Source organism: Schistocerca piceifrons, chromosome 3, assembly GCF_021461385.2.
Source record: "Schistocerca piceifrons isolate TAMUIC-IGC-003096 chromosome 3, iqSchPice1.1, whole genome shotgun sequence".
NCBI classification, from domain to species: domain Eukaryota; kingdom Metazoa; phylum Arthropoda; class Insecta; order Orthoptera; family Acrididae; genus Schistocerca; species Schistocerca piceifrons.
This window is the reverse complement of record NC_060140.1, coordinates 740,373,559-741,478,628: the sequence shown is the minus strand read 5'-3', so window position 1 is coordinate 741,478,628 and position 1,105,070 is coordinate 740,373,559. Positions and strand designations below refer to the sequence as shown.

Here is a 1,105,070-nt window from a genome sequence, read left to right as displayed (position 1 = left end):
CTGCCCTTTATTTAATAAGGGTCTTGTCTACATACCCCAATAGCAGTTCAAGATCACTATTTCCAGCAATTTGCATAAGCATCAGAGAAATGAGAATGGTCAAAAATTCTTTGAGTCTGTTGGATATTTCCAGATTTCAGTAAGGCTGCCACATTAGCTTTACACCAGATTTTGAGCCTCTGTAACTTGGAGAGACACTTGTTAATTAGATTTAGCATTTTTGTTGTTCTGATGGTTGAATGTTCTGCCACTTGGATACCTCCTAGTGTTGCTCGTGGTATACCCACTCATCTGTGATCACATATTATCAGTGGAATGATCTTCGGGGAGGCACCTTCAACTTTGTTTATGAACATTACTTCTAGATTCTTAATCAGTCTGACTCATTGGAACAGTGTATTAGCAGTACTTTATTCCATTCTAACAAAGACTCCCTCCATGTCCACAAGCATTGTCATATGTTCTTTTAAGGCAAATTGATGTCCATTATACCAACTGAAAAATTCATTTATATAATTCAGTATTTCCCTAGGTTACTCAGTAATGTCACTTTCCTCTACACAATGACAGTGTTAGCAATGTCTATACAAAAAACACACACACAGGCAACAAACTGATTAGGCATAGCTATCTATTAGTGGATTTAGGAACCAGGTTTTAAATTGTAAGACATTTCCAGGGGCAGATGTGGACTCTGACCACAATCTATTGGTTATGAACTATAGATCAAAACTGAAGAAATTGCAAAAAGTGGGAATTTGAGGAGATGGGACCTGGATAAACTGAAAGAACCAGAGGTTGTAGAGAGTTTCAGGAAGAGCATAATGGAACAATTGACAATAATGGGGGAAAGAAATACAGTAGAAGAAGAATGGATAGCTTTGAGGGATGAAGTGGTGAAGGCAACAGAGGATCAAGTAGGTAAAAAGACTAGGGCTAGTAGAAATCCTTGGGTGACAGAAGAAATATTGAATTTAATTGATGAAAGGAGAAAATATAAAAATGCAGTAAATGAAGCAGGCAAAAAGGAATACAAACGTCTCAAAAATGAGATTGACAGGAAGTGCAAAATGGCTAAGCAGGCATGGCTAGAGGACAAACGTAAGGATGTAGAGGGTTATCTCACTAGGGGTAAGATAGATACTGCCTACAGGAAAATTAAAGACACCTTTGGAGAAAAGAGAGCCACTTGTATGAATATCAAGAGCTCAGATGAAAACCCAGTTCTAAGCAAAGAAGGGAAAGCAGAAAGGTGGAAGGAGTATATAGAGGGACTATACAAGGGCGATGTTCTTGAGGACAATATTATGGAAATGGAAGAGAATGTAGATGAAGATGAAATGGGAGATATGATACTGCGTGAAGAATTTGATAGAACACTGAAAGACCTAAGTCGAAACAAGGCCCCAGGAGTAGACAACATTCCATTAGAACTACTGACAGCCTTGGGAGAGCCAGTCCTGACAAAACACTAACATCTGGTGAGCAAAATGTATGAGACAGGCGAAATACCCTCAGACTTCAAGAAGAATATAATAATTCCAATCCCAAAGTAAGCAGGCGTTGACAGATGTGAAAATTACCGAACTATCAGTTTAATAAGTCATGGCTGCAAAATACTAACACAAATTCTGTACAGACGAATGGAAAAACTGGTAGAAGCCGACCTCGGGGAAAATCAGTTTGGATTCTGTAGAAATATGGGAACACGTGAGGCAATACTGACTCTACGACTTATCTTAGAAGCTAGATTAAGAAAAGGCAAACCTACGTTTCTAGCATTTGTAGACTTGGAGATGCTTTTGACAATGTTGACTATAATAATCTCTTTCAAATTCTGAAGGTGGCAGGGGTAAAATACAGGGAGCGAAAGGCTATTTACAATTTGTACACAAACCAGATGGCAGTTACAAGAGTCGAGGGACATGAAAGGGAAGCAGTGGTTGGGAAGGGAGTGAGACAGGGTTGTAGCCTCTCCCCGATGTTATTCAATCTGTATATTGAGCAAGCAGTAAAGGAAACAAAAGAAAAATTCGGAGTAGGTATTAAAATCCATGGAGAAGAAATAAAAACTTTAAGGTTCGCCGATGACATTGTAATTCTGTCAGAGACAGTAAAGGACTTGGAAGAGCAGTTGAACGCAATGGACATTGTGTTGAAAGGAGGATATAAAATTAATATCAACAAAAGCAAAACGAGGATAATGGAATGTAGTCAAATTAAGTCGGGCGATGTTGAGGGAATTAGATTAGGAAATGAGACACTTAAAGTAGTAAAGGAGTTTTGCTATTTGGGGAGCAAAGTAACTGATGATGGTCGAAGTAGAGAGAATATAAAATGTAGACTGGCAATGGCAAGGAAAGCGTTTCTGAAGAAGAGAAATTTGTTAACATCGAGTATAGATTTAAATGTCAGGAAGTCGTTTCTGAAAGTATTTGTATGGAATGTAGCCATGTATGGAAGTGAAACATGGACAATAAATAGTTTGGACAAGAAGAGAATAGAAGCCTTTGAAATGTGGTGCTACGGAAGAATGCTGAAGATTAGATGGGTAGATCACATAACTAATGAGGAAGTATTGAATAGGATTGGGGAGAAGAGGAGTTTGTTGCACATCTTGACAAGAAGAAGGGATCAGTTGGTAGGACATGTTCTGAGGCATCAAGGGATCACCAATTTAGTAATGGAGGGCAGCGTGGAGGGTAAAAATCATAGAGGGAGACCAAGAGATGAATACACTAAACAGATTCAGAAGTACTTTGCACTAGGTACTGGGAGATGAAGAAGCTTGCACAGGATAGAGTAGCATGGAGAGCTGCATCAAACCAGCCTCAGGACTGAAGACCACAACAACAACAACAACAACAACAACATCTATTAGTGTGCCGCACCTGCTCTCGCAGTGATAATGGCCATGTGTCATGACATAACTTCCACTAGATACTGAGAAGCCATCCTGATCCATGTCCACTCATCTACCACCCACAAGTGAGGGACATTGTTCAGGGTTGTGTCACAGTACACAAATATCATTCAGTCACATCATGGACTGGACTTCGTATTGAGGTCAGGTGACCTAGACAGCCAAGTGTGTGCTCTCATTTTTATGGAGTGTTCATTAAACAATTCAAGAGCAGTGGAGTAATTTATTATCTCATTGAAGGTACAGGTCTTGTCTGTGGTGTGAAGCAGACAAACAAATGGATGTACAGTATCAGAGAATGTTCCATTTGCCACTGATTGGCAGTGGCTGACAAAACAAGGTTACCATTTCATACCATATTGACATCCCCCCACATGTGAAATAACCCCATCACTTGCTTGAATTGTTTCCTGCTGGAAAGTACAGTGCATCAACTGATATGGCTTTCCATATACTTGTACTAATGTGTACTGTGTCTCATCAGTTCAGCTGATGTTTCTCCATGCCTTCAATGTCTAATGCAAGTGTTCTTGTGTCCCCACTAATCTGTATGCCCTGTTATAGGTATATGTGGGATAGTTACTTCTAAAACACACTGCACTGCAAGCATATTCCAGACCATGTGGTGTTCACTTGGCTCTGTGGTGTGTGTGTGTGTGTGTGTGTGTGTGAGAGAGAGAGAGAGAGAGAGAGAGAGAGAGAGAGAGAGGGGGGGGGGGGGAATAAACGGAATAAACTTTGCACAGCTTTGTGGAAACTTCTGAAGACGTCTGACTCTACGTTGCCTAACGACACAGCTACTTGCATGGCTTGCACAGCCGCACTGATGCACGTAGGCTGAGAAGCTGCGGTGTGCACAAGCTCATTGCTCTTCTGTATGTTTCATGCTGTGGCATGACAGAGCTAACTGCCATGTTTCCCTTACTGTGTGAAAGGAGCCACACATTTGTTAGATTGCATGCAGCAAGTGCTAAAATGATGAAAGGTAGTGAGACTGAAACTCTTAGAGTGCAAGTGATAAGAAACAACTGCCTCTCACTTGGATTAGCTGTGCAGATGTAGTGCTGTATCACATCGTTATGTGTGAAAGTTTGCAGAACCGCCAGTTAATTATCTGGGTCACATAATTTTGGTCAGTGTTGTCTGAACCAATCTGTAGCTAACCAGTGCAGTAAAAGACATTCCCTCCCCTCCTAACATCAAAGCATTACAATCTTTTCTGGATTTAGTAAACTATTATTGTCATTTTGTACTAGAATATGCCACTACTGGCAAACCTTTCACCAAACAGCTAAAGAAAGTAATAGTATTTATATGGATCCTTGAGTGACAAATAGCCACGTTAAAAAATTGAAGAATGTCTAACTCAGTCACCTGTTTTGGCATATTCAGATTTTGAGAAACCATTGACATTCTCCTGTAATGCCAGCAGTTTTGCAGTTATGTGTGTTCTTAATCAAGTTCATAGGGAATTTGTACATCCTATTGGCAGAATCAAGCTGTGTTTAATTACAGAACAACAGAGAAGAAGCGATTAGCTCTTGGATGTGGAGTAAACTTACTTATATGGGAGAAAGTTTACAGTCATGTCACATTAATGTGGTTATTAAGCCTCAAGGATCCTATTAGTAGACTGCCTAGGTGGACTCTTAAGTTAAGCAAATATGATTATTCAGCTAGGCACAAACCAGGAAATCTCCATCAAAATGCTGACATCTTGAGTTTAGAAGTTCAGTGTAATCAGGTCGATGAAATTCTACATACTGAACTAGAGAATGAGCAACAAGAGGACAAAGAATGCAAGCATCAGTAGACTTTATGGACATTGATAAAATCCTTTATCATAAAATACCACAAGGCAGTTGGCTGGTTATTGTGAAATTCCTTAGAGAAAGAATTTTGCACCAATTACATGACAAAGTACAAACATGCTACAGTGAAAAGAAATCAACAAATATGCAAGCAGCCACACAGTAATGGTGGCCTACTTGTATGTGTGATGCTGAAAGTTGTGTATAGCCTTGTTTATGATCAGTGTAGAGGGCACAATATGTAAAACTAAATATCCCTCTCCAAACACTTCAGAAGCCACTAAACATTCTGATTTGGTTGCCCTTGACATAGTTAAACCATTCGCTATTTCAGCTCAAAGCAACTATGTTTCATCAATTATTGATCACTTTTCACATTTCTTAATTATGGTTGCTCTGGCAGATACAATTGCAGAAACAGTACTCAAAGCTTGCATGACACATCTTATTTTGAAGTTTGGATGCCATGAGGCCATCATAACAGATCAAGGAAGTAATTTCAACTTATTAAAAATAAAGAACTGACAAACTCCCACCTTCCATCTGCAAAGTAGTGGCTGCATGGAGCATGCCCATAAGTCTGTTCTAAAAATGCTATCATGTTATGTAATCCAGAGCCACACAGACTGAAATATGCTGTTCCCCTACAGTATGTCCTCATATAATGAGAAAGAGCATGAATCAATTGTTTGTACTCTGTACAAGGAGGTGCATAGACACTAAATGAGTACATCATTCAAATTAGATAATTTCCTCCTAGATGTTCATGCTACATTGGTAAAATTGTGGTTGGTTGGTAGGGGGGAGAGGACCAAACAGCGAGGTCATCGGTCCCATCACATTAGGAAAGGACAGGGAAAAGACAGTAGCTGTGCCCTTTCAAAGGAACCATCCCAGCATTTGCCTGAAGCTATTTATGGAAATCACGGAAAACCTAAATCAGGATGGCCAGATGCAGGTTTTGAACTGTCGTCCTCCCGAATGCGAGTCCAGTGTGCTAACCACTGTGCCACCTCGCTAGGTGGTAAAATTGTGTCCCAACTTAAAAACCATTTGGAAACAGATACCGGCAAGCAATGCAGCTGATGTTTGCTAGACAAGTAAAACAGTTTCAAAAGAATGTGAGAATTCCAGATTATAAGCCCGGACAATGGGTTCTGGTTAGGAATCTGGCTATAGCAAAGCAGAAATGTAAAAACTGCACTCCTCATTGAGGATGCTATTGCTAAATATTATGACTGACCTCACTAATCACTGCAGAATTACAGCTTCCAGACCAAGCAGTTATGATACACCTCCACTGGCTGTAACTTAACCAGTGATGACATGGTAGTGATCATTAGAAGTCAACTGTCACAGCAGCAAAGCCCCTTAAAAATCATATAATTTATGGTAGATATCTCCATATCAGCTCTATTCCAAGGACTGAGCAACTATTAAGTATAAGAGCAATTGGATTACAACTATTATTGCTAGCAATAGAATGTTACTGTTTACAATGGTATTTAATTACTGACTCATATGTACATGGTTGAATGCATACTGCTGTGGTGCAGCAAATACTCTGCACCAATGGCACCTCTCACGACAGCCCTGCCAGCGCACCCACACAGCAGTGGTTGCACTGCAGCCACAAGGCAAGCATGAGTACAAGCCATGTGCTTTGGTCAACAAAGGGCAGCAAACATGGACTGACCAGCACTTAGACACTGTAATGAACCTTGCCTGATTGGAGCTTTTGTATGTCAATTGAAATATTTGATTCCGTATAAATTTTGGCCTGACTTGAGTTCATTTTCATACTTAAATTATATATTCCACATCTGAAAATATTTTGCATATATCTAATCGCCAAAACACTATTTTTCTGATGATATATTTTTATTTTTCATATTGATCCAAAGCACAATATCGATTTTGAACCATAAAAATTAGAAATCAAAATTGTCAACTTAAATGATGCAAGAATTATTTTGCAGTAAAACTAATACTATTATGCTTCAGTTTTCATATAAACAAGATTTCTGTTTTCATTTATAATTATTCTTATTTTATTATCAATAATAGTCATCCATGTACAATCACAGGAAGCTGCTATTTTTCAGTTTGTCAAAATTTGCAAACTTTGTTATTAACTGTTAGGTTCATAAATCTTCACATGAATAATTATCTGCAGAAAACATTATGTAAGATATTTCTGAAAAGCAGCTTCAGTTGGGACAGTAAATATAATTCTAAATTGACTACATTCTGTTCTAGAAGGATATGGAAGCTGTGTTCAAAATATACAGGGTGCGTCAAAAAAATGTATACACACTTTGAAGCATAATAGAAAATGTATTTCCCATTCTACAATGTTACATTTCTGGAAATGGAAAGCTTAAAGTCCAATTAGAAAAATAAATGTACTTTGCAAATGTGATTAATGTTCAAACTGGTGGCCTTCAGCATCAATACATTTCTGAGTATGAGTCACCACTGATTCCGTACATCGTACTAAAGTGTCCAATGAGATTTCTGCACACACCGCCGGAATCTCATTCCAAAGTGTGTCCAGGTTGTGTGGTTTACATTTATACACCTCATCTTTTACTGTGCCCCATAAGAAGAAATCCAGCGACTTGAGGTCTGGAGAGTGTGCAGTAAACTCGATTGGTCCCCTGCGTCCTATCCACTGGCCTGGTACATTGTGATCCAGGTATGCTCGTATGTCCCTACGATAGTGCGGTGGGGCATCATCTTGTTGGAAATAAAACTAATCATTACCGTATAATGCACAAATGGCAGGGAATATGGAGTCAGCAAGCATTGTTAGGTACGTTTCTCCAGTAACAGTACCTTCAAAGCGGAAAGGCCCAATGAGTCCTCTTGCAGGAAACCACACCACACATTTACACCAGGCAAATTCACAGGCTTTTCAACTGTAATGTGAGGATTATCTTCAGCTCAGTACACACAATCGTGCCTATTGACAGTTCCATTGAGTTTGAATTGGGCCTCATCCGACCAAATTATGCTACCCATACATCCCGATTCACATCTCACCATCTCCTGAACCCATTCACAAAATTCTAACCTTCGATCTGGATCGTTGTCACTTAGCTGTTGCACCAGCCTTTGAAAGTACACATGAAACTTGCCTTTCTTCAGAATGCGTAGCACACTACTAGCACTTACATTACTCTCACATGCCGCTTGCCTTGAAGATTTTTGAGGCGAATGCTGAAACAGTTCCAAGACAGCAGTTGTGGAATCACCACTTGTAGCTGTACGAGGTACCCTGATCAACCTTTATGCACATCACACACTGTTCCATGAGTTTCGAATTTGTCTCGTAGACATGTAATTGTTAACCTTGAAGGTGGTTCTGTACCATACTCACTTCTCCACTATCTTCGAACAGCAGCTACATTCTCAAACTTCCAGTACCACTTAATTATTTGCTTCCATGCTTCAAAGCTCAAACGCACATCCTCCATGTTGCAGTTACTTCCCTTCCACTGCTGCCACCTGTTTAAGAAGCACAACATTACTTTCTCACAGATATTTAACCTTGTAGAATGGGAAATAAATTGTCTATGACAGTTCAAAGTGTGTATACATTTTTTTGACGCATCCTGTATATCAAAATTTTAGGCACCAAGCATGCCAGTGTGGTTTCAAGAGCTAAGGAGGTTGATCCAGGGAAGAGTCTGATGAATTACATTCTTTGTCTTGTGTAAAACAGTGCACAGCTTTGGTTGTGAACAAGTATGGTTGTAAAAAATGTTTCAAGAACTTATAAATAAATACAAATGATGATAAAAACAACAATATTCGAGCAACTTTCATTGAAACACCTTGGACTAATAATTTTGGAAAACTTATACAGGAACAAAGAAGATACCCTAGACAACAAAACAGCCATAGTAATATTTGTCTGCTAATATATTATTCTAACCTTCTATCTTTTATAAACTTTGATAACACTACAAAAGAAGTAGTCAGTACAGCATTCTGTGTATCCATTAATGTTTAATGGAAGAGAGGAACTTCATATGTGCGGTCGTCATCTGGGATAAAGACAGTATTAGCTGGAATATTAATACTGTTTTCATTTCAGAAAAGATGATACCAAATAACCAAAGAAACATAAAATATGGATCCATACAAAGTAATGGTGCAAATGGGAAAAGTGTAACGAAACCTCAAGTGTACATGGACTACGAGTAAATGAAAATCAAGAAAAACAATGCTCATCATCACCAGAGGCAACGGAGGAAAAGACGATATAAGTACAATTTATAAGTAGAAACTACAGTGCTGTAAGGAAGGTATTTCTGCATAAAATAAAAATGCTACAATCAGCAAGTGAAATTATGTGAGGGAGGGGGGACAGGGGGGGGGGGGGGGGGGGGTGATTGCAGATGCTAATCAGAATATGTTTGTTTGACAATACAAGTGACAATGCAATGGATAAGAAAGTAGATCAGGGGACTATTTTAAATATAATGTTGAGGAAATAGGGAGGAATGGTCACACAACTGGAAAACATGAAAACAGAAAACAAAAATAATATTGACAGTTTAAAAGAAAGTAATAAACAGTTAACCTCCAATTTGAAAAATCAAATATTAGAAATGAAGAAAGGATTAGAGGCTGGGTTGAAAGGTGTCAGTGAAAAAGTAAATGTATTAGGAAATAAAGTTATGACTTTAGAAAATGAATTTGTGAAAGAAAATGCAAACAAGGTAAAACCTTTTAAAGAACTCCAAGCAGGTCAGAAAGCAGTAGAAGGCAGAGTCTGTCAGTTAAATAATACAACAGAGGAACAGTTTAACTTAAATCAACAAAGAACTGCAGTGGAAAAACACATTAAGTAATGTGTATCTGTATTATATCATAAAATCCTGGATACTGAGGACAGTTTTGTAACTAAAAACTTTTATACAGATGGTGGTTTAATGTGGTCCAATACAACAATCAGAAGATTTCTCTATGACAATTAGTGTCCTGTTGACTTTTTGCAACATTGCAAAAGTAATTTTATAGCTGGTATGCCTGGCAGTTTGAAGATCAAAGCCGTTAAAAAATTTCTTGAAAGAGGCACTTTGTGATGGGCAAATTTAAAATTTGATCAGTGGAAATCATTCCACAAACTTGAAAAAAGTTTTTTAATAAATTTTGGTCTGAGTCAGGATGAGGTAGAGTACAAAGTGAATTCTTAAATGGTTCCAATTTTAGTGGTAGAAACAGGTGAATGAAATACTTTTGTAAGATTTAATTAGAGACAAGATAACAGGGGGAATCATCCAGAAAATTCCAGACCACCTCGATGAGGGTCCACAATTTTGGGGCAAACAGATCAGATCATAACAGGACCTCTAACTGATACTGGAAATCAGATAGAAAAACAAGTTTGGAAAAACAAATCAAATGAACAAAAATGAACATCCGATAGGTCAAAATTGTTTTGACAAACAATTTTGGGACACTATTTGTAATAGTAATTCATTACAAAATGATTATCAGCTAAAATATGTAGAAGGTCCAGGTTTGGGTTTAGAGGATATAAAGGGTTTTTTTCTGGACTGAGAATAAGGCAAATAATAATGTTGAAATGAATAATGAATGTATTGGTTCTGAATGGAGGAGAAAGTTTAACCAAGAAGAAAATGATGACTCAATAATGATAGGCAACCAGATACTGTAGTGATGATACAAAAGTAGGAAAAGAATGTACGTAGTAACGTTGAGAGTAAATTTTGTAAAGGTAACGATATCAAGAACATTGTTGTGAAAGCAAGTTTTACTGAGGAACATGGAGGTCACTACAAACTATTTGTTGGAATACAGGAGAATGAAATGTCAGAACTATGTGATGATAGTAATTTTGTTACATCAATTACCAAAAATCAGTAAAACTTTATACATAAACTGGTGTAGTGATATGAAGAGAACCTAAATGAAAACTGTATTTCCAATGGTAACTTGTTTTGTGTTCAGTCTAAGTCCAAAATTACAACTAGTGATGTAGATTCTGATGTTCCTCTTCAACCTGTATTTGGCATTACAATTAGTAAAGTAAATTTGGGTGTTCCTGTAAATTTAATGAAAATACAGTTGAAGAAAATTTTAAGATACTGAAAGTGATAGACTCTCTAAAATTTCTGAGGAAAAAAGAGATTAAAAATAATTAGGTTGTCCTTACATTAAAGTTAAAGTAGATCAGTGGGAAGATAATTATGTAACTGACACTGGGAGTCCCATGTGTGGAATTTCAGAAAAGTTTAGAGATAAAATTAGAAATGGAAAGGAACTGGTAGAAATGCCAATTATCGGGGTAAAAATTAGAGTGGCCATTGAGAAACAAAATAAGATGATTAAGAAACAAGTACTTTTAACTTTCCAAATACAAGAGATAACTTTTGAGCAAGGGTACATGATGATTCCAAATTTGGAAGAAAATCTCATCCTCAGTATGGACTGGTTGATGAAACTTGATGTAAGTTTTATCTGCGGTGAAAATAAATGGGTCATTACTGAACCTAAAAATAATATTACTTTGAAAATGAACTTGTATATTTTAAATTGTGGCAATAATTGTAATTATTTAAAGAATATACTGAACCATCATGAGTAGCAACTTTTATGTGAGGACACAAATTTTGATTACACAAATGAACAGGATTTTGAAAAATTAGTAAATTCCAAGATTATCTAGCTGTAAGTATGATTGACAATCAGAAAAACGAATATGAGAAAATCAAACAATGGAGAATCCAGGACGAAATGTAACAACATTATGAAAAGGATAGGCACAACAAAAATACTGTCACAAAATAAGCTTTTGGCCTTTTTCAAAAAAAAAAAAAAAAAAAAAAAAAAAAAAAAAAAAAAAAAAAAAAAAAAAAAAAAAAAAAAAAAAACACACACGCAAACGCAACTCACACAGACATGACCACAGTCTTCAACTGCCAGAGACTGTGACCATGTGTGTGTGAGTTGCGTTTGCTCGTGTAGTAGCAACTATCATTTTCTTAATATTGTTACAATGTAGGAAAATGTTAGAATTTCAAGACATATTTAGTAAAAACCCAGGTAAAGGAAGAAATTATTAGTGTAAACTTCATATCAAAACTCATCAACAATTCTTTTTAAAACCATATGGTATTCTATTCTCTAAAAGAAAAGAAATAGGGAAAGAGATACAGAAAATGGAAACTTGGGTAGTCGCAGAAACAAGTAGAAGTACTTATAACAATCCAGTAGGTGTTGTAACAAAAAGAAATGGAAGTGTTAGATTTGTACTTGATTCTAGGCATCTTAACAAATTTTTACTAAGAGAATACTGAGAATATGGATGAACTTCTACATGAATTTAACTGTGGGAAATTCATGAGTAGTTTAGATTCGACTTCTGCCTTTCATCAGATTTCTCTTGAACCTGACTCTAGAAAATACACTGCATTTTTATATGGAGGTAAGTAGTTTCCAGTATTGTGTTGTACCTTCTGGATTTAATGTGCCTGTTGGTGAATTTATTAGGGGCTTGGATTTTGTTTTAGGGAATGAAGTACATTCAAAATTAAGTGTGTATGTGGATGATATTTTGATGACTGAAAAGACATGGGAGGAACATTTTGAATTACTAATGGAGGTATGTTTAAGAATAAGAAAAGGAGGAATGATGTTAAAATTTAGAAAAGTGTAAATTTTGGGTAAGTGAACTAACATTTTTGGGGCATATTATTTCAGAAAAGAGGATTTCACCAGATGATGATAAAATTGAAGCTGTTGCTAACTTTTCAACACCAGGGCACAAGAAGCAATTAAAACCATTTTTGTACAAATGGGATTTTATCACACACACACACACACACACACACACACACACACACACACGGGAGGGGTACGGGAAAGTGCCACTTGGGGAAACCTAAGGGGCCAGGTGAAGAGAGGGTAGGACAGCTAGGTGCAGTCGAGAGGTTAGATGGAGGACAGGGAGGAATGGGGATGTTAGGAGGAAAGGAGAAAAGTAAAAAGACTGTGGGTGCATTGGTGGAATAGATGGCTGTGTAATGCTGTAATTAGAACAGGGAAGGGGATAGATGGGTAAGGACAATGATGAACAAAGGCTGTGGCCAGGAGGATTATGGAATGTAGGATATATTGCAGCGAGAGTTTCCACCAGTGCAATTCAAAAATGCTAGTGTTGGTGGGAAGGATCCTACTTCACAGCGTGTGCCATCTGGAGCCTTCCCACCCACACCAGCTTCTCTTAAATGCGCAGGTGGGGACCCTCCCTGCAGCATATCATACGTTCCATAACCTTCCTGGCCTCAACCTTCATTAATCATTGACCTTTCCCATCTGGCCCCATTCCCTGTTCCAATTTCAGCACTACACAGCCCTCCAGTCCATCAACACACTCACAGTCTTTTTACTTCTCTTCTTTTCTGCTAACCCCCCCCCCCCTCCCCCCCACTGCCCCCCATGTAACCTCCCGACTGCACCTAGCTGCCCTACCCTCTGTCCACCTTGTCCCTGTAGGCTTCCACAAGTAGCACTTTCCCATACCCCCTCCCTACCCTCATGTTCCTTCCCCTCTCCACCCCAGCCTCCTCCTTATCCCCACCACCCCATTGCCTCTCCTATTGTGCACTGCTGTATGCATTGTGACCTCAGCAGCCAGAGACTGTGGTCAAGAGTGTGTGTGTGTGTGTGTGTGTGTGTGTGTGTGTGTGTGTTTTGTCTATTTCTGATGAAGGTCTTGTTGGCTGAACGCTCACTTTCTGACAGTCTATTTGTTATGCCTATCTGCGACTCAGCGTCTCCCTTATATGGTGAGTAGCAACTATTCTTTTCATAATACTGTTACATTCCATCCTGGGTTTTCCATTGTTGAAACGGCATACACAGTGTCTGAAAAAGACTTTTGGCTGTTTATTGGGCATTTAGCAGATTTAAGAATTATCTTCTGGGTCATAAAGTTATTGTATATGCTGATCATAAAGCACTATGTTATAAATAGGAATGCAAATTGTATCACAACAGAATAACAAGGTGGGATTTATTTTTACAAAAATTTCAATATGAAGTTAGATATATTAAATGTTATTGCTTATTCTTTGCCAAGACTACCCACAGGAAATGATTGAGAAAAGAATAGTAGGAGTGAAACGTAACAGCTAGGACCTTTTCTGCTTCCTTAAAGTTTATTATCACCAGATTATTACTCACATTTAATTAATTGAAAAGCTAATAACATATCAGCAGTAATCATAGGAATACCCAAATATCTGCAATATAGGTAATACTACACTTTGGAAACCATTATGACGAAATAAACCTGTCCTTATGACTCGAGTAGACAATGTAATTGGTAGGAATGTTTGAAGCCATGCTATTTACTTAAAATCACTAAAATACAGTTATGATCTTTGTCTGTGACACATATTTTAAACCCAATATTATTTGTAAAAAAAAAGTAAATTAAAATATGAGTCTTGCCACATCATTGCAAAGCATTTTCCTGTCTGTGTGAAATGTAAAAACTGTTATTAACAGGAAGGCTAATTGCAAATCAACTACTTTAAGGAAATTCCAGACTGATTTTTGAAACACTGTTATTACTGAAATAAAGTACATTTATTGTGTAAGTCACCAAAATTCAATACATACCTGACAATTTCCTTTGTGAATGAGACTGTTCTGTAACGAGATTCATATACTGAGTAATGACATTTCATTTTACAATTCATCCTATGTCATTTTCTGTTCAGATGTGTCAAACTTCATTGTATTTCATTAATTTTCTTGTTTTAACAGTTACTGACATGGTAGCTAAATGTATACAAAACCCATGCGGGACAGCTTTTGTATGCCCATTTTGCACAAACTTTCAAGGTGGCCACTGTACTGGTCTGATTTGTAAATATATATTGATTCCTCAAGGCACACACTGTGCCCATTTAACTCAATGGTACTACTGCTTGCTCGTTATCTGGATTATTTGTGGCTCAAATTAATGTGAGCAATTTGCTCACTCTGTCAGATGTTGTTATACCCAGAACTCTTTTCCACAGTGACAGCAACAGCAACAGAATACTCAAGTTAAATATATATTCCATGAGTTCACCTGCCGCTTCACTTTCTGCAGATACTAATATTTAACTGTATAACTTGGAGCACTGTATGTACATAATTCTGTAACTTTATGAAGCGCAGTGCAATAATTGAATTTCAAGTATTTGATCTCAGCCAGGAACATTTTTGTTTTGTTTTTGTTTTGAAAACTTTTCAAGGGGGAGACAGGCAATTTACAAAGAATAAAAGATAAAGGAAAATTTTGAAAATTTGTAGGGGTATTAGAAGAAATAGAACAAAAGGCTAACTGGAAATTATTCAAAAGGTGGTTAGGTAAAAAAGGAGCAGAAAAAACACATCAACACTACAAAGTGCATAAATCAATTTTATTTAGGAGACTAAAACCAGATGTAGATGACTGGAAACTATGTTGGCCTGAGCAATGCATTGATCTTTTAATTAGATACACACATGAAAGTTTTGGACACTGTGGAACATCCAAATGTATTCAAAAGTTATAGAAAAACATCTGTCTCTATGAGACTGGGAAGTGAGTAAAGAAAAGAATTGCCACCTGTGATACACACCACAGAATAAAAGTCAGTAACCAAACTAGTAAAGGGTTAATGCAGAAAATATTACCAAACAATAATGTAGACCTCATAGCTATCGACATTTATGATCCATTACCAAAATCGAGAGGGGATGCTGTTATATTTTTGTGATAGTTGACACATTTTCTAAATCTGTACAATAATTTCCACTCAAAAAGGCAACTAGCAGACAGATAATCTAAAAATTTACACACATATATTTTTCCAGTGTAGGCATCCTGAAAACAGTTCTTTCTGACAATGGTTCACAGTTCACTTCTCAACCTTGGAAAGATTTTGGTGATTGTGCTAAAATAATGAACAGTTAAATTTCCATATACCACCCATCAAGATACACATAGAAACTGGAAGACTTTGCAGGACATACTGTAGCAAAAACCATGCTAACTGGATAGAATATGTCAATGATTTTTAAGATGTAATGAACAGTCTGCAACACACAACAGGATTTTCATCATTTGAGATTATGTGCAATAAAAGACCAGATAATTTCATCACATGAAATAATTTTGCAAACTGGGTGTTGTATATTGTAACACAGGAAAGGGAAGAATGTGTCAGAGAAACTACGAAAAAAGAGGAGAAATGAGAAAAAAGAGACAAAAGGTAAACTTTCCCAATTCAAGATAGGAGATTTGGTGTTTGTTAAAACCAAATAAAGATCAAAAAATTAACTTCTCATAAATAAAGAAGGTTTTTGACATTTATATTGGCCCTTTTGAAATTCTTGAGAATTCTCATCCATATGCATAGAGATTTGTTTATCCAAAATCTAGAAAATTATTTGGACTACATAATATCACTGAATTAAAACTTTGTAAAGAAGGTTTTTGACATTTATATTGGCCCTTTTGAAATTCTTGAGAATTCTCATCCATATGCATAGAGATTTGTTTATCCAAAATCTAGAAAATTATTTGGACTACATAATATCACTGAATTAAAACTTTGTATAGGTGACACATGAAAGCTAAATTTCCTGTCAACTTTAAATAATGTTTCAAAACCTGTCTGATCTAATGGCTCAATATAAAAGTATTTTACTTCTTACCTAAATACACCATTACTTATTAGGCTAATTATTCACAGAAATTACATTACTGCAAAACTTTTTTGAATGAATATTCATTATATTTTTAGAAATTATCTTGTGGCAACTATGTGAACTTTCATAACATGGTGTTAAGAGTATTTCAGTGTTGTAGAAAATAGCCAGATGATCAGGCACTGATGTTACATCAATATTTGCTTTTACTGGATAAAACAACTGTATTTCTCAAGGTGCCTCAAACAATTTGCATTGTTACTATATGATATTTAATTATACCATTTCATTTACTGTACATAGGGTTTCCATTCCTCACATTGGTCAAAATGACAAATAATTTTATTACAATCTAAACAGAAATTTTACTCCATTTGTCGGTGAGTGAAGTTTCAGAAAAAGAGGAATTAATACCTCGTGAAAATCTTCAAAGCTGTCTGACATTGTAAAGGAACAGCCGTGAAAATTAGGAAGTGGGTGATTGTTCAGCGTAAAATAAAATTATTTTTTGTTAAAAGGAATATAAAGGGCAAAGATATGCCATACACTGACTGGCCAAAACATTATGAGCACCTACCTAATAGCTGGTATGTCCACATTTGACATGGATAACAGCAGCAGCATGTCATGGCATAGAAGCGCTAAGGCCTTGGTAAGTCGGTGGAGGGTGTTGGCACCACACCTGCACACACAGGCCACCTAATTCCCGTAAATTCAGAGAAGGGGAGTGATGAGCTCTGACCAAAAGTGTTCAATCAGTTTCAGATCTGGCGAGCTGGGGGCAGGGGGGGGGGGGGGAGGGAGGGGGGCAGCACTTCAATTGGAACTTGCCACTATGTTCCTGGAACCAATCCTTTACACTCCTGGCCTTGTGACATAATGCATTATCTTGCTGAAAAATGCCACTGCTGCCAGGAAACATGGTTGTCATGAAGGGATGTAAGAGGTGTGCAACCAGTGTACGACACTCCTTGGACATCATGGTGCGTGCATGAGTTCCCCTGGACCCATGGATGATGAAGAAGGTATCAGGATTCATCAGACCATGCAATGCTCTGCCACTGCACCAGTGTCCAGTGCACATGGTCGCATGCTCATCTCAGTCATAGCTGCTGATGTTGGATGTTAACATTGCCACATACTTGAGTCTTCGGCAGCGGAGACAAAAATGGTTCAAATGGCTCTGAGCACTATGCGACTTAACTTCAGCGGTCATCAGTTGCCTAGAACTTAGAACTAATTAAACCTAACTAACCTAAGGACATCACACACATCCATGCCCGAGGCAGGATTCGAACCTGCGACCGTAGTGGTAGCTCGGCTCCAGACTGTAGTGCCTAGAACCACACGGCCACTCTGGCAGGCTGCAGCGGAGACACATCATTTGGTGTGTCCAGTGCAATGTGTATTCAGACACACTTGTTCTCTGCCAAGCATTAAAGTCTTATATTAGTTCCGCCTCAGTTCGCTACCTATCCTGTTATACCAGTCTGCCCCGCCTATGATGTCCAGAATTAGTAATGAAGGGTGGCCACCCAACCACACAAAATCTGGACATGGTTTCACCACATGATGAAGACACCACAGCACTTCTCGAACACCTGACAAATCATGCAGTTTCTGAAATGCTTGTGTTGAGCCTCCTAGCATCATAATCTACCCTCAATCAAACACAGATAGATTGTGCACCTTCCCCATTCTACACATGGATAGCACACTCAAGCACCATGTGAATGTCTGACTAGCAGTCATTCCTTGCCAGGTGATACTGGTATCACCTGAATGGGTTTATATCAATAGTAGGTGTTGGTCATAAAGTTCTGGCTGATCAGTGTATGTGACTTGTTTTACTAAAACATGAAATTATTTCGACTAGTTAAGACGATTACATAAAAAAATATCCTTTGTGATTCTTGTTGTTGTTGTGGTCTTCAGTCCGGAGACTGGTTTGATGCAGCTCTCCATGCTACTGTATCCTGTGCAAGCTTCTTCATCTCCCAGTACCTACTGCAACCTACATCCTTCTGAATCTGCTTAGTGTATTCATCTCTTGGTCTCCCTCTATGATTTTTACCCTCCACGCTGCCCTCCAATACTAAATTGGTGATCCCTTGATGCCTCAGAACATGTCCTACCAACCGATCCCTTCTTCTAGTCAAGTTGTGCCACAAACTCCTCTTCTTCCCAATTCTATTCAATACCTCCATTCTGTAGGACCACATTTCGAAAGCTTCTATTCTCTTCTTGTCTAAACTATTTATCGTCCACGTTTCACTTCCATACATGGCTACACTCCACACAAATACTTTCAGAAACGACTTCCTGACACTTAAATCTATACTCAATGTTAACAAATTTCTCTTCTTCAGAAACGCTTTCCTTGCTGTTGCCAGTCTACATTTTATATCCTCTCTACTTTGACCATCATCACTTATTTTGCTCCCCAAATAACAAAACTCCTTTACTGCTTTAAGTGTCTTATTTCCTGATCTGATTCCCTCAGCATCACCCAACTTAATTCGACTACATTCCATTATCCTCGTTTTGCTTTTGTTGATGTTCATCTTATATCCTCCTTTCAACACACTGTCCATTCCGTTCAACTGCTCTTCCAAGTCTTTTGCTGCATCTGACAGAATTACAATGTCATTGGCAAACCTCAAAGTTTTTATTTCTTCTCCATTGATTTTAATACCTACGCCAAATTTTTCTTTTGTTTCCTTTACCGCTTACTCAATATACAGAATTAATAACATCGGGGAGAGGCTACAACCCTGTCTCACTCCCTTCCCAACCACTGCTTCCCTTTCATGTCCCTCGAATCTTATAACTGCCATCTGGTTTCTAGTGGCTCTGAGCACTATGCGACTTAACTTCTGAGGTCATCTGTCGCTTAGAACTTAGAACTAATTAAACCTAACTAACCTAAGGACATCACACACATCCATGCTCAAGGCAGGATTCGAACCTGCGACCGTAGTGGTCGCTCGGCTCCAGACTGTAGCGCCTAGAACCGCACGGCCACTTCGGTCAGCGATCTGGTTTCTGTACAAACTGTAAATAGCCTTTCGCTCCCTATATTTTACCTCTGCCACCTTCAAAATTTGAAAGAGAGTATTCCAGTCAACATTGTCAAAAACTTTCTCTACGCTGACAAATGCTAGAAACGTAGGTTTGCCTTTTCTTAATCTATTTTTTAAGATTAGTCATAGGGTCAGTATTGCCTCACATGTTCCAACATTTCTACGGAAACCAAACTGATCTTCCCTGAGGTCTGCTTCAACCAGTTTTTCCATTCGTCTGTAAAGAATTCGCATTAGTATTTTGCAGCCGTGGCTTATTAAACTGATACTTCAGTAATTTTCACATCTGTGAACACCTGCTTTCTTTGGGATTGGAATTATTATATTCGTCTTGAAGTCTGAAGGTAATTCGCCTGCATCATACATCTTGCTCACAAGATGGTAGAGTTTTGTTAGGCCTGGCTCTCCCAAAGCTGTCATTAATTTTAAGGAATGTTGTCTACTCCCGGGGCCTTGTTTCGACTTAGGTCTTTCAGTTCTCTGTCAAACTCTTCACTTAGTATCATATTTCCTATTTCATCTTAATCCACATTCTCTTCCATTTCTATAATATTGTCCTCAAGAACATCGCCCTTGTATAGACCCTCTGTATACTCCTTCCACCCTTCTGCTTTCTCTTCTTTGCTTAGAACTGGGCTTCCACCTGAGCTCTTGATATTCATGCAAGTGGTTCTCTTTTCTCCAAAGGTCTCTCTAATTTTCCTGTAGGCAGTATCTATCTTACCCCTAGTGATATGCACCTCTGCATCCTTACATCTGTCCTCTAGCCATCCCTGCTTAGCCATTTTGCACTTCCTGTCGATCTCATTTTTGAGATGTTTGTATTCATTTTTGCCTGCTTCATTTACTGCATTTTTATATTTTCTCCTTTCATCAATTAAATTCATTATCTCTTCTGTTACCCAAGGATTTCTATTAGCCCTCGTCTTTTTACCTACTTGATCCTCTGCTGCCTTCACCACTTCATCCCTCAAAGCTATCCATTCTTCTTCTACTGTATTTCTTTCCCCCATTATTGTCAATTGTTCCTTTATGCTCTTCCTGAAACTCTCTACAACCTCTGGTTCTTTCAGTTTATCCAGGTCCCATCTCCTCAAATTCCCACGTTTTTGCAGTTTGTTCAGTTTTAATCTACAGTTCATAACCAATAGGTTGTGGTCGGAGTCCACATCTGCCCTTGGAAATTTCTTACAATTTAAAATCTGGTTCCTGAATCTCTGTCTTACCATTATATAATCTATCTGAGACCTTCCAGTATCTCCAGGCTTCTTCCGTGTATACAACCTTCTTTTATGATTCTTGAACCAAGTGTTAGCAATGATTAAGTTATGCTCTGTGCAAAATTCTACCAGGGGGCTTCCTCTTTCATTCCTTAATCCCATTCCATATTCACCTACTACATTTCCTTCTCTTCCTTTTCCTATTATCGAGTTCCAGTCAACCATGACTATTAAATTTTCATCTCCCTTCATTATCTGATTAAGTTCTTTTATCTCATCATACATTTCATCAATTTCTTCATCATCTGCAGAGCTAGTTGGCATATAAACTTGTACTACTGTAGTAGGCATGGGCTTCGTGTCTATCTTGGCCACAATAATGCGTTCACTATGCTGTTGGTAGTAGCTTACCCACACTCCTATTTTTTTTATTCATTATTAAACCTTCTCCTGCATTACCCCTATTTGATTTTGTATTTATAACCCTGTAATCACCTCACCAAAAGTCTTGTTCCTCCTGCCACTGAACTTCACTAATTCCCACTATATCTAACTTTAACCTATCTATTTCCCTTTTTAAATTTTCTAACCTAAATGCCCCATTAAGGGATCTGGCATTCCACGCTCCGATCCGTAGAACGCCAGTTTTCTTTCTCCTGATAACGACGTCCTCCTGAGTAGTCCCCGCCTGGATATCCAAATGGGGGACAATTTTACCTCCAGAATACTTTACCCAAGAGGACGCCATCATCATTTAACCATACAATAAAGCTGCATGCCCTCGGGAAAAATTACGGCTGTAGTTTCCCCTTGCTTTCAGCCGTTCGCAGTACCAGCACAACAAGGCCATTTTGGGTAGTGTTACAAGGCCAGATCAGTCAGTCATCAGGACTATTGCCCCTGCAACTACTGAAAAGGCTGCTTCCCCTCTTCAGGAACCACATGTTTGTCTGGCCTCTCAACAGATATCCCTCCGTTGTGTTTGCACCTATGGTACGGCTATCTGTATCGCTGAGGCACGCAAGCCTCCCCACCAACAGCAAGGTCCATGGTTCATGGTGGAGTTGTGACTCTTAAGAGTTATTATTGTATATAATATTTTTTGTGAAATGTGTTCCTAAGATTTTATATTAATTGTTTACAACTGAGATGTTAGATTTCAATCTATCCAGGTTGTGCATACCCTATTTCAAAGACTGTATTTTTCTGTTTACTTAAGAACTCCATATTTTCAACAATACTACTTGTAAACAATACGAAAATCATTAAACTGTCTCCAAATCAAAGTTGTCCCAAACCTTCAACTTATGGTAAAATTGTCTGTGAAACAACAAATTTTCATGTGTGATACCTAAAGTCACAAAACTTTCTACACATTCTGTTACAGTATTCTGTGAGGGTGACATCATAATGAACCTTGCCTCCTCAGAACTTTCATATATTAATTGAAATGTTTGATTTCATACAAATTTTGGCCTGACTTGAGTTAATTTTAATACTTAATTATGTTTTCCACATCTGGAGATATTTTTGCATATATTTGATTCCCAAAATCCTATTTTTCTGATAATATATTTTTGTCTTCCATACTGATCCATTTCACAATAATGATTTTGAACCATGAAAATTAATAATCACAAATGTCATCTTAAATGATCCCAGAAGTACTTTATAGTAATGATAATATTATTATGCTTCAGTTTTCATACACTATGTAATAAAAAGTATCCGGACGCCCTCAAAAACATATGTTTGTCATATTAGGTGCATTGTGCTGCCACCTACTGCCAGGTACTTCATATCAGTGACCTCAGTAGTCATTAGACAACGTGAGAGAGCATAATGGGGCACTCCACAGAACTCACAGACTGCGAACGTGCTCAGGTGATTGGGTGTCACTTGTGTCATACGTTTGCACGCAAGATTTCCACAGTCCTAAACGTCCCTAGGCCCACTGTTTTCAATGTGATAGTGAAGTGGAAACGTGAAGGGATACATATGATACAAAAGCATACAGGGCGACCTCTTCTGTTGATTGACAGAGACCGCCGACAGTTGAAGAGGGTCGTAACGTGTAACAGGCAGACATCTGTCCAGACTGTCACACAGGAATTCCAAACTACATCAGGATCCACTGTAAGTACTATGACAGTTAGGCGGAAGGCGAGAAAACTTGGATTTTGAGGTGGAGTGGCTACTCATAAGCCACACATCACACCGGTAAGTGCCAAATGACACCTCACTTGGTGTAAGGAGTGTCAACATCGGATGATTGAACAAAGGAAAAATGTTGTGTGGAGGGACGAATCACGGTACACAATGTGACGATCTGATGGCAGGGTGTGGCTATGGTGAATGCCCGGTGAATATCATCTGCCAACAGTAAAATTTGGAGGTGTGTTATATTTTTCATGGTGGGGTCTTGCACCCCTCACTGTTTTGCATGGCACTATCAGAGCACAGGCCTACATTGATGTTTACAGCACCTTCTTGCTTCCCACTGCTGAAGAGCTATTCAGGGATGCAGAGGTCATTTGTGTGGTTGGCCAAAGCATGGACATATCAGGTTTGTTAGACAAATTTCCATCTGTTTTTGCAAATTCCCCCACAGGTGTCTCCAATTTTGAGGCACCCATTACCTTTCTGCCTACAGCTACACCAAAGCTTTCTAAGGTGCATAATGTGCCCTGTGCATTTCAAGATAAGTTACATCTCGAACTGCAACACTTACAAGATCAGGGGATTCTGAATCCCATAATGAACAGTCCATAGTGGACTCATATCCCATTCTGAAAGAGATTATGTCAGCACTAGCAGATGGTTGCCTGTTCACTAAGATGGATCTTAAAGACGCTTACTTACACTTACCATTGGATGAAGAATCAAGCAGTACCCTGGTAATCAATACCCCATTTGGACTATATCATTACAACTGGTTGCGTTTCTGTATAGCCAGTGGACCAGCAATTTTCCAGAGATATCTCAATTCTCTGATTACGGAAATTCCAAGCACAGTGCATTACCTTGATGAAATACTGGTCATCGGCACAGATGCCTTGGACCTCATTAAGAACTTGGAATCTCTCTTTTCATTGTCTGAGTGTGTGAACTTTAATGTACCAAAGACAAGTGTGAGTCCTTTTGTGTGGCTGGCCAAATAATTAGACCACATATTCAGTGTCTCATGCCTCTTTCCTAGGCCATAGTAGATGGGGGTGATTCAGAAACTACCTGCACACAAGGACATATCCCAGTTCAAGACCACCATGAGCAACTAATTTATTACCGTCATTTCATCCCACATGTCATGGCAATTATGGAACCCATGCATCAATACTGTATCAAAATAACATGCCTTGGAAATTGTTTTTGCTGTGTGACAAAGTGTTCAAGTACTTAAAAAGGGTGCTCGTTCAACCTATCTGGCTCAGTGTTTATCACCTCAACCTTTGGCTCACATTAGCAGCGGATGCCTTGAGCTATGGCCTAGGGGCGGTGCTTTCCCATGTGATGAACGGAGTATAACACTCCATTGTGTTTGTGTCAAAGACGATGATTTCTGTTTGACAGAACTATAGTCGTATTGAAAAAGAGGCTCCTGCAATAAGTTTGTGGATCAAAAAATTCCACAGATACGTCTATGGATGCAAATTCACCTTACTTACAGACCATAAATCGCTCCACTTTAAGGCTTCATCAGCCATTCCTACCAAGACTGCACCGGATTTTCAACATTGGGATCCGGTTTTGACAGCTTATGCCCATGACATCCAGTTCCATTGAACCACACATGATGAAAACACTAAACTCTTATCCCACTACCCATCGGTACAACTCTGGACTTCAATGCTAGTCCCAGGGTGTGCTTTCAGACTACTCCGCTACCAAGAAATCTGTGGCCAGACTTCCACTGATCGCCTGGCTTGTCAAACACTACAGTGCATCTGACCTACTACTGCAGGAGGTCATCCAGTACATTGACAGAAGTTGGCCAGCAAACAAGAAGACACTCCAGCACCTGGATCTACAGGCTGGCGAGGGGGAGGGGGGAGGTTTTTTCACAAAGCAACTGGCAAGATATCAAAGTTATTGATGAAGTGTGGATGCTGGTATTTCCTTCATGCTTGCCACATGCTCCACTTACTAAAGCAAACAATCTGCCCTGCCCCAGTGCTACTTCCCATGGTCTATTACTTCAGCCCCATCGTCCTGTATTCATCCCAACTTTGCAGCCCATTTCCAGGAACCAGTTGGATCATAGCAGTGGACTCAATACTGGATTCCCTTTAGTGAAAAAAAACTGGTCTCTATTTCTTCAGCCCACACCACCTGAACATTGCAAAGATTTAGCCCTTGAGGGGATTCTGAGTCCATTGGCACAGACCTCTGCCAAATTTGAAGCCTTTTGCCAAGCCAATGGCATCTCTTTAATCCACACCGTGCCATTCCATTTGGCCTTGAACAGATTGGCAGAAAGATTCTCAACACTTTTAAGACACACTTGGCTAAGCTCTGTAACCACTACCAGCTGGAGGACGTACACCGTGCCATTCCATTTGGCCTTGAACAGATTGGCAGAAAGATTCTCAACACTTTTAAGACACACTTGGCTAAGCTCTGTAACCACTACCAGCTGGAGGACGTGGTTTCCCTTTTTTTGGCATCATATTGGGGAACACCGCAAGATGGTTCCTCCTTCCCTCACCCCCTCTCCTCAGCAGAGAAGCTGACTACACTGCCTCGAGCTTTCCATTCTTCATCCTGAGCAGGTGAACCACTCCCTGGGTGCTGCCGCTGTCACAGGTTCTCCATGCAAGACCCAGTCTGAGCACCACTGGTTACTTGTGGCAGTAACCCATCTCCTTAGCAGAACCATGTTGGAGGTGGAATTCTTGGATGGCCCTCAGGGCCAGAAGCATATTAACCAATCACATCCCTGCAGAGATCCTAGCTGACCACATGATTGCCTAACACAACTCTGTTCCAGAATCTCAGGCAGTTGGGGAACTACATTTGGGCATATCACAGCCTCTGCTTCCACCAGAGGACATCACACCCAGCACAATGGGCCTCACATGTTCCCAACCAGCAGTTCCACCGGATGTGGATCCCAGCCCTGCCACCTCCCTCCCACCTTCCAGAGACAGAGGACTGTGACATTGTCAAAGACTCTAAAGTCTGCTGTCACCTCTCCACCTTTGTCTTAGGGGCAGAGGAATGTGCTGGGATGAAGGATACTCCACAGCGACAATACCTCTTATCACATCAGCCCAGCTAGTGCATGCTATACGGCAGCAGCCATCAGACAAACACAAGCATTAGCCACACAGCTTGGTCAACAGAGGGTGGCAGCCACAGACCAGCCAGTACATTGAGACGTGTACGCATCACCTGGAGATGTGCGCATGCCGCACTACAACCTGCCGCTGAGGGTACACGTGCAATCAATCAGAAATATAGTATCACTGCACTAGAGGCCATTTAGGCCCTCACCACAACTCTCACATCACAGCCTGTTGTTGTTGTTGTGGTCTTAAGTCCTGAGACTGGTTTGATGCAGCTCTCCATGCTACTCTATCCTGTGCAAGCTATTATCATCATCATCATCATCATCATCATCATCATCACCACCACCACCACCACCACCACCACCACCACCACCACCCATCATCATCACAATGAGACATCGTAGCTTTTCCCTGCAGTGTACCGGATGGGACTTCACTTCAGTGCGCTGATTGACTCCCAGGCTACTCACATATTTCATTAATGTGCAGATTTTTTAAAGACTGTGTCTAACTAAGCATGTGGCGGCTTGGCAGACTTAGACTTTTTCCAGTTGCTTACCTAGTTGGACATTAACTTTTCACTTCAGACTTATGATGTCTTCTTATTGTAATTGTTTTGATTCGATCTAGCAGAGTGGTATTGCAGAATGGAATTTTATTTAATTAATTCACTTTTATCAATCCAGAAGTGACTGTTCATTTTGACTGGTCATCACCAAGATCTTCTGCAAGTGTTGCCCAATAACTTTTTTTCACTCAGTTAACTGTGAACTCTGAATTGTTCACTGCAATATCGTTTCAACTAATGTGGCTCATGAACCTTATTCAATTATCAGTGCCTTATTAATAAATGTATTAAAGTGTTGCCCATTTTTAACACAGGTTATATCCAGTAACATAAGAAATATTGAATTTAATTGCTGAAAGGAGAAAATATAAAAATGCAGTAAATGAAGCAGGCAAAAAGGAATACAAACGGCTCAAAAATGAGGTAGACAGGAAGTGCAAAATGGCTAAGCAGGGATGGCTAGAGGACAAATGTAAAGATGTAGAGGCATATCTCACTAGGTGTAAGATAGATACTGCCTACAGGAAAATTAGAGAGACCTTTGGAGAAAAGAGAACCACTTGTATGAATATCAAGAGCTCAGATGGAAACCCAGTTCTAAGTAAAGAAGGGAAAGCAGAAAGGTGGAAAGAGTATATAGAGGGTCTATACAAGGGCGATGTACTTGAGCACAATATTATAGAAATGCAAGAGGATGTAGATGAAGATGAAATAGGAGATATGATACTGCATGAAGAGTTTGACAGAGCACTGAAAGACCTAAGTCAAAACAAGGCCCCGGGAGTAGACAGCATTCCATTAGAACTACTGATAGCCTTGGGAGACAAAAATCTACCATCTCGTGAGCAAGATGTACAAGACAGACGAAATGCCCTCAGACTTCAAAAAGAATATAATAATTCCAATCCCAAAGAACGCAGGTGTTGACAGATGTGAAAATTACCAAACAATCAGTTTAATAAGCCACGGCTGCAAAATACTGACATGAATTCTTTACAGACGAATGGAAAAACTAGTAGAAGCCGACCTCAGGGAAAATCAGATTGGATTCCGTAGAAATAGTGGAACACATGAGGCAATACTGACCCTACGACTTATCTTAGAAGGTAGATTAAGGAAAGGCAAACCTACGTTTCTAGCATTTGTCGACGTAGAGAAAGTTTTTGACAATGTTGACTGGAATACTCTCTTTCAAATTCTGAAGGTGGCAGGGGTAAAATACAGGGAGCGGAAGGCTATTGACAATTTGTACACAAACCAGATGGCAGTTACAAGAGTCGAGGGACATGAAAGGGAAGCAGTGGTTGGGAAGGGAGTGAGATGGGGTTGTAGCCTCTCCCCGATGTTATTCAGTCTGTATATTGAGCAAGCAGTAAAGGAAAATATATTAAAATCCATGGAGAAGAAATAGAAACTTTGAGGTTTACCAATGACATTGTAATTCTGTCAGAGACAGCAAAAGACTTGGAAGAGCAGCTGAGCAGAATGGACAGTGTGTTGAAAGGAGGATAAAAGATGAACATCAACAAAAGCAAAACGAGGATAATGGAATGTAGTCGAATTAAGTCGGGTGATGCTGAGGGAATCAGATCAGGAAATAAGACACTTAAAGCAGTAAAGGAGTTTTGTTATTTGGGGAGCAAAATAACTGATGATGGTCAAAGTAGAGAGGATATAAAATGTAGACTGGAAATGGCAAGGAAAGCGTTTCTGAAGAAGAGAAATTTGTTAACATTGAGTATAGATTTAAGTGTCAGGAAGTCGTTTCTGAAAGTATTTGTATGGAGTGTAGCCATGTATGGAAGTGAAACATGGACGATAACTAGTTTGGACAAGAAGAGAATAGAAGCTTTCGAAATGGGGTGCTACAGAAGAATGCTGAAGATTAGGTGGGTAGATCACATAACTAATGAGGAGGCATTGAATAGAATTGGGGAGAAGAGGAGTTTGTGGTACAACTTGACTAGATGAAGGGATTGGTTGGGAGGACATGTTCTGAGGCATCAAGGGATCACCAATTTAGTATTTGAGGGCAGCGTGGAGGGTAAAAATCATAGAGGGAGACCAAGAGATGAATACACTAAGCAGATTCAGAAGGATGTAGGTTGCAGTAGGTACTGGGAGATGAAGAAGTTTGCACAGGGTACAGTAGCATGGAGAGCTGCATCAAACCAGTCTCAGAACTGAAGATCACAACAACAACATATCCAGGCCAGGATATAACACATATATTATTCACTTTGTTCCTTATAGAGAAGTCAAGATGCCATTATAGTCTCCACTATTTTCATGTGTATTGAATGGAAAGTTACAAATGTGTGTTTTTATCCTTATTCAATGGTAAAACGGTTAAGATTGGTAATGGGTTCTAATGGTTTATCTTTGATAAATGTGCTCCTTTTATGTCTGATGCTTGTAATGTTGGGTTTAGCATGTAATCATTGATGTAATGAATGCTATTCACCTGAGTACATGTATTAGTATAGAGTTCAGCAGTGTGCAGTATAGCTTTGTGGCAACAGATGCACATTTGTGGGTATGACAGTAGAAGGACGAGAAACCATGCAACACTCATGTAGTGACAGTCTTGAGCAATGAAACTTGATCATACTACGCTTTCTTTTAACTAAAGGTTCACTTGTAAGAAACAAAGAAATGGATCTAGTCTGGACTTGGATCTGTTAGCAGTAGTTACCATGAGGAGGATAATGATACAGCTGTTTGTTATATTGTTGTAATTTCTACATACCTTCCAAGATGAAGTCTCTTGTACTATAGTAGTTTTCAGTGCATCCGCTGCTTTCCACTTTCTCAGAAAAAGTACACAGGTTTCTTGGGATTTCTGGATGGTACGAGCACCATATAGGTATAATAAAACTGTGGTGTCATCCAAAGAGTGAGGTGCCAATGCAATGTCGGTGCCTCACAACAAAACCACAGAAAAGTACAGTCACTGCATGCCACACCGACAAATCAGAAACACCGGCGTAGACACACCTGCCAGAGCTTCACTATGCCACCACCACCCATGGTCTACCTATGGATGAGCAGAGGAGCACTAGCCTCAGTTCGCAGTCAGTGATCAAGACAACACTATTTTATGATATACCGTCAAACTGAGCGATTTCAGACAGTTTGTCGTTATTTTGATTGTAACTTTCATATATATTGTTAGATTAAATTGATTGTTATGGAAATGGTAGTGTATATGTGTAGGGAATAAAATACCCCAGAACCAGAAAGTGTATGTGTTGGTATATTTATCTGAAGCAGTTAAATAAAGTGTCCAAAGTCACCCCATGGACTGGGGTGATTTAGGACACACGTGTTTTTTAAATCTCTGTTCGAAGTTACAGTATGTAGAGGGCAAATTCGGACAGTTACTGCCTTTTTTTTAATTCTACATGCTTTTTATTTAATTTTGGTGACATTTTACACATTTTGTTATGAATAAGTGATACGGAATGATATACTGAATTTTATATATTATAGATAAGTTTATATTTCGCAAGAATTTAATTAAAAAATTTTTACAGTTCTTAGCTGAAACATTAGAAATAGACAGAAACAAACAAAGTAATTTAACTAAAAGGCCAAAATAATTTTTCTCACTCATCATTCTAAATTAAGTTGCAAACACTTTAAATAAACTATTGTCTTCAAGTCTAAAGCACATCTTCTTGAAAAATGAACATTCCTCTTTTCTTAACTGGTGTGGGAAGCATTCTCGAAATTTGCAATTTTTGTATTGTATCTTCATCAGGGACATTAGGAAACACGCATATGTTTTTACTGTTCTCACGTGGGCGCAAGAATTTCACACTTACTTCCGTCGCACCAACATTTGTGGCCACTCCAACATACTCCCTTGTTTGCTCCTTGTTTCCATGTTTATATTTGTACTCTGCAACAAGAAAAGCCTCTTCTTTCAGCAGTATAACTTCATTGGATGATGTGTCATTTTCACTTTCACTACTGCTAGAAGCACTGTCACTTGTTTCAGCACTGTTTTCGTTTCCTTGAAAATCTCGGCTAGTGATTGATTTTCCAGGTTGAACGTCTAGTTTGCAGCGGCGGCGGGAGCTACCAAGCTTATTTGGATGATAACGAATTTCTTTGAGCATTTCTTCAAAAATGGAAGACCATGCGTCTGCGTCGCTTTGCTGGCTCTCCTCATTATCAGGCAATTTTCGTAAGACATGATATGGATCAAAAGGGATTAGGCCCGTGACGCGAAATCCACCCTTTATGTTTTCCTTGGAGTTTGCTGAAATCTTAGTCAGTGTCTGCTTCAGAAGATATGGGAAGGCATCCTTGCAAATGGTCCCACGTGTGTGATTCTTCCAATCAGTTAATACAGCTCGCCACGCTGCTTTCATTGGCCTGAAGAAGCTTACATCGAGCAGTTGGAGGAGGTGCGTGCTATTGGGAGGAAGAAGAATGAATGAAATATTGTTCCGTTCACACTCTTCAATACCACGTAAAGACATGTGACTGGATAAGTTGTCTCCAATCATGACTATTGGCCCATTTTGCCCCTTGAAATAGGGCAAAGAGATTGTAAAGAATCAGTCTTCAAATTCTGGCACGTCAAACCATCCACTTTTTTTCCTATTGGAACGGGTTCCTTGTGGTGTACCTTCCTTCCATGTGTCCCACAAATGCTCTGATTTGTAAAGGACATATGTAGGAAGCGGTTTGCCCTCAGCACTAGCTGCCATAATTATTGAGACACTAGATTTTAATGAGTCCATCACTTTTTCAGCATGCTTACCCCCTCATTTCGTAATTATCTGTTGCTTGCCTGGATCATCTGACATGTTGGTTTCATCATAGTTGATCATGTTGCCAGGTGGGAGATTTTCCAGCTTTGCCTTGATATTGGAGAAAAACATCTTAAAAGTCTCTTTGTTCACTTCTGCACGAGCTCGTTTAATATTTTTGCTTAAGGGAATGGAAAGATCTTCTGACTGTCGTTTGAGGAATAAATGCACCCATTCTTCTCCTGCCAAATTTTTACGAAATTTCCTCTCTTTTCAGCCAGATTTATCAAGGTAGCCTTTAACTAAATATCTAATATCCAATTTAGCGAAGGGAAATCCCCAATGTGCAGTCCTCAGGAAACCTTGCTTCAACATTTCTTCTTCTTCTTCTTCTTCTTCTTCTTCTTTATTTAGCACTGGCTGTCCTCCCATTATTTTTTTTTTTTTTGGGTGTGCTCCCTGCAATTTATTTTGTAGGGTTGATTTAGGTATATCATACAAATCGCATGCTTTTCTGTAGATAATTTACCACTCTGAATATCATGAACAGCTTTATCTAAAAGTTCTGGGTCATAATTACACCGTACTGTAGTACCTCTCCTGCTCTTATACATTCTTGGCATTGTCCAGAATCACCCCACACAGTACACAGTTTTACAAAAACTGTCATTATTTTATAACCTTGCACGGGAAACTCGACAAACTTGTACAGAAATTGTCTCAATGCTGTTAGCTACTGAGCACGTTGACAATTATGGTTACAATAACTTCCTGCTCAGTGCAACAATAGAAAGTTTCCACTTTACGATAATGCAAGGATTTTTAACACTGAGAGTGTTCGTCAATTATTCACCTAGGGAAACAATTGGCACAAAATAAAAGTTGTGGAAAGCGATAAATGCAGTCTTGCACTTAAAATAACTGGCGCACAGATGTTAAAGTAAGTAACTCTTTGTTTCTATGCAGTGGCAAAGAGAAAATAAGCCATACTGTCCGAATTCGCCCCGGTGTCCGAAATCACCCCATTTGACGGTACTGAAACTGATGACGATTGTTGTCTCCATCTCTATTATGTTGGTGACTTATTTGGTTTCCTAATTAGTTCAAACTGTGTACTTCATCAATTATTCTGTTACTGATAAAAGTTTCTGATGCAACTGGCTCAACTCCTTTAAATGTCATTACCTTCATTTTATTAAATGAGATTTCTGTTTTTTATTCCTTGCCCAGCAGGTACAATTTACGTGTGCCACATTATAATTTTTTTCTGTCCAGCTAGGTGAGACCTGCGAGTAGCTACACTACCAACATTATAGATCTCAGCTTCATCAAAACACACACACTCCTGCTTGCCCAACAGTGTTTAATGAGGCAATGATCTCTCTTTGTTGAGTATTTGAAGTATAGAACAACTATTTCCTTTTACGATATTTCTATCATGAAATCAAAATATGTGGTTTCAACATGTGTATTTTTTTGATCACATCTGATTTGTACAATGTCAGACCTACAAAATGGCTAGCTGAATCACTATCACACAGATTTTTTTTTTTTTTTTTTTGAGTGACACAATAATACTTTCAAGATTTACCTATAACTATTCACATTTGTACTACAGTTTTTTTTCCTTATTTTCCCCTTAAGAGCAGAAATAAGATTCATCAATTAGTAGAAATCACTGAGTATGTCGAATAGCTGTTTTCTATAGCAATTTTCAAAGCTGTGTTTATTTGATGTATGTATGCCACACTTAAAGGCAAGTTGTCCAGCACTGTTAGGTCAGAGCTGTTGTGCAAATCAACTAATTGCAAATGCTGCACCAATGCACCGAAGCACTGTGTCACTGTTACACTACTGTATCTTGTTCCAGTTCAGCTCTTCTGGCATTGCTACGTATTGTTGTACAATCCCTAGCAGACACCTACTCCTACTTCACTTTCACACAGGTTCTACCCCATTGTTGCAACATGCTAACAACACTAACAGTGAAATTCTCTTCCTTCACAGTCACATACTTATGAGAATCCAGGCAATAACCAGTCTAATACTGGAGAGTCAAACAGATGGCCTTTCAGGAATAAGGATATTAACAAAAATCTTTTTGTTAACTGTCTATACTACTTTGTATCATTTTAACAATTTTGATTTATATTCTCTGGCCATGAATGTATACTGATGTACATTGTCTCTCATGTTAGCATGCCACTGATTGGTTGTTTTGATATGATATCATAGACAGTTAAGCATTGAGATAGTGATAAACACGGGTTTGTATTCAGGAATTGATTTACTCTTAGCAATATATTTATCAAATACTCTTGCTGTTGACACAATTTATATAAATATCTTCCAATGGATTTTGCAGTGATTATAGAGGTGACAGTTATTTGACCATTCAATGTTGACCAAAACCAGTAAGAAATCACATTGTAGTTAGCCAAAACTGCAATTCCGTTTGGTCAATAAGTGATAACCGCCTTAGTTCAGTCAGTTTTTACTAATATTGGTAATAGTTGGGGCTGTACACCACTGTCCATTGCCTACAAATTTAAATAACTTGTTATGAGAAAGTATAATTACACATACTTATTGCTTGTCTCCAAGTGACAGTGGATTGCTTTTCAACAGATATTAGTGTTACATTGTCGACACTGGCTTCATGTACTCTGCCTTGCTGGGACACACTTTGAATAGTGTCCTGCAGCCATTCTTGTAATATGTCCATATTTTTATATTCAGTTTAGAGTATCATGGGCCTGTTGTCATAATTGCCTAAGTCTACTAATAATAATTAATTATTTCTGTTATACAAAGACAAAGAGAAAATATCATAGGAAAGGACAATTATCTGTACTGTAGATTTGCATTAACACAGCAAAATACTCAAATCAAAGCTACATGGTACTTCATTTACAAATGGAATTTTATTAACTGCAGGATTGTTTGGTTATTACTTGTACATAAAGGGTTGTTGGGGAATTAAACACACTTCATCTCTTGATGCTGCTCTATAAAGTCCACACGGTGAAGGAAGTTATAGTCCCCTAAGAATCAGCAGGTACTGGTACTAGTGTTTAACAGTATACGATTAATACAAAATTGCCTATGTATATTATTAGAGTGTGAGTAAAAGACTTGTGAAATGCGGCTCCACATTTAAGTTTTTTGAAAGATCTAACTGTACAACAGGTTCTATTTCACAATCCAGATTTTGGCCTTACACCATTATCGAGTGTTACAGCTTGTAGTATCTGGTGCAAATTCTTCTGCGTTTCAACTTAAGACTGTTGCTAGGGAAGTCCAGGATCTTGATCATAATGCACATGGAGATTACCAGCATTATTGATACTGCTTTGTTACACATATATAAGCTCTCGTAACAGATATTTATCTCTGATGCGCAACGTGTCCATTAATTTGAATTACGTATACATTTTGTACTCAGTGTTCACAAATCAAGTTTTGAACCCAACTCTCTCCCCACTGTCTTGATTCACATGTATATCACAAATGATCACTTAATAGCTACGGACGTAGTTTCTTCCAATTCAACGCAGTCTCATCACAACGCACAGCCTTATGATTCGTCACAACAAAAGTACCACCAATAAATAAAAGTACAAAGAAGACTCCTGTCACAATGTCCTGCACAACTACAAGAAAAAGAACGGTGGCTCACGCCAAGAACAGTAATTGCACAATTCTAATAAAAAGGCAGTCTGGAAGCGGTCCCGCAACAAACATTAACCAACAGCTGCAACAACTATGAAAATCAAATACTCTTCTAACATTAGACAGACCTATTCTTAATTCGATAAAAAATGTCCCTAGACAGTGCATATGCAAAAAATGCCAGTGGCAATAGAAAAAAAAAATGTAAGTACTGTCCCACAAATATAATGTTTATCGGAATAAAACAAATTTCTCTCTTTTTGTACAGTGATTAACCCGAAACATCTCTGAAATGTGCATAACTAGAAACATGCGGTCTCTCAGACCACCTAATATTTTATATCACAGAACTCCACATAAGTTGACAGAAATCAAGTAAATAGTTAATTTATGTTATAAGTAAACTTAATACTTTTCAGCTCATATAAACCCTTTGTTGTTTAAATTATGGTATATAAAATAAACACGAAATATCACAAGTACGTGCAGTCATTCAGTGTCAGATTTCATATGGTTTTCACCACTGTTATAGTAGGCAATATATTCCTAAATATCAATAAAATATTGCACAAAATGTAAAAAACGATAATAATCAACTTAACTGAAATATTAAATCACAACTCTTTTGCACAGTCGACACACATCTTTCTGCTGAATTCCAGGCAAATTGGGTGACCAATTATGATGCACTTATATGCTGTTTTCCTCTTCTTGGATGCAAGGCACTTAATACACGTCTTCCTTTTGTCCACTCTATCACTTGGTGCTACAGAAGAACGCTGAAGATTAGATGGGTAGATCACATAACTAATGAGGAAGTACTGAATAGGATTGGGGAGAAGAGAAGTTTGTGGCACAACTTGACCAGAAGAAGGGATCGGTTGGTAGGACATGTTCTGAGGCATCAAGGGATCACCAATTTAGTATTGGAGGGCAGCGTGGAGGGTAAAAATCGTAGAGGGAGACCAAGAGATGAATACACTAAGCAGATTCAGAAGGATGTAGGTTGCAGTAGGTACTGGGAGATGAAAAAGCTTGCACAGGATAGAGTAGCATGGAGAGCAGTCTCAGGACTGAAGACCACAACAACAACAACATCACTTGGTATGCCTTCGCTTGATTGCTGAGTATCTCCCAGAACTTTGTGGATCATTTCCCTGATATTTCTAGGTAAATTTTGAATTTCCAGACATCTTCTTAGATGTGGCTCTATCAGTTCCATGGCCAGACTTTTGATGAATCTGAGATGAGTGGGGTTTCCCATGTAGCACAAATACAGAACAAAACTGTTCATGCAACTGATGTTCACAAGTGTGTAAAATACTGCCATCGGCCAGCACCTTGTACGTCTGTTTGATGAGAATTGGCATATTTAATGTCAAGCAAATCTACTCCAGATTTTGTTGCATTGTAATAACAAATAATTTCTGGCTCATTTTTTATGGTTTCATTTTCAGTGGAATGATGCACTGAAGACACAAGAATTACTGCCTTGTTTCTCTTAAGAACAAATGAAACCAGTGTTGTATTCTCAGAGAATCCATATAATGCTGACCCAACTGTCCTACTTTTATCAGCCAAAAACTCTTGGGGAATTTCGCGTTCATTCTTTCTGACCATTTCTACATGTTTTTCCTCTCTTGCTCAGCTCATGAATGAGTTGTATAGATGTAAACCAGTTGTCAGCGGTAATATTTCTGTTTCTTCCTTCTATTGGTTTGCATTGTCGCAAAACAGCCTGAGTTTGTTTGGCAAGCTTTTTCTTTTCTTCTGTCAGGCCACATCCATCACTATCTTCTTCTGGATATATGTAGGCATTGAAGAGGTACGCGCTTCCAGAGTCTGCTAGGCACATAATTTTTTTGCCGTATTTGGCTTGTTTGCTAGGCATATAAATGCGGAAAAGACATTTTGCACTGAATGGTATTAACATTTCATCCACTGTAATGTTGCCTTTTACATGGTATAATTGCTGAGAATTCAAAATGAATTTCTCAAAGATGTTTTGATATTGCAGCTGCGCGATCTGACTTCTTTCTTTCATCTCTGGTAGTCGCATCGTCAAGTCTCAGGCTGCTTATAAGTATTTCAAAGCTGACAAAATAAATCTCGGGTGAACAGCCTGGTATGAGTGTGCATAGGACACAATATTTCGCAATCGACCACGTTGCCATCATCAGGTGCACTGAGGTACTGACCGGCGGTGGGCCGGCCCCATGTATATATAGGACAATCCCCCTCCTGCTCCTCCCTCAGACGCATCCTGTGAGTCGGTGCAGTCCATGCCCTGCGCGCAGTCCAGGTACAGCGTTCTTTCTCCCGCTGTCTGGGCACTGCGTCCTAGGTCGTCTCGTTCAGGAGGGTCTGCCGGCACCATTCTCGTTATTCTTCCCTCCTCCCCCGAAGTCGGTACACTCTGGGAAATATCCTTTTTCTTCTTAACCCTGGTGATCGCGGGTTCTCACACCTTGCTAAGGATGTAACCACTGTCACAATTTAGTTGTGGCTCCCTTAGTCTGATCTCTACGGCTTCTTTGATGACACAGTCCCAGTATTTGGAAGTCTGTGTCAGGACTTTGGTTTGGTCATAATCCATGCTGTGAAGTTCCGACAGGCAATGCTCAGCGATTGCCGACTTACTGGGCTGTTGCAGTCTAGTGTGCCATTGATGTTCTGAGCATCAGTCCTCAATGGTAAGAATGGTCTGCCCTATGTATACACTACCGCATCGGCAAGGTATCTGATAAACCGCTGATTTACATAGACTGAGGTTGTCCTTGACACTGCCAAGAAGGCTCTTGGTTTTGCTTGGAGGATGGAAGATGGTTTTCACTTGGTGTTTACGTAAAATGGGTCCAATTTTTCCGGATAAGGCCCCACAAAACAGAATAATAGCCAAGGCCGCCTCCTCCTGAGGTTCATCCTGTTTCCGCCAGTGCTGCAGGTGTAGGATGTAGAGCCTATCGAATTTGCCCTTCCTTGTAACCGTTCCTCCGAAACACGGTCTTCAGATGGTCCAGTTCTTGTTGGAGACTGTCCTTGTCGGAGATGGTGTGAGCTCTGTGTACAAGAGTTTTGTGCATGCTATTCTTTTGTGCCGGGTGGTGGCAGCTATCTGCATGTAGGTACAAATCGGTGTGTGTCTTCTTACTGTACACACTGTGGCCCAAAGTGCCGACAGCACATCTTCTAATCAAAACATCTAGGAAAGAGAGCATCCCATTTCAAAGCTCTTTGCCGACATTGTCACCACAAATATAGGACGACCGGTCAGATCCTTTTCGAAAAGAGACAACATATGTTCATGAGACGATCTGAATATTGATGTCATCATTAGAAAGCCTATGGAAGCTTTGATTTCAATGTTGTCAGTATCTCTGTAATTGAACGGATTAGTTGTTTCCTACAACTTTGCCCTTATTGTATTCAGTTTCACATTTGTCTGTAAAACTGTTTTATTTATCATGTCACCGTCAAATAAACTTTCCCATATTTGAGATTTAGTAGGACTTTGTCCAAAACTTCAACTTTTGGCTGTTAGGCCAGGCATTCCTTCTTTCAGAATGTTGTGCTCTGGTGTTCCCATTCTAACAGGCTCAGAACGTTCTCATTGGAAATTATTTTTACCATAAAAGTACTGTGTTTGCTGTGAGGTACTATCTGTAGTATAGACCGCTCCAGGCTCTTCTTCCAATAAAATATTTTCTTCACCAGTATGACACTCTGTTTCATGGTGACTATCAACTATCACGAAATCTGGATCATCATCATAATCGTCAAATGTGTCGTCATCGATCCCATTTTCCTCTTCATCTAAATGCTGTAACTGCGCTTGTACCCAAGCTTCCAAATCTGGATTAGCTGCAGATATGTTACTCTTCTTAGAAAGTCGATCCTGTTATACCTGAAATATGACAAATTCACGCATAGAAGAAGACGCTATAAAATAACAATAACTGAAAGCAGAATACATTGTAATTAGAAACATGCGGTCTATTGGACCTACCAAATTCTTGTACATAATACGAAACATGCGGTATCTCAGGCACACAACTTCGCGCACTCGTCTAAACAATACTCTGCACATCTTCACTGATGAAGTAAAATCGATTGTTGACTGCTGCTTTATACACGGTAAGCACTGCGGCGGAGGTATTGGGAAAGTGAAGCTGCGCTTTTTTACACTGCTACCACACTCGACATTTAAAATAAACGAGGGGCTGAGAGACCGATGTTTTGAGTTAAAATAAGTTATCATAGCACTATATCAAAGGTCTGCCTTATGTATTTGTACTTTTTTGTTTCTAAAAATGACAGTCACTCTCTATTTTTCCATTGACAGTTTTGTAAAGTAATGTCTTTCAGCTGTGCGAAGGCAAAAAGAGTGTACGAAAATACCGATGTATAACAGTCTGAAAAGCTCTGGCGAAGACATATGATGAAATGCTAGCCAGGCTAGTGGACTGTCAGCTCCTGCTGACAGTGGGGTTGTGGATGAGGACGCACACAGTAAGTAAAATCATTAACATTTAAGTTTGTTCCCACGTATGTTAGTTGTTGCACCTGGAAGATTTTTTCCCCGACTTATTTTATTTTAGTACTTCATTTGCTAGTGTATGTGTTTCTCTGTTAACCTTTGAGTGGGCGTGATGGTTTTCACAACACAAGCGGATGCAAGGAGCATAGTGTACACTTGTAAAGAATAGCTGACTTTATGTTATGAAGGTAAACAAGTATGAGCGAAACCACAGTTTAATCTTAGTTTAATTGAACAAAGATAAAATAAATTTACTTTATATAAGCTAAATTGCTGTTTAATAAAACAATAATAAACTTTTCATTGTATCACCCTGTTGCTGCATATAAGTGTTACCACGCATTAAAGACCCACTCGAAGCATTAAACAGTGCAGTTGTGTCGGACCCTGACAATGATTTACTTGTTTACTAATTATTTCGTAGCTAGCTGCCTCATTGTGAGACTGTGCTAATGACAACACAACTTATTACTGTGTTAGCTGAAGCAAGTATAACGGAATACATGTGGGCTCACAGTTGTAAAGCAGCAATGGAGCAGCAGAAGACAATATTATTTGTGATTGGTATACTTCATAGATAGGTGCGGCTACTTTAGGGCTAAGGTACAGACTGTGCCACATTACTTTTAATGTACCTAGCACCACCTTACTGGCGTACTTCTTTGAGAGATGGGTGTACTTAAAACTGCATGCATGGTATCGAAAAATCTATGTTAGCATTATATTATCTGCTTTTCCCTTGTCACCGATACTAAAGTGGGATGCTGAGTGCATGTAATGCTCAAATACAGGAACCTACGCATATTCTACTAGTTTCAAACTTACGTTAACATTGGTCTAACCTCAGACTTATTTCTACATCCATGTGCTTTCCAACACTGCCTCATCGCTGATGAGGTCATTTCTTACATTGTCTCATGATTGATTTTGTGCGAGTATGAGTAACTAGAAGAGGACACTATGGCTATTATGGTAACTGCAATAGGAAACCTCTCACCCTTTTTATCAGTTTAACTAGAAACATAAGACTGATCATTTTATTACACTAATCTATTCTTACATATCTACAAGAGATCAGTTTAGTCTCTACTTATTTTCTCAGTTTCAGTCAGAGTTCTGACGCTAAAAGGACACTGGGATTGTGTGCCTAGTTAGGTGACCTAATCTGTCACATTATGGTGAATTACCATAAGTAGGTTTAGTTGATGTCACTTTTCCACCATTCCAGTTAAGTTGTATGATTTATTTAGCTGAGATCTTGTTATTGCTATTCTTAACATGTTATCATCTCATTTTTGAAGCAGAACAGTAAAAATCAGAGCAATTACTGTGAATTTATAACTTCTCTGGGTCAGCTAAAAGCTCACAGAAATGGATCTTGTGAATGTTTTAAACCATAATGTTCTACAGTACTCCCTGTAGGCTGATAGTATAGCGATTCGTCAGCTGCGATGCTCATTCGAGTTCCAACAAATTTTGGTGCTCAAATGTAACACAATCCAACTTTTTCTTTTGTATTGTATCCTTCCTCCATCAGTTGTATGCTACCAATCAGAGCATAATCACCATGTCACATGTATTTGTGAAGTGGGAGGAACTTAAGATTAACTGTTAATAACAGAAGTGTTACATTCTCAATACCTTCTGATCCTTTCATCCAGGCCAGGACAGGGACCCGTATGCCCTACTGCCAGTGCTGACGGAGTATCAGCACTGATCTTGCAGCACTACACGGATAACCAATTAGCTTCCCGCAACCAATGTTTGCTCATAGCAGGCCTGTGAGGCTGCTTGCTCTCTTTGTTCCTGGCCGCAACCCATGACCAACCTCACATCCAAGAGACCGAAGTCTTCCATTATGCTTTCCTCTAAGTAGGGTCCTTGTAGCCCTCTCTAAATAAACCACTTGTGTGTCAGGTAGGCATTCTTATATACCCTACACCGTACTCCTATTGTTGTGGCCCACTGTCTAACTTGATCGCTTGGTACACTGCTTTGAACTGCATAGGTAAGAACTGTGTGCATTGTTACATCACAAATATCTGCAGGCTTCAGTAATTCCCGTCCAATATCTACACATATGCTCTATAAGCTACCTTATGGTAGCTGGCAGATGGCATTTGGACACCTCTATTGTCCCCGCCCCCTTTCCAGTTCCATTTGCAAACTTTGTGTGGGAAGAATGACATTCAGTAAGCTTCTGAATAAGCTCAAATTCCTGTGATGTTCAGTATAGGTCATCTCATAACTGCACCAAAAATGCTGCTTGACTCTTTTTGGAATGTACACTCTCATAATTCGAATAGTAAGCCTCTCCATGAGGCACAATGCCTGTCTAATGAACCTATGATGAAATGTGCCACACTTCTTGCGATATTCTCTAGTTCCTCTCTTAATCTTACCTGATAGTGTGTCCAAGGGGGAGGGGGAGATCAAATAGTGAGGTCATCGGTCCCACTTTTTAAGGTGACAGAAACTAAGGGAGGAACAACACAAACAGCACTGTCCAGTCGATAGGAAAGGAAAGCAGGCAAAGACAGAGACAAAAGTAACATTTGGGCAGCAGGAAGAATAAAGAACAGGTGGGGGGGAAGGGGGTGAAGGCCGACCACAAGGGTCCCCCCAAAGACACTAAGCACAGTGGGGTGCCAGCACTGCCACCAATCCATCCCAGTCTCCACAGCATACCATACTGCATGGCACAAAAGACAAAACAGGAAAAGTGGAAGAAACATGGCCAGCACGGAAGCAAGGCTGAAGGCCTTCCTAACCAATGCCAGTACTCAGTCACGGCTGTTGTGTAAAAGCACAAGAGCATATAAACACCCTAACTTTTTACACCTTGCAATTTTATTGGTTATTTTTCTTTGAATGCTGTTAAACGTAATGTAGATGCAGTAATCTGAAATAACATGGCACTAAATCTACTGCACTGTGCTACATTGCTCCTCTAGACTCAGTGAAACTTGGCATCAGGGTCGTGAGCACACCTTCACTTGCACACTTTTTAAGGAGCTTCTGCGCATGAACAACTGACGTGACATAATTGTCTTACAGGCCATATACATATGGATTTGATAAGAAATGTGCACAGTTCATGGCATGCACTGCTAGCCCTTACCACTCAACTACAAGTTTACGTCATGCCAACAGGTGGCAGGGCACTGCAGAAGACTTTTATCCATGTTCGCTTGCAATAAATCCTGCTAGGCAGCAGCACACTCCACAGATATGCCAATTCACTCTCTATATAGTAGCATTATACTGGACATCAGTTTATATTACAGTTATACTGAAAGAAAAACCTGTTTTGTGGAATTCTGAATGAGATATAGTACATTAAGTTTTGGATTTTATCACACAGTAATCCATTTGAGGCTCCGAGAACCATAAAGCACATAATTGATTAAGGGAATGTAGCATTTATTCGTGCTTCTGATGCCTGTTGATCTTATGGTGGGTCAGGTTTATCTGTACTGTAGGCCCACATTGTATGTATATCTGAACATTCACGAAAAGCTGTCTCATTGGTTTCTCTGATATTCACATAAATATGGGGGTCAAAGATGGTGTGCATTTGTATTCTAGTCAAGTGAGCTTGTTGGTAGATGGAACTACTTGAATTTAATAGTTTCTGCAAACAGTGGTTTGTATTTGGTGTTGGTTGTTTATTGTACAGGAATCGGCTTTCCTGTGCAGTGTCAATACGAACTCTGTTGAACCTGTATTACATGCTATCAGAATAGAAAATTACTTGGAAAAGTTAGCCGTAAAGGAAGTAGGGCCTCACTGATGGAGATCCGTTGTTTGAGAAAGTGACAATGCAAGAATGCCTGATTTTCGGTCTGGAAGTTAATTCATTAACTAATACATGAATAGGGATCAGTGCATTTTTTGAAAAAAAAAAAAAAAAAAAAAGGGCATGAAAACTCACATATACACAAAAATGCAAAACGGAGAGTAGTGAAAGCTTAAACATTATTTCATTCTTGCCATAAACTGTACTTAATTACGCACAAAACAATAAAATTCCACAAAAATGATTCTTCCTTTTTTCAGACAAATTATGCATGTTATTAATTATTGTTATATTATTATTATCATCAACCACAGAGAAAGCTGTATAAATATGTTGATAAGCATAAGTGTTATACAGCAGATGCTATTAATTTTGCACTCTCGCATTTATCCGAGTTTAAAAATTTGTGAACACCCAGAATATATATCTACGAACTGCCACTGCCAGTACTAACCAAGGGACTCCAATTCCAGAAGGAAATTCAGGTACCTAAATCTGTGAGGACAAACCAGTTTTGTGAAGAAAACCAAGGATGGGTGTAACCATACGAAGGTCGGCTCCTAACACGCGTGCCAAGAAAGGTGAGAGGGCATATTTAGTGCAGAGGACTAACAGGTGGCAGCAGCCCAGCAACATATGGATCACCATGAGAGGGTGGGGGATGCAGTTACAAAGGGGAGAAGGGGCAGCTCAATACAGAGTAAAAGACAATGGATTAACCTTGTATGGCCAATACGAAGATGGCCGAGGATGATCCGACTCCTGCTGGGAGAGGCACAGGGAAGAACGCCACATGGTAGGAGTCCCTTTGTTAGCACAAATTTTATTAGATATGGGTGGTCGTAACGCCACATGGTAGGAGCCCCTTCGATCGCACGAAGTTTATTATGCATCTGAGTGATCTTCCAAGAGTCAGCTCATGACAGCAAAAAGGAATATGAACTGAAGCCGCATATCTGCCCCTGGAGGGGTTGTGGAGACCAGGCGGTTATAGGTTGCCCTCCAGTCAGACGACTGGCAAGCTCATTAATCAGGAAACCCACATGGTCAGGAATCCAAAGGAAATCAACCGAACAAGCAGCACAGTGAAAATTGGTAAGAAGGTCATGAATGACAGAGATCGATTGGTGGTGGGAAAAACATTGGACAAAAACTCGATGGCCATTCACCGAGTCCATACATAACTAAGGAGGGAGGACTGTTTAATAAAGCATAGGCCTCAATAAATGGCCATCAATTCCACTGTAAACAACACATGGCAGACAAGAGATGGTTTTCCATGCCAACAGAATATGTGAAGGCATATCCCATGTGATCAGTGGAATTAGGGCCATTTTGTAAAAACAAATAGCGTCCCAAAAACCCATAACAGTGGTCAGAACAAACAACAGAGCACCACTCCATGGAGGCTTTTGGACCCATCCAAATCCAGGGCTGAGAAACTAACAAAAGGGGGCTGGTGTTTAGGAGAGAACATGGGGAAGAGGACAAAGAGGAAACATGGAAATTACATAGGAGAAAATGAGGTGGAGCCCAACTGATAAACCCACCGAAGAGAGGGCAGGGGTTGGTCAACGTCCCAAAGCCACGAGAAGAATACGCTAGGAAGAGTGAACAGAGGAAGAGCGAGAGCAGTTAATGATGGCTTAGGAAACCAGGAGTTGGGACCACTAAACTGAAAGGGAGGGGGGGGGGAGGGGGGGGGTGATCCATTATCAATAGGGCCAGTGCAAGAGGCACTCGTGGCTAAACGGAAACTACATGTTGGATCAAGTCCAAGAGAAGCTGAGCTGAGCCATAAACTTGACAACCATAGACCAGACAGGACAGAACTAAAGCCAGATAAAGGCCAAAAAGAGTCAAACGATCCTCACCCAAAGAGGTGTAGGCTAGGAAGCAAAGGACATTGAGTTTACGGAAATGCCAATCTTCAGAAGGTGGACACTGGGCAACAAAATAGCTTGTTGACTTAAAAAAAGGGGCCAAGAAATGAAACTGGGGGCCCACAGCCAGGCATTGGATGTTGAGGAAGGGCTCTGATGGATGGATCGTAGTATGGCGACAGAAATGCACCACCCCAGTTTAAGAGAGGGGGAGGATTGAAAACCATGTGAGAATGAAGATGCAGAAGTGTGCTGGATGGCACTCTGGAGTTGCCATTCTGCAGATATCACCTAATGGGATCCAGCACAGATACACAAATCATTCACATACCGACAGAGGCGACCAACAGTCCAATGGAGGCTACGAGTCCATTAATAGCAATGAGAAGACGGAAGCTCAATACGGAGCCCTGTGGAACACCATTCTCCTGGGTCTGAAGACAACTGATAACATTGCCAACCCGAACTCTGAACAACCAGTGGGACAGAAACTGGCGAATAAAAATTGGGAGGGGGCCTTGAAGACCCAACTTTTGGAGTGTAAAGGTTCATTGTAGGATTCTGCCTGACAAGGAGTAAAACATACGTGGGAAGCTTCAGCCCTGTGTTTCCGGAGGAGAAAGGTGGTGGCTGGTTAGGAGGCTGACACCACTCCCATTGCAAAATGGATCACAAAGGGTTCTGTGAAATCAGATGGATCCACACAAAGGCCACCTAGAAGGGCAAGGCCCGGGATGGAAGACTGCCATTGGCAACCTTGGAGGGTGTGGAGCGTAGCTGAAACCCATGACAAAGGTACAGAAGAACCTAGGGTGGAAACAAAGCATTCCCAACACAGTTGCTTGCTCTGTTTGATTATGTAATGGGCTTTGGCATGAAGACATTTAATGGCAATAAGGCTGATGGAGGACGGGTGCCAGCTGAGGCATTGCAAGGCCCGATGGCGATCACAGATGGCAATGGCAATACTCTGCCATGGGACAGGCCTGCAGCAAAAGGGGCCATCGAGTGGGGAATGGTAATACTAACAGCATGAATAATTGTATTGGACATGTCACGGACAACTTCGTCAATACAACCTGACAAAAAGAGGGTAAACATGACCTGGGAGGTATGCAGAGGCCAGTCAGCATGCTGGGAAGCCTAGGGGATAAACTGACCACAGAGGCAGGAAGGGAATGAGAGAATTAACGTGAAGTGGTCACTATTGGGGAGGTTATCATGCTGTGACAACCGTATTGACTGGAAAAGGGGAAAGGAGTGAGCGAAAGATCTATGGGAGGGAAAGTGACGTAAGTGGCACTGACACGTGTAGGGGAACCATCATTAAGAAGGCACAGGCCGTGGTCCACAAGAAACTGGGCTATGAGGAGGCCCTTCTAGATGGGGAGGCACTGCCTAACAAAGGATCATGGGCTCTAAAATCCTCAAAGAGAAGGAAGGAAGGGGGTAGTTGCTAAAGGAGGGAAGTTAGGGCAGTGGGCATATGTGACGTGTGAGGAGGGAGAGAGCAATTGCAAAATGTGACTGTAGAGTCCAAATGGACATGGATGGCACCCGCTTCCAATTCAGTATGAAGGGGTATCCGTATACGAACAGTGTCCATACGGGCCAACACACAGACGCCACCAGAAGCCCTCCAAGGACTGACCCACTTCCGACAGAAAGTGTGAAACCCACACAGGGTCAGTAAGTGAGCATCAGTAAAACGAGATTCCTGGAGAAGGACACAAGCTGTTTAGTAAAAAGAAATAAGGGATTGCAACTCCAGAAGATGATGGTAGTATTCAGTACACTTACATTGAATAAGCATTGGATAGGGATCCAAATGGGAGGCAAATGGGTCAAAACCGTCATACTGCCGGGTCACTGTCCAACACCAAGGATGGGATGACACCCATAAATACAATGGTGGTTTGAAAAGTTCTCGGAACCAAATAGAAAAAAAGTACTTGCATCACTGAAACTTTTTTATTTTTCAGTGTAGTCTCCTTGCAGGTTAATGCACTTGGTCCAATGATCTTCCAGTGCCTTGGGTTGTCAACTCTGGCTATCAATTCTTCGTTTGCAGTGAATCTTTGTCCACCAACAAAAATTTTCAGTTTTGGGAAGAGATGGAAGCCTGACAGAGCCACATCAGGTGAATAAGGTGGGTGTGGCAACAATTCATACCTTAGTTTGTGTAAATTTGCCAGTTGCATTTTTTCCAGGAGGTTAGCATAGTATTCTCCAGTAACCGTTTGCCCAGTGGGGAGATAATCTACAAACAGAATCCCTTTCACATAGCAGAACACTGATGCCATGACCTTTCCCACTGAAGGAATTGTCTTTGCTTCCTTAGGTGGTGGAGAATCAGCATGTTTCCAATGCTTTGACTGTTGTTTTGTCTCTGTGGTGTAGTAGTGCACACAAGTTTCATCTGTGGTCACAAACTGGCATAAAAAATCTTGTTCGTTTCTCCTGAAATGGGCCAAACATTGTTCTGATATGTCCATTCTCATGCATTTTTGATCCAGCATCAAGAGTTGTAGCACCAATCTTGCAGATAATTTTTTCATTTCTAATTCTTCAGTTAAAATGTGATATACCCTTTCAGATAACATCTGGCAAGCATGAGAAATTTCATGTAGTTTCAATCAGCGATCCTCCATGACCACTTTTTGCACTTTTGCAATGATTTCTTGATAAGTGACACATCTTGGCCGACCACTGTGTGGATCATCATTTAAGCTCTCCTGACCAAATTAAAATTCATTTGTCCACTTGGCAACAGTTGAATATGAAGGAGCAGAGTCTCCAAGTGTATTCTGGAAATCGGAACTTAATCACTGCTCGAACTCTATTATTTGCCATAATCACAAATCACTATGTGAGAACAACCACAGCTCTCTTTCACCTCTCTCTTTACAAAGTACTTAATCACTGCTCGAATCTCGATTATTTTCCATCTTCGCAAATCACAAATCACTATGTGAGAACAACCACAGCTCTCTTCCAAGAGCACTGATGTGACGTGTTTATAGGCAACAGTCCAATGAATATCACGTGAACAACTTGTTGTGCTAGCACTGACCTCTCATGGTAATTACAAGGATTTTTCAAACCATCCTTGTAAAAGGTCTGATGCACAGAGGGAGTCATCACCTAGAGAGAGAGAGAGAGAGAGAGAGAGAGAGAGAGAGAGAGATGTGAGCCTCAGTATAGGATAAACGATCAAGGGTTTATACTCCTGTATCTTCTTCTCCTTCTTATAAACTGGACAATCTGGCGAGCGTGGAGAATGATGGTCTTGACAATTAACACATGTGGGCAGCGAACACAGGGGCTTCTGTCATGGAGTGGGTATCCATGTTCACCATGCGGGTTGTCCGTTGTATTGTGGGAAGACATCCCTGAAACGCAAACAACAAAAACACCTCATGGGTGGTGGGATGTACGATTTCACATTACACTGATACCACATAACCTTGCCCTTCTCCAGGAGGGTATCCCCCTCCAATGTCAGAATAAAGGCAAGATGGTATCAATCCGATTGTCCTTACAGCCTTTCTGAACACACTGAAAAAAGTGAATTGCCTGCCATTTCAGATTGGCTTTTGGACCCTCATCAGTTTGAAGTCCCTATGAAAAATGACAATCTGAACCATATTCAAAAACTGGTGATGAGTAATAGTCACTGGGAGGTCACCAAGATGGTCACAGGCACAAAGGCCCACAGGCTAGGCAGCAGAGGAAATTCTTATCAAAAGCCACCCTGACCGCACCTTACACAGAGAGTCCACGTTGCCAAATTTGTCTTCAATAAATTCCAAGAAAAATTGCGGCTTGGTGCTAGTGAAAGTGTCTGTCAGCACTGGTGCAGACCAGGTAGCAGGGAAAGGGTTTCACCCCAAGCTGTTGAGCTTTGCACTCCTCCCAGGGTGTAGCCAGGAAGGGAAGGGTTATAGGAAGCAGCATTAATAGGTCCATTGCCAACTAAAGAGATGACAGTAGAGAAACAGCCAGCTTGTAACTTAATGCTTTTCATTTGCAAAATGTCTGCCCGCATGGTGGCCTTTGCCGGGAGTTTTGATGCTCCAGAATGACAAACAACCAGTCTAGGCATGCACAGAGAGGTATCAACTAAGGGAAGGGCGGGCAAACGTTGCACGCGCCTCATGAGTGCATAGCGCTGCACGTGTGCTGCTTGCGTGCAAACATCGACTGGGGCAGTGGCGACAGCCGGCAGGTTGTGGCAGTGTAGTACCATGCTAAGCTGTGGACGTTGATGTGAAGCGACCACTACGTAATGAACGTTGTATTTCAAGAACTGGAAAATGCAGAGTGAATCAAGGAAACAGAGAAGTGGAGATTTGTTATCTTTTAGAAAGGAATGGGAGAATCCTTTTTTCTTTGTGCAAAAACATGAAAATTCGAAACATTTAATATGTAGCAGTATTCTCGCTGGTCGGCGGAAGTTTAATATTGAACGCCATTATAATAAATTTCACAAGGACGGGTACAATTTATTGTCAGATTCTGAGCGGATGGGGCAATTGACTGAGCTTAAGAAGAGCGATCTGACGATACTAGATGAATCTGACGTAAGTTGCTGTTGCCATGAGAGATCTGTGACTGTTTCGTCATGTCTCTCATCTAACTGATTTAACATTATATGGAGCACTGTTTTCAATTTTTCAGGACGACAACAATGATAGCCCAGCGGTACGTGCAAGTTATAAGATTGCTCTTAATATAGTGAGAGCTGGAAAACTATTAGCCGAAGGTTAGTTTATAAAGTAGTGCATCAATGATGCTGCTGAGTTACTTTGCCCACTGAATGCAAATCAGTTTCAAGCTATTAGTCATTCTCGACGGACTGTAAGTCGTCGTATAATTGCCATGGCAGGTGACGTTTACCGTCAGTTAAGGAGTGCAGTGCAGGAGTTTTTGCATGGACACTGCTCTGCACATAACAGAGGATTTTTTAGATATGATATCTTTAAAAAGCACGACCACTGGTGAGGACATCCTAAAAGCCGTTGAAGAAGCTGTCGATTCAGCTGGCTTAAACTGGGAACTTTTGGTGTCAGTGACAACAGACAGAGCACCTGCAATGATAGGGGAACAAATGGGATTTGTTGGATTACTAAGAAAAAAGCTACAGTGTGCAGAAGAATCATTGTACAGCATCCACTACATTTTGCACCAAGAAGTACTCTGTGCAAAAGCAGCAAAACTGGGGGACGTCATGCAAGTGGTTATTCGGGCAGTTAATTATTTGAGATCCCACAGGCTTACACAGACAGTTTCACACAAATTTATCTGAAATTGGGGAAGAGTACAACAACATACAATACCACAGTGAAGTCCGCTGGCTTAGCCGCGGTAATGTACTCAAAAGATTTTTTGAGCTGAGAATACCAATAAATTAGTTTTTAAAGGACAAAGGAAGGTACGACCCCAAGTTAGAAGAGCCAGAGTGGGTTGCCGATCTCGCATTTTTAGTGGACGTTACCGGACACATGAATGGATTGAACACAAGTTTGCAAGGAGAAAATGAGCTAATTTGTGAAATGGCTGAAAAGTTGCAAGCTTTCACTAGCAAGCTTCAGCTGTGGGAATGACAGCTCTCATCAGGGAACGCAGTGCATTTCCCTATTCTGTCTACTGTGCGAAAACAGAATTGCAAAGAATATGTTTTCGTACTTAGTGCAATAAAAGAGGAATTTCTCAAGCGATTTGAGGATATATCATATTTATCCCAAGCTTTTGAATGGTTCTCGAGACCATTCGCTGTTTCTGTAGATGATATTCATTCCAATTTGCAAATGGAATTAATAGATCTACAGTGTAATTCTTGTCTGAGAGACAAATTCCTTTTGGCAAGATGTGAAAAGGACTTTTATCACAACTTTCCACAGCAAGAGTTTCCTCGTTTCCATCATGAAGCCGCGAAGATAATGTCAATGTTTGGCTAGACATACGTATGTGAGAGATTTTTTTCTGTTATGAAAATTAATAAGTCTCGGTTAAGAGCAAACATCAGTGATGAAAATTTACGTAACTGTTTGCGTTTGTCTGTATGTAGAAACTTTGTTCCAGACATTAAATGTATTGGAAACTCCACCTGTGATAATGAAATAAAACGTATTGTAGGTAACAGGTACTCTTTCAAACAATGATTTATTTCAAACACTCCTACTAACCTTATTCCTTCATTCAATAAAGCAAGCTAGGAAACAAAACGCATTACAGAGGAAGGAGCGGAGGGGCAACATGGGGGGGAGCGGGTGGCCAGCTTGCCCCTGTGTGCACACAGAACACATTAACTGCACACGTGCAGGATTCCTGCCCACCCCTGATCTAACGTATCATGAATGTGACCTCTGTGTTGTCAGGGGGCTCAATCAAAATTGTACATAACAACTCCACCACACGGACTAGCTACTGTGCTGGCTGTAGTGTTAAAAGGGCAACAAAAACCGCAAAAGAATACCAGAAACCAGTAGGATAGCCGAGCTGACGTAAGCAAGTACAATGGGAAAGGGTGCTGCACTAGTATTAGTCTTAGTCGTAGAAAAGAGGATTTTGTAAAAAATTCAGTAAAGGCGATGAAGTCTGGGGCCACTGGCAGTGTGTGGTAATAGTCGGCAGCCAGTAGGCCAGGTAGGGTAAACATGGCGGCGAGCTGCAGTGGCGCATTGCACATACGATTTGTTTGGAGTAGAGCAACAGCGAGGCAGGGAACTGCAGCGTTGCTTTAAGTTATTGCGATGTATGAAGCGAGGCAGTAGGCCAGAACCGGGAGTGGCGATGTGTAAGTGGCTGACGTATGGGAATTTACCCCTGCCATAGTTTCCTGGCAATACTTCTGATGCTTAAGCTGGGATTTTCATTCTCTTTCAGAAAGAAGAATGTAACTGGCAAAAATTCAGATTCCTGTGAAAGTAGTGATGCTGTTAATTACAGAAAACTTTACCTGTCTGAAAATTAGCCCATATTATCTTACCTACTTCAGTGTAATTATTGCTCAGTGTCTCCCTTCCTTCAATCACAAGAATATCATTATTTGTTGTGTCTGAATTTAGTGACTTCTTTGTCCAAGCATTTCCACTTGGAGAAATTTGGCTACGCCTTGAAACAGAACCAACCTATGCATTCGTAAGTCACCAAGAAGGCTGCAGTTCAACAAAACATCCATTTGTTTGTAATGAGACAACCTTTAAGCCCCCTCCCCCCAATCAAGTGCCTCAGGTCCTGAGACAGCTTGGCAGTGGGTCTCAGCTGTGTCAGCCTTCGAGCATGACACCACTTTCAGAGTGAAGCACATTTGTAAACTACGTGTGCATATTGTGTGGCTTGGTGAAAGTCTCGTAACAATGAGGTGCAGCTTAACTGGAACCATTTTGTTCAGAGTGTTGGACTGTAGAGACATTGTAACTGTGATTTCAAAGCGACAGTTGTAGTATGTGCATGCGTGTGTCTTCGCTTGAAGAAAGCATATATCTTGCAAATTAAGTCCCTCACTTCCTTATGCGGAATGTATCACTTACCACCAACATCAATGATGGCAGCTTGCAACAGATGGAACAAAAATTCACTAAACAACTCACTGTGATAACATTCAATGCTTGCATTAGCTACGGCATTCACAGTAGAGAGCTCAGAATACTACAGAATGCTCACTGGTTGTCGGAGAATGCATGACATAGGTGTGCAGAACAAGCCTAAGCTCGACCATCATCGTTCGTGACTCCAACTATAGTTTGGTAGAGGTTAAGGGATTTCTTGAGATAGGAGCCAAGTGAGGAGGGGCTGAGTACTACAGTGTGAGGAACAAGAAGTTGTAAAAGGGTGGAGGCTGTTTAAGGTGGGGAGTGGAACTGTCAAATTTAAAAATAGGTAAACACATATCCTAAGACAGTATTACAGGGCTGGAACTGTTAATGGTGCAAATAAATGATTTGGTGGATTTTGGCTGTTTGCAGGTGATAATACACATAGGAAACTACAGCATAATGCAGGAAGACCTGCAGAGGATTAATATCTGGTACAGGAACCAGCTGCTGGTGCCCAGTAAAAATAAATATGAGATTTTTCACATTAATAGTTCAAAAAACCCAGTGTGATTTGAAGATACAATAAACGATCAAACACTGGAAACAGCAACAACCATTATAAAGGAGTATATATCTGGAGTGAAATGTAACAGATGAACTGCATAAACATAGTTGAAGGAGAAGCAGTTATAAGACAGAAATTAAATGGAAGAAGGCTGGCCCCTACTTCCCCTTGTTGCGTACTATCGATGGTCGAACCTGGGACTCCAGTTGGCAGAGCTGAAGCCTGGGACCACCGTGCTGATTCTCGCCAGGAGGCCAAGCACGTTCAATAGCATCAAGGGGCAGTGCAGAGTGATACAGTGGTATTCAGAAGTATTCCTTTATTCAACTAATTTACAGAAGCATAATGTCAGCGTGTTGTCTGCGTGCTGTTCTGCGAGTCCGGCCGTTTAAGCACTCCTGGACTGCCGACACCGCTGCTGCGGTCATCAAGGTCGCCCGACGATGAAAGTCAGCTGCGCTCGCCCAGTCGCTGCCCACTGAGGTGTAGCGACAGGTGCCGCTCTACTGCTCGCGATTGCGGAGACTGTACAGTCCCTGGTCCCCCCCCCCCCCCCCTCCACCCCGTTTGGCCTACTCTGTCCAAGCATGGGACGAAGTTCGTTGTACTGGTCGCCTGTGGCCCTCGGCCGCTGCTGCTCCCAGGACAGGACCAGACTCGAACCTGCACCCTCCTGGACGCCGTGCCACAACTTGCCGCTAGTGGTGCTTGCCGGTTGGCAACACCCGCCACTGTCCCTAACGCTGTTTCAGTGCTGCTGCGCCTCCTGCAGCATACGCCTCACCTGGACCCTGGTACACCAGGTGGGAAGCGAACTTGGTCCATCCTGGACACACTGCAGACCGCTGTCACTGCCCTCCTTCAGGTAGACCGTGCAATCTCCAAGTACCCGGCTGCCATTTCGTTCCACCCCGGTGTTGCGTTACCGGAGGTGGAATACAGCCCAAACAAGTACATAGAAACAAAGTACAAGTTTACACAGAATATTTAACACATTGCTGCCAGACTGGCCCCTATAAGCGTAGACCAGCACAGGTCCGACCCGAGTCTCGACTGACCTGGCACACTCCTCAAGCTAAAAGTGCCTGACTGTTTATACTGCTTTTCCCCTCACTTCTGACGTAGTGTCTACCTATTTTTAAATCCCAGTTTAAGCATCAGAAGTGTTGCCAGGAAATACAGACTAAAAAAGGACTTGTTAGTTCCTCTTCTCAAAGATCAAGGAGATGACGAAGCTTTTATGATTTGGTTAAAGACAAAATGGAGTGACTTGCTATAAACGGCAATGCAAAATGTATTTACAATCTTGATGAGACCAGTTCTACCTAGATCCAACTGCAACAACAGAAACATTTGATGACAGCTGAAATGAGGTTTTTAAAGTGGTTATGTTGGGATATGTTTTGGTGACTACTGAAAGAACAAGATTATGATGTTGCAAAATCCTTCTTGTTTTTTGGGCTAATCAAGACAGAGTTGATTGACCTGTTTAATATTAAAGCCATTTATGATGTGAACACAACTCTAATGTCAAAAAGTATCTCAAAGAACTCTTTGGAGTTTAGAAACATTAAATTGTGGTTCTGAAATACTATTTTTCTGCTTTATACTCATTTTATCTTTTTATACTCATTGTTTCACAAGTGCCTGATAAATACCTCAATATAGTGTTTTGGCTGTACATATTTTGTCTTGCAGTTACTGCAATTGATACTCAAAACGATCCTTTAAAAAATGCAGGAAGTAGCTGTTTGAAAATTACTCCACGAATGTCTGACGTTCTTCCATGGTGTTATTTTCAGACCCTTTTTTGTTTAGTATCTTATGTGTTTTAATAGTGTCAAATTTTCTCCTGATAATCATTAAGTCATGTGAGGACATCACACAAAGTATTAGAAAAAAACGATTGGTATCAGAGCTACATTTCAGTCTGAAAATAACCCAAGGCTACCCTACATGAATGAGATCATCTCCTGATTTACTGTTGCTAGGATTGTTTCACTTGCTAATCAAAACACTATTGTCAGCTAGGGGAGAGAGGGTGAGTGTGGAGTGGCAGAAAGTACATGAGTTTCAATGCTACTCTTTTCAGTATAGCTCCTATTAATCTACTGACATGAACTTGATGGGAGTCATTGCTTTTCTTCCCTTTTATTTTTCACACAACACACTTCCTTTACACACAGAGCTTCACTTTGATGATAATCATTTTGGTGCTTGGTAGAGCACCAATGTGATAATACAGGAAAAAGTAGTGTTTGTACTTACCAGGAACAGTAAAAATGTTTGATATCTATTTCCAATGATATATCAATCTCTATACTGATCCGTATCAAAATATGTAGATACTCAAAACTTTGACAAATTCTCGACTGTCCACAGACCCTCATGGACCCATCTGTACTGTCTTGTCTGTCATGTTATCCTCCACCAATGGCATCATTGGATGTGGTATGGAGCAGTGTGGGCAGTTCAGCACACAGCTCTCTCAGCCATTGTCAGTTTTTGTGGCCTCGAGCCACTGTTACTCAGTCAAGTACGTTCTCAATTGGCATCACGAGGCTTAAATGCATCCCATTTGAGTCCTCCCATGGAAAAATCCCTAGCACTACTGGGAGTAGTGAGAATGAGGGTAGACAAGGATCTATGTCTTATCAGCGGGACTAAACATTTTGCCTCCTGAAGATAAATAAAGGCCAGTAATCTTGTCTCACAATTCATTAGCTTTGTCAACTGAGTTTTCAATAATGGAAATTCTGGGATGCGCCCGTGCACACACACACACACACACACACACACACACACACACACACACACACACACACACACACACACACACACAATAAACTCCCATGGCCACGCTAGTGCATATTTGGGTGGGTGGGTGTGCTCATGTGTGTACTTTTGCTAGGAAAAGAGCAAGAGCTCGAAAGCTACTGTGAAAACTGTTTTCTGCTCCACGTCTCTGTGCTCCACACATTAGTCTGATATATGTGAGTGACTGCCTTTCAAGTGAAATACTACAAAAAATACTTTTATTACAAAGATCTTCACAGTTACCGAAGTACATAATAATATACATATGTACAAAATGGTGTGTTTCACCAAAACTGATACAAAATAAAATATTGTGTTGGATCTGGCAATCATGAGCACACTACAGCATAGTGCAAGTGGAAGTTAAGTAGAATCTGAACAAATTTTGCCACTTTGAATCATATTACTCTCCACCTCTCATTCTACACAGCAATTATTTGTGTGATTACAGTAAAGGATGCACAATCTGCTATGAGATATACATTCACTACAAATCAGAATTAGTGATGGTTCTCTCATTACATACACAGTCTCACATAATAACAAGGCTTTTATTCATCACAGTGATCTCCTCTTCACAAATTCTTCCAAAAGCCTCTCTGCCATTGCTCCGGGTGATTCTTCCCTTTGGGAATTTCCCCCACTGTTGTCACTTTCAGGGAACGACATAACATTCCTTTTCTTTGGACTGTCCTTTTTCTTGATTTTAACTGGGGTTTTAGTCACTGGTCTGGAGTTGCTTGCTTCAGTCTCTGTAGTACTCTTTCTTCTAGGCGTCTTTCCTGAAATTTTAGCTTGCACTGTAACAGGACTTCCTTCTCCCAAATTGTTTCTATTCCTATCAAGTACTTGCTCTCCAGCTTGGGCTGTGGAAATACTAGAGAGTTTTTCAGCAGAAGGTTTGAAGTAAGCTGTAGCATCCAGCTGCTGCATATTATCTACTTCTCTAACAGCACTTTTCATTCCTTTAAGTTTGTTGCTCTCCTTTCTCTTGTGACTCTTCTTGGATTTTGAGCTGTCTAGCTCACTATCTGACACAGTATCCTCCTGTTTACTTTTTCGCCTTGCCTTGACTACTGAAGAACCTAACGGTTTATGACTTTCATCTTTCATAGAAAGATCTTCTTTATTCCCATATTCTAACTTTTTGATCATATCAGCAAGAATTTTCATCCTTTCAGCTTCCAATGAGCCATCTTCTCTTAAAGGTCCTATACTGTCAGTTTCATGTCCCAAAGGTTGAAAAACAGGACTTTCTTTTTCCTTCTTGATCCTATGTTTGACAGTCAGATGACTACCACCTTCCTCAGTATCCACCATTTTCTTTCTTTTAGGTGTCTTTGGTAGGATTTTGGCCTGCTCTTTTACATGTCCTCTATCTTTGGGAAATTCTGCACTGTACATGCGATGAGCATCTCTTTTGCTGTCTCTAATTGTTAAATTAACTGAATCTTTTTCAGCAGATGTTGCTGACAAACTCAAACCACTGTCAGGGCTACATGTTCGATCAGAATTTTTTATAGTCTGGCTGGAGGACTGATTAATTGCAGCTACTCGCTTGTGTTTGGGAGATCTTTCTGATGATGGAGTTCTATTTAATTTGAGAATATTTTTTAACACATTATCCTCATCCGAATTGTTCCCTTCCTCTGATGTATTTTCACTCCGTACCGAGCTAGATGTTAAACTTTTCCTGGTAATGGAAGATTGTTTTTCAATATTTGTCATGTATTCAAATAGTCTATTGGACATTTGTGTTTTTCCAGATTCTCCACACTGAGCAACCATCTGATTATAGCTATTATTTCCATAATCTTGATTATCACAACTGTCATTAATGTTACTATCTGTTTTCATTGTTCTCTTAGGTTCATTTCCGATACTATTTTTCTTCTTTGCAGATAAATGACTCTCCTTCTTGTTGATTTTCACTTTACTTTCTACAGGTGACTCCAAAACACTTTTTGACAGTTGTTTACTAGACTTATCAGCACTCTCTCTCATCTTATTTTTGTGTTCTGTTTCTTGCATATCAGTTACTGATTTGTTACTCAAGTTTAGATGTGTAGTTGCACCTTTCGTCTGATTTTCTATGTCTGAGCAAGGTAAGTTGCTTTCTTGGTGATACGAAACACAATGGCTTCCAGAAAATTGACAATCCTCTGAAATTCTTTTACCTGGACTCTGCTGAGTCGAACTAAGCCTCTTCTCTTTCTTTAATTTTTTTACTTTTACTGGGACATTATCACTTTGAACAGCAGGACTACTTTCTTTCTCCTTCTTTGTGTGTTTTGCTTTCAAAATAGGAGAATGCATGAGCGAAAAAGGGGCCATCGACTCTGATAAATTTGTTGGTTTGAAACCTGAGTGACTTTCTGTGCTACTAGTAAAAGAAAACTTGTTCTCTTTGTTGGTTTTGTGTTCAACAGGAGTTGATGTTATAAGTTCAGTTGTCACAAGTGGTTTCACTTTCTTACATAATTTTTTTAAATGTTCTTGGCTGAATTGCATTTTTGATATCAGTTCTTCAGGAGTGTTATTAACATATGGACTAGTAGTTTCTTCACTCAACTCTGCAGATAATTCTCCCGTAACGTCCCTTTTATTTTTCTTCTTTCTCTTCTTGTCCTGATTTGTAATTTCTTTTGATGTATCTATGCTAAAATCATCTTCAACAGGTTCATCAGCATTAGCTATTTCAATGACATGTTTTTCTTTCTTGCTCTTCTTCTTTTTATGCTTTACACCTTCATTTTGTGTACTGACAGTATGATTTTCATCATCATCATCATCATAAAATGCTTCACCATATTTTCTCTTTTTCTTCTCCAAATTAACAGTACTATTTAAATGATCAAATTCTGATAAATGACAAGAGCTATCAATTTGTTTTTTACTGAGTAAGATCTTTTCCTCATATTGTTGTTGCTCTTCCTCTCGTTGATTTTGGTACAAAGTGCCCCCATCATTGTCTAGCCTATATGTCTGCTCTTCCTGTTTTATTGGATCAATCTGGTCAGCATTTTTCCTTTTCTTCTTCTTGGGTGTTTTCAGGAGACTGCCAGATTCGTTATGCCCCTCATCATCCTTCTCATGAATACTATCGTATTTTTCATGCTTCACAAATACTGAGTCTTGGACATTTCCTCCACTTTCTAAATCTTCATACTTCTTATGTTTCTTTTTCTTTTTGTGTTCTGTTGTGGGTACAGATGCATGAGTGTCTTCATGCTGCTCCAGAAATCCATTACATTTACTAAAGGGAGCAAAAATTTCTTCCTTTTCTGTGGTCTTTTGCTCATCAAATATCTCACTGGGAGGGCCAGACAATGACCTGTAGTGAGAGAGAGAAGGATCACTATGGAGAGACGACATAAAAATTTTAGACTGCACAAGAGCCAATAACAAATAATGATATGTTCCCACTTTCTGACATACGCAATTATAAAATACCAAGTTAATGCTATGAAATATTTCATACTGTTAATCTTTGTCTGCTACACCTTGACAAAAATAATTATTGGCCAAATAATAATCTATCATGCATCAGTAACTACATTGTTCATTAGTTTTTCTGGGCAAAGGAAAAGAAACAAGCAATGTTCTGGTTTTATCAGGCAAAGCATGTGTGCAGAATGCTACACGTACTGTCTGATGTAACCACATGTTTTTCCATAACGGGTATGAATGAAGTCATCTTACAAATTGCACTACTATTTACTTATAACAAGAAAAGAAACACAATCCTACTTCTACTTACAATATCTAAATTGAATATAGCTGCAAGATAAATAGTAATTACAAAATTTGTGAAACATACATCCATTCTGCCATATAAACGGCCCATACAGAAATAAATCAAGAAAAACCTGTAATTGGGGGGGGGGGGGGGGGGGAAGATTTGGAGAGAGAAAAATACTTCACTCTGCTTGACAGTTATCCGGGGGAGGGGGGAGAGGGGGAAAAAAAAAAAAAAAACGGGTATGTTAGCATCCATACTGTGTTTAAAGTCTATGTACAACAAGCATATTCATCCAAAGTGACTTGCATGAAAACACAAATGGCAACCACAGACATATATTAACAATAGTCGATAAAGAAGGTGAAGCCAAGAACAATATGAGAAAAATAGTTCTGGGAAACGGAAATATAAAAATAAAATACAAGAGTAGCTGTCGCCACAGCGAAAGAAACTACATGTTGACGAAATAGTTCACAGGTGAAGGTTTGCACGGGCACATTGCTTTGGTAAGCAACCACATTACTGTCCACAGCTGCGCTGATGAACCGACTGTTTAGGGGTCAGCTTGCTGCTTTTATCTCTTCTCTCCTCCCCCCCCCCCCCCCTCTCCCTCCAACCTGCCGCTCTATCCATTACCTGCTCCCTCCTGTCAACACATTGTTCTGCCCTTGGCTTGTGCCCAGGGACACATGCTGGTGACATATATGCTGTTACTCCACCCATGCCCAAACTTAGTTCATTGAGGAATATCTCCTTCCGCTTCTTAATCAGACTTAGTGTGTGTTCCTAGGCCTTAATATGGATGTAGCCACTATCTACACTGATCAGAGGTTCCCTTCCTCAAATTTTGACAGATTCTTTAACGAAACAGTCCCAGAAGTTAAACATCTGTGTCAGAATCTTAGTGTGTTCGTAATCCATTTTGTGTACTTCCGATAGACAATGTTCCATGACTACTGACTTGCTAGGCTGCTGCAGTATGGCATACTGTCAGTGTTCTTGGCAACAATCTTCAGCAGTACACACCATTTGACTGTCACATTACAAGGGTATCTTATAGATCTCAGGTTTTCATAATCAATAATGTCTTTGATACTATGAAGGAGTTTTCATGTTTTAGCTGGTGGGTGGAAGACTTGATGTTTGCAGAGAATTTGTCCTGTCTTTCCAGATAAAGCACCACAAAATGGAATAAACACAATGGCCACATCCTCATGAGTTTCTCTTCTGTTCCTGCCAGTTGTACAGTTTGTGTAGGACGCAGTGCTCTCTGAATTTGCCACTCTGTGTGGCTGCACTTACGGACAATCATCCTCAGATGTTCAAGTTCTTGTTTGAGACTTCTACTGTCATTTTTTGAGCACTGCATTCTTCTGCACTGTACAGTGGCAGCTGTCTGCATTTGGATATATGAAGTGTGAGAGGAAAGTAATACAACTTATTTTTTTATCTATCTAAATTTTTATTTTCTTCAAACAGCAACATCACTCCCTTCAAAGTAGTTCCATTTGGCAGCTATATACTGGTGGAATTGTTTTTCCCCATCTTGGTAGGCTTCTATTGGAAGGACCTTTAACATGTTGGTCACATTCTTTAGAATGTTCTCCTGAGTCCCAAAATGACATCCTTTTAAGGTGTTTTCCAATTTTGGGAAAAGAAAAAAGTCACAAGGACTCACACCAGGTGAACAGGGGGAGCGGGGGGGGGGGGGGGGGGGGGGGGCAATGGGTCAACAGGAACGCCTTTTGAGGTAAAAAATTCAGTGATGGAACTGACTGTGTGACATGAGGTGTTGTCATGATGCAGCATCAACTTGTCTGCAATATCCAGGCTCACATAATTCATCCATTTACTGAGCCTTTCAAGGATATCTTTGTAAAACACTTGGTTGATAGTTTGTCTTTGAGGAACAGATTCTTTATGCACAATACCCCTTACTGTCAAAAAAAGAAAATCAGCATTGGTTTGATCTTCGATTTGCTGATCGAGCGTTTTTCGGTTCAGATGTCTCAGTGTGCCACTCCTCACTTGGCCAATTTGTCTTAGGATCATATTAAAAAAATCCAAGATTCATCAACTACAATGCACAAGTTTCTTCGATCATCATTTTGCTCAGCATTTTTGCACAAAACTTTCACATATGCATATCTTTGGTCAAAATTTGAAGTATGGTGAAAGTGTTTAAGTGGTCACCCATCATCCTTACGGTTAAATGTTCGTCTGATCTTACAAGAGCAAAAACACGTTTGGGTCTTTTCAAAGTTGAAGGTCCCCCTGAGAGAAATTCATCTTCAATGTGTTCTCAGCTTTCCAAAAATGAGCTGTGCCAGCAAAAAACACATGCTCTTGATAGGAAATGTTAGTGGAAACTAGGAAGCACCTGGAAGTGAGGAACACACCGGTCTCCACAAGTAGAGCAAAACAGCATTGCCAGATTGCTCACAGTGTTCTCAGGCTCGTTACTTTTCTCACATATCTTATATGTCACTGTATGTTTTCTTCTGGCATATGTTGTGGCGCAATGTGCCATCTGCTCGTCTCTTCACCACAACATCCAGAAAGGGGAGCATCCATTCACTTTGACTTCCATGGCAAAATTGATGTTCTGGTATATAAAACTGAAATTTATGAGAAAGTCATTCAACTTGTCTCTTCCATTTGGACATAAGTTGAAAGTGTTGTCTACATACTGGAAAAACAGGTAGATTTCCATTGGGCCGATTCCAAAACTTATTCCTCAAAATGTTCCATGTACACATTGGCAACAACTAGTGAAAGTGTACTCTCCATGGTTACTCCTTCCATCTGCTCAATATAACCACCATCAAAATGAAAGTATGTCAATGTCAAGACAAGCCTAAAAGGGTTGGTCATCTGTATGTTAATTCTGGACAATAAGTTCCAAGGATTCTCGTAAAGGCATTCTGGTGAAAAGAGAAACAATGTTGAAGCTCACCAGGATGTCAACATCTTACGCTTAAGATAAATTTCACACAGTTGCGAATACGATGTGAAAACTTTCCGATGTAAGCTATTTAGTGAGAGAGTATGTTGGGGCATCAATGTTGTGAACAGTAGGACATAAAGGCACCCTACCTTTGTGAACCTTCAGATGCCCAGGAAGTCTTGGCAGAACTGGTACTCTCTGTCACAGTTTCTTAATACTTAGTCTGGCAAGCCAGTTTCTTTGGGATGTGCCATAGTCTTCCTCTACACCCTCTTCTTTGGTTCAGAGTCTTCTAGTAGACTCTACATCTTCACAATGTAATCTTGGTGTGATAGGACACCAGTTGCTTTGCCTTTGTCAGTTGGTGAGAACTCATCATCTGGATCTTCTCTTAGTTTCCATATAGTTGCCATCTACCTGTTAGAGATTTTTTTACATTTCTTTTTTTTTTTGTGTCTGAGCATAACAGGTTTCAGAACATACTTCTTCACCTGCTTCAGATGAAAAATGATGATGATGTTCATGGTAGATACGGATTTAGGAGTGAAATCAAAATTGAGGCCTTTCTTAAGAATGGAAACCATGTGTCATCCAGCTGCTTGGCCGTAAGATTGATGGCAGTCTTGCTGGGAGCACCAGAAGGTTGTCTCTCCGATATACATTCAAATTTTGCAATTTGACATGCAGAGTTCAGTGTGGGCTATTTGACGCTATCAGTCTATTCCCACAACCAGAGAATGAACTGGCTGGCCTGTTGTAGATGTAATTTGAATAGTTCTCCAATAGTTGAGTCCAGCAACCTATGACTTCAGCATACTGTTTCCCATACCATGGCTAGGCTGGCAGGTTTCTTGATTTTACTGGCAGCTACTGATGAGTGAATGTGATGCATTACCTCTCAACAAAGTTCAGCACCACACGTTCTTCATGGAATCTCATAGGGAATGCAAGGCACTCAGCAAACAACTTCTCAGGTGTTTCAGCTTGTCAAGTTTTATTATGCTGCGAAACATTTGCCACCTTAGCTGAGTGGTCAGCTTGACTGTATGCCAGTAAGGAGAATGGGTTTGATTCCTCACCGGATCAGATATTTTCTCTGCCACAGTGGCATAAAATAAGAAGACTTGCACCAGATGGCCAAATTCTCTGAAAGGAGACTCCCAGCAAAATATGCCTTACCCACATTTCATTTTCCCCCATATAGGTATATTATGTGATTCTGCCACCCACCAGTTACAACACATGTACTGCTTGGTTGTGAGAAAGACAATCACACACTATGGAAATCTGGGGTCTATCCGATACCCTGTCAATGTGGCAAGACATACGTAAGACAGACGGTGTGCTCTGCTGAAGATCGTTTCTGAAAACACCAAGAGTGCACCAAACTGCAAAAGCCTAACAAGGCAGCAGTCGTGGAACATTGCCTATTGGAAATACACAGAATGGATTGCAATCTTACCAAGGTTGACACAGATGTCTGAATTCTGGGCCTGTCTCATTCAAGAATCTATCAAGATTCAAGTAATGGAACTGCTGATCAATTGTGATAGTGGCTACATCCTTAGTAAGGCCTGAGAACTGCATTTTGTCCGATTAAGAAAGGAAGGAGATTGCCATAATGAATTGACTTCAGAAGCAGGCAGAGCAACAGCAGAGGTGCCACCAGCACACTTCCCTGGCTGCAAATGGAGAATGTGTCAGCGGGAGGAGGGGGAGAGGAGACGTTGGCTGACAGGTCAGAGGTCGGGAGGGAAAGAGATAAAACTTGCGAACTGCTAAGTCAGCTGTTCATCAGTGCACCTGATGATGGCAACATGGTCAGTTACTAAACTATTGTGCCCATTAGACCCTGCTATCTGGCTGCTCATCATAAACTATTTTGTTGTGAATTACACTGGAAGGTGGTGATGAATTACAGCTGTCATGCTGATTGCCCATTAAGCTATCAAGTGGATCCAGACAAGGATTAAAGATTAGGGTTTAATGTTCCATTAGCAAATAGATCATCACAGATGAAGTGAAGCTCTGATAAAACAGGGAATCAGCTGTAGCGTTTGCAATGGAATCATTCCAGCATTTGACAGAGCAGTTTAGCAAAAACACTGAAACCCTAAATCTGGACAGTAGTACAGAGATAGACTGATTTAATTTTTGTTCGATCATCTATTTCTATCATGAAAGTCACGAACACATTTTATCGAAATATGAAACCCTATAATGAAAAGGGCAATGTACTTGAGGACAATATTATGGAAATGGAAGAGGATGTAGATGAAGATGAAATGGGAGATATGATATTGCATGAAGAGTTCGACAGAGCACTGAAAGGCCTGAGTCGAAACAAGGCCCTGGGAGTAGACAACATTCCATTAGAGCTACTGACAGCCTTGGGAGAGCCAGTCCTGACAAAACTCTACCATCTGGTGAGCAAAATGTAAGAGACAGGCTAAATACCCTCAGACTTCAAGAAGAATATAATAATTCCGATCCCAAAGAAAGCAGGTGCTGACAGATGTGAAAATTTCCGAACAATCAGTTTAATACGTCACGGATGCAAAATACTAACGCGAATTCTTTACAGATGAATGGAAAAACTGGGAGAAGCTGACCTCGGGGAAGATCAGTTTGGATTCCGTAGAAATATTGGAACACGTGAGGCAATACTGACCCTACGACTTATCTTAGAAGCTAGATTAAGAAAGGCAAACCCACGTTTCTAGCATTTGTAGACTTAGAGAAAGCTTTTGACAATGTTGACTGGAATACTCTCTTTCAAATTCTAAAGGTGGCAGGGGTAAAATACAGGGAGCAAATAGCTATTTACAATTTGTGCAGAAACCAGATGGCAGTTATAAGAGTCGAGGGGCATGAAAGGGAAGCAGTGGTTGAGAAGAGAGTGAGACAGGGTTGTAGCCTATCCCTGATGTTATTCAATCTGTATATTGAGCAAGCAGTAAAGGAAACAAAAGAAAAATTCAGAGTAGGTATTAAAATCCATGGAGAAGAAATAAAAACTTTAAGGTTCGTCGATGACATTGTAATTCTGTCAGAGACATCAAAGGACTTGGAAGAGCAGTTGAACGGAATGGACAGTGTCTTTAAAGGAGGGTCATAGATGAACATCAACAAAAGCAACACAAGGATAATGGAATGTAGTCGAATTAAGTTGGGTGATGCTGAGGGAATTAGATTAGGAAATGAGACACTTAAAGTAGTAAAGAAGTTTTGCTATTTGGGGAGCAAAATAACTGATGATGGTCGAAGTAGAGAGGATATAAAATGTAGACAGGCAATGGCAAGGAAAGCGTTTCTGAAGAAGAGAAATTTGTTAACAACGAGTATAGATTTGAGTGTCAGGAAGTCGCTTCTGAAAGTATTTGTATGGAGTGTAGGCATGTATGGACAAGAAGAGAATAGAAGCTTTCGAAATGTGGTGCTACAGAAGAATGCTGAAGATTAGATGGGTAGATCATATAACTAATGAGGAGGTATTGAATAGGATTGGGGAGAAGAGAAGTTTGTGGCACAACTTGACTAGAAGAAGGGATTGGTTGGTAGGACACGTTCTGAGGCATCAAGGGATCACCAATTTAGTATTGGAGGCCAGCATTGAGGGTAAAAATCATAGAGGGAGACCAAGAGATGAATACACTGAACAGATTCAGAAGGATGTAGGTTGCAGTAGGTACTGGGAGATGATGAAGCTTGCACAGGATAGAGTAGCATGGAGAGCTGCATCAAACCAGTCTCAGGACTGAAGACCACAACAACAACAACAACATCTGTGAGTATCGGGCGTGAGTCGTGCTTTGGTAGCTCATATGGTAGAGCACTTGCCCACGAAAGGCAAAGGTCCCGAGTTCGAGTCTCGGTCGGGCACACAGTTTTAATCTGCCAGGAAGTTTCATATCAGCACACACTCCGCTGCAGAGTGAAAATCTCATTCTGGAAACATCCCCCAGGCTGTGGCTAAGCCATGTCTCCGCAATATCCTTTCTTTCAGGAGTGCTAGTTCTGCAAGGTTCGCAGGAGAGCTTCTGTAAAGTTTGGAAGGTAGTAGATGAGGCACTGGCAGAAGTAAATCTGTGAGTACCGGGCGTGAGTCGTGCTTCGGTAGCTCAGATGGTAGAGCACTTGCCCGCGAAAGGCAAAGGTCCCGAGTTCGAGTCTCGGTCGGGCACACAGTTTTAATCTGCCAGGAAGTTTCACATCAGCGCACACTCCGCTGCAGAATGAAAATCTCGTTCTGGTTCCTGACACTTAAATCTATACTCTATGTTAACAAATTTCTCTTCTTCAGAAACGCTTTCCTTGCCATTGCCAGTCTACATTTGATATCCTCTCTACTTCGACCATCATCAGTTATTTTGCTCCCCAAATAGCAAATCTCCTTTACTACTTTAAGTGTCTCATTTCTTAATCTAATTCCCTCAGCATCACCCAACTTAATTTGACTACATTCCATTATCCTCGTTTTGCTTTACCCAGACTGTTATATGAAGCAAAATACAGGATATTGGACAACAATAAAATGGAAATGAAGTAATTTGAAATACCCCATGGGGCAGAAGATGAAAAAAAAAAAAAAAAAAAAAAAAAAAAAAAAAAAAAAAAAAAAAAAAAAAAAAAACAACAACAACAACTACTACATACTATAGATGTTCAGTTGTACTGGAAGGAAAAAGCTAGTGAGGGGGTTGGAGAAGCATACAGTATGATCTCTCTCTCTCTCTCTCTCTCTCTCTCTCTCTCTCTCTCTCTATTTCTCTCTTTGCTTTTCTTGGCATGACTGAATACTGGTGTGATTTCAGGTACTCAGCCGACTTCTTGACTCCATATTCCAGCAGAAAATGGACTCAGCAGCTCAACTGACCAATCAAAAACACATCATTAATTACACATATGGTAATTACTTTGAGCTGAATATACAACTAATTAGGGTTTATCCTGAAAATGCTCAACACAGATCTCATGTATTGCAGAAATCCTCAAAGTCTTTTCGAAATGTTTACAAATAAATGCTAATACAAAATTAATCATGTGACAGCAGGAAAGTCCAATAAACTTGTTTCACAGAATACATACTGAGTTGATGTGACAAGCTATCATGTCCTGTATGAGTACTATATCTGTAAGCTTTTAAATATTTTGGAAAAGTACTGATTTTTACAATGGCTGTATGCCACTTTCTTAAAACTAGCAATTTTCCTCAAACAACAGACCATCGTCACTTATAAAAATTACAGGGCGTGTTTTTTTATGACAAACTAGTAATTTTAATAAATACACATACAGCCATTGCACAAATCATTATTTTTCAAAAATATTTAAAAGCTTTAAATGATGACCTTGTTAAAATAATGTTAAAAATATTTTTACACATAAGTGTTAATAAAGGGTAGCAGTCGTGTCAATTAGGTTACAATGTGTAAAAAATAAAAATAAATATATAAAAACTTTATCAAAAACAAACCCTGTGTGTGTGTGTGTGAGAGAGAGAGAGAGAGAGAGAGAGAGAGAGAGAGAGAATAAAACACTACAGCTATGGAACCCACTACCTCTACACCTGAAATAGCATTTTACATGATCATTCATTTTGTTTGTTTCCTTAATATTTGCAATTACTTACCCCACATCAAGCAAACAGCCTAACATATATGGAAGGCTACCAGTAAGGTCCAACGATTCTACTCTAAAAGTGACTTCCTGTCCAATTTCAACATAATATCCTTGCCAGTCTCCATCTGTTTCACATTCTGGTCTAGGTATAGACACGTTGAATGCCTTGTGCACAAGACATCCAACATGATCTGCACTTCTTTTATTCACAATACCTGCATACAACAAATAATGTAATATTATTCAGCAACAAATAATTTAATAAGCAATTTAATAAGCAGCAGGATTACATGAAAACAAAATAATTACCACGTAGAACACATCCTACTTCAGGCCTGAACAGATAAAAATCAGCTTGGATAGTAAGGTAAAGTCGAGAATCATCGTATAACACATTTGCAATATTCTTCACAATTTTTATGTTCTTGTAGCTCAAAAGTATTCCTTTCAACCTGAAAATAAGTACTAATGAGAGCACACATTTCAGTATTTCATAAAGTATCAACACAAATATATTATTTACACCAATCTGCAGTGTGAATGTCAGTAAGTGCTCCTGTACAGAATCAGTAAGGAGACGTGAGGTAACTGAGTGATAATTTCACAACATGAACTTAATTAATCCTTTTTATTTTAAAGCCAGACATTTCTTATGTTTTATTTAAAATAGTCTTTAACATAGTGTTTTATTTTAGAACAATTTGTTCACACTGAAATTTTCCCTGAGTGTCTGAGTTAAAGAAAAAAATCAAACAAAAAATTTTTTTCAAGTGGGCCTAGTTATTTCAAGATACTCCATATAAGTAGTGTTATTCTGATTTGGGATATCTTTGCCTACTGATGAACATAATTAACTTAAACAGAAAGATCACACTTACTTCAATAATTGTGTTATTACCAGTATCCACGAAATTGCAGACAGACAGTTGTTTATAGCAACATTATGTCGGGGTGCTATAAGACATGTGATGTGATGCAGCAGGTTCAAGATGGTTGCAAATTGGAAATTTGTGGTAAGTTCTATGGGACCAAGCTGCTGAGGTCATCAGTTACTATGCTTACACACTACTTGAACTAACTAACACTAAGGACAACACACACACCCATGCCCAAGGGTGGACTCGAATCTCCGACACGGGGAGCCCCACGAACCGTGGCAAGGCGTCTTAGAACGCATGGCTACTCCGCGCAGCCAAGATGGTTGCACTGTGTTCCTGAGCTACCCAGATCAATTTATTTTATTATCGATTTACTTGAAATATAGGTTGTGTATCCACCATACATCAATGAGCCAATATTCTTTGAAAATACAAATTCTTGAAAATCCCAGTTGAAAATCTTCATCCAACTATGGTCATTTTCTGACATTGCAGTCTGTGCAGGTACTCTGTTGATCCAGTTTTCCATTAGCTACATTTCCCTTAGCCAAACAAAACATTTGGCATCATTTCATTATCTGCTGATGAACACAATAAGACTAGTGTTTCCTCATCCAGAAGAACCCATCTTATGTTAGCGCTATGTGCCAAATGCTCCAAAAACTCTGGTTTAAAGGTGTCATGAAAAAAATGAGGTTTAATCACAGTTATATATGTGTTCTAGCTTTCCCGGCATATTTAGTTCCATCACAGTGGCAGCAAGCTTTTAAAAAGTCATAAATTACCCATAAGTTGGTCTGATCAAAATGAAGATGTTCAATACTGCGAGGTGTCTTTCTAAAAAGCAAGTGCCTATCCCTGCTGAAAAAAGCATTCCATGCCTAGTCATTGATGTTCGAATTGTGACTGAAGTTTGTTTAGTTTAATATAACACTCAATGGTATTCAATCTTCTGATTCTCAGCCCAAATCCAGTTTTGTCTATTGTTTGATTACATCTGCCAGTTGTCCTTCACCTTATGAAGATAGATATGATAACATGACCACCGCCATTGCCTCCTTGTGGTGTGTGCCCCTTCCCTTGTTTATCATTAAAGTAATGTTTTAAGGCGAGGTGAGGGATGTTGCAGAAATGTCTTATTTCCATTTTTCACAACATCTAGTGCATGCATCAGGTCTCCAGCACTGTTAGTAAGTTCAGCTCACTTTGAGTTTTTCTCCCGTATATCAACACAATGACCTATGCTGGATAAAAGTTGTGTTAATTTTATTACTAAGGTTATCCTTGAATTAATTTTTAATCCACATTTACTAATTGCAGTAGAGCTAAATAAATTACTTTTTTAAATGGGGTAACTAGGCTATGAGGGTCAACTGGTCCCACATAGCCCAAGTGCCCCATTTCATAAATCTGTAGATGACAAGTCAGCCATGCATGCTAGAAATATGAAATTATCTGAAGAGTCAGAAACAAACATTCATGTGAAAACTATTCTGTCTAGCCTGTATTGGGGGGATGTGGAGGGGGAAACCTGGGGAAATGTGAATGTGACACACACTACAAGGGTCTCATACAAACTTAATTATTTATAATATAGATAGTTCATCCAACCTACGAATCGAGAATCTTCCCATCCTAGGAATAAAGAATCTTGATGATTTTTGCCATTACTGATATCAGTAGTGGCAAGATATCAGCCTTAGGAATTCCAAGACTTTCCCGAATGTTTTAATTTTAAGTTTTCAGTTTGAAAGTTTGTCTAATTTTACATTCACTATTGTAAATGTTCATTTATTTTATTAATTTTGGTTTTATATTAACACACTATGCTAAATGGCTATCTCAGGCATTAAGTTTGTCTGCTCTTGCCCCTACTGTGGTTACTGGTAAGACCTGACAAAAGTCTCCAGAAACAAAAATGGTACAGTCGGACTATTGGGCTATTGTTACACAAATGTCAAATTGTTCTGTGGAATACTTCAATGGAGTTTTACAGGACGTAAGAACCTCATACCAAACAAGGGAAGTGCAATGCTGCATCAATTACCAGTGTTAGTTTGCTTTGAAACACTGCAGATGCTGCATGTATCATAGGCACAGACTGTCACAGAATGTTTCGGCTGCAGAATGAGTGGTTCATCAAGGTCCTGCAATGCTAGTGCCGGAGATACATAATAGGGCAGCATTATGCCTATCACGACTACATGGCAAAGGCATCGTTTTCACAGCAGCAGGTGACTTCACTTAATTGTAGTTCAGCCAATTAGAATGAAATATTTGTAAATTATACACACAAATCTTCCTTATTAACCCTTTAACTGCTCTGGACGTGTTAACGTGCGTGCCTTTGTACCTGTCCCTGTGTGCTCTGAATGTGTTTACACGGGCCACCTGTCTGTTCAGAGTACCAGGTAGAAGGACTGGTTGCACGTGTAAACACGATCAGAGCACACAGGGACAGGTACAAAGGTGTGCGCATTAACATGTCCAGAGCAGTTAAAGGGTTAATCACCCCATCAATTACTGCAAACCAGATCAATATCTCTCAGTATTTCCCAAGATTTTTAATGGATTACAAACACAGTGTAAGTTTGTTATGGCAAAAAAATATGTTTATGTGGTTTAGTTCATATAACGATCATATCTTTTGACTGCACCAAGTTAGAAGCTTAAATTTTTTACGCAGCCAAGGGACCATACACCTTATAAATTTCAACAAGCCTCGACTCGTTCCTGAGAAAACTAGGTCTTCACAGGCAGTCAGACAGACAATGAAGTGATCCTTAGGTTTTGTTTTGACCAACTGAGTAATGTAACATTAAAAATAAAAACAGAGTTAAAATCTTGCACAGAACCATGTTGTTATGGAGTAAAACAATTGAAAACTTTACAGTCTAGATATGCCTGGCAAATGCTTTTGGATGAGATCCTGTGTATTGTTTTAAAGACAAAACACTTAATTCTGATCTGGCAACACTGTCAGAATTAAATATCCATCTCCTCCTTGGGGAAGATACTGTGATCCAGGTACCTTAAACTTCCTATATCTTTCAGACTTCCGAATAACTTTTTGCATGGCTTCACTAACGTAAATTGTAACACAGTTTGTAAGGTTCTCTTTCTCTCAATTCTTCTATTCTTTTACTTACAATAGTGTTACCAAATGGAGAATACTAATTTCTTTCCATTTTTCAAATTCTTCCTGATCCAAAACAGATGAATTTCTTCTCCCTTTTTTGCAGTGTTCTCTCACAGTAAATCTTGACTGTAAATCTTCAGTTTCTCAGCTCCAGTTACGTTTTAGCACTGTCTACCCCTCATCATCTAAGCGTTTTTGCAGTGCAAAAAAGACCACCCTGCCCTTATTTCCCAATTACCCATTTATACCACAAAAAATTTGTAATGGCGTCTCCAATGTCCTCAAAATAAAAATCTTAATTATCCTAATTAATTTACTTCCCACAAATCACCCCTTTAAAAGTACTTTACATAAACAGACTAGTGAGAGAAACTATATCATTCACAAAAATGCATGCTTAGCTGTACAAAATCTCCATCATTAACTAGATAGAAAATGTAATTTTAATAACATAATGCTAGACTTGGTTCTGCTGCATTAGCACTGGTGATAATTTTATCAGTGAATTGTTCACAAACTTGTTAAGTGGTCTTAAGAAGCTGAAATGCAGTCTAAATAACATAAAATGACCCATAACTAATTATTATGAGACTAGTCATAACATGCCTAAGAGTTGCAAGAGAGAAATATCAGTGTTCAACTTTACATGACTCTACATACCAACAAGGTCTTTTACCAGAAAACTATGCAGTATCAATCTTCTATGAAATAGAACCTAGACAGGTAAAGCAACATTTGCGCCAAGTAGCTGTAATTTCTGATTTTGGAGCAGAAAGTTCCAGTTCTAGCTACACTTATTCCAGTCATTGATGACATAGGAGAGAATATTTTGAGGCACATCTACTGTTATACAAGATGCTGTTGTGCCAAATAAAGACTGTAGACTAATCTGTTACTAAAACCTATATTAGCATTCACCTTCGTGGTTAGCCAACCCATAAAAAATTATCACATTTCAACCTAACCTAGACCTTGGATTAACAGATCAGCCTGTAATTAAAAACAAGATTTCAGGGAAAGGGGGAGGAAGGGGAAGCGTCCTAATACCATACACTGTCGAAATTTTTATGGGACATGCACACACTGCAACACTAAAAAAGTGGATAGTAACTTGAATACCACATATCAGTTAACAGATAAATAAATACATTAACGTTCGTTCCACATCAGTGATTAACGTAACTACAATATAATAACGGCAGTAATATTTATAACAACTTATAACAACGTCAAAAGTCTAGAGAAAAATCATTTCGATTACACACTTCTTAACCTTCCTGGGTACGTACAGGTACAATTATATATCGAGTTAAAAGGGCTGAGTGACAATAGCAATATTTTTATAATGAAACTAAAATCTTCCTTCAATTCTACAGAGAAATAATTTCCAAAACAGTACTTACTCGTGGTCAAACTTGGCTAAGTTTGCATCCAAAACCTCGTGTATAGAACCTTGCAAATCACTTAAGCTGTAAGGTTGGAGAGGTAGTTTTCGGATACTCCTTTGCAGCACAACACGGGCCTTTTCGTCCTGTATCAAAGCATTCAACTCCTTCAGCGTAAAGCGTAAAACAGATTTTTTCGACATTATGTTGACCACCAAAAACAATAACAAACAACGGTGTTTCCTGATGCAAACATCTCCAATACGAAGAAACGTCACTAAACCTAAATTATATTCCTTGAAATTTCACAGTGGATCAAAGTTTTATTTCCTAAATTATATTGCCACAATACTCAAAAATCGTAGTAAAACTCAAATAAATACAATTGTGTCATTAATAGGATGAGAGAGATGCTGCAACGCTCAAGGCGCTAAAATCTTATTTGGGAGGAGCACAGTTCAGCCACCAGGAACTCTATTAAAAAATAATAATAATACAACCATTATGAAGAGCATAGCAGAGGGTATTTCCAAATGAACTCAATAGTAGGGTTTTTTCCTGTGGCTGCTTAAATGCCTCTGTGGGCACTGGAATTGATCTGGTCTCTGCTCCACTGTCCCTACAGAAGCGAACCGAATTATATTTTTTGATTTCTCACCTAATGCCTGTTCCCGAATCTTTGAAAGCACGTTTGCACGGGATTGTTGAAAACTTCGTAACATATCGGTGTGTTCAGCATTTTCGTGACGCTCTTCTTTTTGTGGAACAAGCAAACCAATGACCATGTGTCCTGCTCTTCTGTCTATACCTTCAAATATACCCTGACAGGCATACTTTCTACTGAGCCAACATATTAGAGCTATGTTCTTGGAGGGAATGCACAAGTGTTTTGTAAGCAATCTCTGCTGCAGGCTGAATGCATTTTATTTACAGTAGAACTGAATTGATTTATTCACCTTTGAGCATTATATCGGCGTTGTCAAAGTTTACATGCAACTATGATTACAGAAATACTTGATGTTTATACATTAGAATTCACACATTTGTAGGTGACGATACTCATTTTACAGCTGTGTATCTCATGAAAAATGAATCGGTAGGACTGGAATATATTGAACAGTGTGAACCATTGGCAACTGCTCATTTCAGTTTGAGGATCACTAGCTTTCGCTGTGATACCGAAGGTGAATATCTGTCAAATGAGATGGAAAACTTCTTTAACTCAAGATCGCTCGCACCTATTGTCGCCCACACTCCGGTGTTACATTTTTTTCTAACAAAGATATTTCTTTACGCTTTTGGCTGTAGGTGCCATACAGAGATAAAATTAGCAAGTAAATTACTTCTTTATTATTACCAAAAATTATAATAACATATGAACATTAGATAAAACATATATTTTGCTGTAGTTTTAAAAATTCAGTATGTAGTGGCTACACACAATTTATCATTACATCACAGCACTTCTTCTAACAGCACTTCGAAACAATAACTGGAATTGAACATCCAGGGTCACCATGAGACCCGTTACACTGATCTAAGTCAATTCCAGCTTCATGTGACGAACAAACATGCCAAGTAAAATCACTCGTTTCTGTATGTTCCTTACGAATGGAAGTGGAACAAAAATGGCAGCGATGCTGTGTATCTGATTTTTCTTTTAGAGCAGTAGTGACATCTTGTTTTTTCTCTTGATTCACTTGCTTCTTCTGCTTTTATTTTCTCCTTCAAGTGTTGTGATTTGCTAGGAATTTGCATACGTTTGATCACATGTGCTTTCGTAAGCACCATACTCAGTTCTGTTAGGACTCTTCTCTTGGCATTAAGTCATTCATATTCATCTTGTATATTATTTGAGCATTTATCGCCTCGATGTTCAGCAAGGTGAAAACATCCTAAGAAGCTAACAATTTGCTTATTCTTGCAACAGAATATTACGATTTCAGACCGTCGGCAACATCAGCGCCTCCTTTTCTAAGATTGTAAAATGTAATCACTTCAGGTTTATTTGATTCGCCACTCTACATATCTATACTATCGTCTCTCTGCATGGTAGATATCATTAGCACAATCTTTTTCTGTTACTTGTTCGAAACATATGAGCAAAGAAGACAATTGTTACCTGGCTTCTCTCCAAACGCGAAAATGATGCTTTTTATTGACCTAACCTTTACAGACAGTAGTTCTGGTGAAATTTCTCTCTTATTAGTCCGGAAAGTACCTACTACTATGAGTCGATGATTAGTGTATAGTTCGTTAGCGACTGGCATAGATGTAAAATAACTGTCCAACGTCACATTCCTGCCTGTGTTTTAAATGGGTCGAATTAATTGTAACATCACATTCCTAGCATCATTAAGCACTTGATACGGACCAGCAGGTTGTTTGCCTGCATATATTTCCTCATTCAGCGTGAAAAAAGATTAAGCACCACATAGGGCATATACTTTTATTCCATATTTTGCTGCGTTATTGGGAATATACTGCCTGAATTTGCAGCGTCCACGGAAAGCTCCCAGCATTTCGTCTATTGTTTCAGTGCTCCTACATCGTAATTATCCTTGCAGACGTCAGCAAACGCGTCGAATATTTCCTTAATCGGTGCCAGATTATCTGCAGCCATCGTCCGCACCCTTGTAGACTTGTCACCAAATCGTACAGCTTGTAGAACAGTATAAGATCTTCGTCTGCTCATCTATTCAATTAAAAAAAGTCTAGGCAGTTCCATCAGTGGCCCATAGTTCATAGGTATTGAGGTGCTGTGACCTTTTTACCCCAGCGAGATATAAAACACCTAGCAAAGCAGATAATTCTTCAAAATCTGTCAGTGGACAGTTTCTAGCACCCTGTGAATAACATGCTGCCATTCTGTCTAGTTCTTGGTTTGTGTACTTTACAATGCGATCAATTATACACTGTCTGAAAAAAATACTTTCCAGCAGTTGAGAGCAGTTTCCGAATTTTTTGCTTCCCCCTTTATACCTCGAAGTTGTGCCACAATATTCTGACGATCAGTTTTTGACGGAGGGGCTTTAAGTTTGAATCATTTTGTTTTCCTATCCCTACTATGATAAATATCACGATAAGCAGATATTGCGGCCAGTGTAGACGCAGTTTCAGAATTGCTGTCAGACTGCTCTGTTGTTGTTTCTTATCTCTTCATGTTCAGACTGTTCATTGGTATCTGAAGACAGGCCTTCCAAATGTATAGTCTCATCCAGCAGATCCTCTACCCACATCAATATCGTTTCGTCTGATGTGACACCTATCCAGGGAGATTTTATGTACACAAATCAAAAAAACTTTTGCATCACCTTGGTTCTGAGACTTCCAGAACCCGTACAGAAAATAGAAATCAACATAAACATGATTTCTGCCCTTTTTATTGCTCATGAAAACCACACATTGCATGTTGTATCACCATGCAGCGAGACCTTCAGAGGTGGTGGTCCAGACTGAAGTAGACACTGCTACCTCTATACCCAGTAGCACGTCCTCTTTCATCGATGCATGCCTGTATTCGTCGTGGAATACTATCATCGAGTCAGTGTTGGTCCAGATTGTTCACTCCTCAACAACGATTCGGCGTAGATCCCTCAGAGTGGTTGGTGGGTCACGTCGTCCATAAACAGCCCTTTTCAACCAATCCCAGGCATGTTCGATAGGGTTTGTGTCTGGAGAACATGCTGGCCCCTCTTGTCGGGTATGTCGTTATCCTGGAGGAAGTCATTCACAAGATGTGCACGATGGGGGCACGAATTGTCGTCGTCCATGAAGACGAATGCCTCGCCAGTATGCTGCCGATATGGTTGCACTATCAGTTGCAGGATGGCATTCACGTATCGTACAGCCATTACGGCACCTTCCACGACTACCAGCGGCGTACGTCGGCCCCACATAATGCCACCCCAAAACAGCAGGGAACCTCCACCTTGCTGCCCTCGCTGGACAGTATGTCTAAGGCGTTTAGCCTGACCAGGTTGCTCCCACACATGTCTCCAATAATTGTCTGGTTGAAGGCATATGCGACACTCATCGATGAAGAGAACGTGATGCCAATCATGAGTAGTCCATTCGGCATGTTGTTGGGCCCATCTGTACCGCGCTGCATGGTGTCATGGACCTCGCCATGGACGTCGACTTGACCATGGACGTCGGGAGTGAAGTTGGGCCTCATGCAACCTATTGCACACAGTATGAATCGTAACACGAGGTCCTGTGGCTGAACGACATGCATTATTCAACATAGTGGCGTTACTGTAAGTGTTCCTCCGAGCCATAATCCGTGGGTAGCGGTCGTGCACTGCAGTAGGAGCCCTGGGGCGACCTGAGTGAGGCATGTCATCGACAGTTCGTGTCTTTCTGTATCTCCTCCATGTCTGAACAACATTGCTTTGGTTCCCTCTGAGATGCCTTGACACTTCCCTTGTTCAGAGCCCTTCCTGACACACAGCAATAAATGCGAACGCAATCGAACCGCGGTATTGACCGTCTAGGCATGGTTGAACTACAGACAACACAAGCCGTGTACCGTCTTCCTGGTGGAATGACTGGAACTGATCGGCTGTCGGACACCCTCCGTCTAATAGGCGCTGCTGATGCATGGTTGTTTACATCTTTGGTGGGTTTAGTGACATTTATGAACAGTCAAAGGGACTGTGTCTGTGATACAGTATCCACAGTCAACATCTATCTTCAGGAGCTCTGGGAGCTGGGGTGATGCAAAACTTTTTTGATGTGTGTATTTTCACATCTGACAGAACATGTCATACTCTGTGTACAAAGCTGCTTCATTCAATATATAAAACCAAATAAGCATACTTACCTTTTTTGTAAAATATGTAATATCTGCAGAATACGTCCAGGAGAAAAAATTAACCCAAGCTCACGTCACTAGCACAGGCAAACAGACTAAAAGAGGAGTGAGAAGGTGTTTCACGAATGTACAGGCATTGTTACACGAGAACTTCGATGTGAGAAGTAATCAAACAATGCACACTGCTTCAAACAAAGCCGCTAATAGCAGGCTTTATTAGTAATTAAACAGACGAAAGCCATGTGGACTGAAAGTAGAGATATCAAAGAAAGCATTCCTAGATCAACACTTCAACATCTTTAAAATATATTGTAATACTTCAGTAAAATCATGAATGTTAGATTTTTTCTCACTCGTGAGTAATCCTGGATTAACAAGAAGGGAATTCAATACAAATTGACGATGAGATACACATTGTCTAGGCATGGTTCAACTACAGACACCACGAGCCATGTACCTCCTTCCTGGTGGAATGACTGGAACTGATGGGCTGTCGGACCCCCTCCGTCTAATAAGCGCAGCTCATGCATGGTTGCTTACATCTATGGGTAGGTTTAGTGACATCTCTGAACAGTCAAAGGGACTGTATCTGTGAGACAATATCCACAGTCAAGAGCTGTCTTCAGGAGTTCAGGGACCATTATGGAATATGGGGAGTAACTCACAATTGGTTCACCACTTACTTTAGCAACAGACAACAAAAGGTCATTATTCATTATGTTGAGAGTGGCTGAGATGTGCGGTCTGAGTGGGATATGGTCAAGTGGGGGTGCCCCAGGGATCAGTATTAGGGCCACTTCTGTTCCTTATGTATATAAATGATATGTGCTCTAGTATTACTGGGAACACTAAAATATTTCTGTTTGTTGATGATGCTAGCTTGGTAGTAAAGGATGTTGTGTGCAACATTGGCTCAGTTTCAAATAGTGCACTTCATGACTAGTTCATGGCTAGTAGAAAATAAATTAACGCTAAATCACAGGAGGACTCGGTTTTTACAGTTTCTAACATACACTTCAACAAAACCTGACATTTTAATTTCACAGAATGGGCATATGATTAGTGAAACTGAACAGTTTAAATTTGTAGGTGTTCAGATAGATAGTAAACTGTCATGGAAAGTCCATGTTCAGGACCTTGTTCAAAGACTTAATGCTCCCATTTTTACTATTCAAACAGTATCTGAAGTGAGTGATTGTTCGACACAAAAATTAGTGCACTTTGCTTATTTGCATTCGCTTATGTCATTTGGTATTATATTTTGGGGTAACTTCCATTCTAAAAGGATATTTTTGGCTCAAAATGGGCTGTTCTGGCAATAAGTGGTGTAATTCATGAACCTCTTGTCGACCCCTGTTCACGAGTATGGATACTTTGACATTGGCCCCTCAATATATATATTCCTTACAGTAATTTCTTGTTAACAATGCTAGCTTATTCCGAAGAATAAGAAGCTTTCACTCAGTTAATACTTGTCAGAAACAAAACCTGCATTTGGATCGGACTTCCTTAACTGTTGTGCAGAAAGGTAAGCAGTATACTGCTGCATCCATTTTCAATAAGCTACCACTCGAATTCAGAAATCTCAACAGTAATCCACATGCTCTCAAATCGAAGCTGAAGAGTTTCCTCATGGGTCACTCCTATTCTGTCGAGGAGTTTCTTGGAGAAGTAAAATGATTGTTGTTGTATCGTTGATTGTGTTTATTTAAACTTATGAATTGAGTTTTTTGGGTACATAAACATTTTATTTTAATCTGTTTTTAATTTTATGTTTTAATTTCATGTACTGACACAATCCATGACCTTGGAGATTTGCTCCACAATTTGGTCCTACAGAACTTTTCGTGTAAATAAAAATAAAATAAAACTGAGTGAGTGAACATATGAATAGGAACACTATAAGCAAGGATCGTTGCATGTTGTTGAACAGTAAACTTGAAAAATATTTTTGGTAAGAAGTAGTGAAGACTGCTGTTTACTTGATGAACAGAACACTGACATGTGCATTAAGAATTACAGGTCGTGGTACTTTGCAGTATGGTGAAATACGAAAGTTGCAGAAACTTAGAGTGTTTGGCTGTGCAGCATATTTACGACTTTACAGCAGATGGGATGGAGAAAAATGGCTTCACGCTGTAAGAGACGAGATGGAAGTAATAAACGAAAACAAGACCTGGACAGCATGTGAAGTACTCGAAAACAGGAGGGCGATTGATACTAACTCGGTCTTTAAAGTGAAACGTGATTATGTAGGCAACATTAGTAGTAATAAAACTGAACTAGTTGGCTGAGGTTGTTCTCAAAGAAGAGAGAGTGACTATAATGAAATGTATACTCTAGTAGGAAGGTTGATAACTCTGAGAACAATATATTGTTGATAAATGGCAGCATCGGTCATAAAGATTTATGTCATTTATTTTACAGATCAATTTCTGTAAATTAAAGGATTTTATTCTTTATGACCAATGCTGCCATTAATCCAAACTATACTGACAACAATACAGCCATGGTGCACGCAGTTCCCAGTGGAATTAGACATCAACTCTGAGATCATTACTTGCTGTTATGAATCAAGAATAATTGGCTGCACATCAGTTGGATGTAAAAAGTGCCTTTCTTCATGGAAATGTAGATTAAGAAATTTATCTAAAGATACCAGTGGAATTTAATGTAGAACAAAGTACTGTAAGTAACCTCAACGAAGGAAGTTATGGATTAAAGAAGTCTTCAAGATTTGAGAATTTAACATTTGAAAAATTTGGTACAGATTCAGGTCTTTTTTTCCAAAGCAACACTTATGGGTGTCTGTATACTTGCAGAAACTTAAACACTGACGTATGTTTTGTCATATGAAGGTGACATTATCATTTTAGGTAATGTAACGTCTATTAGCAAAAGACATATTTTGTAGTAAAGAGAAAATATTGTGCATCATGTTTTGTTATTGTATGGAATTATGTATTTTTTTTATTATTATTTATTTTAGATGATATCTGTGTCGGCGAGTACTGAAACCGCACAGACGATAAATATCATACAAAGATGAAAAAATACCACTAGTATAAATAATACAGAACGAACATTAATTTCTCTGTCTTCTTCTTGGAGTTGTATGAGTAAGATAGCCTGTGACGTTGCAGTAAATGCTAATGTAGTCTTCTTTTGTCATGGACAACAGATGTACGCCATTACGTAATCATTGTAAAAGGTGTGTATTAGTTAACATATTTGAATGTTTTGAATAGAGTTATTTAATGAAACCTTGCATTATTATTTCTAGTAGCTTGCTTGGTATCTTATCCCATCCTTTTAAGAAATTTTCAGTTATTTAAATATTATCCGTGGTGCAGAGCTGCGCTACGAACGAACGAGCCGCTGCCGCGGCGCATTCAAACTGCATTAAAAGACGTCGATCATACAGCAAAGAAGCGGGAAGGTAATAGTGAAATAAAATCATCTTTTTCAGCTTCCGAACTTGCAGAGCAGCGCAGCAGATTTTATGATGTGTTTTGCAGGTTGACGCGGGCTGCTGATAATATATTGCTAACAGTACAAAAAAGATAATTTACCTTCGTAACACAATAGGAATTTTGCTGTGCTTAGTTCTGGTCTGGCAAACCTTATAGTAAAAACGTATTTTTCTCCGACAATAGTCTCATGTTCTTGTGCTGGTCGTGGTAATTATTGGTGTTTTACTCTTAACAAAAATCCACTGCAAAATTTTGATGTTGAACAATCTTCGTGAACTGTAACCTCAGTATTTCATAACAAAGTAATTTTCATTTTCAATAACGATAAAGTAGGGAAGATATGTTGACTTTTATAGTGAGTTACAGTAACGGAAAATGTTCCTTTAATAGAAAGCCAGATACAGAACAATAAGAATCCAATATATTCTGTTTTGTTGAAAATTAATGATTATAAAGAAATTCATGGCACAGCATTACTAAAATGTATTTCGTGGCTCTTTTCGTATATGCGTTATTACGCGAGCAATGATAAAGCAAATAATAGAAAAGAGTTTTTACGAAAAGTGAAACAGACGCGAAACTGTCGCCCAAAAACGCGGGGCTCGAATTTGCAGTGGCCACGAAAATAAATGTTTATGTAATTTCTTTCAGTGTCTATTGTTATATATATGTATGTATTTAGTGATAAATGTATGGATGTGTATCATGATTAATGCCATGTATTAATGAATGTACAAAAATTTTTCATGAAAAACCGCACCACTGCAAGCAAGTCAGAGGAAACGATCCTGATAGTACTGAGAAACTGTAATGACTACATAATCTGGGGCAGCCGAACCCCGAGATCAGATAAATAAAAGGTAAGACTACAGTGTAGTTGTCCTGTTTGTAGAAGCTTAACTCCAGTGAAGTGATCTCATATCGCTAGTGGTGTGTAGTTTGATGTTAGTGTTTATGACAGGACAAAGCTGATTGTAGATAGCAATTTTTAGTGTGCATTGTATTGTAGACAAATTAACATATTTTGTGTGCAAGTGGAAACTGTTAGGTCATGTGTTCGAGTAGGTAATTTATGAATATGGTTAAATTGCGTAGTCAACGTGCGAGCAATATGGATACTGAGGAACAGCCATTAGTTAGTGCAGGAAATGTAGAAGCGGGTGCATTAAGCAGTACAAGTACTCTCTTTGAGGATATACCATGCGAAAATGTGGGGGCAGGGGCACAGGAAGTGACGCCACCGCCCACCAGTGCCCAAGGAGAGGTAGATAAAGAAATTACACCACCTCCAGAAAAGCAGGAACCAGAGAGTGGTAATCTGCCTGGTGGGAATTCACTTCAGGCGATATTAGAGCGCGTGCTGGATTGCCAGGCAAAATTTGCGCAGCAGCAAGCCGAGCGAGATCGCCAGCAAGCTGAGCGAGATCGCCAGTTAGCAGAAAATTTACTTGCCCAGCAGGCTGAGAGGGATCGCCAGCAAGCGGAGCGAGATCGCCAGCAAGCTGAGCGGAACCAGCAACTTGTGCAATCGTTAGAACATATGAAAAAAGAGATTGCCTGTATGAAACAGAATTATGAGTCGATACCTAAGGCCGTGCAGGAGTTGACTGAACAGGTCAACAACCTGCAACTAACAAACACTAACATGGTAGATGAAATAGGTGTCTTAGCCAACCGGTTAGAAAAGCTAGAAGTAGATTCCACACAGCTTGTAGAGCAGAAGTGGAACGAACAAGCAACTAAAATTGAAACTGAATTCAGCTCATGGCTAGAAGTGAAGGAGAGTGAGATCGACAAAAATATTAATTCTAAGGTACAAGCAGCTATGGCAGATAGAGATTCCGACTCGTTCAGTACCGCAATAAATAGTCAGGTACAGAACGACGTGCAAACCATCAAACAAATACTCAGTGAGGATATTCCGCAGTTGTTGTTGTTGTTGTGGTCCTCAGTCCTGAGACTGGCTTGATGCAGCTCTCCATGCTACTCTATCCTGTGCAAGCTTTTTCATCTCCCAATACCTACTGCAACCTACATCCTTCTGAATCTGCTTAGTGTATTCATCTCTTGGTCTCCCCCTACGATTTTTACCCTCCACGCTGCCCTCCAATACTAAATTGGTGATCCCTTGATGCCTCAGAACATGTCCTACCAACCGATCCCTTCTTCTGGTCAAGTTGTGCCACAAACTTCTCTTCTCCCCAATCCTATTCAATACTTCCTCATTAGTTATGTGATCTACCCATCTAATCTTCAGCATTCTTCTGTAGCACCACATTTCGAAAGCTTCTATTCTCTTCTTGTCCAAACTATTTATCGTCCATGTTTCACTTCCATACATGGCTACACTCCATACGAATACTTTCAGAAATGACTTCCTGACACTTAAATCAATACTGGATGTTAACAAATTTCTCTTCTTCAGAAACGCTTTCCTTGCCATTGCCAGCCTACATTTTATATCCTCTCTACTTCGACCATCATCAGTTATTTTGCTCCCCAAATAGCAAAACTCCTTTACTACTTTAAGTGCCTCATTTCCTAATCTAATTCCCTCAGCATCACCCGACTTAATTAGACTACATTCCATTATCCTTGTTTTGCATTTGTTGATGTTCATCTTATATCCTCCTTTCAAGACACTGTCCATTCCATTCAACTGCTCTTCCAAGTCCTTTGCTGTCTCTGACAGAATTACAATGTCATCGGCGAACCTCAAAGTTTTTATTTCTTCTCCATGAATTTTAATACCTACTCCGAATTTTTCTTTTGTTTCCTTTACTGCTTGCTCAATATACAGATTGAACAACATCGGGGACAGGCTACAACCCTGTCTTACTCCCTTCCCAACCACTGCTTCCCTTTCATGTCCCTCGACTCTTATAACTGCCATCTGGTTTCTGTACAAATTGTAAATAGCCTTTCGCTCCCTGTATTTTACCCCTGCCACCTTTAGAATTTGAAAGAGAGTATTCCAGTCAACACTGTCAAAAGCTTTCTCTAAGTCTACAAATGCTAGAAATGTAGGTTTGCCTTTCCTTAATCTTTCTTCTAAGATAAGTCGTAAGGTCAGTATTGCCTCACGTGTTCCAGTGTTTCTACGGAATCCAAACTGATCTTCCCCGAGGTTGGCTTCTACTTGTTTTTCCATTCGTCTGTAAAGAATTCGTGTTAGTATTTTGCAGCTGTGACTTATTAAGCTGATAGTTCGGTAATTTTCACATCTGTCAACACCTGCTTTCTTTGGGATTGGAATTATTATATTCTTCTTGAAGTCTGAGGGTATTTCGCCTGTTTCATACATCTTGCTCACCAGATGGTAGAGTTTTGTCAGGACTGGCTCTCCCACGGCCGTCAGTAGTTCCAATGGAATATTGTCTACTCCGGGGGCCTTGTTTCGACTCAGGTCTTTCAGTGCTCTATCAAACTCTTCACGCAGTATCGTATCTCCAATTTCATCTTCATCTACATCCTTTTCCATTTCCATAATATTGTCCTCAAGTACATCGCCCTTGTATAGACCCTCTATATACTCCTTCCACCTTTCTGCTTTCCCTTCTTTGCTTAGAACTGGGTTTCCATCTGAACTCTTGATATTCATACAAGTCATTCTCTTATCTCCAAAGGTCTCTTTAATTTTCCTGTAGGCGGTATCTATCTTACCCCTAGTGAGATGGGCCTCTACATCCTTACATTTGTCCTCTAGCCATTCCTGCTTAGCCATTTTGCACTTCCTGTCGATCTCATTTTTGAGACGTTTGTATTCCTTTTTGCCTGTTTCACTTACTGCATTTTTATATTTTCTCCTTTCATCAATTAAATTCAATATTTCTTCTGTTACCCAAGGATTTCTACTAGCCCTCGTCTTTTTACCTACTTGATCCTCTGCTGCCTTCACTACTTCATCCCTCAAAGCTACCCATTCTTCTTCTACTGTATTTATTTCCCCCATTCCTGTCAATTGCTCCCTTATGCTCTCCCTGAATCTCTGTACAACCTCTGGTTCTTTTAGTTTATCCAGGTCCCATCTCCTTAAATTCCCACCTTTTTGCAGTTTCTTCAGTTTTAATCTACAGGTCATAACCAATAGATTGTGGTCAGAGTCCACATCTGCCCCTGGAAATGTCTTACAATTTAAAACCTGGTTCCTAAATCTCTGTCTTACCATTATATAATCTATCTGATACCTTTTAGTATCTCCAGGGTTCTTCCATGTATACAACCTTCTTTCATGATTCTTAAACCAAGTGTTAGTTATGATTATTTTGTGCTCTGTGCAAAATTCTACCAGGCGGCTTCCTCTTTCATTTCTGTCCCCCAATCCATATTCACCTACTATGTTTCCTTCTCTCCCTTTTCCTACACTCGAATTCCAGTCACCCATGACTATTAAATTTTCGTCTCCCTTCACAATCTGAATAATTTCTTTTATTTCATCATACATTTCTTCAATTTCTTCGTCATCTGCAGAGCTAGTTGGCATATAAACTTGTACTACTGTAGTAGGCATGGGCTTCGTATCTATCTTGGCCACAATAATGCGTTCACTATGCTGTTTGTAGTAGCTTACCCGCATTCCTATTTTCCTATTCATTATTAAACCTACTCCTGCATTACCCCTATTTGATTTTGTGTTTATAACCCTGTAGTCACCTGACCAGAAGTCTTGTTCCTCCTGCCACCGAACTTCACTAATTCCCACTATATCTAACTTCAACCTATCCATTTCCCTTTTTAAATTTTCTAACCTACCTGCCCGATTAAGGGATCTGACATTCCACGCTCCGATCCGTAGAATGCCAGTATTCTTTCTCCTGATAACGACATCCTCCTGAGTAGTCCCCGCCCGGAGATCCGAATGGGGGACTATTTTACCTCCGGAATATTTTACCCAAGAGGACGCCATCATCATGTAATCATACAGTAAAGCTGCATGCCCTCGGGAAAAATTACGGCTGTAGTTTCCCCTTGCTTTCAGCCATTCGCAGTACCAGCACAGCAAGGCCGTTTTGGTTATTGTTACAAGGCCAGATCAGTCAATCATCCAGACTGTTGCCCTTGCAACTACTGAAAAGGCTGCTGCCCCTCTTCAGGAACCACACGTTTGTCTGGCCTCTCAACAGATACCCCTCCATTGTGGTTGCACCTACGGTACGGCTATCTGTATCGCTGAGGCACACAAGCCTCCCCACCAACGGCAAGGTCCATGGTTCATGGGGGGGGATTCCGCAGTTGCTACTTTGTGCTAAACCCTTTTCCAAGTCGGATATCCGTTTGTTAATATTCATTTGCCATTCCGCAGTGGCAAATGAATATTAACAAACGGATATCCGACTTGGAAAAGGGTTTAGCACAAAGTAGCAAACATCTTGAACATGAAACTATGTCGCCAACAGCCAATGTGTTTGGCAACGCACAAACTTATATGCGACGCAACAATGGTGAATCTTTAGGTGATAATGCGAAGAGCTGTAGCTTCGGTTCGGAGCACACAGCATATGTCCCAGGAGCAAACCAGTATAGTCCAAAAATATTAGTTGAAGAAAGTTTGATAAAAAATAGGCAATTTCAAACGTTTACTACTGAACGGAAGTCAGTACACCCAGTAGTATTCATAAAAAGCTTTAAAAATATATTGCCTAGTGTGTGGAATGAAGCACAGAAAATTCAATACGTAATGTCATACATTCAGGGTGATGCAGCGTTGTGGGCTACGGAAGTAGCAGACAGCTGCATGACATATGAACAATTCGAGAGGGCGTTTTTGTCGAAATACTGGTCGCCTTGTATACAAGAGCGGCTAAGAAAAGAAGTATACAATCCGGAACCGTACTCACCCCGTCTTGGGAATCTGAGACGGTATTTTGAGAAGTACATAAACAAAACGCGCTACTGGGATGAGCCTATCTCACCAAGAGACATAATAAGACTCCTAAAATCACATTTACCCATTCATATCAAAGAGAAATTAATACACGTACCAGAAAGCGACATGGAACATTTCCTGTCTGTTCTAGATTCAATAGACTTAATCCAGGAAGACGCAAAAGCAGCGTGTGATCACTCGCGGAATAATGGATCAGGGTGTAAACATGACAGAAATAATAGTGCACAAAACCACAACCATGGAAATGGTGGGAGTGGTAACAAGCGGCAAGAGCATTCGCAAAATTGTAATAATGGTAGAAATCAAAACGGGTATGGTCAGCCGTCTCATAATAAAAAGCGTCGGTTTGACGACCGGTATGATTCCGGACTGGCAGGGACCAACCGCTGGAAAAATGCGCGAGGTCAGTGGCATAGCAATTACAATGACGGTAATCGTAATTGGAATCAGAATCAGCGACCAAGCCCAGAACGGCAGGGTAATGACCGGTACGATAACAACAGACCACCACTGCAAAACGCGCCTATTGCGCAGTCGTGGCGGCCCACAAACCAAAATGTAAACATTGTAGAGGTCGCGGACAATAGCCGTCCAAGTACCTCGCAAGCAAGCCATCCAACAAACTAGAATCGGCCTCGATATGCTCTCCATCGCTGGCCGAGGGGTGGAGTGAGAGCAACACGAATGACAATAATATCCCTGGAATACATATGCTGCGATACAACGACGGTATCAGTATGGATAAAGATCTACTGACCGAACCGCATGAATGTAAGATAGATAGCAACGAAAATGTACAAGCCATAATAGAAGCGAAAATCAATGATGTTGCAGTGAATATAATCATTGACACAGGTGCCTCAGCGAGTGTAATGAGTACAGAGTTGTTTAAAGCGCTAGGGAAGGGACGTAGCATACCGACTTTCCCGGTTAATAATTGCAAGGTGTCTGGAGCTATAAGTGCACAGAGCCAGTTAGTTAAGTACCAGGTGCAGGTGGAGATTTGTAAGGAGGGCGAAGCCATAGTGAGCTCGTTCCTCATTGTTAAAGGGTTAAAGGTGGCCTGCATTCTGGGAGTAGATTTTCTCTGTGAGAGGGACGCACTGATAGACCTCTCCTCAGGAAAACTAAGCATAGTTAATAAAGGTAGGAGGGTTGAGTTGTCTATGATGAAATCGAAGGAGGTACTTGTGCCATGTTGAATCGAATTAATATCAAATGTAGGAACCCCTGGGTACTACACTTCAATGATTATTCACCTGTGACGGATTTCTATTATCCGAGTATAGAAGATAGAAATTTTGAACCAAATGTTGATGAATTTCAAACCAAAGTACAGGAATCTGAAAGTTTAAGCAACATACAAAAGCAACAGTTGACGCAGCTGTTATCAGAATATAACATGGTATTTACCGACCGACCAGGAATAGTCAAAGGGTACCACTATCACATAGAGGTGATGCCCCATAAAACATACTGTCGCGCATCTTACTCCATCCCTTGGTCGATGAGGAAAGTAGTGGCTAAAGAGATTCGGAAGATGTTGCCACACAAATGTAGCTATTTGTTAGCACATCCCCAGACGGGGAAAATAAAAGGACTGTATCCACGTAAAGATGTAAAATTATTCATTCAGTGACATGTCTGATGTAAATAGTAGTAGTAAGAAGATTTCAATTGTGTTTTAGAGTATAAGTATGTTAGTTTTAAGAAAGAATGTGTGTATAGTTAAAACTTTGAGGAAGTAGAATCAGTAAACTGAGCAATAACAGGCAAATTGAAGACTTTGTTTACAGACAGTTAGTGTCATTAAAATACTACATGCTCTTCAAGCAATGAATAATCTTTTGTTGATAAAATAATGATTAATTTCTTGAATCATTTTTCATTTGTAGTAAGTAAGTACAATTAATGATGCAATCTCATATAATTATGTAACAGATGTAATTGTGTTAGAATTAAGGAACCCTGAGAGAGAGTCTCTACTAGCCAAAAATGGACTTCGTAGTACGAAATAATTATGTGATGCAATTACTGCCAATAGTGATCTGAGAACGACACTGGAGCAGAATTCAATCAAAACAAAACCGTTCCGTGTGACCTACGCTTTGTATGTATCGATGCTTCAATTGAAGCCTGTGTACTTGGTACACGCCCTTGAATATTAATTACGCGGTACGCGAATCAAGTTACGCGGAAACTACACTGTAGTCCTGTAGGACAAACCGTTAAAAATAATACTAGTACTAAATAAAGTATTTATTGAACAATATGCCCAAGTCAAGCTGTCATGCACATGGTAAAATCTGTTTGCTAGATGGGTGATAACCTGGCAAGCTACACTAAAAAAGGAAAAGAAAGCTATGTAACAAAAATCACACACCTTTAAATAATTACAAAAAAAGCCATATGTGCCTAGTAATAGTATTAAAAGTGTCTAATGACAAGGTAAACACAATGGACTCAATGGAGATGAGAGTGATTATGCTAAGAACAGTTGTTATGCATTAAAAATAAACTGTGTGCATAAACAATCTAGGAAAGGACGGAATATTGTGTGTAGTAGGGACAGAAAATGACTGTTGTATCTGCACCAATATATACGTCAGTATAAGTTAAGTGTTGAGTGACTAACTGTCATAGTGCACTGCTCAACGAACAAGACACTGTGAGTGAAAACGGTAGTTAGTGATCCGTTCGGAGTCGATACAAACTAACATCGCTCGACGGAAACATTTAGTGTGTGTGTGAACCGAAACATTTCACGTGTTGAGAGACGCTTTGGCAGCAAATTGACCGTGAGAACAAATGAAAGTGTGTAGTACAATGTGTGTGTGACGAACCCTAAATACCAGTGTCGCAAGAAACCTGTTATCGCGCCAAAACAGCCTGTGCATACCAGCGAAGCGACGGCGTAATGAACAATAAACGCTTTTAACCAAAGTGCATTTTCTTCCACAGCTAATAATTTGTATCCTTAAAGACAGTACACCGTTGTGGAATATTTGTTTCATGCGTTACGACGGGGAGCCATGCGGAGAAGCAGAGACGGGTGCCGTGCCGCCAGCCAGCCGGTCGCGGGAAACCACTGCAACACGCCGACATTGGTGAATGGTTCGGCGCGGTTCGCGACTGCTCGGGCGCCACCTTAGCACGCCGTCGCTGTTACTGCGAGCGAGTCGTCGACCTCAGCGGTCGTTGACACGCCGCGTTCCAGACGACGCTACGCAACAATTGCTTCGCGCCGCCCGCTCCGGACGACATTGTTGACATTCAATCGAACATTACCAACTACGTTGTTAATGTACTAATATGAAAATGATTTATTGGATACGAAATTACGTGACAAACATTTTTCCTTTTTTTAATTTACTGTGTATAAACTCAAAACATTCGCTTGTTCGATGATATATGTGATATGTTTTCGTCATATTAGTGAAGCAAACTGACACGAATGCCATACAATGGTAGAACATTTGTCGTGAGTAAGTGTAGAGACAATCCATTACCTTGCTATAAAACTGTTTAATGATTGACTTTCATTGTGACACAGAACACAAATGTGACAGAGTGTAGAAGGTACATTTTTAACAGAGAGACTAAAAGTTTAACATTGGGTAATAAATAACCTTTGTTATCTGTGAACATTGGATAAAGTCCAACCTTTTTTGATGAATAATCAAACCGCGTGTTAAGACAAACCAGGTGAGATGACCATGGCTCCGGCGCAGTTTTCCCAGGTTTTCTGACCGCACGTAGCCCAAATGGGGGAGCCAGAAAGCTGTAATGACCCTGGGACTAGGTTTACGGTCACCTCGCAAAGTGTGAAAAAACTATAAAAAGTGTAATTAAAACTATAATGCAAAAGAGTAAAGAAGTGAACAGTGAATATTTCAAACAAGGTGATAGACAATGACAAAACGGACGTTAGTGGCAGCATATTGCCGAACATTCTTAACGTTAGTCAATTGCTGCCAGGGGGCATTGTAACGTCTATTAGCAAAAGACATATTTTGTAGTAAAGAGAAAATATTGTGTACCATGTTTTGTTATTGTATGGAATTATGTATTTTTTTTATTATTATTTATTTTAGATGATATCTGTGTCGGCGAGTACTGAAACCGCACAGACGATAAATATCATACAAAGATGAAAAAATACCACTAGTATAAATAATACAGAACGAACATTAATTTCTCTGTCTTCTTCTTGGAGTTGTATGAGTAAGATAGCCTGTGACGTTGCAGTAAATGCTAATGTAGTCTTCTTTTGTCATGGACAACAGATGTACGCCATTACGTAATCATTGTAAAAGGTGTGTATTAGTTAACATATTTGAGTGTTTTGAATAGAGTTATTTAATGAAACCTTGCATTATTATTTCTAGTAGCTTGCTTGGTATCTTATCCCATCCTTTTAAGAAATTTTCAGTTATTTAAATATTATCCGTGGTGCAGAGCTGCGCTACGAACGAACGAGCCGCTGCCGTGGCGCATTCAAACTGCATTAAAAGACGTCGATCATACAGCAAAGAAGCGGGAAGGTAATAGTGAAATAAAATCATCTTTTTCAGCTTCCGGACTTGCAGAGCAGCGCAGCAGATTTTATGATGTGTTTTGCAGGTTGACGCGGGCTGCTGATAATATATTGCTAACAGTACAAAAAAGATAATTTACCTTCGTAACACAATAGGAATTTTGCTGTGCTTAGTTCTGGTCTGGCAAACCTTATAGTAAAAACGTATTTTTCTCCGACAATAGTTTCATGTTCTTGTGCTGGTCGTGGTAATTATTGGTGTTTTACTCTTAACAAAAATCCACTGCAAAATTTTGATGTTGAACAATCTTCGTGAACTGTAACCTCAGTATTTCATAACAAAGTAATTTTCATTTTCAATAACGATAAAGTAGGGAAGATGTGTTGACTTTTATAGTGAGTTACAGTAACGGAAAATGTTCCTTTAATAGAAAGCCAGATACAGAACAATAAGAATCCAATATATTCTGTTTTGTTGAAAATTAATGATTATAAAGAAATTCATGGCACAGCATTACTAAAAGGTATTTCGCGGCTCTTTTCGTATATGCGTTATTATGCGAGCAATGATAAAGCAAATAATAGAAAAGAGTTTTTACGAAAAGTGAAACAGACGCGAAAGTAATGATAACATGAAAACTGAAGAATCCAAATTAGCTTTAAGAATTAAATTTAGACTGAAAAAATCGAGTGATTTGAAACTGTTGTTCGGAAGTGAGATAGATAAGAGGGAAAATGGAATAATTTTGGTCCAGAAAACTTATTTGCAAAATCTGTTGAAGAAGTTTGGTATAAATGAATGTAACGCAGTCAACACACCTATGAAACTGAATTACAGAGATGTAGAAGTTCGCAAGAGATTCCCTGAAAAAATGCCATACAGAGAATTAATAATATGTTTGCTGTATGTAACTCAAACAAGACGACCTGGTTTAAGTTATGGTGTTATTTATTTCAGATGTTATTAAAGTGATCCAAAGAAATCATATTGGAACATTTTAAAGAGAATACTACATTATATATACTGCTCAGTTGATTCTTGGATGCATTATAAAACTGAAGAGAACAATGAAACTTAGTAGCTTATGCCGATTGAACCAAATTTCAAAAATAAAATCAAAATTAAGATATGCTATCAAGTTCCTTGGTAACATTAGAAGTTCGAGACCTAAACGACAGAGTGTTGTAGCTTTGTCTTCCACAGAAGCAAAATTCGTATCACTTGCAAATTGTACAGTATTTGCTGTTAGGGAAGCTGTTCCAAGACGTAAAATTTTTGAAAATTGAAAAACTTATAATTGATGAAGACATTCAGTGTAGTATTGCCTTTCTTTTTAAAAGTAAATATAAAAGACTAAGACACATACATGTTATGTATGAGTTTGTTAGGCAATGAAACCAGATGTCAAGTAGGTTTATATTGCTACAGAAAATCAGTTAGCTGATATTATTACAAAATTCTTATGCACACAGAAACTTCATAAATGATCACAATGATTGGAAATATGTAAAGCTGTAACTTAACGTTATACAGAATTGAGGCAGAATGAAGGAATAATAATTCTAAATCACGTTCCTTGTGAGCTCTTTGATATCTTAAATCTCTGGTCATCAAGAGTCTTTGCTTTTTGCCCTCTTTGTTATAAAGCATACTTGTAAGTATATTGTTGTTATGTATGTCAAGGGCTGCCAACTCTCCCATATTATATGGTAACTCCCATATTCTTCCGAATTTTTATGCCCACTCCTGTCTCCCCTTTTTATTTTATATGGGAGATTAATCGATGTTGTTGTTGTGGTCTTCAGTCCAGAGACTAGTTTGATGCAACTCTCCATGCTACTCTATCCTGTGCAAGCTTCTTCATCCCCAAGGAACTGCTGCAACCTACATCCTTCTAAACCTGCTTAGTTTATTCATCTCTTGGTCTTCCTCTACGATTTTTACCCTTCACACTGCCCTCCTATACTAAATTGGTGGTACCTTGATGCCTCAGACATGTCATACCAACCAATCCCTTCTTCGAGTCAAGTTGAGCCATAAATTTCTCTTCTCCCCAATTCTATTCAGTGTTTCCTCATTAGTTATGTGATCTACCCATCTAATCTTCAGCATTCTTCTGTAGCACCACAGTTAGAAAGCTTCTGTTCTCTTCTTGTCTACGATATTTATCGTCCATGTTTAACTTCCGTACATGGCTACACTCCATACAAATACTTTCAGAAACGACTTCCTGATACTTAAATCTATATTCGATGTTAACAAATTTCTCTTATTCAGAAACGCTTTCCTTGACATTGCCAGTCTACATTTTATATCCTCTCTACTTCGACCATCATCAGTTCTTTTGCTCCCCAAATAGCAAAACTCCTTTACTACTTTAAATGTCTCATTTCCTAATCTAATTCCCTCAGCATCACCCGACTTAATTCGACTACATTCCATTATCCTCGTTTTGCTTCTGTTGATGTTCATCTTATATCCTCCTTTCAAGACACTATTCATTCCGTTCAACTGCTCTTCCAAGTCCTTTGCTGTCTCTGACAGAATTACCATGTCATCGGCAAACCTCAAAGTTTTTATTACTTCTCCATGGATTTTAATACCTACACCGAATTTTTCTTTTGTTTCTTTCACTGCTTGCTCAATATAAAGATTAAATAACATTGGGGATAGGCTACAACCCTGTCTCACCCCCTTCCCAACCGTTGCTTCCCTTTCATGCCCCTCGACTCTTATAACTGCCATCTGGTTTCTGTACAAATTGTAAATAGCCTTTCGCTCCCTGTACTTTACCCCTGCCACCTTCAGAATTTGAAAGAGACTATTCCACTCAACATTGTCAAACACTTTCTCTAAGTCTACAAATGCTAGAAAGGTAGGTTTGCCTTTCCTTAATCTAGCTTCTAAGATAAGTCGTAGGGTCAGTATTGCCTCACGTGTTCCAATATTTCTACGGAATCCAAACTGATCTTCCCCGAGATCGGCTTCTACTAGTTTTTCCATTCATCTGTAAAGAATTCGCGTTAGCATTTTGCAGCTGTGGCTTATTAAACTGATTGTTCAGTAATTTTCACATCTGTCAACACCTGCTTTCTTTGGGATGGGAATTATTATATTCTTCTTGAAGTCTGAAGTTATTTCGCCTGTCTCATACTCTTGCTCACCAGATGGTAGAGTTTCGTCAGGACTGGCTCTCCCAAGGCCGTCAGTAGATTAAACTGATAGTTCGGTAATTTTCACATCTGTCAGCACCTGCCTTCTTTTGGATTGGAATTATATTCTTCTTGAAGTTTGAGGGGTTTTTCGACTGTCTCATATGTCTTGCTCATCAGATGGTAGAGTTTTGTCAGGGCTGGCTCTGCCAAGGCTATCACAGTTCTAATGGAATGTTGTCTACTCCCGGGGCCTTTTTTCGACTCAGGCCTTTCAGTGCTCTGTCAAACTCTTCACGCAGTATCATATCTGCCATATCCTCTTCATCTACATCCTCTTCCATTTCCATAATATTGTCCTCAAATACGTCGTCCTTGAATGGACCATCTATATACTCTTTCCACCTTTTTGGTTTCCCTTCTTTGCTTAGGTCTGGGTTTTCATCTGAGCTCTTGATATTCATACAAGTGGCTCTCTTTTCTCCAAAAGTCTCTTTAATTTTCCTGTTGGCAGTATCTATCTTAACCCTAGTGATATGTGCCTCTACATCCTTGTTCTCTAGCCATCCCTGCTTAGCCATTTTGTACTTCCTGTCGATCTCATTTTTGAGATGTTTGTATTCCTTTTTGCCTGCTTCATTTTTATATTTTTTTCTTTCATTAGTTAAATTCAATATTTCTTCTGTTACCTAAGAATTTCTACTAGCTCTCGTTATTTTACATACTTGATCCTCTGCTGCCTTCACTATTTCATCTCTCAAAGCTACCGATTGTTCTTCTACTGTTTTTCTTTCCTCTGTTCTTGTCAATCGTTCTCTAATGCTGTCTCTGAAACTCTCTACAACCTCTGGTTCTCTCAGTTTATCCAGATTCCATGTCCGTAAATTCCCACATTTTCGCAGTTTCTTCAGGTTTAATCTACAGTTCATAACCAATAAATTGTGGTCAGACTCCACATCTGTCCCTGGAAATGTCTTCCAATTTAAAACCCTGTTCATAAATCTCTGTCTTACCATTATATAATTTATCTGAAACCATCCAGTGTCTCCACACCTCTTCCATGTATACAACCTTCTTTCATGATTCTTGAACCTAAAGTGTTAGCTATGATTGACTTATGCTGTGTGCAAAATTCTACCAGGCAGCTTCCCCTTTCATTCCTTACCCCCATTCCATATTCACCTACTACTTTTTCTTCTCTTGCTTTTCCTAATATCGAATTCCACTCACCTATGACTATTACATTTTCGTCTCCCTTCACTATCTGAATAAACTCTTTTATCTCATCTTACATTTCATCAAATTAATCGATACGGCATAGTATTATCGATAGTTGCTACATCGATATGTAGGAAACAAAACACAACAGGGTGTCGCGAGTCACATTGTGATTATGTCTTTTGTTTGTCGTTCCCCGTAATCCGAGTTACGCGAAATGGAAGGATCCAAAGCTTTACCTAAAAAGAGAGGAAAGTATCAGCAGAAATGGGAAGAAACTCATTTATGGATTAATCGTGTATTATACTTGAAAATCGGACAAAACTATTAATTGGGTCGTTTTACCGACTCCCCGACTCACAAGATATAGTTTCTGAAAAGTTCAAAGAAAACTTGAGTCTTATTTCGAATAGGTACCCCACTCATACAATTATAGTCGGTGGTGGCTTTAATCTAACCTCGATATGCTGGAAAACTTATACGTTTAAAGCTGGCGACAGGCATAAAACGTCATCCGAAATTGTACTGAATGCTTCGTCAGAAAATTATTTTGAACAATTAGTTCATGAGCCCACTCAAAGCGTAAATTGTTGCGAAAGCATACTTGAACTCTTAGCAACAAATAATCCTGGACAAACAATGAGTATCGTGACGAATACAGGGATTAGCGTCCACAACGCAGTAGCTGCTAGGCTGAATGCCGTAACTCCTACAACCATCAAAAGGAAACGCAAAGTATATCGACTTAAAAAAGCTGATAAAAAAGCTCTTAACGCTCTAAGAGACAGTCTGCACTTCTTCTGATTTGGTCATGTAAGCGTAGAAAAGTTGTGGAATGATTTCAAAGAGATAGTATCGACAGCAATTGAAAGATATATACCACATATATTAATAAGTGATGGTACTGATCTCACATGGTGCACAAAACGTGTCAGATTGCTCTTGCAGAAGCAGCGAAAAAAGCATGCCAAATTAAAACAACGCAAAATCTCCAAGACTGGCAAAGTTCTGCAGAAGTTCGGAATACAGCGCTTACTTCAATGTGAGATGCTTTCAATAATTTCCACAACGAAACTCTGTCTCGAAATCTGGCAGAAAACCCAAAGAGATTCTGGTCATACATAAAGCACACCAGTGGCAAGACCAACGAGTTAAAATTTTCGTTGGGCAAGACGCAATCAATACCTTCACTGTGTGATAACAACGTTGAAGTCAGTGATGACAGTGCCACTAAAGCAGAGTTATTAAACACGATTTTCCGAAACTCCTTCACACAAGCAGACGAAGTAAATATTCCTGAATTCAAATCAAGAACGACTGCCACAATGAGAAACATAGAAATACACTCCTGGAAATGGAAAAAAGAACACATTGACACCGGTGTGTCAGACCCACCATACTTGCTCCGGACACTGCGAGAGGGCTGTACAAGCAATGATCACACGCACGGCACAGCGGACACACCAGGAACCGTGGTGTTGGCCGTCGAATGGCGCTAGCTGCGCAGCATTTGTGCACCGCCGCCGTCAGTGTCAGCCAGTTTGCCATGGCATACGGAGCTCCATCGCAGTCTTTAACACTGGTAGCATGCCGCGACAGCGTGGACATGAACCGTATGTGCAGTTGACGGACTTTGAGCGAGGGCGTATAGTGGGCATGCGGGAGGCCGGGTGGACGTACCGCCGAATTGCTCAACACGTGGGGCGTGAGGCCTCCACAGTACATCGATGTTGTCGCCAGTGGTCGGCGGCAGGTGCACGTGCCCGTCGACCTGGGACCGGACCGCAGCGATGCACGGATGCACGCCAAGACCGTAGGATCCTACGCAGTGCCGTAGGGGACCGCACCGCCACTTCCCAGCAAATTAGGGACACTATTGCTCCTGGGGTATCGGCGAGGACCATTCGCAACCGTCTCCATGAAGCTGGGCTACGGTCCCACACACCGTTAGGCCGTCTTCCGCTCACGCCCCAACATCGTGCAGCCAGCCTCCAGTGGCGTCGCGACAGGCGTGAATGGAGGGACGAATGGAGATGTGTCGTCTTCAGCGATGAGAGTCGCTTCTGCCTTGGTGCCAATGATGGTCGTATGCGTGTTTGGCGCCGTTTAGGTGAGCGCCACAATCAGGACTGCATACGACCGAGGCACACAGGGCCAACACCCGGCATCATGGTGTGGGGAGCGATCTCCTACACTGGCCGTACACCACTGGTGATCGTCGAGGGGACACTGAATAGTGCACGGTACATCCAAACCGTCATCGAACCCATCGTTCTACCATTCCTAGACCGGCAAGGGAACTTGCTGTTCCAACAGAACAATGCACGTCCGCATGTATCCCGTGCCACCCAACGTGCTCTAGAAGGTGTAAGTCAACTATCCTGGCCAGCAAGATCTCTGGATCTGTCCCCCACTGAGTATGTTTGGGACTGGATGAAGCGTCGTCTCATGCGGTCTGCACGTCCAGCACGAACGCTGGTCCAACTGAGGCGCCAGGTGGAAATGGCATGGCAAGCCGTTCCACAGGACTACATCCAGCATCTCTACGATCGTCTCCATGGGAGAATAGCAGCCTGCATTGCTGCGAAAGGTGGATACACACTGTACTAGTGCCGACATTGTGCATGCTCTGTTGCCTGTGTCTATGTGCCTGTGGTTCTGTCAGTGTGATCATGTGATGTATCTGACCCCAGGAATGTGTCAATAAAGTTTCCCCTTCCTGGGACAATGAATTCACGGTGTTCTTATTTCAATTTCCAGGAGTGTAGATATCCTTGGTGTGGCAATTGTATGCAACCGCTCGCTCAGAGAAAGATCCGTACCTAAAGACTGGAAAATTGCTCAAGTCACACCAATACTCGAAAAGGGAAGTAGGAATAATCCGTTGAATTATGGCCGATATCACTAACGTCGATTTGTAGTAGTGTTTTGGAACATATACTGCATTCGAACATTATTAAGTACCGCGAAGAAAACAATTTATTGACACGTAGTCAGCACAGATTCAGAAAATATCGTTCTTGTGAAACACAACAGCTATTTACACTCGTGAAGTAATGAGTGGTATCGACAGGGGATGTCAAATTGATTCCATGTTTTTAGGTTTCCAGAAGGCTTTCGACACCGGTCCTCACAAGCGTCTTCTAACCAAACTGCGTGGCTTTGGAATATCGCCTCAGTTGTGCGACTGAATTCGTGATATCCTGTCAGAAAGTTCACAGTTCGTAGTTGTTGTTGTTGTTGTTGTTGTTGTGGTCTTCAGTCCAGAGACTGGTTTGATGCAGCTCTCCATGCTACCTTATGGACGGAAAAACAGAAATAATATCCGGCGTTCCCCAAGTAAGTCCTTTAGGCCTTCTATTGTTCCTGATCTACATTAACGACATAGGAGACAATCTCAGTAGCCGTCTTAGATTGTTTGCAGATATGCTGTCATTTACCGTCTTGTAAAGTCATCAGATGATGAAAACGACTTGCAAAATGATTTAGATAAGGTATCTGTATGGTGCGAACAGTGGCAATTGGCCCTGAATAAAGAAAAGTGTGAAGTTATTCACACGAGTACTAAAAGAAATCCGATACATTTCGATTACGCGATATGTCGCACAAATCTGAAGGCTGTAAATTCAGCTAAATACACCGGGATTACAATTAAAAATACCCTAAATTGGAACGATCACATAGATAATGTTGTGGGTAGAGCCAACCAAAGACTGCGACTCATTGGCAGAACACTTAGAAGGGCAACAGGTCTACTAAAGATACCACGGTTGTCCGCCCTATTCTGGAGTACTGCTGCGCGGTGCTGGATCCGCATCAGATGGGACTGACGGATGACATCGAAAAAGTACAAAGAAGGCCAGCTCGTTTTGTATTATCGCAAAGTAGGGGAGATAGTGCGACAGACATGATATGTGAATTGGAGTGGCAATCATTAAAACAAAGACGTTTTTCGTTGCGACGGGATCTTCTCACGAAATTTCAGTCACCAATTTTCTCCTCCGATTGCGAAAACATTCCGTTGGCGCCCACCTATATAGGGAGAAATGATGAGCACGATAAAATAAGCGAAATCAGGGCCCGCACAGAAAAATTTAAGTGCTCGTTTTTCCCGCGCGCCGCTCGAGAGTGGAATGGTCGAGAGACAGCTTGAAGGTGGTTCACTGAACAATCTGCCAGGCACTTTATTGTGAGTAGCAGAGTAATCACGTAGACGTAGACGTATTGCACCCTTTGTAAGCGTGAATTCAGCTTAGCACATGGTGGTAATACTGACTGTCAGCAGGACGCCAACACCGAAGGACACAAAAGCAGAGCTAGGGATAGTAACACATCTAAGATAACCAGCTATTTTCAGTGCCTAATTGATAGTCCCACTAGTGGTGAATCCGACAAAGTTGCAGTGGGTGAGTTATTGTTTGTGTTTCATACAGTGAAACACAACCTATGTTATATAAACGTGGACTGTGCAAATAAACTTGTAAATATCATATTTATGGATTCGGATGTGACCAAAAAAATATGCAGGGTGATTCAAAAAGAATACCACAACTTTAAAAATGTGTATTTAATGAAAGAAACATAACCTTCTGTTATACATCATTACAAAGAGTATTTAGAAAGGTTTTTTTTCACTCAAAAACAAGTTCAGAGATGTTCAATATGGCCCCCTCCAGACACTCGAGCAATATCAACCCGATACTCCAACTCGTTCCACACTCTCTGTAGCATATCAGGCGTAACAGTTTGGATAGCTGCTGTTATTTCTCGTTTCAAATCATCAATGGTGGCTGGGAGAGGTGGCCGAAACACCATATCCTTAACATACCCCCATAAGAAAAAATCGCAGGGGGTAAGATCAGGGCTTCTTGGAGGCCAGTGATGAAGTGCTCTGTCACGGGCTGCCTGGCGGCCGATCCATCGCCTCGGGTAGTTGACGTTCAGGTAGTTACGGACAGATAAGTGCCAATGTGGTGGCGCTCCATCCTGCTGAAATATGAATTGTTGTGCTTCTTGTTCAAGCTGAGGGAACAGCCAATTCTCTAATATCTCCAGATACTGTAGTCCAGTTACAGTAGCACCTTCGAAGAAGAAGGGACCAAAAGCTTTATTGGCTGAAATGGCACAGAAAACGTTCACCTTAGGCGAGTCACGTTCATACTGAGTTGTTTCCCGCGGATTCTCAGTGCCCCATATACAGACATTGTGACGGTTGACTTTCGCGTTAGTGTGGAAAGTTGCTTCGTCACTAAACACAATCTTTGAAACGAAAGATTCATCTGTTTCCATTTGAGCAAGGATAAAATCACAGAAATCGATTCTTTTAATCTTATCAGCTGCAGACAGTGCTTGAACCAATTTCAGACGATAAGGTTTCATAACTAACCTTTTTCGTAGGAATCTCCATACAGTTGATTGTGGAATTTGCAGCTCTCTGCTAGCTCTGCGAGTCGATTTTCCTGGGCTGCGAACAAATGCTTGCTGGATGCGTGCTACATTTTCATCACTCGTTCTCGGCCGTCCAGAACTTTTCCCTTTGCACAAACACCCATTCTCTGTAAACTGTTTATACCAACGTTTAATACACCACCTATCAGGAGGTTTAACACCATACTTCGTTCGAAATGCACGCTGAACAACTGTCGTCGATTCACTTCTGCCGTACTCAATAACACAAAAAGCTTTCTGTTGAGCGGTCGCCACCTTAGCATCAACTGACGCTGACGCCTAGTCAACAGCGCCTCAAGCGAACAAATGTACGACTAAATGAAACTTTATAGCTCCCTTAATTCGCCGACAGATAGTGCTTAGCTCTGCCTTTTGTCGTTGCAGAGTTTTAAATTCCTAAAGTTGTGGTATTCTTTTTGAATCACCCTGTATTGTGGTCGGACGAAAGCAGAGTCCATTGTAAGAAATGTATTAGCGCCTAGAAGTGCAAGTGATTTCTTAGATGTGTTTAATGATGCAGAGAAGTGTAGCACCATTTTTTCTGTGGGTTCAGATGCGTCGAATTTCAAAAATATGAAAATGTTTCCTGTAGTAATCAGGTACTTTGTACCTTGTGTTGGCATCAGAAATAAACTCTTGGGTTCTGTGGAACAAGCAGATGAGAGAGGAGGGGGGGCTCACCATCTAGAATAAATTTGAAAAAAATGCAGACTGCACTCATAAGAACATTACCCCCAATGCTGTACAATGCTTGCGCTTTATTGTACACATCTGTAAGGTTTAAACTGCCACTGACTAATTAATGTCAGTGTTTCATATTCCACTTTAAAGACATATCTGCAGCTGACAATGTGAGCAAGAGTGAATGAGATTCTTTTGGCTGTAATACACCCCCACTGCCTCCAAACTACCCCCTGTTAACTTTCCATAATTTCTTAACCTCGAACCTTGCCTCGGCATCATTCCCCAAATCCCTAAACATGCAAACTAACCTTACATCCACAGAAAGAACTGCAGTCCACCATCTAAAATGTGATCCCGACCTTATAATCCTACCTGTTGACAAAGGCTCCACCACTGTTGTTTTGAACCGCAAGGATTACGTGGCAGAAGGACTCCGTGTGCTGTCAGATACTTCCACCTACAAATCATGCCACAGTGATCCCATTCCAGTAGACCAGCAGGATCTCCAGTCACTACTCAAATCCTTAGGCCCATCCCAGAACCTCTCCCCAGAGTCCATCTCTCTACATACCCCTACCACTCCCCGCACTCCCACCTTCTACATGCTTCCTAAAGTCCATAAACCCAACCACCCAGGACACCCCATTGTAGCCCGTTACTGTGCCCCCACCGAGAGAATCTCTGCTCGCGTAGACCAACACCTTCAACCTATTACCCGGAACCTATCCTCCTATATAAAAGATACCAACCATTTTCTCAACTGACTCTCCACAGTTCCTGTCCCTTTACCATATGGTGCCCTGCTCGTCACCGTTGAAGCCACCTCCCTGTACACTAACATTCCTAATGCCCATGGCCTTACAGCTGTCGAACACTACCTTTCCAGACGCCCTATGGATTCCAAACCAACAACCTCCTCCCTAGTCTCCATGACCAACTATATCCTCACCCACAATTACTTCTCCTTTGAAGGCATTACCTACAAATAAATCTGTGGTATGGCTATGGGTAACCGCATGGCACCATCCTATGCTAACCTATTCATGGGCCATCTAGAGGAATCCTTCCTAAAAACCCAGAATCCTAAGCCCCTCACCTGGTTCAGATTCACTGATGACATCTTTGCTATCTGGATTGATGGTGAGGACACCTTATTCACATTCTTCCAGAACCTCAACAACTTCTCCCCCATTTGCTACACCTGGTCCTACTCAACCCATAAAGCCACCTTCCTAGTTGTTGATCTTCACCTCAGAGATGGCTACATCAGTACCTCCATCCATTTCAAACTTACTACCCACAAGCAGTACCTCCACTTCGACAGTTGCCACCCATTCCATACTAGGAAGTCCCTTCCGTACAGCCTAGCCACCCGTGCTCGTCGCATCTGCAGTGATGAGCAATCCCTCTCAAAATATACCGAGGGTCTCACTGAAGCCTTCGCTGACCGTAATTATCTTCCCATCCTTGTGCAAAAACAAATCTCCTGTGCCTTATCTTTCTAGTCTCCCACCACCTCCTGAGGTCCCACAGTCCGGCCACAGAGGAGCATTCCCCTCGTAACTCAGTACCATTTGGGACTGGAGCAACTGAATTACATTCTCCGCCAGGATTTCGATTACCTCTCATCATGCCCTGAAATGAGAAATGTCCTGCCCACTATCCTTCCCCCTTCTACCGTGGTATTCTGCCATCCACCAAACCTACACAATATACTCATCCATCCTTGGACAACCCCTGCTCCAAATCCCTTACCCCATGGCTCGTAGCCCTGTAATAGACCTAGATGCAAGACCTGGCCCATACATACTCCTTCCGCCATCTACTCCAGTCCAGTCACTAACATCACCTTTCCCATCAAAGTCAAGGCTACCTGTGAAACCAGTCGTGATTTACAAGCTAAGCTGCAACCTCTGTGCTGCATTCTATGTAGGCATGACAACCAACAAGCTGTCCGTCTGCATGAATGGCCACCGACAAACTGTGGCCAAGAAACAAGTGGACCACCCTGTCGCTGAACACGGTGCCAGACATGATATCTCTCATCTTAATGGCTGTTTCACAGCCTGTGCCATATGGGTTCTTCCCACCAACACCAGCTTTTCTGAATTTCACAGGTGGGAACTTCTTTCCCTGCAATACATCCTACAATCCCGTAACCCTCCTGGCCTCAACCTTCGTTAGTCACTGTCCTCACTCATCCAGCCCCCACCCTGTTCCCATTCCAGCACTACACAGCCATCATTTCACTGCCACACCCAGTCTTTTCTTTTATTTCTCTCCTTCACTCCCATCATGCACTGGTACTGGTGTTCGCAGTGTGGTCTCAGCTCTCTGAGACTGCAGACGTGTGTGCAAGTTGCTTTTTGTGTGTGTGTGTGTGTGTGTGTGTGTGTGTGTGTGTGTGTGTGTGTACTGTTGACAAAGTCCTTAATGGTCAAAAGCTTTAATTGTGTGAATCTTTTTATTGTGCCTATCCCGAGTCAGCATCTCCATCTCCGCTATATAGTGAGTAGCAACTTTCCTTCGCTGGTATTGAAACAGCTATTTAGTTAGGTAAAAAATGTACACCATACTTGATAGTTCCATTCCATTGCAGCTCCATCTATTATTGTGGAAATGATGTGTGCTCATCACTAACTATGCTTTTTCCCTGTAGATGGCGTCAGTGGTTTGATCTAGTTTGCTGAAGGGGTAGATTAACTGACTATGTCATTACTGTTTTTCCATTTTCTAATGGTTGACATGTTATCATTATCCCCTTACTTGATAGTCTATGGGGGCCTTTATATTTTTCGGGCAAACTTACGTAGCTAATCAATGTTCAAAGAATATTTTGGGCCATTAGAATGTAAGTTTGCTGCATTGAGCAGATGATCTGTGATCACAAGATTGTTTCATATTTGTTCACATTAGAACGATATAATACAGTAAGTTGTGTACTTTTCTTGATGATTATTTATGTCACATTACATCGAGTGACATCTCTTTATTCTATAATTTTAACTGTTGGTTTTATAAATAGTTTTGTATCTCCTTATATGTATTAACTTTTAAAGAAAATATGTATTTTCTAAAATCTGATGCAATTGTCAATTTTCACACCTAAACTGAGCCATACTTATTCAAAAATGTGGTTGTCAGATGGTAAATGGTTTTCGGAGTTTAGAGTTGGTTTTACATATTTTGAGCGTGCTGCTCTTGTTTAGTGTTTGACTTTTCAGCACCTATTTTATCACTATGAGGCTATAATTTGCATAGTAGATCTAATGTCGTTATCCACATATATGGTTCTTCATATGCGCAACACATTGTTAATAGAATTATTTAAGTAATATGATTGTACAGTAATTATTATCTGAACTGTCAACTTTGGATTTGTGCATTCAGTAACATAGCATCATCTATTTATTGGAAGTAACATAAATGTGCCTTTTGATGCACTTGTAGTTCTTATGTAGAACAGCAGAATAGCCATTGATACCACCATTCGGTTTCGTCATTATGACAAATAAGTTTCATTTCCTAAATTTGTGTGAATGGAATCATATTTTTAGTGCGTTTATCTCTCCTTACAATTTTGACGATTGTAGTTTTGACGTATATATTTAATTTGTTATCATCATCTGACAAATAATGTTCAGGCATTTTCATTTGTTGTAATTATTTAAATTGGTATTATCAATTACAATCACTGTATAACTGTTTGTAGTGTGATATAATCCTAATTGCTTGCATTATACATTACTTTTGTATTTTACGTAGAGGGCGCTTATTGCAACGTGGCGCCACTTCATATCTTATTGTGTCACTTCATGATAGAAATTTGTCGAGGACAGTATTTCTACTTACAGCATGTATCAGTTAGAAAAATGGTATGACTTCGAATTTTAATTTCAGACATCTGTATATGTTGTAAGTGACGGAACTAGGTTTTATTGTCAGTTTTTTCATTCGTTAAAGCAGTTGTTGTTTATGCCCTGTCTCTTGTATTTGTTTTAGCACCGATGATGACTGATATCAGTCAAAATCTTCTCACCACTTCGGGAAAACTTTTAATAACAATCTAATTTCTCTCTGCTGAACTGAATAAATTCAATAATTATTCTGGTACTCACAACACTTATCTGTTCAGAATATCCGCTCCTTGGCTCTCACCAATCTCACCTCCTTATCTCTCACCAATCATTAATTTTGGAGAGTTATTGCAAGAAAAAAAAATAACAATAACTAAAGATTTATATAATCATACACGAGGAAACAGCTCACACTCAAATTAGTTGTATAGCAGGGTTGGTTGGTTGGTTTAAAAGAGAGGGGAAGAGACCAGACTGCTAGGTCATTGGTCCCTTGTTCCGAATAAAACAATGCCACAAGGGTGAGAGTGAAACAAGCGAGACTGACAACACAAAACAGAGAGAAAGGAAAAACCACAAGAATGACAGAAGGGCAACAAACATTTAAATGGACAAAAGGAGAAAAGAAAACCACAGAAAAGCAAGAAACAGGTAGAGGAGATTAAAACGAAAAAACAGATTACCAGGGCTGGCTGACCCTGAGAATAAAAGGGAGAAGCCAGCCACTCTGCAACACATTAAAACCTCCACCCTAAAAGCACTAGGGTGGAAGACACAGAGGGACAAAGGACACGTGCTAAAACTCTGATCAAATGATAAAACCCACTCTCATGAATAAAATGTAAAACTAAATCAGCCCATGAGGCTTTGTCAGATGAAATTAGTGGCAACAAGTTCGGTAACTGAAGATTTCATCGGAGGGCTGTCAAAGTGGGACAGTGCATCAGAATATGGGCCACTGTCAACCGGGTACTGCATCGACACTGAGGCGGGTCTTCAGGGTGCAGAAGGTAGCTGTGGGTCACCGAAGCATGGCCAATGTGGAGCCGGTAGAGAACCACAGAGTCCCTGCGAGAGGCATGCATGAAGGACAGCCACACATTTGTAATCTCCTTAATGGTGAACAGTTTGTTGTTTGTGCTGAGACTATGCCATTCCACCTCCCAAAGCCGAAAAACCTGGTGGCGTAAAAACGAATGCAGGTCAGTTATTGGAATGCCGATCTCCATAAGTGGTTTCCGTGTATCCTGTTTGTCCAGCCTTTCACCAATTTCATTGCCTGGGATCCCGACGTGTCCTGGGGTCCATACAAACACCGCTGAACGACCGGACCGTTCCAGGTCATAGATGGACAGATGAGCTTAAGAGCATGAGATACAGCCACAAGCTCTGCAGTGAAAACACTGCAACCATCGGGTAAGGAATGCTGTTCACTATGTTCTCCATGGACATACGCAAAGCCAAGCTGACCCTCGGCCATCAAGCTGTCAGTGTAAACCACTTCATGGCCTCGGTATGTATGAAGAATCGAGAGGAAGTGACAGCGGAGAGCCATGGGGTGAACCGAGTCCTTTGGGTCATGTGAAAGGTCCAGGCGAAGCCGCGGCCTAGGTGTACACAATGGAGGTGTACGCGAATGGACCTCAAGTATAGGTGGTAAAGGCAAGTACTCCAGTTCAGATAGAAGGGATCTGACACAAACTGCAATTTTAAGCCCCGACCTGGGCCACCAATATGGGAGATGAACCGCTGTGGGTGGGAAAAGAGTTCGGATGCTCAGGAGAACTATGAACGTGTGCAACATAACTGGTGAGCAATTGCCCACGCCTGACTTGCAATGAGGGACTCCAGCCTCCGCCAGGACGTTGGTCAATGGACTCATCCTAAAAGCTCCCGTTGCTAGTTGAATGCGACACTGGTGCAGCGGATCAAGTAAATGCAACGCTCAGGATTCCACCGAACCTTAAAGCAGACTCCCATAGTCAAGACGGGATTGAACAAGGGCTCTGTAGAGCTGAAGCTGCATAGAGCGATCTGCACCTCAGTTGGTGTTGCTCAGGCAGCGGAGGGCATTGAGGTGCTGCCAGCACTTCCACTTAAGCTGACGAAGATGAGGAAGCCAATTCAGTCGGGTATCGAAAACCAGTCGTAAAAATCGATATGTCTCTACTACAGAGAGGAGATCATCAGTAAGGTAAAGTTCTTGTTCTGGATGAACAGTACAATGCCGACAGAAGTGTGTAACACACGATGTTGTAGCTGAAAACTGGAAGCTGTGGGCTATAGCCCATGACTGCACATTGTGGATGGCTCCCTGTAGGCACCGCTCAGCAACACCAGTACCGGTGGAGCAGTACAAAATGCAGACCGTTAATGGCCACTAAAAGAATAGACACACACTCAATACAGAGCTCTGCAGGACCCCATTGTCGTGGATATGGGGGGGAACTATGGGAGGCACCAGCTTGGACATGGAAAGTACGAAGCGACAGGAAATTCTGGATAAAATTCGGGATATGGCAAGGATAATGTATAATGTGGCAAGGATATGATGTCGCCAGGTGGTGTCACACGCTTTTCATAAATCAGAAAAGACAGCAACAAAGTGTTGGCGTCTGATAAAGGCTGTTCGGATGGCTGACTCAAGGGACACCAGATTATCAGTGGTAGAGTGACCCAAGCAGAAACCGCCCTGGCACGGAGCCAGTAGGCCACATGACTCCAGGACCCACCCCAACTGCCGATACACCATACATTTCAGCAGCTTACAAAGAACGTTGGTGAGGCTGATGGACTGATAGCTATCCACATCAAGCAGGTTTTTTCCAGGTTTGAGCACTGGTATGATGGTGCTCTCCCGCTAGTGAAAGACACGATCACACCAGATCCAGTAGAAGATCATGCGGAGATGTCGTTTGTAGTCAGACAAGAGATGTTTAATCATCTGACTCTGGATCCGATTTGGCCCAGGAGCTGCATCAGGGAAAATTGCAAGGGCACTGAGGAGCTCCCAGGGGCATTATAGGGTCCACTGTGACACGTGGTGAACAAGAGGAATTCCCCTTCCATCCGCCGTTTGAGAGTGCAAAAGGCTGGGTGGTAATTCTCCGATCCAGAGGTGCGAGCATAGTGCTCGGCAATTGTGTTTGCGTCGATAGATAACACACCATTTATATTAACACTGGGAACACCTGTTGTGGTCTGGTACCCAAAAACTTGTTTGATCTTTGGCCAGACTTTGGAAGGTGATGTATGGCACACAATGGTCGAGACGTATCTCTCCCAACACTCCTGTTTCCATCTTATGATAAGCTGGTGAGCGCGGGCACAGAGCCGTTTAAAGGCTATGAGGTGCTCCAGGGAAGGGTGCCGCTTATGCCATTGTAGAGCTAGCCGACGCTCCTTAATTGCCTCAGCGACTTCCGGCAACCACCAAGGGACTGTCTTTCGCTGGGGCACCCTAAAGAATGAGGGAAGCAGAAACGATTGTTGTAGTTACCTGCTCAACCACTACATCGATGTTACCATGTGGGGGAGATTCAATGGTGACAGCACAGGTGAAAGCATCCCAGTCTGCCTTGTTTAAAGCTCATCTGGGCAGGCGTCCGTGGGCCTGATGCCTGGGCAGTGACAGGAAGATGGGGAAGTGGTCACTACCACACAAGTCGTTATGTGCTCTCCAGTGGATAGATGGGAGACGGCTGGAACTGCAAACCAAGAAATAATGGCCGATTATGTGCCATGTGCCACACTAAACTGTGTTGGGGCACCTGTATTAAGAGGCAGAGGTCGAGTTGTGACAGTAAAGTTTCGACATCTCTGCCTCGGCCAGTAAGCAAGGTGCCACCCGAAAAGCGTTATGGGCATTAAAATCTCCCAAAAGTAGAAAAGGTTTAGGGAGCTGATCAATCAGTGAAGCCAGTGTGTTCAGGGGTACTGCACCATCTGGAGGAAGGTATATGTAGCAGACAGTTATTTCCTGTGTTGTCCTTATCCTGACAGCCATAGCTTTAAGAGGGGTTTGAAGAGGCACCGGTTCACTGCATACTGAGTTCAGGACATAGACACAAACTACTCCTGACACTTTATTATAGTCACTATGGTTCTTGTAATATCCCCTATAGCTGCGGAGGACAGGGGTCCGTATTTCCAGGAACCAGGTTTCCTGAAGGGCAAAGCAGAAAACAGGTGTAAAGCTTACCAGGTGCCGTAGCTCAGCCTGGTGGTGGGAAAAACTGCAGCAATTCCACTGGAGGATGACGTTATTGATAGGCTGGGAAGGCATGAAACATGCAAGGAGGCAGGTTACGCCTCAGGGTCACCTGCTGCCACCAATTGCGTATTTGTAGCCATTTCTACGGTGGATAAGGCATGAGTGAGATCCAGGTCTACAGGGGACACTAAGATCTCCATCACACCCTCAGATGAGGAACGATAGGGAGTGGTGGTGTTGGGGCCACCAGAGGGTCCTGTTTTTACAGTAGACTACTACTTAGTTTGCTTGCTCTCTCACTTCTCTTTAGGGTCTTGCTGAAGATTTCTCCGAAGCAGCTTCAGGCCACGGAGGAAGACCGTGAAGCTCTTCGTCCAGCAGCTTTTAGCTCCTTGAGCCACTGGCAAGTGTCCACAAAGGAACCCCTACCGCACAAGAGGAACCGGAGGAGGCTGTTGCTTCTCCGGCAGGGAGGAGGGGACCGATGTCCCCTGCATTTGGGAGGGGGGGGGGCACCTGCTCCCGAAGTAGGTGCTTAGGGAGCAATGGAGGAAGATTTTCCCCCTACCAACAAGGGGGCAGATGTATTCTGGTGGCCTGAAGTGTCCACTGTTTGTGGCACAGGGTGAGGAACCGCTAGCTCTTGGGATGGCGATGGTGATGATGTACCTGCAGCATATGTCGACATCAACCGAATGGGGTGTAATCTTTCAAATTTATGTTTAGCCTCTGTGTAAGTCAACTGGTCCAGGGCCTTGCACTCCATGATTTTCCACTAATTTTTGGAGTACTGAGCAGTCTGGCAAGCAGGGGGAGTGGTGCTCTCTGCAGTTGATGCAAGTGGGAGGAGTATCTGGGTGCAGTGGACGTCTGCAGTCTCGACGTGTGGTGCTGTAAGTGCAGCAGGAAGACATGTTCCCAAACTTCCAGCACTTAAAGCACTGCATAGGGGGGAGGGACATATGGTTTAACGTCACAGTGGTAAACCATCACCTTTACCTTTTCAGGCAAGGAATCATTGTCTTTGGGTCCCCTGTAAATGTGCTGCATGAAATGAACACCCCGCCCTTCTAAATTGGCACATAGCTCGTCAGACTGCAAAAGGAGATTGCAATGGAAAATTATCCCCTGAACTATGTTGAGGCTTTTATGGGGAATGACGGAAACAGGAATATCACCCAGCTTGTCACAGATGAGTAACCCTTGGGATTGGGCTGGGGATGCTGTCTGAATCAAGACTGTGCCGTTTAGCATCTTGGACAATGCTGACACTTTTCCAAACTTATCCTCAAGGTGTTCAACGAAAAATTGAGGCTTCATAGGTAGAAAGGAGTCCCCATCAGTTCCGCTACAGACTAAAAACCGAGGTGAATATGGCTCTCTCCATTCTGTAGACCTACGTTCCTCCCATGGTGTAGCGAGCAAGATAAATGATTTAGGGTCATACCTGTCGGCATTATATTCGATCTTGCCCTTGTTAGAGACTGCTGGTGCTGTATGGTCACCAGCAAGAGATGACTTAGTCCAGTTCATTGTAGGTCACCTGTGCTGATGCCATCCACTCCGATCAGGAGCTCTCCCCACGGGCGCTATCCAGCCACACCAAAGGCCACCTGGCTTGATGGCCATTGCCAGGAATCCTGATGCCCAAGGAAGACAGGCATCTACTCCTTGGCATACGCGGGGAGTTTACAGCTCAGACATCAGCAGTGCGATCCCTGTGTTGTCAAGCGGCTACCACCAAATAGGTACACAGTGGCCCCACCATAACCGACCGTCTACTGTGCTGGATGTTGTGCGCAAAGAAATCCAATAGTCAAGGGGGCGAAAGAGGACAGGAGACAACGGAAGAAGATGACATACCCTGGAAAGTGTCCTCACCCAAATAGGTGATTGCAGGTGGAGATGTAAAGCAATGACAAGAGGTTCAGGATATCGAATCTAAGGGCACTATGGATGACTCGTGCACCACGTGAGGCGTCCTTCCCCAGATGGCCCGCACTTCTGTAGAATTTGGAAAGTGGCAGATCAAACCATAAAATGAGACCTGAACTTACAGGGCTGAAAAGTGAAACACTCGTTTTAATCACCTCTTACGACAGGCAGGGATGCCTCAGGCCTATTCTAATATCTGGACCCGCAGGGGTGTGTATAGCAGAGTGAACATAGTAATATCAGATAGTGTGTTGCGCAATTAAATATGCTCCTCTCTTGGGTTAATTCTTTGAATTTCAAGTGTTAATTGTAACTTTCTTCTGACGACTCTGTGGCCATTTCCCGAAGTCTTTAACTATGCACTCGATTTAGATTACTAAAATGTGGTATCTAGTCTTAAGGGAGAGCAAACAATTACAGTCAACGGAAAAACTATTTGTCCATAATGTCTGATGAAGAGGGGGCTATGTCATCTTTAACAGGTTGACTGCCATGTGGTGGTTGCCAGTCAAAGCAGAACCTCATATCTTAAGCTGTGTGCCTGGGATAGCCTGGTGGTGAAAAATCCCTCATCATCTCCTATTCCCAGTACCAGAAGGTGCATAGATGTTTACAAAAACGCATAATATGCATGGTGCCCGCTATGCATCTGGCGTTGGTTCGTTTCTCTAAATTCTTTACCATGATACCTTCTTTAGTAAGTATCCGTTCCGACTTCACTACCGTTTCTTGGTTTTATAACTTAGTTATATTCTTTTATAGTGTCCAGTATAGTATGTTATTTTCAAAACAAGCAAACTGTTCAGGTTTAGAAGGCTGTGGATTAATCACGTGATTCTGAAGCTTGCACTGAAGTCGTGATGAGTTATTTAAGTTCATTCTTGCAGTTTGTCATCAATGACCACTCATATTATTAATTTATTATATTTGAACATCTCTTCTCCCAAGGCAATAACATGCCCTTTTTCAGATTTGTGGCGAAACCTGCATATATGATGAGTCAGTGTGCGGAGTGGCATTCATTCAGCTGGGAGGACGTGTTGCGTGTCCACAGTGGGATCCGCGAACAGAACAGTGCATGTGTATCAAACTCTGTGTGAATCTCGGGAAAAGTGCTACAGAGACCCTCGCAATGATTCAACAAGTGTTTGGGGGACAGAGCATGAGCCGTACGCCTGTGTTTGAGTGGCACGCTTCGTTCAGGGCTGGCCGTACAGACACCAGAGATGATGCTCACACTGGAAGGCCTATTAGCCACACAATACCAGACATTGTTGCCAAAGTGAAGAGCATGATCATCGTTTTCTTTGATACCAAGGGAATTGTGCACAAAGAACTTGTCCCACCCCTCATTACTTATATGATATACCCATCTAATCTTCAGCATTCTTCTGTAGCACCACATTTCCAAAGCTTCTATTCTCTTCCTGTCCAAACTAATTATTGTCCATGTTTCACTTCCAGACATGGCTACACTCAATACAAATACTTTCAGAAACGACTTCCTGATACTTAAATCTATATTCGATGTTAACAAATTTCTCTTCTTCAGTAACGCTTTCCTTGCCATTGCCAGTCTACATTTTATATCCTCTTTACTTCGACCATCATAAGTTATTTTGCTCCCCAAATAGCAAAACTCCTTTACCACTTTAAGTGTCTCATTTCCTAATCTAATTCCCTCAGCATCACCCAACTTAATTCAACTACATTCCATTATCCTCGTTTTGCTTTTGATGATGTTCATCTTATATCCTCCTTTCAAGACACTGTCCATTCCGTTCCACTGCTCTTCTAAGTCCTTTGATGTCTCTGACAGAATTACAATGTCATCGGCAAACCTCAAAGTTTTATTTCTTCTCCATGGATTTTAATACCTACTCCGAATTTTTCTTTTGTTTCCTTTACTGCTTGCTCAATATACAGATTGAACAACATCAAGGAGAGGCTGCAACCCTGTCTCACTCCCTTCCCAACCACTGCTTCCCTTCCATGCCCCTCGACCCATATTACTGCCATCTGGTTTCTGTACAAATTGTAAATAGCCTTTCGCTCCCTGTATTTTATCCCTGCTCCCTTCAGAATTGGAAAGAGTATTCCAGTCAACATTGTCAAAAGCTTTCTCTAAGTCTACAAATGCTAGAAATGTAGGTTTGCCTTTTCTTAATCTAGCTTCTAAAATAAGTCGTAGGGTCAGTATTGCCTCATGTGTTCCCATATTTCTACGGAATCCAAACTGATCTTCCCCGAGGTTAGCTTCTAACATTTTATCCATTCGTCCGTAAAGAATTCGCGTTAGTATTTTGCAGCTGTGACTTATTAAACTGATAGTTCGGTAATTTTCACATCTGTCAACACCTGCTTACTTTGGGATTGGAATTATCATATTCTTCTTGAAGTCTGAGGGTATTTCGCCTGTCTCATACATTTTGCTCACCAGATGGTAGAGTTTTGTCAGGACTGGCTCTCCCAAGGCTGTCAGTAGTTCTAATGGAATGTTGTCTACTCCCGGGGCCTTGTTTCGACTCAGATCTTTCAGTGCTCTGTCAAACTCTTCACGCAGTATCGTATCTCCCATTTCATCTTCATCTACATCTACATCCTCTTCAATTTCCATAATATTGTCCTCAAGTACATCGCCCTTGTACAGACCCTCTATATATTCCTTCCACCTTTCTGCTTTCCCTGGCAACATGAAAATGGACGTGAAAACAGAGCAACGAGTTTGTGTGAAATTTTGTTTTAAAACCGGGAAATCAGCTTCTGAGACTTACAAACTACTAAAAACAGGTTTTGGAGATAATTATATGAGCCGGTCAAATGTTTTCGCCTGGTTCAACAGATTTAAAAAGGCTGCAAATTATTTGAAGATGAACCACAGTTTGGCCGTCCTTCCACCTCAAAAACGAATTAAAATGTCATGAAAGTTCGTGACAGTGTGCTCTGATCATAGACTTACAATTGGGGAGATAGCTGATAAACTAAATTTAAGTTTCTATGCAGTTCAATTTTAACTGAAGAGCTGAACATGTGTCAAGTGTCTGGAAAAATTCATTTCAAAAGTGTTAAGTGACCAGAGACAATACCAACTTGAAGTGTGCCAAGAACTGATTAATCGACTGAAAATGACCCAGATTTGTTAAATTGGGTAATTACAAGTGACAAATCGTGGGTACATGGATACAATTCTGAAACCAAAGTGCAGTCTTCGCAGTGGAAGACTCCAGGTTCACCACGAACGAAAAAAGCAGGGCAAAGTTGGTCGAAGGTGAAGATAATGTTAGTGACTCTCTTCGATTCTACCGGTATTGTGCATCATGAATTTACCCCTGGAGGACAGACAATTAACCAGGAATACTACAAATGTGCTCTTGAGTGTTCGCGCGAAAAGGTGTGGAAGAAAAGACCTGCATTGTGGAAAGACAGGAGTTGTGTGCTACACCATGACAATGCTCCGGTTCATCATGCCTTCTCTATCGTTGAATTTTTGACCAAATTCAAAATTCCTGTTCTTCCACAACCACCATATTCGACTGATTTGGCCCCTGTGAACTTCTAACTGTTTCCTAAACTGAAATTTTCACTGAAAGGGAAGCGATTTGACTAAGACAACCAGGCAATTACAGAAAGCGTCCCTAACACACTTCAGGAAAAAAAATTTCAGGAATGTGTGTTCAGTCAGAAGGGGACTATTTTGAAGGAGATGAATCACAATAGCTTGTAAGTACCACCATTGTACAATTACAAGCCACTCTTACAACTTTCCAATCACATCTCGTACATGTAAAAGGTAGCAATCATAGGCAACAGTGCCTCATGACAGGTATGCGCCTTAGTGATGAGACAATTTATTTGTGGATCTGGGTCCTTGTGGTTAGTCCATGAAAATAAATTCACTAGCTGATCAGCAATTTTCGAGTTCTTGTTTATAAGCCTACTCACTTCAATACCTCTGCTGTAAGGTCAGTAAAGGTGTTTCCTCATGTTGCATTATACTATTTTAACCATTACTACAGACACATCTTTAGGTCCACAGAATTTTTTGTGAGGTAATAACAACATGAAAAGTCTACATTCATATGCTGTCTGCCAGTTCTCTTACCTTTGTATAATGTAATCTTAAACAAGTACTAAGAAATGCAACTCTACTGTTTTCCAACAAAGTTTATGAATAAATTTATTTTTTTAGCACATTGTCTATCAAATATGTAATCTACATATGAAACATATTTGCTGGACATTCCAGATAATGACTTTATTAGATTAGATTAGATTACTTGTTCCATAGATCAAGAATACGACACTTCTTAATGATGTCGAACGTGTCAGGTTAATAAAAGATGTCTGTACAAGAAATTACATTACACAAAATATTGCATGACACTAACATTTAAGTTGTTGTTTTTTCCCCCCTTAATTTATATCTAAAAATTCAGCCAATGAGTAGAAGGAGTTGTCATTTAGAAATTTTTTAATTTATTTTTAAATGTTAGTTGGCTATCTGCCAGGCTTTTGGCGGTGTTTGGTAGGTGACCAAAGACTTTTGTGGCAGCATAATTTACCCCTTTCTGTGCCAAAGTCAGATTTAACCCTGCGTAGTGAAGATCATCCTTTCTCCTGTTGTTATAGCTATGCACGCTGCTATTACTTTTGAACTGGGTTGGATTATTAACAACAAATTTCATAAGTATATATATATATATATATATATATATATATATATATATATATATATATATATATATATATATAGTGTGAGGATCCCTAGATCCTTAAATAGATGTCTGCAGGATGACCGTGGGTGGGCTCCAGCAATTATTCTGATTACATGTTTTTGAGCAATGAATACTCTTCTACTCAACGATGAATTACCCCAGAATATGATGCCATACGAAAGCAGTGAATGAAAGTAGGCATAGTAAGCTAATTTACTGAGATTCTTATCACCAAAATTTGCAATAACCCTAATAGCATACGTAGCTGAACTCTGACGTTTCAGCAGACCATCAATGTGTTGCTTCCAGTTTAACCTCTCATCAATGGACACACCTAAAAATTTTGAAAATTCTACCTTAGCTACAGACTTCTGTTCAAATTCTATATTTATCACTGGAGTTGTGCCATTTACTGTACGGAACTGTATATACTGTGTTTTATCAAAATTTAAAGAGAGTCCGTTTGCTGAGAACCACTTAATAATTTTGTGAAAAACATTTACAATTACATAACTTGGTTCTTGATTTTTGGATGTTATTACTATACTTGTATCATCAGCAAAAAGAACTAACTTTGCATCTTCATCAATGTGGAATGCTACGTCATTAATATATATCAAGAACAGTAAAGGACCTAAGACCGAACCCTATGGGACCCCGTACTTGATAGCCCCCGAGTTTGAGGAATCAGCTGTTTTAACATTACATGAACCACTTATTTCAACTTTCTGCCATCTTCCAGTTAAGTATGAAATAAAACATTTGTGCACTGCCCCACTCAAACCATAATGATTTAGCTTATCTAAAAGAATTCCATGATTTACACAATCAAAGGCCTTTGAGAGATCACAAAAAACACCCATGGATGAAGTCCAGTTATTCAGAGCATTTAATATTTGATCAGTGAAAGCATATATAGCATTTTCTGTTGAAAAGCCTTTCTGAAAACCAAACTGACATTTTGTTAGTACTTTATTTTTACAAATATGGGAGGCTACTCTTGAATACATTACTTTCTCAAAAATTTTTGATAGAGCTGTCAGAAGAGAGATTGGGCAGTAGTTGTCGACATCCGACGTATCCCCCTTTTTATGCAATGGTTTTACAATGGCATATTTCAGTCTATCAGGGAAAACACCCTGCTCCAAAGAGCTATTACATACGTGGCTGAGAATCCTACTTATCTGTGGGAACAAGCTTTAAGTACCTTGCTGGAAATACCATCAATTCTGTAAGAGCTTTTACTTTTCAGTGAGTTTATTATTTTACTGATTTCAGAGGGAGAGGTTGGTGGAATTACAGTTGTTTCAAATTGCACAGGTATGGCCTCTTCTATTAGTAGTCTTGCCTCTTCTAGTGAAGATCTAGATCCTATTTTCTCCACAACATTTGAAAAATGATAATTGAAAATATTTTCGATTTCTGATTGTTTGTTAGTAGACTTGTCATTCAGTTTTATGGCACTAAAGTCTTCCTGTGCTCTTGGTTGCCCTGTTTCCCTTCCAATAATATTCCAAATTGCTTTAATTTTATTATCAGAGTTACTAATCTCAGACATGATACACATGCTTCTGGACTTTAATAACTTTTCTTAGTACCGCACAATAGTTTTTATAATATTGAACAATTTCGGGGTCAGTACTCCCTCTTGCTGTTAGATACAGTTCTCTTTTACGGTTGCAAGATATTTTTATTCCTTTAGTTAGCCAAGGTTTTTTATATGTTTTCTTGGAATTATGTTTAACTATTTTCTTGGGAAAACAATTTTCAAATACCCTTAAAAATATATCGTGAAATAAGTTATATTTCAAGTTTGCATCGGGTTCCTTATACACTTCATCCCAGTCTAGCTGCTGTAGTCTTTCCCTAAAGTTTGCAATATTTATATTGTTAACTGAACGCACTGCTTTGAAAGTCTGATTTGATATACTGCATGGAGCTATGTCATGTACTGTAACTAGCTGTGCACCATGATCTGAAAGACCATTCTCAACAGGATAAGCATTTATGTCCTTAAACTTATCTTGGTCTATAAAAAAGTTGTCAATCAATGTACTGCTGTTCTTTGTTATCCGAGTAGGAAAATCAATGACGGAGCTCAAATTGAAAGAACTGAGTAGTATTACAAGGTCATTCTTCCTATTACACTCTTTCAGGGAATCAACATTGAAATCCCCACAAATGTCTGTCTGACAGATAGCACAACAAACCATCCAAGTTTTCTACAAATAGCTGGAAATTCCCCGAGGGGGGCCTATACACTGTTACAATTATGAAAGTGCCATCATTTAGTTTAAGTTCAGTGGCACATGCTTCCATATGTTTATCTACACAACATTTTATAGTTTCTAAATTTTTTACACTGTGGAAGCTTTTGACATATATGGCAACTCCTCCTCTCATCGTATTATCTCTACTTACATGTGCAGCTAATTTACACCCATTGATGCTAACCTTTTGCATATCAGTGACAATGTGATGCTCAGACAGGCATAGTACATCTATTACATTCTCAGTTTCTATATCTTCTAAACAAAGCAGAAGCTTATTAATTTTATTCTTCAATCCCCCAATATTTTGATGAAATATATTAACATTATTTTTCACTTTACTTTTGCGAGTATCTTAACTTTTTTAACATCTTTAGTACTTGCCTGGCTGAGTTTCCCACTGGACACTGATCTTACACTAAAAAAGAGTTTCCACCATGAGATGTAGTTCCTCCCCCCCTTTAAATTTCCTGCTATCAGCCCAGCCAGTTTACCCTTCCCTTTCTTGTTGAGGTGTAGGCCATGTCTAGTATAGTCCCACCTACAGAGTGAATCAACAGGAACCACACCAATGTGTGATCCTGCACCAGATCCAAGTAGTCGTTCCAACTCCAAATTAACTCTCCTGACAGAAGAGCTCAAATGAGGTCGGTCGTGGCGCTCCAGAACCGACACAAACCAAACACTGGTATGACTCGATGTTGATGCAATCTTTGCCAGGTCACACACTATACTGTACCCCGGATCTCTGTCAATACTGTTGCCCGGCCCACCCACAATAACCACGGTAACTTCCTTAGTGAAGCCTCTACATAGTGAACCTAAATCCTCTGTAACCTGCCCCAGTCCAGCACTAGGTTTGAAAAAAACTTGTGACCTGGTATTCTGACCCTAATTCATCCTGCAGAAGTTGGCCCACACCCCTAGCATGCGAACTACCTAGCAACAAGCCTTTCTTTCTGTTTGCAGGCTTCCCTACATTCTTATTCGATTTGCTGCTGAAAGCTTGTTGAGCCCTGTCTACATGTACTTCTGTGAGAGGTTATCAGTTTCTGACTGAGGCAACAGGTCAAACCTATTTTGTACATTAATAACAAAGCTGTCAGAAGAATTTCTTGGCCTGTTCCTTATGCCTGTTGCCACTTCCCACCCGTTTACCCTTCTCCCCCCTTAACCTGCCCAGTTCTCGCCTAGCCTCATCTAACTCAGCCTGAAGGGCAGCAATTTTCCCCTCCTATGCCACAATCTTTCTATCTCTACTGCATAGCCTACAGAACCACTGATGCGTCTCGCTCATTTTCCCAATTCCCACGCCACTACAATCGCCCCAATGAAAAAAGTTACTACATCCATCACACCAGACCCCGGAGCTAACGATTCTACGGCACGTCAGGCACTATACACTCATGGTACAAATCGATTTTAGTGACAGAAAGACAATTAAGTTACCGGTAAACAATGAAAATACGTGTACGAAAAATTAGGCCTACTCGCGAATATGTAAACAGTGGTTCAGAAGTTTTTTTACTGGAAATTACTTGAGAGATGACGATACTCTACAGATATAAAGGGGCAGCAAATGTATTTAGCACACTAAACTATCAGTAAATGCACTTAAAATTGCGGTATGAAGTTTAATCTGAAAGCTCAAAAGTTCGGCCTGGCAGCGATATGTAAACAAAACGAACTTTACGTGATTACTGTGAAAATACGTGAGTAAGACAAAAACCTTTAATGGTACGCTTGAAGAGCACTATAATTAACGTAATAAATTAATTTAAAGTATTAAAAACAGTTTATTACTATTTAAATTACTTATCTTGTACGAGAGCTGTGACTCAGACATCCGTATAGCAGGCGCAGGGCTACCAACTACTCAACTTTCGAAACAACAGATGTCAAGGTTCTTACTGTTTACAAAGGTTACAGCCTGCACCAGCGTTAAGTGGACATGATTTCACATCATGAATATTTATTTCAATACAGAAATTCATTTCTTTACAGGTTTGCCATTTTACACAGCAATAATGCTATAATTAAAAATACAATCTTGCCAATCACATTGAAGATTTGTGGTAAGTTGCTCTCAAAGTTAACAACTAATGATGCCACAGTACAATCCAACTGATTGTTTTACATTCTTTTAAGCCCATCCATTTCAGTCAGATACCACAGAAAGAGGTACAATAGTATATTTTGTTAAGTGTTTCATAACATTTTGTACAGTAAAAATAATACATAGGCTTGACTCACTGTTGTTGCACTCATACCAGCACACAATGACATGAAAAATGGAAATAAAATATATAATTAATAATAAGTGACTTTGTGATGGATATTAAAAATAAAACGAAGTGGAACTCTTCACTCACCCAATTTCATGAGCTGCTATCATCACAGACATTGTTCACATTCTTACACTTAATTTCACTGTTGTTTCACAAGTTCACTTCATCACAGTCTTTGCTACTCTATCATAGACACACTTTACATCTGATGTGCACATTGACCCATGAGGCAAGAGGATATTGTCCAAAAGGAACCTTTATTTACGATTTTGAAGGGCATTTGACAACCAGTCCATCGCCGCATCAAGCCCTTCACCTTTTGTTGCTGAGGTTTTAAATATCTGGAAAGTTCTGTTCTTCAGAGCATCGAGCCCAAGTGCCTGATGGACTTCTGCTACACTCAGTGCTCCTTCAATATCCTGCTTATTAGCAAGAACTACTAAAATTGCTCCCTGTAGTTCATCTTCCTGCATAATAATGCAACATCATCATTTATGGGTATTAAGATACTTAATAAATGAAAAATTTAGAAAGTAAAAGTTTGAGAAGTGTCACACTAGAATCTACCAATCATAAGTAAAGATTAAGATAATGTACATTAGGAAAATATTAATATAATGAACTGTCTGATGATAGCCTTTTAATCCAAAAACTAGCATTAAAAGCACAGTATTACACACTCAACATCGTTCCTAGGGGAAAAAACCGTTAATCTGAAAAATTAATATTTTCTGGAGAGATGGTAATGTGAGTGATATAATTACTGTATATTTTTACAGCAGGCAGCCTTTAGATGTAATATGAAATCGAAGTACCTTGTACTTTGTTCTCACAAATACAGGTTCATTTCCGCTAGCAACATAAAATTAGTCAAAAACTCTTACCAAGCGAGACATAACTGACAACATAGCTGTTATGTTGCTAAGCAAATATTTACAACTAGTTTTAAGAATGGGAACATGTTATTTCATGTAACAGTTACATACACATTTCATAATGAGTTTATGTAACAACTAGCTATTCCTGGCCATGTGGTGTTGATCAGTATGGTTAAATGAAAAAGACGGAAGAGAAAGGACACATTTCTAATATGTATGGGAATTAAATATGTCCTAATCTTCTCCCCCTGTCTCTTTCCATCTCCTCCCTCCTCTCTGTCCACCCCCTCCTCCTCCCTCCTCTCTGTCCACCTCCTCTTTTCCACTCTGTGTCCATTTCCTCCCATGCCTTCTCAACTTCAGCTTTGTTTGTTGTTATTGCCAATTCAGATTATATTGTGGTATTCAAATCACAGGCTGATAAAGCAGAAATACAACTTCCTTGTTTTCTATGAAAACCATCTGTTAGGAAGAACGCATTTGGAGGAAAAGTTGGTGATTGGAATTTCGTGAGAAGATTCAGTCGCAAAGAAAAATGCCTTTGTTTTAATGGTGTCCACCCCAAATCTTATATCATTTCAGTGACACTTTCCCCCTATTTCGTGATAATACAAAATGTGCTGCCCTTCTTTGAACTTTTTCAATGTACTCCGTCAATCCTATCTGGTAAGGATCCCACACTGCACAGCAGTATTCTAAATGGCCAGACGAGTGTAGTGTAGGCAGTCTCCTTAGCAGATCTGTTATGTTTTCGAAGTGTCCTGCCAATAATAAACAATCTGTGGTTAGCCTTCCCACACCATTTTCTGTGTGTTCTTTCCAATTTAAGTTGTTTGTAATTGTGATTCTGAGGTATTCAGTTGAATTTACGGCCTTTAGATTTGACCGATTTATCGTGTAACCGGGTTTAACGGATTCCTTTTACTTTTTGTTATTTAGGGTCCACAGCCAATTTTCGCACCATACAGATGTCTTTTCTGAATTGCTATGCAATTTGTTTTGATCTTCTGATGACTTTACTAGTCAATAAATGACAGTATCATCTGCAAACAACCTAAGATAACTGCTCAGATTGTCTCCTAAATCGTTTATATAGATAACAAACGGCAAAGGGCCTATAACGCTACCTTGGGGAGTGCCAGAAATCACTTCTGTTTTACTCCATTTTCTGTCAATTACTAGCAACTGTGACACCTCTGTCAGGAAATCATGAATCCAGTCACATAACTGAGACGATATTCCATAAACACGAAGCCATTTGTATGGTGCGGTGTCTAAAGCCTTCTGGAAACCTAGAAATATGGAATCAATTGCAAATCCCTCCTCAACAGCACTAAACACTTCTCTAGTTGTGTTTCACAGAACAATATTGTCTAAATCCATGTCGATTATATGTCAACAGACTGTTCTCTTCAAGGTAATTCATAATGTTCAAATACAATATATGTTACAAAATCCTGCTGCATATTAATGTTAATGATTTGGGCCTGTAATTTATTGGATTACTCCTATTAGCTTTCTTGAATATTACTGTGACCTGTGCAAACTCTCAAGCCTTTGAAATAAATAGGTCAACAACTTTGAGATGTTTGCCAACAACATATTTAAATATGTCTGCTTGTGTCTGTATATGTGTGGATGGATGTGTGCGTGCGCGCGAGCGAGCGAGTGTATACTCGTCCTTTTTTCCCCCTAAGGTAAGTCTTTCCGCTCCCAGGATTGGAATGACTCCTTACCCTCTCCCTTAAAACCCACTTCCTTTCGTCTTTCCCTCTCCTTCCCTCTTTCCTGACGAGGCAACCGTTGGTTGCGAAAGCTAGAATTTTGTGTGTATGTTTGTGTGTCTATCGACCTGCCAGCGCTTTCGTTCGGTAAGTCACATCATCTTTGTTTTTAGATATATTTTTCCCACGTGGAATGTGGAATATAGACACACACACACACACACACACACACACACACACACACACACACACACACACTTGGCACGTCTATATTTCCGAAACAAACAAACATATACAATGAATTTGTTTTTTGGTGAATGGGAAACTCAAGAAGTTATTTTTTCATATCTTTTCATAGGTGTTCAATATGAGATGCACAGTATGTGTCAATGCGGTATTAAAATTGTTACCACACTGCAGCAAGCATGTCTTGAGTTACAACTTCCACAGCTACTGTTCTGCAATGTGTGTGTTGATTCATTGTTGCTGGTAATGGAGGCACATAAACAGTCTTTATAATCCCCCACAAGAAATAATCACATACAGTCAGGTCCAGTGACTTTGGAGGCCAATAATGTGTTGGCTGAATCATTTGGTCCACTGTGACTGATCCATCGTTCAGTAATCCTTTGATTTAAAAATTCCCACACTTTCAAATGTCGGTGTGACGGTACCCCATACTGTTGATTAATGAAGTCATTCAAATCAGTCTCTAACTGTGGGAAAAGAAAGTTCTCAAGCATATCAAGATATGTGCTTCCTGTAACAGTGTTCTCAGCAAAGAAAAATGGACCATACATCTTTTCCTGTGAAGCTGCACAAAACACATTAAATTTTGCAGAGTCCCTCTCATGTTGTAGAACTTAATGTGGTTGTTCTGTACACCAATTCACACATTAAGACAGTTCACCTTTTCATTTAAATGGAATGTTGCCTCATCACTAAACATGACAGTAAACTGTCATCCTCCATCCTGCCAAGAACGAAATTACAGAACTTCGCACGTTGTTGTTTGTCACCTTCACGAAGAGTTTTCAGTAGGTGAATTTTGTATGGTTTCATGTGTAAACGTTGATGCAACACATGACAGATGGACACTGGGGGCATGTTGCCCTACTGAGCTGCACGGCGAACAGATTTCTGCGGATTCCTTGTGAACCTATGGCGGATGTGTTTGAAGTCTATGTCAGACACTTGGGGACAGCCTGGCAATTTGCCTTTACACAAACCACCTCTTTCTCAGAATTGTTCATGCCATAGTCTAATGCTCTGTGCTGTAGGAGGATCCACACCATACATAGTATGAAAGTCACGGTAAACAGTTATTACTGACCTGCACTGCGCAAAACATAGAACATAAAATGCTTTTTACTTATAATCTGTCTTGATTGCAAAAATGTTTAGTCACATGACGGGTTTCGGTTCCTCTAGAACCATCTTCAGATCTGAAATGACAATGATACTAATTTACTACTTCACAAATGCAAGCCTATTTCGTCCAACCTGATCAACATCAGATGTATCAGAATGTACCTGCAATTTCGCTTACAGGAGTAACCCGCCCACACTCAGCAACCTTCACATGCTGCGCCACATTAAATTGGTTGGCAGAATGCACGTCATTTATATTAATTATAAAACTCTTACAGACAGGTGGCGTCTGGTACATTTGTTACATTACATATGCACACACTGTATTAAGTAGATTTTTCTAATTTGCTTATATCTCTAAAAATACTTAGTTAAGATCTATAGTTGTCAAGGTTAAAATCTGTACTTGTCAAAATTAAAATACACAATAAAATTATCGTTTTTTGTACGATCGCTCACTGCACAACACCAAAATAGCAAGAATCCCGGAAGCAGACCATGGAGTGAAACAAGTCTGCACCAGCGCCATGGATACAGAAATCGCCCCCTGTTTTCAATTGTTGTTTTCATTTGTGAAATAGTAAATTAGTATCATTGTCATTTCAGATCTGAAGATGGTTCTAGAGGAACCGAAACCAGTCATGTGAATAAACATTTTTGCAATCAAGACGGATTATATGTAACAGGTATAAAAAGTGATTGCGGTATCCCTGCAGACATTATGCCTGTTTTTGCAAACAAAATGCTTTGTTGACTCGACACCATTTTTACTAGAACTGGAGTGGGCGTACACTGCTGCTACTTAGCAGGAATCATGGAAAACTCTAGAGCTTGCTCTTTCCAACAGTATGTTGTTTATGCATGTATCTCTAATAACATAAAAGTTACCAAACGAAAGTGCTGGCAGGTCGATAGACACACAAACAAACACAAACACACACACAAAATTCAAGCTTTCGCAACAAACGGTTGCTTCATCAGAAAAGAGGGAAGGAGAGGGAAAGACGAAAGGATGTGGGTTTTAAGGAAGAGGGTAAGGAGTCATTCCAATCCCAGGAGCGGAAATGATTTTTTAAAATCTGATGACACACCCTGTACTTAAAAAATAGGTATATAAAAACGTGCGTATTCACATGCACATTCACACTGTGCCAAAATTTCAAAGCAACTGAGTGACAACTTTTTGAGTTTTGTGAGCATGAACATATGCAAGCTGAATTTTATATTACAAAATCGTACTGATGAACCCATTTCTACGAGTATTTTTGGAAAAGAATTTTATACTTCATTTCTTTCTGAACAATTTTGGATTCACTAAAGCATAGTTCAGATCATTTCTGCTCTTAGTAACTTATCTGTGAACATTACTCAGACTCAAATGAGTTTTCTAAACAAATTAGTATGAGTGATAATTTTTTTCCTGAGATGGTTAATTATCTTTCTTGGATTCTGACTGAAAAATCGAAACATCCATTTATCAAGATACACTTCAAAGGTTGCACCCAATACAACTAGGTGTGTCTGTTACATACAGTTCTAAATACGTTCTCTTGTGTAATGTCCAAAGTTAGAATTTACTGCATAATATAATTTATTCTATATGAGATAACTGAATGAAAATTAGTTAATTTACTAATTTCTACTGTCCCAAACTTGACAGTATAAAAAGTAGATGAAACTAAACCTTTCAGCGAGCTTAATCCATGGTTTCATCAATAAGCATGAAAATGTACCTGCAATTTCTACATTTATAATTTCTTGTTAAAATGTTACACTAAAGATATCTGATAGAACACAACTGAATGAAATGTATTTTTCACATTTTAAAGCAAGCTGATTTCTGCAAAATCTGATTTCCAAAAAAAACTTTTTCCTATTTTTCTTTATTGAGTATTCTTTGCTCAGCTTAATAATAATACTTTTATTGCTTGTAAAATAACTACTCTATACTCCAATTCTAGCAAAGTGATAACACATTGAGAACAAATGATGAAATTATGACAGATTAGTGTCCACCTGTGATTAATAGGGTTACAATACACAAAATCAACAGTTGTTGCTCAGTGTGTGCATGCTAAAGGATTACATAAAAAATTGAGTTGATATAATTTACCTAAAAACAAGAGAATTACACCAACAACTCCAAAAATCACTTATATCGATATGATATTGGCCCTCAACTGATCAAAATAAGGTACTCCACTTAATAGCTTGATTGGAGTACAGACAACATATAATTTCTGCATGTACTTAGTATACGACATCCTTCTGCAAATAACCATCTGAACTACTTAACCCAACTCCTTGTATTATTTTATTTAAAAAAGAACGAAGTAGCCACATGCTCAATCATAACCAACATATCTAACAACCAATGGCATTATGAGGGTTTGACCAAGTACTCTTTTCTGTCAATGCAATTGATACAATGTTTTTGTGTGGAATAAGTCATGACTCAAGCTTTATTAACTTAAGGTGTCATGACTGTCAAATGCTATTAATGTAAAAAGTTTCATGGACCTATGAAAATAAACTTTGTTAACTAACAAGTTGGCGCAGAGCTGGGAAGGCATGATGTGAGTGATGTTGGGTCAGTGAGAGTGGAGCAAAAATAACAGTGTTCCTACACAGAGCCAAAAGTGAATAGTTCACAGCCATGGTCACTGACAGACTAACATGCTTGGCATGCAATAGCTATAGCAGCAGTCACAACACTGAGGCAAACACTGAAATCTTAACAAGACTCACGTTTGACAATCATTTCAACTGAGGACGGAAGTCTCCAGATATTAGGAAGACCTTCAGTAGCATTAGGTAAAACCAACAGTGCTAGAGTAACTTGGCCAGAAGTCCCTGAAAACAGCACATCAGCAGCTAGCACACAAGACCATGTCAGTTAGTCACAGGCTGCATCAGTACCAGGAAGCAAAAGAAGCAGTATTACAGGACAGCCTCGGAGTCGCTACAGCAACACTTCAATGCTGCTGCAGTAAAAACTATGATTAAGTCCATAGATATTTGAGAGCATCTACAGGAACACAATTTCTCTGCAGTTCACAGTTGAATGCCTGGCAGAGGGCTCAACAAACCATCTTCAAGTATTCTCTACTGTTTCACTCTCTAAAAGTGTGCGAGAAAGACGAGCACTTAAATCTTTCTGTGCAAGCTCCGATTTCTTCTATTCTATCATCATGATCATTTTCCCCCATGTAGGTGGGTACCAACAGAATATTTTCAGAATCGGAGGAGAAAGTTGGCAATTGAAATTTCATAAGAAAATCCTGATGCAACGAAAAATGCCTTTGTTTTAATGACTGCCACCCCAATTCATGTATCTTTTCCATGACACACACTCCCTTATTTCCTGACAATACAAAACGAGTTGCTCTTATTTGAACTTTTTCGATGTCGTCTATCAGTCCCTTCTGATGTGGATCTCCCACTGCACAGCAATAATCCAGAAGAGGGCAAACAAGTGTTATGTAAGCAGTCTAGTAGACCTGTTACACCTTCTAAGTGTTCAACCAATAAATCACAGTCTTCAACTTCCTCTACCCGTAACATTACGTGATTATTCCAATTTAAATTATTTGTGATTATAAACATTATGATGAACTGGATGACTTCGCACTTTTCATTATTTAGAGTTAACTGCCACTTTTTGCACCATAAAGATAGCTTGTCAATCATTTTGAAATTTGTTTTGATGACTTTATGAGATGGTAGATGTATGCATCATCTACAACAACAACAAAAAAAATAAAAATAAATAATAATAATAATAATAATCATCAAAGAAACACTCAGATTGTCTCCTATGTCATTTATGTATATCAAGAACAGCAAGAGGCCTACAACACTTCCTTGGGGAATGTCCGATATTAATTGTGTTTTACTCAATAACTTTCCATCAATTACTATGAACTGTGTCCTTCCTGCTGGAGAAGCACAAATCCCGTCATGCAACCGAGGCAATACTCGGTAAAAGAAATTTGTGTAGAAGATGCTTGTGAGGAAGAGTATCAAAAGCTTTCTGGAAATCTGAAAATATGGAATCAATTTGGCACATCTGCTGACAGCACTCATTACATCACAACAATAAAGAGCTGTGGTGCTTCACAGGAATGGCATTTTCTGGATCCATGCTGATTATTTGTCAATAAATCATTTTCGAGCTAATTCATAATGTCTGAACATAGTATATGTTCCAAAATCCTACAGCAAAATGACGTTACTGATAGGGGTATGTAATTCCACGGCGACTTGTGTGACTTTCCGGTCTTTAGGTACGGATATTTCGAAGAGTGAGCAGTTGTACATGATTGCTAAGTATGGAGTTATTATGTCAGCATATCTGAAAGAAACCTGACTAGTATACAATTTAGACCAGAGAGGCCTTGCCTTTGTTAAGTGATTTAAGCTGTTTTGCTGCACTGAGGATATCTACTTCTAAGTTACTCATGTTGGCAACTGTTATAGATTGGAATTCTGAAATACATACTTCATTTTCTTTTGTGAACCCTGTCATCAGTATCACCACACTGTTATCATGCAGAGAAGGTATTGATTGGGTTTTGCCACTGCTGTACTTTAAATATGACCAGAATCTCTGTGTTTTCTGCCAGATTTTGAAATGGAGTTTCACTGTGGAAACTATTAAAAACATCTCACACTGAAGTTCATGCTAAATTTTGACCTTCTGTAAAACTTTGCCAACCTTGGTGATTTTGAATTCTTTTAAATTTGGCATGTTTTTTCGTTGCTTCTGTGAGTTTTCTCACCCTTTTTGTGTATAATGGGGGTCATATAAGAAGAAAACAATAACTATGGTAGTAGGGAAGACAAAAGAAAATGGTAAAGTTAATATTAAACTAGAAGATGATGTTCTAGAGCAGGTTGAGAACTTCTGTTATTTGGAGAGCACAATCACTGACGACAATAAATGTATCACAGATATAAAGAGAAGAATAGCCTTGGCAAAGCAAGCTTTCCAAAATAAAAGGAATTTACTAACAGACAATCATAAGCCTAGAAAGTAGGAAAAAGTTTGTCAAAACTTTTGTCTGGAGTGTCTTAACATACGGATGTGAAGCGTGAACTCTGGGGAAAGCAGAGAAAAAGAGATTGGAAGCAATGGAAATGTGGATATGGAGGAGAATGACGAAAACAAGCTGGGTAGATAGAAAAAGTAATGAACAGGTCTTAAGAGAAGTGAAGGAGAACAGAACACTGCTAAATTATATAGGAAGAAGAAAATCAAAAATGATAGGGCACATATTGAGACACAACCAGTTCCTAAAGAATGTATTTGAAGGAAAAGTTTTAGGTAAAAATCCAAGAGACAGGCCATGAGCAATGTATTTTAATAACATCACAGAAGATATGGGGATAAAATCGTATGAAGAATTGAAGAAGATGACACTGGAGAGAGGGACGTGGCTAAATCGACAAGGCATAGCCTTTAGTTTATGATGATGATGGGGATCAGAACCATCTCTTAATAATTTGTATGGTATACATATCTCAACTGCCGTCAATACTATTTCTTTGCATTCAAACCAAAGCTGGCCTATGCTTATGCAGTTAGGCAACTGCGTTTCCAATAAGTATCCAATAACAATTACTATTTTCAATTTTCTAATTGTTAGTAAACAACGAGCTCTGCAGAGTTTGTCCTTAAAAGGGCAACTCCCCATTGCACCACCATTTGTCTGTTTACATTTCACATGAACAAACTGAAAATTAATGTTTATTGATCCAGAGACACAAACATTCCAGTTGTTTGCTAAACAATGTCGAGAGACCACTTTCTGTTAATTGTGGCAATGCTTCACTTTGGTGACCTGTGGCCGTTATGAAGACAGGTTGTTTAAAATTAGAAACACTGTGATAAAGTTTATACAACATTTCACATTGCATTCCATCTATATCAAAAGCCCTCTATGTAGAAAAACCTACTGTTCAAAGGGCAATTGTGTTTCAAACTATATTGTCCAAACTAAGTGGGTTTGGAATTAAAATGTGCTGTTTGACTGGTTATGGTCTCATTTTATTGTGCACTCAGGCACAACAAAGGAAATTAACTTACACAATTTGCAAGAATAGTGGTTACACAGTAGCAACTCACATAAAGCTGTTTTTGGAATGAGGACAATTTATGTCGACAATTTGTATGGAGCCCAGACCTGGCACTGGCTTCCAATAAATGGAACAACTGCATGCGGCATTAATGTGGCAGTTTTAAGTGGGGAGTGTTTTGAACTTTGGTTGTGTAAGATACCGGTACAGGTCGGGCCTGAACTACCACTGCCAACCGCAGCAAACAATTGCACTGTAGCCACTACCAAATGCTTTGTTATTCCAATTTTCCTTGATATGCAGATTGCTTTTTTTTCTTATTCTGAAATGAGTGAAAAAACTAAGCGTGGTGCATAAAGGGATTCGAATATGACTCACCACAACAAAATGAATCGGCGATCCTTATGACCATTATGTCAATTGTGTTTTCGTGGAAGCACAGCATGTGGGGCTAGAATGGCAGCCCTTCGAGAAGGGGGTGGAGCTTATTTGCTCACACCACTGCTCCCCCCTTGGGGAGTAAGTTCTCATTTGTTTACGGTCGTGATCAACAGCCACTTAAGCACAAACACTCAAAAGAAAAGTACGCAAATGCATAGATGCACCATTTGTTTGAAACAAAGAAAACAAAGAAACCAGATATGAATGCGAGGTGTTTTATGTCTTTTTTTTAGGATTATAATAATAAAAACCATTGGCCATAGGTCATGTTGGAAGGCATCCACACTAGACACCTCTATTACCCCCAGCAGTAGTAAGTAAACAGTGCACTTGATAACTGGTGGTAAGTTCCTGTGGGATCAAACTGCTGAGGTCCCTAGGCTTACACACTACTTAATATATGTTTTGTTCTGAAAACACCCAAAAGTAAACTGTGGATTTTCAAAAAAATTATGTTTTGTGTTGTGGGTTGGTAAAGTGGGGAATACAACATCGTTTTTGCCACAGACTACTATAGTCCCTTCACAAAGTACTGGAAATATAATTCTTAGGGGGAAAAAATTTTAAAGGCAGAGTATGTACAAAACGTTATCTCAAGAGAATCACCCTATTCAGAAACTACATGTCTGAATAACTTAAATACATTCTTATTGTTACATACAATCTGTTCCATCAGTGTGAACCAGACACTGAGTGATTAACGGAAAGAATCTCCACTTTGCGCTCCAAAAAAATGTTTAGCGCAGGGCCTGGCAGGCCGTGCAGGTAACTCGGCCTGGCTAGGCACTTAGCAAGCAGGTAGCCAGATTAATGATAATGATGCAGCATTCAGTACGGTTAGTAGGAAGTGTATCTGCAACCACCGAAGGTTAAGTCTGGAAAACAAATCTGTGTTCCTGCAATCTGAACTACTCAAATCCCTCATCTTTCCCATTATCTTGGTTCCTGGACAGCTGCATTTCCCTGAGGAAAATATTCTCATGCCACTGGTTTAGCTTTTCCATAGTAACAAGCAAGAGGAATCTCTTTTGGAAAACATTGGTGAAAGCCAGTCCAGCCCATTAAACAGGCTGGCTTCACTACTAAGGACTCCAGCTTCCACCCATTACTTTGACTGTTCCATTTATAATGAGAAGTCCTCAATCCACACCCCATACACAGTAAAAATTAATGCACCAAATCTGTTTGATTAATTTAAAATGGGTCGAAGACTAATGAACATTTCATTTTCATCACTATTCAATGTATGTGGCACCCATATCTCACAAAAGTTTCTCACAGTTCATCTTATTTTAAGTGTACCATATCTGTTGATCTGGCTCATGAGTATGCTACTCACTGTGTCATTCACATTTTGGCAACCACTGCAAATGATGTTTATTTCTTACAAACTACAACCAAACTTGGACGAATTTTATCACACAGTAAAGTCAAACCACTGCACAGGAGAACAGCAGCTGTTAAGTACATCACTGCTTCAGAAATATTTTGAAATGATATGAGGGGAAATTGTCATAAGATGACTGCTTTGGTACAAATATCTCAGACTGTATTATACATGCCATATTTTAACTCTAGAAGATTGCTCTGAATTAACTGTGTATTAAAATTTTGACTAAGAATGTAAGAAGGCAAAGCATCATGGCAATAACATCCAACAAAATATACTCAGGCTTTCAGCTGTATCAGGTGGCTAAAATGCCAAAAGTTTTCAATCAAGTACTCTTTAGCCATCAGCATGCAGAACAGCTGCTGATGCACTGCTGGTACACCATATAAGGGGCTATGCAACTACACATTTGAGTCACTAGACTCAGTCTCTCAACAACTAGATCCCACACCACACTGAGCTGTAAGCTGCTGCTATCGCGAGTTATCTGTGTTTTTTTTTTTAATTTTTTTTATTTCAATGGTTTCTTTAATTACACTGTTCCAGAAACTATTAGCATGAGCATGAGCTACAACTAATGTCTTAAAATTTGATCTGGTGACCGTTTACTACAGCATGTTTAGCTAAAGCAGAGACTTCGGTGTAGTGTAGGTGATAAATCTATCATGTTCCTTCCTGCGTTGTTCTAGAGAGTGCACTGTGTGTATTACTTAAGGTTGGCTGCACTCTCAAGGCATCTGTACATCCCAAGTTTTCTAAGGTCTACTGGATCTTTAACATGTCTAATTAATTGCCAGAGTTTCGACAGGAAGTTTATCTTACTCAACACTGAACTACAGAGTGGCTGATTCTCGTCAGTAATCATACTGTGATCCTTACTTGAGGTCTTAATTTATTTTGTTATTGTTGTAACTACTGTTTCTGAAGACCTCGAATAGACAGCTCAGCTATGGGACAGGTTATCAGTGTGTAATATCATTCTGGCACTGCACTATGTACCAATGTTTGTATCACCGCCACTTTCAAAGAACTTCAATGATAATCTTTTACAAACAGTGCCTCTACATAAAAAAATGACCACATCATCACTATCAGCAAGTCAAAGACTTAATTCAACTGATAAATTTGACCAGATTCTTTATGTGGTGTGCATAGTCACACACATGCAGACAAATATTAGCCAAGCAGTACACCAGTTTGTTCATCAGTGAACCAACAATGGACACAATGAGACTGGCTAGACGGAGACTAGACATAAAATTGGCATTCTTTATATAAATGAATTGGTCATTTTAAAGACATGTCATGCCACAAGAAATATTTTGCAGGAGACAGACAAAATATTTTATCCTAGAGAACTGATGATTATCCGCTAACTTCTAGAAGTGTTAGAGTTCTGTAACAAAGATACTGTAGTCCTCATTCCTAGTGGACAGGGGAAAAGTTGCCTCCCAACCCACACACATCACCAACTGGGTGCCTATGCCAAAAACGTTTAATGTTGTCCAAGTCTGAGACTGTTTCTGACTTTGGAAGTAGCAGTGCGAGAAGCAACAAAATTCATGGAATTTGCCATGTATAGATTTACATTTTTCTGACTATTCTAACCAATTACCTCGCCCATTTTTAAAATATAACCATTATAATTGCCACCTGAGAAGAACTGTTGTTCACAATGTTCTCACTTTCTTTAACAGAAATAATTCCTTTCCAGTAACATACCTTAGCTGGATTTCATGTAAAACTAATTATCTGTGTTGTCTATTTTGAAAAAAGTTACATACTACTACTTGACTTTTTTCAGCTATTTGCGGTATGGCTCAACACTAAAAATTTATACAAATTCACCTAATATGCATAAGCCTTTAAACAGAAGTCTGTTTAAACCTCACATAAAATTCAGATAATTTTTGTGCAACACTATAAAGATTTTAGTAAAAAAATCTCTTACCCTTAACATATAAAGTAGCTCGTCCTTAGAAATTCCTATTCTGTCTCTATCTGCTGAATCAACTACATAAATAATTGCATCAGTATTGGAGTAGTAGCAACGCCAGTAGGGCCTGAAATAGTCAAAATTAAATTAAAATTAATGGCTGGAAATAAGTTTTTAATATCAATGCTTAAACAATGTAGTGCAATATTTTTACTCTCTGGAAAGAACATAAGATTTTATTCCAAGATGTGCCTCTGGGACACCCACACTTCAACAGTAAGTAAATGCTTGTCTGCCTTTTTTTTTTTTTTTTTTTTTTAAAAAAAAGTTATTTCTATTTTTTCATAGAGAGCGCCAGGACAAGAGGAATGTTTGATACAAGTCGTTGGCTTTTGCCAGTGACGTAACATTAATGGCTGCTGTCATGTCACCTTACAGTGCACATATTCACAGTTTTGTTGTTAGCTGTTGAAGCCAATGTGATACTAAGAAAAACCTGGTTGGGGTGACAGACTTACCTGTAGTTTAACCCATTGGGGGGGGGTCACGATCAAGTTATAGTCACCATACTGTTTGCGGCATTTGTTGCATGTTTCCGATGTCACTGGACAAAATCTACAACTAGTATCTAACATTCCTCTACATCAGTGTGCATCAAATTCATTAAAACTGAAGAAAAGCTGTGACCCAAAAATACAGCAAATGTCAAATCTTTGTCAAACTACCCTGCCAAATGCTGTAACTGACAACAAAATTTAAATATTTTCAGAAAAACTTATACTAACAGGACATTTCAAGAACAACATTTAGGACTACAGATGTTCATCACATGACGAAGGCAGTTATTAATCAACAGAAACTCACAAATGGAATATCAACAACATAAGGTAAATATTACGAAAAATATAGTTGCTACTCACTATATAGCGAAGAGGCTGAGTCACAGACAGGCACAATGAAAAGACTGTCAAAGCTTTCGCCCAAACAGGCATTCATCAGAATTTCACACCACACACAGTGAACATTATTAAAGTCAACAAACTGCAGGGACGAATTCCTGACTGTAAGAGGGAGGAGAAAAGAAAAAATGACCTATGAACATGAATCTGGAAATGTATCGTTGCCATGGAGGGTGGTGCTGATGGAAAGTTCCTCTTAGCATGTACCATGTGTTCCTTGTGTGCTGCAGACTGTGATTGATGCAGCGTACTGAAAGCAGCAGAATGGTCTGGTATTCATCTCAGGAACAAGCCAAGATGATGATTATGTACGCCCAAGCAGATGGAAATGGTCAAGAGGAAGCATGGCTATACCAGAACAAGTACCCTCACAGACACCAACAACATGATGACTGGGTTCTGCCTCTCATCCATTTCCAGCTGCTTGGCCACACACACACACACACACACACACACACACACACCAGGTCAACGGAAGCGTCCGATTCCATCCATTGGCTTTGACCCGTGACCTACGGTGGTGGTTGTGTGTGACGTCACGACGGTGCGGAATTTAGTTTGCGAGAGTGGCGTGTTTGGATTCACTTGCGTGGTAGCATTGCACGTGTGTGGAATCGGTAGTGACTGTGCTTTCAGTGGAATATTTTTCAGTGAGTTAACAATTTTGGTTTTGTTACGTTGACGTTATTGTAGTTTTTTCTGTACGTTGTGTGTGAATTTTGGTAAATTGCTTTGCTTATGTCTTTGGTAGGTATGGATATGACTGACAAGGTCAACAGTTTTTGGTTGCCGGCGATGATAGGGGACAGTGTGTTGTTTCTAATAAAATTTTTTTCAACTATCCAGATTGTTGGATGAAGTCGTTCAGTGTGTCGTGAAGAAATTGGGCTTTCTAAAGTTTCGTTGTCTTGGATCAGGGACAGCTATATGTGGAGATGTCTTAAGCATAGCTGGCCAAGGGAAGTGTTCGATTCCAATTTTGATTTTCTAGTGGTTTTTTTTTTTTTTTTTTTTTTTTTTTTTTTTTTTTTTTTTTTTTTTTTTTTTTTTTTTTTTTGTAGGATTAAGCATGGTGGTGGTGAAATTTTGAGATTTATAGTGTGGTATCGGTTGTTTCTGTTGACCTATATAAGTCAAGGTAAGTGATCGATTCCAGTGCATTTTGTATGTAGTGGAATTTGGGAAGGTTGTGGGGTCTTGTTATTTTAGTGTTTTTTGTCATTTGGTGTAGTGGCGTGTGTTTATATTTAGTTTTCCCCCACTCAAAAACCCCCAATTTCCCCCACTTGTCCCATTAGTTTCATTATATATTTGGATGAATATCTGTTTGGTGGTTTTTCGATCTATTTTCATGTTTCTTGCCAAGTTTACGTGATTATGTCATAGGAACGGTATGGGAGAAGTTGTGAATGGTCGTTTCCGCTATATTGGTGAGATCATTGGTCAAAGCAGAGGGGTGGAATCTGACACTTCCATGAATATCGAACCATTCTGCTGCTTACAGTACGCCGTGTCACTCACACAGCCTGCAACACACAAGGAACACTCAGCACATAGTCAGAGGAACTTTAATTTGTCAGTGCTCTCTACTGTGGTACTGACTGATTTCTGGATACATGCTCAGAAGACCTTTTTTCTTTCATTTACAGTCAGGAATACATCCCTGCAGTTTGTAGGTTTTATTAACGTTCACCCTATATTTATTCACACAAGAAAGCACATCTTATGCACACTGGCTGAAAGCTAAATGTGTAGCTGTCTTTTTTTGTGCCTGTCAGCAACTCAACATGTCATCTTTATAGTGAGTAGCACTATCTTTTTCTTATACTACTGAAGACAGTTGGTAGTAACTGATGAACTGTAAACATATTTAGGCCTACACAATTTAAATATGGTCCTGAAACGAGAAAGCACTGCTATATAAGCACGACAGAGAGAATATGTGCGATTTGCAAAAGTTGTCATGGCATATTTACAGTTCCAGTGATATGTAAGTAATTTCTCATACGGGAGCCCACAAGAATGTCACTATGATCTGTATACTTTATATAAAAAGCCTTTGCATCTTAATACTGTAAAAGGACTTTCCATAACAAAGACTTCTTCAAATCTAATTTTGATAAATGTAGTTCACATATTCTTTCAAAGCACTGCACAATTTCTGGCATGTAATTATTACCACGTGAAGTGTTTTTTAACTGGAAAGAAAAAAAATGTTGCATGATGTAACACAGCAAGCAGAAAAATGCAATGTTCAGCTGTTGAAGTAATGCATAAGATACGAGTATTATAGATATATGAAAACAGTGATTAAGTACATTTAACTCTGAGCATCAGTATTGAAACACGCTACTTAGTTACAATGTGCAACAAAATTTTATTTACGTACAAAGTATCTATACTGTACCCAAATAAAGATAGCCACACTGATTTTACATCCTCTGAAGTAATAACTTCAAAACAAAAACAAAGGCATGCAAATAAACTGCTTTAATAAACAAACACTCTTGCATGAGCATTGATCATAGTCATTTAAAACTAGTGACCAAAAAACAGTGTATAGGCCTAAGCAGTTTCTGCTGTCTAGATCACTATGAATCTCTTTTTATTGCCTTTTGAATAGCAGGACACTAATAAGTCGGAGGCAAACATTAAGTCTATCAGAAACCAATCTGCTCAAAGTTCAATCCAATTCTTGAGGAACTTGCCATTCTTCTCACCTTATACTCGTCTGTCCACCAAGATCCCACACTTGGAATTTCAAGTTCTTGTATGTAACCTGCTCTACATTGAATCCAATGGTAGGAATAGTTGTCACAACTTCGCCTACCTGTAATCTAAAAGGAACATCCTAAATACAAGATGCAGAACATAGTAACCATCAGTTGCTAAATAGAAAGCGTGCAGAAATATTTCAAGCATGTGCTAACCTGTACAGAATGGTGGTTTTGCCGGCACCATCAAGTCCTAATATGAGGATTCTCATTTCACGACTGCCTAACAGGTTTCGAAAGTAACTAAACAATCCACCTAAACAAAAGGAGAAAACAATTATCGATTTCAGATGCCGGCAAATTCAAAAATTTACTACGGAAATGTGTGTCCACACAATAACACCGCCGCGCTAGTAGTAGACCATATACTTCTTTAACTTTACGGGCTGTACAACACAGATAACATGTAACTATCTTAATCCACAACGCACGCTTAAAATAGTGAAGAAAGACTTACCCATGGCGCAGAAAACTTGTTGCGCCCTTTAATTAGTAGTTTCTTGGGCTAACGCCTTGCTTCACCAACAAAACTGCGGCTCACACCTCCTAGGCGTCAATATATTTATCAAAACCAACACATGCGATTTGACGTGTCTGCAACACTATAACCAACTGTGAACTATGACAGCATGCTTGTCTCAAAGAACTTCCACTTATAACACATGTATAGTTGGCTACACTGTCTCCGCACAATATAATTTCTGTGGAGACACACGAAATGTGTCTCCAGAGCAGTGTAGCCGTTCTAGCGACAAAGTCGCTAGAACTAGAGGATTTTATGAACTTTTAGCGGGCAAAATTGTGGCTTTAGGGGAAAAAAATTATAGTGACTTTTTAGGCAGTCAAGACTAAGTTAACTTTTAAATCTTCTGCATATGAGTCGGTCTTAAAACTCAGTCAATTTCGGCTATGGACCACCGCTACATCCTCAGTGTTGTGCTAATTTTCTCTTCCTAATAAATATCAACATTCCTTTACTTCCTTAATTCCTCTTGTGGGGAGAGAAAATAAAAGATTAATCTATGGAGAAAAACTCAACGCATGCATATTGTACCCCAAAATACTTTTACACCACCAGTATCTGCTAGAGACTTTAATTAACTCTTCGTTTATACTCGCACAATGTAGTCAATTTCGATTCAAAAAGCTTCCTTGTTATCATGAACTTTCTTACAACCTGCTAATTCTAACAATTTTCTTGGAAACTTATACACGGATATCTTAATTATGTACAAAAAAGATCCACATATTTCCTTAATCTAGTACCAAAATGCACAGTAGTGTTTACTTTTCTTTTTTAATGAAACTGAAGTATGAAACCAAATACTAGTATATTAATAGGTACAGATTGGAAAAGTTGTCAACTGACAAGCTTATTTGTATCCTCACAGCATTATTTGGAAATCGAAAAAGTGATAGTTTTGAAAGCTGCTGCAATTTATAGTGCCATAATAAGTCCGAAATACGACCGCATTTTTATTTTGAATGTGCTTTTGCACTTCATTTACAAAACGAACAGTCGTTTCGCAGCGTTTATACAGAACAGCTGCTTGGCGGCACTGCTGTAGCGAACCAGCAGGAAAACTGTCGGAGCTTCGTGACCGAACAATGAGTGAGAACAAGAATACTGCACTGGAACTGGACTGTTTGGAATGACATATTCATTTCAGTTGTATCGGTGTGTCGTGGTGTCGTTAGTTCTTGCAGTTGTTTACAAATTATCGGTTTTTATTGTGTAACGATAGAAGTTGTGTGGAATTAACGCAGTTATAAAAAAATCATGGAAGTGCCGCCTAAAAGAAAGGTCTACAGCCAGAGTCATAGAAAAGAGTGGGAAAACTGCATGGAGTTCAAACATTGCTTGAAGCCTGTGCCAGGTAACTCAACCAAAGCCTATTGTAGCTATTGTCAGTCCGAAATGTATGCAAAATTAACGATTTAAAAAACATTTAGAAACGAAAAAACAAAGAACAAAATATGAACTAATTTCTCAAAATAAGCAGCTGACATATTCTACAGTACCAGTGAAAACATGTAATTCATGTGCAAGAGCTAAGCGTACATTAGCGTTGTACATTGCTGAACATTGCTCAATTTCCAACATTGATCACTTGACTGAGTGTGTAAAAAATGCTTTAAGGATTCGAAATCAACAAACGACATGAAATTACATAGAACCAAATGTACAGAGCTAATAAATTATATTCTAGCACCCCATTTCAAAAAGGAACTTTTAAGTGACATAGGTGACCAAAAATATAGTTTATTATTAGATGAATCAACAGATGTAAGCATCAGGAAATATCTCGGGATCGTCGTAAGACATTTCAGTTTAAATAAAAAAAGTAGTATCTGCGTTTTTAGCTTTGCAGCCGCTGGAGAGTTCTGATGCCATTGGAATGGTATCAGCACTTTTACAGTGTTAAAAAGCTGAGGGCCTCAAACTACAAAATTTAATTGCAATAGGAACCGATAATGCAGCTGTTATGACTGGTTCCAGCCACAGCGTGTTTACAATTCTGAAAACGCAACACAATCTTCCACATCTCATTTTGATACCTTGTGTATGTCACTCATTACAGTTGGCAGTAACGCACGCATCAGAAATCACTTCGCCACGAAACATAGAGTTTCTGGTCTGTGAAACCTACATCTGGTTCTCACACTCATCAAAGCGCCAAACTGAGTATAAAAATATTTTTCAGCTAATTAATTGCGGTGATGCACCGTTCAAAATACTGAAAGCGTGTGACACTCGATGGCTATCTATCGATCCGGCTATAGCAAGAATTTTATCCCAGTGGGATGAATTAAAATTGCATTTTAAGACTACTCAAGATCGATGTTACAAAGTGGAGATGCTTTATAATATGTACTCAGATGAACAGAATCGACTCTATATGTCTTTTTTGAAAACAATTCTTGGTGAGGTGTAACAGACAATCAAATTCTTTGAGAGTGAAAAAGCAAACCCTGTAAAACTGTTAAGTTTTCTGATGGCTTTGCTACGTTCAGTCTGCCAAAGAATTCTGTTGCCGACAGCAGCAACAACCGACCAAGACTACATAGATCTCAAAATAAGAGATTACCTTAATCCCATCCCCCAACCTTGGAGATCTTTTTGAGACACATGTGCAGAAGCTTCCAGTAAATCATAATGTTAGTATTGCAGGAATAAAAAAACGGTGTACTGATTTTAACGCAAAGTTAGGAGAAGAAATCCAAAAAAGACTTCCAGCCAACTACAAAACTTAAGAAAAAATGACACTCTTGAGTGCGGAAGAAACTTTGAAACAATCAAAAGACATGTCATTAACTAATCTTGTAAAGGAAATTGGATAACTTGACGAAAAAATTGACAAAATCTTGCAGCAGTGGCAAACCATTCACTTTGTTGATTGGAATCTGCTAAACGGAGACACTATTAGCTTTTGGGCTAATGTAGCCGAATATAAAAATGCGATTGGAATAAACACCTTCAAGGATTTAAGTGATTTCGCTATTGCTGTTCTATCTTTACCACATTCAAACGCCAAAGTAGAAAGGGTGTTTAGCTCCATGCATGTTGTGAAAAATAAGCTTCGGAACAGACTTTCTGAAAAAACTGTAAATTCTCTTCTTCTCATCAGAAACCAACTCAAGATTAAAAACATGAGTTGCTCGACTTATGATTTCCCAGAAGATGTTTTTAACCAAGTCGGCAAAGGAAGACCAAGAGAAACTGGAGAGGCTTCAACTTCTTCTTCAGTTAATGCAATTGATGATCCTGGAGACTTCTCGCATGATTTTGAAATTTAGGTAAAAGCATTCAGCTAATAATTATATTTTATTTCATGAAAGTGCAGCATAATACATACATCGTGACATGTTGCATCAAAAGTCGAAACAAAGTTACTCATCATTGCGAACAACTTCTGCTATGGGACCAGCCGTGACATCACAAAAAAATTGGCTATTCCATATGTTTTTTGAGTGGCATTGGTCTTTTTATGTGAATCAGCCGACTTTTTTCGCGATTTCAGGGTTTGTCTCATAATAAAAGTTAGAGTTATGAGTAGCTACATTATTTGGGCTTTCAATGTAACACATTTAAAATTTCACAGTGTAAGTATTTTATTTTATTAATAATCTCATGTACATAGTTACAACTACAGAATTGTAATAGCTAAAAACATATTTTTCATTTTGTCTTTTCAGATCGGAAGCTTGAGACACAAATAATTTCGATTGAGTGGAAAATTTAATGGCGTTGCTTACAAATTTAATTTTTTTAAGATTTTTCTAGCTGTGGATATGTCAGACTAATTTTGTTGTTGAAAATAATAAACTTTCAGTACCATTTATCAATAAATTAATGTGATTTATAGTGTTTCATACCAAGTCTGTAAAATATCGCTGGAATAAAAGCAAAAAGGACCATAAAAAATATGTTGTAGGCGTTGTAGTACATTATTGTCTGGCAATACCCAAAAGCTGAAAATAAATATAATAATCCGCCCGCCGACATTTGTGTGCACTTAAGAAAGTTTAGCGACATCTAGCGGATTTCTAGTGACCATTATTTTACATATCTAGCGGATTTTTTAACGCCGGCTAGCGACTTTACATATTATGCAACGGCAACCCTGCTCCAGAGTGCAGACTGTGTCTCTGAAGTGTATCCAAGATGACTTTTTGTAGGAATCAAATTGGTACTCTCTCTCTCTTTATTAAGGGTCCCACACACGTTCAAAATATATTGACAATACTAGTTTGTGAAACCATCAATATATTGAAGTTACCTCACACCATCAATAACATTGACAAAAACTGTCAGTTGGAATCACAATTTCAAAATTTAAGATGTCGAATGCCCAGAAGAAACCGTATTCTGCATTTATCCTAGCTATAGCTTGCAAGCAACACAAAACAACGAAAAAGAGGAAATGGATCCGAAATTGGTTGAAAAAAGGAGCCACTGGTCGCATGTTAATTTACTGACAGAAATCAGATTTACAGACCCCAAAAGATTTTATATATTATTTTCCGATGAGTTCTGTATTGTATGACAAGTTATTAGTGTTGATACGAGATAAAACAAAAAAGCAAAATACGTTAATGAAAGAGGCAATCACATTCGACAAGGAGTAACTTAGAGATATCTGGCGACAGACAGATTCTAATACTCGAAGTTGAGTTGTATAATATCAGCAAGCACAATTAGTGAAACTCTATGGAAACATATGAAGCAATTCTATCTGCCTGGCAATAACCTGTTCAGGAAACCAACATCAAACTTTTTGCACTTTCTGATAATTCGGTTAAACTGACACGCATTTCCCAGACATCTTACTAGTTGCCGCAGATATAAGGCATATTTTTTGAAATGGGTGAGTTATTCAAAACTGCTATGTAACAAAACAATCTATACTATATTTTCAAATTAATGATGTAAGTAATGTTATAGAGAATCCTCTGTTAACCATCTGAAAGTGGCTTATACAATAATTACCCCTGCATTGTCTATTAAAATTCTATTGTGTTAAAAGACTCCTTAAAAATTGACCCTACAATACGATATACACCAGAGCTAGTTGAAAAAATAAACAATGATATACACAACGCCAAGTTGAAAAAATAAGCAGTGCACACTAACACCACATGGCTGGTTCATGAAGCTCTGGCAACATCTGAATTCAAAATATTGTTAAACAGCCAATATTTGACCTCAGACGTTCAATGTGTATTGACAGTATTGAGAATATATTGAGGTCCATCAACACTGCTCATCAATATTTCTAGGATTGACAATACGTCAATACACGCCCTCAGGCAGTCAATATATTGACAGTTTGACTATATTATTGAACGTGTGAGGGTCCCTATAGGAACTCATTCTGCAGATTTCCGTGGTGAAAGATTTTTCTAAAACCAGCGAATTACTTTAAAATACATACCTCAGTATTTCTTCAGATAGAAAGAAACCACAGACATACATTACATGTCTGTCTGTAAAAGAAACAAACTCGTCTTGAGTAATTTGTCGTCCAAGATATTGTTGGACTATAGAAATTGATGTCGACAGTGATTTGTTACTTATGTTACTCTGTGGTTGTGTGTTCGTGAATATGTATAGACATTGTGGTGTACGCACTGATTTTTCATTTAATGAAACGTTCCTTCACAAAGCTTTCACTTTAATTAACTAAAAAGTCGTCGCAAAATGCTATGGCCCGGGTGTGAAAACAATGTTTTGTAAGTGTTACATATATGTAGAAACAATGGAGCCATGGGCGGAAATCCGGGTTCAGGTTATAACTAAGGAACGTGTGTGCCTCCAACTGGTACACACACCCGATTGATCATTCACGATAGCAAGACTGCCTGGTATTTTGCACACACAGACCGAAAAGGGATTGGCACAGTTCATCTGAATTTATGATGACTGACTGGACGTGAAACATTCGACGTGGCAATTTGCCATGAAGGATAATCCGTGATGAATGTGGAATGTTATGGAAAATTCTCCTTTAGATTCGACGAGACTTGATGATTCTTGGAAAAAAAGAGACAAGATAATTAATCCCTTATGATAGACACGAATACGACAGTAGAAGCTTGAATGATCCTATAAAAGCATTTGAAGACTCTGGACTCTTATGTAGAATGGGCTTGCTTAGAACAATTTTCACAATGAAGTTAAGGCCAATCCACACTGGCCATCATGTTATGTCAAAACATTCCAAAATACGTTTCGAATGGTGGCATTGGTCAGATCTTCAACGTCACGCCAGGGTATCTCAGGAAAAAAGTTTTAACGATTGTGTCGCCTGCTAATATTTGCAGTTAACCCTTTTTCGCCGCGCTCACTCATGTAATAGAGATAGCTTCCGTACTTTTGTGTCTTCTTAATTTATATTTTATTACTGTGCTTTATTTTCGCGACAAATTATAAATGTTCCATGACGACTTGTGTATTTTTTCCACTGAATGACGCCATGTATCTCAAAACGAAAAATTATTTAGGTTTTATATCAACAGAATAGAGCAAACACCCACACTCTATATAAATAAGAACATAAGTTGATGAAGCAACTGTCATTAAATAACACTTTACATGAAAAAGGTCAGCTCTAGTGGAGGATAAAAGTACAGTTGTTTATAACATTATCAGTTATGTGAGAGAAAAAATGCAATGGATAAAACAAACAGGTTATATTTATTTCGTTATAAATATTGTTTGATATATTGTGGCAGAAGAAGCTGAGTAGCACCGTGATGTACTGGTTATGGTACTAAACTGTTGCATGGAGGGTCGTGAGTTCAAAACTCACCTGGACTGAACAATTTTAATTTCTAAATTCGGTTCGAGTACATTGTAGAAGTAACCACAAATGTCAAGAATCATTGTACTGGAATGTTCTGTAGCTGTATACAGGGTGGCCCACTGATCATGACCTAGCCAAATATCTCACGAAATAAGTATCAAGCAAAAAAACTACAAAGAACGAAACTTGTCTAGCTTGAAGGGGGAAACCAAATTGCGCTATGGTTGGCCCGCCAAATGGCGCTGTCATAAGTCAAACGAATATCAACTGCGTTTTTTAAAATAGGAACCCCTATTTTTTAGCAAATCGTGACCAAAACAGACACCACCCGTATGACAACCGTTGGCAGAATAATAGTTACAGAGAAAGATTGCATTTCTGTAGTAATGAATATCACAGAGGTAACCATAGAAACAGACAATATGGGAACCAAAACAATTATTATCAAGGGAGACATAATAACTACAGTCACAACGGTCCACCGTGCAGTTACGACTCAGGGAGGAATCTGTTTTATATCTGCACAGTTTTTCTGAATTAGTCTGGAAAGTAAAACATGTTTTATTAGTAACTTTGTGGTATAGCTACAATGAGACAGCCTTTTCCATACCACAACAATACGTTACAGTACAGTACTTACTTCATCACGGCAATAAGCGTAATAGCAACGATATCTAAATGCAAAGCATTTCACTTTTGTCTATTATGAGGTAAGTACATTGACTTCTACATAACTTTGCTTACGGACGACGATAATTACGACACTTGGCACATTTTTTATCCTTACGTAATGACAGAGATTATCTTACAACAAGACGCACAGTTTAGCTCTACAGTACCCGCATTTGAGTGATTAATTTTGTACTTAAAACATTTATTTTTAAAGATTTTTGAATTACAAAGATACAAAGATTTTCTGTGATACATTTCATTCCATTGCTGTAATCGGTAACACCTGAGGATATAATTATATTAATCCTCAGAGGGTACTTGTTACTTTGTGTGCTAAGCGTGTAGCGAGCGCTAGGAGCCCTAGCTAATATGGTATTTGCTTATAAAACTTTACACATCGGTACCATATTTCTCTAACACAGAATTACACAGCTATCTGATTATTTAACAGAGAAACAAACATTTTTTTACTACGTCAGTGACACACGTTTACGCAATTACAAAAAAATGATTCAAATGGCTCTGAGCACTATGGGACTTAACATCTTAGGTCATCAGTTCAGAACTTTGAACTACTTAAACCTAACTAACCTAAGGACATCACACACATCCATGCCCGAGGCAGGATTCGAACCTGCGACCGTAGCAGTCCCACAGTTCCAGACTGTAGCGCCTAGAACCGCATGGCCACCATGGCCGGCTTACGTAATTACACAGTTGGGTAACTTCATACTTATGAAATTGTATTTTGTCTGTACTTTGTGAACTGCTCATATTTTTTTGGAACCACTGTGATACTATGAGAGCTTTGAATGACGTATTTGGTATGGGATCATGATTTTTAAAGTACGTTTGAGGTAGATGACACTATTAAAATGAGCAGAGAATTTTTTTAGGTTTTGAAATTATTGCAGAAAGCTACGACGTTTTTGAGATTTGGCTGAGGCGTTATGATGTTATTATTACGAAAACGATGTATATTATGCTGTTGAGGCATGTTTATGGTTGAAATGGCTCTGAGCACTATTGGACTTAACATCTTAGGTCATCAGTCCCCTAGAACTCAGAACTACTTAATCCTAACTAACCTAAGAACATCAAACACATCCATGCCTGAGGCAGGATTCGAACCTGTGACCGTAGCAGTCACGCGGTTCTAGACTGAAGCACCTAGAACCTCACGGCCACACCGGCCGGCTGTATGTTTATGATCAATAAGCTGATGCTATATGAGGAATTTGATTATACTACGTATTTATAATGATGAAATATTGAAGAAGTGTTGAAGAATATGTATATGTGTAATAAGGTAAGGAATAATGAGTAGTGGTTAGGGACTCTGATTTGTAAAAACGGATATTGGAAACCAAGAATCGTACTTTAAGAGATATGAGATGTGTATACATGCGTGAATGTTTCACAATGCTATGAAAATTTTTTTTACACTTTTATATTTATAGGATTTTGCTTCTACACATTTGTAACGCAAATTCTCAACCTGTGAAATTTTTTTATATCAGACTGTCACTGCTGTCGTAAATATTTCGGCAAGGAAACTAAGTGACCTTGACGTCATGCATTATGGGCGCCCAGCTGTGCCAGTCGCCTGGAGAGAAAGCCATTAGGTGAAAAAAAGAGGCCATTAACCTCGCTATTGACATTTCTTTGTAGAAAGCATTTCAAATAAGACACACTCATACTTGAGACATATGATTACAGTTTTGAGCTCATACTTTCTGATATTTACTGAAATGCCTAATGAAATGGTGAGAAATATTTTATGTCTATACACCTGATTATGACTACTGTCTTTCTAGTTGAGAGATTTTTTTAGTGCCTTATGAAATGCCATATGGATAGTGAATGATGTTTCATGCTTTGCTTTGTATATATATTTGCCTATTTTGTTTAATATCTAATTTCTAGCTGCACTGCAGCATTGGTTAAAATAAAATTTAATAGATGTACTAATGTAAATATTTTCTGTCTACAGATCCATTAAACAATAATTTTATGATCTACTTTCTTAAAAAAGAGGAACACAAATAGACATTTCTCTTCACAGGACTTGCATAAATAATTTTTTAACGATTTGGTAACTTGTCTGCTAGAGTAAGTTATTGTGATGCATCACTCTAGTGTTACAATGTGACATAGGTATTAGACATGGCCATCTTACTGTAATATTTTTTCTGCTTGAGCTCTGTCATGTTTAGGTATAAGTTAGAGCATTTGCTGCTGCTGTTTGCCAGGCATAGTGCTACTGAATTTTACTTTGTATTTCTCTGTTAAGCCAGTTTTACTACTGATTTATATTTCTTGTTTCTCCACATTGGCTCATATTAGTTGTAATGATGCATTTGCTCTGCTAATTTAGATTTACTGCTGCTAGCTTTGCCAATTTGCATTTTTTTGTCATTGCTGTGTGTGTTAATTGTTTTGTGCTGCTGCATTGCCTCATCCATTAGTATATATATCTGAGCTCAGTAGATTTAAGTTAGCTTAAGAGGGGGTAGGCTATATAAGAAACTAACTATGAAGAATAGGGATAGAATGCAGTGAGAAGTTATGTGATAAAGATTTGGACAAAACTGAGTATTGTACAATGAGAAATATTTATTTTGAAAGAGGATATGAACCAAACAGTAGGGTTTAGGGATGACAGGTTCAGATAGGATTTTCTTGGAAATAAATGATGAGGTAAGATAATGGAAAATAAATAATGAGGTAAGAAATAAGCGAACATATAAATACAGAAAGCATGTTTGCATAGGATTTTTTTGGTGGAAACAAATGTTGAAATAAGAGGAAAGATCTATGGAATGAAGTTTTGGATTGGACTGCAGTACTAAATGTCTCACTGAAAACAAACCCTGTCATTTCCTTTAGTGTTATTCCGCTATGTGTTTGTGTACCCTTGTGTATTTGTGTTCTTCCTGTCTTTATATGTTTAGTGATAAGAGTTATGTTGTAGAATTTTTTAATAATACGTTATTTTCTTTTTAAATATGTTTAGACACTATTTAACTGCTTTGTTTCAATGCTCATGTGTGAAATTAATGTTTCGAAAATTATTCTCATTATTTTATTTATTTACTTATGTTATAATTCCTGTAACACTGATGTACATGTTTATTTCTATTCTTTTGTAAAGCCTGTATTACTACAAATGTTATCTGAATTATTATGTTTTTAATGATGTTTTCTGTACCTTTGTGATTGTATTCTCATGTTATAAAATTGTAATTGACACCAATTCATCAGATTAAGTAACTTGTAAGCATTCATTTCAGTGGACACATTTCTGTTGGTCATATATATGCACAATATGTGAGAAGTTCGGACTGTTAGTGTTTGCACATGTGTTAATAATTCAGCAAGGGCCTGGTTAACAGCATTGCTGGTTCTAAGGACAATTCCAAAAACTTTGTGAGTGCACAAGTGGTGGTTTATGGACTTGCTATATTGTCTGCAAGACTTGTTAATGGTGATTGTGCACCTGCACAGTCGCAACAGATGGCTGCTGGCCACCTCTACAAGGACTACAGTGGGTCTACACCTTTGATGGCCCACCAATACCATAATTTCTACAAGGACTACAGTGGGTCTGCACCTTTGATGACTCACCAGTACCATTATTTCTACAAGGACTGCAATGGGTCTGCACCTCTGGTGGCCCACCATTACCATACTCTCTACCAGGACTACAATGGTTCTGCTCTGTGATGACCTACCTACCAATATTCTTCAAAACGTCCACTGACACTGTTGTGGGTTGCTCTGTTGTGGCCCATTACCTGTCTGCATGTCAAGAGTCAGCATTATCTTTCTGTTGGAAGGACAACACTACTTCTGCAAGACTGCATGGAAATCCACTACTTCCGTTTGAATTTTCTTTTACTGCTCAGACTTTGTGCATAAAATTGTAATTAATACTGTGATGAATGATCAGGACTGTCTTTATGGACTGTGAGAAAATCTTTGCTTTTGACCAACAGTATATCAATAAGTGTGTGCATTTGATATCTTTGTTATTGTAATTATGAAAAATTTTATCAAATCACTATTGGCCACTGCCCAAAACAATTTGTAAAATTTTTTGTGGCGAGCATGGGCGCTATGTAAGTAGGCTGTTCAGTTTTTTATGTTGGTAACACCACGTAGCGCTCTGTATGAAAATCACTGACTGTGCTGTGTGCAGTCTGTGGCTGGTTGGCATTGTTGAAATATTCGCTATTGTAGTGTTGGGCAGTTGGATGTGAACAGCACGTAGCGTTGTGCAGTTGGAGGTGAGCCGCCAGCAGTGGTGGATGTGGGGAGAGAGATGGCAGAGTTTTGAGAGCGGATGATCTGGACGTGTGTCTATCAGAGAGAGTAAATTTGTAAGACTGGATGCCATGAACTGATATATATATATATATATATATATATATATATATATATATATATATATATATATATATATATATATATATATATATATATATATATATAATGACTTTTGAACACTATTAATGTAAATACATTATTTGTTCTCTATCAAAATCTCATTTGCTGACTATGCCTATCGGTAGTTAGTGCCTTCAGTAGCTAGAGTCTTTTATTTAGCTGGCAGTAGTGTCGCTCGCTGTATTGCAGTAGTTCGAGTAACGAAGATTTTTGTGATGTAAGTGATTCATGAAAGGTATAGGTTATTGTCAGTCAGGGCCATTCTTTTGTAGGGATTTTTGAAAGTCAGATTGCGTTGCGCTAAAAATATTGTGTGTCAGTTTAGTGTTGATCAGAATGAGCAAAGAGAGAGATGTCTGAGTACGTTCAGTTCTGCTCAGCTGTTTGAAAATCAAATAATGTAAGAGCACAGTCATTCTTAAATTTTTCTAAGGGGACGTTTCAAAAGTATTAGAGATGTGAGAAGCTTCCTCAGATTACATTCCTATTACTATCGTTTTATCAAAGACTTTGTGTCAAAGCCAGGCCACTCCAAGAGTTGTTAAAAGCTGATGCTAAATTTATCTGGGTGGTGCTCAACAAGATTCTGTCTACATCTGCATGTACATCTATGTGATTACTCTGCTATTCACAATAAAGTGCCTGGCAAAGGGTTCAATGAACCACCTCCAAGCTATCTCTCTACCGTTCCATTCCCCCAACCGCATGCGGGAAAAACGAGCACTTAAATTTTTCTGTGCGAGCCCTGATTTCTCTTATTTTATCGTGATCATAATTTCTCCCTATGTAGCTGGGTGCCAATAGAATGTTTTCGCAATCGGAGGAGAAAACTGGTGATTAAAATTTCGTGAGAAGATCCCGTCGCAACGAAAAACGCCTTTGTTTTAATGATTGCCACTCCAATTCACATATCATGTTTGTAACACTATCTCCCCTATTTCGCGATAATACAAAACGAACTGCCCTTCTTTGTACTTTTTCGATGTCATCCGTCTGTCCTACCTGATGTAGATCTTACACCGCGCAGCAATACTCCAGAATAGAGCAGACAAGTGTGGTATAATCAGTCTTTTTATTAGACCTGTTGCACCTTCTAAGTTTTCTGCCAATGAATCGCGGTCTTTGGTTTGCTCTACCCACAATATTATCTATGTGATCGTTCCAATTTATGTTATTTGTAATTGTAATCCCTAAGTATTTAGCTGAATTTACAGCCTTCAGATTTGTGTGACTTATCGCATAATCGAAATTTAGCTGATTTCTTTTAGTACTCATGTGAATAACTTCACACTGTTCCTTATTCAGGGTCAATTGACACTTTTTGCACCATACAGATATCCAAAACATTTTGCAAGTCGTTTTGATCATCTGATGACTTTACAAGACGGTAAATGACAGTATCATCTGCAAATAATCTAAGATGGCTACTCAGATTGTCTCATATGTCGTTAATATAGATCAGGAACAATAGAGGGCCTATAACACTTCCTTGGGGAACGCCGGATATTACTTCTGTTTTACTCGATGACTTTCCATCTATTACTACGAACTGTGACCTTTCCGACAGGAAATCACCGATCCAGTGGCTCAACTGAGGCATTACTCCATAGGCACGCAGTTTGGTGTGAAGACGCTTGTGAGGAACGGTGTCGAAAGCCTTCTGGAAATCTAAAAATATGGAATAAATTTGACATGCCCTGTCGATAGCACTTATTACTTCATGAGTATTAAGAGCTAGTAGTGTTTCACAAGAACAATATTTTCTGGAACTGTGCTGACTACATGTCAATAAATCGTTTTCTTTGAGGTGAATGATGTCTGGAATGATGTCAACCTGTGAATAGCTCTGACGACTGATCCTGTACTTGGTCTGTATGATGAGAGAGCACCTACAGAACTACACACAGATGCCAGTGGGCATGGGATCGGTGTTGTTCTGGTGCAAATTTCGGATGGAAAATAGAATGTTATAGCCTATGCTTGTAGGACACTTAGAAAATCCGAGAGAAACTACTCAACTACAGAAAAAGAATGTCTTGCTCTGATCTGGGCCATGTGCAAATTTCGACAGTATCTCTATGGAAGGCCATTCACAGTTGTTACAGACCATCATTCACTTTGTTGGTTGACAGGTCTTAAGGATCCAACAGAACGACTCGCCAGGTGGGCACTACATCTTCAAGAGTATGACATTACCATAGTGTACAAAAGTGGAAGAAAACACCAAGATGCCGACTGTCTCTCAAGAAACTCTGTGCAAGATCATCAAGACTTTGATGAAGATAGTGACTGTCTCGCTGCACTCTAGGATCTCTCTGCTGAGCAGAAGAAGGACGCCAAGATATCTCAAATTACGCTTGCCTTAAATCGATCAGAGGATGTGGAAGGACAACTTGAGGTAGTTAATGGATTACTTTGCAAGAAAAAGTTTGATCCGTTTGGAAAGAGGTGGCTACCAGTGATTCCTAAACACACGCGCTTAGATGTTCTACAGAAATTCCATGACACACCAGAGGCCGGACATTTAGGATTTACTAAGACCTACAATAGAATCCACAAGAGATTTTTCTGGCCAGGTTTATTTAGGAGCGTCCGTCACTATATGTCGCACTGTAGAGAGTGCCAGAGGAGAAAGGCAGTTCCTCAGAAACCAGCTGGCCGACTCATACCAATTTCACCAGCCGAAACGCCTTTCCAGCATGTTGGGATTGACCACCTCGGACGATTTCCAACGTCTGCTAGTGGCAATAGATGAATTATTGTCTGCACTGATTATCTGACACGCTACGCCATTACAAAAGCCGTGAAAACAGCCGAAGCATCCGAGGTAGCCAAATTCATCTTGGAAAACATTTTATTAAAACACGGTGCTCCAAGGTCGTTAATTACGGATCGAGGGAAAGTTTTTCAATCGAATCTTGTGACAGAGATAAAGCGTTGGTGTAACATTACTCATTACATGACGACTGCCTACGATCCTCAAACTAACGGGCTTATTGAACGCTTTAATAAGACCTTGGCCGACATGCTATCAATGTTGAGCAGAGCAACTGGGATGAGGTGCTACTTTTCGTGACCTTTGCCTTCAACACCCTCAAACAAGACACCACAGGATTTATGCCATTGTTCCTGGTGCTTGGGCGTGAGGTGACTACGACGATGGACACTGTGTTTCCGTTACACCCTGGTGACGCGGACGACGACTACATCGGCCAGGTGTTAACCAGAGCTGAGGAAGCTCGGCAGTTAGCTCGACTCCGCACGCTGCAGGCTCAAGAAAACGATCGCCGAAGGTATGACGCGAGCCACCGCCCCGTTTACCAGCCTGGTGACCTCGTCTGGATCTTCACTCCTGTTCGGAAGGTTGGTCTCTCTGAGAAGCTCTTCAGGCGCTACTTCGTTCCTTATAAGGTTATAAGACAGTTGTCTGATGTTACTTATGAAGTTGAAGATTTCGACCCCGACGTAAGACGACGAAAGATCAGAGATACGGTCCATGTCTTTCTAATGAAACCCTACAAGGATCCTGCAATCCAGGGTAAATTCGTAGTTCCAGCGACAGGCAACAAGCGGAAAGGTGACGAAGAGCGTAGTGTCAAAAGAAGTTATAAGAAGATCACCGCCAGAGCGAGCATCAGCCATCAGGAGTCAAGAGAATGCAGGACCAATGACTCGTTCCCGGACTAGGACGACGTAACACCGAGACGCTGTTCTCTGAAGGAGGGAGAAAGTTCGCAGAAGAAGCTGAGCAACACCGTAGTGTAGTCGTTATGATACTAAACTGTTGCATGGAGGGTCGTAAGTTCAAAACTGACCTGGACTGTACAATTTCAATTCCTATATTCGGTTCGAGTACATTCTAGAAGTAAGAATCATTGTTCAGGAATGTTCTGTAGCTGTATATATACCGTATGGGTTCTGGCCGGAAGCAGTTCGCTCCGCGCTCTTGTATGTGCAAGTGCTGAATAAACCCTCGTTAAGTGAAGTTACTGTTCGTCATTCGTCTAATTACACCTTCTTCTATGGGACATTATTTCTATGCATATATTTGCTTATGTAATTATACACATATAAATATAGGCCTATTTTGCTAATGTTTTTATGTAGTATGAACTAATAAAGGTTATATAACAAACAGTTCAAAACAATTCCATTATACTGATTATTGGCTTCTTATCTGGGCTCCACAAGCGAAAATGGGCACTAGCTGCCACTGCGCGATACAAAAAGTTGGTGTATAGTATCGGAATAGATGTACTAAAAACGACAAAATTTATTAATGGCCAAAACGAACTTCATAGTGTATGTTCTTGATCAGTTTTGAGTGGTAAAGTGCTAGAAGTAAAATAACATATCAAAACATCGACATTGATGCAGAAGAGAACTCAACAATTTTTTGTTTCTTTTCGTGTAGTGTATGTAATATTATATCTGGTTGATATGCAACTATCTGCTTGGTTTATAGCTTCTCTTCCATATTTAGTAAATAAAAGGGCATTTTTAGCAAACAATCTCCTTTATTCATTTTCAAATCAGTGTAAGAATACTTGAGTTTCAACCAAACAGCGCCAAAATATGGAAAGTGATGTGAGTGAAAATTAGGTCTACAGGCAGGGATGTACCAGGGCCATCGCGATATATGCCCCCCCCCCCCCCCCCAAGGGCGCTAACACAGAGAGGACAAAAAAACTGACAAGTTAAAAAAGGCATGTGAGTTTTCCTACCTCTCATGTTCCTATCTGCGGCTCTAGAGAAGAACCCTTTCCTTAGCAGGAGAATGGAAATGTACATTGTTGTCACTATGTCATTTCGTCCAACAGCACGTAAATCTCACGCATCACTTGGGTTGTGTGTCAACAGTATGCTTGGTTCATACGGCTGTTGTCCAAGGGTGCCCATACCTGGGGCAAAGGGGTGCTTGCCCTTCCTCCCCCCCCCCACCTCCACCCCCCTCCCAGCTATCAGCAAAAGAAAAAAAAATAGTGTAATTATTTGTTTTTCGTTCAAGAAAATGATTTAAATGTCGGCAGTTGATATCAGGTAGGTTTATGACAGTGGTGGAACTAGAACCCAACAAACTACCTTACAGTCACTTTTTCTGTTGGCATCATGTTCAATAATGGAATTTTTGGTTACTTTACTACATTATTGTAGGATATCAAAGATTGGCCACTGGGTCTTCAAGCAAATTAAACGTTGTGTAACTGAAGGCTTCCAAGAGTTGCTGATTCCTGCGAGCTGAGGACTGGAGTAAAACTTTTTAAGCTAGATTGCTCAAAAATACTTGATAAAATAATAAGTGAAATGAGAAACAGATATCACATACAACACACCATTCCATCTCATATTAATTTCCTACCAGGAAAGTGTTAAACGAAAGGTCAGTATCTTATTTTTAAAAATATGCGGCAGACTTTGCTGTCAATATAACAGAAATATCAAAACAGCAGATGTAATTAACGAAATAGCTGCTTTCAGTTTCCAGCAGAAAGAGCTGGTGAAGAACACTACACAGACTTCCATTTGGGTATTTCGAATTTTCTTTCTTTCAAGGTACGGCTTAAGAGGTGTCTATCGAAACATCGAAATAGCTTTGAGGATATTTATGACAATTTCAGTGCAGTTTCAGCAAATTAAAGATGATGTAAAACCAGCTAAGGTCGAGTATAGGTGAAGCGAACAGTCAAATTTAGCTATATTGTCGGTAGAATATGATACAGTTGCTAAATTTTACTTCAATAACGTTATAATGAGTCTGCTACCCTCAAAGCAAGGAAACTGAAAGAAAAATTATAATAAGAAGATATTTCTTGGAAAGGAATGTGTTCTCAACATTTAATAACAGTTTTTTTTCTTTTATTTCTTGTTAATGATTCTTACTTTGTTAATACACTACTGGCCATTAAAATTGGTACACCAAGAAGAAATGTAGGTGATAAACGGGTATTCATAGGACTGACATGTGATTACATTTTCACGCAATTTGGGTGCATAGATCCTGAGAAATCAGTACACAAAACAACCACCTCTGGCCGTAATAACGACCTTGATACGCCTGGGCATTGGGTCAAACAGAGCTTGGATGGCGTGTACAAGTACAGCTGCCCATGCAGCTTCAACACGAAACAACAGTTAACCAAGAGTAGTGACTGGCGTATTTCTGACGAGCCAGTTGCTCGGCCACCATTGACCAGACGTTTTCAGTTGGTGAGAGATCTGGAGAATGTGCTGGCCAGAGCAGCAGTCGAACATTTTCTGTATCCAGGAAGGCCCGTGCAGGACCTGCAACATGCGGTCGTGCATTATCCTGCTGAAATCGATCGAATGAAGGGTAGAGCCACGGGTCGTAACACATCTGAAAGATAACGTCCACTGTTCAAAGAGCTGTCAATGCGAACAAGAGGTGACCGAAACGTGTAACCAATGGCACCCCATACCATCACGCCGGGTGATACACCAATATGGATATGACGAATACACGCTTCCAATGTACGTTCACCGCGATGTCGCAAAACACGGATGCGACCATCATGGTGCTGTAAACAGAAAACGGATTCATCAGAAAAAATGACGTTTTGCAATTCGTGCATCCAGGTTCGTCGTTGAGTACGCCATTGCAGGCGCTGCTGTCTGTGATGCAGCGTCAAGGGTAACCGCAGCCATGGTCTCCGAGCTGATAGTCCATAGTCCATAGTCGAACTGTTTGTGCAGATGGTTGTTGTCTTGAAAACGTCCCCATCTGTTGACTCAGGGATCGAGACGTGGCTACAAGATCCGTTACAGCCATGCGGATAAGATGCCTGTCATCTCGACTGCTAATGATACGAGGCCGTTGGGATCCAGCATGGCGTTCCGTATTACCCTCCTGAAGCCACCGATTCCATATTCTGCTAACAGTCATTGGATCTCGACCAACGCGAGCAGCAATGTCGCGATACGATAAACCGCAATCGAGATAGGCTACAATCCGACCTTTATCAAAGTCGGAAACGTGATGGTTCGCATTTCTCCTCCTTACACGAGGCATCACAACAACGTTTCACCAGGCAACGCCGGTCAACTGCTGTTTGTGTATGAGAAATCGGTTGGAAACTTTCCTCATGTCAGCACTTTGTAGGTGTCGCCACCGGCGCCAGACTTGTGTGAATGCTCTGAAAAGCTAATCATTTGCATATCACAGCATCTTCTTCCTGTCGGTTAAATTTCGCGTCTGTAGCACGTCATCTTCGTGGTGTAGCAATTTTAATGGCCAGTAGCGTAATTTGTTGTGTGCACCTGCCTTGCTGCACTGACAGAACAGGCCAAGCCAAACAGGAAAATATTCGGTTTTTATACCGTGTAGTAGCCGATCAGTGGGGTTATGTTCGACAATTCCCCCCCCCCCCTCCCCCCGTCCTAGATCGACTCAGTTAGTGCCATATGGTGACAATTTCAACAATATTTCCACCGTCCAGCACGTTACCAAAACAACCTCAGTTCCTGCCAGAACAACCACAAACTTTGTTCGCCATTGTTGAATCTCTGTTTTCCATTCACAACATCAGTGACAACACTGCAAAATATTTTTCAGTACTGTGCCTTATAGGTGAGCATGCATCCATTATCAGCAATTTAATCCTATAATCACCTGTCTTTTGCAAATTTGAGATAGCTAAGGCACCATTATTACAATGATTATGCAAGTCATTTTAGTAACAAATCTACCAAGTAATTTTCTCACAGTATTTGAACAGACAGACACCTTTGCTATTTTGGCACCATGTATGTACTAGTGAATCATAAACCAATATCAGACAGAACACTGCAGCCATAATGGTATGGAAACTGCTTCACAGAACACAGTTTCCTTACTAACTAATGAAGGGCTCATGCAACAGGTGACCATGTTTTCGCACTACAAATGGTTCAAATGGCTCTGAGCGCTATGGGACTCAACTGCTGTGGTCATAAGTCCCCTAGAACTTAGAACTACTTAAACCTAACTAACCTAAGGACATCACACACATCCATGCCCGAGGCAGGATTCGAACCTGCGATCGTAGCGGTCGTGCGGTTCCAGACTGTAGCGCCTTCGCACTACAAGATGAACATCCTTGTTACCCTGCAGCCACTAGTGAACATGCACCTGGCAGCCGCACTGTGCTAAGGCGTGACAAGCAGCAACCAAGCAGGTCCAAATGCTCCAGGTGTTTCATGAAAAACTGACTACAGAGCCACGGCAGCTATCTTGGCCTACACCACGGCTGGTGGTAACCGAGCAGGACCAAACCTGTCCAAAGATTCATGACGCTCCCACCACATAACAACAATTGCTGGCTACCGAGATGAACCACGATCAGCTGACAATAACGAACTAGCCAGCACCACACACTGCTAGGGGGAATGCTAGCGGCAATTGAGAGATTGCGCGATGATGCTTATTCCATGCCTGTTTCAGTGCATCCACGCGCAAGTTAACATCTCCATGCGAGTACGCAAATGCTACTGGTGATCTTCATTAGGCGTCAGAGATCACGAAATTATTAAAGTACGCTAAGCCTCCAGACATGTGAATCACGCTAGTTTGCTTCTCGCACCTTGCCATTCTGGCCACCTCTGCGTATTTGACATTAGTACCAACCATTATTTTCTGATCGAGTCGGGTTCGAGATAAGCACGATCCCAAACAACATTGTCTGTCCCCACACTTCAGAATCTTTGCCTCATGTCAAGGTAGCAAATGGTCTAATTATTACGTCGTATGGCTACACTACCTGCACCATTGACTTCGGCCTTGGAAATACATTTACGTGGGCTGTTTGCTGGTAGAAGGTAAGGAAAACATTTAGGGACAGACTTTCTGCTCTGTAGTCATCGGCGACCTGATTTGAAAGATGGAGTCCTTTTCAAGAGGCCTGTGGCTATAGCATTCGGCACCAGTTGTTCTGTGGCACACAGAAGCATTCAAACCTCTTGTTCGAAAACTTCAACTGTTACAGTGCTCAGTGAACAGTCAGGTGATGGCAACAAGTCAGTTGTACACAGACACCAAAAAAGAACGTTTAGCATTGCAAGAGGAGAATTCCTTTTTACGCGAGACCCTTCTAAACGTAAGCTATCATCGTCGAAAAACTCCTCAGTTACCAACACTAATCGTCAACCATCACCTCACTTCCACCACAGGCACTCTGGAAAGTGTAGAGAACTTATAACTGCACAAAAAACATCTATGAACTTCAGTGCGTCCAAAATGAATACCAGACAAAACACTGCGGGCCTTAAGGATGAGCAAGAAGCTCACAGAATTCAAGTGTCCTTACTAAGTGAACCGAAAGTACTCTACAGTTTTCGATGAGTGAGTTTTCGAGTATCAAAGTATATGACTTAAAGGGTGTTATCTTAAGATTGCGTTGACTTAGAAGTGTCAGTTTTATACACCGCCAAAGGACGATAGACTTTAGTATGTGACCAAAATTTTAAACCTGATACCTCTTCCTATTCCTGAAGGCGTGTTAACTGATAGACGGACAGACTGACAGTCAGACAAAATGACAAAAGAGATATTTTTTCGTATGACATCATTGTAAATTAACATTTTTCGTATTTTCTGGCGTATTTTTGCTGTTGAACCATGTTTCTTTCCAAATTTGACAATCCTTGGTCAACTGACAGTACCCTATAGGTTTCGATGAGTGAGGAATCGACGATCAAAATATGTGACATAAAAGGCCGTATATTTTGATTGTATTGACTTCGAAGCTTCAGTTTTGTACACCATCAAGGGACCGTAGACTTTAGTATGCGACAACAGTTTCAATTTGATACCTTTAGCGGTTCCAGAGAAGGAGGCGTGTTAAATGATGGACGGACAGACAGACAGGTGGACAACAAATGACATAAAAGGCCGTATATTTTGATTGTATTGACTTCGAAGCTTCAGTTTTGTACACCATCAAGGGACCGTAGACTTTAGTATGCGACAACAGTTTCAATTTGATACCTTTAGCGGTTCCAGAGAAGGAGGCGTGTTAAATGATGGACGGACAGACAGACAGGTGGACAACAAATGACAAAAGACTTGCTTTTTTGTTTGATATTTTTGCAAATTAACACTGATCGGATTTTCTCACGTATTTTCTTTGTTACCAAATTTGAAGATCGTAGCTCATCTAACAGTACCCAATAGGTTTCGAAGAGTGAGTTTTAAAGTATCAAAATATGTTACTTAAATGACCGTATCTTTTGATTGCATTGACTTAGAAGATTCAATTTCGTACACCACCTTAGTACGTGCCATAAATTTCAACTCGACACCTCTATCCATTCCTGAGAAGAAACGGTGTTTTTAGTTCACGGGCGGACAGAACGGCAGTCGCAACAATTGACGAAAGAGATATTTTTTCGTGTGATATAATCAAAAATATGCACTTTTCGGATTTTCTCGTGTAGTTTTGCTACCAAATCTTACTTCTTGTCAAATTTGACGATCCTAGGTCAACTGAAGTACACTGCAGTTTTCGATGAGTGAGTTTTCGAGTATGAAATACGAGACGTAAATAGAGGTAACTTTAGATTGCATTGACTTGGAAGCTTCAACTCTGTACACCACCAAGGGACTGTAGATCTCATTATGTGATATAAATTTCAACTGAATATCTCTATTCATTCCTGCGAGCAAGCCGTGATACCTCTTGGACAGTCAGATCGACAGTCGGAGAATAAATGACAAAACAGATTTTTTTCGTATGGTGGACCTAGTTGTAGGTGGTGTGGCTTGCGTGCCTCAGCAATACAGATAGCCGTACTGTTGATACAGCCACTATGAAGCGATATCTTTCAACTACATCTACATCTACATTTATACTCCGCAAGCCACCCAATGGTGTATGGCGGAGGGCACTTTACGTGCCACTGTCATTACCTCCCTTTCCTGTTCCAGTCGCATATGGTTTGCGGGAAGAAAGACTGCCGGAAAGCCTCCGTGCGCGCTCGAATCTCTCTAATTTTAAATTCGTGATCTCCTCGGGAGATATAAGTAGGGGGGAAGCAATATATTCGATACCTCATCCAGAAACGCATCCTCTCGAAACCTGGACAGCAAGCTACACCGCGATGCAGAGCGACTCTCTAGCAGAGTCTGCCACCTGAGTTAGCTAAACATCTCCGTAACGCTATCACGCTTACCAAATAACCCTGTGACGAAACGCGCCGCTCTTCTATGGATCTTTTGAAAGGCCAGAGAAACGTATGGTTCCTGAAGAGGATCAGCAGCTTTTTCAATAGTTACATGGGCATCAGTCTGTATGATTGACTGCTCTGGCCTGGTAACATAAATCAAAACGGCCTTGCTGTGCTGGTACTGCGAACGGCTGACAGCAGGCGGAAACTACAGCTGTAACTTTCCCAAGGACATGTAACTCTACTCTTTGGTTAAACGATGACGGCTTCTCTTGGGTGAAATATTCTGGAGGTAAAATAGTCCCCAATTCGGATTTCCGGGTGGTGACTACTCAGGAGGATGTCGTCAACAGGAGAAACAAAACTGGCATTCTATGGATCGAAAGTGAAATGTTAGATCCTTTAATAGCGAAAGTAGTTTAAAAATTTAAAAAAGGAAATGAGTAGGTTGAAGGTAGATGTACTAGGAATTAGTGAAGTTCGGTGACAAAGAGGAAGACTTCCGGTCAGATGAATACAGATTCACAAATACAAAATCAGATAGGGGTATTGCTGGAGTACATTTGATAATGAATAAGAAAATAGGAATGCGTATAACCTACTATGAACAGCATAGTGAATACACTATCATAGCCAAGATAGACACAAAGCCCACACCGACCACAGTAGTACAAGTTTACATGCCAACTAACTCCGCAGATGATGAAGAGGTTGAAGAAATGTGTGATGAGATAAAAGAAATTATTCATATAGTTAAAGGAGGAGAAAATATAATCATGATGGCCGGCCGGTGTGGCCGTGCGGTTTAGGCGCTTCAGTCTGGAACCGCGTGACCGCTATGGTCGCAGGTTCGAATCCTGCCTCGGGCATGGATGTTTGTGATGTCCATAGGTTAGTTAGGTTTAAGTAGTTCTAAGTTCTAGGGGACTGATGACCACAGATGTTAAGTCCCATAGTGCTCAGAGCCATTTGAACGATTTTTTTAATCATGATGGGGGACTGGAATTCGATAGTACGATAAGGAAGAGAAGGAAGAATAGTAGATGAATAGGGAAGGGGGAAAAGGAATGAAAGAGGAAGCCATCTGGTATAATTTTGCACAAAGCATAATTTAATCATTGCTAACACTTGGTTTAAGACTCATAAAAGAAGTTTGTTTACGTGGAAGAGACCTGGAGACACCGGAAGGTTTCAGATTAATTATATAATGGTTAGACAGAGATTTAGGAACCAGATTTTAAACTAGAAATTGGAAAAAAAGGTAGGAAATTAAGGAGTTGGGATCTGGATTGTGGTGTCACCGCCAGACACCACACTTGCCAGGTGGTAGCCTTTAAATCGTCCGCGGTCCGCTAGTATACGTCGGACCCGCGTGTCGCCACCATCAGTGATTGCAAACCGAGCGCCGCCACACGGCAGGTCTAGCCTAGAGAGACTCCCTAGCGCTCGCCCCAGTTGTACAGCCGACTTCGCTAGCGATGGTTCACTGTCTACATACGCTCTCATTTGCAGAGACGACAGTTTAGCATAGCCTTCACCTACGTCATTTGCTACGACCTAGCAAGGCGCCATATTCAGTTACTATGAATGTATTCTGAACAGATAATGTTGTGAATCATGTACCGTCAAGAGCGACGTTCATCATTAAGGGATTAAAGTTAAGTATGAAACTAATTACGTCCGCTTTCTGAATTCTCATTCCTTGTCACGTTCCAGACCTCATGTCAGTGTAGTTCTTCCTTCCTCACGCCAGCCTGCGTGAGCTAAAACGCGTGCATTTCGGCCTCCACTCGTAACACGGTGTTGGCTCTTCTGCTAACACAAAATGGATAAGCCGAAAGAACCAGAGATTGTTGAGAGCTTCTTGTGGTATCGATAGCTACGATGCCATGGCGCAGGTGCAAGTTCGTAGGTTGGCACTACGACACCGACACAGACGACAGCGCCCTCTAGCCGGCGCTGTGCAGCTCTACGAGCGCCGCTCCAGATTCTGCCCATTTGATTCCGAGTAGACGACCAAGCAACATTGTTTCTATTTCATAGTGGGCGAGCCACTACAGATTTTGCCTGTGTAACTTTTGTCAGCGTTGACACCTGTATGGTTTCGAACCTACGTGCTCATCTTCAGTGCCAAGTTACATATGCCATTGACTATATTCTCTATTAAATGTTCTGTTAAGTTAAATGCAGTACCGAAGCATTTCACCTTTTCCAGCTCCTACTCACCTCCCACATTCGGCCTACCCTTCAGTTTACAGGAGCAGACCCGCGCGCTGCCTTCCAGGCGGGATACAAAACTTCTGAAGAGAAATTATACAACACTTGATTAGAACAGGGACCGGAATAGAGTGGGTTGTTTTAAGATATGAAATAGTGAAGGCAGCAGAGGACCAAATAGACAGGAAGACAAGGCCTAGTTGGAATTGAAACTTTCTGGCAGATTAAAACTGTGTGTCGGACCGAGACTCGAACTCGGGACCTTCGCATTTCGCGGGAAAGTGCTCTACCATTTGAGCTACCCAAGCACGACTCATGCCCCGTCCTCAAAGCTTTACTTCTGCCAGTACCTCGTCTCCTACCTTCCAAACTTTACAGAAGCTCTCCTGCGAATCTTGCAGAACTAGTACTCTTGAAAGAAAGGATATTGCGGAGACAAGGCTTAGCCACAGCCTGGGGGATGTTTTCAGAATGTTTAATCTGCCAGGAAGTTTCATATCAGCGCACACTCCACTGTAGAGTGAAAATCTCATTTTGTTTTCGTTTATTAGATCATTACGTTGCAGGTGATGTAGGGGATCTGGATAGATGGGTATTCCCCAATTCAGGCGAGAATGAAATGCCACTATGGGTGGAGGAAATGGAGGAAAAACTTGGTTGGCCAGAGAAGATGAGGGAGATGCCAAGGAACCAGAGCGAAAAGGACAATACATACTCACTCTGTTTACAAATAATCATTGTGATTAGCGGCGGAACGAGAGGTCCTTGGTGGGTCTTCCCTCGGGTGAAAAGTTTACTTTCTTTATTTTCGCAAAGCTATGATCTGTCCGTTCGTTAATTGACGTCTTTGTTCACTGTAATATTTTAGTATCTGTGATTCGCGACCGCACCGCAAAACCGTCCGATTAGTAGACGAAAGGACGTGCCTCTCCAATGGGAACCGAAAACATCTGATCGCAAGGTCATAGGTCAACCGATTCCTCCACAGGCAAACGCGTCTGATATATTCTATACGACACTGGTGACGGCATGTGCGTCACATGACAGGAATATGTTGTCGACCCACCAACTTGTGCACTTGGCGAATGGGTAAAAAGATTCTTCTACCTTGCCCGATTTAGATTTTCTTGTGGATGTGATAATCACTCCCAAAAAAGTGATGAAAACATAAGAGTTTGTCACATAAACTAAAACAAATGAATGCAACAGTTTCACAGTCGCACAGTTTTCCCCGTGCTCTGTCAAAGCATATGTTTTTAACGTTTTCAAATTTTTCCGGTAGTAGACCGTCAAATCGTGCATATGTCCAAGCAAATCTGAACATGTCTTGGAATTTTGGAGAGCGAAGTTGATTATGTGTGAGTGCCTGAAGTTTGATGATTGTCTGAAAATAAAAAATTGAACTTTTCACTCGAGGGAAGACTTGAACCAAGGACCTCTCGCTCCGCAACTGCTCACGCTAACCACTGGACCACGGCGCTCTTGAGTTCACACTGACCTTGCTATGGCCTATCTTGCGCATGGACTACTCAGTTTGTATATTTTGCTTATTTTTTTCGTAGTTCCACACAACTTCTTCCTGTTTTCTCGATTGATCTGTGTTCAGTTTTTCAAAGCCTATCCACTGTGCCAACTTATAACTAAATCTGAGGGGGGTGCGATGGGGAGGTTCCTTGTTAGTTTTCTTTCGTTATTCTTTCTCTCTTCTACAATACCCATGGCAAGGGAACAATTCACGCAATACACCATGGCTCGGGTACCGTAGGCTAGCGAAGCCTATAACATCGAGGTGGGGCCCAGTGAGACATTCCTTGCTGACAAGGGCACCTCTAGTCTCGGCGCGGGAAGCCGCCGCGCTGCCGCCACCGCCATTGGTACCGCCCCGGCACCGCTCTGGCGTCCATGGACCACCCTCCCTCAGGCAGGCAGGTCAGGACTGCAGCAACCAGGCTCCTTGCACTGACCTGATACTGCAGCATCTCCTCCTCGTCCTTAACCATCCTCGCGAAACTCGCAAGGTATGATACATACCCCTAACCACGTCACCGTGACCACCTTCGCCAATGGGTGGATGGAGTCATCGTGTAGAAGTAATATTAGTGATAGTAACGATCCTGTGGCTAGCTGCAGTCCTTTCTCCCGTCCTTATAGTGAAGGACATCAGGTCAGTGGCACCATACTGCAGTTGGAATACTCAGTGATTGCAGACACCTTTGAGGAGCGAATCTCGTTCCCAAGGATTGACAATCAGGCAGGAGGGTAATGTGACCCTGTCGGGTTTCTAAGGCATGCCTTCCTGTCTCGGAAACGGAGATCCTCAAAACAGTCAAGAGCCGTGGTATCCCGCCACTAAATCCCGTGAGGTGCTGTGCATCAAACTGTCGCCCCCCCCCCCCCCCCCCCTCCAAAGTTGCCTTGAAGGGACAAAGCTGCTTGGAAGAGACAAGTCTTCATTATCTTTGGAGGGGAAAATGGCGTGATAACGCAGAACACGTCAATCGCCGAGTCCGAGTAGTTTCGCGAATCCATCTTGAGTGCTGATCTGACTCTGTTTTCCGAGATGGAAGTGAGAGGATCATATAAAGCACTCGGCTGAATACTGGCTCTGAGCACTATGGGACTTAACATCTGTGGTCATCAGTCCCCTAGAACTTAGAACTACTTAAACCTAACTAACCTAAGGACATCACACACATCCATGCCCGAGGCAGGATTCGAACCTGCGATCGTAGCAGTCGCGCGGTTCCGGACTGAGCGCCTAGACCGCGAGACCACCGCGGCCGGCGGCTGAATACTGCAGCTGGACATATACATGTATGTGGATACATGTATATGACCCAGTAAATGAAGGGTCCAGCTTTATCAAGCTCCCTAAAGATACAGCTAATAAGAGGGCATGCATTAATGTCAAAAATGAAAAGGATCAGGCTTGTTTTGCATATGCAATCCTGGCTTGCGAAAGAAATATTGAAGAGATTACAAAGTGCATGTATCGATGAGTAGATACCTTGACATTCATACCCCGTCAAGATCCAGAACATACCTAAATTTGAGGTGCGGAAAATCGGAATAGTTTATGGCCTGGAGAAGAAAAGCAAACCAGATGAGCAGGACAAGTATATACTTGTCAGCCCACTTCATTTCTCAAAAGTTTCTAGTGAGCTTAAGATGTATGTAAACATGATACTCTTCTCTGGAGGTGATAATTATCATTATGTTTGATTAAAGACATGTCCTGGCTCCTATTATCTCAATTAAATAACGACAGTTGTAAACAATATATTTGCTTAAGGTGCCTGAATTATTTTTCCTCAGACGAGTTATTAGCAGCACATGTAGTAGATTGCGCTTCCAAGGATGCGATACATGTTATTATGCCTACTGAGGAAGACAAATTCATGAACTTTAAAAATGCTCACCATCAGGAGCGATGCCAGTTTGTAGAGTACGCCTACTTTGAATGCCTCCTCACTCCTGTGATTCGCTGTGAAGGTGACCCTATGATATAACGTACTACCTTTACAGAAAAAGACGAACGCTAAGCAGCAGCATGCCAAACTGTATCGTCTTATAATTCAAGTCTTAGCTGCTACAAGTCTTATATTGGGTATAATCCTGTGGTTTGGCTGCTCACTGAGCGCGAAAAACTTTCATGGTAGGTTGATAGGCTTTACAATGACAACGTTCCCATGACCAAGTCGATGAAGAATTAACATTTGTACAGTAACGCAGGTGACTGTTATATTTGTGGGCTGCCGTTAGATATAAAAGCGGAAACACCCTGTAGGGACTGCTGTTGTCTTATGGGGAAGTTCTGTGCCGCGGCTCACAACACATGAAATTTGCAGTACCAGCTACCAAGGCACTTACCATTTTCTTCCCTAATTTAAGCGGGTATGACGCTCATTTTCTAGTTGAGGATTTGGCTGATTTCGATTGGGGAGAAAAATCAGGTCAGTGTCCTACCTAAGAGCGTTGAGAAATATATTACACTCTCCAAACGAATGACGCCGATAATTACACTCCACCTCCTTGACACACTATGTTCTATGCAGGCCCCACTCCAGAAACTCGTTGAAACTCTACCTCTGGAGGATATGCATATCACTCGAACTGCATTTCCTGATGAGGAAAAATTTCAAATTCTGACTAGGAAGGGGTTTTCCCCATACGAGTATGTGGATAGTATCGCAAAACTCAATGGAACCAGGCTTCTTGACATAACTGCATTCTCCAGCAACCTCACATGTGATGCCATAACGGATGCAGAGTAGAAGGATGCCGGAATGCCTGGCGGGAATTCAAGATCTCCACTTTAGGAGAGTATGCACAGCTTTACATTGACACAGACGTGTGCTTACTTGCAGACATTTTCGAGAAATTCTGGAGTCTATGCATGACCACATAGTCTCTGGTCTCGCCCTTTAGTACACGGCACCTGGGTTGTCTTGGGTTGCAATGCTCAAGAAAACGATGTGCAGCATTAAATTATTGACCAATGCTGGCATCCTTCTTTTCTTTGAGCAAGCGATCTGTGGGGGACTTTGCCAGTGTGTCCATAGGCATGTCAAGGCAAATAATCCATGGATGGGTGAAAGGTTCAACGCATACCTTGATTCGAGTTACATCATGTACCTGGATGTAAATAACTTATACAGGTTCGTCATGCAGTAATCACTGCCGGCCGATGAGTTTCGATGGGTGCCCGAAAATGAATGCAAGGGAGTAGGTGGAAAAATCATGGGGGGGTATGATGGCTAATTCTGATGTATGATATGCAGTGGATACAGAACCCACATATCCTATTATTTTGCATGATGCGCACGCCGATTTGCCACTGCGCGCAGAGCAACTATTTCCTCGAGATGGCTCCAACCAAAAATTGATGACAACACTCGGAAATATGCGGAGATACATTATTCATTATCATAACTTTCAGTAGTGTCGCAGCTTAGGGATGGAGCTGATTAGAATCACCTGGGCTATCTCCTTGAAGCACTCCCTACAGTTGAAGAAATATATTGATTTGAATACAAGACAGAGAGCTTTTGCGATGTATGACTTTGAGAAAGATTTTTATTAATTAATTAATAATTCAATTTTCGGAAAACTGACGGAAAATCTGCTGGAACAACGTGAAATATTGATTAGAACCAAATGGGAAAGCGGATCACCTTATTCAACATAATTTTTGTTACTGTGGATACGGCGAAAACTGCAGTAGAGATTACGAAGCCTGAAACTTCCTGGAAGATTAAAACTGTGTGCCGGATCGAGACTCGAACTCGGGATCTTTGCCTTTTGTGGGCAAGTGCTCTACCATCTGAGCTACCCAAGCACGACTCGCGACCCACCCTCACAGCTTCAATTCTGCCAGCACCTCGTCTCCTACCTTCCAGAAGCTCTTCTGCGCATCTAGCAGAACTAGCACTCCTGGAAGACAGGATATTGTGGAGACATAGCTTAGCCACAGCCTGGGGGATGTTTCCAGAATGAGAGTTTCACTCTGTAGCGGAGTGTGCCCTGATATGAAACGTCCTCGCAGATTAAAACTGGCCCTGAGTTCGAGTCTCGGTCCGGTACTCTCAGCTGCAGAGTGAAAATCTCATTCTGATTACGAAACCTATTTATGTGGGGATGTGCGCACGAGACACTATCAAATTTCACGTGTACTTCTTTCTTTATGAGTTTGCAAAAACTCATTTTATAGATCCTAAATTACTGTATGTGGATACAGATAGCTTCATGTATTGGGTGAAGAACTGCGATCCATATGAAGTTATGAGGTACCATGGTAATGAATTCGTCACCTCTTCATACACGGCCAATAATCCTCACATTATTGGTTCACAGAACAGAGCCGCTTAGAATGGCCACGCAGTTTGAGGATAGTGCGGCACCTCCTGCAGAAGGTTGGAGCCCTCCCTCGGGCATGGATGTGTGTGTTGTTCTTAGAATAAGTTAGTTTAAGTAGTGTGTAAGTCTAGGAATTGATGACCTAAGCAGTTTGGCCCCTTAGGACTTCACACACATTTGAACATTTTTTGAACACAGAACAGAAATGTTATTGGCCTTATGATAGACAAGGCAAATGGAGTTCGTAAGTCTGCACTAAAAAATGCACGCATATCGCACATTGGAAGGTGCCACCCAGAGGCGGGCTAAGGGTGAACTCTCTCTGTCGAAGACTATTTGTAGTGCCTGTGCAGCGGTGTTCGCAGTGCTGCACCGCAGCCACCGGATATAGTATGGCAAACTAGTATTCCATGAAGGGTACATGAGGTGTACATTGTGCTGCAGTGTAAAATCAGCCTGTTGCCTCACTATGATAAAAGGGTTATTTGTGATCATGGGATTGGAGTTCTTCCGTTCTCACACTACTCACTTGTAGCAAGAGAAGGTGCAGGGGACTCTGAGTAAGAGGGAGAGAATGGGTGTGAGAGAGAGAGTTCTGCAGAGTAGTACTATGAGCCTTTTATCATAGTGTAAGTAATTTTGTGTGTGTGTGTGTGTGTGTGTGTGTGTGTGTGTGTGTGTGTGGTGTAAAATTTATTTCATTATCTGTACTATGGGCACGTTTAAACACACACACAAACGCCATGTGTGGAGAAAAAGCATAAAAACAATATATATATATATATATATATATATATATATATATATATGTGCGTGTGTGTGTGTATATACACTATGTGTGTGAAAAAATGTAAAAAAGAGCTAAAAAATTAAAACAACATAAACAATATATATATATATATATATATACTTAAAAACTAATCTGACATGGATGGCTACTGGCAGGTCAACAACTTAAAAAAAACTATTTTATTTACAAGACGCACATGGTATATATATATATATATATATATATATATATATATATATATATATATATATATATACCATGTGCTGTGGAAATTACTTTTAGTGGTAAAAAAAGTGTCTCTGCATTAGTTTTTAATGTAAATTTGTTAAAAAATGCAAAAAACATTCTCATCCAGTGCTATTGGAAAAAAAACTGTAAAAACTATTCTCAACCAGTGTTACTGTTGTAGCAGATTTCAGGTCTTGAATAGCAGCAAACTTGAAGATTCGATGCATCTAAGAGATCTTCTCCTTCACCTTCACGTAAATGATGGTATCCATGTGCTCGAATAATCGAAACGAGGTTATGCCATTATCCCAGTGAACTCCATGGTAGAAACATATTAACTACTTTGCAGTCTTCTGTGTGCTGAGGGATCTCAGTGATGCAATGTTTGCTGAGAATGTCTGTATTATTCCATCGTCTTCTGTGTAGGCTACGAATGCAACATCTTTACATGTGAACTGTCTACGCTCATTGTTATAGAACCCCTGAGCGTCTACAATGATGTTCACAACCTCGAGACACCACTGTGGAATTCTCCGGGTATGGCACAGCACCTGTTCCTTTATACATCTCGTTGCACAACACAGGTGAGTGGGCAGTAGTTCATCACATGGCCATGTAGAACAAGACCATACGCTGCAGTGTGTTCCGAGAAATTTACTGAAGATTCATATTCAGTTCTTACTTCTGTAGGTCCAGACGTAATTTTTTTATGGTGTGAAACCTTATGGGACTAAGCTGCTAAGGTCATCAGTCCCTAAGCTTACACATTACTTAACCTAAATTATCCTAAGTACAAACACACACACCCATGCTCGAGGGAGGACTCGAACCTCCGTCGGGACCAGCCGCACAGTCCATGACTGCAGCGCCCCAGACCACTCGGTTAATCACGCGCGGCTCCAGATGTAATTACCTCGTTCTGTTATGAAAAATCTATTACGATGATTGGCGCCAGCTCCTTCAATTTCTGTGGACTAAATAGACATCCCTTCTCTTGATGGTATGAAGCACAGAACCTGAGATACATGTCATATGCTAGATTGTATACAGTTTCATTCTACAGCACGTTTAAATTATCATGTAGGTAGAATGCAGAATTCAGGTAGACTCTGACGTTAGTTAATTTGCAATTATCAAATTTGGTGGAATCATTTGCCATATTCCGTCTCCGATTGGTCTGAAACGCAAGTATGATTACCCTGGGCGTGTCTAGCTGAGAGGAGGTTTCAATTGACCACGTTTGTGTGCTTGCAGCCAGTAGTACCGGGTACTGGCAAGTCTCCCATGAACAGAAAGATAGCAGTAGAAATACACCTGCATTCATAACTTTTAAAAGCTTCAGACGCTGCTCATCTGATACTGTGATGTGTGGCATTTTCCTTTATTGGTGGTGTTCTCGTTCTTCTCTTGAGCTCCTTGAACGTATGAGTTGTTACCCTTTGCACTCCATGCTGAATAAGTTCCTGTTTAGCATTCAGAACAATTCGCTGCATTTCTTCATAGTATCCCCATAAAGCATCATCGTCGTCGATGAGTAATTTCGTAGAAAGTTCATCGAGAGATTCAGTAACTTATTTAAACGTTTCTCGCAGTGTCTGCTCTTGATCGAAATGCCCTGACTTAAGCAACTGTAATGTCTCTCGAATGGCATTCCATGCAGTGATGACCTTATGCTTAGTTGACATCTTGCTATATACTAAGCGGGGTGCTTCAACCTTTACTGTTAAGTCATATACTTTCTTTTCAGTGCCACCAAATTTTACAGCTAAGTCGTCTGCTTTCATTCTCAGCATGATGCAGGTGCATGTCTCCAGTTCCTTAACCCTAGCATCTAATTCGTTGATCAATATCAGAAGGGTCTGGGCATATGTCTCTAGGTCCTTAACTTAACGTTTGACAGACTGAAACTTTCTGTCTATGTAAAGATGCATTCTCTGTCTATGCACACCTATCCTCTCAGGCTGAGCACCTGACATACGTGCGAACTTGTCCATGGTGTGATGTATACTGACATACTCATCACTTCTTTCTTAGCTGTATATACAGAAACGCCTGGAAGTTCCGTCTATACCTACAGTCATTCAGTTTTCTTGACGTATCAATAACAAAAAATCTATCGGCGTATGATTCCAGCAATCTGCACATATCTTTACAAAATCATTGAATGATATGTCTTCTTTTGACACCGTATTAATGCACTGTTATAAATCATCTGTATGCACATTATGTGTATGGCGATAGTTCACAATGTCTTTATTCACAGTTTGTATACACATCAGCCCACAGTTCAGGCATAGCACAAGACAAGTTTGTAACGGTGGAGTGTTGCAGATAAATGGATCGACCTCCAAATCTCACCTTGAAAAGCATCAGACCAGCACAGTAAATGTCCAGAAATGAAGAATACTCGGAGGTCATCTGTTGATTGACATAGTGTTCTGCATGACACAGTTCATCCCATTCCAGCTCTGTAAACCGTAAAGTGGAGTTTCAATCTCTGAAACAACACGCCAATCACTGTCCACTGGTGCTTCTATACCAATATTTAAGCGTTTTGAACCACTAGCTGTTAAATTATCAGTTGAAGTGAAAAGCAATAAAGACTGTGAGGAATCGGCAGCTTCTCATCCACCACATCAACACTCTGTCCTTGCAGCAACACTGGAATGTTCTGGGATGGTGCATATGTCAGAGATCAGTACTGACCAGCATCATACAGTGTGGGACCACCAGCACAGTTCCTCTGAGAGTCAGGGACTTGCTGGGGGTCTAAATCAATGAGTGCGTTGGATAATAGCAGCTCATTGTCCTGCTCCAACATGTTGGTCTGGTGTGCTACAGGATCCCACAGTGCAGCTACTGCTGCTGATCCTGATAGGTCAGAGTTCACTGCAAGTCTCAAGAAACCGATAGTGGCTGCTGCTAGTCCAGATACCCAAGAGGCTGCCGAACAAAGAAGAAGAAGCAATAAGAACCCACAGACAATGGCATGGAGTTGAACAAAGAAAGGGAAATTGACAAATAATGGGAGCAGGAAGAGTAACTGCTACACGCAGTGACAGCAGCAATGGCATATAATGAGTACTTGCTTTTACCCTTCTTTTGTGATGGAGAGGCAGATGAGAATCTCAACTGCTGGTGACACTTCATGGTTCTTCTTCATTCAGAGACTGACTGCAACTGGGACTGGTGAGCTACCACACCCACCTTATAACCTCTACATCATGATCATGTAACTGGAAATTAATTACTCAGTCAGTTTATTGACCTCAGACGTATTTCTGGATTGATTGTCAGCCAGACATTTGCCTTGGCAGAGTTCTCATGAGCGTCGATATTCTGCAAGGGAAGGCTTGGGAGTTTACCAGATTAATGATACTTTGTTAGTGGTTTGGTCCAACCGCGATTGACAGCGCGTGCAGGTCCGGCAGCACCACACGACGGGACGAGACTGCTTCAGAGAGAGAGAGAGAGAGAGAGAGAGAGAGAGAGAGAGAGAGAGAGAGAGAGAGAGAGAAAGAGAGAGAGAGAGAGAGAGAGGGGGGGGGGGAGTGTTTCGACAGGAATTTCTTGGTTATCAAGTATCAAAGGGGTCCAGCCACCTGACACATTTGTTCAGGGATTAGCGCAAAATCCAGTCTGTATGTTGCACGAGGATGCTGACAGTGTGATGACAGCAGTCACAGGGCCCCGAAAGGACATAATGCAGTCTCTTGGACACTCGCACATGGGACGAGCCAGTGCTGTGTGGGCCAGTGGACATTGACAGTGGACGGTGCGTGCTTCACGATCAAAAGCTTTTTAACATTGTAATTACATGTGATGATTGCTTCATGACTGTATTCCTTGGTGATCAGAATGAAAAAAGAGATTACTTCTTTTCAATGTATTTTACAAGGCCTGCATATTCCTAAACAGCAGAGAGTAATGAGCAATAGAGATTCAAACCCCTGCAAATTGAATTTTTTTATAAATAAACAATTTGCCCTCTGCTATGTAACTGAATTTCCTGTCATGAGATCCTTCCTCTGCAGCACAGATCCGCCAGTTTCCAGGTGTGGGGTGGGAGATGAGGGTCAGCTGATATACGAGAGGGAGAGGGGTTAATTAATTGATCAGATTAAGGGGCTCCGGAAAGGCTCAAAATCATGAAAAGTTCAATTTTTACTTTTTTGCGTTTTCTGAATCTGCAGACTATTACCTTTTAATAGATATATAATTTATTCAGTTCCGAAGACTACAACTATTTTTAAATTTTTTTTGAAATGTGTTCAACATGGGCGTGACCCACTGTGGCGCTGTTAAACAGCTGTCAAATGGTGTTATTATTAACGTCCGTGTTCATCAGGTACATTTTAGTGATGTGAGATAAAGTATGTGTTGCGGCTAACCTGTGATGGTTCAATATATATCGCTGGTGTGATTGTCGATTGTTTCATGTTTATTTACTCTGTCATTATCTCGAAAATATTCGTAATTAATTCTGTTTCTTGAGTCTCTGTTTTGTTGAAGTATAATAATGAGTAAAAGTAAAGTTATTAGAAATCCTCTGAAGGCTTTTAAGAAAAGGAGAAATGTTGGAAAGCCAAAGGTATGTGTTATTACTGTAAACAATAAAGACGATAACCAAGTGAGTGAACCTAACCTCTCAAGTACACCTGCCCATAGCAGTCAAAGTGGGAAAGAAAATACTTCACAGAAGAAGCTTGGTTCAATGAGTGAAAACTATGAATGTTTTATGGGCGAATCGGATGTGAATGAAATATTTGATATGTCGGTTCTCAAAGGAATTTTTTCAAACTGTGTAAGATGTATTCATTGTAGTGAAGTTGGTCTGGAACTCTCCATAATAAATCACGTAGGACTTGCTAGTGAAATACAACTGAAATGTGATAAGTGTTCATACATGACCACCTTTTGGAACAGTGTTGCAGTAACTGCAACTGAAGAAAATGGTAGCAAAATCTACGAACACAACAACGAGCGATGCTTGCTTTAGACAAGGAACGCCTTCAGGCTGCAGACAGGGCTGTAAAGAGTCTAGAAATACAAGCAAGAGTAAACAGGAGGAGGAACAAGAGGAAGCTGGAGGAGGAGTTTGCAGAGGATGAAGATAATCCATCCTATGGACCTGGAATGTACTAAAAAGTTAATCCAATCTTTGTCGCTCGATTCCCAAAACTTTTATTTTCTCATACTAATTACATGTTTTCTAAGGATCTTCCCAACATATTTGTTTCAAACTTTCAGTAAATGTTACACAGTACCTTCTGCATAATTTAACACAGCCTTTTTCCAAAAAACTGTATATTTTTTAATATATAAATAAAAAATTGCAAAAAAATGTTGTGAATTTTCATTACAATTGAAAAAAAAATCATATTTAATAACTGAACTAAAATTTTGTAAAATCCCTGTGTTAAGTTGTAGCCCATATTCCAATAAATAATCTGTAAAAAGTTGAACTTCCTACCTCAAATACTTTGTGAGGAAAGATGTAATTTATAAGCGTTATTTTAACATTGCAAGTATAGGGCGTTCCGGAGCCCCTTAATTAATTAGTCAATCAAGTTAATAGAGTAGTAGGAGGCAATTCTAATAAGCCTGAAAATGTACCTGTATCAGGGAGGGTTTGGGGGAGGCTTGGAGGTGTACAGAGGGGTTGGGAGGAGAAGACGGAGGGAGGAAGGGGTGGGAGGATTTTTCTCAGAAGAACAGATTATCGCCAGGGGTCATAATCCACTTAACAGAACAATAGGTTAACGACCTGTCAGCCAAAGGAGAACACTAGGCCTGACCCTGAATTGTACACTTGCCTCCGATGTAGTCAAACCACACTAACAAAATGATGTCCTTGTTTCTCTGCTACTCAGGCTGCCACTGGAATGGAAGGTGCTGCTCCCACCAAGACTCTCTCTCCATCTCAGAGAAGTGGTGTCAGTCAATCATTACATGGTAATCAACAGTGTGCCAGTGGACAGATGGGATGAAAAAGACACTGTCGATATGGGGTGATGTACTGTAATAAGCACCACAGTTGATAGTGCGATCAGTTTTAGCAATTTTATCGGTTTTTCCGTAATTTCAGCGCCGACCAATGACACGATAGCATGCTTCCCAATTTCTGTATCATCGCTAAACCAACCCTCTACTACTTTGCGAATAACGTATACTAGATTGCGAATGTTGATAAATGACTGTACAGCACGTTCATTCATGGTTAATTCTCGATCATGTACACATATTCCTAGTTTCACAAGCTACGACACTGTCGCCTATAAAACAGTGACCCTTATATACAATAAGTTCCCTTTCGTTTACGTCTATGGCAACAAACTTTTTGTTAACAGATTACCGGTTCCATTCTATAATGACCATCATCAGATCTGTTTTATAAAAACAAAGTCCTTATGTGCTGCAGCCATAGTGGCATCGTCAAATGTTAAATGCAAAATCAGCACCAGCATCGTCAAATATATATAAACAACATCATATGCATGAGTCATGTTGTCAGTAACACTACTGTTAAAAACATGACTCGCGCATTTGATGTTGTTTATATATATTTGACGACGCTGGTGCTGATTTTGCATTTAACATTTGACGATGCCACTATGGCTGCAGTTTTTATAAAACAGATCTGATGATGGTCATTATACACCGAAACCGGTAATCTGTTAACAAAAAGTTTGTGACCATAGACGTAAATTAAAGGAAACTAGAAATCTAGCACTTCGATCATATTGTGTAATCTTCCCTAAGCGGATGGGAGTCACAGAGTATTGTCGCATTCTTAGGATAAAGTTGGAGATTGGAAGATCTCCCTCCATTGTCTTTGACCATCTACCCCTACAACACTGTCTTCGATTTAATTTGCAGCTGACCAGAAATAGGAGAGTACTGTATCAGTACCAATCTTACTCAGGGCGTCCATCCAGGTGCACAAGATCTCTGCAGATGTACACATGTCGAGGAGATCAGCACGCATTATCGGCGCATAGTATATATGAGAGTGGTGTGGTGATATAGCAAATGGTTATGAAGAAGAAACGTGTTGTTTATGCATGATGGAGCTCCAGACAGATGTAGTTTGAAACATTTTATGTAAATCAACTGTGCTGTCAATTCTGAACTATTGTCATAGTGTGTGCGGTCAGTGCCAAGAAGGTATTGGTAAGACAGAAATGATCATGGAACATAAACACATGCAGTCCTAAGACTACACGGTTCTGCACTTACAAACGGTATAATGCTAGAGCAGTGCGGTGTCTGATCTTTCAGTCTTGTGGAATGCAACGCTTTTAATATTCCAATGTAAGAAATATATTTCCAGTACATGACATACATTCTCCCTGCTAGTTTCTCTACGTTAAACTACGCTGACAAACTGTAAACTGATAAAACTGCCACCTTGCACGCCAAAGAAAACATCGATCCTTTGTAACACAAACACTACATATGTTTCCAAAGTATACGACGCCTGCTGCTTACGAAGTTCAAGCCCAATTACGGTTCGGAAACTATGATATGTTCATAACAATCCTATAAAATTATGATCGGCAGCCGAAAATGCATACGAAGAAACAATGACATCATACGAGGAAATAAACACCACGATCAGTAGCCGGAGAAGATGTAACAGATGGTTCAAATGGCTCTGAGCACAATGGGACTCAACATCTTAGGTCATAAGTCCCCTAGAACTTAGAACTACTTAAACCTAACTAACCTAAGGACATCACACACACCCATGCCCGAGGCAGGATTCGAACCTGCGACCGTAGCAGTCCCGCGGTTCCGGACTGCAGCGCCAGAACCGCTAGACCACCGCGGCCGGCATGTAACAGTCTTATGGCAGTTTGCCACTGCCCCTAGTAATCTTACTCTCGCACACTGAATTCATGGTCCGATATTAGGGGATAGTATTACCGTTTCACCTTGACGTCTCTAGAATGCGTCCTCTCTCCGCTATTAAGGTGTGTATAAGTAGCTTCAGTCTGCTTTCCTCCTCCAGAACACCTAATTTTCTTCATTTTGGTCAATACTCATTTCATGGTATTTCTTTCTAATTTTATGTAATCTCAGACGATTTCCGTAATTTTGCTATGTTTTCGCGATTTTACATATTTCCTCTGTCTCCCTTAATTTTTACGTATCTCACATCAATTTTACCGATTTTATATCTTTTTCCATATTTTTCCACAGTTTTCCATATGTATATGGTCATATTGCTATCATACCCATGAGATGTTTGATTTTTTACGAGAATATTTGCGCATCTTATACACCAACCTACTAAAAAATCCACTGGCATACATTTTGGATTGGACGAACGTGGAAAGTATAGTAACAGTCTCTTGTACCTGTATGACTCTGAAGACTCGACTTATGTACAAGATGTGACAGAGAAATGCGTTACCTCGAATGCATCTTCGTTAGTCTAGAAGAGGGTACTGAAACATGTTTTCCATCGATGGACATGTTTCATCACACATGAGTTAGAAGTCCTCTGATGACTGTGGCATGAAGAGGTTTGCTGTTAATCATCGCAAGCAGATAGTGCTGTAAGTCACACACAGAACACGCAATTGTATACTAATCGATCGCAAATGATACACCCCGAGAGAACCACGGCAAAAATGGTTAAATACGTGACCAATGATCTGCAGCAACATCTCCATCTCTCTAGAATGCGTCATCACTCTACCATTAAACCACACCTCGTTACAGTCCCTCTCAACTGATCGATCCACCTACTTTCTATCATCCTTTAACTCAGATTCATGTCATTTTCCAGACAGATGGTTCTCTTTTTCCAGGAAAGCATCAAAGACAGCAATCAACTTACATGTATAACTACTACTTCAATAGACATACAGTAGAACGTTGTTAGAAAACTATACAGCAACTGTTTGTGAGGTATTTGTTAGCTGACACCGCATTGTTGTGATTGGTGGAGAGTACAGAGAAGCTCATTGTAAATACTGATTGTTAGAGTTTAAAACACCTAAACATTCCTGCAAACGATCAAACAAGCGATCCTTTCTGTAGTTGTATATTGCAGTCACCCTGGCTGGTAATCCAACTCTTTTTAGCTAAGGATACTTTATAAAAATTTATAAGGTGGTTGCCGATAACTTTGGGGTCGCACCTGGGCTTGTGATCCGACATATATAAATTTATTACTCTACATTTGGTGGTCACCCACGTTAAACATTCTATTCCGACAGTCTTATAGCTGTTGACAAAAAAGACTGCTTCCCTGGTACCCGGTGTGTCCATGTCAACTTTTTCTCGTGTTCCTCTTGCTGTCGCATACCCATATCTATATTCAAGAATTTTGCTGCACCAAGCAGAAGATATGCAAGTATTCCCTCAATTGCCCCCGCATTTTGGCAATTTTCCCTCAATTTGTACGCATTTTCCGTCATTTTTCTCCTCCTTGCAGCAAGTAACATCACTTCTCGTGCAAATGTAGTACACTTGTCAACACCTAAAGCAAACGCACTATTTTTCTGGACGGATTGTACAGTGCTCGAATGCTTCAAGTCGCCTATAACCACATATTCTACAGTTGCAGTTAGTTTGCTATGTTTTCTATATGTCTCTGTCTGTACAAAGGATTTCTTTAGTGCTCAAAAAATCCAATCATGTCGTCATGTCCCCGACTAATAGCGATCTCCGATATCTGGCCACAACAACTACTACTACCACAAATTGGATCGTGGTTTAAGTGTGTCGTTGTTTAGTGCTTCTCAATACATTGCAGTGGACTCTGTCTTGCTGTTGTTGTCTGTCCGCAGCTCGTGGTCGTGCGGTAGCGTTCTCGCTTCCCACGCCCGGGTTCGATTCCCGGCGGGGTCAGGGATTTTCTCTGCCTCGTGATGACTGGGTGTTGTGTGATATCCTTAGGTTAGTTAGGTTTAAGTAGTTCTAAGTTCTAGGGGACTGATGACCATAGCTGTTAAGTCCCATAGTGCTCAGAGCCATTTTGTTGTTGTTGTTGTTGTTGTCTCAATCCCATCACGCAGTAGGGCCTTCCTCCTTCTGAATGTAGCAGACAGAACAAATTTAGGGGATATATAGTGCTTTAAAAATCCAATCGCAACATGAAATTCCCGACTGATCAATTTATTGTTTCCACTAGTGGTATTATGAGCACAGAAACGTACAACCCCTCGACAGATTGACGTAGCAAGCAACTGAGCTGAAATTTGAAATTTTTAGCTATCTCCGACATATGGACTTCGTACCAAATGACCTAACTGTGCCACTATCCTCCGGCAGGATGCAAGGGAAAACAAATCCGGTAGGGTTTGGAAACCAGGTAGCTGCAGGATCGAATCCCGCCAAATACTCTAAACCTAGTATGCACCAATAGGAAGCAAGGAGGAACTGTCCCGCACAAATGATATCGATTTAATTAATTAGCCAATCAATCTGATAGAGTGAGGGAATATTTTCAAGACATCCACAGATGGTGGTTTACCAGATAAACACTGTTTTGTTTGGAGTTCGGTTGGAATGCGACAGACGGAGCATGCAGGCCCTGCAGCGGCGCGTGAGAGAGCTTGGCCACTTGAGAGGGAGAGCATGTGATTCGACAGGAACTGCTCAGTAACAGTATCAAAGGACTGACACTATCTGATACTTTTGCTTAGGGATTAGCACGAAATCCGGTCTATCAGTCGAGCGGGCGTAGTGCAGTCTCTTGGACATTGACACGTGGTGTGGATGGGCGAAGCGGTCGGGCTGGCGCGCAGTGTAGTCGGTGTGAAAGATTTTTAACAGTGTAATTATGTGCGGTGAGTTATGTTGACGATATTTCTTGTGCGATTAGGATAGAAAAAGCGCTGCAATTGTTTAAATATTCCATACTGCCTTGTCGCCCTCAAAATGTTTAAGTAAACAGTATTCCATTCACTGTAATAGATTTCCGCCAAATTGGCAATAAAATGAGTCTTTTTCCCCCCACATTCCAGGTGGGAAGGGGAGAGGGAGGGCTCGTGGTTTCCAAAAGGGCGAGGGTTAATTAATTGATCAATTTAATTACATAGACAATCAAATTGATACCAAATGTGTGCTTGTATCGGTGAGGGGAGTTCCCAGAGTGGTGGGGGAGGAGGAGGGGGAGGGGTGAGGGTTTCTCTGAAGGATCGATTATCCTCAGGGGGTCATAATCCTCTTAGCAGAACGATAGGTTAAGGACCTGTCGGTCGAAAGAGAACAACAGGTTTGCCACTGAATGTATACTTACCCCTCATGTAAGCATCTCACCCTAACAAATTGTTCTGATGCCCTCTTTGCCCTATTACTTACGAGCCTGGTCTTCTGAGATGGAAGTAATAGGGTCTGCTAAAGCACTCAGCCAAATACCACACCTCGACATCCATATTCATGTTATGATCCATTAAATGGAGGGTCCAGTTATACAGGGTGTTACAAAAAGGTAAGGCCAAACTTTCAGGAAACATTCCTCACACACAAATAAAGAAAAGATGTTATGTGGACATGTGTCCGGAAACGCTATATTTCCATGTTAGAGCTCATTTTAGTTTCGTTCACCTACGCTCAATGGAGCACGTTATCATGATTTCATACGGGATACTCAACCTGTGCTGCTAGAACATGTGCCTTTACAAGTACGACACAACATGTGGTTCATGCGCGATGGAGCTCCTGCACATTTCAGTCGAAGTGTTCGTACGCTTCTCAACAACAGATTCGGTGACCGATGGATAGGTAGAGGCGGACCAATTTCATGGCCTCCACGCTCTCCTGACCTCAACCCTCTTGACTTTCATTTATGGGGGCATTTGAAAGCTCTTGTCTACGCAACCCCGGTACCAAATGTAGAGACTCTTCGTGCTCGTATTGTGGACGGCTGTGATACAATACGCCATTCTCCAGGGCTGCATCAGCGCATCAGGGATTCCGGATTCCATGCGACGGAGGGTGGATGTATGTATCCTCGCTAACGGAGGACATTTTGAACATTTCCTGTAACAAAGTGTTTGAAGTCACGCTGGTACGTTCTGTTGCTGTGTGTTTCCATTCCATGATTAATGTGATTTGAAGAGAAGTAATAAAATGAGCTCTAACATGGAAAGTAAGCGTTTCCGGACACATGTCCACATAACATATTTTCTTTCTTTGTGTGTGAGGAATGTTTCCTGAAAGTTTGGCCGTACGTTTTTGTAACACCTTGTATAGTTGATAAGAAGGCATGTATTAATGTCCCAAATGAAAAGGATAACACATGTTTTGCATGGTCAAAAATTGTTTCAGATGGCTCTGAGCACTATGGGACTTAACATCTGAGGTCATCAGTCCCCTAGAACTTAGAATTACTTAAACCTAACTAACCTAAGGACATAACACAAATCAGTGCCCGAGGCAGGATTCGTACCTGCGACCGTAGCGGTCCCGCGGTTCCAGACTGAAGCGCCTAGAACCGCTCGGCTTTTGCATCGTCAGCCCTGGCTTGCGAAAGAAATTACACAAAAGAGCCGCAGCGTACATCTCGATACGGAATAGGCCTTAACATTTGTGGATGTTATAACTTTGACCGTATCGAATTCCCTGTAAAGATTCAGGACGTACCAAAATTTGAGGCACAAAATCCTGGAATATTGGTTCACGTTTATGGCCTGAAGAAGAAACAGAAAAGCGTGCCATATGAGCAGGACAAGCATTCTGTAGCTGTACCAATCCATTTTTTGAAAGTTGCAGGTGAGCGTGATCTTCATGTAAACATGATGCTCTTCTCTCATAGTGATAATCAGCGTTACATATGGATGAAAGGCATGTTCCACCAATTGTCGAAACATGAACATAAAAAAACACATTTGCTTCGGGTGTCTAAATACCTTTTCAGAAGAAAGCATTTAAAATGGTATCTGAAGGGCTGTGAATCCAAGGAACCAGTACGTGTTGCTATGCCTACAGAAGGAAACAGGTTCATTAAATTCGGGACGATGTCCGTTTGTTGCATATGCAGACTTTGAGTGCCTCCTTGCCCCTGTCACCAGCTGTGATGGGAACCACTTAGCCTCACATGTAAACTTCACGCAAAAACGCGTAGCGTATGCAGCAGTGTGCCAAATTACATGCTCATACGAGTCATGTCTTAACCGCTATGAATCTTATATCGGACACAATACTGCGGTTTGGTTGTTCACTGAGTTTTAAAAACTGCCATGGGATGTCCATAGGCCTTACAGCACCAACATCTCCATGACTGAATCGGAGGAGGATAAAAAATTATACAATGATGCGGTTAACTGACATATTTGCGGGCTTCCCTTAGATAGAAAAGCTGAAATTTCTGTAGAGAGCACTGTCATCTTATGGGGAAGTTCCGACTTGTAGCACACAATGCACGCAACATGAAGTATCAGTTACCACGACACATACTCGTCTTCTTCCATAATTTGGAATCTTGCGACGCTCACCTTCTCGTTCAGCAACTGACTAATTTCGGTATGAAGAAAGATCAGGTCAGTGTCCTGCCTAAGAGTGTAGAGAAGTACACTCCTGGAAATGGAAAAAAGAACACATTGACACCGGTGTGTCAGACCCACCATACTTGCTCCGGACACTGCGAGAGGGCTGTACAAGCAATGATCACACACACGGCACAGCGGACACACCAGGAACCGCGGTGTTGGCCGTCGAATGGCGCTAGCTGCGCAGCATTTGTGCACCGCCGCCGTCAGTGTCAGCCAGTTTGCCGTGGCATACGGAGCTCCATCGCAGTCTTTAACACTGGTAGCATGCCGCGACAGCGTGGACGTGAACCGTATGTGCAGTTGACGGACTTTGAGCGAGGGCGTATAGTGGGCATGCGGGAGGTCGGGTGGACGTACCGCCGAATTGCTCAACACGTGGGGCGTGAGGTCTCCACAGTACATCGATGTTGTCGCCAGTGGTCGGCGGAAGGTGCACGTGCCCGTCGACCTGGGACCGGACCGCAGCGACGCACGGATGCACGCTAAGACCGTAGGATCCTACGCAGTGCCGTAGGGGACCGCACCGCCACTTCGAAAGAAAATTAGGGACACTGTTGCTCCTGGGATATCGGCGAGGACCCTTCGCAACCGTCTCCATGAAGCTGGGCTACGGTCCCGCACACCGTTAGGCCGTCTTCCGCTCACGCCCCAACATCGTGCAGCCCGCCTCCAGTGGTGTCGCGACAGGCGTGAATGGAGGGACGAATGGAGACGTGTCGTCTTCAGCGATGAGAGTCGCTTCTGCCTTGGTGCCAATGATGGTTGTATCCGTGTTTGGCGCCTTGCAGGTGAGCGCCACAATCAGGACTGCATACGACCGAGGCACACAGGGCCAACACCCGGCATCATGGTGTGGGGAGCGATCTCCAACACTGGCCGTACACCACTGGTGATCGTCGAGGGGACACTGAATAGTGCACGGTACATCCAAACCGTCATCGAACCCATCGTTCTACCATTCCTAGACCGGCAAGGGAACTTGCTGTTCCAACAGGACAATGCACGTCCGCATGTATCCCGTGCCACCCAACGTGCTCTAGAAGGTGTAAGTCAACTACCCTGGCCAGCAAGATCTCCGGATCTGTTCCCCACTGAGCATGTTTGGGACTGGATGAAGCGTCGTCTCACGCGGTCTGCACGTCCAGCACGAACGCTGGTCCAACTGAGGCGCCAGGTGGAAATGGCATGGCAAGCCGTTCCACAGGACTACATCCAGCATCTCTACGATCGTCTCCATGGGAGAATAGCAGCCTGCATTGCTGCGAAAGGTGGATATACACTGTACTAGTGCCGACATCGTGCATGCTCTGTTGCCTGTGTCTATGTGCCTGTGGTTCTGTCAGTGTGATCATGTGATGTATCTGACCCCAGGAATGTGTCAATAAAGTTTCCCCTTCCTGGGACAATGAATTCACGGTGTTCTTATTTCAATTTCCAGGAGTGTATATTTCTTCCTCGGAACCAATGACGCTAAAAATTACACTCCGCTTCCTTGATTGTTTGCGTTTCATTCAGACTTTATTCCAGAAACTTTTGAAAGTAGGATATGCTCATCATCCGATCTGCACAGCCCAATGAGGAAAAGTTTCAGCTTGTGACCAGGAAAGGAGTTTTCCATTATGAGTATGTGGATCGTAAGGTAAAACTCTACGAAACCAGGCTACCCAACATATCTGCAATGACAGATGATGCCACAACGGATGCAGAGTATGAGCATGCTGTGCATATCTGGCGGAAGTTCGATATTACCAATTTGGGTGAATACACAAGACTAAACATGTACAACGACGTGCACTTGCTTGTGGATGTTTTTTTTGAAAAGTTGCAGGGGATATGCATGGCCAAATACTCTCTGGACCTTGCCTTTGTTACACGGCGCCTGGGTTGTACTGGGATGCGATGCTCAAGAAAATGAGATGCAGCATCGAACTTTTGACTAATACTGATATGCTTCCTTTCTTTGAGCGCAGGATCCATAGAGCATTTTGCCAGTGTGTCAACAGACACACCAATGCAAATAATCCAATCCGTAGAGCATTTTGCCAGTGTGTCAACAGACACGCCAATGCAAATAATCCACGTATGGGTGTGGGAGTTAATACATTCCTTGATTCAAGTTACATTCTACAGGGTGATTCAAAAAGAATACCACAACTTTAAAAATGTGTATTTAATGAAAGAAACATAAATAACCTTCTGTTATACATCATTACAAAGAGTATTTAAAAAGGTTTTTTTTCACTCAAAAACAAGTTCAGAGATGTTCAATATGGCCCCCTCCAGACACACGAGCAATATCAACCCGATACTCCAACTCGTTCCACACTCTCTGTAGCATATCAGGCGTAACAGTTTGGATAGCTGCTGTTATTTCTCGTTTCAAATCATCAATGGTGGCTGGGAGAGGTGGCCGAAACACCATATCCTTAACATACCCCCATAAGAAAAAATCGCAGGGGGTAAGATCAGGGCTTCTTGGAGGCCAGTGATGAAGTGCTCTGTCACGGGCTGCCTGGCGGCCGATCCATCGCCTCGGGTAATTGACGTTCAGGTAGTTACGGACAGATAAGTGCCAATGTGGTGGCGCTCCATCCTGCTGAAATATGAATTGTTGTGCTTCTTGTTCGAGCTGAGGGAACAGCCAATTCTCTAACATCTCCAGATACTGTAGTCCAGTTACAGTAGTACCTTCGAAGAAAAAGGGACCAAAAACTTTATTGGCTGAAATGGCGAACAAATGTACAACTAAATGAAACTTTATAGCTTCCTTAATTTACCGACAGATAGTGCTTAGCTCTGCCTTTTGTCGTTGCAGAGTTTTAAATTCCTAAAGTTGTGGTATTCTTTTTGAATCACCCTGTATATTTCGATGTGAATAACTCATACGGGCACGCCATGATGCAGTCACAGCTCGTTGGTGGGTTTCAATGGGCGCCTGAAAACGAATTAGAAGAATTAGGTGGATAAATAATGGGTCTTGAGGCTGATTGTGATGCAGGGTATGTGGTGGAGGCAACCTCGTACTCCCTGTTACTATTCTTGAAATGACAAGCAACTTGCCGTTATGTCTAGAGCAAAATGTTCCACGAGGAAGCACTATCCCTAAACTGATGACCACTGTTGCATACTAGCAGAGGTACATAATTCACTATCGTAATCTCCAGCAGTGTCTCAGCTTAGGGATGGTGTGGGTAGAATCACCTGGGCTATCTCCTTCAATCAGCCCTCCTGGCTGAAGGAGTATATTGAATTAAATACCGAAGAAAGGATGGACGCGACTAGCAACTTCGAAAAAGCTTTTTATAAGTTAATGAATAACTCCATTTTCGGTAAAACCATGCGCAATGTAAGAAATGAACGTGATACTTTGCTTAGGACTAAACGGGAGAGTTCCCGGGGGCATAAGAAAATGCATCGCTTAAGTGAGTCACTATTTTCAATGACAACTTTGTTGCTGTGGAGATGTCGAAGGTTTCAGTAGAGTTTACGAAACCTCTCTATTTTGGTATGTCTATACTGGATATCTCCAAACTCCACATGTACCGCTTACACTATGAGTTTGGAACCAAAGTTACTTTATAGGGATACAGATAGCTTCATCTGTTGGGTAGAGAACTGCGATATATATGAAGTAATTAGGTGTCACATTAATGACTTCGACACATTGCGATACGCAGCCGATAATCCTTACAGTACTGTTCCTCAGAACAAGAAGTTATCGGCTTAATGAAAGATGAGGCAGATGAATTGCCTGTTGTGGAGTTTGTGGATCTAAGATCCATTTCGTAGCATAGATGGAGCCACCCAGAGGTGGGCTACGGGTGTGCAACGTGCGGCATCACTTGTCCTCACGGTCGAAAACTACTTGCAGTGCCCAGTACGTTGGTGTTCGTGGCGCTCTGTCGCAACCTCTGCATATGGTACAGCAAACTAGTATTCGATCGCGAGGTCACAAGATGTACACTGTGCTGCAGTCTAAAGTCGGATTGTCACCTGACGACGATAAAAGAGCTATTTGTGATGAAGGGATCGAAACCCTCCCGTACTCACACTATTTACTTGAAGCGCGAAAGTGGGTGAGGGACTCTGACAATGTGAATGAGAGAGAGAGAGTTACTGGTTGAGTAAGAGATTGTGCCAAATAGTATGGTTCTTTTATCATTGTGTAGATATTGTATGTGTGTGATGTGTGGTATACCTGCATGTGTGATTGCTTATGTGTCTGTATGAATGCTTGTGAGTGCGTTTGAATGTGGGTGCCTATGTATGGCTGTGTGTAAATACATTCTGTTTATTTTTTCTGAATAAGTAGCATACTATGTATGCATGAGTATTAAGTACCATGTGCTGGAAAAATTATAAAAAGCTGAAATGTGCAATATACATATAAAAGATTAAAAATTGGATTAAATCATCAAAAAAGTTAAAAGATTGTAAATGGAGAAAAAAATAGGTTTACTGTATTTTCTCTCTTTCGCACCTCATGTCCGTGTGAGATTGTGTGAGTGCATGTGTAAATAGAATAGTTTTTTAAGTTTCACTTACCGCTAGCTGTCCAAGTCATACTAGTTTTAAGTGTGAGTTCCACCCAGTTCATTTTAGTGCTGCTGTTTGGGATGCATATTATAGGGCCATCCACTTCATTGTATTATTAAATTATTTCCACTGCTTTAGGTGGAAAATGTTTTAGAGCCACACAGTTCAACTCATAAATTAAGTCTCCTGTTTGGATGGCATTTATTTACTAAGTTAGGTGTTATTATTGTTAAAGAAACTGTACCTCTGCAATAGCTGTAATCAGAATTGCAGTGTAAAATAAAATTTTTTTCGACTAGTACTATTATTTGCGAAACCAAGAACAGCGAATAAAAAATTTCAAACAGTAACAAGAACTGTGGGTTTAAAAGCAATATTACTTCGTGTACTGTAAAAACTGTAACAACAACAAGATTTGTGGACGTAAAGCTGTATTACTACTCTGAATATTTATGACTGAATAAAAAAAGTTATTCGCTAGCATACGTCTTTGTTGTTGTTTCACGAATCCCTACTCTTCCTATTGTATATAAAGGTTGTGTAAGATGCACGAGGTACTAGTTTGAAGCATGAGGAAGTTGACGTTTAAGATGGAGGAAAACAGAATATATTTAATGATTTCATGTGATTTCGCCTATCGTGGGGCACCCATAGGTTTTTGGGAACAGGTGGTGCGTGATCGTGTCTGCTTCAAAAGACATAAACATGCCTGAAATTATATCACCAGTGCTGGAACAAAGCCACAGACGTAGGATCTGCGCAAAGCTACAGATTATCTAAGATGGAGCTAGGTAGAAAGAAAGAAAAACACAGAAAGTGAGATAAAAAATTCATTTATTTTCATGATCCGAAATTAAAAGTAAATTTACATTTTCAGAGGCAGACACAACACTGTTTTCACACATCTTCTTCTTGAATTGATGAAAAGCAGGGCACCTGTAGAATTCCAGGTGTCGAATAGATGCAAGCTTGAAGATTCGCTGCATCCATGTGATCTTCTCCTTGCCCTTGACGTAGATGATGGTCTCAGGATGATCGAATATTCTAAATGACGTCATCATATCTTTACAAGGTGTACCAGGATCGTTCCAATGGAATCCATGGAAGAACCTATTAATTACTTTGCACTCCTTAACATCTTAGCACGACTCACATCCTTGAAAGGTCTCGGTAATGCAATTCTTGCTGAGAATGTCTCTATTATACCTGCGTCTTCTGTGTACGCTATGAATGCAACATCTTTAAATATGAATTGTCTGCACTCATCGTCATAGAAACCTTGAGTGTCAGCAATGACGTTCACACTCCAAATTATTGTGAAATGCTCTGAGTAAGACAAAGCACTTGGTCATTTACACAGCAAGCTGCACAACACCAGTAAATGGGCAATAGTCAATTACACAAGCATGCAGAACTAAAGCATATGCTGTGGTGTGTTCTGGGAAATTTGCCAAAGAATCAAATTAGATTATTGTATCTATTGGTGCTGATTTAATTATCTCGATCTGCTTAGAACAATCTATTACGATGACTGGTGCCAGCTGGCTTGGGTGGCCCAGCGGTTCTAGGCGCTACAGCCTGGAACCGTGTGACCGCTACGGTCGCAGGTTCGAATCCTGCCTCGGGCATGGATGTGTGTGATGTCCTTAGGTTAGTTAGGTTTAAGTAGTTCTAAGTTCTAGGGGACTGATGACCTCAGAAGTTAAGTCCCATAGTGCTCAGAGCCATTTGAACCATCTTTGAACTGGTGCCAGCTCCTTCAATTTCTGTGGACTGAGTAGGCATCCTTCCTTTTCAACATATTCAGAGAAGAAGCACGGAACCTTGCATACAAGTCAAATGCTGGACTGTATACATTCTGGTCCCACTGTCACAGTAAATTTTCATGTGGATAGCATCCTGAATTCAAGTAGACTCTGGCATTAGTTAAATTATAGTTGTCAAATATGGTGGAATCGTTTGCTAAATTCCCCCTTCGGCAGGTCTGAAATGCAAGTATGATGAATCACGGTGTTTTCATCTGCACTGAGGTTTAATAGCCCATATTTGTCTCCTCACTGTCGGTAGCACTGGATACTCAGAAACCTCCCATGAGTGGAAAGCTAGTGGTAGATACGTACTGGTATTCAGAACTTTCAAAAGCTTTAAACACTCCTCGTCAGCCACAGTGATGTGCGACATTTTCCATATAATTTTACTGATCATGATCTGAGTCTCCTCTTGAGCTCGTTACTATCCGTTGCACTCTGCGCCAGAATATGTTTCCGCTTAGCATTCACAACAGTCTTCTCTGCATGTCCTCAAAGTACCCCATAAGCTTTTTTAGATGCATTTGTGCTGCAAATGGACGGTACTCTTCTGCTGACCTGCCCACAGGCTCATCTATGAAATATCCTGCATTTTCCAAACCATTCAAATGATGAAGAGACATATGTATTTAGAGTTGATACTATTATTGGAGCAAAGGTGATTCTGAGCCACTCTGCATTGTTGTCAGATGTATCCAAGATGGCGGCGATGACGTCATCCAAAATGGTGGCATGTAGACTTGGCAACAGTGCATGACATAATCCAAGATGGCAGCCATGACGTCATTCAAGATGGCTGATTTTGTCTGGAAAATATGTCAATTGGACTACCTCCACTAACCTAACCCACTCCCACAGAAAATGGCAGGAAGTTCAAATTCCATCAGGACAATGCAGCCTCTACTAACATAATAAAAATGGTTGGAAAGAAAGGGCAGTTGGGTTTACTCCACTAACCTAAGTCACCTGACCACCACCTCATCCTAGGGATTGGTGGGAAGTCTGTATTTTGGTGGTAAAGAAAGGTCACTCGGCCTATCTGTACTAACCTAAGAAAATGGCAGGAAAATAGGTCACCTCCACTAACCTAAGACACCCGACCACCACCACCTTCTCCTAGGGATTCGCGGGAAAAGGACTCGACCAGTGCTGGACATAAGTCTTTATTATTTTGCATGCACCAGTCTTTATTTAAACAATTTGATGCAGTACAGCCATCCAGTGCGTTCACCACGAGGTCTGGACTCCAGTGGACCTAGTCTTCAGTACAGCCACCTAAGGGCACTGTCGTCCATTCCGTGACGTAATCCAAGATGGTGGGGAGAAGTGGCGGGAAACAGCGTAGTTGCCATGGGGTCCAGAGTCCAACTAACCTAGTACACAGTACTGCCACGAGAGGGTGCTGTCATTCCTCCTGTGACATAATCCGAGAGGGTGGTCTAGAGGGGCAAAATGGCGCGAAAATGACTCAGTCTGCGCCGGGTTGCTGGAGAGAGGAAGGAAGTAGTGTACTTGATTTATTTTGGAACAATTTATTTAGGGATGGAGTATATTTATCACACTGATACAAAACACATGCTTGGGGTCACGCCACACAACCCACAGTCCTGTAAACTACTCCTAAATAACGCTCTGCAGATACGCAAACAACTCCGAATTTACCGAAATAATTTCAGTACAGACATGCAGATTCCTCCTAAATAATGCAGTACACTGATGTGTAGACATGCTCAGTAGTCGTAACCTGGCCAAATAACGCAGAGCACATCCTACAGACCTGCTCACAAAATAATGCAACAGACATGTAAACAACATACGTAGACACTGCCTGCTGCCCCTTGTCCATTGGACCGCATAGGAGGCTACCGCACATGCTCCCAGAAGTCAGGATGCACCGACACTCCCCATGAAGTGACGCATAGATGCCCATTCACACATAAGATGGCAACATCCCTTTCATACTTGCTACCTGAGAAATTCCTCTCGAAATACGTGTTCACCTAGGCAACATCGCTGGCGCGACCAAATGGCAGCAAAGACCCATTTACTAAGTGGAGACTCTCTAAGGTGGGCAGCACATGCACGTGTTCACCACTGCTGGTGTTAACCCTGCCTCTACCTGTGGTCTGGCGAAGAGCTAATTACCAAGTGACGCTGCAGAAATACATTCCAGAATAGCACAAGCGGCTTTCTCCCTAGCGATTCTAACGGACCACGCATGACTTGTGGCTGACACATTGCCACACATTGCTACATACCATCGCAAGTGCATCTAGCAACATTCTCAATGTTATACTAAAGGCACATGGCTATCTGAAATAATAACCAAGTCGAACTCTAGTAAATTGCATAGTGCCCCAGAAATACTTAACATGCACTTTTGTAGAAGTTTTCGTGATGTCTCAGCTTGTATGCACAGAAATTCTTGCCCTTACTGACCTGTTAACGAAAATAGCGCATAATAACTTCGAATGCAGTCTTCCTAGGGGTCCTAACATGGCACCCCATCCATCATGTATTCCCCCTCCTGCTTTCAACATACACAATCGTTCTCATTGCTACATAGAGACTCTTATATCCCTGACCAAAGGACGTCTTGTGAATGAATGACTGGCTCTTATCAAATTTACCCACTGAATTACTAATGCTGTCGGTGTGGAAGCACCGTTCGCCTTTTCTTTTCCTTTCTGCAGACGAGACTTTCAGCGGCAAAAAACTATTTTACACTGATCGCCAACTACTGAACCTCGCAATGTGCCCTAGATATCGTCAAATACGGAAAGACCCTTATTCAGTTACACTGCCCTCCCACTGAGGACAGGAGACTGAATATTAGAGCATGAAACCGATCTCCAACCCAGCAATACATCACTCCATACCATGTCGATGTAGTAAACATACAATTCATATTCTACACCATACAAAAATCGCCGCTTTTACATCATTCATACATATATCGCAAAGACAGACAGCACTGTAGATATACTCACAGCCATAGATAGTTCCCTGCATGGTTGGCGGTCATCCACTATCGACATGTGACCAGAGTGCCCTCAGTGGGCAGAAATCACTCTCAGAACTATTCTACAAATTCAGGCTTATTCCCCCTCAACACAAACGCATCACTGTTTCTGGTCTGGACCTGCTTCCCTGCTTGCTTTTTTCTTCACCCATCATCAGACTCTGGGATTACAAGAACAAATATATTTTCACATGGTTTGCACACAGTAGTATCCTACTGATTGCTCATGCAACATAATTCCGAAGATGCAGACTGGGAATTATTTCTCAACAAACCCGAAACTTTAGCTAGGTGGAGCGTCCTGTAGACCACTGAGTAACTAGAAACTTATCCCGTCTGCGAAAACCTTTACATGAGAACTGGAAGCAAATAGAGGAAATACGAGTAGATATTTCCACTTGCGAATACTGATGTCAGAGATGTAACAGACTACAAATCATCCCTATAATTTACAAGGTCAACTAAGGTGGTTCTCATGTCTAGAGAACCGGCAAACGTGTCTTCCACATGCTAGACTCACACACCACAATCGATATTCTCTCAATTAAATAAAGACGGGAAATATGAGAAGAGAATGAACCGAACAATTTACATGGGAGGGGATAACGGTCCTCTGTATTCAATCTTCTCAAATTTCCATTTGATTACCAAAGAAATTATATGATGCCTGCATCAGGCCTATATAAAATGATCGTTAGTAACGGTGGATGCCTCTTACAAAGAAACAGATAAACGCATAGCAGCAGCATCCAACATGTGAAAATTACAGGTCATTCCGCCACTAGCCCTGTAAATAATTTCTGTACCGTGATCGTATGTGAACAGTGGACACTATACGTCTCTGGAAAGCTATATTGTGCTCGTATCACGCAGAGCAGATGTTTTACGGAAGTAGTTTTTTCGTTTTACGGTTCAATAACAAAGTTTATCGTAGAGAAACCGGGAAGAATGATGCATGTCATGTGCTTGAAATACATTTTTTGCATTGGAATATTAACAGCGCAACATTCCATACGACTGACACGTCAGAAACGCAAGTGATGCAACATTATAGCCCGTTACAAGCGCAGAGCATTGTAGCCTTAGGGTGCATGTGTTTATGTTATCTCTTACCAATACCTTACAGGTACTGATCCTAGACTCCGGAATAATACTTTAAAATTGATAGCTCGGTTGATGCGTCGAACTCCATCCGTCTGGATCTCCATCATGCATAAAAATCATCCATTTCTTGTTCTTCTTAACTGTCTGCTATTACATGACGACACTTCGAAATCTGTTACTATACATCGATAAGGAGTGCTAACTTCCTCGACTTGGGCGCATCTAGAGAAATCTTGTGCACTTGGATGGATGAGTACTTAGCAAGCTCCATTCATTCGCGAGACGTGGAATGTAGTGGTCTTCTTTTGGTCGGTTGGAGATTAAATTGGTAACGGTGCTGCAGCGCAGGTTGGTAAATGACAGTGTGAGGAGGGCCTTTCACTCTCTAATTCTGCCCTAAGACAGCGAGAATGCTCTGTGACTCCCATACACAGAGAGATAGATCGTAAATTAAGCACTATGCTCGAGGTGTTAGAAATGTGTAGAGCGCTGTCTGATAAACTTTGATGTTGTATGTGTTCGAGAATTAACAATGAATGGATGTACTGCACAGTCATCTATCCACGTTTGTAATGATATTCGCAAAGTGGAGAAGGGGTGGTTTAGCTGTGATACTGAAATTGGGAAACATGGTGTCACTTCATTGGTCGGTGTTGAAATTACTCTAAAATTTCTAAAATTCTTCCCATTATCGACTGTGATGCTTATTATTAGAGTACATCGATGGGGTCTTTTCCACCCCACCCATCCATTGGCATGCTGTTGGTTACCACATAATGACTGACTGACATCGCTTGTTTGAGCTGGAGAATGAGTTTTGGTGGACGGACAAAACACCTTCTGGGGTGGATAGCGCCAAAACACTGGTCACGTACATGACTGTAGTATGATGAATCACTCGAAATGGAATGTAGAATCATCAGCTATTCCTTGCCAATGACAGATGAGTTTAAATGTAGAGCTCGTGAATCACTTTCGAACTATAGTTTGGAAACCATCCACAACGCTGCAAAACTGCCCCAAATCGCTTATGTTGTAACTCTCTTTTATTTAAAATCATCCAGTGTTTGTGGCATGTTGTGGTAACCACAGTAACAACATGATTTACATTTTGCGATGTTTAGTTTTCTGCGAGAGGCCATGGATCATAGCGTTTTAATGTCAGTTTAGAACCTGACATAGACATCGATGTCTTAGCAGAAAAACAAAATGTATGACAGTGTACAAAGAGTGTTATAAAACAACGTTTCAAACAATGACACAGGGTCACAGGGACCAGCTCTTGCGACTTACAGTATAGTCTGTGTGATACGGCCATCCTCCTACAGTATGGCTGATGGAACCTTAAACTGCCCTTGGCAATGGATCAAAAGCTGTATATTTAATAGGATCGTCCTTAATCGGCAGCTGCAGCAGATTGACAGGTAAATTCGATGATGGACGGGGTGTCCCGTTAAGAATGCCATTCTGGGAAGCATCGCAACAATTCCCTCTCTGCACCGGACCCATATCGCAGCTATATGTCATCGCGCTAGCAACCGTGCCTAGGTGACTTCTATTTCGGCTGAAGTTAGTGGAGCTTTTATTGTTCGTAATTTTTCTCTGTTGGATGGTGCAGAATAACGATGATAGCATGTTGAGGAGATATATGTAAATGGACGCAACTCTGCTTCGGATTGTAGTATCTGTATCTTCTTTGGAGACACACCACAATGCGCTCATTTCCACCGAATGGTCAAAACACTGTCCTGTTGCTCTAGCTCAGGTCGTCCTGTTTCTACACGGGTTGCAGAATGTGCTGGATATGGCTTTCTATGACTTCTGCTCAGTTCCGACTTAAATTGGAACGATCACATGTGCAAAGCTGCAGAAATGGGTGTAGTTGCTGGATGCATAGGGACTGACTAAACCACGATGAAAATTTACTGTAGCGGATAGGTTCGAGAAAGGTGACTCGTTTCGAGATATGAGAGTGCCAGAAACATGATTCACTTGTCGCTGTGATCCAATGCAGGTATGTGGTTGAATGGAAGAACTTGATTCCAAATCATAGACATCATTACTAGCTGATCGCGTAACACTAGAGATCTGAAAAGCTAGTGTACATTTCTTACGACCTCAATCAGCACATCATCTATTACTACTGTTTGTGATCCTTCTCAATCAGTTATCGCCTATAACTCAGTGAATATATTGCAGAACCTCTGACAAGGTAACGAGACAGGATACGTTACAAGTACTACAGAAATATCTAGCTGGGGTGGTGAGAGGGAGTCACAAATACTGCTTACATACCACGTTCCTTAGTCGAATCACCCTCAAAATTTAGCGATTTTATCACAAGATTGCACCGTGGTCTACGTGTAACTGGAGTGCTGGTCTGATAATACACATTCCTATGATCACTGTCTAGGTATTTGTCCGGAATAACCACCTCATTCAGATGTAATGTCATACCTCGATTTATAAATACTGTATAGCTTTTAAAATGGATACTTGTGTGCACCTGTAGAACCAAAACCGCTTGTGAGTAACATACAGTAGTTGTTGCGATCGGGTTTTTTAACATCTGGCCGATTACGTCTCTCTTTCTATGACATAGTGGTGGCACTCGAAAGAAAAACTTATGAGACATGTCCACCCATGGTTGATTTTCTCTCAGTATTATTTCGTATCTCCAGCGATCAGTTATTGACGAGGACAGTTCAATAAGTAATGCAACACATTTTTTTTCTCGGCCAATTTTGGTTGAAAAAACCGGAAATTTCTTGTGGAATATTTTCAAACATTCCCGCTTCGTCTCGTATAGTTTCATTGACTTCCGACAGGTGGCAGTGCTGTACGGATCTGTTAAAATGGCGTCTGTAACGGATGTGCGTTGCAAACAACGGGCAGTGATCGAGTTTCTTTTGGCGGAAAACCAGGGCATCTCAGATATTCATAGGCGCTTGCAGAATGTCTACGGTGATCTGGCAGTGGACAAAAGCACGGTGAGTCGTTGGGCAAAGCGTGTGTCATCATCGCCGCAAGGTCAAGTAAGACTGTCTGATCTCCCGCGTGCGGGCCGACCGTGCACAGCTGTGACTCCTGCAATGGCGGAGCGTGCGAACACACTCGTTCGAGATGATCGACGGATCACCATCAAACAACTCAGTGCTCAACTTGACATCTCTGTTGGTAGTGCTGTCACAATTGTTCACCAGTTGGGATATTCAAAGGTTTGTTCCCACTGGGTCCCTCGTTGTCTAACCGAGCACCATAAAGAGCAAAGGAGAACCATCTGTGTGGAACTGCTTGCTCGTCATGTGGCTGAGGGTGACAATTTCTTGTCAAAGATTGTTACAGGCGATGAAACATGGGTTCATCACTTCGAACCTGAAACAAAACGGCAATCAAAGGAGTGGCGCCAAACCCACTCCCCTACCAAGAAAAAGTTTAAAGCCATACCTTCAGCCGGTAAAGTCATGGTTACAGTCTTCTGGGACGCTGAAGGGGTTATTCTGTTCGATGTCCTTCCCCATGGTCAAACGATCAACTCTGAAGTGTACTGTGCTACTCTTCAGAAATTGAAGAAACGACTTCAGCGTGTTCGTAGGCACAAAAATCTGAACGAACTTCTCCTTCTTCATGACAACGCAAGACCTCAAGACCTCACACAAGTCTTCGCACCCGAGAGGAGCTCACAAAACTTCAGTGGACTGTTCTTCCTCATGCACCCTACAGCCCCGATCTCGCACCGTCGGATTTCCATGTTTGGCCCAATGAAGGACGCAATCTGTGGGAGGCACTACGTGGATGATGAAGAAGTTATTGATGCAGTACGACGCTGGCTCCGACATCGACCAGTGGAATGGTACCGTGCAGGCATACAGGCCCTCATTTCAAGGTGGCGTAAGGCCGTAGCATTGAATGGAGATTACGTTGAAAAATAGTGTTGTGTAGCTAAAAGATTGGGGAATAACCTGGTGTATTTCAATGCTGAATAAAACAATCCCTGTTTCAGAAAAAAATGTGTTGCATTACTTATTGAACTGCCCTCGTACTTAGTAGTAGGAGGGGATGCGTGATAGGTTCACCTTGAGCATCACGATTATAAAGTATGTGTTTGTGTTCTGATATGTGCAAAGAAGATGACTGTGAAATACTGCGATAGCAAAGGTAAGAGTATGTCAAGTCTAAAGAATGGTTCTAATATTTCTATTTCCAGAGCCACAGCCATCAAAAGGGTTTATTTCCGATTCTTTGCTCATTGTCGAATGTCGTTCAACTGAGACCGCATAACATTTAGTTGTAAATACAGAGATAAAATATATATGAAACCGATTTCTTAGGGTGATGATTCTGTGTATATGTGGCCTGTGGTGGGAGAGATTTACGTCTCCAGATAACAAAAGGAGCCATCCGAATGCAAAGGCCTGTTGGAGTGTAGGAATGTAGATGACTTAACAGTGTTGCCGTCTAGACAACTGAATAGCAAACTATTACTTAAAATGTGTTGGACGGCTTTCGTGGTCAAGTTGAAATTTGAGAAACGATGAGAACGATTGCGTATGTTGAAAGCAGGAGGGGTAATACGTGATGAATGGGGTGCCACGTTATGACCCCTAGGAAGACTGCATTCGAAGTTATTCTGGGCTATTTTCGTAAACAGGTTCTGTTAGGGCAAGAATTTCCGTGCATACAAGCTGAGACATCATGAAAACTCCTACAAAAGTGCACGGTAAGTATTTCCGGGACTCTATACAGTTTACTAGAGTTCGACTTGGTTATCATCTTAGACAGCCATGTGGCTTCAGTATAACATTGAGAATGTTGCTAGATGCGCTGCAATGGTATCTAGCTGTGCGCGTCGATGCGGCAGCCTCACTTCATGCATGGTCCATTACAATTGCTAAGGAGAAAGCTGCTTGTGCTATTCTGGAACGGATTTCTGCAGCGGGGCTTGGCAATTAGCTCTTCGCTGGACTGCAAATAGAGGAAGGTTTTGCACCAGCAGCAGTGAACACACACCCTCTCGGCCTACCTTGGAGCATCTGCGTTCTGTAAATAAGTCTTCACTCCTGTCCGGTCGTGACAGCAACGGTGCCTAGGTGAACATGAATGCTAGAGGAATTTCTCAGGTAGCAAGTATGAAAGGGATGTCACTGTCTCAAGCACGCGGGATGTGAATGGGTATCTGTGCGTCACTTCACATGGAGTGTGTGTGGCAGCCTCCTATGCGGTCCAATGGACAAGGGGCAGCAGGCAGTGTCTACATACGTTGTTTGTGTGTCTGTTGCATTATTTTGTGAGCAGATCTGTAGGCTACGCTATGCATTATTTGGACAGGTTACGAGTACTGAGCATGTCTACACATCAGTGTACGGCATTATTTAGGAGGAGTCTGCATGTCTGCACTGAAATTATTTGGGGAAATTAGGAGTTGTTTGCATGCCTGCAGAGCGTTATTTAGGTGTACTTTACAGGTCTGTGGGCTGTGTGGCATGACCCCAAGCTTGTATTTTGTATCAGCGTGATAAATATACTTGATCCCTAAATAAATTGTTCCAAAATAGATAAAGTACACTCCTTCCTCTCTCCAGCAACCCGGCGCAGGCTGAGTCATTTTCGCGCCATTTTGCCCCTCTAGACCACCGTCTTGGGTTACATCACAGGATAGATGACAGCACCCTCTGGTGGCAGTACTGTGTACTAGATCAGTTGGAGTCTAGATCTCATGGTGGAGACACTCCCTGCAAAATAAAGAATTATGTCCAGCCTAGGCATAGTCGTTTTCCCACCAATTTCCTCCACCTCAGACCACCATCTTGGGTTACATCACAGAATAGATGACTGCACCCTCTGGTGGCAGTACTGTATACTAGTTTAGCTGGACTCTGGATCCTATGGCAACCACACTGTTTCCCGCCATTTCTCCCCACCATCATTTATTACATCACAGAATGGACGATAGTGTTCTCTGAAGACAGTACTGTGTACTAGGTCCAGACCTTGTAGTGAACACACTGTTTGCAACCATCTTGGATAACAGTACATGCATCACCAGCTGATGTCATGGCTGCCATCTTGGATTATGTCACGAATGGATGACAGTGCCCACTGGTGGTGGTATTGTGTACTAGGCCAGTTGGAGTCCGGGCCTCGTGGTGAACACACTAGATCGCTGTAATGCATCAAATTTTTTAAATAAAGATGCAAAATGATAATGACTTATCTCCAGCACTGGTCGAGTGAATCCCTAGGAGGAGGTGGTGGCGGTTGGGTGACTTAGGTTAGTGGAGGTGATCTATTTTCCTGCCATTTTCTTAGGCTAGTACAGATAGGCTGAGTGACCTTTCTTCACCACCAAAATACAGACTTCCTGCCAATCCCTAGGATGAGGTGGCAGTCAGGTGACAGGTTAGTGGAGTAAACCCATCTGCCCTTTCTTTCCAACCATTTTTCTTATGTTAGTAGACGCTGCATTGTCCTAATGGTATTTGAACTTCCCGCCATTTTCTGGGGGAGGGGGTTTGGTTAGCCCAATTGACCTATTTTCCCGCCAAAATTCAAACTTTTCTTCAAAATCAGCCATCTTGAATGACGTCATGGTCGCCATCTTGGTTGATGTCATGCGCCGTTGCCTCGTATATGAAACTCTTGTATGGAAGAGTTAAAGCGTCTTGGTGCTGCATCACAATCATAATTTCATCGTTCTTGTTCAATGTCATTGAAGCATAAGGTTTATGCAAGGCGTATTCCTGGCGTATGATTCGCTCATCATATTCCACTGTGTGAGATATATTGAGCGATGACGTCATTGTGAGGTTTCAAGCCTACTGGTTTAAAAAACCCATAGTTCGCACGTGTTATCACCTTGCGGTTCTGCAGCGAAGTGCTGCTGTGCTGTGCTGTGCGCTGTGCGCTGGTTTTACACTTTACACCCATCCTATCTTAGATGCAGTCGGAGAATAATTTCCTCATCACGGAAGTCCACAAAGTCGCTACTCTGGTCCACAATACGCTGCTCCAGGTAGTCCAATGTCTGACTGTCATTGAAAGGTATATAGGGTGGTCCATTGATAGTGACCGGGCCAAATATCTCACGAAATAAGCATCAAACGAAAAACCTATAAAGAACGAAACTCGTCTAGCTTGAAGGGGGAAGCAGGATGGGGCTATGGTTGGCCCGCTAGATGGCGCTGCCATAGGTCAAACGGATATCAACTGCGTTTTTAAAAAATAGGAACCCCCATTTTTTATTACATATTCGTGTAGTACGTAAAGAAATATGAATGTTTTAGTTGGACCATTTTTTTCGCTTTGTGTAAGATGGCGCTGTAATAGTCACAAATGTATAAGTACGTGGTACCACATACCATTCCGCCAGTGCGGACGGTATTTGCTTCGTGATACATTACCTGTGTCAAAATGGACCGTTTACCAATTGCGGAAAAGGTCGATATCGTGTTGATGTATGGCTATTGTGATCAAAATGCCCAATGGGCGTGTGCTATGTATGCTGCTCGTATTCCTGGACATCATCCAAGTGTCCGGACCGTTCGCCGGATAGTTACGTTATTTAAGGAAACAGGAAGTGTTCAGCCACATGTGAAACGTCAACCACGATGTGCAACAAATGATGATGCCCAAGTAGGTGTTTTAGCTGCTGTCGTGGCTAATCCGCTCATCAGTAGCAGACAAATTGCGCGAGAATCGGGAATCTCAAAAACGTCGGTCTTGAGAATGCTACATCAACATCGGTTACACCCGTAAGATATTTCTATGCACCAGGATGCATGGCGACGACTTTGAACGTAGTGTACAGTTCTGCCACTGGGCGCAAGAGAAATTACGGGATGATGACAGATTTTATGCACGCGTTCTACACTCCTGGAAATTGAAATAAGAACACCGTGAATTCATTGTCCCAGGAAGGGGAAACTTTATTGACACATTCCTGGGGTCAGATACATCACATGATCACACTGACAGAACCACAGGCACATAGACACAGGCAACAGAGCATGCACAATGTCGGCACTAGTACAGTGTATATCCACCTTTCACAGCAATGCAGGCTGCTATTCTCCCGTGGAGACGATCGTAGAGATGCTGGATGTAGTCCTGTGGAACGGCTTGCCATGCCATTTCCACCTGGCGCCTCAGTTGGACCAGCGTTCGTGCTGGACGTGCAGACCGCGTGAGACGACGCTTCATCCAGTCCCAAACATGCTCAATGGGAGACAGATCCGGAGATCTTGCTGGCCAGGGTAGTTGACTTACACCTTCTAGAGCACGTTGGGTGGCACGGGATACATGCGGAAGTGCATTGTCCTGTTGGAACAGCAAGTTCCCTTGCCGGTCTAGGAATGGTAGAACGATGGGTTCGATGACGGTTTGGATGTACCGTGCACTATTCAGTGTCCCCTCGACGATCACCAGTGGTGTACGGCCAGTGTAGGAGATCGCTCCCCACACCATGATGCCGGGTGTTGGCCCTGTGTGCCTCGGTCGTATGCAGTCCTGATTGTGGCGCTCACCTGCACGGTGCCAAACACGCATACGACCATCATTGGCACCAAGGCAGAAGCGACTCTCATCGCTGAAGACGTCACGTCTCCATTCGTCCCTCCATTCACGCCTGTCGCGACACCACTGGAGGCGGGCTGCACGATGTTGGGGCGTGAGCGGAAGACGGCCTAACGGTGTGCGGGACCGTAGCCCAGCTTCATGGAGACGGTTGCGAATGGTCCTCGCCGATACCCCAGGAGCAACAGTGTCCCTAATTTGCTGGGGAGTGGCGGTGCGGTCCCCTACGGCACTGCGTAGGATCCTACGGTCTTGGCGTGCATCCGTGCGTCGCTGCGGTCCTGTCCCAGGTCGACGGGCACGTGCACCTTCCGCCGACCACTGGCGACAACATCGATGTACTGTGGAGACCTCACGCCCCACGTGTTGAGCAATTCGGCGGTACGTCCACCCGGCCTCCCGCATGCCCACTATACGCCCTCGCTCAAAGTCCGTCAACTGCACATACGGTTCACGTCCACGCTGTCGCGGCATGCTACCAGTGTTAAAGACTGCGACGGAGCTCCGTATGCCACGGCAAACTGGCTGACACTGACGGCGGCGGTGCACAAATGCTGCGCAGCTAGCGCCATTCGACGGCCAACACCACGGTTCCTGGTGTGTCCGCTGTGCCGTGCGTGTGATCATTGCTTGTACAGCCCTCTCGCAGTGTCCGGAGCAAGTATGGTGGGTCTGACACACCGGTGTCAATGTGTTCTTTTTTCCATTTCCAGGAGTGTATTTAGCGACGAAGCGTCATTCACCAACAGCGGAAAGGTAAACCGGCAAAATATTCACTATTGGGCAACGGAAAATCCACGATGGCTGCGACAAGTGGAACATCAGCGACCTTGTCGGGTTAATGTATGATACGGCATTATGGGAGGAAGGATAATTGTCCCTCTTTTTATCGATGGCAGTCTAAATGGTGCAATGTATGCTGATTTCCTACGTAATGTTCTGGCGATGTTACTACAAGATGTTTCACTGCATGACAGAATGACGATGTACTTCCAACATGATGGATGTCCGGCACATAGCTCGCGTGCGGTTGAAGCGATATTGAATAGCATATTTCATGACAGGTGGATCTTACGTCCCCGGATTTCTTCCTGTGGGAAAAGTTGAAGGATATTTGCTATCGTGATCCACCGACAATGCGTCAGGGCATTGTAAGTGCATGTGCGAACATTACGGAAAGCGAATTACTCGCTGTTGAGAGGAATGTCGTTACACGTATTGCCAAATGCGTTGAGGTTGACGGACATCATTTTGAGCATTTATTGCAATAATGTGGTATTTACAGGTAATCACGCTATAACAGCTTGCGTTCTCAGAAATGATAAGCTCACAATGGTACATGTATCACATTGGAAAAACCGAAATAAAATGTTCAAACGAACCTACGTTCTGTATTTTAATTTAAAAAACCTACCTGTTACCAACTGTTCGTCAAAAATTGTGAGCCATATGTTTGTGACTATTACAGCGCCATCTATCACAAAGGAAAAAAAGTGGTCCAACTAAAACGTACTACACGAATATGTAATAAAAATGGGGGTTCCTATTTTAAAAAACGCAGCTGGTATCCGTTTGGCCTATGGCAGCGCCATCTAGCGGACCTACCATAGCGCCATCTGGTTTTCCCCTTCAGCTAGACAAGTTTCGTTCTTTGTAGTTTTTTTGTTTGACGTTTAATTTTGTGAGATATTTGGCCCGGTCACTATCAGTGGACCACACTATATAGTGTTGGTAGGAGTCTCAAGTCTTTTACCCTGCTCCAGCTGATGGGAAGAATCCGTAAACCGAATGAATCAATATCGTTGGGATATGAGTTTGTTGCAATGTTACATTCGACACGGATTGTACTGACAGTGAGAATATTACTTGTCGGATTAGATTTGTAAAATTTACTGGGTTCCATCTTCAAAACCTGTCCCTTTGAGACACGCAGTAGTGGGCCTATCGAACCTTTCTGCTTAAAGTCAGTCGATGCATTCACCGTTGAAACACGTATGTAACGTAGCAGCGATGATGAGGCATGATAAAATCTTTGACCAGAGAGCCATTTATCGTAGTTAGTCTGCGCTTGACCGCGCGAGTGTTGCGAGCAGTACGCTAGTAGTCGTCGTGCAGTGCAGTCTGTCGATAGCAGCAGCTCAGTTCAGTTGCGTCCAGTAGTTGGTCGGTAGTAGTCGTGCAGTACAGTTGCGAGCAGTCTGTCAGTGGGCAGTCTGTGAGCAGTGCAGTATGTCGGTAGTAGCAGTCGAGTGCAGTTGTGTGTGAGGAGTCGGCGAGCGTCGACATGGCATTCTGGTCAAGAGGTTGAATGAGGTATATCGTTAATGTAGGTAACCATCAGATAATGTAAAGTTTATTTATTATAATTAATTTTCAACAAATTCCCCAATAATAATTTTGATTTCAAAGCAATTTTTTTACAAAAAAAATCATTTAATTGAACCAACGATTTCCTTCCATTTCCCTTAAAGAAAAGTTTCAGTTAAATTAAAAAAAAAAAAATATTATTTGCAATGCAGTTCCTCCAAGCCGTGGCCAACAATAAGAGCAGACATTTGACATGCAGTTATACTGAGATAAGAATTTAATTCTGATTTTTTGCACAGGGCCAAAGACCGGTATTTCGGTTTAATTGAGTTATCATTATCACTGAGATTTTCTTATCACTGAATTGACTTTCATTTTTTTTTGTGAGGAACTTATACTTGGGTCAGATTGCGATTCTCATTTTTATTGTCGTTAAATTTAATTGCTAGGGAGGTTACACTTGGCTCCCATTTATTATTGTATTTTTTATTTAAATATTTCTGTGGGGACGATATTGCTTCTTGGCTCCATTTCTATTAAATATTGTCTTCAAAATTTCTCTGGGGAGCTTACGTTTAGCGCAATGTCCATTAGCATTCATAAATAATATTCTCTTTAAAATTATTGTGGGGAGGTTACATTTGGCGACACCCAGTCCAGGATCGAATTTCGTTGAGAGTCTTTTGAACAACAGTCAGATATCTGCTCTTATTTGCTTAGATATAATTAGGATTTGGCGCAACGCTTTTACTAATTTTGTGACTCTCTTTCCACAGTTCAACGGCAATTCTTTGCTCTGTTGTATTTGTGTGTTGCTTTTGCATTTGTGATTATTTGTTTTGTGAATAATTGACTATTGTAAAAATGCCGCGAAAGACTGTGAATAGTGTATCACGAGGTATTATGAATGAAATTAACGACTCAAACAACTTTACCGATAGGACTTGTGACATGCAGTGTAATGATGACAATCCTGCGTTCACTGACAATCAATGCATTCCAACCACTAGTGATGACTTTTACCTTAATGATGAACAAACGAACTCAATTGTCTCGTCTGTTAATTTGACGACAATTGATGACGCGGAGCGGTCTATAGTAATGAGCGCTGCCCAGCGTAACACACCCGGTTTGGAAAATTCAAGTAACGTTCAGACAAATATTTCTAATGAAAGTGGACAGTGTACTGAAAGTACGACGGATCTATTTAATTCCGAAATAATGTCTGACAGTGTACATCCGACTGACAAACCTTTTTCTAAATCTCAGAATAACCAAATGGTTACAGTAAGCGAGAGAGTTCCAGATCCACCACTAAACAGCACAGAGAGTATAAACGCTAACTTTGGCTTTGAACAAATTATGGCAAGATTGCTACAACAACAGAGTGAAGATTTCAAACAACAATTTAGTGAACAGGATAAAAAATTTAATAAAATTAATGAAAAACTTGACAATAATGACGAAAATCTCAAACAACTTAATGAACAGATCAAACAAGATAACGAAAAACTCAAACAACACTTAAATGAAAAGTTAGACGACAATTCCAGACAGCTTAGTGAACAAATTAGAGCCGTTGCCGCGCAGTGCCATGACACTAAGGAACAGTTGCGCGAGGGAATTGAGGCTTGTTCAAGAAAAAATTGCGAAGAAATTAAGTCTGTTGCGCAAGAATTAAGGGAAATGCAAACAGCCGCAACAGAAACACTTAGAGCGGAAATTAGTACAGTCGCTAAACAATGCTCTGAAAAAGCTACACAATTACGCGACGAGTTTAAAGCAATGACAGCAGAACTTTCGCGCACAATGGATGAAAAGATCGACGCGAAATTCGACCAACAGAACACTCAGATTGACGAACGCTTTAATCTCCACATACAAAACAGTGATACGCGTTTCCGCAAATTTATTCAGGATCAAAATAAAGTCAAACGTCAAGTCATGGAAACAATCACTGCACAAAGAAAAGAAGACAAACGTAAAATGTTCGCGAAAGCGAAGACGTATGTAGACAATAATATTGCTACAGTGTCCGACGAAATTAATTCCATCAAACAGTCGAACACAGAATTACGTGACGAAATTTCCAATCTTAAATTGAAAACAGACACATACATAACCGATTATCAAACAGTGACAGACAGACTCGAACAATTAGAACTAACACAGGATTCCGATGTCGTCAAAGCTGACGTTAAAAAACTGAACGAAACTACACGTAAGTTGCAAAAGCAGATTAATGCGTCTGATTCTAAAACCGATGGTCAGGTTAAAATACTGACTGAAAAATGTGATGAATTGGCCAGTTGTATTGACGTTATAGAAAGTAGTAATGACAATAAGTGAGACGATACTGCACCGGTTTCATTTAACCAAACACCTGAATTTCAAAATTTACAGCAGACAATTAATGAGATCGATTCGTCCAATAACACGTTGCGTAGAAAGTTATCGAGTTTACAGCAAGAGGTAACAGAAATGAAAAGTATTTCAGTTAATAACACATCACAGCAAACGCCAGTTAATGAACATTTGTCAGACTTACGCAGCACGTATAATTTGAGCAATTTACAGCAACTACGCGACTTAAAATCCGAAAAGCCACGCGACTTAAAATCTGAAAAGCTACGCAACTTGAAATCCGAAATGACACAGACAAACAGATTCACACACAAACCTGAACGTGTTATCAAATTCAGTGACGAGAACGTTAATTATAAGCAATTTGCATTTGTAAGAAAATGTAAGGAATTTAATAATGGCAGAACACAGATACATGATTTGCATTGTATACGACAATTTATTTTTGTACTTTCACCGCTATTACCTGTAATGGAGAAACTAGCTTTGAACCTGAGGCGACAATTTGCTATTGTATTTTCATCAGCATTACGTATTATGCAGAAACTGGAATTAGCAAGAATACAGCGATTTACTTTTGGAATTTTACCGCTATTGCTTGCAACGCAAAAGCTAAAATTTATTTGCAGTGCGTAAAAGACCTCAGGGGATTCATTACGCTTTAATGAATATGTGCCGTAGCGAGCATAGGGCCCCGAGCTGTAGTAGTGCTGTTTCATCTTTAGTCTTCTGCACTGCTGCCTTCTCTTCTACTATCCTATATATCTATCAAAACAGCTCTTTAACTATTGCTCTACCTAGAATTAAGAAAAATGACTAAAGAAAACCCGATGTGACAAGTTTTTACTGAAAGTGACAACATTCTTTAGGCACTCCAGAACCAGCGTAATTTTAATAACAGATAAAATAGTAATCATCAGTATGTGTAAAATTATCAGCAATAGGAACCATATTTTTGTAAAAATAGATGTTTTTCACCACAATAGCATGAAAGTCAACCGCTTAGCATACCTAACCAACAATGCAGTCTACAAGGTCAACCAGGCTTTAATGTTTCGCCGCGTGCACGTAAAGTCTCAGCTACAACAAATAGTAACGCATGGCAGCAAAGAAATAACTACGTACAGACAACACACTATTTCAACTCGTATCGCAATGCGCCATATAGAAATTATTATCATGACAGACGTAAAAATGATGAGCACAATTTTCAGCGTACATTTAATAACAGTCGATCTTATGAGCAGCAACAACATCAGCAACAACAAATAATCATGAATGAAACAGACAATAGGTGTCATCCATAGCGTAACACGTCAGTAAGAAATAACAGAACAGTTCATATAGTGGATATGCCACAATATTCTCCCGTAAATAACAGCACGTACGATAGAATTTGACCATATACAGTACAGGTTTCATATTCCAGTAACGTAAGCAATAATTTTGACATGCAGAATCTTCTTCACGAAAATGTTATTAATTTTGACGCCATCCGACACACGTTTGCATTAAGGACAGAATTACGACGTATGTAGACGACATTCTTATCGCAGAAGCTAACTGGTCTGAACACAATCTGATTCTTGAACAACTGTTACAAACTTTTCATGCACAAGGACTTACAGTTAACCTTAGTAAATCGCACTTTGGCAAAACTTCTATAAAATTTCTTGGACACGTAATTTCAGCAGAAGGCATTGCGCCTGATCCGGAAAAACTTCAAGCTCTACGTGACATTACTATTCCCACGACGAAGAAACAACTTCGCAGTTTTTTGGGCTTAATTAACTTTTTTCGTAAATTTATTCATCACTCTGCTTTAGACACACCCAGATTATATCAATTAACAGGTAAAAACACTATTTGGTCTTGGGATAAGCAAGCACATTTTGAATTCATGAACCTGAAACATGCTGTGTTGAATGCACCACTTTTATCGCACCCAGACCTTACTAGAAATTTTTCCATTGCCACCGACAGTTCTAACACCGCTTTAGGCGTACACATTTTCCAGGAAATTGAAGAAGATGGTTCTACAGTAATTAAAAACATCGCATTTGCAAGCCGCATTCTGTCACCTGCTGAGCGAAATTATTCCGTTACAGAACTGGAAACATTATGTGTTGTATGGGCTTTTACGAGATTTCGGCACTTTCTTTATGGCAGACATACCACCGTTTACACAGACCACAGAGCGATACAATTTTTACTTTCGGCCAAATTCACTCACGACAGATTAAGCAGATGGAAACTTTATTTACAGGAATTTAATTTTACAATAGTTCACATTCCCGGCACGCAAAATGTTATAGCAGACGCACTATCGCGTTCTCTCAGCAACAATCAGCAAGACGTAGCAACCAACTTCTGCAAAACAAATTTCAGTGTCATGTACATTCAGCAAGTTGCATTTGAAAACTTTATTTCATCGTCATTACAGGACATAGCACAAGAGCAAAATAAAGACAATGTGTGGAAAGAAATTAAACACCTTTGGCAAGATAAGAATAATGTTACGATTAGAAACCATTACACTGTACGCAATGACATTCTGTTTCGCCGCTCTCATCCTGACAGCAACAATAGGTTATTATGCATTCCTGACGAACTGGTTAACAAATTAATCTGGTACACTCATTTAAGTTACGCACATTACGGAGCACGAAAATGTTTTCTTATACTGAGACAGAACTGTTATTTTACCAACATGGAGAAACGTATACGACGAGTTTTAGCGTCTTGTAAAATTTTCCAGAAAGCTAAATCAGACACCACTTCACATATTCCTCCTTTATATCCCATTATACCTGTTAAGTTAAGACATATGGGCGCAGTAGATATTTTTGGTCCGATTCCGAGAACTAACAGAGGTTTTTGCTACATCTTTGTCGCTGTTGAGCTCACTTCAAAATTTGTTACTTTCACTCCATTACGCAAAGCTACTGCTAAAACTGTTTCGAAAGCATTTGTAAAACATTTTCTATTTCATGTAGGGCATGTGATGAGAGTAATTTCTGACAATGGATCTCAATTTCGTTCTGGCATATGGACACGCATGTTACGAGCTAGAAACATTTCTCCGATTTATATATCCAAGTACCATGCTTCTTCGAACCCTTGTGAACGGTTAATGAAAGAAATTGGTAAGCTGTGCCGAATATACTGCCACAAAAGACATATTGATTGGGATACACACATACTCTCATTCCAAGATGTAATTAATTCCATTCCAAATGAATCCACTATGCTATCTCCGTCTGTTATATTGAAAAACGTTGAACCACCAAACAAAATTAAAGAATTAGTAAACTTCCCTAAATGTCGTCGCCTACGACACCATGAAATAATTGACATTGCGCTGAACAACATCAAACGTGCCGCAGAGCGCCGGAGAAGACAGCAAAAACAGGTTTGTAGACGCCGCGACTTTCACGTTGGACAGAAAATATTAGTACGTACACGCTATTTATCCAGTAAATTAAAAGGTAAGTGCAGTAAATTTGAACTTCTATACGCAGGTCCATATCGGATTCGCAGCATTCCTCATCCCAATGTGGTACACGTCGAAACTTTGAGAACCAGAAAATCGAAAGGCAACCACCATTGGTCAAATATTAAACCCTTTATTGAATGAAGACACCTTATGATTCAACACACTATGATGCCATTTACTAATGCAATTATATTCACCTGACTAATTACTGATGATTATCGTATTTTTTCTTGGCAAGTGCCCGGCAAGGTAAGGTTAGCAGGTCGTTTTTCTTGTCGTTACACATCAGACCGAGCACATTTTCCATTTTTTTTGTGTGTATGATTGTATTCCAGTTTTGTTTGTATGCACTGTGAAATGGTTAAGATATAACACACCAGTTGACTTTGACATTTTTGTTGCCCTATGACACCTCAAGATCGTGACTGTTTTACATTTTGCTGCTGCATTGTGATATTCTCTGTACATTTTGGCTTTGAACACTGTCAATGTCTTTGACATATTACATTTTCTGTCATGTTATGCTGTATGCTTAATTGTGTCACCATTAACCAGTCATTATTTAGTGGGTATATGATTTAAATGCAAGACATTAATCTTTGTTCATCAATTTCAGAAAGAAATGATGCGTGTAAGAAATAAATTCAACAGAAATGGGAATTTCACCTACGGAATAAACGAAAGAAGATGCAATAACTTTATGAGGATTAACAAGCATTAACAAGAATATACTATGCTCATCGTAGAATAGCAGTCTTAACTAATTTTTTCTTTCAGAATACAAGGTGATTGATGCAGGCTGTCAGACAGAACTACACATCTTAGTTTTAGTGATGAAATATGCTAGAGATAAGGAATAGTTGTATAATGAGTAATGAAGTGATTTTTTGCAGATGATAATCAATGCTGATGAATAATGATGAAGAATATGCTGTTATGAATAATGAAGTTTTTCTTTAAAGGTGATGATAATAATGAGGTTATGATAATATGGATAATGAAAAGTGATTGATAATGAAGTTTTTTTCTTTACAGATGAGGATAATGTTGAAGTTATGTATTTATGCTACGTAGTTATTTAAGTATTTGTTGCAGTTTGTTTTGACAGCAGGCGTTATATTGCATAGTAGGATGACGGAAAGTTTTGGAAAGGACAGCTATGGAACACATTTTTATACACATTTCACTACCTGTTAATTCGAAGTTCACTACTTTTCAGCATAGTGTGCGTTTCTTCTTTCAGGTCAATAATCCATTTTGTATTTTTTTTTTCAGGAGAAGTTTTTCATGATACTTACTAAACCTGTTACTTATTATACCTGTTCTAGTACTTACATTTTATTTTTTACCCATTTGTGTTTATCATTTATAAATGTGATCACATATACTGCCTTGTTATATAACCTTGCTACAGCTGACTCATGACGAATGACGTTACCTATCCTCATTTGCAGCAATAGGTCAAAAGCAAATAGTGTTATGCCTCAGCAATTAATTATCGATCCCAACGCAATGCATTGCTAACAAAAAAAATGTGTTACCAGTCCCACATAATGTCACTAGTTTATGATAATTCTGAATAATACTGATTAGCTCTGAATAGTATGTCACTTCAGTAATGACTTCTTAATGATACAAAAAGAAATAATGCTTTGTAACTGGCCAAGGACTGCCACTGTTTATTGTAATGAGACTACTTATAATGGCCATGATTATTAATGCTATGACTGTAATTAACTGATTTTTAATAATGACTTCTTAAATATCTGAATAATACTGAATGATGAACAATGTTTTATTCTGTTCAATACTTGCTGGCCACTGAGTGCCAATAATTAATGTCACTCAATGAATTATGTTATTAATTATGCCATTAATTAGCTCTTGTTTTCAATGTTGAGTTTTCATGTTTTGGTAACTGGCCAATGAGTGCCAATAATTTGTATCACTCAATGTATTATGTTAATGCTAGGCCAATAATTGACTCTTCTTTTCAATTAAGACTTCTGATGAACATTATTCTGTCATACTAAATATGCTTTGTAACTGGCCAAGGACTGCCACTGTTTATTGTAATACGATTACCCATGATGCCAATAATTTAATTTTATGAACATTATTCTGTAATACTAACTACATGGTACAGAAATGTTCAATAACTAGGCTATGAATGCCGCAAACTACTACTGTAATTCTCAATATTATGTGACTTAATGTCCTTCACCTTATGAGCTAACTACCCTGAATTACTGCAATGTCGATTTGTCCTGTCCATCCTCATAATCATGGAGCACTATATTTGGTTTTTGCACTAATTCTACGTTGGTGTGCCTTGTAAGAGCGTGGTGTTGACACGACATGCTGTCCACCACCGTGAGCGATGAAGACGTTATTGTGGTCCCACTGTTTGGTGTACCTAATGTACTGCCAAAATGAAAACATGGAACATTACTACGACAGTTCAGTGTCTTGGCTACGCTGATAAATTCTGATGGGAAAAGAACTTCAAATTGTGTCACTTGGTGTTGTACTTCTGTGGAAAGATATGGACTTTCAGAACAGCTGTGTGCAATCTAAAGTGCTACAACCATGATGTAATCCTTCCCTTTCCTATCCTAATTCTTGTCACATAGTGAAGATCATTTATGTTCATGGGTTATACATTTTTTTTCGATTCGCTGAACTCCAGTGCGAGTACACTTATGGCACTTGTCGACATGTTTTTTTGCCATTATGTTTATTTATTGCGAAAATGCTAAAGACATTTTTTCGATTTCTTCTGAAGTACAGTATATGTGCACTCTTGTCTTTTATATTGTATATACATTTTTTATTTTGATGATATGTTCTGAACTACAGTGCATGTGCACTTATGTTAGGTATTAATATGTTTTCTACTGAACTTCAGTGCCTGTGCACTTTTCTCATTTTTCAATATGATTTGTACTCATTCTGTATGTTCAATACTTCAGTGCGTATGCACTTATGTCATTTGTTACTCATTGTATATACATTTCGTCATTTGCTGATATGTTCTCAACTCCAGTGCGAGTACACTCATGTCACTTATCAACATGATTTTCTGCCATTCTGTTTATTTGTTCTGAAAATGCTAAAGAATTTTTTCAGTGCGTGCGCACTCTGTTATCTGTCAAATAATTTGTATATACAGTTTTCTGATTTGCTAATATGTTTTGTACTCATATCTTGTCTTTGTCTGAAATGTTTTGTACTCAGTGCATGTGCACAACATTTAATTCATGTATTTAAATATTCTGTAAATTGTAAAAGTTCATTAATTAAAGAAAAAATTTTGCCGCGCTTGGCAAGTCCAAATGACTCACCATCGCTGCCAAATTTTTGCCCCCCCCCAGTGGAGGGTTATGAAACACGTATGTAACGTAGCAGCGATGATGAGGCATGATAAAATCTTTGACCAGAGAGCCATTTATCGTAGTTAGTCTGCGCTTGACCGCGCGAGTGTTGCGAGCAGTACGCTAGTAGTCGTCGTGCAGTGCAGTCTGTCGATAGCAGTAGCTCAGTTCAGTTGCGTCCAGTAGTTGGTCGGTAGTAGTCGTGCAGTACAGTTGCGAGCAGTCTGTCAGTGGGCAGTCTGTGAGCAGTGCAGTATGTCGGTAGTAGCAGTCGAGTGCAGTTGTGTGTGAGGAGTCGGCGAGCGTCGACATGGCATTCTGGTCAAGAGGTTGAATGAGGTATATCGTTAATGTAGGTAACCATCAGATAATGTAAAGTTTATTTATTATAATTAATTTTCAACAAATTCCCCAATAATAATTTTGATTTCAAAGCAATTTTTTTACAAAAAAAATCATTTAATTGAACCAACGATTTCCTTCCATTTCCCTTAAAGAAAAGTTTCAGTTAAATTAAAAAAAAAAAAATATTATTTGCAATGCAGTTCCTCCAAGCCGTGGCCAACAATAAGAGCAGACATTTGACATGCAGTTATACTGAGATAAGAATTTAATTCTGATTTTTTGCACAGGGCCAAAGACCGGTATTTCGGTTTAATTGAGTTATCATTATCACTGAGATTTTCTTATCACTGAATTGACTTTCATTTTTTTTTGTGAGGAACTTATACTTGGGTCAGATTGCGATTCTCATTTTTATTGTCGTTAAATTTAATTGCTAGGGAGGTTACACTTGGCTCCCATTTATTATTGTATTTTTTATTTAAATATTTCTGTGGGGACGATATTGCTTCTTGGCTCCATTTCTATTAAATATTGTCTTCAAAATTTCTCTGGGGAGCTTACGTTTAGCGCAATGTCCATTAGCATTCATAAATAATATTGTCTTTAAAATTATTGTGGGGAGGTTACACCGTCCTTATTTCAGATTTAAGTTTACTGATTTTTGCACTGAGCTCATCCGTTTTCCAGGTCGTTTTAAAATTTCGTTTAAATCGTCAATATCGTATGTATAAGGTTCTATTTCTATACAATTTCGCTTTTACCGTTAATTTCGAGATGTAGTTTATTGTTAGCTCTGTGATATTTGGGATGGTGCTGTATGCCTCCAATCCGATGAGCCCAACAATCAGCTTCAATCAGTTGGTGGGAAGTAATTCGCACGTAATACAGACGATCGTTCTTTTAAAGTAAGAGTGTACGACATTGCATCTAAGCATCAACTGGTGAATTCATTCTTTATGTTCGTTCTTATATATCATTCACAAAAGTCAGGAGGAACATGATGCATAAATGACCACACAGGAATATATTAAAGTCTTGGTAGCGTCGAAAATTGTAGCCCATGTCTTCTGCCTATGAAGTATCGTCGTAATTCTTCTTGGAGTTGCACGTCGCCGAATGAGTCGAAATAGTAGACGTTATTTGTATTTCTTTTTTTAACGTGTGCTACCCAGTGAGTTTCACTTTCTCCTGCTACATCTAAAGTCAAAATTCCGCGTTCTCCTTATTTCCACATAGTCTTCGGCAATGTATTCCGCATAAACACACCTCGAAATCTCGGAATGTTAAATTCCTTCTTAACAAACTTAAGCAGATTTTTATTTGTAAGCGTCCAGTCTGTTAGGGGCCTTTTTTTCTTTTTGAAGAGACCTAGTCCCTTCTTCTAAGCCTTAGGTTTCAGTAATAGCCCTTTTCCGATGGCTACTGCTTCCATCATGCGGTTATGTCTTCGTGCCTCCTGCAGTTGATCGTGAGAGTTTTGTACATTCTTGACTGTCCTGGCAATAGCCGCAGCATCCCGAGCCATGAACCCACCGCTGAGAGACCGGCTAAGGCAAGAATGAGGAATGGAATAATTCCACCCGACATCTTGGGTAGTGGTAGAACTCTGGCTGGTTTAACCGATCTTCCTTTTCTCGCTCCATTCTGCTACAGGGCGCTTTTAGCTGCATATATCGGTGTCAGGATGCAGTTTTTCATGCACCATTTGGTTGTCTTCTTCTTCCTTAGCGCCCTGTGTGCAGTGCTCATAACTTGGCTGAAATTTTTCTCACCCAAGCCCAGCTTAGCTTTACCACGCATAATTTTTTCAAAAACAAATGCTGCAATGCGACGGTGTGACCATCTTTATTTGCTGCGCATGCGCTGTCCTGTTTCATGCACGCTTCGTCGAGCAGATTTATCTCCTTATCATCGCCTACCGGTCGTGTCGGAAGTTTTGTTCCAGGTTCACAGTAGTTATATCCCGGATGTGTAATTCGGCTGGTAATTTGCCGAGAGCACCGCCTCCTCCTCTAATGCGTCTCCTATCACGCATGTTATGCTACTGAGGTAGTTGCGATCTGCACATCCTGTTATATAGCAAATCGTCATCTTTGATTCAGCTGTTTTGTGATGCGGGAAAACCAAGTCACTTAACAAATGCCCTATTCCCTCGACGCCGTACGGCCCTCTCTGCGAGATACACGTCTGGTTCCGAGCTCATCTGTAACTCTTCTGTGTATTAGCATCCTGCAATTTCAGCACCTCTGCTGTCCTTTAAGAGGTGGGTTCTAGGATTCGTTCTCTGCACTTTGGAAACTGTGAATGTCTCGGTTAACCAGTTTGGCGTGTATGACTTCTCAAATGCTGTCTTGTGTTTCACCTACATTAACCTGCTATTTTTGTGGATCTAACATTTTAATACGATTGTATACTGTTTCTAGAAGTCTGTTATCACGAATGTCGTTTGGTCTCATTTTTATTGTGCGATGTTTGGTTTGATTACACTGTGCGATTATTTGCGACAGGATATCGTTCCATTTGTGCGAGCCACAGAGATTGTATCGCATCCACGTTTGGGCTTTCATTTTATGTTCAGACGTTCCGCGATACTCGCCTTCAGGTGGGTGAATGTCGAGTAGTGATGCATTCCTTACAGCTCCATCACACTGTTGAAATATCTGTACTAAAACTCGTCGGCGTGATCTGTTTGAAGGTTGTCTGGGATTCGATTCGTCGCTGTGTGCAGCGATCGCTCAAACACATGCGCGACACTCTCCCCTGCTTCTGTTTTCATGGGTAATGCCCAGGCAAATTTAGAACAAGTATCAATGACCATTAAAATATATTTGAATCTATTATTCACATGTGAATATTCCCTCATGTCGACAAGGTCCGCCTGTACAGTACCTCCAAACCTTTAATCATAACATATCTTCGACGGTATCTCCGCCCCGATAGCTGAATGGTCAGCGTGACAGATTGCCGTGCTAAGGGGACCGGGTTCGATTCCCGGCTGGGTGGGGGATTTTTCTCCGCTCAGGGACTGGGTGTTGTGTTATCCGGTGCGCAGGTCGCCCAATGTGGCGTCGAATGTAATAAGACCTGCACCAATGCGGCCGAACCTGCCCCGTAAGGGGCCTCCCGGCCAATGACGCCAAACGCTCATTTCCATTTTCGAGGGTATGCTTTGCGTGCTGGTTTGTGCAGTTCTCGAACTACAGTCTCCATACTTCTTCGACGATACCTCTCTCTGTAAGCTCAAAATTAACTGTATCAACTTCATTCGAATGAACTGTATTACCAACGGCAGCCGATGCCATGAGCAGCCGTAGCCAATCTATTAGCTCATTGGGGTCGTCGTAATGTACATACTGCAGGAGTCGATTGCTCACTCTTTTATGCTGAATGTTAATACCATCTCTGCTGCTATTTTTTTCACTATTCAATACAGGTTTTATAATGGATTCGTATTTACATTGCTTTTGCTTTTTGCATTCTTATGCAGATCAGTCAAAAGTAATATTTCACAATACATTTTCAGATTTTTAGGTGATTAATTTACAGTTTTTGTGGGTCTTAGGAAAATAAAGACCGGGTGTTCTTTGAAACTGTCTATCGCCAATCTTTATTGAGCTCTCAGTTAAAGCTATAGGCTGCATGCCAACATGTATGGTTTTCCACCACTGACACCGAATGTTTTGTCTAGCCTAGCGTCGCTGTGACGGTTTATGAAATCGGTAATAGCGTCATCGTCGTCGTTGTGGAATTTCGCTGAGAGTTCATGGAGAGATTGAGTAGCTGGTTTAAAGGTTTCTTGCAATGTCTGCTCGAACTTCAAATGCTCTAACCTCAGCAACCGTAACTTGTCTCTAACGGCCTTTCGTACCTCGATGACTTTATTCTTAGTTGACATCTGGTTGTATACTAATCGGACTTCTATGCAGCTTCTTATGCTGCTCCCCCTTCTCGGTAACAGCTATTTTCCCTTCAGTTAAGTCGCGTACTTTCTTTTCAATTGCGTTAACCCTTTCTTATAATGTCTCCTTCGCAATAACAACTATTTCCCCTTCAGTTAAGTCGCTTACTTTATTTTCGATTGTATTAACCCCAACATTCAGTGAATTGTTCAGTCTCAGAAGGTTATGATAACATGTCTCTAGTTCCTTGCGTACGCCTCCAACTTTCCATTCGAGAGCCAGCAAATTTGAATGCCAAAATAGAGATTGTGGTAACCAACTGACCAACAGCTTAACATAATGTTCAATGTACAAGCGAACGTTTTGTCTATGCACACCCATCCTTTCAGACTGAGCTCCCAGCATTGCGTGTGAATTTGTCCATGGTGATGCGTATACTGATGTACTCACCTCTTCCCATGGCTATTACATATAGGAACTCCTGAAAGCTCTGCCTTTACCTGCCCTCATACATTTTTTTGTTTTATCAATAACGAGAAACCCATACTGTGAGTGATTCCAGCAATTTGCACATAACTTCATAAAATCATTGAACAACATTAGGTTCCTACATGAGCCTGGTAAATGTGTTTAAATTCAGATTTTCCTGGTTAGAGGTATAATTATGTTTGAATTATTCCTCACCAGATGTTTCGAGATTCCGGAATATGTCTGTCTCAGATAAAATGTATCAACAGCAGTATGGCGACCAAAACAGAAATATCGTTGAATTTGATCTTGGTTTTCCACAGCAACATTGTCAAATATGAACATTGCGTTTGGTTTTACTTTTTCTGGTGGAGGGATGTCACTGCTCTAACTGAACGTCGTGTATGCCACACCATCTACACCTCGCAATATCTCCTGTAATAGTTGGCATTTGGACTGAAACAGTGTTTTGAAAGTTTACATACTTGCTCAAAGCGGACTCCACCCGCATGTGTTAGCAGCGACATGAGAATATTTGTCTGGCAATATTTGGATGGACCTACAATTATTGCACGTATGCTGTCACAAAGGAGTACGCCATTCTTCTTCTGGTATTCTTGCACAACATCACAGCTCCAGTCACTTACAACAAAGTCTTGATGCTTCACCCATCCTGCCATGATCCTGCTACGTCAGGTATTAGTGTGTAATGGGTTTTTATCGAAAATAATGAACACTGTGGCCTGTCATGAAACCGACTATTTCAAATACTGGTGTGCAATGGACATTTACGGGGGGTTCAGTTGAATGACATATTTTTCTACTGTTGCCTGTTTGCAGTGAAAATTCTGGTAGCAAATGCTTCAGTACTTGAAATATAATGACAGGTAAGAAATAAAACATATACACATAGTTTTTATTCAGTACTTATACACAGGGTGCACTACATCAACAGGTTCTTTCATTACTACCAGTACAGAATATAGAAAATTAAGCCTTCTTGTAATCACAGAATTCAGCATGTATTACTCTCAAACTTATTGGCGGTATATTAGTTTCCGATGGTACCATATTGACCCACTGTTCGAAGTCGTCCACAAGCACACTGTTCATATGGAGACACTCTGCAATGTCCCTATACACAGCTTTAACACAAGGCAGCCATGTGTTCAGTCTTTCCGACACAATGGCTAGCACCATTGTAGACCGGGCAACGTTGTAACAGCGGAGTGCTGGAGATGAATGGATATGTCACCTGATTTCACTCAGAGTGCAGAATCACCATACACTGTTGTAATGGATAGAGTTAGAGCAGCACAATAAATGTCCAAAGGAGGACGGCTCAGATGATAATCGACGAGCAACTGCTGCTCGATGTAGGCTTTTGCACCTCCGTAAACCACGCTTTAACACTTTCAGCTGCTCTCTGGATCTCTGTCACTACACACCAGTCTCTGTCTGCGAATGCTTCTATACTAATATGTTTATTTATTTACATTTTCTTTGCGTGGAGCCATCGTAATGAATGCTTTGAACCACTAGCGGTTAAATTATACACTGAAGTGACAGTAGTGGTACATAAGGCTTAATTGGTATCTTCTCATCCACTGCATCCTCACTTTGTCTATGCAGTATCACTGGAATATTCTGCGAAGGCGCGTACGATGGGCTAAGACGTGTCATGCTGGTTAGGACCCCCGGTGCACTGCTACACGTCAGGGGGCGGCTGGGTGTCTTCAGCTGACAACAGCAACTCAGTGTCCTGCTCCAACAAGCTGATCAGATGTGGGACAGGATCCCAGGGTGCTGCCGCTGGTGTGGGCCCCGACAGGCTGGGACACGTCGCAACTGCAGACCCCGACAGGCTGCAGGACAAAGCATCCACTGATGAGCACAGAAGAAAAACCGTTACAAGCGATAACAGCGGCACAAAGACTTCATCTTTCTCATGTGACAAGCAAGGGCTACTTACTCTTCTGCAGCTTCTATCTATTCTGCTACTGCTGTGGCTGGGCAGCTTTGGACAATCTCGGCTGGCGCTTCATGCTAACTGACTGACTGACTGCAACTGATGCTGCAGAGCTGCTGGGTCCGCCTTATATCCCGAATGCGATCGGATGCTGCATTCCTATTGGCTAAAGCCAATTTCAAGCGCCTCTGGTGGTGTAATTGTGTTGGGGTGTGCACTTGGTATTTCCGTCCAGAAAGACCGGGGTTCGCGTCGTGGAAAGGATACCGCCATTTTGAATTCCCTGCCGATTCTCGGATGGAGGTGGGGTGGGAGCTCAGCACAGCCTTGGGACAAAGAAATTCCCACCGAAATTCGAAATTCGCTCCAAAATTCGAAATGCACGCCAAAATTCGACTTTCCTGTCAAAATTCGAAATTCCCATCAAAAGGTTAGGTGATGGAGGGGAAGAGGGAGGAGTTGGGAGCGATGAGGGGTGGGGACCCACGTGCGGGGGGTGTGGCATGGGTGGGGGGAAGTTAATTGATCAATTTTATTAATTTGCATATAAATTTGATATCAAAAGTTCCTCTGGAGTCCTATTATCCCACTACTCGCGTGTCCTTGGGTGGAAGGCTGAAGAGGGAGCAGGTCGCACCTTAGCAACAGGTACGAGGTGCTACCCAGTGTTGATGACAGCTCTGAGCCAGCGCGGGATGCCTCTCCTGTTGGGCCAGCGGCCGATTTTCCTGCCGGGTCCGGACAAGAGCAGAGGGTGGGTGTGCTTGTCAATGGGAGCGCCAATGTTAGGTAGGTTGATGGAGCCCCTTAGGAAAATAGCAGGTAAGGCGGGAAAGAATGCCAGTGTGCACTCGGTACGTTTGCTGGGGGTCCCGTCCGTGACGTGTATGAAGCCCAGCCGGCGGCTACCGAGCGCACTGGGAGCAACCGACTGCATGCAGTGGCACATGTCGGCACCAATGGCGCCTGCCGCTTGGGGTCTGATGGCATCCACGGTTCGTTTCGGTGGACGGCTCATTTGGTGAAGGCAACTAGCACTGTACGCGGGGTGCAGGCTAAGCTGTCTATTTGTACCATCGTACCCAGGGTTGATCGCGTTCCTCTGGTTTGGAGCAGAGTAGAAGGTCTAAAGCAGAGGCTCAGACGACTCTGCGACGGAACTGGACGCGAATTTCTTGGCCTCCGCTATAGGTTCCCCTTAATAGGCCAGGCGTGCAGTACACACAGGAAGCGTTTACTAGGGTGCGGAGTACGTGTGGCTTACATATGGGGCTTTTTTTCAGATAAGAGGAACCCTCCATTGGGATCAAAGACGATTTGCCTGATGAATTAGCTGTAATGTCCTCCGAGAATGTTCGTCGTCGCAGATCAGAGATAGAAAAGGTTAATATATTAGTAAACTGCAGGAGCCTCCAAGAGACGGTTTCAGAATTAGTATCACTTTGTAACCACCCAACAGTTTATTTCTGTAACCTCCCAATAAAAATGGTGACTAACCCCCTCAATAAAACTGTGACTCATTTATAATCTTTCAATAATTAACTGACTGAATCTAAACTGCTAAACCTGGACGTCATCAATGCTGCGTCGTGGCCCTGAAATGTCATTCTGAATAAACTAAAAATTCTTACCTCAGTTATGTCGCCGGATAACACGTATATACCTGCTCTTATAAGAAATTTTTCTGGTACATCCCAGTGCAATGCTGGCCACTAGATTTGTTACGTATAAAAAGAAACAACTGATTTTTCTTTATGATAAGCGGGATGACCACGGATAGGAGAAATTAGTAAAATCTACAAATTCAGATGAATAATTGTCAAAAGTTATCTTTATAACAAAGATGATTATTAAAAGATTTTTAAAAACATTTACATGGGACTTGATATAACAATAGTATAAAATCAGTTGTTACGAATTACATATGCGCACGGCTATAAATAACAATAATTTTTGCTTTTACCTTATACTAGTCTACATCGCTCAGGCATCGCCATCGTTCTCCACGGCCGGCCTTGGTAATCCCATACAGGACACAAGTGCTCTCTGTGAGCTGTACAACTACACAACTGCTCTCAAAGAGCGACCTGACCCAACCGCCCGACTGCGAGCTGCTACTACTGCTGCCAACACTGCTCTCTGGTATGCGATTCTATTATAGCATACATATCGCAGGCAGCGCGTGAGGAATCCATCGAAGTTACATCTGATCGAGTGCGCTAGCAATGAATTCCCTACTCTTGGACCTCTTACAACTTACTGAAGGATATAATGTACAGATAGCATTAGGAACAAAAAGTTGGTTGAAACCGGACGTTAATGACAACGAAATCCTAAGTTCAGATTGAAATATTTATCGTAAGGATAGGGAAGTCGCCAGTGGTGGCGGCGGCGTGTTTATTGCAGTAAAAAATTCGATAAAATCTACCGAGATTATCAGGGATTCCAGTTGTGAATTAATTTGGGTGAAGTTAAGTATCAAAGAATGTAATCGGATGCTTTATAGACCGCGTGGGTCAGGAGATCTAGTGGTAGAACGCTTCAGACAGAACTTGCGGAATATCGGTAATAATTTTCCTGATGATGCCCTTGTAATAGAGGGTGATTTCAACTTGCCAGGTATAGAGTGGGGGTGTCGTGCTATCAAAACTGGTGCCAGCGACAGGGATTCATGTGACATCGTTGTGGATGTCTTCACCGCGGAAGATCGTAACACGGTTCCCTCCTTTCAATTGTCATACGAACATCGAAATGGCAGATACTGAGTAAACAGATCGCCGAATAGAGGAACAACTACAATCGCCTAGTAGTAGAAAGATGAGATACCAATAAGGATCTACAAAAATTATGCGAAAGAACTCACTCCCCTGTTAGCAGCAATTTATCGTTGATCGCTTGAGCAACGAAGGGTAACTAGCGTCATTCCCGTTTCCAAGAAGGGCCGTAGGACAGCACACAATTACAGACCTATATCGTTGACATCAATCTGTTGTATAATTATGGAACACGTTTTATTGCTCAAGAATTATGACTTTTTGGAGAATAAAAATCTCCTCTATAAAAATCAACATTGATTATGCAAACAGAGATCCTGCGAAACTCAGCTCGCTCCGTTCCTTCATGAGAACCACATCGCCGTAGACTATGGCGCTCAGATTGATGCCGTGTTGCTTGACTACTTTTGCTGTTAAACCTCGGTTGCTGCCAAATTTGATGATCCTAGATCAAAAGAAAGTACCCTACACGTTACGGTGAGACAGTTTTCGAGTATCAAGTGCGTAACAAAAGTGGCCGTACCTTTTGATCGCATTGACACGGAAGTTTCAGTTTTGTACACCACCTAGGGAGCGTAGATCTTAGTACGTGACAATAGTCTCAACTTAATACCTCTACCTGTTGATGAGAAAACGGCGTATTAAGTGATAGACGAAAGGACCGACAGTCGGACAACAAATGACATAGAGATTTTTTTCGTGTGATACAATTACAAATTAACACTTTTCGGATTTTCTCGTGTGTTTTTGTTATTAAATCTTGCTCCTTGCCAAATTGACACTCCTAGAACAACAGATAGTACCCTGTAGGTTACGGTAAGGGTGTTTTTGAGTATCTAAGTTATGTGACATAAATGGCCGCATGTTTTCATTCCATAGACTTAGAAACTTCAATTTTGTACACCACCAAGGGATCCTGTACATTAGAACATGACATAAATTTCAACTTGATAACTCTAGGCGCGAGAAGAATGCGTTTTAAGTGAAGAATCCATAGTACGAGCTTATTTATGAACTTGAGTTACAAATTTCGTGATCTTCTGTGGAGAGCTAGAATTTCATAGCCACCTTCGGACTACTTTTTTTTTTTGATGATCGATAGACTTGCTTCACAGGTCAAATCCAAACATTCAGATTAAGGCCTACAGTAATTAGAAGGCTTATCCAATGCCAAATGCCGCCAGTTGAGATGGATGTTATTGTCGTTCTGAATACTAACAGTCGGAAACAAAGAATAGTTATCGGTAATTTCGTAGTAGTCGTAATTTTATAATAGTGCCTGGTAACGTTTTCCACAGAATACTTTAACACTTGATAAAATAAGTGGGTGATAAGGACAGACAAGCAAGCAGTTGTTCCCATGTACTTCAAATTATATATTGCTGAGTCTGTTAGCCGTCTTTGTCAGCTGTTTTCAAATTTTCGAAAGTTGTAGGCTTGTATCAGTTTATCAGTTCTGAAATTTGCGTTACACTACAGGTTTTCATAAATATGACATAGTGGCGCACCTATAAAATATGTAGGGAGGAAAAAAAATTCGCGCCTTGCCCCCTTCGTCCTATCTCGACCAACCGCCTGCTCTCGACACTCGGGAGTTACCGACTAGTGCTGCCATCAGGTGGACGAGGTGGAAACAGTGCTGCCGCCCACCGCGCGAACTAGCAGTGCGTTTGCCGCCTGCTGTCACGAGGACTGTTCAATCGCTTTAGTTGTTTTCATAAGTAATTACGTGTTATAGGTGTGGATGAACATTTTGAAAAAAGGAAAACGGTTTTTAGTAGGATACACTTTGATTTCAGTGTTTCGAAGAAGTGTCCGCTGGCTGCTCTTGCAAGAGCACATTGTTTACATCCATCGTTGTCAGTGCCTCCGCAACTGCATAGGGTGACAACCCGACATGGTTGCATGCGATGAATCGCGAAACAAGGTGCCCGTAGTTTCTTCTCACACCAGCGAGCCAGGCAATACGTGTGATACGAAATTGCAGGAAACACCGACGATGGCTTTAGCAGGACGCAGAATATAGACGGTAAGTAATTGTGAAATAATAATTCACTGCGCAAATTGTGTTTGCGGTGCTGCGTTTACTTAACGCACGGTAGTCGTTAACACAAGATAATGTGATTGTATTAGCGTAAGTTGTTCCTCGTAGCAAATAATTACTGCTCGTGCCTTTGGACACCCCTGTGGAATGTCTTGCCTCGGGGCACAATCAACCCAACGGAGGCAGGCTGTCTTGGGGCACGCACACGGAAAATTCCTGTTTCGATTAAAACATATTTCGAGGCTGCACTTGGTGTATGCACTGTGTATTGTTATTGCACTGTGTTTTGTATTGTTATTGAGGAGAGCGATGATCTTCCTAAGTGGCATCGCATACTGCAGTTGCTGTGGTGATTATTTAACTTTATTTTCCGTGCTCAACAGTCTTCATACGTCGAGTTATTAGGTTGCGTTAAATACTTTCTACAGTGCCTGTGAGCAACATCAGATTTCTGAGAAGAGACAGAGTCGACTCCAATTCGTATAGTCAACCTACAGTGCACACTACGCAAAGGTAGTTTTTAAATATGAGACATGAATATACGTTCGTGGATTATTTGAAAGCGGGAGTTCTGATGTTAAGGAAGATTTCTGTACTACCCTCTCTCGTTACTGCCATTCAGATAACCAGACGCACAAACGTGTACACACGCCACTCAACAATTTTTATGACAACAGTGTGCATTTTTTCCCGGTAACAGTTTTGTAGCCCTGTGATAATAGATTGTGCAATAGACAGTATGCAGTATGTGAAGTAATTGTTGCAACAAAGAAAATTAAGTTGTGTCAGTCTCAGTACAGAATAGCGCATCCTGATGTCGTGCTCGTTGCTAATAACACTGATTCTAATCGTCATCCAAAACATGGAGCAGACGAGACTGTAGATCATGTATAGCGGTGGATGCAATTTTTCTTAACCTTCGAAGAGCATTAAACTCAGTAATACATGAAATCGCACTTGAAGATTTGCACCAATATGGGACACCTAGTCAGCTGTGAGACTGTCGAAGAATTTGATTAGCAGAACAAAACGCATTATCCGGAGGCAGATTATTACCAACAGGCACCGACGTAACTATCGGTGCGTTTCAGGAAAGCGTATTTGGACTGTTCCTCCTCATAAATTACATTTATCGTTTAGACAGTAAAATTATTTTTATGTTTAAATAATGAAAAACTGCATCAGTTGCTTATTTTTTCATGCTTAGCATACATAACACGTTTCGAGAGTTAATTCTCATTTTCATGTGCATTTGTTTACATGAATATTCTGCTGATGTTTGCAATATTCATGTAAACAAATGCACTTGAAAATGAGAATAAATTTTCGAAACGTGTTATGTATGCTAAGCATGAAAAACTTAGTATCTGGTGCAGTTTCTCATTATTTAAATCGTGAATGACACAGCTGCAGACTTCCCTAAAATATCGTTTATGATGAACGAAATTAAGAATTTGGATTATTTTAATTGTATATTGGCCACATTAGAAGTGTAACTCAGAAACATAGGGTATGGTAACATAAAAATGTAACAGCATTACAGGATTAGAGAATCACAACTGGATACAGTCCATTTCACCCGTATATACTTCAGGATATAAAATGTGGTGAACAAACAGATTCATTTGTGGGCTGAGCAAATGATGTCATGAATATAGCATTCTGTACGAAGGGGATTGGGGAAAACAAAAGAGAAATCTCCAGTGCAATGTATAACAAGAGTCCATAGGTTTGATACTTACAACGTATCTACAGTGGGTGTCGTGTTCATACAAAAAACGGCAATACGGTTGATAGCTAGTTTGAGACTCGAGACAGTTTCAAAGATATTTAGAAAAGTTTGAACTGGGGGGGGGGGGGGGGTTCTATCAGAAGGGTGCTAAATTAGATGCGAACGTAATTACAAAATTTCAAGAACCAGTGTCGAACATTTTGCAACCACATCCATATTATACTGATCGTAAAAAAAAAAAGGGATAACTACTGCTCACATCCAAGCATTTTCTTGTTATTCTTCGACCTTGAATGCCGAAATAACTGTTAAGAAACAAGAAATTCTTTGTGGCATGGAAACTCCACATCGTTGGCTCATAGTTGCCAAGTACTGAGCACCTATTGCCCACGTACATTTAGTGGAGATTGGAAGTTGGTGATTTGTAACCTGTCATGCTGGAAAATGCCATGTCCAGTGAGGAAAGGATTAGCTGTGACGCGTCGCAGTTGAGAAGCTAGAGTATAGATGCCAGCAATTTTTATATATATCATCTGTAATACTGGTACGCTAAGGCCCCAGAAAAACCTAATGCAAAGTTGTGTCCCCTGGCATGTATATGCTCATGGCGCACGTCTCCCAGAAGACAGTGTTGAATTGTAGATACTCTGACACTTCGACTGATGACCACAGATGTTAAGTCCCATAGCGCTCAGAGCCATTTGAACTTCCGACACTTCCATCGAAGTGACTTGACACTAAAAGAGATTCACCTAACAGGGCAACTCGTCTTTGTTGCTCAATAGCCCAATCACAATATTTTTTTCAGTACTGCAGTGGTAACACCGTTTCGCATCAGATCACGCAAGTTAAGCGCTGTCGGGCTTGGCTAGCACGTGGATAGGTCACCATCCAGGTGTGCCGAATGCTGTCGGCAAACGGAGTGCTCTCAGCCCTTGTGAGGCCAATTGAAGGGCAACGTGAGTGAGAAGTAGTGGCGCCGGTCACGAAAACTGACAACAGCCGGGAGAGCGGTGTGCTGATCACAAGCCCCTCCGTATCTGCATCCAGTGACGCCGAGGATGACATGGCAACCGTCGCTACCATTGGACATTCAAGGCCTGTTCGGGCGGTGTTTGTTTGCTTTTGTCCATTGAACTGACAATTGCCGGTGATGTTTGCTCAACATAAACTAGCTCCATTTGCCCATGGACGCTGAAGCGCCCAAGAAACTGGCATAGGCATGAGTATTCAAATACACAGGTATGTAAACAGGCAGAATATGGCGCTGCATCGGCAATGCCTATACAAGACAACAAGTGTCTGGCGCAGTTGTTAGATCGGTTACTGCTGCTGCAACGGCAGGTCATCAAGATTTAAGTGAGTTACAACGTGGTGTTATAGTCGGCACAGGAGCGATGGAACACAGCAACTCCGAGGAGCCGGCACGGTAGCTCAGCATGTTCGGTCAGTGGGCTGCTTGCCCTCTGTAATAAAAAACGGATTAAAGGAATCAACTTGAACGGATGTCATCTGACGTCCGCCCAGACCAAACGCAACGAACAGTAACGAAAAAAAAAGAGGTAGCGTCCGCAACTTGTGGTCTCGCGGTCGCTTTCTCGCTTCTCGAGCACAGGGTCCCGGGTTCGATTCCTAGCGGGGTCAGGGATTTTAACCTGCCTCGAGGTGACTGGATGTTTGCGTTGTCTTCATCATTTCATCATCATTCACGAAAGTGGCGAGATTGGGCTGAGCATAGGCTGGGAATTTGTATGGGCGCTGATAACCGCGCAGTTGAGCGCCCCACAAACCAATCATCATCATCCGAGATAGCGATCAAGTGGGGATTTTCTCGTACGACCATTTCAGTAGTGTACTGTGAATATCAGGCATCCAGTAAAACATCAGCCCTCCGATATCTCTGCGGCCAGGAAAAGATACTGCAAGAACGGGACCAATGACGACTGAAGGCAATCGTTCAACGTGACAGAATTGCAACCCTTCCGCAAATTGCTGCAGATTTCAATGCTGGGCAATCAACAAGTGTCAGCGTGCGAACAATTCAATAAAACATAATTGATATGGGCTTTCGAAGCCGAAGGCCCACTCGTGTACCCTTGATGACTGCATGACAAAAAGCTTTATGCCTCGCCTGGGCCTGTCAACACCGACATTAGACTGTCGATGGCTGGAAACATGTTGCCTGGTCGTACGAGTCTCGTTTCAAATTGTATCGAGCAGATGGACGTGTATGGATATGGAGACAACTTCATGAATCTATGGACCCTGCATGTCAGCAGGGGACTGTTCAAGCTGGTGGAGGCTCTGTAATGGTGAGGGGTGTGTGCAGTTGGAGTGATACGTCTAGCTGTGACTCTGACAGGTGACACACGTAAGTATCCTGTCTGATCACCTGTATCCATTCCAATGCACTTGGGCAGTTCCAGCAGAACAATGCGATACCCCACACATCCAGAATTGTTACAGTGTGGCTCAAGGAATACTCTTCTGATTTTAAATACTTCCGATGGCCAGCAAACTCCCCAGATGTGAACATTGTTCGACATATCTGGGATGCCTAGCAACGTACTGTTCAGAAGAGATTTACGGACAACTTGCAGGATTCATGGTGTCAATTCCCTACAGCACTACTTCAGACATTAGTCAGGTCCAGGCCCTGTCGTGTTGCGGCATTTCTGCGTGCTCGCGGGGTCCTACACGATTTTAGGTAGGTGTGCCAGTTTCTTTGGCTCTTCAGTGTAGAAAGCAGCGGTTCAGGCCGTAATCTCTGACGTCTGCAAGGTATTTCTTGCAATTCCAGGCTGATGCCAAGTGAACCAAATGCTAGATTGCAGAATATCGGAGCAGCATTATTATTTTATTCAGAACTCTCTAGAAGATAGAACTCATCGCGTCATTTTAAAGTTGCGAACATTACTGTTGTAAAAGTAACTTCGGTAATACCCCAAAGGCTGATACATTTCACGAAATATTTAAATGACCTAGTGGATAATAGCGAAAGCTCTATGAGGCTCATAGCTGGTGAATCTGCTGTGGGTAGGAACTATGCCCAATACAGGAAGATTTGCAGACAGTCGAGGCTTTTTGCAGGGACTGACAACTATTGAGCTTCAACACAATTATACAATACAAACAGTAAGAATAGTAAGCAAGACTCCTTATTGTTACTTACACTATTTGCGAGAGGCTCTGCATATAGCAGCAATAGTTACTTACTCAGTTGCATGAAAAGTGAATGCCAAACTGAGATTCATTAGGAGATTATTAAGGGGGTGTAATTCATCCATGAAATTACATAATCGATCGAGTCTTGTTCGTCCGTCTGGGATGTTTACCAAATCGAATTAATTGGGAAGACGCAGAGCGCCCAAAGAAGAGTAACGCTTTTCCTAATGTGTTTGTCTGATAAACGCGAGAACATCACGGGGAAGAGAAGCATTGTGCATCTTGAAGAAGAAATTTGCATTTAAAATGCCGAGAGCTTATATCCCGAGATTAATCAGGAATCATGTTTCACCCTCCCACGATTATCTAACGAAATGACCATGACCAGAAAACACCAACTACTTACCGGCCATAAGGTGGCTCCCGGAGTATAGACGTAAATATACATTGCCGCCGGCCGCTGGGGCCGAGCGGTTCTAGGTGCTTCAATCCGGAACCGCGCAGCTGCTACGGTCGCAGGTTCGAATCCTGCCTCGGGCGTGGATGTGTGTGATGTCCTTAGGTTAGTTAGGTTTAAGTAGTTCTAAGTTTAGGGGACAGATGACCTCAGACGTTGAGTCCCATAGTGCTTAGAGCCATTTGAACACTGCCTGAAAAGAATTAGTACACACTTTCAGAGGTTTCCTGTTCACTCAGAATTTATTGTTGCAACGGCGCATATGATGTCCATGAAATGATTACATTTACAGATCAATAGAATCAGCGGTTCTGAGGTACCAGGTATCAACCCATGCTGATATACCAGTATTAGTACGGGTGGCAATGCAGGTGCTGGCTCTGATATCCAGTCGATTGTACAGATGGCGAATACTGTCCTGGGATACGTTATGCTTCGCCTGCTCGACTTGTTCACGTAGTTCTGTAACACTTGTTGGTTGACGAGTCGCACAAGTCATTCTCGTCCCATCATATCCCACACGTGCTTGAGTGGAGGCTAGTCCAGAGACCATGGTGGCCAAGGAAGCTGCTGCACGTCATGCAGAAAAAGTTGAGTGTCATGGACAGGGTGTGGGTGAGCATTATCCTGTTGGAACAACACATCGCCTTCCTGGGGCAAGAATGGCAAAAGAACAGGTCTAAGAACATTCTGCATGTACCTGGCGCTGGCTAGCGTTCCCTCCAGAAACATCGAAGGTGAACGAGAGTTGTAGCTCATCGCACTCTAGACCATACGGCCTGGGGCGGGGGCCAGTGTGTCTTGGAAGACGAGACGGCGCGCACCAGGTCCATGTCGTACACGCAAACGACCATCACTTGCGTGCAGGCAGAATATGCGTCCATTGCTGAAAACCAGGGCGTGTCATTCCATCTTCCAAGTGATCCTCTGACAGCGCCAATCGAGCTGTCCAAGTCAATGCCGTGGCGTAAGGGAAGACAGGCTATAATCCGTTCGCCATAAGAATAAACCTGATGTAAACATTGCATTATGTATTCTTGCGCCTTTTCTGGAACCTCATTGGATTTCCGTTTCACGTGGGCTGCAGCCAAGCTGTCTCGAGTACTGTCAAGTACGATAATAAGGGTACGTTTTGTACTCTGCTTTAGTCGCACAGCGATAATACGTGACAACAGCTTTACCGGCGCATGTAACTTGGACAGCACTGGCCATTCAGCTGATACAGCTAACCTGCAGCGAGGTGGCCAACTGCAGTTCACACGCAAAAAGAGACAAGCAGAGGTGGACTAAAGCTTCGAATGTCATTTAATTTTTAAGCAGAATGAAATAAGACACTGCAAATCTCCCACAACGCGCTCCTTAGACGACTAGACCGAAACCGCAACACGTTATCGTTTTAAGCTAACGTACTATTGTAATTAGAAACAAGAATATTTCTGACGTAACCATAGGGTAATTTTTCTACATAAGCTGTGTGTAACGTAGGAGAGTACTGAAGCATTTCACCGTATAGTTAAATACTGAAGCCACTGAAGGTATTACTTACAGTCAGTCGTCTGGTAATCTCTTAACTCCTTCCTTATCCGAAACACAGAAATACATTTCAGTTCTGGAAGCGTCACCTGCTGCGTTGTTAACGAGCCTATCAACAACAGAAACCATGAAGCCAACCAGGCGCAGCTTTTCCTCTTCTTTTATGACGAGCCGTTCTATATCCCGCCAGAGTTTGGCAGTGAGGTGTGAAAAAGCTGCGTGCGTTAGTTCCAGTACGTCTAGCAGCTTAACAGTGTTGTTACTTCTCGGGCCAAATCCCGCAGCTTGGCTCCAGATCATTTCTGTTGGGTTCGTATTGTAATGGTACAGCAGCAAATCTAAAAATGCAGCGTTAGTACAATGTGTTCGATGCTGTGAAAATCATTGTCGCTCATGTTTCTACGATACGTATCTACCTCTGTTGTATCAAACGCCGGCCGGTGTGGCTGTGCGGTTCTAGGCACTTCAGTCTGGACCCGCGTGACCGCTACGGTCGCAGGTTCGAATCCTGCTTCGGGCATGGATGTGTGTGATGTCCTTTGGTTAGTTAGATTTAAGTAGTTCTAAGTTCTAGGGGACTGATGATCACAGATGTTAAATCCCATAGTGCTCAGAGCCATTTGAACCTTTTTTTTTATCAAACGATGAGCATAGTCCAAATAAAGAGAGTTTGGTTTTTCATTTTTGCTTTAAAAATTAAATTGTTATGTTTTCTTAATTTCAACAACTTTTACGAACAGTCTTTCATAGAACATCGTTAATTAAGAATTTGTATTGGAAATGGAAACGTGAATTTCGCGTCCAATATGTAATTAGAAACAAGAAGTCGTGCATTATTCATAAAAAAGATGATGAGTTTTATAATTACGAGATGTAGGTATTACAAATTGAACGAGGAAAAAAATGATACCTTGAGGTTTTAAACCACAGCAAGAACATATGTAATTGAATCACGTTCCATAACGCTACCGACTGAGCTAAGTTTCAACAAAAAGCTGTATATTAACTGCCTTATATACAACTGGGGAAACTTCAGAGCCGATTATCTCGGTAAATTGATGAAAAACTTTAAGAACAGCCTATTTCTCGGCACTTTTTAACCGTGTTCCACGCTCGTGTTTCACTACGGAACAGAAAAGCAGCCTCAGCCATTTTCATACTGCACATTATCAGCGCGACAATCAGAGCACAACGCGGCAGAGGCTGTGACTACACGATTTTTGAAGTAAAAACTACGTATCTAAAGCGTGATTAAGAAAAATGTTGATTGCTATTAATACATTTGAATATCTTAAAGTTTCATTTAACGTAACTTAGTAACAAGATACCTAATACATAAGTAGGACCTACTTCCAAGAGCGTAACAACACCAGTGTACGTGTGCTACGGCTTCTGACCAATCATCGCGATTGTGTTACGGCTTCTGACCAATCATCGCGATTGTGTTTGTTTACATCAGGTTTATTCTTACGTTGAACGGATTATATAGGTGTGTGTGTCTGTAGTCCCACTCAGTTGGCTGTAGGAAGCCCGAGCACATATGCGTGGTACGGTCGCCTACTTGCTTCACACGTTTGCACGACACTGAGCATTATGGCCGTGAGCATTCCGTATTAAAGGATAGACACAGATGGCGCTCTACGCTATCTGTTGGGGGGGGGGGGGGGGGGGGGGGGGGGGACGCTGAAACCGTTGTCAGTACATCTACTATCCCTCAGGTGGCATATGCCGTCATCGGATCGAAATATACGTCAGTTTTCCAGGTGTACACAATTTTTTTTCCGGCATTGTAGATGCGCACACATTCTGGCAATAAGATGTGGAGATAATATAGTCAAAATTGGCTCTGAGCACTATGGGACGTAACATCTGTGGACATAAGTCCCCTAGAACTCAGAACTACTTAAACCCAACCAACCTAAGGACATCACACACATCCATGCCCGAGGCAGGATTCGAACCTGCGACCGTAGCGGTCAGGCGGTTCCTGACTGAAGCGCCTAGAACCGCACGGCCACACCGGCCGGCTATAGTAAAAAAAAGCAGAAGATTCGCATGTATAAAATCGACAGCTGCTGTCTGAAAATGATCGAGATGGGTCGTTTTTGGACTCCTAGTCGCTGCATCTGTCTGCCGAGATTGGAGGATTCAAGAGGGGCCACCACCAGTCTCTGGGTCGACCCGTACCGTTACCTGAGCTCGTCACGTAGAGGTCCCATTTCTTTTACTCTTTACTTTTTTCTGGTTTTTGTTGCAACAAATTTTTGCTTACTTAAAAGAAAATAACCGTTCGTGAAATGGTAGTATAATTAAATTGTGTGATAATTTAGAAGGAGAAAGAGAAGGTAGGCTAGATGACAGATGTTAGAATTGCCACCTTGGTATCTTTGATATCTGAGGGTGAATACCTCGTATTTGTCATCGAGCCGTTGATCCGCAGACACCACACCTGATTGTGTGTTAGTGGTAGATAACTTGATTAAGGTCATCTAATTTGCTGGTTGTAATATACTTAGAACTAAGGTTATGTCGTTTTCTTGTTGTTGCTGTTGTTGTCTTCAGTCCAAAGACTGGTTTAATGCAGCTCTCCATGCTACACTACCCTGTACAAGCCTCTCCATATCCGAGTAACTGCTGCAAGCTACATCCTTCTGAATCTGCTTAGTGTATTCATCTCTTAGCCTCCCTCTACGATTTTTACCCTCAAGCTTCCCTCCAATATTAAGTTGGTGATCCCTTGATGCCTCAGAAAGTGTCCTACCAACTGATCATTTCATCTAGTCAAGTTTTGCAACAAATTCCTCTTCTTCTCAATTCTATTTAGTACCTCCTCATTAGCTACGTGATCTACCCATCTGATCTTCAGCATTTTCTGTAACATCACATTTCAAAAACTTCTATTCTTACGTAACAATGCGCGGGCACTGTTTAAAGTACTACCTTATACTTATGTACTGTTTAAAAGTGACCTTTCAGTAACAATGACCGATCTCTGTTTAGCCTAATATGTAAATATGTAACATATCTGTCGTCCAGAGTTCATAGTCGGTTATTTTTTCGGTGGGTTTCCCTCCTCCTTCTTGTTCTTCTTCTTCCACCCTATGAAGTCCCTCATTTTGTTGCATATTGACGTGCTCTCTGTGTGGCCAATTGTGCAGGTATTCTTTGTAAGTTGTTTTAGAAATTATATCTGCTAGTTTTTTAGATGCTTCCACTGATCAGCATTCCTAATGGCTTCATGTATTTCGCGTTCAGTGGTTGTGTTGTGTACCTGTGATGTTCCCCTGGTGTTTTTGTAATACCCGCTGAATAGGACTGTATGTTCTGGGTTCTTAATCCCCCAAAGTGCAATTTTGTGTCTGACCTTGTGGACCTACACGGCTGAGATAAGGTCCGTTTCTAGTTAATAAATGCTATACGCCGCTGTTAGGGTCGACATGATTCATTTTCAACCGCTCCGAGATGTCGGGGAAAGTTGCATCGGCTCTTCGTCCCTTATCGCTGACCTCTCATTCACTTTGCTAGGTCTCCTTGCGCCAGAGTTTAAGTTGGCGCCTGATGTTAAGAGATACACTGGTTACTGGTCTAACCTGGTCCAGACGACCCATCTTTAACCTGTACGTTGCAGCCCGATATCTAATAGTAATATCAATCGAGTATCTTTCAAGTAGTATCACTGAATGGTTCCTAATGCCCCTGATAGTCCAAGCAAGTCACTCCTAATTCCTCTGTCTCGTCTAAATGGCCGTTTACACACTCAGGTTTGTCTGAGCAGGCCATGTTCTCAACGACCATCCTCACATCTGGTCTGCAGTACAGTATTCAATTCATATTTACAACTCCAAATCACAATGTAGCTTTCGCACAGTCCTTAATCAGTAGCCCGAGAGTGCAGAGTATTTTCTGACCATGACCAAATTAATTAAATTTGCTTGTAAGATAATTATTCTGTCCAGTCCTATTATTTCGGAGGTTATGACAAGAAACATATCAGCAAGGAGGATAAGGACAAAAAGTGGCTTCTAAAACGTGTACCACTTTCGCATGTTAATCTTTTGAAGGAATTAAAAAAGAGAACTGCTTTAACTACCTATTACGTAGAGAGAATCTTTGTTTTGTTGCGGTATGTTACACCATGACATAAGCAGAAATGACACAGAAATGAGAAAATCGATAACTTCTTTTGAAAGAGTTTCAGTAACATTGAGGCAATAACACTGAGATACTTGGCAGCTGACTGAAGCAACGATTTGTCTCTACAAACACTGTCAGTGCTAATATCTGAACGTGTCAAGGGCCCGTTTAACAACTGTTCTATTCGTGATGAGAGTTAATCGGTGTGTCCATGTATTGGCTGCGAAAGCAAAGTACTGATTCGAAGATTGCACAGTTATACGTTCTTGTCACTGATAAAGGTGGTCTTCAGGTATGCCACATACCACTGAACACACTCATTGTTAATTCGATCCCACAGAACTGCCACATTGCGGGGATGTTCATGGTTGCATTTCGATATTAAAAAGGAAAACACTTCCTAATGTTCTCCAAAATTACAGGTATTTGGTCACGATCCAGCCTTCGACTTCTCAGGCCCATCTTCATGTGACAACTGAAAGTCGGAAACATAGGTAAACATGATGTGTGACTTACACAGATATTATGTGTATAGAAGATACAAAAATGAGAAAGTGTGTACCTAGTGAAATATTACAATATACATTAACTAAAAAGGAAAGTAAACAAAGTTGTCATGTGGAGATAGGTATAACAAATGATCAGAAATAAAGTGAATTTACTGTTTGAATCTAGTATTTGTAACGAAAACATAATTTAACAAGGGGGAAAACGGAAATTGGGTCTGATCATTTAATACTAGACTGGCAGTCTTCATTCTGTTTGTGGATTTTCAATGCACTTTTTCAAACTGCTTGCAAATGATTTTATATACAGCACTCTGCGCCAAGGGTTGCATTTTTCTTTAATATTCAATAAAAAATTTGATATGTTATTGATATTCTAAAATGCAGGTCTGTAGCTAAGAGACTTTAACTTTTTTGCAAAATTGTCTAAAATGTTGCCAAAGTATGGAATTTTGCCCCAGGCTTTGAAACTATCGAGTGATTGTTGTTGGCCAGCGTACAGAAGTGGTGCAATTTTCTTTTTTTGCAGAATATTATCAATCAAGGTAAAGCTATATCCATTGCTGGAAGTGATTTGTTTGATGGTTGGTAGTTCTGTTTGAAAGGCTGATTTGGATAATACACCATTGAATGGAAAGCTGCCTGTTTGTGGCTGTGTGGACGCTGTGAGCTTGCAGGGATTACTGTTATCATGAGCTATGTTTTCCTGTAAGTGCTGAATACGTGTTATCTTGTATTGATATCTATGTTAAGCAGAAATACGACCGTATTGGAAATACTGGAATTCAATCATGCCGCGTAATGCCAGCCTAGTTTTAAATGATCAGACTCAATTTCCGTTTTTCCATTTGTTAAATTAAGTTTTCGTTACAAATACTAGATTCAAACTGTGAATTAATTTTATTTCATGTTGTTTGTTATATGTACCTCCACATAAAAACTTTGTTTACCCCCCTTTTAGTTAATGGAATTAATGTAATATTTTCCCTATTTCATGTGGAGATAGGTATAACAAATGATCAGAAATAAAATGAATTTTCTGTTTGAATCTAGTAGCAGTAGAAGTCGACTCTTTCTTCTTTAATGGCCAGCGTCCCTCTTGTTTACGTAGCCATATTGCCACAGCTCTGCCTGACCTACAAATATGCACTTTTTCAAACTGCTTGATTATTGTATCTTCTGTACAAATAATATCTGTGTAAGTAGCACATCATGTTCATCTGTGTTTGCAACATTCAGTTGTCATATGAAGATGGTCTGAAGAGCCGAAAGACGGTTCGTGACCAAATAAATATAATTTTGTTTTTCTTTTTAATATTCTTAACATGTTCTGCCAAGCATCGACGGAAAAAAAATCAGTTAATGTTACGTTTCACCTTCTGTTTCAAATAGTTACAGACATTTTCTATGGTATTAAGATTGCATCATTATTTAGCGAGCCAGTCGAAGTGCAGTAGGATTTCTCAGCGTTCGTCAAACTAGGAACGTACGCGTACAACCCTGTGAACAAGGCTGCTGCCATCTTGGAAGATTGAAGTGTTCACCGCGGAATCATCAGGTAGGTGTAAAAGAAAGAGCAAAACTCTATCAACCGAGAATGCTGAAATAAATGTCCTTCATGTTCTCGATAACCTGAATAAGTGGACACAAGTCATGGTGACTGCAACCTACATCCCTCTGAATCTGCTTATTGTATTCATCCCTTGGTCTCCCTCTACGATTTTTACCCCCCCCCCCCCCCCCCAGTTCCCTCCACACTTCCCTCCAGTACTAAACTGTTGATCCCTTGAAGCCTCAGAATGTGTCCTGCCAACCGATCCTTTCTTTTAGTCAGGTTGCACCACGAATTTCTCTTCTCCCCAGTTCTATTCAGTACCTCCTCAGTTACGTGATCAACCCATCTAATCTTCAACATTCTTCTGTAGCACCACATTTCGAGAACTTCTATTCTCTTCTTGTCTAAACTGTTTATCGTCCATGTTTCATTTCCATACATGGATACGCGCCATACAAATAGTTTCAGAAAGGGCTTCCTGACACTTAAATCTATACTCGATGTTATCAAATTTCTCTTCTTCAGAAACGCTTTTCTTGCCATTGTCAGTCTACATTTCGTATCCTACCTACTTCAACCATCATCAGTTATTTTGCATCACAAATAGCAAAATTCATATATTACTTTAAGTGTCTCATTTCCTAATCTAATCCCCCCAGTAGCAACTGATTTAATTCGATTACATTCTATTATCCTCGTTTTGCTTCTGTTAATGTTCATCTTATATCGTCCTTGCAAGACACTGTCCATTCCGTTCAAAAGTGTCATGTCTGTTCGTCTCACTGCACATATCTTTCAATTGCTTTCTGTACTATACTGTAGCAGTTCTTCCTATGTATGGACAAAGTTTCATCGAATTACGTTAGATGGCAGTGAAACGTCATGGGAAGTTACTGTCGTCTTTAAGTTTTTCTCACAAGTGGTCAAACATTAGGACCTATTTGCAACAAAATAATATTCTCCACGGAAATCAACTTGGTTTGTGTAAACACCGACCACGCGAAAATCATCTCGCCCTCTTCTAACATAATGTTCTGCAGACAGAGCAAACTAGGTTGATTCGATGTTTCAGAACTTTTGAAACGCTTTTGATTCAGGACCACATCGATGCATTTGGAAGAAAATACGTAGCTGTGGTAAGTCCAACCTGATTTACGACTGAATCGAAAATTTTCTGATAAGCAAGACGCGGCACGTTATCAAGGACAGACATTATAGTAATACCTGGTGTGCCCCAGCGGATTGTAACAGGACTGTTGTTTTTATACATGACTGATTTAATGCATGGTATTAGTTGCAGTCTCAGCCTTTTCGCAGACGATGGAGCTATTTATGAGAGAATTGTATCCTGCAAAATTTCGTGTAGTATTCCGTTAGACAATATCCTGGTACAAGGACTGGCAACCTACTTTTAATGCAGAGAAACACAAAGTTGAGCTCTTAACGAAACTTAAAAATGTAGTATCAGTTAACTGCCGAATTAGCCCTGTCGATGCCATCGCTTTTCAGGAACGCGTACCACAATGGCTGGGGATATTTTATGACCACCACAAGAATAAATTTAAAACAGTACAAATTTCCACAAAGCATATTTCGCTTTTACTAACAACGTACTGTTTAAAGGGTTACTGATGTATTATGTACGGTCGAGAATATAAAAATATTTTTCAGCGCTGTCTTAACAATACCAAAGCATTTTCAACAACGTACTAGTGAACAACCCCCTGCCACCTTCCTTCCCCCCCCCCCCCCTTTCTACGATCGAACTTCCATTTGTAAAACAGCTTCAAACGCCTGAAGCATGTAAGCAGAAGTAGTTTAGAAAATGTTTGAAATTATGTTTAAGGTTTGTTGGAAGCGTGTAAGTGCTCTCATTATAAAACACTTGATAAGTAGGTAAAGGTAAATTATGAGAGGCGTTCAATAAGTAATACAATACCTTTCTTTCTCAGCCAGTTTCGGTTGAAAAGACGCTGATTTTATGGGACATCCTGTAGTATTTCCGCTCCAGCCCCTATAGTTTCATGAAGTTCCGATAGGTGGCGGCGCTGTACGTAGCCTTCAAAATGGCTTTTGTAACGAAGGTGTGTTCCAGGCAGAGAGCTGTCTGAGTTTCTTTTGGCGGAAAACCAGAGCATCACAGATCTAGCTTTGCGCTTGCAGGATGTATACGGAGACCTGTCAGTCAACAAAAGCACGGTGAGTCGTGGGGTGCAGCTTCTGTCATCATCGGAACAAGGTCGTGCAAAGCTGTTCGATCTCCCGCGTGCCGATCGGCCGCCTACAGCTGTGTTGGAACGTGCGGACACTCTCATTCGATGTGATCGATGGATCACAATCCTACACCTTGCAGCAAAACTTGATGTCTCTCTTCGTAGTGCTAACACACTCATCCACCAGTTGGAATACTCAAAGATCTGTGTTGTTTGTCATCCAACCTACAACCTGGATCTCGCATCTTCCGACTTCCATCTGTCTGGCCCAATGAAGTATGAAAACGGGAAGCAGTATGTGGATGATGGGGAGGTTATAGATGCATCAAGACGTTGGCTCCGACGTCGACCAGTAGAGTGGTACCATGCGGGCATACCGACCTTCACAGTAACAAGGCGTAAGGTCGTCGCATTGAACGGACATTATATTGAAAAACAAGGTTTCATAGGTCAAAATAGTGGGGAATAGTGAGATGTATTGGAGTCGGAATAAAACCAACCTGCTTTCAGAAAGATATTGTATTGCATTTCTTATTCTGTGCCCCTCTCTGGCGCTAGACGAACCGGTCGGAATGGACCGACCACCGTGCTATCTTCTGCCAAAGGCGCCGCTGGACGCAGTATAAAGCGTCATGTGGGTATTGCGCCGCTTTCCCAGTCGTCAGGTTTCTTGACTTTTGAGCCGCTACCAATCGCTCAGGTAGCTCGTAAGTTGGCCTCCCAGCGCTAAGTGCTCCCCGAACCATTCCTCCCATCAGTGACAGTATCGGGAATTGTTCCTGGCTTCCCCGCATGGCAGTCAGCCGCGCTGACCGCTCAGCTACGGAGGCGCATGCTGGCTGAGTGCAGTCTGGGTAATTTGCGCTAAACAAAAGTTACATTTCATGCATGTCAATGTTTATTACGTAATATCTCCTAAACTGTGAGGGAGGATCGGAAGGTACACACAATTATTTTTTCCTCCCCTAGTACTGCAGCTAGAATATTGAAATTTCACGACGATATACACACTGGCCATCAAAATTGCTACACCAAGAAGAAATGCAGATAATAAACGGGTATTCATTGGACAAATATAGTATACTAGAACTGACATGTGATTACATTTTCACGCAATTTGAGTGCATAGATCCAGAGAAATCAGTACCCAGAACAACCACCTCAAGCCGTAATAATGGCCTCGATACGCCTGGGCATTGAGTCAAACAGAGCTTGGATGGCATGTACAGGTACAGCTGCCCATGCAGCTTCAACACGATACTACAGTTCATCAAGAGTAGTGACTGGCGTATTGGGACGAGCCAGTTGTTAGGCCACCATTGACCAGACGTTTTCAGTTGGTGAGAATGTGCTGGCCAGGGCAGCAGTCGAACATTTTCTGTATCCGGAAAGGCCCGTACAAGACCTGCAACATGCGGTCGTGCATTATCCTGCTGAAATGTAGGGTTTCGCAGGGATCGAATGAAGGGTAGAGCCACGGGTCGTAACACATCTGAAGTGTAACGTCCACTGTTCAAAGTGCCGTCAATGCGACCAAGAGGTGAACGAGACATGTAACCAATGGCACCCCATACCACCACGCCGGTTGATACGCCAGTATGGCGATGACGAATACACGCTTCCAATGTACGTTCACCGCGATGTCGCAAGACACGGATTTGACCATCGTGATGCTGTAAACAGTACCTGGATTCATCCGAAAAAATGACGTTTTGCCACTCGTGCACACAGGTTCGTCGTTGAGTACACCATCGCAGGCGTTTCTGTGTGATACAGCGTCAAGGGTAACCGCAGCCATGGTTTCCGAGCTGATAGTTCATGCTGCTGCAAACGTCGTCGAACTGTTCGTGCAGATGGTTGTTGTCTTACAAACGTCCCCATCTGTTGACTCAGGGATCGAGACGTGGCTGCACGATCCGTTACAGCCATTCGGATAAGATGCCTGTCATCTCGACTGCTACTGATACGAGGCCGTTGGGATCCAGCACGGCGTTTCTTATTACCCTCCTGAACCCACCGATCCCATATTCTGCTAACAGTCATTGGATCTCGACCAACGCGAACAGCAGTGTCGCGACACGATAAACCGCAATCGCGATAGGCTAGAATCCGACCTTTATCAAAGTCGGAATCGTGATGGTACGCGTTTCTCCTCCATACACGAGGCATCACAACAACGTTTCACCAGGCAACGCCGGTCAACTGCTGTTTGTGTATGAGAAATCGGTTGGAAACTTTCACCATGTCAGCACGTTGTAGGTGTCGCCACCGGCGCCAACCTTGTGTGAATGCTCTGAAAAGCTTATCATTTGCATATCACAGCATCTTCTTCCTGTCGGTTAAATTTCGCGTCTGTAGCACGTCATCTTCGTGGTGTAGCAATTTTAATGGCCAGTAGTGTAGTTTGAAGTTTGCACTACAGAACGTATTTCTTTTTTTTTTTATGTGCGGCTCTAGCGAGAGGATTCTGAACTATGGAACGAAAACGGTGCGCATGTTCCTGTGGTCAGTTTGCGAAGAGCACCGAAATGTATTTCGATACTTAACTCCGTGAAATTTACAGGGACATGCGTGGCGTGTATGAGAACAACTGTATGAACCGTTGCACGGTCTGTAGGTGATGTGCATTCTTCCAAGATGGCCGTGTGGACGTTAGTGATTCGCCACGCTCCATGCGGCCGGTAACACTTGCACCCCCGCATTCTGTCGGTGCTATTGGCGCAGCAATTTTGAACGATCGGCGTGTGCAAATTGCGAACCTTGTCGCAGCAGTTCAACATTTCGTATGATGCGGCGTACGATTTGTTGTCGGCACGTTGAAATTTCGTAAAGCTAATGCTGGCTGGGTGCCTAATAACCTGACAAGACAATCACAAGAGCCAGCAAATGATGACAAGCTTCGATCACTTGGTGCGTTACGCCGCAGAAGGACATGACTTTTTCAAAGGAATCTTCACTGTTGATGAGTTGTGGACGTACCATTCATTACACGCCCGAAACGAAGCAGGCCCCTCTGGAGTGGAAACATGCTGGTTTCCCGGTACGAAAAAAATTCAAAGTGACAGTCTGCTAGGAAAGTGGTTGTGACAGTGTTGTGGGATATGCAGGGTGTGTTATTGGTGGACACTGCTGAACACGGAACCACTGTGAATGCTGCAGTCTACATTAAAACTTTGATTAAGTTTCTCTGAGTTATAAACGCCACAACACTGATGCTGACGATGTCAGACTTTATCACGACAGTACTCGTCCCCATGCAACTGCTCCTATTCTTGAGAAAATCGCCAAATTTGGGTGGGAGGTGCTCCAGAATCCACCACACAGTCGGATCATGCACCATCGGACTTTCACCTTTTTAGTCCCATGAAGAAATTCCTGTCCTGCCAACGCTTTGCGACAAATGCGGAAATGAAGTCAGCAGTCCACAGATGACTACACTCCAACCATACAGACTTCTGCGAACAGGGCATATTGAAAGATGTACCACAATGGGAGAATTGTGCTGAGAACGTTGGTGACCATGTACAAAAGGAGGTAAAAGATGTAAGTTAGTTTGTGATTTTTTTTTGTTTTGTTACCTATGTAACTTTTTGGTGATAAAATTATCGTGCGTTACTTTCCGACCTTGCATCGAAATGTTATACTGTTGCAGGTATGTTCTGTGGTATACATAGATAGTGTCTGCAAAATGTGTTGCGAATAGAGTTAGAAATAAAGAAGTAATGAACTGACACGTTATGCCTGATGCGGCGTCTTACTGCATTAAAAGTGGAAATGTATTGAGCGATAAACTTTTCTCCTGTCATCACTTTGTGGGGGGAGGGGGAAAGGTGTCAGCGACAAAATGTTTCGTAAATGTTTGAAATTATAAGGGCAAACAAGATGAAAAGCGCGAAGAAAAAAGTTCGGAACACAAAAAACATGCTTATATTTCGTAAATAGAGCTGCAATGCGACCTCCAGCATGTGACCAGACGAGAGGAAACGCAGATGCCAACCAAAACCGAGAAGAACTGTAAGTAATCATTTGTTTACATAAAAAACGAAGCATGAACTGTTTTATAATCTGCAAATAACACATATCAAAATAAAATTGTATCATTATAGGTACCGCTGACGATGCCTTAAAGTGAAAAAGACGAATCGCGTCTGGGAGAAATAAAATACAGTGCAGCAAGAAAAGGCTGTTTTTATTTACAAAACAAATACATTTCTGTGTTTGCTGCAGATGATGGCCACGGCAAATAAACTCATTAGGACACGACTAGATTGCGATATTTACAAAACATGGTCATAAGGTTTTCCCACAATCCGTCATCCATTCCCGTAAAATGCAATGCCCTAAAGGTACATTTTCAGGAATGTCCTCCTCAAATTAAGGCTAATGTTTGATACTAATAGACTTTGCCTGTGCCAGTCTGCTTTTTATGGCCTGTTTGCTCCTTCCATCATGGGTCATTTTGGTTCAAATGGCTCTGAGCACTATGGGACTTAACTTCTAAGGTCATCAGTCCCCTAGAACTTAGAACTACCTAAACCTAACTAACCTAAGGACATCACACACATCCATGCCCGAGGCAGGATTCGAACCTGCGACCGTAGCGGTCTCGCGGGTCCAGACTGTAGCGCCTAGAACCGCTCGGCCACCAGGGCTGGCTGGGTTATTTTGCTGCCTAGGTGGTAGAATTCCTTGACTTCGTCTACTTCGTGGTTCCCAATTTCGACGTTAAGTTGATCGCTGTTCTCATTTGTGCTGCTCCTCATTGCATTTTTCTCTCTTTAGTGTACTCCTAGTCGCTAGGTGTGTGTTCATTAGCCTGTTCATTCCATTCAATAGATCTTCCTCACTTTCACCGAGGATGGCAACGTCATCAGCGGATGTTATCATTGATATTCTTTGACCTTGAGTTTTAATCCCAGTCCTGAACTTTTATTTATTTCTGTCATGGCTTCTTTGACGTATGTAGGGGCGCAAAACTGCCTCACTGTGTCCGGCCATACTGATTTAGGTTTTCCGTGATTTCCCTAAATCGCTTCAGCAAATACCGGGACGGTTCCTTTGAAAGGGCACGTCCAACTTCCTTCCCCATCCTTCCCTAATCCGATGGGACTGATGCTCTCGCTGTTTGGTCCCCTCCCACTAATCAACCAACCTGCCTCACTGTCTTACACACTTTCTAGTCCGAGCATTTCATTCCTGGATTTCCATTCTTATTTTTCCCCGTCTTTCTTCTTACACATATTGTATATTACGCGCCTCTCCCTACAGCTTACTCCTATTTCCTGATAGTTTCAAGCATCTTGCACCAGCCTTTTTACATTGTCGAACACATTATTTAGGACGATAAATCCTATGAACGTTTCTTGATTTTTCTTCAATCTTGCTTTCATTATCAAGCGCGTCGTCAGAACTGCCTCTCTACCTTTCCCTAAGCCAAAAGGATCGTTGTCAGATCCTCACTTTCCTTTTCCGTTCTTCTAAATATTATTCTTGCCAGCAACTTGGATGCATAAGCAGTTAAGCTGGGAATTGCTATCTTCGGGATTGTCTGAACAATGTTTTTTCCGGAAGTCTGATCGAATGTCTCCAGAAAAGAGCAACTTGAATAAATGTGACGGTAAAAATTCCTAAGGCTATTTTTCGACGCGTGTACTTGTTATGTTATCAACGTTCCCCCAACATTTTATCCAGATATAAGATCATGAAAGACTGTAAAATATTCACGTACAGCTGTCGTAACATCTTCATTGGACTCAGATTGTTTCCCGACCATACATTTCCTCATGTAGGAGTACGTGGAAGTCAAGAACGCCAAATTTGGTTACGAAAGCCGGTGGGAGGAGGAGGGGGGTGGAGAGTTTCTGATTGGACTGAGCGAAATTCAGATGCCATTCTTACCACTCCACTTCTTCGGGATCCGTTTAGGCTAACTTCTAGATGTGTCCAGTGGGAAGACAACAGTAGTTCCTTTCACCTTCCTTGAATGAGCCAACGCTATCTTCTCCATGACACAAACGTTCAATGTCTGTTGAACTCTTCACTTTTCCACTGAAGTAGCAGAGCATTTGGGGCCGACCTCCTAATCGGAATCTTCTATATTGCAGTCCGTGCAGGCTCGGGTATTTTCTTCTGGCTGACGGTGCGACTAAGTTCGGTGTCCCACTCCGTTTTAAGACCGACCTGGATATACTATATGTTACACTATTCTCTGACAAGTTTTGGGGTCATTAGATTAGGAGCATTGTTCATTATGTAGACGCTGGTGCAATGATCATCGAGGAAGTGAAACAACTCAGGAAAAGAACAATACATAACACGTATTTACAAAACAGCTAGTATGGTCATTTTGCTTCCACAGATCCTAAGTGATAAAGGAAAGAACAAATATTAGGGCTCAACGTTTCGTTGCTGGCGAGGTCATTAACGACGAAGTGAAAGTTCGGAGTGGCTGAGAAAGGGGAAGAGGACTGTGTCCTTCTCAAAGGAACTGTCCCGGAATTCGCCTTAACCGGTGTAGAGAAACAAAGGAGAACCCAGAACTGACAACATTTCCGAGGTAGTTCTTGGTATTTTCGGATTATTTTGGCACAAGGGACCCATGGTCTGTCTGCGGTAGCTCGCTACATAATAATCATTTTTTGTTAGGTTTGTTGTCCCCATTTATCTTTGTATCTGCATCAACAGAAAATATCTACACAAAAGGATAAATGTCGAAGGCATGCCCTATGTATTTTATTTGAAAAGAAAAAGCTTGTCCCATTCACTTGCGGTACTTGCTGTTGACAGCAACAATGACCTCAAGCTTGCATTAAGGACTGTGCGGGTCTGTCCCACGTTTGTGTCTCCGGCAGTGTTTTACGTCAACAGTGATACACAATAGTATACATATAGCGGTCAAAATGGATGTTACACATTGCTAAAACTTCAATATGGAACGTTGTGATCCAGAAATACGTTATGATATCAATACATTGATTTGTTTGTAATGTAATTCTAGCAGAAACAGTCCATGTTTCTACTTTTAGGGGGGTAGTATGTGCTGTCTATGGCAACCATGTCACCTGTAAACATTCCAGTACTTGTGCCGTGTTCCATTACTTAAGGGTTGTTCGGACAACAATAAAGCTCTGTCAGAGGCTCCATATAGTCATTCTAATGGAGCAGGGAATGAGACATGAGGACGTCCCAGCGAATGGCGCTGTGAGTCAAAGCGTTGTCTCTAGAATGTGGAACGAGTTTCTGGCAACAGGATCAGTTGAGGATCGTCAAAGAAGTGGCCGCGCAAGAAAAACAACAGGTGTGTTGGAACGATATCTGCTTATAACAACAAGCAGAAACCGTCAACACATTGGTACACGTCTACGGTGGCAGTTCCAAAACAGCTACAGGAATGCAGGTGTCAACACAAACGATACGAAATAGGCTCCTGTAAACAGGGATTACGTGCCGGAAGATCTCTCAGGGCTCCTCCCCTAAACCTGGCTCGGAGAAGGGCTCAAGTCGCATGGCCACGAAACGATTCTTTGTGGACTAGGCAATAGTGGGACACAGCCCTGTTTGCTGATGAGATCCGCATCAATCTCCACAGTAACAATATGAATACCCTAACTGTATCGTAGATGGCCACTCTTATCAAGGCAGTTGAGTCATGTTTTGGAGTGAAATCAGGTGTGATCCGGGGACACCACACGTGCCAATACACGGGAAGATGACTGGTGTGTAGTGCCGGGACGACATTCTTGCACGCATTGTGGCCCCATTTTGTGAACATAATGGAGCAGGATCCACGCTGATAGACGACAATGCACGCCACCATCGTCACAATATGGTGAACATCTTCCTAGTGAATCGTAGAATCAGGTGGATAGCATGGATACCGTATTCTCCACATCTCAACTGCATCAGGAATGCATGGGTTTGCTATCGTTCTGTGCCACTAGAGACCATACAGGCCATCATAGACACCGCTGTCGAGGAACGGGACAGGCTAATCTGTACAATTTGGTAAGAAGTGCCTAACTGCAGTCAAAAAGTGTCTCCAATGACGAGGAGGACCAATTGTTGAGTAAACTGTGTGTTACGCAAGATTGCGCCGAGGAGAAACTGTAGTGTTTGTAGTGGAATCTTGTGAAAGGTATTGTTTTTGTCTTTTTGGTTGTGTTTATAAAGTGGAAATGGGGTTATCTTCTTTATTTTTGTTTTCTTATGATTGTGTGTGTTACAGAGCAAAACCAGTTTTGTTTCCTGTTATACCCAGTACTGACATTAAAACAATGTGCAACACTTGTTTTGACTACTGTAGGGTTACTGCTGAAGGGGTGACCGATATGCATCTCGTGTGAGGGTCGACTGAATCCAGTGGAAGTGCGCCACAACGACGTATCCTCAGAGTAGTGGCAACGACATAACAGCAGAGATTTCTCATCCCCATTTTTACTGCCATTGTACATTTTAGAGACTGAATGTTACAGGGTCCTTCATTGTGGTAAAGGTATTTTCACAGAAACATAGGTAACTCAGATAACAAACAGAATAAATCATAATTACATCATTACCCTACAACGATCCATCGGAGACTTGGCGTCAAGTATACGAAAATACTCGGAAAATATCCCTGAACGATCTCCAAAATTTTGCCAAAGGAGTTCGTCTTCACCCTGTAAACGAATACAAACTGAGTTTTTTTAAACTAATTCCTGTGTTTTCATTCATATTTACATGTTGAGTGTCCTCAGTTTCTTATTTTGTCCTCAATTTTTGAAAATTCCAAAAATAATTGAATAGGAATGATGTGCTGAACATTTTAAACTAGAGCTCAACTAAATATACCAGTGCAACCAAATTTGGCATCAATAACTTATTTTATTAAATTGCAAGAAAATGGACTAATAAAGTTGTGGCACAATACTCTGGTATGAATGACTAGAAGCTGTGCCATACTGATGCGAGACATGCCGAAGCATCAAACTTAGGTCATCTGGATAATCGTGGTGTTATGACATTTAAATGAAATATTTTTAGAACGAGAAGAGAATCACATCTTTTTCAACATCCACTTTCTTGCGATTAAATAAATAAATGACGCCTCGTTTGCATTTTCTATTATGAGTTCTATAACTTTTATTAGCCGCCGCGGTGGAGCAGTGGTCTAAGTGATTTTCGTTCCGTACTCAGTAACGGCTGTTTTAGTTTTCAGGTTGGTAGAAGCAATATGTTTACTTTTGTCAAACTGAATAAAGACTTATTAGGTAACTGTTCCGTATGCTTTTGAAAAAATTCCATGTTTTAATTTTTTCTCTTTGCCATTTCTCTCCTCTTTTGCTAAATTTTATCGATGCATGATTTTAAATTAATTTTTTCCGCCCTTTGCCGCCCCTAAAATTTTACCGTCCTATGCGCCGCCTAATCTTGCCTAATGGCAGAAACGCCCCCGCCATTCTGTGTATGTGTCCATAGAACATCAATCTTCTCTTTCTTATTGATGATGTTATTGTTTTTACGCTTGTGTATAATTCCTCATTAGATGAATCGCAGCTGTCGGTCTACCCAGCTGTTACCCCTTTTATCAACCGAGTGACTGCTAGCTTTCTGCTGTTACTCGAGGTCTCTTCGTGATCCTTCTGGTTTGAAAACCGTATTGTGGCTTTCTGCTGATACTCGAGGTCTCTTCGTGATCCTTCTGGTTTGAAAACCGTATTGTGGCGTCTTGACTTGGTTCCATTGTGATAATTACCTCCTGTTATAGCCAAGGACGAAAAATTTCCAATGCTTATTTACGCATTACTTACTTGCATATTACTGCATGATTGCGTGCAGGAGCCCAAAACTAGGAAACACAGTATGTGATTTTGTTAGTTACATATACGTCAATTGGTTCTCTTAAGAAGTTCATCAGTGGTGTAGGAGTCGGCTACCAATAAATCAATAAATATTTCAGGTGTTCCATAACTATGTTATTAGTTAAATTTTTAATGGTTTCAGGAAGTTACTTAAAATGTGCATTCCTGAATAATGGGCACCTTTCTAGAGCAAACTGCGTTACTTTGTCTTTATACAGACTCTTCTTTTTACTGGTATGGATTTCGTGATAGGTACTGTTGATTTGAAAGAGAGACTTGCGACAAATTTCATTACTTAATAAACAAAATGGTTCAAATGGCTCTGAGCACTATGGGACTTAACTGCTGAGGTCATCAGTCTCCTAGAACTTAGAACTATTTAAACCTAAGTAACTGAAGGACATCACACACATCCATGCGCGAGGCAGGATTCGAACCTGCGACAATTAATAAACAGAGTGATAATCAGTAGCAAGTAGGCCCAGTTATTTAAATAGGTTTCTGGAGGATGTTCTTGAATTCACAACACAGGTAATTAGTGTTACACGCTTTTGGATTCGGGAGACTTTAGTGTGGCGTGATGAGCCACATACCTCGGTCTTCCAACGAACGTTCCAGATAGCCATGCAGAGATCAGCACACTGCCTCGAATTAGAGAGGAATGAGGTTCAAACACCGCTCAAAAGCCTTTATTATAGACGTTCCGTGACTTCTCTAAATAACTCCGGAACGTATCCTGCAACAAGATCAAGGCTAACTCCTCCTTGAATCCTTAGATCATTCAAGTTCGTGCTTAGTGCTACGTCTCAACTGACTACAGTGTCGACGGCAAGATCGTACCAAGGATATGAACTAGAGGATGGAGGGGGAGGTGGGGGTGGGGGGAATGACACGACAAGTCATCTAGTTTTGCGGTGTGCGACGAAATGGTTGTGGGATTTCACAATAAAGGGATCTGCGTATATTTAGTGCTACGTAGTCTGTATCCGTTAAGTATTCTGGCTTTCTTCAAACGTATGTTTGGCGGGGCAGGATACGAGTTCAGTTTGAAAGGGGGGGAGGGGAGGGTAGTGACCTCCTATGCCTCTCGTTGTGTACTGTACGCCCGTGGTCTGCAGATTTCCTTCCTTCGCTTTCCGTATCATTTTATTCTGTTTCCACACCGGCAGCCTGGTACCGCGAGACGCCAGTTCCACAGACGTGTGTGTCTGCTGCGTGTCCCACCGCAGCTGTGGAGCGCGGAACTGGCCTCAGCCTTGAGTCTGCGTCGCGGGGCATTCACCCCTGCCTGGTGCCGCCTCTCCAGTTGCCGGGCCCAAATTTCGCTTCAGAAACAACCGCCTCTTGCAGACCGAGCTCGCAGCTGTGTCTAAACAGTACGGATGCCCTCGTATAAAAACCTCGTTCCGGGAGCTAGCTCTTCTAGGGTAACACTCGTTTCACAACACTCCCTGTACACGTGACGTCATTCAAAAGATACTATACTGACCAAGACAGGAGACTAGTTTCATGTGACAAAGTATTACCTTCATGGATAACGTCGTGGCTCCTGGAGTCAGAAGATGTAGGTTCGCAACATGTAATTATTATTATTACACTACTGGCCACTAAAATTGCTACACCTCGAAGATGACGTGCTACAGACGCGAAATTTAACCGACAGGAAGAAGATGCTGTCATATGCAAATGATAAGCTTTTCAGAGCATTCACAGAAGGTTGGCCCCGGTGGCGACACCCACAACGTGCTGACAACAGGAAAGTTTCCAACCGATTTCTCATACACAAACAGCAGCTGACCGGCGTTGCCTGGTGAAAGGTTGTTGTCATGCCTCGTGTAAGAAAGAGAAATGCGTATCATCACGTTTCCGACTTTGATAGAGGTCGGATTGTAGCCTATTGCGATTGCGGTTTATAGTAACGCGACATTGCTGCTCGCGTTGGTCGAGATCCAATGACTGTTAGCAGAATATGGAATCGGTGGGTTCAGGAGGGTAATACGGAACGCCGTGCTGGATCCCAACGGCCTCGTATCACTAGCAGTCAAGGTGACAGGCATCTTATCCGCATGGCTGCAGCGGATCGTGCAGCCACGTCTCGACCCCGAGTCAACAGATGGGGACGTTTGCAAGGCAACAACCATCTGCACGAACAGTTCGACGACGTTTGCAGCAGCATGGACTATCAGCTCGGAGACCGTGGCTGCGGTTACCCTTGACGCTGCATCACAGACAGGAGCGCCTGCGATAGTGTACTCAACGACGAACCTGGGTGCACGAATGGCTAAACGTCATTTTTTCGGATTAATCCAGGTTCTGTTTACAGCATCATGATGGTCGCATCCGTGTTTGGAGACATCGCGGTAAACGCACATTGGAAGCGCATATTCTTCATCGCCATACTGGGGTATCACCCGGCGTGATGGTATGGGGTGCTATTGGTTACACATCTCGGTCACCTCTTGTTCGCATTGACGGCACTTTGAACAGTGGACTTTACATTTCAGATGTGTTACGACCCGTGTCTCTACCCTTCATTCGATCCCTGCGTAACCCTACATTTCAGCAAGATAATGCACGACCGCATGTTGCAGGTCCTGTGCGGTCCTTTCTGCATACAGAAAATGTTCGACTGCTGCCCTGGCCAGCACATTCTCCAGATCTATCACCAATTGAAAACGTCTTGTCAATGGTGGTCGAACAACTGGCTCGTCACAATACGCCAGTCACTACTCTTGATGAACTGTGATATCGTGTTGATGCTGCATGTGCAGTTGTACCTGTACACGACATCCAAGCTCTGTTTGACTCAATGCCCAGGCGTATCAAGGGCGTTATTACGGCCAGAGGTGGTTGTTTTGCGTACTGATTTCTCAGGATCTATGCACCCAAATTGAGTGAAAATGTAATCATATGTCAGTTCTAGTATAATATATTTGTCCGATGAATACCCGTTTAACATCTGCGTTTCTTGTTGGTATAGAAATTTTAATGGCGAGTAGTGTATTATTATTATTATTATTTTCATGTTAGCCTTGTTAACACGTGCTGGGACTTTCTTATGAATGTAATACAAGTATGTTCTGCAATATTCGATATTATTTAAATTTCTGTTTGACTAGAGAACAAAAGATAAAATAAATATTTAACGATTTCCAAGTACTGTCCAAGTACTGTCTTAGGTCAGGCAGGAACCTAAGAGGAGAGATATGAATTGCTGCGACAGAAACGTGCAGCAATAAAATTCGTATTCTTCCTTCTCACAAACATTTAGCTCTTTATTTCCGAATATGTGGTGACTTCCTAATATGGGGTTAGGGAGGAACGTAAGAGGACTCCTTAAAACGCTGCGAGTGAAACGAATGTGTTACGATTTCCGAGTGTGTAGTTAGGCAGGGACATAAGAGGACAGCTTAAATTGCTGCGAGTCAAACGAGGAGCAATAATATTCATATTCTTCCTTGTCACAAATATTTCGCTGTTTTTTTCTGAATTTGCGGCGATTTTCGAGTGTGTGGTTAGGCAGGAAACTAAGAGGACAACTTAAATTGCTGCGAGTAAATGTAAACATTCTTATTCGTGTTATGAAGTTGATATTTTGCATGATGTCAAAATGTCGTCACGTTTGCGGGAGGTGTTTTGAAAAAAGTGTAGCCTAGCTCTTCTGACTTTACTATAATTCATTAAGCGTTTCTGTTGTTTTCCCCTTTCTACTATCTCTGGAAATGTCCGTTGAGTAGCAATATTTATGCAGTCAACGTAGCGTACTGCATATACCACCAGCGTCAAACCGACACTATCACTTGATGTATGTATAACCACAGTCTAACATAAATCACGACACTCCGTGTCGTTTTTGTTTTGTTACTGACAGCAACAGCAGCGCCCCAGCCGGCCACCAAGCAACACTTCAGAATACGGTATCGGATGAGTGCGAATACTAACGTTTGTATTGATTTGTAACAATGTTTGCCCGCATCTCGTGGTCGTGCGGTAGCGTTCTCGCTTCCCACCCTCGGGTTCCCGGGTTCGATTCCCGGCGGGGTCAGGGATTTTCTCTGCCTCGTGATGGCTGGGTGTTGTGTGATGTCCTTAGGTTAGTTAGGTTTAAGTAGTTCTAAGTTCTAGGGGACTGATGACCATAGATGTTAAGTCCCATAGTGCTCAGAGCCATTTGAACCATTTGTAACAATGTTTACGATGGGGAGTATGTAGCGTGTCATAAAAATCAACAATAACAACAAAAAGACACCACATTTGTCGTTATCTGGTTTCCTAAAGACCGTTGGACGTACGAAATGGTACATTACAGGTCAGTGTATTTACGATTCCTTGTAACGTACAAACATTTGCTGAATAATGTCGTTTTCCTTTAATAACAAAAAATTGCTTGTAAATCCCAGAAGACCCGACCTTTTGCAGAAAAATGTCGTATATCTATCTCTCAAACCACGGTTTTGTGCGATACACTTTCAGCCAAATTATTGAATGTGGAATGAAGGAAACCTATATGGAATGTACGATCTACATTATTTAACGCACGAAGTAAGCCACTACTGTCGCTTAAGGACAGACCACACACACGTGATAATAAATCCTCAAAAGCAATAAAGCTGTTCCCCAGCATAGAAGAAACCAATTCCACAATTGTTGCTAAATCTGAGGCACAAACGGCAAGAATGTTCAACACATTCCTCAAAAGTCACAGCTGCAGATCCTTGTTGTGCGTCTCTAGTTGCATAGTATCCATAACGTCAAAGCCGAGATCTATCCTCGTCCACCTGTTACACAAGAAGGTGGACACGTCATACCTTAACTGCTGTAGAGGATTCTCTTTCCTTTCAGTGACCTGCATTATCTTCCTAAAGGTAACACTCACAACAGTGGAGGGTCAAATATCCTCTGCCGTAGGACGGTACGAAAAAAAAAAGTAAATGCAGACCAGTCACTGAACCTCAAAACCATCCTCACATGCAAGAAGAGCCTCTCTTTACGTAGTAATCTTCGTCGACTTCCAAAGGCCTTAAGAATCGTTAGACAGCCTTTCCTTCTTTCAGACACTATTCGAACTGGGCCATGCTAACAAGACTTCCAACCTTATAAAAGCAACGCTTGCTAATACGATATCCAAAGGAAAATTCAGAACAAAGTTGCCAAGGAATTTCGAGTCTAAGAAACGGTCTGCTTCCAGTTCTCTTCAACTGCCTCCTGGAGAAAGTTTTTTTGCGAATCGACGGAGACACAGATAACAAAGGACTGAAAATCGGTTTCTGAAAGGACAAATTATTAGTCAGTTACCTAGCCTTCGTAGATGACCTCACACTTTTACCATTCAGTGTAGAAACAACTAGTTATCAACTCTTCTCCCTCACCCGTATAAAAGCTAAAGTTGGTTTCAAGATCTCCATCAACAAGACAGAGTTAATCACAGCCGGCCGCTGTGGCCGAGCGGTTCTAGGCGCTTCAGTCCGGTCGCAGGTTCGAATCCTGCCTCGGGCGTGAATGTGTGTGGTGTCCTTAGGTTAGTTAGGTTTAAGTAGTTCTAAGTCTAGGGGACTGATGATCTCAGATGTTAAGTCCCATAGTGCTTAGAGCCATTTGAATCATTTGAGTTAATCACAAACATCAGAGATACATCTGACACGATCCCAATGGATAACACGTTAATACAGAAGACTAACTCCTTCGACGTTTCAGAGCGTGGTTAACCTCTAAAATCACTAAAGCTCTGGCCATAAACAGTAGGGCACCAAATTGGAGAAAGCCTACCATTTCTATAAAAAATTTACCGATACAATCCCTTTGCTAAACCTAAAATTCTTGCACGTCCGTCAGTCTGCCTAAGGATTTCGTCTTGGCCCAGAAGGACTTTGGGCCTCCTGTGGCATGTGTCCAAAACCGAACGCTCCAATGAACCTAAAGTGGCTTGAATCTTAGACAGATGTGGCATTGTCCTTTAGAAATCCCGCGATGCAGCCTCGACGGTCAACAAGTTTGCTGTCCCCTGGAAAGCGCCCGCACGTCCTCGGGAAGTTAGCTCTGCCGCTGCTGATAAAAGTAATTACTTGCACGTTTGCCCTTCGCAGTGCCGGTGGAGACTCTAGATCTTCCGCGGCTGCAGACGACAGAGTCAGGTATTTCAAGGGCATTTACTACACCAGAAGAAGGAAGACAGCCCATACAGATTCGATGTAACCTAATAAATTCCCGGGTTCTTAATTTTTCAGAATGTCTCCATTCGAACGCTGAACTAGTACATTCCAATGCTATGTACGTAGTCAGTAGTGTATAACCTGAACGCTGTTACTAATATTCTACGGATGTACTGTATGTTATGTTTCAAGTGTGCATACGCGAGCAGATTAGTATTTAGCTTGTTTTGTTATGTGTGATTATGGAATTAAGAAAAATTTGATTTAAATTGATTTAGACACGTTTGGTTTAAATACATCAACTACACGATAGCGAAAATATGTTCTGTTAAAAAATTATAATTAGTTGTTGTAGCTGTCTGGAAAACAACTAAATAAACTATGGTCATAACTCGGCACGGAAAGATACGTTTCTTGCATTTACTTGTTCCAATAAGTATTTCTTTTTACTATTCAGTAAGTTCACAAAAAAACACCTTATCTAAAACACCGTTTATACTCCGTAAACCTCTTTAGAATTTCAGTTGCAGTTCCATAGTATATGTTACTTGCGTAAAGAGCGAGAGAAAAGTTACTGTTGGTATGGCTCGGTATGTGTTCTAAACTCTCTCATCTGTGCTGATCCCTGGCGAGATAAACGATGAACGCCGTAGAATTGTTGCAAAATCTTACCTCGACCACTAGTTAACTTTCAGCAGCAAATTGAAAACTAAGAATGTAGGGAAATCAGTAAAGAGAACGAAAGTGTTGTTGTTAGGTAGTACCCTTGGAAGAGGTGTTGACCAACTTTTGCAGGATGAACTAGGATCAGAATACCAGGTCACCAATTTTTTTAAACCTAGTGCTGGTCTGGAGCATCTGACAGAGGATTTAGGATCACTTTGCAAGGATTTCACTAAGGAAGACACCGTGGTTTTAGTGGGTGGGGCAGGTAATAGTATTGACAGAGATCCTGGGTACAGTATAGAGTGTGGCCTGGCAAAGATTGCATCAGCATCGAAGGATACTAGTGTTGAGTTTGTATCTGTTCTTGGGCGCCATGACATATCTCATTTCAACTCTTCTGTCAAGAGCCTTAATTTGGAGCTGGAACGGCTGCTTATGTCGGGTGCAGGGTCACACATAGGTGTGGTTCCTTTTGATTCTCTCGATAGGTGGGATTATACTAGGCATGGCCTTCACCTCAACAGGAAAGGAAAGGTTCAAAAAAATGGTTCAAATGGCTCTGAGCACTTGGGACTTAACATCTGAGGTCATCAGTCCCCTAGAACTTAGAACTACTTAAACCTAACTAACCTAAGGACATCACACACATCCATGCCCAAGGCAGGATTCGAACATGCGACCGTAGCAGTCGCGCGGTTCCGGAGTAAAGTGCCTAGAACCGCTCGGCTACCGCGGCCGGCAAAGGAAAGGGTAAAATGGCTGGGTAATAGCAGGAAAGTTAAAGGGGGGAGGCACTGTCATGAGTGATAAAATACCAGTGGTTATAGGGTTCAGAAAAGACCTAGTGGGTATGATGAAATATCAACAAAGTTAATTAAAGAATGTGACTCTGAGTTAAGTAACATATTAAGCTGTCTGCGTAACCAGTCGTTTATCAGTGGAATATTTCCTGAATGGTTGAAATATGCTGAAGTTAAGCCACCGTGTAAGAAGGGAGATAAAGAAATAGCATCTAATTTCCGTCCAATTTCGCCTTTGCCAGCATTCTCAAAAATTTTAGAAAAAGCAATGTACAATCGGCTTTATAACCATCTTATCTCAAATAAGAAGAAGGTATCGGTTGGTAGGACATGTTCTGAGGCATAAGGGATCACCAATTTAGTATTGGAGGGCAGCGTGGAGGGTAAAAATCGTAGAGGGAGACCAAGAGATGAATACACTAAGCAGGTTCAGAAGGATGTAGGTTGCAGTAGGTACTGGGAGATGAAAAAGCTTGCACAGGATAGAGTAGCATGGAGAGCTGCATCAAACCAGTCTCAGGACTGAAGACCACAACAACAACACATCTCAAATAACATACTGTCAAAGTCACAGTTCACATTTCTAAATGGTTCTGATATTGAGAAGGCTATCTGCACTTACAGTGAAAATGTGCTTAATTCATTATACAAAAAATTGCAGGCAACTGGCATATTTTGTGATCTGTCAAAGGCATTTGATTGTGTAAATCACAATATCTTTTTAAGTAAATTAGAATATTATGGTGTAACAGGAAATGCTGCAAAATGGTTCAAATCTTATATCTCTGCCAGGAAACAAAGGGTGTTATTAGGAAAGAGACATGTATTAAGCTATCAGGCATCATCCAACTGGGAACTAATTACATGTGGGGTCCCACAAGGTTCCATTTTAGGGCCCTTACTTTTTCTTGTATATATCAATGACGTTTCATCAGTGACATTACCAGATGGCCAATTTCGTTTTGTTTGACGATGATACAAACATTGCAATAAATAGCAAATCAATTGTAGTCTTAGAAAGATCGGCTAATAAAATATTTGTGAACATCAATCACTGGTTCCTAGCCAATTCTTTGTCACTAAACTATAAAAAAAACACTACATGCAGTTCAGAACTTGTAAGGGGTGTCCCACGAGTATATGCCTAACATACGATGACAAGCAGATAGAAAAAGTGGACAGTGTTAAATTCTTGGGATTACAGCTTGATAATAAATTCAACTGGGAGGAGCACACCACAGAACTGCTGAAGCGTCTTAACAAATCTCTATTTGCTATGCGAATTGTGTCAGACATAGGGGATATAAAAATGAAAAAGCTGGCATGCTATGCTTACTTTCATTCCATAATGTCATATGGGATTATTTTTTTGGGGTAATTCATCAAGCCAAGCTAAAGTTTTCCGGGCACAGAAACGTGCAGTAAGAGTTATATGTGGTGTGAACTAAAGAACATCCTGCAGAAGCCTGTTTAGGAAACTAGTGATACTAACTACTGCTTCCCAATATATTTATTCCTTAATGAACTTTGTCACTAAAAATATATCACTTTTTCAGACCAACAGCTCAATTCATGGAATCAGCTCAATTCATGGAATCAGTACTAGAAATAAGAATAATCTTCACAAGGATTTAAAGTTACTTACTCTTGTACAAAAGCGTGTGCATTATTCAGGAACACACATTTTCAATAACTTGCCAGCAGCCATAAGAAGCTTAACAACCAATGAAATTCATTTTAAGAGAAGCCTAAAGGATTTATTGGTGGCCAACTCCTTCTACTCCATTGATGAATTTCTCAGTAGAACCAACTGATTTGTGTGTGTGTGTGTGTGTGTGTGTGTGTGTGTGTGTGTGTGTGTGTAACTACAATCAAACTTCTGCACCTTTTCAGTGTAGTAATGTGTTCATTGTAAATAAGTATTATAGTAGTTCTATTGCTTGTTTATTACCTTATAAATAAAAAACTTTTTTATTTTAAATTCAGTCCATTAGTGTTTGTAAAATGATTCCTTCATATAGTGTACATTAAAAAACTGACGAACATTCCATTTGGGACCTGTGGAATGGTACATTAGCTTATTTGTTTGAGTTGTAAATATTTGTGACGTATTATTGTTTTCCTGATATGTTCTACATCCTGGAGGACCTCCTCACTACGGATCAATTGGAATGAAAGTAAATCTTATCTAATCTTATCTACCTTTGGCCGACAGATATCCACGTGAGTGTCGTCTTTCACCTCACTATTCCCGTTTAGATTCCCCTACAGTTTCGTACAATTTCGAATGGACTATACCAACCTATTTGATCCTGACAGCGCCCCTATGAGGACGTTTAACTTCTCCCTTTAAGTTGACTTGACAGCGATTTTGAACACAAGCTGATGACATTGCTGTTACAGAATATTGCAAACAAATCAAAGTCTGCCATGCGCCTTCCCTTACTTCGTCATCTGTCTGCCTTCCCTACAACTGAACTCTCTTCTTTTGATCAGATGGATGTCGGATAGCTGATGGTGGTTGTGGTGGTGATGGTGCTGCTGACATCATTTTTTATTGATCCATTCCCATGTCCGAAGTAAGATGAGAAACTACGACCTCCACTTTTCAAGACTGGGATGCTACATTGAGAATACGTAGGAAACTTACTTTTATAGTCGGCTGCCATCAACACCAACGAGCGTCTCTTCACCAGCGAGTGTCACAGTTTGGGATAAGTTACGTAAATTATCACTGGTTTCATAGACATAAATTGCAGAAGGATGGGATAAACACAACCATATCTCACAAACTGGAAAGAAAGCATCTCAGGAATCGAACCTAACTCGCTTTTTCAAGCGAAAAAGTGTTCAGCACATTCTGGGCTTGGCTAATGTCTCGTCCTAGGGAAATCAACACGGCCCTAACAGTAGTAAGAAAGGAATTTTCCACTGTTGGACCAAACGTAATGTCACTCAGGTTCTTGTTCGTCGTCAAAAAACGTGAAGTAACACTTACAGGTGACTGTGAAAGAATAAAGTTACGTTGCTTTCTGTGCCTGTTGCATTTTTCGCGTAAATAAATGTGTGCAACGACGCTTGCATTATACCGGCTATCAGGTCAGAGGGGCGTATGGCCACGCCCTCATTATTCGTCGTCCTCTGAGGCAGTTTTATTACTAGTTACAAAGTGGCACCATGGCATGTATTAACAGTTATCGTGGATAAGCTGTGCTGTTGAGAGCCGCGCGGGGTAGCGGCGCTTTCTGAGGCGCTTTGTCACGGTCCGTGCGGCTCACCCCGTCCGAGGTTCGAGTGCTCCCTCGGTCATGTAGTCCATAGCGTAAGTTAGTTAAAGTTAGATTAAGTAGTGTGTAGGCTTAGGGACTGATTACCTCAGTAGTTTGGTCCCATAAGATCTTACCACAAATTTATTATGCGGTTGGGAATCAGCATAATCAGTGACCCGGCGGCAACCGCCTCTGCCACGGCTGTTACGCCTGACAGCAAGTCACCTTCACGGTAGCTTAAAGCAAGCCTCCAAGTCTTCAGCCCAGTCCTCTTTACCATCCCTCTTCTGTTTTCGAAAATGACATTGAAAGACAGTGTATAACACATCGTCAGTTAAGTCCTCAATTGAGATGACGCTGCAACTCTAAAACATATTCCACAGTGTTTCGTGTGATTAGATATTTACCCATGGCGTAGGGTTGCCAACTTCTGTTACACCACAATACGGGACATCAATGATAACTTTGACAATTTTTACGCCGATCAGCTCCTATTTTATTAAGGGGCGGACATGCTCGATTTAGTAACCAGAAAACATACGTTAACCACTTTGGTGTAAAATATTATGCAGTGTGAGTCAAAAAGGACTTTACAACTTTGGAGGATACAGAAATTTATTGAGATAACTTACGGAATCGGTAGATGTGTCAGTTTGTAGCAAACAACCTTAAGTTTCACATGAAAGTCTCAAGTGTCGGTTTGGTTCGATGTGACTACCATTTGTGATGCGGTAAAATCCCATCGGTAATCAATTTCTTCCCGCACTCGTCTCAGCAAATCGGGCGTAACTTGTGCAACGGCAGCGTAGATTCGATTTTTCAAGTAAATTGTTTGGTAGGGGAGGAACATACACACGGTCTATAATCAAACCTCACAGAAAGAAATCCAACGGTGTCAAGTCTGGGGAACAAGGTGGCCTTGCGATTGCCCCTTCACGGCCAATCCACCGACCTGGGAATCGATTATCGAGAAAACCTCGAACTCTCGTGAGAAAATCAGGTGGAACACAATTTTGCTGGTAGTAAACCATCCCATTTCAGTCTTCTTCATCGATCTATTGAATTAAAAAGTTTTCAGGCATATCCAGGTACACACTACATTGATAGTTTTCTCCATGAAGAAGAAAGGGCTGTACACTTTCAATTTGCTAAGAGCACAAGACACATTAACTTTGGGGCTGTTCGCTTCATGAAACCAAAACACACAGCGAGCACGCTGCGCACTAGCGATAGTAGCCATTTTAACTGTGCACTACAGTAGCGCTCATAGTGGGGAATGAGGTACTGATGCACTATGTGAATCTTACTTGAAGTTATTTGCTACAAAATGACGATCCAACGATACTGTAAGTTGTCTCAACAAATTTCAATATCATTTCAATGTTGTAAAGCCCTTTTCGACTCACCATGTATCAACAACTTTGATTGTAAATACCACAGAGCATATTTAAACACTTGTTCGCCTCCTTAGCTAAGTGGTTAGGGCATGTAACGGCTATGCCAGTTCGATTTCTGTTGCTGCCAGAAATCTTTCTTGATGGGTGGATTGAAATGGGATACAGTCAGTTTCCTGATAACTGGGGAGCTACTCGAGTGAGAAGTAAGGGCTCCAACGTCAGGAAAGCCTACAACGGCCAGCAGAGCAGTGTGATGACCCCCCCCCCCCCCCCCAAGCCGCTGTATATCGCATCTGAATTGTGACATTGGGAGAGGATGACACGGCGGTCGGTCGGTTCCTGCCGCGCGGGTTTAGCCGAGTGGTCTTGGGCGCTGCAGTCATGGACTGTGCGGCTGGTCCCGGCGGAGGTTCGAGTCCTCCCTCGGGCATGGGTGGGTGTGTTTATCCTTAGGATAATTTAGGTTAAGTAGTGTGTAAGCGTAGGGACTGATGACCTTAGCAGTTAAGTCCCATAAGATTCCACACACTTTTGAGAACATTTTTTGGTCGGTTCCGAGTTGTCCATCAGGGCCAGAACGTGGAACTTTTCTTTGGTTCTAACATTTAACATGACATTCCACATGAGACTAACTGTAACCATATCTTACAACTAACACATTCCATTAGTTTCTGTGGAAATTTGAGTTTGGTGTTTTTGTGAACTTATTTTTCATTGTCCTGAAAAGGTTATCTTGTTTTGTTCTTGTGGATATTATCGGCGGAAGGAGGTGGGAGCCAGTTGGAGGCGGTGTATAAACTGTCAGCGGTGTATATTTCCAGTCCTGTGCTTGGACCTCGGTAGTTTTACCTAAAATAGTTAGATAGTTTCAGGGCTTTAGTTATTGAGTAATTATTAAACTTAACAGATTCTCGCGTGCCAAAGAGAGGCTAGTGACCGTTTCATAATCTGATGTGGCAGAATAGCAACTCAGAAAATTAAAGCGGGTCCGCCAGTAAACATTGCCGAGTATGTAACAGTACATCACGTAATTCGACTCACGCGCCGCACGCTTCTGACAACGGCCGTGATCGGGACCTCACGCCACGCCACATACTGAAGGACGGACGAAAGGGAGGGAGACCTTGAAACTTCCTGGCAGATTAAAGCTGGTGCCGAACCGAGACTCGAACTCGGGATCTTCGCCTCTCGCGGGCAAAGTGCTCTACCGTTGGGTAGCTCAGTCAGTGGAGCACTTGCCCGCGAAAGCAAAGGCCACGAGTTCGAGTCTCGTCCAGCATACAGTTTTAATCTGCATGGAAGTTTCATATCAGAGCGCATTCCGCTGCATTGTGGAAGTCCCATTCATGGGAGACTTCAGCCGAATTGCAAGTGGCAGCGACGTCACGCTGGTGTCGAACGTTCTCGATGTGCTACATGAAATGTATTCGCAGTTGCGAATGTGGACAACCATTAGCTGTAGAACGGAATGACGACAAGGAAAATTGTGCCGGATTTCCCGGTTATCGCGAGCGGTCGCCTTACCATTTAGCTATCCGAACACGACTCACGGCCACACTCGAACTTATGTATGTCGTCAACCATGTGTCTGCAACCTTTACTTGTACATCCATTATGTATATTCCCGTACAGGGGAGATATTTTCTTGAAAGTCGTTTGCCCGGTGTCGACGAATAAATATGATATTGCAGTGCCTGTGTTATTCCGAATTACGATGCGTGTCCTAAGGAACATTGTATCGAAATTCGGAATAATACAGGCACTGCAATATAGTACCTGTCGTATAGTACTCGACGTGTGTTGCCGCGCGGGGTAGCTGCGCGGTCTGGGTGGGCCTTGCCACGGTTCGCGCAGCACCCCCTGTCGCAAGTTCGGGTCCTCCCTCGGGCATGGTTGTGTATGTTGTCCATAGCGTAAGTTAGTTTAAGTTAGATTAAGTACTGTGTAAGCCTATGGACCTTAGCGTTTTGGTTCCATAGGAACTTCCCACAAATTTCCAAACTTGTTGCCGAAAGGCATCGACGTGTGCCGACTGGCGAATGCAAGTCGAGATAATGTGAAAGTCGCATAGGCGGGCTCCGGACTGTCTGTTGACCAGGCAGTATTAGTTTTCCGTATGTGATAAAGTGCTTAGTCATTATTACATTTACTGTGTTACCATTCACAAATAAAACGAGTGGTTAACACGTGGGCAAATCATAATGCCTCCTCTCGTCGTATTCGTATTAATTAGACTGTGTCTGTTGATTGATCCGTGGTACAATACCCATTCTACATATGTCTTCCATTTGTAATTACAAAATTCTGCGTGCTCTCCATGCCTGAATAATGAAAATGCTCGTACTCGAGAAACAGTGCATATAGAATCCATAAACGTATGCAACTGCTTTGCCACAATGTGACAAGGCAATTTGTTGCAAAGTATACACTTCAGTCAGATTAAAAAACGAGAGTTGTCACACAATTCAAGTACTTTATATAAAACTGCTCGTGAACATATGAAACTACCTACATCAGCATGTGATTTATAAGATTCATTGTCACTCTGTCTTCGCAACTTTCGCAGTTAATGTTGGCATGGTTGAGATGACCATTCTTGCATCTTCACAAAATCGAAACCACTCACAGCTGAGGCAGGACGCTCTGATCGTACATCACACCGAATATTGCAGAATGTACTTCTGTTAAATTAATAAGATAGTCCCACAATCTGTTAGAAACGCAAATGTGCATACAATAATATTTGGAAATAGGAGAACGTGAACCATATGCTGATCAGCCAGAGCATTATTACCACCTACCAAATAGCGGGTATGTCCACCTTTGGCCTGGATGACAACGGCGATGCGTCGTGGCATGGAAGCAGTGACGCTATGCTAAGTCGATGGAGGGAGTTGGCACCACTTGTGCGCACACAAGTCACCTAATTCCCGTAAATTTCTTGGAGGGGGCTTTGAGCTCTGACGCCACGTTCAGTCACATCCTAGACTTGTTCGATCAGATTCAGATCTGACCAGTATGGGAGCCAGCACATCAACTGGAACTCGCCACTTTTCGAACCACTCCATCGCGCTCCTAGCGTTGTGACATGGTGCATTATCTTGTTGAAAAATGTCACTGCTTCAGGGAATATCGTGATGAAGGGGTGTATGTGGTCTGCAACCAGTGTACAATACTCCATGGCCCTCATGGTGCCTTGCACGAGCTCTGCTGTACCCGTGGATGCCCATGTGAATGTTGCCTAGTGCATAATGGAACTGCCGCCAACTTGTCTCTGTGGCACTGTACAGGTGTCGTGGAGCTGTTCTCCTAGAAAACGACAGATTCGCACTCTCCCATTGGCATGATGAAGAAGATATTGGGATTTATCAGGCCATGCAACACTCTGCCACTGCGCCAACGTCCAGTGCCGATGATCATATACCCAATTCAGTTGTAGTTGCCGATGTCGTGTTGTTAACATTGGCACATGCACGGGTCGTCGACTGTGGAGGGCCATCGGTAGGAGTGTTCGGCGCTTTGTGTGTTCACACACACTTGTACTCCGCCCAGCATTAAAGTCTGATGTTAGTTTCGCCACAGTTTGCCACCTGCCCTCTTTTACCAGTCTGCCCAGCCTACGGCGTCCGGCGTCTGTAATGAGGGGTGGCCGCCCAACCCCACGACGTCTGGACGTGGTTTGACCTTGGTTTTGCCACGTGTTGAAGACACTCGCCATAGCACTCCTCGAACACCCGACAAGTCGCGCAGTTTCCGAAATACTCGTGCCGAGCCTTCGGGCCATCGCAATCTGCCCTCGGTCAAACTCAGAGAGATCGCGCGCCTTCCCCATTCTACACACGGACTGCATGCTTACTGATACTACATGCACCATGCGTGTTCCTGATTAGCAGTCGTTCCTCGCCAGGTGACGCTGCTATCGCCTGGACGGGTGTATATCGATAGTAGGTCAGTGGTCGTAAATGTTCTGGCTAATCAGTGTAGTCCACAATTATAAGCACTACACTAGAAGTGAACTGCAAACATGTCGTCAACTGGTATTTAATTGCAATAAATCGTAACAAGAATGATGTTTTTTTGATAAATCTTCAATGTACCATTGCCATGAAACGGCATACGTTCATACTGCTCAGATTATAATACGAAAACAACCAAATACGAAAATTCTGTAACCACCGACATGGTGTGAAATGCCTGCGCCCGCAGGCCAGAGCGGATTAGGTCGTGGAAAGGGGCCAAAATATGTTGCTGTCAGTCTCACTCAACATAAAAATTTTATTCATCAACACACAATATTACAACAAGGATGCAAAACACTCAAAACTTTAATCGACCTCCTTTGATTAACGTTAGATCGGCTAAGGCCACACTCAAAATCCAAGGCACAAGGGTCTTCTGGAGGTTTCATCCAAGAATATTTTCTAAATATTCAATCTAAACAGGCTGAAGGCCTTAGAAATTCAATTTTAATGGAATTTGGCTAGAGGCCGCATATTAGGCAATAAGAAGAGTTTCAATCAAAAGGCAGAATGCCTTATCTTAAAACAAAAGCGTAACAATCTTATGCCTTAAGGGCAAGACAAGGACATTAATTTGAGAGACATTAAAACTCGGCTGAAGGCCACACATCAACCAAATAACCAAAATCCAAACAGGGAAATTACTACATAACACACAAGGAACGGCGCTCATAAATTTCCAACGGTCGGCCTGGGATTGTAACACTAACGCCCGTGTCGGTGAGACAGGCAGCCTGTCCAATGACTTCTTAATCTGAAGGCAACCCAACCGACAGACAGCCGGCCGGTGTGGCCGTGCGGTTCTAAGCGCTTCAGTTTGGAACCACGCGACCGCTACGGTCGCAGGTTCGAATCCTGCCTCGGGCATGGATGTGTGTGATGTCCTTAGGTTAGTTAGGTTTAAGTAGTTGACCTGAGAAGTTAAGTCCCATAGTGCTCAGAGCCATTTGAACCATTTGAGCCAACCGACAGACAGCCGACCGACCAATCAACAAATCAGTTCCGCTCCACGCAACCAGCAAAACGACCACAAGATTTCAATATAACGACACACAGAATATTGGCGCCCCAACGACCAACAACACCTCAGCTGTCGAACTACACGCCTAGGTGGACAGCAAAAACACGACGAGGAAAATACACAACCGAAAATTACGCCAACGACCGGGGCAGGTAACCGGCACGTCAACGGCCACAAGGCAGAAGATACCGCTGGTCAGCTTCAATAACAGGGGATAAATAAAGTTAAACTCCACAGGAAGACTGCTGGAATCTTAGCCGGCTTAAATACACACACGTTGTTGCTGGAGGGAATGTCCCAAAGCGACAAGCAGGATCAAACGAAGAAATGTAAACAGTTGAGACTCGATAGTAGAGACTTTAATGCCCAAGATCAGTGGGCGACGCACTTCGTAGCACTCGCAAGCAGCACCTCACACTCCAACCGCGTGTGCACGCCGCCAGTGGCTCCGGCCCGACTCCGCACGACGGGGACTTCCTTGTTGCTCCACGCCAACTGACCAACTGACCAGCCGCGGAAACGGCGGAAAGACAAAGACCAAATATACGTCGGCCGATGAGACGACCAACCGAACGACCGACCAACGGGCGTCCCGCTCCAATCTCCGTCCGTCGGGCAGTTCATGCGTGTCGCCAGCGTGGGGCGAGCACTGGCTACCCGTGCCTCACTGGCGCTCTGTCCCCGACTTCACTGCTGCTGCATCCCGACTGCACTGCTGGTCCGTCTCCAACTTCCAACTCCAACCGCTCCAGGTCCGATCTCCAACTGGCTTCTTTTGGACGGTCGACGTCCCGGAGACACTGGCTCGGACCCATTCATGCAGAAGGAACATAACTGACATTTCTGCACAGGAAGGAAACGACCCAAAAACACGTCGTCGATGAGGCGACCGACCGAACAACCAACCAACGGTCATCCCCGCTGGTACTAGCCGTGCGGACTTCCCTGGGGCTCCGTCCCCGACTTCACTGTTGCTGCGTCCCAACTGCACTGCTGGTCCGTCTCCAACTGACTGCCAGACACACAACGACCGGGAAATACCATCGGTCGCTCCAGAGATGGTACGACACTGCACTTATTGATACGTGCTGCTGCTGCTGCTCACGGGCAGGTGAGGCAGGAAGTTAGTGACGCCAGTAAATAGAGTAAGAAAACGAGGCGGCAGTGCCGTAATAGAACGTGTCAAACAATAAATAGCATGAACACGAGCCGTGCATGGCTCAACCTCCCCCTCCCCACCCCACCCCCCTCAAACATCAACCCGGGGGTGACATAGCAAAATGAAATTGACTGGCAGCTCCTTAACGAAAGCAAAAGACTATGGACATGAGAAAACCGCTAGCGAGACGCTCGCTCGGACCCGTCCATACACAGGGAACACGCCCACTGGCTAACGACATCCCTGCACCAGGAACGGCAAAGAAGCTCATGTTTGATTCACGTAGTGCATCAGTACCCCATTCCACCACCAGGAGTGGTCACATAGTGCACAATTAAAATGGATTCTTTCACTGGTGCAAAGCGTGGTCACTGTGTGGTTAGCCGGCCGGAGTGGCCGAGCGGTTCTAGGCGATACAGTCTGTAACCGGGTGACCACTACGGTCGCAGGTTCGAATCCTGCCTCGGGCATCGATGTGTGTGATGTCCTTAGGTTAGTTAGGTTTAAGTAGTTCTAAGTTCTAGGAGACTGATGACAGCAGTTGAGTCCCATAGAGCTCAGAGCCATTTGAACCATTTTTTGGACTGTGTGTTTTGGTTTCAAGGAACAAACTCTGCAACAACTGTTCAATGTTAATGTCGCATCGAATACATTGAAGAATCTCCAGACACCACCTAATTTCCTCTCGGAAGTTCGAGGTTTGCTCGATAATCGCTTCCCAGGTCGGTGGATTCTGACCTCGCTCCTCAGACTCGACACCGCTGGGTTTCTTTCTCTGGGGTTCCATTAAAGACAATGCGTATGTTCCTCCCCTACCAAACAATTATCCGACCTGAAAAATCGAATGCAGGCTGCCGTTGCGCAAAATACGCCCGGTTTGCTGCAACGAGTGTTGGGAGATATTGATTACCGGTTGTATGTTTGCCGCACGCAGATGGTAGTAAAAAATGACACATCTACCTAGTCTGTAAGTAGTCTCAATAAATTTCTAAAGCGTTTCAAAATTGTGAAGTCCTTTTTGACGCACCTTGTATAAACATCACCAACTATGAACTTCAGCTATAAACGAAGAAATCCAATATGGCGTCTCCGAACTTCTACAGAGTAATAGATACAATCGTCGTAAAAGTCGAACGTAAAGTGATACCTTAAATGGCTGTTTTCCGGAGTGCAGGATATGACGCAGGAAATGAGTATTACGTGTGGTTTGGTAGTTGCCGTTTGCTGTGAAGGGAGCGAGGCGTGGCCGTCGGCTGCTTGCGCCGGTGAGCACGTTACGTCAGCGCCTCGCCACAGGCGCGGCGCACCACTTAGCCGGGGCAGCACTCCGCTCACTGTGTTTCCGGCCCAGGGCGCCGGAAAGTGAATCACTGCTCAGCAGTCATGCTTCCCTTCTCTCAGCAGGCGTGTTTACTGACGCGATTGTCTATGAAACCTCCGACACGTAAGCGGAGGAGGGATGCCGTCTTATCATTCTCACAAACTTCTATCGTACGTACCTCATAGTTTCGGAACAAAGTCGCTGGAGTAGACGACATTCCCTCAGAACTGCAACTCTAATCATTTACGTACCCGCCGATGGTCTGTAGATGTACGAACTTACATTTTTTTATATATATTTACTCTTTCGGCATTTCCAAAACATTCATCTCGTAATAAATTAACTAAAATGGCCTTGCCGCAGTGGATACATCGGTTTCCGTGAGATCACCAGTTAAGCGCTGTCGGGCGTGGTCGGCACTTGGATGGGTGACCATCCAGGCCGCCATGCGCTGTTGCCATTTTTCGGGGTGCACTGAGCCTCGTGATGCCAATTGAGGAGCTACTCGACCAAATAGTGGCGGCTTCGGTCAAGAATACCATCTTACGACCGGGAGAGCGGTGTGCTGACCACACGCCCCTCCTATCCGCATCCTCCACTGAGGATGAGACAGCGGTCGGATGGTCCCGGTAGGCCATTCGTGGCCTGAAGACGGAGTGCTTTATTGTAGTAGCTCTATACTGACTTACAATATTCTTTACAAATGTTCTTACAATCTATACAGTATTATGTGGTGTCACCGCCAGACACCACACTTGCTAAGTGGTAGCTTTTAAATCGGCCGTGGTCCATTAGTATACGACGGACCCGCGTGTCGCCACTGTCAATGATAGCAGACCGAGCGCCACCACACGGCAGGTCTAGAGAGACTTACTAGCACTCGCCCCAGTTGTACAGCCGACGTTGCTAGGAAAGGTTCACTGAGAATTACGCTCTCATTTGCCGAGACGATAGTTAGCATAGCCTTCAGCTAAGTCAATTGCTACGACCTAGCAAGGCGCCATTTATCCTTTGCTATGTATCAAATGAAGCATGTACAGTAACAAGACCAATGTTCACCAATTGTGGATTAAAGTTAAGTATTCCAGCAGCTACGTACTTTTCTTTATAGCATTCATTACGTATCCTGTTTCAGACCTCTCGCCAGCCTGCGTGAGTTTAAGCGCGTGCCTTTCGGTTACCCGTCACTGTGGACTGGCTGTCTTGTCAGTCCACAACATATTACAAATATTCTTGAATCACTCTAGGGCTGAGTCAGATAGTCTGTGTATGTCCTTCAGATCACCCTCAGCTACGCACTACACACACAAGTAAATGGTCCATTGCTCGGATTTCCCCGCACTCGCATCCAGTAATGTCGGATAGGACACATTTGATTTTATGTGCTTACGCCTATCAACACTCGTCCTGACACGGTTCAAAGTTGTCCACATTTGCCTCGGGAGGTTGAATCCATGTATCTTCTTGCTGGTGTCGTCCACCAAGTTTAGGTTCTTATGTCAACTTACTCCAAAGTTCTTTTCAAGCTGTCTTCGAGTTGAAGACTTGAAGTTCTTCGGCGATTTACCATAACGGTGACCTGGACTTAATTCTGTTTGGAAGTGCTATATCTTGATGTGTAGTAGGGAGTTCTGAGATGTCTAGGATTCTACTGTATGATATTGTGGCTAATTATGATCGCCTAATTTGAGTTTGGCTCTGAGCACTATGGGACTTAACATCTGAGGTCATCAGTCCCGTAGAACTTAGAACTACTTAAACCTAACTAACCTAAGGACACCACACACATCCACGCCCGAGGCAGCATTCGAAGCTGCAAGCGTAGCGGTCGCGCGGTTCCAGACTGTAGCGCCTAGAACCGCTCGGCCACTCCAGCCGGCTTAATTTGAGGGGGCTCTGTGTTTGCTAGGACGTGGAGCCAGGCACATGGGGTGGTCCGGAGTGTTCCAGAGATTATCCGCATTGTCTCCTTCAGTTGGACGCCCACTTTAGCTACATGTGCATCCAGACTGGCGAACAGTATTCAGCCACGCTGTAGACAAGGACTAGTGCTCAAATCCTCAATGTACACGCTCCACAACCTCATGTCTTTCCATATAGTTTCTGTTTTGTGTCTAGATCTGAGCTATACGTTAGAGTGCGGTTTAATTTCACTCCCAAGTATATAGGTTTACCCTCATCACTGATGCTTTTGCCATTCATAGAAAGTTGTAGTTTTCCATTTCAGTCTCTTCTGTTAAGGCGCTGTTAAGGTACTGGTCATTTTGTTGCGGTTTGAATGTAGTTGCCACTTGGAGTTGTTCAATACTTCCAGGTCTTCACTCAATATTTTGTCGAGGTCTTTAAAATTTTTGCTTTGGTATGCGATGGCCACGTCATCCGCATACGCAGTTTTACATGATTTTGTGTCTGGCATGCCAGGAGTATATAGAGGGAAAACTGAAAAGAAGGGTGCTAGTGCCGAACTCTGTGGCGGGCCATTATTCAGAACAATGCTCTTGCTGTTCATGACATGAAGTGAAACCTTGATTTTCCTTTGTGTTAGCATGCTTTTGAGTAAGGCGTTAGTCTGTCTACATTTAATTACTACATTTAATTACTCTAGTTAGCTTAAGCAGTAGCCCCTCAATCCATATTGTATCCCACATTGATGTAAGATCCATGAGAAGGAACAGCACTTGATTGCAACAATTTCTACCTGCTCGAAAACCCGCTTACGAGGGGCGTTCGAAAAGTCCGTGCAAAAATAAAAACTGTTTGGAGTAAACCTTTTTTATTTTTCGACATAGTCTCCTTTTAGACTTATACACTTCGTCGAACGCTGTTCTAATTTGTTGATCCCTTCCGAATAATAGGAATTGCCCAAGTCTGCAAAGTAGCTATTAGCTGCTGCAATCACCTCCTCGTTTGAATAAAATCTTTGTCCCCCCATCCATTTCTTCAAATTGGGGAACAAATAGTAGTCCGAGGGAGCCAAGTCTGGAGAATAGGGGAGATGTGAAACGAGTTGGAATCCTATTTCGATTAATTTTGCGACCACAACTGCTGAGGTGTGTGTTGGTGCATTGTCGTGATGGAAAACGACTGTTTTGCGGTCCAATCGCCGACGTTTTTCTTGCAGCTCGGTTTTCAAACGGTCCAATAACGATGAATAATATTCACCTGTAATAGTTTTACCCTTTCCCAGATAGTTGATGAGGATTATCCCTTGCGAATCCCAAAAGACAGCCGTCATAACCTTTCCGGCCTAAGGAATGGACTTCGCCTTTTTTGGTGAAGATTCTCCCTTGGTAACCCATTGTTTAGATTATTTTTTGGTCTCAGGAGCGCTACGGTCGCAGGTTCGAATCCTGCCTCGGGCATGGATATGTGTGATGTTCTTAGGTTAGTTAGGTTTAAGTAGTTCTAAGTCTAGGGGACTGATGTCCTCAGATGTTAAGTCCCACAGTGCTCAGAGCCATTTTTTTGTTCAAACGGTTCAAATGGCTCTGAGAACTATGCGACTCAACTTGTGAGGTCATCAGTCGCCTAGAACTTAGAACTAATTAAACCTAACTAACCGAAGGACATCACACACATCCATGTCCGAGGCAGGATTCGAACCTGCGACCGTAGCGGTCGCTCGGCTCCAGATTGTAGCGCCTAGCACCGCACGGCCCCTCCGGCCGGACATTTTTTTCCCCTCAGGAGTATAGTAATGTATCCATGTTTCATCCACAGTGAGGAAATGACGCTTAAAGTCCTGCGGATTCTTCCTGAACAGCTGCAAACCATCCTTGCAACACTTCACATGATTCCGTTTTTCGTCAAGCGTGAACAATCGCGGAACCCATCTTGCGGATAGCTTTCTCATGTCCAAATATTTATGCAAAATATCATGTACCCGTTCATTCGAGATTCCCACAGCACTAGCATTCTCACGCACCTTCTGTCTTCCATCACCATATCATAGATTTTATCAATGATTTCTGGAGTCGTAACCTCCACAGGGCGTCCAGAACGTTCAGCATCACTTGTGCCCATATGGCCACTCCGAAAATTTTGAAAACACTTATAAACTGTTCTAATCGAAGGTGCAGAGTCACCGTAATATTTATCAAACTTCTCTTTAGTCTCCTGAGCCGTTTTGCCTTTCCTAAAGTAATGTTCAATCACCACACGAAATTCTTTTTCGTCCTATTTTTGACAATCACTCTACTTCCTTGATTCACACGATTGCCAAACACAAAAAAATAGGCCAATATGGCTGACACTTGGTGTGCGTTCTTTCCAACGATGCTACTAACGAAACATGACCTCGATACGCGATAGTGGTGCCATATCTCGGACTTAGCACGGAATTTTCAAACGCTCCTCGTACATTGACAACCAACGATGTCTTCTGGATGGTGCACTTTTGCGATTCCTACAAAAGAGACTCTTTGTCTCCAAAAGGTCATAATATATGAGCATAAAGCGTGTTAGAAAATTCTATGACAGTTTGACGTCAACGATATAGACTTACAGTTGTGTGTGTCAGTTAAACAACCGATATTTGAAACAGGAATGACCTGTACACTTTCCTATTACTTGCACGCTTTGTTCTTCTAACGACCTACGATAAGAAGAGGAGAAAGTTCTTTCTCGTAGTCTGTGTAGAATAGAATAAGTAGCTCACCATGCCACGTTCTTTTTGTTGAGCGTTATATAGACGTATATACATGGCGTTTGTTTTAATTTGAGACAGCTAAATGTTTCGAAAACGACGCATCGCACGAAAAATATGTTCTAGGCGAACAGCTAATATTTCTGAAGGAGACATCTGTCTATGTTACAACTGGCCACCGGGCCCCCCCCCCCCCCCTCCCCACCAGTTTTTATTACATGTTCAGATCCTACGCCAAACCATTGCTTTCCATTCATGGTAAATGGCGCTGTGGGAGAAGGATATTAAGTGTGGCTGTTTATGCAGTGAAGAATCGCCACATTTCATTCTACATTTCACTTACGATGTAATTGTAAACCTTGTATTCTAACGTTTGATATCTATGTTCGAAATTTACTTCTGTGTCGCATATTTGAATGTACGGTACAATATGGTTAGCCGTTTCAGTGTCTGGTTAGAAACTACGTTTAGCGTGATCCAGGAACAACAACGTGGATGTAATAGTTTTCTGTTGCCGTCGGAATGCTTGATTTCAGTGAGTCCCCTTGCCTCTCAGCATTGAGGTGCTTGATTTCAGTGAGTATCCATGGTAGGATCATCATGGACAGTTTAACTCATTACAGAGGTTGTGTTCTGTATTCCGCCGGTAGCCACGTAGCGGCTAGCGCGAGAATTACGGCGGCTGGATGGAAACACACACCGAAATCAGTCACGATGATGGCGGGGTTCGAGGGCGGACACCGAAAACAAGCATCCCGATGGCTGAGGGTCTCTCCACAATCAACCCCGTAGGGAAGAGGAAACTACATTACCATACAAGTTGCTTATTTGCCACAAATGTCAATGTCTAGCATATTATCTGTAATGTACATCACATTTGTTACACTAAACTGACGTTTGAATATCAATATCAATCATTAAGACATCAAGGTTTACATTTATGTCGTAAATGAAATGTAGGATCAAATGCGTCGGTTGATAATTGCAAAAACGCGCACACTTGATATTTCTCGATTACATCGCCAACTGCCACGAATGGGAAACAATGATTTGAGAAAACCGTACGTGTTTTTTGGAGTAGAAACCGAATATGCAGTAAAATGGGGGCTTCCCATTTGAAAATTCGAAGTTGACACCGCCCACGCAGAAGAGGTGGTTAGGAGATGGTCAGTTGTAACACAGACAGACGTCCACTTTACTGGCATTAACTTTTCACATGGAACATTTTTTTCGTACGATATTTTGTTTCCGAGTAGTTTAGTTGGTCAAATTAAAACAAATTTCATGTGTAGACCTATATACACTACTGGCCATTAAAATTGCTACACCAAGAAGAAATGCAGATGATGGCATGTACAGGTACAGCTGCCCATACAGCTTCAACACGATACCACAGTTCATCAAGAGTAGTGACCTGCGTATTGTGACGAGCCAGTTGCTCGGCCACCATTGACCAGACGTTTTCAATTGGTGAGAGATCTGGAGAATGTGCTGGCCAGAGCAGCAGTCGAACATTTTCTGTATCCAGAAAGGCCCGTGCAGGACCTGCAACATGCGGTCGTGCATTATCCTGCTGAAATGTAGGGTTTCGCAGGGATCGAATGAAGGGTAGAGCCACGGGACGTAACATATCTGAATTGTAAAAGTGCCGTCAATGCGAACAGGAGATGACCGAGACGTGTAACCAATGGCACCCCATACTATCACGCCAGTTGGTACACCAGTATGGCGACGACGAATACACGCTTCCAATGTGCATTCACCGCGATGTCGACAAACACGGATGCGACCATCATGATGCTGTAAACGGAACCTGGATTCATCCGAAAAAATGACTTTTTACCATTCGTGCACCCAGGTTCGTCGTCGAGTACACCATCGCAAGCGCTCCTGTCTATGATGCAGCGTCAAGGGTAACCGCAGCCACGGTCTCCGAGCTGATAGTCCATGCTGCTGAAAACGTCGTCGAACTGTTCGTGTAGATGGTTGTTGTCTTGCAAACGTCCCCATCTGTTGACTCAGGGATCGAGACGTGGCTGCACGATCTGTTACAGCCATGCAGATAAGATGCCTGTCATCTCGACTGGTAGTGATACGAGGCCGTTGGGATCCAGCACGGCGTTCCGTATTACCCTCCTGAACACACCGATTCCATATTCTGATAACAGTCATTGGATCTCGACCAACGCGAGCAGCAATGTCGCAATACGATAAACCGCAATCGCGATAGGCTACAATCCGACTTTTATCAAAGTCGGAAACGTGATGGTACGCACTTCTCCTCCATACACGAGGCATGACAACAACGTTTCACCAGGCAACGCCGGTCAACTGCTGTTTGTGTATGAGAAACCGTTTGGAAACTTTCCTCATGTCAGCACGTTGTAGGTGTCGCCACCGGCGCCAACCTTGTGTGAATGCTGTGAAAAGCTAATCATTTGCATACCACAGCACGTTCTTCCTGTCGGTTAAATTTCGCGTCTGTAGCACGTCATCTTCGTGGTGTAGCAATTTTAATGGACAGTAGTGTAGACAAGTGGATGACTCTTTTACATAAATGTATATCAGACATCCTACACGCCATCGTTTCTGTTACGGTTAAAGCTTGTGCAGCATCATGCTAGAGCCGGCGTGGTGATTGGAAATGGGGACTTGATGCTGTAGACACAGCCGGACTGGGCAAACTTTGCTTGTAGAGCGTGTTCACGACAAGGTCAGTGACAGAATGCAGTCTGGTGCGTAACCTTAATCGAAACAGAGCATAGGGCCCCGGGGTCTAAACCCACACTCTGCGAGGTCGGGAGCTGGTGCCAGCTGATCGCCCGCGGCATCCTGTCAGCCGGCAGAAAGGATGTGTGTGTGTGTGTGTGTGTGTGTGTGTGTGTGTGTGTGTGTGTGTGTGTGTGAGTGAGAGAGAGAGAGAGAGAGAGAGTGCGCGTGTGTGAGAATTCTTAAGGGAGCAAACTGCTGAGGTGATCGGTCCCTAGACTTAGACACTACTTATACTAACTTATGATAAGAACAACACAAACACCCATGCCCGAGGAAGGACTCGAACCTCTGGCGGGAGGGGCCGCGCAGTCCGTGACATGGCGCCTCAAACAGCGCGGCCACTCCACGCGGCCGGCAGAAAGGCGCTGAGTCGTCTCCAGTGTCTTAGCAAGTCGACCATAATTATGACCGGAAAGTGACTGGTTGCTGGAAATTTCTTGCTTATTCATGCACCCCCTCTCCCCTCCCTCGTTCTGACGCATTTGGCCTCGAAAATCGGGAAGGAAACGCTACTGCATGGCATTTATTCCGCGTTAAGGCACGGTCTAACCTGTTACGCGCCGCGTCTCGCTGCTAAGACACACGTCACAGGAGAATAGCAAACTGAAACTTTCCGTAACTGTCGTGCTGCCACAACTATTTGTCACCCCTCAGGTTACCTCCCATTCACGTGCTGCCTCTGATAAGGAAGTTTACTTCGTTGTCCTTAATAATAAAACAAGACTTAAATGAAATAGGATAGGAAACGATACATACCACGTGTGGCAATAAAGAAACAGGACTGGCCGTTGTGTCCATTTCCGGCTTCGTCGATGACAAAGAGAAGGATGGGAGAATAACTTTGGGGCTCTCCCTGACACGAGTACAAAATTTCACGCAGCTGTGGTGTTTAGTCTGGCTGTGAGCTTTCTTATAAACGGGTCGTGTGTCTGAGCTCCATCGGAATTATGCTACGCTCTAAAGTGAAACAACGTGTTAACATCAAATTCCTCACGGAACTTGGAAAATCCACCACAGAAACCTAACGATTTGTTGAAACAAGTTTATGTAGATCAGTGTCTATCTTGTTTCCGAAGTGGGTTAAGTGGTTCAAGGACGGTCGGGAAAACTTCGAAGTCGGTCCGAAATCGGGCTGTCCTCTCACTTCGAAAACTGAAGAGAATGTAGAGAAGGTCAGTAGAATTTCTCAAGAAGACCGCCGCCTGAGCATTCGAGCAATTTCAGAATTTGCCTGCGTAAATAAGGAAACCGTTAGACATTTTTGGAACACAACCTACGACCAGCTTAGAGACCGAAGTGATGACACTTTCTGCATGACCTGACCATCATTTTGCAGGACAATGCTCAAGCGCATACAGTGCAAGCTGTTACTGATTTGTTTGACTGATGCGGCTGCTGAGTTCTATACCACCTACTGCACTCCCCTGACGTAAGCCCTCGTGAGTTCCGCTCGATTTCTAAACTAAAGGAAACACTTCACGGCATTCGCTTCAGAACTGCTACAAATTCGTCGGGCAATAGACCGCTCCGCTCGAACTGTCGACACAACTGGCACTTCTAAGAGTATCCTACAACTTCCACATCGCATACACAATGCTGGTGCCTACTTTGAAGCCCAGCAAAACTTTAAACGCGTATCTATTTTGTACGAGCTATAAATAAATAGTTGCCATTATTAAAGTTCCAACCCTCGTATCATCAAGACCCGATCAGTTTGCTTTCTAGCCAAAACTGTCCACTGAACTCTAGCATCTACAAGTGACAGGCTTAAGCTCGTGTCTGGAAGGACAAATTATTCGTCAAACTTAACTGCTTGGGAACAGTTCTGGCCTGTTGCTTCCATCTCATTGACAACTTCCTCCAGCATCGGCAACTCTTAGTTAAGATCGAAGGACGTCACTCCAGCATTAAACATCTCATGGACGGCATCCCCCGGGGATCGATACTGTCACCATTACTATTCATCTGTGAATGATTTCCTAACCCTGCCGCGAGTGGTATTGGCCCAATTCGCTGATGATACCGCTCTACTGACGATCAGTCGTTGAGTGAATTAGGCGCCTTCATCAACAGCTCATTGGCACTGATCAGTGAGCTGCAGACAATGCCGTCAGCCTTAACGCTGTCAAGACCCACACTGTAATGTTTACATGCCGGCACTCTGACTCGACAGGCTCGCCCTTCACCATAGACAACTAGAATTGGCTGACCATGCCAAATATCAGAGGCTCATCGTGGACAGCAAAATACTCTTTAAACAACATTCCCAGGAGAAATGGGCGCAGATCCTCACCTCATCATACAACTGTACCTTCTGCTTTCCAGCACCCATATGCAAGTCCACATGAAACTTCGCCTCTTCCAAGCAATGGTCATCCCAGCGATGTTGTACAGCTGTTCTTCATGGGGAACAGCTTCTCCTTCCAATCTCCGACCCATTCAACTGTTTCAGAACCGGTGCCCGTTTCTCATTCTGAGCACTCTGAGGGCACCGAGATGGGGATGAGCCGTGGATGTACTCGCTGAGCTGAACCAACTGACTGTTCGAGAGTTGGTCGTACGCACCACACGGAAGTTGCTGGATAAGCTCGATCTCCTGCAATACACTCGAGACACCTGCAATACACGGGCTGTGTCAGACCTGAGCGCTGTCACCGCATTAGGGCGCCTCGTTCCATCATTGAAGTTCCTCAATAACATCAACCCAGCAACCTAAATGTTATTATAACTTAAGGACCACGAGCCCACTGTCTTTACAAGATATAAATAAAGATGATACACTTCTACCTGCCACACAGAAGTCCAGCCACTAAGTTAGATGCACTTCAGTTTCACCACATGCACAAAAAATGCCATTCAGTCCGGTCCGCGATCATTGAGCAAGACGACAGCATCGTCTTGCAGTAGGCCAGCTGCATGAACAATATATTGGGCACAACACACGGTGAACGTTACTGTTAAATGTACTCTGAGTCAGGGACTTGTAATTCGTCTGTATCAAGTGAAACGTCAATGTTCAGAAACAGTTGTAAATAACCATGACATCTGTGGTGTCACCGCCAGACACCACACTTGCTAGGTGGTAGCCTTTAAATCGGCCGCGGTCCGTTAGTATACGTCGGACCCGCGTGTCGCCACTATCGGTGATTGCAGACCGAGCGCCGCCACACGGCAGGTCTAGAGAGACGTCCTAGCACTTGCCCCAGTTGTACAGACGACTTTGCTAGCGATGCTACACTGACAAATACGCTCTCATTTGCCGAGACGATAGTTAGCATAGCCTTCAGCTACGTCATTTGCTACGACCTAGCAAGGCGCCATTACCAGTTTATATTGAGATTGTTATTAATGTACCGTCAAGAGCGATGTTCTCCAATTATGGATTAAAGTTAAGTATTACATCAACTTCGTACTTTATTTGCAATTCTCAAGACATTGTCCTGTTCCAGACCTCACGCCAGTCTGCGTGAGCTTAAAACGCGTGCCTTTCGGCTACCTCCGAGTGGCTTGGCTGTCTTGCCAAGTCACTACAACATCCCTGTGGCAAAGGATTGTGCAAAGTTAAATAATTCTTCTTATCTTTGTTGTAATAAAGTAAATCAATATTTTATGTGTTATAGTATCCGTTCGCTCTGCTCTAGAAACAAACAAAAGAACCCACCGTCGTAGCGATGAGTGTATTATCGTCCGAATCTACACCGGAAGGAAAGAGATTTGTGCCACAACTTGGCTAAAAGTAGGAATAGTTTAATAGGTCTCATTCTACAGCACAAAAAACAATAATTTGATACTGAAGGGAAGTGTGGGTTGGGGTAAAATTTGTAAACGGAGGTACTGCCTGAACGCGACAAGCGCATTTAACTGGTTTTAGGCTGCTGTAGGTATGCAGATACGAAGTGCTTCATTGGTTCCCGGGAGTGGCGTTGGATAATGTTGTGAAAGCTGCAGAATATTTCAGCGAGACAGCTGCTCGCCTTCAGGTGCTTAGTGACGTGTTGCTGTTTTTTTTTTTTTCCTTTATTGAGTTTCGATTTCCCCCCCCAGAAGGGGGCAGGCTGGCAGCAGCTTAGTACGCCGCTCTTCAGCCTACAGAATTTGTTTTAAAAAGATGAAGGTAATAAATAATAAAAACAGGCGATAAAATCGGAGACTTAAATGGTAACATGGCGGAAAATCGTGGAACTTAAAACATAGAACAAAGGGTTGATGATGCTAATAAAATTCCTATGAAGCAGACAGGTAAAAAAATAGAAGACAATTAAAAAAACACGGCGACAGCCTGGTTTCTGTTTGCAAGAGATATAAAATTCACACCCAGCCACAGCATGATTTCTGTTCGCAACACTGTGGAAAGACGAACAACACTGAACTGCAAAGTTGGCACAAATATGGCATACCATAGCCGAGGGAAGACGGGGGGAAACGTGGACAGATGATGGGAAAGAAAAACGTATTACTACAGTGGCTCGCCAATATATGAGCTGGCTCGCTAGAAAAGCGCAGGCGCCAAGTGGTGGACCATAACGTCATCGTAGACGAATCATAGAGCACCGCGACATCCAGTGCCCCCTGCCGTACAAACGGGCCACGGTCTCCGCAAGCGCGACACCGCAAAAGTGCGACTGCAAATGGCAGCCCAGCGCGCCCGCGGGCAGTGTTGGCGACCATCTTTAGCGTGCCGACTCCGATTCCCTGTCTGTGTGGACTCGGATTCGTTCGTCTGCCTTAGCGCCGCCAGTGTCGGTTCCCATGCCTTGCTATGTTGAAATCCCGTGTCTCTATTAATCAGGTCGTTGCTCAAACGTACTTCGACTGTTTGATTATGGAGTCCCAGTATGTGGAGGCAGACGAAATTACCTTTGTCTCTCCGTGGTTCATGCTATGTCCCGTGTCAAGACAGTGTTCAGCAACAGCAGACTTTTCTGGCTGACCCATTATGGTGTGACGTCTATGTTCAGCGGTTCTACCTTTAACAGTGTGACTCGTCTGGCCATTGTATGATTTCCCACACTGGCACGTGATTTTTATATATCCCTGTTCTCCTTAGACCTTGGTTGTCTTTAACAGAACTAAACATGGTTTGTACTCGCGCTAGAAGACGGAAGACATTTTATTTGATGTTTCTATAGAAGCCTGTCGATCTTAAAGGACATGTCGAAAAACTATCCTCCTAGAGCTTTCCGTTTATTCTGGCTGTTCTTGAGGTTTAGTGCGTGCGGGTTGAAATGCATCTGCTTATCAGTGTGCCCGTTTTGTACAAAGAGCGAAGACGGCTAAGCTCTGCTGATTACCTGCCTGCGTCTGAGGTAACTCTGGCTTTGTGAACGTGAATCCTTAATACGCCACTGCATTGAGACGGGCAGCTATCTCGCTGAAATATTGTACAGCCTTCGCAAAACTATCCGACGCGACACCAGTGAACCAACGAAGAAACACATTATGTCGGGAAAGTCTCATACAGCAGATACGAAGTAGCTCGCGCAGGATAGACTAACGTGGACACCTGCATCAAAGTCATCTTCAGAGTGAAGACTTTAACAGCACTCTCTCTCTCTCTCTCTCTCTCTCTCTGTCTCTCTGTCTGAGGCACTAACGAAAGATTTCTTTAATTTAATCAAGGACACTGGCGGAAGCTCTGATGACGAGGAAACAATTGCTGCTCCCATCGTCGGGTAATAGAGGTATAGAGGTAATAGAGAGCGTCATGACGGATACAGGGATTAGTGAACACAAGGTCATTGTAGCGAGGCTCAAAACCATAACAACCAAAAGGACTAAAAATAAACCCAAAATATATCTATTTAAAACAGCAGATAAAAATTCGCTTGATACCTTCCTAAGAGAGAGTCTCCATTCCTTCCAAGCTAATTATGTAAGTGTAGACCATATATGGCTCAAATTCAAAGATACAGTATCGACAGCAATAGACAGATTCATACCGCATAAGTTAATAAGAGACGGGACTGATCCACCATGGTACACAAAACACGTCAGAACACTGTTGCAGAAGTAACGAAAAAAGCATGCCAAATTCAGAACACAAAATCCCCAAGACTGGCTAAGTGTCACGGAGGGTCGAAATTTAGTGCGGACGTCAATGCGAGATGCAGCTAATAGTTTCCACAATGAAACATTGTCTCAAGATATGGTAGAAAACCCAAAGAGATTCTGGTCGTATGTAAAGTATACCAGTGGCAAAAAACAGTCAATACCGTCACTGCGCGAGAGCGATGGAAATGTTATCGATGATGCTGCCACTAAGGCGGAGTTACTAAATACAGTTTTCCGTAATTCCTTCACGAAAGAAGACGAATTAAATATTCCAGAATTCGAAACCAGAACAGCTGTTAGCATGAGTGACATAAAAGTAGACAGTTATCTTAAACAACTCAAATCACATAAGAAAGTTAAGTCGTCCGGTCCAGTTGGTATACCAGTCAGGTTCCTTTCAGAGTATGCAGACACAATAGCGCCTTTCTTAGCAATCATATTCAACCGCTCACTTGATGAAAGGTCTGTTCCTAAAAACTGGAAAGTAGCACAGGTCACACCAATATTCAAGAAAGGAAGTAGGAGTAACCCGTTGAATTACAGACCCATATCACTCACCTCAATTTGCAGTAGGATTTTGGAGCATATACTGTACTCGAACATTATGAATCACCTTGAAGAAAATGACTTATTGATACATAACCAACACGGATTCAAAAAATATCGTTCTTGTGCAACACAGCTAGCTCTTTATTCCCATGAAGTAATGAGTGCTTTCGACAAGAGATCTCAGATCGATTCCGTATTCCTAGATTTCCAGAAGGCTTTTGATACAGTTCCTCACAAGCGACTATTAATCAAATTGCATGCATATGGAGTATCGTCTCAGATGTGTAAGTGGATTCGTGATTTCCTCTCAGAGAGGTCACAGTTCATAGTGATAGACGGTAAATCATCGAGTAGAACAGAAGTGATATCTGGAGTTCCGCAAGGTAGTGTCATTGGCCCTCTGCTGTTCCTGATTTACATAAATGATCTAGGTGATAATCTGAGCCGCCCCCTTAGATTGTTTGCAGATGACGCTGTAATTTACCGTCTAGTGAAATCATCAGACGATCAATTCCAATTACAAAATGATCTAGAGAGAATTTCTGTATGGTGCGAAAAGTGGTAATTGGCACTAAACAAAGAAAAGTGCGAGGTCATCCACATGAATACTGAAAGAAATCCGATAAATTTTGGGTATACGATAAATCGCACAAATCTAAGGGCTGTCAGTTTGACTAAATACCTAGGAATTACAATTACGAGCAACTTAAATTGGAAACACCACATGGATAATGTCGTCGGATAGACGAAACAAAGACTGCGATTTGTTGGCGGAACACTTAGAAGATGCGACAAACCCACTAAAGAGACAGCCTACTTTACACTTGTTCGTCCTCTGTTAGAATATTGCTGCGCGGTGTGGGATCCTTACCAGGTGGGATTGACGGAGGACATCGAAAAAGTGCAAAGAAGAGCAGCTCGTTTCGTGTTATCACGCAATAGGGGTTAGAGTGTCACTGATATGATACGCGAGTTGGGGTGGCAATCACTGAAACAGAGGCGGTTTTCTTTGCAGCGAGATCTATTTACGAAATTTCAATCACAAACTTTCATTTCCGAATGCGAAAATATTTTGTTGACACCCACCTACGTAGGGGCAATGATCATCATAATAAAATACGGGAAATCAGAGCTCGAACGGAAAGATTTAGATGTTCCTTTTTCCCACGCGCCATTCGAGAGTGGAATGGTAGAGAAGTAGTAAGAAAATGGTTCGATGAACCCTCTGCCAGGCACTTAAGTGTGAATTGAAGAGTAACCATGTAGATGTAAACTCTAGTATCAAACACACTTCAGTTTCCAGCATTCGAGTGGGCTACTTCTGATGAGACCGTCACAGGCTCTAGCATGCCTTAAAGCCGTCGGCATACGGACCGTGCGGGCATCCGAACGTTGAGCGTTGAGCGTGGCGAGTTTCTGACGTCATAGCGTGGAATAGCACGTTCGGGAGTCTTTCCGAACGTGCAGAGCAATATCTGGCATGTCAGATATTGTGAGCGTGCGTCTGAGCGTTGACCAATGAGATGGCACAATGCCACCTACGTCACACGCACGCCGTTTCCTTTCAGTACAGAGTTGTGAGGCGCCATATTGGCATTCATTTCAAGCCATTTCAAGCCGTTTCTGAGCACCAGCAAATTGAGAATCACTGGAAAACCCGTTGTTAACTGTGTGATACGTTCCAATAAAATAATGAGAAACATCATATTCCTGACAAAAGAATTATTTTAACTTGCGTATTATGAGAGTAGGCTATTTGAAGGCAGCGACACACTGAAGATTCACCCAAAACGCATTGTTCTTGGTACAATTTGTTATAGTTAATTTTCAACTAGTAACATCTACGATTAAGGTTTTCAGTAACGCGTAACATACTACGATTAGACGAAAATGGTATGTTGTCGGTGTAGCGTAGTGAAGAAAAAAAAAGTGTCACTGTCTATTAGTTGGTTGGTTGTCCGGGTGCTGGATTGCGGCTTGCCACTTCCAAATTTTTTCCTAACATTAGAGTTTTTATTAGGTTCTGGTACTTTATTATTAGTTTAATATAAGTATGTACTATAATATTTGATGTTATGTAAATATAAGTTCACTCTTTTTTGAGGGGTGACTTTGTTCGATTGGTTTAATCTACAGGACAGCTACTTGTATAAAGATATTTTGCTCGTTTTTCTTTTACGCTTCGTAATTCACATGTTGCAAAGATTCTGTTACTGGGTAGGAACAGTGATCAAGTAAGACTGACCTTGGGGTTTTACTAAAATGTGGGAATGATGAAATAATGTTTATGCGGAGAAGTATTCCAAATTTGTACCCCACTGTTTGTAATGAAACTTTTATATGTCTCTTTCCTTATTGATTGGACATGGTACTTTCCTTTTCGTGGACGATGGAGGAAATGTGCGTTTTAATAGAGTTAACGTGGGAATTTTACGAGCGCCCGTTGAGTAAACAGTGTGATTTACGAACTAGAAACATCGCTCAACTGCCGCTGGAGTGCGTTGCGATCGCGTATACCACGTTGGGGACCCACGTACCGTATGCACAAGTCGCATCGTTCCTGAGCGTTCAGCAGCACGTTGAAAATGGAAATGTCGTGTGGCTAGGGCCTCCCGTCGGGTAGACCGTTAGCCTGGTACAGGTCTTTCGATTTGACGCCACTTCGGCGACCTGCGCGTCGATGGGGATGAAATGATGATGATTAGGACAACACAACACCCAGTCCCTGAGCGGAGAAAAATCTCCGACCCAGCCGGGAATCGAACCCGGGCCCTTAGGATTGACAGTCTGTCACGCTGACCATTCAGCTACCGGGGCGGACAGCAGCACGTTGAACTTGGCACGCTCAACGTTAACGTTCGACAGCACGGTCCGTGTGCCGACGGCTTTAGTTACCTCCCCTAGGCAGGTGTCACAATTTATTCCCTAGCTACCAAAGTCACTAATGAGATGCTCCTTCGGCGACGCGAAAAAGTTGCGTGTGCCCAGAGCCGCCGGCAGACGGACCGTGCCGTCGAACGTCGAGGTTGAGCGTGCCGAGTTGAACGTGCTGCTGAACTCTCAGAAACGATGCAGCTTGTGCATACGTTACGTGTGTGTCAGTGTGGTATGCGCGACAGCGGCGCGCTCCAGCGGCAGTTGTCGGCTGTACCTGTTTCGCATATTACGCTCTTTACGGAATGGATGGGCGTAATATTCCTACGTAAGAACATTAAAACGCACATTTGCTCCCTTGCCCATGTCCTTGTTACGTTTTTCTGTCCACAGTTTACACAAGTAAAAACTTCAGTATCCATTAACATGTTACAACGCAAAAAAGAAAAGTACCCCGTCTAGTCAGTAAGGACACTGGCTTATAAAAGTTCCATTACAAATAGTGCGAGACAAATTGTTACTTGATCACTGCTGCTATTCAGCAGCATAATCTTTACACGTGAAATAAGAAACTTAAAACAAGAAAGTGCAAAATAACTTACTGGAAGTTGTGCAAGCCGTCCTGTAGATTAAGCTAATCGAACAAACTCACGCATTATGTTTACATAACACTGAATATTACAGAATATATTTTTATCAAACTAATAAGAAAATATCAGGACCCATAGAAAACGTGAAGGCTATTAATAAAATTTTTTTGGATTTAGTGAGGCGCAAACCCTTCGTGTCAACATTCTGTGACGCTGTTCGATATGCTATACAGGCGATCTCTGCTCAGTGACCATACTTTGCATCTTGCTACAGAAAGCTTTAATCGTAGATATGTTATTAACTGACACTTAATTATAAGAAATTGTATCAATGACATTGCATTTCTTATAGCTCCTCAGTGTGCCGCTGCCTTGAAACGGCATGCGACGTAAAATTTACAATCCTCAAACCAGTCACAAAGGGCAATCACAACAAAACGCAAACACAGGCTTGTAGTTCACAAAGACACGTATCCCCAAAAACAGTTTTACAAAATCTTTTACAAAACCAGCCTTCCAATGGCCACCAATAACAAATATAATTTACAAGAGTATATGGAATGAAACAAGTTAAGTAAAGATCCTTTCTTTTAAGTAAATAACAAATAGTCCCAGATAAATATAGATGACAAGCATAATTGGCCACAAATTTAACAGGAATTTACCGGGACTAAATCCCCATTGGTAAAACAATCAACACTGCAGAATGTTAAATAACAAATTTTAAGTAAAAAGAGCAAATTCCCCAACGGGAACCTTAGACCTATTAAATACCAGGTGTACCGGTATGAAATGAGCATTTTTTGTGAAAATGAAACACTAATTTCGAATTGAAAAGTAAAAACATTTTATTCAAAGTACTGCCATTGCTTTCTATACATTTTAACCACCTTTCTGGCAATTTGTGGACACCGCGCCAATAGAAATGTTCGTCTTTTGAAGCAAACCAATCAGACACCCAATTTTCGACTTCTTCGTAGGAATCGAAGTGTTCCTCAGCCAATGCGTGTCCCATTGATGAAAACAAGTGGTAGTCGGAAGGGGCCAAGTCTGGTGAATACGGCGGGTGGGGTGACAGCCCCCAGACAAGTGTTTTGATTGTATCCTGAACCAGTTTTGCTTTGTGTGCAGGTGCATTGTAGTGTAAAAGAATTACTTTGCCATGTCTTCTGGCTCATTCTGGTCTTTTTTCGATCAATGCATAGTTCAAATTGATCATTTGTTGTCTGTAGCGATTAGTATTCACAGTTTCACCGGGTTTTAGAAGCTCATGAAACACCACACCTTCCTGATCCCATCAAACACAGAGCATTGTCTTCTTACCGAATCGATCTGGTTTTGCAGTCGATGGTGATGGTTGTCCCGGATTAACCCATAATTTTTCCCGTTTAGGATTCTTAAAATAAATCCATTTTTCATCGCCAGTAACATTTCGATTTTTTTTCATGTCATTGAAGCAAAATTTGACAAATGGTTTTTTGGTTTTCCATCTGTCTTTCATTCAATTCATGTGGCACCCATTTTCAACACTTTTGGATCTTTCCCATAGCTTTCAAATGGTCAGAAATTGTTTGTTGTGCAACATTTAGCATTGCTGGCATTTGTTTCTGACTCAAAGTATCATCTTCATCCAATATTGCTTGCAATTCGGCGTCTTCGAACTTTTTTGGTGGTCTTCCACGTTCTTTATTTCTTACATCAAAATCATTATTTCTGAACCGTTGAAACCATCTTTTGCATGTTGCTTCTGATAGAGAATGATCACCATATGCCTCGACAAGCATTCGATGCGACTCTGCAGCACTTTTTTTCAAATGAAAACAAAAAATTAACGCTTTCCGCATATCATCACTTTCTGGTACAAAATTAGACATTGTTAACACGATGAAAACATATGATGATGTTTGTTCCATGACTTGATGTATACTAAAAATCTTTGACAGATGTCATACCAACCAAAAAAAAAATAAGGCTCGTTCACAACAAATGTTCCCTATCGACACATTTGTATCTTAACGCTCATTTCATACCAGTACACCTGGTAGATCATAGAACAACGGAATTCGACTAATTATATAGTGACTTATTCCACTGAACTCGATCCTGAAATCCCATTCACGTATAACAAAAATATTTAGGCAGAAAAGACAGTTATCTTAATAGTCAGTTTAAGTTCCACGCAAAAGCGGGCACACCCCAACGGATGACCCACCCTTATACAAGAGTGACCAAACTAGTAGGATCAGGGGGTGCAGCCCGAACACGTTAACGAGAGGAATATCCAAATAATTACGAGAGAGAATACTCAACTTGTGTCAACTACTGACAGGCTACAGCCAAGTAGCGCCGAGCGTCACCAAGTCGTAGCTGCCCAGGTAACGGCGTTCGAACATATTTCAGTCAAGGCGCCGCCCTCTGTATTGGTCAATACGGATCTGACTGTGCCCGCAGCTCGTAGTGCACTGTAGCATTTAAAGAAGAAACAAAGGACAGACAACCAAATCAAAGGACACAACACAAACCCTCTTATTTCAGAGTTATGCCCCCCCCCCCCCCTTTAAATTTAATACCCTTAACACATCCAAGACCTCGAACAAGTCATTCACTTCTTACAGCTCACAATTCCTTACTCTTACAGGCAGACCCCGATAACAAGCAAGCCTGGAGAAGTTAACAGCCTGCCGATCCAAGATCATAAAAACCCATAACATAAGACAAAAAAAGTCACGGCCCCTTCAAACGGAGACCACAGAATAAATCATAAGATACTCAAGTAACATTACAAGTACACTGTTTTAACATTAAACATGGCCAGCGCACTATGCTAGAATGACTCATGCAGCGACATACCACTCACGCTTGGTGCTCCCGTCACTGAGCAGTGTTTTATACTCTTAACACCACTACTCAACATATACCGGAACAAAGAGTGAATTCCTTATTCCCGCCACGGCGGGGGGATCGTTGTTTCCGGCTTTGAAACACAAAACAAGACTTCAAAGATATAGTAGATGCCTACCATTAGTAGCAGCAAACGACGAGACTCCTCATAGCATACATAGGCATCCAGCATCAGGTAGTACAACATACACACTTGCTAGTGCATTGGTGGCCATCACCACCAGCCCGTTGCCGACACACTTCTATAATGATAAAACAGCGCCGCGAGCAGCCACGCCCCTCCGTAACGGTCACTCCAAGACTCCCCAACACAATATATGCCCGAGCAACGCGCAAGCACCACCACTAGGGCCCCGGAGCGGAAAAACAAGAGCGCGTAGCCGGAAGCGCCGCTCTTAAATAGCGGCCAGAAGAGGAAAACCAAAAAGAAAACGCGCAAGCCACAACGAACGGGATTACTAGATAAGAGAATCACTGGCTCCAGCGACTCCCACACTGCTCACAGCCTACTTTCATAATATGCAAGTTACAATAATTCCTTAACGACCAATATGACGTTACCCATCGTTTTATTACAACAAATCTTGCAATTAACTACGGGTTTTCGAGAGATACTCAGTTTTCTGATGTTTACAAACGGCATATACACGTATGGGTTTCGTCTGAAAATCAGTATGGTACCCGCGTGTCTGTACTGAAGAAAGATGGCGTGCATGTGGCGTTTTTCCATCTCACTGATCAACGTTCAAAAGCATGTTCAGAATATTTGTCATGTTAGATATTGCTCTGCACATTCAGAAAGTCTCCCCAATGTGCTTTTTCCGCACTATAACGTTAGAGACACGGCACGCTCAACGCCAACGTTCGCTTGCACGGTTCGTGTGGCGACGCACGTTTTAAAGCAGGCGACTCAGGGCAGGCTCGGCGCAGAAAAAGGTGCGACAGCCAGGAAGGAATTCTGATGAGGAAGTCGACTGCCGATGTAGTTATATGACACTTTAGATATAAGAAAAGATAGGCAGATACATGTAGTCGAGAAAAGCTCTTGGTTAAAACCACTTTCATGTCTGAGTTTCCTGATAAACGGTTCATTAAATGCTTTCGTTTAGATCGGAGTCAATTCCACGAAGTTCACGAACCTGTGCAGGAATCTGTCTTCTCTGAGGGCTGTAATGCTCAAATACCAGTTGACAGTGAAGAAAAACCGGCTTTGTTCTTCAGATAAGTTTGGCATCAATTTCTTACACGAATCACCCCAATGTGAAATACGGAATGTGGAGATCCGAAATCCCGTCTATCGGCTTCACATGCGGAGATCACCAGCCCGCAGCGTAACGTTCACAGTATCTGGCGACCACGCGCCCCTCGCTTCTTGTCCAGCAGAAGATGGGCTTATAATCGCCCGATATCTGCCATACTGTTTAACCAATAAAACTGTTTACAACTGGAGCGATGAATGTTTGATTCTACTGTGACACTCAGTTGCTGAAGTCCTTCCTACCTAATCTTACACATAAATGTGAAAGTTATTTTCACATATCGGTATTTGAAAAAAAATTCGTATGTAGCTTTTAAAAAAACTAATTAGGAAAACTGATGACAGTGTTAAACGTGAAGTCAAGTAGATGAACTCAGGCACGTCTGGGGAGCTGATAAGTTAAAGGATGAACAGCTGTGTAAAGTTACAAGGGACTGTAGCGTCGTAAACCAAACGTTTCGATTCTTGAGCAGGAAGACTCTTGAATACCCAGGATGGATATTTTAGTTTGCGACGTATCGTATTTATTATTTCTCAAGTCAACATAGCTTTTTCTCAACACGTACTAATCGTACATGGATGAATGAGATATAGTTAGAAAGGTTTTTCAACCGGCTCCTTACATTGCATACCGATTTTGCGCTAAAACTTACTATTTGTGGAAAATTTTAGTATAGAAGAGTCTTAGAACCATCATAGGCAAAAGGTCATCATGGATGCCCTGCTTCATTCCTATATTTACGAAGCTAAGTTATTAATCACTACAAAAGGTCATCGTGGATGCCCTGCTTCATTCCTATATTTACGAAGCTAAGCTATTAATCACGAATAAGAGACTCCCTTTTCATGTCATCTTGTTATAAATACTGTTTTATTTGTTTAAAGTCCGCCTCCGTAGCTGGGTCGTCAACGCCGCTGACTGCCATGTAGGAGCCTCTGGTTCGATTCCCAGTCGGGTAGGAGATTTTATCCGCTTGGGGACTGTGTCTTATGCTGTCGTCATCATAATTTCATCATCATCGACACGGAAGTCATCGAAGTGGAGTCAAATAGAAAGACTTGCACTAGGCGGTGAACAACCCCAGACATGGTTCCCCCGGCCAATAACGCCTTATGATCATTTAATTTCATTTGTTTTAAAGTACTTATTAACGGATAATTTGCAAACAGAATTATCATAGATAATAACCCGTCGTATAAGTTGACTTTCCTAAACGATAAACATCTTGTAGAAATCTTACACTCATTACGTACTTCAGGATTACCGTCACACGAACTTGTACTAAAGATAAACACTGTTATGATGTTGCTAAGAAACCCGAACGCTAAACACGGCTTAGACAGTGGAGCACGTATGGTTGTAACAAAACTCAATGAAAATACAATTAATGCTCAGCTGACTGACACCGCCAAAACTCCTGTAATACCACGGATAAACTTAACACCATCTGACCCAAGCATGTGTTTTCAATTGACCGAAAGGCAGGTGCCTATTAAAGCTGCATTCGCGATCATAATGAATAAGTCGCAGGGCAAACGCTTCAAGAGCAGCATTGTGTTTACTAAATCCCATCTTTGCTCACGGGCAACTGCAGCTTTTTCAAGGGTAACTAAATCAAGTAACATTTTTGTATACCTCGAAGAAAATGAAAAACAAAAAGTACACGAAGATTACATTCTTGTGTCAAATGTTGTTTACACCGAGGTACTGTAATGCTCTGTAAAGACGTCTGTTCAAAATTATGTGCATGGAAATGTATGTACAAGGATGTATCATAAATTCATGATTATTGTTTCACGTCGTTCGGTTTTATTTTTCAAGATATTTCCAGAACTACCCTTATCCCAACGACTACACTTATTCCAAGTACTCTATTATTTAAAAATATAAAACGGTGTAAGTTTCGCACGGGTCCCGTGGTCTTCACATATTTTCCCTAGCACGGAAGTCTACAAGCTACGCACGCGGTGAACTGTGTTGTCTTGCCTGCGCCCCAACTCGCGCTATTGCATCGAAAGAAACCTGCCCCTAGCTCGCGTCCCAAAGTGCGCCTGGCCTTATATGTTGTATGTTAACCGGGGGCCTAGAAACGACGGAGAGGCTCCGTTCCCGCCGCAGCCGCAGTGGTCCGCAACCCCACGACGACTACCGCAGTCCACTTCACCCTTCCGCCGCCCCACACCGAACCCGGGGTTATTGTGCGGTTCGGTCCCCGGTGGACCTCCCAGGGAACGTCTCATATCGGACGAGTGTAACCCCTATGTTTGCGTGGTAGAGTAATGTTCGTGTACGTGTACGTGGAGACAGTGTTTGCGCAGCAATCGCAGACATAGTGTAACGGAGGCGGAATAAGAGGAACCAGCCCGCATTCGCCGTTGGAGACGGAAAACCGCCTAAAAACCATCCACAGACTGGCCGGCTCACCGGACCTCGACACAAGTCCGCCGGGCGGATTCGTGCCGGGGACCAGCACCTGGCCTTACTGCGACGTGGGCGGCGAACTCTGCGAGCAGTGCGGCCGCAGCTCGCCGGCGAACCGTGGCCTTTGCTGGATGCGCAGCTCGTGACAGGCCGGCCGGAGATATTGGTGCAAGCCGCTAACCTGCTCCGAGCGCGGTTCGGCAACTGGGCGCGCGTCGCCCTGGCCAGTTTACTGAGATACTGCTCCCATATTCTGCTGGAAACCGCGCGCGGCTACTTCTTGCAAGTTTCACTGAACGTCCCTCGTTGTGATCATACATCTAAATCGCTACTCTGCAAATCACACGTAAGTGTGGGCGCGTGTGACCCCAGTTGTTTTTTGCGCTCTAAAGCAAAACAAAACGTGTCTGGCAGAGGGTTCTTCAAACCACCTTCACACTAACTGTCTATTATTCCATTCTCAAAAAGCGCGCAGAAAAAAGAACACCTATACCTTTCTGTGCGAGTTCTGATTTTCCTTGTTGTATTGGTTCAAATGGCTCTGAGCACTATGGGACTTAACTTCTGAGGTCATCAGTCCCCTAGAACTTAGAACTACTTAAACGTAACTAACCTAAGGACATCACACACATCCATGCCCGAGGCAGGATTCGAACCTGCGACCGTAGCGGTCGCGCGGTTCCCGACTGTAGCGCCTAGAACCGCTCGGCCACAGCGGCCGGCCCTTGTTTTATTATGATGATCGTTTCTCACCATGTATGTCGACGTCAACAAAATATTTTCGCATTCGGAGGAGAGAGTTGATGATTGAAATTTCATGAGACGATCTCGCCGCAACGAAAAACGCCTTTGTTTTAATGAGCTCCGCCCGAAATCGTGTATCATATCCTTGACACTCTCTCCCCTGTTTCGCGATAGGACAAAACGTGCTGCTCGTCTTTGAACTTTTTCGATGTACTCCGTTAACCGTTTCTTGTAAGGACCCCACACCGCACAGCAGAACTCCAAGAGAGAACGGAAAAGCATAGTGTAGGCTGTCTCGTTAGTATATCTGTTTCATCTTCTAAGTGGTTTCTCAACAAAACGCAGTCTTTGGTTCACCCTCCCGACAACATTTTCTATCTGTTCTTTTCAGTTTAATTTGTTCGAAATCGGAATTTCTATGTATTGACTTCTTAAGTAATAGAACCCAGTAAGTTGTCCTCGATGGTGAGTGTTCATCGGAGGTGAGGGTAGGGAAGTGTGGTAGGTTCGCTGTTGTTTTCTATCTACATAAATGATCTTTTGGATGGGATGTATGGCAGTGTGCGGCTGTTTGCTGATGAAGCTGTGGTGTACGGGAAGGTGTCGTCGTTGAGTGACTGTAGGAGGATACAAGATTACTTGGACAGGATTTGTGATTGGTGTAAAGAATGGCAGCTAACTCTAAATATAGATAAATGTAAATTAATGCAGATGAATAGGAAAAAGAATCCCGTAATGTTTGAGAACTCCATTAGTAGTGTAGTGCTTGAGACAGTCACGTCGATTAAATATTTGGGCGTAACATTGCAAAGCGATATGAAGTGGGACAAGCATGTAATGGCAGTTGTGGGGAAGGCGGATAGTCGTCTTCGGTTCATTGGTAGAATTTTGGGAAGATGTGGTTCATCTGTAAAGGAGACCGCTTATAAAACACTAATACGACCTATTCTTAAGTACTGCTCGAGCGTTTCGGATCCCTATCAGGTCGGATTGAAGGAGGACATAGAAGCAATTCAGAGGCGGGCTGTTAGATTTGTTACTGGTAGGTTTGATCATCACGCGAGTGTTACGGAAATGCTTCAGGAACTCGGGTGGGAGGCTGTAGAGGAAAGGAGGCGTTCTTTTCGTGAATCGCTACTGAGGAAATTTAGAGAACCAGCATTTGAGGCTGACTGCAGTACAATTTTACTGCCGCCAACTTGTATTTCGCGGAAAGACCACAAAGATAAGATAAGAGAGATTAGGGCTCGTTCAGAGGCATATAGGCAGTCATTTTTCCCTCGTTCTGTTTGGGAGTGGAACAGGGAGAGAAGATGCTAGTTGTGGTACGAGGTACCCTCCGCCACGCACCGTATGGTGGATTGCGGAATATGTATGTAGATGTAGATATTTAGTAGCACTCAACACGTTGTGTGAGTATAGAGCTAGTTGTGTTTCACACGGATAGCGTCTTTCAAATGGTTCAAATGGCTCTGAGCACTATGGGACTCAACATCTTAGGTCATCGGTCCCCTAGACTTAGAACTACTTAAACCTAAGGACATCACACACATCCATGCCCGAGGCAGGATTCGAACCTGCGACCGTAGCTGCGTCTTTCACTGAGAGGTCGCACACAGTAAGATGTGCCGACATGAGGACGTGACAGAATGACAGAAAGGAGCAATGGTGTTTGGACGTGCCCATTCCCACACGGGGAATGAAGTTGTACGACCTGCGGGTGTGTATCAACGTGGAATATCCAACGTGTCTCCAAGGAACAGTATTAACATTCGCAGCCATATAACACGGCGTAAGATAAGTCATCGTTAAAAGATTCTTAACCGACAGGGATCGTAGACGAGTAACACGCCTTGTCAACTATACTCGGTTTCAAACTCGACAGGCATTGCCGCTGTCAGTGAATGCAGGTCTATCTCAATCGTATTCGAGTAATAACTGCGAGGAGAACTGCATGCAGCGAACATTTGGAGTCGGATACTTCGCAAAAGGCCATCGCTTACATCGTCACATAAGCTGCAGGTCTTCAGAGGGCCAGGCACACAGAAACCGGACAGTAGTTGACGTGTGGTGCGACAAGTCGGGATTTTGCCTCATTTTCAAATGATGCAGGGCGTCGAGGATGCAGTATGCGGAGGATGCAATTTTTAGCCTCAAGAGAAATTCCTGACCAGCTAAGCAAGCCGTTTCTCAGTGACCACATTGGAAGTTGAATTAATGGCGAACATGAAATACTGATTTCTTAATTTACGTGCCAATAATTTCATCGTTTTCTCGACAGGGAAGAAGCGGAGGTTGCACTAATAAGATTGAAAAGCGAGCAGAAATGTCAATAAGATAATATGCAGTGCATTGCTTCAATTCAGAATTGTTAGAGTGTTATCCGTGTCCTCATAATACTTCAAGGATTAAATACTGAAACGATATTTGTATGAAATATATTTATAGCTATGTATGTGTTAATTGTAATCTGAAAGGCGTCAGTCTCGAAAAAATCTCGGCTTCGTTCAGTTTACAAGTGTTAACACACTTCGTAGTTTTTCGTACCAAATCTTATTGTGTCTTACACTTTTCATAAATTCATATTTCTCGAACCACTAGTTACTGGTTTCTTCACTTTGTGTTAAAAGACTTATCCTTAATGTAGCTAGTGTATTCCCATGTTAACACACTGCTTGCCGTCTTCATTTTCGTTTATCCTAATTAAACACCATTTTAAGGTCTTTTCAGCGGCGAGTTCGCAGGACCCGAGTAACGATATGGGCAACTTAATGTGATACGAAGCACATATGTTGTTGCTGTTAGCAACAAATTCGGTGGTATTTCAGATAACTTGCTCATTTCTTTTTAACCCGGCGGTCCACTGCCGACCCAAACGCCCACAGGCTCCAGCGCTACCTCATCTTGCACACCGCACACCTTTGACATTTTCGTAATGACGTCAGCAAACCGAGTATTCGGCGGGAGCTGAGTGCCTTTCTCCAAGAGCGACTACTGGTTAAGTAAGCTTTGTAGCACACGGCTGCTTCGTTCATTATTTATAACATGATTTATAAGTCTGAAAGAACTGAACACATTTAAGAGCACGTCGAAACGATACGATGAGTAAGACATTGGATTCAGGAGTAGTAGAGTTCATATTCTCAACCGCCCATCCTGATGTCGGTTCTCCGTTTCTTTCCTAAACATAATGGTCGTATTCGGTGGAATTTCCACCAAACGCTTTGGTTTATTTCCTCGGTAGATGTCTACGAAACTTGCAGCTGACCTTATTCCCTCTATTTGTGCCCCATCGATTACACAGATACAATAATAATGTTTCTTGTGCAGTACTAGAACAGACCAAAGACAACGTCTTGTTTCTGATATATTATACTTTCATTGCCTTGAGCGTATCTGCGTACCAAACGTCATTCCGAAAGGAACCGGGGGAAGGTCGAAATCGAAGTATGTGGATGTGTTTGGCATGATGAGAAATTATTTTGTAGCCTAAGGCAGTCAGAATGTAACTGGAATTTACTTTTCTGTACAGTAAAAAGCAAACAAACTACCTTTCGGTCCACTAATATTTGTTTATTACGATACTGTTTTCGGGTTGATACGCCATCATTTATGACAACTGATTAGCGACCACAAAAACACTAATGTGCGAGCCCAGAGATCACCAGTGTGTGTGTGTGTGTGTGTGTGTGTGTGTGTGTGTGTGTGTGTGTGTGTGTGTGTGTAGTGTGTGAAGTGTTATGAAACAATGTGTTTATAGTGTGTGCAGTAACTGATAGTGAGAGATGGGTGAACAATGTGGCATTACATTATTTAATAAGTTATTTGTAAAAAAAGTATACCAGGAGTAAATCTAATGATTGTCTGTTACTAGAAGTCTGTAAATATATGTGCATACCAATTAGCTTATTTTAAATTGATCTAAATTTGTAAATACTTTGACATGTCCTACATCCTTGTAAAAAAAGACCTACGGATGAATAAAGCTACTACTACTACTACTACTTTTATAAATAGCTTCACAGAGAAGGTATATAACAACGAAGGATTCCTATACAGTTTCGAAGAGAAGAGTAACATCGATATTTGCACAACATTGTCGACTTTAAGATTTTGTATTCACACCAGCAGACACAGCCAATAAATATGTGGCTGGCGTCTCTTCTGTCAGTCACAAAGTTAGGACACAATCAAGCCACTGAGTGATAAATTATACTCGCAAGGCCAACGACCCAAGTTACGTTTCGATAGGATGCTGAATTATGGCGCTGAGCTAATGCGAAAACCATCCACCAGCTGATGATTATTCAGCGAGAGATGCTTGATGGGAGTCGGGTTATATGACAGAGTGGAAAAGAAACAAAAGCATCCGGGAACAACCTGGAATGGAAGGCAGCAGGCAAGATAAGACAGTGGTTGACGTCTTTGCTGCATTACTAAATATAACTAATGGTCGAGACGAAGATTTAACAGAAGGTCGCAGATGCGCAAGCCTTGGTAGCTCAGTGTGTTAGATTTCATACAATAGATACAGATCTGGACATAATCGTTCTGGGTACAATGAAGTGACATAAAGTGCAGTACAACCGATTATTCAACCGTCTGATCACAATTTCCCAGATCTTCGCAAATCGTTTGAAATATTGTTTCTATTTCAGGGTTCTAGACTTTGTAATTAAAAGTCTAAAAAGTCGACCTTGCCTTGGATAATGGACGGGTCAAAGGTGGCGGATAGTGAACATCCTATCAGATATGGTGGACAGCTCCGAATACAGAATAAGCAGTCCCGGACCAAGGCAAGACAAAACCAAATCCATTTGGCGTCTGTCTTGTAGCAAGTGGCAAAGTGATCAGCGTCTGTTCACCAGTGGCGCGCCTGACATTTACATTCTGGAACTAACACTTCCAGTCTTAACACTCTGAGTTACTCAGTGGATCTACTCAACCCCATCTGATTCCAGGTACAATCTTCATGGAGCGTTTTGATAATCACAGTATTACGCCAGGTGGTGAACCCACCGCCATTGTTACTGGCGAAACTGGTCTTTCGGATTCTGGGGAGGCCAGGTTAAATATAGTGTGATTCAACAGAGGAAATCGGAGTCCTCTGACCAACATAAAACCAAAACAAATACATTTTTTGTAAAACTGAACATACAAACACTTTTGCAACCAAGTAAATTTCCTAAATTGGGAAATACATTAAAAGAACAGAAAATTCAGATTTTGGTACTTCAAGAAACACGAATTACGGACAGTACCACCATGGATTTCTGCAATTTTTAACATTAAAACTGATAAAAGAATACTTAATAATACACCACATCTGAGAGTTGCTTTTGCAGTCTCAAAAAATATTTTAAATTCAATAACGGAGGTAAAACCCATTAATAGTAGACTAATGATAATTTCTCTTAAATGCGTAAATAAAGCATACACTTCGATTAATGCCCATATGCCAGTCAATGTGTATAACCGTAAAAAAACGTGAAGAAGGTAACGAAGTTTGGGAAACGTTAGAAAGTACCATCTTGAAAATTCCTTCAAACAACGTTAAAAATTTTAATGGTTGATTTTAATGTTCGATTATGTAAAGATAAAAAATATAGGAAAACTGTAGGTGGATTTCCTGTGCGTAAATATACAAACTAAAATGGCCAAAGACTTGTTGAAACGAGCAAAAATTTTAAACTTAAAATGATGTCAACACATTTCGAAAAGAACCCTTCTAAACAAAAAACGTGGCGGGCACTCGTTACATTTATTGGGGAATTTCAAATCGATCATGTAGCAACTTCATTGTTGTTGTTGTGGTCTTCAGTCCTGAGACTGGTTTGATGCAGCTCTCCGTGCTACTCTATACTGTGCAAGCTTCTTCATCTCCCAGTACCTCCTGCAACCTACATCCTTCTGAATCTGCTTAGTGTATTCATCTCTTGGTCTCCCTCTACGACTTTTACCCTCCACACTGCCCTCCAATGCTAAATTTGTGATCCCTTGATGCCTCAGAACATGTCCTACCAACCGGTCCCTTCTTCTTGTCAAGTTGTGCCACAAACTCCTCTTCTCCCCAATTCTATTCAATACCTCCTCATTAGTTATGTGATCTACCCATCTAATCTTCAACATTCTTCTGTAGCACCACATTTGGAAAGCTTCTATCCTCTTCTTGTCCAAACTATTTATCGTCCATGTTTCACTTCGATACATGGCTACACTCCATACAAATACTTTCAGAAACGCCTTCCTGACACTGAAATCTATACTCGATGTTAACAAATTTCTCTTCTTCAGAAACGCTTTCCTTGCCATTGCCAGTCTACATTTTATATTCTCTCTACTTCGACCATCATCAGTTATTTTGCTCGCCAAATAGCAAAACTCCTTTACTACTTTAAGTGTCTCATTTGCTAATCTAATTCCCTCAGCATCACCCGACAATTCGACTACATTCCATTATCCTCGTTTTGCTTTTGTTGATGTTCATCTTATATCCTCCTTTCAAGACACTGTCCATTCCGTTCAACTGCTCTTCCAAGTCCTTTGCTGTCTCTGACAGAATTACAATGTCATCGGCGAACCTCAAAGTTTTTATTTCTTCTCCATGGACTTTAATTCCTACTCCAAATTTTTCTTTTGTTTCCTTTACTGCTTGCTCAATCTACAGATTGAATAACATCGGGGAGAGGCTACAACCCTGTCTCACTCACTTCCCAACCACTACTTCCCTTTCATGTCCCTCGACTCTTATAACTGCCATCTGGTTTCTGTACAAATTGGAAATAGCCTTTCGCTCCCTGCCACCTTCAGAATTTCAGAGAGAGTATTCCAGTCAACATTGTCAAAAGCTTTTTCTAAGTCTACAAATGCTAGAAACGTAGGTTTGCCTTTCCTTAATCTTTCTTCTAAGATAAGTCGTAAGGTCAGTATTGCCTCACGTGTTCCAGTATTTCTACGGAATCCAAACTGATCTTCCCCAAGGTTGGCTTCTACTAGTTTTTCCATTCGTCTGTAAAGAATTCACGTTAGTAACTTGCAGCTGTGGCTTATTAAACAGATAGTTCGGTAATTTTCACATCTGTCAACACCTGCTTTCTTTGGGATTGGAATTATTATATTCTTCTTGAAGTCTGAGGGTATTTCGCCTGTCTCATACATCTTGCTCACCAGATGGTAGAGTTTTGTCAGGACAGGCTCTCCCGAGGCTGTCAGTAGTTGTAATGGAATGTTGTCTACTCCCGGGGCCTTGTTTCGACTCAGGTCTTTCAGTGCTCTGTCAAACTCTTCACGCAGTATCGTATCTCCCATTTCGTCTTCATCTACATTCTCTTCCATTTCCAGAATATTGTCCGCAAGTACGTCGCCATTGTATAGACCCTCTATATACTCCTTCCACCTTTCTGCTTTCCCTTCTTTGCTTAGAACTGGGTTTCCATCTGAGTTCTTGATATTCATACAAGTGGTTCTCTTTTCTCCAAAGGTCTCTTTAATTTTCCTGTAGGCAGTATCTATCTTACCCCTAGTGAGATAAGTCTCTACATCCTTACATTTGTCCTCTAGACATCCCTTTGCCATTTTGCACTTCCTGTCGATCTCATTTTTTGAGACGTTTGTATTCCTTTTTGCCTGCTTCATTTACTGCATTTTTATATTTTCTCCTTTCATCAATTAAATTCAATATTTCTTCTGTTACCCAAGGATTTCTACTGCCCTCGTCTTTTTACCTACTTGATCCTCTGCTGCCTTCACTACTTCATCCCTCAGAGCTACCCATTCTTCTTCTACTGTACTTCTTTCCCCCACTTCTGGCAATTGTTCCCTTATGCTCTCCCTGAAACTCTGTACAACCTCTGGTTCTTTCAGTTTATCCAGGTCCCATCTCCTTAACTTCCCACCTTTTTGCAGTTTCTTCAATTTTAATGTGCAGTTCATAACCAATAAATTGCGGTCAGAGTCCACATCTGCCCCTTGAAATGTCTTACAATTTAAAACCTGGTTCCTAAATCTCTGTCTTACCATTATATAATCTATCTGATACCTTCTAGTATTTCCAGGATTCTTCCACGTGTACAACCGTCTTTTATGATTCTTGAACCAAGTGTTAGCTATGATTAAGTTACGCTCTGTGCAAAATTCTACGAGACGACTTCCTCTTTCATTTCTTAGCCCCAATCCATATTCACCTACTATGTTTCCTTCTCTCCCTTTTCCTACTCTAGAATTCCAGCCACCCATGACTATTAAATTTTCGTCTCCCTTCACTATCTGAGTAATTTCTTTTATCTCATCATACATTTCATCAATTTCTTCACCATCTGCAGAGATAGTTGGCATATAAACTTGTACTATTGTAGTAGGTGTGTGCTCCGTGTCTATCTTGGCCACAATAATGCGTTCACTATGCTGTTTGTAGTAGCTTACCCGCACTCCTATTTTTTTATTCATTATTAAACCTACTCCGGCATTACCCCTATTTGATTTTGTATTTATAACCCTGTATTCACCTGACCAAAAGTCTTGTTCCTCCTGCCTCCGAACTTCACTAATTCCCACTATATCTAACTTTAACCTATCCATTTCCCTTTTTAAATTTTCTAACCTACCTGCCCGATTAAGAGACCTGACATTCCACGCTCCGATCCGCAGAGCGCCAGTTTTCTTTCTCCTGATAACGACGTCCTCATGAGTAGTCCCCGCCCGGAGATCCGAATAGGGGACTATTTTACCACCGGAATATTTTACCCAAGAGGACGCCATCATCATTTAGCCATACAGTAAAGATGCATGCCCTCGGGAAAAATTACGGCTGTAGTTTCCCCTTGCTTTCAGCCGTTCGCAGTACCAGCACAGCAAGGCCGTTTTGGTTAGTGTTACAAGGCCAGATCAGTCAATCATCCAGACTGTTGCCCCTGCAACTACTGAAAAGGCTGCTGCCCCTCTTCAGGAACCACACGTTTGTCTGGTCTCTCAACAGATACCCCTCCGTTGTGGTTGCACCTACGGTATGGCCATCGGTATCGCTGAGGCACGCAAGCCTCCCCAACAACGGCAAGGTCCATGGTTCAGGGGGGGGGGGGGGGGGGCAGCAACTTCATACCCTAACTAAAAACAAATTGTAAATGTCCAATATTTGATTCTGACCATTATTTAACGCGAAATTAACCTCAAAAAACTCTTCAAAATAAAATGTTATCCCAAAGTTTGGCACTGCTAAAATAACCCCTACTCTAACAAGCGAACTGACAAAAAACGATCCAACAATTGCAAAGCGTGAAAGAAAAGTTCATCAAAACAGCACAAAATTTAATTCCACTTCGACAGAAACAAATATATCCTTGGTGGAAAGCGGATTGTGAAATAGCAGTTAAGTCTAGGTATGAGGCATTCAAAAATTGGAATAGTAACAAAACTGAAAATACGTTCAACACCTTTGTAACTGTGAGAAGAGAAATATCTAAATTAATGCTACAGGCCAAAAGAAACTACGAAAATGCCCAACTTTTAGAAATCCAAAAAGACTTCCAATTAAATGGTACAAGAAACTTTTATAAAACATTCAAAACAAAACTAACCGGTTACCGATCTCAAAGTCTTTGCTCCAAAAATGTTAATGGCTCTTTGGATCGTAACAACCAGGAAAATTGTAAGGAACTTGGTAACTAATTTGAAAAAAAACTGTTAAACTGTCCAGAACCAGCGAAGAAATTCCACCTTCAGCAAACTTATAACGCAACCCTAACTCTTAAAGAACCTGACCAAATCGAAGTAACTAAACAAATTAAGGAGACTTAAAAACACTAAAGCATCTTGAGAAGACGGTATAAGTGCAGAACTACTAAAATCAGTTGGCCCTAACATTATAAAACAGATCACTCAACTAACAGGACATATCTGGCAAACTGATAAAATACCTGAGTACTGGAAAACTATCCTAATTCATCCATTGCATAAAAAAGGGATAGAACTGATTTTTACAGTTATCGTGGAATCCCTCTTCTCCCGGTCACATACAAAATCCTCTCGCAATGTTTACTTGATCGAGTCCAAGAACAGTTAGAACATAAAACTGGTGATTACCAAGCAGGCTTTAGACCAAACAGATCCTGTCCGGAAGATATTCATAATTTAAAACAAATCCTTCTGCACCAAATTATTTCTAGTCGCAATATTCTAAGTACATTTATGGATTTTAAAAAGGCCTACGACTCAGTTGATCTTGAATCTCTTTTCCAGATTTTAAAGGATCAAGGACTAGATAATAAAACTCTAACACTGATTAAGGAAATGTTAGCTGACACTAGCTCTAAAGTTAAATTCATGGGAAAAATTTCTGAACCGTTTGATATAAAGAATGATGTAAGACAGGGAAATGGACTCTCCCCATTACTGCCTGGCTGTGGTTCGGAAAAGGTAATTACAGAACGGCGAGAGCAAAAGTCGAGTCATAATATAGATCAACCAATCAAGTCAGGTAGAAGTAATATTAGAGTAGAATGCCTCGCCTTTGCAGATGATCCGGCAATTTTAATAAGGGACATTACCACAGCTCAAAAACAAATTGACATTCTTAAAGAAGTTGGAAAAGTAGGATTACAAATATCATTCGAAAAAAACGGAATATATGAGAATATATGACATGCGACAAACAAAGACCAAAGTTTTTGAACACGAAATATGGAAAAATAAAAAGGATTTCTTAATTTAAATACTTGGGAAAATCATACAAGAAAACGTTCTGGAAAAAGCAGCAAACGAAGTTGGCTGTCAAAAAATGGCAACTGCATGCCGATTAACTCAAAATATTTGTAATAAAAAATCACTTTCTAAAATCAGTAAACTTAGGCATTACAGTACATTAATCAAACCTGAATATCTGAATGGAGCAGAAACTTTAATTTTAAATTTAAACTTAATTTTAAATAATTTAATTTATTAATTTTTAATTTAATTTTAAATATTTTTTTAAATTTTAAATAGAAAGAGGGTACTGAAAAAATTCAAAAGAAAGAAAGAAAGATTATTAGGAAAATATTGGGCCCCAAAATTACTGATGGAGAAACTTATAGGCTGAGAGGAAACAAGGAAATAGAAGACTACACAGACATTGTGGTGTCACCGCCAGACACCACACTTGCTAGGTGGTAGCCTTTAAATCGGCCGCGGTCCATTAGTATACGTCGGACCCGCGTGTCGCCACTGTCAGTGATAGCAGACCGAGCGCCACCACACGGCAGGTCTAGAGAGACTTACTAGCACTCGCCCAGTTGTACAGCCGACGTTAATAGCAATGGTTCACTGACAAATACGCTCCCATTTGCCGAGACGATAGTTAGCATAGCCTTCAGCTACGTCATTTGCTACGACTAGCAAGGCGCCATTACCAGTGTATATTGAAATGGAGATTATATCTGTACAAGAGCGATGTACACCGATTATGGATTAAAGTTAAGTATTACAAGATTTTCGTACTTTATTGCAATTCTCAAGACATTGTCCTGTTCCAGACATCGCGCCAGCCTGCGTGAGCTTAAGCGCGTGCCTTTCGGCTTCCTCTCATTGTAACTTGGCTGTCTTGCTAAGTCACAACAGACATGCATGGAGACATGAGGAAACAAAGACTTACATTTTAGTAGAATTCTACGAAAACTGAAGTAAGGCCAAAACTGAGCCAATTAAATGGATCGCTGTGATTGAGGAGGATCTCAAAGCAGCCAGTATAACTCAGGTAGGCGTTACAGATAGAAAAACATTCAGACAAAAGATATTTGACTGGAAAGTTTTTTGGGGGGAAATTAGAAAACTGACTGGATCACCGTAGTCGGATGACAGAAAGAGACTTCATTCGGAAAGGATGAACCAAATTTGGACACAAAGGAAGCCAAACCATCAAAAGCGATATTGATTGATTGTACCTCTGGTGGTCCTGATGGGCCCATACGTGAATAATAATTGTTTCTATGTCATCTTATAAGTCTAACACGTTGTGGCATTATACCCAGCAAGATTTTAAGATTTTATTCAAGTTTACACCTACCCTTGTAAGTTCATGGTCTTAGCAAAGTGTACGCTGTTCTGGTGTCATATAAAACAATACGACCCAAGTAACGTTTCACATCTGACTGGGTGAAATTGTCCTCAGTTCAGAGAACACCTTCGCCATGGTGACTACTTTGCATTACTTACATATATACACTCCTGGAAATGGAAAAAAGAACACATTGACACCGGTGTGTCAGACCCACCATACTTGCTCTGGACACTGCGAGAGGGCTGTACAAGCAATGATCACACGCGCGGCACAACGGACACACCAGGAACCTCGGTGTTGGCCGTCGAATGGCGCTAGCTGCGCAGCATTTGTGCACCGCCGCCGTCAGTGTCAGCCAGTTTGCCGTGGCATACGGAGCTCCATCGCAGTCTTTAACACTGGTAGCATGCCGCGACAGCGTGGACGTGAACCGTATGTGCAGTTGACGGACTTTGAGCGAGGGCGTATAGTGGGCATGCGGGAGGCCGGGTGGACGTACCGCTGAATTGCTCAACACGTGGGGCGTGAGGTCTCCACAGTACATCGATGTTGTCGCCAGTGGTCGGCGGAAGGTGCACGTGCCCGTCGACCTGGGACCGGACCGCAGCGACGCACGGATGCACGCCAAGACCGTAGGATCCTACGCAGTACCGTAGGGGACCGCACCGCCACTTCCCAGCAAATTAGGGACACTGTTGCTCCTGGGGTATCGGCGAGGACCATTCGCAACCGTCTCCATGAAGCTGGGCTACGGTCCCGCACACCGTTAGGCCGTCTTCCGCTCACGCCCCAACATCGTGCAGCCCGCCTCCAATGGTGTCGCGACAGGCGTGAATGGAGGGACGAATGGAGACGTGTCGTCTTCAGCGATGAGAGTCGCTTCTGCCTTGGTGCCAATGATGGTCGTATGCGTGTTTGGCGCCGTGCAGGTGAGCGCCACAATCAGCACTGCATACGACCGAGGCACACAGGGCCAACACCCGGCATCATGGTGTGGGGAGCGATCTCCTACACTGGCCGTACACCACTGGTGACCGTCGAGGGGACACTGAATAGTGCACGGTACATCCAAACCGTCATCGAACCCATCGTTCTACCATTCCTAGACCGGCAAGGGAACTTGCTGTTCCAACAGGACAATGCACGTCCGCATGAATCCCGTGCCACCCAATGTGCTCTAGAAGGTGTAAGTCAACTACCCTGGCCAGCAAGATCTCCGGATCTGTCCCCCATTGAGCATGTTTGGGACTGGATGAAGCGTCGTCTCACGCGGTCTGCACGTCCAGCACGAACGCTGGTCCAACTGAGGCGCCAGGTGGAAATGGCATGGCAAGCCGTTCCACAGGACTACATCCAGCATCTCTACGATCGTCTCCATGGGAGAATAGCAGCCTGCATTGCTGCGAAAGGTGGATATACACTGTACTAGTGCCGACATTGTGCATGCTCTGTTGCCTGTGTCTATGTGCCTGTGGTTCTGTCAGTGTGATCATGTGATGTATCTGACCCCAGCAATGTGTCAATAAAGTTTCCCCTTCCTGGGACAATGAATTCACGGTGTTCTTATTTCAATTTCCAGGAGTGTAGGTGGTGTCTGTTCTGTCGGACGTGTCCAAAGGAACAGAGACCACTTTTGATCCAGTAGACATTACGAATTAAGACACAAATGAATTACAGACATTGACTGCGAGCGGGCATTGACTGAAATCAATGGGGAAGTTGAAAATTTGGTCGGACCGGGACTCGAACCCGGGCCTCTTGCTTACTACCACTGAGCCCTTCGGATACAGTGGTCATCACAACTGCACGAACTACCCTAGCACGCCTACCGTCGAACCGGATTCTCAACTTATCGTCACACTGCTGATGTACTGTTCCCTTTCCATTATCCTCATTAAACGCAGCATTTCACCGATTCCCGTAAGATTTCGAGCCTGGTGTGCGCTTGCACTGAAGAAATCGTTAGCCGTCTCCCGTTAATTACATATATGTAAAATTTTTAAGGTGAGCAAGGAACGCTACGTTAGTAGTTTGTGGAGAAGCTGATAGGAGGTGTGCTAGGGTATTCCGTGCAGGTGCCATGACCACTGTGTTCGGATGGCTTAGTGGTCAGAGCGTCTGTCTAGTAAGCAGGAGACTCGGTTTCGAATCCCGGTCCGATACAAATTTTCAACTTTCCCCATTGATTTCAACAATGGCCGCTCGGAGCCATTGTATGTAATTCGTTTTGTGTCTTCCACTACTTACTGTTGAAAGACATTCTTGCGACTGGCCGATAATAGTATTTTCGTGCGGCTCAGTGGCCGAGAGCAAGTATTTCCAATCGGACGCCACATCGGCGACTTGTGTGTCCCTTGTCCACGCCAGTTACACAACTCAGTTTAACGTGGAGTCTGAACCGCGTGTCGCTCCAGGCGACTCCTCACGTCACTGAGAGGTGAAGGCTAGATTAAAAGGCAGGCAGAGAGTTTCCGTAGTCCTACCGGGCTTCGATACCGCGACGTCTCGGTTTCCATGCACGCACTTGACCGCTTTACGAGCATGCCAGACGACTAGCCGATTAACGCGTGTGTTGGAGGTCTACGTATTGCCCTTATTTTATGGCCGTTTCGACGGATATAACAGTATTTCGGCCGTCGTACCCTTGGGGGAAGGGGGGGGGGCGTGAAAACCGACACCGGTATTTTTTTTGAGTAACCGGTATTTTTCGGTGTTTGTTTGGTCTCTGTTATGACAGGTGTTTTATATTTTTTACTAGTAACCGACTGAAAAAAAAAACAAAATACCAGTGAGCCATAACAGCAGCGTTAAATTTTTTGGTTTTTAAATAAACCTTTTTTAAAAACAATTTTTATTCGTAAAATGTGCACTGATTTGAAATACTGCGTTATTATGGTAAATGGAAAAAGCGATCAGTGCTATTTTAATAACAATGCTGACAGAAACGAGCCAAACACATAGCATAACAATGGTTACAGCGTTGCCGCGACAATCATGTACCTGTTACCATCTGGCGTGGCCTCTTGGATGGTACGTGTGTACATGCAGTGTACGAGAGTTGCCCCATCTGGTCTATATGGTAGTTTCAGGCAGTCGTCGTCGGGCTTACAGAAGAGTACCAGCCTTAGTCTGGAAGTATTTTACGAAGTGCTTTACAAATGAAGTACAATGCTCCATTTCGTTTCAAAGGTTAAGAACGGGATGATGATGATGATGATGATCGGTTTGTGGGGCGTTCAACTGCGCGGTTATCAGCGCCCGTACAAATTCCCAACCGTGCTCAGTTCAATCTCGCCACTTTCATGAATGATGATAAAATGATGAGGATAACACGAACACCCAGTCATCTCGAGGCAGGTGAAAACCCCGAACCCGGGACCCCGTGCTCGGGAAGCGAGAACGCGACCGCGAGACCACGAGCTGCGGACAAGACCGGAGGAGCCACAACAGACTTGTGATTTCATGTAAGGAAAAAACACATAACTTAACAAGTCATAGTTTACAGTAAAAACTGAAAGTAGCTGATCTGTTACCTGTGTCTACGTAATACGCCTTTATCTGCTTGAGCCCTCGAAAACGGACAAATTAACACAAAAATTGAGTTATTTACTCTTAGTTTTCACCCTTTAGCACTGATAATTCCTAATGCCCAAATAGCGGTATGTTCCTCGATTACAACATGATTTTCCAGCAGAGTTTCAAAAATTAGAATTAGTTGGAGTATACTCGTGATTTTTAGTTATATATACAACCTTTTATTAATTTTCGAGGAAACCAGCGAACGGTGGACGGATTAACTTTTCTTTTATTTGCCTATTTAATTTATTATCTTAATTCTATGTATCTTGAAACTGATGGAGTCAAAATTTCGTTTATTCGATTTCTACGTTTATTTCGGGAAATAATAGTAATAAACCGAAAATCGGTTATTTCAAAATGGTCAAATGTGTGTGAATTCCTATGAGACCAAACTGCTGAGGTCATCAGTTCCTAGACTTACACACTACTTAAACTAACTTACGCTAAAGACAACACACACACCCATGTCCGAGGGAGGTCTCGAACCTCCGGCGGGAGGGGCGCCCGGTTATTTCAAAAACTGGTCATTCTGAGAGATTTTAACACTCAGGTTAAATTGGCGATGGGAAAAAAGATGTAACCGAAAACTAGTTGTTTCATCAATAATCGCCAACTCTGCAATACCCGACTTCAGTTTTAGGAACGCAGTAAAGTGTTTCCACACACCACGTCGGGGCAGTCTGAGCTAATCCATCCACTACATACTGGGTTCCTAGAGGACAGGAACTGTGTTATTATTGTTACTATTATTTCATGGTTGTTGTTGTATCTTCAGTCCGAAGACTGGTTTGATACAGAACTCCAGCTAATCTGCCCTGTGCAAGTCTCTTTAATCTCTACAAACCTGCTATCCCTTTGATCTACTTCCTGTATCGATTGAAACATAAAGTTTACTGTAACCAGTCACGATTTAAGTTATTTCCACTGCACGTTTCAGAAGATGAAACCACCATCATCAGGTGCATTTATATCCTTAATACGACAATGTATTTGCTGTCTTCGCGCCTTTGTGGTAAACTGAAGCTGTGTCTTGTAGAAGAGAATAAAACAAAACACTATTTTAGTACGTGACAAATAGTTTTGTGGATGTCTTTGAATACATGCAAACAATATAACTGTAGAAAGTCGAAATACCTCCTGTGCCCACAGTCTCCTTTTTGTCGCGTTACATCACGTTTAACACAGACGCCTTTTGTAGGGAGTGAAATGAGGGAAGATGGCGTCTAGAAAACGTACAAAATAGAAGTGTTGCCAACAAGGGTGTCGATGGAAGTTTAAACCAGTGACATGCATAGTGGAGGTAAAATAAACAGTGACTGGTAATAGTAAACTTATTGTTTGAACCGATATCAATAACTGTCACCGCAAAGTTTAACCTCTGTTCCTTGATGTGTTCTATCAAGCGACCCTTTCTGTTAGTCAAGTCGTTCCAGAAATACCTTTTTCCCCCGTATTCGGTTAAATATCTCTTCATTAGTTAGCCGATCTATCCGTCCAATCTTCAACATTCTTCTGCAATACCACAATGTAAAAGCTTCTGTTCTCTTCTTCGCTGTACTTCCTACATCTGCTTATATACTCCCAATACATTATACAGCTCATGGCGGCGGGTGCTCCATACCGTTGGTAGCCATTTTCTGTCCTATTCCATTAACGTATAGAACGAGGAAAAATGACTGTGTGTCTCTGTATTCTCAGCAAAATCAGTATCTCATCCTAGTTATTCATATATAAGATATCCAGTGGAATCCGCAGGATGGACACACAGTCTATTTCGAATACAGTTTCTCTAATGTTACCTAACTGGCTATTGTAGAACTACGGCACCTTTCTCGCAAAGATTCCTATTTAAGTTCCTCCAATAGGCGTCGGACCTGATGAACTGATTGTAAAACGTCTGATTGGAAACCAAGAGGTCACGGGATAACTCTCTGTTGCATGGCGGATCCAGAAAGAACGGGACTCGGTTCGGATTCCACGTTAAACTGACGGTCCCCTTTCACCGGTAAGATTACTCAGGTTAGACACACTCAAGTCGCCGAAGTTGCGGCCCGTTTGACGTCCGTTGGCATGCCTTCTTGATACTGGCTGCAAACGCTGAATTAATACTACAGCGCCTTGTATGTTATTTCCTTAACAGACGCAATGCTGTATCCTACCACCCTTCATGCTAATCTTTCTTTTGTTTGTCCTAACACTGGTTTTACGTGTTCGCCTCATCTCGTGGTGCTTTCTTATTATTACCCCTAAATATTTAAACCAAATGGCATGCTCCAGACCCACTAATCTTGTAATGGGATACTATCTCATTGTTTCTGTTTATTACGGGTATTACATTAATTTAAATTTAAAGAGCGTTGTCATTCTTCTAACCGAATGGAAACTTTGTCCTAATCTTTTTGTATTTCCGCACGAATTATTCTGTAAGTAATAGCAATCTTAGCGAACACAGTGACAGTGCTTCTGATCCTATCTGATAAACTGTTTATGTATATTGAGAACATTACAGGTTCCTTACTTCCTTGAAGCGCATCGGACGTTACTTTCGATTCTGCTGAATATTCGCCATTCAGTATAACGTTACGAAAAGTCCCATCTGAAGACATGCTATGTATGAAGGCCTTATGTTGTGGCTAGATGATAAGTAAGCCGCAACTGCAGCCTAGACACAATACCGGAGCCGCCAGTCGCAGACAGCTGCGTAGTGAACGTGTCAGAAATTTGCGAGTTAACCGACTTTGGAAGTAGGATGATAATTACTACAAGAGACATGGTTCCTAGCCTATCGGAGATAACATAATAATTCGGTTTTCCGAGCTGAATACCGTCAAGGGTGGACCTTCAATGTCGTAGAGACAATGTTTTCACAAGCGCATAGCCATATACACTCCTGGAAATTGAAATAAGAACACCGTGAATTCATTGTCCCAGGAAGGGGAAACTTTATTGACACACTCCTGGGGTCAGATACATCACATGATCACACTGACAGAACCACAGGCACATAGACACAGGCAACAGAGCATGCACAATGTCGGCACTAGTACAGTGTATATCCACCTTTCGCAGCAATGCAGGCTGCTATTCTCCCATGGAGACGATCGTAGAGATGCTGGATGTAGTCCTGTGGAACGGCTTGCCATGCCATTTCCACCTGGCGCCTCAGTTGGACCAGCGTTCGTGCTGGACGTGCAGACCGCGTGAGACGACGCTTCATCCAGTCCCAAACATGCTCAATGGGGGACAGATCCGGAGATCTCGCTGGCCAGGGTAGTTGACTTACACCTTCTAGAGCACGTTGGGTGGCACGGGATACATGCGGACGTGCATTGTCCTGTTGGAACAGCAAGTTCCCTTGCCGGTCTAGGAATGGTAGAACGATGGGTTCGATGACGGTTTGGATGTACCGTGCACTATTCAGTGTCCCCTCGACGATCACCAGTGGTGTACGGCCAGTGTAGAAGATCGCTCCCCACACCATGATGCCGGGTGTTGGCCCTGTGTGCCTCGGTCGTATGCAGTGCTGATTGTGGCGCTCACCTGCACGGCGCCAAACACGCATACGACCATCATTGGCACCAAGGCAGAAGCGACTCTCATCGCTGAAGACGACACGTCTCCATTCGTCCATCCATTCACGCCTGTCGCGACACCACTGGAGGCGGGCTGCACGATGTTGGGGCGTGAGCGGAAGACGGCCTAACGGTGTGCGGGACCGTAGCCCAGCTTCATGGAGACGGTTGCGAATGGTCCTCGCCGATACCCCAGGAGCAACAGTGTCCCTAATTTGCTGGGAAGTGGCGGTGCGGTCCCCTACGGCACTGCGTAGGATCCTACGGTCTTGGCGTGCATCCGTGCGTCGCTGCGGTCCGGTCCCAGGTCGACGGGCACGTGCACCTTCCTCCGACCACTGGCGACAACATCGATGTACTGTGGAGACCTCACGCCCCCGTGTTGAGCAATTCGGCGGTACGTCCACCCGGCCTCCCGTATGCCCACTATACGCTCTCGCTCAAAGTCCGTCAACTGCACATACGGTTCACGTCCACGCTGTCGCGGCATGCTACCAGTGTTAAAGACTGCGATGGAGCTCCGTATGCCACGGCAAACTGGCTGACACTGACGGCGGCGGTGCACAAATGCTGCGCAGCTAGCGCCATTCGACGGCCAACACCGCGGTTCCTGGTGTGTCCGCTGTGCCGTGCGTGTGATCATTGCTTGTACAGCCCTCTCGCAGTGTCCGGAGCAAGTATGGTGGGTCTGACACACCGGTGTCAATGTGTTCTTTTTTCCATTTCCAGGAGTGTATTTGCTTTCTTATATCTCCCAGGAATTTGCAGCCAGCAGCTATCTATTAGTTGATGAGCCATCCATGTTTGATGGTCATGAGTTAAAACTGTTTATGCGAACTGTTTGTTAACGTTCAGTTTCATACACATTAAGGGCTTCGTTTTGCAGATTTACTCAGATTACCAACAGCACTCAAGGTCAAAAAAATGGCTCTGAGCACTATGGGACTTAACTTCTGAGGCCATCAGCCCCCTAGACCTTAGAACTATTTAAACCTAATTAACCTAAGGACATTACACACATCCATGCCCGAGGCAGGATTCGAACCTGCGACCATAGCGGTCGCGCGGTTCCAAACTGTAGCGCCTAGAACCGCTCGACTCAAGGTCAGATTAATCTTCTATTTATTACTTTTGTATGCATCTAGTGGTAGTAATCACCTGGCATCAGCAATAAATTCCAATAGCAGGTATTTTTCTCACATTTGCAAACTTCAGATGGGTTTTAAGTCCAGTTTTAGTGGACGAAGGAGTGTTTTCATGTTGTGAAATTCGCGCTATGGTACACTTTCTTGGACATTTCAAAGTCAGTACACTGTAAACATACGACAGAACTGGCATTGTTTCAGCGAACGGCCTATCGTTAGTAGCTGTTATTATTGGAACTGTTCTTAAGAATACTAATTCCATTCGCTACAACTTACAGGTGTGAAAGTAGACTTTCGGCTACAAGTAGCAGTGAAAACAGAAGTGAAGAATCAAATGAACTTTGTACATGACTTCCGATGTGCAATGGTGAACACCAAACCAACTATAAAAAAGGATTGTTAGAAATAAGCAGAACCAAACATCCCACTGACTCATTGTTTTTTGGTTGGATTAAAAACGTATGAGTTTATTTTCTTTGGCCGTTAATTAAATATTATAAATAACTTGTCACTTTCCGCCACTGATTTCATTGGCTGATCATCTCAGATTAGCACTTGTAATCTACGTTCTCAGTTATTTGCTGGATATATTCCAATCTCTGTCTTTCTTTACAGTGTTTGCCCTCTACATCTGCCTCTTGTACCATGGAAGTCATTCCCTGATGTCTTAACGAATGTCCTATCATCCTGTCCCATCTCCTTGTCAGTGTTTTCCCCATATTCCTTTCCCACCGATTCTGTGCAGAACCTCCTCATTCGTTACCTTATCAGTCCACCTAATTTTCGACATTCGTCTGTAGCGCCACATCTCAAACGCTTCTACACTCCTGGAAATGGAAATAAGAACACCGTGAATTCATTGTCCCAGGAAGGGGAAACTTTATTGACACATTCCTGGGGTCAGATACATCACATGATCACACTGACAGAACCACAGGCACATAGACACAGGCAACAGAGCATGCACAATGTCGGCACTAGTACAGTGTATATCCACCTTTCGCAGCAATGCAGGCTGCTATTCTCCCATGGAGACGATCGTAGAGATGCTGGATGTAGTCCTGTGGAACGGCTTGCCATGCCATTTCCACCTGGCGCCTCAGTTGGACCAGCGTTCGTGCTGGACGTGCAGACCGCGTGAGACGACGCTTCATCCAGTCCCAAACATGCTCAATGGGGGACAGATCCGGAGATCTTGCTGGCCAGGGTAGTTGACTTACACCTTCTAGAGCACGTTGGGTGGCACGGGAGACATGCGGACGTGCATTGTCCTGTTGGAACAGCAAGTTCCCTTGCCGGTCTAGGAATGGTAGAACGATGGGTTCGATGACGGTTTGGATGTACCGTGCACTATTCAGTGTCCCCTCGACGATCACTAGTGGTGTACGGCCAGTGTAGGAGATCGCTCCCCACACCATGATGCCGGGTGTTGGCCCTGTGTGCCTCGGTCGTATGCAGTGCTGATTGTGGCGCTCACCTGCACGGCGCCAAACACGCATACGACCATCATTGGCACCAAGGCAGAAGCGACTCTCATCGCTGAAGACGACACGTCTCCATTCGTCCCTCCATTCACGCCTGTCGCGACACCACTGGAGGCGGGCTGCGCGATGTTGGGGCGTGAGTGGAAGACGGCCTAACGGTGTGCGGGACCGTACCCCAGCTTCATGGAGACGGTTGCGAATGGTCCTCGCCGATACCCCAGGAGCAACAGTGTCCCTAATTTGCTGGGAAGTGGCGGTGCGGTCCCCTACGGCACTGCGTATGATCCTACTGTCTTGGCGTGCATCCGTGCGTCGCTGCGGTCCGGTCCCAGGTCGACGGGCACGTGCACCTTCCGCCGACCACTGGCGACAACATCAATGTACTGTGGAGACCTCACGCCCCACGTGTTGAGCAATTCGGCGGTACGTCCACCCGGCCTCCCGCATGCCCACTATACGCCCTCGCTCAAAGTCCGTCAACTGCACATACGGTTCACGTCCACGCTGTCGCGGCATGCTACCAGTGTTAAAGACTGCGATGGAGCTCCGTATGCCACGGCAAACTGACTGACACTGACGGCGGCGGTGCACAAATGCTGCGCAGCTAGCGCCATTCGACGGCCAACACCGCGGTTCCTGGTGTGTCCGCTGTGCCGTGCGTGTGATCATTGCTTGTACAGCCCTCTCGCAGTGTCCGGAGCAAGTATGGTGGGTCTGACACACCGGTGTCAATGTGTTCTTTTTTCCATTTCCAGGAGTGTATTACGCGTGATGTATGTTGGAGGCAGCGGAATCGTTCTGCTGTCAGCTTCAAATACCGGTTCTCAAAATTTTCTGAGTAGCGTTCCTCGAAAAGAATGTCGCGTTCCCTCCCGGAATTTCCATTTGAGTTCTCGAAGAATCTCCGTAACACTTACGTGTTGTTCGAGTCTATCAGCACTAGCAGCCCGCCTCTGAATCGCTTGGTGTCTTCCTTCAATCCGACCTGGTAGGGTACACAAGAATAGGTCGTACTTGCGTCATGTATGTGGTCTCCTGTACAGATGAACCACACTTATCCAGCATTCTCCCAATGAAACGAAGTCGACCTATCGTCTGGCCTATCACACTCCTCATATGCTCGTTCCATTTCATGTCGCTATGCAACGTTACGCCCAGGTATTTGAACGACGTGATTATGTTAAGCAGGATACTACGAATGCTGTATCCGAACGTTACGAGTTTGTTTTTCCTACCCATCCACATTAACTTAAATTTTTCTATATTTAGAGCTAGAAATTTTGTCTAAGTCATGTTGTACCCTCATACAATCACTCAACTTCGATACCTTACTGTACAGCGCAGCATCACCAGTCAACAACCGCAGATTGGTGCCAACCCTGTCCCCCAAATTATTTATGTATATAGATAATAATAGCGGGCCTATCACACTTCCCTGGAGCATTCCTGACGATACGCAAGTCTCTAATGAACACTCACCATCGAGGACAACATACTGAGTTATATAACTTAAGAAGTCTTCGAGCCACTCGCATATACCAGGTGTACCGGTATGGAATGAGCGTTTTTTTGTGAAAATGAAACACTAATTTTGAATTGAAAAGTAAAAACATTTTATTCAAAGTACTGACCATTGCTTTCTATACATTTTGACGACCTTTCTGGCAATTTGTGGACACCCCGCCAATAGAAGTGTTCGTCTTCTGAAGCAAACCAATCAGACACCCAATTTTTGACTTCTTCGTAGGAATCTAAGTGTTCCTCACCCAGTGCGTGTCCCATTGACGAAAACAAATGGTAGTCGAAGGGGCGGGTGGGGTAGCAGCTCCCAGCCAAGTGTTTCGATTGTATCTTAAACCAGTTTTGCTTTGTGTGCAGGTGCATTGTCGTGAAAAAAAATTACTTTGCCATGTCTTCTGGCCCATTATGGTCTTTTTTCGATCAATGCATAGTTCAAATTGATCATTTGTTGTCTGTAGCGATTAATATTCACATTTTCACCGGGTTTTAGAAGCTCATGAAACACCACAACTCTCTGATCCCACCAAACACAAAGCATTTGCCGAATCGATCTGGTTTTGCAGTCGATGTTGATGGTTGTCCCGGATTAACCCATGATTTTTCCCGTTTAGGATTCTTAAAATAAATCCATTTTTCATCGCCAGTAACAATTCGATGCAAAATTGATTTTTTTTCATGTCATTGAAGCAAAATTTGACAAATGGTTTTTCGGTTTTCCATCTGTCTTTCATTCAATTCATGTGGCACCCATTTTCCACACTTTTGGATCCAGAAATTGTTTGTTGTGCAACATTTAGCATTGCTGCTATTTGTTTCTGACTCAGAGTATCATCTTCATCCAATATTGCTTGCAATTCGGCATCTTCGAACTTTTTTGGTGGTCTTCCACATTCTTCATTTCTTACATCAAAATCATTATTTCTGAACCGTTGAAACCATCTTTTGCATGTTGCTTGTGATAGAGAATGATCACCATACGCGTCGACAAGCATTCGATGCGACTCTGCAGCACTTTTTTTCAAATGAAAACAAAAAATTAATGCTTTCCGCATATCATCACTTTCTGGTACAAAATTCGACATTGTTCACACGATGGAAACATATGATGTTGTTTGTTCCATGACTTGATGTATACTAAATATCTTTGAAAGATGTCATACGAACCTAACAAAAAAAAAAAATTAAGGCTCGTTCACAACAAATGTTCCCTATCGACACATTTGTATCAAATGGTTCAAATGGCTCTGAGCACTATGGGACTTCACATATGTTGTCATCAGTCCCCTAGAGCTTAGAACTACTTAAACCTAAGTAATCTAAGGACATCCACACATCAATGCCTGAGGCAGGATTCGAACCTGCGACCGTAGCAGTTGCGCGGTTCCGGACTGAGCGCCTAGAACAGCTAGACCACCGCCGCCGACGACACATTGTATCTTAACGCTCATTTCATACCGGTACACCTGTTATGTGAAACTGTTCCATATGCTCGTACGTTCTTTAATAGTCTGCAATGGGGCACGGTGTCAGACGCTTTCCGGAAATCTAGACATATGGCAACTGCCTGTACCGTTGTTAGGGGTATTGGCCTGTAATTTAGCGGGTCTGTTCTTTTGTCCTTCTTATACACAGGAGTCATCTGCGCTTTTTTCCAGTCGCTTTGGACCTTGCGCTGGGCGAGAAATTCGCGGTAAGTGCAAGCTAAGTATGAGGCCAACACCGTAGAATACTCTTTGAAAAACCGAATTGGGATTCTATCCGGAGCTGATGACTTATTTGTTATCAACTCCTTCAGTTGTTTCTCTACGCCATATAGACAGTCATTTGTCCGTCTCTCCATATGTGAACAGAATATGGCAGAAAGTAGCTCATAATCGTATGCGAGATACCCTCCATCAAGCTGTGCACAGTTACTCATTGTGCGTTATGTGTAAACGTCGAACGGAGATGAAGTATAAAACTACGTTTAAATGTGCTCAAAACGAGACGTTAAAGGCCTGTGAATGTGATATTAAGACGGCACAGAGTCGGCCTTGACTTCAGAGTCGAGGCAGATAAGAAAGGACAGGCGTGCTTTCGCAGAAGCTTCGTGCCGCGGGCCAGCCGCCCTCGTGACAAAATCCCTGGCGAGCGCGTCCCGTCACGGACGGAGCTTCCTCCGAAAAGGCCAGGGTCGCCGCTCACTTCCGCCCCGGTGCATCATCTGGCCAACCCCTCTCTCGCCCTGAATGTTCTGGCTGCAGCAGCACAAGAGGGTGCCACTCAGCGTCAACAGTCTCAAGTAGGAGCGGGGGTTTTCCCCGTAGGAAGCACCAACCCTTAAAATTCTTCCAATCCATATCTGGCATACAGCAAACCAGTTTTTACTGAGTTTAACGAAGGCGATGTTGGCCTGATGTATTCGACGATGCCCTTTGGCTACACTGTCTAAAAGATCGTTCTAAGAAATACCAAATTAAGGTATTTGCGTTTTCAGTGTTTTATCTGTTTATACATGCTTTTAGGTTATCCAAGTCTGCACAACGTGATCGCGATTCTTAAATAGATGTGTTTGTTCTCTGTTTTTTATGTAGATCAACCTGAAGATGCCTAAATAAGGCGAAACGCGTAGTTGAAAAATAAAAAAAAACTAAAATTGCAACCAAGACTGTTTTTAACCAATTGCCAACCCATAAACTTTTCGTACTGAACACATTTAAAGGTAGTTTTACGCTTCATCTCCAGTCCACATCTCCATATACGCACAGTGAGTCACTGTACTTCGCTTGGTGGAGGGTGCTTTGTAAGATTATTAGCTACTTTCTGCCACATTCTGTTCGCATATGGAGAGACGAACAAATCGACATAGATTTGCAATTGGAAACCAACTACCATTTTTTAGATTTCTGGTTCTATGTTGCAAACTGTGATGGCAAATGTAAAGCATGGCATGCAAAATAGAACGAAGTCCATTAGATAACATGCTGCTCCTTAGAGATGTCTGAACCCATTACCAGTTGCTGTATCCAGGTGGCAGTGATTTGCTATATGGAACCAAATCCACTTATGAATGTCACACGTTTTTGTTGTTTACGTGTTGGAGTTGAAACATAATTAATTAATTGGTAATTACCAAGAGTCCATTTTCTTGTATGTTATTGTTTAAAAATCAAAAGTGGTTCAAATGGCTCTGAGCACTATGGGACTTAACTTCTGAGGTCATCAGTCCCCTAGAACTTAGAACTACTTAAACCTGACTAACCTAAGGACATCACACACATCCATGCCCGAGGCATGGAACCGTAGCGGTCGCGTGGTTCCAGACTGTAGCGCCACTCCGGCCGGCTATTGTTTAAAAAGACATACTGTTTTCATAGAGACGTTATCCAGAGGAAAGTCCTTGGAGTCTTTGTGTTCGGCAGAAAATACAAGTGAAATAACTAATTTTGTGGTGTGGTTCTTATGGAGGGCAGAACAGAAATATAAAAATTACTTCGGTGTTGAAGACTGCTCTACGGGAACATGCCACCCACCCTTAAAACGATTACTCAAAAATTTTTTATTTCCGGTCTTTCATTCTTACCGAATGACAGTGGCTCCGGTGGTGTAGAAATTGCACTAAAATGCAGTAAAGTTTACATTCCTCAAGAAATTACGTCACTTTCAAGCAACAAGCCAGGAAAAACACTCTCTTCAAATCCAGTGGGAAATTTTTTGAGTGCTTCACCGTTAGAAAAAAAAATGGCTCTGAGCACTATGGGACTAAACATCTGTGGTCATCAGTCCCCTAGAACTTAGAACTACTTAAACCTAACTAACCTAAGGACATCACACACATCCATGCCCGAGGCAGGATTCGAACCTGCGACCTTAGCAGTCGCGCGGTTCCGGACTGAGCGCCTAGAGCCGCTAGACCACCGCGGCCGGCCCGTTAGAAAAAACGTATAGTCAACAGAAAGCATGCGGTACACAACAACGAAGTTAATTGGCTGGAACTTCGTCAAATAAGAATAACCAAGGAGGAACCTTATTCAATATTCATCAACAAGAACTTTGTTGAGAATTTCGTTCATGCAAAATTCAGGACTGCACTGCAGAGCACCAGAAGTCTTCGCCAGACCTAACAGCACTCTTGGTGCCTTTATGTCCGAATAGTAAACCAGTATCACTGCCAAAATCACAGGACATAAAATCGATAATGCATCTCATTCAACGGGATGCCAGACAGTTTTATGAAAACTGAACTTCAGAACCTGACATTGTGGTTGATACTGATGGCATTGATGGTACACTTGATGTCACTTTGGAGTAATTTTCAAGCATGTTACTGTATAAAAGAAGTATATGGGCATAACTTATTTACACAATTAACAATAGTAATAATAAAGTTACCTTAAGTGTTGAAATATCTACTTTCGTAAAACTGTTGGAAAGGAATAAAACAGTAATGAATTTGACATAATGTTTCAACAATTTTTGTATTTACTTCCTCATCCAGCTACTCTTGCATTGACAATGTGAATAAAAAATTGTTCAAACATAAATTCTGAAAATTCCCAAATGTAGTTACCTCTGTTATATAAGTGTTGCTTCGTTTTTCTTCTCTCCAGCTACAAACCACAAGAACCAAATCCAATTTTAGGATAACCAATAAGGAACCAACTCTAGTTTCGGCATCCTACGCTCGGTGGAGCAATAAGTATTGAGATCTATAGTATTAATCTGATAAGAGCATAAGAACGTTTTTATAAACCGACAGTTGCTTTTGGGATAATGCCAGATTTGGGTTGGGTTGATTTGGGGGAAGAGACCAAACTGCGAAGTCATCGGTCTCATTGGATCAGGGAAGGATGGGGAAGGAAGTCGGCCGTGCCCTTTCGAAAGAACCATCCCGACATTTGTCTGGAGAGATTTTGGGAAATCACGGAAATCCTAAATCAGGATGGCCAGACGCGGAATTGAACGTCGTCCTCCAGAATGCGAGTCCAGTATGCTAATCACAGCGCCACCTCGCTCGGTGTGTCAGATTTGAATTTTATATGCAAAGTTGTGCTAAAATGCCTCTAGCTCGAAATGTAGATTTTGGAAGTGGTTCCATATTGCATAACCACGTCCAAATGATTGTCTATATGCCTTGGTGCACGAACTTATCTCTCGCACGTTATTCCCATGATTCCTGCGCGAGACATGTTGTTACACAGTCTTCCTCCAATACCCAGAATGTTTACCCAAAAGTGTTTACTAACAATGTCTCTTTTCACCCACACATATCTTGCAAAATTAAAATATTATCAGATAGTAGACACATCACATTCACGCATTTTATCTTACTTGCGTGACTGAAACCAGAATGTAACAGTTCCATATCGATTACATCCCAAGAGGCACACACAATTTGAAGCAGTCAGACATCATGTTACAATGGGCTATACTTTCAGTCCTCCCTTGTTTCTAATATACGAAAGGTGGGCTTGGATAAGAGTACGCAGTCAAGAAAAAATACGGACGTATGCTTAATCTTTTACTGTAATTCAACTATTATACACTAATCTGTCACTTAGGCTCCCACGCATTGATCATGGTAAAAATGTACTTTTTACTCAGTACTGACACAACAATAGCGAGAGTTCAAAAACTTTATCTGCATACTCCAACCTGCATACGTGAATAAGTGTACGCACTTAGTCGATCAAGATATGGCACGTGAAATTCTTCAGCAGTGATCACATAAAAAAGTCCTATAGCTTCATGAGGAAGGGATTTTTTGAAATTTCATCCCTAAGTGGGTGAAATTGGTGATGAAAGTTTTTTTGAAAATATGGCGCTATTAAGGCGATTTCGAGCCGAGACCTACGAAAATTGACCTTTGGTTTCTTAGAAATAAAGAAATGCATGTTTCAGCAGTTTTGGAAATTTATCCTCAATGGGGTGAAATAACGGGTGAAATTTCTTTTTGAAAATAAATCATTACTAAAGAACTACTAAAGTATTTTTAAAGCTACATCTGTGAAAACTTGTATTTGACTTCTTGGTTCCAAATAAAAAAAGAAATTATTTCAGTGTGGAAATTTAACTCTTAAGGGGATGAAATAGAGGATGAAATGTTTATGACAATATATCATTATAAAATCATTTTGAAGCTAAGTCTATTATAATTTGAATTTTGCTCCTCGGTTAGAAATAAAAAATAAGTGTTCAACCACCAAGGGGATGAAAGTTTTTATGGAAATATTTAATTTTTGAAACAAAGTCTATGAAAATTTGTATCTCGCATCTCTGTTGGAAAAAAAATGCATTTCACTATATCTATAAATTCAACCTCTAAAGGGTATCACTATGCACAGATAACGATAGAAACTTGAAATTTGGAGACAGTGTTGATTTTGTACTTTGGGCATCGTTTAAGAAGGGATTCTTCGAAATTCCACTCCTAAGGAAGAGAAAGAAGGGATGAAAAGTTTTGTGGAATTATTTCATTAGGAAAGCATTTTCAGTGCTAAATCTATGCAAATTTGTATTTGGCTTCTTTGTTAGAAACAAAAATAGATGCGTGTTCACTATTTTTGGAAATTCAGCCGCCAAGGGGATGAAATGGGGGATGAAAATTTTTACGAAAATATTTCGTTATATTAAAAAAAGCAAGATCTATGAATTTTGGTATTTCACTTCTCGTTTAGATGTAAAGAAATGTGTATTGCGTAATGAGATTTCTGTAGGAATATCACCAGAAGAACACAAAAGACATGATTAACGGAAACCTTTTGGACTCCAGCTACCAGAATAGCTTTTTGGTCACAAATATTTTCGGAAAAGACCATGCTTGTACGACCTTAATTAGCCTGAAAAGCGTAGAAGATTTGTAATTTGTGAACAACATAAAAATTCTATTGAAAAAAAAGTTGTACGGACTACACAGTCTACGCGAGCGAAGCAGTAGGCACTAAGCTACCCAGTAAATAAAAATTGCCTTGGTACCGATCATCCTATGGAATATGACAACACAGACGTGCTCTTCCACTTATTTGGATTGTGTTATAAAGGAAGCTGTTCCCAGTACTGCCTGAAATCGTGAACTCTACGTGCTCAACAGAGGGACGCAGTTTGCACTACTTGCTCGCCCATTGTCAATTAATATTTCAGTATCTGTAACATTCCTGCTCGGTTAGTCATGCGGCCTAACGCACTGCTTCCCGGATTGGGAAGTAGCGCCTGGTCCCCGGCACGAATCCGCCCTGCGGACTTGTGTCGAGGTCCAGTAAGCCGCCCAGTCTGTGGATGGTTTTTAGGCGGTTTTCCATCTGTCTCGGCGAATGCGGGGTGGTTCCCCTCATTTCGCCTCAACCACACTATGACGACGATTGCTGCGCAAACAAGTTCTCCACGTACGCGTACACCACCATTACTCTAGCACGCAAACATAGGGGTTACACTTGTCTGGTGTGAGACGTTTCCTTGGGGGTCCACCGGGGGCCGAACCGCACAAAAACCCTGAAAGAGTGGTTCGGTGTGGGGCGGCGGAGGGGTGAAGTGGACTGCGGTAGTTGACGTGGGGTTGTGGACCACTGCGGCTGCGGCGGGGACCGAGCCTCTCCGTCGTTTCTAGGCACCCAGTTAACATACAATACAATACAGTCTGTAACATTTGACATTGGTTTATCTTTGGTTGTGTCGTTGCACCAGCTGTTTACGGCGCGAGTTTCCTTTCTGTATACGCCATCTTTGGACTTAGTGGTAGACGTAACCCCACCTACCGATCTCTCGTTTCATTTGTGTTTTGAAAATAATGGTGTGTTCACCTGTCGAAGTATTATCGGTTGTAGAGGACTTTATGCCCTGCAGTAACCCGAAATTATACCGGATTTTTCAGAAATAAGTACAGAATTTTTGTGGGATGATAGACTGGTTACAGGCAATCATTTTAAGCATGCGAACATGGGATCGCTGACGCATATTTACGACGGTAGGCGACCTCAAAAAGTCATCGGTCTGAGTGGTGGTGCGATAACCGGCGTTACGTATCCGCAAGTTTGGATGTCTAGTGTCATTTGTTTACATTGGCACCCGCACCCTAACGAGGAAATTCTGTACTAGTTCCCTTTGTCCTCATTCGTTGCAGGGTAGCTGAAGTGTGTTTGTTCGTTTGTGTACTTCGCTACAACGTCAAGGTAGTTCGTAATCAAGTGTTGCACCAAAGCAAGGGTAGTGTGTCATGGAACAATGATATGCACTTCCAAATGTAAAAAGACTGTTTACTCTGTGTTGTTTTGCGTAGGACATGGAACGCCTCACGTGGAATGAATTTGCAGACATACACGTGGCCTTAAGCGCTGCAGGAATTTTGGGATGAGCACGCTGTTTGTATGCAGAATATTATCCAAAGAGACGAATACCAAACCAAAGCGCATTTGCTGCCGTGGATCGTCGTCCCGTGAAAAGGACACATTAGAGGGAGATTTCCATACTCGAAGTCGATCACGGAGTGTGCGCAATCCTGGTTTCGAGGAACGAGTACTAAAAATGTTCGACAACAATCCTTCGGATAGCGAACGCTCCGTTGCTCATGCTGTAAATGCTAGTTCCAGCAGTGTTTGGAGAACTCTGCGCGATGTTCATCGTCATCCCGACAAGTTGTGTAAGGTACAGGACCTTCTAGCCATTGATTTTTCATTTCGAAACGACTTCGCCATACAGTTTTTGCAGCAAAGAATGCTAACTCCCAGCCTCGCAAACGTTCTTCTGTGGACTTATGAATCGACTTTCTCCCGCCGCAGCTCCCATGTATGGTCTCGTGAAAATCTTCGAGGTACGGCTTTACACCACCTTCAGGAACGATTTTCAGTTAATGTTCGGCCTGGAATTATTCACAACCAAGTAGCGGTGCCTTACATTCTTCCACGCCGTCTAACTGGCAGTGTTTACCGTGTATTTCTCGAACACGTACTTCACGGTCTTCTCGAAGATGTGCCGCTTCAAACCAGAAGTGGAATGTTCTTCAAGCATGATAGGGTACATCCCCATTTCACAAATCGAGTGAGAAGTTCTCGGACAGACAACAGGCTGCACGCTGGATTTGACGTTAAGAACCTGTTCACTGGCGTGCAAGATCCCCGGATCTCACACTGCCTATTTTCACCTTTGCAGCCACGTGAAGGCTCTTGCGTATCAAAGCCCTGTAAACACTGTAGAAGAACTCGTAGCTCGAATTACTGTTGCTGCAGGAGACGTCCGTGATCAGGCCAATGAAACGTTACCCAATGTCCTCCGTTCCGTGGTCCGACGGCATGAGTTACGCCATCAAGTCAGTGGCGCACAGTTCGCGTATTTACAGCAGTAAACACGATGTATAGTGATGTTTCCTCCAGGCAAAGCGAATACGCTTTGGCGGAGTCTACCGCCCTAAATACAAATCAGAGACCCCGTGTTCGTATGCTTAAAATTATTGCCTGTATCCGACCTATCATCGCACAAAATACTACACATACACTACTGGCCATTAAAATTGCTACACCAAGAAGAAATGCAGATGATAGACGGGTATTCATTGGACAAATATATTATACTAGAACTGACATATGATTACATTTTCGCGCAATTTGGGTGCATAGATCCTGAGAAATCAGTACTCAGAACAGCCACCTCTGGCCATAATAACGGCCTTGATACGCCTGGGCATTGAGTCAAACAGAGCTTGGATGGTGTGTACAGGTACAGCTGCCCACGCAGCTTCAACACTATACCACAGTTCATCAAGAGTAATGACTGGCGTATTGTGACGAACCAGTTGCTCGGCCACCATTGACCAGACATTTTCAATTGGTGAGAGGTCTGGAGAATGTGCTGGCCAGGGCAGCAGTCGAACATTTTCTGTATCCAGAAAGGCCCGTACAGGACCTGCAACATGCGGTCGTGCATATTCCTGCTGGAATGCAGGGTTTCGCAGGGATCGAATGAAGGGTAGAGCCACGGGTCGTAACACATCTGAAATGAAACGTTCACTGTTCAAAAGTGCAGTCAATGCGAACAAGAGGTGAACGAGACGTGTAACCAATGGCACCCCATACCATCACGCCGGGTGATACGCCAGTATGGCGATGACGAAGACACGCTTCCAATGTGCGTTCACCGCGAAACACGGATGCGACCGGGATAATGCTGTTAACAGAACCTGGATTCATCCGAAAAAATGACGTTTTGCCATTCGTGCACCCAGGTTGGTCGTTCAGTACACCATCGCAGGCGCTCCTCTGTGTGATGCAGCGTCATGGGTAACCGCAGCCATGGTCTCCGAGCTGATAGTCCATGTTGCTGCATACGTCGTCTAACTGTTCGTGCAGATGGTTGTTGTCTTGCAAACGTCCCCATCTGTTGACTCAGGGATCGAGACGTGGCTGCACGATCCGTTACAGCCATGCGGATAAGCTGCCCGTCATCTCGACTGCTAGTGACACGAGGCAGTAGGGATCCAGCACAGCGTTCCGTATTACCCTTCTGAACCCATCGATTCCATATTCTGCTAACAGTCATTGGATCTCGACCAACGCGAGCAGCAATGTCGCGATGCGATAAACCGAAATCGCGATAGGCTACAATCCGTCCTCATCAAAGTCGTAAACGTGATGGTACGCGTTTCTCCTCCTTGCACGAGGCATCACAACAACGTTTCACCAGGCAACGCCGGTCAGCTGCTGTTTGTGTATGAGAAATCGGTTGGAAACTTTCCTCACGTCAGCACGTTGTAGGTGTCGCCACCGGCGCCAACCTTGTGTGAATGCTCTGAAAATCTAATCATTTGCATATCACAGCATCACCTTCCTGTCGGTTAAATTTCGCGTCTGTAGCACATCATCTTCGTGGTGTAGCAATTTAAATGGCCGGTAGTGTATTTCTGGAACACCCAATATAAACATCCGACACCGGTAAAGCGTGACAGACACAGAGTAGACCAGAATTAAAGAACTGTCAGAACAGGTGCACGGTGCCGTCATAGCGAGACGCCGGGCTCGGGAGGTTCGCACTTGGCAGCTGTGCGGTGGACGGACCGCAGTGCGCGCTGCGAGACGGCGCGGTGCCGCAGCCCGGGGCTGGCTGTGCCGCGGCGTTGCCAGAGGACTCGCCGGCCCAGCTGTGCTCTGCTGACAGAACGGGGCAGGGGGGCGAGGGCCGCCTTTGTCCGTCACCAAAAAACACGCGCTCCCACCTCACCTGCAGCAGCCCCTCTCACACCCACACGTGCACTTCGCGACACACCGCGCACCAGGAGTTCGAGTAGTACTCGTGTTCAGAATGCTCCATATCACTGAGACAAAGCCAGGGACGTGGCGTTATAGATAAGACACTTTTTTTTACATTTAAATATACTTGGTATATATTTTTTCTACAATTTTAGCTGCGGGCATACTTCATACTTGTAAAACTCTCTCTTCACCCGGGGGGAAATCAAGACATAAACAGCTGTCAGTGTGACAGGCGCCAGTTTGGAAGGCCACAGGGGATGGTCATTACACGCTACACTCCTGTAACTCCAGAAACAGCGATTAACGGTGCGAGCGCATCCCATTTCTGGGTTCATCCTTCTCCCGCTTCCCCTACGCAAGCTGTTAAAGGCAGTTGATAACCTCTAGTTCTTCTAAAGACACGTGTTTATCGTTCGCGCTGCAGTTCTCGAGGTGTTCAGGTATAAGTTTGGGTACATATTTTAGTGTTTACACTACTGGCCATTAAAATTGCTACACCACGAAGATGACGTGCTACAGACGCGAAATTTAACCGACAGGAAGAAGATGCTGTGATATGCAAATGACTACCTTTTCAGAGCATTCACACAAGGTTGGCGCCAGTGGCGACACTTACAACGTGCTGACACGAGGAAAGTTTCCAACCTATTTCTCAAACACAAACAGCAGTTGACCGGCGTTGCCTGGTGAAACGTTGTTGTGATGTCTCGTGTGAGGAGGAGAAATTAGTACCATCACGTTTCCGACTTTGATAAAGGTCGGATTGTAGCCTGTCGCGATTGCGGTTTATCATATCGCGACATTGCTGCTCGCGTTGGTCGGGATCCAATGACTGTTAGCAGAATATGGAATCGGTGTGTTCAGGAGGGTAATACGGAACGCCGTGCTGGACCCCAACGGCCTCGTATCCCTAGCACTCGAGATGACAGGCATCTTATCCGCATGGCTGTAACGGATCGTGCAGCCACGTCTCGATCCCTGAGTCAACAGATGGGGACGTTTGCAAGACAACCATCTGCACGAACAGTTGGACGACGTTCGCAGCAGCATGGACTATCAGCTCGAAGACCATGGCTGCGGTTACGCTTGACGCTGCATCACAGACAGCAGCGCCTGCGATTGTGTACTCAACGACGAACCTGGGGTACACGAATGGCAAAACGTAATTTCTTCGGATGAATCTAGGTTCTGTTTACAGCATCACGATGGTCGCATCCGTGTTTGGCGACATCGCAGTGAACGCACATTGGAAGCGTGTCTTCGTCATCGCCATACTGGCGTATCACCCGGCGTGATGGTATGGGGTGCCATTGGTTACACGTCTCGTTCACCTCTTGTTCGCATTGACTGCACTTTGAACAGTGGACGTTTCATTTCAGATGTGTTACGACCCGTGGCTCTACCCTTCATTCGATCCCTGCGAAACCCTGCATTCCAGCAGGAATATGCACGACCGCATGTTGCAGGTCCTGTACGGGCCTTTCTGGATACAGAAAATGTTCGACTGCTGCCCTGGCCAGCACATTCTCCAGACCTCTCACCAATTGAAAATGTCTGGTCAATGGTGGCCGAGCAACTGGTTCGTCACAATACGCCAGTCATTACTCTTGATGAACTGTGGTATAGTGTTGAAGCTGCGTGGGCAGCTGTACCTGTACACACCATCCAAGCTCTGTTTGACTCAATGCCCAGGCGTATCAAGGCCGTTATTATGGCCAGAGGTGGCTGTTCTGAGTACTGATTTCTCAGGATCTATGCACCCAAATTGCGCGAAAATGTAATCATATGTCAGTTCTAGTATAATATATTTGTCCAATGAATACCCGTTTATCATCTGCATTTCTTCTTGGTGTAGCAATTTTAATGGCCAGTAGTGTATTACTTATCGGTTATAGTTTTAGTCAAGAGGTGCATTTGTTAATTATTTTAAATTAGTTCCTGCGGAAGTGTGAAGTTGAATTGCTGAATGAATATAGTCGAAGTAGCGGGCTCCTCAGAAGATACATAAAAGTCTATGGACACCCATTTGGAGAGCTTAGTTTTAAGGGCGAACTGGGACGGCCTACACAAAATCTTCGACATTTAAATATGAACTACGTCAGACATTTTCAGGAACCTTGGTACTCCTCTAACGAATGGTATGTGGCTGTAAAGAGAGACAAATATTGTACTGTCGGCCTTACGTTTTGTTTTCTTCCGATGTGTTGTGGACAAAAAAATGGCGTGCTGATAGGAACAATTTCAACAACTTAAGAAAAAGGCCCGAAAATTGCAAGGCCCATATTACATTTGTATCGACACTCATTAAATTTGGCTGAACAAGTATAGATTATTTTATTTGAACATTACCTTGATATTAAATGTTTACATACTTCCGAGATGCACAATAACTTTCCTTCAGAGGACACGATGAAACAAAGGACAGTGATAATCAGAGCAATTATGTTGATCTCGTAATGGCACAAAAAGATGAATGGTTGTCAAATCACTTGCTGACTTCAGCTGTTTTTCAGGTATATCAAGTAACGTACAGAATGACCTCATCGAGTCATTCGTCCAGAAATTTCGACAGAACTGAAAGAGACGGCATTTGTTGTGGTTATTATGGATGAATAACACGCCATGTTAGCCGAGAGCGCTAATGCGTTGCTCCCTAGACTCAGTTTAAAGTTCTTATTTTTATTCTCTCTATTATTTAATGAGCGTTTTATTAATGTGATTGCGTATTATTATTAATTGATTTTTTATTTATAGTTTGTGGTTTGGTTTAGCGATTCCTTTTCACTGTTTGCTCCTTTTATTTGAGTCCTTTTAATTATGTTGCGGTGATTATGAAGTCTATATTGCTTACTGTTCTCTGTAAGTTAAAGAATACGGTAATACCATGTGCGTTTCGCAGCAGCAGATCTCGTTGAGTCTCCTTACTGGAACTTCTCCACCTGAAATCGCTAAAGATAATTTATCGCTCTACGGTAATCGATCGGTACAGCCAAGTGCTACGCTGTGTCATGTGCATGGAATGTGGCGTCCAACTTTAGTTCGTGAAATTATTTAGGTCTTCGGAGAAATATTCTCGACGAATCCCAAAACCGTGTAAAACTGCAGGTTCGCACCATCAAACCACACAACACTTCCTAACGACTTGCGTAACTATAATCACTGAATATTTCTTTCGAAATGCTTAAGGGTTATGAACTCTACACACCTGATACTCCTTTTGTGCTTTTATATGTATTTATTTTCTTCAATACCATAAAACATAGATTACTGCCTTAATGACGGCATCCAACAATCTCCTCTCAATCCTCATAGAACATCTCTCTTCCAGTGTCCAACATGGAATATTTATCTCTTTGCCTTTGCCGTTGCTTCATACAGTCTGTATATCTTTGTTATCGAGTTCGCACGGAGATGCTTCAGTTCCACAGAGTATTTATCTCTCGCTCAGGTACTTTACATTTATCGTCGCCCATTACATATAGGTTTTTGCATCACGAAACGCTACATCTGGTAGGCGCGCCATCCATGGATCGGATTAACGACGTGGTACGGTGTGCTAGCCAGCCTGGATGTCATTTTTGGGCGATTTTCCACACTCCACTAGGTAAATACCGGGCTGGTCCTCACATTCCGCCACAGTTACGCGACTTGCAGACATTTCAAACATGTTCGCGCTATTTCATGGTTTACACTAGACACCAACAGCTGCGGTACACTGATTCCGTCCCAGGAGGTATGGGGTGGCGGCAGGAAGGGCATCCGGCCACCCCTTTAAATTAACCGTGCCAAATCCGATTGTTACAATGCCGACCCTGCGAAAACTGCGGGACAAGGCACAAGCGACAAGCAGGATTATGGACGAATAATAATATAACAACCGTACTATTACTTCTATAGTCGTAAACAATAACATAAGAATAACAATGACAATCATAATAATTACAGTAAAAATACTGTTACTTTCAACAATTTTTTAAAAGTGATTACTGTACGAATACCACACGCCTCGTCACTGAACAGACACGTATGCCTTAAAACGTAAAGACCTCGCATAACATATAAAATATTTCGTAAACAAGAAAATCGTGAATGTTCTGTTACATTATGGCAGAAAAATGTGAAATTTTGACAAGAATTACTCTGTGCGTCTGACTGTGCGTTCGGGCCCAAAACCCTGGTTACAGAGAAATAAATCATCAGTCCAAAAAGTGTGACTCGTAGCAGGTTTTTCTTCAGCGATATTATGAAACTATTATTATTACTAGAAAATATTTAGTATATTTCATTGTTCTTATTATTAAAATGGTACAGATCTGTGTGCAAGATTTAGTTACCTCCTGAAGTGCCTCAGCTTAGGTGGTGAGTCCGTAGAAGACTGTACGAGTGCAAGAAGCGAACACTACGACCGGCCGTACTTTTCCATCGGAGATTTGCAGGGATTAAGACAGCCTGTCTTGGATTATCTTAGTGAGTCGACACGTAGGATTTCTCCCTACCAGTTTTGCCGTAAAGCTCTCGTGGCTGCTGTCCCTCGCAGAAACAGTGTCAGCGCCATCGGATTCTCTGGAAAGAGCAATTCCGTATCCTGTCCTTTAATTCTAAGTCATGATGCGGGAAGCTATATTACTTGAAATAATGTTCGTGAATTCCCTTATGATGTGTACACCGAAATCTCATAATACTGAGACAAATATCACTTGTTGTTGTTGTTGTTGTTGTGGTCTTCAGTACTGAGACTAGTTTGATGCAGCTCTCCATGCTAATCTATCCTGTGCAAGCTCCTTCATCTTCCAGTACCTCCTGCAACCTACATCCTTCTGAATCTGCTTAGTGTATTCATCTCTTGGTCTCCCTCTACGATTTTTACCCTCCACGCTGCCCTCCAATGCTAAATTTGTGATCTCTTGATGCCTCAGGACATGTCCTACCAACCGATCCCTTCTTATAGTCAAGTTGTGCCACAAACTCCTCTTCTCCCCAATCCTATTCAATACCTCCTAATTAGTTACGTGATCTACCCACCTAATCTTCAACATTCTTCTGTAGCACCACTTTTCGAAAGCTTCTATTCTCTTCTTGTCCAAACTATTTATTGTCGGCATCTGCCCCTGGAAATGTCCTACAATTTAAATCCTGGTTCCTAAATCTCTGTCTTACCATTATATAATCTATCTGATACCTTTTAGTATCTCCAGGATTCTTCCATGTATACAACCTTCTTTTATGATTCTTGAACCAAGTGTTAGCTATGATTGAGTTATGCTCTGTGCAAAATTCTAACAGACGGCTTCCTCTTTCATTTCTTAGCCCCAATCCATATTCACCTACTATGTTTCCTTCTCTCCCTTTTCCTACTGTCGAATTCCAGTAACCCATGACTACTAAATTTTCGTCTCCCTTCACTACCTGAATAATTTCTTTTATCGCATCATACATTTCTTCAGTTTCTTCGTCATCTGCAGAGCTAGTTGGCATATGAACTTGTACTACTGTAGCAGGCATGGGCTTCGCGTGTATCTTGGCCACTATAATACGTTCACTATGCTGTTTGAAGTAGCTTACCCGCACTCCTATTTTTTATTCATTATTAAACCTACTCCTGCATTACCCCTATTTGATTTTGTGTTTATAACCCTGTAGTCACCTGACCAGAAGTCTTGTTCCTCCTGCCACCGAACTTCACTAATTCCCACTATATCTAACTTCAACCTATCCATTTCCCTTTTTAAATTTTCTAACCTACCTGCCCGATTAAGGGATCTGACATCCCACGCTCCGATCCGTAGAATGCCAATTTTCTTTCTCCTGATAACGACGTCCTCCTGAGTAGTCCCCGCCCGGAGATCCGAATGGGGGACTATTTTACCTCCGGAATATTTTACCCAAGAGGACGCCATCATCATTTAACCATACGGTAAACCTGCGTGCCCTCGCGAAAAATTACGGCTGTAGTTTCCTCTTGGTTTCAGCCGTTCGCAGTACCACAACAGCAAGGCCGTTTTAGTTAATGTTACAAGGCCAGATCAGTCAATCATTCAGACTGTTGCCCCTGCAACTACTGAAAAGGCTGCTGCCCCTCTTCAGGAACCACACGTTTGTCTGGCCTCTCAACAGAAACCCCTCCGTTGTGGTTGCACCTACGGTACGGCTATCTGTATCGTTGAGGCAAGCAAGCCTCCCCACCAACGGCAAGGTCCATGGTTCATGGGGGGGAATATCACTTATTAACTCAAAACTAGCAATTTCTTGAGAGTACGGTCTTACGACAGAAGACAGAACAGTTTGGAAGGCATCCCATTGGCGATTGGCGACTATGGCGCGCAGTCCAGATCTAGTACTGTACAACTTCGTTATCTTAAGCATTGTTCGTTTGCTTACTGAAACGACTACTTTCTTGCGTTGTAATATTGTCATAAGAAAGTGCTTATAACCAGTAGGCATCTCGTAGTATCTGTAGTGACTTTCATTAGTAAATATTTATTTTAAAAAAATTCTTGCTTCACGCCAGAATGGCTGTCGTTTCCCTACGTATCGTACGCTGATGTAACTGTCTTTCTCATGGCTAACCACAGCGTCTCAGCGCACCATCTGCTGGCCAAATGGTCCAGCGGCTGCCTCAGCCAACATGCGAACTTAAATCTTATGCCCTGATATGCGTTCTGCAGTACTGCCTGTACTTACTAAATCTACTGATATCTGTAGACGCGATATAAAATGTAAATCTCGAAAATGAGGAAATAACGATGGTTGAAAATAATGGGAGCCTTACATGTGACACGCTTAGTTCAAAAAATGGTGCAAATGGCTCTGAGCACTATAGGACTTAACTTCTAAGGTCATCACTCCCCTAGAACTTAGAACCACTTAAACCTAACTAACGTAAGGACATCACACACATCCATGCCCGAGGCAGGATTCGAACCTGCGACCGTAGCGGTCACGCGGTTCCAGACTGTAGCGCCTTTAACAGCTTGGCCACACCGGCCGGCACACGCTTAGTGGGGATGACGGCAAATAATATTTGTGAAGGGGGGGGGGGGGGGGCGACAGATATAGCTGAAAGAATGCTGAAGTACAGTAATCATAGGGAAGGTAAAGTTTTTCAACTGAAACCTCGTGGTATGTTTAAATACATAGATGATTTACTAGTAAAATTTGAGGGAGATTGATTAACTGTTGGTGGAAAAGAATCTTAAGGTACAGATGGTTTAATGAGTCTGTTAACTCAAAAACAGATTACTGTCAAAGATATCGGTGAGAAATTTGATGTACCAAATTGTTGTTGTTGTTGTGGTCTTCAGTCCTGAGACTGGTTTGATGCAGCTCTCCATGCTACTCTATCCTGTGCAAGCTTCTTCATCTCCCAGTACTCACTGCAACCTACATCCTTCTGAATCTGCTTAGTGTATTCATCTCTTGGTCTCCCTCTACGATTTTTACCCTCCACACTGCACTCCAATGCTAAATTTGTGATCCCCTGATGCTTCAGAACATGTCCTACTAACCGGTCCCTTCTTCTTGTCTCCCCAAGTCTATTCAATACCTCCTCATTAGTTATGTGATCTACCCATCTAATCTTCAGCATTCTTCTGTAGCACCACATTTCGAAAGCTTCTACTCTCTTCTTGTCCAAACTATTTATCGTCCATGTTTCACATCCATACATGGCTACACTCCATACAAATACTTTCAGAAACGACTTCCTGACACTTAAATCTATACTCGATGTTTACAAATTTCTCTTCCTCAGAAACGCTTTCTTTGCCATTGCTAGTCTACATTTTATATCCTCTCTACTTCGACCATCATCAGTTATTTTGCTCCCCAAATAGCAAAACTCCTTTACTTCTTTAAGTGTCTCATTTCCTAATCTAATTCCCTCAGCATCACCCGACTTAATTCGACTACATTCCATTATCCTCGTTTTGCTTTTGTTGATGTTCATCTTATATCCTCCTTTCAAGACACTGTCCATTCCGTTCAACTGCTCTTTCAAGTCCTTTGCTGTATTTTACAATGTCATCAGCAAACCTCAAAGATTTTATTTCTTCTCCATGGATTTTAATACCTACACCAAATTTTTCTTTTGTGTCTACTGCTTGCTCAATATACAGATTGAATAACATTGGGGAGAGGCTACAACCCAGTCTCACTCCCTTCCCAACCACTGCTTCCCTTTCATGTCCCTCGACTCTTATAACTCCCACCTGGTTTCTGTACAAATTGTAAATAGCCTTTCGCTCCCTGTATTTTACCCCTGCCATCTTTAGAATGTGAAAGAGAGTATTCCAGTCAACATTGTCAAAAGCTTTCTCTAAGTCTACAAATGCTAGAAACGTAGGTTGCCTTTCCTTAATCTTTCTTCTAAGATAAGTCGTAAGGTCAGTACTGCCTCACGTGTTCCAACATTTCTACGGAATCCAAACTGATCTTCCCCGAGGTCGGTTTCTACCAGTGTTTCCATTCGTCTGTAAAGAATTCGTGTTAGTATTTTGCAGCTGTGGCTTATTAAACTGATAGTTCGGTAATTTTCACATCTGTCAACGCCTGCTTTCTTTGGGATTGGAATTATTATATTCTTCTTGAAGTCTGAGGGTTTTTCGCCTGTCTCATACATCTTGCACACCAGATGGTAGAGTTTCGTCAGGACTGGCTCTCCCAAGGCCGTCAGTAGTTCTAATGGCATGTTGTCTGTCAAACTCATCACGCAGTATCGTATCTCCCATTTCATCTTCACTACATCCTCTTCCATTTCTATAATATTGTCCTCAAGTACATCGCCCGTATATAGACCCTCTATATACTCCTTCCACCTTTCTGCTTTCCCTTCTTTGCGTAGAACTGGGTTTCCACCTGAGCTCTTGATATTCATACAAGTGGTTCTCTTTTCTCCAAAGGTCTCTTTAATTTTCCTGTAGGAAGTATCTATTTTGCCTCTAGTGAGATAAGCCTCTACATCGTTACATTTGTCCTCTAGCCATCCCTGCTTGGCCATTTTGCACTTCCTGTTGATCTCATTTTTGAGACGTTTGTATTCTTTTTTGCCTGTTTCATTTACTACATTTTTATATTTTCTCCTTTCATCAATTAAATTCAATATTTCTTCTGTTATCCAAGGATTTCTACTAGCCCTTGTCTTTTTACCCACTTGATCCTCTGCTGCCTTCACTACTTCATCCCTCAAAGCTACCCACTCTTCTTCTACTGTATTTCTTTCCCCCATTCCTGTTAATTGCTCCCTTATGCTCTCCCTGAAACTCTGTACAACCTCTGGATCTTTCAGTTTATCCAGGTCCCATCTCCTTAAATTCCCACCTTTTTGCAGTTTCTTCAGTTTTAATCTACAGTTCATAACCAATAGATTGTGGTCAGAGTCCAGATCTGCCCCTGGAAATGTCTTACAATTTAAAACCTGGTTCCTAAATCTCTGTCTTACCATTATATAATCTATCTGATATCTACTAGTATCTCCAGGATTCTTCCATGTATACAACCTTCTTTCATGATTCTTGAACCAAGTGTTAGCTATGATTGAGTTATGCTCTGTGCAAAATTCTAGCAGGCGGCTTCCTCTTTCATTTCTTAACCCCAATCCATATTCACCTACTATGTTTCCTTGTCTCCCTTTTCCTACTCTCGAACTCCAGTCACCCATGACTATTAAATTTTCATCTCCCTTCACTACCTGAATAATTTCTTTTATCTCATCATACATTTCATCAATTTCTTCATCCTGTGCAGAGCTAGTTGGCATATAAACTTGTACTACTGTAGTAGGTGTGGGCTTCGTATCTATCTTGGCCACAATAATGCGTTCACTTGCTGTTTGTAGTAGCTTACCAGCTCACCTATCAAATTATGCAGTCATATTATTCAGTTCAGGAGCATTATATTCTGACATAATCCGAACAAAATGAAGTCAAGTAAAGGTAAGAAATATAAAAGTTTGATCAAGGAAATTGCTGAAGAATATACACTCCTGGAAATTGAAATAAGAACACCGTGAATTCATTGTCCCAGGAAGGGGAAACTTTATTGACACATTTCTGGGGTCAGATACATCACATGATCACACTGACAGAACCACAGGCACATAGACACAGGCAACAGAGCATGCACAATGTCGGCACTAGTACAGTGTATATCCACCTTTCGCAGCAATGCAGGCTGCTATTCTCCCATGGAGACGATCGTAGAGATGCTGGATGTAGTCCTGTGGAACGGCTTGCCATGCCATTTCCACCTGGCGCCTCAGTTGGACCAGCGTTCGTGCTGGACGTGCAGACCGCGTGAGACGACGCTTCATCCAGTCCCAAACATGCTCAATGGGGGACAGATCCGGAGATCTTGCTGGCCAGGGTAGTTGACTTACACCTTCTAGAGCACGTTGGGTGGCACGGGATACATGCGGACGTGCATTGTCCTGTTGGAACAGCAAGTTCCCTTGCCGGTCTAGGAATGGTAGAACGATGGGTTCGATGACGGTTTGGATGTACCGTGCACTATTCAGTGTCCCCTCGACGATCACCAGTGGTGTACGGCCAGTGTAGGAGATCGCTCCCCACACCATGATGCCGGGTGTTGGCCCTGTGTGCCTCGGTCGTATGCAGTCCTGATTGTGGCGCTCACCTGCACGGCGCCAAACACGCATACGACCATCATTGGCACCAAGGCAGAAGCGACTCTCATCGCTGAAGACGACACGTCTCCATTCGTCCCTCCATTCACGCCTGTCGCGACACCACTGGAGGCGGGCTGCACGATGTTGGGGCGTGAGCGGAAGACGGCCTAACGGTGTGCGGGACCGTAGCCCAGCTTTATGGAGACGGTTGCGAATGGTCCTCGCCGATACCCCAGGAGCAACAGTGTCCCTAATTTGCTGGGAAGTGGCGGTGCGGTCCCCTACGGCACTGCGTAGGATCCTACGGTCTTGGCGTGCATCCGTGCGTCGCTGCGGTCCGGTCCCAGGTCGACGGGCACGTGCACCTTCCGCCGACCACTGGCGACAACATCGATGTACTGTGGAGACCTCACGCCCCACGTGTTGAGCAATTCGGCGGTACGTCCACCCGGCCTCCCGCATGCCCATTATACGCCCTCGCTCAAAGTCCGTCAACTGCACATACGGCTCACGTCCACGCTGTCGCGGCATGCTACCAGTGTTAAAGACTGCGATGGAGCTCCGTATGCCACGGCAAACTGGCTGACACTGACGGCGGCGGTGCACAAATGCTGCGGAGCTAGCGCCATTCGACGGCCAACACCGAGGTTCCTGGTGTGTCCGCTGTGCCGTGCGTGTGATCATTGCTTGTACAGCCCTCTCGCAGTGTCCGGAGCAAGTATGGTGGGTCTGACACACCGGTGTCAATGTGTTCTTTTTTCCATTTCCAGGAGTGTATAATAGACATTCAGCGATCACAGGCCCTGTAGAACACGCGCTGCTTCCTCAAACTGCCTCCATTCCTTCCTGTTTTGTGGCCGGTTCCTTCAGGTGTCTTCAATTCCCAGGGCTGCTAGGTCGTTAGCCAGGTCGTACATCCAGGGCTGCCTTGGTCGTCCAATGGGGCGTTTGGTGTTTGGTTTCCTCGCTAGTGCCATCTTCGCCTGTCTTCCATCTGGCATACAAGCTACATGGCCCACTCATTGTATTCTTTTGCTCAATTTCTTCTGTAGGATAGTTGGTTGTCGCATCAGAAGGTAGATTTCCTCGTTTTTCCTCCTCCTCCATTCTCCGTTATCTGAAGAATATTTTCCAAAATTAAGACAACGATTTTAAAGTTCAGATTATTCAGATTCGAAAAAGAAGGTGAAGACTTCATAAACAAAATACACAGAAACAGTAACTGAATATGTATGGATGCGTGATCTGTGTCATTAATCAATAGATCAGCAGTAATTCATGGTGTAGAATTAGCTGGAAATAAGATCCAAATATATTGCAAAAAACAGCACCAAAACATCACTATAAAGACTCAAACGTATTGTGGGAAAGGATACCGAAGTCATCACCTAAATTTCACCTACAATGACCTTGAAAACAATATGCCAACGCAGCTACCATGCACCACAAATGAGACTATAATAACACTTGCATCGTCTGCTAACAGCTGCGAGCAGATGCGCGGTGCTAGAAAACACCGTTACTGCAAAATACTCTCACTGCACTGCCCTGGACCATACACAGGTTACCGCAGGTCTGCCGACTATCTGCGGTAACCGCCAGTGGTCTGGAAGTGCAAGAGGCGATTGCCACCGATGTGGCAGGTAGGAAGTATTATTCTTAGGTGCTACATTGCATGGTAAACAGCACACTGAAAGTAGTAATATACGATCTAATAATGGTCCTTCCAGTAACCAAACTGATGGGGTCGCAGTGACGTGTCCTCCTACACAACCCCAGTAGACTGACCAAATTCACAGTACTGCCACCAGAGGGCGCTCGAGATTGTGACGTCTTGGGCTTCTGCCACCTCCACTCCCCCTCATCCCTCCCGGCAAAAAAATGGTGGGAAATATCGCTGAGGGTGTGTGCTGAGCTGCAGGACTGGGAGAATCTCATGACATTTATTTATATTAAAAAATCAGTTTAATCAGTTTACGGGAGACAAGACAGAGGATGGACTGGATGGTCGCGTGCAACGTATAATTATTATCTAATTTTGGAAAAATTCGCGTGTATGTGCGCAATACCGTAACGAAAAGAACAATAACTAACTACAGTGCTACAAACGCTCAACATAAACATCTAGATCCAAATCTTATTGCAAACAAGCAATGCAAATACATCGCAGAATACTCACATGCAATTACAGTGCTGCAGATTGTCAGCATAAACGTCGGTTACGAAGTGGTACGTTTCACGTTAGTGGAAAATATCTTTAAATTTATTCAGTTTACTCTTTATTCTGCAAACTGACTGTCGTGCGATAAGCCTAAATCTACTGTCTTTTATGTTTTTTCAGACGTATTTCTCTCAATGTTTTTCCAACTTATTTCTCTTGCACGGTGGCCTTGGCTGCCAGGTCTGTTGTGTGAGCTGCAGTAGCAATCCCGCCAAATACCACTCAACCTTTCCACTGCGCACCACTGTCGCAAGACATGAGGGTCTGCAGGAAACACTTGTGCGTGGGCTATATGCCCTGGGGAGCTACCTGCGAAGCGTAAGCTGGAGGTGATGCGCGGCAGCGATGGGAAAAACCGAGCAGTTAAAAACTGATACTAGTATTTCAGTTCTGAATAACCGATATTTTTCAGTATTTCTTTGGTCTAGGTTATAACAGGAGTTTTTTATTTTTTACCAGCAACCGAGTAAAAAACTGAAACGTCAGTTAGCCACAGTAACAGTCCTAAAACGTTTCGTGTTCCAAAAAACCTTTTTTAAATGAGGACTTATCTTTATTCGTAAAATTTGAATTGGTTTAAAATATTGCGTTATTATAGAAAATGGGGAAAGCGATGAATGCGATTTTAATAACAGAAATGAGTTACAAATACATTGCGTACGAAATGGAACAGATTTAGTGAGACGGCAATGTCCTTGTTGCCGTGTGTCGTGGCTTGAGGTATGCTTGATACAAGCAGTGTGCAGGACTTGCCCCATCTGGTCTATAGTGCCGTCTCTCGCAGTTGCCGTTGGACATTAGTTGAATTACACAGTACCACCATCCATAGTTTGGACGTATTTTACGTAGTGCGGTATCAATGAAGTACAAACGCCCCGTATGCATTAAAAGTTTAAGAACGGGAGGAGCCGCAACAAACTAGCGGCATCATACAAGGAGAAAACTTAATAATTCCTTCGTAGCATACAATAAAAATAGAAAGTAGCTGCCTGTGTCCACGTAATATGCCTTTATCTGCTTGTAGCTCTTAAAAACTGACAAATGAACACGACAGACATTCTTCAACCTTAGTTTTCACACATTTAGCACTGACTGTTCATAATGACCACATAGTGATACGATCCCCGATGACTGGTACAACATGATTTTTGAGCTAAGTTTTAAAAAATTAGAATCAGTAGAAGAAAACTGCCGTTTTTTTTTTGTAATATTCGACCACATACCAGTTTGGAGAGAAGCAGCGAACTCTGAACTGAGTAAGTTTTCTTTTATTTTCCTATTTAATTTAGTATTTTGATTCTATGTACCTTGAAACTGATGAGTCAAAATTGTTCAATCTTCGTTCGATTTCCACATTTATTAAAGGAAATAACAGAAGAAACCGGGAAATCGGTTACTTCAAAAACCAATCATTTTGAGCGGTTTTAACAGTCAGTGAAATAAAACGCTATAACAGAAAACTGGTTGTTTCAGCGATAACCGCCATCCTTAGGCCGCAGCTGTCCGCCAACGAGCACTGCATGTTGTGGGCAGTGCCTAACTAGGGTCAGGGCATCACTAACCAGTAGCTGCGCCACACGCCTAGTGCAGTCACTTCGCGAGATGTACGTGCGAGAGAATAATATGTTTGCTAACAACAACTAGAAGAAACAATAAACAGATCACCTCTCAGCCTTTTATCCGAGTGTCGCTAACGCTCATAATCCCACGAATCTTCCAGTCTTCAGTATGTAACGGTATGTATACCCACAGCCAGCTCACAGACCACTGCTAATTCTCTCGAAATCCTATCATGTTGCGACAGCCATGTTCCATTAGTTAGAAAGCTGTTTAGCCCTCTACCCGTCACTGGCTATGAAGAAAACTAATTCAAGTCCTATTAATGTGCAATACATTTACTTGCATCCAGGTCAACTATCAACTGGATCACATGTCTTCCCACATGCTTGCAGACAACTCCATCACATGCTAACATCCTACATCTAAAACAAATACACTGTAAGTGGCAACGGAGGGTACTCTATTGTTCCTGATCTATATTAACGACATAGGGGACAATCTGAGTAGCCGTCTTAGATTGTTTTCAGATGATGCTGTCATTTGCCGTCTTGTAAAGTCATCAAATGATCAAAACGACTTGCAAAATGATTTAGATAAGATATCTGTATGGCGCGAAAAGTGGCAATTGACTCTGAATAAAGAAAAGTGTGAAGTTATTCACATGAATACTAAAAGAAATCAGCTAAATTTCGGTTACGTGATAAGTTAAACAAATCTGAAGGCTGTAAATTCAGCTAAATACTTAGGGATCACAATTACTAGTAACCTAAATTGAAACGATCACATAGATAATATTGTAGGTAGAGCAAACCAAAGACTGCGACTCACTGACAGAACACTTAGAAGGTGCGACAGGTCTACTAAAGAGACTGCTCACACCACGTTTGTCCGCCCTATTCTGGAGTATTGCTGCGCGGTGTGGTGGGATCTGCATTAGGTGGGACTGACGGATGACATCGAGAAAGTACAAAGAAGGGCAGCTCGCTTTGTATTATGGCGAGATAGGGGAAATAGTGTCACAGACATGATACTTGAATAATTAAAACAAAGGCGTTTTTCGTTGCGACGGGATCTTCTCATGAAATTTCAATCACCAGTTTTCTCCTCCGATTGCGAAAACATTCTGTTGGCACCCACCTACATAGGGAGAAATGATCATCACGATGAAATAAGAGAAATCAGGGCTCGCACAGAAAAATTTAAGTGCTCGTTTTTCCCGCGTGGCGTTCGAGAGTGGAACGGTAGAGAGACAGCTTGAAGGTGGGTCATTGAACCCTCTGCCACGCACTTTATTGTGAATAGCAGAGTAATCACGTAGATGTAGATGTAGATGTACTTTGCAGCAGTATTATTGATTACCCTTCGATCCCAATCCCACAAGCAGATCACGTAAAAAAAATTGTCATTATACTTCCATGCATACTCCAATCCACCATTATGTTTCTGGGAGAAATACTTCGTCTTTCCCAGAGTTTTTTTTAAATTTTTATTTCACGTATACAGATTGAGTATGGCAACCTACACAGTCCTAGTAGCTTCCACATGATGCTTTTCTTTCGCAGATCAGCCATGCAACGTGAACAAATGTGAGCCTACAGGATTGGTAGACAGTGATTATATAGTGCTGAGCTGTCAAACGATGTTACTTTTCATCAGTATGTATAATTTAACCACAAACGGGCCTAAGCGTGTTAATGTCGGGATAGCAGCTGACAGTGACTTCATAGTTACAGTGGAAATTGAGAATGTATAGTGAGGTAGGAAGGTGGGGCTCCTTCGGATAGAGTGGGGGAAGCTGTGCAACAAATTGACATACATATCGAGGGGTAGTTGACGGCAGTACAGCTCTTTCTGTCTCAGCATTCCCATCTCCTACAGCAGCAGTGTTAGTGCATCAATATTCACTGGGCTTGATGTTGCTACATTAAAAGATACAGTTCGAGGGTCATCGCATGTCATGTTTGTAAAGCATCAAAAGTGCAGTGAACACATGTGGTCTGCAGGAAGTGATATGTGCTGCAGTGCAGCCAGGCCATATCTGTATTATTGTTTTGCTTTGGATAGTGGGAGCTTTCAGATGGTGATGCGCTGTTCGTAATTTCTGCCACTCAATCATTCTAAAATCAACCAAAGTTCGGTGTAAGATGGTACACCTACTCCAGCAGGTTTTGCATGCAATAAATGTAGAATTCAGAGCACACAAAAAACAATTATTTCCGAAATACCATTGCATGGTTTCCAAACACTCTCAATTTCCACTACAACTTTGATGTCATTGTCAGCTGCTATCTGAACATTAACGTGCATAGGCCTGTTTCAGTAACATCAGTTCGACAACTCAACACTGCATAGTTGCTGCCTATCAGTCCTGTGAGCCCACATCTGTTCGTATTACATGGCTGATCTGGAAAGCGAAAGCATCATGTTGCTGTTGCTAGGTTCGAGTAGCTTGGCATACTCCATTGGAATACGTGACGAAAAAAATAAAATGTCTGGGAAAGATTTAGTATTTCTCCCAAAATCGTAGGAGTGTATTAGGGTATGTATGGAAGTACGTAGATAATCATTTTTTTACTCAGTCAGTGCATGGGATTGGGAAAGAAGTGAATCAATAATCGTGCTGCGATGTACTCACCATCATGCACTGTACAGTCACTTCCAGCGTATTTGTTTTACATGTAGGATGTTATCATGTGATGGAGTTGTCGACAAGCATGTGGGAAGACATGTGGTGGAGCTGATAGTTGACCTGAATGTAACTAAATCTATTACAGATTAATAGGACTAGAAATCCCGTATACTGTCATCAGATGTGTTAATTGCTGTAAAATCTCTAGCAATATCTGCAGTGAGACTCTATCCAAAAATGTAATGCAAATAGATCGCAGAATACTCGCACGCAACTACACTGTTGCAGATCATCAACATAAACACCTGTTATGAAGAGGTACATTTCACGTCACTCGAAAATATCTTTAAATTTATCCAGTTTATTCCTTACACTGCAAACCCTTACAGTCCAACCCCTGCCTTGTCTCTCATAAATTGATTAAACAAAGAATGAGCAAATTGAATGTTTATATTAGTTCAGCGTATTACTACTATTGTCGTGTTGTCCATCACACAGTGTAACACCTAAGAATAATATTATCTACCTGCCGAATCGGTGGCAATCGCCTCTCGCGCCGCCAGCTGCAGTGCAATAACAGCGCTTCGCTTCAGAGCCGTCAGTGGTCCCGCCACTCGGCGCAGTGCAGTAATAGAGTTTCCGCTCGGAGCTGTTTTAGCAGACGGTGCCTGCACAGCCCCTAGATATCATGGAGCAGCATCCAACGGCAATTCAGTCGATACAGCAGCCATGTAAGAACCTGATACAACAAACTGTTGCAAATGTTCCGTCTTTGTACACACGTCCCATCATGCTGAGTGCCTGACACATGTACGAATTTGTCTATGGCGTGATGTACACTAATGTACTCACTTCTCTTCAAGAAGTGAAGTTTTGTCTGTACCTACCATCATTCAGTTTTCTCGTTTTATCAATAACGAGAAACCAGTACTGTGTGTGATTCCAGCAATCTCCACATATCTTTATAAATTCATTAAATGACATAAAAGTTCCTAGCTATACTTGGTAAAAGTGATTTAAGTTCAAATTGTCTTGTTTGAAGGCTATTATGAGGTTTGCGTTATCCATAACCAATTGTTTTGGGATTCTGGAATATTCTTGACAAAAATAAAATGCGTCGATACAGGGTGACCAAAACAGAAATATCTTCGAATTTGATCCTACTTTTTCACAGCAACACCATTAAATATGAATACTGTGTTTGGCTTTATGTAGGGAGCATATTATGATCTCTAGGTGAGGTTTAGCCGAGGTTTATCATGATATTTGCAATATGTTAGGATCTGTATCTGTGCATATAGATGTTTATGATTTTTTATGATCTGTATGTAATTAGGGCACCACCCAGCAGAATAATACTTGCACCTTCCACACCAACAGCTGTTTTTTCCAACCAATTTCCGAAGGTGGAAAACCCATGACGTTAGAATTTCGAGCGCCCTCTAGTGGCGGTATTGTGAAAGATCAATAAACTGATAAAATCGATTACTACAAGGGAACCTGTGAGTCAGACGCCCTGGCGCCATCGGAAAAAGGTGGGGGTGGTGAGGAGTGGGAGTGGTATTGTGAATCCTTCCAAAAGGATAACACTTGCTCCTTCCTCAAATAACGAGAAAGAACTACCCTATATCCTTCCAAAACACAGGCTGAACGTTTTCCACCCATTTCAAAGTAGTGCCGCTGGAAAGTGGTGGCAGGGGGTGGTATTGTGGACTAGGCCAGTCGACCTCTGCTCAAGTCTCTACCAGAATTCGACTCTGTAATATAAATAGCCCGACGTGTTTGAACTAGCAACTGACCTTTGACAGATGAGGAAAGGGAAAAACCCATGTCTTCACAATTTCCAGCGCTCTCTGGTGGCGGTATTGTGAACTAGACCAGTAAGCCCCTGCACATCAAGGCGAACAGTTGGGATCAGAAAAAAAGAAGGTGGGGGCAGGAGAAAATGGGTGCAGGTCGGCAGGAAGTGAGCTTGGGGGTTGGTATCGTGAATTCTTGTTCCAACAGCATAACACCTGCACACCAAAAAAATGACGAAATAAAGAAAATACCAACCTAGGTCCTTCCACAGTGGTAGCTCAGCACAGATTGATCTTTTCTTACCATTCCCAGGTGGGGGAATGCAGGGGTGGAGGGATGGGGAGGAGAGGGACATGGGAGAGGAGAGAGGGAGGGAAGGGGGAAATCCATAGCGTCATCCAGTGACGTCATCAGTGCGATGTTACCATAGCTACTTATGTCATGTTCAATAAATTCGGCAACAACGCAGACTGAGTTCGTATCGGCTCTCCACCTCCACTCACGAGGTGGTGGTTTCGACATTGTCCTCCAATCTTAATAGATGTGAAGATTTACAGAAAATTCCAAAATAGGATTAGCCATCTATTTCCACAAGGACATGGTCTCCTACTGTTGCAGAACTTCATCACAACGCTAGTTTACTTTTTGCCCATTGTCAAAGGAGATTCGTAACGGCTTTCTGAGTTCATGTGCAGTAAATACACTCCTGGAAATTGAAATAAGAACACCGTGAATTCATTGTCCCAGGAAGGGGAAACTTTATTGACACATTCCTGGGGTCAGATACATCACATGATCACACTGACAGAACCATAGGCACATAGACACAGGCAACAGAGCATGCACAATGTCGGCACTAGTACAGTGTATATCCACCTTTCGCAGCAATGCAGGCTCCTATTCTCCCATGGAGACGATCGTAGAGATGCTGGATGTAGTCCTGTGGAACGGCTTGCCATGCCATTTCCACCTGGCGCCTCAGTTGGACCAGCGTTCGTGCTGGACGTGCAGACCGCGTGAGACGACGCTTCATCCAGTCCTAAACATGCTCAATGGGGGACAGATCAGGAGATCTTGCTGGCCAGGGTAGTTGACTTACACCTTCTAGAGCACGTTGGGTGGCACGGGATACATGCGGACGTGCATTGTCCTGTTGGAACAGCAAGTTCCCTTGCCGGTCTAGGAATGGTAGAACGATGGGTTCGATGACGGTTTGGATGTACCGTGCACTATTCAGTGTCCCCTCGACGATCACCAGTGGTGTACGGCCAGTGTAGGAGATCGCTCCCCACACCATGATGCCGGGTGTTGGCCCTGTGTGCCTCGGTCTTATGCAGTCCTGATTGTAGCGCTCACCTGCACGGCGCCAAACACGCATACGACCATCATTGGCACCACGGCAGAAGCGACTCTCATCGCTGAAGACGACACGTCTCCATTCGTCCCTCCATTCACGCCTGTCGCGACACCACTGGAGGCGGGCTGCACGATGTTGGGGCGTGAGCGGAAGACGGCCTAACGGTGTGCGGGACCGTAGCCCAGCTTCATGGAGACGGTTGCGAATGGTCCTCGCCGATACCCCAGGAGCAACAGTGTCCCTAATTTGCTGGGAAGTGGCGGTGCGGTCCCCTACGGCACTGCGTAGGATCCTACGGTCTTGGCGTGCATCCGTGCGTCGCTGCGGTCCGGTCCCAGGTCGACGGGCACGTGCACCTTCCGCCGACCACTGGCGACAACATCGATGTACTGTGGAGACCTCACGCCCCACGTGTTGAGCAATTCGGCGGTACGTCCACCCGGCCTCCCGCATGCCCACTATACGCCCTCGCTCAAAGTCCGTCAACTGCACATACGGTTCACGTCCACGCTGTCGCGGCATGCTACCAGTGTTAAAGACTGCGATGGAGCTCCGTATGCCACGGCAAACTGGCTGACACTGACGGCGGCGGTGCACAAATGCTGCGCAGCTAGCGCCATTCGACGGCCAACACCGCGGTTCCTGGTGTGTCCGCTGTGCCGTGCGTGTGATCATTGCTTGTACAGCCCTCTCGCAGTGTCCGGAGCAAGTATGGTGGGTCTGACACACCGGTGTCAATGTGTTCTTTTTTCCATTTCCAGGAGTGTATAAATGCCGTATGGCGTTATTGGCTGGGATATCACGCTGCGTGGGTTCAGCCGCCTGTAGAAAATGGTTTTCTTCCTCCGTGCACAATGGTGTCTTTGCAAAAACCCTGTGGTGTACAATTTCCCTTAAGGCTCCAAAACTAAGTGTGGGAAAGTCACCTCTTTAAAAGGACAAACCTTTAAATTTTTTGAAGGACATCATCTTTACGCCAGTGACTGTTATAAGCTTTCATTACATTATTGCAATTTCGGCCTTAGGCCATTATCAAGTGATATTATGGCTTTAAGCCATGTCAACGAAATGTAAGCTGACACATTTGTATGTCGTTGTCAATACTGTTAAATACACTCGCATTTACAACGACATACAAATGTGTCAGCTTGCATTACATTGACATCACTTCATAATGGCCTAAGGTCGAAATAGCAATAGTGTAATAAAAACTTATAACAGTCACTGGCGTAAAGATGATGTCCTTAAAAAAAAAATATGTCTGTGAATCCCAGCTACAACAAGTTTATTCTTTAAATTTTTGTGCGCGAAGTTAAATAGATGACGCGAAATTACGGCCCTAGGCACAGCTCTTAAACTGCGGAACTTGCACGAAATGTCACTCTAACTGGAGTAGTATGTTGGTTATGAGTTTGACCTCATTGCTAATATCTTCCTGGACACAGGAAGCGAAAGGGTCCAACAGAAACACTGATTAAATTCAATACTCACATTTATTCAAAAACGCATTTACGGGATCAACATATGAAATGAATAATCAAAAACCTGCTGCAATTAAATGGTTCAAATGGCTGTGAGCACTATGGGCCTTAACATCTGAGGTCATCAGTCCCCTAGAACTTAGAACCACTTAAACCTAACTAACCTAAGGACATCACACACATCCATGCCCGAGGCAGGATTCGAACCTGCGACCGTAGCGGTCGCGCGGTTCCAGACTGAAGCGCCTAGAACCACTCGGCCACCGCGGCCGGCTTGTAAGTGCCAAAATGAAAGTTTAGAGATACAAGTATTAAAGTTTGCGTTTGAGCCACAAATGTGAATAATCTTAGTGTAAATCCATTTTGTTTTGGATCGTTTTCAGTATCCATGTTCTTCCACTCATACATAAAAAGAACGCGAAAAAGACTGTAGCATATGACATATAGAAAAATATTTTCGGCATTGTAGTGGAGGTACCATTACGTTGCCTAAATTAAATGCGCTGACAACAAAACATAATGCTAGATAGTAATGTGAGAAAATTTACACACAGTTACTAGAAGCCTAAACTGTATAGTTTGTTGCTTGAAAGCACTTATCACTCTTATCACATATGCGTCCCTTGTCCAAGCGTGTTGGCTTTACTGAGAAGAAAACTCCTTGATGATCAGGAGGGATGTAATCTGAGAGGAAGGGTGAACGTCAGCAACTATGTTTATTTCAGTGAGTCTGGGTTTGTCATATTTTAATGGAAAATTAAATACTGGGTTCTACCTCACATGTTTCCTGAAACTTACTTTGCGCCGGATGTCATGACATAAAGTCTCACTCGAGAAGTGACTAGAAGTCACCTTTCACCTGCATACATTCCTTAGGCTGGCAGCCAGATGCATTCTGAACATCAAAGTCACCAATTTCCAAGAAGTTTTGAACATTTGCCTGACAATGCTTTCATCACCTTTCTCAAAACATTTAAGAGGACAGTGGCAATTAGGTCCTACAGCCTTTTTATTTACAGTTGTTCCAATACAAGTTACATATTTTCACCTGTATCACACTTCTTCTGCTTAATCTTCCGTTGTGAGGTGCGTACCAACCTTTTCTTCTTCGTCTGTTCTTCCGCCCCTTCATGACAGGTATCTGAGACAGTGACAGACTGTCCGATATTAAGGCCAATTCGAAATCCTTCGCAGATTACCTGAATTGCTATAAAGATTATTATTATTATTATTATTATTATTATGAAATGAACGTCATTGGCCGGGAGGCCCTTTGCGGGGCAGGTCCGGCAGCCTTGGTGCAGGTTTTATTACATTCGACGCCACATCGGGCGACCTGCGCGCCGGATGGGGATGAAATTTTAATCTCGGAAAACGTACACGGGTCCCTCTTAGCGCCAGCCATTTTACCTGTCGGCTTCCATCATGTCCTGTGGTAGGCAGACACTGGCATTTACCGTGAAGCACAGTTCTGACAATTGAGGCTTTTAGATCAGAAGGCTATAGCCGGCCTCGGTGGCCGAGCGCTTCTAGGCGCTTCAGTTCGGAACCGCGCTGCTGCTAGGTCGCAGGTTCGAATCGTGCCTCGGGTATGGATGTGTGTGATGTCCTTGGGTTAGTTAGGTTTAAGTAGTTCTAAGTTGTAAGGGACTGATGACCTCAGATGTTAAGTCCCATAGTGATCAGAGCCATTTGAACCAACTAGATCAGAAGGGAGCATGTCACTCAACAGTAGTTTTGAGATATATTGAATGAACTGTTTAATCTTGAATAGTATTAGTCCCAAACCTAGTAGTTCCTCCCACTTGCTCAACAGGAAGAGTACAATCTTATACAAAAATTTGTAATCATAGAATAAAGGCAAATAATAGAAAATGGTCATAGAAAGTGACTGAGAGCCCGTTTTTTATTTAAACAACACTCATTTTATTGTAGATATTGTGTACCTAAAAAACAGTATAATTTCAAGCAAAGTGTTCTTTTTAATCATTTCAACATGTTCACTCACACTCCTGTTATTTGTGCCATTCATAATTAAACAGTACATATCAAGATAGACAACATAATGGAAGTCAGTATCCTTTTTAGTGCCTTGGCTTGTAACAATGGAGAGTTAATTCCACTTTTTTGAATTACTAAATAACCCTGTTTATTTTGAAAGACACGCATGTTCATAAACTTGTCACTCTTGATCACTGTACGAAACATCAGCTCTAGGTTCATTGACTTCCTGTTCACCAGTCACTTTATTAATGGCACATTCTTTAGAACATTACACAAATATTCACGAAAACGCAAAGTGGTAACGTCAATCATGCGTGAAACATCCTGTAGTTTCACAGGTTTAAGACGAATGACGTCCATGTATGCTCACGGCACATTACGAAAATGAGGAACTAGCCCAGCTGTAACCAGAGGAACTTCATATTTCACCAGTCCACTGCTACTGTGTGAAACAGAGATGCATTTTGACAGAATAGTGTACTCAAATATTTTGTACTGTGTAACAGCCTAATTCATAGTCATATTTTAGCGCAATGTTTCTACACACCTTCTTCCACTACTACGCTATGTACGCAGAATACAAGCGATAAACATTGCATGACAATTTGTGTGCAGTCTGTATCTGTTCTGCTTTACGAACAGTGTTTCCTTTCCAGTTCAATGCTAAAAACCTATGACCTTTTATTTAATCACACATCTCTTCCACAATTCAGGGCGTCGTATCTTCTTTCTAAATTCATGTAAACTGCCTCTGGACTCGTACGAATATTCCATCGGCAAAGCCATTACGAAATCCGACAGCTGTTGACTACATCCTGCTATAGTGCTCCCATCACGCCACGGTTCTTTCGTGTAGTATAGGAACTTCTCTCTGTGACAGTTCACTTTTTGCACGAAACGAAATTTCAACACTGCTTTAGATATGGAAAAAGTCCCGTTTTAGAATCAACAGATGCGGAATCGTGTGAAAATAACAACTACATTAATAACTCATATACCCAGAAAATGATGTCCCGTCTTTTATCTCAACGCCTCAATTGTTGAGTGAAATTAGAACTTTTTCCTGGTGTATTGTATTCTGCTGCTCATAGATAGCGCCGATTGCCCTATAACTCAAGAGACAAGGCAGTGGTGCTTACTATTGTTTTCTTCAGAGCCGCTCAAATAATGAGTGGAAACTATCCTATCTCTGCCACAACTCCAGCTCAAAAAGAAAAGGTCTTAGGGAGAGACAGATGTTGCCCGCCTCGACGCCAGCGGCTGTTCATAAATGTGTGGGTCACATACAAGAGCTCTCCTGGCTGTGATGTTTCTCTAGTAGGTAGCCTGACGTAATTTGATCGAAGGATTTCCAAGCGCTCTCTCGTGTTGATGGAGGGTGGCTGCTGCAGGTGTGTTGCCCCTCCATCTTCAGAGGCGGCCGGCCATCAGCTGCGGCTCCCACAGAGGGTCGGGTTACGCGGTGGACGAGCATCGGCGTTGAGTCGGCTCCCCACGCTCTACTCAATTACCCCGCCGGTAAGCCCAGTTTATCAAATTTCTCGCTAAATCACCGTTTTGCCGTGGCTCGTGTGAACTTTCCCCACAGAGAGATATTGGAATACAGCAAGAACATATTTTGTATTATCTACATTCCATTAGAACTACTGACGGCCTTGGGAGAGCCAGTCCTGACAAAACTCTACCATCTGGTGAGCAACATGTATGAGACAGGCGAAATACTCTCAGAATTCAAGAAGAATATAATAATTCCAATCCCAAAGAAAGCAGGTGTTGACAGATGTGAAAATTATCGAACTATCAGTTTAATAAGTCACAGCTGCAAAATACTAACGCGAATTCTTTACAGTCGAATGGAAAAACTGGTAGAAGCTGACCTCGGGGAAGATCAGTTTGGATTCCGTAGAAATATTGGAACACGTGAGGCAATAGTGACCTTACGACTTATCTTAGAAGAAAGATTAAGGAAGGGCAAACCTACGTTTCTAGCATTTGTGGACTTGGAGAAAGCTTTTGACAATGTTGACTGGAATACTCTCTTTCAAATTCTAAAGGTGGCAGGAGTAAAATACAGGGAGCGAAAGGCTATTTACAATTTGTACAGAAACCAGATGGCAGTTATAAGAGTCGAGTGGCATGAAAGGGAAGCAGTGGTTGGGAAGGGAGTGAGACAGGGTTGTAGCCTCTCCCCGATGTTATTCAATCTGTATATTGAGCAAGCAGTAAAGGAAACAAAAGAAAAATTGGGAGTAGGTATTAAAATCCATGGAGAAGAAATAAAAACTTTGAGGTTCGCCGATGACATTGTAATTCTGTCAGAGACAGCAAAGGACTTGGAAGAGCAGTTGAACGGAATGGACAGTGTCTTGAAAGGAGGATATAAGATGAACATCAACAAAAGCAAAACGAGGATAATGGAATGTAGTCAAATTAAGTCGGGTGATGCTGAGGGAATTAGATTAGGAAATGAGACACTTAAAGTAGCAAAGGAGTTTTGCTATTTAGGGAGTAAAATAACTGATGATGGTCGAAGAACAGAGGATATAGAATGTAGACTGGCAATGGCAAGGAAAGCGTTTCTGAAGAAGAGAAATTTGTTAACATCGAGTATAGATTTAAGTGTCAGGAAGTCGTTTCTGAAAGTATTTGTATGGAGTGTAGTAGCCATGTATGGAAGTGAAACATGGACGATAACTAGTTTGGACAAGACGAGAATAGAAGCTTTCGAAATGTGGTGCTACAGAAGAGTGTTGAAGATTAGATGGGTAGATCACATAACTAATGATGAAGTATTGAATAGAAATGGGGAGAAGAGGAGTTTGTGGCACAACTTGACAAGAAAAAGGGACCGGTTATAGGACATGTTCTGAGGCTTCAGGGGATCACAAATTTAGCATTGGAGGGCAGCGTGGAGGGCAAAAATCATAGAGGGAGACCAAGAGATGAATACACTAAGCAGATTCAGAAGGATGTAGGTTGCAGTAAGTACTGGGAGATGAAGAAGCTTGCACAGTATAGGGTAGCATGGAGAGCTGCATCAAACCAATCTCCTGGCAGAGGGTTCATCGTATCACTTTCACTCTAATCTTCTATCATTCTACTCTCGAACAGCTCGCAGAAGAAAGAACATATACCGGGTGATCAAAAAGGCAGTATAAATTTGAAAACCTAATAAACCACGGAATAATTTAGATAGAGAGGTAAAAGTTGACACACAGGCCTGGAATGACATTGGGTTTTATTAGAACAAAAAAAAAAAAAAATTCACAAAATGTCCGACAGATGGCGCTGGACAGCAAAATGTCAGTGACTGCGCATGACAATCGTGTATAAAAGGAGCTGTAATGAGAGAGAGAATGAGATGCGCCAGCAGTCGCAACATGCTGACGTTACCTGAAAAGGCGCTTTTAGTGAACCTGTATTATCAGAATGGGGAATGTGCTAGCTCAGCGTTACGATCCTATCGCCATAGGAAGGGGATTTGAACGGGTAAAGGTCCGTTGACAAATGCAGCTGTGGCGAGAATGATTTCGAAGTTCGAAGCCACGGGTTGTTTAGACGATAGACCCCGTAGTGGCTGACAGAGCACAAGGCGTAATGCTGCTGAGACAGTTCAGGAAGAAATGGAGACTGTAGCGGGTTCGTCTATGCACGGGAAAGTCAGCGCTCGTGCAGTCGCACGTCGCACCGGCATTCCATACACTATTGTTTGGTTGGCACTTAGGCGTACCCTCCGATGCTGTCCGTACAAAATCCATCGGCATTATGAACTGTTACCTGGCGATTTAGTGAAGCGGAGGGCATTTGCGGTGTGGGCGTTTCAAAAGATGGCGGAAGATGACGATTGGTTGAGTAACGTGTTGTGGACCAACGAAGTTCATTTCACACTCCGAGGGTCTGTCAACGCCCACAACTGCAGAATTCGGGCTACCTAATATCCTAGAACTGTCGTGGAAACTCCACTGCATGACGAGAAAGTCACGGTATGTGTTGGATTTACCACATCGACCGTTATCGGGCCTTTTTTCTTCGAGGAAATGCGTGATTCTGGTTTTGAACTGCTACCGTGACGGGTGAGAGGTACGCCGATATGTTACAGAATCGCATCATCCCCAGCCTGGATGATAAACACCTGCTGGAACGTACGATGTTTATGCAGGATGGCGCTCCACCCCATTTTGCTAGACACGTGAAAGATCTCTTGCGCTCGTCGTTTGGTGGTGATCGTGTGCTCAGCCGCCACTTTCGTCATGCTTGGCCTCCCAGGTCCCCAGACCTCTGTCCGTGCGATTATTGGCTTTGGGGTTACCTGAAGTCGCAAGTGTATCATGATCAACCGACATCTCTAGGGATGCTGAAAGACAACATCCGACGCCAATGCCTCACCATAACTCCGGACATGCTTTACAGTGCTGTTCACAACATTATTCCTCGACTACAGCTATTGTTGAGGAATGATGGTGGACATATTGAGCATTTCGTGCAAAGAACATCATCCTTGCTTTGTCTTACTTTATTATGCTAACTATTGCTATTCTGATCAGATGAAGCGCCATCTGTCAGACATTTTTTGAATTTTTGTATTTTTTTGGTTCTAATGAAACCCCATGTCATTCCAAGCATGTGTGTCAATTTGTACCTCTCTATCTACATTATTCCGTGATTTATTCAGTTTTCAAATTTATACTGATTTTCTGATCGCCCGGTATATGAGGAGGTACGCAAGAAAAACCAGAATTATTTTTTAAAAGCTATATATTTTCAAATTGTTCACACAACAATCTTATCACCGTCAAAACACTCCTCACTAACTAATACATTTGTCTCACCGGGCCGGTCGGGGTGGGCAAGCGGTTCTAAGCCCTTCAGTCCGGAATCGCGCTGCTGCTACGGTCGCAGGTTCGAATCCTGCCTCGGGCATGGATGTGTGTGATGTCCTTAGGTTTAAGTAGATCTAAGTTTAGGGGACTGATGACCTTAGATGTTAAGTCCCATAGTGCTCAGAGCCATTTGTCTCACCGGTGCCTCCACTGTTCGAAACTTTTTTTGTAGTCATCTTGAGAAATGGCTGACAGCTCCTCCCTCGATTTTCATAACTTCTTCAATCTTGTCAGCTTGGTATCTTTTCAATGCCCCTTTTCATGCATGGAAATAAGAAAAGTCCGAGCGGTTCTAGGCGCTACAGTCTGGAGCCGGGCGGCCGCTACGGTGGCAGGTTCGAATCCTGCCTCGGGCATGGATGTGTGTGATGTCCTTAGGTTAGTTAGGTTTAAGTAGTTCTAAGTTCTAGGGGACTGATGACCTAGGAAGTTAAGTCCCATAGTGCTCAGAGCCATTTGAACATTTTGAAGAAAAGTCGCAAGGAGCCAGATCGGGCGAATAAGGTGCGTGGAGCAACGGAACCGTGCCAATTTTGGCCACAAACTAACTGAGATGGCTGTGTGTGCAAGTGAGTGACCGTGGTGGAACAACCAGTCTCCTATCTGCTATAAATCGGGTCTTTTTTGACGAAAACTTGTGCAATCTTCTTAATATTTCGAAATAAAAGGTTTGAATGACGGTCTGACCTGGGGGAACAAACTCTGAATGAACTATGCTTTTGACATCAAAAAAGCATCAGCGTTATTTTGATGTTTGATCTGACTTTTTTTGACGGGATGGCGAAGACGTCTTCCATTGGCTTGACTGTTGTTTTGTTTATGGGCCGTAACCATAGTACCGTGACTTATCACCAGTAATGACCTTTGACACAAAATCTGAATCAGTTTCATGCTGTTGTCTCAAAGCATAACATGTTTCAACTCGACGTTTCTTTTGATTGTCAGTCAGAACCCGAGGAACAAACTTGACAGCAGCCCTTTTCATTCCTAAATCTTCCGTTAAAATTCGCTGAACCGAGCATCAAGATAACCCACTAATCTCTGACAGTTGATCATTTGCCTGTAGACTGTCTGTGAGCATAAGCTCTCGAATTTTTTCAATATTTTCGTCGATTCGGGCAGTTGATGGACGTCCACAACGAGGTTTGTTCAAAAAATGGTTCAAATAGCTCTAAGCACTATGTGACTTAACATCTGAGGTCATCAGTCCCCAAGACTTAGAACTACTTAAACCTAACTAACCTAAGGACATCACACACATCCATGCCCGAGGCAGGATTCGAACCTGCGACCGTAGCTGCAGCGTGGTGCCTGACTGAAGCGCCTAGAACCGATCGGTCATAGTGGGTGGCTCGAGGTTTGTTATCAATCGACATGTCACCATTTTTAAATCGAGCAAACCACTCGTAAACTTGAATTTTTCCCTTAGCGTCATCTTGGTAAGCTGTTTTCGACATTAAAACAGTTTCAGCAGCATTTTTACCGAGTGGAAAAAAATTTCGCAACTGCACGTTGTTCACTTAAACTTGCTATCATAAACGAAACAAGAAAGAAACAGCGTTAGCAAAAACAATCACTGCAGATGAACAGAACAAGCCAGATCGACAACAAAGGCGGCACTGAAATGGCAATGAGTTGCGCTATACCCGCGTAGCGGCAGCAGTGTGTACTACACAAGCCCCGCCCACTGCAACGTTATTCTCGTTTTTTCTCTCCCCCCCCCCCCCCACCCTATAGCTTCTTGTGCAAGCTCTGATTTCCCTTATTTTATTATGGTAATCATTTCTCCGTATGTAGGTCGGCGTCAGCAAAATTTTTGTTTGCATTCGGAGGAGAAAGCTGGTGAATGAAATTTCATGAGAAGATCCCTTCGCAATGAGAAACGCCTTTGTTTTAATGATTTTCACCACCAATCCTGTATCATGTCCGTGACACTGTCTCCTGTATTTCTCGATAATACCAAACGTGTTGCCTTTATTCGAACTTTCTCGGTGTACTCCGTTAATCGCATCTGACAGGAATCCCACACCACGCAGCAGTACTCCGAAAGAAGTTCGTTGTTCATTGACACTGTTTTGGAAAATAAAAGAAAAAACAGACGGAACAATACAGATAACCATACGACTCTCACGAGGAACTCAGCGAACAGCGTTATCGCTAAGCATGCGACCTCATGCGGGCTACCTAACATGTTCCAAAACGCCGCGCATAGTAACGGGACTTTCCCGGGGCTCATACCTCGGGTTCTGTTGGTGATTACACACTTATTCCGGCTTATGCAAATTGCAAATCAGTTAGTTCTTTTTGCATTATATGTGATCTATGGTACGCCTTAAGTGAGTGAATTACAGTTGGGAAAAGCTTGCGAGAGTGAGATGTGAGTTGCGTGTTAAAAAGAGCGCGAATATGTTCGCATGCCAAAATTTTTGGGAAAATTTTTAAAGATGCCGACGAAGGAAGAATGAGGCAGCTAGTACTCCGCTTACAGTCACATATTTTTAAAGCAAGAGTATATTAGACATTTTTGTCCTGAGATAGGAGCTTCTTTCCGCTGATTCTTAAGTATATCCACAAAATAGTGTACACCGTGAGTGGCTCGAATTTAAAGAACTATAGACAGCAGTTGGAATATGTATACGAAATACATTAACTAACGACGGAGCTGATTCCCCACGGTACACAAGACAAGTCAGACCACTGTTGCAGAAACAAGAAAAAAACATGCGAAATTTAAGCAAACGCAAAATCCCCAAGATTGGCGATCTTTTACAGAAATTCGAAATTTAGCAAGGACTTCAATGCTAGATATTTATATAATAGTCTCCGCAACGAAATTTTTTCTCGAAACTTGACAGAAAATCCAAATAGATTCTGGGCGTATGTAAAATATGCTAGTGGCACGACACAATCGATTCCTTCTCTGCGCGATAGCAGAAGATAGTATATGACAGTGCTGGTAAAGCAGAGTTACTAAACATAGCCTTCCGAAATTCCTTCACCAAAGAAGATGAAGTAAATATTCAACGATTCGAATCAATAGCAGCTGCCGACTTGAATAACTTAGGAGTTGGTATGCTGGGAGTAGTGAAGCAACTTAAATCGCTTAATAAAAGCAAGACTTCCGGTCCAGACTGTATACTAATTAGTTTCAGAGTATGCTGATGCAATAGCTCCATACTTAACAATCGTATACAACAGCTCGCTCGACAAGATCCGTACCTAAATACTGGAAAGTTGCACAGTTCATACCAATATTTAAGTAACGCAGTAGGAGTAATCCACTAAATTTCAGGCCCATGTCATTAACGTCGATAGGCAGCGGGGTTCTGGAACATATATTGTGCTCGAATATTATGAATTACCTAGAAGTCAACACGGATTCAGAAAACATCGCTTTTGTGAAACACAACTAGCTCTTTACTTAAACGAGTGTTGAGTGCTGTCGACAAGGGATTACAAATCGATTCCGTTTTTCTAGATTTCCAGAAGGCTTTTGACACCGTACCTCACAAGCAGCTTGCAATCACATTGCGTGATTATGGAATACCGTCTCAGTTATGCGACTGCATTCGTGATCTTCTGTCAGAGAGGTCACAGTTCGTAGTAACTCGTGGAAAGCCATCGAGTAAAATAGAGGTGATTTCTGGCGTTCACCAAGGTAGTGTTATAGACCCCCTGCTGTTCCTTATCCTTATAAACGATACAGGAGACAATCTGAGCAGCGGTCTTAGGTTGTTCAGATGATGCTGTTGTTAAGCGTCTAGTAAAATCGTCAGAAGATCAAAACCAATTGCAAAACGATTTAGACAATATATCCGTATGTTGCGAAAATTGGCAGTTGACCCTAAATAATGAAAAATGTGACGTCAGCCACCTGAATGCTATAGGAATCCGTTGGACTTCGGTTATACGATAAATCAAGCAAAGTTAAAGGCCGTAAATTCAACTATCTATCATGATGAAGCCAACTGATGATCGACGAAATCTTGTTAGTGAAGTAGCAAAACCACTCGAAGCTATAGGTTTTAAATTGGTAGCGATGAAGTTCTTTTTACTTTAGGAGGACCTGTTGAACAAACACTAAGCCGAATGCCTAGGGGGACTCTTCTCGCGGTTTGTGAATTACTTATCTCCCGGACCGGCTATAGTAATGGTTCGGAAATGTCTACATGTTGTGAAGACAGGTTAAAACTATCCCCCTTGATTCAGCGCCGGTTACCATTTACATTTGCATTCAAAAAGGAAGGCACATTGTACGTGGCGCAGATTCTGTTGAATAGCCGCATAGGGAAATAGGCCTAGGTGACTCAAAGGAATTGGTTTCACGGCAGCCAGTAACCGAGGCACAGATGTGCGTAGGTGTAGACAATGGTTTCATCGCTCACGTGTGTCAGTCTTTCACATGTGTCTGTAATTCACCTGCGAAATAGTTTCGGCAGCTCGTAGCACAATCTGCCCTTCCGTTTGAGGTCAGTTACGTAACTTAGCGTCCTGCAATATGCGGACGGAATCCTTGGACTTCGACTCTTTGTATAGATTTCGCACGATGCTAATAGTTGTGTACGCCTGATTCCCTGCGCAGTGAAAAGTGGTTTTAACACTCGTCACTGTTTGTAACGAGGAAGCTTCAGATGCCCGGTCGATCATCCCGATTAGGTTGTCCACGGCTTCCGTAGGTCTGGAATGGTTTTTCAAACAATTTCCTTTACCCCAACGTTCTTCAACTGAACTGGTGTTCCGTCCTTGTCTGCTAATAACGCTATTTTACGACACGCGAAGTGACAATGGTTACACTTCGATTTAGTAGGATAAATAATCACCGTTGTAACTGATTGTAAATTATCCTTCTGCCTCCTCGGAGCCTCCGTGACGTCGCGCTAAGTCCCACTTGCCGCGGCAGCGCCCCAGAGAAATTGCTTGACCCTTTGCTCCCCATGTGTTGTAAATGGCTTACAGACGATCCAGGATTAATCCACTGTTTTGCTATGCTATTAAATCAACAAGGGTCGCCGGCCTTGCTTTGAGCCACGAAATAGGATTGAAATTGTCAGTGCACTAGTAATTGCTAACGAATTTCATAAATCGTTTGTGACTCGAGCTATTCAACTGCCAGTTGACAAAAATCAGATCGGGGTTGTAAAACTTTCTCCACCGGGCGGAGATCACGTAGTCATGGATCTGATTCGTTCCATTATCCTCCGCCCCCCCCCCCCCCCCCCCCGCTCGAGTAATTCACCATCCTCATTTTTTAATTATATCCCCGTTGTGTACTGTAGTAATTAAAGTCTCCTACAAGCACATTGGGATCGTAGTCAGCCGTATGTGACACGTTTGCGAGACAAAAGTGAATAAGTTCAAAATGGCGCTGAGTACTATGAGACTTGGGAGGTCATCAGTCCCCTAGAACTTAGAACTACTTTAACCTAACTAGCCTAAGGACATCACACACATCCATGCCCGAGGCAGCGGTCGCGCGGTTCCAGACTGTAGCGCCTAGAACCGCTCGGCCACCCCGGCCGGCGTGAACAGGTTCATCTGGGGCTGACAAATCCGGCATTGCCCGGGTATCACTTCGCCAAGTTTTCTATTACAAACGAAAACAAAAAATGAACTGTATTAGTAATGTAATATCAAAAAAAGTTCATTTCCATGTATTCGTCAAAACCCCTTTGAAATTATGAAACAGTCGTACAAAGAAATTTGCGTAATGTACTGATGTATAAGTACAGTATCCAGATTAAGAAACGTAGTATTTTTGTACGTTGGGCGCAGCTGTTCGCGTGTCTAGAACGCGATTTTATAAACGACTCTATGGCAACGCCTATTATAACTCCATAGACAGCTATCGTTTTCTCGTATAGTCGTGTGCGCTTCGCAATTGAAAGTTATCAAAAGCGCTGCCAGGTGTCAGGGATTTCCTTAAGTTGACTCGTCTGTACGTGTGTGTTAGTAAAGAATTAACGTATTAAAATTTCATGCCTGATACGACATTTTTTCACACATCTCAGTCTGTATGACGTCATATCTCCAGAATTATGTGCTTACAGTGATATAGGTACATTCAGCGGCATATGTTCATACTACCTGCGAAATATGTTGGGAATAGAGTTAGTAGCAAAAAAAATTTAAACCTCGTGCATGATGCAGCAGGTTTTCACGCTTCTAAGAGTTTATGACGTCGTATCTCCTGAGCTATTACAATGATATAATTTTGTAAGTATATTCAGCAAAATATATGAGTACTATCTGCAAAAAGTGTTGCGAATAGAATTAGTAGCAAAGAAGAAAAAAATTTAAACATCATCCACAATGCGGTAGTTTTCATGCATCTCAGTGTTTATGACGTCATATCTCCAGAGCCATGTGTGGTACCGTATGATTTTATAGCTGCATTTAGTGGCGTATGTGGATACTGCATCAGAAATTTATTGCTAATAATAGTAGTAGTACAAATGTAATAAATTTAAACGTCATGCAAGATGCGGCAGTTTTTCGCCCATCTCATTGTTTGCCATATCTCTTGAACAATGAGAGGTAGGGGGTTCTTAAACCAAAAACACTTTTCATGAGCTATCTCATCTACTAGCTGCATAGTAACAATATTGGTCTTAGTCTGCAAGGTGTCCATAATGATCTCTTGTAGATAAAGGATGCCACATCTGTTATTTCGGCTGACTTTTACAATTAAATTTTGTTTAGTTGCTGACGTTCATTCAGTATCGAGCTAAACAATTGTCAGCGTGGACACTGACAAAAGTCGATTGTTTGCTTAGTTTATTCGGTTAGTCACCGTTATAGTGCAGAGTTTCTAGAATGATAGAGCTTAGACTCGGCAGGTGTCGCTAACGGGTTCGCTTCTGCTATGACCTCTATATTTCCCCAGGTGGGGGGACTCTCGGCCACCAATGCCATACGATCATTCAACTTGCTTGAGAAAACCAAAGCAAAAATTCAAACACGTAATGACATACTAAACGAATAAACATCTATAAAGCAGGAGACGACGCTCCACAGCACTCGCCACCTGTTTCTCGATAGCCGAGTGTGGATGTTCTGTTTCGGAAAGAGCCTAGAAAATTGACATGGTCGTTAATGATACGTGCAAAAAGATAACTGGCTGCCTGAAACCAACCAAAGCGTATCATTTGTATTCATAATCCGGTATTGCTGCGCCACATACCAGAAGATCGTTCCTGCGCTCAAAAGAACGAACAAACTGTAACCACCATCAACACATGCCCAAATGACTTAAATCTAGGCGAAGATTTATAAATTCATTGCAATCATGTGTCGTTTCAATAAAATTAGTTTGTCAATACGAACGTTCAAATGCCGTTAACAAAGTGGACTTTCTACTATCCGGTTCTCGTCCGTACTTGTGGCATTCGAGAACTTTGAACAAAATTCGGACAGGCATGGGGAGGTCCAAATAACTTATGAGCAAATGGTGTTAAATAGACAGTGATAAATGGGGTTGTGGTGAAGTTCAGACCATGGAGCACCTTCTGAAATACCTGATGGCGTGCACTCAGAAAGACCTTATTTAAACAGTAAGACTGCTCAGTATGCACTGAGCTTGGGATGAACGAAATATGGCAGATTTTGTAACGTGTGTACGTATTTTATATATTATGAATTTGATTATTCTTTTCTGTATTGCGGTTACATTTTACATACACACATAAACTTTGTTTTTACATAATACGAATATTACATCATGTTTCTCTACGTAACAGGTACTTTACAAATGAAATGTGTACGTTTACTTTTATCGTTACAGCGCGAAACAAATATATCTGAAAAGACTGCACGTAGAATAGCGGTCTTGGTGCTCGGTTCTTATTTGAGCTAGGAATACGGGTAAAAGTAGAGCTGGGATCAGCGGTCATTTGCATACCAATTAAAAAAATTGTTCAAATGGCTCTAAGCACTGTGGGACTTAACATCTGAGGTCATAAGTCCCCTAGACTTAGAACTACTTATCCCTAGCTAACCTAAGGACATCACACACATCCCGCCCGAGGCAGGATTCGAACCTGTGACCGTAGCAGCAGCACGGTTTTGAAATGAAGCTCCTAGAACCGCTCGGTCACAGCGGCCGGCTCATAGCAATTCAAACATCTACCTCACTGTAGCTATTTTATGGTATATTAAGCAAGATTTGAACGACGAACCGGAAATTGCGCCTAGGCAAATTCTACGAACCGATTAGTTTCCTTTGCAAACGATTTTAATTGGGCTGAAATTAATGCTTGCTAATGACATCATTTGTATATGCACCGTTGGGATTTTACTTGAAAAGTCAGTGACCCTTAAATATCTTCGGACTGCAGCATGACTGATGGTTCACCTTTGGTCCACTGGTGTATCGGATCTTATTCTAGGATAAGTTTTAACCGTTTAAAAAAATCTTGCTTCGTTTGCATTTTACGTGCAAAAAACACGTTTTTTCCGGGGAATTTTTGAAACACGCCACTTCTGTGCCACTTATGCAAGTCGATTCAAATTTTGTACGAAATTAGACAAATGAATAAAGGCAAAATGGCTCTGAGCACTATGGGACTTAACATCTATGGTCATCAGTCCCCTAGAACTTAGAACTACTTAAACCTAACTAACCTAAGGACAGCACACAACACCCAGCCATCACGAGGCAGAGAAAATCCCTGACCCCGCCGGGAATCGAACCCGGGAACCCGGGCGTGGGAAGCGAGAACGCTACCGCACGACCACGAGATGCGGGCAAAGGCAAAACATTTTTTTGTTAATCCAATAATATTTATCCGTTGTCGAGATCGAAGGTTTAAAGTCGAGCTAAATGTAGCACTTAAAATTCATTCTTACTTGGACTGAATGCGCGGAGACTGTTTAAAGTGAATCAGATAAACAAAAAATGCATTTTTACGATAAAATTGAATACTCATTTTCAAAAATCTAGCTTCATTCGGAATGTACGTGCAAAAAACAAGTATTTTGTGAATTTTTTTACGCACGCCACTTCTGTGTTTCAGGTTTGTGCGAATCTGTCCAGATGTTTTAAAAAGATGAACAATTACATGTAATCAAGGTCGTCCTGTTGTTTTGTGAAAGCTTTATCCGTTATCACGATATAAGCATCATGGTTAGAAAGACAACAAGAAAAGCTGTATCGGATCAGTCGTCGCACGAGACAACAAAAATCTACATCGGCTGCCAAGCTGTGGCGGTCTTATGTAAGAATTCTGGTAGAGTAGAAGTTGAGAACCAGATTGAAAAATGCACCTATCGTTTCACGAAAAAGACGAACATCTCCTGGGCAGAGTTAGGGACGTAAAAGAAGAGAAGCAGCTTTTTGACTCGTCTGGCAGCTTCCGAGACATGTTCTTGCTTTTGACGAGTTAACCCTAGCGGAGTGAACTTTCTTAGACCTACCCCTGTCACACGTACGATGATGGGTATAAGAACAAATAGACACCAATTTGTGCTTCTATATGGCGGATAGCATCTACAGTAAGAAGAATCCGAGAGTGGAGGCGCATTTGTAATAGGAAGTATCCCAGAATAGGGATTCCTGCATACTAAACCTTAATGACACGTTGCGTCATATTGCACGACGTGACAAATGCCATGTTGGATGACGTGACGCCATGTGTCTTGTTATACGACGTGACATCTTGTATCATGTTACTTTACTTTACATGACTTGGGTACTAAGACTGCCGGCCGCGGTGGACGAGCGGTTCTAGCCGATTCTGTCCGGAACTGCGCTGCTGCTACGGTCGCAGGTTCGAATCCTGCCTCGGGCATGGATGTATGTGATGTCCTTAGGTTAGTTAGGTTTAAGTAGTTCTAACTTCTAGGGGACTGATGACCTCAGATGTTAAGTCCCATAGTGCTCAGAGCCATTTGAACAATTTTTGACTTTAAGACCCGACTGGAACACATACACAGCAAATAGCCATTACACCGCCTCCAACTGGTTTCCAGCAAATCCCGTCAATAAGCTCCTAAAAAACAAAAAAACAGTTCAGTGTTAAAATGGGAAAAACCACCACGCTTCAGGTTTTCATGGCAATCAATAGAATATATTGCTTTCAATTAGAACCTCGCCAACCCGTCTCATTCAGTAAATAAGATCTCCATCTGGCTACTGGCTCCACACTCTGCCACGAGGCCTCTTCGCACCGAGCACGTCCACGGCACTAAACCTCGAAGAAAACTGGGAGATCAGATAAGATTCGACACTGCGCAGGAGAGCACGCTCGCGAATGCTTGCAGAGCTTTCCGTACTGGCGCGAGCTGTGTCAGGACGCGCATCCGGCACAGAAAATTAAACCACGCAACACAAAGGATCACATTTTTAAACCCCTGCAATTGACTCTAATTGCGGCGCAAACGTTTGAAATTTGGCTCAAAGGTGCCAACAACGATCTTCTGCCAACAGTATGAAAACGTGGTGCCCTGCGACGTCACCTCGGGCACAGCAACGCTTCAGACAGTGAGGTGTCGACACGAGCGAAAAGAAAAGGCCGCAGCTCAAAAGTTCACGATCTCACATTAGCGCCAAATTTCATCACCATTCTGTCCAACGCCACCGCGGACGAGTCACACGATGAGGCCATCAGACCCCGTCTTACCCACATTTCATCCCTGCTTTTGGCGCCTCCGCGATGCAGATCAGAGGCGCGACTCCCACCATTAAAATCGTGTGTCTTTCTTACGGGTGGCCGAGGAAAAGATTTCAGACACACCGCCATTCAGAACTGGCACGGAAAGGCGTTAGGACGTGGCATAAAGGGCGTCATTGAACGCCCCCTTTTCGATGAGGCGTTGACTCCTACACAATTCGCGATCGAGAAAGACACCTGGCAGTCTGATGGGCTGCGGGACGAAGTTGTTGACAGCCTGTGACACTGCTGACAGCCCAGACTTTTGAACCTTTATCTAAGGACGTGGCCGGCCACTGTGGCCGAGCGGTTCTAGGCGCTTTGATATATGCGTGAATAAAACGGAAAAAATGTCGCTCTAAGACATCCAGATATCCCCCCCCCCCAGTTCGGCAACACACTTGGTGCCATCCGCCTGCATTTATTGATCACTATAAAAATGTAGAGACAATCTGTGACGCAGCTCTAGCTCCTTGTATACTGGCAACCGATTCTATATCCCCTCCGATTCCGTATGCCTGCTAGCAGGGACAAGAGCAGTAGCGTTGCCTGCCTGCAGGTGCCTAGTAGCATTCTCGTCGTGGGTTTTCCCTCTACATGTACATTTTTAAGGTCCTCAGTGGAGGGGGGTGGGTGGGGCCGAAGACGCTGCCGAACTGCCCCTTTGCCATTTCATTCACACATGTGTCAATCTCGCAATCCCCCTCCCTGGGGTCAGCAATCTCAAACGCTGTTCTATGCCTCATCACATTGCGAACTGTTCTTTTCACCGCAAAATGTGTGGGAATCAATGCACCAAAGGAGGGATGGTCTCATTGACCCCATTTTATGTGATCCGCCGAGGCCTTTTCGTGTCGATTCTGAGCGGCTGTTGTGTCTGAAATCTATTCCTTTGCCACCCGTAAGAAAACAGCGAGATTCAGCGCTGGGCATCGCGCTTCTGACCACCGCGGAGGCATCAAAAGAAGGGATAAAATGTGGGTAAGAGGGGGCGCGACGACCTTCACGTCGTGTCACCCGTCCAAGGTGCCTTTGGGAAGAATTGTGGTCAAATTTGGTGCCAATGATGACATCATTAACCCGCCTTACAACCCACACGAACTTCTGAGGTCTGGCCTTTTTTTTCGCATGTGTCGACACCTTGCTGCCTGAGGCATCGTCGAATGCCATTGTGACGTCGTAGGGCTTTTTCACCGTTATAGAGAAAGGTTGTAGGCACCTTTGAGCCAAATTTCAAACTTTTGCGTCACAATGGGAGACAATAATGGGGCTTCGACGCTTCTAGGGGCAACAAAAATTTGACTTTCATTATTTCCTATAATTACTGTCCGAATTTAAAAATTTTGAATGCTGTCATAATCTACTCCAATAAAAATTTGTTAAGGTTTAACACAGTAAGACAACTGTTATAGTATTTTTTCCATTTTTAGCATGTTGGCGCTCATTAGGTAATCTTTGCAGCGAGTAGCTGCCAGAGATATACACACATCAAAAAAAGTTTTGCATTACCTCGGTTCCGAGAGCTCCGGAACCTGTACAGAAGATTGGAATAGAGATCAACATAAACATCATTTACGCCCTTTTTATTGCTCATGAAAAACACACATTGCATGCTGTACCACCATACAGCGATACCTTCAGATTGCTGTACACACGGGTGCCTTTAATTCCCAGTAGCACGTCCTCTTGCATTGGTGCTTGCCTGTATTCGTCGTGGCACACTATCCACGAGTTCATCAAGGCACTATTGGTCCAGAATGTCCCACTCCTCAACGGCGATTCGGCGTAGATATCTCAGAATGGTTGGTCGATCACGTCATCCATAAACAGCCCTTTTCAATCTCTCCCAGGCATGTTCGATAGGAGAACATGCTGGCCACTCTAGTCGAGCGATGTCATTATCCTGAAGGAAGTCATTCACAAGCTGTACACGATAGGGGCGCGAATTGTCGTCCACGAAGACGAATGCCTCGCCAATATGCTGCCAAGGTTCGAATCCTGCCTCGGGCATGGATGTGTGTGATGTCCTTAGGTTAGTTAGGTTTAAGTAGTCCTAAGTTCTAGGGGACTTATGACCACAGCAGTTGAGTCCCATAGTGCTCAGAGCCATTTTTTTTACACTCATCGGTGAAGAGAATGTGATGCCAATCCTGAGCGGTCCATTCGGCTTGTTGTTGTGTCCATATGTATCGGGCTGCATGGTGTTGTGGTTGCAAAGATGGACCTTGCCGTGGACGTCGGAAGTGCAGTTACGCATCATGCAGCCTGTTGCGCACAGTTTGAGTCGTAACACGACGTCCTGTGGCTGCACGAAAAGCGTAATTCAACATGGTGGCGTTGCTGTGAGGGTTCCTGCGAACCATAATCCGTAGGTAGAGGTCATCGCTTTGCTTCACTCCGGGGCACCTGGACACTTCCCTTGTTGAGAGCCGTTCCTGGCACAAAGTAACAATGCGGACGCTATCAAACCGCGGAATTGGCCGTCTAGGCATGGTTGAACTAAAGACAACACGAGCCGTGTACCTCCTTCCTAGTGGAATGACTGGAACTGATCGGCTGCCGGACCCCATCGTCTAATAGGCGCTGCCCATGTTTTTCGATTTTAACCAAATCAAATTATAAACATCTTTAATTACAGACCACTGATGATGCTGTACTCCAGTAAAGCGAAACACGTTCTGGTGTAAAAAAAACACATTTTCTTGTAGTAGTAGTGACGACAGAACGAAAACACTCTCAGGAATAATTTCAGACCTTTCCAAACTTTTTCTCGCTTACATGCTTAACGTCAAATATTTAACACATAAATTAATGATACGCCTGAAGCTGCGTTATACGTGGGAGTTTCGATTCTTCAAAGAATCGACGGCGGGGGTTTCTAATTCTTCAACCGAACGAATGCGAGTGACATGCAGATTCTGGAGAAAGAGAGACTAACATCATGAAAAACAACGAAACAGAAAGCGAAAGGTAATCATTTCTCGCTGACAATAAGTAAGTGATCATTGGATTGATATGAGAGAATCTGATGCTTAATGTGAAACTTGGACAGATTACATATGTTCATGTGGATTCTCCAGTCTTTTCCTCTCCTGGTTGACATTTTTCTTCTCGCCTCATAAAAATCAGGTGGAGACGTTTTTACATCTGTGCCCTTTCCTCGGGGCCATATTTTCCGATATCTTCCGACATCTGTTCCTCCATCTGACTGGCAACACGTAAGCGGCGCAGTGTGGTGGACATTTATGAGAAGTTTTATTTTTGTGCATATATATGTCGCCCTAAAGTGGGAGGTTATTTTATTCTGTTTACGATTGTACATTGCCATAAATGCCAGTTTTAACTCGTGCCTTAGTGCAATAAAATCCATCTGACATCTAAACTCGTCTACGTCTTTATTATTATATCCCTACAGCTCTGCTCGGGAATTACAATGTTGCTCTAATCCCGACGTGGTCTGGGATTGTTAGAATCATTGAGCTAATCGCGTTTCTAAAATTCTTTCTTTATGGATGTGAATATAGGCAGTGATTTTAATGAGGCTGAAGGGCGAGTAGAATACTTTGGAAGACAGAGATACAAACTAACGACTTCCGGAGAACTTCGCTCAAATTCCGACGCAAAGAATAAAGATAGCATGGGTACACACAAGAGTGGAAATGTTTTGAATTTTTTATAGCAAAATTGCTGATAAACACATATAATTTTGCATATTCTGAAGAGGATCTCTGAACGATGTCTTTGGTCTCTCACAAAAACTTGAAGCCCTACCGAACTCAGTATCTGAACTCTGCTAAATCTCGTGGAAACTTCGTCAGTACATCGGAGCCTTACTATGTCTCCACACAAGTAACCCGAAAAATCACACATGGTCATATTCGCGTGTGGCTTAAGAAAATCTCATAAAATTTGTTAGTTGTTTTGCAGCGCAACCGAACCTATTGCTGGAGCCTTCGCATGTTCAAGTGACCAAGAACATCTTAGAAAACTAGCATGCAGAAACTTCCAATCGGAAGACGTTTCAGAATCCTAGGCTATTTGCGGTAGTAGCCGTCGGTGCAACGTGTGCAGGGAAGGACATCAAGCGATGATGACTTCCTCGGCGAACGAAGACCCGTAACTCTGTCAGCCTTACAATGTGCAGAAATTAAGCTTCGGGGAATCGTACTGATGTACAATTAACGTGGCTGCTTGCCGTCAGTCATGCTTGCCCATTGTGCCATTAAAGTTAAATCTCGCTTCGTCATCAAGTGTTCATAAGCGCATGGTCATCCTCTGCCAGTTCTTGCAGCAGACAACGAGAGACGAAGCGCCCGTGTGCGTCATCGTAATAAGAATGAGGAAGTTGCAGTTTGAACCACTTTGTAATTAGTGCCTTACTCAAACCGCGTTTTTTTCTCTTTATTTCGTGTACGTACTAAGCAGGTAGTACCCTATCACGTGACCGCTACATCTGACGATTAAATGAATTTGTACAAGGACACCAAAGAATGATTATGAAGGAAAGTGTGAATATTACTTACCGAAGTACTGCGTATTCGCTGTGGTGGACAGACTGATGGTGATAGATGATTTATTCATGTTATAAGAGGAATTCAAAAAGTCCCCCACCCATTTCAGTTTACTTGTCAGTGCTTTGGAGGGTGTGCTGTGTTACACATAGAACATCAATACAATGGGTCTTAAGGCGGGCAACAGACAGCGTTGGTGATGCGAGCGACATGTTCTGCACGTATACCCACCTTAGTAGCGTACACATCCCCCTTTAACCAGCCCCGTAAATAGAGGTCTAATGGTGTTAGACACGTACATCTACATGGTTACTCTGCAATTCACACTTAAGTGCCTGGCAGAGGGTTCATCGAACCATTTTCATACTACTTCTCTACCATTCCACTCTCTAATGGCGTGTGGGAAAAAGAACACATAAATCTTTCCGTTCGAGCTCTGATTTCTCTTATTTTATTATGATGGTCATTTCTTCCTACGTAAGTGGGTGTCAACAAAATATTTTCGCATTCAGAAGAGAAAGTTGGTGATTGAAATATCGTAAATACATCTCGCCGCAAAGAAAACCACCTTTGTTTCAGAGACACTCTCACCCCTATTGCGTGATAACACGAAACAGGCTGCCCTTCTTTGCACTTTTTCGCTGTCCTCCGTCAATCCTACCTGGCAAGGATCCCACACCGCGCAGCAATATTCCAGCAGAGCACGGACAAGTGTAATGTAGGCTGTCTCTTTAGTGGGTTTGTCGTATCTTCTAAGTGTTCTGCCAACAAAGCGCAGTCTTTGTTTTCGCCTTCCCCGCAATATTATCTATGTGGTCTTTCCAATTTAAGTTGGTCGTAATTGTAATTCCTAGGTATTTAGTCGAATTGACAGCCCTTAGATTTGTGCGATTTATCGTATACCCAAAATTTATCGCATTTCTTTTAACACCCATGTCGATGACCTCGCACTTTTCCTTGTTTAGTGCCAATTGCCACTTTTCGCACTACACAGAAATTCTCTCTAGATCATTTTGTAATTGGAATTGATCGTCTGATGATTTTACTAGACGGTAAATTACAGCATCATCTGCAAACACTCTAAAGGGGCTGCTCAGATTATTACGTAGATCATTTCTGTAAATCAGGAACAGCAGAGGGCCTATGACACTATCTTGCGGAACGCCAGATATCACTTCTATTCTACTCGATGATTTACCGTCTATCACTACGAACTGTGACCTCTCTGAGAGGAAATCACGAATCCACTCACACAACTGAGGCAATATTCCATATGCACGTAATTTGATTAATGGTCTCTTGTGAGGAACTGTATCAAAAGCCTTCTGGAAATCTGGGAATACGGAATCGATCTGAGACCCCTTGTCAAAAGCACTCATTACTTCATGGGAATAAAGAGCTGTGTTGCACAAGTACGATATTTTCTGAATCCGTGTTGGTTATGTATCAATAAGTCATTTTCTTCAAGGTGATTCATGATGTTCGATTACAGTATATGCTCCAAAATCCTACTGCAAATTGTCAGTGATATGGGTGTGTAATTCAATAGGTTACTCCTATTTCCTTTCTTGAATATTGGTGTGACCTGTGCTACTTTCCGGTCTTTGGGAACAGACCTTTCGTCAAGTGAGTGGTTGTATTTGATTGCTAAGAAAGGCGATATAGTGTCTGAATACTCTGAAAGGAACCTGATTGGTATACCATCTGGACCGGAAGATTGCCTTTCTTAAGTGATTTGAGGTGTTTCGCAACACCTAAGATATCTACTTTTGTGTCACTGGTAAGTCTTCTATCAGGAAATGTGCGTATGCTGCGGCTGTCTTGCGATTTGGCAGGAGCGCAGGACCTATCACCAGATCAACAATCTTACCACACCAGATGTCCACTGAGAACCTAACTTGGAATCTTGTTTCCCTGGTGTCATGAGGGTTCTCTATGGTCCATGTATGAGAATTGAAAGTGTTCATGATACCATTGCGTGTAAAAGTAGTCTCATCTGTAAATAAAGTCTATTGGACGATGTTTCTTTGTAGAGCTAACCACTCACAAAATTTTTGTCTTATTACTGAGTCATCTGGATGCAGATGTTACAGAGACTGCACATGGATTAGGTACAAACCCTCGGAATGTAAGTACGCCACACTCGCTGTACATTGGGTATTGATCCGGATTCACGTAATTTTTGAAAAACCCTGGGAAATACCTGGCACAGGGGGTTCGTCAATCAGGAAAGCGTCTTTGGTATTCTGTCACAGCTGCACGGACAGTCCCGTACACAGACAACGTGTCTGCATATTCTGCATGAGTGAACATACGTGACATGTTGGCATTCACAGACACAGCAGAATTGCTCAACTGAACAACACTCAAGCACGACACGCACACGGCCTCAGGACTGCCCACTGATCCAACCCACGATTACACACAGAGTACACCTGCAGCTGTTGCCTCTGTGCGATGTCACAGTGCTGCCATCTGTTGAAGAACCCCCACACCTCTTGTAGGTTGGTTCAGTCATCTGTATCAACATTATTCTGTCTGCCACAGTGCCTACACAGCATTTTGGTAAGTAATATTCACACGTGTCTTCATAATCATTCCAGGATCTGTGTAGTCTTCAACCCGCTCCAGTTCCGTAACGATCAAAGTTCATAGGATTTTTTCGGTTTATTTTCATATGTAGAATCATCTTACAAGTTACGTGACACTCCTCCTCAGTCACACTGATAGTGCTGTTGTGCAGCAACGTCAAATGATTAACAAAGTACAAGTTGTGTAGATAATTTTCTCAATCATTTGCTTCAACGTATTGTACATGAGTAATTAACTTTACGTGTCCTTTTATTTATACAAGTTTAATGTTTTGAATTTTATGCAAAACATTAACAATGGCAGTTTCCGATGCTGGATGTGAAGACATAATCGATCGTGGGCTTCAGTAACGAATACACCAGCAACGTGAGCGCCTTTCATTAAATGCTTATTAAAGTGGCAAGTACAGCATATTAAAAGGAATTATCGTAAATTTTATAAATGATTTATACGACTTTCATTTAACAGTAGATGCGATGCTTCTGTTCGATTTCTCAGTGTTTCAGAAATGTTCCAAGGGAATTTCACAAACTCCGTTTAATTGATTACTACAGAGATTTGTAACTTATGATACCTATAAAGAATGTGACAGGCTATGTTGTGTTATTAGACTATTGTCATTATTAGCCCTTACTTTATTTGTCTACGGAATGTAATTTACGAGATCCGACGTCGGCAGATGAAAAGTCACGGCCAAGAGCTCCGGTGTGCCGAACAGATTTAAGTGCTTTACAAATTTTTAATATCCGCGGATACAGATAAGGGACTTGCTAGTGCGATACGGATAGCATTTCTCTTATCCAGCAGATCATTGCGTATCATGGTAACTGGCGACAAATGCAATTCTTTTAGATTGTTGCGGGTAAAAAGATATACATAGTAAGAATACTCGTACTGATTCTCTGTTGAAATTGTTGCATAAGATTCAGATTTTAGGATGGTTTCCCTAATATAAAGATGAATATGCGGAGACGTGTACCTGACTGGAAATTGATCAAAAAAGGTGCTGTGAACATGTGTCCGCAAATGCATCGTTGCCACGGTAAATGACGCTGACGAATGAAACTTCCTCTGATCAAGCGCCTCGTGTTCCTTATGTGTTGCAGGTTTGTGTGATTGACGCAGCGTACTGTAAGCAGCAGAATGATCCGGTATTCATGTCGGAAACAAGCCGAGATGTGTTTGTGTACCGCCAAGCAGACGGAAACGTTTGAGAGGTAACACGGCTATACTAAAGCAAGTATCCTCACAGACACCAACCACATCACACAACATTTCAAGCCCTTTTTGGGCGTTTGTGTGATCATTTGACCTTTCAGGCAGACACACGTGCAGGGAAGCGGCGGACAGCGCTTAGTCCAGGTTCGGAAGACAGGGTTCTACAGGATACTGAGACGAACCCTAGTACAAGAACTAGGCAAGTGGTCCGCCAACTTGGTGTAAGCCAAAGTACGATTATGTTTATCCTGCGTGACAGCTGCTACTATCCCTATCACCTGCAATGGATGCGAGGATTATCAGCAGCAGATTTCCCTCTATGAGGAGGATTTTATCGATGGTTTTTGCACCAGTCCATCACAATGATGGGATCTCTGTCATCAGTCATTTTTACTGATGAAGCAACCTTTGCATAATCAATTTGCGTAATCTTGATCTGTGGGCTATAGATAATCCTCGCGGATTGGCTGAGACGTCTCATCAGCATCGGTTCAGCATCAGTGTGTGGGCAGGGATTCTTGGCGACCACATACTTGGACTGGTTGTTATTCCGCAGCGCGTCGACAAAGGAACATACCTGGACTTCCTGCAGGATACTCCGCGTGGGCTGCCTGACAGTGTGCCTTTGGCAATACGACAGGTTATTTGGTTTCTGCATGACGGAGCACCAGCCTTTTCCCACATTACAGTTCGCCGACACCTCAACTACATCTTCCCCGGACGTTGGATAGGACGCGGAGGCCCTGTAGCATGGCCTGCTAGATCACCAGACTTAAATCCCATGGATTTTTTCTCTAGAGGCATCTGAAAAGCGTTGTGTATGCTGAACCAGTTCCTGATGCGCAGGCCCTTCAACAGCGTGTACACGACGCCTGTGGCACTATTCGGAGGGAGGCCGGAACGTGCGAAATAGTGCATTAATCAGTGATGCGAAGTGTGAACGCGTGTATTGCATTCCATGTTGGCCACTTTGAGCATCTGTTGTGACGTAGATGCGATGCAGCTCTTTACTGTGTTCCGAGATGGTTTGTTGTTGCACGTGCATCGTCCATTTCCGGGCACATGTTCATACAGGACCTTTTTTCCTCCATTTCTAGTCAGGAATCCATCCTTGGAGTTTGTCAGTTTTATTAACGTTTACCCTGTATTAAACATGCACTATTCCGTGACAGACGGTCTATGGAAAGGCGTAGAAGCTCTCAGTGGGATTCGACACTCAGTTATACTGTATATACAGGTTACGATCTCTTATAAACTCCGTGTTGATTCTGAAAGTTGTCGTATTTCCATGTGACACTAGTGCAAAGTTGGTGTTTCAACCTGTTTTTGCCTTTTACTTACATAAATTAGCGCAATCTCGCTTTTTTAAACAAAAAAACGAAAGATTAAAAGTATTCTGTAAGAGGTACCACAATATATCGATAAGGGAGGATGTATCCCCTGTACAGAAACAATGGTTTGCCTAAAGACTTAACTTTCTGCCAAATGTAAATTAATTATTGTGCCCGAAACTGGGCGTTAAATGAAACTAAAAGCACAACATTAAGGGAGTAGACAGTTTGTTGTTAAATATTCATATTTACAACAATCTCTAATTTAAAAACGTAGATATAATATTTATTTACGTTCCAGACACGTTTCGCGTTTAATAAAAAAGACACCTTCAGTGGATTTTTTTTCTGGAGAAATACAGCTTTGTGTTCACGGGTGATACTTAGTGATTCGAAAGAATTCAGACCGTAATTTTACACAAGTAAATTTTTTCTTACATTAGCTCGTCTGACCTGCCAGAAACTGCGTTTATTTCATCCGCTCACAATGAAGTGGAAGTACGCCCTCTAACCTTTGACCAGATGAGAGAAAACACAGATTTTGGCAGCACAAACGAGCAACTGTAAGTAACATTTTATTCATTTAAAAATTATGGTGTGAACCCTCCCGAATCTTCAACTATCACATGCAGAAATGAAAGTGTAGTATTCCACAAAAAAGACCTCTGAAGATGTCTTTAATGTAAAAATGTGAAACGCATCTGGAACGTAAATGAATATTATGTTGCAGCAAGAAGAGGGATTTGAATTTACAAAAGAAATGACTCCATCAAGATTGAAGTTTTCCTTAGTAATGAGGGGTCTAATGGAGTCGAAGTATACTAAATTTTCTTGAATGATTACACTATTTAGCTTTCAACGATTACAGAAGTTAATTTCTTAAACTTGTAAATGAATATATTGCTTTAAAATAACCAAACAATATTTCTTCACTATAAGCAAAAAATGGAAAGCCTCTTAATTGGTAAACACAGACGTAATAATTAAACTTTTCTTTAGTAAAAGAAAGGTTACAAACAGATTTGTAGATTGAGTAATGTTATTAAGAACTTCTTTTCTTTGATATCATCACACAGATGTGTTATTTTTCCATTGTTCCATGACCTTTAAGGAAGCCAAATTGGAACTAACGTTATAATTCATTACTTTGCACCCCTAGCTCTAGACGATTTTTCATACATCTATAAAGAGATTTCCTGACCTAAGAGAACAAAACAATTGGTCTAGACGAGGAAGGCATTTTGGCAGTTTTCCCACATTTCGATATAAACGTATTAATTTCCATCCTCCTCTCCTCCATGAGAGCGGTTTGCTGATCCTATGCACATCCATACCGTATCCGTATGAAGCCACACGGCAGAGGACTACAGAGCAACCTGTTGACATCACTTAGCCTTCAGGGACTGATCGCGCAGTTTTATTACTCCGTAAGATTTCCCCTTCCTCATATTTCACTGAATATCCAAAGAAGCCGTTCCAAATCTTTCGAGTGTAGGTGTCTTATCGCAGGAATCGAGATTAGATGGCACGAATTTTGCTTCAGTGCTACTGATACGCCACGAGGCACGCTCTATGTCCTCTGGAATTTAGTTGGTTTCTGGCTACATCATGTCATCTGCATAAAAACTATTTCAGTGAGTGGTTTTCTGGCTTCTGGTTGTCGTGTAATTCATAACTATAACGGACAGGAGCGAGTTTAGGGAAACTATGAATAACACAAGTGACGAAGATGGGACATGAATTGGAACTCCGTCCCACCTGCATCCGAGCTAGGAGACTAATCTGTGGAACTGATCGTGCTGTCTAGTGCCTGTGCTCAGATTCAATACAAAAGAGTAATCCACGTGGATGTAAACGTCTCATGTCGTTTCAGAGATATTTTCTGCAAGAAGTGTTCCACAGCTCCCAAATGAGTCAGAAGTGATACCTTCAACTCCGAAAGTTGATGTATGAATAAATTTCTGTGCGCGACTAGTTTCGATCTTAGATCAGTCATTATCAGATCTACATATTACAGGGTATTAACAAAACTATCCCATTTCATAAGCCTACACTTTCTACAAAAATGAAGTGAGGATCTTGTTGTGAATTTTAAGTTGCACGTAGGACCGTACTTTTTATTTTCAAAAGAACCATCTGATTTTCAAGGGTATCTCTTCTACATTCATGCACATGCATCCTTGGGTATTTTTTGCAATTATGTTTATAATCAAAATTTTGATTTATGTTTCACAAGTGTTCAATGTATCTTGAGCAGACATGCGACAAACTTTCAGACGATAGTCAGACTCGTGCCATACTTTAGCGAACATGTCTGGAGTTAATGCATTCACTATTGTTGTTACTCGTTGTCACAGTTCCCCCAAAATGGTCGAAGTTCACTACCCATCAATAAGCCTTATGGACCAGAAGTAGCCGGCTGGTGTGGCAGAGCGGTTCTAGGCGCTTCAGTCCGGAACCACGCGACTGCTACGGTCGCAGGTTCGAATCCTGCCTGGGGCATGGATGTGTGTGATGTCCTTAGGTTAGTTAGGTTTAATTAGTTCTAAGTTATAGGGGACTGATGACCTCAGATGTTAAGTCCCATAGTGCTCAGAGCCATTTGAAACTTTTTTTTTTAAAGAGGAATACCGTTTTTATTTTTATCTTATTTTTATTCACCACCATACACTATCAGTCCTTGCTTCAGGTGTATGTCGACATAGTATGAATCTCATGTTATCAAATACAGACCATGAGGATAAAGGCCACCGTGCTTCCGCTCTTCCTGTGCAATTTTTTTGTCTCGCCTTTGGCGTAGGTTCAGAGACTACGAAATTTTTCGTATGCTTCAGCAACAGTGATTCCGCTAGCCAACCTTTTTTTATGTTCAAATGTGTGTGAATTCCTAACGGACCAAACTGCTGGAGGTTATTGACCCCTAGACTTACTACTTAACTAACGACAACACACACACACACACACACACACACACACACACACATATTCCCGGGAGAGGACTGTAACTTCCGGCGGGAGGGGCCGCGCGACACGCGACATGGCGCCTCCGACCTGTTTTTCTGACTGCGATCTTTATATTCAGTACTTTCGACGTCCCGTAGCTCTTAGGTGAGTCGCATTTATAAAATTCATTGTTCTCTCTTTTGTCCGTCCACTTCTCAAACTCACGACAGGCTACAATACTTTTGCAGGAACGAGTGTTTTGGGAAGAAAATAATGAAAAGGTATGAATTAAAAATAAATAAAGATAAGAGTGAAGTAATGGTATTGGGAAGAGAGAAAGGGATCAATGGAAATATTTCCTCGAATGGAGAACCCCTCAAAGTGGTAGAAAGTTTCACTTATTTAGGGAGTGAAATATCTAGGGATGGAAGAATAACTAACGAAATTAACAGGAGGTTACAGAAGGGAGGCAATTTCTACCAAACAATAAAACACCTGATTTGGAATCAGGAAGTTTCAGAAAAAGCAAAACTCCTTATGTATAAGAATTATTACTTCCCTATTGTCACCTATGTTGGAGAAACATGGAAAATGACAGAAAGAGACTGGAGCAGACTGCAAGCAGGGGAAATGAAATTTCTCAGAGCATTTAAGGGAAAAGCAAGAATGGACAGAGTAAGGAATGTAGAGATTAGAAAGGACCTTAATCAAGAAAGTATGACAGAAGTTGAAAAAAAGAGATTAAGATGGTATGGGCATGTTAAGAGGATGCATGGGCAGAAACTTCCCAAAATTATGGAAGAACTAAAGATGGATGGGAGAAGACCTAGAGGGCGCCCAAGAACACGGTGGAAAATGGGAGTGAGAATATCTGTGGAAAGGAGAGGTGTGTCCTGGCAGCAAGTGGAGGAAGAAGAGTGGTGGGAGAACCGAGCCAAATGGAGAGGACTCGTCAGCACCCAGACCCGGCAGTAGCTAGAGAGGGATCCGGATATAGATAGATAGTGTTTTGGGTCGTACTGTTCAGCGGACACTGTTCAACATAAAGTTCCGCACCAGACAGCCCCCACGTATTCACATGATCAGCCATGACTTCTTCGGTTGCAGTGGACACTTTTGTTGCTACACCGGACTGATGGTCGTGTCCGGATATGCAGTCATCCAGGTGAACAGCTGGTCCAAACATGCACTGAGCCACAGACGTAGGCCGTTGGGGGCAGCATTGTGCTGAGAGAACATTCACCTGGGCTATATTCGGACCTACGCTAACAGCTGTGAGCTGTGTGAAAATTATGCGACCCACTTGCATCTCTTTATACCTGATGTCTTCTCCGACAGCGATGACATCTTCCAAGAGGATAACTGTCCCAGTCAAAAGTCCAGAATCGTGGTGCAGTGGTTTGAAGACCATGGCAGGGATCTCACATTGAAGTTTTAGTCACCTACTTCGACTGATCTGAACTCGACGGGCACATCTGGGGCGCTACTGGCGCCAGCCCTGTGCCCAAAAGTCATCGGCTCATAAATTATGGGAATTGTATGATCTATGGATAGACGTATGGTGCTACATACCCCTGGATCTACCAAGCAGAGTGCAGGCAAAATAACGCGGCTGTAGATGCGCAGTCAGCAGGGCGCGCACGCGCTGCGGGGATGCGGGCAGGCGCTGTAGGCAGAAACGCCGAGCCCTGGCAGGGAAGTGCCGTTCTAAACTGAAGCTTACGCTCTTTTTTTAATATTAAGTGTAGCCCCTCCACATCTACACTTGCGTGGTAACCAGTCAAAAGGCTCTACTGTCACGTCTGCTTTGGTTAGTATCTATTAGGAATTCCGCTGAAAATGCAACAAAAGACGCGATTCATTTTCGCCTGACGTATTAACCATTTGTAACTTTCCGAGAAGCATCTCGAGTGACGAATTTTGTGCAAAATCTACGTTTCTCATGTTGCCATATTAAAATTTGTTTCTTTTGCCAAAATACAGCAGAGTTTACACAATGTCACCTCATTAACGTGCTCAGCAGACGCAACTGCAAGAGAATTCTGAGACAGAGGTTTATTATGTTTATTAAGTGAGGAACTGAGGAAACTTAAGGGCAATAGCTTATGAAAAAGCACATCCTCAGTACAAAAATAAACGTGTAATGCCTTCATTAAGTCGTTCCTAACCCCATTTTGCTTTTCACCGGCTGTCGATGGCCTTAAAAATTACATTCTTTCACTAAAAAGGTCTGTAGTTCGTCGACTAATTATATGGAAAAATATTCTTCTCATTGCGTCCTATAATTTGCCAAAATCTCATTTCGATGTCTCAAACCGTTTATGAAATACGAGAAATATTGTGGATATTTCATTCTGGCTTTATCGCTGACATGCGCGACCGCATGTGAGTGTGCCACATACGATCAATCTTCTCGAGAATGGTGACAGATAGAGACCTCCACCCAAATCTGAAGAAAAATTCAATATGTTAGCTAAATTTCGAAAGCAATATTCACCAAACGCAAAATACTAGCGACCCCTATTTTTCATTCTAAATTTTTTCGAACTTCACTTAGTGTCTTACTTAATAATTATGACCATTAACGAAGCGATGGGGCACGTCATCATGAAGCTGACATAAATCTATCAGTAATGCAAAAACGATTTTTTTTACCGAATAGTTTCTGTAAAATCGTTTGACAAGGATTACAGGGCGTGCGCTTCGATACTGTCAACGTAGCGCGTAGCCCAACGGCCGACAGTAGGCAAATATTATCGTCCTGCCATTATACTTCCGAACAAACGAATGACCTCGCCTAGAGCTTTGGACGAGAATTGGTCACTACGCATCGGCCACCGTATCCTGCGCGGACTGTAGCTAATCCATTTCGCGCAGAATCGCTTTTGTTTTGCATTCCGAAGTAATGTTTTGGCTTATCAGTGTAACATAAACTAAAGCTGTCATAAATCGGAAGATTGGTTCGAACGGCACAGTGCTTCACTAGGGGTGGTTCTGTTTGAGGTGGAATGATGTTGCCTTCCTCCGACCTTTTGAGCTACCTTATGCACCCAGTAGTGGAGGAACACACCGTTTAATGTGGTCTCCGGAAACGTGGCGCGATTTGGCATTTTTCACATTAAGAAACATTGCCAGAAGTGAACGAAGTAATTAATGTCAGATAAAACTTCCTACAGTAGCCAGGGATCAAACAGAAGACAAGATCGTTATATTGACGAAAGAGTGATAGATAATTCATCATTTTAGGAGTATGTGATAAATTCAGACCTATTGAAACACACATGTCACAGTAAAGGCTGTCCAGACACTCGCACGAATGCACTGTGCACTCCCCTGCTACAGAAACGCAGGGGTGTAATCTCGCATGCAAACGATTGTAAAGGTGGTGAACGGCATCCTGCTATAGACTGTCCCAAGAATCTTGTGCCTTTTGTTACAATTCGTCAACGGTTCTTGCAGGCTATGGAGAACGAGTTGGTTCCAGCTTGATCATGTGCCATACGTGTTGAATTGATCTTGCTGGCGAGAGCAGTTGTTGTACACCACAAAGAGCACACTCCATCGCAGCAGCCGTATGTGGAGGCGTACTGTCCTGCTGAAAAAGCACGTCACCTTCCTTTCGAAGAAACGGCAGTGGCGCGGGTATAACAGCCTGCGTGTTGTAGCCGGTACTGGTCACTTTCCCCTTCGGAAACATCAGACACGACCGCGCGTGACTGATGGCTCGCCACACCAAGAAGCCTGGGATGGGAGCTGTGTGTCGTTGACAAATGCACTACGGATTAGGCAGCATTCCAGGCGTACCCCGTGTACCTCCACCTGTCCCATTCTGACAGAAAGTCCTCTCATCGCTGAGGATAGCAGAGCGCCACTCCACTCTCCAGTCAACTCTTTCACGACACCAGATTAGCATGCTTGGCAGTGTCGTAGTGTCCGGCCTGGCCTGGCGAGAGGCACACGTGATGTTAGTACTGCTGCAAGGAATGGTCCCTGATGACACGGCATGTGCAAAATGTGTCCATATTTCGTCCTGGGATGATTTTCGGTTAGCCACTGCTGCTCGCTCAGTGCCTCGAACTTCACGTGCCTGTGCAACCTCTTTGAAATTGCTGAAGCTATGCTTGTACTACAGAATAAATTTACGAACACTGTTCACCCCTAAACTCAACACTGTTACTGCCTGCAGAATCAAAACAGAGGCTGCATACACAGGTCACCTGGGCGCCATCTGATCGCCGACATAAATGACAAATGTATCATTAACATTGCCACCCCCCAGTATGCACATATTACGCAAGGTGCCACTGAATACAGTTCTTGAAGGTGGTGTTGCATTTTCTTCCCGGCAGTTAGAAAAAAAGTGTTGTTTTATGTCTATGTACAGGCTGTCCGCCCCCAGCAGCTGAGTGGTGAGTGCGAGAGAATGTCAATCCTGAGGGCCCGGGTTCGATTCCCGGCTGGGTCGGAGATTTTCTCGGCTCAGGGACTGGGCGTTGTGTTGTCCTAATCGTCATCGTTTCATTCCCATCGACGCCCAAGTCGCCGAAGTGGCGTCAAATCGAAAGACTTGCACCCGGCGAACGGTCTACCCGACGGGAGGCCCTAATCACACGACTCAATCAATTTGTACACGGTCCAATCACATTAATGTGACGACCGCCTATGTTTGACGTCACCGTGCAAGAACCACTCACAATGTGACGACCGCCTGTGTTCGACGTCAACGTGCAATAACCACTCACAGACTGCAGGTGACAGCACTAGTAGTGAGGGTATAAAAGCGTGTCGGGGGGGGGGGGGGGGGGGTGACATGGAAATCAGTGGTTGTTGTCATAAGGCGGAAACGGAGCGATTTATCTGACGTCCAAAAGAGCATTATCATTGGCTTTCTGACCAAGGGTGGAAGAAATTCCGAAACGACTATATCTGTAAAATGGTGGCCTTTCGCTGTGTTTAAAGCATACCGTGCATAGCAAAATAGCGCTATACAAAACCGGCGCCAAGGGGCCATAGATGACAGGAGTGAACAACGGCTGCGGAGGTGTGCACTAGTGAATAGATGCGCAACTGTTGAACAACTGACTGCCCTGGTGAACCGAGGGGCTAACAACAGTGTCTCCTCAACAACCGTTCAGCGAACGTTGCCGCGGGTGCTGACTGCTGTTCGCCAGCAACGAGGGCTGGTTCCTGCATGCCTATACTGCAATCTAAAGTCCGCTGAGTGACGACAGGTGGCCTTTTCAGATGAATTACGTTTTATGCTCCATCGGGTACGTGGCCTTTGCCTTTGGCGTGTACGGCGTGAAACGTCTGAAAAAAAAAAGAACAAAGAGGGAGCGTTATGATCTGCGGAATGTTTTCGTGACTTTCCCTGGGTGATCTTATCATTCTAGAAGGAGCAATGGATTAACACAAGTATGCATCTATCCTCGGGGAACACGTCCACCCCTATACGCAGTTTGTTTTTCCTCAAGACTATGGCAGCTATCACCAGGGCAATGCAACGTGTCACACGGCTTTCAGTGTACCCAGCACCGGAATGAGTTAACCGTACTCCCCCGGCCACTAAGCTCCCAGTATTTAAACCCAAATCGAGACTCTGTAGGACCACCTCGGTAGAGTATTCGTGCCACGAATCCTCAGCCGAGATATGTAGCGCAGCTGGCCACGACCCTGTTGTCGGCATGGCTCTACATCCCTTTCGGTACTTGACTCATTGACTCTCTTCCTGCCCGACTCGTAGCGGTCCGAGCAGCAAAAGGTGTTCTTCAGGTTTTTCTACGGGTGGTAACATTAATGTAACTGGACAGTGTATTACTGTTTTCATTCCGACGTAATAAGTTTCTTTTTTACTTTGTTTTCCAACTACTTGTTGTGTTGTGTTGTGTTATGTTGTCTAAAGCTTCTTTGATGATTTAGGGGTGGATAAATCCACAGATAAAATCTCGCTTGTACATCTGATGCCAGAGAACTGATTCTCCACGGTATATTTGTTACACTATGTCGTATTGATGTTGATCGAAGATTGAAACTAGTCTTGAATGAAGATATATTAATACAATAGCGGCTTTAAAGATGTTATTTTTAAATTATTTCAAAGAGTTAAGCATATAAACAGTCTCCTTATGCTGAACAATAGGAGTTGCGAGTCTCTGTTACGAAAGAAACCCCCCTGCTCAAAGAAGTGAGGGGGACACGAGACAACGCAGTAGCTGTGGGAATGCCTGCCAGTTTCCCGAGTGGTTTGCATAAGGGGGCGTCTCTGTCGGAGGTCGTGCGCCGCGCGCTCCACATACTGGGTCGGCAATTTTCTTTATCGCGCCGGTAATTTTAACCGGCCGTGTTTCGCTACCGCGTCATACCGGCCGGAAAGCGGAGCAAACCTGTTCTTACGTGGCCCCTAAGTAGTCGAGTTACGGGCACGGCCTTCCTCCGGTCCATAACAACGGCGTACGCAACAGACTCATCTGAGGCAATATTGCGGACGCTAGCGACTGCAGCATAGCTGTAATGTTATGCTCTATATTCCTGCAGCGCCAACCGCTTTTCAGCCATTAGCGCGCGAAAGTTGATGAGGGACTCAGGATTTTCTTTTTGCTCTTAGTAGAGCAAGTTTGAAAATATGCCAGCAGACCAATTATAATAATACTAAAATAAAGTACAACGAATGAAGAAAATTTTAAAATAAAAAAATTAGTCATTGAACTAGTTATTGAGTTTTCGTATGTGCTGCCAGGAATGTCACAGTTGGTAGTAGTTGATAGTATGTCCTCTTCTGAAACCGAAGTGATATCTGGGGCTTCCCAAGGAAATGCTACAGACTTTTTGCTGTTCTTAATCTATATAAATTATTTACGTGACTATCTGAACAGCCCTGTTAGATTATCTGCAGGTGACGCTGTCATATACCTTCTGGTAAAGGTATCAGAAATCAAAAGGAATTACAAAATGATTAGACAAGATATTTACATGATGCGAAACGTGGCAGTTGACCCTACACAATAAAAATATGATCAATTGCACGATATACAATACAAATTCAAAGTTTGTAGATTTAACTAAATACTTAGGGATTACAGTTACAAACAACTTAAATTGTAACCATGACACAGAAAATGTTGTGGGAAAGGCGAACTATTGGCAGAATACTTAGAAGTTGCAACAGATCTACTAAAGAAACTGTCTACACTACGCTTGGCCGCCCTCCTGTATACTGCTGTGCGATGTGGAATGCTTATCACCTAGGATTGACAGATGACATCGAAAAAGGTCAAAGAATGGTAACACTGTTTTGTAATATCACGAAACAAGGGAAAGAGTATCACGAATAGGATAAACAAGCTCGGTTGGCAACCATTAAAACAAAGGAGTTTTTTTGTTCCGGTTTTTTTGCCACGAAATTTCAGTAACCAACTTTCTCGTCCGAATGCCAAAATATTTGTTGACTCTCATCTACACAGGGAGAAATGACCACCGGAATAAAATAAATCGCGCGGAAAGATTTAGGAGTTCAGTTTTCTCACGTGCCAGAGTGAAACCTTCGAAAATTAGTCCGAAAGTGATTCTATGAACTGTCTGCATAACACTTTTCGGTGCAGGTGTACGGAAAACAATAATTTCGGTGTAGGTGTAAGGCAACTGAAGACAACGAGTGGATAGTCATGAAAAATACTGAACAGTGGAAGAAAATTGATCTGGACAGATTTTGATAACGTAAATAGGATTTTAGAAACTAAGCGTATGAATTGCTGAAGTTTAGTCATCGTTCTCGGACCCAAATCTCACACAAAATAAAGCCATTCAGTGGTTAAGGCATCGGACTCGCATCGGGGGAAGCGGGGTTCAAATTCCTGACTGGCAGCGGCAGTCCAAATTTAGGTTTCCCGTAGGTTTTGTAACACGATTAAGGCGACTACCGAGATGATACCTTTGGGGAAAAAAAAGAACACGAAGCCATTTGCTTGTGTTCCGTTTCTGATTACTTCGTCAGCTACTGCCTCAGATTTATTTTATTTTATTTGCGACTTGAGAGTAGCGAATTCCTTTGCAGCGTCAAACCAAATGCGAGTTCCTGCTCTGTTCGAGCATTGAAGTCACCACCTGTTTCCTTTAGCTTGGGCGCTAGCGGCTTAGGCGATGTACTGTCCTCTGCTGAGAAGACTACGCTCTACAGGAATGGGGCAACGAATCGGATGTGTGATGTGACATACGGGACATTTACACGCTCAGATATTTGCACCGACTTGTCTGTACTGACAGTGCTGCAATGTTTGCACAGACAACACGTTGTGCGTGAAGAATCACCACCTGAAAATTTTGTTTGTGCGAAGTTTGACGGCTCTTGAATTGACTCAAGCTGTATATGCAGACCAGATGAAGTGGTTCAGTACTTCATATATGCCACGACATATTTCCGGCATGGTGTGGATCAACGATGAAGGTGATATCACGGCAGAAAATTTCAGATCAGCATAGATTGTGTCAATTGACAAGTACGTCAATTTTACTGCCTCCTTATTGGTTCAAATGGCTCTGAGCACTATGGGACTCAACTGCTGAGGTCATCAGTCCCCTAGAACTTAGAACTACTTAAACCTAACTAACCTAAGGACGTCACATACATCCATGCCCGAGGCAGGATTCGAACCTGCGACCGTAGCGGTCGCGCGGTTCCAGACTGTAGCGCCTAGAACCTCTCGGCCACTTCGGCCGGCGCCTCCTTATTACTATAACTCTTTCACAGGCATTTATCGAGTTTTTCATTTCAGTAGTAATGTACTGCAACAACACAAAGAATGTCTCTTCATCCTAGCTTGGTAAATTAGGCCTCTTTTTTAATTTTTATCTCTTTCAAACGATTAACATGCGGAAGCGATACACGATTTGGAAGCCAATTTTTTGTCCTTCATGTGCTGTTATTTTTTCCTTTTCTAACTTCCGAAATAATAGGACTAGACAGAATAATTATCTTACAAGCAAATTTAATTAGTTTGGCCATGATCAGAAAATACTTGCGCTCTCGGACCACCGATTCAGCTGTGTGCGAAAGATGCATTGCGGTTGAAGGGTGTAAAGAAGAACTGAATACTGCAAACCAGATGTGCGGGCGGTTGTTGCGAGCATGTTTGCTCAGACAACATTTTGTAAAAACATTTTCATGAAATTAAAGTCTGTAAAAATTGTAACTGTAGCTTGGTGAGGTATTAAATCATGTCCTGTAAACTCTTCAGCATTTTGTTATTTTTAGAATAATATTAATCAGATTCTTCATTCGTATGTGCACGGTGCTCGTCGCTGTCGAGTACGTAGTTTATAAAGACTGGAATTGTGCATGCAATTATTGAAAAGCGCTTTTTCGTCATGAAACACATTCAGTTTCAATCACTTAAAATACGGCTTTCTCGTTAAATTGAGATGTGATACATGCATATACGTTTCACTAGATTTCCCCTTTGACACAGAGGCTACGTAAAAAAGAAAAACAACAGCCCTCAACGTAACACAACAGGGCTGACAGAATCTGCTAGTAAGCCATTTTGTTCGGACGGGGCAGAAGGTAGCAGGGAGAAGGACTGTTTGTCCGCTCCCCGCCTCACCCTTCTTTCCGATTTCATTCCCAGAGTCCAAGGAAGGTCGCTCAGTAATCAAAGAACGGCATCATGGGAGCACCGAAAGCTGGTGTAATATGTGTTTATTAATAGTCAACCACCTCCCTCAGGGAAGGTTTCATGGTGTCAAATACATACATTAGTTGCAGTATCTGCCCCATATTTGCTGGATATAAACTGATTGCCTACGAATATGTACACATCACAGCAGCTTTTGAAGGTTCCATGACGCAATTCTTTACATACATTGAAGCCGTACAGCACCGGTCATGGTAGATATTTTGTATAGCAAATCAGTGGCCTCATACAGCGAGATATCTATCTTCACATCTTCATGCAGTAATCTTTAAGTACTTAGTTTGCGTAATGAAATACAGAGAACGCGTGACGAACAATGTACAAATGATTTCTTCTCCCTTCATATTACAATCGACCTACTGCTCAGCAGCTAAGGATCTCTGCGCCGATGAGGTGAAACTTTAGTCTAGTTTCTTTCATTGTAAGGCTAAAGATGATCTTACCATTTAAAGAAACGAGTTGTGGCAGTTTCCCCTGCTTTTCGCAATAACTTCATTAAAAAGAACTCATCTTGATCATATGAGGCTTAACAAACATTTCCTTACGAATAGCGATTGAGTCACCTTTAAAACCTATCGTACGGTATTTAATTATCCATGCTGGATTTCGTCGTGATGATAGAATGTAGATTTAACAAATTTTGTAACTTTATATTGACATCATAAGCATGTTATTTCTAATACAAACATCAAAAACAGTTTTCATCACCTCGTTTCCCAGAACTCTTGAAGATAGACGTACACTGTGCATACTGTATCAGAGACACAGTCCCTTTGACTGCTCAGAGATGTCACTAAACCCGTCCAAAGATGTAAACAACCATGCATGAGTAGCGTCTATTAGACGGAGGGGGTCCGACAGCTGATCAGTTCCAGTCATTCCACCAGGAAAGAGGTACAGGGCTCGTGTTGTCAGTAGTTCAACCATGCCTAGACAAGGGGAGTGTCCAGGCGTCCCAGAGTGAACAAAAGCGATGTTGTTCGGACATGGAGGAAATACAGAGAGAGACAGGAACTGTCGATGAGATGCCTAGCTCAGGCCGCCCAATGGCTACTACTGCAGTAGATGACCGCTACCTACGGATTATGACTCGGGTCCTGATAGCAACGTCACCATGTTGAATAATGCTTTTCGTGCAGCCACAGCACGTCGTATTACGACTCAAACTGTGCGCAATAGGCTGTATGATGCGCAACTTCACTCCCGACGTCCATGGCAAGGTCCATCTTTGTAACCACGACACCATGCAGCGCGGTACAGATGGACCCAACAACATGCCGAATGGACCGCTCAGGACTGTCATCACGTTCTCTTCATCGATGAGTGTCGCTTGTAACTTCAACCAGACAATCGTCGGAGACGTGTTTGGAGCCAACCCGGTCAGACTGAACGTCTTAGACATACTGTCCAGCGAGTGCAGCTAGGCGGAGGTTCCCTGATGTTTTGGGATGGCATTATGTGGGGCCGACATACGCCGCTGGTGGTGATGTAAGGCGCCGTAACGGCTGTACGATACGTGAATGCCATCCTCCGACCGATAGTGCAACTACATAGGCAGCGTATTGGCGAGGAATTCGTCTTCGTGGACGACAATTCGCGCCCCTATCGTGCACATCTTCCTTCAGGATAACGACATCGCTCGACTAAAGTGGCCAGCATGTTCTGCAGACATGAACCCTATTGGACATGCATGGTATGGATTGAAAAGGGCTGTTTATGGACGACGTGGTCCACCAGCCACTCTGAGGGATCTGCGCCGAATCGCCGTTGAGGAGTGGGGCAATCTGGAGCAACAGTGCCTTGATGAACTTGTGGATAGTGTGCCACGACGAATACAGTCATGCATCAGTGCACGAGGACGTGCTACTGGGTGTTAGAGATACCGGTGCGTAAAGCAATCTGGACCGCCACCTCTGAAGGTCTCGCTGTATGGTGGTAAAAAATGCAATGTGTGGTTTTCGTGGTCAATAAAAAGGAAGAAAATGATGTTTATGTTGATCTCTATTCCAGTTTTCTGTACAGGTTCCGGAACTCTCGGAACCGAGGTGATGCAAAACTCTTTTTGATGTGTGTATTAATATATGAAAGTTATAATTATGACACATTTTCGGAAATATTAAAAAATTTTCATGAAGCTACTGTTAGTGTACATCGAGTGTGTCAATTTTTGTCTCTGTTTCTTTCCTTTTATAGTAGTTCTGATATTAAGTAGTGCAAGTGTTTGTTTTGTTGCAATCAGGATATTCTTGTTGTGATTTTTACTTTTGGGGCTTCATGATATGTTTAATTTGAGTCAACAAAAAAAATGGCTCTGAGCACTATGGGACTTAACTTCTGAGGTCATCAGTCCCCTAGAACTTAGAACTACCTAAACCTAATTAACCTAAGGACATCACACACATCCATGTCCGAGGCAGGATTCGAACCTGCGACCGTAGTGGTCGCGCGCTTCCTGACTGTAGTGCCTAGAACCGATCGGCCACTCCGGCCGGCCAATTTGCGTCAACAGCTCAAGGAAAAATGTATAAATTGTTTAGGAGCTAGCTCCAGTTGCTCATTTAGAATGTATTGGGTTAACTGAGGGTGTGAAATATATAATTTGAAAGTCCCTCCTAAGAGTCGCCAGACGCATTTTCGCTGATATATGTGGTTGCAGGCCTTTTCCGCGTATTGTAATCACAAAATCTTGTCGGGTGACCAGGCGATTAATAGCGTCGACTTCTCGCAACGTTTCATGAGTTTCGGCCTGTCTTTTTGAGACGAAGATGAGGCGCACGAAACTCTCTGAAACGTTGCGACAGGTCGACTTCACCTCTCGGCTTATCATCTGAGAATATTTTACCTTTTCTCTGGTGTCTCGGCAGACATCTGCAACTTCTGTTTTGCAATGTGTAGTTGAAGTCTGCCCAACAAATATTGCTCATCACGTCGTTCATGTGACGCCCAGAGTCGACGGAGGGCGTCGGTTTGTTTCCGGTTACAAACAAGATGATTGTTAAAGCGGAATTTTCGGTGCCTAGTCGACAGAACGGTACCAGTGGTCCCAACCTTTCTTAGACCATTACCCACGCGTGCAGACATCAGCTAGTACTCCCGCCCTCTCACCCTTCCCCCGCCCTCCCGCCATTTGTTACACCTACCCACCTACCCGCCCCCCCGCCCCGTCCTCCATTTCTCCAACATTATCACCAACTTCAGCACCTAACTAAACTGTAGACTTTTCTTGGAACACTTTTATTTTAAAATAAAGAAAGATGAATGATATTTAGTTTGTGTGTGTGTGTGTGTGTGTGTGTGTGTGTGTGTGTGTTAGAATGAATGACGCAGGAATTCGTGGCGCATCGCAAGTGTTACCTACAACTCCTTCTTAGAGAAGAAACTAACTATCCACAGTGAGGAAACACAAAACAGGCTTCCCCTGCGTTACTCTTCTCCATTACGACACTTGCCTGACTTGCACACTACAACCCCACTTAAAATAAAATAGGTTCAGATGTGCGCACTATACTTACTGTTCGTAAATCACTTCACTGCTGCACTCCGTACTTCTGAACTGGCACGAATTGGACGACTTCAGGCTGTTAATGCTTTGTGTCAAACGACTCTAATAATAATAATAATAATAATAATAATAATAAAAGAATAGTGCACAGCACTATAATAGTCCTTATATAGTTACTGGTATGTCGTGGTGTCAATTCATTGATCTGTTTCCAAGCAAGCAATTTGTGAACTACTGCAGGTACTATGTACAACTTAAAGAAGACATGTTATTGAGATATTTAGAATTTGTTACGTATGTGTGTCACTTTTATCATCAGCCGTATAACGCTACTTATTGAGAAAAAGTAATTACTGATAACGTATATAATCAGTATTAGAGTTGTACAGAATTGTGATAACAGGTGTGCTCTTCTGAAGATAATCTAGTTTCGTGACTGAAACAGATTCGAATCATTTAGTTTTTACTCCTCAGGGTGTAAGTATCCCCTTGCTGGGAACCAATGGTCTAGCGCGAAATCCGTTTTATCGACATATGTTAGTGACATTAAAACACTAATAATAACCAGTACTCCACCAGCGACTGAGTAGCGCTGCTGCATGGCGGTAATAGCTCGGGTTAGGACGGCGCTGTGGCTGCTGTAGTACTAGTTATTCTTGATGTTTCACTGTCCCAGTTAACATATAGTAACGAATATCGCACTAGAGTAATCTGAGACCACTCTATCGACAGGGCGCGTAAAATTCTGCCTCAAAAATCATTTTGTAACTGTCTACACTTTCCGACATTTGGCGTCGCATAAAAGACTGATTGCAAAATCGAATATATATATATATACTTGATCAAGAACATCCGTTGTGGGGTTTGATTTGACTATTAATAAACTCCATAGTTGCTGGTTCCTTAATTCTGATACTATATTCCCCCTATTTGTCTCACGCGTAGAGTCTCATAACCTAACTTTTACCGTTCGGTACTTGACTAAGTGAAATTACGTTGTGTCGACTTGTCTTCCAGAATGAACACACCTCCATTTGGTGATGACGTCGCCTTCCGTTCCGTTGACGTCTCTGGCGTGAGTTGACATTTGTAGAATGAAAATCAACAACTATCTAAGTGCCAGACAATTTTTGTTTGTTTGTTGGTTTTTTTTGTTTTTTGTTTGGATAGACGCGAAAAACCAAGCTAAGTGCTGTCGCCAACATCCTGAAAAGCGGCCTAAGCGCTACGATCATTTCTAGTGGTTCATACACTACTGGCCATTGAAATTGCTACACCACGAAGATGACGTGCTACAGACGCGAAATTTAACCGACAGGAAGAAGATGCTGTGATATGCAAATGATTAGCTTTCCTGAGCATTCACACAAGGTTGGCGCCGGTGGCGACACCTACAACTTACTGACACGAGGAAAGTGTCCAACCGATTTCTCATGCACAAACAGCAGTTGACCGGCGCTGCCTGGTGAAACGTTGTTGTGATGCCTCGTGTAAGGAGGACAAATGCGTACCATCATGTTTCCGACTTTGATAAAGGTCGTATTGTAGCCTATCGCGATTGCGGTTTATCGTATCGCGACATTGCTGCTCGCGTTGGTCGAGATCCAAAACTGTTAGCAGAATATGGAATCGGTGGGTTCAGGGGGGCAATACGGAACGCGGTGCTGGATCCCAACGGCCTCGTATCACTAGCAGAAGAAATGACAGGCATCTTCTCCACATGGCTGTAACGGATCGTGCAGCCACGTCTCGATCCCTGAATCAACAGATGGGGACGTTTGCAAGACAACAACCATCTGCACGAACAGTTTGACGTTTCCAGCAGCATGGACTATCAGCTCGGAGACCATGGTTGCGGTTACCCTTGACGCTGCATCACAGAGAGGAGCGCCTACGATGGTGTACTCAACGGCGAACCTGTGTGCACGAATGGCAAAACGTCATTTTTTCGGATGAATCCGGGTTCTGTTTACAGCATCATGATGGTCGCATCCGTGTTTGGCGACATCGCGGTGAACGTACATTGGAAGCGCGTATTTGTCATCGCCATACTGGCGTATCACCCGGCGTGATGGTATGGGGTGCCATTGGTTACACGTCTCGATCACCTCTTGTTCGCATTGACGGCACTTTGAACAGTGCACGTAACATTTCAGATGTGTTACGACCCATGGCTCTACCCTTCATTCGATCCCTGCGAAACCCTACATTTCAGCAGGATAATGCACGACCGCATGTTGCAGGTCTTGTACGGGCCTTTCTGGATACAGAAAATGAAATGTTCCACTGCTGTCGTGGCCAGCACATTCTCCAGATCTCCCACTAATTGAAAAAGTCTGGTCAATGGTGGCCGAGCAACTGGCTCGTCACAATACGCCAGTCACTACTCTTGATGAACTGTGGTATCGTGTTGAAGCTCCACGGGCAGCTGTACCTGTACACGCCATCCAAGCTGTGTTTGACTCAATGCCCAGGCGTATCTAGGCCGTTATTACGGCCAGAGGTGGTTGTTCTGGGTACTGATTTCTCAGGATCTGTGCACGCAAATTGCGTGAAAATGTAACCACATGTCAGTTCTTGTACAATATATTTGTCCAATGAATACCCGTATATCATCTGTATTTCTTCTTGGTGTAGCAATTTTCGTGGCCAGTAGTGTATAAGGCCCGAAATACAGTATAGCGGTTTGCGACGACCCACTAGTGACGCTAAAACCGGCCAAGTGCCACAAAGCCTTATAACAGTTTTCAGCGTGTGGTAGAGATTTGGGCCAGATTGAAAAACGTAAGAGGCTGGAAGAATGTCGAGTACCAAACGACCTCGTAAAAGTTATGGAGAATGCGATACCTAACAATCCATTTGTGGTTACTGTGCTCCACTCTTAGAACTTTTTATTTAAAAAAAAAGCAGCCGATACATATATTAACACGACGGTAAGAAATATTTCAGAATGGTGTTGGATTCAAGTGAAAAAAAAAAAATTCACCTGGTGTCGTCAACACGAGAACAATGTTTAACGAACTGGAAGGCTAGAGCACCTATAAGATTTTTAAGAAAAGGTTTACCACTGGCTTAATAAAGAACTTTGTTTTAGCGCCGCAACAGTGTAAAATCAACTTTTCAGCTGAAAAGAAAAAGGATCTGCAACAGATGTTGGCGTATTTAGAAGTAGCTAATAGAACATTTCTCGGACGTTTAATCTATTAAAATAACTTTGTGCACTATAAAATTAAAAGGAGGATTGAAATATTAAATGAATGCCATGTGCCGCAATACAGCGTCTTTTACTTTCTACTAAAAAGGCGCCAACAGACGCAGCGAAATAAAATGTTTGTTCTTAAAAACCTGATATTTTTTTTTAGTGCTTGTTCCATAGATCATTAATACGACACTTCGTGATGATGTCGAACGTATCAGGTTAATAAAAGGTGTCTATACAAGATATTACATTACACAAAATATTACATGACACTTAATATTTTTTTGTGGGGAGTGTGGAAATTACCCACTTACTATATCCAAAAATTCATCTAATGAGTAGAAGGAGTTGCCATTCCGAAATTCTTTTAATTTTCTTTTAAATGCTATTTGGCTATCTGTCAGACTTTCGATGGTATTAGGTAAGTGACCAAAGACTTTTGTGGTGGCGTAATTTACCCCCTTCTGAGCCAAAGTTAGATTTAACCTTGAGTAGTGAAGATCCTCCTTTCTCCTAGTGTTGTAGCCATGTATACTACAAGAGATTACTTTCGTTAGGACTTAACTTGTTTTTGACAACTCTATGGCATTTAGCACGTTCTCCGTTTTACATAATGAAATACTTATAATCATTCATAAAAGGAAGGGGACTTATAAAAAATTGTAATAGTCGTGTGACTCTTATTGTAGACAAGGATTAAAAAATATGCTCAGGTTTTCTCATTAAAATATTTTTGTTAAGACAAAAAAAAGTGAATAACACGGAATCCGTTTTTTGGCACTTGGCCCTTTATTGGTTTCCAATCTAATTTACTTTACTGTTCGTCATTGGTGCACTCTACAAATATTGGAGCACAGCAGCAGTCTGCAAGTAACGCAGTGTCCACAACATCTGTCTGCCGAAGTCGAACATGTTGCTGCTAAACTGGTTTTGTACAAATAGAGTAGCTAACAGTGGCTGCTTGATGTTATTTAAGTAAGAAACCTCTTGTAGTTACGCGCAGCCGCGATTTCGTAATAGCAGTTTTCGACAAGACTGCGTTCATCGATAGCCTCGTGTAGACACAGTGGCTAGGAAACGCTCCGGTACGACCACAATTAGCCCTGTCCGCACTTGCGTAGCAGTGCTGGGGCGCCGCGTAGGTGCGGTGTAGACCCACTTGCGGTTTGGCAGTGTGCATCGGTGTCGGCGCGGTCGCTGGCCGTTCGACTGTTGTGGCGCTGCGCCTGGCCACCCCTGCGCCTGGGGAACAGGTTATGCCTGGGCCAGCGCGCCCTTCCGGAAAACACGTGTCGCCTGCTAACGCCGCGAGCCGCCGGCCGGGGTCACGCGCGACGGCCGCCGGGCCTTCACTGCTGTCGCAGCCTCTGTCCGCGGGGGTGACCTTTCGCGCAGCTCACTGCCCACTGGGCGCTCCGAAACACCGTCGCTGCTCGACGCGACGCCCCACTCGAAGTTTTCGACTTTCGTGACACTCTTCGCGACTTCTCTTGTCACCGGCTCTGTCATCATTTTTTTCGTTTTCAGAACTTTGCGGTCTCCATACTACCATTACGAACCCCCGCGTTTAATATCTCTCGAGCATCGACACTAACAGCAATGTCACTTCCTCTCCTATACCTTCTAACAACCCTACCACAACAAAGGTCAAAATTTAATAATGATTGTGGTTTGTTTATAAATAAATAAATCATCTGCTACCAGTCACGATTTTTCTTTATTTTACTATTCGCACGACGCGTTTCGAGAAATAATTCCCATTTTCAAGTACGTTTTTTTGGTGCGTATTAAGCCATTTCTTTTGATGTTGTCAGTGTGTGTGAGTCTACTTCATTTTGTTGACTTTTACTGTAATACATAAGAAACGCAATTTTTTGCTGGGTATCAATTCTTTTTGTGAGGTTAGTGGCTAAAATTTAGAGCAATTTGTAATTACAGTTTTCTAATGGTCCATTTGTGTAGAGTCTCACACACACTAAACATCACACACAACTTGTACACTTTACACATCGAAAATATCTTATATAAACAAAACAGTTACAAAGATCTTCTTACAGGTAGTTCACAGAGATAACATTATAGATCTTCCATAGATTATGATAATGTTATCTCTGTGAACTACCTGTAAGAAGATCTTTGTAACTGTTTTGTTTATATAAGATATTTTCGATGTGTAAAGTGTACAAGTTGTGTGTGATGTTAAGTGTGTGTGAGACTCTACACAAATGGACCATTAGAAAACTGTAAATACAAATTGTTCTAAATTTTATCCACTAACCTCACAAAAAGAATTGATACCCAACTAAAAATCGCGTTTCTTATGTATTACAGTAAATGTCAACAAAATGAAGCAGACTCACACACACTGACAACATCAAAAGAAATGGCTTAATACACACCAAAAAAAAAAACCGCACTTGAAAATGGGAATTATTTCTCGAAACGCGTCGTGCGAATAGTAAAATAAAGAAAAATCGTGACTGGTAGCAGATGATTTATTTATTTATAAACAAACCTATTGTATCTACAGTCGCAGGCTTTCAAAAACCATTTATAATGGATCAAATCAAATGATTGTGGTGTTGCTCACGCTGCTAAATACTGCATTTTCGGGCAACAACAAAGTTATTATGTGGCAGGTGTCATTAGAGCACAGTTAATAAAGTTATTTCATGTAATAACGAATAAACTAGGCACTCATCTTTTCGTGTTTCCCACGCTGGTCTCGTTGTAAAATCGTGGCTCAATCGTCGAAAATCTAGGTGGTGATGATTCCAAGCTCGGATGCAAAGAGGCCTAGGTTTTATTCTGCTATATTCAAAAGATTTATAGATGTGTTTCACAAACCATTCTTGAAGATTAAACCTTTGAAAGTTAGCACAGTGGTGATGTAAAAATGTAATCAGTACTCCGAATTTACGTTACATTCCCTTTTTTATTACTTTTGCTGCAATATTACGTAACACACAAAACATCACTGCACAATACAAAACATACTTGAAAACATCTTCCTCACTGTTAAAGTTCACATTTTATAAGCTGACTACAATATGCGTCTTTCCAACATGACGTCCAAGACTTGACCTTCTCAAGGTCCGACTCTCTAACAACTAATAACCGCTTACGCGCCCAAAAATCAAGAGTTAAAAGTACGTCAAAGATCATAGTGACAAAAGTAAGAATACACGTAAGAATAATATCATTGCAACATAAACATATCGCCGGCCGTGGTGGCCGAGCGGTTCTAGGCGCTCAGTCCGGAACCGCGCGACTGCTACGGTCGCAGGTTCGAATTCTGCCTCGGGCATGGATGTGTGTGATGTCCTTAGGTTAGTTAGGTTTAAGTAGTTCTAAGTTCTAGAGGATTGATGACCACAGATGTTAAGTCCCATAGTGCTCAGAGCCATTTGAAACATAAACATAGCGATGTATCAAAGTATCTCTACAATAATGAAATCAAATCTGAATGTTGTCTCAGAAATATGTTAACTACTTTACAGAAACACAGTAGAATATTGCTGGTATCGAAAGGTTCAGTTGAGGTGCCGTAATGGTTACGTAATTCAAGTACCATTACAACCTGAACCAGAATACAAAGCGACTGCCAGCTGGTTGCTTACAGGACAACTACCACAGCAAGAACCTATCAGAATGTGAGTTTTTCTAACACTTCGATGTGTTCACAGTTGTCATATCACCAGTCCACCCCAGCTGCCGGTCTATCAGTCGTAGTGCCCAACTGTAGGGCCACGTCCATATACGTAGGAACTTCTCGCTCTTTTTTCCAAAATATAAGGACAAACGCGTGAATTTCCGGTCCCTCTGTAAAACGTAGGGATTTAAACTACTACTACTACTACGTGATCAGGCCCAGTGGGCCGCAGGCATCTACAAGTTTCCTCCTCCACTGTATTCTGTCCATTGCTGCTATCTGCCATCCGTTCACATCAATTGACACTTGGTTTAAATCTTCATGGAGTCCATCCCTCCAACGCTTTTTGGGTCTCCCTGGCGGTCTCTTTCCTGTAGGTGTGAAATCCAGGAGCTTCCGGTGCCATCTGTGATCCTCCATCCGGGCCACATGGCCGGCCCATTGCATTCGTTTGGCTTTGACAGTTCCTGCTATGTTGGGCTGCTGGTATATTTCCTCAAGCTGTTGGTTGTATCTGATCCTCCATTCCCCTGTATTTGCATCCAGAACCGGACCGAAGATCTTCCGAAGCACTTTTCTCTCAAAAACAAGGAGCTTATGGAAGTCCTGTTTCCGGATACTCCATGTCTCACAGCCATATAGAACAACAGGCTGGATCAGGGTTTTGTACAGTCGAATCTTGAACTGTCTGGAGAGAGATTTGGACCGAAGCAGTTGTGCTAGGCTGTGGTAAGATCGGTTTCCTGATTGTATGCTGGCATTGATCTCTGCTTCACATGACGAGTTTTCAGTGAAAAGTGCCCCTACGTATTTGAATTCTTGCGCTCTCTTGTAGGAATGGTCCCCAACCTGCAGTGATTGTAGATGATCAGCAGTCTGACAATGACCACGCGTCATAACGAGGTACTCTGTCTTGGCTTCGTTTATGTTTAGCCCAAATTTGCTGGCAGCCTCCTTTAAACTAAGAAAGAAAAATTACAATATAAGAAATTAAAAAGGAAAAAGTCGTCAAACTGTATATATTTTAAACGCTGTATACGACAGTCACCATTGCCTACGGAAAGTTGACTTATTAGGGCCTTCCTCAGGGACGAAACAAGGTGCAAAAGGAAAGTTTCTCAGTCGCTGTCTAGACGGAGTGCTTGACGAGGGAAATGCTTGTTTGTTGCTCTTCGTGCCGATTTGCTGCTGCCTCGTAAAACTAAATATGAGTCTTTTCTTTTCAGAACTACCGATGGAGAATAACTGAAAGTCGTGAGTCATTTCCAAAAGAAAGACTCCATTTCGCTGCGTCTGGTGGCTGCATTAGAAGTAAGTAAAAAACGATGTACTGCAGCACATGGCATGGGGATTAACAGCTGCAAGCTTCCAAAATAACATTAAGAATATTTTGTTTGAAAACAGTGACCATTCAGTGTGCAAATTATTAATAACGTAGAAATGTTACTATCCAATACGTGGTTAGTTTTTTTTTTTTGATGAGTTGGTAGCACTGCTACCAGTTTTGTCTCGCCAATGCGAGGCTGTGATTCGTGAGTTCCTCGGCTTGCTCAGAAGTGACGTCAAAATGACGTGTCACTGTATTAGGGATGGCGGTTGACGCTGAAACAACTGGTTTTCGGTTACACTGTATTTTTTTTTCAACGCCATTTTAGTGTTACAACCTCTCAAAATGACCGGTTTCTGAAACAACCGACAATTTTCGGTTTTTTATTCACATTATTTCCTGTAATAAACATAGAAATCGAACAAAGATTGAAAAATTCTGACTCCCTCTATTTCAAGATACACAGAATCAAAATACTGAATTTATGGATCACATCTCAATGGTGCCAGTTGGGTCTATCAGTAGATGGGGTTTCATTAAGCATGGCCTGCACCTCAATAGGTATGGGAAGGGGAGGCTGGCTAAGCTTATAGGTGACAGTGCAGGGGGTGGTGGTGGTAGTGGTGTCACTCATGGAAAAATTCCTGTAGTAGTTGGTGTTAGAGCTGCACCTTTTTTAGACTGAAGTCAGCTGATAGGTATACCTGCTTAAACGAAGTCCCTCTAACTAAGGGCTCACCTTCAGAGGATGTAATGTTTCCAAGTAGAGAAGGAATTACCATGTTTCATCAAAATATGGGGTATTAGAGATAAAGTTAGTGAACTGCTAATAGATGTTAACTCTGAAATTATTGGTGTATCTGAGAACCACTTAAATAATTTGATAATTCAGAGGCTTCCTTTACCAGGCTACACATTAGCTGGTTGTTCCTTGCGGGGTGGGGGAGTGGCTCTGTACGTAAAAAAATAGTATTTCGTTTGAGTCCATAGACGTATCACGACACTTCACTGAACAGATATTTGAATGTTGTGCAGGGGCAGTTGAATTTAGTGAAACTAAACTTCTAATTCCTGTTGTTTATAGGTCCCCTAACTCCAACTTTACAGCATTTTTGCTTAAGCTAGAGAGGGTTCTTGATTCACTTTGTAGGAAGTACCAGAAAGTAGTTATATGTGGTGACTTCAATATTAATTTTGTATATGATTGTGCAAGAAAAACGATGTTGGTAGAGCTCCTAAATTCATATGATCTGATGCAAACTGTGTTTTTTCCAACTAGGGTGCAGGGGAACAGTAGCACCGTCATAGACAATATTTTTATTCATTCTTCATTACTAGACGGGCATTCTGTTAGTAAAAGGGTGAATGGCCTTTCAGACCATGATGCACAAATTTTAACACTAAAAGGTTTTTGTACTCAAGCCAATGTCATATTTAATTACAGACTATGTAGGAAAGTTAATCCAACAGCAATAGAGAGTTTTTTAAAACTTGTCAAGGAACAAGAGTGGCAATATGTTTATAGTGCCGATAATATAGATGATAAATACAATGCTTTCCGTAACACATTTCTCATGCTCTTTGAGAGTTGCTTTCCATTAGAACATTCTAAACGGGTTACTAGCAGTAATGGACAGCCCAGTTGGCTGACTAGTGGGATAAGGATATCATGTAGAACAAAGCGGGAATTATATCAAAATGTTAGAAGTAGTCACAATCAAGCTACAATAGCCCTTTACAAACAATATTGTAAGGTGCTTAAAATGTTATTAGCAAGGCAAAGAGTATGTGGTATGCAAATAGAATAACTAATTCACAGGATAAAATTAAAGCCATATGGTCAGTTGTGAAGGAAGTGTCTGGTCAGCAGCACGAGGTCGATGATATAAAATCAGTTCGCAGTAATAATATTTCTGTTACTGATAAATCAGATATATGTACAGTATTTGACAATCATTTTCTGAGCATTGCTGGTGAATTAAATAAAAATTTAGTTTCTACAGGAAAACATATAAATTTCTTAGCAAATGCCTTTCTGAGATTGATGTCTGAAATACTCCTCTGTGATACAGACAAGAGGGAGATTGAGTCAATAATTAAATCACTGAAGACAAAGGACTCTCATGGTTATGACGGAGTGTCTAGCAGAATATTAAAGTACTGTGCTGCACGTGTTAGCCCTGTATTTAGCCGTATGTGTAATTTTTCCTTTAGGAATGGTCAGTTTCCTGAGCGATTAAAGTACTCAGTAGTAAGGCCGCTTTATACAAAGGGTGAAAGGGATAATGTAGATAATTTTAGACCTATTCGTATGCCATCAGTGTTTGCAAAAGTTATCGAAATGTAAGGTTAATTGATCATTTTATATCACACGATTTGCTATCAAATGTACAGTTAGGCTTTAGAAGTCGTATGACAACTGAAAATGCTATATTCTCTTTTCTCTGTGAGGTACTGGATGTGCTAAACAAAAAGTTTCGAACGCTTGGCATAGTTTTTGATTTAACTAAGGCATTTGACTGTGTTGATCTCACAATATTGCTCCATAAGTTGGACCATTACGAAATAAGGGGAGTAGCTCACAATTGGTTCACCTCTTACTTTTGCAACAGGCAGCAAAAGGTCATTATTCACAATGTTGATAACGGCTGTGATGTGGGATCTGAGTGGGGTACTGTCAAGTGCGGGGAGCCCCAGGGATCACTGTTGGGGCCGCTCCTGTTCCGTATTTATATAAATGATATGCCCTCTAGTATTATGGGTAACTCTAAAATATTTCTGTTTGCTGATGACACTAGCTTGGTAGTAAAGGATGTTGTGTGCAACATTGACTCGGTTTCAAATAGTGCAGTACATGACCTCAGTTCATGGCTTGTAGAAAATAAACTAACGTTAAATCACAGTAAGACTCAGTTTTTACAGTTTCTAACATACAATTCAACAAAACCTGACGTTTTAATCTCACAGAACGGGCTTATGATTTGTGAAACTGAACAGTTCAAATTTCTAGGTGTTTAGTTAGATAGTAAGCTGTCGTGGAAAGCCCACGTTCAGAATCTTGTTCAAAGACTTAATACTGCCATTTTTACTATTCGAACGGTATCAAAAGTGTGTGATACTTCGACACGTAAATTAGTCTACTTTGCTTATTTTCATTCACTTATGTCGTATGGTATTATGTTTTGGGGTAACTCTTCCCATTCTAGAAGGATATTTTTGGCTCAGAAACGGGCGGTTCGGGCAATAAGTGGTGTGAGTTCACGAACCTCTTGTCGACCTCTGTTCACGAGTCTGGGTATTTTGACATTGGCCTCTAAATATGTATATTCCTTATCGTCGTTTCTTGTTACCAATATTAGTTTATTTCCAACAATAAGCAGCTTTCACTCGGTTAATACTCGGCAGAAATCAAACCTCCATTTGGATAGGACTTCCTTAACCCTTGTGCAATAAGGTGTGCAGTATACTGCTGCATCCATTTTCAATAAGCAGCCACTCGAATTCAAAAATCTTAGCAGTAATCCATGTGCTTTCAAATCGAAACTGAGGAGTTTCCTCATGGGTCACTCCTTCTATTCTGTCGAGGAGTTCCTTGAAAAATTAAGCTGATTCTTATTGTACTGCTGATGGCGTTTACTTAAACTTACGGACTGAGTTTTTTCAGGTTCATTAACATTTATATTTATCTGTTATTACTTTTATGTTCTAAGTTCATGTACTGACACGTTCCATGACCTTGGAGATTTGCTCCTCAATTTGGTCCTACGGAACTTGACGTGTAAATAAAAAAAGAAAATATATAAAAGGCAATTAAAAGAAAATTTAGTCCGTCCGCCGTTCGCTGTTCAAAAATCATGTTGTAACCGAGGAACATACCGATATTTGGGCATTACGAATAGTCAGTGCAAAAGGGTGAAAACTGAGGTTGAAGAACTCTGTATCTCATTTTAATTTGTCCATTTTCACCAAAGCTACAAGTAGATAACGGCATATTATGCAGACACAGGCAATAGATCAGCTATTTTCTACTTTTATTGTAAACTCTGAATTAATTGTCAAGTTTTTAAGTTTTCTCTTTATATGATGCAGAAAATGTTTTGGTCGCCCCCTTCCCCCCGTCCTTAATCTGTTAAATCAAATGGCACTTCGTAAAATATATCCAAACTAGGGATGGTGCCATTCTGTAATACGACTAATGTCCGACGACAACAGCGATGAATTACTATATAGACTAGTTGGGAACAAATCCGCGCACTGCATGTACGCACCTACCATCCAAAAGCCCACACCATATGATAACAGGTACATTATTGTCAGAGCGACGCTGTAATACGCGACCACGGTATCAAATCATTCACACTGCGATGCGTTTTCCCCAGTAACCAGTGTATTTGTTTACTGTATCGTCACCGCGTGTTTCTGGTAACGGCCACGGGAGGGCAAGTGCAATAAATATCGTGGTCGAGTAGTACTGCACTTGTCCTCCCGTGGCCGTTACCGGAAACACGCGGTGACGATACAGTAAACAAATACACTGGTTACTGAGGAAAACGCATAGCAGTGTGAATAATTTCAAGACAGTTGCGCATACACTATCAAGTGATCCGGCGTATCCTCGTCAAATGTGACTATAAAAACTCAAGATAGGCCGACCGATGCTCCCTCACTCCCAGGTGCAATACTATTTTGGTCGAATAATACAAATTTTATGCCATGTGTTTGTTGCTCCTCTCTGTCGACATTTTTGTTAAAATATCAATGATCGCTCTTCCCATGTTCTATAAGAACGTAATATTTAAAAGCAGTGGAAATTTTACGTGTAAAAATAACATGTTCTATTTTTTAAAAAAAGTTTTGTTTAAAAACAAAAATATTTAGCAGTGCTGTTACGGATAATTGATATTTCGGCATTTTTACCCATTTATCAGTGAAAAGAAAACAGCCTGTTACAAGCGAGACAAAAATACCGAAAAATACTGGTTATTTAGAACTAGAATGCCGACGTCGGTTCTAACCAGTCGGTTTTTCCTATGCACTCACTAAAAGCAACCACGGCAGTTGACTACTTTGGAGACGCCATGTTGCTTTCATCGTATTTACTTCTTTCGGTATTATAAACTGCGTCTTGTGGCAGTATGGCGTTTCAAGTCAGCGGCACATCTACATCTACATCAATACTCCGCAAGCCACCTGACGGTGTGTGGCAGAGGGTACCTTGAGTACCTCTATCGGTTCTCCCTTCTATTCTAGTCTCGTATTGTTCGTGGAAAGAAGGATTGTCGGTATGCCTCTGTATGGGCTCTAATCTCTCTAATTTTATCCTCATGGTCTCTTCGCGAGATATACGTAGGAGGGAGTAATATACTGCTTGACTCCTTGGTGAAGGTATGTTCTCGAAACTTCACCAAAAGCCCGTACTGAGCTACTGAGCATCTCTCGTGCAGAGTCTTCCACTGGAGTTTATCTATCATCTCCGTAACGCTTTCGCGATTACTAAACGATCCTGTAACGAAGCGCGCTGCTCTCCGTTGGATCTCCTCTATCTCTTCTATCAACCCTATCTGGTACGGATACCACACTGCTGAGCAGTATTCAAGCAGTGGGCGAACAAGCGTATTGTAACCTACTTCCTTTGTTTTCGGATTGCATTTCCTTGCGATTCTTCCAATGAATCTCAATCTGGCATCTGCTTTACCGACGATTAATTTTATATGATCATTCCATTTTAAATCACTCCTAATGCCTACTCCCAGAATTTATGGAATTATCTGCTTCAAGTTGCTGACCTGCTATATTGTAGCTAAATGATAAGGGCTCTTTCTTTCTATGTATTCGCAGCACATTACACTTGTCTACATAGAGATTCAATTGCCATTCCCTGCACCATGCGTCAATTCGCTGCAGATCCTCCTGCATTTCAGTACAGTTTTCCACTGTCACAACCTCTCGATATACTACAGCATCATCCGCAAAAAGCCTCAGTGAACTTCCGATGTTATCCACAAGGTCATTTATGTACATTGTGAATAGCAACGGTCCTACGACACTCCACTGCGGCACACCTGAAATCACTCTTACTTCGGAAGAGTTCTCTCCATTGAGAATGACATGCTGTGTTCTGTTATCTAGGAACTCTTCAATCGAATCACACAATTGGTCTGATAGTCCATATGCTCTTACTTTGTTCATTAAACTACTGTGGGGAACTGTATCGAACGCCTTGCGGAAGTCAAGAAACACGGCATCTACCTGGGAACCCGTGTCTATGGCTCTCTAAGTCTCGTGGACGAATAGCGCGAGCTGGGTTTCACACGATCGTCTTTTTCGAAACCCATGCTGATTCCTACAGAGTAGATTTCTAGTCTCCAGAAAAGTCATTATACTCGAACATAATACGTGTTCCAAAATTCTAAAACTGATCGACGTTAGAGATATAGGTCTATAGTTCTGCACATCTGTTCGACGTCCCTTCTTGAAAACGGGGATGACCTGTGCTCTTTTCCGATCCTTAGGAACGCTACGCTTTTCTAGAGACCTACGGAACACCGCTGCAAGAAGGGGGGCAAGTTCCTTCGCGTACTCTGTGTAAAATCGAACTGGTATCCCATCAGCTCCAACGGCCTTTCCTCTTTTGAGCGATTTTAATTGTTTCTCTATCCCTCTGTCGTCTGTTTCGATATCTACCATTTTGTCATATATGCGACAATCTAGAGAAGGAACTACAGTGCAGTCTTCCTCTGTGAAACAGCTTTGGAAAAAGACATTTAGTATTTCGGCCTTTAGTTTTTCATCCTCTGTTTCAGTACCATTTTGGTCACAGAGTGTCTGGCCATTTTGTTTTGATCCACCTACCGCTTTGACATAAGACCATAATTTCTTAGGATTTTCTGCCAAGTCAGTACATAGAACATCACTTTCTAATTCATTGAACGCCTCTCGCATAGCCCTCGTCACACTACATTTCGCTTCGCGTAATTTTTGTTTGTTTGCAAGTCTTTGGCTATGTTTATGTTTGCTGTGAAGTTCCCTTTGCTTCCGCAGCAGTTTTCTAACTGGGTTGTTGTACCACAGTGACTCTTTTCCATCTCTTACGATCTTGCTTGGCACATACTCATCTAACGCATATTGTACGATGGTTTTGAACTTTGTCCACTGATCCTCAACACTATCTGTACTTGAGAAAAAACTGTGTGTTGAGCCGTCAGGTACTCTGAAATCTGCTTTTTGTCACTTTTGCTAAACAGAAAATCTTCCTACCTTATTTAATATTTCTATTTACGGCTGAAATCACCGATGCAGTAACCGCTTTATGATCGCTGATTCCCTGTTCTGCGTTAACTGTTTCAAATAGTTCGGGTCTGTTTTCCACCAGAAGGTCTAACATGTTATCGCCACGAGTCGGTTCTCTGTTTAACTGCTCAAGGTAGCTTTCAGATAAAGCACTTTAAAAAATTTCACTGGATTCTTTATCCCTGCCACCCGTTATGAACGTTTGAGTCTCCCAGTCTATATCCGGCAAATTAAAATTTCCACCCAAAACTATAACATGGTGGGGAAATCTACTCGAAATATTTTCCAAACTAGCCTTCAGGTGCTCAGCCACAACAGCTGCTGTGTCAGGGGGGCCTATAGAGACATCCAATTACCATGTTTGAGCCTGCTTTAACCGTGACCTTCACCCAAATTTTTTCACATTTCGGATCACCGTCAATTTCCTTCGATACTATTGCACTTCTTATCGCTATAAACACACCTCCCCCTTCACTGTCCAGCCTGTCTCTGCGGTATACATACCAATCTGAGTTTAGAATTTCATTACTGTTTACATGTAGTTTCAGCCAACTTTCTGTCCCTAGTACTATGTGGGCATTGTGACTGTTAATGAGAGCAGTTCTGGGACCTTTCTATAGATGCTTCTGCAGTTTACTATTAGTACATTAATATTGTTATTCCCTGTTGCATTTTGCCTACTCCTACCTTGCCGCGTCTCCAGAGGCGTCTTGTCGGGCCTAGGGAGGGAATTCTCTAACCTAAAAAACCCACATGTGCACTCCACACGTACTCCGCTACCCTTGTAGCCGCTTCCTGCGTGTAGTGCACGCCTGACCTATTCAGGGGGACCTTACATTTCTCCACCCGATAGCGGAGGTCGAGAAATTTGCACCCCAGATCTCCGCAGAAACGTCTGAGCCTCTGGTTTAGTCCTTCCACTCGGTTCCAAACCAGAGGACCGCGATCGGTTCTGGGAACGATACTACAAATAGTTAGCTCAGATTCCACCCCGCGAGCGAGACTTTCCGCCTTCACCAACTCCGCCAACCGCCTGTATGAACTGAGGATGACCTCTGAACCCAAACGGCAGGAGTCATTGGTGCCGACATGAGCAACAATTTGCAGTCGGGTGCACCCAGTGCTCTCTATCGCCGCCGGCAGGGCCTCCTCCACATCTCGGATGAGACCCCCCCGGCAAGCAGACAGAGTGAACACTGGCCTTCTTCCCCGACATTTCCGCTATTTCCCTAAGGGGCTCCATCACCCGCCTAACGTTGGAGCTCCCAGTCACTAATAAACCCCTCCCCACGTGTGCCTACTCGACCTTGCTGAAGGAGCGGCCACATGTCCACTCACAGGCAGAGCGGGCGATGCCACACGGCCAGCCTCCACATTGACCCTCCGCGAACGCCGCTGAACCCGCCACTCCCCTTGGGGAGAGGGTGGCCCAACCGCGCCCGGTACCCGCGAAGATGTCTCGACAGCAGGGACAGTGGGTGAAGCATGTAACACCTGGGGTGTACCATGCGACGCACCAGACTCCCCACTGCCGTTACACTCCGAGGCAGCAGCCTGAAGACGGCTGACCGCGGCCATCAACACGTTCAGCTGTTCGCGAACAGTGGCCAGCTCCTCCTGCGTCCTTACACAGCAGTCACACATCCTATCCATCCTAAGAAATCAATTTACTGTAGAGAGTTAATCAACTTTTAACTAGACTGCTAATTCACTAAAGGCGGCTGATAGTTGACTAAACTGTGGTTGCTAGACACTTCTTGTTGAAAACAATGAAAATAGCACTACCTGTCTCTGGACTGTATTCAAAACAAACACTAGCACTACTGGCACTATGGCTGACTAAAGGGACTCTCTCTGACTGTATTCAAAACAAACACGAAATCTATGGAACACTATTACTAGTACTCGACAATTAAAGCATCCAAAAAGCAAAAACACACGGAAGAAGAAGTGACAAGTAAGAAAAATACAGTTAATACTTAAATTAACGTAGCTCGCTGCACAGCAGGGGTGACGCAGACGCCAGTTACGATGACACTGACACTACTGGCAGATTTATCACAAACACGTCACCTTGACACGTTTTTTTTTTGTATAATTAAATGTCATTTAACGACACATCGGTGGTAAAAGCCACCAACAGGTCATAATATGAAAGACGATATTGTTTATAGTTGACGCATTAACATCTCTCTGTATGCTAATATTTTTCATCCTCTCGTTACTAACAGATTCTGGGATTCCCGTATTAATGTAATACGAATATGTCCTGCAATATTCGAAGTTCTTTTTATATAAGTGAGCGCTATTTCAGGAATGAGTTTCTTCTATCTTGTGACTTATGTCTGATTAAAAAATGAAGAATGAATTTGCTGCGAGTACAGTTTGGTCGTGTTTTAGTGAAGCCAGCGAAAGTGAATACCGTATCTTAAGCCGGCCGCTGTGGCCGAGCGGTTCTAGGCGCTTCAGTCCAGAACCGCGCTGCTGCTACGGTCGCAAGTTCCAATCCCGCCTCGGGCATGGATGTGTGTGATGTCCTTAGGTAGTTAGGTTTTAAGTAGTTCTAAGACTAGGGGACTGATGACCACAGATGTTAAGTCCCATAGTGCTTAGAGCCATTTGATCCATTTTTTACCGTATCTTAATAGTTTGATGATGTTTGGTTTGTGGGGCGCTCGACTAAGCGGTCATCAGCGCCCGTACATAGTCCAAATTTTTACACAGTCCAATTTTTTTTCACAGTCCAAGCTAGCCACTGGCACGAATGATGATGATGAAATGATGAGGACAACACAAACACCCAGTCCCCGGGCAGAGAAAATCCCTAACCCGGCTGGGAATCGAACCGGGGACCCCGTGATCTGGAGGCAGCAGCATTTGGCACTAGACCACGAGCTGTGGACGTATCTTAATTGTGGCGGCATACTGGATTGTAGTCTAATCCAGAGCCTAGGTTAGGCTGAAAGGCAGTAGTTTAGTTGTGAATTGTCGAAGCGGTTAATTGGATCATCAGTTAATTTGATTTATGTTCTTAATGAAGAAAAGTAATAATTTTGTTCAAAAACATAGATACTGAGTGTATAATTAAAGCATTTATTTAAAGCATACCCGCGCGAGATTAGCCGAGCGGTCTAGGGCGGTGCGGTCATGGACTGTGCGGCTGGTTCCGGCGGAGGTTCGAGTCCTCCTTCGGGCATGGGTGTGTGTGTTTGTCATTAGGATAATTTAGGTTAAGTAGTGTGTAAGCTTAGGGACTGATGACCTTAGCAGTTAAGTCCCCTAAGATTTCACACACACACTAAAGCATAATAACATAATGCTAAATGACCATATTCAAGTCACTTATCAGATTCTAAAGTATGTGCACCTAAACAACTATATCATGATCATAATTAGTCATTTTCTGAGTTCGAAGGAAATGGAGATAATTATAGTGCACTCATCAGTCTTCTAATAAAGCTGATGACTAGACTACAGTGTGTGCTGCAAATCAGTCATTCGACTAATAATTTGTAGGTTTACCTTCATGGCATTCAGGTTATTACCTTCCAGTCAAATCTATACCTGCGGTGTGGACCAGTCTGTATCTACATTCGAGATTTGTTGCATTCGAATCTTGTTTCTTAACATACTTCAGTTACTCAAAGCAGAAGCTCCATTGATTTTCGATAGGTCTTCTACTGTTTACAAACTGTGGCCGAGAGCTGAGTGACATCACTTGTGTCAAAAGACAAGTTTCGGACGGATTTCACCAGATGGCGTTAATTACAGACTCAAATGCCTTCCGTATGACGTCGTGAACGTTACCCAATCAGCATCAGGTACTAACGCGCAGCCTCGCAACAGCGAGACGACAATGCGGCCTGTAACACAATGTTTTTGATTTGCTCTTGTATGCGTTATTTAGTGCGTTATTTTTCTTTTACAGAATGTGTGGAGCTAACTCTGAAAGTGCTTAGGAAAGTAATAAGACTATTACGATCCTGCAAAGTGTACTAATTACTGCACATTAACGGGGAACGTATGGACGTTCTCTGTACGCAACTGCACAGCTGTTGTTGCCGAGCTGTATTTGACTTAACACAATACTTGAAGAAACTGTAAAGTATTTTGAAGTCATATTGACCATTAATTGACCGTGACTGTTTCAAAAATATGAAAAGGTTTTCAAATACCACTACCAGTCACAAATTTGTTGACTACTAACTTACTTATTTATCGACATGTTTGGAGGTGATATCTCATCATCAGGCTACAGTGGCGTTACAAAAACAATTAAAGTAAGTGTATACAGAAATTAAAGTTTCTTTACATGACCGCTGTGATCATCTTTGTTCTTATGGCGTGGCAATCTTCTTGTGGTGTGCTGAGGTATCGCTGTTTCCACGGATCTCTTGTACTTCTTCAGCATTGTCCACAAACTTCACAAGGGTGACTTTGAAACACCATAACACAAAACAAACCAACAGTGAGAAAAGTGATTGCCACTCTCAGCTATGTAATTTCCAGTTCTGACATGCTTACTCGGTTCGGTCTCTGGGTTTAATAATTTAAGACGGTCGATATAAGCGGAGTGTCACAGTGTGTGCGTGTGTGTGTGTGTGTGTGTGTGTGTGTGTGTGTCAGGAGGGGATGAGGGGTCTTAACTTAAATGGTGATGACGTATTTTTCTGTGCCGAAAATACTGAAACGAGCTACTTCTTTCCGGAAATGTTCTCTAAGCTTCAGGTATCTTCTTGAATTTTTTAGTTATTCTAGGAACGTTTTCGAATATTTGTGGAAGTTCTGATAGGTTCTACAATGTTCTCGAGTGTTCTGACTCGGAAATATGATGTTTTAACACAATCTTGAATGATGTCCAACAGCAGCTAATGATTATTATTGTCAGCAGGGCCGTATTTAGAATCTGAACCTGCAGTGCACTCCATACCTTTGCAAAAACACGCAAAAATGGCGTTTTAGTTTCATACTAAAACCTGTAACGCAGCATTTAAGATTTATTATTTTATTACATAAAATTTTGCTACACAATTTGTAATTTAATGAACTGATTAGTTAATATAATGAAAATAAGTTTCATTTGGCAATTCCGATTTTAAATTCCTCTTTCTTTCGATGGCGATTAGTTTGTATTTTACAACGGTCTCTAATAATAGGTTACTCTGGAAAATATTTTTAAAAAAATTCTTATTCTAATGACAGCTCTACTTTGCTGTTTATTATTGTTATTCGCTTACGATGGCAGAGACAGCCATCACGGCAGTTTTGTGTTTTGCGTTACAGTGTCGGATAATAGGGAGTTTCAGGAGTTGTTTCAAGACGGTAGTCAGCTTCTGGTGGTCTTGTGCTTAACATTCCTGATTCTGGATCGAGGGGGCTCCGGGTCCGATTCCCGGCCGTATCGTGGATTTTCTCCGCTCGGGACTGCCTGTGTGTGTCGACCTCATCATCATAGACCCACAAGTCCCGTGAAATAAAAGGACTTGCACCAGGCAGGCGAACATCCCAAATAAAGTCTCCCGACCAGTAATGCTACACGCATATTTCGTTTTTTTTTTCACAGTTGATACTAGTGTAATTATTGCAACAAATATATTTTATAAGCATATCTTTATATTCAAAATGCAATAATTTATTTCACTTGTTTTTCCCATTGAAAAGAAACGGTGGTCGCATGACGTCACGACTCACTACGCCAGTGATTGTCCTCCTCCCCCCCCCCCCCCCCGCCCACCTCATCCCTCACCAACATCAAATTAGCGCCAAACTAAACTTTAAAATGAAAAAGAATTTTCATTGAACGTTATCGTTTTAAAAATAACTAAAGATAGATGATATTTAGCTTATGTAGGTGTTTTATTAAACCACGCACTGTGAATCGACGAGATAGTTCGCACTGCTTGTTTCTAACGGCCTTTTTTATACAATGGTGAAGCAGTTATCAGTGCATCGCGAGTGCTATCTACAACTCCTCCTCACAATCAGAAATGAAAGCCAACTGTCCACATTGAGGATAGACTCTTTTTCCAAAATGCTTCCTCTGTAGCACTCCTATCCCTAGCGCCGAGTGCTTCACACACACCTTCACTTAAAATCAACCAAGTAACGAATGTGTATACTATATCCACAATTCGTAACTAATTTGAATACTGTGGTGGCAGAAACTGCAACACTCAAAGCTGTCAATGCTTTATATGCGGCCATTGACAACAACAGCAACAACAATAACAATAATAATAATAATACTGAGTAGGTCTTAACAGCAGTGCAGCAGTCATTAGATAGCTACTGTTGTGATGGCAGTTGGTTCGTTTGTTGTGAAGTGAAAAATGAAGCAGTTTCTACTGCAGGAACTAGCTACAACTCGGAGAAGGAATTTTCACGAGATGTCTAAAAGTATATGACGTATATGTCTCAATTTTAGTGTCGTTGGTGCATGGTACGAAGTACAAAGCATGTGTGTAGTGGGTTGACTATGTGAAGAAGATGTTCATTCAGAAGCTGTAACTTCTACTACACTGCGTCATCCGTTCATGTTATTATTTTTTTTAAAAAAGCAATTGTTGGTAATTTACCCTGAGGTGACAACTGTCATGGGATACATTCTAATATCGTGTCGGACCTCATTTTGCCCGGAGTTGTGAACTAACTCGACGCGGCATGGACTCAAAAAGTCGTTGGAAGTCCCCTGCAGAAATATTGACCCATACTGCCTCTATAGCCGTCTACAATTGCAAAGGTGTTGCCAGTGCACGATTTTGCTCACGAACTGACATCTCGTTTACGTCCCATAAATGTCCGATGCGATTCATGTCGGGCCATCTGAGTGAACAAATCATTCACTCGAACTGCCAAGAATGTTCTTCGAACCAATCGCAGACAACTGTGACACGGTGACATCGCGCATTGTCATCAATAAAAGTAAAGCCCATGAATGGCTGCAAATGGTCTCCAAGAAGCCAAACGTAACCATTTCCAGTCAAAGATTGGTTCAGTTGCACCAGAGGACCCAGTCCATTCCATGTAAACACAACCCACACATTATGGAACCACCACCAGCTTTCACAGTGTCTTGCTGACAACTCCAAGGCCTCGTGGTATCTACGCCACACTCGAACCCTGCCATCATCTCTTACCAACTGAAACTGGGACTCATCTGACTAGGCCACGGTTTTCCAGTCCAACCGATATGAAGAGCACAAGGCAAAAATGATGATAGTCACTTTTTTGTAACTTTTCAGGACGACGAATTTTCTGCTCTAGCCTCTCGTATATCATAAACGTTCACTGTATAATTATCACAACAACATTTTTATTGTTCTATATCCATTTGTTTAGGTAATAAATGTAATACAATAAACACATTTTCAATTTTAAGGTACTTTATTAATCAAGAACTTAAATAGGTACACAAAAAACATGGTAAAACTTAGTAAAAACGATGAAAGTCCACTATCTTTCTGTGCTTCTTCAGTGGATCTTGTAATCTGTAAATAGATTGTGTTTACTGTTTATTTTATAAGATTTATAATATTCTAGATTTTAACACATTAGGCCCATGTAGATTTTATTTTAATACTGTTACATACAACTTTTGTTTTGTCAATGAGGAAGTTCTTCAAAGTACTTTTGAGCAGATGGACTGCAAAACTGCTTCAGGTGCTGCAGGTCTTGGTACTTTCCAGGTTTTAGTTTAATCAGATCTGGAAATAAGCAAACGTTTGGGCTAAAACAAGGGAACCTGCTGGTGCTTTTTGTCATAAAATAGTAACCTACCTACTTACATAGCGTATTATGAATTTAACTAATAACCTAACTAAATATCTGTTGCAATAACGGCAAAAATATTTCCTGAACTGATAAGTTTTCATTACTTTCAAGGTTGCACTATTGTTATGAGGTATTATTCTATAACTCATTATCGGTCTATAGATTACTGATATGTGAAAGCAAAGGTAAAGTTTTGAGTCATTTTCTCTCACCTTCATGTAGAATTCGTGGTAAAGAGATGGACATATTATCACCAGAGTCTTCTGTCCCTCTTGAAAGCTTGGTAAGTTGGTGTTGTGTTAGGATCGGTGACATAAGAGAGTACCCAGTAAGATGATCTGTGTTCAACTAACCTACAATGGTCTTTTGAAAATTTTATTTCACAAATTGGTCGTGTAGCAAATGGGCGTTTCTAGTGATAGTGATTTTCCAAAAGAGCAGTCCATTTTCTAAATAGGTTTTGGTCAGCTTCAGTCACAGTGAAATGCGAAGGCTTTACTCTGGCATTCTTTATTTCATTTACGCCATGTTCTGGTATCTCTGCGGGAAATTTTCCGTTTATCAGGGCCATATCTCTATCGCATTCTAGGTAAGAGTGGCCGCGAATAGGAAATATGATTGTTATGCAGTCTAGTTTTTTTAGGATTTGCACCACATAATGACAGAAGCGAAACATGGTGTAGTTCTTGTTCTGTCCGCTACAAGAATCACAAAATATGTACAAGTTTTTGACATTGGACTGTAACATGGTGAAGATATAATAGTGCAACATCGATACTACTTCGTCTGCACCTTTACCTCCATCTGTTTCTGGGTAAGCAAAAAAAGTTGCATTTCGCGTAGATAGGCTGTGGACTTTAAACAAATACAATGACAATTGACGGCGGTAGTAAACGTCATTTGTGGTCAAAATAGGCAAGCATAAATTTTTTTGAAAGTCAATAGTAAGTGCCTCAGTATCCTCCCTTTTCCTTGAAATTTTCCTACATTTTCTCTTTGTGTCATAAAACATGTTAGCTTTCTTCAAGTGTAGTTCATTCTCACATTGTTTTGTCTTAATGCTGCTTAAAATATTTGCATTTTCCTTGTCATCAAGCTGGAGGTTTAGAGCTTTCATTTCTGCTTGGTACCTGTCACATGCAATGCAGGTGTCGCTTCTGGAACATCCGAAAGCTATGTTAAACTTAGATACGAATATCTGTCTATAATATTCATAGGACACAATCTTACCACTAGGCCTACCTGTCTTTTCAAATTTAAAGTGTCTGGCAAGTATGATTTTTTTTTTAGTTTTATCAAAACTATAATGGCTTGTACGGCCCTTAAACGATGCAATGTGGTTAATGACACTTTGTTTAATTTCTTCTGAGATCCTACAATGTTTGTGGTCATACTTTCCTCTCTTGTCTGTTGGGGGTTCACCTGTTTCTTTCAGACTCATTTGAATAATTTGAACCCTTCTCCCAGTTACACCAAAAATAGACAAAAATGCTTTATAACACACAGGGGTGTCAATAAAATTATCACCATACTTTATTCTTACTTTGTACGTGTAGCTCTTATCATTAAAACGTGATTCATTTTCAGGCTTTCTTGGTCTGCAATTTTTGACGTCATAACCACTGATAAGCCCAGCCAAGTATGTGGACTGAGCATCATTAGCTTCTAAACTATTAAAATGAGACATTAATCTTTTTCTTTCACCTTCACAAACTCTATCAAAACACTGTAGTCTTTTACATCTGCAATTGGGCTCAGTTTCGTGACTACACACTTTAAGTTTTTTCATCACATCTCTTACCCTTCAATGGGATTTTCTCTTCTTTGTGCTAGGTTTACTGACGTTTTCACAATCTTCATCCACACGTGACTCACTTAATTCACTCAGTTTCACAGAAACTACTATCAAGAAAACAAGCTATAAACTTTGGCGACTTTCTAGCCACAAACACAAAGTAAACAAAAGAATGAAGACAGCACGTTGAAGTCCTGATCAAGCAGGTTTTGCTAACCTTATGAAATGACTCTCATCATATGTGCCGTGAACACATATGACATTCATCGGTTTTACCGTGCACAACAAAAATAAAATGGCAAATAACTTAGTCTCTGCCAGCATTCTTGCTGTGTACCCCCCCCCCCCCCCCCTACAAATTTGGCCGTATTTGAGCTACAATTTCCTGTCCTAACCTGAAAATGGAAAAAAATTGACTATCATCATTTTTGCCTTGTGCTCTTCATATGGTCTTAAGCCCAGGAGAAGCGCTGCAGGCGATGTCTTGCTTTAGCTAAGGCACTCGCATCGGTCGTCTTCTACCATAGACCATTCACGCCAAATTTCGCCGCAGTGTCTTGACGGATACGTTCGTCGTACGTCCCACATTGATTTCTGTCGCTATTTCACGCAGTGTTGCTTGTCTGTTAGGACTGATGCGCAACCGGCGCTGCTCTTGGTCGTTAAGAGCAAGCCATCGGCCACTGCGTTGTCCGTCGTGAGAGATAATGCGTGAAATTTTTTACTCTCGGCGCCCTCTTGACACTGTGTATCTCAGAACATTAAATTCCCTGACTATTTGTGAGATGGAATGTCCCATGCGTCTAGCTCCAACTACCATTCTGCGTTCAAAGTCTGTTAATAAGTGAGACTATAATCACGGCGGAAACCTTTTCGCATGAATCACTTGAGTACAAATGACAGCCCTGCCAATACACTGCTCTTTTATACCTTGTGTACGTGATAATACCGCCATTTGTTTATGTGCATATTGCTATCCCATGACTTTCGTCACATCAGTGTATTTAATCAATATTACGGACTTACAAAATAGTGTTAATACAATGATCTTTCGAAAATAATGTGGTTTAGTGACCGAAACACAGTGGAACCTTTTGTTTTTACCTCTCAGAAAAGTACGTGTTACCCCTCAGCTGCCGGCCGCGGTGGTCTCGCGGTTCTAGGCGCTCAGTCCGGAGCCGCGCGACTGCTACGGTCGCAGGTTCGAATCCTGCCTTGGGCATGGATGTGTGTGATGTCCTTAGGTTAGTTAGGTTTAAGTAGTTCTAAGTTGTAGGGGACTGATGACCACAGATGTTAAGTCCCATGGTGCTCAGAGCCATTTGAACCCCTCAGCAGGTAATTGCTCTCGGACTGTGAAGGACTGCACTAGGCTCTCTTGTCAGACAGTGTGGATCTTAAGACATCTAGTACATTTCTCGCAGTATCTCGTTAGCGAGTGAGTTGTCTGAAAATAGTTTTCCCCAGCTTTAAGAGCTCCAGGATCGGTGTCTGGCGACGGCAAGTAAAAAAGAAAATTATCAGTCCTGTTGTGAATGAAAGGTGTGGAAGAAATTGGATTTCCGCGAAATCGAACTCACTTCAAAGTGACAAACTTTTGTTAACCATTCTTTCTCGAAAATCTTAGCGATTTTTCCAATTGGAATGCCAAACGTTTGACCAGGTGCCACTGGGCATTTGACGAGAGAGGCGCTGGTAAAGAGATGTGGACGCTGACTTAATTCAAATCAGCTGCCCAGTGAAAAATTGAGCCCAATAAGCCTAATTCCAATCCCAAAGAAAGCAGGTGTTGACAGATGAGAAAATTACCGAACCATCAGCTTAATTGGGTCATTAATAAAAAAAATAATTGGAAGGAAACTAGAAAAGATATTCCAAAATCCCTCTGTCATAACTGCAATACTAAACCACTCTATATGTAAAAAAAAAATTCAAATTTTTCTGTTTGGTAGTTTATTGGTAAATGTTCCTCAAACTTAGTGATTGTAACATGGGCAGCATAGGCACCTCCGGCTCCCCTTAATTCGACTACATTCCATTATCCTCGTTTTGATTTTGTTTATGCTCAGCTTATGTCCTTCTTTCAAGACACTGTCCATTCCGTTCAACTGCTCTTCCAAGTCCTTTGCTGCCTCTGACAGAATTACAATGTCATCGGCGAACCTCAAGGTTTTTATTTCTTCTCCATGGATTGTAATACCTACTCCGAATTTTTCTTTTGTTTCCTTTACTGCTTGCTCAATATATAGATTGAATAACATCGGGGAGAGGCTACAACCCTGTCTCACTCCTTTCCCAACCACTGCTTCCCTTTCATGCCCCTCGACTCTTACAAGTGCAATCTGGTTTCTGTGCAAATTGTAAATAGCCTTTCGCTCCCTGTATTTTACCCCTGCCACCTTCAGAATTTGAAAGAGAGTATTCCAGTTAACGTTGTCAATAGCTTTCTCTAAGTCTACAAATGCTAGAAACGTAGGTTTGCCTTTTCTTAATCTTTCTTCTAAGATAAGTCGTAAGTTTAGTATTGCCTCACGTGTTCCAACATTTCTACGGAATCCAAACTGATCTTCCCCGAGGTCCGCTTCTACCAGTTTTTCCATTCGTCTGTAAAGAATTCGCGTTAGTATTTTGCAGCTGTGACTTATTAAACTGATAGTTCGGTAATTTTCACATCTGTCAACACCTGCTTTCTTTGGGATTGGAATTATTATATTCTTCTTGAAGTCTGTGCGTATTTCGCCTGTCTCATACATCTTGCTCACCAGATGGTAGAGTTTCGTCAGGACTGGCTCTCCCAAGGCCATCAGTAGTTCTAATGGAATGTTGTCTACTCCCGGGGCCTTGTTTCGACTCAGGTCTTTCAGTGCTCTGTCAAACTCTTCATGCAGTATCTTATCTCCCATTTCATCTTCATCTACATCCTCTTCCATTTCCATAATATTGTCCTCAAGTACATCGCCCTTGTATAAACCCTATATATACTCCTTCCACCTTTCTGCCTTCCCTTCTTTGCTTAGAACTGGGTTGCCATCTGAGCTCTTGATATTCATACAAGTGGCTCTCTTCTCTCCAAAGGTCTCTTTAATTTTCCTGTAGGCAGTATCTATCTTACCCCTAGTGAGACAAGCCTCTACATCCTTACATTTGTCCTCTAGCCATCCCTGCTTAGCCATTTTGCACTTCCTGTCGATCTCATTTTTGAGACGTTTGTATTCCTTTTTGCCTGCTTCATTTACTGCATTTTTATATTTTCTCCTTTCATCAATTAAATTCAATATTTCTTCTGTTACCCAAGGATTTCTATTAGCCCTCGTCTTTTTACCTACTTGATCCTCTGCTGCCTTCACTACTTCATCCCTCAGAGCTACCCATTCTTCTTCTACTGTATTTCTTTCCCCCATTCCTGTCAATTGTTCCCTTATGCTCTCCCTGAAACTCTGTACAACCTCTGGTTCTTTCAGTTTATCCAGGTCCCATCTCCTTAAATTCCCGCCTTTTTGCAGTTTCTTCAGTTTCAATCTGCAGTTCATAACCAATAGATTGTGGTCAGAATCCACATCTGCCCCTGGAAATGTCTTACAATTTAAAACCTGGTTCCTAAATCTCTGTCTTACCATTATGTAATCTATCTGATACCTTTTAGTATCTCCAGGATTCTTCCAGGTATACAACCTTCTTTCATGATTCTTGAACCAAGTGTTAGCTATGATTAAGTTATGCTCTGTGCAAAATTCTACAAGGCGGCTTCCTCTTTCATTTCTTCCCCCCAATCCATATTCACCTACTACGTTTCCTTCTCTCCCTTTTCCTACTGACGAATTCCAGTCACCCATGACTATTAAATTTTCGTCGCCCTTCACTACCTGAATAATTTCTTTTATATCGTCATACATTTCATCTATTTCTTCATCATCTGCAGAGCTAGTTGGCATATAAACTTGTACTACTGTAGTAGGCATGGGCTTTGTGTCTATCTTGGCCACAATAATGCGTTCACTCTGCTGTTTGTAGTAGCTAACCCGCACTCCTATTTTTTTATTCATTATTAAACCTACTCCTGCATTACCCATATTTGATTTTGTATTTATAACCCTGTAATCACCTGACCAAAAGTCTTGTTCCTCCTGCCACCGAACTTCACTAATTCCCACTATATCTAACTTAACCTATCCATTTCCCTTTTTAAATTTTCTAACCTACCTGCCCGATTAAGGGATCTGACATTCCACGCTCCGATCCGTAGAATGCCAGTTTTCTTTCTCCTGATAATGACGTCCTCTTGAGAAGTCCCCGCCCGGAGATCCGAATGGGGGACTATTTTACCTCCGGAATATTTTACCAAAGAGGACGCCATCAACATTTAATCATACAGTAAAGCTGCATGTCCACGGGAAAAATTACGGCTGTAGTTTCCCCTTGCTTTCAGCCGTTCGCAGTACCAGCACAGCAAGGCCGTTTTGGTTATTGTTACAAGGCCAGATCAGTCAATCATCCAGACTGTTGCCCCTGCAACTACTGAAAAGGCTGCTGCCCCTCTTCAGGAACCACATGTTTGTCTGGCCTCTCAACAGATACCCCTCCGTTGTGGTTGCACCTACGGTACGGCTATCTGTATCGCTGAGGCACGCAAGCCTCCCCACCAACGGCAAGGTCCATGGTTCATGAAACTACTGAACATATTGCCAAATGGCTGTGTTACAATGTAAGTTTGACCACTAGGAGTGCTGTATAAAAATTTCATCTCTCTAGCTTGAGTGAATTTTGAGAAAATGTTCCTTATATTCGAAAAATTCTAATTTACGGGAAATGGCTATCAAAGTTTCTCAATACATTCCTGCACTATGGGATGGATTATCAGGGTCTTCTTCTTCATCCTCCAAAAGCTTCCTCTTCTGTCTTCTTTTCTGGCCTGTTGTTCCATCATACTTCATATGCCTTTCTCTTCTTTCTGCTCCTCTTATCCTTTCTCTGTCAATATTTCTTAGTGCTCGTACCGTGTTCACCCCAGCTGTAAATCCTAATGCCTTCAGAACTTCACACTGTTCCCTTGGTTGTAGGTTGCTATTGCATCATAAATGCCAAAGTGCAGTGTTTTTATGCTTACAAACACCCTTTTAGGAATCACTTTCCAAATCAAATTGTTTACGCTCTCATTAGGATTCTGCGTCTTTCCGTGTAGACATTTGTGTAACAATTCTGGCTGTGCTAAGTCATGAAAAATTGGTTTTATTGCATTTATCACAGCTGCTGGCAAACCATGTTTGTGATCATAGTACTTTTTTGCATTATATTTGCACCAGGAATCTTTTGGGCACAGGCTGTGTTGAGGGTATTCATTGGAAGAGGCAGTATGAAGGAACAATGCCCACACTGCTTTTCGCATGTCACTAACATTACTAGTATTTTGCCTTATAGCATACCCATAGTATCTCTGTAGACGTTCAATCACTTCATCAGTAAGCCTGCCTCTCCCTCCTATTGTCTTTCCATCACTGAGCTTACTTGAACCCAAAGTTTGTTTGAGCCTTCAAAGCCGTGCACCCATACGCTTTTGCACATGCCCAATGCATTCCAACTTTTCAACTACAAATTCATTTTCATGTGGTTTCAGTTCCTCTATAGTCTTGAAACCTTTGGAGTCACCATCCCCAAGGTAGTATTTGTACCTAACGTTGTATCTGGGAACTGAGCGTTCAAAAATTTGTTTCACTCCATCCACTTCCATTGCTCCACTTCATCCACTAAAATGTGCCTCACAGGTTCCACTGTGCTCTCCTTTGATTTTATTTTTGCACCTACAATGTTTTGATAATATTGCAACATCTATCACTTTTGCACTATCACCACAAGTAGCAGTTACAACCCCATTCAGGGATTTACGACCCCTCTTTTGCCAGGAACCATCTAATGCCACTAACAAATCCCTAGAACCACCGTTCATTTCTACAGATTCCTCCACTGCTTCCTTCATGAAGCCACATCTTCAACAGAGGATCCTACCAGTTCACAGTAGTACCCAAATTTGCTTGGAGGCGATGGCAAGTTCATAATACCACAAAACAGTTTACCAGCAGCAGACCCTTTTCCAATGGATCGAAGACCATACACAAGTCGAACATTCACATCAAACACTCTAGATAGTCCATTCTCACCAAAGAGACTGCCATGTGAATTGTAGAAAGTCACTTGATACTTGCAACATGCACAGATTATCTTCATCTCACAAGCTAAACCAAAGTGCTTTGTTATCTCTAGTCCCACTCCTTCACTTGAACACATTTTGCACAGAACACTTTCTTTCAGCACAGAAGGTAATAATCCAATATCCAGTACTTCGTTAATATCATCACTGTCACTAACATATTCACAAAATCTGTCACTTCCACCAGTCAGCTTCTTGCTAGAAGATATCACAGGGCTATGGCGGCCATGTGTTGCTTAGCAGAAGAATGCACTGTTTCAGTAATTGTAGTATCGGAACTTGGTATTAGTGTTAATTTTCTTTTCCGTACGTTCTTCCTCTTCTTATATACACGGTTACTAAAACGTGGCATCGTAACCAGAACAACGCTTTACACAAGAAGTATAATACTACCAACAACAGGCGCAACACTGAACTAATTCGAAACGGTAAACAGCAGAGAGACGATGTTCCGCGCTCTTAGCGCTTCATTTGTCACAGAAAAACAATGTAGCCAACCCTTGCACACTCGCTGTATGCGTAACATAATGCACTGTATGCGTAACAAGCCGAGGAAATCCCAAGCAGTTCGCCAGGAAGTCACGAGAGCGGCCGCCCATTTCCTTTGCAGGCGTGGGGGAAAATGGTAATAACTCCACTTCTAGGGCGAGTAGAACAATAATTCAAAGTTTACATTAAAGAGGAATGTTCCAATTAATTTTCGGTAGCAAAAAAAAGAATCGTAATTTTTTGGATTTGACCACCTCCGGCTCCTCTTAAATCGGGTGATGCTGAGGGAATAAGATTAGGAAATGAGACACTTAAAGTAGTAAAGAAGTTTTGCTATTTGGGGAGCAAAATAACTGATGATGGTCGAAGTAGAGAGGATATAAAATGTAGACAGGCAATGGCAAGGAAAGCGTTTCTGAAGAAGAGAAATTTGTTAACATCGAGTATAGATTTAAGTGTCAGGAAGTCGTTTCTGAAAGTATTTGTACGGAGTGTAGCCATGTATGGAAGTGAAACATGGACGATAAATAGTTTAGACAAGAAGAGAATAGAAGCTTTCGAAATGTGGTGCTACAGAAGATTGCTGAAGATTAGATGGGTAGATCACATAACTAATGAGGACGTATTGGATAGAATTGGGGAGAAGAGGAGTTTGTGGCACAACTTGACTAGAAGAAGGGATCGGTTAGTAGGACATGTTCTGAGGCATCAAGGTATCACCAGTTTAGTATTGGAGGGCTGCGTGGATGGTAAAAATCGTAGAGGGAGACCAAGAGATAAATACACTAAGCAGATTCAGAAGGATGTAGGTTGCAGTAGGTACTGGGAGATGAAGCAGCTTGCACAGGATAGAGTAGCATGGAGAGCTGCATCAAACCAGTCTGAGGACTGAAGACAACAACAACAACAACAACAACAACAACAAGACCGTACAAAATTATTAAGTCTCCATCTCTTATTATGATAGGAAGGGCGGTATCATAATGTTAAAAAGAGATGATCTTCGAAATTTTTTTGGCGCAGTGTCGCAGGCTGCAACCCAGACAACCTTGATTGTAAGCTGTATTCAGCCAAACAACAGTTTTGTGCTCACGGTTACGCAAAACACCAAAATGATTCAACGATGAAGTGCGTGGAGAAGGCTTAATGGACGGAAATTCCAATCATCATTATTAGTTTCACGTGTTTTCATGCTTCAGTTAACATTCCCAGGATATCTTTCAGCATTTTGGGGAGAGTAGCACCCAAGTACGAGGACTATTTATTCATGAAAATAGCATATTTGATACAGCACAGATTTATGGTGGCAGACTGTACCTTTCTAATGACTCAATCAAATTTTCAACGAACGGTGTTCTGATATTACCTGCTGCCTTTGCCCTGATTATCCACAACTCTTATCTTATCCTGGTTTCCAGGAAGTAATTTACCTGGACTGAGAGAGCTTCGATCCTATTTAAAAAAAACGTTAGAAGTATTTCTGATATTAACTATGTGTCAAATATAAATTTAATAAATATAGAAGCAGGGGTAAAATACAGGGAGCGAATGGTTATTTACAACTTCTACAAAAACCAGAGGGTAGTTATAAGATGATGATGATGATGTTTGGTTTGTGGGGCGCTCAACTGCGCGGTTATCGGCGCCCGTACAAGTTCCCAACCAATCCGCCACTTTCATGAATAATGATGAATTGTATGAAGACAACACAAACACCCAGTCATCTCGAGACAGTAGTTATAAGAGTCGAGGAGCGTGAAAGGGAAGCACTGGTTGAGGAGGGAGTGAGATAAGGTTGTAGCCTATCCGCGATGTTATTCAGTCTGTACACTGAGCAAATAGGAAAGGAAACGAAGGAAAAATTTGGGGTAGCAATTCAAGTCCAGGAAGAAGAAATAAAAATTTTGAGGTTTGCCGATGACACTGTGATTCTGCCAGAGACACCAAATGATTGAAAGGGCATTTGAACGGACTGGACAGTGTCTTGGAACGACTATGTAAGACGACCATCAAAAAAAGCAAAACGAGGATAATAAAATGTAGTCGAATTCAATCGGATGATGCTAAATGAATTAGATTAGGAACTGAGAAACTTAAAGTTGTAGATGAGTTTTGCTATTTGGGCAGCAAATTAACTGCTGATGATGGAAATAGAGAGGATATAAAATGTAGACTGGCAAACGCAAGAAAATCGTTCCTGAAGAAGAGAAGTTTGTTAGCTTCATGTTAAGATTTAAGTGTCAGGAAGCATTTGCTGAAAGTATTTCTATGGAGTGTAGCCATGTATGGAAGTGAAACATGGGCGATAAACCGTTTAGACGAGAAGAGAACAGCAGCTTTTGAAATGCTGTGCTACAGAAGAACGCTGTAGATTATATGAGTACATAACGTAACTAATGAGGAGGTATTGAATAGAATTGGGCAGCAAAGATATTTATGGCAGACAACCTGACTAGGGGAAGGGATCGGCTAGTAGGACACATTCTGAAACATCAACGGATCACCAGTTTAGTATTGGAGGGAAGTGTGTATGTGTGTGTGTGTGTGGGGGGTGGGGGGGGGGGGGCTGTAAAAGTCGTAGAGGGAGACAAAAACATGAATACAGTAAGCAAATTCAGAATGATATAGGTTCTAGTAATTACTGGGAGATGAAGAGGCTTGCACAGGGTAGAGTAGCATGGAGAGCCGCATGAAACCAGTCTTCGGACTGAAGACCTCAACAACAATAATGGAAAAATGGAAATGAGCGTTTGGCGTTATTGGCCGGGAGGTCCCTTACGGGTCAAGTCCGGCCGCCTTGGTGCAGGTCTTATTACAGTGGGCGCCTCATTGGGCGACCTGCGCGCCGGATGGCGATGAAATGATGATGAAGACAACACAACACCCAGTCCCTGAGCGGAGAAAATCCCCGACCCAGCGGGGAATCGAACCCGGGCCCGTAGGACGGCAATCCGTCACGCTGACCACTTTTTTTTCTCTCATTTTGTTTGTTTTCGTTCATTGTATCTGTTCGGGGCGGACGTCGCAAGACACCCGTTTCAGTTCGTCGTTGATCCATTAACTCAGTTTTTTTATTACAGAGGGCAGCTAACCCTCTGACCGAACACGCTGAGTTACCGTGCGACCATCCACTCAGCTATCGGGGCGGACAACAACAATCATGAAAAACAGTAAAATCAGAAAATTGAGTCCGCCTTGATGCAAAACACCAAGGACACAGAACATAAAGCACACACACGCAAAAGAACCACTTCCCCATCACACACAGAGACATAAATAATGAACAGAAGTCGTCGTAATTCGCGCTACAATTTTTCATAGTCTTTCTCGCCACATGCGATATACCTCTCTCTACACACGCGAACAGCAAGATGGCACACACAACCCCAAGTATATATTGCTGACATACGAAGTTCACCTTTCAGTATTTCGTTTACTAACAGCCGCTCAAATGGTTGCAGATGACATGATGTTCGCTAAGTAAAAAACTGCAACAGGAAAAAAAGAGCTCAGAAAATATGTCGCAAACAGCGACAATAATTGTTTAAAACATTTTGTAACAAACAATAAATAAGGTAGTATGAAAGTATCCATAGAAAACTATATTTAAAAAAAAACGAATAGTAAAAATGTAATAATGTGCTACTGTGTTTGTATAACCATTCTATTTTCTCCAAGTTTTAGATTTAAAAAAAAACCCACTGATGATGGTGATATTTGTCGCCGAAACTAGTTCGGGAGAATAAATAAATAAACGAATAATAAGGTGTTTTGCATCAAGGCGGACTCAGTTTTCTGATATTACTGTTTTTCTATGCAAACACGGACCAAATGGAAGAGTTCCAAGACAAAAGAACAATAATGAAGCTAGCGAAATGATTATTAAAAAATTATTTCAAAAATTTGAAATGGTTGAAGTGATTTAAACTAAATGAAAGACAAAAAACTAATGAAATTGCAACTACCAAATGATCGCTAACCATCACTTGTTTTATAATAAAAGAAAAAATTGAGATCTTTTCCAATCTTTTCTTTTCCACACTTGTACCTTATCATTATCTCTGGCACACGGAACGTGGAATTCAAGAGACAGGTCAGCCACCTGCAGAGGAACATGTCCTGTATGTGATCCCGCGCCGGCCGCGGTGGTCTAGCGGTTCTAGGCGCTCAGTCCGGAACCGCGCGACCGCTACGGTCGCAGGTTCGAATCCTGCCTCGGGCATGGATGTGTGTGATGTCCTTAGGTTAGTCAGGTTTAAGTAGTTCTAAGTTCTAGGGGACTGATGACGACAGATGTTAAGTCCCATAGTGCTCAGAGCCATTTGTGATCCCGCACGCCAGATCAGAAAAGAAAGAGCGCTCGAGGATATATACACGGATATATGAGAAAACGCACGTAACATTAACCACGGGGCGGGATGAGGACCTGGCGCCTTTTTATTTTGTTATTTCCAGTCTCCGCCTCGGGTCGGTAACACGGCTGCTATGGTAGTTAGACGCGAGCTGTGGACAGCAGTTTTTGCTGCGTTGCGGTGGTTATGAAGACCGCACGTCCCAGATTCTGCAGCTCCATTTCTGTTCCCGTTATCCGAGGAGCGCCTGTCGCGTCACTGACATTGAGTTGCCGGCTAATCCGCAGCGGTGGCACTTCCTGCACACTGCTGCCCGCCATGACTCCACAGAAGCCGAGGGTTTTCGGCTAACGTCAACAATTTCTGGTCCTTTGCCCTACTTCGTCGTCTAGACAAAAACGGCAATTTGTTTTGGAAAGAGGCAATGCATATATCTCCGCAAAATGTTGATTATTAGAATTCTGAAAAACAGAAGAATCAGTTAGCTTATTCCTAGCGCGTCTACAAAATCTCTCCGCTGCAGCAACCCACGCATGTCTCGCCTCACGGGGCGCGTTATGTTGGCAGCACACCCATGTCACTGTATAAGCTAGGGGTCGGGATTCGCTGCTAGAGACTGTAGTTATTTTGGGAGAGGGGATTCAGCATTATTACAATTAAAACAATGAAAATAATTAATTACATTAATTACAATTAAATACACTTTACTCACCAATATCACAGTAGGTGCTGGAAATGTTTTCCTCTTTCGTGATGCCATAGTTCAACACGTTTACATTTACACTAGCCATTAAAATTGCTACACCAAGAAGAAATGCAGTTGATAAACTGGTATTCATTGCACATATATATTATACTAGAATTGACATGTGATTACATTTTCACGCAATTTTGGTGCAGAGATCCTGAGAAATCAGTACCCAGGACAACCAACTCTGGCCGTAATAACGGCCTTGATACACCTAGACATTGAGTCAAACAGAGCTTGAATGGCGTGTACAGGTACAGCTGCCCATGCCGCTTCAACACGATACCACAGTTCATCACGACGGATTAACGACGAGGGCCGATGTGCCGGCCAGCCTAGATGTGGTTATTAGGCGGTATTCCACATCCCGCTAGGTGAATACCGGGCTGGTTCCCATGTTCCGCCTCAGTTCCACGGCTCACAGACATCTGAACACATTTGCACTATTCCATGGATTGCACTCGACGCAGACAGTTGGGGTACACTAATTCCGTCCTGGGGGGGTACGGGGTGGCGGCAGGAAGGGCATCCGGCCACCCCTTAAACATTAACATGCCAAATGCGACTAACGATGGCTGCCCCTGCGTAACTGCGGGACGAGGCTCAAGCTATAGAATAGTACTGGTCTAGCTGGTTAGAAGGTTTTGTTTGACAATCAGGAACATCAGGAAACATTTACATGGAACATAGTACAACTGTGAGGACACCCTTTAGACACAAACTGCTTCATATGCACACATAATGTCATGTTAATACCGATAAAGAAATATGCTTATGGTTTTTGTCTCCCTGCCCTCTCAAGTTCTCATTATTAGCACCTTAGGGATCCACCGAAAAACCCGCCAGAGTAGCCGAGAGCGCTAACGCGCTGCTTCCTGGACTGGGTTAGGCGCGCCGGCCCCAGGTCGAATCAGCCCGGCGGACTAACGACGATGGCCGGTGTGCTGGCCAGCCTCGATGTGGTTTTTAGGCGGTTTTCCACATCCCAATAGGTGAATACCGGGCCGGTCCCCACATTCCGCCTGTTACACTACTCGTAGACATTTGCAATACGTTCGCACTGTTCCATTGATTACACTAGACGCAGACAGTTGGGGTACACAGCTAGCCATTGTGGCCGAGCGGTTCTAGGCACTTCAGTCTGGAACCGCGCGACTGCTACGGTCGCAGGTTCGAATCCTGTCTTGGGCATGGATGTGTGTGATGTCCTTAGTTAGGTTTAAGTAATTCTAAGTTCTAGGGGACTGATGACCGCAGATGGTAAGTCCCATAGTGCTCATTTTTTTGGGGTACACACATTCTGTCCCACGGGGGGGGGGGGGTTACAGGGTGGTGACAGGAAGGGCATCCGGCTACCCCTTCAAAGTAACACGCCAAATCCGGTTAACCATAACAGCAGACCCCGCAAGTCGGTATTAATGCTTGGAAAGAGAGAGAGGGATCCACCGAAAGTCCATCTCCTCATTCTGGTGTATCAATGTGACAAAAACTTGGAGTACTGGGTACTATCGACAGTTCACTGCCCGTCATCTGTTTCACGGAATACATGTGATTTATACACTGTTTTATTCCAGTGTGTGAGAAATGTGAAGTAATATATCTGAAGTGCAGCATCTGAAGTTGCATTGTTAGCTCCCTTCGCCGACACTGTGAAGACAGTTATGTGGAAAAGTACGTGTTTGTCAAGAGAACTTTTCGAGATTTTTGAAAACAACGTTTCCCCTTTGCGGTGTCGCCGAGTATCGAGAGCTTTGCAAGAATTATCGACCACTACAGAGGTACTGCGCAGCAAAGCGGTATCACGAGTCGCCATTGAGAGGCTAGGAAAAAGCGGTGCCTCCCGGAATTCCGAGACGCCCCGCCGCGCCTCTGCCACGAGGACGGGAGGGCAGCTCTGCTAGAGGTCGGGTCCTGCCCACTTCCAGGAAGTTCCTGTCGGAGTAACGTCGTTGTGCTGCCTACTCGCCGCGATACAGCCCGTGTCAATCGGTGGGGAGTGAAGAGACTTCCGTCTCCTGTGAACTGTGCGCTACGCGCCAACGCTCTCAGAACTGTGTCAACAAGTGCCTACCAACTTAAGGTTTCTGGTGACAGTACTGAAGCCACAGTACGGCCATTCTGAACTTTTATCAAGTCGTCGCTCAGTAATCGTGGCTCATTTAGTGTGTTTTGAATCACAAGTGCACGTGTCCGGTTCCATAGCTACAGCCGAGCCTGGCGAGCAAAGATAAGTTTCATTGTAATTGATAAAGTATTACTTGTTCAGAGTGTTCTAATTGACTGTATTAATACTAGCCACCTCAGTGTTCAAGAAGTCGGACAAAACACGTTTATATATTATATGTGTCAAAGAAATGATAACCTACGTCCGTTTGAATTTTCATTAGAGTACTGTGAAAAAATTTGAAGTAAATCGGTCAATAACTTTTCGAGATTTTTGGTAACAATTTTAAACAACGACCTGAGTGCATAAACCATCACCTTAGTTTTGTTTTTGTTCATGTGTCTGTTATAGCCATCAGACAGCACAGGCTTTCTATAAGCACTCTACTCAATTTATGTTCACATTCACGAGCCACGGCTGCAGGTGTTAGCACACTGCCAAAGTACTGGATACATTTTAGTCTGTTCCACATTTTCAAAAGCCTTCACCGATTATGCGAATGCAATGCGAGCACACCGAACAAAATATCGACGAACACCGCCTCTGGTCTTGATAATGGCCTCAGTTAGGCGAAGAAGGGGAGTCCACAACTTTCTTCAGGAGCGCAGTACCCAGCTGAAGCCGCTCATTGATTATTAAATACCATAGCTCTAACAGTTGTTCGAAATAGTCACAGACAATTTCAGACGACCAAGTGATTTAGCGGGTTATTCGATGGTCTAGGGGTAGCGTCTTCGACTACTAAGCAAAGCGTCCGCGGTCTCGTGTTCGAGCACACCCATTGCTCTAATTTTGAATATTCACGGTACATTCGTGAAATGGCCGCACGGGAAAATCCCCACTTCATGGTTACCTTCGAGTAGCTGTGGCCCAACGCTCTTGCGCCGACTACAACACCACGTTCAGACCCACCTAAATCTTGATAACCTACCGTTGTAGCAGCAGTAACCGATCTAACAACTGCGCCAGACACTTGTTGTCTTATATGGACGTTGCCGACCGGAGCGCCGTTTCTGTCTGTTTACATCTCTCTGTATTTGAATACTCGTACCTATACCAATTTCTTTGGTGCTTCAGCGTATAATTTAATGATGTCACTGTATTTTCTGTAAGCACTCTAATGTATGACTAACTGCCATTGCTATTTGTAATTTTGAAGTTATTTGTTACAGTTTTTAACCGATTTCTCTCCCCCTTCCTCAGCAATATTCCAAATACACACTTTTCAAGATCGTCAACGAAACGCGCGCACACATACGAGAAATTTAGTGTTTAACAGTTACCAAATAGCAAATAGCTCTTGTTATGTACCAAGTCTTCGTTACACTGTAATGAATTTGCTCCTGCATTACTAGAGTATTGGAAAAAAAACAGTGCATCGTAGTGTGTTAAAAACAAAGACGTTCCTGTAAGATAGCCTTACAGAAGATTATTGTAAATAATGGCGAGAAGTCCTTATAGGAGCGTTACAACAGACAAGTATTTTACGCTAAAAGACCTCACACAAGACAGCACTAAACTGCGCTGTAAACAATTTTCCCCACGTCTGGCGTTACCGCCACCACTGGCACTGTATAGGAATGGTAGAGGTATTCACTTTATTTAAAACAAACAAAAAAGTCTTCCGTTATTCAGTCCAGAAGCGCGCGCAGCCTCTGCACTGTCCGTCCGCACCGTACTGGCCCGCCTCACAACCACTGCCGAGGTTATGGTCCTCCCTCTGCAATGCTAGTTACACTGCTGGAGTGGAAAGAGGTGCAGAATGGTCGCTCAATTTCGTGTGTCGCACGGACAGAGTCACCCACACACCTGATAGCTGCAGGATCGTCTCTAGGCGAGGGGAGGGGGAGGGGACTGAACCATTGCCCAGCAGGTTTTTGGGGCGGAATAAATCTCTTAAATTTTAATATGGTTCCAAAAGGATGAGTCAAACAAGATAAAGAAATTTTTGCATAAATAAATAACTATAAGAATAAGTTGGAAGTACAAATCATTCATAAAATCTACTGTATTACTAGAAATTTTCTGTGGCAAATGAAGGGCTGAAGTAGGTCACCTTTGGTGAGAATTTCAACATGGCAAACCTTACTAGTGGCGGTTTTACGAACTCAGTTTCTATCAGGATTCTACACAGCACTTGAAATGTACCTAAGTCAGCTTGAAAGCCCCTAAGAAGCGAAAAACTTTACAATAAAGAAATAAAGATAAGTGTCGGCATATGACGGTCCCACAGTTCCTATACAACAACCTCAAACACCAACACCAGTAGCACTGAGAAAGGCACTTTGTAATAAATAACATATACTAGCCTAAGCACAGTATGCGCTGTCACATTCCATGCCCTTTTGAACGCAGACGTTGTTATTAAGCAGCTTTTACTCGTTTCGAGATGCATGACAACCTTTCCCAACACTCCCTCTCCTTTGGCTCTGCCATTGACACCATTTACATTGCTCTTCTTCTTGCCACGCTCCACTAAATTTGTTTTTTCTGCTTTGTCTTAAATTTATTTTGAGTTTTCCTTCATTCCCATTTCTTTCTCGGTTTTGAAACCATAATCCATAGATATTGATATTAAGAACGTATCCGAGCGGGATAGCGCAGTGGTTAGCACACTGGACTCGCATTCGGGAGGGCGACACTTCAAACCAGCTTCCGGTCATCATGATTTCGGTTTTCCCCAAATCGCTTAAGGTTAATGACGGGATGGTTCCCTCAGAAGGGCACGGCCGCATTCCTTTTCCATCCTTCCCTAATCCGAGCTTGTGGTCCGTCTCTAATAACCTCGTTGTGGACGGGACGTTGAACACTATTCTTCTCCTTCTCCTATTAAGATTATACGGAAAAACATATCAGACCTTATTTTGCAGCTGAAACTACTAAACTGCACTGCACAATCTGTTTATCCAGTTGCCTCATATCTCATACTATTTACGTTACAACAGTTTTATTTAGCTTTTAATTGTTACTTTTCGTTACAGCCTGCTTTCAGAACTGCTTGTTTTGAGCCACAAATTGTGGTCGTGGCATATCGGAAAGCACGCCTTCCGGATATCCAACCATACATATTTTTCCTTTATGCACTATGGACACACTAAGTAAGCACTAGCGATATGTGCACTTTTTTTCAACAAACAAAACATTTATACCGGGTGTTTCTAACATGACAGCTGGTGGAGTGGACGATAACAGGCAACTATTACATAGCAACCCATGTCCGCACCCCTTAAGTCGTCGGCACAGGGGGCGAGTTAGCCAAAATTGACGTAACGTTCTACGAGTTTAGTGACGTCACTGTCTGCTATTTCTCGTTGAGAAGCCATTTCGCCACGTGAAGTACAATATAAGTTCTGCGACATTTCGGCAACGTGCCAAGTAAAGTAGAACCAATAGGAAGCAATCAAATTCCCTACGTCACAAACAGAAAGCAAATGGCTCTGAGCACTACGGGACTTAACATCTGAGGTCATCAGTTCCATAGAACTTAGAACTACTTAAACCTAACTAACCTAGAGACATCACACACAACCATGCCCGAGGCAGGATTCGAACCTGCGACCGTAGCAGCAGCGCCGTTCCGGACTGAAGCGCCTAGAACCGCTCGGCCACTCCGGCCGGCAAAGCAAGACACCACACTGTGTTTGTCGTGTTCAGCAGAAGCCCATATTCGACGGGTTATATGTTATACATTACACATTATGCGAATAGTCTATGCTGTTTGGAAGCACCAGCACGTTGAATGTCTCGAGAACGAATCGTTATTGGTACGATTTGTTCTAATAATGTGATAATGTGTGTGAAATCTTATGGGACTTAACTGCTACGGTCATCAGTCCCTAAGCTTACACACTACTTAACCTAAATTATCCTAAGGACAAACACACACACCCATGGCAGAGGGAGGACTCGAACCTCCGCCGGGACCAGCCGCACAGTCCTTGGCTGCAGTGCCTAAGACCGCTCGGCTAATCCCGCGCGGCCTGTTGTAATAAAATGACGGCGAACGTTTTATTTGTATTTAAAAAGTTTTCGTTTTTAGTTATTTTCGCGTTATAACTCGCATTTTATGAAAGTAAACCGTTTTAAAACAACGACTCATTTAAGATTCACGAAAACGTGTCGTTCTTCTTAAGATTTGTTACAATTAAATGTCAATAACATTTAGACGATGGAAGTATTGAAAGCGAGGTTGGTATAATTTGACTTCCAGCAGAGCGTAGTTGGTTGACGCACCGCCATAAGTGCACACTCTGTCAGGAGTGTGTTTGATTTGATGAACTTTTATAAGCTGATGTCTTTCCTCAGCGAACATGTAGCTTTCGTTTTTGTCTTATTACGCGTTTAAGAGTATTAAAGTTTTTATTCGTGTATACCACAGACAACAACATGACTAGCATATAGTCAGGAAAGGAAATATTCGTCTTAATAGAGCTAACGTAGGAATTCTACACGCGTTAATTTTTGTAAAGAAACTTTATGGTTTGCGAGCTATATAAAGCCGACAACAGCCGCTGGAGAGCCCTGATAGCGAAAATCACGTCAATCAGCTCGTGCCGTGTGCCGCCGGGACTGTCTCTCGTGACGTGGGATATCCCTTCTGCGTGTAAGTCAACGTTCGCTACCTCATCCCGTATGACGACGCCTTTAGCATTCAGCGTTAGGCGTCATTTAACAGCATCGCGCGCCGCCGGAGAGGTAGGCATACAACCCACCATCCTAACCGAAATGGGCGCAGGTTTTCTGGGCGTGACAAATCACGGAGTTTGTTCCGACATGGGCAGCGCAAATGGCTGTTTGATACGACGCTGCACGGAGGTCGGCACCTGTGCTCGTGCAGTCTGTTTCGCCCTGCGTCAGTGCGTCAATAAACGGGAGCGTACCTGTGTTTGCTACTGTGGGGAGCGAGCAGGAAACGTAACGTTTCTCTTCGGAGGAAAGGGCAGAGCACTGTGCTTACGGGGCGGCGGATGGAAATGCTATTGGTGCTCAACATTTGTATGTTCAGTGGTTTGTGAATCGTAGAGTACAAGGTCTGTGCACTTTCATCGCCATCCACAGGTCGCCAAGAGAGACAGAGGCACATGAGCTGAGATGTCCACTGACATGACATCGTAATGGGGCATGTGCATTTAAAGTATGCATTGATCCGGATGCATTCATTTTGTGATGCAAGTGAGAAAGCCGGAAGAGGCGGTCGTCAACACTCAGTGCATGCACTAGAATTTGGAGGCGTTAGAACTGCTGCAAAACACGGCCTAAACAAGCTCGCGGAGTGTTGCTCGAGAAACGAGTGCAAGACATTCCATTGTATGGAATGTATGGAGTTAAGATTTCTTGCAAAAAATGGTTCAAATGGCTTTGAGCACTATGGGACTTAACTTCTGACAGTCCCGTAGAACTTAGAACTACTTAAACCTAACTAACCTAAGGACATCATACACATCCATGCCCGAGGCAGCATTCGAACCTGCGACCGTAGAGGTCGCGCGGTTCCAGACTATAACACCTAGAACCGCTCGGCCGCCCCGCCTGGCAGGTTATTTGCACCTTTACCGCCTTCAGAAAGTTCAAGCCCTTAACCCAGAAGATTTCCTGCCTCGCATCCACTTCCCTGTGGCTTTTGCGGAAGTGTGTCATTCAGTCTGAATTCCCACTTTACTTTTCACGGATGAGGCATCGTTTACAAGGGAAGGTATGCTACAGCTGCAGTCAACACTTGTGGATATGGGAAAATCCACACTCCGCCTTTGTTTACGCTCATCGATAGCGCTTCGTCTCAACGTTTGGCCTGATTTGGGAGGTGACTGGTCCATACAAGTTCTCCGACGACTGAACACAAACAGGTACTTAATCTTCTTTAAGGGAAATACTGCCAGAGTTATTGGAAGAAATTCCACTCAAAGTACAACAGGACACGTGGTACCGACACGTAGGTGCATCTGCGCACTTCGCTCGTGCGGTGCGAAATCATTTGGATGACACCTTTGGTGAGAACTGGATAGGGCGTGCAGGCCGGTGGCGTGGCCCACTCCTTCCCCCGTCTTGACGCTTCTTTGTTTTTTGCGTGGGAACACATGAAATACACTACTGGCCATTAAAATTGCTACACCAAGAAGAAATGCAGATGATAAACGGGTATTCATTGGAAAAACATATTATACAAGAACTGACATGTGGTTACATTTTCACGCAGTTTGGGTGCATAGATCCTGAGAAATCAGTATCCAGAACAACCACCTCTGGCCGTACTAACGGCCTTGATACGCCTGGGCATTGAGTCAAACAGAGCTTGGATGGCTGCCCATGTAGCTTCAACACGATTCCACAGTTCATCAAGAGTAGTGACTGGCGAATTGTGACGAGCCAGTTGCTCGGTCACCATTCACCAGACGTTTTCAGTTGGTGGGAGATCTGGAGAATGTGCTGGCCAGGGCAGCAGTCGAACATTTTCTGTATCCAGAAAGGCCCGTACAGGATCTGCAACATGCGGTCGTGCATTATCCTGCTGAAATGTAGGGTTTCGCAGGGATCGAATGAAGGGTAGAGCCATGGGTCGTAACACACCTGAAATGTAACGCCCACTGTTCAAAGTGCGGTCAATGCGAACAAGAGGTGACCGAGACGTGTAACCAATGGCACCCCATACCATCACGCCGGTTGATACGCCAGTATGGCGATGACGAATACACGCTTCCAATGTGCGTTCACCACGATGTGGCCAAACACGGATGCGACCATCACAATGCTGTAAACAGAACGTGGATTCATCCGAAAAAATGACGTTTTTCCATTCGTGCACCCAGGTTCGTCGTTGAGTACACCATCGCAGGCGCTCCCGTCTGTGATGCAACGTCAAGGGTAACCGCAGCCACGGTCTCCGAGCTGATAGTCCATGCTGCTGCAAACATCTTCGAACTGTTCGTGCAGATGGTTATTGTCTTGCAAACGTCCCCATCTGTTGACTCAGTGATCGAGACGTGGCTGCACGATCCGTTACAGCCATGCGGATAAGATGCCTGTCATCTCGACTGCTTGTGATACGAGGCCGTTGGGATCCAGCACGGCGTTCCGTATTACGCTCCTGAACCCACCGATTCCATATTCTGCTAACAGGCATTGGATCTCGACCAACGCGAGCAGCAATGCCGCGATACGATAAACCACAATCGCGATAGGCTACAATCCGACCTTTTTCAAAGTCGGAAATGTGATGGTTCGTATTTCTCCTCCTTACACGAGGCATCACAACAACGTTTCACCAGGCAACGCCGGTCAACTGCTGTTTGTGTATGAGAAATCGCTTGGAAACTTTCCTCATGTCAGCACGTGTAGGTGTCGCCACCGGCGCCAACCTTGTGTGAATGCTCTGAAAAGCTAATCATTTGCATATCACAGCATCTTCTTCCTGTCGGTTAAATTTCACGTCTGTAACACGTCATCTTCGTGGTGTAGCAATTTTAATGGCCAGTAGTGTATGTTGTATACGGAACACCTATTGAGGCAGATGTGATGCGTCGCCATCGATGTTGGTGCTGGTGCAGTCGACTCCACTGATATCGCCGGTGCGTTAGTGGAGGAAGCGTGCTCCGTGGCGAGACAAAAGGCTCTTAAGCAGAGCACTGGACGAAAGGCGGTGGTCGGACAGAGCGGACAGAGCAGAGTGGCGCGGAGGGCCCTGGTGCCGGCAGTGACTTTGTGTGTGGGGCGGTGACGAGAGGCCGTGATGACTACGTCCCCCACGGAGGATGGAGATGATGCACTGTACCGTGCAGAGGAGGACACAGCGGAGGAATGGGAAGCTATCCGGGACGCCCCGACTATTACTAAGCCGCAGCTGACAACGCCGGAGGAAATTCGGAGGATTATCAAGTATACCAAACACACCTCACCCGGAACGGATAGAATCGGCAATACGGAATTGAAACACCTACCGAGAAAGCCTGTCGTGCTTCTCACCCTGATAGTGAACAGCTGCCTCAGGACTGGATACTTCCCCGAGGCATGGAAGATTGCCAGAATAGCGCCAATACCAAAACCGGGCAAGGATATCTCACGCCATGACAGCTACAGACCCATAAGCTTACTGCCGACGCTGGGAAAGGTACTGGAACGTGTCCTCCTGAAACGCATGCTGGACATCCTTGTGGCACACATCATCCGAACGGAGCAGTTTGGTCTCCAGGCGAAGCTATCGGCTGAGTTACAACTACTACGCATCACGGAATCTACCCAAGACAATTTCAACAAGAAAATTACCATTGGAGTCTTTCTCGATGTAGAGAAGGCTTACGATAAAGAATGGCGACGCAACGTGATCGTCAAGCTCCGACGTACCACTCCCCTGCCGGACAGCTATTTAAAACTTCTCGACAATTTTCTCCAGGATCGCAGATAATATGTCCGCATTCATGATAAGTATTCAACAACACGGCCTGTCCTTGAAGGACTTCCACAAGGATCAGTCATATCTCCACTGCTGTTTAATTTATACATTAACGACCTCCTGACGGTGCCACATGTTACTGCCAGTTTCTATGCCGACGACACAGCGCTCCTGACTGCAGGCACCAGAATGGACCACCTCGTCACACGGATGCAGCGCCAACTAGATTTAGTGGACCACTGGACCCACAGGAACAAAATAACGGTCATTGTAGAGAAAACCAAAGTTATTTTCTTCACACGTTGGAGACCCATTGTCAATGAACGCCTACGGATATCAGACCAGCCACTCCCCTGGGCAACAACTGTAAAATATCTTGGAGGGCATCTGGACGCCAAACTGCTGTGTAGTCATCACATTATGGAGAAGAAGACGTCTGTCCTCAAAATGCTCTCCTCCCATTTCTGAAGAACTCGTACCTCAGCCAGCTGTACCACGCCACAGTCGAACCATCTATTGTGTATGGATCGACCTCCTGGGGTACTACGTGTGTCACTAACTACAGGAAGTTACAGGTTATACAAAGCAGATGCCTACAATGGATCACTGGAGCCCAATGGTGGATCCGGAATCATGACATTTATCGACCCTTAAGCGAATCTTACCTCTCAGACAAGGTCAAGAGAAGGCACGAACCTTATTTCGGAAGTTGGACATGATACGCGACAGTACACTACAACTCACCACAGTAGGTACGGTAGAACCCCCACGCAACCACAAATATAAAGTACCGAAGGCGATAGTATTTGAGCCCCCGTAAATGTTATCCCTACGTAATTCTACATAATTTACGGACATAAATTCCCTTAGCACTTCTACACACTTTTCAAACACGCACCAAAATCAACGAGTTAAAGGACCCCTCTGTGTGCCCAAACTGAAGCTGATAGAAGAGCAAATAAATAAAGCGAAAATGTTTACCCTTTCCTTTCCCAATAGAAGAAAAAATCAACGAAGATGATCAGACTTCAGCACCACCACACACAGCAACAACAAAAAAAAAGTAAAAGAAAAAACGAAACCGTTGGGGATGACGGGAGTGAGCGTGCACCGCGGGCTGCATTAGACGAGTTGTTCTGATGACATCAGTATGCGGGCGTCCTGTGAGGAGTGACACGTTCGGTAACAAAGCTGAACAGCTGTTTCTATAATGAGCTGGCATCTTGAGCTTTGGGAGACTGTGTTCGCGTCGCGGCTCATTAGACATGCTATGCATTGCCTTCGCTGCAGGCGCTGGGTTTTCAATTTATGTCCTTGTGTGCATTTGAAGACTTTAATTGCTAGTGCTAATCTCACCTCACGCTCTGTTTAAGTGGCTGCTTGCATATTTTTTCTTTGCCAGAGGTTGAAATTGAAAAAGAACCTGTTTTGGCAGGGTTGACATATTTCACCGCTAAGTATAATATTTGTGGAATAACTGTTTTAGATGGCTGTGTTTTCCATTGTGCACATTGCACCTGTTAATTTGGTGCACATAGTGAAGTGTGTGTTACTTGATTTAGCTAATTTCACTTCTCTGTTTGTTGTAGAAGCACCGGTTTTCCATGCTACCACGGGTTTGTTTTTTAATTCACGTGGCCTGCAGCAGGTTTGCCCGCTCTTGACCAGCGAACGGGATTGTGCATATTCTGGCTCTGATCCTGTATCGTTTAACTGAGCTCGATGTCCTGGTATGGTGGTACACGAATTTTCCGTGGTACACGAATTTTCCGGGCTTGAGATTTCGAGGGTATTTTACTGCTTCATTCTTACGTGGTGTTATTGTCGTTTATTGATGACAGTATAGTTTTCGTAGATTGGAAGATATGTGATTTTGTTTGTACTAATAGAATGGTGGTTAAAGCTGAGCTTATGCGGTATTTGTCAACGATAACATTTCTGGTGAATACTTTAGAATTTCCTTCAGTAGTAATGTTGTAATGTCTTATATTATTTGATGTACGAGGAGTTCAATGAAATTTTTCTCTTTTAAAACATAACTGTATGTTAACAGGTGCCGTTTGATGTAGGTTTCCGTTTTACATCAGTGTTATTTCTACTGGGACTTGGTTATGTGTGCTTTGGTATTTAAGGAGTAATACATTTTCTGAGTATTGGAGTTGAAGCATTATGAATGTATATGTTTTGAGTAACAAGGAATGAAAGCTTTGATTACAGTAAAGTTTGCGTTAATAAGTCTAAGATCTTGTTTGAATGTTCAGCAGCTCGCCACTGAAGGAACACTGTTTCCCAGCCAACCTGCTCAATTGGTGTAAAATCTTAATAGAGAGCGGATGAAGAGCTGATAGCACAAATTATCACAGCCTCTGCAGAAATCCCCACTTTGCCAGAGATGTTTGAAAGGGCGTGACAATCACTCAGGCGTCGCTGCACAACGTGCATTCGAGCAGGAATGTGTAATTTCGAGAAGTTCTAATAACTGTTTGCAAATAAGGGTCATGTAACGTCAACCCCACTTCGCTTATACCTCGATATCACAAAGGAAGCTATAAACTTTGGCCTGCAGACCTGTTACCATGTTGGCTTGTATGGCGAGTTGTATGCCTACATTCCAGGCGTTGCGCAACGCTGTTGAATAACTGCTAGCGCCTAACGCTAAGGGATGCGGATATGGGTTGCTATACGAAAGTTTCTTGTTATGACCCACTCTCCTAGACCTCTCATTTCTTGCATTCATTTTAGAAACGCCCTGTATATAAGTCACAGAACTTCCCATGACCTTCCATTTTCTGCAGCAGAACTGCTGACTCGGGAGCTTTGTGCTGGTTGCTACGACTGTCGCGCCGCAGTAGTTGTCTCCGGTATTGCCACTCCATCTCCGCAGCCGTGTTGCAGACTCTCCTCTCCCGGTTGCCAGCAGCCAACTCGAAATGGTGTTGTTTCGCATTTTATTTTAATTTCATGATTAATATACTCTGTTGAATCGAAGACCCATATGCAGTTTCTTTCACGGACATTAGGAATGAATCCAGATAACTGATATAAGGGCAGTCAATAGTGAGTAGACTATTTCAAAGGCAGTCACCATAACTCTTAATACATTTATCGCACTGGGCGACAAGATGGTCAATTTCTTCATGGAAAAATCTGTGCAGTTGTTTACAGAACCATGTTGCCCACCCATATGTTGCCAAGACTGTTTCGACACGCGGCAGAAGTTTCGCTAGGAATGCCCTACACATACTCCACACAGTCCCGATTTCTCACCATGCGATTTCCATATTCTTGGAGCCCTGAAGAAAAACATTTGTAGCCGCCGATTTGCTTCGGGTAAAGAGGTGCACGCATGTATATAATCATCGCTAAAATTTTTCCATGAAGCCATTAACCGTCTTGTCTCACAGTGGGATAAATGTATTATAAGTGATGGTGCAATACTGGGGGAGTAGGTAGGTGGGGGATCTGTAAGAGATGCACTGATGTGTCTGCACGACATCTGGAGTCCCATAGTGTGCAGTTCTCCTTGCACTTGTCGAAGTCTTCGTGGACACAATTCCACTCAACGAACATTAGAACTGAGGGATCTCGCACTTGTTTAGTTGGCTTAAGGCTCGGGGGATTTTGGGACCAATAAAACATTTTAAGTTCTTGGCTGTGATCTTCAAGTCAATTTCCAGCCATGTGGCCTGACAGTTCTGTCAAAGATGTCCTACTCTCCATCCACTCTTTATCTGTGAACATCACGTCTGAAGACGTATTCGAAACAGAATCAACGAAGAGTGCCATTTAAACGGCACGAAAACATTTACCATAGTGTAATGCCGCCCTCACCGTCTTGTGTCCTTCCTCAACATCAACCTTTGAATAATACTTTCAGCAATTGTCGCAAAAAGCTTTTCTTCCGATATTTTTGCGAAGCACATTGATGCCATTCCATCCTCCGAAACAGAAAACGTGAGTAATCGGAGAATGCCATCTGTCTCAAACCAACAGCAATCCAACAGTCCGACGTCAGTTTCAAGGGTTTTCTGTGCGCGTAACAAAACACTGACATGTTTATAAACACTGACTGTCCGCTTCACAGCATCACGATTAGTAGAGTTCTCAGAACTGCTGTGGTAGACACGAGGCTGTTTGACTCCTCGTTGATTTGGACAGTGAACAGCTCCGTTATAGCAATGATCAGGCTTCCCACGCGGGAGAAAATCCTCGTATCCGGGGTAACTTAATAAAGAAACAATGTTAAATCATTCGTTATTTCGTGTTTTTTCTCGTCTTTCAGTCCGCAGCTCGTGGTCGTGCGGTAGCGTTCTCGCTTCCCACGCCCGGGTTCCCGGGTTCGATTCCCGGCGGGGTCAGGGATTTTCTCTGCCTCGTGATGACTGGGTGTTGTGTGATGTCCTTAGGTTAGTTAGGTTTAAGTAGTTCTAAGTTCTAGGGGACTGATGACCATAGATGTTAAGTCCCATAGTGCTCAGAGCCAAATTCTCGTCTTTCATTTGTTCTTCTCGAGAGCAGGCGAAGTGGCGCAGGATTTGTTATTTACCGATATGCCAGGTAACAGCAACATTGATTTTCTTGTTCTTTGATCGTCTGCCGCGAGAGATAGAACTAGATATTGAGATGTGGCCCATTGATGGCAAAACTGTGTTATTTTCAGCCAAATCCCGGCGCCCTGAGAGACCAGAAGAATTCCCGATTTGGGGGTATTACAAAAAGGGGAAAAACGTCCGAAAATCTTCCCTGGAACTGGAGAAGGGAGCTACTTTTATTTTACTTCCGAGAAAGTACGTCTCAGAGGTAAATATGAAGCCCTAATGCGTGTAGGTGTACCAGTAAATCCGTGCAACAGAGTGAAATCTGTGGCTTGCTCGATATTTGAGGCAGTATAGCCCCCGTGTATATTAGTAAGGTCGATATTCCATGATAGTCTTTTTAAGTACGTTTCATTATCTTCCCCGAAGCATAAGCCAGTTTATGGATGTTGGAACCATTGTAGAGCTTGAATAAAATTAGTGCACAGAGTATTATCAGCTTCTAGAACAAACAGAGAAGTGAAATTGGGTAACTCACATAAAATACATTTTAATATGTGCGTCTAATTACTACTTGCAATGTGCACTATTGACAAACATAGCAGTCCAAAACGGTTCCTTCACAAACGTCATATTTGGCGATGAAATACATCTACCCTGCCAAAATAACTTCTTTAGCGATTTCAACCTGTAACGAAAAAATATACAAGCAGCCATTTAAACAGAGCATAAGGTGAGACTAACACTAGCAAATGAAGCTTTTAAATGCTCATAAGGATATAAATTCAAAATCCAGTGACTGCAGTGTAAGCGCTGCATAACATGGCTGACCAGCCATGACGCCAACACAGTCTCCCAAAGTTCAAAGTTCCAGCTGACGGTAGACACAGCCGTCCAACTTCGCTATCGAACGTCTCATCAGAACAAGGCGTCCAATCCAGCCCGTGGTTCTCGCCCACCCCCGTAGTCCGCACCTCGTGACTGCACCGGACAGAGCTACTGCCGGAGAGCTAGTAGTGGACAGATATGAACGGTGCTCCCAGTTATTATTTTCTACTTTTGGGAAAGGAGTGAGACAGGGTTGTAGCCTCTCCCCGATGTTATTCAATCTGTATATTGAACAAGCAGTAAAGGAAACAAAAGAAAAATTCGGAGTAGGTATTAAAATTCATGGAGAAGAAGTAAAAACTTTGAGGTTCGCCGATGACGTTGTAATTCTGTCAGAGACAGCAAAGGACTTGGAAGAGCAGTTGAACGGAATGGACAGTGTCTTGAAAGGAGGATATAAGATGAACATCAACAAAAGCAAAACGAGGATAATGGAATGTAGTCAAATTAAATCGGGTGATGCTGAGGGAATTAGATTAGGAAATGAGACACTTAAAGTAGTAAAGGAGTTTTGCTATTTAGGGAGTAAAATAACTGATGATGGTCGAAGTAGAGAGGATATAAAATGTAGACTGGCAATGCCAAGGAAATCGTTTCTGAAGAAGAGAAATTTGTTAACATCGAGTATAGATTTAAGTGTCCGGAAGTCGTTTCTGAAAGTATTTGTATGGAATGTAGCCATGTATGGAAGTGAAACATGGACGATAACTAGTATGGACAAGAAGAGAATAGAAGCTTTCGAAATGTGGTGCTACAGAAGAATGCTGAAGATTAGATGGGTAGATCACATAACTAATGAGGAAGTATTGAATAGGATTGGGGAGAAGAGAAGTTTGTGGCACAACTTGACCAGAAGAAGGGATCGGTTGGTAGGACATGTTCTGAGGCATCAAGGGATCACCAATTTAGTATTGGAGGACAGCGTGGAGGGTAAAAACCGTAGAAGGAGACCAAGAGTAGAAGGAGACCAAGAGATCAATACACTAAGCAGATTCAGAAGGATGTAGGTTGCAGTAGGTACTGGGAGATGAAGAAGCTTGCACAGGATAGAGTAGCATGGAGAGCTGCATCAAACCAGTCTCAGGACTGAAGACCACAACAACAACAACACTTTTACTCTCAATCCCGAAGGTTAGAGCGTTCGAAACCATTGTAGAACCCAGATCCTACCAACCAAACTCTAGGTTAGCTGGTATTGGGCCAGAGGGAATCCATGCTGGGAAAATTTGGGAGGAAATTTCCAGTTTCAGCAAAATGTCGCTCAGAACCAAGGGGTGGCAACTGTTTTAATTTGATGCTGGGATAATATGTCAGAAACAAAAAATTAAAAAAGCCTAATGTATCTGAAACTGTAATTGCTCGTGTGTTTGTGTACACTGTCGTGACAAAGTTATGGCATAGTGATACGCACATACAGGGTGTTACAAAAAGGTACGGCCAAACTTTCAGGAAACATTCCTCACACACAAATAAAGAAAAGATGTTATGTGGACATGTGTCCGGAAACGCTTAATTTCCATGTTACAGTTCATTTTAGTTTCGTCAGTATGTACTGTACTTCCTCGATTAACCGTCAGTTGGCCCAATTGAAGGAAGGTAATGTTGACTTCGGCGCTTGTGTTGACATGCGACTCATTGCTCTACAGTACTAGCATCAAGCAGGCATTGTTGGTGATGTCTTGATTGGGCCCCATGTTCTTCCACCTACGCTCAATGGAGCACGTTATCACGATTTCATACGGGATACTCTACCTGTGCTGCTAGAACATGTGTCTTTACAAGTACGACACAACATGTGGTTCGTGCACGATGGAGCTCCTGCACATTTCAGTCGAAGTGTTCGTACGCTTCTCAACAACAGATTCGGTGACCGATGGATTGGTAGAGGCGGACCAATTCCATGGCCTCCACGCTCTCCTGACCTCAACCCTCTTGACTTTCATTTATGGGCGCATTTGAAAGCTCTTGTCTACGCAACCCCGGTACCAAATGTAGAGACTCTTCGTGCTCGTATTGTGGACGGCTGTGATACAATACGCCATTCTCCAGGGCTGCATCAGCGCATCAGGGATTCCATGCGACGGAGAGTGGATGCATGTATCCTCGCTAACGGAGGACATTTTGAACATTTCCTGTAACAAAGTGTTTGAAGTTTGTTGGTACGTTCTGTTGCTGTGTGTTTCCATTCCATGATTAATGTGATTTGAAGAGGAGTAATAAAATGAGCTCTAACATGGAAAGTAAGCGTTTCCGGACACATGTCCACATAACATATTTTCTTTCTTTGTGTGTGAGGAATGTTTCCTGAAAGTTCGGCCGTACCTTTTTGTAACACCCTGTATACAGATGGCGGTAGAATCGCGTACACAAGGTGTAAAAGGGAACTGCATTGGCGTAGCCGTCATTCATGTGAAAAGGTTTCAGACATTATTATGGTCGCACGACGGGAATTATCAGATTTTGAACACGGAATAGTAGTTGGAACTAGACGCATGGGACATTTAATTTCCGCAATTGTTGAGGAATCCAATATTCCGAAATCCACTGTCAACAGTATATTGAGAATGTCAAGATTTCAGGCATTACCTCTCACCACGGACAACGCAGTGGCTGGCGGCCTTCACTTAACGACCGAGAGTAGTAACATTTGCGTTGAGTTGTCAGTGCTAACAGACAAGCAACGCTGCATGAAATAACCGCAGAAATCAATGTGGAACTTACGACTAACCTATCCGTCAGAACAATGCGCAGAATTAGCGTTAATGGGTTATGGCAGCAGATGACCTTCGCGAGTGTCTTTTCGCTAGCAGCACGACATGGTTTGCGGTTCCTTTCCTGGTCTCGTGACCGTATCAGTTGGGCCCTAAACGACTGTAAAGAGTTGGCACAGTCAAAAAAATGATTCAAATGGCTCTGAGCACTATGAGACTCAACATCTGAGGCCATCAGTCCCCTAGAACTTAGAACTACTTAAACCTAACTACCCTAAGGACATCACACACATTCATGCTCGAGGCAGGATTCGAACCTGCAACCGTAGCGAACGCGGTTCCAGACTGAAGCGCCTAGAACTGTGGCATGGTCAGATGAGTCCCGATTTCAGTTGGTAAGAGCGGATGGTAGGGTTCGAGTGTGGCGAAGACCCCACAAAGACATGGACCCAGGTTGTCCACGTACTTTTCAAGCTGGAGGTGGCTCCATAATGGTGTGGGCTGTGTTAACATGGAATGGACTGGGTCTTCTGGTCCAACTGAACCTCTCATCGACTGGAAATGGTTATGTTCGGCTACTTGGAGACAATTTGCAGCCATTCAGCGATGGAGTTTGTATGGATGACAGTGCCCCATGTCACCAGGCCACAAGTGTTCGCGATTGATTTGAAGAATATTCTGGACAATTTGAGCGAATGATTTGGCCATCCATATCGCCAACATGAATCCCAGCGAACATAACCGAGCATAAAATCCTGACCAGCAACACTTCTACAATTGTGGATGGCTATACAGGAAGCATGCCTCCATACTTCTGCAGAGGACTTTCAACGACGTGTTGAGTCCATGCCATGTCGAGTAGCTTCACTCATCCGGGAAAAATGACGTATCCCTTGACTTTAGTCACATCAGCGTATATAGAGTAGAGTGCACCTGAGTCGCTGGAAATAACCAGATGCAGTGTATATGAAAATCTTAAAATTACACACACACACTTCCTCCAACGCAAGCACGCAAATCTGCAGTTGAGTACTGCTCCATGAAAACACTGTTTAGTGTATCTGCCAACCTTGTATGTAATTGTAAGTTTTTTTTAATTAATTCAGATTATGCTTTCTTATTATCGAGCGAAGCTGTAAAAACTATCGTGGGCAGGCCTACTTTGTCATATGCGGAAAACTTCGAGGGCGCGACATACATCTTTGATCAGGCTAAAAATCTTTTACCGTGCATTAACAGTATGGTGGCGCGCGAAATCATATTTCATTGAATACATTAAAACATTGCTCTACACGCCAGGGATGCAGCATAACGCCAGGGATGCAGCATGAATAAGATAGACTGCTCCTCTGAGAAAAAGAAACAGATGAATTCGATAAGCGAAAGATATTCTGTACAAGCAGGGAGTTAAACTGAATAAATACTGAAGCACCAGATCTAGAATGTTCGCAGTCTCGTAATATACACTCCTGGAAATTGAAATAAGAACACCGTGAATTCATTGTCCCAGGAAGGGGAAACTTTATTGACACATTCCTGGGGTCAGATACATCACATGATCACACTGACAGAACCACAGGCACATAGACACAGGCAACAGAGCATGCACAATGTCGGCACTAGTACAGTGTATATCCACCTTTCGCAGCAATGCAGGCTGCTATTCTCCCATGGAGACGATCGTAGAGATGCTGGATGTAGTCCTGTGGAACGGCTTGCCATGCCATTTCCACCTGGCGCCTCAGTTGGACCAGCGTTCGTGCTGGACGTGCAGACCGCGTGAGACGACGCTTCATCCAGTCCCAAACATGCTCAATGGGGGACAGATCCGGAGATCTTGCTGGCCAGGGTAGTTGACTTACACCTTCTAGAGCACGTTGGGTGGCACGGGATACATGCGGACGTGCATTGTCCTGTTGGAACAGCAAGTTCCCTTGCCGGTCTAGGAATGGTAGAACGATGGGTTCGATGACGGTTTGGATGTACCGTGCACTATTCAGTGTCCCCTCGACGATCACCAGTGGTGTACGGCCAGTGTAGGAGATCGCTCCCCACACCATGATGCCGGGTGTTGGCCCTGTGTGCCTCGGTCGTATGCAGTCCTGATTGTGGCGCTCACCTGCACGGCGCCAAACACGCATACGACCATCATTGGCACCAAGGCAGAAGCGACTCTCATCGCTGAAGACGACACGTCTCCATTCGTCCCTCCATTCACGCCTGTCGCGACACCACTGGAGGCGGGCTGCACGATGTTGGGACGTGAGCGGAAGACGGCCTAACGGTGTGCGGGATCGTAGCCCAGCTTCATGGAGACGGTTGCGAATGGTCCTCGCCGATACCCCAGGAGCAACAGTGTCCCTAATTTGCTGGGAAGTGGCGGTGTGGTCCCCTACGGCACTGCGTAGGATCCTACGGTCTTGGCGTGCACCCGTGCGTCGCTGCGGTCCGGTCCCAGGTCGACGGGCACGTGCACCTTCCGCCGACCACTGGCGACAACATCGATGTACTGTGGAGACCTCACGCCCCACGTGTTGAGCAATTCGGCGGTACGTCCACCCGGCCTCCCGCATGCCCACTATATGCCCTCGCTCAAAGTCCGTCAACTGCACATACGGTTCACGTCCACGCTGTCGCGGCATGCTACCAGTGTTAAAGACTGCGATGGAGCTCCGTATGCCACGGCAAACTGGCTGACACTGACGGCGGCGGTGCACAAATGCTGCGCAGCTAGCGCCATTCGACGGCCAACACCGCGGTTCCTGGTGTGTCCGCTGTGCCGTGCGTGTGATCATTGCTTGTACAGCCCCCTCGCAGTGTCCGGAGCAAGTATGGTGGGTCTGACACACCGGTGTCAATGTGTTCTTTTTTCCATTTCCAGGAGTGTAGAATAGGAATATTTATGAAGTGATCATCCACAGGCGCAGAACAGAATTTTTGTCGTCAATGTCCATTGCTTCACAGGTCATGTGACTTCATGGTACTTGCCTATGAAAATAAACTTTTCCTCCGATGCAACAGTTATTCATCATTGCAGCTGCTAATAATGAATTTGTAAAAGCGATTTATCTAATATTAATGTTTCAGTCTTAATACAAAATGTAAACAAATGGCATTTTACTGAAGTCACCTGAAAATTCCAGTTTGATGGCGACATGCGCACACTACGCCATGCTTACTCCACAGGTATTTCTACTCGTGTTTCACACACACACACAGTCATATATTCGCTTCGTCTGCATCACTGGAAAGGCCTCGATCCAAGGCTGAGTTTGATTTGTCTATATGTATCAAACCCAGAGCTTTTTCTTTTTTATCATTTTTTTAAAATGACCCTACTGTCAACCCTCCAGCAATTTTCATTCCGCTCAGTCTTGTGGACACACATAACAACGAACAGCTGCTACCATTCATTTTTTTCACAGGTAAATTTGAATGTGGCACCTCCACGAGAACGTCCTTGACACATTCAATATCAGTTCACAAATATCATTACAAACAGGTTGCAATTTTATTCATATATCACTTTTCCGTTTCACAAATACACAATCATCACATTTTTCATATAGACATTCACAATTTAATGAATCTTAGGAATAAATTACAGGAGATGTACACAAATGTGGAGCAATTACTTCTGTGAAAATGAAAACTGTAGCTTTGAAATATCTGAATTCTATTGTACACTACTGGCCATTAAAATTGCTACACCACCAAGACGACGTGCTACAGACGCGAAATTTAACCGACACGAAGAAGATGCTGTGATATGCAAATGATTGGCTTTTCAGAGCATTCACACAAGATTGGCGCCGGTAGCGACACCTACAACGTGTTGACATGAGGAAAGTTTCCAACCGATTTCTCATACACAAAAACAGCAATTGACCGGCGTTGCCTGGTGAAACATTGTTGTGATGCCTCATGTAACGAGGACAAAGGCGTACCATCACGTGTCCGACTTTGATAGAGGTCGGATTGTAGCCTATCGCGATTGTGGTTTATCGTATCGCGACTTTGCCGCTCGCGTTAGTCGAGATCCAATGACTGTTAGCAGGATATGGAATCGGTGGGTTCAGGAGGGTAATACGGAACGCCGTGCTGGATCCCTGGATATCAACGGCATCACTAGCAGCAGTCGAGATGACAGGCATCTCCTCCGCATGGCTGTAACGGATCGTGCAGCCACGTCTCGATCCCTTAGCCAACAGATGGGGACGTTTGCAAGACAGCAACCATATGCACGAACAGTTCGACGACGTTTGCAGCAGCTTGGACTATCAGCTCGGAGGCCATGGCAGCGGTTACCCTTGACGCTGCATCACAGACAGGAGCGCCTGCGATGTTGTACTCAACAACGAACCTGGGTGCACAAATGGCAAAACGCCATTTTTTCGGATGAATACAGGTTCTGTTTACAGCAACATGATGGTCGCATCCGTGTTTGGCGACATCGCGGTGGACGCACATTGGAAGCGTGTATTCGTTATCACCATATTGGCGTGATGGTATGGGGTGCCATTGGTGGTTACACGTCTCGGTCACCTCTTGTTCGCATTGACGGCACTTTGAACAGTGGACGTTACATTTCAGATGTGTTACGACCCGTGGCTGTACCCTTCATTCGATCACTGCGAAACCCTACATTTCAGCACGATGATGCACGACCGCATGTTGTAGGTCCTGTACGGGTCTTTCTGCGTACAGAAAATGTTCGACTGCTGCCGTGGCCAGCACATTCGCCAGATCTCTCACCAAATGAAAACGTCTGGTCAATGGTGGTCGAGCAACTGGCTCATCACAAGACGCCAGTCACTACTCTTGATGAACTGTGGTGTATCGCGTTGAAGCTACAAGGGCAGCTGTACCTGTACACGCCATCCAAGCTCTGTTTGACTCAGTGCCCAGGTCAGAGGTGGTTGTTCTGGGTACTGATTTTTCGCGATCTATGCACCCAAATTGCGTGAAAATGCAATCACATGTCAGTTCTAGTATAATATATTTTTCCAATGAATACCCGTTTATCATCTGCATTTCTTCTTGGTGTAGCAGTTTTAATGGCCAGTAGTGTATAAGTCTGCTGGCTCAACTGTAAGCGAATACTAAGTTTTGTGTCTGAGCTGTAACTGAATTCTAATGTATAAGTTCGTTGTCTGAACTAATGCATAAGATTACTGTTGTAACACTAGTATCTATTTCACTTGTGCTTAGTTCATTGAACTTCCTTGTCTGTTTATGTTTAATGTTTCGATGTAACATCTATGTAAACATACTGTTAATAATTTATGTCACTGTAGTTAATGTATGTATGTAATTTTAAAAGCAATGTTTTGCTAGAGTATTAGGATGTTAAAACTATTCTTGTAGAACTGGTTCATGCGTAGGGAAGGTAGGTCTGTAACCATGTAAAACCTGGAGGAAGCCCCTTCCGCAACGAAACTGACTTGGCGGGAATGGAAAAGGTGGATTTGGCGGCAGGACTGCAATGCTCTTTGAAGACTCGAGTTAGTCGGTGGCTAGCTTCCTTTACCGGGATACAGCTTATCTTTCTGTTTTTTCAGGAGTTCTTTGTGGTGTGGAGGAGCGGCCATGTACGTGAAAAACGGTATTCCACTTGAGTCCACTGACGTTTCAAAGCCCTGCACGGAACAGGTATTTGAATGTTGTGAAGGTGTGGTTAAATTTAGCAAAAGTAAACTTCTAATTGTTGTTGTTTATAGGTCCCCTGACTTTGATTTCAGATCATTTATGCTCAACCTAAATAGGGATTACGGTTCACTTTATAGGAAGTACAAATAACTAGTTGTATATGGTGACTTCAGTATCAGTTGTGTGAGTGTGTAAGAAACTGTATTCTATCCTGTGAGAGTGCAGGGGAACAGTAGCACAACCAAAGACAACATTTTTGTTCATTCTTCATTACTAGAGGGTCATTCTCTTAGCGGAAACGTGACCAGCCTTTCAGACTATGAATCACAAATTTTAACGTCAAAAGATTTTTGTGCTATCACATGTCAAATATAATTCCAAACTATTTAAGAACGCTAATCCAGTTGCAGTAGAGACCTTTTAAATATCATTAAGGAACAAGAGTGGCAAGACGCTAATAGTGCTGATAACCTAGACGATAGATATAATGCTTTCCTCAACACTTCTCATGCTCTTTGAAAGCTGCTTTCCATTAGAACGTTCAAAACAAGATACTGGCACTAACAGACAGCCTAGGCTGTTCACTAGGGCATAAGAATATCGTGCAGAACAAAGTGGGAATCATTTCAAAATGTTGGAAGCAGTCTCAGTGGAGCAGCTCAGTACAGACATTATTGTAATGTGCTTAAAAATTTTATTAGGAAGGCAAAAAGTATGTGATGCGAAAATAGAGTAGCTAATTCTCAGCATAAAAATAAAACCATATCGTCAGCCGTGAAGGAGGTGTCTGGTCAGCAGCACAAGGTTGAGGATATAAAGTCAATGCATAATAGAAATGTTTTCAATAGGTTTGTTTATAAATAAATAAATCTTCTGCTACCAGTCACGATTTTCTTTATTTTACTATTTGCACGACGCGCTTCGAGAAATAATTCCCATTTTCAAGTGCGTTTTTATGATGTGTGTTAAGCCATTTCTTTTGATGTTGTCAGTGTGTGTGAGTCTGCTTCGTTTTGTTGACTTTTAAATTTTCTAATGGTCCATTTGTGTAGAGAGTCACACACACTTAACATCACACACAACTTGTACATTTTACACATCGAAAATATCTTATATAAACAAACCTATTGTATCTACAGTCGCAGGCTTTCAAAAACCATTTATAATGGATCAAATCAGAAATGTTTTCAGTTACTGATAAATCGGTTATGTGTACAGTATTTAAAAATCACTTTCTGGATACAGCAGGTGAACTAAATAGAAGCTTAGTTCCTACAAGGAATCATATAACTTGCATAGAAAGTAGCTTTTCGAGACTTCTCCGTGATACTGACAAGGGGGAGATTGAATCAATAATTAAATCAGTGAAGACTAAGGACTTTCATGGATATGACGACGTATTGAGCAGACACTAAAGTACACTACTGGCCATTAAAATTGCTGCACCACGAAAGATGACGTGCTACAGACGCGAAATTTAACCGACACGAAGAAGATGCTGTGATATGCAAATGATTAGCTTTTCAGAGCATTCACACAAGGTTGGCGCCGGTGGCGACACCTACAACCTGCTGACATGAGGAAAGTTTCCAACCCATTTATCATACACAAACAGCAGTTGACAAGCGTTGCCTGGTGAAACGTTGTTGTGATGCCTCATGTAAGGAGGAGAAATGCGTTCCCGACTTTGATAAAGGTCGGATTGTAGCCTATCGCGATTGCGGTTTATCGTATCGCGACATTGCTGCTCGCGTTGGTCGAGATCCAATGACTGTTAGCAGAATATGGAATCGGTGGGCTCAGGAGGGTAATAAGGAACGTCGTGCTGGATTCCAACAGCCTCGTATCACTAGCAGTCGAGATGACAGGCATCTTATCCGCATGGCTGTAACGGATCGTGCAGAGCGTCTCGATCCCTGAGTCAGCAGATGGGGACGTTTGCAAGACAACAACCATCTGCACGAACAGTTCGACAACGTTTGCAGAAGCATGGCCTATCAGCTCGGAGACCATGGCTGCGGTTATCCTTGACGCTGCATCACATACAGGAGCGCCTGCGATGGTCTACTCAAAGACGAACCTGGGTGCACGAATGGCAAAACGTCATTTTTTCGGATGAATCCAGGTTCAGTTTACAGCATCATGATGGTCGCATCCGTGTTTGGCGTCATCGCGGTGAACGCACATTGGAAGCGTGTATTCGTCATCGCCATACTGGCATATCACCCGGTGTGATGGTATGGAGTGCCATTGGTTACACGTCTCGGTCACCTCTTGTTCGCATTGACGGCACTTTGAGCAGTGTACGTTACATTTCAGATGTGTTACGACCCGTGGCTCTACCCTTCATTCGATCCCTGCGAAACTCTACATTTCAGCAGGATAATGCACGACCGCATGTTGCAGGTCCTGTATGGGCCTTTTTGGATTCAGAAAATGTTTGACTGCCGCCCTGGCCAGCACATTCTCCAGACCTCTCACCAATTGAAAACGTCTGGTCAATGGTGGCCGAGCAATTGGCTCGTCACAATACGCCAGTCACTACTCTTGATGAACTGTGGAATCGTGTTGAAGCTGCATGGGCAGCTGTACCTGTACACGCCGTCGAAGGGTATCAAGGCCGTTATTACGGCCAGAGGTGGTTGTTCTGGGACATGTCAGTTCTAGTATAATATATTTGTCCAATGAATACCCGTTTATCATCTGCATTTCTTCTTAGTGTAGCAGTTTTAATGGTCAGTAGTGTATTATTCTGCAGTTGTTAGCCCAGTGGTTAGCTATATCTGTAACTTTTCCTTTCGGAATGGTCAATTTCCTGACTGATTAAAGTACTCATTAGTGAAGCCGTTTTGTAAAGAAGAAGAAATGGATAATGTAGAGAATTTTAGACCTATTTCTAAGCCGTTGGTGTTTGCTAAAATTATTGAAAAGGTTGTATATACAAGTGTAATGAACCATTTCAGTTCACATAATGTGCTGTTAGATGTACGGTCTTGTTTTATGGGCGGATTAAATAAGAGGTTGCGAACGCTAGGTGTCTTCTTTGGTTTAACTAAAACGTTTGAGTGTGTTGATGACAAAAGATTACTGCAGAAGTTGGACCGCTATGCAATAAAGGGAGTAGCTCACAATTGGTTCACCTCTTACTTTAACAACAGACAGTAGAAGATCATTCTCCGCAGTACTGGTAATGGCTACGACGTGCAGTCCCAGTGGAGCACTTTGAAGTGTGGGGTGACCCACAGGTCGGTGCTGGGGCGCTACTGTTTCTTTTTTATGCCTTCTAGTATGACAGGTGATTCTCAGATATTTCTGTTTGCAGATGATACCAGCTTGTAGTAAGGGCTGTTGTGTGCAATATTGACTCATTGTCAAACAATGTAGTTCATGGCCTGTAGAAAATAAATTGCTGCTAAATCACAGTAAGACTCAGTTTAAGGTTTATAACACTCAATTCAACGATAACTGACATTTTGATTACACAGAATTGGTATATGATTAAGGAGACAGAACAGTTCAAATTCCTAGGTATTCAGATACGTAGTAAGCCGTTGTGGAAAGCCCATTTTCAGGATCTTGTTCAAAAACTAAATGCTGCTTTATTTAACATTAGAACAGTATCTGAAATAAGTGCTGGTTTAACACGAAAAGGAGTCTGCGTAGTTTCATTCGCGTATAACACATGGTATTATTTTTCAGGTAAGTCTTCTGATTCAAAAAGGGCATTTGTGGCTTAAAAATGGGCGGTTTGAGCAATATGTGGTGTAAATTCGCAGACCTCTTGTAAACTCCTCTTTAGTAGTCTGGGAATTCTGACAGTGGCCTCTCAACACATATTTGTTTCAATGGCGTTTGTTGTTAACAATATCAGCTCATTAGCTTTTACTTAAGAGCTTTTACTCAGTTAATACTTGGCAGAAATCCAATCTGCATTTGGAACACACCTCCTTGACTCTTGTGCATAAAGGCATACAGTATTCTGCTGCATCCACTTTCATTAAGCTGCCACAAGAATTCGAAAATCGTAGCAGTAATCCACGCACTTTCAGATGTTCACTGAAGAGTGTCCTCGTGGCTCATTCCCTTTATTCTGTAGAGGAACTCCTCTAAAAGTTTAAAAACTTAAGCTAATTCCTGTGTTACATTGTTGATTATGTTTCTTTAAACTTAAGGCTTATCGTCTGCGTTGCAGTCATGTACCTTTCATTTTATCTGTTATCATTCTTCTATTATAATTTCACGCACTGACTCATTCCGTGACCATGGAGACTTGCTACTCAGTTTGGTCCTAAGGAACGTGACATAAAAAATAAATAAAATTGCATGCAAATTGTTCCTATCTTGTGTGCTGAATGAGGCAAGAAGAGCTGCAAGATTATTCAATATAGCCTCGGATGTGGAAGAATTTTGGCTTATTATTTATGGTATACATTGGTTAGGTATGAACTACGAAAATCCGACGCTAAGAACAGAATTTTCAGAGCTTGTTATATAACAAGGGCCACGGCGACTTTGCCGCCGTTTTTTAGTTGCCAAAGAAGATAGGCACACACCCCACCTTTGTCTTAAATAATCGTTTGAGTACTGTAAAACTGCAAGGACTAGTTATTCCGTTTCTCATCCAAATAATAATAATGTTTTGTTCAAACTTTATGTTAAGGGATATATTTTATCCTTAGTCATTCACATAGACAGAGCCCTTTTCCAAGTGCTGCAATGTGTCTGAGCATCATATTTTACTGATCTGAAAAAAATTGAGTTCCATAACAAATTTTAATAACTTCTGAGGGGTAGTGAAGTTCTTAAATATTCAGTTAGATTTGTTTCTGAAGTACTCCAAGCGTTTTTCATAGAATGGTAGTTAAACTATAATTGCCAAGAAACGGTCTAAAATGCTTTGCTTAAATGTTGTCCTTATTGAAATCTCAGTACAGTATTAAAGTTACATAATTAATTATTCAGAACAGTTATTGGCTAGTAAATCTGAAGTACCAGTATGAGGAATAATTAATGTGCAGGTTTGAAATAATATTTGTATTCTTCATATGTTTGTAGGTAAAACTGTTTTCATATTGTCTTGTAACAAAAGTAGTCAGCCTTAGTTACTGATAAAACAGTTTCTGTCGTCGCTCCCCAGTCCCCTCACCCTTGATAATTGTTGAGCCAGCTTTGTATTTTATATTACAACTACAGTACTAATGAAGTGCAACTACCAGTTTTATAACAGTATGTGATACAATAAGCAGCTGGCTACAACGTTTCCACCTGTAACATATCTAGGGATCACGTGTTTCATTTGTGTTAAACGGCATAGAGAAGTGAATGCTCCTTGAGAAAACAAATAGTAATCAGAACGGAGAATATAACTATCAGAAAATCATTTCAATGACAGTATTTTTCAATAATGAAAGTGATAGAAGAACCTCATGTCCAAGTTAATAGTACTCTAACATCAGTAATCCAATGCATGTACGACCATTAGCTTTCCTACCTCAATATGCGAGTAGTAAGTGTTAATGAAAGCCAGTTGTTGCCAAAATGTTTACTATTACTTCTGTGTTGTTCACGTCTCACTGGTACATTGCTAGCTAAAGTGTGCTGCTGTCTGCTATCCCATTCAGAAAATATAAATTCAGTATCAAGTAAAGTAAATACCAATAGTTAACTTTATTTTTGAACAGTGCAAATACTTGGTACAAATTTGTGTAAAGAGCCTGGCGACTGTTTTCTTTTACGTAATTGTAGTTTACTTATAGCTAACAGAACCTTGGTTCGAATCCCGCTTGTTCTGCTCTTGCTTCCTTTCAGTAGAATTCTATCGAGAAAAGAGCCTCTCACAGAAGTAAAATTAACAGGTATTGCTAATTTAGTAACAGCCGGCAGCGTTATAGTGTCTTAGCTAAATGTGAAGTTCACTACTGGCCATTAAAATTGCTATCACACGAAGATGACGTTCTACAGACGCGAAATTTAACCGCCAGGAAGAAGATGCTGTGATATGCAAATGATTAGCATTCACACAAGGTTGGGGTGGCGACACCTACAACGTGCTGACGTGAGGAAAGTTTCCAACCGATTTCTCATACACAAACAGCAGTTGACCGGCTTAGCCAGGCGAAACGTTGTTGTGATGCCTCGTGTAAGGAGGAGAAATGCGTACCATAGCGATCCCGACTTTGATAAAGATCGGATTGTAGCCTATCGCGATTGCGGTTTATCGTATCGCGACATTGCTGCTCGCGTTGGTCGAGATCCAATGACTGTTAGCAGAATATGGAATCGGTGGGCTCAGGAGGGTAATAAGGAACGTCGTGCTGGATCCCAACAGCCTCGTATCACTAGCAGTCGAGATGACAGGCATCTTATCCGCATGGCTGTAACAGATCGTGCAGAGCGTCTCGATCCCTGAGTCATCAGATGGGGACGTTTGCAAGACAACAACCATCTGCACGAACAGTTCGACAACGTTTGCAGAAGCATGGACTATCAGCTCGGAGACCATGGCTGCGGTTATCCTTGACGCTGCATCACATACAGGAGCGCCTGCGATGGTGTACTCAACGACGAACCTGGTGCACGAATGGCAAAACGTCATTTTTTAGGACGAATTCAGGTTCTGTTTACAGCAACATGATGGTCGCATCCGTGTTTGGCGACATCGCGGTGAACGCCAATTGGAAGCGTGTATTCGTCGTCGCCCTACTGGCGTATCACCTGACGTGATGGTATGGGGTGCCATTGGTTACACGTCTCGGTCACCTCTTTTTCGCATTGACGGCACTTTGAACAGTGGACGTTACATTCCAGATGTGTTACGACCCCTGGCTCTACCCTTCATTCGATCCCTGCGAAACCCTACATTTCAACAGGATAATGCACGACCGCATGTTGCAGGTCTTGTAGGGCCTTTCTGGGTGCTGAAAATCTTCGACTGCTGCCCTGGCCGGCACATTCACCAGATCTCTCACCAACTGAAAACGTCTGGTCAATGGTGGCCGAACAACTGGCTCGCCATCCAAGCCCTGTTTGACTCAATGCCCAGGCGTATCAAGGCCGTTATTACAGCCGGAGGTGGTTATTCTGGGTACTGATTTCTCAGGATCTATGCACCCAAATTGCGGGAATATGCAGTCACATGTCAGTTCTAGTAAAATATATTTGTCCAAGGAATACCCGTTTATCATCTGCATTTATTCTTGGTGTAGCAATTTTAATGGCCAGTAGTGTAATTCCACCACAACTATTACATTTGATAGCATATTACAGTCAAAAGGAAAAGGTGTAAGGGGTCGTCCATTAATTACGTGAGCTCACAGTGGTGGAGGGTCCAGCAAAATCTTACCAAATTTGATTTAAATGGGGGGGGGGGGGGGAGGCTGTGAAAATTTCATGTCAACTATTAAATTCAAAGAATATATGTTATTATAAAAGATAACATCTTGTTTTATACGCTGCCCAGTCATATTAATGTGACCACCAGTCAAAAGCCTGAATAACCATATTTTGCAGCATGAGACAACAGAACGGTAGTTAACGAGGTTCTGGAAGGTACGGATAGGGACGTAGAACGTTCCCAATGCTGTGGCCAGCTGCTCTAGGTTTCTCGGTTGACGATCCATGGGACGAAGAGCTCGATCGCCGTGGTCCTTCGGAGTCTCGACTGGGTTTAAATCCGGGAAGTATTGTGGCCAGGGCAGTACTGTAAACTCATCGTGGTGCTCTTCGAACCGCGCACGTACACTGTGACATTGTACTGTTCTGTTGGTATACGCCATCGTGGCAAGGAAAACAAGCTTGTAGGGGTGGACATGGTCGCCAGGGATAGAAGCATATTTGGGTTGATCCATTGTGTTTTCCAGAATATCGAGATCATCCAGGGAGTGCCACGAAAACATTCCCCAGACTGTGATGCTCGCTCCTGGTGTCAAGGTGTTTGCTTTTAGATCTTTCAAGACGTAAACGCCCTGTGTCCTATGTAGCACAAAACGTGATTCATCTGTAAAGGCCACCTGTCACCACTCAGTGGACGTCCATTGGCGATATTGGAGAGCAGATTCCAGCCTTCGTTGCCGATAAATAGGAGTCAGGACGAGTGCATGAACATGGCGGCTGCTGCGGAGGCCCATATGCACCAACGTTCACTGAACAGTCGTTGAGGAGACAGTGTTGGTTGCCCCTTGGTTAATTGGACCAGTCAGTTGCTCAACTATTGCACGTGTACTCGCCCGTACACATCTCCGGAGCAGTCGTTGAACTCTATCATCTATGGCTTGTGGTGAACCACAGTTACCTCTTCGCCATTTTTGGATAGCGCCATTTTGCCATACACGGTGTACTTTAACCACAGCGGCATGCAAACAGTGTACAAACTCAGCCATTTTGGAAAGCCTTCCACCCTTGACCCAAAAACCAATTATCATGCCTTTTTGGACGTCAAATAAGTCGCTGCGTTCTGCATTACGATGATGACGGCACTATTTTTCACATCCTCCACGATGGGCTTTACGGGGATTGTCCAGGAAGTAAGTTCCGATCGGTCGCGAAAACGAAACCACAGTAAAAACCAGAAACGTTTTATTTCCAGCCGGCCGGAGTGGCCGTGCGGTTCTAGGCGCTACAGTCTGGAACCGAGCGACCGCTACGGTCGTAGGTTCGAATCCTGCCTCGGGTATGGATGTGTGTGATGTCCTTAGGTTAGTTAGGTTTAATTAGTTCTAAGTTCTCGGCGACTGATGACCTCAGAAGTTAAGTCGCATAGTGCTCAGAGCCATTTGAACCATTTTTTTTTTTATTTGCAACAGTTAGGTACACCTTCCACCTTCTTCTCTACATAGTCGCCGCTCCAACTTCGAGTTTTGTCGTAGTGTTGTATCAACTTTCCAATATCCTCATAATAGAAAGCAGCCGCCTGTGCATCCGGCCAGTTATCTGCAATGGTCTGCAGCTCGTTGTCTGTGGAAAAATTTTGTCTTCGTAGCCAGTAGTCCAGTAGTTCTTGTGGGCAGAGATGAGACTCAGGGGGAGCCAATTACGGGTTGTATTGTGGGTGATCAAACACTTCTCATCGGAAACGCAACAGGAGCGTCTTCATTGCCCCTGCAGTGTGCGGCCGAGAATTGGCATGAAGAAGGAACTGCTCGAAAAAAATGGCTCTGAGCACTATGGGACTTAACTTCTAAGGTCATCAGTCTACTAGAACTTAGAACTACTTAAACCTAAATACCCTAAAGACATCACACACACCAATGCCCGAGGCAGGATTCGAACCTGCGACTGTTGCGGTCGCGCGGTTCCAGACTGTAGCGCCTAGAACCGCTCGGCCACCCCGGGCGGCGGAACTGCTCGACTGTTGTGTAATGTGAGCTGCATGACTTAAGAGCGACGCGACACGATCGACGGGCATACTAGAGACACTGCCCAACACATGTGTGCAAAGCTTTACCTGGTTTTCTCAGTGGTTTTCATTTCGCGACCGATCGGAACTTACTTTCTGGACAATCCTCGGAAATACCTCCACTGCTATTGCTGCCACTTTCCGTCTCTGAGTGGTTATTGCATGTTGACGTCGAACTTTGACGTTGCTCACATTAATGTTACTGCAGCGTGTATAACTGATAACAAGCATGGCCAGTATTAAAGTGCTCATCAGTCTTTATGGCCTCTCTGAACTGAACTGAAAGCTTTACACGCATGCTTGTCCCGGATTCACCATTTTGAAACAAGTGCCGCACAAGTGTCATTTGGGGAGGTGTCTGAAATCACTCTGCGTCAGTTAGTGAGTCTATCGTGATATTCTGCAACGCATATGAAGTTGATGTTAATGTGTTCAACACGAATGTGTGTCAAACCTTTTACAATGCCTCTGTTAAGCGCATGCCAACAAGTCGAAACACACGCCTGAGCAAGAAATTAATCGTTTCTGGAAAGAAGCTAAACTGAAGTTCACCGACAAGAATTCTCTTAGAGTGTATACAAATCAAGAGATTGAAAAGCACCGTAATCATACTGTTCAAAGGAAGGTACAAACATTGTTGTCTTTCCTGTGCAAAGTAATAAGAGAAGTTTCGAGACATTTAATGAATGTAATATACCAGTAAGAGGTCAGTTCTTTAAGGAACCGTCAAAACGGGTGTATTGTATTCGCAGAGCATTGTCTCTGTCTGACTGTCCAAATTCTACTCAGAGTTGGCATGTTTAAAATAAATTGTTTTTAATCACTTGTTAAAAGCACTAACACAGTTTATAAATAAAACATGGTTTTTATTAATGTGTTTTAATTATTCTTAAAACAAATAAAAAATTAAATTTTACTTATTTTTATCCGACTAGGGTAAGCCTCAAGTGGGATGGAGGGAGGGGAGAGGGTACACCACGTCTCACCAAGGGGGCAGGGAGGCCAAAAGAAAAGATGTCACATAGTTAGTGGACTCCCCCTAAGGATAACTGAATTTTCATTCCTTTATTGACATCACAAGAAAGTACATGCGACAGTTTGTTTCTTACAAACAACTTGAAACGAAGTTAAGGAAAAATAATACAAATGCAAGTAGTGAAGGAAATAAACTAACTCATTTCAGCTCAATTGGAATGTTCTGAAAATGCTGATAATTCAGTATCTGTTGGTGATGCAACGCGGTCTTGCGAAACCGCAGCCGACTGTTTTGTTGCGGACGCGCTTCTTTTAGGATGATGCTGTTGAGACGGCATCTGTCCTAACTGAGGAGCTGCAGGTTGGTTGTAAAAATTCCCAAACGTATGTAGCAATGGAAAGTATCCCGGACTTCCTGGATGCACCGGTACATGTTGCAAAGGTGATTGGTAAGGTGCATAAAAACCGTGAATTGTCTGTGATCTTGAGATTCGGATGCGCTGAAGTAGCCGTAAGGCCTCTACACGGAACTCCAGTTTTTGATCCGTATCAAAACTTCGAAGAGTGGGCAACAAGGAATCGAGGAATGATTTGTCTTCGTCCTCAGTAGAGGGGCCACGAGCAGCTGTACTATCCAGAAAGTTCGCATCAGGGTCAGGTTTGATACTTCCGTTTATTTTCCTCCGTGTAGCTGCTGAGCCCACTGAGGGCTGGTCCGGTGTTAATGGGTCATCTGATGCTATTTGATTATCCGCGTTGTCTTCTGCCAGGGATAATTCCAAAGCCTGCTCCACGTACTCCATACCGTCTTCCTGCAGACTTGGAACTGGGTCCGGAATTGAATCCCTTGATTCTAAAACTGGATCCAAAAAACCCAGCTGGTCGGCATAAACATATTTAAATCTTTTTAATGCTACCGAACCAGGTTTCCTCACTTTCTTTGTGTATTTGCGGTAGTAGTCCCTGATATTACGCCATTTTTGTTGAGCCTTCTGGCCTGAAAAAGTAAAGAAAAGAGTCGGTAAATTAACATCAAAAATAAAATATTTAACACGACAAAACTTTTAACAGAAAATATTATTGTACCTACAAAATTTCTCAGATTGTTGAGATGTTATACGAGTATTCGCTATAGGGGATCCTTGGTCTCCGATAAGGCGTTAGAGTAATAATGTAATTATGATTTATTTCATTTGTTACTTCAGTTACCATTGCTGTTGTGAAAATCTTCACCACAATGAAAAAACCTGTAATACGCCATCACCATACCTAACATGAAAGCATCTGTTTTATCGTAGATGCCTTTGTTGTTTGTTGTTTTTATTGTTTTTTTTTTAAGTTCGGAAACTGATTTGATGCAGATTATCACGCTGATTTATCCTCTAAAAGCCTCTTTATCTCTGCGACCTACGTCCATTTGAATTTGCTTTCTGTGATCTCCGCCTCTACAATATTTATCGCCCCCCTTTCCCATCCCCTACCTCCATTACCGCACTTCCATCTGGTACGCGAAAGAACTGGGACGTGGTTGCTCGGTATGTCAAGAGCTCAACATTGCGTCGGTCATCCGTTGCATTCAGCTAATCGATACATTAAGTGCATATCGGTCAGCTCTTCATCAGAACACCTATCCGTATTGCTGTGTATCACTGTTAACGTACAAGCAACACTACGGTAAAACATTCCCGAACAGAACCTAGCAGTACTTCAGAGCGAGAAGTCAAATAAGCATTACCGTTGTCAACAGCACGCACCGTGAGTGAATGGAACAACTTTTGTTTCCGAATAAGACACACAACGCGCACCGTCTACATTTGCCCTGTTGTGCGGAGGTTTTCTAGCAATACAGTTACAAAGATAAATGTGTGCAAAAAATCAAACAAAATTCAGTTACTCTGCAACAGCCCACCAGAGACCAGTGATCACTTACGGTAACATGGAATGTATCACTGAAAAATCTCCGAAATTTCGTCGGTGAAGTTTTGATCGGATAGTTACGGACAAAGCACTGTGTCGAGCAATGTGATGCTGCTTGTATGGCAAATTTGGCTTGATTTGACCGACGAGACGTGGAAGGATGCAGCAAGTGGAATTCGAAACAATAGGCAGAGTGGAAATGTCAAATGTTCTAGTAAGTGCCAAATCTCGGATTTATCAGAAGAATAAAAAAGTAGTACTTCTTTTTGTGCGTGGCTATTTGTATCCAGAAAAATTGATGGCTCTGAGCACTATGGGACTCAACTGCTGAGGTCATTAGTCCCCTAGAACTTAGAACTAGTTAAACCTAACTAACCTAAGGACATCACAAACATCCATGCCCGAGGCAGGATTCGAACCTGCGACCGTAGCGGTCTTGCGGTTCCAGACTGCAGCGCCTTTAACCGCACGGCCACTTCGGCCGGCAGAAAAATTGAGAAAATTTAGAATTATTCTACTCACCTCATCATTGCAAAAAACAAGGAGACACATTAGTAAATAAGTACACTGTCATGGCACATTAGTTGACCACCTGTCAAAAGCCTGAATAACAACCTTTTGGAGTGCGGACCGCTGTGAGACAAGCGGGAAAAGAATGAGTAAGGTTCTAGTAGCTATCGACAGGGATGTGGAGCTATGCTGACTGCAGTGCCATGGTGAGCTGCGCTAGGTTTCTCGGTTGAGGATCGATGACGTGAACAGCCCCATCGAGGTTGTCCCACTGATTCTGGATGAGGTTTAAATCCGGTGAGTTTGGTGGCTAGGGGAGTACGGTAAACACATCCTGGTGCTCTTCGAACGACGCACGTTCACTGCGAACTGTGTGATACGTGGTATTTTCCTGCTGGTAGACGCCATCGTGACGAGGAAAAACAAACTGCATGTGGCAGTAGAAATGCTCCCAAGCCGAGATGAATACATGTGTGTCCTCCAGAATAACGAAAACATTCCCCAGACCCGCTCCTTCCTCCGGCCTGGATCCTTGCGACTATTGTTGCAGGGTGTTTGCTTACAGACGTTTCACGGCGTACACACCAACAGCCATCTGTACGATGGAGTATAAAACTCAATGAACGTCCAGCCGCCGTTCAACTCTGTCACCTATATGAAGATGGTCGGACATGTCCGAAAGAACAGATACCATCTTCATATAATTAAGGCTAACCGGCCATTGACCTTCCTCTTCTGTGCTGGATGCACTCGCATTGGCCGAACTCTTACGGGACTCGGTAAGATTGTCTGCCGCGAGTAATGAGTGTAATGGGCAGGGGCACTACGAATGTAGTGTGTGGACATGAAGTTGGGAACGTGGGTCTCCAAGGGAGCGTGCAAGGGATAAATCCCTGCAGTGGCACTATCCTCAGTGCTCTCGATGGCTCAGATGGATAGAGCGTCTGCCATGTACCCAGGAGATCCCGGGTTCGAGTCCCAGTGGGGGCACACATTTTCAACTGTCCCCGTTGATGTATATCAGCTCCTGTCGACAGCTTAGGGTCTTGATTTAACTATCAGTTCCTGTCACATATGGCCCGTGATGCATCGGCGCAAATTTTGGATAGCCCTTATTGCCATGCACGATATGGTTTAACCACGACGGCACGCGAACAGTTTACAGACTTAGCCATTTCGGAATTGTTTCCTCTCTTGGCCAGAAAGCCAACAATCATGCCCTTTTGGACGTCAGATAAGTCGCTCCGTTTCCGCATTACAATTATTGTACAGTTTTCCGTTGTCCAGTGACATGCTTTATATTCTCGTCATTGCCACTGCTTCCAGCCACCGTCTGTGATCGATTATTGGAGGTAGACGTCGAACGTAGGCGGCGCTCATAGTAATGTGACTCGATCGCGTAATTTATTGAGAACGTTCCAGGTGCCGTACCGGGAAAGTGACTGGTTCTGTATGCCAATAAGGAAGTTTTGTTTCAAGCGGTAGTAATACTGAGGCACAATATTTTATTTGTGATAATACAAGTACAGAAATACGGCAATAATGTTTTAACTAGCTGAACTGCTGTCAACAGAACCCACTTCTCACATCCTTTAAATTTTTTACACGAGAATAAGAAAACTAATTTCAAGAAAAAGTCTCTCGGTACTGAAATCTTCATCTTTCACAACTCCATCCTTGGGATCGAATATTGCCAAGTGTACTATAGAACTCACTGTGCTGTTAAGGAAATTGGAAATGAAATGATCGTATGGCATTTTTGGCCGGGAGGCCCATGCGGGGGGAGCCGGCCGCCAATTTGTGGTAAGTTCCTACGGGGCGAAACTGCTGAGGTGATCGATCCCTAGGCTTACACAGTACTTAATCCAACTTTAACTTACGCGAAGGACAACACACACACCCATGCCCGAGGGAGGACTCAAACCTCAGATGGGGGGAGCCGCGCGAACCGTCGCAAGGCGCCCTAGACGGCACGGGCTATCCCGCGCGGTTCGCTGTTAAGGAAGCAATGGCAAGTCTTTCTGTTTTGCAACCGATACGCATGATTGATCTTTCAGATGAAGCACGGCATGGCATACATCAGCCGTGATCTTTACTCTGTTGGATATACACAGACGTTTCTCCATTCTTCTGTTTCAGTGTAAAGGTTATTAATAGTTGTTTGAGAGGCATGAGTAAGAGACACTGATCACACCACATTTTTACATCTTACACGTCTGCATTGACATCAGTGTTCCAGAAGCATCTTTAAAAATCAGAACAATCGTGTGCATGCACTGGAATTAAACGAAATGAGTTCACACCTGTAAATAACTTAACAGTCTTCTGTAAACCATGCGGAAGAAAGACTTGGAATTCCAGAAGAAGGCGCTGCTTGGCACAAAGACCGTTTACCGTGTAGGAATGAGTGTCTGAAAAATTTTCTCCGTGATTTGACACTCTGGGAACAAGTCGAGAGACATGCAACTAGTACCGAGGACACAATAGCGATGAAAACGCGTTTTGCGAAGAAATGGTACGTAGAATTTTAACACTCCACTATTCATACGCCTTGTTCGTAGACTGTTAACACTCCACTATTCATATGAATGTTTTGTATCATGTAAGAGCAAACATCGTGAAACTCTTCCGTTTATTTTATCTACTAGCGAATCCGGCAATGCTTCGCAAGTGGTAAATATTTACGGGAACAGGATATGCGTCCTAATCTCCTTGGCCCCTCCTCCTGCGCCTCTATTTCCTCTCCCCTCCTCCTCCCCCTTTGTGCCTATCCATCTCCTCCTTCCCCCTCTCTGTATCAGTTTCTCTGCCCCGCCCCCCCTCCTCCTCCACTCATCTTCCCATCTCTCTCCGACCTTGGACCTTATTCATTGTTATTGCAAATTCATATTCTGTAGTAGTATTCCAATCATAAGCCGATTATCGGTAACTACAACTTTCCTATTTTGTGTGAAAACCGACTGTGTGGAAGAAAACAGCACATTAATGTGTATCCAATTTTTGTTTAAAAATATATACAGGGTAGAGCAAGCCTTTAATGTTTATTTTTCCCTGGGCGGCAGGTCAGGTATGCAAGCGTGGACGCAATACGGCTAGTCTGTACTGACAGCCAACATCCACTTAGTGCTGCACTTACGACCGTGCAGAAAACATCAGATAGTAAATGGCTCTGAGCACTTTGCGACTTAACTTCTGAGGTCATCAGTCGCCTAGAACTTAGAACTAATTAAACCTAACTAACCTAAGGACATCACACACATCCATGCCCGAGGCAGGACTCGAACCTGCGACCGTAGCGGTCGCTCGGCTCCAGACTGTAGCGCCGAGAACCGCACGGCCACTCCGGCCGGCATCAGATAATATATTACATGAGTTGTCTGCGGGAATACTATTAGACACAGAGAAAAAACAAGTAACACGCTATAGTGAGTACATATTAAGGAACCACAGACCAGAGTATCTGCGCTTAATACCCGTAACACTCTGTATAAGGAAAAAGAAAACATATGGGAGAACAATTTGCGTAATGGTTTAAATGCCCTGCTATTGTAGTTGAAACTGATTCCGAGAAGGAAAACAAAAACACACATTTTAACAACAGTGCACACCACAGCATTTTATTTCTCACATTCGGTTTTAACAAGAAATCTGTACTTTGTTTAAAAGACGTTTAGAGCATCGTGACTAAATCTTAAGTAAATCGGTCAAGAAGTTTTCGAGCGTTTTGCCAACACCGTTTCCCTATTATTTATTATATACTGTATAATGTATACGAGTATAGCCTATGTTTTGGGTTGGCAGGAGAGCCAACACCGTGTTACTAGAGGCCGAAAGGCACGCGTTTTAGCTCACGCAGGCTGGCGTGAGGTCTGTGACAGGACAAGGAAATTAGAATTTAGAAAAACGGACGTAGCTGGTGGAATACTTAACTTTAATCCATTAATAATGAACGTCGGTCTTGACGGTACATGATTCATAATGTCAATAGTAACTGGTAATGGCGCCTTGCTAGGTCGTAGCAAATGACGTAGCTGAAGGCTATGCTAACTATCGTCTCGGCAAATGAGAGCGTATTTTGTCAGTGAACTATCGCTAGCAAAGTCGGTTGTACAACTGGGGCGAGTGCTAGGAAGTCTCTCTAGACCTGCCGTGTGGCGGCGCTCGGTCTGCAATCACTGATAGTGGCGACACGCGGGTCCGACGTATACTAACGGACCGCGGCCGATTTAAAGGCTACCACCTAGCAAGTGTGGTGTCTGGCGGTGACACCACAGCCTATGTCTGTCTAAACGTTTATTAGAGTAATAAATAAAAATTTGAAGTAAATCTATCAATAATTTTTCGAGATTTTTGCTATCAACGTTTCACGGGTATAAAACGCCTTCACGACAGGCGTCCAACCTATCTTTGCGATGTACAGTCGGAGTTCAGAATGTGAAACGTCCCCTTAGAACAATTATACAAGACTGTGCTTAACCTGACACACAGTATTTTGTTAGCGCAACGCAATCTGACTTTCAAAAATCCCTACAAAAGAATGGCCCTGACTAACATTAAACTATACCTTTCACAAATCACTTACCTCACAAAAATCTTCGCTGCTCAAGCTACTCCAATACAGCGAGCGCCACTACTGCCAGCTAAATAAAAGATTCAAACTACTGAAAGCACTAACTACTGATAGGGATAGTTAGCAAATGAAAGATATTAATAGAGAACAAACAATGTATTTACCTTAATATTATCACAAGTCATAATATATATATCAGTTCATGACAAATTACAAACCTCCGCCATCTCTCTCCCCACATCCACCACTGCTGGCGGCTCACCTCCAACTGCGCAATTCTACGCGCTGTTCACATCCAGCTGCCGCTGCCCAACACAACAATGGCAGACAACAATGCAAACTACCCACAGACTGCACACAGCACAGCCAGTGATTTTTCATACAGAGGTGGCGTTACCAATAAAAAAAACCTAAACAGCCTACTTACAAATGTCATTGTTATTAATATATGGTTTTAGTCACCTTTTCTGTCTCTATACTATGTGGACATTGTTGCTTTTAGAAGAGGGATGAGCTCTCGGATCTTCCCATAGATGCTCCTGCAGCTAAGTAGCACTATACTCACATTCTTTTTTCCGATGTACGATGACGAATGCTTTTCTGTGTGATTATTGGAGCTGCTGTTCTTCCCTCTCTGAAGACAGAACATTTATCGGGCCTGTGGATTAATTTCTGTGCCCTAAATCCCCTACATTTGCACGCCACTCATAATGCACACCTAACCTATTAAGAGAGGTCCTGCAATTCTGTAACTTAAAGGGGCGGTCATACAAATCTGCAACCAAGTTCGTCACAGGGAAAACAGGAAACGATAATGAGCATTTTTAGTAATTTTTTTAATTACGTTGTCCTTGTTTGCTTACTAGTTGTGATCTGTCTGAAATATTCTTACCGACTACAAGCACTGTAACTATTCGCAAGATATGTCATGGATAGGAGTTGGGGGAATCGCGTGCCTTCCGTGATTGGTCCGTAACGCAATTTCTGTTCGTGTACACTGCAAATGTCTACTGTATTTTTTGATACGCAAGTAGATAAAAGGAAAGTGAGTACGTTGGGGTCACACTCGCCTACAATAAGGATAGGAAAAGTGACGCACGAAACTGCTTCCAGTATCTCTCACATTACCCGAACATCTGATGAAGAATCTTAGAACATATTCTGAGCTCATACGTAATGAGATATTTGTAACAAAACATGCCAATCAGCATGAATTCATAAAATATTGGTCATGTGAAACCCAACTCGCAGTTTTCTCACATGACTTCTTGAGAAATATAAGTCAAGGTAGTCAGATAAAAGCAGTATTTGTCGACTTCAAAAAAGCATTCGACACAATATCACACTAACAATTATCAACGAAATTACGATGATATAGGGTAACAATCGGAATTTGTAACTGTATTGAGGATTTTATGGGAGGGAAGATGCAGCATGTTACATTTGATGAAAAGTCTTTGGACAGATGTAGAAGTAACTAGTAGAAGTAATTTAAAGCGTGCCTCAGGGAATTGTATTGGAGCCTTGCTATACATGTTGTATATTAATGAGCTGGCAGACAATATTAATAATAATTTAAGACGTTTTGTAGATGATTCAGTTATCTCGGAGGGATGATCCAACTCACTGGACAAAAAATTACTCACCCCTAGAAAAATCATTACAAGCGTCATTTAACACCACGTAATTCCGCCCCTGGACTCTATAGCTACCTGGATTCGATTAGGAAATGAGGCAACAACGTTGTACAAATACGTCACATTCAGGCTAAACCGATCGCAGAGGATTTAATCGCGCAGTTCCACGAAATTGCGGTGATGCCGATGTCGATGTCTTCACCGCTGTTCCAACATGCCCACAGATTTTCTACGGAGTTCAAATCAAGTGATTTTACATTCCATTCGAGATGTAATAGGGTGGAGGAATGTTCAGAAAACCTGTCTCACATTCTTCCAGCCCTACGATTTTGCTGTCGTCGTCCGGGAAAGTAGCGGCATCAGTAGCATAGGCCTATTCGTCATGCAAATGTTGACTGAAAGGCAGCACCTGATTATCATTCAGAAGGTTTAAGTAACTATGCTGGTTCATGATAGTGTTCATCTCAGTGCCATATCCGGTTTGCAGCTGACCTTGCACACATTCAGGATGAAATGCTTCGTTTGGTCCTCGGTGCACTCGACGAGTGTCACTTGAATCTAAGTAAAAACGTGATTCATCAGACAGCATTACGTTCCGCCAGTCAGCTAACGTCCGCTTCCGACGACATCTGGTCCACAGAAGACGTGCAGCTTTATGTGCCTGTATGAACAATGGCGTGTTGCGAGGCGACCGACTCAAATCTTCATTGCGTGCAGTTCCCGTCGCAATTTTCTCTTGCTAACGGGCTGGGATGGGCCTCCATTTACTGTCTGCAGCAATCCCTGTCGGGTTGGGAAGCTATTTTGATTCACAAGCCGTGAAACGCATCTCTGGTCCCTCCCAGTCAGCATCTCTTTCCGATAATTCGAACGTCGTACTGCTTATAGACACGTGAACAGTCTGCCGTGAAACATGAACAAATCCAGCAACTTCACGCACCTTATAGCAATGGGACGGCTAAACACAACTGCCTCTTTTTGCTACTGTCACGTCCTTACATTTACCCACGTTGACGTACAATGTCCGCATGAAACATAAATGCCGCACTGATCGCTGCTTTCGTATGCTTATGTAGAGGCGATTTAACACGTGATTCGATCGCTGCGACATCTGTAAAGGGTTAATGATGCAACTGTGTGTACGGACTGGGGTGACTAAAGTTCTCTCCGCTGAGTTTGTGTAGTACTTTGGCTTAACCGTAGATGGCAGGACAATCACTAGAAGTGTTATCCATGGCCAGTACATCCCATTTTCCCAACTAATGTCATTACGTGAGCGAACAACATGGAGTGTGGTCATCAAGAATAGCGCCTGATGACGTGATTTCTGGGGAAGGAGGCTGTAAACACCGCAGATACCCATAGGCGATTGATGACAGTGTGTGCACCGTCACAAGTGCCCTTGCAACACGACAGCGCTCGTCCCCATACGAATCTGAAAACCACGGTTTCCATCGCTGGAATGGGATTCCAGGTACCGCCACATGCATTCTATTCTCCTGACTTGGCTCCTTCCAGTTACCACCTAATCAGGGATACGAAGAAACCTCTGTGCAGACACCGTTTCGCAGACTTCCAGGAGCTGTTAGCTGTCCTGCGATGGATGCTAAACTCCAGATATGTTGTTTGAGGAGGGCCTACAGAAGTTAAAGGGGCTGAGGCAGGCGAATATGGTGGGTGTGGCAGTTCCTGAACGCCATTTCAGCGATGGCAGCCGTGGTTTTCCGATTAGTGTGTGGCAGTGCACACTCTCCACACACTGCCACCAATCGTCTGTGAATATCTGCATTGGTTACACCCTCCTTCCACAGAAGCCACATCGTCCAGCAGTGAACCTGATGATCGGACTCCATGTCTGCTCACGTAATGACACCAGTTGAGAAAATGGGCTGTATTGTGCAGGGATATCACTTCTAGTGATTGTCCTGCAATCTGCAGTTAGGCCAAAGTACTACAGTCTACACACTTGCAACTGTAATGATGAGTCAAATGGTGTTCTATGAATGTTGGGTAAAGATGAAGTGTAAATGATTAAGGAATGCCCCTTGTACACTGAGGTAAAAAAAAAAAAAAAAAAAAAAAATTTCAGAGTGGTGCACAATCAGTCATCTCTTGCAAGTAACTCGGAGTAACAATTTGTAGGAATATGAATATGTACGATCCCGTAAGCTGGCAAGGAAACATAATCAACTGGACCCCATATTTTAAGGAGAAAAAAGATATGAGCCCCAACAATCAGTCCCGCCGGAAAATTTGGGCCATAATTCTGATAATACGCAGTTATGACCTTCTGAAAGCACAGCTTTTGAACTTCCGCGCAGCGTTCGTTTACGCTTTGCCCCACTACAGTCGCCTAACGCCCGAACGCGAAGTGTTACACAGTGTAGTGAGAAAGGAGTTTGCCATTGGTAACACGCATTCTCCATTGTGTCAGACTGTCCTGTTCCTAACTTGCTTTGGACATTTTTATGTTGCGATACACAAATGGAGTGTAAATGAATCAACCGAATTAATGTGTCATTGAAGAAGCAGCGCAGCACTATTTAATTATTAAAATTGCTCGTTTGCGCTACTTTCTTTGGATTTTGAAAATGGCACTGTTAAAATTAGGTACATCTGCAGGAGATGCGCTGTTCTTCAAAGTGATTGGTACGATTAAAATGTAATTCGGAAATCGTGAAGTTCTTTTTTTTTTAATTTTTCAGTTACTTAGGTTTACACATTTTGATTTTGACGCATATATATAGCTACAGAATATGAGTACAAGAATACTATTAAAATAATATTGAACGTATATGTGCATGAGATTGACATATTACGTACGCAAATTACTTACCATTTTCCGCGTGGAATAAGGTGTTCTCAAACAAGATCTGAAAAGACATCGGCAGACGTGTTCACCTCTCCCCTAATCTTCCCTCGCATTCAACATTTCGAGAATAGGAGCCCTCTTGTTGACAATCACTGTGTGGTACTACGCTCTCAAGTATTACGCGGCCGCAGAGCGGCGGAGAGACAAACAATCGATGCGCGCGAAAGATTAAAAGGTGTACTTTTAGAATCTCATAATAACTGCGTACTATCAGAATCGTAGCCCACTTTCTCCCGCGGGATCAATTGCAGGGGCTAATATCTTGCAAGTGTGCTTTTTGCTACTTGAAATGTGGAGTCAAGTTGTGATTATTATGGCCGAGAATAATCAAGTGTCGGCCGTTGTGACCGAGCGGTTCTAGCCGCTTCAGTCCGGAACCGCGCTGCTGCTACGGTCGCAGGTTGGAATCCTGCCTCGGGCATGGATGTGTGTGATGTCCGTAGGTTAGTTAGGTTTAAGTAGTTCTAAGTCTAACGGACTGATGACCTCAGATGTTAAGTCTCATAGTGCTCAGAGCCATTTGAACCATTTTTGAATAATCAAGTTAGTATGTCTCCATGTGAGTCCCAGGTATCACAAAGACAGACTTCGCTCGTTGGTAAGATACTGGGAAAAGTAATCAGTCTACAAAGCAGATTGCTAAGACAACACACGTCTTTAGCCTCGTTCAAACAGCAAACGGGCATTGTTGCACACAGTGGAGTCTTCCCAGAGTAGAAGAAGGCTGTTGCCGCCGCTAGACCGCCATAGGCCGCGGCAGGCAAGTGTGAGAAATGTCGGAAGAACCCCAAAAAGAAATTGGTCTAGTGCGTGCAAACGTGTTTATGTACGGTACAAGCCATACCGAATATAAAATTGTGTCGAAAAAAGGCGATCAGTCTGGTCCACAAACATAGTAATTTATTCTATGTATTTTAAATATATTCTACCCCACGAATATATTGTTGTATAAAATATAGTTCAACTGATGTAATAATGAGCTTGCACAAGCTTAGACAACAGTTCTACATTCCAAAGTAGACACTAGACGTGTACAAAGTAATAACGTAGTATCATTCTTGAGGATGACTTAATGAAATACTTGGATGTCTAATTACTTTCGCTGTCTATGTTTTGATTAGACACTTAACGAAGCGCATTTAACTTTTCGAATTGTCTACGAGACATACAAAAATAATTCATAAGGCCGCAGTTCCTCGCAGAGACGGTAGAATTAACCATAGCGTTCTAGTTTACTGCGAATATGGTATAACTACATTATTCGTTTCCTCGAAGAGAGTGTAAATAAAATCAGCAGTTGGTCTCTGAGCCGTAAGGCTGCCAAGATTGCGTTTCATAAAGAAAATTCATTGTTGCGGTTGAGAGAAACGAGTAACAACACAGGGGCATGCTATATCCGTTGAAATATGTTAAGGCAATTTCTGTGGACACTGTGAACATGATTTAAAAATACGTTTTCTGTTCCACAGTTACCTACAACTGTGACCAAATCTAATCACACTGATTTGGAACATAATGGAACAAAAATTCAGCAAGACATTGTAATATTTCTGGCTTTTAAAACCTTCGTATTCAGCTACAAGGAGCTCTTCTTTGAGCAGTTTATGGTCAGACAGACCGCTAAATCGTGGTCCTATCCCGCGACTGGCTGCTGTGCTCGGAAGTAGCGTGCCAAAATGATAAACTGTGTTATTAATATTAGAAAAATAAACACTAAAATTACTTGCCTTTCGTATAAAAGTATCTCTCAATAGCAGGCATCGTTCCGTTATTTCAAGAGGGTTAATTACCCGCAGAATAATAAACAATTGTTAAACGGAAAGGCAGACGAAGCACCTCGGAGATCTTCGGGTCACGCCTAACTTGGATGGCAGGCGAGCTGGTTCTGCTGTTAAGATCAGACCTCTACCGCCAGTCGCCGAGGACAGACATGTTGTCTGCTGCGGTCGGTATTGGTTAAGAACTTAATTGGGAATCTCTGGTTTTTTGAGATGTAACTGAGAACTAGTTTGACAGTAATTACGCTAACACGAAGATCATTATTTTGTTTATTCTCTACGAAAATATAAAGAATAGAAATTATTTGTGATTCTGGCCGAGCGGTTCTAGGTGCTTCAGTCCGGAACCGCGCTGCTGCTACGATCGCAGGTTCGAATCCTGCCTCGGGCATGGATGTGTGTCGTTAGGTTAGTTAGGTTTAAGTAGTTCTGAGAAGTCTAGGGGACTGATGACCTTAGATGTTAAGTCCCATAGTGCTTTGAGCCATTAGAACCATTAGTGATTCATAAAGTGGACTATAAGTGTGCAGTTTCTCGTATTCTACTAATAAAAACCGAGTGGCATCCCGTATAAACAAACGAATTCAAAATTTAGTTATTCGTACAATACCAGTTCTCCGCTAACGGTTTCTTACAGCCTCAAGATAACGGATTCACGACCTATGTGCTGTTTTCTGCCCATGGGACAACAACTGTAGAAGAATGCAGGTTGGTGAACATTATTCAGAACTTTTGCATTCCACTCAGGGCGGTGGAAGCACCAAGGCATCTCACGTGTACTGCAGTCTTAGTACAAATTACATCAATAACACGTCGTCTGTGGTAACACACAGGAAGGAATGAAGGACGAAAGTTTTCGTGGGAAGGATTTTATCATACACACGTAAATCCCTTTCGCTATCTCTCTCTCTCTCTCTCTCTCTCTCACTCACACACACACACACACACACACACACACACACACACACACACACACACACACACTTGCCGTACTATTTCTATTAATCATTGGTTGAAAATTACTAAGAGAGAGGCATAAATTTAAAGAAGCAATCGTAGACGACAGGGTGAAAGCGTGTACACACGTTGAAAACACTAAATACAAACATTTAACATCTTCGTGCTTTAATGCAACGCGAGCTAGAAAACGCTGTAATACAGTTTGGAGTTGGATGTAGTGACGATGAGAGTTATCCAAACTCTGTCGATGTTTCAGCCCCCAGATGAGAGATGCGATATGGCAGATGGCGCAGAATCTGGCAGTTGAACCGGAACGTAAGTATATGTCGCGTACAGGTTAAGAAATCCAATACTGTTTTACTGCAACAATTCACTGGAAACAGTGAATTGGTTCAAATGGTTCTGGCACTATGGGACTTAACATGTGAGGTCATCAGTCCCCAAGACTTAGAACTACTTACCTAACTAACCTAAGGACATCAAACACATCCATGCCCGAGGCAGGATTCGAACCTGCGACCGTAGCGGTCGTGCGGTTCCAGACTGAAGCGCCTAGAACCGCTCGGCCACAACGACCGGCGAAACAGTGAAGTATCTAAAAGTAACCATCCGGAGCGACCCAAACTCGAAGGACCACTGAAACCAAACTGTAGAAAAAGCCGATGCCAGCCCCAGATTCATTGGGAGAATCTTAAGGAAAAGTAATTAAGAGGAGGTGTTCGACCGATTGTTGAGTATTGCTCATCTGTATGCTATCTTCACCAAGTTGGATTAGTAGACGAGATAGAGAAGATCCGACTAAGAGCAGCGCGTTTAGTCACGAAACAGTTTAAAAGTCCCAGAACGTAATGGAGACTCTCAACAAACCTGTGTAAGACGCTACAAGAATAGCGTTGAGCAGCGGGGAGAGGTTTCCTGTTTAAATTTCGAGAACGTACGTGGCTTGAAGAGGTTTGCAATAGACTATCTTCTCCCAAATATGTCTCGTGAAACGACGAAGATGAGAAAACCGGAAAAATTTGGACTCTTACGTAGGTTTTCCTTCTGCCCGCGTGCCATTCGCCAAAGGAAAAGGGAAGGAGGGAACAGTTATACCTAAAGTACCGTCCCCCACGCACGGTATACTCTAGAAGTAAAGTATGTACAGCAATCAGTAAGAAACAATATGGGTAGCAATAAGTTAGTTAATTCGAATTCCAGGCATGCGATGTGTACTCTTCAGTTTTCCCAACGTCAGTAATCTTTTGGAACGGAGTGTACTTGCAGTTCCACCTCCCTTAGCAGTGACGCAATGTCTGTCAAGACACACACACACACACACACACACACACACACACACAGGCAGCCTCGCAGCCCAACAACACACACACACACACACACACACACACACACACACACACAGGCAACCTCGCAGCCCAGCGCTATGAAGTTATTTGAGACAATTGTTGCCGGTTCTTGGTGCAGGAACCAAGACTACATGAACGCAACATATTGTGGATTAACTGGATTCACGACCGACACGTAGCCCATGTAAACAATTTTAGCAGATAAATACGTGGGAATATGGGATCGGAGCGATTTAAAGTACAACGATGTAAATGGTGTTGCAGCAGAAACAGTTGCTCGAGACTCAGTGGAAGAATTCGAAGGAAATGTGTAATTCAGCTATGAAGGGGGTAGCTCATAACACTCTCGTTCAGCCAATTCTTGAGCATTCCTCGTGAGTCTGGAATCCTAACCAGGCATTTCTTCCTGCCACATGCTACACCTCGCGAAAAGACGTTATACGAAGCCTTACTGCAGCAGTCCTTCCCACGCACCTTCTGCGAATGGAACAAGAATGGGAATACATCATAAGTGTACACGCAGTACAGTACGTTGCACCATACGCCGTAATGTAGCTTGATGAACATACTGCGTGCTAATTATAAACGTGCAGCTACTCACAGAGATCCAGTGTGGGCTGCTATTATCATATGGCTGGAAAACGTGGTAGATATTCTAATGCGTAAATGCGGAACCGATTTATGCTGGAAAACGATTATTTCCAATTTTAAACCAAGGTGTAAATCTGTCCCTATTAGCATCTCATCGGCGTCTCATATTGAACAAATTGTGTAAGCTGCAGTTAATAGTAACATCACTTGGTTGACCTTTCCTGCCCAGGCCCTGTTCCTAATCCTTTACATATATTTCTATACGACTTTCTTGCATTCGCAGCGCCAGATTTGCGCCTGATGGCTAAAATTGGAACTAATGCTTTCCCTGTTAAATCAGTTCCACACTAACACATTAGCATAGCTACAAAGTTTCGCTGCCATACGATAATTACAGCCAACTCTGGACCTCTGCGAGTAGGTGCATTTTAACTATAACGAGGTAGGTTTCTCAAAACTCACCGCTGATGGCACTTCACAGATTTTTTTAAAAAAAAAAAAAAAAAAAAAAAAAAAAAAAAAAAAAAAAAAAAGAGAGTGAAATATCTTTGTCTAGAATGAATGTAGCAACACTGATTCCGACGAGGCCGTAACGAATAACAAACAGATGACAAACAATACTTACCAACGGATTTCCTTTCAGTCCTCGTATGCTCTTTGAAATCCGGAAACAATTCGCAACAAATGTCGCGCCATGCTGCGTCTTTCTTGTTTCTGTCCTTATAGTCTTCGATCCGTATGTCCCAAATGCAGGGCCTCTTTTCCACCGCCAAAATTAAAATCTCGCCCTCTATTCTCTCTATGTCGAGGGGACACATGGTGTACTTGTACGGTAGTGCCGGCGATAAGAGAGGTTATGTAGCTGACCAGCGCCTGCGTCCAGCCGACCCCTCTCCGCCCAACTGCCGCAGCGGCCGCGGCAGCTGCGCACAGCACGGCGCTGTTGCCGCGCGTTTTCCGCTCCGCCGTGAGCGCCGCAGCCGGCGGGCGGCGACGTTCCGCAGCCGCAGACTCCCCTTCCCCCTCCACCCACGACGCCGCCCCCTGTGACCGCACTTCCCCACCCTGGCTAACTGCCGCATCGACTCCCAGCGCCCTAGCAGTGCGTCGACTCGCCGCGTAGCTGCAGTTCCGCAGACATTCCGCTCGTGACAACCCAGCGTTCTGGGGAGACGACATGTTTGGGGCTCGTGCCCGTGTAACTTTGAAAATCAGTTACATTCCTTTCCTGCCTTCTGTCCCATCTAGCAGGTTTCGAAGTAAAGGCACAGTCACTTGTTAACCTGCCTTGAGGTGAAGACAGTTACTGCATAGCGATATGCACATACACTACTGGCCATTAAAATTGCTTCACCACGAAGACGACGTGCTACAGACGCGAAATTTAACCGACAGGAAGAAGATGCTGTGATATGCAAATGATTAGCTTTTCAGAGCATTCCCACAAGGTTGGCACCGGTGGCGACACCTATAACGTGCTGACATGAGGAAAGTTTCCAAAACCGATTTCTCATATACAAACAGCAGTTGACCGGCGTTGCCTGGTGAAACGTTGTTGTGATGCCTCGTGTAACGAGGAGAAACGCGTACCATCACGTTCCTGACTTTGATAAAGGTCGGATTGTGACCTATCGCGATTGCGGTTTATCGTATCGAGACATTGCTGCTCGCGTTGGTCGAGATCCGATGACTGTTAGCATAATATGGAATCGATGGGTTCAGGAGGATAATACGGAACGCCGTGCTGGATCCCAACGGCCTCGTATCACTAACAGTCCAGATGATAGGCATCTTATCCGCATGGCTGTAACGGATCGTAACAGCCACGTCTCGATCCCTGAGTCAACACATGGGGACGCTTGCAAGACAACAACCATCTGCACGAACAGTTCGACGATGTTTGCAGCAGCATGGACTATCAGCTCGGAGACCATGGCTGCGGTTACCCTTGACGCTGCATCACAGACAGAGGGCTTGCGATGGTGTACTCGACGACGAACCTGGGTGCACGAATGGCAAAACGTCATTTTTTCGGGTGAATCGCGTCTTTGTTTACAGCATCATGATGGTCACATCCGTGTTTCGCGACATCGCGGTGAACGCACATTGGAAGCGTGTATTCGTCATCGCCATACTGTCGTTATCACCCGGCATGATGGTATGGGGTGCCACTGGTTACACGTCTCGGTCACCTCTTGTTCGCATTGACGGCACTTTGAACAGTGGACGTTAAATTTCAGATGTTACAACCCGTGGCTCTACCCTTCATGTTGCAGGTCCTGTACGGGCCTTTCTGAATACAGAAAATGTTCGACTGCTGCCCTGGCCAGCATATTCTCCAGATCTCTCACCAACTGAAAACGTCTGGTCAATTCAATGGTGGCCGAGCAACTGGCTCGTCGCAATACGAGTCAGTACTCTTGATGAACTGTGGTGTTGAAGCTGCATGGGCAGCTGTACCTGTACACGCCATCCAAGCTCTGTTTGGCTCAATGCCCAGGCGTATCGAGGCCGTTATTACTGTCAGAGGTGGTTGTTTTGGGTACTGATTTCCCAGCATCTATGCACCTAAACTGCGTGAAAATGTAATCTCATGTCAGTTCTAGTGTAATATATTTGTCCAATGAATACCCGTTTATCATCTGTATTTCTTCTTGGTGTAGCAATTTTAGTGGCCAGTAGTGTACATAGTAGGCGGTGCTATCGTGTACAGTAGATATAAAACCCCAGTACAATGGCGCAGCTGTTATTTGTACTGAGGTGATTATGTGAAAAGGTTTCCGACGTGGTTATGGCTGCACGACGGGAATTAAGAGACTCAGAACGCGAACTCGTAATTGTAGCTAGACGCGCGTGACCCTTCATTTCGGAAATCCTTAGGAAATTCAACGCGGTGTTAAGAGTGTGTCGAGAGTAGCATATTTCGGGAATTACCTCTCACCACGAGCAACACATTGGCTGACGGCCTTCATTTAACGACCGAGAGCAGCAGCGTTTGCATGAAGCTGTCAGTGCTAACAGACAAGCAACAGCGTGAAATAACCGCAGAAATCAACGATGAACGTATCCGTCAGGACAGTGCGGCGTGAACTGGAGTGAATGAGCTATGGCAGCAGACGACCGACGCGATTGCCTTTGCTAACAGCACGATATCGCCTGCAGCACCTCTCCTGGGTTCGTGGCCATATCGGTTGGATCCTAGATATCGGTTGGATCCTAGACGACTGGAAAACCGTCGCCTGGTCAGATGAGTTCCGATACCAGCTAGTAAGAGCTGATGATAGGGCTCCAGCGTGGTGCAGAACCCACAATGCCATGGGCCCAAGTTGTCAAAAACGCACACTGCAAGCTGGTGGTGGCTTCATAATGGTATGGGCTGTGTTTGATTGGAATGGATTAAACCGACCATTGACTGGAAATGGTTATGTTCAACTACTTGGAGATCATTTGCAGCTATTCATGGACTTCATGCTCCCAAGCAACACTGGAATTTTTATGGATGTCAATGCGACATGGTACTGGGCCAAAATAGTTCGCAGGTGGTTCGAATAACGTTCTCGACAATTCGAGCGAATGATTTGGCCATCGAGATCATCTGACATGAATCCCATCGAACATTTGTGGGGCATAATCGAGAGATCAGTTAATGCATAAATCGTCCACCGGCAACCTTTCGCAATTATGGATGGCTATAGAGACTGCATGGCTCAATATTTCTGCAAGGGACTTCCAACGACTTGTTGACTCCATGCCACGTCGAGGGGCTGTACTACACCGGGTTAAAGGAGGTCTGACACGATGGTAGGAGGGATCCCGTGACCTTCGTCCTCAGTGTATTTTCCGCAAGCAACTGTATAACTTAATACCAATATCGTTGAGTTTCTGTCCTATTTCATTCGCATATTGATCTTGGGAAAATTACTCTACAGACGCCATGATCTCTCTTGTGCTGTTTTATGATTCCTAAAGGGACCCTCACACGTTCAATAATATTGTCAAATCGTCAATATTTTGACGTCTGATGACGTATATTGACGTACTGTAAATTCTAGAAATAACGATGAGCAGTATTGATGGTTGCCAAAATAATCTCACTGTGTCAATGTATACTGAACGTGTGAGGTCAAGTACTCACGGTTTGACCGTCTTCTCCGTTCGGATATGTCAGAGCTTCGTGAACCAGCCAAACGGCGTCAGTATGCACTATTTATGTTTACAATTTGCTTTTGTGCAAATCGTTCCTCAGATTAAATTTTTCAAGTAGTCTTCTAATGATTGTATAAACCACTTTAGGACAGTTAACGAAGGGTGCTCTATGGGCCTGATCACTTTATTAATTTGAAAATAAAGTATAGGGTGGTGAATTACATAGCAGTCACAGAAACACTTCCACTTCGAAATATACGTCATACAAGTATATCTGCAATGACTTGGAAGAGGTCTGCGAAATGCACGTCAGTTTCACCAAGTTATCACAAAAGGTAAAAAAAAAGAAAAAGTTTACATTAACTTTTTGAACATGTTCTTGCCAGACAGATATGTTTGCTCCAAAGAATTTTACTAATTTGTTTTGCTGGTATTACAGTACCAAACTTTGAGCGTTAGAATTACCTGCCTGTCGTCAGAAATCTCAAAGTTACCCCTAATATCTCGTCGACTGCGATTGCCTCTCTCAGTAACGTATTTTGATCCTCTATTTTATCTCGTATCGACATTAATAACTTGCTATACAGTACAGGACTCGTTGGAAAACTATTTGCGGAATCTTCCTGGTCCGTGGTTCTGATTTCAATCAGTGAATTAACACGTGGCCACTCGCTCCATTTTTTCAACCATTCTCGGATTCATTTCCTTATTTTAGTCGTTTTCTGTTGCTTGCTAGCTACATCCAATGTAATTGCAACGCACGCTTTCTTTTGGGTGTTCGACGTTTTAACATAGTAAAACCACGTTGTCAACTGAAGTTTTTGTCAGTATTATTGATACTTGGAGGTCACTTCAATATATTGAAGGTTTGACAACCTAGTATTGTCAGTAAGTATCGAGTGTGGGTAGGCGACGCAAGCGATATACGCGATGCCAGCAGCATAACTGTCGCATAGTTTCTCGGAATACAGGTTTTCTAAATCTACGCAAGAATGTACCGCGAGAAGTAAGTTACCTTTTTTCCAAGGGTTTTCATTTAATTCCCTGAGCATTTCTGTTACACTTTCGTATAAACTGTACCGACCTGCTACGATCCTAGCAGTGCGTCTCGCAATTCTCGCGATGTCTGTTGTCATGGCTACTTGATAAAGACACCAAACTCTGGGACAATATTCCGGAATTTGTCATACTAGTGTCTCGTATACGATTTCTTTCAAAAATGCACTGCGCTTTCTCGGAACCCTTCGAACAAGTACAAGTCGTTCGTCTGCCGTACCATGACACTGATGCTATGTGTCTCATTTCATTTCTCTGTATTACGCCTAAACGCTTACACGATTTGACGTGCTCAGCGTGTACACCAACAAAATTCAAATGGTATACTATTGCGTTATTTCTATTTGTTGCAGTCATGACGTGGCATTTGCCCACATTTAAAGAGAGATCTGCCATTCATTACACCAAGCGGAAATTTTGTTAAAGTCTCACTGAAATTCCTTAGCATCGCTCAGTGTACTGCTGTGGACGACAGCATAATCAGCAGACAATTTTAAATACCACTGATCAAATCTGATAAATAGTTTGTGTGTAATGAGAAGATCGGGAGTTCCTATTGTGTTTCCTTGGGACACATCCGATGTTGCTTACGTTTTTGTAGACCATTCCCCCTAGAGGGTAGTGTACTGGGGTAGAACAAATACATACACATGTTTTTAATGTATCCTGTTAACGCTTACGCCACCAATGGAACGTATGTGTCCTACGATATGTTATCAGAGAACCAGTGCGAATTTGCTGTACGTTATTGCTACGTATCAGTGTCCCACCGGCAAAGCGAAGCATGTTAATGATTTGTAGAATTCTTACAGTTACGACTTACACAGCTAGATTGCTCTGTCTTCAACCGTTTCTGTGAACGCTCTGCTCCACGCTGCTCCGTATTGTCGTGTCGAATTAGTTCGCGCCTGCAGGTAGGCAACTCGGTGAACAGATTTGCAAAGCGGGTTGCTGTCGCGTCTTCCCAGACAATTTGTGTCACAGATGCCACGCACGTATTGTCACAAACGTTGCCCATATTGAACACTTGTAGAGTGAGTTAAAAACTTGGACCATTGCTCAATTCACTGATGCATGCCTGTTTTCTTTATGTCTTGTAATATTTGTGCAGTCGCCTGCTGAAACCCTGGATGTACCTGTCTATAGCCCTGCGTGTCCCACCTCGCTCCCTGTTAGAAAACGAAAAGACAGGAAATACATTTTCCGTATTGCTACTTCTGACTAGACATTAATTAAAATCATCATGCATTAATTTCTTGCACTCCGAGCTGTGGCTTGATAATTCAATAAGGAAAAAAAAGAAAAAAGCTGAATAAAAGAGTGTAACTTCTGAAATTTTCCAGGCGTATTTCTGCTTCTAATAATTTTCTGGTGTGTAGCCGGATGCTGTAAACATTCTGTCACGATATTTCAGCCCAGAGACGTCCTGACATCTTCAGGTGAGCATACAACTTATGAAGTATTTATGAGGAATCTCGGGCTTGCGAAGTGTGCTGGTGTCTTTCGCCGCATGCGTCAGGTGATGACATGCGCGGGAACAGCCGATTTCTATGTGATGCCCGCGGTGAAATGACATATGATCTAGTCGCTGAGTATCGAATGACCCCGTCGATTCCGCTGTGACTGGATAATTTTAATTATAGGATTCCAATTTTTATCTAGTTGAAAGCCCATGTCACGATTTATAACATTATCGGCAAGACGTGTTTCCACCGATTCTTTGATTACTGAATTCCAAAAACTGGAAATCCGTGCAGTGTCGCATGGAAATACAGTGTTCTGCTACCGCTGATTTTAACGGTTCCCGAAGAGGAGTGTATCTTCCGTGTTCTATACGACGCTCCTGGACAGTTCGTTTGCTCAAGACTTTTTTCAATTCTAAGTCGTCTTTAACAGATACAGCCAGGGCCAAGCTCTTCGCTGATGGGTGGAAGATAACCTTGATTTTCAATAAAATACATATTTGAACCATCAGCTGTTTTTGTTTTACTCCCAAACATCTGTCGGTTTCGGTCTTGGACCATCTTCCGGGTGAGGGACTAAAATGGTATAAATCACCATATTGCATTAGTCATTACTTACATTCATGGCGTGCACGACACATTCTAAATAATCACTAATGCAATATGGTGGCTTAAACCATTTTAACCCTTCATCCATGAATATGGTCCAAGACCGAAACCGGTTGATCGCTCTACTTATTTTAGAACACACATTCTCGGCATGGAAAGAACGCGGTTGATTTATAGTCGTCGTAAACGTCCTGATTGCGTTGCTTCTTGTTATTACAGCTATGCATGGCCTCCCATATTTGGCGCGAAGTGTAGCCATTCTCTTTAACAACCGTCTCCAAGTGTTCTAATTCTACTTGGAGCTTTTCACCGTCCGATATTACGTGCGCCCGAGGTTTTAAGGTACTAAGAACACCGGCGGTTTCTGTGGAGTGATGGCAGCTAGACGCCTGTAGACACAGATCTGTGTGCGTGGGTTCTCTGTACACAAAATCTCCCAAGGACCCATCAGTCTCAGGGCGTATTAGCACGTCTAGAAAGGACGAAGTCCTACCTTCCTCAGTCTCCATTGTAAACTTGATGTTTTCGTTTAATGACTTTAAGTTACAAAGGCATTTCTCCAGTTCTTGTGTGCCATGAGGCCTTACAACAAAAGTATCATCTACATAACGCGCGAGAAAACCGTGGGCTTTAAAGCAGCAGAGTCAAGTGCTTTCTCCTCAAAGTCCTCTATAAAAAAAAAAAAGTGGGCCACCGCAGGGGACGAAGGGCTCTCCATGGCGACACCGTCTGTTTGTTCAAAGAATTCGTTATTTAACAAGAAGTAGCTTGAGGAGAGAGTATGTTCAAATAAGGCCGTGAAGTCAGTGCTGAACAAGTTACCAATAAGATGTAACGAGACCATTAAAGGCACTTTGGGAAAAAGTGAGACAACATCAAACCTAACTAGTAAATCCGAGCTTCAAGCGGTTGACAAAGTCCACAGAATTACGTACATGGTGGCAACACTTAACGCGCATACGGCTTGAGCAGAGAGGCCAGATGTTTTGCAGTAGAATAGGTTGAGGCAACAATATTACTCACTATTAAACGTAGTGGATAACCATCCTTGTGAATCTGGGAAGACCGTATATCTTTAGTATTACTGCATTATGTGGTCTCAGCCTCTTGATAATTTGTTTACTGTCGTTCAGAAGAGTAGCAGTTTTTCTTGATACTGGAATCCTATAATATTAAAATTATCCACTCACAGCGGAATCGACGGGGTCATTCGATACTCAGTGATCAGATCGTTTCTCACTTCCACCACCGAGGGCAGCACACACATCTCGGGTGCTCCGCCCATGTCATCACGTGACGCATGCGCCGAAAGACGCCAGCACATTTCCATGCGCGAGATTCGGCATAAATACTGTGAATGCACCTGGGCTCTCCAGTAGTTGTCTACTCATCTGAAGACGACCAGATGTCAGTGGGTCGGAATATCGTGGCAAAAATTCGACAGAATACGGCTGCCCACCCGAAAATTATTAGAGGAAGTGCAAGAGTATAAATATAAGGGTTCGGGATTCGATACACAGTCAGTCCAACAGATTTTTTTTTTTTTTCAGTCGCTTATGTACTGTTAATCTCTAGCAATGACTCGAAGTTCCAGGTAAACTATAGGTCCCCGTATTACTTGCCGGGTAAGTCAGTTCAAAGGTCGCAGGAAGGGAAGGGCTGCCTCTCGCTGGGTACGGCGTTGTGTAGAAGGTGGAGTTTTGAGTGATGAAGTGATGTGGGGAGATGTTCAACTTTTGCCTGATAAGTACCTTTGACTTTAGCGAGGAAGCATCTATAATGATTTTGAGGGCCTCGTTTAATTAGTTTTGGAGCGTCACGGGATGTGAATCTCCGGTCTTGAGCTAGACTTCACAGCCGTAAAATATGATTGGAAGAACCGCATCTATTATCGTAACAGTTTCGAACGACTTCAGATAGAGTGGCACAACGTACTTACACGAGCATTATCAAGTTTCTTGCAGGCTGTGACGTTATGCAGGTGCCCTATCTGAATGTGATTTGTTTCCAACAATATAAGTTGAAGGAGTTTGTGGCACAACTCGACTAGAAGAAGGGATCGGTTGGTAGGACATGTTCTGAGGCATCAAGGGATCACCAATTTGGTACTAGAGGGCAGCGTGGAGGGTAAAAATCGTAGAGGGAGACCAAGAGATGAATACACTAAGCAGATTCAGAAGGATGTAGGCTGCAGTAGGTACTGGGAGATGAAGAAACTTGCACAGGATAGAGTATCATGGAGAGTTGCATCAAACCAGTCTCAGGACTGAAGACCACAACAACAAAAAACAACAAGTTGAAGCTGTTGTTCAAAAGACTGGCTGGCTGGCTCTGAGCACTATGGGACTTAACAGCTATGGTCATCAGTCCCCTAGAACTTAGAACTACTTAAACCTAACTAACCTAAGGACATCAAACAACACCCAGTCATCACGAGGCAGAGAAAATCCCTGACCCGCCGGGAATCGAACCCGGGAACCCGGGCGTGGTGTTCAAACGAAATGTGCAACATGGAATGTCAGAGTTTTAATTTAAAATCATGTTTAAGTTTTTCTGTCAAGTGTGAAATATCTCCGTCTTCAGGCCACGAGTGGCCTACCGGGACCACCCGACCGCCGTGTCATCCTCAGTGGAGGATGCGGATAGTAGGAGCATGGGGTCAGCACTCCGTTCTTCCGGTCGTTAGGATGGTATTCTTGACCGAAGTCGCTACTAATCGGTCGAGTAGCTCCTCAATTGGCATCACGAGGCTGAGTGCACCCCGAAAAATGGCAACAGCGCATGGCGGCCTGGATGGTCACCCATCCAAGTGCCGACCACGCCCGACAGCGCTTAACTTCGGTGATCTCACGGGAACCGGTGTAGCCACTGCGGCAAGAAGTGTGAAATATATATAACAACAAATCAAAACAATAGTTCCTCTTGCAATATTTTTCGTCCCTGCTGGAGTAGAGGCATGCTTGGTATATGTCGGTTATTGTTTTCGTCTTTTGTTTCCCTTAAGTTCTCAATAAGAATAACGGTTCTAATGTCCCAGTAAAGGTGGTCGTAACTTGTCTAGCAGCTGTAACAGAATTTGAATATTTTGGTTCAGGATTGACACACGCTTCCTCTCTTTGCTTTGACTGCTGTTTCGTTCCTGCCGTAAAATGCAGGACGCACGTCTCATCTTTAACATCAAATCGCCATAGAAACTTAGCTGGATTCTTAAAAATATATAAGTAAATAACGGCCACTGGTAAAGAATACTTTTCTGCATTTGCTTTTGGACAGCATTCAACAAATGGACAAAGCCTACTCATATGTACTTCCTCATGTAAAGCGTTCCGTAAGCTTTCGTCTTGTATGCGTATGGCGTTTGCTGTTTCTAGAGATCACTGGTTGTTTCACACACACCGTTCAGTACCATTATCTACATTTTTTCGATGTACTCAACCACTGTTATCTTTTTAGGACGCTCTTCACGTTATGATACAGCCTTCTGTTTTTTAACTGTTGAATAAATTAAGCAAAAGGTAATCAGCTTAGAAAATAAAGATACACGTGCACAGAGAAATGATCTGTTGCAGTGTTACTTATGAAACGATAAAAGACATTGTAGTTATGAAGAAAGCAAAAGAAAAGAAAATCTCATATAGAACAACGCAGCTGTTAAAGGGAAGACGAAAGTGAAAATAGATATAATAGGAATATGAGGAATTAAACAAGACACTTCAGAAATGTCTTCGATAACATTTGAGAAGATATGATAAAAGAAACGACATGCGACTGAAGGGGAAAAGAGAGTGTGGTAGAAATCGCATTTAATCTTTCAAGATGACGCAGTATCTAATATCAGTCAGGAAATTGTAAAAGAATTCAGAAATTCTTTAAATATTCGTATACGTCAAGAGATGACTTGACGCCACAGATAGCTAATATTGAAAATAATGACGTTCCGATAAAACTAGTAAGAGGGTGTATAAAGTTATTGGTTGTAAAAAGGAAGGAAATACGTCCGGAGATGCTAATATTTCAGTAAACATGGTTGAAAGAGGTACCATCAGGAGAGCCCCAGGGAAGTATAATAGGACCGGTATTATTCTCTTTATACATGTTTTGGCGGACATGATGAGTAGCAATCTGCGGTTGTTTGCTAATGATGCTGTGGTGTGCGGTAAGGTGTCAAAGCTGGGTGACTAGGAAGATACAAGATAACGTAGACAACATTGTTAGTTGATGTAATGAATGGGAGCTAGCTCTAAATGTAGAAAAACCTAAGTTGATACGGATGAGTACGAAAAAACTAGTAAATGTCCGGGAATAGCATTAGTAGCGTCCTGCTTGATAAGGCCACTTAGTTTGAATATCTGGACGTAACGTTGCAAAGCGATATGAAATGGAAGGAGCATGTGAGGTTTGTGTTAGGGAAGGCAAATGGCCGACATAGGTTTATTGGGAGAACTCTACGAAAGTGTGGTTTATCTGTAAAGGAGACCGCATATAGGATGCTACTCGAGCTATTCTTGAGTACTGCTCGAGTGTTTGGGATCCGTGCTAGTTCGGATTAAAGGAAGACATCGAGCAATTCAGAGGTAGGCTGCAAGTTTTATGGACATGCTTTGGGAACTCAAATGTCACGGACAAATTCAAAATACCTGGAGGGAAGGCGACATTCTTTTCGAGGAACACTATTGAGAAAATTTAGAAAACCAGCATTTGAAGACCGCAGTACGATTTTACAGCCTCCAACATACGCTGCATGTATGGATCATGAAGATAAGATTCGGGAAATTGGACTTCATACGGAGGCATATAGATAGTCGTTTTCTATCACTCTATTTGTAACTGGAACAGGAAAGGAAATGACTAATAGAGGTACGGACTACCCTCCGCCACGCTCCGTATGGTGGATTCCGGAATATAGGTAAGCTGATGGTAGACATGGATATGGCATGGCGGATCATTTGAAAGTAGAGAAAGAAACTATACAACGGAGTTAAGAGGGTGAATTGCCGCTGTGTGTAAGTCATATATTTTGCGCTACGCTGTTGGCTCAACTTAAACAAAGCTGCATCGACAGCCGTTCTGAAACACACCACAGATTATAAAAACACTTCTTTGATGTCACTATGTTTTTCCTTATGAGTCTGTTAATCTGGTATACGTGGGAAAGCAGGGGAACCAGATCTGTCATTGACTATAATAACAGATCAGGAATTCAGGAAGGCTGTGAGGGACGCACGTGTATTTAGGGGATTCTTTGATGACACTGATCATTATTTAATCTGCAGTGAAATTGGGATTGCGAGGCCGAAAGTGCAGGAGGTCAGGTCCATATGTAGGAGGATAAGAGTGGAGAAACTTCAGGATAAGGAAATCAGGCACAAGTACGTAACAGCGATCTCAGAAAGGTACCAGTTAGTTGAATGTAGTCAATTACAGTCATTGGAAAAGTAATGGACAAGGTACAGGGACACAGTACTAGAAGTGGCTAAAGAATGTCTTGGAACAGTAGTGTGTAAAAGTAGGATTAAGCAAACAGCTTGGTGGAATGACACAGTCAAGGCAGCCTGTAAAAGGAAAAAGAAGGCGTATAAAAAATGGCTACATACTAGAACTCAGGTAGACAGAGAAAGTTATGTTGTAGAAAGAAACAAAGCCAAACAGATAATTGCAGCATCCAAGAAGAAATCTTGGGAAGACTTTGGAAACAGGTTGGAGACATTGGGTCAAGCTGCTGGAAAACCATTCTGGAGTGTAATTAGCAGTCTTCGAAAGGGAGGTAAGAAGGAAATGACAAGTATTTTGGACAGGTCGGGAAAACTGCTGGTGAATCCTGTGGATGCCTTGGGCAGATGGAGGTAATATTTTGAAGAATTGCTCAATGTAGGTGAAAATACGATCAGTAATGTTTCAGATTTCGAGGTAGAATGGGATAGGAATGATGATGGAAATAGGATCACGTTTGAGGAAGTGGAGAAAATGGTCAATAGATTGCAGTGCAATAAAGCAGCTGGGGTGGATGAAATTAAGTCGGAACTCTTCAAATACAGTGGAATGTCAGGTCTTAAATGGCTACACAGGATAATTGAAATGGCCTGGGAGTCGGGACAGGTTCCATCAGACTGGACAAAAGCAGTAATCACACCAGTCTTTAAACATGGAAACAGAAAAGATTGTAACAACTACAGAGGTATCTCTTTAATCAGCGTTGTGGGTAAAATCTTCTCAGGTATTGTTGAAAGGAAAGTGCGAGTATTAGTTGAGGACCAATTGGATGGAAATCAGTGTGGGTTTAGGCCTCTTAGAGGTTGTCAGGACCAGATCTTTAGCTTACGGCAAATAATGGAGAAGTGTTATGAGTGGAACAGGGAATTGTATCTATGCTTTATAGATCTAGAAAAGGCATATGACCGGGTTCCTAGGAGGAAGTTATTGTCTGTTCTACGAGATTATGGAATAGGAGGCAAACTTTTGCAAGCAATTAAAGGTCTTTACATAGATAGTCAGGCAGCAGTTAGAGTTGATGGTAAACTGAGTTCATGGTTCAGAGTAGTTTCAGGGGTAAGACAAGGCTGCAACCTGTCTCCACTGTTGTTCATATTATTTATGGATCATATGTTGAAAACAATAGACTGGCTGGGTGAGATTAAGATATGTGAACACAAAATAAGCAGTCTTGCATATGCGGATGACTTAGTTGTGATGGCAGATTCGATTGAAAGTTTGCAGAGTAATATTTCAGAGCTAGATCAGAAATGTAAGGACTATGGTATGAAGATTAGCATCTCCAAAACGAAAGTAATGTCAGTGGGAAAGAAATATAAATGGATTGAGTGCCAAATAGGAGGAACAGAGTTAGAACAGGTGGACGGTTTCAAGTACTTAGGATGCATATTCTCACAGGATGGCAACATAGTGAAAGAACTGGAAGCGAGGTGTAGCAAAGCTAATGCAGTGAGCTCTCAGCTACGATCTACTCTCTTCTGCAAGAAGGAAGTCAGTACCAAGACTAAGTTATCTGTGCACCGTTCAATCTTTCGACCAACTTTGTTGTATGGGAGCGGAAGCTGGGTGGATTCAGGTTACCTTATCAACAAGGTTGAGGTTACGGATATGAAAGTAGCTAGGATGATTGCAGGTACTAGTAGATGGGAACAATGGCAGGAGGGTGTCCACAATGAGGAAATCAAAGAAAACCTGGGAATGAACTCTATAGATGTAGCAGTCAGGGCGAACAGGCTTAGATGGTGGGGTCATGTTACACGCATGGGAGAAGCAAGGTTACCCAAGAGACTCATGGATTCAGCAGTAGAGGGTAGGAGGAGTCGGGGCAGACCAAGGAGAAGGTACTTGGATTCGGTTAAGAATGATTTCGAAGTAATAGGTTTAACATCAGAAGAGGCACCAATGTTAGCACTGAATAGGGGATCATGGAGGAATTTTATAAGGGGGGCTATGCTCCAGACTGAACGCTGAAAGGCACAATCAGTCTTAAATGATGATGATGATGATGATGATGAGTCTGTTAATTGTATCCCATCTCCTTTCTCTTTTTCGAATTCGTAACAGGTACGTGCCATTTGCAAATTCATTCATAATAATCCATCTGCATTTCTACTTTAATATATTTCAGTACAATCCACCGTTAATAGAATTTTTGTCATAAGCTGTCATGATTATGTCATCTGCATATTTCAAATACAATCAAATCACGAGGACTGATTTCACACTTACATGTTAACTTTGGTCGTAGTTCGCTTTATAATTGTGGATAATTCGCCCCTGTCGCACGTACTCCGCTACGAATTAAAGAAATGCTTGCAACAGACCGGCCGCTGTGGCCAAGCGGTTCTAGCTGCTTCAGTCCGGAACCGCGCTGCTGCTACGGTCGCATGTTCGAATCGTGCCTCGGGCATGTATGTGTGTGATGTCCTTAGGTTTGTTAGGTTTAAGTAGCTCTAAGTCTAGGGGACTGATGACTTGAGATGTTAAGTCCCATAGTGCTAAGAGCCATTTGAACCAATTTGAGCTTGCAACAGTATTTTCACGCCATGCTAACAGTATTTTCCACCATAGGATACAGCTACAAAATGTGACACGACGGCTGAGATATAGTGGTCCACCATGAGGTATGAGTCGATGCAGCCTTATCCGATGACAAGCTGTCGCCGGATTTCACAATAGAGATGGGTCGTTCGCGAACTAACGGGTCCAAAGGAACGGTTCACGAAGATGAATGGAACGGTCGAGGAATGAATTCAAAGGAACGGTGTTTCATAGTTCACTTCGGTCGCGGCTTTCTACTTACAGTTCCTGGGAACGGCAAACGGTCGGTCTCGTTCGCGAACGGCACGTCGGCCGGTCTCGTTCCAGCCTCGGTCCCGTTCCCGTCTGTCTAGGTCTCGGTCTCGCTCGGCCGGACTCGTCCTTCTTCGCGTGGCCACTCATCGCAGTTCCACTGCCGACTACTCATAGTTCAGTATCGAGTTGTTGTTCGTTTCGTTTGATTCGCACTCCCATTCTAGATCTGTTTCAAACTTTTTTTGAACTGTGAACTTCTGGTTCTTTTCGTATTCTATTCAGCGTCCACGACCGGTAATTAAAATGTATTTTATAGTTACGTAAACTACATAAAAATTACGTTGTATGTAATACATGCGTCTTCTCAGGTACAAAGCGGCGTATCAGCTTACTTCACTATTTCGATAAACAGCAGAAGAAATACTTGTATAAAGGCAAGATTCTTTGTTATTACACATGAAAAGGACGTCGGCACGGTACACACGATTGGTCATTTTGCGTCTTTTTCTTGTTCCAAGGTAAAAGAGCATGTTCATTGTTATGGAAGGCAGATCGACTTACAACCGAATGAAACCCGCGATTCGAAATCGGGTGTATGGTGTCACATTTTGTAAAGAGAATATGGTAACTCCTACAATATTATTTCAGTGGCACAGGGTGGCGAACGAAAAATCGACCCCGATTACTAGACTGCTGATCGTCGCTTGCCAATCGTCATCTGTGGTTTCGAAGTTGTTTGCATTAGCTTATTTGTTATTTCTTCGCTGCCTAATTATTACTTGTTTATCTATTCTGCTCGTATCGATCAACAAATCGTGCGTAATTGGCGAGCAGTCTGTATTCGGGGCCGGTTTTTCGTGCGCCACCTTACATTATTTCGCTGCGATCAGCCACATAACGCTACAGTTGGCTAAACGAGATGCTCTGCAGACTCACGAAAATTACAAGTGTGTGAGAATTCTGTTATGAATAAAAATTCTGTACTCCAGGGGGGAGGCAAATCCTCCTCTTGGCGCCTTCCATCTTCAGTCATCTACGCTACTAATCTTCACGGTAGCGTTCTCGCTTCCCGCGCCCGGGTTCCCGGGTTCGATTCCCGGCGGGGTCAGGGATTTTCTCTGCCTCGTGACGATTGGGTGTTGTGTGATGTCATTAGGTTAGTTAGGTTTAAGTAGTTCTAAGTTCTAGGGGACTGATGACCATAGCTGTTAAGTCCCATAGTGCTCAGAGCCATTTGAACTAATCTTCAATTTTTCGTAAGAACCATGAAACAAGCACAATGAACGGTGAACGAGTAAAAATGAACGGTTCCCAAAAAAGAGCGATCACCAGTGATCTAGTTCCCAAGGATGAACGACTTCGCCCATCTCTATTTCACAGCCCTCGATCCCCCTCCCCCCAAGGTGTTCATCAAGGGGCCGGAAAACTGGCGACATTGACAAAAGCATAAGCAAGTCATAAGAAAAGCTTTTCTTCCACTAAGTATCGAACGCTGAACTGACTGTTAGCGACGTGAGCAAGAAAGAAACAAATGGCCAGCTCAGTTTTTCAACAAATAGACGGTCCAGTCACATTAATGTGGCCACCGCCTATGTTCGGTGTCATCATGCAGCGAAAACGGCGCAGCCGTAATCGTAATGGGGAAACGGAGCGATTTATCGGACGTCAAAAAGGGCATGATCATTGGCCCTCGGGCCAAAGGTCGAAACATATATGAAATTGCTGACTCTGTAAGCTGTTTACGTGCTGCCGTTGTTGAAGTATACCGTGCATGGAGAAATGATGTTATCCAAAACCAGCGGCGAGTAACTGTGGTGCACCACGGCCCATAGATGACAGGGGCGAGTGACAGCTGTGGAAGTGTGTACGGGCCGATAGACGTACAACTGGTCACCTAGATGAACCAAGGGACTTCTAACAATGTATCCACGTCACCGTTCAGGCACCTATTTAATACAACCATGCTGACTGCTGTTCATTGGCGAGAGATGGTCTTTTCAGATGAATCACGTTTGATGCTCCATCGGATAGATGGCAAACACTCAGTAACAATTGTCGGAAGATTCCTTGTCGGAGGAGGGAGTATTATAGTCCGGGGAATGGTTTCGTGGCATTCCGTGGGTGATTTAAACATTCTGGATGGCACAGTGAATCAACCCAAGTATGCATCATCCTTGGAGATCATGTCCGCCCCTACATCAGTTTGTTTTTCCTCGCCATGATGGCATCTACCAGCAGGACAACGCAACGAGCCACGCAGCTCGTGGTATACGACCACGATTTGAAGAGCACAAGGATGATTTTACCGCACTACCCTGGCGATTAGACTCCCCGGATTTAAATCCAGTCGAGACTCTGGGGGAGCATCCTGATCGGGCTGTTCGTGCCATGGGTCCTCAACCGCAGCTGACGGTCTTGCTCGGTGCGACCCATGGGTTACTACGTTATGCATACAGGATGTGACCCTTACCTGTTTACAGTATGCCACTGTGGTGTACTGGAAGTCGAGTTGACCAGTTTCATGTAGAACACTTGTGATCCATCAAGCCAGGAAACAATCTCAAATTGGCCTACAAAAAACTGTCTTAAGCTACAGCGCATGGCGCCACGTGAGTTTTTGAATATCCTCCGCCATCATACGGCATGGGCTAAGTCGGACTAAACCGTTCGAAACTCATTTATTTTTCTTGCTAAAATCATCTTTGATTAATAAACATGGCTTTTTCATGCACTTAGAGATTCTAAAACAGACATTTCTATATATGTTACCTAAAATTTTTGTGAATTTTAACACAAGTGACTAAAATCAGGACATTACAATTGCGTTGGGCTGGTGTTCGGAAATCGGTCACGAGACGTCTTTCGCCCGTACCTTGGAGACGCCATATTACATTTCATCGTATTTCGTTGTTTCCGTATTATAACTTGTGTTAGGACAGTATGCCGTTTTAGGATAACGGCACATTGAAGATTTATCAGTAACTCGTACGATTTGTTACAATGAAATGTCAGTTAATAACCCGTCGGTGGTAAAAGAATTTAGGAGATTCTCTGATCAAAAATAATATTGTTCAGGGTTGTAAGTGTTCACGTTGGTCTTGTGGCGAGAAACGTGCAGTTATGGAGTCGAAGGAAGTAGCTTCGCGTCCGGCTACATGCTATTTTTTCTTTCTTTTTCATCTTTACGTCTGTAACAGATTCTGGAACTTTCTTACTCATGTAACGGTAGTAAGTTCCGCAATATTAGAGGTTGTTTACACATAAGAGTGTGCTTTGATTTTGGTCGGCCAGAGTGGCGAGCGGTTCTAGGCGCTACAGACTGGAGCCGCTACGGTCGCAGGTTCGAATGCTGCCTCGGGCATGAATGTGTGTGATGTCCTTAGGTTAGATAGGTTTAAGTAGTTCTGAGTTCTAGGGGACTGATGACCTCAGAAGTTAAGTCCCATAGTGCTCAGAGCCATCTGAACTTTTTTTTTTTACTTTTTTTTTTGCTGACTTCAGTGCGATTAGAAGAAAACGAAAGATGAAAACTGCTACAAGTGACGACCAGCAGTGACATTTATACCAAGAATATAACAGGAAGAACAGTTAAAATAAATTTGCCAAATCATGAAAACAATAGCCTCTATACGACGGGGTAAAACTCAACACGCTCGTCTGCATATGTCAACTCACCATTGATTTACGACGGGCTTATCGTCATTAAAGTTTTAACGTTGATCCAAGCAGTTAAATGTAGACAAAACTTGCCTCTAAAATAAGGGCAAAAACCTTTGCTTAGAGCCCCTATTATGACGAGTGCCGCAAAAACGAGTTATATGATGGCTTGAAATATAATGAATGATTACACATTTCAATGGGGAATAGGTCCAAAGCGGTTGCTGATTTTTCAGGAATTGTGATCAACGCAATAGATCCTGTTGTTGAGCAGAGGTTCACTGGAGACTGCTCTGACAAGAGACGAGCCCACGGCAGTGAGAGTAGCAGAGGAAACCTGGACTTATTTTCGTTCTTTCCAGCTATCTGTGAGATGTGGAAGCAGACGACCGGAGAAACGAATCGAGTTGTTTGGGAGTTGCAGTGAGTTTCACTGCTGTGGTCACGCAACGCTGTCGAGATGCACGTCGAGTGATAAAAGCTGGTACTCAATTACTGCTAGTGATCGTGTCACGTTTTGCCTTCTGTACTAAAGCACCAGTACTCAATTATGGCTACGAACAGACACAATCAGCTATTCAGTCAATTAATTGTATATTTTCTTGTTATTTCATTGCTGAGGCGAGCAAAAGGATTAAAGCATCGCTCTGGGCACTGGAGGCTATTTCATTGTAACATAAAATTAGAATACCTTTAGCATAGCGCTTAGATTTACAGTTAAAACGCCAAAATAATCGCACCAACTGCTTTCATGCGCCCTGATCTATTTTTCAACAAAAACGGGTTTCCTAACCATGACCAACAAATTAATTGCTTGATGTTCATCATATGTATATATATTTGTATACAGGGTGTAAACGATACTGTTTACTACGGACCTCAGTGATATAGGGGAAGTCGTGACGAACAGTTGGATATAGGACGCTTACGGTCTGTGAAGCCAAGGAAATAACTTAGAATTGGCCTACAAAAGCTGTGCGAGATTTCGAGTGTTCTGCGATCTCTTAACGGCATCCGCATAGTCGGTTAGATATTTGAAATTTTTTATTTCGTTAACATTAATAAATTAAAGTTTCCCATAAGGGTAATGAACGAAGAGTTTTGTGAGAGTTATACAAAAACTTTTTACATATATAATTGGATCTAAATTATACCCATACAATCTCAGTAGTCTCTTAGTAAAAAGGCCAGAGAAATAAACTAATATAACTGCAAAATCTTACGCTGTTAAAATGCGAATGGATAAAATGAGAACGCTACAGCGGCGTTCGGATGGCAACGGAATCAGTCACGTGATGTCCTTCAAATGGTTCAAATGGCTCTGAGCACTATGGGACTTAACTTCTGAGGTCATCAGCCCCTAGAACTTAAACTACTTAAACCTAACTCACCTAAGGACATCACACACATCCATGCCCGAGGCAGGATTCGAACCTGCGACCGTAGCGGTCGCGCGGTTCCAGACTGTAGCGCCTAGAAGCGCTCGGCCACCCTGGCTGGCTGATGTCCTTCGCTCGCTGCTTCGGAGATACAAAATTGTATTTCATCGTGTTTAGTCTTTTCCGTATTATTACTTGCTTATTATGACAGTATGCCGTTTCAGGGCAACGGTGCACTGAAGATTTATCACAAACATGTCACTCTTGGTGTAGTTTAGGCCTACATCCGCACTCTGGTTCCGTAACCAAGGAGCGGATTTCTATGGTCGAGGAACTGGATGATTGGTAGAACGTTCGGACTGTTGTTTACAAAGGCTTGGTGACTGTCTTCAAAAAGAGTAGTGTCATATATCTGTATAATCTTAAGTGTAGTGCAGTATTCTATAAAATTACTCATCCTGCCATAATAATGCGTAACTTATTTTTTAAAGTCCCCTCGCACTTTACATTTGGTACTTATTCTACGTCGATCCATCTTCACCTGAGTCGCCGGCCGTTGTGGCCGAGCGGTTCTAGGCGCTTCAGTCGGAAACCGCGCAGCTGCTACGGTCGCAGGTTCCAATCCTGCCTCGGGCATTGATGTGTGTAATGTCCTTAGGTTAGTTAGGTTTAAGTAGTTCTAAGTCTAGAGGACTGATGACCTCAGATGTTAAATCCCATAGTGCTCAGAGCCATTTGAACCATTTATCACCTGTGTCACCGTCGTCCGATCTGCTTCCGCTACTGTTGTTGACTGTCTCTTTAATATTGCCAGTGGAGTCATTCGTAGACTGTGCTCGTTGCCGCCTGTACTCTGTATGTCTAGGTACACTACTGGCCATTAAAATTGTTACACCACGAAGATGACGTGCTACAGACGCGAAATTTAACCGACAGGAAGAAGATGCTGTGATATGCAAATGATTAGCTTTTCAGAGCATTCAGACAAGGTTGGCGCCGGTGGCGAACCCTACAACGTGCTGACATGAGGAAAGTTTCCAACCGATTTCTCGTACACAAACAGCAGTTGACCGGCGTTGCCTGGTGAAACGTTGTTGTGATGCCTCGTGTAAGGAGGAGAAATGCATACCATCACGTTCCCGTCTTTGATAAAGTTCGGATTGTAGCCTATCGTGATTGCGCTTTATCGTATCGCGACATTGTTGCTCGCGTTGGTCGAGATCCAATGACTGTTAGCAGAATATGGAATCGATGGGTTCAAGGAGGGTAATACGGAACGCCGTGCTGGATCCCAACGGCCTCGTATCACTAGCAGTCGAGTTGACGCGCATGTTATCCGCATGGCTGTAACGGATCGTGCAGCCATGTCTCGATCCCTGAGTCAACAGATGGGGACATTTGCAAGACGACAACCATATGCACGAACAGTTCGACGACGTCTGCAGCAGAATGGACTCGCTGTTTGGCGTCATCGCGGTAAACGCACATTGTCAGCTTGTATTTATCATCGCCATACTGGCGTATCACCTGGCGTGATGGTATGGGGTGCCATTGGTTACACGTGTCGGTGACCTCTTGATCGCATTGACGGCACTTTGAACAGCGGACGCTACGTTTCAGATGTGTTATGGTAATACGGAACGCCGTTCTGGATCCCAACGGCCTCGTATCACTAGCAGTCGAGATGACAGGCATGTTATCCGTATGGCTGTAACGGATCGTTCAGACACGTCTCGATCCCTGAGTCAACAGATGGGGTCGTTTGCAAGACAACAACCATATGCACGTACAGTTCGACGACGTTTGCAGCAGAATGGACTCCGTGTTTGGCGTCATCGCGGTAAACGCACATTGGCAGCGTGTATTCGTCATCGCCATACTGGCGTATAACCCGGCGTGATGGTATGGGGTGCCATTGGATACACGTCTCGGTGACCTCTTGTTCGCATTGACGGCACTTTGAACAGTGGACGTTACATTTCAGATGTGTTACGACCCGTGGCTCTACCCTTCATTCGATCCCTGCAAAACCCTACATTTCAGCAGGATAATGCACGACCGCATATTGCAGGTCCTGTGCGGGCCTTTCTGGATACAGAATATGTTCGACTGCTGCCCTGGCCAGCACATTCTCCAGATCTCTCACCAACTGAAAACGTCTGGTCAATGATGGCCGAGCAACTAGCTCGTCACAGTACGCCAGTCGCTACCCTTGATGAACTGTGGTATCGTGTTGAAGCTGCATGGGCAGCTGTACCTGTACACGCCATCCAAGCTCTGTTTGACTCAATGCCCAGGCGTATCAAGGCCGTGAGTACGGCCAGAGGTGGTTGTTCTGGGTAGTGATTTCTCAGGATCTGTGCACCCAAATTGCGTTAAAATGTAATCACATGTCAGTTCTAGTATAATATATTTGTCCAATGAATACCCGTTTATCATCTGCATTTGTTCTTACTGTAGCAATTTTAATGGCCAGTAGTGTATTATTGTGTCCTCACTGCAGTTGAGGCTGACGCACAGGGTATGGAATGTCATCACGGTGGGTACTGTTCGAAGTCTAGACAGGCTAGCGCAGAATGGACGAGATGGCGGCCGAATCGTTGTCGCCCGACGCTCAGTAACCATCCCAAGAGGTTCTGCAGCCACTGGTCGATTCTCGTGCCACCGCGATCGTCTGATTCGACGGGAACGATTGCATCCAGAGTCTACGGCCGAGAGCAACAGATTGTTAATACGGTTCGCCGTCGATTATGGTGAAATGTAACCTTGGAGTTGGAATATCTAATGAGTGCGCAAGTGGTCAACACCACATTAAAATAATCACGTGGTTCTGATATGACACTGTCTACGTTTTGCACTAATACATAACCTTTAATGTTGCTCTTATTTGCTGTGATTTTACACATTTACTCATTAGTAACAGCAATGATGCTGTATTGGTGCTACAACGAATGCATTTCAAAATCCCTCAAAATAGGAAAAGTTTATTTCTAAAGATGCGTATTCCAGAGGCCTAATTATAGTTATCATACTAATAAGAGGTGCTTTATATGCCTATTAATATTGAAACACAGTGTAATGAAGGCATAAAATTGTGGGTCCAATTCATTTCACTGTATGACCATATATTTTTGATGTAAGTGCTAGATAAATTGTATTAGTTTTGGGCTGTCAGTCAGTAAGTTGAATGAATAAAAATTCTGAGCAATTTTCAACTATGAAAAAATTATACATGACAGTCTAAGTCATTATCTCTGGATTATACATCTCTCCAAACTAGTACCGGTATGTTTAAATAAGTATCCTCACAATAGAAACTGTTGCACTAGTACCTATTACATGCAGAATGAGAATGTACGATTAATATTTCTGTTTCGCTGAGGAAGAAGGCAGGTTAAGCACATAAAAACATAGTGAAAATAAAAATGTAAGAATTTTGCCGCCCGCCATAATTCTAAATTCGATGTTTTTTGGGACCCTGTCACTTTGCTACACTAAGAACCCAATTCGCGATGCCACCGCAACATAATATATAAAAACAGAGACACACCAATGTGATAAAGCGTAGCACAAAACCAAAACAATAGCGGTGGCTATCCGTTCTTTTCCTATTAAGAAAAAATAAGGACTTCTGAGCTGTGACGTATGTCACATAGAAGGGAAATGACGTTGCATCCATTCGACTGAAGGAGTACTAATTATTACGACCTGGTTGATGGCATGTAGAAGTTTGGGTCTGGTCGTGAGTCTGCTCGGATAGTCACTTGGTAAAGCGAGAACTAGCGATAAGCGGGAAATCCGAGTTCGAATTCCGGTCTGGAACAAATTTTCGTTGACGTCATTCCATTACACAGCTGATGGTGTCCGTATTCGCAAATACGAATAAATTTTATGCATGGTAATTGTTAAGATGGCTATAAAACGTAAATGTCCTGGCCGAGCCATCTGTACCGACCGACCACCGTGTCGTCCTCCACCAATGGCGTCACTGGATGCTGTATGGAGGGGCTTAGGGTCAGCACACTGCTGTCCCGGTCGTTGTCAGATTTCGTGACAAGGAGCCACTATTACTCGCTCAAATAGATCCACAATTGACAAGAAGCCTATGAAACGCTTGTACAAAATACACGATACTTATGAATGGTATCTGCCTGTAATAGCAATTCGAAATCTGCTGGGCAGTTGCGAACATACCTCATGCCGCTCCATAGTCACATGACAGTTGGAGTCGTCCTGTGCTGTTGAAGGAATTCCGTCCTGCTCATCTGAATGCACGCTCCATAGATATCCTTGCTATGGGGCTGTAAAATCGGATGAAAGGGTCACGCAGAAGCAAATCACTCGAAAATTGAATCCTCGATAACATCTGTTGAGTAGCTTCTTTCCGGTACAGAAGCCACTGTCCACTTTTACAGTTTGCAAACCTACAGCACCGCCGTTGTACGCTTGAAATATACAAGAGACGTTGCGAAAGTAAGTTCCTGTTTTTGAAAGAGAAGATAGTACGCCAGGTGACACAAACAAGCGCCATATGAATCCACACCCGTTGCTGGCCAACGACGGAAGAGGCTTCAGCTGAATGACGTATGTGTAGAGCGCCGAAGACGAGACAGTAGCAGCAGACCGGCATACCCGAGGTGATTCGAGTACATGTCACGATGACAGACGGGAGTGTACTGACAACGTGGTGGTCAGCGGAAGTGCGTGCTATTATCTGGTATGAATGGGCACGTGGTGCTAGTGAGCACGCCATCCATGAACGCCTGCAGACTGTGTATAGTGAAGAGGTCAAGTCAAATAGTAGGTCGCTGGTGTTGTATGTTCAGTGGAAGGAAGGCAGAATGGGGAGGATGAAGGTCGAAGACGGCACCTCTCTACATCCGAGAATGAAAACAACACTGCTAGAGTACAGAACATGATGTTAGCCGACAGGTACAAAGCGGTGTTAGATGTGGCGTCCACGCTGCATATTGGCCGTGCTCAGCCTACCACAAGCTCTATGATATGTTGGGTTACCAAAAAGTGTCTGCTAGATGGTTGCCGAGAAAGATGGCAGTAGCACCGGATCAGTAGAATGCAAGAACAGGCATCAGCCTCGATCACTAGGTGTAGTACACACGAGAGGGAAATGAGTTCTTGTTCAGAATAGTCATAGCAATTGAGACATGGGTTCAGCGCTTTACCTGAGAATCAAAGCCGCCTCAGTGACGTGAAAGCATCCCAGGTCACCAGTGAGGAAAAAATCGAAATGTAAAATCCGCAGGAAAGGTTTTGGCCACAGTGTTCTGGGATGCCAAACATGTGATTCTCCTTGATTTCCTCCAGCAAGCGACAGTTCCATGCTAATGCTACGCCATCACCGAGCTCGGGTCCGCGATTCGATGAAAGAGACCACGGCTCTTGAGTGAAGGTGTTGAGCTCTTGGAGGACAACGCGAAACCACACACAGCACGGCTCACACAGGATCAGATTTGTCACGTCGGACGGGAGAGACTGGATCACCCGACCTACAGCTCCGATTTTGCACCATCGGACTTCACAAGTTCCCTTCATTGAAAGCTGCACTCCACAGAAGTCGTTTCCACACCAGTGATGAGGTGGAGTAGCCTGTGCGACAATTCCTTTTGTTGCAGGGCACCGAGTTTTCCCAGAGTGGTTTATTTTAACTGACTGCCCGCTACGACAAATATCTCAATGTCAGTGGCGATTATGTCGAAAGATAGTGTAAGGTATAGTTCATGATGGGGGCACGGTGTATCTGCTTTAGGCAATAAAGCTTCCGTTTGAAAAATAATGAAGATACGTACTTTCGGCACATCCCTCGTAGAAGTTCGCTTGGATAGAGAAGTCGCGTCACGCTGGTACATAGTGACTGCAGAGTAGATAGTATAAGCCACACTAGGCGTTTGCCATCAGGGCACCATTCAGCCAGGTGGTGAAGGCGTTCTCATGTGCGGGATGTCTGCACGGCTCCTTATACGTCTGTTTATCGTATCTTCCTGGCACAATACAGCACCTACTCCCCGATCATGTACACCGCTGGCTATCAAAATTTCAGCTCCGGGAGTTGTGGCAGACAGCGTAATGTTGTTTATTGCGCGTGTACAGTATGGTATGAAGAATGCATTATTTGTAGGTGAACGGGATGTATACAGGGTGCAAAATTTAGTACACAGAGCTGTCAGCTGTGGCAGCAACAATGGCTCTAAGCCGGCAGGGCATCGTGTCTAAGCCGACCGGAGTGACCGTGCGGTTCTAGGCGCTACAGTCTGTAACCGAGCGACCGCTACGGTCGCAGGTTCGAATCCTTCCTCGGGCATGGTTGTGTGTGATGTCCTTAGGTTAGTTAGGTTTAATTAGTTCTACGAGGTGCATTCAAGTTCTAAGGCCTCCGATTTCTTTTCTCTGGACTGGAAAGAGATAGAAACATGCGCATTGTTTTAAAATGAGGCCGCGTTCATTGTCAATACGTCCCAGAGATGGTAGCACCGTACGGCAGATGGAATTTTACCGCCAGCGGCGAGAATGAGAACTGTTTTAAATACTTAAAATGGCGACATTTTCCTTACTTGAACAGCGTGCAATCATTCGTTTTCTGAATTTGCATGGTGTGAAACCAATTGACATTCATCGACAGTTGAAGGAGACATGTGGTGATGGAGTTATGGATGTGTCGAAAGTACGTTCGTGGGTGCGACAGTTTAATGAAGGCAGAACATCGTGTGACAACAAACCGAAACAACCTCGGACTCGCACAAGCCGGTCTGACGACATGATCGAGAAAGTGGAGAGAATTGTTTTGGGGGATCGCCGAATGACTGTTGAACAGATCGCCTCCAGAGTTGGCATTTCTGTGGGTTCTGTGCACACAATCCTGCATGACGACCTGAAAATGCGAAAAGTGTCATCCAGGTGGGTGCCACGAATGCTGACGGACGACCACATGGCTGCCCGTGTGGCATGTTGCCAAGCAATGTTGACGCGCAACGACAGCATGAATGGGACTTTCTTTTCGTCGGTTGTGACAATGGATGAGACGTGGATGCCATTTTTCAATCCAGAAACAAAGCGCCAGTCAGCTCAATGGAAGCACACAGATTCACCGCCACCAAAACATTTCGGGTAGCCGCCAGTGTTGAAAAAACGATGGTGTCCATGTTCTGGGACAGCGAGGGCGTAATCCTTATCCATTGCGTTCCAAAGGGCACTACGGTAACAGGTGCATCCTACGAAAATGTTTTGAAGAACAAATTCCTTCCTGCACTGCAACAAAAACTTCCGGGAAGAGCTGCGCGTGTGCTGTTTCACCAAGACAACGCACCCGCACATCGAGCTAACGTTACGCAACAGTTTCTTCGCGATAACAACTTTGAAGTGATTCCTCATGCTCCCTACTCACCTGACCTGGCTCCTAGTGACTTTGGCTTTTTCCAACAATGAAAGACACTCTCCATGGCCGCACATTCACCAGCTGTGCTGCTATTGTCTCAGCGATTTTCCAGTGGTCAAAACAGATTCCTAATGAAGCCTTCGCCGCTGCCATGGAATCATGGCGTCAGCGTTGTGAAAAATATGTACGTCTGCAGGGCGATTACGTCGAGAAGTAACGCCAGTTTCATCGATTTCGGGTGAGTAGTTAATTAGAAAAAAAATCGGAGGCCTTAGAACTTGAATGCACCTCGTTAGTTCTAGGCGACTGATGGCCTCAGAAGTTAAGTCGCATAGTGTTCAGAGCCATTTGAACCATTTGAACCATCGTGTCTAAGCATGGACGACAGATACGTCATTCCATTGTGCTTCAACTCCAAACCTGTGTTCATCAATTGCAGGGGCTTGAGAGTGATGGCTACCAGTTTCTCAGCAACCTGTGACCAGACGTTATCAGTGGCTTGGTGGTCTAGCATTAAAGAGCACGCCTGGAGACTGTAATGTTACAGGATCAAATCCCGGTCAGACATAGGATTTTTCTGTCTGCCGTCACGTTAGCATTCACCTTTCAGTGAAGTGCAGATATGCCAGAAACGGCACGCGGTTCGGTTCCATGTTAAACTGTTGATCCCTTTCTCAAGTAGTATTACTAGGATAGGTTAAGGGCGCGCAAGTCGCCTATATAGCTTCATATTGGAAGAATTGCAAACAGGTGGCTGAACGTTCCTCTTGAGGAACTCTCAACCAATCATGCCATCTGATTTTACTCAACTTCAGTGCCTAAGACTACTGTAGAATGTACTGGCCTGAGAAACAGTTGAGCACACACTGTATTGAGTGAGGTCAGGATGGCATGGGCAACATAGTCTGGCGTTATCTTGTTGAAAGATTTCACAGAGACTACTAAGATTGGCAACAGTCATAGGCCTTAACTCATCAGAAATGTAACACCCGCTATCCAAAATAGCAATGTTTATCGCGTTTAGTACCCAACTGCAACCCATATCATCACACCAGGTGCTGCTTAGTTCAATCCGGCAGCATTCGTTCTCACCAATGCTGTATGCAGGATAGAGACTCATCTGAATAGATTTTGTGGTGTCACTCCTGCGTGGAGCGGTGTCTTTGAGTACATCCTTATAGGCGCGCCTCACGCTGCTGCACCAAGTAATGCTTCAATACTGGTCGCCTTGCTGTCAGTCCATGGAGCTGCAGACATCATCACACTATCCGTGTGGACTTCTTTCATGTTGAAAACAAGCCCACTTCCTGACTCAAGGTACATGTCAAGGTTGTACGGTCTGCACTGTCAAGTGAACAGTGTGTCTGTCCTCTCGGGCTTTACTCGCGTGGGATCACTGGGATCCCTCCCCCATCCCACTCTTGGACGGAATTCGTCTACCACAATTATCTGCGTATAGTGTTATCCACGTGAAAGAATGTAAACATTTGCTAAATGTTTGCGAATTGTGTAACTGAGGCGGGGCGTGGGTGGCACCCCGGTATTCACTTAATTGGACCTGAGAAATGGCCTAAAAACCACAGCCAAGCTAACCACCATACCAGCCATCGTCGTTAAGCCGCCGAGTGGGTTCGATCCGAGACCAGTACGCCTACCCGAATCCTGAAAGCGGCGTGCTGACACGCCCCACACGGCTAACAGGGGATATTGATACCGGTTGGTTATAATCAAAGTGCCAGGTTGTTAGAACTAACAGTGGATACTGAATTTACTGGGTGGCTATAATTAAAGTGCAGCTACTCACAGGGGTACAGTTTGGTCTGCAATTATCGTTTGGCAGCGAAACAGGGTAGATATTCTAATGTGTTACGCTGGAAAAAATTAGTTCCAAATTTAGCCACCAGATGCGAATCTCGCGCTGTGAATGCGATAATGTCGTGTAGAAATGTTTCCATATGTAATGGGTTACGAATGGGACATGGGCAGAAAAGCAGAAAAGGTCAAACAAATGGGAAAGGCATAACGCTGATCTTATTATTAACTGCCATTTACACAATTTGGTCAATATGAGCTCTGGAGACGTCGACGAGATGTTTTACAGCGCCAGATTTGCACCTGGTGGCCAAAATCGGAACTAATTTTTTTCCTGCCTAAATTGGTTCTACATTAACGCGCGTTAGTATATCTACCGTGTTTCGCTGCTGTACGCTAATCCCGCCCACACTGGATCTTTCATTATAACCACCTGGTGCAACAATTCCTCCTTCCCCGTCGAGAAAACAATGAAACTACTGGCGCGTAAATGAGTAAATCAGTAGTTCATCTTCATCATTAATTCAACTTCCAATGTAGCCATTGACAAACGGGTTCTTTTAGCTCGCCAAGAGTTTCTCTTGAGGCTAAAAATTATTTGCGGAGCAGCATTAGAATGACGCACAGAAAACACGAAATATACAATTTTAAGCAGGTTATCTTATTTTGCATGAAAGTGAAAAAATCTCTTCCATTTCTCATCCGATTTCAGCTTAAAAAAGGTCTCATCCTCTCCTTCAGAAACACTGCCAACGACCAGTTGTTTTGATTGGCTACTGAGTTAGTACTAATTGGGTGCAATAAGAATAAGAATGGGAGTGCGAATCGTCACAATTTGTTGTCACAAGGATGAGCACTGCAGAAATACTAAAAAAACGAACTGGCAGACGCCTGAAGATAGACGTCAACTAATGTGTCAAAGCCTACTTACAAACTCTGAAGAATCAGTGTTGCGTGAAGATTCCAAAAAGATACTACAACCTCATACCTCTCCCTCCTATAGGTGCTACGGAGACAAAATCAAATTAATTACTGAAGGTGCAGATATTTAGTCAGTTTATCGCCTCCTTACGCGAATGGATCGGGAAGGAAGTCTAAAATGTGATAGACTGGGAAGCACGTCACAGTGATCGGCAGAGTGCATGTAGCCCCTCCCCCACTTCTTTAAACAGTCGAACTACTATGTGTAAAACAGTGTCAAACTTCTGATTACTATACAAATAAATTAAAATCTCATGTCTCATGCGGAAGTGTTACTGCACCCACAGCGAAAATATAGTAATTCACAAACATTTTTCATTTTATCAGGTTTTGGGCGGTGTCACCGAGAAAAAGTTCCTTAAAGGTTCGTAATTTCGTGTAATTTTTGTAATAATCGCTAAGTGCTGCCATTCTCAAATATGGATCAGTATAACGTGAGTGTGGTGAGTTACTGTTTCAAGACATATTAACGGCTTCTAAGGTAATACTGGTCTTGCAGTGCTAAAACTTTAACAAAAGATTACAACTATTAATGAGTAGTTATTCTTAACAGTATCTGAGGAAATAGACGTTGGTGATGATCTTGCAGCTGTAACAAATTTAAATAATTAGAGGTAAGTATTGGAAGCCTCGACGATCAAAATAATGATTGCGATACGTCTCGTTGAAACTCTATGACGGGAATCCAAGTAAAATTGCGTGCAGTGGGGTTGTGGACAGTACGCGTCAGGCGTGTTAACGTGCTGGAATAGCCGTAGTGGCTAAGGCGTTCGCTCGGACAAGCGAGAAATCCGAGTTCGAGTGCGGCACAAAGTTTCGTGTCACCACTAGGTAATATCTTCATTCCTAACGCAGCTAATATCTGAAATATTACGCAGTTGCGAATAAATTTGGTATATTAATGAGTAGATTGTGACAGCAGTTAAAATTTTTAAATTAGGTCAATAATTACGTGAACTGCTCATAATAAAACTTTTGTTGGCCTTGTAAACCGTCACATAGGGAGCCTGCAACTGGAAGTGAGTCCATGAACCGTGTTAACCGTGTATGGATGGAAACGTAGATGAAGAACGGAGAACTGAACTTTTCGGATCGATGGTCACAACAGCAATACTGACAAGGATTTTAACATATCCAAAGTCATTGCTTTAAGTTAATTTTCTCTGGGTTGCCCGGTCTGTTCTTATCACGAAATAACTGGTGCCATCATTCTACATCTACATCAACATGGATACTCTGCAAATCACACTAAGTGCCTGGCAGACGGTTCATCGAACCACCTTCACAATTCTCCATTATTCCAGTCTCGTATAGTGCGCGAAAAGAACGAACACCTATATCTTTCCGTACGAGCGCTGATTTTCCTTATTTTATCATGGTGATCGTTTGTCCCTATGTAGGTCGGTGTCAACAAAATATTTTCGCATTCGGAGGAAAAAATTGGGCCGGCCGCTGTGGCCTAGCGGTTCTAGGCGCTTCAGTCTGGAACCACGCGACCGCTACGGTCGCAGGTTCGAATCCTGCCTCGGGCATGGATGTGTGTGATGTCCTTACGTTAGTTAGGTTTAAGTAGTCCTAAGTTCTAGGGGACTGATTACCTCAGATGTTAAGTTCCATAGTGCTCAGAGCCATTTGAACATTTTTTTTTTTTTGATAAAAATTGGTGATTGGAATTTCGAGAGAAGATTCCGCCGCAACGAATAACACCTTCGTTTTAATAATGTCCAGCCCAAATCCTATATCATTTCAGTGACACTCTCTCCCATATTAGGCTGTTCTTTGAACTTTTTCGATGTACTCAATCAATCCTATTTGGTAAGGACCCCACACCGCGCAGCAGTATTCAAAAGGAGGACGTACAAGCGTAGTGTAGGCAGTCTTCCTAGTAGCTCTGTTACGTTTTCTAAGCGCCGTGGCGATAAAACGCTGTCTTTCGTTAGCCTTCCCCACAACATTTTCTATATGTTCCTTCCAATTTAAGTTGTTCGTAATTGTAATTCCTAGGTATTTAGTTGAATTTGCGGTCTTTAGAGTTGACTGGTTGATCGTGTAACCGAAGTTTAACGGATTTGTTTTAGCACTCATGTGGATGACCTCACACTGTTCGTTATTTAAGGTTAATAGCCAATTTTCGCACTACACAGATAACTTTTCTAAATCGTCTTGTAATTTGTTTTGATGTTCTGATGACTTTGTTAGTCGATAAATAACAGAGTCAGCTGGCCGGTGTGGCCGTGCGGTTCTAGGCGCTTCAGTCTGGAACCGCATGACCGCTACGGTCGCAGGTTCGAATCCTGCCTCGGGCATGGATGTGCGTGATGTCCTTAGGTTAGTTAGGTTGAAGTAGTTCTATGTTCTAGGGGACTGATGACCACATATGTTAAGTCCCATAGTGCCCAGAGCCATTTGAACCATTTGAAATAACAGCGTCATCTGCAGCAACATAAGACAGCTGCTCAGATCGTTTATGTAGATAAGGGACAGCAAAGGGCCTAAACACTACCTTGGGGAACGCCAGAAATCACTTCTGTTTTAATCGATGACTTTCCGTCAATTGCTACGAACAAATCTTATCGATGACCTATTGCCACCATTTAAGTTTTTAACGTCGTAACGACTGGCGTCATGTTGCTTGTCTAAGACGTTACTTCTGTTTCGCTGTCTTTCGGCCTGCTCGTCTTATTTGGGAAAACGCAATGGATGAAAGCGGAAAACGCCAGTTTGGTAGCGGAATGACTGCGCACTTTGGTGTTGCCGGAGGCTGCGAGGGCAGTGCCGCGACCGGCCCACATCGCTGTCGTGGTGGTCGCGCTGTGTGGCATTCCTGCCCCTCATTAGCTCGCATGGCGTGGCGTGGCGTGCCCTCACGTCCCAACAGCCGACAGCTGCACACCTGGCCTCTGCCATCGCTCGTCACAGCCACTCCGGCTTCCGCTCTGCACTCTCTGTATTGAAAACGAGCTTCACTTAAGAGTATACAATGATACTCTCCAAACCACCTTACGGGCCGAGCGGTTCTAGGCGCTTCAGTCTGGAACTGAGCAACTGCTACGGTCGCAGGTTTGAATCCTGCCTCGGGCATGGATGTGTGTGATGTCCTTAGGTTAGTTAGGTTTAAGTAGTTCTAAGTTCTAGGGGGACTGATGACCTCAGATGATAAGTCCCATAGTGCTCAGAGCCATTTTTGAACCACCTTACGGTGTGTGACGGAGGTCTCACTTCCTAATTTTATATGTAACTCGCGAATGGTGCGCGGCAAGAACATCTGTTGACAGGCTTGGGCCCAGGTTTCGATTCTGGGCGAGAGGAGAGTCTCAGTTTCTTACTGTCTCTCTGTCTCTTAACTTCCCCCCTCTCCCTCTCAATAGAACTTGTCGCCACCCCTCCACCCCCCACTTTTAAGGCGGCATAAATATACACTACTGGCCATTAAAATTGTTACAACAAGAAGAAATGCAGATGATTAACGGGTATTCATTGGACAAATATATTATACTAGAACTGACATGTGATTACATTTTCACGCAGTTTGGGTGCATAGATACGGAGAAATCAGTACCCAGAACAACCACCTCTGGCCGTAATAACGGCCTTGATACGCCTGGGCATTGAGTCAAACAGAGCCTGGGTGGCGTGTACAGGTACAGCTGCCCATGCAGCTTCAACACGATACCACAGTTCATCAAGAGTAGTGACTGGCGTATTGTGACGAGGCAGTTGCTCGGCCACCATTGACCAGACGTTTTCAGTTGGTGAGAGATCTGGAGAATGTGCTGGCCAGGGCAGCAGTCGAACATTTTCTGTATCCAGAAAGGCCCGTACAGGACCTGCAACATGCGGTCGTGCATTATCCTGCTGAAATGTAGGGTTTCGCAGGGATCGAATGAAGGGTAGAGCCACGGGTCGTAACACATTTGAAATGTAACGTCCACTGTTCGAAGTGCCGTCAATGCGAACAAGAGGTGACCGAGACGTGTAACCAATAGCACCCCATACCATCACGCCGGGTGATACGCCCGTACGACGATGACGAATACACACCACCAATGTGCGTTCACCGCGATGTCGCCAAACGCGGATGCGACCATCATGATGTCGTAAACGGAACTTGGATTCATCCGACAAAATGACGTTGTGCCATTCGTGCACCCAGGTTCGTCGTTGAGTACACCATCGTAGGCGCTCCTGACTGTGATGCAGCGTCAAGGGTAACCGCAGCCATGGTCTCCGAGCTGACAGTCCATGCTGCTGCAAACGTCGTCTAACTGTTCGTGCAGATGGTTGTTGTCTTGCAAACGTCCCCATCTGTTGACTCAGGGATAGAGACGTGGCAGCCATGCGGATAAGATAACTGTCATCTCGACTAGTGATACGAGGCCGTTGGGATCCAGCACGGCGTTTCGTATTACCCTCCTCAACCCACCGGTTCCATATTCTGGTAACAGTCATTGGATCTCGACAACGCGAGAAGCAATGTCGCGACACGATAAACCGCAATCGCGATAGGCTACAACGCCACCTTTATCAAAGTCGGAAACGTGATGGTACGCATTTCTCCTCCTTTCACGAGGCATCAACGTTTCACCGGTCAACTGCTGTTTGTGTACGAGAAATCGGTTGGAAACTTACCTCATGTGAGCACGTTGTAGGAGTCGCCACCGGCGCCAGCCTTGTGTGAATGCTTTGAAAAGCTAATGATTTGCATATCACAGCATCTTCTTCCTGTCGGTTAAATTTCACGTCTGTAGCACGTCATCTTTGTAGTGTAACAATTTTAATGGCCAGTAGTGTATATAATTTTAACAACAACAGTTATGTTTTTCTGGTCTTCAGCCCGAAGACTGGTTTGATGCAGCTCTCCATGCTACTGTATACTGTGCAGGCCTCTTCATTTCCGAATAACTGCTGCAACCTACGTCCATCTGAATCTGCTTAGCGTATTCAACCCTTGGTCTCCCTCTGCGATTTTTACCCTCCACGCTTCGCTCCAGTACTAAATTGGCGATACCTTGATGCCTCAGAATGTGTCCTGGCAACCGATCCCTTCTTCTAGTTAACCTGTGCCACAAATTTCTCTTCTCCCCAGTTCTGTTCATTACCTCCTCATTAATTACGTGAACTACCCATCTAATCTACAGCATTTTTCTGAAGCACCACATTTCGAAAGCTTCTATTCTCTTCTTGTCCAAACTGTTTATCATCCATGATTCATTTCCCTACGTGACTACACTCCATACAAATACTTCCAGGAAAGACTCCCTAATACTCGATGTTAATTAACTTCTCCTCTTGAGAATCGCTTTCCTTGCTGTTGACAGTCTATATTTTATATCCTCTCTACTTCGCCCACTGTCCGTTATTTTGCTGCCCAAATAGCGAAGCGCACCTACTACATTCAGAGTCTCGTTTCCTAATCTAACTTCCTCAGCATCACCTGATATAATTCGACTACATTCCATTATCATTGTTTTGCTTTTGTTGATGTTCATCTTATGTCCTGCTTTCAAGACATTTTTCATTCCGTTCAACTGCCCTTCAAAGTCCTTCGCTGTCTCTGACAGAATTATAATGTCATCGTCAAACTTCAAAGTTTTTATTTATTCTCCTTGTACTTTAATTCAACTCCAAAATTTTCTTTTGTTTCCTTCACTGCTTTCTCAGTGTGATTATTGAATAACATTGGGGATATGCTACAACCCTATCTCACTCTCTTCTGAAAAACTCCTTCTCTTTCATGCCCCTCGAATCTTATACCCGCTGTCTGGTTTCTGTGCAAGTCGTGAACAGGCTATCGCTCCCAGTATTTTACCCCTGTTATCTTCGGAATTTCAAATAGAGTATTACAGTCAACATTGTCAAAGGTTTTCTGTAATTCTACAAATGCTATAAACATAGGTTCACCTTTCCTTAACATACCCTCTGGGATAACTTGTAGCATCTGTACTGCCTCGTCTGTTCGTAAATTTCTACGGAATCCAAACTGATCTTCTCCGAGATCGGCATCTACCAGTTTTATCATTTCTCTATAAAGAACTCGTGTTAGTATTTTGCAACCATGACTTATTAAACTAATAGTTCGGTAATATTTACACCTGTCAGCAGCTGCTTTCTTTCAAATTGAAATTATTGCGTTCCTCTTGAAGTCCGAGTCTATTTTGCCCGACTCATACATCTTGTGCACCAAATGGAAAAGTTTTGTCATGGCCGCCTCTCCCAAGGCATCAATAAAAATGTTCAAATGTGTGTGAATTCCTAAGGGACCAAACTGCTGAGGTCATCGGTCCCTAGACTTACACACTACTTAAACTAACTTATGCTAAGAACAACACACGCACCCATGCCCGAGGGAGGACTCGAACCTCTGGCGGAGGGGCCGCGCAATCCGTGACATGGCGCCTCAAACCGCACGGCCACTACGCGCGGCAGATATCAATAATTCTGACGGAATGTCCTCTACTCTAGGGGCCTTGTTTCGACTTGAGTCTTTCAGTGCTTTTTCAAATTCCTCTCGCAGGATCATATCTCCCATCTCATCATATATGCCCTCTTCAGTTTCTATGATGCTGTCTCCATCTCCTTTGTATAGCCCCTCCACGTACTCCTTCTATCTTTCAGCTTTTCGTGCTTTGCTTAGGATTGGTTTTCCATCTGAGCTCTTGATATTCCAATCTGCTACTTTTTTTCTCAAAAAGCCTCCTTAATTTTCCTGTAGCCGATATCTTCTTTCTCCTAGTTAAATATTCTCCTAAATTCTTACATTTGCCCTCTAGCCATTCCTGCTAAGCCATTTTGCAGTTCCTATCAATCTTGTTTTTAAATGTTTTTCTATTCCCTTTCACAGTTTTATATTTTCTGCTTTCTTCAGTTAAATTCAGTATCCCCTGTGTTAGCCAAGGATTTCAGTTAGGCCTTATCTTTTTACCTATTTGATACACTACTGCCTTCAGTATTTCATATCTTAAAGCTACTCATTCGTCTTCCACTGTTTTCCTTTCCCCTGTTCTAGTCAACCGTTGTATAATGCTCTTTCTGAAGCATTTTCCAGTTTATCAGTTTAAAATTTCTGTCTAACCATTATATAATCGATCTGAAACCGTTCATTGTCTCCACGACTCTTTCACGTACAAAAACTCCTTTCATGATTCTTAAACCGAGTGTAATCTATCATTAAATTATGGGCTAAGTAAAATTCTACCACGCAGCGTCGTCTAGTTTTCTGTCTCTTCCTTTTCCTACTGTCAAATTCCATTACATCATCACAATTAAAATTTCTTCTCCCTTAACTATCTGAATAATTTCTATTATCTCATTGTACATTTCTCCCCTCTCTTCATCATCTGCTTAGCTAGATGGTATATAAACTTGTACTAATGCTATGGGTGTTGGCTTCTTGCCTATCTTGGCTACAATAATGCGTTCACGGTGCTGTTCATTGTAGCTTAAGCGCATTTCTATTTTCTTATTTACTATTAAACCTACTCATGCAGTATCTCTATTTGATTTTGTATTTATAACCTGTATTCACCTGACCAGAAGTCCTGTTCCTCTTGCTACCGAACTTCACTAACTTCGAATATATCTAATCTCAACCTGTCCATTTCCCTTTTAAAATTTTGTAATCTACCTGAGCAGTTAACGGACATAACATTCCACGCTCCAATCCGTAGAATGCCAATTTTGTTTCTCCTGATGACGACATCCTCCTAAGTAGTCCCTACCGGAGGTCTGAATAGGGGTTTATTTTATCTTTGGAATATTTTACCCAAGTTGTTGCTGTTGTGGTCTTCAGTCCTGAGACTGGTTTGATGCAGCTCTCCATGCTACTCTATCCTGTGCTAGCCTCTTCATCTCCCAGTACCTACCGCAACCTACATCCTTCTGAATCTGCTTAGTGTATTCATCTCTTGGTCTCCCTATACGATTTTTACCCTCCAGGCTGCCCTCCAATACTAAATTGGTGATCCCTTGATGCCTCAGAACATGTCCTACCAACCGATCCCTTCTTCTAGTCACGTTGTGCCACAAACTCCTCTTCTCCCCAATTCTGTTCAATATCTCCTCATTAGTTATGTGATCTACCCATCTAATCTTCAGCATTCTTCTGTAGCATCATATTTCGAAAGCTTCTATTCTCTTCTTGTCCAAACTATTTATCGTCCAAGTTTCACTTCCATACATGGCTACACTCCATACAAATACTTTCAGAAATGACTTCCTGACAGTTAAATCTGTACTCGATGTTAACAAATTTCTCTTCCTCAGAAAGGCTTTCCTTGCCATTGCCAGTCTATATTTTATATCCTCTCTTCTTCGACCATCATCAGTTATTTTGCTCCCCAAATAGCAAAACTCCTTTACTACTTTAAGTTTCTCATCTCCTAATCTAATTCCCTCAGCATCACCCGACTTAATTCAACTACATTCCAATATCCTCGTTTTGCTTTTGTTGATGTTCATCTTATATCCTCCTTTCAAGACACTGTCCATTCCGTTCAACTGCTCTTCCAAGTCCTTTGCTGTCTCTCACAGAATTACAATGTCATCGGCAAACCTCAAAGTTTTTATTTGTTCTCCATGGATTTTAATACCTACTCCGAATTTTTCTTTTGTTTCCTTCACTGCTTGCTCAATATACAGATTGAATAACATCGGGGATAGGCTACAGCCCTGTCCCACTCCCTTCCCAACCACTGCTTCCCTTTCATGCCCCTCGATTCTTATAACTGCCATCTGGTTTCTGTACAAATTGTAAATAGCCTTTCGCTCCCTGTATTTTACCCCTGCCACCTTCAGAATTTGAAAGAGAGTATTCCAGACAACATTGTCAAAAACTTTCTCTAAGTCTACAAATGCTAGAAACGTAGGTTTGCCCTTCCTTTATCTAGCTTCTAAGATGAGTCGTAGGGTCAGTATTGCCTCACCTTTTCCAACATTCCTACGGAATCCAAACTGATCTTCCCCGAGGTCGGCTCCTACTAGTTTTTCCATTCTTCTGTAAAGAATTCGCGTTAGTATTTTGCAGCTATGACTTATTAAACTGATAATTCGGTAATTTTCACATCTGTCAACACCTGCGTTCTTTGGGATTGGAATTATTATATTCTTCTTGAAGTTTGAGGGTATTTCGCCTGTTTCATAAATCTTGCTCACCAAATGGTAAAGTTTTGTCAGGACTGGCTCTCCCAAGGCCGTCAGTAGTTCCAATGGAATGTTGTCTACTCCGGGGGCCTTGTTTCGACTCAGGTCTTTCAGTGCTCTGTCAAACTCTTCACGCAGTATCGTATCTCTCATTTCATATTCATCTATATCTTCTTCCATTTCCTTAATATTGTCCTCAAGTACATCGCCGTTGTATAGACCTTCTATATACTCCTTCCACCTTTCTGCTTTCCCTTCTTTGCTTAGAACTGGGTTTCCATCTGAGCTCTTGATATTCATACAAGTGATTCTCTTTTCTCCAAAGGTCTCTTTAATTTTCCTGTAGGCAGTATCTATCTTACCCCTAGTGATATAAGCCTATACATCCTTACATTTGTCTTCTAGCCATCCCTGCTTAGCCATTTTGCACTTCCTGTTGATCTCATTTTTGAGACGTTTTTATTCCTTTTTGCCTGCTTCATTTACTGCATTTTTATATTTTCTCCTTTCATCAATTAAATTCAATATTTCTTCTGTTACCCAAGGATTTCTACTAGCCCTCGTCTTTTTACCTACTTGATCCTCTGCTGCCTTCACTACTTCATCCCTCAGAGCTACCCATTCTTCTTCTACTGTATTTCTTTCCCCCATTCCGGTCAGTTGTTCACTTATGCTCTCCCTGAAACTCTGTACAACCTCTGGTTCTTTCAGATTATCAAGGTCCCATCTCCTTAAATTCCCACCTTTTTGCAGTTTCTTCAGCTTTAATCTACAGGTCATAACCAATAGATTGTGGTCAGAGTCCACATCTGCCCCTGGAAATGTCTTACAATTTAAAACCTGGTTCCTAAATCTCTGTCTTACCATTAGATAATCAATCTGAAACCTGTCAGTATCTCCAGGCTTCTTCCATGTATACAACCTTCTTTTATGATTCTTGAACCTAGTGTTAGCTATGATTAAGTTGTGCTCTGTGCAAAATTCTACCAGGCGGCTTCCTCTTTCATTTCTTAGCCCCAATCCATATTCACCTACTACGTTTCCTTCTCTCCCTTTTCCTACTACCGAATTCCAGTCACCCATGACTATTAAATTTTCGTCACCCTTCACTATCTGAATAATTTCTTTTATTTCGTAGTAGGCGTGGGCTTCGAACCAACTTGGCCACAATAATGCGTTCACTATGCTGTTGTAGTAGCTTACCCGCATTCCTGTTTTCCTATTCATTATTAAACCTACTCCTGCATTACCCCTATTTGATTTTGTGTTTATAATCCTGTAGTCACCTGGCCAGAAGTCTTGTTCCTCCTGCCACCGAACTTCACTAATTCCTACTATATCTAACTTTAACCTATCCATTTCCCTTTTTAAATTTTCTAACCTACCTGCCCGTTTAAGGGATCTGACATTCCACGCTCCGATCCGTAGAATGCCAGTTTTCTTTCTCCTGATAACGACGTCCTCCTGAGTAGTCCCCGCCCGGACATCCGAATGGGGGACTATTTTACCTCCGGAATATTTTACCCAAGAGGACGCCATCATCATTTAACCATACAGTAAAGCTGCATGCCCTCGGAAAAAATTACGGCTGTAGTTTCCCCTTGGTTTCAGCCGTTCGCAGTACCACAAAAGCAAGGCCGTTTTGGTTAATGTTACAAGGCCAGATCAGTCAATCATTCAGACTGTTGCCCCTGCAACTACTGAAAAGGCTGCTGCCCCTCTTCAGGAACCACACATTTGTCTGACCTCTCAACAGATGCCCCTCCGTTGTGGTTGCACCTACGGTACGGCTATCTGTATCCCTGAGGCACGCAAGCCTCCCCACCAACGGGTTCATGGTGGGGGGGGATTTTACCCAAGAGGACACCATTATTATTTAATCATACAGTACAGTTGCATACCATTGAAAAAAACTGCGGCTCTAGTTTCACCTTGATTTCAACCTTTCGCGGTATTAGCACAACAATGCCGTTTTGCTTGATATTGCCCCTGCAACTACTGAAAAGGCTGTTGCCCCTCTTCACGAACCAGTCGTAAGCAAAGCCTCTCAACAGATATCCATCCGTTGTGGTTACACCTGCGGTACGGTTATCCGTGTCGCTGAGGGATACAAGCCACCCCACCAACGGAAAGGACCATGGTTCATGGACAAAACACCTATCAAAAAATATGAAATATTTTTATTGATTTGGCCTACTGAGGACTGCATGGAATAACGTATTCTTTCTTTCCTCCTTTGTTTCTTTACAGTAAATGTCATTCTTTCTCTATGTTGCTTTTTTTTCTTCTGTCCATATTGCGTCTGTTTTTTGTTTTCTTCTGTTGCAACATTTTTACTTTTGCTCTGAACTTTTATCTTTTTCCTATTTCTTTCTCTGTCACTTCCCTTACATCTGCTTTTACTTCTTTGATACACGCAATTCATATTTTTTGAATTTCAGTGAAAACAGTTAAGAATTCTTTTTATTGTTCGTTTCTCCTCCAGCCTTTTAGGTGTCCATGGTATACAACTGTTCTCTTTGTCATTGTGTCTAATATTCGTTCTATTCCTTCATAAACTTCTTTATTACTTCTTAAGTCCCATTTCTCAAATGGTTCAAATGGCTCTGAGCACTATGGGACTTAACATCTATGGTCATCAGTCCCCTAGAACTTAGAACTACTTAAACCTAACTAACCTAAGGACAGCACACAACACCCAGCCATCACGAGGCAGAGAAAATCCCTGACCCCACCGGGAATCGAACCCGGGAACCCGGGCGTGGGAAGCGAGAACGCTACCGCACGACCACGAGATGCGGGCCCCCATTTCTCACTTTCATGTTTTGGTCTCAAGATTTTCCTAACTGTTTTCCCTTCCTTCTTTTCTATTTCAGCCAATGGTTTGATAGTGTTTGCCGACAGGCATTTTGAAGCATAAAGGCATCATGGTCTAATGACAACGTTACAGTGCTGGAGGTATGTATTTATGGAAAAATCATTCTTGATACACAAGTTTTTTGTTTATTGATAAACTGCTTGCATTTTCCTTGCCCTTGGTAAGCTTCTTTGTACAAAATCTTTGGTTGTATTGTTTCACTGAGATATTTCAATTGTGTAGGCTTTTTTTTATTCTTTCATGGTCATTTTCTATGCATTTCGGTGCGTCCTCCTTGCATGTCATATACCTTGTTTTTTTCAGATACATAGCCCTGCTTTTGAAGATGTCTCATGTAGGTGATTTATCTGCATTGTTGCATCGTCTAAAAATTCATTTAGTGTGGCAACATCGTTTACAAAAGATATACCATCAGCTCATAGATTAGCCCCTTTTCTACCGATATTATGACTTTTTAAAATTCCTTCTTATTCTGTTCTTTTCCTCCACCTTGATTTTCTTTTCTAGCTCGGAACTGAACAGCAGTGGGACGATCCATCTCCTTGTCTTACACCAGTTTTTATCTCCAAAACTTCATAGATATCATTAAAAATTTAATTTTCCATTTTGCACTTGTTAATGTGTCTTTTACAATAGTAACCGAGAGAGGTAGCGCATCGATTAGCACATTGGACTCGCATACTGCAGGATGACGGTACGCACGCTCTCGGGATTTTAACAGTAAACCACACCGTGATGCACAAAAAATTCTAATCTCTAGAATTTAGATGTTAGCATTTGTCTTCTTTTATAGGAACTATTTTTTGATTTCCGCAGTCCGTACTAAAATTAGTTCTCGATCTGTTCTACTTCCGAGACGCAAAATTCACCAACGTATTCGGGAATCACCTGTCCAATCTTGGCGCTGTGTCCATCGGCTTTCTTTTTGTTTACGAGCATATCGCAGCCAACATTAAGCATACTTGCCTTTTCGCTAAGCACCTGGAGCATTTCGGCGACCACTGCCCTGTGATCAGCGAACCGCATCGCGCAGATTTTCTGCCTGTGGCAGACAACTCCGGCATCGAGATTGTCCATGACTTTTGTAATTTCATCTTAGATACACGAATTAAATATCATTGGTGACAATGAGTGCATCGTATCTTACACTTTGCTGAGTTTGCCCTCTCGTACCATCCGTCACTGCTGACTTCCTGACAGCGGAAAACTGTGTACTGGACCGGGACACGAACCCTGACACCTGACTTTCTCAAGCAGTGCTCTTATCGACTATGAGGGGGACTGTACACTCAAGGGGTCACTGACTCTGCTCATGTTTCGCACAACTGTAGTACGTACGTAGAATGCTGGCCTAGTACGATGCGCTTCTGGAGCGTTTCCGACAAATCTAGGATCAAAGTTTTACCATATGAGACCGCCATCCATCGAGGAGCAGCGCCAGCGTAGCTGGCTATGCCACCAGACTAGAAGTCTGCTCCTACCGCGTTCGAACCTCGCTATTTTTTTTCCTAATGTTCCACAAAACACTCATTTGACGATTCTACACCTCAGCTTTGAAGATCCTGGTATCGGCTCCATTAAAGAAAAAGAGCAATTAACGTGTCTTTGCAGTGTACAGTAAGGAACGAGTTGTTATGAACAGTCGTGGGAACTGTCTGGATAATGTGACCACCGTGGCTTTGATATTGGACTACTAACACTGAATAAGTAGTATAAAAATAATTCGAAACTGTTTAGCCAACCGCAGTGGTGGCCACTGTTATGGTCTGCGTAAATAATCCTCAACATCTTCAGAACACACACAAGACGAGTGAATTAGCTTTATGTGGTATAATAATTCCCAAATCACGTAAATATTTTTGTTAATTTATCCTCATTTCTTCTTTCTATTTTTCTTGGTGTTACTCATTGTCACCGAATATCTAGAAGTACTTTCCCTTTTTGAAGAGCAGAGAACCAGAATCGTGATTTTGGTTGTGTGTCAACTATAGAAATGATTTTTGCAAAACTTTTTCTCATGATTATTTACATCTCTTAATAGTTTGTTTTGAAGGACGCATCACAACGCAGAAAATCCTGCATTACACAAAAATTTCTGTAAAAATGTCAGTCTTGACACAACAGCCACTCACAATACATCTTTCCCAAGAGTACTGAAAACGCACCAAAAAAGGCAAAGATATCAGTGTTGCACTCAGCTGTACACAGATGTTGTTTGAAATAGATCTGTACATGCAAAGAAAATTTTTGTGTAGTTTATAATTTTGATAATTAACATTATAAATTTGACTGAAATACTCTCTTTCAAATTCTGAAGGTGGCAGGGGTAAAATACAGGGAGCGAAAGGCTATTTACAATTTGTACAGAAAGCAGATGGCAGTTATAAGAGTCGAGGGACATGAAAGGGAAGAAGTGGTTGGGAAGGGAGTGAGACAGGGTTGTAGCCTCTCCCCGATGTTATTCAATCTGTATATTGAGCAAGCAGGAAACAAAAGAAAGATTCGGAGTAGGAATTAAAATCCATGGAGAAGAAATAAAAACTTTGAGGTTCGCTGATGACATTGTAATTCGGTCAGAGACAGCAATGGACTTGGAAGAGCTGATGAACGGAATGGACAGTGTCTTGAAAGGAGGATATAAGATGAACATCAACAAAAGCAAAACGAGGATAATGGAATGTAGTCGAATTAAGTCAGGTGATGCTTATTAGATTAGGAAATGAGACACTTAAAGTAGTAAAGGAGTTTTGCTATTTGGGGAGCAAAATAACTGATGATGGTCGAAGTAGAGAGGATATAAAATGTAGACTGGCAATGGCAAGGAAAGCGTTTCTGAAGAAGAAAAATTTGTTAACATCGAGTATAGATTTAAGTGTCAGGAATTCGTTTCTAAAAGTATTTGTATGGAGTGTAGCTATGTGTGAAAATGAAACATGGACGATAAATAGTTTGGACAGGAAGAGAATGGAAGCTTTCGAAATATGATGCTACAGAAGAATGCTGAAGATTAGATGGGTAGATCACATAACTAATGAGGAGATATTGAACAGAATTGGGGAGAAGAGGAGTTTGTGGCACAACGTGACTAGAAGAAGGGATCGGTTGGTAGGACATGTTCTGAGGCATCAAGGGATCACCAATTTAGTATTGGAGGGCAGCGCGAAGGGTAAAAATCGTAGGAGACCAAAAGATGAATACACTAAGCAGAAGGATGTAGGTTGCAGTAGGTACTGGGAGATGAAGAAGCTTGCACAGGACAGAGTAGCATTGAGAGCTGCATCAAACCAGTCTCAGGATTTAAGACCACAACAACAACAACAACATTATAAATGTTATAAGGGATCACACAGAATTGGAAGGATAATAATAATAATAATAATAATAATAATAATAATAATAATTACCGATGTTCTTTAAAATTATGAAATATGCTTAACACATTTTTATCATTAAAATCTTCTGTCTGAAACAACATTTCATTACATATTTCTACATTTGAATATAAAAAAATAATGCATTGTCCAGTCACATTAATCTGATCACGTGTCAGAAGTTTGAATAACTACCTGTTGCAATGCGAACGGTGTGAAAAGTTCAATAAGAGAGTCAGTGAGGTTCTGGAAGGTAGTGACAGGGATCTGGAGGCATGCTTACTCCCCTGCCGTGGCCAGCTGCGCTACGTTTCTCGGCTGATGATCGATGGCGCGAACAGCCCGGTCGAGTCGGTCCCACTGATTCACGATTGACTTTAAATGCGAGGAATTTAGTGGCCGTGGGAGTACGGTACCAACGGCCTTGCCGCAGTGGTAACACCGGTTCCCGTCAGATAACCGAAGTTAAGCGCGGTCGGGCTGGGCTAGCACTTGGATGGGTGACCATCCGGTCTGCCGAGCGCTGTTGGCAAGCGGGGTGCACTCACCCCTTGTGGGGCAAACTGAGGAGCTACTTGATTGAGAAGTAGCGGCTCCGGTATCGTAAACTGACAGACGGCCGGGAGAGCGGTGTTCTGACTACAAGTCCCTACGTATCCGCATACAGTGACGCCTGTGGGCTGAGGATGACACGAAGGCCGGTCGGTACCGTTGGGCCTTCCACGGCCTGTTCGGATGTAGTACGGGAAACTCATCCTGCGCTCTTCGGACCACGCACGTACACTGCGAACTGTGTGACACGCTGCATTGTCCTGCGGGTGCCGGGGAGAAACAAACTCCCTGTTGGGGTGGACATGGTCCCCAAGCATAGACGCATACTTGTGTTGATCCATTGTACCTTCCATAATGACGAGAGCACTCACCGAATGCCACGAAACAATCATCAGACCATGACGGTCCCTCCTCCTGTCTAGACCTTAACTATGATTGTTGCAGGTGTTTTCCATCTGTCCGGTGGAGACTAAGACGTGATTCATCTTAAAAGGCCGCTTCTCACCACTGAGTCCATGTCCAGTTGCGATACTGGCGTACACATTCCATTCCTCGCCGAAGAGCATCTGTCAGCGGGTTGCATGAAGTAGGCGAGTGCTGCCGAGGCCGTACGCGGCAATATTCAATGAACGGTCGCTGAGGGAGACACTGTTGGTGTGCGCCCTGGTTCCTCTGGGCGGCCGGCCTGTGCGACCCAGCGGTTCTAGGCGCTTCAGTCCGGAACCGCGCTGCTGCTACAGTCGTAGGTTCGAATCTTGCCTCGGGCATGGATGTGTGTCTGATGTCCTTAGCTTAGTTAGGTTTAAGTAGTTCTAAGTTCTACGAGACTGATGACCTCAGATGTTGAGCTGTATTGACAGCCTTTCTGAAACACAGCACAGATTATAAACACACTTTTTTGATATCACTATGTTTTTCCCTATGAGTCTGTTAATTGCATCCCATCTCCTTTCTCTTTTTCGAATTCGTAACAGGTACGTGCCGTTTGCAAATTCATTCTTAATAATCCATCTGCATTTCTACTTTAATATATTTCAGTACAATCCACCGTAAATAGAATTTTTGTCATAAGCTGTCATGATTATGTCATCTGCATATTTCAAATACAATCAAATCACGAGGACTGATTTCACACATACATGTTAACTTTGGTCATAGTTCGCTTTATAATTGTGGGTAATTCGCCCCTGTCGCACGTACTCCGCCACGAATTAAAGAAATGCTTGCAACAGGCCGGCCGCTGTGGCAGAGCGGTTCTAGGCTTCAGTCCGGAACCACGCTACTGCTACAGTCGTAGGTTCGAATCCTGTCTCGGGCATGGATGTGTGTGATGTCCTTAGGTTACTTAGGTTTAAGCAGTTCTAAGTCTAGGGGACTGATGACCTGAGATGTTAAGTCCCATAGTGCTTGAAGCCATTTTTTTCGTCTGGATGGTCAGTTGCTCAAACGTTGCACGTCTTTTCGCCAGTGCACATTTCCGCAGCCGTCATTATGGCATTATAAATATTTTGAATGGGGGGGGGGCGGGTGGAGAGTGTATTTTAATGTTAATTATGCTGCCTGATATGTTTTAGAAGATGTTTTTTAGCCTCGTGCGAGTACGCCGGATTTCGACATAAGCGCACCTTGTTCCGTGCAATAACGTGTCGGATACATGAAAGAAGCGATCAGTACTTTTGATATATTTTTCTGGGAAACAAAAACGGGGATTGTAATCAAATTTTCGCCGGATAGCTTCTGATCCTGGATCTCAACAAGATTATCGAAGGGACCTACGTTTGGAAATAAAGTACAGCGAATTACCATTCTGTGACGAATAGTAGTTTGTTGATTACAACAACTTCTTTCAAGTTCCGTCGTCCTGTGGAACCGTCGATGATTTCTGTGAACATTTGTACTAAAATGACAATTAAACATTTATGAACATAGAGCACCAGAAATTGACTGGTGTTGCTATTTAAATAACAAGTCAAATAACTGCATTCAGTTTAGAATTAATTTTTAATAAACTAAAGAGAAACTTACTTTAAACATTTTTTCATACATTATTGTGGCTGACGATGCCACATAAACCAGCTTTTGTGCTAATAATTACAATTCCTCTGAAATGGGAAAATATCCATTTCTTTTTTTATATGTCGTACGTCTTGATATATTGAGACGTTTCACATCGAAACTATTCACATTACATATTTTTAATTATAAATTACAATGAACTGTAATAACGTGCGTCTACACATATAGACAAACAAAACATAAGTGGTATAGGATTTAGTACACATTTTGTTTTCACATTGTATCTCATATTCTGTTTCACTGCGGTCGGGCTTAAAAATGTCTTTGACCGCTTTAGATTATATCGGATCGGAATAGTAATCTTTGGCGCTCTGCACCAGAACAGGTCACGTCATATGACGCGACTTTTACAATTTCAGTCAGTCTTTCATTCTCTTGAGAACTTAGTCAGTTAAATTCGGTCGATGGACACACATAATGTTACATCGTTCATCCTGTCATATATGGCCCATGGTGCACCACAGTTGCCTCCGTGCCGGTTTTGGATAGCGTCATTTTGCCATGCACGGTATACTGTAACCACAGCGGCATGCAAACAGTTTACAGACAGCCGTTTCGGAAATGCTTCCATTCTTGGCCAAAAAGCCTTTCGGACGTCAGATAAATCGCCCTATTTACAAGTTACGACAACGAGTACAACGTAGGCGGTGGTGATATTAATGTTACGGGACCATTTTCGAAATATGTTCAGCATACATTGTTTCAAACAAATGTTTAGCTCTTTTCAAACTATTACGTCATTTGCGACTATTGTGTACCTCTCGGTTGTAACTGTCTGCTGTTGGATATTATTTCATCATCCACTTGTGCTGCACCATATTTAGATCCGTTAACTTCAAACATCAGTTGCAGACAAATTCAGAGTTTTACAAATAAACTACTTTGTTGAGTGGCGGGACAAACACATCTTCGTAATTTCAAATAATTTTTTTCTGTTAAGCCGTTCAATTGTCTGAGTATAGAGCACAATCCTACTGCAAAGTGAAGGTGATTCACGCATGCCCCATTAGTACTCATTTCTTTTTCGTTCTCCTAGTTATGAATTCAAAACTATTAAATATGCTGACCTTTGTTTTTCTGTGGAAGTTACTGCTCTTTCCACATTTTGTAATTTTGCATGAACAAAGGGAGCTGATGCTCCTAGGTTCTAATACGTCTAATTACGAAAATAGTTATTTTATAATGTGACCAGAGCGGTTTGCGAGAATTTCACTTTTACACAATTCTGGTGGATACCTGAGACCGGCGGAAAAAAAGTATGGCACGAAAGCTGGCTCCGTTATTAACTTTCATTCCGTGCGAAAGTAGCGTACTTGTATGTTCCCAGGGGACGGCTCTCAGGGCCGAGCATTGTTGCCGTGGCATCGGTTAGCGGCGCTCTCTCTGCGTGCTGCCGCAGGGAGGGGCGAATGCTTCAGAGGCTGGCGGCTCCCCAGGGCGATGAGGCGGGATGCGTCGTGACCACTCCGCACACCTAGGAGACGGCTTATGAACTTAGTTGTATCTAGATACATACTCTGCAAATCGCAGTTAACTGCCTGGCAGAAGATTAATCGAACCACCCTCACAATATATCTCCGTTGTTTCGCTCTCGAACAGAGCACCGAAGAAACGAACACCTATATCTTTCCATGCGAGCTCTGCTTTACCTTATTTTATAATGATGATCGTCTCTCCGTACGCTGGTCGGCGCAACAAAATATTTTCGCATTTGGAAAAGAAACTTGGTGATTGAAATTTCGTAAATAGAAACGCCTATGTTTTGATGATGTCCGCTGCAAATCTTTTAGCATGTCCGTGTCACGCACTCTCCTATTTCTCGATAATACAAATTGCGCTGCCCTTATTTGAACTTTCTCAATGTACTACATTAATCCTATCTGGTAATGATCCCACACTGCGCAGCAGTAATCGAAAAGTGGACGGACAAGTGTAGTGTAGGCAGTCTCTTCAGTAGATTTGTTGCATCTTTTAAGTGTTCTGCCAATAAAACGCAGTCTTTGGTTCGCCTTCCCCACAACATTCTTTGTGTGTTCCTTTCAATTTACGGTGTTCGTAACTGTAATTCCTAGGTATCTACTTGAATTTACGGCCTTTAGACTTGATTGGTTGATCGTGTAACCGAAGTTTAACGGATTCCTTTTAGTACTCATGTGGATGACTTCACATTTTTCATTATTTAGCGTCAGTTGCCAATTTTCTCACCATGCAGATATCTCATCTAAATCCTTTCACAATTGGTTTTGTATCTTCCGATCAGCTGATCACTTTACTACACGATGATCGACAGCATCATCTCCAAACAACCTAAGACGAGTTCTCGGATTGTCTCCTAGATTTTTTTAATATAAACAAAAGTAACAACCGAGCGCCTATAACACTACCTTGCGGAACGCCAGAAATCATTTCTATTTTACTCGATGACCTTCCGTGAATTACTTCGTACTGTGACCTCTCTAGCTGGAAATCACGAATCCAGTCACATAACCGACACGATATTGCATAAGCACGCAATTTGATTACAAGCTGGTTGTGAGGTACCGTGTCAAAAGCTATCTGGAAATCTAGAAATGCGGAATCAATTTGAAATACCTTGTCAATATCACTCAACACTTCGTGTGAGTAAAAAGCTGTGTTTTACAACAACGATGTTTTCTAAATCCGTATTGACAGTGTGTCAATAGACCGTCCTCTTCGAGGTAATTCATAATGTTCGAACACAATATATGTTCCAAAATACTGTTGCGTATCGACGTTAATGATATGGGCCTGTAATTTAGTGGATTATTCCTACGGCCTCTCTTGAATATTGATTCGACCCGTGCAACTTTCCAGTCTTTAGGTATGGATGTTTCGTCGCTCGAACGGTTCTACAACTATATGATTGTTAAGTTTGGAGCTATTGCATCAGCACGCTCTGAAAGGAAATTAACTGGTATACAGTCCGGACTGGAAGACTTCCTTTTATTAATCAATCACATTTTGAAAACAGCAGCAACATTCAAAAATACGGGGTGCTTCAAAAAGATTCATCCGATTTTTCAAAACTACCGGACAATTTAGTTTCCCTTATAGCTGTCGTTTTATGCAATCCTCAATGATATAGGTGGCTTTCATAAATCACGAGCGAGAGTTTCGTATTATCTCGGTCGCTGTGCTCAAATCATTAGTCCAACAGAAAAATGAGGAGGACCTTTTTGTAGGAAATTTAATGCAGTTACACTTGTACTGGGATACTTTTTCGCTGGAGGTGATGGTTTTCGAGCTATTCAAGAAAAATGTGGAAAAGTGACCTTCAAACGCACCTCCACCCACACTCATCCGTCACCAGTCAGGATTTTTAGTATTCAGTTTGTACCACTCCCTCCTAAAACTATACAAAATTTCGGACTACACAAACTATCCCAGATATTCGACTGTTTCTGATCTCTTTGGATTGGTCTCTTAAGCCACCAGCGTAGTCGGCTGCTTCGTTAATATTATTAATTTAAACGTGTCCATAAGGGTAACGAACGAAAAACTACTTTTGTAAACGTTGCACTAAACTTAATTACGATGAATTTCAGTCTAAACTACCCCTTACAAGCGCAGTAGTTTCGTAATTAGAAGACGTGACGAATACAACAATACAGTTGTTTGTTTTATGCTGTTAAAATTCACAAAACTGTTGGGTAAAATTTTCACAAACGTCAATTTCAAGTGCTTGACTAGGCCAGTCACGTAATAAGGCCAGTTAGTGTACACCAAAAAGGTCGAATGTCGTAAATAATTCGTGCAGCCGCAAATACCTGTACAAAGGGAGTGCCGTGAACAAGTACTAGAAATCCTGACTGGCGGGGGCTGAGTATGGGAGTGGGGCTGCCTTTGAAGGTCACTTTTGTACATTTTTCTGGAATAACCGGGGAAGTATGGGCTCTAGCTAAAACATACCCCAGTAAAAAAAAATTAACCACATTAAATTTTTTTACAAAAAGGTCTTGCTCATTTTTTTATGTATGACTAATAGTTTGCGCGTAGCGAGCAAGAGAATAAGAACATCTCCCACATGGTTTATGAAGTCCAGATATAACATTTCAGGTTGCATAAAACGTCGGTAGGACCAGCTGAATCACCCCGGATATGTTCTATTTGAATCAAGCTAGAAACACCGCATACATTTTAACAGGACGCTATAGTTTTGGTCTCCGAACCCCCCCTCTCCTTCCACCGGCCCCGGCGGGCCCATCGGTAACGACAGATCACTGTGTCTTCCTCTGCGAGTGGCGTCACTGGATGCGGTATGCAGAGGTCAGCACACCGCTCTCCCGGCCGTTGTCGGTTCTCGTTCCTACTCGGTCAAGTAGCTCCTCGACTGGCATCACGAGGCCGACACCTAATCGTCGTCACCGATTTCGTCCACGTTTATGGCGAATGCAGAGCTTGGCCAGAAATGGAAGCGAGAGATGTGGAAGCTCCAGGCGGTTAGCATAAATAGCATTTTTGGATGGGGTCGAGAGAGGCATTAGTCGTTTCTGTAAAGCCGGTATTAACACTATCAAATTTCTTTGGCAAAGATATGATCAAAGTTCAAGATGGCTGATAACAACAACTTATTAACCACAGCAGTTGCATGTATCACAATTGCACAGTGTGCAGATGTGGAAGGGAAGTGGTGAAGAAAAAGGAAACGTACCTGGGTGAAGCCGTGAGTTTTACGACGAGACGCTAAAAGCTTTCAACAAAACTTGTTACGTGAGCTTATAGTGGAGGACGTCAAGTCGTACATAAATTACTTAAGAATGGATGAGCATACATTTCAGTATTTGCTCAGTGAAGTTGTAGGCGACTTGCCTACAACAAATAATTGCATAGCCGTCCGGTATAATGAGTTAACGAAAAAATATTTATTCGTGAAAACTCACAATGAGAAGAAACTAAAAAAAAACAACAGAGAAGTAACAAAAACTAGGAGATTCTGTAGTCTTACGGCAAAGATAAAAAGCAACACACGACCAAAAAAACAACTCTCGCACACTTTTGATATCACTTTGCACCAGACATGAAAAATATCACTGCCACAAAGTGTATCCTCCTATCACAAAGCACAATACTCATTTAAGAACTGCAATATCTGCAGAAGACAGGCTCACTGTAACACTCCGATTCCTTGCTACATGAGAGAGTTAGGCTAGGTTAGATTAGGTTAGGTTAGGTCTCCAATCTTCTTAATCTATTTTTTATTCAAGGTACCTAGCGTTGTAAAGCGCCTCATCAGCTACATACATCTCTATTAATTTTGTAGTTGTCGCTACACACCAATTGTGTTTCCCGGTCATGTTTATAAACACACTACAAATAACAAACAGAACGCTACAGCGATGCTAGCGCTCCACGTGGTAACATTTCATATTGCAGTGAACAGAAGACAAGCGACTTTTATGATCAAATCTACAGCGAGGCCCTAGATTTGATCAAATTAATTTGACGACAGTCGAGATTTGACAAAGTGCTCTATTACACCATCAAACTTCTTTGACATAAATATTTGACATATCAACTTTGACAAAGAAATTTGATAGTGTAATACCGGCCTAAGCGTAGGTTCCGGGCAGCGGTTGCCGCAGCAGATAAACTACAGAGGAGTAACCAGAGGGACGCGGACTCGAGTGCTCATGCGAAAACATTTTTTTTCTTATTTTTATTGTCAGGTAAACAATTTTATCAAAAAGATTCAAAACCGTTCTTATCTCGTCGAGGGAGAAAAAGAAATCGCATACCGAGAAATCTACATCAAAATATATCCTGTCCTCGGCAGTCTTAGGCAAAATGCTGCGCTATGCGTGGTTTGCTGCCGAACTGTCCGCTCAGGGAGAACCTTTTATGAATGTAAATCAGTGTGTTTTTCTGTCGCAGCTTTAAAATAAACATTATGACGTGTGCAAGATGCCGAAAAAATTACTGCCTCCACCATTTTTACCCCAGCACTTGTAAATCGTCACCTGTTAAATAATAAAAGTATCGAATTTTATATACGAAGTGCTCGTAAGCGCCTTACAGTGCCTGCCTGGAAATTTATTTGCAATCCTAAATTTTCTTTCTTTCTTTCTTTTCATGTCTTTTATGAAAGTATTAATAAACAAGATATGTTGCTCATTATTTCTGTTTAATTGCGGTGTAAGGTAAAAGTTGAAGATAATCAAGCCGAAAAGGTTTCACGTAGGAAATCGACCCCACGACCCTCGGATTACCGTTCTGCTCTCTTTCCGGTGCGCCAACCGCTGCCTGGAAACTACACTCCTGGAAATTGAAATAAAAACACCATGAATTCATTGTCCCAGGAAGGGGAAACTTTATTGACACATTCCTGGGGTCAGATACATCACATGATCACACTGACAGAACCACAGGCACATAGGCACAGGCAACAGAGCATGCACAATGTCGGCACTAGTACAGTGTATATCCACCTTTCGCAGCAATGCAGGCTGCTATTCTCCCATGGAGACGATCGTAGAGATGCTGGATGTAGTCCTGTGGAACGGCTTGCCATGCCATTTCCACCTGGCGCCTCAGTTAGGACCAGCGTTCGTGCTGGACGTGCAGACCGCGTGAGACGACGCTTCATCCAGTCCCAAACATGCTCAATGGGGGACAGATCCGGAGATCTTGCTGGCCAGGGTAGTTGACTTACACCTTCTAGAGCACGTTGGGTGGCACGGGATACATGCGGACGTGCATTGTCCTGTTGGAACAGCAAGTTCCCTTGCCGGTCTAGGAATGGTAGAACGATGGGTTCGATGACGGTTTGGATGTACCGTGCACTATTCAGTGTCCCCTCGACGATCACCAGTGGTGTACGGCCAGTGTAGGAGATCGCTCCCCACACCATGATGCCGGGTGTTGGCCCTATGTGCCTCGGTCGTATGCAGTCCTTATTGTGGCGCTCACCTGCACGGCGCCAAACACGCATACGACCATCATTGGCACCAAGGCAGAAGCGACTCTCATCGCTGAAGACGACACGTCTCCATTCGTCCCTCCATTCACGCCTGTCGCGACACCACTGGAGGCGGGCTGCACGATGTTGGGGCGTGAGCGGAAGACGGCCTAACGGTGTGCGGGACCGTAGCCCAGCTTCATGGAGACGGTTGCGAATGGTCCTCGCCGATACCCCAGGAGCAACAGTGTCCCTAATTTGCTGGGAAGTGGCGGTGCGGTCCCCTACGGCACTGCGTAGGATCCTACGGTCTTGGCGTGCATCCGTGCGTCGCTGCGGTCCGGTCCCAGGTAGACGGGCACGTGCACCTTCCGCCGACCACTAGCGACAACATCGATGTACTGTGGAGACCTCACGCCCCACGTGTTGAGCAATTCGGCGGTACGTCCACCCAGCCTCCCGCATGCCCACTATACGCCCTCGCTCAAAGTCCGTCAACTGCACATACGGTTCACGTCCACGCTGTCGCGGCATGCTACCAGTGTTAAAGACTGCGATGGAGCTCCGTATGCCACGGCAAACTGGCTGACACTGACGGCGGCGGTGCACAAATGCTGCGCAGCTAACGCCATTCGACGGCCAACAACGCGGTTCCTGGTGTGTCCGCTGTGCCGTGCGTGTGATCATTGCTTGTACAGCCCTCTCGCAGTGTCCGGAGCAAGTATGGTGAGTCTGACACACCGGTGTCAATGTGTTCTTTTTTCCATTTCCAGGAGTGTAGGTATGGGAAAAACGGACCCAACCGATACCGGTGTTTTAATTCTGAATAATAAGCACATTTCGGTATTTGTTTGGTCTCTGTTAGAACAAGTGTTTTTGTTTGTTTTTTTTCTAATTACCGGGGAAAAACCGAAATATCAACTAGCCATAGTTGCTGTGCTAAAATTTTTCGGTTTTCAAACATTACTTTTTTAATTCGTAAAATTTGCATTGCTTTGAAATACTGCTTTATTATTAAAAAAAAAACAGGAAAAGCGATAAGCACTATTTTAATAACATTGCCGACAGAAGTGAATATCAAACACATAGGATAAGAATCGCTAAGCAGTGCTGACACCAAAATCTGCAGATGTCAGAGTGCCAAATCGGTACAAAACAGTGTACATCGACATAGTATCAACCAAAACTGGGATATAGTTTGTTCTATGTGCTGTCATCCAGGTGAACTTGCATAAACGGTAAGTAATAAGAAACAACTGACCTACCGAACACAAGAAAAGCAGAACTGTGAGCGTCTATCGTGTGGAGCTCCGCAGAAAAGTCGGCAGACCGTTAGTTTGTCGTATCACGGATCCCGGTTCGAGCCCTGGTCATCCCAGTTTTTGTACTGTATTACGTTTGAAACTGTTTTATGGGACAACGTGTTGCTAACATGGAAGAGGACTGTTCGCGTATTACAGTGATGATATATTACCAGTCCACTTTCGCCTCGTTTATTTGAAAGTAGCAAACCTACAGAGTACAGTTGTAGTTTTTACAGAATGAACACAAACAATTGAAACAGCCAGTGGGATACTGCGACGGAATAATCTTCTTAGTCTGCAGTCCCTCACATACAGTCAGTTGTGTTCTCCATATTTCTCTAATTTGCACTGTCATGGCTGGATAATGGCTAAACTCGTTAGTGAACCCAGACCCCTTGAAACTTCGACACAGTTCTGTTTCAGATAATAGCTTCCATTCTGCAATCTACATGTTGGATGCGCCAATATGGGATTCATCACTTCTACTTGGTATATGAGAGTAATTTGCTTCGCACACTTCTTTGTATGCAACTACTATTGTGAAACCCTTCTTCCTGAATGAACGAAAATGTGTGTGTGATGGTGTTTGTATTGATTACTGAACACTAACTTATTACACACCGTTTATGGATTTGGAACGAATTACATCGGAATTTTGGTTGATACTCTGTCGATCTACAACGTTTCTTCCCTATCTGTCAATCTGGCATCTGGAGGTTTGGGTATGAGATAAGAATGTACCTATTACCTTGCAGCGTGGCCTATTAGACGGTATTCGAATACATACAGTTTGCAGGACTTGTCGCCATCTGGTCTATATGGTAATTTCTGTCGTCATCGGACATAATTTGTATTACACAATAGCACCGTCCCTAGTCTGGAAGTATTTTATAAAGTGCTGTATCAATGAAGTACAACGCTCCATTTGCTTTAAAAGATTAAAAACGGAAGAAGCCACACAACAAAATATAATATAACGACAAAACTTAAAACTTAACAGTTCATTCATAGTTTATAATAAAAATATAAAGCAGCTGATCTGCTACCTGCGTCTACGTAACGTGGCTTTATCTGCCTGTAGCCTTGAAGACGGACAAATTAGCACGAAAAATAGAGTTCTTCAGCATCAGTTTTCACTCATTGCAATGTCCGAATAGTGGTATGATCCCCAATTACAATATGATTTTTGAGCAGACTTTCAAAAAATTAGGATGAGTTGGAGAATACTGCTGATTTTTTGCAGTAGTCAGCCACTTGTAAATTTTCGAGAAAAGCAGCGCACGGTGGTAGCACTAAGTTTTCTTTTATTTGCGTATTTAATGTAATATTTTGATTCTATGTACCTTGAAACTGAGGGATTCAAACTGAAACCAATCTTTGTTCGATTTCTACGTTTATTATAAGAAATAATAGGAGTAAAAAACCGAAAATCGGTTATTTCAGAAACCGGTTATATTGGTCGGTTTTAACATTCCGATTAAACTGGCCTTGAAAAAATCGATGTAACCGAAAACCGGTTGTTTCTGTGATTACCGATCCCTACTGGAAACTACGCTAACGTAAATGACATTCCTAAACGCCTGGCCATCTGGAGCTGTCACTTTCATTTCTGGCAAAGTCCTGTATATACCATAAATTTAGTTGGAATCGGTGATGACGAGTAGGAGCGGTCCCCTTGTGAGTGCACCACGTCCCATTGCGCCCGCCGAGGAAAAATCCGTGGCAGTAATCGGTAATCGAACCGGGATCCCGCGCATAGCAGTGAGCCACACTGACCAAACAGCAACGGAGGCGGACTATGTCTTCAAAATAACTATCCGATTTTACAAGGGCGTATCTTTTTACCTACAAGCACATAGAACCTTAGGTACTTTTTGTAATTAGGTTTAGGATCGAAGCTTCCATTCAACTCTCACAAACTGTTAATGTGCCCTCCCCAGGAACCACGGCAAACCAGACGATGGTCAAACTCGTCCCATACGTTTGTGAGCATGTCGTGAGTTATTGCCTTTACTGCTGTCGCTTTTCGATGCAGCATTTCACCCAAAGCTGTTAGCAGACGAGACACGTAGAAGCAGTCGTTGACAAACCTTTCAAAAAAAAAAAAATACTCAGTGTCAGGTACCAGTGGTACGGTGCGGCCAGTCCGTTGATGAGACAGCTGTTATGAAATGCTCTTACAGATACAAGTGCCAGTGCGGTGGCGCTCCATGCTGCTGCTACCGCCGACCATATGAACTGGTCTTTTGCAACTGGCGCCAACGTAAACTTTTAGTTTCGATGCTTGAGTAAAATTTCATCTCAAGTTTGTATCTTCATTTATGTAGAACATACAGGGTGTTAGGGGAATAGGAGGAGGCAATTAGAGTTTAATGCCCCGTCGACAACGACGTCGTTAGAGACGGAGCACAATCTCGGGTTAACGAATGATGGGGAAAGAAATCGACAATGCCATTTTCAAAGAGACCGTCCCAGAATGTGCCTGGAGTGACATAGGGAAATCACGAAAACCTAAATCCGGTTGGCCGGACGGGAATTTGAAGTATCGTCCTCCCGAATGAGAATCCAGCATGCTAACCACTGCGCCATCTCGCTCGGTGTTAGGGGAATAGGTACAGATATTGTGATAATTGATACCTTAATATGTACCCACTTTAGTGTGTTAATTGTTTTTTCTCTGCGTCTAAGTCCACAGCTCGTGGTCGTGCGGTAGCGTTCTCGCTTCCCGCGCCCGGATTCCCGGGTTCGATTCCCGGCGGGGTCAGGGATTTTCTATGCCTCGTGATGACTGGGTGTTGTGTGATGTCCTTAGGTTGGTTAGGTTTAAGTAGTTCTAAGTTCTAGGGGACTGATGACCATAGATGTTAAGTCCCATAGTGCTCAGAGCCATTTTTTTTCTGCGTCTAATAGTCTTCACGCAGACACATCACATAATCTACCACCTGATGTTTTCCGCACAGTCGCAAACAGGTCACGAAGTGGACCACGTGTCGGTATAGACTACCCGTATTGCGTCCATCCGTTCATTTCAATACCTGACCTGCTGTCCAGTGGAAAATAAACGTTAGTGGCTTGCTTGTGCCGTGCTTAGGCCGGTATTACACTATCAAATTTCTTTGTCCAATATCTTTGTCCAATATCTTTGTCAAAGATATTTGATAGTGTAATAGGGACTTTGTCAAATGTCGTCCAATATTTGATCAAATCTAGGGCCTCGCTGTATATTTGATCAAAGAAACCGCTTGTCTTCTGTTCACTGCAATGTGACATGTTACCACATGGAGCGCTAGCATCGCTGCAGCGTTCTGTCGTCTGTAGTGTTTTTATAACCATTGCCGGTAAATACAATTGATGTGTGCCTACAACTACAAAATTAATAGAGATGTCTGAAGCTGATGAGTCGCTTTACAACGTGAGGCACCCTGAATACAAAAATAGATTAAGAAGATTGGAGACCTAACCTGACCTAACCCAACCCAACCTAACATAACCCTCTCCTGTAGCAAGGAATCGGAGTGTTATAGTGAGCCTGTCTTCTGAAGATGTAGCAGTTCTTAAGTGAATATTGTGCTTTGTGATATGAGGATACACTTCATTGAGCACATACAGAAATGTATGCTCATCCATTCTTAAGTAATTGATGTACGACTTGACGTCTTCCACTGTAAGCTCACGTAACAAGTTTTGTTGAATGCTTTTATCGTGTCGTCGTAAAACCCACGGCTTCATCCAGATTAGATTAGTTTTTCGTTCCATAGATCCGTGCTGAGGAGATCCTTATGGATGTGGAACATGTCGATTTTTTTAAGCTGAAATAACAATACTAATAGTATGAATAAATACAATACATCATTTGTTTCTATAAAAATTTCGCCAATGGAGTAGGAGTTGGCCAGTAGTAAGTCTTTCAGGCTCCTTTTAAACTGATCTTTATTTCTAACTAAATTTTTTATGTTTCCTGGCAAATTATTGAAGATGAGTGTTCCTGAGTAGTGGACCCCTTTTTGAACTAAAGTAAGTGCTTTTAAGTCCTTGTGCAGATCATTTTTGTTCCTGGTATTGTATGTATGAATTGAGTTGTTTGTTGGAAAAAGAGATATATTATTTACGACAAATTTCATTAAGAAGTAAATATACTGAGAGGCAGTAGTTAGTATACCCAGTTCTTTGAAGAGGTTTCTGCAGGAGGTCCGTGAATTTACTCCACAAATAATACGTATTACACGCTTTTGGACCTTGAAAACGTTTGTTTGACTTCAAGATTTAGCCCCAAAATATTATCCCATATGACATTATGGAATGAAAGTATGCAAGCTTTTTCATTTTTATGTTGCCTATGTCTGCTAACACTCGAATTGCAAATACAGAGTTGTTAAGGCCTTTCTGCAGTTCTGTGGTGTGCTCCCAACTGAATTTATTATCAAGTTGTAATCCCAGGACTTTTAAGACTGTCAACCTCGTATGTATGGTTCCATTTTTTCCCCCACTTCTTTTCCGCATGTGCACACAATGCAATTGGAGTACGTAGAACTGCTGCGGTTAAATAACAAGTTGTCAGCCATCTTGAACTTTGACGAAAAATTTGATGACAGTGTAATACCCCCTCTAGCGCTACGTCAAAGATCTTTGTCAAATATATTGGACGGAATATTGGATCACATCTTTGATCAAATCTTTGACAAAGAAATTTGATAGTGTAATACCGGCCTTACTTCCATTTAGTAACCAACGTGAAAGCATTATCACTAATAGCTATAATTATTAAGTCTGCAAATGAAGTAAATACTGATGTTATGTTGTTCAGTACACTATCCTCAATGATCAGAAGAAATATCTGCACTAATACCACTGACACCATGAAATCGGTGAATCATTTTGAACACATTTTAGAATATAAGGAAGGAAATACCCTACCTCATTGTGCCACGGAGAGTAGTGAGGTGTGCAGACGTATAAACCTTTGACTGCTTAACCAGTGAAGTGAAGAATAAACTTGCTCAAAAAAGGTTTAGCACATCTTCATACCTCCTTAGTTTGCGTTTTTTTGTTCGGGAAGCAATATGGAGAGCTATCTAATGGTTGTAAAAGTAAATCTACGTCACTCGTGAACTGGACAATACAGCTTCTGTAGACTGTTCTATCTACCAAGATACCGCGAAGATTTGTCTCGAGCTTAGACTATGCGCGCGTTGTCACTTTACAACAGGAAAGAATGACAGCGTGGAAAACTGTCCACCGAATTGGCATACACTACAGCGACGTCATACGAACCTTCAGCCGGTATCGTAAGAGATGCTGGAAGGAGATGGAAAAGAGGACATTTGGGTCAGTGGCGTTCGTTCTCTTCACTGACGAGTGTCTAATGACGTCTGCCTCGTTACGGTGGCCTACGTTAAAAAGTACCAGATGATAGCCTCCACAGACAAACTATGAATCGACAAGAAGGCATCACAACTGCGCGCAGCTTGTTTGGTGGCAAATGGGAGGGCTACGCCGATCGAGAAAGTATGCTACCATTCACAGGCGATTAGTTCGTTCTCTCGGCGTCCATAGTGAACAACAGTTGCATACTTATCAGCACAGAGGTGCTCGAAGGAGATGGGAAAGGGAACACTTGGGTCAATGACGAGTGTGTAATGATAGTCGTAGAAGAGTATGGACGCGGCCTTTGATAAAAAGAGGGTCGAGCTCCACTACGCCCTCACCAACGTGGTGACCCCCATAGAAGCCCATCTGTCATCTACGTTTGGTTAATTACAGTCGAGGAGTTCACAGGATTTGGGGCCGTGATGTTCGTATTTCTGTGCAAAATTATCTTCTAATAAGGGTGCATGAAGGATGGAGGAGACAGAAATGGTCGCAAAGCGAACGAAGGGTAGCGGTTTTAAGGGCAGACGTGGGGAGGAGTGCTAAGGCAAAAAGAACCTCTACGGTAGTAGTGCGGACGGGCGGTAAGAGCAGTAGCGGTTTTTTACTGTCAGACTGTCTGTGACTGATGGTGCAAGGGTGTTAGTTTTGGGCATTGTCCAATGCTCGGTACTGTTTTCATAGTTTAGGTCCTCATAAAGAGTGTCAGTCTTATCGAGGAGGGGTACTGCTGTGCTGGACACCTATGAAGTATCCTGGGCCACCTGCAGCGTCTGTAGCTGTAATGAGCCAAGGTTGCCATATGAGCGGTCGATCGCACTATGTAAAAGGTTTGTTTGAGTTTAGTCTGCAGTACGGCTCCCCTGCGTTGCCGGTTGGTCGGCTAGGTATTTGCAGCTGGCAGTTCAAGTTAGTTTTGCCGTAATGTAGGGGTTCATCAGTATTTGCTTTGTCTGTGAGCTTGTGCAGTCCATGGATGGCTAATTGTCCCTAGTTAGAAGTGTTTTTGGGCAGTTGTGTTTTGTGAAGGTCACGGTGCGTGTGTATCGTGGAGCATTTCTTATGATACGAAGCACTTTGGATGCGGCCGTGTGGCAGTGAGCTTGCAAGGTAACCAGTCCCGAAGGTTTAGTGGGGAGACAGGTCAGCTACGTTTGGGGCAGTATCGTGTTCGGACGTCCGATACCTCTCATCGTTGTCGAGTGTAACTTGAGGGCTGTGCCGTATCTGCAGAAAATCCTCCAATCTAACATCCGTCTCTCCAACATTTCGGCGGTGGCTTCACTTTCCAAGACGATACTGCAGGAGCACATGCGACGACGCACTGCGTGATCTCAAGAGGATCACTGTCATTGAGTGGAACAAGCTTGAGCAACAACATCTCGACCAGCCTCTAGATAAGTAGTTCACAATCTGGGATAATTACCCCCTGAATGTTATGATGGTAAAAACAAAAGCATTCAAATGAATTTGTCGCGAACCTAAATTATTTTCAAACGGTCGTTACTAGTAGCGTATCACTATTTCGGAAGACTGTAATAATGAGTACGTAAGTTAACAATAACACACTTTCTTTCAAATCCTAGCATTAATGCGTAACAAAATGTAGTGGAGCTTACAGCTTTTGAAACGAATGTATAGATGTCTTCTCCACACAGTCCGCCTGTTATACACATACTTTGTATTGGGTGGCGCACGAAAAACCGGCCCCGACAACTAGACTGCTCATTTTTGCCCGCCGATTGGCACCTGTTGTTTCGAAGCCGTTGCGACTACGTTTCATATTGTCAGCACGAAAGCCGTTGCGACTTGGTTAAGACATGCGAAGTAAATATCTCAGCGAGATGTATCCCCTTTAAGAAAGAACCGCAACACTGCGGGTGTATGTGTCTACTGGTTCATTTAAGGAAACGCGGGAATTTTTGCAAAGAAGTTTCCTGGCGTTTCCATATCAGCAAAGAGCAGTATATAGGGCTTGGCGACAAAGTGGCGTACTAGAGGGTCAGTTGCAAACGCAACAAGGAATCGAGCGCCGTCCGTTCGTACACATGCTGCTATCGCGGATATTCGAGCACGAATGATTCAGAGTCCAAAGAAATCGACACTTAAATTGTCACAACAAGTGAACATTTCGGGGTACGTCTTGTCAACGTGTTTTACACTAATAGGGATGAAGCCTTACAAGTCAAAGAACTCAAGGATAAGATAAGGCAACACGTGTGAATTACTTACGTGGCTATGTCAAACAGGCGCTAATGGAATGTTGGATATGCTGCTGTATTTCATAAGTGATGAAGCCTAGTTCCATCTGAAAGGACATTGGAACTTCCAGAACACTAGATACTGGCCAACAAACAATCCCTATGGGATTAATGAGGAACTTTTTCACGGTGAAAAATGAGAGTGTGGTGTGCCGTGTCATCAAGTCGGATTCTGAATCCCATATTTTTTGAAAGAACAGTAAGCACTGCTGTGTATATGCGAATCTTTGAGGAATGTTACAGGAACAGTGGACCCCAGATGAATGTACGTATGACGTGTTTCAACAGATGGGCCGACTTTTCACTCTTTGCTCGAGTCAATCTCACGAATTCACCAAAGATTCACAGCAAGGACTGTCAGCAATAGATTGTGACCACCGCATTCGCCGGACCTAACAATTTGTGACGTCTATATGTGGGGCAGTCGAAAGGGAAAAGTGTAATAACGTTAGAAGACCTGAAGGGCAATATTCGTAATGAAATACTGAGAATTGATGCCGCAGATTGCGGACAGTGTGTATTAACATGTTAGGGCGAGCGCAAAAGTCCATTGAAGGACAAGGTCATTTTCAGCACCTAATGTAACGTAATATAAAAGACAAGATCAATTCAGAAAACATAGATCTTTGCATTAGCTTATTTGTTATTTCTTTATTATCTAATTATCTCACGTTTAACTATTTGTTAAGGAATCTGCTCGTGGTGAGCGACAATTCGTGCGTGATTGGCGGGTAGTCTGTACGATTGGCGAGTAGTCTATACTCGGGGCCGATTTTTCTTGCGCCATCCTGTACTTTGGACCATGCTTGTATGACAGTAGAATTGACGTACACATCACATATGCTTCAATATCACACGAAAATGCCTTCACCGTGCTGTAGGTAGTACCTGCAATAGACCACAAATGGTTTCATTATTCACTACGCAACACTGAGCGAACAAATTGAGAGTATAACACAACAGTAACTGTGTAATTATTACTACACTACTGGCCATTAAAATTACTACACCAAGAAGAAATGCAGATGATAAACGGGTATTCATTGGACAAACATATTATACAAGAACTAACATGTGATTACATTTTCATGCAAGTTGGGTGCATAGATCCTGAGAAATCAGTACCCAGGAAAACCAACTCTGGCCGTAATAACGGCCTTGATACGCTTGGGAATTGAGTCAAACAGAGCTTGGACGGCGTGTACAGGTACAGCTGCCCATGTAGCTTCAACACGATACACCACAGTTCATCAAGAGTAGTGACTGGCGTATTGTGACGAGGCAGTTGCTCGGCCACCATTGACCAGACGTTTTCAGTTGGTGAGAGATCTGGAGAATGTGCTGGCCAGGGCAGCAGTCGAACATTTTCTGTATCGAGAAATGCCCGTACGGGACCTGCAACATGCGGTCGTGCATTATCCTGCTGAAATGTAGGGTTTCGCAGGGAACGAATGAAGGGTAGAGCCACGGGTCGTAACACATTTGAAATGTAACGTCCACTGTTCAAAGTGCCGTCAATGCGAACAAGAGGTGACCGAGACGTGTAACCAGTGGCACCCCATACCATCACGCCGGGTGATACACCAGTATGGCGATGACGAATACACGCTTCCAGTGTGCGTTCACCGCGATGCCGCCAAACACGGATGCGATCTTCATGATGCTGTAAACAGAACCTGGATTCATCCGAAAAAATGACTTTTGCCATTCGTGCACCTAGGTTCGTCGTTGAGTACACCATCGCAGGCGCTCCTGTCTGTGATGCAGCCATGGTCTCCGAGCTGATAGTCCATGCTGCTGCTAACGTCGTCGAACTGTTCGTGCAGATGGTTGATGTCTTGCAAACGTCCCCATCTGTTGACTCAGGATCGAGACGTGGCTGCACGATCCGTTACAACCACGCGGATAAGATGCCTGTCATCTCGACTGCTAGTGATACGAGGCCGTTGGGATCCAGCACGGCGTTCCGTATTACCCTCCTGCCCTCCTGAACCCACCGATTCCATATTCTGCTAACAGTCGTTGGATCTCGAACAACGCGAGCAGCAATGTCGCCATACGATAAACCGCAATCGCCATAGGCTACAATCCGACCTTTATTAAACTCGGAAACGTGATGATACGCATTTCTCCTCCTTACACGAGGCATCACAACAACGTTTCACCAGGCAACGCCGGTCAACTGCTGTTTGTGTATGAGAAATCGGTTGGAAACTTTCCTCATGTCAGCACGTTGTAGGGTTCGCCACCGGCGCCAACCTTGTCTAAATGCTCTGAAAAGCTAATCATTTGCGTATCACAGCATCTTCTTCCTGTCGGTTAAATTTCACGTCTGCAGCACGTCGTCTTCGTGGTGTAGCAGTTTTAATGGCCAATAGTGTACAATGCTATTGGGGCTACATGTTATTATTGTTATTATTATTATTATTATTATTATTATTATTAATGGCAGTGGTCATACGCAAAGGATTGGCGCCTGATGTCTTCCAGTTTCTGACATTTCAAAAATATGGAGTCCCAGTCCAGCAGTCAACGAATTTGCTAACGGTCACTAAAGTGTACAAATTTAACTTAGCTGGTATTAAAGGACGGTGTAAGGTGTTGGTGAAGCAGTGTCGCTATGGAGAGGGGTTGTGCAGAGCATGTATGTTTTGTAACAAGTGTCTACCCTCAATAGTTAGTAGCTACCTCTCTTTTCTGAGAAGTAGTTGTAGGTAGCACTCGTGATTCACTGAGAATCGCTTCCTCATTCTATTTAAAAAAAAAAAAAAATTGTTAGAAAGAAACCGTACCTATTGTCGCACGACTCATTACCTTGTGGCTTAATAAACACACACAACAACTAAATATCATTTATCTTTCGTCTTCTATACAAAAAATTGTTACATAGAAACACTGCCAATTGTCCCACTGACTCATTAGGTCGTGGTTTAATAAAACAGACACAACAAGTAAATATCATTTGTCTTTCCTCACTTAAAAAAAAAGTGTTTAAAGAATATTCTTGTTCATTCTAAAGTATAGTTAGGTGATATCGCTGATCATATTGGGGGGGGGGGGGGGTACTAGCTAATATCTGATTGCCATCAGGGGTAATGGCCTTAGAAAGGTTGTGAAGCACTGATTTAGAGGAACCATAAGAAATATATATGTGGACCGTGGGCGGGTATTTGAACCTTGGTCCTTCACTTTGCTGGTCCCGATCTAGTTCTCTACCTCTGAAGACCTCGTCGCCGACGGGCCGTTGAACACCAGGTGTACTTCTTATCAATAAAGGAAATCGAAGACCCGAAGTATGAGATCGAAGCTCAGAGTCATTCGGAGAAATTTGCGGTCATTCCCTATTCTTGTCACACCGAAACACATCGTTGCAGGTAATTTAGCCAATTCAGACGAAAGGAACTGTCGCCGTTCCGGCAGTGAAAGGGAGCAAAGGACGCTGGGTTAGATGTAGTCTCAAATCGACGACGTCACCGAACCTGTCTGAGACTGCAAAGCTGAAGAAGAGAGAGAGAGAGAGAGAGAGAGAGAGAGAGAGCCTAAAAACACTTGGAAAATCTGTTTGATGACTTTTCAGCGTAATGGCACGTTCCACAGGTTAACGATTTAGTGTGTATGCGATCCATGAAACAAGCAACCACGTACACTGATACGTCATGCTATATAGTTCATGACTGTCAGGATATGAGTCTACAATGTATTACTTCAATATAAATTTCTTTACTCACAGTAGTACGAAACTGAAGTGATGGAAGTTCGCCGGCCGTGGTGGCCGTGCGGTTCTAGGCGCTGCAGCCCGGAACCACGGGACTGCTACGGTCGTAGGTTCGAATCCTGCCTCGGGCATGGATGTGTGTGATGTCCTTAGGTTAGTTAGGTTTAAGCAGTTCTAAGTTCTAGGGGACTGATGACCTAAGATGTTGAGTCCCATAGTGCTCAGAGCCATTTGAACCATTTTTTTGATGGAAGTTCGGCAATTAGGCTGATAACACTGTAACAGTTTTTGGCTCAAAACCCCTAAAATTTAACGCCTAGAGATTAGTAAGCCCCAAAGAACTTATGAGTAAAGAGAGCCAGAGGCAAAGAAACAGCGGCCAGAGGCAAAGAAACAGCGGGCTTGAAGTATGTCACCCAACTTCCAGGCACGTTCGACCATTTCCGGGAAATACCTCAAGAGGTTAGCGTAACGATACGCCAGTCATCTGTCTTCGTTTCGACATCTTACATCTTTTCTCGCAGTACACCTCACTCTGTGTTGCGGGGGATACACTGTGTACCACTGTCCAAGGGCGCCCATGCGTTAGTTGTAGGGCGGCGTGGGCTAGACCTAGGGGTATAGACTATTTTTAATATTTTGGAAGACGAATGGCGACTTATAAGTAACCATAAAAATGTACTTTTCCGATCCTCTAAAAGCCTGCATTATACCGAATTTTTCATCATTTCCCTGAAAGAAAAGCACATGACTACATCTAGTTGTAGTTGTTGTTGTGGTCTTCAGCCCGAAGATTAGTTTGATGCAGCTCTCCATGCTTCTCTATCCTGTGCAGGCCTCTTCATCTCCGAATAACTACTGCTTAGCATATTCACCCCTTGGTCTCCCTCTGCGAATTTTACCCTTCACGCTTCCCTCCAGTACTAAATTGGTGATCCCTTGATGCCTCAGAACGTGTCCCACCAACCGATCCCTACTTCTAGTTAAGTTGTGCCACAAATTCCTCTTGTCCCCAAATATACTCAGTACCTCCTCTTAATTACGTGATCTACCTATCTAATCTCCAGCATTCTTCTGTAGCACAATATTTAAAGCTTCCTGTCTAAACTGTTTATCGTTCTTGTTTCACTTCCTTACATGACTACATTCCATACAAATAATTCCAGAAAAGACTTCCTAATATGCGATTTTAATAAATTTCTCTTCCTGAGAAACGCTTTCCTTGCCATCCACAGGCAGGCAAGAGTGTTATGCATTGTGAAGCAAAACATATCTGACAGACATTGCAAAACAGAGCCAATTGGGTGTGATATAGCAACAGCCAATGCTGCAATACGTGACAGAAGGGCAGAAGCTTGCCACCATAGAGGCGTTTAGAGTATGTGCCTTAAGCCATAAACGAACATTGTCTGGACAGTATAAGTACTCAACCAATCATTGTACTAAAACATTCTTGTCTCAGTACTACAGCCTACATCATGAGCTTGTGGTGACGCCCGGAGTGACATCCCAGAATGCAGTATGGGGTCCACTGTTCCATCACGGTATGGGGCACCCTGCCCTGAGTCATGAGAGCCACACGCTCGCTGGAGGGAGAGCACAGCCGCCTCCATGGTATTGTCAACTGTGTTGCCATGTTGTCACCATGATCGCAGCTGGAGACGTCTCTGACAATGGCATTCGAGTGACGCCATGCTCGGCACCGCTCTTTGTGCTGTCAGCAATGCCAGATGTCTATTGTTTCGCCTGAGCGGAAACTGCACGCCTCCGCTAAGCCGTTCCTGATGTACTGAGGCTGAGGGCTAGAATAAAGAAGTTAATTAAACAGATCTAGTGTCTTGACAAGGTAACATTAAAATCTTCATTTGTGTGGCCATAATGTCCATAGTTGCTTTACAGCTCTTGAGGGTATTTGATAGCATTAAAAATGGACACAAAGAAACCTTGGTAGACAAACTAAAAAAAATAAAAATAAAATAAAGAGACAAATAGGGAAAAATACAACAAAACCACACCAACTCATACAACTTGCATTGCACCAAAAAAAAATGGTATACTATGACCTACCACAACAAATTCACAAATAAAATACGTACCATATTCAAAAAACAAGGCATCAACATTGCTTACGAAACAAACAACTCAATATAGAAACACATCCCAAAACTAAAATCGAAACCAGACAGATACCAACAACTTGGTATCTATCAGCTCAGTTGCAGAGATTGTAAAAAAGCTATACATACGAATGACTGGCAGGACATTCGACACAAGATATAAAGAACACATCAGAGCATTTAAATACAGTACAAACCGTTCAACATTTCCAAATCATCTAAAACAAGACCACCATGTTGTTGTTGTTGTTGTTGTTGTTGTTGTTGTTGTCTTCAGTTCAGACACTGGTTTGATGCAGCTCTCCATGCTAATCTATCCTGTGCAAGCTTCTTCATCTCCCAGTACCTACTGCAACCTACATCCATCTGAATCTGCTTAGTGTATTCAACTCTTGGTCTCCCTCTACGATTTTTACCCTCCACGCTGCCCTCCAATACTAAATTGGTGATCCCTTGATGCCTCAGAACATGTCCTACCAACTGATCCCTTCTTCTAGTCAAGTTGTTCCACAAATTCCTCTTCTCCCCAATTCTGTTCAACACCTACTCATTAGTTATGTGATCTACCCATCTAATCTTCAGCATTCTTCTGTAGCACCACATTTCGAAAGCTTCTATTCTCTTCTTGTCTAAACTATTTATCGTCCATGTTTCACTCCCATACACGCCTACACTCCATACAAATACTTTCAGTAACAACTTCCTGACACTTAAATCTATACTTGATGTTAACAAATTTCTCTTCTTCAGAAACGCTTTCCTTACCATTGCCAGTCTACATTTTATATCCTCTCTACTTCGACCATCATCAGTTATTTTGCTCCCCAAATAGCAAAACTCATTTACTACTTCGTCTCATTTCCTAATCTAATTCCCTCATCATCACTCTACTTAATTTGACTACATTCCGTTGCCCTCGTTTTGCTTTTGTTGATGTTCATCTTATATCCTCCTTTCAAGACACTGTCCACTCCATTCAGCTGCTCTTCCAAGTCCTTTGCTGTCTCTGACAGAATTACAATGTTGTCGGCAAACCTCAAACTTTTTATTTCTTCTCCATGGATATTAATTCCCACTCCAAATTTTTCTTTTGATTCCTTTACTGCTTGCTGAATATGCAGACTGAATAACATCGGGGATAAGCTACAACCCTGTCTCAGTCTTTTCCAAGCACTGCTTCCTTGTCACGCCCCTCGACTCTTATAACTGCCATCTGGTTTCTGTACAAGTTGTAAATAGCCGTTCGCTCCCTGTATTTTACCCCTGCCACCTTCAGAGTTTGAAAGAGAGTAATCTAGTCAACATTGTCAAACGCTTTCTCTAAGACTACAAATGCTAGAAACTTAGGCTTGCCTTTCCTAAACCTATCTTCTAAGATTAGTCGTAGGGTCAGTATTGCCTCGCGTGTTCGAACGTTTGTACGGAATCCAAACTGATCTTCCCAGAGGTCGGCCTCTACCAGTTTTGCCTTCGTCTGTAAGGAATTCCTGTTAGTATTTTGCAACCGTGAATTATTAAACTGATAGTTCGGAAACTTTCGCAACTGTCAACATCTGCTTTCTTTGGGATTGGAATTATTATATTTTTCTTGAAGTGTTAGGGTATTTCAGCTGTCTCCTACATCTTGCTCACCAGATGGAAGAGTTTTGTTATGGCTGGCTCTCCCGAGATTATCAGTAGTTATATTGGAGCGTCGTCTATTCTCTGGGCCTTGTTGCGACGTAGGTCTTTCAGTCCTCTGTCAGATTCTTTACGCAGTATCATATCTCTCATTTCATCTTCATCTACGTCCTCTTCCATTTCCATAATATTTCCCTCAAGTACATCGCCCTTGTATAGACGCTCTATATATTCCTTCCACCTTTCTGCTTTCCCTTCTTTGCTTGGGACGGATTATCCATGTGAGCTCTTGATTTTTATACAGGTGGTTCTCTTTTCTGCAAAGATCTCTTTAATTTTCCTTTAGGCAGTTTCTACCTTACCCCTAGTGATGCATGCTCCTACATCTTTACATTTGTCCTCTAACCACCCTTGCTTAGCCATTTTGCACTTCCTGTCGATCTCATTTTTGAGACGTTTGTATTCTTTTTCGTCTGCTTTCATTTACTGCATTTTTATATTTTCTCTTTTCATCAATTAAGTTCAATATCTCTTCTGTTACCCAAGGATTTCTACTATCCCTCGTCTTTTTACCTACTTGATCCTCTGTTGCCTTTACTATTCCATCTCGCAAAGCTACCCATTCTTCTTCTACTGTATTTCTTTCCCCCGTTCTTGTCAATCATTCCATAATGCTGTCTCTTACACTCCCTGCAACCTCTGGTTCTTTCAGTTTATCCAGATCCCATCTCCTTAAATTCCCACCTTATCGCAGTTTCTTCAGTTTTAATACACAGTTCATAATCAATAGTGTGTGGTCAGAGTCCACATCTGCCCCTGAAAAGTCTTACAATTTCAAATCTAGTTCCTAAATCTCTGTCTTACCATTATATAATCTACCTGAAACCTTCCAGTGTTTCCAGGCATCTTCCACTTATACAACCTTCTTTCATGATTTTTAAACCATGTGTTAACTATGATTAATTTATGCTCTGTGCAAAATTCTACCAGGCGGCTTCTTCTCTCATTCCTTACCCCATTCCATATTCACCTACTAGTTTTCCTTCTCTTTATTTTCCTACTGTCAAATTGCAGTACCCCATGACTATTAAATTTTCATCTCCCTTCAGTATCAGAATAATTTCTTTTATCTCATCATACATTTCTTCAATCTCTTCGTGGTCTGCGGAGCTAGTTGGCAAATAAAATTGTACTACTGGTGTTGGCGTGGCTACAGTAACGCTTTCACTATGCTGTTCGTAGTAGCTTACCCGCGCTCCTATTTTTTTATTCCATACTAAACCTACTCCTGCATTACCGTTGTCTGATTTCGAATTTACAGCTGTGTATTCACGTGACCAGAAATCTTGTTCCTCCTGCCACCGATCTTCACTAGTTCCTACTATATCTAACTTTAACCTACCAATTTCCTTGTTTAAGTTTTCTCACGTACCTGTCCGATTGAGGGAGCTGACATTCCACGCTCCGATTCGTAAAACTCCAGTTTTAGTTCCCCTTATGACGATGTCCTTCTGAATAGTCCCCTCCCGGAGATCCGAATGGGGGACTATATTACCTCCGGAACATTTTACCCAAAAGGACACCATCATCATTTAACCATACAGTAAAGTTGCATGCCCTCGGGAAGAATTACGGCTGTAGTGTCCCCTTGCCTTCAGCCGTTCGCAGTATGAGCACAGCAAGGCCGTTTTGGTTGATGGTACAAGGGCAGATCAGTCAATCATCCAGACTGTTGCCCATGCAACTACTGAAAGGGCTGCTGCCCCTCTGCAGGGACAACACTTTTGTCTGGCCTGTCAACAGATACCCCTCCGTTGTGGTTGCACCTACGGTACGGCTATCTGTATCGCCGGGCTCGCAAGCCTCCCCACCAACGGCTAGGTCCGTAGTTAATTGGGGAGGGGGGGGGGGGGAGGAACTACATCATATTTTTTACATTTCCTGAGAGCTAGGGTGTCCACTTCCCCCTTTTCGTGTTCCACGCGCGTATGCTTGACCTGAAGAACGATTGTTGGTAAGCCTCCGTGTAGGCTCGAATCTCTCTCTTAATTTTATCTTCATCGTCTTTTCCCGAGATATACGTACGAGGAAGCAGTACATTGATTGGCTCTTATAGGAACGTACTTTCTCGTTATTTGAGTAGTAAGCCTTAGATTGATGCAGAACGCCTCTGCAGTCATGGACTGTGCGGCTGGTCCCGGCGGAGGTTCGAGTCCTCCCTCGGGCATGGGTGTGTGTGTGTTTGTCCTTAGGATAATTTAGGTTAAGTAGTGTGTAAGCTTAGGGACTGATGGCCTTAGCAGTTAAGTCCCATAAGATTTCACACACATCTGAACATTTTTGAGAACGCCTCTCTTGCAGCGTCTGCTTCTTGCGTTGCCTGAGCGTCTCTGTGACGCTTTCGCGCTTTCTAAATGAACCTATAATGAAATGTGCTGCTCTTCTTTCAGTCTTCTCTTTTCCCTCTGTCAGTCCTGTCCGGTACATATAACTAATGAGCGATACGCAAGTATTGGTGGAAGGAGTGTTGACAGTTCCTCAGAATACTAAGAATGAATCTCATTCTGGCATTTGCCTTATCCGTAGTTAATTTTTTGTGGTCGTTCCACTTGATATCGCTCCGTACACATAGTCCCAGGTATTCTATTGATGTACTCTTCACTGCTTCCAGTTACTGTTAAGCAATCGTGTAATCATACAATAAAGCCTCTGAGGTATTTTCACATGCTGGGCTTTATTTCTGTCTGTGTTGAATAGCGCGCCTGCAAGAGAAGAGATGATGGCAATGTGCCTTCAGCGAGGATCTGACTGAACGCCATTATTGTACTCGTATGTTAGTTTCATGTCTCCCAGGGCAGAGCCTCATGTGGTGAGGGCGTCAGATGCTAATACACTATGTGGCGGACGGGGCTTGTGTCTTGTTGCCTTGTTCCATTCCACATTCGAACGAGCGAGTGAGGTGGCGCAGGACTCGTATTGTAGAGGATTAGAGCTCAAACGGGTGTCGAGTCAAACTTATTTAGATTTCTCGTACATTACCTTAAAAACGCTCGGGAGAGCGCCAGGGCGGTTCTTTCTGCAAGGCAATGGACGACAGCCGGTATTATTCTTGTTCTCCGTCACTAATGATCCTCGTATCTATGGGACGTCAAAAGATTTCTCCATCTTGCTCTCAACACAAACACGCTTTACTCTGCACAAGCGCTAATCAGTCACCCAGGGTTCTCGCCATGTTTTCCCAAACCAACTGAACAGCAGTGGGATAAACAAAACACGAAGGAAAACTTTTGAGAAGCGTTTGATATGTAAAAGAACTATTCATCCGCGACAAAAAGGCAAAGGGGAATTTGTCAGCCACCATCTGAAAGGTAACGGCGTTCTGCATGTGTGCGACCCTTCCTCTTTGATCGTCTTATAAGCAAGGAAATTCGACGTTTCTCGCTGAGCAAAAGGGCAAGAAACGTAACCAAAGAGGGAGAGAGAGAGAGAGAGAGAGAGAGAGAGAGAGAGAAAGCATGGAGAGACTGAGGAGCGTTATCGCGTTATTCAGCACTCCATGTTCTGCCAGACTGTATTATTAGCCGCCATATTTTATGTAGTCACCCTGCAGTTGTCTACAAATTAAGATAGTACGTTTTTGGTTTTGTGAACTGAACAACTTGATGTTCGAAGTCATTCCTGTGTGTGCTCAGCGTGTAGCTGCAAACACAAATCAGGACAGAAGATTGAAGATTGGGCCACATACATTGCCAGAAAAAAGAAGATTGCAACACCGTCAGGGACAGTGTTCTGTGGCACAAGGGTGTCATAAGCGCACACTGAGAGGTTGTAGTGTTATCGAGTCATTTGTCACGATGACCGGCGATCGGATGGTGCTCAGGAGGCCCAGCTGTGTGCCCTCTGTTTTGACTATGCAGGCAGTAACTGTGCTGAGTTTAGATGTGAACAGTGTTCGCAACATTCATTCTAGGGTGCAGCTATGCCCCATCGACGAGTATGTACTTCTGTGGAAATAGCTTCAGCCGCTCAGTTGGGGACACATTGTGGGCCTGCGGGACGATGGGTGGACGTATCGATCGATTGTTACACGTGTAGCTATTTTCAGCAGTGGTCTGTGGAGCATACCCACACCTGCTGACCAAGTTACGGACGTCTGCATTGCACAGACGCACGTTAAGATGGACGCACTGGGCGAACAGCGTTGGCCGACCGAATTCATCCAGGGACGAAATTCAGACACATGCTTCACCTCCTGTGTCATCAGAGACCATTGGGAGTCATCTGCTTGCAGCAGCGTTAAGATTATAAATACCTCTGCCCACACTACCACTGACACCCTGACACTTCCAAGCATGGCTGCACTGGCATCAGAAAGAGTTGACCGGAGAGTGAAATGGCATTCTGTTGTCTTCAGTGATGACAGTATATTCCGTTTGTATGCGAATGATGGACACCCGCCAGGTTAGCCGAGAGCGCTAATGCGCTGCTTCCTGGACTCGGATAGGCACGCCGGCCCCGGATCGAATCCGCCCTGCGGCTTAACGGCGGAGGCCGGTGTGCCGGCCAGCCTGGATGTGGTTTTTAGGCGGTTTTACACATCCCAATAGGTGAATACCAGGCTGGTCCCCAAGTCCCGCCTCAGTTACACGGCTCGCAGACATCTGAACACATTTGCACTATTTCATGGATTACACTAGTCACAGACAGCTGGGGTACACTCATTCCGTCCCAGGGGGTACGGGGTGGCGGCAGGAAGGGCAACCGGCCACCCCTCCAATTAACCTTGCCAAATACGATTAACCATGCCGACCCTGCGTCATTGCGGGAAAAAGGCGCAAGCACAACAAAGAAAGAAAGAAAGTATGCGAATGATGGACGCACACGTGTATGGCGCAGACTTGGTGAGCTGTCTAGTGTAGAGTACATTAGCCCACAATACATAGGTCCCATCCCTAGCTTGTTTGGGGGGGGGGGGGAAGGTCATCAGTTGTTTCTGCGGGTTAAAGCAGTGCCCGCTGCTTTGCACAGGTTTGCCGTGTCTTATTCAGCAGCACAGTGCACGACCACATAAGGCTGCTGCCACGGAACTTACGCTTCAAACGGTACAAATTCCCTGGCCTGTAAGTCACCGTATCTCTCGTCAGTTGAATACTTATGGGACATGATGAAACTGGAACTTACTCGTCCTCCAGGGCCTGCAAGAACCATTGCCGAATTGCAACAACAGGAGCCAGATACTTGGGACAATGTATCGCAGGATGCCATTCAGCACCTTCATGGCCACAATTCTAGAGCCGCCACCAATCGTGTGTAACTTTTTCGTTATTTAACATCTTTGCTTCGACCGACAGGAACATCTTTAGAACTGTGGAAATACAGTGTGTTACGCCACCATACAATAAGATAAATTAACGGATTATACTTACAACGTGATAATTTACATAACGATGCCGAGGTTGTGTATAGAAAATTGTTCATATGGCTCTGAGCACTATGAGACTTAACAGCTGAGGTCATCAGTCCCCTAGAACTTAGAACTACTTAAACCTAACTAACCTAAGGACGTCACGCACATCCATGCCCGAAGCAGGATTCGAACCTGCAACCGTAGCAGCATCGCGATTTCGGACTGAAAGACCTAGAACCGCTCGTTTGTGTATAGCGCCAACATCATACATAAAATTAAGTAAGTTGGTTGTATACAGTTAACGTAATTTCTCTGGTCAGGTGCATCGTAAGATTAAACAACAAGAGATACCATTTCTTGTTGAGCTCGTAAAAGACCTATAGACACGCGCTTTCGTTGGAAGTACCTCATGAAGCCTTATGTAAAGCCATGTAATAGAAAAAACACTAATGTCACTAAACTATGGCGAATACCCCCGGCTTTTTCGGGCGTTCATGCATACAAGTCCAAAAACATACCCAGATACTAAAATTTTAGAGAGACGTAGTAAAATTACAAATTAACGTCCGGAAAAGCGGCAGATATTTGCCATAGTTTAGCGACATTAGTGTCTTATTGTACTACATAACTTTATGTTAGGTTTCATGAGGTGGTTCCAACGAAAGAGCGTATCGATAGGGCTTTGAGTCGCTCAACAATAAATGGTGTCTCTTGCTGTTTAATCTTAGGATGCACCTGGGCAGAGAGTTTACCTTAACTGTACACAACCAGCTTACTCCATTTTATTTATGACGGCGGCGCTATACATAGCCAGCTTACTCCATTTTATTTATGACGGCGGCGCTATACATAGCCCAATACTTGTAACGAGTGGCCCTCGCCCACGTAATGTAAGTTACATGTTGTAAGTTGTCTCTTTTAATTTATCTTTTGCAAGGTGGTGTAACACAATGTATTTCCATAGTCCTGACGATGCTCGCATTGGTCGAGTGAAACATGGAAAATAAAGGAAAAGTTGCATGCCACTTGTGGGCGACTCTTCAGTATTACCTTCTAACGGCCGCTGTTCTCGTTCAGGCAAATGCCTGCGCTCGATACCTTTATGCTCGTTTGCATGGCAGAATACACTCCTGCGTTGATGCCAGAGATACACTGTGTATTCATGCGAATGTTTGCACTCTCTTTACTGTGACATGTGAGTTTTATTTGGTCTGAATTTGTTATCATATACTCCTAAAACGATGAACTACCTATCACCGCACTTGTCAATAAAATTAACATGTCCTTGAGCGTGTTGCGCCGGCCGTGGTGGCCGAGCGGTTCTAGGCGCTTCAGTCTGGAACTGCGCGACCGTTACGGTCGCAGGTTCGAATCCTGCCTCGGACATGGGTGTGTGTGATGTCCTTAGGTTAGTTAGGTTTAAGTAGTTCTAAGTTCTAGGGGACTGATGACCTCAGCTGTTAAGTCCCATAGTGCTCAGAGCCATTTGAACCATTTGAGCGTGTTGCAATTTTCCCGGCAGTGTATTATTTTTACATATGTTCTGTAACTTCTATACTCTGGGAGCCAAAACGTTTTATACCACCTGATTAGAAGTATGTTGGTCCACCTACGGAACGGCATGCACCAGTTATTCTGTGTGTCATGGTTTGCTCGGTAGGTTTCGGGAGGTATGTGGCACCTGATATGTAGACACAGAGCACACAGTTCCGTACTGTATGGGCCGGCGTGTTATCATCGCGCAGCTGGCACCAGATAGCTTCCCAGATGTGTTCAGTCGAGTTCAGGTAAGGCGAATTTAGTGGCGAAGAGGTTAATGTGCATTCACTGCCTCAAACTATTGTACCACGATTCTGGACTTGTGACATGCACAGTTATCTTGCTGGAACATGCCATCGCCATCGGACAAGACATGACGCATGAAGGGGTGCAGGTCGTGCGCCATAATGATCACGTAGTCCACAACTTTTATTACTGCCACAGGTCCCATGGAAGCTCAGGTGAATGTCCCTCTTGTACACTGAGGTGGTACATGTCATGGAATATCGATGCGAACTTAATACAGACGGTGTCGCGTACACCTGGTATAAAAGGGCAGTTCATTGGCGGAGCTGACGTTTGTACTCAAGTGACTGATGTGAAAATGTTTCGGACGTGATTATGGCTGCATGACAGGAATTAACAGACGATGAACCCGGAATGGTAGTTGGAGCTAGACACATTGGACACACCATTTCAGAAATCGTTAGGGAATTCAGTATTCTGAGGTCCACAGTGTCAAGAGTATGCCGAGAATACCAAATTTCAGACATTACCTCTCACCACGGTCAACTCAGTGGCCGACGGTCTTTACTTAAGGACCGAGAGCAGCTGCGTTTGCGTAGAGTTGTCTCTGCTACCAGACAAGCAACACTGCGTGAAATAATCGCAGAAATCAATGTGAGTCGTACGACGAATGTATTCGTTAGGTCGGTGCTGCGAAATTTGGCGTTAATGGTCTATGGCAGCAGACGACCGACGCGAGTGCCTTTGCTAGCAGCACGACATCGCCTGCAGCGCCTCTCCTGCGTTCGTGACCATATCGGCTGGACCCTAAACAAGTAGAAAACCGTGGTGTGGTCTGATGAGTTGCTATTTCAGCTGCTAACAGGTGATCGTAGGGTTCGAGTGTGGCGCAGACCCTACGCAGCCATGAATCCAAGTTGTCAACAAACCACTGTCCAAGTTGGTGGTGGCTTCATAAAGAGGTGTGGGCTGTGTTTATTACATGGAATGGATTGAGTCTTCTGGTCTAACTGTCCCCGATCACTGGCTGGAAATGGTTGTGTTCGGCAACGTGCAGACCATTTGCAGCCCAATAAGGATGGAATTTTTACGGATGACAATGCGCCATGTCACCGGGGCACAGTTGTTCGCGACTCGTTGGAAGAACATTCTGGACAATTGTAAGCGAATCAATTGGCCATCCAGGTTGCTCAACATGAATCCCATCGAACGTTTATAGTACGTAAACGAGAAGTCATTTCGTGCACAGAATCCTGCACCGGCAACACTTTCGCAATTATGGACAACTATAGAGGCAGCACGGCTCAATATTTTTGCAGGAGACTTCCAACGACTTGATGAGTCTATGCTACGTCCAGCTGCAACACTATGCCGGGCAAAAGGAGATCCGACACGATGATAGGAGGTCCCTGCATCCTTGGCGCGTTGCATGTTTCGTGCAGCTGTTCCCGTGGAAGACATCGTACCCAGAAACGACCATCAGCGTGGTGTAACAAGATACACGAGACATCCTTCCAGTTCGACAAGTTTCCATTGATCCACGGTGCTCATTAATGAGCACGTGCCAACTGCGTTCGCAATTGACGGTGTCATTGAGTCAACATGTGTCCACGTACAGCTCGTCTGCCGTAGAACCTTATGTTCAAAAATTTGAGCTGAATGGTGTGCTCTCCGATACAATTGTGCCAGCGTCAGCACTGATTTCATATATGTGATATATATTCGCAGTTGCGCTTATGAACAACCATCAGCTGTTTAACCCTTTCGGGACGGAGCGCGTTTCCCTAAAGCGGAGCAATTCGGCGGTGCTGTCAGGGTTCCATATCCCTTAGGTTTCTTTTATCGCTTATAAAATCTACAGTGTTTGATTTATCGGTGTAAATTTCTTTGTAAATGAAGCTTAAAACACGCTCTTTACTGGCATAGGATTTTCATTATTCCGTATCACACACTTTTTGACTTGGCGCTGGTGTTAAAATACAAAAAAAATGAAAAAATTTGATTTTTTTACTTTTTTAAAGTTGAGAGGTCGTGTTTTGATTTGGCATATTAAAATTAGTTGCATCTTATTCTTTAAAGTTTTAGCTTTAAAACGACATATAAAATACAATTTTATCTCTAATGGGACGTCCGTGGGAAGAAAAAGTCCATGTTGAGGGATGAAAAGTATAATTTATGTCAACAAACTAAAGGATTTCATAAAATTTGCTTAAAACATACTTTCCAATTTTGGCATATCGATTTTTCGATAGGCAACCATATTTTACAAGTCCTTTCGGTACTTTGCTACTTTGTGATACCTGCTGAAGCACTCAAGCACATGAGAGAAGGGTCGTACGGACAAGTTTCGCAAAAAAAAAGGGGGACCGTTTTCGCCCTCCTGGCTTGGAGTGATTACTGCAAACTACACAGTCAGCCTGTTCTCCGGTATATAATCTTCCGATAGCATGCTACAGGCCGTCCATGCTCAGAGCGTGGCCTCTTCCTCGATGTGTTGCTAGAGCCCTGACGTCGCCCAGAAGCTCCTTGACGAGACTCTTCCAAAACTGCAAATGACTCATTGGTGTCTCTGCTCTTTGCTTTGCTATGATGACATATACACTACTGGCCATTAAAATTGCTACACCACAAAGATGATGTGCTACAGACGCGAAATTTAACCGACAGGAAGAAGATACTGTGATATGCCAATGATTAGGTTTTCAGAGCCTTCAAACAAGGTTGGCGCCGGTGGCGACACTTACAACGTGCTGACATGAGGAAAGTTTCCAACCGATTTCTCATACACAAACAGCAGTTGACCTGCGTTGCCTGGTGAAACGTTGTTGTGATGCCTCGTGTAAGGAGGAGAAATGCGTACCATCACGTTTCCGACTTTGATAAAGGTCGGATTGTAACCTATCGCGATTGCGGTTTATCGTATCGCGACATTGCTGCTCGCGTTGGTCGATATACAATGGCTGTTAGCAGAATATGGAATCGGCGGGTTCAGGAGGGTAATACGAAACGCCGTGCTGGATCCCAACGGCCTCGTATCACTAGCAGTCGAGATGACAGGCATGTTATCCGCATGGCTGTAACGGATCGTGCAGCCACGTCTCGATCCCTGAGTCAACAGATGGGGATGTTTGCAGGACAACAACCATCTGCACGAACAGTTCGACGACGCTTGCAGCAGCATGGACTATCAGCTCGGAGACCGTGGCTGCGGTTACCCTTGACGCTGCATCACAGACAGGAGCGCCTGCGATGGTGTACTCAACGACGAACCTGGGTGCACGAATGGCAAAACGTCATTTTTTCGGATGAATCCAGGTTCTGTTTACAGCATCATGATGGTCGCATCCGTGTTTGGCGACATCGCTGAACGCACATTGGAAGAGTGTATTCGTCATCGCCATACTGGCGTATCACCCGGCGTGATGGTATGGGGTGCTATTGGTTACACGTCTCGGTCACCTCTTGTTCGCATTGACGGCACCTTGAACAGTGGACGTTACATTTCAGATGTGTTACGAACCGTGGCTCTACCCTTCATTAAATCCCTGCGAAACCCTACATTTCAGCAGGATAATGCACGACCGCATGTTGCAGGTCCTGTACGGGCCTTTCTGGATACAGAAAATGTTCGACTTCTGCTCTGGCCACTACAGTCTCCAGATCTCTGACCAATTGAAAACGTCTGGTCAATGGTGGCCGAACAACTGGTTCGTCACAACACGCCAGTTACTACTCTTGATGAACTGTGGTATCGTGTTGAAGCTGCATGGACAGCTGTACCTGTACACGCCATCCAAGCTCTGTTTGACTCAATGCCCAGGCGTATCAAAGCCGTTATTACGGCCAGAGGTGGTTGTTCTGGGTACTGATTTCTCAGGATATGTGCACCCAAATTGCGTGAAAATGTAATCACACGTCAGTTCTAGTGTAATAGATTTGAAGAATGAATACCCGTTGATCATCTGCATTTCTTCCTGGTGTAGCAAATTTAATGGCCTGTAGTGTAGCTTGTTTCATCCCAAGTAATGGCCATATACCTTAAGACTCAGAACTTTGTGACTATGTATAATCTTGACAAAGGTGTGCAGTTCTAACGTTTATAAATCTTCTGAATGATAAGATGAGAAGTTTTTATTCTAATAGTTTTCTGGCATCACTTGTCATCATGTCACTCTTCTTTTTGTTGCGACTGAAAACGTCGTTGCTGGATGGAGGGAATGGTTAGTTACTTCAATTCCTTATGAGTATACTACAAAAACTGATTCAGTTTTTGACAATTGCAACAGGCATGGCTTCAGTAATTGTTGTTATAGCATTCTCTTAAATATTAAATGAAATGTCCGTTCATATTAGAAAATATGGATTGCAGAGTGAGAGGCCTGTAATTTCCTGTGAATACATTGGTACTAGTTTGAAATTATTCCATTCTTAAATGTAGCGCTTTGTATGTCAAGTACAAAGCACAAAATGTAAAATACTCCAACATAGAATCTTCCTATTTAGATGTACGTACATGTGTAGTCAACTTGTAAATGTTTGGAGTTACATAATTAATGGAGGAATAACAGATTGAGGAGAAAGTCTTTTAGCTAGATATATAGCTAGATATATGTACCACATATATCTTCGGACGACATAAAGCATGTAGTTCAATTTACTTCACTATCTTACCGATCTTGCCTCTGTGATTTCTAAACTCTTTGGTCGCAACAGCAATGGTTTTCAATGTAAAAATAAAAGAAGTTTTACCAGGCGCCGACGAAATTTGTTTATTTGTATACGGGTTTCAGAGCATGTAAACTCCAATTTCATTGATTTGTACAAATATTTTGTTGATCACCACAGACGCAAGTTGTTCTGTGTTGCTTGACTAATGTGTGTGAACTACGATGTGGAAAAGTCTCAGGCTATGGTTTTCACGAAACTATTCCATATCCTTCCAACTGGAGCATCCAAGGAATCATTCTTCCTGAGCTCCATTTTCGAATGGAATGAGAAAAAATCGTAATTCGTAGTACAGAGGAAAGCACCCCCTACCATGCCCTGTACCGTGGTTTGCAGACTATTGCTGCAGATGTAGAACCACCTCCTTAACAATGCCGAGCGAAATGCCACACTGGAATCTCATCTGTCCGGTCATCCGTGGTTTCCCTTAATTTCTAAAGACAAATTCTAGGTTGCTTATTTGACACACACACAGCAGATTTTATTCCCAATCCTTCTCAATCCGAGATCGTAATGCATCTCAAATAATCTCATCTTGGACGGGACGCCAAACCCTAACCTTTCTTTTTATCGTGATCTATTGTAGCAAAAAAACTAGAGGTTCCAGAAAATGTTATTTATTTACATCGTGTCGAGTTTTACATTCATCGTTTTACTATGTACAAAAGTTAAAAGGCGTGGTAGGGGAGGAAGACGTAGCACCGACTGAACCATATGATTCTGAATTCGCGGTGACGTTATTTTGGATTTAAGCAGAACCTAAAGTCAAGTGTGCCATACTAGGCCCGATAAAATTATACTTGTATTACCTTTGATAAGTGATGATATCTATATCCTACTTCCCTAGGCTTCTGTGCCATACTCAAGACAGACAAAAACTTTCTGCCAGACCTCTATTCCTACGAACGTGTTTTTTTAAGTAAATACCGTTTTGAAATTAAAAAAAGACGTGCTAAGATATCACAATAACTTTATTTTTACATGAAAACCTGTACCTTAATCTACTTTTCTACACAATTTCCGTCAATATTGAGGCACTTGTCATGACGTTGTTCCAGTTTTTGAATACTCTCCTCACAGAAGTCTGCCGCCTGACTTGTTAACCACTGCATCACCACTGTTTTGACTTCGTCGTCGTCTTGAAGACGCTGACCGCCCAGGTGTTTCTTCAAGTGCAGGAACAGATGGTAGTCACTGGGCGCAAGATCGGGGCTGTACGGAGGATGATCTAGAGTTTCCCATCGAAAATATGTGATGAGATCTTTGGTCTGATTCGCCACATGCGGACGGGCATCGTCTTGCAGCAAAACGATGCCCTTGCTCAACTTGCTTCGATTCTGGTGTAACGTAGGCCACCCATGTTTCATCGCCCGTAACAATTTGGCTTAAGAAATCATCACCGTCGTTGTGGTACCGCTCAAGGAAAGTCAATGCACTGTCTAAACGTTTGGTTTTGTGCACATCCGTCAACATTTTCTGTACCTAACGTGCGCACAATTTTCGGTAATTCCAGTGCTCGGTCACAATGCCATACAAAACACTACGAGAAACATTAGGAAAGTCATCCCGCAAGGAGGAAACCGTAAAGCGTCTGTTTTCTCTCACCTTATTGTCCACTTCCTGCACCAAACTTTCATTAACGACCGAAGGACGCCCATTCCATTGTTTATCATACACATTTGTGCGGCCATCTTTAAATGCTCTCACCCACTTTCTTACCATTCCATCACTCATAATGTTTTCTCCGTAAACTGCTCAGATCTCACGATGAATATCGATCGCTTTTAGGCCTTTAGCGCTAAGAAATCTTAGCCCGTACTTCACAGTCGGCGGTACTCAACGATTATCGGAGGCATCTTTAAACACTCAGTACACAACGTAAACAAGGAAGAATCAGACTGTAACAGCGTCAGTGCGTAGATTAAGGTACAGGCTTTCATGTAAAAATAAAATTACTGAGATATCTTAGCAAGTCTTTTTTTTTAATTTGAAAACAGTACTTACTTAAAAAACAAGCCTCGTACCTTAGAACTAGAACACTTGAAGAGTTAACTTGACGTTTACAAATGTGATTTGATTTCGGATAAACGCAAGTCTCAGAAGTTAAGAGGCGGAAATCTATGTCAGCGACTTTTGCCAACTGTCCAGTTATGCAGTTCGCCCACGACAGCCGTTAACTGATCTAGGCCAACAAGCTCATGCACCTTTGGCCTTTCACTTTCTCGGCACTGGTGTTAAATGTAGCGTGTACCACTGCGTACCGCGTATCTGGAGCGGAAACACTGCGTATAAAAAGAAGCACAACACAGGATCATTTGCTGCAGAAGAAATGAATTACTCGTGTTAGAAATATATCGAGCGAAGCGGCCGTTAAAACTGCAACAATATGAAGGCTGTATGCGACAAGCGTCAAAGTGGCTTCAAGTGTACTCATGCTGGGATATGCAAATGATTAGTATTTCAACGCAACCGGACAAAGTACAGGGTGGTTATAATTAAACTTTCGCTACTTGAAGCAGCGTAGACGGAAAACTATTTAACGTATGGGTACCCAACTTTGTAGGAATGATGTTCAGACAATGCGCTGCATTGTAAGTAGTATTAGTGTCATTACTGCTGGCCGGAGTGGCCGTGCGGTTCTAGGCGCTACAGTCTGGAACCGAGCGACCGCTACGGTCGCAGGTTCGAATCCTGCCTCGGACATGGATGGGTGATGTCCTTAGGTTAGTTAGGTTTAATTAGTTCTAAGTTCTAGGCGACTGATGACCTCCGAAGTTAAGTCGCATAGTGCTCAGAGCCATTTGAACCATTTGAACCAGTGTCATTACTTGCCATTAGGCGCCGGTTCTGGTACGACGATGTACGACTGAAACACAAGCATCAGTGTGCATTACAGCTGCAGTCAGTCAACATGGGTCTGGACAATGTGATCTAGACTTTACGCATACAGCTTTTTTACCATAACAACAGCGACAGTGCTGCTGTCCTTCGATAGTATCGGCGCATTAAAGGAATACGGAGAGATTCTCTTTCCGCATCGGGGTTGAAGTGCGTGATCGGAAGTTCGAATTAACTGGCGATTTGAGAATTGTTCCTGATAGAGACAAAGGGCAAATTGCGCCTTAAATTGTTGTAGAAACTACTGTTGCCATGGCTGAGAATGCTGGATGCAATATGCATTCTTCAAGCGGTGCACGAGCTGTGTTATGACAGCTGAACATTCCATGGCCCACCGTTGGTAAGTGCTGCGAACAATTGCGAAATGGTACCTCTAGTGAGATTCAAAGCTGTCGTAGATGCAAATGGTCGTCACATTGAGCGATGTTTGCAACCTGGAACGTAAACATGGTACGCAATTATCAAATGTGTCCTCTCGTGTGTAATTTAAAATGTGTTTCTTTCAATGGTTCATTCGTTATTTCTCTTCTGCATGTCCTTACAAAAATTTTCGTGAAGTTGTATTCTCCTGCGATCAGTCGTTTTTCATGGGACGTCTCTCAAGTAGGGAAAGTATAATTATAACCTGCCTGTAAGTAGGAGTAATGCCATCTACCTATAGGGTGGGGGGTTGGGAGGGGGGGGGGTGTAGGTAAAGCCACACATTTTCGTTTTTCCTAATATTGTAGTCAATGACAGCTAGATTATCCCGCGATTTCATTATGAAGTCGTAGCTTGGGTTGACACTATAACCCATCCACATTCCAGCTCTATCTGACTACTAATTACAGAGAAATTTACAGTTTAGCTGAAACAAAAACCGCAGGGTTTTACCCCACTAAATGGGGTAAAGCCTCACAGTATGTGAGATAAACATGTATAGCTGCGTAATAAAAACACTTTAAACAACCCTTTATAACATTAGTGTGTTGTAGCCAAGTGACGCAACAAAATATTGAACTGAAATGTCTCGTAAATTTGAACATAATGCTTAAAAATAATTGTACAAAAATAAGACTTGCTTCTCCACGAAAGGAGGATTCATAGGGTAGCCTGAAAGAGCTCAGTTGCTGAGGTTAAGCTATCTGGTAGCTAGTAAATACTGTGGAGTAGTAGGATAACCTGAAAGAGTTCAGTTACTGAGCCTAAGCTATCTAATACCTTGTAAATACTGTAGAGTAATTTTGTTAACTATTCTGATTCTTCCTTGAAGTCCCAGGCCTTTGTTCTTCTTCTTCGGATACTTCATCGCCAAATAGTAAGTCCATATCTGTATTTGAGCTACTGTCATAATGTGGTAAATCTGACTCTGAAGAATAATCAGGCAGCTGTTTTATCTACTGTCTTCCTTTTTTTACACTAATGTAGTGAAATCCAGCTGAAGTCGTTTTGTTTGTATAGCACGCTGTTTTCTTTCTTGGGCTCTTCATTCCTTCTCGGTGGCAAGCTTTTCTTTTCCCATGCATTATTCTTCTATTCGTTCTTTACGGGGAGTCGACGTTAGAAACACAGATTCCGATGCTCTGCCAGAAACTTTCTCCTACATCTTAATTTTAGTCGGCAAAATTATATTCTCCGTAGAGATAATCCTACGCAGTGTGTGTTGAATGTCATCTTTTGCAGAGATTATTATTGAAGAATTGTCGTCACATTGTTGGAGTTGCTAGGATTTACCACAAAACACTTGTGGGTATTTGCGCCATTTCGTGTTTTTCTGATGATGCGGCATTGTTGAGTTAGGGGACAAACTTGAACAATATTATTTCCACGCGAAAGTGAACCTTAAATGCAGTAGCATCAATGAGTAATTCGTTGATTCTTCTTTTTGAAATCCTACATTATACAATGTTCAAGTAAAACTTCGGAAACATGTAAGAAGTAAAAAACTGACTTACATCATTATCTCACCTCTGGAGCGCCGTGCTGCGACGCACTTACATGGAACAATAAGTTACCATAAAACCAGGGTTGTCATGTCCTTCCATTCCTCTATAGCCAATTGAAAAAAATAGCGAACACAATATCGTAGAAATGGCCTAACTATCTCCATTTTAATAAATCAATTTAGCTGTACCAATTTCAGATTAAACTGTCATATACACTATTGGCCATTAAAATTGCTACACCACGAAGGAGACGTGCTACAGACGCGAAATTTAATCGACAGGAAGATGATGCTGTGAAGAGCAAATGATTAGCTTTTCAGAGCATTCACACAAGGTTGGCGCCGGTGCGACACCTACAACGTGCTGACATGAGGAAAGTTTCCAACCGATTTCTCATACACAAACAGCAGTTGACCGGCGTTGCCTGGTGAAACGTTGTGATGCCTCGTGTAAGGAGGAGAAAAGCGTATCATCACGTTTCCGAGTTTGATAAAGGTCGGATTGTAGCCTATGGCGATTGCGGTTTATCGTATCGCGACATTGCTGCTCGCGTTGCTCGGGATCAAATGACTGTTAGCAGAATATGGAATCGGTGGGCTCAGGAGGGTAATAAGGAACGTCGTGCTGGATCCCAACAGCCTCGTATCACTAGCAGTCGAGATGACAGGCATCTTATCCGCATGGCTGTAACGGATCGTGCAGCCACGTCTCGATCCCTGAGTCAACAGATGGGGACGTTTGCAAGAACAGTTCGACGACATTTGCAGCAGCATGGACTATCAGCTCGGAGACCATGGCTGCGGTTACCCTTGACGCTGCATCACAGACAGGAGCGCCTGCGATGGTGTACTCAACGACGAACCTGGGTGCACAAATGGCAAAACGTCATTTTTTCGGATGAATACAGGTTCTGTTTACAGCAACATGATGGTCGCATCCGTGTTTGGCGACATCGCGGTGAACGCACATTGGAAGCGTGTATTCGTTATCACCATACTGGCGTGATGGTATGGGGTGCCATTGGTTACACGTCTCGGTCACCTCTTGTTCGCATTGACGGCACTTTGAACAGTGGACGTTACATTTCAGATGTGTTACGACCCGTGGCTCTAACCTTCATTCGATCCCTGCGAAACCCTACATTTCAGCAGGATAATGCACGACCGCGTGTTGTAGGTCCTGTACGGGCCTTTCTGGATACAGAAAATGTTCGACTGCTGCCCTGGCCAGCACATTCTCCATATCTCTCACCAATTGAAAACGTCTGGTCAATGATGGCCGAGTAAATAGCTCGTCACAGTACGCCAGTCGCTACCCTTGATGAACAGTGGTATCGTGTTGAAGCTGCATGGGCAGCTGTACCTGTACACGCCATCCAAGCTGTGTTTGACTTAATGCCCAGGCGTATCAAGGCCGTTATTACGGCCGGAGGTGGTTGTTCTGGGTAGTGATTTCTCTGGATCTATGGTTGGTTGGTTGGTTGGTTAGGGGAAGGAGACCAGACAGCGTGGTCATCGGTCTCATCGGATTAGGGAAGGATGGGGAAGGAAGTCGGCCGCGCCCTTTCAGAGGAACCATCCCGGCATTGGCCTGGAGTGATTTAGGGAAATCACGGAAAACCTAAATCAGGATGGCCGGACGCGGGATTGAACCGTCGTCCTCCCGAATGCGAGGCCAGTGTCTAACCACTGCGCCACCTCGCTCGGTCTGGATCTATGCACCCAAACTGCGTGAAAATGTAATCACATGTCAGTTCTAGTATAATATATTTGTCCAATGAATACCCGGTTATCATCTGCATTTCTTTTTGGTGTAGCAATTTTAATGGCCAGTAGTGTAACTCGACAGCGACAATCCTGAAATAAATTAGATGAGCTGTCTGCTAACACAACTCCAGCAGGCTCACATTCACACACGCTACACTGGACACAATGAGGAACCCTCTTCTTAAAAAGAAAAAAAAATAAATCATTTCTCTAATCCTTCCGGCAACTGAATGCAGGCACACTAACAACTGAGCTATGAAGCCAGTAAAAATATATTCACATTACACGATAATCAGAAGAGACAGTAGTTACTAAATTCAAATATAGTTACATTTAATTATCAAATTTATTACTTTGAGAGCTAACGTAATACGGTATATGAAACATTGTACCAAACTTGCGCAAAGGATATTCTCATGCACAGCTTCGAGTACCAAAAAAATCTCTTTCATGTTCTTCAATATTGCTATTTACAGCTAAATGGTTCAAATGGCTCTGAGCACTATGGGACTTAACAGCTGTGGTCATCAGTCCCCTAGAACTTAGAACTACTTAAACCTAACTAACCTAAGGGCATCACACACATCCATGCCCGAGGCAGGATTCGAACCTGCGACCGTAGCAGTCTATTTACAGCTGTTGAATACGTTGGGTTATTAAATCTTTCAAACACTTCTTTAGTACACGCACAATTAATACAATACTTAGGGTGGAGATGAAATTGCAGTAAGGATTTCAGTTTTCATTCTGTTTCTGACTTTCGTTTTTGTTGCATCTATAATGCCGAACACTCTTCCTACCACAGCACTAAAATTAGGTAGTAACATCAGTAATAAACGCGGATGCAGCTAACTCTTTGAAACTTACAGTGCCTCCAACATTTCTGTAGTGTACCCCAGTTGGCCAAAATTTGTACGAACTTGTCAAAATTTCGCGTCCATAAAAGTTAGCTCAGTTAACTTGATCAATGGACTTATACTGATGCTCAATAATATCCATATCATTTTTATGTTAATATCTGTGAATGGTAAATCTTCTAAATTCACTGAAATTCACTTCTGATGCTTGTGACAGGCATACCTTAGGACTGAAATACTGGAGTTTCTTAAAACCTTTTTAGGAGATGGTAAATTAATATCGTAATATATTGCTTTGCTCTGACCTGCAGTTGAAGCACCTTTACCTCTTTGAGCTTAATTTTTGGTAACACACGATAATATTCTGCACCTAGGTCAATATCTTTATCGTCTAGATCGTTTTCAACAGTACCAATTATTTCTTGCAAACCATCTTGCGCTAAAACAGGTTTGAAAACCATTCTAGCTAGTAATATGATCAACATGTTAACATCCTCACAGGCATGTCCAGTTTCGACATTTGTGTGCTGAAAAATTAGATTGACTTAGTTACCTCCAAAAGAATGGGTTTCAAAAATATACAGGGTGTTTAAGAAGTGATGGTCAATATTCAGAGACATGACAGGAATGTTTATTCGAAATAAAAGAAGTCAAGTAAACTTGGGCTCTAAAACGCATACATTAAGAGCTATAAGCAATTCTTGATCTTCAATTCTATGAAACAAATCTCTTCTGCATCAAGCATAAGCATCCATATTTTGGGAAGTAGTTCAAATGGCCCTAAGCACTATTGGACTTAACATCTGAGGTCATCAGTCCCCTAGACTTGGAACTACTTAAACCTAACTAACCTAAGGACATCACACACATCCATGCGCAAGGCAGGATTCGAACCTGCGACCGTAGGAGCAGCGCGGTTCCGGACTGTGGAGCGCCTAGACCCGTTTGACTGGGAAGTAGTGGTATGTACCAAAACAAGACTAAAATGTCCAGTAAACATGTGCTCTCAAAAATTCATATCTCAAGAGTTATGAGCACTTGTTAATCTTCGCGATTTTGAAACACAACTCTTATAATGAACAAGTGTTCATAACAACACACGGCTCGGATGTCGTAGCGTTTGTAATTTGGAAGGCAATGAAAACCACAGGAGAGAAGAGGAAGAAAGAACACTGCGTGACGTATAGCAAATCTAAACTCAAATGACAGGAATAAAACCACTACGATAATAGTAAACAGTGCAACCATAACTCATGTATACAAAAGAAGATATTGCTTGAACGGCTCCACTTACGAATGAAATATGATTCCTTTAAACTTTAGACTACGACTGGATTGATTAGTACATCTATAAACAACGCAAGCTGACATTTTTTTATGAAACAACTACGTCTCCACACAATCAAAGCACCCAACACGGTCGAAACTGGGCACGGGCACATCAGAGTGACGTCAAGGGGGAAGTATCATTGCGGTGAACCACGGAGGTATGAATGCGGTGAATCTAATGTTTTAGGCTACTTCAAATGGCAGAGGTCGGCTTCAAGTTTGTGACGTAATGACAACTCAAAAAAAAAAATGGCTCTGAGCACTATGGGACTTACCATCTGTGGTCATCAGTCCCCTAGAACTTAGAACTACTTAAACCTAACTAACCTAAGGACATCACACACATCCATGCCCGAGGCAGGATTCGAACCTGCGACCGTAGCAGTCGCGCGGTTCCGGACTGCGCGCCTAGAACCGCTAGACCACCGCGGCCGGCAATGACAACTCCCTTCTTTTTCTACCTCCATGAGCAAAATCGATCAACCTCCCATATGTAACCTGTCCGCATAGCACGGCTCCTGAAATTTTATTTCCGTCTTACTGAAATTATGCCGCATGTAAACCATACAATTTAAAGATAGAACAATGCTTCAGATTACTGCAAAACCAAGAAGGACACATGCAAAGGGAATAAATATAGTACGACATGCTGCTGCTATTCTCATTGTTGTCTTCAGTCCGAATACTGGTTTGGTGCAGTTCTCCGCGCTAGTCTATCCTGCTCAGCCCTATTCGCCTCCAGATATTTACGGCTACGTACATCCTTTTGACTTACTTTCTATAGTCAAGCCTTGGTCTGCCTTTGCACTTTTTATCATCACTGTTCTCTTCATTACCAAATTAACTATTTATCGACGCCTCAGAATGTGTCCTATCAATCAACCACTTGCTTTCGTCAAGTTATGACATAAATTTCTTTTCTCTCCAATTGCCTTCATACATCTTATCCACTGGATTTATCCATACAATCTTCAGCATTCTTCCGTAGCACCACATCTAAAAGTTTGTATTCTCTTCTTGTTTGAACTGCTTATCGTCCATGTTTCTTTCCGTACAAGTCTATATCCAGACAACTACCATCAAAAACCCCTTCTTAGCAATGAAGTTAATATTAGATGCTAACAAATTTCTCGTAAGAACGATTATGGTTGTAGAAGCATAAAAATCTCTGATTTTAAAGTCAGTATGTTTCGGGAGCCGATTATTGTCGACTTGAAGACATACACTATGTGATCAAAAGTATGCGAACAACTGGCTGAAAATGACTTTAAAGTTTGTGGCGCCCTCCATCGGTAATGCTGGAATTCAGTATGGTGTTTGCCCACCATTAGCCTTGATGACAGCTTCCACTCTCGCAGGCATGCATTCGGTCAGGTGCGTGAAGGTATCTTGGGGAATGGCAGCACATTCTTCACGGAGTGCTGCACTGAGGAGAGGTGCTAATGTCGGTCGGTGAGGCCTGGCACGAAGTCGGCGTTCCAAAACATCCCAAAGGTGTTCTGTAGGATTCAGGTCAGGATTCTGTGCAGGGCAGTCCGTTACAGGGATGTTATTGTCGTGTAACCACTCCGCCACAGGCCGTACATTATGAACAGGTGGTCGATCGTGTTGAAAGATGCAATCGCCATCCCCAAATTGCTCTTTAACAGTGGGAAGCAAGAAGGTACTTAAACCATCAATGTAGGCCTGTGCTGTGATAGTGCCACGCAAAACAACAAGGGGAGCAAGCCCCCTCCATGAAAAATACGACGACACCATGACACCACCGCCTCCGAATTTTACTGTTGGCATTACACACGCTAGCAGATGACGTTCACCGGGCATTCGCCATATCCACACCCTGCCATCGGATCGCCACATTGTGTACCGTGATTCGTCACTCCACACAACGTTTTTCCACTGTTCAGTCGTCCAATGTTTACGCTCCTTACTCCAAGCGAGGCGTCGTTTGGCATTTACCAGCTTGATGTGTGGTTTATGAGCAGCCGCCTGACCACGAAATCCAAGTTTTCTCACCTTCCGCCTGTCATAGTACTTGCAGTGGATTCTGATGCAGTTTGGAATTCCTTTTTGATGGTCTGGATAGATATCTCGCTATTACACATTAGGAGCCTCTTCAACTGTCGGTGGTATCTTGTCAGTCAACAGAGGAGGTCGGCCAATACGCTTTTGTACTGCAGGAGTCCCTTCACGTTTCCACGTCACTATCATATCGTAAACAGTGGACTTATGGATGTTTAGGAGTGTGAAAATCTCGCGTACAGACATATGACAGCCAATCACCAGACCACGTTCGAAGTCCGTGAGTTCCGCGGAGCGTTCCATTCTGCTCTCTCACGATGACTAACGACTACTGAGGTCGCTGATGTGGAGTACCTGGCAGTAGGTGGCAGCACAATTCACCTAATGTGAAAAACGTACCTTTTTGGGGGTGTCCGGATACTTTTGATCACATAGTGTATGAGACTGGTGAAACACCATCGGACTTCAAGAAGAATCTAATTATTCCAATTCCAAAATAGGCAGGTGCTGACAGGAGTGAATATTACCGACCATCACCTTAATGAAACGTGGTTAGAAAATATTCACACGAAAGATTTACGGAAGAATTGAAAAACTCGTAGGGGCCGACCTTGGGGAAAATAAGTTCTAGGATGACGACAACGTAATTTTCGACGTGGAACATTTCATGGAGATGCAAAATGCTGTTTTCTACAACGAAAGTCTTCGCCATCTAATACACTCTGGAAAAATGTTTCGCATCGAAGAATAACTACGAGGACTTGCTGAATAGTAATGTCTACGATTGAAAACTCTTAAAGCCTTCTAAATAAAATAAACGTTGTTAACGTTATCTTTATTCTTCATCCCTACATACTTATTTCTCAACGTAGTCACCCTTGCGACGAACACATTTCTCGCAACGAGAACAGTTTGTTGATACCGTGACTGTGGAATGTTTGTTGACTTAGCCACAAGCTCACCTCCGCTTGTACTGCTTCAGCACTATCAAAGTGGGATCCTTGAAGGTATTCTTTAAGTGTTGGAAACAGATGATCATTGGGTGGGACTAATTTGGGACTGTTTGGAGGAAAAATGTAAACCAGCGTTTGGCGTCATTGGCTGGGAGGGCCCTTGCGGGGCAGGTCCGGCCGCCTTTGAGCAGGTCTTATTACATTCGACGCCACATTGGGCGACCTTCTCGCCGTATGAGGATGAAATGATGATGAAGACAGCACAACACCCAGTCCCTGAGCGGAGAAAATCCCCGACCCAGCCGGGAATCGAACCCGGGCCCGTAGGACGGTAATTCGTCACACTGACCACTTTTTTTTTCATTTTGTTCAGTATTGTTCGTCTCGTTTGATCTGGGCGGACATCACAAGACATCCGTTCAAGTTGATCGTTGATTTTTTTTACTCAGTTTTTTTTTATTACAGAGGGCGAGCAGCTACCGTGCCGGCATCACTCAGCTACCGGGGCGGACTGTTTGGAGGAATAACGATGACAGCGCTCCTGTGTGTTCTGGCATTCTCGTACTGAAGGAGAGGATGCTCCATGTGTGGATGAACTCTTCGAATTCGAAACTCGATTACAGCCCGCTGTTTCTCACGCACCGACATCGTTATGTTACGCACCGTCATGTTACGCGTTACAATTCAGAGTCCTCTAGCGGCAGAGAGCTGCAAGTATGCAGACATGAAGAATAAAGATGTAGAATGAGCTGCAAATACGTAGACATGAAGAATAAAGATGTAGAATGTTTCTAGAATGAAATTTTCACTCTATAGCGGAGTGTGCGCTGATACGAAACTTCCTGGCAGATTAAAACTGTGTGCCGGACTCTGACTGGAACTCGGGACCTTTGCCTTTTGCAGGAGAGCTTCTGTGAAGTTTGGAAGGTAGGAGACGAGTTACTGGCGGAATTAAAGTTGTGAGGACGGAGCGTGAGTCGTGCTTGGGTAGCTCAGTTAGTAGCCTTTGGATATTTCGTGTCAACAGGGGCAATCTTCAAAGTCCGCTACAACACTCTAACACTGCCTCCTGCAAAAGGTGGCCTCGGACTCGTCAACGTGCGGGCACGCTCTTCTGCACTCCTTGTCCACACTCTGTTGCGGCACTGGCAGGGGCCGGTCCCGTCCTTAACACGCAGTCTCTTAGATATCCTCCGACCAGCTTCTCTCGCTCCACCGATCAATGTGGCACCTATTTCTCCATTATTGTACCACGTCGCCAATTGTTTCATAGAACTCAGCTACGTTCGGGCCGATCTTCCAGTCACCCGTCCTCCCCATACAAAAGACTGTTATCGTTTGTTTATGCTGTCCAACCCTTGCGACCCCATGGTGCTACAACATCCTGACATTAACTGGCGAACGGTTTGGGGGTGTGTGCATGCGCCCTTTATACCGTCGTCTGTGTCTGCACTCTGGTATATTTAAGTCTATGGCAAATTCCCGACTAATAGTCGACTTTATCACATAGGACTGGCCACCTCCCCACTCTGCCCTGACTGTCAGCTCGAAGACACCGACGAGCACTGTCTTACGTGCCCCCTCAAACGAAACGTATGGCTCCTCATGCAACGGATCGTGGGCTTTTACCTTCGTGCCTCGTCAACGACGATAACCCCAGATTTCTTGTTGTTGCCCCAGACGTTTCACTACCCTCTTGCTAAGCACCATACACTAATCTGGTTTCGAGGACAGGCTTTAGAATACCACTTTCAGAGTGGTCCGCATACAGTTCAAATGGTTCAAATGGCTCTGAGCACTATGGGACTTAACAGCTATGGTCATCAGTCCCCTAGAACTTAGAACTACTTAAACCTATCTAACCTAAGGACAGCACACAACACCCAGTTCCGCATACAGTCCTTGACTTCTGGTACAAGGTTGTGACCGCGCATAGCACCCTCACCCGAAAACCATCTTACCGACAAACTTTTACCGGTTATCTCCTCAGCGTCTTCCTTAACCCCCCTCAAAGTTGGGGTGTGCCAAGCCTACCCGTCACATGATACAACACTCTTATCCACGTTCTCATGCATCGAGAGAGAGAAAAAAAAGAGGACAGAATTTGTTATATTTTGTTGTATTTAATGTTATTCTAATATTTTTGTTTAACTAACAATCACTTGTATATGTTAAATGATGGTACCTTGAAGAACTGTTGCAGTGTGTATGTATTCATGTACTGTTAGTTCGTTCAATAAAGATTATTGCACAAAAAAAAGCTGGTAGAGCACTTGCCGGCGAAGGGCAAAGGCCCCGAGTTCGAGTCTCGCTCCGGCACACAGTTTTAATCTGCAGGAAGTTTCATGTAGAATGTTAATAACGTTCGTTTCATTTAAAAAGCTGTAATAATTTTCACATAAAAAGTAAGGAGGCATTACTTTTGAGCACAGTATTTAGAGATGGACTAGATCAAAAGGTTTCATGGTCGCCAGTCCAGAGTTCGCCGCTGTCGCTGGGCGCACCAGTCATCGAACCACTCTGCTGCCGCCTCAGAGGAAGCCAGACGTCACTGCACTATCCATGTGGGTATGTGACTTGCTGTAAACAGTACGAGAGATATATCCATCTCAAACAATACAACAAATCTGCGGCGGCAGAACACCGGGAACAATGCAGGACGAAGATTGGATCCCGAGAGGCCCGCTTGTTGGCGAAAGAGCCGTTTAGCTTGAGGAGGAAGATAGAAATAGCCAAGCGACCCGACAACATGAATAGAGAAGACGGGTAGTGACTTCCAGCGTCTTAGCTGCCAGCAGTGACAGCTTTGCGGAAGAACAGCTCTCGCAAAGCAACAGGCGCGGGGCAGGCTACAGCGGCGGAGGGTTCAGAGTGCCGACGCGCCCTAGCCGACACTCGTGCAACCACGGACAGTCTTTCACCGTTGAAAACATCGAAAAATCTGTAGGAGCCAGGTCAAGTAAGGAGCATGAGAGATCAAATGGTTCAAATGGCTCTGAGCACTATGGGACTTAACTTCTAAGGTCATCAGTCCCCTAGAACTTAGAACTACTTAAACCTAACTAACCTAAGGACATACCTCCATGCCCGAGGCGGTTCCAGAATGTAGCGCCTTTAACCGCTTGGCCACACCGGCCGGCATGAGAGATCACTTCAGATGTATTTTCACGAAGAAACTCGTGTGTACGTTTGCCCGATTCGTTGGTACATTGTCTTAAAAGATCACACGTGTAGCCTTTTCGCTCATTTTCCTCTAAATGCTGAGGAAAGCTTATTCCTCAGAACATCTTAATGGCTCGCATGTAAAACTCTATCGCACCTGTAACTACAGTGTCCTCTGGCGACATCTACATCTACAGGGATACTCTGCAAATCACATTTAAGTGCCTGGCAGAGGGTTCATCGAACCACCTTCACAATTCTTTATTATTCCAATCTCGTATAGCGCGCGGAAAGAACAAACACCTACATCTTTCCGTACGAGCTCTGATTCCCCTTATTTTATAGTGGTTATCGTTTGTCTCTATATAGGTCGATGTTAACAAAATATTTTCGTATTCGGAGGAGAAATCGGTGATTGGAATTTCGTGAGAAGATTCCGTCGCAACGAAAAACGCCTTTCTTTTAATGATGTCCATCTCAAATCCTGTATCATTTCAGTGACACACTCTCCCATATTTCGCGATAGTACAAAACGTGCTTACCCTTCTTCGAACTTTTCGATGTACTCCGTCAGTCTTATCTGGCAAGGATCCCACACCACGCAGCAGTATACTAAAAGAGGACGGACAAGTGTAGTGTAGACAGTCTCTTCAGTAGATTTGCTGAATCTTTTAAGTGTTCTGCGAATAAAACGCAGTCTTTGGTTCGCCCTCTCCACAACATTTTCTGTGTGTTCCTTCCAATTTAAATTGTTCGTAATTGTAATTCCTAGGTATTTAGTTGAGTTTACGGCCTTTAGAGTTGACAGGTTGATCGTGTAAACGAAGTTTAACGAATTCCTTTTAGCATTCATGTGGATGACCTCATACTTTTCGTTATTTAGGATCAACTGCCAATTTTTGCACCATTAGATATCTTTTCTTAATCGTTTTGCAATTTGTTGATTTTCTGATGACTTTATCAGTTGATAAACGACAGCGTCATCTGCAAACAACCTAAGACGGCTGCTCAGATTTTTTCCCAAATCGTTTATATAGATAAGGAACAGTAAAGGGCCTATAATAATACCTTGGGGAAGGCCAGAGATCACTTCTGTTCTACTCGATGAATTACTACGAACTGAGACCTCTCTGACAGGAAATCACAAATCCAGTCACATAACTGAGACGATATTCCATAAGCACGAAATTTTACTACAAGCCGCTTGTGTGGTACAGTGTCAAAAGCCTTCCAGAAATCCAGAAATACGGAATCGATCTGAAATCCTTTGTCAACAGCACTCTGCACTTAATGCGAATAAAGAGCTAGTTGTGTTTCACAAGAACGACATTTTCTAAACCCATGTTGATTGTGTGTCAATAGACCGTTTTCTTCGAAGTAATTCATAATGTTCGAACACAATATATGTTCCAAAATCCTGCTGCATATCGACGTTAATGATATGGGCCTGTACTCCTACTACCTTTCTTGAATATTGGTGTGACCTGTGCAACTTTCCAGTCTTTGGGTACGGATCTTTCGTCGAGCGAACAGTTTTATATGATTGTTACGTATAGAGCTAACGCATCAGCATACTCTGAAAGGAACCTAATTAGTTTACTGTCTGGACCAGAAGACTTGCTTTTATTAAGTGATTTAAACTGCTTCACTACTCCGAGATATTTACTTTTACGTTACACATGCTGACAGCTGTTCTTGATTCGAATTCTGGAATATTTACTTCGTCCAGCTGTTCTTGATTCGAATTCTGGAATATTTACTTCGTCATCTTAAGTGAAGGCATTTCGGAAGGCTGTGTTTAGTAACTCTGTTTTGGCAGCACTGTCTTCGATAGTATCTCTATTGCTATCGCGCAGAGAAGGCATTGATTGTTTCTTACCGCTAACATACTTCACATACGACCAGAATCTCTTTGGTTTTTCTCACAGGTTTCGAGACAAAGCTTCGTTGTGGAAACTGTTATAAGTATCTCGCATTGAAGTCCGCGTTAAATTTCAAGCTTCTATAAAAGGTCGCCATCTCGGGGATTTTGCGTCTGTTTAAATTTGGCATGTTTGTTTCGTTGTTTCTGCAACAGTGCTCCGACCCGTTTTGTGTACCAAGGAGGATCAGCTCCGTCGTTTGTTATTTGGTATAAATCTCTCAATTGCTGCCAATATTATTTATTTAATTCAAGCCACATCTGGTCTACACTTATATTATTAACTTGGAAGGAGTGAAAATTCTCTCTCAGGAAGGCGTCAAGTGAATTTTTATCTGCTTTTTTGAGTAGCTATATTTTTCGTTTATTTTTGGAGGATTTGGCGGCTACAGTGTTCAGTCTCGCTACTCAGGATTATTTGTTGCTAACAGGTCAAATGTGTTTTCACAACCGTTTACTATTCTCGTGGGCTCAAGAACTGCTCGAAATAATTTTCAGAGAATGCGTTTAGCACTATTTCAAATGATGTTGCATGCGACCCTTCGAAACAACTCCACTCTTGCGTCCGCGATGTCCAACCGGAAGGTGCGAGACCGACTTGGTTTCGGTTCGTTATCATATGACATGTGGTCTTCTTTGAGCTGCCGCACTCGTGAAAGCACTTTCTTCACATCTGCGACACCATCTTCTCATTCAGCTTTAGATGAATTTTAATGGGTGTCCCAGCAAACAGGTGGAGAAATGAATGATTGTTCTATGCTCTTGTAATGAAACCGTAGCTATTTCTAGTCTTAAAAACATTCCTTAGTCTCGTCGCAACCGCTAGTCTTGTCGGATGAACAATGCTGCCACTTGTGGCACCTCATATAACAGGAGTGTCCTCGTATTTTAAGCCAGACTGCCTATTTCTGTCTGCTGCTCTTATTCCTGAGGAAAACACGGAGTCCTTTGAACTTGGACATACTGAGTGCTTGTAATTAAAGTGCAGCTACTTACGAAGCTCCATTGTGAACTGTATGGCAGCGGAACTTGGTAGGCATGCTACGTGCGTTGTTAGTGAAACTGTTTTGAGTGGCAGCAATTGCAGTACAGCATTGAGAGAGTATCGCCGAGTGTAAGGTCTGAGGAGAGACCGAGTGTCATTAAATGGGTCAAAGAAGATGATAATGAAATTCGAAAACGTGGATGAGCTCGGTGTGGTACCTGTACGAGAAGGGCTTCCTGTCCCCATGGAAGTTATTGCCTAGGTTGCTGTTGTTGAGCCGGCCGTTGTGACCAAGCGGTTCAAGGCGCTTCAGTCCGGCACCACGCGACTGCTACGGTCGCAGGTTCGAATCCTGCCTCGTGCATGGATGTGTGTGATGTCCTTCGGTTAGTTAGGTTTAAATAGTTCTAAGTTCTAGGGGACAGATGACCTCAGATGTTAAGTCCCATAGTGCTCAGAACCATTTTGAACTTTTTTTTTGCTGTTGTTGTACCTGACCGTACAGCACGTGTTGCCACTGCTAGAAAAAATGGTTCAAATGGCTCTGAGCACTATGGGACTTAAATGCTGAGGTCATCAGTCCCCTAGAACTTAGAGCTACTTAAACCTAACTAACCTAAGGACATCACACACATCCATGCCCGAGGCAGGATTCGAACTTGCGACCGTAGCGGTCGCGCGGTTCCAGACTGTAGCGCTTAGAACCGCTCGGTCACTACGGCCGGCTGCCGTTGCTCATGCAGTGCCACGAGAATTGTCCGTCCCATGGTCAACAATATGGGAAGTTTGGCAATCTATTTTACGCGGATACAAGATCCAGACGGTGCAGCAACGGAATCTTCACGGCCCGCAGCAACGTTCTGAATTTGCTCTTCGGTTTCGGGCACAGATCGAACTTATGACAAGTGGCGGAGCAGTATTCTATGGAGTGGCGAGGCACATTTTATGCGTCTGTGCGCAGTGAATATATGAAACTGCAGGATTTGGGGTACCGGTAAAACGCATGTTACGCACTCGTCGTATTTGACCGTGTGGTTTGGGTTCACAAGCACCTTCTTTCTCGGTTCGTTCTTCTTTGGAGAGAATATACTCAGAGAGCCTGTCAGGTGCAACGTGACGTCTGCACGCTATCCATACCTCCTTGGACAGCGTGTGACTCCTGCTTTGGAAGAGCGCAACTGTGTGGAAACCATTGTTTTCATGCAAGATGGGGCAACACCTCATGTCGCTCGCCCGGTGAAAGATCTGCTTAATGCAGCGTGTTATCTCTAGATGTTTTCCAGTTGCATGGCCTGTAAAATCACCTGATCTGAATCCATGTGTCTTTTGACTTTGGGGATATTTAAAAGAACGCGTTTACTAGGAACACGTTCGGTCTCTACCCGATCTGAAGGCCAGTGTACAAGAACACATTTCTCAGATTCCAGTGGAACTGCTGCAAGCAACTGTTCATCACGTCGGCTTACGCATGCAGCATCTCGTCGAAGTCTCCAGTGCCCATATCGAACAAATTATGTAAGCAGCGGTTAATAATAAAATTAACATTATTTCTTTGTTACTTGTTCTACCTCTTCATTCCACGTGCCGTTCGTAATCCATTATACATGGAAACATTTCTATACATCTTTCTAGCATTCACAGCGCCAGATTTGCACCTGGTGCCAAAATTTCAACTAACTTTTTTTCTACAGGAAATCGGTTCCGCATTGACGCATTAGAATATCTACCAAGTTTCGCCGCCATACGATACTTAACAGCCCACACTGAACCTTCGTGCGTAGCTGCACTTTAATTATATCCACTCGGTACCTTGCATGGGTATATTTCGCCACGTGTGGCCCGACGTCGTGCCCTGTTCCTCATTGTTGATAGCCATAAACCAGTCCGACGGCGGAAGACTGTTGTCCGCTTTCTCTCTTCCTCTCCAGTGGCGCAGAGCCCGCGCCGTAAGACAAAGGTGTACAGGAACCCCCAACCGGCGACGGCGTCACACGCGGACGGGCAGAAAGCCCTGCCCCGGAAGTTGGCGCCGAGCCGGAAGCTGTACCGAGGGATTGTCGACAAGCCCACTGCCTGCCAGCGACCCCGAGAGCTCTAGCGGCCGGCCGTTATGGCCGAGCGGTTCTACGCGTTTGTCTGGAACCGCAGCCGCTACGGTCGCAGGTTCGAATCCTGCCTCGGGCATGGATGTGTGTGATGTCCTTAGGTTAGTTAGATTTAAGTAGTTCTAAGTTCTAGGGGACTGATGACCTCAGATGTTAAGTCCCATAGTGCTCAGAGCAATTTTTGAGCTCTGGCGGCACACGGCGACGACGTCATGTGCTGCCGACTGCAAAACCATGCGGAGATCGAACCACATCTACTCTGCATTATAGTTGTTACACCACGTAGGTAAGCAAATACAGGGTGATTATAGAGGGACTTTGCAACTTTACTTACATGTTGTTGTTGTTGTTGTGGTCTTCAGTCCTGAGACTGGTTTGATGCAGCTCTCCATGCTATTCTATCCTGTGCAAGCTTCTTCATCTCTCAGTACCTACTGCAGCCTACATCCTTCTGAATCTGCTTAGTGTATTCATCTCTTGGTCTCCCTCTACGATTTTACCCTCCACACTGCCCTCCAGTACTAAATTGGTGATCCCTTGATGCCTCAGAACATGTCCTACCAACCGATCCCTTCTTCTAGTCAAGTTGTGCCACAAACTCCTCCCCAATTCTGTTCAATACCTCCTCATTAGTTATGCGATCTACCCATATAATCTTCAGCATTCTTCTGTAACACCACATTTCGAAAGCTTCTATTCTCTTCTTGTCTAAACTATTTATCGTCCATGTTTCACTTCGATATATGGCTACACTCCATACAAATGCTTTCAGAAACGACTTCCTGACACTTAAATCAATACTCGATGTTAACAAATTTCTCTTCTTCAGAAACGCTTTCCTTGCCATTGCCAGTCTACATTTTATATCCTCTCTACTTCGAACATCATAAGTTATTTTGCTCCCCAAATAGCAAAACTCCTTTATCACTTTAAATGTCTCATTTCCTAATCTAATTCCCTCAGCATCACCCGACTTAATTCGACTATATTCCATTATCCTTGTTTTGCTTTTGTTGATGTTCGTCTTATATCCTCCTTTCAAGACACTGTCCATTCCGTTCAACTGCTCTTCCAAGTCCTTTGCTGTTGCTGACAGAATTACAATGTCATCGGCGAACCTTAAAGTTTTTATTTCTTCTCCATGGATTTTAATACCTACTCCGAACTTTTCTTTTGTTTCCTTTACTGCTTGCTCAATATACAGATTGAATAGCTTCGGGGAGAGGCTACAACCCTGTTTAACTCCCTTCCCAATCACTGCTTCCCTTTCATGTCCCTCGACTGTTATAACTGCCATCTGGTTTCTGTACAAATTGTAAATAGCCTTTCGCTCCCTGTATTTTACCCCTGCCACCTTCAGAATTTGAAAGAGAGTATTCCAGACAACATTGTCAAAAGCTTTCTCTAAGTCTACAAATGCTAGAAACTTAGGTTTGCCTTTCCTTAATCTATCTTCTAAGATAAGTCGTAGCGTCAGTACTGCCTTACGTGTTCCAACATTTCTACGGAATCCAAACTGATCTTCCCCGAGGTCGGCTTCTACCAGTTTTTCCGTTCGTCGTACCCACATACAGAATTTTATTAAGAAGGCGTATACAGGCTGTAGGGGTGTCGTTTTATAGCAAAATTTTTTCATCCTATACGTTCGCTTTAACTTTGACTGAATGTGACTGACATTGGTCACACAGCAACCGTCCCATGTGTAGTCAATTTCTTGTCACACTTCTGCTCAGCATATCTGGAGTCACTTCTGCAGCTGCGACAATAATTCAACCTCTTAGCTTTTGGATTCAAACTGGCTCTGAGTACTATGGGACTTAACATCTGAGGTCATCAGTCCCCTAGAACTTAACTAAACCTAACTAACCTAAGGACATCACACACATCCATGCCCGAGGCAGGATTCGAACCTGCGACCGTAGCGGTCGCGCGGTTCTAGACTGAAGCGCCTAGAACCACTCGACCACACCGGCCGGCTAGCTTTTGGGGATCCACTGGTAATGGAGGGACATACACTCGGTGTTCAGTGAAATGACAAAGAGAAAACTAGAGACATAGCGTCTTCCTATTGAGCACCAGCATCATCCGCTAACCTATCGCCATTGTGTGCAATCGAACAAACACCAACTCCCTTGTTATTAGAAATTATACACTGTCATTTTACAGCTAGTCATTTGCGTCACTAACACCTATAACTGAGCATTCTGGAATGTTTGCAAACGCATCAAAGAAATAGTGTGCGTCGACATATTCACCAGTTTCCTTGAACACATAACACGTCAGCCTCAGTTGCAAATAGAAACCAATCTTTACCCAGGTTTCAGCCAAAATAATTTGGCCTTCTTCAGAAGCCAGTGACACTAAACTATTGCATGCCAAAGTTTGTCCATGTCAAGTATAAAACTGTAGACCGTAGTAACCAGTCATAAATCTACATTACTTGGGCTGATGAGAAACAGCAGGCCCCACTGCGCGGACGAGGTCGATAGGCCGCGAGAACTGCGCCGGAACACGCAACACAAACTTTGGCATGCAATAGTTTAGTGTCACTGGCTTCTGAAGAAGGCCATATCATTTTGGCTGAAATCTGGGTAAAGATTGGTTTCTATTTTCAACTGAGGCTGACGTGTTACATGTTCAGTTATCACAGTTGCTGACAGGGCTGCACAATGTTAAAATTTCACGAGTTTCCCTTTTCTTCGTGCAGACTGCATCCACGGGCTCACAAATATCTCGCCGTGGACATTCCGACACCACATTTAGCAACAACGTTTTTCGATCTTTTTGCCCATGGTTCTCTTTGGCATCGTTTTACTCTCGCAACAAATGGGGACGATATGGTACTGTACTGCTCAGTGTCAGTGTTTTAAGTGACACTATGCCAGGATCCGTGTACGACGGTTGGCTAAATTTATTTAGATTTAATAATTATCGTTGCCGATTAAAAAAGAAATAGTCCTGGTTAGTGAGGGTTGGATAATCTGGTATCCACTGTAAATGACTAGGACGGTGAGCAAAATTGGCTGTGTCATTTTCAACGGAGTCGAAAACTACTGCTATTACTACTACTATTACTATCAAATCCAGGTGATCTGGCAGAGATATTTTGAATGTCCGATTGTTTCGCTTAGGGGTATCATCATTTATAACAAAAATATAGTACAAGGGTATATCTACAAACAATTTTTAGGGGCTGCTCGTTAAAATGTAAAGTAAGCCACTTCTTTTGACAGTATTTTGGAATAAGTTCGTAATATTTAGGCCTCTCAGCACTTAAATCCAGCCGCGCGGGATTACCCGAGCGGTCTAATGCGCTGCAGTCATGGACTGTGCAGCTGGTCCCGGCGGAGTTTCGAGTCCTCCCTCGGGCGTGGGTGTTTGTCCTTAGGATAATTTAGGTTAAGTAGTGTGTAAGCTTAGGGACTGATGACCTTCGCCGGCCGGGGTGGCCGGGCGGCTCTAGGCGCTACAGTCTGGAACTGCGCGGCCACTACGGCCGCAGGTTCGAATCCTGCCTCGGGCATGGGTGTGTGTGATGTCCTTAGGTTAGTTAGGTTTAAGTAGTTCTTAGTTCTAGGGACTGATGACATCAGAAGTTAAGTCCCATAGTGCTCAGAGCCATTTGAACCATTTTTGATGACCTTCGCAGTTAAGTCCCAAGATTTCACACAAATTTGAACTTAAATCGATCGGACGAAGTTTTCGAAAACGTCGCACATTGGGTGAAATCGGAGTACTTTTATGAGCACATAGAGCCTGTCGACGATCGCGCCGTGAGGCAGCGCGGTGCATGTTGGCGTCGATTGTCGGTGGCTTCTCATTGTTCTCAGTAAACAAGTATGGAAAATATCACTGCGTTTACTTGCAACACAACTTTCGAAAGGCAAAAACCGAGTTTCGGAAGCGTTTATCGCTGACGTGTTTACATGTCAAGGTTTGAAGCGTATTTGCTAGCCCAGTTAAATAGGGCGTCTGGTAAACAGCTGTTCCAGTTCAGTGGCGGATACATATAGGGGGCGCGCCTTGCGTGGCCGATCGCATTCGCTCGTTTCTTTCGTCAGTCGACTCGACTGGAACGAGTTATCGAGTAGTTGTACTTCTCTATGTAGCATGCGCGACCGCGTCATTGTATTTTATACGTTTCTGTCTGGCACATAGGGATCGACTTTGTGGCTTAGCTCTGTTGAACACTTACCCTGACATTGAATGTCCAATTGACGATGTAATTAACCGTTGTGCCAGGAAGCATATGCGCATAGAATTCATCATTTAAGGAAGAGTACCACAATTGTAACTTTTTTACTTCGTAATATGACATTGTCTTGTATAAGTGTATAATTAGTTTAAATGAAACTTTCTTTAACTTCGCATGTGACTGATTATTTTTTATTACGATAAAAATAAAGGTAGCTCAAGATATCTCCCAGATAGCACAATAAGCTGGTTTCAAACTTGTTTCCAGATGTAAAGTTCAAGTATATAAGCTTGATCAAAGCTGGAATATTCAAGCCTGTTAGTTGAATTCAAGCTTGAAACAAACATCAAAGTTGGCAGAGTTCAAGCTATATTTCAAGCTTGACTTATCAAGTTTGGCTCCAGCTGTATCTACACACGTGGAATACAGCCTGGTATTTACAGCTTGTTTTAAGCTATATAATTATTAATCTGAATTTATTAAACCTAATTAATTAAATAAATATCCGAATGGAAATGGTGTGAAAAAAAATTATCAAGACATGTACGTTTAAAAATTTTTATTTTCAAAGTGTTTAAAATTGTTTTATTTTAAATTTTAATTATTCTGAAGCCCCTCCGGCCCCAGCACACAGACCAGAGCAGGATCAAATATCGCTGACTTCTGCTGGTACAATGATCCTGTAACAGGTAAAAGAAAATGTTAGCCATACTTAAACATAAAAAATGTAAAAAGTTGAAACTGATCAACCTAAATATAATTTATGCCCCAGATTAGCAAAATAACTTCAAACTCACTGATGTAGTAAGAATCATTAACTAGTATAAACGTCACTGAGTAAGCAGCTGCTTCTGGTGACTTCATTCCAAAGGGTTTTTAAAGTAATTTGAAATAACTTTTTGTTTGAAATTTTGAAAGTAAAGATGACATTTGGGTAATTTGGCGATGACTTCATGAAGAAGCCACACATCACTATTTCTAACAGTTTCAGGGCCATTTAATCTGAATTATAAATAAACAATTACTTGAAATCATATACACCTCATACTGTAAGCTTATAAGGAAACTACCGTTTAGAAAAATGTAGACGGTTTATTCTATCCACAATTATATTTTGGTGAGTAAAACTGAATCAAAATGAAATAAAAGATGAAATCGAAATGAATTTAAGAAATTACCAGTTCAGTGGAACTGAAATGTAAAAGAACAAAAAATGTTCTCCTTGTCATATTTTAATATTGCCTTTTATTAGATTTCAGCCACATTACAAATAACAATAAAAGTAAGAAGTACCAGTAGGCCTTGCAGTATTATTTCAGCTAGGGAACAACAAAATTAAGAGCAACTGAAGACCAGTCAAAGCTACGTAAATAAAAAATACTGACACCTATGTAGTGACTGGTTCTTGATGCACTTTTCCCGTTCACCATGTCATTACTATTTGTATTAGCAAAGAAACTTTTCACACTTCACGATTATTCATTCATGGTGTGACACACGCGAGTATTTACAAGTAAACAAATGTAATAGGGCGATATATATAAAAAGGCGAGATTTTAAAAACGTAAAATAACATTAAGTTTTAATTTATTAGTGCCACGTACTAGAGAGCTAGTTTAAAATGACCTTTTTGCTGAACAACTTGTAATATGTTTTCTTAGCTGGTAATCCATTTCACTTTCATCCAGGTTCAATTTTTCTACGTAAAAGAATATGATATTTAGGTTACGTAATAATATTTAACATTTGTAATATGAGAAAAATGCACCAGCGTACCTGTAATACACGATATATCTTCTTCAGACCCGGTGTAGCAGTAAGGCAGGGGACGCCACACACTTTCCGAACTATTTTCCAGTATAAAACAAACTTCACAACAGTCAACAATCATTAATGCACGTCACAAAAATAAAATGGCCGTAAACCTAGCAGAGTCAGTGCAGCTGCAAGGGTTATAAACGCTTGAGGCGCTTCCTGTGGACGTCTATGGAAGCTATGCTGCGCACGCATCTGCTGTACAGCCTCCCAGAGAAATTACAGTTTATTTCAAGCTTGCGAAAATTATTTTAATTCAAGCTAAATTTTTACAGTTTGATGTAAACCGTGTAACAGGTTGATTTTTCAATCTTGAATTTTCAACTGAACCTAAACTCGATATCCACCTTGAAATAAGCTGTGTAACAGGTTGATTTTTCAATCTTGAATTTTCAACTGAACCTAAACTCAATATCCACCTTGAAATAAGCTTGAGTGCTAGCTGGGCTTATAGCGCCCCCCCCCCCCCCTCCCCCGCCTTGAGGTTTTTCTGTGACCGTCACTGTCCCAGTTTCTGATTCAGTCAGCACAATTGCTATATCTCGTCACTACATTAATAGACGTAGACGGCTTCGTGTGCAGTCTTAATTTCCTGCTTCTCCTTCATTGCCCAATGAGTCATCCCGTCCGTATTGGGCGAATATTTTGAAAACAAGATGTAACCTGACAGCCCAAGCGTAACCTGAGAGCCCAAGCACGTTTCAAAAACGGTTGTGCGTTTACACGGGAGCGAAAATGGATTGTGGAAGTGGAAAACCGTCAGCTAGTAACGGATTTCCATTATCGCTTTTGAGCTGTTTGCACGACCAACCAGAAGCGGTATTGGTACATCGGTTTAAGAAATCCGGTTTTGGGACTGCATGTAAACATAGTATACGTGTATAGGAGAGGTTCAAATGGCTCTCAGCACTATGGGACTTAACATCTGAGGTCATCAGTCCCCTAGAACTTAGAACTACTTAAACCTAACCAACCTAAGGACATCACACACATCCATGCCCGAGGCAGGATTCGAACCTGCGACCGTAGCAATGCGCGGTTCCGGACTGAAGTGCCTAGAACCGCACGGCCACTTCGGCCGGCATGTGTGTAGGTGAGCGTCTAAGCGTGCTTGCCGCTGTTTTTTTTTTTTTAATATAAAACGAATGAAATACCAATGCGCCAGTCCTCAAATGTTCAAACGTATGTGAATTCCTAAGGGACCAAACTGCTTAGGTCCTCTGTCCCTAGACTTACACACTACTTAAACTACCTTACGCTAAGAACAACACACACACACATGCCCGAGGGAGGACTCGAACCTCCGGTGGGAGGGGCCGCGCAATCCGTGACATGGCGCCTTAAACCCCGCGGCCGCCAGCCCTCATTAATTAAATTTTAAATAAGATTTATTCAATCTATTTATTTCGAATCGAACGAATTTGTCCGGACACGAAAAAGTCTGAGTTTACCCCGGACGGTTGTACACCCCCAGGACATTGGGACAAATCCGGGGAGACCCGAACGTATGGCAGCCCCAGTAACATTGCCCAATAGAGCAGAATGGAAGAGAATTAGCAATTAAAACCCTTGTATCGATTTCTGAAACTTAAAATTGGGTTGTTTAATACAGTGAAATTATGACGGAAGGACTCGTCAAACGTTCGAAAATATGCACAATCTTATGTTAAGGAATTTTTTTTTTTACTTTCACTGTTTCAAAAATTACGTGCAATAATCGTAAACATTATTATTATATTCTATACAGAACGGCTGGCAGATATTTTTATTTTCCCCGGAAAAATTGGCCAAAAAGGCGAAGCAAGAAGCCTCATGTCACGACTGAGTGACTAACAGAACGAAGACAGCTGAATCGTTTACATATATATCAATAACATATTCCTGACGTTACCAGAATGGGGGCGATCTGTAGAATAATGGATTCAGGAAAAACTCAAAACAGCTAGTAAAGCATTTTTTGAGATAAATGGTTTTATTTAAATAAAGAATTTACTAGCGATCTTAGCTGTTTGGAGTTTTTCCTGATTTCATGTAGCAATATCAAATAAGCCTAAGTAATTTGTAAAAAAAAACGAAACAGATATCGAAAAAAATTGTGTGTGTCTCGGAACGCCTGTAGATTGGACGTAAACTGGGAAAGAAGTGCTGTTTTAAAAGACCAGAAACTGCAAATAAAGACTAAGGAAAATCAATGACAGACTGTAAACCATTGCTGATAGAATGCAACCGACTACATTAGCGACAGCGAACCAGCCAAAGCCTCGGACGGCGGTGAGTAAATACTTTAATTGCAAGTGCATTTAATATATTAAATAAGTTCAGTTTCTCGCATGTTATTTACGGAAATTTCTGGACAAGATTCTGAAACAAGTGTGTCATGTTGTTGGGTGCCCAGCGCGTGCAAAGACGAAACCAGGGCGAAAGGACGTCGTTTCATTAAGAACTTCCTTGCAGCAGTGTCGGGAAACGACCCGAGGAAGCAGGCTTCCGGAACCGGTCCATACGTCCCTGAAAATTCCTGCGTTTATGTCCGTACCGGCGCTGCAAAGGTCGTTGGCTGGAGGGCCAAGGGGTTGATGTGGGTTGCATAACGCCTTGCCATACAATCCGCAGAAATGTTTGGGTCGAGCTACGCCTAATACGATCAAAGAAACGTTTCTGAAACATACAGTAGAAAGGCCATACGTTCTCCGGAGTAATGTGGTGTGTGTGTGTGTGTGTGTGAGTGTGTGTGTGTGTGTAGGTAGCACGTATGGAGACATGGGCAGAAAAACGGGCAAACCCCCAAATGTAAAAGATTAGAGATAAGTGTTGCCATCTGTTGCTGGATACGGGAACTATCAAAATTGACATTGCTCACACCCCTGGTTTTTACATTTGAGAGTTATCCTGTTTCACACACACACACAGATTTCTTGGATGCTGGAGCTTGAATATAATAGATGTGCAGCAAATCATGGAAGTATTTGTTTTTCAGTTAGTTTTTATTACCAACTAAAAAGATTTGAGAGGTGTTCTGTTTTCTTGATACCTAATGGTGTTAGGCATAGTTATAAACGATTCACTGCAGTTTTCTGAAGCATTAACATCAGTAGTTTTCAGTACGCAATTGTTTGATGAAGTACCTTCAGCCACAGAATAACGAATTACGTACCACACATGCAAACCAAAAGAAATTTGTACAGTGTAACAGCAATACTAGCTGTTTTGATCACTAGCTGCTGTAACCAAAGTGAATAAAGTATGATGCATTAACAATCTTATTCATCATGTTTTGCATCTGTTATGAGGTTTTAAGGAATTTATATTCCCAGAGTCCAGATTATATGTTAATTTAAAGCTACAGGAAATGTATTAAACACATTTCCAAATTCTTGACCATCTCAGTTTTCTGGTTCATTGGTGTAAGTAATTAAGGGAAAAAAAGTCTTAGTACAGGACTCCATAATGACACTTTGAGTAAAGTACAAAGCCTATGTGGCAATTAAGTTTGCAACTATACAGTCACAAAAAAATATTTGAACTGCCATTCATCTGAAACTGATTCCTTAAAACTGTAAGTATCATTAAGGAGCAAATGTTCTGTCATGTAAGTTTATGCATTCTTAATATCCATGAATAGGTCATAAACACCTCTGATCATCTCAGACTTCCAGCTTTCACAGTTCAGCACAAGCACTCATAATGCTTAAGCTTTCTTTGGTGGTTGCTGACAACTAATGATATCTTTGTCAGTTTGCAGTACAGCTTGTAACCTGATGCTGGGCATTCTATGTTTCAGGCAGAGCAGTAGTCATGTCCACACCTGTGTCGGCTCCCTGCTCCTCTGGAGGACCCACCGCAGCCTCTGGTCCACATTCTCAACCAGTACACAGCCAACCAGTTGCCGAATTTAGGGATGCCGACCACTACCGCAGTGCACTCAGCCCACTGTGCATGACCGAAGGCAGTCATGAGATTGTTAGGCCGAAGCCCAGAAGGTGAGTAACATTTACAGTATAAAGGTCGCTAAAACAGAATACAGTGATAGGAAACATAAGATGCTTAGATCTCAACATCATTTCTATTGATATCATGGCAGTACAAAAGAAGCAAGGAAAAAATAAGTTTCTTTCAATCAATTCATCCAGCGTTTCATATTAAAACCCAAAAGAAAGGGGTTCATGTAGTTTCTAACTCATTAGAACAGCAGGTTGGCTACAAATATCATTACAGTAATTTTTTCAATTTTTTGTATATTTGTAGTATTAAGTCTATAAACTCATGCAACAAAAATTTTTGTAAAACTGTAATGAGTCATATAGGAGAACAGTTCTGGCAAATAATTATTTAAAAATAATTATATTTTCATTATTTTCTTTATTGTAATATAACTACTAGATTTTACTTTTGTTAAACATGCACTGACACTTTTTGATACAATATGCTAAAAAAGGACTATACACAGTTTACTTTTTATAACTGTATTAGTCTGCACAGTTCCAAAACAGATCACTGATGTACTTCTAAGAAACAATCAACACTTAACACAGAGGCAGAATATCAAGTATAAAACATCTCCACTTACCTGGACAGTGTGAAAAGATAAGATAAAGTTATAAGCTAATGACATGCAAATTTGAATGTGAGCCTCAGACGTAATTTATGTTTTACCTCTTTGCAGAATTTACAGATCAGCTTCATTTGCAGTATGCCATTGTGACCTAGATGAATTATAATTTTCCTAAAGTAATGTGAGAAAATGACTTTTGTGAAGTAGTATTGTTATTTATGCAGGTAGTGAGCAACAATTGTTGACATTATGAGATTTACTTGGCAAGTTTCTCTGTTAGAAGTGTAGTGGACTAACTTGCAAATGTGAAGCAGTCAGGCAGCTGATTAGCTGTGAGAACTAGGAGGAGAAACACACTGCTCTGGTTTCTGTGGGAATCTGCCAACACAACATGAAAAGAGAAAGGCATAGCTTTTCCTCTGCAGTATGACCAGCTGAGATGAGTAGAAGTGCCTAGTGTCATGTGACAGGTTGGATGAAAACACTCTTATAGCAGATCTATGCAAAACTGGATATGTTACATGCTGAATGATGATTTTGTGAACTCTAAAAGAAGTCAGTATTTGTTGTTAGCTTCTATAAACACAACCATTGAAATTCGAGTAAATATTCAGCTACCCATTGGAAATAAACTACAGCTATTTAGTATAACTAAGGAGACACAAGCTTTTTTTCAAAGTATTACCTCTCTTTCTCATTCATTGGACTAAATTTAGCTGGCATAATTATGAATAGTGTTTAAGAGGGATAGTGAGGTTTACTGTTAACACAGTAGGCCTATACAGAGTAAGTCTCTGTTATATTTGTCTTTTGTTACTGTATAATCGATTTATTTCATATCCCTGTTGGGATCCACAGAACACAACAAATGAATGAATTAAGTTTATAAATCCGAAAAATCTTCAGCATGTGATCTTTGGACTTGGTATCAAATGTTGCAAAACTGAACATTTACTTTCTACTGTTTATCTTCCGCTAAAAGGAATGTTTTAAAAGATTATGAAAGCTAGAGATTCAACTTCTGTATTCTTCTTCTCCTTTTTGTTTGTGTACTAGCCACATATTACCAGTCAGTCACTGTTTCAGCAGTTGCTACGTACAAAACATGTATTCTTTCAGATACATGATTCATATCAGTTTGCAATTGGGAGGAGTGTTATTCAAATTTCCCTCCAGCAATGCAGATTTAATTTATTTTGATTTCCATGAATCATTTAATACATATGCTAGGGTGGTTCCTTCTAAAGTATGTAATCTTTTGAATTCCCATTAATGGATATACTAGGGTGGTTCCTTTGAAAGCGACAGAGTCAGTTTCCTTACTTATCCCTCTCCTGCTGTAATTTGTCCCCTCCCTCTAACAATACCATCGTTGTCAGAATGTTAAAACCTCCTTTTCCTTCCTTCATATTAATTTTTACTATTATACTTTGAATTAGGATTTTCATTCAATTTACATTCTGTTTAAAACACGTCTGTGCATAGCAGTAATGGATTTATAGAATTATGTATAGCTCCGGGAACATATACACTATCTGAATGAAAGTACCCAGACACTGCTATGCAGCATGAAATTGACCACTAGATGGTATGAGAGGTGGACCTGCAAGTGTAAAAGGAGGCAGGGAGTATTGCGTTGTCAATAGAGATCCAGTATCAGTACAGTGGGTGAGTTACGAGATCTCAGTGATTTTGAATATAGACTGGTCATTTACCCGAATAACAAATCCATCAGGGACACTACAGCCTCCCCAAAACTGTCCAAGTCAATTGTTGGTGATGTAATTGTGAAGTGGAAAAGTGAAAGAACAACCACAGCTAAACAAAGATCAGACATACTGACAAATATGGACTGTTGTGTACTGAGGAGGACGTTTATAAAAAATCCATGAAACCAGTCAAAGGAAACACCTGAGAGTTTCAAAGTGCTACCAGCATCCATGCAGTACAGTGACTTTACATAGTGAATTAAAAAGAATAGGGTACAATGGTTGAGCAGCTCTTCATAAGCCTAAGTTTGTGTGTTCGGTGCTACATGATGCTTGAGGTGGTGTAAAGAGTGATTCCACTGGTTGGTGGATGACTGGAAAAGAGTTTTTTGGAGTGATGAATCACACTATACACTGTGGCAGTCTGATGGAAGTGTTTGGGTTTGGTGTATGTCTGAAGAACATTACCTCCCAACATGTGCAGTACCATCTGTGAAACATGGAGAAAATGGTGTTACAGTATGAGGGTGCATTTCCTGGTTAAGGTGTGGTGCCCTTATTGCACTTAAGAAAATGCTAAATGTGGAAGAATGTCAAGACATTTTACAACATTGAATTCTGTGTATGGTAGAGAAATAGTCTGAAGATAATGATTATTTGTATCAGTGTGACTGTGCACCCTATCGTAAAGTAGCATCTGTGAGGCAGTGGTTGGTGGTTAGTAACATTCCTGAAACAAGTTACCCTGCCTAGAGTCCTGTCCTCAATCCAATGGGTTGAGTTAGAATGTTGATTTTACTGCAGATCCCAACGCCCAATATCACTACTTGTATTGATTCTTGAAGAAGAATGGGATGCTGTTCCTTTACAGACATTCAGACGTGCCACTGGAAGTGTCCCCAACAGAGTTCAATCAATCATAATGAAGATGGGTGGGTACAAGCTATATTATGTTCACTAATAAATGTCTGGATACTTTTGGTCAGATAGAATATAATATTAAATATTTGTAACTTACCCAAAATAGTAGGAAACGTCTGAATAGAAGGTGAAAAACTGATAAAGACACAGTTTACTTTTTTGTACTCATGAAAGAACCTGAATATATAATGTAATAAGTAAAGTGGTAATTAAAGGCTTGGTAAGAAAAGATGAATACTAATGCAGTGAAATGCGGCTGTATTGTTGATTATTGGGAAATATGCCTTATGCGTTCAACAATAGTCGTAGACGAAATATACAAAATATTTCTTGTCTTTCAAGTTTGTTACATCACAGAGAAACATTAAGTAACACATAATGGAATCAAGTAAATAAAGACAGTGACAATACTGGAAGGTAAATTCTAGAAAGTCAGATAATAGAAAACAATCCAGGCATGGTTATAAGACTATGTATGACAGATTAATCTCAAGTGACAGGCACTCAAAGAAAAACATCTTGCAAATAATTATGTTGATAAATCAAAGAACAACTTTCAGGATGGGTTGCACAAACATTATTCAGACCACTACAGAACACTCATGCAGAAGAATGCTAATTTAAAAATGAGAGTGGTGACCTAGTAACATTGTGCATACACTCACAAATGCTATAATTTATCTCATGCCTCATCGAAATAGGAGAGAAAATACAACACATAATAGAATAATAGTATCTTCTGCCACACTCTTTTTAGTGATTAACATAGATGCAGATGGAGAAAAAATAATAGAAACAAAATTCTATGAGTTTGTGTTCAAAGCCAAAAAATGAAGAGCACTGAGAAATTCAATATTATCTTGCCACTTACAAGCACTTCTCTGAGAGATAAACTCAATCAATTTAAATGGATGGCTAATCTTTGAAACTCTGAACTGTGCTCTGTGTTTGACAAATAATTAACAACCATTTTTGACTACAGTGCTAGATGTACTCCTTAGCTTATTACAGGGTTTGATACTTTTCCCACAGATGCATGTAACACTGCAAGTGTTGTTCAGAAGGAAGTGTACTTCCTCCTCTGTAATTGCAGTATAAGTGGTCTGGCTTCCTTTCCTGAATGCCCCCAAGGTCTGGGTCTGAGGAGAAACCTTGAGTGAGTGCAGAACTGGAACCAGGGCATCACACCGGGAGAAGCCAGCTGCTGCACAATGGGAGGAAGTTGAGACCTTGAGTAGTCCTGCTTCTGACTTCAGCCAGCAGTGAGCCCTGAGTGCTCAGTGGCAGGAACAGTTGCCAGTGCAGTGCACTCAGTGTGGTGTGACAGTGTCAGTCTCTTGCTGGTGCTAATGGATTGGGAATTTGTGTAAATGGTTTTTCAGTTTTCGGTTCATAATGTGAAGGAAATAATAACGACATTTGGCTTTCTCAAGATTTATGTTAAATGTGACTATTATAGGAAATTGTAGTTGCTGTTATAGCGAAGTGAATGTACCATTTGAGTGGCAATGAAAATTTTGATTCAGATCTGTTTTTAAGTATAACTGGAGCATTTTACAAAAATGAGATTGTTGTTGTTAACCAGAGATGTCTTGTAATCATAATTGCCAGTGTGTATTATGCAAGGAACTCGATGGATTTTATCTTCATGGAGATTTTATGCATTCACAAGTGTCAAATAGTAATTTCATCCTTAGACGACCAGAAGAAGGCGTACAGCATAAGGATATTATCCATCGAGACAGGCAAACTAGTTCATTTTCGTCTATTTTGGACAAAACATTTTATTTTATAAAACCCCAAAGGAAGTTTTTACCTAAAGTGAAACTGTCAAGGACACCTAAAAAATTTCAACAAAGGCTTGGGGTAGATATGGGCAGTAATATGTGGCATTTGTGTTCAGGCTGGTCTTCTTCCAGTCATGTCGATCATAGAACACGAAATTTTGCAACAGACTTTAAAAATCCACTAATAAATGGAACTTACAATGCAGACAGTGAGAATACTAGTTGCGTGTCAATGGCAAACTGTGAAAGTGAAATCAATCAAGACTGTGAATCACAGGGTGGTTATTCTTACAATCCAGAGACTTCTTATGAACAGTTGAACATAAATAGTGGAAGTGAGAAAAGTAGTTCAGAAACGGATTCAGCTAGTGTAAGCAGTATCACTTACTGTGAAACAAAACGTGACAATTTCTTTAGTTGTGAGTGCAAATGTAATTTTTTAAATGAAAACATACTTAAAATACCTAGCATTGATCGAATAGAAATTGGGGACAGAATTATAGTGAATGATTCTCATGACAGAAATATTGATCATTTAATGGAGAAGCTACAAAACATAGAACTGTCAGAATCTCTTGCAGCTACTGAAGATAAATCAGTGGTCAGCAGTCAAATTTCACCAGACATTGGGTAAGTTTTTGAGAAATAAGCAACAAAAAAACTGTAAATTCAAAGAAATTAAGGAGAGCATCTACAGCCTGGCATAACAATTAATTGTTATTTCATGATTTGCAAGATTACTGCATGAGGATGTAACTTTTTAAGACTAATGCCAGATGGAAGCTTTCATGTGAGTGTTCATAGTTTTGAATCCTGATTGTGGTGGATTACATATTTTGTAGTTGGTATTATAGAATCTGAAAAATTGTAAATTATTTGAAAAGACATCTTTTGCTGTACAGCTTAGTAGTAGTGGGTATTTTTGAACTACTGTTTTAGAGTTAATTATATTTTTTACTATATGTCACATATAATGAATGTTAGTTCAGCACGAGCTGTAATCACATTTCAACTGAAAAAAGTGGAAAGAAGGGAGGTAAATATGTAAGAAAGAGACAAAGCTTAAAATTGGAGGGGTGAGTCAGTCAATGGCAGTTATTTTTTGTAGGAGAGTGGTGGTATATTCATGTGTATGACTTTTGGAAGATGTCATCTCATCTTAAATTGTGTTCTTTTCAGTGAATATGATGCTAAAATGTGTGAAACATTACTGATTTTCGTATATGGAAGAGTCATACACTATGTCAGTGTGAAAACGTGGAACCATTACATCCCTTAGAAACATTTTGGCACTCATACTATATGAAAACTGTTCTCTTATGGACTTTAGGCAGTTTTGAAATGTGTGTAAATGTAGGATATCCAACAAGCGCTCCTCAAAGTCTTCTAGAACATGTCTTGTTTCTGGAATTTTTTGTGTGCAATGGAAATTATTTATCTGCATTTCTTGTAAAGATAGTCTGCCATTGTTGACGTAGAACTGGGACTAAGCAAATGCTAGCACCCTAACATTTTATTTCCCACACATTTCACTCAATGAAGGATATTACATGTTAACAGCAGTTACAGGCGTGTGATAACTAGTATGGTGGATCCTCAGTATGGTGTCTGTGTAATGTTTTAGAAGATTACAGTATTTCCTGCAGGTTATCACTACATATTCTTTCAGTAAAACATACTGAATAAGTGACAGTCTTCCAGAGACAAAGAGCTTTGGTAAATGATAACAGTTACTCTGAACAGAACTTCGATTACATATGTTCAGTAGTAATGACTCCAAATTAAGTTAGTATAGGCTACCCTTTTGATGAAGAAGAGGTTTTACTAGTGATTCTCATTTCACTGACGGCACCTATCTCTCTCTCTCTCTCTCTCTCTCTCTCTCTCTCTCTCTGTGGTTACTTGACATGTTCTAACCTTAGACCTTAAGCTTTTGAATGCACTGGATGTCAAGAAGCAAGGTGAAATCTGTCATATAATTATAAGGAAGGTGTACCATCACTTATCATACAGATTAAATTACAAGTATTTATGTAAACACAATGAATGAATCAGAGGATTTAACCTCCACGTTCTGTAGACATTTAATTTTAGAATTAAAGAGATAATATGCATTTTCACTATTGCAATACTTAAGAGTATGAACTTGCATTTATAAGCAGAGTTCAGATTATTCTGCTACCAGCATGGTTTCTCAAACACTTTAGGCAAATGCTAGGGTAGATCTGTAAACAAGGCAGAGCCTATTGCTTTCTTCAGCATCTTCAAGTGAGCTAGTGTTCTTTCTCTAATATCTTCAATTCTGGCATGCCACTACATTCTATTGATCCTTTTTTCCTTAAATTTTTAAAGTAGCCGATGACTGTGGAAACAGATTTCTTCTTCAACTCAATTTATCTATTTTTATTCACATACTTACTTTCCTTTGCATGGAATAATTGAACCAGTGGCATCTCCTGTTCATGACTGTTTAAGTGTATTATGCAAGTTTTGCTCTGTCACTCTTCTGTATCATAATTGTAATTTACTGTTGAAAACATTGTACAACTGCAATCCAGATGAAAGTGAACATGGATGTCTGATACGTTTAGTAGGGCCTTTCTGATGTACCCCTTTGGATGATGTCATTTATATTACAGTATATTATTTTATTGCACTCCATCGTGTTGGTAATGTACTTGAAAGTACTTCATGCTTGTTTTATTGAGGTTTGAGCCTCATAAATTACTTTTGCAGTAATTCGTCAAGCAGTTTAAGACACTAGAACATTTCAGTGATAGATTGTTTGCGTTGTGTTCGCATGTGACAGTTATTCAGTCATCTGCATAGTTAACTGCCTTGCTATTGTACACTGAAGATAGATCGTTAATATATAATAAGAACAATAAGGATCCTAGTTCAGTAATTTTCACACCTCTCAGCACCTGCTTTCTTTGGGATAGAAATTATTATATTCTTCTTGAAGTCTGAGGGTACTTCACCGGTTTCATTCATCTTGCTCACCAGATGTTAGAGTTTTGTCAAGGCTGGCTCTCCCAAGGCTATCAGTAGTTCTAATGGAATGTTGTCTATTCCCAGGGCATTGTTTCAACTTAGGTCTTTCAGTGCTTTGTCAAATTCTTCATGCAGTATCATATCTCCCATTTCATCTTTGCCTACATCCTCTTACATTTCCATAATATTACCCTCAAGTGCATCGCCCTTGTGTAGACCCTCTATATACTCCTTTCACCTTTCTGCTTTCCCTTCTTTGCTTAGAACTGGTTTTCCATCTGAGCTCTTGATATTCATACAAGTGGTTTTCTTTTCTCCAAAGGTCTCTTTAATTTTCCTGTAGGTAGTATCTATCTTACCCTTAGTGATATATGCCTCTACATCCTTACATTTGTCCTCTAGCCATCCCTGCTTAGCCATTTTGCACTTCCTGTTGATTTTATTTTTCAGACATTCCTTTTTGCCTGCTTCATTCACTGCATTTTTATATTTTCTCCTTTCATCAATTAAGTTCAATATCTCTTCTGTAACCCATGTAGCGGAGACGCTGAGTTACATTCCATTCCATCCTGGATTTTCCATTGCTTAATTTCTTCTGTTACCCAAAGATTTTTACTATGCCTCATCTTTTTACCTACTTGATCCTCTGCTGCCTTTACTATTATATCTCAAAGCTACTCATTCTTCTTCTACTGTATTTCTTTCCCCCGTTCTTGTTAATCATTCACTAGTGCTCTCTCTGAAACTCTCTACAACCTCTGGTTCTTTCAGTTTATCCAGAACCCATCTCCTTCAATTTCCATGTTTTCACAGTTTCTTCATTTTTAATCAACAGTTGATAACCCATAGATTGTGGTCAGAGTCCACATCTGCCCCTGGAAATGTCTTACAATTTAAAACCTAGTTCCTACATCTCTGTCTTACCATTATATAATCTATATCTGAAACCTTACAGTGCCTCCAGGCCTTTTCCACATATACAGCCTTCTTTCGTCATTTTTAAACCAAGTGTTAGCTACGATTAATTTATGGTCTGTGCAAAATTCTACCAGGCGGCTTCCTCTTTCATTCCTTACCCTCATTCCATATTTGCCTACAACTTTTCCTTCTCTTCCTTTTCCTACTATCGAATTCCAGTCCCCAATAACTATTAAATTTTCATCTCACTTCACTATCAGAATAATTTCTTTTATCTCATCATACATTTCTTCAATCTCTTCATTGTCTGCGGAGCTAGTTGGCATATAAACTTGTACTACTGTGGTAGGCATGAGCTTCATGTCTGTCTTGCCTACAGTAATGTGTTCACTATGCTGTTCGTAGTGGCTTACCCGGGCTCCTATTTTTTTATTCATTACTAAACTCACTCCTGCATTACCCCTATTTGATTTTGTATTTATAAGGCCACCGAACTTCACTTGTTCCCACCGTATCTAACTTTAACCTATCCATTTCCCTTTTTAAATTTGCTAACCTAACCACCCAATTAAGGGATCTGACATTCCACATTCCGGTCCATAGAATGCCAGTTTTCTTTCTCCTGATAAAGACGTCGTCCTGAGTTGTCCCTTCCCGGAGATACAAATGGGAGACTATTTTACCTCTGGAATATTTTACCCAAGAGGACACCATCATCATTTAACCCTACAGTAAAGCTGTATGCCCTCAGGAAAAATTACGGCTGTAGTTTCCCCTTGCTTTCAGCCATTCACAGTACCAGCACAACAAGGCCGTTTTGGTTAATGTTACAAGGCCAGATCAGTTAATCATCCAGACTGTTGCCCCTGCAATTACTGAAAAGGCTGCTTCCCCTCTTCAGGAACCATACATTTGTCTGGCCTCTCAATAGATACCCCTCCATTGTGGTTGCACCTACGATATGGGTGTCTGTGTCGCTGAGGCACTCATCCCCCGCACCAGCAGCAAGGTCCATGGTTCATGGGGGGGAGGGTTATATGATATGCATTAACATACCTCATGACCTCATCTTTTCTTCTGGCAAGTATTTTTCACACAGACTTAGTTCCTCCCTTACTCTTTCTGGGAACTGTTCATATCATGCTTTATCTACCGACATAGCTACTAGTATTGTCTGCAATTCCAGGGGCTATTTCGGAGTGGCAAATTATTTACCTTTAATGGAATTTATGTGATTCATTTTCAACGTCTCATTTTGTGCCACATTCTAAACAGTTATTAACTCATTGTTGGAGTAGCTTATTTTTCCTTGAAAGTATGTACACATTAACTCTGTGATAAATTTACTTGGAATTTTGCTGTATAGTTTGTAACATGATTTAAGCCAGTCGTCATTAATGTCCCTTGATGTAAAGTAGTTAATCTTCTTTTAGTTTATCATGATATTCTGATGCAGTTTTGTTTTGCTCAACTAGCATTTCTTTTGGACTGCCTCAGCACTTATGCTTGGAGATTTCACGCTTTGTCTCATTCTTTCTAGAGTTGTCAGTTTCTCTCTTTGTACATGCTCTTAGATCTTTATAGGTGCAAATTTCTACTTGCTCTTCATTGTTACTAGGTATTCTGGGTACGCAGTAGAGCTAGCACAGAAACTAATAAATGACAGCTAAACCCATTATAAAATGATAATGTTAATGTGAAAGTAGAACAAAAACTAAATATTGATTCTTCATTGTGTTACTTTGGGTGTGACAGAGAAATAGTGAAGGTAACACATTAGTAGCAGTGCTGAGAGGAAAATATTTGTCCTTAACTTTGAATTTCAGAAGAAAAAAATGCAAAATGCACGTGGCAAGCACCAAATACAGTTAAAAGTTATGTAGGATGTGATTACTTTAAATAAAATTTGCATATAAAGTGATTGTAGGCTAGTAACATGTAAAATAAAAATAAACACAAAGTTAGAAATAAACAAAGTGTACCGGTACCAATCTGGAACATAGTGTATAATTTATTAGGGGACAGAGAGTACAGCAGACGAAATTAAGCAAAAAGGTCAGCATCTTGGAAAATAAAGATTATGCTGACACTGGCAAAAGACACAATTTTAATTTACTGTAAGTAAGTAGCAAAAAACATTGTAGCTATGGAGAAAGTAAAAGAAACTCTCAAATCAAACAAGGCCGCTGTTAAAGATAAGCTGAGACATTTGAGTAAAAGATAATTACAACTTTATAGAACAACCTGAGCTAAACTAAACTGTCTGGAAATATCTCTGAGAGCATGTAAGAATGTACAACAAAATATGATTAAAAACACAATTCAAAACAATAAGAAGGCACAAAAAACAAAACAAAAACTTATTGGACACACATTGTGTTTCGTTAGTTATGGTAGCTGTTACAGTAGTTAACAGCAAAGACAAAATTGTCCAATTATTCTAAATATTGTAGAGTTTGTATAGTTAGAGAAATGAATCAGAAATAGAGCTAGGTAATAATAAAAACAATGTCATTCTGAAAGTAATGCTAGTTGGAGTTTATGAAGTCAACAGAGATGTGAGTAAAGGAATAGTTCTGGAAGGTTATGATGTTTCAGTAGAAACAATTAAAATTGGAGGCAAAGTAATGTGAAAGAAACATGAGAACTCATTTACAGAAGTTTTGTGAAAGGAGACAGTGTTAATTTACCAAAGGATGTATTGTTAATGAAAGTATGATCACATACAATATCAAACAAAATTTGGAACTGGATTGATGATTTCTTGGTAGAGAGGATGCAGCGTAGTATCTTGGACTGAGAGTCACTGACGGGTGTAAAAGTAACTTCAAGTGCACCCCAGAGAAATATCTTGGGGCTCTTGACGTTTATGTTGTGAATTAATGAACAGACAGACAATATTAACAGTAACCTCAAAATTTTTGCACATGATGCAGTTATCTATATTGAAATACTGTCTGAAAAGAAACTGTGAAAACATGCAGTCAAATCTTGATATAATTTGAAAGTGATGTATAGAAATGTAAAAATTGTGCACATACAAAAAAGTAGTTGAAACCACTCAACTATGTGCTCATATAGCGAGTGTAATTAATTGATGTATAAAATGAAATAAACACATAGATTCAGTTGTGGCTAAAACAGGTGGTAGACATTGATTCATTGGTAGTATATGGGGAAATTTTATCAGTCTACAAAGAATACTGCATACAAAACACTTGTGGAATCCACACCAAATAGTACTAATGGGGCATATTAAAATTATGCAAAGAATGGCAACATGAATGGTCAGATGTTTGTTTGACCCACTAGAAAAATGCCAAAAAATTTGAACTAGCCTACTTAAAAAGCTTCAAGAAACAGTGTTAGGTGTGGAATGTAGAAATGTACTGCAATCCCATATTGATTGCTCCCTTATGAACTGCATAGACAAGATTAGACTAATTACAGTGCAGATAGAGACATTTAAGTAGCCATTCTTCCTGCACTTCATATGTGAATGGAACAAGAAAAAGTCCTAAAGGTGGTACAATTAAAGTACCCTCTGTCATGCACTTCACAATGGTTTTTCAGGGACTGTTGTAGATATAGAATATGTATGTCAGAGTTGAAATTTTTATTAGGCCACATCAGGATGGTGGAAAATTCAAAACTGACAGAAGATCCAGTCAAAGGGATTTCATACTATCAGCACTGCTCTTAGCAGTACTAGTGGAAATTATCAAACTTATTAAGTGTGATAAGGAAGAAGGAACTCATGTTAAAGGAACATATCTGAAGCACCTTTGAGTTGCTGATGACATTTAGTTGTGTGTCTCTGTAGACATACTTCAGTAACTGATGGAAGAACTTGATAGAGCAAATGTGCTTGTTCTAACATAAATCATTGTTTCATCATTAACATTACTAGATTTTAAATACTGTGAAAAATTTAATTTGGTGGCTGATTTTGTTTGCAAATCATCCCAAAATATATCACCACATCCCAGTGATGAAATGGATATCGTTACAACAACAATAAAAATCATACTTAACTTGTATGCTGAATGAACATATTCAAGATCCTTAAACCAAATAACATAACTCAGATGTAGTTCTTTCCATTTTTATTCTAGATATGACATAAATTCACAACTTTCCACCAATTCTATTTTACATACAAATTCGAGACCAATCTGTACCTTCATAAAACACTACTAAACTGACCAAATATAATCAACCATAATCTGTTCTGAACTGACCATTGCAGATGTCGCCATGTCACCCTGTGTTAGGTTTTGAATTGAAAATAAATCTACTTCTTTGTTAAGATGTAATTAATATAATTAAGATAGAATTTTGTAACTCAAGTAATTCCACTATAAGAGTCACATTAAAATTTACTCAGTGTTTTAAACTATCATAATTACAATGACTGTTTGTTTGTAATTTTTGTTTTGTCAAAGTTACCAGTACTAAACCTTTCACACTTGTTTGTCACTTCTCTCAGTTTAACATTTTTCTTATTTGCTAACGGGTTTAACATTCACCCACATCAATTTGAACATTAATTAGTGTGTTAACCTTTTCAGTAAATACAGCTTTTACAAAACTGATATCTTTTTATGCAAGTTATATGAATTAAATGATGTTAGCAATGCACTGTTTCACATGTGCTCGTTGTTGAGTGACATTATTAGTTTCTGAAATTACTGAATGACATATATAAATGAAAGAAAAATTAGAGAAAAATAGTCATAAAAGGAAAGTACTAAAGTGAAACTTAAAAACAATGCAAGGATCACAAGATGAATCATGAATGGGAATATACATGTGTATTGGATTATATCATGTTTTTCAATACTACACAACATTAGCCATTACATTATAGAGAAAGCCTGGAAATAAGTTATAATAAGGCATTGAAGGAAATTGGTGCACACTAACAATGAACACATAGTATGAGTCGATGAAAATTTTTATTTATAATTTCTTAGGCCTAAAAAGTTCTATAAAAAAATAAAAAATAAATGCCAACTGTTTCATACAGCTTTGAAAAATGTTTAAAATCATTTCCTTTTTTTATTGGGAAAAGTGAGAGAGCAGGAACAGTGATGATGACACGAGCTTTTAAAGGAGACATTACCTTGAGCACTGCATGCATAATCTTTCCTGCTATTTAAAGGATTCTCTATTAAAGCATTTTTGAGATTGAAAACTGTTGGAACTTTTTTAAACCTTTGGGCATAGATGATAGAAATATATCAAGGCCACAAAACAGCAGACTGCATTATTTACATAATCCAACAGATAAACATCCTCTAGTACTCTTTAAAATTGTGATAATATAATGAAACAATGGAAAATCCAGAATGGAATGTAACAACATCATGAAAAGGAAAGTTGCTAGTCACCATATAGTGGAGATGCTGAATCGCAGATAGGCTCAAAAAAAAAAAAAAAAAAAAACTGTGTGTGTGTTGTTTATTTTTGACAAAGGACTGCCAGAAACTGCAGTCATGTGTGTGTGAGTTGAGTCTGTGTGTGTGTGTGTGTGTGTGTGTGTGTGTCTTGTCATCTATTTTCGACTAAGGCTTTGTTGGCTGAAAGCTTATATTGTGACGGTCTTTTTGTAATGTCTATCTGCGACTCACTATAAGGTGAGTAGCAACTTTTCTTTTCATAATATTGATATTATAATTTAAACACTGAATATTAAATTTTCAGTTGGCACCTTATTTGATAAACACAATTTGGAGTGTCAAATATTTCTCTTATTTGCGTTATTTCTTTCTTTTAGGCAAATGGTTTGAAAAAACATTATACTATTTTTCCTAACTTTTTATTTTCAACTTTTGTTCAGAAAGCATGAAGCCAAATGAAAAGATGTGAAAACATTGGCAATCACAAACAGGGCAAGACTTGGTAGGGAAAGTGTTAACGTCAGTACAGAATTTTCCCAATATTCTTTCACATAATTCCAAGCTTCTGAACTATCTTTTCTGTTGTGGTCCATCTCACAGATTTCTTTGCCTTCAGTGTTGCTGGAAGATCTTCCATGTTTACCAGGCGTATGGTCAAGATCCCTGACAGCTAGCACCACTTTTGTCAGCTTTTAACTGTGAGTTGTTAATGGCTGCAGGAAGAACAATACTTATGTATAGAGCTGCGACTGAGATATTACCATAGAGGCATTTACATAATCACTTTTGTAGCGTCTTCTGTTTTCAGAATGTTCTGAATTTAGTACCTGTTTCATAGGATGTCAATTTGACAGTTAAATACCACACTGATGTAACTTTTTATGTGCAAAATGGCTAGGCCTTGAAGAGATGAACCTTTTTACATTTCATTTACATGGGTGGCAACAGTGTTCATGAAATGTTTCACTGTTCCCTCAAATAAATAATTAATTTTTTTTTAATTATCCTGATTTCTTTCAAGCAATTAAATCCTTTTTCGCAAAACTGGTCTATTTGATGTCCCATTCATGCCATTCCCACTCCTCATTTGGTTATGAAAATATGGACAAAAATTTACTTCAAATTACTAATTACAATTTTCTTAATTATCTTGATTACTTATAAGCAATTAAACACTTTTTTTCCAAAACTTGGACTTAGCCTGGTCCATTTGATACCCCATTGTCCATTTTCCACTCTTCTTCGACTATGAAAATTCGGAGAAGAATCCATGCGCAGTTTAATTATGCAGATTGCTTTTAAGAAAATTTAATATTTTGTTTTTGCAAAACTAGATCTCACAATCATCAATTTGTCCATCTCTCATTCTTTCTTTGGCAGTGAAATTTTGGACAAACTTTTTTCCTCAAATTACTGTATAAGTATTTTCTTAAATACATTTCTCACTTTCAAGAAAATAAAGCCTTTTTTATAAAATTAGACTTCACACTCTTCAGTCTTATACCTCATTTGTCCACCTCCCACTGTTTGTTTGGCTATGAAAATTCAGACAAAAGCCATTTGCAGTGATATGACTTATAGGGAGTCATGTTCTCTTTACATTCAAATGTTAGGTCAAAAATTTTACAAATTATGTTTCTCATTTCAGTGTGAATAATTGTATTCCTGTGCATAATTCACAATGGGAATAAACTGTCAGTTTACACAGTATATTATTTTCTTTCTTATTGTTGACATTCTCCTGATTATTTGAATTTTTGATTTGCCAGATCAGTACTGAGCAAGGCAGTACAGTCATTAGGACACTGGACTTGGGAGGATGACAGTTCAAATCTATGACTAGGCATCCAGATGTAGGTTTTGCATGATTTCCTTAAATTGCTTTATGCAAATACTGGAATGGTTCCTTTGAAAGGACATCTTTCCCTAATCCAATTATCAAAGGGAGATAAAACCTTAATCTTGCTTCCTTCTTTTTCAGTAGTCGCACATTCTCAGGGTGGAAAAGATTGTATTGTACTCACTGTAAAAGGCTGTTACTTTGAAAAACATTATTGAAAAGTTACACCAAACAGGTACACATATTCAGACCAAGTCCACACAACATTATCCCAATGTGATCACTATACTGCTGACTGAAGTGAAGTACAATCCTGTTTGAGTAAACAGCCAGTAGTCAACCTAATAGAACAAGCCGGCATATCTATTGTATATTATTCGCTCAAAGCTATTACAGATTGCTGATTCTGGGGCTGGACTTCTTGTTTTAAACCCAGTCAATGGCAATCAGTTTACATCATGTGGGATAATGTCTTCCCATGGGAAGGGGGGTGAGAAGAGTTACAGTTGCTTTATTGCAGCACTACTCATGGTGAAAACGGGTTGAGGCTGCAGTGGTGCCACCTGTGATGTATGATATGACTGATGGTCAGTATCCTCAGAGAGCAGTAACAGATCATTTTCTGCATCTCTGGTGGACAACGAGATGATTACAGCACTCACATTTAAATCTTTAATTTATCATCTATTGACATGACTTCTCTGTCACTATGAATGTTCTGGCAAAGCCACAGACAGTCCCAGCTATTAGTGCATTTATTACCATGTTACTGATTCTGTGTGAAGTCCTAATAAATATGATAAGGTGAAATATGAGAAATATTTTTATTGTGTAACGAATTGACACCCACAGCATACTTCATTTTCGTTAATTGTAAGGTTTGATAGCAAATGAAGAAGAAAAGTGAAACAGATGTTTTTCAGCTTCTGATGAAATCAGTTATATGAAGCTGAGCAGATCAGAAGAACATAAAGTGAAATACAGTGTTTGCAAATTATGTGTCAGTTGTGTGAACATATTCAATTTGGAGCAAAAACTGCTATAATCAGTGGCACTGATGTATGCTTTTTGCTATGGCACTTAAAAATTCAAGTACTACTTTTGTCTCACAGGTAATTGCTTCATATTGCATAACAAGATCATCTTATACAGTGAGGACAAGATTAGAATAATAGCGGCACACACATAAGCATTCAGACTATCACTCTCCCCACACTCCATTTGTGAATGGAACAGTAAGGAACCCTAATAACTGGTACAATAGGACATACCCTCACCTATGCACTTCCCAGTGGTCTGCAGAGTATAGATGTACGAGGTCCATTAGAAAAGTACCTGATCTTTGCCCAGGAAACACAAACTGGCATACCTGGAGTGTTGGACACCTAATTACCCTCAAAGTAGTTCCCTTGCACCACACAGCATCATGTAGGTGATGGAGGGCATCCCTGTAGTACTCTTTTGTGGTTGTTTGATCCTGTGGTGTATATTCATGGTGCATCACACAAGTCGAAGAAAGCAGTCAGTGTCACTTTGACATTTCTGCGCCCTTGGCAGGCCTTCTTTGGTCTTGGTGATGAGGAATGCTTTCACTGTGATTACTGGGATTTGGTTTCTGGGTTGTACTTATACACCCAAGACTCTTCAGCAGTGATTATGGCATTCATTAAGTCGGATTCACTGTTTGTTGAGTCCAGCATGGCCTGTGAGACTTCAACATGAAGTTGCTTTTGCTCTGTCATCAGCAGCTTAGGCACGAATTTTGCTGACCCCCTCTTCATGGCCATATCTTTGGACACAACAGAATGTGCTGAAAAAGTGTTGATGACCGTCTCTGCCACAATTTCCCTGATAGTCACATGATGGTCCCGCTTCACCACAGCATGCACTTTGGCAATGATCTGGTCGTTTTGGCATGTTGACAGCCAAGCAGAGTATGACTCACTCTCCACTGATGTGGAGCCATCTTTAAACTGGTTGTACCACTCCTTACTCTGTTTAATGCCCATAGCATCAGCACTCAAAGCTGTCTGAATCTTCCAAATGGTTTCCGCATGGCTGCAGTTTCTGGCAAAATTTGATGCAGTAACACTTCTCCAGTAATTCCATCATTCACTACTCCACTAAACTGCTGTTTGCCAGCAACTGATGCTATCAACATGTGGGAAAAATTCACGCAAGTGCATGAAGGTTCAAGGTCAGCTCTTGCAAGTGCGCTAGATTCAAATAATCAGGTGTTTGTGGAAGGGGGGCGGGGGGGGGGGGGGGGGGGGGTGGAGCAAAGTTTGATGCTTTTCTAACAGACCTTGTAGATGCAGTATTACAAGATCCAGATGCAGATGTGTTTTCACTGATTACTTTCAGTATTAGAAGATAGGAGTAAGCATTCTGAAATCATTTGATCTATGCTGATGAGATAATATTAAAATTTGCTAAATAATTTTGAATTATTTTTAACAATTGATTAGATGTTCAGTCAGATTACTCTCTGAATGTGTTTTAAATGGAATATTACTTTTATCTGTAGCATCACATAAAAATAAAACAAGATTGTAGTTTTCTTTCTTGAGAATTGAGTGAATGATAAGTTATGAAAGTTAGCTTTGTAACAGGCGTATGGTGGAGGACAGAAGTAGTTCACAGGTCAGATTTTATTTGGATAAAGGCAAGTGAATTTATTATTCTGTTGTGTTAAAACTGATACAAATTCTGGCAAACGCAACGTTTGGAAATTGAGTGAAATAATTGATTGTTCATTGCAGTTCTTTCTTCTTTCAGGCCAGGAGGTGGAAGCAGAGAAATCCTTCCAAGTGGAGGATATGCAGTGTATCAGCACCAACAGCAACAGCAGCAGGCCAGCAGTACTGTGGGCCACCACGAATTTTCTCAGGTCCTTATCTTGTGAATAACTTTCATTATATTAATCACATTTGTTTCTCTTATGAAATTTTCCATTAGCTTTAGATAGATGTAATTGTTCTTGCTGTAAAATTGGACCTTATTTTTTTTATCTCGTTATGAAGAATTTGAATTATTGTTGAGATCCAGTCGCTGTCAATTTTCTTGAATATCAGATCAGTCAGTGGAGTCAAGTCAAAACTCAAATCCCTGCTGGAACGTATCCACCTATAAAAGGTTTAAAAATTATTATCTGACCACTCTGTGAAGAGAAATAGATTATTTTCTGGTTTATTTATAGTATGTATTCTACAAGTATACTTGTTATCCACTTTCTTGCACTTTTGTCACAGCAATATATCAAATGATGGGAAATTATGAGAGAAAAAATGAAATTAGTGTATTTCGTATTATTATTCTGGATGTAAACTCTTGCAACAGTATTAAGGAAATGAAAACATTTAGCTAACAGAGTAAGACAAGATGACTAAAGTGACCAATGTTGAGAAAGAGCTTTTGAAATGTTCTGGGAAGGAATAGACTGGATACGTATAAGCAGCTTTCTACTGATAACCAATAATCGTCCATCTCTACAAAGTTTTAAATATCACCCTCAATGTTTGTCTACTTGGAGCTTGCCAATGGGAGAATGTATACTATGTATTATAGATTCTATATGCATAAGAATCTAACTTGCTAATACTATAGCAAGGCATAGAATAGTTTGCTTTCCATACTATAAAATATGAATGAAAATTGTTACATAAAACTGTGAAGTAAATATTCAATTGAAAAGCTGAAACTTTACACAGCATGAATCTTCCAGACAAATTGGCTTCCATTTCAGAAGAGCCTGACCTACCAAGTGATAGAGTACACAAACTGATCATACGAAGAACAAAACCATTCACTGCGTAGAAACAGCAAGAGAAATAAACAGTAGATTACAGATATAATAGTGGCTCTGATAGATGAATCATATTATCACTTGCAAAGGAGGAGAAACAAAGAGAATATTAGAGAGAAAGATAAAGAAAACAAGGAAAAGTTAAGAATAAAGAAAAGAATACTCAATGACATAGAGAATCAAGTAAAAAAATGGATAATCATAAATGACAGTAGAATAAAACCTCAGGCCATCATAAGTGGTGCCACACACAGATGGCAGAGAATAATGAAGGTGGCTTCTTCATATACATTAGGATATGACAGAAGTCTGGAGAAAATATTGTATAAAACTATACAAAAATGTCACTAGTTATATCACAACCAGAATTACTCTCCACATGAAAACATTGTAGGTCTTATAGGGTATCTACTGCTTGTTATCAGCTTCCTGAATTATAGCTTACCTACATTTTGCATCTTGCATGAAGTCATCCACAGTTTTATGGAGTCCTGCAATTGTAGTTTCAGTGTACAAATACTTTCTGATTGCTTTTTCTAGGTGCTTAATACTTATTTTTTTTTTCACTGGGTTCTTAGTACCACTTTTCAAGCTTATCTACATCAACGTATGCATCTACTTGGATTCACTGAGCCACTTTCACAATAAGTCACTATTATTCCAATCGTGAACAGCGCATGGAAGAAATGAATACCTGTATCCTTCTGTGCGAGATCTGGTTTTCCTTATTTTATTATGATGATTATTTTTCCCTATGTAGATCGGTGTCAATAAAATATTTTTGCATTTGGAGGAGAAAGTCGGTGATTGAAATTTCATGAGAAGATTCTGCCACAAGAAAAAACGCGTGTGTTTTAATAATGTACACCCCAAATCTTGTATCATGTCAGTGACACTCTCTCCACTATTTCTCAATAATACAAAATGTGCTTCTCTTCTTTGAACTTTCTTGATGTACTCTGTTAATTCTGTTAGGTAAGAATCTCACACTGTGCAGCAGTACTCCCAAAGAAGATGGACAAGCATAGTATAGGCAGTCTCTTTAGTAGATCTGTTGCATCTTCTAAGCGTTCTGCTAGTGTTCTTTTCAATTTAAATTCTTCGTAATCTGCAAACGATTTATTTTCACAGTTCCTTTTTGTTCTGAACTTTCATATTTTTTGCTCCCTGATTAATGTTGTTTTAGTTCTCATTTAAACATTTAAAAGACTTCCATCCAAGCACCAAACTGATTGATGCACAATCCTTTGCTCTCCGTAGACAATTGCTTTTTAGAATTAGCTGCTGTGCTTCCTACATGAGTGAATCTGTTACTTTCCATGGAATCTGAATTTGTTAATGAAGTCAGCTTATTCTTGATTTTAACCAGCATTCCCTGCCCCCTCTGTGTGAGCTATTTTTACAGCTATTGTTAATTGTGCACAATAAGAGAGAACTATTCTTAGAGCCACCCAATAACCTAATACCGCTAGTACAATTATTGTTCTTTATTCTCCAGCTCACACTGGAATTATCCAGTGATGCAGCACCACTTATTTAGATACTGAAGTGCTTTATTTTAGAATCACTGTTTTTGGTGCATCAGAAGATTTGTGATGTTGTTAGCCCTCATATATGAGAGTAGTAACACCCAGTTATTTGTTTACCCATCCATTAATGAAAATGTCATGGTGCAAGATTTCAGCTGTTCAACCAGAAACCCATTGTGAAAAGAATGAGGGATATGGATTTATTGATGTTGAATTAAATTGTAAGACATCAATTAATTCTCTTTATGTCTATTACATTATGTAAACATTAATTTGACTATGTGGCATTACGTGAAAACTATTGTGGCCAGGCCAGTGAACTGGCCACTGTCACCATCGACACATTCACCTGTGGCCATTGGGTTGCCGTACTCCTGGCATTGTCTGCTAGACTCAATCACATGCAGCTGGAGACACCACATGCTTACTAAACATTGGTGGACCACAACAGCAACCTGCCAATTTGTGTGCACAGCAATACATCATCTGGTACATATGCCAGACTTCAGCGGGCTCCTGTAGAGACATCAGCATCACCTGCCATCAGAGCACACATCCAGCCAACGTTTTGTGAGCACAGCACTATGTTGCATCTGTACGTCACGTATCACCTCATGGAAATCCTTCTGCCTGGACGCTGGGCCAGCTGCATCTTGCAGCCCTTCTGTTGGCAGCATTCCCCAGCAGCAGATCAGCACAGCCCTGGAATCTGACTGGACATCAACCCAGTGCAGCCTAGGGCTCCAACTGGACTCCATCCTAGACACCAGCTGATGCTGTTCACCTTTAGTCATAAGCTTGCATCAATCACCATCCTTCCTTCCAAGGGCGGCTCAATGTCACGAACAGGTGACAAGGCTTCTATCAGCATTCCCGAGGCACTCATCTGTTACCGCTAGCTTTGGGCTCGACTGCTGCCATGTCTTCCCTGGGCATTGATGCCCTGACTGAGCCTATTGGCACCATTATGAATCCAGAGGCTGTCATAGATTTGAGTCCTCATCTTCTGTTGAGTGCCAGTGCTCTGCCGACATCCCACTGGCTAGCGTGCTTCCACCCAAGCTGACGGCACCATACACCACACCACTGTTTCTGGTCACCGTTTTCTGTGCCGTCCCAGACTATCCAGTGGCTGCCATCACTCACTCACTCACTCTGTCTTCAGCCCACGAGTGGCCTACCGGGACCATCTGACCGCCGTGTCATCCTCCGAGGAGGATGCAGATAGGAGGAGCAAGCGCTGTTGGGCATGGCCAGCACTTGGATGGGTGACCATCCAGTTGCCAAGCGCTGTTGCCATTTTTCTGGGTGCACTCAGCCTCGTGATGCCAATTGAGGAGCTATTCGACTGAATAGTAGTGGCTTCGGTCAAGAATACCATCATAACGACCACATCAGGAATTTTGGCCCATATTTCTCTCCAACTGGAACTGCTCTTCTGCCACCAGCACAGCCTTCTCTTCTGCCGCCAGTGCCACTCTCCCTATGGCTGCAGGTGCAGCTCATTCTGCTGCTGATGTGGCTCTCCCTTCCACCGCCATTATGGCTTTTCCATTCAGCCACCAGCATGGCTCTCCTTTCTGCTGCTCGCACGGCTTTTCCATTCTGCCTCCAGCACGGCTTTTCCATCCTGCCACTGGTACGGCCTTTCCATTGTGTCACCAGTCTAGCTCATCCATTCTGCTGCCTGCACAGCTTTTCCATTCACCCATCCACATACCTTTTACATTCCGCCGCTAGCATGACATTGTCCACTCTGCTGCTGGCATGACCTTTTCCTGTCTGCTGCTGGTACTGCTTTTTCATTCTGGACTGCCACACCTTTTTCAATTCTGCCAGTGGTATGGATGCTTCTACTCTGCCACTGGCATAGCTCCTACTCCCACCGGTACAGATCTTTACCTGCTTCAATGTTAACTTTCAGATGGGTCTTCAGATTTCAATTTTTGTGTCTACTCAGTACACATGTTTGCTACTGGTGTGATCCCTTCTGATGCCGGCACATCTTTATTTTGCCACTGGCATGGCCTACTTACCTGATCTGATCCTGTCTTCTGGACAAGTCTTTGTGCACAGGTGCTCATCTCTAATTTTAGTGCCAATTTCTGTGCAAGTTTCCAGTCTGATTCTTCCTTCTGTGTCACTGGCACTGGCATTGCCACCTCTTATGTCTTGTTTCTCTGGCATGTTCACATCACAGACCCATTCTCTTCTGGCATCTGTGATGTGCCCACTGCCCTGGACTGTCTCCACCCACAAGGGCATCTTCTCTTTGGCTGAGCCTATCAGTGTTATGGCTTTGCCAGCAGTCAAGCTCATCTCCTGAAGGCCATTGATGCCTCGACAAGATCCCAGTGGTCCTTCCACTGTAGCTACACCCATCAGTACCTTGATGATTCTACCATCTTTTTAAGAGGAAAGGAGTATTGTGATCAGGCCAGTCACCTGGCCACTGCCACTGCCGGTGCATACACCTATGGCCAGCAGGTTGCCTTACTCCTGCTGTTGTCTGCTGAAGGAGGCCACACATAGCTGAAAACACCGCACATTTGCTAAACGTTGGCATACCACAACAACAACCTGTGGATTTGTAAACATTGTACCACATCACTCGGTGTACGTACCATATTTCAGTGGGCTCTGCTAGAGGCATAAACATACCCTGCCAACAGCATGAGCATCTGACCACATCATGTTTGCACATGATGTGTCATCCACGGAAATCATTCCTCCAGATTATTTAAGGCACTGCACGACCACTGTCCGATAACATTTGCTTACACTCTGGGCTCTATGCAGGTACACCCTGCAGCCCATCTATCATTAGCAATCACCAGCAGCAGTTCAGTGCAGCCTGGATTCCAACTGTGTGTCAACCCAGTGCAGCCTAGGACTCCAGCTGGACTCCAACCTAGACACTAACTGCACATCACCTAGGATGTTGTCGCTTGGCCGAGCCCATTGGTGCACTGGCATCCCTGTGGCTGCCACTGGTCGGAGCACTGGTTTCCCATCAGCTGCCAGCAGTTAACAAACTAGCAATATTCTGGGCATTTAAAAAAAATTCTTCAGTATCTCATATTAACTAATAGGAAAGAAGGCAAAAATGTAAGAAGAGAATATTATTTCAGGAAAATAAAAATAACATAGCCTTATTTTTTGAAATGGAATATTGACTCTTGCCACGAATCAGAACTTTAAATGCTTAATTGGCTAAACTAGTCTGAAATGTGAGTGATAAAGGATTACTTGAAAAGAAATTCTCAGCTACAACTGAGGAAATAACAGTTTCTGATGAGTAAAAAGGTATTAACCTGGACAGGAGGAAGTTTGGCTCACATTTGTTGGGAAAAAGCCACACGCGTGCATGTATCCAGATTGGCTGCAACAATTTTAACAAAACTCAGGTGCCATAAGTACCATGTGAATAAGACATCTGTATGTTCTCTATTTGTAGGGGTGGGGGTGAGAAAGTGGTGATATATAAGCATGATTTGGTAACAGCTGAAGCAGTTTCAGCCAAACTAGGTACACATATGTTTTAGTATCTATTGAGATAAAATATTGCTTCCACCTTTAGGGGATTGTGTGAAGGTTTGATTTGAAAACGATTGGCTTTAGTGTTGAGTGCATAGTTTTGGTGATGCTAGTCTGATTGGCCAACATTCCAATGACATTTTACCCCTAGGGGTTTGGTGTGGGATATGCGGTGGAGATGGGTGATGCAAAAATAATCAAGAATGGTGAATAAATGGTATTCAGTGTTTCCAGGACTAAACCATAGCAGTGCTGATGAAAATTGACCTCTAATGACGGGAATGGTGGTGAGGGTGGGGGTGGAAAGGGGATGACATTTAAAGCATGAATGTGGAACGTGTGGAACAATTTCATCCAGACTTGATACACATATAGATAGCTTGCTTTCTTTAAAAAGCACTGGCACATGACATGCATAATACTCCTATGTAGGAGGATGGATATGGGAACAAGGTGATTTTAGTATCTGACAATGACTTGGATTATCTGCCAAATGTGAATATCAATTTGGAGGACAAATCAGAGACACTCAGGCTTAGCAGCTCTATCATACCTCTTTCCTGTAGGGAGTGTTACCACTGAAGACGTGGGATTGGGCTCGTCTGCTGAAGCAAGGGTATTGGTAAATACTGCAGCCCTGCACTTGTCCAGCTGTTCTCTCATTCTTCTGAAGCCTTTGATTTGAGCCTATGATAATAGAGTGACTGATCATGCCTGTGTTTATGTTTTTTATTTGGATTGTTCCCTGGACTGTTTGTGCACGCTTTGACACTTCTATTATCCTCTAGAATTTGCTCTTGGGTAGCTCTGCCATTGTTGGCCACAGGAACTGGCTGACTGTTCCAATGAACTTTGTATGAACGCCAGTGTGAATGATCATACTGAGTAAGGTGGCGCAGTTGTTAGCACCCTGTACTCGCATTCGATAGGATGGCGTTTCAACCCACGTCCGGCCATCCTGATTTTCCATTATTTCCCTAAATCGCTTCAGGCCAATGCCAGGATGGCTCCTTTGAAAGGGCATGGCTGATTTCCTTCCCCCTCCTTCCCTAATCTGATGGGACCAATGACCTCGCTGTTTGGTCCCTCCCCCAAATTATCTGACCAACCAATCAACCAATGATCATAAATTGTATTCTTCTTATTCGAAGTAGGACAGAAATGTGGTGATGAGGACACTCTGATCTATGTCTATATCCATACTCTGCAAACCACCACAAAGTGCATGGTAGAGGGTTCATCCTATTGTACCAGTACACTGTGCAGTAATGACCTTGCAGACAATACAGTAATAACCTCAGGTAGGTTTCTTTGCATTCCATTCACATATATAGCGTAGGAGGAATGGTTATTTGAATTCTTCTGTGCATGCCGTAATTATTCTAATCTTGTCATCACGATTCCTATGTATGGGATACATAAGGGGTTGTAGTATATTCCTAGAGTCATCATTTAAAGCTGGTTCTTGAAACTTTATTAGTAGATTTTTTCGGGATAATATACGTCTATCTTCAAGAATATGCTAGTTCGGTTTCTTCAGCATCTCTGTGACACTCTCTCATGGGCACAACAAACCTATGACCATTTGTGCTGCCCTTTTCTGTATATGTTCAATATCCCCTGTTAGTCCTATTTGGTACAGGTCCCACACACTATAGCAATATTCTAGAATGGGTGACATGAGTGATCTGTAAGCAATCTCCTTTGTAGACTGATTGCACTTCCCCATTATTCTACCAATAAACTGAACTCTACCACATCCCTATGAAGTGTTATACCAAGGTATTTGTACGAGTTGGCCAACTCCAAAAGTGACTCTTTGGTATTATAGTTATAGGATACTACATCTTTTTGTTCCGTGAAATGCACAAGTTTACATTTATGAACATTTAAAGCAAGTTGCCAATGTTCGCACCACTTTGAAATCTTATCAAGACCTGACTGAATATTTATGCAGCTTCTTTGAGACAGTACTTCATTATGGATAACTGCATCATCTGTAAAATGTCTGAGGTTATTACTGTATTGTCTGCAAGGTCATTAATGTACAGTGTGAAGAGCAAGGGTCCCAACACACTTCCCTGGGGCACACTTGAAGTTGTTTTTACAACTGACAATGACTCTCCATCCAAGAGACCAAGCTATGTCCTCCCCACCAAAAAGTTCTTAGTCCTGTCACAAATTTTGCTTGACACCCCATATGATCAAACTTTTGGCAATAAACACAGGTGTGTTACTGAGTCAAATGCTTTTCAGAAATCAAGAAATGCATCTACTTGTCTACCTTGATCCAAAGTTTTCAGAATTTCATGTGAGGAAAGGGTGAGTTGGGTTTCACATGACCGATGTTTTCAGAAACCATGCCAACAGGCATTGAGGAGGTCATTCTGTTCAAGATGCCTCTTTATTTTTGAGCTCAGAATATGTTCTAAGATTCTGCAAAAAATTGATGTCTCATGATGAACCTATTCACTGTAAAGCAGATATCCCAAGTTTCTAAAGTTATGGCAGCAGCAGTCACACTTGCAGCAGCAACAGTTGCAGCAATAGCAAGGAAAAAAGTGAGAATTCTAACACGAGCAGCAGGAATTACTGAAAAAGCAACAATAGTCTGCAGATGCATCATTACATCCCCCTCAACCATTTGCTTACTTTGAAAAGGCAAACAAGAATTGGGAGGTCTATTTATGTCATTTTATTCTTCACTGCAAGGCAAGTCACATAACAGACCCTGAATGTCAGAGAGCACTCTTACTTCTAGTAATAAACTGTACAAAGTAATGCAGAAACTATGCCCTATGTCTGACCACAATACGGGGTGTTTCATAAAGGACTTTACAGCATTAAAAATTCATTTAAATTAATTCACAGTACCTACAGAGGTGATTTCAGTGTCAATTTGTAGGGAAATATACCACGTTTTGTCTCATGTAGTTCACTAGTGCCGAATCACACCATAAGGAGCACTAGCGACAGTTGCATTAAAAATGGCTGCCTACACTGGACCCCGAGTGAGCTAGCTGTGTGTTTTGGTTTGAAGAATCAAAGTTGGCAACAACAGATCAGCATAATTTCCACATAAAGTATGCTAAAGATCCTCCTAGTAGGCCTACAATTTATAAGTGGCATAAATGTTTTGTACAAACAAGGTGCTCGGTAAGACATGGGAAATCATCAGGTCAACCAAGCACATCTGACGATGTCTTTGAGCAAGTGTGTGAACATTTTGTCAACAACCCTACAAAATCAACCTCACGTACATTTCGTGAACTGCAAATCCCACATATGACTGTTTAGCATGTGTTGAGAAATTCTTTGCATTTGAAACCGTGCTGATTGACAATCGTACAAGCAATAAAAGACACTGATAAAATTGCTCACAAGAACTTCTGTGCGGATATGTTAAATCTATGGGAAACGGGAATATGGATAACTGCATACGCAACAAACTGTTCCCATAAATGTGTATACATACGTATCTTTCAGCACAAAGAAAGATACATGTGTACACTGTACAAGGTACAAAGGCTGACTAGCACATTAACATGGTGGCTCGTCAGAGCAGTTAGAGTTCAAAGATCATGCTTTAGATGGTCGATGTGACCTATTGACGCTACACAGCCCCCCTCCCCCTCCCCCACCTCCCCGCAGTACGGGGTACGGCCTTGAGACCTGACGGGAGGTCGTGTGGGCATCAGTGTCAGAGTGAGTAGTGCGAGGTGGCAGGCACATGACTGGAAGCTCCATGTCAGTCAGGGCGGCATGCAAAGGCACAGTGACGGGTTGCAGGTCCACATCGTAATCAGACAGCCAGCAGGGGCGGACAATGCGTCAGGCCGGCCCGGGAGTAGAGATGTAGGGAGGGGTGTGGCCATCGAGTGTGCCTGCCCCTAATGCAGATCGAGCAGTCCGAGGAGATGAATGCACTATCTTGACATCTAGTTCCTTGTTGAGTGTCGAGTCTGTAAGTAGCACAAGCACACGGTCGTCGAAAGCGACAATCAACATGTTGTCGACACAGTTAGATGGTACATTGCAGCGCAAGTTGAAAGTCAGGGAGCAAGTCTCTCCAGTTGATGAAACGTCATCAAAACCTGCACATGGGGTTGATGACAACATGTTTGGGAAACCTGTGAATGTGGTGATGAATCATCAGAAGGAGAAGACCCTACCATGGGATGAGCTAACTCATTATCCGGCTCAGTTAGTGGAAAATTTGTCCGGATGGTCCAACTAGGATGGCAGAGGAGTTGTCCTTGTATAAAGGAGGTAGCTTCGGCAGATGGCCGGGGGGGGGGGGGGGGGGCATCGAGGGTGGCTTCGACATATCTTGGAAGGCTTGCTGTCCCGTGGTAGGATAGGCTGTCCTGTAACTCGTCACTACTGGTGTGGGCATGTTACTAGCAAACACATCCCGAACAACAGCCTGTTGCAATGTCCTTGATGAGTCACAGAAGCAAGACGCGGCAGGCACGGTCAATACCGTGGGAATGAACGGATGAGTGGTGCGTGAGGTAGGCCCGTAAACTGGACTAGAGGTTAAAGGCACAGTACTTAAATAGTCCACCTCGGGAATGACAGGAAGGCCAGTGTGGCAGGCGCAGACAGTACTGCGGAAGGAGCGAGCGGCTGTATGGTTGGAATCGGGGCTTCCCATGAGTGAAGGGGTGGTAGGGGGGGGGGGGGGGGGGTTGGTACTTGGTATGGCAACAACGAGAGTTTTCTGTGCACCTCCGAGATGCATCCCATGTGGTAGGACCATAAATCAAAGCTGAAACCTGCTGGCGGTCACATTGTCGTGGTATGACGTTCCTGGATGGCGAAGTGTCGTCGGATGTGCTCGAACCCACGTGGTAGAGAAATTTGGTCATGGATCTGGTGGTTGAGCCTGGTGAAATTGATGTGTAAAAATTTCCATTATTAAATTGTGAGGAAGACAAAACTGGCATAAATTGATAGCAGTTGACTGCATGTGTGTTTTGGATGAATGGCAGCATTGCACTCAGCACTACTGTAACCGACCTTGCAAAGCATGTGTGCGAATTAGGGTCCCTTTGAACGCTACACAAGTGATTGATCGTTACACGATTTTGGAAATTGTCCACTTCATGTGCATGTTGGCATGCACAGTCTGCCGACACGAAACCGGAGTCAATTGTTTGAGGTAACGGCGTAACACTCAGGCGTTGTAGAGCTGCAAAGTTTGAAGTTAACTTTGTTGGAGATCGCGAATGACTGTCCGTTAGCGGCGAAACAACCATTGGCAGGGGATTGGAGTGGCCTGGTAGTAGTAGTTGAGTCTCCAAATCCTCATATAAAACGTCGGGTGAGGCAGCCATGGCGTCGAACGTAAAACCTGTTGATTCCACACAGCTGGCGCGGAAGTCACGAAAGACGTAGAAACTTCAGCGTCACCAATATGGGTGATTGGGAATACGGATAACTGTATATGCAACGAACTGTTCCCATAAATGTCTATACATACATATATTTCAGCACAAAGAAAGATACACATGTACGCTCTACAATGTAGAAAGGCTGACTAGCACATTAACATGGCAGCTCATCAGAGCAGTTAGAGTTCAAAGATCATGCTTTAGATGGTCGATGTGACCTATCAACGCCACAAATCCATTACATGAAAATGAACATTTCTTGGGCAAAATCATATTTTCTGACAAATAGACTTCTCATTTAAATGGCAAGGTTAACACACATAACTGTAGGATTTGGGGCAGTGAAAGTCCACTTCAAACATTGAAACATGTTTGTGATAGTCCTAAACTGAATGTTTTTTGTGCATTGAGCAAGAACAAAGTGTACAGCCCTTTTTTTTCGGTTAGAGAATGATCAATGGGATAGTGTACCTGGATATGTTACAACAATTTTTGATACCACAGATCGATGAGGATGACCAAGAACAAAATGTTGAAATGTTTACTTCATGCAACATGATGCACCACCCCACTACCTGGCTGACATCCGGGATTTTCTCATTGACCACTTTGCAGGTCAATGGATTGGCCGTGATGCGCACATGGCCCCCACATTTCCCAGACCTGACACCGCATGATTTTTTTTTAATTTTTTTTATTAAAAAAAATTTTTATTTATTTATTTTTTTCCCTACAAGGATATCCTGTTTGTACCTCCTGTGCTGGCTTTTCTACCTGAACTTAGAGCAAGAATTTATGCTGCCACTGAACAAGTTACACCTGCAATGCTACAGTGAGTTTTGAAAGAAATTGACTTCCAATGGAATGTGTGCAGCATAACCAGCAGAGGCCACATACAACATCTTTAGTTTAAAGTAAAAAAAAACTTGATGTGTTTCCCTACAATAAAGTTGTGAAGTCCTTTTTGAAATGCCCTATAGTTTGAGCCTTACTGGTGTTTGTAGTCTGCTGTATGATTATTATGGTCACCAGACCCATGTAGTTTGCAGCTAGGCACACATTTAATCAATGTGTTACGCAGTGTAGGTAAAAACTGTACAACAGCATGGATTGCTGACTTCCAAGGTTTAATATGCAATTATGATTTTTCCTGTAAAAAGTGTGGTGCATCATATACAGAATCATTAATCCATGATGTTGTTATACATATAACTACTGACAGAGAAATTAGTGTGTAGACATTAGAGTCATCTGATCCACCCCTGAAAAAATTGCCAAGGCTCATGAAGTAACAGCATGAGTGCAAGCTATGTTTGTCAGTACTTCTGGTGCCATCTTTCATGCTAGTATAGTCACTATCACTGACTGACTGAAGGCAACCAAACAGTATCATCTGATTTACTGAGCACCTGATTTTGCAGTACTCCTGTCCACCACCCTCATCACTGGTAGTCGTGCACAAACAGAAGCTCTTCCTTTGCTGTCCATATGTCTCAAAATGATTGGAACCTTGTACAAAAGTTCCCTCCATGTCATTATCAAAGAGTCCCATAAATGTTAGTGCAATGAAATTATCTCCAGGTTGTGGCCCAAGGGATCAAGGATGTCACTGCCCACTCCATAATGTCACCTGTTTTGCATACCACAAACTGGGGCATCTAGCAAGTGTCTGTCCTGGCCACTGGGTGATGAAAACAACACAACAAGAGCCACCATCATGCTGCACAATATTTTGCCAGAGCCAATAGCAGCAGCAGCTGGGATGCAGAAGTTCATGCAGGAACTGGAACTTGTTGGAGCAGTGGCGGAATTCCAATTCAACAAAGGCGCGGCAGTCTCTTGCGTTTAAAGTGAACACATACTGGCATATTAGTTCCCCATAGCTGTGGCATCCTCAGCATAATATGTTGACATACATTGAAGTTTCAAAGAAACTGGTATAGGCATACATATTCAAATGCAGAGATATGTAAACAGGCAGAATACGGCGCTGTGGTCAGCAACACCTATACTAGACAACAAGTGTCTGGCACAGTTGTTAGATCAGTTACTGCTGCTACAATGGCAGGTTATCAAGATTTAAGTGAGTTTGAATGTGATGTTATAGTTGGTGCATGAACGATCGGACACAGCATCTCCAAGGTAGCGATGAAGTGGGGATTTTCCCGTACGACCATTTCATAGGTGTTCCGCAAATATTAGAAATCCAGTAGAACATCAAATCTCCAACATCACTGTGGCCAGAAAAAGGTCCTGCAAGAACGGGACCAATGATGACTGAAGAGAATTGTTCAGCATGACAGAAGTGCAGCCCTTCCACAAATTGCTACAGATTTCAATCCTGTGCCATCAACAATGTCAGTGTGTGAACCATTCAACGAAACATCATCGATATGGGCTTTCGGAGCCGAAGACCTATTCGTGTACCCTTGATGACTGCAGGACACAAAGCATTACACCTTGCCTGGGCCCGTTAATATTGACATTGGACTGTCGATGACTGGAAACGTGTTGCCTGGTCAGAGGAGTCTCATTTCAAGTTGTATCGAGCAAATGGACATGTACAGATATGGACATAACCTCATAAATCCATGGACCCTGCATGTCATCAGGGAACTGTTCAAGCTGGTGGAGACTCTGTAAGGGTTTGGGGCATGTGCAGTTGGAGTGATAAGGGATCCCTGATGTGCCTAGATATGACTCTGATAGGTGGTATGTACGTAAGCATCATGTCTGATCACCAGCATCCATTCACATCTATTGTGCATTCTGATTGACTTGGGGAATTTCAGCAGGACAATGCAACTCCCCACACATCCAGAATTGCTACAGAGTGGCTCCAGGAGCACTTCTCTGAGTTTAAACACTTCCATTGGCCACCAAATTCCCCAGACATAAACATTTTTCAGCATATCTGGGATGCCTTGCAATGTGCTGTTCAGAAGAGCTCCCCCCCTCCCTCCCCTTATACTCTTATGGATTTATGGACAGCTCTGCAGGATTCATGGTGGCCATTTCCTCCAGCACTACTTCAGACATTAGTCGAGTCCATGCCACATCATGTTGCAGCACTTCTGCGTGCTCGTGGGTGCCCTACATGATATTAGGCGGGTGTACCACTTTTTTGGGTCTTTGGTATACAATGGATAGTCAATGTCACTGTGTGGTCAGATTACATAGCCCAAGCCAAATACAAAAATATTTGCTTGGGAACAAACCCTGCTGGTAGTAAACTCTTGATCTAGGTGCTTCTGCATTTTTTAGTTTTCAAATTCAAGACCAAGTAAATCCAGTTTCAACTGATTTTCATTTAAAAGAACTTGATACATTATGTACACAGTTTAAGCAACTGTTTGAACCTAAATTAGGTTGTGTAACAGACTTTCAAACCAACATACCTGTAGAGCCATGTGTGAACTGGATAGATTGTAAAGTATGGGGGTAGTATACCCAGTATCATCTAGCCAATGGGCAACATCCATGATAGTAAAGACATCAAATGCATCACTCATCATTTGTGATCATGATGGAGGAATTGCTGGATAAATTAATTGGGTGCTACCATTTTTCCAAGATAGATCTCAGCAATACCTTTCTTCATTTACCTGTAGATGATCAGACAAAACATTTTTTAATCATTAATAACCCATTTGGCATGTTTCACCTCCCACAGTATTTCATAGATACATTGAGCAGCTAATCCAAGTATCTCCATTGTGTTATGTATGTAAATGAGTTGCTAGTTAACTGCAAAATCTACAGATGTTGTTTGAGCAGCTTCAGTCCCACAGGCTGCCTTTTTGCCTCACGAAATGTAGTTTCTTTGAACCAAATGTAAAGTATGTAGACATACATTAAGTAAAAAGAACTCACATCCATACAGGATCATGTGGATGCAATCAATAATTTTCCAGTTCCCAAGAACCTTAACCCCTTAATACCTGAAAAAGTTTCTTCATGGGAGAACACAATTAAAGTTTGTGTCTCTAGAAGTACCCAAAACTCTCAGGAGATGGCAGCACTTGTCAGAAGTATTGGTAGCTTCATGTAGAATCTGCTCCTGCTGGCACTGGCACTTGAAAACAGTTACCTTTCCACTTGTTAGTGTCGCATTGGTATGACGTGAATTCTTGTCATCTGGTGTTAAGGGATTAAAGAATTACAGTTTTACCTGATCAGAGTTAATTATTATGTAAAATTTATTCCCAAAGCAGCCTAGATTTCCTATCTGCATGATTAAATGCACAAAAAGTAGTTAAATTTGTGTGGTCAGAGGTGAGCCACAGAGCATTCTTACAACTTAAAAATGAGCCTTAGATTGGTCTCTTGTTTAGCAATGTTCAGTCCAGGAAAATGTTTAACACTGACAACTGATTCCTTAGATTGTGGCACTGGAGCAATACTGTCTCATAAATATGCCTGTGGTACAACAGGCCATTGCATTTGCATCTAAAAAAAATTGCAAGTGGCCCAGAAAAATTACTCCCAAATAGAGAAAAAGGCATTGGCTATTACACATGGTGTCAAGAAGTTTCACATAGATCTCTGTGTTACTGTCTCCTAATCTTCTATGACAAGCCCATCATTTTGCTATTTGACCCTCAGTTGGGGTTACCCAATAAGACAGTACAGTGGCTCCAATGGTAGATAGTGTTCCTTAGTAAATATAACTCTGCTTGTTTGTTCTGCTGGTCTCTGGGCCACTGCCAGTGCAAGTATTCATAAGCCATGCTCTACCCACACTGAATAGCATGGAAAAGTGACACAGAAAATAAATGAGAGTGGCTATAAATTTAGCCAGTGTCATATTCTATGCCTTTGTCATTGTTGTACTGATGAGAGTTCTGATAACATTTAATCTCCATTGGTTGATGGGGTGGAAATGAGAAGAAGGTGACAATAAAAAGCCTATGCTCAATAAATTGAGTTTAAAATTTAGCTTACATAGCTGTCAAATGAGGACCTGCTTCAGTTTCTTGTACTGCTAGGGATTTTTCAATGGTAGAAGGACTGGAACCAGGTGCATATAGCTTTGTGAGGTCAGTTGAGAAGCTAATTGAATGAGAAGTAGTGGCTCCAAAGAAAGAAAAGCTGACACCAGTTGAGTGAGCAGTTGGCTGACCCCATGTCTCTGCTTACTACTTCCAAATGATTCTGTAACGTGGAGGATGACATGGCGGTGGTCAGCATTATGTGGTTCTCTGGGTCTGATTGTGGAGTCACCTTTTTTTGGCTATGATACACTGATGCATAGTGCATATTGACAGTTCGCCAAATTTTTTTTTATGTAAATACACTACTGTTTGTAAAAAGGAAACACTCAGAAGCAGTGGTCTGCAACATGTCATGATACGAGGATGTGTAGAACAGCAAAACCACAATAAGTGATTTAAATGGCAGAGAGGTGGAATGCATGTAGTTCCAGAAGTTTCCTCTTTTGTGTAACTGCACAAGTCAATATTACACAATGCTCATTCAGTACAGAGCCGTCATATGAAGTGGAAATGTCTAACCAAGTGCCACTATGGCCCGCTAATGTCACATGATGGAGTATTGGCATGTGAGTGCATTCAAACGGGTCAGAATAATTGGTCTCTGGGAGGCAGGTCTGTCGTTCTGTGACATTGTGGCTGATACAGGGCATGCTGCTTGAACAGTGAGGTGTGTGTGGAACCAGTGGAGAGAAGAGAGCCGTACACATTGCTGACAGGGTGCTGGATGACACAGTGTCACAAAAGCACAAGATTGTCTTCATCTTGTCCACTTGGCCATAATGCTCAGAACAGCTTTGTCTACAATATTGGCATGACGTTGGACCAGTGCAACAGATGTGGACATGTCTGTGGTAATGCCTCTTCTGTGGGCTGGATGGGTGGCACGCATGCCATTGCGTTGGCTTCCATTGACCAGAACCCACCAATGCTGTAGACTGAAATGGGCACATGAACACCATCACTGACATCCTGAGCAGCAAAATGCAGTGTTTTCAGATGAGTTATGCTGCAACTTGCCCTACAGTGATGGCAGCATGCGCATTCAACACCACCGTGGTGAACGCAATATGGCGGACTATTTTGTTGAGCAGCATGGCAGACGAATACCAAGTGTGATGGTTTGGGCAACTGTTTACTGTAAAATGCGATCTCACTTCCTATGTCTTGAGGGCAATCTGAACAGTTACCACAATTTTAGGGAAGTTTTTCAGGTTGAGCACTGCCCTTCCTGCAGGCCATTCCACATAACATATTCAGCAGGACAATGCCCTGTTGCATGTGGCGAGGAGTGTGCAAGACTTCTTCGAAGAATGACGGTTACCACTCTTCTCTGGCCTGCCCGTTCATTGACATGTCGCCCGTTGAACATGTCTTGGATGCAATTGGTCAGAAACTCATTTCTTCAGCTCCTCCTGCAACCAAAGCTGATGCTTTCTCAACATGCCTACAAACTGTGCAGCAGAGTATTCCCCAGGAGCATATGCAGGTGCGCTTTGATTCTGTGCCATGACATCTTGTGGCTCTGATGGCAGCATGTGGCGGCACTGCCCCCTATTGAGTTTCCACAGTCAGATTGCATGTACAGGTCTGTAATGCTAACTGTTTACATAGTGTCATGTCCCTAATAAGTGGGAATAAGATTCGTTGTGATCACATATCTTGGTCTTGGTGTTTCACTTTTCTCAAAGAGTAGTGTATAATTTTTGCTTCAAGTTGGATTACATATCACATATTATGCAATTTTGTAAATGTAGTTTCTTATTAAGCTCACTCTTGGGACAACAGCAATGCTCCCTAAAATATCAATTACTGTACAAAACAATGTTCTTTGATTTTCATGAGCTTGTTTCTATCACCTTAACATATTTTAATGTACTCACTTTTGTAGCACTATTGTGTAATATTAGAAATGTGGTGTTAATTTTTTTTCTGCAGAGGCTGTCAAACAGTCAGCCTCAGAGCCAGTTGACACCACTGCGATCTCAGAGCAGCAAACTGGCAGATGAGAAGAACTTCAGCCTCTGCACAACGGCAAGCCCAGCCCCACCACCAGTGCTGTTGCGGGGATGTCCTACTCCTTCGAAGGCTGTTACTGCACCTACCTCGCAGACACCATTACCGGGAAAGTCAGCAGATACTTCTGTTGAATCTGTTGTTGAGCAGCTGGTACCTGAGAGAGATACAAATACCAGTGCTTCAGGTATAGCCAAAGGTATCATATTTTCTAGCTGCATATAATTTTTGATTGCCTGACTGCTTCGTACCAAACAGTGAATTTCTGTAGTCTGGTTTCAGAGAATGTATTACTGTAAGTTAAGGAGGAAAACACCATCCCTTTGTATAAATAATGTTATCAGTTTAAATTAGGACTGCGTTATTTTCAGAGTTATGAAGCTGTCAACATATAAAGTCATACAAATGGAGTAGATGTTATACTGTTCTGTGTAACATTCATGCAATATTCACTATTTTGGTGTTACAGACTGAAGCACTGAGTGCTAACTAATAGATACCTTTGTCACTTTTACACAGTGTCATACTTAGCAAGCCTCTGTAACATTCATGAGAAATATTAAACTAATAACTGAGGTGACAAAAAGGCAACACATCTTTCCTTGCATGTTGCTGTTCATGAACCTTTTTGTGTTATTTTTCACTCAAAATTTTGGGTTCAGAATATTTACGATAAAGTGATCCAGAACAAATCTTTTGCTCTGCAATGGAGAATCCACTGTTCTTCAGACTCTGTCTTTTGTGGGCAACATTCATACCAGCTGACCGTCTAGGCACCATGTAAACACTGTCTTTGTCTGTTGTTACAAGATTGTAAAACTGTACTTCATTCACTTCTCACAAATTCTTGTCAATTTATTCCTTTCCCCAAAGAAGAGTTAGTGACCTTTATATAATACTGACCAGTGTGTATACGACCCGGGACAACCAGGAGATCCAGGAAAAACCCGGGAATTTTTTCATCCGGGAGAAAACCGGGAAAACCGAGGAATTTTTTAGAATTCCAGGAATTTTTCATTGTTTTAGTTCTCTGTTAAATTTTTTTAATTTTGGCTGGTAAGAACTGATATTCTGTATCCTAATACTGTTATAACCTTTAATCACTAATAAATTGCATGGATATACAAACGTAGAAACAATAGCTGGTTACATGCTACCAATTCCGCATCGGTAATTCAACTGCCGTGCCGTGACATGCGGCTGGCGCCGTTCGTAGCTAGGTGGCGCTCCCACACTCAGCCGAGTTGTGGAGCGCCTCTATCGCCGCTTGCGCGTACTGCCGTGGCGGCACTCTTAAATGTCATGGCACTGTCACAACAGATACAGCAGAATAATACTGCAGCAATAAAACATGAACGAGAGAAAAAACCAAAAATAAAACTTCAGTTGCAAAGGAAATGCGCCACAAACAACAAAACACAGTGCAGCAACACGCACGGGAGATCGGCAGCAGTGACAGGACTGGCTTGTTGGGCTGGTGGAGGCGAAGGAAGGGGCGGTGGCACCGGCGTGGCCACCACTCGTGGGCGCATCTGGTCGTAATGGCGAACAACCATGCCGTCGTCCGTACGTATTTCACAAAGCCGGCGGCCGCGAAGAGCCTTGACCACCCCTGGAATCCATTTAGGGCGAGATCCATACCCTCGTGCCCACACGTCGGCGCCCACCGAGTGTTTTCCCGCACGAGGGGACACAGTACAAGGCCTGACAGGGTGAAGCAGGTGCAGTAGAGTGCGCGGTTGGCGGCCATGCAAGAGTTCAGCAGGGCTGCGATCACCCAGAGGCGTGAAGCGATAAGAACTCAGAAAATGCAACAGAGCGTCATCTGTGGAAAAATCACTAAGGAATTTTTTCATCTGGCTTTTAAAAGTGCGGACAAGGCGCTCGAGCTCCCCATTCGATTGCGGATGGAAGGGCGGTGCTGTAACATGATGAATCCCTTGTCCAGTACAAAAATCACGGAAGGCCTGCGAAGAGAACTGAGGGCCATTGTCCGTGACGATCGTGGAAGGAAGACCTTCTAGCGCAAAGATTTTGAACAAAGCCAGTGTCGTTGCCACAGTGGTGGGCGACAGACATCGAACAACAAACGGAAACTTCGAGAAGACGTCAATCAACAGCAGCCAATAAGTGCCGAAGAAGGGGCTGGCAAAGTCAGCGTGCACCAGTTCCTATGGCTGCGCCGGGTCCGGCCACGGAGAGGGCATTGTACGGGGTGCAGCCAGTTGTTGAGCACACTGACCACACGCAGCGACCATGTGGGCGATGTCCGAATCAATACCGGGCCAATAAACGTGCCTGCGGGCCAGGGACTTAGTCCGAGAAATCCCCCAATGGCCTTCATGCAACAGTTTGAGAACATCTTTGCGAAGAGAGGCTGGCACCATGACCCGTGGAGATGCGCCATCCGTGGCCAGAAGAAAAACACCATCAGCAACAGACAGACGAAGGTGCAAGGCATGGTAGTTGCGAAGGGGATCCGATGCCCGGCCCTTGGTCCTGTCCGGCCAACCCTGTTGAATAAAACTGATCACCTGACGCAGGACCGGGTCCCGTGCAGTAGCCGACGCGACCTGCGAATCTGTAAGCAGAAAATCCTTGACCCCATGACGTTCTGCCTCATCAATGTGGAAACAGAGTAGTTCATCTCGATCGAAAACCGGGTCGGGGCCCATCGGCAAGTGCGACAACTCGTCAGCATTGGCGTGCTGGGCCGTGGGGCGATAGTGAATCTCATAGTGAAAACGAGACCAGTATAAGGACCAACGTTGCAGGGGGTGAGCTGCCTTATCCGGAAGCGACGCCGATGGGCTGAACAGAGAGACCAGCGGCTTGTGGTCGGTGATGAGGTGAAACTTAGAACCATACAAAAAAACGCTGAACTTTTTTAGAGCATAAATGATAGTGAGCGCCTCCTTTTCGATTTGAGAATAACGCCGTTGTGCATCGTTGAGGGTCTTGGAAGCATAGGCGATGGGTCGTTCCGACCCATCCTCATACCGATGGGCGAGAACAGCCCCTAGGCCATACTGGGACGCATCAGTCGCCAGAACCAAGTGCTGACCCGGACGGAATGTGGCAAGACAAGGCGCCGACTGCAAATGAGCCTTCAGGTGGACAAAAGCCTGCTCACACTCGTCGGACCAACAGAAAGGAACGTTTTTGCATAACAGCTGATGCAGAGGATGAGCTACCGCCGCCGCGGATGGAATGAATTTGTGATAATAAGCAATCTTGTCTAGGAATGCCTGAAGTTCTTTTACCGTAGACGGCCGGGGTAGAGCGGTAATGGCCGCAACATGCTGATGTAGAGGACGTATACCCTCACGGGACAAGTGGAAACCAAGATACACGATGGAGAGTTGGAAGAACTGTGACTTGTCCAGATTGCACTTCAACCCAGCTGAATGCAGAACCCGAAACAGTGAACGCAAATTGCGAAGGTGCTCCTCAGTGGAGGCCCCCGTGACAATAATGTCATCCAGATAGTTTATGCAGCCGGGAACGGAAGCCATGTGCTGTTCGAAAAACCACTGAAAAATGGCTGGCGCGCTAGTGACGCGAAACGGTAACCGCTGGTACTGATACAACCCACAAGGAGTGTTGATGACGAGAAATTCCTTGGAAGACGCATCCAACGGCAACTGATGGTACACCTCCGATAAGTCAAGTTTGGAAAAGAACTGGCCCCCAGCGAGCTTGGTAAATAACTCCTCAGGACGGGCAAGAGGATAAATGTCAATGAGGCTCTGAGTGTTGACAGTGGCTTTAAAATCACCACACAATCGCAGACTCCCATTTGGTTTAGAAACCACCATGATTGGTGATGCCCATTTGCTGGAGGTAACAGGAAGGAGAATCCCTGAAGCTGTTAACCTGTCTGTCTCAGCCTTGACAGGTGCACGCAACGCCACCAGAATAGGGCGTGCCCAGAAAAACTTAGGGCGAGCTGTAGGTTTAAGAGTAATGTGGGCTTCAAAATCCTTGGCACGACCTAGACCAGCAGAGAACACGGACAAGAATTCAGAACACAATCCATCCAGCTGTTGATACGGAATATCCTCAGATATGAGGTGCACATCATCATCAATGGAGAACCCGAACAACTGGAAAGCATCATAACCGAACAGGTTTTCAGTGCCCACATGATCCACCACATAAAACGTGAGGGGCCGAACAACAGACTTGTAGGCAGTGGAAGCATCAAACTGGCCAACGAAGGAATTTTCTGTTTATTATAAGTTCTCAGATTTCGCGTAACTGGAGACAAGGGAGGGGAGCCCAACTCCAAATACGTGTGAGAATTAATGAGAGTTACTGCAGAGCCAGTGTCCACTTGCATGCGAATGTCTTTATCCAGAACACAAACAGTAACAAACAACTTATTTGTTTGAGAAAGCACACAGTTAACATCCATGTCTGATGCCTCATCCTCGTCGACAGGAACTTTAGGGGACTGACAACACAGAAGCAATGTGGCCTTTTTTCCTACATGAATTACACGTGGCCCAATGTTTTGGACATGCGGCCCTGTCATGCTGTACGAAACAACGTGGACAAGAAGGAAGTGCGGAACAAACCTGCTTCTGTGGTTGCTGTTTTCGCTGCGAGCGTGGCGGCCCAGCGCGATGTTGTTGACACGAGTGAACTGCCGCCACATCGTCGGTCCCCTGGGAAACAGGCAAATTGTCCATGTCGAAAGTGGTCTGTATAGCGCCTACATCACACCACGCGTCTATTTGCGCACCAGCAGCGTGAGACACTTCAAAAGATTGAGCGATGCTTAGAACTTCCGACAACAACGGGTTAGGCAGTTGTAAGGCACGTTGCCGAACTTCTTTATCAGGAGCAAGCCGTAGAATAGCATCCCTAACCATTGAATTAGCATAAGACTCATGATGAGTGTCCGTGACAAACTGACATTTCCTACTCAGACTGTGTAGTTCCGCCGCCCAAGCCCGGTAAGATTGATGGGGCTGTTTACGACACCGGTAGAACGCCACGCGGGCAGCAACGACGTGGGTGTTTTTTCGGTAATAGTTAGACAATAAGTCACACATTTCTTGGAAGGACAGAGAGGCAGGTTCCCGCAGCGGGGCTAACTGAAATAGCAGCTGATAGATCCGTGGGGAAATCCAAGATAGAAATAACGACTTACACATAGGAGCGTCGACAACGCCGAAAGCCAAGAAGTGTTGCCGCAAACGCTTCTCATAATCCTCCCAGTCTTCAGCGGCCTCGTCGTAAGGAGGGAACGGAGGCGGAGAAGAGGAAGACAGACGATGAGTAAGCGACGTCGACAACGCCTGAATAGCAGCTGTCAGCAGTGTTTGCTGTTCAATGAGTGCTTGCATAAGCTGTTCCATGTCTGCCCCGACACAAACACACAAATCCACAACGCAGGAACAAAAATATCCCATCCTCGTTGCCAAAAAGTGTTATAACCTTTAATCACTAATAAATTGCATGGATATACAAACGTAAAAACAATAGCTGGTTACATGCTACCAATTCCGTATCGGCCATTCGACTGCCGTGCCGTGACATGTGGCCGGCGCCGTTCGTAGCTAGGTGGCGCTCCCACACTCAGCCGAGTTGCGGAGCGCCTCTATCGCCGCTTGCGCGTACTGCCGTGGCGGCACTCTTAAATGTCATGGCACTGTCACAACAGATACAGCAGAATAATACTGCAGCAATAAAACATGAACGAGAGAAAAAACCAAAAATAAAACTTCAGTTGCAAAGGAAATGCGCCACAAACAACAAAACACAGTGCTCATACAAGCATCTGCCAACAGCAAAATGTGCCAAAGACTTTAGGACACTATGCAAATGCTGCTTCATAACAACAAACTGCCGCCAATGGGCGTGATGTCATAACTATATACATTAAATTCGTTCGAGTAGTTGTGAGCGGGCTCATGCACATGCGCAATTGAATCACATATGAGTGGTATCTTCTCCTGCGTGTGGCTACAGATTTGTGGCTGTTAGCTGCATAAGCAGTAGCAGCAAGCATTCATGCATGCGCAGCAGACCCGGTTCTAGGGAGTGGAGCGAACCGGGGTGTCTGCCCCAGGCAGCAATTTCATGAGGGGGGAGACGTGCCAAATTCGTATTCTTGAGGAAAAAGCCTTGTTTCACAAAGTGCCTAGCATCCAGTGCACTTTGGTCTAACGATTATTCATATGATTTTGAAGCGCATCCATGTTGATTTTTTAACATTTTTAACGTATTCCTTGTTGATTTCTTAATAAATCATAAGTTGATTTTTGAATAGGTGCATAGTGTATGTGATGTCTCTGCCAGAGGAATCCCGGTCGCATATAGAAATAAACTTTCCTGCAGACAAAAGGGAGAATGAGTCTTGACACTGGCAGGAATAGTTACAGAATTAGTAATGACAAGATTGCTTGTTAGAATGAGGAAGGAGAAGAAACGGGGACATCACACAAATTATGGAAGAATGTGACGATTCCAAATGTATACAAAAATTTCGTACTACTACTTTTCGATCTCAGGCTTGAGAAGCTGGAGCGTATGAATGAAATCTGAAACTATTTCCTAGCATAAAGTTTTTTGCCTTTATCATGCCTAATAGGCATTTGATATTGGTACTTCGTGAATTATACTCTGTCGTGTTGACAAAAAGTGATCGTTTCTGCTAAAACAGTCTGTTTATTTGGTGTCTGTTACAGTTGCTACAATATTGGACAGGCCTATTTCATTTCATCTAGCAAACAGTGACAAAATAGACATAATCAGATCGAAAAATCACACCTGTCTTGGGCACTACTTGTATTAACAGCTTTTTCAATATTAGACAACGACATTTCAATTTTTCATGTAGCAATACGTTTGATGAACTTTGATGAGGTAATAGTAGGAAAGCACGCCTTGTAAAGCTATAGCAATATTAGAGAGGAAAAAATGCTAGGACCTAAGGATTGAAGAAATGTGTACTATATTGCTTGTCTTTCGTCTTTATGGTTTTATGTATCCCATATTTAATTTTATGTCACACAAAATAGTAAGTTATTAGCGAATAGGCAATAAAGAGTGCAAATTTTCTGAAGAGTTCTTGTTCTCCTGGTTACAAATAATCCCATCCAGTATTTATTGCGAGGTTTTTATTATTATTATTATTTAAAAAAAAAGAGGGGTAGGATGTCAATGGGCCAACTGGGAAAAGGAGAACCTCCACAGGACATTTCAATTTCCACTGCCGTGAATATAATTTGATGGCATCCATTACAAAATATACACATTTGAATTCCAAGAGCGAAATACAGTGACGTGCGATAGAAGAATGCTGTGTGGAGAGGCGTGGCACTGCAGTTTGACACACTTAAGACCAAATAACATTTCTTACATTTTCTCGACCATTTTTGCTTTATGTATCAGACTGTTCAGAAAGATGTGCCTACAAAATGATGAACATTTTTTGAGAAGTCAGCTTTTTAAATTTTTGACGTCCTATCTCCAACAGTGGGGGGTGGGGTTCGGAAATATTGTAGATCCGTGGCAGATGTACAGTGCAGTCTGAATTGTTGTGGGGAGATGGGTAGTCTCCACGTAACCCGTGTTTACATTTAGTGATTTTGCTGTTTTCTCTTCATTTACTGCTCTCACGTCAAATGAAAACAAAACGAATTTCTGTGGCCGGGAGCTATCAAGTGAATTAAAATACATTCACGTAATTATGAAGGGCTAAAATGTTATTAGTTTCAGATCTTATTTTGTGTCCACCTTTCTGACAGTTAAGCATTAATCGCTTTGCAGAACATTAAGTTATTTTTGTCAGTTTGCTGAAGAAATTTGGCTTTTATTAATCCTTTCCGCTGAGACAGTCAATTTATTTAAAACAAAGTGTTTAATTCCACGCTGTTGGCTAGTTTCAACTGTTCACTGCATTTCAAGTGCACGATTTCATCTCCTAGCATGTATAGCAGAACGCCGTAATAACCAAACATGAGATAATACAGTACTGGTACTCCAAGAAAATTTACATCCCAAAACCCACACTGAAAAGCTCAATGTCAGGTCGAGGCCTACTTCATTGGGAATCTGGACATGCGAATGTGCACTATAAGCCGAATTATGCTTTTTAGTATGGTTCCCAAAATTCCTATGCTCTTGGAATATCCTCTGATGTCTTGTTTCTTTTGGGACATAATGTAAGATCTTTAATGTACAAACATATGGGCTTCCTACGTCATCATAGCTGCGCAAGCACAGTGATGCCTGTTATTTGGAGCTCTCTGCCTACAGCTGTAACAAACCTATTTCTGACAGGTCACGGGAAAATATTGCAAATGGTGGTTTGAAAAACGTTAAGCCTAGTTTATAAGATGACATTTGGTTGCGCCATTCGTTGCGTGGAATGAGTTGCACACAAATGGTTTCATATAGGATTGTAGACCCGGCAACACCAATATACATTTTCGTCGTTTTGTCGATCCATGAGTCGTGTCTGAAATGAAAGTTTTGGCCGCTGCATGTCGCACAAGTAGTGATGGAGTTAAAGCTTATTGCGTGGAATCGCTGCATAAGAAAAAAATAAGAAATGTGTTTCGATTCGTGACTGGATGAAGAAAAGATGTCAACTCGGTTGCCCAGCAAACTTGCTACAATAATTTATAATGGAAGATCCAAAAAGTTCTTTTAATTATCTTAGAATGTCAACAGAACTGTTCACTTTTCTTCTAAATAGAGTTAATTATGCGATAAGGAAAAAATACTGTAATACACGAAGCACTGTTGCTTGAACTGAAATTACCTATCACATTATGTGCATTAAAATTGAGAACACTCAGCATACTAGAAGATACAGTTTTAGTTGGTGATGACGTTTTTTCATTAATACCAATAATTATTAACATTAACTAAGCACTATTAACATTAACAGCAATAGTTATGCGAAGCAGGCCGCATTAAGAGGAGAATGGTTTGCAAACTACTGTCTTGGAGATAGATCTGTACAATGGCATTATTTCAAAATTCAGACGAATGTGAATGAGGAGCACTGCTGTGACATGTTAAATAGATGAATATTAAATAAGGAATGCAGCTTCTTGATTCGTGTACCCTTACCTCCTGTCAACAATACTCCTCAAAAAAAGTCAGCCAACGTGAATGATGGGAGTTTAGTCTTGTAGACGAGAGCATTTCCACAGCCAGAATTGTACTTGCTTGTATTTTGCTTAGTTCAATTGTATATGTGCTCCTAATTCAATAAATTTTGCCCTGCAGCTCAGATATTGTCAAACCATTTTTGTTCTGATCGCACATGACGGTCTAAGGAGCCGCAATATGTTGCTTATTTTTGTAATCAGCATCACTGAAATCCCACAAACACCTATGCAGAGCATAGATATCCAAAAGTGAACATTATTCTCTGTTCCCCACTTGATATTTCAGTCTGTCTACACTCTACAAACACACGTTACCTCAAAACTCTTGTAACTAGTGTTGCCAAAGTTGGAACACACCGAAAGCATTTAATTTCACCAACGAATTGGGCAAACAAGCGGCGGGCATTCGCAGTGGCCGGTAGCGCAGTTGCCTGCAATCTAGTGTCGCCGTGTAAACTAGGCTTTACTTTCAAAGTAAATTTACTTTTGCGCAAGATGAACTATGTGCAGTGTATCTTAAAGTGTAACTCTAGGAAAAAAATCAACAATATATGTGAAAGCTTAGCTTCTCTTGCAGCTTATTAATCTGTAGGTAGTGGAGAGCAGGCGTGGTAATTACTTCCGTCAATTACTACAAATACTTTTACTCTTGCAGTGTATACACAATACGTGCAGTATAGAGCCTGTACTGCAGAGAACTGATCTGGCAAAGTTATGATTGTTCTTGCTGCGGTAGGGTAGTGATATTATTGGGGGGTGGGCCAGTGCTTCTACGTCCCCACAAATCTTAGAGATCAATATTATATGTGAAAGCGTTTCTTTTCTTGCAGTGACACTATGTATATTAATTTAAACCATTATCTTTTCCTGTTTGTGTGTTCGCACTACTTAACAGTGGTTGCAATTGGCTGACTACATCATGTATCCTATACTCTGAATATCCGCTGTCGTCAGCTGGCGAGATCACGTGACATGAGCTGTGATGCTTACAAGAGCACACTGCAATCTCGATTTCAATGCTTCGGAAAGTAACATGCGGTATTTGGTGGAATTCGCAATTATACCTTCGTAATACGAAAATATGCAGTGTAAATATTGCTGTATCAGAGATCCTCCAACTTTTGCAGTTCAAAGGGAAAGTATACTGTCACTTAACATGGAGAAAGTGTATTTTCAACCGGGAGAAAATGTATTTTTAACCGGGAAATCCGGGAATTTTTTTTTTCCTTGTCCACGTATACACCCTGCTGACAAATGTGCAAATGGCTGACTAAAAACATTAGCATGGGCATTTACTTAATATGATACTGGGAAGACCTGGGTGGATAACATTAGCATGGGCAGTTACTTAATATGATACTGGGCAGTCCTGTGTGGATAACAAATAGTGGATGGAGTCGAGATAACCATTCAACATATATCTGAGGCATTCAGCAGCCAATATGGGCATGTTATTTGTGTGTCTGTAGACAGATCAATTTCTCAGATGTATGGTGAGTGGTTACCTTTACTACTTCCATTATTTATGGGTTATAACTTATCTGCTCTTCTTCTTCAGGCATTTCACTTTTTCATCCATCTCTTCACCATTACCTGAGTATTGTTTGTCTTCTTTTCGTTCATATTCCAGAACTGCACATACTACTTGCTTGTTTTAACTTTTGACATTACTTAATACAAAATTTTTTATGGTCTGTGCTTTTCATTTTCTTTTAAATCTCTGTGGCTTTTAATCCATTTAAATGGACACACTTTGCAAATTGGTATAACAGTTCAAAAGTTTGTTAGTTTCACTGAGATTAGATGTTCAATTGTAATAGCACTAACAGTTAAAAGAACAATACTATTATCAGAGATCATCACAAATTCATGAATGTATCTCAGTTCATGGTAAAGAACATTATTAATATGCACGGCACTGGCTTGCACAGAATCAATCACATGTTTTGTGATAGCTCCTTATTAGATGAGAACTTCATAACTTTTTCCATGTTTGCCAGTCATTATATAATACAACTCATTATTTACACATAATATCAATATAATACACTCCTGGAAATTGAAATAAGAACACCGTGAATTCATTGTCCCAGGAAGGGGAAACTTTATTGACACATTCCTGGGGTCAGATACATCACATGATCACACTGACAGAACCACAGGCACATAGACACAGGCAACAGAGCATGCACAATGTTGGCACTAGTACAGTGTATATCCACCTTTCGCAGCAATGCAGGCTGCAATTCTCCCATGGAGACGATCGTAGAGATGCTGGATGTAGTCCTGTGGAACGGCTTGCCATGCCATTTCCACCTGGCGCCTCAGTTGGACCAGCGTTCGTGCTGGACGTGCAGACCGCGTGAGACGACGCTTCATCCAGTCCCAAACATGCTCAATGGGGGACAGATCCGGAGATCTTGCTGGCCAGGGTAGTTGACTTACACCTTCTAGAGCACGTTGGGTGGCACGGGATACATGCGGACGTGCATTGTCCTGTTGGAACAGCAAGTTCCCTTGCCGGTCTAGGAATGGTAGAACGATGGGTTCGATGACGGTTTGGATGTACCGTGCACTATTCAGTGTCCCCTCAATGATCACCAGTGGTGTACGGCCAGTGTAGGACATCGCTCCCCACACCATGATGCCGGGTGTTGGCCCTGTGTGCCTCGGTCGTATGCAGTCCTGATTGTGGCGCTCACCTGCACGGCGCCAAACACGCATACGACCATCATTGGCACCAAGGCAGAAGCGACTCTCATCGCTGAAAGACGATACGTCTCCATTCGTCCCTCCATTCACGCCTGTCGCGACACCACTGGAGGCGGGCTGCACGATGTTGGGGCGTGAGCGGAAGACAGCCTAACGGTGTGCGGGACCGTAGCCCAGCTTCATGGAGACGGTTGCGAATGGTCCTCCCCGATACCCCAGGAGCAACAGTGTCCCTAATTTGCTGGGAAATGGCGGTGCGGTCCCCTATGGCACTGCGTAGGATCCTACGGTCTTGGCGTGCATCCGTGCGTCGCTGCGGTCCGGTCCCAGGTCGACGGGCACGTGCACCTTCCGCCGACCACTGGCGACAAAATCGATGTACTGTGGAGACCTCACGCCCCACGTGTTGAGCAATTCGACGGTACGTCCACCCGGCCTCCCGCATGCCCACTATACGCCCTTGCTCAAAGTCCGTCAACTGCACATACGGATCACGTCCACGCTGTCGCGGCATGCTACCAGTGTTAAAGACTGCGATGGAGCTCCGTATGCCACGGCAAACTGGCTGACACTGACGGCGGCGGTGCACAAATGCTGCGCAGCTAGCGCCATTCGACGGCCAACACCGCGGTTCCTGGTGTGTCCGCTGTGCCGTGCGTGTGATCATTGCTTGTACAGCCCTCTCGCAGTGTCCGGAGCAAGTATGGTGGGTCTGCCACACCGGTGTCAATGTGTTCTTTTTTCCATTTCCAGGAGTGTATATTGTAGTTTAACTTTTAAATTTTACAATTTCATATTAATGTGGGAGTGGCCAATTTCAAAATTATGTGAAAATACGTATTCTTTGTAATTTAGTTCATGGTTTTTGAATTCCCCTTTTTTTTATTTTATTTTTTTTTTAGGATTTTCGGCTGCAGACTTATGTGGCTCACCTGGCAACCATGACATGAAACGTGTAGCAGCTACTGAAGAGACTGCAATGGTACGGAATTTTAAGCTGCAGCATCATCAGCCTCAACAACAGCAGCAGCACCAACAACATAAACTTGCTGTACAGGGAAACATTTCTAGCTCTGCAATGTGTAGGCAACAGACTATTAGTGGTTCAGCTACGGGTACACCTGTTGCAAGAACCATGGGAATGGCAGGAACTAGTCATCTCCATCATCATCTCAGTATAGAAGAGCTTCGCCTGGTGCAGGTACAGTACCCAATGCTTTGATTTAAATTTGCAGTACTATAAACATTAATATTAAACTTATCTCATTAATTAATTGTTGCACAAGACTTGTATCAAAATGAAAATGTATCTAGTCAACTTTCTTTCAAAGATATTTACTGCATAGATCAAACAATGGAAAATCCAGGATGGAATGCAACAATGTTATGAAAAGGAAAGTTGCTACTCACCATATAGCGGAGATGCTGAGTCGCTGATAGACACAACAAAAAGAATGTCACAAACACAAATAAAGCTTTTGGCCAGTATGGGCTTTGTCAACTATAGACAATAACCACACACACACACACACACACACACACACACACACACACACACATAAACGCAACTCATACAGGTGACTGCAGTCTCAGGCAACTGAAACCACACTGCGAGTAGCAGCACCAGTGCATGACGGGAATGATGACTGGGTGGGGTAAGGAGGAGGCTGGGGCAGGGAGGGGGAGGGGTGGTATAGTATGGGTAACAGACAGTGAAGTGCAGCCACAGAGGAGTATTCCCCTTGTAACTCAGTACTACCCATGACTGGAGCAACTGAATTACATTCTCCACCAGGGTTTTGACAACCTCTCATTGTGCCCTAAAATGAGAAATGTTCTGCCCACTGTCCTTCCCACCCACCCCACAGTGGCATTCCACCGTCCACAGAACCTACACAACATACTCATCCACCCTTACACAACACCTGCTCCCAATCCCTTACCTCATGGCTCATATCCCTGTAGTAGACCTAGATGCAAGACCTGTCCCATACACCCTCCCACCACCACCTGCTCCAGGCTGGTCAGAAACATCACTTATCCCATCAACGGCAGGGCTACCTGTGAAATCAGTCATGTGATATACAAGCTAAGCTGTAACCATTGTGCTGCATTCTATGTGGGCATGACAAACAACAAGCTGTCTGTCCACATAAATGGCCACTGACAAACTGTGGCCAAGAAACAAATGGACCACTCTGTTGCTGAGCATGCTGCCAAACAAGACATCCTTCATTTCAATGACTGCTTCACAGTCATTGCCATATGCATCCTTCCCACCAACACCAACTTTTCTGAAATGCACAGGTAGGAACTTTCCCTGCAATACCCTCCTGGCCTCAACCTTCATTAGTCAGTGTTGTGACCCATCCAGCCCCTTCCCTGTTCCTATTCCAACACTACACATCCATCACAATGCCATCACACCCAGTCTTCTTACTTCTCTCCTTTTCCGCTACTCCACCCCCTTCCCTCCCCACCTCTCCTCTGCCCTCTGCCTAACCTGCAACTCTTCACTGTCTGCCATCCATACCATACTATCCCTCCGCTTCTCTACCCCCCAGCCTCCTCCTTACCCCCACCTTGTTGCCACTCCCATCATGCACTGGTGCTGCTGCTCGCAGTGTAGTTTCAGTTGCCTGAGACTGCAATCGTGTGTGTGAGTTGCATTTGCATGTGTGTTTGTGTGTGTGTGTGTGTGTGTGTGTGTGTGTGTGTGTGTGTGTCTAAGCATGCACCTGTCGTCTATTGTTGACAAAGCCCTTACTGGCCGAAGGCTTTATTTGTGACGTTCTTTTTGTTGTGCCTATCTGCGACTCAGCACCTCCGCTATCTGGTGAGTAGCAACTTTCCTTTTCATAAAGGCTATGTAGAGGCAGATCAGACACTCTTCGATTTTATGCCATAATGTTTGGAGACTAACATCATACTGAGTTTTAAGAGGCAGAGGCTATGTTCAGTTTGATATGATCTCTGGAGTGAACAAAATTTGTTGTGGCCTATTCATAGAAATCATAATGTCCTTTATTTAATATGGTTAAAGGAACTGATAAAAAAGTAAATCACTGGATAGTGGTTTGAAAGTTTTTCCTCTTTAGTTCGAGTTCAGAGTTTTAACAACCGAGAGTTCTTATTTGGTTCATAGATGTAACATGTTATCTTTCATTTTTCTTTTTTTGAGTCCTCAGTCTTGTAACCAGTTTTGTGTGGCCCGCCACAAATTCCTCTCCTGTGCCAACCTTTTCACCTCAGAGCAGCACTTGCAACCTATGACCTCAATTATTTGCTGAATGAATTCCAATCTCTGTCTTCCTCAACAGTTTATACCTTCTACATTTCCCTCTAGTACAATGGGCATTACTCCCTGATAACTTAACAGATGTCCTATCATCCCCTCCCTTCTTCCTGTCAGTGTTTTCTATGTATTTCTTTCCTCATTCTGTACCTTATCAGTCCACCTAATTCTCAATATTCTTCTGTAGCACCCCATCTCAGGTGCTTCGATTCTCTTATGTTCTGGTTTTCATATCTATATTTCTCATGTAAATAATGGAAAGCCCAAGATGGAAAAAAATGATATTATGGAAAAGATAGATTGCTACTCATCACATTGAAGGGGTATTGTGAGTTGCAGCCAGGAACAATGAAAAGACTACTAAACATCTAAACAACCAAAATGCTTTCTTCCTGCGCATGCACCCCCCCCCCCCCCCCCCCACACACACACAAAAGTGTGCAACTCACACACATTTAGCCACTGTCTCTGGCCACCATATCCTGACCAATTGACCAATAGTCATTTATGTATCTGAGTCATTGTGTTGAGGTTTTGTGAATATGTGTGTGCTTTCTATTTCTGAAGAAAGCCTCTTGGCCGAAAACTTAAATGTTTAATAGTCTTTTCATTATGCCTGTCTGTGAATCAATAACTCCTGTATGCAGTGAGTAGTTGAATATCCTCCCCCCAATGGATGTCATAATGGATGCAAATGAGCTGACGTGGGTAGCATAACAGGATAGTGTGGAAACATGCCATGGAGAGAGCACATGATGCATGATGCATAATATGTGCAGACCTGCTGGCTTAGGTATGTTCGTGCTGGTAACAGCAGGCCAGGAAGGCCAGGGCTAATGCAGAGTTCAACTACCATGGACCTTGCCATGCACTTTGTAACATGTATTATTGCCAAGTGCTTAGCCATTAGCTGTCCATGCTAGTTGGACGCTGAGTTATTCCTGTGCCCATCTATAATCAGTTCATACTCTCTGCTTCCCATAGATTGACAGTTAGGTAGAGTTTTTTCTCATGGGGTTCTGTTCCCCAGCTTTTATTGAGCCGCCATTGACCTGTGAAGTATCTGTGCCAACTGTGCAGTGTAGCAGCATTGTCGTGCCTGTGCAGATACTAAAAGTAGCAATCTATCCTTCTCGCCATGTGGTGACAGGAGAACACACATATAAAGGTATTAAAGTTTGCAAGCTTTCAGACTCAGTGCCTACTTCTTCAGGCAGAAGGGTTGAAGGGGAAGGAAGAGGGGTGAAAGGAAAGGACTGAGGAAGTTTAAGAAAAGGGGCAGAATTCAGAAAAGTCACCCAGAAACCTGTGTCAGGAGAGATTTATCAGATAGGATGAGAAGGAAAGACTGAGTGTTGGGGATTGGACTTGATGAGATTTGAAAACCTGAGAGGTAGATAGGATAATATGCAAGGTGGAGATTACTGCCAAAACATACAGCAATAGTTAACACTTACAGTGCCAGTCACTTATTTAAACCTTCTTACACCTGCGCCAGCCTCTTATCCCAGTGTCCTTCCTCCATTGCTGTATATTTTCACTGTACTTTGACTTTCCATTGCAAGCTCAGTTAGATACTTGAAACTATTTTCTATAGTTTGAAAAAAAGTTTATTAATTCCTCTTTAGAAAAATGTCAAATATATTGTTGTTCTCACAAATGTTTCATCATCACCAGGTGAGAAAAATAATGATGTTTTCAGGATTAAAAAAAAAATTCTTGTACTGTTTTATTTACAATATGTGAATAAAATGATGTATTTATGAGTCTTTATAGAGTGAAATTGAAAAGTATATCAAACAGAATGACTTATTATTTCAGGTAGTCCTTTTTGTGTGGTAGAGTTGGAAGCATTGTTGAACACAAAACCCCACTTTACATACACTGCACTGAAAAGATGTATCTATCCTCTTGCTTTCACCTTCTTCTTTCTGCCCCTTTCTGAGCACATTCTTCACATTTTCTGTGCTTTCTTTTTTCTTGTTGGTATTGATATTCTCTCCAGGAAATGATTCTTATGAAAACAACATGAAATGTTAGCACCATTTGTGGAATATTGGGGGTTAGTACTGCATGCCATACACAGGTTCTTACATACAGCAATAATAAAGTGGCTGGTAGTAATATTCTTTTTTGACATGCATATACAAGCATTGTAAATAGCCTTGAGAAATAGATGAAATGAAAGATTTTCTACACCATTTCACCGAACGATGGTCAAAAATTCCGTGTGATAGTCTCTGGTCACATAGATCAACACCAATCTTGTTTTTATTGTTATGGAGGACTGCTGCTGATTCAATATTTTCTCTTCCTCCCCTTTCAGTATAGGAAATTATGTCTCCTCTCTACCTTGTGATTATCATGAAAACATCTCTTTTGTCTATTCATTGTAAGGCTAAACTGTTTTCCTTGTGACAGAAAATCATTTCATTCCACTGAAGAGATGTAGCATTCAAGTCAGATGGTATTTCTCTTCTGTTCTTTTCGACAGTGCCAGCACTACCAGTGCCTTTTGCTTCGAGATCTGTTGCAAATGAAACACCAGTATAGTACCAGTCAGTGAGCAGCATGTGACTCTTACCTGCTAAATTGTCAAGCAGATGTAGGACAATATTGGTTACAGCATTGCCCTACCCACAGAATACTTTAAAGATCCAAATGTACTTTGACTGTGCCTCTGAAAGCACATATAGGTTTGTTCCATATCAGTGTAGTTCCTGTAGCATATACTGTTTGGAACTAAGACATCCATGGTATACACATCTCTTCATCAAATGTAATGTTATACTTTGGTTGGTACCCACTCCTACACTGCTGATGTATCTTCTCATACACAGGCTGTACTTTAAATAATGGATGGAACACTGGCTTTCCTCCAGCTTCCATTTGGTTACTGTCATTTAGGTGAAATTTTGAAATTATTAGCAGAAACATGTTTCTGATCATAATGTTTGGACAAAAACTGCAAGACACCACTGTATTTGTGCTCCAGTGATCTTCAGTTGATGGCTGCTCATAACACTCACATGCAAAATGACAGCAATAAATTTTCGTGTGTCATCCAGCTAGTCTGCTGTTTGTCGGAAGTTGACTGAGATGTTGCTTTTTTGTGTTTGCTGCCTAGCATATAAATTTATTTGCTCCTTCATGTGGCAAATTCACATGTTGTCAAAGAAATTCCCAGATTACAGTTTCTCTTCAAGTTTCTAGACTGGAATAGTATTTGGGATATCGCCGCTCTCATTCCAATTGTCATTTCTCTCCACTCTTGCCTGTTTCCTACCACTGACATTTGCAGTCAGTGAAGTTTCTGAGGGCCTAGGAGCTGCTGGTGTCGTATTTTCAGTCCCATCACTGGATTCTGAAATGTTGTTGTTGTTGTTGTTGTGGTCTTCAGTCCTGAGACTGGTTTGATGCAGCTCTCCATGCTACTCTATCCTGTGCAAGCTTTTTCATCTCCCAGTACCTACTGCAACCTACATCCTTCTGAATCTGCTTAGTGTATTCATCTCTTGGTCTCCCTCTACGATTTTTACCCTCCACGCTGCCCTCCAATACTAAATTGGTGATCCCTTGATGCCTCAGAACATGTCCTACCAACCGATCCCTTCTTCTGGTCAAGTTGTGCCACAAACTTCTCTTCTCCCCAATCCTATTCAATACTTCCTCATTAGTTATGTGATCTACCCATCTAATCTTCAGCATTCTTCTGTAGCACCACATTTCGAAAGCTTCTATTCTCTTCTTGTCCAAACTATTTATCGTCCATGTTTCACTTCCATACATGGCTACACTCCATACGAATACTTTCAGAAATGACTTCCTGACACTTAAATCTATACTGGATGTTAACAAATTTCTCTTCTTCAGAAACGCTTTCCTTGCCATTGCCAGCCTACATTTTATATCCTCTCTACTTCGACCATCATCAGTTATTTTGCTCCCCAAATAGCAAAACTCCTTTACTACTTTAAGTGCCTCATTTCCTAATCTAATTCCCTCAGCATCACCCGAATTAATTAGACTACATTCCATTATCCTTGTTTTGCTTTTGTTGATGTTCATCTTATATCCTCCTTTCAAGACACTGTCCATTCCATTCAACTGCTCTTCCAAGTCCTTTGCTGTCTCTGACAGAATTACAATGTCATCGGCGAACCTCAAAGTTTTTATTTCTTCTCCATGAATTTTAATACCTACTCCGAATTTTTCTTTTGTTTCCTTTACTGCTTGCTCAATATACAGATTGAACAACATCGGGGAGAGGCTACAACCCTGTCTTACTCCCTTCCCAACCACTGCTTCCCTTTCATGTCCCTCGACTCTTATAACTGCCATCTGGTTTCTGTACAAATTGTAAATAGCCTTTCGCTCCCTGTATTTTACCCCTGCCACCTTTAGAATTTGAAAGAGAGTATTCCAGTCAACATTGTCAAAAGCTTTCTCTAAGTCTACAAATGCTAGAAACGTAGGTTTGCCTTTCCTTAATCTTTCTTCTAAGATAAGTCGTAAGGTCAGTATTGCCTCACGTGTTCCAGTGTTTCTACGGAATCCAAACTGATCTTCCCCGAGGTTGGCTTCTACTAGTTTTTCCATTCGTCTGTAAAGAATTCGTGTTAGTATTTTGCAGCTGTGACTTATTAAGCTGATAGTTCGGTAATTTTCACATCTGTCAACACCTGCTTTCTTTGGGATTGGAATTATTATATTCTTCTTGAAGTCTGAGGGTATTTCGCCTGTTTCATACATCTTGCTCACCAGATGGTAGAGTTTTGTCAGGACTGGCTCTCCCACGGCCGTCAGTAGTTCCAATGGAATATTGTCTACTCCGGGAGCCTTGTTTCGACTCAGATCTTTCAGTGCTCTGTCAAACTCTTCACGCAGTATCATATCTCCCATTTCATCTTCATCTACATCCTCTTCCATTTCCATAATATTGTCCTCAAGTACATCGCCCTTGTATAGACCCTCTATATACTCCTTCCACCTTTCTGCTTTCCCTTCTTTGCTTAGAACTGGGTTTCCATCTGAGCTCTTGATATTCATACAAGTCGTTCTCTTATCTCCAAAGGTCTCTTTAATTTTCCTGTAGGCGGTATCTATCTTACCCCTAGTGAGATAGGCCTCTACATCCTTACATTTGTCCTCTAGCCATCCCTGCTTAGCCATTTTGCACTTCCTGTCGATCTCATTTTTGAGACGTTTGTATTCCTTTTTGCCTGTTTCACTTACTGCATTTTTATATTTTCTCCTTTCATCAATTAAATTCAATATTTCTTCTGTTACCCAAGGATTTCTACTAGCCCTCGTCTTTTTACCTACTTGATCCTCTGCTGCCTTCACTACTTCATCCCTCAAAGCTACCCATTCTTCTTCTACTGTATTTATTTCCCCCATTCCTGTCAATTGCTCCCTTATGCTCTCCCTGAATCTCTGTACAACCTCTGGTTCTTTTAGTTTATCCAGGTCCCATCTTCTTAAATTCCCACCTTTTTGCAGTTTCTTCAGTTTTAATCTACAGGTCATAACCAATAGATTGTGGTCAGAGTCCACATCTGCCCCTGGAAATGTCTTACAATTTAAAACCTGGTTCCTAAATCTCTGTCTTACCATTATATAATCTATCTGATACCTTTTAGTATCTCCAGGGTTCTTCCATGTATACAACCTTCTTTCATGATTCTTAAACCAAGTGTTAGTTATGATTATGTTGTGCTCTGTGCAAAATTCGACCAGGCGGCTTCCTCTTTCATTTCTGTCCCCCAATCCATATTCACCTACTATGTTTCCTTCTCTCCCTTTTCCTACACTCGAATTCCAGTCACCCATGACTATTAAATTTTCGCCTCCCTTCACAATCTGAATAATTTCTTTTATTTCATCATACATTTCTTCAATTTCTTCGTCATCTGCAGAGCTAGTTGGCATATAAACTTGTACTACTGTAGTAGGCGTGGGCTTCGTATCTATCTTGGCCACAATAATGCGTTCACTATGCTGTTTGTAGTAGCTTACCCGCATTCCTATTTTCCTATTCATTATTAAACCTACTCCTGCATTACCCCTATTTGATTTTGTGTTTATAACCCTGTAGTCACCTGACCAGAAGTCTTGTTCCTCCTGCCACCGAACTTCACTAATTCCCACTATATCTAACTTCAACCTATCCATTTCCCTTTTTAAATTTTCTAACCTACCTGCCCGATTAAGGGATCTGACATTCCACGCTCCGATCCGTAGAACGCCAGTTTTCTTTCTCCTGATAACGACATCCTCTTGAGTAGTCCCCGCCCGGAGATCCGAATGGGGGACTATTTTACCTCCGGAATATTTTACCCAAGAGGACGCCATCATCATGTAATCATACAGTAAAGCTGCATGCCCTCGGGAAAAATTACGGCTGTAGTTTCCCCTTGCTTTCAGCCGTTCGCAGTACCAGCACAGCAAGGCCGTTTTGGTTATTGTTACAAGGCCAGATCAGTCAATCATCCAGACTGTTGCCCTTGCAGCTACTGAAAAGGCTGCTGCCCCTCTTCAGGAACCACACGTTTGTCTGGCCTCTCAACAGATACCCCTCCGTTGTGGTTGCACCCACGGTACGGCTATCTGTATCGCTGAGGCACGCAAGCCTCCCCACCAACGGCAAGGTCCATGGTTCATGGGGGGGAGGGATTCTGAAATAACACATAAATTATAAGTGAACAAGAGTGCTTATGAAACATGATTATAAAATGTAGTGACACAAAACTTTTGTAATACATCATCTCACTGTACACATTACGCTGAAAATGTATATAACATTATAAAATTTACTGAAATTTTTATACCTGAATCAGGTAAAACATAAGTTGGATCTTCATCCATGTCATCAGCATCAAAAACATCACTAAGATCATCTTCAGAGTCCTCGATAATGTGAAGAATTTCAGCATTGCCTAGTGAACTACTTCCAGACATACTGCTACAAATTCGTGATGTGCTCATGCTGGTGTCTCACACCCAAATTGCTGTCTTTGTTGTTTTGATTATCAGACTGCATTGTGGCAATCCCAAGTGGCAGAAATGTGAACTAGAAGTGTTTATGCACTTTCCAGTAGCTGACAGACCCATCGTATTACTCCCGCAAGTTAACAGTGAAGTGGGGCAACTTAACAATTGATTGGTGAGGACTGCCCATAATATTTTGGGCCTGGAAATTCTTAAAAGGGATGCTACCCATAATATTACAGGTAAGGCATTCTTCTGTACTCTGTTACCAACGTAATATTATGGGCATTTCACAAGAGTGGAAAGTCAAGTGCATTGTATGTGACAGAGGTGGGAGGAGGATGGTGAAAAATAAACAGTTCAGAAAATGAAAGATATAGAAAACTACAAGGGAGTGCAGAAAGGAATAGTTACTGTGAAGAAATGCTGATGCCGAAGAAATTAACATAAATTAAGCCCATGTGTAGGGCAAGAACGAAGGAAACTTTTTAGTGCCAGTTCCCACTGGTGGAGTTCTAAGAAAGTGGTGTGTGGGGGAAGAATGCAGATGGCATGTATGTTGAAACAGGCACCAAGGTCATGACTGTTATGTTGTAGAGCATGTTCTGCAACATGATATCATGTGTTGACAATATAAAACCTTGATTATGTTCATTCATCCTAACTGATAACTTGGTGGTAGTCAAGCTAATGTAAAAGGCTGAGCAGTGTTTACATAACAGCTGGTATACAACATTATCACTTCATCGGTGGCTGTCCCTTTGATACTATTTTTTGTCAGTTACAGGGCTGGAGTAGATGGCAACTCTTACAGTGAAGATGGTCACAGGGTAGGAGCCTTTGGGTAGGGAGACAGGTACAGAAGGAACACTGGGTGTGACAAGAATATTGTGGAGATTGGAAACTGGGAGTGTGACAAAAAGCTATTCTAGGTGTGGTGGGCAAAATGTCGGAAAGAATGTAACTCATTTCAGGGTAAGACCAGTTTCTCAGAACTCTGTCAGTGGGAACTGCTGCTACAAGTCCTTGGTTCTTGCCATCCACCTGGCATTAATTTATGTTAATTTCTTCAGTTTCAGCATTTCTTCACATTATTCATTCCTTTATACACTCCCTTTTAGATTTCTATATTTTTCATTTTCTGACCTGTCTATTTTTCATTGTCCTCTCCCACCTCTATCACATACAATCCACTTAACTTTCCTCTGATATTAACTAGTGTTCGTAGTTTTGGCTGTGACCTCTGTCTTGTGTAGTACCCTATCTACCACTTTAAGCTCTCAGGTTTTCAAATCTCATCTGGTGCAATTCCCAAAAATTAGCCTTTCCTTCTCATCCTGTCTGTTAAGTCTCCCCTGACCCAGGGTTCTGGATGACTTTTTGAAATTGCACCCCTTTTCCAAAACCTCACTAGTTGTTCTGCTTCACCTTCTTCCTTCCCCCTCAGCCCTTGTGCCAGAAGAAGGAGCTACTGGCTCCATATGCTGAGTAGATTTTTTATCTATTCAATTGCATTATACCAGGTGATCAAAAAGTCAGTATAAATTTGAAAACTGAATAAATCATGGAATAATGTAGATAGAGAGGTACAAATTGGACACACATGCTTGGAATGACATGGGATTTTATTAGAACCAAAAAAATACAAAAGTTAAAAAAATGTCCGACAGATGGTGCTTCATCTGATCAGAACAGCAATAATTAACATAACAAAGTAAGGCAAAGCAAAGATGATGTTATTTACAGGAAATGCTCAATATGTCCACCATCATTCCTCAACAATAGCTGTAGTTGAGGAATAATGTTGTGAACAGCACTGTAAAGCATGTCCGGTGTTATGGTGAGGCATTGACGTCAGATGTTGTCTTTCAGCGACCCTAGAGATGTCAGTCGATCACGATACACTTGCGACTTAAGGCAACCCCAAAGCCAATAATCGCATGGACTGAGGTCTGGTTGACCTGGGAGGCAAAGCATGCTGAAAGTGGCTGCTGAGCACACGATCATCACCAAACGACGCGCGCCAGAGAACTTTCACACATCTAGCAATAAGGGGTGAAGCGCCATCCTGGGTAAACATCGTATGTTCCAGCAGGTGTTTATCAGCCAGGCTGGGGATGATGCGATTATGTAACATACTGGGGTACCTCTCACCCATCATGGTAGCAGTTACAAAACCAGAATCACGCATTTCCTCAAAGAAAAAAGGCCCAATAATGGTAGATGTGGTAAATTCAACCCATAACGTTACTTTCTCATCGTGCAATGGAGTTTCCACGACAGTTATAGGATTTTCGGTAGCCCAAATTCTGCAGTTTTGGGCGTTGACAGACTGAAGAAATGAGCTTTGTCGGTCCACAACACGTTACTCAACCAATCATCATCTTCCGCCATCTTTTTAAATGCCCACACCGCAAATGCCCTCTGCTTCACTAAATCGCCTGGTAACAGTTCATGATGCCAATGGATTTTGTACGGATCGCATCGGACGGTACGCTTCATTGCCAACCAAACAGTAGTGTATGGAATGCTGGTGCAATGTGCGACTGCACAAGCGCTGACTTCCCCATGCATAGACGAACCCACTACAGTCTCCATTTCTTCCTGAACTGTCTCAGCATCATTATGCCTTGTGCTCGGTTGGCCACCACAGGGTCTATCGCCTAAACAACCTGTGGCTTCGAACTTCGAAATCATTCTCGCCACAGCTGCATTTTTCAACGGACCTTTACCCGTTCGAATCCCCTTCCTATGGCGATAGGATCGTAACGCTGAACTAGCACATTCCCCATTCTGATAATACAGCTTCAGTAAAAGCGCCTTTTCAGGTAACATCAACATGCTGCGACTACTGGCGCATCTGATTCCCTCTCTCATTACAGCTCCTTTTATACACAATTGTCATGTGCAGTCACTGACGTTTTGCTGTCCAGCACCATCTGTCAGACATTTTGTGAACTTTTTGTTTTGTTTTGTTTTTTGTTCTAATAAAACCCCATGTCATTCCAAGCATGTGTGTCAATTTTTACCTCTCTATCTACATTATTCTGTGGTTTATTAAGTTTTCAAATTTATACTGACTTTTTGATTGCCCGGTATTTTTAAAAATTGGCAATTTTTGTTGATATGATATATCCTTTTCATAATATTGCTGTAAATCTCTGATTTGTGTTTCCTGTGTGTTTCTGTTCTCATGTGTTCATCAATTTTCACTTATTGATTCCATAATGGTGTACTTTTATGGATACAGAAGGCTCCTAAGAATAGATTAAGAGAGAGAAATAAGTATCATAAACTGCCACTTTTGAGACTACATTATCAGTATACATTAATTTTTGTAAGCTTATGTCATTTATAAACAATGTTAGTTGTAGTCTATACACACTTAAAATCTTGAGTGCAACTTTTCCACTCTGCAGGCAAATGTTCATTATGGTGATGTGTATTGATAGATTTAATTTGGGCCTAAGGATACAATTTGAAGCAGGGCATTTGACTTTTGCATGCAGGAGACTCTCTGCAGAGTTGGAAAAGTGCTGACTGATGAAAGCTTTTAGTTAGCCTGGGGGCTCAGTATGGATCAAACAATTGGCACATGAAAGGCAAAGATCTGAACTCAGGTTCCATTTCTAACCTCCCTCCTATTTTATTACGTAAAATTACAATTTAAATAATTTATTTTGCAAACCTAACAAATATCTGCTGTGACTTAGAGTACATTTTCTCACACCTTGAAAAGAAATAAGAGGTGAAATGAGATTATCTATGTATTGAAATTGACTTTATAATAGATGAATATTCCTTACACCTACCTCAAGTTAACTGACTGTCAGTAGTCAATCTTATTGTTGACGCAGTAGTCTGGCAATTTCTACTTGCAAAAAAGGACTGAAGAATTCTGATTAATTTCATATACATTACTAAATGAATTACATAGGCCATTTACTTGAATCTTCCACAATTTATTCATTCCTTTCACTTTATTACACCACTGTATACACATGAATAATCTGTGCCATCAAATAATCCACACACCCTAATTAAGAGGGAAGAACAGGGTGAGGGGTGGGGAGAATAGTGGCCTTAATTTGTGTTTGGGTGTGTGTGTATGCCATCCATTGTGTATATTGCAGTTTATGTGCAGCTTTGAATGGCTGATTTATTCACAAGTGTAGTGATTGCAGGATGGGCATTAGGCTTACCAATATTTCTTTCACTGATATTTTTGGAATAGTTTTCCTTTAATATATCACATAAGATGATAACTTTCATCCAACACCAGTACACACATCATTGTACACCTTTGCATCTCATTGCCATCAGTTTGTATCATGACTGTGGATTCCCCTTCTGATCCATGTTACCAGTTTGTGATGATAAATAGGAATGTTCGCAGCACAAATTTACCATTTAGCAATGAAAAGTTGCTTCTTTTTTCTCATAATCGCCTGGAAGGTGTTGAGCAATGATAGTTTCCTTCAGAAGCCTTATCCATTTTGATTGAAAAATGTTGATAAACAGCTCCAGCTGTCTTCGAAACCGATGGTGTCAAGTTCTTTCGCTAAAACCAGTGCTTAGAGTTGGTGCATTCACAAGTCATCATGCGCCCATATTGCCTCTTCTTATCTACATAATTGCAGAGCATTTTTTCCAGGTGTGGATGCTTCACCTTTTGGCCATGAAGTACCCAATGATTATCATTTGTTTCTTGAAGCCGTATTTTGCTTTTTGCCAGTTGTGAATACAACCCTTGCTCACATCTTACTTACTTCCCACTGCACAGTTTACAATGTTCTTTGATTCATCAATAATTTTAAGTTATTCTTTAGCTGTGTATGAGCGATAAGAAAAACTTGTAGCCATAATTAACAAGTTAAAACATGGTTCATACTTCACTTATAGCATGCTACTGACATGTCACAGACTGAGGCCACAACTACACTATAGTATAATGGGATCTATTGTTGGAGGTGGAACAGTACCAACCTTATTGCAATTAATATGTGAATCCCTGTTTTTCGTCCTTAAAGTTGGGAAAAAATATGTGTGGATTATTTGCATGTATATGGTACTTCAGAAACACATCCAAACAACACAAAGTCCAACTCACAATTCCTCCTACAAATAGAGGCTTTTTATTCCAGTAGCTTACATTAAAGATTTTCCAGTAGTTTAACAATAAAAGTTAATTTACGGGACATGTTTTTGATTTATTATTTTCAAATGTTTCAGTTAATAATAACATTAGTTACAAACATGTTATTATAAAGAAAATTTCCAAAATAATGAAATATATAAAGAAATGACAAAGTATTGTGGATTAACATAATTTGGGTACAGGCACATCCCACAAAAGCATTTCATGTTGATACATAAGTGTACTGAATTAAATGACTAGATTGTAATAAGTAACAAAACACATAAGCCAAAGATTGTGTATGAAATATTAACGTATTTTATAGTTCACTGAAATGGTGTATTGTGTTGTTTACTGAAAAATGAATGTGAGGCAATGAATAGTTTCATAACACAGTCTACCACAAACTTTACCCTTTCAGCAAGCAATATTAAATTTAAACTGGCTATAAACGATAATCTTATCTATCATTAGGAAGGCCATTACATTAAAAAACACTACATGCTTTGTCTGGGTTAAAGTACACCAATACTTGTCTAGTTTTAATACTTACACATGAATGTTTGTGAAAAATTTAAACATCTGTAATAAAAAATACATATGAATCCTATCTTAGAGTATGAGTACAATAGCATTCTATAAAAATCTGAAACAGTAGGATGTAAAACTCAATATATGGATTCTAGTGCCTAAAAACATATGTATCAGTCTTCCACCATGAAGTGTTAGCAACTTTGGATGATAGTAACATCAATTGCGCTCAAGTATTCGAAACACGTGATGTCACCCCTGTGCTTGGGAGCATGTGGAAATGGAATTTCACTTCAGTTGGTAGCGAGCCAGGGTGTGCATCAGACCTTCAGAGAAGCTACAAAGCCCCTTTCTCCCTCCTCCATGCACCCTTTGAGATTTGAGGTTGTCCTCCACACGTGAGAATGAAATGTTGGGTTTCAGTCTGAAACTCCACAGCTTAAAAGCCTAGAATATTGTATAAGTGTGAGAATAGTATACTGTAATTTATCATTAAGGTTGCAAAGATATTATCACATAGTAACCTGTAATTTATTATTAAGGTTGCAAAGATATTATCACATAGTAACCACAATCAAGTCCATATTCAAAATCAGAGTTGTCAGTGCAGTACAACACTTAACAGTGAAAGTGCATTTATTACAAATATCAAGCTACAGATGGAACAGAATTCCCATATAGAGAGTGCTGCTACTATGTAAACAAAGAATATTCCAGAATCTACAGACATTATGTAGCCCATAGACTTTTTATGGGCAAATACAGCAGGTGGTGAGCCACAAAGACTGCTTTCTCCAGTGCCAAAGTCAAAGACAGAGAATGTTATAAAATTACCTTAAATAAAAATTAACTGATCCATATTGCTGCTGAGATGATGAGTTGATTGATACCAAGTGTGGACCTGTCAGTTGATTAATTTTAAAGTTCATTGATTTAAACATCAATTTGAGCTTGAAAGCTAATTTTCTATGAATATTAAACCACACTGATGCCATACCTTCAATAGGCTGAAAAGGGCTAAATAATACTCCTTTTTCTTGATTAATTAATATTATAATTCTGCAAGATGGCTGGTTGCCTTGAATTTTCTAGCCATTAGCTTCAGCAGGAATGTAGTCATGCAAAAACACCAATTTGATGTTTCCTATGATGAGCTGGCACCCAAACAAGTCCAGCAACCTAATCTTCAGATGACCGAGTCATGCCTTCCATCTGGAACACAGGAACTGTTAACATTTCCCCCTCCTGTTAAATTTGCATTGTGCACCTTTTCACATATCATGGAAGTGCATTGTGTGGAGGTGCCTGTGTTGTCAGAAGTCCAGAGAAACCGGCTCTCTTCCTCAGTTGTATGCAATTGTTTGGAGATACAAAATGCGTAATTTTGTAAGTAGCAGTAATGTGGAAGTGGCCACTATATTAACCCAGACTGTACTTTCAACTTGTAGAAGGAGTCTTGTGTATTGTTCAATTGCTATCATGTACTATTGATACCAGCTGGGATATTGCAGTGACTGTGGCAGTCATTCACTCACCGTTACGCAAATTTTCTTTCCCACAGGGGGTGATGGCAGTACTGAAGAACTCCAGGGCTATTACAAATGATTGAAGCAATTTCATAAATTCACTGTAGCTCCATTCATTGACGTGTGGTCACGACACACTACAGATACGTAGAAAAATTCATAAAGTTTTGTTCGGCTGAAGCTGCACTTCAGGTTTCTGCCGCCAGAGCGCTCGAGAGCGCAGTGAGACAAAATGGCGACAGGAGCTGAGAAAGCGTATGTCGTGCTTGAAATGCACTCACATCAGTCAGTCATAACAGTGCAACGACACTTCAGGACGAAGTTCAACAAAGATCCACCAACTGCTAACTCCATTCGACGATGGTATGCGCAGTTTAAAGCTTCTGGATTACTCTGTAAGGGGAAATCAACGGGCCGGCCTGCAGTGAGCGAAGAAACGGTTGAACGCGTGCGGGCAAGTTTCACGCGTAGCCCGCGGAAGTTGACGAATAAAGCAAGCAGGGAGCTAAATGTACCACAGCCGACAGTCTGGAAAATCTTACGGAAAAGGCTAAAGCAGAAGCCTTACTGTTTACAATTGCTGCAAGCCCTGACACCCGATGACAAAGTCAAATGCTTTGAATTTTCGGCGCGGTTGCAACAGCTCATGGAAGTGGATGCGTTCAGTGCGAAACTTGTTTTCAGTGATGAAGCAACATTTTTTCTTAATGGTGAAGTGAACAGACACAATGTGCGAATCTTGGCGGTAGAGAATCCTCACGCATTCATGCAGCAAATTCGCAATTTACCAAAAGTTAACGTGTTTTGTGCAATCTCACAGTTTAAAGTTTACGGCCCCTTTTTCTTCTGTGAAAAAAACATTACAGGACACGTGTATCTGGACATGCTGGAAAATTGGCTCATGCCACAACTGGAGACCGACAGCGCTGACTTCATTTTTCAACAGAATGGTGCTCCACCGCACTTTCGTCATGATGTTCTGCATTCCTTAAACAGGAGTTTGGAAAACCAATGGATCGGTCGTGGCGGAGATCATGATCAGCAATTCATGTGATGGCCTCCATGCTCTCCCAACTTAACCCCATGTGATTTCTTTCTGTGGGGTTATGTGAAAGATTCAGTGTTTAAACCTCCTCTACCAAGAAACGTGCCAGAACTGCGAGCTCGCATCAACGATGCTTTCGAACTCATTGATGGGGACATGCTGCGCCGAGTGTGGGAGGAACTTGATTATCGGCTTGATGTTTGCCGAATCACTAAAGGGGCACATATCGAACATTTGTGAATGCCTAAAAAAACTTTTTGAGATTTGTATGTGTGTGCAAAGCAGTGTGAAAATATCTCAAATAATAAAGTTATCGTAGAGCTGTGAAATCGCTTCAATCATTTGTAATAACCCTGTACATCTAGCCGCCTCTGCTCTCCTTATGCATATCTCAACTCTCATGTTATACTGTTAATATGATTGAGGTGGAATTCTCACTAGCATTATTTACATTTTCTGTCTAGGGTTCAGTTCTCAGTTGTGCTGCTTCTGTGAGCTTCATATGTCTTTGTCATTAATATATCGTGGCCTACAGCATGATGGAAGCTCATCATTTACTTCAACTTTCATGGTGATATTGTCTTTTTGTTAACAGGTCTGCCTCTATTTGTGTTTTTATGGTTACAATATATTTGCAATTTAACTTCTAAAAAGGACTCTGACTTTCTGTAGCTTTCTCATATCCACTTTCAATTAAAATCTATCGACATCTAGACAGCTGCACTTCCTGCAAGTGCAAGAAGAAACTGACAGCTTGTGGGTCACCAGCATTCATTTAGCAGGTGAGTGAATATCTCTCTAGTTCTTAGAGAAAGGGTACAAGGTCTTTCAACAAATTTTGATCCAGTTACCACAGATGCATCACTTGTCTTAAACATGGCAACTCTTCATTACATTCAGGTAATAGAAACAAATTCAATTTGCCACAGAATGATCCAAAGATTGCAGGTTCAAATCCTGTCATGGTTGCCACATTCTGCAGCAATTGGAGTTTGTGCCTATAATTTGATTGTAATGAAGAGTTACCATGATTAACACAAGCACTGCGACTGCTGCAACTGGACCAAAATTTGTTGAAGGGCCACACATTCATTCATGTCAGCCAGAGAGGCATTTACTCACTTGCTGATATAATGACCATTGACCAGATAGCCTGTCAGATTCTTCACCTGCTTGCTAGATGCTGACAGGTCTTAACCCTTAACGAGCTGTGGTCTCTGAGACCACTTGAAAATTTTCGAACTTGCTCTCCAAGGTCAGTCGAGACAGAATGCTTCTATACTCTGCCTACCCTCCTAAAATTGGTAACCCAACAATGTTTTGTTTTCAGTTGCATTATCACCTTCTTTGTTTGTTTTGACACATGTTATTGACAGGTGTTCGGGTCTCCTAGACCATGCCTTGTGAACTAAGTACCAAGAGTATCATTCAGAGGTAAAAACTGTTCAGCAGGGATGCAGTTGCAGAGGAACACTGTGTGTCCTGTGACGAATTGGCACCCAAACAGCCCCATCAACCTAATCTTCACATGGCTGATGCATGCTTCCTGTCTGTGACACTTTGTTTCTGCTACTGGAGACACATCCTGGATCTGGCCACAAGAAGCCTATGGGTTACAATTGTGAACATAAGAAGTTTTGTTAACCTTCCAGAAATGATAAATGCTAAGTAACAAGTAGTTTCTTCTGGTTGAGTTTGAAATGGTGATGTGCAGTGGGCCAGCCAGCAACGCTAACTGGCATGCCACACGTCTCATGGAATTACTCCCATTATAATGTTTTCTGTCCTTCTTGGCTTACTGGGCCCATGTGCGAGCCAGTTGTTTTCTTCTGTCCTGATGACGAAGCTTTTTGTCTAATGATTCTGAGTATTGTCTGTTTGAAATGGGAACAGTGTATCCATTGTTGTTTTGGTTCCACGGCTGTGGATCAGAAAGAATGGTGTGAAACCCGTAGTGCCTTGTTTTGTGGTGTTATATGCAAATATGATGATGGGAAGTATTGTGTCTCATTCTCTCTGTTCAACATCAGTGTACATAGAGAGCATAGCTGCTCAGTGGGGCCATTTGTCTGTTGGTGCTATGCAGTTGCCATCCTCTGGGTGATCTTGCAATGTAAATTATCTTTGATACTAGTCTCCACTGGAAAACTTTCCTGAGATAAGAGATGATCACTCAGGGTGCTTGGTGCTTCAAAATGATGCCTTCTACAAGGAGCTCTCCAATTCCTGGGATTTGGAAGTCAATACATGTTTTGAGAAAGCATAGTGGGTGAGGTGGTGTAGACTATTATCCACAGATTCCCTTATGTTGACCTCAGGAACCTCCACGAGAGGTGGATTCCAGTTTGGTAGAATGACACTATTGCAGGCAGAATTGATATCAGATGCCCTGCAGATAATTCCAGCACATGTTTCTTTCGCTGGTAGTCTTTACAGTGGCTCACATAGTATCTAACAGATCAGCAGGGACCTGACTAGAGATATCTGTATCTGATTCTGTTCAGAGAGTTCATGCAGCCCAGGTATCCAGATGTTGGAGCCTAATGGAAAAACTTCTAGATATCTGGCTGTAGATGAGCTGGGATGACGATTAACTATTTCCACCCTATTGGATCATACTTCCTCTTATATAATGCTCCATTAATTAACTGGTATACACTTTTCTGCAGTTCCTTGTTCTTCAAAGTTTCTATGGTTTTCTGTAGTGCTAGATCTTCCCTCTGTTCCATAACAATGTCATTTGATGAAGTGCTGACTGAAATTTAATCCACACTGCTGTTCTCTACCAAGTATTCCTTGAAAGGCAGCCAGCATCCTATGTTGTGTCTGTTTTTATATTCTGCTGTGACTTAGTGCTTCTGGAACCTCATTGCCCGCCTCACCAGTCAACCCAATGGATCCTTCAGGCTAGTCATCCAGTATAGTGAATGATAATATGTCACAACTATGAATGGGTTGCCAAATAAATATGGCCAGAATTTGTTGATGGCCCAGACAATTTAACAACACTCTTTCTTGGTTGTAGAGTAGTTCATCTCAGACTTGGAGAGTACTATGCAAGCATAAGTTATTTCCTTTTGAACACTTTTCTGAATTTGTACTAGAACTGCACACCTATCCATATAAGCACTAGCACTGGTGTGAATTTGTGTCTCAGCATTCTCATCACACAATGCTAGGGCTGAAGAAGATGTTAGTGCTTCCTTAGGGACAAGGGAAGATCTTTACTGCTTTTCATTCCAGGAAAATTTGGCATATCTCTGCAGTAGTTTTGCATGGGTGCATCCCTTGGTATGGAAGCCCTGTATCTTTCACTGGTAGTGTGAGAATATTCTGAGAAAAGTTCTGACATCTCAGATGTGCCAAGAAGTCAGAAAATCTGTGACTGCTCTTATTTTCTCTGGACTGGGATGGTCTCTGTCTCTGTTAACTAGGTGCAAGGGCAAAGGGGAACTGCAACACCCCCCTGACTGTCAGAGAAAGGAAAAAATATAGTCAGGTGTTTTTCTTTCAAGAAAATAATTTAAAAGCCAGTATAATGCAGGTTTTTAACAGTGTCACAAAAGAAACTTTTTATGCCTCACAGTTAGTCTTCCAGAATATTATAAATAGTTCATACACTCCCCGTACAAACTATGGGAGATGATCTTCACTAGATGCCTCAAGATTTTTATTTCTTGTGTGATGAGGAGGCACTTTTACGGATTCAGGCAGAGGCTAGCATTCTAAACACATTTCAGTGTGATTGTCAGGTGCTTAGATGTTTTTAAAAAGTTTTCAGAAAAACAGTAATGTCATCCAGATAACGAAGATACTGTCCATTTAATGTGTTGAAGCTGGTTGTCTGTCAAGCATACAAAGGTAACTGGAGCATTATGTAATCCAAACAGCACAACTCCGATGGCATTATGAAGGCAGTCTTTTCCCTGTCAGCCTCTGGGTAGACTGCCTTCATATCCATTGTTGAGAAATACTTTGCTCCTTCCACGCACTCTAGCATGTCCTCAGTGCACAGCAATGGGTAGACATCTTTTTTTGCAATTTTGTTCAGGCACTGGTAGCAGAGGCAGAAGCGCCATGTCCTATCCTTCTGCTTCACAAGAACCACAGGAGCTGAGTTAGAACTCTCTGAAGATTCAGTGATGTCATCTTGCAGTATCATCTTCACTTCAACCAAAATTATCCTATCAGTGCACACTCTGCTGCAGAGTGAAAATCTCATTCTGAAAATTATCCTTTGTTCAGCCATTGACACTCATTAGTAGCTCTGGCAAATTGATAGATGAACCCCAGTGTTGATACATTGTTTTACCATGGGCCATGTCCGCCCCAGTAGCTGAGTGGTCAGCGTGACGGATTGCCGTCCTCTGGGCCCGGGTTCGATTCCCGGCTGGGTCGGAGATTTTCTCCGCTCAGGGACTGGGTGTTGTGTTGTGTTCATCATCATTTCATCCCCATCCGGCGTGCAGGTCGCCCAATGTGGCGCCGAATGTAATAAGACCTGCGATATGGCGGCCGGACCTGCCCCGCGAGGGGCCTCCCGGCCAATGACGCCAAACGCTCATTTCCATACCATGGGCCATTTGGTCTGTCTTTCCTCCAGTCCAAGTTCTGAAGCGACCTAAAATTGGTACAAAACAGTGAACACTCACTGATGCTGTTCTGCAGTTGGACTAGATCCTATTTTCAATGCCAAACAACTGCTCAGAGCATCTTCGTTATGTGTGCATGTTGGAATAGCTTCATTAGTTTGGAGCTATGCCTGCAAGAAGTTCCATCCAAGAACAACATTATAACTAGGTCCTGTTAAACAACAAATTTGGAGGGCTGTGTTCTGTCATTGATGGTTATTCTTGAAATGTATGTTCCTGTCCACTGGACACATCTGTCTCTATGTACATACTCCACAAGTCACCATATGGTGCGTGACGGAGGGTATCTTGTACCACTAGTAGTCATTTCCTTTCTTGTTGAACTCGCAAATACAGTGAGGGAATAACAACTGACTATATGCTTCCTTATAAACCATACATACATAGTTTGCATTTGCGACTTTCAGCACCATTACTTTCATATTACAGAACATGTTCCATAGTCCTCTTTAGCTGCTGATGATAAGCATCCAACTTTATAAAAAAGGAAGCCTCTGATTTGGCTAGCACACCTGACTGGCTGTCAGTTAGATTTCCTGACCTGATGCCTTAGTGACTGCTGTCCATTGAGGACTTTATCTGTGGTGGCCTCACTTCCAAGGATGGTCATTTCACCTACTTTTCCTGAATTCGGTGGCTAGGCAAGCAGCTGGTACTTCTGTATGGCAATGAGGAGAGGCTGAGGCATGCTGAAGAGTGATCTTCTTGAGGATTCTTCTTTCACCTGTCTCTTTTATGTTGCATTTCCTCTATAAACTGCTTGATAAATTCTTTGGTTGTTATAAAATTTCTTTCTAGAAGAACTCAGTACATTTCTTTTATGACTCCTTCCATCAAGTGTGAAATTTTGTAGGCTTCTCCCATGTTAGGATTCACAATGTGGCTTAGGAACAGAACATTCTGTATGAAAGACAACATCATTTCTCCATGACTTTGGCCCATTCTTCAATTGTGCTTCTACTACGTGGACTTGCTGCTGATTGTCACCAAATGGTTTCTCCAGTTCAGCCTGGAGTTTGTCCCAACCATCAAGCTTCTTTTCATTGAGGAAAGAAATGGTTGTTCTCAAGTAAAAATATGCACCTGTTGTATTTGATGACTTGGTCCTTTCAGCCATTTCCTTGGCTCCTTACCAACATCTGCGGAAAACACTAATGCATGCCTGATATGTAGTTGACCTTAGTAATCCATTGGTTTCCTAAATACACGGACCGTGGGAAAATGTTCAGGTTATTGTACAAGTTGACTTTTACGTTGCAATTGGAAAAACAGTAATGTATTTGTTTTGAAGTAACTGTTGACTCCACAAACAAATCCCAACCCAAAAATGGAATCATCAATGAAGCACAACACTTAGCACTGAAAGCGTGTTTATTATGAGCGCCAGTGTACAGACAGTACGGAAATGAACTCTTGGACACATGATGCTGCTATTTATACAAACATTGAATATTTGATTATATACAAACATCACAATCATAAGTAATTTTGAGAACCTTCCAGAAATGAAAAATATTAATAACAAATAATTTCTGATGATCGAATTTAAACTGGTGGCCTGCAGTGCGCCATCCAGCGAAGCTACACCACAAATGCTATTAGCTCAGCTTACTGTACATGTAGGTTTAGCACCACCCTCTCCTGTGTTTTCAGGAAGGCTAGTATTTTGTATAGGTCATCCAGTAAGAAAGTAGCAAACAATGTGGAAACATTGAAGCAGGAGCCAGTGTGACTCATCAGCACAGAAAATAAACAAAAAATGGACACAGACATTAGCAACCTTGTTGATAACATCTCAGAAGAACAACAAAAGACACTGAGAAGTTAAAAATATGACAAACCTGCACCTCTGGGTAATATGAGAGAGGACCAGATTAGAAAATTTGTTATCAAAGCAAGAAAGCGGGTCAGTGAATTCCTAAGTGATAAGAGAAAGTAAATAACTAATTTTTTGGAAACAGTCCTGAGCAATTGCCTTTTGAAATCCAGGCAGATACACACCAGACCATAAGAACTATAAGCTAGTAATGTTATTTTGTCACATGAATAAGATATTCTATAGGATACTCTTTTAGTGACTGGCACTGGAAGTTGAGCAACATCTTATCTTGGTTGATGTTATTTTGGACGTCAGTGAAACTGCATGTCAGCTATAGATCTCACCTAGGACATTTGAGTGTAATTTTGTGAGCCAGAAGATTACTGAAGTGGCACTTCCCAGGCTGTTCAGGAATTTATGACACTTTGTTCAGCACAGAAAATTATGAAGCTCTGTAATATCATGAAAGAATCTAGTTTCTTGACTATTATTGAAATATTTCTACAGTATTGTGAATTCTTTGTTGAATTACAAGGCAAAAAAGTGTATGTAGTGACTACTCCAGTGTACCTCCCTTTTGACCATCCAGATCAATATCAATTTGAAGACCACCTCACACCAAAAGTTTCATTTTTAGGAATGTTCTGGTTTCTGCAATAACTTTCAGACAACAGAAAGACTCCTGGCAACTTTAATTAATGATATGTGAGAACATTACCAGAAGCAGATAGCACGAATCCTACAAAAACCCAGGTGCACGCATTATGTCTCAAAAATAAAGGAGTTAGTAGATAGCTTCACATGGTGTAGAAGGGTAGGCAACAGGATTAGTGCTGTCTTCTAGGGTATTAGGTAATCATGTTAACTCAGACTTAAACATATAGTAAATGCTGTGTTGATATCACGCAATTCATCTCACCTTGTCATTCTGTGAAAATACATCTCAAACAAAGTTTAGCCCATCTATATGTGTTAAGGATCTCAGAGCTTGCTTTACATTTCTTGATGACTCTGTGTCATTCAGTTCATCTCATACAAACCTGTTTGATACAGCCTTTAATGAAATCAACTGAGCTATCACTGGGTGTATGTAATCAACACATGTTGATAAAGATTACCATGTGGCTGGTATCACACCTACAAACATATAATGAGAAGTGGCTGCAAGGTGTGGGAGAAAAAAAGTAGACCTCAATAAAGCTTCCTGACTGCTTTGACATGCAGTGTGGTTAGAAACAGTCTGGAAAGCTTGTAAGGGTGTTTCAGGGGAGGTTGTGCTGAGAAATAATTGTTGAGAAAAAAATTCAATATGTTGTACCATTTACGAGTTAAAGTTAGCCAATTGGGTGATTACGTTCACAAATTCAAGTATTTGCACACACTAAAATGTGGTAATTCACAAACATCTGTGGGTCATGAGTTTTCACTTGTTCGAATGCTCATTACCAGTTAAAATGTTCCTTTTTTGGAAGTAATAAATTTAAGCTAGGTGAGCAAAACCTATTTTTGTTTGGTTTGAGTAAACCAAATGAAGAATGCATTTGGAGACACTGGCTCTGGCAGACTGCTTGAATTTGCATGCACGCCAACATGATTGGTTAACTTCAATGTTAAATGACATGGAAATGGCCAACATATAAAAAAATTTTTAATAGTTATCTCTCAGCACAGCTTTGGTTGCAACATCCTTACAAGCCCTTTCAGTGTTCTTCTAACCATCCTGTGTTTGCAGCTCAGAAGACACAAGTCCAGAAAAAGGTTCTTTAATACCTCCAGTATCATGGAGACAAAATGCTGAAATCAGCATGCTAGTCCTGTGTTGAGCCAAACAAGACACCTTTCCCAGTGAACAGTAGCTTACAGATCTCCTTCTCCCAGACACCAGCTAGTGGACGACTTGGAAGATATTGAGTTGTTTGAGAGGGAATACTTGCTTTATTTCTTGAGATTCTTCTTGGATTTTCTATCTGAAAGTCAATAATACAAAGAAAAAGATAAATTGCTACTCACCATAAAGATGACACATTGAGTTGCAGATAGATGCAACAAAAAGAATGTTACACATGTAGCTTTCAACCAAAGCCATCTTCAGAAAAGGAAACACACACACACACACACACACACACACACACACACACACAGATTCATTCACACAAGCAAGCTCACCTCATGCACACATGACCGCTATCTCCACTGTTACACGCACAACACACAGTTACATGACTGCACAGATTGTTGATGCAGCATCTGATACCCCAAATTCTTCTCACTGATAATTATTATTATTCCAATGATCGCACTTCTTTCCTCATCCTCGGATTTTTTGCATTTTATTTTTTAATCTACCTATGCCACTTGAACATGTGATCCTCAACCTACCCACTCCCCTTCCCCCTCTCTTCCCTTATCCCTACACATGCATACTCCCATATCTCACCAGTTTCTTTTCTCCCTCTTTTTTGTACATTTTAACCCTCCAGCGCCTGTTGTCGTCATGTGAGCAGGCATGCATTATGAAATTTACAACATGGACATTTGTCAATAAAAACAAGTGTTTACTGAACAGTCATATTTATTTTAAAAACAAAGTTAACGTTTACTATCTTCAACATGTGTAACAAAAACTTTTGCTAATTTAGTGCTTTTAATAACAATTTAGCCAATTATTCTGACATATGTTCACTTTTATAACACCTTGCACAGACAATTTGTTTTTTAGTGTGCTGTTTATAGGCAAATGTATTACATTTGTCACATTTAATTGATGTGGGTGGATTCTTTTGACATCCACAAAGAATACACAACTCGCATTTTTTCACTGGAAGTCAGTGTGCTGATCTTCAGAAGTTGATGCTTCAGCATAAAACTGCACAAAAATATAGTGAGATTGGCTGGCAATGATCTAAATTGAGCTCTAGATATGAGTTATTCTTTCATTTGACCTCCTGCTTCTTGAGATAAATATGTCTTCATGAAGTTATCTGTGGTTTTTGAAGGAAAAAAAATTGTGAATTAATTCCTGCAGTGTTCAAGAAAATGAAAAAATAGCCAACAGCCAATCAATGTAATTCTTGAAATGGAGCGACAAGTACAGTTTATCTACAATGTCAACTCTGCCCTTTGTCACATTGTAGTCAATGATGATTTGAGGTTTGTGTGTTTCTTCATCAACTGTCCCCATGTCATGCATGGTAGACAAAGTATGACAGCATGGTTTCTACGAGCAACAAATGGAACTAAGGCCTTATCCAGCTGGAATTCAAACATTGCACTTCCAAGTTCTCTTGTTTTGTTTGGGAGAAATTCTGGAGGAATTTCACATCCACTCTTCCTCATGGTACCAATGCATCTTATTTTCTTCTGCAGCAAATATTCAGAAATGAGGTAGCTTGTGTATTGGTTGTCAGTTAGAAGGATCTGTTAGAATCTTCTATAGGCACCACAAGTCTTTTCACTGTGTCCTAAAGTTGCATGCCACGGTGAACCTCCAGATTACTGCAATACAATGTTTTTGCATCATATAGTTGAAACATTTTATCCCGTATGTGACTGGTTTGCTGGTTGTGTACTGGATCCATCCACAGCAGGCTCTGAGCGGGTGAAGCATTTTGTCTATTGTGGTGAATTTACTCAGGATACAAGAATTTTGAAGTTACCCACAAAAGCATCCAATACTGTATGAATGGCAGCCAACATATCAGTTTTTCTCCTGTCTTCCTCATTTCCATGTCATCAAACCACATACAGGATAGAAGAAACAGAAATCTTTTATAACTCACCAGAGCCCTAAGCGGTTGCATTCTTGTTTCTACCTCCCAGAGTTCCAGTACATTAGCACAATGGCCTTTTTTGCTCCAACTAAAAAAAAAGCTATTGTTTTGTGTCATAATGTCATTTTATTACCTCTTCTGCATGAGAATTGGTGTGTGTGTGTGTGTGTGTGTGTGTGTGTGTGTGTGTGTGTGTGTATATATATATATATATATATATATATATATATATATATATATATATATATATAAAGATGATGTGACTTACCAAATGAAAGTGCTGGCAGGTCGGCAGACACACAAACAAACACAAACATACACACAAAATTCAAGCTTTCGCAACAAACTGTTGCCTCATCAGGAAAGAGGGAAGGAGAGGGAAAGACGAAAGGATGTGGTTTTTTAAGGGAGAGGGTAAGGAGTCATTCCAATCCCGGGAGCAGAAAGACTTACCTTAGGGGGAAAAAAGGACGGGTATACACTCGCACACACACACATATCCATCCACACATATACAGACACAAGCAGACATATTTGAAGACAAAGCCCGAACTCTTTGTCTTCAAATATGTCTGCTTGTGTCTGTATATGTGTGGATGGATATGTGTGTGTGTGTGCGAGTGTATACCCGTCCTTATTTCCCCCTAAGGTAAGTCTTTCCGCTCCCAGGATTGGAATGACTCCTAACCCTCTCCCTTAAAAAACCACATCCTTTCGTCTTTCCCTCTCCTTCCCTCTTTCCTGATGAGGCAACAGTTTGTTGCGAAAGCTTGAATTTTGTGTGTATGTTTGTGTGTCTGTCGACCTGCCAGCACTTTCATTTGGTAAGTCACATCATCTTTGTTTTTAGATATATTTTTCCTACGTGGAATGTTTCCCTCTATTTTTTTTATATATATATATATATATATATATATATATATATATATATATATATATATATATATATATATATATAAAAACAAAGATGAGGTGACTACCGAACAAAAGCGCTGGCAGGTCGATAGACAGACAAACAAACACAAACATACACACAAAATTCAAGCTTTCGCAACAAACTGTTGCCTCATCAGGAAAGAGGGAAGGAGAGGGGAAGACGAAAGGAAGTGGGTTTTAAGGGAGAGGGTAAGGAGTCATTCCAATCCCGGGAGCGAAAAGACTTACCTTAGGGGGAAAAAGGACAGGTATACACTCGCACACACGCACATATATATAATTTTTTCCCACGTGGAATGTTTCCTTCCATTATATATATATATATATATATATATATATATATATATATATATATATATAATAGAGGGAAACATTCCACGCGGGAAAAATATATTTAAAAACAAAGATGATGTGACTTACCATACGAAAGCGCTGGCAGGTCGATAGAAACACAAACAGACACATACATACACACAAAATTCAAGCTTTCGCAAGAAACTGTTGCCTCATCAGGAAAGAGGGAAGGAGAGGGAAAGACGAAAGGAAGTGGGTTTTAAGGGAGAGGGTAAGGAGTCATTCCAATCCCGGGAGCGGAAAGACTTACCTTAGGGGGAAAAAAGGACGGGTATACACTCGCACACACACACACATATCCATCCACACATATACAGACCAATGGTCTGTGTATGTGGGGATGGATATGGGTGTGTGTGTGCGAGTGTACACCTGTCCTTTTTTTCCCCTAAGGTAAGTCTTTCCGTTCCCGGGATTGGAATGACTCCTAACCCTCTCCCTTAAAACCCACATCCTTTCGTCTTTCCCTCTCCTTCCCTCTTTCCTGATGAAGCAACCGTTGGTTGCAAAAACTTGAATTTTGTGTGTATGTTTGTGTTTGTTTGTGTGTCTATTGACCTGCCAGTGCTTTCGTTTGGTAAGTTACATCATCTTTGTTTTTAGATATATTTTTGTATATATATATACGTATTTGTAAGGTTTACAATTTCGTCATGATGTTCAGATCATTTGTTTTCAGAAAAGCACTAACTTTGTTGGCCATATCTATCACAGTTCTCTTTGCACCTGGTAGAATTTGCTCATTGTTTTTTCTCTTGGTTTGTGATGTTTTAGCAACCTCGCTTTTGTACCAACACTTAACTTTATCTTTTACAATAAAGAACTCCTGCACATCTGCCACCTCTTTGAGATCGTCACCTTCCTCACCTTCAAGTTCTTATTCACTGCCTTGGTCCTCATATTCAATATGTTCATCACTCAATCCACTTCACTTCCCTTCAGGTGTGAAAAGTCTGGATGGACTTCATTGTGGCTGTCTTCGAGTGGTTTGCAAATTTCATTCTCTGATACACATTTGAACTGAAACAAAACATCAAAAGAAATGCAATAAATAAGGTAATTCAGATGGCAGTATAACCAAATTATTGTTTAATATGCACCTATGCAGAATAAAAAAACAATAAGCATAGTTAACTTTTTACTACACTTACCTCTGCATATGGACTCTTGCTACAGAGCTTGCTGTCACACCAGCAGGTGTACATTGTACTTTTCACAACATTTGTTACCTCGTTGCTTACAGTTCAGAAAACAAACTGAGAAAGCTAACCAAAGGAACTGAAGCTGCTTTAAGATTGTCAACGAAAAGTCAACAAAAAGAATCCATGGCAGCAGGTATAAAAACTGCTACTGTTGTACTTTTTACAACAGCATGCCCACTCAGTGTTAACATATTTGTGCATAGTTTTGTGAAGCTTCATGTATTTTTGCATATTTTTACCTATTTGTGCATATTTTTACATATCTGTGTGTGTGTTTGCATGTATTTATGTATTTTTACATGTCTTTTCTCTTATCCAATTCCCTTACAACTACCCAGCACCTTCATTTGCCCCTTTCTGCATCATTCCTTTTTCCCCCAATGCTACATTGGACACCTGATCCATCTTTCTGCACCAGTTCAGAAAAGTATCCCTTTCCCTGGCTGAAACCCAGCCCAACATTCTGTTTCTTAAATGCTACCTAAAGCACAGAATCCCTCCCCCAGTGACCCAACCATAAAAATTTGTTTTTCTGGATCCGACCCCTCCTTTCACAATGATCTTCACCTTTTCAGATTCCACTAGTCCTGTCCCTCACAAACCTGGTAGTGCAAAAACACATTTTCATGGCACAGACATTCCAGAACCATCTCTGCTCCCTCCAAAAGATGCTGCTCGTATGCAATCCATGGGGCACTACTATCCAGCCACTATCATACACTGGGTGTTATGTGATGGCCTTAGGTTAGTTAGGTTTAAGTAGTTCTAAAGTTCTTGGGGACTGATGACCATAGATGTTAAGTCCCATAGTGCTCAGAGCCACTTGAACCCCTTGAGCCACTATCCTACCCATAGTGTTCTTCCTTGTACAACTGTCATAGCACCCAGACCCCGCCTAGCAGACCTTTTCAAACTGCCACATCCCACAAAACTCCCTAACAATTATCCAAATCCAGAGCCTAAACAATTCTTGAATGCTGTTGTTAACCTTTCCACCAAAATCCTCAGCCCCATAGAAGTTTCAGTCCTTTCCAAAGGCCCCACCTTTAGCCTTACACCCAAATTTAACCATTTGGACTTGTCAGAGACCTACTTTTCTTCTACTGATCTGTGCAGTGGAAACACTTCTTTGCTACCAGTACCTCCAACCAAAGCCAACCTAATTCCAGCATAAAACTGTGCTCTCCGATTTCCTACCACCATCCAATTGTGACCCTCTACTCCTTCCACCTAACCACCCCCTGGTCACGGTCCAGGAATTCCTTACCTCCAACTTGACCTCACTATCCTTCCCCAGGTCCCTTTCTGAGAACACTAACCTTTCAGCAGAGGAAAGGACAGCCTTGAAACAGCTCCTAACCTAATCATCCTCCCTGCAGATGAAAGTTCCTCCACTCTCATGATGAGTTGTAGTGACTACCTGGCAGAAGGCATCTACCAATTGTGGCCTAATCAACCATCCTGCAGACAAAGGCCCCCTCCTCTGTCATGATGAGTTGCAGTGACTACCTGGTGGAAGGTGTCTGCCAGTTGTCTGACTTGTCCACCTATAAACTCTGCCAGAGTGATCCCATCCTGGAAGTCTAACATAACCTCCAATCCCTGCTTAAAGCTTTACGCCTTTCCCAGAAACACTTCCCTCAATCCATTTCACTCCTCACTGTGCACACCCACCTTCTATATGCTCCCCAAAATTCACAAACTCAACAATCTTGGACACCCATTGTAGCTGGTTGTTGTGCCCCTGGCCAACACCTCCAACCATTTGGCCATAATCTAGCCTCCCACATCAAAGATACCAACCACTTCCTTCTCTGACTCTCCATCATCCCCATCCATTTACATCCTGGTCTCCTACTGGTCATCGCTGACAGCACTTTCCTGTACACCATCGTCTCCCATGTCCATAGTCTTGCATCTGTTGAACACTACTTTTCCCAACATCCTTCAGACTGAACCCATTATGTTATTCCTCATACACCTAATTAACTCTGTCTTAACACAGTACTACTCTTTTAGAGGGAAGGTGTACAAAAAATCTATGGAACAGCTGTGGGCAACTGCATGCTAACCTGTTTATGGGTCATCTAGAAGAGACCTTCCTAGCTTTCCAAAACACCAAATCACTAGTCTGGTTCAGTTCATTGACGGTATCTTCATGATCTGGACTCAGGGCTAAGACACCCTATCCTCATTTCTTTACAACCTCAACACCTTCTCTCCCATCCACTTCATCTGCTCCTCCTCAACCCAGCCTTCCACCTTCCTGACTTTTACCTCCACAGTTCTGATGGCTCCATTCACACTTCAGAGCATATTAAACCCACCAACCACCATCAGTATATGCATTCCAACACCACAGCTTTCCTCCCTTCTACTCCAATAAATCCATTCTATATACCTTGGTCACCTGGGCATGGATCTGCAGTAACAAGAACTCTCTTGCCTAGTATGCTGAGGGCCTCACCACGGACTTCACAGACAGGCATTACTCCTAGACCTAGTCCACAAACAGATCTCTTATGCCATTGCCCCACACACACCCCCAATCCTCCCACCACCCGTTAGAACCAGCTATAAGTAAGTGCCCCCTTCGTCACCCAGTGCCACCCCAGACTGGAACAGCTGAACCACATCCTTTGTCAGGCTTTTGATTACATATCATCATGCCCTGAGATGAGGGACATACTACTTAAGATCCTTCCCACCCCTCCTGAAGTGGTGTTCCACCACCCACCCAACCTCCATAACATCCTCCAATCCCTACCCCTTGCCACAGGGATCATATCCCTGTGGAAGGCCCAAGTGCAGGACCTGCCCACTCCATCCTCCAAGCACTTCTTATTCCAGTCTTCTCACAGGCTGATCCTACCTGATTAGAAGCTGGGCTACCTGTGAAAGCAACGATGTTATGTACCAGCTCTGCTGCAATCATTTGCACAGTTTTTTTATAGTGGTATGACTACCAACCAGCTGTCCACCAAGATGAACAGCCACTGCCAAACTGTGACCAAGAGCAAAATAGACCACGTTGTGGGACAATATGCAGCTGAAAATAATGTGCCTGATTTCAATAGCTGCTTCACAATCTGAGCAGTTTGGATCCTCCCCGCCACCATCATCTTTTCTGAACTGCACAGATAGGAGTTATTCCTACAACACATTCACTGCTCCCAAAACTATCCCGGCCTCACTCTATGGTAAACTAGTGTCCCCCACAGTTTCTGCCCCCTCTGTCTTAATGCTTCCTCCCAGTTCACGACCCCTTACACTCATTGTGTGCCACTCTCTGCCAACACATCCTCCTGCCTTTCCTCTTCCCTATTCCTTTCGTTTTCTGCCCCCTCCCCTCCCCCTACCCTCCTTCCTCCTCTGTCTTCTGTCCCTTCCCCTTCCCCATCCCCTCCAGATTGCTGCGTCCGATCAATGTGACAGTTGCATTCTGGTTCGAGGTGCCGGGGGTGGTGGTCATGTGCGTGTGAGATGCACTTGCTTGTGTGAATGAATGTGCATGTGTTTCCTTTTCTGAGGAAGGTTTTGGCCAAAAGCTAAATGTGTAACAGTCTTTTCATTGTGCCTGTTTGCAACTCAGTGTGTCATTTTTACAGTGAGTAGCAATGTATCTTTTCCCATATTGTTGATATTGCAACCTGAAGTTTTCATGACCTGAAAGGTTAGTTAGATGGTTGTGACTAGCAGGAATTGAAAACTATACTACATGTGTATCAGAGTCTACTCTTACCAGTCTGGCACACACTTTAAGAAGTAACTCAAACTTCTGAAGAATAAATCATTGCTGCTTACTTCTAGGTAAGCGTCCTCTGAAATACACTTAGAACAATAAACTTAGAACATGAGCTTTATTTTGTCTTTGGAACCTTGTATGTGCTTACAGTTTGTATTGTTCAATATTCTAACAAAATAATAACCACACCGAATTTTGAAAGTCAAGGATTATGTACAGCTCTGTAAGCTGACTCATTTGTTGCATCCAAAATGATATTGTGTCCAGGGAAGAATTATGATCACTTTTTATTTCAACATAATGTTTATTAGCCATCAGGACCACAAGTACAGATTATGATGATAGTTTATTATTATTTTACAAACCAACTTCAAATCTGCATTGAAAAATGAATGTTTAAGTAGCTTCATGACCTGTATTGAAGCTCAGAAATAAATATGGTAAAAGTATTAAAATATATATCAGACCATGCATTTCAATAAAACTGTGGCATGTCAGATCAACAGGCTTGTTGTGTGGCATGCTATGTCCCACTGTATCACAGCATACCATATGAAATGCTTGTGGATTAGATGTACTAGTCATAATTGAAGGTATGATTAGTTGTATACAGGATGGCCAAAGTAAAACTGGTCTGGAAAACATTTGCAGTAAGACTGGCCTGGATTTAGCCCTTGTTAATAAACATCACATAAGATACTGGAAATGGCCACCATTGACATCATGCAGTGCTATGTTCAATTTATCAGACGGTGATACACACATAGATGCTCTGCCTGAGGGATCAAAGCAGTAGTTTTTCTATAGATTTTACAGTGTGTGAGGATTATTTGAGTGCCTGAGACCTCTCATGCACCCGTGAAAGCTTGTCAAAGTAGTGTGTGCTGTTACTCCAGCTTGGTGAAACTACCCAAACAGCCATTCATCTTCTGTGGTTTAATCCACATAATTATGGATCAGACTGTTTCCGGACAGACCAGTTAGCATTAACAGTTTGATGAAAGAATTGTTTTGTGATGCGGACACCAGACATTGCACATCAAACACTTCTTGAGATTATGCAACAGCTCTTCAAAGTTCTGATGGGAATTTTCTAATAAATAATGGAACGTATTCTGTGAGTTCACATACCCAGACAGGATGAACCAGGACTCACCTGCAGAAATGGAAAACTGAGGATCCAAAAATCCTGACACCACTTCTCTCAGGAATCACTGGAAGAATGAAACATGCGAACATTCATAATTTGTAAGGATACAGATGCAGGTTCCCCCCCCCCTTCCCCTTCCCCCCCCCCCCCCCCCCCCCCCCCCCGGCCCCGTTTCCCCCCCCCCCTCTCTCTCTCTCTCGATAGGTATGGTTTTTATTCACAAGATATCTTATTTTGTTCTATTTTGCAAGCAAGTTTTGCATTGCAGTCTTTGCTGGAAGTTTTACCAAAATACCTTGTCTTAAACTCTTACCCACACAGTTCCCCAAATGTTTTCCACAAATTGTGCTTTGCATAACACTCAACAGTGAACATATGCTGTTTTATCAGGAGCACTATTTTGTGTTGCATTGAACTGGTCACTAAACATGTCTGCTCCTCTCTCTCACTCAGACATAATGTCACAGCAAAGGACTCAGAACAGAGCATGCGGGAGATGTGCATTTCACTCCAAATATCCACATAATTTACATGAGGCATGGCTAGTAAGAAATGTTTTTCAGTTGTTAATGAAATTCAGGGAACTGCCAGTTTCCTGCCTTATGTCTGTCTCTAGTATTTACTGGCATTGTGTATTTGGAACAGATACAGATTCTTAAAGTATGTTGACTGCCAGTAATTATTGGTTCTTCCTGGAGCAAATATTAATGCCACTTTTATAACAAGCTGCTGTTCAGTTTGCAAGTATAACCTGTGTGTTTTGAATGGCATTTATTTACGAAACCACTAGTTAAGGTTCACACAAACTCATAACTGTGTAACTCTATGTCTTACAGAAACTCTTACTATGCATTTCTATAAAAATAAAAATTGTTTACAGTTGTGAGACATAGATGTCGATGGACGCAAATTAAATGAAGCTCTGTATGTAACATTCCTAGTCAGGTTGGGTGGTAACATATTTAAATCTCACCATCATATGTTACCCAAAAAGTTCAGATTTTCCAGCTTTCCACTTAAACTTTGACATCAGCGATAAATAAACAGTTTGGTTTCTGAAAAGTATGCCCACAAATGAAGTTGTGTTTTCTTTCTGGAACTCGGTACTAGTCAGTATTTATTTTTATTTATTTGTTTATACGAGATACATATTCCATAGATTTAGTATGGCGTGATTACGCAATGTATGTGGAATGAGTCAAAGCAGATACAATATAGATATCATACAATACAATACATACTGGTATATTACACATGGTAGATGAATGATTAAAAATTGGTACAATACAATAATATAATAGAAGTAATAAACAAAACAATACAAAAATGCAGTAGTGATAAAAAAAACAATACAGATCAATGACAAAGGAAATAATCTGAATTACTACTCAAATTATTTATCTCTGATAAAGAATTTATCTAAAGAGTAGAAACATTTTTCCAGTAGGAATTCCTTTAGATTTTTTTGAATATTTTCTTTTAGACACTTTATATTACTTGGGAGTGAGTTAAAATATTTTTGTACTTGTGTACTTTACCCCTTTTTGTACCAGAGACAGATTTTTCCGTTCACAGTGCATATCACCTTTCCGTCTTGTGTTATAATGTTGGTATGCCTCATTTGTTTCATATTCGAGGAATTGAGAAGTGTGAAAGCCATGAGTGAGAGGAGATATTGTGAAGTATTGGTTAATATACCTAACTGTTTAAAAAGATTGCAACATAAGGTTCTTGGAGGAACATTACATATAATTCGGACTACTTTTTTCTGGCTTACAAATTTTTTTTTTAATATGGTGAGTTGCCCCAAAAGATTATTCCATAGCACATCACTGAAGGAAAGTAGCTAAATATGCAGACTTTGATACGTTGATGTCTCCAATTTTGGAGATTATTTGGATGGCAAATGTTGCTGAGCTAAGCTTTTTTAGTGTTTGCTGTTTGTGGAATTCCCAGTTGAGCTCGTTATCTATGTGAACACCTAGGAACTTTGTGCACTGAACGCTCTGTAACTGTTGGCTCTCGTGTGCAATGTTAATCTCTTCTGGGCTTATGTAGCTGGATTGGAACTGCATGTAATTTGTTTTACTGAGGTTTATTGCTAGAGAATTTGCTGTGAACCAATTCAGAGCATTTGCAAGTGCTTGGTTGGCATTTAACTCTACGTCAGTGGAGGTTTTGTTGGCTGTCACTATACTTGTGTCATCTGCAAACATTGTGATATTGCTAGCACTGTTCGAGGTCAGGGGTAGGTCATTAATATATATAATAAATAGGATGGCACCAAGGACTGACCCATGTGGAACTCCATGATGTACTGTTCCCCAGTCAGACTCTACCTCTCCTACTTGTAGACTGTTAATGCCTAATACTATTTTTTGTTGTCTGTCTTATAGATATGATCTGAGCCAGTTACCCATTTGTCCATGGATTCCTCATTGGGCTGCTTTGCCTAAAAGTATTCTGTGATCAATGCAGTCGAAAGCCTTAGTCAGGTCACAGTATATGCCAACGGGTAATTTTTTCTTGTCAAGACATTCTAAAACGTTATTTGTAAGTGCGTAAATTGCTTTGGTTGTAGATATACCTGATCTGAAACCAAATTGTTGTTTACTAATTGGTGCAAATTTTTCAAGGTGATTGCCGGCCGGAGTGGCCGAGCGGTTAAAGGCGCTACAGTCTGGAACCGCACGACCGCTACGGCCGCAGGTTCGAATCCTGCCTCGGGCATGGGTGTGTGTGATGTCCTTAGGTTAGTTAGGTTTAAGTAGTTCTCAGTTCTAGGGGACTTATGACCACAGCAGTTGAGTCCCATAGTGCTCAGAGCCATTTGAATCATTTTTTTTTTTTCAAGGTGATTGACAATGCTGATGTATATTAATTTTTCAAAGACTTTAGAAAATGCTGTTACAAGAGAGATGGGACGATAGTTGGAAACATCTGTGGGATCACCTTTTTTGTAGAGGGGCTTCACAGTAACATACTTCATTCTGTCAGGGAAGATACCTTGATTTAGAGAGGCATTGAACATATGAGCTAGAACTGTTAGAGAGTTGATTACAGCTGGCTTTTATCAGTTTGCTGGAAATATTGTCTACACCCAATGAATTTTTACTTTTCAGAGAAACTATGGTTTTTCTTACTTCTTGCACAGTTATGGGGGCCATACATATCATGTCTATAGAGTTAGGGAAAAGTTCTTTCAGAGTTTTTATTGCCTTCTCTGAAGAGCCTTTGAATGCTGTTTTCTCCATAACAGTTAAAAAGTGCTCATTAAAGATTTTAGCTACAATATCTTGATTTTGAACTAACTTACCTTCATTGTTAAGAGCAATATTTTGGGTCTTGTTGGGGTAATTTGCACCAGTCTCATTTCGTATCACTTCCCATATAGTTTTGATTTTATTAGTGAAGTTATTAATTTTTAAGCACAGATACATACTTTTTGATTTCTGAATGACTTTGTTCGATAATTTAGAGTATTTTTATAGCTATTTAAAATGTTAGGGTCATCTGATTTTTTTGAGACAATGTACAACTTTCTCTTTCTTATTTTTATTTTGTAACTTTCTAAGGCTTTTGACTGTGTGTCTCACAAGAGACTTCTCAGTGAAGTACGTCACTACGGCGTTACAGGAGCAGTGGGAAATTGGCTAAAACATTACATATAAGACAAGAAGGAGAAGGTAGCTTTGGATGAAGTCAGCAAAGCAGGTGAGGGGATAGAGTCCAAGTGAGGCACTATACTCTTTGAAGTTCTTCAGGGATCTGTCCTTCCTTGTTCCACTGCTGCTTCTCGTACATACTATCTGATCAAAACTATGCAGGCACCTATTAGTGGCCATTAAAATGGGATGTATCCACCTTTTTACCATTATGATAGCTTGAACTCTCGTGGGGACACTTCCAATGAAATGTGGAGGAATGACAGCCCTTTTTGCTCAAGAGCCAATGTCAGAGAAGTTGGAGATGCTGGATGAAGGGGTCTGGAGCGAAGTTGACGTTCACACTTATTCCGATGGTGTTCTGTTGGATCCAGGCCAAGCATCTGGACAGGCCTGTCAATTTCAAGAATAGTATTGTCCACCAACCACTGCTACATGAATATGTCTTTATGACAGGGTGCAGTGTCATGCTGATTGATTCAAATGATCGTCATCTCCGAACTGTCCCTTTGCTGTACCCAGTACTCAAAGCTGTGAAATGTGCTCACAAACTTCCATGTTTAGCGTTTTCTTCAGTACTGTAAGGGGTCCACACCTCAACCATAAAAAACATGCCCATGCCATAACACCACCTCCTCCATACTTCTCTGTAGGCAAGTAACATTTTCCAGGCACTCGCCAAATGCAAAGCCTTCCATCAGATTGTCACAAGATATAGCATGATTCATCATTTCAGGTAACTCATTTCCAGGCATCCACTGACGAGTGGCATTACTCTTTACACTTCCTCTACCCTCGCTTAGTGTTTACTACAGAAAAATGTGGCTTAAGAGGGGCAGCTCAACCATTGTATCCCATTCTTTTTAACTCACTATGCTTCATCGTTGCACTGTCTGGACTGCTGGTAGTACTTTATAACTCATAACTGATTCCTTCCATTATTTTCAAGAAATTTTTTATAACAACCCTCCACACTGCTTGATGGTATCTGTCCATCAGAACACGAGGACTGCCAGGTTCTGATTGTTCCTTCACATTTTTATTTCAAAATTGCATCCCTACAGTCAACTTGGGCAGCCTTAGAATGGATTTATTATTTAAGTGACCTTCAATGACTAGTACATTTTCAAAGTCACTGAACTCTTCTGAGTGACCTATTGTGCTGTTACTGCTTCTCTACTGACTGTCTTCTGTTATTCTGGCGAATCCACCTCTTGTGACATCTAATGGTCAAATCTGTGTTACATAGGGATATCCTGATACTTTTGATCATATAAATGATTTGCTCTCATCATAGAGAATATGTAAGTTCACAGTCTTCACTGCTGATATTAGCATTGTGGTATATAACAAACATTCAACAAATCTATAGAATGATGCCAACAAATTATGTTCAGAACTTGTAACTTTGCTCACCTGATATTAAGCTTTTGGTAGCTGTGTTGTTGGGCTACCTGCTGTGAAAGTATCTTACAGATACATGACAAATAATGTATGCCACACTGCAGTAATGAATTTTTAATTCCTTTATATTTATTTGTAAATTTCGCTATTTGGTCTAAATATACGTACTAAACTATGTCTCACACAAACAGATGACAATCTGAACTACATCTGTCTCAAAATTTAATTAATTTCTATGACAGAAATGTTGGTTATTGTTGTTATTAATGATGTGAGCAGATCTTATTGCACTTAGGGGCAGGGCAAATATCAAAATGCATGCAGAGCCATGCAGATACTGATTAGCATCAAGCTTCTTTATTTGTTAGTAGCAGAAAACAAATGAAACTAACTCCAAAGATGCAGGCTCTATTACACTTGACCATGAGCTAGCATGTAATACCATACCACACAAGTCATCTCAGTTATCAGAAAGGGGCTTAATATAATGATTAATTAAGTTCAGAAAACCAATAATTACATGGAACAGTCTCACCACTTTATTTATCTTCAGTCAGCATCAAATACTGGCATGTTAATATTAATTGAGCAGACACAACTAGTAAGTTTGAATAAAATGCCTGATTACAACACTATTCATGTAATGCACCTATTTTTATCTAAAGACCAAGTCAGAGTGATCTTTTAACATCTTCCTTTTTTGGTAAGAGATTGTGGGACAGACAAAGTGTAGCAGCAATAAGAACACACGCATGCACATTACTGCAACTACTCATGCAATAGCTACTCTGACTTACAAACAATGTAAAATCATCCTGGCAGATTAAAACTGTGTGCCGGACCAAGACTCGAACTTGAGACCTTTGCCTTTCGTGGGCAAGTGCTCTACCAACTGAGCTACCCAAGCATGACTCACGCCCCGTCCTCACAGCTTTACTCCTGCCAGTACCTCATCTCCTATATTCCAAACTTAACAGAAGCTCTCCTGCAGACCTTACAGAACTAGCACTCCTGAAAGAATGGATATTGCAGAGACATGGCTTAGCCACAGCCTGGGGGATGCTTCTAGAATGAGATTTTCACTCTGCAGCAGAGTGTGTGCTGATATGAAACTTCCTGGCAGATTAAAACTGTGTGCCGGACTGAGACTCGAACTCGGGACCTTTGCCATTCATGGGCAAGTGCTCTACCAACTGAGCTACCGAAGCACGACTCAGATGTATGAGACAGACGAAATTTCCTCAGACTTCAAGAATAATATAATAATTCCAATCCCAAAGAAAGCAGGTGCTGACAGATGTGAAAATAACCGAACTATCAGTTTAATAAGTCACAGTTGCAAAATACTAACACGAATTCTTTACAGATGAATGGAAAAACTGGTAGAAGCCGACCTTGGGGAAGATAAGTTTGGATGTGTGCTGATATGAAACTTCCTGGCAGATTAAAACTGTGTGCCGGACTGAGACTCGAACTCGGGACCTTTGCCATTCATGGGCAAGTGCTCTTCCAACTGAGCTACCGAAGCACGACTCAGATGTATGAGACAGACAAAATTTCCTCAGACTTCAAGAATAATGTAATAATTCCAATCCCAAAGAAAGCAGGTGCTGACAGATGTGAAAATAACCGAACTATCAGTTTAATAAGTCACAGTTGCAAAATACTAACACGAATTCTTTACAGATGAATGGAAAAACTGGTAGAAGCTGACCTTGGGGAAGATAAGTTTGGATTCCGTAGAAATGTTTGAACACGTGAGGCAATAATGACCCTACAACTTATCTTAGAAGAAAAATTAAGGAAAGGCAAACCTACGTTTCTAGCATTTGTAGACTTAGAGAAAGCTTTTGACAATGTTTACTGGAATACTCTCTTTCAAATTCTAAAGGTGGCAGGGGTAAAATACAGGGAGCGAAAGGCTATTTACAATTTGTACAGAAAGCAGATGGCAGTTATAAGAGTCGAGGGACATGAAAGGGAAGCTGTGGTTGGGAAGGGAATGAGACAGGGCTGTAGCCTCTCTCCGATGCTATTCAATCTGTATATTGAGGAAGTAGTAAAGGAAACAAAAGAAAAATTTGGAGTAGGCATTAAAATCCATGGAGAAGAAATAAAAACTTTGAGGTTCACTGATGACTTTGTAATTCTGCCAGAGACAGCAAAGGACTTGCAAGAGCAGTTGAACGGAATGGACAGTGTCTTGAAAGGAGGGTATAAGATGAACATCAACAAAAGCAAAACGAGGATAATGGAATGTAGTCGAATTAAGTCAGGTGATGCTGAGGGAATTAGATTAGGAAATGAGACACTTAAAGTAGTAAAGGAGTTTTGCTATTGGGGAGCAAAATAACTGATGATGGTTGAAGTAGAGGGGATATAAAATGTAGACTGGCAATGGAAAGGAAAGTGTTTCTGAAGAAGAGAAATTTGTTAACATTGAGTATAGATTTAAGTGTCAGGAAGTCGTTTCTGAAAGTATTTGTATGGAGTGTAGCCATGTATGGAAGTGAAACATGGGCGATAAATAGTTTAGACAAGAAGAGAATAGAAGCTTTTGAAATGTGGTGCTACAGAAGAATACTGGAGATTACATGGGTAGATCACATAACTAATGAGGAGGTATTGAATAGAATTTGGGAGAAGAGGAGTTTGTGGCACAACTTGACTAGAAGAAGGGATCGGTTGGTAGGACATGTTCTGAGGCATCAAGGGATCACCAATTTAGTACTGGAGGTCAACGTTGAGGGTAAAAATTGTAGAGGGAGACCAAGAAATGAATACACTAAGCAGATTCAGAAGGATGTAGGCTGCAGTAGGTACTGGGAGATACAGAAGCTTGCACAGGATAGAGTAGCATGGAGAGCTGCATCAAACCAGTCTCAGGACTGAAGACAACAACAACAACAACAACAACAACAACAACAACTTCCAATCTGTTATGTGCAATGGAGTTCCTTTATTCATCCACATCAAAGAAAATGATTGTTCTACAAAAAGAAAAAAGATTGTCTGAAGTATATGCAGTTTTTCTGAGAACCATGTACTGCAGTCCTTCTATGAAACTTGGGATACATACCACCACTTTCCAATATGTTTATTCTACTATGGACTTCATGGCTGATAATCCGGTGTACTGAGAAACTAATAACCTCAACAGAAGAAGAAAGATTACTCTCAATTGTGAATTCAAAAATCTAAACCAGTTACAGAAAGGTGTGCAGTATTCCATTTCTCTTCATCATCGTCTTCATATCCTTGCAGCAAGTGAAGTAGTATGTTTATGAACTGTTTACATTCATTTTGCTCCATCTTGATGTACTTCTTGTCTGGATATTGTTACCCTGTTTTCCCCTCTAGTCTTCAGATCTTCCTTAATCTGATCCAGCTGTGTTGTTTTGGGTCATCCTATTGGTCATTCTGCCGCACATTTCTATCTGAGTTTTGTTTTGGGCAAGTTATGATCCGTCATCCTCTTCACAAGCCTAAACCACTTGAGCCATCCAGTACTCAGTCTCTCAGACATTGGCAGAGCCACTTGCATCTCTCCTCTGATGTCTTCATTCCTAATTTTATCTCTGCTAGTCTTCTGCAAGGCTTATAGCAATAATTCCATTTTGCATGCTTGTAACTTGTTCAAATCTGCCTTCAGCTGCATGTTGTGCCACTGGGTGGTGAGCTTTGTTTGGTAGTGTCCATTTATCCTGGTGGACATCTGGTTGGTAATCATACTGACATAAAAAGCTGTGCAGTGTTTGAAGGAAAGTTGGTATATGACATATAAGGTGCCAAAATGCAAGACTGGCACTCTTCATGCAGCCTGCACCACGTAGGTTGATGGTCGTGTGTGTGCATGCATGCCTCTCTCTCTCTCTCTCTGTGTGTGTGTGTGTGTGTGTGTGTGTGTGCGTGTGTTTTTCTCTCTAGCTCAAAAAAGGATTACTTTGAAGGTAGCAAGTTTTCTTTCTTTTGGTGTGTGCCTGTTGTGACTCAATGCTTCTGCTTTTCAGTGAGTTGTCCCTTTTAATCCAGAAGCATTTGCTTTCTACCAAAACTTTCCATTCATTAGATAAATTTTTTGACAAAGGCATATGCACTGTTTATGCATATAGTTTCATTATTTGTTCATGTATTGTTGCTCAGCATGTGCCAATACTTGAAAGACATCTTTTTTCCCATTGCTTTTGTGTTTGTTCTAGTTTTATATTTTTATTTCCCTGAAACTGTCTCTGTAAATTAACTGCACTTTCCTGTATTACAAGTTCTGTGTGATTTACATTTATTTATTTTTTGACTCATTCCACATCTGAGCTTCTCACATGCATGAAAAGATGTACAGAATATGTTTATAAATAAATAAAAAAATTCCTCCTTCATGACTGGATTTATATAATGCAGTGAATGAGTGAATGAACAACTGTTCTGCATAGACACATATATGGAACATTTAACTGTATTTGAAAATATTATGAAAGGGTAGTTGCTACTCACCGTATAGAGGAGATGCTGAGACACAGATAGAAACAACAAAAAGCCCGTGGTCATGTGTGTGTGTGTGTGTGTGTGTGTGTGTGTGTGTTTTCTATTCTGCTGAAGGCCTGTTTGGTCAAAAGCTTTGTTTGACATTCTTTATTTGTGCCTATCTACAACTCAGCATCTCCACTATATGGTGAGCAGCAACTATCCTTTTCATAATACTGTCATTATTCCATCCTGGATTTCCCATTGTTTGGATTAACTGTATTTTCTTACAGCGGAGACAAGATTCTAATGGGAGCTCATCTGATGATGGTGCACGAAGTTCTGGGCATGCTAGCATGTCGGATGGGCATCTGAGTTCATCACCATCTTCTGAACGTCATCAGCATTATAGGTCACCATTGAACTCTGTACCAGAAGATGAGAGGTGAGGCAGCTGTCTGAATTACTTCAACAGCTCTCTTTTCTTTCAAGATGGTTATTATTCTTTGCGGGTATGTAAGTAAGTCAGAATGTCGTGATGATATAATCAGTTTATAAATTACATTTGGAATATAGTTATTAAAACTGAAGTGAATGTGTAAGTCAGAAGAAGAATGCTCATTTATTAGTCACTGAAACTGGGCATAGCTGGTGGACATTCAATAAAAAATAATGAATTTTAATTGTGGAGGAGATGAAACTGGAAAAGACTGAGAAAGAATGGATTTATTATTATTGTAAGGAAGAGACACTTAGAATTCCAGATTGAGAAAGGTTCTTGAGGTACACATAAGTAGTGACATATTGTGTGTGTCTATCTTGACTTAGGGTTCTGGATGGCTTTACTTTTCTATATTTTATGTTTGTTCGTAACCTTATCTCATTTGCTGTATAAAGTTTTCTCCAGCCAGGGATTCTAAAAGCTCAATTATTTCAGCTGTATTTATTATTAAATAGGTTCCCTCTTGTCAAAAACTGTTGATACTCATTAAAAGAATAATGGTGTGTTTGTGTGTGTGTGTGTGTGTCATCAAAGAATTGAAGATATTAAATCTATGTAATTTTGTACCTGCTGCCTGTGTACCACCACCACCCACTTCGTGTACTAAGAGAGCTCACTGAATGTGAGGCACTGACACTGTAAAATTAGAATTACAGAAGCTGCCAATCAATTTCAGAGCCAAAACATACAGTTAAGAGACTAAGTTAAGAAACTACGAAGAAAGTAATGTCCATAAAGAACAAGAGCAACAAAGATGAGGTGGAATAACCACACTGTGTCCTTGTATATTACCTGGAAGGAGTCTTAACCAAAGAGGAAAATTCTTCATTCGATGGACATTAAATCAAACTATCAGACGAATAACAAAATTAATGACTTCCTGATAAATCACCAAAGGTTTCATCAGTTCACTGAACATGCCGGGAGTTTTGAGTGTAGACTGCATTGGGAAGACAATGCTGCCTATCAGACCACAGGTAAAAAAGCATGAGCATTCTGTACACCACGGAGACCATTATAAATTCACAGCGGAAGAACACTGAACTGAGTGTCGTAAAAGTGCACAATTTGGGGAGACTCACATTTTAAACTGCAGTCATGAAGCTGGTCAACCCAACCCCTTCTTCTCCAATTCTAACATCCAATCACATGCCAAACTGTATGTACGTACTCTCTAAGAAAATGTTGTCAGTATAGTGGAGTTAAAGTTGTGTTGCCTGCTAGTATTAAATGTACTGATGAAAACCATTAACAACAGTGACTGAATAGGATTTACATCATTTTACAGCATGATATGATCTGCCAGAAGAATTTTATGAAAATATAAACTTTATGTTAATTGCTTAGAGGACAGACTATATACATAGCCCACTTTAAACTCAATGTGCATTGTCCAACTTTTTTTTCAGCTAGTGATGTCCATCCCTGAAGTATGACTTTTGAAGTTCTTTAAAATTCACATCTACAACAGTCTGATAACTTCTTTGGTGGACTCCAAACATTTTCCAACCATAAATTCCTTTAGATGTCAAAGCTAGAAGGTGTAAAATCTGGTATTTAGGGCAGATATTCCACTTAATCATATTTTAGATCTCTTAACAATGCATTGTTAAAGTAAACTTGTGGGCAAGTGCATTATTCTGATGAAAAATGATAACATTACACTGTTAAAGCACGTTTGTGGGCAGGTGCGTTATTCTGATGAAAGATGATTTTCTATTTTCTTTAGCAATCCAGACCTATACTCATGGACTTTTTTGTACAGTTTATCTTAAACAGTTCACTTATTATTTCATCCAATTGGTCCAGAAGACCTCACTAAAAGGTAATTAATTAGAAGAATCAATTTTGCTTCTCAAAAAATACTCTGTATTCTTTTATGAAAACACTGCCTCCTCTCACTCACATGGCCACTGTCTCCCACCCATTGGTATGAAGTGGTGTCATCTACAGTGACAAATCAGCATATGAAATCATTTGTTCTTTTTAAAATGTTGCAACCATTATTGTGTAATTCATCTTTGTATTTCTTTTGGGCAGGATCCAACAAATGCATCACCCACTTTGTCTAAATCTTTCTAATAGTTAATTCTTCATTTGTACTCTACTTTCTCATACAACTGTGGCACCAGCTATTTCACCAATTCTGTATGAATTTATGAATGGACTAAACCTTCCAAAATATAAAGTTCTGTAGTGAAACTATTTTCCAGTTTATACAACTGAACAAAATACACACAACTACATTAAAAAGCTGTGTTAAAAGACTGTTCTGCAGCTCATTTTGATATGTACATTGTTGTGAAACATATCCAGAACCAAGAGCAGAACTCTTCCCCTTGTCCTCATCCAAATTATAAAAAGTAGGTTTGCAGTGACACATTTTTTTGAGCAAGTACAAATGAGATATGAGAATACGAAACAAAGGAGTACTGCCACTGGAGGTTATTGAAAAGAATTAATGGGGAAAATGGGTCAGAGAGGAACAATAAACAGATGAGTTATTCAGATTCAAGGTAAAAAGAAATATACAAGTTCCTAAAAGAGATCTGCATTTTTTCAGATCATTGCTAACTGCTCAGCAGGAAGAATTTTTATTTCACATTATTATTGAGCCTTGTTCTCAGGAACTGTACTTCCACTTCTTAGACTCTAATTTTGTTTTCTGTTCTCTCGTGTGACTCCTCTGACATAGATTCCAGTAATGTTTACTTGCCTCCACAATATATGTAACCATCCTCCAGCCTCGTTTCATATTTTCTTTTCTTTTAGTTTCTGATGGAGGAATTTTTGGCCAGTCAAGCATACTCAAGATTCATCTTTTGTTTCTATGGCTGTTAACCTTATTCCGGTTTTGTTAATTTCTATCTGCATGTAGCCCATAGCTCTTATTCTTTTAAATGGTGCTATAGTGATACAGATCAACTTCATGTCGAAAACGTTCTCTCCAGATAAATTGTATTCCCAGGGAAATATTTCTTTTGTCAGATAATTAACACGTTTTAGCATCAATTTACATACAGATGATAGCATGATAGTGGCTTCATTAAAGCCCAAAATAGTGAAAGCACTTGAGATGAGGTTGATAGCTACAGTGTTTTAATATTATTCCAAGTATGTCTGTATAATCAAATGAACTTGTTAAATGGAAATTAATGAAGTGTTTGTTATAGGTTGTCTGCTAGTGTGATGCCAAATCAGTCACGAACAAATCGGAAAGCTACCCATAACCGAAGTCGCCACAGAGCTACCCCAGCCAAGGTATTTCTTCTTTATAAAAATTACACATTTTCACTTGGAGCATGCCACAAAATCAGATACTCTGCAAAAACAAATTTCTGATAACAGTTGGTTCCGGCTGGCTCAGGGCTGGAAGACATCAAACTTGCTATCCAGCAGCTGACAATGAGATCACATACGTCTAATACTGGGTATTCCACATCTACGTACTCCAGTCTGAGTGGCAGCGAGTCCAGTGAGCCAGCAGTACGTCGGCTGATGAGGCATTCTTCTCTTGAGACAATAAACACTAACGTTACCAGTGCTGATGAATTTGTTTGGGTGGATTCACACAACAGGTAACTGCTATTGTTCAGTGCTTTTAATCATGTAGTGCACATACATATGATAAGTGTCCTGTCATGTTTTAAAGGCCAAGTCTGATCTTTGTAACCATTGTCTTCTGTCTTCCATTTCGAACATCGTTTCTTGATAGTTTTTGAATCTATTGCACTTCCAAGATCTTTCGTGTAACGTCTCCTGGGTCTACCACTTGTTGTGTCCTCCCTCCCCCCCCCCTCCCCTCCCCTTCCACCTGCCCCAAAGATGATATTTGCAAGGAAGACAAGGTGTCTGAGAGCATAGCCTATCATTTTTACTTTGCTTCAATTCATCTCCTTTGTGTGCAGCTCTGTTTGGTTATTTTCCTCCATATCCACATTTCTGTTGATTATACATTTTGTATTTTGTCCAGTTTTCTCTTTCATGCAGGAATATGTTCCAGATGTGTAAGCCTTGGCAAAAATATTCCTTTTCTTGATGTTCACAGGGTTACTTGTTGATAAGCTTCTTTTTTCTGGAAGGTGTTCTTTTCATTTCTGAGTTGCATCTTTTATCTTTCAAAATGGTGCTTCCTGTCCAACAAAAATGTTTCATTTTTATCCATTTCGAGTTAACCAGTTTTACATTTATGGTAGTTGAACAGTGGCACTTACTTATACCAAGACCTTTTGCCTTATTTTCAATTAATTTGTGCCCTGTGTTTTCCGAAAGAAGTAGTGCAAGAGGAAAGCAGTGGAATCTCTCTCTCTCTCTCTCTCTCTCTCTCTCTCTCTCTCTCTCTCTCCCACCCTCTCCCCCTCCCCCCCTCCCTCCCTCCCTACCTCCCCCTCCCCCTCTCTCTCTTCTATCAAAGTTGCTGCTTTCCGTAAAATACAGGTTGAATACTAATTCCACTGACAAAATTTTGGAGGTTGTTCAAGAATATTTTCTTTTTATTTTGGTACAAGGAGCCAGCATCTCCATGGTTCATTACAGTGTAATTGCATTTCATTTGATATCTTAATATCATTTATCTTTGTAATTCACTGAAAATATATGCACAACATTGAACATGTTGAGAATACCAGTATGCACTGTGTATCTTGTCTCGAAACATTCTTCTTCCATTCAAATATGGTCCTGCTTTACTTTTCACCATCAAGCCTGCATTCAGTACTACTCATATCTGTTCTGGGTTTGTTTTTTCTACAGGGTACCTCTTGTATGGGTTCACTGAATGCAATGGAAGAGTGGCACTGTGATAAAAGTGTACATATTTCATCTGAGGATTGTTGCATTACTCTATGGTTTGGTGATTGCATATTACAGGTCTTTTTCACCATTGTCATTATTCATGGTGTTTATGCAGAAATAATGATTGGGTTAAAAACTGAGTAAATAATAATTACCCTGATTCCTTAAGCTAAAATGCTCAGAAAATATCCCTGAACAACCTTTGAAATTTTTTCAATGGAGTTTAGGTTCACCCTATATAGGGGGTGAATCAGGAGGAGTGGTTATTATGGTATTAGTGTTTCTGAACAGAATACTTCATATGGACTTATGCCCTCTTCCAAATGATTCTGAGACAGAATGCAATTGCTGTACATTTTTATTTATTTCCTGTGTTATTCAACCATTGTCATTGTTTATGACATACCACAGTAGTGCAGAGGAAGCTGGGACAAACAATTTGATACAGGACATTTGTAGTCTATCAAGTCGAGAAATTACCTCAAATTGGCATACAAGAGCTACCTAAGCTACAGTGAATGCATGTCATGCAAGATTTTCAATATTCTCGCACTGTCTTCGTGCAACCTATTAGTCCTACAAAATAAATGAATAGGACCTTTCTTGTAGGAAATTTGATGTAGTGTGACACATTTTCGCTGGAAGCTGGTGTTTTCTAGTTACTCAACAAAAATGTACAAAAGTGATATTAAATGTGTTCTATCTCAGAAAGCATTCAGAATAGGACATATGTCTATACGAATATTTTTATTCAGAATCACTAATACTATCACCGTTTAAAGCATGTACCTCTCCTGCTCACTGACTCTTTATCGCTATTAAGTAATCTAGAAGTAATTCTCATGATTATCAATGTGAGTAGATTAGCACTAATTGTAATTGGTTGTTAGTTTACAGAAGTAGCCTGCAGTGGGATGATGGGAATTGTATAACGTGGTGAATGAATGAGTGAAGCATCTAGTACATCCAGCATCCTGTTCATGTCCGTTTTTGAGTGAATTAGCTCTCCATTTATCTTTTTCTTTGATTTTATGTCTTAAGTCGTCAATCCCTTTCTCCATAAACATATTACATGGCTATGATGAAAGGGGACAATCCTGTAAAGAACTTTTTTTTTCCTATTTGCAATTACTGATGTGAACTGATGCTGATGCAGTTCCAAGTAAGCCTTGTATTTTTTCAGTGAGTCCATATCTTTGTTGTACATGGGAACAGAAATTTTCAATATGCCAGGTTAACTGTCTTTCCCAGCTCTTTGAAACTGGCAGTGGTATTTCTGTTCAAGTGCAATAAATCTTCTAGGGTCATTTGCAAGGATAAAATTGCTTCTCTAATTCCTCCTCCTAGTCCAAATCTAAACTGATCTTCCTGTATGTAACTGTCTATCTTATTTTTTAATCTATAAAATTATGATATGGAATTACTTTAGGAGACAAAATCTTCAATACTGCCAATAGACATGAAAGTGCATGATACTAGTCTAGCTTTTGTGTGAGAACTGTCTTGCAGCAAGCATGTCTCTCTCATCCTTCAGTCTGAGAGACCGCCCTTCCTTTTTAAACTTTCTCAAATGACTGTTCTCTCTTCCTCGAGGAAGGAGCAGAACTGTGTTTGCAGGAAATGCAGAACATGTACTCTCTTCAGGCAATATGCTCTTTTGTTGCGCAATGGCCTTAGTGTGGGATGACGTGTAACCTACTTTTTGATGTCACCATGTATTATATATCTCTTTCAAACCAACTGTGAAGTTCCCAGAATCAGTAGTAGAAATAAGTACACTCTTCATAAAGACTTATTCATTCACTTCGGTCTAGAAAGCTGTTCATTATTCAGGAACACATACTTTCAGTATGTATCCAGCAACCATAAATTTTTTTGAAAATGCAGTTTGAGAGAAGAGTAAAGGATTTATTGGTGCCCAACTTCTCCTACTTAACTGATGAATTTTTAGAAACATCAATTACTGTACTTATTAGTACTGTAAATTGCATGCAACATAACACCAGAATTTGATTCAACTGCAGTGCAGCAATTTGGCCATGCAAACTGTTTTTGTGAATGGTGCTTTATTAGTCTCAAATGATACACAATCTAAATTGTATGATTCAGGTATAGGACACATGTGAAACATTTGTTGTAAAATTTCACCACAAACAAAGAACTGACACTAAAAACAATATCTTGTAGTTGACATTTGACATCCAGTAGGCTCCCATGAACCGTACACCTGTGGGAGCTGTACTAGCATTGTCAGCTTCTATTGTGTATCCTCTTCACTGTGCAAAACATTGTGCCTGCGAGTTTTCAGTCAACTGTTGCATTAAGAGATTTGTGTAACATATAGTTTCGCATACCTTACAGTGTGCAAGGAGAGTAGTCGAAAGAGGAGCACAGGGGAGACAACATGGAGTTTGACACTATAGAGATAGAATGTTTAAATTTTGATGTAATTTCTGTAGTAGACAGAGACTTAAAACATTAGGATTATTAAGAGTTAATTGTGGACAAACTTGCAATAAAAGCCCACTTTCTGAAGCTTACACATGTGAAATACAATGTAATACACAACTTTGGATAGATATGTTACCAAACTAGGTATTTAGATAACCAAAAGGAATACAAAGAAAAATCATTATGTCAAATAGTGTTTGAGATATGATATAATAAGTTTTAAGGTATTTCATGGACAGGAAGATTTCATGCCCTTCAAAAAATTGATAAAATGTGGCTCTTATTAAAATTAAGAATGATATGCTGTGAAGTTTTTCTGCTTGTTTACTGTGGTACTGGTTGGCAATGTAAAATCTGATCCAGAGCTGAGACTTCCCATTATTCAGTCTTGCTCATCTTATTATATCCTCACACTTCCCAATATCTTATTGCTGGAAGTTAGGAGTACAATCCAACATCCAATTCTCAAATTAATACAATGCTTCTCGTAAATGATATAATGTATGTTGTACTCTCATTTATAATGACTATGCAAAACAAAGTTGCTCCATTATTCAGAACATCACAAATACATCGATAAGGAATATGTCCAGATATTATCTGTGTTAGTTAACAGTTTCCAACTGAATATCTGGTTGACAAGTTTTTGCTTGTCCCCATGATGTCACAGGCATTGTCACAGCCGCTGTTCCTCCACGGCTCACATCATATCTCTAAGGCAGGACCCAACGACATGGAATAAACCATGCAACCAACAAATATTGTAAACGTGGTAAGTCATCTATCATTGTCCCAGCTTGCAGATGTGCTGCGTCCATCCATTTCATAAGCATGCGCATAAATAAACATACATCAAACAGTAGATTATATTAATTCATTACAAAAAAACTTTTGATAGTGGTGATCATATTCGTTGGTTCAACAAATGCTTGTGCAACACATCCCTTCATCAAAGTGATTTGTTACACTAAAAAACGAAATGATCATATGGCATTAATGGGTGGGAATCCCCACCTAGGAAAGTTTGGCTGCTGAGTTGCAAGTCTTTTCAGTGGACGCCACATTGTGTGAGTTTTATTTTATTGATGATGAAATGATGATGAGCAGAACTCAACACCTAATCCCTGAGTGGAAAAGATCTCTGACCCACTGGGAATCAAACCCAAGCTCCCTGTAGGGCAGTCAGACACCCACACCACGCAGCTAAGTGAGCTGACATTATGCTACAGATTCCTTCCTTTGAGCAAATGATTTCATAAATACTGTGAAATGCCAACAAACAATGAACATTCAAAGTCCAAAACTAGTTTTAACCTTCTTAACTACAAGTATCAATATCTTGTGTCAATTTGATGTATAATCACAGCTGTAATTGCATCTCATTTGTAGTAAATATATTTATTACATTACTGTGGATATGGAATCTTTGATGACAAATGTTTATTACCAATACAGTCCATTAAACTGTTTTATGAAATTTCTTTGTTGTGTCTCATGAAATATTCATTACTAGGACTTACAGTCCAGTAGCCATTGAATCTAATCACCCATATTTCATTTAATCAACTATATTGCTGCCAGAAGTCAGGTTTTAGTAGCCACACCTGCAGCACTTTTGTAAATCACTGGGGATGTGCTACCCTATGGGCAAACCTGTGAATACAGGTTTTAATAAGCAGATATTAACCTGTGTAGTTGTTAAAGAGAGCACAGCATCCATTGTCATGAAGCAGGTTCTTCATCAAACACTTTCAGTATTTTAAACAGTCACTGAACCAGAGAAGACACATATTTTGAACAATTAATAAGCCTGTGTTGCTGAACCTTCTGTAACCAGTTACCTATCTTTCCAGTCCTGAAGAATAGCATACAAAACTCAGACATTTGCCTCTTTATTATTTCATCTTAAAACTACTACATGGAAAAGGTTTTCAAACTAATGTAAATTTATCTACTTTGCTACTTTGGTGCAATCTCTAAACTAATGAGACCAACTTATTTAGTAACTAACAAGATACACCTCTTTCTTCAGGAAGATTGTCCTTTCACAATTTCACATTTCTTGTGGTGCATGTCTTTTGATCATGTCTATATTTTGTTCCATTGTCCTATCCTCTTTCTCCAGCAAATAGATCATCCTTTTCCTCTAGGTTCACCTGTCCTTTCCAACATACCATACATACATACAGATTACAGTTAATATTATTTACAACTCTGCCTTCACCTCCTACACACAGATGTCAAAGTGATCTACCTCTACCATATCCTGTACCCATACCTTGTTTCTAATCTGTCTTCTTTACTGTATTTATTGTGCTCCTATGTACTTAATTGCTCACTACAGTAATCTGAATGCCCTCCTGTTATATGTGTCAACAACTTGACACAGATATTACCCCATCATATTTATACTTTGTGGTAAAGGGTGTATCCCACTGGATTCCTCCAGTCAAGTGTGATGAAGCTAACAGCTAGTACCACTTGTTCTGCAGTTCATTTGCTGACCAAAGTGTGTTAACATCTATTGTTTGCCACATACTACACTATGTCAGTCATTACATATAATTATCTCATTTTGTATCCATTAATTATCTTATCGTGTTGCTCATGAAGTACTGAATAGTTAAGAGGTATTACAGTTTTAAAGAACATAGGGAAAGAAGTAAGAGACTGCTATCTGGAAATCTAAAGCCGAAGAAATACAGCAGACAGCTTGATACATAGTGGGCATCAATCCGGTAAATTCAAGCAGAATGTGAATTTATCTGAGGGATGTTTCTTGTGGTGCAGGTCTTCTGATCATGTCTACATTTTATTCCATTGTCCTATCATGGACCCAACATCCATGATTTACCAACAACTGATCCCAAATTGAATGGTCTGATAGTGTATAAGTACATGTATTATTTATATTATGTGTAGAAATCGTTGATGACTGTTTACTCTGTAGATTGCTTTATCTGTGAGTATTATGCTACAGCAATGTAGGAAAAGATAAATTGCTATATACTGTAAAGACAACACATAAAGTTGCAGACAGGCACAATTAAAAGGCACTTACACATAAGCTTTTGACCACAGCCTTTGTCAGAAAAAGAATGAGAAACACACACCATTCATTCACACAAGCAACCATTACCTTTGATTATCTCTCAACATGCCCTGAAATAAGGGACATCCTGTCCAAGATCCTCCCACTCCTCCTAAAATGGTGTTCTGTTGTACACCTAACCTCCACAATATCCTAGTCCATCCCTATGCCACTCCCAATCCCAACCTCATGCCACAAGGATCATATCACTGTGGAGGACCCAGGTGCAATACCTGCCCAGTCCGCCCAACCAGCACTTCTTATTCCAGTCCTGTCACAGGTTTATCCTACCCCATCAGGGGCCAGACCACCTGTAAAAGCAGCCATGTCATTTACCAGCTTTGCTCTAATCATTGCACAGCTTTCTGTATTGGTATGACTACCAACCAGCTGTCCACCAGGATGAGCAGCTGCTGCCAAACTGGCCAAGAGCAAAGTAGACCACCCTATGGCACAACATGAGGCTGAACATAAGATGCTTGACTTCAGTGGCTGCTTCACTACCCAAACTATCTGGATCCTCCCCTCCACCATCAGCTTTTCTGAATTGTGCAGACAGGAGTCATCCTTACAACACATTTTCTGCTCCCGTAATCATCCTGGTCCACACCCTCCACTCCACAGTCTCCACCCCATCTGTCACATTACCTCCTCCACATTCTCATCTCCCATCCACTTCGTTTGCCATCTTCTGCCAATGCACCCACCCATCTTTCCCTCCTCCTCTCCTTGTTTCTTCTGATTTGCCCACCTGCCTGCCCACATCCTTCTGAACTGCGCCCGTTGGCATTCTAGTCCTTGTCTATCCTGTCAGACATCACTCCTCTCTCCCCCCACGCGCACACTGCTATCTCCCCCCCCCCAACCCCCCCAGATGGCTGCTTCCATCCCACTTGCCACTTGCTAGTTGCATTCTGGCCTGAGCTGCTGGAGTTGGCAGTCATGTGTGTAAGGTATGCTTGCTTGTGTGAATGAATGGTGTGTGTTTCTCTTTCTTTTTCTGATGAAGGCTATGGTCAAATGCTTATATGTAAGTGTTTTTTAATTGTACCTGTCTACAACTTAATGTGTCACCTTATTGGAAGTAGCAATTTATCTTCTCCTACATTGTTGATATTCCTACCTGAAGTTTCCATTGTTTGGTATTATGCTTTCTTACTTTACAATATTTACTTTTGTTTTCTTTTATTGAAATTGTGGTGGATAACTGTTTCTTTCATTGTTATCTGTTGGACTATTATCTCCTGGTGTATAATCCCCATGTTCTTTGACAAATGTCAACAAGTCATTAACTGCTGACCAACCCCTATACGAAATCTCTTTCCTTACATGAAAAGGTAATCTACACATCAAAACATTAACTAAATGACTCTCCTCTTGTCTTAAGTATTTAGACCTTGTTAAGTGCCATTTGGCTGTTTATTTCTTGTAAGTTCCCCATATTATGAGAATATTGTGGGTCAAGAAGCTTAAGTGTCAATTTCTCTTGAGTACTTGGAGACCAGTATTTCTTTTTAAACTTTTTCTGAAAATCATCACAGGACATAAATTCTTCTGCATGACCAGTTCCCCCCCCTCTACCACATCACACACTGAAGAACTTAGTGTGAAAGCAATCCTCTTCGAATCATCCCATTGCTTGGGTAAAGATTTAGAAAATACTTGTAAAAAGTGTGTGGGGTGAATCTCCCCATCTGGCTTAAATTTAGGGAATTGTTCGGATAGTCTAATTCCATTTCCAACTGTAACTCCTATACTTGCTTGGCTGACAGTCCACCATTCCCCCCCTAAGATTTCTCTTGTACAAGGTGAGTCACTAATTGTTGCCACCAAGAATAACTCTGAAAGTATGATAGAAGCTGAAAGGTTTTTGGGACAAAAGTTGCATGGGACAATGGGGGCCATAATATGACGTTGTTTTTTTGTTGCTAGGTGGGGTCACTTCAGATATATGAAGGTCAACTTTTTTTAAATTTTTTTATGGGATGCTATAGTTTGGTACTTATGTTGTTTTTTAATGGGATGCTATAGTTTGGTACTTATTTTCTGATAGCGGCTATTGAGACGAATCCAATGATGTGTAACAGTAAGGTCTTTGAAGGTCAATGAAGGTCAAAAAGGTGGCACAAATGTCTATTTACAGAAGGTATTCAGAGTGATGACCATCAGTATCAATGCAGTGCTGCAATCTTCTTGTCATGCATTGAATGGTATTTCTTAACACTTTGGTACTTATCAAAGCACATGCTCTGACAATTCTCTCTCACATATCATGCAAATAGTAAAAATTCACCGAATATGGCAAAGGGACTGAGCATCCCCTTCCAATTACTCTCTGCCCAGTGGCGGTTATATATGGGGGGGGGGGGGGGGAGCACACGGGGCACGCACCACCCCATTGGGGGGCTGCCCACATTGCCACCCACGCCACCCCCGCCAGTCAGCCTGCACACTATTCATTCGTTTCTTTCGTCAATTGACTTGACTGAATTGAGTTATCGAGTAGTTATACTTTCCTATGTATGGAAACGTGTCCGCATCATCGTATTTTATACATTTCTGTCTGGCACATGGATAGCTAACACATACCTATGAGAAAAGTCGCGGCCATTCTAGTGATCTCTATATGTTATTCTGTCTGTTCTGTTGAACACTCACCCTGACATTGATTGTCCTATTGATGATGTAATTAACCAATCTGTCAGGGAGAATAGATGCATAGAATTCATCATTTAAGGAAGATAACCACAACTGTAACTTTTTTTATCATGAGGTGGCATTGTCTTGTATATGTGTATGATCAATGAAAATAAAACTTTCTTAAACTTTGCATGTGACTTGATTATTTTTTATTACGGTAAAAGTAGAGGTAGCTCAAGATATCGTTAATGACCCCTCCTTTGACGTTTTTGTGTATCTGCCACTGTCTCTGCCTGAAGTTGTTAGTGATATACACACTGGCTTGATGATCAAAATGTGCTGGAGCACCCAGACCTCAAAATATTTTCAAGAGGATATGTTTTTGATAAACAGGCGGAAATCAATCACCATTGTGTTGAAACCATGAACAAGTGTGCAATTGCAAGTGAATGTCTTCCAGAAGTTCGGGATTAGATTAGATCAGATTAATTATTTATTCCATAGACCCATAAAAGAAGGAATCCTCCTGGGTGTGGAACATGTCAGATAAACACATTACAAAAATGTAATTAGAAAAACTTGAGTTTCATTAATTTTAAAGATCCTGTCAATAAACAGTACAATTATGTACATGAATTAAATTTAAACTTCTAATATTTGCAGGTTTAATACTTAAATCTGCTTTCATTAAATCCATCATTCAGACATTTGCTAGTTTCTTGGCTATTACAACCAAGTATTGTCAAAAATTAAAGTAAATTATTCATTTCAGTGATCCTCAGTTAAGAACAGTCAGATTATGTACAAGATTTAAAAACAAACTTCCACTATTTACAGACTTAAGACTTACATCTGCTTTCCATACATCCATCATTCACACAGTAGGTAGTTACTTGGCTGTTACAAGCAAGTATTGTCAAAAATTAAAATACAATAAATTTTCATTAAAATGGTCTACTGCACTTGTTGAGAAACTCATGGATTGAATAGAAGGAGTTGGCCACCAAAAATTCTTTTAAGTTATGTTTAAATTGTGCCTTGTCTGAAACTAAACTCTTAATGGTTGCTGGTAACTTATTGAAAATATGCATTGCTGAATTGAACTCCTTTCTGGTAAGTGATTTTAAATCTTCGTGGGTATTGTTCTTATTCCTAGTATTGATACTGTGTACTAAGCAGTTAGTTGGAAAAAGAGATGTATTATTTACAACAAACTTCATTAAGGAATGAATATACTGAGAAGCTGTGGTTAATATGCCCAATTCTTTGAATATGTTTCGACATGATGTTCTTTGATTTACACTACTCATTACTCTTATTATATGCTTCTGTAGTCTAAATATTTTTTCTCTGTTTGTGGAGTTACCCCAAAATATGATACCATATGACATAATGGAGTGAAAATAAGCAAAATATGCCAGTTTTTTTATATCTCCTATGTCTGACATCATTCGCATTGCAAACACAGACTTGTTTAGGCACTTAAGCAGTTTGTTAGTATTGTTGCTCCCAATTGAATTTATTATCAAGTTGAAATCCCAAGAATTTTACACTCTCAACTCCTCCTATTTCCATGTCATCATATTTTATACACACACCAGAAGGAAATCTCTTGGAAGCTCTGAACTGCATATAGTTTGTCTTTTCAAAATTTAATGACAGTAAGTTGGCTATGAACCACTTATTTATGTCAGTAAAAATTTGATTAGCTGCCCTTTCTAAATTTATATTTGATTTACTATTTATTGCAATGTTTGTATCATCTGCAAATAAGGCAAACTTGGCATCTGGTAATGTAACAAATGACAGGTCATTAATATACACTAGAAACAGTAGTGGACCTAGTATGGAACCTTGGGGAACACCACATGTAATCTCTTCCCAGTCAGATGATGTCTGATTGCCTACTGCTGAAGTGTTAGTAATGACACCCTTTGTTTTCTATTAGTAAGATATGACTGAAACCACTTTGCAGCACTACCAGTGATGCTATAATATTTTAATTTACTTAAAAGAATGCTGTGATTCGCACAGTGAAACGCCTTTGACAAGTCACTGAATATGCCAGTTGCCTCTAATTTGTTGTCCAATGAATTAAGAACATTTTCGCTGTAAGTGTAAATAGCTTTCTCAATATCAGAACCCTTAAGAATCCCAAACTGTGACTTTGACAGTATGTTATTTTCACTAAGGTGCATAAGTATATGCTTGAACATAACCTTTTCAAAGATTTTTGAAAAAGCTGGCATTTCTTTGTCCCCTTTCTTGTGGAGAGGTATAACTTCAGCATATTTAAGCCAATCCGGGAATGTTCCTGTGACAAGTGATTGATGACACAAATAACCTAAGATATGACTAAGCTCATATGAAAATTCTTTTATTAACTTTGTTGATATGTTATCATAACCACCAGAATGCATTGATTTCAAGGACTTTATGATAGATTCTATTTCTTTGGGTGAAGTAAGTGTCAATTCCATTTTACTGAGATTGTGTGCACTGGTCTCATATATTCCATTGTATTATTTACTGAACCTGACAACCCCATGCTATCAGTAACAGAGACAAAATACTTGTTTCAATGGCTTGTAACACATCATGTGTTTGTTACCAGGGTTTCATTTATTTTTAGAGCTATTTGTTCCTCCTCATTTCTGGTCCTACCTGTCTCTGACTTAACTATATCCCATATTGTTTTTATTTTATTGCTGGATGTATTTATCTTCTCTCATAATGCAGGTGTTTAGATTACTGGATGACCTTCTCAATATTTTGCAGTAATTTTTGTAATGAGCTATAATGCTAGTATCAAAGGTGTCCCTACATATCAGATAGTGTTTCCTTTTTGTCTCACATGATATCTTTATCCCTTGTGTGATCCATGGTTTCTTATTAGACTTCTGCTTAATTTGAATTACCTTCAGGGCTAAACAATTTTCAAATAAGGTGCTAACTTTATTAATGAATGTTTTGTATTTTCCATTTGTGTCTTGGATGCTGTAAACATCCATCCAATTAATTTCTTTGAGCAATCTCCTAAATTTCTCAGTTTTTGACTGTTTTATTGGCCTTCCGTACTCATTTCTGATAGCTGTTCAACCCTGACAATTTTCAAAATTTAATGTTAGGTGTTGCATGTCATGGCCAGATAGCCCATTTACTACTTTTATTTATTATTTATTTGTCCCTTAGATCAAATCAGTACAATGGCTTGTACAACTGATATGGGATAAGTCAATACAAATATACAGTTTACAGGAGTCTAAAACAGTAAACAAGAACACAGAAGAATGATTATTTTACATTACCTACAAATTATGTTACTTAAAGTTACTGATTTACAGAGAATTGTTACATGATGTGACAAAATTGACTTAACAGCATTCAGCTTTGATACATTATCATGCACTAAGACAATTTTGATTCCAAATTTTCCTGGTTGGTATAAAAGCAGTCTTTTATTAAAAGAGATTTTACTGTCTGTTTGACTTTCTTTATTTCTTGGATTTCTTGTATAAAAGTTGGAAGATGGTTATATAATTTTATTCCCATGCACTTGACACCATCACTGTACAGTTTTGTTGAGTGGGGAAGTATTCTTAGAGAGGTTTTTGATCTTGTGTCATAATTGTGGTAATCCATATTTTTGCTAATTTTGTTGATACTTTTTTCGGTAAAGAATAATAATTCTAGTATATATTGGCATGGGAGGGGCAAAATATTTAGTTTCTTAAATAATGGTTTACAAGTGTCTCTTTGTTTTTTGAACATAATTGTTCTGACTATCTTCTTTTGCAGTTTGAATATCTTAATTGATTCAGAATTTTGGCCCCAGAAGATGATTCCATAGTTAAGTACAGAGTGAAAGAGTGCATGGTGCATTGTGTTTAGGGTACTTGTGTTAGTGACATTCCTTATTGATCTAATCATGAAGCATACTTTACTAAGTTTTGTGCTGGTAACGTCAATGTGCCTTTTCCATGTGAGCGTATCGGTAATAGTGACCCCCAAAAATTTTATTTCATTTTCAAGTTTAACATTATTTTTTTCCAGTGATATAGTTGGTAGTAATGGATTTATGTTTTGAGCAGTGTGGAAGGTTATTCCAATTGTCTTTTTTGCATTAAGAAGCAGCCTGTTACTTTGAAGCCATCGATTTATTTGATCTGTGGTCCTATCTATATTAGATTGGAGAATTTGTTCGGGCGCAGATATGGGTACAGAGGTGTCATCAGCAAACAAAAGGGTTTTTTGTGTCTGGTAGGCTATGAGGAAGGTCATTTATGTAAAGTAAGAACAGCAAGGGGCCCAGGATGGAACCTAGGGGAACTCCTTGCTTTATGGTATGTATGGAGGAATGTACAGTGCTAGCTGTACCTGAGAGCTTAGTTTCATTTAATTCAACATACTGCTGTCGATCTTCCAGATAGCTTTTAAACCAGTCATAGGCATTTCCTCTTATTCCATAGGAATGCATCTTTTGCAAAAGTATACCGTTATTAACCATGTCGAAGTCCTTTGTTAGATCTAGGAAGATACCTATGGCTGGGAGTTTTTTGTCCACAAGCTCCAGTGCATGATCTAGAAATTCTTGTATTGCATCAGTTGTAGCTTTCTTACTTTGGAAGCCAAACTGAGCAGGTGACAGAATATTTTCTTTGTCTAGAAAGGACATGATTCTGGTGGCCATTATATATTCAAATACTTTACTAAAAGTTGAAAGCAGTGCAATGGGTTGATAATTACTGGGATCCTCTTTGCTTCCTTTTTTGTGGACAGGTATAATTTTTGCAATTTTGAGCATACCAGGAAATGCACCATTCAGGAATGAGAAGTTTATTATGTGGGCTAGGGGTTTACTGATAAAGTTTCTGCAATTATGAAGGATGAAGCATTGAATTTGATCTTGTCCAGCAGATGATTTTTTTTTTTTTTTTAATTTTGCTATGAAGTGTCTTTTCTATTTCAATTTCAGATGTAGGCCTTAAAAATAGAGTCTCAGAGCATAAGTTTGGTTCTAGTTTTAAGGGACAGCTATTTTTAAGATGGTTAGCCAGGTTTTCTACTGTTTCTGTAAAGTAGTTATTGAATTCCTCTGCTGTTTATTTCCCACTGGAGACTAATTTTCCATTTATTTTTAAGCTAATATCACTTTGTAATTGTTTTCCTCTATTAGTATTCATATTAATAAGTTGCCACATGCTTTTGCTCTTATTTAATGACAATTTGAGGTAGTTATCATTCTGTAGCTTTTTGGCTGCATTTACTACGTTCCTTAATATATTTTTATATAGAGTAAAGTATGACTTAAATGCTTCACTACGGACTAGTTTGGATTTGCTAATGTAAAAAAGTTCTCTTTTTCTTTGGGATGATCTAATGATTCCTGGGGTGATCCAGCTGGAGAGTTTTCTATCTTTGTTGATACATTTTGTTTGTAAGGGAAAGTGGCAATTAAAATAATAACAGAAAATATCCAAGAATGTTTCATATTTGCTGTCTACTATTTGAGCCTCATATACATTTTGCCAGTTTTCATTTTGTATATCAAAGAGGAAAGTATGCATGTGGGTTTTATTCAAGTTTCTCCTCTGTACAGTGATTTTATTGTGTTCGTGACTGTTATTTTGCAACCAGACCTGCATAATTAATGCATTGTGGTCTGAAATCCTAGTTTGACGGAGGATACAGTACAATTTATATTGTTTGCTACTTGATCCAGACAAGTGGTACTGTGATTTGTTATCCTGGTTGGAGTGTTAACCATTAGGTCTAGGTTGTAGCTGTTCATAAAATTTTTAATGCTTAGATGGCTAGAGTTTTCTGAGAGAAAATCTATATTATAGTCACCACATATTAGAACACTATATGATTTTCTTTTACTTAGATTTTCTATTACTGGTTTTTTTGTAGAAAGTCCCTACGTTACCAGAGGGTGACCTGTAAAGTGCTATTATATAAACATTTAAATCTATAAGCTCTGACCTGACAGTTCTATATCTTTTTCAATACTATATGAATTGCAAATATCAAGAGGTGTAGCAGTAATGTTGTCTTTTACTAATATGCAGTTACCTCCACCTTTGTAAGATGTTCTTGAGAAGTGACCTACGAGTTTAAAATTTGGTATCACAACACTTTCTATTTCAAAAGACCTCATGAAATGTTCATTAATACATAATATCTGTGTATCTGACAGTTCACTTGCACTTGATAACAAAATTTCTAATTCATTAAGTTTGGTTTTGAGCCCTTGTACATTATGGATGTATACTTTTAGATTAAGAATTTTTTTGTTTAATTTTTTTATACATTGGTGAGGAGGTTCAGACTTTACCTTATTTACTACAATTTGCTGATGGAGTTGTTTGCAAGTTTTATGGTGTATCTTTAACTTGTTTGATGCTATCTTTAACTTGTTTGGTGATGCTAAGTTTTTTCTTTTCTCAGAGGGGGATAGAAAAAATCCTCCTTCTTGGGTATATTCCGCCTTGATCTTAAATTAACTCTTACAGGTGTAGCTGCTGCAGTCCTTTGTGGATCTTCTGATGTCTCCTCTTTCCTGCTTTCTTCATTCTTGTTGACTTTGCTTTCCTCATTTTTGCCTGTAAGTCTTTCAGGAAGCTCAGGGAGCTGATAGACAGATCTATTTCGTAATAGTCTTTTTTTAATTATTTCACTGATGTGATCGCACATAACACTTTTTCCGTCGTAATTAAGGTGCATTCCGTGTTTGGTGTGTAGGTTTTGATGTAGTTTACTTACGTCCAGTATATCGCACTTTGCGTATTCTGCACACAATTTCTTAACTTTGATGTTAGTTTTCCTAATTTCTTTATTAACACACGATCTGTAAATTCGGTCGTGTCTATGAGGCACAGTGGCTACTGTTGTGTTCCTAGATTTATTCACTTCTAGAAAGATCTGTAGCGTTATAATGCATGCATCGGCTTCATTTTTAGCTATGTCATTCGAATCCGCTATACATATTATTAAGTCATTATCCTATATTGTGTTCATCTGAAGATCAGTGTCTACAACATGGTGTGTTCCCGCTCCAGGTTTCACTATGCTAGTCACTGCCATTTCTTGATTTTTCTCTCGGAACATGCTTGATAGCTTTCTGCCGTGGCTGTCGGCAAGCAAGAGAATACCACACTTTTTCCTTAATGATACGTGTTTGCTCTTACCACTGTTTCCAAGTTTACTGTTGGTGTCCGAATTACAGGTTTTTACAACGTCACGATCAGTTGTACACTCGTTATGACACAAGACATCATATTTGTTTTTATCTAAGAAAGTAACACTTTTAACAGTTTTTGTGATTTGAGACCGAACTTTTTGCGACACTGCTATCCACTCGGATGATTTATCACGTGTATCTTGTTTCACTTCACACGAATTTTCCACTGTTTGTACTTAGCCGATTTCTTTCTTCAGTGCAGCTATTTCTCTTTTTAAATTATTGACTATGAATTGTAGGCTTGAAATTCGTTCTTTTAGGGTTGTAATTTCAGCTTTAAAATTTTCACAGGTTTTCTTTTTAACTACATAGCTATAACTATTTCTCGTGTTAAAATTTCCTACTTCCACACTCGTGGCCATCTTGCCGACTTATCTACTGGTTTTGTAATGTGGATTAGTTGCCTAGAATTGTCTATAAATATATAAATATATTATCAATGGCAGTCTTAGAACATTTGTATACCCTAGTTGGGAAATTTACAGTAGAAATTAAATTGAATGACAATGTAACTGATTTCAGTAACTGTTCACTGACAGTGTTTTTCAGGACATCTATATTAAAATCGCCACCAACCACTAGTTCTTTGTTTTTTAATTTTAGATGAGATAATAAATCTTCAAGACCATTTATAAACAGGTTGAAATTTCCTGAAGGTGCTCTGTATATGGCTACTATTATAAAGGACCTATTAAGAAATTCTATCTCTGTTGCTGCTCTAACAAGGGAACCTCCCCATCGCACCCCCCCTCAGATTTAGTTATAAGTTGGCACAGTGGATAGGGCTTGAAAAACTGAACACAGATCAATCGAGAAAAGAGGAAGAAGTTGTGTGGAACTATGAAAAAAATTAGTAAAATATACAAACTGAGTAGTCCATGTGATAGATATGCAACATCATGGAGAATGTGAACGTAGGAGTGCCGTGGTCCCGTGGCTAGCGTAAGTAACCGCGGAACGAGAGGTCCTTGGTTCAAGTCTTCACTCAACTGAAAATTTTACTTTCTTTATTTTTGCAAAGTTATGATCTGTCCGTTCGTTCACTGACGTCTCTGTTCGCTGTAATAAGTTCAGTGTCTGTGTTTTGTGACCGCACCGCAAAACCGTGCGATTAGTAGACGAAAGGACTTGCCTCTCCAATGGGAACCGAAAACATTTGATCGCAAGGTCATAGGTCAACCGATTCCTCCACAGGAAAACACGTCTGATATATTCTATACAACACTGGTGACGGCACGTGTGTCACGTGACAGGAATATGTTGTCGACCCACCTAACTTGTACACTTAGCGAATGGGTAAAAAGATTCTTCTACCTTGCCTGATTTAGGTTTTCTTGTGGATGTGATAATCACTCCCAAAAAAGTGATGAAAACATAAGAGCTTGTCACATAAACTGAAAATAAAAAATTAAAATTTTCACTCGAGGGAAGACTTGAACCTAGGACCTCTTGTTCCGTAGCTGCTCTCACTAACCAGGAGACCACGACGCTCCTTGACTCCCACTGTCCTTGATGTTGCCTATCTTCGCATGGACTACTCCGTTTGTATATTTTATTAATTTTTTTCATAGTTTCACACAACTTCTTCCTGTTTTCTCAATTGATCTGTGTTCAGTTTTTCAAGGCCTATCCACTGTACCAACTTATAACTAAATCTGAGGGGGCTGCGATGGGGAGGTCCCCTTGTAAGCAAAATTTATTAATGTCAATATTTAAAACTGTTTCCAAGGGATGTGGCAACTCCTCCTTTCTCCATCTTTTGTCTACAGAAGTAGGAGGCTAACTTAAATTCTGTAAGGTTTAACATATCTATACCAGTGGTCACATGATGTTCAGAGAGGCAGATTATATCAACTGGTTTGCTCAACTCTAATTCTTCAACACAAATAAGCAAATCATTAAGCTTACCCCTTAGTCCTCGGATATTCTAATGCAATAACAATAACTGATTTTGTGCACTGACTGAATTACAACTGGATGAACCTAATTTTCCTGCAAATTTTTGAGTATCTCTAGTTTCAATCAGAGGCTGTCTGCATGAATTGTGTACATTAAAATTTGCTTTCTACCCTAAAAAAAACTGCTGATTTGTCACTTGTAACCACTGGTACTGCTGGTACCACTGGTACTTGCTGATAGAGTCGACAGGAACTACACAGATGTGAGATCCCATATCTGATCCCAGCAGCCGTTCCACTTCTAAATTTACTCTCTGAACAGAAGAGTTTAAATGAGGCCCGTCATGCCACCTCAGAACAGACACAAGCCCAATACTATTATGTCTCGTGGCTGAAGCTTTCTTTACCAGGTCATTCTCAATTGCTTTTGTCTGCCCCTCCCACTATTACCATGTTGTCTTCCTTTGTAAAGTCTTTACATAGTGAACCTACATCCTCTATCACCTGACCCGGACTTGCACTAGGTTTTTGTGACCTGGTAATCTGGCCCTGGTTCATCCTGCAACAGTTAGCCAACACCTCTACCGTGTGAACTACCTAACAACAAAACTTTCTTCTTCTTGACAGCTTTTTCTGACTTCTTACTTTTCAAACACTTTTTGAAAGTTAGTTGTGTCCTGTCTACTCCTATATCTATTTGTGGCTCATTAGTTTCCAACTGTGTCAACAGATCAAACCTGTTTTCCACATTCACAACTACACTGCCTGAGAACATCCTATTTCTTCTATAACCTGTTGTCACTTCCCACCTGTCTTTTCCCTTCTCTCCCCTTAACCTTTCCAGATCTTGTTTCACTTTATCTAGTTCCGCCTCAAGGGCAGCAATCTTCTACTCCTGTTCCAGTATCTTCCTATCTCTACAGCAAATCCTACACAACAGATGAGACTTGTTTATTTCTCCAATTCCCACACCACTACCGTCACCCACATGAGAGAACCTGTAACAGCCCTCACACCACATCCCGGAACTAACAATCCTATGGCAAGTGTTTACATCAAAGCACCAGTGGATGAAAGGGGTGAACTGAAGGGTGGCAAGCACTAAGTAAACAACTTCCTCCACACAAACTCAGGTAAACTCCTGTAGTTGTGTGTTCTCAGTCTTCCATCCACAACAGTAATATGGCGTCATTGACTGGAAGGGTAGCTACAAAGTGGTAGGAGGCCTAACACCTTCTACTGCAGTAGAAACTTTATTTCACATTTCCAAATGTGGGTTTGTTATTGCAAAATGTTTCAGTTTTCTTCATCTACAATCTCTCAAATTTTTAAAATAGCATTCTGTTATGCCCTGTACAAAGATGTAACAATACACACTAGACAATTCAAGAATACTCTGCTTGAATATAATGTAAGATACCTGATAAACACTGCAACCAGGGAGACTGAAACATGCCAGTCTGCAATAGATAACATAATCACTGGTATTTGTCTTTACGATCTTACATCTTCTGTTATTATAAGTGCTTTGTTAGACCACCATGCAGTAGAACTAAGTGTGCACATAAAAAAGGTTCCTACACACAGTTGCTATAGATATATTAGGATGAATACAGACCAAAATATAACTCATTTGAATAATATGCTAAGGAATGTGGATTGGAACAGTGTTCTAACGACACTTCATAGTTACGGCAGATTCTCAAGTGAACTATCCTACATTCTTAACCAAGCCTGCCCATTAATAAAAAAGAGAATTCAGTCACATGTTGTAACCTGAAACTGGAAATCAAGTTCAGTCACTGAGGCTAGAGAAAAACTAAGATGGTATGAGTATGCTATGTTAAATGACTTGAGCAATAAAAAATTAAAAGAAGAATTCAAAAAGTATCAGAAATACTATGTAGACCTCCTAATTTCGGAAAAACAGAAACATTTTGAAAGTGTCATTCAGAGCTCAAATAATATCTCCAAAACATCATGGTCACTAGTAAATAGGGAAACAGGTAAATCTGAGAAACATACAACTGAAAATCACTTATTGATAAACGGCACAATAGAAACTGATCAGAATAAGATAGCAGATCTATTTAACAATTACTTTGCCTCTGTTGGCTCCAGCATAAACAATCAACTTAAAAATCATAAATACAAATTCAGAGGAACACGAGTGTCAGGAAGTATATTTTTGATGCCAACAAGTAAAGAAGAAATAATTAAAATAGTGAGTAGCTTAGAGAAATCCCATACAGCAGGATATGATGGTCTTAGTCTGGACACTCTTAAGAAATGTATACATAAAATTGCATCACCTTCATCAACAGTTATCAACTCTCATATGGAAGATGGTCTATTTCTAGATGAGTTGAAAATTGCTCGAGTTGTGAATATTTTTATAAAAGGAAACAGGAATCTAGTAGAAAACTTTCGACCCATTTCTGTTCTTCCAACAATATCCAAAATATTTGAGAAAGTAATATACATAAGAATCTGGTACTTCCTGGTATGTAAAAAAGTTATTTCTAAGGGGCAGTATGGGTTTGTCAAGGGGTCGTCCACTATTACAGCAGCATCCAACTTAATCGTAGGTGTCACTCAAGCAATATATAATAAAGAACATGTATGTGGCATCTTTCTGGACTTACAAAAAGCATTTGACTGTGTTGATACGACCATATTGCTGGACAAACTGTGTAACTATGGCATTCGAGGCACAGCCCATAATCTGATGAGGTCCTACTTGACAAATAGGAAGCAGTTTGTGTCTATTAGCACTACAGAGGGAGCATACAAATCAAACACCACTGACATAAATTTTGGTATTCCACAGGGGTCAATATTAGGACCACTTCTTTTTATTATTTATGTTAATGATATTCAGTCCATAACAAACCATGCAACAGCTATCTTATATGCAGATGATACCACATTAATATGCTGCAATCCAAGCTATTCACAGCTCAAAGTAGAATCCAATACTGCAGCAGGCTTAATTCTGCAGTATTTTAATGAAAACAAACTAAAATTAAACACAAATAAATCCTTCTATATTGAATTTGATATTGGGAGGCAAAAAACTCATGAAAACCAAATCTTAATGGGTGACGAATACATTAAAAAACAATACTCGACCAAATTTCTTGGCCTGACACTTGATGCGGAGTTAAACTGGTCTGATCATGTGAATGGTATTTGCAAAAAGCTAAGTACTACCATATATGTCCTAAGAAAACTGACACCTTTTTGTAACATCACCACTCTGAGGCAAATATATTTTGTACTATTTGAATCCCATCCAAGCTATGGGATAGAGGTATGGGGATCCAGCAGTAAAGGTAATATGAAAAGTGTACTTATCTTACAAAAGAAGGCACTTAGAATTATGGGAAAGAAATGTGCCAGGGAGTCCTGCAGAAATTTGTTTAAAGAATTTAAAATACTAACTGTTCATAATCTGTATGTGCTGAAGATAATCATTATGGCAGTAAACAGTAACAAAACACTTAATAAAGAAATACACAATCACAACACTAGAGGTAGAGAGAGACCCCACATCATCTCTCATAGAACAACACTCTATGAGAAAAGCCCTCACTATGCAGGCATAATACTACTGAATTGCTTCCATCCTAATATCTCCAAATTGCCCATTACAAAACTAAAAACGAAATTAAAATTATGGCTCCTAAACAATCCTATATATTCAATAGATGAGTTTCTAGATTTAGTAAACCCCGTATGATGGAAGTCCATCTATCTAAAAATATATGTAATCTCAGATCTTAGACTGTAAATACTTGAATGTCAGATATGAATACCATGTCACAAACTGTAGATTCCTTAATCAAAGTATGGCAATAACAATTTTTTATGTATAGTCCATATATGTAACTCTGTTCTCTCAACTAAATTTAGAAAAAGTTGTGTAGATAAAAGTGCCAGCCAATAATATGTAACCCTAGTAAGTAAGGCTCTGACTTATCCAGAAGACTGCAACAAAAAAAATCTTTTTTGTAATCAGTTGATGTTGGATCAAAATAAATAAATAAATAAATATTGTAAGAAAAACAGATGCTTTAGTTACCTTATAATGAAATATTACATATTCACAAATATTTAAGCATAAACTTGTGTTTTAAAAAAAGGAAGAAAATATTTAACATAAACAGAATTTTAACAGGAGGTGATTTTATATGCAATATTTTGTAAAATATGACACTTAAACAATTAGCTTTAAAAAAACTTGACTGCATAATTATTTCAGTTACTAACATTTACACGAGATATGACTTATTAATTGTATATTTTAGTTTGGTTGGTTTCTTAGTCTGTTATGTTATAAATTACTAAACAGATCTACTATTACTTTGTCATTTCTGTAGAACATTCAAAATGGTAATTTTACAAGAAGGTAGGTGCATTATGAAATTGAGATAATATTCTTTTAAATTTGACAATACTCATTTCGTTAATTATAAACTCATAAAAATGTTATTACAAATCATTAAAATTGTGCTTTTGCTAATGGCTCTTAGTCTGTATCATCAAAACTTATATAATTCACAGTATTTCCATACAACATTAAATAACAAATAATAAATGTGAAATGTGGTTATAAGATATTACAACAGTCAGTACTGTGTTCGCATAATACGTTAAAAAGTCTGTATTGTGATGATTAGAAATTATGTGCATCATATACTCCAATATGTGAGATTCAGTCTTACATACAGAACCTACATTGATGAAGACTCTATAGTGATTCTTCCTAGGTGTGTCTGTTGAACCACTTATTCTGTTTATGAACTTGCAGCATGTGCTCTAACTCTTAGTATATACATTTTTGACATGGTTTTAGCATTTTCGGATTTACCATCTTTGACTATGTTACTGTGATTTGTCAAATGGGTCTCGGCCTGTAACTAGTCATCAAATGAATAAAAAAAGTAAAATTTGCGGCTGGTTCTTCATTGCACTTATTATGTTGATGAAGTGTTTGTTCATCTGGCAAATCCTGATTCCTGGGTGAATATCTGTTATAGAATTTGGCACTATCACAATTTTTGGAAGGAAATCACCTATAAGATATAGTTCATATTTTTTAAGTATTTTCTTCATTCCTATGACATTTTGTTTCATTTTTACTTGTTTTGCTAAACTTGGCTAAAATTACCTTGGAAGTATCTTATGCTCTTCTGTATGTATACATTTCATGTTAGTGGTAAGATTCTTAATTAATGAGTAAATTAAAAAAATGTAAATTTTTTTACTTTTTTTTTTGTGCCCTTGAGGAACAACTCACGTGGGATTTGAAGAAGAAATATTTGTGTGTCAGCTCTTTGCTTGGATATGTATATTTTTGTGACTTCTTATGCTTTCCAGACGGATCTGTTGCAAATGCACTTCTTGGGTTTTCCACTGGATCTTATTGTGTAAGTGTCACAATATTTCATTGCTGCAACTGCTCGATATAATCAGGTGGTAGTAGTTGCTGCTGTCACTACTGCAAGGCACGACTGATCATAATTGTGTGGTGGCATTGAAATTTATTAGACCAGGAGCCAGTAATACATGTGCTTGAGAAGAATCTTGCAGTTGGAAGAAAGCAGTGCTCCTAGTGTCCCCTGCTGGGAACCGCAAAAAGGCCTTTCATGCGTGCACTGTGGGCAATGACTGTGCTGCCAGATGCTCCTGTGGTTGAAGGCCGTGCAGTCTTTGGGGAACTGCAGCCTGTTGGCGTAGGCTCTTAGTCTTTTTAGAAGAAATAGAACTCTTCTGGTTCCACAAAGACTGTACGGCCTAGCACAGATGCATAAGGATGGGTCTCCTCTTTGCCCAATAGTGAGCAACATTGGAGCTTCAACATATTTTCTGGCCAAACCTCTTACTACGGGATCTCTCATAGGCAAGTGTAATCACCATATCTAGTACTCAGAGGACTACATAGGACTCCTGAAGACACTTAAGCTACAACTATTGAGCCTTTAGGTTAGCTTTGATGTTGTATCTCTATTTGTGAAAGTACACTAAGTGGCTGAAAATGACTTGCAAGTTCATGGCACCCTCCGTCAATAATTCTGGAACTTAATATGGTGTTGGCCTGCCCTTAGCCTTGATGACAGCTTCCACTCTCACAGACATACATTCAATCAGGTGCTGGAAGGTTTGTTGGATACTGGCAGCCCATTCTTCATGGAGTGCTGCACTGAGGAGAGGTATCGATGTTGGGCGGTGAGGTCTGGCACAAAGTCAGCCAGTCCATTACAGGGATGTTACTGTCGTGTAACCACTCTGCAACAGGCCATGCATTATGAACAGCTGCTCGATCATGTTGAAAGATGCAGTCGCCTTCCCGGAATTGCTCTTCAACAGTGGGAAGCAAGAAGGTGCTTAAAACATCAATGTAGGCCTATGCTGTGATAGTGCCATGCAAAACAACAAGGAGTGCAAGCTCCCTCCATGAAAAACATCACCTCACCATAACACCACCGCCTCCGAATTTTACTGTTGGCACTACACATGCTGGCGGATGACGTTCACCGGGCATTTGCCATACCCACCCACACCCTACCATCAGATCGCCACATTGTGTACTGTGATTCATCGCTCCACACAATGTTTTTCCACTGTTCAATCATCCAATGTGTACACTCCTTACACCAAGCGAGGCATCATTTGGCATTTATTGCCATGATGTGTGGCTTATAAGCAGCTGCTTGACCATGAAATCCAAGTTTTCTTACCTCCCACCTAACTATCATAGTACTTGCAGTGGATCCTGATGCAGTTTGGAATTCCTGTGTGATGGTCTGTATAGATGTCTGCCTATTTCACATTACAACCCTCTTAAAACTGTGGCGGTCTCTGTCAGTCAACAGACAAGGTCGGCCTGTATGCTTTTGTGCTGTATGTGCCCTTTTACATTTCCACTTCACTATTACATCAGAAACAGTGAACCTAGGGATGTTTAGGAGTGTGGAAATCTCGCAAGCAGATGTATGATGCAAGTGACACCCAATCACCTGACCACATTCGAAGTCCTTGAGTTCCGCGGAATGCCCCAATCTGCTCTCTCATAACGTCTAATGAATACTGAGGTTGCTGAAATGGAGTACCTGACAGTAGGCAGCAGCACAATGCACCTAATATGAAAAATGTATGTTTTTGGCGGTGTCCAGATACTTTTGATCACATAGTGTACCTCTACAGGATTCATTAGAGCGTATCAGCAGGCAGTTTGAGGAAGACATTGTGGCATTGTTTAAACAAGTGCTTATCTCAACTTATTTCTTATTCAGTGACCAGTATTTTGAACAAATGGACAGTGTCGCCATGGGAAGTCCTCTGTCTCCCATGGTGGCCAACTACTTTATGGAAGACTTTGAGGAATAAGCACTGCAGTTGGCAAGTCTCAAACCTTTCTGCTTTTGGCAGTATGTTGACGATACATTTAGGGTGTGTCTCCATAGGATAAAGACATTACCTGTGTTTCTCCAGCATCTGAACTCACGATTCCAGTATTCTACTCACAACGGAAGTGGTAAAGGATGGTATTTTACTTTCATGGACATCATAGTCAGAAGAAAAGCCAATGGTACACTGGGACACAGTGCTATACGGAGCCATATTTGCAGGCCACAAGTTGTTATCAGCCTGCACAATGTGGTAGTGTCTTACGCTTTTTGGTGCATAGAGCACATGTGATCTTAGATCCTGACAGTCTACCTAGTGAGCTACAACACCTAATAACGGTATTCCAACAGCTTGGCCATTCTGATAGACAGCTATGCCATGCATTCAGTTTACAAACCAAATTTGAAGCAGGGATGTAAATGAAGATGTGGAGGCATCCACTGCAATGGTATTCTTGCCCTATTTTGGTGGCTTGTCTTCAGTAATAGAATGAATCCTCAAAAGGCACGATAACAAGTGCATTTTTCAGCCACTGGCAAAATTAAGGAGTTTATTGTGCTCAGTCAAACATGATGTTGGCCTTAGGAAATGTGGCGTGTGTAATATACCGTGCCAGTGTGGAAAATCTTTTACTGGGCAGACATGCCGAACTGTGCAAGAATGTTGTGTCGAACACCATCGTCATATATGTCTGGGCAACCTGATAAATTATGAGTAGTGGAACATTGCTTAAAAATGGGGAATTGAATGTTTTACAAAAAGACTGAAATTTGGTCCCCAGCATCATCTTCCTGGTCTGATAAATTTCAGTGCCATCGCATGATTATGATCAGTCATGCCTTGCAGCAGTGACAGCAGCAACTACCACCACCTGATGATTTTGAGCAGTTGCGTTGATGAAATATTGTACGATTTACACAGTACAAACTGGCAGAAAACCCAAGAAGTGTATTTGCATGTATATTTTTTGTTTTTATGATACATTCCTCACTCTTGAGGATCTCTTCACTATGTGCCTATGGACCAAACAGTGTATCTACTCTAATTTAATCTAGCAGTATCAGTTTTTCATGATGAAAGTTGTTTTGTTGCTTATTTATACACAGGGTGATTTTATTCTGTATTGACTGTTTGTAAGACAACCTTTTGTGTTTGGTTTGCTTTCTCTATCAGAAATTCTTGTGTTTTATCAATGGTTATTGTATTGTTATCATCCTTAAAAACAATTTGCCTCCATATGTGTGGTGTCTATGAAGTCAACAATATTTACATGTTATTACTTTTCTGTTTACTTGGGAAATGAGGAATGTACGGCAGAGGGAACACAATTCAGATGTTTGCAGTTACTTCAAATTTACACCACAAATAATGCTCTGTTATCCAAATGTATACTTACGACTGACATGTATCATGAGGAGTGGGGGGGCAAGGGAAGAGGAGGAGTACTGTTTAATTAGCTTTATGATGTAGTGAAATAATCAGGAGATTAACTACTCATGCAATTGTCTTGTGCAGACTTGTGGAACTCCAACATCTTCCTTGGTCAAATCATGATGTACTAAAAGTCATACAGAATGGTCGATTAAAGGAGCACATGGAACGTGTCAGCATGGAGACCGTCCCTCGTCTGTCATACCTGTTACAGAGGGCACTAGTGCGCATCGGCCGTGAGGCACAAAGGCTCTCTCGCCCTCTTGGCATGTGCAGCAAACAAGAAGTCAGTTCTGCTCTCCGAATCACCTTATGTCCTGCACTTGCTGATTCCTGTACTAAGGTATTAACTGCAGTTTAAATGGTGCTTTATCATCATTTGATATTTTTGATAAAATATTTGTATTTCATTGTACTTTATTTAATGCATTGAGAGTATTCAAATTAGAAAAAAAAGGAATAACCATGAGGGAAGTATGAATATTGAAAAGGTTTTATTTAATGTTTTCATTCATTGCAAAGCTTGTGAAGCTTCAATTGGGCACAGTTGCTTGACTTACTGTGTAATTGTATCAATACGAGAAAATATAAGGGTTGGAACTTTAATAGTGGCAAGTATTTATTTACAGCTCATACAAAATAGATACGTGTTTCAAAGTTTTACTGACCTTCAAAGTAGTCACCAGCATTGTGCATAACCCATTGCCAGTGGTGTGGGAGCCGTAGGATACTCTTAGCAGTGCCACTTGTGTTGACAGTTCGAGTGGCATGGTCTATTGCCCAACGAATTTGTAGCAGCTCCAAAGCAAATGCCATGAAGTGTTTCCTGCAGTTTAGAAATCAAGTTGAACTCACGAGGGCTTAAGTCAGGGGAGTGCAGTAGGTGGTATAGCACTTAGCAGACCCATCAGCCAAACAAATCGGTAACAGCTTGCACTGTATGTGCTTGAGCACTGTCCTGCAAAATGATTGTCAGGTTCTGCAGAAAATGTCATCACTTCTGTCTCTATACTGTTCATTTTTGGAACACAACCTCTGACCAGCTTAGAGACAGAAGCGATGACACTTTCTGCAGGACCTGCCCATCATTTTGCAGGACAGTGCTCAAGCACGTACAGTGCAAGCTGTTACTGATTTGTTTGACTGATGGGGCTGTTAAATGCTATACCACCTACTGCACTCCCCTGACTTAAGCCCTCATAAGTTCAACTCTATTTCTAAACTGAAGGAAACACTTCACGGCATTCACTTCAGAGCTGCTACAAATTCATCGGGCACTAGACTGCGCCACTCGAACTATCAGCACTTGGCACTGCTAAGAGTATCCTACAACTTCCACATCGCTGGCAATGGGTTATACACAATGCTGGTGACTACTTTGAAGGTCAGTAAAAATTTGAAACATGTATTTATTTTGTACGAGATGTAAATAAATAGTTCCCACTATTAAAGTTCCAACTGTCATATGAGTAACCATTGAGAGACGCTGCTGGTGCTGATTATCTGTTAGTTTTACAATCATGTATGACATATGATTTGTCATAATTATCATGATTTCTTGTATTATAAATTAGAAATTTATAAATTCAGAATGCACAGTGCAATTACTCAAATGTAGCATGCTATAAACATGTGCTTGACAGAGAAGATTAGACCTCAAACCACACTGTACAGAACTACAACATATTGTCACTGGGCGCTGTTTGTAATTGATTTCTGCATCATAACATTGGGTGGATTGTGGCATTGACCGCAACTGAATTTACGGTACCGTAACAATAGCAGCATTCAGTAGGTTATTGGGCACAGTGAACACCATGTGTGGAATCACCACCCTTTAGCTAACTTGTGAATTGGAAGAACTTGGTACATTCAACCAATTAAAATAATGATTAAGAATCCAGATTAATTTGTTTTATTTTTTGATTTCAGTGCTAGTAATTCAGTGCGCTCCTAATTGTAATCAGTCCCTTGGAACTAAGACCCTCATCACATCTTCTAGTTCTACAAGTTCGAACAAAACTATACCTATACAAACATTTACGTACCGAAACATTAAATTATTACTGTATTGCTCAATACTATTTATGCTTATGCTTGCTAAATTTTATCAATAAACTTTGAGAAAATCTGCTGCCTTTTCAGGTATATTAATTCACTGGTATGTAGTGTGTATTGTTAGCTGCAGATGTATGTGATTATACTGATAGTTTTCAAAGCAATTAACTACCCACATATGTAAATACTGAATCCTGTTTGCATAACAGTTTTCAGAATTGTTCTACATAATGTAATACCTTAAAACAACCAATTTAGCTGCTGGTGATTTATTGTGGGTTCCATAAAGATTCTGTAGTGATACATATGGCAGAAAAGGTTTGTAACTGGAACAAGAGCTATCAATTTGGTAACACATTGAATCCCATTGTTTCTATGATTTGCTTGGACTGAAGATGAAAGAGTACGCTGAGGACCATGGGGAGCAGCAACCGACCTGACATCTACATTTTGCATTTCCACCATTGAGCACTTTGCCTGCTGGCAATGTCATCAGTCTTGCAGTTATGATCATGATGCGTACACAAAATGCGTACAGCATATTAATAAATTGAGTGACTTGGGCAGCCAATGTCAATTAAAAACTGGAAACTTTTCCTAGGTACTTTCCACACACATGGAGAGGTCCTAGCAACCATTTCATCACATCCTTACAAAAAAAGAGAACCTCATCTTTCAACTGATATAAAATCTAGTTACAGATTCAGATAGAAGGGGAAATGACAAATTCAGTGACCATAATCACTGGTTGATCATCTGCGTATTAAATGATTTGGAAAACTTAATATGCAAATTTCTTATATAAAATCAATTTTGCTCGAGATTGTGTGCCCACTGATGTGTTGCTGATTGTAGAACCATTGGATGAGTAGTTTGGATACCTGTGAAGCATATTATTGAAAAAAGTTCATAGATAGTGTGGACAATTAAAGGAAGAAAAGCTGTTTTGTTCAGATTTGGCTCATAGTGCAGAGGAGGACCATTTTTCTATACATCCTTCAGTGGCATCACTTTAAAATAGTCAACTTAAGATCCTGGAAGTCACCTCCACTCCACCGCAAAAAAAGCAGTGGGAGAGGCCAGCACAGTCTTCCTATATTTTAGTGCTGGAGGCATACCAACTAGACAATAAAACTAATGGAGACATACTCTCCAGCCCTACTGTCATGCACTCTGTCATGTCATCCATTTGGTTTTGAATGATTTGTGAAGATTGATGCAGAATTCTACAGCCATCTCAGATAGCAGCATGTTCTAACCTCTGTCACCTTGGACAAAACTGCAAAGAGTAATCATGGTTTCAATCCAGTCACGTTGTGAGAGGATGCGCTCAACTACCACAGTCACTGAAATTCAGTGCATAAGCAGCCTGCTTTGTAAGGAGACCACAGACTGTATGCCGATGCTACTTCAGTAAGAATTGCAGAATGCTTTGCATTCAAATCTAGTGGTCAATCAATATCTCCTTTCATTTTCTCAGAGCAGTTTCCCACAATTTTCACCATTTAGAACACCCTAGAGACTGGAAAAACTTTTCATTCATCTTTTGTATCCTTCTTTTATAAATTCAGAATCCTTTGGAGGACAGGCAGTTACTACAGACAAATCTGGCCTTGCAGAGTGGCATTTTTCGACTCTGTAAAGGTTGCCACAAATTTCTTTTGTTTTTATGGTTTTAATAAATTTAAAAATTAATTGACTTTTTAATAAATTTAAAAATTAATTTACTTTCTCCCGCACTGCTATTTTCTGTGGCCTTTCCTCTGTATCTAATTCTCCAAGCACTTTCTGGCTGACATTTGCTGTAGATTCCATTCTTTGAGGCTGCCATGGTCAAGGGTAAGCTATTATTTATGTGGAGACACTGGGAGAAAGTTGCAGTTAGGGAAGCAGGTTCGATAATCACCATCAATAGTATTCCACCATTTCATTTTGCTGTCTGTTTAATATGATTCAGTGGAGTCATACAATGCTAACCTTTGTTAAATACTTGCCTCTTCAGTTGCTGACTCACTGGCAAACCACTTATAAGCTAGCCAAGGTTATATAAAACACTGTCATGATCAACCTTTAATGGCTCACCTGAAGATGACCAAGCGAGGTGGCGCAGTGGTTAGCACACTGGACTTGCATTCGGGAGGACGACGGTTCAACCCCGTCTCCAACCATCCTGATTTAGGTTTTCCGTGATTTCCCTAAATCGTTTCAGGCAAATGCCGGGATGGTTCCTTTGAAAGGGCACGGCCGATTTCCTTCCCAGTCCTTCCCTAACCCGAGCTTGTGCTCTGTCTCTGATGACCTCGTTGTCGACGGGACATTAAACACTAACCACCACCATCACCTGAAGATGACTGGCAGGTGCCCAGATATATGGTAATAGACAATGATCTGCTGCACTTCTGTAACATTGAGCATTCTCTCTCTCTCTCTCTCTCTCTCTCTCTCTCTCTCTCTCTCTCCTCTCTCTCTCTCTCTCAACAACAGTTACGGGTTGGAACCCACTAACTTGTCTATACATTGTAAATGAAAAATGCAATATTGTGTATGTTTTACAGATTTAATAGCCGGCCGTTGTGGCCGAGTGGTTCTAGGTGCTTAAGTCCAGAACCATGCTGCTGCTATGGTCACAGGTTCGAATCCTGCCTTGGTCATGGATGTGTGTGCTGTCCTTAGGTTAGTTAGGTTTAAGTAGTTCTAAGTCTAGGGGACTGATGACCTCAGATGTTAAATCCCATAGTGCTCAGAGCCACTTGAACCATTTTTGAACAGATTTAATTTATTTTATTAACCAGTTTTTGGCTTAGGCTGTGTTCACAGTAACAATGACCAGGATTGGCAGGCATTGTCATCAGTGATCACCTGATTATATTAGCCAACAGACATTGCATCTCATCTCCTTCATCAATATTTGGAGGGATCAAGGAGGTTAAGTTAGATTAGAGACTATTCTATCAAGGAGGTTAGAATCTATTTTAACCTTCTTACGTGGGGTGGATGCCACACGCCTCTGCCTACTTGAAGGAGAGTGCTGCATTTTACTGTTAAAAAGATGCCGCGTGTGTGAATGAGCTACGTCTGTCACGAAAGAACATGGTAAGTGCTGTACACTCTTCCCCCAGTTATTCAAATAACCAGACAGATTTTATGGTATATATGTGTTGAAGATAGAAATGTTGTGTTACATACTCAAGGCAATTTGTGGTGACATTGAAAAGCAAAATTTCAAACACTCTGCACAACTTCGATTAAATTCAGCAAAATAGACAAGGGTGAATTAACCTTCAATGACTCTCCTTCAGCATATGTGTGAGAGACAAACATAAATTTTAGAATAAGTTAGTCTAAATCAGAACCAGAGGTAGTACAGAGATTCAGGGAGAGAATAAGGGAGCAATTGACAGGAATGGGGGAAATAAATACAGTAGAAGAAGAATGGGTAGCTTTGAGGGATGAAGTAGTGAAGGCAGCAGAGGATCAAGTAGGTAAAAAGACGAGGGCTAGTAGAAATCCTTGGGTAACAGAAGAAATATTGAATTTAATTGATGAAAGGAGAAAATATAAAAATGCAGTAAGTGAAACAGGCAAAAAGGAATACAAACGTCTCAAAAATGAGATCGACAGGAAGTGCAAAATGGCTAAGCAGGGATGGCTAGAGGACAAATGTAAGGATGTAGAGGCCTATCTCACTAGGGGTAAGATAGATACCGCCTACAGGAAAATTAAAGAGACCTTTGGAGACAAGAGAACTACTTGTATGAATATCAAGAGCTCAGATGGAAACCCAGTTCTAAGCAAAGAAGGGAAAGCAGAAAGGTGGAAGGAGTATATAGAGGGTCTATACAAGGGCGACGTACTTGAGGACAATATTATGGAAATGGAAGAGGATGTAGATGAAGATGAAATGGGAGATATGATACTGCGTGAAGAGTTTGACAGAGCACTGAAAGACCTGAGTCGAAACAAGGCCCCTGGAGTAGTCAATATTCCATTGGAACTACTGACGGCCGTGGCAGAGCCAGTCCTGACAAAACTCTACCATCTGGTGAGCAAGATGTATGAAACAGGCGAAATACCCTCAGACTTCAAGAAGAATATAGTAATTCCAATCCCAAAGAAAGCAGGTGTTGACAGATGTGAAAATTACCGAACTATCAGTTTAATAAGTCACAGCTGCAAAATACTAACACGAATTCTTTACAGACGAATGGAAACACTGGTAGAAACCGACCTCGGGGAAGATCAGTTTGGATTCCGTAGAAATGTTGGAACACGTGAGGCAGTACTGACCTTACGACTTATCTTAGAAGAAAGATTAAGGAAAGGCAAACCTACGTTTCTAGCATTTGTAGACTTAGAGAAAGCTTTTGACAATGTTGACTGGAATACTCTCTTTCAAATTCTAAAGGTGGCAGGGGTAAAATACAGGGAGCGAAAGGCTATTTACAATTTGTACAGAAACCAGATGGCAGTTATAAGAGTCGAGGGACATGAAAGGGAAGCAGTGGTTGGGAAGGGAGTAAGACAGGGTTGTAGCCTCTCCCCGATGTTGTTCAATCTGTATATTGAGCAAGCAGTAAAGGAAACAAAAGAAAAATTGGGAGTAGGTATTAAAATTCATGGAGAAGAAATAAAAACTTTGAGGTTCACCAATGACATTGAGATTCTGTCAGAGACAGCAAAGGACTTGGAAGAGCAGTTGAATGGAATGGACAGTGTCTTGAAAGGAGGATATAAGATGAACATCAACAAAAGCAAAATGAGGATAATGGAATGTAGTCTAATTAAGTCGGGTGATGCTGAGGGAATTACATTAGGAAATGAGGCACTTAAAGTAGTAAAGGAGTTTTGCTATTTGGGGAGCAAAATAACTGATGAAGGACGAAGTAGAGAGGATATAAAATGTAGGCTGGCAATGGCAAGGAAAGCCTTTCTGAAGAAGAGAAATTTGTTAACATCCAGTATTGATTTAAGTGTCAGTAAGTCATTTCTGAAAGTATTTGTATGGAGTGTAGCCATGTATGGAAGTGAAGCATGGACGATAAATAGTTTGGACAAGAAGAGAATAGAAGCTTTCGAAATGTGGTGCTACAGAAGAATGCTGAAGATTAGATGGGTAGATCACATAACTAATGAGGAAGTATTGAATAGGATTGGGGAGAAGAGAAGTTTGTGGCACAACTTGACCAGAAGAAGGGATCGGTTGGTAGGACATGTTCTGAAGCATCAAGGGATCACCAATTTAGTATTGGAGGGCAGCGTGGAGGGTAAAAATCGTAGAGGGAGACCAAGAGATGAATACATTAAGCAGATTCAGAAGGATGTAGGTTGCAGTAGGTACTGGGAAATGAAAAAGCTTGCACAGGATAGAGTAGCATGGAGAGCTGCATCAAACCAGTCTCAGGACTGAAGACCACAACAACAACAAACAAATCATTAAAGCACTGAACAGTGGAAACACATACACCACATTTGCAAACCACCTTATATAGCATAATTACCACTCTACTAGCATAAAAACACCAGCAAGCAATAATAATTCTTCTTAGACAGCTAATGCCCACCCATCTCATCCCAAAGTAAAAATACTACAGTAACTTCAGGTATCAAAACAGACACATGCCACCTTTCTCCCATGAATCCATCATTTTTTTTAGGTCTAGGCCAGAAATTTCTGGTACAGTTTTGTTTGTATTGTAGATGCTGGGCTGCATAAAATATAGTCATAGGCTGAAATGTCAAGACACCCACAGAACATGCATAATGTAACATAAGATAACATTCAATAAATTATTATTTAATCTTTAAGTTGTTCAAAGCTTGTGCATTCAAATAAAGTGGCGATTTGGGACCAAAATGTGGAGAAATATTCCTGTTATTATCTTACTTATTCTCAGGAGCCACAGACTCCTATTTCTTTTGGTCTAAACTTAAAAATTTCTCACAATTCGTGCTTTTCATGTAGGACGATAGACCAACTTGACTGAAGAAATCAAATTGGTCTAAATTCCACCTACTGCCATCTGATGTCTGTATGTACAGACATTTATTGGTTACAATGATACTGCACACATACTGGTGTATTGATTTGAAAAGATCAGTAGTCTTTGGCCGATGTCACTCATAGGCAGAATCTCTTGATGTCAGAACCACTGTGATCATTGCCTTACAAGGCCCTCATCAGACATTAACTGACCATCGTTGTCAAGGAAAGTACAACATTCAGGAGCAACACTGAAAAAGATAGTATTCTTCAGTGTTGTTCCCAAATATTGTACCTTCTTTGACAACAATAGTCAATTAGTCTGATGATGGTCTTGTAAGCTGAGAAATGGTTAATAAAATAAATTAATTCTGTAGAACACTCACAATTATTGTGTTTTTCATAGATGGTTATGTTGTTCTGCCAAGAAGTGACAAAAGAATTAGTTAACATGGCTGTAGATTTTTGAGTCATATTCAAGTATAAAGTAATTAACATAATACTTATACACTAAGGTTTTATAATTAAACATTCTTAATTCTTCCCCATAATAATTATGTTGAATAATCTAGTTCATATGAGGTACACAACATTTGTAACATTAGTTTTAAAACTATGTCCTGATCTCCCATAGTTATAGAAGCAGACAGCAAGACAAATTGCAATGTGACTCACATAAACAGTGCATCCAAAGTTCTTGTATATCAATAAGAGATAGTCATATAATGGAAACTCCGGGGAGGAATATCAGCAGTGTAGGAAAAGAGAGATTGCTACTTACTGTAAAGAAGATATGTCAAGTTGCAGACAGACACAATTAAAAGACACTTACATAATGTTTTCGTCCACAGCCTTCATCAGCAGTAAAAGAGAAACACACACTGTTCACACACACACAAGCAAACACACCTCATGCACACACTACTGCCAGCTGCAGCATCTTGGGCTGGGTGTCTGTCTCTCTTTTACTGATGAAGGGTGTAGTTGAAAGCTGTATGTAAGTGTCTTTTAATTGTGTCTATCTGCAACTTGACATGTCTTCTTTACGGTAAACTGCAATCTTCTTTTTCCTACATTGTCAATAAGAGATGGTATTTCCACCTTCAAAGCTACAGGAACTCTGATTTCATGGATAGGACAGAATATTAACAATTCTATAAAATTCATCAGAGGTATACCTGTTCTCATCTCCCCCCCCTTCCCCCCCCCCCCCCCCCCCCACACACACACACAGCAGTCCTCCCACTAACACCAAGAATTAGCTACAAAGGTGCACCTCCCTTGGCACCTAATATCACCCTGGATTGGAACAACTGAAGTACAGACTGTGCCAGGGCTTTGATTATCTTTCATCTTATCTTGAAATCAGGGACATCCTACCCAAGATCCTTCACACTCCTCCTAAAGTGGTGTCCCATCGCCCATCCAAACTGCACAACATCCTGATCCATCTTTATGCCACTCCTGCTCCCAATCATTGCCAAAGGGGTCATAGCTTACCTCCTACTCCAGATCAGTCACAGGCTTGTCCATCCCATCAGAGGGCGGGCCTCCTGTGAAACCAACCATGTCATATATCAACTCTGCTGCAAGCACTGCACAGCATTTTATGTTGATATGTCTACCAACCAGCTGTTCACTGTGATGAATGACCACTGCCAGACTGTTGCCAAGAACATCTTGTAGCACAGTATGCAGCTGAGCACAACATGCTCAATTTTAGTGTCTGTTTCGCAACCCGGACCATCTGGATCCTTCCCTCCACTACCAGATTTTCTAGACTACATGCATGGGAGTTATCTTTACAACACCTCTCTGCTCTCCTAATAATCCTGGCCTCAGTTCAGGTAACCCACTGTCCCTGTACACTCCACCCAATAGTTTCCCCTCTCTCCATCCCAACAATCCCTCCCAATTTACGTCTCCACATCAGTTTAATGTCACCACCCCCCCGCCAGCCCACACAATCGTGCATCATTACATGCCTAGCCCATATACGTGCCACCCCTCCCTCTCACATTCCTAGATAGTAAAATGACTGCCTCCCTCCGAGCTGCTAGCTACACTGGTCTTCCCCAGTCCCTCTCCTTGCCTCACACCTCTCTCCCCCTGCACCCAGTCCACCTGCGCCACAACCAGTCCACCTGCAGAGAAACAAAGATTGGCACTGTTAGTCCAACAGGCATCACATAGGGGCAGAGGCATCTATGTGTGTGCTTGTGTTTTCTGTCTGTATTTTACTCTAGTTCGTCTAAGGATAACTCCGAAAGCTAGAAAGTTTTCTTCTTTTGTGTGTGCCTATTGACAGTGCCTCTTGATATCTCAATTGTTCTGCTTTTCTACAAGTGGTCTCCTTTAATCCAAAGATATTTATAATGCCTATTTCAACTGCAAAAAGTGAACCAGTAATAAATTTCAGTTGTAATCAAATATTTGACAAAGCAACTTAATGCAAGTAATCATTGCTAAATTCTTAAGTAACATACTTTTATATTTTAGCTAGATGATAAATGAAAACGGCTAATTAAAGTCATTATAACAAATTCTTCAGTGTTCAAAGATATGAAATACTTCATAATAAATTATGCACAGCATATAAATAACAGGCTGCATGCATTATTGCAGGCTTGTCTCCGCGCTGCTGCTATGTTTGCCGTATCTGGTGATTCACAACTCAAGCAGAGCAAGTCGTGCCGAGCTGGTCTGCAGTTATCTGTTGGCAAATTTCAGCGCTGGATGGCTGATGTGAGACTGGGAAAATTTATCCATGAGTAAGTTTCAAACTTATCTGCAAATATTCTGTCTGCCAAAGGTACTGTGAAAATAATTTTTGTGAATGCACGTATGAAGTACGTATGAATCAGCTTCTTAACAAATATGTTGTCTTTTAATTGAGTGTATTGCATGGATTATGTTGGTGCTAAATTTTTACTTGTATATATGAATGTTCTGCTTCTGTTTCCACTTTCTAATTGTAGTGGTTAATAAAAAAGAAAAGTGAAGAAAAGGAAAGGTTGAAAATGTGGGAAGAAATGGTGAATAAAAAGGGGGTTTTAAAATCGTAAATGACCGTGAAAAAGGGAAAGAATGAAAGAAATGCAAATCGGACTTCGTATTACAGAAAAGTTATCGGATTTAGCGATTCGGAAAAGCTATTGTTGGGGTGGTCCTTGTGGCGTTTCTGAGCAAAAGTCAAACCAATTTCCACTACAAAAATTATTTGAAAAAAGACAGAGAATAACAAATGTGACTAACAGGGGGAAATGGCGTAGATAAGAGTTCATTCTTTACCATGTTAACATGTCTTCTTTCGTGCGGCGTCCAGGTCTTCAAAAATCTCCTACTTCATTTCTGCGTGAAAAGTCCAGGAATTTCTAATGTATACAAAACCATCTTGATATTACATACAATTTATTTTATGTTGCTTCCCTCCTCCAAATGTCATAACTTCCACAATATGTCTAAACATTAATAAGTTTTTTTCGTCTTCATCAGATCACGTCTGCATTAAGCTTCCGCTCTCGAGAGACAACAAAGAAACAGATAGAAAACAAAAAAGAGTTACAATTTTAGTATTTTCTCTGCCGTCGAGCGCTCATACTGCTGCGATGGTATAATTTTTATCCGAGGGAACGAGTGTAGCGCGGCGAAATTCAAAGTCCCGCTACATCGCCCCCTTGACTGTCACGCTAAAACATTTAATGTGGCAGGCTAGCAAACAATATAATAGATATACCTAAATGTCAATATATACATATTTTCATAGGAAAGGCCACCTGCATTCATAGGGGATAATCTTTGTCAATAACTACACTTTCTAAACCTATATACTAACTACAATTGTTACAGTTTTCATCCTTTTTACAAAATTAATATACATATATTTACATAGTGTGTGTTTGAGCAAGCTGCTTGCCAGCGCAGTTAATGTTGTGTGCTTCCAACGTTGGTTTCCCAATGCATCTCTGGCAGCACGTAGTCTTTGTGCATGCGCAATAGCATCATTGAATTTCGCGTGCGGCAGTTTCAAAATCACTGTGTTATGACAGTCTTGAACAGTATTGACTTTCACATAGTGTTCATTACAAGTTGTTATTCCAGCATAAATGGCGTGTTAAGTCCGGAGACACCATAAGATTGAGCGTGTGTGTGATCTGAAGCAATGTCCATGTCTTCCGTTACGACACAACTCTCCAGGTCCTTGTGCATTCTCATGACTGTTGTTCCCGGGGCATATATGGTCGATGTAGTTTTTAGCCTCCACATCGCCTACAACAGGTGCTGAGTTTATTGTCTTCAAAGCATCTGAAGGCTGGCCAGGAACAATAGCGTCGATGTTCGCAAAGGTAGGTGTTTCATCAAGTTGTTTACACTTGCCAACAAACATTCATTTGCAGTGTGAAAATCCTCATTATCGTCCAAGTAAATTGCAGTTTATATCGGTTTACAAACAGTTATTTGGTTTATGCACCATAAGTTTCACAAATTTTGTCGTTTATAACATACACAGTTTAACACATTTTGCAACACTTTTTTTTTGCCATATTTACATTTTAACAAAGTTCACTGTGTCCCAGCATCTTTACATGTTTAATTATGAAAGCTTACATTTTGTGGTCACATTTCAAAATATGTTGACAATATGCAAAGTTTTAACATATATACAAATACATATAAATTTACAAGAATATACATGTGAAATATTTACACTAAAAAATTATACTAAGTCCCATTGATTTTCTTTTATTAGGGTATTGATTTTTTTTTTTTTTTTATTCAGGTTTGGGCGTGCCAAGGGATATCAGACTTAATATTTAAAGCACGGGCTTTCCTTCATTTATTATTTCTTCCTTTCTTTTGATTCCAAATCTTGGATAGTGGTTGACCAGGCTTGTAATGCCATCACTATTCATGTCTTTTTATTCATACCTGAAAGTTTACTGCCACACAATATATTCTTACATTCCATAAACAAACAATACCCAGCTGCAGGAGGTGGTAGGATAACGGAGAAAGAAAGAAAGAAAGAAAGATAGACTGGAAGAAAATATTCACTACCTATAAACTACCAAATCCTACAGCTAATACATAAAAAGAGAACATAATACATTATAACATTTGCATCACCTTCAAGGGGTGTGTGAAAGTAGGTGCTTACAATTTACCAAATCATGGGTAAATGTAAGTGTCCTTACGTCAAATCTGTGTAGTGTAACATCATGACAGATTCTCTGTTTGTGTTCTGACTGTTCATATGACTAAGTGTATTATACCTTAACAAATCCTTGCATGAGTAAATCGCATATCTGCTCAGTACTTCCTCGATATCTCCACCTCTTGCGGATACCGTCTATACAAATGGAAAATATATCTCACAGAGATTCTCTCTCTCATATTGTGTATTATATAATAACGTATCAAATTTCCTCTCGAGTGCTCAACCATGAACTTTCTTCTACTTTAATGAAGGTTAAACATCATGTATGTTGTGTATATATATTATTTCTTTCTATAAAACATAAATAAAAAACAGTATTATAATTGACAGTAAAATGTCTCTTTCTCAGTGTCCGTTGCTCGACGTTGGCTGCACGGGTGGTCACTGCTCCTTTGCACTTACCTTGCATAGCCTGAAAAGTCAAATGTTGTCTTCAACGTAGATGTAATTTTGTCATCTGTTCGCTTAAGTGGAGGTGTTGTACAAGTCACAAAATGGCCTTAATAACTCTATCTTTTGCTTCCTCAGGGTTTTCTGTCATGTGTAAATATAATAAAGGCTAACATGGCACTAAATTTCACTTTCGTAAAAAAATTTTTTATAGAAATGTATTCACATGAGAGCTGTGTAAAAACTATATTTCAACTTAAGTTCCTTAAAATATCATTCTCCTGTCTGAACATGAACTATAAAGTTTTCTTCCACACAATGGCTTAACAAAACTTAACAAAAGGTTACTAAGTTACACCTCTGAAATAAATTAAAGCTAATGTGTTTCCAAGTTACATTCTTATTACACTTCTTTCAACAGCTGTAATCATCATTATGTTCACACTGCTTTTCTTGCATTCGTTCATTTTCGAGGGCACTGAAAATAGATTCACATTTTACATCTTGTACTCACGTGTTCTAACTCATCACAAATGTTTTCTTTCAAACTGAAATTCTTATGTAATCTTAAAGATGTAGACTGTTTACTCACTTCTCTATGTAGCACAATATTACCGAAACATTCTCACTCATTCCTTACTGACATATTTATCATAATATATATATCCTTATACATTAAACATATTCCTCATCAAACATTAATATATCACATGCATGGGACCATTTGGCACTTCCATTCTCATAAAACTCCAATAATATTTTCCTCAAATAATCTCTTGTCTCCATCAACTACTTCACAGTAACTTACCTTCTTATATTAACTTAAATATTAACTCATTCTTACATCGTCATTCATTTTGCTACGTACCTATGTCATTACTGATCTCAATAGCTATTATCTCCTGTCTTTAGAGTGCCTTGAAATAACTAGGCTAACTAATTGTTGATTCACCTTATAATTTACAATTAACAACAAATGTAACCTGTGTAGATCTCATTCCTATATGAATATCTTTTTTCATTCAGTAAGTGTACTCACCTGGTTTTACATTCTCTTCATAATTATGTGTAAAGGCGTAACTGCAGTATATAAATTCCATAAATTAACGTTTGTGTTCTTAGGCTGTATAACTTAATGTTCGTGTATTCAATACAAATATTTATGATCTCGTTTTCACAGCGACTTGCTGATGTTCAAATTAGTTGTCATTATATTATGTTGTTTTAGTGCACAAAGGGTTTCAAATGTCTGTGGGGATGCAGCCCCCTCGGCTTGTGAGATAACGGGTATTCTTGGGAGTAACAACCTGGGTGAAGAATGCTTGCTATTCTGAAAGGACCTGAATATAATAAATCCTGCTCAATCTCCTGATAGTCTGAATCTTCAATTGTTAAATTACATACACTAACTATGGTAGGATGTACCCATTGAAATTGACTTACTTCGTAATGTTTTTGTCGTGGTTCAATCGTCTTGTTAAGTTCAACATTAATTAGTTGTTCTCCTACAGATAATTGACATATGCCATTACTTAAATCTATGATTGCTTTGTGTTCATTCAAGAAATCCATCCCTAGGATGCAATGTATGATGAGCTTGTCTACAATCAGAAAATCACACTTGAACTGTGTATTGGAAAATGTGAAGTTAACAAGGGCTTGCATGCGTATGTTCTTAGATTTAGTACCTGTGGCACTAACCACGTGGCACTTCTGTATAGGTAATGTAGGTATGTTTATAATTTGTTTCAATTCATTATAGAATGCAGTTGACATCACACTTGCAGCGAATAGAATTTGTACATCATAATCGTTAAGCTTAACCCATGCCGTAGCTTGTATGAATTCTTTAACACAACTGTCTGATTTAATGTTTTTCTCGTCAGTTAATTCCTGTTCTGCTGCCATTTTGTCATCGTACCTGAGGAAACAAACCGTCTCAGCTGTTGCACTCTTACAACACCCCACGACTGAAGCACGAGCGCTTAGCTCGGTCGTCGACTGTTTTCCGTCGTCTGCTGTGTTTGGCCGGGTTCATTGACCAGCTCCACTACGTTTACATTCTGGCCGGATGGTGCCCACGCATCAGCTGATGGCGCGCCACAATTGTTGTTGCTGCTTCGTGGCTAGGAGTGCATGACTGTACTGGGGAAGCGGCGGATTCTGTGGAGGGTTATGATTTCACATGCATTAATTTTGTGTGTTCCATATATTCTGTCGGTGATTGTTGGTATTTTTATTGTTTTGGTGGTAATTATGTCTGTTATATGGCATGTTCCTGTCAAAGTAGCCTGGGTTGTACCGGTTATTCTCACGTCTCCTATTGCTGTTGTTGTTGTACTGTCTGTGATTTTCATTTTGCATGTAGTTACCATTTTGATATGGGTGATAATTATTGTTGTTATTATTATTCCACGAATTTCTGCGGTTGTTGCTACTGTCATACACGTTTCTATTTGAATATGTTTCGCGCGCAGGCATCGTATTGTGTCACGGCGCGGACGGATGGTTTCACCAACCACCGTCACTACGGTTCCTTTGGGGTGGGTGCTGATTTTGTTTACTAATATGAGTAAAATTTGAATGGCATGAATCGCCTCTGTAAACTATGTCCATTTGATCTAAGAAGTTTAAGAAAGTCTTAATGTCATTCTCCGGTACTCCTATTAATCTGTCTCGGTATGGAAAGGGTAAGTGGCTCTTTAAAGTGTCAATTATCGCTGGCAAGTCGGCTGGTTTGGACCAGTACAGTGTCTTGTCTAGGTACCTCTCAAAGTATTGTCTTAATGTCTCTTTTTTAGGGTCATAGGTCTCGGGGTTGCACACTTCTCTCCTTAGACTCTGTTGCTCATTCTCAGACCAGAATTCATCCAAGAAGGCTTGTTCGAACTGTTCAAATGTAAGACACTGCCGCTTCATAGCGGCACCCCACTTAGCTGCTCGTCCTCTCATGAGATTGGTGACGTATCTGATTTTATCAACTTCTGACCAACTACGTGGAAAAACACTGTCAAATGATCTAATAAACACAATAGAGTGGAATTTGTGCATGTCCTCACTGGAAAATGTCTGGAAATACCCATGCCTTACAAACGTGTCATCGGCCATGCCAGTTGGCACAACTCTATTGACGTGGTTTGTGTCACTTGCTACTTTAGGTGTTGTACCGTAATATTGCTCGTTTGGTGAAAAGAAAGTGGCACATTGTAATTTTGACTTGAAATAGGTGATTCCACTATAGGTGTTCTGTCTGTGTCATTAGCCGTGGTTTTAGCTGTTTTGTCGTTCCCTGATGATGCGTTTGTACCAATCGCCAAACACGGCACAACATTGTCTCGTAATTTTGTCACTTCGTCTTCTATGTGTTTTGTCTCGTCTTTAATATGTGTCTTTGTTTTTGAAAGTATGTCCTGTGTAACTGTTTCAAGTTTTTCGTCCAGATAGTCGTCACACAATTTACATTCATGTACAATTCTCTCGGCCATGTTGGTGTCATTGTTTAGTGACGCGAGGTCCGCTCAATCATCTAATTTTTCTATCTTTTCTTTGAGATGGGTTTGTTAAAGAACTACCATTGTGAGCTGTTGGGTAATATTTCCCACTTCTTCAGTCAGCTTTTCTTGGGTGGAGCTAGCTGAAGTGTGGGCCTGAGCTAACTCTTCCACACGGGTGTTCACTTCCTGCTGCACATTAACTATTTGAGTTAACTGATTCTCACATTGGGTGATATTGTTTTTTGTTTCATGTGTGAATGTAGCCAAAGTTTCTTCCTGTTTAGTGACTCGGTCGGACAATGTGTCAAATCGCTGGCTGAGCTGTTGAGTGGTGGTATTTAATTCTGTTATCTGCTTTGTCGTTTGTTCAAAATGTTCGGTCATAGTATGTCAATTTTCTGACTAACGTCTCGTTTCATGTCTGCAAATAACTCTAATAGTCGGTCCAGTTTGTCAGTTTCATGTGTCCGATTTGTGTCACATTGCAGAATTTGTCTCATATTCGGTTCTGACATCGACGTTAACAATGGCGCTGACGGTCTAGTCCCGCGTCCATTTCACATTTCGTCATTTAAAGTCACCATCTGTGTATTATCACAAATGTTGCGAGTTTGAGGCAAAATCATTGCATTGATCTGTGAACTCTTCCATGGAGGGAAACGCGGACTTTCTTGTTGGTTGAACGATGAATCTAGTTCACTTAACTCATATGCCGAAACTATCTCTACCTTACTGCGTTCCATTGTAATAGGATGTATAATCGTAAGTCAAAAAGGGAATAATATAAGTCTGATTAATAAAGATTTGACTCAAATTTAGGTTGAAATATTTTCTCGTCAATGTAAATGATTGCTCTATTGCAAACAATGGTTGAGAAAGATGCAGCAGGCGGACAAAATTTTTCCTAACAAATGACTGTTTGGTGATCAAATTCATGATCTTTGTATGCTACAACAATACTATAATTACCACAAACTACAATAGAGATAGATAATTTTGGAAAAATCTAGAAGAAGACTACAGGATGTATGGAAAGGGAAAAATGGATTCTGCAGTTGGCTATTGAATGTTTGAATGAAACATAATTGTGTGACTCACCATTAAATTTTCTGTCCTGCAGCGGCTGGTCAATCACTTCTGCATAGATCGTATTCGTCAAAATATGGATTTTCTTAATACATCTCCATCGGATAATCACCAAAAGGTCTCAAAATAACAGTTTTGCATCAATATATGCCATGAAAAGAAAAACAGATTGAATTAGTTACAAAAATTCTTTACAATATTGTTGTATAATCATTTGCTTAGGTACAATAAAGTTGGTGTTTTAGTTACCCTTTAAACTTCAGGATTTTTGGTTATTCTCTGTTGGAAAAAAATACAAATTGAAGTTTCAAATTTGCTCAAAACCGACACATCTGAAAATTGCGTCCTGTCACGGTCGCCAGTTGTAGTGGTTAATAAAAAAGAAAAAGTGAAGAAAAGGTTGAAAATGTGGGAAGAGATGGTGAATAAAAAGGGGGTTTTAAAATCGTAAATGACCGTGAAAAAGGGAAAGAATGAAAGAAATATCAGAAAAGTTATCGGATTTAGCGATTCGGAAAAGCTATTGTTGGGGTGGTCCTTGTGGCGTTTCTGAGCAAAAGTCAAACCAATTTCCACTACAAAAATTATTTGAAAAAAGACAGAGAATAACAAATGTGACTAACAGGGGGAAATGGCGTAGATAAGAGTTCATTCTTTACCATGTTAACATGTCTTCTTTCGTGCGGCGTCCAGGTCTTCAAAAATCTCCTACTTCATTTCTGCGTGAAAAGTCTGCTCCGAAATCTTGCAATAAGTTTCATTGTCCAGGAATTTCTAATGTATACAAAACCATCTTGATATTACATACAATTTATTTTATGTTGCTTCCCTCCTCCAAATGTCATAACTTCCACAATATGTCTACACATTAGTAAGTTTTTTTCGTCTTCATCAGATCACGTCTGCATTAAGCTTCCGCTCTCGAGAGACAACAAAGAAACAGATAGAAAACAAAAAAGAGTTACAATTTTAGTATTTTCTCTGCCGTTGAGCGCTCATACTGCTGCGACAGGATAATTTTTATCTGAGGGAACGAGTGTAGTGCGGCGAAATTCAAAGTCCCGCTACATAATGTTCACAATGGTAGATTCATCAGTGAAATGCAGATACAGTTATGTTTGCTCTCCATGTTAATGACCTAGTGGGGAATATCAATAGTAACTTGAGACTTTTTGCAGATGATACATTTATCTGTAACAGTTTTCAAAAAGTCATAAGATTTCAAGGAGGTATAAAGGTTGTCAATTTGCAGTGTACAATAATGTAAAGTTGCACATTTTCCAAAGTGGAGAAATGTAGCAACCTCTGACTACATCATCGTGGAGTTACAAATGGTATCAATCAACTCAAATGAGTACCTGGATGTGACAATATGTGGGTATATGAAATGGAATGATCACATAGGCTTAATCATAGGTACGGTAGGTAACAGACTTTGGTTCATTGGTAGAATTTTGGAAAAATGCTGTCAGTTTATGAAGGAGACTGCTCAAATGTGTAGGATCCATACCAAATAAGACTAACAGGAAATACTGAATGTGTACAAAGAAGGGTGGCATGAATGATCATAGGTTTGTTTGACCTATGGGAGAGTTTGATGGAAATGTTGAAAAAGCTGAACTGGCATACTCCTAAAGACATATGCAAATTATCCCACAAAACCTTACTAAATTTCAAGAACTATTATTAACTGAAGAATGTAGATATATTCTTCAGCCCCCTAGAAATCACCACTGTAAGGCCTGTGAAAACAAAATTAGACAATTACAGCATGCACAGAGGCATTTAGGCTGTTATTCTTTCCACACTGTATATACAGTTGTAACATGAAGAAACCCTAACATTTTTACCATTAGTACCCTCTGCCATGCACTCCACAGTGGTTTATGGAGTATGCATTTAGATTTAAAAGTAAAGGCAGAATCTGAACCAATCACAATTGAGTTGTTATAGCACAACCTTAAATTTGGATGAAATGTCAGGAGAGACATCAGATGGTGCTGTTGGCTAGTATTTCCACAGAATAGTACTGAACTGTTGTTTTACATGTGTGTGTGTGTGTGTGTGTGTGTGTGTGTGCGCGCATGTGTGCGTGCGCAAATGCGCGTGCGTGCACATTGTGTTTGTGTGAGTGCGTGCGCATGTGCTCTACACAAAACACAAAAAAGTTGTATCTTATGACCACAGTAGCAATGCAACGCAAATGAGTCAACTCACACAAATAACTTGATGTAAAAAATTGTGACAATGTAAGTGGAATGATCACATAAACAAAATCATGAGTAAAGCAAGTGGTAGGCTTTGGATCATTAGTGGGATACTCTGGAAATCCGGTCAGTATGCAGAGGAAACTGCATCCCATCTTAGCATTGCTCAAGTGTCTGGTACATATATCAAATATGACGAACAGGAAATACTGAATATATACTAATAATGTCACGGGTTTGCTTGACTCACATTAGAGTAGCACAGAAATTCTGAAAACCTTGAATAGGCAGACACTTGAAGTTAGATGCCTGTTATCCCACAAAAGTCTCTTTATAAAGTTTTGAGGATCTTAAGTGAGGAATCTAGGAATATACTAGAGCCCCATATGTGTCATCCCCATAGGGACCACAAGGTTAAACTATTTACAGTTTGCACAGAGGCATTTAAACATCACTCTTCTCACACTCCATGGCCAAATGCAATGGGAGGAAACCTTAAAATGTGGCACTATGTCATGAAATCTGGCATGCCCTTGACTGTGGTTTGCAGGTTATCTACATAAATGCGGATGTCAATATTGATGGAAATTATATGAAGATAATAACATAGATGGTATGAAACAAGTCTGACATACAGAGTGTATGCAAAAAGGAATGGTCAGTATATCACAAGGCAACTTAAACTGTCTTTTTTGTAGCAAAATATGTTCATATGACCATGTACTTTGTTTTTGAAGTGTTTGCGAACCGGAAGGTTGTAAATGTTTATTTATATTATACAATTGGTTTTGTTGTCTTATTTATTTCACTGTATTTGTTATTAATGTTTTTATGCATCAAATTATAAATTTATAATAGTTTATAAGATATTTTCAGCCGTTCACTGTATGACTACCACATATTGAAATCAATCTTAAACAGCTGACAATCAGTTTTCAAAAAGTGGAATATTAAGATCAGAGCATATTTTTCTACCCTCAAGAGGATGTGTTGTGTTTCTTGTCTTTCTGTACACTGAGATGACAAAAGTTATGGGATAGTGATATGCACATCTACAGATGGTGGTAGGATTGTGATTTCAGTTGGTGAGAGCTGATGGTAGGGTTTGAATGTGGTGCAGACCCCACAAAGCCATGGGCCCAAGTTGTCAACTAGGTACTGTACAGGCTGGTGGTGACATGATAATTGTGTGGGCTGTGTTTACATGGAATGGACCAGGTCCTCTGGTCCAATTGAAGCATTCATTGACTGGAAGTGGTTTTGTTTGGCTACTTGGAGACCATTTGCAGGTATTCATGAACGTCAAGTTCCCCAACAATGAGGGAATTTTATGGATAACAAGCATCATGTCACTGGTCCTCAATTGTTCACAGTTGGTTTGAAGAACATATTGGACAATTCAAGCGAATGATTTGGCCACCCAGATCTCCCAATATGAAGTCCATCGAACATTTGTGGGACATAATCGAGAGGTCAGTTTGTGCACAAAATCCTGCACCATCAAGAGTTTTGCAATTCTACATCTACATCTACATTTGTACTCCGCAAGCCACCCAACGTTGTGTGGCGGAGGGCACTTTACGTGCCACTGTCATTACCTCCCTTTCCTGTTCCAGTCGCGTATGGTTCGCGGGAAGAACGACTGTCTGAAAGCCTCCGTGCGCGCTCTAATCTCTCTAATTTTACATTCGTGATCTCCCCGGGAGGTATAAGTAGGGGGAAGCAATATATTCGATACCTCATCCAGAAATGCACCCAGTCGAAACCTGGCGAGCAATCTACTCCGCGATGCAGAGCGTCTCTCTTGCAGAGTCTGCCACTTGAGTTTATTAAACATCTCCGTAACGCTATCATGGTTACCAAATAACCCTGTGACGAAACGCGCCGCTCTTCTTTGGATCTTCTCTATCTCCTCCGTCAAACCGATCTGATACGGATCCCACACTGATGAGCAATACTCAAGTATAGGTCGAACGAGTGTTTTGTAAGTCACCTCCTTTGTTGATGGACTACATTTTCTAAGGACTCTCCCAATGAATCTCAACCTGGTACCCACCTAACCAACAATAGCAATAGAGGCAGCACGGCTCAGTATCCCTGCAGGTGGCTTCCAGTGACTTGTTGAGTCCATGCCACAGTGAGCTGCTGCACTATACCAGGCAAAAGGTGGTACGACATGATATTAGGAGGTAACCCGTGACATTTATCACCTCAGTTTATATCAGTGTTGCTTAATGGGAGGAACAGTATTCATGATGCAGCTAATGTTTCATCTGAGACATCTATCTTTTCTCATGTACACTCTGATCATCATCCAGCACCATAAATAAAAAACTAAGTTTTAGGTCTGGAAAACTTAGTCTTCAGACAATGGTACCAGGTTTAGTAATCCATTTATTACAAAAACTGTAGTTGACATGTTGCCTCACATATGGAGTAGAATATGGAGAGGCTGTATCGTGCTGGAGATACTTTAATTCTATGTGCCAGTTATGTGTCCTGTAGTTGTTCAGTTAAAGTATCTAAAAAGTAAGTGTGTAATGAAAATGTGATATGTACCCAATCCAGCAAATTGGTGCACATACATTCTTCTAGCATCAGAAGAGCTACACATCAGTTAGCCAACTCAAAACAATACTCTACACTGCTACTATTACTATTACTGCTGCATTCTGCAGTGTCAAATAACTGAATTTAAAAAGAGCTATAAAATTCATCTACTGACTCCCAAACATACAGCCTATGTATGTTGATAAAGACTTCACTTTGAATTGATAGAGAACTGAATTGTGTACACTGCAGTGAGTGTACCACATAATATCAGTGCCCACAGATAGCCTGTATGGCCATCTTGGCTCACAGATTTATTGCTCTTCCTCTTCTTTCATAGGAACTTCATTTACATGCATAAATTTGTTCATGCATAAATTAGTCATTTCAGTACTTACACTGATGAGCTTAATGTTATGACCACTGCCCACCATGAGATTGAATTCTGCCTGGCAGTGTTGCCAGTGTGTGATATGGCAAGGAAAACATATAAAAGAGCAGAGACAAACTGGGAATCATTCTAGCAATAATACAGGTCACAAATAGGGGGTAAAAAGGAAAATGACATTATGGTATTAATGGCCAGGAGATGCCATCTGGGGTTGTCTTTCGTGACCTAGAGGCAGTGGCACTAACCACTGGAACATGAGCTGTGAGTGCAAATAGGGAAATCCACTGACTTCAACGAGGGGCTGACTGTTATAATCCAGTGCCTAGGAATGAGCATTTCAAACATAGTGAAGCTAGTCAGCTGTTCACGAGTTACTGTGATGAGCATCTATTGGAAAGTGGTTGAGGGATAGTGAAACCACAAATAGGTTATAAGTTTGTTGGACGCTACACCTCGTCACAGGATGTGGAGATTGCAGGCCTGCCCACCCTGTAACACAGGATAGATGGTGATCTTGTGGCAGATCTGATGACAGAATGCAATGTTGGTGCAGGCACAAATGTTTTGGAACACACTGGTCAGCACATATTGTTGAATGTGGGGGCTCTCAGCAGGTGAACCCTAAATGTTTCCATGTCGACTCAATGACATCAGATCATTGAGATTGAAAGATCAGTGTAAAAGTGTCACCTGGTCAGATGAATCACATTTCTTGTTACACCAAGTCAATGGTTGTATACAGGTAGGCAACATCCAGGCACATCACTCCAAGAAATGTGCACTATGCCATGGACACAGGCCAGTGGAAGAAATGTTATTCTGTAGAGGATGTTTACTGGGGCTTCCAAGGGACCTGTGGTAATATTCAAAGGCACCGTGACAGTTGTGGACTATGCAAACATTATTGATGTCTTCCTTGATGGTGATGGCATCTGCCATCAGGATACCTGTCCCTGTCTCAGTTCCACAATTGTGCTGCAGTGTTTTGAGGAGGATGACAGTGAATCTATGTTGATATCTTGGCCATCAAATTCGCCTGATCTTAGAACACCTGGGACAGTTGGGCACCAGCGCTGTACCCACTAACCCCCAAGCCATAATTTGTGGGAATAGACATTTGGTATCACATACCTCCAGAAAATCTAGGATGGAATAATTACAGTATTATAAAAAGGATAAATTAATACTTACCATATAGCAGATATGCTCAGTAACAGATAGAGACAACAAAAAGCCTGTCAAATAAGTAAGCTTTCCGCCAAAGAGGCCTTTTGTTGAGCCTATCTGCAACTCAGCATCTCTGCTGTATGGTGAGTAGTAATATATCCTTTCCATAATATAGTAATTGTACCTCCAGAAACCTACTTTTCAAATAAGTGTTCATAATGAAACTACCTGGCAGATTAAAACTATATGCCAGGCGGAGACTCATACTCACAATCGTTGCCTTTTGCGGCCAAGTGCTCTACAGACTGAGCTAGCCAACCACAATTCACAACCTGTCATCAGAGCTTTACTTCCACCTGTACCTCATGTCCTACCTTTCAGACTTCACAGAACCTCTTATGTGAAACTTGCAAGTCTACCATTCCTGGAAGAAGGGCTATTGCGGAGACAGTTTTAATCTGCCAGGATGTTTTATATCAGCACACACATCACTGCAGAGACAAAATTTTATGCTGGAAAGTGTTCATAATGTTTTAGCTCATCCCTGTATACAGTTAACACGCTTGCCCAACATATCACTTGATATAATAAAGTATTTTTTATCCCTGAGAACAGTAAATATTCTGATACCATAAACTATCCACAGATATGCTGCTGTCTACTTGGCTGCTGGTATCGAAAATCTGCTAGAAGAAATAATTTTGCAGTGTCTGCCAAATGAATGTGACACTATACTTTCTGCAACAATGTTTGAACATGCTATAGCAAATAATGGTGACTTGTGGGGTCTTCTACAGCCATATGCTCATCTTAATGCTGGAAGAATTGCTTCAGGTAAGATAAAACTAGATAACAGAGAGTAATGTATCCCATAGAGTAGCAATGAGGTGCTTATCTAAAATTCTTTGCAAAAATAGACTTTAAATTCTTTGTGATTGACTTGTGACATTTCATTAGACAAACTGCATTTCATGGAGCCCACAAAAAGAAGTTTTTAGAATATGGAAAGGAGTCAGAAATGTCCATTGTTTAAGTGCAATATCAAAGGTCATGAAATATTAGATTGCAATGATAATACAAATTATGTTGTAACCTACTACGTAAGTTTTAAGAATTCCTACAAAATTTTCCTAATTGAAGTACAATGTGTTGACTGATCATCATAAGGGTTTTTAAGATATTGTTAAAATTCTCTATATTTCAGACACTAAACGGGCTATGGCAGGTTATTCAGTACATGTGCAACTATGTACATGACTCCTTTATACTAATTTTAAGCCTTGGAGTTTATGTACAGCTTAATTATGGTACTATTTCCACAATCATTATTAGTACTATTTTTAGAAAATGGATAAATATTGGTAATGACAAAGGACATTAATTAATATGCTTATTGTAAAACAGTTGTTTATGAAATGACTTTCTCTGTGGTTTAGTGGTTGCCATAGGTGGCTACTGATACAGGGTCTAATAACCCTACCACAACAAAGGTAAAAAATTAATTATGATTTGTAGTGTTGCTCACGCTGCTAAATATTGCATTTTCAGGCAACAACAGAGTTATATTATGTGGCAGTTGTCATTAGAGCACAGTTAATAAAGTCATTTCATGAAATAATGGATAAACTAGGTACTCATCTTTTCATGTTTCCCACGCTGGACTCGTTGTGAACTCATGGCTCAATCATCGAAAATCTAGGTGGTGATGATTCCAAGCTCGGATGCAAAGAGGCCTAGGTGTTGTTCTGCGATATTCAAAAGTTTTATAGATGTGTTTCATAAACCATTCTTGAAGATTAAACTTTTGCAAGTTAGCACAATGGTGATGTAAAAAGTAATCAGCACTCCAAATTCAAGTTACACTTCTTTTTTTATTACTTTTGTTGCAATATCACGTAATTCGCAAAACATCACTTCACATTATAAAACATACTTGAAAATATCTTCCTCACAGTTAAAGTTGACATTTTATAAACTGACTACAATTTGCGTCTTTCCAACATGACGTCCAAGACTTGACTCTCCAATAACCGCTTATGCGCCCAAAAATCAGAGTTACAAGTACGTCAAAGATCATAGTGACAAAAGAAAGAATTCACATAAGATTAATATCATTGCATTATAAACATATCAATGTTTAAAAGTACCTCTACATTAATGAAATCAAATATGAATGTTATCTCAGAAATATGTTAACTACTTTACAGAAACACAGTAGAATATTGCTGGTATCAAGAGATGGAGGTGAGGTTCCGTAATGATTACGTAATTAAAGTACCATTACAACCCCCCCCCCCCCCCCCCCCCTTCCCCGACACTCACACACACACACACACACACACACACAGAATTCCATGCACAAGCTGCATGAGATTGGGTGTCCCAAACAGCAAAATAACACAGTAGTAAGTTACAGTAACCATTATATAAAATAATAGTATCTTTGAAACAGTACCTAGAGATTATTGATCCTCATGGTATAATATTAAAGAAATGAAATTTAATAGATTAAAAGTTGCTCTAACCATATCTTTTCAAACTTGCAAAAATTACTAAATTTTACAACAGGCCTCCCTTCCTCTCTTTACAACAGTACACATAAATATCAAAATGTAATCTGTTGATCTGTAGCATATTGTATGCAAAGAAAAACTCATATAACTATGTACATGAGCACAAAGTGTTGTCTCCTGGCAATATAATAAGAAAAGTATTAAAATTTTTCAAACAAGAGTCCAATTGTTATTTTCAGTCCATCATCTATATATAACTCACTGTCCATATCACCACTGTAGTTCCTGTTCTCCTAGTTAAGTTTTTCCTCTAATAGCAGGTCCATAGGTATTCCCTTTACATAGTTCTTTTTAGCTGGAGGGGTCTTTATCTACACAGGTAGTTGACCTGAAATTATTACATAGGCTTTACACTTCAGTTCAGTCTAAGTTCCTACACAAATATTCAGTGTTATATTGTGTCACCAAGAATGATCAAACACTAGTAGAATGACATAAAAGAAACAATATGAAAGATTATAACAGTCTTACAATTATTCATATTCAATAAAAATTCTATGTATTACAACAAATATTAAATTTCTCATTTTCTAACATTACTTTAAAAAAAATCTTGTTTGTGACATGTCATAAGCAAGCTTTTATTATCCATAGGCCTTCAACATTCTGATGTGAAAGTAATTAGAATTTTTGCTCTACTATAATATGGTATGATAGTGTATAAATAAATCTGGAAATTAATTTCAAAGTTATTCAACCAGATACAGTTTACTACATTAACATGGAAATTTGTGACAAAGAAAAGTATTACCAGACAGCATTTAAGAAAAACAATTGCTTGTTGATCTGTATTGAAAAGCATGAGGACGTGGTACAATTATAGACACTGCAACAAGGGAGGAGCGATACCTCAAAATATGTGGATGGAAGAGAAAGATAGAAATAGGTACTACTGGAGAGTTCAGCCTAGCCCCCCCTCATCAGCAGAAGAAGAAAAATAGAATAGAATCAGTGACGGGCAGTAGGATAAGAAATAAAAGGGGAGGGCTCAAAAAATATAACTGAGAGCAGAATATCAACAGCTGCCCACCAATATAAAATACAATGCAGACATGGCAGAACGGACGACTGTGATAATCCCCCTACAGTAGTTTAAGAAACCCATCACTGATATATATTGTCTATCCCAATACTCACCCCTCCCCCCCCCCCCCCCCCCCCCAAATACAGATCCAATATAACTGTAGCATAAAAACCTACAATATGACATGTACAAAGGAAGAAAAGTGCTCAGGGCTACACTTAGTCTTACAAAAACAGAAGAAATATTATTGTAACAGCTAAGAATAAGATATGTCATATCAAAATGACAAAAGTAGAGGTTGGATTTTACAACAAGCATCCTCTTAATTTCATCAACATAATATGCAAAATATCAAAAGGTATCACAGTAATCCTAAACATGTTACAAAGACAAAACTAAGAAAAATGAAAATTGTTAGTATCTGTGTGTTACCTCCATAGGCAGACAGAATGGTTCACCAATAATACACAAAAGAATGATTTAATTCCACAGTGTGGGAAGTTCTCAATTTTACACATCCAAACTGTCAAGTGGGCAAATAAGCAGGCATAGCCTGTCCATAATATTCAAATTTCAGTCTTTTCATAACGTGTCCAATCACAAACTCTGGTGAGTTCCAACATATAGGCTCAGAAAATGTAATAGCAGCAACAAAGTGTTTTTAGCATAAATGACATCAGCACATGAAGAAAACAGTCACAAATTTAAGCATGTATACATAATAGGCTCATCCATAAACATTATGTTACCAAAATGAGTAATTGTTCATGACTCCGCTGCTCACCACACTTACCTACCTTAACAAGTCACACTACTATTATTTCAAGAGTATTTTTAAACAATAGTAAGCACAAAATATGAATGTCAAAATGTTCACCAAAATGTCTAATAACTAACATGAGTAAACTACAACTAAAATAGCACATGTCCTACCACACAAAGAAAATAAAATGCAGAAGCAACGATCAAAATATTTTCTTACATCTAGGCATATATTCAGTGAATAGTACGTATGTTACATGTGTACTTGGTTCATAAAGCAAAATCATTTTGCACTTCCTTTCAGCAATAAGTAAGCTTCAGTACCATTTATAGTTTCCATATCACATGATAGGAAACAAACTTCATAAACAATATAAAATGTGAAAAATTTTCCTTGTATTCCAGGTTATTGAGATTTGCAAATTTCATTCTAGGTACCAGACTTATAACATTTCAATTCAGTTACATTCCTCAAACCAAATAATTTCCTAGACTTTGGATAGATCAATCTGTAAGTATTTGGGAGAGGATTTTCTTTCACCTCAAATGGTCCTATATAAATGTCAAAAAATGTCTTTAATTCTGAAGTCATAAGTTTAGATTTTTCTTTCATTTTAACCAAAACCAAATCACCAATATTAAAGTGTGAAAACCTGCCTTTTGCATCATGTCTTTTCTTTCTGTAATCTGCTTGTTTTTTCATGGAGTCTTTTACAATTTGTTCTCTCTCCTGAGGTGACTACATTTGACAAACTGGAATATCTATGTGTTCAGTAATAAAGCTAGTAGGTCTTTTGTTAAACATAATTTCGAATGGTGAAAAGCCAATGGATGTATGTTGCAAACTGTTCATTATGTCTTCGAAATCATTTACATATTCAATCCAGTTTACATGGTTCTTACTACAATATGTTCTGCACAACCTCCCTATCTCTCTCATCGCTGATGGATTACTGGATGGGTGATAAACTGAAGTCAAAATATGTTTTATGTTTGCATTTTCAACAAAATCTTTCCATACTTTTGATGTAAATTGTGAGCCATTGTCTGTCAAGATTGCTTGTGGAGTACCTACCTTATTGAAATAATCACTGGTTAATTTAGATGTTAATCTGTTTACTTGTGGCCTTCCTTAATGGATACAATTTGATGAATTTTGAGAATATATCAACAATCACAAAGATATAACTGTAACCTTCTTTTGACTTGGGGAGGGGTCCGTAAATGTCGCAAGCTGTCAGCTCTCAATTTTTGCTGGGCAAAATATTTTGCATCATCCCTCTGCATGTTTGATTACTCACCTTTACTCTTTGGCATCGGTCACAGGCTGCTAATTTTTTCTTCACTCTTCTGGCAATATTATAAAAGTTAGATGTTTTCCTGAATCTTTTGTATGCATTTGACAGAACCACAATGTCCAAAGCTCTCATGTATATACTTAACTAATGTGTCTATGTGCTGCTCAGGCCAACATAATTTCCAGTCATCCAAATCAGGTCTTAATCTTCTGAACATAATCCCATTGTGTACCTTATAATAATCATCTACCTTTTGCTTAACTCCCAAATAACTTTTTACCAATTTCCAATTTTCATAGTGATTTTGGTGTCTCCTAATGTCATTACAAATTATTAAAATTTCTCCTTCCTCTTTTATCCCCTTCAAGTACACAATTTTGAAATTTTTGTCATCAATACTTGTTTCATTATCAAAATTTAGCCCAATAGGTGACCTAGAAAGTGCATCAACAATAACATTTTCCTTCCCCTTAATATATTTAATTTCATAATCAAATTGTTGTAAGAATAATGCCCATCTGGCGATTCTACTATGATAAAGCCTACACTCCTGTAAGTAACTTAGTGCTTTGTGGTCAGAGTAAACAATCACTTTGTGTCCAAGAAGATAATTTTTAAATTTGTTGAAAGCCCAATGTATAGCCAAAAGTTCTTTTTCAGTCACAGTGTCAGTCTTTTCATACTTTTGTAATACTCTACTAGCAAATGCAATGGAATGGTGTCCAATATGATCTCTTATGATTTTTTCCTGAAATAAGTGTGCTCCTAATCCTGTATCACTGCTGTCACTCATCAAACAGAAGGGTAAAGACATGTCAGGCCTATACAGAATTCTGCTCTGTGAAAGTTGTTTCTTTATCTCATCAAATGCTTTTTGACAATCAGATGACCAATCCCAGACAGTATTTTTCTTTAATAGATCACATAAACAAGAAGCATTCATAGCTTGAGTACTGACATACTTTCTGTAAAATCCAGCAAGACCAAAAAAAGATTTTAATTGTTTTTTATTTTTAGGCACAGGAAAATTCTGTATAGCTTCAATTTTTTCTCTGTCAGGTTCAATCCCCTTTTCCAAAATAATGTGTCCCAAAAATTTTAATTCACTTACTCCAAATTTACATTTTTCTAACTTTAAGGTCATACCCCCTTCTCCTAATTTTGTACACACCTGTGTTAGCAATTCAAAATGTTCTTCCCATGTTTTTCCAGGAATCAAAATATCATCTACATATACAGTAAGTTTAGACAGTAGTTCATCCCCCAAAACAAGATCTAATGCTGTAATAAACTCAGCAACAGAAACAGTTAGTCCAAATGGTACAACACAGTAATGATAACTTTTTCCCCCATACAAAAATGCATTGTATTTTCTAGAATTTATTTCTAAAGAAATTTGGTGAAAGCCTGAAGTTAAGTCTAAGCTGCTCATGAATTTCACACATTCAAATTTATGTAACAGTTCATCTATGTTTTCTGGATGATCATTTTCTCTTTTAAAAATTTGTTAAGGTGCCTAGAATCAAGTACAAGTCTAACACCCCCTCCACGTTTGGAAACCACCACCAAAGGATTATTATAATCACTGTTACTTCTTTCGATTATACCCCATGCTTCCATATTTTCATCAAAATCGAAACTTTCCTTATCATGCATCCTATCCACAGTTACATTAAGTTCCATCTCTCTCTCTTCACATAACTTTTCATTTTCATGAAATAACTTATTCAAATCAGAGCTGTAATGTTTGTCAGATACTTAAGAATTACATAGATTTTCATTCTCTACCCAATTATAAAATTCTGGCACAATTGCAATATCCTCATCTGGCTTGTTCTCAGAGGTAGTTACCTTATTGCTTTCAACATGATTATTTTCTCTTATTATATCCCAAAATTTCTGATCAAAATTTAAAGTATTAATTTGGTGTTGAACATGAGTGTCTGTTATTTGTGGTGTGTATTTGTTTTGTCTTTCAGTGGTTTTATTATAATAATAAGTTACATTTCTCCTTCTTCCTCTGTCTGTAAATTCCCAGTTGTTATTGTAGGTCCTATTGTGATTAAATTTTCTTGCCCCAAAACTGCAGACCCTCACTGAGTTTTCCTGCCTGCTTTCTCTGTTTGATCTCCAATTTTGTTCTCCCCTGTTTCTGTCATCCCATCTGTTTCTATTACCAAAATTTCTATCCGTGTCTCTGTCATTACCATCATGATCCCCATTGTTTCCCCTGTGTTGTTCATATCTATTGTCTATGCAGTCTCTTCTCTCTCCATACCTGTTTGAATACCCCCCCTCCCGCCCCTGTTGGTGTTCACCATTGTTAAAATTTTGCATATTCCCTCTTTCTAATGCCCTATCCAATTTATCCACATATTTTAAAAATTCTTCCAAAGAATCATCAGGCCCATGAACTAAATCCCATTGCAATTTTTCAGGTAGCCTTCTTTTCAGTGCATCTATTTGTGTCATTTCATCAAAAGGTTTATCTAAATGTATTAATTTTCTCAATTGATGTTTAAAAAATGCTTTCATGGTGCCCACTCTCCTCTGAAAATAGGTCCATTTAAAAATTCAGATTTAATCCTCCCCTGTTCAGATTCTGGCCAAAATTTGTTTAAGAAGCTTCTCTCAAAATTTGCAAAGGTTTCCCACTGATCGAAATTTCGGATAGCCCAGGATAAGGCCTCCCCTTCAAGAAATTTTTTGACAAATTTAATTTTTGAAGTATCAAACATTCCTGGCACAAAATTGTCCTTGCAATGGTGCAAAAAATCAACTGGATGCAAATAATCACAAGGAAAACTTTTCACTAACAGGTTCGAACATGCTGGTCCATGACTGCACAAATTTTTGTTAACAACATATTCTTCAACTTGATTTATTTTAGTTTTTAATGTGTCTGATTTATTGGTAAGATTTGATTCTAAACTGTCAACCTTTTTCTCAACACTACTGATAGCATTAACATTGTTTGCTTTCATGTCATCTAATTTTGCATCTGTTGTTGTTGTTGTTGTTGTTGTTGTTGTGGTCTTCGGTCCTGAGACTGGTTTGATGCAGCTCTCCATGCTACTCTATCCTGTGCAAGCCTCTTCATCTCCCAGAACCTACTGCAGCCTACATCCTTCTGAATCTGCTTAGTGTATTCATCTCTTGGTCTCCCTCTACGATTTTTACCCTCCACCTTGCCCTCCAGTACTAAATTGATGATCCCTTGATGCCTCAGAACATGTCCTACCAACCGATCCTTTCTTCTAGTCAAGTTGTGCCACAAACTCCTCTTCTCCCCAATTCTATTCAATACCTCCTCATTAGTCATGTGATCTACCCAACTAATCTTCAGCATTCTTCTGTAGCACCACATTTCGAAAGCTTCTATTCTCTTCTTGTCTAAACTATTTATCACCCACGATTCACTTCCATACATAGCTACACTCCATACAAATATTTTCAGAAATGACTTCCTCACACTTAAATCAATACTGGATGTTAACAAATTTCTCTTCTTCAGAAAGGCTCTCCTTGCCATTGCCAGCCTACATTTTATATCCTCTCTACTTCGACCATAATCAGTTATTTTGCTCCCCATGTAGCAAAACTCCTTTACCACTTTAAGTGTCTCATTTCCTAATCTAATACCTGCAGCATCACCCAACTTAATTCGACTACAATCCATTATCCTCGTTTTGCTTTTGTTGATGTTCATCTTATACCCTCCTTTCAAGACACTGTCCATTCCGTTCAACTGATCTTCCAAGTCCTTTGCTGTCTCTGACAGAATTACAATGTCATCAGCGAACCTCAAAGTTTTTATTTCTTCTCCATGGATTTTAATACCTACTCCGAACTTTTCTTTCATTTCCTTTATTGCTTGCTCAATATACAGATTGAATAGCATCGGGGAGAGGCTACAACCCTGTCTCACTCCCTTCCCAACCACTGCTTCCCTTTCATGTCCCTCGACTCTTATAACTGCCGTCTGGTTTCTGTACAAGTTGTAAATAGCCTTTCGCTCCCTGTATTTTACCCCTGCCACCTTCAGAATTTGAAAGAGAGTATTCCAGTCAACATTGTCAAAAGAAGTCTACAAATGCTAGAAATGTAGGTTTACCTTTCCTTAATCTTTCTTCTAAGATACGTCGTAGGGTCAGTATTGCCTCACGTGTTCCAACATTTCTACGGAATCCATACTGATCTTCCCCGAGGTCCGCTTCTACCAGTTTTTCCATTCGTCTGTAAAGAATTCGCCTTAGTATTTTGCAACTGTGACTTATTAAGCTGATAGTTTGGTAATTTTCACATCTGTCAACACTTGCTTTCTTTGGGATTGGAATTATTATATTCTTCTTGAAGTCTGAGGGAATTTCGCCTGTCTCATACATCTTGCTCACCAGATGTCAGGACTGGCTCTCCCAAGGCTGTCAGTAGTTCTAATGGAATGTTGTCTACTCCCGGGGTCTTGTTTTGACTTAGGTCTTTCAGTGCTCTGTCAAACTCTTCACACAGTATCGTATCTCCCATTTCATCCTCATCTACCTCCTCTTCCATTTCCATAATATTGTCCTCAAGAACATTGCCCATGTATAGATCCTCTATATACTCCTTCCACCTTTCTGCTTTCCCTTCTTTGCTTAGAACTGGGTTTCCATCTGAGCTCTTGATATTCATGCAAGTGGTTCTCTTTTCTCCAAAGGTATATTTAATTTTCCTGTAGGCAGCATCTATCTTACCCCTCATGAGATAAGCCTCTACGTCCTTACATTTGTCCTCTAGCCATCCCTGCTTAACCATTTTGCACTTCCTGTCGATCTCATTTTTGAGATGTTTGTATTCCTTTTTGCCTGCTTCACTTGCTGCATTTTTGTATTCTCTCCTTTCATCAATTAAATTCAGTATCTCTTCTGTTATCCAAGGATTTCTACTAGCCCTCGTCTTTTTACCTACTTGGTCCTCTGCTGCCTTCACTATTTCATTCCTCAAAGCTACCCATTCTTCTTCTACTGTATTTCTGTCCCCCATTCCTGTCAATTGTTCCCTTATGCTCTCCCTGAAACTCTGTACAACCTCTGGTTTAGTCAGGTTATCCAGGTCCCATCTCCTTAAATTCCCACCTTTTTGCAGTTTCTTCATTTTTAATCTACAGTTCATAACCAATAGATTGTGGTCAGAGTCCACATTTCCCCCTGGAAATGTCTTACAATTGAAAACCTGGTTCCTAAATCTCTGTCTTACCATTATATAATCTATCTGATACCTTTTAGTATCTCCAGGGTTCTTCCATGTATACAACCTTCTTTCATGATTCTTGAACCAAGTGCTAGCTATGATTAAGTTATGCTCTGCACAAAATTCTACCAGGCGCGTTCCTCTTTCATTTCTTAGCCCCAATCCAAATTCACCTACTATGTTTCCTTCTCTCCCTTTTCCTACTCTCAAATTCTTTTATCTCATCATACATTTCATCAACTTCTTCATCATCTGCAGAGCTAGTTGGCATATAAACTTGTACTACTGTAGTAGGCGTGGGCTTCGTGTCTATCTTGGCCACAATAATGTGTTGACTATGCTGTTTGTAGTAGCTTACCTGCACTCCTATTTTTTTATTCATTATTAAACGTACTCCTGCACTACCCTTATTTGATTTTGTATTTATAACCCTGTATTCACCTGACCAAAAGTCTTGTTCCTCCTGCCACCGAACTTCACTTATTCCCACTATATCTAACTTTAACCTATCGATTTCCCTTTTTAAATTTTCTAACCTACCTGCCTGATTAAGCGATCTGACATTCCATGCTCCGATCCGTAGAATGCCAGTTTTCTTTCTCCTGGTAACAATGTCCTCTTGAGTAGTCCCTGCCCGGAGATCCGAATGGGGGACTATTTTACCTCCAGAATATTTTACCCAAGAGGATGCCATCATCATTTAATCATACAGTAAAGCTGCATGTCCTCGGGAAAAATTTTGCATCTAGTGATTCATTTTCATTTTGAAGTTCCTGAATTTCCCTGGCTCTGTTACTATTTTCAGCAACGAATTCATTTTCAAAAACAATTACTTTTTTCTCCACATTGTCTACCCTCGAGTCTATCGCCTTCAAGATACCTTCCAGTGTATTTTTGACCTCAGTTTCTCAGTTTTTATGATATTTAATTGCTTATTCAAATTTTCCACTAACTTTTCATCAATTTCGGCCCTCATTTTAGAGTTTAAATTATTTATGTTTTCATTCTGCTTACTCAGATGCTGCAGAATTAATTCTAACCTATCACGTTTTTGATCCCCCCCCCCCCCCCCCACTATTTCTTCCCCTTCATTAATTTTGTCCATTATTAACTGTTTAAAAAAATGAACCAGTAAAAATGACATTACCAAATTACAAATTCGTTAGAATTTTTACTTAACTTATAGCTGAAGTCTTCTCCGTCGGAATCCAGTCATAGTGTTTATTTTAAATCCTTTGTCATCCCATTGTTTTTTTGCGTCCATTTTTCGTCCTGTGGTTGTGTCTCCTTAATATTTGATTGTCAGGTTTTTGTCGTTATTTTTCATAACAGATTCACTATGTACTTTTCCTGAAACACACCTACAGTTAATTTTTTAATATTTGGTGCTGCCTATCCCGGCAAGAGCATCCACGTTCTAATAACCCTACCACAACAAGGGTCAAAAATTAATTATGATTTGTAGTGTTGCTCACGCTTCTAAATATTGCATTTTCGGGCAACAACCAAGTTATATTATGTGGCAGTTGTCATTAGAGCACAGTTAATAAAGTCATTTCATGAAATAATGGATAAACTAGGCACTCATCTTTTCGTGTTTCCCATGCTGGTCTCGTTGTGGACTCACGGCTCAGTCGTCGAAAATCTAGGTGGTGATGATTCCAAGCTCGGATGCAAACAGGCCTAGGTGTTGTTCTGTGACATTCAAAAGTTTTATAGATGTGTTTCATAAACCATTCTTGAAGATTAAACTTTTGCAAGTTAGCACAATGGTGATGTAAAAAGTAATCAGCACTCCGAATTTTAAGTTACACTTCTTTTTTTATTAATTTTGTTGCAGTATCACATAATACACAAAACATCACTTCACATTATAAAACATACTTGAAAATATCTTCCTCACAGTTAAAGTTGACATTTTATAAACTGACTACAATTTGCGTCTTTCCAACATGACGTCCAAGACTTGACTCTCCAATAACCACTTACGCACCCAAAAATCAGAGTTACAAGTACGTCAAAGATCATAGTGACAAAAGAAAGAATTCACATAAGAATAATATCATTGCAATATAAACATATCAATGTATCAAAGTACCTCTACATTAATGAAATCAAATATGAATGTTATCTCAGAAATATGTTAACTACTTTACAGAAACACAGTAGAATATTGCTGGTATCGAGAGGGTGATGTGAGGTTCCGTAATGGTTATGAAATTTAAGTACCATTATAAGGGACACCAGGATCCAGATCTAAATTTCACAGAACCAATCTGCAATGTTATGTCTTACCCTTGGAGCTGTCATGTAGATGTATAAAATGTGGCATCACCCTTCTTGTAAGATCTGGAGTGTATTCAATTACCACTTTGTGTCCCATGCTGCCATCATGGCCAGGTGTTCAATTCACATTTGCTGGCAACAAATGTGTCCATGTTCTGACAGTGACTCCTTCAATCTTCCATATTCAGTATTTAAACAATGGAAAATCCAGGATGGAATGTAACAGTACCAGAGAAGGAAAGTTGGTACTCACCATATAGCAGAGATGCTGAGTTGCGATAGGCACAACAAGAAGATTCACACAATTGTAGCTTTCGGCCATAAAGGCCTTTGTCAGCAGTAGACGCACATACACACACGCATACACACACTCACGTAAATGCCACTTGTACACACATCTGCAGTCTCAGAGAACTGAAACCAAACTGCGAGCAGCAGCACCAGTGCATGATGGGAGTGGCAACTGGGTGGGGGTAAGGACGAGGCTGGGTCAGGGAGGGGGAGGAATAGTATGGTGGGAGTGGCAGACAGTGAAGTGTTGCAGTTTAGATGGAGGGTAGGAGAGAAGGTGCGGAGGGTGAAGGGGGTAAGTAGCAGAAAAGAGAGAAATAAAAAGAAATTAAAAGACTGGGTGCGGCAGTGAAATGACGGCTGTGTAGTGCTGGAATGGGAACAGGGAGGGGGCTGGATGGGTGAGGACAGTGACTAATGAAGGTTGAGGCTAGGAGAGTTAGGGGAATGTAGGATGTGTTGCAGGGAAAGTTCCCACCTGCGCAATTCAGAAAATCTGGTGTTGGTGGGCAGAATCCCTATGGCACAGGCTGTGAAGCAGCCATTGAGATGAGGGATAACATGTTTGGCAGTGTGTTCAGCTACAGGGTGGTCCACTTGTTTTTTGCCACAGTTTGTCAGTGGCCATTCATATGGAAAGACAGCTTGATGGTTGTCATGCCTACATAGAATGCAGCACAGTGGTTGCAGCTTAGCTTGTAAATCACAGGACTGGTTTCAGAGGTAGTCATGTCTTTGATGGGATAGGTAGAGTAGATGGAGTAGATGGTTGTAGTAGGATGTATGGAACAGGTCTTGCATCTAGGTCTATTACAGGTGTATGAGCCATGTGGTTAAGGATTGGGAGCAGCTGTTGTGAAAGGATGGACGAGTATACTGTGTAGGTTCAGTGGATGGCGGAATACTACAGTAGAAGGGGTGTGAAGTAGAGTGGGTAGGACATTTCTCATTTCAGGGCACAACAAGAGGTAATTGAAACCCTGGCAGAGACTGTAATTCAGTTGCTCCAGTCCCGGATGGTACTGAGTTACAAGGGGAATGCTCCTCTGTGGCCAGACTGTGGGACTTTGGGAGGTGATGGAAGACTGGAAAGATAAGGCACGGGAGATATGTTTTTGTACAAGGATGGGAGGATAATTATGGTCAGTGAAGGTTTCAGTGAGACCCTCGATATATTTGAGGGGGACTGCTCATCACTGCAGATGCGATGAGCACTGGTGGCTAGGCTGTACGGAAGGGACTTCTTGGTATGGAATAGGTGGCAGCTGTCGAAGTGGAGGTATTGCTGTTGTTTAGTAGGTTTGATATGAACAGAGATACTGATGTAGCCATCTCTGAGGTGGAGGTCAACATCTGGAAAGGTGGCTTGTTGGTTTGAGTAGGACCAGGTGAAGCAAATGGGGGAGAAGTTATTGAGGTTCTGGAGGAATGTGAATAAGGTGTCCTCACCTTCAGTCCAGATAGCAAAGGCGTCATCAGTGAATCTGAACCAGGTGAGGGGTTTATGATTTTGGGTTTTTAAGTAGGATTCCTCTAGATGGCCCATGAATAGGTTGGCATAGGATGGTGCCATTTGGGTGCCCATAGCCGTACTGTGAATTTGTTTGTAGGTAATGCCTTCAAAGGAGAAGTAATTGTGGGTGAGGATATAGTTGGTCATGGAGACTAGGAAGGAGGTTGTTAGTTTGGAATCCATAGGACGTCTGGAAAGGTAGTGTTCGATAGCAGTAAGGGCATGGGCATTAGGAATGTTAGTGTACAGGGAGGTCGCATCAATAGTGACGAGCAGGGCACTGTGCGGTAAAGGGACAGGACCTGTGGAGAGTCGGTCAAGGAAATGGTGGGTACCTTTTATATAGGAGGATAGGTTCCGGATAATAGGTTGAAGGTGTTGGTCTACGAGCGCAGAGATTCTCTCAGTGGGGGCACAGTAAGGTGAGGACACCTTATTCAGATTCCTCCAGAACCTTAACAACTTCTCCCCCATTTCCTTCACCTGGTCCTACTCAACCCAACAAGCCACCTTCCTAGATGTTGACCTCCACCTCAGAGATGGCTACATCAGTATCTCTGTTCATATCAAACCTACTAAACAACAGCAATACCTCCACTTCGACAGCTGCCACCTATTCCATACCAAGAAGTCCCTTCCGTACAGCCTAGCCACCAGTGCTCATCGCATCTGCAGTGATGAGCAGTCCCTCTCAAAATATACCGAGGGTCTCACTGAAGCCATCGCTGACTGTAATTATCCTCCCATCCTTGTACAAAAACAAATCTCCCATGCCTTATCTTTCCAGTCTCCCACCACCTCCTGAGGTCCCACAGTCCGGTCACAGTGGAGCATTCCCCTTGTAACTCAGTACCATCCAGGACTGGAGCAACTGAATTACATTCTCTGCCAGGGTTTTGATTACCTCTCGTCGTACCCTGAAATGAGAAATGTCCTGCCCACTCTCCTTCCCACCCCTCCTACCATGGTATTCCGCCGTCCACTGAACCTACACAATATACTCGTCCGTCCTTTCACAACCCCTGCTCCTAATCTCTTAGCTCATGGCTCATACCCCTGTAATAGACCTAGATACAAGACCTGTCCCATACATCCTCCTACAACTACCTACTCCAGTCCGGTTACTAACATCACCTATCCCTTCAAAGGCAGGGCTACCTCTGAAACCAGTCATGTGACTTACAAGCTAAGCTGCAACCACTACGCTGCATTCTATGTAGGCACAACAAGCAACAAGCTGTCTGTCTGTATGAATGGCCACCGACAAACTGTGGCCAAAAAACAAGTGGACCAGCCTGGTGCTGAACACGCTGCCAAACATGATATCCCTCATCTCAATGACTGCTTCACAGCCTGTGCCATATGGATCCTTCCTATCAACACCAGCTTTTCTGAATTGCGCAAGTGGGAACTCTCCCTGCAATACATCCTACGTTCCCGTAACCCTCCTGGCCAACTTTTGTTAGTCACTGTCCTCACCCATCCAGCCCCCTCCCTGTTCCTATTCCAGCACTACACAGCCATCATTTCACCGCCATACCCAGTCTTTTAATTTCTTTTTATTTGTCTCCTTTCCGCTACTTTCCCACTCTCCCCCTCTGTATCTTCTCTCCTGCCCTCCATCTAAACTGCACACTTCACTGTCCGCCACTCCTACCATACTATTCCTCTCCCTCCCCTCCCCTGCCTCGTCCTTACCCCCACCCAGTTGCCACTCCCATCATGCACTGGTGCTGCTGCTCACAGTGTGGTTTCAGTTCTCTGAGACTGCAGATGTGTGTGCAAGTTGCATTTGTGTGTGTGTGTGTGTGTGTGTGTGTGTGTGTGTGTGTGCGCGCGTCTACTGCTGACAAAGGCCTTTATGGCCGAAAGCTACAATTGTGTGAATCTTTTTGTTGTGCCTATCGTGACTCAGCATCTCCGCTATATGGTGAGTAGCAACTTTCTTCTCTGGTATTGTTATATTCAGTTTTTATGTACAGGTAGACCCTGTTATGCATGGGTTTATTGTCTGCATTTTTGCATACACACAATTTTAGTTTTGAGTCCAATGCTGCCCTCTGTTAACAGTGCAAAAATGGTTCAAATGGCTCTGAGCACTATGGGCCTGAGGATATCAGTCCCCTAGAACTTAGAACTACTTAAACCTAACTAACCTAAGGACATCACATACATCCATGCCCGAGGTAGGGTGCCAACCTGCGAACATAGTGGTCGCGCAGTTCCTGACTGAAGCGCTTAGAACTGCTCGGCCACAGAGTCCGGCATTAACAGTTCATGGAGGCAGTAATGTGCTCATCTTCACATGAATGTTTTGTCTATTTGTCCATATGTGCATCATCAGTTCAGGCCAGTAGAGCTGTGAAGTTGCACTTGACAGGGTCTCAATTTAAAACATCACTTAAAGAAAAGAAATTGTGTCCCTCGAGGGAAAGAAATGTACATGAAAGTCATATTCAGTAGAAACATAGTTAAAGTTTTGGATTGCTTTGACATTCAACATGCCTCAGTATTTAGTGAATCCAGTGTTAGAACTATTCATGACAGTGTGCAATAAATTTGAAAAACTGCTCAATCTTCAACTAACTTAAGTGTGACTGGAGTGATCAGATATTGCTTGGAGGTGATGGAAAGAATACTAATCCATTGGACTGAGCACCACATGCAACAGTGCATGCCTCTCTCTGGAGCTGCTATTCAAGCTAAAACCAAAACATTGTATGCAGATTTAATAAAAGAGTATGACAGTCCAGAATCTTTCTCAGCCAGCTCATGTTGCTTTGATCACTTCAAGCATCAGTGTGGTTTTCACCGCATTACAATTGCAGGAGAGGCAGCTGCAGCACATGAAGTTGGAGCCAATGAATTTAAAAAGACATATAAAGAAATTGTGACAGAAAGTTACTGTACTATGAAGCAGGTTTTCAATCTTGATGAAATGGGCTTATTTTTTAAATGAATGCCCACCCACACATTGATTTCTATTGAAGAAAAAAGAAGTATCTCCATGATTTAACACTACCAAGGACCAATACACCCTTCTTTTTGGAGGAAATGTTGCAGGGGATTGCAGATTAAAGCCCTTATCACTTGCTACTCTCAAAATCCTAGGTCGCTAAAGGGTTTTGAAAAGAGCAAGCAAGTAGTTCATTGCAGATGAAATAAAAAAATTTGGATGACTTCTGCTAATTTCAGTAACTATTTTTTAATGAACTATGTAGAGAATTGGAGGCCTGCTGTGAGAATGGAAAAAATTTGTTTCAAAATTTTTCTGCTCCTTGATAATGTTCCCGGTCACTCACTTTCCATTATTGATTCAAATGGAAACTCGGAAGTTTTGTTTCTGCCACCAAACACTACATCTATCCTGCAATCTATGGACAGGAAGTTATTTCTACATTCAAGGCATACTATTTAGCATAATTTTTTTTCCCAGCTCATAGAAGAATGTGATTTGAGTGACATAGATTTTCTGTTGACAGTTTAATATTAAAATGGCAATTGTTGTTATTAGAGATGTGAACTGACTAGAGATGGGCAAACTCATTCATCCTTGGGAACTAGTTCACTGCTGATCGTTCTTTTTTCGGAACTGTTCATTTTTACTCATTCACCGTTCATTTGTGCTTGGTATATGGTTCTTATGAAAAACTGAAAACTAGTAGTGTAGGTGACTGGAGGATGGAGGGCACCAAGAGGGGGCACTTGTCTCTCCCCCTGGAGTATAGAGTTTTTATTCATTACAGAATCCTTACACACTTTTAGAAGTAATTTCTGTGATTCTGCAGGACCTCTCACTTAGCCAACTGTAGCGTTGTGTGGCTGATCGCAGGGGAATAATATAGGGTGGCGCACGGAAAACCGGCCCCGAGTACAAACTGCTCGCCATTTATGGACGATGTGTTGCCCATTACGAGCAGACACAACAAACAGATAAACATGTAATAATTAGGCAGTGAAGAAATAACAAGCTAATGCAAGCAACAATTGCGAAACAATCGGTGACGATGTGTAGAGAGCTGGAGAAGAGAACATGAAAATCTCACGCGACGTGCATGGGCAATAGCTCATGTAGTCTTGTAAACCTGTTGGTGGCTGTTTCCCAACTTAAGAGACCACAAGTCTCTTGTATAAAATTCTTCGTTTTGATTTCCACAACATAGCTATGCTACGTTGTAAACAATAATTGTTTACACTCTATATATACTTCATGTTGTCTCTGAGTTCGTAGGCAAAGTAGACTTTATGGAAACATAAAATAAAATGTGGTTTTCTCATTATACTTGCGTCACACGCGTAGTAAAAATTAGGTTTTTATGTTGCATTATTAAAGTTAATGCAGCAATAATAATAATAATAATTAAGTTCACAGTAATACAGTTTTTGGTTTGAAAGCTCCTTCTGAACAAACATTTTTGAGATAATAAGTAAATACGATTTTATGGCAATCTACGTCTTTTCAAATGGAGAGGCACCGCTTTTTCCTACTGAGCCAAAATGACCACAACCCACTTTAATATATATATATATATATATATATATATAAAATAGAGGGAAACATTCCACGTGGGAAAAATTATATATAAAAGCAAAGATGAGGTGACTTACCGAACGAAAGCGCTGGCAGGTCGATAGACAGACAAACAAACACAAACATACACACAAAATTCAAGCTTTCGCAACAAACTGTTGCCTCATCAGGAAAGAGGGAAGGAGAGGGGAAGACGAAAGGAAGTGGGTTTTAAGGGAGAGGGTAAGGAGTCATTCCAATCCCGGGAGCGGAAAGACTTACCTTAGGGGGAAAAAGGACAGGTATACACTCGCACTCATGCACATATCCATCCACACATACAGACACAAGCAGACATCTTTGCTGAAAACATTCCACGTAGGAAAAATATATCTAAAACAAAGATGATGTGACTTACCAAATGAAAGTGCTGGCAGGTCGACAGACACACAAACAAACACATACATACACACAAAATTCAAGCTTTCGCAACAAACTGTTGTCTCATCAGGAAAGAGGGAAGGAGACGGAAAGACGAAAGGATGTGGGTTTTAAGGGAGAGGGTAAGGAGTCATTCCAATCCCGGGAGCGGAAAGACTCACCTTAGGGGGAAAAAAGGACGGGTATACACTCGCACACACACACACATATCCATCCACACATATACAGACACAAGCATATATATATATATATATATATATATATATATATATATATATATATATATATATATATATATATATATATATATATATATATATATATATATATATATATATATATATATATATATATAAAAACTAGCAGGTAATGCAAATTGGAAACAACCAAACTTAAAAATAGTTAGAGCCTTCCTAAATGTAATGTTTTGTATATGAAAGATACACGAAAATCGTTTTATATGAATTTTCTTACACTAAAAATTAAGCAAATTATTGAAAGTTAGTTGCTAAATCAAGTCGATCAAACCAAAAAATATATGAGTAACAAAAAAAACTTGCCTTGTTATAAGTATGTCTTCTGCTGTTCATCGATATAATGAAGTGAGCTGATATGCCCTTCTGTTACCTGAAAAGACGTACCTATTAGATATAACATAATTTTTATGTAGTTTAAATAACTATAAAATACTTTTTGATTACCGGTCGTGGACACTGAATAGCCAGAACCAAGTGCAAGAACAGTTTGGAACACGTAAAATGGCTGAGCACAGTGAACGAAACGAACAACTGGATACTGAACTAACTAGGAGCAGTCGGCAGTGGAACTGAGACAGGTAGTCATGCAAAGAATGACGAGTGCGGCCGAGGGAGACCGAGACAGACAAGCATGCAACCGAGGCTAGAACGAGAACTGTCGAAGTGACCGCCGCGACCGAAGTGAACTAGTGAACTATGAACTGATCGTTCCTCATTTCCGGGAACTATAAGTAGACTGCCGTGACCAAAGTGAACTATGAACCGATCGTTCCTCATTCCTGGGAACCATAAGTAGACCGCCGCGACCGAAGTGAACTATGAACCAATCATTCCTTGGAATTCGTTCCTCAGTCCTGTCGTTCATCTTGGTGAACTGTTCCTTTGCACCCGTTCGTTCACGAACTACCTATCTCTAGAACTGACATCACGCAATGTATGAATGGTACATGGAGGAAAATGTGCCCCCAATGGTGTGCCAATGCTAGAAGATGAACTGATCACTGTTGCGATGAGAGAAATTGCAGACATGGCACAGCAGATTGGATTCACTGATGCTTATGAAGAGGATGTGTGTGCCCTTCTAAACTCTCATTCCAAGAGTTTGAGCAACTAAGATTTGATACTTTTCAGTAAGAATAGTAATAAAGAAGAAACGGAAGTCAAGTAAGTTCAGCCTATTAGAAAGCTGACAACAAGGAAAATGACCAAGTCCTTCAGAATGATAGATGCTGCACTGACAATTTTTGAGGAATGTGATTCTCAAGAAATAAGGAGTACAATAGTGAAGAGAGAATTTGAACATCCTCTTAAATGTTGTAAAGAGTTGAGCAATCAGCTGGCAAAGAAGACTGCACAGTTGATAAAAATATATATATCTTTGAAAGGAGCCTGGCACTTCAAATAAATGTCAAGTGCTGAAAACATTCCAGCTACAGAGGATCTGCATATAAGGAAATCTGTCACAGAAACTAAGCTGAGTGTAGCACCATCAAATTCTCAGAATGGGAAATGTAACTTTTGGGGTGCCACAGATACTGATATTGGCCCATTCTTGTTCTTTACCTACGTAAATGAAGATGGTTCAAAAACTGTGATGTTCTCTGATAACACAAGCATACTAATCAAGGATCCAAACTCAACCTTGGTAGATACAGGTTATGTGATAACTGGACAGGCTTACAAGTGGCTAAGCTAACAGTTTGTTGGGTCTTGTAACAAGATATTTATTTCCAACATTTAACAAACATAGCATACAGAAAAATGTGAGTGAGTCTTATCTCATCAACATGAATATTCCCCGCTTAATATAAATCTGTATAATGTTTTCTTTTTTACTGTAAAATTAACAATATATAAAATTCCAAATGTGAGCTATTGTACTGCACTAACATTCATATGATTTATATATACATTGTTATGAGAATATAACCATCTTTATACTGTAATTGAACTTATTGATGAAGCCCATTGTATAAGAAAATACGGAATGGCTAATAAAGATTCTTATTCTTATTCCGGTTCATATAGCAGCCAAGAAAAAACAAAGAATAAACAACAATAGTGGTCACACTAACACAGAATAGCATGCATATCACAGTTATTTTCACTATGTGCACTGTCACTACAGTGTTCTCCCCAGTGTTAATGATATTGTCAACTGAATCCCATGTGGTACCCCGGCCATGAAATAGTGCGCTTGGTTTTGTCCATTTAGTCATCACTGGCATTGTTGCTTGATGGTGATTGTGGTGTGCTTGCAGTAGGATGTGGAATGGGGAGGGGTTTGGTGTGTCTGTGTCGAATTGTCCTGGTGCTTTCTCTCAGGCGGTGTAGGGGTTGCAGTAAATGGGCTTCAACTTGTCATTTGAAACTGTAGTTAGAATTCCTCCAATGTCTAACTTAAACTGCTCCCAGGATTGGAATGACTCCTTACCCTCTCCCTTAAAACCCACATCCTTTCGTCTTTCCCTCTCCTTCCCTCTTTCCTGATGAAGCAACCTTGGGTTGCGAAAGCTTGAAATTTGCATGTGTGTTCGTGTGTTTTTTATTGTGTCTATTAACCTACCAGCGCTCTCTCATTTGGTAAGTTACAGCATATTTGTTTTTTATAAGTATTAGGAAATCTTTTCTTAATGTATTTGTGTGGAGCACAGACTTATACCAGAGAAAAACACGGTTGATAAGCAATTCAAACAAGCAGAGAATATAAGCTTTTGAAATGTGGTGCTATAGAAAAATACTGAAAATTAGATGGATCAAATAACAAATGAGGAGGTACTGAATTGAATTAAAGAAAAAGAAAATTATAGACTAAAAGAAAGGATTGGTTGATAGGGCACATTGGGAGGGGATTTCAGTTTGCAGTTTGGTAAGGGAAGGATAATATTTTTTTTTTTTTTTTTTTTTTTTTTTTTTTTTTTTTTTTTTTTTGGGGGGGGGGGGTAGTATTGTTGAGGGAGACAATGAACTGAATACAATAGGCATGTTCAGATGGATGTGGATTGCAGAGATTGAGAAGCTTGCAGAGGATTGACCGGTATAGAGAACTGCATTGTACCAGTCTTTGGACTGAAGAGCATGACAACAATATGTTTTAGTATTGCTCCTAGCATCATCAACTTTATTAACTCTGAATGTAAAAGATCTATTACATTACCTTACTAAAAAATGTGTTTCTGTAGGTGCTCTTGCAATGCCTCGCTGGCCAAGTGTGTCTAGTGTGGGGTCAGATGCCACTCAGGTGAGTGGTAAGTCTGTGGAACAGTCACTGCTGACCACATGTGTTGGATCAGCACAGGAGTTGACGGAGCTGTTGGCACGCACTGCTGGCAGTCGACCACTCACTTGGACACCTGCTGCTATACAAGCTCTTTTCTACTTCATGAGGTGCTCCCAGGTGTGTTCTGTTGGAATATCAAATGCATTTCAATTCATGGAATTAGCCATTTCATTATTTCTGATCACTTTAAGACCAGCAATATTTATGCATGTGCCTGTAATTGTGCTGTTTAAACTATAATTCCATATAGAATGGAAAGTTTCATTTGGAAAACAAAAATGACAGACTGCATGAATAATTATACTTCTTACTCTATAAACTCACGCAAGTCCCATGAGATAAGACAAATAAGTTGTTATTTAAAAATGTGAAGTTATTTTGTACTCCATAAGGAATCCATTCACCAGCTTGTTATGTATAGCATGACAGAAATTTCATATGTCTGATATGTTGTTTGAAACATGTTGTTGCGATAGCTGGAACATGCTGAATACTCAGCCCCAATCCAGGAGCTTGTTTATGAGCGAGCATATGTTGTGCTACCACCTTTGGTTGAGTGGCTGCGAGTGGCATCTGCTCATGCTGATCATCGTCATGCTCTTCATGTGGATCACGATGATGTATTTCAGGCTGCTCGGCTTTTGCTACCTGGGGTAGACTGCCCTGTACGACAAATTGGGTAAGTCTTTAGGACTTTGTGGTATTATTATTTTGATATTTCATTTTATTATTCTTATTGTTATTATTGTTACTGCTGCTGCTACTAATAGTATTATTATTCAGGAGCAGCATTAATGGTGAAAAATCAGAAGTGACACTGTCAAGTGGAGGAGCAATTTCATGTGTGTGTGTGTGTGTGTGTGTGTGTGTGTGTGTGTGTGTGCGTGTGTGTGTGTGTGTGTGTGTGTGTGTGCGCGCGCGCGCGCGTTTGATCATAGAACTGAAATGCCTGTAGTAATTTTATCCAAGCTTGGCACACACACACACACACGGCAGAAAGAAATGTGTTTGCATGGTGGTGAACATGGGAAGGTCATGATATAGAAAATAAAAGATTACTGATATTAGTATCATATCCAAAGAACATGGAATCATTGACAGACGGGTGACAGCAGCTGGATAATGACAGGTAAACCATCAGTTATGATGTCATTGGAGCCAACTACACCATCCTATGTATTGCATAAATGTCAATTTGGAGAGTGATCATGTGATTGAATGGTTTCTTATTTAACTGCCTTGATCACAAAGATCTTGAACAGAATTACTGGTTTTGACTATACAATAGATGTATTCAGAATCTAAAGTAGAAGTAAAAGAAATCTACTACAATAAGCTACTGACATCCTTGGGAGAGACAGCCATGACAGAACTTTTCCATCTGGTGAGCAAGATGTATGAGACAGGTGAAATACCCTCATACTTCCAGAAGAATATAATAATACCAATTCCAAAGAAAGCAGGTGCTGACTGGTGGGAAAATTACCAAACTATCTGTTTAAAAAGTCACGGTTGCAAAATACTAACAGACATTCTTTACAGAAGAATGGAAACCTGATAGAGGCCGATCTCAGGGAAGATCAGTTTGGATTCTAGAGAAATGTAGGAACATGCAATGAAATACCGACCCTACAACTTCTCATAGAAGATAGGCTAAGGAAAGGCAAACCTACCTTTGTAGCATGTATAGACATAGAGAAAGCTTTTGACAATGTTGACTGGAATACACTCTTTCAAATTCTAAAGGTGGCAGGAGTAAAATACAAGGAGCAAAACACTATTTACAATTTGTACAGAAACCAGATGGCAGTTATAAGAGGAAGGGGTGTGAAAGGGAAGTAGTGGTTGAAAAGGGAATGAGACAGGGTTGTAGTCTATCCCTGATGTTATTCAATCTGTATGTTGAGCAAGCAGTAAAGAAAACAAAAGAAAATTTTGGAATAGGAATTAAAGTCCAGGGAGGAGAAATAAAAATTCTGAGGTTTGCAGACGACATTATAATTCTGTCAGAGACAGCAAAGGACTTGGAAGAGCAGTTGAACAGAATGGACACTGTCTTGAATGGAGGATGTAAGATGAGAATCAACAAAATCAAAACGAGGATAATGTAATGTGGTCAAATTAAATCAGGTGATGCAGAGGGAATCATATTAGAAAATGAGACACTTAAAGTAGTAGATGAGTTATGCTATTTGGGGAGCAAAATAACTGATGATGGTCAGAGTAGGAAGGCTATAAAATGTAGACTGACAGTGGCAAGAAAAGTGTTTCTGAAGAAGAGAAATTTATTAACATAGAATATAGATTTAAGTGTCAGGAAGTCCCTTCTGAAAGGAGTATAGCCATGTATCGAAGTGAAACATGGGTGATAAACAGTTTAGACAAGGAGAGAATAGAAGATTTTGAAATGCGCTGCTACAGGAGAATGCTGAAGATTAGGTGAGTAGATCATGTAACTAATGAGGAGATACTGAATAGAATTAGGGAGAAGAGAAATTTGTGGTACAACCTGGTTAGAAGAAGGGGCTGGTTGGTAGGACACTTCCTGAGACATCAAAGGATCACCAGTGTAGTGGGCAAAAATCATAGAGAGGAAACAAATAGATGAATACATTGAACAGATTCAGAAGGATGTAGGTTGCGGTAGTTACTCCGAGGTAAAGAGGCTTACACGGGTTAGATTAGCATGGAGAGCTGCACCAAACCAGTCTTTGGACCGAAGACCACAACAACAACACAAGAAATAAAAACAAAGGACACAAAATATTATATATACACTATTATCTCTCATTCTGCTGCACTGCAATAAGCTATAACCGTGTAAAATAATGAGTCAAAACTGCCATGCACGCTTCAGCTGGATGTGCAGAGGATGCATAGCTATCCTAGTTAGGTCAATGGTGCATGCATAACATTTAGATTACTGTCCAAAGTAATTAAAAGAAGATTCATTTAAAAGCACAATTCCCTAAAGTATTCTCAGTTGTACTGAGTAAGCAAAATATTTTTATATTCAACAATCTGAAAAATTGTCTTTTTAGGCTTGCCAGAATTTAACAAAATGCTTAAAAATAAAAACTGATTATTGGAATCATTCTAGAATTGAAAAATAATGTGATGGCTGTAGAATTAGTATTATAAAGGAAGATGGAATAAACTTTGAGGATATGTATATTGGTCAGTCCTCAGAGTCTTTCATGGTGGTGTGTCTGAATAAAATATTCTTGGTTTTCAAGCCACGTCAATTTGAATAAAATTTTTGAGCTTTGAATGGTATCTCCATCATCGTCATTGTGAACAGAACTACTGATTGCCAGGGCTGGTACAATTTTCTACTTATATAGCCACAATTACAGCTACTGGCACCAATTACAGAGGGGGGAAACAACACATGCATGGAAGTTGAGTTGGGCAGCTCACAGTAGCTCTGGCCTGCTGCAGAACCAAATGACATCAGGTGGCACAAGGGACCAGCGCCGCATTTGAAACTGGCTTTCCTACAGCATTAAGCATCCATCGTTGCTTCCTTTCGACATCCAAAGCCTGCCCCCATGCGCTACTCAGTGTTTTCTCCTGGTTTCTTTTAAAATTGTTGCTGTTCATTCTAATCCCAGCTGCCTTTTTTATAATGGAATCCCAGTACGTTGACGCATGAGCCAAAACTCGTGTTCTCAGACTGTATTTTGTGTCCATTTTCCAGCAGTGATGAACTATGGCTGACTTGTCGAGCTCCCTTTGTTTAATATGTCTTTTGTGCTCAGTACAATTCTCTGCAACTGTGCAAATTGTCTGACCTATATAGATACTGCTACACTCACAAGGGACACTTTACACACCAGGCACATGAAGAGCTATGTGATCTTTGACAGGGCGCAGCATATCTCGTACCTTTGGGTGGGCCAAAACACTGGTCTCAATCCATGTCTCTGCAGTAGACATCCTAACTTGCTGCTCATTGTCCCACAGTATGGCAGAAAAGCTGCTGGCTGTGATTCTTCTGCCATTTCACATGACATCCTTCTTTGGTGACACCCAAAAGCATTTGCTATGTCTCTTTTGATATAACCATTCTTTCTGAACCCATGTCTCAGGTACTACAATTCAGTTAGGTAGTCATCGCCAAAACTAACTTTTACTCTGTGTATTAACATATTGAGGACCGCTTTCTTGTGTAATGGGTGCTGAAAATTATTGTCATTTAAATATCGATCAATCTGCATCAGTTTTCTATACACTGATTGACTAAGCTGGCCTCCTGCCATTTGCTCAATTAAAACATCCAGTAACAGTAACTTCCCATCATTCTCCATCCTGGTGGTAGATTTAATGTTGGGATGGACACCATTCATGTTATCGATGAACTGTTGCAGTGTATTTTCACTGTGAGGCTGTACAAGGAGGGTGTCATTGATGTACCTTAGGAAGCAAGACAGATGCAACACCACAGAGTTCAGACCCTTTCTCCTCACAGTGCTCCATGAAGAAATTCATGATTGCAGGAGACAGTGGTGAGCCCATCACAGTACCATCCTTCATTTCATATCATTCAGCACAATACAAGCTGTATGTTTTTTGTAGAACACGACAAAACAACTTTACAATTCAATGTGGGAATAGTTGTCCAAAAGATCCGGCATGTCTTGTACTGGCACTCTGATAGTTTTCACCGCCCTGTACACAAGAAAGGGGTCCTGAACACATTAATACACAGAGAAAAAGTTATTTCTGATGATGACTATCTACGGTCTGAATCGTAGCACTTGGGACACATGTTCAGAGAGAATGATTGTAGCAAGAGGAACAGTGCAAATCCTTTCAGTTGGCTTGGAAGAAGGACACCTTGTGAATCAGTGGAATAAGCTAAGTGGTGGCTGTCCTGCCATGTTTTAGGGCAATGACTTCCAATTAGGATATGTACTGCAGAGACGTGGATTGAAACCAGTGTTTTGGCTCACCTCCAAGATACGAGATATGTTGCACCTTGTTAATGATTACATAGCTCTTTGTGTGCCCAGTGTGTATAGTGTCCCTTGTGAGTGTGGCAGCATCTATATAGGTCAGACAATTTGCACAGATGCAGAGCATTATTCTGAGCCCAAGAGACATATTAAACAAAGGGAGCTCGACAAGTCAGCCATAACTGGTCATTGCCTGGAAAATGGACACAAATTACGGTTTGAGAACACTAGAGTCTTGATTCATGCGTCAACACACTGTGATTCCATTATAAAAGAGGTTTGAATGAACAACAACAATTTTAACAGAGAGCAGTGGTACGCACTGAATAGGTCATGGGTGTGGGCTTTGGATGGCACAAGGAAGCAACATTGGGTGCTTAACACTTGTAGGGAGGCAGAAATGGCAATTTCAAATGTGGCACTGGTCCCTCATGCCACCTGACATCACTAGGTCCCCCCGATGGCCCAGAGTTGCTATGAGCTGCCCAACTCACCTTCCATAATTGTGTCTTTTCAGTCCTCTCTGACTGGTGCCAATGGCTATAATCATGGCTATATAAGCAGAAAATCATGCCAGCCCTGGCAGTCAGTAGTTTTTATTCCTGATGAAAAAGGTGGAGACAGCCATCAAAGGCTCGAGACATTTGTTTGCATTGACACAGCTTGGTAACGGAGTGATTTTATTTACGTACAGAGCGATTATAATTAAAGTTAAACTTTCAAACTGCTGTAGAAATAACACCACTGGTCAGAACAATGTCAACTTGCAGTGGAATATTATTGAAGAAGGGGGAAAATGTATGGCAGAAGAAAAATAAATAGTTACAAAATTTAGCAATTGATGGCACTGTAAGCATCATAATTTAATAGTGGTCAACTACAGATGACAAATGAATCATACAATAATGCCTAAGGTGTACGTTTGACATTAAATAAACTGTACTCAGTGTGCATGGGTGTGGATGGGAAAAATTGGTTTTTAACTGTCCTGTAGCCAAAAACTGCATAAAAAGCATCACTCACATCAGTTTTTAACTGTCCTGAGGCCAAAAACCGCATAAAAGGCATCAATCAAAATCAAATTGGATTATTGATTTCCGTGTGACTGTTCAATATGCTGTCCACCATTTTCTGCAGCAAGTTGAAATGGAGAAGCAGTATGTTCTACAACTGATCGAAGTGTTTCCGGGGTCACGTTCAGAATGTGTACTGCAGTGCGTGCCTTCAATCTAGCTAAGTTTGCAGTCGGAACACTGAACACAACATCCTTCAGATAGCTCCACAGCCAGAAATCACACAGATTAAGATCAGGTGATCAGGATGGCCAGGCTGAAGCAAAATGGTGACTGATAATTCTAGCATTTCCAAAATGGCACTTTCCCCAACTGCTTAACTGGATTTGCAATGTGCAGAGCTGAACCATCTTGCATAAAAATTATCCCATCCACACATCCATGCTGTTGGAGAGCTGGAATGATGTGGTTGCACAAGAAATACTCATAGCACTTGCGAGCGATGGTACAGGTAACAGGACCAGAAGCACCTGTCTCTTTGAAAAAAAATGTGGCCCTATGATAAATGATGTCATAAACCCACACCACACCACGGTTCACAGTTACCTTTTCGGGTTGAAGTGTTACTGGTTGATTTGTGTGTGGATTATCCATTGCCTATATTTAACAGTTCTGTGTACTGACATATCCTGTCAGATAGAAGTAGGCTTCATCTGTTGACAAAATCTTCCATGGCCAATCATTGTCCACTTCCATACAGGCAAGAAATTCTAAAGCAAAGGTCTCTCTTGGTGGCAGGTCAACAGGAAGCAACTCGTGCACATGGGTAATTTTGGAAGGATAACAAAGAAGGAAGTTTCGTATGATTTTATGCACCGTGCTCCTGGGTATGTCCAACATTTGGCCAATTCTCCGTGCACTACATGTTCGCACACCAGCACTCATCCCCTACTACATTGCTGTGGTCACTGCTTCCATTGATGTTGAATCAGTTCATTTCCTCCCTCTTCCAGGTTGCACGCTAAAAGAACCCTTCTTTTCGAATTTCCAAATCATGTTCGCCAGACCCATGGCAGTCATCAGACCAACACCTTTTTTCAAACCCTTCAGTGTCCAAAACTTCTGCAGAGCAACTTGTGAACAGTCCTAATTCTTGTAATACAGCTTTACAAGCAGAGCATGATCCTGCATTGAGAAAGTCATGGCGAACATCATAGACGTGAAAGGAGGAAAAGCCGTGTACCCGGCGTGTTTATACCAACTTCAGTGGGTCGTACGCATTATAGGTGTTCTCATTTACATATTCTGACACATACAGTGCCATCTATTGATCAATTTATACACTATTTTTTTCTTCTGCCACACTTTTCCCCCTTCTCCAATAATATTCTGTTGCAATTTGATGTCGTTCTGATCAGTGGTGTTATTTCTACAGTTTCTAAAGTTTAAATTTAGTTATAATCACCCTGTATATTGACCTGTTTCTCATATTCCAGTATATATTGTGATTATAACAATAAGTAGTAAAAACAAAAATAAAACAAAAAAGTGTGAAGTAATACAAAATAAACAAATTGCAACAACATTTCCATAAAATAAATGAGACATAGCATAATTTTGCAGCGGGAAAGCAGTGAAGTGCATCAGTTGTTGCTAAATGGTGCAAGCTATTCGTAGTGTCATGTGCTTATTTTGGCTACAGCCCTTGTTCTGTTATTCGAGGTAACAGATGTTCCTGCAAGGAGCAGCATGCTGCTGCTTGTGCTGTGTGTCCACAAGGATCTGTAGATGACAGTGGCACTGTTGAACTCTTCAAGCCTTTGATGGTGCACAGGAGCACTTCACACTAGGAATTCACTAGTCAGAGATTTTGAAGTAAAAGCTGTGGTTGAAATCACTTTGGTTGTTAAGACGACAATCGGGATGCTGTCTCTTACTGTCAAAAGTTTTGAGCTCCACCAAAATGCTGAGGCATGTAAAATTTTCAAATTATATACTGTGTCCATTATTTGTATTTCTGATTTTTTAAGTGATCACCAAAAGCTGTTTTATTGCAAGTATATCTGTGTTCTGTAAATCCTGTTTGAAAAGTACATTGAATCTGCCCAGTGTAAAAGCAATTGCAGTCATCACATGAAATTTTATAAATGTGTGAATTTGAAAATTTACTGTGTTTCTGGCCATTGTGAGTTTGGGGACGTAATTTTATTGCTCTGGATTTGCAGAAATAATTTTCCATTTTATGGGACATTTGCATTAATGCTCCATCACATCATATTTTGTTTTCTTGCTGTCATTGTTCAAATATTTGTTTCCATTTGCTTGCAGTTGCTTTATAGTCCTGTAATACATGTAAATTACATCTTTACCTTTATACTCCTTAACATATGCTATTTGTTTAAGGATGTTGAGTTACTTATATATTTCTTCTTGTGACAAAGGAAGCTATGTCATATTGTGTGATGGCTCATTGAACTAAAGAAGACTTTTTTTGTATCATTGAGGATAGCTTGATTTGGCAGGGATTATGCTGTCTGTAGTGATGGGTTTTCTATAAATGCCAAATGAGTGCTTATTGCTTTTTTTGTTATTTGTGGGTCTAGGAAATTTATACTGTTCTCATTTTCTGTTGCTACTGTGAAATTAATCTTTGAGTGCATTGAACTTATCGTCGGGCCAAAAATTATTAATGTCTTTTTTTTTTTTTTGTCGTTTGTAAGGGAAAATTATATCATCCACATATCTTTTAAAATAGAGTGTTTTGTTTAAAAATAGAGAATTCAAAGAAAAACCAATTTTCCAAATACGTAGTTATATTTACAGTGTATGTATATTGGAATATGAGAGACAGACTGATATCCATGTTCTTGAAATTTATTACATCTTCTTCCTTTATAATACTAATTTTAGTACCATCACAATGTGTTCAGTTTTAGAATGACATATGTAGTCCCTTCTTTATTTTTAAACATTTTGTTAAATTCTGACTACCTTTAAACTGGCAGAAGACAAACAGATTTTGCAGACAGTTAGATCTATTTCAAATATTTAAAAAACTGAACAACTGAAAGTTCAGGTCGGAATATTAACAGTAGTTGCAAAATTATGGCCAGAGATAGTGGTTATGTGTGCTTGTGTGTGTGTGTGTGTGTGTGTGTGTGTGTGTGTGTGTGTGTGTGCGCGTTTTCCTTTCCAAAGAAGGCTTTGGTCAAAATCTCACATATACATGCATGCATGCATGCATGCATGGATGCTCAACAACCTCTAGAATAGCTTTGCAGCCTATATATATCTGGCTGGAGCATGTATGGCAGTTTTGACACATATTATTTTACATGGTTACAACTTGTTGCAGTGCAGCAGAATGAGAGGTATTCCATGTTTATATTATATTTTCTGTCCTTCATTTTTAATCTCTTATTGTAGGAAATAGTATTTTTTTTTTTACTTTTACTTCTATAGTAGCATCTGAAGATGGTCATTGTTTAGTCGAAAGCCAGTGATTCTGTTCAGACAAATTTGAGATCAAGATAATTACATAAAAATTTATCATCGTCTGTGTGGTGGTGCTGCCAGATCCCTGCATGCTAGTCATGTTGTTACATCCTCTTCACTTTGATAAGCATTGAAATTAGCCCCTCCCATTGATGCATTGTGGTCCTTGTGTGGGTCTTCTGCTTCCTTGAACCTCCCAGCATTGATCTAGAGCTCTGGACCGTAGTAGGGCCTCTGCTTCTTCATGTGGATTAAATGGACAACATCTCTGTGATTTGCCATGTTGATTATGGGTCATAATCATTGACTTCATATTGATGTCTGACAAGCAATGAGGGATATGATACTGCCTGAAATACTACTGTAGTAACTTTTCCAATAGTCCCACTTTCTGCCAGGTGAAAGATCAAACCAAGTCTCCAGTAGTCCCACTTTCTGCCAGATGTAAAGATCAAACCAAGTCTTCAGGGCTATATGTCACTGGTCAGTGCTTAGCTCTATAGTGAACTCAGTTCTACGGGGCATCCAGGGTCTGTTTATGAGCCAGTTGTCTTGCTTCTTTGGTACTAGTGATGAGGTGTTTAACAATGTCATCCGGAGTATCATCTAGTTGAAATAGAAGCAGTATGTCTGTTGTCATTTCGCCCTCACAACAGTGGTGTGGAATGAATGGTATCAAGTCTGTAGTGTCTTGCTTTGCTGCATGGTATATGATTGGTACAACAGCTAGTACTGAGCCGCAATCTCTCTGTTCGACCTCAATGTACATTGAGAGCATATCTGCTGTCTTACAAAAGCGTTCTGTGTGGCCGTTCATCTGTGGATGATAGGCAGTTGTCAGTATAAGGTTGATGTCGCAACATGAAATTATGTCTGATACAAGTGTCAACTGGAAATTTTTCCACGATCAGAGATGACCACACAGGGTGCTCTGTGCTTCAAAATGATGTGTTCTACAGGAAACTTGCAATTTCTGGAGCTTTGGCAATCAACACAGCATAGTGGCTCAGGCCATCAGTACAGCCTATTATCTATCAATTTCCATTTGTTTACTTTGCGAACCTCCCCAGAAAGTTGATTCTAGTTCGGGTGGAAAGGCACTACTACAGGCAGGATTGGTACTGGATACCCCGAGTGTAATTGCAGCATCTGCTTCATCATTGGTATTCCTTACCGTGGCTCACATGCTGTCTAATATATCATTAGAGACCTGATGAGTCATAATTGCGTCTTATTCTGTCTAGTCTTCATGAATTTCAGGCGACCAGATGTTGAAGCATCTAGGAAAAACTTCAGGATAGCTGGCTGTACATGATATTGAGCAACCGTTTCACGCCATTGGGTCATAGTTGCTCTATACAGTTCCCCATTAATTGATCAGAATTCTCCTTTGGTTCAATCCTCAGTCTTCAGAGCTTCCATCATTTTCAGCAGTGCTGGATTTCCGTCTGTTCATCAGCAATGTCATTTAATGCAGTAATAACTGAGATTTCATCCACGATGCTGTGTACTGCCAGAGGATTCCTCAAAAGGCAGTCAACGTCCTTACGTCTGCATCTGTTTTTGTATACCGTTGTGACATAGTGCTCCTGAAAACTCAGTGCCCTCGTCACGAGCCAACCCGACGGATCAATGAAGCTATTCATCCAGCATAGCAAATGGTGATCTATCACGGTGCTGAATTTGTTGCCAAATAAATATGGCCAGATTTTGTTGAGGTCTGAGACAACTTGAAGGCACTCTTTCTTGATGGTAGAGTAGATCATCTTGGTCTTGGAGGAGAGTACTCTGGAAGCATAAGTTCTCCTTTTCAGCACCTTCCAGAATTTGTACCAGACCTGCACCTATCCCATAACTACTATCTTTGGTGTGAAGTTGTGTCTTAGTATTCTCATCATACAGTGCTAGGACTGTAGAAGATGTTATAAGGACGAGGGAAGTTCTTTCGTGCACCCTGGTTCCAGAGAAATTTGGGGCCCACAGTAGTAGTTCTTGCAAGAGACGCACCTTGATACAGAAGTCACCGGTAGTACAAGCACATTCCAAGAAAACTTCTCACATTATGAATGTGCTGAGAATGGGAAAAAAACTGTGATTGCTGCTATTTTCTCTGGTTTGGGACAGGCTCCATTACCATTAATTAGATGCTCCAAGATTTTTATTTTTTGGGCAGTGAAGAGGCTTTCTTTTTTACCAGATTCGTGTGGAGGCTTGCTGTCTGAGCGTACTTCAACTTGGTTGTCAGGCAGCTTAGACATTCTTCAAATGTCATTGAAAAAACAATAGTGTCATCCAGATAGCACAGACAACTTGACATTCATAGAGGCCATCAGGGGTTATGAAGGCAGTCTGTTCCCAGACAGCATTGTTGGCCTCGATTTGCAAGTAGCCTGTCTGCATGTCCATAGTTGAGAAATACTGTGCTCCTTTCAAGCAATCTAGGGTGTCATCAGTGCATGGCAATGGATGGACATCTTTTTTTGTGATTTTGTTCAGTTGTCAATAGTCAATGCAGAAATGCCACGTGCCATCCTTCTTCTTCACAAGAACCACAGAAGAGGATCAAGGACTCTCGAAAGATTCAGTGACATCATCTTGCAGCATCTTCTCCATACTTCTGGATTATCCAGTATTCAGCTGCTGGCACCCTATACAAGCACTGTCTGAATGGTGTAGATCGCCAGTGCTGATATTGTGTTTTATTATGGGCTGCTTCATCTATCTTTTCTCTGATACTGGGTGTTGTGTGATGTCCTTAGGTTAGTTAGGTTTAAGTAGTTGTAAGTTCTAGGGGACTGATGACCATAGATGTTAAGTCCCATAGTGCTCAGAGCCATTTGAACTGTTTTTTCTCTGATCTTTATTTGAAAGCAATCAAAAATTGATGCAGAACAGTTGTCCCTTACTGACATTCCTCGGTCAGGCCAGATCTTATTGGTAATTAAATAGTAGCTTACCCCTTTTTGTTGTCCGTTTTGGTAGCAGTGCAGGATTCTTCGTTGATGACACTAAGCCACCCTTTCTGGATTGGTCCAGCTGTCCCTACACACATACATTTAGGGATGGGCTGTGGCTGCTTGAACAATTAGTGATCCAAAATTCTCCTTGACCATATACAATGCTTATGATCATCACTGGCATGCAGATCTCCTTTCTTGAGCCTGAGTAACTTTTTGCATTAAACAAAAGCCTCACAGTTCAACTGAAAATCTCAATGGACAGCTGGAGTTTGTGTTATTGATAATGGTGGGATAATAACATCTTCAGGGTCAGACAACTGCCCAGAGGAATTTTCAGTATGTGTACTTCATGGAATAGCTTTGTCAGTCTGGAGCTCTAACTTGCCATAGTCTATGGCAGCCTGCAGTGCCTGCAGAAAATCTGAACCAAAAATAACATTATAATTATATTCTGCTAAAAGAACAGATTTGAAAGGCTGCATTCTGTCATTAATGGTTATTCTTGCAGTACATAATCCTGACGGCAGCACCTATTTTCCACTTCCGATTTTCAGCGTAATTGCTCTTGTACCATGGAATATAGTCTTCTTTAGCCAAGGTTTTTACCCATTCTGCCTCACCTCCATAGATGGTTGCCTCACTTATTCTTCCTCTATTCTGGCATCTCTGTACAGTGATAGGAAATGCCTATGACCTCATATATAGTACAGTGATAGGCTTTGTCCCCTACTTCACCAATAATCATGTACAGTTGTGTTACGTGAGTAGGACTGTTGTGACGTTTTACATTGTGCGACATAATAGGTATCGCACACCAGTCTTCTCCCTCTGCAGTAGCATACAACAAGTCCAGGGCACCCAAAGGGGAAACGTACTAGTACCTTGTTCTCCATTCTCCAAATGTTTGCTTTTCTGTAGGGGTGTTGTACTTGGTGGAGGAGTTGGTTATAGGTGCTTTGGTCAAATGCTGGGCTGTTGTTTGACAGTTGCGGCATAAGTTTGAGTTGGGTGAGTCCACTCCTCAGGGCATGTTTGACTAGTGGCGGAGATTGGTGCTAAGGATCAATATGGGGTCGACATTCACAGGTGCTATCTCTTGTGTACTCAGTCTGGCGTTTCTGGCTGCTATACACTACTGTACCTTTTTCCTTACTAAATGGCACAGGAAAGAGGTGAGCTCACGGTGGTCTTCCACGACTGCCCTAGGGACAACATTTGGCAGTCTGTCACACCTCTTTCATCCGATACTTTTTCTGTTCTCGATTCACATGCCCCACTTGATGAATTCCTCTGTTGAGACATCTTTTACCAGAAGAGCTTGGTACATGTCTTCTATGACTTGTTTCATGAAGTTTGACATTTTTTAAGTTTTTGGCGTATTTGGATTTTTGAAGGGGCATAGTGTTAAAACGTTCTGCATGTTTGACTGTTTTGTTTTCCTATGACATTGAGTCCTATTATTCAGTTGTCCTGTCGATAATCAGACTTGTTACTTATTGGCACCAAACATTTTCTTCAGTTCAGTGTGCAATTTGTCCCAGCTGTTTGAATGCCTCTTCATTGTTCTTGAACCACTGCTGGACTGTGCAATTGTGTAAAAGTACATATTTGCCAAGCACATCAGTGTCATTCCATCCTTTGTATTTGGTGTTTCAGTCAAAACTTTTCAGCCGTTTATCAGATCCCAATGAGGGTCTGCAGAAAACACTGATGGATGCCTGATGTCTGTGGATCTATCTGTCTCCTGAAAATATGGATCTTAGGAATGTCCATGTAGGTGATAATTTTTATGTTGCATAATTGGAGCTATGGTGATGTAAATGTTTTGAAGTAACTGGTATCTCTACCAAAACAATGTCATGTCAAAATAAGTTTATTAGTGACACCAATGAAAAGCCAGAACATAACCGAACCCATGGGCAGATAGTACAGCTTTGTATACAAACAGATCCATATTAGGACTCCTGACACACCTGGGGGAAAAAAAAGGTCTCTGCTGCTCACCTTCCCCCAACCCCTCAAAACTTGAGGTACAGATATTTATTATTTTACTAACAAGGACATTGATCAGCCAGAACATTATGACCACTGACCTACTATCGATATAAACCCATCCAGGTGATAGCAATGTCACCTGGCAAGGAATGACTGCTATTCAGACACACACACACACACACACACACACACACACACACACACACACAGTGCATGTAGTATCCGTGAGCATGCTGTCCATGTGTAGACTGGGGAAGGAACGTGGTCTGTCTGATCTGTCTGAGTTTGACTTAGGGCAGATTGCAATGACCCAGAGGCTGAGCACAAGTACTTCGGAAATCCACGACTTGTTGGGTGTTTGGGGAGTGCTGTGGTGAGTGTCTTCAACATGTGGTGAAACCACACCCAGACATCATGGGGTTGGGTGGCCAACCCTCGTTACAGATGTCGAATGTTGTAGGTTGAGCAGACTAGTAAAACAGGACAGGTGGTTAACAATGTGGAAGTAGCATCAAACTTTAATGCTGCACACATTACAAGTGTGTCTGAACACATGGTGCTCTGAACACTCATAACAGTGAGCCTCCACAGTTGACAATCCATGGATGTGCCAATGTTAACACCATGACATCGGCAACTGTGACTGGGCATGTGATCTTCAGAGGTGGACATTGGTGTAGTGGCAGAGCAGATGCATGGTCTGATGAATCCCAGAACCTTCTTCATCGTGCTGATGAAAAGGTGCAAATTCTTCATCTTCCAGGGGAACAGCTCCTTGAAAATTGTACTGTGGGATGGAGACAAGCAGCTCCGTTGTGCTCTGGGGAAAATTCATGTAGGCAACCATGGGACCAGTGCAAGGTACCGCTGTGGCCAAGGAGTATTGTACACTGGTTGCGAACCATGTACAACTCTTCATGACAGTCATGTTTCCCGAAGGTAGTAGTATTTTTCGATGAGATAAGGCAACATGCCACAGGGCCAGACATGTGATGGAGAGGTTCAAGGAACACAGTGGTGAGTCCCAATTGATGAGCTGGTCCCCAGTCCACCATATCTGAATCCATTTGAACACATCTGGGATGTAATTGAATGTTGTGTCAGAGCTAAGATTGAAGGAAGTAGTGTAAGATGACAAAAATAATCAAAAGAGATTAGATTTGAAGATGAAAGCAACAATAAATAAGGAATGAAAAGTAATGTCTTAATGGGAAGAGAGGAGGGGGAGACTGCTGAAGAAATTTAGGTGGGGGAAAGAGAGTGAAGAGAATGTATTGTAATAGGAGGAGAACCGTTATTTTCTGAGTAATGACTAACAATTGTTTACAGTTCACCCAGTGTTTGCTGTAGGAGGATGCTTTGAACAGCCGGTGTGGATGTGGGAGAGGAAAGATTGAGGATTTTTATTAAGGATAGGAGTTGACGGGTGTGTTCATTGGCTGAGTTGATGTGTAGGTGAAGGATCAGGTGGGTGAGGGCAATGGATTGTTTAGTTTGGAACTGGTATAGGGACTGATGGAAAGAAGGGTTGCAGCCAGAGATGGGAACTTTAAGTGTGAGGCCTTTGGGGCTAATGCCAAATGTCAGACAAGCCTGAGAAAATAAAATATGGGAGTGTAATCTGGCTAGGGCGAAGGCATGTTTGCGGAGGGAATGTAAATAAAACTTAATGGGGTCGTTGTGGGTGTGTTGTGAGGGTGACATGGTATTAGAAGGTGGAAAGTGTAACATGAGGCTGAAATGAAAATGAAAATAAAAATATATGGGGAGAGATAAAGGTGAACTAGAAAGCAACTGGAGATCTGGTGTGAAAAAAGGCGAAAAAGTGTTGGTTAGAGCTGGGCTATGTTGATCCTGTGGTGAACTTGTGTAGGTAGACAACGATGTGTATAAAGGTTAGGTGGTTGTGTTGCCGCCAAAACATGTTAAAGGGCGGAGAAATTCGGGAAAATTTCGAAAAAACTACGTGTAAATGTATTAAAAGGAGTGGTTTTGTGGTGGCAGATTATGAAAATGAGGCTAACAATTGTCTGACGAAGAAATAATGTCCAGGGCCTCGCTGCGATGGAGCACTTCCTTTCACGCCGATCACCTGCCACCCTACCTAAAACCTCTTTCCTCATTACCTTAGCCAGCTTCATCCTGACCCACAACTTCTTCACTTTTGAAGGCCAGACATACCAACAATTAAAGGGAACAGCCATGGGTACCAGGATGGCCCCCTCGTATGCCAACCTATTCATGGGTTGCTTAGAGGAAGGCTTCTTGGTTACCCAGGCCTGCAAACTCAAAGTTTGGTACAGATTTATTGATGACATCTTCATGATCTGGACTCACAGTGAAGAAGAACTCCAGAATTTCCTCTCCAACCTCAACTGCTTGGTTCCGTCAGATTCACCTGGTCCTACTCTAAATCCCATGCCACTTTCCTTGACATTGACCTCCATCTGTCCAATGGCCAGCTTCACACGTCCGTCCACATGAAACCCACCAAGAAGCAACAGTACCTCCATTATGACAGCTGCCACCCATTCCACATCAAACGGTCCCTTCCCTACAGCCTAGGTCTTCATGGCAAACGAATCTGCTCCAGTCCAGAATCCCTGAACCATTACACCAACAACCTGAAAACAGCTTTCGCATCCCGCAACTACCCTCCTGACCTGGTACAGAAGCAAATAACCAGAGCCACTTCCTCATCCCTTCAAACCCAGAACCTCTCACAGAAGAACCCCAAAAGTGCCCCACTTGTTACAGGATACTTTCCGGGACTGGATCAGACTCTGAATGTGGCTCTCCAGCAGGGATTCGACTTCCTCAAATCCTGCACTGAAATGAGATCCATCCTTCATGAAATCCTCCCCACTTCACCAAGAGTGTCTTTCCGCCATCCACCTAACCTTCGTAACCTCTTAGTTCATCCCTATGAAATCCCCAAACCACCTTCCCTACCCTCTGGCTCCTACCCTTGTAACCGCCCCCGGTGTAAAACCTGTCCCATGCACCCTCCCACCACCACCTACTCGAGTTCTGTAACCCGGAAGGTGTACACGATCAAAGGCAGAGCCACGTGTGAAAGCACCCACGTGATTTACCAACTGACCTGCCTACACTGTGAAGCTTTCTATGTGGGAATGACCAGCAACAAACTGTCCATTCCATGAATGGACACAGGCAGACAGTGTTTGTTGGCAATGAGGATCGGCCAGCACATCTTGGCACAGTGTTACACCGTCCGGGTTATCTGGATACTTCCCACTAACACCAACCTGTCAGAACTCCGGAGATGGGAACTTGCCCTCCAGTATATCCTCTCTTCTCGTTATCTGCCAGGCCTCAACCTCCGCTAATTTCAAGTTGCCGCCACTCATACCTCACCTGTCTTTCAACAACATCTTTGCCTCTTTACTTCCGCCTCAACTGACATCTCTGCCCAAACTCTTTCCCTTTACAAATGTCTGCTTGTGTCTGTGTATGTGCAGATGGATATGTGTGTGTGTGTGTGTGTGTGTGTGTGTGTGTGTGTGTGTGTGCGTGTGTGTGTGCAAGTGTATACCTGTCCTTTTTTCCCCCTAAGGTAAGTCTTTCAGCTCCCAGGATTGGAATGACTCCTTATCCTCTCCCTTAAAACCCACATCCTTTCGTCTTTCCCTCTCCTTCCCTCTTTCCTGATGAAGCAACTGTTTGTTGCGAAAGCTTGAATTATGTAAATCTGCATCCATTCATCCATCTTTATTGACGATGTTCTCACACCAAAAATTTAAGACAAACTGATGAATGGCAAGTGGAATATAACAAATTATTCTCATTTAAGATGATACTGGCAAGAGCATTATTTAGGACTATTATAGGTGAAGGATTCTTAGTTAATGAGATAAGTAAAAGACGACCATACTGTTAATGAGAAAATATGAATACTGGAATACTGTTGGTAATAGAAAGACTATCTGTGGTTTGGATTTTTAAATCATCTACATTTACATCTACATCTAGATTTGTACTCTGCAAACCACTGTGAAGTACATGGGAGAGAGTATGTCATGTACCAGTTATTAGATTTTCTTCCTGTTCCATTGACATATGGAGCACAGGACAAATGATTGTTTGTCTGCCTCTATGCATGCTGCAATTATTGTAATCTTGTGCTCTTACGTGAGCAATACATAGGGGGTTGTAGTATATTCAAAGCGTTGTCATTTAAAAACCAATTCTTGAAACTTTGGTAGTAGAGTTTCTTGGGTTAATTTATACCTAGTTTCAGGAGTCTGCCAGTTCAGTTTCATCTCTGTGACACTCTCCCACAGGTCAAACTAACCTGTGACCATTCATGCTTCTCTGTATACTTTTAACATCCCCTGTTCGTCCCACTTGGTACATGTCCCACACACGTGGGCAATATTCTAGACTAGGTCACATGAGTGATTTGTAAGCAATCTCCTTTGTAGACTGATTGCACTTCCCCAGTATTCTACCAATAAACCAAAGTCTACCACCTGCTTTACCCACAACTGAGCCTGTGTTATGCCCATGTGTTTGCCTGAGTTGACTGACTCCAACAGTGACCCATTGATATTATAGACATAGGATATCACATTTTTTCGTTTTGTAAAGTGCACAATCTTACATTTCTGAACATTTAAAGCTAGTTGCTAGTCTTTGCACCATTTTGAAGTCTTATCAAGATCTGAATGAATATTTATGCAGCTTCTTTCAGGTAGTACTTCATTATAGATAATTGCATCACCTGCAGAAAGCCTGAGGTTACTATTAATATTGTCTGCAAGGTCATTAATATACAATAGGAACAGCAATGGTCCCAACACACTTTCCTGCAGCACACTCAAACTTACTTCTACATCTGACAGTGATACTCCATCCAAGACTACATGCTATGCCTTCCTACCAAAAAGTATCCAGTCCAGTCACAAATTTCAGTAGATTCCTCACATGGTCGAACTTTTGACAATAACAATAGGTGTGGTACTGAGTCAAATGCTTTTCTGAAATCAAGAAATACTGCATCTATCTGACTGTCTTGATCCAAAGCTTTCAGTATGTCATGTGAGAAAAGGGCGAGTTGGGTTTTGCATGATCAAAGTCTTCTGCTGGTTGGCATGGAGGAGTTCATTATGTTTAAGATCAGAATGTTTTCTAAGATTCTACAAGAAATTGATGTCAAGGATATTGGATGGTAGTTTTGTGGATCACTTCTACTACCCTTCTTGTAGATGATTATGACCTGTGTTTTCTTGCAATTACTGGGCATGGTTTCTTGTTCAAGGGATCTATGGTAGGTTAGGGTTAGAAGATGGGCCAACTTGGTGACAAATTCAGTGCAGAATCTGATAGAGGTTCCTTCAGACCCTGGAACTTCGTTCAGTTTTAACGATTTCAGCTGTTTCTCAATACCACTGACACTAATACTGATTTCACTTGTCTTTCTGGTGATTTTTCTGTGGGTCTTCAGACTGGTTTGTGAGGCCTGCCATGAATTCCTCTCCTGTGCCAACCTCTTCATCTCAGAGTAGCACTTGCAACCTATGTCCTCAATTATTTGTTGGCTGTATTCCTAACTCTGTCTTCCTTTGTGATTTTTGCCCTCTATAGCTTCCTCTGGTACCATGGAAGTCAGTCCCTCGTGTCTTAACAGACGTCCTATCATCCTGTCCTTTCTCTTTATCAGCATTTTCCACATATTCCTTTCCTCTCCAGTTCTGCACAGGACCTCCTTATTCCTTACCTTATCAGTCCACCTGATTTTCAGCATTTGTCTGTAGCACCACATCTCAAATGTTTTGATTCTCTTCTGTTCTGGTTTTCCCACAGGCCATGTTTCACTGCGATACAATGCTGTACTCCAGAGGTACATTCCCAGAAATTTCTTCCTCAAATTATGGCCTATGTTTGATACTAGTAGACTTCTCTTGGCCAGGAATGCCCTTTTTGCCATTGCTAGTATGCTTTTGATGTCCTCCTTGCTCTGTCAGCCATTGGTTATTTTCTGCCTAGGTAGCAGAATTAATTAACCTCCTCTACTTCGTGACCATCAATCCTGATGTTAAGTTTCTCACTGTTTTCAATTCTGCTGCTTCTCATTACTATTGTCTTTCTTCGATTTACTCTCAGTCCACATTCTGTACTCATTAGATTGTTCATTCCATTCAGAAGATCATGTAATTCTTTTTCACTTTCACTCAGGATAGCAATGTCATCAGCGAATCGTATCACTGATTTCCTCGCACCTTGAGTTTTAATTCCACTCCTGAACATTTCTTTTATTTCAATCATTGCTTCTTTGATATTCTGATTGAATAGTGGGGGTAAAAGACTACATCCCTGCCTTACACCCTTTTTAATCCAAGCACTTCATTCTTGTTGATCTACTCTTATTATTCTCTCCTAGCCCTTGTACATATCAACTATTACCCGTCTCTCCCTATAGCTTACCCTTTGAACATCTTTCACAGTTTTACATTGTCAAATGCTTTTTCTAGTTGGAGATATGCTATGAACGTGTTTTGATTTTTCTTTAGTCTTACTTTCATTGTCAACCGCAATGCCAAAATTGCCTCTTTCATGCCTTAACTTTTTCTAAAACCAAACTCATATCACATCCTCAATTTTCTTTTCCATTCTTCTGTATATTATTCTTGTCAGCAATTTGGATGCATGAACTGTTAAGTGGATTGTGTGATAATTCTTCCAGTCTTTGGAATTGTGTGGATGATATTTTCCTGAAAGTCAGATGGTATGTTGCCAAACTCATACATTCTACATACCAACGTGAATAATTGTTTTGTTGCCACTTCCTCCGATGATTTTAGAAATTCTGATGGAATGTTAACTACATCTATCTACATCTACATCCACGTACATACTCCGCAATCCACCATATGGTTTGTGGAGGAGGGTACCTCGTACCACAAGTAGCATCTTCTCTCCCTGTTCCACTCCCAATCAGAACGAGGGAAAAATGACTGTCTATATGCCTCTGTACGAGCCCTAATCTCTCTTATCTTATCTTTGCGGTCTTTCTGCAAAATGTAAGTTGGTGACTGTAAAATTGTACTGCAGTCAGACTCAAATGCTGGTTCTCTAAATTTCCTCAGTAGCGATTCATGAAAAGAATGCCTCCTTTCCTCTAGAGACTCCCACCCGAGTTCCTGAAGCATTTCTGTAACACTAGCGTAATGATCAAACCTACCAGTAACAAATCTAGCAGCCCGCCTCTGAATTGCTTCTATGTCCTCCCTCAATCCGACCTGATAGGGATCCCAAACGCTCGAGCAGTACTCAAGAATAGGTTGTATTAGTGTTTTATAAGCAGTCTCCTTTACAGATGAACCACATCTTCTCAAAATTCTACCAATGAACCGAAGACGACTATCCGCCTTCCTCACAACTGCCATTACATGCCTGTCCCACTTCATATCGCTCTGCAGTGTTACGCCCAAATATTTAATCGACATGACTGTGTCAAGCACTACACTACTAATGGAGTATTCAAACATTACGGGATTCTTTTTCCTATTCATCTGTATTAATTTACATTTATCTATATTTTGAGTTAGCTGCCATTCTTTACACCAATCACAAATCCTGTCCAAGTCATCTTGTATCCTCCTACAGTCACTCAACGACGACACCTTCCTGTACACCACAGCATCATCAGCAAACAGCCACACATTGCTATCCACCCTATCCAAAAGATCATTTATGTAGATAGAAAACAACAGTGGACCTACCACACTTCCCTGGGGCACTCCAGATGATACCCTCACCTCCAATGAACACTCACCATCAAGGACAACGTACTGGGTTCTATTACTTAAGAAGTCTTCGAGCCACTCACGTATTTGGGAGCCAATCTCATATGCTCGTACCTTAGTTAGGAGTCTGCAGTGGGGCACTGAGTCAAACGCTTTCCAGAAGTCAAGCAATATGGCATCCGTCTGATACCCTTTATCCATGGTTCGCAAGATATCATGTGAAAAAAGGGTAAGTTGCATTTCACAGGAGCTATGCTTTCTAAAGCCGTGCTGATGCATGGACAGCAACTTCTCTGTCTCAAGGAAATTCATCATACTAGAACTGAGAATATGTTCAAGAATCCTGCAACAAACCGATGTTAACGATATTGGTCTGTAATTTTGAGGGTCCGTACTTCTAGCCTTCTTATATACAGCCAGCAGGTGACGACCTGCGCTTTTTTCCAGTCGCTTGGGACTTTACGTTGGGCAAGAGATTTGTGATAAATGCAAGCCAAGTAAGGAGCCAATGCAGTAGAGTACTCTCTGTAAAACCAAATTGGAATCCCATCAAGACCTGGCGATTTATTTATTTTCAACCCATTCAGCTGCTTCACAACCCCAGGGATGTCTATCACTATGTCCTCATATGGAAATCTGTACGAGACTCAAACTATACCGTCTGCCTTATTTGATCTTAAATCCTCCAAAGCTCTTGTAGATTCTGATTCTAATACTGAGCCCCCTATCTCTTCTAAATTGACTCCTGTGTCTTCTTCTATCCCATCAGGCAAATCTCCCCCCTCAGAGAGGCTTTCATTGTATTCTCGCCACCTATCCACTCTCTCCTCTGCATTTAACAGTGGAATTGTTACCATCCTTACTTTTAATGTCACCAAAGGTGTTTTTTTTTTTTTTTTACCATCTGACAATCACATTCCTTTTTTCGATTTCTTCACATTTTTCATGTAGCCATTTTGTCATAGCTTTCCTGCACTTCACATTTATTTCATTCCTCAGCAACGTGTATTTCTGTATTCCTGAGTTTCCTGGAACATTTTTGTACTTCCTCCTTTCATCTATCAACTGAAGTATTTCTTCTGTTACCCATGGTTTCTTCCCAGTTACCTTCTTTGTACCTATGTTTTTTTTCCAGCGTCTGTGATGGCCCTTTTTAGAGATGTCCATTCCTCTTCAACTGTACTGCCTACTGAGCTATTCCTTATTGCTGCATCTATAGCCTTAGAAAACTTCAAGTGTATTTCATCATTCCTTAGTACTTCCACACCCCACTTCTTTGCATATTGATTCTTCCTGACCAGTGTCTTAAACTTTAGCCTACTCTTCATCACTATTATATTGTGATTTTAGTTTATATCTGCTCCAGGGTATGCTTTACAATTCAGTTCCTGATTTTGGAATCTCTGTCTGACCATGATATAATCTAACTGAAACCTTCACATATCACCTGGCCTTTTCCAAGTATACCTCCTCGTCTTGTGATTCTTGAACAGAGTATTGGCTATTACTAGCTTAAATTTATTACAGAACTCAATTAGCCTTTCTCCTCTCTCATTCCTTGTTCCAAGCCCATATTCTCCTGTAACCTTTTCTTCTACTCCTTCCCCTACAACTGCATTCCAGTCCTCCATGACAACTAGATTTTCATCTCCCTTCACATACTTTATTACCCTTTCAGTATTCTCATATACTTTCTCTATCTCTTCATGTTCAGCTTGCAATGTCGGCATGCATACCTGAACTACCATTGTCGGTGTTGGTTTGCTGTCAGTTCTGATAAGAGCAATTCTATCATTGAACTGTTCACAGTAACACACTCTCTGCCCTACCATCCTACTCATAATGAATCCTACTCCTGTTATACCATTTTTTGCTGCTGTTGATATTACCCTAAACTCATCTGACCAGAAATCCTTGTCTTCTTTCCATTTGACTTCACTGATGTCTATTATACACTCCTGGAAATGGAAAAAAGAACACATTGACACCGGTGTGTCAGACCCACCATACTTGCTCCGGACACTGCGAGAGGGCTGTACAAGCAATGATCACACGCACGGCACAGCGGACACACCAGGAACCGCGGTGTTGGCCGTCGAATGGCGCTAGCTGCGCAGCATTTGTGCACCGCCGCCGTCAGTGTCAGCCAGTTTGCCGTGGCATACGGAGCTCCATCGCAGTCTTTAACACTGGTAGCACGCCGCGACAGCGTGGACGTGAACCGTATGTGCAGTTGACGGACTTTGAGCGAGGGCGTATAGTGGGCATGCGGGAGGCCGGGTGGACGTACCGCCGAATTGCTCAACACGTGGGGCGTGAGGTCTCCACAGTACATCGATGTTGTCGCCAGTGGTCGGCGGAAGGTGCACGTGCCCGTCGACCTGGGACCGGACCGCAGCGACGCACGGATGCACGCCAAGACCGTAGGATCCTACGCAGTGCCGTAGGGGACCGCACCGCCACTTCCCAGCAAATTAGGGACACTGTTGCTCCTGGGGTATCGGCGAGGACCATTCGCAACCGTCTCCATGAAACTGGGCTACGGTCCCGCACACTGTTAGGCCGTCTTCCGCTCACGCCCCAACATCGTGCAGCCCGCCTCCAGTGGTGTCGCGACAGGCGTGAATGGAGGGACGAATGGAGACGTGTCGTCTTCAGCGATGAGAGTCTCTTCTGCCTTGGCGCCAATGATGGTCGTATGCGTGTTTGGCGCCGTGCAGGTGAGCGCCACAATCAGGACTGCATACGACCGAGGCACACAGGGCCAACACCCGGCATCATGGTGTGGGGAGCGATCTCCTACACTGGCCGTACACCACTGGTGATCGTCGAGGGGACACTGAATAGTGCACGGTACATCCAAACCGTCATCGAAACCATCGTTCTACCGTTCCTAGACCGGCAAGGGAACTTGCTGTTCCAACAGGACAATGCACGTCCGCATGTATCCCGTGCCACCCAACGTGCTCTAGAAGGTGTAAGTCAACTACCCTGGCCAGCAAGATCTCCAGATCTGTCCCCCACTGAGCATGTTTGGGACTGGATGAAGCATCGTCTCACGCGGTCTGCACGTCCAGCACGAACGCTGGTCCAACTGAGGCGCCAGGTGGAAATGGCATGGCAAGCCGTTCCACAGGACTACATCCAGCATCTCTACGATCGTCTCCATGGGAGAATAGCAGCCTGCATTGCTGCGAAAGGTGGATATACACTGTACTAGTGCCGACATTGTGCATGCTCTGTTGCCTGTGTCTATGTGCCTGTGGTTCTGTCAGTGTGATCATGTGATGTATCTGACCCCAGGAATGTGTCAATAAAGTTTCCCCTTCCTGGGACAATGAATTCACGGTGTTCTTATTTCAATTTCCAGGAGTGTATATAGATGAGTTTTGCATTTCCCTTCTCAAATTTTTTAGTTGTTCCACCATGTTCAGGCTGCTGACATTCCTCACCCCGACTCGTAGAACGTTATCCTGTCGTTGATTATTCAATCTTTTTCTCATGGTCACCTCCCCCTTTTCAGTGATATGGGCATTAACTTGTGGCAATTCTCCTGGGTTTTCCTTTGTAAAGGAACATTTGAAAACAGAATTAAGCATTGATAACATTGACATTAAGTACCCGTAAGCATCTTTATTAGTTAGGGACTGGATACTAACTTTGGTGCCACTAACAGCCTTTACATATGACCAGAATTTCCTTGGTTTTTGTGAAATAGCATTTGACAATATTCTGCTACGGTAGTCATTGAAGGCTTCATGCTTTGCTCTCTCAACAGTCAAACACATAGCATTCAGCATCTCTCTATCCACTCCCCTACATTTTGTTTTACACCTATTATGCAGTAATCTCTGCTTCTTTAGAAGATTCTTTACAGTGAGTATATACCATGGATGTTCGCTCCCATTATTAACTGTTCTAGTGGTTACATACCTATCCAGTGTATTGTAAACTAGTCTTTTAAGCGTGAGCCATAGTTCCTCTACATGCTTATGCCCTATGCTTTAATTTCATTTTATGCTATATATATATATTATTATGCTATAATTTAATTTTAAATTAAACATTGAGATATGACACTACTGATTGTTTTATCTAGTTTACTGAACATTCATATCTTTGTGCTTCTTTTAGTTGCCTTTTGTACTCTGCCACAACCGCATCATGGTCACTGACACCAGTTTCATTGTGGACACCCTTAAAGAGGTCAGGTCTGTTTGTTGCCATTGGATCCAATATATTTCCATCATGAGTGGGATTCTGAACTATTTGTTCTAGGTAGTTATCAGAGAAGGCATTTAGTAATGTTCCACAGGGTGTCTTATCATGCCCACCACTAACAGAAGTGTAATTTTCCCCATTGATCGTTGGATGATTAAAGTCTCAACTGATGATTACATCATGACTGGGGAATTTACGTATGAGGAAACAAAGGTTTTCTCTGAAGTTTTCAGTTACATCAGGAGATGAGTCTGATGGACAATTGAACGATCTAATTACCATTTTATGCCCACCCCTGATACTGAGTCTTGCTCAGATAATCTCACATGCAGCATCAATTTCTATCTCAGTGGATTTGTGATTTTTGTCTACTGTAACAAATATACTACCCCCATTTCTCATTAGCCTATCCTTTCAACATGCACTTAAATTTTCCCCAAAAATCTCACTGCTATCAATTTGAGGTTACAACCAGCTGTTTGTAACTAGTATTATGTGAACTTCACTGCTTTTCAGGAACACTTCAAACTCTGGCACTTTTTTGTGAATGCTTCAGCAGTCAACCACTAGGTTTTCAATACTCTTCCCTGTGGGAGGCATTTCTTTTGATCTTACATTGATACTTCTGGGTTTCCTATAGCTGTTGTAATCTTGGTTGGGTGGAGAGTCACCCCTTGTGTGCACCCCACACACAGTCAGCTACCTGGTTAGTAACAAGGGGTCCCTACAGTTCTCGACACTTTGGCACAAGTCTAGGAAGTTGCAGCCTAGCTAGTCAAGTACCTTTGAAGTGTCTGGTTTAGTCCTTCCACTCGACTCAGAACCAAGGGGCCACAACCAGGTCTGGGAACAGTGCTGCAAATGGTGAGCTTTGTTGAAACTCCACATGCAAGGCTGCTCTTCTTAAACTGCTCTGCCAGTCCTCGGAATGATCCAAGTATGACCTTGGAGCCCAGATGATGCCTGTCATCTTTTGTTCTGTTCTATCATCTGTTTGTTCCAACCTGCACTACAATCTGCAGTTGGTTGCACCCTATCCCCTCAGTGGCTACTGGAATAGCCTCTTCAACCTGTTTGAGGCCTACAGACCTACACACTGAGTCCACCTGTTGTCCTTTCTTGTCTCTTGCTGCCATTTCCTTCAATGTTACCATCATTCGCTGTATGTTTGAACTGTCAACAATTAATAGACCCTTGCCCTTTTGTGTTTGCCTCTTCTTGACATCAGATGAAACAGATTTCCTCAAAACAGGTAAAGTGAGTCCCACTGGCTCAATTTCAGTTTCATTGAAGGTAACACCTTGAACTTGTTGGTTAGGTGATCGTTATAACACCTGAGTCCTCCCTGATCCCTTTACACCATGTACAGGATGCCGAGATATACCATAAAAATGCAACTCATCAGGTGGATGAGTAACGACAGATCCCATACTTTCTGCTGAGAAGACAGGATCCACAGGCAAGGATAGTACTTGAGGTACCATTGATGCCAATACCACAGCTCTCGGGAGCTCTTCCAACATACTGATTTGCAGTGGCTGTCAACGTTTTGACAGGAACTCATCCCGTGTTCGAGTGGGGCTGCATTTGGGTTGGTGCAATATATTACAGGACAGTGAACAAACAGCTTTAAACTAAGCATGCTGAATATTTTTTAATCTGTTGAGCTAAAAAATTACTAATTCCCTCTGAAAATTGAAGCAAATACACAAAACGAGCTTTCTGTTAACGCAATAGAAAAATCTGTGGTAAAAATTACTAGTTTCCTAAAACTTTTTGAGGTTAATTATAGTTGTTAGCAAACTCAAAAATACAATAAATTTATGATAAATATAGATTTATATACTCCTCTTAAAGGGAAAACCAGATGTAACACGGTATGTTAGTTACTATACCTGCTACTGTAACTAGATCACAGATGCCAGTTTACTACAGATTAGGTTATGCACAGGACAACAGTAACTTCCAAAATTCTCAAAAATGCACATTTAATTGCATTGAAATTACAACAAAGTTTGGCATGATATTTTTTTGGCAGTAACTGTGAATTACAAATGCTGATTTGCTATGAAATAGGTCATTCAAAACATCTTTACCAATAAACTAAAGAAAATACAGGTATGTAAATGTCCAAAAATTCTCAATAATAACATATTTGTCTTGTAATTATACAGTTAAATTAGAGTATGAGTGTTTTGAAAGAGGACATGCCTACTGATCTCAAAAATTTTAAAAGAGCACAAATAAGTGTAACCTTACAATTGACGATAACAATACAGGGTGTCCCCATAAGAGCATCCAAAAATGTAACAGAACATAGAGAGTGCTTCACTGAACAATTTGAAGTAGGGAACCTGGGGTTGGAGAAGCCAGCTTAAGAAGATATGGAAGTAAACTTGTCTACCACTTTGTCTAGCATTGCTGTTTTCCAGCTTATTTACAACTAACATGTGCACAAGTTCGCATGTACTGTGCTATTTATTTACATGCGCATTCTTTACTTCCTGCAAGGAAACAAGGAGATGAGCCTGATTACTGGGAAGTCATAATGCTGCTTTTGGTTGCTTGCTTGTCCATAAGATGGCTCTGTTGTATCGTATTTACATTGTCCCCTTGGCTTTTCATGAGAGGATCTGGATACTACATGATGGCGCATCGCCTCACTTCAGTGTGGATGTCTGCGACCATATCAGTGCTGTATTTCCTGGGCAGTGGATTGGAAAGGGAGGTCCTATTCCATGGCCTGTGAGGTCACTTGACCTGAATGCCGTTGATTATTTCCTACTGCGATATCCAAAGTTTTCCTGGGCAGTGGATTGGAAAGGGAGGTCCTATTCCATGGCCTGTGAGGTCATTTGACCTGAATCCCATTGATTATTTCCTACTGCAATATCTAAAGTCTCTTGTGAATGAGACTCCAGTGGATACAGAGATGGAATTAGTCACCAGAAATGAAGCTGTCTGTGATGTGATATGTCAGGGTGCATCAGAATCTTGTTCACTGATGTCATGCTTGCACTGAGGTTGATGAACATCAGTTTCAGCATATTTTGTAAGATACTGTACAAATTTTGTCAGTGATGGTACTTGCAGTTTGCTGAAACTAATGTAAATAAAAAAAGTACAGAGTAAGGTTATTTTATTCCTATTATGTCTTTAAGTTTGCTTCTCTGACCCCAGGTTCCCTACCTCATATTGTTCAGTGGAGCACCCTCTATGCCCTATTAAATTTTTTCACACTCTTACAGAAACACCATGTATATCACAATACAAAAGGGTAGGATAAATCAATGAAATATTATGCAAAAGTAATGTGAACAGTAAAATATACAAATCTAGAATTTCAGATTGATACAGAATCTTGCACATGTGCTCTCACACAGAGGAAAATTCTGAAGTCGCCTTGCACATATAAACAAATGTGCAAATTGCTTGAATTTTTTACTTAGCTGTTTCTGTGCCAGAGAAGCTGGTGTTGGCAGGAAGGATCGAGATGGCACAGGTTATGAAGCAGTCATTGAAGTGAAGGATGTTATGTTTGGACAGCATGCTTAGTAATTGGCTGGTCCAGCTGTTTCTTGGCCACAGTTTGTCAGTGGCCCCTCATACAGACAGATAACTTGTTTGTTATCATGCCCAGTTAGAACATGGCACAGGGATTGCAGCTTAGCTTGTGACTGCTTTAGCTTGTGACTGCTTTTCTCAGGTAGCCCTGCCTTTGGTGGAATAGGTAATACATCTACATCTACACTCCGCAAGCCACCCAACGGTGTGTGGCAGAGGGCACTTTACGTGCCACTGTTATTACTTCCCTTTCCTGTTCCAATCGCGTATGGTTCGCGGGAAGAACTACTGTCTGAAAGCCTCCGTGCACGCTCTAATCTCTCTAATTTTACATTCTTGATCTTCTTGGGAGGTATATGTAGGGGGAAACAATATATTCGATACCTCATCCAGAAACACACCCTCTCGAAACCTGGTGAGCAAGCTACACCGCGATGCAGAGCGCCTCTCTTGCAGAGTCTGCCACTTGACTTTGTTAAACATCTCCGTAACACTATCACGGTTACCAAATAACCCTGTGATGAAACGCGCCGCTCTTCTTTGGATCTTCTCTATCTCCTCCGTCAACCTGATCTGGTACAGATCCCACACTGATGAGCAATACTCAAGTATAGGTTGAACGAGTGTTTTGTAAGCCACCTCCTTTGTTGATGGACTACATTTTCTAAGGACTCTCCCAATGAATCTCAACCTGGTACCCGCCTTACCAACAATTAATTTTATATGATGATTCCACTTCAAATCGTTCCGCACGCATACTCCCAGATATTTTACAGAAGTAACTGCTACCAGTGTTTGTTCCACTATCATATAATCATACAATAAAGGATCCTTCTTTCTATGTATTCGCAATACATTACATTTGTCTGTGTTAAGGGTCAGCTGCCACTCCCTGCACCAAGTGCCTATCCGCTGCAGATCTTCCTGCATTTCGCTACAATTTTCTAATGCTGCAACTTCTCTGTATACTACAGCATCATCCGCGAAAAGCCGCATGGGACTTCCGACACTATCTACTAGGTCATTTATATATATTGTGAAAAGCAATGGTCCCATAACACTCCCCTGTGGCACACCAGAGGTTACTTTAATGTCTGTAGACGTCTCCCCATTGATAACAACATGCTGTGTTCTGTTTGCTAAAAACTCTTCAATCCAGCCACACAGCTGATCTGATATTCCGTAGGCTCTTACTTTGTTTATCAGGCGACAGTGTGGAACTGTATTGAACGCCTTCCGGAAATTCAAGAAAAATAGCATCTACCTGGGAGCCTGTATCTAATATTTTCTGGGTCTCATGAACAAATAAAGTGAGTTGGGTCTCACACGATCGCTGTTTCCGGAATCCATGTTGATTCCTACATAGTAGATTCTGGGTTTCCAAAAACAACATGATACTCGAGCAAAAAACATGTTCTAAAATTCTACAACAGGTCGACGTCAGAGATATAGGTCTATAGTTTTGCGCATCTGCTCGACGACCCTTCTTGAAGACTGGGACTACCTGTGCTCTTTTCCAATCATTTGGAACCTTCCGTTCCTCTAGAGACTTGCGGTACATGGCTGTTAGAAGGGGGGCAAGTTCTTTCGCGTACTCTGTGTAGAATCGAATTGGTATCCTGTCAGGTCCAGTGGACTTTCCTCTGTTGAGTGATTCCAGTTGCTTTTCTATTCCTTGGACACTTATTTCGATGTCAGCCATTTTTTTGTTTGTGTGAGGATTTAGAGAAGGAACTGCAGTGCGGTCTTCCTCTGTGAAACAGCTTTGGAAAAAGGTGTTTAGTATTTCAGCTTTACGCGTGTCATCCTCTGTTTCAATGCCATCATCATCCCAGAGTGTCTGAATATGCTGTTTTGAGCCACTTACTGATTTAACGTAAGACCAGAACTTCCTAGGATTTTCTGTCAAGTCGGTACATAGAATTTTACTTTCGAATTCACTGAATGCTTCACGCATAGCCCTCCTTACACTAACTTTGACATCATTTAGCTTCTGTTTGTCTGAGAGGTTTTGGCTCCATTTAAACTTAAAGTGAAGCTCTCTTTGCTTTCGCAGTAGTTTTCTAACTTTGTTGTTGTACCACGGTGGGTTTTTCCCGTCCCTCACAGTTTTACTCAGCACGTACCTGTCTAAAACGCATTTTACGATTGCCTTGAACTTTTTCCATAAACACTCAACATTGGCAGTGTTGGAACAGAAATTTTCGTTTTGATCTGTTAGGTAGTCTGAAATCTGCCTTCTATTACTCTTGCTAAACAGATAAACCTTCCTCCCTTTTTTTATATTCCTACTAACTTCCATATTCAGGGATGCTGCAACGGCCTTATGATCACTGATTCCCTGTTCTGTACATACAGAGTCGAAAAGTTCGGGTCTGTTTGTTATCAGTAGGTCCAAGATGTTATCTCCACAAGTCGGTTCTCTGTTTAATTGCTCGAGGTAATTTTCGGATAGTGCACTCAGTATAATGTCACTCGATGCTCTGTCCCTACCACCCGTCCTAAACATTTGAGTGTCCCAGTCTATATCTGGTAAATTGAAATCTCCACCTAAGACTATAACATGCTGAGAAAATTTATGTGAAATGTATTCCAAATTTTCTCTCAGTTGTTCTGCCACTAATGCTGCTGAGTCGGGAGGTCGGTAAAAGGAGCCAATTATTAACCTAGCTCGGTTGTTGAGTGTAACCTCCACCCATAATAATTCACAGGAACTATCCACTTCTACTTCACTACAGGATAAACTACTACTAACAGCGACGAACACTCCACCACCGGTTGCATGCAATCTATCCTTTCTAAACACCGTCTGTACCTTTGTAAAAATTTCGGCAGAATTTACCTCTGGCTTCAGCCAGCTTTCTGTACCTATAATGATTTCAGCTTTGGTGCTTTCTATCAGCGCTTGAAGTTCCGGTACTTTACCAACGCAGCTTCGACAGTTTACAATTACAATACCGATTGCTGCTTGGTCCCCGCATGTCCTGACTTTGCCCTGCACCCGTTGAGGCTGTTGCCCTTTCTGTACATGCCCAAGGCCATCTAACCTAAAAAACTGCCCAGCCCACACCACACAACCCCTGCTACCCGTGTGGCTACTTGTTGCGTGTAGTGGACTCCTGACCTATCCAGCAGAACCCGAAACCCCACCACCCTATGGCGCAAGTCGAGGAATCTGCAGCCCACACGGTCGCAGAACCATCTCAGCCTCTGATTCAGACCCTCCACTCGACTCTGTACCAAAGGTCCGCAGTCAGTCCTGTCAACGATGCTGCAGATGGTGAGCTCTGCTTTCATCCCGCTAGCAAGACTGGCAGTCTTCATCAAATCAGATAGCCGCCGGAAGCCAGAGAGGATTTCTTCGGATCCATAGCGACACACATCATTGGTGCCAACATGAGCGACCACCTGCAGATGGGTGCACCCTGTACCCTTCATGGCATCCGGAAGAACCCTTTCCACATCTGGAATGACTCCCCCCCAGTACGCACACGGAGTGCACATTGGTTTTCTTCCCCTCTCTTGATGCCATATCCCTAAGGGGCCCCATTACGCGCCTGACGTTGGAGCTCCCAACTACCAGTAAGCCCACCCTCTGCGACCGCCCGGATCTTGCAGACTGAGGGGCAACCTCTGGAACAGGACAAGCAGCCATGTCAGGCCGAAGATCAGTATCAGCCTGAGACAGAGCCTGAAACCGGTTCGTCAGACAAACTGGAGAGGCCTTCCATTCAGCCCTCCGGAATGTCTTTCGCCCCCTGCCACACCTTGAGACGACCTCCCACTCTACCACAGATGAGGGATCAGCCTCAATGTGGGCAGTATCCCGGGCAACCACAGTCGTAGTCCGATTGGGGGATGCATGGGACCAGCTGGCCGTCCCCGCCAAACCCCCATCCGGAACCCCACAGTGACGCCCATTGGCAACAACCTCAAGCTTTGTGACCGAAGCCAACACTGCCTGAAGCTGGGAGCGAAGGGATACCAACTCAGCCTGCATCCGAACACAGCAGTTGCAGTCCCTATCCATGCTAAAAACTGTTGTGCAAAGAACGTCTGAACTAATCTACAGAGAGCGCAAACAAATCGACACAAAATTTAAACGGTTATTAAAATACAAGATTGCCTAGTAAATGCAGTAATGCTGCTACTTGCGCACTGCTGGCACACTGCTCGGCGGCGGAAGGAGACTACGCAATTTTACACTATTCAGGTACTAAAACGCGATGCTACAACTCTCAAATACTATAATACGCCCAAAATTTATGAATTAAACAATTCAAGTACCAAAAACACGCAAAGAAATGAAGAATTAAACTATGTAACAAATGAGTGAGCTAGGAGTATACGACTTGCTGCTGCAGCTGCTTATCCAACGGCGGCAGGGAGCACACTTGTGACCAGACTGGAGTAGGCGATGATGTTGGGAAGATGTGTGGATCGGGTCTTGCATTTAGGTCTGTTGTAGGGGTGTGAGCAATGAGGCAAGGGGTTTGGGAGCGGGGGTGGAATAGGAATGGACGAGGATATTGTGTGGGTTTGGTAGGCGGTGGAATACTATTGTGGGGGGAGTGAGAAAGATAGTGGTTAGAACATTCCTCATTTCAGGGTACAACGAGAGGTAGTTTAAACCGTGGTGGAAAAAGTGATTCAGTTGCTCCAGTCCTGGATGGTACTGAGTCATGAAAGGAATGCTCCTATTTGGTTGGATGATGGGACTTGGGCCTGTGAAGGCCTCAGTGAGGCCCTTGATATATTTTGAGAAGAACTGCTTGACACTACAAATGTGATGGCCACACATGGCTAGGTTGTGTGGTAGGAACTTCTTGGTATGGAATGGTTGGCAGCTCTCCAAGTGGAGTTATTGCTGGTGGTTGGTGGGTTTAATATGGACAGAGTTACTGAAGTAGCCATTTTTTAGATGGAGGTCAACATTGAGAAGGTTGCTTGTTGGATTGAGGAAGACCAGGTGAAGTGAATGGAGGAGAAGGTGTTGAGCTTCTGCAGGAAGTAGAAGCCAAACTTGGGGAAGATCAGTTTGGATTCCGTAGAAATATTGGAACACGTGAGCCAATACTGACCTTACGACTTATCTTAGAAGAAAGGCAAACCTACGTTTCTAGCATTTGTAGACTTAGAGAAAGCTTTTGACAATGTTGACTGGAATACTGTCTTTCAAATTCTAAAGGTTGCAGGGGTAAAATACAGGGAGCGAAAGGTTATTTACAATTTGTGCAGAAACCAGATGGCAGTTATAAGAGTCGAGGGGCATGAAAGGGAAGTAGTGGTTGGGAAGGGAGTGAGACAGGGTTGTAGCCTCTCCCCGATGTTATTCAATCTGTATATTGAGCAAGCAGTAAAGGAAACAAAAGAAAAATTTGGAGTAGGAATTAAAATCCATGGAGAAGAAATAAAAAATTTGAGGTTCGCCGATAACATTGTAATTCTTTCATAGACAGCAAGGGACTTGGAAGAGCAGTTGAACGGAATGGACAGTGTCTTGAAAGGAGGAACAAGATAGGAGAAAGAGTAAGGGGGGGTTCGGGTTGGTAGAATGAGGTACAAGTTCATGTAGCACAGAAAGGTGTGAATAATAACATGCAAAAATATGTGAGAGTGATGTAGGAAGAGTGATCAATTTGAAAGTGTAGGATTAATGACATTGGTGGGAGTAATGTTGGACATGAGATGCTGCACCAATAACCAGCACAGTCATGTAGCCATGTGTTGTGCATGGATGAGATCGTTGATACAGTGTGGATTATAAGTCAGAGCATGTGGTACACTTTGGTAGGTAACATGTGAAACACAGAAAAGAAGAGAAAGAAAAGGACGGATATTGAGTAAAGTAATTTGTTAGAAAATAATAGCAAAGGAAAACAACACAGGGTTATGGGTTTGAAGAAATACCATTTAGCAAAATCAAACAGTGTAAAATCCAGGATGATATTAGCTGTTCATCTGTACAGGAAATCTGGTACAGGACAAGTCTTCTCCCACAGGGAAAAAATTATTATTTAGTAAATCTGTTCTTGTTGTTCAGTTTTATGTTGGCTCTTGATAAAATTGTTTCAGAATACATACAGATATCTCAGCATTTCAGTTATTAAATGCTTGTCAGTTGTGAATTGTTAAATGATGACAGTTATCAATCCCACAACATTTATTGTTCCTGTAGACTGAGAAACTGTAGTAAAGATTTAATGTTCCATTGTAGGTCAAGTTATATTCCATGGTACAGTAAAAATTGTCTTAATTGTGCATCTCTTGTTCCTTTGCTGTGGATTAACCAAAGTTACATTCAGTGAAGGATCATCTCATGAATAAAACATATATACAGTAAAAACTCACTTGAGTTCCCATATTTTATTGTTCTCAGGTCACACTATTAATTACGTTGGATTTAGTAATTCAATTTACTGTCCTTCAGCTTAACAATAAATAAAACTTGTAAATTATGAAAGACTGAAACAGCTTAATTTTCCTCTTAAATGCATATGTTTTTATTTGTTTGCAACATTTCCATTTACCAAGTGAGAGATAAATTTTTCTCAAAGCATTTTATTATTACTATTATTTAATGTCATGCAGAATTGTTAGATTTGTAGTGATGTTTGTGTTCCATTTACTACACAGAATGTACAGGGTGTCCAGTGAAGGAGTCCTTGATTTCAGAATTAAATATCTCAAAAACTAAGATCAAGAGACAAATACAACAGATGATACATTTATTATGAACGCTTTAAGAATTTTTTACAGAAGTTTTGAAACAGTCTGAAAAGCTACTGATAGATGGTGCTGTACGCTGTGCAGTTCGTGTAGTATCAGTGTGCATAATTAAACATGCCCTCTGCATGCAGTCTTTGCAATCACATCACAATCTCTTTGAAATGTCCATGACTCGTAGTATGGAGGTAGCACAAACAAACAATGAAATTTGTGATCTCATCCTGTAGTGTCTCAATGGAAATGGATTCAGATGACACAGATTTGCCAATTCAAGTCCATCCGGCATGGTGGGATGGTTCCGGTAGACAGTGTATTTCAATGTGCCCCACAAAAACTAGTCAAAAGGAGTCCCATGAGGGGAATATGGAGGCTAATCCAGTCCTGCACCAGTAAAATTGCAATATTCCACTGCAATGACTCTATTTGCAAAGTATTCATCAAAAAAGCGGAACACCTGTTTGGTGCGATCTGGTCTGCCTCCATTTTGCATGATCCACTCTGTGCCTGTCCAGTCCTTCAATGGTAACTGTGGAGTGACAAATTGTTCCAAAATTGCAACATAATGTTCGCTAGTGATAATTTCTTGTGTGCAAAAAGAGAGAATGATGCCTCTGCTGCATACTGCAGCCCAAACAATAACTTGGAATACAGTGGTTTCACTTCACACAAATGAAATTTTTGGAACCCCAAAAGTGTCAATTTTGTTTTTTCACAACTTGATTTAGGTGGAAATGTGTTTCATCTGTGAACTAGATTCAGCCAACGTCAAATACTTGATCCTCAATCATGGTGGAAATTTGCTTCAAAAAGTTAGTTCCTTGCTGCCACACAGCTCATACAGGTATGGTCTGGTTGCCCTCACCCTCATTTCCCATTTATCCAGCATCAGACCAGGATGGAGCATTAATGGTAGTTCTCCAATTCCCCCTGACTTCCCACCATTCTTCTTTTATAACAGCTTTGTTCCAGTCCAGATTCCTTCTTAAACTAGTCTTTATTGAGTCAATGTGTCTTGCTCTAGGTCTCTCTGTTGTTCTCAAATTTGGCCTCTGTCATTTGTTTTGGTGTTCTCCATCCTCCATTCTCTTTTCATCTCCAAACCATTTTAATCTGTTCTTTTCAATTCTTTCATTCAGCTTTTCTACTTGAATTTAGTTCCTAATATCTTCATTTTTCACTCTGTCTCTCCTTGTTTTCCATAATGTACTTCTTAAGAATTTCATTTCACTACCTTGGATTCTACTCTCCCCTCTTCTTGTAGCTGTCAAGGTCTCTGATGTTTATGTCAGTATAGGTGTCAAGTACATTTTGTACAGCATTTCCTTACACTTCAGAGACACTCTCTTCCCCAGACTCATCCCTTCACACACTGGTAAAATGTATTGCTCAATTGTAGATTTTGTGGCAATGGCCTTGCCGTGAGATCACCAAAGTTAAGCGCTGTCGGGCGTGGTCGGCACTTGAATGGGTGGCCATCCAGGCCGCCATGCGCTGTTGCCATTTTTCCGGGTGCATTCAGCCTCGTGATGCCAATTGAGGAGCTACTCGACCGAATAGTAGCGGCTTCGGTCAAGAATACCATCTTACGACCGGCAGAGCGTTGTGCTGACCCCATGTCCCTCCTATCCACATCCTCCACCTAGGATGACACGGCAGTCAGATGGTCCTGGTAGGCCACCTGTGGCCTGAAGACGGAGTGCTTTTTTTCAATTGTAGATTTTTGTTAACTTCTGTTCCCATTCTTGAATTTGCCATTATCAGGTTACCTTGAAATTTAAAGTTAATCACAATTTTAATATCCTGCCCTTTAATGTTAAGTTTGTCCCTTGTCTTTTCTCCTCTGGTTTCTGTTATAGTCTTCCTTCCCTATACATGGTATTTCATTCCATATCTCTAGATTTTTTTCTTCATTTAAGATGTCTGTTTGTTCTTGTACCTCCTTACTGTTGGTTCCATGAACCACAATATCATCAGGAAATAGCAAAAAGGTATGGCCTGATGGCTTTCGATTTTGAATTTAAACACATGTGGGCTCTATCTCAGTATTTTCTGCAACCTGGAACACTTCAAACGAGTCTCTGTTACAATTGTTCTGATGGATTTCCTTGGATTTTGCTGAATAATTCCAGAAATCTTGGTGACATTTCCAAATAACTACAGTTTGACCAGGGCCAAAATTCCTTGCTAGATCATCAGCAAAGCTGCCTGTCTATTGGAATTTGAAGAAGAGCTTGTGGATTGTTTCTGCATTGGGCCCTTTTAGAACATTAGAACGTTAAATCGTGTTTGAAAACTGCACCTTGTTGCCACAGGACTGTCTTCTGCCAGAAAAACTCATTATTCAATAGATGATTTCAAGCTCTTCTTTTGATGCACTAAGCTCCTTTCATGTTTCAATGGTCTTTTGATGGATTAAGCTCCTTTCGTGTTTCAATGGTCACTTTAAGCTATGGTGCACCATTTATAGGCACTATGTATTGTGATTGCAGTGTCATCTGTTAGTATATTTTCAGACTATTTCAAAACTTCTGTATAAAACTCTTACCACTTTAAGAATAAATGTCCTGTTTGTTGCACTCACATTCTATCAGTCTTATTTTTATAGATATTTAATTTTGAAATCAGAGACTCCTTCACTGGACATCCTGAACCACAAAGACTGAGATGGGAGCTGCAGTTACAAGCCATATTGTTACAGTGACCTGTTAGCAGACTTATATTGAGGCAGGAGTAGTTCAAAAGTAAATGCCAAAATAAAAACTGATTTAGACATTTAGCTTTTGTCAGTAGATTCTTAGCTGTATTATCTCCTGTGCTTTTTTACTGGTGAAGAGCATAGCATGTTTATCTCATTTCTTTGTCACAGTTGCAATCAGTATAATTATTATAATCAATTATTGGTGGTATTCCAGTTGGTCTGCCAAGTTTTTGTCTCAATTTTTGCACAATATTTAGATGAGTGACCCAGCCACCTTCTTCAGGTGCTGCAGGTTGTGCTGTTATGGGTAGTCACTGTCTAGGTGAAGTCCAGGCAGCCAGTACACTTAACAGCACAACTCACAGCACCTGAAGAATATGACTGGGTTGGTCATCGAAATAACATGCATAAAATGGAAACAGTGACTCAGTTGAACACCCAAAAGCACACTGTTAATCTATCATGTCAATAAAACCTGAGAGATCACTATTTGAGAGACATTGCAGAGTGAACCTTGATACTGCAGTTGATTAAGAATGAACTCATAATTTTCTTATGGCAGATACTTTTAAAAATTGGTTCTTAGTGGTAAATTGGTCAGTCCAAGATCAGAAATAAAGCACAAGTCTCCAGCTGTCAGTGTTTTGATCACTAATACATTTAATTATTTCTTATACATAAAGATTTTTTTATTTTGGCTAAAAAAGGCTTTGTTTGTTGCATATATTGAAATACCTAAGCCACAAAAATTATCAGTACATATTTGTTTAATGCACAGTTATATTTCATTAGTGCAAGGATGTTTCATGTCAAATTACAGTCATTTTTTGTTTTCTTCATTACAGAACAGAGGAAGCTGTATGTTCAAAGAGACACTGTGATGAGCAAGACTGTGTACGGAAGTTGAAAACAGATTTAGCATTTAAAATGTTAAGCAGTGGCCGTTCAGATCTTATTCCTCATGCTTTGCAGCTTTTGCCAGCAAATAAAGTAAGTCTTCACACTGAGAACTAACTGGATATTTATGTCAAGTGTAAATACAATTTATTTGTTCGACATAATGTAAGCAGTGCATTATCAGCAAGGAACATCCATGTACCATTTGTCTGTAGTTCAGAAGCAGTGCAAAGAATCAGAGAGTTCACATTGCACATATAAGATGTAGCAGACAATTCACTGTCCCCATCACACCCCTTCAAGTGTCTTCGATATCTGGGGTTGAAACATATGCAATGCCCGAAACAAACTGTGACTTTAGGCTTACTTGGTGGCACAGGCTGTGGCAGTGGAAGACTGGGTGTGTCCATTGTCCTTGTGGAATCACCATAGGTAGCATCTAGGTGTTAGCCACTGTCTCTGTACTGGTCTAAGTCGCAGTTGGGGTAAAGGCTGGCTTGAGTCTGTTGTGGATATCTTGATGAATGAGCTATTGATATCAACACCAAATGTTTTGTCATGGCATGCCATTGCCATGGATTTCCGGTAACCAAATGGTCACTGGGTAGAACGTTCTTTTGAAGCATCAGGACAGAACTTACAGATCTGTAAGTGAAGATGTTGCACCAAGCCAACGGCTTCAATAGTACTATTTGATGTGATGTAAAGAACTATAGTGATAGTTCAAGTATTTGTCCATGCACTAATTCAATTGTTGTTGCATTAAGATCTCCTTTGAAAGTTGCTGTTGGCCTTGTAGGCTGCCAGTCCAATGCTCTGTAGCATTACATTGCTGATAGTGCTTAAAGAGATGTGACACAAATTATTTGCTCTGATGGGTAATGATGCAGAGAGGAGTGCTGAAGCATGTGATCTACTCACGAAAGAAGGTTGTAGCTACAGCTGCTGCCATTGCATCTTTTATAAATTAGATTTCAGATCAGTGACAGAAACGGTCATTGTCAGGCAGTGTTAGTACCATTTTGCCAGTGGTAAAGGTCCAGTGATGTCAATGTGGACATGCTCAAAACATTGGCTTGGTAGGATGAAAGTACGAAGTAGAGCTGTATCAAGCTGAATTATTTTGTTGTACTGGCAAGTGTTGCACTGCCAAACAAATGCCTTGCTATCATTCTCAGTGTTTGGCCAGACAAATTCCTTCTTCACATATCATACAGTAGCCCATACTCCTGAGTGAGAGAAACTGTGAAGAGAGGAACATGCTTGTTTGCAAAAATCTACCTTAATGCAAGGTTGCACTTGTGGCATTGATACATTGCAGTATAGCACCATGTTGAAGTTCAATATTTTAATACACCGGAACTGTAAGTTTCAAGGCATGCCTTCAATTTGCTGTCTCCTTCCTAAACATTGGCAAGTGTTATGAAGTCAAGTTCATTCACTGTGGAGTTATTTTGAGATAGAACATCTGCTGGCACAATCTGCTCGCCATCAACATGTTAAATATCCATAGAAAATTGCACGATGAAGTCGAAATGCTGCAAGTGGCATGGTGGTGCCTTATCTGGCAGAAACCAAACACAAGGATCTTATGGTCTGTGAGATGCATAAAATGTCTACCTTCAGGCATGTACCTAAACTTTTTGATTGTAGCGTATGCCACATAGAGCTCATGATGGTACGTTGAGCAGTTTGCCCATGAAAGTGATAATTTTTTCCCGAAGAAAGTTAGAGGTTGCCAGTCATGTTGCACATGGTGTAAAACAGTTCCAGTTGCAGTTGGTGATGTGTCCACCATAACTGCGAGAGGTGTGTCAGAAAGAGGATGAGCTAACAATACAGCCTCTGCAATAGCAGCTTTCACTCTGGCCAAAGATGCTTTTTCTTCAACAGTCCAACGTAGCATGTCTCCATGTTTATGCGAACTTTTTTGCATTTCAAGAAATGGAAAATACAGGATGAAATTTAACAATATTATAAAAAGGATAGTTGCTACTCATCATATAGCGGAGATGCTGAGTTGCAGATGGACACAGCAGAAAGACTGTCAGAAAGTGAGCTTTCGGTCAACAAGGTCACACACACACACACACACACACACACACACACACACACACACACACACACACACACATACACACTCAAACACACATGACCACAGTCTGGTTGCTGAGGCATTTCATTGAATGGTGCTAACAACAATGAATGATTGCACACTAAATGTTAATAAAAGTCTGTCAAGCCCAAGAAATGGTGTAATTCTTGTATTGTAGTGGCTGGGGAAACTAAGAAATAACCTCCACCCTGGCTTGTGGGGGCAAGATTTCTCATGCATTGATAAGGTACCTTAAGAATTTTTTCTGAAGATACATTTTTTATGGGTCAGTCACTAAATCATGTTCTTGGTAGGTCGTCAGTGTAGACATAAAAGAAAGTCTCTAGTTACTTCAGCCATGAAGTGCTGGAAAATCTGGGAAGTGTAGCACAGCCTGAATGGTATTCAGACAAATTTACGAAGTCTGAAGGGAGTTCAAACAGTGATTTTCACTGTGTCTTCCAGTGCAATTGGTATATGATGAAAAGCATGCATAAGGTACATCATGGATAAAACAGTCTTACCATGAATGTGCTTAGCAAGGTCTTCAATATGTGGCACAGGATAACAATCAGATATCATTCTGGCATTAAGGTGACAATGGTCACCACAGGGGTGCCGCCCGTTACTCTTGTTAGGGATAATATGGAGTGGAGAGGCCCAACTACTATTTTAAGGGTGACAGATCCCTCATGCTAGCTTGAGAGAGAACTCTTGCTTTGTGGTCTTTAGTTCTCCTGGGTGCAGACGGCAAGGCCATGTTTAGTACCCATGATGTAGGCAGGTGAACTGATGTTTGTTATTACAGCAGAATAGTGCAGACAACTTGGGGGGGGGGTGGGGGGGGGGGGGGAAGATATGCTGATGGAAGTGTTTACCTGTCAGCAGGGCAGTTCTGATGTTGAGTTCAGCCACTGTGGACCTCGCCTTGCACCTTGTTGTTGTATGACGTATCCATGTGATTTATCGTCAACCACCCACAACTGATATTTGTTATGCTTACCCCTGTGCACATCTCTATACAGTTTCAGACTTTCTGCTTTCCTGTAGACTGTCTTGCATGATGAGTTTTCATTTCCTCTTGCAGGGCTCTGTTTCCTGGCCTGGTGTTGAGCCACCATAAGCCTGTACCATTTATTGTGACAACATTGTTCTTTAGCAGCATTGTCATGCCTGTGCAGACATTAAACTGTCCAGGAAATGGTGGTGTTGGTGAGGTGACAGTATGATGTACCGTTGAGTGTCTTACCAGTATTGGAGTATGTGATGTACAGCTGATTTCAGGTCATTGTATGATGAATCATCCACCATCACCTTGATGTCAACATGTTTGTCATTGTATAGGTGCCCAAGTCTAGATAACTGTGTGGTAGAATCAGGCACATGTTGATTACAAAAATGTTGGAAGAGGCCGTACAATGATAAGAAATCCTCTCCAACACTCATACAGTACATCAACAACAATGAATCTCCATATGAACCCAAATTGAACCATTGAAGTTTAGATGTAAGTTGATGTAGCTGTAAGACATGTCAGAAGATCCATTTGCAGTATGCAGACAACTACCATCAGTATTCTGTCATGGAAGGTGGGGAGAAGGTTTAACTGAGAGATCAGCTCCTGTATCAATGAAAATTTGTAGCTTGGTGGAGTACTCTGTTATAAACTGTCAATAGCTGTCCAGTTTGAAATCAAGACACCATTGCTACCAATTCCCAGCATCATTTCCCTTCTCAAAGATTAGTCAACACTACCAAGCTGCAACGCAAATTTTTTTGCAACATCAGAGATATTCTCCCCTGTGGACAAACACCATTTTCTGCTGGAAAAGCCTCACCATCGCACATGAGGAGTGCAGTGTTCATAGGTCCACGACTTATTTAAGTAGTTCAGTTACTTGAGCTTGCAGTGCTTCCAGAGAAGTCTCTGTTCTGGTGGTCACAGTTGTGATGCTCATCAATTGATATATCTCAACCATTTGGTCAGCAGTTTGAGCAGAAGCATCAAGGTCACCAGTGCAAGCTGAGAGTGTTTCCTGTGCATCCAGAGGCAATTGTGGAAACCATGTATTCTGCAGAATATCATCACTAATTGCATTGCCTGCAAGAGTGCAAAGACGATGAAGTAGTTGAGATGGTTACAGTCACTGATTTCTTCAGTGTGAACAAGTTTTTCAAGTTGCTTAGCTTCTGTCTGTGACAAGCACATTACAAGTACATGCTTGACAGAGATATATTTCTCAGTGCTTGATGGTGAAGCAAGAATGTCTTGTACTTCCGTAGACATTAGCTCATTAAGTGCAGCTACGATGTGACTATACTTAGTTTTGTCTGAGGTGATGTGGGCAAAGACAAACTGACTCTCAAATTGGGCAAACCACAATACTGAATTATCAGACTAAGGCTCACATTTGCTAGTGGTAAGTCAGTGCTTGCAAGTTTATGTACATTTGTCATCATAGGCATTGATTGCAAGATGTGATTGTTCAGAAGTGGTTCTGTGTGGCAAGGTTGACACAAAAAATTGTGTTTTATCATTCTGGCATGTGATGTGACCATTATGGCACATGATTCGGAAACTTGGGGTCACCAAATATTATGTCTAAATACAAAGGAAAAGGAAGGAAGATTAGGTGTAACATCCCATCGACATCGAGGTCATTAAAGATGAAACACAAGCTCCGATTGTGTGAGGGGTGGGGGAAAAAAAAAAGCGCATGCCCTTTCAAAGGAGCTATCCCAGCATTTGCCTGGAGTGATTTAGGGAAATCACCAAAAACCTAAATCTCAATGGCCGAATGTGGGTGTGAACTGCCATCCTCCAAATGTGAGTCCCGTGTGCTAGCCACGGTGCCACCTATGTGGGTAAATACAGTTTGTTTGTTCAGAAACATAAATGATTAATTACAGTGCATAATCATAAGACTGCAAGGAGTATCTGTTTATCATTTTTTTGTAGTTCAGAGGCTGCACGAAGAATCAGAGCATTTCCAGTACATGCATAAAATGCAGCGGACAGTTCACTTTCAACATTTAATAAGCTAAACTATTCTCCAAAATAATATTCTTCTTCTTGTTTTATCTCGTATTGAGAATATTTGAACAACATAAAAATTAATCATTGAAGTTTATTTGCTTAGATAGATTCACTGTTCAATTATCAAGACTGAACCTTGCGGTTAAAAAAAGCCATGATCCTCAATCTCTTAAAATAATATTTGTTGATTTTGTAAAGCACTACTCAAGACATGTCCAGATTATTTAATTTTAAAGTAATCTGTAGTTAGCACCAACAAAGCATGAACAAATGTGTTACCAGCAAAAGTCATACTTTCATTCTAATTAAAATTTAGTAAAATGCATAAATTAATTCTAATTAGAATTCAATATTTAGGAAGTCTGTTCAGCTATAATTCCAGGTGCAATAGCACAGCCCAATGTATTATTGCATGAATGATATCTTTGAACTGTCAATAGAATCTGCTGAATATTAAACTTGAATTGCTCTGTTATCTAACTATTTGTAACTGAAGTTAATGAGTTAAATGACCCATGTCCTTTTCCTTGTGCTGACAACTGTTTAATACTCCAGCTGACAGGATAAATCACTTCTTATACAAAAGTGCAATAGAACTAATGTAGGAATCTAAATTAAGCTTGAACTGAAGAAGACTGGCTTTCTGGACAACACTGTGAAATGAATAATTTCACAAATTAATTGAACTGCTGAAAGAGGCATTAGTAACATTACATTGCAGATCATGAAAAACTCCATCTTACCTGTTAACATCAGGTAGTCTCAAAACAGAGTGCTTCTGTGTTGCTGCTTTGTCATCTTAGTACCAAAAAAGATTTGAATATCACTTATACTACGGGAAAGTTGATCATGCAAATTAAATGTTGCATTCTTACATCCATTTGTAGAACTCTGCAATATCCATGACTTCCCAGATGGTGCCAGACAAGTCAAAGACACATGGTGTAGATGTAATGCTTATAGTTTGTGATGAATCAAGCTGGGATATTTTTACTTCCCCTATTGTTTTGTCATCTGCCTCCTTAAAATTCATTTTTTCAGTTTTAACTAATTACCATTAACATACAAGAATATTATCTGCATTTCCATGAAAGAGAAACCTTGGCCCTCAGTTTTAAAGAATATAACACCAGATCTAATTTCGTGCTTAGTTTTATGTATGTAATTGATTTTCTAATTTATTTTGAGTATTTCTAGTTATTATCGTTATTATCTTTCAGTATAGGGCGAAATCAGTAATTGTTTGGTAACTTAAATTCTATTGTTGACTTACAAACAAATATCAATTCTGTAATAATTATAAACATTTGGAGGAACAACTAATTGTATTCTTGAAGTATCTATTTGGCTCTATTTGAAAACATGTTATCCAAGCCAGTCCTTGATTAATTTCAAAGTAATTAACAGTTTTGTCAAAAGTATTGTTTGCATAACTATATTTGTTAATTTCATGGTTTAAACAGATATTTTGACTTAACCCTTAGTAGTAGAAGAAACTGTTAAAAACAACCAATTTTTCAATGTATTCAGTTAATCGAATGAGTTAAGTTTTAATTGTAATTTCTGTAAATTAAACATCAAACAGTGTGACATTTCAGTACCTATTATTGTGATGATATATATGGGCCCAACTTTTGGTGAGGAAACAGTCAGTCCACAGCTGAGTTTCAGACGAGGAACTGTGTTGGCTAGAACAACAACAATTCATCAACTTAACAGTGAAATAAGTGTAACACCAATTGGCCATGTGTTAAAGCAATGACAGTGACTGTTCAATTTAATTGAAACACTGTGAACTGTGTGGTTAGGCTTTTACTGCTCGTACATGTATAACAGTAAACTATTCTAGCAGTATGTGGATGTTCGCCTTCAAACTATATATGAGGCTTATGTAAAGTTAAACAACAGTGCACTGGCCATATTAAATGGGTACATGGGGAGGTTGTGAAAAGTGAAAATAAACGTCTGTGAAACGCAGCTGTGCACCTGTCGGCTACATTATTTACTGTAGTCAGTGTCCAATTACAAATCCCATTTTTCAGCCAGTGTAGCAACGCAGTACATCAACACCGAGGACAACAAATGAAGAAAATAAAGCGGGCAAACCACAACATGTGGAGAATAATTAACATCTGAAGCATGTTGCAGTTTTCCTGCTTTATTTTCTTTATTTGTTGTCCTCGGTGTTGACGTACTGCATTGCTACACTGGCTGAAAAATGGGGTTTGTAATTTGGATGGTAAATAACGTAGCCGACAGGTGCACAGTTGCATTTCACAGATGTTTACTTTCACTTTTCACAACTCCCCACATACACACTTAATATGGACAGTGCACTGTTGTTTAACTTTCCATAAGCCTCATTAATGGTTTGCAGGCGAACATCCACATACTGCTAGAAACGTTTACTGTTGTACATCTACTAGCAATAAAAGCCTAACCACACAGTTCACAGTGTTTCAAATAAATTGAACAGCCACTGTCATTGCTTTAACAGATAGCCTATTGGTGTAACACTTATTTCACTGTCGCGTTGATGAATTGTTGTTGTTCTAACCAACACAGTTCCTCGTTTGAAACTCAGCTGTGGACTGACTGTTTCCTCACCAAAAATTGGGCCCATATATATCATCACAATAACAGGTACTGAAATGTCACATTGTTAGATGTTTAATTTACAGAAATTACAATTAAAACTTAACTCATTCGATTAACTGAATACATTGAAAAATTGGTTCTTGTTAACAGTTTTTCTACTACAAGGGTTAAGCCGAATTATTTGTTTAAATCATGTAATTAATAAATATAGTTTTGCAAACAATACTTTCGACAAAACTGTTAATTACTTTGAAATTAGTTAAGGACTAGCTTTGCTAACATGTTTCCAAATAGAGCCAAATAGATACTTTAAGAATACAATTAGTTGTTCCCCCCAATGTTTATAATTATTACAGTTGATATTTGTTTGTAAGGCAACAATAGAATTTAAGTTACAAAACAATTACTGATTTCACCCTATAATGAAAGATATTAACTAGGAATAGTCAAAATAAATTAGAGAATCAATTACATACAATAAACTAAGTACTAAATTTGATCTGGTGTTATATTCCTTAAAACTGAGGGCCAACATATTTCTTTTATGGAAATGCAGATAATATTCACATATGTTAATGGTAATTAGTTGAAAGTGAAGACATGAATTCTAAGGCGGCTGATGGCAAAACAAGAGGGGAAGTAAAAGTATCCCAGCTTGCTTTGTCACAAGTTCAGGCTCATTCTAATAAGGCTTCTTCTTCTTTTTGCCATCTGAAAATGCAAGGACATACCTCCTGCCTAATGGCTGGCTCATCACTGACTTTCATGCATACTCCATGCAGGAACTTTGCATTAGGTATCTATCTTTTTTGTTTACATGCATTACAGAATCTGCACTGTGGATATTCTGTCATATATTTTTGTCATATGTTAAATCTTTAGGAGCTGAGTTGTTGCCATTGTTTGTGCCATAGACCTAGTATAAACACTGTCATCTTAATAGAGGTGAGTCGCTGACAAACAGCCAATTTGTACTGCCTCATATGAATGTGACATGAATTATTCCATCAAAAGGTAACATTTAGAAGCAAAGCCCAAAATATTTAATTTTTTTTCCTATGGAGTTGATTGCTGTAATGTTTGGTAAGGAATTTATGGAAATAATTTCTTATTATATTTTAAACTAGGTTTAGTTGTGTATGTTGTTTCCTCTCTGTATTGCCTAGCTGTCTGTTTTAGTACATTCCGTAATCTTCAATTCTGGAATCTTACTGAAGTGCTTCCTAACCTTTTAATGCATGGCACTTCATTTCAGTAAAGTTGAGACATTTGAACACATAATAAAATATCATAATTTCTTACTTACAGAAACTAAACAGTGTGAATGAGCATGGAATGACTCCTCTCATGATAGCAGTTATAGCCCATGATGAAACATGTGTACGTAATCTGCTGGATGCAGGAGCAGATCCTGACATTGAGACACCTCCTCATGGTTCCACTAACTGTCCAGCAGTGCACGCAGAGACGCAACACTGGACTGCCCTCACATATGCTGCCCTCCAGGGTGATTGTAATATAGCACGGTTGTTGTTGGAACGCGGTGCTAATGTTGAGGGTGGTGCCCGTCTCAGTGAGGATAAGTGCACACTTACTCCTTTACAGGTAGTTACCAACTGTAATATTGCAAGCAAGGTGACAGAATTAATTTTATGTGAGCATTAGGAACATGTATTAATTACAGAATTACTTATTAATTGTGCCACACAAGTCAAATGAGGTTATCATAACTTAATGTTGTAACAATTTGAAAATATGATATGTTTTGTGTTTGTTCTTATCATCAGGCATGTGGTGTACAAAATTATTTGATTAATGAAAAGTGATAATTAACCTACTTAATGGTGCAGTATAGCAATTGCTTGGGGGAGCAAGGTGGGGTTAGGAGTTCCTTGAATTATGTTGATATCAGGTCGTGTTGTTACTGGCTACCACTGTGTGACTTTATCAACCTGTATAGATTGTACAGAGATTGATGGTATTGTATTATGGAAGCCAGGAAGAGACCTGACAGCAAATGTAGAACTCCTAACACACCTTCCTCATCATCATGTAATTCATCAATTCCTTTAGAACAATTAAGTAGACTGAGCTTTAATGTAAGATTATTGTACTAATTGTGTGTGTCACATACTTGGTGATAAATGGAACCTACTTGAAACTGTTGTATTTTCATGTTCTTGTAATCTACTGTTATCATAACAAATATTGACTACTGTGCTCCTGTTCATGAATATTGTTGTTTACTGATTTTATCACCCTTAGGAGCCTACTACAGACAATCGGTTCTTTTACATCATTATATCAAACCATTCACTTTATATTTTGTTTATAACCTTTGTTAAACAGACCACTTTCTTTACCATTAAAGTTAATTTCATTTTAATTTGATATTGGTTTCAACAAGTTGGAAATAGTTCATGCATTGTTTCATATTTACCAGAAATGAATGATAAGAGTATCTTAACTGTGTCTAGTTGAAATTTGTTGTTGCTCTTTGCTGTCAGTGGAAAACATATTACCTACAACACTTAAGAATTTACCTACATGCAAATTAAATTTTTAAGAGCAGAACTTCCTTGAGCTTATAATGTGTTTTTCTTCCTGACTGTGACAAGAAACACTTACTTTTTGCAAGTTTTCAACTAAGCTACTACTGTTGAAACTAGTTCCAATTTGGAACCCATTCCTGTAAAAACAATTCATTGGCCTTTATATACAGCTGTATCAGATGAATTTTACATGTCATAAATGTGCACACTGTTCTCAGCCCCCTTCCAAAGCAGCATTATCAAGATTTTCTGAGGAACTATTACTGAATTATTTGCAGCACCCAGTCACTATTAAAGCTTTTAAAATTTGAGAGTTTCCAGTATGTTAGAACTATGTACGAGACTGGGTCTCTAACTTTGGACTTGTATCTTTTGTGGGCAAGTGTTCTACCACCTGAGCTATCCAAGCATAATGCATAAGCTGCACTCATAGCTTTACTTCTGCTGGTACTTCCTTCCTCCTTCTGAACTTCACTTGATTTTTATTTCATTACTCTTGATGCTGAAATTTGTAATGAGCTGACCTGTGGCCCATTGTTTTTTCAATCATCCTTATGAAAGAAAAACTGGTGGCAGTGAGTAGAACTTCATGGTATATGTATGTATGTCAATAAGAAGAAAACTTCTATGATATGCATATAATAGAATGGAACTTGGGCTGCTCAGAAAACTTTTGTAAGGGTCTATTTCTGAAGCAGGCAAGAATACTATAACAAATCAACAAGATTTTTTTTTAAATGTGTAATTTGTATTTGTTCATGAACAAAACTTATGTAAGAACAGGATAAATTTTTCAGTACACTGTTAAGGAATAAGTGTAATAAGTAATGTTGATAAACTGTGTTTTCCTTCTATGATCATTCAGTTAGCTCTTGCACAAGTACATGATTAAATATGTTGGCAAACTATCTTCCTTATTGATGATCATATTTTAATAATAAATTTTCCATTCCTAATCACAAGTGAAAATACATTGTTGTTATAGGTGTCAGTAGCTAGTGGTCATGCTGAAATGGTGGCTCTCCTCTTGTCACATGGAGCACATACTTTCTTATCCACATTATTGAAGGATACCCTGTGTTACTCAGGTGCAGCTCATCGTGGATGTTACAGGTAAATAACCTTAATATCATAGAAAATGTGCTACATAAAGAAACTGTTGGCAGTTAACAGTGAAAAAAGTAACACTGAGTACTGAAAAGGAAAAATATGAAGAAGACACTGCCAGCATATAAAAAAACAAGTGAAGATTAAAAAGAAAATGCTGTAGAGAACACAACAGAGTCAAAAAAGGGATTGGGAACAGGGTTTATTTAACATAAATAGGGAGAAAACTTCTGGCAGCAATACAGGCATCAAAAAATGCTTTTGTGCTGGACATGGTAGGAGAAACATTAAGTTATAGGGAAAAGATTAGTGGTCTTTATGATTGGGTAAGAAATGTTAAAGGGAACCAACAGAATGAGGAGGTAAAACAAACTTTTTTTAAAACTCATTTATTGACATTTTAAGCACAGACCTTCAACCCCATCAAAGTACTCTCCACTTACACTAATACCCTTGTCTATTATTTTATTCAATTTTTCAATACAATGTTTAAATTCATCTTTTTTTTTTTTTTTTTTTGAGAATGACTTTGTTATTTTTCTCTTCACCTCAGCAACATCAGCAAAATGCTTTCCTTACATGTCTTTTTTCATTCTAGGAAACGAATAAAAGTTACACAGGGCATTGTTGGGTGAGGAACATGGGTCATACCATTTTTGGTCAAGCACTGTCATACAGGCTGGGCTGTGTGAGCAGGGGCATTGTCATATGGAAAAATCAGTCCCTCGACTGCCACAGCTCAGTCTTTTCAAAACTTTAAAGTAGAAAGCCTGGTTAACTGTCTGACACTACAGAACAAACTATTAATGGACAACTACTCTCACACTGAAATAACAAATCAGCATTGTCTTAATGTTTGATTTCACCTGACGAGCTTCCTTGGACAAGGCGAACTTGAAGCCTTCCACTGGCTTGATTGTTGCTTTGATACAGCACCTAGTTTCTTCATCTGTGATAATTTTTGAAAAAGAAAAAGAAAGAAATAGATAATTTTGGAACTCTTCTTTCAAAATACAACATGCTTCCATGTGACCTTGTTTTTGTTCAACAGTTAGCAGTCATAGCATAAATGTGGCAGCCATCCTTTTCATTTGCAAATCTTCTGTCATAATTTGCTGGCACTGTACTCCAAGTCACTCCCAGCAGCTCCACAATTTCTTTAATGGTCGATCATCGATCTTCTCAATAGCGTCATCCTTGTATGCCATTTTTAACATTTTAGGAGTTTCTGTTCCAGTTTTTCTGAGCAAGAAGCAGAATTTCATCTCTGCATGCTGTTCATGAAAATCAACCATTGCACAAGTGACAATCACACAAAACAGTTGTCACTATAAACTCTACTGAAACTAGTCCTGATCTTATTCAGTGATGACACTCAGTTTACTGACTCTGGAAGTTTGCTCTATGTGTTTCTGGTGGCAAAACATGGTACTACTAAAGCTCTGCCCACCAAAAAATTTGTTCAGTTTCTTTTGGGTACCCCCTCATACTTCATATCTGTGGGGGAGGGGGCTGATCCAATCATATACTGTAAGGAGAAAAACAGGCACCTTCACTCAATTGTTCGGAAATATGGAGGGTAGTCTATGGAGCATAGAACAGACAATGAAAAGGAATTAGAAGGGCAAGTAGCAGGAAATGGCCTGAGAATTTCCATATACCTACTCATATTAAGGGAATAATGAAAATACGGTACTTAGAAACAGCAGGACTGGAAAGGCATGTGGGTAGGGCAGTGTGTCTGCTGATGTCCACAAAATAGCTGACCCAGAAGCTCTACCTGAAAGAATTATTTAGCTTAAGCTTGGAGAGAGGTAAGTGTCAAACGATTAGTGGACAGCCATTATGATCCCCGTGCACAAGGAGGTGACGCACATGATGCTGGAAATTTCAGGCCTGTCAGTCTAACATCAGTAGCCATCATAATGATCGAAAGGTTAGCAGTTAAGTACTGTATATCTATACAATATGCAACACAAAGCAGTGAATTAAAGACACTTGGTATGGATTTATGGAAAAACACTCTTGTGAATCATGACAAGTAGGATTCATTCAGGATGTAGCAGACACATTAGATGAGGGGGGGGGGGGGGACTATACTGCTTCAACCTAGACCTCTTAAAAGCCTTTCAGATCCCATAATGGACTCTTGTTACATAAATTATGAACTGCTGAAGTAGAAGAAAGAGTAGCAGCTTGGGTAAAGGTATCTCTGCAGAGCAGAGCCCAGCATAAAATAACTCGAAGAAAGTGGAGGTGCTGTCAGGCGTATCACAGGGAATTGTGGTGGGACTCTGTTGTTAATTATGTAAATGACATATGAACTGAAATCTATCTAATATTAGAATGTTTGCAGATGATTGGCTGGTGTTAGACAAACATGAGATTGTGGCACTCTCAAGGCTGGTGTTGCAACAGTAGAGAAGTGAGTAAACACAAATGGAATGAGCATCAATGTAAGTAATAGCCAGGTGGTGAGTTTCTAACCAAGACAACAGTTGAGTATAAGTTAGGGAAAGATATACTCTCTGTGTCACTTAATTTTAAATGCTTAGGAGTGACATTTGATAGCAAATTGCATTGAGGTGTTCCTGTAAGAACAATAGTTGGCAAGGCCAACAGTTTACTGCTCCAAATAATGAGAATGTTGAAGGTCCAGTCAAGGGTAGATCGAGAAAGAGGCATACTGTTCCTTGGTTTGACCTCATCTGGAGTATTGCAGTTCTATATGGAACCCATATCTGATTTCAGACCTGAAGGATGTATAAGAAAAGAGCAATAAGATTTACCCAGGTAAATTTTGAGCAAAACAGTAGAGTCTCTGCTGTGATGAAGGAGCAGAAACGGAACTTGCTGGAAATTTGGAGAAAAGGTCACATATTGGGTAACATACATAGAGCAGCTGCAGTTGCAGCACATGGTATGGTATTAAAATTAGCTGTATGTGGATCAACAGAGGAGAAGCCACAGGTTAAAGCATTGCCATAAAATAAATGTGCTACACTATAACAAGTCTGTAAGGTGATTTTCTTTCATATGTAAAGGAGAAAGCAGTTTACTGGAAGAGGTTTTAAGTCCATGGCCTGAGACACTACAGTGTTTTGAGAAAAGATTGAAATAGAGCGTACTGAAACATAAAATGAAAATAAGTCATCCTATAAATATAAGTATAACATACAATGTAGACTTTCACAGCTGATATAGTCTTAAAACTTCTGTGCTGGTAGGCCATGGTTGATGTATAAAAATCTCATGCCCAACTAAAATGTATACTGCTTTAGAAACGAGAAAGCTTGATTGTAATTTAACCTCCTCCTTTTTCCTGGCCTTTATCCTGTATCTTCACATGTTATTTATTGCATCTGGCAATGTTAGTGGTAGAGGGTGGTCAGGTGCCCTACCTGACACCACTGCTTCTCCCTGGAGATGTAATTTATGTAGCCCATCTGTCAGTATCTTTTGTTATCTCATGCAAAAGTGTGGGAATGTTTTCTCAATGTTTGAAAATTGTGTAACTAAGGTGGCATGTGGGTATCTGCCCAGTATTCACCTAGTCAGATATGAGAAACTGCTTGAACATCACATCAAGGCTGCTTGACACGCTGGCCATGATAGGTAATTGGTGAGATGGATTTGGTCCAGGGCTGGCAAGTGTCTCTGATCCCAGAAGCAGCCTACTAGCATGCCCAGCTCTTCGCAAATAATATTCATTTGGCTTAACTGCTGCACCATTCCTCATGTTCATACCTTTATCATGTAGTTTCCAAAAATAAATCGTAAATTAAAAACACCATTTCCGCTTTCATGTTTCTATTCAAACACACCATTTAAAGTTTATGGGACCTTCTGCACCTATATTGCAACATTATTCTTTTAGTTTTCACCAAATTTTAAAAGAATAGAGAGAAAATGTACTATCAAAATTTACTCATAATTAATGAGATGAAAAATAAATTATTAGATAACTATCAAATAATCATTTCATGGTAACAAGCATTATGTAATTCCTTTTCAAAGATACAGTGCAAACATCTGTTTTGTAACTGTCGCAGCCTCATTCAGTTTTGTAACAGTGGGCAGTGACTGAGTGAGCTTGTCGTATTTCAAGTAAAGATGCTTCAACATGTTGTGAATTAATAATATAAGGACACAGTGAAGATACAAGAAATGAAATACAGCAAATGTCCTTTATATATTGCAGTGCGATCTCAGTTGCAGCAGCTCATGGGCAACGATCAACTCTCCATAAGTTGCTGTCCCACCCTCTGGATGCCAACAACAAAGAAGTTCTGTCACTCGAAGAGATTTTGGCAGAAGGAGCAAACCAGCTAACTGCTGATCGCCGACAGTGTGGCCGTCTTCAGGTACATTATGCTGTAGTAACATGTACTGCCTTTGATAGCAAATTATAAGGAGAAGTCGCAAGGAGAAAGATAGGCAAATTGTAACTAATTTTGATTGCAGATATCACATTGTTGTTAGAATTTTATTTAAATGGTAAAATTATTTCTTCTGGCTGTTTTGACTCATCTTGCACAGTGGAGGGGAAAAAACACAAAATTGTATTACACATTTTCCTTAGTGATCCTCAAAGTGCCAGACATTTGTACTGTATTAACATACACAACTGTTATATTTATTTAAACATTACTTTTGTGGAGCCATGAATCATTTACAAGAACAAGAAAAACAGAACCACTCGAACAACCAAGTGTGAAAATTGCTGGTTTCAGGGTTTGGGGTGGCGACCCTGCCCCGGATCGAATTCGCGTTGCAGATTAGCAATGAGGGGGCTGGTGAGTCAGTCAGTCTTGATGTAATTTTTCAGCAGTTTCCCACATCCAGCTAGGTGAATAGTGGTCCAGTAACCATGTCCCACCTCAGAGACACACTATGCAAACATTTAAAAAACATTCTCACACTTGAAAATGAGATTTACTCCACATGCAAACAGATTGAGCACACGAATTCAGTCATGGTGTGAGGGGTGGCATCATGAAGGGCTTCATCAACTACCACTAACATTGCAAAAACCCATCTAAAACAATGCTGACCAACCAGAGAAACGGGAAAAGACTACAAGGAAGAAGAAAAAGAACCAAACAATGGAAAATCCAGGTTGGAATGTAACAGTATTATGAAAAGGATAGTTGCTGCTCAACATGTAGTGGAGATGTTGATCACAGATAGGCACAACAAAAAGATTCTCAGAAAGTGAGCCAACAAGGCCTTTGTCAGAAACAGACAACATACACACAAACACTCATGCAGACACAAATCGCACATGTATGACCACAGGCTTTGGTTGCTGAGGCCAGACTGTCCCACCTGAGTCTGGTCTCAGCAACCAGAGACTGTGGCCATATGTATATATGTGTGCGTGCATATGTGTGTGTGTGTGTGTGTGTGTGTGTGTGTGTGTGTGTTTTTGTGTGTGTGTGTGTGTGTGTGTGTGTGTGTGTGTGTGTGTGTGTTTTTGTTGTCTATTTCCGATGAATGAATCGACTTCATTTACTTCTGGTACGATGGATGTGGAAGAATTATGGGCAAATTTTACACACATTGTATATCACGCATTGGACAAGTATGTGCCAAAAAAGTAGGTTATGGACGGAAAAGACCCACCATGGTTTAACAGCACAATTCGGAGAATGCTCAGGAAGCAAAGGCAGTTGCACTCGCGGTACAAGAAAGATTGGGAGAATGAGGACAGGCAAAAGTTAGTAGAGATTTGTGCTGCTGTGAAAAGAGTGATGTGCAAAGCATTCAACCACTACCACTGTCATACCTTAGCAAAAGATCTTCCTGAAAACCCAAGGAAATTCTGGTCTTATGTAAAATCGGTAAGCGGGTCGAAGGCTTCCATCCAGTCACTCCCTGATCAGTCTGGCCTGACAACGGAAGGCAGCAAAACGAGAACTGAAATTTTAAATTTAACGTTTGAGAAATCTTTCACACAGGAGGATCATATAAACATACCACCATTTGAGTCTCGTACAGATTCCCATATGGAGGACATAGTGATAGAGATCCCTGGGGTTGTGAAGCAGCTGAATGGGTTGAAAATAAATAAACTGCCAGGTCCTGATGGGATTCCAATTCGGTTTTACAGAGAGTATTCTACTGCATTGGCTCCTTACTTAGCTTGCATTTCTCACAAATCTCTTGCCCAACGTAAAGTCCCAAGCGACTGGAAAAAAGCGCAGGTCGTAGATGTAGATGTAGCTCACTTTCTGACAGACTTTTCTGCTGTACCTATCTGCAACTCATCATCTCTGGTATATTGTAATAAGAAGAATCATGTAGAAACAACATAGAGGAGGCACTGAGTGACAAACAGGAACAACATAAAGCCTGCTAAAAAGTTTACTCATAAGCTTTTGGACAAAGTCCTTCTTCTGAAGTAGAAGCACACACACACACACACACACACACACACACACACACACACACACACACACATTTACACAAGCATAACTTACAAACACACCCACACACACACCTGGCTGCTGTCTTCGGGCGTTGGTGCCCAACTGTATTATTCCATCCTGGCTTTCCACGGTCTAATCATTTAGAAGCAATTGACAAAGGGAAAGATATTACTTGTAAACTCATTGCTGATGCTCTGGCATCATCATCACCACCACCACCACCAACACACCATCAACCAGACCAGTGAAAATTTTGCTCACTCTGCACTTGTACAATGCTGTTTTGCCTCCACTGGATTCAAACAGTAAAGAGAAACACATTTACTGTTTAATTTATAATTAATTAGCTGCAATCAGTTGCTCTTAGAGGTGTTTATTTTTCGGTGGTGACATTTCAGAATGCCCAGCATGCCACCTTCAGCTTTTACATTTATTTATGTGTTGTGAATGATGTTTCCTTACTAACAGCATTGCAGAACTTTACAACATAAGTTTTTAAGACTGTTGTTGTTGTTGTTGTGGTCTTCAGTCCTGAGACTGGTTTGATGCAGCTCTCCATGCTACTCTATCCTGTGTAAGCTTCTTCATCTCCCAGTACCTACTGCAACCTACATCCTTCTGAATCTGCTTAGTGTATTCATCTCTTGGTCTCCCTCTATGATTTTTACCCTCCACGCTGCCCTCTAATGCTAAATTTGTGAACCCTTGATGCTGCAGAACATGTCCTACCAACTGGTCCCTTCTTCTTGTCAAGTTGTGCCACAAACTCCTCTTCTCCCCAATTCGATTCAATACCTCCTCATTAGTTATGTGATCTACCCATCTAATCTTCAGCATTCTTCTGTAGCACCACATTTCGAAAGCTTCTATTCTCTTCTTGTCCAAGCTATTTATCGTCCATGTTTTACTTCCATACACGGCTACACTCCATACAAATATTTTCAGAAACGACTTCCTGACACTTAAATCTATACTCGATGTTAACAAATTTCTCTTCTTCAGAAATGCTTTCCTTGCCATTGCCAGTCTACATTTTATATCCTCTCTACTTTGACCATCATCAGTTATTTTGCTCCCCAAATAGCAAAACTCCTTTACTACTTTATGTGTCTCATTTCTTAATCTAATTCCCTCAGCATCACCTGACTTAATTCGACTACATTCCATTATCCTCATTTTGCTTTTGTTGATGTTCATCTTATATCCTCCTTTCAAGACACTGTCCATTCTGTTCAACTGCTCTTCCAAGTCCTTTGCTGTCTCTGACAGAATTACAATGTCATCGGCGAACCTCAAAGTTTTTATTTCTTCTCCATGGGTTTTAATTCCTACTCCAAATTTTTCTTTTGTTTCCTTTACTGCTTGCTCAATATACAGATTGAATAACATCGGGGAGAGGCTACAACCCTGTCTCACTCACTTCCCAACCACTACTTCGCTTTCATGTCCCTCGACTCTTATAACTGCCATCTGGTTTCTGTACAAATTGTAAAAATGCCCTTCGCTCCCTGTATTTTACCCCTGGCACCTTTAGAATCTGAAAGAGAGTATTCCAGTCAACATTGTTAAAAGCTTTCTCTAAGTCTACAAATGCTAGAAACATAGGTTTGCCTTTCCTTAATCTTTCTTCTAAGATAAGCCGTAAAGTCAGTATTGCCTCACGTGTTCCAACATTTCTACGGAATCCAAATTGATCTTCCCCAGCTTCCACCAGTTTTTCCATTCGTCTGTAAAGAATTCGCGTTAGTGTTTTGCAGCTGTCATAAAACATTGTAAGTAAAGAAAAAATAAATGTAATCATCTAAAGATGAAGGGAACACAAAATGAATGCACTCTCAAAAACATGTGTCTTGAGGGATAATTTGTTGGTGTGGCCTACTGGGAAAGAGGTTTCTTTCATATCAGTGTATTACCTTATAAGCATTGATATCATGGACCATACAGTATTGACTTTAAATACTAGGACCTCAGCTGTTGCGTCAAGTGATGAGGCAACGCGTGAGCTAACCAAAGGTTGGCCTTACCTCTTTTATGCCATTGCAGAAGGAGACAGTATTTACTAATTTTGCCTCCCAATCCTTGCTGCATCTGTAAGTTAGAAGTGTACTGTTTCATCAATAATTATTTTCCTACTCTCCTAAACTTTCTCCATCATAAGACTTTGCCCCTTATAAAACTAGCAGTGACTGACACCTCCAAGTGTGGAAACATCTACTCCTATAAAAAATCTGCATGTGTAAGGCATTTGTTGGGACCTATAAAAAATTTGCATGTGTAAGGCATTTGTTGGGACCTATAAAAAATCTGCATGTGTAAGGCATTTGTTGGGACACAATCTGTATCTCCGTATGGGACATGCTTGCTTCATTGAGAGCCCATAGTCATTTGTAAAAGTTGCCACATTTACTGTAAAACTACTACACTTTCATTAGAATGTAACTGATGTAAAATTTATGAGTTAAAGTATCTACCTTTTGAAGTTTATTTACATGCAAGAGTTCTGCACTGCAGCTGATCATCATCAATGTTACTTATTTCCAGTTTGTTATTCTTGTGACTGACTGTTCTTTTCAGCACAAGTCTATACTAAACACAGCACTCTGTCTGCAATGCACTGATGTCCTATTTGAAATTAGTCTTGTCTGAGCCATGCTGTATGATATGTTATATGTTTTAATTCTATTTCTAGTGTTATTTTCGTTAGACACTGTTATGCATCTGATAACAAATTTTTTAGTCACTGTTCACTGCAAAACACTCCCACAAAATTTATTTACAGGTTTCTTGTTCCGCCACTCCTGAAGCTAGCGGATGCTCTTCTAACAGTGAAAGTGCACAACCACTGAAATTAAGCAAACCACAGGTTAAATCATTACAGGAAGCAATGTACCACAGTGCAGAGAACAATCATCTTGGTGAGTGCAGAAGTTTATCTCTTCTATCTTTTTAAACTATTTCAATACCATACCGAAGACTGATATAATTATTGACACAATTGGAAGTCCTCCAAGACAAAATGCTGAATGGTGTGTAGGGAAGAAAAATGTAGGTGACCATTTGGTTTGGCTTTGGAAACGTTATTAGAATAGGTATTGTGAGACATCTTATTCTGCAACCTAGATAGAGGATTTATTCTTATGCTGCTGCTTGGATAGGTTATTTATTCTTGGGGCAGCTTCCCTGGAGAGAGTGCCAAGTAATGAATGGACTGGTGCTTGTTGACATCAAAACAGTACAAGCAGTGATGAAGTGAAGGCTGCCAGGACCTTCTATTGTGATGGATTGTTGCTATCATACATACAAAAGTCATTCGGCAAATAAAGAACATTTTGTTTTGACACATGACTGTATACCCCTACCACCACATTGACCAACCACTGAACTTGGTACTGGTTCAAATGGCTCTGAGCACTATGGGACTCAACATCTGAGGTCATCAGTCCCCTAGACTTAGAATTACTTAAACCTAAGGACATCTCACACATCCATGCCTGAGGCAGGATTAGAACCTGCGACCATAGCAGCAGCACAGTTCCAGACTGAAGCGTCTAGAACTGCTCGGCCACAACAGTTGACAAACTTGGTACTCATTTGCTTGGTACGAATTTGCTTCAGTTTGGCGGTACCTACAATCCAATACTGTTGATTACTGCTTAGCTGTGTGTCTTTAAAACGTGTGACAAATTGATGATCCCACTAAGTATGAGGTGCACAGTGTTATCTGCTTTTTAAATATGCAAGTCCAACTTTTCCAAATTTATAGACATATAACTGAGGTTTACAGTAAATGATGAATGAAGCATAAGTTCAAAAGTAGTGTGTGATGTTTAATGGTCGACAGAAGAATATTTACGATGATATCTCAGACTGATCCTCAATGGTGACTGATAGACTCAAAGCAGCAACTGAAACAAAAATCCAAGGCAATAGGCATTTCACAGTCAGTGAAGTGCAGCGGACTACTATCAGATGTTTCAACAACTTTGCTGCACCATTACAAACCAGCACTGCAGAATTCTAACCCATGGAGTCATTCTCCTCCATGATAATCAATGTCTGCATGCAGCGAGAGTGACACAGGACTTGCTTCAGTGGTTTCAGTGGGAAATGTTTCAACATCCACCATATGGTCTGGACGTAGCCCCAAGTGATCATCACCTATTCCTGAAACTGAAAGGTTTTTTTGAGTAGACAGTGCCACAGAAGTAATAATGAACTTAAAGAAGCCATTAATAAGTGGTTCAACACCTGGTGGCAACTGAGTATGGGGGAGACATATAAAAGCCGGTAAAATGGTGCAACAAGTGCCTAAATTTGAATGGTAACTGACTAGAAGAGTAGCTTGGGTATCAAATTGTATGTAAAATACAGTTTCATTTAATTACATCAAATAATAACTTCCACAGAAAAAGGTTCTTTAATTTCTGAATGACCATTGTAGAGACATAGATATTGTTGTAAGTTGCTAGCACCTATTTATTTTTTGTTGTTGTGGTTGTGACATTCAGTTTGAAGGCAAATCTGAGCAGGTCTTCACACTAGTCTATATTCCACAAATCTTTTCACCTCTGCATAACTACTGCAACCAACATACACTTGAATCTGCTAGCTTTATTCAAACTTCAGTCTCCTCCTATGCTTTTTGCCCCCACATTTCCCCTCAGCTATCAAATTCCTGATTCTTTGATGCCAAAGGGTGTGTCCTATCAAGTGATCCCTTCTTTTCTTCAAGTTGTGCCACAAAAATTTATTTTCACTCTGGCTCACTTCAGTATCCCTTCATCAGTTACCAACTTTATCAATACGTGGTGTGATCAACAAGTGACAGGAATTTTTGTTATTCTTAAAGAATCTTTATTATTATTATTGTTCATGTATGGGCCCAATAGGACCAAGTGAGGTACAATCCATCATTGTCACTTTTAATGGTTGACTTTCCTTTGGGTCCAAATTTGTTTCATCATTTCAGAATGTAGTCTCTTTCTTTCATCAGACCATGGTGTTTCAGTCCATTTTCTAATTTACCTCTGACCAACTATTCAAGCAAATATCTTTTGCCTGAATGTTTTTTATCTCTAACATCTGTCTAAATCTTTATTTATTCATCAACATCAACTTTGTCCCCTTCAAAGTAATCCCCCTCAAATATAATTCACTCATGCCAGTGCCTTTTCCACTCTTTTCATGGTTCTCTTTAACCTTGGGAATAGGAAAAAGTGAATACAGTGGCTGGGGTGATGTAACAGTTTTGTTTTTTGTCAAAAAATCACAAGCAAGCAATGAGATGTGAGTGGGAGAACTATTTTGATGCAATTTCCACGAATAGTTTTGCTACAATTCTGGCTCTGTTCTTCAGATTGCTTCACACAAATGGCACATAACATCCAGGTAGTATTCCTTTTTGACTATATGGCCATAAGCAGGAACTGATGATGCACTATCCCATTGTAAATGAAAAAAACAGTGAGAAGAACCTTCACATGTTATCGAAATTGTTGAATTTTTTTGGTGCTGGTTTTTCAGGCAATTTCCATTGGAACAATTGGACCTCAGTTTGAATGTCATACCCACATACTTATGTTTCATCACCTGTTATAACCTTCTTTAGAAGTTCTGAATTATTTTCTACTTCATTCAGCAATTGCTGAGTGATGTCTATGCAACTTCGTTTTTGATGGAAATTCTCCAGTGTTGGAACAAACATTGCCACTACACATTTCATGCCCAGAACATCTGAAAAAAATACTTGGCATGAGTCAAAGAATATGCTGACATCACCAACAACATCTCTGATCTGATACGGCAAATTTCCAGAACCATTTTTGTTACTTCTTCCACAATGTCATCAGTAAGTGATGTGCTAGGGCATCCAGTGTGGTGGTCATCTTCAACATCTTGTCAGTCCTCTTTGAAATGTTAATACAACTTGTAAACTTTTTTGTTATTCATAGTAGATTCACCAAAAACCACAGTCAACTTTCAGAAAGTGGTGTTGCCCTGTATTCAGTTTTTCAAGCAAAATGTAATGGAAATTCATTGATCTATCTTTTTGAGAGTAAAAATTTGCTGAGCGCTCGAAAACACATCCAAACTTTTCGACTGTCAGCAATAAATTAAACACTCAAAACAGCTGAAAATCCAAAAATACATCAGGAACATGTGCACCAACATGATAAAAATGGATGCAAAAAGGGCATGAAATTAAAAAATTCCCATTACTTTTTGATCACACCGTATATAATCTTCAGTGTGCTTCTATAGTACTGTGTTTGAGAAGCCTTTATTATCTTTTGGTTTGTGCTGCTTATCACCCACGTTTCACATCATTATAAGCTGCACTCCAGCAGATGTACAGGATAGGAATGCAGTGAGTTTGTCTCACGCATAGTGGTGGTGATGATGAGGAGGAGGAGGATGATGAGTGGATTTGCACAAGGTGACTGAGCAGATGATGGGGAGACTGTGGGGGAAGGGGGCATGGGCGCATAATAAGTGAAGTTAGGGTCCTTAAGGTGGGTGTCAGATAGGGGATTACCGGATAGTGGGGATTGAAGTTAGGAGGAGTATGGGGACAAAGTATGTGTTGTAAGGATAACTTCTCATCCATGTAGTTCAGAAAAGTTGGTGCTGAAGTCAAATACTTTGTGCTCAGCAACGTGTTCCACTACTGGGTGGTCAACTGAGCTCTTGGCCACAGTTTGGTAGTGTCTACTTGAATGAACATTAAAGTATTTACTTCTGCTCCCTGAATTTTAATTCCTTTTCCAAATTTCTTCTTGGTTTCCTGTACTAATTTCTCCGTGTATATATTGAATAACACGGGAGAACACTGCGACAATGCCTCATTCCCTTCTTTAACTGTTGCCACCTTTTCATTTCTTCTTACTGCTATAACTGCAGTACAGTTTCTGTATAAGTTGTAGGAAACCCGTATTTACCTGAGTGTTTCCTTTTCTGATGAAGGCATTGGCCGAAAGCTAATGTGTAAGTGTCTTTTCACTATGCCTGGCTGGAACCAAGTGAGTCATATTTACAGTGAGTAGCAGTCTATCCTCTTCCTAATATTGTTGACTTTCCTTATCTTATTGATATTCCAACCTGGAGTTTCCATTGTTTGACAAAAGCTGTAAACATTGATTTGTCTCTACTAACCTAAAATCCTTCATATTGAACACTACACATAGTACCAATTTCTAAATTCAACTGTAATTCTTTGGGGAAGTACTACCCTGCAGTACATACAGATCATAATACCATATTTGGCACTTGATTTATCCTACTCTTACCTATCACAGTTCACACAGTTAGTTAGCCTAACTGCCCCTAGCACCATCTGATAAGACATGTTGTATGTTGAAGAGATAGTAACACAGACAACTTCGTGTTCTGCATCCAGGAGAGGATGAAAGTAATATTTTAAGAGAAAGGAAAGAGGCAAGTGAAAAGATTACATCTCGGTTTGAAACTACTAACTTATTTCATAGTGGCAATGGGTAGGAAAAAGAAGGTTGTAAGAGGAAAGAAGTTTACAATGTAGGAAGCAGGAAGAATGTGAAAATAGATAGCAAAATGAAAACCTTCAATATATGCATGGTACATGGTACAGAAACAGACTTGTACAGAAGGAGGAAATAAAATATAGTATATGAGACTCTTGTTTAAAAAAAAAGACAGGAGCTGGGTGGAATTATGATGCATGTTAGACTTAACTGAGCTGAACCTGAAACAGGAGGCGTTACAGATACAGCTGCCTCTCTTTTTACTTTAATAAGTTGGTTTTCTCCTTTGGATCAGAGAAATTAAATCCTATGTTTGAAGGACATAATCGTTGATTGTCTCTAGATTTGGAGCATATTGTGTCATAAAACTTTGTGGTATATAGCTTTAGGTTGTTGCATTTAGAATGAGCAGTAAATAACAGTGCTCATTATTTGTTTGTGAGATGTGGTGGATGCCATATCATAATTATTTTGAGGACATTCTATGTGACTAAAATCCTGGGAATGGCTGCTACGTATGTTTTTCAGTTTATTTGTTTTTGGCGATATATTTTTTTCCATGAGAATGATAACTAATGTGCAATATGGAAGCAATGAATTACACTTAAGTAGGGAGACACAGAGCCTCCAATTGAATCTGTAAGATGTCTGTTAATGACAGAAGAAAATGTTACACAGTCATCCATTCTCTGCTGTCTCATTAGAATTAATGTATTTGTTGCATTTAGAATGAGCAGTAAATAACAGTGCTCATTACTCGTTTGTGAGATGTGGTGGATGCCATATCATAATTATTTTGAGGACATTCTATGTGACTAAAATCCTGGGAATGGCTGCTACGTATGTTTTTCAGTTTATTTGTTTTTGGCGATATATTTTTTTCCATGAGAATGATAACTAATGTGCAATATGGAAGCAATGAATTACACTTAAGTAGGGAGACACAGAGCCTCCAATTGAATCTGTAAGATGTCTGTTAATGACAGAAGAAAATGTTACACAGTCATCCATTTTCTGCTGTCTCATTAGAATTAATGTAAAATTAAATGAAAGTCAAGAAATGTGTTGCAGATGTAATGCTAAGAACATTAGCAAATGTTTTAGTTTTCATTTACTCAAATTTTATACTTAGTATCCTTGAATGGATATAAACCATTTGACCAATTTTGAAGCGAAGAAGTTAGTATCCCTGTTGGTACAAAATTTAATGATTTTGTTTATCTGTTCCTTCAGTCATCACCTTTTGGTCTAGGCTACATCTAAGCTGTAATTACAAAGCAAATGTGATGACATAATCAGAGAGTGCTGCCGATGTTGTTCCACAATAATTTTCAGCACTCCATATAGCAGTGTTTGATCTTTTACATTACCGTAAAGCAGGATGACTTTGAACGGTGAGGGACTTTGAACAGAAATTTAGCATCTTTTTAAAATAAATGCTGCAGTCTAGTGTGTAAATATGGAACTAAGGCCAGAGTTATTAAATATTGCCAATAATCGATATTTTCAGATGATGTGACAGTCGATAAAAATAACATTGTATACCAATGCCAAAAAATAAAATAATTTTATGTAAATGTAAGTTTCTTCACAAACACAAAAACATTTGCCTATTATTAGAAGCATTTTTGAATTTTGAATTTGAAACAAGTTTTTATAGGCAAGTTTAACACTTGAATGAACATTTACAGAAAGCATAAAATGTTGAATGTATTCTTTGGTGATGTAAAAGAATTGAAGTATGAAGGCTTGTCTTTCAAGGGGTGACTTTGAACAGTACCTTCCATATTCTTTGACAGCTCTCAGAGTCCCACCATATGGTCACAGAGTAGCATTCTCTTTGTCAATCAGTACCACCCAGGACTGGAGCATCTGAATCACATTCTCCACCAGGGTTTCAACTACCTCTCATCGTGTCCTGAAGTGGGGAATGTCTTACCCACTGTCCTTCCCGCCCCTCACACAGTGGTATTCTGCTGACCACCAAATCTACACAATATCCTTGTCCACCCCTACTCAACCCCTCCTCCTAATCCCTTGCCCCGTGGCTCATATCCCTGTAATAGACTGCATGTCCCATACATCCTCCCACCACCATCTGCTCCAGTCCGGTCACAAGTATCACCTGTCCCATCAGTGGGAGGGCTACCTGTGAAACCATTCATGTGATACACAAGCTAACCTGCAAACACTGTGCTGCATTCTACATGGGCATGACGACCGACAAGCTGTGTGTACACATGAATGGCTCTGACAAAACTATGGCCGAGAAACAGCTGGACTACACAGTTGCTGAGCACACTGCCCAACACAACATTCTTCATTTCATTGACTGCTTCACAGCTTTTGCCATCTGGATCCTTCCTACAAACACAAGCTTTTCTCAACTGTGCCTGTGGGAACTCTCCCTGCAACTCTTCCGAAACTTTTCCGTAATCCTCCTGGCCTCAACCTTCGTTAGTCATTGTCCTTCACCCACGTATCCCGTTCCTTGTTCCCACTCCAGCACTACACAGCCTTCTATTGCGTCAACACACTGACAGTCATTTTACTTCTACCTTCCCCCCACCCCCACCGCCTACCTCCACCCCCTACCCCCACCCCACTCCTCTGCACTCCTTCTAACCTTCCAACCTCACCTAGCTGCTCTGACCTCTCCCCATCTTATCAGTCTTATCACTGTATGCGCCCACAAGCAACACTTACCGTCCCCTACCCCTACCCCTACCCTGCTATCCCTCCCTCTCCCCACCCAAGCTTCCTCCTTTACTCCCACCACCCAGATTGCTTTTCCCATTGTGCATTGTTGCTGCTCACAGTCTGGCCTCAGCAACCGGAGACAGTGGTCATGTAAGTATGTGTTGCATTTGCATGAATACATATGTGTGTGTGTGTGTGTGTGTGTGTGTGTGTGTGTGTGTGTGACATTGACTACTTCAGAAGAGGGCCTTTTGTCTGAAACATTACTTGTTTAACAGTCTTTTTGTTGTGTCTACCTGTGACTCAACATCTCCATTATACGGCGAGCAGCAGTCTATTCCTTTCATACTTTTTCCTTATTCCATCCTGGATTTTCCGTTGTTTGACTGGTATAAATTATCAGCCTATAGTATGAAACACTTAGATACACAAAACAAAAACACAGTGAGGTATTTTTTTTTAATTTTATTTATGTATTTATTTTTTAAACTATACTCAAACATCATACAGGTTTGCAGAAATCAATTAATGTAGTGCTGATGGGCTAGTTAATACTGGAAATCACAATTTATTCATGACCAGAACCTTGTAAATTTTCAGATTCACAGCTTTGACTGTGGACAGCACTTTCAGCTTCATTCTGGCCTGGGGCTGAATTCTTTTCAGGTATGTTTTTAGACCACTGCAGCATCTGAATGTCATGCCGCATTGTTCCATAGTACGTGGTCTTGCACAGTTTCTTTTCATGGTTGCATGTAAATATGTCAAATTACTAAAATAAGATACGACTCACAATACAGTGTCTTACAAAGGAAGACATTCTGCCATATTGGATTCAAATTGCAGTGTGGAAACACCAGAGAAGTATTTCTGTCATCGTACTGGATCTTGCTGGAATTGTTCAAATGTGAAACAGAAATATAATGGAGTTAACCCATTTTTTTCACAGATCAGGATTTACATTCATTTTAAACACATTTCAGACTATTTTTAAGCGTGAGAAGATTATAATTAGAGTGCTACTGGAATCAGTTAACATTCATATTTTGTTAAAAAATTTAATTGTCTGTCTTTGCTAATGAGCTCCTCAAATTATTTAGCTACCAAAAGAGGACATAGGACATGTTACTTAAGATAGAAGTTGGTAAAAACACATTACCAGTACAGTTTTATGGCAAGAATATGCCCCATAAACAATCATTGTAGCAAAACATTCTGGAAGATTAAAACTGTGTGCCAGACTGAGACTCGAACTCGGGACCTTTGCCTTTGGCAGGCAATTGCTCTACCCACTGAGCTACCCAAGCATGACTCATGCCCCATCCTCACAGCTTCACTTCTGCCAGTACCTGGTCTCCTTGCAGTTGCCCACGAAAGGCAAAGGTCCTGATTTTGAGTCTCGGTCTGGCACACAGTTTTAACTTGCCAGGAAGTTTCACATTAGCACACACACTGCTGCAGAGTGAAAATCTCATTCTGAAAACATCCTCCACGCTGTGGCTAAGCCATCTCTCCGCAGTAGCCTTTCTTCCAGGAGTGCTAGTTCCGCAAGTTTTGCAAAAGAGCTTCTGTGAAGTTTGGAAGGTAGGAGAAGAGGTACTGGCATAAGTGAAGCTGTGAGGACAGGGTATGAGTTGTGCTTGGGTAGCTCAGATGGTAGAGCACTTGCCTGCGAAAGGCAAAGGTCCCGAGTTCGAATCTCCATCCGGCACACAGTTTTAATCTGCCAGGAAGTTTCACATGAGTGCACACTCTGCTGCAGAATGGAAATCTCATTCTGGAATCATTGTAGCATCTGATATTTAAAAATTGTCTCCTGGCAGTGTCTTGTTTGTAGTTCAGAAAGGAGGTGAGAACACAGCCACAAACATGGCTGCCCATTCACTAACTGTTTTAAGGTGATGGTTTAGGATATTTTAGATATATTAAACATGTAATGCCATGTACTCATTACCTTGTTATTCACTGACAGTTAATAGTAGCCTTCCAAGCTGTTTTAGATTCCTTATTTTCCCAGCAGATATAACTCTGGATCTACGGAACCTGGGTATCCCATGGACTCTTCACTGTTGGATGCATACATTGGCAACAGCACACGAGCAACGTCTAGACAGTGTTATTGATCAACTGCTGCAAGATTTTCTTCAAGTCTGGCCTGATGATTACTCCACTCAGTTTGTTGATGAGTGTTTGCCTCTGCTGTTTAATATATTTAGGTTTAGTAAGGTAAAATATGCATTTAATTACAGTATCTAGTGAGTTTTTAATACACATGCAGAACAAATATTCCTTGTCAATTAAAAATGTACATTAGCTGGTAAAAAATATGTGTAGCATAAAATTTTGTCAGATTCAACAGAATTACTTCCTTTTATCAAAAAGTAGAACATTCCGGGTTTTTAGCATTACATTCATTATATTGCACTGTGTTTTCAAAGTACTGTTACATACATTCCTGTACATCCCATCTACAGTATGTTGTGGATGGAAATGTTTTATTGGCACATAGCTGGGTTGTTAATTTTTCTTAGTTTAAGTTTCGTTTTTTCAACGACAACAACGGGGTTATGATAAGTTCTAACAGCAGCACCCACATACTATTTAGGCAGCCTCCCTCTCTGTTGAAATTCTTGACACGTTTGCTACTATTATCTTTTTAAGCAAACATATACTGGGTGTTACAGAAAGGTACGGCCAAACTTTCAGGAAACATTCCTCACACACAAATAAAGAAAAGATGTTATGTGGACATGCGTCCGGAAACGCTTAATTTCCATGTTAGAGCTCATTTTAGTTTTGTCAGTATCTACTGTACTTCCTCGATTCACCGCCAGTTGGCCCAATTGAAGGAAGGTAATGTTGACTTCGGTGCTTGTGTTGACATGCGACTCATTGCTCTACAGTACTGGCATTGTTGGTGATGTCTTGATTGGGCCCCATATTCTTCCACCTACGCTCAATGGAGCACGTTATCATGATTTCATATGAGATACTCTACCTGTGCTGCTAGAACATGTGCCTTTACAAGTACGACACAACATGTGGTTCCTGCACGATGGTGCTCCTGCACATTTCAGTCGAAGTGTTCGTACGCTTCTTAACAACAGATTCGGTGACCGATGGATTGGTAGAGGCGGACCAATTCCATGGCCTCCACGCTCTCCTGACCTCAACCCTCTTGACTTTCATTTATAGGGGCATTTGAAAGCTCTTGTCTCGCAACCCCTGTACCAAATGTAGAGACTCTTTGTACTCGTATTGTTGACGGCTGTGATGCAATACGCCATTCTCCAGGGCTGCATCAGCACATCAGGGATTCCATGCGACGGAGGGTGGATGCATGTATCCTCGCTAACGGAGGACATTTTGAGCATTTCCTGTAACAAAGTGTTTGAAGTCACGCTGGTACGTTCTGTTGCTGTGTGTTTCCATTCCATGATTAATGTGATTTGAAGAGAAGTAATAAAATGAGCTCTAACATGGAAAGTAAGCATTTCCGGACACATGTCCACATAACATATTTTCTTTCTTTGTGTGTGAGGAATGTTTTCTGAAAGTTTGGCCGTACCTTTTTGTAACACCCTGTAGATCATGACCCACACACACAGACCTTTAATTTTTTTAAAGTTAGTTTTCAGCATGTTATTCTTTTTTTATACAATGTAATACTACCACACATAAAAATTCATTAATAATTTGAACTCTAGATGGCATAAAAATAAAAGTTTTTGGTAGCATAGGCTGCAGAAAAGTGTGTGTCATTTAATGATAATAGTGTTTCACCTACTGTGTATTGTTTGGTCAACTGAAATGAGATGAATGCCATGATTCCTAGATCACCATTGATGTTAATCTATGATATAACTCTGAATGTTTCCTTCTCTGCATTGTCTTATGATACTGCATCATCTCAATATACAGCTACAGTCTGTTCATCATAAGAACAATTCTGATGTAAACATTACACTGTGTGTTCTTCCATGTTTGCTATTACCTCATTGCCTCAGCTGTGTATAGTCAGATATAATAATAATCTTACTTTTTTGTGGCAGCATAGCTCGGCCACACTACTTCTCCCATCTCTGCTTCAGTGGAACCGCCATCTTTGACACTGATGAGTAGCTGATCAGCAACACAATGTATGAAACCGTCCAAATGCCACATTTTGTCTTCTTATTGACAGTGACATGGGATGGAGCTTCATGCATTAATTTAAGCACATATGGTACCTTAAATGTTGTATTATTTATTGCAGTGCATCCTTTAACTTGGTTCAAAATAAGATCTGTGAGGTTCAAATTGCAGTGGTTCAGTAGTAACATAAAGACACTGTGACCTGCAGACTGTGCTGTTTATCAGTAACATGCTGATCTACCATCTAAAGCTTCAAACTGTTTCAATAATTCAAGCTTAACCACTGTTTGATCAACATGTGCTCCTTTTCCTATGAGTCAGGTTACAATATCTTTCTTCCTCAAAGATTTTTGTGGCCTGCACTCAGCCTGCATTTGAAGGACCCAAGCCATCCACCAAATTTTAGTTTTCAATGTCTTTCTCTGCCATTTTTAACAAATTTTAGGATGCATCAGTGAAACAGCTGTACACACTTCCTTCTCTTCCAATAAATAAAACTCCATTTCTAGTTACCTTACCTATCGACTGGACATAAAACTTCCTTCCTTGCCTCAGGTATGCGTGTATTGGATAGTTCCTGTTGTACTCCATTATAGCTTTTAACAATTCAACTATGAGAAATTAGCTCTCAGCATTAAAAAGCATTTTTTTTCTCTCTAAAATGACATTGTATCCTTAAGTGGACCAGCTAAGATACACAAGCTCACATTTGCAGTTTGGAACATAAATTGTACCTCTTAAAGTTTTCATTTTAATGAATAATTTACTAAGCAACATTAGTGTAAATTTTCTTCGTTCTAGGGTTTCAAATTCAAAATATAAAAAATTATTATTTAATACATAGTAAGTATAAAAATCTATTCCTCTTTAGGTACCACTTTCTCAAAAAGTACAAAAGCTATTTTTACAACAATGAAAACAATCAATTATTGATAAAATTATTTAATTGGGTGGATAAAAAATCTGCTCACGAAGTGGCAGCAGAACACACACATAAAAGGCTGTTATGATTGGCAAACTTTCGGAACCAGTGGCTCTTTCTTCAAGCAGAGGGGTTGAAGGGGAAGGAAGAAGAGTGAAGGAAAAGGACTGGAGAGGTCTAGGAAAAGGGGCTGATTTTGGGAAAGCCACCCGGAACTGCATCGGAGGAAATTTTAAAATCTCAAATCTCGTCCGATGCAGTCTCCAACAATCAATCTTTTCTTCTCATTCTGTATGGTAAGTCTCTCTTGACCTGTGGTTCTGCATGACTTTCCCAAAATCTACCCGTTTTCCTAGACCTCTCCAGTCCTTTTCCTTCACCCTTCTTCCTTCCCATTCCCTTCTGCCTGAAGAAGGAGCCACTGGCTCCGAAGGCTTTATGTGTGTGTTCTTACACCACTTTGTTAGTAGATTTTCTATGTATCCAGTTAAATAAAGTTATTTTTATGATACATAGCATGTGATTTTCGTGATACACTCCTGAGAAAAGAAGAACTGTGTGTTTAGCTTAAATAGTTCATCTGTTTTAATATTTATTATTTGATAAAGAAATTATTTGAAAAGTTTATACTGTTTTTCTCTCACAGACACCTTATAACATTTAAAGTATTAACTTCGGTATTAGGTGTTACAATACACAGTATAGCATGTAGACTAATTTGTATGTGATAAACTTTCTTACCATTCAGTTTAAAGCTTTTAGGCTTACATCTTTCAGGCAGAAATCTTTTTTATTGCTTGGCAGATGACTTCATGAATCTGAATAATTTTAGGAAATAAAACATCCTCAAACACAAAGGAAACATTGATTTAAGGCTTTAATCACATAGTACACAAATGTAGACAGACGTAAGAAGTAGGTTCATCTCCAACTCGTTCTGTAAGTACTTGAATAGCCGACCAATTACATCAGGGGACAGGGAGGATGCAGAGGTACAACAGCTAAGCTATAAGGGTAGGAGAGAATGTAGAAGCACAAATGATTAGGTGTTTCTTGCTGACCACTGCCAACTAAGAGGCATTTGTTACACATCAAATGCTACAGTACAAATTTCAGTCAGTAACATAGATTTGTAAATTTCCATTGTAGAGCCAATCAAATATGCTTCTCGTTTGTAGCAAAGAATATGAAATTAAATCAAAGCTGTTGTACAACATAATAAGTAGGAGAAAAATGGCCATAGTGATTGCTGAGGCTGGTAACAATCAGCAACGGAAAATAGCCAACCAGTTCTCCAAATGTGGCTGACATGCAGAGCTGGTTTGTAGGAATTTTGTAGCCCCTTGTGATAATTTCTAGCACCCCTTCCCTACTTCTCACACATGCAAACACTACTTTATAGTATTTTATTCACATTGACATTCCTAAAAAATGTCTTACTTTCACATAAACCATTGTCTTACTCAGTACAATGAATACGCCTCAATACATGAATGAAAGTAAAATGGTTGTAGTGTAACGCATGTTCAATTATCCAAAATTTTATTATGTGCATCAAGATAAGGTGATATTGCCTGAGAAGTATAAATGGACATGGTATTGAAATAATAAATCCAACAATGGATTTGCACAGGGAAGTGGGCGACATTTGGTGGCAGTTTTCATCTTCTCATTTGATTCTTGATAAATTGGAAGAAGAAAGTTCCAATACAATTGAGAATGCTTTCATTAATTTACTTCACAGAAGTTTTGATTGATACATTAAATACGGAATTTTGCTTGTTGAAATTTTCAATGGACACAATGGCACGGAGGTGTGACATAAAACCATCATTATAATAATTGTCGCAGATCTTCCAGTTATTTCCAAAGAAATGAACTGAAAACTTATTTGCAGTAGTACCCTTCATAAGAATAATTTGAAAATCTAACTACTGTGTAAAACAGGAAGTTTCAAAAAATTTATTTTAGGTGCTTCAATGTAAAAAGACACCCTGAATTTTATGAAACTGGAATTGCTAATCTGATTCAATTTGGAGCTCTTCAAAATTTCACAACTGCATTAAACATATCTGCCACTGTGATTATTGTAGGTGAAATATTGTACATTATCAAAATACTAATTGCTCAGTGGGGGAGTGAGTGTGTGAGACTTTTGTGAGGAAAAATGCTCTGACTAATGATTTCCAAAAGCATCAGGCTGTCACAGGGTGATGGGGTGATTTGTCCAAGGTTATTATATATGTTTTGTCAGTCTCCCATACAATGCTGCTATAAGATGCAGTCAACCAGCAGCTATAGTATAAATTGCACACAACGTAACAGGGTTTCGTGAAAGCACTATATAGATCTTTGTATTCAGGTGTATTACTTAGAAGCTATTAATTTGTTTCTGTGGTGGCATACAGACAATACAACAAAATTTTGCCATGCTGCTATAATACCATAACTATCAGATCTCTGAAGTTGTTAGCAGTTGCAAATATAAGACAGTATACTGATTTTTATCAACATGTGCCTATCAGAACTAGGAGGCCAAAGCTCATATTCTCCCAGACAAGCAATTAAACTACATGAGTTGCCACAAAGCCATTCTATCGGTTAGTAAATATCTAAACAGTCATACAATATCAATAACGAACTAATAAGTACAGTGTAATTTCCCTGTTTTTGATAGTAAAAAAAAGATCTCATCTGTACCATACACATAATAAAACTGTAAATGCCATTGTTTCTATGTTTAATTGAGAAAAATCACACCAGACATGCCTATAACATCAACAGAAGCCAAGTAATTGGTTTTTCAAAATTACCAAAAACAATTCTGATGTAAACATTACACAGTTTGTTCTTCCGTGTTTGCTATTACCTTACTGGATTTTATTTCCCAAGGAGCCTCAGTAGTGTATGCTCACATATAATAATAATCTTACACTTTATGTGGCAGAATAGCTCGCCAATACTACTACTTCCATCTCTGCATCAGTGGAACTGCCTTCTTTGACGCTGAAGAGGCTGATCAATAACACAATTTATGAAACCATCCAAATGCCACATTTTGACTTCTTGTTTTGTTATGTATTGTTCTGCATGACACCATTTCCAAATATTCCATTTCATTAAAAGGCACCAACAGTTTTTCCTAGCCACAATCAGGGAGGGGGCTCTCTGCAAAGCTCGTATCTGTGTACTGCATCACACACATGGGTGGCACGCCCCTGCCACCTGTTCATAGACAGCTAAAGTGGTTTCAATCAGTTATATGGTATGAATGCTTAGTGTAGTATGTGCAACTAGCAGCTGAGTATTGTAAGGTGAGGAGCAATGCTTCTTCTTTTTCATCTTCTCCTCCTCCTCCTCCTCCTCCTCCTTTGCAATTTTCTCCTAAAGTAATCTGGAATTAATACCTATGATTATCAATTTGAGTAGTACAATTTATCGTTAGTATTCTCTAAAGTTGCTTCCAGTGGCTGCTTTTGTATGGAAATGTGTATCTTGACTCACTATGAACGAATGAGCATCACAAATGGACAGTGTCTGTTTTCAGTCAGATTTCATTCTTTTTTCTCTTCCGTTTGTAGACAGTTTGTACATAGAGACAGGAAAAAATTGTTTTATTTTATATACAAATTAATTGTTATTTTTTGAGAAATTCTGTGTTGTTTTAGGCCAATTTTGGTGATATTTTTGTCAAATTTGTTCATATTTTCCCTGTGCTAATTTTTTACCAATTTTGGTATTTTTTTCCTTTTCTGCATTTTTTATTTTTTTCCCAAGTTTGGTGCTGTTTTTGATGTCACATCATAGTTTGTTAAACAAGAAATAAACTGTCATCCTAAGATCATACACAAACCTCAACCTTGGAGAATAAAGAAGTCAGAATGCAATTTTAGTATTGAATAGCTATCAGTTACAAATATTAGTATATTGTCATCCTCAGATTTCTAACATTTTTTTTTAAATGGGAAAATGACAAAATTTCCCAGTATTTTGCAGTAACATCTAATTTAGCATTATTTTGCTAAAAGTTGCCAATTTCATCACTTTATCATTATGCAAAATTTTTCTGTCCCTATGTATACATAATATTTGTGTAAAAACCAATTGCTTCTATTTGCTGGCGAAGGAAAATCTTGTCATCAATTACTCTGGGCTTGGTGTAAGCTTTGACATCCTTTTCAATCCCCTCCAAAGAGTGTCAGTTAGACCCCAGAACATACTTCTATTGGTGTTGTTATACTGTGTCTCAAAACCTAACACTAACCAGATTCAATATGAGAAAGATAGAAGACAGAGGAAGGAGAAGGGGCGATAGTATGCAGGCAAAGTTTAACAACCTACCTTGGCTGGATGCCACAGAAATATAATGTAAACTTTTATTAAGAATGTTATTAAACACCTAAGACTGGCTTAACAGAAGCAAGATCTGTTTGCAGTGTTGGAAAGTTATTGCATTCTGTATTCCTGTACAAAAGTATGCATCCAGATGATGCAATAATTTGTAAACAAAAGCTTCAGAAACAGAAAGACAGTGCAAGCAACGGCCTATGAAGAACTCTTGTCACATCTAAAACTATATCAGAAGAGATGATTATGTCATCCAAGGCAATGACATGTCCTTCTTGTTTAATGTTGAGAAGTGCCACTAATTATTCAGTGTAGCAACTGAAACTTATAAACACGACAGCAACTTTTATGTGAAAAAATAAACATTGTATAATAAATGGTATGTGGAGGCTGCCATTACATCAAAATTGTCTTGTTTCATATAAACCAAACTAAAGCACAATGTATAAAACTACTGTCTTGTCAACAAACACAAGTAAGAAAGATAAGCAAGAAATAGACAAACCGCAGCCAAAAGTGCGCTTACCTTATGTGAAAAATGCTACTGGTCGAATAGGCAAACACCTTCGCTGCGTTGGGGTGCAGCCTGTCTTCTATAGTGGTCATAGGAGCCAGGATGTGCTAGGCTCCACTAAGGACAAGGTGGATGAATTACACATTGCAGGCGTTTACAAGGTGGAATGCGAATGTGGAGAGGCATACATCGGCAAGACTGGTAGGCGAACAGCAATGCACATTTGGGAACATGAGCACTATAGTCGTCTGGGGCAACACAACAAATCTGCAGTGGCAGAACATCAGCAAGACTGCGGAAAAGAAATAAAATTCAGCGAAACCTGTGTGTTGGCCAAGCAGCCGGTTATGACGAAACGCAAAATCAGAGAGGCCATCAAAATACTTAAACACCCTAATAACATGAATAGGGAGGATGGACTCAGGCTTGCCCCACCTTGGCTGCCAGCAATCAGAGCCCAACAGACCACACTGTCAACATGAGGCACAAGCACTACTGGCAAATAACTACCGCCGCGCGACCAACGTGCAGCTATTGGTAAACAGAAGCCAACTTCTCATTCAACGGTGACCACCAATCATGGCTCATAAACACAAGAGCCAAGAGACGACAGAGGTTACGTTTTCCCTCCATCGCAATAACCTATTAAAATGAAGTTCCCTCTCCTTCTTCCTTAAGTGACCAATGAAACTAACTACCCTTTTAAAATTATGATGTAATGGCATGCACAGCGAACTGTAACAACAAAATATAAAGGACACTGCATAGCTAGAATGCACGATTAGACCCAGAAGAAGGCTGCTGCAGCTGTGGCCAAAACGTTGTTTTTTCTCCAGAATCAGTAGTTTTATATATTTTGACGTGGTACCATACCCAGAAAACTTTTATGTCGAATGATGTTACTTATCTAATGAAAATTGAAACCTTTGATAGAGCTACCCTTCAATAAAATTACAAAGACAGTAAAGCTGGGCAGTGTTTATGTTCAGGAGTTGTGTCTTGAGTACAAACAAAAGAAACACTTAGATTAGAAAATATTACTTTTAGTATCCTTTCTCATACGAGAGGGGCAGCAGGTCACTCACACCCATATGTTGTAAAGAGGGAAGGAAGCAAAGATGGTTGGAGTACTGTTTTCTATTTTAAGTGTTTCTGCCAGCTTTACTGTGAGTTGCACCTCCTGAGGTTTAGTACTGGCCATCCTTTATAATTTCAACAATTATCTCTACTGATTTTTCCTTATCACAGAATTAACTATCCTCCAACAGAGCTGAAATAAAATATTGTGTGATAACTCTTCATTCAAAAGCTGTGGGTGCTCAAATTATATGATCAGAATTAGATTAATTAATATTAAGACAGTTGTACAGTTGATTAAATACTGACAAAGTTTCAAATTAATTGTACATTGTCAGTGGATGTTCTTTTTTATCCCACACTAGACTCAGAATCTTGCATTATAAATACCATAATCCTCTGAATTCTACATATGAAACAATATGTAACTTTCAGTTGTATTGTGATATATTACTTTGTGTAAAGGTAAGCTGAGGCCTAAAATACAATATTTCCTCAATGTTTTTAAGTTTTTGAACAGTGATGGTACTTCAACTTTTGAAATTTTCTAATTGCTAACTTTTCTTGTATTTTTTACAGAATGAAGGCACAATATTATTGTTAGCTGATATATTTTCAACATGCTATGGCTGGGAAGCAATTAAAGCCATTAGAGATACTTCTTTTTCTGGTGGTACAAGAATAGACCCCAAGTTTGTAAATAATCCAGAATTAAGTGACGTGCAGTTCAGAGTGGAAGGACGGGTGTTTTATGGACATAAAATAGTACTTGTCACATGGTCACCAAGATTCAGAGCCATGCTTAGTTCTAAACTCTGTGATGGAAATCCCCCAGTTGTGCATATAAATGATATACGATATCACATATTCCAGGTACAGCAGCAATCACACTAATCAGAAATAATATAATTCTATTAAAGGCATATGGTAATTTTGTTTGCATAAAAATATGGCCTGAAAATGTGCAAAATTAATTAAAACTGGATAGTCATTCCCATTAATATATATTCTTTTTGTCTTTGTATTCTGCAGTTAGTGATGCAGTATTTGTATCACGGAGGCTGTGAAGGTTTACGAGTAGAGCCAGCAGATGTGCTTGAGCTTATGGCTGCTGCAAACTTCTTCCAACTTGATGGCTTGCTGAGATTTTGTGAAGCACAGTGCTCTGGAATGGTTGACCTAGACAACATTGTGTCTATGTATATACATGCCAAGGTAAACAGTTTGTATTTTAATACCTATGTTATAGTTCAAAACGTTTGCTCGCTTCTTGATTCCTGCCACTGCTGCTTCTAGCTTTCCTGATTTAGCAAATTGACTGCTGCATGCATAGTGATGGATGTTTCACTGCCTCACATCAACAGGTGTGAGTTTCTGTTGTGAGTGCCAGTGGGCACACGATGTCAGGTGTAAGGCTTTGCTGTGGCCACCAGGGGCCTTGTGGCGGTCAACATGTTAACAGTGCTTCCATTTGATTATTTATGTCCCTCTAATCCTCTCTCATGCCACTTGTATGCTGTTGTTAGGTAATTGGTAGCTTAAAAGGTGCTACTATGTTAGATTAAAAGGAAATTAACAGTTTCAAGAATTATTAGTACCAATTGCAATTGAATGCAGAAAATTTTTCTTGAAGGTTCTCCAGAAAAAAAACATTTACTGTAACAGCTCATATTCATCATTAAAGATACTCTGTCATCTTGGGCATTATGAATGAAGACTACATATTTCTTCCAAGAGATTTATCCTCTTTCTTTTGTTACCATAACATATACTTTGGAGGTTTCCTTCAACACAAGTACTCATTAAGAACAAGAAAGTGTTAGAAAGAAAACAAATTCTGGAAACATCTTACCACTAAAATTTAAATATTAACAGCATTTCTTGAGGAGACGTTGTGATGCCTTTACTTTACCCAACAACTCGAATGGTTTCAGTTTATAGCCACTGAGCCAGTTAGCTTAAGATATACTGGCTGATGGCCTTACATCACAAACTGCTACTTTATTAGAGTATGACCTATGACTACAGGATCATTACTGCCCCCACCTTTTTTTTAAAAAAGTTAGTTGTATATATATCATAAATTTTTGCTGCTTTTATTGGGTAACTTTACCGTCCTTAGCTAACCATATTTCACACCTTCTGCCTGTAAAATAGCATACACACTATAAATAAGTATTTTGTGACATCATATTTGAGTAACACTTAATTACACCTCTGCCCTGAAGCACATTTAGCATATTATCTGGCAATTCCGCATACTACTCTATTATTTATATTTGCTGCATTCAACAGAAGCTGACAACTATGATATTCTTTAATTGTCACCTGTTGAATTCTTTTGCGTTAGTTGTGGTGCTACTACAACTGTATTATTACAATTTGTCTAACTTCACACTTGACATAATAAATATTTTCATTAACCAAATGAAGCCTTTTAATTTTCAGAGGTTCAGTTCTCATGGTCACCTTTTAAGATTTTTAATCGAACAATTCCATAACTGATGCAGATACTTCCAAACTCATTGTACTAAAAAATCTGAAGCCAACATTTCGTTCTTGTATGAGAGAGGCTGCTAACAAATACCTATCTGTATATTACAGACTGTCAGCCAAATATATGTGTCCGTAGTTAAATAAATCCTCTATCGAATATTTTACATACATCCAACCTGTTGAAGGAAGTCTTTTTGGCTTTTTTTTTTAAATCCTATTTTGGCAATAAAAACACAATTGCAGTAATTATTAATTACACAGACTAGGCCTGTAATTCCAGATAATATAGCTGGTACAATGGGATGTACCCTCTGCCACTTACTTTAAAGTGTAGATGTAGCTTTCTCGAGACCTAAACTGGAATTAGCATGTGCCTTCACTCTTGACGTGAGTCCAGCACTACCAACTCCATACTTTGCAAGAACAACCAAGCCTGCTCATGAAACTTACCTCAGCTCTCAGTGTTCTCATTGGCTTCAAAACTGCACATTTGTCTTCTCCATGTTGTGGAGCTCAGGATATGTTGCAGATGTTTGCCAGAAATAAGAGATCTGTCATCAATTTTAAAGACTCCTGGCTTATTCAGTCAGCAGACTCCACACACATTATTTGAGGTGATGAACATTTCATAATAATTGCCAATATTGCACAATACTTTGAACATAAGTGAACTCTACAAAAATATCTTTACATTCTGTAACATGATTTCAGCCGTAAATAGAAATATTAAATAAGGTAGGAAGATTTTTCTGTTTGGCAAAAGTGACAAAAAGCAGATTACAGAGTACCTGACAGCTCAACACAAAAGGTTTTGTCTCAAGTACAGATAGTGTTGAGGGTCAGTGGACAAAGTTCAAAACCATCATACAATATGCGTTAGATGAGTATGTGCCAAGCAAGATCGTAAGAGATGGAAAAGAGCCACCGTGGTACAACAACTGAGTTAGAAAATTGTTGCAGAAGCAAAGGGAACTTCACAGCAAACATAAACATAGCCAAAGCTTTGCAGACAAACAAAAATTACGTGAAGCGAAATGTAGTGTGAGGAGGCTATGCGAGAGGCATTCAATGAATTCAAAAGTAAAGTTCTATGTTCTGACTTGGCAGAAAATCCTAAGAAATTTTGGTCTTATGTCAAAGCGGTAGGTGGATCAAAACAAAATGTCCAGACACTCTGTGACCAAAATGGTACTGAAACAGAGGATGACAGACTAAAGGCCGAAATACTAAATGTCTTTTTCCAAAGCTGTTTCACAGAGGAAGACTGCGCTGTAGTTCCTTCTCTAGATTGTCACACAGATGACAAAATGGTAGATATCAAAATAGTCGACAGAGGGATAGAGAAACAATTAAAATCACTCAAAAGAGGAAAGGCCGCTGGACCTGATGGGACACCAGTTCGATTTTACACAGAGTCCGCGAAGGAACTTGCCCCCCTTCTTGCAACGGTGTACCGTAGGTCTCTAGAAGGGCGTTGGGTTCCAAAGGATTGGAAAAGGGCACAGGTCATCCCCGTTTTGAAGAAGGGACGTCGAACAGATGTGCATAACTATAGACCTATATCTCTAACGTCGATCAGTTGTAGAATTTTGGAACACGTATTATGTTCGAGTATAATGACTTTTCTGGAGACTAGAAATCTACTCTGTAGGAATCAGCATGGGTTTCGAAAAAGACGGTCGTGTGAAACCCAGCTCGCGCTATTCGTCCACGAGACTCAGAGGGCCATAGACACGGGTTCCCAGGTAGATGCCGTGTTTCTTGACTTCCGCAAGGCGTTCGATACAGTTCCCCACAGTTGTTTAATGAACAAAGTAAGAGCATATGGACCATCAGACCAATTGTGTGATTGGATTGAAGAGTTCCTAGATAACAGAACGCAGCATGTCATTCTCAATGGAGAGAAGTCTTCCGAAGTAAGAGTGATTTCAGGTGTGCCGCAGGGGAGTGTCATAGGACCGTTGCTATTCACAATATACATAAATGACCTTGTGGATGACATCGGAAGTTCACTGAGGCTTTTTGCAGATGATGCTGTGGTGTATCGAGAGATTGTAACAATGGAAAATTGTACTGAAATGCAGGAGGATCTGCAGCAAATTGACGCATGGTGCAGGGAATGGCAATTGAATCTCAATGTGGACAAGTGTAATGTGCTGCGAATACATAGAAAGATAGATCTCTTATCATTTAGCTACAAAATAGCAGGTCAGCAACTGGAAGCAGTTAATTCCATAAATTATCTGGGAGTACGCATTAGAAGTGATTTAAAATGGAATGATCATATAAAGTTGGTCGTTGGTAAAGCAGATGTCAGACTGAGATTCAGTGGAAGAATCCTAAGGAAATACAATCCGAAAACAAAGGAAGTATGTTACAGTACGCTTGTTCACCCACTGCTTGAATACTGCTCAGCAGTGTGGGATCCGTACCAGATAGGGTTGATAGAAGAGATAGAGAAGATCCAACGGAGAGCAGCGCGCTACATTACAGGATCATTTAGTAATCGTATAAGCATTACGGAGATGATAGATAAACTCCAGTGGAAGACTCTGCAGGAGAGACGCTCAGTAGCTCGGTACGGGCTCTTCACCAAAAAGTCAAGCAGTATATTGCTCCCTCCTATGTATATCTCACGAAGAGACCATGAGGATAAAATCAGAGAGATTAGAACCCACACAGAAGCATACCGACAATCCTTCTTTCCATGAACAATACGAGACTGGAATAGAAGGGAGAACCGATAGAGGTACTGAAGGTACCCTCCGCCACACACCGTCAGGGGCTTGCGGAGTATGGATGTAGATGTAGATGTAGATACAAACTGCTTCTCTCTTTCTGGCTTGTTCATGCAAAACTTAGTTCAGAGTGTTTATATTTTAACCCCCTTACACAGGTGACCACTGAAAGACTAAATTTATGCTAAATACAAAAAAGATGTTGGTGATTTTCACATAATAATTCTACAATTATGTAGTGATCAAAAGCTATAAAAGTACAATTCATCATTCTTGTTTTTAAAAGTACAAGGAATATGAACTTGTGAGTTCTTTTGAAAACTTTGCATAGAAGGTCAGCTTTAATGTCTACTTTTCTCTGAAAGTGATTTCCTATCTTTTATATATTATTTTAGTATTGTAAAAATCCAGATATGATTCTAGTAACAGTATTTGTGAAAATCAAGTGTGTTTTGGAATTTTGATTTACAATGAAGTTTAAATATTTCATATTTGAATTATAACTTACTGCAATAAATTTGACAAAATTAAAGTGCATTGCAAATACTCCATCCTCTGTGCTTTCTAATAATTTGTGAGTTTTATATCCTGACAGTTTAGTGTGCAAACTTTTAATGATGAACTCAGTCCACAGCATGTGACATATTCAGTATTGAAGTACCCGACACATGGCGTAAAACGTTATAATTGTCACAATGCAGAGATGATCTCTTGGGTCATTTATTCTCTTACCATTTTTTCTATTTGTTGCTTATTATGAATTAAATACTGTCAAGGCAAGCTTTTCTGCAAATACAAGCATGTACAAGCAGTCTGTTCTTCGTAAGCATAGTCCGTCTGTACATCTATATGTGTAACCAAGAACTGGAGATACACAGTATTTTGCCATAAGCATGGTCCATTGACATCATTATATGTTTTTTGAAACAAAGATGAAAATAAGAGATATTTGCAGTATAATTTTTGTTGTGAAATGACAGATAGTGCTTCAAGACATTTTCCATCAAGCTTTGAGAAGATTATCTGCAACATTCAACCATATTCAGATGATCTGATAGCTCTGAGAGTGTAGAGGTGTCTCCCCACTCAGACCAGCTACCAACATCACCTGTTAATGAAGAGATTACACACCAAAAGTTAGTGAAAGGGTGTCAGTGGTCGTTCTATTGTAACACAGAACGATTCTTCAGGGCCGTCTACGTCTGCTACCATTCTCACCATACTAGAAGACCACATAAAAATGTGTAACTTTCTTTCTGTTGCAGTGGAGCAGTTGGCTTAATTGCTTTAAAAAAGCTAGAGTTTATGAACTGTATTGTTAAGTGTAAAGGACCCTTCCCATATTATTAGTTTCTCTCTGTTTGGAGAGTGCTCCTGCTCTGCGATTGTGTACTGAATTGATGAATAACCAGTTGAGTTGTTAAAGAGTTATCCTTTTTATTATTTTACTCCACAACTAATGTTGGCTTTTGTGTAGAAGCCATTTTGTAGTGGAATCCTGACTGTGACATTGTAAATGCAACCAAATGTTGTACATAATAATAAAATGAAGAGGACTATATGAGTTTCGACAAGAAAAATCTTCATGTACACATGTGGAGTATAAGTACAGAAAGAAGAAAAAAAATCATGCATTATGCTGCAGTAAAGCAAAGTAAAATGATTATGGGAATAAACTTCGGGTTGGATTTAAAAGTAATACACCCAATAATATCAAATGAAAAAATGGCTGGGTCATAATCATAAAAACTATACAATTTTAGACACACAAACAAACACAAACATACATACAAAATTCAAGCTTTCGCAACAAACTGTTGCCTCATCAGGAAAGAGGGAAGGAGAGGGAAAGACGAAAGGATGTGGGTTTTAAGGGAGAGGGTAAGGAGTCATTCCAATCCCAGGAGCAGAAAGACTTACCTTAGGGGGGAAAAAAGGACAGGTATACACTCGCACACACGCACATATCCATCCACACATAAAGACACAAGCCGCTTGTGTCTGTATGTGTGGATGGATATGTGCGTGTGTGCGAGTGTATACCTGTCCTTTTTTCCCCCCTAAGGTAAGTCTTTCTGCTCCTGGGATTGGAATGACTCCTTACCCTCTCCCTTAAAACCCACATCCTTTCGTCTTTCCCTCTCCTTCCCTCTGTGGCTGCTAAATGTTATCCAAGGCGTTTTACCCAATATGCCTGCATGATACTTTTTGAAATTTTGTTTTTGTAGTTCTAGATCATTGTAGTTCCACAGACTGCAAATAATTACATGTTGTAGATCAAACCTGTCTTCACATCAAAAAAAGTGCGCACAGCTCAAGGGAAATATTAACTTTTAAAAAAGTATAATATGAACCTAAGGACAAGTGGAACTGCATTTCAGAAGACTTTTTTCTGGATCACCAGGCCTCATCTTGCCTATTTTTAATTGTTCTCTCTTTCTAAGGTGTTTCCATTTAGATTTTACAATGCTAACAGAAAGAATAAAATGGCTCTTTATTTACCTATTGCTACAGGCCAACACAAGTAGATCCACTAAATGTCTGTGAACTAACAAATGCTTTCGATGGAACCATATTTGAGAAGTAAATCAAACAATATTTTTCTCGAGCATTTCTATATTCATATGTTTAACTCTGTAGTAGCATCATCATTCTAAATTGGAGTGTGGACAGTACCATTGCCCATATGGGAATTGCTTGCCCCAGTTCATTTAATTACACCAAAGGTCTCTCAATTTAAAAAAAAAGAAAAGAAAAGAAACTTGCACATTGAGTTAAAAAGGAAGATCTACTACTGCTATTGCCTGGTTTTTCAGTGCATTGCCATCTGGTGAGGTTACCAATACCCATCCACGTCCCACCCCCAAAGGGAGAGACAAGGATATTGCATATGTTTAGTGGATGGTGGAATACCATTGTGGGATGGATGAGAAAGATAGAGGAGAGGATATTTCTCATTTCAGGGCATGATGACAGGTAGTTGAAATCCTGTCGGAGAATGTGATTCAGCTATTCCAGTACTGGGTGGTACTGAGAGACAAGGCATGAGAGATTTGTTTCTGAACAAGGCTGGGAGGGTAATTTCAGCCTGTGAAGGCCTCAATTAGACACTGGGCATATTTGGAGAGGCACCACTTATCACTACAGATCCAATGACCAAGGATGGCCAGGCCATATGGAAGGGACTTCTTGGTATGGAATGGGTGGCAGCTGTCAAAGTGGAGTTATTGTTGGTGGTTGGTAGGTTAGATGTGGGTGGAGGTAATGATGTAGCCATCCTTGAGGTGGAGGTCAACCCCAAAGAGAGTTGCTTGTTGGATTGAGGTGGACAGTGAAACAAAGGGGGAGAAGGTGTTGAGGTTCTGGATGAATGTGGATAGTGCATCCTCAGTGTCAGTCCAGATCACAAGGATGTCATCGGTAAATCTGAACCAGATGAGCAGTTTGGGATTCTGAGTGGCCAGGAAGGATTTTAAAAAATGGTTCAAATGGCTCTGAGCACTATGGGACTTAACATCTGAGGCCATCAGTCCCCTAGAACTTAGAACTACTTAAACCTAACTAACCTAAGGACATCACACACATCCATGCCTGAGGCAGGATTCGAACCTGCGAACGTAGTGGTCTCGCGGTTCCAGACTGAAGCACCTAGAACTGCTCGGCCGCAACGTCCGGCACGAAGGATTCCTCTGGATGTCCAAAAACAGGTTGGCATAGGATAGTACCATGCAGATGCCTGTTTGTGTACCCCAGATTTGTTTGTGGGTGGTAAGTGGGTTTAGTGTCAGATGTGTGCTGAGAAAGACAGTGTTCAATAGGGGCAAGTCCATGGGCATTGGGGATGTCAGTCTAGAAGGGGCACTGGATGATAAAGGAATGGGAACTGCGGAGAGTTGGTGGAGGAAGTAATTGGTGTCTTATATAGAGGAGGGCAGGTTACAGAAAATGGGTTGAGGTGCTAGTCCTTGAGAGTGAAGGTTCTCTCTTCGGGAGCACAGTAACCAGCCACAACAAGGCATTATGGGTGGTTGGGTTTATGAGTTTTGGGAAACACGTTGGAGGTTGGAGTGGTGGGAGTGAGGAGATGGACAGACTCAGGGGAGGACCTAAGATTTGAGGAGGGACTGCTCAATTTCTGGAATAGCATTACTGTGTCAGCGTTTGTAGGTGTACATTTATGACAGCTGAGGGAGTCCATCAGCCAGATAATTGCTGCAATTCATAACCACAATGCTGGAGACTTTGTGGTGAAACAGGCACCAAGGCCACAACTGTCATGTGGCAGAGCATTCTCTACAACATGATAATCATGAATGCAATGCCTGTTTCACTGCATGTGGCATTTGGATTCTTCCCCACACTAGATTCTCAGAAGTCTGCAGGTGGGAAGTGGCATTACAACATATCCTTAATTCTCACCTACCATCCATCTAGTCTTAATTGATGTTTATTTCTTTGATTTATTCTCAGTAACTGTTCCTTTCTTTGTTCCCTTTTAGTTTCTACACCTTTTATTTTCTGGTCTGTCTACTTTTCCCCATCCTGCACCTCTACCACATACAATGGGCTACAGCTTTCTGCTGTTATTAACTCCTGCACAATGTTTCATCAGTAATCTCTGTCTTGCTTATTACACTGTCTTCCACTTCTAAGCTCTCGCCTTAACCTTTATATGTGTGTGTTCTTCTGCCTTTCCTTAGCGAGTATATTTTTTTTATCTACCCAGTTACAGTTTATTTTCAAAAACTGAAAATTGTGTTAATATTCTTCCCTCTATGGTTATCAAATAAGCTTTTCTTATTTCATAACAGTTCGCTACAGTTAAAAAAAACATATTGTTATCTATGAAACTTCCTAAATACGTTATCTTAAATTGTTGCAATGCATATGTTTACTTCCCTAGCTGATCAAACATGGTTTGAAAATCCTGGAGATACTTCAATACCCTAAATTTTGAAATTAAGGATGCTGGTCATTTGGTAAGGCTATGTCACAAATCTGAAATTACATCTTATCGCTACGTCATGTCTGTAATATCTCTCGTCACTAATTGTGTGTCAGCTAAACAAATGCATGCCTGTGAAAGTGCCTACTACTCTCCCGGGCCAGAAGGCTGTGAGCCAATGTGGTCCAGAGCCACAATATTACAAAATGCCTCTGGTATTGGTATATAAAAAAAATAATATGTGCAATTATAGCAATCAGATGTTGTTGTTGTTGTGGTCTTCAGTCCTGAGACTGGTTTGATGCAGCTCTCCATGCTACTCTATCCTGTGCAAGCTCCTTCATCTCCCAGTACCTACTGCAATCTACATCCTTCTGAATCTGCTTAGTGTATTCATCTCTTGGTCTCCCTCTACGATTTTTACCCTCCACGGTGCCCTCCAATGCTAAATTTGTGATCCCTTGATGCCTCAAAACATGTCCTATCAACCGATCCCTTCTTCTAGTCAAGTTGTGCCACAAACTTCTCTTCTCCCCAATCCTATTCAATACCTCCTCATTAGTTACGTGATCTACCCACCTTATCTTCAGCATTCTTCTGTAACACCACATTTCGAAAGCTTCTATTCTCTTTTTGTCCAAACTAGTCATGTTTCACTTCCATACATGGTTACACTCCATACAAATACTTTCAGAAACGACTTCTTGACGCTTAAATCTGTACTCGATGTAAACAAATTTCTCTTCTTCAGAAACGCTTTCCTTCCCATTGCCAGTCTACATTTTATATCCTCTCTACTTCGACCATCATTAGTTATTTAGCTCCCTAAATAGCTAAACTCCTTTACTACTTTAAGTGTCTCATTTCCTAATCTAATTCCCTCAGCATCACCTGATTTAATTTGTCTACATTCCATTATCCTCGTTTTGCTTTTGTTGATGTTCATCTTATATCCTCCTTTCAAGACACTGTCCATTCCCTTCAACTGCTCTTCCAAGTCCTTTGCTGTCTCTGACAGAATTACAATGTCATCGGCGAACCTCAAAGTTTTTACTTCTTCTCCATGAATTTTAATACCTACTCCGAATTTTTCTTTTGTTTCCTTTACTGCTTGCTCAATATACAGATTGAATAACATCGGGCAGAGGCTACAACCCTGTCTCACTCCCTTCCCAACCACTGCTTCCCTTTCATGCCCCTCGACTCTTATAACTGCCATCTGGTTTCTGTACAAATTGTAAATAGCCTTTTGCTCCCTGTATTTTACCCCTGCCACCTTCAGAATTTGAAAGAGAGTATTCCAGTTAACATTGTCAAAAGCTTTCTCTACGTCTACAAATGCTAGAAACGTAGGTTTGCCTTTTCTTAATCTTTCGTCTAAGATAAGTCGTAAGGTTAGTATTGCCTCACGTGTTCCAACATTTCTACGGAATCCAAACTGATCTTCCCCGAGGTCCGCTTCTACCAGTTTTTCCATTCGTCTGTAAAGAATTCGTGTTAGTATTTTGCAGCTGTGACTTATTAAACTGATAGTTTGGTAATTTTCACATCTGTCAACACCTGCTTTCTTTGGAATTGGAATTATTATATTCTTCTTGAAGTCTGAGGGTATTTCGACTGTCTCATACATCTTGCTCACCAGATGGTAGAGTTTTGTCAAGAATGGCTCTCCCAAGGCCATCAGTAGTTCTAATGGAATGTTGTCTACTCCCGGGGCCTTGTTTCGACTCGGGTCTTTCAGTGCTCTGTCAAACTCTTCACGAAGTATCTTATCTCCCATTTCGTCTTCATCTACATCCTCTTCCATTTCCATAATATTGTCCTCAAGTACATCGCCCTTGTATAAACCCTCTATATACTCCTTCCACCTTTCTGCCTTCCCTTCTTTGCTTAGAACTGGGTTGCCATCTGAGCCCTTGATATTCATACAAGTGGTTCTCTTCTCTCCAAAGGTCTCTTTAATTTTCCTGTAGGCAGTATCTATCTTACCCCTAGTGAGACAAGCCTCTACATCCTTACGTTTGTCCTCTAGCCATCCCTGCTTAGCCATTTTGCACTTCCTGTCGATATCATTTTTGAGACGTTTGTATTCCTTTTTGCCTGCCTCATTTACTGCATTTTTATATTTTCCCCTTTCATCCATTAAATTCAATATTTCTTCTGTTACCCAAGGATTTCTATTAGCCCTCGTCTTTTTACCTACTTGATCCTCTGCTGCCTTCACTACTTCATCCCTCAGAGCTGCCCATTCTTCTTCTACTGTATTTCTTTCCCCCATTCCTGTCAATTGTTCCCTTAAGCTCTCCCTGAAACTCTCTACAACCTCTGGTTCTTTCAGTTTATCCAGGTCCCATCTCCTTAAATTCCCACCTTTTTGCAGTTTCTTCAGTTTCAATCTGCAGTTCATAACCAATAGATTGTGGTCAGAATCCACATCTGCCCCTGGAAGTGTCTTACAGTTTAAAAATTGGTTCCTAAATCTCTGTCTTACCATTATATAATCTATCTGATACCTTTTAGTATCTCCAGGATTCTTCCAGGTATACAACCTTCTTTTATGATTTTTGAACCAAGTGTTAGCTATGATTAAGTTATGCTCTGTGCAAAATTCTACAAGGCGGCTTCCTCTTTCATTTCTTCCCCCCAATCCATATTCACCTACTATGTTTCCTTCTCTCCCTTTTCCTACACTCGAATTCCAGTCACCCATGACTATTAAATTTTCGTCTCCCTTCACTACCTGAATAATTTCTTTTATCTCATCATACATTTCATCTATTTCTTCATCATCTGCAGAGCTAGTTGGCATATAAACTTGTACTACTGTAGTAGGCATGGGCTTTGTGTCTATCTTGGCCACAATAATGCGTTCACTATGCTGTTTGTAGTAGCTAACCCGCACTCCTATTTTTTTATTCATTATTAAACCTACTCCTGCATTACCCCTATTTGATTTTGTATTTATAACCCTGTAATCACCTGACCAAAAGTCTTGTTCCTCCTGCCACCAAACTTCACTAATTCCCACTATATCTAACTTTAACCTATCCATTTCCCTTTTTAAATTTTCTAACCTACCTGCCCGATTAAGGGATCTGACATTCCACGCTCCGATCCGTAGAACGCCAGTTTTCTTTCTCCTGATAACGACGTCCTCTTGAGTAGTCCTCGCCCGGAGATCCGAATGGGGGACTATTTTACCTCCGGAATATTTTACCCAAGAGGACGCCATCATCATTTAACCATACAGTAAAGCTGCATGCCCTCGGGAAAAATCAGATGTGAGATGTGAGATTTTCTATTAAGTTCTCTCTGGTTTGTTGACAATAGTAAATTCAGTCTTGTAGTAATAATGTTTCCTCACGTAGAGTGCACACATTTTGCCCAAAATGGGAATGATCTAACTGTCTGATACTTCATGTGTAACATAATCAAAGCTTAAGTAAGTAAGTATTAATAGTTTCATATTGTGTAGTAATACACTTACTTCTATTATTCATTAATAAGACACCAGCCTCAAATAGTACTGCAATATCAGTAACATGAGATATCATTAATAGTATCAGGTAATAAAATTTTCATTAGTAATCTTTTAGTAATAGAAGAACATAACTGTAACAACAGGAAATGATAAATTTCAATAATACTCAGAGGTAGCATATTCTTAGTGACAGCTGATGCTGGTGAAGTCTCTATAGTAACAGTAGCTAGCAATGTTACAGTATTAGCTAGTCATGATGATGATGGGGATGATGATGATGATGATGATGATGATGATGATGACATCGAACCTCAATAGTGACGGCAGCTGGCACATTCAGTATTTAAAGATAACAGTAAGTTCTCAGAAGGAACAGAAGGTAAAAATCTGTCAGTAGTAACTGATAATACTAATCTGTCAGCAGTAATTGACAATAGTAACTTATTAGTATTGATAGAGGAAAGTGGCTTTCCATCTATCAGATCTCTATTATCTGTAGCAATTTCACTACCCAAGGGTTCCAAAGTAGCCTCTACTTTCTTTGATTGAGGTTCCATTCCATTTATATGTGCTGTAATACACTTGTGGAAAAAAAAACTGCAACACCAAAAAATAGTTAATGTTGAGTAATTCAAGTTCAGGAATACATTTGTATAGGTAACATTCTTAAATGATTAACATTGCAAGATCACAGGTTAATGGAAGGCCAAAATAAGCCATTGCAATGTGAAATACTGGTATATTAATAACCAATGTAACCGCCACAATGTTGAATGGAAGCTTACAAATGTGCATGCATTGTGTTGAACAGATGCCGGATGTCAGTTTGTGCGATAGAGTTACATTCCTGTTGTGTGGTCAGTTGGTACAGGAACAGGTAATGCTGTTTGTGGATGACACTGGAGTTGTCATCAGATTATGTTCTAAATGTGCTCAATGGAAGGCAGATCTGGTGTTTGAGCAGGCCAAGGCAAGATTTTGACACTCTGAAGACCACATTTGGTTGCAAAAGCATTATGTGGGTGAATGTTATCCTGTTAAAAACATCCCCTGGAATGCTGTTCATGAAGGGCAGCATGTCGTTGTTGTGGTCTTCAGTCCAGAGACTGGTTTGATGCAGGTCTCCATGCTACTCTATCCTGTGCAAGCTTATTCATCTCCCAGTACCTACTGAAACCTACATCCTTCTGAATCTGCTTAGTGTATTCATCTCTTGGTCTCCCTCTACAATTTTTACCCTCCACGCTGCCCACCAATACTAAATTGGTGATCCCTTGATGCCCCAGAACATGTCCTACCAACTGATCCCTTCTTCTAGTCAAGTTTTGCGACAAATTTCTCTTCTCCCCAATTAGTTACGTGATCTACCCATCTAATCTTCAGCATTCTTCCATAGCACCATATTTTGATAGGTTCTATTCTCTTCCTGTCTAAACTATTTATCGTCCATGTTTCACTTCCATACATGGCTACACTCCATACAAATACTTTCAGAAACGACTTCCTGACACTTAAACCTATACTTGATGTTAACAAATTTCTCTCCTTCAGAAACTCTTTCCTTGCCATTGCCAGTCTACATTTTATATCCTCTCTACTTCAACCATCATCAGTTATTTTGCTTCCCAAATAGCAAAACTCCTTTACTACTTTAAGCATCTTATTTCCTAATCTAATTCCCACAGCATCTCCCGATTTAATTTGACTACATTCCATTATCCTCATTTTGCTTTTGTTGATGTTCATCTTATATCCTCCATTCAAGACACTGTCCATTCCATTCAGCTGCACTTCCAGGTCCTTTGCTGTCGGTGACAGAATTACAATGTCATTGGTGAACCTCAAAGTTTTTATTTCTTCTCCATGGATTTTAATTCCTACTCTGAATTTTTCTTTTGTTTCCTTTACTGCTTGCTCAATATAAAGATTGAATAACATCGGGGATAGGCTACTACCCTGTCTCACTCCCTTCCCAATCACTGCTTCCCTTTCATATCCCTCGACTCTTATAACTGCCATCTGGTTTCTGTACAAATTGTAAATAGCCTTTTGCTCCCTGTATTTGATCCCTGCCACCTTCAGATTTGAAAGAGAGTATTCCAGTCAACATTGTCAAAACAAGTCTACAAATGCTAGAAACATAGGTTTACCTTTCCTTGATCTGTCTTCTAAGTTAAGTCGTAGGGTCAGTATTGCCTCACATGTTCCATCATTTCTATGGAATCCAAACTAATCTTCCCCAAGGTCTGATCTCATTTTTGAGATGTTTGTATTCCTTTTTGCCTATTTCATTTACTGTGTTTTTATATTTTCTCCTTTCATCAATTAAATTCAATATTTCTTCTGTTACCCAAAGATTTTACCTACTTGATCGTCTGCTGCCTTCACTATTTCATCTCTCAAAGCTACCCATTCTTCTTCTACTGTATTTCTTTCCCCTGTTCTTGTCAGTCGTTCCCCAATGCTGTCTCTGAAACTCTCTACAACCTCTGGTTCTTTCAGTTTATCCAGGTCCCATCTCCTTAAATTCCCACCTTTTTGCAGTTTCTTCAGTTTTAATCTACAGTTCATAACCAATAGATTGTGGTCAGAGTCCACATCTGCCTCCGGAAATGTCTTACAATTTAAAACCTGGTTCCTAAATCTCTGTCTTACCATTATATAATATATGTGAAACAATCCAGAATCTCCAGGCCTCTTCCATGTATACAACCTTCTTCCATGATTCTTTACCCATGCGTTAGCTATGATTAAGTTATGCTCTGTGCAAAATTCTACCAGGAGGCTTCCTCCTTCATTCCTTACCCCCTTTCCATACCCACCTACTATGTTTCCTTCTCTTCCTTTTCTTATGATCAAATTCCAGTCACCCATGACTATTAAATTTTCGTTTCCCTTCACTGAATAATTTCTTTTATCATACATTTCATCAATCTCTTCGTCATCTGTGGAGCTGGTTGGCATATAAACTAGTCCTGTGAGGTAGGCATGGGTTTCATGTCTATCTTTGCTACAATTGTGTATTCACTATGCTGTTTGTAGTATTATAGTACCTGCATTCCTTTTTTCCTATTCATTATTAAACCTACTCCTGCAGTAGCCCTATTTGATTTTGTACTTATAACCCTATATTCACATGATGAGAAGTCTTGTTCCTCCTGCCTTCGAACTTCACTAATCCCCACTATGTCTAACTTTAAACTATCCATTTCCCTTTTTAAGTTTTCTAATCTACGTGCCTGATTAAGGGATCTGACATTCGACACTCCAATCCATAGAATGCCAATTTTCTTTCTCCTGATAAAGATGACCTCCTACGTAGTCCCCACCCAGAGATCCAAATGGGGGACTATTTTACCTCCACAATATTTTACCCAAGAGGACGCCATCATCATTTAACCATATAGTAAAGGTGCATGCCCTTGGGAAAAATTATGGCTGTAGTTCCCCTTGCTTTCAGCCGTTCACAGTACCAGCACAGCAAGGCCATTTTGGTTAATGTTACAAGGCCAGATCAGTCAATTTTCCAGACTGTTGCCCCTGCAACTACTGAAAAGGCTGCTGCCCCTCTTCAGGAACCACATGTTTGTCTGGCCTCTCAACAGATACCCCTCCATGGTGGTTGCACCTACGGTACGTCTATCTGTATCGCTGAGGCGTGCAGGCCTCCCCACCAATGGCAAGGTCATTGGTTCATTGGGGGGGGGGGGGGGGTTATCATAGGAGGTCAAATATCATATTGGCATCCAAATATGCAGTCAGGGTTCATGTGATAAACACAAGAGTGCTCGTGCTGCTACACAAAATTACACCTCAGACCATAATTCCAGGTGTAGGTCCTGTCTGTTTAGGATGCAAACAGGTTGGTTGCAGGCCCTCAATTGGCCTCCCTCCTAACCAACACAGGCCTCCAATGAGCTATCACTTGACACCACTGAAACAGCAAATGGCTGTGATTTTTGGCCAGTGGAATACACAATACAGGCTGTTTGGCTCAGACCTGTCCTTGAAGTAACTGATCTGTAACACTTCATTGTGTCACTGTGCTGCCAATTGCTGCTCAAACTGCTGTTGCACAGGCAGTGGAATGCACCAGAGCCAAATGCCTAACACGATAGTCCTCCATCTCGGTAGTATCATACGGCTGTCCAAAGCCCAGTCATCTTGCGACTGTACATTCTCATCCAATCTCACTAATCACATACAGTGGCTAATTTCCTGACAAGTCTTTGTGCACAATCACAGAAGGAACACTCACCTTCTCACAGCCCTATTATGTGATCTCGTTCAAACTCAGGGAAGCATTGAAAATGGTGTCTTTGTCACCTTGAAGTCATTCTCGACTAAAATTCACCACATTCAATCTCAAAGGTAAGTAATGCTCAGAACTGTTACAGTGTGTATTTAAAGCAGACCTGATTTGCCTCCTTATAGTGGCACTGCTGTTGTCACTCTCATGCAACTGGCACAAATTTGAATATATATCATCATTCAGGTGTAAAAACTTGTCTACCAACTTCTGATTATGTTGCACAACTCCTTCTTGGTGTTTGAAGATTTTAAACTGTAACAGCAATTGTGAATTCAACAAGGCATTAAAGTGAAAATGGGTGGCAGTATAGCAGGATTAGTTATGTAGAGAAACTACTCAGATAAGATAATTACAAAGTATGATGGAAGACATCAGAAGAGAGGATATGCTAAATGAGCTGGTCACTTCTTGCCCGTTATACCCCCTACAGAATAATATGGAACTTCTCACACTAGTAATATGTTGAGAAGCAAAGTTTCCTTCATTTTCTCCCCACCAACACTGCATTTACCGCAGTAATGTAGATACCAATTCGTCTTCTCACACTATTGGTACCATTACATATGAATATTTAACTTTCCAGCATCTCACACTTTCACAGGTTCAAAATACTTATTATACTAAGCCATGCAAAAGCTGCCTTGTGTGCTATACTAAGATAAAAGATGCAAACTGAATTAAAGTTTTACCACCTCAAAGTATTGGTGTTAGACTAATTTACATCCTTATCACTAGTTTCTAGCACTGCATTGCAGAATTTAAAATTGACATACAAGTTGCCAAACAAAAGCCAAATCACAAAGTTTGCACTTGCCTACAGTTACATTGCACATCGGTGTTTAATTAAAAGTGCAAACAGTATATTAAAGTTTAAGTGGGGTAAACACCGTATTAATTCTTGACTAACAGCTGCTTCTCTTTATTAATGCATACCCTGACTCATTCCACATTTTTGGAGGATTTTGTTCGTAATATTAATAGTTGAGCAATTATAAAGACAAATAATATATTTATATCTCTTTTGCATCAATTTTGATGAAATCTCCATTCTCACATTAAATTGGCTTTTTACATTTTTCAGGTTTATAATGCTAGTGAACTGCTGGAGTACTGTCAAGGCTTTCTGCTGCAGAATATGGTGGCACTGCTAACATATGACGATTCTGTAAAGAGACTGCTGTTTGGCAAAAAACTTCACAGCCATGATGTGTTAGCTGGACTCTTGCTTACTCTTCAAGCACGCATCAAAGCTCGTAACATGTCTGCAAGCCCACAGCGACCAAAGGCCAAATAGCACCAGTGCTGACACTATGATCCACATACAACTGTGATGTCTTGATGTACTGGAAATAAAAACCATCTCAATAGACGTGGTGCTAATTGTCAGTTAAATTCAGTTGTAAAAGTCTAATACTATGTATACATGTTCAGCCATTCTTTAGGAAGCAAATGTCTCATGGGAACAACAATCATAAGATATAACTGTAATCTCAATCTTGAATCTTAAGCCTGTTTATTGAGAGACTGCTTTGAAAGGAGTCAAAATTATGTGTGTGTGGTCAGTATCATTGTACAGAGCATTAACCAAGGATAGATAAAGAAAGCGGGAATTAAAAACTGGAATGTGTGAATATGTAATAATACCTAAGTTGATACATATTTTTAAAATATATTTCTGATAAATGTATATTCATGTATATGTGAGTGTACATAAATGTAACATTTATTATTATTATGTGTTTGAGATGTTTGACCAAGTTCCTATACTTCTGTGTTATTTGTCAACAGAACCAACATAACATAACAAACAATTTTTAGAAATAAAAACAATTATGTACTATAATTATAGCCTTAAATTCATAAAAGAGTATTTGTTGTACAATAAAATCTGAGCATGCCTTTTACTGCCATCATAAAGGAAGAAAATAATATATGATGTGTATTTTTATTTCAAGCTGTTCCTACCTGTCTGTAAGTAATCATTGGACAATAATTACTCTCCTTCTAGTAATTGTTGGGTGAAAAAGCTGAGTTTTCCAGAGGGCCTACAGTAAATTTCTGCCTTATTGCCTTCATTTCAACAAAAAGAACCTCAATCCTGAATGTTTAAGAATGTTCTGTGCTTCATTTATGGGATACTAGCTGAGAAAACTGACACTACCCAGTTATTCATTTTGTAAATTTTCTTTTGGAAACGAAACCTTATATGTACAGTAATCCTGCAGTAGAATTGGTATGAGATGATCCCAGAGTGTTTCTGTACACTGGACGCACCTGCCTCACCTGTCTACAACACGATTTTATAAACATCTCTATGGCAACACCTCTTCATAACTCTATAGATAGCTATTGTTTCCACTTACACTCATTTGTGGTTCATAGTTGAAAGCTGTCAAAAGCATTGCCTGGTGTCATGGATTTCCTTAAGCTGACTCTACTGTAGGAGAGACTTAGTAGAAAAGAATAAATCTATTAAAACGTCATTCACAATTTGGTAGTTTTTCATGCATCTCAGTGTTTACCACATATCTCTTGACCTGTGTTTCATAGAATGATATAATTCTGTAGGTACATTAAGCAGCATCTGGGGATACAGTCTGAAAAATGTTTTGCGAATAGGTATTATGGATCCTTGTCCACAACAAGAATTTTCACCAGACCAGCATTTCTACCTGGTGGTAGGAAAACAGGGAATGTTGTCTTCAGAGACAGCAGGCATGCCGGAAGTACTACAGTTGAGCTCTGTGCAAGACAGCGGTAGGATAGATGACACAGATGTTAGCACCCTTGCTACACTCTATTATTTTTATAAAAAGAAACAGCATTAATGTAGAAAGTGTTGAGTGGATCCAGTGTTGTAAGATCGATTTAAATTTGATGCCTTCAGTATGCCATATGAAAAACTACAACAGGACAACGAAAACATGTTAATTTTTTCAGGGTGTCTAGAACAATGTCTGATGAATTATTGCCAACTTTACAAATTTATCTTCAACTTGAAGACACTATTATGCAGATCTGCATTTCTTCTCCAGAAATGCTTGCAGTTTCGCTGAGGTGAGTACACAATTGAAATTTACTTGCTAGGCAATATTTGATGTCTGTACAGAAATTGTGATGAAGCAAGCTGGGATATTTTTAATTCCCCTCTTGTTTTGCTATCTGCCTACTTAAATTAGTTTTTTTCATTTTTTAACTAATTACCATTAACATATGGGAATTTAACCTGCATTTTCATAATAAAAAAAGGTTGGCCCTTAGTTTTAAAGAATATAACACCAGATCTAATTTTGTGTTTAGTTTTATGTATGTAATTGATTTTCTAATTTATTTTGACTATTCCTAGATAGTATCTTTTGGTATAGGGTGAAATCAGTAATTGTTTTGTAACTTAAATTCTATTGTTGACATATAAACAGATATAAATTCTATCTATAAACAGATATAAATTCTATCTAAAAACAAGGATGCTGTAACTTACCAAACAAAAGCATTGGTATGTTGATAGAGACAATAACACACACACAGAATTCAGGTGCTAGAGATGGCCTTTACATATGTCTGCTTGTGCCTGTATATGTGTGGATGGATATGTGTGTGTGTGTGTGTGTGTGTGTGTGTGTGTGTGTGTGTGCGAGCGAGTGTCTACCTGTCCCTTTTTCCCCCTTAGGTAAGTCTTTCCGCTCCCAGGACTGGAATGACTCCTTAGCCTCTTCCTTTAAACCCACATCCTTTTGTCTTTCCCTCTCCCCTCTTTCCTGATGAAGCAACCTTGGGTTGCGAAAGCTTGAAAGTTGTGTGTGTGTTCGTGTTTGTTATTGTCTCTATCAACATACCAACACTTTTGTTTGGTAAGTTACAGCATCCTTGTTTTTAGATATATTTTTCCCACGTGGAATGTTTCCCTCTATTATACAGATATAAATTCTGTAATAATTGTAAACATTTGGAAGACGAAATGCTAGTAATCTTAAAGTATCTATTAGGCTATATTCGAAAACACGTTAGCAAAACCAGCCCTTAATTAATTCCAAATTAAGTCAAATGTATTGTTTATATAACTATATTTGTTAATTTCACAATTTAAACAAATAATTTGGTCTAACTCTTGTAGTAGAAGAAACTGTTAAAAAGAACCAATTTTTTGGTGTATTCAATTAATTCAACGATGTAAGTTTTAATCGTAACTTCTGTAAATAAAACTTCAAACAGTGTGTAGTTTCGGCCCCTATTATTGTGAAGATATATAAGGACCTGATTTTTGGTCATGAGGCAGTCAGTCCACAGCCGAGTTTCAGACAAGGAACCTGTGTTGCTTAAAATGACAACAATGCATCAACTTGACAGTGAAATAAGTGTTACACCAATAGGCTGTGTATTAAAACAATGATAGTGACTGTTCAATTTATTTGAAGGACTATGAACTATGTGGTTATGTTGTTACTGCTCATAGATGTTCAGCAGTAAAGTATTGTAGCAGTATGCAGAGGTTTGCCTGCAAACTGTTAATGAGAATTATGAAAGTTTAAACAATAGTGCACTGGCCAGTGGTCAGTGCCGGAATCCACAACCCATTTTTCAGCCAGTGTAGCAACGCAGTACATTGACTCCGAGGACAACAAATGAAGAAAAATAAAGCAGGTGGAACCACTACATGTGGTGCCCTGGGTGAGGAATATTGTACGTAGCCACAATAAAACAAGGACTCGCGGACTTTGAAAAGTGAAATCAACAGCAGTTTACAATGAAGAGGTGATACAGCCAATTAGTGCTGGGGTTTTGTAACGAAGAAGGTTCAGCAGCCATTCAGCGAGCGGGTTCTATCGAAGCAGCCATTGAGTACAAGAACAGCCAATCAGCATGCAGGTGGACACAGCTGACCGCAGGTAAACAAGACGCCTTGCTGAGAGAACTACAACTTGCCGCAGCTGTGCAGACTACGGACCAAGAGGACAACCACAACATCAGAGCAGCAGAACAAGAGTGAATGAGAATAACGTAATTTCATAGCAAAGCTCTTTTGTATTAAGTGATAAATAATGAGTAGCCTTAATGAACAAGACAGTGTGACTGAGAACAAAGATGTAGAGGTTAAGTTTCTAAGTGAACAGAAAGAACTAAGTGAGACTGGTTTTGTAGACTATTATAAATCAAACATGAATGTAACTTTGAAGGATGGGGATGAAAGTTCTATTGTAAAGAGTGAAATGGACAAAAACAGTACTGAAGTGGATAGGATTGTTAAGGTTAAGGAGGAGGAATCTACTAGCAAAAGTCAGCAAGGACCAAAGTTTATGACATACGGAGAAGTTGAAGTGATGATAAGGCAAATTATGAGTATTTTGAATGATATAAGCAAGACGAAGAGGTTAATAGGGTGGAAAAAACCATGAATATGGTGGAAAATAGTAGAAAGAAAGTAGTACATAATACAATTGAAATTTAGTACATAATACTAACGAGAAATTAACTTTGAGTAGTAAATGTGTAGAAGAGAGAGAGAAACTTTGTGATGAAAATAGTAGGAAGGTGGAGGTTTCCGAGAAATTTTGTGCTGAAAGTACAGTGAAACTTGAGAACCATATCGATCAGATTAAAAATGATTCAGAAACTGAGGTAGAAACCAAGTGTGCAGTAGTGGTAGAGGAAGAACCATTAAAAGTAAATGAAAATGTAGATTCAAAACTGACAGAAAAGGAAAAAAATTTAGATGAGGTACAAAATCAAAAGCATAGTGTAACTGAAAGTGTGTGTCTGATTCTGACTGTAGTTGGAATAATGATAGCAATGATGAATCCAGTAGTGATAAGAATGGGGTATTCAAATCTATAATTAATAATGAGGGCTATGTGTTAAGTAAAGAATGGATTAATGAGGATTTGTTGTATGAAGAAGATCACATGGTAAGCAAAAAGGAGGTGTGTCACCCAGTAATAACAGCAAGTGTACAAGGAATACATGCTAAGTGTTGACTGGACAGTGGTAGTGATTTGAACGGCATTTCACAGGCGTTTTTGAATCTATTAAGAACATTGAGGGTATAATAATGATGCATATTTCTGGAATGAAAATTATTGGTGCTACTGTTAAGCTATCAAAGAGAATGAAACAAGAGGTTCTATTAACTGTGAAATTGGCAGGAACGGTGTTGGAGTGCAATTTTTTGGTAATTCAAAATCCCAGCATTGATGTAATATTTGGAACTCATTTCTTGTGCAAATAGAAAGGAGGGGGTTCAACATTCTGTGTTGGATTCATTATGTGGCGATAATGCTTACCCCAGCTGTCTCTCTCATTTTTCATGTTTCCTGAGACAGTCAAACTGTTCCCGTATCCTATCTGTAGTTTATAAGAATCACAAACATTCTGGTTGGTTGGTTTGGGGAAGGAGACCAGACAGCGAGGTCATCGGTCTCATCGGATTAGGGGAGGAAGTCGGCCGTGACCTTTGAAAGGAACCATCCCGCTATTTGCCTGGAGCGATTTAGGGAAATCACGGAAAACCTAAATCAGGATGGCCGGACGCGGGATTGAACCGTCATCCTCCCGAATGCGAGTCCAGTGTCTAACCACTGCGCCACCTCGCTCCACAAACATTCTGTCTTACACTTTCATGTACTTTTGTGCAGTAGGATACTGAAGTATAGAAATATTGTAGAAAAGATTTCTCTGGTGTTAGTTGTATGTATTTATAAACTCTGTTGTGTTAGTCATAAGAAATGCAATCGTAAGAGGATGGAAGAAAGTAAAATGGTACTATGGTTAAGGAATTTCTGTCAAACAAAGAGGTGAGTTAAGCTGAAAATGAAAGGTGTCAGCATGTGTGGAGGACAATTAACATCTGAAATAATGAGATTATTGGTGCAGCAGTGGAGACAGTGTGCAGTATAAACCATCTCAAACATGAGATCTTAATATTAATTGTGGTATAGTAGAAGTGTTAGTGTTCGGTGCAATCAGTGTATGTGGGATATCCATCTATCTGTGTCACGATACAGCCTTTTCTAACATTAAGGAATTCCAACTTTAGACATAGTTGCCCAGAGTAATGCGTGTGGAAAGAGTAAGCAAGATTTGTATGTATATCGCCCTTCAGGCTAGAATACAGTGAAATAATTGTTTTTCTAAGTGAAAATTTTGTCTGATCAGGAATGAAAGTTAAGTTTCCCTTAGCATAAGGATCAGTTACTGTGGAATGTTTTTCAGTAGAGTCAGTTTTGCATTAGATAAGCAGAGCTGGTGTTTATTTATTAGATAATGAAACAATAATGAAATAATAAAACAAAGTATAATGTTAGGGTCTTAATCGTTAGGGAGCCTGTCTCTGCAATAGGGATATTTTTTGAGAATGCTTTCCTCTAGCTAATCAGGTAAGAAATGTAAGTATAATAATGGAGCTGACAGACATGATTGAGTAATGAAAAGGATTACTGTATACAAAAAAATGTTATATAACTGTATTGGTGATCTAATTGAGAACTAGACAACACTGGGTACTGTTTATATTGTGCAATTAATGACACTGCAGCTGGAGTGAGAGATTAACAGAAAGACCAATATTTACAAGTCATATAATGCTGCATCATTGGATCTGTATGTTAACTGAAAACTTCTATTTGTGTTCTGAGGAATTATAAGCTTAAAATGGTAATACTGAAACGCTGATTAACTGATAATTATGGTGGTAAACTGATGTGAATATTCTGACAGGTCAACCATTTGGTAACATTTTGTGATTTTGTGAGGATTTAATTTTGTGTTTGAACGAGAATAATTCTCACAGTTGGGTAGAGAAATATGGCAATGATTTGATACAACTTCCATCTGCTTAATTTTGATTTGAATAGTAATTAAGCTATGTCATGGTGACACTATTAATTTTTCATAATGTAATGATTAGTAACTCTACTACTGCACACCTTGAGTTTTTACTAGAGGTACTGTACATATGTTAGACACTAAGGTAATATTTTTCAAATGGGAAAGAAACAAAAGTCTTTCAAGTTTAACCAGTTTCAGACAGTTATGACTTAAAGTAATGTTTTGTAGTGTAATGTGTACTCGATTTAAAATTTTTACTAGTCCACACCTTTCGTACTGTAGCCAATTTTAGTGCTAGTTATTGTAATGTTATGATAACTGTGCAATGTATTTATTTATGCTGTAATGACTATCATTATCCATTAGTGTTAAACATATTTTCTCTTAGACTTAAGTTGGAAGAAAAAGTAAGTGTACTAAAGTAGGATATTTTGTCTTATTTTTTCATGTACTGTGGTGGAGGAGAACAATCTCCAAGGCAACTCATCGTAGTGCATTTCCTAACTAACTGCCATTAGGACCTATTGAAGGTGTGGACAACTTTGTGAGAAAGTGTGTAAAAGCTCATTAAGTGTGAAAGTGCTTGTGGAAAACACTAAAGACTGAGCAAGTGAAATTTTCTGTCTAAAAAGTGAACTGCAAAAGTGAACCATATTTTAACTTTTTGCAACCCATGAGGATTTATTCTTTTAAGCAAGATAGGACTTGTATAAAGTGATATGGATCTTAGAATGTAATCTTTGTTTACCCAAAAAGGACATCACTTATGGGGAAGATACCTATTTATATTAAAATTATAACTTGTGGATATATTGTTCCATTGTACAATACACTGTGTGTAAATATTTTGTATGGGGTTTTCTTATGGTCTGTTCATATAAGCATAAATTTGAAAAAATGTATGTACTGTAGTTTTGATAAGATTACATATGTAATATTTTTTGTGTGTAGATTGTTTAGCCCACTTTCTAAGTCACTTGTAGGCACTGCATTGCCCAGTTAGCTATTTGCAATATCTATCTGGTCAATCCAATGAGGGGGTGATGTGTCAAAGCGAGCTGGGATTTTTTACTTCCCCTCGTGTTTTGCCATCTGCCTCCTTAAATTATTTTTTTCATTTTAACTAATTACCATTAACATAGATGAGAATGAATTGCATTTTCATAAAAGAGAAAGGTTGATCCTCAGTTTTAAAGGATATAGCACCAGATCTAATTCTGTGCGTAGTTTTATGTATGTAATTGATTTTCTAATTTATTTTGACTGTTCCTAGTTAATACTTCCATTATAGGGTGAAATCAGTGATTGTTTCATAACTTAAATTCTATTGTTGACTTATAAACAAGTATAAATTCTGTACTAACATTTGGAGGAACAACTAATAGCATTCTTTAAGTATTTATTTGGCTCTATTAAAAAGCATGTTAGCAAATAAAGTCTTTAATTAATTCCAAAGTAATTACTAGTTTTATCCGAAATATCGTTTGTGTAACTATATCTGTTAATTTTGTCATTTAAACAAATAATTCGTCCTAACCCAGGTAGCAGAAGAAACTGTTAAAAAGAACCAATTTTTCACTGTATTCAGTTACTTTAATGAGTTATGTTTTAAGTATAATTTCTGTAAATTAAACATCAAACAATGTATAGTTTCAGTGCCTATTATCGTGATGATATATATGGGCCCAATTTTTGGTCCCGAGACAGTCAGTCCATGGCTGAGTTTCAGATGAGGAACCCATATTGGTTAGATCAACAACAATGCATCTACTTAACTGTGAAATAAGTGTAATAGGCCATGTGCTAAAACAATGACAGTGTCTGTTCAATACGTACTGTATTATGCAGCAGGAACTGTGCTGTTAGGTTTATACTGCTCAAAGATGTTCAACAGTAAACTATTGTAGCAGTATGTTGATGTTTGCTTGCAAACTAATAATGAGGCTTATCAAAAGTTAACAAATAGTGCACTGGCCATATTAACTGTGTATATTGGGGGGTTATGAACGGTAAAAGTAAAGAACTGTGAAAGGCAAATGTGCACCTGTTGGCTACATGATGTGAAAAATGAAGCAGATGTCTGCGTAAAAGTGTTTCAGAACTCTATAGAAAAAATAAATCAAGGAATACAGTTGTTGCTACAGTGCCTCATAAGCACGATCTAATCTATAGTTCATGTGTTAATAAAGAAATTCGAAGAACGAATATTAAAATAAAGAAACTGTGCTCTGAATACGCAAATTGTGCTGTGGTCGATATAAGTAAACTGCAGCGTAACCTTCACACCAGACATGGGCACCACCTAAACTATGAAGGGAAAACGTTTGTGTGCGAACGTGTCAAGGAAATAATTAAAGAAAGACTCACACAGAATAAAACATTCTACGAAAGTAGCGGTTCGAGTAATACCTGGAATGTACGTCATTTTTTAGTATAAAAGTCTGTGAATTGGTGGGTAATAAACCTCCTGTACTTGAACTAGGTGCTAAAAGCGACATTCAAATGAGAGAGTGTTCACAGGCAATAAACAATAAAGATAAATCTGTTACTGTGATGCAAACGAACATTCGCTGCATTAGGAACAAAGTATTACAATTAGAACATTTTTGCAGTATTGAAAATTTTGATGTTGTTTGTATCTCAGAACACTGGCTGACAGAAGATCAAGTACAATATTTTGTTCCTCAAGGGTATGCTGTTGGAGATATTATGTGTAGAAGTGAAAGAAAGAATGGAGGTGTCCTAATATTTGTTAAAGATAGTATAATGTTTACTGAAATAGATGTTAGCTCTTACTGTGCAGAACTAGATGGAGAATTTAGCTGTATAAGACTAAACACAGAGAATACTATAATTGTTAACTTATATAGATCACCAAGAGGAGAAGTAAATACATTTTTCAAAAGATTTGAGCTGCTTATGAGAAAAATACTAAATTCTAACATAAAACTAATTATCCATGGCGATTTCAACAGTGAAATGGCCAACAGTGGTGAACATGTTACTAGAACATTTTTTAATATCTTAAGATCACTAAATTTACAATGTACAAATTACACACCAACACAGGGTAATGCATGCTTAGATAATATTATAGTAAATTTTTCTAGAGATATGTATGACGTCAGACTTGCCAGTGGAGCCCTAGCTGATCATGAACCATTGATTTTAACATTCTCCTGTGATCAGTTGCCTAAACCAGTCAGAATCAAGTCCAATACCACATGGGTAAGAGGGCAGAAAGATGAATATATTAATTTATTTATTGACAGAATATCTGTTGTTAACTGGGACTTTGTATACAACACACAACCTGAGAAGGGTGCTGGTGAAATGGTGTTTAACAACTTCCGGAAAATACTCATAGAGTTATGGTACTCCTGCTCACCATTAATCAAAAGTAGCCCTAAGCATAAACAGAAAAACAAACGGCTAAAATATTATACAGATGAGCTAGCTCTCACTAGCGAGGAGATGCTCAGACTGTACAGAATATATAAAAATTCTTGTGAACAAGGACCTGAGCTAGATAATACTTCTTATAGAGCTTATCTAAAATGTAAAAAAATCTACAAAGACAAACTGTCCTTGGCCAAGAAACAGGTATGTGAACATTACATTGAAAGTGCTCCCAACAAATGTAAAGCAACATGGGATATCATCAACCAATATAATTCACAAACCCATACACAAGATGCAATGCTGGTCCCAGAAGAAGTCAATAATTACTTCCTAACCTCAGTGAGCGAGCTGAAAAACAAAATCAAGCAAAATGGCACTTGTGCACTAGATCATCTTGGTGCTGTGCCCCATAGGAGGTATACTTTCCATTGGAATGTTGTCACCCCAGAGGATATTGTAAAAGCTGTGGCACGGTTCACCAACTCCAAAAGTATGGACTGTTATTGGTTTTCTAGCTATGTAATGAAAAAAATAATGCACCTTATCTGTCAACCTCTTTCTTTCATTTTTAACATGTGTTTAGAATTTGGAGTTTTCCCAGATGCACTCAAAACTGCTAAAGTAATGCCAGTCTTTAAAAAGGGAGATAAGCATCTGCCCCAAAACTATCGACCAGTTTCTATTGTCCCAATTTTCTATAAGGTTTTTGAATATGTAATGTACAGTCAACTAAATAACTATTTTGATAAGCATGATCTCCTCTCCAACATACGGTTTGCATATCAACATGGTAAAAATACCACTACTGCTGTCACTGAAGTTGTTAACCAGGTGTTAACTGCATTCGAAAATAAGGATCTAGTATCAGTTGTACTTTGTGATCTTAGCAAAGCCTTCGACTGCGTACCATCTAACACCCTACTTGCAAAACTGGAATTTTATGGCGTACACAAACCATCTTTAGATGTAATCGAATCATACTTAAGTAACAGGAGACAGTTTGTATCAATTAAAAATAGATGGTCCTCGCTGAAGGAAGTTCGGACTGGAGTACCTCAGGGCTCGGTCCTAGGTCCTTTTCTGTTCATCATTGCAATTAATGACTTACCTTACCATGTAGGAGCAAATTAAATTGTGTGTTATGCAGATGATACAACATTGCTCAATACACACCATGACACAACAGAACTGCATCAGGCAACACAGGAAAAACTAGAACGAGTAATGAATTGGTTTTCTTCTAGTCAACTCCTATGTAATCCTGATAAAACACAAGAACTAATTCTGGGTTTAACTACAGCTGCTGAAAGCAAATCAATAAAATTGTTAGGATTCCACATTGATTCAAAATTAAACTGGGAGGAACACATTAGCCATATCTACAAGAGAATAGCAAGAGTGTGTTATCTCATCTGGAGACTGACAGATGTAGTCACTGATGAGTATCTAAAGGTGGTATATTTTGGCCTCTTTCAGTCACACATTTCCTACAGCATATTGTTATGGAGACATTCTTGCTTTGTCAGTGAAATTCTGAAAATTAAAAAAAAAAAGTAATCAGAATAATGAGCGTAGTTGAGCCCAAGGAACACTCTTTATCAAGCACATGATATTAACTGTTGTGAATCTATACATCTACACAGCACTGCTTTATGTCAAAAGCAACTTAAATGACTTCGAGACCAGAGAGAACATACATTCCCACAACACCAGAGGCAAACTGGACTTCGACATACCAAGACACAGACTCACAAAGACTGCAAACTCACACAAAATAATGAGTTTAAAACTCTTCAATAAACTTCCAGCAACTGCTCGGTCACTGACCAGTAATATTTTCACATGTAAGATTCATGACTGGTTACTCAAACACCCATTTTATAAGATAACAGAATATTTTGAAATAATCATTGACATTAGTATATAAGAATATTCCAAAAAGAAAAGGAATTAAATTGTAAAAACTTTACTGTAAAGTTATTGTTAATTGTATATTTAATGTTCAGACCTATTCTGCTGCAAGTGGTCAATGGTGAATAAACTGAATAAATTGAATACATCATTTAAAGTAGTCAGTGTTCAACTTCCACCCCCGCCCCCCATTTTACAGCCAGTATCACAACGCAGTACGTCGACACCAAGGATCATTAAGAAAGAAATAAGTCTGAATTAGGTGTCCGAAATCATAAACAAGACATTTTAGAAATCAAACTTAAGGAAAAATCGGTTGTAAATCCAGCTCAAATATCTGAGTGCTTCAACGAATACTTCATAAATGTAGCAAAATCTTATTTAGACACAGCAAATTACGAGCAGAAAGTAGTTTTGGGTTAAAAGGCAATACCAGTAACTGTCTCAAAAAATTCAACAGTCTCAGCAAAATTTGTTGAAAATGTCATACTCTCCTTAAAAGACAAAAACTCTGCTGGCTTGGATGGGATACCCACCAAAATAATTAAAAAAGTTTACAACATAATAGCTCATCCTCTCTCTCTCATAATAAACAAATCCTTTGGAGAAGGTTACTTCCCTTATCTCTTGAAGTATGCAGAAGTAAAACCATTGTTTAAAAAAGGTTCAAAAGATGATATGGGAAATTATCGCCCCATCTCTGTACTCCCAGTCCTATCAAAAATATTTGAAAAAAATTGCTGTTTTACAGATACAAAACTTCATCACACAGAATGCTATCATTTCACATAACCAATTCGGCTTCCAATAAGGCAAAAAGACAGTAGATGTGATAAATATGTTTAGCAAAAAAATTACTTCATCACTAGGTAGGAAAGCTAAGGTCGCAAGAATATTCTGTGATCTTACAAAAGCATTCAACTCTGTAAACCATGCCCTGATGCTTTTCAAACTCAACAGGTATGGAATAAGGGATGTTGCTTTGAAATGGTTTGATTCATTTCTCTTTGAGAGGAAACAAAGGGTAGTAATCACATCAAATGGAGCTGATCACTTCTCCGAGTGGAAAACTGTGTCACAAGGTGTTCCTCAAGGCTCAATCCTTGGACACATTTTATTCCTGTTCTATGTAAATGACTTACCTATCAATATAAATACTCATTTAACTTTGTTTGCAGATGATATTTCTGCCCTAATCGAAAACAAAATTCTGACAATATACCACAGATTGTCATGAATACGTTAAGTAACCTGGAAACATGGCTCAGTCAAAAGGGCTTAAGGCTAAACATTTCAAAAACCCAAGTGGCGAGTTTTAAAACCAAACATTCAAAAAGTGAAGAAATCTGTGTCACTCACAACAATCAAAAATGGAAGAACTTGACTCAGTCAGGTTCATGGGAATAAACTTAGACAGAACTCTGAGTAGGAATTCTCATATAGAATATCCAGCAAATAAATTAAACAGACTTGCATTTGCAATGGAAATTTTAGCCTGTGCCATTGATATGGCCACCAGGAAAATAGCCTATTACAGCTACTTTGAATTGGTTATTCAGTGTGCCATAATTTTTTGGAGAAACTCAGGAAATGTTACACGAATTTTAAAGTTGCAAAAAAGAATCATTCACAACGTGTGCTCCGCACAGCCGAGGGCATCATGTCGACCATTATTTAAAGACCTAAAAATATTAACTGTCGTCTCTTTATACATCTTTGAGGTGGTTCTTTTCCTACACAGCAGAGCTGATCTATTAAAAAAATCATTTTGAACACTCATATGACACAAGACATAAAGAGAACTTTATGCTCCCCTCTCATCGCCTAAAACTGCGTGCTCAGACTCTTCAGTATGTAGCCATGAAAATTCACAACACAATAAAAGGGTGTGACATAATAAATATGAAGATAAATACTTTAAAAAGCAAGTTATATGATTTTCTAATTGAACGATGCTACTACTCCATGGAAGATTTCATGAAATGACGAAGTGATACTTTGAGCTCAGTCCCTAAAATGGAATAAAAATTTATGATTGTTATAGTAGGTGTTAATACTGTAAGTTTGACAAATTTCAAGTAAGTAAACGATCCACAAAGTATTATTGTAAGTGTGACAAAATTTTAAAGAAGCAAATTGTAACCTTGACACGTCTCCTGTATATCAGACATATGTTCTGAAATTTTTGACGTTATGAGATGAATAAAACACATTACATTACAACCTCTTCTCTACTTTCCTAACTCTAAAACATACCTTGCTGGACAACATTCCTATGGGAACAGTTCCTGCAGAAAATGGTTTATAAACAGGCTATAGTTTTTTTTTTCTAGAATGAATCATTCATTCCATAGTGTCTGCTAGTAAAAGAGAGGTACAAGCAGGATTTAAATTGTGAAAATGGATTTTGTATCTTGTCTGAACAGTTGCACTTGTAAGAGAAAGCTTCGGTTTAAGGACTGGTGTAGGCCTACTACACAGTTTTAATTGGGAGGAGGGAGGCAGCGTTTCACAACAGTGCATGCAGTGCTGAACAATGAAAGAATTATTCTGCCAATAAATTATAGGTTGTGGACAAGCATTTAAAAAATGTTTCGAGTTCAGGAAAGAGTTGTTAAAACAATCTTTGTACAGGCTGGTGTCATATAGTTTTAATGTTGTAGAGTTGAATGCTGTTACTTCATTTGATTGTCTGCCTCAGCAAAATGTAGATGTTATATATTACACAGCAGATTAAGTTTTTTGTTTTCATGAAATAGTTTAGTACATTGTTGTTACACCATCTAAGAGTCACCAGAACTCTCTTTCTTGCCTTGTTTTTATTCTATTTAGGTTGTCAATTTTAGTAGAGTGGCTTTGAACTACCTGCAGCATAGTAGTCTTCCATTGTAAGCTCTTTTTGTTGCAATCCCCTTCCAATTTTTCAGTTAGTCTCCAATTTCTTGGGTTAGTACATTCTTTTGTGTCATTATATGAATAGGAAATAGATAGGGACTGTGCTCGATGCTCACGACCTGGTAAATTCATCATCATTCACGGGTGAATGTTGGATCATAGTGAGTTTATGAATTTTTGGGAAAAGTCACAGCTGTCCCCTTTTAAATTAGCAACAGAGTGAGGTGCTACCCAGTGTTCACGACACACGACACATATGAGCCAGAATGGGATATCTTAGCTTGAGAATAGAAGCCATTGTGCTCTCAATATGTTTGCCAGGAGCTCTGTTTCGTGATGTGGAAAAGGCAGATACTGAATGCACAAATTCTAACATCCAAGTAAGAACATTGTGCCTTAAGAAGTTCTGTGCTGAATCTATACCAGTCTAACTTACTGGTTGTCATATTCTATCAGTGAATGGGCTACTTGATGCATATCTTTTTGTAAAAGGAAGAGATATTGCACAGCTTTTTGTGTTGAAACAAAAAAAAAATTAATGTTTTTGTTTTCTACAAACAATACATGTGGCTGTGCATTGTTTGTTTATCACAACATTTTTTTCCTTTCATTGCTGCCATAAGACACCCATCTGGCACAAATGCCAGCTTATGGAAAGACACAAGCAGTTTAACAGATTTTCATCTCTCAGGTTGCCACATAATTGTGACTTATTTAATTACATTATCAAAAAATAAAAGCCTTTCATGAACATATGTTGATCAAAACACTGATATCACATTCACGGCCTTATTAGGAAGTAGCAGAAATTCTGCCAGTGGAAATATGACATAACTCCTGGACAGTTTTAACCTAAAAGTATCTGTCTTTCGAATTGGAACTAGACTGCAGATCAGTCAGTTCCATTAGCACCTACACAGAGCTGCTTTCAACTGAAATGGCAAACTGTCTTGAAAACAGCTCAAAATACATGTGTAAGATAGTCAGTACCCTCAAAACTTTCAGAAAACCATTCCTGTAATTTTTAAAATACCATAAAGAATTCTTCAAAATTCACTATGTGTTGTTTTTAATACCAATAAGTTTAGGTAAATGTACAGAGTTTATTGTCAGAAATCAGTCCTTCCACAATTAAGTTTTCTTTTTAAATGCACCCATTTCCCTGTCCAATATAGAAATAAGTTGCTTCTAATCTTGTAATGTCTAACTGAGTTAGACCTTGTTTGAGCTTCACTACTAGAAGGTCGTGTCACCCATTGTAAAATAAATTTTATTGTAGTATTTTATTGCAAAATCTGTAAGTCATTTATTACTTTATTTTAATAGTTGAATGCATAACCATGTACAACTGTAATAATGAAATCTTTTGTATATTTTTTCAGTGTTTTAAATTATTTGGAAGTGATCAATTTGATGACATAATAATCGTACACCATAAGACCGCTATTTTATTCACATTTTAACATTCATACATGAAAACTGCAGACTATTTTTTAATGAAGCCCTATTATGATTATTATTATTATTATTGTGCAAACTATTTATTTTCATTTATGATTAACAATAAATATGCTCGTGTCACCATGTTTACAACCTTCCAACAACGACTTTTGGCACTGTAGCAAAGCTCATAAGAGTAAAGAAATACTGTCTTGCAGAATTATTTTATGCCACAAGATCAATGTAGGTTCAATGCCTTTTTAACCCTATATTTTCTCTTCTTTCCAGCAATGTGACATTTTCATCCTTCATCAACATTCCACTTTCTTATTTAAATTTAAAATAACAGAAATGAACACCCTAGGAAGGAGATAACATTACGTTGGTGACTATGACAGGACAATCTGACAAATTTAATATCTACGAAATTTTATTGTCATTGCATTATTGCAAATTCCTTTTTTTATGTGTCCATCTCAGTAGCTGAGCAGTTTGCACAGCTGACTGCCATGCAGGTGGCCCGGGTTCAATTACCGGCTGGGTCGGAGATTTTATCCACTCAGGAACTGGGTGGTGTCTTGTGGACATCATCATCAATGAACATGTCATCAGAGAGGCATAAAATAAAGAGACTTGGCACTAGGCCATGTTAATGAACAAATAACTAATATAAAATTTCTAAAAAATAATGTTAGTGATCTTCATTACAATTCAACATATAAGATAAAGGCAAAATTACTTATTTGCTCTTGTTTGTGTGTATCATAATTGCCAGTCATTCATGGCCCATTTTCATTCAAAATTCTGGTGTTTAATTTTTTTGTAATTACCTGGAGTAATTATGAAGTTAAGTTGCAGAAGGTGGCTGACTTTGTGTCACATGTGCACAGCACGGCACAGCACTGCTACATTGTTTTAGCAAATTAATATTGTCCTTCTGTGAAGTTCATATTCAGCATTTATTATTATTTCTGCCCTATTGTTCAACAAAAATATGTGAAGTTACCCAGGTAATTTCAGCCATATCTGTGTTGTGATAAAGATAGGAAAATCGTTAAAAATGGAATCTGAAGCACGTGATGATGCAGAATCATATGCCAAAGCTAAAGAATTCACTGATACGGGTATCGAAAACACTGATGCTTCAGCACACGAAATGGAATCAGAGGCTGCAAATGAAGATTTTATTGCACCAACTACTCCTATTTAAGACCCACTTACACTATTGGTTAAAAACAGTCTTGGTTGCAATTTTAGTTTTTTCATTTTTCACAATGTGTTTCACCTTATTTAGGCATCTTCAGGTTATCTTTTCGAGATGGACTCGAGAGGCACCAAGATCTGTATAACGTGTTCCCGTTCGCAGGAGCTCCTGTGAACGAGAACGAGTTATGCAGATCTTGGTGCCTCTCGCGTCCATCTTGAAAAGATAACCTGAAGATGCCTAAATAAGGCAAAACACTTCGTTAAAAAATAAAAAAAATAAAATTCCAACCAAGACTGTTTTTAACCAATACTGTTAAGCACTGGTTTGCTGTATGCCACATATAGATTGGAAGAACCCACTTACACCATTATATCATAGTTCAGTAGAAAATTTTAGTGCTGAAGAAGAGTTTAAGACAAGGGAATAGCCTGACACAAAGAGGAAAAGTAAATCATGCAATTTTGCAGAACACCCACTTTAATGAAAAATTAGTTTCAGAATATTACAGCTTGTTATACAACAGTCTGCCGTTGAAGTCTTCTCTCATAGAGGCACTTCAGAAGAATCAGTTAAAACACAATTACATCAAATGAAAACCACTTTAAGGAAAGATCTGCCTGAATGGTATGACAGCATCACATTTCAGAGTAGTATTATGCATCAGGAAATGTCGCTGTCAAACGATTAACAGTACATGAAATTCTGCACTTTGTTATTAGGGCAAGAGGTGACAGTAATAATCCTGCACATTATGAAATATCTTGTTTGTCTGTCACCCAACCAAAATCATATGGAGTGGGAGCAGCCTCTTCTTTGTCATCCATTTTGATAGAAGAAAGTCTATTTACACAATGGCAGTATGGACATAAGAGAAAAGTTAGTCCACATTCTACGGGCAAACTTAGAACACTTCTATCAATTTACTACATGAAGATTCTAAGGTGAATAATAGCTGTAACAATAATGATGATGGGGGGTGGGGGGGTCAGTCAACTGTCATGCACACAGTTCTACAATCTAGGCAGATCGAGTGATTTGTGTTAACTTTATGATGCAGCCTGCTGACAAGTCCACCAAATACTAACAAAAGAAGAAGATCTGAACAGGTTTCACCAAGGACTCTATAGTAACAGAGTAGATCAATGGCAATACAATAATAATAATCAGTGGAATTCCAACATGGGAGACCACAATCAGTCAAATGTAAATGGTATTCACCAGCAAAATGGTCCAGTACAAAACCGTGCTGTTGACACAACCTGGTGCAAACAAAATCCAACAGTAAATGTTACTGCGGTGATGGAAGAACCCTGCCCAAGTGTGACCAATTCAACAAACTAGATCCGGCCACATTATGAACTTCAATGATGGTCATGTGCTGGAGTGGTGGCAGAGAGCATAATTCAGTGAACCTGTTGAGGTATAACGAAGACCTGAACTTTAGAGATGAGTTAGGTACTGACCCATATGAATGCCGTGATCAATGTAAAGATATAGTTCAGGTCACTTTTAATGCTATTGTAGCAAAAGTTCCAACTACAGTTATGATTGAAACAGGTGTTACTGTGAATGCGATGTCAGTGAGTTTATTTAGTAAGGTTAGTGAGGTTGCAAGTGTGTCTACTTAGCCAGTACAAAACAGCAAGATAACTGAAGTGGTCCAAGTCAGGTCACAATATATCAAAGTGTAGACACAAGTTAAGGTGGTTACAGGAAATGGAGCCATAGTCTTTTCAGTCATTGGTCTTCTGACTGGTCTGACGCAGCCTGCCATGAATTCCTCTCTTGCACCAGCCCATCATCTCAGGGAAACCCTCTAAACCCACACCCTCAATTATTTGCTGGATATATTCCTATCTCTGTCTTCCTCTACAGTTTTTACCCCCTACAGCTCCCTCTAGCACCATCAAAGTTGTTCTGTGATGTCTTGACAAGTGTCCTACCAACATTTCCCCCCTCCTTGTCAGCATTTTCCATGTATTCTTCCCTTTGCAGATACTGCAGAGAACAGCATCATTCCTTACCTTATTGTTCCACTTAATTTTCAACATTCTTCTGTAGCACCACATCTCAAATGCTTCAATTGTCTTCTGTTCCAGTTTTCCTGCAGTCCACATTTCACTACAATATAATGCTGTGCTCCAATTGAACATTCTCAGAAATTTCTTCCTCAGATTAAGGCCTATGTTTGATACGAATAGATTTCTCTTAGCCCAGGAATGCCCTTTTCGCCAGTGCTAGTATGCTTTTGATGTCCTCCTTGCTCTATCCGTCATGGGTTATTTTGCTGCCTGGGAAGCACAATTCCTTAACTTCATCTACCTCATGATCACAATTCTGATCTCAAGTTTCTCACTGTTCTCATTTCTGCTACTACTCATTACTTTCACCTTTCTTTGATATCCCATCAATCCATATTCTGTTCATATAAGACTGTTCATTCCATTCAACATATCCTGCAGTTATTCTCTTTCACTGAGAATAACAATGTTCTCAGCAAATCTTAACACTGATAACCTTGCACCTTGAATTTTAATCTCACTCTTGAACCTTTCTTTTATTTCCGTCATTGTTTCTTCGATGTATAGATCGAACAGTAGGGGCAAAAGACTACATCCCTGTCTCAAAGCTTTTTAATGTGAGCACTTCATTCTTGGTCTTTCAGTCTTACTGTTCCCTCTTGATTCTTGTGCCCACTGAATATTACTGTCTTTCCCTCTAGCTTACCACTATTTTTCTCAGAATTTTGAACATCTTGCGTCATTTAACATTGTCGAACACTTTTTCCAGGCTGACAAATCCTATGAACATGTCTCGACGTTTCTTTAGTCTTGCTTCCATTATCAATCGCAACATCAGAACTGCATCTCTGGTGCCTTTACCTCCCTAAAGCCAAATTGATCATGGTTCAACACATTCTCAGTTTTCTTTTACATTCTTCTGCACATTATTGTTATCATTAACTTGGATGCATGAGCTGTTAAGCTGACTGTGCTGTAATTTTCACTCTTGTCAGCTCTTGCGAACTTCAGAACTCTGTGGATGATGCTTCTTTGAAAGTAAGGTGGTATTTAACCACACACACACACACACATTTTACACATCAGTGTGAATAGTTGGTTTTTTTGCCACTTCCATGAATGATTTTAGAAATTCTGATGGAATATTATCTATCCCCTCTGCCTTATATGATCTTGAGACTTCTGTTAAATTCTGTTTTGAATACTGGACCACCTGTCTTTTCTATATAGACTCCTGTTTCTTCATCTATCACATCATCAGACAAGTCTTCCCCTTCATGGGGGTCTTCAATCTACTCTCTCTACCTCCCTGGTCTCCTCCTGTGTGTTTATCAGTGGAATTACCATTTCATTGTTAATGTTACCACCCTTGCTTTTAATTTCACAGAAGGCTGTTTTGACTTTCCTGTATGCTGAGTCAGTCCTTCTGACAATCTTTTCTTTTTCAATTTCTTTTCATTCAGCCATTATGCCTTAGGATAAAATAAATAGGAAGTGCAGGGAAGGTAAATGTTTCTGTATTCCTGAATTTCCCTGAACATTTTTGTACTTCCTTCTTTCATCAATCAACTGAAGTATTTCTTCTGTTACCCATAGGTTCTTTGAAATTATGTTCCTTGTACCTGTGTTCCTCTTTCCAGCTTCTGTGAGTATCCTTTTTAGATATGTCTATTCCTCTGCAACTGAACTGTTTATTGAGATATTCCTTATCACATTATCTATATCCATAGAGAACTTCCAAGTATATCTCTTCATTCCTTAATACTTCCATATCCCACTTCTTTGCAAACTGTTGCCTGAAAACTGAACTGTTTATTGAGATATTCCTTATCACATTATCTATATCCATAGAGAACTTCCAAGTATATCTCTTCATTCCTTAATACTTCCATATCCCACTTCTTTGCAATCTGGTTCTTCCTAACTAGTGTCTAAAATTTCAACCTTTTCTACAGCATTACTAAATTGTGATCTGAGTCTATATCTACTGCTCAGTATGCCTTACAATCCAGTATCTTATTTTGGAATCTCTGTCTGACCATGATGTAACCTAATTGAAATCTCTACATGTCACCCAGCCTTTTCCAAGTATATCTCCTCCTCTTGTGATTCTTGAACAGAGTATTCACTATTACTAGCAGAAATTTATTGCAGAACTCAGTTTTTCTCCTCTCTAATTCGTAGTACCAACCCCATATTCTCCTGTAACCCTTTCTTCTTCTCCTTCCCCTACAACCACACTCCAGTCCCCCATGGCCATTAGATTTTCACCTCCCTTTACATACCTAATTACATGTTCCTCTTCGGCTTGTGAACTATTATTGTCTGTGTTGGTTTGCTGTTGTTCAACAACCCTACCACTAAATTGTTCATAGGAACTCACTCACTGCCCAACCTTCGTACTCATAATGAATCCTACTCTGCTGTTTATATTACCTCTACTCATCAGACTAGAAATCCTTGTCTTCTTTCCATTTCACTTCAGTAATCCCCACTGTATCTAGATTGATCCTTAGCAATCCCCTTTTCAGATTTTCTCACTTCCCTTCCACATTCTAACTTCTGACATTCGATGCCCTGACTCGTAGATGTTATCCTTTCATTGGTTATTCAATCTTTTTCTCATGACCACCTCCCTCTTGGCAGTACCCTCCCAGAGATCCAAATTTGTAGTATCTCTTGCCAATAGAGAGAAGATCATCACACTTCTTCATTTAGAGGCCAAATGTCCGGTAGATACACATTATGTATCTTTAATGCAGAGCTTTCCAATGCCTTCTGCAGCATCATGCCATTGATCACTGCTGATTCTTCTGCCTTTAGGGGCAATTTCCCACACCAAAAGCAAGAGTGTGCCCTGAACCTCTGTCCACTCCACATTCCTCTTTGACAACGCTGTTGGCTATTTGGAAATGGTTTCATAACCAAATGCATGTTAAAAGCAGACCAAACTAAAACATTTGTTATTGAAGTACATGTTGGTATTGTTGTTGTCGTTGTCTTCTTCAGTCCACAGGCTAGTTTGATACAGCTCTTCATGCTACTCTATCCTGTGCAAGTCTCCGAATAACTACCGCAACCTACATCTTTCTGAATCTGCATACTGTATACATCTCTTGGTCTCCCTCTATGATTTATAGCCCCCACACTTCCCTCCAACACTATATCAGTGATCCATTTATGTCTCAATGTGTCCTATCAACCGATCCCTTCTTTTGCTCAAGTTGTGCCAAAAACTTGATTTTTCCCCAATTCTATTCAGCGCTTCCTCATTAGTTATGTGATCGACCCATCTAATCTTCAAAATTCTTCTGTAGCACCAAATTTTGAAAGCTTCTGTTCTCTTTTTGTCTAAACTGTTTATCATCCATGTTTCATTTCCATACAATGCTACATTCCAAACAAATACCTTCAGAAAAGATTTCCTAACACTTAACTCTGTATTCGATGTTAACAAATTTCTCTTCTTCAGAAACGCTTTTCTTGCCATTGCCAGTATACATTTTATATCCTCTCTATTTCGGGCATCATCAGTTATTTTTCTGGCCAAATAGCGAAACTCATCTACTACTTTAAGTGCTTTGTTTCCTAATCTGATTCCTTTAGCATCAACTTACTGAATTCGACTACATTCCATTATCCTTGTTTTGCTTTTCACGATTTCCATGTTACATCCTCCTTCACGACATTGTCTATTCTGTCCAACTGCTCTTCCAAGTCCTTTGCTGTCCAACAGATTTACAATGTCATCAGCAAACCTCAAAGTTTTTATTTCTTCTCCCTGAACTTTAATTCCTACTCCAGATTTTTCTTTGATTTCCTTTACTGCTTGTTCAATGTACAGATTGAATATCATCGGGTCTAGGCTACAACCCTGTCTCACTTCCTTTTCAACCACTGCTTCTCTTTCATGCCTCTACTCATATAATTGCCATCTGGATTCTGTATAACTTGTAAATAGCCTTTCATTTCCAGTATTCCAGTCAACATCATCAAAAGTTCTCTCTAAGTCTACAAATGCTATAAATGTAAGTTTGCCTTTCTTTAACCTATATTATAAGTCGTAGGGTCAGTATTGCCTCACACATTCCTACATTTCTCCAGAATTCAAACTGATCTTCCCTGAGGTCAGCTTCTAACAGTTGTTCCATTGTTCTGTAAGGAATGCATCTTAGTATTTTGCAACCATGACTTATTAAATTGACAATTCGGCAATTTTCACCGCTATTGGCAACTGCCTTCTTAGGAACTGGAATTACTACATTCTTCTTGAATTCTGAGAGTATTTTGCCTGTCTTATACATATTGCACACTAAATGCAAGAGCTTTGTCATGGCTGGCTCTCCCAAGGTCATTAGTAGTTCTGATGGAATATCATCTGCTCTCGGGGCCTGTTTTCGACATCTGTCATGTTCTTCTCATAGTATCACATCTTCCATCTCATCTTCCTCTACGTCCACCTCCCTTTTTATAATATTGTTTTTAGGTTCATCCACCTCATATAGACCCTCTATATACTCCTTCCACTTTTCAGTTTTCCTTTCTTTTCTTAGGACTGGTTTTCCATCTGAGCTCTTGATATTCAAAAAACTGTTTCTCTTTTCGGAGAAAAGAGAAGCAGCTGCACGAATATCAAAAGCTCAGATGGAAAACGAGTCCTAAAGAAAAAATGGTTCAAATGGCTCTCAGCACTATGGGACTTAACATCGGAGGTCATCAGTCCCCTAGAACTTAGAACTACCTAAACCTAACTAACCTAAGGACATCACACACACACCCATGCCCGAGGCAGGATTTGAACCTGTGATCGTAGCAGTTGCGCAGTTCCGGACTGAAGCTCCTAGAACTGCTCGGCCACTGCGGCCGGCCCTAAAGAAAGAAAGGAAAACTGAAAGGTGGAAGCAGCATATAGACGGTCTATACAAGGTAGATGTAGGCAGTACCTCTGTTTCTCCTAGTAAAATATGCTAAAATATCTTTGTCCTCTAGCCCTTTCTGCTTAGCTGTTTTGCACTTCCTGTCAATCTCGTTTTTTAAACTTTTGTATTTCCTTTCGTCTGCTTCATTTGTTGCATTTTTAAATGTCTTCTTTCTGCAGTTGAACTCGATATCTGTTGTGTTATACAGGAATTTATACTAGGCCTTGTTTTTTTTACTATTTACCCTCACTCCTTTATCTCTTAAAGCTACCCGTTCACCTTCTACTGTATTCCTTTCCCCTGTTCTAGTCAACTGTTCCCTAATGCTCTCTCTGAAACTCTCTACAACCTCTGGTTCTTTCAGTTTATCCAGGCCCCATCTCCTTAAATTCATGCCTATTTGTACATTTTTTCTGTTTTAATCTACAGTTCATAATCAATGAATTTAGGTCATAGTCCACTTCTGCCCTCAAAATGCCTTATAATTTAAAATCTGGTACCTAAATCTCTGTCTAACCATTATCTAATCCGAGTTGGCAAGTAAACTTGGCTTTGTATCAATCTTGGTTACAATAATACATTCACTATGCTGTTCATAGTAGCTTAACTGCAATCCTACTTCCTTATTCATTATTAAACCCTTTCCTGTATTACCCTTATTTGACTTTGTATCTATAACACTGTATTCACCTGATCAGAAATCTTGCTCCTCTTGCAACAGTAATAATAATAATAGCTTTATTCAACATCGAATGGTACATTGCACATGTACAAAGAAACTGTAATGATTACAGTTATTTGTACAATACACAAGACACATTCTCCTGAATATGTCATTAATTAATGACAAAATTACAATAAGATGTTTACTGATTTCTAATCACATAATTTCACAACCCCCCCATGAACCATGGACCTTGCCGTTGGTGGGGAGGCTTGCGTGCCTCAGCGATACAGATAGCCGTACCGTAGGTACAACCACAACGGAGGGGTATCTGTTGAGAGGCCAAACAAACGTGTGGTTCCTGAAGAGGGGCAGCAGCCTTTTCAGTAGTTGCAAGGGCAACAGTCTGGATGATTGACTGATCTGGCCTTGTAACAATAACCAAAACAGCCTTGCTGTGCTGGTACTGCGAACGGCTGAAAGCAAGGGGAAACTACGGCCGTAATTTTTCCCGAGGGCATGCAGCTTTATTGTATGATTAAATGATGATGGCGTCCTCTTGGGTAAAATATTCCGGAGGTAAAATAGTCCCCCATTCGGATCTCCGGGCGGGGACTACTCAAGAGGATGCCGTTATCAGGAGAAAGAAAACTGGCGTTTTACGGATCGGAGCGTGGAATATCAGATCCCTTAATCGGGCAGGTAGGTTAGAAAATTTTAAAAAGGTAAATGGATAGGTTAAAGTTAGATATTGTGGGAATTAGTGAAGTTCGGTGGCAGGAGGAACAAGACTTCTGGTCAGGTGACTACAGGGTTATAAACACAAAGTCAAATAGGGGTAATGCAGGAGTAGGTTTAATAATGAATAGGAAAATAGGAATGCGGGTAAGCTACTACAAACAGCATAGTGAACGCATTATCGTGGCCAAGATAGATACGAAGCCCACACCTACTACAGTAGTAGAAGTTTATATGCCAACTAGCTCTGCAGATGACGAAGAAATTGAAGAAATGTATGATGAAATAAAAGAAATTATTCAGATAGTGAAGGGAGACGAAAATTTAATAGTCATGGGTGACTGGAATTCGAGTGTAGGAAAAGGGAGAGAAGGAAACATAGTAGGTGAATATGGATTGGGGCTAAGAAATGAAAGAGGAAGCCGCCTGATAGAATTTTGCACAGAGCACAACTTAATCATAGCTAACACTTGGTTTAAGAATCATGATAGAAGGTTGTATACATGGAAGAACCGCCCGCATCTCGTGGTCGTGCGGTAGCGTTCTCGCTTCCCACGCCCGGGTTCCCGGGTTCGATTCCCGGCGGGGTCAGGGATTTTCTCTGCCTCGTGATGGCTGGGTGTTGTGTGCTGTCCTTAGGTTAGTTAGGTTTAAGTAGTTCTAAGTTCTAGGGGACTGATGACCATAGATGTTAAGTCCCATAGTGCTCAGAGCCATTTGAACATGGAAGAACCCTGGAGATACTAAAAGGTATCAGATAGATTATACAATGGTAAGACAGAGATTTAGGAACCAGGTTTTAAATTGTAAGACATTTCCAGGGGCAGATGTGGACTCTGACCACAATCTATTGGTTATGACCTGTAGATTAAAACTGAAGAAACTGCAAAAAGGTGGGAATTTAAGGAGATGGGACCTGGATAAACTGAAAGAACCAGAGGTTGTACAGAGTTTCAGGGAGAGCATAAGGGAACAATTGAAAGGAATGGGGGAAAGAAATACAGTAGAAGAAGAATGGGTAGCTCTGAGGGATGAAATAGTGAAGGCAGCAGACGATCAAGTAGGTAAAAAGAAGAGGGTTAGTAGAAATTCTTGGGTAACAGAAGAAATATTGAATTTAATTGATGAAAGGAGAAAATATAAAAATGCAGTAAATGAAGCAGGCAAAAAGGAATACAAACGTCTCAAAAATGAGATCGACAGGAAGTGCAAAATGGCTAAGCAGGGATGGCTAGGGGACAAATGTAAGGATGTAGAGGCTTGTCTCACTAGGGGTAAGATAGATACTGCCTACAGGAAAATTAAAGAGACCCTTGGAGATAAGAGAACCACATGTATGAACATCAAGAGCTCAGATGGAAACCCAGTTCTAAGCAAAGAAGGGAAAGCAGAAAGGTGGAAGGAGTATATAGAGGGTCTATACAAGGGCGATGCACTTGAGGACAATATTATGGAAATGGAAGAGGATGTAGATGAAGATGAAATGGGAGATACGATACTGCGTGAAGAGTTTGACAGAGCACTGAAGGACCTGAGTCGAAACATGGCCCCCGGAGTAGACAACATTCCATTCGAACTATTGACGGCCTTGGGAGAGCCACTCCTGACAAAACTCTACCATCTGGTGAGCAACATGTATGAAACAGGCGAAATACCCTCAGACTTCAAGAAGAATATAATAATTCCAATCCCAAAGAAAGCGGGTGTTGACAGATGTGAAAATTACCGAACAATCAGTTTAATAAGCCACAGCTGCAAAGTACTAACACGAATTCTTTACAGACGAATGGAAAAACTAGTAGAAGCCGACCTCGGGGGAGATCAGTTTGGATTCCGTAGAAATACTGGAATACGTGAGGCAATACTGACCTTACGACTTATCTTAGAAGAAAGATTAAGGAAAGGCAAACCTACGTTTCTAGCATTTGTAGACTTAGAGAAAGCTTTTGACAATGTTGACTGGAATACTCTCTTTCAAATTCTAAAGGTGGCAGGGGTAAAATACAGGGAGCGAAAGGCTATTTACAACTTGTACAGAAACCAGATGGCAGTTATAAGAGTTGAGAGACATGAAAGGGAAGCAGTGGTTGGGAAGGGAGTAAGACAGGGTTGTAGCCTCTCCCCAATGTTATTCAATCTCTATATTGAGCAAGCAGTAAAGGAAACAAAAGAAAAATTTGGAGTAGGTATTAAAATCCATGGAGAAGAAATAAAAACTTTGAGGTTCGCCGATGACATTGTAATTCTGTCAGAGGCAGCAAAGGACTTGGAAGAGCAGTTGAACGGAATGGATGGTGTCTTGAAGGGAGGATATAAGATGAACATCAACAAAAGCAAAACGAGGATAATGGAATGTAGTCAAGTTAAGTCAGGTGATGCAGAGGGTATTAGATTAGGAAATGAGACACTTAAAGTAGTAAAGGAGTTTTGCTATTTGGGGAGCAAAATAACTGATGATGGACGAAGTAGAGAGGATATAAAATGTAGACTGGCAATGGGAAGGAAAGCGTTTCTGAAGAAGAGAAATTTGTTAACATTGAGTATAGATTTAAGTGTCAGGAAGTTATTTCTGAAAGTATTTGTATGGAGTGTAGCCATGTATGGAAGTGAAACATGGACGGTAAATAGTTTGGACAAGAAGAGAATAGAAGGTTTTGAAATGTGGTGCTACAGAAGAATGCTGAAGATTAGATGGGTAGATCACATAACTAATGAGGAAGTATTGAATAGGATTGGGGAGAAGAGAAGTTTGTGGCACAACTTGACCAGAAGAAGGGATCGGTTGGTAGGACATGTTCTGAGGCATCAACGGATCACCAATTTAGTATTGGAGGGCAGCGTGGAGGGTAAAAATCATAGGGGGAGACCAAGAGATGAATACACTAAGCAGATTCAGAAGGATGTAGGTTGCAGTAGGTACTGGGAGATGAAGAAGCTTGCACAGGATAGAGTAGCATGGAGAGCTGCATGAAACCAGTCTCAGGACTGAAGACCACAACAACAACAACAAATTTCACAACGCATTTGTTGATCTTCATATAAGTATGGTACTCTTCTAATGTGTAGAAAGGGTGTTTTACTAAAACTTTCTTAAGCTGATGTTTCAGTTTAATCGTAGGAAGAGCCATGACTGCACTAGGCAGTGCATTAGCTAATTTTATACCTGCGTACTGAGGCCTGTTTTCATAAAGTGCTGTTCTGTGGCTGCCAATGTAAAATCTTTTTTTATTTCTAGTATTGTACTGGTGGAAATCTGAATAAGAGTTTGGGTGCAGTCTTTTCACAAGCAATAGGGCTTTTAGAATGTATGTGTTTATAACAGTTAACACCTCTGTTTTTGGAAACAAGTTGCAACAAGATTCCCTATATTTTGCTCCACAGATTATTCTCACAGCCCTTTTTTGAAGAATGAGTAGCTTATCTAGATTAGTTTTGGTTGTTGCCCCCCAAATGTCAATACCGTAGTTCAAGTGAGAGGAGAAAAGAGCATGGTATGCAGTCTTTAGGACTACAGTGTCTCTACAGAACTTGCTAATAGTACTGATTGCAAATATATTTTTTGACAACTTAGTTGCTAGGGAGTCAATATGTGTGTCCCATTTCAGGTTGCTTTGGACTGTTATGCCAAGGAATTTTACACTAGACTATTTCTTTACTAATTCGTTGCCAATGTATAATTTAATTTCATTATTCAAACTACTTTTGTTAAACTCCATCAAACATGTTTTACTGGTGCTTACATTTAAGTGGCTTTCATTAAAAAACTGAACAATTTCTTTTGTCACATCATTACACTGGGCCTCTAGTTCATTACATGATTCATTTTTACACACAATGGATGTGTCATCAGCATACAGAACAATTTTGGAATTTATAATACAATATTTAATATCATTTACATAGATCAAGAACAGAAGGGGACCCAACACCGAGCCCTGGGGCACGCCATATTTTATGCAAGTGATCTCTGATTTGTAGACACCACTTTCCATTTTAAGTAGAACAAACTGTTTTCTATTGCTCATATAACACGTTATTAGGTCATAAGCAGCGCCTCTAATGCCCATGTTCCATAACTTGTCTAATAGGATGTCAGAATTCACACAATCAAAGGCTTTTTCCAGGTCTAGGTATACACCTGCCACGTGTTCCTCACTTTTGATACCCCTTAACACCTCTTCAATTAGCTGAGCAGCTGCAGTGCTAGTTGATTTACCTTTTAGGAATCCATTTTTATTTTCAAACCTCAGGTTGTGTTTGTAAAGAAAGTTTATAAGCCCGTTGTATATAACTTTCTCAACTATTTTGGAAAAGACAGGTAGGATTTAGACTGGTCTGTAGTTTTCTATTTTGTTGTTGACACCTTTCTTAAAAATGGGTGTCACCTGTGCTATTTTTAGTCTGTCTGGAAAGGTGCCTGATTCTGTTATATTGTTGACTGCTACAGACAGAGGTACAGAGACATTTTGGCTACAGCCTTTTAAAACATTAATATTTAGGCCATCATGTGCAGCTGAATTAGAGGGTTTTAGAGAGCTAATGATGCCCATTATTTCTGCGCAGTTTGTGGGGGCTAGATATATACTATGGTCACATGTATTACCTTTAAAACTGTAGTGCATGTTTTTATGTTTGTTATTTATGGCTTCCCCTACGGAAGATAGATATTCATTAAAAATATTTACAATTGCCAGTTGGTCTTTTATGAGCATGCCATTGTGGTTAATAGTAAAGTCCATACAGGATTTGTCATTGCAGGTTCTAAAACTGTTAATGACTGCCTAGATGCCAGCAGTTGCGTTGTGTGAGTTCTGAAGCTTATTTGCAACATAGTTGCTCCTGGTCTGTGTGAGTAAGTCCTTATAGTGTGCTTGATATATTTTGAAGGCTTCCTTTAGCTCATGAATCTCTCTATTATTCAGCATTGCACTGTGGAGTAGTTTTAATTTTTCCTTTGCTTCAGTGACATTACTATTTACCCAAATATTTTTGTTAATATTTTTTGTTTGTTTCTTTTTGTGATTACAACTGGGCATGTGGTATCAAAGCAGTAATAGAAGTCAGCAGCAAAGCTATCATATGCAAAGCTATTATTTTCAAACCATTTTATTTGTGCTAGCATGCAGTTTAGTCTGTTTGTGTTGTCATTATAAATTATTCTTTTAGTTACAAACTGTTGCTTTGTGGTGACAGTGGGAGCCTCATGGAGCTCCAGTTTAAGCTGTACTGCATGGTGATCTGAGATGGCTAGTTTTAAAATCGATGCACTGTGTGATAGGTGGGTCATGTTTGTTGTTATGTTGTCAAGAAATGTTTCACTATTGCCAATTTCTCTAGTGGGTTTCCGAATGAGTGGGGTCAGGTTAAATTCATCACACAGGCGATGTAACTTTTTGGTGCTGACATCATTTGTTAATAAATCTATATTTATGTCCCCTGTAAGTATAATATTTACATGACCATTTGGCCCAGAAAATGTTGTGCCTATATATACAAGCAAGTCAGAAAGATTTACAAAAAAGGTATCTGTATTTGCTGCAGGTGGCCTGTAAACACCGATAACTGTTATGTTATCTCTACCCAATTTTAGGTTTATTGCAGCAAATTCTGAGACTCCTTCCAAGCAGAAGGCACTCACATCAATAACATTAAAATTACTTTCATTTACAGCGAAAATTGCTACACCTCCCCCAGTCTTGTCTTTTCTACTGAAGGCTGTGCAGAATTTCATACACAGTGGTTGACTAATGCTAATCAGAGCTTCATTGTACAAGTGTTCAGTTACATCTAATATATCGAGTTTGTCAATCTGTGAAATTACATCTAGATCATTATGCTTATTTCTAAGACTGCCAAGATTCTGGTGTATGATTTTAAGGCTGAGTTTTACCTGCTCAACCTTAGAGGATAATTTTGGGCTAGCAAAGAGGCCAGCAGGCTTTACAAGTTCCCCTGGCTTGCCAGCGGTGGCTGGTGTTGTGGCAGATTTTGTTGAGGTGGGTTGTACCACCCCATGGCAATGGACTTCTTTTCATCACTTTGTGAACAATGTCGCCTGACTTCCTCAACAATTTCGCTACTAACAATCTTTTTGACTCTTTTGTTCATGTGCAGACCATGAGATGTGTGCAGCTCCCTTTCTAGATTGCTGACATCTACTAGAGACACATTCTGAAATTTACTACATAGAGCTTTAGTCCTATCATTTGTTTTATGAACTTCCCGGTTCACAATAGACTGTTTCATAAGATCATGCCTCTGAGGAATGTTGACAACAATTGTTTTGGTGTCATTTAACTTACCCAGTACCATTTTCATATGTCTACTTGCATAATTTGCTTGATTTCTTGTTACATCATATGAACCTCCCATAATAACGACACAGTCATTGGATGAGAAGGAGTCACAATCCTGCATGCACAGCTTCATCACAGCAGAAAGAGGGGCTCTAGGCTGTATGTGGCCTACCGCTGCAAAGTTGTTTTGCATATTTGCGATATTTTGCACTATTTCACGTCCTTGGCTGTCCATATAATAAAATCCAGCGCTGCTTGTGTTTCTGATTGTCGTCGTTTCTTCTGTTTTTCTCTAGGGACGATTTCTTGCATGTACTTTCACAGATTCCATTTGCTTGGACGGTTTGCTTACGTTCAGTTTCACATTTTGCACACGAGCTTGGGACTTGGTGTTTTCCGAACTTATCACTGACAGTTTTTTTGCTGCTTGAAGGATTACTTCTAGTTTGCACAGACTGAACACGTTCTCCTCTAATTCCCTAATTCCCATTGTATCTAAACCAGGTCTCTTCCACATATACAACCTCCTTTTATGATTCTTAAACAAAGTGCTAGCAATGATTAAATTATGCTCTGAGCAAAATTCTACCAGGTAGCTTCCTCTTTCATTCCTTTTCCCCAATCCACATTCACTCATTATTTTTCCTTCTCTTCCATTTTCCCACTATCAAATTCCAGTCCCCCACCACAATTACATTTTCAGCCCCCTAACTATCTGAATAATTTCTTTTATTTCGGCCTTCATTTCTTCAATCTCTTTGTCACCTGCAGAGCTAGTTGGCAAGTAAACTTGGCTTCATATCGATCTTGGTTACAATAATACGTTCAGTATGCTGTTCATAGTAGCTTAACTGCAATCCTACTCCCTTATTCATTATTAAACCCTTTCCTGTATTACCCCTATTTGACTTTGTATCTATTCACCTGATCAGAAAGCTTGCTCCTTTTGCAACAGTACTTCTCTAATTCCCATGATATCTATCTTCAACCGTCTCATTTCCCTTTTATAATTTTCTAACCTACCTGCCTGATTAATGCATCCAACATTCCATGATCTGATGCGTAGAATGCCAGTTTTGTTTCTCCTGATGATAACATCCTTCTAAGTAGTCCTTGCCCAGATATCCCAGTGGGGTACTACTTTAATTTCAGAATATTTTACTCAAGAGGATGCCATCATAATTTAACCATACAATAGAACTGCATGCTCTCAGGAAAAATTATGGCTGTAATTTCTCTTTGCTTTCAGCTGTTCGCAGCACCAGCACAGCAAGGATGTTTTGGTTGTGTTACAAGGCCAGATCAGTCAATTATTCAGATCTCTTCTCCAGTAACTACTGAAAAGGCTGTTGCCCCTTTTTAGGAACCACACATTTGTCTAGCCTCTCAACCGGTACCACCCTGTTGTGAATGCACCTACCATATGGCTAACTGTGCCAACTGTGCCACCCCGCTGGCAGTAAGGTTAGTGGTTTATGGGTGGGGGCAAGGGAGTACATATACATCTTTAACAAGAAGCCAGGTATCATATAGACTTATCAATGTCACAGGAACATATCTCCACACTGTAGCTAAACCTGCTGGTAATATCTTTGTTTTACTAGATGCATGGAAAATTAAAATGTAGACAACAGCTACATGTGTTTCATGCTGTTAAGCTCTTTACAAGTATTGATCTGAGAGCTTTGTAATGGAAGTGAGTTTCTCAGAAGAATATAGAAAACATGCAGCAGTCATATTTACAGAAAGAAGCTATCAATTGTGTGTGTTACATCTTAAGACTGAATGTAAATTCAGGAGTCTTTATCAATGCATTAGACACTGTATATTAGGGTCTGACCCATTGCATAAAGTAGCTATATGTAAACAATGTATTAACAGCTGCCCCTACTTGGAAAGAACATATTGATTTATTAGAGAGGATATTACAGAAGTTTTCACGTACAAGAATTATGTTTGCACATGAAATCCACACAGACTGGAGGAAGTCTGCATCAGCAGTGTTATTTATACTTAGACACACATTGCTTGTGGATAACTTGCATGATTACTGCATAGATTAACCAGTCTTTGCCACAAGGTTTTCACTCTTCAGATGGACTGAACACCAGACACTGCACACCTAACTGACACGTATGTATGTGAATACCATCTAGTTGAGACACAAGGCAAAGTGACATTCCTGTTAGTATGCATATTGTATGGACTACTATGGCGCAGAATTACCACAAGCTGTGCATACAGAGTCATGATCTGAACAAGGGTATAGTTTAGTAGAATTACTGTGATACCTTATTTAAAGTTACTCAAATAGTCCACAAAAATAGAGATATTCATGTATAAAGCTAGATCCTTTAATTTGTAAATAATTTATTCTATCTCCTTTCATAGCACTACATATTTCCTTGTTAGAAGTAATTGTTTTTCCTTGCACCTCTGCATTCGTGCAATACTATAATATCTCTTTAAATAAACAAATAATGTCATCCTGGCCAAACTAAATAGTAAAACACAAAGGGATATCAATGTTCAGTAGCTCAGGCCAGAGCTGTAAAAAAAATTATTTTTTATTCTGAATTATGGGTATGATTCCTATTGAAAAATGAATGATTTATCTCCAAGTAGTTAGCCTGAATTTTATTTCACCAAAATACAGAGACCTGTGGCAGTGACATTAATGTATGTGTCTGTAAGATGCACATACTGAAAGATTATGGTACAGTGACCTCAAGTTTTAAAAAAAGTTTTTGCATTAGTGAGTGCATAGTGCAACTATAAGACACTGGTAAACAAGTATGGTGCTAGCACATGCTGAAATGAAGAACCAGACTAGTACACAAACAAAAAAAAAAAAAAACTCTGAAGAATTTTGCAATTATCTGAGCTGAAATCAACTAACTGTTACCCAACTTGAGGTGCTGTGTCAGAGGCTGAAGTCCTATTCAAGTAAGATAAGAGTGTTGTATGTACATTAGCACCCAATGAGTGACTCTGATGGATGAATGACAAACACTATGTTTTAGCTAGAGAAGTTGACAATCCCATCTGCCAAATGCAAAACTTGATTCTTAACATGGTGTGCAGTGTGCACTGTCATTTGTGATTTAAGCTGTACAGTACACATAAATGAAAGTTGCCAGACGGAGACACTTTCTCAGTACACATTGTGGACATTGGCTATACAAAACTGATATTCACCTCTTCGACTGATTCAAAGTGATAATATAGTGTTTCATTCACAGTATACTGATCCATTCCACATATTTAAATTCATCTCTGTTATTCTTATCAATGTGAAAGATTACTTGTGTGTCACCAAAGTTATTCTTTTCAGCACAACTCTTATCATGCATCATGCAGTTCCAATTCCTTTGTACAACAGTTGTATGTAACCTGACTAAAAGGGGCTACCTGATGGCTCCAAGATGCAGCCAAATTATTCTGGAGCATCCTACCTGCTGTTCCAATCATTGACTTTACTGTCTGGATCCTTGCCATCAGTAAGGGTCCTAGTACAGCTGATGATTGTCACCTACATCCTGTCCTTGAGTCTATCAAGTAAAAGAGTCAGTCATTGTATTGCATTTTGTATAAAATTCTGAATGAATATGAATTCACTGGAAATGCACTACAATGTTTTTGATTCGAAATAAATTCATTGAATGAGAATATCTTAAATACAGAACTTAACACTAAGTCAAGACATCTAGTTTGAGGTGTGATCAAAAAATATGGTGAATGTATTTTTTCAGCAGCAACTGCTGATGCTACAACCATTTAATGTAATTTGTCCAATAGCTTGAGGTGTCGTGACAGGTAGCGCTACATTGGAACACGTTCTGACTTGTGAGTCAGCATCCAGAGTCACTAGAGTGTGATGGTGTTTACTGTGTCTGTTGCACATCATGGTTTTTGAACAACGCATGAACATTAAGATCCATTTCAAGTTGCAAAGAAATGCTAAAGAAACTCATGAAGTGTTGAAACTGGTGTATGCTGATAATGATATAGCTCTGAAGACTATTCACAAGTTGTATGAATGATTTAAAAGTGGAAATGGGTCAGTAGAATATGATATTAATGATTTAAAAGTGGAATTGGGTCACTAGAAGATAAGCACTGTTCAAGATGTCCATTAACTTCAAACAGAAGAAAATGTGAAAAAGTGGCATAAATTATTCATTGAAACAGGTAAATCACTATTTAGGAACTTACTGAAGAACTTAGCATGTTGTATAGGTCTGTGCAAAGCATTTTAGCCAATAATTTGCAAATAAGACAAGTGAGTGAAAAATTTGTTCCCAGAATTTTGTGTGAAAAACAGAAGGAACATTGGGTGTCAGTTTTAATGGAGTTGAAGAGTAGTCTTTATTCAGTTCCAGGCTTCATGTCCAAAATTGTAACTGGATATGAAATTTGGGTCTATGAGTACAGCCCTGACATGAAAATTCAGAGTTCCCAATGGAAAACCAGCGAATTTCAGTGAAAATGGAATATCAAAGTCATGCTCATTCCCCACCCCCCAATATCAAGGGTATAATGCAATCAGAGCTTGTTCCAAGGGGAACAGCTGTAAACATCAAATTTTACAAAGGCATACTGCTACATTTGCGAAATGATGTACAAAGGAAGAGGCCAGAAAAATGGGCCAATGGTTTCCTTCTTAATCAAGACAATGAGCAGTGCCACACCTTTCTTCTGATTCGTTAGTTTTTGGCCGGAAAAAGTGTTCCTGTCTTCTCACATCAGCCTTACTCAGCAGATTTACCACTGCACAACTTCCGAATCTTCCTGAAAATTCAAACTGTGCTTTGACACCATTCCTCATACTCAGAGGGCCACAACAGAGCAGTTGAAAACCCTTCCAAAAGCAGCTCTCCAGAAATGCTTCCAATCGTGTATTCAATGTTGGAATAAGTGCACTGATATCCAACAACAGTGAAGGAGATTAAATCAGATTCCATGTAAGCTTTTTACTTTGTTTCTAATGAAATTATTCACCTTATTTTTTGATCACACCTCCCATTACACTGCAAAACTTCAGAAAATCTGTGATCCTCATATCACCTGCATGAATGTCATGACAAAGAGATCAATCCTTGTCATGTTGATTTACTGAACTGTTTCAAGAAACTATTATTAGTCTATAACAAGGCAATTGTTTTAATAAAACTACTCCGAGTTCCTTCAATACTGGCTACGCGATTACTCTACTGTATGTCGACTGTTTCCAACTCACTGAGTAAAGTGAGTAAAATGATATTGAATGGTATATCCATGTACTATAACAGACATTGTCTCCACTATTCAAGGGGGTAGTGTAATCAGTCACTGTGTTTCAATAATATTAGCAATAAGATTATATTTCAGAGTATGAACTTTATGTCAATATCACAAATATTAATGAAAATTTTGATATTCTTTAGTTAAAAAATAAGAACATATGGTCAGTCTTCCTTCTTGTTCAAGTGTCACTAGCAGCATGGATTCCGAGCAGGGTTTTAATGAGAGACAGCTAGCTGGTTTTTAGCAGGATATATCGCAGGTAATTGACAGGAGAGGGCAAGTTGGCTGTTTAGCAATTGATCTCTCCAAAGCTATTGATAGGGCAAAAATACACAGTACTTCAAACAAAACTTCAAGGGTCTGTTCTTGATGAAAAAGTATTATGTCGCGTGACAAAACATCTAGACCACAGAAAACAGTAGGTGAGTTTGGAGAAACTTCACACACCAGTGGTAGCGATGATAGAGAGATGTGTCATAAGGCAGTACATTAGGGTAATTGCAGTTGATGATTAATGACAACAGTATTAGAGAACAGGTAAACTCACAGATGAGACTGTTTGCCGATGCTGCAGTAGATAACAAGAAACACAGCAATGGAAAAGAAAGTGTTCTGACTCCCTAGTTGACCAGTTCCACTGTCAGGAATCAGTTGCTCTGCTTGTGACCCAAGGATGTGCGCATTACTACAGCAATCACAGTGCATGAACTCATTCCTTCATTCATGAACAGAAATTTATGTAATGAAATGAAAAATGTGTGGGTTTAATTAACTTATCTCAGTGAACACTGATTGTCATCTAGTTTAGACAGCTTCTGGACAGATGTCAATATTTTTGAGGACTTCATGTAATAAATAATCAGCTGAGATGCTGTTAACTCACCAACTTCTAATCCTACAGTTTTTCCCCAAAAGAATATTGTGTCATTTGCTGCTGAGTTACTGAAAAACTGCAGAAGTAATCTTACATTATTTATTGAACTGACATCCGATCTAAATGATGGGAAGTTAACTTGTGGTGAACTTTCAGTCCTGTGAATTCTTGGGAATTATCCTGTTGACAAACTCGTCAATAAAAATTATAATTAAATTGAAATTTGAAAATGCCCATATTCTTCAAGTTTTTAAATTGTATAGAACGAGTTATTTTTTAAGCCACCATTTCCTAAACATCACAGACCTTTTTAATGAGTTGACTGTCATCGGGATTGTTTGCAATAATACTTTTTTCAGTTTGCTCAAGCTAGACAATCACTTGAATCAGTACCTGCAAGATGGCATCACCAGAAATGGCATTGCAACTTGCATACACTGCAACAGCTTGAATTTACTTATGAAGCAGAGCAACAAACTAGCTCTACAACATGATATGCAAGTTTATTCTTACAACTGTCTGGAGTATATTCCCCAAAATTACAGGAAACAACAAGTTTTACACCAAAGTGTTAGTGAACTGCAGTTCTTCTTAAAATATCAGCACGCCCATGCATTTGTTTCATCTTTAAATAGTCACCAATTGCTTCCACAGCACCTGTGTTAATTCTGTGTAAGCATTTTAGCCACATTAGTAAATTTCAGAGATTGTTTCTGAAGGAAATGGCAACTATCCACGCCACAAAGAACATCTGTGTCCTTTGGGCAACTAATTTATGAGTACATTGTCCAGATGAAACACATTTTCATACCACATTCCCTAATTATTTTTCAATTGCTCTCACAATAAGATTTATTTTGGCATTCACTACTCTCAGTTTATTATGGGAATTTGAACTTGTTTACCATCAATCTGTTTTTATTGTAAGTTCATCTGTGAAACATAAGTCACACACAACACAGCTGTCAGTTAGATCTCTGTAATTTATAGTACTGCTCTCCCTGATTTTAAAAATCCTACTCCATGTTTTAATATAACAACAAAAACAATTAATATTTGACAAAATAATTTAATTAGATAGATAAAAAATTACTCGTTGAGCGGTGCATTAGTTAATAATAGTGAAAAGCCAAGTGCACTGTATGTAACGGAGTTGGGTGGGTAAGGTGGGTAAGGCAATAAAAGATGTATAAAACTAAAACGGCATGAAAAAAAGATTAGGTACTATGAAGAAATGCTGAGATGGAAGAAACTGACGTAAATTAAGGCCAGGTGGGTGAAGAGAACCAAGGACAAGTTGTAGCCCAAGTTACCACCTGCGGAAGTCTGAGAAACTGTTGTGTGGGGGAAGAATCCAAAAGGCACATGTGATGAAATGGGCTCCAATGTCGCAAGTGTCATGTTGTAGAGCATGCTCTGCTACAGGATATTGCATGTTGACAGTATACATGCTCTGCCTATGCCCACCCATCCTAATTGATAATTTGGTGGTAGTCATGGTCATGTAAAAGGCTGTAAGTGTTTTCATAACAGCTGATATATGACGTGTTGTTTCACAGGTGGCTCTCCCTTTGATAGTATATGTTTTGCTAGTTACAGGGCTGGTATAGGTGGTGGTAGGAGGGTGCATAGAGCAAGTCCTGCAGTGGGGACAGCCGCTTTCCCTATGCACCCTACCACCACATCCTATACCAACCCTGTAACTGGTGAAACTATACTATCAAAGGGAGAGTGATCTGTGAAACAACATATCATATACCAGCTGTTATGTAAACACTGTTCAGTCTTTTACATCAGCAGACTACCACCAAATTATCAATTAGGGTGAATGGGCATTGGCAGAGCATGTATACTGTCAACATTCAATATCCTGTAGCAGTGCTCTACAACATGACAGTCATCTGAATTCTTCCCCCACACACTAGTTTCTTGATCTCTGCAGGTGGGAACTTGGGCTACATGATGTCCTTGGTTCTTGCCATCCACCTGGCCTTAATTTACATTAATTTCTTCTGTCTCGGTATTTCTTCACAGTAACTACTCTTCCCTTTAGTTTTATACATCTTTCATTGTCTTACCCGTCTATTTCACCGCCCCCCCTCCCATCTCTGTTACTTCAGTGCACTTAGCTTTTCCCTCTCATTAACTCACGCACGATGTTTAAGCAGTAATCTGTCTTGCATATTACCCTGTATTCCACTTTTGAGCTCTCAGGTCTTCAAATCTCATTCGATACAGTCCCCAACAATCAGTCTTTCCTTCTCATCGTATCCGATAAGTCTCCCCTGGCCCTTGGTTCTGGGTGACTTTTCCAAAATCTACCCCTCTTCCTAGATCCTTCCAGTCCTTTTCCTTCACCCTTCTTCCTTCCCCTTCAACCCTTCTGCCCGAAGGAGGAGGCACTGGCACCAAAATCTTCCCTAATTATAACTTTCTTTTGTGTGTGCGTTCTGCCACCACTTGGGAGTAGATTTCTTATTTATTCAATTAAACTAATCCATATTTTGGAGGTCTAAAAAAAATGTTTATCTTTACTGTCTCTATATCTGGATCAGTAGGTTGGAACTTAATAAGTGGACATGTTTTCTGCTGCTTCTCATATGAATATTTATTTATTTACTCTTTGCCCATGGACTCCAGCTGAAAAACCAGCTGAGAGTATTGGGTGTGTCATACAATAGGCTATTAACATCAAACTTGATTTCATTATATATAAATGGAACAAATAATTAAACAGAAATAGTCTATAATCATACAAAGGTATTACATGTTTCACATTATATGTACACACAAATCCAAACACCATACAGAAATGATAATTTTTAAAGGTACATTTCAGTAATGATATAACATATTTAAACACCATCTTAGCATTCACTCAAACTGTATGTACATCTCTGTGAGATATAGTTTCAAATGATTTTTAAAACATTTTAGGTCTGTTTCTTTTTTAATGATTTTCAATTTTGGGGAGTTTATTAAAAAACCTTTTGCCTGCTTCTTCTGGGGCAGTCGTAAACAGTTTTAGATTTCTGTTTATCATGTAGTAATTTTCAATTCCTCTTGTACCGTGTTTGTGTACATCTTTATTTAGGAGGTGTTTATCACTTGACCTCACCGCCATTATGCTTTGGTATATGTACAGTGAATATACTGTCATAATATTATAGTGTACAAAAGCTTGCCTACAGGTCTGTCTTGGTGGTATTTTTGCAATGCATCTCACTGCCCTTTTCTGAATTGTGAATATTCTTTTTAGGTAGCCAGCTTGTCCACTTCCCCATATATGAAATAAATAAGACAAATGTGGGAAGACAAATCCATAATACATTGATCTGAGGACTTTATCATCCACAGTCTTAGGTGTTTTATGCATGATGATGATCTGTTTGTTTATCTTTTTACATAGTGCATCTATGTGCTCCCCCCATGCCAAATGTTTGTCTATTATAGTTCCTAGAATGAATAACTAGAAGCCTTAACACCATTTTAGAATCACACACTTCAACTCCTCAATGTTCACACACAATACTGAATGCAAACACACAAAATAAGGACACAAACCACACCATCCAATAAAGCAGATAATGCCAAGGTGTGCCTAAAGTGAAAGGCCTGCTCATACTTCATAGGCACGCTGCCTGTCCTATGATATGTGCGTTAAAGTGTGAGGACACAGTGCACTTCTTCTCTCTTATTCACCGTGCAAAGAACTAGAAAACTTTGAAGCCTGTGAGATTCTACAGAAAGACCTACAAGTCATAAAAAAACTGGATCCACAGAAATGGGATGTTGACAAAAGCACAGAAGTATAAACACGTTCTCAAATAGCAGGAATGCTAAAAGGTGTGATTACATGCTGGGAACTGACATCACAGTACCAACAATGCTGTTACCTACGAGAGTTGTTTGAAAAGGTCTCGGAACAATAGAAAAAAAGTACTTACATCACTGAAACTTTTTTTTTATTTTTCAACGTAGTCTCCTTGTAGATTATCGCACTTGGTCCAACAATGTTCCAGTGCTTTGATCACATCTCGAAAACTGGTTTCCTCCAGGCCTGCAAAATAGTTGTCAACTCCGGCTATCAATTCTTCGTTTGAAGTGAATCTTCATCCACCAAGAAAAATTTTCAGTTTTGGGAGGAGATGGAAGTCTGACAGAGCCATATGAGGTGAATAAAGTGTGTGTGGCAACAACTCATACCTTAGTTCATGTAATTTTGCCATGGTGACGGCACATGTGTGCGGGCGCGCATCAAGAGTCGTGGCATCCATCTTGCAGATAATTTTTTCATTTCTAATTCTTCAGTTAAAATGTGATATACCATTGCAGATGACATCTGGCAAGCATGAGCAATTTCACGCACTTTAATCAGTGATCCTACATGACCATTTTGTGCACTTTTGCAATGATTTCAGGAGTAGTGACAGATCTTGGCAGACCACTGTGTGGATCATCATCGAAGCTCTCCCGACCAAATTTAAATTCATTTGTCCACTTGGCAACAGTTGAATATGAAGGGACAAGAGTCCCCTAGTGTATTCTGGAAATTGACAAGAATGTCCTTTGCTTTCATACCTTTCTTTATGAAGTATTTAATCACTGTTCGGATCTCAATTTTTTCCATCTTCGCAAATCACTATGTGGGAACAACAACAGAGCCACATCACCACCACAGCTCTCTTCCAAGAGCACTGACGTGGCACATGTTTACAGGCAACAGTCCAATGAATATCACATGAACAACTTGTTACGCTAGCGCTGATCTATCGTGATGATTCCGAGAACTTTCCAAACCACCCTCGTACGTGTGACACAGAGTGCAGTGAAATTACACTGGAGACTACATTAGTGACGCAATATGTGAGGCTTGTAAGTCTCGTCACATGTTAATGTGAGTTCTGACCTCTTTGAGGATGCCCACATCGAAACTGTATCAGTGCCCACAACACGGTTGTGGCAACAATGATTACCAAAGTACAAAGGACAACTAGAACAAGCAGAAACATATGCATGTTCAATACACTAGATAAAAAATCAGTAGTGTCATATCACAATGAGGAACTTTAAACTTTCAGCACAAGTCACAAGCAAGTACAGGAACTCTGGTTCAAGTTTAAAAGAATAGTTGACCACACACTGGACAGACATGTACCCAGTAGAACAGCTCATAATTGGAGGGAACCTTGTAACGCCGGAAATGTGTATCCTCCTATTTCCATCTATTGTACTATAATTTTTTTCCTTGTTTTGTTACCTCAAGATATGACATTTCTGTGTCTTTATATATTGTAATTGTTTTACTATTTGTATATATATATTTATGCATTTATGTTTATGTATAATTGGTTTGTTTTGTAAATATTATTTGTATTTTTACACTGGGTCTTGCCTAGGGAAAACTATGCTATCGAACGAATACATCGATAGGTCGTGTGGAGAACCAAAGTGTTTAGGAACTTTGATAGTGTTTAACTCTGCCGCGTGGAGCGTGGGCAGAGCAGAGTCGGGCTGGAGTAGTGCAGTGGAGCAGGTGTGTTGTGTGACACTCCCGCGAGTTGCCGCGCTTTCGGGGTTTGGCAGCATGTAATTGCGCTCGACTTGCTATGATAGTTTCTGACACGGTGTCGCGGAAGGGAAGCATTAGCTGGCGCACATCAAGAGCCCGTTTCGCCTGGTGACAGTGTCGAGAAGAAGGTGCGCCAACATCCACCTTCTGCAACAGCGACGGCCGACAATGAGTGACTGTCGCCACCTCCTCAACCGACGACTTCAAACCTTCAATCAACCAACAAGGAAGACTGGAAGCACGTAAAGTTTTAGAACTGTATGGCAGACCACAGCTTTTAAAATTGTTCCATCACAAAATTACAGCAACTTAGCATGAAACTTTGTTGCTCATTGTCCCAATTGCATTACCAAGTAGGGTCCCTTCCTTTTTCCGAAATGAACCCAAGTGTCGTTGAAATTCAGACGCCAGCATTATTAAAGTAAGATCATTCCATTTCACTACTTTAATTTCAAAGTTCAGTTAAGGTATTCATAGCTGGCTACAATATTTAGATTACACAAGCACAAATTAAGAGTGTGAGTTTTGTTAGCATATTTTAGCTTACCTGTGACTGCAGCTCAGCTTGGTACGTACTAAATGTTACTATTGTTAATTGTCCAGGATCATTTAATTGAAGTTCAAAGTTAAATCTCTTATTTCTAAATTGCGTAGATTCAAGTAGCTTTTGAAATGATTGTTGAGGTAGCCCAAGACTAACCTTATTTTACTGAAGTTCGTAGTGCTTCAGAAACAAATCTCACTATTAATTTCAGTCACTAAATTAACTTTCAATTTTCCGATTTTATTAATTCTTTTGCTAAATTAAGTCAGAGTGTAGCGAAATTTATTACTTCTGACAAACTTTCAGTTTTCACACAACACATGTCAACCTTCAGTTGCCACACTTTTAGTGCTAATTATATGTGCAATAACCTTTCTTTTTCAGTTATTATAGTAGTTGTCCATAGGACTGGCGGCCGTAATTTTCCCCAAATCTCAAATATCTAATTAACGCCAATTAATTGTTAATGTGACGACCGCACATTTACTTTCTTTATTAATTTTACCCTTTTCTCAAAATTAATTTTCACCAATTTCATTTGTACTTTTCCTTTCATTTAGATGTAACCCTTTCCTCCCTCTTTACCGACAAATTAACTTTGGTGATGATTGCTTTTCCCAAATTTCCATTAGGTGCACGCGGTTTAATTTTTTCACTGTCATTAAGGTCGATAAGTGAGGGGGAGGTTACAACCTCCATGGTATACAGCCACTATAAAGAAACAGAGATTACTGCATAATAGATGTAAAACAAAGTGTTGGGCTATACATAGAGAGATGGTGAATGTAATGTGTTTGGCTTTCAAGATAGCAATGCATGATGCCTTCAATGATTACCATAGCAAAATGTTGTCAAATGATGTTTCACAGAACCCGCAGAAATTCTGGTCGCATGTATAGGCTATTAGTGGCACTAAAATTAGTGTCCAATCCCTAGCGAATGTGACAGTAACTGAAATTGAGGGCAGCAAAGCAAAAGTTGAAATGCTAAACTCCACTTTCAAATGTTCCTTTACAAGAGAAAACCCAGGATAATTGTCCCAATTTAATCCTCGTACCACTGAAAAGATGAATGAAATAAATATTACTGTCAGTGCTGTTGAAAAACAGCTGAAATCATTAAAATTGGACAAATCTCCAGGCCCTGATGAGATCCCTATCAGATTTTATATTGAATTTGTGAGTGAGTTAGCCCCTCTTTTCACTATAATCTGTAGTAGATCGCTTGGGGGGTGGGGAGAAACATGCCCAGTTCTTGGAAAAAGGCACAGGTCACACCCATCTACAACAAGGGGGTTATAGAAGTGATCCACAAAACTAGCATCCAGTATCCTTGACATAGGTTTGTTGTAGAATCTTAGAACATCATTTGAGCTCAAACATAATGAGGTGTCTTGAACAGAATGAACTCCTCAACACCAACCAGCATGGTTTTCGAAAACACTGCTCATGTGAAACACTACACACACTTTTCTCCCATGACATACTGAAAGCTTTGGATCAAGGCAACAAGGTAGATGCAGCGTTTCTTGATTCCCAAAAAGCACATGACTCAGTATTGCACCAACATTTACTGTCAAAAGTTCAATCCTGTGGGGTAGCAAGTGAAATTTGTGATTGGACTGACTTTTTTTGGTAGTGAGGACACAGTATGTTATCTTGGATGGAGAGTAATTGTCAGCTGTAGAAGTAACTTCTGTTGGGACTCTTGCTGTTCATGTTCTATATTAATGACCTTGCAGACAAGCTGCATAAATATTGTCAGATCTTGATAATATTTCAACATGGTGCAGAGATTAGCAACTTGGCCTGAATGTTCAGAAATATAAAATTTTGCACTTCACAAAATGAAAAAACTTAGAATCCTATGATTATAATGTCAACCCGTCATTGTTGGAATTGGCCACCTCATACAAATACCTGGGTGTAACACTTTGTACGGATATGAAATGGAATCATCACATAGGTTCAGAAGTGGGTAAAGCAGGTGGTAGACTTCGGTTTATTGGCAGAATACTAGGGAAGTGCAATCAGTCCACAAAACAGATTGCTTACAGATCACTCATGCGACCCACCCTAGAATATTATTGATCAAGTGTGTGGGACTAATGCCAGACAGGACTAACAGGGGATACTGAACATATACAGAGAATGGCAGCATGAATGATCACAGGTTTGTTTAATCCATGGAAGAATGTCACAGAGATACTGATGGAACTGAACTGGCCGACTCTTGAAGACAGGTGTAAACTATCCCAGGAAAGTCTGTTAACAAAGTGTCAAAAACTGGCTTTAAATGATTACTCTAGGGATATACAACAACACCCTATGTATCGCTCACACAGGGATCATGAGGATAAGATGAGAATAATTACACCATGCACAGATGCATTCAAACAATCATTCTTCCAATGCTCAATCTGTGAATGGAACAAGAAGAATCCCTAATAAGTGGGACAATGGGAATACCTCTGCCATAAATACCTATGCCATACACCTCAGCGTGGTTCGCAGAGTATATAGGTGTAGATGTAGCAGAGGTACAAAGGAGAAAGCCCACCTGCCATATGCTGTGCACAGATGGGATCCCCAGCAAAGGGACCTGTCAAGTCAGAGGACAGCTAAGTATATACCGTATTTACTTGAATCTAAGCCGCACCTGACAAATAAGACTCGAAATAAAGGAAAAAAAAATTTCCCGAATGTAAGCCGCACGTGAAATTTGAGACTCAAAATTCAAGGGAGAGAAAAGTTTTAGGCCGCACCTCCAAATCGAAACAAAGTTGGTCCATTGTAATACGAGACACAATTTACGTTGAATGAATGACGATACAGCTACAGCAGTTTGGTTCAAGTCGTAAGCTTAGCAGTTAAGCTTTACCAGGTAGTCATTGCTATGCGTCAGGCACTCTGCCCGTATTTATACGAACACCCTTCCTTTTTCACGTGCTTCGTCTGGTTTGAATCGATTGCTTATTTTGCTTTGATCTGATAAGTGCCGTTTTCTTTGTTATAGGTGTTTACTTCACTCTAAGCTGAAAATTCATTACTGTACTCAGTCATGCATTGTTTGTCGCATTCTGATAGTGCGTGTTTACGGCCTGTCGCCGCTCGCGGCATGACTTGCTTTTGTGCGCGCTACCGCCGCTTACAATTAAAAAAAGAGAGAGAGAGAGAGAGAGAGAGAGAGAGAGAGAGAGAGAGAGAGAGAGAGAAAGAGAGAGAGGAATCGTCTCACTAGCGAAACAATGGCAAGAGACTGCTATTTGTTGTTACTTACACTGCTGCTTTCTTTGATAATGATCAATAAAAACCAAATAATGGACTGAATATGATAGAAAATGTTTTGAACGAGAATTTAGCGAAAATTTTTCTCCGTCTGAAAATCTTTGCAGACGCCTCTTTAGTACATTACATTCTGCCCGGAAATTAGAGTCATCTTAGATTTAAAAATCTACTCAGTTGCCGTGCTTCATTTCTGACTATCACTATTAGGCATAAGAATAATACGAATACAAACGTGACACGATATGTATATTCTTCCGCGTTTGCTGTTGTCTCACTCTAGTTTCGTAGTTTATTAGGCAGACAGGATTTAAATGAGATAGCAGCAAACATGAAAGAATACATGGCACAATGTTTATATTCATATTCTTCTTATGGTGAAGAGAATATTAGCAACGATCTCTTCTCACAGGTAGGAAAAAATTCAGAATGTATAGTTGGCCATATTGACAAACATCCCAAACAGTCTTGCCAGTCGGATTTTTGTAGTACATTGAAATTCTGCTACATTCGAAGATGAACAATACGGAATTTGTATTTACTTTGTTGGATAATGTATGAAAATGCAGTGGTCGAAACTCGGGGCGGAGAAAAAAAAGCTCGTCTTCTACCCTTTTTTTTTTTTTTTCCTGACACAGAGGTTTTGGCGCCAGTATTTATCTTTGTGCCTACAAAGCATGCCTGTGTAGCGCTACATATATTCGACGGCAGAAGTTAGTTGTGGTGGCACCTACCAACATTTTTCAGAACTTCCGCCTGCTTTGCACTCGATTCTAAGCCGCAGGCAGTTTTTTTGGATTACAAAAACCGGAAAAAAAGTGTGGCTTAGATTCGAGTAAATACGGTAATGGGAGTCTACTGCAGAACAAGTAGTGTCACTGAAATGACTAAGAATTTGAAATGGGAAAAATCTCTCACAAAGAAGAGCAAGATATAATGTAACTGAACAGATAAAAAATTTACTCTAAGCAGGAGCAGGAGAACACACACATGATTGTGTTAAAGTTTTGCAATTTTTTCTCCTCCTAGCATAAGAGTTGAAGAGGATGGAAGAGGGATGAAGAAAAAGCACTGGTGAGGTTTAGGTAGAGGGGTAGAGTTCGGGTAGGGGTAGAGTTCGGAAAAGTTACCCAGAATCATGGGTCGAGGAAGACTTACTGGATGGGGTGAGAAGTAAAGACTCATTGTTGCATACTGCACCAGACCAGATTTGAAAACCTGAGAGCTTAAAGGTGAAAGATAGGGTAATAAGCAAGACAGAGATTACTAACAAAAAATCGTGCAAGAGTTGTTAAGAGTTAAGAGTGGGAAGCTAAGTGCATTGTACGTGATACAGGTACAAGGGGGGGGGGGGGAGGGGCTAAAAAATAAAAGATATAGAACACTAACTGGGAGTGCAGAAAGTAATCGATAGTGTGAAGAAATAAACGTAATTAAGACCAGGTGGGTGGCAAGAACCAAGGACATGTTGTAGGGCCAGTTCCAATTAGTGGAGTTCTGAGAAATCGCCATCTTCAGAAGAATCCAGATGGCATGTCTGGTGAAACAGGCACCGAAGTCATGACTGTCATGTTGCAGAACATAGTCTGCAACAGGATATTGTGTGTTGCCAGAACACACCCTCTGCCTACGCCCATTCATCCTAACTGATAATTTGGTGGTAGTCAAGCCAATGTAAAAGGCTGAACAATGTTATGTAATAGCTGGTATATGACATTTGTCATTTCACAAGTGGCTCTCTCTTTGATATTATATATGCTAGTTGCAGGACTAGTTTAGGTGGTGGCAGACTGGTGCGTATTGCAAATCTTACAGTGGTTATGTTTAAAGGGGTAGGAGCCATTGGGTAGGGAAATGGATGCAGGAGAAGCATATTGTCTGACAAGGATACGGTTGACATTGAGAGGGCGACAAAAAGCTATTCCAAGTGTGTGCAAAATGTCAGAAAGAATGGGTCTAATTTCAGGGCATGGTTTTGACAACTAACAGCCTTGTTGAAGCAGCTGATAAATTCATTCAAGACCAAGAGAACACTAAGTGACACCTGGTGTACTCCCAAGTTGTTTCTCGGAGGGATCAGCAGTACTAACATTGGATGTGGTCTTCCAGGAAATCTGCTTTTGAACTAGGCTGGTAAGGAAATTACGTCCAGTGAAGGATGAAGTGAAAATGGTTGTGTTTTGTTGTAAAGAGTCTGCTGACTGCATCTGAACAAATACATTTGACACAAATATCAAGGCTGTATAGGATGGAATGTTTGACATGGAAATGATGGCAACTGTTAAATGTAAGTACTGTTGCTTGTTAGTAGGTTTAATGTGAGCAGATGTTTGTAGCTGACCTTCGGTGAAGATGAGAAACCTGTCCAGGAAAGTGGCATGGTATTTGGAATAGGACCATGTGAAATTTAATATGGAGAAGGTATTTAGAGATTCCAGGAATTTTAATATGTCAGGTCAGCCAGGCACAGGAAGGAGCCACGCTGGTTCCCATGGCTATGCCCCTGATCTGTTTGTATGTCTGCCACCCAAAGGTAGAGTAGTTGTTGATAAGTATAAAGTCGGTTAAGGTGAGCAGGAAGGTTGTCATAGGTTTGGAATCAGGTGGACGTTGACTGAAGAAATGTTCAGCAGCAGACATACCAGGTATACGGGGGATGCTGGTACAGTGAGAGGTAATCAATGGTGACAAGCAAGTTGTGCGGTAGGAGTGGAACAGGCAGAGATTTCAGATGGTCTAGGAAATGCTTGGTGTCTTTAATACAGGAGGGAATTATTTGTACTAAGGGTTGCATGTGTTGATCAACTAAGGCATATATATCCAGATGATATTTTCACTCTGCAGCGGAGTGTGCGCTGATATGAAACTTCCTGGCAGATTAAAACTGTGTGCCCAACCGAGACTCAAACTCGGGACCTTTGCCTTTCGCGGGCAAGTGCTCTACCATCTGAGCTACCGAAGCACGACTCACGCCCGGTACTCACAGCTTTACTTCTGCCAGTATCTCGTCTCCTACCTTCCAAACCTTCCAAAGTTTGGAAGGTAGGAGACGAGATACTGGCAGAAGTAAAGCTGTGAGTACTGGGCGTGAATCGTGCTTCGGTAGCTCAGATGGTAGAGCACTTGCCCGCGAAAGGCGAAGGTCCCGAGTTCGAGTCTCAGTCGGGCACACAGTTTTAATCTGCCAGGAAGTTTCAAGGCATATATATGTTCGGTGGTTGCTTTGAAGCAGGAAGATTGTGAAGCAATGCTGGATGAGGAATTCTTGGAAAACTAGCAAGGGATAATTCTGAGGTAGTGGTGGTGGATAAGTATGGATCACGATCGGAATTGTTCAAGGTAGGATTCAACGACAGGTTATAGAGAGACACTTATGTGAGAAGTGGAGGGCACTATACTGTTGTGGCTCGTTCTGGTATAATGAGTATTACTTGGTCTGAGAGGCAGAGGTGAAGGCTGGGGGATGGTTAAGGAGGTTGGCCAAGCTTGGTTTGTAGGTGAGGAGCAGTGGTGGATTGAGTGACTGTTCAGTGGACTGCAGATGAGCAGGAAGAGAAACATCACTGTTGAGACAGTTTAGGAGAAGGTGGGGCAGTTTTTTGAAGTGAAGTCTGGCAGACCATATGCTCCTTCTGCACCCATCTTCCTACCATATGGCTCCTGCCTCTGTGACCATTCCTGCTGTAAGACTTGCCCCATGCACTCTCCTACCACCACCCATGCCAGCCCTGTAACTGGCAAACATATGCTATCAAAAGGAGAGCCACTTGTGAACTGACACGTCGCATACCAGCTGTTATATAAACACTGTTCAGCCTTTTACATCGGCATGGCTACCATCAAGTTATCAGTTAAGATGAATGGGCGTAGGCAGAGGCTGTATACTAGAAATACACAATATCCTATTGCATAGCTTGTTCTACAACATGACAACCATCTTCCCCAGATACCAGTTTCTCAGAGCTCCGCAGACAGGAACTGGCACTACATGTCCTTGGTTCTCGTCACCTATCTGGTCTTAAAATATGTTTAATTTCTTCAGTCTCAGCATTTCCTGACAGTAACTATTCCTTTCTTGACTCCCTTTTAGCTTGTTATATCTTTCATTTTCTGGTTTGTTTATTTTTTGCCACCTCTATCAAATACAATGCATTTAGCTTTCTTCTCTTATTAACTAAAGCATAATGTTTTGGCAGTAATCTCTGTCTTGGCAGTACTCTCTGTCTTGTTGGCTACCTTTAAGGTCTCAAGTTCTCAAATCTTGTCCAGTGCAGCCCACAACAATCAGTCTTTTCTTCTCATCCCATCCAGAACATCTCCCCTGACCCAGGGTTCTACATCTACATCTATGTGATTACGCTGTTATTCACAATTAAGTGCCTGGCAGAGGGTTCAATGAACCACCTTTAAGCTGTCTCTCTACCGTTCAACTCTCAAACGGCGCATGGGAAAAACAAGCACTTCTGGGTGACTTTTCTGAATTCAGCCCCTCTTCCTAAAACTCACCAGTCCTTTTTCATCACCTTCAGCCCTTCTGCCAAAAGAAGAAGCCAATGGATTCGAAAGCTTGCAAACTTTAATACCTCTGTGTGTTCTCTTGTGGCTGCTTCATGAGTAGATTTTTTATCTATCCAAGTATGTGGTTTTTTCTATGAATGGTAAAAGCTAGAGTTGAAGGCTTTTACCAAACATACGTGGTGAGGATGCATTTGAAGACATAGGACAAATACATGTCACTGTTGAAGTACATAAGGTAACAAAGGACCATCAGGACGAAAGTGTAAAATCATTGAACAATAACACACGTAAATTCTGTTATGTTGGTAATAGAATAAAGGAGTGGAACATGTTACCAGGATATATCCTCAGTCAATTCCCAGGAAGTATCATTAAATTTAAATACCTTGCCCAACAGCAGCAAAACAGTAAAGATTATGGATGACAGGAAAATGATAAATGTAGTTTTATAGTACGTTATTTTATATTAAGTGATATAATGGAATTATGTAATATGAAGGTGTTATGTTCACCACCTCGGCAACACCCATATTTGTGGGCAAATAAAACCACCTTATCCTATTATTTGTCTAAGCCCATTTGATCAGTTGAACAAGAGCCCATGCAGCACAATAGACAATTATAGATTGAAAGTATTGAAATGAAATACGATGGAATCATAAACAGTCTACCAATACTTAATTTATTTTGATAATTTTTTCAATATAAAATGTTTTTCATGGAATACATACTTTAATACACTATGCACACTCTCACAGTAAATGGCTTTAGACAAAAACGTACTTTTTCCTGTGTGTGTGTGTGTGTGTGTGTGTGTGTGTGTGTGTGTGTGTGTGTTTTTTCTATATACAGTCTTTTGTATGCTCAAGCTTGGCACAATCTTTAACAAAGCAGTATGATGCTATATAAACAAAGAACAATATTTAGAATACAAGTAAAAAGTGTTTAAAAACCTTATAATCACTATGTTACAAACTATTCTCATGTTATAAACATACAACTTTCAAAATGCATGCCACTCGCATAACATGATTGTTTCCTAGCAAATTCATTCATTAAAAATACAGTTATCTGAGAGCATTACTTTGACTTGACTTCTACAGCGATAACAACTGCCAATATGATGCTGATAACCAATGCTATAAAGACCAGCACACATATTTTTCTGCGGTATTTTGCCTAGGAAAAAGAAAATTGAATTCTATTAGAGAAATAATTGTAGACAATACAAATTTGAAGCAACAAATTTCTGTTATGACTATAATGATTATCTACCTGATATCCTTCAGCCTTCTGCAGTTCTGTTCGTCCACCCTCTACATTACCATGGACATTTTCTATATTGCCTTCAATTGTATCTGTAAAGAAATTTTAAGTATTGAGTTGACAATTCATAATTTAAAACATTATCCCAAAAAAGTGTGCACAATAAACAAACAGTAAATCTTAAGATTCTTCCGCAATCTCTCCTGCATTATTTATCCAATTATAACTGCTTACCATCCTCTTGTGATGGCATCAAAAGATCTTTCTCCTCACGTAAGCTTCAACATGCTTCTACTGGTTTCAATATAATTTCAGATGGTTGTCAAAGAAATGACAAAACTTTTTATGTGAACTGCCACTTTAGTTCCACATGAAAATAACTGCTTTCTACTGAACTGAAGGCAAGATAATTTTCGTTACTAGATTGGCATACTGTTCACAGATAACAGAAAGTGGGGAAGTGTTCACATCATATTTGTGACTCCGGTGACTTTGTTAATAAAATGAAATTACTTTGACTCAATGAATCTAACTTATTCATAAGCTTCCATGTCGTCTAGCTTTTCATTAGGGCGTATCTCATCGATTCATTGTTGCTCATTGGCAGCAAGTTCAAAGTTGATGTAACAGCCCTATTTCAGTATGCCCTTTCCTCAACTTTCTTTTCATTCAGCACTGAATATTTTGAGCAAATTGACAGTGTTGCCATGGGTAGTCCTCTACCTCTCTGGTAGCAATTTTTATTTTATTTTAAATTTTTTTTTTTTTTGCAAAAGACTTTGAGGAGAGGGCACTTGATTCAGCTGACTTAAACCAAATGTCTTCTGGCAATATGTGGATGATACTTTTGCAGTGTGGTCCCACAGTTAAGGAGAACTGTAACCTTTTTGCAACAACTGAATTTATCCATGAGGATATCAAATTTAAAATGAAAATGGAGAAGGATGGCTGCCTCCTGTTTTGGACAACTTGGTCAGTCAGGAAGTGGATGTATCATTGGGGCATTCCATTTACCATAAGCCCACAGATACAGACCTACATTTGCAGGTTTTTAGCTGCCACCACCCATCACACAAACTATGGTCATCCTTCAAATGTTGGTGCACCAGGCACATGTGTCTGAAACAAGCAGCCTTGCAAAGGAGCTGGAGCACCTACAATCAGTGTTCAAACATAATGGATATTCTCCACATCAGATCAGTACAGCTTTAAGGAGGAAGAACCGGACAACCCACAAAATCAAGAGGAGAAGGAGCAGTGCAAGTCCAGGGCATTCCTCTCGTATGTCAGCAATATTTCATTGAAATTAGGCAGAATCTCGAGGAAACTCATGTCAAAGTAATCTTCCACCCACCTACAAAGACCTGTGCCCTTCTCAGTTCAGTAAACTATGATCTGCGATTGTGGAAGACTGGAATCTACAGAATGCCTTGCCAGTGGAGCAAAGCTTACATTGGTCAAACAACGTGCACAGTTTGTGAAAGATGCATTGAATATGATTGCCACACTTGTCTTTTGCTGCACAGTAAGTCAACCATTGCTAAGAAGTGCATCTCCACAGGACATTCTATGAATTATTCTGCCATGGACACATTGGCCTTGATAAGAGCCTTCTAGGATTCAATCATTAGGAATTGGTGTAAGTATGTTTAGCCCAAGATATTATTAATCATGATGGTGGCTTTCAACTGGATAAGGTGTGGGACTCAATGGCGTTTTTAATTTCTTCAGAAAGAATACATTTTATGACCAGTGACTCATCTAGTAACAGTTAATTTTATTAATTCTGACATCTGAATTACAACTCAGCAAGTGTGCATTCCAAAAGAGTAAGCATGTAACATTACCAATACACATGCGTCTGTGTGCCACAGATGGAGCAATATTTGAAAGAGGGTGCAAAACTCGACAAAGGTCAATCATGTAGTGGCTGACTTTGCGCATGGTTGTCTGCATCAGTTTTTGATATAAAGTAAATGATGTGCACTAGTAATCTCCAGTACAAGTTGTGCAAGCTTATGAACAAATCATTCTTACTCACACACACACACACACACACACACACACACACACACACACACACACACACACACACACACACACACCTGAGATTACTGTGCATTAACTAACTGTCACAGTACAGATAGAATACTGTAGCACCAAGGAATTTTGGGACACAGTGATCCATTCACCATGCCAAAGGCACATTTTTCATGAAACAGCTGAACTGACTGACATGTTACACCAACCTATGGCAAGACTCCAGCAACATCGTGCCGATGCAACATTACGTCAATTGAGTGTGCACCGCCACCACTGATGAAACATCTGGTCATTTTTAACAGGGCAGTCTTGCACCAATATGACATGCAGAGTGGTGCTGAGTCAGCATTGCATTTAATTCTCTATGTGACACTATGAGGTCCCTCCTCTCCTTCTGCAGTAGACAAATGCTCACTGGGAGTCATATACATCTGCCAAGCCAGTCATCAGGGAAGTTTCAGACAGTGACTGTAACTAGGTGGCTGCCATGCTGCTAGACCCTCCAGAATCTGCCGAACAACAAACGTGATCATCAGCCCATCACTTGTATGCCGAAGTTGGGAGTTCAGGGGATCGTGCCACTCTGACTCCATGCTGCTGTGGATGACACTGACCAGTAGCAGGCAAGCAGTGGGAGTCTGCTATCTTAGCCTATACATAGGCTGCAACCACCAGATGAGGGTGCATGTCTGTATTTGCCCTAATGTGATGAGTAACTGAGAAGTCACCTTTAACACTATCAATCTTATGCCGAGCATCTCTGAAACAATGGACAATTATAAACCCTACTGTTATATTTGGTGGCAGAAGTGGGATAAGTGGTGTTATTACCAACATCATCAATGCCATTATGAGCAAGTGGCAGCTTGTACAAACTTAAGATGCTCTTGAGTTTTCTGTTCTATGTTTCTGATTAAGTATCTCTCCACTTTTTCCTTTTCTGGCTAGAAATACACCATAATCCAGGATTAAAGGTATGTGAATATTGTGGAGGTATAAGCAAGTGTAAATAGCAGATAAGTGTCTGCACTGTCATGTAAGTTACATAGTTAACAGTCCTCCAGAGATCTATGCTTGTAGTTATGTAGGTTGAATAAGGTTGAATATCATAGAGTGCCAGAGTGTGTGTGTGTGTGTGTGTGTGTGTGTGTGTGGACCTTTTATATACATTTCTAATTCTGTGCTGTACTCCTTGTGTTTCTTTGCACAGTTGCAAGTGTCTTATGATAAGAATTTTTGTCTTTTCATCATGCAATGTCTGACTCAAAACAGTACAGCTTGGAGCTGAGATACTGCATGCATAAGAGATGGGTCACTGATCATGACACTATTGCTATTGCTGTACCACTCCGCGTCCTTCTATGATAGCAAACAATCTGCATGAGATAATTGTCAGAACCAGTGTAGCGCATTAGGGGCAAAAGATAAAGACTATCATTAAGGGAGAACTTAGCAAGTTTCAAGGACAAAATGCAATAATGAGAAAGGGATAGGTGTGTAACAGTAGTTGAAATATGGTATCAAAGGTTGGATCTGAAAGAGCACAATATGCTGAATGGTCCTCTCTGGAAAGATAGGTGAAGCTTTAGCGTTCAGGAGGTAGTTCAAGTGTTAAGATTACATTTACATAACCAGTTGTTCCCTTTCCTGTTCCACTCGTAAATCGAGCAAGAAGAAAACAACTTTATTCGGCTTCATACAAGCTTTTAAGTTTTGTTAGCTTATCTTTGTGATCCTTACACAATACATAAGTTTGTGCAAGTAGATTCATTCTGCAGCAGTGGGAGATTAAAGGGGGGGGGGGTGGGGGGACCCCACCCCTGGCCTCTAATCTTGCGACCCAGGAACAGACCATTTTTCATTCAATACCCAAACAAAGCCAAAATATATTCAACAAGCAAGAGACAGTTTAGAGTTCAAGGCCCCATGCATATGCAAATTACAAACATAAATGACTACCTATTGTTAAGCCGTGGCCTTTGTCGATAAGTGTTTCCAGAATTTTAGAATTCTTGTGAAGCATTGCATGAAATTTAAAAACTGTACAATTATAACAAGTTATCTGCTAGATGCCATTATTCTACATGAAATGTTTTTGACTCTTGTTGCACCTAAACAGGTGTACTGTACGTACACTTTAAGAAGTAGACACCCAAGTGCAGTATAGAACTTCATCATGATTTATTAATTTTTCAACTAAAGTATTATAGTTTAAAAATTATTTTTGAGATTAGCAATTGTTATATAGTTTATTTTATGAATACGAGAATCGAACCAGAAGAACTAACATACTAGCAAGACTCTTCTAGATTTGAGCAACAGTGTTTACCATTACAATCGTTTGGACTTTATAAGCCAGAACTAATTGTATAAAAATGTTTTGTAATATTTTTTTTCCCACTAAACACACCCTAAATCGCATAAATTTTTATCTAGTTATAGTCAGCCCCTTAAAGGGGTGCACCCCACTTTCTCTGTGGCAGCTTCCCTGCTAAACATAAATAACAGATCTGAACAACTGAGAAATTATGTGATGATTTCTTTAACAAAAGGAAAAACATATCTATTAAAGAATAGCAACAAGTGCAATCAATTTGAACCCTATTGCCATAAAATTATGTTATTTAAAAAAATTATGTTATGACTTGTAATGACACCAAATGAAGATAGTAGCAATTGCTGGATACAACAAAGGCTAAATATTACCAAATAATTTTCGACAGCATTCAATACTGAATAATTTTTGACAGCACTCGTGATGGAAGCAGTACTGACCAAATGAGCCATATAATCAGACAAGTCCATATAGGAGATAACATTGAGGAAATTCAAGAATTCTTCCTAGTTTTTTTCTATGTCAGGAAAGACTGCAGAGGATAAGTCAAAAGATATTCAACAGCAACTGGCAAAAGATGGGCTGGATATTATGTTTGCAAGCCTCAAGGTTAAGAAAATGACATTTCACTGTCAGCTATAAATGGAGGAATACAATGAAAAATTCAAGAAGTCAATCCAAAAACTCTGTTCAATCCCTGTGCTAATCATTCCTTAAATCTTTATGGAGTTCATGCATTCTCATATATTCCCTCCAGCATTACCTGTGTTAGATGTGTAGAGTAGTTATAGTTACGTGGTTGTGGAAAAACCCGAGAGGGAGCTCGGCAGGGGAGCACATGGTCGTGTTTGCGCACTTGAAGGAATTTATATGCCAGAGAAAAATTAATAAAAACAGAACTAAGAGTGACACGGAGGTGTGTGTTGGCACCCATGGACAGAAAAATATGTAAAGCTAAATTATATAGACATACCACAAAAATACATAACAGCTTAAAAGTTATTGTTGTCATAAAAATTGTAAATTTATGTAAGTTCAAAAGCTAATATCTCAGCAATGTTTCAGCCCATTAATATGAGCAAAGTGTTTACGGATGCAGCTAGTAGAGCTGCATCGAGCAATTATGGCCAATTTAGAACAATATGTACCATTTTTGAATGAGAGGTCAGAATATGGGATTCGACAGAGAGAAAATGTGATTTAGTAATAAATAAATTTAAAGAAAACTGTGTTTTCAGTAATAAATAAATTTAAAGACATGAAACTAGCAGCAGCATTCTAAAGTTTAAAGAGGTAGGTGAATAATTATTTATGTATTTTTATTTGTTTATTTATGTTTAGTATAAAAAATCCGGGAAAAGAAAAATCATGGAAGAACATTATTTGTGAAAAAAAAGTGGCAGATACAAAAGCTTGGACTTTAAATTGTTATTCCAGGATAATTTCGATATTTTTCATTGTACCATATTTGTTTTTGTGTTTAGTTTTAGAATATTCGTATTTTTTTTGTCAAACGTTGTTTTCAGTTAGGCAATCGTTTGGAGGGTGTATAGGGTGACCATATTTGGGGCAGTAGGGTTCGAGCAACGCTAAGAGCCACATGTGCTGCCCATCTGGGGGTAGTGTTGGGTTGGTAGCCATGATCGGAGACAAGTGTGTAGTGACGTTCAAAAACGATCAAGTTGAGCGCAACATAGTGGTTTAGGACAGCAGACAACATTGTATTTTGTGAATTGTGAACAGACTGCTGACTGCTGTGATCAGACATATGAATTTTATAGTGAAGTTTTATAGCATCTGTCATTAACGGTTGCTTACGTAAAAGCACCTCAGATTGCATTTTAAGTGTTTAGTCAATATATTGAAGACTATTCGTGGAAAAATAGAAATTAACTATGTGTTCAAAATATAAATGAACAATAGTAACATAATATTTTAAATTTCACTGCAATATGTGCCTGCATTTTTTATTACTTTTTATTCCAGCTAGAAAATCGAGTTTACGACACGTGGGAGCTGGCACACTATGACAAAAAACGTAGCCAAACACTGAGACCAGCCACATCTCTTGAGTCACTCAATTAAGCCGAGTGTTGAGTGCACCAATATATATTTTTTTGTGCCATAGCATGTGACACTCGAGCTAAGTATTCAATCTAAACCAACTTTTTTTTATCAAAAATCGAGGAACAGCACCAACACAAACCATATGAATATTTTCATCATTTTCAGCATATTTTTACAGTGCATAGTGCCCAGTACAGTAGTACTATGGGGGCTCATCCAGGTTCTTCTTAACTGAACAGGCTCAGTAAGCAGATAAGGATTGTGTTTGAAAGTGAAGAAGATTGGGAGAAACACGCTGGAGTTTGCCAAGCAGTACGCTGAGTCTGACATCGACCAGAAAAGTGGGAGTTGAAGCGCTGCTGGCTGTCAAACATCGATGTGCTGACTTCGCCACTGCACTCCACAGCTGGGACCGCTTCTGCTGCCAACCGCCTCGCCTCGCCTCGCCTCGCCTCGCCTCACGCCAGTCGACAGTGTCAGGCAACAGTGATCACGCAGCAGCAGTCTCAACAAAGATAAGTGTTGGCAGCAGGCGCATTAATTTCTCAATCTTCTATCTCACAGGCAGTGTACCTATGGAGTCTGAATTTAGTGAGATTGTGATACAGAAGTCAGCTAGTGATGTTGGTCTACAGGGAGTGGGAGTGAGCCTCAGCGCCCACATGGATAGGGAGAAGAAGCAGAAGCTAGTGCAGTGGCTACACTTAGGTCATTAATGAGCCAAATGAGGGAATTCAGAACTGAATTAAACACTTATATAGGGGATATGGAAAGTTCTTTGGGGACAAAAATCATGAAATTAAATGATCAATTCAAGGATATATCAGAAAAATTTGAAGAGGGATAATGGTTCAAATAGTATTGGCTTGGCAATTATGTTAAGTGATGAGCATGTATCAGCTGTGCAACCTGCGGGAAAAAATGTGTGCTGTGATGTTGAGAGTGTGTATGCGAATGACGGCAGAAATAGCAATGTGTTAAATGCAATGGAACTTTCACCAGTGGTAAGAGGTATAAATTAAGTGGAGGCCACAGTGCCTGATTCAAATGTTGTTGTAGATGGAGATATACAGATAGGTACATGCTCCAGCAATGTGAATGTATTAAATAGTGAGCAGGCAGTAGACACTGTATCAGATGACGTCATGGGTCATGTAATGGAACTGAAAAATAGACCTCACTTTGTTATATTAATACATTAAAGTTCTGTTAAAAAGCATTTGCTTACTATGATATTAGGATAGGTGTTACAATCAATAATTGATACTGAAATTCTATGTTCTTTGTAGCTATGATAGTGATCTTTGCTCATCAACCGGCTTTCGGCCACTTGAGTTTTGGCCGTGGTGGAGTGTATTCGTTTTCAAGTTCTGGCAACAAATGTGTGTTTTTGTTTTAAACAAACTGTGGAATACTGTGTCATAATTTCGTTAGTCCACTGATAATTAAAAACCCACACCTTTTCTTGGACCCAGAGCAGCAAAGGAATCATCGCCTAGACAACGAGAAGCCACATGGACAATGAAGACTCAGCAGCATAAACAAAGGAGACATCATGGTCAGCTCTACAAAGTACTACACAGCCATTGGCCAGACTGTAATGGTGTCCTTATGGAGATAACTTTTCCAGCATAGTAGAGAGGGTTCATGATAGTCATGATGTTGATATGTGGCACAGGGCTGCAGAAAGAATGTGTTGCTAATGTATGATAGGGAAGGTACCAGTAAGCAGGCTACAGTTCCTGTAACTGATGAACAAGCAGTACTTATGGGTGAAGTTTTTAATGTGCAGAATGTCACTGCAGGTGCTGATATTGTGGTTGAAACTGTGAGGGATTCTCTTGATTCGAGTAAGTTTATGTATGTTGCTGATGGTATGAGTGAAGAAGCTGGGCAGGCACATTTTTTCAAGGAAGCATGGGAGAATAAGGCAGAGTGATTTTGATTCTGAAGATTGGGTAGCCAGGGCAAAATGGTTTCAGAAGAGGGCAACTGAGGATTGGGAGATAAGCAAGCACGATTGTGCCAGGCAAATCAGGGATTTATGTAGCGAAAGTGAAGTGTTCAAACACGCTTACAAGGAAATAGTTAATGGGGATAAAGATGTTAAATCACTCAATGAACAATGTATATATGTTGATGGGAAAAGGTGGTATAGGTGATAATAATACTGTGAATAATGATAAAATTAGTGAGTAAGGTGAGGATGTTGATGAAATCCAAAATTTCATAGTGTGTAATGATGAACAACAAATAACCATGCATGAAGAGCTAAATACTGAATGGCTGGGGAAAGATGAGTGTAATTATGATGCTGATGATGGTTAATTTTGCAAATTTGTACCAGCAGTTGATACCAGAGACCTGGGAGAAATAAAAATATACAGTTGCTAGAAAGCTAGGGTGATTGAGTGTAGGAAACTGTGGAATTAAAAAGGCCTTTTATTTAATATTTTCAGGGGATAAGGATATTGAATCTTTTAGTGAAGAGCAGGTGTGCACAATGACTAAAGATTGTATACATGAGATAGAGGAGGATTTGTTGTCCAAAACAGAACTGAAGCATGGTTTTATTGAAAAGGTGCAGCCGGTAATAACTGTTGGTGTGGCAGGGGTCTGTGAAACTGGTGTGGTGGATACTGGGGTGGCAGAGAGCTTTTATGATCATATTAAGAACAGGGAAGCTGTGGAATTTCCATTCACAGTGGTGAGAATTAAAAATGCTACAGGAACTTTCAGTAAACCAATGAGAAAGGAGGTAGTTCTAGATGCACACATTAGAGGTGAAGTATTTAGTCACTCATTTTTGGTGATCCCAAATTTAAGTATGAATCTGGTGTTGGGGATTGATTTCCTGAGTAAATATGAGGCATATGTAGATTGTAAGGACCAGATGGTGGAACTAAACACTGTTGAGGGGAGAAAAAGGGTTAAATTCAAAAATGCACTCAATGACGAAGAATTGGTGGTTAGTTTGCATGTAGCACAGTGCTTAATGGATAAGATGGAGGTTGAGAAAAAGAGGAGTAAAGTAAATGGTACGAAGGGGATTTCTGAGGTTGAGAAGGCAGAATTATATCAATTATTGAGTAAAAACAAATTGGTGCGCTTCATTCTAGATGCTAAGAGGTTGAACAAAATAATTGTAAGGGAAACTGAACACCCTGAGAACATGGATGAATTGATTTTAGGGTTCAAAAATGTGAAACTCTTAACAACAATAGATTTGACACATGGGTTTTGGCAGGTGCCTTAACTGTGGAAAGCAGAAAGGATATCGCCTTCTTGTTTGAAGGCGGGGCCTGTCAATACAAAGTAACCCCTTTTGGACTATGCATATGTGTATCTGTATTCATGAGAGCTCTCAGTTATGTGCTGGGAAGTGAGCTCATGAGAAGACTGACAATTTACGTAGACGATATCCTGATTGCTACATCAACTTGGAGGGTGCACTATGGTTTTTTGCAAGACGTGTTTACAGCTTTGAGAAATTGCAGGGGGGGGGGGGATGACTCTGAAATTGAAAAAGTGTGAGTTTGTGAAAGCATGTATTGTCATCAGAGGGTCTTGTACCCTATGAAGAAAAGATAAAGGCAATAGCAAAGCGTGCCAAACGAAGAAATCGCAAGCAACTGAAATCATACATCGGAATGGTAGGGTTCTGCTGAAAGTTTGTAGATGATTTAAGCCTTAATTCACCAAACCTATCATGATTGTTAAAGAAAAATGCACCATGGGCGTGGACTGCTGACTGTGATAGGGATTTTAATAAAATCAAGAATAGTTTTAAGTAACGGTAGAGTACTATGTTACCCAGATATGTCACTCCCATTTTACCTTGCCACTGACAGCTCAGACTATGGGACAGGTGCTGCTCTATTTCAAAAGAAGTTGGTTGATGGAAAGATGGAACACCGTAATATATCATTTGCACGTAGGATGCTAATTAAGCATGAGTGAGCCTATGGTATATCTGAAAAGGATTGTTGGCTGCAGTGTGGGGGTTCATGAAGTTCCGGGTATACTTGGAAGGGCATGAGACCACTGACCATAAGGTCCTCAGTTATTTGCAGGATTGTAGCATATTGAATAAGAGGCTCACTAGGTGGGCAATGTTCTTACAAAGGTTCCAGTACGAAATAGAATATGTTAGGGGCACTGAAAATGTGGTTGTGGATGCTCTCTCACACTTGCCAAGAGGAAGTGAGGGGAACAGTGAAGAGGAGGAAGAGAGTACAGAATTTAAGATGATATATATGCGGGGTGTGGAAGGAAAAAAATGGATTAGGAGCACATGCAAGGACATGAGGTGAATACAGAATGCGGAACCAATTTTGAAGCCAGTTAAGACCAGACCGGGTACAAAGGGCCAAGAGGAGTTGGAGAGATTTTACACTATATTTAAAGGGGTGTCGTTCCGCACAAAGAACGAAAGCAAAGAGGAGTGGCAACTGTGCTGGCGTGAGGAACATGTCCAGTCACTAATTAATTATGTGCGTCTGAGCCATGGGCAGTGCGGGGCACGAACATATATAGGGGTACTACAAGACTATGTGGTGTTCAGTAACCTGGGCCATAGGGTGAGAAAGCAACTAGGTGCTTGTGACAGGTGCCAGCAAGTAAAACACAACACAGTTGCCAGTCAAGAGGAAATTCAAAACATCTTGCCCAAAAACTCTAAAGAGCTCCTAGAAATCGATGTGTTCAGCCCTTTACCAACTAGTAGGGGTGGGCAAAAGTACATTCTGCTGACAGGTTTATTCTCCAAACATGTGAAGATGTATGGGATGAAAAAGGCCACTAGTGGGACTATGATTACAAAACTAGAGTCCTACTACAATGAAATTGGTAAGCCGAAAGCATTGCTCTCTAACAATGGGTCCCAATTCACCTCCAAGGTATGGGAGAACTTCATGGAGCAGAGAGGTGGGAAACACATAAAGATCTCAGTTTATTACCTGGCAGAAAATACAGCCGAGAGGTACATGGAAGAGGCAGGCATACTGCAGCCACAGACATACCATCTGGGCAGAATATGTGGCCAAGTTTGAGGACATCATGAACAGTGTCAAAAGCAGTGTCACTGGGTTCACGCCTCATGAAGTAATGTGGAATAAAAAGGCAGCCAGCCTGATGGCTGAGGCAGTGAACTTTCCACCAGGCACATCTATTTCTGAACAAGAGAGACAGAAGCTAACTACTGGATAACTGGCAAAAGGGGCCTTACAGGGAAAACATAGGTATGATTTAAGATACAAGCCTACAAAGTACAAGGTGGGTGACCTAGTATTAGTAAACACAAAGGAACGGTCAAAGGATTTAGATGGTGAGATCAAAAAGCTTTTTGAATTGTACCATGGCCCATTTGTTGTGGTAAGCTGACCTCCCAAATGCTTACAGGTTGGAGTATCCTAAGTAACATAAACCATTGGGACTCAGGAATGTAGCTGAGATGTGACTGTACAAACAGCCACTACAATGGGGTTGAATCTTTTTTTTTTTTTTTAATAATAAGAATAGGTGTTTACTTAATGGTGCATATATACTGATATTATCACGTGTATGTTAGCTAAGTTTTTTTCTTCTTCCAAGGGACTCCTTGCTGCATACTATTTACACATGTGTTTAGTTTTAAGAATTTTCTGGATGGCTTACAGGTTTTCATGTTTATCTTGGTAAAAGTACAGTGGTACTTGAAGTTGTGGAACAGCTGGTTGCCACAGATAATTCTCTCACAATGACGAATGATACAGGTAACAACATTTGTAGTCACTGTACAGCACTTATATCTACATGATAGGATGTGAATGTGAGAGAGGGGCACTGGGTGTCATTTTTATTATTGTTTATAATGATACAAATATTGATTCAATTTTTCTTGAGTGGTGATTGTGATTTGGTCACACACCAAATTTTATTTTGGTGTGTGGGGGTGGAGATAGTTCAGCATGGGATTGACTGATGAGAATATGGAATTGAATGGCACACATATAATATGTTCTTGTACTGACTGAAGAAATGTTTGGATTTGTGGGGGATATACAATGTTTTTATTTTTGTTTATATGCTTAAGATTACTTAGTTTCAGGGGAATATAGGCTGATTTGTGGATTAGTTTGCGCCATGGGGTATTTTATATATTTTATTTTATTCAGTTTGCAGTGCTGTAATTTTCATTGATCATTGAGCAGCAGTTAGATTATTGTTTGGGTTAAAACTAGAGACAGGATGGTTGCTGGAACCTACTGCGGAACCCATCATACAATAAGTTTTTTAGTACTATTCTGGTCATATATTTTCTTAGTTTCACTTTGGTTAGAGAAACCTTGTCTCAATGTTGTACAGTTGCAAAGATTTGGGCTGTTTCTGTTCTTGAATGGAACAATTTGTTGCTATCAAAGAAAAGACTGTAGCCAGCATGTATTTCTTGGTAACACTACCACCTGTATGTTTGTGTCAGGTTTTGTCCTGAAATTTGGCTTTAACTGTGTCGAGTCTGGATAGCAGAGGGGGTGGGTTTCAATCTGACTGGTTCTTGGTACCCTCACACCTTTGCTGATAGGAAATTGATCTGGTGAATTTCGTTTATTCCTGGCAGAATCAGGTTAGCTGACAGGCATGAGAACTTGAGAAACAGCACCTGAAGTCTGAGCTGCAGCCACTGATGCAGGTCAGAGGCATGCCACAGAGGACAACAAAAGGTGTAGTGTTTACTGTATGTGCTGCATAATTTCTACTAAGAAATACACTGCATCAAAATAAAATTACAATATTTAGAGGACTTTAAAAAAAATTGCTGGTCCACCTTCAATTCGTTTATGTTTTGTTACTTACAGCCTTTGGCCAGTCACATCAGCATCATGGAAATGTTGATGAATAAATGTATTTAGTGTAAGTTTAGTTAAGTTGGGATAGGAAGTTCTGCTGCATAAGATAATATAGGGACTTGTTCATTTCGATTTTTCTGTTATCATATGTAGAGTTTCCTTTTGTGTATTATTTTGTGTCTGAGGCCGCAGAATGGGTCTGGTGCTACTTGCAACACCATGCACTGTATTTATGGAGTAGCAAGTGGGGGTAACTGTGAACGTACAAGCTTTGGGGGAGATTAGAGCAGCATTTTTCTGCTGCAGAGAACATGGCTGGCTGTTGCTGCGGGACCATGGTGAGCAGCTACTAATTACGCGGCAGTGGAAAACCCTGAGAGGAAGCTTGGTAGGGGAACACACGGTTGTGTTTGCACACTTGGAGGAATTTATATGCCAGAGAAAAATTAATAAAAACAGAACTAAGAGTGACACAGAGGTGTGAGTTGGCACCCATGGACAGAAAAATATGTAAAGCTGCACCACAAAAATATATAACAGTTTAAAAGTTATTGTTGTCTTAAAAAAATTAAATTTATGAAAGTTCAAAAGCTAATATCTCGGCAATGCTTTGGCCGATTGATATGAGCAAAATGTTTATGGATGCTGCTAGTAGAGCTTCATCGAGCAATCTTAGCTGATTTAGCAGAATATGTACCATTTTTGACTGAGAGGTCAGAATATGGGATTTGACTTAGAGAAACTGTGTTTTCAGTAATAAATAAATTTAAAGAGATAAAACTAGCAGCAGCATTCTAAAGTTTATAAGAGGTAGATAATTAAGTATGTATTTTTATTTGTTTGTTTATGTTTGGTATCAAAAATCTGAGAAAAGCGAAATCATGCAAGAACATTTGTGAAAAAATGGTGGCAGATACAAAAAATTGGACTTTAAATTGTCATTGCCTGGAAAATTTACATATTTTTCAAAGTATCATATGTGTTTTTGTGTTTAGTTTTAGAATATTCATAATTTTTTCCTCAAACATTGTTTTCAGCTAGGCAGTTGTTTTGAGGGTGTATAAGGCGGGCATCTTTGGGGCAGTGGGGTTAGAGCAATGCTAAGAGCCGGATGTGCCACCCATCTGGGAGTAGTGTTGGGTTGGTAGCCACGATCGGAGACAAGTATGTATGTAGCAACATTCGAAAACGATCAAGTTGAATGCAACATAGTGGTTTAGGACAGCACACAATAGTGTATTTTGTGAATTGGAACAGACTGCCGAGTGCAGAGATCGCGACATATGAATTTTATAGTGAAGTTTTGTAGCATCTGTTATTAACGGCCACACTTACATAAAAGCACCTAAGATTCCATTTTAAGTGCTAAGTCAATATACTGAAGACTATTCATCGAAAAATAGAAATTAACTACTTGTTCAAAATATAAATGAATATGAGTAACTCAATATTTTAAATTTCACCCCAATACCTGCCTGCAATTTATTTTTTATTTTATTTATTTATTTATTTATTTACTTATTTTTTTTCAGCTTGAAAATTGAGTTTACGACAGGTGAGAGCTGACACACTGTGACAAAAAATGTAGCCAAACATTGAGACCAGCCATGGCTCTGGGGCCACTCAACTACGCTGAGTGTTGAGTGTAAGAAATAAATATATTTTCGTGCCATAGGATGTGGGGGCTCAAGCTAACTATTCAATCTAACCTAACTTTTTTTATCTAAAATCGGCAAACAGCACCAACACAAACCATATAAATATTTTCATCATTTTCAGCGATTTTTTAAAGTGCCTAGTGCCCAGTACTGTCACATAGTCATCCTTATTTTCTACGTACACTGGAGATAGAAATTACTTGAAAAGAGAAGTTTGAAATGATTATCTAAAACTGGATTGCTCATTACAATTCACTTAAAGTTACAGAACAAAACACAGAAACAACTATTAGTATTTTGGAAGATATGCTAGATAACCCAAGGAAGAAGGGAGGGGAGTAAAACAGTGCTGGGTGAACTAGCTCATGACAGTGGCTTATCAGTTCAAGAAGTAGTTCACAAATCATTTTTTGAATGCATTGTAGGAAGTGCCACGACAATAAAAAAGACAGCCATGAAGGAAATCACCAAAAATTTCCAAATTGTTGAAAGAAAATTTGTGCTTCAACCTTTCTATGACACACTCGCTGTACCATTGAAGAAATTGGTCAGAATTTACAATGAAATTGATAAGGTGGAGGTGCTTCAAGAAATAAAAAGTTAGCATAGGCATCTAAGTGCAGCTGATACCAGTGTGGACATTGCTACTAGATGGGACAGCCTTCAATTTATAATTAAATAGAACTTCCGGGCACTGTTGCCCATAAAATCAGTTATAATACAATTATTTCATGACTATTTGTGTCTCAGCTGCATCATGCAAGAGAAGTTTTTCTAATCTGAAAGTAATTAAAAAATTATCTTCGCTCTACGATCAAACAATAACATCTAGTCAGTCTGTCCATTTTATCAACTGAAAGGGAAGTTTGAAATGAAATAGATTTTAATGAAGTTATTGAGAATTTCAGTAAAATAAAAGCATGAAAACATATACTATAATAATAATAACAAGAAGAATAAGAATAATAATACCGATAATAACTGCTATCTTGTATCAAGGTTATGAAACTGATATTATTAATGTACAAGCTTTGTTTTCAGACACACAAAAGCTAATTTTCTTATCACATTCTTTATTAATTCTTTCCTATCTACTTAATGTTTTCTGTGGTAAATGCTGAATCATATTCTAAGTTTCTCAGCTGTATGTTTAAGTATGTATATTACAATTACTAGAGCATAAAGTACATACTGTTTTTGTCAGTCATTATATCTATATTATTTGTTTTTTTACAAAATGTATGCAACAAATACATTAATCTCTAAGCAGACCAGGGGCCTCATTAAGTTACACTGCCCTGGGCCTCCAGCAGCTTAATCTACCACTGTTCTGCAGTCAGGTCAGTAACAATGATTGCATTTACATTACCTCTATTTTGCTCTTCTTGGAATGGTACTTTCTTGACAGATGGCCTTCCTTCCTGCAGGTCAAGCAAGTAAATTCTCCTCTTAAATTTTCCTGAATCAGGTTCTTCCTTGTGCCCACATGCTCTTTCCTCCAGCCTTGACAAAATTGCTGACAGGAAATTGGACACCTCCTCCATGTCACTCAATCATTCTTCTTCGGAGTTGAGCCACTCTTGGAGTTTCGGAATCATTTGCTGATCCTTGGGCACAGTGTCCCAGGACATGACCAGGACATGGAACTTCATCAGAAGGGTTCTGAGGATCTCTGCCGTGATCGCTACATCTGATGGTTTCACCAATGCCCTTGAGCTGACTTGAAATGTTCATGATTTTCACAATACACCACAACTCTGGATGACTCAGATTCATTCAGTATTCATGAAAGTTCTTCATAAAAGAGAATTTGTTCACTTCAGAAGTTTGTTCACGATTTGCGCACAGTTTTTCCCACATTTCGCGAGCAGTAGTGCATGTCATCAAAAATTCGAGTTGCTAGTACTTGATTGTGGTCAAAATGCAACACATGGCAGGAGCATTATCTTTTACCCTCAGTTTTCCATCCGATCTCATCAAATCCTCAGGTTTTGCTCTGTGGCCACCCACCACATCTCTAATGGTGTAGGCATTCGACAAAGCCCTAATTTGAAATTTCCACGGCTAGAAATTCAATCTGTAGATTTCACAATGCTTCTTGTGATTCCTTCACCTGAATAGGCATGAAAATGAAGCAGAAGGCAATTCCAATCATGTATCAAACAAAAGATTTAATAAACTTCTGTTCTGAAATTTTGCAATTAAACTGGGCTTGAAATGTTCATGATTTTCACAATACACCACAACACTGGATAACTCAGATTCATTCAGTACTCATGAAAGTTTATCATAAAAGAGAATTTGTTCACTTCAGAAGTTTGTTCACGATTTATGGAATTCAAATTCAGATCTAGGAATATAAGTGAACACCTTCAATAGGTCTTAATACAAAGCAACAACCTTGAAACATCTAAAGAAATGTGACTGTGGCATTATCAGTATCTTAGGCAGCGAGATTTTAAAAGTGAAAATAGCATTTCAATTTCAATAATATCATGTCAGAAAAGGGCAACCTGAGTTTTGTAAGAGAGAGGGTTTCTACATCTGTGCCGATTTGTGGGTAGAAGCATTTCTATTTCAAAAAAAAATATTATATTTTAACTCAGCATATGTTCAAGAATTGTGCAGCAAACCGATGTTAAGGATACTGGTCTGTAATTTTGCTTGTGTGCTCTTTTATCATCTTATATACAGGAGTTACCTGTGCTTTTTTCCAGTCACTCGGGACTTGGTGCTGGGCTAGTGATTCATGATAAATGTAAACCAAGTACAGGGGGCCAAGACCATAGAGTACTCTCTGTAAAACTAAACAGGGGTTCCATACAGATCTGTCAACTTATTTGTTTTCAACTCTTTCAGCTGCTTCTCTACACCAGGGATGCCTATTAATAAGTCATCTATACAGGAGTTTGTGTGCTGGTAAAATGATGGTACATTTGTATGATCCTCCTGTGTGAAAGATTTCTTGAATGCAAAATTTAAAACTTTAGGTTTCCTTTTGCTGTCTTCTACTGCAACAATAGACTGGTGAATGAGAGACTAGAGAGAAGACTTTGAACCACTTAGCAATTTTATGTACGACCAAAATTTTCTCATGTTCTTCACAAGATCTTTTGCTAAGGTATGATGATGGAAGTAGTTGTATGTGTTGCACATTGACCTTTTTAAAGACATGAATTTCTGCTAACTTCTGTCTGTCATTTGCACATTATTTTTTGAATTGAGAGTGCAACAGCCTTTGCTTTTGCAGCATTTTCTGAATTTTGTGGCGAGTGATGTGCCTGCAGTGATACTCACAGAATGTTGTAAATGGCTTATGAGTAAGTTCTGACTGAATTCTTCTCCTATTGCCTGAAGTAGCATATTTTACAACCATGATAAGATGTGATTGATTAATAGGATGATATATAACGTGGAAAGGACTGAAAGAGAAAGCTGCCTGGCAGAATTTTATACAGAGCAATAGTTAATCATTGCTACCACTTAGTTTGAGAAGCATGAAGGAAGGCTACATATGTGGAAAACACTTGGAGACATTGGAAGGTTCAGGATTCATTATATAATGACAAGGAAAATTTTGGAACCAGATTTTAAACTGCAAGACATCTCCAGGGGCAGATGTGGACTCTGACCACAATCTATTGGTTAAATACTGTAAATTAAAACTGAAGAAATTGCAAAAATATAGGAAATTAAGGAGACATGATCTGAATAAGCTGGAAGACACAGAGGTTGTTTAGAATTTTAGAGCGAGCATTGGGGAAACGACCGAGCGAGCACTGGGGAAACGACCGAGCGAGCACTGGGGAAACGACCGAGCGAGCACTGGGGAAACGACCGAGCGAGCACTGGGTAAACGACCGAGCGAGCACTGGGTAAACGACCGAGCGAGCACTGGGTAAACGACCGAGCGAGCACTGGGTAAACGACCGAGCGAGCACTGGGGAAACGACCGAGCGAGCACTGGGGAAACGACCGAGCGAGCACTGGGGAAACGACCGAGCGAGCACTGGGGAAACGACCGAGCGAGCACTGGGGAAACGACCGAGCGAGCACTGGGGAAACGACCGAGCGAGCACTGGGGAAACGACCGAGCGAGCACTGGGGAAACGACCGAGCGAGCACTGGGGAAACGACCGAGCGAGCACTGGGGAAACGACCGAGCGAGCACTGGGGAAACGACCGAGCGAGCACTGGGGAAACGACCGAGCGAGCACTGGGGAAACGACCGAGCGAGCACTGGGGAAACGACCGAGCGAGCACTGGGGAAACGACCGAGCGAGCACTGGGGAAACGACCGAGCGAGCACTGGGGAAACGACCGAGCGAGCACTGGGGAAACGACCGAGCGAGCACTGGGGAAACGACCGAGCGAGCACTGGGGAAACGACCGAGCGAGCACTGGGGAAACGACCGAGCGAGCACTGGGGAAACGACCGAGCGAGCACTGGGGAAACGACCGAGCGAGCATTGGGGAAACGACCGAGCGAGCATTGGGGAAACGACCGAGCGAGCATTGGGGAAACGACCGAGCGAGCATTGGGCAAACGACCGAGCGAGCATTGGGGAAACGACCGAGCGAGCATTGGGGAAACGACCGAGCGAGCATTGGGGAAACGACCGAGCGAGCATTGGGGAAACGACCGAGCGAGCATTGGGGAAACGACCGAGCGAGCATTGGGGAAACGACCGAGCGAGCATTGGGGAAACGACCGAGCGAGCATTGGGAAACGACCGAGCGAGCATTGGGGAAACGACCGAGCGAGCATTGGGAAACGACCGAGCGAGCATTGGGAAACGACCGAGCGAGCATTGGGAAACGACCGAGCGAGCATTGGGAAACGACCGAGCGAGCATTAGGAAACGACCGAGCGAGCATTAGGAAACGACTGACTGAAATGAGGGAAAAAAATACAGAAGCAGTTGAATGGTGTAGCGTACCATATGACTTTGCTAAAATGTTATGTAGTACTATCTCGATAGTACCAACAGGTGATGATTAGTAATCACGAAAATATTTTCTGCTTGGTAAGATTGTATGTGCTTATTGCGCGTGGGAAATCATTTCTGTCCATGCTTGTAACTGGCTGGAGATGGATGTAGTGTTTCTATCGGATGGGGTGACTGGCTGTGATGATTTCTCCTTACAGCTGACCCCCACCTTGGTGTTACACCATCCTCCATGGAGTAAGGATGCCCATGATAATCGCGAATTACATCATGAGACAAAAGAAGTCTCATAACACACGTAATACTGATTTATCATATGGCACAAGCATTATATGAGGTGTTTCTAAATTGTAAATGTTGGACAAATATAAGCAGATAAAATAAATATTTTGTTCTATCATTTAGTAGAATATGGAAGATAAGAACACTTGCGTCCAATTTCCAGCACAAGACCAACTGCATCAGAAACAAAGTCAACGGAAAGAAGAGAGAGAGTAGAGAGAGAGAGAGAGAGAGAGAGAGAGAGAGAGAGAGAGAGACAGGAAATTTACTAGTGTCAAGTTCATCATCTCAGACCAAGTTATAATGTCTGAACCTGTCCACAACCACCGAGATAAGCTATGAGAGATGAAATAGTAGAGGCAGCAGAGCATCAAATATGGAAAAAGACAAGGCCTAGAAGAAATCCTTGGATACCAAAGGAGATACTGAATTTAACTATTAAAACAAGAAAATTCACAAATGAAGCAGACAAAAGGGAATACAAACATTAAAAAATTAGACTGACTAATCAGGAATGGTTAGAAGACAAATGCAAGGCTAAAAAACCTTGTATAACTAAGGGAAAGTTACAAGCAGCCTATAGGAAAATTAGAGGCTGCTGGACAAAAGAGAAACACATTTATGAATATCATCAGGAGCTCAAACGGGAAACCAGTATTTAGCAAACAAGGGAAAGCTGAAAGGTGGGAGGACTACACTGAGGAGCTATACAAGGAAAACAAACTTGGAGACAATACTGTAAAACAGAAAGAGGAAGCAGATGCAGATGGAATGAGCGATTTCTCAGAACAACTGATAACCTTGGGACAGTCAGCCAGGATAAAACCACTGCACCTGGTGTGCAAGATGCATGAGATGGCAAAATACCCTCAAGACTTCAAGAAGTATATAACAATTCCATTTACACAGAAAGCAGTGTGTAACCAAGGGTGTGTATCAATTCGCTGCCACTATTGATAATTATAAACCAATCCTTTGAGCAGAGTTATTTTCAAAATATATTGAATATGCTGAGATAAAATCACTATTCAAAAAGAGATCAACAGAAGGGCAGGGTGAATTACTGCCTTATCTATCTTCTGCTGGTCCTCTCCAAGGTGTCTGAAAATATCACAGTCCAACAAATTCAAATATTTCTTACTATAAATGACAATTTTAAGAAAGGTTTGAATTCCAACAACGTAAGGCACTGTAAATACCATCAATGAGTTTACTCAAAAGATATGCTCTAAATTACATAGGGGAAAAAAAAAATAAAAAAAAAACATGAAGGAATGTTCCTTACTTTTCCAGAAATTACACATATATGGAATCAGGGACACTGCTTTACAATGGTTTAACTCTTACTTAACAGATAAGAAACAATGAGTACACCTAACTTCAAATTCAAGCAATTACTCCTAAAACTGTGAAATTATTTCCCAAGAAGTCCTGCAAGTTTTGATATTTGGTCACTATCTGTTCCTTGTTAACCATTGTCTAATGCTCCCTCTGAAACTCTCGACAACCTTTGGTTCCTTCAACTTAGCCAGGTCCCATCTCCTTAATTTCCTTCTTTTTCCAATTTCTTCAGCTTTAATTTACGTTTCATAATGGTCAGAGTCCCTGGAAATCTTTGGAAAGCACAAGAGATATTGAATTTAATGGATGAAAGGAGAAAATTTAAAAATACAGCAAATGAGGCAGGGGACGGAAATACAAACGTTTAAAGAATGAGATTGAGAGGAAGTGCAAAAATGCTAAGCAAGAATGGCTAGAGGAGAAATGTGAGGATTTAGAAGCATACTGCACTAGAGGAAAGACATACCACCTACAGGAAAATTAAAGAGGCCTTTGGGGAAAAGAGAAGAAACTTTGTGAATATAAAGAGCTCAAATGGAAAACCAATCCTAAGCAAAGAAGGGAAAGCCATAACATGGAAGGAGTATATAGCCGACCTATGCAAGAGAAATTAAATTGAAAGCAATATAATAGAAAAGGAAGTGGATGTAAATGAAGATGGGATGGAACATATGATACTGTGAGAACAACTTAACAGAGGTCTGAAAGATCCAAGTAGAAACAAGGCCCCAGGGGCAGACGATATTCCATCAGAACTACTGATGACCTTGGGAGAGCCAGCCATGACTAAACTCTTTCTTTTGGTGTGCAATATGTATGAGACAGGTAAGATACCCTCATATTTCAAGAAGAATGTAGTAATTCCAATTCCAAAGAAATCAATTGCCGACAGGTGTGAAAAAAACTGAACTATCAGTGTAATAAGTATTGGTTTCAAAATACTAACATAAATCCTTTACTGAAGAATATAAAAAGTGGTAGAAGCCGACCTCAGGGAAGATCATTTTGGATTCCAGAGAAATGTAGAAACATGGGAAGCAATACTGAAGCCTTCTCTTAGAAGACAGATTAAGGAAAGGCAAACCTGTGTTTAAAGCATTTCTACACTTGGTGAAAGCTTTTGACAATGTTGACTGGAATACTCCCTTTTAAATTCAGGAGGTAGCAGAGGTAAAATGTGGGGAGCAAAAGCTATTTACAACTTGTACAGAAACCAGATGGCAGTTATAACACTCAATGGGCATGAAAGGGAAGCAGTGGTTGAGAAGGAAGTGAGACAGGTTCGTAGTCTATCCCTGATGTTATTCAATCTGTACATTGAACAAGCAGTAAAGGAAATGGAAGAAAAATCTGGAGCAGGAATTAAAGTTCGGGGAGAAGAAATAAAAACTTTGAGGTTTATCAATGACATTGTAATTCTGTTAGAGGCAGTAAATGACTTGAAGAGCAGCTGCATGGAATGGACAGCATCTCCAAAGGAGGCTACGAGATGAACAACAACAAAAGCAAAACAAGCATAATGGAATGCAGCCGAATTAAATCAGGTGATGCTATGGGAATCAGATTAGAAAACAAACACTTACAGTAGTAGATGAGTTTTGCTATTTGGGTAGCAAAATACCTGATCATGGCCAAAAGAGAGAGAATAGAAAATGTATAGTGACAATGGTAAGAAAACATTTCTGAAGAAGAGAAATTTGTTAACATTGAACATAGATTTAAGTGTTGAGAAGTCTTTTCTGACGGTATTTTTCTGGAGTGTAGCCTTGTATGGAAATGAAACATGGATGATAAACAGTTCCGATACAAATAAAATACAAACTTCTGAAGTGTGGTGCTACAGAAGAATGATGAAGATTAGATGTTTAGATCATATAACTAATGAGGTGGTACTGAAAAGAATTCAGGAGACAAGAAAGTTGTGGCACAGCCTGACCAAAAGAAGGGATCGGTTGATACGACTCTTCCTGAGACGTCAAGGAATCACCAGTTTAGTATTGGAGGGAAGTGTGGGAGGTAAAAATTGTAAAGGGAGACCAAGAGATGGATACAGTAAGCAGATACAGAAAGATGTAGGTTGCAGCAGTTATTCAGAGATAAGTAGCTCGCACAGGATACAGCAGCATGGAGAGCTGCAACAAACCAATCTTCAGACTGAAGACCACCACCACCACCACAACAACAACAACAATTGTTCCTTTCTGCATAAATGACCTACCACTTGCTACTGATGCTCATTCAGTTTTATTTGCTGATGACACATCTGTTCTAATTGAAAATGAAGTGCCGCAATAAAAAATCTTGAAGCTTGGTTTCATCAAAATGGACACAAACTAAATGTCGCTAAAATTAAAATGACACAATTGAGATGGTTGGTGTGTGTGATTGAAGGGACCAGACTACTAGGGCCATCGGTCCCTTTTTCCATGAACTTGAAACTCCCACAAGGAATAAAAACAAACAATGGAGATGACAAGAGATGACACAGGACAAGAAAGAGACAGATAGAGACCAGACACAAGGAATTAAAATCACACCGAGTGCGACAGTGGCTGGCAGACCATAAAAACCCCAGTCTAAAATCGTTGGCCAAAGGCCAGAATCAACACAAAAAAAGGACAATCACTTAGATCAAGCGATAAAAACCCCCTGCATGAATAAAACTCGAAACTAAATCTGCCATCGCAATGTCACCTGATAAAAGTGCAGGAAGGGTATCAGGCAACGCAAACGTCTGCCTGAGCGGAGTTAAAGGCGGGCAGTCCAACAAGATGTGGACCACAGTCAAAGCTGACCTGCAGCGACATAAAGGTTGGTCCTCGTGGCACAATAAACAGCTGTGCGTTATTCAGGTGTGGCCAATGCGCAGCCGGCAGAGGACAACAGAGTCCTTGCAAGAGACCCGCAAGGAGTGGCGCCACGCACCGGTAGCCTCCTCGATGGCCCAAAGTTTGTTGGGTGAAGGCAGGGCGCACCATTCTTCACCCCAGGTGCGAAGTACTTTCTGCCACAAAACTGACCTGAGGTCAGTCTCCAAAAGGCCAATCTCCAAGGCTGGTGCACCGACAGCCTGTTTGGCCAGCGTGTCAACAAGTTCATTTCCCGGGATGCCTACATGACCTGGGGTCCGCACAAAGACCACAGAGCAGCCGCGATGGGCAAGAGTATGGAGGGAATCCTGGATAGTCATCACCAGACGAGAGCGAGGGAAACACTGGTCGATAGCTCGTAAACTGCTCAGGAAGTCACTACAGATAACGAAGGACTCACCTCAGCAGGAGCAGATGTACCATAGGGCGTGAGAGATGGCAACCAGCTCAGCAGTGAAAACACTGCAGTCAGCCAGCAATCAGAGCCTTGAAACGCGGCAAGGGGGGAGGGGGGTGTTTCTCCCAAGGCAGCTGGTGCAGGAGCAAGAGGGTGGATAGTGCCCCCCATGGGCAAGGGGGCATGTGAAGTTGTACGGCTCGGTGAGCCAACTGGAATTCGCTGAAGTGATGGGGCTATCATAGTTGTCACAGCAGCGGTATATGAGGAAGTCATTCGCACAGGATGGAGTCATTCATATTTCCTCTTAGCCTCAGTATAGGTCAGCCGGTCCAGGGTCTTATATTCCATGATTTTCCGCTCTTTCTGTAAGATCCTGCAGTCTGGCAAAAATAATACCCTGGACCATATTTAAACTCTTATGGGGTGTGATGGTAACTGAAACATCCCCCAACTTGTCACAAGCAAGTAACCTTCATGACTGGGCAGAGGATGCCGTTTTTATCAATACTGACCCAGAGTGCATTTTGGACAAGCCCTCCACCTCTCCAAACTTGTCCTCTAAATGTTTTACAAAGAATTGAGGCTTTGTTGACATGAAAGATACCCCATCAGCTTTTGTACAAACTAGGAACTGGGACAAATAAGTGTCACTGCATCCTGAGCCTTATGCTCCTCCCACGGTGTGGCCAGGGAAGGGAACAATTTGGGATCGTATTTCTGAGCATTGAATTGTACCCGAGAACGCTTAGAGACTGCTGGCGGCTGGCCACCAGCAAGAGATGATGTACCACGCTTCATAGCAGGTCATCCACCCTGATGCCACCCACTCCAACCAAGGGCCCTCTCCACGGATGCCACCCAGCCTCAGCAAGGGCCACCTGGCAGGATGGCCATTGCCGGGAGTCCTGATGCCTCAAGAAGACAGGCATCTACTCATTGGCATATGTGGGGAGTTAACGGTGCGGGCATCAGCAGAGCGATCCCTGAGTTGTCAGGGGGCTACAACCAACAGGGTACATGGCGGCCCCACCACAACGGACTGGTTACCGTGCTGGATATTAGGTGGCAAATGGTCCATGGTCATCAACAGTACAGAAAGTGACACTGCTGAGAGCATATGGAGGTCAAACCCACGAGGAGACCATCACATATAGGCTGAAACATTTGTGACTCCTTTTAGTCACCTCTTACAACAGGCAGGAATACCGCGGGCCTATTCTAACATCCGAACCCACAGGAGGGTGATGCAATTGAGACTGAACCATTAAACAGAGAGAAATCAAAATAACTTCTAATGACCAGGATATCAGACAAGCAAACCATGTAATATTCTTAGGCCTAGATCTTGATGAAATTTTAAACTGGGAGTACACTTTGACTACTTGGCAAATAAACTGAATGGCTTATCATTTGTAATGTGTATTCTGTCATATGCCATAAACCTGGACACCAGAAAGACAGTCTATCACTGCTACTTTGATTTGGTTATTCATCATGGTATAATCTTCTGAGGAAGTTCAGCAAATGTCACAAGACTTGCAGTATTACAAAAGAAAACAATTAGAAACATGGGCTGCCAAACAACAGGTAAACTGCTGAGCATTATCCGTTCACTCCCTTCACATATATGAGGTGCCGCCTGTCTTATACGAAAAGACGTATATTCTCGACACTTTCTGTTTTCACCACAACTACAGCACTCACCACAGAAATAATTTTAAACTTTTGACACACCATTTAAAACTATGTCCAAACACTACAGTTTTGGATTAAAATTTTACAATAAAACAAAAGGAAGTAGGCCTAACATATTTAATATGAAGATTGGTTCACTGAAAAAATTTCTCTTTACTCTTCTGGTGAAAAAGTGGTGGTGTTCTATTGAATTCAATGAGGGCAATTTCACAGTTTGGATGACATATTTTGTGTAATGAAGACTATAGTAAGTATTTGTGTAGGTGTATCTCAGAAAAGTATATAAAATAAACTTTTGTATTTCTCCTAATAAAATATTCTTATTTGTAAAACTGGACATGTTTCCTACACATCCGATCAAATGGTGTGAAAATTGCATGCAATGAGATGAACAAATCACATTTCACATGAATATACTGATGAGCGATATGTTGTTGAAAACAAGTACAGATTTAAACAGAATATTTTGTAGGTATGAGTGTATACATAATTCTATACTTTTAGACGCGTAGAATAGGTATGGTGTAGAGATTACATGACATGACAAAACCTCTTGGAATGCCAAAACTCTACCTCTACGAGCAGAACGAACAACAGAATTTTGTGGACCATCTATGTGTTATGGACTAGCTTTACCTAGACACTCAGGGGTACAACATAAGCAGTAAGCAGATTATGTAAAACATGGACCCATGCAAGAGCAGGTGTACGCAAGTAACCATTGGAGTCCAAGTGCATAAATGAATCAGCTTTTCCTACTGTCTGTTCACAGCACATGTATGTAGTTTTTGGAATCAGCCATGATTAGAATTATACAAACTATAGAGAGACTTGCCATTTCTAAATATCACAGAGTGTACGTTCTAGCTAGCTTTTATCTGCAACCAAATTCCTCTGATGAGAAGATGTATTGCCGTGGAGCAGTGTGTTGTGATGCTAAGGAATTTCAGGACATAGTGATCCACTTTCTGCTCCAAAAGCTTGCAGCTGATGACAGTCCATCTGGAAATTGCTCCACACATAACATCAGTGTGTTGCAAGACTCTGGTAATGCTACATGAACACAGCCTTATGTCAATTGGCTGTGGGTGCCACCATCACCAGAGCAGCTTGCCATCTGTTGCAGCAATGTGATATGGAGGGTGGCGCTGGGGCAGTGATGAGTCAACTCTGCTATGTGACACTACCACCAGCGGCAGCTGCCAAACAAACACTGGAAAGCCCCCTCCATTATCAGCCCACTACTCATAAGCTGAAGTCCAGAGTCTGGAGCACCTTGCTGTTCCACCTCCACACTGCTTCCTAATGCTGTGGATGATGTCTGCCAGTGGCAGATAAACCACAGTTGTAGCACCAGTCCCAATCTTAGCAGTCAGTGTGTCAGCACTGCCAAGCAACCACACTGCCTACCAGCAGTCAAGTTACTCTGGACCACTACATAATGAAACAGTTTATAAAAATGCACCATCTTCCAAAAGCAGTTTGCATCAACAGAGAACATTCACAAAAGTTTGAAATTAAAGGTTATTCTGAAACTTTTTTTTAATGTGAACAAATCAATTAATGTACAATGGTCATTCATAAAATAAAGAACATTTTTTTTTCCTATAGTAATTTTTATTTAATAAAAGTAAATGAAACTGTAATCTACATACAACTTTTTGATACACAAGCTACCTTTCTATGTAGTCACCATTCAAATTGGCACTCCTTGTGCCATTTTACCGGCTTTTCTGTGCCATCTGCATACTCAGTTGCCACCAATCTGTTTAACAACTGAGTAACAGCTTCTTTAAGTTCATCACCACTTCCACAGTTTTGTCCACTCTAAAAAATCTTTCAAGTTTGGGGAATATTTGATGATAACTTGGGCTAAGTCCGAACTGTATGGTGGATGTAGAAACATTTCCCACTGAAACCGCTGTAGTAAGTCCTGTGTCACTGACTGCATGCAGGCTTGTATTATCGTGAAGGAGGATGGCTCCACTGGTTAGAACTCCATGCTAGCTGTTTCTAATGGCGTGGCAAAGTCAATGAAGAATCTGACAGTAGGCTTCTGCATTTATGATCTCACTTCTAGGCACGTAGTCAATGAGCAGGACACCGTTTTGATCCCAAAACGCTGAAACCATAATCTTTCTGAGGCTCAAAATTTGTTTTGCTTTTTTGGTTTCATTTGGGATTGTGAGTGACGCCATTCCATTAATTGACACTGTTTTTAGAGTGAAATGTGATATCCAAGTCCCATTAGCAGTGACAATGTGATTAAAAAATCCATCACCATCATTTTCAGAGTGGGTGAGTTATGTCAATACAGCTGTCATTCATTTTGTTTTGTGTTCATCTGCCAAACACGAGGAACCCACCTGAGACACACTTTTTATAGCTCAGATCTGCACTAACAATCTCAATCTCATAAAACATAGTTCTTGAAATGTGCGGAAAAATGAGTGCAGTCCACTAATTGTGAAGTGCCTATTTTCTGGGATTTTTGTTTCAATCCTTGCTCTGAGCCCGTCAGTCAACACTGAGGGCTGACCCCAGCGATGTTTGTCTTGAATTATCTTCCATCTCCCAGTAAACACGATATACCACTTCTGAATTCACGTAAATCTCATTTATTTGTTTATAAATTTTGATGGTACTGAGTTTTTGCTCATTTAGCTGATAACACTGCACATCTAATACTTGGTGGAATTGTCAATTTTGTCACACATTTGAAAGTCTCACAATTAAGCAGTAAGCGACCACATTGGATCTTAGTTGCCACCATACTGAAGCGGATGAGTACCAAGGTCAGTGTCCGTCAGCAGTGGTACTGGGGAGATGCGGTTATGTGTCAAAACAAAAAGTCCTTTACTTCCTGAATGACCCTTGTAACTAGGTGAAAATTCCCTTTGCATAGTTTGATTATAAAATGAGGAATGATAAAGTGTCAAGCAACTTTGTATGATTATGTGAATATTGTGGTGAATAAGGAAACATAGTTCTCTGAGAGGATTATGGAGATAAGGTTTTCTTCATATCAAATGGATATGAGTAATGTACCTTGTGCTACAACACAGACTCTTGGCAATGATACTTAAGCTAGCTACACTTGTGGTAACAATGTTGTACTCTAGAAAAGTACATAAGTGCAGGAGTAAAATTTTGTTAGAAACTGACTGAGACATCTCATTGTGCACTCTGCATCTGCTCGGTACACAATGGGGTCATAATAGAATGTCCACATGGAGAACTGAAGTAAAAAACAAGCTGGGAGTTCATTTCATCAGACTACTCGAAAGGGAAGCCACAAATAACTGATTCAGCACTTTAACAACAGTGGGGAGCAAACAGAACACATTATTGTAATGAGGCTAAATGTAGTAACTTCACCTGGAGATGTCATAAGAATGCCTTTCAGGATGAAATCTTCATATAAAGAAACATTCTAAAACCCTGAAGCAAAACACTTGATCAGATGAGAGTGCGCACACGCACATGTGTGTGTGCGTGTGCATGTGCATGTGTGTATATTTGTAAGGGGGTGGGATGGGGGGGGAGGCAGCACTGCCATAAAACCTCTGTCTCCCTCAGGCTCATTTTGAGGCCATTACATCACCATCACAGATTCTGATGGAAGACCAGCTCTATTAAGTTGCAGGATACTCTGGTGAACACAAGTGTCTAGAAGCTGCCACCAACTTTGATTCCACTACTTCAAGTCCTCAATCATCCGACTGTGGATGGGACTTCCGCTCTGCAAGCCACAGACTTGACATTCACAATGATGACTGACTGAGGATGGGGCCAGGCCAATCTTCAGTGGCTGTAGAATCGATCTGTCCACCTGAAAGCTATTTAACTTGGGCACTGGCAGCCTGTGGCACCACTATTGTGGAAGAACAAGTACTGAAATACTGGTAGTATCTTGGGATTGCAACTCGGGTTGTCCTGCGTGTTGTTGTTGGGTCTTCAATCATCACGCCATCTCAACAACCAGCTATAGACTACAGCGGTATGCAGTATTCTGGGATTGAGCCTAAGCACAGTTTCACTCATCAAGAGTGCTAAGGTTCAGACAGGTATCCACAACCAGTGTAGGCCATGGAGACGCATGGCCACCACTCCCTCCTATGGGCCATGGCACTGACCACAGGTAATGCCAATACCTGTGCTTAGCGAGTCCTTCATCAGACAATGATGTACTGCTTTGCACTTTCAAGAAGTACAGACTCAGCATTGTTACTACTAGGCAGCACTGAAAGAAGACTGAATGATTGTTAAACTCTCACCAATAAATAACTATTAACTGAATGATGTTTTACTATGTGTTAGACACATGGCAAATGTACTTTGATTATTTTAATCTAATCTGAAAATCCCTACCAGTTTGTCAAATACAGTATGCTGCAGTTGTCACATGTAATTTTATTTAATGGTTCTGTTTTGTGTGTGATGTGTCTTATAGTATTTTAATATTGTTTTCTGTGGGAATATTTGGCAGCAGTACACTCTATGAAGAAGAAGAAGAAGAAGTTCGTTCCTTTGTGTGAATTTATTTGTCTTGCTCTCAGCCCTACTGTATCCTTTGGACTTGCTTTAGTTATGTTCTGGGCTGGTTATACTAATAAATTGACAACTTCGGCCGTAAAAAGCAGTGGAGCTCAAAATACTAGATACAGAGAGCAGGTTAAAATCCAAAATAACAACAGTGAGATTTTTTGGCAAAATCTTAGCGTGTATAGAGAGGATAGACTAATGATAAGTGAAAATGGTTGTGGTTGCAGCGGTGGTGGTGGTGGTGGCGGCAGTGGCGGTGGTGGTGGTGGCGGCGGCAGTCTGTGGTGTGTGTGTGTGTGTGTGTGTGTGTGTGTGTGTGTGTGTGTGTGTGTGTGTGTGTGTGTGTGTCCAAGAAGGTAGAAAACTAAAATCCAAAGAAACTGAAGTTACGTGAGATATTATCTGGGTAAAACTCAGTATGAAAGGTGGGCGTGAACTTACTTTGGATCCTTTTACTGACCACTGCTCAGCTCCAGATGTAATGGAAAGCTTTAGAGAAAATATTAGTTCATTATTAAGTATGCTCCTAACATGCTGTCATTAATGAGGGAGATTTAAATCATCGAACAATCAATTGAGATAATTAAAGTTTTGTAAGCGGTGGGCATGACAACCTGCAAAACATTACTAAATGCCTCCTCTGAAAACTACGAGTTTGGAAGTCTACTCTGACAGAAATTTATTAGATCCAATGGAAACGAATAGACTTGATTTCTGCAGATGTTGGTGAAGTTGGTATCAATGAACATGAGACAGTTGTAGCAACAGCTATTACCAAAGTACTAGGGTTGACTAAAGCAAGTAGAAAGATTTAAATGTTCAACAAAATAGATAAAGAGGCATGAGGAACTTGAAACATTGACAGGAGCCTGTAGAGGAATTGTAACCAACATTTAGAAAAATACACTAAGGAAACAAAAGTCATGGGGTTGTTGTTGTTGTGGTCTTCAGTCCTGAGACTGGTTTGATGCAGCTCTCCACGCTACTCTATCCTGTGCAAGCTTCTTCATCTCCCAGTACCTACTGCAACCTACATCCTTCTGAATCTGCTTAGTGTATTCATATCTTGGTCTCCCTCTACGATTTTTACCCTCCACGCTGCCCTCCAATGCTAAATTTGTGATCTCTTGATGCCTCAAAACATGTCCTACCAACCGATCTCTTCTTCTAGTCAAGTTGTGCCACAAACTTCTCTTCTCCCCAATCCTATTCAATACCTCCTCATTAGTTACGTGATCTACCCACCTTATCTTCAGCATTCTTCTGTAGCACCACATTTCGAAAGCTTCTATTCTCTTCTTGTCTAAACTAGTTATCGTCCATGTTTCACTTCCATACATGGCTACACTCCATACAAACACTTTCAGAAACGACTTCCTGACACTTAAATCTATACTCGATGTTAACAAATTTCTCTTCTTCAGAAACGATTTCCTTGCCATTGCCAGTCTACATTTTATATCCTCTCTACTTCGACCATCATCAGTTATTTTACTCCCTAAATAGCAAAACTCCTTTACTACTTTAAGTGTCTCATTAACTAATCTAATCCCCTCAGCATCACCCGATTTAATTTGACTACATTCCATTATCCCCGTTTTGCTTTTGTTGATGTTCGTCTTATATCCTCCTTTCAAGACACTGTCCATTCCGTTCAACTGCTCTTCCAAGTCCTTTGCTGTCTCTGACAGAATTACAATGTCATCGGCGAACCTCAAAGTTTTTATTTCTTCTCCATGAATTTTAATACCTACTCCGAATTTTTCTTTTGTTTCCTTTACTGCTTGCTCAATATACAGACTGAATAACATCAGGGACAGGCTACAACCCTGTCTCACTCCTTTCCCAACCACTGCTTTCCTTTCATGCCCCTCGACTCTTATAACTGCCATCTGGTTTCTGTACAAATTGTAAATAGCCTTTCGCTCCCTGTATTTTACCCCTGCCACCTTCAGAATTTGAAAGAGAGTATTCCAGTTAACATTGTCAAAAGCTTTCTCTAAGTCTACAAATGCTAGAAACGTAGGTTTGCCTTTTCTTAATCTTTCTTCTAAGATAAGTCGTAAGATTAGTATTGCCTCACGTGTTCCAACATTTCTACGGAATCCAAACTGATCTTCCCCGAGGTCCGCTTCTACCAGTTTTTCCATTCGCCTGTAAAGAATTCGCGTTAGTATTTTGCAGCTGTGACTTATTAAACTGATAGTTCGGTAATTTTCACATCTGTCAAAACCTGCTTTCTTTGGGATTGGAATTATTACATTCTTCTTGAAGTCTGTGGGTATTTCGCCTGTCTCATACATCTTGCTCACCAGATGGTAGAGTTTTGTGAGGACTGGCTCTCCCAAGTCCATCAGTAGTTCTAATGGAATGTTGTCTACTCCCGGGGCCTTGTTTCGACTCGGGTCTTTCAGTGCTCTGTCAAACTCTTCACGCAGTATCATATCTCCCATTTCGTCTTCATCTACATCCTCTTCCATTTCCATAATATTGTCCTCAAGTACATCGCCCTTGTATAAACCCTCTATATACTCCTTCCACCTTTCTGCCTTCCCTTCTTTGCTTAGAACTGGGTTGCCATCTGAGCTCTTGATATTCATACAAGTGGTTCTCTTCTCTCCAAAGGTCTCTTTAATTTTCCTGTAGGCAGTATCTATCTTACCCCTAGTGAGACAAGCCTCTACATCCTTACATTTGTCCTCTAGCCATCCCTGCTTAGCCATTTTGCACTTCCTGTCAATCTCATTTTTGAGACGTTTGTATTCCTTTTTGCCTGCTTCATTTACTGCATTTTTATATTTTCTCCTTTCATCAATTAAATTCAATATATCTTCTGTTACCCAAGGATTTCTATTAGCCCTCGTCTTTTTACCTACTTGATCCTCTGCTGCCTTCACTACTTCATCCCTCAGAGCTACCCATTCTTCTTCTACTCTATTTCTTTCCCCCATTCCTGTCAATTGTTCCCTTATGCTCTCCCTGAAACTCTCTACAACCTCTGGTTCTTTCAATTTATCCAGGTCCCATCTCCTTAAATTCCCGCCTTTTTGCAGTTTCTTCAGTTTCAATCTGCAGTTCATAACCAATAGATTGTGGTCAGAATCCACATCTGCCCCTGGAAATGACTTACAATTTAAAACCTGGTTCCTAAATCTCTGTCTTACCATTACGTAATCTATCTGATACCTTTTAGTATCTACAGGATTCTTCCAGGTATACAACCTTCTTTCATGATTCTTGAACCAAGTGTTAGCTATGATTAAGTTATGCTCTGTGCAAAATTCTACAAGGCGGCTTCCTCTTTCACTTCTTCCCCCCAATCCATATTCACCTACTATGTTTCCTTCTCTCCCTTTTCCTACTGATGAATTCCAGTCACCCATGACTATTAAATTTTCGTCTCCCTTCACTACTTGAATAATTTCTTTTATCTCGTCATACATTTCATCAATTTCTTCATCATCTGCACAGCTAGTTGGCATATAAACTTGTACTACTGTAGTAGGCATGGGCTTTGTGTCTATCTTGGCCACAATAATGCGTTCACTATGCTGTTTGTAGTAGCTAACCTGCACTCCTATTTTTTTATTCATTATTAAACCTACTCCTGCATTAGCCCTATTTGATTTTGTATTTATAACCCTGTAATCACCTGACCAAAAGTCTTGTTCCTCCTGCCACCAAACTTCACTAATTCCCACTATATCTAACTTTAACCTATCCATTTCCCTTTTTAAATTTTCTAACCTACCTGCCCGATTAAGGGATCTGACATTCCACGCTCCGATCCATAGAATGCCAGTTTTCTTTCTCCTGAAAACGACGTCCTCTTGAGTAGTCCCCGCCCGGAGATCCGAATGGGGGACTATTTTACCTCCGGAATATTTTACCCAAGAGGACGCCATCCTCATTTAATCATACAATAAAGCTGCATGTCCTCGGAAAAAATTACGGCTGTAGTTTCCCCTTGCTTTCAGCCGTTCGCAGTACCAGCACAGCAAGGCCGTTTTGGTTATTGTTACAAGGCCAGATCAGTCAATCATCCAGACTGTTGCCCCTGCAACTACTGAAAAGGCTGCTGCCCCTCTTCAGGAACCACATGTTTGTCTGGCCTCTCAACAGATACCCCTCCGTTGTGGTTGCACCTACGGTACGGCCATCTGTATCGCTGAGGCACGCAAGCCTCCCCACCAACGGCAAGGTCCATGGTTCATGGGGGGAGGAGTGATGGGGTACCTCCTGATATCATGTCCAGCCTCCTTGTTGAGTGCACAATGTGGCGTGGACTTAACAAGTTGTTGGAAGTCCCCTGCAGAAATACTGAGCCATTCTGTCTCTAGAGCTATCCATATTTGTGAAAATGTTGCCAGTGCAGGAGTTCATGCATGAACTTACATTTAGATTATGTCTCATAAATGTTCGATGGGATTCATGTTGGGCAATGTGGATGGCCAAATCATTTGCTTGAGTTGGCCAGAATGTTCTTCAAACGAATGGTAAACAATTGTGACCCAGTGAAATGGCACACTGTCATCCATAAAAATTCCATTGTTTGGGAACATGATGTCCATGAATGGCTGAAAATGGTCTGCTAAATGAAACATGTTTGGCTGTCAAAAGAGCAATGTGTGTAGCCTTCAAAGTCTAATGTAGTAGAATGTTACTGTAAGATCTCTCACATAACCCAAAGAAATTCTAGCCATATGTAATAGTGGTCAGTGGCACCCAAGAAGTGTCCAGACACTCATGGCTGACAAAGGCATTGAAAATTGAGATATCAAAGCAAAAACAGAAATACTAAATTCCATTTCCAAGCACTCCTTTACAAAAGAAAATCCAGAAGTGTCATCCAAGCTTAATTCTAGAGCCACTGCAATGATTAATGGTGTATATATTAGTCAAGTGGCTTTAAGAAGCAGCTTAAATCCCTAAGACAAAGTTCCAGGACCCAATGGAATACTTATCTCATTCTGTACAGAATTTGCAGCCATGTTGCCCCCCCCCCTCCTTTTTTTTTAAACCATAATACACCCTAGACCCCTCTGACAAAACAAAGAGTCTCTTAAATGGAAGAAAGCACCAGTCTGCAAGAAAAGCATCTGCAATGATCCACAAAACCAGCTGGACAACTTATCTTGTTAACAGTAAATTTGTTGATGGCAACCAAAATTATAAGTTTTGCATTTTTGGTTTCTGAATTTAAGAGCAAGTAATCTAGTTTCAGCTATTATTCCATTCCAGGAACTTGAGACAATATGTGCACAACACAACAAAATGTTTGAACCTATATTAGTCTGTGCAATAGGTTTTGAAATGCACATATCATTGAAACTATAAACATTACTTAAGTTGCACAGAGCACATCCAGTGCCCCACGCCATGCACAAGCAAGTCAAGGTACAAATAGATAGCTTACCAAGCACGGGAGTAATATCCACATATCTTAATATATATGGGCATTGCCAATAGCAGTTATAAAAAAAGCCCAATGTGTCAATAAGTATACATAATGAATTAAGTCACCCAATAATGCACAATCAAACATAGATCTGTTTCCATCCCTAGAACAGAGGAGATTCCAGCTAAATTGGCTGGGGGTCATCATTTTTCTAAGACAGATCATGCTCACACTTACACTCCTGGAAATTGAAATAAGAACACCGTGAATTCATTGTCCCAGGAAGGGGAAACTTTACTGACACATTCCTGGGGTCAGATACATCACATGATCACACTGACAGAACCACAGGCACATAGACACAGGCAACAGAGCATGCACAATGTCGGCACTAGTACAGTGTATATCCACCTTTCGCAGCAATGCAGGCTGCTATTCTCCCATGGAGACGATCGTAGAGATGCTGGATGTAGTCCTGTGGAACGGCTTGCCATGCCATTTCCACCTGGCGCCTCAGTTGGACCAGCGTTCGTGCTGGACGTGCAGACCGCGTGAGACGACGCTTCATCCAGTCCCAAACATGCTCAATGGGGGACAGATCCGGAGATCTTGCTGGCCAGGGTAGTTGACTTACACCTTCTAGAGCACGTTGGGTGGCACGGGATACATGCGGACGTGCATTGTCCTGTTGGAACAGCAAGTTCCCTTGCCGGTCTAGGAATGGTAGAACGATGGGTTCGATGACGGTTTGGATGTACCGTGCACTATTCAGTGTCCCCTCGACGATCACCAGTGGTGTACGGCCAGTGTAGGAGATCGCTCCCCACACCATGACGCCGGGTGTTGGCCCTGTGTGCCTCGGTCGTATGCAGTCCTGATTGTGGCGCTCACCTGCACGGCGCCAAACACGCATACGACCATCATTGGCACCAAGGCTGAAGCGACTCTCATCGCTGAAGACGACACGTCTCCATTCGTCCCTCCATTCACGCCTGTCGCGACACCACTGGAGGTGGGCTGCACGATGTTGGGGCGCGAGCGGAAGACGGCCTAACGGTGTGCGGGACCGTAGCCCAGCTTCATGGAGACGGTTGCGAATGGTCCTCGCCGATACCCCAGGAGCAACAGTGTCCCTAATTTGCTGGGAAGTGGCGGTGCGGTCCCCTACGGCACTGCGTAGGATCCTACGGTCTTGGCGTGCATCCGTGCGTCGCTGCGGTCCGGTCCCAGGTCGACGGGCACGTGCACCTTCCGCCGACCACTGGCGACAACATCGATGTACTGTGGAGACCTCACGCCCCACGTGTTGAGCAATTCGGCGGTACGTCCACCCGGCCTCCCGCATGCCCACTATACGCCCTTGCTCAAAGTCCGTCAACTGCACATACGGTTCACGTCCACGCTGTCGCAGCATGCTACCAGTGTTAAAGACTGCGATGGATCTCCGTATGCCACGGCAAACTGGCTGACACTGACGGCGGCGGTGCACAAATGCTGCGCAGCTAGCGCCATTCGACGGCCAACACCGCGGTTCCTGGTGTGTCCGCTGTGCCGTGCGTGTGATCATTGCTTGTACAGCCCTCTCGCAGTGTCCGGAGCAAGTATGGTGGATCTGACACACCGGTGTCAATGTGTTCTTTTTTCCATTTCCAGGAGTGTATTTGCAGTTGCCTGTAGATTATGAAATTAAGTAATTTTTAGTGACTATATTTTAGATAAACCATGAACAACTGATTTAGGATATCCCAAATTGCACAAACTATTTATATGATTGCATGAGGGGCCACACAGAAGCAGTAATTGCAAAATCTACGAGCATTATTTCAGGAGCTTCAAACCTATGGCTTGCTTTGCTGCCTCAATAAGTTATTTTTTGAAAGCAGAACTTAAAATACCAGTCACACTTAGATAATAAAGAAGGGCTAACAAACTCACAGGACCATGTGGATGCAATTAATACCTTTCCACTCCATATGAAATTAAAGGAACTGCAGTCGTTCTTATGTAAAAGTCAATTATTATGAAAAGTTCATACAACATTGTGTCTGAATCTGCTATCCACTTAGTCTCATAAAAGAAATGGTGTTAAATTTGTACATCCCAGAAAGCCTTCCTTCAGCTTAGAAATTGCCCTAGAACAGCCCGCTGTATAGTGGCATTCGCCCCAAGCAAATGCCTTCCAATAATGACAGAACCTTCAGATTTTGGCAATGGTTGTCAAATAAATGCACAAACGGTACAGTGCAGTCTATTTCATTTGCGTTTAAATGTTACTGGAGGCCCATCGATACTATCCAAAAACTGAGAAGGCGACACTAGCAATAATATAGGACAGCAGGAAATTCCATTTTTAGCTGTATGGGACAAAGTTATATTTGATCGCCAATCATAAGCCAATTACACTTAGCGTTTCCCACTCTAAGCTTCCTGATAAGACAGTGGAATGGCTACAACTTATACACTGTTTCTTACTGACAAAATTTACATTAGCAATTATTGGCCCACCACTCAGCATGCAAACACACATTCTGTTCCCCATCTGTCTTGCATACCAGATATGAAACTCGACAGGCACAAAGTACTGTGTTCTCTCTTTAATTCCAAACAGCCCGTGATGAATTCCCAATCAAGGTGAGAGAAGTAATGACTGAAACAGACCATGACCTGTAATTTTATGGGGTAGTGACTGCTGGTGAGCATGGCCAGCCACAGAATTTATCTCAGATGATGATGATGATGATGATTGGATTGTGGGGCACTCAACTGCATGGTTATCAGCGCCCATACAAATTCCCAACCTTTGCTCAGTCCAGTCTCGCCACTTGCATGAATGATGATGAAATGATGGGACAAAACAAACCCAGTCATCTCGAGGCAGGTGAAAATCCCTGACCCCACCGGGAAATCGAACCCGGGACTCCATGCTCAGAAAGCGAGAACATGATCTGGTATGGTGTATGTTTTTCTCACTGTGTCACCACAATTAGCTAGAAATGACTCAATACCAGGTTGTTATTCTGCTCCCATACTGTCCCAACACACTTGGGCTGCTTCATACAGCAAATGGGGTATGTACAGATGAATGCACTAGTACAGTTTCATATTTACTAGCCCTCCATTCACGCACATATGGCCCAGAAGTACGAGGGCTGCTCCCACAACCACGTACGCATAGAGTAACACCTCAATGCCTGGTCCCAGTCTGAGCTAAAAGGACACATCGATTCCAGGAAGCAATGAGGTTCCTAGTAGTTGATGGCCTCTCTTACTTCCCAAACGTAGCACAGATGGTTACAAAACACGACATCAATGACCATCTGTGCAATATTCGCAACAGAGGGGACACTTGCTGCAATAATTTTCAAATAACAATAGTCCTGCATTTACAGCATGCGCACTTCAGGATTTCTGCTACTGTTAACAAGCCAACACCATCTGATGAGCACACTGTACCACGAAGTATCACATTCTGAAGAGAAGTTGCTCAAGAGGACATTCCAAATGAAAAAGTGCAAAATTATAGTAACAAGCACTTCTGTCGAAGCACTCACTAACTCCCTCACAATTTAGGATTCCATCAAAGTTAATGATCATCTACTAGTCAAAGTATTACATGGATCCACATCATAACCCTCTTGGATATGCTGCACCCGACCTGATGTGCCCACCACTCACATATACAAGCATATTATTGTGTACGCTCTTGTGTATGGACACACACTTTCAGCCAGAATCCTGAGCAGACCAAAGGGGAAAATGTTGACAATAGGCAGAGACAAGAGTTTGAAATCACAGTGAATCAGGTGCAGATGGTCTAAAATGAGAACTAGGTTGGGCCACGATAAGTCACAATTCAAGTTATGAGGGTAGTGAGGAACTAAGTATTTAAACTTAATCTTATAAAGTACTGTTGTCTAAGCAAAACATGTAACAATGATGCAGAAATTACTTTTATTTCAAAGCAGTATTGTGACATCAATTAACACAAGATAGAAGTTCATCATCCTCTGCCTCAGTTATGTCACTGGAGCAAAATGTACAAAGGTATCTGCTCAAAGTACAGAGGATTAGCAAACAGTGTTCCTTATCAGTAGATTGAGCAAAAATTAATGGTTGCCCCTCCACCTACACTGTCAACAGGCTATCTCTGTAGCAAACAAAATAGTAAAACTTAACACAAAAAATTTCTGGACTACTAAATCAGGAATAGCCACAGACACTGGCCACATTAAGACAGTGTGCTATGTCTGCAACGGAAAGGAAAACCAGAATGCTGTCTTGTCTGGGCTCCCCTCTCCACAGCATGATGCTGGTTAACACGGCAATTGATAAAAATACCAGAATGCTAATGATCACTTTAGATGTTAACATCAAGTACACAATGGGGGTGCTGTGACATTTAGACACAAACATGTACAGATATCTTGACTCCCAGGTGCCACACAGACAATTTTTTTATGCATAGGGAGTGCTTGCAGTACTCAGTATGGAGAGTGCTGTTACTATGGGCCACTGTGGCCACATAGATAAACTGATGATAGAGAAACAATACTTTATTAACTTCAGATGCACATTACACAGTTAGCAATATGAGGCAAACTTGCCCCGATCCAGCAACCTAAACCGGCAAAGGCTTGCATGCGTTTGCTCCTGCCCTGGCAAAAAGGAACAGTGTCAGTGCCCTGTGATGCCAATGTTGGGTTGAGTGGCAGTCGAAGGCTTGACAGTGCACCTTGACACCACCGAGGCTCAATGTCATGCTGCAACAGGGTACTGCAGTGGCAAATGCATGCACTCAGTTTTAGCAAATGCTTACTTGCATGAAGAAACCCAGCATATCTCAGTCTTAAACACACCTCATGGAATGTACAGGTAAAAAGGCTACCATGTGGCGTCATGATGGTGCATGCCAGGTTCCAAGAATATTTGGAACAGCTCATCCAAGAGATCACAAAATATGCAAACTATTTGTATGATACAGCCACAGGGACTACGCAGAAGCAGAATTTGAAAAATGTAACCCTTTTTAATAGGTTAATAAATAATGATCTATGCAGCTGACTGAACAAATGCATTTTGTTTGGTGCTAGTACCTAGTGTTTATCGTTGGTAAAGTGAGTCTTACCCAGTGAGAAGCATGTCAACGCATTTGATTACCTGATAATTTATAAAAATCTAAAAGAACTACACTAAGTAGAGTGACATACCATGGAAAATTTATTCCTGGTTTGGCCCTATCAGCCTGCCCAATGAAACACCTACATCTCTGAACTGCCCTCAACCAAGCAGACAATCTTTCCCCAAGTTTCCATTTCTGCTGATGACCAATTTTCTGTTTTTATAATTTTGTTCTATTGGACTGACTTCACCTGAAGTGATTTTGTGCCAACAGCTTATGAACATCTGCTAGAGCAGACCCAGTATTTGGATTTATTTTTATAATCTACAACATCATTTTATCGCTTCTTACAGCACATTAGAGAAACACGACCTTCCCCCAGTAGTGAGCTTGCCTTAGAGGATTTATTGATAAAGTGCCATCACCTGTGTGTAGGATGTGGCCAATTCATCTGTCATGCTGAAACACCCTACTTTGTTACAGTGATGTGCTGCACAATGTATTTAGGACTGATAAATGAAGATTTTCGACTGCTGAAGAAACTTAATTTAATGTCGTTTGGAAGTGAGACAAGCACTCTGAGCATGGAGTTTCTCTGATGTCCATTTTAATTGAATGGCAATGGAGACAGCATTGTTACTGTTTGGGGCAACACTGGCATTGGCTCACTTTTGGCCACACTTCCTATTCTTAATGTTTCCTCTGTGCAGCAGACCCCCACCTCGTAGTTGCTACAGCCTCCACAGAAAAAGATTGCCATGACAATACATGAAAATGTCAAGGAATAACAGAAGTTCAAGTCAGTAGGGTCTGCTATGAATTGGGACTCCAATCGTTGCTAATGTATTTGAGGTACACTTGTCACCCAACTAGAACTGTTTGAAGTTGTTTCCAGAGTACAAAAATTTAACATTAGAAGCCTACCCTCTGGCCCAAAGTATTGCACTACTTAGCAAAACTGTCGCAGAGATACCCAGGAAACATTTCACCATACATGTGATTATTAGTGATGGTGGCTTTTATGTTGTTCATTTGTGCACTTGTCAGAACTGCAACACTATCGATCAGTTACGCAGAAGGTGCAGAAAGTAAAAGTGCTTAAAATCCTCATAACACCGCTAAGTCTAGAGTGAAAAACTTTTCTAATTCATACAACATAGGGAACTGCATTTTTTGCTGTTCTCTGGACATCTCTTGTAGCTGTCTGCCACAAAAGATTGTGTAAATATACCACTGGTTAGTTGGTTATTTGCAAGGACAATGAACCATAATTGCAAATTCTACAAGTGGACAATGACTTTTATAACTGAATATATCACTCCCTACTGTAAACGTAATGTAATTAGGCAGATGAAAAATCTACTCAACCAAGCAGCAGCAGTAGAACACACAAGTTAAAGGTATTACAGTTTGCAAGCTTCCAGAGCCAGTGGCTCCTCCTCCTGGCAGAAGGGTTGAGGGGGAAGGAAGAGGGGTGAAGGAAAAGGAGTGGTAAGGTTTAGGAAAAGGGGTAGAGTTCAGAAAAGTTACCCAGAACCCCAGTTCAGGTAAGCATGAGAAAGCACGAGGCACATTCCAACTGGTAATCCCACCCGAGGGCAAGCATCAGGAGGTCAATGCAAAAAGAATGGGACACACAAGATGATCAGAGGATTGTCTAATTGTGATTGAATAGCAGTCAAAGAATTGGTACTGAAGAAGTAAGATACCCACTTCACCAAAAAAGTCTGTCTACAGGACTAGTCAGGAAGGCATCAGTGGACTGATGGACTCCACAATGATGGACTGGGTCTACCAATTTCAAAGTCGAAGACCTCACAGAGCCATAAACATGGCAACCACAGTCCAGTCAGGATGAGACCAGGGCCCAGTAAATATGGAAAAGTGCTTGGTCTGCATTCCAAAAAATGTGGGCAAGGAAACGAAGTGCATTATGCTTCTGCAAGGCGGTCTTTAGCTGATGAATGTGTGGAAGTGAAGTCAGTTTTTTATCAAAAAGGAGGCCCAAAACAATGGAACTGTGCAACAACTTTAGAGTGCTGGTTACCAAGTAGAGTTCTGGGTCAGGACGGACCTCGGTACAATGACAGAAATGCTTGACCTGTTTTTCCAGGAGAGAACTGGACGCCATGGGACAGGGTCCACACTGAGGCCTTTTGGATGGCACCTTGCAGCTAGTGTTCAGCCAATACTACTGAATGGAAGCTGTACAAAATGCAAAAGTCCTCGACATGCAGTACAGAGGTCGCTAACACATTGATTGTGGTGAGGAAGGACACTTGGGATAAAGCCCTGTGGGATGCCATTCTCGTGTACCCGTAGAGAGCTGAGTGAAATATGAACCCAAAACTCTGTACAACTGGTGGATTGGTGGAATAAAAACTGATGAATAAAAATCGGAAGAGAGCAATGAAAGCCCCAGCCATGAATGGGAAGTAAAATGTGATGGCAGAAAGTGGTTTCGAATATCTTATGCAGGTCAAAAAAGACTGCAGTGACGTGTTGTCATTTAGAAAAAACCTATCGGATTGCTGTTTCCCAATGGAACAGGTAGTCAGTTGTGGATCACCCCTCCCAGAAACCACACTGATAGGAGGACAAAAGTCCCTGAGACTCGAGAACCCAGCATAATCTGTGGGCAACCATCTTTTCAAGCAGTTTCAGAACATGTTGGTGAGGCTAATCAGTGTGTAGCTGTTGAGAGACGTTGGTTTTTGCAAGGCTTGAGGGGGCAACACTACTTGCCAATATGAAGGGAATTCAGCTTCGAACCAAATAAAACAGAAGCCCCTCACCGGATGTAGTCCGTGAGTAACATTCAGATGTTGGATCATCTGATTATGAATTGAATCAGGGCCTGGAGCAACATAGTGAGATGAGGCAAGAGCCTAAACCACTTCCCAGTCAGTGAAATGTTCATTATATTATTTGGCTTGGTGAGGGTAAAATGGATGAAGTCTTCAACTTGTCCTTTCTGCAGTATAAAAGTACTTGGATAAGAAGAGCACACTGATGCTGCCCCAAAGTAGGTTGCAATGTGTTCAGCAAGAACTCTCACATTGATGCAAAGACCACCTTGAAGGACTAGACCAGAACAGTTCTTGATCAATCAAACCTATGGAACTTCGTCCACATCTGGAATGAAGAGAGAAATGTTTCCAAAGAGGAGATGTGGTGCTCCTAGTATTTATTCTTACTGTATTTAATTAGACAGTGAGCCTTAGTATTAAGTCCCTTTTTAAGTAATAACGTTGATCTGTTAAGGATTTTGCTTGAAACATTGCAAGGCTCTTGCCATTCCTGAACAGCTATTTCAATGTCTTTGGTCCAGCAATGTCTTTGGTCCACCATGGCATCCATCATGGCACCAGCTGTTGGTATAGGGGACCTGTAAAATGGGAACAACAGTTCCAACGGCTTGGGTAATCACATCAGAAACATATTACACATCCTCATCAATACATTACAACAGAGGGGGCAAAGGTAAAAGCAGAGGCATACAGTTGCCAATTGACTCTTCAAAACACCCAGTGAGTTGGTTGGTCCATCTGGCAGTGGTAAGGAAGTGACAGGATCATCAGAAAGTGGTCACTCTCACAAAGATCATCATGTTATTACCAATGCAATGAAGTCAAGAGGCTGGGGGAAGGGAGCATTAGAACAATACCTGAGAATATGCCACAGTTGGCACTGAAGTGGTTAGGAATAGCATCAATGAGAAGACAGATCTTGATTGGTAAGAAGCTGGTGCATACTGAAATCCCCAAGTAGGAAAAAGGGGGGAGGGGATGGGGGGTAGTTGTTGGATTAAGGTGGTCAACTCAAGGTAAATTAGTGGCCTGCTTGGAGGTGTGTAAGCTGAAGTTGCTTGCACTCACACTGCAATTGCTTTCAACATGGTGCAATAGGGAATCCACTCACTGACCAAATCTGTACAAATCAACATGTAAACACCTCCAGATGGCCTATCAAGGCTAGCCCAATTACCAAGTAGCACTGGGGAATGGTAATCAGTGAAGTGTGTTTCTTGTAAAACAGTGGAAATTGCAAAAGCAGAGGAAATAAGATGGTGTAGTTCCAGCAAGTGACAGTAATATACATTACAGTTCCACTGAATGATCACGTTACAGGAGTCCAGGTTAAGTGTGAAGGAGCCAGGCACACTGGTCAGGATTCTTCTCACTTAGATGTTCACATGCCTGAAGAGCAGTAGATTGTCCAGCAGAAAAGGATTTAAATAATAGTGATCATTTCTAATTTTTCCTAATGATTCAACTTCTCCAAATTTATGTTCAACATTTTCCACAAAAGACAATGGTTTTGTCACAGTAAAAGTATGCCCATCACCTTGAGTATGTAAGTACCGGATTAACTGTTTCACCCCTGGATGTGTGACTTGTTCCTCTTACCATGGAAGAGCAGTGATATGGAAAGCGGTACGGCTGTAACTGTCCGCACTGAAGTTTTGATACCTACCTGGAAGAGACAACCACATCAGAATGGCTTTTGTTTTACTGTGATTTAATATGTTTCCTGTGCAAAATATCTGCCCTGATGTTAGCCACTCTGAACAAAGGCTGTGCCTGTGGACACCACCCAGCTGTAGCAAAGGCAATCTGGCACAATGGCCATTACCAGGGGTCCCGATGCCACAGGAAGACGGGCATCTACTCCTTGGCATACATGGGGCTGTGAGCACTAGCAGCTCAGGCATCAGCAGTGTGATCCCTATTATGTACGGGGAGATTGGTGGAGACAGGGGGGGAGGGGGGGGGGATGCTCAACCAAAAGGGTACATGACAACCCCATCGTGTTGGATTGGCAACTGTGTTAGCTTTGAAGTGAAAATAAGGACCTAGAGAGGTATTTGTGCAGATCTTTAACTCTGCATGCAGTAGTCATTATTTAAGGTGTTTCCCTAGTCAGTCCACACTATGGAAAATTTGGAAAATTAAGGTCAGGTCCAGAAAGACAGCTATTTTAGCCAAAGGTGGTGAATGAAAGCATGTTTCTAGGGAAAAAAAGGCAGGGAATAGCTGGGTTGACATCAAAAGCTGCTACCATGATAAAGAGAGCAAAATAAGGAAGCAGAGATGAGAGACTGCAGCACAGGAAAGGAAGTAGATGCTGTATTAGCTTGGGACCCTGCACTTAGTACATATGTAATTGCAAAAGAGTTGTGAATCCCCTGAGGTGTAAACATCTAAGAATTTAGAATAGACTGTTTCATTTACTGATCTCATGTATTACTTATAATAGTGTAGACAGACATTATGCAGTACACAATATGTTTAATCTATGTTCAGCAACACTCCATTTGCAGAGTAGTTGAAAGCTTTATTTACAATTTCAAGTATAAAAGTTTCTCAATTAGGCTTGGTTATAATACTTGCATTGTTAGCAAATAGAACTATCAGTGCTTTTTGGAGGAATGAAACCCACAATGATAGATATCATCAGTATACGGAATTTAAAGAATGAAAGTGGACACACAACTTGTTCCACGTGATGAATGATAATGCCTAACACAAGGCTAGCGTTGTGGATAAGTATTTGCAACATGAAGACAGCATGTATCTAGAATGGACAGATTACTACTCTGGTCTTAAACCCAAAAGAACATGCATTGGATACTAGGCCAGAAGACTGTAGCTCTAGGTCAACTGAATGTAGTGATACAAAAATCAGTTTTGGCCCATAGCACAAAGATGACATGGCACGTTAAGTCATACATGTAAAAACATAAAAAGAACAGAACACTGACAATATTTCTTTTATGTCTATATTAGCTTTTGGAATGTAGTTGGTGGTGACACAAATATTTGCAGTGCAGCCCTATCGGCCAAGCTCTAGGTTAGGTTGGAAGGTGACTGATTGTAAGTTAGCAAAGCCAATGAATGTGAGAATGAAACCTTAGATGTGGTGGTGGTGGTTGTTGAGATGTTTAAGGGGGACTAAACAGCTAAGGTCATCAGTCCCCCATTCCAAAAAAAAGGCGAGACAGAAATGCACGAAACAAGTAAAACCCCAAGGGGAAGGAGACTCCCCCCCAGGCCCTAAAAGAACACAAATGCGGTAACGAACACTACAGACACGAAGACACCAGACAAAAGGAAACAGAACAAAGAAGTTGACCGGAGACTGGTGGACTGACCACGACAACAAAAAAGGGAAAGAAAGAGTCAACCAACCGACTACACACTAAAATCTGCAACCAAATATGAGAGACTCGAGGACAAGAGACACACAAAGGGAAAGGTGCAGGACCACTCTAAATGGAACCATAAAAAGGACTAGCACGGATAAAATGTAAAACACTGTCAGCCATGGAGGCATCGTCGCATAAAATCAAAGACAAGGTGCCCGGGAGATTAAAAGACTGCCGAAGGGTGCGCAGTCGGGAACACTCCAATAAAACGTGGGCGACCGTCAGCCGGGACCCACACCGACACAGGGGGGGATCCTCCTGACGCAAAAGATGGCCGTGCATCAGGTATGTATGGCCGATGCGGAGCCGACACAAGATAACAGACTCCCTGCGAGAAGACCGCAGGGAGGAGCGCCACACATCGGTCGTCTCCTTGACAGCCCGCAGTTTATTCAGGGCTGTCATGCCACGCCACTCAACAGACCACACCCCAAGCACCTTACGGCGCAACACCAGCTGCAGGTCGCAAGCTGTGAGGCCGATCTCCAAAGCTGGGGCGTCGATCGCCCCTTTGGCCAGCCTGTCAACACGTTCGTTCCCCGGGATGCCAACATGACCTGGCGTCCAAACCAAGACCACCGAACGACCAGAACGGACAATGGCGGAAACAGACTCCTGAATAGAGGACACCAGAGGAGAAGAGGGATAGCAGCGGTCGATGGCCTGAAGGCTGCTCAGGGAGTCACTGCAGATGACGATGGACCTACCTGAGCAGAAACGCATATGCTCAAGAGCGCGCGAGATGGCCACCAGCTCTGCAGTAAAAATACTGCAGCCAGCCGGCAAGGAGCGTTGCTCAACATGGGCAGCGTGAGCAAAAGCGTAGGCAGTGCGACCATCAACCAGGGAACCATCAGTGTAGACAGGCTCACAGCCCGGAAATGATTCGAGGAGCGCAAGAAAACGGCGACGGAGGGCCACAGGCGGAACCGAGTCCTTAGGTCCCTGTGCCAAATCCAGACGGACGGACGGCCGGGGCAAACACCAGGGAGGCGTAGGTGTACGGACCCGGAAGGGAGGCAGAAGAGGGAATGACCCCAGTTCTGACAGCAGGGACTGGACACGGACAGCTACGGAAAGCCCAGACCTAGGTCGCCGTTCGGGCAGATGGAGGACCATAGCAGGGAAAAGCAGGCGACGATTGGGATGGTCTGGCGAGCAATGCACGTGGACAGCATAGTCGGCGAGCAGACGATGGCGGCGAATCCGCAGCGGGGGAACCCCGGCCTCCACCAGTAGACTATCCACGGGGCTGGTGCGAACTTCAACACTGAGGGTGACGCAGACCCATAGGCCAGGCTCCCATAATCAAGCCAGGACTGCACAAGGGCTCTGTACAATCGCAGCAGCGTGCAGCGATCTGCACCCCAAGACGTGTGGCTAAGGCAGTGGAGGGCGTTGAGGTGCCACCAGCATTTTTGCTTCAGCTGAGTAACATGAGGAACCCAAGTGAGCCGGGCATCAAACACGAGTCCCAAGAAGCGGCAAGTGTCCACCACTTCAAGCAGGTGGCTGTCGAGGTAAAGTTCAGGATGAGGGTGGACCGTCCGACACCTGCAGAAGTGCATAACTCGAGTCTTGGGTGCAGAGAACTGAAAACCACGAGTCAGAGCCCATGATGCTGCCTTGCGAACGGCGACTTGCAGCCTGCGGTCGGCGACTCCCGTAGTCGTGGAGCTAAATGAGATGCAGAAGTCGTCGGCATACAAAGAAGGAGACACCAACGACCCCATTGCTGCAGCCAGACCATTAATGGGCACCAGAAATAAGGAGACGCTCAACACTGAGCCCTGCGGGACCCCATTTTCCTGTATATAAGATGAACTAGAGGTGGCACCGACTTGCACCCGGAAAGAGCGGCGCAATAAAAAGCTTTGAAGAAAAGGCGGGAGCCGACCACGAAGACCCCACTCATGCAACGTGGCGAGGATGTGATGCCTCCATGTCGTGTCATACGCCTTCCGCAGATCGAAAAATACAGCAACGAGATGCTGACGTCGGGCAAAGGCCGTACGGACAGCAGATTCCAGCCACACCAAATTGTCCACTGCAGACCGGCCCCGACGGAAGCCACCCTGGGATGGAGCGAGGAGACCGCGCGACTCAAGGACCCAACACAAACGCCGCCCCACCATACGTTCGAGCAATTTGCACAAAACGTTGGTGAGGGTAATGGGACGATAGCTGTCCACCGCCAGTGGGTCCGCACCGGGCTTCAAGATGGGGACAATAACACCCTCTCGCCATTGCGACGGGAACACGCCTTCGCTCCAAATGCGATTAAATATCGCGAGAATGTGTCTCTGGCAGTCCCTGGAGAGATGCTTCAGCATCTGCGCATGGATGCAGTCTGGGCCTGGTGCTGTATCAGGGCAATCGGCGAGGGCAGAGAGGAATTCCCTCTCGCTGAAAGGAGCATTGTATGTTTCAGAATGACGCGTGTGGAATGAGAACGGCGTCCGCTCGGCTCGCTCCTTGAGAGAGCGAAAGGCGGGGGGATAAGATGCAGTCGCAGAGCTCTGAGCAAAGTGCGCGGCAAGCCGTTCAGCAATGGCGGCAGCGTCCGTGCAGACAGCGCCGTCCAAGGAGAGCCCAGGGACACCCATAGGGGTCTGGTATCCATAAATCCGCCGGATCCGGGACCACACGAGCGAGGGGGAGACATGGGAGCCCAAGGATGAGACATACATCTCCCAGCACTCCTGCTTACGCCGTGCAATAAGACGACGGGCCAAGGCATGGAGCCTCTTAAAGGCGATGAGGGTCTCGAGAGACGGGTGCCGCCTATGACGCTGGAGACCCCGCCGACGGTCGCGAATAGCCTCAGCAATCTCCGGCGACCACCAGGGTACAGCCTTCCTCCGAGGGAGGCCAGAAGATTGGGGAGGATGGCAGCCTCGGCCGCTGAAATGATGGACGTGGTTAAAACACGGACCACCTCGTCAATGTCACCCTGTGGGGGAGACTCAACGGCTGCAGCAGAAGTAAAAGCCGGCCAGTCTGCCCTGTGGAGAGCCCAGCGGGGCAGGCGCCCAGAAGAACGGCACTGGGGTAGTGACAAATAGATGGGAAAATGGTCACTACCGCACAGGTCAGGGTGCACCCTCCAGTGGAGGGATGGGACAAGTCCGGGGCTGCAAATAGAGAGATCGATGGCCGAGAACGAGCCATGGGCAACACTGAAATGCGTGGGAGCACCGGTGTTCAAGAGGCTAAGGTCGAGCTGAGCCAACAAATGCTCCACGGCCCGACCGCGGTCATCAGAGACAGTCCCACCCCATAGAGGGTTGTGGGCATTGAAATCGCCCAGAAGCAGCAATGGTGGCGGGAGTTGAGCCAGCAGCGCAGCCAATACATGTCGGGGGAGCTCCCCATCCGGAGGAATGTAAACAGAGCAAACAGTAATAGCCGGCGAGAGCTCAACCCTGGCAGCAACTGCCTCTAAAGGCGTCTGAAGGGGTACTGGCGAGCTACAGACAGAGTGGTGAACAAAGAGGCAAACCCCACCTGACGCTCGTTGACAGGCAGCACGGTTCTTATAGTATCCCCGATAACCGCGAAGGGTGGGGGTCCGCAGTGCAGGAAACCAAGTTTCCTGCAGAGCAATGCAGAGAACAGGGGAATCACTCAGAAGCATCCGGAGCTCAGGCAGGTGGCGGAAATAACCACCGCAGTTCCATTGGAGAATGGAAGCAGGAAGGGACTGGGAGGGCTTGAATGCGACTAAGAGGCAGACAGCACTTCAGAGCCAACTGCCGCCACCGGGGGAGAGTCAGCTGAGTCCATACGAGAGGCCCCCAAGGGTTCCGTGAGGGCGAGATCCGCGGCAGAGGCGAGGATCTCCACCTCATCCCCGGAGCCAGGACTATGTACAGCAGGCAGTGCTGAAACCGCCGGAACGTCCTTCTTCTTGGACACATGCCGTTCCTTCTTCTCACGTCGGCCCTTAGGGTGAGAGGGCTGGGAGAGCTTCTCTGAAGGAGCGTCGGAGGCTGACGACGACGCAGAAGCCCTACGACCAGCAGGTGGCGGAACCTTCAGCCACTGGCTGACATCTGGCTGGGAGGGAGAAGAAACGGAGGAAGGGAGAGCCCCGAGGGACCCCTTCCGCGAGAGAGGAACCGGCGGAGGCAACGCCGGCGGAGAAGGAGGGGGAGGAATCGAGCCTCCCGGTTGTGGAGCAGATGTCACTCCCGAAGTAAGCATGGGGGGAGCGACAGAAGAGGGTTTGCCCCCAACTGCTAAGGGGGCAACAGAGGAAGGCTTGCCCCCAGACACGAGGGGGCCAGACAGAGATACACGGCCCCGAGGGCCCACTGAAGGCGGCACAGATGAGGCGACAACCGTCGCTCGCGTGGGCGACGATAACGTGGCTGCAGCATAAGATGGTCGAATGGAAGCAGGATACAACCTTTCATATTTCAGTTTTGCCTCTCGATAAGTAAGCTGGTCCAGGGTCTTAAATTCCATGATCTTCCGTTCCTTATGAAGAACGGGGCAATCCGGCGAGCATGGAGAGTGGTGCTCCCCACAGTTGACACATACATGCGGGGGTGCACATGGAGAATCGGGATGAGAGGGGCGTCCGCAATCTCGACATGTAGCGCTGGATGGGCAACGGGAGGACATATGCCCAAACTTCCAGCACTGGAAGCACCGCATCGGGGGAGGGACGTATGGCTTCACGTCGCAACAGTAAACCATCACCTTGACCTTCTCGGGCAAGACATCACCCTTGAAGGCCAAGATAAAGGCACCGGTGGCCACCCTGTTAGTCTTGGGCCCCCTATGTACATGACGGACAAAATGTACACCACGTCGTTCCAAGTCGGCTCGCAGCTTGTCATCGGATTGTAATAAGAGGTCACGATGGTAAATAATCCCCTGGACCATATTTAAGCTACTGTGGGGAGTGACGGTAACAGGGACGTCACCCAGCTTATCGCACAAGAGCAACGCTCGTGACTGGGCTGGGGAGGACGTCTTGAGGAGGATGGACCCATTCCTCATTTTAGACAACCCCGCCACTTCCCCAAACTTATCCTCCAGGTGTTCCACAAAAAACAGAGGCTTCGTCATGAGAAAGGAGTCACCATCAGTCCTGCTGCAGACAAGGTATTGCGGTACGTAAGACTCCCGCTTGGCACTAGATCGGCGTCCCTCCCATGGCGCAGCCAACGAGGGGAACGACTGAGGGTCATATTGTGCAGCATCAAAGTCTACTCTACCACGCTTAGAGACGCTGGTGGCCGTGCGACCACCAGCTTGGTGTGATTTATTGCACTTCATTGCGCCACATCCGCCCAGATGCCACCTACTCCGAACGAGGGCTCTCCCCAAGGGCGCCACCCAGCCAAAGCAACGGGTACCTGGCCGATATCCCGTTGCCTGGAGTCCCCGTGCCCCAGACAAGATGGGCAAATACTCCTTGGCATGCATGGGGAGGAAACAGCTCTGGCATCTGTAGTGCAATCCCTGCGTGGTCAGGGGGCTACCACCAAGAGGGTACATGACGACCCCACCACAAAGGACTGGCTACCGTGCTGGATTTTAGGTGTTGAAAGGGTCCACAGTTGTCGTAGGCGCTAAGAAGAAGAGTGCGCACAAGGCGAGAAGGAGACAACCCAGAAGATGTTGGGCGTAGTCCCCCCCACACGACAATAGGTAACATGCAAGATGGTGGAGCATGATGGACCAATAGAAAAACACCACGTAAGGTGTCCTTCCCCAAATGGCACGCACTGACAACGGAAATTTGGAAAAAAAAAGAGGTCAAACCCAAGAGGGGACCATCACAGAAGGCCGAAACATTTGAGACTCCTTTTAGTCGCCTCTTACGACAGGCAGGAATACCCCGGGCCAATTCTAACCCCCGAACCCGCAGGGGGACCTTAGATGTGTTGATATAATGGTCATTAGTGCAGGTGCAAATAGAAATACAACAGTTTTGTTCAGCCATAGCACTGCCACCAAGGACCAACGCTGACTTTCATGGTGTGCCTGCAACAAGAAGCCTTTCATAAGGGGATCAAAAGGGGGAGCAGCAATTGGGGATTGAGGATTTGGAGGGGGGAGGGGGGAGGGAGGAGGGAGAAACAGGGGAAACAACGGGGAAGGGGGAAGACAGAGCAATGAGGGGAGTGGAACAGGTTGTGAGAGAGAAGAGACAGACAGACATAGAGAAATCACATCACTATCTGAAAATGTGGCACTTACCAATAGTTTCACCTTGTTCATGCACCATTGCACCTAACTCTCTCATTATTTCATTTATATCCAAAACATCTTCTTCTATCTTTCTCATTGTCTGTTCCCTCTCCAATAGCATTTCTGTTTCAAATTCCAAATTTTTCTGTAAATTCTTCTGGGCTGCCAGTTTTTCTTGTTGCTCAAAAAAGGCTTGTTCTGTGTCCTCATTATAACTGGTTGTTGATGTCTGCCTTGTGAGCAAGTGTATCTTCATCTTTTCTGCAACTTGCTAATACAACACAATTAGAAAGCAAAATAAAATAGAAATTACAAAAAGAGAGATCCCTTTTTTCTTATATCATCAGCATACCTTCTGGAATTTACTGTAACATTGTAATGCTTCCTTAAAATCACTTGTTAATTTCTCAACACGAAGCTTATTTTGCTTGTCTCCCTTTCTCACAAGAGATGTAAGTTTATGAAGATCTTTTGTAGTTTGTGCTACTATCTGATTACAACTCAACTGTGTGACATGCCTGGAAGGAAAAGATCAAGCAATTACAACCTAAAGTAATGTTGTCACCTAATTTTTATTTATTTTTAATACAGCTGCTGATGGGATATCTAAACTAATTTAAGTGATCACTATTTTCTTACACTTTGTCCCTGAGGCCTTGACTGTCTCTGTCAGTTCCAATACTTTTGTATGCTTGTTCCAGATTTTTCCAGCCATTGTTAATGGTGTATATATTCGTTGCAACACTCTCTGATAAATGCTTTACTGCTTCTGAATTGAACTGCTGACCTACAATTTCAACATTCGGTACAGTACTTGTTGATCCATAGTTTCTCTGGTAACCAGATGCCAGTGATTCTGACATTTCTGCCACAGATTCTGCGAAACAAAAATACAAGAAGGGCTGTACAACATACAGCATATCTATGGAAATCTTTATTCATAATTGGTATTCATCCCTTGGAAAAGTTCTTTATCGTAATGTCTTGCTAACTTCAGTTATTATTGGTTTATAATTAGTATTTCTTGTGAGCTTGTTACTTGTGTGTCAAAGTTTACAGCTTGATGGAGCACTGTTCGTGTGGGTGGAGAGGCTTGCGTATCCATGTGAAGCTGAGGCTATGCTGAAGGTAGAGAACCTACTGCCGGAAAGGCCTTAGCTGATGGATCAGACTAAGAGTGGCCCACAACATACTGTCCTCCTTATCCACTCTTAGTCCTTACCCAATTCCCTTCCCCAAACCAAGATGCAATGCAAACCATGGTGAGGCATGCATGGCACATGGGAAAATGTGTTGCAAACAGAGCCTCAGGGAAACTGGGCGAGCTCCCAAGTAAGTAACCTTACACCACATGGGGTTTCAGTGGTGTGGACCATGTAGATCCCCGAATCTTATGGGACCAAGATGGACACAACTGACAAAAATAATTTAAAACAAACTGAGGGGCAAACTGAGACCTCAGACACTCAAACATCAGGGTCAGGACCAATGGAATGCACTCCCACTACTGAATCAGGGTCTAAACCTGAGTAAGAAGTGGGAACTGTAACTGAGAAGTTGGATTAGATCAAGATTAAAGACTTGTCTGGGGCCCAGAGGAGGAAACTTCACAGGGAACAGAAACAAAAGGCAGGAAAAGCATGACTTCCCAAACAAAAGTGGAGGGAATTAAAAGGGCTTGAGCCCAAGACCCCCAAGAAAAAATTGTCTCAGGTTGAAGGGGATATGCAGACCCTTCAATGTCAAAGATAGGTAACAAGATGATATGGGTGGAATCTAAGACTCCCTCCTCTCAGGATAAGCGAGTCCAGAAAAAGCCGAGGCAAGAAATCGGGAAACGGATCTATGGTATTGCAGTCTCGGTTTTTAACATGGCAGTTATCCAAGAAGGCTCTCCACTGATAAGAATCACATCACAGTAGGAGGAGTTCGTGCAGATGGCCCTCTTTAAAAAGATTGGGGGGGGGGGGGGGGGGAGGGGGAGGGATGCTGGCCCAGGACCCAAATTCAGGAGGTTCTATCTAGATCACGGTGCCCTCATTTTTGTCTGTGATAAGGTGCACACGATGGAATGCCTCAAGGACAAGGTCCTCGTGGGAGGATGCGAAGCTGCTCATCAAGACGGCAGCTGAGCTGCTTAAAACTACAAAGGAATCAATAAGGTTACCAAAGATCCCTAAGGATGTCTCTCCAAAGATTCTGTTTGAGAAAATAGGGGTCCAGACCCCAAAAGTCTCGACAAAGGATTGGAGAGTAGTCAACCAGAAGGCTGTACCAGAAGGATGAACCCTGATGGTGGAGGTTGGAGAGAAGCCCCTGAAGGCAAAGCAAGAGCAAGACCTGAAATTGTTTTTAGGGTCCTCACAGATTGCCGTTAGTGTTATCAATTACCTCAAAAGCAATGATGGCAGCAAGATGGAGACTTGAGATGCTGTAGATTAATCTGCAGTACAGTAAAGGAACCACTACTGCCCTGAGCCGTCACCCGGGGTGACAGGAACTGGACATGGCCCTAATACAAGAAACTTACTTATGTAATGGAGGTGTATCGGGCCTCGGTGGTACTGGAGGTAAGTTGATTTATGCTAGAAATCTAAGGAGCTCCAGAACATGCATTTATGTGAGAAATGGAATTTCTTTCATGCCAATGGTGGATTTCAGTTCCCAGGACCTGGTGACAATCAGGATGCAGCAACATAAGGAAGGTATCATGAGGGAAATTGTTTTGGCCTCAGCATACCTTGCTTATGAAGACAGCTGTCCTCCTCCTCCTCTGGAGGTGAGACGACTGATAGAAGCTTGTCATCAGCAAGGTGGGCAACTGTTGGTTGGATATTATACCCTTGCCCACAACCTAGTGAGGAGCAGTAAGGACACCAACAGTAGAGGTGAGTACCATCTTGAATTTCTCATGTCTAACAACTTGGAGGTCCTGAATAGGGGTGATGACTACATTCAGGAACAGCAGAAGGGAAGAAGTAATTGACATAATCTTTGGTTCCATTATGATGGGCAGCTATGTCGAACAACGGCACGGGGCATTACAGCTGTCCTCATCGGACAACATGTATATCAAATTGAAGGTTGAAATGCGAATCAGACAGACCACGGCCTATAGGAATCCCAGGAAAACAGACTGAGACATATAGGAGGGACCTTGACTTAAGTTTATCAGAAATTAAAACCTCTATAAGGAATCCAGCAGAGTTTGAGGAAGTAGCAGAGGCTGTCACCTCTGCCATAGTGACCTGGCATGAGGCCACCAGGACAACTGTGCAATCACCAATAAGTGCACAAATAGGAGTGTGCCTTGGTGGAACAACAACTTAGAAATGCAAAGAAGACTGGTACAAAGACTGTTTAACATTGCGAGACAAAGAACAATGGGTAAAATATCATGAGGCCCCTGTTAACTACAACCTTAAAATTAGACAAGCAAAGGAGGCATCCTGGAAGGCATTTCTGTGAGGAGGTGGAGGGCACAGCTGCTCAAGCCAGACTTCACAAAACCCTCACTAGAGTACCAACTAATCCAGGAGGTACATTGAGGAAGGAAGATGGATAATATACAAAGACAGCACACGAGACACTGGATTGGTCCTCAAAATTCATTATCCTCAATATGCTCTGGTGGATAACACAGACCAGAATGCGATCCATGAGAGAGAATGGTTCTCAGGCATTCGAAGAGAGGACTGGGAATCAGCCAAGGAGTGTATCGACTTCAGTAAAATCCAATGGGCGGAGGGAACATTCCAACCGTTCAAGTCACCTGGCCCATATGGAATCTTTCCAGCTCTTCTGCAACAAGCAGGAGAGAATCTTATGAGTCCTATGCAGGTTATTCAGGGTTAGCCTAGAAGCAGAAATCATTCCCAATGCCTGGTGGGCAGTGAAGGTTGTCTTTATTCCAAAGCCAAGGAGAACTGATCATACCAAGGCCTAGGATATGAGACCAATCAGTTTGTCCTGCTCCATTATTAAAACATTGGAAAAAATGGTTAATGTATATTCTGAGGAGAGGAGGCTAACCAGGGCTCCTCTACATTCTAACCAACATGCATATCAACCAGGTAAATCATGTGAGACAGCTCTCCACCAACTCATTGAGAAGGTGAAGAGAGCACTTCACTTTCAAGAAATAGCCCTCTGCATCGTCCTGGACATCAAGGGGACCTGTAGGAATACAACCTTTGATTCCATGGTTAGGGCAGCAGAGGTACATGACCTCGGGACCACTATATGTAGGTGGACCAGGGCCATGCTTAGTGGAAGGAAGGTAGAGGCCACCATGATGAACAAAAAGATGGTAATTAACACCAATAGAGGTTGTCCACAAGGAGGCATTTTGTCCCCTTTATTGTTGAATCTAGTGGTGAATGAAATCATTGAGGAACTAAATTCCAGACAATGCTTTTCCAATGATACGCAAATTTACTGACACAGTCAGGAATATGGCACAAAGTGCGATGGACATTGTGCAGGAAACAGGATCTAAGGCTTAATCCTAAGGAGACTGTTGTTGTGCCATTCACGAAGAAGCATATCCAAAACTCAAGTTGGAATCTAAAGCTTTTCGATGAAACTCTACCTGTGAAGGGGATAGTGAAATATCTAAGGGTAATCTTATAAGAGAAACTAACATGGAACCCTCACTTTAAGAGCATTTGCTCCAAGGCGAAAGGTACTCTAGTGAGTGCTGGTAGAGCTACTAAAGAGCTTGTGGCAACAAAACTGGGCCCTCAGCCCCAGAGGTATGCACTGGATATACACCACAGTGGTTAGACCTAGGATCTCCTACAGGGTCATAGTGTGGTAGAAGAAGGTAGAATAGCAGGTTACAGCTAAGGATCTCGCTAAGGTGCAGAGACTGGCCTGCCTAGCCATAACAGGCAGAATTAGCAACACACCAATGACTGGGATGGAAACCATGCTGGACATGTCTCCATTACACAGAACCACACACTAAAATAGTGAGTGAGGTAAATATAGGAATGGTTGCAGAAATGCCGGCCAACTACATAATAACTCCCAACTGCTTCAACAAGCCTTACAATATAATAATTGTAAACAGGGAGCACTGGGAAAAAACAGTTCAACACTGTACGGGAGACTGTCTGGTTCACTGATGGGTCGAAATCAGGCCAAGATGCTGGGACCAGGATGTACGGGGTTCAGCCAAGACTGGAGAGCATCATCTCTCTAGGAAAACTGGCCTCATTATTACAAGCTGAAATACTGCAATCAGGGTGTGTTTGGAGGAGAATATGCATAGGTGCTACAAAGACAGCCTGACATCCAGGCAGCCCTGAAATCATTGGCAGCTCCTGCAACAAGATCTCGGATTGTTGCAGAATGTCACAGGGCTATGGTGGAGCTAGGAGGAAGCAATAGGGTAAACCTAGTGTGGGTCCCTGGCCACTCAGGGATCGGTGGCAGTGAACAAGCCAACAGATTGGCCAGGATGGGGGCAAAGACTCCATTCATCAGACTGGATCCTGTCCTGACAATCACCAAGGCTGTGATCAAATTAGAATTATGATACTGGCTCAGAAGACAGCACATAGAATACTGGACCAAGGTCTATAAACAAAAACATGGCAAGGTAATGATGTCAAAGCTGTGTTTTAAAAGAAGCTCTGTAATCCTGAGCTTGAACAGGAAAGAGATTAAACTCACAGCTGGACTGATGACCGGCCATGGGAATTTCAAAAAACACCTACATACAATGGGTATAATGGAAGAAGACCCTAAACATAGGATCTGTGATGACAGTGAAGAAACTGCATCACACCTAATCTTCGAATGCACTGCATTGGAGAGCAAGAGAGAATTTTCGGGACAACTGTACCCGAAGAAATTGTGTCTAACGAAGAACTGATAAAGGGACTCCTTGCACTATTTAAGGGCATTGGTTGGCTTTACTAGATATACAGAGAGTGATACTGCACAATAAACTCGGTTTTGGTGTGGGAAGTGGTGGGTCAGACCAAAGCTGTTTAGCTGAAAGCAGAATGAAACAAATCAAATCAGTTGAGAGTAGTAGGCACAAAGTGAGGCAGAGTCGTCACTTAATAAATGGTGGTGACTAAAACGACAGTTTCCTATACGCATCTGGGCTAGAATGACCACCTAACAAAGTGAGGTTTGAGAAGATGATGACCATGCTACTGGGACAGGTTTAATATTCTGAAGCTTGTTGCCTTGGAGTGAAGACCACTGTGTGCTCCAAAGCGATGCTGCATGCTGGCAGACAGCAAAATGACGACCATCTGAGGACAAAGAATGACTAGTATTACGAAGGGAGGAGAGCAGCAGCTTTTGCAGCAGCATCAGCAGCCTCATTCCTTGACACACCGACATGACCAGGAACCCACAGGAGAAAAATGTTGGCTCTCCCCACAATAAGTGAGTGAAGGCATTCTCAGATCCATTGTACTAAAGGGCAGACAGAGTACACAATGCAAAGGCCCTGAAGGGCACAGAGAATCTGAGCAGATGACACAATTTGGAAGCCTATGTTACTGGATGTATTGGGTCGCTTAATAAAGGGTGTACAGCTCCACGGTAAAAGCCTATTACTGGTCAAGATGCTGATACTGAAAAGGATCATCACTACGTACAATGTCACACCTGACACTGTGATCGGCCTTGGAACCATCAGTGTAGACGAAGACACTGTCCCCAAGCCACAGGTGTAGTGCAAGGAACTCACTATACACCAGGCCAGGAGCAGTGTCCTTAGGAAGTGAATGTAGTCTGAAATGAACAAGTACCTCAGCACAAAGCCAGGGTGGTGAAGAATTCACACCCACAGGGTATGTGGCAAAGAGCGTAAAGCAAAGCTGTTCAAGCAGAAAAAGATAAACTCCGGAAGGCAACACAGAAGATGGGTGCAGCCCATACCAGTGGTCAAGGGAATCATCAAAGCCAAATTGGAAAGAAATGTGGGTGTACTCGTGCTCTAGCAGATTAGACTGGGCTGGTTGAAGATATCTATTAAGAGAGAACCTCTCAGACACGGGTGTGGAGAGCCCCAAAGGGGATAGTGGGATGGAAGAGATGGGTCAAAATAAGGGGCCAGTCACCGCGGTAGCTGCTGAGTGCCAGAATTCAAATGTACACAACGACCAGGTTCAGAGGCTGGAGGATCCTGGTCCATTAGTTCGACAGAGCAGTTGGTATTCCCCTTCAGTTGGCCACTGGACTGGTTTTTGGCGGTGTGACCCGGTGAATTGGAGATTGGCCAGGTGAGGGTATCTCATTGTGACACCTTTGAAGAAGAATGTTGAGGTGGAGAAGGGGAAGATCTTTTGTCTTTGTTTGATTGCTTAGAGCCTTGTCATAAGTCAGGTGCAGACTCAGATGTTGGCTGGCTAGAAGTGCACAGAAAGTCATCATAGGAGTACTCCTTTTCAGATTTCCGAGCTTCTGTTTCTGAAGCACATGATTTCACTAGCACAGGAGAAGGTTTGTTGGCACAGCATGCGCCTGTAGCAGGTGCAGATGAGTTTGTGACACTGGAGCTGGATAATTTCATGACCTCGACACTAAACTAGAAGTTACAAGTCTTTGTAGCCATGTCCTCCGTAGGTTGGGGAGTACTGAGAACTGTATTGTAATTGCCAGAAGATGGTGTACAAGGTTTGCAGTTAGCCAACAGTTTCCGAAAATGTGAGTACGAAATTTTTCCTTTACCTGGATCTCCTGAACAGCTCTCCCATTGAAGTACATTGTCCAACCACAGAAAGAAGCAGCATGATCACCCTTGCAGTTGATATAATAAGGCGAAGGAGGTGGACATCACCCTCATGAGCATCCCTGCCAAAGGTCCCTGCCACATGTTACACATTTGGCTGCATTTTCACAAGATTCACGGGTGTGTTTGTAGTGCTGACATTCACAGAAACATGTGGGCTTTGAATATATGGTCCGACAGTAATAGCTTCGTAGCCAGCTATAATTATTTTATGAAAGTACCACATGGCCAAAAGTAAGGAACAGCGTGTATGTTGGCACTAATTTTTTATCAACCCTTTTCATGATGCGGTGAACTGCAGTCAGTCCCTGGCTGTTATTTCGGCTTCAGTCAGGCCATCAAGCAGCCGAGTGTATATGACAACATGGGAGGAATTCACAGTGCGGGGAGCTTCTGCTATGTGAACCTATATTGGGCTGGCTGAACACAAAATGTCAGGCCTGTGATTTGGCATGTGGACTGGGGTGGGGATTGTGTTGGATGTGGTGGGTAGAGGGAGAAAGACAGCAGAGGAAGAAGGACAAGGGCGGGGGGAGGGGGTGTTCAGGGATGGTTAAGTAACAGCTTGCAGGGAGACAGGAAGTGTGCATGCTAGGAAATTGGGAGTGTGGGGTGGGTGGGGTGGCAGGTGCATGGGCTAGGAATGTGACAAATGAGTACTAGAGCTGGTGAGGTGCAGCACACAATGAAGGTGACATGGAGGTGTGGATTGGAAGGGGTTGACAGGACAGAGAAAGGGGAAGTAGTTGGGTAGAGGGTATGGTGACAGTGGGTTAGATAATTATGGGAGTGAAGGATATGTTGCAAGGATAATTCCCATCTATGTAGTTCAGAAAAACTGGTGCTGGAGGAAAGGACGCAGCCATTGGACTCAAGCATGTTGCAGCACTGGGTGGTTAGCTTCATTCTTGGCCACACTGTGGTGGCAGCCATTTGTTCTGGTAGACAGATGGTTGGTGGTCATGCCCCTAGCAATTGCAGCAGAACTGGTGTATGACATGGCTGCTTCCATGGGTGGCTCTGCCTCTGATGCGATAGGATAAGCTAATGACAAGACTAGAATAGGATGTGCTGGATGGGTAAATCAGGCAAGTCTTGCACCTGGGTCTTCCACAGGCATATGACTCTTGTGGGAAGAAGTTGGATGTGGCATACGGATGGACCATGATGTCATGGGGACTGGTATACAACTTTAGGAGGGGTGGGAAGGAACTTGGGCAGAATGTCTCTCATTTCTGCACATCATGATAAAGCCCTGCGAAGGACATGGATCAGTTGTCCAAGGTGATATTGGGTGATGAGGGGTGCTCCTTTGCAACTGATTCTTGGAGGTGGTGGGAAGATTATGGCTGTGTGAGGATACAGTACAGGAAATCAGTTTACAGACTAGGCTTGAGGGGCGGAAGGATGAAGTGAGTCTGTGATGGCCTTCATGAGACCTTCAGCACATTGGGCAAGCCAGTTCTCGTCACTGCTGAGACACCATCCACGGATGGTATGGGAGTGACCTTATTTTTTGTGGAATGTGCAACAGCTGTTGAAATGCAGGTCCTGTTGGTGGTTAGTAGGTTTAATATGGACATGGTATGGATGGAGCCACCAGAGGGGTAGAGATTAATGCACAGCAAGGTTGCACATTGAATTGCAGAGGATCAAGTGAAGTGGATGGGAAAGAACGCGCTGAGACTGCGGAGGAATGATGATAGGGTTCTTGGCCCTGGGCCCAGGTCATCAAAGTATCATCAATTAACCTGTGTCAGACAATGGGTTGAGAGTTTTTGGGAGGCTAGGAAGGTTTCCTGTAGATGGCCCATGAACAGGTTGGCAGAGGAAAGTACCATGCTGGTATCTGTGGCTGTGCCATGGATTTGTTTATATACCTTCCCCTCAAAGGAGAAGTAATTGTGTGTGAGGATATTGTTTGTAAATTGAATGAAGTAGCGGGTTTGGAGTCTGAAGAACATTAGAAAAGGTAGCATTCGAGAACAGCAAGACCGTGGGGATGAAGGGTGTTGGTGTCAAGGGACGAGGCATCAACAATGAAGAATAGGGATCCAGGTGGTAATGGGATGGGGATAGTCAAGATCCTGTGAAGGATGTGGTTAGAGGTGTTAGCCAACATGAACAAAACTTTCTTCAATGGGAGAACAATAACCAGCTACAATGACGCACCCAGGATTGTTGGGTTCGTAGATTTTGGGAAGCATGCAGAAGGCGGGTGTGCAGGGAATCATTGGGTGAGGATGGGGATAGATTCAAGGGAGAGATTCTAGGACAGGCCTAAGGATTTCAGTAGAGACTGGAGCTTATGTTAGACTTCTGGGGTGGGATCATTCTGGCAGAGCTGTAGGTGGAGCAGCCAGGCAGTTGTCAGAAATCTTCGTCAGGTAGTCACTGCAGGTCACCAATCTTCTAAAAGAAAGACAGCAAATGTTTCATTCTCTTTTGTATGTGCCTATTGACAACTCAAAGATTTTGCTATTTGGTGTGTGTTCTTTCTTACTCAAATTATTTACATTAGTATAGTACAGGAACTTGAGCTCAAGATCAAAGAAAGAAAATTTTAAAGTTTAAGCTAAGGAGGGAAGGGGAGAAAGAAAGAGAGCGAGAGAGGGAGAGGGGGATGGGGATGGGGAGGGGGGAGTGTGGGAGGTTGGTTGGTTGGTTTAAAAGAAGGGGGTAGGGACCAAACTATGAACTTCCGAATAAAACAATGCCATAAGTGTGAAAATAATACAAACAAGACTGACAACACAAAACAGAATGAAAGGGAAAATCACAAGAACGATGAAGGGCAACAAACATGTAAATGGACAAAAGGGGACAAGAAAACCACAGAAATGCAAGAAACAAGATGAAGATATTAAAACAACAAAGCAGATTACCATGTCTGGCTGACAATGATAATAAAAAAGGAGAAGCCAGCCACTCTGCAACACATTAAAACCTCCACCGAAGAAGCACTAGGGTGGAGGACACTGAGGGACAAAGGACAGGCGCTAAAACTTAGATCAAATGATAAAACCCACCCTCACAAATAAAACGTGAAACGCTGATGAGGCGTTGCCAGATAAAATTAGCGGCAACGAGTCCGGTAACCCAAGATTCCGTCGCTGGGCATTTAAAGTGGGTCAGTGCGCTAGAAGAAGGGGTCACTGTCAACTGGGTACTGCACACATACTGAGGCAGGTCTTCACGGTGCAGCAGGTAACTGTGTGTCGTCCAAGTGTGGCCAATACAGTGTGGCATGGAAGACTTCCACACATTCGTCGTCTCTTTAATGACATGCAGTTTATGTGCATACTGTTATGCCATTCCCTCTCCCAAAGCCAAAAAACCCTGCGGCGAAAGTCAGAATGCAGGTCAGGTAGAGATATGCCCATCTCTGGAAGCGGTTTCTGCATTGCCTGTTTGGCCAGCCTGTCGGCAAGTTCGTTGCCTGGGATTCCGACGTGACCTGGGGCCCAGACAAACACCACTGAACAACTGGACTGTTCCAGGGCATAGATGGGCTCCTGGATGGCTGCTACCACAGGATGATGAGGGTAGTATTCGTCAATAACTTGTAGCCTGCTCAAGGAGTCAGTACACAAGAGAAATGACTCACCTGGGCAGGAGAGAATGTGCTCAAGAACACGAAGTACGGTCGCCAGCTCTGCAGTGAAAATACTGCAGCCACAGGGCAAGGAGTTCTGTTCTATATGTCCTCCATGAACATAGGCAAAGCCAACGTGACCATCGGCCATCAAGCCATCAGTGGAAATCACTTCACCACCCCCGTAAATGTTGAGAATTGAGAGGAACTGGCAGCAGAGAGTAAGGGTTAACTGAGTCCTTAGGGCCATGTAAAAGGTCCAGGCGAAGCCGCGGTCTACGTGTACACCATGGAGGTCTACGTGAATGGACCTCAAGTACAGGTGGTAAAGGGAACGACTCCAGTCTAGACGGAAGGGATTGGATGCAAACCGCAATCATTAGCCCTGACCTGGCCGCCGATATGGGAGACGGGCTGCTGCAGGTGGGAAAAGGAGATGGTAATTCGGATGCACAGAAGAACTACGAACATATGCAACTTAACTGGCGAGCAGTTGTGCATGGCTAACCTTCAATGGAGGGACTCCAGACTCCGCCAGGACACAGGTCACCGGACTCGTTCTTAAAGCGCCCTGTCGCTACGCAAACACCACAGTGGAGCACTGGGTCTAGTAAATGCAACGCCGAGGGCACCACCGAACCATAAATCTGACTCCCATAGTCAAGACACGATTGAACAAGGGCTCTGTAGAGCTGCAGCAGCGTAGAGCAATCTGTAACCCCAGCTGGTGTTGCTCAGGCAGCAGAGGGCATTGAGGTGCTGCCAGCATTTCCATTTCAGCTGACGAAGGTGAGGTAGCCAAGTCAATCGGGCATTGAAAACCAGTCCTAAGAATCGATATGCCTCCACTACAGTGATCGGATCGTCAGTAAGATAAAGCTCTGGTTCCGGATGAACGGTACGATGCTGACAGAAGTGCATGACACACGACTTCATGGCTGGAAACTGGAAGCCGTGGGCTAGAGTCCATGACTCCGCCTTGTGAATGGTTCCATGTAGGTGCAACTCAGCAACACCTGTACTGGAGGAGCAGTAATAAATGCAGAAGTCATCCGCATACAGAGAAGGGGACACCGACAGCCCTACAGCTGCTGCTGCTATGCCGTTAATGGCCAGTAAAAATAGAGAGAGACTCAATACAGAGCCCTGTGGGACTCCATTCTCCTGGATATGGATGGAACTATGGGAGGCACCTACTTGGACGTGGAAAGTACGAAGCGACAGGAAATTTTGGATAACAATTGGGAGCGGTCCTCGGAGACCCCACTTGTATAATGTGGCAAGGATATGATGTTGTCAGGTCGTGTCATACGCTTTTCGTAAATCAAAAAAGATGGCAAATGACAGACTCAAGGGACACAAGATTATCAGTGGTAGAGCGACCCTGGCGGAAGCCGCCCTGACATGGAGCCAGTAGGCCACATGACTCCAAGACCCAACCCAACTGCTAACACACCATACGTTCCAGCAGCCTACAAAGAACATTGATGAGGCACCAGAATGATGGTGCTCTCCTGCCATTGCGATGGAAAGACGCCATCACACCAGATCTGGTTGAAGATGATGAGAAGATGTTGCTTGTAGTCAGATGAGAGATGTTTAATCATCTGGCTGTGGATCCGATATGGCATAGGAGCTGTGTCAGGGCAACATGCCAGGGCACTGAGGAGCTCCCACTCTGTAAATGGGTCGTTATAGGATTCACTGTGGCATGCAATGAACGAAATCACTTTCCCTTCCAGCCGCGGTTTGAGAATGCGAAAGGCTGGGGGGAGTAATTCTCCAATGCAGAGGCATGAACACAGTGTACAGCAAAGTGCTCAGCAATCGCGTTTTAGTCGGTAGATAACACACCATTTATGTTAACACCGGGAACACCTGTTGGGGTCTGGTACCCGAAAACACGTTTGATCTTTGCCCAGACTTGGGAAGGTGATGTATGGCACCCAATGGTCAAGACATATCTCTCTCAACACTCCTATTTCCATTGTTTGGTAAGATGGCGAACGCAGTCATGGAGCCGTTTAAAGGCTATGAGATGCTCCAGGGAAGGGTGCCGCTTATGCCGCTGTAGAGCTCACCAATGCTCCTTAATTGCTTCAGTGACTGCCTTTCGCCGCAGGCACCCTAAAGAGCGAGGGATCGTGTTTTCTGCCACAGAAATGATACTTGTAATCACCTGCTCAACTATCACATCGATGTTACAGTGTGGGGGACATTCAATGGTGACAGCAGAGGTGAAAGTTCCTCAATCTGCCCTGTTTGAAGCCCATCTGGGTAGGCATCCATGGGCCTGATGCCGGGGCAGTGACAGGAAGACTACCACACAGGTCATCAAGTGCTCTCCAATGGATGGATGGGAAAAGGCCAGGACTGCAAACCGAGGGATCAATGGCCGAATATGTGTCATGTGCCACAATGAAATGTGTGAGGGCACCAGTATTTAAGAGGCAGAGGTCGAGTTGAGACAGTAAATTTTCAACGTTTTTGCCTCAGACAGTAAGCACAGTGCCACGAGCCATCAGCATTAATTGCAGACAGTTATTTCCTGACAGCCACAGCTTCAAGAGGGGTTTGAAGGGGCACAGGTTCACTGCATTCTGAGTTCAGGACATAGACGCAAACTCCACCTGACACTTGATTATAGTCACTAAGGTTCCTGTAATATCCCTTATAGCCATGGAGGGCAGGGTTCCACAATGCCGGGAACCAGGTTTCCTGGAGGGCAATGCAGAAAGCAGGTGTAAAGCTTAACAGTTAGCATAGCTCAGCCAGGCAGTGCAAAAAACAACCGCAATTCCACTGGAGAATGACGTGATCATGAGACTGGGAAGACATGGAACATTCAATGAGGCAATTTACGCCTCAGGGTCACCTGCTGCCACCGATTTATTTCCTGAGCAGTTTGTAACCATCGTGTCTTAGGGTCCGGTGAGATCTAGGACCTCAGCAGATGCCAGAATCTCCACCTGATCCTCAGAAGCAAAGCTTGTAGGTAGCAGAGGTGTGGGTGCCACCGCAAGTCCCTTGGTCTTGAGGGTCTTTTTTTTTATTGTTCTCACTGCTCCTTGGGTTTCTCTGGCTGGGAGAGCTTGACTGATTCAGTCTCTGGGACTGAGGATGATCGTGAAGCCCAACAAACAGCTACTTTAGGGCACTTCAGCTACTGGCAGGAGTCATCTTTCCCGCTAGCAGAAACCTGGGAAGGGAGTGACCTCAATGGACCCCTTCCTAGCAAGAGAATCCGAAGAAGACTTACACTTCTCCGGCTGAGAAGTGGGGACTGGTGTCCCCAATGGTGGAAGGGGAGGCAGTGCTCGCGAGGTAGGTGGTGTGGGAGCAACATGGAGGGAAGTGCCTCCCACCATCAAGGGGGCAGGTGTAGTCTTCCAGGTCGGTGAGCCGACCGGAATTCACAGTACAGATGGGGTTACAACTGTTCTTGTAGTGGCGGCGTAAGAGATGGTCACAGTCAAAGGATGTAGACGCTCAAATTTCCTCTTAGCCTCAGTGTAGGTCAGTCGGTCAAGCGTCTTGTATTCCATTACTTTCCTTTTGCACTGTAAAATCCTGGAGTCTGTCGAGCAAGGAGAATGATGCTCTCCGCAGTTGACACAGATGGGAGGCAGGCACATGGAGTGTTGAGATGTGATGGGCAGGGGGGAGAGAGGGGGGAGAGAGGGGGGAGAGAGGGGGGAGAGAGGGGGGAGAGAGAGGGGCGGAGAGGAGAGAGAGCGGCGGAGAGGAGAGAGAGCGGCGGAGAGGAGAGAGAGCGGCGGAGAGGGGGGGAGAGGGGGGGAGAGGGGGGGAGAGGGGGGAGAGGGGGGGAGAGGGGGGGAGAGGGGGGAGGGGGGCGAGATGGGCGAGATGGGCGAGATGGGCGAGAGGGGGGAGAGGGGGGAGAGGGGGGAGAGGGGGGAGAGGGGGGAGAGGGGGGAGAGGGGGGAGAGGGGGGAGAGGGGGGAGAGGGGGGAGAGGGGGGAGAGCGGGGAGAGGGGGGAGAGGGGGGGGAGAGGGGGGGGAGATGGGGGGAGAGGGGGGGGAGATGGGGGGAGAGGGGGGGAGATGGGGGGAGATGGGGGGAGATGGGGGAGAGGGGGGAGAGGGGGGAGAGGGGGGAGAGGGGGGAGAGGGGGGAGAGGGGGGAGAGGGGGGAGAGGGGGGAGAGGGGGGAGAGGGGGGAGAGGGGGGAGAGGGGGGAGAGGGGGGAGAGGGGGGAGAGGGGGGAGAGGGGGGAGAGGGGGGAGAGGGGGGAGAGGGGGCAGAGGGGGGAGAGGGGGCAGAGGGGGGAGAGGGGGGAGAGGGGGGAGAGGGGGGAGAGGGGGGAGAGGGGGGAGAGGGGGGAGAGGGGGGAGAGGGGGGAGAGGGGGGAGAGGGGGGAGAGGGGGGAGAGGGGGGAGAGGGGGGAGAGGGGGGAGAGGGGGGAGAGGGGGGAGAGGGGGGAGAGGGGGGAGAGGGGGGAGAGGGGGAGAGGGGGGGGGAGAGAGAGAGAGAGAGAGAGTGTTTCTCAACCAGCTGTGACTGCAACAGTTCTTTGCCGAAGAGTTCATTTACCCTTCAACTAAAATAACTTGTTACTGACATCTCAGTTAATATAGAGCTAGAGGCCACTTTGAATGACCTAGTGATACAACAACAAAAAAAAAGGAACAAAGATTGTTTTGTTAGCCAGGAAGATTTCATTACGCATCAGACCCCCCAACTTCTTTGTATTGACACCTCCAACCCTATTTGGTAGATTTTCCAATGTCTTTATTGCAGTATGCACATTGACTACACTGACCTAGAAACTTCATGTTTGCGCCATCATATTTCATGTCATGATTATATTTGAGGCAATGTTCAGCTACCTCTGATTTGCTTGGTTGTTTTAGTGGGCTGTGTTGCTAATGTTCTTTGCATCTCTCCTCAACTGTTCTAATAGTCTGCCTTACGTAAGAAATGTCACATTCACATGGAATGTGATACACACGCGGCTTCTGTAGACCCAGATGTCTTTAACATTGAAAGGAAGACTTTTCATCTTTTTTAATGGGAGAGAAATACACTGGATGCCATGTTCCCAAAAAAGTCTACCAATCTTCTGGATATTGGGTCAGCATAAGACAGACAGCTAGTACTGGCTTCTCTTCCTCCGTCAGTGTCTCAACCCATTTTTCTGGTGTTATTAATTTTGACTCTAACACCTGCTCAGTTTGACAACCTGAATACCCACTCCTTCCTCTCCGGGGGACACCACCTTGACGAAGCACTGTCCGTGCAGGTGGAGAGGCTTACATATCCGTGGGAAGCTGAGGGCTATGCCGATGGTAGAGGACCTACTGCCAGAAAGGCCTCAGCCGATGGATCAGACTAAGAGTGTCCCACAACGTCCCATCTTCCCTATCCACTCCTAGTCCTACCCTATTCCCTGACCCAACCCAAGGTGTGATGTGATCCGTACTGAGGGGTGCGTGGCACATGGGAAGATGTGTCACAAACGGAGCCTCAGGGATACCGAGCGACCTTCCTGAGTAATTAGCCTTACATCGCACAGGGTATTCATGGTGTGGACCTTCTAGATCCCCAAATCTCGTGGGACCAACATGGACACGACTACAGAAAAAGAAACTGAGGGGCAAATTGAGACACCAGATACCCAAACATCGGGGACTGAACTGATGGAAGGCATTTCCACTACTGAATCAGGGTCTATACCTGACCCAGAAGTGGGAACTGTAACCGAGAAGCTAGACCAGATTAAGATCAAAGGCTTGTCTGTGGCCCAAAGGAGGAAGCTACTCAGGGAACAGAGGGAAAAGGAAGGAAAACAATGGCATCCTAAACACAAGTGGAGGAAAGTAAAGGGACTAGAACCCAAAACCCCAGGAAAAAACTGTCTCAGGTCGAAGGGGACACGCAGACCCCCGCAATGTCAAAGACACGTAGGAAGTGGATAAGGGAGGAATCAAAGACTCCCTCCTCCCTGAATAAGCAAGTCCAGAAAAAACCGAGGCAAGAAATAGGGGAAACAGACCTATAGTACTGCAGTCTCGGTTTTTAGGATGGCAGTTATCCAGGAAGGTTATCCACTGGTGGCCATTACCTGACAGCAGGAGGAACTAGTACAGATGGCCCTCTCTGAAAAGACTGGGGGGAGGGGGGGGGGGTGGGGGGGTGGGGAGGCACTGGCCCAGATCCCAACTTCAGCAGGGTCTATCTAGATCATGGGGGACTGTGACGGGGTGCACACAGTAGAATGGCTCAAGGACAAGGTGCCCATGATATCCCCATGGGAAGATGCGAAGCTGCTGGTCAAGATGGCAGCGGAGCTTCTTAAGACCGCAAAGATATCATTATGGGTACCCACAATCCTTAAGGAAGTCTCTCCCAAGACTATGTTCGGGAAAATAGGGACCCAGAACCCAAAAGTCCCGACAGAAGACTGGAGAGTGATTAACCAGAAGGTTGCTCCGGAAGGACGAACCCTGGTGGTGGAGGTTGGTGAGAAGCCCCTGAAAGCGATGCAGGAGCAGGACCAGAAACTGTTTTTAGGGTTCTCGCAGGTCACCATCAGGGTTCTCAAAGACCTCAAAGATGGCAGTAAGAAAAAAATTTATACAAAGGTGGTGTATCAGACCTCTGGGGCACTGGAGGTAAGCTGATCTATGCTAGGAATCTAAGAAACTCGAGAACATGCATCTATGTTAGAAATGGCATTTCTTTCATGCCAATGATGGATTTCTGCTCTAGGGACTTAGTGACCATCAAAATGCAGCAATGTGAGGAAGGTATCATGAGGGAAATTATTTTGGCCTCAGCAGACCGTCCTTACGAAGACAGTTCTCCCACTCCCTTGGAGGTGAGGAGACTGGTAGAGACTTGCCATCAGCAAGATGACCAACTGCTGGTGGGGTGCGACGCCAATGCCCACAACCTAGTGTGGGGCAGCAAGGACACCAACAGTAGAGGTGAGTACCTTCTTGAATTCCTCTTAGGTAACAACTTAGAGGTCCTGAATAGGGGCAATGAAACTACATTCAGGAATAACAGAAGGGAATAAGTAATTGACATAACATTTGGTTCCATGACAATGGGTAGCTACGTCAAACAATGGCATGTGGAGTTGGAGCCTTCCTCATTGGACAACATGTACACACTTTGACATAAAACTCGACCAGCGGCCGGCCGCTTCAGAGGCTAAGTCCGCGCCGATCGCAGTATGGGACAAATAAACTGGCCAACTCGCTAATTCTCTAAGTCTGGGTATCTGCACAATCTGGCAACACTGTAGACCGGGGCTCTTCCTGTAGGAAGTCTTGTCCGATGTTAGAGAAAACGTAGCCTGTTTACGCCCGTGGTCTAGTGGTAGCATGTGTTCTTTCTGTGTATGCTGTCTGTGGATCGATACCAGCTGGGGAAAACCAGTTTTATAGTCTCTTTTGTCTGAATGGTGAAGATGTGAATTTAATGGTAGCGCAGATTCAATCTATTGTACTTTCTGACACACCGATAGCAAAATTTTTTCCGGTAACCATTTTGCAGCAGATTTCTCGAAGACTGTCCTCCTCTGGATGCTGTATGTGGCACAGCTCCGGGATCCACTTGCTGGCTACCGGCAGCGTCTGTGGTGACAGCAGCGGCGCTGCACTCCCCTGTTCTTTATCGAAAGAGCCTGCTACCGCTCATCGCTTTTGATAATTTAAAACGCTTTATTATTATTAAATGTTGCTCCACAGAAAATTTCTACGATTTCCATTCATGCTCAATAGCAACGAAGATTACTGTATTACACTAATCAGCAAGAGCTGAGTATGGCCTGAAATTAATTTTATACACTGGGACGAAATTAAACAAACACACTACATTCGATGACTTTATAAATGCTTCATACCTCGCTTCTTTTTCTTCCAAAGTCAATTATTTGTGCAACTTTTCGCCAATATTCGGATGTTTTCATCAAGGCAGAGTGAGCGTCTGTGGTGTAAAGTGTATTATAGTTTCCGTTTCATTCCTTGTGGTAAGTCTATGCGATAAGCTGTGTGGATACCTTGCAATGCATGCTCTGTAGCAGTGCAGGAACACTGCATATTTCGAGTTCGATGTATGGTTTCATGAAGTATTTAACGTTGATTGGAAGTGATAGTTAATGTCATCAGATTTAAACCAGAAAGAGTTATTGTTTTTGAGGTTTCAGAGAACGGAAAGGAGTTGCTAATGCCGGTGTCAGAAAAACTCTACAGTTAAATGCTATTGCAAAAATATATAGGAGAGGAAGTATATTAATGAACATGTTCACTTCATAAACAACCTCCTGACATGTTAGACCTATATGATGAACAAAGCTAAAACTCTTATCTTTGACAGTCGGTTTGAATCTTTTCCGAAACTAGTTTACAGTAAAGCACCTTGGCATTTGCAAAGTAGACATCCGTGATATTAACATACTTTACTAAGTCGAAATTGCACGAAGATTTGTGTGTAAAGGAATTCCTCAGATTTCGTGTAAGGAATTTTTACTAGCACTTTGCAACTCCATCAATTAAAATGGAATATAAAAAGGTCGTGTACAGCGGCTTTCTCTGAGATTGGAACTGCCATCTTATATAGCACTATCATTGCAACGCATAAGGTAACCACTGAGCTAATGACACACTGGCCCAAACAGGCGGACTACAGTCATTGCGATATTGCCTGAGCCTCAAAGCGCAACATTAAACACACAAACAGGTGTTACGTATGTGAAGTACGCCGTTTTTGGAGTCCAGAAATTAAATATACTTTCTAAGTGTCTCGTCTTACAGTGGATTATATTGTATGAGTATTCGATGTGAAAAATGAACGCCATGTGAATTTAGCGAGGTAATACTGGGCTACACCCAGAAGTAAATGCACTATCACAGCATTGACAAATATTTGCTACGACGTTGCCTATTCTCAGCTCTCTTACGACGCAGCTCTTCAGGGAAATGCTTGTCGTGATTGTCCGATAAGGTTCTTCAGAGGGGAGATGTGCACGCACGTTTGGTTTTTATGCGGCATTCTCTCCTGATAGTTTATGACGTCACCTTGTGGGCTAAGTATACATTTGAGGCATTTAATTATCATTAATCCAGAATGATACAAGTTTCAGCTTCCGGCGTGGGAGAAGGCTGTTGACAACTGACATTATGTCATTTCAACGTAGGAAATCAAAACGGGTGATTCAGTGTTTCTCATTCACCATAAAGCATGTAAAATATTTTCCATAACGTTCATAATCATCTCAAACTACAGATGAAGTAAAAATACATCTTAAGCTTATCTGAATTGAATATAATGTAAGATAGCAAACGCTTTGCACCTCAATGTCGAATGTGTCCACATGCAATCTTTTGCAGCATACATATAGAATGTCACGATTACCACGAGAATGAAGAAATATGTTGGTAGGGATGGAAGCAAAAAGAGAGACAGTCAACAAATATTTGATTCCTCATGGTATTCATTTCATTTGAGATGGATAACGAGGAAGTCTGCGTCGTCATACGTTTCCTCCTCGAAATCTGTATGCTCTATTATATACTAAGTAGATTGACCATTGTTTCCATAATGTTACCCTCTTATTTGGCCCCTAAATGATCAATAAATTCCAAATGCATGTCTCTGAATGAAAGTAGTTGTTTGAACCTTTCCTGCGTTGTTTTTTTTGTGCTTTTTTGCTTGTAATTCATGAAGTACACCACTGTGCCTCAAATCCCCCCGCCCCCCCAGAGGGTTAGGTCTCAAAACTAAACCGTATATTATCCAATGGCATAATTTACCAGGCAGCTTCAGCACAAAACTATCAGACAGTCTTCCATTTACAGTTGCAACACTAACCAGCAGCTGACGCAAGTATGATCCACGGTCATGGTCTAAAATTAGCAGCTCTCTGCTACTGTGGCAAAGTCCGTACTACATTTTCGATCCCGCAGCACCAGTTTCTCTGGTAACACTTTGTTCAATCAACAGGAGTAGTTGCATAGTTGTCAGCATATCTGTCCTCCCAATGTCAACTTTATGTATCTCACTTCTCCTGTAGCATTGACCATGTGGTGCCGAAGTAAGGGAGTGTATTCTGCATGATGTAACATTCAGTTTTCCCATCATTTTCATGTGCATCGATACCAAATAGGGATGTGAAAACTCTTGCGAGTGAGAGAATAACAATAATAATCGTAATAAGATCGAGCATATAGTGAGTGAAGTTTATTGCAATGCAGAACGAGAGTGGATGTTTCCAGAATGAGATTTTCACTCTGCAACGGAGTGTGCGCTGATATGAAACTTCCTGGCAGATTAAAACTGTGTGCCCGACCGAGAATGGATGTGAAAATAAAAATCTATAAAAATAGGTTGATCGTTGAGTTGGCACAATGCAAATATCTTCTTAGCATTTAATTACTGAATTTAGTTCTGGATGTTTGCAGAGAAAAGGGAAAATTCCGTACTTCTCGCTAGAGTAATATAATGTGAACCAGCAACTACGCTTTCCTTAGAACACGACTCAAGCAGGTCCCCAAGTAGCTACCAAGGCATTGTTGCATTCTGACCCTGACATTGCTCTGATGATGGTTAAGTGCAGATAGTTCCGATTATGAAATACAAAACTTGTTGCAGGTTAGTTCCTAGGATTGTAATATTAAATTTGCGATGTGAAGACTATCCAGATTACTTGTCAATATAAAAAGACAATATTATGGGAATTGAGCATGGTCCCTTGGCCACTTCCTCTTTTCCACCTGTTACAGCCCCTTTGCTGGTATTCTTTCCACCAGCGTCTAGCTGTTCTTGCCGGTACTCTGTATTTGACACGACCACTCGCAGCATGTGACGTGATGAGCAGTGTGCCCAGTCACGTGGTGTTTGTGTTGACGAAATAGGAACGCTGCGGCAGCCACTGTCATGTAGAAACAGCAGTCGGTCTTGACCATCATCACATCACTCGACTACCCAAAAACTGACTCCCATTCTCAAATCCAACGAAACTAGTGAAATCTGTGTTACCCAACTTTTTATCATCACAAATCACCCTTCCCATGTGTTACCAGACTCGAATGCTTCATGAAATGAGTTTTTCGAAAAGCATAAATCACTTCTGCATCTTGTGACATAAAACGTGGGCATTGTTACTGCTCACAGTATTGTATTCCAGGACTTGCTGCCAGCAGGCCCTTCTTCAGAAGTGGTCCTTTGTATTTTCGAATCGATGCTCAAATGATTTGATGCTCTACATCAAGTCAGAGCTTTATGGTTGTCTAACTTATGGTGTGACAAACACACGATATAACGCTTTAGGAAATCTCTAAGGTAGGAATCAATGAGAAAAGTTCGAAACCATTTCAGCGCGTCATCAAGGAATGGACTGAAATCAAAATTAGTGATGGCCGCAAGCAAAACGCTACCTAACGTGACCAGGTATTCTATCAATTACACGTTGGAAATAGTTCCCATATGAGTACACTGATGCTTTTGTGTCAAGATCACATTTTGGTCTATCAGGAACTAAATGCACCAGAAACTGGTCTAACTTCATGGCACTACATCAAACCCTCCCCACCCTTGTTATGGTCAACTTGCTCCTCTTAATACTATTTTCTTTCATTCGTTCTGAAGTGTGCTGCAAATTTAAAGGCTCATTCAGCAGTTCTGAGAGCTTTTATAAGCACAGTTTCCTGATTGCATCGTGGTAAACATTACATATAGATGTTATTTCTCTTTCCTTGGTGTATAGCCTTTAATAAAAGGGTAATGAGCAGTAGTAAAATTAAGTAAGGCTAATCAGAGGAAATGAGATGATGGTAGTCGTAGGCGTGGTTTCCCATGTGGACAGCAAAATAACTGCTGCAGCAGAAGTAAGAATATGAAATGTTGTCTGGAAATAGAAACAATAGCCTTATTGAAAAAGAAAATCTGCTACATCCGAAAATTAATGCAAATATCAAGGTGTATACTCCGAAAGTATTTCTCTCATTTCCTGCTGTTATTTGATGATGTAGGTAATAGTCAGTAAGCATGAACAATGGTAATAAATGGGCTTTCACCATGATACGAGTCACAGATGTGGGAATATTACTGAGAGGGTTAACAGTTAGATTTTCTGCTCTTTTTAGACATGTAGGCATACAGCCATATCTGTCATTCGGATTGCATTGTATCCCCATCCGTTCGCGAAGAATTCCTGCTAAGAAAATGGAATTTTCTTGCCACTAACATAGTCAAGGACTCATGACGTCGTACACCTTATTTGGCAACTGTGTTGGTATGAGAATGATTTGCGGCTGTGGGACTGTGTTTTATCTGCTACATCCATTTAATATTTTCTTGTCATATCGATCAAATATTGTGAATAATGACCACAGAAGGAGTGGTTTTGAGTTAGGAAATGTATTTCAGTTCAAAATAGTCATTTCATGCAAGAGGTGGCCCTACTTTCATGTTTCACGTTGCGAGCTGTATACGTCAGCAACGATTATGGTAAGGGCAGTATTTACTACTGTGAGAACAAGGCACTGCTACAGTAAAGTGCTCAATTTACATAACTATAGCTGTTTTTTTACATTAGATCCAGTTTTTCTGCAAGAGCTTTATCTTATCAATTCCTTCCGCTAGAGCTCTTTTTTAAGTTCTAATGCCTAAGGGACCAAACTGCTAGGGTCATCAGTCCCTAGACGTAGAAACTACTTACACCAACTAACTTTTTCTATGGACAACACACATTTCCATGCCCCGGGGAGGACTAGAAGCTCCAGCGGAAGCAGCCGTGAAATCTGTGACATGGCGCCCCAGCCAGCGTGGCCACCCCGCGCGGCAACTGTTATTCAAAAGGCCACAACTGAGAGACTATTCCAAACCCTCGGACTCGTGTGTTCTGGAAACCTCTCTGGATTTGGGACAGTAGTATTCTTCGCGAATACCAATTTACATCAACAACAAAACAAGACTAACCCCCCAGAAGAGACTAGAATTAACTGTTAGTGACACGAATTTGTGTTATTTACACCGCGCGACCGCTGCGGTCAGAGGTTCGAATCCTGCCTCAGGCATGGATGTGTGTGCTGTCCTTAGGTTGGTTAGGTTTAAGTAGTTCTAAATCCTAGGGGACTGATGACCTTAGAAGTTGAGTCCCATAGTGCTCAGAGCCATTTTTTTTGTATTGTTTACATCATCTCGGTGTCAAACAAGAAGGTAACAGTTGCTGAAGCAATAAACAAGGTTATTATTGATGTATTAACTCTGGCAGCTATGAACATAAAAATGTATGAAAATGCACATCAGCGCATTTTCCCATTGTTTCCTTTCTTCTTCAATAATCTATTACATTCATTGTGAATCTGCCAAATGAAAAAATGGTTCAAATGGCTCTGAGCAGCATGGGACTTAACATCCGTGGTCATCAGTCCCCTAGAACTTAGAACTACTTAAACCTAACTAACCTAAGGACATCATACACATCCACACCCGAGGCAGGATTCGAACCTGCGACCGTAGCGGTCACGCGGTTCCAGACTGAAGCGCCTAGAACCGCACGGCCACACCGGCCGGCCCGCCAAATGATTTCGATGTGTTGGACTATTACCCATAATAACATCTGACATTTTAGTGATGTATAACAAATTTCACTGAAGCTGATCAGTAGAAGTACACAATTCATTCGTAGAATTCAGTGTGCTATCGTTGGCGCCTGGCAGCGCAGCACTACTAGGACCGACACAAACAGCTTGTAGATAGCAGTGAGGCCTTTGTGATCTGTCCAATGCTTTCTTCATATTGCTACGGTCTTTGGTACTTGGCAGGCCTTTTGAAAGTGTTGGGCACGCCTGTGGTCATTCACTCTCTTTCAGCACTGGTGGCGTAGAACAATGCTCAATTCCCATAATTTTGTCTTTTTACTTTGACGAGTCATCTGGATAGTCATCACGTTCATGTGCCATCTACATCACAAATATAATATTACGATCTAGGAACTAACCTGCAATAAGTTTTGTATTTCATAATTGGAACTATCTGCATTAACCATCATCAGAGCAATGTCAGGGTCAGAATGCAACAATGCCTGGGTAGCTACTTGGGGACCTGCTTGAGTCGTGTTCTAAGGAAAGCGTAGTTGCTGGTTCACATTATATTACTCTAGCGAGAAGTACGGAATTTTCCCTTTTCTCTGCAAACATCCAGAACTAAATTCAGTAATTAAATGCTAAGAAGATATTTGCATTGTGCCAACTCAACGATCAACCTATTTTTATAGATTTTTATTTTCACATCCATTCTCGGTCGGGCACACAGTTTTAATCTGCCAGGAAGTTTCATATCAGCGCACACTCCGTTGCAGAGTGAAAATCTCATTCTGGAAACATCCACTCTCGTTCTGCATTGCAATAAACTTCACTCACTATACGCTCGATCTTATTACGATTATTATTGTTATTCTCTCACTCGCAAGAGTTTTCACATCCCTATTTGGTATCGATGCACATGAAAATGATGGGAAAATGATGGGAAAACTGAATGTTACATCATGCAGAATACACTCCCTTACTTCGGCACCACATGGTCAATGCTACAGGAGAAGTGAGATACATAAAGTTGACAATGGGAGGACAGATATGCTGACAACTATGCAACTACTCCTGTTGATTGAACAAAGTGTTACCAGAGAAACTGGTGCTGCGGGATCGAAAATGTAGTACGGACTTTGCCACAGTAGCAGAGAGCTGCTAATTTTAGACCATGACCGTGGATCATACTTGCGTCAGCTGCTGGTTAGTGTTGCAACTGTAAATGGAAGACTGTCTGATAGTTTTGTGCTGAAGCTGCCTGGTAAATTATGCCATTGGATAATAAACGGTTTAGTTTTGAGACCTAACCCTCTGGGGGGGTGGGGGGATTTGAGGCACAGTGGTGTACTTCATGAATTACAAGCAAAAAAGCACAAAAAAAACAACGCAGGAAAGGTTCAAACAACTACTTTCATTCAGAGACATGCATTTGGAATTTATTGATCATTTAGGGGCCAAATAAGAGGGTAACATTATGGAAACAATGGTCAATCTACTTAGTATATAATAGAGCATACAGATTTCGAGGAGGAAACGTATGATGACGCAGACTTCCTCGTTATCCATCTCAAATGAAATGAATACCATGAGGAATCAAATATTTGTTGACTGTGTCTCTTTTTGCTTCCATCCCTACCAACATATTTCTTCATTCTCGTGGTAATCGTGACATTCTATATGTATGCTGCAAAAGATTGCACATGGACACATTCGACATCGAGGTGCAAAGCATTTGCTATCTTACATTATATTCAATTCAGATAAGCTTAAGATGTATTTTTACTTCATCTGTAGTTTGAGATGATTATGAACGTTACGGAAAATTATTTTACATGCTTTATGGTGAATGAGAAACACTGAATCACCCATTTTGATTTCCTACGTTGAAATGATATAATGTCAGTTTCAACAGCCTTCTCTCATCTCGGAAGCTGAAACTTGTATTGTTCTGGATTAATGATAATTGAATACCTCAAATGTACACACAGCCCACAAGGCAACGTCAGAAACTATCAGGAGAGAACGCCGCACGTCTCCCCTCTGAAGAACCATATCGGACAATCACGACTAGCATTTCGCTGAAGAGCTGCCTCATAAGAGAGCTGAGAATAGGCAACGTCGTAGCAAATATTTGTAAACACTGTGATAGTGCATTTACTTCCGGGTGTAGCCTGGTGTTACCTCGCTAAATTCACATGGCGTTCATTTTTCACATCGAATACTCATACAATATAATCCACTGTAAGACGAGACACTTAGAAAGTATATTTAATTTCTGGACTCCAAAAACGGCGTTCTTTACATAAGTAACACCTGTTTGTGTGTACAATGTTGCACTTTGAGGCTCAGGCAATATCGCAATGACTGTAGTCCGCCTGTTAGGGCCAGTGTGTCGTTAGCTCAGTGCCAATCCCCTGTTAGCAGCGGTGGGGTGGGGTCGTTGGGTCTGTGTCCCCCTGTTAGCGCACTGCGCGCGTGTGTGTTTACTGTTTACCTTCCGCTGCGGCGAGTGTCACGCGTCCGTATCTCGGTAGTGCCATGGCGCACTCGTATCGCACGTCCACAATTAAGATCACATTTCAAGCGGACTACGCAAGACCTCGAGCACTTGACATTGAACGTTTCATCCGGGAAGAACTTCATATTGCACCTCAAGACATCATTGGGATCCACTTTTCTATAACACAAAGTGTCGTCTACATAAAACTGATCAATGAAAAGGCGTGCACTGATGTTGTGTGCCGACACGCTCATGGACTCAAATTTAAGCATTCTGATGGTCACATAGGAACTGTCACAATTAGCCGCGCTGGATTAGGCCTTCGCACTCTGAGGGTCTTCGAGCTGCCATTCGAAGTCCCGCCAGATGTTGTGATGACAGCTTTCAAACCGTATGGCAACGTGCTAAGCCACTTGGCTGAAAAATGGCTAATGTTTGAGACGTACCCCGTCTTAAATGGTGTGCGACAAATTAAGATTGAACTGACGAAGCATGTGCCATCCTATTTAGTAATTGACGGCTGCAGAGCCATTGTCATGTACAACGGACAACGGCATACTTGCGCTGGCTGTGGGCCAGGAAGGACATGTCCGATCAGCCTGCATTCAATGCCGACTGACTCAGACACCAGTTGGTGAAGTTCCATCCCCGGCGACGCCTACTTCACTCCCCATCACGTATGCAGCAGCTGCAATCACAACATCTCCTGCCCAGGATCATAACACCATATTGCAGTCAGTGGTCGATGACAGTGTAGCGGACGGCATATCCTCCTCTACGACGTCATCGGCAGACTTACCTCAAGACGGTGATCAATTGTGCCACCAAGACGAGCCTAAAGAGAAGATGGAAGTAGAAATGGAAATTGTCCCGACCTCTGCCTTCCTACCAATGGAGACCGCATCAGATGATTGTCGCCCGCACTCTGACACAGAACAACATGTGCGGAAACAACAGTCCCCTCGAAAACGCAAGAAACAGCGCCATACGCCATCCGATGATTGCCTGCTTCAGATGTGTAACCCGGACGAACATCCGGCGTCGGACGACACTCAGTACTCTACCACCACAACTCACCCTTCCCATCACGATGCTACAGCAGATACAATTTCTGAGCCTCGGTCTGACTACATCACTTCTGCTACTGAACATGCGTGCAAGCGCTCTACTGACAGCACTAATCAACAGTTACCAGTTGCTGCATCTGATTCTTGGGCGGATGATGTCGAGGATGAGTCACTGCACCGGGAGGATGCCGAAGGCAGAGATGCTCCCTCGGCTGTACCCAGCACCAACCAACCACAGTGACTACGGCTGTATCGTCAGCCTCTGTGGAGCCGCCCCTGCTGCCCACACCTGGCCTCCTACACAACACAGTTGCTGACCTGGCTGACCAAACATACCGTCTAGCGATGATTAACATCAACAACATACGTGCCTAACATAAACTAGTGATGCTACAGGATCTACTCAACGCGGCAGACATCGACATTGCGCTCCTTCAAGATGTGTATGTCACAGACTTCAAGGAACCCTATGGCTACAAGACTTGGGTCTCACATGCGGCTGCCAATGGCAGTGGTGTGGCGATCCTCCTCCGCGAAGGTATATCTGCAGTAGACGTCGAGTATCTCCCTGACGCCAGAGGAATGGCTCTTACTATCCAAGGAGTCAAACTTATTAACATCTATGCACCGTCAAGATCTGGTTGGCGTCGCGAACGATCCACCTTTTTCGCTCATACAATCATGCCCCTCTTTATGGGCCATCAGGACGCCTTGATAATCGGAGGGAACTTCAACTGTAGCCAAGCACCTAAGGATCAGTTACCACATGATTCTCCCTGCGCAGAATTTACGACAATTATAAATAATCTTCAGTTGGTGGACTCGTGGGAACATGTTTGTGGCGATCGGCCCGGATTTACTCACTACACCAGCCATTCCTCCAGCCGCATCGACCGGATTTACATCTCGCGCTCCATAGCTGTGGGGACAAGAGCTGCCGAAGTTTGGCCCACAGCTTTTTCTGACCACGAGGCCTACATCTGCGCCATTACCCTCGGCCGCCAGGAGGTATGGCACAGCCGTGGTCCTGGGAAGTTGAACGTTGCCCACCTAGCTTCTCAGGAATGCCGCCACCTTATAGAGCACACGTGGACTCTTGTAGCTGCCGGCGTGGCACCTACCGGTCTACACTGTCGTGGTGGTTACTCTGCGCCAAACCAGCCCTCCGGGAGACCCTGATAGGGTACGGCCAAGATGTTGCAGCATGGAAGAGACATACCATGGACTTTTACTACAGCATCTTAAGGAAATCTACAACACTGCCGTACTCAACTGCACGGCAGGTGATGGTGAACCGTGCCAAGGCACAGATCATCAGATTAACATGTTGCCACCTTGAGGGTGCGATCGTCAGAGTGCGCACTCGAGACAGAGTGGCCCAGGAGGAACCGTCCATGTACCACGTCATTGCAGAACGACGGCGCCGACGCAGGACACTGATCCAAGCAATCACGATGGAAGACGGACGATGCCTTGATATCCAGCGTGACAAAGGAAACGCCCTTCATGCTCACTACACTAGACTGTACTCGGAACATCGACATCCCCTAGAGATGATCGCCGAAGTATCTCAACTCACTTATGGCACGATCTCCCCGACAGCGGCAGTGGATTGACTGCAGATGTATCAGAAGAGGAAATCATTGAAGCAATACACGCTGGGGTGCTCATAAGTCCCCGGGACCTGATGGCCTTCCTCTGGAATTTTATCGGACATATCAACAATTGCTGGCACCAGCATGGACTGATATTTGCCGCGATCTTATGTCTCCCACGACGCAGATCCCTGGGGCTTTCCTAGAAGGACTGATTGTGCCCATACACAAACCACGAGGCGGATCCAGGATCAGTGACTATCAGCCCTTGACCTTACTCAACAGCGACTTGAAGATTTTCACCCAGCTTCTGGCGGCACACCTAAAGCGATCAGTACGATGTGTTGTGTCGCAGGACCAGGCATCGTTAGGTGGTGACCATAATATTCGCACTGCATTGTGCTGATATAGAGATATGGTCGCGCTAGCCAAAGCTCGCCAACTGCCAGGAGTTTTAGCCTCACTCAACTTTAGCCAGGCCTTTGACAGAGTCGACCACACATTTTTGATGGAGGTACTGCGACACATGGGGTATCCGGACATCATAGTTAATGTACTGATGCGTCTCCTACGCGGCGCAACGTCCAAGGTGTTATATAATGGCCGTCTCATGACGCCGATACAGATCCAGCGATTGGTGCGACAAGGCCGCCCTCTTTCGGTGATATTGTACACCCTCGTCTTGGAACCACTCCTCTACGGCCTCCGACAATGCCTGACTGGGATGTCCCTTGGTGGACACACTTTTTGCTGCACTGCCTATGCAGATGATCTGGTACTCCTTCTTCGCAATAATGATGATGATCGTGCAGCAATGGCGTGGGTGGCGACCTACGGCGCGGCATCAGGGAGCCATCTCAATCTCCACAAATCACACGCCCTGTCTATAGGCAGAGGCCTACCCGACGAGAGCGTCACACCGCTACGAATCAGTGACACAATCTGCTGTCTTGGCATTGATTTCACATCTGACATGAAGCATTCAACAGCCCTTAACAACAGGCGTTTATTGAATCAGATGAGAGCAGGAATAAGTGACCACCGTCTGAGACATCTAGATCTCCTGCAACGGACACAATATGCTAACGTCTATTTGGCGTTACGTATCCCCCATTTTGCACAGATACTCCCGATACCACCTAGCCTGGCTCACCACATGTTGGCGGTTTTGGGATCCTTTGTTAATATGGGCATGTTATTAAAAATTCGTTACGAGTCCCTAACCCTCCCGAGGAGCAGAGGGGGTTTATGCCTTTGTCATGTTCAGAACAGAGCGAAGGCCCTGTTCGTCAGCTGTCACCTGCAACTGTGGCGACAAAGTCCGACGTGCCTCACAAGTCTCTTACTGGAAGTCTTACGACCAATCTCACTCGCACCCCCTGTGCTGATAACGGACATCCCAGCACCTTTCTTCTACATTAGCCAATCCTACCTTGAATTAAGCTACAACCGCACCGCACTACTACCCACTCACTTGATGATGACGAGGGCGATATATGCTGCCATGCAAATGAACAGCACGCCGAATGTGATTGAAAGCAAACACCCCACTACAAAGTGGTGCGCTGTGTGGCAGGCAGTGAATGCCACCACCCTTGATACTGATGTGCAATCTGCATGGTACGTAACTGTTAATGGGAAACAGTTGTGTCAGTCCCGCCTACATCACATCCACCTCGCTTTCACCCTTGTGTGCCACATGCCAAGTGATTGACACAGATGAACATCGTTTCGAATGCGGGTCGGCAAAGGACGTTTGGTATTTGGTGCGTCAGATATTGGCTTTTCTCACACGCACGACTCGCGACAGGATAACTACCCGATCACTTCTTTTCCCCGATAAGATTTATTTTCCAAGAGCAAAAGCGAACTCTGTGATCTGGATCAGCGGCCACGCCGTTCACTACCAATTAGGTAATGACGAAAAGACAGTACCCAATTTGTCGCATTACCTCAACGAACGACATTGTGCGATCGTCAAGAACCCTAAATATAGGCAATATTTTTCTAATTTTCTTTGGAGCGCATTCCATAACCCCCCTTGCAGCTGGATTACCGATGACATAAGTCAACCATAGCACCTCTTCCCAGTTCCTTTTTTTTTATGAGAGTGAACAAACAACGGAAACAACACAGCAACGAGATGACAGTCATCGAAAAATTCGCAGCGGGCTATAGTATGGAGCATCCTTTGTCGTAATGGGATGACTTCCTATTATTCTGTTTATTTAGCCAAAGAGGAACAGCCTTTCTTTTATCCATTTGTATAAAAATAAGATAAAATAAAAATTAAAAAAGCAGAAAACAAACCTTCCAAAATCCTTTTTTACATTTTTGTTAAAAAAAAGTGGTTCCCTTATGCGTTGCGATGATAGTGCTATATAAGATGGCAGTTCCAATCTCGGAGAAAGCCACTGTACATGACCTTTTTATATTCCATTTTAATTAATAGAGTTGCAAACTGCTAGTAAAAATTCCTTACACGAAATCTGAGGAATTCCTTTACACGCAAATCTTCGTGCAATTTCGACTTAGTAAAATATGTTAATATCACGGATGTCTGCTTTGCAAATTCCAAGGTGCTTCACTGTGAACTAGTTTCGGAAAAGATTCAAACCGACTGTCAAAGATATGAATTTTAGCTTTGTTCACCATATAGGTCTAACATGTCAGGAGATTGTTTACGAAGTGAACATGTTCATTAATATACTTCCTCTCCTATAAATTTTTGCAATAGCATTTAACTGTTGAGTTTTCCTGACACCAGCGATAGCAATTCCTTTCCGTTTTCTGAAACATCAAAAATGATATCTTTTCTGGTTTAAATCTGATGAACTTAACTATCACTTTCGTCCCAGTCTATAAAATTAATTTCAGGCCATACTCAGCTCCTGCCGATTAATGTAATACAGTAATTCTCTGTTGCTTTCGAGCATGAGTGGAAATCTTAGAAATTTTCTGTTTAGCAACATTTAATAATAATAAAGTGTTTTAAATTATCAAAAGCGATGAGCGGTAGTAGGCGCTTTCGATAAAGAACGGGGCAGTGCAGCGCCACTGCTGTCGTCATGGCCGCTGCTGCTAGCCAGCAAATGGATCGCGGAGCTTTGCCGCATACAGCGTCCAGAGGAGGAGAGTCTTCGGAAAATCTGTCGCAAATGGTTACTGGATAAAAGTTTGCTATCGGTGTGTCAGAAAGTAAAATAGATTGAATCTGCGCTACCATTAAATTCACATCTTCACCATTCAGACAGAAGAGGCTATAAAAATGGTTTACCCCAGCTGGTATCGATCCACAGACAGCATACACAGAAAGAACACATACTACCACTAGACCCGGGCGTAAACAGGCTACGTTTTCTCTAACATTGGACAAGACTTCCTACAGGAAGAGTCGCAGTCTAAGTGTTGCCATATTGTGCAGATAACCGGACTTAGAGAATTAGCGAGTTGGTCAGTTTATTTGTCCCATGTCGCGATCGGCGCGGACTTAGCCTCTGAAGCGGCTGGCCACAGGTCGAGTTTTATGTCAAAGAGTGTACATTAAATTCAAGGTTGAAATGGGAATCAGACAGACCATGACTTATAGAAATCCCAGGAAAACAGACTGGGAGACATATAGGAAGGAGCTTGACTTAGGCTTATTGGAAATTAAAACGACGATAAGGAAGCCAGTAGAATTTGAGGAAGTGGTAGAGGCTGTTACCTCTGCCATAGTGACCTCATATCAGGACAACTGCACAATCACCAGGAAATACACAAATAGGAGTGTTCCTTGGTGGAATACCAAATTGGAAACGCAAAGAAAACAGGTATGGAGACTGTTTAATATTGCGAGACATTAAGGACAATGGGCTGAATATCATGAGACCCTTGTCGGTTACAATCTCGCAATAAGACAAGCAAAGGAGGCATCCTGGAAGGCATTCTGTGGCAGGCACAGCTGCACAAGCCAGACTTCACAATATTCTCACTAGAGTACCAACTAATCCAGGAGGTACGTTGGGGAAGGAGGATGAGGAATATACAAAGACTGCACATGAGATGCTGGAATCGCTCCTCAAAACTCATTTTCCTCAATATGCTTTGCTGGATAACACAGACCAGTATGAACCCCAGAGAGACAACAGTTCTCAGGCACCCAGAGGACTGGGATTTGGCCAAGGAGTGTGTGAACTTCAACAAAATCCTGTGGGCAGTGGGAACATTCCAGCCGTTCAAGTCACCTGGCCCAGATGGAATTTTTCCAGCTCTCCTGCCACAGGCAGGAGGAAAGCTTATAAGAGTCCTATGCAGGCTATTCAGGGTTAGCTTAGCAGTAGGAATCATCTGCTATGTTTGGAGGGCAGTGAAGGTTGTCTTCATTCCAAAGCCAGGGAGAATTGATCACACCAAGGCCAAGAATATGAGACCAATCAGTCTGTCCTCCTCCATTCTCAAAACATTGGAAAAACTGGTTAAAGTATACGTTGGGGAGAGGAGGCTAAGTAGGGTCCCTCTACACCTGAACCAACACGCATACCAACCAGGTAAATCACGTGAGACAGCTCTCCACTAACTCGTCGGGAAGGTGGAAAAAGCATTTCACTTCCAAGAAATAGCCCTCTGCATCTTCCTGGACATCAAGAGGGCCTGTAGGAATACAACCTTTGATTCCATGGTAAGGGCAGCAGAGGTGCATGACCTGGGGACCACTATATGTAGGTAGACCAGGGCCATGCTTAGTGGAAGAAAGGTAGAGGCTACCATGACGAATAAAAAGATGGTAATTAACACCACTAGAGGCTGCCCACAAGGAGGAGTTTTGTCTCCTCTATTGTGGAATCTAGTGGTGAACGAACTCATTGAGGAACTAAGTGCCAGACAATGCTTCTGCCAAGGATACACAGATGACCTTGTCATAGTAATACTTGGCAAATTCACTGACACAGTCAGGCATATGGCACAAGGAGGGTTGGACATTGTGCAAAAATGGTGCATTAAACAGGATCTGAGAGTTAATCCTAAGAAGACTGTTATGGTGCTATTTACGAAGAGACATATTCAGTATGCAAGTTGGAATCTAAAGCTCTTCGATGAAACTCTACCTGTGAAGGCGACAGTGAAATATCTAGGGGCATCCTTGGATGAGAAGCTAACTTGGACCCCTCATATTAAGAGTATCTGCTCCAAGGCAAAAAGCACTTTAGTGAGTACTAGGAGGGCTTGTGGCAAAAACTGGGGCCTAAGCCCCAGGGGTATGCACTGGATATACACCACAGTGGTTAGACCTAGGATTTCCTATGGGGCTGTAGTGTGGTGGAAGAAGGTAGAACAGCAGGTTGCTGCTAAAGAGCTTGCTAAGGTGCAGAGATTGGCCTGCTAAGCCATAACGGACAGAATTATCAGGACACCAACTGCTGGAATGGAAGCCATGCTGGATATGCCTCCACTTCACCCTTGGGTTAAGATGGAGGCAGCAGCTGGGGCATATAGACTTAAAACTGGCCAAAACTGGGTCTCATTCGGATATCCAGAATCACACACTAACACAGTGAGTGAGGTAAATATAGGTATGGCTGAGGAAATGCCCACCGACTATATAATAATTCCCAACTGCTTCGACAAGCCTTGGAAACTGGCCTCTGTATTGCAAGCCGAAATTACTTCAATCAGGGCATGTGTGGAGGAGAATATGAGTAGGTGCTACAATGATCGTAGCATCTACATCTATTCAGACAGCCAGGAAGCCCTGAAATCATTGGCAGCTCCTGCAACAAGATCTCAGATTGTTGCAGAATGTCACAGGGCTCTGGTGGAGCTAGGAGGAAGCAATAGGGTAAACCTAGTGTGTGTCCCTGGCCACTCAGGGATCAGTGGCAGTGAACAAGCCAACAGATTGGCCAGGATGGGGGCAAAGACTCCATTCATCAGACTGGATCCTGTCCTGACAATCACCAAGGCTGTGATCAAATTAGAATTATGATACTGGCTCAGAAGACAGCACATAGGATACTGGACCAAGGTCTATAAACAAAAACATGGTAAGGTAATGATGCCCAAGCCATGTTTTGAAAGAAGCTCTGTAATCCTGGGATTGAACAGGAAAGAGATCAAACTCATGACTGGACTGATGACCGGCCATGGGAATTTAAAAAAACACCTACACACAATGGGTATAATGCAAGAGGACTCTAAATGTAGGATCTGTGATGAGGGTGAAGAAACTGCATCACATCTAATCTTTGAATGCATGGCATTGGAGAGTAAAAGATACAGAATCTTCGGGACAACTAGACCTGAAGAAATTGTGTCTAACAAAAAACTGGTAGAGGGACTCCTTGCACTATTTAAGGTCACTGGTTGGCTTTACTAGATATACAGGGAGTGATACCGCACAATAAACCGAGTTTCGGTGCGGGCAGTGTCGGGTCAGACCTAGGCTCTTTTAGTTCTCCTGTTAAAATCAATCAATCAACCCACTACTTTGGAACACAATTATTAGGTACATAAATCTTTGGTGAGGTTCTCCTTGTCTGCAAATGTTCAAGTTCTATCGACTAATCTTTCACACCAAGTATGTTTGTGATGAATGGTGATGGCTTGAGGCATGAACATAAGACATCAGTGTACATCAGTTTTCTATATACACTGTGATCCAGGGACTTGTCTGGCCTTCCCTTAAATAACATGTCAAGGGAAGATAGCTGACCCTCTTTCTCAAGTTGCACCTGTTGGGCTGAAAGAGTTTGAATGTGCCATGAATATTTCAAGTTTTTTCATTCCATGTTTCCAGATCACAAAAGTGCTTTCAACATATCGATAGAAACACATTGGCGTGAACTTGGCAGAAAGGACAGAGAGAGAAGGAATGTTCAAAGTGTCCCACGTATCAGTTTTCCATGCTGGTGATAATGGACTTCCCATCACCATGCCCTTGGTTCGTAAGTAAAAACTTCCTTTAAAAATTTCACTACACTTAATTTTCCGCACATATATATTACTAGCTTTTTATTCGCAGCTTTGGCTGCAAATGCATGTCATATACATTTGTGGGGTCTAGTGCAGCAGGGGATACAACCCGTCGGCTTTGGACAATGACGTCACAAGTCGCCAGATAGCAGTTTACCATTTTCGCTTTTGCTGTTATGTTTCAGTTTCGTTTTTTTTACTGATTGCTTAATAAAGTGGATCTGTTTATTCTATCTCGTGAGATTTTTTTTTTAAAAAGCCAAAAAACACTTATCAGCCACTGAAGGGAGCTACAACACTAAGAAGAATCGCTTCGCGATTGGCGACTTGTGACGTCAATGTCCAAAGCCGACGGGTTGTATCCCCTGCTGCACTAGTCCCCATTTGTGAACACTGTAGGTGATCCAGTGGGGTGCAAGTGAGAGTGTACAGATAAGGACAATCTTCACAAACCAAACCTACGTCCTGCTCCACCATAGGTATAGATGCTGATTCCTTGCTCCAAATTTTCAGTTGAAAATAAATTTTTTCCACAGCCTTTACTTAGTCCAGATTTTTCCAGTTACATCACTGAAGTGTGATTTTGTAAGGTCTTCACAAGATGCACATACAACTAATACAATCTCTTCATTAAACTTAAAAAAATTGTGTTCCAGGTAAAGATTTCTTCAGTTGTGAGAAACAGTTGGAAGACAGAAGCTGACTGCCACTTCTCATATTTCTTTATTCATTCATATGGTGCACGAGGTTGTCATAGCACTTGTCAATTGTTTTACTTATGCATGGTTACATTTAAGAAAAATAGCTTTTGTATAGCAGCAAATGCAGGCCATTATCTTTCCAATAGATGACACCTATTTCACCTGGTTTTCTGCGAAGATACTGGCTAGCCACCACTGCTTTGATAAATTGTTTCTGGTACAGATTGGTTAACTGTCTTGTATGCAGTACAAATTTCTGAGAAATTTGTTTCAGTATCAGTTTTCTGTCAGCATTCAACAAATGCAAAGTCCATTTTGCCCAAAGTTTTTTAATAGTTGATTCTTCACATAAAATACATAATACTCTTTCTCCTGAAGAGTGTGATTTTCACTATTTCAAAGACACTTAATAGCCCATCAGACAACACAATATCGCTGATTGTAGGTCTGGGACATCCTTCTATGTACCATTGTCAACAGAACTATGACAACTTGAATTAAGCCACACATTTTTTAACTGCTGGAAATGAAAGCATGCAGTCCCTATAAATCTTCTGAAACATTACTGTTGTGTAACAAGTAAGAGATCCAGAATTGACAGTTAGACCTTCCATCAGAATGGGAGGCTGTGGGACAAAGAGTGACATGGATGAGACATTTCAAGCCACATCAGGGTTGTAATTGTGAAATTTATGGAGGCTCATCGAGACAAATGTCATTCTTCCAAGAGTGTAAGGCCACGTAAATATGATATTGCTAGGGTTGTTGGCATGGACTATGGGGAGGATGATAAAGTGTTATTGTTGATGATGTTTATGGTACACATATATGTATGTGCTGACTGTTTGTGCTGCACCTCATGTCCAACACTACTCCAGCCGATATCATTAATCCTAGACCTTCAGTTGGATCACTCTTACTCTGTCACTTTCATATGTTATTTTCTCTACTTTCTTGTGCCACGAGAACTTTTACCTCATCCTACCAACCCCATGCCCAGCCCCCATTCTCTCTCTCTCTCTCTCTCTCTCTCTCTCTCAACCCCCCCCCCCCCTCCTCCCTCCAGTTTGCACTTACTAACCTAACTAATCTAGTCACTTCTGCTGCCCCCTTTCCTCATTCATAACCACCCACTGACCTGCAATCCACATTATAGTTGTTTCATTTATTTCTAGCTTTGATCTCAATGTGTTTTCACTTCGATCGCAGTTCATTTTCGCCTTTCACTGTCAGCCCTGCTGCCTCAGGTTTCATTTTGTTTTCTCATACTTCAGCTGTTTGTGCTGTCAGATTTTTCCCACATATTTTTGGTACATTTGCTTTAATTTTTTTTTGTACAGTTTTCTACATTATTTACGCATTTTTATCCTCCACCATGGATCCCTGCTCTTTCCATCTGTGCCAATACAGAAAAGTTTCCCGATCTCTCTGCAGAACCCAGTCCCACATACTATTCCTGCATTGCTGCCGGGCTCATGGAATCCTTCAAAATGGTCTTACCATGAAATTATCCACTTCTGGCAGTAACTCTCCCTTCCACACAACCTCCACCTGTTCAGATTCTGCCAGGCCTTAACCCACACCAACTTAGTCCTGCAAAACCATGTAAATCAGGCCCAAACCACCTTGCAGTACCTCCTCTCCAGCCATATTATCTGCTGCGCAATCCCAAATTCTTGTATCCCATCTCTCTTACAAACTCTTGCTCTTCAGGAACCATAGCAGCCTCAATAAACTCTCCAACCTGTTCACCTCCTGACTGAAATTTTCACTCTGCAGTAGAGAGTGCGTTGAGGAGAAACTTTCTGCCAGATTAAAACTGTGTGCTGGACCAAGACTCGAACTCAGGACCTTGGCCTTTCGCGGGCAAGTGCTCTACTTTCGGCAGTAACTCATCTCCTACCTTCCAAACTTCACAGAATCTCTCCTGTGAAACTTGCACGATTAGCACTCCTAGAAGAAAGAATATTGAAGTGACATGGGTTTGCCATAGCCTGGGGGTGTTGCCAGAATAATATTTTCACTCTGCAGCAGAATGTGCACTGATTAAAAACTTCCTGGAAGATTAAAACTGTTCACCACCTACTCTCACCTTGGACTTACACTATCCACCATCTCTACAACAGCCTCCAAAGATCCTCCACAGCCCCTCACAGCTGACAAAACTTACCTTGCAGACCTACTGTATGTACAACACCTTCAAAAACGACTGCCCGCCAACATATAGAATCCAGAACCTGAACAGACTTGAGACATAGTCATGGACCTTTCCTCCAAAAGCCTTAGTCCCACAGAAGTATCTGTCTTTTCCAGAAGTCTTACTTTTTGCCTCACTTCCAAGTTAAATCATGCTGGACTTGTCAAAGACGTTCTCTCTTTCTCCCAACCCCTACCATGGAAACTTTTTTGCCACCAATCCTTACCCATCAGAGTCAACCCAAAACCAATGTTGAACCCTGCCTGACTCAGTTCATTCCTCCATCCAACTGTGATCCACCCCACGGCCCCCAATTACCCCTGTTAACCCTCCGGAATTTCTCAACCTTGAACCTTGCCTCACCATCATTCCCCAAATCCCTCAAAATGCAAGCTAACCTTACATCTGCAGAAAGAACTTCAATCCACCACCTAAAAACTGATCCTGACCTTATAATCCTATCTGCTGATGAAGGCTCCACTACTATTGTTTTGAACTGCAAGGATTATGTGGTGGAAGGACTCTGCCAGCTATCAAATTTGTGCATCTAGAAAACCTGTCACAGTGACTCCATTCCAGAAATCCAAGAGGATCTCTAGTCTTTTCTCAAACCCTTATAAGAACTCCACAACCTCCTCCCAATCTCCCTCCTCACCCCTGCCTTCTACATGCTTGTTTAAGTATATAAACCCAACCACCCAGGACACCCCATTGTGGCTGGTTACTTTGCCCCCATCATCTCTGCTCTTGTGGACCAACACCTTCAGCCTGTAACATTTAACCTCTCCTCCTCTATAGAATACATCAACATTTCCTCCACCAGCTACCCAAAGTTCCAGTTCCTTTACCACCCAGCTCATCACTGTTGATACCACCTCCCTACACACCCAACGCCCATGGCCTTGCTGCTATCGAGCACTACCTTTCCCAATGCCTGATTTACTCCAGACCTACAACCTCATTCCCGGTCACTATGGCCAATTATATCCTCAACCACAATTACTTCAGCTTTGAACGTAGCATCTAAAAACAAATCTGCAGTACAGCAATGAGCACCCACCTTGCACCATCCTATGCCAACCTATTCACTGATCTAAAGAACACCATACCTACATACCCCAGAACCTCAACATCTTCTCCCCCATTTGCTTCACCTGGTCCTCCTCAACCCAACAAGCCACCTAACTCTATGTTGACCTCCATCTCAAAAACAGCTATATCAGCACCTCCAGCCATATCAAACATACCAACCACCAGCAATACCTCCACTTTGACAAATGCCATCAATTCCACAACAAGAAGTTCTTTCCATACAGCCTTGACACAAGTGACCATCACATCCATAATGATAAGCAGTCTGTCTCATAATATACCAAGGTTCTCACTGAAGCCTTCACAGAATAAAATTTGCATCACAATCTTGTACAGAAACAAATTTCCCATGTCTTATCTCTCCAGTCCCCCACCGCCTCACAAAGTTCCATCATCTGGTCACAGACGTCATTCCCCAGCATTGCAGCAACTGAATCACATTCTCTGCCAGGGTTTCAACTACCTCTTGTCATGCCCTGAAATGAGAATGTCCTACCCACTATCCTTCCCACTGCTCCCACAATGGTATTCCACTGCCCATCAATCCTAGCCAATATCCTTATTCATCCCTACTCCACCCCAGCTCCCAACCCCTTGCCTCATGGCTCATATCCCTGTAAAACAGCTAGATGCAAGAGCTGTCTCAAACAGTCTCCCACCACCACCACCACCACCAATAGTCTGGTCACAAGCATCACCTACCCCATCAATGGCAGGGCTATCTGTAAAACCAGTTACATGATCTACAAGCTAAGCTGCAATCCCTGTGCTGTGTTCTACGTAAGCACGACAACCAACAAGCTGTCTGTCTGCATGAATGGCAACTGACAAATTGTTGCCACGAAACAGCTGGACCACCCAGTTGCTAAGCATGCTGCCCAACATGACGTCCTTCATTTTAATGATTGCTTCGCAGCCTGTTACATTTGGATCCTTCCTAACACCAGCTTTTCTGAACGGTGCAAGTGGGAACTCTCTCTGCAATATATCCTACGTTCCCATAAACCCCTGGTCTCAACCTTCATTTGTCACTGTCCTCCATCCTCTTCCCTGTTTGTACTCCAGCACTACCCAGTACCAAGCCTTCTATTCCGCCAAAGCACCCACAGCCTTTTTACTTCTCTATTTTACTGCCCCCACCCCCCTCCTCTTTCTAACCTCCCAACAGCACCTAGCTGTCCTACCCTCTCCCCACCTCATTCATGTATGATCCCACAAGCAGCACTTTACCGTCCCCCGACCCCTAGCCTACTATATGTACCCCTCCCTGCCCCAGCCTTCTCCTTACCCCCACAGTCCAGATTGCTTCTCTCATTATGCACAGTTGCTTGCAGTCTGGCATCAGCAGCCAGAAACAGTGGTCATGTGTGTGAAAGTAGTATGAAGACCATGACATGGTTGTCACATTCAAAATGAAAGAAGGAAAACTGAAATTAATGCCTCTTCAACATGTATGTCTCATGAAGTGCACAAAATAGCTAGAACTGAACTGGCAGACACTTGAAGATAGACCAACTATCCTGCGAAAGTCTACTAACAAAGTTTCAAGAACCAGTTTTAAATGGTGACTCCAGGAATATACTACAACCCCCTACTTATCACTCACATAGGGATTGTGAGGAAATGATCAGAATAATTACAGCACAGATGCATTCAAATGATCTCTTCCTGTGCTCCATATGTGGATGGAACAGGAAGAAATCCTAACAACTGGTACAATGGAACGTACTCTCACATACACATCACGGTGGTTTCCATAGTATGGATGTAGATGTAAAAATATGAGTGAAGGCATGTGCATTGGTTTTGTTGAAGGAACAATTTCAACATTTACCACAAGCAATTTTGGGCAAACAACAAAACGGCCTTGCTCAGAACAGCAGAATGCGTATTTCAACTTAATACATATACCAGAATTCAATATTTGAACCATTACTGCATCTCAATGAATTTGATCAAAGGTGTCAGTAATTTTGGGGTGGCAGCAAAACCTGTGCACTACTTGATATTCTCGACAATACGATATACTTCTAATAAAACTGGTTTAGATCAAGTTGAATATCTGATGAATTTTTTATGTATCGCTATACTGATGCAATGATTTTCACTTCAAAACGCGTATTTTTGCAGTCCTTATATGCTAAAGGGCATTGTAAGAACTAAACGATAATTCAATAAGATCCGTTATTTTCATGTTCTTCCTTGTGACATAACGCGCACAATCTACAGGTTATATTGGGTACACCATGTGTCAGTCACAAAGGTTTGGATATTCATAAAGTACTTTGAATTACAGTCCATGTGTGTGAAAAATGTGAATAACGCAGCATTAAAACCATTTGGCTGAATATGACGACTAGCAAAATGTCAACGTCTAGCCTATTAATTACATCGCATTTCTCTGGGGGTGGACATTGTTAATAAATTATGGCAGCTACAGTGTCATAGTTCACTCCCTTTTAGTTGCTGGGGAAATGGAAACTACTAAAAGGATTCCGTGTCAGGAAAATTTTGAATAAGAATACTCGTTCATGTCTTTTTATTCACATGTCGTTCTGTGTGAATATCTCGTTAACAACCAGCTAATTAATATTACCTTCCCAGGCAGGTTAATTTACAGCATCAGATCCTCAACAACACTGTTCTTAAGTACACGCCGACGGAGTCTCTTAAAACATGAACGTTTTGACACCAAAACATTTCCCTCTCCCCTACTTGTCAACTTGTCTTTGCATCACAACATTCCACTCTACTTCCAATTCCAGTTTGCAGGCCGTACTGACAATCGATGTTTATAATATCGAAATATCGCAGCTGATGTAAATTTTCGATGAGAGTGTGTCACGCGGTATTCCATCGAGACTCGAGAGTCGGGAGGAGTTGAGAGTTTGAGACTTTGAGAGTTTGAGACTATGAGGGTGTTGTGGAGCACTTGAAATTCACGAAATAGCGCAAGGGAACAAGTGGACAATGCATAACATTAAGGATATAAGTTTCGAACCTCTAGTTCAATCCAACTATGTCAAACCTTTGAGAATGCTCTATACACAGGTATTTTTGACAAAAATATGGAAAGCAAAAAATAATTTGTTTCTCTGAGTAAAACAAAATTGGATCTGACAAGTATGCTGAGGACTGAATGACAACAAATAACTTTATTTCAGTTTGCGAGTAGACCAATGTAGGTTGACAAATGGCAAGAAATACAACAAAGAAAATGTGTTGAACAGGCATCGAACTTTCCTTTAGACGGACATAGTTTGTTGCGGGTAGGCACTGTTTTGAATATTGTATTACAACTGTAGTTTATTTTGCGGTCGAGAAAGAATGATCTAGACAACATTGCACATAGTAACGATTAAAATTCCCGCTACAAACTGATGGAATTATAGGGAACATGCAACTACTACTACGTCGCTTATACAACAAAATAGAACTGTACTCTGCCGAAATACTTGCACATTTATTCGTCATCGGTTCGTTGAACAAAATCGTTCGTCCGTTTCCCATCACATTGTAACTATTGCTGTATATAGTCGTGTCACAGTTTTGTACGTAGCATACGTACGATTATTATTACAATTTTTGTTGAACTACAAATGCAATAAGAATTGCCTGTCCTTTACAAACATTTTTATAGTTATTTCAGTGTTCTTGGGATCCACAATACTATGTGGACAAACAAACCAAGAAACATTTGTTATTACAGGTATGAAACAATCAGTGTATTGGTAAGTTTCAAAAGGAATTTCTGTATGTGCTATAAATGAGGCCGCAATCCCTTGTTGTGATGTTATGGAGCTGCACATTCTATTTCATAAAGTATTGCAATTTATTTTAAAAAACATAAGTATCTTATATATGTATTCTACAGATATAATAAATAATCAAGCTCTCTGAACTGATTTCTATAAAACAGCTGTATAGACATTCTTGCAATACATTCATTCACATTTGCTTGTGAATTTCTAAGTGTCAGTAAGCATTTATTTATTTTATTTATCTTTATTCATCCAAGGATCATATCACAATATAGGATCTGTCAATATAATACAGTGCCAATCAATACACCAAAATATAGGACACAGTATACATAACATGCTTTAAGAGGGTATAACTGGTAATTAGATGGAGGAGCCATCCATTTGTCTTAGTGATCCAGAAAACCCCAAATCAGGATGATGGGACAGAGTTGCTCCATCCTTCTGAATATGAAGTCAGTGTCCTAGCAACTGCACTACCTCATTCGGTAATATCTATCATGTAATGTTCCTTCATTTATACATAAATTGTTTCAGGTAACTTGCAATATAAAACAGTTTCTTTCTTCACTGCCAATACACTGATGAAACCTGCTGATGACGTCTGTACTGTTTATGCTCACTTGAAATTAAGGGGAAGTTGGAACGCCCTATCCCGACAATGTTAAATTTATATATGAAGACAGTAACTGTTCTCGAAAGAACTTGGATTCCCTGTATTTCAGGAACCACTGTAGCCGTTGACATGAAACTTTTACAGGACATTAAACTGTATTTTCTGAGTCTGCTAAACTGCAATAATTACATGTCAGCACTGCTTTCAGAAATACAATTTTTTAATCACACGGTTAAAATTTTGTTACTTTTTTGTATGTTATCCTAAATATCTTTAATTACATGTAATAATATATTCTTATTTTTAGTTCAGTAGACTCAGGATATGTAAGTTATTACTCCCTAAAAATTTGAATACTCCACTCGAAGTGGTTTTTGAGATTTAGGGAAAAATGCAACAGAAAATGTAAATTTTCAGGAATGGCTTCTAAAGTATCAAAAGAGTGTAACTCACTTTTATTTTTAGTCACTCAGAAGCACCCTGCACCACACTGTATATCATGCTCCTGATCTTTTTCCAAGTTTTTTCTTCTTTCTGGACTCCTTAGTGGCCAACTGTGCTGCATACTCTGCTTTACCAACGTGTATCTTGTCCGTTGGTTCAAGTTCTCTGATGTAGTTTGCTCCAGGAGTAATTCCTATACGCTGTAGCTCTTTCACCCTACCAATGTTGCCATCATTAAAAGCAATAACAGCATCGCTGACACACCACTTTAGTGTCTTCATTCCAACAAAAACATTTTTTGGTATGTGAGTCCATATAAGATTATTGAACGACTCGTTGGGGGTTTTGAGTCTGACCATGTAGACACTTCTCCAGTAACTCAGGATTTGCCAGGTCTCTGTAAATAGGTTTTATGCCATCCGTGACTGCTCCTGGGATGGAATGTTTATCACTGTGTGAACTGTTTGAATACTGGGCATTGTGGTAATTGCACCATGAATCAGGTCCAGGTGGGCAAAGATGGTTTACTGATTTTTCATCAGTGGACAGGCTGTGGAAGAAGGTAGACCATACTGTTGTAGTTCATTAACCATTTTGTCTGTCAGCCTGCCTCTTATGGTTTTACCATCAGAAAGTTTTTGTTGTTCAAACTCTGTTTCAACTTCCTCAACCTGGTGCCCATCCTCTTCTGGACATGACCAATACAAACACAAAATTTAACCTTTATAACACAGCAATCCACAATAAAATACTTCCCATTTTTATTTGGAAAACTGCAAATTTTATAATCAGATAAAAATCTAATTTTTTTTCTGTTCTAACTCCCCTTAAATCATAGTTCCACTCTTTATCACTGCCACTCTAAGACACCCACCAGTGACTCTTGGATTGAGAACCTGCTACTATGCCCCCTTGCCTCAATTCCATACTCCAAATTACTGCCCACCTGAAAAACTAAGCCAATGAACATTACTATCATGTGTTAGACATCTTGGCACACGATTCTTGTGAAAGCACTAAATCATAACCATGTACTGAAATATGCCAAGGTGCTGTAGTTATCCCCTTTCATTACTATCCACTTCTCTGAGTCATCTAAGTAATCTTTAATTATGTAATATGCATTACTTGTGAATAACATTTTGCCTGCCTATGTAAAGAAATATTTTTAAGTAATCTTTTTCACTTCGTTTGACAATTTATTATACCCCTCTGATATAAAATGCTGTTTTGAGTTTTTATTTCTTTTACATGAGTAAATGTTACTCCAAAACAGCTCTTCTTCCATGATTATGTAAAGAACTATTAGTGCAGTATTTATTAATATTTTCCACCATATGAGCCACAGATTGGTGTACATACTCACTTGCCACAAGAAGGATGCCCAATTTCCATGTTTTGTGCCTTTAAACCATACTGCCTAAAGTTCAACACAGAAGGAAAAAATGTAGGCACATTAGCTGACACTATGTTTTTAGTAGTCTGTTGTTAACTGTAATTGACACATTGTGCTAGATTTTGTTTCTAAGCCTACATTAACTGCGTGGTGGGCTCATTTTCACCTTAGACCTAGCTGTCTTTACATTTAACATTCCTCCCCGGCATGACACCAAATAACCAACACTGCAGAGTACTCAACAAATAGGTTTGTGTTTGGATTGTTAAACCTGGATTCCTGAGCTAGTGAGTTGTCAGTACTGTTAAGAAGCCTTTCTGTTACTGTAAAATCTTGCATGCTTTGGATAAGATTAAACAACAATTTTCTTACATGTTGGACTTAGATCATAAGGAAGATACAATCCCCTGTAAAATCTGCTATTAATAACAGGGCGTATATGTGCCAAGTAGTAGTTGGATGTTGACAGTCATTAACCAGAAACTCTAGAACACTATCCCCGGCAACATGTAAGTGAGATTTGCTCAGGGGTTCTACTCAACTTGATCATCATTCTCATTGCTATATACTGGAGAAGAAATGCAATGATGAGCCAGAATATTAGGATCATTGTCAGAAATACGGAAGCGTCTGATCCCGCCCGTCTGATTTGACCCATGACATCACAAACATGGCGGAAACAACCATAAACCACGATTCCAATATGACGCATATAAAGTCGTTACGTACACATTATGAGGACGAAAATACATCAAAAAACAAACACACACACTTTCCACAAAAAGCCTAATGACACTAACGGGACAAGTGCGGGAAATGGGGTGTTTTTGGGTAGGAGCAAACTAAATATAAACTACATTGGCCTTTACAAATGTCTGCTTGTGTCTGTGTATGTGCGATTGGATATGGGTGTGTGTGCGAGTGTATACCTGTCCTTTTTCCCCCTAAGGTAAGTCTTTCCACTCCTGGGATTGAAATGACTCTTTACCTTCTCCCTTAAAACCCACATCCTTTCGTCTTTCCCTCTCCTTCCCTCTCTCCTGATGAAGCAACCGTTGGTTGTGAAAGCTTGAATTTTGTGTGTATGTTTGTGTGTCTATCGACCTGCCAGCGCTTTCGTTTGGTAAGTCACATCATCTTTGTTTGTAGATATAAATATAAACAAATTTAGACACCCACCCCCATACAAAACCACACAAAACGATGAAAAAAACCGACATCACAAAACTCCCCAAATACCTCTAAACACAATATCATCTGGAATCGGATACTTCCCTTGACCTATATAGCTCAACAGCAGCTCCCGATCTCATAAATTAGGATCAAACACTTCCCTTGGCCTATATAGCTCAAAAACATCTCCCGATACCAATACCAACATACACAGCCACACATTGGGATCGAACACTTCCCTTGACCTGTGCACTGTTAATTTTACCCGTCATATCCATTCCTGAACAAAAACAACAACCGATTAATTTTAGTAAAATTACCACACAACGTACAGAGAACAACACTAAATTAACCTTCACACAAAATCGTTAACTCACTGAAACGAATTCCACTACAAACACAGCCAACACTCGAACAATTCTGGGTAGTGAGCAAAAGCAAACTGAGCCCATTACACCACACAAATGAAAACCCTGAACATACCACCAGAAAGCGCAACAAACCACAACATGACAACATCTACAAACACGCCACACTCACAAACCAAACTCCGCGCCGTCATGACGTCACACACGAAAACACCCTTACGTCAGGGGTCAAAGCCGACGCGTGGGTTGGACGCTTCTGTTGACCCTCATTGTCGGGCCAACCGAAGCATCCGATTCCACCCATCTGCTTTGACCCATGACGTAAGGGTATTGTGGTGTGTGACATCATTACAGCGCGCAGTTTATGAACTGGTTGTGTTTGTAGATGTTACCCTGTTATATTTGGTCTCTCTCTCTCTCTCTCTCTCTCTCTCTCTCTCTCTCTCTCTCTCTCTGTGTGTGTGTGTGTGTGTGTGTGTGTGTGTGTGTGTGTGTGTGTGTGTGTGTGTTTGTTTGGGATGGCCGACCTACTTCACAGTGCCGAAATTTTTTGGTGGTAATTAATTGCTTTTTGGGTCTGTTTTTCTCGAGTTGTAATGTTTCATGTATTTATTGTGTATCAAATGTGTTAGTTTGCATAGGGATGTTTGACTGTTGAATTTTTGAGGTGTTGTGGTTTTGGTTCTGTTTTTCGTAGTTGAAGGTGTTGGTGTTTTCGTATCAATAGTTATAATTGACCTATATAGGTCAAGGGCAATGACCGATTACAATTTTTGTATAGTTTTATATGCAGGTATTGGTGTTTTGGTATCATCAGCTGTGGTCAAGGGAATTGTCTGATTCTAATTTCTGTAGTTTTTGCTGTAAGCGGTGGTGTTTAGGTATTGTCAGCTGCCGTTGACCTATATAGGTCAAGGGGAGTGTCCGATTCCTGTAGATTTTTGTAATTTTTATTTTGTTCATCATTTTGTGTGTTTTACAATTTTTTTTACCTTGCCCCACCCTAAAACCCCCAATTTCTCTCAGTTGTCCTGTTAGTTCAATTTTATTTTTGGAGGGAGATGTTATTGTCTTATTTATACGTATTTTTGTGTTTTTTGCCGTGTGTATGTAGTGACATCATAGGTGCCTTATTGGAGACATTAAGAATAGTCACTTCCGCCATATTGATGACGTCATGGGTCAAAGCAGACGGGTGGTATCGGACACTTCCGTAATCCCAGCTCCAGACCCACAAACCACTGACTCATAGTTTATAGGAATTGTGTGACCTATGCATAGCCATCTGGTGAGACATAACTTTGGGAACCCTTTTAGGACTTGTCAACTCCATGCAGTGTAGAATCACTGTTATATTGTGTTTGAAATGTGGACCAACATCCTGTTAATTAGGTGATCATAATGGTTTGGCTCATCAGTATATACATTCTCAAGGTTCCCTGGTACTGAAGGCAGCAGTTGCATAGTGGTTGCTAGATGCAATCGAGCAGTTATCCTACTCTATCAAGAAAGATATAGAAATAAAATAGACATACCAGTTGTTCTGAAGAACGTGGCCAGTGAACTACAGACAGTGACATATATCAGATGATGGTGAAATTTTATTGTGATTTCATATCCTCTGATGGCGTGAATCACATATTTCAACACTATCAGGCATTCTTTGGGAGCTAAAGACATGAGGGAATATCCTCTAACAACTGAAAAGTGTATAAGTGCTCTTGTCTGCTGAGTTCCTTGACTAGACTTGCATCTGTGCTGAACATGTGACTTGGCATGTCAAATTGTCTAGAAGTAATCAGCCATCTTTGCTGCTTTTCACTAACTGTGATAGTGCTACTCCGTCATCGAGATGTCCTAATGAACATAGTCACCGTATGAACCTTGGTTCTTGGAAAACAGTGTAAGTTGTGAGTCAAAGATGAATTTTGATAACATGCCGAACCCAGTGTTTATATACCCTAATACTCTTCTGCTCAACATTCACATAGCTAGCAGCTTTATAATTTCTAAGGAGCTTGGATAGACTGGCATGAATGCCACCTGTGCATGTCTTTTAACACTACTCAGTGAGTCTTTGAAGCAGCTGTCAGCAATGATCTTCCTTATTTTTGGACCTATGAACACATTTTCTTCAAATTTTGCATAAACCAACTCTTTAAAATAGATCTACAGGTACTAAAAAGTAGCTGAATCAATGCTTGGCACTTTCGTAAAATTCATGTGCCTCAGCTGTATATGAGTGGGGCTTGATGTCTTTGTCACACTGAATGAACACTTCATCAAGGAATTATTTACTTTCTGGCTGCATCCTGTGTCTGACTTGCCATTTCTTCCTTATGTTCAGGTACCTGTTTGCATTCTCATGAGAGTAGTGATTACTTTCAAATCACCACAGGTACGCAAGCAGTATTTGCAGTGGCATGTATTTTCTAGAAGTAATGACATGCTGACGTACTTCTCTCCCATGTGGGCAAAATATCCAGCCAGTACTGATGACGCATATCAGTTTCTGTTGTGTCAATACAGCCTTAGATGAGGATAACCATAAGGAAACTTAAGAGGAGATCCTGATATTGTGATCTTACCAGCCAACAAAGGCAGCACAACTGTGGTCCTGTCTCACCAGGATTACATTTAGAAAATGTTGGGCCTGTTAGAAGACAGTGCCAGAAGATCGACACTGACTCGACCAAGAGGATGGAGAGGAAGACCGTGCCACTTCCCAAAGAATCTGGCTTGCCAGAAGAGGTTGTTAAAAAACTAAGACAGAGAGAATCAATTCGACCAGGATTTTATGGTTTGTCAACGTTCCACAAGGATGGGGTTCCTTTACACCCCATTATCAGCAACATTGTTCTTCTGACATACTCACTTAGTATTGAAAGGATTTGCTTAGTCCTTATGACGGGAAGTAGTCGTATCATACTTGCAAGTCTGTAGATTTTGTGGGATTCCGTAATAATAAGCTTCCAACGTTCTTTAGAGTTCTGACATGATAATCCCCCCCCAGAGTTTCTTTACAGGAATCCGTAGAACTTATTGGCAAGAAATTTGGCACAGAGACAAGCAACCCTTTCAGGTACATTTTGATGTTGACATACTTTCTTTTTGACGATGGCAACTATGAGCAGACAGAAAGAGTAGCCATAGGGAGCCCATTTTCACCAGTTGTTGCCAATATGTATATGGAATATTTTGAGGAGGATGTTCTGGAATTAGCCCAGTGGAAACCTACTTGTTTCTACTGGTATGTAGATGACACTTTCACTGTACAGCCGCATGAAGAGACAAGCTGAGTGACTTCCTTGTACACCTTAGTTCCATACACCAGAACATCAACTTCACCGTGGAAATGGATGGAGTGCTCCGCTTTTGGGATGTCCTGGTTCAAAGAAAAGCATACGGCACTTTGGGTCACAGCATGTACCAGAAGAAGACGTACACTGACCTGTACTTACAGACAGCTGCCACAACTCAGCTCAGAGGAACAGTGTGCTCAGAACTTTGGTTCATAGGACTCACATCCACTCTGACAGCAAAAGTATCAACAAATAACTTAAACATCTGAAGGTAGTTTTCCAGAAGAATGGCTACAAGGAGTGGGAAATTTGGAGAGCCCTGCATCCTATACCCTCTGTACAACTGTTGGAACCAGAAGAGGATTCTCAGGAGGATGCAGCCATTGCATTTATTCCTTTTTGCGGCACATTATCTGGGAAGATAGGATGAATACTCTGGAAAAACCAAGTGAAGACTGTCTTCTGCGCCCCAGCCAAAACACGGGCACTGCTTGGTAGGGTAAAAGACGATCATAGGCTATGGGAATCTGAGGTCTTATCAGGGACTCTGTCAATGTTGTGAGACATACTTAGTAGCTCTGATGGTGCATACTGTCAAAGATCGTTGCCGGGAACATCAACGGCACTCCGGACTGCAGCAACCTAACAAGTTGGCAGTCACAGAATATTGGCTGATGGAGTCACATGGAATGGGCTATGACCACACTAAGGTTCTGAAACAGACATGCAGCTTCTGAGACTGTGTTATTAAGGAATCGATTGAGATTTGATTAAGGGAACTGCTGATAAATTGTGATAGCAGGTACATCCCAAGTAAGGTATGGGGCTCCGTTACTAGAGTGATCCAGAAGAGAAATGAGATATCAAACATCGGACTGATGTCACCAGCACATGCACCTGGGCACGAACCTAGAATGGATCACTGTGTCAGCAGAAGGATTAGGGGTTGGGATGCTGGGTGCAGATAGCCAATAGAGCGGCTGATCGGAAGGAGAGGAGTAGGAGATAAAAGTGAGTACTGGCCCCGTCAGTCAGTTCATCAGCATACCCGATGATGGCACATGGTTGTTTGCCAAAATATATGCCCGTTGGACAATTGCCATCTGGCAGTTCACCCATGAACTATTTCGACATAAGACTGTAATGTTACATCTGCTGACATAGACTGCTTAGGAGTGTTACTTTCAGTCTGTGAAGGTTCTATGGCAACATCGAATGATTCATCCTGTGTCCCTCTTTGTATCTTCCTGATCTCTTTGTCAATGCATCCACATTTTGTTTTTAGAATACATGAAGAGAGAATCACTGTGGTGCCAAGCTTGATAAACAGTAAGATGTAAAGTGTAGTCAAATGTGGCAAAACAAAAATCACTCCAGACAAAGTGTCTGAACACAACATAGTGTCTAGAACTGTGAAGATTACTGAGATAATGGGCAGAAATGCTGCATTGTGCTTTAACTCATCAAAACACTGAGGTGCCGTAATGGTGGCATATCTGTAATCATCAGTAGTACTCAGGGGTTGGCAGGAAGGTCTGAGTTAACTCTTCGGTAGCACAGAAGAAAAGCTTTGAGACCATACTTAAACTCATCATCATGTCCTGGGCATCAAAGGAGAATGATGAGCTAACTCATCAACAACAGTCAAAAGATTAATAGTGTTTTCTCCTCACAATAGTACCACTGACGTTATTTGCTGTTCAGGATTACTCCATTGTTTTCTATTTTTCCTCCAGCATGAGAATTATGCTTGTCAGTTACAATGACTTAGAATGCTTCAGAAGGGGTGTCATAAGAAAGGTTTTAAGCTCTTTACAGAAAGAAAACTGTTTTTTTATTCATGGTAAATTTTGATAAGATAACTGTTAAAAGTTTTGGAAATACACTCGTTACTGACACGTATCTGTTCTGTTACAAAAGTTGAGGGCACTAAAATTCTCAAAGTGCAACAGTGATAAGAATTGGGGCGCAGATCGAACCAATTTGTTGCTATTTTATGGAGCATTTATTTGTATGCAACTTATTTATGACTGAGTAGAGTATAGCACTGCAAGACCTCCTTTTTTATGATCTCCAACACTATCCACCACAATGAGGTCATTATAATGGCTATAGTGCTTGATGTAGCAGTACCGTAACCAGCCTCTGTACTGAAACTTTGAAACAGCTATTAATTGTGTGCTGCATATTGGTCAACGTCAGAGTCCTATTTTAGCTATCATTCTACTCCACAAGCTGAGCATCAGGTGTCTTGTTATTACCCTCAAGCAACAAAGCTATTTGCGATGTTAACAAAGAAACTGAGAGAGACTTCATGCTGCATTTATATCTACCCTAAAGTGTGAATGGAAATAATATCCTCGTAGATGTTTGCGAGTCCCAGTCAGCATTCAATACAGTGCTTATTTGTGTTAGCTCATATGTCAGAAATGGGCTGTAAGTACTGAAAAGTGTTGCATTGGCCTAGTATTGTGGAAAGCAGAAGCAAGTTGTAAGGATAACAATGGTATGGGGTGTTCCCTCCTCCTTACTGCCTCTCAAAACAAGAAAGGTCAGTCGCTCAGTAGCCATTTTCAGAAGTGGTAACCCTCAGTATAGAATATACGAAGGCCCATAAAACACTTAGGGAGGGCTTAACTTTGCCAGCCATTTGTACTTCTCAATGGCAACAGTGAAGGGAGAAGTTGGGGGAGGTAAGAAAGGAGATGAAGAGGGAGTGGATGACAGAGAACTACAGATTCTTTGAGAATGATGGTAATAGCAGCTGTGTCAGGTTACACTTAGGTAAGTAAACATTAGTCAACCATTAGTAAAAAAAGAAGAAAAAAAATCATAGAAGATGGCACAAAAGGAGAGAATGATGTGGCGGAAATTTGTGAGAATGTATAAGTGGATTACGACAAAAGGACAATTAAGTGAGATGGAGCAGGTAGGTTGTAGGTCGTATTGGGTATAAAAGTGGGGAAAGGACAGCAAGATAAGGCGAAGGAGATAAGTAAACAAGTGCAGGAGAAATACTTTGTGCCAAATGGTAAACTAAAATTAAGTATCTTGAAAATTAAGATTTGATAGACGAGTGCAACAAATGGTGTGTTTATTGTGAAAGGTGTAAGAATTTTATACAGAAGTCATACACAAGTTTTGAAATATGTCAAAAAGCTGCTAATGGATTGTGCTGCAATTACAGTAACTGCTGAAACATGTAGAACACAGTCCTACGGCAACAAGGCACTGTTTTAAAACATGGTTTAATGTTCACAAAGACCTGATGTCAAAACTATTCATAATTTCTTCGCCACATTTCAGTGGATAGGCAGCATGTCTGATGATCTAGTGGGGAATGTTGATCCAGCAACCTTTAGTTACACCTGACATTGCTGCCACAGCTTCTGGAGTTATTCAACAAAATCTAAAGAAATCTGTTGGAAGCATTGCAACAGAAGCATTTCAGCACGCAGAAAATACTGAGGAAGAGTCTACACATGTTTCCTTTCAAAGTCAAAAGTACCAGGCTGTAACTGTTGGAGCTGTGCCACAGAGGGCTGACTTTGTGAGCTAGATTGTCACAACAGTTGATTATGAAGAATTTGATATTGGCTGCATCTGGTTCACAGATGAAGCACACTTCCACCTGAATAGACTCATGAATAAATAAAACTGGTGATTTTGGGGCTCCAAAAATCCCCATTTGTGTGAAGCAAAACCACTGTATTCTCCCAAAGCTATTTTTTGGGCTGTAGGGCAGAGTCATTATTGGCTCTTTTTTCATGCAATAATGATCACTAGTGAACATTACATTGCAATTTTGGAACAATTTGGTACCACACAGCTAGCACTGGAGGATCGACTGGGCACCGAGTGGTTCATGCGAGATGGGGCCAGACCACTTGGCACCAAATAGATTCTTTTTCTTTTTTGATGAATAGTTCAGGAATAGAGTCATTCCGTTAGATTATTGTGAATTTAAAAATGAACATGTACAGTCACAACTGCAAGAATCTTCTTTTTTAATGAGGTTACTGGTTTCACTGTGCCCTAGACCATCTTTAGACCTCACACCATGGTGGTAGACAGTGTCTGTGAACAGAGCACTGTCACATCATGCTGTATGAGCGTGAATCAGTGATCTGTGTGGCATCTGAATCCACTTCCATTGGGGCAGTACAAGATGTGATGAAAATTTCATTATTTTTATATATATATATATATATATATATATATATATATATATATATATATATATATATATATATAAAAATAGAGGGAAACATTCCACGTGGGAAAAATATATCTAAAAAGAAAGATGATGAAACTTACCAAACAAAAGCGCTGGCAGGTCGATAGACACACAAACAAACACAAACATACACACAAAATTCTAGCTTTCGCAACCAATGGTTGCCTCGTCAGGAAAGAGGGAAGGAGAAGGAAAGACAAAAACCCATATCCTTTTGTCTTTCCTTCTCCTTCCCTCTTTCCTGACGAGGCAACCATTGGTTGCGAAAGCTAGAATTTTGTGTGTATGTTTGTGTTTGTTTGTGTGTCTATCGACCTGCCAGCGCTTTTGTTTGGTAAGTTTCATCATCTTTCTTTTTATATATATATATATATATATATATATTCCATGAGGGCAACCGCTATTTTCTCTATTGACTGTTACAAAGCATTTTTGGTCTCAGAAAGAAAGATGCTTCCACTCTCCATCGTTGTGTACACTGTAATGAGAATGTCTGATAAACTAGAACTGTGTGCTAGGCAAGGACTCGAATGTAGACCGTGTAGTTGTTTCCAGAAGGAATCATTTATCCGCAGGTATTTGTTCAGTAAGATATACTGAAGATAGTGTGTGGGGGTACAGAAAGTAGGAGAGTGGTACTGACAGAGTGAAGCTATAAATCAGGCTGTGAAGTATGCCCAGATAACTTACTCAGTAAGAGCATTGCCCATGCAACAAGGGTTCTTGTTCATGTCTTATGTACCACACATTTTTGACACATTAGGGAGGGCTGTGTTTTGTTCTCATTTCTGAGGGTGCTCCCAAAAAAAGTCTCCTATTATTTGCAGCTGTAGAGAAACAGTTAATACAGTTGTTGGCCACACTGTTGTGAGTGGTGCTTGGTCCACTCCAAAATAAGCACACATAAACTTCACAATTGTGAATTTCCCACAGTTATTAGATTTTTGAATGCAAAGTGCATTAAACTAGTTGAAATTCATTGTCAGTTGACAGGTATTTATGGACAATCATGCATGGGTATTCAAAACCATTTGGAAGCAAAGTAGAAAGTTTACAACCAGTCTTATTGAGATTCACCACAAAGAAAGGAGCAGTAGGCCGTCAATTTCTGATGAGATGGTCATAAAATTAGAGGAAACTGTGCACAAAATTGAAGGATCACTCTAGGTGCTCTCTACATTTTGGATTCTGAGGTTTCCTGAAGCGCCATCCACAGGATTTTAACTGAAAAGTAGTAATATCAGAAGGTGTGTGCAAGACATATACCATGCATGCTAACAGGAAACCACAAATGATGACGAGTTTATCTTCCTATGAATTTCTTCATCATGTAAGGAAAACTTCTTGGACTCGATTGTTGTGGGTAAAGAAACCTGGACATTTCACTCAACACTAGAGACAAAACAACGGTCACGATAGTGGCGCCATCCCTCTTCACCCAAGCTACAAAAATTCAAACAAGCACAGTCTGCCAGTGAACTAGTGGCAACAGGCAACAATAAATGCTGACATGTACTGTGAAACACCCAAAAAACTCAGGACTACTCAGAACCTGAGAAGAGGAATGTTGAGCAATGGTGTAAGCATGCTCCATGAACACACCCCCTCTGCACATCACCCATCAAACCATCAATCTCCTGCAAATGGTGACTGGAATGTCATCACCCTCCCACCGTATTGTCTGGACTTTGCATCCTGGAACTACTACCTGTTCCCTGAGTTGAAGGAACATTTGTATGGGCAGTGGTTCTGCTCTGATGATGAGCTGAAAGATGAGGTTCATCATTTCCTGAAGGACATGGCAGCGAGTTGGTATGGCATAGGCGTTGTAAAACTGCCACAATGTTTACAAAAATGCATCAACAAAATGACATTTATGTGCAAAAATAAAGAATTCTTCTATTCGTAAAATGATGTAACTGTTATAGAAAATAAATGGTTGGTTGTGTACCTCAAAAAAGAACCATTATTTGATGCCAGCATGGACAGTGTTCCCTGTAACTAACTCAGTATATTTAATGGAAAATTCAGGATAGGATAATGTTATGAAAAGGATAGTTGCTATTCACCATAGAGAGACACAACAAAAAGACTGTCAAATGAAGCTTTCGCCCAAACTGGCCTTCATCAGAATAGACAACACACACAAATGCAATCCACACATTAAGAGCCACAGTCTCTGGCTGTCAAGACCAGACAGAACTATGTTTGACAGTCTTTTTGTTGTACCTATCTGCGACTCAGCATCTCTGCTGTATGTGAGTAGCAACTATCAGTATATTTAATCATGTTACCGATGAAACATTTTGTAGCTAGCCAACTAATACAGAACTAGTTATAAAATTAATCAGTTGAGTTACTGGGAGCGTGTGTTACTAGCAGGTATTTCTTCTCATGCAATATGAATATAATCTATCCGTAAGATTGTTAGAAGTACTTAGGAAACTTCTCTGACAGAGAACAGTGTGATCACAGAATTCATCTTCTTTTACAGAATGGCATTCGCAAAGCTTGGGATTTATTGAGAATTCATGACAGGTACATATGCCCTTCTCTTACTATATGTATTTTGCACTTTTGTTGCTATATTTAATTAAATGTTTTCTGATTTTCAGTGTAGCAGTTTTACTATTCAACACGACAAGGAAAGTGTTTGTATTTGTTAGACAGTTTCGACCAGGTAAGTGTTCTGTAGTCACAACCAGTAAAAAAAAAAAAAAAAAAAAAGAGAGAGAGAGAGAGAGAGAGAGAGAGAGAGAGATAGAAAATGTGAATTAGCTGGTTAGATTTTGCAAGACTGATTTGGTTACATGAATAAAAATGTTGATTTACATCAATGAAAATCCATGGATGAAATTGAAAAAGGAAGATGTGAAGGCAACAGTGCACCCTGTTACTTGTTAAGCAGTCGACAAGCACATAAACAAGAGTTTTCAATTTGTGGTGTAGCATTTGGACCATATGTCCTTTAGAGGTAACAAACAATGTACTTTTTAGAGAAATTGTCCTTGCTTTCAGTTTAATCAATGCAGGGACACCACCAAAACCTTAAGTCATGCTGGATGTATGTCTGCTAGAGCCCTTAGGAATATAAGTTCAGTATACTAACCACTGTTCAGCTCACTTGGAGCAGCATTTTACATTCCCGCATTCTGAATTTGTATGGTGCGGTCTGTCAGTTGGCTGCTCAGCTTTCTGCTATGAGAGTAAGATTGCATCACTGTAAGAGGGAAGCCACTAATACTACAACATTTTAGTTTACCCAAGTATAATATTATGGAATACACAATCAGAGTTACATAAAATACCGACAGGACAGTTTTGATAATGATTAAGCATGTTTTTGTTAGTGTGTTGTGTGAAAGCTTCGCTGTGTATTCAGTCTTATAATGCAACTGATTTCAACATTAAGTATACAGCCAGCAGTTACCTTTACCTCATCCATCGTTCGATACTGATTCATAAATATACAAAATTCATTTTTTAATGACAATGAAAAATACGATTTGTGTTACAGTATTTCTACAATATTTTTGTCAGTGATTTACAAATTGTTGAATTGTTTTCTATGATCAAGATATTTGGCTTTTTCACCTAGAATTCATTCACATTTGACATTCTGCCAGTTTTCTACTAAACTTGGGCTACATGAAGTCAATAGTCCTGCAGCCTGGGTACGTCTAACAGCGTCAGTAATTTAGAGATTGTGGACGAAAGCATTGAGACATTGCAGCAAATTTAGAAGCAATCTGCCAATATAAAGCATAAATTGCAAGCTAAGTGTAAAAAGAAAGCCGTAAGAAGAATGGGAGCTCCTTACTGCTACATTGTGTCCATTTAAGGACAATAGGAAAACACACATAACACCTTGGGTGATGGTTTGTAGGTCACTAGTATTTTTAAACCAAGCACTTCATTCAGTTTTGGGGAAAATATTTTAAAGAACTTGAGACAGAAAATAGAGAAGGATTTTTGGAAACAATTAGTAGTGAAACAGAAAATTATGGAAACATTTCTAGAGATGGTAAAAGATTCAATCAAATCTTTACAGACTGGAAGAGCTGCAGAATTGGAGGAACCGTAAATGAAGTGTTGAAATATAGTATGATAAATTATATGAACTTTTAAGAAACCTTTTTTAAAACATGTTTAAATAGTGAGTCCACCCCAGAAGATTTTGATGTACGATTTATATCAGCAATTCATAAGAAAGGAAAAAAAGGATGAGTTGACTGTTATAGAGGAATAACTGTGACTAATATATTTAGCAGACATTATGCAAAGATTATTAAACATTTTTAGAGAAAGAATACAGGGAAAAGGAGGTCAAAAAACAAGCTAGCATCAGAGCAGGAAGATTTAACTATAGACCATATATTGTGTGCAACAAATGCTGGAACATAAAAGTATTTGATATCACCCCTTCACTTACTATTTGCAGACACAGGAAGAGCTTTTGATGATATACCATTATACAGCTTGTGGAAGCCTTTAAAATCATGTAATATTAATACTACCATAAATAAAGCAATTCAGAACCTATATGAAAATGCTACTGCAGGAACAAAAGTACAAAACTATCTCTCACCTGGATTTAAACTCACAAAGGGATTACATCAGGGATTTAGCCTATCGCTGTCTCTTTATAAAATATATTCAGAAAAAGCATTGGAAAATTGGAAGAAAACATGTAAGAACGTGGAATCCCAATAAATGATGGTACTATATCTTCACTACAGTTTGATGATGACCAGCTAATTTTGACACAAAATGAAGAAAACATTGAATATATCACCCAGAAATCAATGGAGTAGTTTAAATATGGGGCCTTGAACCAAACACAGCTAAAACAAAATAAACATTAATAGGAGGAACAAATTGAGATTTGGTACTGGAAGGATGAAGAGGAATAATTGCACATACTGAAGAGTACAAATATCCAAGAGTAAAAATCATGTAAGATAATAATCAAGATAAGGAAATTAATTCAAGAATAAATGCTGAGAAGTTCACTATTCTAACATTAGATATTATACACACGTCAAAAAAAAATTTTGCGTCACCTCGGTTGCTAGAACTCGTGAAGATAGATGTTGACTGTGGATATTGTATCACAGACACAGTCCCTTTCACTGTTCACAGATGTCACTAAACCCGCCCAAAAATGTAAACAACCATGCGTAAGCAGCACCTATTGGGGGGGGGGGGGGGGGGTGTCAAGCAGCCGATCAGTTCCAGTCATACCACCATGAAGGAGGTACAGGGTTCGTGTTGTCTGTAGTTCAACCGTGAATACCGCAGTTCGATTATGTCTGCATTGTTACTTTGTGCCAGAAAGGGCTCTCAACAAGGGAAGTTTCCAGGTGTCTTGGAGTGAACCAAAGACGTGTTCTTTGGACATGGAGGAGATACAGAGAGACAAGAACTGTCAATGACATACCTCGCTCAGGCCGACCAAGGACTACTACCGCAGTGGATGACGGCTACCTACGGATTATGGCTCGGAGGAACCCTGACAGCAATGCTACCATGTTGAATAATGCTTTTTGTGCAGCCACAGGATGTTGTGTTATGACTCCAACTGCGCGCAATAGGCTGCATGATGCACACCTTCACTCCCAACGTCCATGGCGAGGTCCATCTCTGCAACCACGATACCATGCAGTGCGATACAGATGGGCCCAGCAACATGCCGAATGGACCGCTCAGGATTGACATCACATTCTCTTCACCTATGAGAGTCACATATGCCTTCAACCAGACAGTTGTCAGAGACGTGTTTGGAGGCAACCCAGTCAGGCTGAACGCCTTAGTCACACTCTCCAGCAAGCAGCAAGCTGGAGGTTCCCTGCTGTTTTGGAGTGGCATTATGTGGGGTCGACGTATGCCACTGGTGGTCATGGAAGGCGCGTAACGGCTGTACGATACTTGAATACCATCCCCCGACCAATAGTGCAAGCATATTGGCGAGGCATTCGTCTTCATGGATGACAATTCACGCCCCCATCGTGCACATTTTGTGAATGATTTCCTTCAGGATAATGACATCGCTAGACTAGAGTGGCCAGCATGTTCTCGAGGCATGAACTCTATCCAACATGCCTGGGACAGATTGAAAAGGGCTGTTTGTGGATGACGTGAGCCACCGACCACTCTGAGGGATCTATGGCGAGTCAGCATTGAGGAATGGGCCAACCTGGACAAACAGTGCCTTGGTGAACTTGTGGATTAGTGACCACAAGGCAATTGATGCTACGCTGAATACCATAACACCTGCAACCATCAAAAAGAAACAAAAAGTACATACATTTAAAAAAGCTGATAAAAATGCTCTTAACACCTTTTTGAGAGACAGTCTCCACTCCTTCCGATCTGATCACATAAGTGTAGAAAATATGTGGAATGATTTCAAAGAGATAGTATCGATGGCAATTGAGAGATATATACCACATAAAATAATAAGTGATGTTACTGATCCCCCATTGGTACACAAAATGGGTCAGATCGCTGTTGCAGAAGCAAAAACATGCCAAATTTAAAATAATGCAAAATCCCCAAGATTGGCAAAGCTTTGCAGAATTTCAAAATATAGTGCATACTTCAATGCAAGATGCTTTTAATAATTTCCATAACAAAATTCTCTTGGAATCTGGCAGAAAACCCAAAGAGATTCTGGTCACACCTAAAGCACACCAATGGCAAGACGCAATCAATAACTCCACTGCAAAATAACAATGGCGAAGTCACTGATGACAGTGCTACTAAAGCAGAGTTATTAAACTAGGTTTTCTGAAACTCCTTCATCAAAGTAGATGAAGTAAATATTCCTGAATTCCAATCAAGAACAATTGCCAAGAGGAGAAACATAGAAGTAGATATCTTCAATGTAGCAAAGCAGCTTAAATCATTTAATAAAGGCAAGGCTTCCGGTCCAAATTGTATACCAGTCAGGTTCCTTTCAGAGTATGCTGATTCAGTAGCTCCATATTTAGCAATTATATACAACTGCTCGCTCACAGAAAGTTCCATACCGAAAGACTGGAAAATTGCTCAAGTCACACCAATATCCAAAAAGGGAAATAGGAATAATCCGCTGAATTACAGGCCCATATCACTAATGTCAATTTGCAGTAGGGTTTTGGAATATATACTGTGTTTGAACATTATGAATTACCTTGAAGAAAACAATTTATTGATACATAGTTTGCACGGATTCAGAGAACATCGTTCTTGGGAAACACATCTAGTCTCACAAATATTAAGGGTGTAAATTCAAATAAATACTTAGGGATTACAATTACAAATAACCTAAAGTGAAATGATCACGTAGATAATGTTGTCGGTAGAGCAAACCAAAGACTGTGATTCATTGGCAGAACACTTAGAAGGTGCAACAGTTCTACTAAAGAGACTGCTTACACCATGCTTGTGCGCCCTATTCTGGAGTATTGCTGTGCGGTGTGGGATCCACATCAGGTGGGACTGATGGATGATGTCGAAAAAGTTCAAAGAAGGGCGGCTTGTTTTGTGCTATTGTGAAATAGGGGAGATAGTGCCACAAACATGATACATGAATTGGAGTGGCAATCATTAAACCAAAGGCATTTTCATTGTGACAGGATGTTCTCATGAAATTTCAATCACCAGTTTTCTCCTCTGATTGCGGAAATGTTCTGTTGGCACCCACCTACATAGGGAGAAATGATCATCACGATAAAATAAAAGAAATCAGGGCTCGCGCAAAAAAATTTAAGTGCTCGTTTTTCCCCTGCACTGTTCGAGAATGGAATGGTAGAGAGACCACTTGAAGGTGGTTCATTGAACCCTCTGCCAGGCACTTTATTGTGAATAGCAGAGTAATCATGAAGATGTAGGTGTAAATGCATACACTCACACATTCCCGCAAACACAACTGACACACATATGAGTAATGTCGCAGACTAGCCTTGGCAGCCTGAGACAATGATCGTGTATGTGTGTGTGTGTGTGTGTGTGTGTGTGTGTGTGTGTGTATTTAATTATTTCAGAAAAAGGCCTTCTCACTGAAAGCTTATGTGTTTAGTAGTCTTTATGTTGTGCCTGTCTGCAACTCAACATCTCCGCTGTATGGGAAATTGCAATCTATCTTTATCATAATATTCACAATACCATGGGTCACACAGTCAGAAACCTTACCCAAGTCACAGTATGTTTGCGTGATGATAATTTTTGGTTTATTGACTAGTATACCATTTATCAAAGTACATACAGCCTCTTCAGTTGATAGTCCATTTTAAAATCAAGACTGGTTACTGCTGAGAATGATTGTTATGTCCTGTGAGTTTACAAATAATTTAGCACATTTTCTCAAAAATTTTTGTACGCTGGAAATGATGAGATAAAGTAGAAAATCTTTATCTACTTTTGTGTGAAGCGGCCTAGTATCATCATGTCTTAAGTCTTTCTAGGATGATAACAATATGTAAAAGGTTCATTACATGAGCCTCTTAAAGCCCAAATGGTGCAACTGTTTGACTCACCATGGGTTATAGTGATAAAGATAGCATCCAGGAACAAATTTTGTGGTATGTTAATGGATGGATCCAGCAATGAATATTTTCTATCACATTCGCATTAGCATATTAGTTTTTCTTCGTAAATATTTATTGTTTATTCTTGTTTCTCTGACATGTTCTGTGTTCTAGATGATCTCCTCACTATGATCTATTCAAATGAAAAGAACGTCTAATCTAATCCAATCTAATTTAACGCTGATCAGTGTTTTTTATTTTCTTGCTAGCTTATTACTAACTGTTAAAATTTACAGTTGCCTGTGTGGAATATTTTACGAGTATAAAACACATCACCTTACACATAAAGTTGTAGGTAAATTCTACAATATTACATGGCCTGAAAAACAGAAAATGCCCCAACGACATCAATCAACACATGGCAGTACAATTAAAAATAAACTGCAGTTAACAATGTAAAAAAAAGGCAGATTACTACTTACCATAGAGAAGACACGTCAAGTTGCAGACAGGCACAATTAAGTCACTCACATATAGCTTTCAGCCACAGCCTTCATCAGTTACTGAACACACACACACACACACACACACACACACACACACACACACACACACACCACACCACACACCTCACACACACTTGACCGACAACTCCGGCATCTCGGGCCAGAATGCAACATCACGTAGGATGCAAGTGGCAATCTGGAGGCGGTGGGGAAGGGGAAGGTATTGTAATGAATGGGTGGGGGGAGAGACGAACACTCTCTGGTGGAGTGTGCAGGGACTAGACTGCCAGCAGGTGGAAATCTGGAGGTTTTGGGGCAAGGAGGTGGGGGAAAAAGGAGAGGATCGAGGAAAGATGGGCAGTTGTATTGGCAGAGGGCTGAAATAAACAGGATGAGAGATGAGAATAAGGAAGAGATAAAAGGACAGAGGGGATGGAAACTGTTGGGTGGAATATGTGGGGACAGTATGATACTGTAGGTTGAGGCCGGGATAATTACGGGAGAGGAGAATGTGTTGCAACGATAACTGCCATCTATGCAATTCAGGGAACAACCGACATTTGCTAAGTGACACCCTACCAGTGATAGTAAAAGGAAACGTAGAGGGCGGGACATGTTAACTTCAGTGAAGCCTGTGCACAAAAACTCTGTATGCATCAACAGTTCAAGCATTACAGTGTCTGACGATCATTGTTGTAGAACTGATTTATGCAACATTCTGTGTGGTACGTCAACATGTCTGCAAGACATCATTTTGAGTGCTTACAATCATGAACGATCAGTTGAAAGGCTCAGAGCTGGTCAAAGTGTCACTACTGTGGACAACAGTAAAGGATACATCCAAAGTTTCATCTTGGTATTAAAAAAGGCCATTGTATGTGGAAATGCTATGTGAAAGCATGCCAGTAGTTATAGATGGACCACCACCATAAGGGGATTGATACGTAATTCTAGTGACAAAAAGGAACAGACATCTCCCTCCTAGGCATATCGCAGCGGACCTTTCAACTGCTACTGACACACATTTCTCTGTCAGAACCATTTTGCAGCAATTAAATCTGGCTAGTTTGTCTTCTTGGAATTCTGTTAAATGCATCTGACTTCAACCATACCATTGTCGAGAAAGAGTTCATTGGTGCAGCAAGTGTGTAGCTTGGAGTCAACTATAGTGGTCCAGAGTGATGGTCTCTGATGAATCCCACTTCACTGTGGCAAGTGATTCTGCACACCATTTAGTGTGGGGAGACAGGCGAACAGGTTACACACCACCGAATGTTCAGGAAGTCACTTGTATGGCCTAGATGTTGTGGTTTGGGCAAGCGTTATGCACAATGGCTGAACACTGCTGCATGTATCTGCACGGAGTGCCGTTACAGGACAGTGGTATTGCATGGAGATCATTCCAGACCATGTCCATCCGTTTTAGGAGTGTGGTAGGTGTCAACTTCCTGTTTATGGGCAACAATGCCTGCCCACACAGCAACACTGAGGTCTCAGACACACTGGAAAGTGAAGATATTGAACATATAGAATGGTCTACGTACTTCCTGGACCTAAACACTATAAAGCACACCTCAGAGGCTCTTGGCAGACATGTTTCTCAATGAACACACCCTCCCTGAACTATGCAAGAAGCGAAAACTGCCTTGAGAGAGGAATGGGACAATATCCTCCAAAGACTCCTCAATAGTTTGGTAGCTAGTACGAATAACAGCTGCAAAATGTGCATTAGTGGCTGGGGAGGGCATATTCATTGCTGAGAGTCCAATATTGACCTTTACCTCTGGAGTCTGATCTGAGTCAAAGATGAACGTTATATCTGTCTGCTACCCTGTATTTTCCATATGACAAAATGTGTACCTTTTTTTTTTTGTTAAATTTACCACTACACCTCATTGCCTCTGATTATTCCTGTCCTATGATGTGTCTGTTCCTTAGCAGTTGTCAAGCAGTATAGTATTAGCATTTTAGTATTACAGTTCTTTTTTTAACTACATACCAGGAATAAATAATTAATACATATATTTACTATCATCCACAAAAAATGTGGAATGTATGGCCTATTTTAGCTTCTCAGGTAACAGACTGCACTGAAGAATAAATAAATCTCTTACCTGTTCTCTTGGGATTCCATTCGAATACCTTATTCTAGATTGCTCTCTCTACTTTCGTAATGTGTGCTCCTGCTGTCTCTAGTTTCTGTCATGTATCAGGTCTTCTAAACATATCTGATTTCTTGTCCTCCAGAGCTCCTCATTACTATTCTATTCGACCACCAGATATCCAGGATGTGACAGAGATATCTATCTTCATGTCTGCTTTCTAACTTTCACTGCAGTACAGAAAGACAGTCTTCACACTTGTATTAAAAATACAAATTTTTGTTTTGCATATGATGATTCTGTTTTGCCATAATGTTCTTCTGGCACCACACTAACCATATCCCCCCAGGGGACTCTCCACTCTTTGGTGGGTTCGTGCTTGGCTACCGTGGGGTCCCAGCCTTTGCAGCATTTTTTCCCTTGCGTGCGGCATGTCTATCCTCTTACTATTCTTTTTCCCCTCCCTCGGGGAACACGTCTGGGGTATAATTGAGACTGTTCTGCATTCTGTCACTGACGTACGAACAGTCTCACCTTTGTTTTTCACTCCCTTTTCCTTTCTTTGCTTCCCTTCCCCTCTCGTTCCTCCACTTCGGTGTCTGAGGGTCCTCTTTTTTTCTTCTTCCTCCATGTGCACTCACGAAGGCTGGCCCATGCGTCTGACACATAACAGGTGACTGGGTAATGTGTAGTTCCCAGCCCCAGGTTGACAGATAGGGTTCGCACATACCCCTGGTACAGGCCAAGCCCAGTGAGGAGTGACTGCCTGAGCTGCAACCTTCCTCTGTCAGGTGTTCAGGTGGTGTGACCCGAGGTGTGAATAATCACCTAAGGTGGGTGCGCCCCCTTGTGAAGGGAGCCCCCAGTTGGAAGGATAGCACCATTGGAGACGTTGGCAATCGTGGGGAGTTTCCTCACAATGGGTCAATCATCTTCCCATTCGACGTCTACAAAACATAAACATAATGAGGCTAATGATTCAAAGACCCTTCTCGCTCCACCGAGGTTCATCATGGTTTCCTGTACTGAAGACGGTCAGTCCTTCACCACGGTAAACACGTTTGTTATTCAGAAAGGTGTTGATGCAATTGCTGGCCCTGTGAAATCCTGCTCTCGTTTATGGAATGGCACTTTGCTTTTGGAGACCACTTCCAATCCTCGAGCACAACAACTGCTCGCTGCGTCACTTCTCCACAGTTACCCTGTTCGTGTCGAGTTCTGTAGAACTTTGAATTCTTCCCATGGTGTAATTTACGCTAGGCTGCTTGACGGTCTAACTGAGGCCGTAATCCAATCTTACCTCTCTGATCAGGGTGTCACTGCCGTCCATCATCTAATCAAAAAGGTAGATTCCTCTGTAGTGCCCACCTGCACCCTCTTTCTCCCCTTTGATAGAGTGGTGCTTCCGTCCAAGCTCAAATCAGGCTATGAAATTACAACAGTCCGGCTGTACATTCCGAACCCGATGCACTGCTAGCAGTGTCACCAGTTCAACCCCACTAGAATGTCTTGTCGACACCCAGCCAAATGTGTCACCTGCGGTAGGGATACGCATGAGGGCGATTGTCCACCTCCTTCTCCCAGCCGTATCAACTGCAATGGTGGCTTTACCGCCTCCTCTCGGGATTGTACCATGTATCTCGATGAGCGAGCTGTTCGAGAGACCCGGGTAAAGGAGAAAGTGCCTTGGCCCTGGCAAGTTACTGGCTAGTCACAAACCCTGTGTTCTCCCACCTGGTACCTGTAGTTCTGTTCTCGACACCCCATCACATCGTCCCCTTGTACTCTGCCTTCAGGAAACGAAATTGCGCCCATGTGACCACTTTGAGCTTTCAAATTTCTTACCGATTCATTTTGACCTTCCCCCTGAGGTCAGCATTCCGTCTCGTCGGGGCGTCATGCTGCTCGTACGGGATGACATTCATAGTCATCCCATCTCCCTGACTACCCATCTTCAAGCCATTGCAGTTTGCCTTTTCCTTCCCCACCTGACTTTTTCCCCCTGTACTATTTATGTCCCTCTGTAATTCACTGTCACCAGGGCAGACTTCCTTCTGCTTATTGGGTAGCTACCTCCCCTGCTTTTGCTACTTGGTGACTTTAATGTCCATAATCCTCTTTGGCGTTCTCCCAGGACATGTCAGAGAGGTGCCCTCTTGGCTGATCTTCTTAACCAACTTTACCTCTTCTGCCTGAACAGTGGAGCACCCACTTTCCTTTCCGACTCCTCGCACACTTATTCCCATTTGGACCTATCCTTGGGCACTGCCTAGTTTGTCCCTCATCTTGAGTGGTCTGTTCTTTCTGACACCTACTCAAGCAACCATTTCCCGTGTGCTATCTGTTTGCTATCTGTTTGCTGACTCCTACCCCCTTCACGTGCACGCCCAAATGGCAGCTTCCTAAGGTTGACTGGCAGCTTTAATTCTCCCTGGTGACCTTCGAAGAACAAGATTTCCCCAGTTGTAATGACCAGGTCGACTATCACGCAAACATTGTCCTTACTGCTGCAGAACATTCCATTCCTCGCACTTCCTCTTTACAACATCATATCCCAGTCCGTTGGTGGACTGAGGCGTGCCGCGATGCAGTTTGCGCATGGAGATGTGCTCTCCACATTTTTAACCACCATCCTACGATGGCAAAAAGTATTCATTATAAATAGATGCATACAAAGTCTCGTCGCTTTCTTCAGGATAGCAAAAGAGCTAGCTGGATTTCATTCACTAGTTCTTATAACAGTTCCACACCTTCCTCTGTCATGTGGGCCAACCTCTGACAGCTCTCTGGGCCACGATCCAGTCCCTAATTTCCGGCCTGACAGTAGCAGATGATGTCATCGTGGGCACTATTGTTGTCTCCAACACCTTGGGCCACCATTTCGCAGAAGTTTCAAGCTCTTGCCACTGTCACCCTGCCTTTCTCCATCCAAAACGAGCAGAGGAGGCTTGGGCGATACCCTTCTCTTCTCCGAATCGTGAATGCTACAATGCTGCCTTTACTATGAGGGAGCTAAATCATGCTCTCAGTTCATCCCAATCCTCCGCCCCAGGGCCAGACGCCATCCACATTCACATGTTGCTGCACCTTTCTCTTGCGGACAAGCACTTTCTGCTTAACAGATACAACCGCATCTCAGTGGAGGGCACATTTCCCAGATGCTGGCGTGAAGCCGCCGTCATTCCCATACCTAAGCCTGGTAAGGACAAAAACCTTCCTTCTAGCTATCGCCCCATCTCCCTTACTAGCTGCATTTGCAAGGTAATGGAATGTATGCTTCGTGCCTGGCTGGTGTGGTGGCTGGAGTCTCGCAATTTATTGACGAATGCACAGTGTGGTTTCCTTCAGGCGCTTTTAAAAGACTGTGTTTTCAAGGTGCGTGTGAGTTCTGCCTTGTCGGACACCTTTAACCAGGAAAATTGTGTGCCTCAGGGTTCCGTCCTGAGTGTCATCCTCTTTGCTATTGCCATTAACCCTATAATGGCCTGTCTCCCACCGGGCATCTCCGGCTCCCTTTTTGTTGACAATTTTGCCATCTAGTGCAGTTATCCATGGACCTGCCTCACTGAGTGGTGTCTTCATCACTGTCTTGATCGTCTTTATTCCTGGAGCATCAACAATGGCTTTCACTTTTCCACTGACAAAAACTGTCTGTATGAATTTCTGGCAGCACAAATCGTTTCTCCCACTCTCTCTACATCTTGGGCCTGTTGCCTTTTCATTTGTTGAAACTATGAAATTCCTGGGGCTCATTTTCAATAGGAAACTCTCTTGGTCCTCCTATATGTCTTACATGGCAGCCCGCTGTACTCGGTTCCTCAGTGTCCTACGTGTCCTCAATGGTACTTCCTGGGGTGCTGATTGAACAACCCTCCTCCATTTGTACCGGACCCTTGTCCATTTGAAACTCAACTATGTGTGCTTTGTTTATGTGTCTGCTCGTCCATCCCTCTTACATTATCTCTACACTGTCCATCGTCGTGGCATCTGAGTGGCCATGGACACCTTTTACAGTAGCGCAGTTGAGAGTCTGTAAGCTGAAGCTGCTGAACTACTACTGTCCTACCGCCGTGACTTTCTCCTCAGTAGGTATGCATGCCGTTTGTCTGCCATGCATGGCCACCCATCCTATGCCTGCTTCTTCAATGATTCCTTTGGTCACCAGTACGGGGCGCATTCCTCTTCTCTGTTACCTCCCGGAGTCTGCTCTTGGCACTTGCTATGGCGGCTTTACTTCACACTACCTGCAACTTTCCCTGTCGGTGTGAACCTCCACCAAATTTTCTTCATGTAGCGGCCCATGTTAACTTTGGCATTCATTCGCTTCCTAAGGACACTACTCCAGCCTCAGTTTATCACCTTCAGTTTCACAACCTTCACATGCAACTTCACAATAGTATCTTTGTATACACTGATGGCTCTCGGACTGACTGTGGGGTCGGATGTGCCTTTGTCTTTGGCACCTGTGTCTTTCGATAACGGCTGGCAAACTGCTCAGTATTTACAGCCGAGATCTTCGCACTTTACATATGGAGTACATATGGCGACACAGCCTTTTCAATTATGTCCTCTGCTCAGCACCTTTCAAAGTCTGTGTGTGCTGGACACCACCCATCCCTTAGTGCAGCGGGTCCAGGAAAACTGTCATTTGCTCACTCTTGTTGGAGCCAGTGTGATCCTTCTGTGGGCTACTGGTCATTTCGGTCTGCCAGAAAACGAGGCTGCTGACAATGCTGCCAAGGCTGCAGTCCTCATACCTCAGCCCGCGAGTTCCTCTGTTCCCTCCAATGATCTTGTGTGTTGCCGTCTGTCAGGAGATGGTGTCCTTTGGCATCGCCAATGGTTCTCCCTTCATGGTAATAAGCTTAGGACTATTAAACCTCTCCCAGTGGCTTGGACGACCTCCTCTTGGCCTCCCGCCGGGAGGATGTCATTTTAACTAGACTGCGTATTGGTCACTGCCTTTTTATCCATTTCATAAGTAGCGTTATCCCACCACTTTGTACACATTGTGCCCAAGTTTTAACTGTCCGCCACTTCCTGATGGGATGCCATTTTTTAACCATTTACATTGCTGCTTAGGTTTGCCATCTGAGTTATCGGCCGTTTTAGCAAATGACCCACAAGCTGCTGACTGTCTTTTACTTTTTATCCACCAAAGCAGTATGGTGACGGCCATTTAATTTCTAGTTTATGACCCCCATTTCAGTATGGTTTTTTTAGCCCTCTTTCCATTTGCCTATTGTTTAGCTGTCTTCTATTATGTCAATCGGGACTGACATATAGTTGAAACTTCCTGGCAGATTAAAACTGTGTGCTGGACCGAGACTCCAACTCCGGACCTTTGCATTTCACAGGCAAGTGCTCTTCCATGTGAGCTACGCAAGCACGACTCACGACCCGTCCTCACAGCTTCATTTCTGCCAGTACCTCCTCTCGTACCTTCCAAACTTCACAGAAGCTCTTCTGCGAACCTTGCAGAACTTGCACTCATGGAAGAAAGGATAATGCAGAGACATGGCTTAGCCACAGCCTGGGGGATGTTCACAGAATGAGATTTTCACTCTGCAGCGGAGTGTGCACTGATATGAAACTTCCTGGCAGGATTGAAGCTGTGATGAAAGGTGTCGAGTTTGAGTCTTGGCATGGCACACAGTTTTAACCTGCCAGGAAGTTTCATCTCAGTGCACACTCCGCTGCAGAGTGAAAATCTCATTCTGGAAACATCTCCCAGGCTGTGGCTAAGCCATGTCTTCGCAGTATCCTTTCTTCCAGGAGTGCTAGTTCTGCAAGGTTCACGGAAGAGCTTCTGTGAAGTTTGGAAGGTAGGGGACGAGATACTGGCAGAATTGAAGCTGTGAGGACGGGTCACGAGTTGTACTTGGGTAGCTCAGATGGAAGAGCACTTGCCCACAAAAGGCAAAGGCCTCAAGTTCGAGTCTCAGTGTGACACTCAGTTTTAATCTGCCAGTGAGTTTCATATCAGTGCACACTCTGCTGTAGAGTGATAATCTCATTCTGATGTGTAGTTATTTTTTAACTCCTCTCTGTCTTCATGTTCTGTAATTTTGACATGGGTGTGTGTGACCCCAGTTGTTCCTTGTGCCCTAAAGCAAACAAAAAAACACTAACCATATACAAGAATGAGTTGCCAGTGTCCACTTGCCGCTCCCTTGGAAACAGATGCACTTCCATGATTCCAGAATTTACTAAAAATGGTTCAAATGGCTCTGAGCACTATGGGACTTAACTTCTGAGGTCATCAGTCCCCTAGAACCTAGAACTACTTAAACCTAACTAAGGACATCACACACCCATGCCCAAGGCAGGATTTGAACTGCGACAGTAGTGCTCGCGCGGTTCCAGACTGAAGCGCGTAGAACCGCTCGGCCACCCCGGCGGGCCCAGAATTTACTCTTATTTCTTTGTTTTACCTATATTTATCTTGAGGCCAGCAATCTCTGCTGAAAGAGACCTTAGTTTAGCTTTCTTACCTGTCAGCCTTTGAACTAATAAAACTAAGTCTCTGAAATCCAAATCGTCGAGACATTCACAGATCCCCTGTTGAATTCATCTTCTGCTGCATGCTGTACCTCTTCTCAGATCTGAGGCAAGGACAAGTAGGAAAATGTTGGTGACAAAATACAAGCCTGCTGGACTCTGGCTGTTAACTGTGTTGGCTGTGTGAGTTTTGCTGTGTGTAGCACACAACATTTGTAGACATTATACAGATCTTTGATTATGTTTAGAATCTTCTGTGGACGTTTCACAGAATTGAAGGTCTTTTCAAAATCAATGAATGCCAGGTAAATGGATGCCTGGATTGCTTTACTTAGTGCTAACAGCAATGTAATACCACACCAGTTGCCAAAATTGGACAAATTTCCCTTTTTTAGGAAGCTCTACCACCAACCCATTTTTCCACTCCTCAGGGGATGATTTCTTTTTGAGTCAAATATGCTTCATTTTTATAGTAATTTAATATTGGCCTTTAAGAACTCCAGTGCTATATTGCCTAAGCATGGAGCATTTCATTTTTCAGGCATATAAACCAATGCCAATTTAGTCCATTGTGGGGCGCTGCAGATTTATATCTTGATCCGCTTTGATTTTTCTGGAACATCTCTCACATGTACCTCTCCATTGTCTTCAGGATTTAAGAGCTCCTCAAAATACTCTTCTCATCTTTGTAGTTGTGGTTGTTGGTTCATAATTATCACCTTATCCTTATTAACTGGATCTTCATATCGAAAGTTCTTCACTGACAACCAATTAGTGATATTGTACAGCCCCTTTCTATTTCCTTGTCTTGCTGCCTCCACTGGTAACTGTGCCTGATCATTCTATCCATTTCCTTTTCTCTTTCCTTCTCCCTATTTTCACTTTTTCATCTGCCTTAGTGTAATCTTTATGCACTTCAGTTTTCTCATTATCATTTTAAAAAGATTTAACTGTTGTTTTAGTTCATTTCTGTAGTTAATTTCTTTTGACATGTCATGGGAGGTCTATTTTTTCCTTCGATGTGCGTTAAGGGACTAGTTGGATTCATATTGAAAATGGTATCTTGAGATTTCAGCATAAAAATGTTCTCAATTCCTTCTGTGCACTTTGTGTCTATTTGCACAATTAGCACTGAAAAAAATAATTTAAATACGCTGGTATCTCTTTAAACTACTCATTTGCCTCACACCTTTCTTTAAAATGAAGTATCTCCACCAATTTTAAGGTAAATTCAAGGAGGAGATTCTGTTTTACATGTTAGATGTGTGGCTAACCTGTTTTATGCATCATTCACTTGGTGTCTGTACATTTATTTTTAGCTTGTAAACAGAAGTTTGTTGTGTTTGAACCTGTGCTGCGATTTGTGTTTTCTGTGCCAGTGTATTTGGTCTTTCATAATGCCACGGGCTAAGAAAGTGTTTCCTAAAAGAAAATTTTGAGTTAATATGTACACAAAAACAAAAGGATGTGCAGCAATTAGTCAACATAATGAAAATAAGAATACTAATGTGTTACAAGAAACAGTTCCATGTGATCTTGCTTCTCCACCAAGCATGTTGAGGAAGAAGCTTTATAATTCAAATAAAAATGTAAATTGGTGTACTGTGGAATCCCAGCCTGCAACTAGGAGTAATGTCATTATTAGTACAGGTATTCTTTTGACATCCTAAATAATAATATTAGTCATAAATATTGTTTAGCCATAGGTTCTTTGTACATAACACAGGATAAAAGTTTTAGATTTGGACTGTGAAGCATGTCAGTGATTACGTGTAAAGTTTGCAATGGTTATAATTCAAGAAGGACCTCAGAGCCTGTGAGACCCAAGCCCTGTGATATAAATTTAATAATTATTTACAGTATTAGGTGGATTAGCAAATGATACCGTAGTGCAGAATTATTTTGTAGAATAATGGATTTACAATCATTACCACCAAGTTTTCTAATTACTTTGGTATAATTTAAAGAAACTGGAAAGATGTAAATGAAGGGAGTAGGAAAATTGCTGTGCTAGAAGCTATGTCAACTAATGATAACATGAAAGGTATTAGGGAATCTGTCAATGGAACCAGGCTGAAACATGGCCACACATCTCATTATGGTGTTGTTGCTGCCACATCAGTTGATACCAGTGGAGCTATTGATGTAGAGATCCTAACAGACTATTGTCGAGGGTGTAGTAATGAAATGCCTAATTATTAATGTGACAAAAACTATGTTGGGCCTAGTGGAAGTATGGAGATCCACGGTGCTGTAGAAATTTTCAGACAATCAGCACGTGAAGATTGTGTGTGTTATTTAAGATGCTTCAGTGATGTTTACGGTAAGGCTTACACCAAGGTTAATGAGTCAAAGCACTATGGTGATCAAGTTCAAAGTGTAAAATTTTAGTATGTAGGGCACATAAAAAAAGATGGGAACAAGACAAAAAAAACTGAAGTCACAACTAAGTGGGTAGAAATTGAGTGATGACAAGGGGCTTGGTGGGGCTGGCCAACTTACAGGAAATATATTGTGGTAATGGTGTTAGAAATAATGTAAATGCTCTAGAGGCTATGAAAGTTGTGGTATTGGTTTCCTTTTTGCATGAAGCAAATGCAAAACCTCAACATTCGTTGTGCTCTAGAGGAAGTGAATCTTGGTGTGGTTTTTAACAGGCTGCTGTTGCTGGTGAAGAGTACAAGCATAATTACTCATTTTGTTATGCTCTCCTTCTGACAATGAAACCTATGTATAAGGAACTGAGTGATGAGAAGTTTTGAAAAAAATGTCATTATGTTCAAACCCAGACTTAAATGAAAGCTTCAACAGCTGTGTATGAGAGTGACCGCCAAAAACTGTGTTTGTTGCACTAAAATCTACACAGATTGTAGTGTTTGATGCAGCTTTGAGCTTCAGTACCAGTGCCATAAGCAGGACAAAAGTTTTCCATGAACATGGAATGAAGTTTGGAAAAAACACTTCGGAAGCTCTTCACAAGATTGATGAAGAGTGAGTTCTATGCAGAGCAAGGTGCAGGGGCTTCTTCAGAGGACGAAAGAGTGAAGAAAAGACTTTAGTGGAGCCAAGAAGAACAACAGGTTGCAAATCAAAATTATTATGGAACAGGGATGTTGGGACGTAATAAAAACAATAAGAATACTTCTTCAAATGAGTGTCGCAAAAAACATTTCTGTTTATTGAGCAACCATATTGTCAAAATCTATAAAAGTTACAAGACTGAGGTGTGGCAAAATTATTTTAGACAACTCACAGTGTATTTGCCCCAACTTTTATATTTTTAAAGTTAATACCTGAGGCACTATACACTGAAGTGACAAAGTCAACACATACCTCCTAATATCGTTTTGGTCTTCCTTTTGCTCGGTGCAGTGCAGCAACTCAACATGGCATGGTCTCAATAAGTCATTGTAAGTCCTTTGCAGAAATATTGAACCATGATGCCTCTGTAACTGTTCACAGTTTTGAAATTGTTGCTGGTGCAGAATTATGCACACAAACTGAGCTGTTAATTATGTTAATACATGTTTGAAGGGACTCATATCGAGCAATCTGCTCACTGTTCATTTGAATTGTCCAGAATGTTCTTGAAACCAGTCACAAACAGTTGTGGCTGGGAGACATGGCGCATTGTTTGGGAACGTGAAGCCCATGAGTGGCTGCAAATGGTTTCTGAGAAGCTGAACATAACCATTTCATCAATATTCAGTTCAGGTGGACCATAGGACACAATTTGTTCCATCTAAACAGAGTCCACAGAATTGTGAAGCCACCACCTGTTTGCACAGTGCCTTGTTGACAACTTGGGTCCATAGCTTCATTGGGTCTGCACCGCATTGAAACCCTGCTGTCAGCTTTTACCAACTGAAATCAGGACTCATCTGACCTGGCCATGGTTTTTCAGTCAACTAGGGTCCAACTGATATGGTCTTGAGCCCAGGAGAGGCGCTGCAACTGATTTAGTGCCAACAAAGGCACTCGCGTCAGTCGTCTGCTGCCATAGGCCATTAATGCCGAATTTCGCTGCATTGTCCTAACAGATATTTTGCTTGATTGTCCCACATTGATTTCTGCAGTTATTTCATGCAATGTTACTTATCTGTCAGCACTGACGACTCTGCGTAAACACTGCTGCTCTCGATCATTAAGTGAAGGCATTGGCCACTGCATTGTCTGCGGTGTAATGTAATGCCTGAAATCTGGAATTCTCAGCACACACTTGACACCATGGATCTCAAAATATTGGATTCCATAATGATTTGTGAAATGGAATGTCACATGTGTCTACCTCCAACTATCAGTCCACATTCAAAGTTTGTTAATTCCCTTCATGTGGCCAGAACCATGTCGGAAAATTTTTCACGCGAATGACCTGAGACCTGAGTATAAATGATTGCTTCATCAGTGCCCTGCCCTTCTGTACATTGTGAATATGATACTACTGCCATCTGTATATGTGCCTATCGCTATCCCCTGTCTTCTATCACCTCAGTGTATGGTGCTTTATGAGAGAGAAGCTATACAAGATATTCAGGTAACTTCCTTACCAAACAAAAAATATTATGACTGGTGAACTATTTGTGCTAAAGACATAATTCTTCCCACGCTTCTCAAGAATATACCATACAAACCACAAGTAAGGATTCATAAAACTAGCATGTATACTTTTTGAGAAAATGGTGCCTAAAAAGCACTGTATTTTTATGCTTAAAAATTAATATTTATTAGCTAATTATTTTTGGCTATTGAATTTAACTGCCTATAACCACAAAGATTTCCAGCAATGTTGCTTAAGATATATTATTTGTATAGTCAAATGTCCATTGAAATGCATAAAGAATTTCAAGAGGTATAACAATTTATGTTTGGAACTGCAGGTGCAAGCTCGTGTGTCCTACCCAGTTCCCTTAAATCCAAAGATATTCTCTCCAACATCTAGATAATTGTCTCTAAATTTTTGCCAACCTGCTTCAGTTCCTTCTTGCATAAAGTTTTCTTCACAGAGGATCTGGAATCCGTCATAGTTCAAGGGGAAATCTTTCTTTGATTTCCAATGACTGGGTCATGCTCAGTGCACATACCTATCAGCAGTGTTTCTGTTCCCATTGTTGTGAACACCCAAGGTGTGTTCAAGCCCTCCATTATCTGAACCAACTTCTGTGCTCAAGCCTCCCATTAAAATTTTTATGTCCCTACAGTTAGTTTGCCTAGGGACTCCATTTAGCTATGTATAAAATGCATGTTTTAACTTTCCTTCCGTAAGTTCAGTAGGTTCGTTGCACTGAATTACAGTGATATTTTGCACATTTGTTTTAAAGAGTGCAGCTATTGTCCTTCCTGAGACTGGTTTTCACTCTTCTCTGTCTTACATACAGTAGCACTCTGCCTCATTGTATTTGAGCTTCCCACAATTCTAGCCACCTTATTTCATGTAGCCATAATATATCCTACTGGCAGTTCATCTCTTTTTCAACGTGTCTTAACCTTCTCGTCTTTCTATGCTCTTAGATTTCAAAATATAGGTTTTACTTTTCGGGCAGAAGGTCATATCCTCAAGATCCATCCAGTTATTTCTCCATTTACTTTCCAACAAAGGCTCCTTTCAGACTCTTGTCAGGTGCTGATAGTGCTGTCTCACACAGGTACGCAACATATCCATGTCCTTCAGAGTGATCACTCAACATCTGATGCTGTTCTGCCTGTTACAGAGGACTGCAGCTCTAATCCTTTACATATTTGTCAATGGTGTACATGTTTAAGAAGTTAATTAACATCTGACAACATATATGGGTGCTTCAGTGTTTTTTTTTTTTTTTTTTTTTTGGCATTGTATATTCCCATACCGTGTTCTGCAAATATTTTTTAAATTCCATAATTTATTTTTCATTTATTAGCTTTTTAGTTTGCCAATTCTTTTGATTTATGTTGTGAATCCTGATAACAAATATCATCAGCTGAGTATAATGGTGTGAAACACAATGAGCTACAGGACTTATGCTGTGACTTCGCATTCTTGATATATCTTTAAAAATAATATTAATGGCAGTGATGGTGATTCCCATAATCTTGTTATAAATTGTATGAGAAGAGTTAGACTGTAGTGTCTGGACGGAGTTGAATTTTATTTGATCTTGTAAGATTCAATTGCGTACAGCAAGTGTACGTGTAGCATAGAACACATCAAAAACTGAAAACATTCAGTATCACTTATTTCCCAAGCTATAACCATTTTGGTGTCTCTCTAACACCATTGAACGGAAAGAACAATTTATGCAAATTTAATTTGATATATACTCTGTAACACTATAAAATTAGCAAATGTGAGCAAATCAAGTGTTCAAGTGTTCAGAACATTTTAAAGCAAGCAAAGTAAATACCCTACATGGCCAGGTTGTTTCACATGATGCGTGAGGAGATCCCAATAGGCACCTTGAATTTTGTGAATAGATTTGTGACAAATAACAATTGACTGGTGTCATTGTTTGGTCTGATGAGGTGACATTCAAATTGTATGGAACCATTAGTCATCATAACTGCATGTACGGGGCAATAGACAATCTCCATTTTATGGAAGAATGCGCTGGTAATCTTCCTAGGTTATCAGTGTGATGTGATATATTTGTCACATGACTTGAAGGGCCATTCTTTTTTTAAGGAACAATGACAGATGCAAAACACCCTACCATGTTGCAGGAACAAACTGTACTGAGATGAGGATTGTTTTTTTTTTTTTTTTTTTTTCAATAAGGTGGTTCACAATCACTTTACCATTGTGATGTGTGGCAATTCCTGAATGAAACATCTGTTGAGAGATGGCTAGACCAACAAAGAAGTATTGAGTTTCCACTTAGATCTCCCAATGTAATGCTGTTAGACTTCTTTTTATGGGAAACTCTGAAGGACACTGTCTAACCACAAAGCCATGTACACTGGATGACATGGAATAGGCGACTATGAATGTCTGCGAATCCATTTCAATGGCAACCATAACACATGTTGACCTGTTCCCCAGTGTTGGAGACACAATATTGCTGCTGATTGAGGACATTTTGAACGTCTTCAGCAGTAAAACATCGGTAATGTCATGACCCTCCATGCGACTTCAGAATTAATAGTTGTTGTTCGAGTTATTAAGGTTCAAATAGTGTAAACCCCTTTGTGGGACACCATGTATACTGCACTCTAAGTATTCCGTGCATGTGTCACAATCAAGTGGTGAAAACGCCCTTGCTTGGTGGAACTACAGAACTTAGCTGTCCTTAGGGTTGCCGCTCGGAGCAGCCATCAGTGCACTCTGTTGTACTTGGTTAGAACCAATCATGGACATGATAGGGTTCCTCACCCTGTGCAACTGGTAGATGCTATCATGGTTCATCAGATTTTCTGCCAGGAGTATTTCCGTGGATTTTTTAATAATGGAGTCTCAAAAAACAATGTTTCTGTACTCAGAATCAGTGTGTTGTGATTCTCCATTGAATGTCAGCATTGAACGTTCAGCAATACCACATTTTCTTGGTTACAAAAGGCAAGTGCAGTGTTGACATTCAGTACTGTATTCTTTCAGAGTGTGTGTGGTCCGACCTATGTAAGCTATTAAGCTATACTCTGCTATAACAAATTGTCCCCCACTAAGCCCAGAAGTTCTTAAATCTTAAATGTAGATCTCTGAAATATGTAGCAAGTCATGGAATCTACATCAGAAAGACAGATTAGATGTCATAGGAGGATCAAATTTGTGTGACTGTGAAGTTATCTGGATGCTTATAACCGGTGTAAGTGTAATCAGTTTAATTGTTGGATGTTTTTACCAGCTGCCTGATCCTGCCATGACAGTTTTAGACTCATTCAAAGAAAGACTATGCTCTGTAGTGTGGAAATATCCAGGTCATGCAATATTAGTCGGAGGTCACTTTAACCTTCTAAGTATAGAGTGGGATGTAAATGGATTCATTACAGGGGGTTACGGAGAGACAGTCTTCTGAAGTACTGCCTTGAGCAACTAGTTCTAGAGCACAAACACAGTGGAAATATTTCAAACCTTGTAATTAGAAGGGCATACTGAAAAGTAATGTTTCATATTTGATGTCATGTCTCTATTTTTAAATAAAACAAACTTTATTAACATTCTACATTTTTATTCTTCACGTCTGTATGTTTATTTCTCAACATAGTCACCCTGGTGACAGTCACATTTATCTGGTACAGTCACTGCAGAATGTTTGACTTTGTTGATGCAGTCACAGCCTCACTTCCACTTTCACTGTTTCATCCCTGTAATAGTGGAGTTCTCGAACTGTTCTTTAAGTTTTGGAAACAGTTGAAAATCGGATGGGACCACCACGCAGGGTAGCCGCGCAGCCTGAGGCACCTTGTCATGGTCCGTGCAGCTTCCCCCCATCGGAGGTTCGAGTCCTTCCTTGGGCATGGGTGTGAGTGTTGTCCATTGCATAAGTTAGGTTAAGTAGTGTGTAGGCTTAGGGACCAATGACCTAAGTAGTTTGGTCCCATAAGGCCTTACCACAAAAAATTTTCAGGTGGGACCAAGTTGGGACTGTATGCAGTGACAGTGAACTTAAGGTGTCGAATTGTTGCACTTGTCGCAGTCCTCGTAAGTGGCCTGGCATTGTCATACTGAAGGAGAGGATGCTCCATGTGTGAACAAACTCTTTGTTGTTGTTGTGGTCTTCAGTCCTGAGACTGGTTTGATGCAGCTCTCCATGCCATACAGTAAAGCTGCATGCCCTCGGCTGTAGTTTCCCCTTGCTTTCAACCGTTCGCAGTACCAGAACAGCATTGAAATTGTAAAACTCTTCTACAGTGCGCTGTTTTTGATGCACCGACATACTTAAGCTACACACTGCAATTTGGAGTCCTTTAGTGGCAGAGGGTTGCAATTTGCATCAGCAAAACTAGAAAGTCGACAAAGTAATATGCATGACATCTAATATCTTAGCCAATATTGAGAACAGAATAAAATATTCAGAGCCATTACTCTTCAGCACATCCTTAAACAGGCTGACCTTATTGATGATGTCAGTATAGACACACAGATTAGTGATCATGATGTCTTAGTGATGATGGTTACTAAAGTTAATAAATCATTCAAGAAGGCTAGGAGAGTAGTTATGCTAGAGAAAACAGGCAAGGAGTTGTTATCATTCTGCTTAGACATTGGGTGGACATCATTTAGCTCCAGTATGATCAGTATAGAGGAATTAGTGGCAGAGTTTAAATGGATTGTTAATTGTGCTCTGGAGAAGTATGTGCTGAGTAAGTGGATTAAGGATGGAAAAGACCCCACTGTGGTTTAGTAACAAAATTCAGAAAATTCTGAGGAACCGAAGATTGTTGCACTCTCACTTCAAAAGAGAATGCACTAATGACGGCAGACAAAAGTTAGTAGAGATTCGTGCATCTGTAAAAAGGACCGATGCAGGAAGCATACAACAACCACCATCATACCTTTGCAAAAGATCCTGCCGTGAACCTGAGATAAACCTGGTCCTACATAAAATTGCTAAGCCGGTCAAAAGTTTGTATCCAGTCACTTGTTCACAAGTTTGTTGTGACAGTGAAAGATAGCCAAAGGAAAGCTGAAGTTTCAAATTTTACATTTAAGAAATTACTCATACAGTAGGATTGCACAAACATAACATTGTCTGAGCATAACACAGACTCCAGGATGGAGTACATAGTAACATAGAGCATTCCTGGCTTAGAGAAGCAGCTGAAAAAGTTGTAAACAAATAAGTCACCAGGTACAGATGGAATCCCAATTCGGTTTTTCAAAGAGTGCCTATGGCATTGCCCCCTTATTTAGTTTACATATTTTACAAATCTCTTAAACAGCACAAAGTACCACGTGACTGAAAAATAGTGGAAGTGGCTCCTGCATATAAGAAGTGTAAGGGAACAGACCCACAAAATCACAGACCAATATCCTTAACACTGATTTGCTGCCGAATTCTGTAAAGTATTCTCAATTTGAATACAATAAATTTCCTTGAAATCAAACAATGGAAACTCCCGGTGGGAATATCAACAATGTAGGAAAAGAGAGATTGCTACTTACCATGAAGAAGACATGTTGCGTTGCAGGCAGGCCCAAGATGCTGAAGTTGGCAGTCATGTGTGCATGTTGCATGTGTATATGAATGGTGTGTCTCTCTCTTTTGAAATGAAGGCTATAGCTGAAAGTTTATGTAAGTGTCTTTTAATTGTGCCTATATGAAACTTAACATATCTTCTTTACAGTAAGTAGCAATCTGTCTCTTCCTACATTGTTGATAAATTTCCTTGAGATGGAAAAGCCTCTGTCCACAAGTCAGCATGATTAAGAAAGCATTGCTTGTAAAAAACTCAGCTTTCCCTTTTCTCACATGACATGCTGTGTATCATGGATGAAGGGCAACCAACAGAGACCATATTCCTAGATTTCATAAAAACGTTTCATGCAGTGCCCCACTGCAAACTTATCGTCAAAGGTCTGACCATACAGAGTAAGTCTCAGATATGTTAGTGGTTTGAAGACTTCTTACGTAATAGAACACAGTATGTTGTCCTTGACAACAAGTGTTCATCTGAGACAAGGCTATCGCCAGGAGTGCCCCAGAGACGTGTCAGAGGAACACTCTTATTCTTTGTATACATAAATGTTCTGGTGGACAGGTTGAGCAGCAATCTGTGACTATTTGTGATGATGCTGTAGCGTACAGGGAGGTATCATCATGAAGTGACTTTTAAAGGATGCAAGGTGACTTAGACAAAATTTCCAGTTGGTTTCATGAATGGCAGCATGCTCTAAATGTAGAAAAATGTAAGTTAATCCAAAGGAGTAACAAAAACAATCCTGTAATATTTGAATACAGCTTTTGTTGTGTGCTGCTTGACGCAATCATGTCGATTAAATGTTTAGGCATAACATTACAAAGCAATATGAAATGGAGCGAGCGCATCATGGCATTAATAGGGAAGGTGAGTGGTTGACTTCAGTTTATTGTGAGAATTTTAGGAAAGTGTAGCACATCCATAAAGGAGACTGCATGTAGAACACTAGTATGATTCATTCTTGAGTACTGCTAGAGTATTTGGAACTCCGACCAGGTCAGATTAAAGCAAGACATCAAAGCAATTCAAAGGCAAGCTGCTAGATATGTTATTGGTAGGTTCTGTGAACACATGAGTGTTACGGATATGCTTCTTGCTCCTCAAGGCAAGATGACATTCTTTTCGTGAAAGATAGTTGATAAAAGTTTAGAGACATGGCATTTGCAACTGACTGCAGAATGAAGTTAATGCCACCAAAGTACATTTTGCATAAGGACCACAAAGACAAGATAACAGAAGTTAGGTCTCATTCAGAGTGTATAAAGTCATTTTTCCCCTTGCTTTATTTGGGAGTGGAACAGGAAAGGAAATGTCTAGTAGTGTTACAAGGTGCCCTCAGCCACTCGCCTTATGTTGCCTTGTGGAATATGGTACGTGGAGGTGTAGCTGTAGATGTATATGGTGGGCCCAGAGAGCTCACCCAACTGAAGACTGTGTTCAGGGAAAATGGATATTCTACCTGGAAGATTAACATGGCACTATTAGAAAAAATGAAGAACCAGAATGTGCATAAAAAGGAGAACAGGCAGGCAACATCTTCAGCTTTTCTTCCTTCTTTTTGACCACATTTTCTGTAAGATAACAAGACTATTCTGTGAATTTTAAGTAAAACAGTTTTCCACACACCATCTAAGATTGAAGGCCTTCTGGGCTCAGTAAGGACAGTTTGTTATTGCGGACGGCCAGAATTTACATAATACCATGTCAATGTGGTATGGATTACATAGAACAGACCACATGCACTGTGAAAGAACGCTGCATTGAACATCAACGTTGCACTCATCTTTCACAACCAAGCAAGTCCACTATTTTTAATCATTGTATTTACACCTGACATTCAATAGAGTATGGTAAAACAATGATTCTGACCATGGCAACATCCTTTTGGGATTCCATTGTTAAAGAATCTACAGAAATACACCTGGTCAAAAATCTGATGAACCAGAATAGTGGCTACCATTTTGACGATGCATGGAACCTTACCATCTCCACAATGTGTTCTGCTTGAAATATCTACTCAGATCCTTTGTTGATAGGGATTCACCATTAGTGAGGAAGAGCAGAGGCTTAGATACAGGAAGCGGCATCAGAGAGAGAGAGAGAAGGGGAAGGAGGAAGTGAGGGAAGAATGAAAATTGAGAATAAATGATCAAAGGAGTTTGCTGACATTGGGGTGACAGCATGAGTTGATTTGTTGAAGATCAAGTTGCCTCCCTGGCTTTTGGCGAATTTCCTGCTATGTGAGAACATTGTTGTGGTGTAGCTGGCACTCATGTTTGTTGATTCATTCTGTAAGTCTACACAGAAACTGGAGGTCTACAAGGTGTGCAGTTTTGTCTTCATTCCTGTGTCCAACTTGTTTGGTGGTGGTCAGACTTTGTAGAAAAAGTCAGGCTAGCAGGAGATGAAAACATGGAAAAGGTTGTTGGTATAGGTTCTGAAAAATTTGGAGTAGAGTAGGGCCACAAAAGCCTAAGGTGGTAAGGAAAGGGTGTTTGGTGAGAAAAGGGTGGCAGCTACTGATATACAAATACTGATGCCTGATGGTTGGTTTGACATGGACCAAAGTTTGGACATGAGGCCTAATGAGATAGAAGTCAACACCCAGGAGCGTTGCTTGTGATTTGGATAGGGACCAGTGAGACCAGACAGCAAACATTCTGTCACTGAATCTGTACCAGCTGAGAGCCATGGAATAGCTTCCGTGGTCTTGTGAATAGGTTACCTTTATATAGCACCAGCGTGGTTTCCATGACAGATACATGTGTTTAGCAATCACGTTTCAGGTTTAGCTTATTTCCCTAGACATTGTTTGTGTGTGGAATATACATACCTAGACCTGGCAGATTGTAATTTTACTTTGCTGTATTATTAAGTGAACAGTTTAATAATGGTACATGATCACTGTTCATACATATTTTTGTTTACTTCAACTGCACCAGTTCACAGTGTTGTCAGTTCCTTATTGATGTTACGCGATACATATTTGAGTTCAGAGGCTTGTTAAGTGAGTCACAGACTGGTTTTAAGTATTGTCTTGCATCTAAGTTGTATTTTGTCTTTTTCTATTCACAATATGAGCCAAAACATGAAAAGTGCATTAGTAAACTTATTTTGCAATCTAGATAGAAAATATATATTAATGCAAGTAATGATAATGGACTTCTCGAAAAAGTTTCTTTCCTTCAATAATGAAGTACAGTACACTCCCAATTATTTGGGTTACAGTGGGGGAGAAGATGCAAAAATAACTAATAAAAATATTTTCAAATATGTATTTGTTTTTTGAAAGTTTATCCAAATTCTGTCCATTGGTACTGCAGGCCAGTTTATTTTGTAAATTAGTCTGTGATTTTGGTTTGCTTCTGGAAAGAGTTGACTTTTTTTGCATGATACTTCGAATTTTTCTTACAGCAATAATGCCATTGTACTCAAACTCCTCAGGCCCATATTCTCAATACACCAGCCTGCAGCGCCGTTTACTGGCACAGTTATATCCTGCTCCATTGGCTGTTTAAAGCAGTCACATTAGAGGTGCATTGGCTGCATAATGGCAGTCACACTAGAAGGTAAAAACTTAGTTAAGATGAGGTCATCATCAGATATGAGAATCGTCCCATTGGTATGTGAAGGGTTGTTATCAAGCAGGGGTGTTATCAGACATTGTGTTTACATTTCACAGTGTGCAGTTGCAGCTGTAGTGATTCTAAAGCTAAGTACTGACAAAGTTGTTTGTAGACTGTGTTCAGATATTGAATTTACTAGTTGTCAGTTGTTCCTCCAAATATTAGGAGTAGTGTTTACCTTTTGCAGTTGCAGCTGTAAGAGTTCTTAACTAAATTCTGACAAAGTTGTTTGTGCACTGTTATTTGGTTATTAAATTTAGTAGTTTTCAACAGTGTCTCATGCTCTTTCTGGTGAAATAACAGTTTAATAAACTTTTGGAAATATTCACCCACTGTGTTTTATAGAGTTGTTCGTGTGTTGAAGTCATTTCAGTAAAACTTTCTTTCACTTTGTTTAATTTCATTGCGTGTTACAGTAGTCGCTTGAATTTTTGGTTTCAGATAAGAAATTGTGTGAAGTTTTTGTGGTATTGATATTAGTTGTGGTTTGGTGGCATTAATAAAAGCAGTCGCTTTTCTTAGTATAAACCAAGAACTAACCATTGTTAGTTCTTTAAATGGTTCTACTGTTGTAATTGAACTTGGGTAACATAGACATTTAGTTTTTTCAGTTACTGTTAACATTTTGCCATGAGTGAGAAGTGTGGGCTTTGTCATAGATTTGTGAGTAGTAGGCAATTATTTCCAGTGGGGAAGCCAGTGAACATTCTGGTGAGATCCTCTCCTGGAAACGCAGAATTTTTTAGCTGAAATAAGTTGAAGAGGAGCAGGAGTGTAAGATCTGTGCCCTTCAGGTGCAGTTAGAAAACGCAAAGCAGGTACTAGATACGTTGAGGAGGGTGAAGGGCGCTAGGGAATGGGATCTGGCAGTTGGTAAGAAGGCAGCTAGGAGAGTTAGTAAGAAGGCAGCTAGGAGGGGAGATGTTTAGACAGTTGTACTTTATGTATAACCAATAGATTTGACCAACTGTCAGAGTTTAGTGGAGAGGAGCCTCTTGTAGCTGCAGTTAGGCAGCCTAAGTCAGTTGCAAATTCTAACAGATAGAAGGTTCTGCTGCTAGGTAGTTTACACGGCAGAGGTGTGGGCCAGCAGATGCAGGAAGTGTTGCGGAGTGAGTACCAGGTCACTAGCATTGTGAAGCCTAGTGGAGAATTGGCTCAAGGGGGAGTTATGTAGGAATTTTTCGAAAGAGGATCAAGTAGTGATTTTGGGTGGAGCTGGGAGTCTTGATAGGGACAGAGAGTGTGATATAGATGGTGCCCTGGTAAAGATAGCTACTCAAACTGATGGCACTAATGTGCACTTCGTGCCACTGTTTCAGCATCATGAGGCTTCATCTTAATGCTGCTGTTATGTGTGTTAACTTGGGGCTGGAGAAGGTGCTGATAGCAGAGGGCATGGCTCATATTGCAGTGGTGCCAGTTGAGTCAATCAGTAGATCGTATATGACTAGGCATGGCCTGACCTTGGTAGGTATGGGAAAGGGAGGCTGGCAAAGCTTATAGTGGGTGGTGTTGGGATCACACATGAGAAAATTCCTGTAGTAGTTGGTACTAGAGCCGTACCTTTTTTATATTGAAGTCAACTGATAGGTATCCCTGCTTAAAGAAAGTCCTTCTAACAAAGGAATCGCCTTCAAAGGAGGTCATGTATCCAGGGAGTGAAGGAATTAGCATATTTTATCAAAATATAAGAGGTATTAGAGATAAAGTTAGTGAACTGCTTATAGATGTTGACTCTGACATGACTGGTATATTGGAACACCACTTAAATAATTTGACGGTTCAGAGGCTTCCTTTACCAGGATACATATTATCTGGCTGTTTTTCAAAGAGTTGTTTGTGGTTTGGGGGAGTGGTGAATTTTGTGCAGCGGCAGTTGAATTTAGTGAAACCAAACTTCTAGTTGTTGTTATTTATAGGTCCCCTAACTCTGACTTCAGATCATTTCTTCTCAAGCTAGAGAGGGTTCTTGGTTCACTTTATAGGAAGTACCAAAAATTAGTTTATATGGTGACTTCAATATTAATTTTATATGTGATTGTGCAAGGAAAAGGAGGTTGGAAGATCTCCTAGATTCATATGATGTGATGCAGACTGTTTTTCCCAACCAGGGTGCAGAGGGACAGTAGCACAGCCATAAACAATATTTTTATTCATTTTGCATTAATAGATGGGCCTTCTGTTTGTAAAAGGGTGAATGGCCTTTCAGACCATGATGCACAAATTTTAACGCTAAAAGGATTTTGTACTCAAACAAATGTCACATATAATTACAAACTATGTAGAAAAGCTAATCCAATGGCAATACAGAGTTCTTTAAACCTCGTTAAGGAACAAGAGTGGCAGGACGTTTAGAGTGCCGATAACATAGATGACAAATATAATGCTTTCCTTAATACATTTCTCATAATCTTTGAAAGTTGTTTTCCATTAGAACATTCCAAACAAGTTACTAGTAGTGAAAGGCAGCTCGGGTGGCTGACTAGTGGGATAAGGATATCATGTAGAACAAAGTGGGAATTATATGAAAATGTTAGAGGTAGTCACAATTGAGCTATAGTAACCCATTACAAACACTATTGTAAGGTGCTTAAAATGTTTTTAAGAAGGCAAAGAGTATGTGGTATGCAAACAGAGTAGCTAATTCACAGGATAAAATTAAAACCATATGATCATTTGTGAAGGAAGTATCTGATCAGCAGCACAAGGTTGACGATATAAAACCAGTTCATAGTAATAATATTTCTATTACTGATAAGTCATATATGTTTACTGTATTTAACAATCACTTTCTGAGCATTACTGTTGAATTAAATAAAAAACTTACTTTCTACAGGGAATCGTATAAGTCTCTTGGCAAATGCCTTTCCGAGATTGGTGTCTGAAATAATCCTCTGTGATACTGACAAGGGGGAAATTGAGTCAATAATTAAATCACTGAGGGCTAAGGACTCTCATGGATATGATTGAATACGTAGCAGAGTTTTAAAGTACTGTGCTGCACATGTTAGCCCTGTACCTAGCCATGTTTGTAATTTCTCCCTTAAGAACTGTCAGTTTCCTGAACAATTAAAGTACTCAGTAAGGATAATGTAGACATTTGTAGACCTACTTCTACGCCATCAGTGTCAGCTAAAGTTATTGAAAAGACTGTGTATGTAAGGATAATTGATCATTTTATTTCACGTAAGTTGCTATGAAATGTACAGTTTGGTTTTAGAAGTGGTTTAATTATTGAAAATGCTATATTCTATTTTCTCTGTGAAGTACTGGATGAATTAAAGAAAAGGTTTTGAACACTAGGCAAAATATTGCTCCAGAAGCTGGACAATTACAGAATATGGAGAGTAACTCACAACTGGTTCACCTCTTACTTTAACAACAGACAGCAAAAGGTCATTATTCGCAGTGTTGAGAATGGCTGTGATGTGGGGTCTGAGTGGGGCACGGTCAAATGGGAGGTAGCCCAGGGATCAGTGTTTGGGGCCACTCCTCTTCCTTATTTATTTAAATGATATGCCCTCTAGTATTACAAGTGATTCTAAAATATTTCTGTTTGTTGATGACACTAGCTTGGTAGTAAAGGATGTTGTGTGCAATATTGGTACTGTTGCAAATAATGCAGTTCTTGACGTAAGTTCATGGCTTGTAGAAACTAAACTAATGCTAAATCACAGTAAGACTTAGTTTTTACACTTTCTAACACACAATTCAACAAAACCCGACATTTTAATTTCAGAGAATAGGCATATAATTAGTGAAACTGGACAGTTCAATTTCTATGGGCTCAGATAGATAGTAAACTCGTGAAAAGCCCATTTTCAGGATCTTGTTCAAAGACTTAATGCTACCATTTTTACTATTCGAACGGTATCTGAAGTAAGTGATTTTCAGGATCTTGTTCAAAGACTTAATGCTACCATTTTTACTATTCGAACGGTATCTGAAGTAAGTGATAGTTCAACATGAAACGTAGTCTACTTTTCTTATTTTCGTTCACTTATGACATATTGTATTATATTTTAGGGTAACTCTTCCCATTGCCAAAGGATATTTTTGGCTCGGAAACAGGTGGTTCGGGCAGTAAGTGGTGTAAGTTTGCAAACCTCTTGTCACCCCTTGTTCACTAGTCTGGGTATTCTGACATTTGCCTCTCTCTCTCTCTCTCTCTCTCTCTATATATATATATATATATATAATGAAACTTACCAAACAAAAGCGCTGGCAGGTCGACAGACACACAAACAAACACAAACATACACACAAAATTCAAGCTTTCGCAACAAACTGTTGCCTCATCAGGAAAGAGGGAAGGAGAGGGGAAGACGAAAGGAAGTGGGTTTTAAGGGAGAGGGTAAGGAGTCATTCCAATCCCGGGAGCGGAAAGACTTACCTTAGGGGGAAAAAAGGACAGGTATACACTCGCACACACGCACATATCCATCCACACATACACAGACACAAGCAGACATTAATTGCTTACACAAATACATGCAATCTCGTGATCAACCATTCCATCCTTTAAAAACAAATGGGACTTACAGAAGAAAAGGATGAGAGTTTCCAATATCTATTGTGCAGTTGCATAATCAATGGGTACTACAGATTTACTATGGAACAGCAATGTGACACAATGCTGAAAGAATTTAAGGATTTAGTTGACAGTGAGAAAGCAAAAAAAATACAATGGTTGAGAGATTATTTGTATGTCATTCACTTTTCAGTACATCCGAAAGTAGAAGGCATGGAGCATGTAATGAAATTGATGGTAACAGTAGTAAATTTTATGAAGTCCACATATTACTACACTGTCAGTTGTAATAGTTTTTGATAAAGTTGAGCAAAGTATGGAAACATTAAAATTACTACAAAGAACATTGGATAAGTCAAGACGCATTCCTGTTTTTGTTTCTTTGAGACCCACTATTGTTGAGTTTCTGAAAAAAAAAACAGAAAGCAGGACCGAAAATCAGAACATCCAGAATGGATTGCAGACATCTTGATTTAAGTGGACTTGACTGCACACTATCTACAATAAGATGTTGCAGAGTGAGAAATACTTTATTCCTGATTTTACGGGGATGCTTTTAAAAAGTAAACTGCATTATGGAAGGAGCAACTACTGACTAAAAAAGAAGTCCATTTCCCTGATCTCCCATATTTTACAAGTACACATTAATTTTGAAGAGTTCATTGTGGCATTGGAAGAATCATAGGAATAGTTTTCTAGTATTTTGAAGACATTGCCAATCTTACATCTGTTTTCTAGTTGCCATTTCAGTTGCAAGAGCCCCTGTACATGTGCACATGGAACTGATCAATCTATAATGCTATTTCTGTTTTAAAGATAAATTCTTTTACAATAAAATTGTCCAGAAGTTCTACATTGTTTTCACCCTGAAGAGTTTCCACATCTCCACAATGAGACTGCAGACATGATATGTACAATTTTTCAATCAACATATGTGCATGAAAGGCTTTTTTCAATTATGAAACTAATTGAGTCACGATTATGTGGCAACCTGATTGATAAAAATTTGTGAAATTATCTGTGTCTATCAGTATGCTGATAGTTTGCGCCAAATATAAATTTTATTATGTCTTCAGCACATCCAAAGTAATTAACTCTCTGAAGCCAACAACCTAGAAGAATTTTGGGCCTAGAAAACCAGCTACCTAAAAAACCAGCTATTTATGCCACTATTTACAGTGTGACTGGGACATAAGTGTTGACACATCTTAAAGAGTAATACACACTAAACAAGACCAAGCTTCAAGTTTTATTTTTCACATTTACTTTAGTTCTTTGATAGAATACAAATCTTAAAATAATTATGATGGACTGTGTAATTATCCTTGGAAAAAAGTGTGTGCTTTCATGTCATTTGCATTTGTATGGAAGAATCTGAAGTATCTTAGCAAGCAGAGAGGTTTTCTACAGTCAGAGCAATACTAGTTTGTTTATTTCCTGCTTGTTTTGCCAGTAAATTGTCTTGTCTTTTACAAAAAAATCTTGGAAACCTGTGTTGGAACATGTTGTATTGTCATGAGATTCATCTGTAAAAAAGACAAGATTAAGACAAATAAAACAGAACTAAATTGTAATTACATCAGCAGTATATGAACAATAATATTAGTGACAAAAAATTATAATAGACTGCAGTTTATCAGAATATTGATCTTCTTCATTCTGTTTCCACTCAAATATTTGTGCTTCTGATCCAGAATATTGAATTCTCCTTCCTGAGTTTCCAAAATTTCTTGCTCACTCATCAAATGAGACATACATGTATGACTGCAAACCGTGAGACCTAATGCACAAATCTAACAATGCAGTCACATGTCTCAATGGTCAGCCAGTAGCAACAGCAGCTGTTACATTTACCACTGTTTCATACTAAATAATTCTAGAAACTAATAAAAACAAGGCTTCTGGTCCAGATTGTATACCAATCAGTTTCCTCTCAGAGTATGCTGATACAATAGCTCCATATTTAGCAAATATATACTACTGCTCGCTCACAGAAATATGCGTACCTAAAGACTGGAAAATCGCTCAAGTCACACCAATACCCAAAAAGGGAAGTAGGAATAATCAGTTGAATTACAGACTCATATCACTAACATCAATTTGCGGTAGGGTTTTGGAACATATGCTGTATTTGAACTTTATGAAGTTCCTTGAGGAAAACAATTTATTGACACATAGTCGGTACGGATTCAGAAAATATCATTCTTGCGAAACACAACTAGCCCTTTATGCTCATGAAGTAATGAGCACTATCGACAGGGAATGTCAAATTGATTCCATATTTTTGTATTTCCAGAAGGCTTTCGACACCGTTCCCCACAAGTGTCTTCTAACCAAACTGCGTGCCTATGGAATATCGCCTCAGTTGTGCGACTGGATTCGTGATTTCTTGTCAGAAAGGTCACAGTTCATAGTAATAAACAGAAAGGCAGCGAGTAAAACAGAAATAATATCCAGCATTCCCCAAGGAAGTGTTATAGGCCCTCTCTTGTTCCTGATCTATATTAACAACATAGGAGACAATCTCAGTAGCTGTCTTAGATTGTTTGCAGATGGCACTGTCATTTACTGTCTTGTAAAGTCATCAGATAACCAAAACGAATTTCAAAATGATTTAGATAAGATATCTGTATTGTGCAAAAAGTGGCAATTGATCCTGAATAAAGAAAAGTGTGAAGTTATTTACATGAGTACTAAAAGAAATCCGCTAAATTTCGATTACGCGATAAGTCACACAAACCTGAAGGCTGTAAATTCAACTAAATACTTAGGGATTTAAATTACAAATACCCTAAATTGGAACAATCACGTAGATAATGTTGTGGGTAGAGCCAACCAAAGATTGCGATTCATTGGCAGAACAGTTAGAAGATGCAGCAGGTCTACTAAAGAGGCTGCTTACACCACACTTGTTCACCCTATTCTGGAGTATTGCTGTGCAGTGTGGGATCAGCATCAGATGGGACTGACGGATGACATCAAAAAAGTACAAAGAAGGGCAGCTCGCTTTGTATTATCATGAAGTAGGGGACATAGTGCCACAGACATGATACGTGAATTGGAGTGGCTATCATCAAAACAAAGGTGTTTTTCATTGCGACGGGATCTTCTCATGAAAGTTCAATCACCAATTTTCTCCTCTTATTGTGAAAACATTCTGTTGGCACCCACCTACATAGGGAGAAATGATCATCACAATAAGATAAGAGAAATCAGGGCTCGCACAGAAAAATTTAAGTGCTCATTTTTCCCGCACACTGTTCAAGAGTGGAACGGTAGAGAGACAGCTTGAAGGTGGTTCATTGAACCCTCTGCCAGGCATTTTATTGTGAATAGCAGCATAATCATGTAGATGTAGATGTAGAAATTGACCACAGAAGGTAGCATCTATCAAGAGAGAGGTAGCAAGGAGTCTGTACATTGTTTTCATACAAAAGTGTTCAGTTTTTAAGCAATAGGTGGCTCGCACATCAAGAAAATGGCATTCTAGGTTATACTCAGGTGCAGTATTTTGAACACATCATTGTGGCCCGAGCTATGTTTGGGCGTGGTCACAGAAGTGTTAAATAATACTGAATTTCTTTTTGTTTGTGATCTATGTTGTTATTAAATATGAAACCAAACTACATTCAAAACATTCAGTGTTCCTTGTGTGATTGCATTGCCATTGAAATGTGATGCAATGGCAGTTTCTTCATACAGTGTGGCATGATAGAGGGGGGAGTGTACAGCTAGGCGACAACTTCACACTGGAGTCAGAGCACTGTGCACATAACCGAGCGAGGTGGCACAATGGTGAGCACACAGGATTCACATTTGGGAGACCATCCTGATTCAGGTTTTCTGTGATTTCCCTGAATCGCCTCAGGCAAATGCCGGAATGGTTCCTTTGAAAGGGCACAGCCAACTTTCTTCCAGATCCTTCCCTATTCCGATAGGACCATTGACCAAGCTGTTTGGTCCCTTCCCCCAAATCAACCAACCCCTGATTTCCATATGGGATTGTGTTCTTCTTTGTGTGGTAAATAAAGTTCTTCCTTTCCTGTGATGTTGGAATGTATGTTTTGTATTACGGCTAAATTTCAAGAACGTGCACAAGTGTTTGTCGAAAAGCTAATGTTCTAGAAGTTTTGAAACTTGTGATCTCTAAGTATTTCAGCTGCATTGTACATTGGAAGAAAAGATTTAGCATGACTGAACCACCAAAGGAAACTGTACCTTCACTCTCCTGGCTCGCCGTGCATTTACCGCCCTTCTGGCTGCACAATCCAATACTGTGGTTCATGCAAGTTAAGGGCAGCTGTCTCTATGCAGAAATTATGGTGGACTCTGTTAAATCTGCAATCATAGCAATCCAGCTAGAACATAAATTTGCTGCAAGAACTGAGGATGTAATCACAGCCTCATTTGCGACTGATGCTTATGAAAAATTGAAGACAGAACTGATCCTCACAAGAGGAATGAGTTCAGCAAGTTTTGATGTAACAGGATATTGGCGAAAGGAGGCTGTCACAGTACTTGAGGCACTTACAGAGTAAAGTTCATACTGCTACACTGCCTGATAGCCCACTATGTACCTTGTGGAGCAGCTGTCTACAACCTCAAGTGAAAGTCATTTTTGCATCACAAATTGAAATGGTCTTGGGTGCAGTGGCTGAATTAGCAGACAAGATATGTGACGTAATAATGTCTGCACCAATAAGAGCAGTGGCAGTGGAAATGGAAATGCCGTGTGGCTAGGGCCTCCCATCGGGTAGACCGTTCGCCTGATGCAAGTCTTTCGAGTTGACGCCACTTCGGCGACTTTCGTGTCGATTGGGATGAAATGATGATGAAAGACACACAACACCCAGTCATCACGAGGCAGAGAAAATCCCTGGCCCTGTCGGGAATCGAACCCGGGACCCCGTGCTCGGGAAGCGAGAACGCTACCGCAAGACCACGAGCTGCGGTTAGTGGCAGTGTACGGGGTTCAGCCAAGACTGGAGGGCATTATCTCCCTAGGAAAACTGGCCTCGGTATTCCAAGCTGAAATTACTGCAATCAGGGTGTGTGTGGAGGACAATATGCCTAGGCGCTACAAAGATGGTAGCATCTTCATCTATTCAGACAGCCAGGCAGCCCTGAAATCATTTGCAGCTCCTGCAACAAGATCTACAATTTTTGCGGAATGTCACAGGGCTCTGGTGGAGCTAGGAAAAAGCAATAGGGTAAACCTAGTGTGGGTCCCTGGCCATTCAGGGATCGGTGGCAATGAACAAGCAGACAGATCGGGGCAAAGACTCCATTCATTAGACCGGAACCTGCCCTGACAATCACCAAGGCTGTGATCAAATTAGAATTATGATAGTGACTCAGAAGACAGAGTGCAGAATACTGGACCAAGGTCTATAAACAAAAACATGGAGAGGTAATGATGCCAAAGCCATGTTTTAAAAGAAACTATCTAATCCTGGGCTTGAACAGCAAAGAGATTAAACTCATGGTTGGACTGATGACCGGCCATGGGAATTTCAAAAAACACCTACATACAATGGGTATAATGGAAGAAGACCCTAAATGTAGGATCTGTGAAACAGTGAAGAAACTGCATCACACCTAATTTTCCAATGCACAGCGTTGGAGAGCAAGAGAGAGAATTTTCGAGACAGCAAATGTGAAGAAATTGTGTCTAACAAAAAACTGGTAAAGGGACTCCGTGAACTATTTAAGGACATTGATTGGCTTTACTAGATATACAGGGAGTGATACCACACAAAAACTTGGTTAGATCAAAACTGTTTTAGCTTCTCTGCCAAATTCAGATCATAACAGGAAATCTGCCCCTATTATGGATTCCGATACATCAGTGAGTATAAAATCCCATCCCAGGTCACATGGCAGTCTGAGGTGAAGCACGATATGCAGCATGCCCTACATCGTTATTGTTGAATTATTATCTGCAATAAGGCAGGAAGTGGCTGGTGGATGCTTGCTGTGTAGGTTTGTGCATGGAAGAACACATAGGTCTGATCCAGTGTCCACTACGTATTTTTATTCTGCAATGTAATCTGGCAATTGGTCGATATCCCTTGGCATTTGGACGAGCACACAGTATTTTACATTTATGTGCCTACTTTCTAAACATTCTGTGATACCAACAGACGGTATGTTGGCCAGTCCCAGAGGTTGAAGAAGAAGTAGAAGAGTGGTTTCTCGAGCACCTCCGGAGGAGTTTCTATCCTTGCTATCACCATGATGGGTCAACAATTCACCAATCTGCTTCATCAACAAATTGAACTTGGCAGCCAGAACATAGTAATCAATATGTGAAACCACTGGTGACAACAAGCTGTTACATGACATACCAAAGACGGCCATATAATCACTCCATTTGGCCTATTTGAGAGTCATTCCATAACATGTGGCCTTCTTAATGCAGCACAAACCATGGCAAAGGTTTATAGCCTCTGTGTTACAAAGAGCCTCATATTGTTTTTCATACCTGGCCGAAATTCTTATTTTCTCAGCCTTGCCAGAACAGCATCAGCAGCATCTGACAGAGATGTTTCAACAGTTACAGCCGTAAAGGGTAGTCGTGAACACCACTATGTGCATTTTTTGTCAGACAGAGATCAACTTACTGGGCCATAAAATCTCGTTGTCAGGTTCAGTACCATTACCTGCTGTCTCACAACTCCCATGACCAAGCACTTTTAAAGAATTGCATCTGTTCCTCAGTGTTCTTAATTTTTACTGCCGACATCTGCCACATGTCCCAAATTGCAAGAACTATTAATGGCTGCACTCACTGGCCCAAAGAGTATGGGCAATTCAACTGTCTCGTGCTCAGATAGTATGATCTCCACTTCTGAGGTGGCCAACAGAGCATAACAGATGCTGCATTACCTGCCCAAATCTTCCCTTGGCGTTAGTGGTCAATGCAAGCCAGGCGGAAATTGGTGTTACACTATAACAACATTGTGATAATACATAGCAGCTGCTAGCTTTTTCTTCTCACATAAACGGCCACTGTTACAACAAAAAGGGAGTGCCAAAGGTGGAGAGCTTCTAGCAATCTCTGAGGCCACTAAATACTTCAGACCTCAACATGAAGCCAGTGTGTTCACCATTTATACTGACCACAAGCTACTGACGTACGCCTTTCATCAAAAGAACATCAGTTGTTCACATCAACAGCACAATCAGCTGCTCTACTGTAACACAGTTCTGCACATATGTGAGGCACATTTCTGGGGTCAAAAACATTGTAACTGACTACTTTTCCTATGGTAACAGCACCTCACAGTCACAGTTGATTGACTTCAGTCAACTTGCAGAAGCACAACTGACTGACCAAGAACTACACAGTCTGCTCAAGGATTCATCTTTATCATTAGACCTCCACTTAGTTACAGTTCCTGGAGCTGATATTGTGACGTGTCGTGTGATAAACTGTATCCTTTTCTACCTTACTTATTTTGAAGACCGCTCACAAATCCGTGCCCGTGGTAGTTGGGAGCTCCAACATCAGGCACGTAATGGGGCCCCTTAGGGATATGGCAGCAAGAGAGGGGAAGAAAACCAATGTGCACTCCGTGTGCATACCAGGGGGAGTCATTCCAAATGTGGAAAGGGTCCTTCCGGATGCCATGAAGGGTACAGGGTGCACCCATCTGCAGGTGGTCGCTCATGTCGGCACCAATGATGTGTGTCGCTATGGATCCGAGGAAATCCTCTCTGGCTTCCAGCGGCTATCTGATTTGGTGAAGACTGCCAGTCTCGCTAGCGGGATGAAAGCAGAGCTCACCATCTGCAGCATCGTCGACAGGACTGACTGCGGACCTTTGGTACAGAGCCGAGTGGAGGGTCTGAATCAGAGGCTGAGATGGTTCTGCGACCGTGTGGGCTGCAGATTCCTCGACTTGCGCCATAGGGTGGTGGGGTTTCGGGTTCCGCTGGATAGGTCAGGAGTCCACTGCACGCAACAAGCGGCTACACGGGTAGCAGGGGCTGTGTGGCGTGGGCTGGGCGGTTTTTTAGGTTAGATGGCCTTGGGCAAGTACAGAAAGGGCAACAGCCTCAACGGGTGCAGGGCAAAGTCAGGACATGCGGGGACCAAGCAGCAATCGGTATTGTAATTGTAAACTGTCGAAGCTGCGTTGGTAAAGTACCGGAACTTCAAGCGCTGATAGAAAGCACCGAAGCCGAAATCGTTATAGGTACAGAAAGCTGGTTGAAGCCAGAGATAAATTCTGCCGAAATTTTTACAAAGGTACAGACGGTGTTTAGAAAGGATGGACTGCATGCAACCGGTGGTGGAGTGTTCGTCGCTGTTAGTAGTAGTTTATCCTGTAGTGAAATAGAAGTGGATAGTTCCTGTGAATTATTATGGGTGGAGGTTACACTCAACAACCGAGCTAGGTTAATAATTGGCTCCTTTTACCGACCTTCCGACTCAGCAGCATTAGTGGCAGAACAACTAAAAGAAAATTTGGAATACATTTCACATAAATTTTCTCAGCATGTTATAGTCTTATGTGGAGATTTCAATTTACCAGATATAGACTGGGACACTCAGATGTTTAGGACGGGTGGTAGGGACAGAGCATCGAGTGACATTGTACTGAGTGCACTATCCGAAAATTACCTCGAGCAATTAAACAGAGAACCGACTCGTGGAGATAACATCTTGGACCTACTGATAACAAACAGACCCGAACTTTTCGACTCTGTATGCACAGAACAGGGAATCAGTGATCATAATGCCGTTGCAGCATCCCTGAATATGGAAGTTAGTAGGAATATAAAAAAAGGGAGGAAGGTTTATCTGTTTAGCAAGAGTAATAGAAGGCAGATTTCAGACTACCTAACAGATCAAAACAAAAATTTCTGTTCCGACACTGACAATGTTGAGTGTTTATGGAAAAAGTTCAAGGCAATCGTAAAATGCGTTTTAGACAGGTACGTGCCGAGTAAAACTGTGAGGGACAGGAAAAACCCACCGTGGTACAACAACAAAGTTAGGAAACTACTGCGAAAGCAAAGAGAGCTCCACTCAAAGTTTAAACGCAGCCAAAACCTCTCAGACAAACAGACGCTAAACGATGTCAAAGTTAGCGTAAGGAGGGCTATGCGTGAAGCGTTCATTGAATTCGAAAGTGAAATTCTATGTACCGACTTGACAGAAAATCCTAGGAAGTTCTGGTCTTACGTTAAATCAGTAAGTGGCTCGAAACAGCATATCCAGACACTACGGGATGATGATGGCATTGAAACAGAGGATGACACGCGTAAAGCTGAAATACTAAACACCTTTTTCCAAAGCTGTTTCACAGAGGAAGACCGCACTGCAGTTCCTTCTCTAAATCCTCGCACAAACGAAAAAATGGCTGACATCGAAATAAGTGTCCAAGGAATAGAAAAGCAACTGGAATCACTCAATAGAGGAAAGTCCACTGGACCTGACGGGATACCAATTCGATTCTACACAGAGTACGCGAAAGAACTTGCCCTCCTTCTAACAGCCATGTACCGCAAGTCTCTAGAGGAACGGAGGGTTCCAAATGATTGGAAAAGAGCACAGATAGTCCCAGTCTTCAAGAAGGGTCGTCGAGCAGATGCGCAAAACTATAGACCTATATCTCTTACGTCGATCTCTTGTAGAATTTTAGAACATGTTTTTTGCTCGCGTATCATGTCATTTCTGGAAACCCAGAATCTGCTATGTAGGAATCAACATGGATTCCGGAAACAGCGATCGTGTGAGACCCAACTCACTTTATTTGTTCATGAGACCCAGAAAATATTAGATACAGGCTCCCAGGTAGATGCTATTTTTCTTGACTTCCGGAAGGCATTCGATACAGTTCCGCACTGTCGCCTGATAAACAAAGTAAGAGCCTACGGAATATCAGACCAGCTGTGTGGCTGGATTAAAGAGTTTTTAGCAAGCACAACACAGCATGTTGTTATCAATGGAGAGACGTTTACAGACGTTAAAGTAATCTCTGGCGTGCCACAGGGGAGTGTTATGAGACCATTGCTTTTCACAATATATATAAATGACCTAGTAGATAGTGTCAGGACTTCCATGCGGCTTTTCGCGGATGATGCTGTAGTATACAGAGAAGTTGCAGCATTAGAAAATTGTAGCGAAATGCAGGAAGATCTGCAGCGGATAGGCACTTGGTGCAGGGAGTGACAACTGACCCTTAACATAGACAAATGTAATGTATTGCGAATACATAGAAAGAAGGATCCTGTATTGTATGATTATATTATAGCAGAACAAACATTGGTAGCAGTTACTTCTGTAAAATATCTGGGAGTATGCGTGCAGAACGATTTGAAGTGGAATGATCATATAAAATTAATTGTTGGTAAGGCGGGTACCAGGTTGAGATTCATTGGGAGAGTCCTTAGAAAATGTAGTCCATCAACAAAGGAGGTGGCTTACGAAACACTCGTTCGACCTATACTTGAGTATTGCTCATCAGTGTGGGATCCGTACCAGATCGGGTTGACGGAGGAGATAGAGAAGATCCAAAGAAGAGCGGCGCATTTCGTGACAGTGTTATTTGGTAACCGAGATAGCGTTATGGAGATGTTTAACGAACTCAAGGGCAGACTCTGCAAGAGAAGCGCTCTGCATCGCGGTGTAGCTTGCTCGCCAGGTTTTGAGAGGGTGCGTTTCTGGATGAGGTATCGAATATATTGCTTCCCCCTACTTATACCTCCCGAGGAGATCACGAATGTAAAATTAGAGAGATTAGAGCGCGCACGGAGGCTTTCAGACAGTCATTCTTCCCGCAAACCATACGCGATTGGAACAGGAAAGGGAGGTAATGACAGTGGCACACAAAAGTGCCCTCCACCACACACCGTTGGGTGGCTTGCGGAGTATAAATGTAGATGTAGATGTAGACCCTGGAGCCCAGCCAACAACTCGCCTAGTCTCCAGCTATTTTCTGTGGGCGGGCATCCATAAAGACTGCCAGGAATGGGCACAAATGTGCGTCAGGTGTCAATGCAGCAAAGCTCACCACCACATGTATACACCTATAGGTGGCTTTCTGGACATGAGTGCTCACATCCAGATTGATATAGCAGGCCATTTGCCTCCCTTCAATGGCCAATGCTACATATTGATGGTTAACAATCGCTTCACCAGATGGCCAGAAGCAGTGCTGGTTGGTAACATTTCAGCAGAGATTTTAGCTTCTGCCTTCGTATCCACTTGGATAGCATGTTTCTGCCGCTCTCTGCACATTATGATGGACCACAGACTTGCACAGCTTAACAAATTCTGTGGTACTATACACCATAAGCAAATTATCACCTGGTCAGTATTTAGAAGGTAGAATGTTGGCACTGTTCTCTAATGGCCATGCTTGTGTGTCATAATTCAAACTGGACAATAGCAGTACCATTGGTGTTGCTTGGTCTGCGAAGCATGTATTAATTGGACCAGGACTCTTTGTTAGCTGAACTGGTTTATGGAGAAACACTGTGACTACTGGATGAATGTATTGATTCACAGGCAGTCCACATAGATGATATCAACCATGCAGATTTTGTTTTTTGCCTCAGGGAATGAATCGTTCAAATCTGACCTCATCAAGCATCAAGCTATGGCAGTTCATCCACCTATGTGCACCATGAGTTGCAATCATGCACATATGTCATGCTATGGGCAGATGGAGTGAAACCAGCAATGACACATCGGTACTCAGGCCTTCACGGCGTAATCAACAGAGGCAAAAGAACCATCAGTGTCCTTGTTGACAACAAGCCCTGTACCATTTTGTTGGACCAAGTGAAGCCTGTATATGTATTTCAAGGAGAACCTACTGTTGTACCATGGCACCCATCTACTGCAACACTTGCACCAGCACCAGCATTCATCAGCTACACCACCAGCCAGCACAAGCAGCCATACAACAAGATCAGGACATTAGATCCATTTTCCAGCATGATTCTCTCTCTCTCTCTCTCTCTATCTCTCTCTCTCTCTCTCTCTCTCTCTCTCTCTCTCTCTCTTCTTCTCTCATTAAAAGTATATGTAGTTGGTCTGAACATTTGTTAAAATATCGTGTAAAAATGTTAAGTAAATCTGTCAAGAATTATTTGAGATTTTTGGTAAAAGCATTAAACTGCAATTTGTCTTAATTTAGAAGTGTTTGTATACCATATATATTTAAACAAATATCCATCTGTCCAAATGTTTATTATAGGATTGTGTAAAAATTTGTAGTAAATTGGTCAAAAACTTTTCAAGGTTTTTTGTAACAAAGTTAAACAACTACTTTTCTTTATATATTAGTGTACATATAGATGGAAACATTCCACGTGGGAAAAATTATATATAAAAACAAAGATGAGGTGACTTACCGAACGAAAGCGCTGGCAGGTCGATAGACACACAAACAAACACAAACATACACACAAAATTCAAGCTTTCGCAACAAACTGTTGCCTCATCAGGAAAGAGGGAAGGAGAGGGGAAGACGAAAGGAAGTGGGTTTTAAGGGAGAGGGTAAGGAGTCATTCCAATCCCGGGAGCGGAAAGACTTACCTTAGGGGGGAAAAAGGACAGGTATACACTCGCACACACGCACATATCCATCCACACATACAGACACAAGCAGACATATTTAAAGACAAAGAGTTTGGGCAGAGATGTCAGTCGAGGCAGAAGTGTAGAGGCAAAGAAGTTGTTGAAAGACAGGTGAGGTATGAGTGGCGGCAACTTGAAATTAGCGGAGATTGAGGCCTGGCGGATGACGAGAAGAGAGGATATACTGAAGGGCAAATCCGAACTCCGGAGATGGGAACTTGCCCTTCAGTATATCCTCTCTTCTCGTCATCCGCCAGGCCTCAGTCTCCGCTAATTTCAAGTTGCCGCCACTCATACCTCACCTGTCTTTCAACAACTTCTTTGCCTCTACACTTCTGCCTCGACTGACATCTCTGCCCAAACTCTTTGTCTTTAAATATGTCTGCTTGTGTCTGTATGTGTGGATGGATATGTGCGTGTGTGCGAGTGTATACCTGTCCTTTTTTCCCCCTAAGGTAAGTCTTTCCGCTCCCGGGATTGGAATGACTCCTTACCCTCTCCCTTAAAACCCACTTCCTTTCGTCTTCCCCTCTCCTTCCCTCTTTCCTGATGAGGCAACAGTTTGTTGCGAAAGCTTGAATTTTGTGTGTATGTTTGTGTTTGTTTGTGTGTCTATCGACCTGCCAGCGCTTTCGTTCGGTAAGTCACCTCATCTTTGTTTTTATATATAGTGTACATATAGATATTTATAAACAAAATATATTGAAACATGTGTAGTCTGTGTTCATCCAAACATTTTCTAGAATAATTTGTAAAAATCTGAAGAAAATAGGTCAGGAACTTTTCGAGATTTTTGTTAGCAACGTTACACACCATATATATTTAAAAAATATGCAACCTATGTCTGTCCAAAAGTTTATTAGAGTATTGTGTAAAATTTGAAGTAAATTGGTTAAGAATTTCTCGAAACCTTTCCCCTTTATATATTATGTATACATTTATATACCAGACATATTAGAAAATATGCAGCTTATGTCTGCCCAAACATTTATTAGAGTAATGGGTAAAAATCTGAAGTAATTCAATCAAGAACTTTTCGATATTTTTGGTAACAACATTAAACAACAACTTGTCCTTATATGTTAGTATAGATAAGACTATTGGGTAAACCTCATGTGTAGTGGGGCGGGGGGTAACCCCACTACATCTCACCAAGGGGGGCAGAGAAGATAGAAAAACAACCCCACATGTAATTAATAGATGTCCCTTTATGTCACTGAAAACCAGCAACTTATATGATGACTACAAAGGAATTTCAAACCAAGCACTGAAATCTTGAGTGTACTTGATAATGCCTTCTTGAGTTACCTTTATAATAAATAAATAAATACCTTTATAATTAGTCAATGAGTAAACTGTATTTCCTGCAAGACTGAAATATGCACTAGTATCACTCATTTATAAACTGAAGAGAAACAAATCACCTCTAATTCTAGTCCCATCCACCTCCTTATCATTTTTTGAGAAGGTCATACATAACATGCTTCTGAATTACTTTTCTGATAATAACCATTTAACAACAGCTCAGTTTGGCTTTCATAAGGGACTATCAAAAAAAAGAACTAAACGAGAAAAATTACCCTGTTGGCATTTCCAGTGATGTTGCCATGACCTCTGGATACCTTAAAATCATACTAGACAAACTAAAACATTATAGTATTAAAGGCATTCCTCTTGCATGAGTATAGCGATATCTTAAGTCTCTCAATAAACTTGAAAATTTGAACAAGGGGATGTAAATTTCAGTTAACACTGATGTTGATATTAAAGAAGTTTTAACTTTTATAGTGTATGGAGAGGCTGATAGTATTCTGATAACATGACAGTTGTTCCGAAGGTAATACTTCCTATTCTAATTCATGGAAACTACAGGAGATACACAAATCACAACAGCACAGCTAAACAGAGCAATATTTCAGTTACAGACTGTCATTTTTCCACTTAGTCACCATCATTATTTATTACTTTTGCCAACGATGAATCAGAGCCTGCATGCTGCGCTTGTAAAAATCAGAACCAGCTGAGGCTAACCACTTCCTTACAGCTTTTACAACAGCATCTAGTTCTTGAAAATATTCACCACATAGTCCATCTTTCAGAGGTCTGGAGGTGCTAAATTGCGACTGTACGGTGGATGTTGTAAGGCAGTCCAGCCGAATTTTGCAGTGAGTTGTGTGATCACAAAACTTGTGTGGGGCCTGGTGTTATCATGTTACAGGTGAAATTTGGTCTTTTTTTCTGGCCGTACCCTGGAATTTCGGTCTTTCAGCTTAGCCAGTGTTGTCTTGTAGTGTGATGAATTGACAGTTTCTCCAGGACATCCAAAAGAACCACACCATGGCTATCCCAGAAGACTGTGCACACTGTCTTGAATTTCTTCTTTGACTGAGAGTTCACATGTCGCCATTCCATGGACAGTCTTTTGGTCTCCAGCTCGTAGTGGTGACACCATGTCTCATATGCGGGGACAATGCTATTCAGAAAATTGTCACCTTCAGCTTCATATTGGTCCAGCAGGTCCCGACAAATTTCCATTTGATGAGGTTTTTGTTCTGTGAGCATCTATGGCACCCATCTCACACAGACTTTGCGATAACCAAGATGTTCCAATACTGTTTCCAAGGCATTCCAGCTGATATTCAGCTTTGCACACGATTCTCTCGTTGTTATCTGCCAATCAGCATGGATGGATGAGTTGATCAAGAAGTTCTTCATTGCAAGGGAAGACAGTTGTGCAGGGCCTACCAGACCGTGGCTTGTCGTACACCCTTCTCACCACCTTGAAAATGCTGTATCCATCACCTCACATTGCTCAATGTCTGTTGTATCATCTCCATACACCCCTAGCAAACATTGATGGATTTCAATCAGCACAACTTCTGTGGCAGTTTCTGCAAGAATTCAATACACATCGCTGTATTGTACACATGTACAAATTAGCTGTTGTTCTGCTAATATATTAATCTAGAAAGAATTCCTCTAGTTAATGTATAAACTAACTCATTCCACATCCCTAAATTCTCTTATCTATGACTGGATGTACAAAAAATTGTGTGCGAGTTAGATATGTTGTATGCTTATTTATTTGTTTATATATCATGATAACTTAGTGAACTGTTTTTAGCTGTTTACTTTGATGATATTGCGGATTCTGATGTAAACAGCCCAGTTGATACCGATAAGTATCCTGTAGAAAAGGGCTTTACAATTGAACTCTGTGCTGGCATTGTGGACAAGCAAAAAAGCCTTGAAGAGATTGCAAAAGATGAATTACTAGAGGAATGTGGCTATGAAGTACCACTTTCAGTTCTGCACAAGATCAGTACTCACAGGTATGCAAGACAATAACATATAGTCACTTCAGATATTTTCATTCATCCTCAAGGTTCTGATATTTTACTGCTTATGTTACCCAAGATCTGATTTACTCATAGCATTACTTTTACCATTCTAAATCAGGCTCATCACATTTGTTAAATACTAAGTTCATTTAATTAATAATACATACATTATTTTCTCATTTTTTTCATTTTATTCTTGCTTCCATATTTATTTCATAGTACCTCATGACAGTAGTTCAATATAAACTACCTGTTTCTCAAGGACTAAGTTCCAGTGTCTGTGTAGACATGGAAGACACATTTCTGAATGTGTGTGTGTGTGTGTGTGTGTGTGTGTGTGTGTGTGTGTGTGTGTGTGTGTGCGTGTGTGTGTGTAGTAGTAGTAGTAGTAGTAGTAGTGTGTGTGTGTTTAAGAGAGGGTTTGAACATAGCAAGTATAAATCAATGTAAGCACACAAAAAAAGAAAAAATCTTAATAAGTTGTGTAACCAGTCAGCATGTTGCCATATTTTCCACTGAGAAAGTGTACTCTAATTGTAAAATGAAGTCATTTCACATCATAGTGAGAAGTCACAATTATGATCCATAGCACATAAATAGCTAACTCACTCCCTAACTCCATATTTTACTCAAAGAGTTATAGCTTTGTATCAGCTTTTTGCATATCATCTTGTTCTCTTCGTACACAAGACTTGATAATGACAGTAACTGTGCGAACTTGATTTGAATGGTACACATGAAACAAAACAGTTCCTTCCTCTTTAAATAGCATTACTGCAAGTTACATAAATTTTCTTCTGTTGTGTCATACAGTCATCACTGATGACAACCCATGCATTATTTATTAAATGACCATAACAGTTCAAAATACCTGTTCACTACACAATAACATACAGTTCCTTCACTCTCCATAGGTGAAAGCTGCGGATATTGTATTCTAGCGGGTCGAGCACTCAACTCCGGCCTTTGAGGACCCGTGTCCAATCCTTGATAGGGGTGGGGATTTTTTCTCGTTCCGTTCCCTCCAGAACATTTCCACAGGCACTCGGCCTGCTGTCAAATGAGCATAGAGAATCTTTCTCGGGAGTAAAAGAGTGCTAGGGCAATGGGCCTGCTACCTTCTCCTTCCTACTGTCATAGTGAAGAAAGGATTCACTCTGCGTGCAGTCACGCCAATCATCTGGTCAGGGGCTTGCACCACAGACTTTACTGTAAACTTTCAGGTTTCACCTAAATGGTTCCTTATCCCTGATAAAGCCATACCTGGGGGGACAAGGAGGGCCTGTGCCCCAAATCTGGCTCTTTGGGAAAGGAAAAAATATAGTACAGTCAGGTGTTTTTCTTTCAAGAAAATGAATTAAAAGTTGGTATTATGCAAGTTTTTAGCAGGGTCAAAACTGGAACTTTTTATGGCTACTTACAAGTCGCTATTTTTATTAAAAATACACCATACCCACATATATAGGTCCACCCTATTAACTATTGTATGAGCATCCTTGTCCTGATTACCTGTGGAAGACATGTTAGAAGAACACTGATTTCTTGGACCTTGGCTGAAACTATCAGACAAAATACCATAGCAGTCTTTAATGAGAAGACTGTTGACCCAGTTTCACATTTCCTGTATTATTTCACAAGCATCTAAATAATGTTGACTAGGCTGAACATTTTACCAGTTACCACACAATGTGCATTTTAATGGAATGCCACAAGAAATACTTGAATGTACTATTGCAAAATAAACTGTCTTTAATGTCGTGATGGATTCAAAAAGCATAGCACCGACTGCTCAACCTTCCATTATAAGTTATTGGCTGTCCATACACCAAGATATTTTATTTCCTTGCCTTCTTCTGTTGTTTCATCATTTACTAGTATGGGATCCATACAGGAAGGGTGATTTTTGGAGCCACTGAGTAGCATATAAGTAGTTTTGCTTTTATTTAATAATAGTCTGTTATTGTAAACCAGGAAATTTGTTTCTTTATGGAGTCAGTTAATTCATCTTTCCATATTTGAAATGACGGATTTTAAAAAGAGGTTTGTATTATCTGCAGACAGTATAGGTAAGGCTTCAGTCATATTCAGAGGTAGATCATTGATAAATGAAAATGAGGAAACGAGGCCCCCCCCCAGGTAAGGCTTCAGGCAGTTTCAGAGGAAGATCACTGATAAATAAAAAGGAGGCCCCATAGAACAGAGCAGCCATGAGGGATACCATACCTCACCACAGTTTCATCAGACAGAACTTTAGTAGCTACTGTACTAGAATTTTCAACCAACCGTCTTCTGTTTGTGAAATTAAACTGAAACCACTGATTGCAAGTATCTCTAATACCAAATGAATCCATTTTTTGTAGCAGCAATGAGTCACTGACTTATTCAAGGCCTTAGTCTGAGCAATGATCAGATCAAAAATATGATGTTTATTATTAAAAGCACTAAAGAAGTGATCTGTAAATGAAAAAAAGCACTTTGTTGATGGACTTGTTTCTGCAAAACCCAAACTGATGTTGTGTGAGCAGGATATTAGTATCATGGAACACTGTTACATGGTTGTACACCACCTTTCCCAGTATCTTTGACTTGTCAAGACGAGCAGAGCTTGTATATTATTGTTGGAATCATTTGTTTCTCCTTTTTTATACAGTGGAATTACTTTTGCAGTTTTGAATATGACTGGGAAACATCCTGTGATTAGTGAACTGTTAATTACATCACAAGGAGGCTTTTTTTAAAATGCTACATCAGACATAGCATCAAGCCTAGATGAAGACGAGTTCTTATTTTCTCTGATTATTCACAGTACACCTTTTGCTGTCACTAGTGTTAGGAAAAGTGATATGTTTCAACTTGTAAGCTCAATGGGAATAGAGAGTGATGGTTAAGTGATTTGAGATGAGAGCTTAACTTCAATGTTTGAAAACATAAATTAAAAGTGTCACTATCTCCTTTGCTTCAAACATTTTTGTTCCAAAGGTACCATTGACAATCCATATTGCATTATTTATGGTGCTAGAGTATCTCTCTCTCTCTCTCTCTCTCTCTCTCTCTCTCTCTCTCTCTCTCTCTTTCACGTACTTGCTAATTTGGATTTTTCTTTGCCTTGCTTATGACTTGACTAAAGATCTTTTTGTAAGTTTTAAAATACAGTACATATTAAAATTGGAATGATTTTTTTCTTTGCTTTCTGCGTATAATTTTCTTTTCATTGCATGGGAGATGATTATCCCCTTTGTAATCCATTCTTTATGAATTGTTCTTCTTATGCTTTCAATTTGCAGTCTTTTGAGGGGACTGGTAAAATCAAAATAATGACTGACATTGTCATCAAATATTTTTGTTTACATATATCATCATTGAACACCTCAATCCAAGATTCTTGCCTCAACATGTATTTTAACACATTTAAATTATGAGGATCTTTGACACATGTTGCTAATTTCTGGATTGTTGAAGTTGTGGGAATAAGGCAGCTTCAGCTTTAAAAAAATCCCTTGATTTTATGGCAACTCATTCAAATATTTTGAACAGTCAGTAGTGTAGTTAAGATGTGGTTACTTACATCAGATGTATTTTGTGATTCAGCAACAAAATTAATATTTGTGCCCCAACACAAACTAATTTTCTAATAGCAATTATTATTATTATTATTCAGCACCAAATAATCAAAGACAGTCTCTAGAAATAATACAGTTTCCCTTTGAAGTATAATATTCATGACACATTCCAGATTGTCAGGTGACGTACATATACAAATAATGATTAAGATTAATTTTTAGATATTTAAGTGCAAGTCTCCATTTTCTTACAAGCTTTAAACTTCTGTGTGTGTGAGGGAGGGGGGGGGGGGGGGGGGGGGAAGATGTGCACATTTTATTTTTTTACAATTCTTAACTGCTCACATTAATGCATATTTTGTTTATATTATAGATCTGGGATAGGTGTTACTGGAGACAGACAAACACTTTTCTATGCTGAGGTTACTGATGACATGCGGAAAGGCCCAGGTGAGATTTTAAATTATGAAATGCTTCATTGTCTTGTTATAAACTTTTCAACAGTCTTCAGTGTATTGTAATGCATTTTTCATCTTAGAAATAAGTACATCGTCTTTGTTCATCACTTATCTGCACTGTGTTTCCTGTGAGCTTCTTAAATCTAAAAAGATTTTTTTTTTTTTAATTTTATATTTGGAACATGTGAATTACACAGATACACACTTGTGAGAGATATCAAAGTAAATGTGTTTGATAAACATTTCTGAATAAACCAAGAAAGTTTATTTTTCATCCAGTTTCAAAGCAATTATGAATTGTGGTTTATTCATTTCATGGTATACATTTGCAATCTGTTTAGTTACATGTCAGAAATTTACATTATAGTTACAATAATATTTACAGTAATAAATAATAATAGAACACTAAAATGAGATTTGTATGAACTGCTAGTATCAATGTCAGATGTAGCTTTCTCTTCAGTGCTGTTAACTTCATCTGCTTGTTCCCTTTTGATTTATCATATTTTTTTATAATTTATTATAAATTTTGATTCCCATATATTGAGCGTCTTGTCAGTGTGGTTTGAGTTGGTGAGTGGGAAACTCAGTCTCCTTTATTTCATGGGTCTTATATGCAAACAAAATTCTATTTCTTAAATAATTCCTGTCAGGTGTACAGAATGATGATAAGTCCATAAATCTATATGCTGAGGAGAGTTAATACATAACTGTATGTTCCTACATAATGGGTAACATGCTTCTTTCTGATCTGCGGTGCATGTATTGTGAATAATTTTCTCTGTATCTTTAGTATCTACTCTATGTTAGCTGAGTTTCCCCAAAAAATAGTACTGTATGCACGAATAGATTCAAAATAACTTCTGTGTGTTACTTCTCACGTGTCTGTGTCCATGTTCATGTCAGTTTTAACTGATAATATTTTCACTGGAAATACAAAGCTGCTTATTTTGTTTCCTAAGTTCTCAGTGTTTCCAAAGTCTCAGATATTTATATAAATTCTATACTAAGAATTTTAGATTCAGTTTCTTTTATATATTGGTTCTTGTGAATAATCTTAATTTTGAACTTCCTGGCAGATGATAACTGTGAGCTGAACCAAGACTCAAACTCAGGACCTTTGCCTTTCATGAGCAAGTGCTCTACCAACTGAGCTACCCAAGTAAGACTCATGACCTGTCCTCACAGCTTGACTTCTGCCATTACCTTATCTCCTACCTTCCAAACTTCACAGAAGCTCTCCCACAAAATTAGCAGGACTAGCACTTCTGAAAGAAAGGGTATTGTGAGTCACAGCCTGAGGGACATTTCCAGAATGAAATTTTCGCTCTGTAGTGGAGTGTGCCCTGATATGAAGCTTCCTGGCTGATTAAAACTTTTGGTAGAGCACTTGCCCGTGAAAGACAAAGATGGCGAGTTGGAGTCTCAGCCCAGCACACAATTTTAATCTGCCAAGGAGTTTTATATTAGCACACACCCCCCTGCAGAGTGAAAATTCCAGTCTGGAATCTTTCTAGTAACATTCAGACTGTTTGGTTCTGAACTCATTGCGAAATCTTTGATGATTTTTGTTATATGAGCATTAGGCCGTGGTCTAAGGAATGTTTCGATGCCTTGGATATTGTCTCCTAATGCTGGAGACATCCTTAGAGACTTTACGGATTCAGACATTTGTTTCAAACTCAAACGAGATCAGAAGACTGAACTATTTGTACGTATCCTTGCAACAGTCAGCTTGTGGTGTAATAAAGCTGCTTCCTAAGATCACAGATTCAGCACTGTTTGCAATGTTTAGCACTAAGGCCTACAACTTGTTAATTTCAGTACTCAACAATTTTAACAGAAAAGCAGGAGAATTCAAATTGGACAAGTTGTTGGCCTTACTGCTAAATATAGCAAACAGTGTTGATTCTGTGATCTTAGAAGCAATCTGATGGAAATGGAAATGTCGTGTGGCTAGGGCCTCCCATCGGGTAGACCGTTCGCCTGGTGCAGGTCTTTCAATTTGACGCCACTTCGGCGACCTGCGTGTCGAAGCAATCTGATGTAATCACATCCTTGACTGTTAAGTGGATATATATAAACAGTGAAGGCTTTTGAGGTTGTTTCAGTCAGAAAATACTACCTGAGCTTTTAGAGCATCTGATGATGTCTCCAGCATTAGGAGACAAAATATTAGACGCAGAAACATGCTTTAGAGACATAATATCCATGCAGGAGGCAGTCAATTGAAAACCTAACACCCACCACATTGGATCCATGGAATGGTTCCATTCAAAAGTAGTCACCACACACATTAAGATATTTATCCCACTGGGAGATGAGATGATCCACCCATTCTTTCACTTCCTCGTCTAACTGAAAACAACGCCCACACAACTTTCTTCTGGTTGCCAAAGCTGTGAAAAAACACACAGTGAAAGACCTGAGCTGTAAGGGGGATGTTGCAGTATTTCCCAACCAAATCACTGAGGTGTAACCTTTGTCACATTGGCAGTGTGGTGGTGGGGCATTATCATGCAACAGGATGATTCTCTCCAACAGTAATCCTGGGCGTTCAGACTTTATGGCACGTCGCAGTTTTAGCAAAGTGTCTTTATAGTGCTGCACACTGATTGTGGTTCCACATTTGAGGAACTTGATGAGCACAGGCCCTCTGCTGTCAAAGGACGAGGTCATCATGACCTTACCAGAACTTGTGCAAGCAGATTCAGATTTATTTGGTGGGGAAGATGTGGGATGTTCTCACTGTTGGCTTTGCCATTTGCTCTTTGGCTGTCAGAATGCTGTCAGATAGAATCATCCTGTTGCATGTTGATGCCCATTCCTCTGGTTGGGAAACACTGCAACATTCTCCGTACAACTCTTATCTTTCACCGTGTGGTTTTGAAATCTTTGGCAAGAAAGACATGCATGGACATCTGATTCAATTGGATGAAGAAGGGCAAGAGTGGGTGCAGTTATGTAACTATCAGCAGCCAACCGCCTTCTACAGAACAAGAACTGATCATTTCATCTGCCAGTGGGATAAATGTCCTAAGGCATGTGGCAATTACTTTTGAATGAAACCATTCCATGGTCCACTTGGGGCAGGTGTGTGGTTTGCATTTGACTGCCCCTCATATAATAAAAATCATCGAGGCTGCAAATACTGGTTGTGAAAACCTGTATTGTATGCATCATGTGAGTTTTAGATATGTTCAGATTCAACCTATTTAGCTGAACCTAGTTTTCAAGCTACTGAGAATATTGATTAATAAATCAGGATTTTTTTCTGCATTCTGATTTGAAACTAACACACAAACAAGTAAAACTAATGGGGAATTGATATTTACTGGTAAATCATTCACATACAACAGAGTCCTATTTTCTTGCATGTGTTTGATTTACCAGCAAATACCAAATATTAATGTGGCAACTTGTGGGACATCCTAAGGTAATATTTACTGATCAGAATAACAATTTGTCCAATTTTAAGTAACATTTACTCTTTGTTTTCTGTTCTGTAAATAGTATTTCAGCTGTTGCAGGCTGTTGCCCCAAATGTCATCCTTATCAATTTTGTAAGTAAGTGAGGAATGGTTTACATAATCAGAAGACTTTGTGAGGTCACAAGACGTGATTACTTTCCGAACAAGACTGTTTATTGCATCTATTGTACATCTCCCCTGTTGAAAACTGACAGCAGCTTTCTCAGATATATTTGATATGACTGGGAGAATTAAAAGAGAACAATAATTTTCCATGAACTGTTGTGATCCCTTTTTAAAAAGTACTCTAGCTCTGTCATATTTCGGTATCTGTAGAAAGTAGCTCTCTCCAAAACATTGGTTAATTATCTGAGCTAATGTATGTGTGCTGCTTTAATAACTTTATATGCTATTTCATCCCAACCCACTGGTACTTTTCAATGCTAAGATTCCATTTAACATTCAGTTCAGGTATAATGACTGACCACACAGCCTCTATCTTATTTTTGAGGTTTAAAAGTATCCTACTGCTTGTCAATCATTTTACTCTCTTGACAACTCTTTTACATATAATTTTATATGAGAGTAACATCGAAAGTCCAGGACAAAAGAACAACAATATTAAAAGGATAGATTTCTACTCACCTCATAGAGGAGGTGTTGAGTCACAGGCAGACTCAATAAAAAGACTGCTAAATCTGTAGTTCTCAGGTGTAAAAGTCCTCCTTCAGATGCAGGAAACACATACCACACTCACACAAGCATGGCTGATACACACATGGCTATTGTCTACAGCCAGTCAGACCGAACTGCAGGTTGCATCTGCATTTGGCAAGAGCAGCAACCTGGATTGGGTGCTCTTCAGTCACCTATCACCTCCCTCATGACCTCTGTCTGGCCACAAAAGAGTACTCCTGTAGTGAGTCAGTACCACTAGGACCGGAAGGTTTTGACTATCTCATGTCTTGCTGTGAAATGAGGCTTATCCTACCCACTATTCTCCCCACCCCTTCCAAGGTGGTATTCTGCTAGGCACTGAACCAAAGCAATATTCTTGTCTGTTGACACTCCACCCTTGCTCCCAATCCATATTCAAGATCTGTCCCATACATCCTCCCACTACCACCTACTCCACTCCTGTCACAGTCATCCCCCATCCCATCAAAGGCAGAGCTATCTGGCAGCCATGTGATCTACAAACTAATCTACACCCACTGTGCTGTTTTCTACATGGGCATGAAAACTAACAAACTGTCTGTTCACAAGAGTGGCCACCACCAAACTGTGGCCAAGAGACAGCTGGACCACACGGTTGTTGAACATGTTGCCCAACACGATGTGCTCCACTTCAGTGACTGTGTCACAGCTTGTGCCATTTGGATCCTTCCTTCTGACTCCAGCTTTTCTGAATTGTGCAGGTGGGAACCCTTCCTACAACATATTCTTCCCTACAACTTATCCGTCACTTGTGTAATCCCTCTGGCCTCAATCTTCACTAGTCCCTGTCTTCCACCCCCTGATCTGCTAACTTCAGTGCTACACGCACCTTCTAGTCCACCAACACATCTACCAGTCTTTCCCCCTTCTCTACATCTCTCCTGTCTCCATCCCCCTCACCCTCCCCCCAGCACAGCCTTCAGACTCTGCACCTAGCAACCCTGTCCTGTCCGAAACATGTCCCTGCTTGCTCCCACAGCAGCTCAATATCTTCCCCTACTTCTGTCATGCTATTCCTCCCCCACCTCACTCCATGTCACCTCTTTACGCTCAGCACCCATTGTGTCTATCTGCGAACCACTGCTTCCTCTATGTGGTGAGTAGCAGGCTATCCTTTTTATAGAATGAATTTTCTCATTATGTGAGAGTATTGAAGGGTACTCTGTTTTAATTGTTAAAAACCACTCACAAGCCAAGATCACACAAAATACTTTTCATTCAAGACAACTAGTTTCAACAGCCTTAACTGTCATTTTTTTAGCAAAACATGTTCATTTTACATTGATCTCATGCATAAGATGCCAAGTGGATAAAACTCAGCACATTATAAATGTTTGTCATCACTAAAATATTTAAAAATACAGTATCTTGGCAAAGAGGCCATGTCCATATACATATTGGTTACAATACTTTTTACATGATGCAAATACGGTACACGACAGCACATCTGTTTACATCTGCTGGACACAGCTTTTGTAAACAGATGTGCTATTGTGTACCATATTTGCATCATATAAGAAGCATCTGTAAGCAATATGTTTATGTGTATATAGACTTGGCATCCCCCCCATGAACCATGGACCTTGCCGCTGGTGGAGAGGCTTGCATGCCTCAGCGATACAGTAGCTGTACCGTAGGTGCAACCACAATGGAGGGGTATCTGTTGAGAGGCCAGACAAACGTGTGGTTCCTGAAGAGGGGCAGCAGCCTTTTCAGTAGTTGCAGGAGCAACAGTCTGGATGATTGACTGATCTGGCCTTGTAACACTAACCAAAATGGCCTTGCTGTTCTGGTACTGCGAAAGGCTGAAAGCAAGGGGAAACTACGGCCATAATTTTTCCCAATGGCATGCAGCTTTACTGTATGATTAAATGATGATGGCGTCCTCTTGGGTAAAATATTCCGGAGGTAAAATAGTCTCCCATTCGGATCTCCAGGCAGGCACTACTCAGGAAGACATTGTTATCAGGAGAAAGAAAACTGGCATTCTACAGATCGGAGCGTGGAATGCCAGATCCCTTAATCAGGCAGGTAGGTTAGAAAATTTAAAAAGGGAAATGGATAGCTTAACGTTAGATATAGTAGGAATTAGTGAAGTTCAGTGGCAGGAGGAACAAGACTTTTGGTCAGGCGAATACAGGGTTATAAATATAAAGTCAAATAGGGGTAATGCAGGATTAGGTTTAATAATGAATAAAAAAATAGGAATTCGAGTAAGCTACTACAAACAGCACAGTGAACGCATTATTGTGGCCAAGTTAGACACGAAGCCCACGCCTACTACAGTAGTACAAGTTTATATGCCAACTAGCTCTGCGGATGAAGAAATAGATGAAATGTATGATGTGATAAAAGAAATTATTCAGGTAGTGAAGGGAGACAAAAATTTAATAGTCATGGGTGACTGGAATTCGGTAGTAGGAAAAGGGAGAGAAGGAAACATAGTAGGTGAATACGGGTTGGGGCTAAGAAATGAAAGAGGAAGCCGCCTGGTAGAATTTTGCACAGAGCATAACTTAATCATAGCTAACACTTGGTTCAAGAATCATGAAAGAAGGTTGTATACATGGAAGAACCCTGGAGATACTAGAAGGTTTCAGATAGATTATATAATGGTAAGACAGAGATTTAGGAACCAGGTTTTAAATTGTAAGACATTTCCAGGGGCAGATGTGGACTCCGACCACAATCTGTTGGTTATGAAGTGTAGATTGAAACTGAAGAAACTGCAGAAAGGTGGGAATTTAAGGAGATGGGACCTGGATAAACTGAAAAAACCAGAGGTTGTACAGAGTTCCAGGGAGAGCATAAGGGAACAATTGACAGGAGTGGGGGAAAGAAATACAGTAGAAGAAGAATGGGTAGCTTTGAGGGATGAAATAGTGAAGGCAGCAGAGGACCAAGTAGGTAAAAAGACGAGGGCTAGTAGAAATCCTTGGGTAACAGAAGAGATAATGAATTTAATTGATGAAAGGAGAAAATACAAAAATGCTGTAAATGAAGCAGGCAAAAAGGAATACAAACATCTCAAAAATGAGATCAACAGGAAGTGCAAAATGGCTAAGCAGGGATGGCTAGAGGACAAATGTAAGGATGTAGAGGCTTATCTCACTAGGGGTAAGATAGATACTGCCTACAGGAAAATTAAAGAGACCTTTGGAGAAAAGAGAATCACTTGTATGAATATCAAGAGCTCAGATGGAAACCCAGTTCTAAGCAAAGAAGGGAAAGCAGAAAGGTGGAAGGAGTGTATAGAGTGTCTGTACAAGGGTGATGTTCTTAAGGACAATATTATGGAAATGGAAGAGGATGTAGATGAAGATGAAATGGGAGATATGACACTGCGTGAAGAGTTTGACAGAGCACTGAAGGACCTAAACTGAAACCAGGCCCCGGGAGTAGACAACATTACATTAGAACTACTGATAGCCTTGGGAGAGCGAGCCCTGACAAAAACTCTACCATCTGGTGAACAAGATGGATGAGACAGGCGAAATACCCACAGACTTCAAGAAGAATATAATAATTCCAATCGCAAAAAAAGCAGGTGTTGACAGATGTGAAAATTACCGAACTATCAGTTTAATAAGTCACAGCTGCAAATTACTAACACAAATTCTTTAGAGACGAATGGAAAAACTGGTAGAAGCCGACCTCGGGGAAGATCAGTTTGGATTCCATAGAAATGTTGGAACACGTGAGGCAATACTGACCCTACGACTTATCTTAGAAAATAGATTAAGGAAAGGCAAACCTACATTTCTAGCATTTGTAGACTTAGAGAAAGCTTTTGACAATGTTGACTGGAATATTCTCTTTCAAATTCTGAAGGTGGCAGGGGTAAAATACAGGGAGTGAAAGGCTATTTACAATTTGTAGAGAAACCAGATGGCAGTTATAAGAGTCGAGGGACATGAAAGGGAAGCAGTGGTTGGGAAGGGAGTGAGACAGAGTAACTGATGATGGTCGAAGTAGAGAGGATATAAAATGTAGACTGGCAATGGCAAGGAAAGCGTTTCTGAAGAAGAGAAATTTGTTAACATCAAGTATAGATTTAAGTGTCAGGAAGTCGTTTCTGAAAGTATTTGTATGGAGTGTAGCCACGTATGGAAGTGAAACATGGACGATAAATAGTTTAGACAAGAAGATAATAGAAGCTTTCGAAATGTGGTGCTACAGAAGAATGCTGAAGATTAGATGGGTAGATCATATAACTAATGAGGAGGTATTGAATGGAATTGGGGAGAAGAGGAGTTTGTGGCACAACTTGACTAGAAGAAGGGATCGGTTGGTAGGACATGTTCTGAGGCATCAAGGGATCACCAATTTAGTATTGGAGGGCAGTGTGGAGGGTAAAAATCATAGAGGGAGACCAAGAGATGAATACACTAAGCAGATTCAGAAGGGTGTAGGCTGCAGTAGGTACTGGGAGATGAAGAAGCTTGCACAGGATAGTGTAGCATGGAGAGAGCTGCATCAAACCAGCCTCAGGACTGAAGACCACAACAACAACAACAGACTTGGCATTTTGGCCAAGTTTCTGTGTGTTTTCCAACATTTTAGCGATGACAGACATTAATAATGTGCTGAGTTTTATCCACTAGACTTCTTGTGAACAAGGTCAGCATAAAATGAACATGTTTTAACTTAAAAAAAAAAAAAAGTTTTAAGACCTGAAGATGATGGCTAAAACTGTTGAAATCGGTTGTCTTAAATGAAAAAAAAAATTGTGCATTCTTGGCTTTTGAATGGTTTTTAACCTTTTTATAGAGACATACTCAATGAAATCAGTAAGTCTTTTACATTTTAATTATTGTCCCAAATACTAAGCGGAAATGTTTCAATGAAAATACCTAGAAAACTCTTGAGGAATTTGTCAAAATATGTGTTACTTGAGATACAGTGATCATAAGTCCATTCTATCTGTTTTAACTTATTACTAAGCATGAACAAATCTTTTCGCTGCAGTTTCTTCTTATGTGTAAGTTTTTAATTTGTGAAATGTTCCTGCCAGTATACAGCAGTTCAGTAGACAATGCAAAATGACCTCAGATACCTAAATCTATACACATCTGAAAATAGGGCATTCAAAACTAGTTAAAAGATTATTGATACAGTTGGTCTTGGGCATTTTCTCTTGTTGATTCAAGGAAATTCAATTTGAAACCATACTTTTTCTTTTCTACATCAGTGAGCCTTGAAGCATAACTACACTAGTGTGCAAAATTTAAGGAGAGAAGTAACTTTCGCATGCAGTGTCACTGCCAAGTAATGTAACTCGATGGCACTTGAACCATACATTGAAAGAACTGCTACATATAGTATAGAAGTAATTGAAGAAAATACACAATGAGATGAACAGAAATGATACTTTTATTCAAAGACAGAAATTTCATTGAAGTTGCCACAATTTATGATGGTCCCATGGCTTTCCCAGACAGCTTGATATGCATCATAAGAAGATGTGTGGTCACCGTGTACAACAATGCATGCTCTGCTACAAGCTCTGATGCTGGCAACAAGATTGGTAGGAGTTCTGTTGTAGGGCATTCCATTCCTCCAACAGAATAGTTGACAACTGGTGAATGGTCATTGGTGCATGTGGACATGCTGCAATACATCTCCCCAACATATCCCACATGTGCTCGATGGGATTTAAGTTGGCGAAGTGGCTAGGCCAGTCCATTTGCCTCTCTTTCCAAGAGCTCCTCCACCTGCACTGTTTGATGCAGTCACACATCATCATCCATAAAAATGAAGTCGGGCTGAATGCATCCTTGAAAAGACGCTAATGTGGAAAGAGTAAAGTGAATAATGTTGACCTGTGAGTGCAACATGCTTGACAATGTTTGTGGCTGCATTGTGTGATCCCACCTCCTGCCATATTAGGGTACATCCAGAATCGCTACTCAGACAATCTGTTGTCTTTTGAAAAGAGCACATTCTCTCGCTCCACACCGGTCGAGTCTCACTGCTCTTGGCTCCATCACAAATGGTGTTGCCAAGGTGCCGGTGTCCACAGAACACAACATACTGGTCATCAGGCAGAGAGGTTTCCCCCACATAGTCACTGTGCTACTGTGGAATTTGAGACTGTGTGCTTGTTAAATGTGATTGCAATTGCACCAGCTGTTTGGGTGGTTCCCCTTCTTGCCTGTTGCACGATGAAGTAGTTATCTGCTGTTGTAGTTGACCATGGTTGACCACCTCCTCTCCTTTGGGCAGTGGTGGCTATATTTCGGTCTGGTCCCCATGCACTTGAAACAGTGGTTTTTGAAATACCAATCCCCTGGGCTACATTCATCCTCTTTCCAGTTTCCTGATGTCTTCACCATTTGAGATGATTCAAATGTTGTCTCCTAGCCATGTGGTAATGAAGGAGACACTACAGTGCACCTTAACCTCTTGCTGATTGACATATACACTGTCTTTTCCCTGTTTCTTCAACTGCATTGTTTTGTGGAGCCAACCATTTTTCGCACTGTAGTCTCACTGACATGCCATTGATTTCCAGCTTTCTATGCATTCCAAGGAGATCTCGGCAGCATCTCTCTACACTTTCTTTCATTTCCACCAAGTAGCTAATATGTTACGGTACTTCATCTCGTCCTTAAGTTTTACAAAGCAGTGTACTTTCACTTGTGATATCAGTGTTAAAATCAGTTGGTATTAGATTTTTTATTCTGATATTCATTGAGACTTAGATAGGAAGAGTTCTGTGATTGTGTATCAAAATTACTAAAACATTTATGTCCAGTTAATTCTACACCATAGCTCTCAAATACACATTCTTCATTTAAAAAGTTAAAATTATTTTTTGTTTCATAATTTGTATCACTGTGGAGAAGTACACGTGAACTTCCTTGTGATATGTTTCTTCTGCAAAAGCTGCTTGCTATCTTGAAACTTTCAATTTTGCTCAAAATTTTAGTAGTGTCCATAGTAAACCGGTGCTCATTTTGACAAATAACTCTAATATTTGCACATACTGACAGAATAATTTCCATTTCATCAGCTTTGGAGTCTTTTTTTGTTTGTAGCATCAGTATTTAAGCTGTTTACATTCAAATGTATAATACAGGGTGTTACAAAAAGGTACGGCCAAACTTTCGGGAAACATTCCTCACACACAAATAAAGAAAAGATGTTATGTGGACATGTGTCCGGAATTGCTTAATGTCCATGTTAGAGCTCATTTTAGTTTCGTCCACCTACACTCAGTGGAGCACGTTATCATGATTTTATACGGGATACTGTATCTGTGCTGCTAGAACATGTGCCTTTACAAGTACGACACAACATGTGGTTCATGCACGATGGAGCTCCTGCACATTTCAGTCGAAGTGTTCGTACGCTTCTCAACAACAGATTCGGTGACCGATGGATTGGTAGAGGCAGACCAATTCCATGGCCTCCACGCTCTCCTGACCTCAACCCTCTTGACTTTCATTTATGGGGGCATTTGAAAGCTCTTGTCCACGCAACCCCGGTACCAAATGTAGAGACTCTTCGTGCTCGTATTGTGGATGGCTGTGATACAATATGCCATTTTCCAGGGCTGCATCAGCGCATCAGGGATTCCATGCGACGGAGGGTGGATGCATGTATCCTCGCTAACGGAGAACATTTTGAACATTTCCTGTAACAAAGTGTTTGAAGTCACGCTGGTACGTTCTGTTGCTGTGTGTTTCCATTCCATGATTAATGTGATTTGAAGAGAAGTAATAAAATGAGCTCTAACATGGAAAGTAAGCGTTTCCGCACACATGTCCACATAACATATTTTCTTTCTTTGTGTGTGATGAATGTTTCCTGAAAGTTTGACCGTACATTTTTGTAACACCCTGTATATGTCCTGTCTTCTACTTATGCACTTCAGCATATTTTTTCCATGCCTTTTTCATTGCCACACATTTTATCGCTCTGTCAATATCTATGAACATATAGATTAGGGTAGTGGGTTGTTTAGTACAATCCTGTGAGTGGATATTAGGCACAGATGTCCCCTGTTAAATATACTGAGAAGCTGCCCATAGCTAAAATCCATTAGTGTAAGTCTGGAAGGAGTTGGCGAGGAATGACAAATCCTTGAGACAGTTAACAGAAATGAATAAGATAAGAAAACTGACCTACTTTTTTTAGTTTAATGATGCAAGGGAGTTATAAATTGTGGGGGAGTTAGATAAAATAAGTGAGAGAAGTCAAAGAAAGAGAACTGCAAAGCTGATATAGAACTTTGCTGATTATTTTATTAATTATTATGATATGTCTGTACTTAGCCATGTTATTTTTTACAGTAGTATTCTGTTTGTTTTATGTGCAAAAATTTTGTGAAGCTGTAAATAGTACTGTATTTATCATGATACAATTTTAATATAGGTGGTGGAATTATAGAAGAAGGTGAATTCATTGAAGTTATTGAAATGACGGTGGATGAAGTAAAGCAGTATTTGGCCAGTGGAGATGTCAGAAGTCCTGGTGGTTTTTTGTTTGCATTAACATGGTATCTTCATAACCGCTTGCCTGCATCACATAAAAAAGATGCAGTATAACATTTATCAATGAGATTTTTTTTTTACCTTGAGTGAATAATAGGTCGAGTATAACCTTTCAAATGCCGCGAAATGAATAAAAGTCCTGATTTGTACAAGTATTGGATTTGAGTTTTTTTATGACAGTGCCATATTTCTGCTGAAAAATGTGAAAGGCAAACTGTGCCTGGTTATAAATCTATTAAACAGATAAAATAGTTAATTACTGATAGCAGAATGTAAACTACTGAGAAATTCATTGTTTTGGCAAAAGTGGCATGAAAGAGATTATACTAAACATTTTGTTTTCAGTGTCTACATTGTAGGAAAAGAAATCTGGAAAAAACTGCTGATTAGCCACTGTATTTGTGAAAACTTCTAATTAAATAAAATCATTCCTTTTTTACTTTGTCCTTTCATTTGTTTTGTGTCATCACTGCTAAAGCTATTATATTACTTGCATTTAAACAATATTTTTGTCTCATAATAATTAGTAATGATCACAGCATATTTCAAAATAGTAAAATGGTATTTGCGATATAGGATATACTGCTCATACTTCATTACTCGAGTGTTCATTGCAAGCACAAAAAAACTGTCTATAGTGCTTCTGCTGTTCATTCTTTGTCTTTCTTTTCCTTAATATTCCTTTAAGTATAATTATTTGAAAGCTCTAAGTAGAAACCATTGTGTTCAATTTTTTAAGTAAATTTTGTACTGTCTGATTACTATTATTGTATTTTCATTATGGCACATGCAGTTCCTGCAGTAGTTTATGAAT

The 1,105,070-nt window shown here is 41.4% G+C and overlaps 6 protein-coding genes, 1 non-coding gene and 1 pseudogene across 8 annotated transcripts; 4 read left to right on the top strand and 4 right to left on the bottom strand.

The window, feature by feature from the left end:
- Positions 1-56,398: 56,398 nt before the first annotated feature.
- Positions 56,399-74,157, bottom strand: LOC124789623 (titin homolog). The gene is made up of 4 exons (XM_047257041.1): positions 73,929-74,157; positions 68,818-68,960; positions 68,519-68,723; positions 56,399-59,531 (listed from the first exon to the last, which is right to left on the bottom strand). Exons 1-4 carry the CDS (start codon positions 74,111-74,113, stop codon positions 56,756-56,758), a joined length of 3,309 nt encoding a protein of 1,102 aa, XP_047112997.1. The 5' UTR covers positions 74,114-74,157; the 3' UTR covers positions 56,399-56,755.
- A 47,914-nt stretch (positions 74,158-122,071) lies between these two features.
- LOC124789296 (ADP-ribosylation factor-like protein 1) lies at positions 122,072-140,575 on the bottom strand. The gene is made up of 5 exons (XM_047256609.1): positions 140,413-140,575; positions 140,112-140,211; positions 139,902-140,018; positions 136,238-136,349; positions 122,072-122,871 (listed from the first exon to the last, which is right to left on the bottom strand). The coding sequence occupies exons 1-5, from the start codon at positions 140,414-140,416 to the stop codon at positions 122,662-122,664; spliced, it is 543 nt and encodes a 180-aa protein (XP_047112565.1). The 5' UTR covers positions 140,417-140,575; the 3' UTR covers positions 122,072-122,661.
- An 87,273-nt stretch (positions 140,576-227,848) lies between these two features.
- LOC124788028 (ankyrin repeat and BTB/POZ domain-containing protein 2) lies at positions 227,849-872,719 on the top strand. 2 transcript variants are annotated; one of them, XM_047255089.1, is made up of 24 exons: positions 227,849-228,208; positions 405,566-405,650; positions 458,555-458,645; positions 598,918-599,116; positions 618,038-618,149; positions 636,456-636,732; positions 649,282-649,580; positions 694,355-694,506; positions 697,737-697,824; positions 697,912-698,141; positions 725,609-725,867; positions 736,188-736,333; positions 750,712-750,899; positions 773,432-773,646; positions 774,006-774,208; positions 813,777-813,921; positions 822,867-823,163; positions 825,096-825,223; positions 829,419-829,581; positions 834,428-834,563; positions 843,865-844,073; positions 853,421-853,714; positions 853,874-854,056; positions 871,895-872,719. In XM_047255089.1, exons 4-24 carry the CDS (start codon positions 598,932-598,934, stop codon positions 872,105-872,107), a joined length of 4,122 nt encoding a protein of 1,373 aa, XP_047111045.1. In that variant the 5' UTR covers positions 227,849-228,208; positions 405,566-405,650; positions 458,555-458,645; positions 598,918-598,931; the 3' UTR covers positions 872,108-872,719. The 2 variants fall into 2 exon arrangements, with proteins under 2 accessions (XP_047111045.1, XP_047111046.1); XM_047255090.1 differs by lacking the exon at positions 458,555-458,645.
- Positions 312,084-312,156, top strand: Trnat-agu. The gene has a single exon. It is a non-coding gene; the product is annotated as a tRNA-Thr (tRNA).
- On the bottom strand, positions 469,193-486,083 carry LOC124788029. The gene is made up of 2 exons (XM_047255091.1): positions 485,818-486,083; positions 469,193-470,008 (listed from the first exon to the last, which is right to left on the bottom strand). The coding sequence occupies exons 1-2, from the start codon at positions 486,008-486,010 to the stop codon at positions 469,221-469,223; spliced, it is 981 nt and encodes a 326-aa protein (XP_047111047.1). The 5' UTR covers positions 486,011-486,083; the 3' UTR covers positions 469,193-469,220.
- LOC124790192 lies at positions 531,773-531,890 on the top strand (annotated as a pseudogene).
- A 52,147-nt stretch (positions 872,720-924,866) lies between the features above and the next one.
- Positions 924,867-1,023,217, bottom strand: LOC124788026 (syntaxin-7). The gene is made up of 6 exons (XM_047255086.1): positions 1,023,028-1,023,217; positions 980,055-980,292; positions 979,768-979,933; positions 979,425-979,686; positions 925,481-925,563; positions 924,867-925,384 (listed from the first exon to the last, which is right to left on the bottom strand). Exons 2-6 carry the CDS (start codon positions 980,276-980,278, stop codon positions 925,286-925,288), a joined length of 834 nt encoding a protein of 277 aa, XP_047111042.1. The 5' UTR covers positions 980,279-980,292; positions 1,023,028-1,023,217; the 3' UTR covers positions 924,867-925,285.
- A 59-nt stretch (positions 1,023,218-1,023,276) lies between these two features.
- Positions 1,023,277-1,104,695, top strand: LOC124788027 (uridine diphosphate glucose pyrophosphatase NUDT14-like). The gene is made up of 6 exons (XM_047255087.1): positions 1,023,277-1,023,482; positions 1,038,223-1,038,266; positions 1,038,344-1,038,408; positions 1,087,337-1,087,544; positions 1,091,487-1,091,563; positions 1,104,138-1,104,695. The coding sequence occupies exons 1-6, from the start codon at positions 1,023,402-1,023,404 to the stop codon at positions 1,104,308-1,104,310; spliced, it is 648 nt and encodes a 215-aa protein (XP_047111043.1). The 5' UTR covers positions 1,023,277-1,023,401; the 3' UTR covers positions 1,104,311-1,104,695.
- The last annotated feature ends 375 nt before the right edge of the window (positions 1,104,696-1,105,070 follow it).

Bases quoted from the DNA above. Each gene is read 5' to 3' on its own strand.
- LOC124789296 (XM_047256609.1), bottom strand. The intron at 136,350-139,901 runs GTGAGAAGAATG...TGACTATTTCAG, and splicing joins GGTGGACAGACGAGTATAAG to GCCCTACTGGCGTTGCTACT. The intron at 122,872-136,237 runs GTAAGAGATTTT...ATTATTATGCAG, and splicing joins AGCTACTTTATATGTTAAGG to GAAGATGAACTACAGGGAGC.
- LOC124788028 (XM_047255090.1), top strand. From the start codon at position 598,932: ATGTCCACACCTGTGTCGGCTCCCTGCTCCTCTGGAGGACCCACCGCA. The intron at 823,164-825,095 runs GTAGTTACCAAC...TTGTTGTTATAG, and splicing joins GCACACTTACTCCTTTACAG to GTGTCAGTAGCTAGTGGTCA. The intron at 829,582-834,427 runs GTACATTATGCT...ATTTATTTACAG, and splicing joins GACAGTGTGGCCGTCTTCAG to GTTTCTTGTTCCGCCACTCC.
- LOC124789623 (XM_047257041.1), bottom strand. From the start codon at position 74,113: ATGTCGAAAAAATCTGTTTTACGCTTTACGCTGAAGGAGTTGAATGCT. The intron at 68,724-68,817 runs GTAATTATTTTG...TGTTGTATGCAG, and splicing joins AGTAGGATGTGTTCTACGTG to GTATTGTGAATAAAAGAAGT. The intron at 59,532-68,518 runs GTAAGTAATTGC...CTCTCACTACAG, and splicing joins GGCTGTTTGCTTGATGTGGG to GTCATTGTCTGGCCCTCCCA.
- LOC124788029 (XM_047255091.1), bottom strand. From the start codon at position 486,010: ATGTGTCCCCTCGACATAGAGAGAATAGAGGGCGAGATTTTAATTTTG. The intron at 470,009-485,817 runs GTAAGTATTGTT...TTACTTTTTCAG, and splicing joins GACTGAAAGGAAATCCGTTG to GCCAGAAGGCTCAACAAAAA.
- LOC124788027 (XM_047255087.1), top strand. From the start codon at position 1,023,402: ATGCATAACATTAAGGATATAAGTTTCGAACCTCTAGTTCAATCCAAC. The intron at 1,038,267-1,038,343 runs GTACATATGCCC...TCTGATTTTCAG, and splicing joins TTATTGAGAATTCATGACAG to TGTAGCAGTTTTACTATTCA. The intron at 1,038,409-1,087,336 runs GTAAGTGTTCTG...AACTGTTTTTAG, and splicing joins TGTTAGACAGTTTCGACCAG to CTGTTTACTTTGATGATATT.
- LOC124788026 (XM_047255086.1), bottom strand. From the start codon at position 980,278: ATGTCAGAATCACTGGCATCTGGTTACCAGAGAAACTATGGATCAACA. The intron at 979,934-980,054 runs GTAAGAAAATAG...TTTTCCTTCCAG, and splicing joins CAAGGCCTCAGGGACAAAGT to GCATGTCACACAGTTGAGTT. The intron at 925,385-925,480 runs GTAGATAATCAT...TCTTTTTCCTAG, and splicing joins AGAAGGCTGAAGGATATCAG to GCAAAATACCGCAGAAAAAT.